Genomic DNA, 1,153,433 nt, shown 5'->3' with positions numbered 1-1,153,433 from the left:
TTACTGCTGCGCTCAATATGCCAGCAAATTTGGAAAACTCAGCAGTGGCCACAGGACTGGAAAAGGTCAGTTTTCATTCCAATCCCAAAGAAAAGCAATGCCAAAGAATGCTCAAACTACCGCACAATTGCACTCATCTCACATGCTAGTAAAGTAATGCTCAAAATTCTCCAAGCCAGGCTTCAGCAATATGTGAACCGTGAACTTCCAGATGTTCAAGCTGGTTTTAGAAAAGACAGAAGAACCAGAGATCAAATTGCCAACATCCGCTGGATTATCGAAAAAGCAAGAGAATTCCAGAAAAACATCTATTTCTGCTTTATTGACTATGCCAAAGCCTTTGACTGTGTCGATCACAATAAACTGTGGAAAATTCTGAAAGAGATGTGGATACCAGACCACCTGATCTGCCTTTTGAGAAATCTGTATGCAGGTCAGGAAACAACAGTTAGAACTGGACATGCAACAACAGACTGGTTCCAAATAGGAAAAGGAGTACATCAAGGCTGTATATTGTCACCCTGCTTATTTAACTTATATGCAGAGTACATCATGAGAAATGCTGGGCTGGAAGAAGCACAAGCTGAAATCAAGATTGCCAGGAGAAATATCAATAACTTCAGATATGCAGATGACACCACCCTTATGGCAGAAAGTGAAGAACTAAAAAGCCTCTTGATGAAAGTGAAAGAGGAGAATGAAAAAGTTGGCTTAAAGCTCAACATTCAGAAAATGAAGATCATGGCATCTGGTCCCATCACTTCATGGGAAATAGATGGGGAAACAGTGGAAACAGTGTCAGACTTTATTTTTTGGGGCTCCAAAATCACTGCAGATGGTGACTGCAGCCATGAAATTAAAAGACGCTTACTCCTTGGAAGGAAAGTTATGACCAACCTAGATAGCATATTGAAAAGCAGAGACATTACTTTGCCAACAAAGGTCTGTCTAGTCAAGGCTATGGTTTTTCCTGTGGTCATGTATGGATGTGAGAGTTGGAAAAAACTGTGAAGAAAGCTCAGCACCGAAAAATTGATGCTTTTGAACTGTGGTGTTGGAGAAGACTCTTGAGAGTCCCTTGGACTGCAAGGAGATCCAACCAGTCCATTCTGAAGGAGATCAGCCCTGGGATTTCTTTGGGAGGAATGATGCTAAAACTGAAACTCCAGTACTTTGGCCACCTCATGCGAAGAGTTGACTCATTGGAAAAAACTCTGATGCTGGGAGGGATTGGGGGCAGGAGGAGAAGGGGACGACAGAGGATGAGATGGCTGGATGGCATCACTCACTCGATGGATGTGAGTCTGAGTGAACTCTGGGAGATGGTGATTGACAGGGAGGCCTGGTGTGCTGCGATTCATGGGGTTGCAAAGAGTCAGACATGACTGAGCGACTGAACTGACTGATGGTATTTAATCTGAGGTTATTAATATTTCTCCCGGCAATCTTGATTCCAGCTTGTGCTTCTTCTAGCCCAGCGTTTCATGGGGTCACAAAGAGTCGGACACGACTGAGTGACTGAACTGAACTGAACTGATGTATGTAAATATGAATCTAATCTCAATAAAGCTGTTATATTTTTGGTAAAGGATAAACATAGATCTCCATGTTTAAAGACTGTTGAGAAACTAAATATGCCCATGTGTGTTAATCCCTTAGTCTTGTCCAACTCTTTGTAACCCCATGGACTGTAGCCCACTAGGCTCCTCTCTCCATGGGATTCTCCAGCCAAGAATATTGGATTGGATTGCCACGCCCTTCTCCAGGGGATCTTCCTGACCCAGGGACAGAACCCAGGTCTCCAGCATTGCAGGCAGATTCTTTACTATTTGAGCTGCTTGGGAAGTGTATGTCTCTAGGATCAATAAAAATTTGATAAGAGCCAAGAAACATTAATGAACAAACTCATTAATGAACAAACAACTCAGTTGTGGAGGTGTTTCATTTGGGAAGCCAGATAAGAATTAATATGAAAGGTGAAATTTGGGCTTCAGAATTATATCCATAGAAATTGAATGTACTCTGTGAGAATGGAAAAGACATAGCATCTTCTGGAATAGAGTAGAATGTACAACAAAGGATTAACTTTGAAAAATGCAGCTTCTAAAGTGAAAAGGAAATCACATCATGGCAAAGCTTCAGAAAGTTTTCAAAGAATAAAGTAAAATAGTAAAAAAATGAGTGTATCAGTTGATTGTAGTTTCTTGGTAATAGAAATTCCTCACTTTTCAATAGCCATTGTTAAGGGTCTTTGGTCTTTAGAGGTACACAATTTCTAAAGCTTGACTTGGTTGTAAGGCTTATTTTCATTTTCAACAAATACCACTTTGAAACATGACAGAGTTAGTTATCTTTCATGGTCAATGAGAAGAAAAATTTGAGGGTTGTCTAAATGACATAAAATGACTAACCAGTAGTATACCACCAATATATTTATTTGCATTCTCCATTGGTCTCAAGGAATTTTCATTACTTGATGATTTGGAATAAATTAAGTGATACTGGAAGTTCAGAGATTTTGATTACTTCCTAGATTTTTACTTAATATCAATTTCATGATTTCAGGAAACTAAAAAGTCTAAACACAAAACATTCCAGTCAATAAGCTTAGATTTTTTTTTTCTTTTTATAAACTAAGGAAATGTTACCCTAATGTAATAATATCCTGCCATATCGTCAAGAAAAGTCAATTCAAGCAAAATTTGTAATATGAATTTCTTTGATTTAATGTCAAACCCTCTCCAAAATTGTCTTATGATTTAATATTTAGGTTCAAAATGTAAATACTACATTTGAATAATGACATTGCTATTAACTATTGTATTTATGATTTTATTGTTTATGTAAATATTTTTATGGCTGTGTGGGTATTTTAAATAAAACAACCAAAGAAGTTACAGTTATTGTGGACATATGATCCGTCACATCCAGCCTTGTCATTTTGTTGGTGAAATTGAGTCCAAGAGAGATTGTGAGGGACACATGAGTTTACTTGTTCTTGCCTGGAGAATCCCAGGGACAGGGGAGCCTGGTGAGCTGCCGCCTCTGGGGTCGCACAGAGTCAGACACGACTGAAGCGACTTAGCAGCAGCAGCAGCAGCAGTGTCAAAGATGGGATACAATTCAAACATCTTAATTCCAAGATCAGTGACTTTCCTTATATAACATCCAATAGATTAGCCAACAATAGTTTGGGTAATCATAGAAGAAACGATGTGACATAGTAATAAACGATTTCTGCTTCTGGCTTGTCAAGGATTTGGACTGTATAGAATATAACACACTGCAAAGACATTTATTATATTGTGCTATACGACATTCAGTCACGGAGGCCTGTGCGAATTCATATCTTCATGGATGGCAAGGGGTCAGTTAAGTCAGTTCAGCCAAGCGCCAAGTCCTCATGTTTGGCTACAGTACTGCTGGCGTTTGCCTGCCTCAGCGTGGTCACAGTCTGACTGAGTGCTCCCACGGAGTGTGGGAGGAACGAATTGCATTAGGTTTTGAACAGTAAAGATGCAGTTACCTTCTGCCGTTTCCAGATTTCCTGTGTGACAAACGTCAGAATTAAACTGTTCCAACATTCAGCACATTTTTATCCAGATAAATATTGAAAACATATTTAATGCAATATTGAAGGGATTAGAGCATTCAGAAAAGGGAAAGTTTGACTAATGCGGCAGCTGCAGAGCATTCCAGCGCACTCGGGCTTTCGCCAGCGTTTATTAGCCAGTCAAGCCTTTGACAATAAACAATCCGCGGGCCTCCTCCTGCTCTCCAGCGGATACTTGTTGGGAGTTTGTTTTCATGACGGCATTCACAGCTCTTGTTTCTGCAGGTTGCCTATTATTACTGCTTAACGAACATTGGAAGGCTTTTAATCGAGCTTTAAATATACTTTTAGTTGCATTCAAATGGATGATATTTTTATAATACTGGTCTGCTTGCAAAGGGTAAATAAATTAATATATGTCAAATATGGAATTTGCAACAAAAGTAGTATGTCTGTTAACTGCAAAATATGAGCTGGTTGTTTCTTAATACTTTATCTCAGAAACTTTGTATCTAAGATAAAATGAAACAAAATAAATGCGGCTTTTTTTTTTTTTTTCCAGCCTTATTTTATATGTAATGCATTGTTTACAAATTTCTATTACTATGTTATCTCATGGGGTTAGAATCAGGCCTTCTTTTGAGCAAGTTCACATGCAAAGCAGTTGAGAAACGGTTGCAGAAACGGTCTGTTTCCTGATTGGATGGTTTTGTTCTGAGTGATCTGTTTCCAGGTCACAGTAGTAGTTTGATCTGTTGAATCTCACTTTTGGATAGAATGGATCTTTAATGTAGTCTACACTGTTTTTGGTAGTTAAAATTGGAAGGTATCCAAATGATATATGCCAAAGAAATAATTAAAACAAGAAGAACTTTTTCCCCCTTGGAGAGTAATCTCTAATAAATATTTTGAGGTAAAAGTGGAAATCTGAACTCAGGAAATTAAACGCAAACATCCCTAGGATTTAACTGCATAACTACAAATGTAAAAATAAAATTTAATTCAGAAGATAAAGACAGTAGTATTACTAGCAATTAACACTGTGTATATATATATATGTCTATGCATACCATATGTACCTTGGTATTAAAATTTAAATTTTGGCTATTTCTCTATTTAATATATTTTGTCTAGAGAGTATTCTGAAATTATTTCAATAAGAATGAGACCAATGTGATTTCTGCCCGTATAAATATGAGTAACATAAAAATGAAATTCCATATATATAAGCATCCACATTTACATAACATAGCAATGTAATATTTAAATATTTAATCTAGCCTATTGTTTTTTGTTTCCAAAATGTATAGATATTGTCAGTTAAATAACCAAAATAAGTTTGGATAATCTAAACATAAACTCTAAAACTTAAATTTCTTTATTAAGGGCCTCTACATCAGTCTTGTGGAAAGGTGGTGACGCTTTCAGGCAATAAAACTTTCGTGTTGTATGTAATGAAGAATTAGGGTGAAACATTATTCAGTTCCTAAGAAAATAAATATATTCAATTAACAGAATTATTTTAATTAAATCAGTATCATATGACAGTTTAAAGGGCTATAAGTAAAATTTAAAGCACAAGTTAAATAAAAACTTACATCCAAACTTATTGAATATCTGATATCAGTCAACCATTTACATTATATTATAACCATTTATGGGCTTCCCTGGTGGCTCAGATGGTAAAGAATCCATCTGCAATGCGGGAGACTGAGTCAATCTGAGTTGACTGAGTTGATCTGAATTGACTGAGTCGATCCCTGGGTTGGGAAGATCCCTTAGAGGAGGGCATAGCAACCCACTCCAGTATTCTTGCCTGGAGAATCCCATGGACTTGGGGTTGCAAAGAATCACACACGGCTGATTGATATATAATATAATCATTTATATTATAATCTGTAAAATGAATCTTTCAACCTGGTAGCAATTTTCTCCTTTTTACAGAAAGACAACTAACTGACCAGTCCATATGTAGGTTGAGATTCCATAACATAAGTATTCAGAAAAAAAGGTCTTCTTTATAAGAATGGGAGAATGGGGAAGGAAATATTCTCTTTAGCCATATCTGAGATCTGTAGGTGGTTGTTTCATATAACTTTCATATTTTTAAACGTACTTACCAATATATATAATAGAATGTACTTTATCTGCTGATGTAGAAGCATATGAAATCAATAGCCTCTCATCTCAGGCTTATGGTTTGTGATTGTTTCCTACTGATTCAATAGAATGCATTATAATTTGTTTTCTATAAAATTTTTTCTTAGTTATTGTATGACTTTATATAGTTTTCCACACCTGCTCTATCCTTGAGGAAAACTCGTGTTTTAGATAAACAAAAAAAATCTAAGTAAAAATATTTCCAGTTTTATAGGTGTGGTGGTTTATTTGCTAAGTTGTGTCCAACTCTTGCGACCCTGTGGACTGTAGCCCACCAGGTTTCTCTGTCCATGGAATTTCCCAGACAAGAATACTGGAGTGAGTTGCCATTTCCTTCTCCAGGGGATATTCCCAACCCAGGGTTCAAATCTGGGTCTCCTGCATTGTGGGCAGATTCTTTACTGACTGAGCCACAAGGGAAGCCCCCATTTTATAGGCGCTTTAATAACAAATAATAAAAGGAAAAAAACTTTTAAAAGAAGACTCTTTTTAAAAAGTCTTCAAAGAAGAGGATCAAATTTCTTTATACAAAATGGAGTATCTGGGCTGAATCTTAGAATACAAGTATTAAATGTTCAAAAAAGCAATTTTCCTACAAGTATTTCTGTGCTAAACAGTATAAAGTATTAGTAGTTTTAAGATTAACTGAAAAAAAAATACCCACAGAGTTGTACACAAACCAACCAAAAAGATTTTTAAACAAAAAAGAAATACTATATTTTAATGTATTCATCAAAGCTCTTTAGGGGGGATGTAAGAAAAATATGTGTATTACTTGGCAAATATATTTCTAATATATAAGTAAAAGTAAAACATAATTACTTACCTGAATGATACTGTGGAACATTTAACCAGAAAGTTCATTAAACTTTGTACTTCATTTTGATATTTTCACTGCTAGGACTGGTTGCTTTAATCAAATATGGAATATGCATGCATATATAATATTGCTATATGTCCCCCCAATTCTTACATTGAAATCTTAACCCTCAAATATTATGGTATTAGGAAGTGAGGTCTTTGAGAGATGCTTAGTGTCTTCAAGAGGGTGAAGCCCTCCTGAATGGGATGGTGTTCTTGTGAAAGGGGCCGTGCTGACATCCCTTGGCCCTTTCACCATGTGAGGGCACAATGAGAAGGTGCCATCTATGAGCAAGGAAGCAGACCCTCACCACAACAAAACTGTATTCATGCCATAACACTGGACTCCTCAGGTCCAGAACTTCGAGAAATACATGTTTTTTGTTTATTATAACTCACTCAATCTGTTGGTGTAAGTTAGCAGCCTGAAGGGACTAAGATACACACACACACACACACACACACACACACACATGTATATATATATGTATTTCAAACAATTTATTGAGTCACTTTTCCTCATTATATTCTATAAGAAAGAACTCTTTCCCAGCCTTATCTGTGTGTCCCATAAATATTTGTTATGATCAAAATGAGGCTAGACCAATAATACGTAATGTTAATATTATCCATTTTCATCTTTCCCAGTGTTCTTGTTTTGATCATTTCTTTGGCATATCGTTTGGATACCTTCCAATTTTTAACTATTAAAAATGATTTTTGGCTTCATTAATGATCAGTTCTACCCAAAAGTGAGACTCAAAAGATTGAACAACTAGTATGACCTGGTAATAGATCAGTTGTAGAAAAACCCATCCAATCAGGAAAGAAACCACTTTGCAACCATTATGGCCTTTCCATGTGAACCTGCTTAGAATAAGACCTGCCTGATTCTAATCCCATATAGAGAGATGTAAACAGTGCATTACATATGAAATAAAGCTGAAAAAAATGATACACTTCTTTTGTTTCATTCCATTTAAAAATACAAAGTTTTTGAAATAAAGTATAAAGAAACAACCAGCTCTGTTTTTGCAGTTAATTGTTGTTGTTCAGTTGCTAAATGGTGCCCAACTCCTTGCAACCCCATGGACTATAGCACATCAGATAAACAAGAAATAAATAAGCCTCTAGGAAACATGGAAATCAAGAAGAAAAAGTCATTATCCTTAACATTCTCAGAGACATAAAGAAATGTATCAATGCAAGAAGACCAGAAGGTAACAAAAAAGAATTTTTGGAAATATAAAATTTATAGCAGAAATGGAAACTCTGTATATTGACTGAAAACTTAAATTAGGGAAGCTTCCAATAAAGTAGACCAAAAAAGAGACATTTATGGTAACAGGAGAAAAAAAGGTTAGAAAATCAGAGGATCAGATCTGGAGTCCTAAAATCTCAATAAAAAGAGTCCATGCAAAAAAGAAATGAAAAAAGGATGAGGAAAATAAATTCATTCAAGAAATTATGCTTGGAATGAAAGGATTCATTTCTTGATTAAATAGACCCACCAAATAGATGGGTCTATTTAACATCTATAAAACAATAGATGAAAACAGATCTGCCTCTGCATATGATCCAATAATTTATGAATGTCCAACATCATTATCAATGAGAACAGCATGATTTTTAGAGAGGAAAAGTAATAGTTTTTATATGAGAAATCACATATTTGAAGCTAGAAGACAACAAAGCTATGGCTTAAAATATTGAGGATAATTTTTCTAATTATCCAATTATAGTATTCTGTCACTAAAGGAACTATCAATTAAATGTGATTGTGGATGTTTTGCTGTGCAAAATGTTGAAAACCTATTGACTTCCAATAACTCATTATCAAAAGCTACTAGTGGATAGTCTTAAAAGAAAATGAAATAATTAACAAGTGAGTAAATCACCGGGGTTGAATACATTTTTTAAAAAGAGGAAAACTAAATTCATATATGATACAAGATCTGGAGAACAAACACTCCAGACTAGAGCAAGTCAAAAATTGCTGATGACTTTGGTAGGACATCTGATACATTTGGATGTATTTGTAAAATTTTTTATTTCTAGAAGTAAACTTGGAATTGGTGATTAATACATATAATTGGGGATTAATACATCAAAAACTAAGCAAATAGAGATAATTAGAAACTCCAGGAAAAAAAAATAAATTTTTCAAGAAAAGAAAAAAAGTAGCCTTAATATTCTATATGACTCAGTTTTGAATTATGTCTACATAGTCATAATCATATAAATGTGATAAGTGATCTATCCAGAACTATAACTGTGTTTACGAATGGACAGAAGGAAAGTGTTTTTGTTGCATTTTGTGGGAAAGGGAGCTAACTCCCGGAGACTTAGATGTAAATAACAAATACAACAACGTAACATAGTTAAAAGTAATTGCTTTTGAGAATCAGTTTTTTGAGGAGAGGTTAGAGACTACCACTTTTTATAAAGAAAGGTCTCACTTTAAAACACAAGTTTGAGAAAATTATTAATAAATATAACTTTGACCCAAAAATGACCATTAAAAAAAAAAAGATTTTATGAAATGGAAGAATAAAATGCAATTGTGTTTAAGAGAGAAAACACTATTCTTTTTTTTTTTTAACCTTTTATTTTGCATTGGGGTATAGCTGATAATCAATGTTGTCATAGTTTCAGGTGAGCAGTGGGGGGACTCAGCCATACACATACATGTATCCATTCTTTCTTAAACTCCCCTCTCATCCAGTCTGCCACATAACATTGATGAGGGCTTTACAGTAGGTCCTTGTTGGTTATTCATTTTAAGTACAGCAGTGTGTCCATGTCCTTCCCAAACTACCTAAATATCCTTTACCCTCTTCCTTTCCCCAGACAACTATAAGTTCATTCTCTAAGTATGTGAGTCTCTTTCTGTTGAAAACACTATTCTTGAGTAAGTAAGGTATGTGGAAAAGAACCATACTGAGAGCAAAGTAATTGGGAAGCACTAAATTGTGTTTAATTCTATATGACCTATACAAGTACACGTATTCAGTTTTGTTTGTTCCTTAATTGCACTGAGACTGATGGCAAATTACTTGCAATTCTCTCTCAATGCTCACCAGATGGAATGTTTATCATATATTCCATTCTTTTCTTTGATCTGATAGAATTCAGTTTACATTTAAATCTAATCCAATTTTATAAAGAAAATGTCTAATGTTAAAAAAATCACAAAATGCTAAAAGAACATTTACAGTACAATAAAATGCATGATTATAAACACTGTTACAAATCACACCATACATAAAGCCACTTTAACTTTTAACCAGATTATAATCTGGAAGGCAATGTACACATTTTGAGATGCAGAGCCATTGCTTCAGTGTTTTAAATTAAAATGGAATTGTGCCAGAAGCAAAAATGAAACACACATACCAAAAAAAAAAAAAAAACAAGAGGAGGAAAAAAAGAATAAACAGAACAAACCTAAAAACAATGAAGACAAATTTAATGTGCTCTAGGAGAGATGTAATTTGAAATCGAGTATCAGTGAATTATTTTAAAATCATAGCACTAAATGGTCAACACATTAATGCATTCATTTTGAAGCTTTCTTGCAGAAAGGATCAGATAAGAAATGTATTACAGTGGCCCAGATAATGACATCACAAATAAGTATATTCATTTTGCCGACTGTTGGCAAAACAACAACGTATTTGGCAGCATAAACAAGTAAGGGAAAAGGAATGTGCTTTTTTAAAACTTCTCCAAAATACTCTCATTAAACCCAACTCATGATTTCAAATTATGTATAGCCCAGGGTTAAAAGAAACAATGATCAAGTTGGACTCAGACTAAATTTGTGTTAAATGTTAGGAGTGCTAATAGTCAACATGACTGATTATAAACAAAGCCATTTTCCAAAATGCACTATTCATTTTGTTTCTCAGGAAAACTTTTATTAATAAGATGAAAATAGTTTATTAAAGGTGCTTAGTTTATAAATATAAACTAATTAATCATTAAACCCATACACTGGAGAACAGGTCACGCTATAAAGTAGAACAGTGATTCATATTTATACTTTCAAGGCTGTATGTGTATGTGTGTGTGAGAGAGATAGACTGTTTAATGTGTAGGGGGTAGCATTTAGTTCTTGGAAGTTTTTCATAATATTTCCTCATTCAAATACAAAATAACATTAAGTACAGATATGAAAAATACAGTGCTATTTACTATATGAAAACTGACAATAATCAAATAAAGAAATTTACTTTAGAAGAGATTATCAAATATTTGGGGGATTCTAGAAGCCTAGACAATCCAATCCATAACCAAACATGGAGGTCTGATAGTTAAGACACCTACTCAAGACACCTAGATCAGAAAGATAAGCCTGAACTTGAGTACATGCATTTCTCATTTATGAGATCACAAATGTTTTTATATCCTAATACAAGCTTTTACCAAAGATATTCCTCTTCTAGATCTGTAGTTAATAGTCTCTTGATTCTGTTTTCTCAAAGATCTGGAAAGATACAGTCTAACATGATATTCAAAGCCTAAGCTCTAAATCTCATATTGTCAGAGTAGTCTACTGTTGAATAAAGCTTGGGGAACATGAAGACATGGGCTTTGGTAAATTTTCCTGCTTTGATGTTTTGTTACTGTTCTTTGAGATTGCTTTACCTGAAGAACCTTCATGTCTTACTTCAATCTGTGTGCCCCTGTGTGTGTGTTTGTGTGTGTGTGTTCTTCTTGGTAGGTATCCAGTATGCTTTTCCCCAGTAGCATATTGTACACCTACCAACTGCTCATCTTCCAGTGTTGTATCTTTTTGCTTTCTCATTGTGTAATTGGAGGTTCTTGAGCCAAGAATGCTGAAGTGATTTGCTATTCCTTTCTCCAGTGGACCACGTTTTTTGTGTCTGTTATTTAATTCAGATTGATTAAAATTGTAGCATTGAATTTAATCATACAACTCTATCACTCCTTCTCTTGTAAGCATCACAACTATTTCAACAAACCTTTAGACTCAAAGATTGATAAATTCAGTCAAATAGTTGATTCCGTCAAAAAGCTAGGCAAATTTATTTGATTAAAGTAGGTAATTTTGTGTGAATAATCAGGCTGCTGATTCCTTATAAGGTATAGTTTAAAATGGAAGACCAAAGCATAAGAAAAGAATCCATAAATCTGGCAATGCTTTTCAACAAATTTTCAAAGTATAAACTTTGGAACCAGATAGATCTGTGTTCATTATCCATTTGACAAATAGATTTGACTCTGGACTCTCTTATCTGTGAAATGGAATTGATATTACCTACAGTGGTTTTTGTTTTGCTTTGTTTTTCAAAATGTGGCTTTCCACAAGCCCATCTTCATCACAATCATTAGAGACTTATATTAAACATTGATTCCTGGGCCCTACCTCAGATCCTGGTGGTACACATAGAACCTGCATTATTAACTAGTACCCCAAGTGAATTTTAGGCTGCCTAAAATTGAAGAGTCATAACTAAACCTCCAGATTACTGTTCAGATTAAATTAACAATAAAATATTTAGGGCCCTGGCAAGCAAAGCTAATTTGAAACCTGTTTTTAATGAGGAAACTATGAATTCTAAATGTAACATTGGCAAGTTTTTTGTTGCAAGGGAAGAGGAAGGTTCTAGTTAGGGCTGTTTTAGGGCCCAGAGAGCAGCAGCCTGGCATGGTGAGACTAGAAAGTGCCCAGGCTTTCATGCATTGGCACCTTATTGCTCTGAGCTCTAGAGCTGTTAAACTGCCCAGCCCTGAGCGCGTATGGAATGAACTGACATGAACATAATCTTGTGGATTGTGTGGTTTGAGTGAGTGGATTTGCAGCAGGGAAGACAGGGCAAAAACAGCACTGTAAACACTCTCTTTTTTTCCTCAAGGCCATTGCTCCTCCTCAGATAGTTTACCACTAGGTGAGCACTGCCTTAAAAAGACTTGAAAATATTTAGTAAATGGAGTAGAAAATTTAAGATAGTTAAGCCACAGAAAGGAAAGCAAAACAACACACCTAAAAAGAGGTTCTGATCACTGTAACAACAAAAATGTATAATTTCTACTTCTTCTTGCTCTGCAATTATCAATTGCAAACAAAGCAACTGATGATGAAGCTCATTCTATTAATACATGCCTAATTAATTGAAACTAATACTTATATGGGATATCAAGACATTTAAGGAAATAACCAAAGTAACACTACAAGCAAAGTATTTCATACCAATGTTTCCATTTTTTTTAATTTGTTTTTTTTTGTTTATATTTTTCTTTGTTTGTTTGTTTGTTCTGTTTTTGTTTTTTAAGCATGGCATTAGAATTAGATTCCAAAGTAGTGATTTGTCTTGCTCTGGATTAAGCAAATCAGCTAGGTAGTAATACATTTTTCTTAAGTATCTAATTATGACTGAGAATATTGTACTCCCAAGTTTAAAATTGTGGTCTGAATGATTCTGTGGATTTGGTAAATAATTTTTTTTATTGTTCTTTAGATGTAAAATATCAGTGTGTCCTGGGCCTCTTTTGATGGCTCAAGTGGTAAAGAATCAGCCTGCAATGCCAGAGATGTAGGTTCAATCCCTGGGTTGGGAAAATCCCCTGGAGGAGGAAATACCAACCCTCTCTAGTATTCTTGCCTGGAAAATCCCATGGACAGAGGAATCTGGAGAGCTATAGACCATGGGGTTGCAAAAGAGTTGTACACTACGGAGCACACACCCATGCATGATCGATGGGTTCTAAGGCTGTGAAAAATCAATTAAAAGAAGAAAAGTACATAAGGTGTTAAGAATGATTAAAGGAAATATTTAATGGAGGGAGGATATGAAAGGCTTATATTTTATCATTCCCTAGATGACACACACCTAGGGATTTATAAATGAGTCTTGAATTACACATTGGAAGTTAGAAAGCACACACAGCTCTACCTTTCCTGGTTCACCATGTTACAGTAGGTGGAACAAGTTCACAGAAAACCTGAGCTACATTTGTTATTAATAAAAAAAAAAAAGCCTCCTGTACATTTTGTAGCAGAAATAATGAGAGGAGGTCTGGTGCTTTGAGCTTGGTAAAGAATTCAGCATCAGTTTAGGAAGTTGTTAAATCCAATCTCTGAATTTCACATAATTCTGGGAGCTGGTATGTATGTGATTTGTCCATATGCACATCACTTACATAAACAATCTTCTTATTCACTGTACAGAAGAGGCAGAGATATGTGATCCCCTTGGGCAAACCAGGAGAAAGGAATGACTACCCACCCCAGTATTCTTGCCTGGAGAATTCCATGGACAGAGGAGCCTGGTGGGCTGTAGTCCTTGGGGTCACAAAGAGCGACTGAGTGACTAATGCTTCAGGCAAATCAGTTATATTTAATGATTCAAGAACAAGGATGGGCAGGTAATCTTTTTGCCAGGACTAAATCTCTGAAAGGAAGAGTGAGTAGGGCATTTCTTTAAGGACTACTAGAATTAAATTTGGGGAAAAAAATGGGAAAATATGGGAAATAAGCCACATTTTCATTTTTAAATAAATAGAATTTAAAATATAACCCAAAATAATATTAAAATTCAAATCTAGAAAATTTTTAAGGAGATATTTTACTTGTAGAATGAGCATTAGAGAGAAGAAACCATTTAAAAAGGGAAAGTAATTTAAGGCATACAATTCATTTTTTTCATCATGGCAAAGTTGGGAAAAAGTCCTGACAACAAAGCTTACACACAAAAAGCTAAATGCATTTTAGGATATCAGTATTTTAAATCCTACACTCTTTATAGAATATTTATTTTCTAGGTCTTTATAGCCACTTAGTTTATGTTTAGCAAGAAGCGAATGCTGATATTTATATTAGTTCAGTCTGTGAGACACTCTTGATCTCTTGATCGGCCTATTTATGATTTAGAACTTTAGAATTTAGAGTGCCTACAGCTCAGGTTTCATGTTAGGTCTGCAGATTTTCCCTTCATGTCACAAAAATGTTTCATTTTGAATGCAGTAGTCTCACAGAATTATTGGAGGGAAAATTGTTCACATAAACAAACAAAAATCTAGGAATCTGTTGTGCTGTTTCCTGTACTCTCCCCAAAGACTACTGTTGAACTCGCAGTCCTAAAACAGGCTGCGGTCAGAAGACCTAAACATCAGTTCTTAGATCTTGTGAAGGACACTGCGAGAAAACTGGGGACAATGTTGTTACTTTTTCCTTTTTTGCATATGGTTTTATTTAGCTATGTTGTGTGCCATCTGGCATCTTAGTTCCCTGACCAGGAATCAAACCCATGCCCTCTGCAATGGAAGTGAGGAGTTTTAACCACTGGGGAAGTCCCTTGTTTTCTTAGTTTACATTTTGCCAGAAAAATCCTTAATCTGTCCTACTTCATGATGAACATTAAACTCTTCTTAAACTTTGTGTAGGAAGCAAGCAGATCAAACCAGTCAGTACTAAAGGAAATCAACCCTGACTATTCATCAGAAGGACTGGAGCTGAAGCTGAAGCTCCAATACTTTGGCCACCTGATGCAAAGAGCTGACTCCCTAGAAAAGACCCTGATGCTGGGAAAGATTGAGGGTAAGAGAAGGGGACAACAGAGGATGAGATGGTTGGATGGCATCACTGACTCAATGCACATGAGTTTGAGCAAACTCCAAGAGACAGTGAAGGACAAGGAAGCCTGGCATGCTGCAGACATCACGAAGGGTCAGACATGACTTAGCAACTGAACAACAACAAACTTTGTCTAAACCATAGGAGTGGACAATCATATTGTTACTGGCACTAGATAGGGTCAAACTGCCATAACTGTCAACATATATTAATAGATTCTTAGGCAACTAAGAAACTTCTCTCATGTCTCATTTTCAAGTTCAACAAACTGACCCAAAGTGAAATATCTGTATTCACATCACATGCTAGTAGCAGAGCTAGTTTCTAATGTAGCCTGATGTCATTTTCTTCTCTTTTCAATTATGACAATTATTTTAGAAAGTAGCTACTGTAAGTAAAATGCGTATTTCTTGTCAGTCCTTTCCCATTCTTTGTGACACCATGGACTATAACCAGAGGTTCCTCTGTCTATGGAATTTCCAAGGCAAGAATACTGGAGTGGGTTGCCATTTCTTTCTCCAGGGGATCTTCCTGGCTCAGGGGTGGAACCTACCTCTCCTGCATCTTCTGCGTTGGCAGGCAGATTATTTGCCACTGAGCCTCAGGGGGAAGCCCAAAGATGCATATAGGTAAGTTAAATACAGTTTTTGCATTTTCAGTTCACTGTGCTTGGAAAATATTTTTGGCAGATTCAAGTCCCAGGGTAGTCTCATAAATGGAGTATGTTTGAGTGTTTTTTTTAACTAAGATTGGAAGATATGCCTTGCACATATCAAAGAAATTTAAAATTCAACATTTACCAAACATCTTCTAATGCAAGCTCCATGGAAACAGCTGGAATTTGAAAACAAAAAGACACTGATTGGTCTAAATAATAGTATAATATCCTGTGGTAGTATATTATTTTTTATAATGCACAGGTTATCAAAGGAGGAACATCTCCAAGAAAGAAGTGCAATAAATATTTGATAATTAATTCATTTCTTTTGCTAAAAAAAATAGGGTCTTCCATTTACTACTTTCTAGTTTTATTAGCATAAAACTTGGGGGAGTCCACCACTGGAACAACACATTAAAAGGGCTAGCCTCTTTACTGAACACTTGAATGCCACATACAAATCATTTTGGATCCTCTTACCAGTGATAAAGTATAACTTTCAAAAGGTAAAACCATGACGTTCAAGCAAATATGAAATGAACACCTGTCAAAAATTTAACTTAACTCATTATTCAGTGAGTGAACCAGTAAAATATTGAGGCCAGCCCAAATAACAAATGCAAAACAAAGTATAAGCAATTTGATAAAGGAGTATCAGGGCAAGATTGTTGGGTTAAAAATAAAACTGGTTATTGTCCACATAGGCCAATAAACCATAACTTTTGAGGTTCATTGTTCCAAAGGAAAAAAACTATTGGCATAACCGTCAGAAAAAGAATATGTAAATGGACTTCTGTCCCTAAAAAATTATAAAATAGCTCAGTAGAAAGTCAGTCAAAAGTGTAAGTCCTCATCACTGAAAGAAAACCCAGTTATCTCTTTTGCCTATTTTGTTTTTTGTTTTAACTGTACTGGGTCTTCACTACAGTACCCAAGCTTTCCCTAGTTGCAGTGCAGAAGCTTCTGTTGTTGGGGCACGGACTCTAGAGCACACAGGCTCTCTAGCTGTGGTACTCTGGCTTCCCTATTTGCAGCACCTAGGCTTAGCTGCCACCCTGAATGTGGGATGTTAGTTTCCCAGTTCAGTTCAGTTCAGTTCAGTCGCTCAGTCGCATCTGACTCTTTGCAACCCCATGAATCACAGCACGCCAGGCCTCCCTCTCCATCACCAACTCCCAGAGTTCACTCAGACTCACGTCCATCGAGTCAGTGATACCATCCAGCCATCGCATCCTCTGGCATCCCCTTCTCCTCCTGCCCCCGATCCCTCCCAGCATCAGAGACTTTTCCAATGAGTCAACTCTTCCATGAGGTGGCCAAAGTACTGGAGTTTCAGCTTTAGCATCATTCCTTCCCAAGAAATCCCAGGGCTGATCTCCTTCAGAATGGACTGGTTGGATCTCCTTGCAGTCCAAGGGACTCTCAAGAGTCTTCTCCAACACCACAGTTCAAAAGCATCAATTCTTCAGTGCTCAGCTTTCTTCACAGTCCAACTCTACATGACCACAGGAAAAACCATAGCCTTGACTAGACGGACCTTTGTTGGCAAGGTAATGTCTTTGCTTTTCAATATGCTGTCTAGGTTGGTCATAACTTTCCTTCTAAGGAGTAAGCGTCTTTTAATTCCATGGCTGCAGTCACCATCTGCAGTGATTTTGGAGCCCCAAAAAATAAAGTCTGACACTGTTTCCACTGTTTCCCCATCTATTTCCCATGAAGTGATGGGACCAGATGCCATAATCTTCATTTTCTGAATGTTGAGCTTTAAGCCAACTTTTTCACTCTCCTCTTTCACCTTCATCAAGAGGCTTTTTAGTTCCTCTTCACTTTCTGCCATAAGGGTGGTGTCATCTGCATATCTGAGGTTATTGATATTTCTCCCGGCAATCTTGATTCCAGCTTGTGCTTCCTCCAGCCCAGCGTTTCTCATGATGTACTCTGCATATAAGTTAAATAAGCAGGTGACAATATACAGCCTTGACGTACTCCTTTTCCTATTTGGAAGCAGTCTGTTGTTCTATGTCCAGTTCTAACTGTTGCTTCCTGACCTGCACACAAATTTCTCAAGAGGCAGGTCAGGTGGTCTGGTATTTCCATCTCTTTCGGAATTTTCCACAGTTTATTGTGATCCACACAGTCAAAGGCTTCGGCATAGTCAATAAAGCAGAAATAGATGTTTTTCTGGAACTCTCTTGCTTTTTCTATGTTGGCAATTTGGTCTCTCCCAACCAGGGATCAAACCCATCTCCCCTGCTTTGGAAGGCAGAGTCTTAACCACTGGACCACCAGGAATCCTCTCCTTTGCCTATTTTGAAGTTTTGGAAATCTTTTCTCACTGGGCTTTCCTGATGGCTCAGTTGGTAAAGACTCTGCCTGCAATGCAGAAGAATCCAGTTCGATTCCTGGGTCGCAAAGATCCCCTGGAGAAGGGATAGGCTACCCACTCCAGTATTCTTGGGCTTCCCCTTGTGGTTCAGCTTGTAAACAATCTGCTTGCAATGCGGGAGACCTGGGTTCGATCCCTAGGTTGGGAAGATCCCCTGGATAAAGGAAAGGCTGTATTCCTGTCTGGAGAATTCCATGAACTGTATAGTCCATGGGGTCGTAAAGAGTCAGACATGACTGAGCAACTTTCACTTCACTTTCTTATACCAGCATGCTTTTATATATTGAGGTCCTAGGCTTCTATACAAGAACCCCAAATATTTATATTTTCTGCCTTCCATATCACTCACTTGCAGAATCTCTTTGACTTCTATTAGTCCTACTGTATTTTTTTTAAGTAAGCCACTAGCCAACTGCCCAACTTCTGTTAACAGAAAATAGAAAATTTCTTAGTGGTAGACTCTGCTGTATTTGTTTGGAGAACAAAGCTTTTTAAACTTTCTACTATATAGAATATGTTATATTTAAATTTTACTTAACCTTGTTTGAGGTGCAGAATATGTAACATATTACCATACTTCAGTGGGTATGTAGGAATTTAAATTTAGTAGTTGAAGTTTTCACACACAGGAGACAGGGATCAAGACCATCCCCATGGAAAAGAAATGTAAAAAAGCAAAATCGTTATCTGGGGAGGCCTTACAAATAGCTGTGAAAAGAAGAGAAGCCAAAAGCAAAGGAGAAAAGGAAAGATATAAGCATCTGAATGCAGAGTTCCAAAGAATAGCAAGGAGAGATAAGAAAGCCTTCCTCAGTGATCAATGCAAAGAAATAGAGGAAAACAACAGAATGGGAAAGACTAGAGATCTCTTCAAGAAAATTAGAGATACCAAGGGAACATTTCATGCAAAGATGGGCTCAAAAAAGGACAGAAATGGTATGGACCTAACAGAAGCATGAGATATTAAGAAGAGGTGGCAAGAATACACAGAAGAACTGTACAAAAAAGATCTTCACGACCCAGATAATCACGATGGTGTGATCACTGACCTAGAGCCAGACATCCTGGAATGTGAAGTCAAGTGGGCCTTAGAAAGCATCACTACGAACAAAGCTAGTGGAGGTGATGGAATTGGAGTTGAGCTATTTCAAATCCTGAAAGATGATGCTGTGAAAGTGCTGCACTCAATATGCTAGCAAATTTGGAAAACTCAGCAGTGGCCACAGGACTGGAAAAGGTCAATTTTCATTCCAATCCCAAAAGAAAGGCAATGCCAAAGAATGCTCAAACTACTGCACAATTGCACTCATCTCACCGGCTAGTAAAGTAATGCTCAAAATTCTCCAAGCCAGGCTTCAGCAATATGTGAACCATGAACTTCCTGATGTTCAAGCTGGTTTTAGAAAAGGCAGAGGAACCAGAGACCAAAATGCCAACATCTGCTGGATCATGGAAAAAGCAACAGAGTTCCAGAAAAACATCTATTTCTGCTTTATTGACTATGCCAAATCCTTTGACTGTGTGGATCACAATAAACTTTGGAAAATTCTGAAAGAGATAGGAATACCAGACCACCTGACCTGCCTCTTGAGAAATTTGTGTGCAGGTCAGGAAGCAACAGTTAGAACTGGACATAGAACAACAGACTGGTTCCAAATAGGAAAAGGAGTACGTCAAGGCTGTATATTGTCACCCTGCTTATTTAACTTATATGCAGAGTACATCATGAGAAACGCTGGGCTGGAGGAAGCACAAGCTGGAATCAAGATTGCCAGGGAGAAATACCAATAACCTCAGATATGCAGATGACACCACCCTTATGGCAGAAAGTGAAGAGGAACTAAAAAGCCTCTTGATGAAGGTGAAAGAGGAGAGTAAAAAAGTTGGCTTAAAGTTCAACATTCAGTTTTCTTATCCAAGAAAACTGTGGTACATATACACAATGGAGTATTACTCAGCCATTAAAAAGAATACATTTGAATCAGTTCTAATGAGGTGGATGAAACTGGAGCCTATTATACAGAGTGAAGTAAGCCAGAAGGAAAAACACCAATACAGTATACTAACGCATATATATGGAATTTAGAAAGATGGTAACAATAACCCTGTATACGAGACAGCAAAAGAGACACTGATGTATAGAACAGGCTTATGGACTCTGTGGGAGAGGGAGAGGGTGGGAAGATTTGGGAGAATGGCATTGAAACATGTGAAATGTCATGTATGAAACGAGATGCCAGTCCAGGTTCAATGCACGATGCTGGATGCTTGGGGCTGGTGCACTGGGACGACCCAGAGGGATGGTATGGGGAGGGAGGAGGGAAGAGGGTTCAGGATGGGGAATTTTAAGAAAATTAAAGAATAAAAAAAAAAAAAAGAAAAAAAAAAAGTTCAACATTCAGAAAATGAAGATCATGGCATCTGGTCCCATCACTTCATGGGAAATAGATGGGGAAACAGTGGAAACAGTGTCAGACTTTATTTTTTTGGGGCTCCAAAATCACTGCAGATGGTGACTGCAGCCATGGAATTAAAAGACGCTTACTCCTTAGAAGGAAAGTTATGACCAACCTAGATAGCATATTGAAAAGCAGAGACATTACTTTGCCAACAAAGGTCTGTCTAGTCAAGGCTATGGTTTTTCCTGTGGTCATGTATGGATGTGAGTTGGACTGTGAAGAAAGCTGAGCACCGAAGAATTGATGCTTTTGAACTGTGGTGTTGGAGAAGACTCTTGAGATTCCCTTGGACTGCAAGGAGATCCAACCAGTCCATTCTGAAGGAGATCAGCCCTGGGATTTCTTGGGAAGGAATGATGCTAAAGCTGAAACTCCAGTACTTTGGCCACCTCATGGAAGAGTTGACCCATTGGAAAAGACTCTGATGCTGGGAGGGATTGGGGGCAGGAGGAGAAGGGGACACCAGAGGATGAGATGGCTGGATGGTATCACTGACTCGATGGACGTGAGTCTGAGTGAACTCTGGGAGATGGTGATGGACAGGGAGGCCTGGCGTGCTGCAATTCATGGGGTTGCAAAGAGTCGGACACGACTGAGCGACTGAATTGAACTGAACTGAAAAGGAGGGAGATAGGGAATTTCTGATGCAGTTTATAATATAGGGTGTTCTTGGACAACTTAATCTGCCCGTTAAGCATCTCAAAATCAGTATTTTTGGAAATTGCTTTGAGGCTTTGCCTCAGGAGATCTAATAATTTTCTTGTTTTTATAAGAGAGGGAGACAGAGGCATAGAGTTGCTGTTATTAAACCAGTTTCCATTTTCTCTGATCCATTGTTGCATAATTGACATAAGGGAAAAGAAGGTCTGCTCAGCCAACTGGGAGCAGGCACAATGTGACTTCTAAGTTTAAAGTGTAGATGATGTCATTCTGACTATGTGAAGTAACAGAATTTTATGCTGCATGATAGAAATGAAAAGTCATCATTCAGATATTACTTAAGATTATGTCAGATTATACAATATGATAGCAAACTCTACCGTCTATACCATGATTTGAAAAGAATGCATATTTTTTAAAAATAAGAAAGCACAATCCACCCAGTAAGACCTTACAAATGCACAGATTTCTCTTCAGTTGTGTTATCTCATTATCCACACTAATGTTGAAATGCAGACCTAATGAGAGATGGTGACTGATGCCCATGCAGTGGGCTTCCCGTGTGGTTCTAGTGGTAAAGAACATACTTGCTGATGCAGGAGATGTAAGAGACTCAGTTTCCATCCCTGGGTCGGGAAGATCCCCTGGAGGAGAGCATGGCAACTTACTTCAGTATTCTTGCCTAGAGAATCCCATGGACAGAGGAGCCTGGAGGGCTGCAGTCCACGGGGTTGCAGAGTCGGACATGACTGAACTGACTGAACACCCATACATGCCTTATGAAGTGAGGCTAAACTCTTCAAGCAAAATTGTACTAAGTTATTTCTTTTGTGTAGTCTTGGACTCATATTTTTAAAAAGATAACTGAATTTGAAATTCTAACAAGGATGATTTTTAGTAAAGAGCAAAAATGTCCAGTTGTTGTGCCTAGGCTTAAATTAACATCAACCTCATAAGCTATGGAATCACTTTCATAAACAATATTTAAATTCGTTTTATTTTAATGTTTCTCATTATAGTGGGATACACTATTTAGTTTAGTTTAGTTTTGTTTTTCCAGAAATGTAACCTCCATATATTACATTGTTCCTGTGAGGAATTAGGCTTTGAAGAATGGTTTTGTCCTTCTCTTGCGACCCCATGGACTGTAGCTAACCAGGCTCCTCTGTATCTGGGATTCTCCAGGCAAAATTACTGGAGTGGGTTGCCATTTCCTTCTCCAGGGTATCTTCCCAACCCGGGAACTGAACCCAGGTCTCCTACATTGCAGGCAGATTCTTTACCAAATGAGCTACAAGAGAAGCCCCCTTTAATAGTGGGATAAGCTAGATTTTTTTTTTCCCCAGAAATGTAACCTCCATATATTACATTGTTCCTGTGAGGAATTAGGCTTTGAATAATGGTTTTGAATAACCTCATATTACCAGCTATGTAGTTCAAGAGGTTTTTTTTTTTTTTTTTAATGATTATTATGTTCAGAAGACTGAGTGCTCAATCGCTCAGTGAGGTCCAACTGTTTGCAACTACGTGAACTGTAGCCCACCAGGCTCCTCTGTCCATGGGACTTCCCAGGCAAGAATATTGGAATGGATTGACATTTCTTCTTCCAGAGGATCTTCCCCACTCAGGGATTTAACCTGCAGGTGGAAGTCTATTATGTTGAGATACTGAATTTCTAAACAAAACTTGAACTAAAAAATTGAAAAAAAATCATGAAATAATGGATAAGCTAAGAGGGTTTTAAAATATTTTGAGACTCAATTTTTTTTTAATTGCATTTTCGTAAATAATTATTAAGACCAGTATTTCTCATTCAGCCAAAGCATCATTTCCTCACATAGGAAAACCAAAGTAGATTTTCATCCCTTTCATAAACTATTTTGGCAAACTTAATTACAATGTTTATCAATGAAATCATTTTCAATTGCTTACTATAATCAGAATTACTCTTATCTCATAATAAACTAGTACACAAATTCAAGAATACAAGGATTGAACTTTGCTCATTACTGTACATCCAGGACATAGAAAAGAGACCTAGTCCACAGTAAGTCCTTTTTGTTGACTGAATGAATTAACAAATGTTTTAAATTTGATAATGTATGGTTTTTCCAGTAATCATGTATGGATGAGAGAGTGAAGTGAAAAGTGAAGTCGCTAATTCGTGGCCAACTCTTTGCAACCCCATGGACTGTAGACTACCAGGTTCCTCTGTCCATGGGATTTTCCAGGCAAGAATACTGGAGTGGGTTGCCATTTCCTTCTCCAGGAGATCTTCCTGACCCAGGGATTGAACCCAGGTATCCTGCATTGTAGGTAGATGCTTTACCATCTGAGCCACCAGGGAAGTACCTGGATGAGAGAGTTGAGCCATAAAGAATGCTGAGCACCAAAGAATTAATGCTTTCAAACTGTGGTGCTGGAGAAGACTCTTGAGAGTCTCTTGGACAGCAAGAAGATCAAACCAGACAATCTTAAGAAAATCAACCCTGAATATTCACTGGAAAGACTGATGCTGAAGCTGAAGTTCCAGTACCTTGGCCACCTGTTGCAAAGGGCAGATTCATTGTAAAAGACCCTCATGTTGGGAAAAATTGAGGGCAGGAGGTGAAGGGGGCAACAGAGGGTGAGATGGTTGAATGACATCATCAACTCAATGGACATGCATTTGAGCAAACTCTGGGAGATAGTGAAGGACAGGGAAGCTTGCCATCCTGCAGTTCATAGTGTTGCAAAGAGTCGGACACAACTTAGTGACTGAACAAAAAAAATACTTAATATTTATCATGATATTATTTAAAAGACTACATAGTGAACCACTGCACAAGCAGAATAATTCAATCTTGTAATCTTGAATAGATTTTCTGTTATTCATCATTATAAATAATTGTGCTCCTTTGCGTTCATCCCTAATTGTTTTGGGGTTATATTTTTGGAATTAAAGTTCTTTTGGATACATACTAACTGACCTTTCCAGTGTCTGTACTAATATAATAAACTCTTTCAATATAACTTTTTCCTTGACAATATTAAATCTGCCTCACTTAAGAATTATTTTTTTTTCAACTTTTGTACAGGGAGATAGCCTATTAACAATGTTGTGATGGTTTCAAGGGAACAGCAAAAGGACTCAGCCATACATATACATGTATTCATTCTCCCCTAAACTCCCCTCCCATCCAGGCTGCCCCATAGTATTGAGCTGCTGGAAGTCCTGACATATTTATTTTATGCTCTTTCATGAGGGTTACAAAGTATGTGCTTCATGATCTAGAAAAAAATATGCTAGCAACAAAAAGCTTAACTGTTAGAAGCTGCATTTTTTTCCTTTAAAATCCCTTGAAAATCTCATATTTGATTTTCTTAGTACTTTCCCTAATAATATAGAAAGCAAGATAATTCAGCTGTGAAAACAAGCAAAATTTCTTCTAATATAGAACAGCTGAGTTCTTCACTTTTATAAAGAAATTACTCCTGTAGCCACAGGTATTTTTTTTTAATCAATTTTCTATTATAGACACAGTGTGGTTAATTAAGGGTTCTCCATCTTATTGTAGAAAACTTAGAAGAATAAAAAGACAGAGGGAGCCTGATTTTTTTTTTTTTTTCCAGTTTGTGTTACATTGGCCTTGAAAAGAAAGAGAAGAGAATAATTTAGCCAAAAACAACAAACATCCAGTTACCACAAATTTCAAACTCTCAGGTTTAGAGTGAAAGAGACCCATTAATTCAGGGATGTCAAGGCTGCTGGTGAAACTGAAAACCAAAAAATACCGTCCTGTGAGTTGCTCTAGCTAGCTGCCTTTAGGAGATACCTTTTTGGGGAAATATGCTATTTAAGTCCTTTGTTAAACAATGGAAAAGGGTGGAGGAAATAGAATCATGTTGTCTAAAGTATACATCCACTCATTCAGCATCCCAATGAAGTGCATAAACTCTGGCTGCTAAGAGGAAAATAGGAGTAACAGTTTCCTGAGAATTGTTAAGCCAACATGCTATTAAATATACCACCTAACATTGTTCTTTTCCTCTCCTTTTTCACTCTTGCAGCTACCACATGTGATGGAAAGAATCCAAGTTAAACACTCTCACCAGAGCATGTTCCAAGACAGATGACTGGGCCTCAGGCTTGGCCAATACAATGCACTTCTATTCTCTATTTATTTTTGTAGTTCAAAGACCTGGCAGTTACCAAGTTGATGCCTGCCATAAGGACCAGTGCACTCCTGATTACTGCCCAGTGATTTTTATATCTGTGTGCCAGCTACTCAGATAGACCACGTATAAAGAGTTGGGGGATTTTTTGAAAGGGAAAGAAACCCCAGCTTCCACTTCCACTTTGAAATTTCAGATGATATACTGCCAGCTTACAGACCTTGCTTTAATCAGAGCAGCCACATGAAAAGGCTGTTTCTATTTACCCTAGGTCATTTAGGAAACCAGCGATAAGTAAGCCGTGCACAATTTCAACTTGTCTTAAAGTTGGCATGTTCTCCTCAACTAGAGTTGAGTCTTGATTTCGTTTTCTGAGTAGAAATATTTACAAACCTGTCATACTTGAGTTTTAGTCTTCCTTCTGCCCACCAACAAGTAACCTTTTTAAAGAATGCTTAGGGCAAATTGGAAGTTGTTTTCTAATGATGGGTCCATATAAATTTAAATAATTTCTAAACTCCTGTAATTGTCTGTATGGTCAGGCCACTCAGGGTAGCTCTTCTCCTGCTCTCTGCACATCCTGTGCTTGACCAGTGCCTGCTTCACTCACACTCAGCTCACAACGGCTGACCTTTCTGTGTACTTGTTGCTGCCATGTGCATGCCTGCTAAGTCGCTTCAGTCCTGCCAACTCTTTGCAACCCTATGGACTGTAGCCCACCAGGCTCCTCTGTCCATGGGATTCTCCAGGCAAGAATACTGGAGTGGGTTGCCGTGCCCTTTTCCAGGGGCTCCTCCTGACCCAGGGTTCAAACCAGGCATCTCTTATGTCTTCTATTTGGCAGGTGGGTTCTTTACCACTAGAGCCACCTGGGAAGCTGCTGCCCCAGCTGATGACTGATCTAATCTTTAGATCAGAGCATCTCCACCTGATAGCTTATCAAAGGGGCCATGAGGGACCCATGCCTCTGCTGGTTTCCCTAGTAACCCACGAGGTCAATTCTGGCTGGCATTTATTTAGGTAATTGACACCTTCCCCCTTCCCACAAGAGAGAAGACTGTCCAGGCTCAGCGTCTGGCTGCACACAGTGGGGAGACGCTCCAGGACCTGGAGTCAGACAGGTAAGCTCCTCCATCCATTACACTACTGATGTCTGTGTCACTGACTCCGGGCTCTTTCTTCGGTCTCAGGAAGGTGCAAGTAAAGGCCTTGGAGGCCTGCAGGGTGCACCCAACAATTGGCTGAGCAGACAGGAGGCTGAGGAAACTCCCATGAATGCTGGGAGATAAGGACGGGGGATGGAGGGTTGCTGGGGACTGTCTTCTAACATGGGGGCCGGAAAGGTGAAGGGGAATCCCTGGAATGGACTTTCATAGCATGTGGGGTCCTGTGGTGGTGGTTCTTGATGTATGCAGCTGCCATGAGAGTGAGGAGAACTCACAGACACTGTTGCTGAGTTACTGGCTGCTATTACAGTACGGGAAAAGTTAGCTAATGTGGGGACCATGGGTGTGAGATGGCCGTTGCTTTTTATGTTAAGAAAGGCAACAGAGGCTGAGCTAATAGCTGAGGTGAAGGTTAACTTAATGTTAATTTCCGTTTTTCTGAAAGTGAGTCATGTGACTGTGAGTGATACATAATATCTTCTATTACTATTTGTTTCAACTGAATTGCTGTTTAGAAACTTGATATTTAGAAAGAAAGAAAAAAAAAATCCCCCAAAATGGCCAAGATAGAAATCTTTTAACATTCTAAAACTGGTTGTCATTTATGCTCCTAGAGAATGTTAGCTTTTTAGAAGGAATTGGTATTTCTCTTTCCGCACTTTTAAGATATAATCTATCTGAGAGTGAAGGGGAAAAAAAGGGCCTTAAAAACTCTAGCAGGAAAGCTGAGATCTCTGTGCATATGCACAGACATGTGTATGTTTATGTGTACTTTGGAAGTAGAGTATCTCTCCCTTCAAACAGTGTGGCCAAGATTAGTTTGTGAGTGACCTCTGCTTAATTGGCTTAAAAGAAATTAATTGCTTTATATAAATTCTTGGAAATGTGAAAGAAACAGCCTAGGATAAAATTCCAGTTCAGGTGATCTGGGAAGTCTTCAGTACTGAATGGTTATCTGGTATTGAAGCCACTTAGGCTTGTTGATCTGATTAATATAGACATGGTTTTAAATTCGTTGGTGTTTGAGAATTATGCTTCTGTTGTACCTAGGTTTGTGTGTGTGTGCATGCTAAGCTGCTTCAGGCATGTGCTAGGTTTACTAGTGGTCAAATAAGCCTTTATTATATCTGTCGCAAATTGGTCAGCAAGGAAAATAATGAAACTTTAAATGTAAATAAGCTTTTAGTTAAATTGTATAGGAATAATTGGCTTCCCAGGTGGCGCTAGTGGTAAAGAACCTGCCTGCCAATGCAGGCTTAAGAGCCCCTGGGGAAGGGCATGGCAACCCACTCCAGTATTGTTGCCTGGAGAATCCCATGGACAGTGGAGCCTGATGGCACTATGATCCATAGGGTTGCAAAGAGTCAGACACGACTGAAGTGACTTAGCATGCATGCCCATAGGAATAATTATGTTTGGGGAATATCAATCTAAATGATCTCTCCAGATTTTGGTAACTTGAAGTAAACTAACTTAAATGAAGAGAATTCATTGACTATCTGGGCCATTTCAAATAGGATAAAATATTGGAGCGTTAATTCCTAGGCAGGTCTCTGTTTACCTACCCTTGATTTCTTAAGAGAGGAAGACTAAAGCATAAATTTTCCAATCAGGAAATGGCTGGTATGACAAATAATTCACAATTACTTTCTTCTTGGTTTTTGCTAGAGGTTAAGGTTTTTATTTATGGTTGAGATTATAATCAGTCATAATTCCAGTTATAATTGAGAAAGTAACCGGCAGGAAGGCCAGGGGTCTCCAAATGGAGGAAATAACCTGCAAGTGTCATTTTTTATCTCTCTTAAGTGGCAGGAGGAAACAAACTACTAGTGTTAGATTTTTTCCCCTTCTCTGTACAAATTTAAAAAGAAGTTTCTCTTAAAATGTGTTGCCATGACGACACCTGGTTCACCAGAACTTAACTTTTCTCAAACCTTGAACTAACCAATGCAGTTTTACTTACGGAAATGTTTGTCTTAAGCTATGTTAATGAACCATGTATTTACCCTAGACTCTGTCTTCAAGTTGGTTCCACCTAAGACTCAGAACTGACTTGACAAGCCAGTATGTTTTACTCATGCAAATGTTCTCTTAAGCTATGTTAATGAGACTGTATTTGCTTGGAAACCTGCCCTTCTTCAATTCATGTCAATCAGTTTATGGCCCAGGACAACTCACCTTGTGCCAATGTTATTTCAAAATGCATGTTGTGGGTGAGGGGCCTGGTGCCAGTCTCTGAGTTTTGAAACATTTCTTTTCTCTAGCAGACTGCTAGTAGCTATATAACATCCGGCTAAATACTAGCAGTGGGGGGCACTCTTTCTTCCCACTTCTGATGTCTATGTCAGAAGCTTTCTCCATCTCTTTTATACTTTAATAAAACTTTATTACACAAAAGCTCTGAGTGAAGCAGCCTGGTCACTTGCCCCGGATTGAATTCTTCTCCAGGGGCCAAGAATCCCAGTGTCTTGCGTGGTTCAGCAACAACCTCTCATTATTACCAAGTTTTTTTTACTGTCACATTGTTATCAGGTGTTTAACCTTGCTGTAAGTCGTTTGTCATTTATAGAGTTACTGTTGTGCTTATGTTTTTACAAAACTACTTCATAGGAAGCCCCTTTTGACAAGTATAGGTCTCTGATAAATTTCAGATCCTACTGCTGAGCTGGGGCAGAAATTAAAGAATCCTAAGGGAAAATCTGATATATTCATAAAGATTTAACAGAGGGATTGGATATGGAGTGAACTGGTGAATATAGTTATAATGTTTACGGTTTTTGTCTGAACTATTAGTGATTTAGAACTATTTTTTTCCAAATATAGGGAAATCCTTAACCCCTAGTTAGTTACAATCTACAGCAATTTGGTAAACTACACCTGTGGGTAGAACTGAAACATTCTTGTCCCTCCAAAAAATGGAGACCCTTGGGTTCTGAGCAGCCTTATCCGGTGAGTGGGAAAGACTGTCTCCTGACATATGCAGGGATCTCAATATTTTGGGGCCTCCGGAAGAGAGAAATCTCCCTGAGATGGAGTCTGATGGCAGGCCTTTGGCAAGGCTTTCTTTAATGGTAAATGACTTATGACATGAGGTCATATCAATAAATGAGCATGAGGATATAACTCCAGACCATAAATTCACATAACTTACAGATGTGCTGCTGCAGAAGCTTACAAGTAAATCTGTGATACCCTGATTGATGGAACTTGGAATGAAGTTTCTCTTAGAAATTGTATTGTAAGAGTGGTTGAATTTCTTGCTCACCAAGGCCTATTACATCTATAATTTAAACAAAGTGAAAAAATACTTAAGAAATATTACTTTATTCTGGTGCTTGATTCATGGTTAGTACACAAGAAATATATATTGAATGACTAAATAAATTTATATATAATATATATTATAAATATAATACACACACACATATATACAGTGTTTCTATAGAAACGTAAAGTTTTGATTCAGGTTGTCGCTACCTTTCAACACTAGTATCCTTTACCCATCCTTTCTACTTCAACCCCAATCCCAGCAGCTGGATCAATATTATAACCTCTTCTAAACATCAGTAGAAGAGAAGTAAGGCACAGGGATTTATAGAGCCTCTGTTCCTACAGAGACTTACAGATACTCACATGGGGGAGCAACCTGGAGGGAAGAGCAATCTGAAGGAGAGTTATCTGTGATGATGGCATCTTCGGAGGAAGGAGTGGGTTGGGTAGAGTTCTGGAGGAGGGGGGCAGTGGTCTACACAGTGACAGCATACATAGGGTTTCCTCCAGTAGCAGCATTTCCAGTTCACAGTCACCGGGATCCTGGTGGGACATGGATGGTCTTATCGGGCAGTGGGAAAAAAATGGTCATTTTACTGACCACAGTTGTGCATACTCTTTAAGTAGCCTAAAATCACCGTCTTAAAAGGAGATGACATTTTCAAATTAGATCCAGATGGATATTCAAATAGAACAAGTCTTTGGGGATAGATAAAACTGCAGGTAGAAATCATATCTGGCAGGCATAACACAATATTTAAAACAAATAGCAACAGAACATGGCTATAGAGGAGTCCTAACAAGGGATTTCCACAGCATAACTGGAAGTTCAGAACTAGGTGATAATAGAACTACATAGACAGGCAAAGAAGGAGACATGACAGGCCTCTTACATGAGGGGCTGCTGAATAGGAGGCAAAAACCAGGTCCTTGAGCTATAAAAGTGACTAAATCTTATAGAGGAATAGAAAGTACCTTCCTCATACTGGGGGAAAATATAAGGACTAGGTTTGAGGAATATGGCACAAGTCCCTTAAGCAGAACAGGGACTTTAAAAAGTCAGACAAGTTTTGTTCTAGAGAATTTGATAGAGTTCCTACATTTACTGGCATTCCCCTGTTGACTTAGTAGTAAAGAATCCACCTGCAACCCAGGAGATGCAGGTTCAATTCCTGGGTCAGGAAGATCCCCTGGAGAAGGGAATGGCAGCCCACTCCAGTATTCTTCTCTGGAAAATTGCTTGGACAGGGGAGCCTGGCCGGCTGATTCGTGGGGGAACAAAGAGTTGGAAATGACAAGCGACTGAGCACGTGCACATGCCTATGTTTACTTAATATATAAGGTCTTGGTGTACTTCAGAAACTGGGGGACTATACCTGTTCTTAGAAACAAATTGTTTTAACTTTGGGAAAACAGAGGGCTGTAGATCCTCAAGTTAGCAATCTCAGCAGTCTAGGCCTGTGTCAGTCTATACAGCAGGTCTTTACATTTTCATTTTCTTCCTATTTTATCCCACTTCCTTCATTCACGTGTCCCTATGCTTCAGACTCTTCTTAAATTTAGACTCTGTTCAAATGTAAATTGAAAAATAATAACTTCCCTGTATAATAATTTCCCTGTCTCTGCATCTTTTATAGTTATCTTTTTATCCCCTTATGTGTTTCTCTCTGATTTTTAGGCCTTCAAATTGCATTTTTTTCTATTTTTGCCCACACCTGATGCAGCACTTTGTGCCACCAGGCAAAAGGTTTTCTGAATAGATTTCATATTTGTAATCTCTCAAGAGTTATTAGTTTAATTCCAAGTGACATCCTGAATAAACCATGCAAATCACCAAGGTCCATTTAGAACTGGCAGTAAATAGCACTAATTCAGACTGCATACAGAATTATTTAATAAAGTTTGGTGACCACACACATGGCACTGAATTCATCAGAGTAGAATTATCCATGAAGGTACATAAATGACTTTTCATTGAGTGTTTCCACAATTAAGTGAATGTTTCATGATTAATAATCTGAAAGAATAAGAAATCTATGCTCAGGAATGGACATGAACTATGTCGTGGACAATTTGAAAACTCAAATAATTGAATCTCAGGTTTATGTTTGCTTTGAATAGGAGGTGTAAAGAAAAGTAAATGACCAGCTGTAGTCAGTTTATCCCCTGGATTCCATATGCTTAACAGGCATCTTGTAGAATCTTTGGGCATTAAATTATGGATCAAAAGGATTTTTGAATATAAGTCCGATTTGATGATAGCTAATGATAATAGAACATCAATTTTAAAAAAGAAAATGGACCAAGGATTTATGTCTTCCTGATCGTTTATATTTGACAATTTTCTAGCCAATTAACATATCTACTGTATTTAAGTCAGTATTAAATAAAATCCTGAAAGATGACGCTGTGAAAGTGCTGCACTCAATATGCCAACAAATTTGGGAACTCAGCAGTGGCCACAGGACTGGAAAAGGTCAGTTTTCATTCCAGTGCCAAAGAATGCTTAAACTACCACACAATTGCACTCATTTCACATGCTAGTAAAGTAATGCTTAAAATTCTCCAAGCCAGGCTTCAGCAATACGTGAACTATGAACTTCCAGATGTTCAAGCTGGTTTTAGAAAAGGCAGAGGAACCAGAGATCAAATTGCCAACATCCACTGGATCATGGAAAAAGCAAGAGAGTTCCAGAAGAACATCTATTTCTGCTTTATTGAGTATACCAAAGCCTTTGACTGTGTGGATCACAAAAAACTGTGGAAAATTCTGAAAGAGATGGGAATATCAGGCCACCTGACCTGCCTCTTGAGAAACCTGTATGCAGGTCAGGAAGCAACAGTTCAAACTGGACATGGAACAACAGACTGGTTAGGAAAAGGAGTACGTTAAGGCTGTAAATTGTCACCCTGCTTATTTAACTTATATGCAGAGTACATCATGAGAAACTCTGGGCTGGAAGAAGCACAAGCTGGAATCCAGATTGCCGGGAGAAATATCAATAACCTCAGATATGCAGATGACACCACCTTTATGGCAGAAAGTGAGGAAGAACAAAAGAGCGTCTTGATGAAAGTAAGAGAGGAGAGTGAAAAAGTTGGCTTAAAGCTCAACATTCAGAAAACGAAGATCATAACATCTGGTCCCATCACTTAATGGCAAATAGATGGGGAAACAGTGTCAGACTTTATTTTTCTGGGCTCCAAAATCACTGCAGATGGTGATTTCAGCCATGAAATTAAAAGACGCTTGCTCCTTGGAAGGAAAGTAATGACCAACCTAGATAGCATATTAAAAAGCAGAGACATTATTTTGCCAACAAAAGTCCATCTAATCAAGGCTGTGGTTTTTCCAGTGGTCATGTATGGATGTGAGAGTTGGACTGTGAAGGAAGCTGAGCACTGAATAATTGATGCTTTTGAACTGTGGTGTTGGAGAAGACTCTTGAGAGTCCCTTGGACTGCAAGGAGATCCGACCAGTCCATCCTAAAGGAGACCAGTCCTGGATGTTCATTGGAAGGACTGATGTTGAAGCTGAAACTCTAATAATTTGGCCACCTGACACAAAGAGCTGACTAATTTGAGAAGACCCTGATGCTGGGAAAGATTGAGGGCAGGAGGAGAAGCGGACAACAGAAGATGAGATGGTTGGATGGCATCACCAAATCGATGGACATGGGTTTGGATGGCCTCCAGGAGTTGGTGATGGACAAGGAGGCCTGGCGTACTATGGTTCATGGGGTCTCAAAGAATCGGACGCAACTGAACTAAATAAAATAGAAGACTTGTATTTTGAATAAGGTACCAATAAATTAATTCAGTTTAATCTCAGAATAATCTAAGAGGCAAACATAGGATGCTTCATTCTACTGTACTTTCTGTAATATACTATATTATGTATCTTAGGACCAAACTACAAAACCAACTATAAAGTATTATTGCCACATTTTAAACCAGCATCTGATCAAGCCTCTAAATCTAACTGCCAATTTATAGGGAATACAAGAAACAGAATACAAGTTAAAAAATACCAATGGGAGGCAATTAGCAAACTTTATACTCCAGGAAATTACATAGAACAAATGACCTGATCTCTTTAGCAAATAAACTTCAAGGAAAAAAGATAGAAATTTAGAAAAAAGGGGGCTGGAAATAAAATATTTTATTTAATCCAACTGTAGTGTATGGATTTTATTTATACCTAGATTCTAATAAACATTCTATAAAAGAAACTTTGAAACCATTAGGGAATTTGAAATAATTCATAATACTAAGAATTATCCTTAGTAGTTTGGTAATAGAAATATCATGCTTTGAGATGGGTTCTTATTTATAGATAGATACTAAACATTAAGGATGAAATAGTATCATACTTGATTATATTAAAAAACCAGAAGTAACAGGAATAAACAAGAGTTGTAGACAAATTAAGATTGGTCATGAATTGATAAGAATAGATAGTAAATTTTTTATTATCATAGTCTCTACATATTTATGAAATTAAAATTTTCCATGATGAGAAACTTAAAAAAGTATCAAGCATTACATTACTACTAAACACTTATTGTTCAATATACAATATAGTTAATCATTTTCCACATTGAGATATATATAAAATATATGTAACTACCTTGCTCAATTCACCTATTAAATCTAATAACTTACATATACATTTTGGATTTCCTCTAAATGACATGTGTTAACATGTCATCATCTCTCATTTCTTAACTTTTCTCTAACATAGTGATGCTAATGATTAAAACGAATATAACTTCTTAGGACTTTAACAACCGGGGGAAGTTACATATAGTAGGGTTCCTATTGCTAGATTTGCTATACTTAGGACAACTTAATACATTAAACTGGGTTATACTTATTCATGAATGTGCTGAGGAGTTTTCCTTTTAATATAATTGTATATTGTTTAATAAGAATAAAATAATGTTATATTTACCTATTCCTGGGCATGTGTGTGTGTGCGCACTCAGTCATGTCTGACTCTTTGTGACCCTGTGGAGCTGGCCAGCCTCATCTCTCCATGGGATTTTTCAGGCAAGAATACTGGAGTGGTTTGCCATTTTCTTCTCGAGAGGATTTTTCCTGACCCAGGGATTGAACCTATGTCTCCTGCATTGGCAGGTGAGTTCTAGCCACCAGGGAAGTCCATCCCTGGGAGATGCCTTGTCAATCACACCTATATAAATCTTGGCTTGGACTATAAGTAAATAATTAACAGTGAAATAGTTTACATGTATATATGAAACAAAATAAAAATGATACAATGTTCAACATCATTAGTCAGTGCACATCAAAACTACAATGAGAAATCATTTCACACCTGTTAGAATTGCTATTGTCAAAAAGACAACAGGTAATAAAAGTTGATGAGAATGTGGAGGAAAGGGAACCTAGTCACTGGATGGTGAGAACATAAACTGGTGCAGTCATTATGGAAAACAGTATGAAGGTATCTCAAAAAAAGTAGAAATAGAACTGTAATATGATCCAGCAGCTTTACTCCTGGTTATGTATCTGGAAAAACCAAAAACACTAAGTAAAAAAGATATATACACACTTATGTTCAGTACAGCATTGTTTACAAGAGCCAAGATAAGGAGGCAACTTAAATGTCCATCAATAGGTGAGTAGATAAATATGTAATACAATGAAATTATTAACACATTAAAAATAGTGAAAATTTGTCATTTGCAGCAATATAGATGGGCCTAGAAGGTATTATCGGAGAAGGTGATGGCACCCCACTCCAGTACTCTTGCCTGGAAAATCCCATGGACGGAGGAGCCTGGCGGGCTGCAGTCCATGGGGTCGCTAAGAGTCGGACACGACTGAGCGACTTCACTTTCACTTTCCTGCATTGGAGAAGGAAATGGCAACCCACTCCAGTGTTCTTGCCTGGAGGATCCCAGGGACGGGGGAGCCTGGTGGGCTGCCGTCTGTGGGGTCACACAGAGTCGGACACGACTGAAGGGACTTAGCAGCAGCAGCAGCAGCACAAGGTATTATGCTTAGTGAAGTAAATCAGAGAAAGACTAATACCATATGTTTTCACTTGTATGTGGAATCTAAAAAATTAAACAATGGAATATATATAACAGAAACAGACTCATAGATACAGAGAACAAACTGGTGGTTACTGTGGGGAGAGGAGTGGGGCGAGGGGCAAGATAGAAGAATGGGGATTGAAAGGTACAAACTAATAAATCTAAAATAAGCTACAATGATATATCAAACAGCACAGGGAATATAACTGATATTTTTATAATAACTTTAAGTGGAGTATAACCTATAAAAAGATCAAATCGCTAGGCTATATATCTTTAACTAATTTAACACTGTAAATCAACTATACTTCAATTAAAAAACAATAAAATATTTAAAATTAACAAGACAACCAACACTGTAGAAGTGCCTTGATCAGATACATACGTATCAGAGAATCATAAAGTCCAATTATTTGGGTGAAAAAATTGAAACAACAGAAATAGATTCATATCATGTAAGATTCATGGAACGACCTCTGAGATTGTTAGTCATTTAACACTTATCTCTGTCAAAAACTTTTTTCCTCATATGTCTTGGAACAAAGTAAAAGGAAATAGTCTTGTGCCATGAGAAAGACTGTCCAGTGAACTAGTGTGAAAGGGAGAGATTCCGGAGGCAGATTCTTGGGTCTGTTATTGGTGAATGAGGACAAGCTGCTTACTGCTCCAATGTCTCAGTCCCTCAAGTGTAAAACTAACATCACACTAGTTCATCAACTTAAAGGACTGAATTAATGAGTTATTCCTTAGAACAGTGTAGTATACAATATTATCAACATCATTATTTTGATTATGACAGTTATTATTAAATATTTTATTGGAGACATAAAAATAAAATTAACACATGGGGCTTTTAGGTTTACCTCTATCTGCTGACTTTTCAAAAAAGAGAAGAATGCTCAACATAGATTATTTCCATTTATATATCAATTTAAAAATAATCATTAAGTGCTTACTACATGGCAAGCATGGCATTGGATGTGTAAATGTGAGTAGAATGTGTCTTCTATCCACAAAGTGCTTTTACAGATATAAATTATCAAAGACACGTAAGTGTTACAGGAGATACCAAAGAAGTTCACAGAAGTTGCCGTAGGTGGGCAGAGGAAAGAATGGGGAGTTTGACCTGAGGAGAGTTCCAAAAAAAATTCTTAGAAGGAAGCCAGTATTCTAACTCTCTAGAAAGGTTTAGGATGATTTATTCAGCAGTTAGTTGGGACCTGGAAGACCATGTACTTTCCAGGCAGAAGGAGAAGCTGGTGAAAAGACAAATATCTGCAACAGGTTACTAGGCATAATGTACTCCTTTATTTATTCAGTTATTCAAATAATTTTTGAATGCCAGATCTTGCAGACACTATACTGAGCAAAACATATAAAAATTTAAGGTTTCATAAAAAATTACAAAAGACAATTGCAAAATAAGCTAGTATGCAATATCTCAGGTAGTAGATTAATTCTGTACAGAAAATCAAAGCAGAGTAAGGGCCTAGAGAGGGACCGGGGAAGTGGTACCACTCTACAAGGTTTTGAGAAGATGGCATCTGAATAAAGACTTGCAGAAATTGAGAGAGCATGCAGGGTAAAATAACTTTTCAAGTAGAAGAAACAGAAAGGGCAAAGACTTTGAGGCAGGGGATTGGTTAACATGTTTGAGAAGTAGGAAGGAGGCCAGTGTGTCTGACATGGAATGAGTGGAGGGGAGGTAGAAGTTGAATGAAACATGAGAAAAGGGAAATGGGAAAAACGGGAATGGGCTTTCAGGGCATGGGAAGAATTCTGGATTTTATACTAACTGAAGGATTTTGAACAAAGATGTGCTTTAATCTGATTTAAATTTCAAGAACCCTGCCTAATGTATGGTAAGATTACAAGGCTGGTTGGGGATGGGGGGGGTGTGGGTGGGAACTTTGAAGAAAAAAATGAAGATTTCCCAATAATCTACATTAATAATATCAGTGCTAGGACCACGATAGTAGCATTTATATAATGAGAAACAGATTCAGAATGCATTTTGAAGGTACTGTTAACAGGATTGGCTGATGGACATGGAAAATTAGAGAAAAGCAGACCTCCAAGGTGCTCCTAGTTTTAAAGACTGAGCAGCTGAAACATAGTGTTTCCATTTACTGTGATGATTAGTACTGAGAAACAGTATCCTCTGGGCATCTTAAATTCAAGATGTCTATCACAGGGACAGGCATATTCTAGTGCCAGCAGACTGTCTGGTATGACTGGAAGCATCAGATTCAAAGGAGGTGTACTGATGGCAAATAAGGCTGGAGGTGAGTAGACTCTGTCACACAGCAGGCTTTGTGTGCATAACAAGGACAGTGTACTTGACATTCCCAACCTACAGTTGGCCTGTATTGTGTGAAAAAGCATCTCCTCTTTTGATTAGCACTCGATTAGTTCAAAATACCATCTATTTCTGCCCCCCACACTTGTAGCCAAATGTATAATGAGTAGCCAATGGCGTTGTATTGTACTTCCTTGCTCATCTCTAACAGGGACTTTGCTTTGGGAGATTTTGTTCTTAATTTAACAAGAGGAATTAAATTGAAGATCTGTTGGAAATAAGAGCCAACTTGAGGCCAGATAATTGAAGGTCTTGAAAATCAGCATAGTTTTGACTTTATGGCTAGTTAAATGTGCGTGTTAGTTGAACTAAATAGCATTAAGACCGTAGTTGATACTTTCTGGTGGCTCAGTGGATGGGAATTCACTTGCCAATGTGGAGGACATAGTTGGATCCCACGTTTCATGGAACAACTAAGCCCAAGCACCACAATTACTGAGCCTGTGCTCTAGGGCCTGCGAGCCACAGCTCCTGAACCCCGCTAGCATAAGGCCTGTGTTCCACAGAAGGAACCACTGCAGTGAGAAGCCTGTGCACCCCAAGGAAGAGTAGCCCCTGCTCCCTGTGACTAGAGAAAGCCCATGCAAAGCAATGAAGACCCAGCAGCACAGCCATAAATAAATAAATACATATATTTTAAACTGAGGTTAAAGAAGCTTAATCCAACAACAACATCAAAGAAAGATTGAACCTGAAGACGACTACCACTAGCAATGGAGTTAATCAGATTAGTGATATGAGACAGACGGCAAAGGCCACAGGAGACATCCTATTGGGAAATCCTTCTCCCATTTTTAAATCATTATTTTTAATGGCATGTCATCAAATTATGATGTTTAACAGTCTCTCTTCAGTTGCAAAAAGGAGGAAAGTTTAGAATCACATTCACATTTTGTTTCCCCTAATTCTATAATAAATTGGTTACCAAATACTATATATCCTAGGTATTGAGTGTTTTTATTTACCTTTCTCTTCCTTCTGCTACTTCTGCCCACGTTCAAGAAATAGCCATGTTTTGCCACAAGTTTGATGAAATCATTGCTTCCCACTGCTACAGTCACAGTACCCTCCAAAGTTGAGAGACCTTCTTGATGAAGTATCTTGTTTAACTTAGTACTTACTGCTGTTAGTTTTTTAAGCTTCCAATAATAAGATCATCTACATTTTATTTTCATTTTGCTGTTTCCAAGAAGAAATTTACAAAATGACTTCCTTGGAGGTTCAGGTAAGTAAAGAATCTGCCTGTGATGCAGGAGACCCAGATTCAATTCCTGGATCAGGAAAATTCCATGTAGAAGGGAATGGCTACCCACTCCAGTATTCTTGCCTGGAGAGTTCCATGGACAGAGGAGCCTGGTGGGCTACAGTCCATGGGGTTGCAAAGTTGGACATGATTGAGTGATTAACACTTTTAACAATTTTACATATTTTCAAATGTTTTCCTCATAAAATAACAATTCATAAGTACAGTTATTTAGTCATGGCAGGTTTAATGATTTTGCATAATACACACATGAAACAGGTTTCATTTTAAAAGAATCTAGTTTTTTAAATCTCAGTATTCTTTTTTTTGTAATTACATGTAAATATGAAACATATCTATTTCAGAATTTCAAAACTATAGTTTTACTGTGAAAAATTTTTACATGAAGTGTTCTGCTTTTTTATTCATCAAAATTATAAAAAAGTATACAACTGTCAAACACAGTTTGAGTAAATGTGCATAAATTTTATTAACAATTTTATGTAGCTGTATATTCTTTTCTGAATCTATTATAGATTAAAAAATATGTGAACAAAAATGGAAAATGAGTGATTGTAACAATAAATCTATACCATAAAATGTTCAAAACACATTTGAACTGTGATGACTTTTAGAGAAATTATGTCATAAATTGGAATATAGTTATGAATAAAAATTGAAAAGATAATACTCTTTATAAAAGATTAGGCTTTTAATGTTTTTCTATTAATGTACATTATCCTATTTTGTTGAGGATCTTGCCAGTAACAATATATTTTTCACTATTTTTTGTGTATAAATTTTAATCAAGCATGATTATTAATCATATTAATAAAACCATATTTAAATACTATATACTTCCAAATGAAGTTTGGTGATGTGACTTACAACTTCTCTAGTAGATCTGTGTTAAAAAAAAAAAAAAATTAACTTCAAAAAAGTGAGTCTTCTTTCCAGACTGCCTACAAATCAATGCTGGTTTATTGTCAAATAGATTAAAATTTATGTCACAATATCATTCACCCTTGAGAATACAAGATTCTTGTATTTTAAGAATTTACAACATAATAGAAAAGAAATAGTAGAAAGAAAACAGTTCCTTTTTCTCACCATTGAAAAATTTTAGAGGAAAATATATTTTATTATATTCATGCATATTAAATGGTATCACACTGAGTAATGCAGTGTTATAAACAAGTAGTCAGTTTAATCAACTCAGAAGAAAAATATTGGTTATTCTTAGTGGGTGAAGACTTTAACTGTTGCTTACTACCCATTCTCTCCATTTCCTCTTTGTAATGAAACTCCTTGAAATTTTGCTGTGTGTACATTAAACTTATAGGATGACTACATTTCCTAACCTGACTTGTAGGCAGGCATAGCTTTTGTGTATGTTTGGGAGAGTAGTATATCAGGAAAAATTGTTGTGAGCAACACTTGATGTCATTACTTTAAAGGACAAAGAACACTTTATAGATGTTCAGGGTAAATGGTATAATACAAGTATCTTGAGAGTTACTGGATTTCATGAATGTTTATATAATACTAAAGTTTTGTCTACATTGCAAATGTTCCCTTATAATTGGAACAAGGCTAGGAATAAAAAAGGCAAGGGTGGAAAAAAGGATAAAAGAATCAGAAGAAAAGAAAGCTGGAGGATATAAAAATTTGAAATTTCAATATATAAAGAAGGTCAATCTAAACTATTGCTATGTGACAGGAAACAGTTCAAATTAAAATAATTTTAATAAAAGATCCTTTATATATGTCTAAGCTCTTCCATCATCTTTTTGTTAAGGTAAGCCGACCTTTGTTGGCAAAGTAATGTCTCTGCTTTTTAATATGCTGTCTAGGTTGGTCATAGCTTTTCTTCCAAGGAGCAAATATCTTTTAATTTCATGGCTGCGTTCACTGCAGTGATTTTGGAGTTCAAGAAAATAAAGTCTGTTACTGTTTCCTTTGTTTACCCTTCTATTTGCCATGAAGTGATGGGACCAGGTGTTATGATCTTAGTTTTTTGAATGTTGAGTTTTAAGTCAGCTTTTTCACTCTTCTCTTTCACTTTCATCAAGAGGCTCTTTAGTTTCTTCGCTTTCTGCCAGAAGGGTAGTGTCATCTGCGTATCTGAGGTTAACAATATTTCTCCTGGCATTCTTGATGCTAGCCTGTGCTTCATCAAGCCTGGCATTTCTCATGATGTACTCTGCATATAAGTTAAATAAGCAGGGTGACAATATACAGCCTTGTCATACTCCTTTCCCAATTTGGAACCAGTCCATTGTTCCATGTCCGGTTCTAACTAAAGTTTCTTGACCTACATACAGATTTCTCTGGAGGCAGATCAGATGTTCTGGTATTCCCATCTCTTTAAGAATTTTCCACAGTTTATTGTGATACACAGAGTCAAAGGCTTTGGTGTAGTCAATGAAACAGAAATAGATGTTTTTCTGGAATTCTCTTACTTTTTCAATAATCCAATGGATGTTAGCAATTTGATCTCTGGTTCCTCTGCCTTTTCTAAATCCAGCCTGAATATCTGGAAGTTCATGGTTCAGGTACTGTTGAAGCCTGGCTTGGAGAATCTTGAGCATTACTTACTAGCATGTGAGATGAGTGCAATTGTGCGGTAGTTTGAGCATTCTTTGGCAGTGCCTTTCTTTGGGATTGGAATGAAAACTGACCTTTTCCAGTCCTGTGGCCACTGCTGAGTTTTCCAAATTGCTGGCATATTTAGTGAAGTACTTTCACAGAATCATCTTTTAGGATTTGAAATAGCTCAACTGGAATTCCATCACCTCCCCTAGCTTTGTTAGTAGTTGCTTCCTAAGGCCCACTTGACTTTGCAGTCTAGGATGTCTGGCTCTAAGTGAGTGATCACATTATTGTGGTTATCTGGGTCATTAAGATCTTTTTTGTATAGTTCTATATATAGAAGTATTCTATATATATATACACACACACACACACACACAGTATATACAGTGTATTCTTGCCATCTCTTCTTAATATCTTCTGCTTCCATACCATTTCTGTACTTTATTGTGCCCATCTTTGCATTAAATAGCTGGGAAAATAAGAGAAGCAGTAGCCTTACAAATAGCTGAAAAGAGAAGCAAAAGGCAGAGGAGAAAAGGAAAGATGTATACATTTGAATGCAGAGTTTCAAAGATTAGCAAGGAGAGATAAGAAACCCTTCCTAAGTGATCAATGGAAAGAAATAGAGGTAAACGATAGCATGGGAAAGACTAGAGGTCTCTTCAAGAAGATTAGAGATACCAAGGGAACATTTCATGCAAAGATGAGTATCTCCTTAGATAATTAAATTAATAGCTACTAAAGATATACATGGTGAGGGTAAATAGGGGATTTAGCAACTGGCTTTCAAGATTAATGTGGATTTGTTTTGTGAAAATGCATTTTAATTTAATATCAAAATATTTTGTTTTTATGGCATGTTTGAAACACTGAAATGTTTAACTAAAAGGATATGCCTCTATGCTTCTTTTGTCACTGGTCAAATTTTAAATGAACCTGAAATTTCTAATTTTATTTGTAAGAAAAGAGTTCAAATAAGAAACTGACAGGTATATTAAGCAACATGATTACTATTAGCCAGCACTGGTATCTGTCACCAATTAAAATGTTACAGAAAGATGGGATCTTTAGATTCTAACATTGTCTCCTCTGAGCATGTATCTAATAATAAAGCTGAACTTTAAAAAAAAAAAAAAAAAAAAAAACCTGCTCCCTTTCTTTGAGTTTCAGTTTTCCATCAGATAATTTTTCATGAATAATGGCAAATTTCACAGCTCTGATTTTCCTTTTTATTTTTCTTGCAGAAAATTCATAAAATAAAACCACATTGCTTTAAAGCAGAACACATGGTTAGTTTTTAGCAGAGAAGTGAAAAATCTCTAGTTTGTCTACCAATATAATTACTGGCAGCCGTTAAATTCTATATACAGCATAAGGCATAAATTAGCTGATCACCAACATGTGTGTAGCCACAAGGTAACAAATATTAAATGAGGGGAAAAGGGAGAAAAATGAAATAAGTTAATAAATGATGACAATGAGATAAAATGTATAGTTATGTTGATTAGATTTTGCCACATGTCATTTGTTTTAGTCTTCAATGCCAGATCAACATTTTTATAAAAAGAGGTATTTTATGATATCAGTTTTCATTTTTAATGATCTTATTGCAAGGTATTTTGTGTTTAGGCAAGAAAAATGAAAACAGGAACAAATGCAAATAGGGCCACATATTTCTAAGAGCCTAAAACTAATGTTAAGTTCCCCTGTCAACACAGATTTAAAACCAAAAGGGAAAAAGAGTAAAGTGCCATAAGTAATTTGTTCCACTGTCCAATTTTACTGAAGACTCTAGTTCTGCAATTAGAAGCTGATGACAGCTCACCATACTTAACTTGAACGTGTAGGTTCTTTTTAACAAATTTGTGGAAAGAAAACACTGAAGATCTCACATTTTACAAACAATTCCCAAAGTTTCAGAATTATTAAAGAATAACTTAGATGAAAATATAAAATGAATAATATTCTATCCTTCATACATAAATATGTTAATCCCCAGTCAATATACAGCGTACGCTATTGAAATTTTTTTCTATCTGTGATGATGGATTTACTGTATAAACTCACAACTTCCCTTATTCCCCCTGTGATTGGAGGTATTTGATTGGGAACTAGTCATAGGACAGAGGGAAGCTGATTGGAATTCACAAAACCTAACTGCATTGCTTACACTCATTAGTATAGCAAAGCTGCCAACTAGAGACCAAAAAAGGAAAACAGAAAAGAAGGAAAAGAATTAATGACAAACATTACAAAAGTTGAATTTTAACTTGGAAAAGCTGACATTTGTTTCATATTTGTACTTTGCAAATGATTTTTATATCCATTTTCTTATTTAAAAAGTGTTATTCCCAGTAAGCAGGACTTATGTAATCACAACCACATTATAAATTTGAAATTGTGACACAGAGGAGTTATGTAGTTAAAAGCCAGATTCAGGAGAGACAGAATCATATGATGGCTAAAACCTGGCCTCTGATCTGAATTCAAGTCCTGTCTACCTCATAAGAAGCCTTCATCTTTCTGTAAAGTCAATTAACAGTTTTAGCCTTAAATACCTCTATCTATAAAATGGATAAAAAATTCTCAGCATCTTCTTCCTACCTTATGAAGATGCTGAGAAAATTACATAGGATAATGACCTAAAGTGCTTAGAATTTTACTTGGTATGAGCAAATGTTGATCTTCAGTTCAGTCGCTTAGTCATGTCCGACTCTTAGCGACCCCATGAATCGCAGCACACCAGGCCTCCCTGTCCATCACCAACTCCCGGAGTTCACTCAGACTCACTCAGACTCAGACCATTGAGTCAGTGATTCTATCCAGCCATCTCATCCTCTGTCGTCCCCTTCTCCTCCTGCCCCCAATCCCTCCCAGCATCAGAGTCTTTTCCAATGAGTCAACTCTTCACATGAGGTGGCCAAAGTACTGGAGTTTCAGCTTCAGCATCATTCCTTCCAAAGATATCCCAGGGCTGATCTCCTTCAGAATGGACTGGTTGGATCTCCTTGCAGTCCAAGGGATTCTCAAGAGTCTTCTCCAACACCACAGTTCAGAAGCATCAATTCTTCGGCCCTCAGCTTTCTTCACAGTCCAACTCTCAGATCCCTACATGACCACAGGAAAAACCATAGCCTTGACTAGATGGACCTTTGTTGGCAAAGTAATGTCTCTGCTTTTGAATATGCTATCTAGGTTGGTCATAACTTTCCTTCCAAGGAGTAAGTGTCTTTGAATTTCATGGCTGCAGTCACCATACTACTGTTGTATTACTTTTATTATTACTATTTATTATTACTCAAATATTCGTGATCACCTCAGTACATCCTGCTTGAAATTGTGATAACATCCTTTTTTTTTTCCCCCCAATGAGTATTTTATATAATATAAAATGCTTGGGGTATGAGATAATGAACTGTGACTATTCTTATCCTTGTAAATCAAAAGGGTGAATTCTAACCCTGACTTTGTCACTTTTTATTGATGTGAGTCCCATCAGTAAACTTTGAGTCTCCATTTCTATTTTTGTTACATAAGAACATTGAAAACTGGAAAGTACTGCACATGTGTAAAGTATTATTAGTACTTGGGAAATAATTGTTGGTGAAGTTGAATCTTAGCAAAGAACTTCTCTAGCTTCTCACCATCTGGTATTGCCTAACCAATCTTCAATTGAATTGTACCTTACCGTTTTCAAATGAAGGAAAAATAAAATGTCTTTCAGTCTTAGGAATTTGTGTTTGCAAATATTTTCTTAAAGTAATTTTAAGAAAATTAGAAACATTATTAGATAACCATCAAGCAAGATACTGAAGTATGTGATTCATTCATTTCATGTTCAACGTGATCAGAGGAGTTAAAGCGAAGAGAGAAAATGGAACCTTTTGGCTAGCACATGTGTTTCATTGTATGTTGAGTTGTAAAATCCCAATCTCTGGTTTTTAAAGTAAGTTCTCTTTTGACTCTTTTCAACAAAGTAGTTTTGAACATGTGTGAGAGTGTAAAACAATACAGCTTTAGAGGAGTTGTGATTAATTCCAGTCTACCTTGTGATTTGTTAACAAATGTATCAGCTCCATTTTGATTTGGATCTTTTCATTTGAAAAGAGCTAAAGAGAAATGGCTTCAATTTTTAGTCTCTACATGAAAAAATTAGAGGTTCAATGAGAAAAAAAAATTGACCTTGCTAATAAATCATGTTTATTTGGAAGTGGTATCAAGAATATAGAGTTTACAGAGAGAAGCAACCTATGCATATAACAACATTTAATAAATATTTATGTAACAACTCATCTGTACCACATACTCTTCTAGGCAGTGTAAATATAGCAAAAATACAACAAAAATCTTTGTCCCTATATCCTTTACATTCCCAATGTATTGTGCAAGGTAACAGAGAAGACAGAAAGACATGTTTTCATGGTTATATTTTAATGTAGCTGAATACTTTAAATCTACTCCCCATGTTTGTATGTGCTCAGACATGTTTAATACTGTTAGTGAAAAGTGAATGAATACCTTTGGGTTTATTCAAAAATGGTTGATAAAAATGTTTCTATAGATCTCAGAGCAGACACAATTAATACACTTTCAATAAATTTGGAAGCTGAGAGTATGCCACACAGATGACCCCACATTCTCCAATATTTTGTGCATAACCATTACCTTAATATCAGAACTAATTAGCTTGAACCTCCACCAAGTTCTGTGGTGTGCTCAGAGTTCCCATCCTCTCTGCAAATCCCACTGGCATTCTCATGTAGGGGGTTGCAATTGATTCAGGTCTCTGAAATTGCTAAATTCTTGATCTTCATATCATTTCTTTTCCTATGACCTCTACTTCCTATCAATTTGATCTATTCTGGACCTCACTCAGATTCTCTTATTCATGTATAACTGACCCATGCAACTTTTCTGTGTTTCTGAACCCCTTGTCCCTTTCCCAATAGACAAAATTTCTGATGTTCTTTTACATGAACCATTTAACTTTATCCACATTCCTCCTGTTTAGGTCCACCGTGGCACCTAACTCTCTTCCAATATATGAGAATACATAAATAAGAGCCAATCAAGTGACTCCAAAGAAGAGACAGGAGTATTGCTTTTCCTCCTCTAGAAGGATGTATAAAACACATATATTCACTTCCACTCATACACACATGTATGTATGAGTTTGTGTATATGATTTCTTAGAAAATAAACCCCTAACCATCTATTTACAGTATCATCCACATTTGTGTGACTGTCACTATGAGGACATAGAATAAATTCTTGTCTGTCCTTGCTCGTCACTTAGGTGATATTGGACAAGTTAATTGACATTAGCCTTGGTTTACTTAAGAAATCAGAAACACTCTATGTCAGAGGATTTGGGGGAGAATTAGATGAGATAATGAAAAATAGATGTTATAATTTTTCGTCACTCTGCACTTGGAGGAAGGCTAGTTTTTCTTTCCTAGAATCCAGACTCTCACTTCTGTCTAATCTGTCCTTTGGCAGTCCCTTTGCCTTTGGTCCTGCTTTTCAGATACCTGATTCTTTCCTCTGACTTTTGCTGTCTGCGATCCTCCCAGCCCTCCTGCCTGGAATACTTACATTTTTGTTTTTAATTTAGTATAATTTTTAATCTCTGTTTTATGTTTACAAAAAAAAAGAACAGATAAAAATATGCTCCCTTTTCCTCTCCTTTCCTCAGCTTCCTTATTGTTAACAGCTTACATTAGTGTTGTGTATTTGTTAAAACTGATGGACCAATTTGTTGATGTTCACTCACTCAGTCGTGTCCGACTCTTTGTGAGTCCTTGGACTGCAGCATGCCAGGTTTCTGTCCTTCACCATCTCCCAGAGCTTGCTCAAACTCATGTCCATTGAGTGGGTGATGTCATCCAACCATCTCATCCTCTGTCATCCCCTTCTCCTCCTGCCTTCAATCTTTCCCAGCATCAGGGTTTTTTAATGACCCTGGGGCTAATATTGATACACTATTACTCACTTAAGTTCATGGTTTACATCAAGTTTTACTTACGTTGTACAGGTTTTGACAAATGCATAATGACATGTATCCATCATAATAATATCATTCAGAGTAGTTTCACTGATCTAAAATCCCTGTGTTCCTCCCACACCAACACCTGCCTCTGGAATAATACAGTATATACCCTTTAAAGACTGGCATCTCTCTCTAAGGATAGACATTTAAGTTTTCTCCATGTCTGTTTGTGGGTTGATAGCTCATTTCTTTTTAATGCTGAATAATATTCCACTGTATGAATACAGCAGAATTCCATTCACCTATTGTAGGATATCTTGGTTGCTTTATTTGGCAACTATGAATAAAATTACTATAAACATTCATGTGCAGATTTTTATGCTTTCAGCTCATTTGGGAAGATACCTAAGATCACAAATGCAGGATCGTGTGGTGAGACTATACTTAATTTTCTAAGAAACTGCCAAAATGGTAGTTGTTGTTGTTGTTAGTTTGTTTGTTTTTACTGCCACTGGGAATGAATGAGAGTTTGAATGGATTTTAGTCAATTGAAAATCACCTTGTTTTATTATTATTATTTTTTTTATTATTATTTTTTTTATCTCCAAATATGTCCAGTTTATTTTATTTTATTTTATTTTATTTTTTATTTTTCCTGAACCCTCCTCCCTCCCCATACCATCCCTCTGGGTCGTCCCAGTGCACCATGTTTTAATGTGAAATTTCCCTAATGACATTCACTGTTGAGCTTCACATGGTTATTTGACATCTGGATATCTTCTTTGACGAGGTGTCTGTACTGATTTCACTCCCATTTTTAAATTGGATAGCTTCTTATTGTTCAGTTTTAAGAGTTCTTTGTGTATTTGGAATACAAGTTCTTTATCATATATGTGTTTTGCAAATATTTTATCCCAATCGAGGGTGTGTCTTTTTATTTTCTTAGTAGAGTCTTGCACAAAGCAGAAGTTTTAAATGTATTCATATCTAAAATAGGAAGTTTTTCTTCTAAGGATCAGTGATGTGTCTAGAACTACTCAACAGTTTCAAAGTCACATTTGATTTTACCCTGTATTTTATTAGAGTTTTGTGTTTTCTGTTTTTTGTCTATTCTGTCACCAAGGCAATATTCTAATCACTGTGCTGTGCTTAGTTGCTCAGTTGTGTCTGACTCTTTGCAGCCCCATGGACTGCAGCCCACCAGTCTCCTCTGTCCATGGAGATTCTCCAGGCAAGAATACTGCAGTGAGTTGCCATGCCCTCTGATGTATTAATACTAAGTTTTGAAGTGTGTAAGGTCAGCCCTTAAACTACTACTTCTGTATGATTGTGTTGGTTATTCAGGGTCTTTTGTCTAGAAACTGGAGAATCCATCTTAACATATTCACAAAATCATTTCCTTGGATTTTGATGGGAGTTTCCTTGAATCTCTGGATCAAGTGGGAATAAGTAACATCATAAAAATATTGTCTTCCCATCAATCAATGTGGGCTATTTATTTAGATCTTTCATTATAGTTTTGTCCTTGTTCAGTCGCTGTCATATCCCAACTCTTTGTGACCCCATGGACTGTAGCACTCCAATGTTCCCTGTCTTTCACTATCTCCTAGAGTTTTGTCATTATACTAATGTATGTCTTGTACATTTTTGCTAGATTTATATCCCAGTGTTTCATTATTTTTGACACTGATGTCAACGATACTGTATTCTTAATTTCAAATTTCAGCTGTTCATTGCTGGTGTATAAGAGAGCAATTGACTTTTGTATATTAATTTTGTATCTTGAAACTTTCCTGTAATAGCTTACTATTTTTAGGAGTGTTTTGGACCACTATGTGCAATTTATTTACATTAAAAATTACATCATTTGTGAACAAGGACAGTATCTATTCCTTTCCAGTATGTATACCTTTTAATTATATATTATTTCATTGGCTAGGACTTCCAGTATGATGTTGAATAGAAGTGATGTGATAGGTTTTTTTTTTGCTTTTTTCAGATCTTAGAGGGAACACACATGTTTCCTCACCATTAATTATGATGCTAGCTCTAGGTTTGTTGGAGATGTTCTTTTTCAAATTCAGGACATTCCCTTCTGTTCTTAGTTTGCCGAGAGTTTTTCATTATGAATGGGTGTTGCATTTTGTCAAATGCTTTTACTGGATCTATATTATAATCATGATTTATCTTTAGATTTTTGATATGATGGGTTACATTAACTGATGTTCAAATGTTGAACTAGCCCTGCACACCTTGAATGAATCCAACTTGATTGAGATTATATTTCTATTTACACATTGGTAGAATCTATTTATTTGCTAATATTTTTTGTATATGTGGCTCAGAAGGTAAAGCGTCCGTATACAATGTGAGAGACCTGGGTTCGATCCCTGGGTTGGGAAGATTCCCTGGAGAAGGAAATGGCAACCTATTCCAACTCTTGCCTTGAAAATCCCATGGACGTAGGAGCTTGGTGCAGGCTACTATCCATGGGGTCGCAAAGAGTAGGGCACGACTGAATGACTTCACTTTCACTTTATGACAAATATACATCTATATTATTTTTCTTTGTAAAATCCTTGTATTTTAAGGATGGAGGTATTTATGGTAATACTGGCTTCATAAGAGTTAGGAAATATTCCCTCTCTTTCTGTTTTCTGGAATTGATTGTATAAAATTGGTACACTTTTTTCCTTAAACGTTTGGCAAAATTCAGCAGTGAAACCATCTGGCCCGGGTGCTTTCTGTTTGAAATGTTATCATATTGATTAAATTTGTCTGATAAAGATTGGCATATTAAGATTATCTGTTTTTTTCTTGTTTGAGTTTTGGTGGATTGTATTTCATGAAATTGGTCCATTTTATCTAAGTTATTAAGTTTGTAAGCATAGACTTCATCATCATATTCTCTTATGGTCCTTTTAACATTAGTGGATCCATCATGATGGTTTCATTTATATTCTCCTTGCTTCTCTCTCCTTCCCTCCTTTCCTCTTTCATTTTCAGCCTGGCTAGCATCTTATTAATTTTATTGATCTTCTTAAGAACTAGCTCTTGGTTTCATTGATTTTCCTGAGACCTCCTGCCAATGCAGTAGACATTCAGTTTCATTAATTTCTGGAATAATTATTTCCTTCTGATTGCTTCAGGTTTATATTGATCTTACTTTTCAAGTTTCCTAAAGTGAAAACTTAGATTATTGATGTTAGATCTTCTTTTTAAAAATATTTGTACATTTATATATGATACACATTTCTCTTTAAGCACTGCACTTACTGCATTCTACAAATGTCTGTAAGTTGTATTTTGTTTTCATTCATTGAAAAAAAAATGACATTTATTCTTTGACCCATGTGTTATTTATAAGTGTGATTGTTAATTGTCAAATATTTTGGGATTGTCCAGCAATCCTTTTTGTTACCAATTTCCAGTTTAATGTCACTGTGATCTGCATGAACATAGTTTATTTGATTTCTGTTCTATTAAAGGTGTTGGCCCAGAAAATGGTTTATCTTGGTGAACATTCAACATAAGAAAAATATGTGTTTTACTTTTGTTCAATGTAGTATTCTATAAATGTAATTTAGATTTAGTTGATTAATTAATGCTCTTCAATTAAACTGTCCTTACTGATACTTGTCATTTATTGATAGAACTGTGTTGAAATCTTGAATAGTGGTTTTCTCTTTGTAAATCTATTGCTTTTGTCTCATATTTAATTTTGATGCTCTGTGGTTAGATACATACACTTACAGGTTTTTATGTCTTCTTGCAGAACTAATCCATTTATCATAATGTAATGCCCATCTTTATTTCTTTATAAATTTTCTTTTTCTGAAGTTAACTTTGTCTAAAATTAATAGTTACTCCAATTTCTTTTGAGTTGTATTAGCATGCTATATCTGGAGAAGGCAATGGCAACCCACTCCAGTACTATTGCCTGGAAAATCCCATGGACAGAGGAGCCTGGTGGGCTGCCGTCTATGGGGTTGCACAGAGTTGGACACGATTGAAGCGACTTAGCAGCAGCAGCAGCATGCTATATCCATACCTTTCTCCATACCTTTACTTTTTGTAAAGCGAATTTCTTATAAATATCATATAGTTGTTTTTTTGACTTATCCACATTATCATTCTCTGTTTTTTATTGGTGCATCTAGATTAGCATATTTATTGACATATCAATAGTCACTTTAAATATATTTAAAATTATAAAGTGATTATTGATATTGTTAGATTAATATTTACTATCTCTTTTTTCCTGTTTTCTATTGTCCTTTTTTTTTTTTTTTAATAAATCTTTCATTGTTTTTCTACCTTCTCTGGTTTAACTGAACATTTTATGTAATTCCATGTTTCTCCCCTCTTTGCATACTAACCATTATTTTTTTCTAAACTTTTTAGTGATTGCCTTAGGGTTTCTAGTATACTTTTGTTGTTTAGTTACTAAGTCATTTCCAACTGTTTGTGATCCCATGGACTGCAACCCACTAGGCTCCTCTGTTCATGGGGTTTTCCAGGCAAGAATACTGGAGTGGGTTACCATTTCCTTTTCCAGGGAATCTTCTGGATTCAGGGATTGAACCCTTGTCTCCTGCATTGGCAGGAGGATTCTTTACCATTAAGTCACCAGGGAAGCCTACAGTATATATTTATAACTATTCAAAAACACTATACCACTTTTCTGAAAGTGCAGGTACCTTATTGCATAGTATTCCCATTTCCCCTCCCATTCCTTACAATACTGCTGGCATTCATCTTATTTAATTTTGTCACTGAGACTGCTGCTATTATTATTTTGGACAGTTATCTAGTAAATAAGAGTTATAAGCAAAAGGTTCTATTTTACTTTCATTTGTTCCTCCTCACATAATTTTTCTTTTAAAATGTAGATCCAAGTTTCTGGCCTATGTTTTATGCATTCTCTCCTAAAAATTAATTTTAACATTTCTTTCAAGGTAAGTCTACTTGCAACATATTCCTTCCATTCCCTTACATTTTGAAAGGAAAATCTTTATTTCCCCTTCAATTCTGAGCAAAAATTTTTCTGGATACAGTATTCTCCTTTTTTTTTTTTTTTTAATTCTTCTACTATTTAAATACCTCCTTCCACTTTCTTCATGCTTGCACTGTTTATGAAGAGACATTTAATATAATTCTTGCTTTTCTTTCTCTATAGATAAGGTTCTACTTCTCCTATACCCATACCCCTTTTCAACCTCCCAATTCCACTCCTGGTGTTTTTTCAAGATTTTCTCTTTGTGGTTTTCTGCAGTTATGATACAGTATTCCTAGGTGTTGATTTTTGGAACTTATCCTCTTCGGTGTTCTCCAAACATCTTACACTGTGATTTTGTGTCTGTCATTAATGTTGGGAAATGCTTTTATTATATTTATTTCAAGTATTTCTTCTTCTTTTTTCTTCTTCCTCATGAATTCCATCATGTTTATGGCATAAATTTTGTGACTGTCCCACACTTTTTGAACATTCTAATTTTTTAGTTTACTTATTCTTTTTGCATTCTGGCTAGGGAGGTTCCTAGTGACTTCTCTTCGTGCTCACTTATTTGTTTTTTTAGTCACATCTAGACTGCTGGTTCATCTTTCAGTGTCCTATTTTTTTGCTTTTTCATACTGTTCATGGGATTCTCAAGGCAAGAATATTGAAGTGGTTTGCCATTCCCTTCTCCACTGGGCCACAATTTGTCAGAACTCTCCACCATGACCTGTCCATCTTGAGTGGCCCTACATGGCATGGCTCATAGTTTCAAGGAATTACACAAGGGTATGGTCCATGTGATCAGTGTGGTTAGTTTTCTGTGATTGTGGTTTTCATTTTGTCTGCCCTCTGATGGATAAGGATAAGAGGCTTATGGAAGCTTTCTGATGGGAGAGACTGACTGAGGGGGAAACTGGGTCTTGTTCTGATGGGTGGCTTCATGCTCAGTAAATCTTTAATCCAATTTTCTGCTGATGGGTGGAGCTGTGTTCCCTCCCTGTGGTTTGACCTGAGGCCAAACTATGGTGGAGGTAATGAAGATAATGGCGACCTCCTTCAAAAGGTACAATGCAGGCACTGCCACACTCAGTGCCCCCACCCCTGCAGCAGGCCACTGTCAACCCACACCTTCACCAGAGACTCCTGGATACTCATGGGCTGGGTCAGTCTCTTGTGGGGTTACTGCTCCATTCCCCTGGTCCTGGTGCCCCAAGGTTCTGTTTGTGCCCTCCAAGAGTCTGTTTCCCCTGTCCTGTGTGAGTTCTGGCAGCTCTGTGGTGGAGTTAATGGTGACCTGCTCCAAGAGGGCTTATGCCATACCCAGGCCTGCAGCACCCAGAGCCCATGCTTCTGAGGCAGGCCATGATTGACCCATGCCTTTGCAGTACACACTCAAACACAGTTCTGGCTCAGTCATGTGGAGTCTTTGGGTACTGGTGCACACAAGGCTTGTCTGAGCCCTCTGAGTGTCTCTGGCGGGTAAGGGATTTGATTCTAAATGTGATTTTACCCCTCCTACTGTCTTTCTGGGGCTTCTCCTTTGCCCTTGGATGTGGGGTATCTTTTTTTGGTAGGATCCAAAATCCTCCAGACAACCGTTGTTTAGCAGCAAGTTGTAATTGTGGAGTTCTCATGGGAGAAGATGTGCACACGTCCTTCTACTTTGCAGTTTTATGCCACAAATGCACCTCGCTGTCATAAGTTGCCATTCAGATCAGTTCAGTCGCTCAGTCATGTCTGACTCTTTGCGACCCCATGAATCGCAGCATGCCAGGCCTCCCTGTCCATCACCAATTCCCGGAGTTCACTCAAACTCATGTCCATTGAGTAGGTGATACCATCCAGCCATCTCATCCTCTGTCGTCCCCTTCTCCTCCTGCCCCCAATCCCTCCCAGCATCAGAGTCTTTTCCAAGGAGTCAACTCTTCGAATGAGGTGGCCAAAGTATTGAAGCTTCAGCTTTAGCATCAGTCCTTCCAGTGAACACCCAGGATTGATCTCCTTTAAGATGGACTGGTTGGATCTCCTTGCAGTCCAGGGGACTCTCAAGAGTCTTCTCCAACACCACAGTTCAAAAGCATCAATTCTTTGGCGCTCAGCTTTCTTCACAGTCCACCTCTCACATCCATACATGACGACTGGAAAAACCATAGCCTTGACTAGACTTAATTCAGACACTAGACCATTCAGGTGTGACCTAAATAAAATCTTTTATGATTATACAGTGGAAGTGACAAATAGATTCAAGGGGTTAGATCTGATAGACAGAATGCCTGAAGAACTACGGATGGAGGTTCAGGACATTATACAAGAGGCAGTGATCAAGAACATCTCCAAGAAAATGAAATGCAAAAAGCCTAAATGGTTGTCTGAGGAGGCCTTACAAATAGCTGAGAAAAGAAGAAAAGCTAAAGGCAAAGGAAAAAAGGAAAGATATACCCATTTGAATGCTGAGTTCCAAAGAATAGCAAGGAGAGATAAGAGAGCCTTCCTCAGTGATCAATGCAAAGAAATAGAGGGAAATAATAGAATGGGAAAGACTAGAGATCTCTTCAAGAATATTAGAGATACCAAGGGAACATTTCATAAGAAAATAGGAACAATAAAGGGCAGAAATGGTATGGACCTAACAGAAGCAAAAGATATTAAGAGTGGCGAGAATACACAGAGGAGCTATATAAAAAAGATCTCCATAACTCAGATAACCACAATGGTGTGATCACTCACCTAGGGCCAGACATCCTGGAATGCAAAGTCAAGTAGGCCTTAGGAAGCATTACTACTAACAAAAGCTAGTGGAAGTGATGGAATTCCAATTGAGCTATTTCAAATCCTGAAAGATGATGCTGTGAAAGTGCTGCACTCAGTATGCCAGCAAATTTGGGAAACTCAGCAGTAGTGACAGGACTGGAAAAGGTTAGTTTTCATTCCAATCCCCAAGACAGGCAATGCCAAAGAATGCTCAAACCAGCGCACAGTTGTACTCATCTCACATGCGAACAAAGTAATGTTCAAAATTCTCCTAGCCAGGCTTCACCAGCACATGAACAGTTAACTTCCAGATGTTCAAGCTGGATTTAGAAAAGGCAGAGGAACCAGAGATCAAATTGCCAACACCCACTGGATCATCAAAAAAGCAAGAGTTCGAGAAAAATATCTACCTTTACTTTATTGACTATGCCAATGCTTTTGGCTGTGTACATCACAACAAACTGTGGAAAATTCTTAAAGAGATGGGAAAACCAGACCACCTGACCTGCCTCCTGAGAAATCTTATGCAGGTCAAGAAGCAACAGTTAGAACTGTAAATGGAACAACAGACTGGTTCCAAATCAGGAAAGGAGTTCATCAAGGCTGTATATTGTCACCCTGCTTATTTAACTTATATGCAGAGTACACCATGCAAAATGCCAGGCTGTATGAAGCACAAACTGGAATCAAGATTGCTGGGAGAAATATCAATAACCTCAGATATGAAGATGACACCACCCTTCTGGCAGAAAGCAAAGAAGAACTACAGAGCCTCTTGTTGAAAGTGAAGGAGGAGAGAGAAAAAGTTGGCTTAAAACTCAACATTCAGAAAACTACGATTATGGCATCTGGTTCCATCACTTCATGGTAAATAGATGGGGAAATAATGGAAACAGTGAGAGACTTTATTTTCTTGGGCTCCAATATCATTGTAGATGGTGACTGCAGCCATGAAATTAAAAGACGCTTGCTCCTTGGAAGAAAAGCTATGACCAAATTAGCATATTAAAAAGCAGAGACATTACTTTGCCAACCAAGGTACATCTAGTCAAAGCTATGGTTTTTCCAGTAGTCGTGTATGGATGTGAGAGTTGGACTATAAAGAAATCTGAACGCCAAAGATTTGATGCTTTTGAATTGAGATTTTGGAGAAGACTCTTGAGAGTCCCTTGAGAGTGGCTAGGAATTAAGCCATATTAAATATTTCCTGTATCTAGAGGTATCTGAGAATTCAATTTTCTTTAGTGTCCTTGTTTTTTTGTTTGTTTCTTTTTTTTTCCTTTAGTTGTCTTTCAGATCAGATCAGATCAGTCGCTCAGTCGTGTCCGACTCTTTGCAACCCCATGAATCGCAGCACGCCAGGCCTCCCTGTCCAACACCAACTCCTTGAGTTCACTGAGACTCACGTCCATCGAGTCAGTGATGCCATCCAGCCATCTCATCCTCTGGCGTCCCCTTCTCCTCTTGCCCCCAATCCCTCCCAGCATCAGAGTCTTTTCCAATGAGTCAACTCTTCGCAGGAGGTGGCCAAAGTACTGGAGTTTCAGCTTTACCATCATTCCTTCCAAGGAAATCCCAGAGCTGATCTCCTTCAGAATGGACTGGTTGGATCTCCTTGCAGTCCAAGGGACTCTCAAGAGTCTTTTCCAACACCACAGTTCAAAAGTATCAATTCTTTAGGTTTCCCTAAAAACTCTTTCTTAAAAATGACTCTGTCTTATGGTACTTTCAGCTATAATTCACTTGTGTTATCTTGGAGTTCTTTGATAGGATAGCAGATAGAGATATCAGATAGAGGAAGTGTTCTATAATTTTGTGATTAAATCTCCCTTTGTGTGTGTGTGTGTGTGTGTGTGTGTTTCTATTTGTTTGTTATATTCCTGAACCTAAGTCACTGGGCTGTGATTTCAGAAGAATGTCTTGTCCTGTTTTTTTTTTTTTTCTTTTAGCTCTGCTATGTAAGGCTTGGCAGAGTGGGTAGAGGGTGGCAGAATTGACTAATTGCTCTTTCGCATGTCAAAAAAGGCTTTGATCAAGTAATTTCCCTTGAGGGCTGACCTTTTAAACAGAGAGCAGAAGGTAGCATGGAATGCTCTGGCTATGTTTCATAATTGATACTTTTCATCTCACTTCCAGAAGCATGAGTGAATGTCCCTTAGATATTCAGAATAAGAACTGGTGGGGCTTCTGGATGTTAAATTCTTGAAAGCTTGTGGGCCTCACCTAAGATTCACTCCTATTGCTGGAAATATTCTAACTCTCAACTTAATCCACACTAAACCTTCAACAATTCATCAACTATAGTTTAAGTATTCATACTGATTCTGACCTCAAAATGAACTTTTGCTCCCTGATTTCTGCAACCCATATAAGCTCTGGAGCTCTGTATCTACTTCTCTCTTCACTTTTCTCAGAAATCCTTTGCCTAGTATCTCAATTCTGATGATTTTTAGGAAGAATTTTTTTTCCAGTTTATTTGCCTTTTTGTCTTATTATGAGAATGGTAGGAGAAACTTCCAAACTTGTTGCAAGCTACAGTGAAAACTTCTTGGACATTTCATGTTTTCTACAGAAATTATCCTACAATTAAAATTTAACGAGTTATGAATTCTTCTTTTTCCATCACAAATTGCCTACTGATTTCCCTACGACTCCAAAGCAGTGAGCAGTGTTTTAGTATTAATATTTCCAAGATGAATGCTAAGCACTTGATATAAAAATCAGTTTGACTTAATGCTTAATAATGGAGTAATATGTGAACTTTTGAGGGGTATTTATAGCACTGTATTAAGATTAACAATAGTAGTAAGACTGATGAGAATGAGACCAGCAGACACAGGCAGACAAGTTTTTTTTATTTTTTCCTTAATGTAAATGAAGAACACAATTTATTATACATACACAGAACAGGTGACACAGCCACTCCCTGGGTTAGAGGGATGTACCTTCCCAGCAAACCAACCAACATTGGTGTTCAACCACTAATAGTATTCTCTGATTAATTTAAGAATTCTGTCTCGTAGTCCTTGGTCTTATCAATTTCAACATAATGAATTTATGTGCAAATACATACAACAGAAAGATGGAGAGTAGAAATTAGTAGTATTCTATAAGGTGATCATCAGTGTCTTGGGAAAACCAGGAACAGTGATGGCATAGTCTTTGAGACTTTTTAAAAAATGTTCAGTAGCTTTCCTGTATTATTCTCTTAAGTACTCTATACTAAGAACTGGGCATGCTATTAGTCCATTATTGAGACAAGGAAAGCAGAGTCAAAGGTTGCTAATGAATTTACTCCAGATTTTAAAGATAGTAATCCAGATGATAAATGATAGATTTGAACAGAAATCCCTGTGTATTTCTCTGTCTGCTGGATCGTGTAGTGTCTGCCTTAAAGAGAAATGGGAAGGGAAAGGAACATACTATTGAATCCTGCAGATGTCAAGCAGTAGCTGTTGAAAGAACCCTCAGGCCAACACCACATCTTGTGGTTTCCATTTCCATTTAACTCTCTTTCAGCAAGGTAGGCTTACCATATTTCTGGTTACCTACTGAAGCTTTGCAACTATAGGTATTTGATATAGACTTCATCTGGATAGGAACATCTAAGAACTCCTTTTTCTACACATGCTTTGCAACTTTTCAGTGGAGCAAAACATTTAGCCCAGCATGTGGTATTAATGTCATCAATATGATTTAGTGTTACCCTGAAGCGAATCACTGAGGATGATTTCCACCCCAAATTCTTGACAATTCTGGGAAGCACAATGGAAATTCTGATGGAACATCAGTCATAAAGGATTGTTAAGAGACTCATGTGACAGACTCTTCCTAAAAGAAATTTTACATGGGGAGAACCCAAATAATAAAAACTATATTTAAAATAACTTTTATATGGAAAGTGCATATTATGCTAAATTCCCATTGTTTTCTTTCCCTTCAGAGTGAATATAGGCAATGTAGACAGAATCTTGGCCTAGGTCTTCTACAAAAGATCTTGGATTTTTCTTTCCATCATTAGCTTAGCAGTGAAACCCTCATATTCTCCTATTCTTTAAACTAGATACTATAATACATACCTGCATTTTTGAACAGTGATGGTGTAGGGATTAAAAAAATATTTTCTATGTTCTCTGTTCATCAGACCAACATGCTGTGTATCTACAACAATAGTTAAATAATGCCATATATGAAAGCCTTTATAATTTGCTTGATTCCAAGTTACTCTGTAAATCCACATGAAATATCAGTATGAGGGTACTTACCTCTATTTATTTATTTATTTATTTTTTGGCCTTCCCTGGGAGCATGGAGACCTTAGTCCCTTGATCTGGAATTGAACCTATACCCCCTGCAGTGGAAGCAGGAGTCTTAACCACTAGACTGCCAGGAAGTCCCCATACATGCCACTCTTTATCTTATGTCAATTGTCATCAGACTATAGCTCAATGGTCTAATACTGTCCTCCACCTCCTATACTTTTAAATGTTTTTCGAGAATGCAGTCAAACTGTGTTCATTCATTCATTATTGTTTATGGTTGTATTCCTCCCACAATGAATGCAGTGAATAGCTGTGATTAGAAACTTTATGCCTCACAAAATCTAAAATATTTACTATCTGATTCTTTAAAGGAAATGTTCATAATACCTGCCCTGACTCTACTCTTTCTTTTTTTTTTTAAACAGCATTTTGCCATTGCTGATTTTTGTGGAGGTTTGTCATTAAATTTTAAATGTTCTCATCATTCATTAAAAATACATAAAAAGCCAGCTGCCCAAATTAGAAAAAAGAGCACTGTTCATTTTCTTCGTGTCATTTTCTACTATCCATATGATCAATGATTTAATAGTACCTGTCTTTCATTAAGCATTAGTTGTATAGCAGAGCCCAGAATATGCACTTTGCATATTTTCTTCCTAATATTCAAGCTAAAATAAAACAAGCAGAAAAAAACAATCTTTTGCATGTAATGTAAGTAAAAAACAATTGTCGCCCAACCAGAAAAATAATTTCTCTCTTCATCAGCCTTTAAGAACATTGCTATATATTTTATATGTGCTGGAATTACTCTTCTAAATATACATCTCAAAGTGGAATGTTCAGTTTATTTCCCAGACAGTACTCTATACATCATTGATATTAATCTGTCCCTCAAGTCAAAATACAGGAAATTTCTTCATTTTCCAACTGCCTCTCATAACCTAGTATTTTTCATGTCTTACTGACTTTTACCTTCAAAATTTTTTTCTGCTTCAACCACTACTGTGGTTCAGATGCTCAACAAGCCTTATCAACTTTAACAGCATCTGTTTTTATTTTTACTTTATTAATATGATGCCTACCCATAATATGAGTACAGCAGCAACTCTCCTCTTTGGAGGATGTGCTCCTTCCTTTTCCTCTTACCTATACACCTTGACATTCAATTGAAAATTGCCATCTTCCTATAGGACCTTGTCTCCCTGACAACAGTGATTAAATGAGAAATGAAAAAGAAGAATTTCACCCAATCTGAACCTGTCACATTATACTATATCCTGAACTTCACAGTGAGTAACCTGCAAAGGTGGGCATGGATCCAAGTCAGATTCTTTCTTTTTAAGTTTCTGACCTGACCTAGGGTCTTCCCTGGAGGCTAGAGACTGTCATCAACCTTGATTTCAGCCTTTTTGAAGAAGGTCTATGGTGACAGGAACCAACACTGGATTGCAGAGAATAGCAATACTCATACATTAAGTTCTATAAAATTTCTCTCTCCTGGGCCTTGCCCTATTTCTGCCTTTCCCTAAGCTTGGTTATGAGGAACAAAATATTACTATCATTTGCTTAAACTATTTCAAGCTTGGTTTGTATGACTTGCAACTAAAAGGATCTTGAGTAATATTCTTTAAAATGCATGGCCTGCATCCCTCTAAATCCATCCCGTATGTTGTTGATAAGGTTATCTATGCAGTGCCCCCTTGAAATATTCAATACTGCATTAAAATTGACAAGATAAAAGTCCCATGGCATACAGACCCTCTGATATTTCACTTCATCCAGTTTTTCAGTCTTATCTTCACCCAATCTTGTCTTAACATTTAACAGGCTGTGGTTTCCTTACTACAGAATGCTATTAATATTTCACAGCATAATTTTTTGTTTTGTTTGTTTTTATATTTGATTAAAACCTCCTTATTTATTTATATATTATGTTGCTTTACTAATCCGTACTCACCCTCCAAAGCTCAGTTCTCTAGAAACAGTTCCGTGATCCATTCTCCTTCCCTATTTCAAATGGGGCAATATACCTCTAAATATGTGCATGTGCTTCCATTCCACAGTACACGTATAATATGTAGCTGTGTTGAATCTATAAGAATATCAGGTTTCTGTCCCAGTGTCTAACTTATATAACTGTGCATCACAGCTGGAAATTCAGCTCAGTTCAGTCGCTCAGTCGTATCTGACTCTGCAACCCCATGGACTTCAGCATGCCAGGCATCCCCGTCCATCACCAACTCCCGGAGCTTGCTAAGATCCATGTCCATTGAGTCGGTGATGCCGTCCAACCATCTCATCCTCATTTCTCATTTCTGCTAAGGTTTGCTTTTGTTACCACTCAGTTCAGTTCAGTTCAGTCACTCAGTCATGTCTGACTCTTTGCGACCCCATGGAATGCAGCACACCAGGCTTCCTTGTCCATCACCAATTTCCGGAGCTTACTCAAACTCATGTCCATTGAATCAGTGATGTCATCCAACCATCTATCTCATCCTCTGTCATCCCTTTCTCCTCCTGCCCTCAGTCTTTCCCAGTATCAGGGTCTTATCCAAGAATCAGCTATTCGCATCAGGTGGCCAAAGTATTGGAGTTTCAGTTTCAGCATCAGTCTTCCAATGAATATTCAGGACTGATTTCCTTTAGGATTAATGGGTTGGATCTCCCTGCAGTCCAGAGGACTCTCAAGAGTTTTCTCCAACACCACAGTTCAAAAGCATCAATTCTTTGGCACTAAGCTTTCTTTATAGTCAACCTCTCACATCCATACATGACTACTGGAAAAATCATATCTTTGACTAGACAGACTGCCGGGGACCAGCCCCGGCTGATTCAGGGTATTCGAAGGAGAGACGGCGTAGGCGAAGATCAGGAAACAATTGCTTAATTAAATGTTAATTAAGGATGTAAAGAGTAATAGAATGAGGATAGTTCAGTAAAATTCAGTAAAGAAAAGAGGCTGAAATAAGGATAGCTCAGTGAGGAAATTCAGTGCAGAAAAGAGGCTGAATAATTCAGCCAGAAGGTAAGAGAAAGAACAACATGGTGAGACCAAGTTTCGGTGAACAAGGCCCGCACTTTACTTTCCAAAGTAGTTTTTATACCTTAAGTTATGCATAGAGGATAATGGGGGAAGGGGTAGAGTCAGGCAGCAAGCCAGGCTTTCTTCCTGCAAACTTATCATATGCAAAAGCTTAGGTGATTTGCATCATCTTCTGGCCCGGAGGCCTGTTAACATTTTAAGACCTTTTCTTCAGAAAACTTATTTTTCTCTAAAGGTGATTGGTCAGGAGCCACCCTCCAAAAGCATTAGATAAAGTTGCATTCCTACAGAGCAAAGGTGTGGTGGGCTATAACAAGAAAAAGAATTAACTCAAGGGTCCCAGGTTACAAACATTAAAGCTACTACTTACACCAATTATATTAATCAATACACTGCCAGGGACACAGCAGGTAAGGGATATGGAAACTTAGCGGCAAACATTGGCCCAACAAGTGAAAATCCCTTCACCAATACAATTTCTAATCAATCTTTTAACTACTCAAAAGAATCTGTGTTTAGACAGTTTAGAACATCTCCTGCCTCTCACAGTTGGGAGGCTCTGAACAATCACATGTGGCCGGAAAAACCTATTCAGGCAGGCTAGAGGATTTCCAAAGGAGTTTGTAGGTTAAACACTGTCACACCCAGGAATTATTAACTGGAACTGTAAGCTAACTCTTTTTGCAGAGAGAGGTAGTGGGGGACAGCCCCCCGTAAAGTCAGAGGTGTAGGTGAAAGCTCAAAGCAGAAAGTAGGCAGACTCTGGTTTTGGGTGTAAATGCTCGAGAATTTCCAGGGGGACTCCTGAGGCTCGATCCCGCCTTTGCGTGTGCCGAGCCTCCTTCCTCATGACCTTTGTCTTGGGCGGAGTTCCTCACGCTGGCTACCAGCAGTGATAGAATTCCAGTTGAGCTATTCCAGATCCTGAAAAGTGCTGCACTCAATATGCAATATGCACTCAATATGCAATATGCCGGCTCCCGGCAACAGACCTTTGTTGGCAAAGTAATGTCTCTGCTTTAATATGCTGTCTAGGTTGGTCATAGCTTTTCTTCCAAGAAGCAAGGGTCTTTTAATTTCATGGCTGCAGTCACCATCTGCAGTGATTTTGGAGCCCTCCCCGCCCCCCCCCATAAACATCTATTTCCCATGAAGTGATGGGACCAGATGCTATGATCTTAGTTTTCTGAATGTTGAGTTTTAAGCCAACTTTTTCACTCTCCTCTTTCACTTTCATCAAGAGGCTCTCTAGTTCTTCTTTGCTTTCCGCCAGAAGGGTGGTGTCATCTGCATATCTGAGGTTATTGATATTTCTCCTGGCATTCTTGATGCCAGCTTGTGCTTCATCAAGCCTGGTGTTTCTCATGATGTACTCTGCATAGAAGTTAAATAAGCAGGGCGACAATATACAGCCTTGATGTACTCCTTTCCCTATTTGGAACAAGTCTGTTGTTCTATGTCTGATTCTAATTGTTACTTCTTGACCTGCATAAGATTTCTCAGGAGGCAGGTCAGGTGGTCTGGTATTCCCATCTTTTTAAGAATTTTGCACAGCTTTGTTGTGATCCACACAGTCAAAGGCTTTGGCATAGTCAGTAAACTAGAAATAGATGTATTTCTGGAGTTCTCTTGCTTTTTCTATGATTCAATGGATGTTGGCAGTTTGATCTCTGGTTCCTCTGCCTTTTCTAAATCCAGCTGGAACATCTGGAAGTTCATGGTTCAAGTACTGTTAAAGCCTGGCTTAGAGAATTTTGAGCATTACTTTGCCAGCGTGTGAGATAACTGCAATTGTGTGGTAGTTTGAGCATTCTTTGGCATTGACTTTCTTCGGGATTGGAATGAAAACTGACCTGTTCCAGTCCTGTGGCCACTGCTGAATTTTCCAAATTTGCTGGCATATTGAGTGCAACACTTTCACAGCATCATCTTTCAGATTTGAAATAGCTCAACTGGAATTCCATCACCTCCACTAGCTTTGTTCATCATGATGCTTCCTAAGGCCCACTTGACTTCACATTCCAGGATGTCTGGCTCTAGGTGAGTGATCACACCATCGTGGTTATCTGGGTCATTAAAATCCTTTTTGTATAATTTTTCTGTGTATTCTTGCCACCTCTTCTTAATATATTCTGCTTCTGTTGTATTCATACCATTTCTATCCTTTATTGTGCCCATTTTTATGTGTCCTTTAACACGCCTATTTCCATCTCGGGAAGGGAATGGCAAACCCCTTCCCTTTGCCAGGCAGAATTACGTATTGCCCCAGGGAATTTGTTCCTGGTATTACATGTTGCTTATTATATTATTTTCATTAGTTTTTACATTTACAAAATTCTAAACACATAGATATACTGGAAAAAATTAATCTAAAAAATTCAAAGTCGGGATTGATGACATTGACAATTAAAGCATATGTAACTTTTTACTCTCCAAGATTTTCCATTAACCAATTAATGGTATCTTGTTTAACAAACATGTTTTTTACTTATACAAGTAGCTGTTTAACATATCTAGACAGTAAACATATTAGGGATGAAGATATAGCAAGATACTAAAATTTTATATCTCAAGTATCAGTTCTAAACATTAAAAATGAAGAGAAAAAAGATGTATCCTTTACTGAAGATTAATACTGTCTGAGCACAGCAGTCTTACTGAATAGTGACATAAAAGTAAGTTGATAAAATATGTGGCTCTTTCATTTTCTGTAATAATCAGTTTGGTTCAGTTCAGTCCCTCAGTCGTGTCTGACTCTTTGTGACCCCATGAATCACAGCACACCAGGCCTCCCTGTCCATCACCAACTTCCGGAGTTCACCCAAACTGGCATCCATCGATTCGGTGATGCCATCCAGCCATCTCATCCTCTGGCGTCCCCTTCTCCTCCTGCCCCCAATCCCTCCCAGCATCAGAGTCTTTTCCAATGAGTCAACTCTTCACATGAGATGGCCAAAGTACTGGAGTTTCAGCTTTAGCATCATTCCTTCCAATACCATCACCTTAACCACAAACAGGGGACATATTTGGCTTAAGGAATGATAAGCATATAAAATATGGTCAGAATTTGGTTAATGGTAGCAAATTATTTTTTAAAATCTTAACCATGATAAATGTAATGTCATAGAAATACATTTATTAAGCATTTTTCTTTTATTTACAAGATATATTAAAATCCATGTTTGGTACATTGTCAAGGATTATCTCAGGCCTTCTGACCAAATGTCAACTATAACACTTAACATTTAAAGGAAATTTTTAGTAGTGCATCCTTCTTAAATTTACCATAAGCACATATTTTGAAGGGACAGAAATAACACAGAAATCACACGACATATTTCTTAAGCTAAATTCTATAGTTCAAGGGATGGTGATTACATTCCTAAAATTCCCTATTTGGTCTGCTCTGGTCTAGATGGATCCAGAGATGACCAACTTCCAGAGCAAATGCTTTAAATCTATAGATTTAAAAAACATTTTTCTTTCACATAGACCTAGATTATCGCCTTAGCTACGAATTAATAGATGCTTAACTTACTTTATTAGGCTAGTCCCATTTGAGGATAATAATTTCTGCCTTGCAGAGTTCTTATAAGCACTGCATATAACTTACATAAAGCATGTGGCCAAAAGCCCTGTACAAACTAGGCACAACCAAAGAGCGCTACAACTTTAGATGCTTTTTCTATCTTTGTGGTCCAAGACATATTGTTTTATCTGGAAAAAATAAGTGCACTTATTATAAATATATTTAAGACCAACATTTTCAGAATTCAGTTAACTTTTGGAGTCGTGAATGATCTAACATAATTTGAGCTCTCATTTTATTCTACCATAAGCTGTATTATATATGATCAGATTGATAGCCATAGCTGTTTTACACTTTGTCCTCTAGTTCTTCACTTCTCAAAGAGAATGATTTGGTGAGCATTAGAGCCATCCTGTGTAGTGTCTGTAACAACCTGACATTGTCCGGCTAAGAGCCATTGAAAACAAAAGACAGGGTTGAAACCTCTCAAGAGTCTTCTTTCACCTTCATATATTTTGTTCTGTTTCTTCAATTTGTCTGAAGTCTGTTGTTACTGTCTACTGGAGGTTGGATCTAATAGGATTTGCTCAGCTGTACTGCAAGCAGAACTACACTGCAGTTATTTATAAAGGTAATTTAAAATTCATTCATATTGTTTGGAAAAATTCATTAATGTTGTTTGACAGAATTGATACTAAAATCACTGATGCATCTGGTGAAAACAGTAAATTTTCATCTCCAATTTCACATGAAGAATAAAAAGATAAGTGAAGTGCATGTTGACAAACTGCATCTTAATACTGTTCAGTCAGTTCAGTTCAGTCGCTCAGTCGTGTCCGACTCTTTGCAACCCCATGAATTGCAGTACGCCAGGCTTCCCTGTCCATCATCAAATCCCAGAGTTCACTCAAACTCATGTCCATCGAGTCGGTGATGCCATCCAGCCATCTCATCCTCTTTCGTCCCCTTCTCCTCCTGCCCCCAATCCCTCCCAGCATCAGAGTCTTTTCCAATGAGTCAACTCTTTGCATGAGGTGGCCAAAGTACTGGAGTTTCAACTTTAGCATCATTCCTTCCAAAGAACACCCAGGACTGATCTCCTTTAGAATCCACTGGTTGGATCTCCTTGCAGTCCAAGGGACTCTCAGGAGTCTTCTCCAATACCACAGTTCAAAAGCATCAATTCTTTGGCACTCAGCTTTCTTCACAGTCCAACTCTCACATCCATACATGACCACAGGTAAAACCATAGCCTTGACTAGACGGACCTTTGGCAAAGTAATATCTCTGCTTTTGAATATGCTATCTAGGTTGGTCATAACTTTCTTTCCAAGGAGTAAGCGTCTTTTAATTTCATGGCTGCAGTCACCATCTGCAGTGATTTTGGAGCCCCAAAAATAGTCTGACACTGTTTCCACTGTTTCCCCATCTATTTCCCATGAAGTGAAAGGACCAGATGCCATGATCTTCGTTTTCTGAATGTTGAACTTTAAGCCAACTTTTTCACTCTCCTCTCTCACTTTCATCAAGAGGCTCTTTAGTTCCTCTTCACTTTCTGCCATAAGGGTGGTGTCATCTGCATATCTGAGGTTATTGATATTTCTCCCGGCAATCTTGATTCCAGCTTGTTCTTCTTCCAGCCCAGCGTTTCTCATGATATACTCTGCATATCAGTTAAATAACTGTTACTTTGAGCTAATTTTTTTAAAGAAATTCTTAGAAAATATTGTTAAACGGATGCACAAGATGTACCTTCATAAAATATAATAGATAACATATTTAGGATCTTTTATTTTCCTCTGTACAATGTACTATGTATTTTGATGTGTTAGCAGTTATCATTATACGTCTCCTCTTTGAGTGAAAGTGGACATTATTTGGAAATCCTTGCTAAAAAATTAAAATACAATCCTGAGTCAATCAATAGATTGTTAAGGGTTCTGCTTGCTCTTCTCCTCATTTTAGATAATTTTTATTTTGACATCTAGGCTTTTATTTTCAGTCATGTGTTTTATTTTAACCCCTCTCTAAAAGATGAAATAGTTTTGTAAGTCAAAGTTTTTGTCTAACTACCTATATAATTTTTTCTTTATATTCCCCCTCTTATCACTCCAGGTTATCTTGACCAGATTTAGAACAAGATATGAAAATAATTTGCCATTTGTGGAAGAAAAAAACCCAGCAATTTAATATAGGTCTTCACAAATATAAAATTTAAATACATTGGTGGCATGTCAAAAATCTAGACTGTAACTGATTTTATGAATATTAAGTAACTGTTAACTAACAGCTAAAGTAAGAGCCTATGAGTCTCATTGTATTTTATCTGCTTTTAATAATGCTGGTCTTATAGAATGAATTAGGAAGTGTGCCCTCTGTTTCTATTTTCTGGAACAATTATACAGAATTGATATAATTTCTCTTTAAATGTTACTTCTTTAAATTTACCAGTGAAACCATCTTGGTCTGCTGCCTTTTAAAGTATTTTTTTGGTTATTAAATAGGGGTATATTAAAAAAGATGTGTTCACATTATCTACTTTTCCTTACATGATCTTGGTAGTTTGTTTCTTTCAATGAATTGTTTCATTTAATCTAAGTTATCAAACTTCTTGTGGACCATACAGTTGTTCAAAATATTACTTTGGTATTGTTTAAATTTCCATCAGATCAATAGGGATGCCCCTGTTCATTTCTGGTGCTAATAGTATCTTCTCTCCTTTAGTCCTAATTAGCCTGGATAGAGGTTTATTAATTTTATTGATCTTTTCTATGAAACAGCACTTGGTTTTATTCAGTTTTTTTCTACTGACTTCATTTTTTCAATTTTATTGTTGTCTCCTATAAATTGTATTATTTCTTCTGCTGGCTTTAAGCTAAAATTTCTTTCTTTAGTTTACCAGGGGAAGCTTAGGTATATGGATTTTAGATCTATGTTCTTTTCTAATATATACATTGATTATGTAACTTTCACTCTAATCACTACTTTTGTTGCATCTCACATTATTTGATATGTTGTACTTTTATTTTCATTTGGTTCAGTTCAAAGTATTTTTCTATTCTCTTGAGACATTTTTTAACCCATGGGTTATTAACAGCTGTGCTGTTTAATCTCCCTGTGTTTGTGAAATGTGCAGCTCTATTTCTGTTACTGATTTCTAGTTGCATTTCATTGTGTATGTCACCATACTAAAATTTTAACCTATTTTTGTGTCTTCCTGAGATGCACTGTTTTGTTGGATTTTCTGCTTTGTGTTAGTCTTTGTCATATACTGTGAAGTCGAAAAGAACATTTTAAAGATTTTTTCTGAAACATTTTTGTATACCTGCTTTTAATAAAAACTTAGAGTATATCCCTGTTTGTTACATGTTCATTTTATTTCTCAGTTCAGTTGCTCAGGTGTGTCCAACCCTTTGTGACTCCATGGACTGCAGCACGCCAGGCTTCCCTGTCCATCACCAGCTCCTGGAGTTTATTCAAACACATGTCCATTGATTCGGTGATGCCATCTAAGCATCTCATTCTCTGTTGTTCCCTTCTCCTCCCACGTTCAATCTTTCCTTGTCTTTGACAAGGAGTCAGTTCTTTGCATCAAGTGGCCAAAATATTGGAGTTTCGGCTTCAGCATCAGTCCTTCCAATGAATATTCAGGACTGATTTCCTTTAGGATGGACTGGTTGGATCTCCTTGCAGTCCAAGGGACTCTCAAGAGTCTTATCCATCACCATAGTTCAAAAGCATCAAATCTGAGGTGCTCAGCTTTCTTTATAGTCCAATTATCCATACACGACTGCTGGACAAACCATAGCTTTGACTAGACAGACCTTTGTCAGGAAAGTAATGTCTCTGCTTTTTAATATGCTGTCTAGGTTGGACATAGCTTTTCATCCAAGGAGCAAGAGTCTTTTAATTTCATGGCTTCAGTCACCATCTGCAGTGATTTTTGGGGCCCCCCAAAATAAAGTCTGTCACTGTTTCCCCATCTATTTGCCATGAAGTGGTGGGACCAGATGCCATGATCTTTGTTTTTTGAATTTTGAGTTTTAAGTTGAGTTTTAAGCCAGCTTTTTCAGTCTCCTCTATCAACCTCATGAAGAGGCTCTTTAGTTCCTCTTCACTTTTCTGCCATAAAGGTACTGTCATCTGCATATCTGCGGTTATTGGTATTTATCCTGGAAATCTTGATTCCAGCTTGTGCTTCATCCAGCCCAGCATTTCACATGATATTCTCTGCATAGAAGTTAAATGGGTGACCCCAGACCATAATATGTTATGGCATTATTTGTTTATCACCTCAAGTCCAATATTATTTTAATTATAATACAACTGAAATGTTTCAATATTATTGTTAACCATCTTGTAAGTAACTGTTATGAATCTATATGACTCAATTGGTTTAGCAAAAATATTGTTATTATCTATGGTTCAAAAGAAAGCATAAGAAAGTCCAAAGACATAACTTTTACAAAAATTCAAAAGAGCACTTTATTAATTTGTGGGATCATTTTCACATTTATAGTGAAATATTATTGAATGTTGTTTGTATAGGATTCTGAATACTTTAAAATCAGTCTATGAAGCTCACTATCTTTAGAAAATATATTCTAATATGCACATTAAATTTCTGGATGGCCTATTCTAAATCTGTATTCATATCTATTTTTAAAACAGGTGAATATACCCTACCCTACCTTCAAGAAACTTAAGATACTCTAAAGAGATAGAATAGTGCAGAAAAGAAAAGACCCTAAAAAGTCTAAAAGAGATCAAGATGTGTGGAAGTTTAGAGAAAAGCATCTGTCTCCAGTTACAGAATCAGTCAAGAATTTGTGGAGAATGCAGTTCATGAAAGTTTTAAAAGTAGATGGAATATGACCCTATGGTGTATCATGGAAGAACCCATTTAAAAGACTGAAAAGAGTGAGGGATTTACAAATATAACTCAGGTATTTTTTTTTTTTTAAGGAGTCTTTAATACATTAAGGAGATAAAGTATTCCTATACATAAATTTTGAGCAGATGTTATTCATGTAGAGATACAGAAAGGGACACAGGATTTTTAATCAGAAAAAGCTTTAAACGCTGCTGCTGCTAAGTCACTTCAGTCGTGTCTGACTCGGTGCGACCCCATAGATGGCAGCCCACCAGGCTCCTCTGTCCCTGGGATTCTCCAAGCAAGAATACTGGAGTGGGTTGCCATTTAAACGCTAGTTAAGCTTTAAATGCTAGTTTTGCCACTCTTCTTTGTATTATGTTGTAACAAACTGCTTAACTTTTCTGGGTTAGATATCTCACCTTTATAAATAATATCTAATTCACTGTGCTGTTAATGAGGATAAATCGTAAGATGAACACATCAAAATGAGTGAAATTGAGAGTTAGAAGGAAAAATAATTCTGTAGTCTGACAGGCCAGGCTATCTGACAGGCCAGGAGTGGGAGTTCCTTGATATATAAACTGTGATCTTTGGCAAATTAACATCACTAGGCTTCAATTGTGGAGAAGGAACTGGCAACCCACTCCAGTGTTCTTGCCTGGAGAATCCCAGGGACAGGGGAGCCTGTTGGGCTGCCGTCTATGGGGTCGCACAGAGTCGGACACGACTGAAGCGACTTAGCAGGAGCAGGAGGCTTCAATTGACTCATCTATTAGAGATCAATAAGTGTACTTTCTAAAGGGTACTCTGAAGATGAATCAAGAGCAAGTAAATGCCCCATAAATCATAGATATTTTAGTTTAGTTTTCATAGAAAACTGGAAAACATGAAACATTTCAGAAAAATGAGATGCTACAATTAGTTATATTTTAGAAAGATTCATTTTTCAAAAATGCACAGTTTAAAACAAACAAAAAAACCCAGCAAACTGATTATATCAATTGTCGAAATGTAAATAAAAGGAAATCTCAGTGTGGTTAGTGGCAGGTAAAGTACAAAGAATTAGGTATTTATGTTATGAAATCAATAGTACTTAATGGTTATAAGTTTTGCCCCAAATGAATACTTGGAATTCACTCAAAAATGTTGTACATCATATTTTAAAAAGATGCTAGTGGCATTGATTAAGAAAATCAGTAAGAGGATTAGGTTTAGAAAGAAAACATATGAAAATATTGACATTATGATCTCAACAGGGAATGTTGGTAGGAACAGGAAAATAATCATGTGAAACACATAGTTTGAGTGAAGGGGTAAATTTGAAAAACATTTCATTGGAATGTTTTTAAGAATATGAACATATGCAATATGAAAAGCATATTTCAGATGTTGAAAATAAGTTGTATCCTACTGCTAGAGACTTTTTCTTTTGGTTTCTCCTAACCAATACAGCAGCAGCAGCAACCAATATACAGACATTTATATAGGCTACAAGTCCTATACACACATCAAAATGTTTTTGTTCTTTTGTTGGTGAATGCTATAGTGCTGAGATCACACATTAATGACTCTTTGAATCTCAGTTTATTTAAAACTAATATTTTTTAATGAAAATGTATTTAATTCACAACAAATATCTGTTTTATTTCATTTATAATATCTAGATTATTTTTCAATTCTAGCATTTCATTTTGGTAATTATCATTTGAAATTAAAAATTTCTTTTGTTTTTTGAAATTAGTAATTTCTTACTTTGAATTAACTTCGGTAATCACAATTTGAACGAAAAAGCTCTCATATTTCATAAAGTTTGTGGTGAATATTTGCCCCTATTTCCAAATGTTACATGGATAGGAGAATGTCATTTCATGTTGGAGCTTTGGTTCAGCCACAATTTGTTCCCAACACCATTCTTTTTAAAATTAATACTTTTTTTTTTATTTAATGAAAGATTCTTTAAATTCTACAGCACTTTGCAATTTTCAAAAATTCCACACACACAAGATTTCATATAATTTCATAATAAACCTTTTTTTTCTGCCTACTCCTGTATTGCCTCTCTCCACTGGTAACCACTAGTTCTCAGAATAAGTTCACATTCTAACATTTTTTGACTTCTCACTCACAACTGACCTAAATGTTGCAGTTTGTGTCAATACATAAAGACTTTAAAAAAATGTAATAATAATAGGTTTAAGGAAATAGAAGTATAAACTGACAAAACAGATGAAAAGATGAAGTCACTCAACAGAGGGTAATGAATAAAAATAAACAGATAAAGGACTAAAATATGCACAATCTGAAATTATTAACTCAAAGAGTGACTTGAACAGATTGGATTCAGCAGAGGACAGGGTTATTGAGCTAGAACATGAGTTATTAGAGTATATCTACACTGATGTTAAAAACTGGGAAAAGAGGCCCTGGACATAAATGGGCTCACAGAATTAGAAGTGCCACATTGAAAACACTTTATCTGTTAATAGCACACTCACATCGAAAACTGTGTTTGTCAACCATGTAATATCCAATATTTCAAGTGTGTTTAGTCTATGTATTGTTTATATACGTAGCCAAAGGGGCCTTTGATAGAATAAATTTTGCAGAGGTATGATGTCACAGATCATAGATTTGATAATACCATTGTTTTTTTACCTTTCACAATATTCTATTAACTCTACTTTCATTAATCATTGTATGGATATCATCAATAGCAGTAATTAAAACCATATTCTTGATTAGATTTATACCCGTATCTTCTAAAGAAAACAGCCATACTTTCAAGTTTTGCTTTAACTTGCTCCTATTTGATCCAATAAACTTTATTTTAAAACAATGGTGTCTTATTGTAAAAATGAACTTTCCATTTAACAACATGTACTTACATTTATTTTATTTTATTCATAAACATTTTACCTTAAACACAGGGGTATTATATAGAGTATTAAGAAGAATTTGGAGACTTCTGTGCAGAAAATTTCAGGTTAAATGTCAGGTACTCTATTGGCCTCCTTAGCTCTATAAATGGTTGCAAAGCAGTGTTTGAACAAGACATTTGCTCTAATAGAGTGCAGTAGGTCATTCCAGTAAAAGATTGGATCAAAAATTTCTACTCGCAAGATCAACTCTTTTATTAGACATTACCACCTACAACCATATGCAACAATTTAGTCTTTGCCAAAAGGATGTTTATAGTAACTGTAGCATAAGTTACATGTACTACTCTGAAACAATGGGGTTGTTTAAAGCCATAAATCCGTGAAACAAATCAAACAAAGTGTTTTAGAGATATGCAGACATAGCTATGAACGTAGCCAAAGAATGAGGTCAGTATGTGGTTACATTGCCTTCATGATAAAATATTTAATGTCATTCTACACAATCTACTTCAAAGGAATACATAATGCTAGTTATTAAAACAAACTAGTAAATTCAGTTCTAGTTGTTTCTTCTTTCCTAATCTAATTTCCAAAACAAAGTTTGAATTTCTTCATTTCCCTGGCTTAAAAGGAACTTATCTGTAGAGAGTAATAGGTAGAAATGAAACAAAAGCCTTGTAGATCCGTGTGGATATGAAACAAAGTGGAAAAAAAATGAGTACCACTCTATTTTCTGTATAATGTATTCAGGTGATGAACATATTGCTAACGTGTCTGGAACGGAAAAGTAAACATAACTGAATCCACAATGTCATCTTTTAAAAAGAAAATTATTTAGAAAGTACAAGATGAAGTAATACTCAAGCTGTTTTGTCTAAGCTAACTGGCCTGAGCTGGAGAACACTCTTCAACAAGAAATTGTTTCTTATAACATAGAAAATACTTGATTTCCTTAGATTATTTTCCATGATAAAAATTAGAAATTTGAAACAAAAATGTTTGCCACATCTCTCCTTGTTAGACTTCAGAGTCGCAGACGTAAGAAAATAAGTGTTCATGATCCTTTTCTAAGATCTTTTCTTGGAAAATATTGATAAATGCACATTTTTTTCCTTAACAGAATTTTTGACTTAATTTTTTTTTTAATCTACTTATCAAAGGCATATTGGGTTAGCCAAAAAGTTCACTTGGAACTTTGTGTGTGTGTGTGTGATTAGTTGCTCAGTTGTGTCTGAGTCTTTGGGACCCATGGACTGTAACCTGCCAGGGTCCTTTGTCCATGGGAATTCTTCAGGCAAGAATGCTGGAGTCAGTTGCCATTCCCTCCTCCAGGGGATCTTCCCAACCCAGGGATCGAACCCAGGTCTCTCCTGCATTGCATGTAGATTCTTTACCATCTGAGCCACCAGGGAACTTTATGGACAACCATAGATATTTGTATCTGTATGCAAATTCTTGCATCTTCTTGATAATTAATCCCCAATAGCTGAATATTTTTCTAGAAATGTCACGTATAATTAACACTGTTATCTTCAATAATAATTAATGACATATTTAAATATTAATATAGTTGATTCTTGACTAGACCAATGAGAAAGATAAGGTTTTTAACCTAATGCTATAGGTAATGCATGGCACTTACATTGCTGGTAAAGAAAGCAAGGTGTAACTATAGTATTTCTAATTTCAGGAAAAAGTCTTCTTTAGAGAATAACAAGTGTTGTTACACATAAACATAAGGTTCTTCTACATTAAACATACAGTTTTTCATTAATTGAAGAGTTAGGCTTTGTAGTGTTCACAATTCTACACTTTCTGTTTGCCGTTGTTGTTGGAATTTCAGGTATAAAGATGCTATTAAAACGGAAAGTTTAGCACTCCTCAGAACACTTGTTTGGGAAAGATTCAGTGAGAGTTCAGAGGAAAGCAAGTAAAACAGTGGTATGAGCCAGGACCAGCTGAAGATCATTGTGCCAATTCTCTGCTTTGAAAATGATCACTTAGCTTAGAGGTATTAATTCTGAAATTAAGTGTGGATTTTGGATGGGTGTGTTTATGCATTTGCACATGTTACTGTTTGTATTTTTATTTCATAAATATTACATGCACATTGTAGAACATAAGGACAATATAGAAAAAAAATAAACACAAAAATCATTCTACTTCATCTGGTAACATATATTTCTTTCCAATTTTATGTCTTTATTTTAAAATCTTTATTAAAAATTGTTATAAGATACAGCCAGTTTGATTTCCAGCCTTTTTTATTTTATTTTATTTTTTTTCCAGCCTTTTTTAAAAACTACTTTGAAATGGATTTAGATTTACAAAGCAGTTGCAAATATAGTGCCGCACATCTGTCCTGTAGACCCTTCACCTAGCTTCCTCTAATGTTAGCATCTTTATCTAATTATGGAACATTTGTTAAAAAGCAAGAGATTAACAGTAGTGCAGTACTATTAACTGAACTACAGACCTACTCAGATTTCACTGTTCTCTACCAATGAATTTTTACTGTTCCAGGATCCAACGTAAGATTCTACGTTGAATTTAATCAGCATTATTCTTTTGTTGAAACCTAACAGATTGTGTTTGCTTTTGTTTGTCTTTAAAAGGAAGATACAGTTGTGTGTTCAGAGGAAAAGATATTGGTTATATATCCAAGACAGACCCCTCAGAGACAACGGTTGTGTAGACGTGTAAAAAAAAAAAAAAAAAAACAGTGAAAAATCTGATCTCCATTAAATATAAGAACTAGGTTTAACATTCGGAGAAGGCAATGGCACCCCACTCCAGTACTCTTGCCTGGAAAATCCCATGGATGGAGGAGCCAGGTGGGCTGCAGTTCATGGGATCGCTGAGTCAGACACGACTGAGCGACTTCACTTTCACTTTTCACTTTGATGCATTGGAGAAGGAAATGGCAACCCACTCCGGTGTTCTTGCCTGGAGAATCCCAGGGACGGGGCAGCCTGGCGGGCTGCCGTCTATGGGGTCGCACAGAGTCGGACACGACTGAAGTGACTTAGCAGTAGCAGTAGGTTTAACGTTCAGGAAGGAAAATGCTGCAGTTAAATGGAAGATGACACGAAAACTTGGTCATCTTCATGAAAAGGATTAGGGAGCTTCAGAAGTATTAACACAATATTGAACTTTTGCAAATTAAGCTTGAAAACAAAAATCTCATACTCATTCTGGGATGAACAGAATGAAAAAGGATGAAGGACAAAGGAAGAAATTTACATTTTCCATTAATGAGTTTAGTTTGTCTGTATTCCAAAAATGCCACCCACAAACACTTCGAAATGAGGCTAGGAAGCATGGTGAACTATAGCAATGGCATTAATTGAATTTTATCAGAGATAATTAATATCTCTAAATGAAATCCTATTCTAAACCCCACATCAAGGAAACTAAGCTTTTTTTCTCGGAAGTTTGTTTCATACCAAATTCCATATTTTCTTCAGAATAAAATTTCTTTCTGCTTTTCTAAGATTAAGACAATTGAAGATGCAAAACCCAGAAAGAAAACACTTTCTCTTGCTAATCAAAGGGGAAAATATAAATATAACTGCCTGGCAGAATTCATGTTCTACTTAAAAGTTCGGGATACTGAATTTAAAGTAAAGTTGATCAACATGCTTGTGTTCACTTTCTTGCTTTTCATCATATTTTTGTAGTGTTAACCACATAGAAAAACACTACAGATTCATAAGTATACAGTTCAATGAATTATTACAGAGCAAAGACCTTTTCAGCCAAAGTCAGGTGGAGAAACAGGATATTAACCTCATTCTATAGGCTTCATTTGTGCTACCTTCCAATCAATAACCTCATTGCTTCCCAAAGTAAGTTACTATAATTTGCTTGACTTTGGAATTAATGTAACTGGCATCATCCAAAATATATGTTTTAATGTCTGGTCCCTTTCTTTCAATGTTATGATTATGATATTCATTTATGCTATTGCTACAGCTATAATGAATTCCCTTTAATGCTTTATACTATTAACATATTATGAACATTTCTCTTTTCACATTCTTCTAGTATGAATATTTGGATAATTATCATTTTCTCTTATTAAAGTAATAGTGCTGTGAGTATTCCACATGTGTTTTTGTTTTATATTTGTATGCATTCTGTTAGTATACACTTACTGGTGGGATTTCTTGTATTACACTGTGACTATGTTTAGCTTAATAGAAAATGTCAAACACTTTTATGGAGGGAATATACCAATTTATCCTTTCACAAGATGTATAAAAATACCTGTTGCTCCAAATTCGCACCATCACTTGTACTGTTAGTCTGTATAATTTTCTATTCCTTTGGGGGGTCAGGAAAATCCCCTGGAGGAAGAAATGGCAACCCACTCCAGTGTTCTTGCCTGGAGAATCCCATGGACAGAGGAGCCTGGAAAGCTATAGTCCATAGGTTCACAAAGACTTGGACACAGCTGAACGACTTAACACGGGGTATATACAGGTTGTTATGCCTTTAATATGCTTTTTCATTATGAGTAATGATGTTAGGCAAATTTTCATGTGGTCAGTGGCTAACTGGATACACTTTTAGTGACATGCTATACAGTGAGCTAGGTATCTTCTCCAATGTTAAGATTTCTTATCAATTTAATAGTGTCTTTTGATATAGTAAATTATATTAATATTGGTCTTTCCTAAGTTAATTTTTTCATGTCCTTTTTCTTTCCTGATGCCAAGGTCATAAATATATTTTTACACTGGTGTCTAGAACCCTCCTAATTTTGTTTATTATATTTAAACACAGTTGATTTGCAGTGTGTATGTGGTGTGTGTGTGTGTGTGTTTGATATGAGTTTGCTTTTTCTCCTTATATAAATCAACTTTACATACAGGTAGCTTGTTGAAATGGTTGAATGTATCTTGTGGATTCATACTATTTTGTGTTATCTACCATATCAAATCCTTTCACTCAAAATTCTTTAATAGTCTTGGCTAATATTATACCTTTACATGTCCAAGTAAAATTAGATAGGTTTTGCCAGTTTCCACAAGAGAGATCTGATGATATTTTGATTGTAATTACATTGAATCTATTAAAACAAGGAAGAATTGTCATTACTATAATATTGAGTCTTCAAGTTATTTTGAACACATGGCACATGCCTCAATATTTATATCATTTAAAATATTTGTTAACATTTCATAGTATTTTTATATATATTTTTACTATCAAGGGCATTTTAGGTGTCATATTTCATGGTAGTATCATTATCTGGAAGGCTCTTTTACTAAGACAAATAAATAAAAATGAGATGTGATAATCAAGACCAAGTTACATTGGTGGAGTGAAATACTAAGCCAAGGAATTTTTACATTTGTTAGGAACCAACTGAGAGAATATAGAGCCAAGTTTTTATCTGCAGACTATATAGAATGGAAAAAGAAAGGTTTCTAAAGCTATCTACCAAATAGTAAAATGGAACAAGATTAATAAGCTACAATTTTGGAACAGAGACTAATTTACATAGGTGAAAGTGAGGTCACTCAGTCATGTCCAACTCTTTGCAACCCTATGGACTGTAGCCTACCAGGCTCCATTGTCCATGGAATTTTCCAGGCAAGAGTACTAGAGTGGGTTGCCGTTTCCTTCTCCAGGATATCTTCCTGACCCAGGGATCGAACCCAGGTCTCCAGCATTACAGGTAGATGCTTTACTATCTGAGCCACCAGAGAAGCCATGGAGTTCTCCAATTTACATAGATGAATCACCAATAAAAGTTTCCTTCTAAACTCTCAGACCCGCTGCTCTCTATCAATATATATTTCTTCATTTCGTAGTGAAATGAATCGCACATTTGAAACAGTAGATAACATCTTAACTCACCCCTCCTTTGTACACACTCTTGTTGAATTACGGAGGAGTTAATTTTTAAATAATCTTATCTTCTTTCAGTTAGTGATTTCTCATTTAACTAGAGATAACTATTTGTGCTTTGTACAGTTAGGAAATTCCTTTCAGGTTAAAAAGTATTCAGAAGGCATTGATAGTTTATACCTGCTAATTCTACTGTCAAGATAAAATTAACTAGTTCTATAGAAAGACTATGAAAAATATGAATAGACAAACGTAGACCATGAAATAATTATAGTTCAACAGGAGACATGAAAACATGGAATATTCCAATATTATAAAGAGAACAAACGCTCCGTTGTCCAATATTGAGCATCTAATGTGTCTAGTCCTCAGAAATTTTATACAAGATCTGAGACTAAAGACTAAGGATCATTAGTTTAGTTTTTTTTTTTTTTTAAGTTCGCCTAGAAAGTCCTTTTTGAAGTTCTTAGTTTATAAAATCATATTCCACAGTAGCATTTGTAGTTTTCTATATTTAATTACCTGTTACAAATACATACCAGTATGGTTTAGACAAGGATGCTAACTCCTTTAAAACTCTAATATTTATGAATTGTTGTCCTAGTTTTCCTAAAGCCTTGACATGGTTAGGATATGTTAGACTTGGGATATGTTAGAATGTTAGAGATAGCCTGGTAAATTCTAAGGCTCTTTATGAGGTTAAGAAAACCAATACAAATTTGAGGAAAATTCAGAATAAGCAGTAGACAACTATTATCTTGAAATTCATGGGGATTGCAATACATGGATCTTGTAATTTTTTAAATAAATGATTAGTGGATGTTTGTTTTATAATAGGCATTTTGTTAAATTGAGGGAGATGAATATACAATGGTTCTAAATCATCTTAGCAAAAAGAAAGGATCCATAACATTTACTGATGTATGAAAGATGTGAACATAGCATATTGAAGGAAAAATAAGAAAATATTCTTGATGATGTGGAGTACTGATAGATGACTGGACAAATGGAAGTTTGACAGAGAAGTAGTAAGGTAAGGTGGATTGCGTGAAAATATTGACTGCTACATTGAGAAGTCCAAATTTACTTCTGTTGTTACCAATAACCACAGTAAATTGTAAATATAGTATCATAAATGAGGTTATATTACAAAATAGAAAATGTTTTAATCTTTTTTATAAGTAGTTCCCCTATATTATTTTGTCTTTGAGGTATAATTGATATACAAAAAATTAAATATATATGTATTCAATTGTATGGGCTTAGGGACATGCATACATCCATGAGACCATAGTCACAAACAAGGTGATAAATACATACATCACCTCAGGAAGTTTAGCCTTACCACTTTGGCTATTGTTTGCTTTTTAAATTTGTTTTTGTTTGTGCTTTATTGATGGTAAGAATATTGAACATCAGCTTGACCTTCTTAATTTTTTTAAGTTTTCAAAACTGAGTTGTTAGCTATATAGGTACTGTGTTTTACCATAGATTCCTAGAACTTGTCCATTTCACATAACTGAAACTTTATACCCATTGAAACTAAAGTTGTTAAACAACTCTTAATTTCCCCTTCTCACTGGGAAATCGCCATTTTACTCTGAGTTTCTGTAAGTCTGAATATTCTGGATACCTTATAAGTGGAATTGTGCAGTGTTTGTTTCTCTGTGACTGGCTCTTATCAGCTAGTATGTATTCTATGTTCATCCATGTTGTTGCAAAGAAGATGACCTTGTTTTTTTAAGGATGAAGAATAATTGCATTTTATGTTTATACCACAATTTTCTTTACTCATTCATCAGTCAGTGAACATTTAGGCTTTGTTTTGTTTTCCCCATGTCTTGGCAGTTGTAAATAATCCTGCAGTAGAGTGCAGATATTTCTTTGAGATCCTGGTTTCAATTCTTTTGGATACTTATCCCAATATGGGAATGCTGAATCATATCATAGGTCTATTTTTAATATTTGGAGATACAGCAGCTGTTCTACTTTACATTTCTACCAGTGGACAAAGGTTCCAACTTATCCACATCCTCACCAATAGTTTTTGTCTTTCTTATTTTAATAGCTACCCTGACAGGTATGAGGTGATGGCTCATTATGGTTTGATTTTAGGTGAGATCTTACTTGGTTTTGATTTTGAGTTTGGTGATTAATGATATTGAGCACCTTTTCATATACACTTTGGGCACTTGTTTGTCTTTGGAGAAATATCTTTGCAAATCCTTAGCCCATTCTGTTACGGGGTTTTTCATTATTTTTGTATGTGTATGCTTTTTATTATATCCTGGTTGCACTGGGTCTTCGTTACAGTGTGTGGGCTTCTCACTGAGGTTACTTCTCTTGTTGCAGAACATGGGCTCTAGGCACACGGGATTCAGTAGATGTGTTATGTGGGCTCAGTAATTGTGGCCCTCAGCTTAGCTGCTCTGCCACATGTGAAATCTTCCCTGATCAGGGATCAAACCCACGTTCCCTACTTTGGCAGACTGGCTCTTAATGAATGGACCAGCAGGGAAGTCCCTTTGTGTATTTTCAATGCTACTGAAATGTATGAGTTCCTTATATATTTTAGGTATTAACCCTTTAAAAGATATAAGGTTTGCAAACATTTTCTACCATTCGGAAGCTTCCTTTAACATTCCATTGCTTGTATCCTTTGCTTTGCAGAAGGTTTTAGCTTGACAATCACTATTGTCTGTTTTGCTTTCGTTGCTGTGCTTTGGGTATTACATTTAATTACTGCCAGGGCTAATGTCAAGTCTTTCACCTATGTTATCTTCTGGGAATTTTACAGTTTCATGTCTTATGTTTGTCTTTGATCCACTTCAAGTTCATTTTTGTATATGGTATAAGTTATAGGTCCAGTTTCATTCTTTATCAAGTGGCTATCCAGTTTTCCCAATATCATTTGTTGAAGAGATCATCCTTTCCCCATTGTGTATTCTTGGCACCTTTTTTTTTTTTTTTTTTGAAGATCAGTTGACATTTTATGTATGGCTTTGTTTCTGAGCTCTGTATTCTTGTCCATTGGTAAAATGACTGTCTTTATGCAAGTATCTTACTTTAAAAAAAAATTTTATTTAGGCTGCACTGGGTCTTAGTTGCTGTGTTGTAGACTCTCTAGTTGCTGAGAGTGGGGGATACTCTCCAGTTGCAGTGTGTGGGCTTCAGTAACTGCTGTTCTTGGGCTCTAGGCTCAGGCTCAGTAGTTGTGGTGCACAGGCTTAGTTGCCCCATAGTATGTGGAATCTTTCATGCAAAGATGGGCACAATAAAGGAAAGAAATGGTATGGACCTACAGGAGCAGAAGCTATTAAGAAAGGTGGCACAAATATGCAGAAGAACTGTACAAAACAGATCTCCATGACCCAGATAACCACGATGGTGTCATCACTCACCTACAGCCAGACATCCTGGAATGTGAAGTAAAGTGGGCCTTAGGAAGCATCACTATGAACAAAGATAGTGGAGGTGATGGAATTCCACTTCAACTATTTTCAAATCCTAAAAGATGATGCTGTGAAAGTGCTGCACTAAATATGCCAGCAAATTAGGAAAATTCGGCAGTGGCTACAGGACTGGAAAAGATCAGTTTTCATTCCAATCCCAAAGAAAGGCAATGCCAAAGAACATTCAAAGTACTGCACAATTGCACTCATCTCACATGCTAGCAAAGCAATGCTCAAAATTCTCCAAGCCAGGCTTCAACAGTACATGAACTGTGAACTTCCAGATGTTCAAGCTGGATTTAAAAAAGCAGAGCAACCAGAGATCAAATTACCAACATCCGCTGGATCATCAAAAAAGCAAGAGTTCCAAAAAAACATCTATTTCTCCTTTATTGACTATGCCAGAGCTACTGACTGTGTGGATCACAACAAACTGGAAAATTCTGAAAGAGACGGGAATACCAAACCACCTGACCTGTCTCTTGAGACATCTGTATGCAGTTCAAGAAGCAACAGTTAGAACTGGACATGGAACAACAGACTGGTTCCAAATACGGAAAGGAGTACGTCAAGGCTGTATATTGTCACCCTGCTTATTTAACTTATATGCAGAGTGCATCATGTGAAATGCCAGGCTGGATGACGTGCAAGCTGGAATCAAGGTTGCTGGGAGAAATATCAGTAACCTCAGATATGCAGATGACACCGCCCTTATGGCAGAAAGCAAAGAACAACTAAAGAGCCTCTTGATGAAAGTGAAAGAGAAGAGTTAAAAAGTTGGCTTAAAGCTCAACATTCAGAAAACTAAGATCTTGGCATCCAGTCCCATCACTTCACGGCAAATAGATTGGGGAAAGAGTGAGAGACTTTATTTTGAGGGATTCCAAAATTACTGCAGATGGTGACTGCAGCCATGAAATTAAAAGATGCTTGTTCCTTGGAAGAAAATCTGTGACCAACCTAGGCAGCATATTAAAAAGCAGAGACATTACTTTACCAGCAAAGGTCTGTCTAGTCAAAGCTATGGTTTTTGCAGTAGTCATGTGCAGTCATGATGTGAGAGTTGGACTATAAAGAAAGCCGAGTGACAAAGACTTGATGCTTTTGAACTATGATGTTGGAGAAGACTTTTGAGAGTCCCTTGGACTTCAAGGAGATCCAACCAGTTAATCCTAAAGGAACTCAGTCCTGAATATTCATTGGAAGGACTGAAGCTGAAACTCCAATACTTTGGCCACCTGATACAAAGAACCAACTCATTGGCAAAGACCCTGATGCTGGGACAGATTGACAGAGGGAGGAGAAGGGGATGATAGAGGATGAGATGGCTAGATGGCATCACCAACGCAGTGGACATGAGTCTGAGTAGCTCTTGGAGTTGGTGATGGACAGGGAGTCCTGGCGTGCTGCAATCCATAGGGTTGCAAAGAGTCAGACTGACTGAGTGACTGATCTGATGTGGAATCTTCCTGAACCAGGGATCAAACCCCTGCATTGGCAGGTGGATTCTTAAGCAGTGGACCACCAGGAAAGTCCCATACTTTAATAACCATAATTTTGCAATGATATTGGAAAACAGGAAGTTTTCATAACATTTTTATTCTGCTTGACAGATTTATCCATGGATCCCTCACAACCATTTCTTATTTATTTTTTTATTGTTGCCATACTGTTGCAAATTATAATATTTAATGGAAAATCCCTAGAGCCATCTAGATCTAAATTTGATTTTATAATTCCCTATGTACTAGCTGTATAACATTGGAGAAGTATTAGCATCCCTGTGCTCAATTTCTTCAGGTAAAAATGGTAGATACTTGCATATCATTTTTGGATATTCATTTTAATGCACACAGTGACCAGTCAGTTCAAAGCTCAAACTGTAATAAATGAAGTTGTCAACTTTGCAGCTTATTATATATAAAATAATTTCTCCTAACTTGAGTGACATTTGATTAAAAAAAAACCACAATTTTATCAATACTGAATTTTATGCTTGACCATTTGTATATACAAATATTGTAGTAGGGATTGCTAATATCATGCCATATGGATTTCCTATATACCAAGGAAAATAGTTTTAAACTTGGCATATCATCTCCCCAAATAGACTTCATTTGCTGCCTCACTTGAAGGTAGTTGTTTGCATGGAATAATTTCTGGGCAACTAAATGTATAATAAAAGACAGAAGTCTTGGAGATAATTTCTGTTGTTTTTTTTCCCTTGAATATAGTTGATTTACAATGTTGGGTTAAATACTAGTATACAGTACAGTGACCATTATACGTCTATACCGAGATGTATAAAAAAAGAATACATTCTTTTGTATATTTTTTATTATGGTTTATCATAGGATATTGAATAGAGTTCTGTATGCTATGCAGTAGGACTTTGTTTATCCAATTTATATATAAAAGCTTATATCTGCTAATCACAACCTTCCACTCTATCCCTCCTCTGACTCCCTCCCCCTTGACAACCACCTTTCATAGATAATTTCATTTGTGTCAGACTTTATATCCATGTATAAGTGGTATCATATGGTATTTGTCTCTTCTTTTTCTGGTTTCACTTAATATGATGCTCTCTAGTTGCATCCATGTTGCTGAAAATGACTTTTTATGGCTGAGTAGTATTCCATTGTATAATTGGGCAACATCTTTTTTTGAAATATAATTGTCTTATTTTTGTAAGTTTCAGAAGTATCACATAGTGATTTGATATTCTAATACATTATAAATGGATCACTTAGTCTAGCTATGATATGCTACCATACAAAGATATTACATACTTTTTGACTATTTTTCCCACACTGTACATTTTATAACTGTGACTCATTTATTTTGTAACAAGAAATTTGTACCTCTTCACCACCCTCACCTATTTCCCTCATCCCACCTACTCACTTCCTCTGGTAACCACCAGTTTGTTCTCTGTATTTATGAGTTTGTTTCTGTTTTGTTGTGATTGTTCATTTAATTTTTTTTTTAATTGGCATACAGTTGATTTACAGTGTACTGATAATTTGGAAAACTCAGCAGTGGCCACAGGACTGGAAAAGGTCAGTTTTCATTCCAATCCCAAAGAAAGGCAATGCCAAAGAATGCTCAAACTACCGCACAATTGCACTCATCTCACACGCTAGTAAAGTAATGCTCAAAATTCTCCAAGCCAGGCTTCAGCAATACGTGAACCGTGAACTTCCTGATGTTCAAGCTGGTTTTAGAAAAGGCAGAGGAACCAGAGATCAAATTGCCAACATCCGCTGGTTCATGGAAAAAGCAAGAGAGTTCCAGAAAAACATCTATTTCTGCTTTTTGACTATGCCAAAGCCTTTGACTGTGTGGATCACAATCAACTGTGGAAAATTCTGAAAGAGATGGGAATACCAGACCACCTGATCTGTCTCTTGAGAAATTTGTATGCAGGTCAGGAAGCAACAGTTAGAACTGGACATGGAACAACAGACTGGTTCCAAATAGGAAAAGGAGTTCATCAAGGCTGTATATTGTCACCCTGTTTATTTAACTTATATGCAGAGTACATCAGGAGAAACGCTGGACTGGAAGAAACACAAACTGGAATCAAGATTTCCAGGAGAAATATCAATAACCTCAGATATGCAGATGACACCACCCTTATGGCAGAAAGTGAAGAGGATCTCAAAAGTCTCTTGATGAAAGTGAAAGAGGAGAGTGAAAAAGTTGGCTTAAAGTTCAACATTCAGAAAACGAAGATCATGGCATCCGGTCCCATCACTTCATGGGAAAGAGATGGGGAAACAGTGGAAACAGTGTCAGACTTTATTTTTCTGGGCTCCCAAATCACTGTGGATGGTGACTGCAGCCATGAAATTAAAAGACGCTTACTCCTTGAAAGGAAAATTATGACCAACCTAGATAGCATATTCAAAAGCAGAGACATTATTTTGCCAACAAAGGTTCGTCTAGTCAAGGCTATGGTTTTTCCTGTGGTCATGTATGGATGTGAGAGTTGGACTGTGAAGAAAGCTGAGCACCGAAGAATTGATGTTTTTGAACTGTGATGTTGGAGAAGACTCTTGAGAGTCTCTTGGACTGCAAGGAGATCCAACCAGTCCATTCTGAAGGAGATCGGCCCTGGAATTTCTTTGGAAGGAATGTTGCTAAAGCTGAAACTCCACTACTTTGGCCACCTCATGCGAAGAGTTGACTCGTTGGAAAAGCCTATGATGCTGGGAGGGATTGGGGGCAGGAGGAGAAGGGGACGACAGAGGATGAGATGGCCGGATGGCATCACTGACTCGATGGACGTGAGTCTGAGTGAACTCTGGGAGTTGGTGATGGACAGGGAGGCCTGGCGTGCTGCGATTCATGGGGTCGCAAAGAGTCTGACACGACTGAGCGACTGATCTGATCTGAGAGCTTCAGGTGTACAGACAAGTGAATCACTTATACATATGCATATATTCACTCTTTTTTTAGATTCGTTTCCCATAATAAGTTATTACATAGTACTAAGTATGTGCTACACAGTAGCTCCTTATTAGTTATCTATTTTATATATAGCAATGTGTATATGTCAGTTCCAGTCTTCTAATTTATCCTGACTACCCCTTACCCCTGGTAAGCATAAGTTCATTTGCTACATCTGTAACTCTGTTTTTCTCTTTTCTATTTTAGAGAAGTTCACTTGTAGCCTTTTTATTAGATTCTACACAAATAAGTGATATAAGTGATACCATGTGATACCTGTCTTTGTCTGACTTCACTCAGTATGATAATCTCTGGGTCCATCCATATTGCTGCAAATGAAATTATTTCTTTCTTTTATGGCTGAAAAAGATTCAATTCCATACATATACCACATCTTTATCCATTTGTCTGTCAGTGGGCATTTGTGGTTTTTCCAAATCTTGGCTATTATGACTAGTGCTTCTATGAACATAGTGGTACATATATCCCACCACTATGAATGAATGGTGATGAATTATACTTTTGTGCAAATATATGCCCCTTGGTGGGATTGGTGGATCATATGTTAATTTTTTTTTTTTTTAGCTTTCTGAGGAACCTCCATACTGTTTTCCCAGTGGATGCACCATCCTATATTGGGGAATACTTTCTAAACACACACACACGTCTCAGACTCACATAAGAAAATACGATTCTTTTTTATTGAAGTATAGTTGATGCATGGGCTTCCCTGGTGGCTCAAACGGTAAAGAACCTGCATGTAATGGGGAGACCCAGGTTGCTTCCCTGGAGAAGGGAATGGCTACCCACTCCCATATCCTTGCCTGGAAAATTCCATGGAGAAAGGAGCCTGGTGCAGTACAGTCCATGGGGTTGCAAAGAGTCAGACACACTCTTATACTTGATGTATAATATATTATATGAACTACAAGTATACTATACAGTGATTCACAATTTTAAAGGTTGCACTCCATTTATAATTTTTATAAAATATTGACTATTTTACTCATGTTGTGAGTAAACTCATGTTGTACATATATGCCTGCAGCTTATTTTATATCTAATAGTTTGTACCTCTTAATCTCCTACTCCTATAATGTCCCCTCTCCCTTCCTCTCACCATTGGGTAACCACTAGTTTGGTCTCTATATCTGTGACTCTGCTTCCTTTTGATATACTCATTAGTTCCACTGAATAGGAGAAAATATTTGCAAATGATATGACTGATAAGGGATTACTATCCAACATGTATAAACAACTCATACAACTTAACATCAAAAAAACCAAAAACTTGATTATAAAATAGGCAGAAGAACTGAATAGACACTTTTGCAAACAGGACATACAGATGGCTAACAGGTACTTGTAAAGATGTTCAATATTACTCATTATCAGGGAAATGTAAATCAAATCCACACTGAGCTACCACCTCACCTCCATGAGAATGGCTAGTGTCAAAAAGAACACAAGTAACAAAAGTTGGCAATGTGGAGAAAAGGGAACCATTGTACTCTGTTGGTGGGAATGTAAATTGGTACAGCCACTATGAAAATAATATGGGGGTTTGTCAAAAAACTGCAAATAGATTTACCATTTGACCCAGCAATTCTACTTCTAGATATATGTCCAAAAATTTCCAAAAACACTAATTCGAAAAAATACATGCTCAATGTTCATGCTGCTGCTGCTAAGTTGCTTCAGTCGTGGCTGACTCTATGCAACCCCATAGATGACAGCCCACTAGGCTCCTTTGTCCACAGGATTCTCGAGGCAAGAATACTAGATTGGGTTGCCATTTCCTTCTCCATCAGTGTTTATAGTAGCATTATATACGATTGGCAAGATATGGAAGTAACCTAAGTGTCCATCAACAGATGAATGGATGAAGAAGATGTGATACACACAGAGAGAGAAACACATAGCCAATGGAATAATACTCAGCCATAAAAAAGATTGAAATTTTGCCATTTGCAGCAACATGGATGTACTTGGAGAGGATTATGCTAATTGAAGTAGGTCAGAAAAGATAAATACTGTATGATATCACCTGTGTGTGGAATTTAAAAATGATGCTTATAAAGACCATGCATGTCTCTGTTATTCATGGGGTATACCAGATAGGATTGAGATAACTGTGGCTATGAGATGGGCTTACTAAAACTCTAACTGCTTGAGAGACAGTATAAGTTAAAACTATAGTGCTAGGTTAGAACAATATTTCAATATTGTTATGAACTAAATGTCCATATACCTCCAAAATTTATATGTTGAAATCCTACTGACAATGTGATGGTATTAGGAGTGGGGCTGATGGGGGAGTGTTAGGTCATGAGGGTGAAGCCCTTATGAATGGGATTGATGCCCTTATATAAAAGACATCCCAAAGAGCTCCCTTGGCACTTTCTCCCATATGAGGAAAAAGCAAGAATACAGCTATCTATGAACCAGGATGCAGGCCCTCCCCAGACACTGAATCTGTTGATTCTCTGATCTTGGACTTCTCAGTATACCAGAACTGTGAGAAATAAATTTCTGGTATTTATAAACTATGCAGTTCATGGTAGTTTGTTATAGCAACCCATATTGACTAAGACAAACACTATCCATGTTATTTGATACAAATTACTTAACCTCTCTGTGCCTCATTTTCTCTATCCTTAAATAGGGATAATAATAACTTATACAGTTCCAAAGAATAAATGATATATTAATATCCACAATGTTATCATTTGCTTTCTCTTTCATGGTCAGACTACTTGTTAAAGAGCATTTTCTAGATTCCTTCAGCTTACTGATTCCATTTTTACTGGCCATTCTATATGTTTAAATATATAGCACCTGATAATATCAATTCTGCTAATGATTAATATAGCATCAGTAATGAAGGCAGAGACCTAATAAGATATACACAATATATCACATACATGTGCATTTCTTACTTTTGGCTCAATATAGAAAAGACCTTGGTATTTATTTGCTTTTCTTGCATGTAATTAAATATCCAAAATTGTGTGAAGGCTAAATTTATACTGGAAAATTACTGAGTACTTGTCAGAAAGTAATACTGCAGGATAAGATGATGAGTAATGCTGTCTATATTTTGTGTGTTTCATTGTAGTGACATTTCTGGGAAACCCAACTCTTACCACTCTTCTATTTTTTAATTAAATTAATAAAAGTTTAGGGCCATAAATGGCAGTATGAGAAATTGTGTCAGTTATTCCGTATTAGTCAGTGAGTCAATTCTTTGATCTTAGTAATTATATTTGGACTGAATAAAGCATACAGAAGGAATTAGGGCTTCTCTGGTGGTTCAGATGGTGAAGAATCCACCTGCAATGCAGGAGAACTGGGTTCAATCCCTGCATTGGGAAGATCCCCTGGAGGAGGGCATGACAACCCACTCCAGTATTCTTGCCTGGAGAATCTCCATGGACAGAGGAGCCTGCTGGGCTACAGTCCATTTGGTTGCAAAGAGTTGGACAAGACTGAGTGACTAAGCACATGTTTATAATAAAGAAGAATATAGTTTCCATGACTACTGATAAAATATCATCTCATCAATAGAAAATAACTTTTTGATATATGCAAACACTATTCACATATAATGTCCAATATCCTTTAAGATGTAAGTTATCTCCCATTACAACATTACTTTGCAATAATTACTATTACATAAATAAAATGACTATTTACCTTATATCAAAGGGCATGGGAACCATAGACATTATTTGCCCTTAAACTGGATATACATCAATAGTAATATTATGGAATAAATGTGAGGTTTAACTGAACATAGGAAGAAATAAGAAACTTTAGACTGGAGGAGAATTATTTCATTCCCTGGCAGAATTTTTTTTTTAATCCATGTAAGTATTTGACCACACTCAATATTAGTTGAATATCGCATTGGGTTCTTATTTGTGTTTAAAATCAAATGCTTACCATTTGTGGTTTATTTTTCCTTGCTCATGGTCTTACTGCATGGGAAAAGATGATCTAAGTCTAAATAAAATATTATTTTTATAGTTAATGCCCATACACTGCTCAGGTTGTGAATGAAAATAATCACCCTGTGTTGTCCCTCATGAAATTTCAAAGCTCTATTATGAAGCCCCCACCATTAATGTCTTAATCTTTTGCCAAATCAACATAGTGGGCTCTTTTATTTCACATAGAAATGACACTCGAGTGCCAGAAATACAACTTTGGAAAAATGCATTTTCATTTGCAAAAAAAAGACTATTAAATAAACCTTGAGGACTTTTACCATCTGAAAGTGTGTTTTATAGTAAGAAATATACATAAATAATATTATATTTTGGGAAATTTCACTCTGACTACAGGCAAAGTGACACACATTTAAAACATTTACCACTTTAAAAAATTTTATCATTAAATGTGGACAAGTTTAAGTATCTGTAGTATTATTGAAAGTCGTTTAATTGTGTTGTGAAATTATTTACACAACTCAAGATTCTGATTTATGTGAAAAGAAAATGCTCCTAGATGGCGGCAGAGGATAAGGTGTTTAGATAGCATCACTGACTCAGTGAACATGAATTTGAGCAAACTCTGGGAGATAGTAAAGGACAGAGGAGTCTCACGTGCTACAGTCCCCGAGGTCACAGAGTTGGACATGACTTAGCAAATGAACAACAATAATCCAGGTGACCTGATTTGAAATGTCACATATGAGATGCTAACTTCCTATAAGTATCCTCAGTTCTTCTCATTACTAAAAAAAAGGAAAGAAACAGGAATGTATCAATAGCATATCTTGCCATTTGTATAATTAAGAATAGTGCAATGTTTGTTGACAATATATCCATGATTTTCTGATTTTTTAAAGTTCCTAATATAGTTATGAACCTCATTTCAATGTAACAATGAAAAAATAAAGTGCATGTTAAGTGATGCTGACATAAATGACTTCTTCCATGTAAATTGCTATAGGTAACAGAATTCATCTTTGCAGTAAATCTTTCAAGTGTATGCCTAGGAGTAAAGCAGAACAATTTTGTATAAATCATGTTTTGTAAAAAAGGACGTAGAACAGGATACAAATGTATGTAACTTAATGGAAATACTATCACTAAGGATACAGATTGACAAATGGAATTCTCTTGTCTCCAGAAGCTGTGTTTACTGCCTTTTTCCAAAGTGACTTAATGGATTTTTAAAACCATGTCTTCAGTTACATTGTTCTTGTTAAATGGAAACTTTAATTTTAAGTTTCTCCTGATTTCATTTAATGGAAAAGTCTCTTTTGCATAATCCCATAGCTTTTCTTTATTGGAAATATCTTTTGTAAAATTTTTCTCTGTACTTATAGTTGATGGAAGAATTTTGAAAAATGAAAAGGCACATTTCGACCATAAGTCTTGCTCCTTATTTAGGTATATTACTGGAATTACCTCTGTTAAACAGCTCCAGATTTCTCAAATGATATAAGATCTAATTAAGGGAAGAGAGTGCATTATGACATAAAAGATTTTTTTAAACATATATTCAAAATAAAATTTCCATATATTTGTTCAATAAACATGTGTTGAGTGCTTACTATCTGCCAGGCTAAGGATCAAGAATTGGAATTACATAGATATATAAGATTCCTAGATTATTCCCATATGAACTATTTTTTGTTCTACACTTTGAGAGTTTTTGCCTATAAAATTAAAACTTTATTTTCTGAGCTGCAATAACTTTATTATAATTAACGCTTTTTGAAAATAGTAAAAACTCATCATTCACAAAACTAAGATCATGGCAACCATTCCCACCACTTCATGGTAAATAGATAGGGAAACAACAGAAACAGTGACAGAGTTTATTTTCTTGGGCTTCAAAATCACTGTGGATGGTGACTGCAGCCATGAAATTAAAAGATGCTTACTCCTTGGAAGAAAAGCTGTAACAAACCTAGATAGCATATTAAAAAGCAGAGATATTAGTTTGCTGACAAAGGTCCATATAGTCAAAGCTATGGTTTTTCCAGTAGTCATGCATGGATGTGAGAGTTGGACCATGAAGAAGGCTGAACGTTGAAGAATTGATGCTTTTTGAACTGTGGTTTTGGAGAAGACTCTTGAGAGTTCCTAGGACTTCAAGGAGATCCAATCAGTCTATCCTAAAGGATATCAGTCCTGAATATTGATTGGAAAGACTGATGTTGAAGCTCCAATACTCGGCCACCTGATGCAAAAAACTGACTCTTGGAAAAGACCCTGATTCTGGGAAAGATTGAAGATAGGAAGAGAAGGGGATGACAGAGGGTGATATGTTTGAATGACATCACTGATGTGATGGACATGAGTTTGAGTAAGCTCTGGGAAATAGTGAAGGAAAGGGAAGCCTGGCATGCTGCAGTCAATGGGATTGCAAAGGGTCAGACAGGACTGAGTGACTGAACAATAACAACATCAGTAAATATAGCATTAATGTGTCTGATTCAAAATAGCATACATATTATCTCTTCTTTCATATGGAACTCAAGTGATAGAACTGAATAAAAATGGTAACTATGTAAATTAAACACACAACCAGGGAAAGAATTGAATGACTCAACATCTGAGAAAGATTTTTTTTTCCATTAATATAGATAAAAATAGAAAACATATAGAAAGAGAATGGAGGTGTGATAAGGTTCTCAGGAAACCAAAATTAGGGAGAAAAGACCAACAATCTGTCCAGGCAAAGCTTTAAACAAAAGCTCTTGAAAAGCTCTGGAAAAAAGAAAGTCATTTTTTTTCCCCCTGAGTGACATTTGACTCAGAAATATTAAATGTGTTGGATGGTTGAATGAATTAATGGATCTGAAAGCATAGGGATTAGTTTAAGTTTTGTAAATGGAACAGTTGACACTTTTCACTACCCACACCAAATTCCACCATCAGTCTTAACCAGCAACAAGTATCAACTCCCCAGAACTACTCCCCACAAAAAAGGATCACAGATTTTCTGGGGAAAACTGGGATTTCTAACATGGATTTGATGTACTAGCCAATATATCTGTATTTTGCTTTTTTGAGCTAAATATGCAAGATTCAGCTTCCGTTTTCTTTAAAATGAAGACTATCAGTCAAGAATCTTAACTCATACAAATAGTTAACCATTAGCTTTTATGTAGCATCATTTAAAAAATAAAGGTCAAAAATGGAAACTAAACTTTTGTGAAAAGCTTAGAGATGGCATTTAACAATAGTTATCAAAACATTACTTCAGACGAAACAGAAGTAATTCAGAAAACACAACTTTAAAAATGATACTACTTGATAACTTGAGAGAAACTTATGAAAATACTGCATTACCACCCCACCACCTCAAAAAGAAAATAGGAGCCTAGAAAATGGTTGCCTAGAGGAGTGTCACCCGGGATGAGAACAAATGGGGCCAGACATGGTATTTTTCATTTTAGTCTTGTCTGAACTATTTAATTTTGCTCATATGGAAGTATTAATTTGATTTAGAACTAAGTAATTGATAATGCCCCCACAGCAAATTCTTACACATTTCAAACTCTTCTTTGTGGTTATTTCAGTCAATATAATGTTGCAGATATGCCAGATTTTTAATGAATATTATCTTGCTGCTTATTTAAAATGTCTAAATTGCATATTTCAAAGGCAAATTATGGTCACTGTCTGCTACTCTACTGCTCTTTAAACCTGGTCCTTTCCAGAGTTCTGAATCATGTGGAAAGTCTCCACCACCTATTCAGCATAAAAATGAGAAACTAGAATCCTAGGCAACATTCTTAACATATTCTTCCACGTACTCTTGCATAATGAATCCATCATCAAGTATCATCTTGATTCTTCTAATAATTTATCTATCTGAACATCTGTGCTTAAGTGAAAGTGAAAGTGTTAGTCGCTTAGTCCTGTCTGACTCTTTATGACCCCAGGCTAAACTCTTCATTGTTTCTTACAATGGCTATTGTAATGACCTCCTACTTGGTTTATTAGAATCTTTTTTCTCATGCTTTTCTCCTTTGGCGTTTCCACTGCAGCCAGCATCATCTTTTCAGAGCACATTTCCCATGTTTCTCACCTCTTTCTTAAGGAAATTGCATACATCGTTTCATCTTCTTGGAAATAGCTCTCTTCTCCCTTCTTGTCTAGTTAACGTTTACACATCCTTTAGATATAAACTCAATATTGGGCCTTTTTAATTCAGTCACATTATTGGGACTTTTTAATTCTGTACAGTGACAGCCAGTACTCTGATACTTCCCTGCTCAGCACTTAACTTGTAGGTATTTAGACACTGATTTAATTATTATTCCTTTATAGCACTCTACCATAAGCTTCACAATAGAGGGGATCTTGTAAAATTTGTTCATCACTTCATTCCTATGTTTTGAAGAGTGTCTTGTTTTTAATAAATGCTGAAGAAATATTATTGAATAAATTGACTATTTACAAAACATGATTCATTTATTCAAACAGTTACAAAAACAAACAGCCATGGTTCCTGCCATACATTTTCTCAATTTGTGACGTGTTTTTCAAAATTTTTTGAAATAGTCTAATGTTTATTCTTTATAATATGATATTGCCCTTTACAGCTTTTTTTTCCCCTAGAATACAGCCCACTTCTACCAGTCATTTAAACTTATTAATGGGAAATTAGTATATATTATTTTTCTTTGTTTCCATAGTTGTGATTTTCCATCTTTCTTTTTTTCATCTTTCTCTGTTCCCTTTCTTAAACTGTAGGAGTTAATTATATAATTAATGAAGTTAAGAGAACTCTAAGAGAATTTTGCTGGTTATATGACTTTCACTCTGCATCTTTTTTTAATGATTTATTTATTTTTTGGTTTTTTTAATTTTTATTTTGGAGTATTTGATTTACAATGTTGTCTTACTCTCAGGTGTATAGCAAAGTGATTTAGTTATATATGTATCTATTTTTCCAATTCTTTTGCCAAATAGGTTATTACAGAGTACTGAATAACATTCCCTGTGCTAATCAGTGGGTGCTTATTGATTATCTATTTTATATATAGTAGTGTATATATGTTAATCCCAACCTCCTAATTTATTCTTCCCCCCAACCTTTTCCATTTGGTGGTCATAAGTTTTCTAAGTCTGTAAATCTGTTTCTGTTTTGCAATTAAGTTCATTTGTATTAAAAATCATTTTTTAGTTTCCAAATATAAGTGATATCATGACATTTGTCTTTTTCTATCTGACTTCACTTAATATGATAACCTCTAGATCCATCCATGTTGTGGAAATGACATTGTCATTCTTTTTATAGCTGAGTAATATTTCATTACATATGTACCACATCTTTTTTATCCATTCCTCTGTTGATGGACATTTAGGTTGCTTCCATGCATTGGCTATTGTAAACAGTGCTGCAGTGAACACTGGGATGAAAGTATCTTTGAGGTTTATTTTCCCAGATATATGCCCAGGAATGATATTGCTATATGTTAACTTTGTTTTTAGTTTTTAAGGAACCCCCATATTGTTCTCCAAAGTGGTTGTACCAATTTACATCCCTGCAGTGTAAAAGCGTTCCCTTTTTTCTCCCCCAACCTTTCCAGCACTTATTGTTTGCAGACTTTTGATGATGGCCATTCTGACAAGTGTGAGGTGAAACCTCATTGTAGTTTTGATTTGCATTTCTCTAAGAAGTAGCAGTGTTTAGCATCTTTTCATGTGCTTTTTGGCCATCGGTATGTCTTCTTTCAGGAAGATCCCCTGGAGAAGGGCATGGCAACCCACTCAAGTATTCTTGCTTGGAGAATGCCTTGGATAGAAGAGCCTGGCAGGCTGCAGTATAAGGGTTCACAAAGAATTGGACATGACTGAGCAACTAACACGTGTCTTCTTTGGAGAAATGTCTATTTAGATATTCTGCCCATTTTTTGATTGGGCTGGTTGTTAAGATTTTTTATATTAAGCTGCATGAGCTGTTTATACATTTTGAAGATTAATCTCTTGTTGGTCTCAACATTTGGGAATATTTTCTCTCATTTTGTGGGATGTCTTCATCTTGTTTATGGTTTCCTTTGCTGTGCAAAAGCTTTTAAGTTCAATTAGGTCCCATTTGTTTGTTTTTATTTTCATTACTCTAGGATGTGGATTCAAGATATTTCTGCAATTTATGTCTTAGTGGTCTGTCTATATTTTCCTCTAAGAGTTTTATAGTATCAGGTTTTATATTTAGGCCTTTAATCCATTTTGAGTTTATTTTTTGTATAGGATTAGAGAATGTTCTAATTTCATGTGGTTATCCAGTTTTCTCAGCATCACATATTGAAGAGACTGTCTTTTCTCCATTTTATATTCTTGCCACTTTTGTGTAGACCATAGGGGTGTGGGTTTATTTCTGGGTTTTCTATTCTGTTCTGTTGAACCATAAGCCTGTCTTTGTGCCAGTACCATCAGACTTTGATTACTGGAGCTTTACAGTATAGTCTGAAGTCAGGGAGTATGATTACTCCAGCTGTGTTTTTCCTCCTCCAGACTGCTTGGACTATTGGGGATCTTTTGGGTTTCCATACAGATTTTAAGATTTTTTGCTTTAAATCTGCAAAAAATGCTACTGACAATTTGATTGGGATCGCATTGGATCTGGAGATTATCTTGGGTAGTATAGTCATTTTGACAATACTAGTTCTTCCAATTATCAATTTTTATTGACAATTGTCAATTTTATATTTTATATATAGATCCTATTAGATTCTTCCAATAAATAATCATGTTGTCTCTGAATAGTAGAAAATATATTCATCCTTACAGTCACATTAATTATGTTCTTTTCTGGTCTTTATTGTTCTGATTTCGACCTCCAATAAAAGTTTAATGAAATTTGTAATGGTACATATCCTTGTTTCTTCTCAGTCTCAAGGTAACAGTTTATAATATTTTATTAATGAAAATTTCCAAGTAAACAACTGAAAGAATTATATGTAAAAAAGCTATATCTTAACACCTAAACTATACAATTAATATTTTAATATATTTGCTTGTAACCAATTTATCCAGCTCTCAATCCCCCCATTCATCCATCAATTGAACTTATTTGTATTGCACTTCAAAGTAATTTCAGATCAGTAAATTTCAGCTTTTAAAGTAGAATTAAATATTTTACAGAGTGTTTTGAAGTAAAAATTACTCATGTGTGGCAAGGCACAAGTCTAAGTTTACTAAGTAAAATAACATATACTCTGACAAGAACATACATCTGTGTAATACAAATTTCCATGAAGATATAAACCAACAACCACAAACCAGGAAGTTGCCTCATACCCCTTTCCAGTCCATTAACGCCCTCACTTTCTCTCCCCAAGGTCATCTACTCTTCTAATTCTCTTTACCACAGATTACTTTTATCTTTCCTACAAATTTATATAAAATCAGTAGCACTCTTTTGGATGTCTTCTTTCACATACCACATGGTGTTGTGTTTGAGACTTTAGAACTTTTTATTGAGGAGGAGCATTCCATTGTATGAATATGATGAATTTTACTCATTTTGCTTTGGGTGAACAACTAATGTGATTCTGTGTTTAGTTATTGTGAACAAATCTATTTCTGCTTTATTGACCATGCCAAAGCCTTTGACTATGTGGATCACAATAAACTGTGGAAAATTCTGAAAGAGATGGGAATACCAGACCACCTGACCTGCCTCCTAAGAAACCTGTATGCAGATCAGGAAGCAACAGTTAGAACTGGACATGGAACAACAGACTGGTTTCCAAATAGGAAAAGGAGTACGTCAAGGCTGTATATTGTTACCCTACTTATTTAACTTATATGCAAAATACATCATGAGAAACACTGGGCTGGAAGAAGCACAAGCTGGAATCAAAATTTCCAGGAGAAATATCAATAACCTCAGATATGCAGATGACACCAAACTTATGGCAGAAAGTGAAGAAGAATTAAAGAGCCTCTTGATGAAAGTGGAGAGTGAAAAAATTGGCTTAAAGCTCAACATTCAGAAAACGAAGATCATGGCATCCAGTCCCATCACTTCATGGGAAATAGATGGGGAAACAGTGGAAACAGTGTCCAACTTTATTTTTGGGCGCTCTAAAATCACTGCAGATAGTGATTGCAGCCATGAAATTAAAAGATGCTTACTCCTTGGAAGGAAAGTTATGATTAACCTAGATAGCATATTCCAAAGCAGAGACATTACTTTGCCAACAAAGGTCTGTCTAGTCAAGGCCATGGTTTTTCCTGTGATCATGTATGGATGTGAGAGTTGGACTATAAAGAAAGCTGAGTGCCGAAGAATTGATGCTTTTGAACTGTGGTGTTGGAGAAGACTCTTGAGAGTCCCTTGGACACCAAGGAGATCCAACCAGTCCATCCTAAAGGAGATCAGTCCTGGGTGTTCTTTGGAAGGACTGATGTTGAAGCTGAAGCTCCAATACTTTGGCCACCTGATGCGAAGAGCTGACTCATTTGAAAAGACCTTGATGTTGGGAAGGATTGAAAGGCAGGAGGAGAAGGGGACGGCAGACAATGAGATGGTTGGATGGCATCACCGACTCAATGGACATGAGTTTGGGTAAACTCCGGGAGTTGGTGATGGACAGGGAGGCCTGGTGTGCTGTGGTTCATAGGGTCGCAAAGAGTTGGACATGACTGAGCAACTGAACTGAACTGATTTTATGAAAATATGTCATTGTTGTCCTTGTGATTTTATGGATGTATGTGTTTATTTGGGGGGGGGTAAATAATTAGGTTTAGAATAATTTGGATAGGTAGCGATGTGTTTATGAGGACTTCCCAGGTGGTCCTTGTGGTAAAGAACCTGCCTGCCAGTGGAGGAGAGATGTAAAGGACCTGGGTTCGATCCCTGGGTCACAAAGATTCCCTGGAGAAGAGCATGGCAACCTCTCCAGTATTCTTCCCTGGAGAATACCTCTGTCCATGGATTTATGTATGCAGAACTTTTTATAGAATAAGTATGTGATTTTACAGTCTCATGAAAAATGTTATAAAGTTTGAGTTGCTCTAAATTCTTGACAATGCATGATAATTTCAGTCTTTTAATTATTCAGGGGAATATGTAGTAGCGTTTAGCTGTGATTTTAAGTTGCATTTGCCTGAAGATGAATGAAATTAAACACATTTCCATGTACTTATTTTCCTATGTAAAGCAGCATCCTTTGTAAAGTTTCCATTTAAACCTTTACTTATTTTTACTGGTAAATTATCACTGTTCTTATATATATATATCCTAAATAGCAGTCCTGTCTCAAATATCTATACTGTGGATATTTCCCTGGTGGCTTGCCTATTCATTTATTTTTAAAGCATTTGCTTGATGACCAGAGAGTTTTTTTCAATAAGGTATATATATATTTTTAGTATGATGTCTGACTACTTTATTATTTTATGGTAATTGCTTAATGGTTTCCTGACTCTTGTTGTTGTGCAGTTGCTCAGTCATGTCTGACGCTATGTGAGCCCATGGACTGCAGCACACCAGGCTTCCCTCTCCTTCATTATCTCCAGGAGTTTGCTCAAACTGATGTCCAGTGCCATTTAACCATCTCATCCTCTGTCATCCCCTTGTCCTTCCACCCTCAGACTTTCCCAGCATCAGTGTATTTTCCAATGGATCTGCTCTTTGCATCAGGTGGCAAAAGTATTGGAGTTTCAGCATCAGTCCTTCCAATGAATATTCAGGATTGATTTCCTTTAAGATTGCTTGGTTTGATTCCCTTGCTATCCCAGGGACTTTCAAGAGTCTTCTCCAGCATCACAATTTGAAAGTATCAGTTCTTCAGCTCAAAGCCTTCTTTATGGTCCAAATCTCACATCCATACTGGAAAAACCATAGCTTTGATTATACGGACCTTTATTGGCAAAGTGATGTCTTCTCTTCCCTGGTGGCTCAGGCAGTAAAGAATCCATCTGCAATCTGGGACATCTGAATTTGATCCCTGGGCTGGGAAGATCCCCTGAAGGAGGGCATGGCAACCCACTCCAGTCTTCGTGACTGGAGAATACCCATGGACAGGGCAGCCTGGTGGGTTGCAGTCCACCAGGTCACAAAAAGTTAGACTTGACTGAGTGATTAAGCACAGCACAGAACAGATTTGCCATAGTTTTTTCTTCCAGGGACTTCCCTGGTGGCTCTGATGGTAAAGCGTCTCCCTGCAATGCAGGAGACACAGGTTCAACCCCTGGGTAGGGAAGATCCCCTGGAGAAGGAAATGGCAACCCACTCCAGTATTCTTGCCTGGAAAATCCCATGGTTGGAGAAACCTGATAGATTACAGTCCATGGGATTGCAAAGAGTCTGACATGACTAAGCAACTTCACTTTTACTTTTCTTCCAAGGAGCAAGCAGCTTTTAATTTCAATATTGAAGTCACTGTCTGAAGTGATTTTGGAGCCAAGAAAATAATGACTTAACTGTTTCCATTTTGTCCCAATCTATTTGCCATGAGGGGTTTCCTAGTAGCTCAGCTGGTAAAGAGTCTGCCTGCAATGAAGGAGATCCTGGTTCGTTTCCTGGGTCAGGAAGATCCCCTGGGGAAGTGATAGGCTACCCAGAATACCCACTCAGGTATTCTTGGGCTTCCCTGGTAGCTCAGTAGGTAAAGAATCCACCTGCAAAGTGGGAGATGTGGGTTTGATCCCTGGGTTGGGAAGATCCCCTGGAGGAAGGCATGGCAACCCACTCCAGTATTCCTGCCTGGGGAATCCCCATGGACAGAGGAGCCTGGCAGGCTACAATCCATGGGGTCACAAAGAGTCAGACATGACTGAGACTAAGCACATTTCCCATGAAGTAATTGGACTGGATGCCATGTCTTAACTTCTTGAATACTGACTTTTAAGCCAGCTTTTTCACTCTCCTCATTCACTCTCATTTCCAGGCTCTTTAATTCCTGTCTGCTTTCTGCCATAAGGGTGTCATCTTCATATCTGAGATTATTGACATTTCTCCCAGCAGTCTTGTTTTCAGCTTGTGAATCATCAGGCTGGCATGTCGTATGATGTACTCTACATATAAGTTAAATAATCATAGAGACATATTCCTTTCCCAGTTTTGAATTAGTCCATTTTGCCATGTCCAGTTTTAACTCTTGCTTCTTGACCTGATTCAGGTTTCTCAGGAGGCAGGTAAGGTGGTCTGATATTCCCATCTCTTTCAGAATTTTCCACATTTTGTTGTTATCCACACAAAGGCTTTAGCATCCTTAGTAAAGCATATGTTTTCCTGGAATTGTCTTTTTTTCTATGATCCAATGGATGTTGGTAGTTTGATCTCTAGTTCCTCTGCCTTTTCTAAATCCAGATTCTACATCTGTAAGTTCTTGGTTCATGTACTTTGGGAGCTAGCTTGAAGGGTATGAACATTACCTTGTTAGCTTATGAAATGAGTGCAATTGTGTGGTAGTTTGAACATTCTTTGGCATTGCCATTCTTTGGGATTGGAATAAAAACTGACCTTTTCCAATCCTGTGGCCACTGCTGAGTTTTCCTAAGTTGCTAACATATGGAGTGCAGCACTTTCACAGCATCATCTTTCAGGATTTGAAATAGCTCAACTGGAATTCCATCACCTCCACAGCTTTGTTCATAGTAATGCTTCCTAAGATCCACTTGACTTTGCATGCCAGGATGTCTGGCTCTAAGTAGGTGATCACACCATCATGGTTATCTGGGTCATGAAGATCTTTTTTGTACAGTGCTTCTGTGTATTCTTACCACCTCTTCTTAATCTCTTCTGCTTCTCTTAAGTCCCTTGTTTCTTTCCTTTATTGTACTCATATTTGTGTGAAATGTTCCCTTGGTGTTTCTCTCCTTCCTATTATTTGGAGATCTGCATTCAGATGGGTGTATCTTTCCTTTTTGCTTCTCTTTTTTTCTCAGCTATTTGTAAGGCCTCCTCTGACAACCACTTTGCCTTCTTGCATTTATTTCTCTTGGGGATAGTTTTGGTAGCTGCCTCCTGTTCAATGTTACAAACCTCTGCCCATAGCTCATCAGGCAGTCTAACAGATCTAATCCCTTGAATCTATTTGTCACTTCCACCATATAACCATAAGGGATTTGACTTAAGTCATAACTGAATGGCTTAGTGGTTGTCCCTACTTTCTTCAATTTAAATATAATTTTTGAAATAAGGAGCTCATGATCTCAGCAACAGTCAGCTCCAGGTCTTGTTTTTGCTGGCTGTATAGAGGTTCTCCATCTTCAGTTGCAAAGAATATAATCATCTGATTTTGGAATTGACTATCTGGTGATGTCCATGTGTAGTGTCATCTCTTATGTTGTTGGAAGAAGATATTTACTATAACCAATGTGTTCTCTTGGCAAAATTCTGTTAGCCTTTGTCATGCTTCTTTTTGTACTCTGAGGCCAAACCTGCCTGTTACTGTAGGAATCTCTTGATGTCCTACTTTTGCATTCCAGTCCCCTATGATTAAATGGACATCTTTTTTTGGTGTTAGTTCTAGAAGGTCCTATAGGTCTTCATAGAACTGTTCAACTTCAGCTTCTTCAGCATTACTGTTTGGAGCATAGACTTGGATTACTGTGATATTGAATGGTTTGCCTTCAAAACCAACAGAGATCATTCTGTCATTTTTGAGATTGCATCCACGTACTGCATTTCAGACTCTTTTGTTGACTGTGTGGGCTACCCATTTCTTTTAATGGGGATTCTTGCTCAGAGTGGTAGACGTAATGGTCATCTGAATTACATTCATCCTTTTCTAGTTCCTAATATGTCGATGTTCACTCTTGCCATCTCCTATTTGACCACATCCAATTTACCTTGATTCATGGAACTAACATTCCAGGTTCCTATGCAATATTGTTCTTTCCAGTATTGGACTTTACTCTAACTACCAGACACAACCACAACTGAGGATCATTTCTGCTTTGGCTCAGCCTCTTCATTCTTTCTGGAGCTATTTCTCCAATCTTTTCTAGTAGCATATTTGATACTGTCATGTGAATGTATTTTCCTCGGTTCTTTGTTTCGTCACAACAAAGATTTGGAGTGACGGACATTAAAGCCCCCTCGGCGTGTCACAGCTCTCAGGTCTTGGATAGATCATGTTATAGCTCTCAGGTCTCGAATGGACCATGTTATAGCTCTTAGACAAATTAGTGTTACATCTCAGTGTTACAGCTCTATTTTATTTAGAAGATAGCAGGAAAAATCCATCTCTGAGGCATGAGGGACCATCAATCCAAAGACATAAAGAGAAGAGCACCCCAGCGCGCACGGGGGAGAGGAGAGAGAGAGAGAGTGCTTGCTAGCTTTAGCTCCTCTTTTTATATGTTTATCTCTCCCTGGGCCTGTCCTATGTAAATTGGGCCAGCCAGGAGTGTTGTTTGTTTTACCTGAGGTCCTCAATCCGGTCCTCGGACCTTCTTTTGTTCTATTTTCATGGGCTTTTCTCTTCTTTGTCTTTTAGCCACCGCCATTTTGGACTCCTTTTCCCTATTCTACCTATGTAACAATATCTTCTGACCTGGCAGACTCATCTTCAGTGTCATATATTTTTGCCTTTTCATAGGGTTCTCAAGGTAAGAATGATGAAGTGGTTTGCCATTCCCTTCTACAGCAGACCATGTTCCTGTCTTCAAAACCTTTATCTGCTGTTGAGTCAAGATATTTGCTCCTATCTTCTTCTGGAAAATTTTAGTTTTAGATAATATGTGTATTTCTATGACCTAATTTAAATTATTTTGGGGATTTGATGTGAACTAGAGAAGGAAATAGCAACCCACTCCAATATTCTTGCCTGGAGAATCCTGTTGACAGAGGAGCCTGGAGGGCTATTGTCCATACGATCACACAGAGTCAGACATGACTGAAGTGACTTAGCATGCATGCATGCATCGGAGAAGGAAATGGCAACCCACTCCAGTATTCTTGCCTGGAGAATCCTGGGGACAGAAGAGCCTGGTGGGCTGCCATCCCTGGGGTTGCACAGAGTCAGACATGACTAAAGTGACTTAGCAGCAGCAGCAGCAGCATCACTAGACAAGGGGGAAATTTCTATGCTTAGGTAGATAAGACAATTAAAGAAAATTTGAGAAAGAACCAAGTTTCTGTTTGAACACCTTCAATAGATACTTGCCATGAGATCCAGAAAGTGCCATATCAAATGACTATCAAACTGTGAAATGGTTGTCAGAGATCTGGAGGAAAATAACAGATGAAATAATGTAGCACTTTCTATAGAGCTGCTGGCCCAGAGGAAAATAATGTCTTAAAAACAGAGACTTCAATGATTCAGAATAAGAAGTCACTCAGTCACTTCTGAAGATAAAGACATATTTTTGCTTTCACCTAAATATTTTGTTTAAATTTTCTTTTTTATGTATGCATAAGAATGACAATTGATTAAAAATAAATGTATAAGTAAATCTAAGTTAACTTTCAAGACATATTTATTAAGAGCCTGCAGACTGGCATGAATATTTGTTTTGTGTATTTGCAAAAATGAATGTTATTAAAAGTTCACAACATGAGGTAAAAAATAGACAATACGTATAAAAGAATAACTGTATGAAAAGAGACAAAAATTGTAAGCCAACCAACCCCTAAATATCAGGTAATTATTAAATAGTACCGGGATCATGCTTCCAAAGCAAAATAATTTAAATAGGGAGAAAAGGAGATTTTATTTATTTTAATTTTAATTAAATTTTAAATGTTCTTAGGTATATAAGACAATAGTAATTTACACCTAATATGAAATCTGTCAAAACTTCAAAAGCTTCTTTCATAATACATTTTGTATAATCCAAAAAGAAACTTTTTTTTTTCTTTTTGATTGAAGCTTCCCTGGTTGCTCATATAGTAAAGTGTCTGTCTGCAATGCAGGAGACACAGGTTTGATCCCTGGGTTGGGAAGATCCCCTGGAGAAGAAAATGGCAGCCCATTCCAGTATCCTTGCCTGGAAAATCCCATGGATGGCGGAACCTGGTAGACTACTGTCCATGGGGTCACAAAGAGTCGGACACGACTGAGCGACTTCATTTCACTTCATAGTTGATTTTAAATGTGTTAGTTTCAGGTGTACAGAAAACTGATTCCTTTATACATACACAAGTATTTATATTTGTGGTTGTTGTTCAGTCATTAAGTTGTGTACAATTCTTTGTGACCCCATGGACTGCAGCACACCAGGCTTCCCTGTTCTTCACTGTCTCCCTGACCTTGCTCAAACTCATGTCCATTGAGTCCGTGATGCCATCCAACCATCTTTGTCATCCCCTTATATGTTTGCCTACAATCTTTCCCAACATCAGGGTCGTTTTCAATGAGTTGGCTCTTCACTTCAGGTGGCCAAGGTATTGGAGCTTCAGCTTCAGCATCAGTCCTTCCAATGAATATTCAGGGTTGATTTCCTTTAGAATTGACTGGTTTGATCTCTTTGAAGTTCAAGAGACTCTCAAGAGTCTTCTCAAGCACACAATTTGAAAGCATCAATTCTTTGGTGCTCAGCCTTCTTTGTGGTCCAACTCTCACATCCATACATGACTAATGGAAAAATCATAGCATTGATTATATGGACCTTTGTTGGCAAAGTGATGTCTTTACTTTTTAATACACTGTTTAGGTTTGTCATAGCTTTCCTTCCAAGAAGCAATTGTCTTTTAATTTCATGACTGGATATATATATATATATATATATATATATATATATGAACCCGGCTGGCTATAGTCTATAGGGTCACAAAGAGTTGGACACAACTGAAGTGACTTAGCACACATGCACATACATATATATACACAAATACATATTATTTTTCAGATTATTTTGCTTTTTAGGTTATTACAAACTATTGAGTGTGGTTCCTGTGCTATACAGTAGGTCCATGGTGGTTATCTGCTTTACACATAGCAGTGTGTATACATTAATCTCAGATTATCCCTCTTCCTGCCTCCTTGGTTGCCACAGGTTTGTTTTCTATATTTATGGATCTATTTATGTTTTGTCTATAACTTCACTTATATCATCTATTTTTTTAGATTTGAAATATCACAAATATCATATTTGTTTCTCTCTCTGACTTACTTCACCTAGCATCATATCTAGGTCCATCCATGTTGCTGAATGGTATTATTTCATTCTTTTTATGGATGAGTAATATTCCATTGTATATATGTACCACATGTTTATCCATCCCTCTGTCATGGGCACTTGGGTTGCTTCTATATTCCCTGGGTGTTGTAAATAGTGCTGTAACAACACTTTACATTCCCCAGCAACAGTATAAGAAGGTTTTAAGGAGGAAAAAAAAATCAAGAATTATTGTTCTTAGGAAAAAATAGCAATTTTAAAACTTTTAATTTTTCTTCTTGAAGTAATTCCCCTCAGGATTTAAAATGGCATTTTCAGGTTTATATTTATTCAATTTATATATTATTCAAGATTATAAGTAGTGAGGGTTTACATTAAATGAACTGTTATGATATTGATTAGCACTTATCCTGATTTATCTTTTTTAAAAAGTTATTAAATAGCTAATAAACCATAAGAAGCTTTCAGGTGGTTGATTTTAAATTCAAAGAAAGAGCAATTTCTCTTTATTTTTCAGGTATTTTGAATGCCAAAGGAAATGAAAATGCTTTTGAGAGAATATTTTCTATACCAATTACTTATATAATTTTCTCTGAATGCAAAGACTAAGAGATTTCTAGAAAAATACTTTCAGAACAGAGTAATATAGGGGTAAAAACAGGATACTTTCCTTAATCTAGCCTAGAACTCTAGTCCTGTTCCTACAATAATAGTAGTCTGTATGTGTTCCATAGCAATAGGCTAATGCTTTATAAAGCTTTGGAAAACCCATATGATGATGTAACAGCATAAATTTAATTTTATTTGCTCAAACTTGATCATGTTTTCCTAAATAATATTTCTAAGGAATTTTCCCTCCAATAAACTTTGTAGTATATCTGGCTCAAGTACTTGTTACATGTTAACAGCAACTTTTCCATTTGCTCAGTGCTTTGTCTCTCTAAAAATCAGAATTTATATTCTGCTCATTGAAACTTGTTATTCTGTTGTTCTTGTTTATCAGCAAAATGCCAGCTGAAGTTGTATTTGCTGTGGGTTAGATTCCTGCTCATATTATGACAGGGGGTGGGTTTTATCCCCAGCTTGATACGAAAAGAATAGATTTCTTGGAAAGTCAATTGCTAAAAGAGAAATCCATTACTAAGTAGAAACAGACTCATTAAATGTCACTCTACGGTGACCAATAAATACTTGTTGCATGACATTTGTGTTGCAGGAATAGGTTTTTCTAAAACAAATCAAGTCTGTGAGCCTGTTCTTATGAGAGTTGGCTGGAAATTAGATCTGAGGCATTGTGGACTAGAGAACCCCTTTCCCTCTCTTCTAAGAAATGATAATCTTAAGACTCTTGTTGCAAGTCATCAGAACTTCAGTCCATTACAGTTAACCTGGAATTGCTTATTTTCCTTTATTTGAAGGCACATTTTACTATTCTTGGTATTCATTTTCTCTATGCCAGGATCTCCTCCATACCTCTTAGTTTTGTTTTGTTTTTTAAACACAGTTTCCTGTTTTGAGGTGTGACCCCATTCGGGGATCTCATGCTCTTAGATATACCCAACTGGATGCAGAATTCTGGAGAAGGGCAAGGAGACATAAGAAGGCCTTCTTAAAGGAACAATTCAAAGAAATAGAGCAAAACAATAGAATAGGAAAGAATTTCCAGGAGAAATGTCAACAACCTCAAATGTGCACTCAGATGATACCATTCTAATAGCAGAAAGTAAAGAGGAACTAACGAGCCTCTTGATGAGTATGAAAGAGGAGAGTGAATAATCTGTCTTAAGACTCAGCGTTCAAATATCATGGCTTCTGGTCCCATCACTTCATGGCAAATAGAAAGGGAAAAAGTGGAAGCAGTGACAGATTTTATTTTCTTGGGCTCCAAAATCACTGCAGATGGTGACTGCAGTCATGAAATTAAAAAGCACTTTCTCCTTGAAAGAAAAGTTACGACAAACCTAGACAGCATAGTAAAAACCAGAGACATCACTTTGCTTACAAAAGTCTATATAGTCAAGGCTATGGTTTTTCCAGTATGGTTTTTCATACATGAATGCGAGAGTTGGACCATAAAGAAGTTTGAACACCAAAAATTGATGCTTTCAAATTGTGGTGCTGGAAAAGACTCTTGAAAGTCCCTTGGACAGCAAAGAAACAAAACCAGTCAATCTTAAAGGGAATCAATCCTGAACATTCATTGGAAGGACTGATGCTGAAGCCCCAATCTTTGGCCACCTGATGTGAAGAGCTGACTCACTGGAAAATATCTTAATGCTGGGAAAGATTGAAGGCAAAAGGATAAGGGGTCCACGGAGCATGAGATAGTTAGATAGCATCATTGATTCAGTGGACATGAATTTGAGCAAACTGGGTGGTAGAAAAGGACAGAGGAGCCTGGTGCACTACAGTCCATGGTGTCTCAAAGAGTCAAACACGATTTAGCAACTGAACAACAACAAAGATGTCCTTAGGACCCTTCCAAGGGGTATAAAACAGGTGTCTATCCCTTCCAAAAACTTCCAGTCCTCTATCCTTTGAGTATCAAGCAGAATAGTCATCTAGTTCTTCTCTTTTCCTTCAAACACTTATCTTTCTCTTCTTGGACAAAATATCTGTCCTTGTGATGTCAGCTTTTGAAAAACAGAAGCCCATTAATCTTCCCCTAAAAAAGAAACTCCAGATTTGGAAAACTGAGGTGAATTTAATGTAGCATGCTCTCTTCAGATCCACACAATTGAGAACAAAAGAGTATTATTATTCTGATTGATTGTTGCACAATTATACACCATTCTCTGATAACACTAGTTGAGGTTTTATTCTTTGTCTTCCCTCGCCTTCTCTTCTTTTTATTGCTAATACAGTATTGTATCCTATAAGGTAGCCTGGTAATTTTCTTGAATCTCTCTACTCTCCATCTCTCAGGGAACTCACAAAGATTAAAATATCTCCTATCTCACCAGGACTACTACAGGATATCGACCTATCTCACTCTTATCTGCTAGATTTTTTCTTCAGAGGGGGAGGTGATTTTAAAGTGCAAATCTCCTTTATTGCCATTGTCCCACCTGCCCACGTACCCTTTTCTTGAACTTTATTGTTTAAATTTAAAAGTTTTACATTTATTTTAGTGTTTTAATTGAGGTATAGTTGTTCCACAGTGATTCAGGTGTGTAGCAAAGTGATGTTATACATCCGTATAGATTCTTTTCCATTGTAAGTTAAGATACTGAATGTAGCTCCCTGTGCTATACAGTAGATCCTTGTGGTTTATCTATTTTACACATGTAATAGTGTGTATCTGGGGATTCCATCATGGGTCAGATGATAAAGAATCTTCTTGCAATGTAGGAGACCAGGGTTTGATCCCAGGTTGGGAAGATCCCATCTTCCCTGGTAGCTCAGTTGGTAAAGAATCCACCTGCAATGCAGGAGACCTGGGTTTGATCCCTGGGTTTGGAATATCTCCTGGAGAAGAGAAAGGCCACCCACTCCAGTATTCTGGCCTGGAGAATGCCATGGACTGTGTATAGTCCATGGGGTCGCAAAGAGTCAGACATAACTGAGTGACTCTCACTTCACTTCACTTTGGGAAGATCACCTGATGAAGGAAATGACAACACACTCCAGTATTCTTGCCATGGGAAATCCCATGGACAGAGGAGCCTCAGTTCAGTTCAATTCAGTTCAGTCACTCAGTCGTGTCACTTTTTGCAACCCCATGGATCACAGCACGCCAGGACTCCCTGTCCATCACCAACTCTCAAAGTTCACCCAAACTCATGTCCATTGAGTCGGTGATGCCATCCAGCCATTTCATCCTCTGTCGTCCCCTTCTCCTCCCACCCCCAATCCCTTCCAGCATCAGAGTCTTTTCCAATGAGTCAACTCTTCGCATGAGGTGGCCAAAGTATTGGAGTTTCAGCTTTAGCATCAGTCCTTCCAATGAACACCCAGGACTGATCTCCCTTAGAATGGACTGGTTGGATCTCCTTGCAGTCCAAGGGACTCTCTAGAGTCTTCTCTAACACCACAGTTCAAAAGCATCAATTCTTTGGCGCTCAGCTTTCTTCACAGTCCAACTCTCACATCCATACATGACCACTGGAAAAACCATAGCCTTGACTAGACAGACCTTTGCTGGCAATGTAATGTCTCTGTTTTTCAATATGCTATCTAGGTTGGTCATAACTTTCCTTCCAAGGAATAAGTGTCTTTTAATTTCATGGCTGCAGTCACCATCTGCAGTGATTTTTGGGGCCCCAAAAAAATAAAGTCTGACGGAGGCTGCAATTCATGGGTTCACGAAGCATATCTGTTAAACCCAGATTCCCAACTGATGCCTCCTTACCCTTTTTCACCTTTGACAATGATGTTTTCTATGTCCGTAAGTCTGTTTCAGTTTTGTAAACAAGTTCATTTGAGTATCATTTTTTCTGATTCTACATAAAAGTGACACCCTATGATGATTGTCTTTTTTTGTTAGACTTATTTTACTTAGCATGATCATCTCTAGGTTGACCCATGTTGCTACAAATAGCAAGGTTGAGCAATATTACTCTGTGTGTGTATGTCTGTGTATGGACACTCAGGTTGCTTCCATACCTTGGCAATTGTAAACAATGCTGCTGTGAATATTGGGGTGCATGTATCTTTCCAAAATAGTGTTTTTATTTCTACCAGAAACTCAGGAGTAGAATTTCTGGATCATATGACAATTCTATGTTTAGTTTTTTGAGAAACCTCCCAACTATTTTCCACAATAGCTGTACCTATTTATGTTCTCACAATGTGAGACAGTTCCTTTTTTTCCACATCCTTGCCAGAATTTGTTATTCATAAATTTTTTGATGCTAGCCATTTAACAGGTATGAGGTGATATCCTGTGTGTGTGTGTTTAAGACATCTTTTTAAAATTAATTATTTTATTTTTGGCCATGGGTCTTCATTACAGTACACAGGCTCTTTGTTGCTACATGGAGGTTTTCTCTAGTAGGTGTGAGCATGGGATAGTTTCTAGTTGCTGTGGGCAGACTGATCACTGTGGTTTTTCTTGTTGTGGATTACAGGTTCTAGGATGCTCAGGCTTCAGTAGTTATGGTACATGGGCTTCAGTAGTGGTAGCATACAGTTGGGTGGTGCATGGACTTATTTGCCCTGCAGCATCTGAGAACTTTAGTTCCTGGACCAGGTATCCAGCCTGTGTCCCCTGCATTGGTATGTGGATTTGCAACCACTGAGCTACCAGGGAAGTTCCTCGTTGTGGTTTTGATTTGCATTTTTCTAATAATTAGTGATGGTAAGCACCTTTGCAGTGCCTGCTGGCCATCTATCACTTCTCTGGAGAAATGTCTATTCCGTTTTTCTGCTCATTTTTAATTAGATTTTTTTTTATTTTAGATATTTTTAATATTGAGTTGTATGAGCTGTTTATATATGTTGGGTATTAACCCTTTGTTTGTCATATTATTTGCAAATATCTTCCCATTCAGTAGGTTGTGTTTTCATTTTGTCATGATTTCCTTTGCTATACAAGCTTTTAACTTTAAATAAATCTCATTTTTAAAATTATATATACATATAATTATATATATACACACACATATAATATTATTTATTTCCTTTTTCTTTAGGTGACAGATCCAAAAAAATATTGTGATTTATGTCAGTGTTCTGCCTATGTTTTCCTCTAGAAGTTTTATGGCATACCGTCTTACATTTAGGACTTTACCATTTGGGTTTACTTTTGTATATAGTGTTATAGAATGTTCTAATTTCATTATTTTACATGTAACTATCCAGTTTTCCTGGTGCACACAAGGTTTGTTTGAGCCTTTGAGCATCTCTGGAGAGTATGGGGTTTGATTCTAAATGCGATTTCACCCCTCCTACCATCTTGCTGGGGCTTCTCCTTTGCCCTTGGACATGGGTATTTCCTCAAAGTTGCTGATAGACAGAGTGCCTGAAGAACTATGGACAGAGGTTAGTGACATTGTATAGGAAGCAGTGATCAAGATTATCCCCAAGAAAAATAAATGCAAAAACACAAAATGGTTCTCTGAGGAGACCTTACAAATAGCTGAGAAAAGAAGAGAAGTCAAAGGCAAAGGAAAAAAGGAAAGATATACCCACTTGAATGCATATTTCCAAAGAATTGTAAGAAGAGATAAAGTCTTCCTCAGTGATCAATGCAAAGAAATAGAGGAAAACAATAGAATGGGAAGGGCTGCGCTTTGCTGGAGCAGCCATGAAGAGATACCCCACGCCCAAGGTAAGAGAAACCCAAGTAGGATGGTAGGTGTTGCAAGAGGGCATCAGAGGGCAAACACAGTGAAACCATACTCACAGAAAACTAGTCAATCTAATCACACTAGGACCACAGCCTTGTCTAACTCAATGAAACTAAGCCATGCCTGTGGGGCAACCCAATGGGTGGGTCATGGTAGAGAGATTTGACAGAATGTGGTCCACTGGAGAAGGGTATGGCAAATCACTTCAGTATTCTTGCCTTGAGAACCCCATGAACAGTATGAAAAGGCAAAATTATAGGATACTGAAAGAGAAACTCCCCAGGTCAGTAGGTGCCCAATATGCTACTGGGGATGAGTGGAGAAATAACTCCAGAAAGAATGAAGGGATGGAGCCAAAGCAAAAAGAATACCCAGCTGTGGATGTGACTGGTGATAGAAGCAAGGTGCGATGCTGTAAAGAGCAATATTGCATAGGAACCTGGAATGTCAGGTCCATGAATCAAGGCAAATTGGAAGTGGTCAAACAAGAGATGGCAAGAGTGAATGTCGACATTCTAGGCATCAGCCAACTGAAATGACTGAAATGGGTGAATTTAACTCAGATGACCATTATATCTACTACTGCGGGCAGGAATCCCTCAGAAGAAATGGAGTGGCCATCATAGTCAACAAAAGAGTCTGAAATGCAGTACTTGGATGCAATCTCAAAAACGACAGAATGATCTCTGTTCGTTTCCAAGGCAAACCATTCAATATCACAGTAATCCAAGTCTATGCCTCAACCAGTAACGCTGAAGAAGCTGAAGTTGAACGGTTCTATGAAGACCTACAAGACCTTTTAGAACTAACACCCCCAAAAATGTCCTTTTCATTATAGGGGACTGGAATGCAAAAGTAGGAAGTCAAGAAACACCTGGAGTAACAAGCAAATTTGGCCTTGGAATACGGAATGAAGCAGGGCAAAGACTAATAGAGTTTTGCCAAGAAAATGCACTGGTCATAACAAACACCCTCTTCCAACAACACAAGAGAAGACTGTATACATGGACATCACCAGATGGTCAACACCGAAATCAGATTGATTATATTCTTTGCAGCCAAAGATGGAGAAGCTCTATACAGTCGGCAAAAACAAGATCAGGAGCTGACTGTGGCTCAGACCATGAACTCCTTATTGCCAAATTCAGACTTAAATTGAAGAAAGTAGAGAAAACCACTAGACCATTCAGGTATGACCTAAATCAAATCCCTTATGATTATACAGTGGAAGTGAGAAATAGATTTAAGGGCCTAGATCTGATAGATAGAGTGCCTGATGAACTATGGAATGAGGTTCGTGACATTGTGCAGGAGACAGGGATCAAGACCATTCCCATAGAAAAGAAATGCAAAAAGCAAAATGGCTGTCTGGGGAGGCCTTACAAATAGCTGTGAAAAGAAGAGAAGTGAAAAGCAAAGGAGAAAAGGAAAGATATAAACATCTGAATGCAGAGTTCCAAAGAATAGCAAGCAGAGATAAGAAAGCCTTCTTCAGCGATCAATGCAAAGAAATAGAGGAAAACAACAGAATGGGAAAGACTAGGGATCTCTTCAAGAAAGTCAGAGATACCAAAGGAACATTTCATGCAAAGATGAGCTCGATAAAGGACAGAAATGGTTTGGAACTAACAGAAGCAGAAGATATTAAAAAGAGATGGCAAGAATACACAAAAGAACTGTACAAAAAAGATCTTCACGACCCAGATAATCACGATGGTGTGATCACTGACCTAGAGCCAGACATCCTGGAATGTGAAGTCAAGTGGGCCTTCGAAAGCATCACGATGAACAAAGCTAGTGGAGGTGATGGAATTCCACTTCAACTATTTTCAAATCCTAAAAGATGATGCTGTGAAAGTGCTGCACTCAATATGCCAGCAAATTTGGAAAACTCAGCAGTGGCCACAGGACTGGAAAAGGTCAGTTTTCATTCCAGTCCCAAAGAAAGGCAATGCCAAAGAATGCTCAAACTACCACACAATTGCACTCATCTCACATGCTAGTAAAATAATGCTCAAAATTCTCCAAACCAGGCTTCAGCAATATGTGAACCGTGAACTTCCTGATGTTCAAGCTGGTTTTAGAAAAGGCAGAGGAACCAGAGATCAAATTGCCAACATCCGCTGGATCATGGAAAAAGCAAGAGAGTTCCAGAAAAACATCTATTTCTGCTTTATTGACTATGCCTAAGCCTTTGACTGTGTGGATCACAATCAACTGTGGAAAATTCTGAAAGAGATGGGAATACCAGACCACCTGATCTGTCTCTTGAGAAATTTGTATGCAGGTCAGGAAGCAACAGTTAGGACTGGCCATGGAACAACAGACTGGTTCCAAATAGGTAAAGGAGTATGTCAAGGCTGCATATTGTCACCCTGTTTATTTAACTTCTATACAGAATACATCATGAGAAACGCTGGACTGGAAGAAGCACAAGCTGGAATCAAGATTGCCCGGAGAAATATCAATAACCTCAGATATGCAGATGACACCACCCTTATGGCAGAAAGTGAAGAGGAACTCAAAAGCCTCTTGGTGATAGTGAAAGTGGAGATTGAAAAAGTTGGCTTAAAGCTCAACATTCAGAAAACGAAGAACATGGCATCTGGTCCCACCACTTCATGGGAAATAGATGGGGAAACAGTGGAAAAAGTGTCAGACTTTATTTTTCTGGCTCCAAAATCACTACACATGCTGACTGCAGCCATGAAATTAAAAGACGCTTACTCCTTGGAAGGAAAGTTATGACCAACCTAGATAGCATATTCAAAAGCAGAGACATTACTTTGCCAGCAAAGGTCCATCTAGTCAAGGCTATGGTTTTTCCTGTGGTCATGTATGGATGTGAGAGTTGGACTATGAAGAAGGCTGAGCACCTAAGAATTGATGCTTTTGAAGTGTGGTGTTGGACAAGACTCTTGAGAGTCCCTTGGACTGCAAGGAAATCCAACCAGTCCATTCTGAAGGAGCTCAGCCCTGGGATTTCTTGGGAAGGAATGATGCTAAAGCTGAAACTCCAGTACTTTGGCCACCTCATGCGAAGAGTTGACTCATTGGAAAAGACTCTGATTCTGGGAGGGATTGGGGGCAGAAGGAGAAGGGGATGACAGAGGATGAGATGGCTGGATGGTATCATGGACTTGGTGGATGTGAGTCTGAGTGAACTCTGGGAGTTGGTGATGGACAGGGAGGCCTGGCGTGCTGTGATTCATGGGGTCGCAAAGAGTCTGACACGACTGAGCGACTGATCTGATCTGAGAGATCTCTTCAAGAAAATTAGAAATACCAAGGGAATATTTCATGCAAAGTTGGGTACAATAAAGAACAGAAATAGTATGACCCTAACAGAAGCAGAAGATATTAAGAGGTGATGGCAAGAATACACCAAACTATACAAAGAAGGTCTTCATAACTCATAATCATGATGGTGTGATCACTGACCCAGAGCCAGACATTCTGGAATGTCAAGTCAAGTGGGCCTTAGGAAGTATCACTATAAAAAAGGTAGTAGAGGTGATAGAATTCCAGTTGAGCTATTTCAAATCCTAAAAGATGATGCTGTGAAAGTGCTGCACTCAGTATGCCAGCAAATTTGGAAAACTCAGCAATGGCCACAGGACTGGAAAAGGTCAGTTTTGATTCCAATTCCAAAGAAAGGCAAAGCCAAAGAATGCTCAAAGTACCACACGATTACACTCATCTCACATGCTAGCAAAGTAATGCTCAAAATTCTCCAAGCCAGGCTTCAGTAGTACATGAACCATGAGCTTCCAGATGTTCAAGCTGGATTTAGAAATGGCAGAGGAACCAGAGATCAAATTGCCAACATCCATTAGATCACCGCAAAAGTGAGAGAGTTCCAGAAAAACCAAAAAAAAAAAAAAAGTAGATGTTTTTTACTTGACTTTATTGACAATGCCAAAGCTTTTGACTGTGTGGATTACAACAAACAGTGGAAAATTCTTAAAGAGATGTGAATACCAGATGATTTGACCTGCCTCCTGAGAAATCTATTTGCAGGTCAGGAAGCAACAGTTAGAACTGGACATGGAACAACGACTGGTTCTAAATTGGGAAAGGAGTACATCAAGGTTGTACATTGTCACCCTGCTTATTTAACTTATATACAGAGTACATCATGAGAAATGCTGGACTGGATGAAGCACAAGCTGGAATCAAGTTTGCTGGGAGAAATATCACTAACCTCAGATATGCAGATAACACCACCCTTATGGCAGAAAGTGAAGAGGAAGTAAAAGGCCTATTGATGAAAGTGAAAGAGGAGAGTGAAAAAGTTGGCTTAAAGCTCAGCATTCAGAAAATGAAGATCATGGCATCTGGTCCCATCACTTCATGGGAAATAGATGGGGAAACAGTGTCAGACTTTATTTTTCTGGGCTCCAAAATCACTGCAGATGGTGACTGCAGCCATGAAATTAAAAGACGCTTGCTCCTTGGAAGAAAAGTTATGACCAATCTAGACAGCATATTAAAAGCAGAGACATTACTTTGCCAACAAAGGTCCATTTAGTCAAAGCTATGGTTGTTTCAGTAGTTATGTATGGATGTGAGATTTGGACTGTAAAGAAAGCTGAGCAAAGAAGAATCGATGCTTTTGAACTGTGGTGTTGGAGAAGACTCTTGAGAGTCCCTTGGACTGCAAGGAGATCCAACCAGTCCATCCTAAAGGAAATCAGTCCTGAATATTTCATTGGAAAGACTGGTGCTAAAGCCGAAACTGCTATATTTTGGCCACCTGTTGTGAAGAACTGATTCATTTGAAAAGACCCTGATGCTGGGAAAGATGAAGGTGGTAGGAGAAGGGGATGACAGAGGATGATATGGTTGGGTGGCATCACTGACTCAATGAACTTCAGTTTGAGTAAACTCTGGGAGTTGATGGACAGGGTAGCTTGGCATACTATAGTCTTTAGGGTCACAGAGTCGGACACAACTGAGTGACTGAACTGTACTGAACTGATCCAGTTTTCCCAGCATCACATATTGAAGAGACTTTTTTCCATTGTATATTTTCACCTCTTTTTGTCACAGATTGACCACAGGTGCATGGGTTTATTTCTGGGATTTCTATCCTCTCCCATTGATCTTATGTGTGTGCCAGTACCGTGCTGTTTTGATTACTGTAGCTTTGCTGTATAGTCTGAAGTCAGGGATCCAGATTCCTCCATTTCTGTTCTGCTTCAAGTTTATTTTGGTTTAGGGATTGCTTGTGTTTCCATACACATTTTTATTTATTTATTTTTTTGTCCCAGTTTTTTGAAAAATACCACTGGTAATCTGAAAGAAATTGCATTGAATCTGTAGATTTCCTTTTATAATATGGTCACTTTAACAATACTTTTTATTTTTTCCAATCCTGCAGCACAGTATATTGGTCCATTTGTTTGTGTCATCTTTGATTTCTTTCATCTCAATCATTTAATTTTCAAAGTACAGGACTTTGCCTCTCTTTGTATATTTATACCTAAGTATTATTTTGATGTGATAGTAAATGGGATTGTTTTCTTAATTTCTCATTTCTTTTTTTTTTTTTTTCGGGTTGAGTGTGGATGATGCATGTTTAGAGTACGGCTCAACACCATGGGTTATCTGTGAGTTCTTTTTTCTTTCTTTTTTTTTTTTTTTTGAATCTTGATCCCATTGTTTTTATTTATTTTTTTTCTGTATGCTTTTATTTATTTTTTTGTTTGTTTGTTTGTTTTTGCTTTTTAAATTTTTTTTTCCACCACAGGTATACATGTGTTCCCCATCCTGAACCCTCCTCCCTCCTCCCTCCCCATACCATCCCTCTGGGTCATCCCAGTGCACCAGCCCCAAGCATCCAGCATCGTGCATTGAACCTGGACTGGCATCTCGTTTCATACATGACATTTCATATGTTTCAATGCCATTCTCCCAAATCTTCCCACCCTCTCCCTCTCCCACAGAGTCCATAAGCCTGTTCTATACATCAGTGTCTCTTTTGCTGTCTCGTATACAGGGTTATCGTTACCATCTTTCTAAATTCCATATATATGCGTTAGTATACTGTATTGGTGTTTGTCCTTCTGGCTTACTTCACTCTGTATAATAGGCTCCAGTTTCATCCACCTCATTAGAACTGATTCAAATGTGTTCTTTTTAATGGCTGAGTAATACTCCATTGTGTATATGTACCACTGCTTTCTTATCCATTCATCTGCTGATGGACATCTCGGTTGCTTCCATGTCCTGGCTATTATAAACAGTGCTGCGATGAACATTGGGGTACACGTGTCTCTTTCCCTTCTGGTTTCCTCAGTGTGTATGCCCAGCAGTGGGATTGCTGGGTCATAAGGCAGTTCTATTTCCAGTTTTTTAAGGAATCTCCATACTGTTCTCTATAGTGGCTGTACTAGTTTGCATTCCCACCAACAGTGTAAGAGGGTTCCCTTTTCTCCACACCCTCTCCAGCATTTATTGCTTGTAGACTTTTGGATTGCAGCCATTCTGACTGGTGTGAAATGATATCTCATAGTGGTTTTGATTTGCATTTCTCTGATAATGAGTGATGTTGAGCATCTTTTCATGTGTTTGTTAGCCATCTGTATGTCTTCTTTGGAGAAATGTCTATTTAGATCTTTGGCCCATTTTTTGATTGGGTCATTTATTTTTCTGGAGTTGAGCTGTAGGAGTTGCTTGTATATTTTTGAGATTAGTTGTTTGTCGGTTGCTTCATTTGCTATTATTTTCTCCCATTCTGAAGGCTGTCTTTTCACCTTGCTAATAGTTTCCTTTGATGTGCAGAAGCTTTTAAGGTTAATTAGGTCCCATTTGTTTATTTTTGCTTTTATTTCCAATATTCTGGGAGGTGGGTCATAGAGGATCCTGCTGTGATGTATGTCAGAGAGTGTTTTGCCTATGTTCTCCTCTATGAGTTTTATAGTTTCTGGTCTTACGTTGAGATCTTTAATCCATTTTGAGTTTATTTTTGTGTATGGTGTTAGAAAGTGGTCTAGTTTCATTCTTTTACAAGTGGTTGACCAGATTTCCCAGCACCACTTGTTAAAGAGATTGTCTTTAATCTTAAATGGGATTGTTTTCTTAATTTCTCATTTCTGACATTTTTTGTTAGCATAAAGTTATACAACAGATTTATGTGTATTAATTTTGTATCTTGCAACTTGACCAAACCCACTGATGAGCTTTACTCGTTTTCTGGCAGCATTTTTTTTTAAATTTCAATATATAGTACCATGTTGCCCAGAAACAGTGACAGTTTTACTTCTTCCTTTTCAATTTGGATTGTTTTGTTTCTTTCTCTTCTTTCTTTTCTCTGTCTAGGACTTCCAAAACTGTGTTGAATAAAAGAGTGTGCATCCTTGTCTTATTTATGATCTTTAGAGGGAATGCTTTTGGTTTCTCACTTAGTTGTGGGTTTCTAATATATAGTCTTTATTTTGTTGAAGTAAGTTCCCTCCATGCCTACTTTCTAGAGAAGTTTTAAATCATAAATAGGTATTTAATTTTATCAAAAGTGTTTTCTGCATCTATTGACATGATCCTATAGCTTTTATTCTTCAGTTTGCTAATGTAGTGTATCACATTGGTTGTGCAGATATTGAAAAATCCCTACATCCCTGGGATAAGTCCCACTTGATTATGGTGTACAATCCTTTATTGTATCGTTAGACTTGGTTTGCAAGTATTTTGTTGAGGATTTTTCATCTATATTCACCAGTGGTATTGACCTATAGTTTCTTTTGTTTTTGTAATAATATCTTTGTCTATTTTTGGTACAAGGTGATGGCGGTCTCATAGAATGATTCCAGAAGTGTTCCTTCCTCTGTAATTTTTTGGAATAGTTTCAGAAATATAGGCATTAACTCTTTTCTGAAAGTTTGGTATAATTCTCCCATGAAGTCTTCTAGTCCTGGACTTTTGTTTACAGGGAGTTTTTAAATTACTGACTTAATGTCAGTGCTGACAGCTGGTCTGTTCAGATTTTTTGTTTCTTCCTGGTTTAGTCTTAGGAGATTACCTTTCTAAGAATTAATCCACTTCTTCTAAGTTGTCCATTTTATTAGTGTACAGTTGCTTGTGGTAGTCTCTTATGATCCTCTGTTTCTGTGTGTATGTTGCAAGTTCTCCTTTTTCATTCCTGATTTTACTGACTTGAGCCCTGTATCTTTTTTTTGTTGATGAGTCTGGCTAAAGGTTTATCAATTTTGTTTATCTTTTCAAAGAACCAGCTTTTAGTTTCATTAACTTGTTTTCTTATAGTTTAAATCTCTATTTTATTTTTGATCTGAACTTTATGATTTCCTTCCTTCTAACTTTAGGTTTTGTTCTTTGAAGATTAAAGTTTTAAGTTTAGGTTGTTTATTTCAAAATTTTCATTGCCTTATATATTGAGGAGCTCCCATGTTGGGAGTATATATATTTACAATTATTATATCTTGTTGGATTGATCCTTTGATCATTATGTCGTGTCCTTCTTTGTTTCTTATAACAATCTTATTTTTAAGTTGATTTTTCTGGTATAAGTATTGCTGCTCCAGCTTTCTTTTGATTTCCATTTGCAAGGAATATCTTTTCCTGTCTTCTCACTTTCAGACTGTATGTTTATTTGGATCTAAGGTGAGTCTTTTGTAGATAGCATAAATATGGGTTTTGGTGGTGTTTTTTTTTTTTTCCTGTCCATTCAGCCAGTCTGTATCTTTTGGTGGAGTACTTAGACCATATTATATTTTACATCTAATTGTTCCACATATCCCTTAACTGCTTATTATGGATGCAGCTGATTTTATTACTTGTGTCTTTTAAACTCCCTATGAGTTTGTATCTAGATGATTTCCTTCCTTCACTGTGTATTTACCAATGAGCTTCTTCCTTCTATAATTTTATTGCTTCTAATTGGGGTCTTTTGTTTTTGCCTAGAGAATTTCCTTTAACATTTATTATAAAGCCACTTTGGTGATGCTGCATTCTTTTAGCTTTTCCTTGTATGTTAAAATTTTGATTTTTCCATCAAATCTGAATGAGAATCTTACTACATATTCTTTGTTGTAGATTTTTCCCTTTCATCACTTTAAATATCAATATATCATGCCACTCCCTTCTGGTGTGCAGACTTTATGCTGAAAAATCAGCTGGTAACCTTATGGGAGTTCCTTTGCATGTTACTTACTGTATTTCCCTTGCTGATTTTAGTAGTCTCTCATTATCTTTAATTTTTGTTATTTTGATTACAGTGTATCTTGATATATTTCTCTTTGAGCTAATTCTGTAAAGGACTCTGCTTCCTGGTCGTAGGTGACTGTTTCCTTTCTCAGGTTAGGGAGGTTTTCAGCTATTATGTCTTCAAATATTTTCTTGGGCCCTTTCTCTCTCTATCCTCCTTCTTGGACCCTTATAATGCAAATATTAGTGCAAAGATATTGTTCAAAAGATCCCTAAACTGTCCTCATTTCTTTTCATTCTTATTTTTATCCTGTGGCAGTGATTTCCACTACTCTGTCTTTGAACTTACTGATCTACCTGTCTGAGTCATTTAGTTTACTATTGATTCCTTTGTGTGTATTTTTCATTTCAGTTATTGTATTTTTCATCTCTTTTGCTGTTCTTTATATATTCTCTTTGTTAAAAACTTCTGATTTCTCACTCTGTGCATCCAACTTCCTTCTGACTTCTTTGTTCATCTTTAAGATCATTACTCTGAACTGTTTCTTGGGTAGATTGCCTATCTCCATTTCACTTAGTTCTGGAGTTCTATCTTGATCCTTAATCTGGAACATACTTCTCTACTGCCTCATTTTGTCTAAGTTACTATTTGCAATTTTAAGGATGTGGTAGGTTTGCTACATTTCTTGACCTCTGAAGGAGGCATCCTGTGCACCCCAACAGTTACTCTTGTCACCCAAGTTATATGGTGTTCCCTCTAAGAGGGCTGAGTGTGTCCTTCTGTTGTTGTGGGCTGACTGTGGGCAGTCTGGTTGGTCCCTAGTCTATCCCTGGTCCCAAGGCTGGGTTCTGCCTTGTGTGGATGCTGCTGTCTTCTGTTTAGTAAGGCCTAGTCATGAGGTGGCTGGTTGTGGAATTATACTGGGCCCCAGTGCTAATGCTGGCTCATTGGTGGGTGAAATCAGGGTCTCAAAAGACTCTTGACTGTTGCTTACCCGTTGGCAGATAAATCCATATCCTGGGTTTAGTGCCAGACTATTGGCAGGCAGAGCTGTTTGTGGGTATAGCTGGATATGGGTTCTAGGGTGCCCAGAAAGTTTCATTAGCATGCTAGTGGACAAGGCCCTGGCCCAGATATTCACAGGGTAGAGTCTGGCCTGTGAGGTAGGATTGTAGTTTTCTTGGTCGGTGTCTGCCCCTGGTGTTTGAGGCTGATCTAGAGACTCATGCAGGCTTTCTGGCACAAAAGGCTGGTGCCTGCCCACTGGTATGTAGAGCAGGATGTTGGCCTTTGGTAGTTGAGCTGTGTCAAGGCTCATGTCCAGAGGTGACTATGGGCTCTGTAGTCTTCAGGCAGCCTGAGTGCTGATGGCTGGGGCTATGTCCCCACCCAGTTAGTCATTTGGCTTGAGTCATCCTAGCACTGAATCCTACAGGCTGAGGAGTGAGCCAGGTCTTGGCATTAATGATCCAAGATGTAGGCTGCCAGGAATGTCCATGCAGCAGACTGTTCACTGATATATCTGACATCAGTGTCTGTGTCTCTGGGATGAGCCACAGCTGTCACCCTCTCCCTCCCCTCTTCAGGAGACTCTGGCCTGGGCCCTTACCAAATTACTTCTTTTACCTTTGGTCCTGGTATGTGTGAGATTTTGTTTGTACCCTTTAAGATTGGGTGCAACTATTTCCCCCAGTTCTGTGGGGCTTCTGCAATTAAGCCCTTGCTGGCCTTGAAAGTCAAACCTTCTAAGCCCTCACCTTCCCAGTGCCTGAAACCCATGGCAGGGAGCCTGACATGGGGCTCGAAACACTCACTCCTGTGAAACAACCTCTGCCATATGAAATGGCCCCCAGTTTGTGGGCAGCCCATTCTGCGTCTGTTTCTCCTACCTGTCTTGTGGGTCATTCCTTCTTTATGTCTTTAGTTGTAGGTTCCAGTGTTTTTCTCTGTTTGTTCTGAAGATAGTTGTGATTTTGGTGTGCCCATGAGAGTAGGTGATCTCAGGGTCTTTCTACTCCCTAAATTTGCTGCTTTCTCCTCTTGAAGACTTTTAAATGGCTTCTCATTTCTCTAACAATAAAGCCCAACACTTTAGCTTATAAGATCCTGGCAGAGTCGACCCTTCTCTAATCCCCCCAACTAACTTTGCACCTACACCACTTTGCTTTCTGGACTTAGCAACATTGCTTTCATTCACTGTCCCCTCGGTTCTTAGACCCTGGTGCCTCCCAAACATCTTCCAGTTTTCACCCCACCACACTCATACAAAGGGTTCTTTCACTTGCTGTTGCTTCTTCTTGGAAGCCCATTTCCCATTTTACACAGATGCCTTCTATTTCTTCTCCAGATTTTATTTGAATTATTTCCCTGATCTTATTTTTCAAAATTTCTGCTCCCTCTGCATGCATGCTCATTTGCGTCCAGCTGTTTCTGGTCACATTGAGTACAGCCTGCCAGGCTTCTTTGTCCATGGGATTTCCCAGACAAGAATACTGGAGTGGGTTGCCATTGTCTTCTCCAGGTGATCTTCCCAACCTAGGGATCAATCCCACGTCCCCTGCATCTCCTGCTCTGGCAGGTAGATTCTTTACCACTAGTTTCACCTGGGAAGCCTCTTTTCAAAATTAAAGCTTCCCTATCATAACCACTCCTCCACACACTACATCAACATTCATTTTAGTAATTATTTTAATGTCTTTGTTTGATGTCTGTCTTCAGACAGAATTTCACCTTCATGAAAGCACAGCTCTGTAAGATTTTGTTTATACACTATGAAATATAGTTTCTGGTATTTTGTAGGCAGTGAGTAAATATTTGCTAAAAGAATACTCATATCCAAGTACTGTAGTTAACTAGAGTGATTATTTGTAGTTGTGGTTTCTTTTTTTCTTTCCTTTTTCTTCTTGTGAGACTGGAGTGTGGAATAATTTGGAGTAAGTAAAAAGGAGAACAACCATTCACACATTATAGGGAAGGTCCTAAAGACTATTATTAAGACTTTATTCTTTCTTTCATAAAGTACAAAAGTAAAATTGAAAGGAAAAAAAGTAGTTTTAGTACACACTCATGCAAAACCAATATAATATTGTAAAGTATATATATATATATATAAAATAAAGAACAGAAGAGGCAAACAGAAAAAAAAATATTTACTAAAAATCTTTTTTAAATTAAAAAAAAATTCAGAAGTTACTATTTTTGTGTAAATTTTCATTATTTCAGAGTATAGTTGATTTACTGTCTGAGTCACCAAAGAAGCCCTTTTTGGGGCTTCCCAGGTGGCACTCAGAGAAGGCAATGGCACCCCACTCCAGTACTCTTGCCTGGAAAATCCCATGGACGGAGGAGCCTGATAGGCTGCAGTCCATGGGGTCGCTAAGAGTCGGACACGACTAAGCGACTTCACTTTCAGTTTTCACTTTCATGCATCGGAGAAGGAAATGGCAACCCACTCCAGTGTTCTTGCCTGGAGAATCCCAGGGACGGGGGAGCCTGGTGGGCTGCCGTCTGTGGGGTCGCACAGAGTCGGACACGACTGAAGCAACTTAGCAGCAGCAGCAGCAGCAGGTGGCACTAGTGGTAAAGAACCTGCCTACCAATTCTGGAGAAACAAGAGACAGTGGGTTTGATCTCTGAGTCAGGTAGATCCCCTGGAGGAGGGCATGGCAACCCACTCTAGTATTCTTGCATGGAGAATTCCATGGACAGAGGAGCCTGTGGGCTATAGTCCATAGTGTCACAAAGAATCAGACACAACTGAAGCAGTGTGCATGCACACACACACACGTATGTAGAGGAGAGTGTCTGTTTATAATGTTGTGTTACTTTCAGGCGTACAGCAAAATGATTCAGTTATACATATGCAGATGGTCTTATCTAGATCCTTTTTTTTTTTTCCATAAAGAACTAACCATTTTGTCTTCCCTGGTGGTTCAGTGGTAGAGAATCCACTTGCCGATGCAGAGGACACAGGTTCAATCCCTGATCCAGGGAGATCCCACATGTCATGGAGTGACTGAGCCTGTGTGCCACAACTGTTGAGCCTGTATTCTAGAGCCCAGGAGCTCCAACTATGAAAGCCCACGCCACCTAGAGCCCGTGGTCAAGAACAAGAGAAGCCACTGCAATGAACAGCCTGTGCACTGCAACTAGAGAGTAGCCAGCACTTGCCACAGTTAGAGAAAAGCCCACACAGCAATGAACCCAGTACAACCCAAAATAAAGAAATCATTAAAAAAAAAAAACCCAACCACCTTATTTATTTATTCATTTTGGACACACCACACGGCATACAGAATCTTCCTCAACCAGGGATACAAACTGTGTCCCCTGCAGTGAAGGTGGAAAGTGGAGTCTAAACCACTGGACCACCCAGGTGGGTCCCCCCTCCCTTTTAATTTTTTTCTAAATAAAGAATATGCTGTTTTATTTATTTTAGATTATTTTGTCATATAGGTTATCCATGAATACTGAGTAGAGTTCCCTGTTGGAACCAACAAGGTTCCAAAACCAACAAGGTTTTCTACATTATATGTAGTCGTATGGTTGGCTTTCTACATTATATATAGTAGCATGTGTATGTTGGTTTCCTATATTATATATAGTAGTATGTGTATGTTCATCCCAAACTCCTGATTTTTCCTCACCCTGATATTTCCCCTTGGGTAATCATAAGTTTGTTTTTGATATCTGTAAGAGTGTTTCTGTTTGTAAATAAATTCATTCGTTTTATTTAAAAAATAAGACTCCACATGAGTGATGTCATCTGATACTTGTCTTTACCTGTCTGACTTAGTATGATAATCTCTAGGTTCATTAATGTTTCTGCAAATGCAAGAGGTTTCTCTGAATTAGTTTTATATCCTGCAACTTTACCAAATTCATTAAGTTCTAATAGTTTTCTGGTGCCATCTTTACGACTGTCTATGTACAGTATCATACCATCTGCAAATAGTGACAGTTTTACTTCTTTTCCCATTTTGATTCATTTTATTTCTTTTTCTTCTCTGGTTGCTGTGGCTAGGACTTCCTAAACTATGTTGAAAATAAGTGGCAACTATGGACATACTTGCCTTGTTATTGACCTTAGTGGGACTGCTTCCAGCTTTTCACCCTTGAGAATCATGTTAGCTGTGGATTTGTCATATATGTCCTTTATTATGTTGAGGTGAGTTCACTCTATGGCCACTCTCTGGAGAGTTTTCATCATAAATTGGTGTTGAATTTTGTCAAAAGCCTTCTGTGCATCTATGGAGATGTTCATATGGTTTTTATTTTTCACTTTGTTAATGTGTGATTTATCACATGATTGATTTATGCATATTAAAAGTCTTGTATCCTAGGGATAAATCCCACTTGATCATGTTGTATGATCCTTTTAAGGTATTGTTGGATTCAATTTGCTAGTTTTTTGTTGAGGATTTTTTGCATCTATGTTCATTAGTGATATTAGCTTCTAATGTTCTTTCTTGTGTGATTATCTTTGTCTGTTTTTGGTATCAGGGTGCTGGTGGCCTCACAGAATGAGCTTGAGAGTATTCCTTTCTCTGAAATTTTTTGAATGGGTTTTAGAAGGATAGGTGTTAACTCTTGTAAATTTGATAGAATTTACTTGTGAAGGCATCTGGTACAGGACTTAATGCTGGAAATTTTTTAATCACAGTTTCAACTTAAGTACTTGTGATTGGTCTGTTCATAACTCCAGTTTATTTCTACTTCAATCTTGGAAGATTTCATCTTTCTAAGAAGTTCTCCATTTTTTTTTCTATCTTGTCCATTTTATTGGCATATAGTTTCCTGTAGTACTCTACTATGGCCCTTTGTATTTCTGTGGTGTCAGTTGTAACTTATCCTTCTTCCAGTTTTAATGATTTGAGCCCTCTTTTTATTTTGTTGAGTCTAAATAAAGGTTTATCAGTTTTGTTTATCTTCTCAAAGTATGAGCTTTTAGTTTCATCGGTCTTTGCTATTATTTTATTCAGCTCATTTATGTGTGCTCAATCTTTATGCTTTCTTCCCTTCTATTGAAAGTAGAGGTGAAAGTTCCTCAGTCATGTCTGACTCTGCAACCCTGTGGACTATACAGACCATGGAATTCTCCAGAATACTGGAGTGGGTAGCCATTCCTTTCTCCAGAGGATCTTCCCAATGCAGGGATAGAACCCAGGTCTCCCACATTGCAGGCAGATTCTTTACCAGGTGAGACACAAGGGAAGCCCCACCCTTCTATTAATACTAACTTTAGGCTTTGTTCTTCTTTCTGTAGTTGCTTTAGGTGTAAGTTTAGATCGTTTGAGATTTTTCTTGATTTCCTGAGATAAGATTTAAGTGCTATAAACGTCTCCCTGGTGGCTCAGCAGGAAAAGAAACCTCCTGCAATGTGAGAGACCTGGGTTTGGTTCCTGGATTTGGAAGATACCCCTGAGAAACGAAAGGCTACCCATTCCAGTATTCTGGCCTGGAGAATTTCATGGACTGTATAGTCCATGCGGTCGCAAAGAGTCAGACATGACTGAGCCACTTTCACTTAGAACTCCTTTTCCTGTGTCCCACAGATTTTACATTGTCATGTCTGTAGGTATTTTTTGTTTTCCTTAGTGATCCATTGGTTGTTTATTAACATACTGTTTAGTCGCCACAATTTGTGTTTGTGTATTTTGCAGGTTATTTTTGTAGGTGATTTCTAATGTCATAGTGGTGGTTGGAACCATGCTTGATATGGTTTCAATTTTCTTAAATTAATCAAAGCTTGAGTTGTACCCCAAGATGCGATGTATCCTAGGTAGATGTGCTGTGTGTGCTCAGATGCTCAGTCATGTCTGACTATTTGCAACCCCATGGACTGTAGCCCACTAGGCTCCTCTGTCCATTGGATTTCCCAGGCAAGAATACTGGAGTGGGTTGGCATTTCCTTCTCCAGGGGGGTCTTCCAAATCCAGGGATGGAAACCCACACCTCTGGCATTGGCAAGCAGATTCTTCAGTGCTAAGCCACCAGGGAAGCCCATAGCACTCTGTATATGTACAAGATTGTTTTAAGTTGCTGATGTTTTAAGTTTCTGGTGTACAGCAGAGTGATTCAGTTATATAATAATAATATTTTATATATTAATTTTGTATTCTTTCCCATTATGGTTTATTATAAGATGTTGACTATAGTTCACCATAGGAGACATACAGGAGCACCTGTATAGGTGCTATACAGGGGACATTGTACTTTGCAACATTTAAAAAAATATTCCTCAGTAATAATAGTGATTAAAGACATTATGAAATATGCATATAGTAGAATGACATATATCTGGAAAACAAAAGCAGAAGCTATTAATTCTTTAGTATGAAAATATCTTCCACATCTTTGTAAATAAAACAAATTACAGAAAATGTATATAGCATACTACGAATTTTGCAAAAATTGAGAAAAATGGTATATATCTATATCTGCATTGGCTTTCATATATAACAAAATTATCCAGAAGATAAATAAAAAGGAGTAATATGTGTTATCAAAATTATGGTGAACACAGGTTAGAAAGAAGACTTTTTACTGAATATGTACTCATATCTTTTTTGTCATGTGAATTCATCATCTGCCAATTAAAACACAAAAATCTGTTGATTCTAGAATCATAACCAAAGTTTCACCTAATTCTCAATGGGCCACATTACTTGTATATTTTTTCTTTGTTTTCTTTGGCTTATAACCTTACTACAGATAGGAGTGTTATCTGCCTCGATATTTATGCAATATTTTCCATGCATATATGTTTCATGTATATTTAAATGAATTGAACTGGTTTTCTTTATATATAAACATCTCATTTTCTCTTCTCATTCTCTTAAAGTAAATCAAAGTTTATCCAAATATGTAACTTCTGAACTACCATTCTTCTTTAACCCCAGATATATCATGTGTATAGATCTATTGGCCTCATTGTTTTAATTACCTTGATTCACATATATGCTCCATAAAATATTACCTCTTCTAGATCTAGTTATATTATTGCTTTAGAAAATGCTTACATCACAAAGTGCAGCATTCTATTCCCTTATCAACATTGAAATATAAACGTTAAATATTATACAAAATAACAAATTATCCTAAGAATTTTAATGCAGTTGTTTTGTACTTGTGGAAATTAGGCTCATATTAAGCTGTTATCATGTCAAGACTCTGTATATAGATTTTTTCTTTGTTTGGGCCTATTGTAAATACTCAAGACATAGAAACAAAACCATATTAAATATAAATATATAAAGCATATCCTAGTCAATTTTAAATGAGTTTTATTTATAAAACTTTAGGGATTTATAGAACCACTTGTTTCTTTTAATCAGTAATAAGAACTAAGATTTCACTATACTGAAGATAAAACCAAGGGGCCAACCAATTAGATAAGGACAAAATTAAAGGTCCTCTTGAGTTTATCTCCCAGATATATGCCATCTAATTCAAATAGATTTGAGTCATTTTAACTTTATTTGAAAAGTAGAATTTATCAAGTTCTGGCCTTCATATTCTAAGTGCAGAGACCTATCGATGTCTGTCTCTTGGCTACCCTCTTTGTAATAAATGTAGGCTTGATGTATAATGAAAACCAGCTGAGTAGTTCAAGGTACAGATGACTTCTTTTCTTCTTATTCCAACTAAGATTGGTCTTACTCTTCATAATCTCTCACAGCTGCCAAAAATCTATTTTATCTTTGCATGAGGTGAGGTTTCCATTAACAACCATTAGAGTAGCAGAGGTCAGACGTCCAGTGTCAGATGTGCTACTAAAAAGAGGTCCTGAGCAAAGAAAGTGTCTACTGAGAGGGGGTAAAAATCATTCCAAAATCTTTGGAACTCATAAAGGTGCTTTGTTCTTTCATATTTCCCTTGCCTTTATTGTTGACAAGATAATTTGGGGGAGAAAAAAGAAATGAGAATTTATGTGAGAATTCATCAATTATGGTTACTGTAAAGAGATTGAATTAGAGCTTGACTCACAAAATTTTGCCTATTGGATTGCTAATATCTTCAGTTTACAAGCTATAATGATGCTATCTCTGGTTGTAAATATTATTGGTTGTTTCAAAACCTGGTCATATTGGAAAATTCTCTGGTTCAACTCATAATAAAGACATCAGTGGAGGCAACAAGAACCTTCATTCTTGTTGAATAAAAAGCTAAATATAGGTGGAAAAATAACTCAGTATATAGTGAAAGAAAGTGAAAGTCACTCAGTCATGTCTGACTCTTTGCAACCCCATGGACTATACAGTCCACGGAAATCTCCAGGCCAGAATACTAGAATGGATAGCTTTTCCCTTCTCCAGGGGATATTCCCAACCCAGGGATCCAACCCAGATCTCCGATTCTTTACCAGCTGAGACACAAGGGAAGCTCAACTCTTAGTTATAAATGCCTAAGTTAAGAAACTAACATCCCTAAGAGTATAAATACATATGTAGATATCATTATATCATTTCATTCATTCATATATTGTTCTATTCATCCAGTATATTCTGTTCCACATATACATTATTTATTGAGTGTCTACTATGTATAAGATCTACCAAATCAGAATTTCTAGAGAGAGGTCCAGGTTTAATTCTATAATTAAATTCCAGTTGATTGTGATTCACAGACAGACTTTAAGTAATAACCTTGAAAGTGTAGCCCAAGCTTCAATCAGGCAAGCCAAATATAATTCATTTTATTATGGGACTGAATAAAAATGAAGCTAGAAACTTATAGTACCTGAATTTGATATTGAGACCTCAAAATACCACTATATGGTCTACCAAGATGTCTTCCCATAGATATTTCATAACCATATCAATTTCCATATATTCATAAATAGAATCTGTTTTTTTTTTTTTTTCTTTTTGGCTGAAACTTTTCTTTCTGTATTTAATATCATGGTAAATCAGTGAATAACCAATGGTGAATCATTGATTATTGGGTGACTGATTTCACATGTGAAAAGAGTTCCATAGGAACCTAGTGGTCACTCCAGAACCCAAAGAATGCATTCGAGAATTTTGTAGCTTTACTGCAACTTTTTTCCAACCCCATTCACTTCTTTTTCCCCCCTATAATTTCAATATTGATATGTTGAAAAAAAATCTCTTATTTTCTACAAGTGAATATATGGACTCAGTCTGCCATCTTGAAGCAGTAGTCTCTATAATCATGTTCTGTTTTCTAGCCATTGAAGTAAAATCAAATATATAACTTAAGTTACATTAAGTTACAAATTCAATATGTGCAGCCTTCCTTGTTTTATGATTTTATGGAAAATCTATGTTGCAGTAAAACTTGCTTCATAGAAAATCCTGGTTCTTTTTTTTTTAATTTTTATGTAAAGTTTACTATCTTAGAAAGGGAGAATATCTTAGGAGACTGAAAGTGAAATGTTTGCTATAGGATAAATATACTGTCTTTCTTTATGCTTGTAGATGTGGAATAATTATGAATATTAAAATTAATAAGTCCTTTTAGCATTTTGTGATAGTTTTTCATGTCTTAATCATGTTTAATTGAAAATATTTTGCTTTTTTCCAGGCCAAATGAGTGTTCTTTCCAGAATGAACTCTGTGCCTTCATCTGCTTGCAATAAGCCATGATTCATACTTTTACTAAAGTATAAGAAAGGGTGTGTCTATTGAGAGGATAAATAATTTTCTTAATGATCTTACTAAGCAATTATGCCCCATCTGATACTATGTGGTGGAGTATTAAATAGAAAGGTGGACAAACCTAGATATAACTCATCTTTTGGCTATCTGAAGTCTGTGTGGCCTATATTTTCCTTAATTTTTCTGATCTCAGTGTATAAATGGAAAATCATTAGAATTTCAAAGGTATTTTTCCCAATGATTATTAATTTCCTTATTTTCTATAACATAATATACCCCAATGGACAATTATCTAAATATGTGTTCTGTAAGATGAAGTTAATGTTTATACTTATTTTCTATAACATAATATACCCCAATGGACAGTTATCTAAATATGTGTTCTGTAAGATGAAGTTAATGTTTATACTTAACAGTATATATATTGCTGAGTCAGTTATAAAGCAGATTTACCTTAAGCAATTATTATTGTGTGTTACACATTGCTTCATTTTGCTATGATTAATTACATGGAAATTTTATGAGATAATACTTATTAAAATACAAATGAAATGACATGAGCAATAATTGCCAAGCCTTTGGAAAAAAAGTTTCTTTTTTCAGTCATACTACATTTGATTGTTTTGAGATACCTCATCTGAAAATACTCATATTTCAATTAAGGTAAGATTATGCAGTATAGCTCAAAGTGAATATTTTGTGAGTAGCTTGGATTAATATCATGTTTCCCCCAATATTTATCTGAAACTTCTATCAAATCTTAATGTATCACACATTTATCAGTTGAATAGTTTAGTTCTCTACACTGCATACCCTGGCATTTCATATATAGTATTACTTTTGTTTGTTTTATTTAATTTTCAAGTAATTTGACTGAATTTTGAGGAAAGGTAATGTTACAAAAATATTTGGACAGTTCAAATTGGAATTCCAGCAGTCAGAAAAAAATTTAAACCCCAATTAAATGTGATTATGATTTTCATTACTTTGAGTAATTTAATAGCATGATAAGCTATTGTTGCAAGTTACATAAAATCATCTCTCACCTAGACTGAACAATAGGACAATTTACCACCTCACATAGCAAGAATTCTCAGTACTGGGTGATCCAGGATGGTTAATTCAGCAACTTAATATCATTATCAAGAATGCAGTTGTTTTTTTTTTTTTTTTTTTGAGTCTCTTCAGTCTGCTCTTCTGAGTGAGTAACCTTGGCCTCAAGTTGGTATCTCTCATCTCAGGGTAACTGTCATCATTTAAATGGCACAGCAAAGGTAAAACTCTCTACCTCATGTAAAAGGACTCCTTCCTAAATAAGAAGGTAACATATTTTTGAAATTCCCCAGGAGACATTACTTAATATCACCTTGACCTCTAAATAAATCACTGACATGAAAAATGAAAATGTGTGATTGATTTAGAATGATAGGCATTTAAGTCTAAAGCATGTAGGAGAGATTGGGCACTTGAAATTGAGGTGAGCCAACATGGATGACCTGGTGGATGGCCCCTTGGTAGGTAATAGTCAATCCTTACTAAAAGAAGAAAGCTGAATTTCTCCTGTATTCCCCTTTGTTGAATCACATAACCTAAACTAAAATTTTAACTAACACCTCCTTTGATGCTTGACTATTATATATTAATAAAATATTCTAAGATTGGTAATCAAGAATCCATTGAACATCTCCTGTGTCAAATAGCTGGGACTACATGCATACATCTAGATTTAGAAAATAGATTGTGGTATACAACTCCAGCAACTGGGCAAATTTAGCTCCAAAAGGAAGGGTTCAGGGCATAAAAACAAATATTGATATCTTCACCCCTTTATTTGTTCACTTATTCTTTCATTAATATTTAAGAAGCTTCCCATTCACTATATGCAAGTAATGTATGAAGTGCTAGAGATAAAAACCAAAAAAAAAAAAAAAAAGTCTGATTATGACAGTGCTCTCAAGTTAATCATAACAACCAAGTAAAAACCAAACAAATGAGCAATTACACTACATTGTGATAAATGCTATGGCAAATATATGCAAAATGTGCTATTAACATATTTTGACATATAGAAAGACCATGAAACTTATTTTTAAAAATATTTATTGGAGTATAATGGATTTACAGTATTATGTTAGTTTCAAGTGTATATCAAAGTGAATCAGTTATACATAGACAAATCACTCTTTTTTAGATTCTATTGCCATGTAAATCATTACAGAGTATTGAGGAGAGCTCCTTGTGTTATAGAGTAGGTCCTCATTAGTTATCTATTTCTTATATATCAGTCAGTTCAGTCACTCAGTCGTGTCTGACTCTTTGCGACCCTATGAACTGCAGCACACCAGGCCTCCCTGTCCATCACCAACTCCTGGAGTTCACTCAAACTCATGTGCATCAAGTCGGTGATGCCATCCAGCCATCTCATCCTCTGTCATCCCCTTCTAGTCCTGCCCCCAATCCCTCCCAGCATCAGAAACTTTTCCAATGAGTCAACTCTTCGCATGAGATGGCCAGACTATTGGAGTTTCAGCTTTAGCATCCTTCCTTCCAAAGAACACCCAGGACTGATCTCCTTTAGAATGGACTGGTTGGATCTCCTTGCTGTCCAAGGGACTCTCAAGTCTTCTCCCACACCACGTAGTATGTATATGCCAGTTTCAGTCTCCCAACTTTTCCCCCTCACCCTTCCCCCTTTACAACCATATGTCTGTTTTCTACCTCTGTGACTCTATTTCTGTTTTATAAGGGGTTTATTTGTACCATTTTTCTGGATTGCAAATATAAGCAATATCATATTATATTTGTCTTTCTCTGACTTACTTCACTTAGTATGACAATTTCTAGGTCCATCCATGTCGCTGCAAATGACATTTTGTTTTCTTTAATGGCTGAGTAATATCCCATTGTATATATGTACCACATCATCGTTATCAATTCTTCTGTCAATGGACATTTAGGTTGCGTCCGTGTCCTGGCTACTGTAAATAACATTTAAATAAACATTGGGTACATGTGTCTCTTCAAATTATGGTTTTCTCTTGTATATGCCCAGGAATGGTATTGTGGATCATGTGGTAGCTCTATTTTTCATTTTTTAAGGAACCTCCATACTGTTCTCCGTAGTGTCTGTACCAATCCACATCAGTTTCAGAGATCAATTAGAGCTTCCACCTGCTAGTAAAAGTGCTGTCTATGAAGAATAAGTCTTAAAACGGAAAGAGTCAACTTCATGAAATGGCAAGGGAGATGGTGTTGTAAGTAAATGAACCACAGATATAAAGGTGTGTGTATGTTGATGGTGTGTGTGTGTTATGAAAGAAAGGAAAGGCTGATTTGAAGTCTGAAGAGCACTAGACTCAAGGTAGCAAAGAGTTGTAAGTGAAAGACATTAAGTTTGGGTCAAATTATGAATGGCCTTTTCTAGCAGGTCAAGGAGTTTGAAAAAGAACCTTGAAGGCATTAGGAAGTCATTAGAGGATTTTTAGTAGAAAAACGACACAGTTATATTTGCAATTCAAGGTTCATTCTGGCTGAAATGTAGAGGATAAACTGTGTTTGGAAATCAATTAAGAGACTGTTTTCAGTAGCACAAATGAGGAATTAGAACTGTCTGAAGCTAGATAGTAGAAGACAGGGAAGTTTGAAAAGAAGGGACCAATTTGAGAAATATTTAAAGATATAATTGACAGAAATATTGTGGGGAAATAATTAAAAATGAGGATGCCAGGAGGCTTGTCAACTTTCTGACTTGGGAGCCTTTCTCAGGAGTACTGTCACTGGTGAGATCAAGATGTCCGGGAGGTAAAGGTTTAATAAGTTATCAAAAGTTAATCATACACTCACCACTGCAGTGTATCAGGGAAAGTTAACTTGCTTGACTCTCATATTTCTTCTCTATTTTCTACTATTTGAAAATACAATTCTTTATTTATAATCCATCTGAAATATAGCTTATCAGGGTAAGCATCCTGAAATCTCCCCACGACCTCCTCAACGTGACTCTCTGGTCCCTATCTTTTCACTCTCCCAGGTAGGACACTCATCACAGCCTGTGGCATACATTTATCTGGACAACCGACTGTGACCTTCTTAGAGACAAAATACTTTCATATCTATGTTTGAAACTCCTCAATGTCTACCCTCCTCCAAATGCTTGCATATAATAAGCACTCAATAAATGTTTTGTGAATTGAGCCAAGAAACAATATTCTTCATTGAATTCCTTTAAAATGAAAACAATAGATGCTTGGGTCCCGCCACACTGCTGAGTTGAAGGTAAGGTCACTTCTTGCCAGTAGGCTATGACTGACTTTAATTAAACATTTTATACCATTCATCTGCTGCTGGTAACGTATCCTTTAAAACACAGGAAACATTAATCTGCAGATGAATAGGATAAAATCCTTTTACAATATTTTTCTCAGTTACAGGGAGATTATATACTAACCACAATATTTCTGCTTCATTCTGGAATCATAGAAGAATGCATACTATCAATAGACACCTACAGTGAGGGTAATAATGTGCACATGGTACGTTATAACATCCTTATGCTAGCTTCAAAAACTGAGAAAAAAAAAAAGTGTGGAGAATGTTATGACTTAAACAATACAAGCGTGTGCATTAAGTCAGGTCTTTAAAGGACAGATTCCACATGTGGGAAGCATAAGTGAGAGCGCAGTGAGTTTCACTGTGTGGTAACCCCTTACCCTGCTTCATTTGGTTGACCTATATCATTGCACTGTGGGTGTCCACTACTGCTCTAGGTGGGAGTGATGGGAAGATGGGAAGGCAGGCAGTGTGTTAGGCAGCAAACCTGTAGCAGAGCCGAGGAAGCAGGGATGGCGCAGCTCTCACCACGACCTGTAGGGTAAGTATGCATTGCTCACATGGGTAGAATTGATTCACCAGCACAGCTATGTCCAAGAACTATCAGGTTGAAGATGATGAAAAAATTGAAGGCAGAGGTGTTAAACAAGCAAATAAGCCTGAAGTGGTTTTGGAGTTGGAGAATGACCATTCATTTTCTTTTCACCTTTTGCAGACAGGAATGGTGGTGGAGAAACCTTGGAAAGGCAGAAATACTATGAAAAATGTATATTGAGCATTCTGTGACTTCATTTCTCTACTCTCACGTGCCTGATGACTCTCATCTGGGAATAACTTTCCTTTTCTCTGTTTTAGTGAGAAGTGGGTTGGTATGCTTGTATTGTATGATCTGGTATTGATTAACAGTTTCAAACCCTGAAGATAACAACACTCAAGATAACTGAGCTGCCTTCTTCTCCCCCTCCCCCGCCTTTTTTTTTTTTTTTAAGATTCTTCTCTGTCTTCCAAATTTTGTGAAATTCTTCTTTGCAATACTCTGGACCCTTTTCTCATTCTTACAGTGTTTGTTTAAGGAATATTGGCCATTTCTACCTTATAGTTTCCTTTGCAATCTAGATTTGTATGCAAATTAAATACATGATCTCTTTATCTGAACATTTCACAGGAATCTTAATCTCAGAGTTTTTTGGAACTTACCCTTTTTTCTCTCTCCTCTATATATCATCACAATCACACTTTTTCATCTTCCTCATCTAAACCATTTCCAAATTTTTAATACTTAACTGCAAAAACACACCTTGCTGCTGCTGCTAAGTCACTTCAGTTGTGTCCAATTCTGTGCAACCCCATAGATGGCAGCCCACCAGGCTCTGCCATCCCTGGGATTCTCCAGGCAAGAAAACACACCTTAAATTCATCCATATCTTTCCATATGCTGGCTTTTCTTGCCTGGAATGTTCTCTCAAACTTTTCTCTACTAATTTATTTTTATTCTTCAAGTTGCCACTGAAATAGTATCCACAAAGATTCCGGACAGTCATCATGGAAAATCAATGCAAATGTCACCCCCTGCCATTATTTGCTCTCAGAACACTATTTTATTTTATATATATATAAAGTATAAGTTTTTTTGTGGCAAGCTTTCTATAACTGAAGAAAGGTTAAAATTTTACACAACCTCCTCCTCCTGCCTCTGTAACTCAGCTTGCTCCTTGCAAAGTCTGGATCACGTAGGTCACGTAGTCTCAGAAAGTGGGAACTTACAATACTAGGAACTGGAGCTTATCTCACTCACCCTTGACCTGCCCCTGCAAACCTGCTTAATCATGCCTGTCCATGTAAAGGTCAGGCACCTCCCTCCCCATCTTGACTGCTGTTCCCGCATGCACAAAACCCCTTAGTTTAAACCAGCCTATTAGCAGCTTGTATTGCCCACTGTTCAGTTCAGTTCAGTCGCTCAGTCATGTCCGACTCTTTGTGACCCCATGAATCGCAGCACGCCAGGCCTCTCTGTCCATCACCAATTCCCAGAGTTCACCCAGACTCACGTCCATCGAGTCAGTGATGCCATCCAGCCATCTCATCCTCTGGCGTCCCCTTCTCCTGCCCCCAATCCCTCCCAGCATCAGAGTCTTTTCCAATGAGTCAACTCTTCACATGAGGTGGCCAAAGTACTGGAGTTTCAGCTTTAGCATCATTCCTTCCAAAGAAATCCCAGGGCTGATCTCCTTCAGAATGGACTGGTTGGATCTCCTTGCAGTCCAAGGGACTCTCCAGAGTCTTCTCCAACACCACAGTTCAAAAGCATCAATTCTTCGGCGCTCAGCCTTCTTCACAGTCCAACTCTCACATCCATACGTGACCACAGGAAAAACCATAGCCTTGACTAGATGGACCTTTGTTGGCAAAGTAATGTCTCTGCTTTTGAATATGCTATCTAGGTTGGACATAACTTTCCTTCCAAGGAGTAAGCGTCTTTTAATTTCATGGCTGCAGTCACCATCTGCAGTGATTTTGGAGCCCCCAAAAATAGTCTCCCACTGTAGTCTGTCTATAAAAACTCTGTAACCCCTTTGTTCACGGCTCAGAGCTTGGAGTGTTAACCCCTCTGGGTCTGCCGGTGTAATAAACCTGAGTTCTCTAACTCTCCAAGGGTGGTGCTTGGTTTCTCGATTACTGGTTTCTGCAACATAACAGCAGGAGTCTCCTCTTGTATCTCTGAACTTTGCACAGTGCTTTGGACACTGCAGGAGACTGATCATCATTTGTAGAATAAGCTAATTTTATAAGCTTTCTATATGTAGTTATTGTTGTTTAGTTGCTAAGTCATACCTGACTTTCTGCAACCCCATGGGCTGTAGCCCACCAGGATTCTCTGTACATGGGACTTTCCAGGCAAGAATACTGGAGTGGGTTGCCATTTCCTACTCCAGGGGATCTTTCTGACCCAGGGATTGAACCTACATCTCCTGCATTGGCAGGCAGATTCTTTACTACTGAGTGACCAGGGAAGCCCTTTTATATGTGCCTGCTCACTCACTCAGCTGTGTCCACATTTTGTGACCCCATGAACTGTAGCCTGCTGGTCTCCTCTGTCCATGGAATTTCTAGGCAAGAATACTGGCGTGGGTTGCTATTTCCTACTCCAGGGGATCTTCCTGACCCAGGGATTGAACCCATGTCTGTTGGATCTCCTGCACTGGTAGGTAGATTCTTTACAACTGTGCCTCCTATGAAACCCTTTATATGTACAAGGGTTATCAATTTCCTTAGTAACTTCATAAAACACCATAAGATTATAAATCACATAATGTTTGAAAATTCTTTCAAAATGTATTATTTTTGTTTATATTTTTCTTTATATATTGCTGATTTGTTTATATTTTTCTTTATATATTGCTGATTTTTCTTAATGTTTAATCTTTACATGCACTCAAGAGAATATTGCAAATCATATGCTAAGTGTGACCCAGAAAAACATTATTCTTAAGTATGATATTTAACAGATTGGTATTAATTATTTACTAATCACTTTAAGGATTATATTGCTCAGAGGACACACAAAAAACTCAGTTTCTACTCCCAGATCTCCTTTGTTACAGGCTAAAGTCAGAACAGTAACGACAAAGGAAAGGTATGCATTGAAAAGACTCCAGAGATCTCAGGAGCAGTGGTGTCCTACACCTGGGCCAGTTAAAAAAAAGATGCATATTGTCATCGGGCTTTGAATTGTCTGCAAAAGATCTTGGTACCAGGAGCCAAATTCTGCTAGTGTTGAAGATTTCTATGTTGAGCTAGTCATGTACGCGTATTCTATCTGTGCCACCAGCCTTGACTGTAAACCAGATAATAATCATAAATTGTACTATCATAAAGACACAGCATTGACAGATGAGGAATCATTTGTCCCATAATTTTATGGGATGACCAAGAGTCAAACATTCAATTAATCCAGGTCACCTGACACCCATACACTGTGATTGAGAATGGAACTTAGCATGTCTACAGTCATTTAAAAATTGTTCGACATATTACCAGATTTAAACTTTACACTGATAAGAGGAAGTTACTACACTTTCTATTACTATACAAATGGTGGACATTAAACTCAGGTAAGGTGAGTTACTCAGAATTAAATAGCAAACAGTAGCACTGAAAGTCAAACAGATATCTTTTAAGTCTGGTTTGTTTGTTTGTTTTTCTGTTTCACCTGAACTGGCTCCCAAGCAGTCTACTTTTTTCAGATTTCTCCAAAGTACCTTTAAAATAGTCAATAAAAATTGAACTTGGCTATTATCTACATTTACATTCCCTATTCATCTTTCTTTATCCATAATACCTTGTGACAATTTATGCTATAAATTCTTAAAATTCAACATATCCCCTGTTTCTTTCTCATTTATATCAAATGTGAACAACAAATTTTAGGCCATCCATCATCTCATGATCTTCACATGTCCCCAAGCCTAATTATCTTACATGGTTTTATTATTCCACTGAAGGGCAGCTTTGGGAGAGTGGAGGAAGCGTGTGGAGTTGCCTTAGTGAATAATTCACCATTGTGGAAAATGGATTAAATATAAACCATATTGAGGGAGTAGAGATTTAAAGATTTTGCAGAAGGCACTTGCCATGAGTATTTGTGTGTGTGTGTGTATGTGTGTGTTTCCAAATATTTTATTGATTTCTGTTACTCTAATCTTCTACTCCTGAGCATGCAATCTTTGTAACACTTAACAGCTTATACAAAAGAGATCTTCATGATTTCTTCTCTGATTACTTAGCCTCAAAGAATCAATAATGAATCTTTGCATCTAATTTAAGTTAATTCAGCCATTATTTATTTTCCCTTCTGGGGTCTTAGTGAGATGGTAGAGTGGAAAGTTATTTTGTTTGTCTATTTGCTTTGAATGGAATATTGAACATCACCAACTAGAAGAAACAGCACAGGATTTAGAATAAGAAGCCATGGGTTTGGGTGCTGCTTTTTATTTATTTATTCACTTGTTCATTTATTTATCCATTCATTCTCTTATATAAAATGGTGAAGAAGAATGATCTACTTGACACAATTACTTGAATGAAGAAATACGACTGTGCAAACAGTAGTTTTTTGTAAACTAACACTGCTAACTTTTAGCTATATTGTTACAGATGTTTTTCTTCTTACATAAAATAGAGTATCTCCATTTTAGTAAGGTAGACATGATAGAGTACATACGCCATTTATCTCCTCCTTTCTTATAATCAACTGAAAAGATGGTAAAGAAATACAAAAGCCATAATCCCTCATAAAGAGAACAGGAGAAAGGACAGCAATAACTGTGAGATTTGTACACATTTCTAGAGAGTATAAGTCTGCTGGAGAGGTAGTTAATGAGAGAAATCCAATAGTGGAAAACATAGCCTTGAATATGGACACAGGAGAAAATAGTCACATGTGATCATTCAAAGATGTTTCGTATAATTTGCAGGTTGAAAGAGAAAAGTCGATCTGAAAAAAAAGCCTGTAAATGGGAAAGTCTGGGCTTATCTTTCTCACCATAATTCCTAACTTCTAGTTATCTATCCAGGCCAAATACTGTCATATTCTTCTAAAAAGTGATTGCTGAAATGTCTAAGGATAACCAAGGCAGTTTTTTTGAGGGTGCTAGCACCTCAGGACAAAGCCTTCACATTTATAAATTCCAAAGGCTACTCAACTAGTCCTGTTTTCATACGCAATCTCCTGGCAGTTTTCCTATCTTGTTCTTAAATATGAATAGAAACCAGAGATCACCAGGCATTTGAGGAAAACTTTTTATATGGCAGATTGCCCATGAGATAAGCAATAAGAAAAAATTAACACCAGAAGAAACATGCAATTCTGGAAACAAAATGGAAAAACATATCCTCTTAAGCAATAGAAAAGGATTTTTTTTAAATAAAAGAACAATCAGAGAATGAGCCTGGTACTGTGCTGGAAAGTTTCATTACCTAAGCAGAAAAACAATCAGGGCACTATCATTTTGAAGCTTTGGAAATACCAAACTGTCAACATGTAGCACCTTCCAATGTCTTGAATAATAAAAACCTTAAATTTTAATCAAACAGTCATCTAATACACAACATGTAGCACAGTTCATATATCAAAAATGCAATTTGCTACTGCTAAGTCACTTTAGTCACATCCAACACTGTGAGATCCCATAGACAGAAGCCCACCAGGCTCCCCCGTCCCTGGGATTCTCCAGGCAAGAACACTGGAGTGGGTTGCCGTTTCCTTCTCCAATGCAGGAAAGTGAAAGTGAAGTCACTCAGTCGTGTCTGACTCTTAGCGACCCCATGAACTACAGCCTACCAGGCTCCTCTGTCCATGGGATTTTCCAGGCAAGAGTACTGGAGTGGGGTCCATTGCCTTCTCCGAAAAATGCAATTTAGGTATTTATAATACAGCATCCTGTATTACAGTACTTGTTTATGTATCCCATCTTCCTCAAGGTAGAATCTCAATAGCATTACAATATGGAGCAATGATATAAACACATGGATGGTAGTAGGAAGGAATAAAGTGTAGTGCTCAAGGACAGATGTTCAGAGCAAACCTACCTGGGTGTAATACTGACTACCCTTAGGGGTGCACATTAATAAGTGTTCCCATTACTTGATATATATTCCTCAGTTTACCTGTCTGTAAACTGGTGACAATAATAGCTGCTCTCCCACAGTTTCTATGAATACTAAATGATTCATTGTATTAATAGAATGCCTGGGACAGTGCCTGATAGGTGTTTTGCACTCTACTATTGATGGTTATATAGATACAAATGAAATGTGTTATTGCATCTTTGTCTAAAATTAACATGGCTACTTTAACCTTCTAAAATTAGCGTTAGCAGCATATCTTTCTCCATTCTTTATTTCATCTATGTCTTCATACTTAAAATCATTTTCTTATAGACACCTATGATTGGGTCTTGTTTTTTTATCCACTCTGACAATCTCTCTTGTTTGCAGTATTTAGAACACTCACATTTAAAATGACTGCTAATATAATGGGTTAATATCCATCATACTTAAAACTGTTTCAATTTATTGTCCTTATTTTTTGTTTTTGTCTTCCACTTTTTTTGGCTTCTCTAATTTTACTTGGGCACTTTATATTATTCTATTTCCCTTCAGTTCTATCATATTATTATACTTATATTTTGTAAATGTAATGGTTGTCCTAGGATTGGCAACATACTTTTACAAGTGATACAATTTCACTTTCAAATAACACAGCACTACTTCACAAATAGTGCAAATACCTTATAACTGCTGCTGCTGCTAAGTCGCTTCAGTCGTGGCCAACTCTGTGCGACCCCATAGACGGCAGCCCACCAGGCTCCGCCGTCCCTGGGATTCTCCAGGCAAGAACAGTGGAGTGGGTTGCCATTTCCTTCTCCAAGGCATGAAAGTGAAAAGTGAAAGTGAAGTCACTCAGTCGTGTCCGACTCTTAGCGACCCCATGGACTTTAGCCCACCAGGTTCCTCCGTCCATGGGATTTTCCAGGCAAGAGTTCTGGAGTGGGGTGCCATTACCTTATAACTAAGTATGTCCAATTCCTCTCTCTCAACCCTTATAATGTTGCTGTCATTTCACATATCCATAAGCAGTGATCACCAAATATACTGTAACTATTACCTTGAACATTTATTCTATTAAGAATAAGAGACAACATTTTGTTTTACCTCAGTTTTTGCTTCTCTACAATGCTTCCTTTATGTATATCCTGGATTTAAATCTGTATAATTTTCCTTTTCCCTCAAGAACACTTTTATCATTTTTCTAAAAGGCAGTTCAGCTGCTGACATATGCACTCAGTTTTGACTCAGAATGCCTTTATCTTGCCTTCATTTTTGAAAGGTAGTTTATTAGGTTCAGAATACTAGGTTGGTGATTTTTTTTTATTTGTTGACACTTTATATTTAACACCTGAAATATTGTGTCCCATTCTTTTTCCTTGCATGGTTTCTAATGTCTGATGTAGTTCTTTTCTTTTGTTCTTATATAGGTGAGGTTCTCTTCACCCCATCCCCAGCTTATTTCTTTGGATTTTCTGCAATGTGCACATGGTGTGTGTGTGTGTGTGTGTATACATATATATATATGTGTGTGTGTGTGTGTTCATCCTAGTTGGTGTTCTCTGAGCTTCCTGGGCCTGTAGTAAACATTTTTCATTAATTTTTAGAACCAATTAATTCATTTTTATTGAAGTATACCTGACATATAATATTATGTAAGTTACAGGTATACTACAGTGATTGACAATTTTAAAGGTTATATTCCATGTATAGTTATTTTAAGATATTTGCTATATTCCCTGTGCTATATAATAAATATATCCTTGGAACTTATTTTATATGTTATCATTTGTACCTCTTAATACCCTGCCCCTAATGTTCCCCTCCTCCCTTCTCTCTCCCCACTAGTTACCACTTTCTTTGTTCTCTATATCTGTGAGTCTGTTTCTTTTTCATTAAATTTACTAGTTTTTTTAAGTTTTTAGGTTCTACATGTAAGTGATACCATATAGTATTTGTCTTTCTTTGTCTGACTTATTTCATTTAGCAGAATAGTAAGTCCATTCGTGTTGTTGTAAGCGGAAAAATTTCAGTCTTATATGGTTGAGCAGTATACCATTATATATACCCATATGTATACCACATCCTTATTAAATCCTCTCCTGGTGGACACTTAGGTTGCATCCTTATCTTGGCAAATGTAAATAATGCTGCTATGCACTTTGGAGTGAAAGCATCTTTCTAAGTTAGTCTTTCTGATTTTTGTTGTTGAAAGCCCAACATGATGTATTAAGTAAAAGCACCTACAACAGACAGGTCTTTAGTGTGTGAGGTTTTGTGTTTATCTGGCTAGAAGTTAGGCTCTGTTTGCTGTAGCTGTAGTGTTAGAGGCCAAAACTTCCCCTAGGGTTCTTTTTGGCCTACCTCATTGCCTTTTGGTTTTCCTGTGGATTCCTAAAAACGGGCCTGAGCGTTATAGCAATTTTAGCTACTATTTCTGGTTATCATATAGGAGCCCTACTGATGTGAGCATAAAGTGAACCTGAGGTAGACAGTACCCTCCCTTCACATCTAAAGCTAAAGCAGCATGGAGTTATTGCCCTTCCCCAGATTGGTGGACTTGGTTAAACCTTAGTTGGTCAGGCTCTGCTAAAATAGTTTCCCTTGAGGAGAAGCCTTATGAAGAAAAACAGAGAGCTCTTGTCTTATTTCAAAATGATTGCTTTTTCCCTCTCCCTGCTGGAAGCACAAAAGGATTTTTCTCAGATCTTCACAGTGAGATGTGATAGGGCTTCTGGAAGCAAAACTCAGGAAAGAGTGGAGGCCCCCAAGATTGGACCCCCTTGGATCTAGTCCACTCTAAGCCTCCAACAATTTGTCAGTTACAGCGTAATAAGTTTCTACTGATACACGCTTCAGTTTTGGGCTTCTGATGCTGAGCTGCTTCTCACAGTAAGCTGTGATTATCTGCCTCTGATTGTCTCTTCAGCTTCCAGGGCTGCGTTTTACCTATGAGCTCAGTTTTCTGATCTAACAAGAGCTGTTGATTTTTAGTTCGTTCAGCTTCTTTCTTGTTGTGAGGAAGGAGTCATGACTTCCAAGCTTGTAACATGTTGGATCAGAAACCAAAACTTCAAGTATCGCATCTTAGAAATTTCTACCCACAGGAATTATTCATCGTATTTCATTGTTTCGGGCCCTCTGACAAAGTCAAAATAAGGATCTGGCAAATTGGAAAAGAAAACAATATATGATTGAGAGTGAAAGAAACAAAAGATAAATACTTCCTGGCTGATTGTTAAACCCTCTGTATGTAGTAGTAAATTCAGAGAGAGGTCTTAATTTGCCTATTTCACTCAAATGGTCATTTTTTCCTAGCTTTCATTAGCTTCTTCCTGCAATATGAGTTCTTCTGTGGCCTTTATTTATAGTCATGTTGTCTGCTGTTCTCTTTATGAGCCAATTTACATCTTTTGGGAGTAGACAGGGTGAAATTCAGAATGATTTAGGAACCAGCTGGATACAGTAACTTGCCATGTTTTTTCTCTGCCTATGAAGAGAACATCTGCTAGATATGCTGGATGGAGTGTGCTTTTGTCTTCAGAAGGAATCAGACATGTTCATGTATTTCCATTCTGAAGAGAAAATGTTGCTATGGTGTATTAAAAAGAAAAAAGTCCCACCTGTAAGTAACAATTTGCTAATACACTATGGCAGAGTTATGTTCTATTTTAAGGTCTTGGATGGAATGCATCTTCACTGCACAAAGAGTGAGGAGAAAATGAGCTGAGACCATGCTTGCCATGGCCTTTCTTTAGGTTGTTAAATCTCCTGCTGAGAAAACACAGGAAATATTAATATTCTGACAGGAACTGTCAAGGTTCACATGGCGGTCTCATGCCAAGCAGGCTTAGTAATACTTGAAGGAAAATAATCCTAAACAAGCTGGAGAAAAATCTGAGCATAAAATTGTTACCATTTTAAGGTCTTTCTTTTAATATTGAAAAAATAATACACTTATTAGCAGCTAAGATGATAATACCCAATCTTTTTGGCTAAAGCATATTGCCAATAATTGACTAACTATACCACTAACTTTCATTTCTACCAAGTAGTATATAAACACATTTAAACACATGTATATGACACATATAGAATTCTTATTTTACAAATTTAAAAATAGATCTTGATCAGAAATAGCTGCTGGTAGATATTGTTACATTATGTCTATAGATTCCTTTTTCCTCCCATCATATATCAGTACTACAAATGACCAAATACACACTGACATTAAAGGTACTTTGTTGTTGGCAACAGCCATCATTTAGACTTCTAATTCTTTGATTATTTCCTGGTAGCTTTAAAATGCAAAAATTACTTCTTGCCTAATACATGCAAATACTCATCCAAAAACGTTTTATTCTCAGAAAGATCCTTAAACTTCATTCAAATGGTAATGTAATAAAACTATATACAAATCAATTAATTATATGTATGGCATTAATTTTATCTTCATCTGTACCACATGTTCTTAGTCTAAGCTACCATCATCCCTTCTCTTATCTATTGAAATACCTACTAACCAATTTTCCACATCAACTGTTGCTTCCTCTTTGATCACTTACCATGTGGCATACTGAGCAACCATTTCAAAAAACATATTTGACCTTGACATTCTCTGCTGAGACCACACTTTGTCTTTCCATCACTCTTGACAAAGACCTACAGGGCTCTGTGTGCCCCAGCCCCTGCCCACATCCCCAGATCTCTGTGGTCGGTGTCATGCAGCTTCTTTCCTCCCCTCCTGTAAGTGAGGCTCATACCCCTAGTAGGTCTTTATCAACTTGTTCACATTGTTTGGAGCCCTCTTTCCCCTTCTCTCTGTCCTTAGTTAACTCCTAACTCATCCCTCAAGGGAGTATTTCTTACTCTACTTCCTTCCCTCTCAGGATTGGGTCAGATCTCCTGTAAGCCATGGTCAGCTCACATACCTTTCCCTCCATAGAACTTATCACTATGGACTACCACACCATGGGAAGAACATGCACAAAACAGATGCATTCAAGTCTTCCCTGACATTTAATTGGGGAAGACACTGCATGTGCTGGAGTAATAAACTCCCAGCACATTTTCAAATAAGTGGACATGCACAGGCATATATTAAGAGGGAAAAAGAGGTTGAGAGAAAGACAAGTGCAAAACTGACACCTTCTTAATAGATGACACATTTTTAAGAACTTAAACTATACACTCATGTTTGCACTGAAATACAGATGGTGTTTATCAGTGCATTAGCAGGGAATGTATGTGATTATGATTATGCATCTTCTTTCATATTTGTTTAAAAGTCAGCATGCTGCTGCTGCTGCTGCTAAATCGCTTCAGTCGTGTCTGATTCTGTGCGACCCCATAGACGGCAGCCCACCAGGCTCCCCCGTCCCTGGGATTCTTCAGGCAAGAACACTGGAGTGGGTTGCCATTTCCTTCTCCAAGGCATGAAAGTGAAAAGTGAAAGTGAAGTCGCTCAGTCGTGTCCGACTTAGCAACCCCATGGACTGCAGCCTACCAGGCTTCTCAGTCCATGGGATCTTCCAGGCAAAAGTACTGGAGTGGGGTGCCATTGCCTTTTCCGAAAAATCAGCATAGTTCATCCTAATTATTCTCAGGTTCCATATTTGCATGTTCATCCACTTGCTAAAACTTATTTTAACCCCCAAGTTGATATTCACTGCACTTTCAAGTCATTTCCAGACGTGTGCAAAGCTGCAAGAAAACTGAGTTGCCCAACACTCCTGTTGCCAGCTGAAGTGGAACAAGCAGGCTGCCTGTTTGTTTCAACTCTCATTCAGAGACCAGCAGAGGATGGAAACTGTAGGAGGAGGTGCAGTGCAAGAAGCTCTTGTCCTGGGGCCAGTTGGACGGGTTCTACTCTCAATTTGGACTCTTTATTAGTTGGACAGCCTCAGGTGAGCATCTTAACACTTGTGGATATGCATTCTTATTTTGTTGAAGTCGAAAATAGACTCTCCAAGAATGAGTTGAGTTGAGTTATGATTTAATCTGAGACTTAAGGTTTAAGGTTATAATATCTGTGTCTGGTTTGTGTGTATGTGTGCACACACACACACACACACACACCCCTATCTCTCACCAGGAGCAATTATTTAATATTTGCTAATTTAATGTTCTTGGCAACTTTCTGGAACACAACTAACATGAATAATGAGAATCAACTGTTTATTAAAAATGAAATGTAATTTCAAATTTATGGGCCTTTGAAACAAGAAGTCCATAGACCACAGGTCGAAAATTGATGACCTGAAATAATGTTTTTAATCTTAACATGAAAAAATTTATACTCAGAGAGTTTAAAACAGTTTTCTTAAATAGCACAACTATTCATTGAGATAAATAATATCTAGAACTCAGATATGCTAGTTCTTTCAGAGTACTAAACTTTTCACAAATTATCCAAAATGGAAGCTGATACTAAAATATAAGGACCAGCATTTGAAAAAAAGTTGTCTCTAGTAGTGGGAGTTTTAGTTTCTCATTATCTCAAAATCTTGTTTGTTCTCATACCAAAAATACATAATAGTATCTCCCCTGAAAAGTTATTATCATGAGGGTCAAATAAAGGGATGATTTTACAATTTAATTGAAATCTATAAATGGCAATGGAGAAAGTCTTAGATAAGTTTATATGCTTTATATATATATGCTGCTGTATATGTCTCTGATTAAAAACAAACAGAAAAAAATTTGGATTTGAAACAATTTAAAAATTTCCAACTCATCTTGCAAGATTATCCGGCCTGACAAGTTATTCTCACAAAGAAATAGGCATTATGATCAAAATATTAAAATTTAATATAGGGTTAAGTTGGTTATTTAATTGCAAAGTGACTATTCACCAACGTTTATCTAATTTTAAAAAGCTATTAAGAAAATGGTCTTCTAATGAAAAACTAAATCACTTTTGACCAATTCCTCCCCATCATGGTACTTGACATAAGAAATTTTACAGCCCAGATTTTTGCTATAGATTTGTCTCCACATCTATAATCTTGAGCCAAGTACATGGCTGCCTGTAATAAAGATGATGTTTCCCAGCTTCCCTTGCAGCTAATTGTAACCTCATAGCAGAGTTATGGCTGGGTTTGAATAGAAGTATAATGTGACAGCTTCTGAGAAATCTACTTAAAAGAGAACTAACACAGATTCTTGGCCCCTTCTCCTCTCCTCCTAACCTCTTTGAAAGTAGACTATGGAGATAATGACAAGCATCACCACATGGCTCAATGATAAAGAATCCACCTGCAATGCAGGAGACACAGATTTGATCTTTGAGTTGGGAAGATCCCCTGCAGGAAGAAATGACAGTCCACTCTAGTCCATAAGGTTGTAAAGAGTTGGATATGACTGAGCAAATGAGCACACACCTATGACCAGCTTCACGGCCATTGAGACAGTGTGATCTCATAGGACCTGGTACACAGAAGTATCTCACACTTGATTAATTGGCCTACTATAGCCCTCCAGAAGGTCTGAATTTCACATGTGAGCATGTGTTGTGTAAATGAGGGGCTTCCTTGGTGACTCAGATCACAAATAATCTGCCTGTAATATAGGAGAACCAGGTTCGATCCCTGGGTTGGTAAGATCTCCTGGAGATAGGAATGACAACCCACTCCAATATTCTTGCCAGGAGAATTCTATGGACAGAGGAGCCTGATGGGCTACAATCCATTGGGTCACAAAGAGTCAGACACTATTGAGCAAATAATACTTTGTAACTGAAGTGCAGAACATATATGCAGTATGTGTTTCAGATGTTTATTATTTCTTTATGTACAGCATTCTCAATGCCTCATGAAGTAAGAATCCCAGTGGACAATATGTGGGAGTTCAGCAAGATGCAAAGTGAATACAAGGTAAACATGTTACCTGTTTGACTAAGAAGTGAATGCTCTCAGTTCTAAGAGACTATGCTTTGTGTTTGAAGAAAAACTTGCTTCTGATTTAGAAACAAGGCAATTGATATTCAAACACAAAGGATAGGCACCCCTATCATATCCTTTCTTATTCGTATCCTTAATTTTTTAGATTAGTCAACCACTTATGCCAAAAATGATGACTGGGAAGGAACAGGAAAGATAAGGCAATCTATAGTTGTTTGTCTTTTCACTTTTCCTTTACTCATCAGTAAGGTGAAGGTACAGAGTGGTGGTAGATTGTGCACATGTTAAAGAAACAAACAAAAAAAAAACTAAAAACATTTGAGTTAGTTTCATGTACTGTTTTCATAATTCTGGATGTATGAGGTATGAAATATGAATTGTGTATTTGGCTATTGCATATATGAATTAAATGCTTTTATATTTGAATCTAAAACTAGCATCATACAATATAAAGGTAAATGATAAAATTCATGCTAATAATAAAAAATTTCAACTTTTCTTAGAATAGCATTAATAATAATTTTTAAAATACCCTAATAAGCTGAGAAACTGCAGAAGAAATAAGTGCCTTTATATATTTTAGTACCTTTAACAATATATTTTTCCTGTTTTTTTAAAAGAGTCCCATATTTTTATTTTCTTTTGTGCCCTGGGAATATTTATAGCCAGTTATATAGAGGTGATGGCTAAAAATTATTCTTGGTCCATGAGATTGGGGTCCAAACACTAGCATTCTCAGATGGAAATCTGGAAGCAGGCTGGGTTCCATATGACTGCTAAGAATTATAAACCAGCCATAGACTGTTCACATCCAGATTTTCCAGAATGAGAAATAAACTTCTATCATGTTTAACCAACCATGTAGGGGAGGTTCTGTTATTTGGTAATTCATACAAGCACTGGATTGAAGAAAAGGAGTTTTAAAAGGAGCACATTTCACTGTCATTACAGACACTATCCTGCAGTTAAGACATAAGGAGATATTTTTTCAGAAAAAACAAGCAGTCACAGAGATGAGTAAGCAGGTTCATAATGAGACTTATGTGACTAACTGATTAACTATCTTGAATCTGTACAAATTCTGCTGTATGTTCATTTATTTTTTGACTTACAAAATCCCAACAGCCCTAGACAAAATGATTTATTTTGATCTTTAGAAGCATTTTTTGTTTGTATGATTTGAATATATTCATAAAGACAATGAAAATAAAGTAACAATAATAGGAATCAATCCATCTCTCATGAAATTAACAATTGAACTCAATGTTTGCTTTAGCGATAATGACGTGAGTAGGGAGGTCAGCACTGACATTTCTTGAGTTCCTGCTATGTGCAGGTCTTTGGTTGTGCTTTATAGGCATCATCACTTTTACTCTCACATAAGCACTGTGAGGGTAAATAAAATTACCATCTTACCAGAAAGCACTAGCTCAGTGAAGTGGCTTTAGTTGCCCAAGGCGGTATTGCCAGGATATATTTAAATCTAAGTATTTTGGTTATGGTTAAAAAAAAAAAAAAAAAGGAGCTTTGAAAGCACACTGTCATCCAGGCAGAGAGAGTGGCATTAATCATTTGTGGAAGAACTTGTGAAGTCTTAGATTAATTGAGTTTGTGAGGACTAAAAAGGTCTTGCTATTCCATCTACAACTTTAATCAAGTTTCAATATGCACTACCGACCCTAGGAACTAGTAAGTTTCACATGAAGCCAATGGAAAAAGAGATCATGAAGACAGATGGAGCATTTGGATCCATGCACGATTATTGCCTTATGTTCTTTTATATGATCCTTGTAAAAAATAGGTCAGCTTAGCTGTCTTACTCAGATGAAAATGTAATAAATGTTTACACAATTCATCACTTAAAGAATCTAAATTTAATTTCCTACTTGGACTCCTGTCTGTAATAAAAATATGGAAGAAACAGCCTGTGTTATTTACCTCTTGAGAATGACAAGTTATAAAGTGGGATCTTTGAGATAGTAAGCATGGATGTTTCCATAGCTTTCTGTTCAAATCAGTGCAGCTGTCATAGTCATCAGTATAAACTGATTTGACCACATGATCCACCTTATCTATTTGTCAACCAACTTCATTTGTGAAGGTCATGAAAATCACCCAGTTTGTCATTACAATATCTACTTACAGAAACATTCTTTTTATCAGGTCTTGTTAAAATGACATTTAATTGACCTTTACAGGGACAGCAAGGTTTGAAGATTGGTAACTATAATTGAAACTTTTTTTTTAAATGAAAGAGAATATTAGAATCAGAGGTTTCCTAGTAAAATATTGAATTACTTAAAACATCATTCATTGACAACATGTTATGAATTTTGAGGGTTTCATACCTTTCAGAGGCCCTTATCCATTTCCTGCTTACTGAAATGTCAATGTTTAAGATTTATTCTTGTTCTTTACTATGCTTTAACTTTTATCTATAAAATCCATCCTTGAATATTAAGATATTTATATTCAAATGTAACTCATTTTGTTAAAAGGCTCTCCTTTGGAAGAGCTGAATATAGAATGCTCTGGTAATGAATGGTTTGATTAAAAGGTAGAAAGAAAATTTAGAAAGCATATTCAAAAGCAGAGACATTACTTTGCCAACAAAGGTCCCTCTGGTCAAGGCTATGGTTTTTCCTGTGTCATGTATGGATGTGAGAGTTGGACCGTGGAGAAGGCTGAGCGCCGAAGAATTGATGCTTTTGAACTGTGGTGTTGGAAAAGACTCTTAAGAGTCCCTTGGACTGCAAGGTGATCCAACCAGTCCATTCTGAAGGAGATCAGCCCTGGGATTTCTTTGGAAGGAATGATGCTAAAGCTGAAACTCCAGTACGTTGGCCACCTCATGTGAAGAGTTGACTCATTGGAAAAGACTCTGATGCTGGGAGGGATTGGGGGCAGGAGGAGAAGGGGACGCCAGAGGATGAGATGGCTGGATGGCATCACTGACTCAATGGACATGAGTCTGGGTGAACTCCTGGAGTTGGTGATGGACAGGGAGGCCTGGCGTGCTGCGATTCATGGGGTCACAAAGAGCCGGACACGACTGAATGACTGATCTGATCTGATGTAGAATAAACAGAAAAGTAATTGATGAAGAATTTTTGAATAATGTTAATGGCAGAATTTGTCTCACCACTATTACTAGAGATTCTTTGCTTCCTTTTAATGGGGAAAGAAAACAAATCCTAGTAGATATTCACTTTATTTTGTCTTATTTTTTTTAAACAAATTTAATGCCCTGAAAGTATAGGAGAACTGACAACTTTGTGGACAAAATGTGATTACAAGTTTTCCTTATGTTGAGACACATTTTTGATGTGACAAATATACACATTAACAGTTAAATGTATGTTATGTTTTAATCTTTAGCTGAGATTTGCTTAAAAAAGAAGAAAACTAAATATTAGTTACACAGTGGACACGAAAAAGAAAAAAATTGTTTGTGGAGGTAGATATTTAATCATTATGACTTTAGAGGAGACAGGCAAAATGGTTGTTGCCTAGTTTTTTCCCTGAAGGAGTTCTGACTGAATAAAGGTTACTGAGTGTAACTTTATTTCTTTTTTTTTTTTTCTTTTTATAATGTGTCACTTGCTCTATTTTGAGGCTTTGGGCTGCTGTTTAAAGGGATAATTTCCTCAAATGTTTTGTGACACATTTTTGTTCACGAATCCCATTCATCTTTTTGTTATGTTCACTAATGGCCCCTCTGGCTACTGACAAAACCAGAGAGTTTTTGCAATGGTGTTTCCAAAGTGTCCCCTGCGCCTGGGTCTAAGTAATTGCCTTGGACACTACTCTGCATCTTCAGCATCCAAACTAGAACTGGAACTTCAGCCTGCAAGCCTGTTCACCCAGTTTTCCGGAGAGGCGGGAGAATGGCAGAGAACCCTAGCTGGTCCAAGACACTCCCAGGCCATCACCAGACCAGAGCCCGAAGCTCCACTCCTTGTGTATTCTCATGGTGATATTAGAGCTCCCAAGAATCCCACCCACTTGTTCTAACCCTGCTCTAATTTTCACCACTATTTGTGATTGGCTAAGCTTTTATCTAGTTTTATTGACCTACATAGTTGATTTTCTGTGTACCTCTCTTTTCTCTGTGTCTCTCTTTTTTCTTTTTCTTTCTTTGTAATTATTCTTGCTATCAGTGGAGTGACTCATTCTACAAGTCTTTTCTATCATTTTTGTTGTTGTCGTTTAGTCACTAAGTTGTGTCCAACACTTCTGTGACCCGATGGACTGCAGTTTGCAGGCTCCTCTGTCCCTGGAATTTCCCAGAGAGGAATCCTGGAGTCGGTTGTCATTTCCTTCTCCAAGGGATCTTCGTGACCCAGGGATCAAACCCTTTTTTCTGCACTGGCAGGAGGATTATTTACCACTGAGCCACCAGGGAAGTCCCTATCATTTACTGTGCTTTTAAGTAGAAAGGACAATTGATGTTGGTGCACTTATGCTCCCAGCTGGCACCAGTGGAAAGGAACCTGCCTCCCAATGCAGGAGACATAAGACACACAGGTTCGATCCCTGGGTTGGGAAGATCCCCTGGAGAAGGGCATGGCAACTCGCTCCAGTATTCTTTTCTGGAGAATCCCAAGGACAGCAGAGCCTGGCAGGCTACAGTCCACAGGGTCACAAAGAGTTGGACACAACTGAAATGACTTAGCACACAAGCACTTATGCTCAGATCATTATCTCTATGGTAATTTCAAAACAAAAAGTTAAAATCATGGAGGATATTCAAGGTTCCTTATAGTACCATGGTCTCATAGTTCAATTTTTATTCCTATTTGGTTTTATTGAGTCTTAATCCTCATTTCCAACTCTTCCTGAGTATATATTAAGGCTAGCAAACAGTTATTGAGAACAAGTAAGTTTAAGACATCTTTATTCCTTCTCATATCTCCATAGAACATTTTCACAACATATTACATGGAGAGGAAAAATTTCATTTTGAATATAGTTAATTCTAATATGATTTTGAATACAAATTCTTATGTCCCTTTATTAAATTGTAAATAAGACTAATTTTTAAAAGAAATATAATCTCCCTTAATCTCAAAAGAATGAACTCTTGTATGCTCTCTAAACTGAAGAGCTGCTTCAGTACCGGCACCTTCTTGCTTTAGATTTGTTCTTAGCCATTGTTGCTGTTCTTCACTCACTCAGTCATGTCTGACTTTTGGTGACCCCATGGACTGCAGCACACCAGGCTTCCCTGTCCTTTACCCATCTCCCAGAGCTTTCTCAGACTCTTGTCTCTTGGGTCAGTGATGCCATCCAATCATCTTGTCCTCTGTCATCCTCTTCTCCTCCTCAGTCTTTCCTGGCATCAGGGTCTTTTCTAATGAGTCGGCTGTTTGCATTAGGTAGCCAAAGTTTTGGAGCTCTTAGCCATAGGTACACTATTTCTATTTTGTTCTCAGGATTAGCACAGTGTTTTTCATACAGTAGGCTCTCTTTAAGTGTATCTGAAAGAGTAGATAGTATACCAACAAAAGAAAAGAAAGGGAGAGGGAAGATTAACCTTTCCCAGAAATCTAACTTACAAAAGTGATCGTCTTATTCTTTTATGCCTTGTAAAACAAAGAAACCTGTAATTTTCACATGAATAATTTTGCCCTATTACAACAAATTATATGATTATTTTCAACTGGCCTGATTTCAGATGCATAAAAACTTGCTTCAAGTTTTCATTAGAGAAATAAAATAGAAACAAAAGCTATAACAACATTTATTGCCAAAAGTATTTATTTAGTACTTCTCTGTAAAACACTGAGGAAGTGGTTGCTATGATTCTTTTACTCAATAAACCTGTAATCTAGTGAATTAAGAGTAAATAAGGAATTAGTGGTTTATTATGCATCTTTGGAATTTGTATAAGAACTAGCTTCAATTACACAGCTTAATCATGTGTTTCCCTGTTTACTCAGGGACATTCCTTTTAAACAATAATAGTGTCCAGACAATGATCATGAGTCATGATGGTGACCTTGAGTATTGGCCAACTAGAGGCATTTGTACCTGGGACAATTAACTGAATCAATTAAAGGAAGGACAGGAGAGGTCAATCAGGCATTATTTTACTTAACCTCTTTTTAGCTTAATCCACAGTGTATGTGGAAGCTTTCTATGATCTCCAAAATGTGCAGATTAAGCAGTTCAAAGTGTGAAATTTCCACACATGTGTAAGTTTAAAGGTAAACAGACTTTTTTAAAATTTATTTTTATTTTTTACTAATGGTCTTTATTTATATCTCTAGTATTTACCAGGACTGAGTGTAAATGAAGGAGATTCATAAACCCTTTGTTTGACTTCCCTAGTTTCATTATAATCTTCCTCTGAAATGTGAAAGTTCTATTTTATGAATTAAAACATTTACTGTCAGTAAAACTGACTGTTACGTTGTAAGAGTGATATAAAATTTCAAAAAAGTTATATAATTTTAAAATGTCATAAAGATATAGTTTTCTTTGGCTTCTAGACCTACATATATCACACATTTCCCCTAAAATTAGAAGCAAAAAAAAGTTTAAAAAAAAAGGTCATTCTATTAACAAAACAATCCAATTTTAGCCAAGCAAGGTAGAACTGAATCTATGTCAGAAGTTCTCATCTATCATGTAAAATTTTGTTCCATTTCAAAACTTAACTATATAAATGCTGACTTTTATTTCATAAAAAGGAATAAATCAGAGTGCCTTAGTGGAGAAAAAGTATGAGGACAAAGAGGAAGTTTGGCAAAACATAGAAGTTTTCCACTTCCATGTACCTCTCTTGCTTCAGTATATTTTATCTTACTCTCTAGGCATCGATTGTACAATATACTCTTTCATGTTCTTTCTTTGAGTTCTTGGTTTTTCTCCTTTTTCTGTTTATTGTACCTTAATTAGCATATAAGTAAAGTGAAATAGAAATTAAAATTACCTAAATTCATGGTTTCTGAGCAGCTGTATTGAATTATTTAACATGATATTTGAGAGCATTTTGGTAAAGTAATATTAGCCTAGTCTAACACAGAGTCTAGTGTTGAGATTAAGAACAAAGGATTTCACAGAACTAGAAGAAATCGTTTTGAAACTTTGCATGGAAACACAAAATGCCTCGAATAGCCAAAACTGTCTTGGAAGAACAGAGCTGGAGGAATCACACTCTTTGCTTCAGACTATGCTACAAAGCTACAGCAATCAAAACAGTATGGTATAGATGAATAGAAATAAACTCACACAATTATGTTCAGTTAATCAGCAACAAAGGAGGCAAGAATATACAATGGAGAAAAGACAGCAGTGCTGGGAAAATTGTACAGCTCCATGCAAAAGAGTGAAAAGACAACACTCTGTAACACTGTATATGAAAGTAATTCAAATTAGATTAAAGGCACAAATGTAATGACAGTGAAAGTCACTCAGTCATGTCCAACTGTGACCTTAGGGACTGTAACCTGCCAGGCTTCCCTGTCTATGGAATGTAATACTGGAAGCCATATAACTCCTAGAGTAAAACATAGAACACTCTTTAACATAAATCACAGCAAGTTTTTTTTTTTTTTTTTATCTGTGTCCCAAAACAAAGGAAAGTAAAAGCAAAAAATAAATGGGACCTAATTAAATTTAAAAGCTTTGCACAGCAAATAAAACCATGGACAAAATAAGACAACCTACAGAGTGGGAGAAAATATTTGAAGATCTTACAACTGATAAGGGGTTAACATCCAACATACATAAAGAGCTCAGACAACTCACCACCGAAAGAACAAAACAACAACAACCCAATCAAAAGTGTGCAGAGGAACTAAACAGAAATTTTTCTAAAGAGCAAATGCAGATGACTGGCACATAAAAAGATGCTTAACATCACTAATCATCAGAGAAATGCAAATCAAAACCACAATGAAATATTACCTCACCCCTGCCAGGATAGCTGTCAAAAACAACACAATTGTCAGATGTTGGCAAGGATATAGAGAAAAGGAAACATTTTTAGACTGAATTTAAATTGGTGCAGCTATTGTGAAAGAGAGTTTGGAGACTTCTCAAACTACTAAAACTGGAACTGCCAAATGACCCTCTACTCCTAGTTATATATTTGAAAAAACTGAAACACTAATTTGAAATGATACAGGCATCCCAATGTTCGCAGCAGCATTAGTTACAATAGCCAAGATGTGGAAACATCCTAAGTGTCCATGACTGTGCTGTGCCCAGATTCTTAGCTGTGTCCTACTCTTTGTGACTGCATGGACTATACACACCAGGCTCCCCTAACCATGGAATTTCCCAGGCAAGAACACTGGAGTAAGTTACCATTTCCTTCTCCAGGTGATCTTCCCAACCCAGGGACTCAATGCATGTCTCCTGCACTGGCAGGCAAGTTTTTAACACTGAGCTACCTGGGAAGCCCAAGTGTCCATCACAGATGAATGGATAAAGAACCTGTGATATACACAATGGGATACTACTCAGACATAAAAAGAATGAAATTTTGCCATGTGTTGCAACACAGATGGAGTTGGAGTGCATTAAGCAAATTGAAATCAGTCTGACAGATATTGTATGATATCACTTATACGTGGAATCTAAAAACTAAATAATGTAACAAAAAAGTAGATTCATAAACATAGAGAACAATGAAGAGATTAAGGTGGACGGGATATATAAAGGCAAGGGGTGAAGAGGTACATATTATTAGGTATAAAATATGCTCAAACTCATGTCCATTGAGTCAGTGATGCCATCCAACCATCTCATCCTCTGTCATCCCCTTCTTCTACCTTCAATCTTTCCCAGCATCAGAGTCTTTTCTAATGAGTCAGCATTTCACATCAGATGGCCAAAGGATTGGAGCTTCAACATCAGTCCTTCCAATGAATATTCAGGATTGATTTCCTCTAGGATTCACTGGTTTGATCTCCTTGCATTCCAAGGGACTCTCAGGAGTCTTCTCCAACACCACAGTTCAAAAGCATCAATTCTTTGGCATTCAGCCTTCTTTATGGTCCAACTCTCACATCCATACCTGACTATTGGAAAAACTGTAGTTTTGACTATACGGACCTTTGTTGGCAAAGTCTGTCTGTCTGTTCATTCACTGTCATGTCCGACTCTTTGCGACTCCATGGACTTCAGCACACCAGGCTTCCCTATCCATCACCAACTCCCAGAGCCTACTCAAAACTTATGTCCATCGCATCAGTGATGCCATCCAACTATCTCATCCTTTGCCTTCAATCATCCCCAGCATCATTGCCTTCAATCCCTTCTCCTCTTGCCTTCAATCATTCCCAGCATCAGGGTCTTTTCCAATGAGTTGGTTCTTTGCATCAGGTGTTTTGCATTGTAGTTTCAGCTTTAGCATCAGTCCTTCCAATGAATATTCAGGACTGATTTCCTTTAGGATTGACAGGCCTTAAAGGCCTGCTTCACGGAGAAGGCAATAGCAACCCACTCCAGTACTCTTGCCTGGAAAATCCCATGGACGGAGGAGCCTGGTAGGCTGTAGTCCATAGGGTCACGAAGAGTCGGACACTTACTGAGCGACTTCACTTTCACTTTCATGCATTGGAGAAGGAAATGGCAACCCACTCCAGTGTTCTTGCCTGGAGAATCCCAGGGACGGTGGAGCCTGGTGGGCTGCCATCTGTGGGGTTGCACAGAGTCGGACACGACTGAAGCAACTTAGCAGTAGCAGTTAGCAAAGGCCTGCTTCACAAATAGCCAGCCCTAAAAGGATCCCCTGGCAAATGGATTTTCTGTTTCCAAGCAGATCTAAGTGGCAGATGGGGCCCAGCTACCCAAGGAGAGAGCCATTCCCCTCCCCACCTGCAAGGCTCACTATTGTTCAGTCCTTCAACATCGTCATTCCCCAGCCAGCATAGCCTCAGCAAAGCCTTGTTGGCAAAGTAATGTCTCTGCTTTTTAATACGCTGTCTTGGTTTGTCATAGCTTTTCTTCCAAGGAACAAGCGTCTTTCAATTTCATGGCTGCAGTCACCATCTGAAGTGATTTTGGAGCCCAAGAAAATAAAGTCTGTCACTGTTTCCATTGTTTCCCCATCTATTTGCCATGAAATGATGGGACCAGATGCCATGATCTTATTTTTTTGTATGCTGAGTTTTAAGCTAGCTTTTTCACTCTCCTATTTTACCTTCATCAAGAGGCTTTTTAGTTCCTCTTCAGTTTCTGCTTAAAAGTGGTATCATCTGCATATCTGAGGCTATTAATATTTCTCCCAGAAATCTTGATTCTGGCTTATGCTTCATCCAGCCTGGCATTTCACTTGATGTACTCTGCATATAAGTTAATTAAGCAGGGTGACAATATACAGCCTTGACGTACTCTTTTCCAGTTTGGGGCCAGTCCATTGTTCTGTGTCCAGTTATAACTGTTGCATCTTGACCTGCATGCAGGTTTCTCAGGATGCAGGTAAAATTGTCTGGTATTCCCATCTCTTTAAGAATTTAGAGTTCCAAAATTCCCATATCTTTAAGAATTTAGAGATCCAAACTGATCATGTGGATCACAGCCTTGTCTAACTCAATGAAACTGTGAAGCCATGCTGTGTAGGGCCACCCAAGATGGATGGGACATGGTGGAGAGTTCTGACAAAATGTGGTCCACTGGAGAAGGGAATGGCAAACCACTTCAGCATTCTTGACCTGAGAGCCCCATGAACATCATGAAAAATCCTGTGGGGAAAGAGTCAAACAAAAGGACTCTGGAAACATTCTACTTGAATCTGAATCCTGACCTCAGCTTTTTGAATTTTGTCAATGTGTGAAGATAACTTACCTTTCCCAAATTTCTATTTCTTCTTTTGAATAAAAACAACAACATTTCCTAGTTTGTGTCATCAATGTGGGGATCTAAACATGTATTATCATATACCAAGATAGTCCTTAGTGTGTAACCAAATAAAAACTCAATGAATATCAGCAATTTTTACAATTTCCATTATATATATGTATACACACACACATACACAATGTATGTTATGCAATGAGTATAACATGCAATATAAGGACTTCACAATAGCTCAAAGAGTAAAGAAACTGCCTGTGATGTAGGAGACCAGCGTTCTATCCCTGGGTCAGGAAGATCCTCTGGAGAAGGGAATGGCAATCCACTCTAATATTCTTGCCTGGAGAATTCCATGGATAGAGAAGCCTGGCAGGCTATAGTTCGTGGGGTCACAAAGAGTCAGACACTACTGAGCGACTAACACATACATACAATAACTTGAAGATGTTCATATGAGTACACAGATATATGCGAACACACACATTTTTAAGATATTCAAGGGTTTCAAAAATATTTGAATAAATATTTTCAATTTAAGCTGTAATCATTGGTTATAAGCACCAAGAGCCCTATTTTAGTCTGGGAAGTAGACCATACCTGCCATTACAAAGTTTTTATACAAGTAGAAACTAATTATTTTAGAATGTGACCCTCTGTAGTTTACCTGGAAATACTAATTCCTTCTCCTATCAGTCATTATTCCCTATCTTGCTTCTTTTGACCTTGTTTCCTGCCTCAAAATTCAAATTAATCTTGTCTTTGTGTTCATTTCAACTTGACAGTTTTTCTTTTCCCATTTGACTTGATTTGAAGCTTTGGAGCCTGGTTTAGATTTCTCTCTGAGTAAGACCACTGTCCGTTGGTCTATACAAAAATGCTAATTGGAATTTGTTGTACTGCCATTAGCCCCATCTGTCACACTGATCTGATAAATCTGGTTTCCAGATTTGGATGAACCCTGATAGTTCATCCTGCTGCAGCCCATGCATTAAGATGAGTTTACATCAGTCTTTGCACACATTGCATATGCAGATATGTGTGCACATCACCACAGATTAAAGTGGAACTTTGTCAAATGTCACACTGTGACTGTTTACTCATGATTCCTTTCTGGTCCTAATACGGATCTGAAAAGTAAGGGTGTTTACTTTCATCAGAATTAATGATGAATAAAACAATGTTAATCTTTAAAGGATTATACAATCACCAGTTTAGCACGTTGGTAAACTATTACTATTTTGGAAATGAGACAATCTATTTGTTTTTGTTTCTCCCCCATGGAAATTAATCATCATCCAGACTACACATAGAATGTAGACTGTCATATTCGACCATAGTTCAGTTTGAACAAAGTATTCTACAAGTGAAAATCAATGTTATATAATAAAATCTTAGGTAGGAAGGGGGTTAGATATAATAATTTGCAGATAAAGAATCAGAGTCCATGGGAGATTAGCTAACTTTGTCACAATTAATCACATAATAAGTGTTGAATCATTGTCTCAAATTTGGTCCTTGTTAATCCCTAGTCTGGAAGGCTTTCTCTAGTGTGCTCATTCAAGTGGAAGAGACGAATAACATATCTTGTTTTCTGTGATTATGAAAGGTGAGTAGCGTATTTTTATAGGGAACACAAAGTCTAAATTTAAGGGCTTGTTTTTGTTGTTTGAGTTGGACTTGTTTTGTTTTTAAATGTTTAGTGTTTACATAATGCAGACTATGTATAAGTAAATGCCAGCAACATAATGTGAGCTTTAATTTTAAAGTGACTGTAATAACAACCCAGTCATCTCCTAAAAAATTTCCTTTTTTTCTTTTGGTTTTTGAAAAAAATATTGCTCACCAGATAGATACATGATGAAATAATAATTTAGTAACTGTTTCAACAGAAGAATACAATTAACTAATTTGAAAACATTTGAGGAGACTGTGCCTGGAAGTGAATGGGCTCCTAAGGCTTGGCCAGGTCCTTAATTGAACCTTCAAGAAGTTCATGCAACAAGTGGTTTCACCCAGAATGTCCAGCTGCCTAATGATAACTAGAGAAGTAGACCACCTGTGGCACAGGGCCTCACACATCTGTCACACCGCAATACTCCATCTGAAATTCATTTCTGAAAGGTTCCCCCTTTTGGTGTCCCTTACTTCCCGATGGAAGCTTACCCAACTTGTTGGCATTTACTCTGGAGTTGAATTTCTCTCCAAAGTTTACTTCCCTTAACTCTGGGTTTTGTTTAGGTCTGATTCACTAGTTTGTACACAATGACAGCTTCTTCATGGAGGCATGTAACCAGATGGAACCCATTTTCCAGACATTCTCATTGACCTGGAATTCAAAGAACAGACATCACCCCCACCAAAAAAAAAAAAAAAACATGCCCCCCTGAGCCTGCACCACCTTTCCTGTGCTCTCATAGTCAGCTGCTTTGGCTGAGGTTCCTGAGATGAGTCCCAATAAACAGAACCTATCCAGGGGCACAGAATCTGGCCAACACATGGGGCATGCTTCCATCTCACATGAAAACTATTATACTTAGGGCTTTTTTCTCTTCTCTTCTTTCCAGGACGTTCTCTCTCTTTTCAGACCAACTGTACCTTCTCTTTCATACTTATGTTACAATAGAATCTATGATATTTGTAGACAGAGGGACTAACACAGAAACATTAATATAAAGAGAGGGCACTACTTCTGACCAAAATTTCACCACTCTCTGTTACTTTGAGAGAGAGGGAAAAAACACACCCAAGTAAACATGAGTATTAATTGAAGACTTTAAATATGCTAGTTTCTGGGTCTGGTGCTATATACATATTTTATCTAACATCATCTTTCTGTTGGCTGTTACTCACTTTCCTATTACATAGAGTTAATTCAGCTTGAAAGTAGAAGTGTTAGTCACTCAGGTGTGTCCAACTCTATGTGACTGCATGGAGTATATATAGCCTACCAGGTCATCTGTCCATGGTAATTCCCAGGCAAGAGTATTGGAGTGGGTTGCCATTCCCTTCTCCAGGGAATCTTCCTGACTCAGGGACTGAACTCAGGTCTCCCACATTGCAGGCAGATTCTTTACCAACTGAGCCACCAGAGAAGCTTGAGAAAGTTTAAAAAGAATTTATTTAGCAAATGTTGTTTATATACAAATGTGCTTGTTGAGTATAATTATGACTTCCATTGCTTTATCATGCGTATTCGTCATTCCTCCATTACAGAAAAATAACCCTTATTCATTCTCGGTGTTCTCCCTCTATAAAAACAATCATAGTTAAGTTTGCTCAGATATATATTTAACAAAATAGTTACTCATTGTCTGTATGTTTCACATTATACCTCCTTATCCCAGTGCTAAAGTGCTTCTTCCAGTTTACTCTGAGCTGTAATTTCTGGGGATAGTGAAATAAGACGTGCATCTCCAGCTAAATGTTTGTTATCCAAAGAGCTTAATATTTTTGGTTGGCCTCTTTAAAACTTTAAAAACAATGATGTGTAAGATTGCACAGTGATTCAAACATTTGGAACTGTTCCAAATCCAGGTGAACTTCAATCACTTTCTCCTTAATCCAAAACAGATGATTACATTGGCACATGTGAAATATGATGTATAGTTTAGTGCAAAAGAGCTAAAAGGGCTACGCAAATCATTATGATTTAAAACATGAAATTCTAACAGTATTTTACATATCATTCTCTATTTCAATATGAAAAATTATTGTAATACATTATTTTAAAAATGAAGACCACCAGAACATTAAAAAAAAAAACAAAAAAAAACCTAAATCCATCCTTCTTGGGTCTGTTTACCTGGCAGTCAAGGAAAGACTGACAATGAAGAAGTTATTTAAAGAAAATCAAAGATTTTTAAGTACCAGAAATGGGAAGGGAATTTCATGGTGGTTATGCTAACTCATCACTGAAAGCCAGTTCTCTAGATAATATAAAATGTGTCCATCATACATATACACTAAGTTAAAATCCCCAGTTTTCATTGATTAGAAAAGTGTCTTCAGTCACATCCAGTAAGGGGATGGCAAACTGAGTGATTTGAATTTCATGGTCCTTGATAACCTTCAGATGACTAAGCAATTATGAGAAATAGTGTATCTGGGCTTTATGGCTTCTATATGAATATGGCTGTCAGCAGAAAATATGTCTTTCATAATAGGCATTTTTATCCTTTAATATCTTGAGATATTCAAAATACTATTAATGATATATATCAAGAAGATTATAAAATGATTAAAAATACAAAATAGTGAATTTTCCAATGTAATGTATTACAAAGAAAAACTTAATTCCACAATATATTATTTTTATTACTATTACCAATGTTGATGCATTGCTAATTATTGTTACTAATCTTATAAATTTGGCGAAGGAAATGGCAACGCACTCCAGTATTCTTGCCTGGAGAATCCCATGGACAAAGGAGCCTGGTGGGCTCAGTCCATGGGGTCGCAGAGAGTCAGACACGACTGAGCAACTAACACACAATCTTATAAATGAAAACACATAGAATTCCAGTCTTGTTCTAAAGAGTGGTAATCTTTGATTTTTTCTTTTTTTCAAGTTCTAAATCTAAAAGACATCAGAGAAGAAATTGTGCCATCTCTTTGCATTCTTCCTGGAGTGGGATAATAGTTTAAAAATTGAACCTTATAAGATATTGATGGCTTATAGAAGATAAATATGTCAGAACTATACTCTCAAATGCTGATAAAAATTAATACTGAAAGTATATATATAGTTTTTTACTTATTACTTGAGAGTCTTCTTCATGAGCATCTACTGAGTACTCTGTTCCTATAATATTTACTTCTTTTAAAACACATTTTCTTCTCTATAATAATTTTCTCCACACCTATTTATTGACTAACATTCTCAAGGCTTAATATTGATCAGCTCAAGTTGCAGATTTACAACTTACAAGTGACTTACTTCACAAAATGGAACCCTCTGATGTAAAATATAGTAGTAATATTGAATGATTATCTCCCACTTACAAGTAATACCTAATCAAGATATAATGATATTAAAATGATATATGATACTAACTCTTTCTTGAATTCTAGCTTTCATTAAGCTAATGATGTGCTATTATTTTAAACTTAGTATTTAAATTATAAATAGTATTTTAAATTTATTCAGACACTCTGCCAACAGTAGCTTTTCTTCTCTGTATATATCAAAACAGCTCTTTATGCCATTGTTCTCTTTAATTTTACTAAATGAAAAAAATGCTTTATGAGTGTGTTGGAGGAAGATTGTGGAGTAGGACATGCGCTCATCTTCTGTGAGAACTTCAAAATTACAACTAGCTGCTGAACAACTGTCTACAGGAGAATGTTGGATCCCACCATAAAAAGATACCCCACATCTAAGGGCAAAGGAGAAGGCCCAGCAAGATGGTAGGAAGGGCGAAATCAGGATTAGAATCAAACCCCATACCTGCCAGAGACACTTGAAGGGCTCAAACAAACCTTGCATGCACCAGGACCCAGAGCCTCCACAGAGACTGAGCCAGAACTGTGTGTGAGTGTCTCCTGTGGAGGTACAGTTCAGCAGTGGCCTGCCACGGGCGCAGGGCTCTGGGTGCAGCAGACTTGGGTATGGCATAAGCCTTCCTGGAGGAGGTCACCATTAATCCCACCATAAAGCCACCAGTGTAAGTAAGTGTAAGTGTCGGGGGACTTACACAGGTTGGGAAAACAGTCTCTTGGAGGGCACAAACAAAACCTTCTGCGCACCAAGACCCAGGAGAAAGGAGCTGTAACCCGCAAAAGAGACTGACCTGGACTTGACCATGAGTGCCCAGGAATCTCTGGCAGAGATGTGAGTTGGAAGTGGCCTGCTGCAGAGTCCCAGACACTCAGTGTAGCAGTGCATGCCTGGGACCTTTTGAAAGAGGTCACCGTTTTCCTCATTACCTCCACCATAGTTTGGCCTCAGGTCAAATGACAAGGAAGGAACACAGCCCACCCATCTACAGAAATTTGGATTAAAGATTTACTGAGCGTGGCCACACTCATCAGAACAAGACCCAGTTTCCTCCTCAGTCTCTCCCATCAAGAAGCTTCTATAAGCTTCTTACACTTATCCATCAGAGGGCCAAAGGATGAAAATCACAATCACAGAAAATTAACCAAACTCATGATATGGACCACTGCCTTGTCTAACCCAAAGAAACCATGAGCCATGCCATGGAGGGCCACTCAAGATGGACAGGTCATGGTGGAGAGTTCTGACAAAACATGGTCCACTGGAGAAGGGAATGGCAAACCACTTCAGTATTCATGCCTTGAGAAACCCATGAACAGTCAGTTCAGTCGCTCAGTCAGGTCTGACTCTTTGCAACCCCATGGACTACAGCATGCCAGGCCTCCCTGTCCATCAACAACTCCCAGAGTTTACTCAAACTCATGTCCATTGAGTCAGTGATACCTTCCAACCAGCTCATCCTCTGTGGTCCCCTACTCCTCCCGCCTTCAATCTTTCCCAGCATCAGGGTCTTTTCCAGTGAGTCAAATGTTCACATCAGGTTGCCAAGTATTGGAGTTTCAGCTTCAGCATCAGCCCTTCCAATGAATAATCAGGACTGATTTCCTTTAGGGTGGACTGGTTGGATCTCCTTGCAGTCCAAGGGACTCTCAAGAGTCTTCTCAAATACCAAAGTTCAAAAGCATCAATTCTTTGGTGCACAGCTTTCTTTATAGTACAGTTCTCACATCCATACATGACCACTGGAAAAACCATAGCCTTGATTAGACAGACCTTTGTTGGCAAAGTAATGCCTCTGCTTTTTAATATGCTGTCTAGGTTAGTGATAACTTTTCTTCCAAGGAGCAAATATCTTTTAATTTCATGGCTGTGGTCACCATCTGCAGTGATTTTGGAGTCCCCCAAAATAAAGTCTGTCACTGTTCCCCATCTATTTGCCATGAAGTGATGAAACCAGATGCCATGATCTTAGTTCTCTCATCTTAGTTTCCATGAACAGTATGAAAAGGCAAAAAGATAGGACACTGAAAGATGAAATTCTGACATCAATAGGTGCCCAATAGGCTACTCGAGATCAGTGGAGAAATAACTTCAGAAAGAAAGAAGAGACAGAGCCAAAGCAAAAACAACACCCAGTTGTGGATGTGACTGGTGAAGGAAGTAAAATCTGATGCTGTAAAGAACAATATTGCATAGGAACCTGGAATATTAAGGCTAAGAATCAAAGCAAATTGCAAGTGGTCAAACAGGAGATGGCAAGAGTGAACATTGACATTTTAGGAATCAGTGAACTAAAATGGACTGGAATGGGCAAATTTAACTCAGATAACCATTATACATACTACTGTGGGCAAGAACCCCTTAGAAAAAATGGAGTAGCCATCACAGTTAAAAAAGAGTCCAATATGCAGTACTTGGATGCAATCTCAAAAACGACAGAGATCTGTTTGTTTAAAAGTCAAACCATTCAATACTTCAGTAATCCAAGTCTATGCCCCACCAGTAATGCTTAAGAAGCTGAAGTTGAATGGTTCTATGAAGACCTATAAGACCTTCTAGAACTAACACCCCAAAAAGATATCCTTTACATTATAGGGGACTGGAATGCAAAAATAGAAAGTCAAGAGATACCTGGAGTAACAGGCAAATTTGGCCTTGAAGTACAAAATGAAGGAGCTCCAAGGCTAACAGTTTTGCCAAGAGAATGCACTGGTCATAGCAAACACCCTCTGCCAAGAACACAAGCAAGGACTCGATACATGGACATCACCAGATGGTCAATACCAAAATCAGATTGGAAGGAGAAGCTCTCTACAGTCAACAGAAACAAGACTGGGAGCTGACGGTGGCTCAGATCATGAACTCCTTATTGCCGAATTCAGAATTAAATTGAAGAAAGTAGAGAAAACTACTAAACCATTCAGGTATGACCTAAATCAAATCCCTTACGATTATACAGTAGAAGTGACAAATAGATACAAGGGATTAGATTTGATAGACAGAATGCCTGAAGAACTATGGATGGAGGTTCATGACATTGTACAGGAGGCAGTGATCAAGAACACCCCCAAGAAAAAGAAAGGCAAAATGGTTTTCTGAGGAGGCCTTACAAAGAGATGAGAAAAGAAGAGAAGCTGAAGGCAAAGGAGAAAAGGAAGGATATACCCATTTGAATGCAGAGTTCCAAAGAATAGCGGGGAGAGATAAGAAAACCTTCTTCAGTGATCAATGAAGAGAAATAGAGGGAAACAGTAGAATGGAAAGATTAGAGATCTCATTAAGAAAATTAAATATACCAAGAGAACATTTCATGCAAAGATGGGCACAATAAAGGACAGACTAACAGAAGCAAAAGATATTAAAAAGAGGTGGCAAGAATACACAGAAGAATTATACAAAAAAGATCTTCATGACCCAGATAATCACTATGGTGTGATCACTCATGTAGAACCAGGCATTCTGGAATGAGAGGTCAATTGGGCCTTAGGAAGCATCACTATGAACAAAGCTAATGGAGGTGATGGAATTCCAGTTGAGCTATTTCAACTCCTAAAAGATGATGCTGTGAAAGTGCTGCACTCAATATGCCAGCAAATTTGGAAAACTCAGCAGTGAACAGGACTGGAAAAGGTCAGTTTTCATTCCAATCCCAAAGACAGGCAATGCCAAAGAATGCTTAAACCAGCACACAGTAGTACTCATCTCACATGTTAACAAAGTAATGTTCAAAATTCTCCTAGCCAGGCTTCACTAGCACGTGAACAGTTAACTTCCAGATGTTCAAGCTGGATTTAGAAAAGGCAGAGGAACCAGAGATCAAATTGCCAACACCCACTGGATCATCAAAAAAGCAAGAGAGTTCAAGAAAAATATCTACCTTTACTTTATTGACTATGCCAATGCTTTTGACTGTGTACATCACAACAAACTGTGGAAAATTCTTAAAGAGATGGGAAAACCAGACCACCTGACCTGCCTCCTGAGAAATTTGTATTCAGGACAAGAAGTAACAGTTAGAACTGGACATGGAAAAACAAAGTTGTTCCAAATCAGGAAAGGAGTACATCAAGGCTGTATATTGTCACCCTGCTTATTTAACTATATGCAGATTACACCATGGGAAATGCCAGGCTGGATGAAGCACATATTGGAATCAAGATTGCTGGGAGAAATATCAATTACTTCAGATACGCAGATGACCCCACCCTTATGACAGAAAGTGAATAAGAACTAAAGAGCCTCTTGATGAAAGTGAAAAAGGAGAGTGAAAAAGTTGGCTTAAAACTCAACATTCAGAAAACTAAGATCATGACATTTGGTCCCATCATTTCATGGCAAATAGATGGGGATATAATGAAAACCATGGCAGACTTTATTTTTTTGGCCTCCAAAATCACTGTAGATGGTGACTGTAGCCATGAAATTAAAAGAGAGTTGCTCCTTGAAAGAAAAACTATGACCAACCTAGACAGCATATTAAAAAGCAGACATATTACTTTGCCAACAAAAGTCCATTTTATCAAAGCTATGGTTTTTCCAATAGTCATGTATGGATTTGAGTTGGAGTATAACGAAATCTGAGTGCTGATGAATTGATGCTTTTGGATTGTGGTGTTGGAAAAGACTCTTGAGAGTCCCTTGCAAGGAGATCTAACCAGTCCATCCTAAAGGACATCAGTCCTGAATATTCATTGGAAGGACTGATGCTGAATCTGAAACTCCAATACTTTGGCCACCTGATGTGAAGAGCTGACTCATTTGAAAAGATCCTGATGCTGGGAAAGATTGAAGGTGGGAAGACAAGCGGACGACGGAGGATGAGATGGTTGGATGGCATCACCTACTCAACGGACATGAGTTTGAGTAAGCTCCGGGAGTTGGTGATAGACAGGGAGGTCTGGCATGCTGCAGTTCATGGGTTCAGAAAGAGTTGGACATGACTGAGTGACTGAACTGAACTGAAATTAAAATGACATAAACTGCCTACATTTTCTTCTAGGACTTTTATGGTTTAGGGTCTACACTTAAGTCTGTAATCCATTTTGAGCTTGTTTTTGTATATAAGACAGTGGTCTAGTTTCATTTTTTTGTCCAGTTTTCCCAATACTATTAAATGAAGAGATTATCTCTTCCTAATTGTATATTCTTGCCTACTTTGTCACAGATTCATTGACCAAAATGTGTGAGTTTATTTCTGGGCTCTCTGTTCTGTACCATCCATCTATGTGTCTCTTTGTGAGCCAGTACCATCCTGTTTTGATTCTATGATTTTGAGTATTTTATATATGAAGCCCTAAGCTGCCATATTAGTTTCTAACTATAGTTTCCCCTTTACAATTTTGTCCAAACTACTCTTTTTTACATATGGGTTTCGTACACTGGGGGGCTTCCCTCATAGCTCAGCTGATAAAGAATCTGCCTGCAGTGCAGGAGACCCCGGTTCAATTCCTGGGTTGGGAAGATCCCCTGGAGAAGGGAAAGGCTGTCCACTCCAGTATTCTGGCCTGGAGAATTCCATGGACTACGGTCCATGGGGTCGCAAAGAGTCGGACACGACTGAACGACTTTCACTTTCACTTAGTACACTGAAATATTTTCTAGTCTGTTCCTCTCCCTCTGAAGGTGTAATGCGCAGAAGAGAATACAATATTTGAATGTGTTCTGACAAGTGAAGAGGACAAGAATATCATCTTTCCTCTTCTTTGAACTGTAATTCTACCATATAACATGCAGCTTATTCATATTAAGTTTATTATAAACTAAAATCCCTGTGTAGTTGTTAAATCAACATCTGCTCATATGTCTATCATTTCCTACTAAGATTTTGAGTGTTTAAACCAAAATTCAGTTTTATCTTGTAACATTTGTTCCATTACCCCAGGCTATCAAACATCTTGAGATGCATATATTTCTCCTTTAAGTCCATCTACAATGTTGTTTTTATTAAATATCTTAATAAATGCTTTAAATAAGCCAGATATACCATAAGTTCTGCATTTGATATCCTATAAATTTTTAAAATCTACCCATATTGAAGGCTGATTTTTACTACTCATCATTTCTTCCTGTGGGATTGAGTGAAACGACTCTTTAATAGTTCACTATTGATAAAGTAAACATTTAGATTTCAGTTGTGTAGAATGGCTTGTCTTAATAATCCAGAATGTCTACTTGGCCATTCTTCTCCTTGTCCTTAATGCCTCTTCAAGGTTTTCTAGAAATCCTAATAATTGAAAAATTGTTCTTGAAAAACCATTGTCTTAAAACTTCTTCCCTTTAATTAAAACATATTTTTGAAAAGTAAGCATAGTAATAACACTAATAGTTTTAAAGCACAATATATTTAAAGAAAACATTTTTATACCTGTAATTTATTTTTTCTCTATTTTGAATCTTTATGTAAATACTTGCCTTCATTCCTTCTTATTTAATCCCAAGTGGAAATGATTCCTGTTTTAGGAGAAACACTACAGTATTTATTTATTTTTTTCATCTAACTATAAATCTGCTCTTGGAAACAAAAGTATTTGTGATTTTCTACCTTCTTTTTTTACAGAAGACACTTGCAGGAAAACATTACCAGGTGAAATAAAATTACTGCACTTTGTCTTCCTGTTCTAACATCTTTTTTTCCGCCATACTTCTTTCCACACAGGGTTAACAAGAAGAGATTATAGAATAACAGTCAGCTTCTGTGATGATGTTTGCAAAGAACAGTGAGTTTTTTTTTTTCTATGTTGCTGTTTTTAAATGATAAACTTTTCTTCTATCAGCTGTTTTCTTCTTGTTAGAAATTTTCTACATTCCTTGTTACATATCTGTCTATAAACCTGAAAAATTTACATCTGTTTGCCTCTGACATAACTGTGTTCTCAAGGAAGTTAATTTTTGCCAAAGTGACATCCACAGACCACTTCATAGAACATAAATCTTTTCACCAGGGAACAAACTCAAATCTGGCTTAATTTCCTCTGTTCTATACTGTTTAAAAAAGCTAATGGGAATATTTAAAGATTTGCTTGATTTGAATGCCAAATGTGTATTTGTGTAGGATATACATGGGCTTCCTTGGTAGCTCAGCTGGTAAAGAATCCACCTGTAATGCAGGAGGATAAAGGATAAAGTGAAGTTGCTCAGTCGTGTCCAACTCTTTGAAACTCTGTGGACTGTAGCCTACCAGGATCCTCAGTTCATGGGATTCTCCAGGCGAGAATAGTGGAGTGGGTTGCCATTTCCTTCTCTAGGGGATCTTCCTGACCCAGGGATCGAACATGGGTCTCCCGCATTGCAGGCAGATGCTTTAACCTTTGAGCCACCAGGGAAGCATAATGCAGGAGACTCCGGTTCAATTCCTGGGTCAGGAAAATTGGCTAACCACTCCAGTATTCTTGGGCTTCCCTGGTGGCTCGGCTAGTCAAGAATCTGCCTGCAATGCTAGAGACCTGGTTTCAATCCCTGGATTAGGAAGATCCCCTGGAGAAAGGAATAGCTCCCCACTCCAGTATTCTGGCCTGGAGAATTCCATGGACAGAAGAACCTGGCATGGGGTTCATGGGGTTATAAAGAGTCTGACACAACTGAGAGACTTTCACTTTCATGATATACGTAGTACCTACCTCACACCTGTTCCCTATTTAAGCAATTATGAGATATTAGGTAAAACAGATCTATAGCCACTGGGGTTCATCAATAGCCTCTATTGCCAATATAGGGCTTTTAAGCTTTTATTTTTCCTGGGTACCTCTGTGCATCAAAACTTAGTAAAATATCCCAAATGAGTTCACTTGCCAGACCCCACTTGCATCTTGGCACCCTCTTCCCAAATTAGAACACACTTTTTATTTTTTTTTTTCTAGAACACACTTTTAAAAATCAATTCTCAAGCACCTTTGCAGTAACACCCCTCTTGTTTTCTTATCTACTTCACTTACCATTAGTATTCAAATATATTTTCCAATAATATTTCTAACTATTGACTCTTCTCTAACACCAAAAAGAAAAAAAGAAAACCAAATCCCAAATGGTATTCCTAAGACAAAACTAAGTTCCCCTGGAGAAGGGAATGGCCACCCACTCCAGTATTCTTGCCTGGAGAATCCCTTGGGCAGAGGAGCCTAGCATGCTACAGTCCATAGGGTCACAAAGGGTCAGACATGATTTAATCAACTTATCACACTAGGCAAAACTAACTTTATTAGGTTTGCTAAATATTACTTTGACAGATATTCATATTTATTTTCTTATCTGAGAGATTTTTGAGTTCATGTTAGGTGAGGAAATGATTGTAATTGTGCAGAGTTTATACTGCAGTAGATTTAAATTGGTGGTCAGAGTAAGACAAGATATTTTCTGAAGCAAGCAGCTAAATTATTTTCACTTGGTTGCAGCACTGGACAAAATCCTATGGACAGAAACTATATCCAGCCTCATTATTGCTTAATATACTAGATTGGTTTCAATTCTCAGTATGTCCACTCCCAAAGCCATTTTAATGTCTATTTATTTTTTTGATGTGTTCTTTTCCATACATACAGTCATCTTTCCTAATCTGTGCAGAGCGGGGAGGATTCATTGGTTTCAGGACCCCTGTGGATAACAAAATTCAAGCAGACAGTCAAGTCCTTTATATAAACTAGCATGGTAGGCATATAACTGATTCATGTGCTCTCATATACTTTAAAGCATCTCTAGATGGCCAGTAATACTAATACAATGTAAATATTACGTGAATAGTTGTGAACACAATGTCAATGCTATGTAGACAGCTGCCAGGGCATAGAAAATTTAAGTTTTGCTTTTTGGAACTTTTTGAAAATTTGCTTTGAACATTTTCAATCCATAGTTGGTTGAATCCTCAGATGTGAAGCCTTCAGATATGGAGGTCTGACTGTATAAATATAAATTCTTATCCTTGAATTTAGCCTCTATCAATGCCATTGCTTTATTTATAGTTTCATATTCAGAACCCAGAGTTTATAGTGGTATATGGTATGTGTTCAATTCAATATTCCGTTGAATAAATCACATCTGAAATTTATAATAGAAGATATTTTATTTACTTGCTATAGAATGAATGGCATAAGAATTAAAAGCATGTGCTAAAAATAATTTAAATATTTTTAAAAAATTAACTGTTTTCTTTAGGATTATATTTAACTTGTAAAATTAACTTATTAAGTAAGTCAGTAAGATGGAGACCTTATTTCAATGTATACGTGTATAACAAAGAAATGACCTAGAATACATTTGACTGGGATGACTTCCAAAGGTGACTTCCCTGAGTAAGTGAAATATGTGAGCTGCAACTTCAAATATGAATGGAGCTTACCTGGGCAATGTGAAAATACACTGTAGACAAAAGGACAATCAATGTAATTTACATTGTAAGTTGAGTCATATCATGATAACAAATCAAAGAAATCCATTGTTACTAGAGATAAAGAACAAAGGAGAGATGGATTTAAAATGATGCTGAAGAGGTGGGCAGTGGTCAAGCCATGCAAGGTTTTGAAGGCCATGTTAAAGAATTGTCAGCCTTTATCCTAAAAGCAGTGTGAACCCATGGCTATATTATAAATAGGGGTGTGTTTTGAGAAATTTATTCAGGCTGCTCTGTGGAGAATGGATTTGTCAGGAGTGATCATAAATATAGGATGGACACTTGGAATCTATTTAGGTGATCAAGATGAAATGATGGCAATTGATTTAGGTAGTGACAATAGTAATAGAAGTAAATAGATTTGAGAAATATTTTAAGAGTAAAATAGGTAAAAGGGGACAACAGAGGATGAGATGGTTGGATGGCATCACCGATTCGATGGACATGAGTTTGAGCAAGCTCTGGGAGTTGGTGATGGACAGGGAAGCCTGGCGTGCTGCAGTCCATGGGGTCACAAAGAGTTGGACATGACTGAGCAACTGAACTGAACTGAGAATAGGTAGAAATTTCTATCAGTATGGCATATGAAGGGAAAGGAGACATCAAAGATTTGTGGAACTGCATGATTGTTGATTTCTTTACCCGAGCATAAAAACAATGGGTCAGATTGGTTTTGGGTAATTATCCCAAACTTAGTCTTGCACACATTATTCCTGGGGAAACGTACAAGCAGAAATGACAAAGAAGAAGTGTTTATTTATATAATTGGTGTTTCCACTAAATTCTGGTCCAGGTATATATTTGTCAGTAGTGACTCTGTATTTGTTGTTGTTTCAGTCACTAAGTCATATCCGTCTCTCTGTGACCCGTGGACTGCAGCACCCCAGGCTTCCCTTCCCTGCCCTTCACTATCTCTGGAGTTTGCTCAAATTCATGTCCATTGAGTCAGTGATGCTATCTAACCATCTCATCCTCTGCCACGCTCTTCCTCTTTTGCATTCAATATTCCTCAGCATCAAGATCTTTTCAAATGAGTCTGCAATGACTTTGTATTTGTGGTGGTTGTTCAGTCATTCAGTAGTATCTGACTCTTTGCAACCCTGTCCTTCACCATCTCCCAGAGCTTGCTCAAACTCATGTCCATTGAGTCAGTGATGCCATCTAATCATCTAGTCCTCTGTTATCCCTTTCTCCTCCCACTTCAATCTGTCCCAGCAATAGGGTCTTTTCAAATGAGTCTTTGACTTTTATATAACTTTGTATAACACATTATAAATGTGAGTAAAATCACCAAAGTAAAAATAAATAATAAAAAGAACCATATAGAACTTCTAATCTTAAGGACCAGAGAAGTTTGAGCTAGCAAAAGAGGCATAGAAGGAGACCTAGAAATGTAGAGAGAAAACCAGGAGAACATTATGTCCTGGAAGACAGTGAGAAAACAAAAAGTCTGCATTATGAAAGTTGCTGAAAGTTAACTACATTGAGTGAGAACTGAAATGCAATTAGATTTAAAAATATGGAAGTCATTGGTGACCTCTGCTGTTAATAAACCAACCTTAAATTTGATCATCATTGAAAAAGAGAAATGTAGATACATGTCATTAGACATTTGTTGAAACCCACAGGACTTAACAATACTTAGAATGATCCCTAATGTAAACTATGGATGTTGGTTGATAATATGTTGAAAAAGGTTCATGGGCTGTAATAAATGTAGCAATCCAAGGTGTGATCTTGATAGTACAAGAGACTGTTCAATAAATGGTTAGAGAATATATGAAATTGTTTTTCCACTTAATTTTTCTGTGAACAAACTGCTTTAAATACCAAGTGTATTTTTAACAAAATTTATTACAAAACAAACATTTACAACAAATATAAATATTTATCTGGTAGTTCTTACAGTTAAAACCCATCAGAAAAATTACTTTTTTAACTCAACATTTCCCAAGTGTATTTTACTACTAGACTCATTTTAATATAATATCGCATTATATATCTTGGGACTCAGATTCTCTGTAATGTTTTCTGTGAAATATTGGGTTTGAATATAACAGTGGTAAAGAAAATATATGGAAATCTTCTGTGTATTTTACTCTATGTCTTAAATTTCACATTTTCTGTGATTAAAAATTGATAGAAAATACTTTTTAAACAGGCATAAAAATAATTTGACTTAAAGAAAGGAACAACAATAAATCAAAAGTAGAACATACTCCTATTTTGACTCAATGTCATTAGTCTTACTGGTAAAACAAGCGTCTGTAGTTCTCCTATGGAACTGAGAGAATTTGATTCTGCTTTTCTCTAACCCACCCCAACACACAGACCCACAATTACCATATTGAATATAATCACTATTTCAGATCTTTGTCAGAACCTATTGTGCTTCTCTGGTGGACCTGCCTGACTTTATAGAAACTTGCTTCCTTTTTGTAACCCTCTGCTGACATGTGCCTGCTTCTTTTGACTTTACCTCCTGCCACTCAGTCTCAGCTTAGTCTGAATCCCTGGCACTTCAATCACCCTGTCCATTTGGTCTTTGTTTTCTGTTTCTTCCCACTCTATTTGGAAATCTTGCTGATGACCTCAGACTAAGCACTTGGATTTTACGCCCTGTTTGCTCCTTTCCTGTTGCCACGGGAGTCATTAGACTTGGAGCACGTCATCTCTCTCTGGAGTTACAGTATCTGTTTTCTAACCTCCTGGGTTTGGGTCTGTGCCTGCCAGACATTCACTGTCTTCAAGGTCATTCCAGTTGGACTCTTGATCTTGGCTTTCACTGGTCTGCCCCAGCTGGCTCTGTGACAGTTTCCAATAGTTAGCAGACATGAAAGAAGGCCTTCCTTTCCTGTCACAGCTTTAAGTAAGTCAAATATAACACTTCCTACAAACTCACAGGGCCTTGTTCAATGCAGTTCAGTACTGTTTTCAAATGAGCACTTTCTCTTTTAGGTTTTCTCGTAACATCTATTTCTCCTCACCACACTCTCTATTCTCCTTCCTTACTGTATTTTTCCCCACTGCACATACTATATAATATACTTACTTATTTAACATGTTGTCTCCCTCCTACTGCTGGGACATGAACGTCATTAATACAGGGCTTTTTCTGTTTTTCTCACTGATAGGTCTCTCAGCCTGGAAGAGTACATGGTTCATAGTAAGACACTTAATAAATATATAATATATAAATGGATACATGAATGAAAATGAGTAAACTCTTGGTAGGACAGACAAAGTGGGAGTAATAAAACTGCAACTAACAATTTCCATTTCCGGTAGGTATACTAAGACTGGTCCACTGTGGTATTCTCTAAATAGTTGGGAATTTGCACTCTGGGCATTCATGTCTGCAATAATCTCACTCTTTACTAGCAGGGAAATCAAAGTTAAGTTTACCTTATACAATCCTAAAAGCAAAATGAATAGCTTTTTAAAAGTACAGATTTCAATAAACTTACTGACACTTAAAAGGCAGGCATGGCTTACTCTTTCCATTAGTTACTTTATGAGACAGAAATCACATTGCTCAGTGATTCCTAACCTTAAATTGCTAAAAAAAAAAAAAAAAAATGCATTTTTCATCATTCATCTATTTTATGCCTTTTGTAACTAAAATATGTTTTATTCTCATTGAAAATTTAAAGTTTGGAATCTCCCAGTTGAGAGGAATGATCATACACTTGCATTTATATTGGATGTTGGAATGGCAATTAATGGTGAAATGAAAGCATTAGTAGCTCAGTCATGTCCAACTCTTTGTAACCCCGTGAACTGTAGCCTAATAGGCTCCTATGTCCATGGGAATCTCCAGGCAAGAATACTGGAGGGGGTAGCCATTCCCTTCTCCAGGGGATCTTCCTGACCCAGGGATCAAACCTGAGTTTTCTGCATTACAGGCAGATTCTTTATTACATCTGAGCTACCAGGAAAGCTAAAAATATGTTTTATTCTCAGTGAAATTTTAAAATTTGGAATCTCCCAGTTGAGAAGAGTGATCGTTTCTCCTCCCACTGTATGATAATTGGATTGTTTTCACTTTTTGGCTATTAGAGATAAACTATGAGCGTTCATGCCCAAGTTTTTGTGTGAATATAAGTTTTCAGTTCTTTGGGCTTGTTGCAAATAGCAATAATGCCGGATCATGTGATAATTTTATGTTTTGTTTTATTTAAAAAATTATTTTCTGTATTGGCTATGCCATTTTACATTCTACAGCAATACATAAGTGATCTAGTTTCTCTGCAATGTCACCGATATGTATTATTGTCATTATTTAGCCTTTGTGATAGGCATGTGGAGACAGCTCACAGTGGCTTCAATTTACATTTGCAAATAAATAATAAAGCTGACCATTTCCTGTATTTATTTGACATCCATGTATCCTCCTCATTGAAATGAAAAGTTTGTGCCTTTTACTCATTTTGTAAAGAGGTTGCTTATTTATTTTTACTGTTTAGTTTTAAGAGTTCTTTATGTATTCTAGAAACTAGTCCTTGGTCTAATACGGAGTTTGAAAATATTTTCTCCCAGTAGGTAACTTGTTTTATCATGCTTTTAACAAGGTCTTTTGCAAAACAAAAGTCTTAAATTCTGACAAAGTCTGATTTATCAATATTCCCTTTTATGGGTTGTGCTTTTTGTGTCAAGTTTAAGAGCACTTTCCTTAGCTTCATATAGTGAAATTTTTTCTTTACATTTTTTCCTAAAATATTTATAGTTCTGTGTTTTAAGTCTACAAACCATTTTGGGTTAAATTTAATGTAAAATGTGAGATTTAGCTCAAAGTCTTTTTCTGTTTTTGATTGTTTTTGATCTGAATGTGAAAATGAAAATCACTCAGTACTGTCCTGCTCTTTGCAACCCTGTGGATTATACAGTCCATGGAATTCTCCAGGCCAGAATACAGGAATGGGTAGCCTTTCCCTTCTCCAGGGGATCTTCCCAACCCAGGGATCGAACCCAGGTCTCCCGCATTGCAGGCAGTTTCTCTACCAGCTGCACCACCATAGAAGCCCGAGAAACCTGGAGTGAGTAGCCTATCTTTTCTCCAGCAGATCTTCCCGACCTAGGAATCCAATGGGGGTCTCCTGCAATGCAGGCAGATTCTTTACCAACTGAGCTGTCAGGGAAGTCCATTTTTGATCTATGGATATCTAATTGCAACATCATCACATGTTGAAAACGCTGTCTTTCTTCCATTGAAAGCCTTTCACATCTCTGTCAAGTTATCAGTTGGAAATATTTTTGTGGGCATGATTTTGAGTTACATATATTTTTTGTCATTAATCTTTGTGTTTTCTCTTCCACAGTAACAGACTAAAATGACCGATGTAGCCACCTGATATAAAGGAAGAATGGTTCCTCCTCCCTCATTCTTCTTTAAAAGATTGTTTGAGCTGCTCTAGGACTTGTGGTTTTCCATGTATTAATACATGTTAGAAGAAATTTGTCTATGTCTAAAAGAATCCTTGTTGAGCTATTGATAAGAATTATAGTCATCCTTGATATCAATTTGAGAATTGATATCTTTAGTATATTTAGTCTTCCAATCCATGAACATAACATCAGTTTATTTAGATCTACTCTGATACCTTTATAAGCATTCTATATTTGGCAGCATACAGATTCTGTACATGCTTTGTTAACTTCCTAGGTATTTCTTTTATTTGTAGCAATTTTAAATGATGTTGTGAATCTTTTTTTTTTTTTGGTTCCACACGTGCAGTGTTACTATATAAAAATATTTATTTTATTTTTTGCATTGATCTTGTATTTGTCACTGTCAAAGTAGTCTTAGTTCTGTTGTAGATTCTTGGGATTTTCTATGTAGACAGTCATGTCATTCTAAAACAGTGAACATTTTCTTCCTTTTAATCTGTGATTTTTTCTTGCCTTTTTGCAGTGGTTAGAATGTCTAGTAGCATCTTGAATAGGATAACAAGAACAGATTTTATTGCTTTGTTCCTGATCTTTGTCTTTCACCATTAATCTGGTGTTAGCTCTGATGATTTTGTAGATGGTATGTCAAATTGAGACAGTTCTTTATTAAACTTGCTAAAATTTTAATTTTTGCATGAATAGATGTCATATTTGTTTATGATTTTTTTCCTCTTTACCCTGTTGTTTTGTTTGTTGGTGGTGGGTTGTTTTTTTGTTTTTTTTTTTTCCCCCCTGGCTGCACTATGTGGCTTGTGGGATCCTAGTTCCCTGACCAGGGATTGAGCCTAGGCCCTCAGCAGTGAAAGAATGGAGTTCTAACCATTGGATCATTAGGGAATTCTCTTTACCCTGTTAATATGATAGGTTGCATTATATGATTTTCTAATATTGAGCCAGGCTTCCATAATAGAAGTAAGTCCTATTTTCTTGTTGTGTATAATTATTTTTATACATTGTTTTGATTTTTTTCATATTTTTCTTAATTTTTGTGTCTAAATTTATGCAGATATTAGTCCATAGTTGTCGTCATTTTTTACTGCCTTTCTCTAGTTTTATTATGACAACACTAACCCAATAAAAACTAGTTAAGAAGTGTTCCTTTCTCTTCTATTTTCTAGAAGAGATTAAAAAAATTGACACTTTTCCAGTGAATGGCAAATTATGTACTGAAATAGAATTTGGTATTAAGTTTGGTATTATTGAACTGTTAAAACTACAAATTCAATTTCTTTAGTAATTACAAAACAACTCAGGTTATTTCCTCTTGGTTGAGTTTTGGTAATTTGTATTAAGATGTTGTATTTATGAACATATAATTGTTTAAAGTATCCTGTATGATTTTTCCAGTGGTTGTAAAATCTGTAGTGATATCCCATTTCATTCCTCATATTTAATTTTTTTTAATGTCTAGGAATATTTTAATATATGTGCTGGTTATTATTTTTTTTTTTACAGAGCATACCCTGGTTTATAAAAACAGGCACAATTTAAAAAATGTCCTTTTAATATGGTTTGTCAAAATAAGTACCAAACTCAGGAGCAGGTATCACACTGTGTTGAATGTTTCTGGTTCCCTTTCATACAGTTCAGTCCCTTCTCCAGATATTAACTTATTGAAGAGATCAGGCCTGCTATTCCACAGACTGCCCTATATTTGTTATTTGTCTCATTGCATCTGTATGATGAAGTCTAGTTTGTTTATTCCCTGTTCCTCCTGATGATCTGATATTAAACTTTGACGTGAATACATCATGGATGTTATCTGTTACACATATATATCTGACTTACTACTGGATTACAATAAAAGCAATCTAATTCTTTCCCTGTGTATGCTTTCCCTTTGCAAAGTTATGTGCATAGTTCTATGTTGCTATTATAAAATTATCTGGCCCCCTCCTAAACCAATTTATTAAAATTGCTGATCCTTACTCAAATCAATAATTTCATTTGGATGTTTTTATTTGTTTCAGTTAGTTGCTTTGTTTCTTTCTATTTGTGTATATTGGAACAGGGAGAAATCTGCTTGGGTCAGGCTTCTACCACATAGAAAGTAAACACAAGATTGGTAATTTCAATTGTCAGATCTAAGCTTGAATTTTAACTTGATGGGCATGTCATTCCTCACATTTGTGATTTGTGTCATCTGTCTTTTTCTCTTAACAGTTTTGTTAGTGTGTGCTAAGTCGCTTCAGTCATGTCTGACCCTTTGTGACCCTATAAACTGTAGCCTGCCAGGCTCCTCTGTCCATGGGATTCTGCAGGCAAGAATACTGGAGTGGGTTGCCATTTCCTCTGCCAGGGGATCTTCCCCATCCAAGTATCAAACCCACATCTCTTACATCTCCTGCATTAGCAGGTGAGTTCTTTACCACTAGCACCACCTGGGAAGTCCCAGTTTTGTTAGAGGCATGCTATTTTTATTGTTTCTTTTTTTTTTTTTTTTGACTTTTATTTATTTTTTATTTTTTTAAAATATAAATTTATTTATTTTAATTGGAGGCTAATTACTTTACAATATTACATTGGTTTTGCCATACATCAACATGAATCCGCCACTACTGTACACGTGTTCCCCATCCTGAACCCCCCTCCCACCTCCCTCCCTGTACAATCCCTCTGGGTCATCCCAGTGCACCAGCCCCAAGCCTCCTGTATCATGCATCGAACCTGGACTGGCGATTCATTTCATATATGATATTGTTTCTTAAAAAACTAACTTCTGGTTTCACTAATTCTTCTTTACCGTTTCCCTTTTTTCAATTTCATTTTATCCTGCTCTTATTTGTATTACTATTGTCCTTCCTTCTGCTTACTTTGGGTTTTTTTTTTTGACCTTGTTGATCTAATTTAGTGTCAGGGATTAAGATTACTGATTAGAAACTTTTCTAATGAAAGCATTTAGTGCTAAATATTTCCCTCTTTTTACTGCTCTAGTTGCATCCACACATTTTAGATATAAAATATTTTAACTTTCATTTAGACCTATGTATATATTTCTATTTATTTTGAGATATACTCTTTGAGGTATGGGTTGTTTAGTAGCATGTTGTTTACATTCCAACTGTTTAGTATCTTTTCTGTCATTTATCCTGTTTCCTTATATTTCCCTGTTTCTATTATTAATTTCTAGTTTGGTTTCATTTTGATTGAAGAATATAGTTTGTATGATTTCAATTGTGATAAATGTGTCAATGTTTATATTATAAACCTGGATATGATTTAGAATGGTAAATCTATGGATGCTTGAAAAGAATGTGTAGTCTACATTTTGGAGGTGAAGCATTCTATAAATATCAACTATATTCTTTTGATTGATAGTCTTATTCAGTTCTTCTATATCTTTACTAAATTTTGTCTAGTACTGTGGAAAAAATTAAATGTGGGGCACTGATGTCCCCAGTAATTGCTTATTTGTCAATTTCCTCTTTCATCCCTATCAAGTGTTATTTTCATCATGTATGTTGAAGATCTCTTGTTTTGTGTTTATACATTTAGGATCACTATGTCTTTGGGGTGAATTAAGCCTATTATCATTGTATAATGTCCCTCTTTGTCCCTAGTAATTATCCTTGCTATGTGGTGTATTTTAATATGAATAAAATTATTCCTGCTTATTAGTTGATGACATTAGTATGATGGATATTTTTCCTCTTTTTTATGTTTAGCTGTGTCACTGTATTTAATGTGAGTTTCTTAGATGGTATACAATTGGATCTTTCAAAGGAATCCATTCTGGAATATCTATATTTGGATAATTAAAAAAATAATCATCATTGATATGTTAAGGCTTACATCTGATATTTTATTACTCATTTTCTGTGTGTTTCCTTTTTCTCATTCCCCTGGTTCTCTTTTTTTGACCTCCAGAGTTGGACTGTGAAGAAAGCTGAGCACCAAAGAATTGATGCTTTTGAACTGTGGTGTTGGAGAAGACTCTTGAGAGTCCCTTGGACTGCAAGGAGATCCAACCAGTCCATTCTAAAGGAGATCAGTTCTGGGTGTTCTTTGGAAGGAAGGATGCTGAAGCTGAAACTCCAGAACTTTGGCTACCTCATGCAAAGAGTTGACTTATTGGAAAAGACCCTGATGCTGGGAGGGATTTGGGGCAGGAGGAGAAGGGGACGACAGAGGATGAGATGGCTGGATGGCATCACCGACTTGATGGACATGAGTCTGAGTGAACTCTGGGAGTTGGTGATGGACAGGGAGGCCTGGTGTGCCTCATGTGATTCATGGGTTGCAAAGAGTCAGACACAACAGAGCGACTGAACTGAACTGATGGGTTATTTCAATATTCTATTTTTTAGGATTCTTTAACATAACTTGTTACAGCCTACTGATATTGACATTTTATCCCTCCAGGTTAGCTGTTGAAAGCCTACTTCATAAATGGTCTGTTAAAGTCAGCTCATAGAGGAGTGATGGACCCCCACCCAGTCTACAATTGGCTCAGATATCTAGACTGGTAATATCATGTGTGCCCAGAAAAGGTATGAAATGTTTATTTCCAGTCATATAATGAGCAAAAAAGCTCCCAAGCAGGTCCACAAATAACTTGAGAGAACTGGAAAAGAATTTTGGCTAAGGTATAATTATGAAGAATTATTATATAAGAATTACGCTTAATCCTCAACTGTTAAAGACATGTAATGATTATCTTTGGAATTGGAATAAGATTGTTATGTGTGATCTGGGGCTTGTATAGTTTGAAATTCCCAAAGAACAGAATACCTGGGTTTTCATGTCAACTTCCCTAGATGTGGTATAATGGTGGAGTGGGGAATGTTGAGGCATAAACATCGTTATCTATCAAATGTCAAAAGTAAATTCAGACTTTTCATTGCATTTACCCCTAATGTTTGCGAGGTAACTGAAATACGCCATGTTTTATTGAAATTGTGTCATTAAGATATTTTTACACATATTCGTTGCCCAGAGCTAGTAAGGAAGTTGAAAGGAGGGAGGGAAACAGGAAATAAAAAAGGTAAGGAAGGTGAATTTTCTGTTGAATGTTTCATTCAAGAACTCAAACGTAAGTATTCTGTGAAGTGAAATGTGTGCGTTGGTCACTACCAATGGTCACTGAGTGTCTTGGTGGGACCTTGTAATGTGGCCATCAAATGCAGAGGCGTTTTTTCACCTTCAATTTATATTTTGGATATCTATGAGACAAGCAGAGAAGGCAATGGCACCCCACTCCAGTACTCTTGCCTGGAAAATCCCATGGATGGAGGAGCCTGGTAGGCTGCAGTCCACGGGGTCGCTAAGAGTTGGACATGACTGAGCGACTTCACTTTCACTTTCATGCATTGGAGAAGGAAACGGCAACCCACTCCAGTGTTCTTGCCTGGAGAATCCCAGAGACGGGGGAGCCTGGCGGGCTGCCGTCTATGGGGTCCCACAGAGTCGGACACGACTGAAATGATTTAGCAGCAGCAGCATGAGACAGGAGTTTCACAGTGTTCTTTATCCCAAAGGAGGCAGTCTTGGATAAGAAATTGCTGTTGCTGGCTGGTCCAAGTAGTTAAGATCAGTGAAAATATCCCAAGAGCCTTTTAACATGTGCAGGTGGGGCAGTTTTTCCAGGGTCTGCAGTGTTAAGATTAAAAGTTAGGCCAATTGTCAGGCTTCCCTGGTGGCTCAGATGGTAAAGAATCTGCCTTCAATTCAAAAGACCTGGGTTTGATGCCTGAGTTGGGAAGATCCCTTGGAGAAGGGCATGGCAACCTACTCCAATATTCTTGTCTGAAGATTCACCATGGACAGAGGAGCCTGGCAGGCTTCAGTCCATGGGGTCACAAAGAGCTGGACACAACTGACCGACTAAGCACAGCACAAGTATAGCACAGGCCGATCATCACAACTTTTGGGTCCTGCTGATGATCTGGGACGTCTTGATTAAGGGATGAATAGCAGCAGCAAGGACCATCATGGATTATGGTTCAATATCATCCACTGCCTACTAACTCCCTTGCTGTTCACTCACTTGATCCCAAAAAGTTTCAAATGTAGCCAAGAGGTCTGGGCAAAGGATGGCTTCCTCCTGTGCAGTAGGCTCTTAAGGTAAGATTTTAAGGATAGTAGAAGCCACTAACTTCCATAGATATGGTGTACTAGAGGGCTCAGATTTGACTCTGTCCTGTAGATACAATTTTTATTTAAAAAATAGACACTGGTGGCTATACACAGCTTGCAGACTGTACCATAATGACCCAGAGCAGAACAGGCCATTTGGTACATAGTGTATGGATTCAGATCCTGTCAGAGCCTGCTGTTCTAGGGAATTTCAGTATACAGATAGTTTTTATCTAAAGATTAGTGTGCCATATGGGGCTAAAGGGTGCAGTGTCTTGTACCAGAATGCCATAAGCAACTTAAGGCTATTGTGGGTACAGAATCTCCAGGAGGCCTAAGTTATTCAGTGGCTCAGTTGTGTCTGACACTTTGCGACCCCAGGGACTGCAGCATGCCAGGCCTCCTTGTCCTTCACCATCTCCTGGAGCTTGCTCAAACTCATGTCCATTTGAGTCGGTGATGCCATCCAATGATCTCATCCTCTGTCGTCCCCTTCTCCTCCTGCCTTCAATCTTTCCCAGTATCAGGGTCTTTTCTAATGAGTTGGCTCTTCGCATCAGGTGGCCAAATGATTGGGGCTTCAGCTTTCATCATCAGTCCTTCCAATTCAGGACTGATTTCCTTTAGGATTTACTGGTCTGATCTCTTTGTAGTCCAGTGGACTCTCAAGAGTCTTCTCCAACACCATAGCTCAAAAGCATCAATTCTTCAGCTCTCATCTTCCTTTATGGTCCAACTCACCAATCCATACGTGACTACTGGAAAAACCATGCCTTTGACTAGACAGACCTTTGTCAGCAAAGAAGTGACTCTACTTTATAACAGGCTGTTCAGGTTTGTCAGAGCTTTTCTTCCAAGGAACAAGCATCTTTTAATTTCGTGGCTGCAGTCACCATCTGCAGTGATTTTGGAGCCCAAGAAAATAGAGTCTCTCACTGTTTTCATCATTTCCCCATCTGTTTGCTATGAAGTGATAGGACCAGATGCCATGATCTTCACTTTTTGAGTGTTGAGTTTTAAGCCAGCTTTTTCATGCTCTCGTTTCACCTTCATCAAAAAGCTCTTTAGTTTCTCTTCACTTTCTGCCATAAGGGTGGTGTCATCTGCATATCTGAGGTTATTGGTATTTCTCCCAGCAATCTTGATCTGGGCTTGTGCTTCATCCAGCCCAGCATTTCTCATGATGTACTCTATATAGAAATTAAATAAACAGGGTGACAGTATATAGCCTTGACATGCTCATTCACCAATTTGGAACCAGTCTATTGTTCCATGTCTAGTTCTAACTGTTGCTTCTTAACCTACATGCAGGTTTCTCAGGAGGTGATAAGGTGGTCTAGTGTTCCCATCTCCTTAATAATTTTCCACAGTTTCTTGTGATCTACACAATCAAAGGCTTTAACATAGTCAATGAAGCATAAATCGATGTTTTTCTGGAATTCTCTGACTTTTTCTATGATCCAACGGATATTGGCAATTTGATCTCCGGTTCTTCTGCTTTTTCTAAAGCCATCTTGAACATCTGGAAGTTCTCAATTCACACACTGTTGAAGCCTATCTTTCAGAATATTGAGCACTACTTTGCTAGCATGTGAAAAGAGTGGAGTTGTGGAGGCCTAAGGACAGATTGCAAAAAGCTCTATAGTAAAGAATCACAACAAACTGTGGAAGATTCTTAAAGAGATGGGAATACCAGACCACCTGACCTGCCTCCTGAAAAATCTGTATGCAGGTCAGGAAGCAACAGTTAGAACTGGACATGGAACAACAGACTGGTTCCAAATCAGGAAAGGAGTATTTCAAAGATGTATATTGTCACCCTGCTTATTTAACTTATATGCGGAGTACATCATGAGAAATGCTGGACTGGATGAAGCATAAGCTGGAATCAAGATTGCCAGGAGAAATATCAATCACCTCAGATATGCAGATGACCCCACCCTTATGACAGAAAGTGAAGAAGAACTAAAGAGCCTCTTGATGAAAGTGAAAGAGGAGAGTGAAAAAGTTGGCTTAAAGCTCAACATTCGGAAAATGAAGATCATGGCATCTGGTCCCATCACTTCATGGGAAATAGATGTGGAAACAGTGACAGACTTTATTTTTGGGGGGCCCCAAAATCACTGCAAATGGTGATTGCAGCCATGAAATTGAAAGATGCTTGCTCCTTGGAAGAAAAGCTATGACAAACCTAGATAGCTTACTAAAAAAGCAGAGATGTTACTTTGCCAGGAAAGGTCTGTCAAAGCTATGGTTTTTCCAATAGTCATGTATGGATGTTGAACTATAAAGAAAGCTGAGTGTCAAAGAATTGATGCTTTTGAACTGTGGTGTTGGAAAAGACTCTTGAGAGTCCCTTGGGCAGGAAGGTGATCCAACCAGTCAGTCCTACAGGAAATCAGTCTGAATATACCTTGGAAAGACTGTGCTGAAGCTGAAACCCCAATACTTTGGCCACCTGATTGGAAGAACTGACTCATTTGAAAAGACCCTAATGCTTGGAAAGATTGAAGGCGAGAGGAGTAGGGGATGACAAAGGATGAGATGGTTGGATGGCATTACTGACTCAATGGACATGAGTTTGAGTAAACTCCAGGAGTAGGTGATGGACAGGGAGGTTTGGCATGCTGCAGTCCATGGGGTCCCAAAGTGTTGGACACAACTGAGCGACTGAACTGAATTATGGTAAAGAAGTCTCAGGGATACAGTGGGAGTGATATTTTTATTCAATTTGGACAGATTCTAGAGACTTCTGGGAAATTACATTCAAGGTGGTCTGATTTGCAACAGCCTATATGGGCTTAGGTCTTCCCTGGTGGCTAGGCAGTAACGAATCTGCATGCCAATGCAGGAGACTCAGGTTTATCCCTAGGCCAGGAACATCCCCTGGAGAAGGAAATGGCAACCCACTCCATTCTTTTTGCCTGGAGAAAATTTTATGGATAAAGGAGCCTGGTAGGCTACAGTCCATGGGGTCACAAAGAGTAGGAAACAATTTAGTGACTATACAAACCAACATAGGGGCTGAAGTAAAATTTATAAGTGAGGAATATGTTTCCAAGATCCAAAAGACTTAAAGATGTTGGATTTGTTTTCACATTATGGATGCTGAGAGGGTAAATAGCTGTTTCTTGACAATGTCAAGGTCTTCCCTGGAGGCTCAGATGGTAAAGATTCTGCTTGCAAGGTGGGTTCAATCCCTGGATTGGCAAGATCCTCTGGAGAAGGAAATGGCAACCCACTTTAGTACTCTTGCCTGGACAATTCCGTGGACAGAGGAGCCTGCCAGGCTGCAGTCCACGGGGTCACAAAGACTCAGAAGCACCTGAGTGACTTTTCACTTTTTGTCAGTGTCAGAGATAGAGTAACTCTTGGCAAATCAAAAAACTAAGGTGGTGAGGCTTCTACCGTGTTGGACAGCAGTCCATCTCTGTATGTGAGCTCCTTTGTTACCATTTATATGTCCTAATAAGTGTATCAAATCTCCTTGGAGGAGGATACCAGCAATGAAATATTATACTTGTGTTCTGGATAAAGGTGGATGTGGTTAAGAAACTGCTGGCAGTTGTGAAGACTGTTAAGGCTGGTGGGACACCATATGGCATAGATTCTTTATTACAAGATCTATTTACTCTTCCTGCTTTAAATATGGTCTCAGTTATTCTCTCTACATGTACTGAGCAATATAATAGATGTAATTTTTGCTTTGATCAAATACAATTTAAGAACCTCCTGAAAAGTTTTTACCCATATTTTCACCCACTCTGTTTCTTTTTACTATTTTCTAAAGTTCCAGTCATTTTTCTATCATTGTCTTATTTTTATCGGAGAGCTTCAGTCAGCTTTTATCAGTAGGTCTGTGAGCGGTGAATTTTTAAATTTTCCTTGACCTGGACGTATCCTTATTTCCCCTTTAATCCTAAAGGATATTTTAACTGAATATAGAAATCACAGTGTAAAATTATTTTCTTTGGGGACTTGCAACATGTTTTTGTGCACCTTTCCAGCCTCAGTCATTTTTAATGAGAATTCCATTTTCCTCCACTTTGTTCTGCTACTGCTAAGTCGCTTCAGTCGTGTCCGACTCTGTGTGACCCCATAGACGGCAGCCCACCAGGCTCCCCTGTCCCCGGGATTCTCCAGGCAAGAACACTGGAGTGGGTTGCCATTTCCTTCTCCAATGCATGAAAGTGAAAAGTGAAAAGTGAAGTCGCTCAGTCGTGTCCGACTCTTAGCGACCCCATGGACTGCAGCCTACCAGGCTCCTCCGTCCATGGGATTCTCCAGGCAAGAGTACTGGAGTGGATTGCCATTGCCTTCTCCTGTTCTGCTACTAGTAACACACTAATGTTTTCCCCTGGCTGCTTTCAACAGTTTATTTGTTTCTTTGTTTGTTCTAATATTTATTTCATTTTAATTGATTGATGTTTGCCTTACAATAATGGTTTGATTTCTGTCATACATCAACATGAATTAACCATATGTGCAAGAGTTTAGGCTTCCCTGATAGCTCAGTTGGTAAAGAATCTGCCTGCAGTGCAGGAGACCAGGGTTCAATCCCTGGGTCAGAAAGATCCCCTGGATAAGGAAATGGCAAACCACTCCAGTATCCCTGCTATTTCTTTAGTTTTCAGAAATTTAACTCTGATATATGTTTTGGTGTAAACATTTTAGTACTTATTCTATGTGTGGTTCACTTAACTTTGGGAATATATAAGTTTACATCTTTCACCAAGTTTGGGAAACTTTCAGCTATCATTTTTTCTTTTTTTTTTTTTAACCTTTAAGGCTTACATGCTTTCTCTTTACTTTCTGGGACTCAAAGATACAGATGTTAAATATTGTCTTTATGCCCTAGTCTCAAAGAGCCTGCTTTTTTCTTTTTTCAGACCATTTTTTTTCTATTTTCAAATAAATTTTATTGCTCTGTCCTCACCCTCACTGATTCTGTATCACTGACACTCTACTATTGATCTCTTCCAATATAAGTTTTTAATGTAGTTATTTTATTTTTCAGTTCTACATTTCCCTTTGGCTTATTTTTATAAATTCTATTTCTCTGTTGATATTTTCTATTGTTTCAATTGTCTCAAATAAATGCATAATTACTTATTGAATCTATTTTAAGATTTCTGCTCTAAAATCTTTGTCAGATAATTCCAATAATTGATTCTTAGCTGTTGGTTGACTGACTTTTATCATTTAATTTGTGATTTCCTTGGTTCTTGTTATGACAAAATATTTTTAATTGTATAATGTATAATTTGAATATTATGTTGGAGACAATTTGTCCTATTTAAATATATGTTTTAGCAGGCAGTTTTCTTTTTCAGGTTCAGCATATTCTTTTTGGTGCCCTCTTAGGCTCTACTGAAATAACCACTAGGGATAGATCAGAGCAATATTTATTTCCTATATTATATAGATGGAACAACTAAATATTGTGCTCTCTTGTTGACTATTTATACTTTCAATGAGCCTATACGTTTTAAGAATCTAGAAGCATTTTTCACATAAGAAAGCGTAAAAATATTAAAGAAAGAAAACAAATATACTTTGAATTTATCTAAAAACTCTTAATGAATTACCATGAAATAATTATATTTCAGTTCCACCTCTGAAGATTCAAAGCATATTTAATTTTTTCTTCTTTCATAAGAAAATTATGCCTTCTATAGCAGTATAATTACTAAAAGTATATTAAAATGAAATACTCGATAATATATAGTTTCTAAGGATTGAAAACAAAGACCATGTTAATATGCAAGTGGAAGAAACAGAAGTTTATCCTGTCTTAATAGGTAATAACTGACTTAGATAGGACAATTTCCAAATTTTGAAGTAATGACAGAAAATCAGAAAAGTCTTTAATTTTAGGCAAATCTATTATATGTAAATAACTTTATTGATTTTAAATTATATATGTTGAGGAAAATCAAAATGAGTAAATAATTTTTCAAATGTATATTATTTTAAAATATGGTAACTGAAATTTATCTTCATGTATTATTTTTTTTTATGAATAAGACTATTTCACTAGACATGAATAAGCAAGCATCAGTTATGCATATTTAAACAAGACTGAAGTTGCTCTCAAAGAAAACCATAGTTACAGAAGTCTCAAACACTAAAAGGTATGACAATCTTAATAATTTTCTCTCCAAGTTGGATTTTCATTTTGTTACCTAATTCATTAACCAGAAATATGTTTGAGCATATTTTATTGCTACCAAATGTAATATTATACTTCATTTTCTAAATTGGACTGAATGTACATATTCTATAGATTGACTATGGAAAAATATTAATTAGAATAAATTGTGTTTAAAATATCCAATCAGAAAATTTATGCACAATTGAATATGTGCATTAAAAAAATAGAGGTGAAATGTATAAAGCATAAGAGGAAGTATTTAAAATCTTGCAGGTCAGTAATTAGACTTGTACATTTGGATTTTATCACTTCCTTTTTTATAAACAAAAAATGAGTTTTCATAAATTTTAATGCATTTGAATACTTGGTTTATTTGGAAGCATTGCATAACTTATTTTAATTAATTTATTTACATTTGTTTATTTGCTTTAAGTTAAAAAAAAATACACTGCTTAAACCATGCCCAAAAGAAGTAAAGAATACTCTTGGAACATAAAATGTCTGTCCTTCTGACTCTCTCCAAATTTATATTGAAACTTTATTTTCCCCCTGAAACCAGGAACATGTACTGATGCATGGAACTGTAAGGTTTGAATCATTATTTCTTCCCCTTCTCATGTTCTGTTTTGAAGTTGGGATCTGTCATAAATAGTATTATCATCTGGATCTGATTAAATGTAATGGATACCCAGTTTGGGAAAATAACCCAGTGTTTTTTTGCCTATTAGTAAATAATATTGATTCTTCTTTACACAAATCACTAAAATCACACCCAGTAAAACAATGGTCTTTAAAAGCTTGCCCAGCCTTGTGTATAAAGTTTTATTTTCATAGTTTAATTCAGTCTGATTATTTTCATTGTTTTTTTTTTTTTACCATAATAGCTATGAGATTACCTACTGACATAAAATATTTTAAACATCCATAATTAAAACCTAGAGGGAAAAAAGACAATAAAACTTCAAAACTAGTTTAAAGCTTTGCAGTAATATTTTACTGCCAAAGAAAGCAGATAAGACTTTCACACTGTGCTGAAAACTGCAGGTAATTAATTCCCATGGCAGGGAAGTGAAGGAAAAGCACATTCCATATTCTCAGGGCAAAGTGTAAAAGGAATTTGTAGCAGATCCTATTAGGTTTCAGCATTAGACTGCAAGGGATACTTAGAGTAGACTAGGATGAGGGGAAGCTGTGAGAGTACAAATAATATAATAGAAATGCTTCTGACAACAAATCATCCACAACAAGAGAAAAAGCTCTAAGTGATACAACAGAAGGACTTCTTAGGTGTCCAAGTTTTTCACTCATTTCACTTTTAGCCAAATCATTGCTTTCCTTTCCCTGCCATGCTTTCCTAACTCGACCACAATTAAGCTCAGATTTTCAGAGTGTCCTTGGCTTTTGCCTACTCTATATCCTGACTTTTAAAAACTAGATGTTTCTTCCCTTTAGGATTTATAATTCTGATTTGCCTCATCCATTTCAGTCATTGATTTCAAGGGGTAATCTGTAGTTTGTCACTAATTCAAGGAAATATGTGAGATCTCACAAATTCTGGAAGCTGTAAAAAGAAGGTGGGGATGGAGTGAGTAGAAGACAAAGGCCTGCACACAATTAATGAGGAAAACTTGTAATTTTCCTGGATTTTGCCAAAACTTGACTGTTTCAAACTGTCTGCGGTGTGTTTGAAATATCAACAGGGAATATAGTAAACAGTTCACCAGGGGAGCCAAGGCAGATCATAACTTCATATGCATGGCATGTATAGAATATCAACTTTCTTTAAATTCTTCGTAAGAAGCATTCAGTTGGGCAGTGTTTAAATATTAAGATTATGACTATGTGTAGAACAATGAAAAATATTTTTACCAGTGACTATGTTTTAAGTCATAGACCCAAAACACACCTTGATGAAAGCATTGTCTCATATTTTTAAAGAGTTAATGAGAGCAGACTTTGGATGAAAAATAAAAAATAGGTGATCCTGCTTGAGGGCAAAATTCACTGTCAGGGGAGTTTGTAATTTCCTCAGTTCTGTCTCTTTGCAACAAATTTTGAAGCAATGGACCAGTATTACAGCTCTCGGACAGACCAGTGTTATAGCTCTGTGTTACAGCTCAGTTTTATTTAGAAGGTAAAGGAAAATACATCCTAGAGGAGTGAGGACATGCTGACCCAAAAGACATGAAGAGAAGAGAAGCCCCCAACCCAATTTTGGCTCCTCTTTTTATGATTTTTTTTCTCCTCCCCCTGGGCCTGCCCTATGTACATTGGACTAGCCAGGAGTGCTGATTTTTTTTTTTTTTTTTTTTGACCTGAGGTCCTCACTCTGGTCCTCAGACCTTCCTTTGTTCTATTTTCTTGGGCTTTTCCCTTCTTTGTCTTTTAGCCACCTCCATTTTGGACTCCTTTTACCTATTCTAACTACCTAACAGCACAAAATAGCTTAAAGAAATCAATGCAAACATCTCTGAGAATGATACGCTCAGAAAAGACATAGGCAAAACCCATAGTTATTCCTGTTTTCCACCCACACTTGATAAAATTGTAAGTATTCCAGAATTTTAAAGCCTATGCCAAGTATGAAGGTCCAGCAATTGCAGGTGCCTTGTGTTGGTAAAGTAATGCTCAAAATTCTCCAAGCCAGGCTTCAACAGTACATGAGGCGTGAACTTCCAGATAGTCAAGCTGGTTTTAGAAAAGGCAGAGGAACCACAAATCAAATTGCCAACATCCACTGGATCATCAGAAAAGCAAAAGAGTTCCAGAAAAACATCTATTTCTACTTTATTGACTATGCCAAAGCCTTTGACAGTGGGTTCGCAACAAACTGTGGAAAATTCTGAAAGAAATGGGAATACCAGACCACCTGACCTGCCTCTTGAGAAATCTGTATGCAGGTCAGGAAGCAACAGTTGGAACTGGACATGGAACAACAGACTGGTTCCAAAAGGGAAAGGAGTATTTCAAGGATGTATATTGTCACCCTGCTTATTTAACTTATATACAGAGTACATCATGAGAAATGCTGGGCTGGATGAAGCACAAGCTGGAATCAAGATTTCTGGGAGAAGTTTCAATTACCTCAGATATGCATGTGACATCACCCTTATGGCAGAAAGTGAAGAAGAACTAAAGAGACTCTTGATGAAAGTGAAAGAGGAGAGTGAATAAGTTGGCTTAAAGTTCAACCTTCAGAAAACTAAAATTATGGAATCCGGTCCCATCACTTCATGGTTAATAGATGGGGAAACAGTGGAAACAGTGACAGACTTTATCTTTTTGGGCTCCAAAATCACTGCAGATGGTGATTGCGGCCATGAAATTAAAAGACGCTTGCTCCTTGGAAGAAAAGCTAAAACCAACCTAGACAGTATATTAAAAAGCAGAGACATTACTTGGCCAACAAAGGTCTGTCTAGTCAAGGCTATGGTTTTTCCATTGGTCATGTATAGATGTTAGAGTTTGACTATAAAGAAAGCTGAGTGCCAAAGGATCGATACTTTTGAACTATGGTGTTGGAGAAGACTCTTGAGAGTCCCTTGGACTGCAAGGAGATCCAACCAGTCTATCCTAAAGGAGATCAGTCCTGGGTGTTCATTGGAAACTCTGATACTTTGGCTGAAACTCTAATACTTTGGCCACCTGATGTTAAGAGCTGACTCATTTGAAAAGATCCTGATGCTGTGAAAGACTGAAGGCAGGAGGAGAAGGGGACGACAGAGGATGAGATAGATGGTTGGATGGCATCACTGACTCAATGGAGATGAGTTTGAGTAAACTCCGGGAGTTGGTGATGGACATGGAGGCCTGGCATGCTGCAGTCCATGGTGTTGCAAGGAGTCGGACACGATTCAGTGACAGAACTGAACTGAGCTGTAAACATATTAAATGCCACTGAATTTACTGAAAGATCCTGCCCATGTATGCCAGTGGAGTTTTCTACCATTCAAATCATTTGGACAGATGAAGAGAGAAAGACAGACACCTTACTTTTCCAGGCAGTATTTTTGAAGAGGTGTACTACAAACCATCAGAGTTCTAAAGATACACAAACTTATTAGAAGTGGTGAGGGAGGGGGAGCCGAGGGCCAAGTAAGCAATGTTTTGAGTTCCCCAAATGTACTTTAATCAGAGCAGGTTTGTTTCTATCTGCTTTACATTCTGAAAAACCTTCTCCCACTTAAACTGTCACTGCATTACAAAGGCTGTTCTGGTATAAGTTAAAAGATCCAGATCGTAAACGCACATATGTAAAAAAGCGAATAAATTTTATGTGTCCTATTTGCTTTACTGCTAAACTATTAGAGAACGTACAAAGAATTTGCTTTTGTGGCCTAAATGTGCTTAACAGACTGCCAGGTAAACAGTCATAATTAACAAAGGCTTTCCACTCCATTGTGTTAATTTCAATTTGTCCTTATCACTCAATACAGAACTCTTAAAAACATAGCAGTGATTTCTTAAATATGAGAAAGACATTCATTAGTTTTCAGAATTATGAGTTTAAGTTCTTCTAATTCAATGTGTATTGATCCCCACAGCATAAATAAATATCAGTCTATAGCAATTTCCTCAATGTAAAAGTAATATCCATGATAGAATGTTGAAAGCAAAGAAGCACCTCTAGTTGACTCTCACAAAGTTTTTTGAAAACCTAGAAATAAAATGTCTCTAAATTTGTGAATAGTAAGTTTTCACTGAAAAAGCTGACTCCTCATTACCCACCCCCATTCTCCTTGTTTAACTTAGATTCCTTTAGTTTATTGGCTTCATCATTAAAACATAACCAGAAAAAAATTTCTTGCTTTCCAAAAGTATTTTAGAGTGTTTGGCTCACTTTTGGTTTCATGTCAACTTAGGATAATCACATAAGTTGTTGACAAATAAACATTCAAGAAATTTTTATGGAGGATAATCTTGGCAAACCACAACGGCCTTTAAACTTTGCTTTAAATTAAAATTCTAGCAGTTTATTATGTCACTTTGTGCCAGAATAAGGCTATAAACTGCTCTCATATTCAAAAGAATGTTTCCATTTAAAATTTACATTTACAAGTCTAATAAGATATTGGAGCTCATTCTATTCACAGAAAATCTATTGAGTTGTATAACTTTATTAGGAACCCAACTCACATTGTTTCTTGAATCAACTGAAGGTTAGTTAATAGCTTTTAATGATGGAATTTTTAGGTAAATTAGAGATAATGATAGAATCTTTAAATTACTAAGTGGTTTACTTATAGACAGGTAAGTTCTTATTGTCAAGAGAGTTTGTCCAATGATTCAATTTTAAACCAACTTTGAATTTCATATTACTTTTGGATCAGTTTAAGTAGATTATTTGGAATATTCTGTCATGTCCAGTTTAATTTTAGAATATAATTTATAGAGGATACTTAGAGAACTATATGAAGTACATTATATGCATATGGCATTTGGTTTTATCCACAAGAGATTCCTCATCAGCTATGAGAAATATTATGGCCAATAAGTTTATTACATTTTATAGACAGAGGGTAATAAATTATATGTCAGTTTTTTGAGATTATAAATTGTAATCTTTAAAATTCTTAGAGTTTCAAAATTCAAAATTATGGGACATAATTGACAATTTAAAAAAGTGAAATGCTTGCAAATTATTTTGGCAACTGAATTACTTCATGAATATTATCTAATCTGACAAATTCATACCCTGCATGTTATGCTTAAGTTATTTAAATTTTGAGCACTGTGGGTATTTTGAGCACTGTGAATGATATATGATTCTCTTAGAAGATGTATTCGGTCCCTTAGATAATCATATGTTGGAAGTAGAAAGAGAAAAATATGATAACTAAACTAAATTGGCTTCAGTGGGAAAACTTAAACTGATTTCTGTGAGAACCAAAATGACTTGCATTTTATTTATGGCAAGTTGTGTAAGTATTCTCTAAAAAAAGGTCTGAATTGAGAGTTAGAATTTGAACCACTCCAGGGGACCACAGCATCTCTATTAAAGTCTTCACAGTAGTTATTTATTGGGTCACCTAAGGAGTGGCAAGTGTTTACAAACCATTTATAATCTTCCATTGTACCTTAAAAAAAATAACAGAATATGTTACCAAGTGGTTTGATATGTTTTTATGAACACAAAGAACACATACTCACACGCAGGCAAACACGCAAGTATACACATTGGGGAAGATTTCCCAAGATTGAGGAGTAGCACAGATATGCTATTGAAACTGAAATGAAACAAAAACGTCTGGTTTATTTCATGGTGAGTAAACTACCATGGATGTTTTTAAGTGAAATGGAAGATATAAAAAATGTGTAAATCTAGCATGTATCATAATTATGTATGGTGATGGATGTTTACTAGACTTATTGTGATCATTTTGCAATATATACAAATATCAAATCATTATGTTGCATAGCTGAAAATAAGATAATCATATGTTAATTGCATCACAATAAATATATTAAAAAAGAGAAAAAAAACTGGTGCATATACAATCTATAGAGATATAGACTGATAATATGCTGCTTGCTAGCTCTGTATATGTACAAATGTAATAAAAATTATCACTAATTATTAACATGATGAGTAAATTTAAGGAAATTGTTTTCTCTATTTTGACAGATGAGAAAATTGATACTTACACACGGTATCTAACTTGCTCATGATATACAGGTATGTATAAATGGTAAACTTATGATCTGAACCCAAATTTAATTTCAGTGTAATATCTCCAGTACATTATGGCTTGGTTGTGTGGATTACATAGTGTAACATTCATAAAATACCAAATATAATGCTTGAAATACAGTAGCTGTTAAATATCATCTATAGTTATTAAACTTTATTAACAATTAGTGCCTACCCTTTGGAAGATTGTTGGCAGTTAAATACATCATTTTGCATATTTCTTATTCTCCATTTGAACTCATTATAAACTGATTATAATCCTATAGATAGTTATGGATATAAGAAAGAGTGTACTAAGCTGTGTCTCTGTTGCATGTATTCATAATACTTTGTTTCTGAGAGTGATGATAGTTGCAGTAGAGCTTGGTATTCAGCTTCCTACTTACAGCCTCAACAGACAGGGATTTACATATGGTAATAATTGAAAATTCCATCATAAACTAATTATATTTTCATTAATTTTAATTCTTCCAGACTTCTTGTCTGAGTCTACCAAATATTTTTAGTGTTCAAGTTGTGGTTGGAATGAAGGAAGTTCTATGGAGATCAAATCCTCACTAGGCATATTGTAAACCTCATCCTAACTTTAAAACTCTCTTTTTCAACGTTTCTTCCAAAATATATATTCCAGTCTTATTTTTTCACAAATGTGTGCAAAACCACTGAAGATACAGTCGTGTGCAGAGAATCCACTGTATCTTGCCAGCACATCAGTTCGAGCCTTTACTGTATTCAGACAATACAAACTTCAAATACAATAATGTGTGATGAGTGCTTTGATAAGGAAAAAAGCAGACTGCTGTGAGATGAAATACAAGGCAACTTTTGCCCAGTCTAAAAGAGTTAGAGAAATTTCCCCAGAGAGAATGAGGTTAAGGCTGAAAACTGCTACAAATTATAAACTGTGATTGCTTTTCAGCTTTTTTCAATTGTAACGAAAATCTTTTCTACCTACCAAGTCCTACTTGATATAAATGTTATTTTATTCTAACATTTGAACCTTTGTCCCCAAACCGAATAAAATAAGCAAATATTATGAAAAGAGTGATATAGTATCTCTCCCAAAATCCATTTTATTAATAAATGTGTATATATTCAACTGCTCTTATGCCTACCAAAGAAGCAGATAACTAGACAATTTGACTTGCCTGGCTTGTGTATAAATGTGTCTGTGTGTTTATATCCCAAAGAGGCAGTATGTCTAATGACATAATTATCGTTTAACATTTCATAGGATGAGACTACACTACAAACATTGTAATTTGTAATACTCTGAATCTAAGCAGATAGAGTAAAATTTCAGAAAATGAAAAACAAGTAACAAAATAAGCAACAGAGGAATGTGAATTATATAAAAGTTTTATTGTGATTCTTTCACACTATATAAAAATATTAAATCATAGTATTGTATATCTGAAACTAATATTAATGTTATATGTCAATTATACCTTAATTTAAACATTTAGTTTTTAAAATGTCATATTCTGGCTTCAAAGAAAAATGAAATATGTAGGCAGCTCTGTATGCCTGTATAAGTGTTTGTGTTAATTTTAGTCATAAATACAGAAAGGTGACTATGAGTATTTTGCTAAGTGGCCTATTTATACCATGGATAACATAAGGAAACATATGGTAGTCACTGACAGAATGGTAGTCACTGACAGAAAAGCAAATTGAGAAGCATTTTGATAACTGAAAAGTTATATCAATTCTTACATCGGGGAAACAAAAGCAAGCAAGCTTTTCCTTCACCATACCAATAATTGAAACTGACAGGCAAATTTTCTGCCAAAGAATGAAAATAAATCCTAAATTTCAGATAATGATGTAATGAAATAAGCATAAAGTGAGAATAACAGTGTCCTCATTATTCTATAAAAATGAAAAAGTAAACCAAACTTCTAATATTACCTAATATTTTTAGATTGCTTACATGTGGGAGGTTCTTATCTATATGATTTAGATGTTGGTAATCCCAAAACAGTAATCTTAATTCTAGCATTAATTATATTCATTTTACAGATGGGGAAATTGAGGCAAATTGAGTAAGGCAATTTTAATATATAGTTGATCCTTGAACAATGTGGGCTTGAACTGCACAGATCCACTTATATGCGGAATCTTTTCAGTAGTAACTAGTGAAGCACTCCACAATCCATGGTTGGTTGAATCCTCAGATGAAGAACTGTGGACACAGAACTATGTGTAGGAGGGCTGACTCTCAGTTATATCGGGTTTTTTAACTCTACCAAGGGTTGATGCCCCCAACTCCTGGAGGTGTTCAAGGGTCAACTGTTTATCCACATACTCTGGTAGTCTTTCCTTCAATAGGTGAATACTCCTTTCTGTATTTATGGCTAAGATGAACAGAAACACTTGTACCAGAATACAGAGCTGCCTATATACTTTTACTTTCCTTTGAAGCCCAATGCTCTTCTGTTGAGTGTGAACTGGATGCAGTGCCTTCCTTATTGTGAATAGAATGTTGTCAAAATGTAGTGTGTGACTTATCAGACTCTTTCATACAAGACATGTTTGCTTCCCCTTTGATCTCTGTCAGATCACTTGCTCAAAGGGAAGTGAGCTACCACGGTATGAGATCTCCCAAGAAGTCCTGAGAAAAGGCCCACATGGTGAGTAACTCAGGCCTCTAACCAGCAGATAGCCAAGAACTGAGGCCTTCTATAGACCACTGTGAGTGTAAACTCGGAAAAGAATTTGCTGGCCACAGTCAAGCCGTCAGATAGTGCAACCCTGACTAACACCTTGACTGCAATAATGAAGAAACTCTCAACTCAACCCACAGAAAATGGGAGGTAATAAATGCTTATTATTTTAAGCCATTAAATTTGGGTGTAATTTGTAGAAATGGAGAGTCACTTGACTTATTTAAGTGGAATACTTCAAAATTAAATTCAGAAAATATTTCTTCAGAGCTGAAGCTCTACATATAGAGTGATGATCATGATGGCAGTCATTGATGACATTCTGTCATGTACTAATAATTTTCCTCACACTTACAATAGCACCAATCAGTTGATAATATTGATATTTTATTTTACTCAGGCTCACATGGGTCATATTCCATGTTCAAAATTACTGTGTTACCAAGGTGGAGAAAACAAAAAATGGTAAGGATTAATTAAAGTCTATAAAATGAATTAAATTAGGAAAATAAAATGGGATTTGATACTAAAACTTTAATACTATTTTATATTCACTCTATCTACCTATAGGAAAATTGAAAATTAGGTGATGTAATACTTGAAATCATTTTATAACATAATTTTAAAAATACACCTTATGATTGAAGATGCTGCTGCTGCTGCTAAGTAGCTTCAGTCGTGTCCGCCTCTGTGCGACCCCATAGATGCTAATAATAATAATGCTTAATATATTTAAATAAAAAATGAATAGATATGTACCTAAATGAGAAAGGTGAAATGTCATCTTTTTTGTGCAGTCTTATCAAAAATGAGCAAAGTTTTTCTGTAACATTTTAGATAGTAAATATTTTATGTTTTGAGGGCAATAAGAATTCAGTTATAACTGTACAATGTAGCCATTGTAGTATAAAACCAACCATAAATAATATATAAATAAATGGTATGGGTTTGTTCTAATAAAACTTTATTTATAAAAATAGATAGTAAGCTGCCTTTAGTCTGTGAGTCATAGGTGGCTGATCCCTTCTCAGATATGAAGTATTTGATTTAAGAGAAGTAACAAATATTTCTGATGTATTTGAGTTTATAGGTATTTTAGCCTACATTATTCCCATTCCCAACAATAGACAAGGCTGTTCAAAAATGGGGCATATAGAGAGAGTACCAAAATTAGCAAACAGGATTTAGTTAGTTTAGTTTTGTATTTAGTATTTAGTATTAGTATTTAGTATTATGTATTTAGTTAGATTTAGTTTTGTATCACAAATACAAATGAACAAGACCAAAACAGTTTTTCTAGGGGGCAAATGAGAACAAATCAGGATAGGGCTCAAGATATCCCAGAGAAGATTATCATGAAGCAGTAAGTGTGATCACAGTGCTGTATATATAGTGTGAAGACTTTTATCAGCTTTGTCTTGAATCATTTGGGCTACTATATTAGAATACTGTTGCTGTGTGATGTGTAAACAAGAGAATTTTTTATTTTTTTCCTCACAGTTCTAGATGCTGAGAAAACTAAGATCAAGGCACCAGCAAATTCTGTGCCTGGCAAGAACTTTCTCCTGGCTTATAGATGCCTTTCTTCTCTTTGAAGAAGGAGCAAGGGGACTGTCTTGGGCTTCTTCTAAGAGGGCACTAATTCTATTCATGAGGACTCCACTGTAATAATCTAATTACTTCCTCAAGGCCCCATATTCTATTACTGCCACAATGGGGATAAAGTTTCAACATATGAGTTTTTTTTTTTTTTTAAGTTTTTATTTTTTTTTAAATTTTATTTTATTTTTAAACTTTACATAATTGTATTAGTTTTGCCAAATATCAAAATGAATCCACCACAGGTATACATGTGTTCCCCATCCTGAACCCTCCTCCCCCCTCCCTCCCCATACCATCCCTCTGGGTCGTCCCAGTGCACTAGCCCCAAGCATCCAGTATCGTGCATCGAACCTGGACTGGCAACTCGTTTCTTACATGATATTTTACATGTTTCAATGCCATTCTCCCAAATCTTCCCACCCTCTCCCTCTCCCACAGAGTCCATAAGACTGTTCTATACATCAGTGTCTCTTTTGCTGTCTCGTACACCGGGTTATTGTTACCATCTTTCTAAATTCCATATATATGCGTTAGTATACTGTATTGATGTTTTTCCTTCTGGCTTACTTCACTCTGTATAATAGGCTCCAGTTTCATCCACCTCATTAGAACTGATTCAAATGTATTCTTTTTAATGGCTGAGTAATACTCCATTGTGTATATGTACCACTGCTTTCTTATCCATTCATCTGCTGATGGACATCTAGGTTGCTTCCATGTCCTGGCTATTATAAACAGTGCTGCGATGAACATTGGGGTACACGTGTCTCTTTCCCTTCTGGTTTCCTCAGTGTGTATGCCTAGCAGTGGGATTGCTGGATCATAAGGCAGTTCTATTTGAGTTTTGAAAAGACTCAGATATTCAGCCTATAGCATTCTAGCCCTTCTCCCCCTACACACCAGATCCATGCCCTTCTCAAATGCAAACTATGTTCCTTCCATCCCAATATTCCTCAAATTCTTAACTTGCTCCAGCATCAATTTTAAAAGCTGAATGTGCACAGTTCAGTTCAGTCGCTCAGTCTTGTCTGACTCTTTGTGACTCCATGGACTGCAGCATGCCAGGCCTCTCTGTCCATCACCAACTTCCAGAGTTTACTCAAACTCATGTCATTGGGTTGGTGATGCCATTCAACCATCTCATCCTCTGTCATCCCCTTCTCCTCCTGCCCTCAATCTTTCCCAGCATCAGGGTCTTTTCAAATGAGTCAGTTCTTCACATCAATTGGCCAAAGTATTGGAGTTTCAACTTCAGCATCAGTCCTTCCAATGAATATTCAGGACTGATCTCCTTTAGGATGGACTGTTTGGATATCCTTGCAGTCCAAGGGACTCTCAAGAGTCTTCTCCAACACCACAGTTCAAAAGCATGAATTCTTCAGCACTCAACTTGCACAGTCTCATCTAAATGTCATCTAAATCATGTATGCATAAGATATGAGGTATGATTTATCCTGAGGCAAAATTCCTCTCCAGCTGTGAACCTAGAAAACCAAACAACTTATGTGCTTCCTAAAATTCAATGGTAGGACTGGCATAGGATAGATATTGCCATTCCAAAGGGAGAAACAGGAAGGGAGGAAAGAGTGACAGGTCCAAAGTAACTTCAAAACCTAATTGGGGAAATTCCAGTAGGCCTCTAACGTTTGGTAATAATCCTCTTTGGCTTGATGCTCTGTCTTCTATACCCACTGGGTTGTCAAAGTCTCCCTCTAATTTGGAGGGTTGCTGTGCACACTGTGACTCTTTGCCAGGGTCCCACTCTTGTCATGGCTCCACTGCACTGGCTGTAAATTGTGCTGCAGCAGTCTGACGGGGTCACAGGCATGAGAGACCTAGGCAGGACATCCTGGCCCACCTGTACTAGAGAGGTGGCCTCATTCATTGGAATAGTTTTTCCCCCTGGGAATGTGGTGGGAGTGGTGGCCCTGATGACCTCTGAGACACTTTCAGGTGGTCATTCTTGTCTTGAAGAACAGTTCCTGTCTCCTGACAAGATGGCTGTTAAGATCCATGGTTTATATCCACACTAATTTCCTTATCAAAAAGTCACTTACCCACACCCTGAGTAATCTCTTCTGAATACCCTTTCTCAATTTATTGCAATATGGATAAGCTAAGAATTTTCCCAAAGGGTAAGTTCTGCTTTCTTTTAGCTCAGTAATTCCATCTTGAAATCATTCCTCCTGTCTAGCATTTTATAATCGGAGAAGGCGGTGGCACCCCACTCCAGTACTCTTGCCTGGAAAATCCCATGGACAGAGGAGCCTGGTAGGCTGCAGTCCATGGGGTCACGAAGAGTCGGACACAACTAAGTGACTTCATTTTCACTTTTCACTTTCATGCGTTGGGGAAGGAAATGGCAACCCACTCCAGTGTTCTTGCCTGGAGAATCCCAGGGAAGGGGGAGCCTGGTGGGCTGCCATCTATGGGGTCACACAGAGTCAGAGACGACTGAAGCGCCTTAGCAGCAGCAGCAGCATTTTATAATAAGCAGTTAGGAGGAACCAAGCAACAGCTTTAACACTTTGCTTAGAGTTCTTCTCAGGTAAGTATCCAATTTCATTGCTTACAAGGTCTAACTTCTATTAAATGCTAGTACATGAACAAAAATCAGTCTATTTTTTTCCTACTTTATAACAGTGACCAGCTTTTCTCCAGTTTCTGATAGCGTGTTTCTGATTTCCTTCTGAGGCCTCAGCAGAAAGATCTTTACCATCTGTATTTCTTTCAACCTTTTCTTCATGATGACTTAGGTATTCTCTAATAAGATGAGGCTTTCTCTCTAGTTTTCCTCTTTTCTTTCTCATCTCTCTCCAGAATCATCCTTATTTCTAGCTTACATTTCACAACCCTTCCAGCCTCTACCTGTTACCCAGTTCCAAAGCCACTTCATTTGTGGTATCTGTTGCATCAGCACCTACTTTGCATGACCAATTATTGTCTTAGTCTGTTCAAGGTGCTATAAGAAAATATCATCAACTGTGTCTGGGTGACTTATAAATAGAAGATATTTCTCACAATGCTGAAGGCTGTGAAGACCAGGATCAAGGTGCCAGCAGATTCAGTGTTAATAAGTACCAGCTTCTTGGTTCATAGGCAATTGTCTTCTCTCTATGTTCTGTTGTGGATGAAGGGGTGGGTGGGTGGGGGCACTCTCTGGGATCTATTTTATAAGGGCACTGATCTCATTGATGGGGATTACAGACTTATGCCCTAATTACCTTCCCAAAACTCCATTTCAAAATATGATCACATTGGGATTATGTTTCAAAATCATTTTAAGGGGGCACAAATATTCAGCCTTTAGCAGTGTTTATGCTACATTCACAAAGTGGACTATGAGGTGCTATTGAAACAAACAAACCCCTTTTACATTATTCACAGGAGTTATGTTCTATAAAATTGGTTCTGAATTAGCAAATACAGAACCATTGCTCCTAAAGGAATTATAGTGTTAGGTTCCATTTGACCATAATATTTTTGCCAACTGATCAAGTGATAACCTATGTGTGTTTCTGTTCAAAGGCATATTATTTAATATATATTTCTTATAAGTGATTAATGATACTGAAATAATGTAAAGTCAGAGGCTCTGGGGGCCATGTATGTTATACAGATTTGTTTAACAAATTTTTTATAAACAAGCCAGTCTTATCAGCATTGAAAATCTGCTCTTAATTCATTACATGTGTAACGCTTAGTAGGTATATTTTAAAAATTGCTTCCGCAGCCTCCTGATGTGAGAACCATCCTCGTTTGCATGTTTAACATTTTTCAAGCTGTATCACCTTTTGAAACGTGCAAGTCAGCCAACACTAACCAAGAAGTTTTAACATTTTCGTGACCCAGGGTAAAGTGACTATAAATTTCTTTGGCTTTCAACTTCACAACAGTGCTGTCCACTGCACTTTTATTATTAGTCATCATCTCATGAATCCACACATTTGGCTTCTTTTTCATTATTTCCATAGCTTCATCCCACATTACAGATGTTACTTAGCACTTCTGGAGTGGCCTCACAGACAGATATACACATTTGCTTTTTCTTTCTCTGGATGTACCCTATTATTAACTAATTAACATTGAACATATGGTCCAAAGCAGTATAAATCAAGCCTGGATGAAGTTGATCTAACATGTATCTTCTACATAAGACACATCGCCGACTTCTTGTGCTAACAAACAACAGACAACAGTTCATCACTCTGCTTGGGGGCCATTTAAACAGTGAAATCATTGACAAAAACATACCAAAGCAAAATTTAAAAATGTGCTAAGTAGAAAACAAGAACACTTGTTTAAATAGAAGAGCTGAAATAACAAGGCAGAGTGTCACCTTGTTTGACCTCAGTTGGAATGTGCACATCAGATGGCTCAAATTTTTAACTGTTCTGCGTGTCTGCAAATGATCCAGTAAAGCCCACAAGCACTGACTGGGACTAAAAATAAATTTTGGTGAGTATGCAAACCCTTAAATACAGAATCCCTAAATAATGAGAATCAAACATATATATGAAGAAGGAATATTATAGTATATTTTATTTGCTTGGATTCACTTATGAAATATTTTATAAGCATTTGATACCTGATAAATACCAAGTTTATAAGGATTTATGAACATTCATTCTCTTAGAAAGTATACAAACATGTAAGTACAGTGGGATGAATATGAAATTATTATTCTTGGTCAGTTTATAATTTAGTGTGTTTACACATTGTAATGTACAGGGTTGCAGAGTCGGACACGACTGAGAGACTGATCTGATCTGATCTGATATGGTCACAGGAAAGAGAAAATAGAAGATTCATCTGATTAACAATGGAAAGTTGATATTTCTTTTCACTTGTGGTATGCACCTCACTCTGACCAGCACTTTCTTTACTCCTCATATATTCCATACTCTTCATACCAATATAGAAAATGAATAGAGAATGATACTAATTAAACTTTATACAAATTATCTGCTTTCCTACAATTTTAATAGCAAGGTAATGAATATATTAGAACTATAAAAAGTAGGAGACCAAAATGGAAAAAAGTAAGATTTTATATTTTTACTGAATTTTTAAATTTTCTTAGGATCATTATACTTGGACAAGTGACATGCACTGACAAGGTAAGCTTTTTTTTTTTTTAATATATTTGAGCATATTCAATTTAAGGTCAGTGGCATTTACTTGTTTATGGCCACACTGGGTCTTTGTTGATGCACAACGGCTTTCTCTAGTTGAGGCAAGTAGGGGTTACTGTTTTGTTGCCCTATGCTGGCTTCCCTGGTGGCTCAGAGGTTAAAGCATTTGCCTGCAATGCTGGAGACCCAGGTTCGATCCATGGGTTGGGAAGATCCCCTGGAGAAGGAAATGGCAACCCACTCCAGTTTTCTTGCCTGGAGAATCCCATGCAGGGAGGAGCCTGGTAGGCTACAGTCCACGGTGTTGCAAAGAGTCGGACACGACTAAGCGACTTCACTTTCTCTCGTCACAGATCCACGACATGTGGGATCTTCCCAGACCAGTGATTGAACCTGTGTTCCTGCATTGGCAGGCAGGTTTCTGACCACTGGAACCACCAGAAAAGTCTTCTGACAAGGTAATCTTACATGCAAGTGTTATTCTATATTTTATTTCAACAAAAAGATAGTCCATCACTTAAAAATTGCATAGTGAAATTTGTCAACAACAGTCTGTATGCTGAAATCATACCGATGTGTGAAGTTAAAAAGTCCTTTGAAGATAGGGACTTCATGTATAGATATCAATGTTTGATATCATTGATATCATGTTTAGATATCAAACCAGTGATATTTGCATTCAAGGGGATGAAACTATACTCTGTGAAAGTAAGAGTAACAAAAGTTCCCTAGGGGAATTCCCCTCCAGAAATAATCTTTCCTGTTCTTTTAATACTTTGAATCATTATATAAACCCTTTATTTTTTAACTAAAGTTAACAGCCATGTATTTCACCCTTGGAGATTTTATTTACCATATTTACTCAAGAGAATTCTCCAACATATTTTCAAGGTAATTTCTTAAACCATGTTTGCAATTATATGCAATTTATCATATTTGTGTGATCTCTGTATAAAGTGTGTTGTTTTATCTATATATATTTTCTCATATTTATTATTAACTAATGAAAATTACATATGGGTATAATTTCACTGCTGAGTTATATATTGACTTGAAATATTGGTGAGGAAGTTAAAGTAGTGGTCTGGAAAAAGATGCGAAAGCATTCAGAGCACAGGAAAGGAAGAGAGAAAGAATAACAAAATCATACATAGGTGAAATGAGAATTTATGTAGATGGAGGAAATCATATTCATCAATAAACTTAGCAACATGGGCCTAATGGGGGAAAGGGAAGAATATTAAAAGTAAACATTCATAAAATACAATTAAAAGCACAAAATACAATTAAGAAAAAGTCAACATTTTCTAAATCACTTGATTTATATATGCAAAATATATATTTTGGGAATGATATAAAATAGATTATCAGTATATGTAATTCACAGTATGATACTACTTTAGATTGAAATGATATATATTCAGTTCAGTCACTCAGTCGTGTCCAACTTTTTGCGACCCCATGAATCGCAGCACGCCAGGCCTCCCTGTCCATCACCAAATCCCAGAGTTCACTCAGACTCATGTCCATCAAGTCGATGATGCCATCCAGCCATCTCATCCTCTGTCATCCCCTTCTCCTCCTGCCCCCAGTCCCTCCCAGCATCAGAGTCTTTTCCAATGAGTCAACTCTTCGCATGAGGTGGCCAAAGTACTGGAGTTTCAGTTTTAGCATCATTCCTTCCAAAAAAATCCCGGGGCTGATCTCCTTCAGAATGGACTGGTTAGATCTCCTTGCGGTCCAAAGGACTCTCAAGAGTCTTCTCCAACACCACAGTTCAAAAGCATCAATTCTTCGGCGCTCAGCCTTCTTCACAGTCCAACTCTCACATCCATACATGACCACAGGAAAAACCATAGCCTTGACTAGACGAACCTTTGTTGGCAAAGTAATGTCTCTTCTTTTGAATATACTATCTAGATTGGTCATAACTTTCCTTCCAAGGAGTAAGCGTCTTTTAATTTCATGGCTGCAGTCACCATCTGTAGTGATTTTGGAGCCCAGAAAAATAAAGTCTGACACTGTTTCCACTGTTTCCTTATCTATTTCCCACAAAGTGATGGGACCAGATGCCATGATCTTCGTTTTCTGAATGTTGAGCTTTAAGCCAACTTTTTCACTCTCCACTTTCACTTTCATCAAGAGACTTTTAGTTCCTCTTCACTTTCTGCCATAAGGGTGGTGTCATCTGCATATCTGAGGTTATTGATATTTCTCCCAGCAATCTTGATTCCAGCTTGTGTTTCTTCCAGTCCAGCGTTTCTCATGATGTACTCTGCATAGAAGTTAAATAAACAGGGTGACAATATACAGCCTTGACGAACTCCTTTTCCTATTTGGAACCAGTCTGTTGTTCCATGTCCAGTTCTAACTGCTGCTTCCTGACCTGCATACAAATTTCTCAAGAGACAGATCAGGTGGTCTGGTATTCCCATCTCTTTCAGAATTTTCCACAGTTGATTGTGATCCACACAGTCAAAGGCTTTGGCATAGTCAATAAAGCAGAAATAGATGTTTTTCTGGAACTCTCTTGCTTTTTCCATGATCCAGCGGATGTTGGCAATTTGATCTCTGGTTCCTCTGCCTTTTCTAAAACCAGCTTGAACATCAGGATGTTCACGGTTCCCATATTGCTGAAGCCTGGCTTGGAGAACCTTGAGCATTACTTTACTAGCGTATGTATAGTAGCTTACTACTACTACTACTTTACTAGCAATGAACATAGGTATGCATATATCTTTTCAAATTAATGTTTTTGTTTTCTTCAGATTCTTCAAATATCTACCTGGGGTGGAATAGCTGGATCATATGGTAGTTACATTTTTTTAGTATTTTTGAGGGGTCTCCATAGTGTTATCCATAGTTGCTACACCAATATACATTCACACAGTGTCTGAGGTGTCCTTTTTCTCCACATCTTTGCCAACATTTTTTATTTGTGTTCTTTTCATTTTTTAGATATAATTAATAAACTATATAATTCATCTATTTAAAGTATACAATTCAGTGTTTTAGTGTATTTACAGTGGGATGCAACCATGTAATTTTAGAATATGTCAGTCTAAAAGAAACCCTGTACTATTAGCAGTAAGTCTCGCTCTCTTCCACCCTTCCACCCTCAGTCCTAGGCTGCTTTGCTTTCTCTCTCTCTAGATTTGTCTCTTCTAGACATTTACTATAAGTAGAATTGTACAATATATGGTGTCTTATGACTCATTCATAATGTTTTAAAAATTCATCATGTTGTAGCACGTATCAGTACTTATTCCTGTTTATGGCTTCGTGATACTTCATTATATGGATGCACCACATTTTATTTATCCATCTCACAGCTAATGGGCATTTGGGTTGTTTCTACATCTTGGGCCTTTATCATGAATAATGCTGCTATGAAACTTGGTGTATGAGTTTTTGTGTAAGTATCTTTTATTTCTCTTGTATAGATAGATAACCAAGGAATAGAATTTCTTGTTTTTCTAGTAACTATGTTTAATATTTTGAGGAACTGCCAAACTGTTTTTACAAAGAAGTGACTTAGCAGCAGCAGTATCATTTTACATTCCTACTAGCAATCTATGAGGGTTTCCATTTCTCCTTATCAATACCGGTTTTTATCTGTCATTTTGATTGTAGCCATTGTAGTGGGTGTGAAATGGTGTCCCTGTGGTTTTGATTGACATTTCCATGATAATTAATGACATTGAGAATCTTTTCATATGTCTCTTTGCTATTTGAATACTTTCTTCAAAAAATGTATATTCAAGTCTTCCACTCATTTCTATATTGGCCTATTTGTCTTTTATTGCATTTTAAGAATCCTTTATACACTCCAGTTACTAATCAGATATATGGTTTGTAAATATTTTCTCCCATTTTGTGGTCTTTTTGATGATAGCCATTCTGACAGGTGTAAGGTAATATGTTATGGTTGTTTTACTTTGCATTTCTCTAATAGTGATGTTGAGCATCTTTTTGTGTGCTTACAAGCCATCTTTAGTGTTCTTTGGAAAAATGTTCAGTTTTTCTTTTCATTTTTTAATCAGGTTGCTTTTTTGTTTTTCTTTTGGATATTGAGTTTGAGTTGTATGAGATATTTTTACATTTTGAATATTAACCCCTTATTGGTCATATCATTTACAAATATCTTCTCCAGTGTGGTAGGTTGCCTTTTTGTTTTGTTGACGATTTCCTTTGCTATGCAAAGGCTTTAAAGTAGGTCCCCTTTATTTTTGTTTATCTTTCCTTTGCCTTAGGGAACAAATCCAAAATATATTGCTACTGTTTTTATCAGAGCATTCTGCCTGTGTTTTCTTCTAGGAGTTTTATGGTTTCCAGTCTTACATTAGGTTTTTAACCTATTTAAGCTTACTTTTGTATATGGTATTAGAAAATGTTCTCATTTTCGTCGTTAAATGTAGCTATCCAGTTTGCCCAGCACCACTTAGTCAAGAGTTTATCTTTTCTCCATTGTATATTCTTGTCTCCTTTGTTTCCAATTGTTTACTTTCTACAGTCTTTCCTTTTTCTGTTTTATAAGCATGCTTGTTCCTATTTGTTCCTGTCAACCAGTTAGGCTGGTGTCTGTATGTCTGTAGATTACATGGATATAAATAAACCATCTAGTGGTACTCTGAGATCCAGATGCAGAACACAATTTTTCACAGCTATTTTCCAAATACTACTTTTTATAGGTGGTTGAAAGTTGAGACTGGAGGAATCTCTTTTCAGTCAGGCTTGTCTAATGTTCTTACATCCTACAATTGTGTATACTTTTTAAAAAATAGAAAAGGAAAGCAGAGTGGGAGGGTTTGTCTTCACTATCTTGCTGGAAAATGAAGAAATGGGGTGTTTTGTTCATAGGAAAGCCTTCCCTGCAAATCTTTTGGAAGTTAATGGTATTTTATAGACTCTACCCACTCTACTTCTGCTGTGTCAAGCACTCCCCATCAAAATCAGAAAATGCCTTTGATAGATGGAATTATTGACCTCAATTCTTTATCCATTCCCTTTACTATATAACTTTGCAACCTTTCCCACAAAAGAGAGTTTTCCACTGGCTATGACTTGCTTTGCCAATGGGATGTGGGTGGCAGTTACCCTGTGCAAGTTCTGTACTTAGGACTTAAAAGGTATCACTGCTCCCATCTCTCTGAGAAAAGCTTTCCCCAGGCATCTACTACTCCTCTACACAAGGCCTAGAAGAATGCACTGGGAATTTTCACATGGAGCCAATTGCAACTGGGTGTACAGCTTCAGGCAGAGCCACTTAGCTGAAACTAGCCTAGCTGAACCAATATCTTGCGGACCTGTGAGCAAGAATAAATGATTACTGTTTTAATCCACTGAATTTTGGAGTGAGTTACTTGTTATGCAGTAGCAAGTTATAGCCAACTGATACAATGCCCTTACTCCTTTTGTCTCCTCAATTCATATATTCATTCTTAGCTCAGTATGTTGTCGTTCAGTCACTAAGTCATGTCTGACTCTTTGCAACCCCATCGAGTACAGTATACGAGGCTCCCCTGTCTTTCACTGTTATGTTTGCCAAAGTTTGCTCAAATTCACATTCATTGAGTTGATGATACTGTCTAACCATATCATCCTCTGCCGCCCGCTTCTCAGTTGCCTTCAGTCTTTCCCAGCATCAGGATCTTTCCAATGAGTCAGCTCTTTGCATCAGGTGGCCAAAGTTTTGGAGCTTTTCATCATCAGTCCTTCTGATGAATATTCAGGGTTAATTTCCATTAGAATTAACCAGTTTCATCTCCTTGCATTCCAAGGCATTCTCAAGAGTCTTCTCCAGCACCACAATTCAAAAGCACTGATCCTTCAGTGCTCAGGCTCCTTTATGGTCCGACTCTCACATTGGTACATGACTCTTGGAAAAACCATTAACTTTGACGATATGGGTCTTTGTCAGTCAGCAAAGAGATGTCCCTGCTTTTTAATAAACTGTCTAGGTTTCTCATCATTTTCCTTCCAAGGAGCAAGCATCTTTTAATTTCATGGCTGCAGTCACTGTGATTTTGGCACCCAGGAAAAGAAAATCTGTCACTGGTTCCACTTTTTTCCCCTTCTATTTGCCATGAAGCAATGGGACTGGATGCCATGATCTTAGTTTTTTTTTAACGGTGTGTTTCAAGCTAGCTTTTTCACTGTTCTCTTTCACCCCCAGAAAGAGGCTCTTTAGTTCCCAGTCACTTTCTACTATCAGATCAGTATATTTGTGGGCAGATGAGTATTTCTTCGAGCCCTTTCAAAGTGTTGCAAGAAGTGATTATATGCGTTGACTTTAGTAACAACAAACTGTTAGCAAACAGTTCCTCTTCCTAATGAATAATAACTTTATGGAAGGGACTACATCTTCCGGTCTCTTGGTCCATAGACCAAGCTTGTGCATGAGACAGTCCAGTCTTGTAATTAAGTCATGCTTCTGCCACTGAATCACTGTGTTGAACCCTTTAATCTCTCTGAATTTCCCCATCTGTTGGGGAGAGAGTTAGTAAAGATAGTGTACATGAAGTGCTCAGCACACAGTGTTAACAGCTTCTATATATTTATGTTTGTGGAATAAATCAATGAATGCTATTTTTCCTTAATGTTGTTGACCTGGTATCCTTTAAAAGGTACCCATCTCTTCCTTTTTGCCAAATATGGCACTTCCCTTGAGCGCTTTCTGGTGCCTATCTAGGTCTAACACCATGTGTCATCACTGTGTCTTTCTTCCCTAGTTTCTACTCAGTAAACTACCTTACTAGCGGGTGTCCAGCAGGAGACCTGGCTGTCCTGGTCAGATGGTGCTTTATACTCAAAGAGCAGCAGTGGTATCTGATGGTACACTGAATGATTACTAAGTTCAAATACTTTGTATGAATAATCTAATTTTTCAAAAAATCAAATGATATGGACTGAACTGTGTTCCCTTCTCCCCCAATCTCCCAGATTCATATGCTAAAGCCCTTACCTCCAATGTGATTGAGGTATCCAATGAGGATAAGACCTTTCAGTTCAGTTACTCAGTCATTTCCAACTCTTTGCAACCCCATGGACTGCAGCACTCCAGGTCTCCTTGTCCATCACCAACTCCCGGAGTTTACTCAAACTCATGTCTGTTAAGTCTGTGATGCCACCCAAACATCTCATCCTCTGTCATCCCCTTCTCCCCACCTTCAATCTTTCCCAGCATCAGGGTCTTTTCCAATGAGTCAGTTCTTCGATCAGGTGGCCAAAGTATTGGAGTTTCAGCTTTAGCATCAGTCCTTCCAATGAATATTCACGACTGATTTACTTTAGCATAGACTGGCTGGATGTCCTTGCAGTCCAAGGGACTCAAGAGTTTTCTCCAACACCACAGTTCAAAAACATCAATTCTTCGACACTCAGCTTTCTTTATAGTCCAACTCTCACATCCATACATGACTATTGGAAAAGCCATAGACTTGATGAGTCGGACCTTTGTTGGCAATGTCTCTGCTTTTGAATATGCTGTCTAGGTTGGTCATAACTTTTCTTCCAAGGAGTAAGTGTCTTTTAATTTCATGGCTACAGTCACTGTCTGCAGTGATTTTGGAGCCCCAAAAATAAAGTCTGCCTCTGTTTCCCCATCTATTTCCCATGAAGTGATGGGACCAGATGCCATGATCTTAGTTTTCTGAATGTTGAGCTTTAAGGAAGGCATTAAAGTTAAATGATGTTATAAGGGTGGGGCCTTAATCTGAGGGGATTGCTATCCTTATAGGAGGTGAGGAATATTATTTTATAATTCATATATTATAAAATGTACATTTTGTTATGGTTTATGCTTTTAACCCACAGATACTCTAGACTACACTTCTGACTGCAGTGGTGAGCTTCAAGTTGACAAGCTGAGGATTTTAACGTATTCATTCAAGATATATAGTCATAGCACCATAAAGCTTCTTTGACATTGATAGAATTTTCACCCTGGGTTGAAGAAGCTAAAAGCCAGAGACTGAGTTTGATGGTTTACAGTATTAAGAAGTAAGTTAACAAGTTAACATCATAGTCTAAGCAGTTTCTGGTGCTACATCTGGGAATTTGATTGGAAAAGAGTGAGAATCTGCATATTGGAGTAGAGAAATTATAATGGGTTTGGATAAGTCTGAACATGTACATTCCCTTACTGCTGCTGTTGTTCCCTTGCTAGGAGAAGCAACAATTCCCCCCTCTAATGAATCTATTTCTTCTTTGAATGAAGAGCATAGCATGCCAGCTTCAATCATTTATCTTTCAAGGGTATGAAAATTTTATTTATGATCTTTACCTACCAACCTGCATATCTTCCAGACCTATAATGAAGTTGCAGCATGTTCCATAGACAAATACAGAATCTGACTTGTATGAGGTGAATTTTTTGTCAAAAAAAAAAAAAGGTAAGTTTTTTTTTGAATTTACATTGGCAGAAATATTCTACATATTTATATGTTTTAGAATGAATTCCAAATCTGTTAAACCATGCTGGAAAGAACATATGTATGGGACGGATTTATCACTGTGAGTATACCTATCAGACAATTTTTGAATTCAGTGTGCTACTTGAATGGTTGGAAATGGCTCCAACAGTTTGCCACAGTGATTTTCTAGAAGAAAAATGTGACCTATATTAAATAATTCCAAAGATATTTTGGTGTAACACAGAGAAAACAATCCAAAGAGTTAGTGAGTCTGGAATGTTGGAGTTCTGACATCAAATACAAGGTCTCATTTTAAACTCTTAAAATTTATTACACATTTTGAAATAATAGTCTATGCACTTTGTATACTTCAGATACATGCTGTTTCTTTTTGATATTCATAAATAAACACAGGGTTAAGTTTTATATCTCTAGGCCTCAGTACTTACCAACATTAAAATACATAGCTGACTTGTGTGATGATAAAGCATCTATGTTAAATCTACCTAAACATAGAGAGTAAACATTTAAATGATTTCTAATAAACCACACAAGAGCAGTAAGGCTCGTTATGGGCACTGTTATAAGGCACACTTGTATACCCTTCTCTGCTTCCCCCTTCCAGTAGCAGCAACCAGATGTGCTGTCTGTAATTGTGCTGTATCCAGGCCATCTAAAAACTGGGGACTGCCTGCACCAAAACAGATCAAGGTAACAACACTATAACTTCTAGGACACTAAATCTATTTTTTATCAGTTCAAATTCACTTAGTGATTGCTTCACAATGCAAATCTGATCATATGACTCCCCTTTAAGACACTTCTGAGTTGTCTCATTGTCCTAGAGATGGACACTCTCAAAATGATGACTGAGGCACACAGAGGCTACCCTCTAACTTTAGAGAGTCATCTTGTTAACCTTTCCCTCCTTGCTCTCTGCCTTTCAGAGAACTGACTCTCCTTCCCTTTGTGGAACATACTACCCTCTTTCACATTGCAGGCCATCTGTATATGTCATTCTGTGTCCAAAATTCTTATTCTCCTTTGCCTAGGTACTTCCTAAATTTCTCCTCATATTGTATCTCATGTATTATTTGTACCCATCAACATAGAACACTCCTTTATAGCATTTAGACCTTTTATGCATCTTAAGTCGCTTCAGTTGTGTCCAACTCTTTGCGACTATGGGCTATAGCCCTCTAGGCTCCTTTGTCCATGGAATTCTCCAGGCAAGAATACTGGAGTGGGTTGCCATGCCCTCCTCCTGGAATTCTTATCAACCCAGGGATTGAAACCTTGCTTCTTACTTGTTCTGAATTGGCAAGTGGGGTTTTTAGATCTAGTGCCACCTGGGAAGCCTATTATAGTTATATACTTATTATATTTATTTAGAGTCTTTAATAATTACATATTTTATTAGTTTGGGTCCTCCAGAGAAATAATAATAGAACGTCTATTATATATATGTGTGTGTGTGTATATATAGAGAGAGAGAGTGGCAGGGGAGGGAGGAAAAGAGTAAGGAGTAGTGAGAATATGTATATGTGTATAGAGGGAAAGAGAGAAGATATATTTATTTTAAAAATGTATTATAAATGGTTCAAAAGAATATGGAGGCTAAATTCTAAGATTTACAATCTGCAAGGTGGAGATACAACAGAGCTAATGGTATGGATCCACTCCAAAGGCAGGAAAAAATGATATGTCAGCCCAAAGCAGTCAGGTATTCTCACTCATCGAATGTCAGCTGCTCAGTACTATGGTAATATTTTATTTACGGTGACAGTGGAGTAGTATTTCTATAATATGTTTGCAATGATGGTTGCAGGAAGGGTGTGTCTACAGAGCAAAACAGGTGAGAATGAGTAAAAGGGACCGAGAAGCCTCAACTGGAAGAGCTCTTGCCAAGTGAACGGGCTTGGCCACAGGTAGGTCATCCTAATAGGATGATCAGGGTTGTTGATCATTTAGATTGACCTCAAACTCTGCATGCACCATGGCCTCAAGCCTTAGGATTTAAGAAAATTGGGCAGTAGAACCAAAATTGTATTAAAATATTTATAAAGTACTTGAAGCATGAGACACAAGTCTTAGAAAGACTAGTGAAGATATATTAGGGTAATTTTGAGACACAGAATTGTATATTAAAACTACTGTAGCAACTTAGCACTGTAATATGCACTATTAGTGGCTGAATAGGGTGTATCAGTCTGGTACAATTGCAGGGCCAATAGTTGCATTATTTTTAGTGCTTAGATATTATCATTGGCATTTTAAGCTTTGCAACATCAGGGAGTGTAAAAAAGAATGACTCCACCACATACAACCCTGTGTGAAACTCTGTCAGGAAATTTTCAGATATATGTGGAATATTAGACTGCTGGGAGGTCTCACAATATTGAATAGAGTCAAAGGCAAAGATATCCTCCGATTCTGTGATTCCAAGTTCCACTGGAACTCTAGATTACAGAAGGTCATTGTGAACAGCTGCTACTGATTTACAGTGTTGGCATGCGTGCTTAGTCACTTCGATCATGTCCAATATTTTGCAACCCTATGGTTGGTAGCCCACCAGGCTCCTATGTCCATGGGATTCTCCAGGCAAGAATACTAGAGTGGGTTTTCATTGCCTTCTCCAGGGGATCTTCCTGACCCAGGGATTGAACCTGTGTCTCCTGTATTGCAGGCACAGTCTTTACTGTTTGATCCACCAGGGAAGCCCTTACAATGTTTCAGATCAGATCAGTCGCTCAGTCATGTCTGACTCTTTGCAACCCCATGAATCGCAGCATGCCAGGACTCCCTGTCCATCACCAACTCACGGAGTTCACTCAGACTCACGTCCATCGAGTCAGTGATGCCATCCAGCCATCTCATCCTCTGGCGTCCCCTTCTCCTCCTGCCCCCAATCCCTCCCAGCATCAGAGTCTTTTCCAATGAGTCAACTCTTCGCATGAGGTGGCCAAAGTACTGGAGTTTCAGCTTCAGCATCATTCCTTCCAAAGAAATCCCAGGGTTGATCTCCTTCAGAATGGACTGGTTGGATCTCCTTGCAGTCCAAGGGATTCTCAAGAGTCTTCTCCAACACCACATTTCAAAAGCATCAATTCTTTGGCACTCAGCTTTCTTCACAGTCCAACTCTCACATCCATACATGACCACAGGAAAAACCGTAGCCTTGACTAGATGGACCTTTGTTGGCAAAGTAATGTCTCTGCTTTTGAATATGCTATCTAGGTTGGTCATAACTTTCCTTCCAAGGAGTAAGCGTCTTTTAATTTCATGGCTGCAGTCACCATCTGTAGTGATTTTGGAGCCCAGAAGATTGAAATATAGTTCCTTGGTCATAGAGAAATACAAGACCAATGTATTTTTCTTTCTCATTGCATTCCTTCAAATTAAGAAAATATATTTCTATAAAGTTTTGTGTATCATAGGTCTTAACATTACATTTTTAAAACATATAACAGGTGATGATTGCTTGGACTCCAGATAGCTTCAAATTATATGCCATAAGAAGTATTTGAAATGCATACAGTGGAATAGCATTCTTTTTATATATTCATGTCTGTCCAAAAGTTTCCATGTGAAAGAAAATACTATCAACCCATTGCTGCTGCTTCATACATGCTTCAACCATTCATCATCACTAATATACTGTAGGATGCAACATGACTCTGAAATCTTTCCCAAAACCTATGTTTTGAGAAATCTGCCAGATTATTTTGACTCCCAGGGATTGAAACTTTGATGAGGAAAAGAATTCCTCACAACATCAGCAGACACACACAACACTCACACTTGTGTGTATATAGGCACACTATCCATATGTAAGTAAAACTCTGGGTTAAATACTGAATCTGTATATTCTACCTGTGTGCCCATAAAAACTTTTTGCGCCTGATGTATTTGTTTGTTTTCAAATGCCTGGAGATAATTATATCAGCCCCACAAGATCTTTGGAAGGACTTAATGAAGTAATGTTTAGAAAGACATTAACAGAATGCTTGAGTCACAGTAAGTGCTCAACAAATTAGTAGTGGTAGTTTGCAAATTGAGTAAAGAAAACAAATGTTAACTCCAAAATCACTTCACTGTAACACCTAAAGAGAATAATGATTTTGAGCAGAGATTGTAGTTTTTTATTTCTTCATCAGTAAAAGTATATTTTAAAAACTACTGTTATACTTTTTTTCACTTCATTTCCTTCTAGTTCTAATTTTGCTGTTACACAAACTTAAGGTTTGTCTATAGCTTCATAATTTAGTTTTTTTCTAACAAATTAATTCCTTAAGTAGTTAAGCCAACTAGCCCCTCTTAGAGTTTACTCAGTGCTTTTCCCTATAAAACATTTACTTAACTGTATGTATAGCTTGTTTGCCTTGACTGAACTAATCGCACATTTTATGTTTACCTATCCATAAAATTTTACCTTCTGTAATGTCACATGATTAAATACATAAAATGGATTTATGACAAAAGTTTACTTAATAGTTTTATGAATTTCATGAGCCTCTAATTCAAGATTCTCATTTTTTCAGATGAATTCAAGTATTGCTATCTAAAGATGAACTTATCTCCTTTACACAATACTACATGAAGTGTATGTGTTACATAGTTTTTCTATACAGGCAATACAACAAGAAATCACCTGGAACATTACAAGCAAAACTGCACTTAAAATTTGTATATCATTAGCTTCCAGTCTAATGTTTTCTGGGAGACAAAAGAAGCTTAGTCCTGATGTTTAATTCTGATAAGAAAGGCCTGGAACCAAAACGAATTTGACTGTCACCTAGTAAATTGAGTAGGCTTTGGGCTCATTCCATCCTATCTTACCTGGTAGAATTTTAAACTGTGTCCTATGCAAAGTCTATTAAACTGACAGCCTAACCAGTGTTCCCAGTTCTTCTTTCAGTGTACTGATTCTCAGTACCCCTTCTCCTTCTCTGGATGGCTCTTTAACTCTCTGTTATTCTCCACTGCTTAATTATTTCATTAAATTTATTAATTTTACTTATTTTAGATCAATCCCAGAACCAAAGAAGAAACTTGGAATTTTCTGATCATTATATTTCTTAGCCATAGTACTTGATAGGTGAAAAGAACAGAGCTGGAGCAATCATGCTGCCTGACTTCAAACTATATTACAAAACTATTGTAATCAAAAACAGTATAGTAGAGGCACACAAAAAAGACACATTGATCAATGGAACAGACTAGAGAGCCCAAATATAAACTCACAAAATTATGGTCAATTAATTGGTGACAAAGGAGGCAAGAACATACAACAGAGAAAAGACAGTCTTTTCAATAAGTCGTTCTGGGAATACTGGACAGCCACATGTAAAAGAACAAAGATAGAACATTAGATAATACCATATACAAAAATAAACCCCAAATGGATTAAAGACCTAAATGCAAAACTGGATACCATAAAACTCCTAGAGGAAAACTAGGCAGAACCCACTTTCACATAAACTGCAGCAATATTTTTTTGGATCTATCTCCAAAATGAAGTAAAAGCAAAAATAAACACATGGGACCTAATTAAACTTAAAAGCTTTTGCATAGCAAAGTAAAGCATCAACAAAATGAAAACGCAACCTACTAAATGAGAGAAGATATTTGCAAAGGATACAACCAATAAGAGTTAATATCCAACAATTCAACATCACAAATACAACCTGAGTAAAAAATGGGCAGAAGAACTGAAAGGACATTTTTCCAAAGAGGAAATGCAGATGGCCAATGGGCACATGAAAAGATGCAAAGACATTCAACATTCCTAATTATTAGAAAATTTCAAATCAAAATTAAAATGAGATATCATCTCACTTCTATCAGAATGGCTATCATCAAAAAGACCACAAAGAAACAGACAAAATAACTGGCCACAGAGTGGAGAAAAGGGAATACTCCTACACTGTTGCTAAGAACGTACTTTGGTTTAGCCACTGTGATAAACAGTATGAAGCTTTCTCAAAAAACCTAGAAATAGAACTACCAGATGATCCACTAGTCCTGGGTATATATCCCAAAGAAACCAAAATACTAATTCAAAAAGATACATGCACCCTAATATTCATAGTAGTTACTGTTGCTAAGGTATGGAAGCAACCTAAGTGTCTACCATAAAGACATATCTTCTTTATCTACCATAAAGAAGATATGGTATACATACAATAGAATGCTATCCAGCTATCAAAAAAGAATGAAATTTTGTCATTTTTGTAGCAAAGTGAATTGGCTTGGAGGCACTATGCAAAATGAAATAAGTCAGACAGAGGAAGACTAATAATGTATGAAATCATTTATGTGTGGAATCTATAAAACTAGTGAATAAAAGAAGCAAACACAGATATAGAGAACAAAGTAGTGGATACCAGTGGGGAGAGGGAAAGAGGAAGTGGTAATAGAGGGGTAGGGAAAAAAGGATTATCATGGGATTATATGAAATTATGTGTGTAAAACTTCTGAAATTATAATGCACTGTAGAATTTAAAGAAGCTTTCATTCATTAAAATTTTTACTCTAAAAAAATATTTATTGAACCAGTCAATTTACAACATTGTGTTAAATTTTAGGTGTATAACAAAGTGATTCAGCTAAACATGCATATGTTTTGCTTTTCTTCCCAAGTCCTTTTCCCTTATAGGTGATTTTAAAAGATTGGTTGGTTATCTTTTATATACAGTAGTATGATGTTAATCTCAACCTCCTAATTTATCCCTCCCCACCCCATTTCACCTTAGGTAACCATAAGTTTGTTTTCTATGTATGTGGGTCTTTTTTTTTTTTTTTTTAAGTTAAAGAATACTGTAAAGATAAATTTCAAAGTCAGTGGCTAAGACAGAGATGAAGTCAATTAAAAGAAAGATTAAAGGGAACAAATTTAATAAAATTGTTAAGATCCAAAAATTATCTGTCAAAACCCACAGAACTCAACAATGTAAGTGAAACTATACAAATTAAAAAAAAAAATCAGGAGGTTGGGGTATTCTAGGATAGATATATTTACACTTGAACCGAACAGCTTAGTAAATGTATGGCAACTGATGGGACTCAAATTTCTCACTGTTGGCATAGGAGATTATACTTCTACTTAAAGGGAGGAGGCTGGAATGATTCATGTGGCAATGGATTAGAGGTGTAGACATCAGTATGAACTCACATTCAGCTTAATATAGAGTTGGTTACATATAGAAATATTTATAGAGATATGTTTACTACATGGGTGAGTATACCCTGGCTTTGTCAGCTGAGGAGGTCGTAAAAACAAGAACTCAAAGAAGCAAAGAACATACCTAGCTTTTAATACCTTTCTCCAATAAAAAGCGGCAGGACTCCTTGGAGAAATGGTTGACTCTAGTTCGAGGGTGGGAAATACACAATATGGGCCTAAATTATGCAATGCTGGAAGGCAGGGAACCCTTCAAAGCAAGCAAACAAACTATAATGATGGAGGTATGTCAAAAAGACACAACACCCACTAGAGAGCTTCTAGCTGGCCAAAGATAGAATAGCTTGTGCAACAAAATAAGTAAATATTAGATTATAGCTCAGTGTATAAAATAAATATTTAAATTCCAACTGATAGAAATGACTGAATAAATAAATACATAGAGGATATGAAACAAATCTTCCAAACCAAAGAATTTAAAATAATTTATGGATTATCTCATCCTCAAGGAGATGGTGTATAATTACCCATTCTTTAAGCATGAGTTGCACATACTGACGTACTTCCAAAGATCACAGTATAGAAAAGGGAGGAGTAACTGTTCAACAGGGAAAGCTGGCAAATGCTATCTCTGCCAGATTATCAAGGTTAGTATTAGTAACAGACTGGTTCCAAATTAGGAAAGGAGTACATCAATGCTGTATATTGTCACCCTGCTTATTTAACTTATATGCAGAGTACATCATGAGAAACGCTGGGCTGGGTGAAGCACAAACTAGAATCAAGATTTCCAGGAGAAATATCAGTAACCTCAGATATGCAGATGACACCACTCTTACTTATGTCAGAAAGAGAAGAACTAAAGAGCCTCTTGATGAAACTGAAAGAGGAGAGTGAAAAAGCTGGCTTAAAACTCAACATTCAGAAAACTAAGATCATGGCATCTGGTCCCATCACTTCATGGGAAATAGATGGGGAAACAGTGGAAACAGTGAGAGACTTTATTTTGGGGGGCTTCAAAATCACTGCAGATGGTGACTGCAGCCATGAATTTAAAAGACATTTGCTCTTTGGAAGGAAAGCTATGACCAACCTAGACAACATGTTAAAAAGCAGGGACATTACTTTGCCAACAAAGGTCTGTCTAGTCAAAGCTATAGTTTTTCCAGTAGGCATGTATGAATTGAGAGTTGGAATATAGAGAATGCTGAGCGCCAAAGAATTGATGCTTTTGAACACTGGTGTTGGAGAAAACTCTTGAAAGTCCCTTGGACTGAAAGGAGATCCAACCAATCCATCCTAAAGGAAATCAATCCTGAATATTCATTGGCAGGACTGATGCTGAGGCTGAAACCCCAATACTTTGGCCACCTGATGTGAAGAACTGACTCATTGGAAAAGACCCTGATGCTGGGAAAGACTGAAGGCAGGAGGAGAAGGGGACAGCAGAGGATGAGATGGATGGCATCACCGACTTGATGGCCATGAGTTTGAGCAAGCTCCAGGAGATGGTGATGGACAGGGAAGCTGGGCAAGCTGCAGTCCATGGGGTCACAAAGAGTTGGACACTACTGAGTGACTGAACTGAATTGAATGATATGATTAAAATGTCATATTTGTGGTCTTCCTTCCCCAAACTCATAAACCAAATAATCCTGAGAAAAAGTACAGACAAATCCCAGTTGAGAGACATTCTACATAATACCTGACCAGCATTCCTTAAAACTACCAAGGTCATCAAAAACAGGAAGACCCAATGAGTAAGTGCAGTGTGAATCCTACATGAGATCTTAGAAGAGAAAAAGGACACTGGATAAAAAGGATGTCTGCATAAATCCGGTGTTCAGTTAACAACCAATAGTAGTTGTTCAATTCTGGCAAATATACCATACTAATGTCAGATGCTAAAAACAGAGATAATAAGTATGGAGTATATAGGAACTCTCTATATCATTTTTGAAATATATCTAAAATAAAAACTTTAATAATGTAATTTTAACAAATCTGTTTTGACAGGCAGAGTATAAAAAAATCTATACAATCAGAAAACCAAAAAATCTTTTCATTGTATAGGAAAATACTTGGCACTTTATTTCTTTTATATAAATTTATTTATTTTAATTGGAGGCTAATTACTTTACTATGTTGTATTGGTTTTTGCCATACATTGACATGAATGCACCACGGGTGTACATGTGTTCCCGGTCCTGAAACCCCTTCCACCTCCCTTCCCATACCACCTCTCTGGCTCATCCCAGTGCACCAGCCCCGAGCACTCTGTATCCTGCATCAAACCTGGACTGGCGATTCGTTTCACATATGATAATATACATGTTTCAATGTCATTCTCCCAAATCATCCAACCCTCGCCCTCTCCCACAGAGTGCAAAAGACTAGTCTATACATCTGTGTCTCTTTTGCTGTCTCACATACAGGATTATCATTACCATCTTTCTAAATTCCAAATATATGCGTTTGTATACTGTATTGGTGTTTTTCTTTCTGGCTTACTTCATTCTGTATAATAGGCTCCAGTTTCATCCACCTCATTAGAACTGATTCAAATGAATTCTTTTTAATGGCTGAGTAATACTCCATTGTGTATATGTACCACAGCTTTCTTATCCATTCATCTGCTAATGGACAGCTAGGTTGCTTCCATGTCCTGGCTATTATAAACAGTGCTTAAAAGCTTGTGCACAACAAAGGAAACTATAAACAAAGTGAAAAGACAGCCTTCAGAATGAGAGAAAATAATAGTAAATGAAGCAACTGACAAAGAATCTCAAAAATATACAAGCAACTCCTGCAGCTCAATTCCAGAAAAATAAATGACCCAGTCAAAAATTGGGCCAAAGAACTAAACAGGCATTTCTCCAAAAGAAGACATACAGATGGCTAACAAACACATGAAAAGATGCTCAACATCACTCATTATCAGAGAAATGCAAATCAAAACCACAATGAGGTACCATTTCACGCCAGTCAGAATGGCTGCTATCCAAAAGTCTACAAGCAATAAATGCTGGAGAGGGTGTGGAGAAAAGGGAACCCTCTTACACTGTTGGTGGGAATGCAAACTCGTACAGCTACTATGGATAACAGTGTGGAGATTCCTTAAAAAACTGGAAATAGAATTGCCATATGACCCAGCAATCCCACTGTGGCATACACACCAAGAAAACCAGAATTGAAAGAGATACATGTACCCCAATGTTCATTGCAGCACTATTTATAATATTTGGCATTTTAAAGCAGTTTTTTTATAGTATATACTTAGAGTATCTTTCACAGGTATCTAACTATAAGTCTAGAACTTAACGTGTTTTCTAGGAAGAATACACATTGATTTAATAAAAATTAAAATATAACTTCAATTTCTAAAGAATTGTGTGATTTACTGAGTGATTTCACAAAGTCTCTCACTTCTTCTAAAGAGAGTAGAAAAATATTGCTATCATAACTTTATAATGAGAAAACTAAAGTTCAGACACATTAAAGGTCATGTTAGTGCCATAACAGAGTTAGCACATGGCAAAGTCAGAACCTTGAAAGGATCGCCTCCAATTCATTGACTTGCTTTTCAACTTTGCCTTGAAAAAAAAACGTCTAATGAGATTCTTTAGTCATGTGTAAGACAAGTGCATATTGGTATGTTGGAATTTCAGCTACCTTTAAAGAGAACAAGGTTAAAGGATCTTCATCTAAAATTAAGTATAAACTATAACTACATTTTCTCTCTGCCTTCCTTCAATGTTAGAGGCCAAATTTTTATCTTACGTTCAAAAGTATGAAATTAGCCAGGTATAGTTTTCATGCCAGGACTGTGGATCGTGCTACAGACACCCAATCGTGGAAAAGACAGACTGACCTATATGCTCCAAGACCAAGCAGTGATGAGAAGTCCAGGTACCCAGTCTTTTCACTGTCCCCAGTAGGAAGATTTCAGACCCACTGATGACATCTTCACTTCTTTTTATTTGGTTCTGATACTGATTGCTGGCTACTAATATTTTCGTTTTTCTCTCTTCCTTGTAGCCATGGGAATTATTTCAGGAATGGATGTGTAAGAATTGACCTGATGAAAGGCAATCCTTGAATTCAAAGGAGTAAATTACAAAGAGTTTTTCATACTGCTGTTGGCCCCTCTACCACCCCTATTTGGGGATAATTTATGTAAATTGTATGTGTATTGTAAGTGTAAAATTCAACGATTTTTAATAAAATTATCAAATTGGGTATTTTAATAAAACCATCAAATTGTTCTAACATCTGTTAGAACATTACTACCACCCCAAATTGATAGTTGTACCTGTATGCAATTAATTCCTTCTTTAACTGTAGTCCTAGATAACCACTAATTGCTTTCTAACTATAAATTTGCCTCTTTTTGGACATTTCATATTAGTGGAATCCAGAAACTTATGGTCTTTTGTATATAGCTTCTTTTATTGATAAAATGTTTGATTTTTGAGACACACATGGTATGCCATGTATCAATATTTCCTTACCTTTTATTGATAAGTTCTTCTATTGTATAGATGTACCACATTTGTTTATTGGGTAGACATTTGAATTGTTTCCTGCTTTGGCTACTATGAATAATGCTGTTATGACCATTTACCTACAAATCTTGTATGACACATTTATTTTTCTTGGTTAGATTCCTAGCAGTAAAATTACTAGGTCATATTCAGTATTCTTGCCTTGAGAAACCCATGGACAGTATGAAAAGTAAAAAAAATATATATATGACACTGAAAGGTGAGCCCCACAGGTTGGTGGGTGTTCAATATACTGCTGAGGAAGAGCAGAGAAAAAGCTACAGAAAGAATGAAGAGGCTGAGCCAAAGTGGAAACAACACCCAGTTTTGGATGTGTCTGGTGGTGAAAGTAAAGACCAATGCTGTAAAGAGCAATATTGCATAGGAACCTGGAATGTTAGGTCCATGAACCAAGGTAAATTGGATGTGGTCACACAGGAGATGGCAAAGAGAACATTGATATTTTAGGAACTGGGGAACTAAATGGACAGGAATGGGCGAATTTAATTCAGATGACCATTATATCCCCTACCGTGGGTAAGAATCCATTAGAAGGAATAGAATAGCCCTCATAGTCAACAAAAGAATCCAAAATGCAGTACTTGGCTGCAATCTCAAAAATGATAGATTGATCTTGGATTGTTTCCAAGGTAAACCACTCAACATCACAGTAATCTAAGTCGATGGATGCCCCAACCACTAATACTGAAGATGATGAAGTTGAACAGTTCTTTGAAGATTGGCAAGACCTCCTAGAACTAACACCAAAAAACATGTCATTTTCATCATACGGGATTGGAATGCAAAAGTAGGAAGTCAAGAGATACCTGGAGTAACAGACAAATTTGGCCTTGGAGTACAAAATGAATCAGGACAAAGACTAACAGGGTTTTGCCAAAAGAATGCATTGGTCATAACAAATACCCTCTTCCAACAACACAAGAGACAACTCTACACATGGACATCACCAGATGGTCAATACCGAGATCAGATTGATTATATTCCTTGCAGCTGAAGATGGAGAAGTTCTATACAGTCAGAAAAATAAGACCTGGACCTGACTGGCTCAGATCATCAGCTCCTTATGCAAAATTCAGGCTCAAATTGAAGAAGTTAAGGAAAACCACTAGGCCATTCAGGTAGGAACTAAATCAAATCCCTGATGATTATATAAGGGAGGTGGTGACTAGATTCAAGGGATTATATCTAGTAGACAGGGTGCCTGAAGAACTATTGTTGGAGGTTTTTAACATTGTACAAGATGTGTGTGTTAGTTGCTCAGTCATGTCCAACTCCTTGCGACCCCATGAATTGTAGCCTGCCAGGCTTCTCTGCCCATGAGATTCTCCAGACAGAGATACTGAAGTGGATTGCCACTCCCTTCTCCAGAGGATATCCCCAACCCAGGCATCCAACCCTGGTCTCCTGCACTGCAGGCAGATTCTTTACCATTTGAGCTAAAGTGAAGTGTGATGTACAAGAGATGGCAACCAAAACCATCCCCAAGAAAGAGAAATGTGATAAGACAAAGTGGTTGTCTGAGGAAACCTTATAAATAACTGAGAAAAGAAGAAAAGCAAACAGCAAAGGAGAGAGGGACATATATAACCAACACAATGCAGAGTTCCAGAGATTATCAAGGAGAGATAAAAAAGCCTTCTGAATTGAACAACGCAAAGAAATAGAGGAAAAAATAGAATAGGAAAGACTAGAGATCTCTTCAAAATACTGGAGATACCAAGGGAACATTTCATGCAAAGATGGGCACAAAAAGGACAAAACCGCAAGGGCCTAATGGAAGAAGAGTAGCAAGAATACACAAAAGAACTGTCCGCCCCCCCCCCCCCAAAAAAAAAAGCTCCTCTTAATGACCCAGATAATCATGATTGTGTGGTCATTCACCTAGACCCAGACATCCTGGAGTGTGAAGTCAAATAGGCCTTAGGAAGCATTACTATGAACAAAGCTAGTGGAAATGATAGAATTCCAGCTAAGCTATTTCTATTCCTAAAAGATGATGCTGTTAAAGTGTTGTACTCAATATGTCAGCAAATTTGGATAACTCAGCAGTGACCATAGGACTGGAAAAGGTCAATTTTCATCCCAATGCCAAAGAAAGTTCAAATTACTGTACAGTTGCACTCATTTCACATGCTAGCAAGATTATGCTCAAAATCCTTCAAACTAGGCTTCAGCAGTACATGAACTGGGAACTTCCAGATGTAAAAGATGGATTTAGAAAAGACAGAGGAACCAGAGATCAAATTGCCAACATCCACTGGATCAGAGAAAAAGCAAGGGAATTCCAAAAAACCAAAACTACTTCTGCTTCACTGACTATATTAAATCCTTTAACTGTGTGGAACACAACAAATTGTGGAATAATCTTAAATGGGTATACCAGACCACTTTAACCAGCCTCCTAAGAAAGCTGTATGTATGAAAAGAAGCAACAGGTAGAACCAGACATGAAACAAGAACTGGTTCAAAATTGGGGAAGGAGTACATCAAGGCTGTATATTTTCACCCTACTTATTTAACTTATATGAAGAGTGCATCATACAAAATGCTGGGCTGGATGACTCACAAGCTGGAACCAAGACTGATAGAAGAAATATCAACAACGTCAAAAATGCAGATGATACCACTTTAATGGTAGAAAGTGAAGTGGAACTAAAGAACCTCTTGATGAAGGTGAAACAGGAGAGTGAAAAAAGTGGCTTAAAACTCAACATTCAAAAAACAAAGATTTTGGTATCTGTTCCCATCACTTCATGGCAACTAAATGGGGAAACTATGAAAACAGTGAGACTTTATTTTCTTGGACTCCAGATTCACGGTGGTTGGTGACTGCAGCCATGAAATTAAAAGACACTTGCTCCCTGGCAGAAAAGCTATTAAAAACCTAGACATTGTATTAAAAACTAGAGATATCACTTTGCTGACAAAGTTTCGTCTAGTCAAAGCTATGGTTCTTCCACTAGTCATGTATGGATGTGTGAGTTGGTTCATAAAGAAGGCTTAGCACTGAGGAATTGATGCTTTTGAACTGTGGTCCTTGACAAAACTCTTGAGAGTCCCTTTGGCTACAAGGAGATCAAACCAGTCAACCCTGAAGGAAAACAACCCTGAATATTCATTGGAAGGGCTGAAGCTGTAGCTGAAGCTCCAATACTTTGAATACCTGTTGCAAAGATCTGACTCATTAGAAAGACCCTGATGCTGGGAAGGACATCTTTTTGGGTGTTAGTTCTAACAGGTCTTGTAGGTCTTCATAGAACCATTCAACTTCAGCTTCTTCAGCATTACTGGTTGGGGCATAGGCGTAAATTACCGTGATATTGAATGGTTTGCCCTGGAAATGAACAGAGATCATTCTGTCGTTTTTGACATTGCATCCAAGTACTGCATTTCAGACTCTTTTGTTAACCATGATGGCTACTCCATTTCTTCTAAGGGAGTCCTGCCCACAGTAGTAGATATAATGGTCATCTGAGTTAAATTCACCCATTCCAGTCCATTTTAGTTCGCTGATTCCTAGAATGTGGACATTCACTCTTGCCATCTCCTGTTTGACCACTTCCAATTTGCCTTGATTCATGGACCTAACATTCCAGGTTCCTGTGCAATATTGCTCTTTAAAGCATCAGACCTTGCTTCTATCACCAGTCACATCCACAACTGGGTATTGTGTTTGCTTTGGCTCCATCCCTTCATTCTTTCTGGATTTATTTCTCCACTGATCTCCAGTAGCATATTGGGCATCTACCGACCTGTGGAGTTCCTCTTTCAGTATCCTATCATTTTGCCTTTTCATATTGTTCATGAAGTTCTCAAGGCAAGAATACTGAAGTGGTTTGCCATTCCCTTCTCCAGTGGACCACATTCTGTCAGAATGTCCACCAGAAAAAGATGTCCTTTTCATTATAGGGAACTGGAATGCAAAACTAGGAAGTCAAGAAACACCTGGGGTAACAGGCAAATTTGGCCTTGGAATACGGAATGAAGCAGGGCAAAGGCTAATCGAGTTTTGCCAAGAGAACGCACTGGTCATAGGAAACACCCTCTTCCAACAACACAAGAGACTCTACACATGGACATGACCAGATGGCCAACACCAAAATCAGATTGATTACATTCTTTGCAGCCAAAGATGGAGAAGCTCTATACAGTCAGCAAAAACAAGACCAGGAGCTGACTGTGGCTCAGATCATAAACTCCTTAATGCCAAATTCAGATTTAAATTGAAGAAAGTATGGAAAACTACTAGACCACTCAGGTATGCCATAAATCAAATCCCTTATGATTATACAGTGGAAGTGAGAAATAGATTTAAGGGACTAGCTTGATAAACTACGGACAGAGGTTCATGACATTGTACAGGAGACAGGGATCAAGAGCATCCCCGTGGAAAATAAATGCAAAAAAAAGCAAACTGGCTGTCTGAGGAGGCCTTACAAATAGATGTGAAAAGAAGAGAAGCAAAAAGCAAAGAAGAAAAGAAAACATATTTCCATTTAAATGTAGAGTTCCAAAGAATAGCAAGGAGAGATAAGAAAGCCTTCCTAAGCAATCAATGCAAAGAAATAGAGGAAAACAACAGAATGGGAAAGTCCAGAGATCTATTCAAGAAAATTAGAGCTACCAAGGGAACAATTCATGCAAAGATGGGCTTGATAAAGGACAGAAATGGTATGGACATAACAGAAGCAGAAGATATTAAGAGGTGGCAAGAATACACAGAAGAACTGTAAAATAAAGAGCTTCATGACCCAGATAATCATGATGGTGTGATCACTCACCTAGAGCCAGACATCCTGGAATGGGAAGTCAATTGGGCCTTAGAAAGCATCACTATGAACAAAGCTAGTGGAGGTGATGGAATGTCAGTGGAGCTATTTCAAATCCTGGAAGATGATGCTGTGAAAGTGCTGCACTCAATATGCCAGCAAATTTGGAAAACTCAGCAGTGGCCACAGGACTGGAAAAGGTCAGTTTTCATTCCAATCCCAAAGAAAGGCAATGCCAAAGAATGCTCAAACTACTGCACAATTGCACTCATCTCACATGCTATTGTGAGATGCTCAAAATTCTCAAAAAGTAATGCTCAAAATTTACCAAGCCAGGCTTCAGCAATACGTGAACTGTAAACTTCCAGATGTTCAAGCTGGTTTTAGAAAAGGCAGAGGAACCAGAGATCAAATTGCCAACATCTGCTGGATCATGAAAAAAGCAAGAGAGTTCCAGAGAAACATCTTTGTCTGCTTTACTGACTATGCTAAAGGCTTTGACTATGTGGATCACGATAAACTGTGGAAAATTCTGAAAAACATGGGAATACCAGACCACCTGACCTGCCTCTTGAGAAACCTGTATGAAGGTCAGGAAGCAACAGTTCAAACTGGACATGGAACAACAGACTGGTTCCAAATAGGAAAAGGAGTATCAAGGCTGTATATTGTCACCCTGCTTATTTAACTTCTATGCAGTGTACATCATGAGAAACACTGGGCTGGAAGAAGCACAAGCTGGAATCAAGATTGCTGGGAGAAATATCAATAACCTCAGATATGCAGATGACACCACCCTTATGGCAGAAAGTGAAGAGGAACTAAAAGTCTCTTGATGAAAGTGAAAGTGGAGAGTGAAAAAGTTGGCTTAAAGCTCAACATTCAGAAAATGAAGATCATGGCATCTGGTCCCATCACTTCATGGGAAATAAATGGGGAAACAGTGTCAGATTTTATTTTTCAGGCTCCAAAATCACTGCAAATGGTGATTGCAGCCATGAAATTACTCCTTGGAAGGAAAGTTATGACCAACCTAGGTAGCATATTCAAAAGCAGAGACATTACTCTGCCAACAAAGGTCCGTCTAGTCAAGGCTATGGTTTTTCCAGTGGTCATGTATGGATGTGAGAGTTGGACTGTGAAGAAAGCTGAAGCTCCGAAGAATTGATGCTTCTGAACTGTGATGTTGGAGAAGACTCTTGAGAGTCCCTTGGACTTCAAGGATGTCCAACCAGTCCATCCTAAAGGAGATCTGTCCTGGGTGTTCACTGGAAGGACTGATGCTGAGGCTGAAACTCCAATACTTTGGCCACCTCATGCGAAGAGTTGACTCACTGGAAAAGACTCTGATGCTGGGAGGGATTGGGGGCAGGAGGAGAAGGGGATGACAGAGGATGAGATGGCTAGATGGCATCACCGACTCGCTGCACACGAGTTTGAGTGAACTCTGGGAGTTGGTGATGGACAGGGAGGCCTGGCATGCTGCGATTTTGGGGTCGCAAAGAGTCAGACACAACTGAGAGGCTGAACTGAACTGATGCTGGGAAAGATTGAAGGCAGGTGGAGAAGGGGATGCGAGAGGATGAGATGGTTGAATGGCATCACTGAACAATGGACATGAGTTTGAGCAAGCTCTGGGAGATGGTGAAAGACAGGGAAGCCTGACATGCTGCAGTTCATGGGGTCACAAAGAGTCAGACATGACTTGGCTACTCAACAAACAACAACAAAGTTGTACAAACTAGGTAGAATGTGTTAAATATAAGGTATTTTTGTGTATATCTAAGATTTGTTTATATTGTGTGTGTATTCCTTGAATTATCTAACTACTAGTTCATGTGATTTGTAAAAACAGAATAGCATCTTACTTTTTTCTAATATGGGTACCCTTAATATCTTTCCCTCCTCTCATGCTTCTTGAGTGTGCATGTACCTTACTGTAGTGCTTAGAACTTCTAGTTTTATATTAAATGGAATAGGCTAGATGGACATCCTTGTTTTGTTCTCTTTCTTAAGGGACTGAGATCCTTCTGTTTTAAATCATTAAGTGTGGTTTTAGCTGTGGGTTTTACTTAGATGTCCCCTACCAGATTGAGGAAGTTCTTTTTTATTTATAGTTTACTGAGGATTTTTACACAGTGTGGGTCTTCTCAAATGATTTTTCTGTATCTGTTGAGATAAGCCTTTTTTAAAATAATCTTTCTTTCTGAATTATGACACAGTAATTGACTTTACCATGCTAAATCCACAATGGGGTCAAGACATATATGTTTGTGGATTCAGTTTGAAAATATTTTGTTAGTGATTTTAATGTTTATGTTCATGAAGGATATTAACCTTTAGTTTACTTTCCTTGGGATGTCTTTTCCTGGCTTGGTATATAGGTGAGCGCAACCTCATAACATGAGTTTAGAAAGCCTCCCTCCCTAATTCTCTCTTTTCAGAAAGAATTTCCAAAGTACTGGTTATTTTTCTTTTTTAAATACAGAGAAAAATCATCAGTAAAAACCCGGCTAGGCCCGGCTTTCCTTATGGATATAGTTTTAATTACTAATTAAAGTTCTTTATTAATTAATTACCTATTCACAATTTTTATGATTAATTTTTATTTGAGCATATTTTCTTCACAATGTTGTGTTAGTTTCACTTCTACTGTAAAGCAAAATGAATCCTATATATATACCCACCCTTATTCACTTTCTTCCTATCAGGTCCACACAGAGCACTGGGTAGACGTCCTTGTGTTATGCTATAGGTTTGCATTAGTTAACTATTTTATACATCAGTTCAGTTCAGTTGCTCAGTCATGTATAGCTCTTTGCAACCCCATGGACTGCAGCATGGCAGGCTTCCCTGTCCATTACCAACTCCAGGAGCTTTCTCAAACTCATGTCCATTGAGTTGATGATGCCACCCAACCATCTCATCCCCTTCTCTGACATCCCCTTCTCTTGCCGCCTTCAATCATTCCGAGCATCAAGGTCTTTTCAAATGAGTCATTTCTTTGCATCAGGTGCCCAAAGTATTGGAGTTTCAGCTTCAGCAAAGTCCTTCCAATGAATATTCAGGATTGATCTCCTTTAGGATGGACTGGTTGGATCTCCTTGCTGTTCAAGGGACTTTCAAGAATCTTCTCCAACACCAGAGTTCAAAAGCAGCAATTCTTCCTGGCTCAGCTTTCTTTATAGTCCAACTCTCATATCCAAATATGACTACTAGAAAAACCAAAGCTTTGACTAGATGGACCTAGGTTGGCAAAGTAATGTCTCTGCTTTTGAATATGCTGTCTAGGATGGTCATAGCTTTTCTTACAAGGAGCAAGCGTCTTTTAATTTCATGGCTGCAGTCACCATCTGTACTGATTTTGCAGGCCAAATAAAGTCTGCCACTGTTTCCATTGTTTCCCCATCTATTTGCCATGAAAGGATGGGACCAGATGCTATGATCTTCAGTTTTCTGAATGTTGAGTTTCAAGCCAACTTTTTCACTCTCCTCTTTCACTTTCATCAAGAGACTCTTTAGTTCTTCTTCACTTTCTGCCATAAGCATGGGGTCATGTGCATATCTGAGGTTATTGATATTTCTCCCTGCAATCTTGATTCCAACTTGTGCTTCAACCAGTCCAGCATTTTGCATGATGTACTCTGTATATAAGTTAAATAAGCAGGGTGACAATATACAGTCTTGATGTATTCCTTTCCTGCTTTGGAACCAGTCTGTTTTTGCCATGTCCAGTTCTAACTGTTGATTCTTGACTTGTATACAGATTTTTCAGGAGGCAGGACAGGTAGTCTGGTATTCTCATCCCATTAAGAATTTTCCACAGTTTTTTGTGAACCACACAGTCAAAGGCTTTGGCATAGTCAGTAAAGCAGGCAAAGATGTTTTTCTGGAACTATCTCACTTTTTCAATGATCCAATGGATGTTGGCAATTTGATCTCTGGTTCCTCGGACTTTTCTAAATCCAGCTTTAACATCTGGAAGTCCACGGTTTACATATTGCTGAAGCCTGGCTTGGAGAATTTTGACCATTACTTTGCTAGCATGTGAGATGAATGCAATTGTGTGGTAGTTTGAACATTCTTTGGCGTTGCCTTTCTTTGGGATTGGAATGAAAACAGAACTTTTCCAGTCCAATGGCCACTGCTGAGTTTTCCAAATTTGCTGGCATAATGAGTACAGCACTTTAATAGCATCATCTTTTAGGATTTGAAATAGCTCAACTGCAATTTTATCACCTCCACTAGCTTTGTTCATGGTGATGCTTCCTAAGACCCACTTGACTTTGCATTCCCGGATATCTGGCTCTAGGTTAGTGATCACACCATCTTGGTTATCTGCATCATGAAGATCTTTTTGTGTAGTTCTTCTGTGTATTCTTGCCACCTTTTCTTTATATTTTCTGCTTCTGTTAGGTCCATACCATTTCTGTTCTTTATTGTACCCAACTTTGCATGAAATGCTTCCTTGGTATCTCTAATTTTCTTGAAGAAATCTCTCGTCTTTTCCATTCTATTGTTTTTCTCTATTTCTTTGCATTGATTACTGAGGAAGGCTTTCTTATCTCTCCTTGGTATTCTTTGGAACTCTGCATTCAAATGGGTATATCTTTCCTTTTCTCCTTTGCCCTTAGCTTCTCTTCTTTCCTCAGCTATTTGTAAGGCCTCCTCAGACAACCATTTTGCCTTTTTGCATTTCTTTTTCTTGATGGTGGTCTTGATCACTGCCTCCTGTACAGTGTCACAAGCCTTTGTCCATAGTTCTTCAGGCACTCTGTCTATCAGATCTAATACCTTGAATCTATTTCCCACTTCCACTATATGTGGGGGAGGGATGGATTGTGAGTTTGGGTTTAGTAGATACAAACTACTATATATGGAATGGATCAATAACAAGGTCCTACTGTATAGCACAGAGAATTACATTCAATATCCTGTGATAAATCATAATGGAAAATATACAAAAATGTGTGTATATGTATGTAACAATAACTTTGCTATTATAGTAAAAATTAACATGTAAATCAACTATACTTCAATAAAATAAAATTTTAAAATATTTTATTTCTTGATTCATTTGTTTTATACCCTGTATGTTATTTTATTTTATATCTTGTATATTATTTTACTATCCTAATGAATGCATAGGTCAATTGTGTGCTAAGTTTTAAGTGGTAAAATATGCCACTATTGTCCTTCCTGATAAATTAAGTATCAAAGCACTCTGAGTTAAGAAATTTAGAAGCCCTTTGTCCTACCTTTTGCCAAATATGACAGAATATAAATTATTATTATAAATATAAGGCCTACCTCTATCACATTTCTGCTTAACATTAATATTGTCAAATACTAGTTGAAAATATTAATATTTGTAGGGAAAAAAAAACAATTATTCTGTTTCCTGGTTGCCCAACATGATGAAAATCTCTACCCTTATATGGTGAATTCTTAAGTTCATTATCCCATTTGCTAGTACTCAGGTAGTACTTACCTTATCAATCAGGTTTCATCTGAATGCAAGAAATGTTTGCTTTGTATCTTCAAATAGAAAAAAAAAATTACTGCAGAATATTTGAGAAGTTGACAACCTGATTGATAAAATACTCTACCATTCTAGAGTAGATTGATAATAATTGTAACATCATGATAATCATATACAAAGTCATATTATCAGTTTAGCAACAGAATTCAATTAAAAATAGAATATACTGAAAAATATTATTGTAGTTACTGAAATGTCACAGGGGTTTTGAAGACAAGAGTATCTACTAAATTTCATTGTCTCCATAGATGATGTGTAAACAACCATATAGATTTATTGAGTGTAAACTTGGATTGATATATAATTTAAAAAATTTTAAAAAGCAAGAATTTAGACACAAATGATATTGAGACATTAACATTTTTAGATAGGTTAGTATTCCTGCCCTTGGAAAAAGAGCTCCTCGTTATTCCTGTAGATTTACTAAACAGAATTTGGGTCTTAAGTTTGCATTCCTCCAAATTCTTAAATAATAGTGAAGTATAATCAACTTTAGGGATTTTTTTCAATTCTAATGTGGAGTTCACAGAATTTTATAGGTAAAGTGAAAGTGTTAGTCACTCACTGATGTCCAGGTGTATTTAACCCTATGGACTGTAGCTTGCCAGGCTCCTCTGTCCACGGAATTCTCCAGGCAAGAATACTGGAGTGGGTTGCCATTCGCTTCTCCAGAGCACTTTCCCAGCCCAGGGATTGGACTTGGGTCTCCTAAACAAAATCCTAAAAATTTTAATTGCTCGCTGCATAAAGGGATAGGTTAAAATAAAACTCTTCTTGAAAGAGTTAAACTAACTTTCTTCTTCCCTCCCTCCCTTCCTTTTTTCTTCCTTCCTTTGTATTTATCATATGCCTATGTATCAGCTATAGTGAAATGCATCATGCTTGCTACTACAAATGATAATATTAAAATTTTCTTGTTTCCACATGTGCGTGCACGCACACACACACACACACACACACGGTATTTTAAAATCCTGTGTTACTCCATTCTAAATTCTTTTTAATGTAGGTATATGGCAATTACTTGTTTGGGAATATATGTGAAAACCTAAACAGTTTCACTGAGGTCTAAAATGCTCTTGTGTGTTCAGAGACTTTTTCAAGTATAACTGCAATATTCAATGCTTCTAAACATTATGCTGTTTCTTCTTTTCTACTGCATGCTACACAGGACCTATGATATGAATAGAAAAACCAAGGTCACAGATGGAAGTGGTAAAAGGATTCTTGTGCCTATGAATATGATCTCACTGGCAGTCTTAAAATCCTCTTTTTGTAAGCTATCTGAAACTCCAGCCAAACATTAGAGCTAATTATATAGAGAAATGTAATACTGAGTTTATTTTTAAGGCAATCAATGCCCTTGAAGTCAAACTTCACACACAGTGAGATTCCAGCATGCCCTAAAGATTTACAGCAACTCTCAGTGTAAGGTGAAATTATTTAATGCTCTTGAAAGTTACCAGTCAGAATTATGTTGGTAGTTTGGAGAACTAGAACAAATAATTTCACAATTTGTATGGAACTACAAAATCCTTCAAATAGCCAAAGCAATCTTGAGAAAGAAGAATGGAACTGGAGGAATCAACCTCCCTGAGTTCAGGCTATACTACAAAGGAACAGTCATCAAGACAGTATGGTGCTGGCACAAAGATAGAAACATAGATCAATGCAACAAAATAGAAAGCCCAGAGATAAATCCACACACCTATGGACACCTTGTTTTTGACAAAAGAGGCAAAAATATACAATGGAGAAAAGACAATCTCTTTAACAAGTGGTCCTTGGAAAACTGGTCAACCACTTGTAAAAGAATGAAACTTGAACACTTTCTAACACCATACACAAAAATAAACTCAAAATGGATTAAAGATCTCAACGTAAGACCAAAAACTATAAAACTCCTAGAGGAAAACATAGGCAAAACACTCTCTGATGTAAATCATAGCAGAATCCTCTATGACCCACCTCCCAAGTAATGGAAATAAAAGCAAAAATTTAAAAAAAGGGACCTAATTAAAAGCTTTTGCACAATGAAGGAAAGTATAAACAAGGTGAAAAGACAGCCTTCAGAATGGGAGAAAATAAGAGCAAATGAAGCAACTGACAAAGAATTAACCTCAAAAATATATAAGCAACTCCTGTGGCTCAATTCCAGAAAAATAGCGACCCAATCAAAAAATGGGCCAAAGAACTAAACAGACATTTCTCCAAAGAAGACATACAGATGGCTAGCAAACACATGAAAAGATGCTCAACATCACTCATTATCAGAGAAATTCAAATCAAAACCACAATGAGGTATCATCTCATGCCAGTCAGAATGGCTCCTATCAAAATGTCTACAAACAATAAATGCTGGAGAGGGTGCAGAGAAAAAGGAACCCTCTTACACTGTTGGTAGGAATGCAAACTAGTATAGCCACTATGGAGAACAGTGTGGGGATTCTTAAAAAAAAAAACTGGAAAAAGAACTGCCATATGACCCAGCAATCCCACTGCTGGGCATATACACCAAGGAAACCAGAATTGAAAGAGACACATGTACCCCAGTGTTCATCACAGCACTGTTTATAATAGCCAGGACATGGAAGCAACCTAGATGTCCATTGGCAGACGAATGGATAAAGTTGTGGTACATATACACAATGGAATATTACTCAGCTATTAAAAAGAATGCATTTGAATCAATTCTAATGAGGTGGATGAAACTGGAGCCTATTATACAGAGTAAGTCTGAAAGTGTTAGTTGCTAAGTCATGACTCTTTGTGACCCCATGACTAAGTCTGACTCTTTGTGACTCCATGGGCTGTAGCCCACCAGGCTCTATCCATGGGATTTCCCAGGCAAGAATACTGGAGTGGGTTGCCATTTCCTTCTCTAGGGGATCTTCCCGATCCAGGGATCGAACCCAGGTCTCCCACAGTGCAGGCAGCTTCGTTACCGTCTGAGCCACCGGGGAAGAAAAACACTAATATAGTATATTAACATATGTATATGGAATTTAGAAAGATGGTAACGATGACCCTATATGTGAGATATCAAAAGAGACACAGATGTAAAGAACAGAATTTTGGACTCCGTGGGAGAAGGCAAGAGTGGGATGATTTGAGAGAATAGCATTGAAACATGTATATTATCATATGTGAAATAGATCGCCAGTCCAGGTTCAATATATGAAAAGGATGCTCATGGCTGGTGCACTGGGATGACCCTGAGGGATGGAATGGGGAGGGAGGTGGGAGGGGATTCAGGATGGGAAATCACCCATAGCTGATTCATGTGAATTTATGGCAAAAACCACCACAATATTGTAATTAGTCTCCAATTAAAATAAATTTAAAAAATATATTAAAAAAAAGAAAATCTCATCCCCATTTCATCTTTGGTTTCCATAATTCACTATTCTATTACTAATTTTTTTGTTCTGTAAAGGTAAACAGAAGTATACAGTGAAGCAAAGAAATTAAAATTTACAAAAGCCAACTATATTAGAATTTTTACATTACCTCAGGTAATTTTTAATAAAAATCTTTGAGATAGGCTTTACAACTAATTTCCAGATGATGAAATACACTGATTGAGGTTAAGCACTGGATCTGTATAAAGAGAAAGATGTATTGACATAGTCTTTCATTCATTCAGTTGATCACCTAACAAATATTTATACAGAACATGATAGGAATGAAATAGTTTCAATTTGGAAACTGAAAATCCTATAATGAGATACTGTATGAATTATATTCTGCATATTATAATATTTTGAATTTGCATCACCCTGGAGAAGGAAATGGCAACCCACTCCAGTGTTCTTGCCTGGAGAACCCTAGGGAGAGAGGAGTCTGGTGGGCTGCCGTCTATGGGGTCATACAGAGTCGGACATAACTGAAGCGACTTAGCAGCAACAGCAGCAGCAGTGTTCTCAGGGCCATGTTAACCAGATATAGTTGGGACTTTAATTTTCGTATACTGTGCTTTCATTGCTGTGATAACTGTGTCTAAATCTTCTTGTCATTTAAAGTGTTAGAGATTTGTTAGAATGTAAAGTTCAAGAAAGAAAAGATTTTCTTATTCATCAATGAAAATCTCATGAATCTAACATACTGCCTTATTAGGTCCTTAATAATGATTTATTTGAATGAATGTATGAGATTACAGAAATATGATATTTTTGTAAGTAAAGTGAGGATATATATTTTTTCAATTAAATAATTAAATTTACATCTGGTTAAACTTAGAAATCATGGCAGTAATTTTCAGCTTAGAAGTTATATGATAAAACATTGAAATTGTGTACATCATTTTGATTTTGTTCATACAGTGTGGAGCATAAGTTTGAAATCAAACTTACAAACATTTGCATAGCAAAGAAAACCATTAACAAAACGAAAAGATAATTTATAGAATGAGAGATCTTTGCAAATGAAGCAACCAACAAATGTTTAATCTCCAAAATAAACAAAGAGTTCATACAACTCAATAACAATAAAAAAAACAAACATCTCTATTCAAAAATGGACAGAAGACTTAACAGGCATTTCTGCAAAGAAGACATACAGCTGGCCAACAGTCCATAAAAAGATGCTCAACATCTCTAATTATTAGAAAAAGCCAAATCAAAGCTACAGTGAGGTATCACCTTACACTAGTCAGAATGATATCATTAAAAACTTTACAAACCATAAACACTGGAGAGAGTGTGGAAAAAAGGGTACCCTCTTACACTGTTGGTGAGAATGTAAATTGATATAGCCACAATGGAGAACAGTTTGGAGGTTTCTTCAGAAACTAAAAACAGAGCTACCATATGATCTAACAATCCCACTCCTCCTGGGCATATATCCAGAGAAAATCATAGTTTAAAAAGTTGCATGTACACCAATGTTCATTGCATCACTGTTTACAAATAGCCAAGATATGGAAGCAACCTAGCGTCCACTGATAGAGGAATAATGATGTGATATAAATACACACACAATATATATATTGTGGCAATGCTATTTGCCACAACATGGATGGATCTGGAGATTAGCATACTAAGTGAAGTAAGTCAGAGAAAGACAAATATATTGCTTATTGCACAATCTTAAAAGGCACAAATGAACTTATTTACAAAAGAGAAACTTACAGACTTAGAAAACAAATTTATGGTTACCAAAGGAGAAACATAACAGGGAGGAATTGGGAGTTTGAGATTGAGTAGTATATACATACTACTATTTTTAAAATAAATAATCAATAAGGACCTATGGTATAGCACAGGAAATTCTGCTATTATGTAAAAACCTGAATTGAAAAATAATTTGAAAAAGAATAGATACATGCTTATTCATAACTGAATCACTTGTCTGGATACCTGAAACTAACAACACTTTTCATGAATTATCATCTAATATAAAATTAGGATAAAAGCACTTATTATTCATTTTTAAAAGAGAAGTGAATGTCCAGGGGTGAAAACTGTAATGAATTGTGGGAAATTAAATGAGGATTAATACCCTGAATAAGGGTATTAGTAATGGAAGAAGATAATCACAAAGAGAGATCAGTCAAGTCTAGGTCATCTGGACCTTGGCAAGACATGGATAGCAGTTTTCATTTTATTCAGAGAGAATTATGAAAAGTATTTTACATAGGTAGGGAACTTACGTCAAAAGATTGGTTGATCTGAAAGAACACTCTGGCTAGTGTTGAGCATTAACCAAAGAAAAATACAGCTTGAGGTAAATATATCAGTTTGAAGCCTGTTGTGTTATTCAAAGGATACCAAATATTAGTATAGACTGAAGATATGATATCAGCTTTGTTTATAGGAGAGGGAGTGAAGACAGACAAGTGCACAGATTTGAAAGAGATCTACAATATACAATTTTAAGGCCTAAGTGGTAGATTAAGTATAGATAACCTGAAGAAAAAATAAGAATCATGGAGGTCTCTGAAGACTGTAGGTAGGACTCTGGGGGTTTGGTAGTGCCACACTGTGATCATAAAACAGATCAATAGAGAAGAAAAATAAGCTTAGACTTATGCATATTGAATCTAACCTTCCTATATGTTATAAAGTATCCAACTAGCAAAATAGATTTAAAAAGTCTGGAACTCAACAGTGAGCTCCACAAAGAGAATGCTATGGAATTTCAACATAGAGCTGGTAGCATAGAAGTTGGTAGTCTCACCCGGAGAGATGACAGGTTCTTGAACAGAATCATCAAGGAATCCAGAGTAGAAGATGAACATTTTAAATTCAGATTTCTTCTGGGGCCAGTCAGATGGTATAAATAAATAATAACAGTAATAGCATAAAGAGATGATAAATGGCCACTGACACTGTGACTCAAGGTTAAGGGTCAAAGAAAGCGATGGAGGCTGTAGTGGCCGCAGAACAGATACCTTTCAGGTAGAGCTGTTAGTTAACTCTGAACAATTTTTCTTACTATAAAATGTATCAAGGAGAGCTCAAACTCTGGATATTCATACAATTGTTTAAATACTGATAACAAATTTTTAAACATTGTGAGTGCCAAACAAAACACAATGGTTGATCAGATTCTACAATAGAGCCACCCCATTTTAAGGGATGAAACGAGAAGAAAGAACACCAACAGAGGAGACTGGGAATGTATGAACAGAGATATACAAATGCGATGATTTTAAAGAGTTAACAGACTCCCTTATCCACAAGCAAGTGGTGATAAGCTGTGGGATAATATATCCTTGTGCTTGGAAACTGCTTCAGATACTAAACAGCCTGTATTGAAGTTATTCACAACATTGCCTTCCATCTCCTACTGTTCATCTTCATTGTGTAGAATTTATTATGCTCCCACATGCAGTAGTTGCAGTGATAGCTGTTCAACTAGTAAATGGAATATACAGTTTATCTTTTTATCAGAAATATTTATCATTTGTGGTTTAACATTTTTTGTACTCCAACATATTGTTTCAGGAATATGTTCATCCTAAGTTCTCCTTAACTTGAAGATATTTTCTTCTATTTTTCTTTCCTTAAATAGCATGGCAATATATCCTCTTTGGATGGTTTTCGTGATAAGATTTTGCAAATGCTCCAACTGGAACAGAATGTGATTGCCAGGATCTGTGTAGTTGGACTGACAGAGAACGTTTATTTTTTGAGGGATTTATTGGATAGAAGTCAAACACTATATTGACTTGGCTCTAACAAGCTTTCCCTTATGCACCCTATATGGTATTATTCTTCCTTGGCAAATGTGAAGTGCTAACTCCTCTCTCTTGGGATTGAGGTAGATCCTTCCCCAGCAGAAGGATGGACACGATAACCTCACAGGTATTTTTCCATTCATGACTACTGTGATCTAAGTCCAATAGACAGCTCGAAATTTTAAAACATTTCATTTAAAAATAATTACACTTAAATTATCTTAAGATATATCCTATGAAATATATATTAGCTTTAACATATGTTGCAATATTCTGAGCAATTTCTTCCAGCTGTATTGTGCTCTGTCCTAAAGTTTCCAGGAACAAACTTGGGAAACCCAATGTCCCATGTATTTTTAGGAGTATGTCAAAGCTGAATTCAATTTGTGAAGAATAATATTTTCTCAAGAACTGTATCAAACTATTAGACCCTCAATTTTCACGTTTTCTTATTTACAAATGCCACTCTAATCTATAAATTTCCTTATAAAATCTTTCTAATATGATAAAAAAACTATGTGTTCTTCATATTTAAAATTTCTACAATATATTATTTGAGTCATCAAAGTAAATTTTAGTATTTGAAACAAGTCTTTTATGAACTATCCAAATAAAGCACATAATTTTGTGCAAAATTTAACTACAATATATATGCACTTGAATTAAATATCAGGGCAGCTAATCATTTCTGTTCACCTATCAGCTAAGTAGCCTGTTCCTTCACACTTTGGCATGTAAACTTTATATTTGTATGACAGCAAAGTTAATACTTACTATGCTTTATGGAGTCTACTGTAAATGAAAAAAGCTGGAGACACTGAAACCCCAAATGGCAAGTTTTAAAAAATAAATCAAAAGCTCGGGGAAGAAATAGTGGAACAGACTGAACATGTAATTATTTTATTCTTTTTCTCCTTTGCTAAAGGTCTATTACATGGCTACCACAAAGTACATTTATCTCTAGTCGCTCTCTTTACCCACCTCATTCTTCCTTGACTCCTATTTATCTCTTATTGTCTTGAGTTTCTGACCTATTACATTTTTTAATCAGTTCATGAGGTATATAACTAACATATAAAAGCTATTCATATTTAATGGATATAATTTAGTGGGTTTGAAGGTAAGTATACACCCCTGAAACTATGACCATACCTATGCCATAAACTCATTCCCTCCAAAAGTTTTTTCCTGCACTTTTTCTTTACTATTAATGTGCATGTCTGTACAACATAAACACTCAACAGAAGATTTATTCTCTTAGCAAATCAGGGAAGTATTAGTCTAAGAATGTGTGCGGCATACTTAGTCACTCAGTTGTGTCTGACTCTTGTGACCCCATGAAGAGTAGCATACCAGGCTCCTCTGTCCATAGAGCTTTTTCAGGCAAGAATACTGGAGCAGGTTGCCATTTCCTCCTCCAGGGATAAAACCCATGTTTCTTGCCTTGCAGGCAGATTCTTCACCCACTGAGCCACTGGGGACACACATAGTCTAAGGACGTGTGTTGCATGTATGTGCAAGTTGGTCAGTCATGTCTGACTCTCTGCGATGCCATGGACTGTAGGCCACCAGACTCCTTTGTGCATGGGATTTTCCAGGCAAGAATACTGGAGTGGGTTGCCATTCCATTCTCCAGTCTAAGGATAGAAAGTTTCAAATACACAAAATGAGTAACTACTAGATCCACTGTACAACATATTGCCTACAGTTTACAAAACTGTATACAATATACTCATTGTGTCTTCTAGTCTATAATTCACCCTGACCTGGGACAAATAAACCGTGTTTCAGGTAAAATGTAGGAGAAAAAAAAAGAAGAAAAGAAAGTAACTTTCTCTGTCTCTTGTGTAACTGTAATAAGGCTGTTTACTAGCAATATTTTCAGTATTTATACCAAGCCTGAATACCTCGGTGCATCACACATTGCTCTTCATCATCACTTCCCATATTTAACTATCTCTGGGCCCTAGGATGAGACAGTTAGATAGCATCACTGACTTAATGGACATGAATTTGAGCAAACTCCAGAGGACAGTGGAGGACAGAAGAGCCTGGCATGCTGCAGTTCATGGAGTCGCAAAGAGTTGGATACAAGTTACCATTGAACAACAACAACAATAGGCCCTAAATACTTTTATATGTCTTATAAATATCTTATCAAACCACTTTTCAATCTGTCAAGACTAGGCACTATCATTTTTCACCAATAAATTTTTAACTACTCTCCCTGTAAAGGCTCTTATCTCATTTAATAATATTAAAGAAGCATGTTTGTCATGCCATTTCAACCCACTCTTATACAAAACTTGCATATTTCCAAATATGTGTAATTCCCAAATGATTTGCTCCTATCCTCCCTTGCTAATTCGCTTAGCATCATTCTCTGGCTTCACACCTAGAATTATTCAGTCCCTCAAGCATTCCAAATTCTATACACCTGTAGGCCTGTCTATCTGCATGGAGTTCTGTTTGCCTCACCCTTAGAGAATACCCTGGAGAAGGAAATGGCAACCCACTCCAATATTCTTGCCCGGAGAATCCCATGGATGGAGGAGCCTGGTGGGCTACAGTCCACGGGGTCGCAAAGAGCCGGACACGACTGAGCGACTTCACTTTCACTTCTAGAGAATACTACCCCCCCCACCACATTCCACGTGTCCATCAGCTCTTCCTCTTTCTATGACAAGTGTTTCCCCAAATTCCATTAGCTCCTCCAGTCTACACTTTGTAAAGACACAATACTTCTGACAATTCATTGCATTTTTGTTTAATTGTCTTATGTGTGTCTTTCTGCTCTGGATTCTAAAACGCATGCATCTCTAGTGTTTATGGTATTTGGTATATTAGAGAGTTAACAAATACTTAATAGTAAATAAATGAAATAAAAATACCCATATTTAAGTCATTTGGCTCATATTTTGAGAGATGAGATTCCTAAGTGAACTCACCATATATGACTCACAAAAGTACCCTTGATTAAAAGTAAAACAGAACTTGATCTATACTTAGTGCTTATGTCTTCCTCCTTAATATATATCATGTTAAAATGATTTATGAGATGAATTATGAGTCCATTTAAAATCTTTTTCTGTTACATTACTATTTGATGCATTCAGGAAAATTTACCAAATCAAGCACATCTAATTTTGATCCTTTAACTACAGACAAATCCAAAGGAAGAAACAGACTTTTTAAAATCCCAAAGGAAATGGTGATACTTCGACTACATTAGTTTCATTATCAAGACATTGTTTTTTACTTACCTTCTGAATCTCAGGTCAAAAAAATTTTTTGAAGTATGTAGGGGATATTTTAAAAAAGGAACACATTCTTAGGTATTAATAAATACTTTGAATTTTTAAATTACCATACAGGGTATCTTGTTTTATTCACTAGAAAGATGCCACAATTATATTTGAAAATATTGTTATTCATCCATTCATGAATTCATCCATGAAGTCTCCTGTGATGCCCATTTTTCTTACTATTCTCGAGTTTCCCTGGACCACAGGATTTGTTTAGAATACCCCTCCAGGTCTGTTTACCTTATGCAGTGAGAGAGGTAGTGCTGTGACATGGTTAACAGTGTGGCCTCAAGAGCCAGTCAGCTTGGGTTCGAATGACTTTGTCACTTGCTAACTATAGAAACATTTCTGGACCATCAGAAATATGGAACAATTAATTTGATGGCCTTTAGCTCAGAATGAAAATACTTACAAAGTTGCCTATAAGCCCTAAATAAATAATCTGCCAACCTCAACATCAACCTACATTTCTGAGGGAAAATATCCTATGATCTGTTACCTCAACAATCTGAAGCATGTCACTTACAACATTACTGTTACAATCTAAAGGTCATTTATTTCAGGCATTTCCTTAAACCCAGACAGTGGTACACACACACATGTACACCCGTAGCACAGTAAGACGATTTTGGACAGTGTCAATATGCTGCCTGAGTTCTTTCAGTCAGTTTTTATTAATACTTATATTTTATAATTTTTCATTATATAGGAAAAAAGTTATAATTTTTATATTTTAGATTTTCAACTAGAGGGGAGTAAGTTTACTATTTCAGTGTGTATAGGTATTTTTTCTTGCAACTGTATAGATGATGAGCACAAATTAATACATAAGTCACTGGATAATAACACTAATAATTGTCTTACTGAAATAATACCTTACATACATTTGTATTCGTGTTTGTATTCATTTATTTCATTCTCATAATGTGCTATCGATATTAAATTATTTCATCCCAATTAATCACACTTAATTGATAACTAGAAAAAAAGGGAAACTAATGTTTTTATTTTTCTTATTTAAGCAGAATAGTAAACTATCGGAATATAAATAGTACATAGAATATTTAAAACATCCAAAGTATTTGAAGCAAAAAATATATTTTCCTACAAAATTTGACTAACATGTGTATTCAAAAAATGACCTACCATTGTTTGGGAGCTTAAAAAGAATTTAGTATGTATTCCTTGGCTATCTGTGTGCTCTCTAACTTACACAGCCTATTAAACATACAGCACAAAATATTGTCAAAGGCATAATGACAGTCCAGTGTAAGAGAAGTATCTTGGCTAGTGCACTACAGTTAAGACCATCCTAGTTCAGAGAGGCATTCGATGCAGGTGTACTTGACTCTGGCTGAAGACCAGTCAACAATGATTGAAGTCAAGATGGTAAGGCCTATGTAAGAGACAGTCAAGAGCACTTTGAGTGTCTGATGAGAGAAAATCACTCTAATAATATGGAAGCTAAAGAAGAAATAAAAGCATGTGTACTGATTCATGTCATTGTATGGCAAAAGCCATTACAATATTGTAAAGTAATTTTCTTCCAATTAAAATAAACAAATAAATTAATTTAAAAAAAAGCAAAAACCTTTGTCCTAAGGGCTGTATTACCATTCAGAGGCTCTTCCCTTTCTCCCACAATGTGATTGTTAAAGGGATTCCAGGGTTAATAAAACTATTTAGACTTCTAATGAACTTGAAGTAAAGAAAAACCTTCCAAAATTTATCAGCCCGATTTGCTTCTTTAAGAAATAATGGGATTCTTAAAAAATGAGGAGTCTGCCCCCTGTGTGTCTCACTTGCCTATTCTTATGCTCTTTTCCTAGCTGACTTCAGAAAGTAGAGTAGCTCAGTGCCATCACCCATCCATATGACAGGCCCTTAAATACCTTAAGGCAACTCTTTAGTATCCCATTATACATATTCCCATTCCCAAAGACCTCAATTTACTAGATTAAGGACAGTATAGAGTTTGGTAACTCCAGGAGTCTGACAATAAGTACAGGTTTCATCATCTTCACCACCAGCATTCTAACATAGTGGTCCTCACTCTTTCCTCAGTCAAGTGCGGCAGCTCAGACTGATTCTGTTAGAATGACACTGAGATTTCCCAAGTCACATACAAATTCCAGATCAATACATCCTGCGTGATAAATGATCAGCTGCTGATCTGAGTCACCCATAACTAATTTTCTCAACGCCTATTCTTTGGTATGGCTAAGAATCCTGCGTCCAACTCCCTTTACCTTCTCAGTCTGGCAGCCTCCATGGAAAATCTGAATATTTCACAATGGAAGTCTGGTAAAATTCCTCTCCACCCAAACCAAACAGTTGGAGCTCTACCGGAAGAGTTATGGTTCTTTCTGGAAAAGCAGGATTGGGGGGATAGCTCTTCTAAAGGCTGCTGTACTGTTGTGACAAAGTCAACCACAACCACAAAAACATAACATACTCCTCTTCTTTTCTGCCTAATTTTACCCTGAGTTACTCGGAAGAGTCAGCTTTCCCAAGTTGATTATTCCTGTTAATCAGCCCTTCTCTTGTTCCCCAGAAATTTTCTAGTTCTCTTTAAATAGGGTATATGACTTCCTTTGAAACGACCCTGCCGTATTCTATAGGCATTTCTTTTAGACACCTGGAACATGATTCAAATAGTATCCCTATTCAAATATTTCATGGATTTGTTTCTAATATTCAGTTTCAAATATTTGTTTCTAATATTCTAATTTTGTTTCAGTGAAACTATTTATTTATATAGTAAATAAATAGATTTAAGAAATAGTTTTATTTATTTAATAAACAGTTTTCTTTATTTAAAAAATAAAACACTATTTATTTAATATTTATTTGACTGAACTGAACTGAAAGGTTATAAAAATAGCTTTCTGTCAGTCAATAAACATGGCATTTTCCTTTCATATGCTCTGGTCAGCTAAAGATGATGAAGCACGATATTATCAAGGTATCAGCTTCCTACTTTCAAACAGGCATTAAAAAATACCATGTATTTGTGTAGCCATGATATTCAATATGTTTATTTTCTTAAAAATGAGACATGTTTCAATTAGCAATATTTGTGAAGCCAATTGTTTTGTATCAGATTCTACATCAACAAGTGAATGAAACATATGGAGTTTATACTAATTTCATTTTAAGGAAAATACTACCCTTGTTTTGTGCATAATTTCATATTTTCCTCTGAGATTCACTGAACACATATGTTGACATTTGGAAATGGTTAAGAGTTTCTAAAATTCTGAATGAATTTACTTTGTGATATGAAAATATTTTATCATACAAAATCAAAATTGTTCAGCTCTATTTGAATTATTCAGAATATTAAGTAGTCTAATGACTTTCATATGCTTATAGTAAGAGACATTCTCAATAACAGATTAATATTTCTCAACCTTCATGGAATATTGATATTTCTTCCTTTAAATTTTGTTAAATGTTTTAAAATATGTACATTACTTAGGAAAATGGCTTACATATAGTATGCAGTATATGTTTATTATGATAAATACTAAAGAATTATAAAATATTAAACATAAAGAAATCTTAATATGAAAAAAATTCCAGGAAAATTGTGAAGCATTTGTCATGGGAAGTCAATATATTAAGTCTTCAGTGTTACAAAGATAAATGTGTTCTGAATTTATGTGTGTTTCAGTTATTTTTTATGTCAGTACACTATAAATGTAACAAGTATGTTTAATTATTTTACACTATAATATGTAAAATAAAATTTCATCTTTGGGCATAAAAAGAATCTACCTGCTAAAACATAATTTTCTCTCAGTATAAATTGATGTTATGAAAATATGTTCATTTTTAAAGCAAAAATTATGCTTTCAAATTACTCTTAAAAAGGTAGTCTTAGAGTAGTAGTTCTACATACTTAAAAAAAAATAAAGACAAACAAAGAATACAATATTCCCAGAGTTGACTGGAAATGTTGACTGGATTTTGCAAAGGTTGTTATGCAAGCCTGGAGTAACTGGAAGGCAATAAAAGTGTGACAAAAAAAATCATGGTTGGATTCCAAGATAAGCTATTTGCAGTGTTTTCTGTTGCCTCCTGGTGCAGATCTACAAAGCTCAGTCAACTGAGTTAGAAAGATGCAAAGGTATTCTATGATGTGCCATCATTTATAGTTTGTAATAGAAACCAACATGTTGTTTAAATAATAGATTTTAAACAACCTCTGATTATTATATTTGGGAGTATTATTTATACCCATCAATTACTTTACATTTATTCTTATGGTTTAAGATGTATCCCTAAGCATTTTAATGAAATACCACAGTAAAAAATTACCTTGAATTGGTGTCACTTTTAAGAAAATTACCATTTTATTATTCCACGTGTTTGTTTTTTTTAATTTGAAAAAGTATTGTGACAAGTTTGCTCACATTATGTGTAACATATTAGTACTCTAAGGCATAAAACTGGTCTAAACAACTTAGTTTAAATGTTCTTTCATAAATATTTGCTGATATAAAAAATAGTCACTATAATGAGGCTTACAGAAATGGAAGAAGATTTAGCTAGTGCATGATTTTTAAGACATTCTCCCATATTCTGCTGCTTAACCAATCCCAGAAGGAAATCAAAACATCTATTTTAAAAGTAATAAAAGCACATGACTCAATTTTAAAATGGACAAATAACCTGAACGGAAATTTCTTCAAAGACTATATGCAAAAAGCCAAGAAATATGGGGAAAGGTACTGATCATCATTAATCATGAGGGAAGCGCAAATCAAAACCAGAATGAAATACCACCTCACATCCATCAGGATGGCTACCACTAAAAGCAAACCAAACAGCAAATAACAAGCATTGGTGAAGATTTAGAGAAACCGGAATCCTTGTGCACTGTTGGCCCTAATGTAAAATGGTGTTACTGCTATGGAAAACAGCAGAGAGGTTCCTCAGAAAATAAAATTACCATATGATGCAGCAATTCAACTTCTGGGTATATACTCAAAAGAACTGAAAACAGGATCTTGAAGAGATATTTGTACAACCATGTTCAAATATCATGTAGCACTATTCACAGTAACCAGGATATAGAAACAAACTAAATGACCATTCGTGGATGAATGGATAAACAACTGTGGTACATACATCCAATGAAAAGGAAGGAAAGGAAGCTTTCAGCTTTAAAAGGAAGGAAAATCCTATCACATGCTACAATATCAACGATTTTATGCTATGTTAAATAAACCCACACTAATGAACAAATACTGTATGAGTGTACTTATGAGATATCTAGAGTAGTTAAATTCATAGAAATAGAAACCATAATAGTAGTTGCCAGTGGCTTGTGGGGAAAAGGAAATGGGGAGTTGTTTATTAGATAGAGTACTTCAGTTTTATAAGATGAAAAATTCTGTAGACTGTGTGCTCAACAATGTGAACATACTTACCACTACTGAAATATATACTTAGAAATGGTTGGCATGGTAAACTGTGTGTGGTTTTTGTTTTAACCACAATTAAAAAAAAAAAATTAAGCAATAGTTAGAACAATTTATATTTTAAAAGTTTGCTTAGAAAGAGCCACTAGAAAGTAATGTCATTTTAATACATTTTGTTCTCATTGTTTCAGATGAGAAGCCAATCATAAAATATATCAATGTACAACTATACCTACTGAGTTGATTTTTTGCTTTCAAGATTTTCTCTTTTTCTTTGGCTTCTATGGGGTCACTTCTTTATCTATTTAGCTTAGTGGTTAGTCACTATTTAACTGTTTTCTTCAAACTCCATGAGTCAATAAATCAGTTCAGTTCAGTTCAGTTGCTCAGTCGTATCTGACTCTTTGCGACCCCATGAATCGTAGCACACCAGGCCTCCCTGTCCATCATCAACTCCCGGAGTTCACTCAGACTCACGTCCATCGAGTCAGTGATGCCATTCAGCCATCTCATCTTCTGTCGTCCCCTTCTCCTCTTGCCCCCAATCCCTCCCAGCATCAGAGTCTTTTCCAATGAGTCAACTCTTCACATGAGGTGGCCAAAGTACTGGAGTTTCAGCTTTAGCATCATTCCTTCCAAAGAAATCCCAGGGCTGATCTCCTCCAGAATGGACTCGTTGGATCTCCTTGCAGTCCAAGGGACTCTCAAGAGTCTTCTCCAACACCACAGTTCAAAAGCATCAATTCTTCGATGCTCAGCCTTCTTCACAGTCCAACTCTCACATCTATACATGACCACAGGAAAAACCATAGCCTTGACTAGACAAACCTTTGTTGGCAAAGTAATATCTCTGCTTTTGAATATGCTATCTAGGTTGGACATAACTTTCCTTCCAAGGAGTAAGCATCTTTTAATTTCATGGCTGCAGTCACCATCTGTAGTGATTTTGGAGCCCTGAAAAATAAAGTCTGACACTGTTTCCACTGTTTCCCCATCTATTTCCCATGAAGTGATGGGACCGGATGCCATGATCTTCGTTTTCTGAATGTTGAACTTTAAGCCAACTTTTTCACTCTCCACTTTCACTTTCATCAGGAGGCTTTTTAGTTCCTCTTCACTTTCTGCCATAAGGGTGGTGTCATCTGCCTATCTGAGGTTATTGATATTTCTCCCGGCAGTCTGTGTGGAAAGAAGAGCACTTAGCACACTTAGTGTGCTTAGTCACTCAGTCATGTCCAATTCTCTGGGACCTCATGGACTGTAGCCCCCCAGACTCTTCTGTCCATGGGGTTCTCCAGGCAAGAATGCTGGAATGGGTTGTCATTTCCTGCTCTAGGGGATCTTCCCAACCCAGGGATCTAATCTATGTCTCTTGCATCTTCTGCATTGGCAGATAGATTCTTTACCACTAACACCACTTGAGAAAAGTACACTCAGAGTTATTATTATTATTTTACTGATTTGCCCTGGCTTTTATTTTACACCGGATCCTTTTTTTATATCCTGTGTACATGTTCTCATAGTCACAGTTGGTTGAAATATGTATTTAGCATAGGCCCTCAGTGTTCAGTGCACACGCACACAGCCTCAATTAAGTAATTCATATGCCGCTACTACCAGTGTAACCCTGACTAGTAAAACCATTTATCTATCTGACTCACACAATGTGAGGTCATTTCCATCAGCAATACCACTGCATGTGAGCTTGATGCAATTTCTCCAAATCTTATTTACAGCTACTTTGTAAAGGTATACAATTAGAAATTTTGTTTGAGTATTTTTGTGTTAGTTACTCAGTTGTGCCCACCTCTTTGTGAGTCCATGGACTTCAGCTTGCCAGGCTCCCCTGTCCATGGAATTCTCCAGGCAAGAATACTGGAGTGGGTTGCCATTACCTTCTCCAGGGGATCTTCACAACCCAGGGATTGAACTTGGACCTCCTCTTTACTATCTGAGCCACCAGGGAAGCCCCCTTTTTTTGTAGGATCAATATGGTAGGTAAATTATCTTCAATATAAAACAATAACTTGACAAATAACTTAGTCTGTATATGGTAATCCCCAAAGTTTTTTTTTAATTTTCAGGGAAGAAACACATTATGGATAGCAAATGCAAGTCAATTCCCATAATTAGCTTTCTGATTTCTCAGCAGTGGCCACAAGACTGGAAAAAGGTTACTTTTAATTCCAATCTCAAAGAAAGGCAATGCCAAAGAATGTTCAACCTACCACACAATTGCACTCATCTCACAGGCTAGCAAAGTAATGCTTAAAACTCTCAAAGTGAGACTTCAACAGTACACGAATGAAGAACTTTCAGATGTTCAAGATGGATTTAGAAAAGGCAAAGGAATCAGAGATCAAATTGCCAACATCCATTGGATTACAGAAAAAGCAAGAGAATTCCAGAAAAACATCAACTTCTGCTTCATTGACTACACTAAAGCTTTTGACTGTGTGGATCACAAAAAACCATGCAAAATTCTGAAAGAGATGGGAATATGAGACCATCTTACCAGCCTCCTGAGAAACCTGTATGCAGGTCAAGAGGCAACAGTTAGAACTGGACATGGAACAATGGATTGGCTCCAAATTGGGAAAGGAGTACATCAAGGCTGTATATTGTCACTCTGCTTATTTAACTTACATGCACAGTACATCATGTGAAATGCCAGGCTGGATGAAGCACAAGCTGGAATCAAGACTGCCAGGAAAACTATCAGTAACTTCAGATACACAGATGGCACCACCCTTATAGCAGAAAGTGAAGAGGAACTAAAGAGCCTTTTGATAAAAGTGAAAGAAGAGAGTTAAAAAGCTGGTTTAAAATTCAAAATTCAGAAAATGAAGATCATGGCATTTGGTCCCATCACTTCATGACAAGTAGACGGGGAAACAATGGAAACAGTGACAGACTTTATTTTCTTGGGCTTCAACATCACTATTGCCAGTGACTGTAAGCATGAAATTGAAAGGCACTTGCTCTTTGGAAGAAAAGCTATGACCAAGCTAGACAGCATATTAAAATGCAGAGACATCACTTTGCCGACAAAGGTCCATCTAGTCAAAGCTATGATTTTTCCAGTAGTCATGTATGGATGTGAGAATTGGACTATAAAGAAAGCTGAACACCAAAGAATTGATGCTTCTGAGCTGTGGTGTTGGAGAAGACTCTTAAGAGTCCCTTGGACTGAAAGGAGATCAGACCAGTCAATCCTAATGAAAATCAGTCCTGAATATTCACTGGGAGGATTGATGCTGAAACTCAAATACTTTGGCCACTTGATGTGAAGAACTGACTCTTTAGAAAAGACCCTGATGCTGGGAAAGATTGAAGGAAGGAAGAGAAGGGGAAAACAGAGGATGAGATGGTTAGATGGCATCACCGACTTGATGGACATGAGTTTGAGCAGGCTCTGGGAGTTGGTGATGGACAGGGAAGCCTGGTGTGCTGAAGTACATGGTGTCACAAAGGGTTGCACAGGACTGACTGACTAAACTGAACTGGCTGACTGATAAGTCGAATCAAGAAAAAATATATACATATTTTAACAGTATGGTTTTCCTCATGCATAAATTATAAAAATTAATAGTCACAGTATAAAATATGGGAAGTGAATTTGCTCATTCATGTCCAACTCTTTGCGACCCCATGGACTGTAGCCTACCAGGTTCCTCTATCCATGGGATTTTCCAGGCAAGAGTGCTGGAGTGGATTGCCATTTCCTTCTCGAGGAGATCTTCCCGATCCAGGGATTGAACATGGGTCTCCCGCATTGTAGGCAGATGCTTTACCGACTGAGCCACTAGGGAAGTCCATAACATATGGGAAGAGTATATTATTCTTAATGCAATTCTTTATAAAGTCTTATCCCTGGGTATATTCTGAATAACCTGCAAGGGAGGCACCATGTGTTGAGAGAACAGTGTCCTCTACTATCAATATGTTCCTCTTAATTATATGCATGTGTGGATTTTCTATTGATCTTCCTCAATATGGATGAGTTCAATTGACATCGCTGAATTTTCAGTGTCTTGGTAACATTTATCTTAAAAAATGCAGGAAGTGGATGGAAATTGGGAAAAGACAGAAAAATAGTAGAACTCTTGAGGTGGAAGAATTGGTGCTTTTAAATTGAACTTATAGATTGATCCAGCAGAGATCCAACAACTCATTCTCATAGTGTTCAAAAATTTATTATAAATTAAAATCTATAGGATTGCTGTGAAAAATAATTCCTTATTTGTGTCAAATCTGTAAATGAAATGTTTCCGACCACAAATATTTTTTTCTATCTCAGAGATTTCATTGAATTTTAATGGAAATCAACCACTGTAAGATACATTAATTGTTCACCAAGAATAGTTTTTGTGCAATTACTATGTCACAAATAGTAACATGTTCTGGAGATAGGGCATGATTAGGAAATGCACAGTAGCTGCCCCCTTAGAGCTCTGCATTCTTCAGGGATAAAGATATTAAACAAATTAGACCAACAATATTACACTAAAGGAGCAGCTGCTGTGCACAACAGGAACACCTAAACTTATCTAGATGTAATCTAGAAAAGCTCTTTCATAATATTCAAAATTTCTTCATAATAGTTTAATTAAAACAAAAAGCATGATAAGCATTTATCTACGTAAGTGGAGATGTAGTAGAAAGGGAAAAGAAAACGTGCAAAGGCATGAAAGCAAGGGAAGTTTGGTTTATCGATACTGTGCAGAAAAAGAAATTCATCATGGCTAAGCAGGGGTGTGAAGTAGAAAATATTAAGTAAAGGAGGCCGATAAAATGTCACGAGGCAGGACATGAGATCTCACCTAACCTTCATTAAGGTTTTAAAATACACCCTAGTTTAGAAACGCCATATGAGCTACAAAATGGAGAGAAAGGGGTTACAATTGTAAAGGTACAAGAAAGGGAAATGTAATTGCTTAGGTGAGGGGTTCTGATGCCTAATTAATGATGAGAATAGTGAGGACTGTGTGGGATCAGAATTGTGTGTTGTAGGTGGAATGATGAGGCCATGATTGACGGAATGTAGGAAGGGGATGCAGAGAGTAAAAGAAGGGTTTGCATGTTTGGGCCCTTGAGCCAATAATGGTGATAGAGCACTGGAGAGAAACAGCCTGATATAGTCAGCTTAGAACATGGCAATTTTGTGGTAACTGAGCCACATATCAAGTCAATGTGTCTTGCGGACAGATCCAGAGTGCATAACAAAGACACTAATCCTATGAAGTCATTACAAATGGAGGAAAGTATTAGCTGATGGTGGGGGTGGCCAGAAATGCCTTTGGCAGAAGAGGGGGAACTCTTTCAGTACACAGTTCAGGACTGACCAGGGCTGCCCCACAGCCGAGGTAAAATTACACAATTGTCCTACTAGCTAGTTTATAGTTTGAAAGTTGCAAAGTTTTACCATCTTTATATGACTCCTCACCCTGCCACTCAGTCAATTCCTTGGTTGAGCAGTTCTATGACTATATCTGTGTAAAAGCATTTATCTCACGTGAAGTTAGATACTATAATCTGCTCCTTCTCTTTGGGGTATAAGTCTAGAGCACAGAGAATGCTTACTGAACTTAGGTTCTTGAAGTCTCAGTTCTCTGACTTCAGTGCCAGATTATCAGATCTGCAGCCATGAAATTAAAAGATGCTTACTCCTTGGAAGGAAAGTTATGACCAACCTAGATAGCTTATTGAAAATCAGAGACGTTACTTTGCCAACAAAGGTCCGTCTAGTCAAGGTTATGGTTTTGCCAGTGGTCATGTATGGATGTGAGAGTTGGACTGTGAAGAAAGCTGAGCACCAAAGAATTGATGCTTTTGAACTGTGGAGTTGGAGAAGACTCTTGAGAGTCCCTTGGACTGCAAGGAGATCCAACCAGTCTATTCTGAAGGAGATCAGCCCTGGGATTTCTTTGGAAGGAATGATGCTAAAGCTGAAACTCCAGTACTTTGGCCACCTCATGCGAAGAGTTGACTCATTGGAAAAGACTCTGATGCTGGGAGGGATTGGGGGCACGAGGAAAAGGGGATGACAGAGGATGAGATGCCTGGATGGCATCACCGACTCGATGGATGTGAGTTTAAGTGAACTCTGGGAGTTGGTGATGGACAGGGAGGCCTGGCATGCTGCGATTCATGGGGTCCCAGAGTTGGACAAGACTGAGCAACTGAACTGAACTGAAGTATATCATATTATATGATTTGTAAGTCCTTCCTAGTTCTACTTATATAGCTTTCCAGCAAAATTTTATAACCTGGTTATCATAACTAGAGGATATTTTCTTAAAAGTTTTAAAGTTCACTTAAAAATAATTCCCAACATTGATTCACTATTTTTTAAATTACGTTCTAACATTGATTTGGTCTCTTATTATAATAATATTCAAAGTCACATTTTTAATGGTATAATTTTCTTTACCTTTGAACAGTTTATATATTATTTATATATATTTATACATATATATTTTACAATTCATTTATAATGATCTAACCAGTAAAATACATTATTTATGCAGCATGAGTCATATAATTGCCTCATGATTCATCTTGTTTAAAACATATTTAATCTTTTTATATCATTTAAGATATGAATTATCTTTAATATATAGACCTGTGTCTTGGGCAAATTCATGTAGCTAAAATTCTATGATTTTTAAGAGTACAATGAATGGCTTGTGTTTAACCTATCTAAAATTCAGTGATGTAGTATATTCTGAATTACACATTTTCCATTATTGAATTATTTTGTAATGTGTTTGTAAAATGATCATGACTTTGATTGGTGCTTTAGGAACACATATTTTGAAATCTCTTTCTAAATTATTTTTATATTTTATTATATATTCTATTTTCTATTATATTATCTTGGGGCTTTTTTGAGTTCTGAAAATAATTTTGATAATATAATATATTTTGGGATTGTGTGTTTCAAACAATATTTCCTGTGATATACTTGCACATCATTCAGTAGCCATTTGCATCTTATTCTAAGAAGGTGGCCAATGGACACATAAAAAGATGCTCAATATCACTAATCATTAGAGAAATGTAAATTAAAACCACAGTGAGATATCACCTCACAACTGTCAGAATGACTATCATCAGAAAGAAAACAAATAACAAATATTGGAAAGCATGTGGAGTAAGGGAATCCTAGTACAGTATTAGTGGGAATGTAAATTGGTGCAGTAGGTATGGAAAATAGTATGGAGGTTACTAAAAAACTAAAAATAGAACTACTATATGATCCAGCAATTTCACTCCTGGATATATACCCAAAGAAAATGTAAATGGCAATTTAAAAAGATATATGCACTCCAATATTCATAGGAGCATTATTTATAATAACCAGGCTATGGAAGCACCTAAGTGTACATGAACAGATGAATGATGGAAGGAGTAGTAGTACACACACACACACACACACACACACACACAGAGTGGACTATTACTCAGCCATGAAAAGAAACACAAACAATGGACTCTTACTCAGGCACAAATTAATGAAATTCTGCCAACAACATAGATGGCAGTATTTGCAACAATGTAGATAGACCTAAATGCTATTATGCTTAGTGAAATAAGTTAGATCAAGAAAAAATAATACTGTATGTTATCACATGTGTGGAATCTAAAATATAAAACAAAATGAATGAGTATAACAAAATATAAACAGACTGACAGGTATAGGGAACAGACTAGTAGTTGCAAGTGGGGAGAAGCATGCAGGGAGAGGCAGGATAGAGGTAGGGCATCAATAGATACAAACTATTATGTATAAAATAGAAAAACAAGGACATATTGTACAGTACAGCAATTATAGCTGTTACAGTTTTCATTCCAATCCCAAAGAAAGGCAATGCCAAAGAATCTTCAAACTACTGCACAACTGCGTTCATCTCACATGCCAGCAAAGTAAGGCTCAAAATTCTCCAGCCAGGCTTCAACAGTACATGAACTGTGAATTTTCAGGTGTTCAGATGGATTTAGAAAATGCAGAGGAATCAGAGATCAAATTGCCAACATCCACTGTATCATAGAAAAAGCAAGAGTTCCAGAAAAGCATTTGCCTCTGCTTAATTGACTATACCAAAGCTATGACTGTGTGAATCACAACAAACTGTGGAAATTTTTTAAAGAGATGTGAATACCAGACCACCTGACCTACCAACTGAGAGATCTGTATGCAGGTCAAGAAGCAACAGTTAGAACTGGACATGGAACAACAGGCTGGCTCCAAATCGGGAAAGGGGTAAGTCAAAGCTCTATAGTGCCACCCTGTTTATTTAACTTATATGCAAAGTACATAATGGGAAATGTTGGGTGGGATGAAGCACAAGGAGGAATCAAGATTGCCAGGAGAAATATCAATAACCTCAGATATGCAGATGACACCAAACTTATGGCGGAAAGCAAAGAGGAACTAAAGAAACTTTTGATGAAAGAGAGAAGAGAGTGAAAAGATGGCATAAAACTCAACATTGAGAAAACTAAGATCAGGGCATCCGGTCCCATCACTTCATGGCAAATAGATGGGGAAACAATGGAAACAGTGAGAGACTTTACTTTGGGGGACTCCAAAATCACTGCAGATGGTGACTACAGCCACAAAATTAAAAGATACTTGCTCCTTGGAAGAAAAGCTATGACCAACCTAGACTGCATATATTAAAAAGCAGAGACATTACTTTGCCAACAAAAGTCCGTTTAGTCAAAGCTATGGTTTTCCAGTAGTCATGCATGGATGTGAGAGTTGGATTATAAAGAAAGCTGAGCACTGAAGAATTGACGCTTTTGAACTGTGGTTTTGGAGAAGACTCTTGAGTGTCTCTTGGGCTGAAAGAAGATCCAACCAGTCCATCCTAAAGGAAATCAGTCCTGAATATTCATTGAAAGGACTAATGCTGAAGCTGAAACTCCAATACTTTGGCCACCTGATGCGAAGAACTGACTCATTTGAAATGACCGTGATGCTTGGAAAGACTGAAAGCGGGAGGAGAAGGGGACAACAGAGGATGAAATGGTTGGATAGCATCACTGACTCGATGGACATGAGTTTGAGTAAGCTCCAGGAGTTGGTGACAGACGGGGAAGCTTGGTGTGCTGCAGTCCATGGTGTTGAAAGAGTCAGACATGACTGAGTGACTTAACTGATAATAACTTTTAATGGAGTATAATCTATAAAAATACTGAATCACAGTCTTAATGAATACAGGATTGATGGCTAATATCAATGTGTGTGTGTGCGTGTGTGTGTCTAAAACTGGCCTTTTTACTCATTTTCACTTTCTTCACCCAACAGGTCTAATGCTAGCTCAATAATAAAGAGGTAATTACAGGAAGGAGCCCAGTGAAAAAAACAATCTCAAGGTTATATATCCTCTTAGAGATAAAGAACTACCTTTTTGTTGGTAAACTTGGAAAAGAGTATATTGTATAACACAGGAAAGATAGCCATTATTTTGTAGTGACTTTAAATGGAGTATAACCTATAAAAATATTGCATCTCTAGGTTGAACATCTATAGTTAATATAATGGTGTGAAGCAACAATGAGTGAGTGAGCGAGTGAAGTCACTCAGTCGTATCCGACTCTTTGCGACCCCGTGAACTGTAGCCTACCAGGCTCCTCCATCCATGGGATTTTCCAGGCAAGAATACTGGAGTGGGTTGCCATTTCCTTCTTTAGGAGATCTTCCTGACCCAGGGATTGAACCCAGGTCTCCCGCATTGTAGGCAGATGCTTTACTGTCTGAGCCACCAGGGAAGTCCGTGAATCAACAATAATGTGATAAAATAGTGCAAAAAATGAAAAAAAAAAAAAAAAAGCCAAATTATATATATTTTATTGGTCATTTTTTTAAACATTTATTTAGTGAAAAGAGCTTTCACCAAAACTTTATATTCAATATTACAAATTATGTGTTAAAATATATTTTACAAATAATTCAATAATTCTGTTATCTCAGAAAAATACAGGTCATAGTTTTTTTAAATATCCAACTAGGCTACATTTTTTGTTGTTGCTTCTTTGTTTTTAGTACAAATAAATAAAATTTTATATATAACCATTTTCTGACCTGATGTAAAAAGCTAACAATTAATTTTATAATCAATTTATTATATTTTTGTGAATTATAACTCATTATTAATAAAAAACTAAGTTTTTTCTTTGTGATGTGTATCTCCTTTCTCCATGAATTTAAAAATTCTACAATGATATCTATCAAGTTAAAACAATATAATAAAGATATTCAAATATTAAAATACTCAGTTAAGTTAAAATATATAGTATGATATAGATTGGAAATGTTATTTCTTTGTTTAACCTTAATTTATAATGGCTTAAGTCAAACTGGTTTATGTAGCAGCCTACTTTAGGAGTATCAAACTGAGATTGTTGACTTTTAATCAATATCAAATCCTTTGAATTAATGTATTTCTAGTTTTTCTTTTCCTCTCAACACTCAAAATTCATTCTGCATCATAATCTAATAAATACTTTTGCATGCTATACATTTAAATTACCAGTTAATAATCTGAAATTTTTCAATCAGTTATCATCCAGTATATACTCAATATTGTCAATTAATTGATACACCCTGATATTTGGGAAAATTAAATGTTCATTAAAAATAAGAGCTAATATTCACAGATTTCTTGCAACGTGCCTGGATGCTATATAAATCCTCAGGACACACCTACGATAGACAGACAGGTAGACAGATATTTCTTCATTTTACAAATGAGGAACCTAAATTATAACTAGACTATTAATAAAGGTTACCCTCTGATCCACTGTTTGCTAAATGTTTTTTTTTTTTTTTTAAACTTTACAATATTGTATTAGTTTTGCCAAACATCAAAATGAATCCACCACAGATATACCCGTGTTCCCCATCCTGAACCCTCCTCCTCCTCCCTCCCCATACCCTCCCTCTAGGTCGTCCCTGTGCACCAGCCCCAAGCATCCGGTATCGTGCATCGAACCTGGACTGGCGACTCATTTCATACATGATATTGTACATGTTTCAATGCCATTCTCCCAAATCTCCCCACCCTCTTCCTCTCCCACAGAGTCCATAAGACTGATCTATACATCAGTGTCTCTTTTGCTGTCTCATATACAGGGTTATTGTTACCATCTTATTGAAGCCTAAAAAACTTCATTCTCTAAAAGGTTAACACTTTATTGAATACTGCAAACTCACAATGCAAATTATAAGTTTTCTACCTAAAAGTCTTTGTATTCTGAGAAGTTATAACTAAACTCTTGAAATATGGAATTTTCTAGATAGGCAATCACTTTGATGAATTGTAGGAGGAGATACAAATATAGATTAACAGTTTATCCACATTTAAGGATAGGTTCCATTCGGACTCTGCACTTTGAATAAAAATAGATGTTCATAATTGGATCGTCAGAGATTTTAAACCAAGGTAATGAACTGTCTAACAAAATTAGTTCTATATTGCACCATGAAAAATATACCTCCCAAACACCCAGGAAGGGTAGGATGAATTTAAAGTTCTCAGGCTCCTCAGGAGTGTGGTACTTGAATGTGTTAGCCAGGGGAGAGCTGGATCCCAGCTTCATGTCTTCAGCTTACAAATTGCCCCCATTATCCTTGGTCTTTTATTATTCCTGGAGAGACCTCATGCACGTAAGTGGTTACATCCCAGCTGTTACTTTAGGCTCCATTCAAACAACCTCTCTATGGAGCCTCCCCTTGGCCATTCTTTGGGCTCAGAAGCATGTACACTTCAGTGTGTTCTGCCCTAAGGAGGGCAGACTCAAAGGAACGGCTTATTCAGTAACTGAGAACAAGGTCTGGGCATTTAGACATGGTCTTCTAAGGTCCTGGATACCTAGAATATGGCCCAGAAGGGGAATCTCTCAGTTTTGGTTCATCATGATTCATCAGCTCTAAAGACTCCTCCCAGGGCATGTCCTCTGGTATAAAAATGATACTGTTTATACTGCATACTAGATGTGATGAAACCCTATTCTATTACCACATTTGCTGATATTGTCCATGAATCCTAACATAAATAAGTGAGTAGACATATGGATCATCATCATCTTTCTAACAACCAATTCTCCCCATGAACATCAATTCATGTATTTCAGAGAACTTGCTATCCTCTATTTTAACCATCAGTATATAGTGGGGGCCGCTCTTTTTCTCATACATCTAAGGATGTACTAGCTTCCCTGGTGGCTCAGCAGGTAAAGAGTCCACCTACAAGGCAGGAGACCTTGGTTCCATCCCTTGGTTGGGAAGATCCCCTGGAGAAAAAAGGCTACCCACTCTGGTATTCTGGCCTGATGGCAAATACATAATTTATTCTGACATAGGGATAGGTGAGTATTATGAAAGGAGACTATGTCTCTCTGGATTAGAGAAACTTCAAGGTATGAGATAGGAGAGAGCTAACTGGAAAGCGATTATTTTCAACCATCAGGACCAAAATCTAAGAAAATGACGCCAATATGCAGAACAAAGCACGGAAGGGAGATAGTAAGCTCCAAACAATGTCCCTGATTCTCTTAGGATACGCCAAGACTCACAAGGCACCTTTCTTCTAGGCTTAGGGACCTTATCAGACAATGGGTTGTTCAAGACCCTAAATGAGAACTGTAGAAACAGCCATAAGCTTATTAAAGAAAATCTCCACTTTGTTTTACTGGAGAATATCAGTTATTTTGCACGAGTTTGAGAGCAGCTTGCTTCTCAATACTGTGACAGATTTTCAATCTGTAACCTTGAGTGCAGAGGATCCCTGTGAGTTCTAGAGGCCATATGGTGCTTCTCTGCAGTCATATGGAAGCCCAGCTGGGCCACCTAAAGATTTATGATCAATTACCTATGCTCAAAGGCCACAAACCCATTGAACAATGGCTCTTTCTGAGCTGCTATGTCAGGAAAACAACCGGCTATTGTAGAGTCCCTTTGTCAACAGGAGAAGTTATTAACTTAAATTACACGAGTTTATACTTCAAATGGGCTTTTTAGTTGATTATAAAATATTAAGTGCCTTGAAAGAAGTTTTAGTCTTCAAATAATAAACATATCCACAGACACAAACATACACAACCGAACACATACTCACACCCACATACGTCAGCACTATCAAACTTTCTGGTATAGCTTATGTAAACACTGCCATAGGACATATGTAATAAAACGAACACTTTTTTTCCTTGTTTCCTCCTATACTTTCATGATTATTTTATTCTAAGTTGGGCCAACCTGGGAAATATTTTATGAATTGAAATCCCATGTTTAAGTCTAGCTATCATCTTATTGTCTATTATCCTCTATAATTTAATGGCAAACAGCTCTGGGGAAAATATTGTGTTTTCTTTAGGTTCTCCTTAAAGATTACTCAGTTTATTGGTAATATTTTTGCATGTTTACCATGCCCACTGGCACATGCACATGTTTATTTCCACATTGTTCCAGGAGGAATTTGAGAAAGAATCTCTATAAAGTACTTTTACTAGTTTGAATAAAAGTTTTATTTATTAGTACTTTTCATTTCCAGTATTCTGAAATTTAGTATTCTGAAGAGAGTTGTCCCTTTATATAAGAAGAATGAAAAATAGTTACTTTAACTCTGTTGCTTAGAAGGGATGAGTGGAGAATGGTGGAAACACATAAAGTGAGACTTGGGCAGAATTAGAAATAGCGCCATTAATTTTCTAATCTAAAATTCGGGATGAAAATCTAGGACTAAAAATTACTTTATCTTTTATGTTTCATCAAATGTCACATTATTTACCTCCAACAGCTTTGTATATTAGAAAAAACTCTTTACTATAAATTATATTAAACTATCTCATATTTTTACATTATTAATTTATGACATATTTAAGTTTATTGACATACTAATACACTGAATAAATTTCAGCTGATGGTTTTATATTGCAAATACAGCTTTCCTTGCTTTGTGTTTATAATGCATCTCCACAAGGGTCCTTAATTATGATTAATTCTGAGAGCTAGCTGAACTATAACATGGACAGTATTTTTTCTGACAAAATTGTAAGCAATTAATACTTGTTTATACCCTGCCATTTCAACAAAAGAATCAGACTCATGACTCAATATCACTACAGAGAAAATGACAATCTATTCTAGAAGTAATTTAGAAGTCTATTTTTCCCAAAACAAGAATTAACAAACTTTGAGTTTGAAATTTTCTTTTTTAAAATCAGTGTAAGTTTTTTGGTGATACACTGCCAGTGAACATATCTTGAGCTTTTAAGTTACATATGTCTTTTTTTTTTAGGATATTGTTAATTTCCAAGAAAGAAATCATTCAAATACAAGCAAATTCAATACAACAGTAGTTGTTTGTTTTCTGTAAGTGTCAAAAAGCATGAGAACTTTTTAAATTGTTTTTTAAAATTAAAAAATAATTTGCACAGATATTAAATGTTAATACTAATGTTAGTATGTTATCAAGTTTATAAAAGTATCAAAAATATCAATGATGTTTTTCTATTAGGTAGTTACTTAGTGTTATTAATGAGCTATTCAATGTCTTTTACATTTACCTAATGAAAACATGCTTCTAAAAATTTACATTGGGTGGAATCCGACTCAAATTTTTTAAAAATGTGGCACACAATTCCAGAGATTTCTCCATTGCACTATGATTTATTTGTTCTCTTATTTTTGTGGATTGCTATATTGGGGGAGGTTGTTAATCAGGAAGAAAAGCAAGTATGTAAACAGGTGATTTCTAGAAAATTACCGATACAACTATTAATCTGGAAGGGCATGTATGACCTTTTTCAAATCCCTGAGCTTCTCTAAATGCATCTGTTATTATCCAAAGAACTTCTTGGTTTTAGAAAGTCTGTACTACATGAAATCATAATGGCAGAATTTTTCACACAAAAAGCAGTCAGCGGGACAAAACAGATTTAGCGAGTAAATAATAAAGTTGTTCTCTAGACAAAAGTTATCCTCATACACTTATATGTAGACAATAATATCAAATCCAAGTGAGAATTAGGAATGTTGATTAAGGTATGTAAAATATACTGAAATCAATTATTATTTGTGTCTTTAATTAGAAAATATAATTTGTGTTTGCTTTAAGATTTTCAAAGTACTATTTTAGGTATGCCTATAAGCTTTACCTTAAAAAATGCTTTAGTGTTTATATTTCAATTGCTATTTATTCCTTGACCTTTATTGTCATTGCTAAATCAATGAAACAGTAAAATAATTCAGACTTTGTGACACAGCAGTGTAATAAAAATAATGCCTAAAATTATAATGATTGAGGATGTGCATTTTTAAAACTCCAAAACATAATTAGGGAAGATGAAAATGATAACCAAAGTTTCCATCTATTTGCACTCCTTCAGTAAAATCAGAATAATGAGATCCCTGTAGTCATTAAAAAATATGAGACGTGATTTAATTGTTTCGGGGGCTCCCAACCTGATGCTTATCCTAGAACTACAGCTCAGACAAAGCATATTTATCATGGACCATAACAAGTGAACCTATAAAATCTATAGAGTAAAATGATATAAATCACCAGGCAGTAAATAGTCACTGGACCTCTGGACTTTAAGAAGTCCCACTTCTTCAATTAAACAATATGAACTCTCTAAGAATGGTAGAAGGACAACTTTAATGATCTAGAACAGAGACGACAAACTGGTGGGTTAAGACACTAAGTATTCACTGGACTTACAGGGTTTAGAAAATTCTCATTTCTTTAATGAAGCAAAGGAATTCTGTATATGGTTGAAATATATACAAAGATGATCTATCAGAGACATTACACACTAGAGGCCTGAGGGATTTAGCTTAAAAATGTGTTCCATTTGCACTGAATTGAGTAGGTAGGCAGTCTTGATTCCAATTTGAATTTCATTGGCAACATTTAAAAATTCCGAGTTTTCCTATAAAAATCCATTTCTAATTTATGTTAAAATTGAAAAAATCTGGTCACTGGTACCTTATTAACACAGGGTGATGTTCCATTAAGTCTGTAGTGCAGCTGCATCTTAGCCAGGATGGATACGAACTTTTATCATACCCTTTACCTCTCCTTCTTTGAGTCATGAAGGTCAAATTTCACATGCAACTATCTGTAGACCCTCCTTGCTTATCCACTGATTCAGTTTATTCCCTATTCTGTTTCTCTGCCCTATATTCAAGGCAATTATCACTACTGAAAAATCTTCTTTGCTTACTTGCTAATGACTGGTCAAATTTTTATAGAACTGAAGTGTTGACTCCCTAATACCTTAGCATGTTTCCCAGGAGCTAGAATAAAACCTGGGTATGCAAGGCTGCTTCAACATTCAAAGATTAATCAATGTAATCCACTATAATTTTTAAAAATCATACAATCAGAGAAAGATATCATTAAAAAAATCCAAGGTCCACTGATAAAAGTTCTCAGTAAACTAGAAATATCATCAGAATTTGATAAAGAGAATCTTAAAGGAAACAAAAAACTTATAGCTAACATCTTATTTGATGAGGAAGGACTAAACATTTTGTTTTGAAGATTAGGAAAAGGGCAAGAATGTTTGCTCTCATACTGCTATTCAATGTAATATGGCAAAGTAAACAATTAAAGGGCAGAAAAATTTGGAAAGGAGAAAAGTAAAGTTGTCTGTTTCTGAAGATGAAATGATAGTCTACATAGAAAATCTCAAGGAACTTACAACCACCACAACAAAAATACATGTAGAACAAATAAATTAGTCCAGCAAGATAGCAGGATGCAGAATCAGAAAAATCAATTGTGTCTATATAAAAATAGCAAATACGTGATAACTAAAATTAAAAGCACAACGTCATTTACAGTTGCTCCAAGTAAAATGGAACACAGGTAAAAATAGAACAGGAGTATGGTTTGTGTGTTTAAAATTACTAAATGATCATGAAAGAGGTTTTAAAATGCCCAATGAAATTGAAAGACACATAATGTTTATGTAAAGGAAAACTCAAAGATTCAAATCTCCTTGCACTGCAATACAGGATTAACACAATTCCTATTTAAAATAAACAAACAAACAAATAGGAATGTTTCTTGTAGACACAAACAAGCTTGTTCCAAAATTTATACAGTAAGTCATAGGCCCCAGTACTTTTAAAACAATCATGAAAAAGAATAAGGAGGGAGAAATTATTCTTCCCAATATTGAATCTTACTATACAGCTACAGACATCAATGATACTGGTGCAGTAACAGACACACATATCAATCAAACAGAACAGAGAACTCTAAATCTGACCACATTAATATCCCTAAATGACTTCTGACAAAGGTGAAAAGTAATTCAATGGAGGAAAGATAACCTTTTCAACAAATGATTCTAGAGCTATGGAAAATCTACTGGCTAAAAAAACCATATGTTTCACACTTTATCATACAAAATTACTTTAAAAAGCTAACAGATAATATAAAAAAAAATTAGAAGGAAAGCTTAAATCTAAGAGAATCTATTTATAAACTATCTAACACAGAAATTGTATCTGGATATAAAAATAACTCTCCAAACTCAAAAGAATCCAGATTCATAATGGATAAAAAATATGAGCAGATTTTACAATCTCATACTCCTAGAAAAGAACCCAAAATGCAGTACTTGGATGCAATCTCAAAAATGACAGAATGATCTGTGTTAGTTTCCAAGGTAAATCATTCAATATCACAGTAAACCAAGTCTATGCCAGACCAGTAACACTGAAGAAGCTGAAGTTGAATGGTTCTGTGAAGGCCTACAGGATCTTGTAGAACTAACACCAAAAAAAAAAAAATAATAAATAAAAGGAAAAGTCCTTTTCATTATAGGGGACTGGAATGCAAAAGTAGGAAGTTAAGAGATACTTGGAGTAACAGGCAAATTTGGCCTTGGAGTACAGAATGAAGCAGGGCAAAGGCTAATAGAGTTTTCCCAAGAGAACACACTAGTCATAGAAAACACCGTCTCCCAACAACACCAGAGAAGACTCTACACATGGACATCACCAGATGGTCAATACTGAAATCAGGTTGATTATATTCTTTGCAGCCAAAGATGCTCTATATAGTCAGCAAAAATAAGACCAGGAGCTGACTGTAGCTCAGCTCAGATCATGAATTCCTTATTGCCAAATTCAGACTTAAATTGAAGAAAGTGGGGAAAACCACTAGACCATTCAGGTATAACCTAAATCAAATCCCTTATGATTATACAGTAGAAATGACAAATACATTCAAGGGATTAGGTCTGATAGAGTGCCTGAAGAACTATGGATGGAGGTTCATGACATTCTACAGGAGACAGGGATCAAGACCATCCCCAAGAAAAAGAGATTCAAAACAGCAAAATGTCTGTCTGAGGAGGCCTTACAAATAGCTGTGAAAAGAAGAGAAGCAAAAAGCAAACGAGAAAAGGAAAGGTATACCCATTTGAGTGCAGAGTTCCAAAGAATAGCAAGGAGAGATAAGAAAGTCTTCCTCAGAGATAAATGCAAAGAAACAGGAAAATAACAGAAAGGAAAAGACCAGAGATCTCTTCAAGCAAATCAGAGATACCAAGTGAACATTTCATGCAAAGATGGGCTCGATAAAGGACAGAAATGGTATGGACCTAACAGAAGCAGAAGATATTAAGAAGAGGTGGCAAGACTACACAGAAGAACTATACAAGAAAGATCTTCATGACCCAGATATTTACAATGATGTGATCACTCACCTAGAGCCAGACATCCTGGAATGGGAAGTCAAGTGGGCCTTAGGAAGCATCACTATGAACAAAGCTAGTGGAGGTGATGGAATTCCAGTTGAGCTATTTCAAATCCTGAAAGATGATGCTGTGAAAGTGCTACACTAAATAGGACATAAAATTTGGAAAACTCAGGAGTGGCCACAGGACTGGAAAAGGTCAGTTTTCATTCCAATCCCAAAGAAAGGCAATGCCAAAGAATGCTCAAACTACCGCACAATTGCACTCATCTCACATGCTAGTAAAGTCATGCTCAAAATTCTCCAAGCCAGGCTTCAGCAACACATGAACTGTGAACTTCAGTTGTTCAAGCAGATTTTAGGAAAGGCAGAGGAACCAGAGATCAAATTGCCAACATCTACTGGATCATAGAAAAACCAAGAGAGTTCCAGAAAAACATCTATTTCTGCTTTATTGACTATGCCAAAGGCTTTGACTGTGTGGATAACAAAAAAATGTGGAAAATTCTGAAAGAGATGGGCATACCAGACCACCTGACTTGCCTCTTGAGAAACCTGTATGCAGGTCAGGAAGCAACAGTTCAAAATGGACATGGAACAACAGACTGGTTCCAAATAGGACAAGGAGTACTTCAAGGCTGGATATTGTCATCCTGCTTATTTAACTTATATGCACAGTACATCATGAGAAATGCTGGGCTGGAGGAAGCACAAGCTGGAATCAAGATTGCTGGGAGAAATATCAATGACCTCAGATATACAGATGACACCACCCTTATGGTAGAAAGTGAAGAGGAACTAAAAAGCCTTTTGATGAAAGTGAAGGTGGAGAGTGAAAAAGTTGGCTTAAAGCTCATCATTTAGAAAACTAAGATCATGGCATCCGGTCCCATCACTTCATGGCAAATAGATGGGGAAACTGTGGAAACAGTGGCTGACTTTATTTTTCTGGGCTCCAAAATCACTGCAGATGGTGATTGCAGCCATGAAATTAAAAGACACTTACTCCTTGGAAGGAAAGTTATGACCAACCTAGACAGCATATTAAGAGCAGAGACATTACTTTGCCAACAAAGGTCCGTCTAGTCAAGGCTATCGTTTTTCCAGTGGTCACGTATGGATGTGAGAGTTGGACTATAAAGAAAACTGAGCACCGAAGAATTGATGCTTTTCAACTTTGGTGTTGGAGAAAACTCTTTAGAGTCCATTGGACTGCAAGGAGATCCAACCAGTCCATCCTAAAGGAAATCAATTGTGGGTGTTTATTGGAAGGACTGATGTTGAAACTGAAAGTCCAGTATTTTGGCCACCTGATTCAAAGAGCTGACTCATTTGAAAAGACCCTGATGTTGGGAAAGATTGAAGGCAGGAGGAGAAGGTGACGACAGAGGATAAGATGGTTGGATGGCATCACCAACTCAATGGACATGAGTTTGGGTGAACTCTGAGAGTTTGTGATGGACGGGGAGGCCTGACACGCTGTGGTTCAGGGGTCGCAAAGAGTCAGACACGACTGAGCAACTGAACTGACTGATTCCTAGAAACTCTTTTACTGTGTTCCTGTGAACAGAATCCAATTATCTGAAAAGTCCTGTATATAATAACCCCCACCCTGAGTATTCTCTTCACCTTCTTTCTTACTCAAAGCAGGCTGATGAACATGACCCCACTGTTCAGAGATTAGGATGTGCAAAGTCACAACTGTCTCAAGTGTGTATGTGTGTGTGTTCAGAGTGGGTTGTTTTTACCAAACTCCACTCCCAGGAACCTTGAGATTGAGCATATATTGTCCAGGCTCCTCAGAGCCACTTGCATATAATTTTCTGTGGGTCTCAAGGCCCTCAACTCTCTGGAATTACAGGTCACTTCCTTTACATTGATTGAAGAGTTTAACACCTGAATTCACCCTCTCTTTTTACATAATTTATTATTTCAGTACCAACACATCAGATCCTTTCAGTAGCCTATTCTTCTGTTACCTTGACTTTTTATCCTGTACGCCATCTCAGCTACTCATTTCTGTGATGATATATGAAAAACCTATTATTTCTAATGACATTATCTCTATTTAAATGCCACTTTCTGGAACACAGCCATATGTCTGTTGAATATTCTCTCTCTAATATCCCAATTCCAATAAATATTCAAATGTAATGGGACCTATAATTTATTAAACATTTTCATTCTCTTCCAAATTGAATCCATTCTTTTTTTACTTACCCTTTAGAAACTTACTTACTTAACCTTCCCTGCATCTGACTGTGACCCTGGTGTGCTAGGCCCACCCCCTCCCATCTCATTTATGGTGGTGTCTGGCTGAGAGCTTCGATATTTACCCCACATAGTCCATAAACATTTTCAAGCACGTGACGGCCTTCAAATCCCTTAATGCTAGCACTTATCCCCATGCCCTTGGTAACATCATGTCCATAAATATGGGTCTGATTTTATCTTCTCTGCCCCTTGATCTCTGCCTCTCACCACAGATGACACACCTTATTTTTTTTTATAACCCCTGTCTTTGTGTTTCATAGTTATTTGCTCAATTATGTAGTCTAGCTGCACCTATGAAAACATAACCTACATAAAAGGCGGGTATATATATATTTTTTGCTCTTCCCCTCTCTGCTATACAAAACACAATCTAGAATACTTCCTGGCATATTAATATTAATAACAAATATTGATATATTTTACTGAATCAGTTACTGAATAAAATATCAATATTGTAAAACAGATTTTACCTATGTATATAACATACCATTTTTTACTTTTAATATATTGATTTGGATGAAGAATATATATAATTATAAGGTATATAATTAGAATAAGTACCTATTAAATACCTCCATTTTAAATATTAAATACTTAATACAGTATTTGAAATACATTTAATATTTACACATTTAAATAAAATACTTAAATATTTACATTTAGTATTTAAATATATACTTAATAGAGTATTTAATAAATATTAAATACTGGTGTTACTAAACCAGTACTTTTCTCTATTCAATTATTTTGTCTCCCCTCCTTGGTAACAATTAAGTCAAATCAGTCCTTGCTATTTCCATAATGTTAAAAAGTCATTTCATCTAAAAAATTATTATTTGATTTTTAAATTATATAGAATTATATTATATGTGTAGTCTTCAAGAACTAGCTTTTTTTCATTCTCATGTATGTTTTAATTTAAATGTTGCATATAGTCATCATTTGTTTTCAATACATGAATATCATGCTTTCAGTTCAGTTCATTTCAGTCACTCAGTCGTGTCCGACTCTTTGCGACCCCATGAATTGCAGCACGCTAGGCCTCCCTGTCCATCACCAACTCCCAGAGTTCACTCAAACTCATGTCCATTGAGTCGGTGATGCCATCCAGCCATCTCATCCTCTGTCATCCCCTTCTTCTCCTGCCCCCAATCCCTCCCAGCATCAGGGTCTTTTCCAATGTGTCAACTCTTAGCATGAGGTGGCCACATTATTGGAGTTTCAGCTTCAGCATCATGCTTTACTTAGCCTATTTAAAGTAGACTATTGTTTCATGTATTTGCAATTTTTGGAACTGTGCAGAGTACTGCAAAGAAATTTCTTATAAATATTTCCTGGTACACATTTCTATGATTTACTCTGGAGTAAACAGAATCAACTGTATTTTCATTTCTCTCGGGAATCAATGGGGAACATATTAAAATAACACATTTAAAATAACTATTCAAATATAAAATGCTTAAGAATAATCAGATTTTGAAAAAAAAATCTCCATTTAAAACTATAAAATGAGAGAAAATAAAGACTTAACTATATAGAAGATATATTCATCTATTAACCCAATGCTATTAAAATAGTCCCTTTAAATTTATTAAAAGATGCACTACAATATCAAATATGTTGAACTTTTTAACTCAAAAATATAATAGAAGTATTACTTATATTTTTAGAATATTGTCCAAATACACATCACACTTATTTTTAGCATTACATAGAATATTAAAAGACTGATGTTATGGTAAGCATTAATGACTCTGAAATCCTAGAAAGGATATTCTATTTTAAAAGAAATTTTCAAAAAAGAAAAAAAATAAAAGAAATTTTCAGGTAGCTGTGATACATGCCAAATTTTAAGAAGAAAGAATCTATCTCTGTACTAATTTTTTAAGGTTTGTTTAAGACTTTAAATTCTTAGTTCAATAATTGAATTCTCAGTAGAATATAGTCATTGAAATCCAATCAATACTGCATTTTTGACTTATGCACTTATCAGAACACATCAAATTCTTCTCTTTCTTAATATCCTTCAAAAATATTCAGCACTTAAGATTAGAGAGGTAAATGAATATTTTACCCACAAATTTTACAACAAAAGTGATAATTATCTGTTAAAAGGTGTTGAAAAATGAAATAATGTTCAATATCTCATAAGTAGCAATAATTTCATGTACTTTGTGAAAGCTATAGAAATGTGAGATGTGTTTGATTTCTGATGTTATACAAACTGAAAAGTGTCTGTTGGTATTGGCAAAGCACAATAAAGTGCCATTTATTTGACTATTTTGTTCTAAAGTCACCATTACTAACTTAAAAAAAAACAACAACAACATAAAACCTAGTTAATGCACCTAATACTGTACCACAGGGTATATTTTCCACCAAGCCATCTGGAAAGCAGCTAATGCCTTGAAACATGAGAATTGATAGCCCTTTTATTTTTATCACTGCCTGTGTAGATCTTTAAAGCACTTTACAACTTCTAAATCAGACATACCAATATTCACATCAGAATACAAAATGGTAACAATGACCAAAGCTCAAGAGCCTAATAGTTAACAAAATTTTCATTACATATTGCATACTGTCTTATGCTGTAATTTATGTCAAGAGTAAAACAAAACATAAATTGAATTCTAATTCAGCACATCTCCCTTTAGTATCCTCTATCCATATACAGATGCACACATACGTATATGTAATATTATGTATATCATGGAGCAAATGATTACTTAAGAAAAGTCAAGCTGATTGCATAATAGTTCTTAAAAGAATATCATATGTAGCAATGTTTATTCATGAAGTAGAATTCAAAGATAATTAACATGTGTAAAAACTAAATGAACACTGATATTTTAGGAATCAGTGAACTAAAATGGACGTGAATGGGTGAATTTAATTCAGATGGCCATTATGTCTACTCCTGTGGGAAAGAATCCCTAAAGAATTGAGTAGCCCTCACAGTCAACGGGGCTTCCCTTGTGGCTCAGCTGGTAAAGAATCCGCCTGAAATGTGGGAAACCTGGGTTCAGTCCCTGGGTTGGGAAGATTGCCTGGAGAAGGGAAAGGCTACCGGCTCCAGTATTCTGGCCTGGAGAATTCCACAGACTGTTTAGTATATGGGGTCACAAAGAGGTGGACACAACTGAGCGACTTACACTTTCACTGTCACAGCAAAAGAGTCCAAAATGCAGTGCTTGTGTGCATACTAAGTCCCTCCAGTCATGACTGACTCTGTGACACCATGGACGATAGCCCTCCAGGCTCCTCTTTCCATGGGAGTCTCCAGACCAGCACACCAGAGAGGGTTACCATGCCCTTTTCCAGGCTGAAATGCAGCACTTGGGTGAAATCTCAAAGACAACAGAATGATCTTGGTTCATTTCAAAGGGAAACATTCCAACATCACAGTAATCCAAGCCCATGCCCCCAGCCACTAATGCTGAAGAAGCTGAAGTCAAACAGTTCTGTGAAGATCTACAAGAAATTTTAGAACGCGCACACACACACACACACACACACACACACACACAGATGTCCTTTTCATCATAGGGGACTGGAATGCAAAAGTAGGAAGTCAAGAGATACCTGAAGTAACAGGCAAGTTTGGCCATGGAGTACAAAATGAAGCAGGGCAAAAGCTAATAGACTGTTGCCAATAGAATGCATTGGTCATAGCAAACACCCTCTGTCAACAACACAAGAGACAAATCTACACATGGACATTACCAGATGGTCAATACCAAAAGCAGATTGATTATATTCTTTGCAGCCGAAGATGGAGAAGTTCTATACTATCAGCAAAAACAAGATGGGGAGCTGACTATGGCTCAGACCATGAGCTCCTTATTGCCAAATTCAGACTTAAATTGAAGAAAGTAGGGAAAACCACTAGGCCATTCAGGTGTGACCTACATCAAATCCCTTATGATTATACAGTAGAAATGACAAACAGATTCAAGGGATTAGATCTAATACAGAGTGCCTGAAGAACTATGGATGGAGGTCTGTAACATTGTATAGGAGATGGTAACCAAATCATCCCTAAAATAGAAATTTAACAAGGCAAAACGTTTGCCTGAGGAGGCCTTACAAATATCTGAGGAGGGAAGAGAAGCAAAAAACAAAGGAGAAAGGGAAAAATATACCTAACTGAATGTAGAGTTCCAAAGAATAGCAAGGAGAGATAAGAAAGCCTTCTTAAGTGAGCAAAGCAAAGACAAAGGAAAATAGAATGGGAAAGACTAAAGATATCCTCAAGAAAATTAGAGATACCAAAGGCACATTTCATGCAAAGATGGGTGCAATAAAGGACAGAACTAGTAACGACTTGATGGAAGCAGAAGAGATTAAGAAGAGACAGCAGGAATACACGGAAGAACTGTACCAAAACAGTCTTAATGACCCACAAAACCACTATGGTGGTCACTCACCTAGAGCCAGACATCCTGGAGTGTGAAGTCAAACAGGCCTTTGGAAGCATTACTATGAACAAAAATAGTGGAAGTAATGGAATTCCAGCTGAGCTGTTTCAAATCCTAAAACATGATGCTGTGAAAGTACTGCTTCCAATATGCCAGCAAATTTGGAAAACTCAGCAGAGGCACCAGGACTGGACAGATAAGTTTCATTCTAATCCCAAAGAAGGGAAATGCCAAAAATGTTCAAACTACAGTACAGTTGTGCTCATTTCCCATGCTAGCCAGGGAATGCTCAAAATCTTTCAGGGTTCACTTAAGCATTATGTGAACTGAGAAATTCCAGATGTACAAGCTAGACTTAGAAAAGGCAGAGGAACCAGAGATCAAATTGCCAACATCCTCTGGATCATCAAAAAGTGAGAGAGCTCTAGAAAAACATCTACTTCTGCTTTATTGACTATGCCAAAGCCTTTGACTGTGTGGATCACAACAAACTGTGGAAAATTCTAAAGAGATGGGAATACCAGACCACCTTACCTGCCTCCTGAGAAATCTGTATGCAGGTTAAGAAGCAACAGTTAGAACTGGACATGGAACAACAGACTGGTTCCAAATTGGGAAAGGAGGACATCAAGGCTGTATATTGTCACCCTGCTTATTTAACTTATATGCAGAGTACATCATGAGAAATGCTGGGCTGGAAGAAGCACAAGCTGGAATCAAGATTGCTGGGAGAAATATCAATAACCTCAGATATACAGATGACAACAAACTTATGTCAGAAAGCAAAGAAGAAATAAAGAGCCTCTTGATATAAATGAAAGAGGAGAGTGGAAAAAGTTGGCTTAAAACTCAACATTCAGAAAACGAAGATCATGGCATCTGGTCCCATCACTTCATGGCAAATAGATGGGGAAACAGTGGAAACAGTGACAGACTTTATTTTTTTGGCCTCCAAAATATCTGCAGATGGTGTCTTGCAGCCATGAAATTCAAAGACACTTGCTCCTTGGAAGGAAAGTTATGACTAACCTAGATAGCATATTAAAAGCAGAGACATTACTTGGCTGGTACAGGTCCATCTAGTCAAAGCTATGGTTTTTCCAGTGGTCATGAATGGATGTGAGAATTGGACTATAAAGAAAACTGAGTGCCAAAGAATTGACGCTTTTGAACTGTGGTATTGGAGAAGACTTTGAGAGTCCCTTGAACTGCAAAGAGCTCCACCCAGTCCATCCTAAAGGAAATCAGTTCTGAATATTCATTGAAAGGACTGGTGTTGAAATTGAAACTCCAATACTTTGGCCACCTGATGCAAAGAACTGACTCATTTGAAAAGACCCTGATGCTTGGAAAGATTGAAGGCAGGAGGAGAAGGGGACAAGAGAGGATGAGATGGCTTGATGGCATCATCAACTCAATGGACATGAATTTGAGTAAGGTCCAGGAGCTGGTGATGGACAGGGGAGCCTTGCGTGCTGCAGTCCATGGGGTCACAAAGAGTCGGACACGACTGAGCAACTGAACTGAACTGAAGCTCTGCTTCATTGACTATGCTGAAGCCTCTGACTGTGTGGATCACAATAAACTGTGGAAAATTCTTAAAAGTTTTGAGAATACCAGACCATCTTACCTGCCTCCTGAGAAACCTGTATGCAGGTCAAGAAGCAACAGCTAGAACCAGAGATGGAACAATGGACTGGTTCAAAATTGGGAAAGGAACATGTCAAGGTTGTATATTGTCAGCCTGCTTATTTAATTTCTATGCTGAGTACATCATGCAAAATGCTGGGCTAGATGAATCTCAAGCTGGAATCAAGATTGATGAAGTTGAAAGAGGAGAGTGAAAAAGCTGGCTTGAAACTCGGCATTCAAAAAACTAAGTTCATGGCATCCACTGGCATCACTACATGGCAAATAGATGGGGGAAAAATGGAAACCGTGACAGACTTTATTTTCTTGGTCTCTGAAATCACTGTGGATGGTGACTGCAGCCATGAAAGTAAAAGACATATGCTCCTTGAAGGAAAAGCTCTAACAAACCTAGACAGCATATTAAAAAGGTGAGACATCACCTTTCTGACAAAGGTCCATCTAGTTAAAAGTACATTATTTCCAGTAGTCATGTATGGATGTGAGAGTTGGACCATAAAGAAGGCTGACTGCCAAAGAACTGATGATTTCAAACTATGGTGCTGGAGGAGACTACTGAATGAGTCCCTTGGAGAGCAAGTGGATCAAACTAGTCAATCCAAAGAAAATCAACACGAAATATTCATTGAAAGGACTGAAGCTGAAGCTCCAAATACTCTGGCCACATGATATGAGGAGCAAACTCATTGGAAAAGACCCTGATGCTGGGAAAGATTGCAGGCAGGAGGAGATGGGGGTGAAAAAGTTGAGATGGTTGGATGGCATCATTGACTCAATGGACATAAGTTTGAGCAAATTCCAGAGATGGTGAAGGACAGGGAAGCCTGGCATGCTGCAGGCCATGGGGTCACAAAGAGTTGGACACAACTTAGCAACTGAACAACAACAAATACATTTATAACCTAAGGTTAAAATAATAGAATTTAAATATATCTTATATGTCATCTTACAAATATGATGCACCTTTACAAAGCACACATTTTCTCTGCAGTATTCATTGCAACATATTGCTTTGCATCACAAGGAGAAATAAACCAAAAACAGTACTTGAACCTGAGTACCTCCCTAGAGAATTATTAGCACACAATATTTAGGAAAGTAAATTTTAAATTTTGCAACTCCTACACACACACACACACACACACACATACACACAATATAGAGAAAAGTATATCATGGAGTACTAACAGAATTCAGAAATAGTACTTTAGTATTATAATAAATAGTATTATGCTAGGAGTTAGAAATGTTCCTCTCCTAAGTGTTCTTAAATAAGCAAACATCATTCAAAATGAAAATAGTCATGATGAAAACAGAATCCAGCCATATTAATATGTTTTAAAATAGAATCTGTTTATTTTCGTCTTGGATTTGGAATGTCCCAATATGAAGACAGACAGAGGGATAGAGAGCCTGAAAAGTCTGTAGAACCCTAGGGGGCCAGAGCCAGAGAGAAGAGGCTGATCAGTCGTGGATGAGGACTCAATCCCTTTTTATGTGGGACACAGAAGTGCAAGAACACTGCCAAGATGACTGACCCCAAAAGTCCTGTCTAATGGTTATGCCTGTTTATATAATATGGACTATTAATGTCTTTACCTTTGATCATTCAAAAATAGCAATTTTACTTTTGGAGGGTCTGTAGAGGATAGGTAGTTACAGTGGATTTGCAGACGAATAACATTAGCTGGAGGGACGGAATCTGCTGTCTCATTAATGCCAATCCTGATCTTCATATGATGCATGAACTGTCTTCATAAAATCAAACTGCAGAATTCTTTTTCTCACATATTTTATGAGAAATATTTTAAAGTTTTAATGTCAAAATCAAAGTGGACATATTTCCAACAGACATAGGTTTCACTAAACTTTAAAATAAAACATAGAAAATTAAATGTTTTTTTTTTATTTTATTTTTAAACTTTACATAATTGTATTAGTTTTGCCAAATATCAAAATGAATCTGCCACAGATATACATGTGTTCCCCATCCTGAACCCTCCTCCCTCCTCCCTCCCCATACCATCCCTCTGGGTCGTCCCAGTGCACTAGCCCCAAGCATCCAGTATCGTGCGTCGAACCTGGACTGGCAACTCATTTCTTACATGATATTTTACATGTTTCAATGCCATTCTCCCAAATCTTCCCACCCTCTCCCTCTCCCACAGAATCCAAAAGACTGTTCTATACATCAGTGTCACTTTTGCTGTCTCGTACACCGGGTTATTGTTACCATCTTTCTAAATTCCATATATATGCGTTAGTATACTGTATTGATGTTTTTCCTTCTGGCTTACTTCACTCTGTATAATAGGCTCCAGTTTCATCCACCTCATTAGAACTGATTCAAATGTATTCTTTTTAATGGCTGAGTAATACTCCATTGTGTATATGTACCACTGCTTTCTTATCCATTCATCTGCTGATGGACATCTAGGTTGCTTCCATGTCCTGGCTATTATAAACAGTGCTGCGATGAACATTGGGGTACACGTGTCTCTTTCCCTTAGCAGGTGGTAGCAAGTTTTATTTCCAGAGATCTCCATATAGTATTGGGTTGACCAAAAAGTTTGTTCAGGTTTTTCGGTAAGATATTGCAGAAAAAGCCTAAGGAAGATTTTGGCCAACCCAATATAGGCTTGAATCTCTATTACATTAGGGCTACTTTGGTAAAAATATTTCCTAAGTCATAGGTGTTAAGGAAAAGCAACTGGATCTGAATTAGCTTTTTGAGGCCACACAGCACTTACTGGATATGAGGTCTTGGCCACAGATCAATAGTTCCTTGCTTCACTTTCCCTATTCTGAGACAGAAATAATTAATATGTAACTAGAAAAATGCATGTAAATGGGGAATACATAATAGGCTTTCAAACAAAGGCTTGCCTTCATTACTATTACTATTAACAGTATTACTATTACTACCACTATTACTAATATTACTAATTCTGCCACCAGAAGTACTACTTCTTTCATTGGGTACCTACCTACTTGAATAATTCCAAGGATACTGGCTTTAACACTATGTACAAGAAGATCTGCATTGTTAGATGGATCAAATAATTTATCATATTTTCCTTACTGTTATTAAATAAAAATTTGCCTCCCAATAATTTTTATCTACTTATTTTTTTCTCTTTATGGAAATGACTTCTCCTTAGAGTAACCCTTATTCTGATATCTGAGATAAATGTCATAGCTCAAGTGTGTTCAGTTTCCTCGAACACTTCTCATAAGTGGTTTCTATTATTATTGTCCTGCTGCTGCTGCTGCTAAGTCACTTCAGTCGTGTCCGACTCTGTGCGACCCCAGAGACGGCAGCCCACCAGGCTCCCCCATCCCTGGGATATGGTTTGGCTCCTCAGTGTCCCTTGTAAATATTGCGTTCTGAATTGTATAAAGTGTTACTCATGCAGCCAGAACAACACAGTAAATATGAAACTCTTTTACATGTTAACAGTTTCCCAATTAACTTTATTGAATTGTTAAAAGTTAATTTATTAACTTTATTTAGAATTATGATGTCATGTTTCCATTAAACTCACTGGTATTCTGATGACTTCCCCTTCCTGGCTCCTTTCATGAAATTAATCTTTATGCTTTCACCTCAATTATTTTTTTTTGAAAAGTGAGCATTCCTCTTTGTCTCTACAATATTTTAAATTATCTGTTTGTTTGACTTATGGGAAGTGAAGTCTTTATTCACATGGAAAATCACATTCATCTTGATGTCTTCCGTGTTTATTGAATAAACATATAAGCAAAATACTAGACTGAGAATTATAATTTTAAGTCCAAAATCTGGTGTTGCATTTTTAAATACATATGCTTGGTAGTAAAATATTCAGTCATAAAACTCTTCCCAAAATTTATTTCAAATGATGAACCAAGAAATAAAAAGCATCTCAACTTACTTCTATAACATGTATTCAATAGGTAGAAATAATGAGCATTTTGTTCTTTTTAATGTGAAACAAAAATCATTTTAAAGAATCATATAGATAATGCTTCACTGCAATAAGCACTAGTACAAATAATACTAAGTGAGTGAAGTCGCTCAGTTGTGTCCGACTCTTTGCGAGCATAGCCTACCACGCTCCTCCATCCATGGGATTTTCCAGGCAAGAGTACTGGAGTGGATTGCCATTTCCTTCTCCAGAGGACCTTCCCGACCCAGGGATCGAACCCGTGTCTTCTGCACTGTAGGCAGACGGTTTACCATCTGAGCCACAAGGGAAGTCCTACAAATAATACTACACATATTCAAAAACACAGATCTCAATATTCCTAAATAGTGCTACATTTTTAAAAAAGTAAGATTTTTTCCGAGGAAAATTTTTCTTTAGCTCAATTTGTTAAAGAAATTTCCTTAACAAATTAGCTTTCTTGAAAACCAAATATAGTTGTCTTAATTTAATGATCAAAATTAAAAGTTACTGATACAGAGAATTTTCTCTGTAAATGTATGTAAAGAAATAATGATTTTATTAATAACCTAGAAATATGAGGTTCTTTAAAACTGCATATCAATTACAGATGGAAAAATATTATATTTTCAAGAGCCATCTGTTGAAATCTTTAACTTGCTATTTGTTGACACTTGTTTCAATATAAAGCACTTAAATTTTGTGTCTATGTTTATCACAGTAATTTTGTAAAATTAATCCCATTAAAGATGCTGCTAGCAAGTGCTAATGGAAAAATTGAGATCAGTAATCTTAGAGCTGGAAAATGCTCTAATGACAGAGTTCCACTTTAATTTTTTTTAGTTTTAGTAAGAAATTATTTGTTATTTATGCTGAGGCTGTGAGTATATAATGATAAACAACAATCTAATAAAATTAATTTAATTAACTCAGAAATGTGACTTTTTAAAAATCAGTGTTTAATTTTTCTTAAAACAAACAACACCATAAAACAAAACAAAACACTAAGCTTCCTTAAAACAAAGTTTGAAATTTCTTATACTCACCTTCTAGTCTACCAGATACTTGGGTTTTATTTTATAACACTGTAGATCTTTAATGACCTTAAGAACATTAACTCAAAACTAAACAATTTACTTTATACATTTATTTTCTTTAATATTTATGTTTACCTTCATTTTTATCCTCCTAGGTGTGTTGTCTTTTCTTATAAAAGTCAAATTAAACCGACACTTAAAAAACTCATGGACATGTCCAAATACTTCTAAGTGCTTTGGTTTGCTGGACTTTTGAAATGTCTACTTTGATCTACATAAAAGTAATCTTGTTTAGAAATACTTTTTAGGATATACTCCTAGTCTTTTTCCCAATTTATTTTCAATTACAATGTAAAGAAAATGAACATGTAGAGAGCATTAGGATTTATACCTTTTTTTAAATTTTATTTTATTTTTAACTTTACAATATTGTATTGGTTTTGCCATATATCAATATGAATCCGCCACAGGTATACATGTGTTCCCCATCCTGAACCCTCTTCCCTCCTCCCTCCCCGTACCATCCCTCTGGGTCATCCCAGTGCACCAGCCCCAAGCATCCAGTATCGTGCATCGAACCTGGACTGGCGACTCATTTCATATATGATATACCTTTTGAACCTTGAGATGTTTAGCACTCTAGGTGAAATCTACATAAGCTTTTTAAGATGTGATTTTAAATATTAATCGTGTAAACACCAGCTTAGTGTAAAAACTGGTATTCTGTATTGAGGCAGCTCCTTATTCATCTTTTCTGTTCAAATAAATACTTTTCTTGTAAAATATTACTTGCTAAAAATTTAAAAATTCATGATTCAAGAAATTATAAGAAATAAAATACTCCTATCACTAGCATATAGCTTATATCTTCATACCAGTGGATTATGTTCTAATTAAAAATTTTATACCATTTTATGAGGATGGGGTTCCATTGCACTTTCAAAGTTTCTACTCATTTGCACCTACTTCATGAAGCCTTTGATGATACATATCTTCTTCCCCTTCTCAATTTATTTTACAGTTATAATCTGCCTATCTTTTGCATCATAGTCCCTGATCTGATTCTGTAGCTATTGTGCAAACATTTTCTTTGCTTTGCCATCTCCTTTCCCTTCCACTAGGAAACTAGAAGCTTCACAAGACCATAGGCCATGTAGTAGATTTCTTCATATACGATTTCTTCAGTACGATTACTGAACAAGGTACAGAACAAGTGATTAAAATATACTTTATGTTTTATGTAATTATCCCATTCCTATAACAAACTTCATTTGGTTATAACATTAAAAAATACCTTCTGAATTAACTTAGGGTTTTGATGAGTGTTTATTACAACTCATTTTATGTCAGAAAAACAAGCGTGTGGGGCAAACAGCATTTAGGCTCTAATAGGGATTGGCATAAGTAATTGTGACTCTGGAAAACATCATGCTGCCAGTCTCAGGGAAAACAGCTGGCAGAGAACCAACAAATAGAAATTCTCCGTAATTTTTCCAAGGGTAAACCTAGGGTGAATTAAAGCTCTGAAGTCTACTAAAACAGGAATAACTAAAACATGTAAATTATATATATATTTTTCTTCCTGTCAACTAAATAGGCATGGTTTTAAAGCATGATTTAATCCAAAAAGCAGATACTTTTCCCCAACAATACTAAATGGAACCAACTGGCTCACTTAGTACTTTTTCCCCTCTGTGGTTATTGGAAGTGACAGGTTGAAAGAAGTAAGAATTATAATTTCAGGATATGGCAGTAGATGCAGAGAACTGAGTTCTAATCTGTTAGTGGAAATAGGAAAAAAAAATAGAGAAAGAGAAAAAAGGACTTATAAGGGGGAGAATACTGGCATTGAAAGCAATGATGTCAACCAGAAATTACATTATGCAGTGATAATACTAAAAAGCAAGTATTATAAGTTCCTAATAGCCCTTCCACATGTACCTAAAGGACTCTTATGTACTAAATCAATTACTAATCAATACATTTGTTAGATGTTTGCTATCACTTAACTACCTTCCTATAAAAATATAAATCCCTTCCTCAGAGAATGCAAGATGTGTCACATATTTCTCATATGGTGGCCTGAGAAGCTATACTTGTTGAATTTGTAGACCTTTCTGGATAGGCCTACAGATTTTAGCTCTCAGATAGCTTCTTATTTGTGTCTGTATTTGTACCATGTAGCTTAGTGCCAACTACTCCACAACTACATTCTGGCATTATTTTTTAATTTTATTTTATTTTTAAACTTTACATAATTGTATTAGTTTTGCCAAATATCAAAATGAATCCACCACAGGTATACATGTGTTCCCCATCCTGAACCCTCCTCCCTCCTCCCTCCCCATACCATCCCTCTGGGTCGTCCCAGTGCACTAGCCCCAAGCATCCAGTATCGTGCGTCGAACCTGGACTGGCAACTCGTTTCTTACATGATATTTTACATGTTTCAATGCCATTCTCCCAAATCTTCCCACCCTCTCCCTCTCCCACAGAGTCCATAAGACTGTTCTATACATCAGTGTCTCTTTTGCTGTCTCGTACACCGGGTTATTGTTACCATCTTTCTAAATTCCATATATATGCGTTAGTATACTGTATTGGTGTTTTTCCTTCTGACTTACTTCACTCTGTATAATAGGCTCCAGTTTCATCCACCTCATTAGAACTGATTCAAATGTATTCTTTTTAATGGCTGAGTAATACTCCATTGTGTATATGTACCACTGCTTTCTTATCCATTCATCTGCTGATGGACATCTAGGTTGCTTCCATGTCCTGGCTATTATAAACAGTGCTGCGATGAACATTGGGGTACACGTGTCTCTTTCCCTTCTGGTTTCCTCAGTGTGCATGCCCAGCAGTGGGATTGCTGGATCATAAGGCAGTTCTATATTTTTATATACAGATGTGAAATAGTCAAACAGGTCAAGAATATAATTTTGTATTTGGAAAAATCCATCACTCTGACCCAACACCGATTTGTATTACCTAGTATGATAAAATAAAAGTATAAAGTTTAAGCTTTCTGGTTTTTGAGTTTTTAAAAGATTTAAATTAAATCTATGTAAAGCACTTCACTCTATTCCTAGCATATATTAGACACTCAATAAACAGAATTGATTGTTATTAGCAACTAACTGAAGGGCATTACAGTATTTGGTCTTACAGTGAAAAAGACACTTGAAATTCTAGCTCCGTTCAGTTCAGTTGCTCAGTCATGTCTGACTGTCTGCGACCTCGTGGAGAGCAGCATGCCAGGCTTCCCTGTCCATCACCAACTCCTGGAGCCTACTCAAACTCATGTCCATCACGTCGGTGATGCCATCAAGGATTCTCAAGAATCTTCTCCAACACCACAGTTCAAAAACATCAATTTTTCAGTGCTCAGTTTTCTTAATAGTCCAATTCTCACATCCATACATGACTACTGAAAATTCTAGTTCTGAGTCAAAAAGAGGGTTTTATAGTCCAGGTATATCGCGCCTTCAGGTTTGCTTTGCTCCCCAAATCCAAAGTCCCTAACTAGAATCGCACTGTGACAAGCAAGCTGAGTCCTTAATAGGAGTTGTCGACACTGATTGGTAAAGGAGCATATTGCTGATCTTTTTCATGGGGCCAATTGTCTTGCTGTTCAAAATGTCTGCACTGTTTGTTGAACCCAGGGTAGGCAAGGCTCACGCTGAGCGGCTGGAGGAAGACTCAAGAAGCTGTAGGAACTGCAGACACGTTTATTCTCTCCTGGCTGACAAAGTGGCCATAAATACAGCCTCTCTCCTGGCTCACATAGCAACCATAGCAGCAGCCACAACATAGCATAAAGTAGCCATAATATAACCTCACATAACATAATCATGATGCTGCCCCAGTGTAGACGTGATGCAGTAGTAGCCAGGGCTTTCACAGTAAAGTTCTTACAAGCATACTGCACAAAGTACCGGATGACTATCGAGTACCTCGTGATGCGCATGTGCGGTACTATAAGTGATCTCAGCTGTTACATAACCATGCAGGGTCATTGTTTACAAAACATGGGGTGAGAGGGCCTGACCACACCATCTTGGCTAATTTGCCTTTTCCCTACAAGGAGCTAAACTCTTCCTTACAAAGTTCAAATTATCAGTAAGTGTCTTACACACTTTGAGTTCACACAACTAGCTTTCATCCAGAATGAGGCACTTATATTAAGATATTCAGGATACCAGTAAGGAAAATTACAATTTGAGCATATATTCAAGGCCTTGTGACTGGTGGCAATAGACTGGAAAATAAGCTGAAATGTTTTAGAACTACATCTATCCTATTATTGTATTATATATCAGGAATACAATAGTGTTTAATAAGAAACATAGGGTATTTGGGGGTGTAATTTGGATTTCATTATGTAGCTAAATCTAGTGCGGAATGTATAATTGCATTTATGTTTGGGTGCCAGGAATCCAATGTTGTTTTGTGCTGCATAAGCCAAATACTGGAGTTCTATGTATGTACTTGTTGTTGCTCTGTTGTGTCTATTTGTGATCCCATAGATGGTAGCACGTCAGGCTTTCCTGTCCTTCACTATCTGCAGTAATTTGCACAACTCATGTCCTTTGAGTCAGTGATGCCATCCAACCATCTCACCCTCTGTCATCCCCTTCTCCTCCTACCCTCAATCTTTCCCAGCATCAGGGTCTTTTCCTGTAGTACTGTAGGCAGGAGGAGGGGGTGACAAGGATGAGATGGTTGGATGGCATCACTGACTCAAAGGACATGAGTTTGAACAAACCACAGGAGATAGGGAAAGACAAGGGAGCCTGGTGTGATACAGTCAGTGGGGTAGCAGAGAGTTGTTGATGACTGAGGGACTGAATAACAACAACAAAAGGCTTTCAAAAGGCTCAACAACAACAACAAAAACAACAACAATGTTGAGTGTTTGCCATAGATATGCTAAGCACTCTTCTGTGTGCTTTATCTGTGTTAACTCATCTACCATCACTGGAACTGTGAATTAAGTCTTGTTGTTATCTGTACAAGTCAGTGTTCTCCAAAGAAATATAATATATGTATGTATGTATGTATGTATGTATGTATGAGCAAGAGGTCCCACAGTCTGCCTTCTGCAAATTGGAGAACCAGGAAAGCACACAGTTCAAAGGCATGAGAAGGGGTTGGGGAAGAGGGGTAGATGTTGTGAGTTCTTGTCTGAGTCAGAAACTCCAAGAAACAGGAGTGCTGAAGTTCAAGGACAGGAGAAAATGGAAGTTTCAGCTCAAGTAGAAATTAGCCCTTCTTCACCTTTTGTTCTATTCAGGAGGCTGGATGATATCCACTTGCCTTGGTGAGGGAGCTGTTTATTCGGTCTGCTACTTCAAATGCTAATCTCTCTGAAGACACATTTAGAAACCAGGTCTTCCAGTTATCTGGCGTCCCTTCGCCCAGTCATGTTGACATATGAAATTAGCCATCACATAATCTGAATCTTACATATGAGTAAACTGGAGAATAGAGAAGTTAAATAATTTCTCCAAGGTTTACCCTTAGTGAAATAAACATATTTTAAAAGATTTTCTAAAATTTGATGTATTTTGAGAGATAGGAGAAATTTTAGAAGAAAAGTTCTGTTTCTGATGGAATGCACTGCATATTTATCTACACTTATTTCAAAGTTCGTGGGCTCCCCTTCTGGTAAAGAATCCACCTGCAAAGCAGGAAACATGGGTATGGGTACAATCCCTGGGTCGGGAAGATCCCCTGGAGAAGGAAATGGCAACCCACTCCAGTATTCTTGCCTGGAGAATTCCAGGGACAGAGGAGCCTGGCAGGCTATAGTCCATGGAATCAAAAGAGCTGTACACAGCTTAGCAATTAAACCACCACCACCACCACCATCATCATCTATAGATTATTTTCTTACTATTAGATTTTTAATTAAATTTGAATTGCAAATTATATCATAACAACTACTAATTTTCTCAGACCTTATCTAACTTTAAGAGAGAGAAGGAGTGGTATCTTCTGGTAACCTCTAAGTCATTCAGAAAATATAGATTACTGAAGAGAAAAACAATAGTGTGTCATTTATGGAGACTGACAGACAGGAGTCCCCCAAGAAGCTGCTAACTGAGGTATGATGTAAGATTCCTGAAGCAGCTGCCTGCCCAGGTCCACTGCCTGTCTCCACAGGAAGGGGTCAGATGACATCTCTTTACCCGGAGGTGTCTCTTTCTGTTATACACGTTTCTCAGAATTAGACCTAGTTATTCACAGAACTCAGTGAGAGAAAAATGCTATCCTATCTTTAAAATGCATGTTTTATTTTCCATGATCAATTTCTTCCCATAATGACTGACACTGAAAAAGTCAACTTTCTGTTGAGGAAAGTCCAAATTCTACCCATAGGTATAGGGTTTGCCCCACATCTCAAACAAAGAATCACACAGTTATCACACATGGACCTCTGCTCACAATAGTGCTCTTATAAGGAAAAACAATTATGTTGAAATAAATAGGCCTTTAAATTAAGCTTTAAATAAGCAGATTATACTCTGGGTGTAATTAAAATCGTAATTCCAAAGGAGTTACAAGTTAAACAGTATTTCAGAATTTTTACAGAAATTGTAATTGAACAAATTTGTATCAAAGAAATTGCTTTTGGTAACAAACTCACAGTTACTGCTAATAGTTCAGAAGTTAGTGAGAACAGGGAATAACATTTTACTCATAATTGTTCAACTTGCCCTTAGCATTTCATTTTCAAACTCTTTCATGTTTTGAGGCTTTCTTTCTAGGTTATTAACTCTGGTGTAGAGACAAATAAGAAGATTTAAGAGCAGTCATAAAGGGGACCTTATGGTAACTGTTGATATTGAGACAAAAAGTTAAGAATAGCAAAGTTTGTTTTAAATCCAAAACTCCAAGGAAGCCTACTATTCACACAAAAGCGAATTGTAGGAGAAATAGGAATCAAACAGAAATGAGATTTGGTTAATTTTGGAGTGGAGAGGAGAAGTTTGGGACATTACATGCACTTGAAACTCCACTGGAGGAAAAACTCAGATCCACATGGAAATTTAGGGAAAAAATTTGGAAAATGAAAAACTGTTTGAAGGAAACCAATTATATTAAAATATATGGGCTCGCAAAAAGAGGCCAATTGAGTTAATCTTTTTTGATCCTCAAAATACAGAGTGATTTTAACTAACATCTGGGTAAAATAAACAATGTGGTGATGAACATCTTTGTATAAAACCCGTGTACATCTGTGTATGATTTCTTGGGATATATTTCTAAAAGCAGAATTTCTAGTTCAAAGAATATAAAATAGAGAGGAGTGAATAGCATCATGATCATAAATCCCCCAGTTGAAGAAACAAAGACACCTGTCAGACACCTGCCTTCAGGTTCTTCTCTCCATTATACCTTCCAGTGTTTGCCACTGGACCAGCTTTGCTGGTTTCTTCCCTAAAGCAGCCATGTCTATTAAGATGGCCCCTCCAACTTCTGCTGCTGCTGCTGCTGTTATGCCGCTTCAGTCGTGTCAAACTCTGTGCGACCCCATAGATGGCAGCCCATCAGGCTCCCCCGTCCCTGGGATTCTCCAGGCAAGAACACTGGAGTGGGTTGCCATTTCCTTCTCCAATGCATGAAAGTGAAAAGTGAAAGTGAAGTCGCTCAGTCATGTCCGACTCTAGCGACCCCATGGACTGCAGACCACCAGGCTCCTCCGTCCATGGTTTTCCGGGCAAGAGTACTACAGTGGGGTGCCATCGCCTTCTCTGCCAACTTCTGCAGGAGAGTTAAAATTTAGCTGGGACTGAGCACCTGAAAAGTAGCTGACACTGAAAACAAAACAAGTAACCTCACTGTTAACACTGTGAGAAAGAATGCTTAACAAGGCTAGCTGCAAAGTTAATAGGAAACATTGTTTCTCCCCGGGTCATGCAGGAGCTATAAAAGGACAGAACAACCGCTTCTATGTAGTTCCAGCGTTCTTAACAATGATGTTCACAGACCCACTTTGCTATACTCATATAACACCCGGGATACCCAAATGCTAAACCATTCTCGCCTCGTGGCAGCAACCAATATCTACTTAATGTTCCATTTTCTAATCTTACCACAGAGTTTCCCAGTGGTAAAGAATTCACCAGCCAATTCAAGAGATGTAGGTTCAATCCCTGGGTTGGGGAGATTCCCCTGGAGGAGGAAATGGCAACTGACTCCAGTATTCTTGCCTGGAAAATCCCATGGACAGAGGAGTCTTGTGGACTACAGTCCATGGAGTTGCAAATAGTCAGACACAATTAAGTGACTGAGCACACACAGTCTGACCACAGAAACACAACTAATTTAAGCTGCCCTTAGTCTACGCCTCAGAATCCCTCAGAGGGATCACAAACCTTTCAAAAGATGCTTCCTTCCTTCCTCTTGTCCACTGGCATTCCGTGGTTCATCTGGGTTGCCCTCTTCATTGTATATGGGAGCTTCCCTGGTGGCTCAGACGGTAAAGCGTCTGCCTGCAATGCAGGAGACCTGGGTTCGATTCCTGGGTTGGGAAGATCCCCTGGAGAAGGAAATGGCAATCCACTGCAGCACTCTTGCCTGGAAAATCGCATGGATGGAGGAGCCTGATAGGCTACAGTCCATGCGGTTGCAAAGAGTTGGACACGACTGAGCAACTTCATTCACTAACTTCATTGTGTAAGGTCAATAAGTATGATTCTGTCATATTTAGTGCTTAGTGGGTCTTTGGTATTAGCAGTTCACTCAAATTATAATTTGTCATCAGGCACATCCGTGCTTCCCACTAACTCAGACAACCACTGCTCAACTATGGAATTTCCTCTCACAGTAGACTCCTGTCCTACACTGTCTCATCTACTGATCACTCTCAAATACTGACCCCCCTGCTTCCCCTTATCTCTGACTTCCATGACTATGTTAGATTATTGAGGGGCTGTTTGTCAAAGCCATTGCCTCTACTGTCTGATATCATGAGGCTTTTTGGTCTTTTCTGCTATAAACTACTCTGAAATGCCTACTGACATCTAATCTTAACTATCTCACAAGCACAGAAAATTCAACATGTCAAAACATTAAGTCTTTGACTTCCCACCTAAAACCTAATTTTTTTTTTCAGTCTTTTTCTTTTTAGTCCACTCTATACAAATAGTTTAACTAAATACTTGATGTTTTCCCTCTTTTCACTGGTTTCAATCCATCAACAAGTTCTGCCAACTCTAGCTCAGCAAGGTAGATTTTGAAACATCCTTTGCCCCCATCTTCATAGCTACCAACCTTGTCCAAACCATTATTATATATTACTTGCTTTTCCTTGTTAAGTACTTAATTGTGCTTTCAATTTATTTTGGTTATTTCATGTACAGATTTTTAATTAAAATATATTTATATAATTATTTTTAATTACAGGAACTATAAAGCTTTTTTCCTTTATGTTTAATTAGCATCTCTTTGCTAGGTACTTTGATATGCACTGAAATATGTGATGAAGCTCTCTATTTTCCCTGCCCAGAGGACAGTGGAGAAACAGACAAGGAAATCTAGGCTTAAAATATGAGCAATATGAGAAGACAGGGGTAACAGGAAAGTGTGGGGATGTATGTGAATATATAATAACGATATGCATAAGGATCCTTGCCATGAAACTAATGAAGCTCAAGCTGAAGGACCTTTTGCCTACAAGAGCCCATTTCAAAACCCCAAGAGAGGATTCTAGAAATCTGTTTTCATGGTCATATGTTTTTGTGAAATGTGCAAGAGTAAGATACTTTAACCACAATTGTAAAGAGTACTGTCTTTTTCCACTCAGACCTCCCTCAGACACAATCTTTCATCTAAGGTAGCATTGCAGTGGCCACAGTCATTTTGAGGGATCTGGTAAAAGGAAGTTGAGTTGGAAGTATATTTAGTTTTGGCTTAGTGGGATATATTTTTGTGGTTCACAGTATTTCAGTGTATACTTATATTCCTGCAAGCTATCGTCCAGCACTAATGACTGCAAAGAATGTATTTCCCCTTCAATATGCCACTCCACCCATCTTTCAGATATAAAAGGACTATTGGTTGTATCACATATGTCAGGAAACTTAGCAACTTTAAAAGAAACTTGATAAAAGCTTTACCATATTTGGTAAGGATCATAAAAACTTTCTGGACATTATGAATAACAAATTGTGAAAAACAGAATTTTTCAAACATCTGATGATAATAATTTTAAAGAAGTTCTTAATTATTTTCTATCCTTGCTACTGAAATTTGTATCACAATATTACTGTCATATGAAGAAGCAATCAAAGAGGCTGATACTTGATTTTTTAAAAATTATCATAGACTCCTGACAGCTAATACAATTATTATTATTTGTATGAATATTGTGATATTTATAGTCAATGATGACTTTTTTTATTTTTATTTTTTTAATTCCAGGTGACTGTGATTACATCTAAAAAAAGTAAGTAATGGAGGAGAGGGCAAGAGACCCAAATGTCATTATTTATTTATTTGTTAGTATGAAAAACTTAAATAGAATGTACTATTGTTCTAAGGTATAAGAATTTGAATTTATTCTTTTGCTTCTTTTAGGTCTGCCCTTTTAATTATTGAAATTAACATTATTTAAGTTTGTATTATATTCACCAGTGATAGTTGAAATTTATCAGAATTGCCTATCACCTGCATAAAAGAGGCACTTTTAAAAGCAGCCTCCCCAAATCCAGATGGGAAAGTCTGTCCCTAAACTATGTGCAATAATTACAACCAAATTTGAATGAACAAGACCATCAAAGAAACACCACAGATGATGTTATAAGAACTGAAAATTCAAAATGATTGCTTTATGTTTGTTATAATAATTTCCACTAATATTTATCTAATATTTGAATCTTATTTCAAAATCATACTTTCCTATAAACTTAAACTATTTCAATAATAATGAAAACAATTTTTCCTAGAAAACTTCTTCCCAATTTTAAACTCATATTATAAAAAGTTAATATATCTTACAACTTCCAGATTCTGATCAAGCAGGGGAGAATGTTCTAATGCTGAAAGAATTCAGGGCTGAATGGGTTGGCTGAATGCAAATTAAGAGAAAAAACAGTATATTCAACGCCTTCAGTTTTAGTTTGAAAGTAATGGAAATGACAAACACAAATCTCTGTGGATTTTCCTGTTACATTTTCTGTCAGTTGTCTTAATAAGAGCCTCTCCCATGATGCTAATGTTGCCTTTAAAGAAGTGTTAGATATTATTTAATTTCCAATACATCGCTATGGTAAAGAAGATTTTGCTGTCTGCTCTTTGAAGATAGTTAAGCTGAAAGGGTTGTGCAACCTTTTGATTATTCTTGATTTTATTTTAAAGTCGGCAGCTGGGAAGAAAATCTTCCTAAAGGAAGTATAATATACGACTTGGTCAGGAATCAAAACACTTTGAAGTGGCTCCTGAGCCAGTGAAAGAAACCATCTGCCTGTGAAATATCTGTGAATGAAGTCTGACAGTAAATATCAGAGAAGTGAGCATTCCATGGCAACAGACTGCCACACACAGTTACAATACATACTGAAATTTCCTTCTATACGCACATTCATATGGACATCTAATTTTACCGATGAATAGCAATGATTGCTTGGCAGATCTAACCCATCATCAAATGCTTTTTGGCATCTGGGTTGGGATGTCTGTTATTTAACCCCTTTAGAATGATTTAATGGGACTGGACTAGAGGGAATGTGGAGAAATTGAGCCTGCTAGACCAGATTATTGAAGGAATTGTCCAGGTCAAATGCATCTCAAGGGGTCCGCTCCTTTTGATCAGTATGTTCCTTTATCTAAATCAACCCCTACATCTGATGACAATCAGGAGTACTTCTTCATTTTGGTTTCTTTAATTAGATTAGGATTCCTTAGCACTATATTTGGGGAAAAACATCACATGCCATTTCCAGAGATAAACCCTTTTAATATTTGTAAAATGTCTTATAATTTTTATCTATGTAAATAAACATACAACATAATATGATACAATGTAAATTTATACAATATGCTTTTCTGTAGCTATATTATATTTTAGTTAAGCAAAAAGGCAAAAGAAATGTGTGGAACAAATATTGATAACTTTCATATAGATGACAATATTATATATATTTTGCTATTTTTACTATTATTATAAACATGTTTAAAAATATGATTTTAGTGCCTGCAAATAACATATGCAATATTTTATTTAATTATTTCCTTCTTTTAAAGTTATTCAATATTACAAATCATATTTTATCAGACTACTGGATAATACTCATAATTTCAAAGACAATTTGACCACTTATTCATTTATTTCTTTAGGTTACTAAAAGTGTAATTATGAATAAATCAGCACTGTTTTTTGTTTGTTCTTTCTGATTTTCATTTCTCTGCCTTCACCTTGGTATTTGAACCTTTTTTTTGGAAATTTATTCTGATTTATTTGTAGTGTTTTTGAGTGTATCTCTTTGTATAACTTTCATGGTTGCTGTTGGAATCAGTTTGCATATATATGTAACACTATCAGTATTATTAGTTCCAATGAAGTGTAGAAATCTAATATTCCTTTATGTTCTTTTATTTTTCTCATAACAATTTTCTTTTAAAAACTAGTTTCTCTAAAAAAAATCAGAATCACTAAAACATTGCTATATTTTATGAATATAAAATCCAATCATGAAGTATAATTTTGAAACCTCAAGGAGAGAAATAAACAGTATTTTATTTACTCCCCATTTTTGCTTACTATGTTTTCTGATATTCCTACATTGCTTCTTTTTTACTCTCTGTTTAGAAAACTTCCTTTATTCATCTTTTCAGTGTAGTTCTGTGAGTGGCAATTTCTCAAGTATCATTATGTTTAAATTACGATCTACCACTAACTACCAAGACAAAAATGAGCAAAGCTGTGCATGAAGTTTATAAAATGAAGTCTAAAATTTTATTCAACTGGAGTCGTTAAAAAAGAACATACTGATTATTTTGTATGACTCCTCCTCATTATACTAATATTCTGTGGGATATTATTACTTTAATACAGATAAGAAAGTCTCTTGCCTATTTTATGTCTAGAAGTAAGCCAGGCAGTAAACTAACAATGATTAACTTTAGGCTACACCTGGAACCACATTTGTCTAAACATTTTAACTGCATTCAAATCCTTGTGACAACAAATTAGAGCGATCTTTTATTATTCCCACTGGTGGTACCAAGTTCGCATACTTGCCAAACTGAGAGACTTGTGTAAAGTCCATATGCAATCTGACCCCAGAACCAATGCTGCTGTCTACTCTACCGCACTGTCTTTTTACACCCAAGAAAGATATCAAATAACAATAACCATGTCATTCTATTTTCGTTTTCATTGATAATAAAATTAAGAATTAAGTGATTTATTTAAGCTAACTTGATAGCAATAAGCTAAAGAGTCTCCTTTCTAGGTGAAGTGTGAAAATTTCAATCTGGCTCTGTGTGTGTGCACGTACACATGCATGTACACACACACACACATTTGCACATGTGTGACTGCTTCAGATAAACCAAAGATAAGATAGACCAAAGTTGTACAATGAAATAAAACACGGTGAAGAACAGGAAAAAGAAAATAAATATTTAATCTAATATGACAAAGGTCTTCAGAGATTTTTCAAGATATGTTATTACACATCTTGGAAAATTATAAGATTTCTATGTGTAGTCTTCAAATCCTGTTATATCTTGTCATCAAATGTCAAACATTTTATCATATAATTAAAGAATTCTGCCTCTATGATAAAAGCAAGTACTCAGTATCTTCATAGAATGAACTGGATTTTATTATGATAAACCATATCTTTCTTGTATACCAATATCATGTGTCTATCAACCTGTGCTGACACAAAGAGGTTCTTGAGGCTTCTAATACAATCAGCTAGTTCTAACAAAATACATCGCTTATAATTTTCACAGTGGTTATCTCTTCGTAATTCCACAGGAAAATCTAGTCATGGAACTGTATCTTCTATCTCTATGGACATTGTTCATATCCTATCAAGTCAAATCAAAATATTTTTCACAATTGATCACACATAACACTATGCATTTTTTAAAAATTCCAGTTTTGAAAGCTCCAATGTCAGTTATTCAATTGGCCAAATATCCTACCAACCTGATTTTCTCCACTTAAAAGAAAATTATTCTACCAAAAATTGACAAAGAAAGTTATTCACTACTGATATATTCCCATATCATGTAATTTAGTAATCCCATGTGATCCCATATCTTTAACCTAGTCTTCTATATTTTCAAAGAAGCATGATTTTCAATATTTCTATGTCACATTTCTTTACTGTTGAGACAGATAGTCAAATAAAGTGTGACATGAATATAATGAAATTTTATGGAAGAAACAAAATATAATCCCTATTCATTATATCAACCAATTTTCACTGAATTGTTATAAACTGAATAAATTATTAACCAGTTGTATAATCTTAATTTCCAAATACTGCTAACAATATTTTTATCCTAGTTTCCAAAATTGTTGTGGAATGCTTCCATATTAGATAAAACCTATGCCACTAAGGATTTGATGCATGCTGCATATATCATATATTCTATCTCAGCACTTTGCTATTTCTATTTTTTTATACAGAAGAATTAAGGTAGCTTATAGGATATACATACATAAAATGATGGCACACTAGAAAGCAACAAGAATTTCAGCCCGAAACCAACATATTGTCCCTGAAATAAGATTCACTTCAAAAAGTCTAGATGAAGGGCTTCATATAATTGCTGTAGTTCAAATTGATAGTAAATCCTGAGTTTCTTGACAACCTATATGAAACATACCTTTTACTGTACAGGGTTCTCACAGGAGAGCACTGACTAATAAAAGCAACTGGGAGAATGAATTGAATATCACTATGTTTTATGTTTATGTAGTGTCATAAAAACATAATTTATGACATATATTGTCACATTCAATGACAATATAAAACACAGTGACAACACAGCAAGCTGCAAAAATTATTCAGGACATTATCCTGAGAGAAAAATATCTCTACAATAGTTATTCTCCTTGGAGCATTTTTAAATTTGTGGAGGTAAGCGAGGCATTATTGGTGTTTTGTATAAACAGAAAGAGGCTACAGATAGCAAGCATGCTGCAATGTATATAACAGTCTTGCACAACAAAGAATTACCCAGAAATCTAACTGAGTTACAAATGTCTTACTAGACATTTTGGCTTAGATAGTAAAGAATCTGCCTGCAGTGTGTGAGACCTGGGTTCAATCCCTGGGTTGGAAAGATTCCCTGGAGAAGAAAATGGCAACCCACTCTAGTATTCTTGTCTGAAGAATTCCACGGACAGAGGTATAGTCCATGGGGTCGCAAAGAGTTGGACACAACTGAGCAACTAACACTTACTTTCACTAGACTTTCGCCTGGGTGGGACATGTATTTACAAATATTCAAGCTTAGAAACTAACATCATTTTAAATAAAAAATACAGAGCAGTCTTTTGTGGTTTATTATGCATAGAAGGTAACTGCTGATAAATAAATTTAAAATTTTATTTGTTTGGTTTGGAAGTACATCAAGAATTCCTTTCCATTCTGGGGAAATAGCATCACTATGTCAAAAGTACTTGAATTGCTAACCTCAAATGCACATCAGACTGTTTCTGTACATGCAGATTTTCCCTGGTTCCTAGTTCAGTGAGTACGTATGTGTGTGTTTTCTTCATTATACTTTCTAGTGTGGTCATGCCAACACATTTTTACCTTAAAATATATTTATTATGAATGACTTTCTTATTTATATTTCATATTACCATTAGGACTTTATATATGGCATGCTTTGCTTTCTTTTTGAAGTTGTATTATGAGAATAAAATTATGGTATTTACTAATTTCTTTTCAGTAAAGTGTATATTGGGGCTTCCCAGTAGTAAAGAACCCGGCTGCCAATGCAGGAGACACAGGTTCGACCCCTGGTGGGGAAGAACCCCTGGAGGGGATCATGGTAACCCACTCCAGGATTCTTATCTGGAGAATCCCAGGGACAGAGGAGCCTGACAGGTTACAGTCCATAGGGTTGCAAAGGCTAGGACATGACTGGAGCAATTTAGCACACATGCATGCAAAGTGTCTATGGTATAAAACCTGAAAACCTGAAAGAGTCTTTATTCTGGTGAGCTTGAGAATCACTAACTTAAGCTAGTGAGCAAGTGAGTGAAAGCTACCTCAGGCATATTATTTATTTTTATGATGCTTAGCTGAATATAAGTGCAAATACAAAATAAGTAGTGATGTAGAAAGTGTTCATCTTTAAAATGATTTCCCCAAAGTATGTTTTAGTTTTTAATAAAACTTAGAAAAAATGAATAATTCAAACATATTTTCTAATAAGTCTAGAAAGTTTTAATGTTTTTTTGTCAATATTGAGGAATGATATATCTGATGCAATAACATTGGATTCAGTTATATAAGGGAAAACAATCAAAACCACTGGAAAATGACAAATTTTAATATATGAAAATATGGTTAACAGAACTGAAATGTACAGCTTAATTGAGATATTAACTACTGAAAAGACTGAATAAAAGAAGTTATATAATTTGATATAAATTGTTGTTTTCTACTCCAAAATTTCCTTTACCCAGACCAGTGTTTTCTTTATAAGATTATGTGTACACCAGAAATAAAATGATAAACAAAGAATCACGGATAACTGTTAACTTAGGAGAGGCAAGTTTAATTTCTGAAATTTTCATCTTTTTTTATCCAGAAAAAAAATGTAAATCTTAAGAATTTACTTTAGGGTTTCCTAGGACATGATGCTATGCAATATCTCATCTATAAGAAAACCATTTAAAATTAGATTATAAGAACTGTCACAAATGCAAAACTCTATCTTCAATGTTCACTCATAACCACAACTGTCACATGTTTCATTGATCCTGAAAATAAATGTGTCATGTTTTCTTTTCTCAATTTTTTTTTTTTCTCAACAGTGGACAAACATGGAGCTTCCCATATCCAATTTTAAAATTAGAATGTTTGGTTAGAAAGTGAAAAGAAATTATAAATTTTTACATGGGCATGCACAGATGTTTTCAGTAAGTGTTTAGACATAATAAAGACAATGAAACCTTCTTTGGAAGAAAGGTTTCCTGTGCTGCTATTGTTACTGTTACTTTATTGTGGTTATATTTAAATCCTAAGGTAAAAGCAGGTACCCAATAGGGATTGCCAGCAATTGACCCTTGGAAAAATAACTGAGTTTACTCAATTTAATTTATATTTTGCTTTCATATGTAAAGGCAGATACATATAGTATTCAATCATGTATCAAATGCGTTTTATCTTTTAAGCAATAAATGATTTCATTTTTGGATCAACAAGTCAACTGACACTTTCTAATGTAAAAGTTTATATAAACTCTATAACCTAAAGTTGGAAACCCCATTTAACCTCCTTTCCCTTAACTTCTATTCCTCTTTTCCAGAAAAAGAAAACAAACTCACTTTTCACTTTTATATCTTCCTGGCTTATTCTCTCCACATAAAGACACACACACTTCACATATGTGCACACTTGCATTATCACATTTATATGCAAGGGGACAGTACTTTATGCATTACTGTGAACATTTTGTAATGTAAATTTAAAATTATACTCTGAAAATTCTCATATATTTCCATAATATGTATTGATTACATCTAATTAGCAGTAAAAAGTATTTAATAATGAACAAAAATAACATGGCTCAGGGCTTCTAAAGACAACATCATTTGTTTTTAAAAAAAAATGATGACTTCAGGGCTTCAAATTTCCACTTCAAGTGCCACATAAATGATCTGATAGCTTCTGTATGTGCTCTGATGGAGATGTTTATCTCCTATAGTCATAGGTCTGAGACTGCTAGAAATGAAATTCAGAACCTCATCCTGTGATTGGCTGCATTATAACCAGTTGACCTCCCAACCTCATAGCTAGTCTACTGTTAATGTTAGGACACTGACTGGGAAAATGTGAGATCCTTCAAGTTGGAATAAGGACATGTGGGAAGACCCTGATAAATCTAGGGACACTGAGCCCTTAAATTCTGACATTTCAAACAGTGAAAGTGGCCTCTCTAGCCCAGTGGGATTGGCCTCAGCACCCCCCATCTGAGAAGATTAACTAGGTATTGCATGAGGAAGCTGTAATGGTCTCTCATGAGGTAGTTGCTGAGCAAGACAATGTTGAGTCTGCACAGGAAACACCCCCACAACCCCATGAGACTTATGATTAACCCAAGTCCTAGTAGGCCCCAAAGATGAAGTTAAAAGTGTGACTCATCATAGATGCACTATACTCCAAAAGACGTACTTGAGTTTTCTAATTGATGCAGACAGAAATCTGGGGAACATGTGTGAGAATGGATACTAAGCGTGGGATAATGGTGGAAAAAAAAATTGAATAAGGTTGTATATACTGATAGGGCTCAATAAGCAGACATTCTGCATTTAATGTTGCAGCTTGAGGAGGTAGAAAGGATTCTGGTTGGTTGGTTAGTTGGCTAGAATATGATGAAAAAGGGGCCCACCAAAGTGAGCAAGTTGGAAATACCTGATCTGCCTTGAAAAGGAGTACGTCAAGGCTGTATATTGTCACCTTGCTTATTTAACTTATATGCAGAGTACATCATGAGAAACACTGGGCTGGAGGAAGCACAAGCTGGAATCAAGATTGCCAGGAGAAATATCAATAACCTCAGATATGCAGATGACACCATCTTATGGCAGAAAGTGAAGAACTAAAGAGCCTCTTGATGAAAGTGAAAGAGGAGAGTGAAAAAGTTGGCTTAAAGCTCAACATTCAGAAAACTAAGACCATGACATCCAGTCCAGTCACTTCATGGCAAATAGATGGGGAAACAGTGGCTGACTTTATTTTTTGGGCTCCAAAATCACTGCAAACGGTGACTTGCAGCCATAAAATTAAAAGACATTTACTCCTTGGAAGGAAAGTTATGACCAACCTAGACAGCATATTAAAAAGCAGAGACATTACTTTGCCAACAAAGGTCCATCTTGTCAAGGCTATGGTTTTTCCAGTAGTCATGTATGTATGTGAGAGTTGGACTATAAAGAAATCTGAGCGCCAAAGAATTGATGCTTTTGAACTGTAGTGTTGGAGAAGACTCTTGAGAGTCCCTTGGACTGCAAGGAGATCCAAGCAGTCCATTCTAAATCAGATCAGTCCTGGGTGTCCATTGGAAGGACTGATGTTGAAGCTGAAACTCCAATACTTTGGCCACATGATGTGAAGAACTGCCTCATTTGGAAAGACCCTGATGCTGGGAAAGACTGAGGGCCGGAAGAGAAGGGGATGACAGAGGATGAGATGGTTGGATGGCATCACTGACTCGATGGACATGAGTATGGGTAGACTCCAGGAGTTGGTGATAAATAGGGAGGCCTGGCGTGCTGCAGTCCATGTGGTCATAAAGAGTCAGACACTACTGAGCGACGAAACTGAACTGAACCTTGATTTAATATAAAGCAAGGAATTAAATGGCTCAGGTATATGTAAATATTATAGTGGGTTTGTCACATAAGACCTATATACCCACATTGGGATAGTATAGAAGATTTGCTTCTCACCAATACTGTGAAAAAAAATTTGTGAGAAGATTTCCAGAGTCCTTAAAGTGCTGTTTGAGTACTCTTCTCTGTAGGCAAGAACTTACAATGTGAACTACAGTCAGTGAATTGAGAAATCTAAGTGCAATGGAAGTGACTGGATCTAGGGATCCAAGAGGGACCAAGTGGCAGCATTCAGTCACTAAAGACAAGGTGGGAATGGATTCTATAACAACAGTGTTAAAGCATAAATGAGAATAGTCTGAAGGGCTTAATTTCCAAAATATATAAACAAGGAATACAACTCAATGATAAAAACAATCAATCAAAACAAAAAATGGGCAGAAGACCTAAAGAGAAATTTCTCCAAAGACGACATACAGATGGCCAACAGGCACGTGAAAAGATGGTCAACATCCTAATTATTCTCTGTGCACTCAGTCATGTCTGACTCTCTGTGACGCCATGGACTGTAGCCTGCCAGGGTCCTCTGTCCATGGGATTCTCCATCCATGAATACTGGAATGGGTTGCCATTGCCTACTCCAGGGATCAAACTCACATTTCTTATGTCTCCTACATTGGCAGGCAGGTTCTTTACCACTAGCATCACCTGGGAAGCCCCACTACTTATTAGAGAAATGCAAATCAAAACTATAATGAGGTACTACTACCTCACACAAGTCAGAATGGCCATCATTAAAAAATCTACACATAACAAATGCTGGAGATGGTGTGGAGAAAAGGAAACCCTCCTAGACTCTTGGTGGGAATATAAGTTAGCATAGACACTATGGAAAACAGTATCAAGCTTCCTCAGAAAACTAGAGTTGCTATATGATCCAGCTATCCTACTCCTGGGCATATATCCAGACAAAACCATAGTTCAGAAAGATACATGCACCCCTATATTGTGCAGCATTCTGCACAATAGCCAAGACACGGAGACAACCTAAATGTCCATCAACAGATGAATGGCCCTGCCACAGCGCTCAGTGGTAAAGAATCTGCCTCCCAAGCAGAAGATGCAGGTTCAGTCTCTGGGTCCACTGGGTCAAGAAGATCACCTGGAGAAGGAAATGGCAAAAAATCCCATAGACAGAGAAGCCTAGCAGGCTACAGTCCATGGGGTTGCAAAGAGTCAGACATGACTTAGCAATTAAACAACAGCAAAATACATACATACCACACACACACAGGAATACTACTCAGCCATAAAAAAGAATAAACCAATGTCATTTGAGGCAACACGGATGAACCCAGGGATTATCATACTAAACTAAGTAAATCAGAGGAAGACAAATGCCATATTATTTCACTTATATGTAGAATCTAAGACATGATACAAATGAATTTATCTATGAAATAGACTCATAGACATAGAGAACAGACTTATGGTTGCCAAGGGGCAGGGGCAGATGCGAGAGGGTTGAATTGAGAGTTTGAGATTAACAGATGAAGATTATTATACATAGCATGGATAAACAACTAGGTCTTACTATATAGCAGAGAGAACTATACTCAGTATCCTGTGATAAATCACAGGATTCCATCAGTGGAATGGAATGGAAAAGAATGTGTGTGTGTGTGTGTGTGTGTGTGTGTGTGTGTATACTCATGTGTATATGTATATATAATTGAATCACTTTGCTGTACAGCAGAAATTAGTAAAACATTGTAAATCAACTATACTTGAATTAAATAAAGTAAAACAGACAAACAAAAACAGAACAGTCTGACTCATACAGACCAATGTCATTGACTGGTTAATCACAGTATTCCTAAAAGTGAAACATGTAAGAAGGCTTACTAAATTCTTACTTGGTCTACATAAGCAAGAAGGTTTGAGGTCAAGTGAATAAAAAGATAACCTGAATCATAACAGCAATGAGCCATGGTCTTTTTATTAATTCCCTGATTAGAGCCAGTTGACTAACCCAGAATCTCTGTAATGAAGAAAAGGTTGGGTCCCTTTGAGAAAGGATCCTTTTACACTGATAAAAATTTGTATGGCTAACCATTTTTTTTAAATTTTATTTTATTTTTAAACTTTACATAATTGTATTAGTTTTGCCAAATATCAAAATGAATCCATCACAGGTATACATGTGCTCCCCATCCTGAACCCTCTTCCCTCCTCCCTCCCCATATCATCCCTCTGGGTCGTCCCAGTGCACTAGCCCCAAGCATCCAGTATCGTGCATTGAACCTGGACTGGCATCTCGTTTCATACATGATATTTTACATGTTTCAATGCCATTCTCCCAAAGCTTCCCACCCTCTCCCTCTCCCACAGAGTCCATAAGACTGTTCCATACATCAGCGTCACTTTTGCTGTCTCGTACGCAGGGTTATTGTTATCATCTTTCTAAATTCCATATATATGCGTTAGTATACTGTATTGGTGTTTTTCCTTCTGGCTTACTTCACTCTGTATAATAGGCTCCAGTTTCATCCACCTCATTAGAACTGATTCAAATGTATTCTTTTTAATGGCTGAGTAATACTCCATTGTGTATATGTACCATTGCTTTCTTATCCATTCATCTGCTGATGGACATCTAGGTTGCTTCCATGTCCTGGCTATTATAAACAGTGCTGCGATGAACATTGGGGTACACGTGTCTCTTTCCCTTCTGGTTTCCTCAGTGTGTATGCCCAGCAGTGGGATTGCTGGATCATAAGGCAGTTCTATTTCCAGTTTTGTAAGGAATCTCCACACTGTTCTCCATAGTGGCTGTACTAGTTTGCATTCCCACCAACAGTGTAAGAGGGTTCCCTTTCTCCAAGTCTTCACTAAAGGAATCCACACTCTTTTACCAGGGTAACTAGACATTAAGAAAAAGGAAGGACTCTGGGGGGGACTACTTGACAGTATTTCTGAACTGACACTAATTCTAGGACACCCAAAATGTCACTGTGGTCCACCAGCGTAGAGACTTATTAACTCCAGGTTATGAATGACGTTTTAGCTCAGGTCCACTTCACAATGGGCCCAACTGGTTCTTAAACCCACTGTGTGGTTATTTCTCCACTTGTAGAATGCGTAACTGAAACACATACATTCAGCTGGCAGAATCCCTACACTGATTCCCTGGCCTGTGAGATAAGAGCTAAAATGTTGGGAAAGGCCAAATAGAAGCCAGTAGAACTATCAATCTAGGGAAATAGTAAACCAAAAAACCTACCTCATTAGAGGACAGATTGATGACACTATCTAGGGCTTGAAAGATACAGGGGTGATGAGTTGCACCACATCTTCATTCAATTCACTAATCTGGGCTTGTGCAGAAGAGAGACAGATCTTGGAGAATAACCACAGATTATCATAAGTTGAACCAGTTGGTGACTTCAATTGTAGCTGCCGTACCAGATGCAAATTATTGCTTGAAAACTTAACACATGCTCTGGTCCATAGAATATGGTTATTAATCCAGTCAGCAATATTCTTTGACTCCTCTAAATTAGGACTATATCAACTCTCCATCACATTATAATTCAGTCTGCAGAGATCTTGACTGCCTTTAAGTTCCCCAGGATATCACACTGGTGCATTACAATGATGGCACTATGCTAATTGGACCTAGAGAACAAGTAGTAGCAACTACTCTAGAACTGGTGAGACATTTGTATGTCAGAGAGTGGGATACAATCTGACAAAAGTTCAGGGGCCTTCTACCACAGTGAAATGTCTAGGGATCCAAGATGTCTAGTGTGGACCCGTTGAGATATACCTTCTAAAGTGAAAGTATTAATCAGTCACGTCTGGCTCTTTGGGACCCTGTGAATTGTAACCCACCAGGCTCCTCTGTCCATGGAATTCTCCAGGTAAGAATACTGCAGTGGGTTGCCCTTTCCTTCTACACAGGATCTTCCTGACCCGGGGATTAATCCTGGGTCTCTTGTGCCTCCTCATGCCACATAATCCAGTGGATTCAAAAGTGCTTGAAGTGGCAGATAGGACTGCTGCCTGAAGCATTTGTCAGGCCCCAATAGGTTAATCATAACTCAAACCCTTAGGATTTGGAGCAAAAATCTGTCATCCTCTTCTGAAAACTGTTCTCCTCTTGAGAAACAGTTTTTGGCCTGTTACTGGGCCTTTACAGAGACTGAAAAATTAACTGTACTGTATCAGTAGTTTGGTTTTACTTCTGTGGAAAACTCTACCTAGTACACATATGTCCACAGTACGATTTCTATTTAAATATTCAAGGCAACAACATTTAAAGTAGCCAAAAACAGGAAATAATCAACCAGTGAATTAATAAACACAGTGATATATCAATATAGTAAGATACTGCTGCTACTGCTGCTAAGTCGCTTCAGTCATGTCAGACTCTGTGCAACCCCATAGACGGCAGCCTACCAGGCTCCCCCGTCCCTGGGATTCTCCAGGCAAGAACACTGGAGTGGGTTGCCATTTCCTTCTCCAATGCATGAAAGTGAAAAGTGAAAGGGAAGTCGCTCAGTCGTGTCTGACTCTTAGTGACCCCAAAGACTGCAGCCCACCAGGCTCCTCTGTCCATGGGACTCTCCAGGCAAGAGTACTGGAGTGGGGTGCCATTGCCTTCTCCATAAAAGAAATGAATACATGCAATAATCTTAGTGAATTTCAGTTGTCAATCAGTTCAGTTGTTCAGTCATGTCTTTGTGACTCTTTGCGACCCCATAGACTGCAGTACACCAGGCTTCCCTGTCCATCACCAAACCCAGAGCCTATGCAAACTCATAAACATCAAGTCGGTGATGCCATCCAACCATCTCATCCTCTGCTGTCCCCTTCTCCTCCTGCTTTGAAACTTTCCCAGCATCAGGGTATTTTCCAGTGAGTCAGTTCTTTGCATCAGGTGGCCAAAGTACTGAAGTTTCAGCTTCAGCATCAGTCCTTCCAATGAATATTCAGGACTGATTTCCTTTAGCATTGACTGGTTTGATCTCCTTTCAGTCCAAGGGAAACTCAACAGTTATCTCCAACACCACAGTTCAAAAGCATCAATTCCTTGGCACTCAGCTTTCCTGACAGTCCAGCTCACATCCATACATGACTACTGGAATAAGCATAGCTTGGACTAGATGGACCTTTGTTGGCAAAGTAATGTCTCTGCTTTTTAATATGCTATTATAACTTTTCTTCCAAGGAATAAGTATCTTTTAATTTCATGGCTGCAGACATCATCTGCAGTGATTTTGGAGGCCAAAAAAATAGGCTTTCATTGTTTCCATTGTTTCCCCATCTATTTGCCATGAAGTGATGGGACCAGATGACATGATCTTAATTCTTTGAATATTGAGCTTTAAGCCAGCTTTTTCACTCTCCTCTTTCACTTTCATCAAGCTCTTTAGTTCTTCTTCGCTTTCTGCCAAAAAGGTGGTATCATCTGTGTACCTGAGGTTATTGATATTTCTCCCAAAAAATCATGATTCCAGCTTGTGCTGCATCCAGGCCAGCATTTCTCATTATGTACTCTGCATATAAGTTAAATAGTCAGGGTGACAATATACAGCCTTGATGTACTCCTTTCCTGATTTGGAACCAGCCTGCTGTTCCATGTCAGGTTCTAACTGTTGCTTCTTGCTGTTGAATCTGCTATTCAGATTTCTCAGAAAGCAAGTAAGATGGCCTGTTACTCCCATCTCTTTATGAATTTTCCACAATTTGTTGTGATCCACACAGTCAAATGCTTTGGTGTAGACAATAAGGCAGAAGTAGATGTTTTTCTGGAACTCTCTTGTTTTTTCAATGATCCAACAGATGTTGGCAATTTGATCTCTGGTTCCTCTGCCTTTTCTAAATCCAGATTGAATATCTGGAAGTTCAAAGTTCAAGTATTGTTGAAGCCTAGCTTGAAGAATTTTCAGCATTACTTTGCTAGCCTGTGAGATTAGTGCAATTGTGTTGTAGTTTGAACATTTCTTTGGCATTGCCTTTCTTTGGGATTGGAAAGAAAACTAACCTTTTCCAGTCCTGTGGCCACTGCTGCATTTTCCAAATTTGCTGGCATGTTGAGTGCAGCACTTTAACAGCATCATCTTTTAGGATTTGCAAAATTCAATTAGAATTCCATCACCTCCACTAGCTTTGTTTGTAGTGATGCTTCCTAAGGCCCATTTGACTTCACATTCCAGGATGTCTGGCTCTAGATGAGTGATCATACCATTGTGGTTATCTGGGTCATGAAGATCTTTTTTGTATAGTTCTTCTGTGTATTCTTGCCACCTCTTCTTAATATCTTCTGGTTCTGTTAGGTCCATAGCATTTTTGTCCTTTATTGTGCCCAACTTTGCATGAAATGTTCCCTAGGTATCTCTGATTTTTTTGAAGAGATCTCTAGTCTTTATGATTCTCTTGTTATCCTCATTCTTTGCACTGATCACTGAGGAAGGCTTTCTTATCTCTCCTTGCTCTTCTTTGGAACTCTGCATTCCAATGGGTGTATCTTTCCTCTTCTCCTTTGCCTTTAACTTCTTTTCTCAGGTATTTGTAAGGCCTCCTCAGACAATCATTTTGCATTTTTGTATTTCTTTTCTTGGGCATGGTCTTGACCACTGTTTCCCGTACAATGTCACGAACATCTGTCCATGGTTCTTCAGGCACTCTCTCTTCAGATCAGATTGATTATATTATTTTCAGCCAAAGATGGAAAAGCTCTATACAGTCACCAAAAAAAAAAAAAAAAAAAAAAAGACCAGGAACTGACTGTGGCTCAGATCATGAACTCCTTATTGCAAAATTCAGACTTAAATTGAAGAAAGTAAGGAAAACCATTAGACCATCCAGGTATGAAATAAATCAAATCCCTTACAGTTATACAGTGGAAGTAACACATAGATTCAAGGGATTAGATCTGATATGATAGTGAATCTCAAAAGCATTTTATTCAGAGAAAGAAGACAGACATAAAAGGTGACATACTATTTGACTCCATCTATTTGACATTCTGAAAAATGCAAGACTATAGAAAGAAATCAGCCCTGAATATTCTTTGGAGGACTAATGTTGAAGCTGAGGCTCCAATACTTTGGCCACCTGTTGCAAAGAGCTAACTCACTGGAGAAGCCCCTGATGCTGGGAAAGATTGAGAGCAGTAGGAGGAGGCGGTGACAGAGGATGAGATGGCTGGATGGCATCACTGACTCAATGCACATGAGTTTGAGCAAATTCTGGGAAATAGTTATGGTCAGGGAAGCCTTACATGTTGCAGTCCATGGGGTCACAAGAGTCCGACATGACTGCAACACTGAACAACAGCAACACAAATAGGAAGAAATCAGGTCAGTGGTTGTCATGGGCTGTGATTAGGGGTATTATAGAACTTTTTAAAATGATGTGAATGTTCTATATTTTGTCTGTGGGGTGGTTACATAACTGTTGGAGAAGGAAATGGCAACCCACTTCAGTATTCTTGCCTGGAGAATCCCATGGACACTGGAGCCTGATGCACTACATTCCTTGGGGTCGCAAAGAGTTGGACATGACTGAGTGACTAATGCTTACTTAACTGTATAAATTTGTCAAATTGAATCATGCGCTTTAATTTTTATTTCAAATTATTTAAAATTGCATGATTTAATTTTTATTTCATATGAATTTTACCTCAATAAAGATGAGCTTGAAAACAAAAAGAAATTGAACTTTAAATAATGTCCAAATTTCACACAGAAAAGAACAAAAAAGACTGCAGTGTTAGTTAGCCCATTAAAGATATTTTAAATAAAAGCATTAGGAATTTTTAACAATACAATCTATATATTTTGGTAATATTAACTCACCAAAAATATTTTCTGTTTATCTGTAGCTGATTTTCATCATTTATAAGGATATTTTTAAAAAGTGAAAACTGATCTCTTTTTGAGAAAATTTCCAAAGATGACTATAAAAGTCTAAGTAAGAGATGTTCATTGTATGAAGTGACAATGATTCAGTCTGGGCTCATGCTGAACAGGTAATGACAAATCTTATGAACTCTAGCTTCCTAACAAAAACCAAAATTTGCAATGTGGGTGGATTCAGTCTACAGAGGTGGGGGGGGGGGAAATATTGTTTGGCATGTATTTTGGCAAGATGTATGTAACATTCTAGAATAACACAACCTATAAAACTAGTTGGCAGTATTTATAAGAAAAAAGTCTGCCACTTAAAATTATGTTATACATTTCTTTTAAAAATGCCTATAACAGATTGTAATACAGCTCGCCTTTCAGAAATTGCCCAGCAGATGCTTTGTGTTTACATTTTGTTCAAAGACAATATTTCATTCATTCTTGATTAAATGTTTATATGACTCAAATTTAGGTTAACTTAAAATTATGTGTTTTATTTGAATTCTGAGAGCAGGAAATGCCCTGCCCCACCATGGCATAATGTAAAAGGCAAATTATTTCAAAATATTTCCTGGTGAAATAAACCTTTGTGTTTTGCACAAAGCATTTTATTAGCACTCATTAATACTATGCTCAGCAATTAAATTCTATATTGTGGTGGGCATTATAAAAGCTACAATGATTATTTTAAACCTGTCTTCAACAGAAGGTTATTTTTATATGTAATTTCAGAAACATAAACAATGCAAGTTGTAGAACATTATAAAAAGTTTCCATACAATGAGGCAGACTCATTCAGAAGTTTCAAAACTTTTAACTCAGAGGGAATAATCTGGGAAAATTCATGAAAACTATTTTTTTAAAGTTTAATGGCAGTGTAATTATATGGAGTTCTTATAAATAGCTTTTCTTGAAAATTTTAGATGAGTTTGAGGATAGAGGGAAATAAAAATAGTAGAAGTAGTTATGAGAGTCTCCATAGTAAATTAGGTTAGGAAATTTGGTTTTCTAAGTGTACTCTCAGAGTTTGTCCAGATACACATACTGCACTTTCATTCTAGTAACTTTTCATGGAAAGTATTTTTGTAGACTCTGATGAAATACCAATATATGCTATGGTGTTTCAAGGGATGAGAGTAAGGAAATACATGGCAAATATTTTAACAATTTTCCTATCAGAACTGGAAATGGATTTTCTTTCCTGAGATAAGAATAAGCAAAACATGGAGAAATATAATACAAGAATGGCAAAGATCAGTGCCATACAGGACATGATTGTGTGTGCATGCTCAATCTCACAGCTCAGAAAAGCAATGGGTTTAACATATATCACGCTATGAGGAAAAAATAAATTTTTTCATTAACATTCACTGACATTGTTACCTATTTACTTTGATATGATAAGATCACATTCTTTACTGAATATTGCTATGATTATCTGAAACAAATAATATTTAGAAAATATATATTAATATGTTATGCTATGCTAAGTCACTTCAGTCATGTTCGACTCTGTGTGACCCCATAGATGGCAGCCCACCAGGCTCCCCCGTCCCTGGGATTCTCCAGGCAAGAACACTGGAGTGGGTTGCCATTTCCTTCTCCAATGCAGGAAAGTGAAAAGGGAAAGTGAAGTCCCTCAGTCGTGTCCGACTCTTAGCGACCCCATGGACTGCAGCGTAACAGGCTCCTCCGTCCATGGGATTTTCCAAGCAAGAGTACAGAAATATAGATCAATGGAACAAAATAGAAAGCCAAGAGATAAATCCACGCACATATGGACACCTTATCTTTGACAAAGGAGGCAAGAATATACAATGGATTAAAGACAATCTCTTTAACAAGTGGTGCTAGGAAATCTGGTCAACCACTTGTAAAAGAATGAAACTAGAACACTTTCTAACACCATACACAAAAATAAACTCAAAATGGATTAAAGATCTCAACGTAAGACCAGAAACTATAAAACTCCTAGAGGAGAACATAGGCAAAACACTCTCTGACATACATCACAGCAGGATCCTCTATGACCCACCTCCCAGAATATTGGAAATAAAAGCAAAAATAAACAAATGGGACCTAATTAACCTTAAAAGCTTCTGCACATCAAAGGAAACTATCAGCAAGGTGAAAAGACAGCCTTCAGAATGGGAGAAAATAATAGCAAATGAAGCAACTGACAAACAGCTAATCTCAAAAATATACAGGCAACTCCTACAGCTCAACTCCAGAAAAATAAATGACCCAATCAAAAAATGGGCCAAAGAGCTAAATAGACATTTCTCCAAAGAAGACATACAGATGGCTAACAAACACATGAAAAGATGCTCAACATCACTCATTATCAGAGAAATGCAAATCAAAACCACTATGAGGTACCATTTCACACCAGTCAGAATGGCTGCGATCCAAAAGTCTACAAATAATAAATGTTGGAGAGGGTGTGGAGAAAAGGGAACCCTCTTACACTGTTGGTGGGAATGCAAACTAGTACAGCCACTATGGAGAACAGTGTGGAGATTCCTTACAAAACTGGAAATAGAACTGCCTTATGATCCAGCAATCCCACTGCTGGGCATACACACTGAGGAAACCAGAAGGGAAAGAGACACGTGTACCCCAATGTTCATTGCAGCACTGTTTATAATAGCCAGGACATGGAAGCAACCGAGATGTCCATCAGCAGATGAATGGATAAGAAAGCAGTGGTACATATACACAATGGAGTATTACTCAGCCATTAAAAAGAATATATTTGAATCAGTTCTAATGGGGTGGATGAAACTGGAGCCTATTATACAGAGTGAAGTAAGCCAGAAGGAAAAACACCAATACAGTATACTAACGCATATATATGGAATTTAGAAAGATGGTAACAATAACCCTGTGTACAAGACATCAAAAGAGACACTGATGTATGGAACAGTCTTATGGACTCTGTGGGAGAGGGAGAGGGTGGGGAAGATTTGGGAGAATGGCATTGAAACATGTAAAGTATCATGTAAGAAACGAGTTGCCAGTCCAGGTTCGATGCACGATACTGGATGCTTGGGGCTAGTGCACTGGGATGACCCAGAGGGATGGTATGGGGAGGGAGGAGGGAGGAGGGTTCAGGATGGGGAACACATGTATACCTGTGGCGGATTCATTTTGATATTTGGCAAAACTAATACAATTATGTAAAGTTTAAAAATAAAATAAAATAAAAAAAAAGAGTACTGGAGTGGGGTGCCATATGTTAATATTTATTTCCTGGTGATTGGACAGACATTCTTATGAAAGATTAGAAACTGGGAAACCAATCTACTCCCTCACATTCTCCCTCTCTCTCTCATTCATGTGTCTATATGTGTGTGTGTGTGTGTGTGTGTGTGTGTGTGTGTGTGTGTATTCTATAGAAACATACAAGCTAATAAGCTGCATGCAAAGGAAGATTTTTAACAAAAGAAGGAAAGTCCCCACTCCAAAGGTGTTTCTTAAGGACAAAATTCTCAGAGATCTGTGGGGCAAGAGTAAGCTGCATATGCTGCTTAAATGGTGAAACAAAATATCTCATTAGATCAGAAGGACTTTATGCTAAAAGTTAATCTGTGTAATGTTATTATAAATATCATTTTAAGAATTTACAACAAACAAAAACAATGAAAGTAGAATTTATAGAACATATCAAAATGAAATCACATTTGGCAATTACTCTCATACTGTGAATCTTCATAGTCTTTGTATATAATTTTGAGTCTATTTTTCAAAACAAACTAAGTCAGTAAACAAAATGCTATACTCATAAACAACTAAAAACAAAAACATATAAAACTTACTTCCAAAAAATTCCTTTTTGAATTTATGTTTTGGCTGAAAATTTTCAGAGCAAAAAGGACCAGGTGCTTATGCAATAATGTTTCTACTTCTTATGAGCAAAAAAGAGAGAGAATTTGGGTTGTGGTTTAGAATGAAAGGTTGACAGGAGAGAAACTAGACCTCAAGAAATGTTAAACTTTTGTGTGTAGCTTCAGATACTTTTCCAAATATAATTTAACTATTTTTTTCCTCACAATGATGGCAGGAAAAATATTCCCTGAGTCATTCCTCTTCCTTTGGTAGTATTATGGGAATAGTTTCATAGCTATTAAAAAATACTCCAAAATATTTTTAATTAATTGTTTTTCCCTAAAATATTTTTCCTTTAAAATATGTGATTTATTGTTGCTAATCTTTTCCTCTTCTCTGGGCAAATACAAAAGAAAAACAAAATTAGAATAATCTAGAGATTAGAAGTCTTTCTTCAAGATTGTATGGATTTTCCTTATTGGCTTCTTTCAATGTTGGCATTTTCTGATTTATTTTTTTAATGTGAACTTTCAATCAAAAAAATTGAACTCAACTTTAAAAAACAGATAATATGTAATTTAGAATTATTTTAAATTGTCTACTTAAAATTACTTGGACTTCATGGATTTTATTAGTGAAAGAAAAATAAAACATTTATACCAAAAAACTGCCCAAAAAGCCCCCCTCAGGGCAATACAACAGGTCCTAGGATTACTAGAAGGTAACATTTGAGGAAATAATGGTTTCTAGACAGAAGAGTAGCCTACTACCATTTTGGAAAGAAGTATTTGTAGTATATGGCTGTTTGCATAAAAATGTCAAGAATTCTATCATGTTGGATTTTGTTATAAATTCAACTTTTAGTTATAAATCCACTTTTAGTTATAAAAGTGAAGTCGCTCAGTCGTGTCTGACTCAGTGACCCTGTGGACTCTAGCCCACCAGGCTCCTCCATCCATGGAATTTTCTAGCCAAGAGTACTGGAGTGGGTTGCCATTTCCTTCTCCAGAGGATCTTCCCCATCCAGAGATCGAACCCGGGTTTCCTGCATTGCAAGCAGATACTTTTACCATCTGAGCCATGAGGGAAGCTAATTAGTTATGGTCCTATAACAAAATTTAGAGACTTAAAACAATGAAAACCATTTTGTTTTTGCTCATGGTTTCTGCAGGAAGTGCCTGACTAAGCTCTTTAGTTTGGGGTCTCTCACACGGTAGCAGCCCCTACCCCAGCTCTGGTAGGGGCCAGAGTTGAGACAGTGAAGGGGAATATGGAGGATCTGGAGCCTGTGCAGGCCCCTTTCTCTTCACGTCTGCTCAGGGCTGCTCCATGCAGTCTCTCAATGGCGGTTGGTTTGGACTTTTTCTACATGGTAGCCTATTTGCCATCAGACTCCTCACATGGCAGCTAAAGGCTCCGGCAAGCATGTCTGCTGAACCAACATGGCACCTGCTTGGCCTTTTATGACCTGCCCTGAAAAGACACCTAGCATCTCTCCCACTGTACTCCAGTGGTGCTAACAGTCACAAAAATCTGCCCAGTTCTAAATGTCACCATCACACTGTAAGAAGAGCAAGTGGGATGGCAGTTAACACTGAAGTTATCTTGGAAAGTACAACTTTATTAAAAATGCGTTTTGTTTTATTAAAACTGATGTCAATTTATAAAATAATTTAGTTGGATGCAAAAGTAATCAAAAATAAAAACTAATTTAAGTAGAAGAAAAATTATGTCAAAGAACCATAAACACATCATAATAGTCATAAACATCATAAACATTTAAACATGTCATGAACACTTTAAAAGAAAACAATAATAAAAGGAGATTTCTTAGGCAGTACACTAAGTCTGCACACCTTGACTAGGAGCTTCATATTTTCATTTGATGCTATTCCTTCAACAATTATGATAATTATGGATTGTTGTAGAAACTTTACATTATAGCTACAGGATAACTTTTACACACATCTTTACTCAGCCCTCTTTGCTTCTTTATAAAGTAATGCTGTTTTCAATGTTAAAATAAGAAAAAGGAAGGTCAGACAATTCATTTTTCCTGTTAAGAAACAGAATACCTCAGGATAGAACTTTTGGTAGACAACAATATCTGTATAAATGTTTATATTTCCATTCTTTCCATATGCTTTTGCTGTATTAGTGGGTGATGATATGTATATTAGAATCTCCAGGCTTCAAACAAGTCATTTCAGAGGAAGACAGTAAATATATGATAGCTAATGTGGTAGGCGTGCCTATGAAACATGAAGGTGAAAGTCACCTGACAAGTTCAGGACACTCTGCTGCCTTACACACAGGGTGAGGGGGAAAATAACTATTAGAATAAAGTTAGAGTATTTCCAAACATGCACAATTTTTAGAAAGTAACACTTTATAGTTTTACTTAACCTTCTATTCTAGATGTTGTACACTTATTATTGTTTCCCACTGTCTTCACTCTTTAGCAGTGGCAAATGCAACATCTACCCTGTAGCCAGGAGACAGATGGATGGAATCTTCTTAGACTTCTATAATCACAGTGAAGAGTGGACTTCCAGGAATACAGAAGTCAAGGACCACACTTACACTTCTCTTATCTGGCGAGCTCCCGAAAGTCAGAGACCATCACCAATTTAGTAGTCATGGAATTGGGATAAAAAATGAAATAAAAAAGGAAAGGGGGAAAAAAAAATGTGGATTGTTCCTAGAATGATTCCTATTTTCTAAAACAATATTAGTAGTAATGATACATTTGAAAAATGCAAATAAATAACTCCTATTAATTTCTTGCCAAGGAGGCAGTTGGCTTGGAAAAGAGTTAGCTATGTCTTTGTATAATAATTACATTCCCTTTCAGACGACAATTGCTAATTACAGTAATTTTAGAAATTATCAAGGATTATAATATTACAAAAGTTTGAAATCATATATATATTAGGTATAATTGGCATACACATTAGTTTTCATTACAAAGAGGTTAATTGAAATAATCTCTAAATTCCACAAAAACGAACACCAATTTTAGGTGTTTACAGCCATAAAATTCCCCAAGCTTTCACAATTACTGCAACTATACTGATGATCCCCTTTTCTGAGCCCCTCATATTTACATTATGGAATGACAGAAATTCCCTGATTGAAATTAAAGTCAGATTGAGGTCTTATTGTAATATTTTATCATTTAACAAAGTTAAACACTGGGTCTTAAATTTGGTGAAATTATTCCAATTCCTCTTTTAAAATACAAGAATAATGACATAACACCTAAGTGTTAGAAAGATGTGAATTACCAACTTGTCAGTGTGGCAAAAAATTATTTTAGAGAAATTTATGGATAATTATAAGTAAAAAGCTCTTCACTATTTGAGTTTTCACTGAGCATATTTCTACTCTACCACACCTCTGTAAGAGAAAACACATGAGATGTCAAAATATCTAAAGTAAAATAAATTTATATACTCTAAAAACATGCACGTACAAGATACACTGCACATGTTTAATATGGAGCATTTATAGAGTATTCATTCTCCTATTGTACAACCCAAAATGTTTACAGGTTATCATTCTTTGACAGCATTTAATATATAGTACATAGGTGGTCAATAAATTATTTTCCTAAGCCTTGTGAATTACTTAAAAAAATCCACCATGAAAGACCAGATGGCTCAACAGATTGGCAATTTATGAGCTAACTTTAATCTCTCACTGGACAAAATGACTAAAGGTCATTGTGATCTGCCATCTGCCATGTGAATAATGAAGTGGTGGGCTTAGTCTTGTTACCATAGACAGGTGCCTACCATAGAAAAGATGAGCCTCATTCCAATTGGAAATAATTTATTTACATCTCCAAAGAAAGACCTTTGATAAATGATGAAAGTTGAGTTTCCCAACTAACGCTGAAAAATAGCTCCAGGTTAAATTTAATAGAAAGGGAGAGACTAATAAAAGTGATTTCTAAACTTTCTATCTCAAAGAGTATAATTATTTCCCCACGTTTTTATGACATTGAGTCAATATATCTGCAGAATTAGAAGTTACTCTTTACTCTTCAAACTTTCAACTTTGTAGAACATTTTGCAAAATAATTGTGCATAGATGCTAGATTTATATTTAGAAAACATTAAGCATCAATAATATGTGTAGCATATAATATACTATTTAAAATCTGACATTTTTATTTTTAAATATGCATGTATATAATTTAGATTTTTAACTATATAGGATTAAGAAGAGAGAAGGCAGAATTCATGCTTTAGTCAGAGTGAATAAGTATGAGAAAGAGGGAGAGAGATTTGTAGGAAAAAAAAATCTATAAGCATAATCTTGTTACTCAAACTTGAAAACCCCAAATATTTAAATATATTTACTGATACATGAGTTTCTGTGCTATAGTTAAAGAAAATAAGCCTAAATATCAATTATTGGAAAGAATCTGGCTAATGTTTAAAACAAAAATGTTGAGTAGAAAATTTGTGGTTAGGATTTCTTTCTTTGTCTGTTATTCATTTTTCCTTGAACACAGAGTGATTAAAATTTGCATGCATTGAGGCATCTTGGTTCCATTAACATCTTGCCAAAAGTGGGTTCTGGTGATTCTGGAGAAGATCTGAGGGGAGGCAGAGCCGCTGTACTTAAATAACTTGGAACCACAGAGCTTGGAAATAACTCACTTTTAATCTCTCTGATTAAATAATGGGGAAACTCATTAGTATCCCTCTAAGTACATGCTAATCCCCTTAACAGAGCAACAGTAGGGCTCAGATGTTGACAAGCAAATGGATACAGCAAAAATGTCATGATATCATTGCATTTTTATTTTATTTGCATTTATTTCCACAGCTATTTTTACCTCGAACAGATTTTTCACTTGCTGTTATGGTACAATTTTTTTTTAGTTAAAACTATTTAAATTTTTAAATATACTCAGGTTAAAGTCAAGTGATACTATGACATGGGAAAATCCATAAGGAGCCAAGACAATGTTTTAAAATTATGTAGAGTTTATACTAATTTGTTTCATTACATACTTAGGAAATATATTTATATTATTGACTATTTTATGTTTCAATGTGCAATCACAGATTTTACAAAATATATTTTAATTACTTCAGCCTTTGCCGATTTTCAACATGGATTTCCTTTTGTCCCCTTTAACTCTCATTTTTTAGGTCAATAGAATCTGTTTTAACCTCATGCACGTGGTCTGTTCGGTGTTTTAGACTGATTTTGAGATCTCTGTAACATGCACGTGGTCTGTTCGGTGTTTTAGACTGATTTTGAGATCTCTGTAACATGCACGTGGTCTGTTCGGTGTTTTAGACTGATTTTGAGATCTCTGTAACATGCACGTGGTCTGTTCGGTGTTTTAGACTGATTTTGAGATCTCTGTAACATGCACGTGGTCTGTTCGGTGTTTTAGACTGATTTTGAGATCTCTGTAACATGCACGTGGTCTGTTCGGTGTTTTAGACTGATTTTGAGATCTCTGTAACATGCACGTGGTCTGTTCGGTGTTTTAGACTGATTTTGAGATCTCTGTAACATGCACGTGGTCTGTTCGGTGTTTTAGACTGATTTTGAGATCTCTGTAACATGCACGTGGTCTGTTCGGTGTTTTAGACTGATTTTGAGATCTCTGTAACTAGTGCCTTGCTACTTTTGTACTATTAATCTGTTAATCTAATCTGTTAAATTAAAATTCAACTTGCACCTGAAAGCTTAATTCCTAACTTTTGCCTTAGGTATGGTAACGGTTTCCTTATTTAATCTATCGTAATTGAGTTAATGTCTAGATTCTCTCATGATTATCATGGTGCTAAGGAACGGGTAGCCCTATCTGACAGTTCCTCTGCATGCTAAATTGCTTTAGTCCTGTCCAATTCTTTGCCACCCTATGGGCTGCAGTCCTCCAGCCTCCTCTGTCCATGGAATTTTCCAGACAAGAATACTGGAGTGGGTAGCCATTCCCTTTTTCAGGGTATGATCCTGACCCAGGAATCGAACCCACATCTCCTGCATTGCGGGCGGATTGATTCTTTACCGTCTGAGTCACCAGGAAAGTCTGACAGTTCGCTGACAAACTTCTCTTATACTCATCAGCTCCGTGTCTGTCGACTTTGAAATATAACATTTTTATGCTATTTTTCCCCTGGTGTTGGAAAATTATTAATATTATTGGTTAGACTCCTAATAGCAGTTGTTTTCTTCAGATTACAGCCCTTCTGATATCATATTCTTCCTTCAGGATATACCAACTGTGTTTTCCCTCTTTCCTTTATCAGAAGAACCACCTTATATATTTTTTCTTCATTTGACTAAGCTTCTTGGTGTCCTAGTCATGAAACAGGCAATAAATATTATGCTTTAAAGTACAAAGTATTTTATTTTTTACCTTATTCACATACATTCACACTATATTAACTTTTAAAATGTATATATTAATAGTTACAGTTACCTGCTTTGATGAATACAAACTAGGGTAATGTGATAAAAAGGAAGGGGGAAGAGAGGAAGGAACTGATTTAACTAGGATGGTCACATGAAAATGATTTAGACAATACTTTTTCAGGCAATGAAGTACTTCATGGAAAACAGGTTTCATATATATTCAGATGAGTGCAACCAAAATTTTATGGAAGGCAAGTAAAGTTACTTGGCCTTTTACCAGATAAACAGAAAACAGAACAAGGTTTCTGCACACCAAATATTACAATCTAATATCAAGATACATAAGTAGAAAAAGATCAGTACATTAAGACAATGTCCAAGAAATTATTTATATACATATACACTTACTTTGACAAATGTACTATTTGAGGTTAAAAAAATAGGTTAAAATAAAGTGCAAAAGGCTAAGGCAGTACAGTAGAAGCTACATCCTATTAGAGAAAATAAGAAGCTATTCACTTCACTGGAAGTACTGATGCTGAAGCTGAAGCTCCAATACTTTGGCCACCTGATGCTAAGAGCTGACTCTTCAGAAAAGACCCTGATGCTGGGAAAGATTGAGGGCAGGAGGAGAAGGGGATGACAGAGGATGAGATGGTTGGATGGCATCACTGCCTCAATGGACATGAGTTTGAGCAAGCTCCAGGAGATGGTGAAGGAAAGGAAACCTAGTGTGCTGCAGTACACGGGGTCACAAAGAGTTGGACATGGCCAAGGGACGGAACAACAACAACAGGTACAGATTAGTTCTAAGTAGCAGAGACACAGAAAAAAGACAAGGCAAGGATAAAGAGAATACATATGAGGTAATTATTAGAGGTGGGCTTCTCAGGTGGTACAGTGGTAAAGAATCTGCCTACCGATGCAGGAGACACAAGAGATGTGGGTTTGATCCCTGGGTTGGGAAGATCCCCTGGAGTAGTAAATGGCAACCTGCTCCAATTTTCATGCCTGAAAAATTCCATGGATAGAGGAGCCTGGTGGGCTATAGTCTGTGGGGTCGCAAAGAGTTGGACATTACTGAGCTCATACACAATTCCTAGAGGTAAAGAAAAATAAAAGCATAAATTCCGTCCAGAAAGTTTTATGTAATCCATTTGGAAAGAAAAAGATCAAATGGTAGAATATGTGAATTAAAAGCACAGTAAAGTAGGTTTCATCATGCTACTGCTTTGAATAGATGTTGCATGTATATATTATATACACATTGATTTTAGATTTATATAAAATGCACATACATTGAGATGATCAGATGATTTAAATTATTTAGAAATTATTCCTCAAAGTCTATAAAACATATATATATATAAAATAAAAAATATGACATATATAAAATAAAATATATATAATATATATGTTTTTTATTTTATATATAAAAACACATATATAAAATAAAAGTTAATACTTCCCATTGTATAAACTCATTAAAAGAAAAAAAGTGGAAGAAATCTTGCTCAACAAATCAATGTGCAATTGCAGTTCCAGAGAGTAAAAGACTCTGAGTCGGTAGTGATGTATAAAAGACTATTTTGTACCATTCAATTGTAAAAAAAAAAAAAAAAAGAAAAGAAAGAAAGAAAAAAAAAAAGAAAAACAAACAGCAACAGTGTTTAAAAAATAATCACATAGCAAAGTACGAAAACGGCATGCAATTAAAAATGCATTGCTTCTTGCCCAAACCTCAAAATATGGCAATGGCAGATCATAACTAGCACTGGTTCCAAGAGTATGTGAAGGACTACTGGAAAGAAAGACAAGCAATACATTTAGGATTGTTAAGGGATATATCCAGGCAATATATCCAGGCAAGAATATATCTCCTTGACATTAGGAGTTTCTATGAGAAATAAATTCTATTTTTAATAATAATAAGACATAATTACTTAAATCATTAAGAATCTCTATCTGTGAGCTATATTTACCTATTGTAAGTAACAGGATAAAACTAAACTTATATTTGAAATATTACAATTTAATATGGAAGAAAATAGGACATTTTAATTCTCTGTGGTTTATCTACATGGGGATATTAACTCTGAGGTTCATATACTGTTAGAAAAAATAAGTAGGAAATTAGGATCATTGCAAGTTCCCAGGGTGATATAGCCTACTTTTCTCAAAGAAAGTAAATTATAGTAGTTTTTATTCCTTAAAAACTATTCTATATTATTTTTGAGTCATTTTAATAAATATTAGGGTTGCCCTAGTTAAAAAATAATCTGATAAGGAAAGGCTTTTTGGGGGAGAACTACCATCACCATGAAAAGCTTTATAAAATCATTCGGATACAACCACCTACATTTGCAGCTGCTTGCATTTGAAAAAAAGTATTAATATATTCATACATTAATTCAATAACTATCAAGTACCTACTACATGTCTGGCACAGTTGTAGGGACTGAAGATTCAACGGTGAAGAAATGAGACAGCATCCTCTGCAGTTACAGTACTATTGTGGGGAAACATAATAAATAAGCAAACAATTTCCGACAGTGGCATATCGTGTCTGTTAACAGTCGGTTATATTAAAGAGTGATGATAGCAATGGGGAGAGAGTCACTTCCTGACTTAGAATAATTGCAGAAAGTATTATTGAGGATGCTTTGGATACAGGTATCAATTAGAAGATTTGAGGAAAGTACTAGGTTGGAAGAAGCACAAGTGCCAAAGTGAGAGTAAGAAATGAGCCTGGAAAGTTCCAAAAACAAAGAGTAGTTGTATACGGCTGAAATGCATTGATAAGGGGAAGAATCTCATGAGGCTGACAAGGCAGGCAGGTGCCAGGTAATCTACTATGCTGTAAGCCTCATTAGGGAATTAGATTTCATTGTAACTCCTATTGGAAGCTGGGAAGAGATCCATAATTATCACCTATCCATGCACTATACACTTCCATAGTGATTGAATACATAACCACACAAAGGTGGGCCAAGGAGATACATTTATCAGCCTCCCCCATAGCTAAATACAGCCAGAGAATTTGGAACCAATGGAGCATAAGGTGCATAAACTGGTAACTTAAATAAACTTTCTAAAATTCAAATGCCATGTGCCTCCTCTTGCTTTTTGCCTCAGTGTCTCTTTCTTCCCTGCTGGCTGAAATGTGTAATGACTAGAGCTAGAAAAGGCCATCAACCCACTCCAGTGTTCTTGCTTAGAGAATCCCAGGGACAGAGGAGCCTGGTAGGAGGCCGTCTCTGGGGTCGCACAGAGTCCGACATGACTGAAGCGACTTAGCAGCAGCAGCAGCAGCAGAAAAGGCATCACTTGCCTGTAGTGAGCTTCTTATTGTATCATCTTTATATTAAGATATAATAAACTAGGTTCCTGATAATCTAGTGAGGGCAGAGTCCTGACATCAGCTGGGATCCCCTTACCATTCTACTGCTTTCTGAGATAAAAATAAAACCCTGTCTTATTTAGGTTAGGTATTTTGAGCTTTTCTTACTCACAAGAAAACCTAATGTTAGTTGATTTCTCTTAATGGCATTTTTAAGCAGAGAAGCATATGATTTCTGTGTTTACCAGGATAGTAAAATGCCATACAGTTTGACTCAAGTCTTGAAAGTCAAGAACAACACATTATGTGCCAAGTATCTCCTCATGACAAAGTTAGGCACTGGTCCACTTATTTGGGAATTGGAAGGATATCATTGAAAACCATTTAATTTCTCATAAGCAAACACTCTTCTAAGGAAAAAAAAAAATGGATTAATGTTGAAAAGACCAGAAGAGAAAAAGTGTTCCTTGGAGTCTGTGACACTCTGTGAAGAGTCATTTCTCCTTGAACTAAAGTCAAATAAGAGGGGATATAAAGGAACAAGTGAAAAGATTGACTAGGATCCCTTGTTTCTGGGGATAAGGTGACAAAGAAATCTGAAGCTGAAAAATTGTTGTTAACAGTCTGAGGCTTCTAAGTTAACAAACATGGTCCCCTCCTTCTAGAGATGTCACAGCAACATATGTGTGATTATTTCTTAGGACAGTAAACCAGCTTGATGTTGCCTATTAAGCTAGAAGGGTGATAAGACACTAATAGAAAGGTGCAATTCATATGGCCTGAGCCACCTAGATCTTAGTTGCCTAGATCTTAAAGGTTTCTATTCCTAGGTTAACTAATGAAAGGAGAAGTAAGTTATGCAGGTCAGAGGATTTGTAATTAGAATTTCTCAGTGGGGACATTTCTGAATGAAAGTGCTATATGAAAGAGTGTGAGATCTAAGTCCTGCCCTGAGAGCAGTGAGCCCTGACCTCTCCTGCTCATTGCTTCCCTTTCTTTCCTTTTTCCAGATCTGGGAGGATCCCAGGACAGGCTGGGTCGGGATGGGACAGGAGCAGAGAGGAAGCAGAGCCACCGAGATGAGATAGAGAAGATGCCGCGTGTCCTGTGCTGCTTCTTATAGCATGAAGAAAACCCAGGTTGAGACAGAAAAGAGGCCTGAATTTTAAACACTGTTTTGAAATTTTGCTGGCCATTTTAATTATCAAACAATAATTCTTGTGATTAGAAATGACATTATATCTTCTAAATGACCAAAAATGGAACCTGATCTAAAATTGTTTCAAGACACAACTAAAAGAGTTAGTTAAAAGAAGAATCTAGAGCTAGTTGCCTTGGCATGAGCTCTGTCTATGTATGTGTGTGTTTGAAAAGGAGAAAGAAAACTAAAATAGATAGCCAATGGGAATTTGCTGTATGACATAGGGAACTCAAATCATGTTCTGTAACAAAAACTAGAGTGGTGGGGTGGGGAGGGAGGTGGGATGGAGTTTCAAGACAAAGGGCATATAGATATACTTATGGCTGATTCACGTTGATGTTTGGCAGAAACCAACACAATACTGTAAAGTAATTATCCTTCAATTAAAAAATATTATTTTTAAAAAAAGTAAAAAAACACACAAAAACTTGAGTATTCTTTCACTTGTACCTTACTGACTTGAGCATTTTCAGCACATAAGTAACATAATTTTTAAAAGCACTGGTGAAAGAAATCAAAGAGGACACTAATAGATGGAGAAATATACCATGTTCATGGATCAGAAGAATCAATATAGTGAAAATGAGTATACTACCCAAAGTAATCTACAGATTCAATGCAATCCCTATCAAGCTACCAATGGTATTTTTCACAGAGCAAAACAAATAATTTCACAACTTGTACAGAAATACAAAAAAGCCTCGAATAGCCAAAGCAATCTTGAGAAAGAAGAATGGAACTGAAGGAATCAACCTGCCTGACTTCAGGCTCTACTACAAAGCCACAGTCATCAAGAAAGTATGGTACTGGCACAAAGACAGAAATATAGATCAATGGACCTAAAAGGAAAGCCCAGAGATAAACCCACGCACCTATGGACACCTTTGACAAAGGAGGCAAGAATATACAATAGAGAAAAGACAATCTCTTTAACAAATCGTGCTGGGAAAACTGGTCAACCACTTGTAAAAGAATGAAACTAGAGCACTTTCTAACACCATACACAAACATAAACTCAAAATGGATTAAAGATCTAAAAATAAGACCAGAAACTATAAAACTCTTAGAGGAGAACATAAGCAAAACACTCTCCAACATAAATCACAGCAGGATCCTCTATGACCCACCTCCCAGAATATTGGAAATAAAAGCAAAAATAAACAAAAGGGATCTAATTAAAATTAAAAGCTTCTGCACAACAAAAGAAACTATAAGCAAGGTGAAAATACAGCCTTCAGAATGGGAGAAAATAATAGCAAATGAAGCAACTGACAAACAACTAATCTCAAAAATATACAAGCCAACTCCTGCAGCTCAATTCCAGAAAAATAAACGACCCAATCAAAAAATGGGCCAAAGAACTAAATAGAAATTTCTCAAAGATGACATACAGATGGCTAACAAACACATGAAAAGATGTCCAACATCACTCATTATCAGAGAAATGCAAATCAAAACCACAATGAGGTACCATTTCACGCCAGTCAGAATGGCTGTGATCCAAAAGTCTACAAGCAATAAATGCTGGAGAGGGTGTGGAGAAAAGGGAACCCTCTTACACTGCTGGTGGGAATGTAAACTAGTACAGCTACTATGGAGAACAGTGTGGAGATTCCTTAAAAAACTGGAAATAGAATGGCCATACAATCCAGCAATCCCACTGCTGGGTATACACACTGAGGAAACCAGAAGGGAAAGAGACACGTGTACCCCAATGTTCATCGCAGCACTGTTTATAACAGCCAGGACATGGAAGCAACCTAGATGTCCATCAGCAGATGAATGGATAAGAAAGCTGTGGTACATATGCACAATGGAGTATTACTCAGCCATTAAAAAGAATCCATTTGAATCAGTTCTAATGAGGTGGATGAAACTGGAGTCTATTATACAGAGTGAAGTAAGCCAGAAAGAAAAACACCAATACAGTATATTAATGCATATATATGGAATTTAGAAAGATGGTAATGATAACCCTGTATGCGAGACAGCAAAAGAGACACAGATGTATAGAACAGTCTTTTGGACTCTGTGGGAGAGGGAGGAGGGGATGATTTGGGGGAATGGCATTGAAACATTTATAATATCATATAAGAAACGAATCGCCAGTCCAGGTTTGATGCAGGATGCTTGGGGCTGGTGTACTGGATGACCCAGAGGGATGGTATGGGGTGGGAGGTGGGAGAGGGGTTCAGGATGGGGAACACATGTACACCCGTGGCAGATTCATGTTGATGTATGGCAAAACCAATACAGTATTGTAAAGTAATTAGCTTCTAATTAAAATAAATAAATTAAAAAAATAATTGTGGGAAATTGAATAAATGAATCTTTGAATAAATAAATAAATATGGAAAATTGAAAAAAAATAAAAATAAAAGCACCTGTTGGCTGTCAAAACTGAAGGGTTGTCTGAGTAGAGGTGTGAGACAATTTTAATAGTTCGTGGAAGTGTTCAGAGTAGCTTGCACTCCAGAGAAGGCAAGTCGATATGAAGGGAAGTGGATAAATCCAGCATATATTTTGGAGGTGGTGCCCCAGAGATTTCTAGGTACAGAATTTACAGCAGTGTGTCTGACCATCTCTGGTACAAACAGCTTCCCTTGGGGGAGACACTGTTCTCTCTCCTCCATTCACAAATCTTTACAGTTACATTAACCTTGAGAGGAATTACATATTCCCCTTTCTGCTGATTTTACCACCCTCCTTACACCACTCTTCCAAAGAGATTCTTGGATATGAATTTGTTAACCATATATTTAAGTAGCATTAAGTTTTTTTAATTAATTTATTTTTTAATTGAAGGATAATTGCTTTACAGAATTTTGTTTTCTGTCAAACCTCAACATGAATCAGCCATAGGTATACATATATCCCCTCCCTTTTGAACCTCCCCCCACTTAGGGCTTCCCTAGTGCCTCAGATGGTTAACAGTTTGCCTGTAATTTGGGAGACCTGGGTTCAATCCCAGGGTTGGGAGATCCTCTGGAGAAGAAAATGGCAACCCATGCCAGTGTTCTTGTCTGGAAAAATCCCATGGACAGAGAAGCCTGGCAGGCTATAGTCCATGGGGTTGCAAAGAGTCAGACATGACTGAGCAACTAACAAGTTTTCTTTTAGATGATTTAGAGAAACATCTTCCTAAAACCAGTTCAGAGATACAACATGAACAGTGGGAGAAATGTTATATATCCTATATTCACTACCATATGGAGAAACTTTTAAATGGATAAAATATAAAAACAGACCATTTTGAATTTGCTGTATGACTCAGGGAGCTCAAACTGGTGCTCTGTGACAACCTGGGGGTGGAGATGGGGTGGGAGGAGAGAGGGAGGTTCAAGAGGGAGGGGACATATGTATACCTATGACTGATTCATGTTGATGCATGGCAGAAACCAACACAATATTGTAAAATAATTATTCTTCAATTAAAAAACAACATGCAAAAGCCACAAACAGAGCTTATTCTATGAAAAAGAAACAGATAATTTTCAGAATTTACTATGGTAAATGTTACATGTTAACTTTCCTCAAAGTTATTTTTGAGGAAAACTGTTGTCCAGAATTCATAAAGCAGTTTTGTTTTCACAATGCTATTCCTAATAACACTATTTGAGTATAACACTATAATTCTAAATCTATTAAAAGAAAAACTCAGCCATCAAAACCAGAAGAGTACACTACAGGAAACCTCCCACCTCTACTTTAAAATAACAAAAAGGCCAAATTATTTTTGCTTAAATAATAGGCAGTATCTTTGAGTAATCTTTTTCATAGAATATGCAAAGCTGTTTAACATTTTACTTTTCATTTCAAAGACATGTGAGCCAACTTTTATGTATGATGTATCTTGTAGGGATTTTGAGCCCAGCATGACTTATGTTCATAATATGTGGATGTTTTGTATTTTTCTTGGACTTATCTACACACTGGTGTCCCTGCCAGGAAGAGAAAGGAAAAAATAGAATTTGATCCTCATTCTCAAATGTTTAAAGCTGTAACTGTTCTTGTTCTTTGCTTTCTTCTTGTAGGACAGCATGTCTAGTATTTTTCTCATTGAGTGAGCCAGCTGTATCTACGACTTTAACAGCCTCGGTGTAATCTGAAGAGCACACACCCAACAGCAGCTCCATGGCACGAAGAACACGCTGCGTTTGACTGACAGTGGCAAGAAGCTAACAAGCCATTCTTTTGTCTAGACACTCTCTTCCTCTCAAACTTCAGAATAAACAAATTCAAGACTTGCAGCTGCATTGGCGTTACATACAGACAAGATGGGTAAACAAAATTTTATTTTCTTCCCATCACAGTAGGCACAGATACTGAAAAACACATTTCCAACACTGCATGTATCCCAATCTCATCTGCCAGAGGGAAGGCCTAAGAACAATGTGCTCATGCCTGTGTGCCTGTGTGGACGACAGCCACCACATATTTCCAGGGTATCCTGTTCTCTCCCACTCATCACAGACACAGCAGCTACAGCCCTTCAGTTTATCCATATTAAATGAACCGTGCTTTATGTTTTTCTGACATCACTCCATTTGGGATGAAAGAATAAGCAAATTGAATTTGGACAGAATCAAATTCCACCTAAGTCTTTGTAGAACATTCAAAAGGAAAAAAAAAATTGGACATGTGGCAGACAAAATATTTCCTTTTAATTTTTCCATTTCATCGTTAATGTAAAGATCTTTACGTGTACCTTATAGCAGGATTGCCCACAATCTTAGTAAATAAAACTTCTTGATATGTAGTTATAAAAGCATGCTGTCATTTCACATGAAAAGTGGTTCCCATTTTAAATGGAAATTTTATAAGTACAGAAGCTTTGTTTGACATGCACATGTCTACAGCATTGACTCTATTAGAGAAGACTCTAATATTTTGATTTTTAGCTGTAACTTTAATATTCCAATAAATCCATTTGGTCATTGAGACGGAGGCTTTTTGTGCCTCATATCAGACACTCTCATGGTCACCTCTCACTTTAGCCAAGCTGCAGGTGGGTGATTCTGAACATGCCAGGCCACCTCATCTCTAGTATGCTCTGTAGTTCCCTGCTTCTCTGCCTCAGGGCTTTCTTTGAAGATCAAAGTTCACAATCCTTCCAATGGCTGCAACCCAAAAAGGAGAGTGTGGGAGGTACAGTTAGGACTGTGAGGACAATTTTCAACTTATGAAGAGTGGTGGAAACCAGTAGACAAATGCTCCAGTCTCCATACTTAGGAAGGCTAACACAGAGATAACTGCAATTTCTCAGAAAGTTCCTACAGAGTCAAGTGCTTGTGTGTTGCATACACAGTGATCGTGAAAACACACCATTTATTGGCTTTTCCTTTTTTCCCATCTAACTTCCTTAATTCTCTCACCCACTTTCTCTGATTAATTTTCAAACAGTATACTAGCAACCAAGTCCTTTTTTCAGGCTCTACATTTATGAATCTCAAACTGATAACCCCCAGTGAAATATGCTACACCAAACAAGGTAAATGCCCAGCTCAAAATTATCCTGTGGATTTCATATCAGTAAAATGTAATTCATATCACTAATGCATGTGATAGTACTGTGAGAGTCTTGAATTGCCAGTGAGACTCTAACAGAAGACAGATCTTCCATAGAGAAAAACTGTGAGGAGTCCATCTATCAGGATATCTTAGACAAGGTAGTCTGAATTCCATAAAATTCAGATTGACAAATTCTACACTCAATGATTTTTTTTATAATTTTAAAATAAACATGTGGCAAATTCAGGTAAAGGGTTGATAGCACATTATCCTTAGTGGAAAAGACCACAAAGATAATCTCTCTCTCTCTTTTTTTTTTTTTTCCCTATACCAGCACACTGGCCATCTATTGGCAAAGTAAGCACTTTATAACTACATAAAAAACAGATGAATACACCATTTGACAGGATTTCAATGTCTCTATCAATGGGTAGAAAACAAAATTAATGAAAAATGTGCCTCCCTATACATCAAGCTTCCCAGGGGGCTCAGATAGTAAAGAGCCTGCCTGCAATATGGGAGACCCAGGTTCAATCCCTGGGTTGGGAAGATCCCCTGGCGAAGGGCATGGCAACCCACTCCAGTATTCTTCCCTGGAGAATCCGATGGACAGAGGAGGCTGGTGGGCTATAGTCCATAGGGTCACAAAGAACCCGACGTGACTGAGTGACTATACGTCAAAAGCTGAGTCAAAACATTTTTTCCCCCCGTATCCTTGGGAAGGTTGAGAAAAAGAATAGAGTCCTGTATAATAATTCTGAACTGTCATGGTATCATTCTATAAAGAAATTTCATTTCAACTTCATTAAAAATGAACATGTCCTTCAAGACTTCTGATGATAGCTTGTATCCAAGAATCACAAACCCTCACATTACCTTTCTTCTGCTACCATACTGTATTGAGAAGGTCATATTTTTCTAAGAATTTCACTTGGTGCTAGGTTAAAAACAAGCACTACTTTTTCATAGTTAAGATGCAATAATTCTTATTTAGAGTTCCCAGTGCTATATAGTATGTTCTCATTAGTTATCTATTTTATATATATCTATAACATATATATGTCAATCTTAATCTCCCAATTCCTCCCACCCCTCCATTTTCCCTCTTGGAATCCAAATACTTGTTCTCTCCAACCTGAATGGGAAGGAAGTCCAAAAGGGAGAGAATATATGTATATGTATGGCTGATTCGTTCTGCTATACACTAGAAATGAGCACAACATTGTAAAGTGACCATAAAAATTAATTTATAAAATAAATATAAATTTTTATTTAAAATTATCCAATAATTTATCCAATAAAATTATCTAATAAGTAATTTTTATCCAATAAAATTAATTTAAAAAAAACATAAAATGATCCATCAATTCTAAGATATAATGGCTGTTACAGCCACAAACCCTCTGTTATATGATAATTGAAATTTCAGAAACTTAGACAAAGTTAAAGAAAACTTTAGTCATTTTCTTCCATGTAGAATGAAATGACAGTTTCTAACAGCTCCTCATCCCTGATAGGCAGCCGCTGACTGTTAGTTTCGACTGATCTAACCAAAATTGGTGAAATGTGACACTGAAAAGAGTAGGAATTCTCCAGATATCCCTATCCATGTGAGCAGGAAGAAAGGTGTTCCAGAAGCTGGGGGGAATTACAATGGTTGGAAGTCATTTTTGAGTGAGGGAGATCTGAGGCCAAAGAACCAAGGCTCAAAACCTGGAGCTGTTGGAACTTTCATATAAAGCACATTAAAAAGAAACTATCTTCCTATGTAATTATTCCCTTTTAATTACATGAAACCCTTGATTGATGTTCCATGCAGCTGTAGAGCTGAATGCAAATTATTTTGATGAATAAAGAGACTGAATATTAGAGAGAAGAATAGTATATAATGAATCAATGAATTGGATATTAGAGGGAAGAAGAGATGGTGGCACATTATTATTATTATTAATCTCTCTAGTTCTTTTGGCGAGAAATCACATCCTCTATAGGGATGTGGCCTGGGGTTTTAGACAGTGATAAGAACTGACTAACTTCCTTACAAGTAACACATTTGTTCATGCCTAGAGGACTTTAGACAGATGAAAAATATTTGTCTGCTTTTAATTCTTAGCGTGAAGGAAACCTGAGAGATAATGGTGACTCAAATTCATACTACAGCATGATTGATTAAAAGGTGGCCCCTTTGAAATTCATGGAGAAGGAAATGGCAACCCACTCCAGTATTCTTGCCTAGAAAATCCCATCGACAGAGGAGCCTGGTAGGCTACAGTCCACGGGGTTGCAAAGAGTCAGACACGACTGAGCGACTTCACTTTCACTTTCACTTTTGAAGTTCATCAGATTTGGAATCAAAGGTTGGAGTGATGGTCTGTAGGGAAAGCATGAGAATAACAGGCACCTCAGGGTTACGAGGGATCAAACCTCCGTTTGACTCAGTGGTAAAGTGGAAGCTCCTTGGTGAGGCCTTCATCCTTATCCTCTGAGGTCTGCTTCCTATCTGAAAAGTTCCCTTCCACGACTTTCCAGTGCTGGGCCTCTGATCTCAGGCTCTCCTCTTGAAGACTCTCCCCACTGGGTGGAGGTCTAGGAAGGAGGGGTGGTGAGAGGCAGCTGGGAAGGGGCTGATGTGGAGAAACAGATTTGGGGGAATATGTGGGGGTCTGGCTGTGGGACCTGTACTCCTGCCTCACACACTTGGAGCTTCTTAGGGTTGGTATCTTTCATTTTCTCAGATCAGGATGCTAAAATCAATCAATCAATCAATCATCTAATCATTTACTACTCTAAGCAACTACTTAGCATATACCATGATTTCATTAAAAAGGAGAATTTTAGCCATTTTTAATACATTGGAGATGTGCACATGTGTGTATATATGTATCTATGAATATATATACACACATACATATATAGTTATAGTTATAGATGTATACACACACACACACACACCCATGTATGAGTGAGCTCAGTGATGTGTGAATGAACTCAGTCATGTCCGACTCTTCGTGACCCCAGGCTCCACTGTCCATGGACTTCTCCAGGCAAGAATACAGAAGTGGGTTGCCATTTCCTCTTCAAGGGGTTCCTCCTGACCCAGGGGTTGAACTGGCGTCTCTCGCATCTCCTGCATTGGCAGGTCGATTCTTTATCACTGAGCCACCAGGGAAGCCCACATGTATACACATATACCTATATAGTTGTATGTTTGTGTGTTCATATATATTAAGAAACAACAGTCACTCACATTAGTCTAAAATTTATCTAAAGCATCACTATATTATTATTCTCCACATTTGTCATAGTGTGGTTAAAAAAAAAGAATCATAGATCAACATCGGACCTCAAGCTGAAATTTAGAAGCCATGTAATGAGCTGAAATTCTCTCTCAAATTAGGAATGCAAACCCTCTCCTTCAGCATTTCCCCTCCTACCGATGTCTGTTGCCCTTCTAAAGTGATAGTTCACAAACTGGCTTCTATACAGTGTAGGACTATTTCAGGGATGATAAAAATTTGAACTCAAGACAGGCTGTCCTCACTGAAGTGGTGAGTGTGAACTCACATTGCATTGGACTGTTTGACAATTTAAGTCAAGTGGCTTCAAAGTTTTAAAGTCAGCAGGTGAAAAATATCTTAGATAAGTATGAAATAATGAACTCCTTATACTGTAAGTGTTTATTATAGAAGAATGAATAGAATGAGGTGGGAGAAGCATAGGTAGATATACACCAAGAACTCTTGCCTCTTTGAATACTAGCCAGAACTATTTTCCTTACAGATGTTTCTGTAAGATTTTTCTCTAAGCACTATGTAATTTTCAGAAGTACTTTAATAAATGTTCTGTTTATACTCATCTCTAAAGAGCTCATTTATCCATGTATATTAGCACATTTCTCTGATGTTTTCCTTTAGTTTTATGCCATGTGATTTCTAAAAAATTAAATCTCCTAATAATGAGCTCCATTTCATCCACCTATAACTATACTCTCTTCTATGTGAAAAACAAATGGTCCCTTCTTATAGCAAATTTTGAACATGAGGAATATTGTTATGATTAGGTTTCTCATGGTTGTTTTATCCTCTGTACTCTACACATATCATTTTTAAAGGATTCAAATTACTTTGAATAATAGAGGTATTGGCTGTTCATAAAGAAATCAAACACACTTAGCTGCTATTTTCCAGTTTATTTTATTATTTTACAGCTCATATTTCTTTTTATCCAGAGTAACCCATGCCAAAAATTTCAAAAGCACTTTTGGCAGATATGTAAATAATTTGGAAAGCAAATACCCAATTAATACACTTTGGCTGATAGCCTTTTGGATCCAAATGAGAAGAAAAGAACATTTTAATATCCTTGACCAATTTATTACTACTAACATCGTTCTGCAAGTTTTATTGGAGGGGAGTGTGACCAGGGAAATCAGTCAGTTAAGAAAGCCTAAATATTTCAGATAACGTGAAGTAGTTTTCTTTCTCTCAACAACGCTGCTTCTTTCTAAAAACTGAACTAAAACTTTTGTTCATTTGTTTTTCTCTGAGTACTGTTTTTATTTTTAATAACGTATAACAGTAGAAGATGCAAAACTGTTTCAACTGTTATGATCTCATATCAGACAGGCAGCTGAGGACAGGAGCCTGGCCATTTGTTCTCAGAGCATTTTTTCTCCTCATGAACCTGCTGCTTGCTTCCATAAATCTGTTTAAAGCAGTGACTGTTAGCTGACTCTAAGGTACTCAGGAAAAAGCCATGTCTAATATTCATAAATTGGAACATGGTAACTCAGTCCAATTGTTTCCCCTCATGGAGGAAATGATGAGACCTGGAACCATTTCTAAAATGGAAAAACCAAGATTGAACCTTTTCAATGAAAGGATGTAATGCCAAGGCTTAATTTACAAAGCAAGCTTCCATTATTGCAAATAACTTTTAAAACCCCAGACTCTTATTTTAAAACCTCATACAGAACTTCTTTCATAGATGCTACTTTATAAATAGCACCTTTCGAAATTCCAGTTTTCCATCTTTTCATTTTTGCCTCTCTGCTGCATGAATGGCTTCAGAATGCTATATACAGATGTTGTTTTCCGTTATTATCAGAAATAATTATTTTGAATGGTCCTGGCTACCTTTAAGAGAGAGCGCATCAGACGCTGAGACATAGAGTAGTGAGTCTTTGTGGAAGCCTCATGTGCTCGTGTCTTCAGTAGACCATCAAATCCAAGCAGCTTTCTGGTCATTTGACTACTTCACTAAGACTACAGAAGCCCTTACTCCCTACATTTTTATCCTTCAAACCATAATGACAGTACTTGCAATGTTGCTCCTAAGTCACTTCAGTTGTGTCTGACTCTGTGCGACCCCATAGATGGCAGCCCACCAGGCTCCCCCATCCCTGGGATTCTCCAGGCAAGAACACTGGAGTGGGTTGCCATTTCCTTCTGCAATGCATGAAAGTGAAAAGTGAAAGTGAAGTTGCTCAGTCGTGTCTGACTCTAGCGAACCCATGGACTGCAGCCTACCAGGCTCCTCCATCCATGGGATTTTCCAGGCAGGAGTACTGGAGTGGGGTGCCATTGCCTCCCCCAAAGTACTTGCAATAGTGCATGGGTAAAAACTCTTCTCTGTAGAATACACTGTGGTAATGGAATCTTCACTTGTTTCTTCCTAATTTACAACCACATCTAAAAACATCACTTGCATATTTTAGGGTCTAATACCTTTTACATTATAAGAAATTTCCTGAGATTGTGACAAGGCTTACATACAACCCCCCCCCATACACACCCATATACACCTACATATACATGCATATTATTACATAAAGTAAATTTCTTTTTTTATGCAACATTGGGTGTATAGCCATACACATTTCATATGTCAAATCACTCCATGTATTCTTTCTTCTAAGGCTGTCATCATTATTGACTAAACTGAAAATCATTCAGTCATGTCCAACTCTTTGTGAACCCATGGTCTATACAGTCCATGGAATGTTCCAGGCCAGAATACTGGAGTGGGTAGTGGTAGCGGTAGTCGATAAGTCATGTCCGACTCTTTGCAATTCCACAGGCTGTAGCCCATCAGGCTCTTCTGTCCATGGGATTCTCCAGGCAAGAATACTGGAGTGGATTGCCATTCCCTTCTCTACAGTATCTTTCTGACCCAGGGATCAAACCTGGGTCTCCTGCATTGCAGGCAGATTCTTTACTGTTTGAGCTACAGGGAAGACAAGAGCAGTAGTAGGCAGATTCTTTACCATCTGAGCCACCAAGGAACACAAGAATACTGGAGTGGGTAGCCTATCCCTTCTCCAGTAGATCTTCCCAACCCAGCAATTGAACCAGGGTCTCCTGCATTGCAGGCAGATTCTTTACCAGCTGAGCTACCAGGGAAGCCCATAACTAAGGAACATATTTAATTATTTTTTAATTCAACAAATGTTGTGGCCCTATTTTGTATTAGTCCTTTTTATCAACTTTATTGAATTCTAATTTACATTCCTTAAAATTCATCTGTTTTAAGTGTAAAATTAAATTATTTTTAGTGAATTTGGAGTTGTGCAAAAATCATCACAATCCAGTTTCAAGTATTTTCACCCCCCAAACATTTCTTCTATTTATGTTTATTACCCCTTTCCTCCCCTAGCCCTGCTGCTGCTGCTGCTAAGCCACTTTGGTCATGTCCAACTCTCTGCGACTCCACAGACAGCAGCCCACCAGGCTCCTCCATCCATTGGATTTTCCAGGCAAGAACACTGGAGTGGGGTGCCATCGCCTTCTCCACACCTAGCCCTAGGCAACTTCTATTCAACTTTATGTTTGTCTTTTGAAAATTTTATATAAATAGAAATGTAAATACAGGGTCTCTTATACCTGGTCTTCAACAGCGTAATTTTTTGAGGTTCATTCCCTGTGGTAGTATGTATCCATAATATATTATTTTCTATTGTTGACTAGTATTCCACTGTATGGATATAGCACACTTTTTTTTTTATATTCTTATTAGTTGATTGACATCTGGGTTGGTTCTAGTCAGGGACTCTTATAAATAATGGTGCCATGAACATTAATATATATGTTCTTATGTGGACATATGTTTTTATTTCACTTGTATATATACCTAGGAGGAGAGTTACTGGGTCATTAATGTTTGACTTTTTAAGAAACTATCAAACTGTTTTCCAAAATCATTGTACTATTTTATATTCCCACCAGGAATGTATGAGGTTTTCAATTTTTACCACATCCCCACCAACACTTGTTTTTGTACGTCATCATGATTGCATCCATCCTACTTAATGTGAAGTGGTGTCTTGTGATTTTGAAATGTATTTCCCTAATGACCCATGATGTTGAGCATCTGTTCATGTGCTTACAGCCATTCATTTATCTTATTTAGTGAAATGTCCACACAAAGCTCAGGCACTGTTTTACATCAGGGGATATTGCACAGAACAAAATAAATGCCTTACCCTCATGAAGCTCACATTCTAATAGTAGGGAGGCAGATGATAATTGCATATAACCATGTCAATTGGTATTATGAGATATGCAAGATGCAAAGCAATAGAATGGGCACAGGGCATACCAGATTGAGGGTGGGGTGATATTTTAAATAGCACTTACAAGGAAATCCTCAGTGATAAGTAAATTGCAAAAAGCCCTGAAGAAAGTGAGGGACAGACCCATAGGTGTTTATAATGGATATCTGTGTATGTATTTGGTAGCATAATTGCATTAAAACAGGTAGTGTCATGAGCATATATTAAATTCAAAGGAGCAATAACACTCTCCATCCCCCATCGAGTGTGTGCGTGTGTGTGTTAGTTGCTCGGTTATTTATGACTCTTTGCAAACCCATGGACTGTAGCCCATCAGGCTCCTCTGTCCATGGAATTCTCCAGGCAAGGATACTAGAGTGGGTAGCCACCACCAAGTACATGGTTATTTAAAGGAGAGCCTGAGTCATTGATAGAGATACTGTTATTAATGAGTTTGGTATTTTTTAGTGCTTTTTAAAACCACTTCAAAAACTACACAGGACAAATTATTATAATATTTATGTAACCTGTATTATATTGCTAATGAAGTGAGTGAAACTTCCCAATTTATTGCTGCTGTGTATGTGTTTTTAATTTTATATCATTGAAATATGATCATTTACATTCTGTTTGATAGGGGCCATTTATTATACTATAAGAAAGAAATCTCTTCTCACTAAATCAGCTAGAAATATTCTACCGATAATCCACCATAGCATCATGATAAAACACATCTCAGATAACACTGGAAGGATGAAGACACAGAGTTTCTATTTAGATACTAGACCACCTCCTAGATTTTTTTGATGTTTGTTAAAGGTAAATTGGGTTATTACAATTTCCAGGATGTACTAAGGAAGGTATATTATTCTATGATAAAAACTCAGACCGGAAATTTTACTTTATATAAATACATACAGAACCACATAGGGTTAATAAGAATCACTAGACAGTCCAATGCAAGTAACACGGTTTCTACAGAGAAGAGCGAATGCTGGGCCTCAAACAGAAACAATCTCATTATCCCCACCTAGTAATGGCATCTGGTCCCATCACTTCATGGGAAATAGATGGGGAAACAGTAGAAACAGTGTCAGACTTTATTTTGGGGGGCTCCAAAATCACTGCAGATGGTGACTGCAGTCACGAAATTAAAAGACGCTTATTCCTTGGAAGAAAAGTTATGACCAACCTAGATAGCATATTCAAAAGCAGAGACATTACTTTGCCAACAAAGGTCTGTCTAGTCAAGGTTATGGTTTTTCCAGTGGTCATGTATCGATATGAGAGTTGGACTGTGAAGAAAGCTGAGCGCTGAAGAATTAATGCTTTTGAACTGTGGTGTTGGAGAAGATTCTTGAGAGTCCCTTGGACTGCAAGGAGATCCAACCAGTCCATTCTGAAGGAGATCAGCCCTGGGATTTCTTTGGAAGGAATGATGCTAAAGCTGAAACTCCAGTACTTTGGCCACCTCATGCGAAGAGTTGACTCATTGGAAAAGACTCTGATGCTGGGAGGGATTGGGGGCAGGAGGAGAAGGGGACGACAGAGGATGAGATGGCTGGATGGCATCACAGACTCAATGGATGTGAGTCTGAGTGAACTCCGGGAGTTGGTGATGGACAGGGAGGCCTCGCGTGCTGTGATTCATGGGGTCGCAGAGTTGGACACGACTGAGTGACTGAACTGAACTGACTGAGTAAGCATTATCTGTAGGACCAGTACTTTGCCATTTAATTCCTGAATTTGTATCATCCTGCTTTTACACGATGACTATGTGCTCACTTTACCTCTATGGAGACTTTGATATCACATGCCCTTGGTGTCAGGAGACAACATTCATAACCTGCCAACTTTGGTTCTTGTTTTCCCTTCACTTAGACATCTCCAGGCTTCCCTTGTGGCTCAGCTGGTAAAGAATCCACCTGCAATGCAGGAAACCTGGATTCAAACCCTGGGTTGAGAAGATCCCCTGGAGAAGAAAATAGCCACTCCAGTATCCTGGCCTGGAGAATTCCATTGACTATATAGTCCATGGGGTCACAAAGAGTTAGACACGACTGAGCAACTTTCACTTTACTTAGATATCTATAGATGGGAATCAGTGACTGGATTGCTGTATGGAATTCTGCTGGGTCACTTGGGGAATTACCATCCACAACAAAGGATCTGGTTAGAATTAACCATACAGACTAAGCCACTGTCCATGCAACAGAAATTCTGGAATTACCATCACCAAAAGCATCATCTGGATTGAGCTCCATAGTTTAAGGAGAGGAAGGAGGACAATGGCAGAGATAAAGAGAAGGAATGTGCAGTAAAGTATTTATTTATTTATTTTAATTAGTGAGGCTTACACAGGATTGCAGTAGACGAAGGTGGCAGTAAAGGCTATCATAGGCCAAAAACACTGAACAAAATTTCTGAACCCCACAGGTGTTGAGTCTGTGCCATTGGAAAACATGGAAATGATTGCTGGCTTAATAAAGTTTATAATCCAGTATGTAGGAAAGACAAGGAAGAATCCAAGAATAGAAACTATATTAATGCTATCTCTGCTATTTCCTCTGAAAGTAAGAACTGAGTACTATGAAAAGGAATAACAAAAGCCATCTAGATTAGACTGTGTATTCAGGAAGATACTGAGTCATAGGCCTGTGTGATGATATGGCTTAACAGGCGAAGCAAAGAGTTGACATGACTGAGTGACTAAACAGAGCACAACAGGTGAAGAGTTGTGGTGATGATCCAGTGCAGAAGGTACAGCTTATTCAAAGGTCCTGAATAATAAAAGCACTTGAATTCTGCAGGAAATGGAAAGACCACTGAGGCTGACACAGGGAAAACATAAAGAGCACTGCTTCAAAGCCCATTATTTTGCTTAACTCTGTTTACTAGAATATTCAAAAATCTTTAAAACATGAAAAGGTGATGGTGTGCTTTGTGCAGAGACACCAAATATGAACAATAACCAAAAAATACTAAATTGTTCTGTAAATTTCTTAAAGGGAAAGAAAATAAGAAGGGGAAAGTTGCATGTGGCAATGGCAGAGAATGTTGGTCAAATCAAGGACTCTGAGAGAGAATCAGAGGGTTTGGGCAGTGCATCTACCCAGGGCACAATCCCCACATCATGAGTGAGGATCCACAGTCTGCCCTCTTGCACCATACAACCTGGTGGTCATTCTATTTTTACCTTGAGTTTCTACCATGTCTCGAATTTTCTTCTCCCATATACTAAATAATGTATAAAAACCAAAGTGTGAATTCAGAATTCTCCTGTTTATTACAAATGGGATCTAATTAAACTTAAAAGATTTTGCCTAGCAAAGGAAACCATAAACAAGATGAAAAGACAGCTCTCAGAATGGGAGAAACTAATTGCAAATGAAGCACCTGACAAAAGATTAATCTCTAAAATATATAAGCAGCTCATGTAGCTCAATATCAGAAAAACAAACTAATGAAAAACAGGCAGAAGACCTAAACAGATATTTCTCCCAATGGCCAAAACACACATGAAAAGATGTTCAATGTTGCTCATTACGAAAGAAATGCAAATCAAAACTACAATGATATATTATCTCACACCTGTCAGAATGATCATCAAAAACCATACAAACAATAAATGCTGAAGAGGATATGGAAAAAAGGGAATCCTCCTACATTATTGGTGAGAATATAAATTGATACAGCCACTATGGAGAACAGTATGAAGATTCCTTTAAAAAACTAGGAATAAAACTGCCACATGACTCAGCAATCCCACTACTGGGCATGTACCCTGAGAAAATCATAATTCAGAAAGACACATGTACTACAATGTTCACTGGAGCACTTTTTACAATAACTAGGACATAGAAGCAACCTAAATGCCCATTGACAGATGAATGGATAAAGAAGTTGTTTTACATACCTACAATGGACTATTACTCAGCTATAAAGGAACACATGTGAATCAGTTGAACTGAGGTGGTAAACTGAGAGCCTGTTATACAGAGTGAAGTAAGTCAGAAAGAGAAAAACAAATAGCGTATATTAACACGTACACATGGAATCTAGAAAAATAGTAGTGATAAATCTATCTGCAGGGAAGGAATGAAAACACAGACATAGAGAACAGACTTGTAGACATAGCAGGGGAAGGAGGGGCTGGAACAAACTGAGAGAGTAGCATTGACAAATATCCACTGCTGCTGCTGCTAAGTCGCTTCAGTCGGGTCCGACTCTGTGCGACCCCATAGACGGCAGCCCACCAGGCTTCTCCGTCCCTGGAATTCTCCAGGCAAGAACACTGGAGTGGGTTGCCATTTCCTTCTCCAATGCATGAAAGTGAAAAGTGAAAGTGAAGTCGCTCAGTCCTGTCCAACTCTTCGTGACCCCATGGACTGCAGCCCACCAGGCTCCTCTGTCCATGGGATTTTCCAGGCAAGAGTACTGGAGTGGGGTGCCATTGTCTTCTCCGATACTATGTGTAAAATCGCCAGTGGGAAACTGCCATGAAACACAGGGAGCCCAGCCCAGCTCCCTGTGATGAGTTAAAGGTGTGGGATGGTGGAAGGGAGGCTCAAGAGGTAGGGGGATATATATGTATATATATCTATCTGATTCACATTGTTCTACAGTAGAAATCAACACAACTTTGTAAAGCAATTATCCTCCAATTAAAAATAAATTAAAACAGGAAGAAAAAAACAAAGTCTTCATCAAAAATTTAGATGTAACAAAGATAAGGTCATGGTGTTTTAAGAGACTTTGTGGTTGAAGAGCACCTAAGAAAATTACAGAAGTCTGTGTTTTTCAGAAATGGTTACATTTGGAGCAATATATTTTGGGAAACAAATTCCTCATAACAATAATGTTGAGGATGTAAATATGGACCTTTTTTTTTTAAGATGGACCTTTTTAAAAATAATAATAAATCTATGATTAATGATGGATGGTCTTGAACCACCTGATGACTCAAATGATGGACTGAGGTTCTTGAGAGTGGAAACCTTACAAAACCCTTTTCCCATGAGATTTTCTGTAGGCTTTGGTTTGTGCCTGGCTTGGAATTCCAGTACAAAAGTCTTTCTTGTGGTGGCTCGACTCTGTCTTTTTTGGATGTAGCCAATGCCAGGAAATAGACTGAGATGAGGAAATATAGTGTGTTTGGGGCTGGCTGCTTTGTTTTCTTTTTTTTTGTTTTCCCTTCATTTTGTTTTACTTCCCCACTAAAAAGCTTGCATCAGGAAAATGAAGCCTGCTGTGTCTCAGAAGAAAGTTTACAAAGGTTAAGTGAGTCTGTGTGCTCAAAATGGTTCTATAATACTGAAGTTTTAAATTAAAAAATAAAACACTCTTTGACAAGAACAGACTCACAGATCTATCAGAATCCACAGTTGCCAAAATTCTGGACCCTTGCATTAGAATCAACTATGAGACACTTTTGACTTTGCAATCTAGCAATGTCAATCTAGCAAAAATTTGTATATTACAATGTAGACATAGGTATACAGAAGAGTTAACAGAGTTACCCATGGGACCTAATTTAAGACAGGGGGAGAAAGTAGGGATACAGTCTTTCTTATTAGGGAATTCTGAAATGTCTTCTACTCACTACAATTTGTAATTCTGTTTATTCAAACTGAGCAGAAAATTGAGTTTACTTTCTGTGGTCTGAAGGCCTCCCACTTTGTTCTGGGACCCCATAAGCAAGGAACTTGCAGCCCAAAGGTGTCTGTGGCACTCTTTGGACACCCAAGGAGAGTAAGTCTGCTTAGAAAGTGATATTAAAATTTCAATTACATAGCCATTTTGCAAATAAGTTTTGAGTTTATGTCCCCAGGCAACTTTAGAAGAGGTCACAATGTTGCTTTAGGTGTTGGGTTTTGGAATAGGGTATAATTTGAGGTCCCTTTTACTTCTGCTTTTTCAAGAAAAACAAGGCCAGCTCCTGGTTTTCTAACCACAATCAGTTTCATATTAAAGTATTTCCTGAACTTTCACCTTCTAACAGAGAAGTGCTCTGAAATGGTTTGAACTGTATTCTATATTGGAAAATGTTGCACATTTTGGAAGTTAATTCTTCTACAGTTTAAGTGCTGTTATTTTAGATTATTGCAATCTAGTAGACATTTTCCAATAGATATGCCATAACAATATTTTAGTACTATTAATATATTTTATTATTAATCTTATTTAAATAATTTTCATTGTATTATTTTATGCACCTTTACTTGCTTAGTTGGAGAAGGCAATGGCACCCCACTCCGGTACTCTTGCCTGGAAAATCCCATGGACAGAGGAGCCTGGTGGGCTGCAATCCTTGGGGTTGCGAAGAGTCGGACATGATTGAGGAACTTCACTTTCACTTTTCACTTTCATGCATTGGAGAAGAAAATGGCAACCCACTCCAGTGTTCTTGCCTGGAGAATCCCAGGGACAGGGGAGCCTGATGGGCTGCCGTCTATGGGGTCGCACAGAGTCGGACACGACTGAAGTGACTTAGCACTTCCTTAGTATTTACTAGGAAAATATCATGGCATTTTAGCTAATCTATTTGTGAACACACACACACAAAACTGAAATCTTGTCAAAAAGTCTTTCCTTTCAAAATTTTGTCTAGACTCCCTAAGATACTGCTATTTAGTGATTGCTATTATTAATGATTTTATCAATTATTTTTCTAGGTACTGTTTTATTTTTAAAAGTCACAGAATAATTTTCATTTTTACCATTGATTATTAAGATTGCTTTGCACAGTTTCAGCACAGGTCATTACTGCTGTTTGTATTACCCTGTAAGGGGAAGACATCCTATATTGGGTCCGTAAATCATATTTCTAAGAGAACAATAATTATTATTCCCAAATAAAATAATTTCTCATTGAAAAAAAATATTATAGAACTATATATATGAATGCAGCTAACATATTAACCTATAAATCCTTTTGTGTATATATATCCTATATATATTGAGTATATATATCCTATGTATATTTTGAATATATATATATATATATATATATATATATATATATATATATCTCCTAATGAATATGTGGGAAAGAACTGCTGGAAATGCACAAGTGGATGACAAAGTAGAAGATGAATAAGAAAGTACTGGATTTAACATGGTGATCATTTTTAAATGTACAGAAATATCAAGTCACTGTGTTGTATAATTGGAACTAACAGTGTTAGAGACCAGTTACTCTTCAAAAACAAACTCATTAAAAAGAGATCATATTGCTGGTCACTGGAGATGGGGGTTGGGAAGAGGAACTGGATGAAGGCAGTCAAAAGATACAAACTTGCAGTTGTAAGATAAGTAATATGGATGCAATGAAAACCTTGATTAATACAATTAAGACTGATGTATGCTACATACGAAAGTTAGGAGAATAAATTTTAAGAGTTCTCATGACAAGAAGAAAACATTTTTTCTACTCTTTAGTTCTGTATCTATGATAGATAATAGATGTTCACTAAATTTATGATGGTAATCATTTCATGATGTATGTATGTCAAATCTTTATACTATACACCTTAAACTTACACACTGCTATGTTTCAATTGTTCAATAAAATTGAAAGAAAAAATAGTGGTAGAGACTGATGTTTTACCTAACATTTATAATATTCACCTACTGATTTATTAATCTACCCTTCATATCCAGGCAACTACAACCTTACCATGAATCGATAAGCAAAGGAGATCTTTTGTAGTGAATAATATACGTATTCCCATACACAGCTTGGTTTCACTACATTCTAAAGAAATGTTGTGTTAGAATCATGTGTGGAAGGTCACTAACTTTAAACTGCTTGTTTCATCTTATGTATTTAATGTACAAATTCAGCAGCAGAGTTATTTTTGATGTTATTATAAACCCCAATTTGTATATATTTTGTATAAGTTTTCATAAAGTTCTATGTACTTTCATCTTACACTTTCTCAATTTCTTCCTTCCTTCATCCTTTCCTCTATTTTTTCTTCCTCTTTCCCTCTCTTTTTCTCCCGTCCTTCCTCCCTTTCTTTTCTCCTCTACCTAGCTATATAATCATTGATCTATTCCCTATTTCTCTACCACTTATATGATATATATAAATCTATGATTTTATATATAAATATATGATTTTCAACATCTGTGATTGAAAGCCTATGTTTGTATTTAGTCAAAGTCATATATGTCTATGTGTGAGAAGGTATCAATGTCATTTTTGGCATTGTTTTGATCATTAAAAATTAATTCTTAAGACAGAGCTAACTTGCCAGGCTTAATTTTAAAATAAATTTATTACAATAGTAGTAATTAAGAAGGAAAGACATGCCTATTTAAAATTATGTATTCAAGCTTATCATAACCTTGACAAAAATGATCACTTCAGGCTGAAACTTTCCAAGTTTGGTCTCCATCAAGAGTGCTACCAAAAATTAAGGTATTTGGGCTTCATCTATTTTTATGTTACCTGTGCGCCAACATGGGAAAACAATACTTAAGTTTTTAAATCTCAGATTTCTACATTGCTCTATTTTAACTTATATTTGAGCACTAATTCATGGAAGTACCCAGTAAGTTTTTAGTAATACTCTGTGTGGCTTTTAGTTCTTAGTAATATTCTGTGTGTGCTCTGCTCATTTGCTTCAATTGTCAGACTCTCTGTGACCCCATGGACTGTAGCCCACAAGACTCCCCAGTCCATGGGATTCTCCAGGCAAGAATACCAGAGTGGGTTGCCATGCCCTCCTCCAGGGGATCTTCCTGACCCAGGAATTGAACCCATGTCCCCGGCACTGCAGGTGGATTCATTACCACTGAGCCACCAGGGAATCATATTCAATAATATTCTGACTTGAGCTAAATTTGTTAAGAGAGATGGTTTCTGCTTACATGTTTTGTAGATCTGACCTTAAGACAATTATATCATGATGCATTTGTAAATATGTAGTATTAACATTGTCATCTGAAACACATTTGTTTTCTTAAAATTTTATCCATATAATAATGACAAAAATATGGCTCACATGTCTTAAGTTGACTTTTAAAATTACATTGTATTGATTTTCTTCCATTTCCTTGCTCAAATCACATAGAATCACATTAATTAAAACTCTTTTATGAATTCTGTCTAGAACTGAGTCTCAACTTATGTTAACAAGATAATCAAGTAGATTAGTTTTGATATGTGTGTTGATCACCTTAGGACTTTTTTTACCCTAGTAAATTGGTCAAGAATATGACTGTCATTAATTGTTGACTGGCTAGGCATATTAAAGATTCTCTAAGGAAGAAACCCTTTTGAAAAGTAAAGGGAGCAAAGAGACCTTGCTGATACTGATCACCTTTATACCCGTCCTCAGCTTGTGTTCAGTACAATTTAGAACATGTTGGGAATCTCTGACTTTGCTCAGCTTTTGTGTGTGTGTGTGTGTTTTAATTATATACATATGGGCTACCCAGGTGGTGCCAGTGGAACCTGCCTGCCAAAGCAGGAGATGTAAGAGACAAGAGTTTGATCCCTGGGTTGGGAAGATCCCCTGGAGGAGGGCACAGCAACCCACTGCAGTATTTTTGCCTAGAGAATCCCCATGGATAGAGGAGCCTTGTGGGCTACAGTCCATATAGGTCAGGTTCTCAAAAACAATATTAATGAGAGATAGACTCTAAAAAGCAGCAGTATCTAAACAGTTAATACAATAGGGTAGTTTCTCCAGTCAAGAAAATTCAACTGTTTAAGACGTTCTGAATTGGAAGAAATACTAACTCAAGTAACCGACAAGTTTTTATTTTATCATAGAAAAATTCAAATAAGTTTCCATTTTACTTTATAGAAATGCATATAGCTAGCTTTCTGTGTTTTACTAGAATGCTACTGTAGGAGGTTCATCTTCTTACATGGATATAGAAATAATTCATTTAATAAAAAATTAACTTGAATGACTCTTGGAATTATTACTCATCTTACATGTCTCTTTATTTAAAAAATATTTTCCTACTTTTAAATAAAGGATTTTTTTCCCAAAAACTTTGGTTTAAAGATTATTTTGGAAGCATCACAATATTAAAAATATACAGAAGGTCTAATATTTAAATCTAAGTTAAACTTTTATTTCAGGAGTAAAATCATCCTAAGGACTCTAAAAATGCCAACTGTACCCCCCTTTGGTTTATGGCTTCCATAAAGTCTAATTACTTTTCCTATTGAGAAGGAATATATATCAAATAGCCTGCTGCCATTACCAGTGATAGCTTGCCAGGTGTTCACAGTGTATCACTGTCATAATATTTCAAAGACCTATGTGAAATAATGTAAAGAATTGTCTAAGCAGGTTCCAAATCATAATTTTTAATTCTTACATGTAAACTCCTGTGTGTGTGTGTGTGTGTGTGTGTGTGTGTGTGTCTCACCACTGCGTCAAGAGATATAGTAGGGACTATTTTCAGAAAAAAATTATTAAGTAGAGACAGTGATTTGGTGTCATGATGTAGCAAGTGTATCTATGTGACTATTTATGCTTTCAATTTAATATCTATAGAGAAGAAGCAGGGTTTAAGAATTTGGCAGCTTGATACTTTCCATCATTATCCTTATTTTTTAATCTTCAACAAATTCAATAGAAGATATTTTTTAATTCCCCTTCAAAACTTCAGCTGAATATATCTGTGTGTGTGTATACACAGAAGTGTAAATATAATTAGAGCAAATTTTAAAACTCATGGGCATAACAAAATCATTCAAGAGAAAATGTTCACTCTCAGAATTCAACACTGATACCAAAAAAAAAAAAAAAAAGCTTCTTTTAGTAGTGACAGGAAACTTGAGACTACTTGGTAACAGCCACCCTTAGAAAAAGCTCACAGGAGGACCTTACTCAATCAGATTTGAATTCAAAGGTCTCTGTGGCTTAGGTTTGGGTTGGAATAGACTCCCCACAGATGAAGAAACATAAAATAAAGGTAATCCTTCACTGATTTTCACTCACTAGGCAACCACTTCCTAATTCTCAATGCTATACCATTTGCTATACCTCATTCTTTCCAGGTTACTTTTATGCACGTTATGTATCAACCCTTTTAATAATACTACCTTTAAATACATTTAAGGGGCCAAAGAATAAATGAGCATTGATGGTTTCCTCAGTATATGAGTGCCAAGAATCACTACTCCTGAGTAAGTTAAGACATGGAAAATCAAAATAAACCTTTAGTGATACATTTAATTTGATTCTACACATATTAAACAAAGTCTGGCCAAAGTGATAAAAATTCAAAGAGAAAACTATACTTCTTTTTCCTTAAAATGTTACAATATAATGTGTGTACGACTGTATATTTTTCTAATGTGATAAACTTGTGATACATGTTCTATCATGAAAGCCATAGCTCTAAGAATTTTCTAAGATAATACATACACATTTTCTACATTATCTTTTCCATCATTATATCTGTACCTTTTATACCTCATATACTATTTCTTAATTTTAGAATAGTCATATTTTATATCTCTAATGGAAAGATGAAAATGGGCTATGGGTAACTTGAGAAAGGGCATATTAAGTCCTGCTGGGGGCAGCTGGGACCAGGAAAGCCCTCTAAAGCACATGGATTTCATTGTTCAAGAGTCAGCTGATTTAAATAGAGATGGTTTTCCAGTGTTACATCAGAGAATTCAAACCTCTAGATACCGGCTCATGCTTTAACTGTTGTTGATGATGACAATTGTTTTAATAGAAACAGCACATCAGATGATGCTATTCAAGTTTTATTTAACTCACATAATGTTTTAAAATATTTAGATTCATCTCATATATAAAAAAAACAGAGTATTTCACTTAAAAAGCTGCATTTTCAGCTTTTAAAAAAAATTTTAAATCATAGCTATGGTAAAACCTAACCCTCATCTCTCCATAGCAACAGTTGGCTGAGACCATCAGTTTCCATTTGCCCACCTGGTGCACACCACTCATTTTACTTGCCTGACTGGGAAGACTGTCAAGTGAGATTTTACCCCTGCTTGAAAAATAGAGTAAGAAGTATCTGCCTCCCTCATGTTACAGGAAGAATGATAGCATCTCATAGGAAGAGGAAAATGTTTCCCAGAAAAAACAACAAAAGCTGAAAATAGTCTTATCCATTCAAACTGTCAAAGAATAGAGTTAATCCACTTGATTTATAATTTCTAAATTTTTATGCTAGGATTTGATCCTAAATAGTTTAATGTAGGTATATATTCCCTTTGACTAGATTTTTATATGTATGTGTATGTGTGTGTGTGTGCACATATTGGCAGGTTATAAACACATTAGTAGTTTCTGTTACAATCAAGTAAGTTAGGTGTATTCACCAGTGAATTTAGTATGATTGGCCTAAGTTTATACTCACATGTGGAAGTGGGAAGCAAACCCCATAATTTTTATCTACCAGTATAATGTTTCTTAGATGTAAGATGATAGACAAATCTAAATGAGGCAGAAAATTTCCAAAACACTAGGAATTCATTCTATTTGAATCCTCACAATGCTTTGGAGGCCATTGCGTCTAATCTATGGATCACATATCTTTGATCTTTTATGCTTCTATATTTTCTAAATTATCTTTTCCATCATTATATTTGTACCTTTTATACCTCATATGGATAAGGCAATGGCACCCCACTCCAGTACTCTTGCCTGGAAAATCCCATGGATGGAGGAGCCTGGTAGGCTGCAGTCCATGGGGTTGCTAGGAGTCGGACACGACTGAGGGACTTCACTTTCACGTTTCACTTTCATGCATTGGAGAAGGAAATGGCAACCCACTCCAGTGTTCTTGCCTGGAGAATCCCAGGGACGGGGGAGCCTGGTAGGCTGCCATCTATGGGGTCGCACAGAGTCAGACATGACTGAAGTGACTTAGCAACAGCAGCAGCAGCATACCTCATATACTATTTTTTAAATTTTAGAATAGTCATATTGTATATCTCTAATGGAAAGATGAAAATGGGCTATGGGTAACTTGAGAAAGGGCATATTAATGCCCTTAGTTTTTCTTCTAAATTTAGTTTAGAAGACTTGGACACATAGTTTTTCTTCTAAACTCCATCCTCCACCATCAAAAGTTATTTACTGTTGTTATTTGTTTTTAGTACACCTTCCTGAAAAAATTACCTTCCAGGAACCATACACTGGACTTCTCACCCTTCTGTTTTCTGCACTAGCTAGCCCAGGTTTAATTACCATAACCAATTGAAGAGTTTATGCCTGAACCCAGAACATGTCTAAACATATTGTTTGCTATAACAAGGCATTAATTCTCAACACGATTATTTTAATTTTTAATTTTCAAACTATGTGTTCTTATTTCTAAAATATATCTAATTTCCCATTTAAAATATGTGGATTATAAAAAGATATATGAACTATCAAGAAACTGCTCATGTTCAAAAAACTCAAAGCCTAGATGACATCTCTTTTTTATAAGATCACATATTTCTTATATTTTTCTATTAAAATAAATTGTCTGCATTAATTTAAATTCAGATTCATACAACAAATGTTTGCTTCAAAGTTATTTATCTTTACTTCCTTCAGTTCAGTCGCTCAGTTGTGTCTGACTCTTTGTGACTCCATGGACTGCAGCATGCTAGGACTCCGTGTCCACCACCAACTCCCAGAGTTTATTCAAACTCATGTCCGTTGAGTCGGTGATGCCATCCAACCATTTCATCCTCTGTCGTCCCCTTCTCCTCCTGCCCTCAATCTTTCCCAGCGTTAGTCTTTCGCAATGAGTCAGTTCGCATCAGGTGGCCAAAGTATTGGAGTTTCAGCTTCATCGTCAGTCCTTCCAGTGAATATTCAGGACTGATTCCCTTTAGGATGGACTGGTTGGATCTCCTTGGAGTCCAAGGGACTCTCAAGAGTCTTCTCCAACACCACAGTTCAAAAGCATCAATTCTTCAGCTCTCAGTTTTCTTTATAGTCCAACTCTCACATCCATATTTAACTACAGGAAAAACCATAGCCTTGACTAGATGGATCTTGCTTGGCAAAGTAATGACTCTGCTTTTAAATATGCTGTCTAGGTTGGTCATTATTTTTCTTCCAAGGAGTAAGTGTCTTTTAATTTCCTGGCTGCAATTACCATCTGCAGTGATTTTGGAACCCAAAAAATAAAGTCTAAAACTGTTTCCACTGTTTCCTCATCTATTTACCATGAAGTGATAGGACCAGATGCCATGATCTTCGTTTTCTGAATGTTGAGCTTTAAGCCAACATTTTCACTCTCCTCTTTCAATTTCATCAAGAGGCTCTTTAGTTCTTCTTCACTTTCTGCCATAAGGGTGGTGTCATCTGCATATCTGAGGTTATTGATATTTCTCCCAGAAATCTTGATTCCAGTTTGTGCTTCCTCCAGCCCAGAGTTTCACATGATGTGCTCTGCATATAAGTTAAATAAGCAGGGTGACAATATACAGCCTCGACGTACTCCTTTTCCTATTGGAACCAGTCTGTTGTTCCATGTCCAGTTCTAACTGTTGCTTCCTGACCTGCATACAAATTTCTCAAGAGTCAGATCAGGTGGCCTGGTATTCCCATCTCTTGACGAATTTTCCACAGTTTGTTGTGATCCATACATTCAAAGGCTTTGGTGTAGTCAATAAAGCAGAAATATATGTTTTTCTGGAACTCTCTTGCTTTTTCCATGATCCAGCGGATGCTGGCAATTTGATCTCTGGTTCCTCTGCCTTTTCTAAAATCAGCTTGACTATCTGTAAGTTCATGGTTCACATATTGTTGAAGCCTGGCTTAGAGAATTTTGAGCATTACTTTACTAGTGTGTGAGATGAGTGCAATCATGTAGTAGTTTGAGCATTCTTTGGCATTGCATTTTGGGGGTACTGGAGAGAAAACTGACATTTTCCAGTCCTGTGGCCACTGCTGAGTTTTCCAAATTTGCTGGCATATTGAGGGCAGTACTTTCACAGCATCATCTTTTAGGAGTTGAAATAGCTAAACTGGAATTCCATCACCTCTACTTGCTTTGTTTGTAGTGATGCTTCCTAAGGCCCACTTGACTTCACCTTCCAGGATGTCTGGCTATAGGTGAGTGATCATACCACTGTGAATATCTGGATGGTGAAGATCTTTTCTGTATAGTTGTTCTGTGTATTCTTGCCACTTCTTAATATCTTCTGCTTCCGTTAGGTCCATACCATCTGTCCTTTATTGTGCCCATCTTTGCGTGAAATGTTCCCTTGGTATCTCAAATTTTTTGACAAGATCTCTAGTCTTTCCCTTTCTTTTGTCTTCCTCTATTTCTATGCACTGATCACTGAGGAAGACTTTCTTATTTCTCCTTGCTATTCTTTGGATCTCTGCATTCAAATGGCTGTATCTTCCTTTTTCTCCTTTGCTTTTTGCTTTTCTTCTTTTCACAGCTATTTGTAAGCCCTCCTCAGGCAATCATTTTGCTTTTTTTGCATATATTTTCCATGGGGATGGTCTTGATCCCTGTCTCCTGTAAAATGTCACGAACCTCAGTCCATAGTTCATCAGGCACTCTGTCTATCAGATCTAGTCCCTTAAACCTATTTCTCACTTCCACTGTATAATTATAAGGGATTTGATTTAGGTCATACCTGAATGGTCTAGTGGTTTTCCCCACTTTCAATTTCAGTCTGAATTTGGCATTAAGGAGTTCATGATCTGAGCCACAGTCAGCTCCTGGTCTTGTTTTTGCTGACAGTATAGAGCTTTCCATCTTTGGTTGCAAAGAATATAATCAATCTGATTTTGGTGTTGACCATCTATGATGTCCATGTGTAGAGTCTTCTCTTGTGTTGTTGGAAGAGGGTGTTTGCTATGACCAGTGCATTCTCTTGGCAAAACTCTATTTGCCTTTGCCCTGCTTCATTATCTACTCCAACACCAAATTTGCCCTCCAGGTATTTCTTGACTTTCTACTTTTTTTGTGTTTCAGTCCCGTACAATGAAAAGGACATTTTTTTGGGGGTGTTAGCTTTAGAAGGTCTTGTAGGTCTTCATAGAACTGTTCAACTTCAGCTTCTTAAGCATACTGTTTGGGGCATAGGCTTGGATTACCATGATATTGAATGGTTTGTCTTGGAGACCAACAGAGTTCATTCTGCATTTTTGAGATTGTATCCAAGTATTGCATTTTGGACTCTTATTTACTATGATGGCTACTGCACTTCTTCTAAGAGATTCTTGCCCACAGTAGTAGATATAATGCTTTTCTGAGTTAAATTCACCTATTCCATTCCATTCTAATTTGCTGATTCCTAAAATGTCGATGTTCACTCTTGCCATCTCCTGTTTGATCACTTCTAATTTGCCTTGATTCATTGACCTAACATTCCAGGTGTCTATGCAATATTTTTCTTTACAGCATCGGACTTTACCTCCATCACCCGTCACATCCACAACTGGGTGTTGGTTTTGCTTTGGCTCCATTTCTTCGTTCTTTCTGGGGTTATTTCTCCACTGATCTCCAGTAGCATATTGGGCATCTACCAACATGGGGAGTTCATCTTTCAGTGTCTTATCTTTTTGCCTTTTCATACTGTTCATTGGGTTCTCAAAGCAAGAATACTGAAGTGGTTTGCCATTCACTTCTCCAATGGATCACATTTTGTCAGAACTTTCCACCATGACCCGTCCATCTTAGGTGGCCCTAAACGGCATGGCTCATAGTTTCATTGAGTTAGACAAGGTGGTGTTTCTCTGATCTTGGACATGGGGTATCTCCTCATGGCTGCTTGCTCCAGTGCCACACAGCCACTGCTCACTCCAGTGCCATGCAGCCTATTTTTTAAGTAAATTCATATTTAAATGTTTCAGCAAACAAAATATTTTCAAGAGGATCTATAGTAGAATTTCTTCAAATATGTTCCTTGGAAAATATTTTTGAAAAATAATGTGTGTTTCACATATAGTTTTTGCTCAAAAACTAAACATCTCTGTCAACTATTTTTTATCCTAAATGCAAACTGATAGAGGAGAAATTGTCATTTTTCTCAATTTTTTAATTCCAATGAAGAGAAATGCAATTTTCATTACATATATAGTATACCCATGTGCGTGTTACTTTGAGTTTCTTTGCTATTCCCTCTAAAGTGTACCTGAACACATGGCTGAATGAACTCTACTCATTTTTACTATTTTCAGATATAAATCAAATGTATTCATTTAGCCTAAACAGTGAGGGGATTCAATATGAAAGAATATTTTATTAAAATAAAATGCCAGACCACCTCTGCAATGCTTTCTATTGCAGTCCAAATCTAGAAATGGACCTAATAATTGAGTGTTCTTATATGGTGGAATTATCTCCTCACTTTCTGAAATTACAGCATTGTATCACTTGTGTATTAAGCCACAAAAAGCGTACATTTGGGTATTGAAATATGATGCATAACGTATATGGTTTCTTAAAAGGTGACATATTAAATATATTTTTGGAAAAAATAAAGAAGTGTACAACCTGGGTTTTTTTTATTAGGATTAAGAAGAAATATAACTAATGTATATTTTCTACCTTTATTACACTTTGCAGTTTTTATTTCCTCCATTATTCCATGATCCCAAATAGGTATCTAAACATAAGGAAGGCAGACTGTTTTTACAGCTGCTCTTACAAAGTTATACCTATGCCCTGTAGACCACACAGGGGGAGCACAATTGTTTAACTGTTAAAGCAATACCAAAGACAGTTCAGTCAAGGTTATTGAATTGCCTTGCTCAACAATCATCTCTGCATGCATATACTTGTCAGCATAAGAATAGAAATAGAAGTGGAGAAAGTGGAAGCAGATTTTATTTTCTTGGGCTCCAAAACCACTGCGGATGGTGACTGCAGTCATGACATTAAAGGACACTTCCTCCTTGGAAGAAAAGCTATGACAAACCTAGAGAATGTTTTAAAAAGCAAAGTCACAGCCACGATTTTTTCAGTAGTCATGTACAGATGTGAGAGTTGGACCGTAAAGAAGGTTAAGCACTGAAGAATTGATGCTTTTGAACTGCGGTGCTAGAGAAGACTCTTGAGACACCCTTGGACAGCAAGGAGATCAAACTAGTCAATTCTAAAGGCAATCAACCATGATAATTCAGTGGGAGGACTGACGCTGAAGCTAAAGCGCCAATACTTTGGCTGCCTGATATGAAGAACTGACTCATTGGAAAAGAACCTGATGCTGGGAAAGATTGAAGGCAAAAGCAGAAGAGGGCAACATAGGATGGGTAGTTAGATAGCATCACTGACCCAACTGACATAAATTTGAGCAAATACTAGATGATAGTGAAGGACAGGGAAGCTTTGCGTGCTGCAATCCATGGGGTCATAAAGAGTTGGACATGACTTGGCAACTGAAAAACAACAAGAACAGATCAGTAAGGAGATTAATTTTGGAGAACTGTGTTTTAGAATAACATGGAAGAGAAGAACAGTATTGGTAGCATGATAAAATTGTCCATGTCCATGTCCATGTCCCATGTCTGGAAAATACATGTGCATTATGGTGTCCTCTGTGCCTAAGCACATGTTCATGGCATCTCAAACACATGCTTAAGGGTGAGACAGAAGTAAACACAAGAAGCCATAGGGTTTCATACAAGATTGTATTCTGCTTGTGAAAGTAATTTCTAAGTACATTCAAGTGAGCTAGACCATTTCCTTGTTTATCATTCAACTCAGATTAACACATCTATCAAATAAATACATACACCCCCTCATAGACAAAATTTGTCATCTGTCAATAGAACAATATGAAATAGATGAAAAGTACAACAAAAATACTGAATTTAATACTGTAATACATAGTCATAAAGAAAGTTGAGCACTGAAGAATTGATGCTTTTTAATTGTGGTGTTGGAGAAGACTCTTGAGAGTCCTTTGGACTGCCAGGAGATCAAACAAGTCAATTCTAAAGGAAATCAACCCTGAAAATTCTTTGGAAGAACCGATGCTGAAGCAGAAGCTCCAATACTTTGACCACCTGATGCGAAGAACTGACTTCTTAGAAAAGATCCTGATGCTGAGAAAGATTGAAGGCAGGAGGAGAAGGGGAAAACAGAGGATAAAATGGTTGAATGGCATCACTGACTCAATAGACATGAGTTTGAGCAAGCTCCAAGTGTTGGTGATGGACAGGGAAGCCTGGCATGCTGCAGTCCATACGGTTGCAAAGAGTCGGACACAACTGGGTGACTGAACTTAACTGAAAACACTGAATACCACTAAAGTCAACCTCTATTCCTGCAATCAACTGAATCCCCAACTTGTATGCAGCCTTAGAATCTCCTATCCTTCTATCTTCAAGAAAAGGACAGAGAAGTTCCCAAGTATTTAAAAGTGCACTGTAGCATATTCTACTTTTCTTTAAAGTTTTTAAGTTAAGAACACAAAGATGTGAATTCTACATATCAGTGTTGTTTGCCTCCTTGAAGATTACTTAGCATATAGCTTTTGAAAAGAAAGTGATCAGTTGTTTAGTAGCTATGAAATATCAAAACATTAAAATTAACATTGATTTCTTTTTTTAATTTTATTTTTTATTTTTTTAACTTTACAATATTGTATTGGTTTTGCCATATATCAAAATGAATCTGCCACAGGTATACATGTGTTCTCCATCCTGAACCCTCCTCCCTCCTCCCTCCCCATATCATCCCTCTGGGTTGTCCCAGTGCACCAGCCCCAAGCATCCAGTATCATGCATCGAACCTGGACTGGTGACTCGTTTCATATATGATATTATACATATTTCAATGTCATTCTCCCAAGTCATCCCACCCACTCCCTCTCCCACAGAGTCCAAAAGACTGTTCTATACATCAGTGTCTTTTTTGCTGTCTCGTATACAGGGTTATTGTTACCATCTTTCTAAATCCCATATATATGTGTTAGTATACTGTATTGGTGTTTTTCTTTCTGGCTTACTTCACTCTGTATAATAGGCTCCAGTTTCATCCATCTCATTAGAACTGATTCAAATGTATTCTTTTTAATGGCTGAGTAATACTCCATTGTGTATATGTACCACTGCTTTCTTATCCATTCATCTGCTGATGGACATCTAAGTTGCTTCCATGTCCTGGCTATTATAAACAGTGCTGGGATGAACATTGGGGTATATGTGTCTCTTTCAATTCTGGTTTCCTTGGTGTGTATGCCCAGCAGTGGGGTTGCTGGATCATAAGGCAGTTCTATTTCCAGTTTTTTAAGGAATCTCCACACTGTTCTCCATAGTAGCTGTACTAGTTTGCATTCCCACCAACAGTGTAAGAGGGTTCCCTTTTCTCCACATCCTTTCTAGCATTTATTGCTTGTAGACTTTTGGATCGCAGCCATTCTGACTGGCGTGAAATGGTACTTCATAGTGGTTTTGATTTGCCTTTCTCTGATAATGAGTGATGTTGAGCATCTTTTCATGTGTTTGTTAGACATCTGTATATCTTCTTTGGAGAAATGTCTATTTAGCTCTTTGGCCCATTTTTTGATTGGGTCATTTATTTTTCTGGAATTGAGCTGTAGGAGTTGCTTGTATATTTTTGAGATTAGTTGTTTGTCAGTTGCTTCATTTGCTATTATTTTCTCCCATTCTGAAGGCTGTCTTTTCACCTTGCTTATAGTTTCCTTTGATGTGCAGAAGCTTTTAAGTTTAATTAGGTCCCATTTGTTTATTTTTGTTTTTATTTCCAATATTCTGGGAGGTGGGTCATTGAGGATCCTGCTGTGAAGTATGTCGGAGAGTGTTTTGCCTATGTTCTCCTCTAGGAGTTTTATAGTTTCTGGTCTTACGTTTGATTTCTATATCACTATTTTCTTGAATCTCCAGACCAGTTCACAGGTTTATTTAATTCCACAGGGATATGTGACCAAATCACTAAAAAGAAACATATTAAATATTAATGCCAGACAGTTTCCAATAATCCCTAAATGAATGTACAGCTAGACTTAGTGGCATTTTTATTAGGTGGCACATAAAACGTCCTAGATTCTAGCCAATTTAACAATCTAAATCTTTGCAAATCAACTTCCTTGTATGGATCTCTCTCTCTTCCCACCTGCAGTTGTTTTTATCTATGTAATTTAAGATGGCTGATGATGGTGCTTCCTTTTAATAAAAGTAACTGTTATATTTTGCATTTTTATCCTTATTTTAAGTCTTTAAAATGTGCAAACACATTTAATTTAAAGTCTACACTATGAAATGTATTTAAAATGAATTTAAATGAATTTAAAATAATTTAAAGATGAAAAACTGATTCAAGGAAGATAGGGTTTTTTCCTAAAAGTTATATAACTGGCAAAGTGGCAGGGCCAGAATTTGAACCCAAGGAGATTGGCCTCTGAGTTTATCCTCATGAATACAATGTTAATCTGCCTCTCTGCTTAGTGTCCACTCTTCCTCTTAAAACCCTAACAAAAGATAACACCAACTGTGGTCTACAAAGAAAGACCATTTGATCCAACTATATTTATCCTGAACATCAAAAGGATTCTGAATGTGCATAGAGTTTTATAAAGAAATGAAATGCTCTGGCTTATGTCTCAAAATGAATATAAAAGATTAGAATAACCAAAGGCTGGGATCAAAATACTAAGTTTCTAAATATTTGACTATAGAGGACTTGCTCAAAACAGTATAAGCAAAACCAAAAAATCACAAATGTTAAAAAAAAAAAAGGAAAATTAATAGGTAAAAATATAAGCATTCTCCTGAAACAGATTTATATGACACTAATAATTTTCATCCCTCAAAACTCTATAGCCATATTATTTAGAATGACACATATGGGGAGCATTTTTCTTCATGGTTTTTTTAACTTCCTGCACAAATGAACCGTGAATTGAGACTCATAGTTCCATAAAGTGGGAAATGAAGACAAGCTTTCTTACAAAAATTTAAAAAAAAAAAAAAAAAGAAGAAGATTAAGGTCTGATAGCTATTTGGTCATATATATTAAATCTTTTGTAATTAGTTATATTTAAACAAAAATACCTCTTGAAAATCTACTCCCATGTAGTTTAAGAATATATTTTTAAAAAGTGGGAAAAATAAGTAGCAGAACTGCAGCCACAATCATGATCCATTTCAATTTGAATTATTTCAAAATCTGTTTGGATTCTCCTACTTCAGGGATACAAAGTATTTTCCCAGAGTCAACTTTTATCAGTATTTATCTGTAACTTTATCTCTATCACCTCCTTTTACTCTTTTATCTTCATCTAATATCATTAAATTCATTCCAACAAAAAATTAACTTTATACAGACTTCTACATTTATAGTTGAAAACATCAGAATATTATTTGGTCTGAAGAAAGCATCTGCATGTTGGAATTTTTCACTTTTCACTTGGATGCTTACTGTCATGTAGACAGCTGTTTTCTAGAGATATGACAATATTTTAATTTTAAACATTTTATTTATTTGGCCAATTCTTCAACTTCTAAGAGATCCCTTTTTAAGCACATTTGTTCCCTCTTTGGCTAAATTAAAAAATGTTGTATTTCCACTAAACCAAAGTAGATTTTAATTGCAAAGATTTTTTTTTTTTTTTAAATTTTGGATACATCAAGGTTTCCTTGTGGGAGTCATGCAAGTCAAAGTGTACAGAGTTAACACCTTCTTTTAGGTAGTTGAGTTTTATTGAGATGAAATTTACCTATAGAGAAAAGCAAAGATAGTAAATGTATATTTTGATGAATTTTGACTATATATAGTATTCTCCCATTTGTGGAAAAACATGTTCTTAAAAAACGTATGCTTTTAAAAATGGAAAAAATGAATGGAAAAATTATTCAACTCTTCATACCATACACAGACTAAAAATCAACTATATAAATGCACATAAATGAAATATATATATTATTGACCTATTTGTCTACTTTTCTGCAAAAAGCATATGTGCTTCATTACTTGTAAATTTAGAGTGACTTTTGAAATCATGTAATATAATTATTCCAATGCTGTTCTTATATTTTATGATTATTTGGACTATTACATGTGTGGTGCATTGACACATCATTTTAGAATATAAGTAATTATATTTATATATATTTATATTGTATTTAATATATATGACCAGGTAGCAATGGCAATCCACTCCAGTACTCTTGCCTGGAAAATCCCATGGACGGAGGAGCCTGGTAGGCTGCAGTCCCTGGGGTCGCTAACTTTCACTTTTCATTTTCATGGAAATGGCAACCCATTCCAGTATTCTCACCTGGAGAATCCCAGGACAGAGGAGCCTGGTGGGCTGCCGTCTATGGGGTCACACAGAGTCGGACACGACTGAAGCGACTTAGCAGCAGCAGCAGCTAATATTGAAAAGTCTGTTAGAATTTTCATTGTGATGACTTTGAATCTCTACATCAATTTGTGGACAGTTAATACTACTAAAGAATTTTCCAATCCATGACTTCATATTCACTTAAGCTATCTTTGATTTATCTTGCATATTTTTTCAGTGTATAGTTTTACATGTATTTGCAAAATCTTATCTAAATATTCCATGTATTGTGGACTTTAAAGTAGTATTTTAAAGCTTTATATTTCTTTTTTTTTTTTTTTTTTTAAGCTGGTGGAGAGATCGCCCCACTGTCCTCATCTATTGTTTTCAAGAGGGGATATCTCACCTCCAGGCCTACAGGCTTTTTCTGATAGCTATTGATGAAGAAAGTGCCACATGTTGGCATAGGGTTTTTGTTCAGGGCTTGTGATTATAATTGTTATTAAAAATAAGTGTCTCTGAGGCATATGGCAGCTTCCCTTCACTTGTGATCAAACTGCAAACGGTGTGAGGCAACTGGGCTGCAGATGAATGAGGGGCTGGAATTTAGTTAGTATTCTATAGGAACTGGTTTCAACCTCAGAGGCCTTTGATGAACTATCATTTGGATTCTAGAATACCTATTCTTTCTTCCAAAACATTTTATGCAGGAAACAGCATTCTCCTGCCTCTAGTACCTAGAAAAGGATGGGACATTGTGTAGGTTTCTTGCACAGGTTTTTATAGCTGGAGATGAAAGCTTATAGCAATACTAACCTTTTAGTTATTTAGTTACAAGCTTGTCATTCACATAGGACTTCTGATTATTACTTTGAGTTTTATAGTTCAATTAGGCTTTCAGGGTATAAAGATTATAGCTGACTGGCAGCTCCTAGTCATTACCCTGTTTTGCTAGGCTTCTATCCATTTTAGAAAATCCATTTCACTCCTGTGAACAGAAATGACCCTGCTTAAAAGGAGCGGCCCCAAGATCCAAGTGAGACGTGTGCGTGGAGCTGACATTTTGTCCCTTTCACAACTTGTAGATGGTCTCTTTGATGAGATGCCCAGTTTGAAGGTGATCCTGTGGGGATGGCATCATATCTCTGGATGTGTAGATTGCCTTGTAGATCAAACAGCTGCTTTTTCAGCTGATTTTGCATTGGATGGAATCACATCTGTCAGGAATTATTTCAAATTCTGTAGATCCAGTGGTGAGTAAGTTACACCGGGTCCTTCTTTCTTGGAGCTCACACTTGTCTTTGATAGGAGGCTGCCCTGAGAGGATGCCTGATAGGGTCACGTCTCCTTTCTCTAATACTTTATTGGCACTAATCAGGGATAGCTAGCTTTATATGCATAATCTGTAGATCTCTAATTTTATCAAGTATTTTGTGTTTAGTCCTACAAGGTACTTTTACATTGTTTTTCCAATTGTGTCTAATCTGTTTAGTCCAACAGGGCCACCGAGACATCTGTTTTTCCAACTTCTTTATTAAAAACTTATTTTATTTTTTCTATAAGCTCTAATTCTTACCCAAGTTTATTTCATTTCTTTCATAGTCTTCCATCTCTTTTTAGTATTTAGACAAATACTCTTATTCCTGTAATCATACTAAACATAATTTTTTAGGCTAAACATTTGATACTTCTAATGTTTGCAGTCTTCCTGGGTCTATATCATTGTGGTACATATACACAATGGAGTATTACTCAGCCATTAAAAAGAATACATTTGAATCAGTTCTAATGAGGTGGATGAAACTGGAGCCTATTGTACAGAGTGAAGTAAGCCAGAAGGAAAAACATAAATACAGTATACTAACGCATATATATGGAATTTAGAAAGATGGTAACGATAACCCTGTATACGAGACAGCAAAAGAGACACTGATGTATAGAACAGTCTTATGGACTCTGTGGGAGAGGGAGAGGGTGGGAAGATTTGGGAGAATGGCATTTAAATTTTCTTTTTATCAAAAAAAAAAAAAAAAGAATTTCCACAAATTATACTTCAAAAAATATGTGCTCATAATTTAAAGCTTTATATTTCTATCTGCTTTTTTCTATGATATACAAGTGACTTATAAACATGACTTTTATTTATTTACCTTTTATCCTATAAACCTCCAAAAATTACTTAAGTATTTTAATATTTTGTGGGGATGAGAGTTACTTAAAATTTTCTTATGTAATAACATGTGTGCACTGGATATAAGGAAGCTACTGATTTTTCTTGTTAGTCTTTATGAATTTATTTTATCCCTTACTTTATTGACCTTTATATAACATTGAGCATGTTTAACAGAATGGCAAGAACAGACATTCTTCAGAGGAAGCACTCAAAATTTCACCCTTATGATAATGTTGCTAGTGGTTTTTCATGGATATACTTTACACATTGAGAACATTACCTCTATTTCCAACTTGCTGAGAGCATTGTATCAGGAGTATATGTTGAAAAGCTACAATAATCAAAATAGCATGGTACTGGGACAAAGCAGAAATAGGGATCAATGGAATATGATAGAAAGTCCGGAGAAAACCCCAAATATATATGGCCACCTAATCTGTAACAAAAGAGGCAAGAATATATAACAAAGACAGCCTCTTCAATAAAAGATGCTGGGAAAACTGGATAGATTCATATAAAAGAATAAAATTAGAACACTCCCTAATGCCATTCACAAAAACAAACTCAAAGTGGATTAAAGACCTAAATGTAAGGCCACATGCTGTAAGTCTCTGAGAGGAAAACATAGGCAGAACACTCTCTGATATAAATTGTTGCAATATCTTTATAGATCCACCTCCTAGAGCAATGAAAATAAAAATAAATAAACAAATGGGGTCTAATTAAACTTAAGAGCCTTTGCACAGCAAAAGAAAACATAAACAAAATGAAAAGACAATCCAGAAAACGGGAGAAAATATTTGCAAATGAAGCCACTAACAATGGATATGGATTAATCTCCAAAGCATACAAACAGATCATGCAGCTCGATACAAAAGAACAAATAGATATTTTCCCCAAAAAGACATTTGCTGTTGTTCAATCACTAAGTCATGTCTGACTCTTTGTTATCCCATGGACTGCAGCATGCCAGGCTTCCCTGTCCTTCATCTTCTCCCAGAGCTTGCTCAAACTCATGTCCTTTTTGTCAGTGATGCCATCCAACCATCTCACCCTCTGTCATCCCCTTATTGTCCTGCCCTCAATCTTTCCCAGCATCAGGGTCTTTCCAATGAATACTTAGGGTTGATTTCCTTTCAGATTGACTGGTATGATCTCTTTGATGTTCAAAAAGCACATGGAAAGATGTTCAACATTGCGAATTATTAGAGACATGTGACTCAACACAACATGAAGTATCACCTCACAACGGTCAGAATGGCCATCATCAAAATATCTACAAACAATAAATGCTGGAATGGGTGTGGAGAAAAGTGAACCCTCCTACACTGTTGGTGGGAATGTAAATTGGTACAGCCCTTATGGAAAACAGTATGGAGGTTCCTTTAAAAAATAATAATAAATAAATAAAAATAGAGCTACATTTTGTTGTCAGACACTAAGTTGTGTCTGACTCTTTAGTGACCCCATGAACTTAAGCTGGCCAGGCTCCTCTCACCATACGACCCTTCAATCCCACTCCTGGGCATATAACTAGAGAAAACTATAATTCAAAGAGATACATGCACCCCAGTGTTCATTGCAGCACTATTTACAATAGTCAGGACATAGAATGAACAAAAATATCCATTGACAGAGAAATGGATTGTAAAGTAAAGAAAACGAAACAATGTCATTTGCAGTAACATGAATGGACCTAGATACTGTCATACTGAGTAAAGTAAAACACAGAAATAAATATTATGTATACCTCTTATAGGTGGAATATTAAAAAAATGGTACAAATGAACTTATTTACAAAGCAGAAATAAAGTCACAGATAAAGAAAACAAACTTATGGTTACCAGGATGGGAAAGGGCTGAGGAATAAATTGGGAGATTGAAATTGATATATACACAGTACTGTCCACAAAACAGATAACTAATAAGGACCTACTGTATACCACAGGGAATTTTCTCAATACTCTGTGATGACTTATGTGGGAAAGGAATACAAAAAGATGGATATACGTATAAACAATTTACTTTGTTGTACATCAGAAACTAACACAACATTGTAAACCAACTATATATCAACACATTTTTTTTTTCTTCGAGGGCCCATGGACTGCAGCCTACCAGGCTTCTCCATCCAAGGGGGTTTCCAGGCAAGATTACTGGAGTAGGTTGCCATTGCCTTCTCTAATATCAACAAATTTTAAAAAAATAAAGTGTATGTTGAATGCTGTCAAATGTCCGCATCCATTGAGAGGATTTTTTTTCTCACTTAGGTATTATGCTGATTTATTTATGAATGGAAAACAAGCCATGTATTCCTGAGATAAACTCAAATTTGTTATGATGAAAATTATAAAAATTTATTAAGGATTAGTGCTTTTATACTTAAGGATATTGACTTGTGATTTTTATGACATCACAGATATTCATGTTTATTTTATCTCTCAGTTGTATAACATATATGAGATACATGTATGTGGTTATGTTTGTGTATTTTGTGTTTTTTCTTTTATTGGCTAGATTGTCAGTTTTAACAAATCATTCATCTAATTCTAATGGTGGAACTAAAACAAATTATTTACTTAAAATTTGGATTGGTGTTTAACAGTCACAGAGTCAGAGTCCAGTGAATATAAATGTCAGTTATAAGACTCACTCGTGAATTTGTAGGACAGACAGGGGAAGACAATGGTTGAAATCTGGACAAAGAAGGCAGTTCATGTTCTTTGTGAATCTTGACAATAGTAGAGAAGAAAGAAAGTGTGAGTGAATTAAGTCACAACAGCATGTGGGTCCCCAAATATTTCACATCAACCCTTATCACTTACTGTCAAGGAAGAAACAGTTACGTGCTTGCAGGTCCCAATAGACGCATCAGGAGTGGCCTGAATCCAGATCTGCTGATATGATACTTTCTGCTGCTCTGGAAAGATGCTGTAACCTCCCCTGGCTTTTTTTCAGAAGGAAAATTAATTTGGGGATGTGAAACTAGGGCCCAAGGACATTAACCAAGAATTCAGGTCCCATTTACAATGGTACCAGGCTGAAAAGATCTGAGATTCTCCAGGCAAAATATGACTCACCAATCTTTTATAAACACATATATAAAACCTATCAAACATTCACATTTCAATGGTACTAAAAATTCAACCAGTCCATCCTAAAAGAAATCAGTCCTGAATATTCATTGGAAGGACTGATGCTGAAGCTGCAACTCCAATACATTGGCCACCTGATGCGAAGAACTGACTCACTATAAAAGACCCTGAGGCTGGGAAAGATTTAAGGCAGGAGGAGAAGGGGACGACAGAGGATGAGATGGTGGGATGGCATCACCAACGCTATGCGCATGAGTTTGAGTAAGCTCTGGGAGTTGGCGATGGACAGGGAAGCCTGGCGAGCTGCAGTCCATGGCGTCGCAAAGAGTTGGACGTGACTGAGTGACTGAACTGACTGAAAATTCAAACTGCATTAACTTGTACCTGCCAGCAGCAGCAGCCAGCTTTATGTCTATGTTGTGTGGATTTTACTCTCGTGGACACTTTAGTGAACAATGAAAGAAAGTTTCACATTAAGATGGACTTTATTGTTCCTATCATTTGGTTATTTACCTAGGTCCCTGATAAGGAATTAAGACTATCCAAGGCACAGCACACAAGCATATAGGTTTTCTATTACTTGCATTTGAATGAATCTTGACAAATTTACTCTGTTAACACAACTATCTGCCTTAGTACAAGTTCACTTGTAATGAGGAGGCAACATTGTTACTCTGCTTCTATAAAGCCACAGTCTTTTGCAGCAGAGGGTTCAGGGTGAATGTGCCAGGTGAATATAACTTGCATGAAACTCTTGCAATAAGAGACCCATTCTGCTCAACACCTCACCTCAGCTTCTGCTAAGGAACTTTTACTCTAAAGAGTAAAACACACCTTCCCTGTTTGACAATATTCAATAGGTAATTATTTGTAACTATTTTAAAATTTATATTACAAAAAGAGCAACTTTTTTCTCCTGTACCCTTCACCCCTACATAAATACTTTTCTTGACCTTCATTTGAACGGGTAAAATAAGAATTTCATAAATATTCTCAAAGCACAGAACCTCATTAATTTCTTTTTGTATCTCATTTTGGCCTTAAGCTGCTATTTTTGCACCTGTTAGAATATCTTCCACATGTATTAGTATATTTGACATTTTGAAGATAGCTGCTGTCAATAAAAGTTATAGATACTTATTTTAAGTAGTGTGACTGGAAATCATCCAACAGATCTTGGAGGAAGCCAGGTCAGAATGAAAGCAAAAGCATCCAAAAAATAATCCTTTACCATATGGCGTGAGAGGCCTAAGAAACAGCTTAGTATGGTTTTTAGCTATTGTACTTAATGAATTAAAGTCAGTCTATACAAGTAGTAGTTATAATGGAATGAACTGATTTTAAACAATGTATTTAAATAATATTTTAATTCATTTCTCTCTGTCATAGATAATACTTATATGATTAGCCATAATTCATTGAATACTGTCATCTGTATGCTTTTATTCCTTTCAGTTTTTTATTTTCTTTGAAATGTAACATATGCTCCTATTTTCAAAATTAAAAAAGGACCCAAACTCTCTCAACCAAAAGCTAATCTTCTCATCTCTATAACTGAGTTGGTATACACACACACAATCACACACACACACACACACACTTATTCTTCATCTGCAAATTAGATCACAACACTATTTTTTTTTCATTATTAGCCACATTTTACACTCTTTTTCATATATGCTTCACTTTCCATAATTATGGTAGCACACAAAAAAATTGCCATCTTTGCCATTTTATTGTAGTTTCTTATTAAGTATATTTACACATTGTTGTGTAACCAATCTCTAGAACTTGTTCATCTTGCAAAACTAAAACTCTACACCCATTAAACAATGACTTCGCATTATCCCTCCCTGCAGCCCCTTGCAACCACAATTCAACTTTCTGTTCCTATGAATTTTTGACTACTTCAGACACCTGATGTAAGTGGGATAAAACAGTATTTGCTTTTTTGAGGCTGCCTGTTTCACTTACCATGTTTTTGAAGTTCATCCATGGTGTATTATGTGCCACAATTTTCCCTTTTTAAGGATGAAAAATATTTCATTCTGTTTATATATTATGTTTTATTTATCCATTTTTCCTTTGATGGATACGGTTTGCTTTGAAATTTTGGCTATTGTAAATACTACTGCTATGGACATGCATGTACAAATCTCTCTTCAATATCCTGCTCAGGTGTTTTGGGTATATACCCAAATATTGCTAGATCATATGGCGATTGTATTTTTAATTTTTTCAGAAACTGCCATTTGTTTTTCATAGTGACTACACAATTTTACATTCTACCAACAGTATACAAGGGTTCCTTCCAATTTTTCCATATCCTCACAGCTGTTGTTTTTTTTTTTTATGGTAGCCATCCTGATGCATGTAAGGTTCTACTTCACTTTTAATAGATATATATTTCTTAAATGATTATATCATGACTTAAACAGTTCCACCTTTGATGAACACTATAATTATTGTTGTGTTCAATGAACACTGAGATAATAATTTTGTGTGTGTGTGTATATATATCTTTGTGTATTGACACAATTTTGAATACATTTTAATCAGTGGAATATCTGAACATAAAATCATTCTCATTTAGACAAAGTAAAAATGAAGTTTTTTATAACTATCTTTATTTATCTTTTGGGAGTATATACAGAAAGAGCAAAATATTTTCTTGTGTCTCCTTATCTCCTATTGTTGCTGTTTAGTAGCTTAGTTGTGTGCAACTCTTGAGATCCCACACTCCTCTGTCTCTACACACACACTTTAGCCAAAATGCCCTCTAAAAGTGCTCAAAGCATTTATACTGTCAACAAGAGCACAGAAGGGAGACTCTCTTCCTTATTGGTTTTCAGTCCTGAGTATGACCACCTTCTCATCTCTGTTGGTGTGGTGGAGGAATACATCATCTTCATTTCCTTATTTTTACTGTGGCTTGAGAGTAATCATTTTGTGTATTTACTAACCACTTGTTTCTTCTTCCATGAACTACTCACATTTTTTAGCCCATTTTTTATTGAAACTATCTTTTTTTACTGATTCACAGAAAATCCTTGTAAATTAAAGAAACAAGTTCAATTCTCACCATATTAGTCTCAAGTAAATTTTTGTATTTGGGTAAGGTTTGCCAGTGTCATTTTGATTTTTATCAAAAGATCAGCTTTTGGTTTTTGTTGACTGTATTCCCTTCATATTTTCAGCTTGAATGATTTGTACTTTAGTTTTTGTTATTTTCTTTCTCAGCTTGCTTTAGGCTTACATTGTTCTTCTAGGTACTAAAGTGAATCTCTGGCCAGTGATCTTAGATCCTTCTCATTTTCATACATTTCATTCAAATGTATAAATTTCCCTCTAAACACTTTTTTCTGAATCTTTCAAGTTCTGATGTTATCTTTTTATTCTCTTCCTTAGCTTTTCTACTTCATCTGGACAGAAGATTTGGGCCAAACTTCTCAATTTACTAGGAGAATGACCAGATTTATTTTCAAACTGAAGTTTAAAACAACTACACAAAAAATGTCCTAATGATTAGATAATTAGAGTTCAAATAGAAATGTCACCATGTCTACCTCACCCTCCACTATACCTCACTTCAGTTCAGTTGCTCAGTCGTGTCCAACTCTTTGCAACCCCATGGACTGCAGCATGCCAGGCTTCCCTGTCCATCACCAACTCCTGGAGCTTACTCAAACTCATGTCCATCAAGTCAGTGATGTCATTCAACCATCTCATCCTCTGTCATTCCCTTCTCCTTCCACCTTCAATCTTTCCCAGCATCAGGGTCCTTTCAAATGAATGAGTCAGTTCTTTGCATCATGTGGCCAAAATATTGGAGTTTCAACTTCAGCATCAGTCCTTCCAATGAATATTCAGAACTGATTTCCTTAAAGTGACTGACATACAACAAATGTTGTTGATTGAGAAACAAAAAATAAATATTACTAATAAATGATTGCTGCTGCTGCTGCTGCTAAGTTCCGTCAGTCGTGTCCGACTCTGTGCGATCCCAAAGACGGCAGCCCACCAGGCTCCCCCATCCCTGGGATTCTCCAGGCAAGAACACTGGAGTGGGTTGCCATTGCCTTCTCCAATGCATGAAAGTGAAATGTAAAAGTGAAGTCGCTCAGTTGTCTCTGACTCTTCGCGACCCCATGGACTGCAGCCTACCAGGCTCCTCTGTCCCTGGGATTTTCCAGGCAAGAGTACTGGAATGGGTTGCCATTGCTTTCTAATTTCTAAACTGCTCTTTCTAGAAAATCAGTTACAATGCTGACTAATCTCTAAAAATCTTTATACATTCAATGAAATATTACTTTAGAATAAGTTTTTCCAAGTTAATTATTTTATAGAACTTCATAAATCACCTTAAGAAAGTGGGGATTAGTGGATTCGTGTTCAAATATTCTGTCTCCACCTTATACACTTCTAAATTAGCTTCATACCACTTATCCAACTTAGAGTTTATTCAAAAAGTGAAATATTTTTTTAGAAAAAAAGTCAGAAATATTCAGTCAGCATAGTGCACATTTGCAGAAAATCCCCTGAAATACACTAGATTAATCAAGGAAACTACATTAAAAAGGGTCACGCTCCCTGGGGGAGTGGATGCATCCATCTAGAACTTCTGAGAAGTGGTGTGTTACTATAACAATAAAAGATGTACCAAATTGAAGTACTGTACCTACAGTTAACAGACTGTTTCACTCCTAGACATCTGTGTATATTATGTTGAATTTAATTAGAGCTCTTTTTGTAAATTCTTCAGAGAATCTTTATAAGAAAGGTGTGTGGTTAGAGACAAGGCAGGTGTTTGGAGAAATGAGGATTAACCTTCTAAAGGTCTATGTTTTGAATGTGTTATAGACATGGTGTTAAGTGTGAAGGAGCGGTCACAGGATTTTAAAGGCCTTATGCTTGATGTGTACTCAGCTTCTAGAAGAATAATGTCCAGGATGAAGATTTCATACAAGACCCAAATTGATAATTTAGAAATATTTTAAATTTTGATTATATAATTACCCTATTAAGAGATAATTTTATGAGTTTCACACATACACACATAAAACTTAGCCATAAGTAGCATAAGTTTTATCATCATGCTAGCTAGCTCATTAGCTAGCTCATTCTAAAGTTGCAGATTAGGCCAAAACCTGTAAGGTTCTCTCAGGAAACCCCCAAAATTTTATCTGTACTGATTCCTGTCTTAAAGGCAACATATATGGTAAAAACTTTCCCAAAATGCTTCCACACCTGATTCTAAGCTCCTACCTTATCCCACAGGCAGCTAACTGACTGAAATATAGGAGAACAAAACAATTTCAAAAATTTGAATTATACTATTTAAATAAATATAAGTTAAATAAAACTCATATTAAGATGTTCAGGAATTAATGGGACTCAAGACTTGTCTTTAATTTGTTAACAAGTTTGGACAGAATTTTCCCAATTGAAATATAAGTGGCAAAAAGAAAAACTAATACAAAGCAAGACAAAAATTGTTCAGCAAGAAAATTAGGAAGAAGTATGATATTTTGATAATTTTTAGAACATCTTCTGGCAAAAAATAATATTTGTTCTAGAGAATGCAGTTTGACTCACATGTTATTTTTCATGTCAAATAAGAAACATCTTAATGAGACACCAAAATAAGATTTAATGGAACTGTCAGAGCAAGTAAATGAATTCAAATGAGGAAAAACACAATCACACAATCAAAACCTAATAAGAACATTTGATCATCTATAGAATTCAGGCTTTAGAGAAAAACATAAATTGCTATAGAAGCAGAAGAATAAAGGTGAAAAGTCAGAACAGTTGGTGTGATGGTTACTTTTATGCGTCAACTTAGGCTATAATACCCAGTTGTGTGTATAAAACACTAATCTAGGTGCTGCTGTGAAAGCGTTTTATAGATGTGGTTAATTAATAACTATAATTATTTGACTTTAAGTAAAGGAGAGTGTCCTGCTTCTTGATGTGGTGAGCCTCATCCACTCACTTGAAGTCTTAAGAGAAAACGGAGGTGTCTCTGAAGAAAAATTCTGCCTCAACATTTAAGCATCAAGAAACACACAAACAATAAATGCTGGAAAGGGTGTGGAGAACAGGGAATCCTCCTACATGTTTGGTGGAAATGTAAATTTGTACAACCATTGTAGAGAAGAGTATTTTGCTAAGTCGCTTCAGTTGTGTCCGACTCTGTGTGACCCCATAGACGGCAGCCCACCGGGATACCCCGTCCCTGGGACTCTCCAGGCAAGAACACTGGAGTGGGTTGTCATTTCCTTCTCCAATGCATGAAAGCAAAAAGTGAAAGGGAAGTCGCTCAGTCGTGTCCAACTCTTAGCGACCCCATGGACTGCAGCCTACCAGGCTCCTCTGTCCATGGGATTTTCCAGGCAAGAGTACTGGAGTGGGGTGCCATTGCCTTCTCCAAGAGAAGAGTATAGAGATTCCTTTAAAAATCCAAAAGTAGAAGTACATATTGTCCAGCAATTCCATTCCTGGGCATTTATCCAGAGAAAAACCACAATTTGAAAAGATAGATGTACACCAATGTTCACTACCAAACTATTTACAATGGCCAAGACATGGAAGCAACCAAAATGTCCATCAACAGATGAATGGATAAAGAAGCAGTGGTATGCATATATAACTGAATATTACTCAGCCAGAAAAAAAAAAGAAATATTGTCATTTGTAGCAACATGGATGGATCTAGAGATTATCATAATAAGAGAAGTCAGAGAGCTCCAAATATTCTATGACATCATTTATATGTAGTATATAAAATATGCTACAAATGAACTTTTCAATGAAACAGAAAAAAGATCACAGAACAAGTGATCACAGAAGTAGAACAGAACAAGTCTGTTCTCTATGGGGAACAGAGGAAGGATAAATTAGGAGATTGGGATTAACATATACATACTATATATAAAAAGGATAATAAAAAAGGACACACTGTATAGCATAGGGGACACTACTCAATATTCTATAATAACCTGTATGGGAAAATAATCTGAACAATAATGGATGTATGAATATGTGTAACTGAATCACTTTGAAGTACACCTGTATCTAACACAACATTATAAATCAACTATCCCTAACATAAAATAAAAATTAAAAAGATTACAGTATCCTTCCTACCAGAGACTTTTTAACATGCCAGTCTGCCCAATGGATTTGTGACCTGACAGTCCCCTCAATCCTGGAAGCCAGTTCCTAGAAAATTCTCTCTCTTCTTGACAAACTGGCAGATAGACAGAGAGATACATACATATATAGAAATACATCCTTCTGAATCTGTCTTTCTGGATAACCATGACTGATATAGTAGATATAAGAGATAGATACTAAACAAAGATCCAGAGCGTTTATTTGCAAATCTGAAAAATATATAACCAGAGATGCAATAATTTTTCCTAAACTGAAGGCATACATGTATTTTTGGATTAATATATCATACTTTGTTTCAGGAAAACTTAATGCGAGATAATCAATTTATTCATATCATCAAGCAGCTAGTTATTCATTAATAGGTTTCAAGAGAGTTTTAAGTGTCCTGGCAGACTAATTCGATCTTCTACAAAGAAGAGTAAATAAGAATAATCACATCCCTTTTAACAGGATGAGATGCCAGAGAAAATGAGCCAATATGTATAAAGTTTTGATGGAGAAAATGAGGTAAAACAAGGATTCTTAAATCATTCAAGTTGTGTTTTCCACTAAAGAATATAGAAATATATTATCATTAAGGAAAAAAGGAAGCATGTTACTCATATTCTTTCCTAAACTATGAAATCAGAGAAAAATCCATTCTTCAATATCTGAGCCGTTTGCTATCTTCCTTTGTGGAAAACATCTAAAACCTTGTTTCTGCTAGAAACTAGCCTTGAGAAGCCCTATATTATAGATGAAAATCAGATAATATGGAGATAAAGACTGATAGATTTTATCATTTAAGATGAATATTAATTCAAAAACAATTTAAAAATTTCAATAAAGCATAAAATAACTGGTAAAAATTTCAAGTGGAAAAAGTTGCAAACATTTTAATTAGAAAAGAGGCAAAACAGATAGATAATTCACAAGAAGAAACACAAATGAAGTACAAATAAAATAACCTCTTTAATTTTGTTGATGTATGGCAAAACCAATACAATATTGTAAAGTATAAAAAAATAATAATAATAAATGCAAAAAAATAAAATAAAAGTCAAAAAATTCCAAGGAAAGGGTCATATAAGTTTTTTGGCAATAAAATTAAAAATTATATAATTTTTGCCAACTACAGTGTCATCTAGGCTGTGAGGTAACAGGAGTTGTCTTTATTTCATTGATAAAGTATAAGCAGAAACAGCTAGTTTTGAATCAACAAAATTTGTTCTCTAAGTTTAAAATGTAAACACTTTCTGCCTTAGCATTTCCAATATTAGAAATGTATGCCATGGTAGATAACTGTATACATTTGCAAAGAATCATGTCCATTCTATGGTGCTAAATAAAATAGTGAAACTTATAAATATCAGTTTTTAATTGATTAAATTATAATAAATTCATAGATTAGAACATAATGCAGACATTCTAATTATGAAGGATACCTCTATATGTTTATGGACATAACCACAAATAAAAGTTGCAAAGTAAAAAGATTTACAAAACAGCATCTTAAAAAATGCCTATGAAGTATAGAGATAACTAGAATAATGGTCGCCTAACTTTCTTTTATGTAGTTTTTATATTACTTGTATTCATGAATTTTCATGAATGCACATGCATACTTTTTATGATCAAAATTTATTTAAAGAAACTTTGAAAATTATTGTTGGAGAAGCGAGTATTTTTGATGATTTAAATGAGAGAATTACATAGAAATTGCATTTAATAATATTTATTTTTTCTTTTCCTTTCTTTTCTTTCTATCTTCATCCAGTTCTCTCTCTCACCATCCCCTGCCTCTGTTAACTAATATTGGATCTCTTTTTCTATGAGTTTCTCTTTTGACATATTGTTGACCTACAACATTATGTTAGATTTGGCATTTCCATACATTAAAATAAGTGCCACAATGTCTAGTTAACATCTGTCACCATAACAAGATATTACTTTATTATTGACTATATGTGTTTTTTTAATTCTACTTTTGAATAAGGGGTTCCTAGGTGGTGCAGTGGTGAAGAATCTGCTTGCCAACTCAGGAGACACTAGAGATTGGGGTTCCATCACTGGGTTGGAAAGATTGCCTGGAGTAGGAAATGGCAACCCACTCCAGTATTCTTGCCTGGAAAATTTCATAGACAGAGGAGCCTGGTAGACTACAGTCCATGGGATCCCAAAGAGTCAGAAATAACTGAGTGACTCAGCACACACTTGATATAAGAATCTATAAAATAGTAAAGCATTAAGAAGGAGCTGCAAGAAACTATAACCTAACATCAATTTCAGATGGTTAGTCTTACTGTGATTACAATGATGTTAATAAAGAATTCTAAATTTTAATGAAAAAATCTCCCCAAATGCTTCTCCCAGAATCTGAAATGATGAAGGGCAAAAGATGTAGAATCAGCAGAAAGCATTTGATTACTGACAAAACAAAGGCTAGTGTTTTAAGTTAATGAGATAATATTCTAGAAAGAAAAAAATTATAGCCAGAGAAGACATCATTTTGGCTATGTGTTTAGTAATCAATTTTACAGGAAGCCAATTGCTACGTCTTATTTATAGTCCATCTTTTTGATAGAAGATGCAAGTTACATGAAGGTTCTATTGTGACAGTAAGGTATAGTATATCTGCTGAGATTGGTATTCTTATCATTCATTATCAATCAATTTATAGTCATCAAAGCACAATGTGAAAAGAGAGTCAGCCTGAAAAAAAATTTTAATGGAAACTTAATTTTATCACATGCTTATCAGAAGCATAAAATGATAATTCCAAGTCACACAAGCTAGAAAATGTCCAGTATATTCAAGAGAAGGAAACTAAATAGACATGAATTTTCAAGTTCATGAAGTCCATTTACTGTGAAGCGGGGATGATTCACCTGATTCATCACATTATACTTGAAATATCACTCAAAATTATTCTTTTGTTACTCACTAACATCTCACCAAAATGCATTGAGTAATAACGATAATTTATACAACATTTACCTGGCCTAGTGTTTGAAAAGCCTCAATCTCTACACTCACATTTTCAGTAATTTCCTACTTGACTTAATACCTCTCAGAGGACAACCATTTTTACTGTTTTGTAAGTTATTGGGGAGGGGGTGTCTGACTATTAACCACATGAACCACCAACACCAACTTGTCAGGATCAAGACCTGTGGCCCACCCATACTGGCCCCATAAAGACCGCACAGCATATTAGCTCAGTCACATCTTGATATTCCATCTGGGCCAGGCATTATTTAAGTGTGTCTATCAGAAGACCTGGCCCTAAAACGTCAGTAAATTAAATAATCCAAAGTCAAAGGTGGTGTACTTTCCCTCCACTCTCTAATTTATAGGTTCCTTGAGGACAAAAATAAAGGTGAAAGTGAGTGGTTGGACTGAGCTGGTTTAGGGAGTGTGAAGGTGGCCTCTTTCAGAGCAGGGGGTCAGACAGTAGTCTGGAATCTAGGCTTTAACCATAAAGCCGCCATTTCACTGAGCCTCGGGGGTCACTTTATAGGTGTTCTATAAACATTTTATAGCTAGACTCTGGCTGTTCCTTTTTTATAACTGCCCATCGCATCCCTTCTGGAGATGCTGACCCAGCAGGGGGTGAAGTAATAGCCAGTTATGAAGATCAGAATGGATTGCTTTCTTCACCCACTCACCTTTCACCTACTGTTTAATGACCACCCAGCCATTCCCTGCACAACCAAGAGAAATCAGCAGGAGCAGCTCTGAAAGGACAAACAAAGAGGAGTTTAGGCCTGAAGTTCTCACTGCTGTCACTGCGTGAATAAATGGCCCATTCTGTTGTGCTTTCTTGACCACTGGCAGGATTGTATTTTATTCATTAAAAAAATCAACTGAATCTGATATAGGAAGAACCATGGGAAGGTACAGAAGAATTGGTAAGGCTTCCTCCCTTGTCATTCTGAGAGAAAAGCAAAATTATTTTTTTCTAAAAATGAAGTATAGTTGATTAATGCATAGCACTCACATAACAGTTAAGGGGAAACTCAGTGCTCATACAAAATTTTGAGATTGTGTATAAGTCTTTGCTATGGAGGGAAAAATATTTAAACTTATAAGCTTGTCTTAAAATATCACAGAATATTTACTTTCTTTCAAGTATAGTTCTGCTGTATTTTAATGTCATTGTAGATAAAATGCTGTAGATAAAAATGAAGAATAAAAAGTGATATTTTGGTTACTGGGGTGGTAAGTCTTTTTTTAATTTTCAATTTTATATTAGAGTATGGTTGACTTACAATGTTGTGTTAGTGTCAATTGTATAGCAAAGTGATTCAGTTACACATATACATCTATCCCTTTACAGATTCTTTTCCATATAAACCACATTGATATAACTTTTCATACAGTATATTATTATAATCATGCTATTTTATTAGTTATTGCTGTTAATCTACTGTGTCTCCTTCATAAATTAAACTTTATCATATGTATGTATAGGAAGAAACAAGGTATATAGGGGTTGGTACTATTCATGTTTTCAGGCACCTACTGGGGTGTAAGAATATATCCACTATGGATAAGGGGGGACTAATGTATTGTGATTTTCTTCTTTTTGTCACAGTATCAATTTTCTTGCATTCCTCTGTTTTGGAATGCTGAGGCCAGATCAGGAAAGGACTGCCGCTGAAAACACAGTTTGTTACTCAGAGTCCCCAAGAGGAGGTGCACCCCAAGCCATGCAAGGCCATTGAAATGTGCTTATAGAAGGTAGGGCCAGATGAAATACTAAGAAGATTTAAAAAACAAATAAAATTGTAATTTGGATGTATGAATTACATTATCTCCTCTTCTTTGCTTCCCTGGAGAAGTGCCAGGATCGTCAAGAGGGAGAGGAACCAAGGGAAGATGTATTGAAGTTTTGGAGGGAAGGAACAGGTGGGGCAAAGTAGGTAGCTGAGTAGTTTGAATAGCCTTAGCACCTCCCAGGGTATGGGAGCTGGCCTTAGGTGCCTGGTACCTGATCCTGGGATGATTAGGGCAGGAGAATATTGGCTCAGAGTGTAAGAAGACATGGGGCAGGGGAGGCTCTGAATTGGTTAGTTTGCCTACAAATGTTTGTTCACATCCAGCCCTTCACTATATCTGTGTATCTGCAAGCCCTGGGTCTATAAAGCCTGAATATCAACACATAAGAATAAAAAGACATGCTTAATATACCCTCCTTGTTTTCTGTACTTAAATATCTGCCCTCAAAGGCTTTTACTTTAATGTTTAAATGGCTGACATATTAAAATATTATCATCCCAAGAAGTGAGCTTATATAGACAGGCCTCATCAGAGATGTATGTTAAATGCAGGTCATATAGGAGGTTCTTCCAGAGGCTCCTCTCACCACCTGGGACTGAGATTATCCTGCTCTGTGTTTCCAAAAATAATAACTAGGGGAGTAGTGAACGGAGTGTAAAGCACACTATAAATACTGCCCTGCTGCTTTGTTTATTTCATGACTCTTTTTGTTGATATTTGAAACAGCTTTGTAAATGAAAATCTAAACTGAATGTAAACCAGGATACTCAAATAAATACACTGCAACTGATACTAGGCTTATCATTAATTAACCATCAAGCAAATGTTTTAAGTTGTCTCAGTGATATCAGTCAAACATCGAACTTAAGAAAAAAACAACAACAACAAAAAACCTTTCTAAGTTTCTGACCCTTTTCTTCTCTTGAAATGTTTATCTTTCCCTTTTTGTTAGGAACACATTTTAAAAAGGAAAAAAAAAATGTTCCCCCTAAACTCTTTGTAAGAGTTTATAGCAGCAGAAATACTACTGAAGTGTTTCTGCCCTCGATATCCATGTTTATTTCACTTAAATTTAGAGAATCAGGGCAGGAAAATATGGCACAGCATACCATAGCATAATTGAAAGAATAGAGCAGATTTCTTTATAGGGTGCAAGTCCAAATGAAACTTTAAGAAGATTTAAGGGTCAAATAAAAATAATCATTTCATTATATTACTAATCATTTCCCCCTCTCACAAATTTAAAAAAAAAGTATATTTAAAATACGTATGTCAAGAAGGAGGATGTACATATATATATACACACACACACACATATATATATAGTTATGACTGGTTTGCATTGTTGTACAGCAGAAACCAAGACAACAATGTAAAGCAATTATTCCAAGTAATTTTTAAAAATATATATGCACTATGGTTAAAAAAAAACAACTGTGTTCTTGTATGTACAATTAATTTGATTCTCAAATAACTTTGCTTTTAATTGTCCACTCATAAAGTTTTAATTAGCCAATTTCTAAAACATGACGGCATACTGCTGAAAATCAGCCATAGTTTTGATGTATAGGTCTGCAAAGAATTACTTGGTAGCAATCAGAATGAACTGTACAGCTTATGTCCAAGGCTTCCTCATGGGGCATAAACACAAGCAAGTGGTGGTAATTCGCCTTGATTGCACTAGCTGGGGGAATTTAGCACAAGCAGTCAAAATGCTAAAGGTGTGCTGTCTGCTAGGTTACATGTTATAAAATAGCTAAGCATGTGTACTCTCAATTTCACACATCATATGGCACAGTGGTAAAGAACCCACCTGCCAGTACAGGAGATGCAAGAGACTTTGGTTCAATCTCTGGGTTGGGAAGATCCCCTGGAGAAGAAAATGGCAACCTACTCCAGGATTCTTGCCTGGAAAATCCCATGGACAGAGGAGCCTTGTGTGCTATAATCTATGGATCACAAAGAGTCAGATGTGACTGAATAACTAACACATAATTAAACACACACACAACACAGACACATAATTAAATATAGAAATTACAGCTAAGTTATTGTAATTACAGCTAAGTTAGTTATTACAGCTAAGTCACTGAAGGGCTTGTCTGGTGACTCAGATGCTAAAGAATATGCCAGCAATGCAGGAGACCCAGGTTTGATCCCTGGTGGGTCAGGAAGATCCTCTGGAGAAGGGAATGGTTACCCACTCCAGTATTCTTGCCTGGAGAATTGAGGCAAAAGTCAAACACAACTGAGCAACTAATACACTTTAAACTTTATATCACTAAACATAAAGTGTTATTAGAATTACACTGGGCTGCCCAAAGAGTTTGTTCAAGTTTTCCAAGAAGATGGTATGAAAAACCTCATTGAACTTTTTGGCCAACCCAACAGAACCTGACATACAGATAGTGGATTTCAGGATTTGCTTGAGCTAAGGTGGAATTCAGCACATTTTTGTATAGATTTCTTTTTTTTTTTTTTTTTTAAGTATAGCTTTCTATTTCTCCCATAGCATAGTGTTGTTTTTTATGTGATTTTTTTGTTTACAAATATTGTGGATATTCAGGGACAACAGGGGAATAAAATAGATTAAACAAAATTGTTTTTCTCACTTTGCAAATCAAATCCTTGCCCCATCTTAAATGTTTGTCAACAATTCTTTTAGCCAAATTTTATGACTTTTGCACCAAATTAAACTTCCAAAGAGACACTCAAGGTGCTAGCAGCTTATAGTAACTGTGAGAAAAAAATATTATCTCTAATAACATCAGCATTAGTGTCCCAAATTCAAAGCGTGAGCACCATAAACACTAATAACATGGTGCTTAGATTAAAAGTAGGATTTCAACTTTCAAAACACATTTCTTATTCACTGGCTAGAGTTCTGCAGGCTTAGGTCATTGCTATCAGGATGTCCCTAGGAATGTAAAAGAAGGAACTACAATCCCTAGGTATGAAGATTTTCGTATTAGGTTAAAGAAGAGTGTTGGACTTCCCTAGTGGTCCAGTGGCTAAGAATCTGCCTGCCAGTGCGGGGAACACTGGTCCATCCCTAGGCTGGGAAGATTCCACATGCCACAGGGCAAATAAGCCTGCGCACCGCAACTACTGAGCCCTTGCACACTAAGCCAGTGCTCTGCAACAGAGACGCCGCTGCAGTGAGAAGCCCGTGCACCTCAACTAGAGAGCAGCCACCATTCACAGCAACTAGAGAAAGTGCACGCAGAAACAAAGACCCAGCACAGCCAAAAATACATAAATAAATACTTTAAAAGGGTGTAACACAGTATAAAATGTGACACACACATGACTGAAAAAGACTCCAGATGAAGTTTCCATCTCCTGCTAACTAAGGCTTCCTCAGGGCACAGGGGGAGTAAGAGTACTATCAGGGCAAGAGAAAGTTCCTCCAAAGAATACGGCAAGAGTGCTGGTGGATCCTACTCTCCCCTAACAGATTACAACACCAACAGTAAAATACAAGACTACTTTCAAGTGTGTAGCATAAAAAAAGACAACCTATAGTAACTTACGGAAAAGGCGATGGCACCCCACTCCAGTGTTCTTGCCTGGAGAATCCCAGGGATGGGGAGCCTGGTAGGCTGAAGTCTACGGGGTCGCTGAGTCGGGCACAACTGAGTGACTTCCCTTTCACTTTTCACTTTCATGCACTGGAGAAGGCAACGGCAACCCACTCCAGTGTTCTTGCCTGGAGAATCCCAGGGACGGGGGAGCCTGGTGGGCTGCCATCTATGGGGTCGCACAGAGTCAGACACGACTGAAGCAACTTAGCAGTAGCATAGTAACTTAAGTAGCATTTTAAGGTTGAATATAAGTTCATTATCTATTTTTAGTCTTTATGTTGGGGAGAAAAGATGAAACACCAAATTCCTATATTTAAAATGCTTACACTGTATACCAGACTTGTGCTAAGAAAATTATGAACATAATTTTACTTAATCCCAGAACAACCCAAACTGTAGGAACTATAGATCATTTCTTTTTACTAATGAAGAAATGGAATCTTAGAATAATGAATAACTCCCCCACCTAAGCCCAAGTAAGTGATGTAGCCAGAATGTGAATGGCTCAAAACAATCATCTAAGGGTGACATTTAAAAACACATTCAAATGTTGTTGATAATTTATACTTCATTAAGAAGAAATTTCAGAGCATTTCTGAAAGGCCATTTTATATTATTAATTATAACAAAGCTTTCCAGTATAATTTTATTTCCTCCAATAATGTGTAAATAATCATGTTGCGACAAATGTCTCATCACACAGCTAAAACTATAAGGAGGCACTTTCAATCACTTTTTTAAAAGAGATGGTTCATTTATTTCAGCAACTCCTAAGTCAGTTCACATCAGGAAGGCTGTAGGAGTGAAGAGGAGGAGGGGAACAAAAGAAGCTGGAAAGATTTACCATGATGCAGGCTAATGCCTTATATGGGAAATTTCTCTCTTTACAGAAACAAATTTTGACCAGGGTTAGCAGAAAATAATTTTGAATCTTGAAAAAATTGCAAGGTTTATCTTAAACCTTTGGAAGCTACATCTGTCAGAACACTCAAACAAGCCATCATGTTATTACTATTTCTTCAGAAAAGCCAAATAAATAAGTACACAGAGATTACATCAATTTACGCAGAAGTTCCTATCCAAAGCTCAGTTCAGTTCACTCAGTCCTGTCCAACTCTTTGCAATCCCATGGACTGCAGCACGCCAGGCCTTCCTGTCCATCACCAATTCCAGGAGCCTACTCAAACATGTCCATCATGTCTGTGATGCCATCAAACCATCTCATCCTTATTCATCAACTTCTCCTGCCTTCAAACTTTTCTAGCATCAGGGTCTTTTCATATGAATCAGTTCTTCCTTTTAGGTGGCCAAAGTATTGGAATTTCAGCTTCAGCATCAGACCTTCCAACAAATATTCAGGACTAATTACATTTAGGATTGACTGGTTGGATCTCCTTGCAGTCCAAGGGACTCTCAAGAGCCTTCCCTAATACCACAGTTCAAAAGCATCAATTCTTCATCGCTCAGCTTTCTTTATAGTCCAATGCTCACATCCATACATGAGTACTGGAAATACCATAGCGTTGACTAGACAGACCTTTGTTGGCAAAGTAATATCTCTGCTTTTTAATATGCTGTCTAGTTTGGGCATAGATTTTCTTCCACGGAGCAAGTGTTTTTGTAATTTCATGGGTGCAGTCACCATCCACAGTGATTTTGGAGCCCCCTGCAAAAAAAAATTCTCTCATTTTTTCCATTGATTCCCATCTTTCTGCCATAAAGTGATGGGACTGGATGCCATGATCTTAGTTTTCTGAATGTTGAGTTTTAAGCCACCTTTTTCACTATCCTCTTGCACTTTCATCAAGATATACTTTAGTTCCTCTTCACTTTCTGCCATAAGGGTGGTGTCATCTGCATATCTGAGGTTCTTGATATTTCTCCAGCCAATCTTGATTCCAGCTTGTGCTTCATCCAGCCCAGCGTTTCTCATGATGTTCTCTGCATATAAGTTAAATAAGCAGGGTGACAATATACAGCCTTGACATACTCCTTTTCCTATTTGGAACCAGTCTGTTTTTCCATGACCAGTTCTAACTGTTGCTTCTTGACCTGCATACAGATTTCTCAGGAGGTGGTAAGGTGGTCTGGTATTCCCATTTCTTTAAGAATTATTCACAGTTTGTTTTGATTCACACAGTCAAAGATTTGGCAAATTTGATAAAGCAGAAGTAGACATTTTTCTGAAACTTTCTTGCTTTTTCAATGATCCAACAGATGTTGTCAACTTGATCTCTGGTTCCATTGCCTTTTCTGAATCCAGCTTGAACATCTGGAAGTTCACAGTTCATGTACTGTTGAAGCCTGGCTTGGAGAATTTTGAGAATTACTTTGTAGTGGTGAGTTGAGTGCAATTGTGTGGTAGTTGGAGCATTCTTTGGCATTGCCCTTCTTCTTTGAGATTGGAATGAAAGCTTATCTTTTCCATTCCTGTAGCCACTGTTGAGGTTTCCACATTTGCTGGCATATTGAATACAGCACTTTCACAGCATCATCTTTTAGGATTTGAAATAGCTCAACTGGAATTCCATCACCTCCACTAGTTCTGTTCATTGTGATGTTTCCTAAGGCCCACTTGACTTCATATCCCAGGATGTCTGGCTCTAGGTAAGTGATTACACCATCGTGATTATCTGGGTCATGAAAATCATTATTGCATAGTTCTTCTATGTATTTTTGCCACCTCTTCTTAATATCTTCTGCTTCTGTTAGGTCCATAACATTTCTGTCCTTTATTGTGTCCATCTTTGCATGAAATCTTTCCTTGGTATCTCTAATTTTCTTGAAGAGATCTCTAGTCTTTCCCATTCTGTTGTTTGCCTCTATTTCTTTGCAATGATCACTGAGCAAGGCTTTCTTATCTCTCCTTGCTATTCTTTGGAACTCTGCATTCAAATGGGTATATCTTTCCTTTTCTCCTTTGCCTTTATCTTCTCTTCTTTTCTCAGCTATTCCTAAGATCTCCTCAGACAACCATTTTGCCTTTTTGGATTGTTTCTCTTGGGGATGTTCTTGATCACTGCCTCCTGTACAACGTCATGAACCTCGGTCCATAGTTCTTCAGGCACTCTTTCTATCCCGTCTAATCCCTTGAATCAATTTGTTACTTCCACTGTACAATCGTAAGGGATGTGATTTAGGTCATACCTCAATGGTCTAGTCATTTTCCCTACTTTCTTCTAGTTAAGTCTGAATTTGGCAATAAGGAGTTCATAATCTGAGCCACAGTCAGCTTCTGGTCTTGTTTTTGCTGACTGTATAGAGCTCCTCCATCTTTGGCTGCAAAGAATATAATCAATCTGATTTTGGTATTGACCATCTAGTGATTTGCATGTGTAGAGTCTTCTCTTGTGTTGTCAGAAGTGGGTGTTTGTTATGACCAGTGAGTTTTCTCGGCAAAACTCTGTTAGCCTTTGACCTGCTTTGTTTTGTACTCCAAAGCCAAATTTGCCTGTTACTCCAGTATCTATTGACTTCCTACTTTGCATTCCAGTCCCCTATAATGAAAAGGACATCTTTTTTGGGTGTTAGTTCTAGATGGCCTTGCAGATCTTCATATAACCATTCAACTTCTTCAGCATTACTATCAGGGCATAGACTTGGATGACTGTGATATTGAATGGTTTGCCTTGGAAATGAACAGAGATCATTCTGTCATATTTGAGATTGCATCCAAGTACTGCATTTTGGAATAATTTGTTGACTATGATGGCTACTCCATTTCTTCTAAGGGATTCTTGCCCACAGTAGTAGATATAACGGTCATCTGAGCTAAATTCACCCATTCCAGTCCATTTTAGTTCACAGATTCCTAAAATGTCAATGTTCACTCTTGCCATCTCCTGTTTGACCACTTACAAATTTTCCTTGATTCATGGGCTTAAATTCCATGTTCCTATGCAATATTGTTCTTACAGCATTGGATTTACACCCATCACCTATCACATCCACAACTGCGTGTTATTTTCACTTTGGCTCCATCTCTTCATTCTTTCTGGACTTATTTCTCCACTTATCTCCAGTAGCATATTGGGCACCTATCAATGTGGGGAGTTCATCTTTTAGTGTCCTATCATTTTGCCTTTTCATACTGTTCATAGGGTTCTCAAAGCAAGAATACTGAAGGGGCTTGCTATTCCCTTCTCCAGTGGACCACATTTTGTAAGAACTTCCACCATGACCCATCTGTCTTATGTGGCCCCACGTGATGTGGCTCACAGTTTCATTGCATTATTCAAGGCTGTGGTCCATGTGATGAATTTGGTTAGTTTTCTGTGATTGTGATTTTCATTCTGTCCACCCTCTGATGGAGAAGGATAACAGGCTTATGGAAACTTCCCTATGGGAGAGATTGACTGAGGGGAAAACCAGATCTGGTTGGCGGGAGATCCACATCTTCTGATCACATGAAATCTAGGTTCTTCTCTCATCTCCTGCGAGAGTTCCAAAATTACCACTCACTCCTGAACAACCATAGACAGAAGAATGTTGGATCTCACCAAAATAAGATACCCTATGTCAAAGGCAAAGAAGAGGCCCCAGGAAAACTTAGGAGGGGTAAAATCACGTTTAGAATCAAACGCCATACCAACCAGAGCCCCTTGGAGGGCTCAAACAAACCCTCTGCACACCAGGACCTAGAGACCCCACAGAGACTGATCTGGAACTGTGTTTGAGTATCTCTTGTGTAGTTATGGGTCAGCAGTGGCTTGCCACAGGGGCAGGGGCTCTGGGTACAGCAGACCTGGGTATGGCATAAGTCCTCTTGGAGGAGGTCGCCATTAACCCCACCATAAATCCACCAGAACTTACACAGGACTGAGGAAACAGACCCTTGGAGGGCACAAACAAAACCTTGTGCACACCAGGACCTAGGAGAAAGGAGAAGTGACCCCAAAAGAGACTGACCCAGACTTGCCCATGAGTGTCCAGGAGTCTCCAGTGGAGGCGAGGGTCAGCAGTGGCTGCTGCAGGGTCAGAGGCACTGAGTGCAGCAGTGCCCGCATGGGACCTTTTGAAGGAGGCCATCATTATCTTCATTACCTCCCCAGAGTTTGACTTCATGTCAGCCAACAGGGAGGGCACACAGCCCTGCCCATCAACAGAAAATTCAAAGTTCAATCCTGAGTAAAAACAGTGTGGAACTTCTGGTAAGGCAGATGGTGTTCCTATTCTAGTGAATAATTTGACAGTTGGAAGGGAAGAAATGAAGCAAGATGGAAAGAAGGTAAATTTTCAATGGTCCTGGTTTTCAGTTCTCTCAGTAATAACTGAGAGATCCTAAGTAGATTATTATTTAATCTGTCTGAAGTTTATGATCCTTACCTATAAAAGAAGCATACACAATATTAAAAAATTGTTATATATAACACCTGAGAGGGTAGGAGCTCCAAAACTAGTAACTATAATCACTAAGGCAACTGAAGTCTTAGACTTATAACTATTGTTAGTGATTGCTTTGGGTCTCCTTTTTAGCAGTGCTGTCTCAAAATTATTTCTCAAAGCATTATATTTACAACATAAAAACCTACAAATCCTTTAAAGATTATATAATAATGTAAACTGAATGTATTAAAGTGGGAGTATACAAACATTGTTAATATATATGCATTTCCAAAATTCCTTTAAATCATGGTATCTTTTTTTTTTTTTTTTTTACTATATGTTATTGATTAAACCCTAAGTGCCATGTATATTTCACAATAACCCACACACAATCATAAATTGAATATATGTACACACTGGTAGAAAATAGGACAAAGACACAGGCAATTGAAAGACTTAAATTGATCTAAAAGACCACCGGTCATCTTTGAGAATGAAACTGGGTTAAGCTTTCAAACTTCTGAATTCTATAATAAGAGCACAGGCTTAGAAAATTCTCTCTTCCTTTCCATTAATTCAGAGAGGCATTTCTAACAGATATTCAAATGATGAAAGTGGTGAGCCCAATTTCTTGCTTATAACCATGAAGAGACTTCACAGTTAAATACTGGATAAAATCCCAAGGATTAAAAAAAAAAAAAAAAAAAAAGGCAGAAAAGCTCCTTATGTCCATCCTGTTTATTCATCATATAAGAACACCCTTTGATATAAGTGCAAATCTATTCCAGAGCAGGGGGAGGGAAGAAAGAAAAGGCTGGAAAATTAATTTCAGTAAAGGGTAATTACTACATGAACAAATAAAAAAGAAAATGAAAATTTTAGTAGATGATTGGGGATCAGGCATGTAACCTAAAGCGTATATTCATTCTTTTGATAAAATAAGAGAAGGGTTAGTGTTAGACTAGGTGATAGTGATAGTTGCTCAGTCATCTCCAACTCTTTGTGACCCCATGGACTGTAGCCCACCAGGCTTCTCTGTCCATGGAATTGTCCAGGCAAGAATACTGGAATGGGTAGCTATTCCCTTCTCCAGGGGATATTACCAAGCCAGGGACTGAACTCAGATCTCCCACATTTCAAGCAGGTTCTCTGCCATCTGAGCCACTAGGGAAGCCCAGACTGGGCGCTAGACAGAGCAATTAGGAAACCTGAAGCAGTGTTTCCATGTACCTTAATACTTAATATCTCTCTATTGTCCTTAGAAATCAGACATGAAAGGTAAAATGACTAGAGAGATTATACTTGGGAGAAGAAAATAGAAAGGTAAGAGTCCTGAGGAGTCAGTCTTTATTGTTCTTATTCATTCACATGTGCTTCTGACAGGGTCAGATGTTGCTGAGAAAGTAAGAAGAGGAATGGACCATGCAAACTTTCTGAGAACAGTATTTGGTGGAGTCACTGCCCAGAGGCTAATTAGCAGTGGGTTGAATAGAGTGTTAGATGAAGAAATAGACACACTAATTATGAACATCTCATTTGGAAGTTGTCTCTGAAGAAAGAAACTAAGAAGAAATTGTATCAGTAACTAGGTTGTTTATTTTCTTTTAATTGGATAAATGCAAGAGTTTAATGGAGAAATTTGAGACTTAAAAGTGAATACAGGGAATTATAGTTGAGACAGAGAAACTGAATACACTGGGAAGAAAAGGAGTAGCATTGTAAATTTCTGAAAAATTAAGAAGAGAAGGAACTGTGCCTTCTACAGGCAAAGAAACTGCTTTTCAAACGAGAGAAAGAAACAATCTGTGCTTTCTTCACTTCAATGCACACAAACAGGAAACTTGTTAAATGTAGATCTACATTCAGTAGGTTCACATTTCTAACACATTTCCAGGTGATGCCCAAGCTGCTAGTAAGCACGGGACATATGGAGTAGCAAGGCTATGTTTCTATCTTTGGTGCTGAGAAGTATCTTCTAGCGTTTGTTTGTACCCTTCTATAAATTAACAATAGTCATCAAACAATCAGAGGGAGAGCAAGAGTAGTAAGAACAAAGGTAGTTAGAGTGTTGACAGACTTTTTTCAGAGACCAAGTGAGCTGACTGAACTTGAGAAACACGGTAAAAATCATGAGTGTTTTATGAAGTGAGTGGTCATCAGCGAATAACAGAACTTGTCTCTGCTGATGTACCTCTCCGCATGTGTTCCATTGCAGGTACAGAGAAAACGCATCCTTAGGATCATTGAGGACTAGGGTTGTGCGTAGACATGCGATAAAAAAAACAGCAGATAGGCAAGAGTGTAGATTACTACTGAGACTGTGTTCTATGTAAATTAAGCTGGTTAAAGAGGGAAGTTAAGATGAGAGAATGCTAATAGATTGAGCGCAGTAAAAATATATACAGGTATGAGCAAAATCAGAGAATCTCCTTTTGCATTTTTGGTTTTATATTTTACTTTTGACATATATTTATACATTACTATTTAAGATAAATAGATTAGAGTCTTCTTCAATCAGGAGGCATTAATTAAGAGATATAAAGCTGGGAAATTCCCATTTCTGTTGGGTTCATTAGAAAAGATCTTCAGCCTACAGACCCATATTCCAATGTTATCCTGCTCCTGTGCAGAGTGTAAGAGGAAACACTCCCAATGGTGGTCTGTGACCTCCAGAACTCTGATCAGTGTTATGACGTAATATTAGAAAAATGACAAGTAGAATATTGAGAAAAGGATGAAACTGGTAATAAAAAATGATTTCTGTCAGAATCAAGTAAGAGCGTGTATGGCTATTAATCAGCTAAGGATTCAACGTTCATAGTAAATTGAGTGCATCACCTAAAAAGAAGGTTTACTTAAACTCTGTTTAGCAGCTACAGCTGGGATTGTAGGTCCTGCTACAGATCACCATAGCAAATACCACAGATCTGCTAAAGACCACCAAGAAAGTCTTTGGCCTTCTCTTCTGAGAAGCGCTGACCCATGCAGATCATGTGTGAGTCAGGCCAGATTGGCTAGCAAAACAAAACTGGACATCAGGAGAAAAAATAATACTGCTCAAAAAATCCTCAAAGTCTCCTTAGTAATGTTCTACCGCTAATATGTGAAGAACAAAGATTCTCTTTGTGAAAAGCTAGCCAACTGGGATTTACCAATCTTTCATCTCTTCTCTGAAGAACTCTTTCTCAAAAACAGACGCACTCCATCCATCACAGAATACTACACATAATTTACCATAAAATAGTGTATTAATTCATAGGAATTCAAGATATCACGTAACATTTAGGCTGTCAAAAGGTAGAATGTTTATATTATTAAATTAATTTGGTTTAAAAAAGAATCTCTTATCTTTAAATTCAGAATATTTACTTCACTGCATAGAAAAATATAATTATTCAGAGCACAACAATAGATGGAAGTGGCTTCTGATCTTTGTCCTGAAGCTGTGTCCTAACAATCTGTGTCTCCCACTTAAATTTAAATAAAATATGTTTTGAAAGCCAACACGGATGGATACCTATTCTTTCTCAGTAGAACGAGACCTTTCATTCATAAATACCTTCAACTCTTTTGTTTTCCAACATCCCAGACAAGTTTCTTGATTTGTGATTAGACCATGTTTGTTTGCTAACTGGCATCCATTGAAGTTAAGACTCCTGAGCTCATGAAGAAACTGAGATATTGGAGTTCTATCAGAGACTGAGATACAGGAATTCTATCTTCCTTGGTGATTACATTTGAGTGAGATGGCTCCTTGGTTCTTTTTTTTAAAAAAATTTGTATTTATTTGGCTGTGCCAGGTCTTAGTCGTGGCATGAGGGATCTTTGATCTTTCTTGCAACCTGCAGGATCTTTTTAGTTGTGGCATATGAACTCCGAGTTGTGGCATGTTCCCTGACCAGGGATTGAACCCAGACACTAAATTGGGAGCACGGCATCTTAACCACTGGACTACCAGGAAAATCGTGGCTCCAGGCAAGTAAGGTATTTCTGGATTGTAAAACTGGCAAGATGCTTTTTGAAAGATTTATATTTCAAAAGGATACAGAAATAACTTACAATTACATGTTTTCTAAGGTAAAGGCAAATCAGGGCCTAGAGTTAGAAGAAGCCTGTTTAAAGTTCAGTCAAGTTGAAGGAAGCTCTAAGACCATCTTGGTCATTACCTATTGTTGAAAGAGAAAGTTCTACTCCTGGTTATTGAATGCATAAAAGTAGATTTAAAAAATATTCCTGGGGTGCTATCAAGTGATATTCAGGTAGCTTTTATTTAAGGAAGCCCAGAAACATCTACATTTAGCCCTAACTCCTTATCTTTACTCAGATTTCCCAATAGATGACATAGGTATGAGAATCAAGGGCAAATGGAGACCCAAATATCACATCTGTTGGATACACATAAACTTCAATCAAGAAAGTGTGTGTTAGTTACTTATTTGTGTCTGACTCTTTTGCGACCCAATGGACTATAGCTCACAAGGCTCCTCTGCTCATGGGATTCTAAAGGCAAGAATACTGGAGTGGGTTGCCATTTCCTTCTCCAGGGCATCTTCCCAACCCAAGGACTGAACCCAGGTCTCCCGCATTGCAGGCAGACTCTTTACCATCTGAGCCACCGATGTCATCACTGAAGACAACATTGATAAATCAGATTAGGTTTTAATGAAGCAACCTTGTTTCCTAAATAGTTAAAACTAAATAGAATCTAATCAAGGCTGACTCTGCAACCTGAGGACTACTCTTTTTCCAGCTAAACATCATATAGCAACATCTTTGTTTAAAACAATGCAGTTTACAATTTTACCACATATTGGCCACCAAATACACACACACACACACACACACACACACACACACACACACAAGCTATAGAAAGAGAGTTTGGTGTTTTTACAACTCCTGCCATAAATGAATTAGAAAGAAAGAGAAGAAAAATCTATGTCCTCTGGCTTTTTAAATTCTCAGTGCTTCCTAAAATTCAAAAATACTACATTATTTTACCATCTAAGGGGATGGGTATCAGACATATAAAGAATTGGTACAGGGCAAAAAAAAAAAAGGTAATAATACTTCCCCTTTTAAAGTTATGCTCCCTTGATTATCATCATTTTTCTTCTTTACCCCATTGGACTGTTGGGCCCATTGGCAATTGATAGGCTGATATTAAAAGAAAAGACCTGGTTATATCCTCCTGTATTTCAGAGAAGACAAGTCTTGCGTTTAAGCTCTCAACACCTTGCTTAAGCCTCTACATTATTTCAGCTCACTAGTTTGCATCTTTCATATCCTTGTTTTCATACAAGAGTCGCTATCTAGGACTCCCTAGTTTTACAGTTTGCTAAAGTCCTTTTGTTCTTGTTTAAAATAGCTGTTCTAATAACCACCTCATTAACAGTTTTTAGCCCTCCAAATATTTACAGCAATGTGGAGGACTTATGTTTCTTCTCATAACCTGATCTATGTTTTTATGCTTCCACTGAATTATCAAGCTCTTCTCTTAAGCTAACCATAATTAAAAGGCTCAAAGTTTAAAGAGGATCTCCTCCAAAGAAGACACAGCTGGTGCCTTAAGAGTAAAAGAATTGCAAATGGAAATCTTAAGTGGGCTTTATTAAAAAATGATTTGTTTTCCATCATCAGTAAAGTACACTGAAGAATCCCATTTCCCTAAACTAGTTAGACACAGAAAAATTTGGTCCCAATACCCAATCCCTTTACTGGGTAAAAATTCATAAGAAACAATTAGATGGATGCAAGGTTGAGCTTGTGAATGGAGAATAAAATTGGCAGAGATCTGGAAAAACTAAAAACATACAACATTTTCAAGGTTATACATTTGTAATTTTCTAGAATCAGATGAAGGTGAGAAATTGAGAAGAAATGTGTCATGGTATTTATTTTTGTTGACCACATTGTAACAAAGGCAAACTGTAAAATGAGATGTGCATAACTTAATTAAAATTTTTATAAGATAGGTAATGGAGCATGGTTTGTGTGTACCAATAAGTAACAAGTGGTTCTACATAATTCCATCAGCCATTCAAAATTTTATAATGTTTATTATAACATTATAATGATGTTAGGTTTAGATCTTCAGCAAGGTATGAACACAATAGCTTAAGAGAGAAAAATAACCAAAGCATTCTCAGCTACTATAGAATACCAGATGAAAGAGGTACAAGAAATTATGGGGAAGCAGGAAAAAGTGGAAACCAGAGCTACCAGGGAAGGGTTAACCCTTATGGTGAGGGATAAGAATCACTTTTACTGAGATAAAGCATTAAGGATGAAGGAAGCAAACATACATAAATCGGGGGGGAAAAAGAGTAGAAATTTTATTTTCATCCAAATAATGACACACATTTCCTATACATAGTAGGGATGAAGATGGTTTGCAGAAATGAAAGTGTAGGTATTAGGGAAGAGGGTTTAAGAGCCACTAGTACAGCCACTATGGAGAATAGTGTGGAGATTCCGTAAAAAACTGGAAATAGAACTGCCTTATGATCCAGCAATCCCACTGCTGGGCATATACACTGAGGAAACCAGAATTGAAAGAGACACGTGTACCCCAATGTTCATCGCAGCACTGTTTATAATAGCCAGGACATGGAAGCAACCTAGATGTCCATCAGCAGATGAATGGATAAGAAAGCAGTGGTACATATACACAATGGAGTATTACTCAGCCATTAAAAAGAATACATATGAATCAGTTCTACTGAGGTGGATGAAACTGGAGCCTATTATACAGAGTGAAGTAAGCCAGAAAGAAAAATACCAATACAGTATACTAACGCATATATATGGAATTTAGAAAGATGGTAACAATAACCCTGTATATGAGACAGCAAAAGAGACACTGATGTATAGAACAGTCTTTTGGACTCTGTGGGAGAGGGAGAGGGTGGGATGATTTGGGAGAATGGCATTGAAATATGTATAATATCATAATGAAATGAGTTGCCAGTCCAGGTTCGATGCACGATACTGGATGCTTGGGGCTGGTACACTGGGATGACCCAGAGGGATGGTATGGGGAGGGAGGAGGGAGGAGGGTTCAGGATGGGGAACACATGTATACCTGTGGCAGATTCATTTCGATATATGGCAAAACCAATACAATATTGTAAAGTTAAAAAATTAAATTAAATTTAAAAAAAAGAAAATGAACATTAATGTAATGTGGGGGAAAAAAAAGAAACCTGATAAAAAATTAAATACATGTGAAACATCTGAGAAGATATTGCCTTCAGAGAGGCAACAGAAAGCAGCTTATGCATTTTTGAAAATTCAACTGAAAGCTGGAATGAGTTCATGATGGGACAAATCCATTGGCCATAGTATATTCTGCATTCTGGGTTGATATTTCACCACTAAGTGTGGAAGTACACATGTGGTCATGGTGGGGCTAGTAAGGAGTTAGGAACTTGAAGGTATTGGCAGGCGGAAAATGCAACAATAGGTGGCATAGCCTGGACAGAAAATAAAGTGAACAACAACTAAAGACAGAGAGGAGACTGATTATTGATGACATTAGAATAAGGATAGAATCAGAGCAAGGGAAGTGGACTGCTGTGGTCAGAGGGTGGGATAGTAAGGTTTTAGAAGGATTTTCACATCCGGGGATTTGGCATCTCTTTTTGAACTTACTGATTTCTTCTTACTGACATTCTCAACTCCTTTCAACTTGTCCCCTGAGCTCATTTCCCTCTGCCAATATTCATATTGTAAAGATAGACGATGCATTCAATCCTTTTATCTGTTCAGAAGAAGCACTTGTTTCTTAGCACATGAGATGGTATTTAAGTGTAACGGATATTTTAGATACAGAACAACTAAATACTACAAGGGCAGCAGTATCTCAGAAAGTTAGTATGATTAGCAGTAGTGGTAGCCATGTCTTTAGTTTTGGCTTAGTAAATACACCCCTGATGGAAAGAATTTAAATATAATGAAAAGTGTATAAAGTCTTTCAAAGCAAATTGACAATCTGGCAAAGAATGTGTGCTGTGCTGAGCTGCTTCAGTTGTGTCTGACTCTTTGCGACACTGTGGACTGCAGCCCACGGGGCTCCTCAGTCCATGGAATTCTCTAGGCAAAAATACTGGAGTGGGTTGCTGTGCCCTCCTCCAGGGGATCTTCCCAACCCAGGGATCGAACTCGTGTCTCTTATCTCTGCATTGACAAGTATGTTCTTTAACACTAGGGCCACCTGGCCAAGAATACTAAGCAGCAAAAAGAAATGTGACTGAGTAATGGAAAGAGTATCAAAGATGGCTTTCCTTTGCAGGATTTACAGAACCCTGGCAAGCTGTCTTTGTAGAGCACAGGGGATAGAAAGAAAAAAAAAAAAAGTTTAGGGCTTGCCAAAATTTGGGACCACAAGAGGAGATCCCCACATTAACTTCCTTAGTGTACAGAGTAAACTAGAAATAAAGCCTGACTCTCACCAAAAATACTTCAAGGGAAATTGTTTATCTTAGACTATGCCATAGAATTAGATAGAAGAAAACAAAAAATATCTCTTTGAGAATTTGTCCCCATAAGATGGCAGTCATACATGTTCACAGCTGAATTTTATATTTCCTTAGACATTTCAAGCTGATTATTTAGTTTGAAATCATCACAGTTTCTACTCTCAGGTCTCTCTCAAGAAAGCCAGTCACTATTACCTTCAAAGAAGTCCCAAAGACCCAATTTCAAGAATGCAAAGTGGCAAAACACATGAGGAAATGAGCTCCCATTAGACAACCACAGAAACAACACACAGTCCAGTTCTTAAATTGTGAATAACATAATAATCACCCGTTCTGTTTTTCTCACTTATATAACAAGGTCATCCTCACAACTGACCCTAACAATAGCTTCTTTGGATCCCTGGATCCAGGTTACATGTTAGCAGTTGGGAAACATTTGTGACCACACATCACATTCACAGCTGTGCTTGGTCCTGAGCACACAGTGACACTGATTTCAAAGTGATTCTCACTTTGTTGAGAATCCAAACCCTAGGAAACTATCACATAGTTGAGAAGGAAAATATACATGTTAAAATCAAAGTAAATTGAGCATTTTAAATATTTGACTGAGCAACTGAACTGATCTTTTCCCCAGGTCTGGTGCTAACCAATATCTGAAGTGTTGAAATTGAGCAGAACCTGGGCACAAAATTCTTTCTCTGTGCCCCCTTTCCTGATTATGGGAAATAGATTTCATTCAGCCTCCACGAGTTTCCCTATGTTCCATGGGCAGAATAAAACAGTTGCTAATTTGCAGAGAGGGGATGCAGAGATAAGAGAGTATTGCTGAAGGAACAATAGTGCGACCTTTGGCAGGGTCATTATTCCCCCCTCAAGGGGTATACATATCACAATTTCTGAGCTGTTTTGCGGATACTGAAACCCCTATTATGTGGAGGAAGTTAATGGTATGCAGTCCACAAGCATACAGACCCCAGATCAGTTGGAACCTGAAGGTTGATAATGCTGACTCTCACCTACCCCACCACTAGTCAATCAGGAGAATGCCCACAAGCTGACCACTCACTCCTTATTATCCCTTCCAGGTGGAGACACAATTTTGAAGGCATTAGCCCTCTGTGGCCTCCTTTGCCTGGCAAGGCAATAAAGCTATTCTTTTCTGCTGCTGCTAAGTCGCTTCAGTCGTGTCCGACTCTGTGCGACCCCATAGACGGAAGCCCACCAGATTCCCCTGTCCCTGGGATTCTCCAGGCAAGAACACTGGAGTGGGTTGCCATTTCCTGCTCCAATGCATGAAAGTGAAAGGGAAGTCGCTCTGTCGTGTCCGACTCTTAGCGACCCCATAGACTGGAGCCTACCACGCTCCTCTGTCCATGGGATTTTCCAGGCAAGAGTACTGGAGTGGGGTGCCATTGCCTTCTCCAATTCTTTCCTACCTCACCCAAAACTCTGTCTCTGAGATTTAAATTAGTGTCAGGGTACAGAGGCCAGATTTGACTTCACTATTAACCAGTAGTAAAGTGTATCCTATCATTGGCATTGTGCTTTAGCCTGATAAATGACAAGTTTCTCATCCAGCATTCTTAGAAGCAATGACAGCAGGTTCAATTTTTTTTTTTAATTACAGCTTAGTTTATATAAACTAGATTCACCAGACATGTCATGTCATTGGACTAACTGAACTGCATTGCAGTGTGATTCCCCACAAGAGATTTCAGTATTCATCATCCAACTATACTCCCAAACTTAGAACACTAGTGTGCAGGAATATATGTAACAAGTCAGAAGATCTTTGAGTCGACCAATAATGTAGCTCAAAGCAGAAGAAAAAGAGAGCAGCTCTTTAAACCTAAGGGAGAAATACAGCCTTGTTCCAGGTCATACATAGGGCAAGTATAATACATTGTTTCCCTAGGAATGCATTTAATAAATTCATTTTCATTTGCAAAATGAAGTTGAGAGGATTTTTCTTTTTTATGAATTTTGGCCCATATGGCTAGAAAAGAGGAATTCAGATGGCAGGGACAGGATGAGTCTGAAGCAGATAGGTTTGCTCTCTTCAAAGTCCAGGATCAGGTATGTCTCTGCTTTGAAGGATGGCATGTCATATAATAATCCAAGGACCAGAGCTAGAATTCAAATTCTCAGTGTCCACAGTAGCCTTCATGGCCCCATTTACAGAGTAAAGGCTGAAAGCCAAATGTTGCTCTCTGTTAGTAACAATGCCCTGTGTCACTTCCTTAATGATGTCTCTTGCTGATTTTAGTCTGTGGGCCAGTTGTCCCCAAGCTCGGATTCAGCCCATTCTCAACTACAGAGGCTGAGTACTGCCTCATGGTCATAATTTGTAATGACTACTTCAATGTCTATTTGTTAAAACATTGCCAATAGCCACTCCAATACGGGTGTTACCCAGAAGCCGAGTGTTAATCCTAGGGAGAGATTCCTTGTGCCTGAATGCGATCAAGTAACCTTTGTCAAGTACTGTGTCATTACAGTAATGACCTAAGTTGGTGTTTGAAAGTTAGTCTAACACAGAGAGAAATTCTGTTTCTTCTTTCATTCTGGACATCAATAATATTCAGAATGTTGTACAGAGACTTCAAGTATTTGAAAGATTTCTCAGGGGTGGCCATAAAAATTAAACAGCCATCAAAGAAGGTGAAGTTCCTGCCTTCTTTACTTCACACTCTTTAGCCACAAGATAATTTTTTTTCTCCCTGCTTTATCTCTGTGTGGATTGTTGGAATAAAAGATTTCATTGATTATCAAAAAACCACTGTTTTATTTCATGAACTAAAATGGTATTTTGCTATAAAGTATTTGGATAATCACAATTATGCAAGATTTCATTTATGCATAAATGACAAGTTTGGAAAGACGTGTCTGAAACCATAACAACAAAACAAAACAGCACTGTTCTCCCTAAAGTTGCCAAAGATGACCAACTACACCCGATGGGAACATGCTGTGTGCATATGTGTGAATGTCTCATACGACTATGATAATGAGAGTCTGCACATAAAGTAATGCATAATAGCATATTATGCACTAACATTTCTAAGTGTGTCAGCAGAGCTGGTAGGGTTTGATAGAGCTTACTGGTTGCTGCCTTCTGGCAAAGTATGATGGAGATCAGAGATGACACACAGATTTTTTAATTTTCACTTCTTGGTTCTATCAAAGGTAGGGATGGATTTTTAGGTAGTCTCTGAGTACATTTAGCATATGAGCACAATCTCCTATAATTGAGAATGAGCCACACGGTGTAAGAACTTGTCTGAATCTTTCTCAAGCTGTTGTCCAGATTTCGTGGGGTCTTGAAAGACTTATGCTCCAAAATCAATTTGATGTTCCTGATTGCTAATGTTTGCTTTATGGCCTTAACACTAAACACATGTATACACATGTGGCCACTTAACAGCTTAATGTCTCTGCATTTGTGCAGACTGTCAAACTGCTCTTAATTCACCTATGGAGATCTTTCCTGTGAGATGTTTTTCATCTTCATGAATTAGGAATAATGGAATTTGAATTAAGTTCTATCAGTGGATTTAAGAGACCTCTTTTCAAAATGCTTAATTTTTGAAGATCTGTGAGGACAAGTTGAATGCAATCTTCATTCTGCACTGATAGACGTTAATGAAGAAAATGTATCAAAAGCTATGTGATTTATCTCACATTTGATTATTCACATCAGTTAATTATATAAAACTACCAAGAATGATGCATTTTATATGCAATAGCCAATACCCAGAGTAAATATCTTAAGTTAAAATAGTGTTACTCTGTAAAACTGCTTCACATTTTAAAAGAAGAATGCAATTTCAGAATGTTTGCTTTAAAACAAATCACATTTGCACATCTTCCACACCTTCATCTTCTCCCTCTTCTCTTTTGGCTAACAGTACTAAGCATGTTTTTGTTATGAGGAAACTATATACATATTGAGAGGTATATTATTATTGGGCTTCCCAGGTAGTACAGTAGTAGAGAATCTGTCTGCCAATGCAAGAGACGTGGGTTTGATCCTTGGGTTGGGAGGATCCCCTGGAGAAGGAAATGGCAATCCACTCCAGTATTCCTGCTGGGAAAATTCTATGCACAGAGGAACTTGGTGGACTACAGTCTATAGGGTTGCAAAAGAGTCAGACACAATTTAGTGACTAAACAACATCACTATCATTAATATCAATTAGTTTTTTTTTGTTGTTATACTGTTTAGAACATGAGTTGTTTTGCCACAGGATTAGAAATAAATATAAATTGCTTTATTTCACTCCTTTGGTAGCTTTGATGTTAAAATGATGACATAGAAATATATGAGACTCAACTAGAACACTTTCTAACACCATACACAAAAATAAACTCAAAATGGATTAAAGATCTCAACGTAAGACCAGAAACTATAAAACTCCTAGAGGAGAACATAGGCAAAACACTCTCGGACATACATCACAGCAGGATCCTCTATGACCCACCTCCCAGAATATTGGAAATAAAAGCAAAAATAAACAAATGGGACCTAATTAAATTTAAAAGCTTCTGCACAACAAAGGAAACTATTAGCAAGGTGAAAAGACAACCTTCAGAATGGGAGAAAATAATAGCAAATGAAGCAACTGACAAACAACTAATCTCAAAAATACACAAGCAACTCCTACAGCTCAATTCCAGAAAAATAAATGACCCAATCAAAAAATGGGCCAAAGAACTAAAGAGACATTTCTCCAAAGAAGACATACAGATGGCTAACAAACACATGAAAAGATGCTCAACATCACTCATTATCAGAGAAATGCAAATCAAAACCACTATGAGGTACCATATCACGCCAGTCAGAATGGCTGCAATCCAAAAGTCTACAAGTAATAAATACTGGAGAGGGTGTGGAGAAAAGGGAACCCTCTTACACTGTTGGTGGGAATGCAAACTAGCACAGCCACTATGGAGAACAGTGTGGAGAATCCTTAAAAAACTGGAAATAGAACTGCCTTATGATCCAGCAATCCCACTGCTGGGCATATACACTGAGGAAACCAGAAGGGAAAGAGACATGTGTACCCCAATGTTCATCGCAGCACTGTTTATAATAGCCAGGGCATGGAAGCAACCTAGATGCCCATCAGCAGATGAATGGATAAGAAAGCAGTGGTACATATACACAATGGAGTATTACTCAGCCATTAAAAAGAATTCATATGAATCAGTTCTAATGAGATGGATGAAACTGGAACCTATTATACAGAGTGAAGTAAGCCAGAAAGAAAAACACCAATACAGTATACTAATGTATATATATGGAATTTAGAAAGATGGTAACAATAACCCTGTGTACGAGACAGCAAAAGAGACACTGATGTATAGATCAGTCTTATGGACTCTGTGGGAGAGGGAGAGGGTGGGGAGATTTGGGAGAATGACATTGAAACATGTATAATATCATGTATGAAACGAATCGCCAGTCCAGGTTCGATGCACGATACTGGATGCTTGGGGCTGGTGCACTGGGACAACCCAGAGGGAGGGTGTGGGGAGGGAGGAGGGAGGAGGGTTCAGGATGGGGAATACAGGTATACCTGTGGCGGATTCATTTCGATATTTGGCAAAACTAATACAATATTGTAAAGTTTAAAAATAAAATAAAATTAAAAAAAAGAAATACATGAGACTCATAAAGCATTTTTAATCTCATTTAGTGCCAAATGTTTACCTAAGAGATCAAAATACATACTCCTATAATAAAATACTGCTTGTTTTGGTGAAAGAAAAATTACAGATGCAGAATCAGTGGAATCCAAATTATTGTATAATTTTCACAGAAAAGTGTAAAACTTGCATACTTTAAATGTTTGAAGAATATTAAAAGACCCCGTTTATCACTGTTTCTATTCCCCATAGTCATTTTCATTACTATTTTCCCTTTTTCCCTATTACTACAAACTGTTGAACTGTTTCTCTTTCTTCTTTGGTTTCTCTCAAGTGAAAATGTTTGAAATGACCTCATATTATCCATTTTACTTATTTGTTTATACAAAACTTGATGTTCACTCTTCTTCAAAGGCAAGTGAACTGTATTTCTTTCAGCATACTCAATGATTTTATCTATTAATTGTGTACAGGCATCCTCAGTGTTATATATATAATTAAATGATATGTAATATACATATATATGTGTATATATACAAAAGTTTATTATGATAGGTGAGCTGCATGCAAGGGAATAAAGCTGAAATCTTTATTTGAATGATTAATAAAATATTTTATTTATTACCCTCAGCATCTCAGTAATGACAAGAGGAATAGTGAGCTCAAAGGATTTAGCAGGCACCTCCTCAACCCATCATGTCTTATAGGCCATTAGTAGTCAGTTTCAAGTCTCATCCCTCATCTCCAAAAATGTTAGTAAATACGTTAAAAAAAAAAAAGATTTAAGGAGACAGTTTTGGTGATACAAACAAACTTCATTTAACACATGGTGAAATGGACAGTCTCAGAGAACTACCAAAGAGGGCAGAAGACAGAAAACTTTCATAGGATAAAGAATAAAAAGCAAGAAAGGGAGATATATATCTATATATCTATATCTATATCTATATCTATATATATATATATATATATATATATATCTGATGGACTGAGACCATATAGTTAACCTATGTGATTACATCTAACAGAAGTGGAGTTTTTGGAGTGGTGGGACTAGAACTAGTTAGCACTGGATCTTTGATGGCTGATTTATGGTTGCTATTTAAACCATGGCTATGAAAATCCCATCTTACTATCTCCTCACATATTCCTTTATCTGTTTAGTAATTCAAAAGCAGATCATTTTTCCCAGCTTAGAGGTTTTTAACCACTTCCTTCTTGACATTTTATCCAGAAATAGTTAATTTGAGAAAAATTAAAGGTAAGCTTCTAGAAATAAACATTATGAATGAATTATGTACACCTACAGATGTGATGATTTCAGTTACAAATCTGAGTGCTATTTAATATTTTTTAATATATATTGGCCTCACTTGCCCTTTCTCATTTAGGCAAATTATCTGTAGTTGAATAGTTATTATTTGTGAAATCATCCCACTATATGCTTCCTCAGCTGCTGTTTGCTAAAATTCCCAGAAATGTTCTGGGGTCACAGAAAAATTCTGTGATAGTTATACTGGGAGTCTGCAATAGATAGCAACCTTCAGGAGATTCACAAAGCCTTGTGGTAAGTCCATAGCAGAAAGAGCCCAAGAAATCTGGACTGTTTCCACCAAGATTCAAAGTCTAAATAGGTAAAAGTTAGACTATCAAAAGCCATCAGGGTGTCTGCACTATACAGAAATTTTATGAAAGGAATAAAAATAGCACAGTGTTGTTGTTTAGTTGCTGAGGTACATTGTACAACATCACAAAATCCCCAACCCAGTGGCACCTAACTCTTAGGTATTAATTGGCTTAGCTAAAAAAATGGGATCCTCATGTGAGAACTTTCTGCCAGCTTGGGACAAGCAGGTTGTTGGTTCTTGCATATGCAGTCAACTCAACCATCAGGTTACGGGTCCAAATGCATGACTAGACAGAAGTATGGCTTGCACCCACTACCAGATACACCTGATTAGAAAGCTTGCTTGCACCTCATTTGTAGCTAGGATCTCACAGCCTGCTGTCAGCTCTCAGATGAATTATCTAAATCTTTCTTTCTTTCTTTTGGTTATCTTTTGGGGAGTGGCTGTGATTCCTGCAAGAATAGTTACTTTTCCATCTTATTTGTGGCACCTCTTGGGTCCCTTGAGTCATTTGATACTACCAGGAATATATATTGTTAGTCCCAGCTAGTATCTCAAGTCATGTCCAACTCTTTGCAACCCCATGTACTATACAGTCCAGGGAATTCTCCAGGCCAAAATACTGGAGTGGGTAACTTTTCCCTTCTCCAGGGGATATTCCCAACCCAGGAATCAAACCCAGGTCTCCTGCATTGCAGGCAGATTCTTCACCAGCTGATCCACAAGGAAAGCCCAAGAATACTGTAGTGGGTAGCCTATCCCTTCTCCAGCAGATCTTCCCGACCAGGAACTGAACCAGGGTCTCCTGCATTGCAGGCGGATTCTTTACCAACTGAGCTATGAGGGAAGCCCTAGAACCTGACAGGATATATGAAATTATTATTTTTTTTCTTTTTACGCTCTAGTCAGAAATTGGCCAAACTGGAAGCTGATATTCAAAGCCTGACAGGAATTTTTTTAGGCCTTCTTCTCTAAGCTAAACAAAACTGTGAACCCAGAGTATAGGGAAAACATTCCATCTAAGCTTACTGATTCTGCCATCTTGAATATATTACTGAAAAAGTTATGTTAAAGTCTTTAATCAAGTGGGTTTCTCATTTTCTCTTTGTAGCTTTGTCAATTTTTTCCCTATATATATTGAAGATATATCACCATGTAAATATAATTTAAGAATTAATGTACCATTTAATGTTGTCACATTCATTTTAATGTACACATTTAATAAAGACTGAAATTCATCTAGATATCTCCCTTTCATAAACAAGATAGTCAAAACTTTAATTCTATTATCCCCTAGTAAAATGAAGGAAGTGATTGCTGTATAAGATTTTATGTTCACCTTGGTTTTTTAGCTCTTGTGCAAATTTTTAAGTATACTTTGATTTTTACCTCTATAAAATGTACTTATATATACATTTAATTTTTGTTACATTTATCCACAAATGCTTTTAAGTTATAAAATTTTCATTTAGAAATCTCTTTAGTGAGAGTGTGTTAGATTTTTATCTAGACATTTACCCTCTTAAATGTATCAAAAGTGGGAGTGTTAGTTTCTCAGTTGACTCCTACTCTTTGTGACCACATGGACTGTGTAGCTCACCAGGCCCCTCGAAGGTGGAATTCTTCAGGTGGGAATACTGGAGTTGGCAGCCATTCCATTCTCCATGGGATCTTCCTGACCCAGGGATCGAACCTGGGTCTCCTGGTTGAAGGAAATGGTAAAAAATTGCAAGCAGATTTCTTTTCTTTTCTTTTTTACCATCTAAGCTACTATGATAGCATATCAGTTCAGTTCAGTTCAGTTCAGTCGCTCAGTCGTGTCCGACTCTTTGCGACCCCATGAATCGCACCACGCCAGGCCTCCCTGTCCATCACCAACTCCCGGAGTTCACTCAAACTCATGTCCATCAAGTCGGTGATGCCATCCAGACATCTCATCCTCTGTCGTCCCCTTCTCCTCCTGCCCCCAATCCCTCCCAGCATCAGAGTCCTTTCCAATGAGTCAACTCTTCGCATGAGGTGGCCAAAGTACTGGAGTTTCAGCTTTAGCATCATTCCTTCCAAAGAAATCCCAGGGCTGATCTCCTTTAGAATGGACTGGTTGGATCTCCTTGCAGTCCAAGGGACTCTCAAGAGTCTTCTCCAACACCACAGCTAAAAAGCATAAATTCTTCGGCACTCAGCTTAGTCCAACTCTCACATCCATACATGACCATTGGAAAAACCATAGCCTTGACTAGACAGACCTTTGTTGGCAAAGTAATGTCTCTGCTTTTCAATATGCTATCTATGTTGGTCATAACTTTCCTTCCAAGGAGTAAGCGTCTTTTAATTTCATGGCTGCAATCACCATCTGCAATGATTTTGGAGCCCCAAAAAATAAAGTCAAATAATGTCTGACACTGTTTCCCCATCTATTTCCCATGAAGTGATGGGACCAGATGCCATGATCTTCATTTTCTGAATGTTGAGCTTTAAGCCAACTTTTTCACTCTCCACTTTCACTTTCATCAAGAGGCTTTTTAGTTCCTCTTCACTTTCAGCCATAAGGGTGGTGTCATCTGCATATCTGAGGTTATTGATATTTCTCCCAGCAATCTTGATTCCAGCTTGTGCTTCTTCCAGCCCAGTGTTTCTCATGATGTACACTGCATAGAAGTTAAATAAGCAGGGTGACAATATACAGCCTTGACACTCCTTTTCCTATTTGGAACCAGTCTGTTGTTCCATGTCCAGTTTGAACTGTTGCTTCCTGACCTGCATATAGGTTTCTCAAGAGGCAGGTCAGGTGGTCTGGTATTCCCATCTCTTTCAGAATTTCCCACAGTTGATTGTGATCCACATAGTCAAAGGCTTTGGCACAGTCAATAAAGCAGAAATAGATATTTTTTCTGGAACTAGCTTGCTTTTTCCATGATCCAGTGGATGTTGGCAATTTGATCTCTGGTTCCTCTGCCTTTTCTAAAACCAGCTCGAATATCAGGAAGTTCACAGTTCATGTATTGCTGAAGCCTGGCTTGGAGAATTTTGAGCATTACTTTACTAGCATGTGAGATGAGTGAAATTGTGAGGTAGTTTGAGCATTCTTTGGCATTGCCTTTCTTTGGGATTGGAATGAAAACACCTTTTCCAGTCCTGTGGCCACTGCTGAGTTTTCCAAATTTGCTGGCATATTGAGTGCAGCACTTTCACAGCATCATCTTTCAGGATTTGAAATAGCTCAACTAGAATTCCATCACCTCCACTAGCTTTGTTCAGAGTGATGCTTTCTAAGGCCTACTTGACTTCACATTCCAGGATGTCTGGCTCTAGGCGAGTGATCACACCATTGTGATTATCTTGGTCATGAAGCTCTTTTTTGTACAGTTCTGTATCTTCTTGCACCTCTTCTTAATATCTTATACTTCTGTTAGGTTCATACCATTCCTGTCCTTTATTGAACCCATCTTTGCATGAAATGTTCCCTTGGTATCTCTAATTTTCTTGAAGAGATCTCTAGTCTTTCCCATTCTGTTGTTTCCATTTCTTTGCATTGATCTCTGAGGAAGGCTTTCTTATCTCTTCTTGAGATGTATATAGCATATGCTGCTGCTAAGTCACTTCAGTCATGTCCGACCCTGTGTGACCCCATAGATGGCAGCCCACCAGGCTCCCCCATCCCTGGGATTCTCCAGGCAAGAACACTGGAGTGGGTTGCCATTTCCTTCTCCAATGCATGAAAGTGAAAAGTGAAAGTGAAGTCGCTCAGTCATGTCCGACTCCCAGCGACCCCTTGGACTGCAGCCCTCCAGGCTCCTGCATCCATGGGACTCTCCAGGCAAGAGTACTGGAGTGGGGTGCCATTGCCTTCTCCAAAATACACAAAGTGTCTACAGTGACACTGTCTTTGAAGATATTATTCCATTACCTTTACATGTTCCTTTGTTGTCATTAAGAAGTAAACAAATGCAGATAATCTGCCCATTCTGTCTTAAATATTTTGTTAAACTTTCATGGTCTGAAACAACAATTACATTTGTACCAACCTAATATGTATATTTCTAGAACACTAACTGGTTCCTTTTCAAATATGCTTAATTTTATACATTTTTCATCTTCTCTATTATTTTTACTTTTTAAAATATAATTCTTGAATTGGCTCTTGATGTGCACCACACAAATCTTGTGGAAGAGAATCCATTGCAAGAAACAGTATTGCTGATGGCCCTTTGGATACTCCAGAGAATTTACATTAAAGATGTTTTTCCTTATTCATTCTCACAAATGGGGTTCCAATGGGTAACTTCCCAATGGATTGGCAGACAGTTTCTTATAATTTGCTATAATCCAACTCTTCCCATCATATTCTTCCTTTTTTGTTTCTTAGGTATCAGACATACCTCTCCAAATTCCTCTGTTTTATCTATCATTAACATTTCCTCCCATAAACCTCTTTTATGGCTAATTCTGATTTAGCATTTCAGTCACAAAGAACACTGGTATTTGAGGTATTTGTGAAAACAGAATTCTGTGATATATAGCTACTCTCACTTAATTTGACTTGTTTCCTCATGTCTTTAGAGTTTAGTAATTTTTAACGTCAGTTTTGGATTTTATTCTTGCACTGAACAACTATTCATTAAATATAAATGGGCTATTATTTTTTAAAGAATGGTAAAAAGCATATAACATAAAATTTACCTTTTAACTATTTTAAGTGTGCAGTCTAGTAGCATTCTGTATGTTCACATTGTTTTCTAACAGATCTCTAGAACTTTCTCATTTCAAGAAATTGAAACTTTATACCCATTGAAAGACTCCCCATTCCCCCTTCTGAACCACAGTCCCTGGCAACCATTTTCCTATTTTGTTTCTGTGAGTTTGACTATTTTGCATAGCTCATATAAGAATCATAAAATATTGTATTTTATGACTGGCTTATTTCATTTAGCCTAATGTCTTAAAGGCTCATCAGTATTGTAGCATGTGTCAGAATTTTTTTAATTAAGGTTGAATAACCCTCTGGTGTGTGTGTGTGTATACATTGTATTTACCCATTCTTCCATCAGCAGACATCTGAGTTGGTTCTACCTCATGATATTATGAATAATGTTTCAAAAAGTGTGGGTGTATATCTCACAGAGATATAGCTCACATATTACGTTGGTACAAATGTAATTGCAGTTTCAGGCTATGAATTTTAAATCACCATATCTAGGTTGAAACATGTTTATTAACCAAAAGAGGAACCATGCAATCAACATATCTCAGAGATACGGCTTTCCATTCTCTTAGGACTACATTAAACTTAAAAACTTTTGTTTATCAGGGAAATAATAGAGTGAAAAGCGACCTATATAATGGGAGAATGTACTCCCAAATATCTAGTATGGCAAATAGATGGGGAAACAGTGGAAACAGTGGCTGACTTTATTTTTCGGGGCTCCAAAATCACTGCAGATGGTGACTGCAGCCATGAAATTAAAAGACACTTGCTCCTTGGAAGGAAAGTTGTGACCAACCTAGATAGCATATTAAAAAGCAGAGACATTACTTTGCCAACAAAGGTCCGTCCAGTCAAGGCTATGGTTTTTCCAGTAGTCATGTACGGATGTGAGAGTTGGACTATAAAGAAAGCTGAGTGCCGAAGAATTGGTGCTTTTGAACTGTGGTGTTGGAGAAGACTCTTGAGAATCCCTTGGACTGCAAGGAGATCCAACCAGTCCATCCTAAAGGAGATCAGTCCTGGGTGTTCATTGGAAGGACTAATGCTGAAGCTGAAACTTCAATACTTTGGCCACCTGATGTGGAGAGCTGACTCATTTGAACAGACCCTGATGCTGGGAAAGATTGAGGGCTGGAGGAGAAGGGGACAACAGAGGATGAGATGGTTGGATGGCATCACCGACACAATGGACATGGGTTTGAGTGGACTCCAGGAGTTGGTGATAGACAGGGAGGTCTGGCGTGCTGCGGTTCATGGGGTCGCAAAGAGTTGGACACGTCTGAGTGACTGAACTGAACTGAATATAAAGAATATATAAAGAACTCCTACAACTCAACAGCAACAACAACAACAACAAAAGCCTCCAAACATCCTGTTAAAAAAGAGGAGGCACAATCCTTGTATAGACATATCTTGAAAGAAAATAAAGAAATGGCCAATAAGCATATGAAGAAATGCTCAACATCACTAATCATTAGAGAAAATACAAATCAAACCACAATGTGATATAACCTCACACCAATTAAAATGACTATTATTTTTAAAAATACCATAACACCCCAGAAAAGAACACATTGGCAAGAATGGTGAGAAATTTGAAACCTTGTGTATTATTGGTGGGATTGTAAAATGTTGCAACATATATGGAAAACAGTATGGTAGTTCCTTAACAATTAAAAATAGAATTACTGTGCAATCTAGTATAGCATAATTCTCATATTCAGGCGTAGAGTGGGTAAACATGTCCATCAAGCAAGTGACGCTTAGGCAACGATTCAGGCTGGTAAAAGAATCAGCTGTACTATTACCTGGAGAGCATATTGTACTAGAAAGAGCAGGTAGTAAAAGACACTAAGATGAGACTGCTTTGAGTCTATGAAAACCTGCCAGAAGACAGAGTAGCTGGAAAGAATGAACTAGAGAGTAAGAGTACTACGAGGTGAGTCCAGGAAAAGGTGTTGAGAAAACTGGACAGTCACACACAAAATAATGAAACTAGACCACTATTACACATCATACATTACAGATTCAAATGTAAGTACTGAAACCATAAAACTCCCAGAAGAAAACTTCAGTTGAGTTCAGCTCAGTCTCTCAGTCATGTCCGACTCTTTGTGACTCCACGAACTGCAGCATACCAGGCTTCCCTGTCCATCACCAACTCCCAGAGCCTATTAATGTCCATCACATCAGTGATGCCATCCAACCATCTCATCCTCTGTCATCCCCTTCTTCTCCCGCCTTCAATCTTTCCCAGCATCAGGGTCTTTTCCAATGAGTCCATTCTTCGCATCAAGTGGCCAAAGTATTGGAGTTTCAGCTTCAGCATCGCAGTCCTTCCAATGAACACTCCGGACTGATTTCCTTTAGGATGGACTAGTTGGATCTCCTTGCAGTCCAAGGGACTCTCAAGAGTCTTCTCCAACAACACAGTTCAAAAGCATCAATTCTTCGGCACTCAGCTTTCTTTATAGACAACTCTCACATCCGTACATGACTACTGGAAAAACCATAGGTCTGACTAGACAGACCTTTGTTAGTAAAGTAATATCTCTGCTTTTTAGTATGCTGTCTAGGTTGGTCATAACTTTTCATCCAACAAGCAAGGATCTTTTAATTTCATGGCTATAGTCACCATCTGCAGTGATTTCAGAAAACTTAAGCAGTACAATTTTCAACATTGGTATTAGCAATATCTTTCTGGATATGTCTCCTCAAACAAAGGAAACAAAAGCAAAAAATAAACAAACAGGACTACCATCAAACTAAAAAGCCTCTGCACAATGAAGGAAACCATCCAAAAAGCAAAAAGATAACTTACCAATGAGAGAAGATATTTGCAAATCATATGTCTGATAAGAAGTTATATCCAAAATACATAAAGAACTCATACAACTCAACAACCATAAAAATAAACAACCTAATGGCTATTATCAAAAGGTAAAAGCAAGAAGTGTGCTGAAGAGAATGTGAAGCAAAGAGAATCCTCATATACTGTTGGTGGGAATGTAAATTAGTGCAGCCACTATGTAAAATAGTATGCTGCTAAGTCACGTCAGTCGTGTCCGACTCTGTGCGACCCCAGAGATGGCAGCCCACCAGGCTCCCCCGTCCCTGGGATTCTCCAGGCAAGAACACTGGAGTGGGTTGCTATTTCCTTCTCCAGTGCATGAAAGTGAAAAGTGAAAGTGAAGTCACTCAGTTGTGTCCGACTTAGCGACCCCATGGACTGTAGCCCACCAGGCTCCTCCATCCATGGGATTTTCCAGGCAAGAGTACTGGAATGGGTTGCCATTTATGGAGAAGCCTAAAAAAATTAAGAATAGAACTAACATATGATCCAACAATTCTACTTCTAGGTATTTATCAAAAAAAAAAAAAGATTCTAAAAGATGCATGAATTCCTATGTTCATCATGGTGTTATTTATAATAGTAAAGACGTGGAAATAACCTAAGCGTCCATCGATAGATGGATAAAGAAGATATTGCATTTTCACACACACAAACACACACACACACATGCAAACATATACAATGCAATACTATTCAGCCATAAAAAAGATGAAATCTTGCCATTTGCAAAACATAGATGGACCTGACGATATTATGCTAAATGAAGCAAGTCAGAGAAAGATAAATACATTATGATTTCACTTATATATAGAAATTTTTAAAATAAAAATTAAATGAATGCACCAAGCCAAACAAAAGCAAACACATGGTTACAGATAAGAGAGTAGTAGTTACCAGAGGCAATGGCACCCTATTCCAGTACTCTTGCCTGGAAAATCCCATGGACGGAGGAGCCTGGTAGGCTGCAGTCCATGGGGTCGCTAGAGTCGGACACCACTGTGACTTCACTTTCACTTTTCACTTTCATGCATTGGAGAAGGAAATGGCAACCCACTCCAGTGTTCTTGCCTGGAGAATCCCATGGACAGGGGAGCCTGATGGACTGCTGTCTATGGGGTCGCACAGAGTCGGACACAACTGAAGCGACTCAGCAGCAGCAGCAGCAGCTACCAGAGGGGTAGGGAGCAGTGAGGAGGTCAAATGGGTGAAGGCGGTCAACTGTATGGTGGGGAGTTTTATGTTGAGTAGTGTTTCCTTAAAGCTCACGTCCACCTGGACATTCAGAATGTGACCATATTGGAAATAGGACTTTGCAGATTTAACTAAGAATCTCAGGATAAAGTCATCCTGGATTAGGCGTGGGTCCTAAATCCAATGACTGGTGTCCTTATAAGAAGAATAAGAGATGACCCAGAGAGAAGTACAGAAGACCACCATGTGGAAAAGGAGACCGAGATGGGGTTCTGTTCCCACAAGGCAAGGAATCCTGGGGCCACCAGAAACTAGAAGAGGAAAGGAAGGATTCTTCCCTACATCCTTCAGAGGGAACATAGCCCTGCTGACACCTGGATTTCATACCTCTAAGCTTCCAGAGCTGGGAGGGAATACATTTATGTTGCCCGCCTGCCTGCCAAGTCACTTCAGTTGTATCTGACTCTGTGACCCTTTGGACCATAGCCCACCAGGTTCCTCTGTCCATGGGATTTTCCAGGCAAGAACATTGGAGTGGGTTGCCATTTCCTTCTCCAGGGGATCTTCTCCACCCAGGGATTGAACCTGCATCTCTTACATCTCCTTCGCTGGCAGGTGGGTTCTTTACCACTAGCAAAATTTATGTTACTTCAAGCCAGATGCAAAGAAAAAGATCCTGGGAGTTCACAGAGGAGGCTAAGGTAGATAACTGATATTCCTATGAGAACTGTTTACATATAATCTTTAAGATAGTTTCTCTGTTGCCTCTGAGAGCTGTTATCAGACAACCTTAACTGAATATTTGATTGAGGTTTTCTGGAATTCAGGGACAGGTACACAGTCCTTCATGAAGACCCACTTCTTTATCTTTTTTAATTAGTCATGCTTTCTTTTTGTTTAATTAAATAAACAATGCTGCCCCAGAGTCCACTGTAGATGTTATAATAATTACACATTTTTATCTCTTTAAACTCCTTAACTTCTGAAAATCAATGTATCTGACACCAACCAAGGGTTTCAGATAAGAAATTAAGGCCCTATAGTAAGTTTGCCTTTTTTCCCCCTCATTCTTCCTTCTTGTGATTGAAATGAAGAGTTGATAAATAAAAGTTTATCCCTCAAGATTTATTTTCTAGGATCCCCAGCTTAAACATAACATATTTTTTTTAGTTCATTTGGTTATATACTGCATGAATTTAAAATAAAAGCCAGCTTAAATTCCTAATGTATACTATAAAATATTCTGCTAATGATTACACTAATCAATACTGATTCTTGCCAGACCCTGTTTCATCCCTACTAACTGGCAAGAATCTGTGCTCCACTCTGTAACTGAGCCAAGTAAGGAAATATGTCATGAAATTTGTCCCCTTTAGTAGTTGAGGCATGAACCTAGCATGTTTATGGAGGTCAGTGTAGAGCCAGAATCAACAATAGGTGCACAGCTCTGACAGAGCTTTCCTCAGGGCTCTACCTTCCTTTGAAGTTTTATGACTGATCCTCCACCTGCTTCCCTAGTAATACACTCCAGCCTTCTAGTCGGACTTCTAGCCACCCACTAGGGCTGGGACTTCCATCCACCCACTAGGGCTGGGTCCCTCTTCTGAATAACATCCAGCCTCTGTGAGCTTGAAAATTTCCCAGATGTTGCACATTCCCTTGCCTTCAAGACTTGGATCCTTCCCTGCATAGTCTAGCTTGGATCTTTCTCCAACAAGATTACTAAGAGTTACGCTTTCAACCACCAGATTAATTATTCCACTTTTGACCAGACTTCCACTCTGATGCCCTCTAACCTGCTCAGATCCCTGGGGATGTATACTAATTCAGAGTGCAGTGGGAACTTTTGGTTAACCCCATAGTAAAAAGAGTTCTTAAATTCTAAGTTTTCTTTATTCGTAGTTTTCGTCTTTTCTCACACTTTTGGAGATCCAGCATTCCATTGACCTCAAGTAACAAGGGTTTTGACTTATACGCATTCCCAAATAAGATTTGGGAGCTAAAGATTTAAAGACTCTCAGCCAATATACATTATTTTCTCTGTGCTTAAATATTTCTAAATCTCTAATGGGAATGAGGTTTCCACTATTAGAGTAAGTCAACATATGGGTCTTAGTGATCCAGTAAAGGGCAGAAAAACATGGAGGATGGGTCTAACAGACCTCAAATTATTTTATAGCAAATTTTAAAAAATATCACACTAAAATAAGGTTCAACTTGATGTCTATCTGTTGAGTTGCTGCAAATACTAATGAATTTCCAAAAGAAAATATGAAACAAGTTCACTAAATATATTGCAACGTTGAGGTGATGAATTTACCAGTTATGTTGTGAGAATACTCTTTATGAGGAAAGTAGACTAGTCAACCTGAATATATCCATGTCAACATCCAACAGCATTTTCAACGTAACCTTTTATATGTCCTTGTCCTAGTGAGAAGCTTAAGATCTCAGAGAAACAAGATTATTAAACTGACCTAATATGGTTCTAACTATATACTTAACCAGGATTCATAGTTAGAATCCCATTATGTCTATGTCTATGATCACTGTTAAGTATATTGTTGCTATTATTTTATTTAAGTGAATGCACAGAAACTGGGTGGACCCTATTAGGAGCTGTGCGTATTTAAGAATGTATGACCAAGGCACTTGAAAATATGTCATAGAACATTTTAAAAAATTTCTTTGTTGAAGAATATAAATAACACAGCTCACACTGAATACTATATGTCGAGCATGATTATTGCAATGAACATTTAATTTTTGTGAAAAAGGAAACTGGCATACAACAATATTAAACTAATCAGTCAAAACCCTCCATCAAGAACTGATGAAATAGAAACTTGATTCAGGTTTCTTGAAACAGAATACTGCGGTAGTTAAGCTTATGAGTTCTGGAATTAGATTCAGATCAGATCAGATCAGTCGCTCAGTCATGTCCAACTCTTTGCGACCCCATGAATCGCAGCACGCCAGATTAGGGAATTTCAAATCCTAGCATTAATATTAAATTAGTATTATTGAATAAGTTACCAGGTTCATTAAATGTAAACTTGAGAAATTAGTATCTACAAAAAGCATTCAATAAGATGGTTATGTAAACTTTATTTTTCAGTCTGGTTTTTGCTCTTCACTGTGGCACTTAATCTGTGACCCAGTGATGAAACAGTTACATGCATGCCTTTGTTTCTTTTTGTTTTCATAGCTATAACTGTTGATAAAAAGATTTAAAAAGTCGTAATTAGTTACACATGAAGGGTTTGGTATGTGTTAAAGTGTGGTTAATATCAGATACAAAGTAGGGACCTCCTACACTGCAAATCCAACCTCACTGTGCAGTCATCAACATATTTACTTATATCTGCTCTGTGTTCTAGCACTAGTCAGTTTCTCGTCATTCATTTTCTGACTGCACAACCTTTCCTTACCTTCCCTGCAGCCATGTTTTACCACCTCCATATTACTTTGCACAATAGATGGTAAGCTAAACACAGAGTGTTCATCAAATACTTGTATGTGTACATTCAGCTGCTGCTGTTTTTAATGGCAGCTCTCCAGATTTATGCAATAAGAAAGAAAACTGCATGTTCTCCAAAATGCTTGATGCCTGTGAAAACTATCTATACAAGCTGTTCATTCTGTGTCATACTGTCACAGTAGACGGGATTTTACAAATCTGCCAAGACTTTTTAGAGTGAGAAAATATAATTTGTAAACTGGATATTATTTCGCAAAATTTCCCCACTGTTGAGATGTGACTTATTTTATGGAACATTCTATTTTGAATGATCTGTAGCATTCCAGATTTTCATCCCCATTGTGTGGGTTACCTTTATACATTCCCAAATAGAGTTTTCCATACAATAGAAATATAAATCACACACAAGGATGAAGGGAGTTAATGTTAGTAATCACCTATTTTTGAAAATGTTTATTTAGGATTCCATGCAAATAAATCAGAAAATTCCACCTCTAATCTGCATCTAGAACTTGATGTCTGGATAATTCAAAGTTAAAATATTTATTTTACAAACTCTATGTGCAATTAAGGTCTAAAATGGAATATAAAGGATGAGAAATACTCCCCCGTCACTATTTAAATAAGTAAAATTACATTAATCACATGGATATTAAATCTCTAGTATCATTCATAAAATTTTGGGAAAAATCTTTTATCTAATATGAGCTTTCTTCCAGCCAGAATTAGGTACTCTTTTAAATAATTCTTTATTAAAATATGCTAAAGTTTCAACTAATTGGTAATCTGCTTGTAGCATCCCAAGGACAAGTCCAAAATGTATTTATTTTTTTTTCAAAATGTATTTAACACATTTAACACTAACACATTTCAAATATGTACTTTCCAAACATGACTATTTCCTTTCTAATTTTCCAATTCCATTAACAATCAAACTCCTTTTTACCAATAAATAATTTTATGCTTTTCTCATTTACTATCCTGAAATGAGGTTCAGAGATAAAATAAGCCTGAATGACTCATAGTCCAAGTAACAAAATAGAACAGTTTCAACAATTTATTATTTATTATTCTATTTTTATGTAAGTGACAAAACTCAGAAGTTATTCTGAATATGAATTAAGAGAAAATAAAAGGTAAAGTTAAGTGTGGATTAAGTATAACATTTATTAAGAGATGATAATTTTATTTTACTTGTATATGATATGAGAAAGAGAAAAGGGGAACATGCATCAAGTCAAAATGCCATGTTATTGACTGGAAAGTGAAAACACATCAAGACGTGAGCTACTGATACCATGTTGTCAGTAAAATTTTTAACGTATTCTTAAAACTAAATTACCAAAATATTTAGCTAATTATTAACAAATCAGTACAATCTCCCTTTCTAGTTTATTTACTGCTAATGTTATGGCATCACAATTATGCACTGATTAGACATTATGCCCTGAATGAATTAAAATTGTCTAGTAGCATCAAAAACATACATTTATTTTAACTAGCCTTCTATCTACATGCCAGTTTTCTCCTAAATCACAAGATTCTTTGTGAAAGTTCCTGTCACTTTTGTTTTCAGTATTACTGTGTCCAGATGTACAGACGCTTACACTTGAGATAAAGTTTGGCCACCAAATACTTATAAGTTGTGCGGTCTGTGAGAAAATTACTTGTTATGTAGAATGTTTTATGCATTGCATCCCTGGACTTGGCCCACTAAAGAAGCCTCTCTCCAACCATTATTACCAAAAATCTCACCAGTATTTTCTACCTTCCCTCTCCCCCATGAGTGGGCTGCCAGGGAGAATCACTACTGCACTTGACCCTGAAACCTGAGGAAGCTATTAAATATAGAGCAATCCATGGCTTGGAGTGACTCACCAGAGTAACAAGAGATTTTATATTGAAAACATTTTTTAAATTAAATACAAATACATATATATTACAAAAATTACATATCACAGAGACAGGGTTTGTTAGAGTGGTTAAAAAAAAGAAATCTCCTAAGATGGCCACTGTGTCCCAGGACTAAACTCTTCCTTTTCTTTGTCCAAGGGTCTGATTTTATACCAGCCTTCCATTGTTCAATTGCTTTCCTTTGGTTCTTTCGAATCTTTTTCATAACCATTGTTCAATATTTTCTCTTGCAAAGACCAGACTATTTGCATGTCAATCTCCTAGTGTTCGATCAGATGTCATTTTATATTCACTTCCTAACAGAGGCCTGCCCTGCACCTATTTGTCTTCTGAGCCATCTCACCTCATCCACGTCACTTCCCCTATCATTCAACTGCCACCCTCTACCTCATCGCTCCATTCTCTTTCTGTTGTAGCACCGACATCACTTGGTTCCTCCTTCACTAGGAAATAAGAAGGACAACCTGTGATGAGAACTGTGCGCTCAGTGCTTAGTCTCCCGCCTAGCACATAGCAAGCACAGCGAGAGGGCCCTGAGTGCGTGAGTGCATCTCTTACTCTTCCCTGGAAAACATAATCGCCAGATATCTTCATAATTGACCCCCACTTGATTCTAAAGTCTAGAACTGCTACTTGCCTTTCATATAGATCTGATCAAGATCTACAGGTGTAGGGGTGGGGGTGGGGTCCTGTCACAATCTTCAAATTTATGTTATAGAGTAATGTTGACATCCACTCCAAACTCACTTCCTTTACCCTCCAAATGTTTGCCTCATATCTCACAAAAATCCACAGCATTCAATTATTTGAATTTTTTTTGCTAGAAAACTGTATATGGTTGAAACCACTGAAAAATTTGCTGGTATTACTTGTTCACAATTTTTACTGAATATTGGTTCTTCTAAATCTCATTTTTAGTATTAAATAATTTCCCCAACATAGAATATGGTCATTCCTGGTAGTAGACTGATGTTATCACATTATTTTTCCTTTCCAGATGCCATGGTTTTATGTAGTGTAAATGATCCTCTCATTACCAGATGGTATGAGAAAGAAACTGCTTCAGGGAGGTATATGCTATATAAGCCTGTACATCGAGTAGCTATAAAAAAGCAAAGTTTTGTAACTTAGCCAGTAAAGTATCTGAACTCTGCAGTGTGGACAGGGTAATGCAAACATTGAGCTCCCCATCTGACCAGATGTGGACATTCCTAATGGGTGGTAAGTTCAGTCAACCAATAAAATGTTTTCAGCTTAAAGCCTCAAGTGGTGATTATAATGCTAATGTTCTTTGCTTAGAAAATACAAGTGCAGTAGAGAGATACAAAAGGAAAAGCAAATTATCCTGCACACCAAATATTTACCAGGATAATTCATTATCTAACCTATTTTTAGAATTTCACAACTTACAATATGCAAGATACAAAAGAATTGTATAAAGATTGAGATAACTGCTGATTGTATTTTATTATCCCTTCAAATTTAATCCACATCACTAGTTTAACTGCAGGACTCTAAAGGTGATCACAGAAGCAGCATTTATCTCATAACTACTTATCAAGATGATGAGTCTCAAATATTTACTCCCTTCTGAGTTGATATATTTATATTTGAAAATTCAAATAATAACATCAATTTAGCAACTAAATCCAATCTCATCTTTCTCTCTAAAAAAAAAAAAAAAATCCTCTTGCAGATTTCTCTGTCCACTCTATCACCACAGATACAAACTGTAACAAGAGAGTTTTACTTGTTGACTCCTATGCTGGCAGACCTCTGTCATACATGTCATCATTGGATTCATTGGTCTTTTCTTTTCCTTTCCTTATCTCATTGTTTCAACTCCTTGTCTTCTTTTTCATTCCCACTCACCTGGGGAAACCTCATCAGTGCAACTGTGAATTATGAACTTTAGATTTTCAATGTTTTTAACCTCAGTAAAATATATTATTAGCCTTAAACTGTAAAGTCATTTTATCCTCATAGCATTACTCTCTTCAAGAACAGTAAAATATATATATATATGTGTGTGTGTGTGTGTGTGTGTGTGTATCTCTAGACTGAGTCAAAATTCACTGAAATGGAAAGGATCCATCATGACCTAGGTTTCCCATTCAATCCAAAAAGCATAATATGGACTAATATCCAAATAGGAAATCTCATATCTTTTTACTCTTTATTTTTTCACACTCTTAGAGGAGAAGAAACATGGTTCTGAGCATTATCTCCAGCACTGAAAAACCCAAGATTGATGGACTGTAGTAGAGAACCATGGTCTATTGCTAAAAACTAGAAACCTGGGGGTCTCACAACTTCCAGGAATGGAGTTCAGATACCCACAACTAGTATCTATTTAGGATATTTAAGTTTTAGTCTCATATTTCCCTAAAAGCATATACTGGAGATTAAGGAATGAATAAAAATTATTTATTTTACTTTTATATAATAATAATATAACACATAATTGGCAATAATAATACTGTATCACATTATAATAAATATAACATAATGGTGGCTCAGACAGTAAAGAATCTGCCTGCAATGTGGGGCACCTGGGTTCTATCCTTGGGTTGGGAAGAACCCCTGCAGGAGGACGGAGCAACCCACTCCAGTATTCTTGCCTGGAGACTCCCCATGGACAGAGGAGTCTGGAAAGCTACAGTCCATGGGGTCACAGAGTTGGACATGACTGAGTGATTAATCACAGCACAGCAATGCAATATAGTAACAACAGAGATATCTTAATGAATGAGAAATCATATAAATGAGATGTTCTGAGAAAGCTTTCCATCTATTCTTTAACTATCCACCTAGGCCCCACTCTAAACAAAGTATTACACTTGAATCTAAAAGGTAGTCAAGGTATTACTATCATTTTTATTGCTATCCTTGAAAAACATGAATCATCATTGTTGAATGCTCATCATGCAAAAAGTAGTAAGCTAAACTCTCTATATAAGCTATAACATTTAATTTATGCAGTAGCCCTATGAAATATGCATCATCATATCCACACTATAGGTGGAAAATGAAGCTTTTAGTGAATAAAAAGCACTGGCAAGAGTCAAGTTTAAGTCCTCCTGATTCCAAAGCTATAAACATTCTAATTTGGCTCACCAAATCCCAAGGGAAGAGAGAAAAATAACTGAAAGGAAAACAACATCATGAAAATTACAAACAAGCTGGTAATAAGTACATACCTATCAATGATTTCTTTAACTTGTGAGTGGACTAAATGCTCCAATCAAAAGATACAGTGCTACTGAATGCAAAAAAGAAAGAAAGAAAAAACAAGTTCCATATATATTCTGACTATAAGAGACTGACTTCAGATCTAAAGACACAGATTGAAAGTGAGAGGATGATAAAGTATTACACATAAATGGAAATAACAAAGAAAGCTAGGCTAGCAACACGACAGACAACAAAGAGCAGCAAAACAGACTTTAAAACATAAACTGTAACAAGAGACAAAGAAGGATATTACATGATGATACCCAACAGGGATATATAACAATTATGTATGCAGCAAACACAGGAGTTCCTAAATGCATAATGCAAATATTAACAAACAGGGAGTAACTGACAGTAACATGACCATAGTTCAGTTCAGTTCAGTTCAGTCAGTTCAGTCATGTCCGACTCTTTGCGACCCCATGAATCACAGCACGCCAGGCCTCCCTGTCCATCACCAACTCCCGGAGTTCACCCGGACTCAGGTCCATCGAATCAGTGATGCCATCCAGCCATCTCATCCTCTGTCGTCCCCTTCTCCTCCTGCCCCCAATCCCTCCCAGCATCAGAGTCTTTTCCAATGAGTCAACTCTTCGCATGAGGTGGCTAAAGTACTGGAGTTTCAGCTTTAGCATCATTCCTTCCAAAGAAATCCCAGGGCTGATCTCCTCCAGAATGGACTGGTTGGATCTCCTTGCAGTCCAAGGGACTCTCAAGAGTCTTCTCCAACATCACAGTTCAAAAGCATCAATTCTTCGGCGCTCAGCCTTCTTCACAGTCCAACTCTCACATCCATACATAACCACAGGAAAAACCATAGCCTTGACTAGACGAACCTTTGTTGGCAAAGTAATGTCTCTGCTTTTGAATACGCTATCTAGGTTGGTCATAACTTTCCTTCCAAGGAGTAAGCGTCTTTTAATTTCATGGCTGCAGTCACCATCTGCAGTGATTTTGGAGCCCAGAAAAATAAAGTCTGACACTGTTTCCACTGTTTCCCCATCTATTTCCCATGAAGTAGTGGGACCGGATGCCATGATCTTCGTTTTCTGAATGTTGAGCTTTAAGTCAACTTTTTTACTCTCGACTTTCACTTTCATCAAGAGGCATTTTTGGACTTCAATATCCCATTTACATCAATGGGAAGATAATCCAGTCAGAAAATCAGTAAGGATAAGGAAACACTGGCCTTAAATGACACTCTAGACCAGATTTATATATATATGTATGTATATACACATATATATTAATATTTATCCAAAAGCATCAGATCAGAATACACATTTTTTTCAAGTACGCAGAATATTTTCCAGGATATGTGAAGAATCAATGGGTCACTTGAGAAATCAAAGAGGAAAAGTAAAAAAAATAAAATGAACAAAAAACCTGGAGACAAATGAAATCGGAAACACAGTGTTCCAAAATCTATAGGATCCAGGAGAAGTAGTTCTGAGGTGTAAGCTTATATGCATACAAGATTACCTCAGGAAGCAAAGAAAAACTAAAATAAAAAAAAAATTATCTAAAGAAACTAAAAGAGAACAAGGAAAACCGAACATTAGTTAGAGGTAAGAAATAATAAAGATCAGAGCAGAAATAAATGAAATAGATTTTTTAAAATTAAGAGCTATTTTTGAAAAGATAAGAAATTAATAAATCTTTAGCTAGACTAATCAAGAAATGTTATAAAAGAGGATTCAAATAAATAAAATTGGAAATGAAAGAATGTTAAAAACACTACAGAAGTTTCGAGTTGGCTCAAAAGAAATATTAGGTTGGGCAACATCTTACAAAAATCTCAAATGAAAAAAAAAAAAAAAAATCTCAAATGAACATTTTGGCCAACCCAATACAAAGGATCCTAAGAGATTACTACTAACAATTATATGCCAATAAAATGGAAAACCTAGAAGAAATAGACAAGCTGCTAGAAACATATAATCTCCAAAGAATGAACAAGGAAGAAATAGAAAGCATGAGTACAGCAATTACCAGTTTTAAATTGAATCAGGATAAAAAAAAAAAAAAAAAAACAACTCCCCTAGGGACTTCCCTAGTGGTCCAGCAGTTAGGACCCTGCACTCCCAATTCAGGGGGCATGGGTTCAATCCCTGGTCAGGGAACTAGGCATTTTTATGATTTTTCTGGGCAGTATAGGTGGAATTCTAAATTAGTGCAGCCACTATGGAAAATAGAATGGAGAGCCCTCAACACTAAAAAATAGAACTGTCATATGATCTAATAATTTCACTTCTAGCTATTTACCTAGAGAAAACAAAAAACACTAATTTGAAAAGATATTTGCACATCAGTGCTCCCTGCAGTTTTATTTACAACAGTCAAGATACTGAACCAACTTAATAGACAAATAAATATATAGTTTATATAATGGAATATTACTCAGTCACAAAGTGCAAAATCTTCCCATTTACAATAACATAGATTAATATAGAAGGTATTTTGCTAAGTGAAAGGAGTCAGACAAAGACAAATATCATGTGATCTAACATGTAGAATGTAAAAGAAAACAAAACAAACACAAATAAAGACCGCCTCAGAGATACAGAGAAAAATCAAGTGTTTGGTTGAATGGACGGTATAGGGAGATGGGGAAATACGTACAGGAGATAAATAGATACAAACCTACAGTTATATAGTAATAAGTCAGAGAAATATAATATACAGCACAGGGAGTATGGTCAATAATATTGTAGTAACTTAATATGCATATTAATGGTTATTGAATTTATGCTGATTATTTTACAATGTGTCAAATCAAATATCAAATCACTATGCAGTAAGGTTGAAACCCTCATAATATTGTATGACAACTATATTTCAAATTTAAAACAAAGGAATAAAGGAACTATTAAGGTAAACAAGATGTAACAAGTCCGATTTCTACTGCTATCCACTGAGTCCTCATGTCATAGATTAACCTTAAAATATGTCATTGATTTATATATTATATATAATTGTATATATACATATAAATAACTTTTCTTAATTCCATAATTTAAAGGAACTTTGACATGAACAGTTTTTTTAGTTCACTTCATTCTTTTAATGATCTTGCACAATTCATTCACCAGATGGTCTGTTTATCATAAAAAATCCTCACTTGTCACTTTAATTCCTTATGTTGAAGTTAATCTGCAAACCTAGATCCTTCCCCTTGATAATCATGGACGGAAGCTATTTCCTTTACCTTGTTTCAAGCTACATATTCAGTGTCAAATTTTCTTAAGAAGGGGTTACAATATCTTACTATTGTTTCTATACCATAAAAATATAAACACAGCATCTGTATTTCATTTCTTCACCAATGCATATTTTAGCTGTTAGATTTTCATTCTCATTCAACAATCTTTATAAAATTGTCATAAAAATTAAATTGTACATTGTACAGTGATTACCTAGCATCTATGGTCATTAGGTACATGAAATTTACAAATGAAATTTGTAATTTTGAAATTTACAAATGAAAGACATAAATGAATTCAGAGACTAAAATGTAAACTGCTTGAGACTGGCACAAAAATAAGAATTTGGATCTATGTCAGTATTAAATTTCATTTGGATTTCTGAATACATTATGGATAATATATTCATTCAATTAGTTTATTTGAGAGATATTTTTTCCCAATTCATTCCTATTTATAGTTAGAATAAAACAAAATACTCAGAGCAGTCATTCCAAACACTGTGGAATTCTCATACATTTTTAAATTCAAACTGCTTTCTTTCTGACACTGTCTACTCCTGGCTATACATTTCAGGTTCTGTGACTTCAATCCAGGTCTTTTCCTCTTGCTACTTATTCTGAGTGTAGACTAATTTGAAATTTTAAAAATTCAATTTTTAAAATAGATTTCACTTATTCTTCTCTGTGAATCTTGGTATCCCATATGGTACCAGTAAAATTAATTTCACCCCTATATCTGAGGTTAAACACAGTCAGGGTCTCCATCATTCCCAAGCCAACCTTGGCTCCCAAGAGGGCAAGGGATTGATGAAAATACTAATGGTTCACAAGCATGGGAGTTTGTTTCCCAACCAAAATCTGAAATTGGCCTTCATACTCAGAGGTCAAGAAGAGATGGAAGAAAGAGGAGGATCACTCTAGATTGATAGGTGGTGGCTGGCTTAGTAAAGGAGGAAACATAAACAAGGCTTGACTTTGGCAACCATAAGACAAGTAGATCTCTGCACCCACCTGTCAAAATCTTCAAAATTGATAGAGGCTTTAACTAAGTTCAGTCACGTATTTGGTCCAGATGGTCTCAACATCATATTATCCTCTCAAGGTTTTGTCCTTGAAAATGATTCCCACTGTGGAAATGCTGGGCAGAAGACACATTTCAAGGACAGGGGAATGGGTAAGGAGCCTCTGACAACCTGGGGCCAACCTATGGGTCAACAGGTGGTCATGTCCTCTCAATGCCCTCCTCCAGTGCTACCAGATGATGTATTTTATCCTTCAGAATGGAATTATTGTGTTAGTAATTTACTGGGTATGCCTCTTGTAATTAAGTAATCAGAAAACTGTGACAATGTAATTTATCAAATCCATATTAATTTCCTCATCCAAGTTAGACCTTTCATGAAGTTTTTTTTTTCCTTACTGATAGATGTTTTTGACATAAATGTGGACATTGATAATAGTATATAAATTGATATAAGTAATGAATTCATATATAGGCATTTCTTATTTTATTGCACTTCCTTTATTACACTTTGCAGAATTAGCATTTTTTAAAGAAATTGAAAGTTTGGGGTAACCTTCCATTGTCAGATTATGATTAATATTTTTAATAAAGTATTTTAAGGTATGTACATTGTTTTTTAGACATAATGCTATTACACACCATAATAGAATAGAATATAGTTTTAAAATAAATTTTATATGTACTGGAGAGCAAAAACATTTGTGTGAGTACTGTACTACTACACTTGCTTTATTTCAGTGATCTGAAAACAAACCTTCAGTATCATGGAGGTATGCCTTAATGCTATTTGGGATTTATTTATTCACTTGAGGGGAAACAATTCAAATGATTAGTGAATCCTCAGGGAAGATTATCTAAATGATTAATCATAATGTGGTTCAATATTAATTAACATTTTCAGTCATTCAAAATATTTCTAAATGTTACCAAATTTTATTTAAATTGTAGCCCTCAGAAAAGATTCACCGATTCTTTTACACAGGCTGGGGTGAAAAAAAAGTGAAAATTAGTTGCTCAGTCATGTCCAACTGTTTGAAACCCCATGGACTGCAGCCCACCAGGCTCCTCTGTCCACAGAATTCTCCAGGCAAGAGTACTAGAGTGGGTAGCTACTTTCTTCAGGGGATCTTCCCAACCCAGGGATTGAACCCATATCTCTCATTGTGGGTGGACTCTTTACCATTTGAGCCACCAGAGCACAAAGAAATGCTTTAAATTATAAGCAAGTTTATAACCTAATTTAGAAAGTTCAGCATACATTTAAAATAAAATAAAACTACCAAGAGGACTATTCCTAACATTAATGATCATTTTTAAAAACAAATGATAGAGATAGTCTTAGAACGTTGTACATGGTACAATATTGTAGATACTGCAGAGATTTAGCTGGGCAAGAAAAAAAATCCTATTTAGCTGTTGGAGTGAGCCCTGAATAACACTTATTCTTAGCTTTAAAAAAAGGAAGGAGGGAATTTTAGACTAGAATGCTTAAGCAGTGGAAACTCATCTATATGAGAGCTAATTCATTGAGATGGATGGTAATCAAAACAGACATGAACATTATTTTTTGAATTGATTTCCCCTTAATTTATTTTTTCAAATGTATAAGTTGACTTCTTCAATTTTTCCAAAATGGGTCTCATTTCATCAGATCAATGTCTACTGATACACACATATACACATATATAATAGTGTAATTTATCTGCTTGAAAGAAGCAGAAAGAAACTTGATTTTTTTCTAATTATTTTTGTTGTTTCAGCCCAGAGAATTCATTGAGTTTGGTGATGTAAAACTGAAAAAAGCATTCAAGTGCTTGGATTAAAAGCAAAATGCTACATGGATTTTATTCTTTAAATTCATAAATAGCACAGGTAGCTGCTTGATATTTCATTTTCTGTCCTTGGCATGGCCTACAAGGCTTCACTTGTTCTGATCTTTGCCTGCCTCTCCAGCTTCATCTAGCTACTATCGTACTATACTCAGTTAAGCCATTCCCATAGCTTGCCAAGCTCTCTTACATCTATACTTGTGAACGATTGGTCTGTCTGTCTGGAGTATTCGTCCCTCATCTGGTTAGCCCCTGTTCCTTCTTCATGTCTCAGAGATCTTAGACATCACGTCCTCTGGGAGGTCTTCTCTGAGACTGTCCCAGGTCTCAGTAAGGTATTCTCCTCATCTGCTCCCCTCTGGACCTTTCCCAGTCGTAGCCGGCTGCACAGGTTTGTGTTTGTGTGTGTGTCCCTAACTGGCTGTGAGTCTCCAGTAAGCCTGGCACAGGGCCCAGTGGATAGTCAGTGATCATGGGAGATTTGCCGCCCGAGTGAATGTGGTGTTCTGCCCCTTGGGAGCATTAGGGCGTTAAAAAAAAAAAAAAAAGCTCCTTTCCCTTTATCTTTATACAATGCTTAATACTCTTCCACTCTCCCTGAGGCCTTTTAGTGAGCTCTGCAAGAACAAACTAGTGTTAGAAGTCAATATTTTAATGTGTGATCCATGTACTCGTTAAGAAAAATAATCCATGAGTTAGTCAATTATCAGGCAGTGTGAGCTGTCAATTCATTTTGATATTTGGCAAAACTAATACAATTACGTAAAGTTTAAAAATAAAATAAAATTTAAAAAAAATAAAGCTATGCCTGAAAAATCTGCCATAATCAGTGAAAATTAAGAACAATATTGCAAATAATTTCTGACTATATACACAATAGTATATAGTCAGGACTTAAAATATCTATTATTAGTACATTCAAAACCTAAGTTTAAAAAAACACAATTGCAAGCATGTGAATTTTCACATATTAACTTTCTCAGACTGTTATTAAACCTAAACTTCAACACAATAGTGAACAGGGACTAAGTTAAATAAGTGCTTAATAAAATTAAAGTATCACCTGTGTATAAGTTCCAAAGTATAAAGAAGATAAATACAATCATTTCTTTTGAGGATTTCTAAAATTAGCAAGAGGCATGGTTGCATAATTCTGTGAAAATACTAAAAAAAAAAAAAAAACCCTACTAAATTGTACATTTCAAAAGGATAGACAAAGATACATGAATTATATTTCAATAAAACTTACTATAAAGAAGAATAAGAAAAAAATAAGAAGATAAAGAAGACCCACCACTACAGCATACAGGGTTTCTTTTTAGTTTTTAATGATGGGACCTAATGTAAGGATATCACAACTTGTCTAATGGTCCAACTGCAAAGTTCCACCCCTCTGTTTTTTTTTTTTTTTCTCCTCTTTGTCACCTTTTAGTCCCTAAGGAACAGGTGTTTCCTTGGGTTGGTTAGTTGCTGTCTGATATGAGTTTGTTTTGTTTTAGTCTCTAAGTTGTGTCCAACTCTCTGTGACCCCATGGACTGTAGCCCGCCAGGATTCTCTGTCCATGGAATTTCCCAGGCAAGAATACTGGAGTAGGTTGCTGTTTCCTACTCCAGGGGATCTTTTGGATACAGTTATCAAGAAACAGGTTTCCAGCTTGGCAGGCAGATTCTTTGCCACTGAGCCACCTGTTTCTGATATGAGTAGGTCTTGCTAGACAAAAAGGGTATCACCTAGCAGTAAGAATAGAAAACAAAAAAGAGCAAAAGCAAAGCCCAAAGCAAGCTGGCAAAACAGGGCAATCTGTTGATACTCTTTCTCAGGTGTCATCAAAATATGGCTCAAATCCAGCCACCACCTGCTTGTGCAAATCAAGTTTTATTACAACACAGCCATGGCCATTTCTTCACATATTACATATGATTACTTTTGCCCTACAATTTCAGAGGTGAGCAGTTAGGACAAAGACCACATGGCCCCCCAAATATGAACATTTGCAATTATCCTTTTACAAAAAGTTTGCACATATTTGCTATAATATTTGAAAGAATTTATATTTCTTTATACTTGAATTATTGTATTCTTCATAACCTATACACAGTTCTTGACACCTCATATTTTTATCTAAGCATGTCTTAGTATCCTATGGGAAGTATTTGGGATTTTTCACTGATCTTTTAGTGGGATCAAGAAAAGTTAGCAGAGTAAACAGCAAAAGAAATTTGTTTACTCTGAAGTGCATAATCTACCATTCATTTTTTCCTCATTTTGACTCATATAATATCTAAGCAATGTTCAAAATGCGACAAAACTATATTAATATGTAAAAGAGCTAAGAAATGACTGCAAGTGTACTCAGATACTAAATCTCATATCTGGTGGTAGAAAAGATAGTTGTTGTTTACTTGTTAAGTCATATCCAACTCTTTGTGATCCCATGGACCACCAGGCTCCTCTGTTCATAGGATTTTCTGGGCAAAAATAATGGAGTGGGTTGCTATTTCCTTTTCTAGGGGATCTTCCCAATCCAGGAATCGAACCTGTGTCTACTGAATTGGCAGCAGATTCTTTACCTGGGAAGCCCAGAAAAGGTAGGCATGTGCCCTAAAGGAAAGTTAAACCTATTTTTTTTCTTAAATATGGTCCCTAAATTTTCTTTTTTTTTTAATTTTTATTTCATTTTTAAACTTTACATAATTGTATTAGTTTTGCCAAATATCAAAATGAATCCGCCACAGGTATACATGTGTTCCCCATCCTGACCCCTCCTCCCTCCTCCCTCCCCATACCATCCCTCTGGGTCGTCCCAGTGCACTAGCCCCAAGCATCCAGTATTGTGCATCGAACCTGGACTGGCAACTCGTTTCTTACATGATATTTTACATGTTTCAATGTCATTCTCCCAAATCTTCCCACCCTCTCCCTCTCCCACAGAGTCCATAAGACTGTTCTGTACATCAGTGTCTCTTTTGCTGTCTCGTACACCGGATTATTGTTACCATCTTTCTAAATTCCATATATATATGCGTTAGTATACTGTATTTATGTTTTTCCTTCGTTAATTTTTTCCATAATATAAGATTGGATCCTGCAGTCTAAAACTTCACATCAGGTCTCAGGCCTGATTAATCAACTACTGACCCTTTGTTAAGAGGAGAGGAAAAGGGTAACATGAAGGCTAACCCCTCCCCAGGAGAATTCCTTTGGCTATAGTAGGTGAAAAGCAGTGACATTACTTTGCCAACAAAGGTCTGTCTAGTCAAGGCTATGGTTTTTCCTGTGGTCATGTATGGGTGTGAGAGTTGGACTGTGAAGAAGGCTGAGCGCCGAAGAATTGATGCTTTTGAACTGTGGTGTTGGAGAAGCCTCTTGAGAGTCCCTTGGACCGCAAGGAGATCCAACCAGTCCATTCTGAAGGAGATCAGCCCTGGGATTTCTTTGGAAGGAATGATGCTAAAGCTGAAACTCCAGTACATTAGCTACCTCATGCGAAGAGTTGACTCATTGGAAAAGACTCTGATGCTGGGAGGGATTGATGGCAGGAGGAGAAGGGGACGACAGAGGATGAGATGGCTGGATGGCATCACTGACTCTATGGACGTGAGTCTGAGTGAACTCCGGGAGTTGGTGATGGACAGGGAGGCCTGGCGTGCTGCGATTCATGGGGTCACAAAGAGTTGGACATGATTGAGCAACTGACCTGATCTGATCTGATCTGATGGTAGGTGACTGAAAGTATTTTCCCTATGTATTTTTTTAGGAGAAATACTCCTTGCAAGTTTTGTAATGAGGACTTGGAGAGTTTCTGATGAACGTTTTTAAAGTGCTAGAAGAGTTAGAAATCTATTTCTTCAGCAAAATTATTACTTTGGTTACAGTTTTTCTGAGGTCTACTCCTAAAATAAGATAAAATAATCTTCCATTCCAGGCACAACAGAGTCATACTTCTAAATTTTCCAAGACAGAATTCCAACTTTGGGTTTTTCAAGTTTAGAAAATAATCTTATATCATCAGCACAGTTCTTTTGGCCTTTAGCAAACGGTGCTATATGATTATCAAATTTGGGCTATGAGAATTATTTAGGGAGATGACCAAAGGGATATTACTTGTTTTGATTCCTGTAACAACTTTAGTTTTATTTGAAAGATTATTTGGGCACCAGCAATTCTGTCACATTCTTAGGCCACATTACCTGAATTTCATGTAATATCATTTTGAGTAAAACTTAGCCTCACACATTATCTTAAAATATCATTGAAATATCAGCTTAAAATATCAGCTAAAATTCCAGCTATTTGCTACATACTTCAACATGGTTATACAACTGTGCAGAAATTGTCTAATATGTCTCTTGGTGCTCTCTCCTGAGTATCACAGTGGGAAGCTTCTACTGCACTTAATATCAAGAAAGGATTTTTCTTCCCTGGGAAATCAGCTTGTTTCCTCTTTTATAATGAGAGCACAGTAACATTAAAGATCCCATTTTACCTTGACTGTCAGACATCTAAAAGATTATTCACAGCAAGAGTATTGACAATTACTGCCTCTTTTTGTCCTATTTTTTCCATATTTTCTCATATTTTAATAATGGGCTGTATGTGATATGCTGGTCACTGTTGGGATTTATTCTGAGGAAGTATTCGCTCATTTAGGAGGGGGGCAGAAAAGTACAAAATAAGGAAACCTGCAAGCAAGTTAAAAATATATGGGGAACATGGACTGTATATTTAATGTCTTATTTGCATGAAGGCCGTGTGAAAACAGTGCTGCTTGATGGAATGTGTTAACAATACAGTAACAAGGTTACTGACTTTTTTACTTCATAGAATTTTTTAGTTCTTGCTTTATTAACACTCAAGCTAAATTTAGAGGTAAACTAGTACCACTATTTTAATTGATAGATTAAGAGACTGAGAAAAATGTAAGTGCTCAGTTCAAGGTCTCACTATCAGGAAATGGGAGAACAGGTGCAAGGCCTTCTTAGGTCAGCACCGCATGCATGCATGTTAAGTCATGTCATCACGTCCAACTCTGCAACCCTATGGGCTATAGCCTGCCAGGCTCCTCTGTCTGTGGGATTCTCCAGGCAAGTGGAATGGGTTGCCATTTCCTTCTCCAGGGGAATTAGTTCTTTTCTAATATATGCTTTCTACTAAATTCTTCACTTAGAATTCTATAATCACAACTTAAAGTTAGTTATTCTTAAATATCACCCTAAAGTCAATTTTAATTTATAAAACAACTTCAAAATTAAACTTAGCTTATTTTTATAACATAGTCTCAGTATGACACTCCAAATGCCATATCTATCAACATTTAGGTTTTATTTATAATAGGCTTTTTTTATACGTCACTTGACATTTTAGATACAAACATACAAAGTGTTTAAACATTGAAATGTTTCTCTTGCATCTAAAGAAACTTCCTAAAGGTAGTTTATGTATAAATTTTCAAGTTTCTTTCCTAGGGGAGAAAAGAAAACACTTATAGTTTCATCAGAAATTAAAATTTTCCTTATACAGAAAATCTTGAGTAAATGTATTTTTAATCAAACTAGTCGTCATATTTTCTTTGAGATTTACTGTATGTTTTGTAATCAGTATTTCTTCTTTCCTACTAATTTTTCAAATATGTACTTTAATTCACAAAATTTCTATTAACCTTATGAGAAAAGGTTAATTGAAAGCAGAATATCTCTTAATAATAATATTCACTTGAGTCAAGAATTTTGAAGGAAGAAAATGACATAATGAATAATGTGCTTTGAAGCAGAATACTTCATAAAGTCTATGATGTATTTGATCACAATTGGATTAATTGGGACTTAGCAGTGATCTCCCTGAGTTCTAATATAGCTCAGAATTCTAAGGAGTCTGTGGCTTGATTACACTCATATTTAAAAAAAAAAATTGTCAGTTTTCAAAAATGGTGGGGGGGGAAAGAGGCAGAAACTTAAAAGGAGAATTCCAATTTAGAGTGATCAGACGTGAGCTAACTGGGGAATATATGGGTGCACACATAAGTTGTTACTTAAGATCCTGGTTTACAGACACTTTAAAGACTAAGTAATTGATATATAAAGCTTATATAAAATGTTTCAAAGACTTTGGTTATTATATAATACCATGTTGCTGTAATAACAATGAGAATCCATATTTGGCTATTGTCATCATTTTAGTTATGTTTATTTATTTTACAATTTACATTGAAAAGATAACTGGTTAGTTAGATAGACTGATTTATCTATATCAGAAAGAGAGCTTTTTATATGGTCTGAGTCACTGTAAATTAGACAAAACAATGCAAAGTTTAAAACATAGATACTCAGAGCCAAGGCAAAGAAAGGTACCCCAGTATAACACTTAGTGTATATATTGCTGTTTGAAGATATTTATTCTTTTAAATCAAACACATGATCAAGAGTGAAGAATTGCTAGAATTTGCTGATTTATTATTTTCCAATTATATCCAAATATTCCAAATATTTCCAACTACTTTCATCACAAAGGATTTTAAAATACAATATCAAATACTGTTTAGTGAGTATGTGCAATGTTAGACTTTAAATAAATCACATACATTTTTTAGTTTACTTTCAAAGTAAATTTAAGACACAGATAAATTTAGTAACCCATTCATTTTTAAAGATAAGTAAGTTGCAATATGCAGAAAAGATGTATGATTTTTCCAAGGACACACAGCTAGTGAAAGATGTGATCTACATACAAACCTTGAAATCTGGCTAAAATCTTATTTACTTTTTCACTTCTCCACACTGCTTCATTATTGTCAGGAATTTCCAGCTCCTCTGATGTCTTAGTTTACTAATACTCATGATCAAACATCACCTTAAAATGAAGAACTGTAATGAGTGAAAATTTTGAGATGTTTTGTCTGAGTAATTGTTATCATATGTAGAGTTAAACGGGTACTGTTCCTATTGTGTAAAATGTGTTTCAAATAACACTGTAAAACTACAATTTTTAAAATCAGACATCATAATGAATAGTTCATGTTGCTGTTGTTGTTAGTGTGATTTCTGTAGAAAAATATCAGAGATTCCAAGTAAAAACTCATAAGAAGATGGATTCAAATTGAGGCAGGGATGATCAAAAATATATGCATGCAGCCTTAGGTATGTCCTGGGGAAAAAGACTGACTGAGAGTGATCTGCTACAATAAAAGACAGCTCAGAATAAAAACTAAAATCACACGTTCTTAAAATAGTTGAGGAATGTGAAAGAAAGGAAGAATAATGCATTTGCCAACTCTCTCTTGTTTACGATCTGTCTCAGAATCCCTCATTGTTGTACATATTTTCCTCTGACAGAATTTTACAAATATTTGCTATAACCTTACTTATGTATTAAAGGTATTGCATAAAAGTTAGAGCTATCCTGAAGTATCAATAAAGGGGCCACAAAGAGAGAATTTATGAATTAGTTCTTTGAAAATGTGTATAAACCTGGAATCAGACGAGTCAAAGTGTTCTTTAAGAAAGAGGTCCAGGGGTAGCCTGAGATAAAGCCAGGTTGGGTCAGCAATTCTAAAAGTTGCAAAGTAAACGTTAAGAACAATGTGCCACCTCTTCTCCAAAACAAACAGCCAAAGAAACAAAACAGAAAAGAAATAAGAAAATAGAGGAATCAGGAATACACAATGACAAGAGTTTGTAACGTTGTTTTTGAGTTCCAGATCATGCCCCTATAGACAGATGACCTGAGGTTTCACACTACATTCATGGTGGGGTGGAATTAAGAAATTCTCTCTAGGTATTGTTTTTAAAAGAAGTATGTCTGTGGGGGGCGGGGGGGAGGCGGTTAGAGACAGGGGGAGGTGCAGGATTATATTTTTCAAAAGAGAATAAATACAGGACAGGCATGGAAACCCATGGTAATTCAGGTATTTTGTTTGACATAATCCTGGGAACCAGTAAATTCATAAACACATACTACCAGAATGATGTGATTAAGAGTTTCTTAAAAGTTATTTGAGAGGGAATCTTGTCATCTCTTCCACACCCCTATTTCCACACATACTTAGTTTTCCAATGAAACAAATAAAGCAAATGAAGTTTGGGGGGAATAAGATCACAGAAATGATTAACTGCACATTTGTACTGGAATTCATTTCTCCTGCCTGTCCTGGCAGCTCCTTCCAACACTTCAAAACTCCAAAAAGTCCTAAAGGTATTCTGTTCACTTGGGAGTTTTTTTTTTCCCCCTGGACTCTAAATCAACTTAAGCCTGAACTGTCTTCAAAGTGATGACCAATCAGCAGATTCCCCAATAAGCTGAAAAGCACCTGGGATATCCAAATTGTCAAAGAATCATTATAAGTGGTTTGGAAATGTGTTTTAATGAGGTGCTTGTCCCATGGGGAGAAGGCTTCACTCTAATTAAATATGAAGCCAAGATATTTTTTGCAGTTTTGTTTAAAGATGATTTGGGGAAGTCTTTTCAGTTATAAAAACTATATGACTCCACCTTTGCACAAACTTTAAGCAGACTTTGCAGTATTACTAATATGTACCCAAACAACTATTAGGCAGATTTATCCTTCGTGAGGAACATGTTTGCAAACAGTTTCAGAGTTGACAGAAACACATGGATTCCAAATATCTCAAATTACTGGAATTTAGAGTTTTAAAAACGCAAACCACTGAGTTATAATGGCTGATACATGATAGATGGTCATTTTTGAATGTCTCTTCCACTAAAGTAGAAGCTTAATCTTACCAAGTGCACAAAATACATATTTGAATCTCTTGCTCTACTTCTAAATTTATCCTAGAAATGGCCTTTAGAAATTTATGTTATGTCAGAGCTAAAGGTGATTTTAAGATAATGAGTTCAAAATTTGAAGTTCATTTTTAACTTTAGAAGCTACTATGCTTATACTGTTTGTAGAATACTTTTCTCTGAAAAAAGCAACACTACTTTAATACTATCATTAACTTTAGTAATTATTGAAATGTATCATATTCTAGCAAATGCAGGTCTTTAGCTCTGTCTTAATTGTATCATGACATACTGAATTGTATTATTGAGAAAACATAAAACCATTAAGAAAAAGCTCAACAAAAAAAAAAAGAAAAGAAAAAGCTCAAAAGAGCATATAACTATCATATAGGCAATTTTGCTAACTTCAGTTTCAAGCCAATTTTGTTATTCTTAACTTTATAAAGTATCTAGGCCATTTCAAATGCTTCTTTAAGTACCACTGCTAAATGTCATACATGGACAGATGTATTTGTAAAGATCTTATAAGACAAAAGTCAAAGTATTTCAATAATTTATTACTGAACTCTAGAACATACTGTTAAAGTGCTGCACACAATATGCCAGAAAATTTGGAAAACTCAGCAGTGGCCACAGGACTGGAAAAGGTCATTTTCTTTTTTTTTTTATTTTTTTTAAAATTTTATTTTATTTTTAAACTTTACAATATTGTATTAGTTTTGCCAAATATCGAAATGAATCCGCCACAGGTATACCCGCGTTCCCCATCCTGAACCCTCCTCCCTCCTCCCTCCCCTACCCTCCCTCTGAGTCGTCCCAGTGCACCAGCCCCAAGCATCCAGTACTGTGCATCGAACCTGGACTGGCGACTCGTTTCATACATGATATTATACATGTTTCAATGCTATTCTCCCAAATCTCCCCACCCTCTCCCTCTCCCACAGAGTCCATAAGACTGATCTATACATCGGTGTCTCTTCTGCTGTCTCGTACACAGGGTTATTGTTTCCATCTTTCTAAATTCCATATATATGTGTTAGTATACTGTATTGTTGTTTTTCTTTCTGGCTTACTTCACTCTGTGTAATAGGTTCCAGTTTTATCCATCTCATTAGAACTGATTCAAATGTATTCTTTTTAATGGCTGAGTAATACTCCATTGTGTATATGTACCACTGCTTTCTTATCCATTCATCTGCTGATGGGCATCTAGGTTGCTTCCATGTCCTGGCTATTATAAACAGTGCTGCAATGAACATTGGGGTACATGTGTCTCTTTCCCTTCTGGTTTCCTCAGTGTGTATGCCCAGCAGTGGGATTGCTGGATCATAAGGCAGTTCTATTTCCAGTTTTTTAAGGATTCTCCACACTGTTCTCCATAGTGGCTGTACTAGTTTGCATTCCTACCAACAGTGTAAGAGAGTTCCCTTTTCTCCACACCCTCTCCAGCATTTATTGCTTGTAGACTTTTGGATCGCAGCCATTCTGACTGGCGTGAAATGGTACCTCATAGTGGTTTTGATTTGCATTTCTCTGATAATGAGTGATGTTGAGCATCTTTTCATGTGTTTGTTAGCCATCTGTATGTCTTCTTTGGAGAAATGTCTATTTAGTTCTTTGGCCCATTTTTTGATTGGGTCATTTATTTTTCTGGAATTGAGCTGTAGGAGTTGCTTGTATATTTTTGAGATTAGTTGTTTATCCATTGCTTCATTTGCTATTATTTTCTCCCATTCTGAAGGCTGCCTTTTCACCTTGCTAATAGTTTCCTTTGATGTGCAGAAGCTTTTAAGTTTAATTAGGTCCCATTTGTTTATTTTTGCTTTTATTTCCAATATTCTGGGAGGTGGGTCATAGAGGATCCTGCTGTGATGTATGTTGGAGAGTGTTTTGCCTATGTTCTCCTCTAGGAGATTTATAGTTTCTGGTCTTACATTTAGATCTTTAATCCATTTTGAGTTTATTTTTGTGTATGGTGTTAGAAAGTGTTCTAGTTTCATTCTTTTACAAGTGGTTGACCAGTTTTCCCAGCACCACTTGTTAAAGAGATTGTCTTTAATCCATTGTATATTCTTGCCTCCTTTGTCAAAGATAAGGTGTCCATATGTGCGTGGATTTATCTCTGGGCTTTCTATTTTGTTCCATTGATCAATATTTCTGTCTTTGTGCAAATACCATACTGTCTTGATGACTGTGGCTTTGTAATGGAGTTTGAAGTCAGGTAGGTTGATTCCTCCAGTTCCATTCTTCTTTCTCAAGATCGCTTTGGCTATTCGAGGTTTTTTGTATTTCCATACAAATTGTGAAATTATTTGTTCTAGCTCTGTGAAGAATACCATTGGTAGCTTGATAGGGATTGCATTGAATCTATAAATTGCTTTGGGTAGTATACTCATTTTCACTATATTGATTCTTCCAATCCATGAACATGGTATATTTCTCCATCTATTAGTGTCCTCTTTGATTTCTTTCACCAGTGTTTTATAGTTTTCTATATATAGGTCTTTAGTTTCTTTAGGTAGATATATTCCTAAGTATTTTATTCTTTCCGTTGCAATGGTGAATGGAATTGTTTCCTTAATTTCTCTTTCAGTTTTCTCATTATTAGTGTATAGGAATGCAAGGGATTTCTGTGTGTTGATTTTATATCCTGCAACTTTACTATAATCACTGATTAGTTCTAGTAATTTTCTGGTGGAGTCTTTAGGGTTTTCTATGTAAAGGATCATGTCATCTGCAAACAGTGAGAGTTTTACTTCTTCTTTTCCAATTTTGATTCCTTTTATTTCTTTTTCTGCTCTGATTGCTGTGGCCAAAACTTCCAAAACTATGTTGAATAGTAATGGTGAAAGTGGGCACCCTTGTCTCCCAAAGAAAGCGCAAACTACATTCCAATGCCAAAGAATGCACAAACTACAACACAATTGCACTCATCTCACACATTAGCAAAGTAATTCTCAAAATTCTCCAAGCCAAGCTTCAACATTACATGAACTATGCACTTCCAGATGTTCAAGCTGGGTTTAGAAAAGGCAAAGGAACCAGAGATCAAATTACCAACATCCGTTGGATCATCAAAAAAGCCAGAGAGTTCCAGAAAAACATCTATTTCTGCTTAATTCACTATACCAAAGCCTTTGACCATGTGGATCACAACAAACTGTGGAAAATTATTAAAGACATGGAAATCCCAGACCACCTGACCTGCCTCCTGAGAAATCTGTGTGCAGGTCAAGAAGCAACAGTTAGAACTGGGCATGGAACAACAGACTGGTTCCAAATTGGGAAAGGAGTGCATCAAGGCTGTATATTGTCACCCTGTTTGTTTAACCTATATCCATAGTACATCGTGTGAAATGCTGGGTGGATGAAGCACAAACTGGAAACAAGATTGTGGGAGAAATACCAATAACCTCAGATATGCAGATGACACCACCCTTATGGCAGAAATAGAAGAAGAACCAAAGAGCCTCTTGATGAAAATGAAAGAGGAGAGTGAAAAAGTTGGCTTAAAACTCAACATTCAGAAAATTAAGATCATGGCATCTGGTCCCATCACTTCATGGGAAATAGATGGGGAAACAGTGAAAAAAGTGTCAGACTTTATTTGAGGGGCTCAAAATGACTTCAGATGGTGACTGCAGCCATGAAATTAAAAGACACTTGCTCCTTGAAAGAAAAACTATGATCAATCTAGACAGCATATTAAAAAGAAGAGTCAATATTTTGCCAACAAAGGTCCGTCTAGTCAAAGCTATGGTTTTTGCAGTAGTCATGTATGAATGTGAGAGTTGGAGTGCTGAAGAATTGATGCTTTTGAACTGTGGTGTTGGAGAAGACTCTTGAGAGTCCCTTGGACAGCAAGGAGATCCGACCAGTCCATCCTAAAGGAAATTAGTCCTGAATATTCATTAGAAAGACTGATGCTGAAGCTGAAACTCCAATGCTTTGGCCACCTGATGCAAAGAACTGACTCACTAGAAAAGACCCTGATGCTGGGAAAGATAAGGGGACGACAGAGAATGAGATGGCTGGATGGCATCACTAACTCTATGGACATGAGTTTGAGTAAGCTCCAGGAGTTGGTGATAGACACAGAAGCCTGGTGTGTTGCAGTCCATGGGGTTGCAAAAAGTTTGACACAACTGAGTGACTGAACTGAACTGAACTAGAACATGTGCTGCTGATTAAATATTGATGGAGCACTAAGCAGGAGACAAGCATGCCTATCACTGTAGATAAAAGTTTCTATGACTTGGCTTGTCTCCTCAAGGAGGTTAAAGCTCAGTGGGGGTGACTGCTTTTCCATAAATAGTTACATTTTATTTAATTATTTATGATAATAATTTCTTATCAACATGTGAAAATTATAATTCTTATCACAAGATATTTATAAATTATAGTAATGGAGATTAGGAAAAACCTCTTAGATGTGATGATGTATTAGACAAAACTGAGTAGTTTTTTCCTAGGAAGACCAAAACAAAAAAACAGGTTCACAAACAGGGAGGTGGGAAAAACCTTGCACAGTAAATCAGGTAATTTCTCATGGCTTTTTAATTGATTTTGTATGAGAGAGGATGGTATGACAGGAGATAAGTTTTAAGTTGGTGGGGGCCAAATCATACTAGTGATTTGTACTTCCTACTCTGATAGTAGCTAGACATTTAAAGAGGACAGGAAAAATCAAATTTGCCTTTGTGGAAAGATTCAACACTGGAAGAAGATCACTTCTAATGATTTGTGCAAATATGAGGAGAGAGAACTAATTCAGAGGCCACTGAGATGAAAAGGATGAGATTTAAGCTTGACTTAAGTTTAACTTTCCAAGTTTGAGGTGTTCAACATAGTGTGGCACATGTATGAAAGAATTTTATTTTTTTCAATAACTGCTATTTAATTTTTGTTAAATGTCATACCTTTCTGTGCAGCAACAAGAATTAACCTTACAGAACAATTACAACTCAATCTACTCTGATAATTTTCCAGTAAATTTTAGCTTAAAAGTTTAAGACAATTCAAAATACCTTCTCAAAGAAAATAAGATTTTCAAGTACACAATAAAATATATGAATTTAAAATGACATGTCAAAAATTAGATTATGAAGGAATAAGATAAATTTTTAAGAAGACCAGATTGATTTCTACAACTATAGCAAAATTAGCTAGAAATTAGCTAGTTCGGTATCACTGAACATATTCAGTTCAGTTCAGTCGCTCAGTCGTGTCTGACTCTTTGCAGCCCCGTGAACTGCAGCACACCAGGCCTCCCTGTCCATCACCATCTCCTGGAGTTCACTCAAACTCACGTCCATCGAGTCGGTGAAGCCATCCAGCCATCTCATCCTCCATCGTCCCCTTTTCCTCCTGCCCCCAATCCCTCCCAGCATCAGAGTCTTTTCCAATGAGTAAACTCTTCGAGGTCTAATCAGGGAAGTAGAGCAACTATGACTAATGTTAAATAGAGATTTATTATAGGAAGTATATCATATACAAAACAGTCAATCCTAAAGGAAATCAACTCAGAGTATTCATTGGAAGGACTGAAGCTGAAGCTGAAGCTCCAGTACTTTAGCCACCTGACAGGAACAGCTGATTCACTGGAAAAGACACTGATGCTGGGAAAGATTGAGGGCAAGAGGAGAAGGGAGAAAGAGGATGAGATGGTTGGATGATATCAATGGACATGAGTCTGAGCAAACTCCAGGAGACAATGAAGGACAGGGAAGCCTGGTATGCTGCAGTCCATGGGCTCACAAATAGTCGGACATGACTGAGCAACTGTACAACAAATATTGGAGGTCCTAGGCAAGTGAAATTCTAGAATTTGATGTTTAAGGAAACAAAGAATTACTGATGAATCTGCCTGAAGTGCTAGCTAGCACAGGTGGTAAGGCAGCAGTTGACAGGCAAATCCAACATACTACATACATCCAGGGACTAAATTGGAGATGTAAATGGGAGATGAGACAAGCTTATGGTAAACTCCTGTCTCTGTGAATCCACAGTCAGTCATATGGTGGGGGTCCTTGGCCAGTGTTAGGGAAAACAAATTAGACAATGAGCAGAAGACAAACTAGGACCCACAGAAGTCTGTCTGTGACTACACACTCATCTGAGAATAACAGCCACTGCTTTACTTCTATATTCCAACCTTCATGCATGCTTCCCTTTTGGCCAACTCTAATCCACACCACATAATCTACATGCCAACCTGGTGTTCTTATACTCATATGTAATCATTTACACTTTCCCAAAAATGTATCACCAAAATCATGCTTTTGCTTACAATTATGCAATCCGGTCTTACAGAAAAGGTATGCTAATGCTTAGGTGAAAGAGATACATAGAGTCTCACTTTATCCATGTTCTTCTAGTTGAGTCATACTCCTCCATTGATATCTATAACTCAAATACTGTGATATAAGGTTAACTGCTCTAAACACATTTAATGTAGACAGGGAATGATAAGAAATGACAAAAGGGGAACTGGGTAATATACACACACACACATGCATCAAATCAAAGCAAAGAAAAACAGAACTACTAAAGCATATTTCACTGCGACTAGTTAGGTGGTCATAGCTGCTATTTGAAACAATCTTATTCACTTTGCCCTCAGCAAACACCTTATCTACTCACAGTTCATTGCTTGGTACATCTATCCAAACCATCATTCCTGATGGGTCTGTGCTAGCAACAGTATTGTCTGTATCTAGGTGTTTTGTTTTCCTATTGAAATTTATCACATGATACAGAAGTTCCCCAGAAGGTCCCTTGCATTTAAGATATACTCTTCCCTGTCACCATGAATTAAATTGTGGACACGAACAACTCATTTTAACCATGATACTCAGGACCACCTCTTCCAGAAAGTAACTCTCTTTTCTGCTATTAGTTCAGTGGCATGATTAACCCAAGGTAGCTGGATAGAAGTTTCACCTTCTAATTTAGTAGAACCATAGCTTTGTCTCTATGAACACAGTCCTCCCTTGAAAATTCAGACCTAAAGATTAGCTAAGCCAAAATGTACAGACCCAGGAAGCAAAATTTCTGTTATAGACTCTTCAGGAGTAACTGAGAGAAGCACTCACTGGTGCCACACCAAGATCCCTGGTTATGAAAGAGTGCCGAGTGCCGAATATTGGTTGCTCGATCAGAGAATATGCCACATTTTAAAAGACATTATTACAACCAAACAAAGTACTGCTTTTCACCTGAAGTCATATATGAGTGTTTAAGAGGCCATTAAATAATTCTATTAGTCCAGCTACTTCACGTGATGAGAAACATAAACCAGAGAATTACAGGAGCATGAGCCCATTGCTAAAATTCATTTGCTTTTAAGTTTGCTGCTCAGAAGCAGTGCTCTGTGGATTACTATGATGATAAACAAGACATTATAAAAATGGTAAGTAATTTTGTTCGAAGTATTATTAGAAGGAAAAGTATGTCCATATTCATAGTAATTTTCTGTTTTAATGAGAACAGGTCACTGTTCCTATTACTATTGAGGCGTTCCAGTGTCACTGACCTGCTATATCATTAAGTCAATGTTGAACTCTCCTGTTGGCAAATGAACACTCACAATGTCCAGGGTCTTTTTTTTTTTAATATTATTATTTTTGGCCTTGGGTAAAAATCCATGTTACTGGGCCCATGGGATAAGCTCAAGAAATAAGCTATTAAAGAGACTATTATGCAAGAACAAGGGAGGCTGAGGCAAGAGGCAGACTGACATCCCTGGGACAGGTCATTTTAACTACCTGATTACTAAGATTCTTTTCAGCTGAACTTGCTCTGGCAAGTGTTGTTTAATAGAATAGAATAAAAAATACTTCTACTCTCTTTGCCTGAAAAAGACCATCCATAGTCAACTTCCTCAAGTCTATCTTGTCACCAATTTTCAAAATGATCTCTAAACATTCAGGCAAATCATTATCCACTGATAATAAATCACTGAAAATCTGCATCTCTGGCCTTCTCTCATTACACATAAAATAAACAGCAGGTACATTTCTAAAAGTTCTGCCATTCTAGGAATTTTCTTTCACTACTTCTTGTATGCCATCCTTGAGGCAATAGTGTTAGAATTTTGCAACTTAGGGTGGATCCAGTATAATCGTTTAGAACCACCACTAAACCATAATTGATTTTTTGTGTTTCTTTTCAGTGAATTAGTCATAGGGAGACTTGCCATTAAGGCACAGCTCTGCATTGAAATGGCAACCCACTCCAGTATTCTTGCCTGGAAAATCCCAAGGGCGGTGGAGCCTGGTGGGCTGCCATCTATGGGGTCGCACAGAGTCGGACACGACTGAAGCGATTTAGCAGCAGCAGCAGCAGCTGCATTGAAAGACAACCAGTAAATCAGGAAGAAAGATGGTAGGAAACAAAGTAGGGAAGACACTTGCTCACAAGACATAATGGCTTCATTCTACTCAAGCCCAACCTCATATATGTCACCCATGGGCACATCCAGCTGTCTGGTTTTGTGGGTCAAACCACATGCATTTCATGATGAGTCTCTCAGATCTCCTAGGAACTTGGCAGTCAGCGTTTAAGTGTTCGCTTTCTACTAAAGCCCAGTGGCAAGAAAATTTGTTGGTTTTTCTGTTTTTAATTTTCTCTCCAAAGGAGAATATTGTCTACAGAGGATGGCATTAGCATTGCTATATCTGAAACACAAGTGTCACCCAAAGGCTCCACACAGCATCTCTGCTGGTCACTGATACCTCAAGCACAACTGTATATGTCTAAAAATATATATGAACAGAGTTTCATTAATTGGGTATTGGAATCCCAGCAAGAGAGAGGATGAAACAGAAAAATATATTGAATGATTAAAGATCAAAAACTTCTCAAATTTGGAGAAACACATGTTTATAGTTTAAAGGATGTTCAATGACTTCCAAATAGAGTACATGTTTTAAAAAGAAAACAAACAAACAAGCTAAGGCACATTGTAGATACTGGGAAAAATAAAATCACTACATCTACTACATCACTACTATATACCGTGGAGCAACAATTCAAATGTTAAAGACATCTTACCTTTTAGTAGTCACTCCAGATCCTATATTAGGGTATGAAGTATCAACAGTTAAACCCTGCTAACTGACAAGTCCATTTCAAGTACACAGAATTCTCACTCCATTATTCAGTGCTTTCTCTTACAGAATTAATGCACAAGAATTATAAATGTTTAAGGAAAGTCAATGTCATGTATCTTGGCTTCCATAGAAACAAGACCTGACATAGAGATTATGCACAAGTGATTTTCAGGGAGTGATAAGAACCCCTATTAATTTAATGAGGAAAATAGGATAAGGGAGGATAAAGAGCTAATATGTTTTCTCAAGAAAGTTGAGCTTTTGGAACAAAACGCTAGGGCTATGGAGAATAAATTACATGGCAGAACTGTCCCCACCTTAATGAAAGGGGCCTTTTGTAACCCTTGCCTCAGTCAGTCATTATCTGCAGTTTTCCCACAGGAGAAATGTGATTTCCCAGGTAAGGTGGCTGAGCACAGTTCTCTCAAAGAAAGAAACTGTAAACTGTGAACTGTTTGCAGTCAACATATATCATCAAATAGAGAATGGTAAAATTAGCCTGATAAAGGATGACTGGATAGGGTACAAATGACATTTACTACAGACAATAACATGAAAGAAAAACATCAAGACACAAATTTTAAATCTAGTGCTGACTGGATAAGAAATAATTGAGGGGAAAAAAGATAGAAGTCTTAACTGTTAATCTTCAGAAGATGTGAGAAGATTTTTCAATCAACTAAACAAAAGTGTAACACTACTTTTAAGAAGAAAGATTACTTATCAGTAATCATCCAAAACTTAGAGTGGTGGCAGGGAGAAAAACAAATAAGAAAAAAATAACTGAAGTTGCTAGAAAGTCACCAGAGGCAGACAGGCATTAAACAGAAAACAACTCAAAAATAAAAAAATGCTGCACAGTGGGTGAGGTCAACATCTAACCAGATTTTTCACAAAGGACATTACTCAGTTCATAGGCAATGTGGAGGATCAACTCCCAAGCAAACAAATGGCAGCCTTAAAAAGCTAAGGCTTCAGAAGTCAGAGTTCTGGACTGCCTGAAAGGCTAGAGGAAGCCACAGTTGATGAGAGGCCACACATTGTCAGTAACTGTCATTCAATTCTTGGTGATTTCCAAAATGCTTGTGTATAAGACAACAATCCAAGAAAATTCAAATAAAGCGATATTTGGAGGGTTAACTAACTGGAATAGAAAATTTAACCAACAAGAGGAGCTGGAAAGACATAATTTGGAGTCCTACTGAGCTAGAATAGCTTAGGAAGCACATCACATTTTCCGCTGAAACTCTGTAATATCTGTGTCTTATGAAGCAGACACATATTTCTTGGCTAAGGGATATGATCTATGATTAAGGACACACCTATGCCTCAAAAATTGAAAACCAAACCTCCAAAGGATCATGGTATCCTAGTAATTTCATTCTCTGTCCAGGCAAAACTAAACACTCTTTAGATAAAGGTAACAAATTCCAGAGTCTTTATAATGCATCATCTACCAAGTTTGGTATATAAAAGTAAATTTACTATGCATGTCAAATAGCAGAGAATTGTGAAGCATAATCAAGAGAAAAACCACACAACTTAAGAAGATATATAGACCAATAGGGTGCTCTGCAATTTAACTTTGTAAATGTGACAAAAATTTATCAAAAACTGGTCAGTAAAATAGGTTACATAATAGCAAACATTAAAATAGGTAAAAATCATTACCCTCCCTGACCAAAACAAAAACCAACTAAACAAAATTAAAAAAAAAATTTGAGAGAAATTTTAACATTTAGAGAAAATGTCACCCAAATGTTAAGATAGCCTCATGTTATGCCTCATGTTAACCTCATGATAAGCCTCATATATGTATATATAATCTCTAGGAAAAGCAATCTACCTTCTTTAGCATTCTAATTTTTCTACTTTCATGCTTTCACAAGGATTCAATTTTAAGTACTATTTATGTTACAATATTAAAATCAGTTCCAAAATCATCTACAACCCTAAAGATGATTTGCTATAATTTCTACAAATGTGTGCAGTATATTCAAGGGAATGCAAAAAAGCATGAAATCTATTATTTTCCAATTTCTATTCTATACCATAAAATAACATTACATATGTATTAATAATGGAAAATATATTAACAACAACACTCTAATACTGATACCACTCTGCTATTTGCTTTCTTTGACTCACTGTAAGTACTGAGTTTTAGCAACCCCACTGACTGTTTCCCTCTGCCCTAGAGCTTCATTTTAAAAATAGTATAATAACACTATGGTATTTTGATAATAATTCCTTCAAAAATAGCCTCTATCACAAGAAGACTGACAAGCTAAATCCAAAACAAAATCTAAATGAATTAATGAAATGGCTTTAAAAAGAATGTGGGTATTTGACTATTATAGTTAAATATCATCCTTATATAGGAGCAATTGAAAATATTGAAAAAAGATCAGTTTTCATTAGCTGTAGCAAGCATTTATCTTCTAGTCAGATATACACTTCATGAGGATTGTGTTAGAACAAAGGAAGAAAGTTACAAATTCTAACAGAAAAAAATTAAATAGCAAAGGAATAAATATATTCTGATCTTAGCTAGAAATATTAAGTGCTATAGAAATATCTGATCTCATCAAGCTAATTTATAACTTTAACATTTCAAATTAAAATCTGAAAATAATTTTAAAGAAATAACATAAAATACTAAAATTTATAAGGAGATGTAAAAGTAGGCAAGAACATTACATTTTATTCTAATCATGAATAACTTAAGACGGAGAAAAGGAGATAAGAGTGACGAAGTGACCTACCTTTTATCATAATGATCCACTTTATTTAAAACCAAATCATACCAAGTCAATAGGTCAATAAAGATGAAGAAAAAGTGTGCATTTATAAACAAATGCAATTTTTTGATAATTTTTTTTACCAAGTCTTGAATAAAATTTGAAACAAAATAAGACTAAGTGTGAAGAATGAAAATTAGTATATCCCATTAGAAAATTCTGACAGTGACATAAGGAACTGAAACATACCTGTTAAACTATAAAGATTTGTAAGAACAGGATGAATTTTAAAAGACTCAGCTGACCAAACAAAGAACTTGTAATGTTTCTTACCTTTCTGAAGAAACAAAAGTTCTTGTTTATGAAGCCAAGTAAAACTCATTGAAGAGCATTCAGTGCATATTTTTGAAATTCCTTAAAAAAAAAAAAAGAACAAGTTAGCTATACCACAGCCTTGGGAATATGCATATTATATATGAAAGTGTTAGTCACTCAGCTGTGTCTGACTCTTTTCAATCCCATGGACTATAGCCCACCCAGGCTCCTCAGTCCATGCGTGGAATCTTCAGGCAAGAATACTGGAGCGGATAGCCATTTCCTTCTCCAAGGGATCCTCCCAACCCAGGGATCGAACCCTGGTCTCCTGGATCACAGGCAGATTCTTCACCATCTGAGCCACCAAGGAAGGCCCATATATTATACACTTATAGGTGTAAATTCATAGTATATAACAAACGATATATATGAATATAATGTGTAATAAATTAAATAATAAATTTTATACCTAGAAATACATATATATTGATATATAGGTATAAATAGATATAAATACTTGTGTGTGTGTGTGTGGTTAGCCGCTCAGTTATGTCTGACTCTTGGCAATGCCATAGACTAGCCCACCAAGCTCCTCTGTCCATGGGGATTCTCCAGGCAAGAATACTGGAGTGGGTTGCCATGTCCTTCTCCAGGGATATGTCCTTTATCCCACGGATAAAACCCAGGTCTCCCGCATTATGGCGGTTTCTTTACTGTCTGAGCCACCAGGGAAGCACAAATATTTACATATGTCATATTATATATTATATTAAAAAAACATTCAAGGAGAAGAAAGCAACAATAAACATCTTATTGCACAAATTTTCAAAGACAAATATTAAAAGTTGTTCGAAAGAGTATTTTTACTTTAAATAATTATTAGACCATTTTTGAATGTCTGCAATCTTTTCAAAGGAAAAACAGCTATGGCAAATTTGTCTATGGATACATTACTTAGATAAATATGAGCAGATGGCTTGGTAAAGCTAGCCAAATCTCCATCCAAGTTATATGCTTTGTGTGGGTAAATTTTACATAATGATTAGATGAGTTGAGAGGTCGATATTGAAATGAAAGTAGAAAAGCATTTCTAAATCAGGTATATGATATGTTAGAATTAAGTCAGTGCATGATATTGAGTGCAATATGTCACAGTATTTCCACTCATTTAATTAGGCATAATTATGGTGAAATTGTAAAGTGTGCAAAATGCAGAGTATCACACAGCATATCTTTAGCTATAAAAATGTACATACACTTTATAAAGAGTTCTCTGTTAAGGTAACCATGGAGGACTTTTAATTCTATATCTTTCTCATGTAGATAAATTAATGTTGCTGTGGGAATTTTAACTTCGGAATTTCCTGACTCTCACATGCTTAATTTCTCAGTGTTAATGTTCCAATACCAGATCTGAATGACTACACATCATGGATATTTCTATCTGCTCAAGATGTTTCTAGAATGTAATGTTTAACCTTTAAAACAAATATTTGAGAGGGCAGAGGCAAAAAAAAAAAAACAGAAACAATGAGAATCTGTTCAGCTGATTAGCTAAAAAACCTCTTTATTTACAGTTGAATGAGGGCATGAAAAGGAATGAACTCCCACAGTAGAGACATAAGGTGGAGAAATAACAGAAAAGTAATGATTATAAGTGTAAAATGTGTGGGAAAAAAACCCTCAGACTGGAGGAAATGTCCAAATTATACAACTTAATAATCAATACTTGAGATTAAAAACATAGAACTTCATCTTAATAAGTTTCACTGAGTTAAACAATACAAAGCAAAAAGAACATTTTGAGATAATTTACTAATATATGCTCACAAAGATAACTTAGAATGAGATGTGATGCTGATGGTTGGCACCGTAGGGAGATTTTGAAATATTAGTATGCCTCCCTCAGGAAGGATTTGGCATAATCAACCATGTATGGAGGTGCTCTCCTGTGTATACAAATACTGCTGGTATTCTGCTTAATTGTTTAAGCCAGGAAAGTGGGCAGAAAGAAATGTATCATTATGATCTGTCATATTTATAACAGAACCTCATGCTTGGAGACTATAGTGGCTAACTGGACACACCACATTTTTAACAAACGAGGCTCATAAGCCTGCCTTCCATATGATCCGGTGCTTGGAGGATTCCTGGCACCTGTCTCACAGACATCTGTGAGAATGACACCATTTAGAGAGTTGGATGATACCAGTGAGAGCACCCTGACTCTTACTTGGTCAACTCCTCCTCTAATGGGACACCATTTCTCCTTCCCTCCAGTTCTGTTCGATATGTACATGTGATTTCTATCTCATTCCTAATCATCATTCACTGATTGGGAAAAGTTGAATAGGTATCTCAAAGCAAGGGATATGTGTGTTAGGATTAGTATCCCAAAGTTTTTGCTGTGATAGGAAAATCTTCATTTCTAAAATTTATTCATCATTTAAAAATTTTAAACACTTTGTAACGCTTTTCATATCGCCTATTTCCTGACTTTAATACAGGTAGAATTTGTATTGCATTTTTAAATGAGAAACAAAAAAGTGTCTTTCTGTGTGTGCATGTTGCATTACAGTGAATTAAAATGAGGTTTAAAAAAAATAAATGAAGTTTTAAATGCTGGAAAACGTCTGACAGTAAGTTCTCACAAGGAACTTTAGAAACTAATTTGTTCAAGTGAAACAGATAAGCACTGAGTCTTATCACCAAATAACCTAACCACCAAAAAAAGAAGTGCCTTGATTAAAAAAAAAAAAAAAACATTATTTTTATATCATTAGTACCATGTAAGTATTTATTATATAGCCCCTGGGTTTGCAAAATACAAGCTGACTGCCTTGGTCCTATAAACGTAAATCATCTAGGGAAAAAACTACAGAATGCATTAAAAGATATTGGTAATTGAATGCCTATTTATTCTGTGTGAAGGAAAGAGTGAAGTATGCAGTGAGTGCTTATTGCATCTTTTCCTCGCTTTCTTAATGTCACTTCTCCTTTCAGATATGATAGATGCCAAGTTGCCTAGTGACTTGCTCTTTTGCTCAGATTCAAAGCCTTCCTCGTTTGCTTTTGTGGCACCACAGCACATACTTTTAGACTTTGTACTGCTCTCTTCTTCCCTCAACATAGTCAAATGATCAGATATTAATTATATATTATACTGTTTATTGCAACTACTGAGAAATATTGGGAAATTTGGAAAAAATAAAAAAACAACTATTATTTCCAGAATTTCAAATTCAGTGGAAGAAGAGTTACATGTATGTTAGTAACTTTAACAAATTAGAAAACAGTATCAAAGACATTGCTGGAAACTGAAGGAAAAGTGGTGGATTAGTCATTAAGTTGTGTCTGACTCTTGCGACCCCATGGACTGTAGCCCTCCAGGCTCCTCTGTTTATGGGATTTCCCAGGCAAGAATACTGAAGTGGGATGCCATTGCCTTCTCCAGGGGATCTTCCCAACCCAGGAATTGAAACTGGGTCTCCTGCATTGCTGGAGAAGGCAATGGAAACCCACTCCAGTACTCTTGCCTGGAAAATCTCATGGGCAGAGGAGCCTGGTAGGCTGCAGTCCATGGGGTTGCTAAGAGTTGGACATGACTGAGCGGCTTCACTTTCACTTTTCACTTGCATGCATTGGAGAAGGAAATGGCAACCCACTCCATTGTTCTTGCCTGGAGAATCCCAGGGACGGGGAAGCCTGGTGGGCTGCTGTCTATGGGGTTGCACAGAGTCAGACACGACTGAAGCGACTTAGCAGCAGCAGCAGCTCCTGCACTGCAGACGGATTCCTTACTAACTGAGCTATGAGCAAAGGACAAGTACAGACAATCAGAGATAAGGAAATATATGCAAAAAAGAAGAAAAAAAAAGAAGAAATATGGAGGCAGAAAGATTCAAGATATACAAGGGAATATCATTTACGCTGGTGTAGAACGGTTCAGTTCAGTAGCTCAGTCATGTCCAACTCCTTGCGACCCCATGCACTGCAGCATGCCAGGCCTCCCTGTCCATCACCAACTCCCAGAGTAAACTCAAACTCATGCCCATTGAGTCAGTGATGCCATCCAACCATCTCATCCTCTATCATCCCCTTCTCCTCACACCTTTAAACGTTCCCAGCATCAGGGTCTTTGCAAAAGAGTCAGTTTTTCGCATCAGGTGGCCAAAGTATTAGAGTTTCATCTTCAACATCAGTCCTTCCAATGAACATTCAGGACTGATTTCCTTTAGGATGGACTGGTTGGATCTCCTTGCAGTCCAAGGGACTCTGAAGAATCTTCTCCAACACCACAGTTTGAAAGCATCAATTCTTCAGTCCTTAGCTTTCTGTATAGTCCAACTCTCACACCCATATATGACTACTGGAAAAACCATAGCCTTGACTAGACAGACCTTTGTTGGTAAAGTAATGTCTCTGCTTTTAAATATGCTATGTAGGTTGGTCATAACTTTTCTTCCAAGGAGCAAGCATCTTTTAATTTCATGGCTGCAGTCACTATCTGCAGTGATTTTTGAGCCCAAAAAAATAAAGTTTCTCACTGTTTACCCATCTATTTGACATGAAGTGATGAGACCAGATGCCATGATCTTAGTTTTTTGAATGTTGAGTTTTAAGCCAACTTTTTCACTCTCCTCTTTCACTTTCATCAAGAAGCTCTTTAATTCTTCTTCACTTTCTGCCATAAGGGTGGTGTCATCTATATATCTGAGGTTATTGCTATTTCTCCCTCCAATCTTGATTCCAGCTTGTGCATCATCCAGCCAAGCATTTCTCATGATGTACTCCACATATAAGTTAAATAAGAAGGTTGACATACAGCCTTGACGTACTCCTTTTCCTATTTGGAACCAGTCTATTGTTCCATGTCCAGTTCTAACTGTTGCTTCCTAACCTGCATACAGATTTCTCAAGAGGCAGGTCAGGTGGTCTGGTATTCCCATCTCTTTCAGAATTTTCCACATTTTTGGTGATCCACACAGTCAAAGGCTTTGGCATAGTCAATAAAGCAGAAGTAGATGTTTTCCTGGAACTTTCCTGCTTTTCAGTGATCCAACAGATGTTGGCAATTTTTGATCTCTGGTTCCTAGAATGGTGACTGAGGGTAAACAGTCAAAGTGTGTCCACTAGATCACCCTGGTTTAAAACCACAGAAGGCCCTCTATGCTATCTTGAGGAATGTAGGTTTCCTCTATGGGCAAAGATAAGCAAGGATTTTTGAGTAAGGGTGAAAATGAAAGTGTTAGTCATTCAGTTACGTCTGACTCTTTGAGACCCCATGGACTGTAGCCTGCCAGGCTCGTCATTCCATGGAATTCTCCAGGCAAGCATACTGGAGTGGGTAGCCATTCCTTTCTTCAAGATCTTCCTGACCCAGGAATCAAACCTGGGTCTCCCTCATTGCAGGCAGATTCTTTACCACTCGAGTCACCAGGGAAGCCCTGAGTAATGGATAGACATGATTCAATTCATGATTTAGTAAGGATATTCTGGAACATAGTGGTAACTAATTTTAACATATAAATAAAACAATTGATATTAAAATATTTTATAATTTTGGTGACAACTAAATCGAAGGTCAGAACTCAATTACTAAGGGTAGAAAAGGAACGGATGAGATGAATGTGAGAAATATTTGAAAGGCAAATTTAAAGACAGAAACACAATTGCCATCATGAAAATCCTATAACTCCCCTATGTGACTTACCTTAAAACCTACAGGGGCAGAAATATATGTACTTTTATTTTATTATTTGTTTGTTGTTGTGTTGATTTCACATTCCCTAGAAGAACATTTGGCACATGGTAGGTAACCAATACAAAATTATGAAATAAATTAACCAAAACTATCTTGATATCAATTCAGAATACTAAATAATAAATAGGTCTCCTTCAAAGTCAGAATGCAGAGAAGGAAATGGCACCCCACTCCAGTACTCTTGCCTGGAAAATCCTATGGACAGAGGAGTCTGGTAGGCTCCATGGGGTTGCTAAGAGTGGTACACGACTAAGCGACTTCACTTTCACTTTTCACTTTCATGCTTTGGAGAAGGAAACGGCAACCCACTTTGGTGTTCTTGCCTAGAGAATCCCTGGGACAGGGGAGCCTGGTGGGCTGCTGTCTATGGGGTTGCACAGAGTCAGACACGACTGAAGTGACTTAGCGGCAGCGGCAGCAGAGTCAGAATGGCATTAATTAAACCTGATTTCCTAGTTCTTAGTCAAATGATTTAATTAAATTAATCACTGTCAAAGAATATAAGATTGAGAGTAACTACAAGGCAACTATTTTAATCATCATGGCACAAAGATAGATAGGATTTTTGTCTAAGTTTTTCTTGTTCTTAAATCTACCGGAAACTTGTATTTGGAAAAACAAATAAGGCATTTTCACTTAAAGTAGTTCATAAATCAAAACTTTAAAGGATAAATTCTATTAGTAAGTTTCTAAAGAAACACGTTTAGTTCCACGAGGCAGATAGTTAAGCCAAGGCTATATGAATCATGGAGGTACAACTGAGTTTCCTTACTTCTATCTTTTCCAAGACACATTTCCCTACAAGTAATTATGAATCAAGTTCTCTCCAAAATAAAACCTAAGGGAACTCATACTTATGAAACTGTTTTATTCTGCTTTAATTATCATTTTATGAAAGTCTTAACTTAAAATCTTGAGTGGTTATATGAAATTTAAGAGATATAAAATTTCAAAGGAGTTATAAAAGTATTTCAAAACGTAATCTCTTGGATTAGTTTGGAGGGTGAGCAAAAAGCAACATTAGAAAACCCAGCTTCCACGTGCCCCCACGAAGATCAACAATCGGACCAATATACAGGAACAAAACAATAGCTCCAAAAGACCTCTGGAGCCCACTTAGGAAGAATTAGCAACACAGTGAAACAAACCAACCAACCTGAGAATAAATGTACAAGAAAAAAAGGAAGATGACTGCTTTGCCTGGATCATCCCATTCCCCAAAAGGTATTGTTCAACACCAAGAAAGAACACGCCAGCTAGGAGCTCCTTTTGCCAGGAAATGAAGAATGAGGTGAACGACTTGGCTTCCCCACCCTCACAGAGCACCACACAGATCCCAGTCTGGTTTCACCTCACACAGATTGGCAAAGCTGAGACATATTGAGCCAGCTTGGAACAGGGAAGAAAAGCAGAGAGTATTATTAGCAGACGTGCAGCAGAACTGATCACAGTTCACAGAGACTGCCTCTGTAACAAACTCAGCAGATTTTGCCATGGATGAAGCCAACAGCCAGTACAGCTGCCATGGACCCCCTGTGATCTCTCCAGCTTTCTCCCCACAGGTATTTGCTATCACGACACCAGCTGCCTGAGTCTCTCCCCAACCTCAGCAAAGCCAAGGAGCCCCACTTGCAGCCAGCTCAGGCTTCTGCAGTTGTGTAAGTGCAAGACACCAGCCTGGAACATCCCAGCTGACTCCCACCGCTGTGCCCATGTTTGTGGCTAACCCCTCCAACTATGCAATTAAACCCATTAGTCTGATGCCTGGCATCAGCATCCACAGCAGTATGCACACACAAGGAGAGAGAGTAAAGCAGTGAACGAGCACATCCGTAGACAGGGTCCCCACTGCTGCTTGCAGGCCAGAGCAGACCCCACCTTCTGGTATCGACCAGCATCGTCACAACAACCTGTAGCCAACCCTTCCAGCTGTGCACGTGTATGTCCCCAGCCTACCCCACTGAAGCTTGCTCACGGAGTGAAGAGTACACAGCCACAGGCGAGCACACAGACGTCCAGGGCCTCTGCAGCTGCCAAAGAGCCCAGCGTCGGCCTCTGCCCTTCTCACATGCCCTGTGTGCATGCCTAGTCATGTCCAGCTCTGTGTGAACCCATGGACTGTAGCCTGTTGGGCTTCTCTGTCCATGGGATTCTCCAGGCAAGAGTACTGGAGTGGGTTGCCGTTCCCTACCTCAGTGGATTTTTCCCAGTCAGGGGTCAAACCCAGTCTCTTGCAACTCCAGCATTAGCAGGCAGAGTCTTTACCATTAGCACCACTGGGAAAGTCCCTAGCCACGTGCCCAACTTCTCATCACTATGAATGTATCTGCAACTGGCTCTTGACCCAGTTAAAGGAGCAAAGAGAAAAAAAGAAGTCCCTTCCTATCAAAAAAATCATACCAAATTTAATGGACTGAATTTCCCAATAAAAATGTATAGAGTATACTATTTTTTAAATAGTATATTGATTAAAAAAAAAAAAGACCCAATTTTATGCCACGGTGTGTACAAGAGAAACACTACAGCTTTAAGTTACATATATAGGCTCCAAGTGAAAGGACAACAAAAACATATTTCCTGCCAGCAAATTGAAACCAAAAGTGAGCATAGTTAACTATACTTAGAGCAGATGAAACAGACTTTAAGCCAAAAACAGTGACAAGAGGGAAAAAAAAAAAAGGTCATTATATCATGATGAAAAATAAAAGTGTCAGTCACTCTGTCACATCCCACTCTTTGTGACCCTACTGACTGCAGCCTGCTAGGCTTCTCTGTCCATGGGATTTCCCAGGCAAGACACTGGAGTGGGTTGCCATTCCCTTCTCCTGGGGACCTTCTCAACCCAGGGATAGAAGCTGGGTCTCCTGCATTGCAGGCACATTCTTTACTGTCTGAGCCACCAAGTAAGCACATATATATGGGTTTTATTTATCAAGATATATACTTATCAAGATACATATATATATGCTTTATTTATCAAGACATAACAATCAAATATATGCAATTCCGCATCCAACAGATCTGAAGGGAGGTATAGAAAACAATACAATAACTAGGGACTTTCTGTATTCCACTTCCAACCATATAGATAGATCATCCAGACATAAAGAAGGAAATAAGGGATGTGACCACATTTTTAGATTAAATGTAAATTACATACATAAACAAAAAATTCCATCCAACAATGGTAGAATATACTTTCTTCTCAACTGCATACAAAACATGCTCCAGGATAGATCACATGACTGGTTACAAAATAAGTAGTAGCAAATTTAAGAAGACTGAAATCATACCAAGTATCTTTTCTGACCACAGTGGCATGAAAGTAGAAATAAATAACAGAATGAAAGCTGGAAGATTTACAAATAGTGGAGATTAAACAACACCCTGAAGGACTAATGGGTAAAGGAGAAATCAAAAGGAAAATCAAGAAATGTCCTGAAACAAATCAAAGTGTAAGTACAATTACACTTTGTCCTATATCAAAGCCTACAGGACACTGTGAAGCAGTTCCAAGAGGGGAGAGTTTTGTGATAAACACCTACATTAAGAAGCAAGAGAGAACTCAAATAAACCACCTCACATTATACCTCAAAAAACTAGAGAAGGATGAACTAGGCCCAAAGTTAGCAGAAGTAAGGAAATGACAAAAATCAGAGTGGAAATAAGTGAAAAAGAGACCAGAAACCCAACAAAGTGAAACTATAAACTGTTTTTTTTTTAATAAATAAAAAGGACACTTTACTAAACTAAGAAAAAGTGGGAAGACTTAAAGTCAGAACACTGCTATATTTAAAATGGAAAACCAACAAGGACCTACACCATAGCACAAGGAACTCTGCTCAATTTTATGGGGAAGCCTGGATTGCAGGGAATTTGGGGAAGAAAAGATACATGTTTGTGTACAGCTGAGCCCCTTTGCCGTCCACCTGAAACTACCACATTTCTAATCAGTTATACTACAGTATAAAATAAAAAGGTTAATTAAAAAATAAATGAAAGAGGAGACATTAAAACTGATACCACACAAATGTGAAGTATCACTATGAACAATTATATGCCAATTAACTGGATGACCTGGAAGAAACAGATACATTCCTAGAAGCATACAACTTACCAAGACTGTATAATGAAGAAATAGAAACTCTGAAGAGATCACTAATGAGTAAGGAGAATGAATCAGTTAAAGAAAAATTTTCCCAACACAGAAAAGCCTAGGACCAGATGAGTTCACTGGTGAATTCTACCAGGTATTTTAAAGAAGAATTAATATCAATCCTTCTCAAAGTCTTCCAAAATATTGAAGAGGAGGGGATACTCCCAAACTCGTTTTACAAGGCCAGCATTATCCTGATACCAAAGCCAGATAAGAATACTACAAGAAAAGAAAATTATAAAATAATATCCCTGATAAATATACATGCAAAAATTATAAACAACGTATTAGCAACCCAAAGTTAACAGCATATTACATGGATCACTCACCACCATCAAATGGGATCTGTCCATGGGAGGCAAGGATGTTAATATATAAGCAGATTAATAAATGTGATATAATACATTAATAGAATTAAGTATTAAAAAATCATACATTCATCTAACAGAGGCAGAAAAAAAATTGATAAAATACCATATCTTTTTTGAGATAAAAACATTCAACAAGCTGAGTATACACAGCATTATCTTCAGACAATGTAGGTCATATATGATAAACCCATAGTCAACATTATACTCAATGGTGAAAGGCTGAAAACTTTTTCTCTAAGATCAGAAAAAGACAAGTGTGCTGACTCTCACCACTTCAATTAAACACTGTGTTGGATGTCCTAGACAGAAAATAGACAAGAAAAGAAATAAATGGATCCAAATAGGAAAGGAGGGAATAAAACTGTCTTTGTTTTCAGGTGATATAATCTAATACAGAAAAAATAGTAAAGACTCCACCCAAAACTACTAGAACTAATGGACAGATTTAGTGGTTTCAGGATACAAAATAAACACACAGAACACAGTTTGGTTTCTATATAACAAAATATCTAAAACAGAAATAAATAAAATGATCCCATTTACAGTAGTATAAAAAATAATAAAACACTTAAGAATAAATTTAACCAAGGAGACGAAAGTGCTGTACCACAAGACTTTCATAAAAGACATTGAAGACAACAAAAACGGAAAGATATTCCATGTTCACAATTTGGAAAAGTTAATATTGTTAAAATATTCATATTACCCAAACCCATCTATAGATGCACCAAGATTCCAATGGTGTTTTCCAGAGATGGAAAAGACAACCTTAAATTTCATTTGTGAAAGACCCTGAATAGCCCAAGTAATCCTGAAAAAGAATAACAAGGTCGACATCATCATGCCTCACACTTCCTGATTTCAGGCTTTACTACAAAGCTATATATTCAAGATAGTATGGTAACTGTTGGTATAAACATAGACACTCAAATTAATGTAACACAATGGGAGCCCAGGTATACAACTTATACCAAATCCTAAAAGGTGATGCTGTTAAAGTGCTGCACTCAATATGCCAGCGAATTTGGAAAGTTCAGCAGGGGCCAAAGGACTGGAAAAGGTCAGTTTTCATTCCAATCTCAAAGAAGGGCAATGGCAAAGAATGTTCAAACTACTACACAATTGCATTCATCTCACACTCTAGCAAAGTAATGCTAAAAATTCTCCGGGCTTCAATAGTACATGAACTATGAACTTCCAGATGTTCAAGCTGCATTTAGAAAAGGCAGAGGAACCAGAGATTAAATTGCCAACATCTGTTGGATCATAGAAAAAGCAAGAGAATCCAGAAAAGCATCTACTTCTGCTTTACCGATTATGCCAAAGCCTCTGACCTGTAGATCACAACAAACTGTGGAAAATTCTTAAAGAAATGGGAATACCAGACCGCCTTACCTGCCTCCTCAGAAATCTGTATACAGGTCAAGCAACAGTTAGAACTGGACGAGGAACCGACTGGTTCCTAATTGGGAAAGGAGTACGTCAAGGCTGTATATTGTCACCATGCTTATTCAATTTATATGCAGAGTACATCATGAGAAATGCTGGGTTGGATGAAGCACAAGCTGAAATCAAGATTGGCGGGAGAAATATCAATAACCTCAGATACACAGATGACACCACCCTTATGGCAGAGTGAAGAAGAACTAAAGAACTTCTTGATGAAAGTGAAAGAGGAGAGTGAAAAAGCTGGCTTAAAACTCAACATTCAGAAAACTAAGATCATGGCATCCAGTCCAATCACTCCATGGCAAATGGATGGAGAAACAATGGATAAAGTGACAGACTTTATTTTCTTGGCTCCAAAATCACTGCAGATGGTGACTGCAGCCATGAAATTAAAAGACACTTACTCCTTGGAAGGAAAGCTATGACCAAACTAGACAGCATATTAAAAAGAAGAGCCATTACTTTTCCAACAATGGTCTGTCTAGTCAGAGCTATGGTTTCCAGTAGTCATGTATGGGTGCGAGAGCTGGGCTATGAAGAAAGCTGAGCGCTGAAGAACTTGATGCTTTTGAATTGTGGTGTTGGAGAAAACTCTTGAGAGTCCCTTGGACTGCAAGGAGATCCAACCAGTCCATCCTAAAGGAGATCAGTGCTGGGTGTTCTTTGGAAGGACTGATATTGAAGCTGAAACTCCAATACTTTGGCCACTTCATGCAAAGAGTTGACTCATTGGAAAAGACTCTGATGCTGGGAGGGATTGGGGGCAGGAGGAAAAGGGGACAACAGAGGATGAAATGGCTGGATGGCATCATGGACTCAATGGACGTGAGTTTGAGTAGGCTCTGGGAGTCAGTGATGGACAGGGAAGCCTAGTGTGCTACAGTCCACGGGGTCATAAAGTGTTAGACATGATTGAGTGACTGAACTGAACTCAAGTAATATTTGACAAGGGAGACAAAACTACTCAATAAGGAGAATATAGTGTCTTCAATAAATGGTGCTGGGAAAACCAGAAAACCACATGACAAAAGATGAAATCAGGAATCTCTTACATCACTTACAGAAATGAATGTGAAATGTATTAAAGACTTGAAGCCCTGAAACCATAAAACTAGAAGAAAGCATTTAGGAACTTAGCCTTGGTAGTGATTTCCTGGACAGGACACTGAAAGCACAACCAAAAAAACCCAAAACTGATTAACTGGGATGACAATGGACTAAAAAGCTTCTGCACAGCAAAAGAAACGAAATAAAATGGCACCCTTCACGATCAGAGAAAATATTTACAAACCATATATTTAATAAGAGCTTAGGGTTTACAAAGTGTTGGACATGACTGAGTGACTTCCACTTTCACTTTAGTGTGCAAACCATATAAAGAAAGCATACAACTCAACAGCAAAATAAATAAATTTGATTATTTAAAATGCAAAAGGAAATAGGCAATTTTTCCAAAGAAGACACAGACAAATGGCCAACAGGTACATGAAAAGATGCTCAACATTACTAATCATCAGAGAAAGCAAGTCAAAACCACATTGAGATATCATTTCACACCTGTTGGAATGGCTAGCATCAAAAAGACAAGAGATAAAAATGCTGGCAACACTGAAGAAAAGGGAACCCTTGTACACTATTGATAAGAATGTAGACAGTGTATTGAAAAGCAGAGAAACGGCTTTGCCAGCAAGGCTTTGTATAGTCAAAGCTATGGATTTTCCAGTAGTTATGTACAGATGTGAGAGTTGGACCATAAAGAGGTCAGAACACCAAAGAATTGATGTTTTCAACCTGCAGTGCTGGAGAAGACTCTTGAGACTCCCTTTGACAGCAAGGATATCAAAGCAGTCAATCCTAAAGGAAATCAATCCTGAATATTCATTGCAAGGACTGATGCTAAAACTGAAGCTCCAATACACTGGTCACCTGATGCAAAGTGCTAATCATTGGAAAAAAAACCCTGATGCTGAGAAAGATTGAGGACAGGAGTAGAAGGGGTCAACAAAGGATGAGATGGTTGGATGGCATTATCAACTCAATGGAGATGAGTTTGAGCAAACTCCAGGATATAGTGAAGGACAAGGAAACCTGGCGTTCTGCAGTCCCTGGGGTTGCAAAGAGTCAGACACAACTAAGCCACTGAACAACAACAGTTTGTATAGCCACTATTTAAGTGCTCAGTCACTCAGACATGCCCAAGTGTTTGAGATCCTATGGACTATAGCCTTCCAGGTTCCTCTCTCCATGGGATTCTCCAGGCAAGAATACTGGAGTGGGTTCCCATGGCCTCCTCCAAGGGATCTTCTCGACCCAGGGATTGAATCCATGTCTTTTAAGTCTTCTGCATTGACAGGCAGAATCTTTACCATTGACCATCTAGAAAGCCCTCACCACTATAGGCAAAAATATAAATGTTCTTCCAAAGGGAACTACCATATGATACAGGAATCCCACTTTTGGCTATAAATCTAAGGGAACTGAAATTAGGATCTTACAGACATATTCACACTCCCACATTCATTGAAGCATTATTCACAATAGCTAAGATATGAAAACAAGCTAGATTTCCATCACAGCCAAAGGAATAAAGGTGTGATTTTACATGTGTGTGTGTGTGTGTGTAGTGTGATTATAACAGAATGTTATTCAGCCATGAGAAAGAAGGACATCCTGCCATTTGCAATGACTTGCATGAAACTTGAGAGCATTTGCTAAGTGAAATTCAGAGAAACACAAATATTGTATGATATCACTTCTTTGTAGAAAGTAAAAGAATGAATTCAGAGATACAGTGTAGAAAGGTATTTACCAGGGACTGGCAACTGGAGAAAATGGGGATATATTGGTCAAAGGCTACAAAAGTCCCAGTCATAAGATTAATAAATTCTAGGGGTCACAGTTCATAATACTGTATTATATACTTGAAAATATATCTTAAATATGATGACCACATAAAAGTAAAGATAATTATGTGTTATGATAGAGGTGTTTGATAATGCTATGGTAGTGATCAATTTGCATATATAAATGTATCAAATCAATTCACTGTGCGCTTTAAACTTATGACAATGTTATACGTAAAGTATATGTCAATAAGGCTGAATCCTTTTCTTCAAAGAATTCAGAGTTTCGGGCAAGGTAGTTTCCCCAGAGGAAAAAAACAAAAGAAAAATGTTTCCCTAAAGAATATATAGATGTTCACAGTCAATATGATTTCAGAATTTCTCACAGCTACTTTTATTAAAACAGAAGGGTGGTCTCTGAGATCAGTTCATACTAAGTAGAATACCTGACTCTACACTGCTAAAAGAGTATTATAAGATGTCCTGCTGCTTTCTGGAACTACAAAATTTAAAGCAATATTTTTAAAGATAACAAACTTCACCAAACAACAAAAAAAGAGCAAACAAGAATGATCTGAAATTCCTTTAGTCTAATTCCATGATATTCAGTCCCTTATGTAGAATTAAGTATGAAATGATATTGTATGGGAGGTAAACAGAACACCAGTAGATTAAAAGTTTGTCGTGTGGATCAAAACTGTTTTAAATTGTCAAAAAGAAAATATTACATTTGTCCACCTTGTAAAATTAATAAGTAGTCTCAATAACCATGATTAGTTGAAAGACATACATGTTTACATATGTTACATATATTCTATACATTCTGATGTATCTTAGACTACATGCACATTTATATGTATTATATATATCATATATTAATTACATATATAATATCTCTAGATAGAGTGGCTTTCCTGGTAGTTCATACAGTAAAGAATCTGCTTGCAATGCAGGAAATCCAGGTTCAATCCCTGAGTCAGGAAGATCCCCTAGAGAAGGGAATGGCTACCTACTCTAGTATTCTTGTCTCTAGTATTCTAGAGCAAGGCATGGCAACCCACTCCAGTATTCTTTCCTTCAGAATCTCATGGACAGAGGAGCCTGGAGGGCCCTAGTCCACAGAGCTGCAAAAAGCCAGACACAACTGAAGTCACTTTGCATGCACATAAATACACACATGCACGATAAAATGTGAACTTCAATAAAGAATAAGAAACAACATGTATTAAATCTAGTGTGTATTTTTATATAATAAGTCATGAAGAATTTTGTTCTACTGATCATTTTCTCTGCAATATTTCTGGACTTTCTCAAAAGAAGCCTTAGAAAACTCTACAACAGTGTTGATATGCAGTGAAGCAATTGCATAGATTTTTATTTATTGTTGTTTCCAAGATATCAATTGACAAGTGTCTTGATTGAGACAATACCTAGTTAACTTCTAGGTAAATATATTCAGATGTGCATGACAAGCTATACTTTAGAAAAGAGTTCCAAGTGATATGACAAGAGAAAAAAATCCAGAATTAAAAACAGGCAAAACTTATAATAGGTTTTGAAATCCAATGAAAGATAGAATTTGTATTGACTGTAACCTCTACCGAGTCATTTTATTTATTTTTCTAATTTTATTTTTAAACTTTACATAATTGTATTAGTTTTGCCAAATATCACACCCATATCTGCAAATGGCAACTTGCGTATTTTTTTTTTTTTTTACTATTACATCATTCTGTAGTTATGGCTGATGTCTGAGTTCACTAAAAGAGATGCCTGAATTCACTTTTGAAGTTAGAAAATGTCCTGGACCTTATAGATTATTTGTTGAAATTGGCAAAAGCCTGGACTATTTATATATTTCAGTATTATCAAACATTTAACCGCTCCAAACCTCTCTTATTCTGCGGTCTCAAGTGTAATTTCTGGTATTTCATCATGCATATCACTAGCTACCACCAATCTGTTTTCCTTTTTCCTTAAAATGTCTCCTACACTTTAGCACTTGGTTTGCTTGCTATCATAAGCTGACTGATCTCCACACATTAACTGATAGAGTGACTCCCCATTTCAAGAAGCAGAATTAAATTCAGGAACTCAGGACTGACAAGAGGATGAAGCAAAGCATTTCTGATAGCTTATACTCCTTTGTTAGAAACATCTGTAAGCATGTCTCAACTTGTATGTGTGTGTGAGAAAAAAAAATGTTTTGTGCAATATGTTTACTCTGTGTGTATGGAAATATAATTTCAAAGAAATTAAATGTTTTAGAAACTAGCAAATGTTTGGAGTTTAACACATCTAACACACTCTGTAAAGGCAAAACTTAGTTGACCTGGACTGATTCTATGCACATTTTCAAGTCTTAAAAAAAAAAGATTGAAAACTACTAGTTTCATATTAAACTGTGAAAATAAACTTACATTGATGAAACGCTTAACAAAGTTTGGATCAAGTTTGATGAAAGCTTTCCAAACATTTGTGAAACTTTTTACAATCTTCCTTCCATGTGGGATTGGTAGTAAAACCTGATACCAGGGGCAGTATTTCAAATAGATCTCAAAAATAATAAGGCCTGTCAGTTTTCCATCTGACTGGACATAGTCCAGTCCATCATTAACTGGACATAGTCCCTTCTAATATTTACAAAAGCTTCCTTGCACGCTTGTGGTACACCATCATTTCCTCCAGCTAAATGCATTCCCACCCCAGTACACCTAACTATCTATCTATCTATCGTAAAGTACTTTGAGTTTCCTAGAAATTAATTTACAAGAATTAAAGAAGATTACAGACACTTTTTGTCTATTGCTAGTAACCCAATTTTGTTCACACATGATTATTTTTTCCAGGTATTGGAAAAGAAAGAATACGGAATTCAGTGCAAGAAAACCTGTAGACTACAAATAATAATTTATAAATAACAAATTACTGCAAATAATTTGCAACATGGAAAGAGTCAAAAAGAGTCTTGGATTTTCAAAGTCACGTCTTGTAAACAGAAAGATCGACTGGGACTCAAGGATGGAAAATAATAGGTTTCATTTTGAGTAGCAACTTTAATAGACTGATTGTGGATGAATGTCTGAGACAATGGCCTGGAAAGAGTCTGAGAAGAAATGCATCTGGGCTCATGAACAGATTCCCAAGACTCACTTTAGATGAATGTCATGGGCATGGGCTTGTACTACGTGAGGCAATGGTGCCCTGTAGCTGCCATCTCTGCCCAAGATTATATGTAAGGCTGTTTCCAGCTCTAACAGTCTATGATTCACTTATTCCTCTCTCCTAAATTATTTCTATCACCCTAGGAAATAAGTCTATTCTTATTTGCACAGCTGGGGAAATTACTGTCAAAGTATACTTTGAAAGTTATAAAGTACCCCTTCTTAAACGGACTTTTAGTGATAATGTTTATATTCAAATAGAAGAGTGAACTGGTTATAAAAAATAAAATAAAATAACAGAGGAATAAAAGGCTTTGCCAGTACATGTGCTCAAATATTACTTCCAATTTCCATAATAAAAAGTCAGTTTCTTCCATAACAATTTAAACATGGTCCTGCTAAGCAAAACTACTTTAATCATGCTATAGCAGGTAGCTTTGACTAACCAAGGAAGGTAGGATAAGTTTACCAAAAGATAACTCATCATAAAAATGGCTGAATCTTGTACTAAAATCATAATCTTGAATAATTTGTGAAAATTTAGTAAAGGAAAATAATTTTGGCAGACTTCTAATAATATGGAGTCCTCAGACCCCAATTTGGGGGAAAAAAAAAAAACTGATGTAAGGAGCAAAAATTTATTCCATGAAAATAATATTAATCCTAAGATTAATTCTGATACAAATATAATGGCAACAGTAACATTAGTAAGGGCACATATTTGTCATTTACTGAGTGCCATTGTTAAAGGATTTGTATGCATGAATTCATTTAATCCTCACAATAGCCTTAATATGTTTTATTATTATCATAATTTGAGATGAAGGGTGAGTAAATAAATTTTCTCAGTTCATTCAGCTGATTGAGCTCATGATTCAAACAAAACAGCAAACCCACCATAAAAGAAGGGTAGGTATCATATTTATATCTGACAAGGTAATTAGCATATTTATATCTCAGATGCTTATTAGAGTAGATTGAAACAGAAAACAAAATTAGAGAACAAAATTGTGGCTCCTGGTTTATCCCTTCATTGAACAAAATTTTGATGCCTACATGTACTAAACACTGGAGTAGGAAATGGCAACCCACTCCAGTATTCCTGCCTGGAGAATCCCATGGACAGGGAGCCTGGCAGGCTCTAGTCCATAGGGTCACAGAGTCGGACGTGACTGAAGTGACTGAGCATGTGTGCTAACACTGGCAAATTGCTATAAATACAGTCATGGAAAAGGATAAAAGATTCCTCATTGCACAGAATCCAGAGTTTAGTCTGCTTCTAGCCATAGATGTTAAATATAAATTGACATCTATGCTATGCAAATAAGGAACATTAACAATAACTATAACATGGTAGAGTATGTTTAAGGAAATAAACAGTAAGCTATATATACATGTGTGTACGTGCCTAGCTGTGTCCAACTCTTTGCGACTGGCCCCATGAAATATAGCCTGCCAGGCTCCTCTGTCCATGGGGATTCTCCAGACAAGAATACTGAAGTGGGTTGCCATGCCCTCCTCCAGGGGATTGTCCCAATCCAGGGATCAAACCTAGGTCTCCCACATTGCAGGCAGATTCTTTACTATCTGAGCCACCAGAGAAGCCCAAGAATACTGGAATGGGCAGCCTATTCCTTCTCCAGGGAAACTTCCTGACCCAGGAATCCAGACAGGGCTTCCTGCATTGCAGGCAGATTCTTTACCAGCTGAGCTACCAGGGAAGTCCACTGGACCACCTGGGAAGTCCCAAAAGCTATATATACAATCAGACTTAAACAGTTTAATTACCTTATATTAATACAGAAAATAAAGCACTTAAGAGGTTTATGTGCATGGTTGACTAATATTTTCTAATTGCAAAATATGTCAGGATTCTAGAAAGAAGCAACTCATATTCCATTTAAAAAGCATAAATTAAAGACTACCCAAAGATGATAAATACACCTGTTTGCTGACCTGAGTCAATGCTTGAGCAGTGTTTCTCTTGTAAGGCTAATATCATTAACAGAGTTACAGGGTTACAGGGTTCTAACCTTTCACTCCATTGAACTCTGTTGTAAACAATAATAGTAAAACTACCTCATTGTAATTCCTGGTTTATTTGGCCCTCCAAAAGCACCTTAAGGTAATGAGTTTTCTATATATACATAATTCAATCAATATACATAATTCAGTCATTAATAGCAATTATGGAGGATAAGAACATGGGTTTTTCCAGCTTAAGTAACATGGTTTGGAGAATATTAAACAGGCATTACTATTTTGAGGATTTTGCAACCTTAGTTGTAATATGGTGTTATTACTAACACCTTATAACACCTTATATTTATATTTATCAGTGTCATTCATATTAAAGTAGAAATGTTCATTCAATTTCCCAAACAATGTAAATTCTTGTAATTTTCATTAATGAATACATTTGTACAGTACAGACCCCCAAATGGTGGTTCTTTTTGATGCAAATGTGCTTCAGTATCTATCTTTCCCTTTTCAATATAATTTGAGTTAGAAAAAATATATATGTAGCATACATTAGAATCATGATTTTTTTGATACACACTAATTGGATCAACAATTAGTTTCCTTTTTTAGTTTTTCCATAATCAATCATGACGTGTCATTCACTGGCACAGTGTTACTCTGCCATTTGCAGTGACCCACAGCTAACCTTTCCTAAAGAAGCTTATAAAACTTTTTTTTTTTCTTTAGAGAAAATCGGAGGTTAGCTGAGAGCTTGCTGTGGTAGAAAGGGTTAAAATTCCACCAGCTAAATCTCCTGAGGGATTACATAACTCAAAACAAAGGAAGTTAAATGTTCAGTTTACCAAAGCATGCAGAAAGACAGAAAAAGCATCTGTCCATCAGTAACCCCTCCCCATGACGATAATCCTCTCTCACGCTGTTGGCTGCTGCACCAAGTACCTCGCTGTAGCCTTTAACCTGCAGAGGCTGAGGAGCAGCCTTGGTGAGAAGCCAGACTGCACAAATATAACTTGAAAGCTGGCTGAGACAGTGTGTAAATCTCCATTTCAGCCCACCAAGATGACACCATACCTTCTGCCAATTCTCAGAATCCCAAGTAGACCTAGGAGATGAGTAGAAATATAAATTGAAGCTCCTTCATGCTTTAGCGCGTTCCTTTATGGCTCTTATTCCCACAGATGGACTAATTTTTTTTTTTACCTATTGGAGAAGAGCATTCCTTCTTAGAAGCAGACTCCTGTAACAAGGTTCAAGTTCCATTTCTCCTTTCGCTTTTCAGGGTCTCTACTATCCATTGCCCTCTCTGAACATGAACATGGCAAACTTGTTCATTGGGTAAGTTTGGGTTCCAGGCTCACCAGGGGGCTCTTTGGCCTCATGTTTACATTTGAGGTCAAAGCGATGGAAAGCCTGTCACACAGCTTCTTCCCGAACATGTTGGCTCATTTATTTCAAGGGTCCCGTATTCCCTGGGAAGTTGTTCTTTCCAAAGTCAATTTTAAGGTTAAGCAAATATTAGTGCATCTAGCAGAGTGTCCCATGTGCTTCTTTCTTTGATTTCTTTTACATGCAAAATCCTAAGACAGTGTCATGAGTTCTTTAGAGTAAAGTTGCTCTGCACTTCAAACAAGCCAATTTTCCTTTCAAATATATTTGTTCACATGCCAAGGTGACTAGATCTTAAAGATACATTCAGAGCGTAACGCATTCAACTGTAATTGATGACAGCAGAATCCTAGATTTGCTATATCTTTAGAAAATACTAGTATCAGACTCAGTTCTTTTACACTTGGCAATGATAGATAGGTTACCATAAACAAAAAGGACTTTTCTTTACTAAAAGCTAGTTATGCTATATTTTAAAATATTGACATAAGATTGCTGCATCTTGAAATTAAGGTTTCTGAATAAATGAGTTGACAGTCCCATATCTCTGTTCACTCAATTCTTTGAAATGATAATATCCTGAATAATGTTTAGTGATTTTAAATTATGAAGAATGCTGCTTATCACATTAGGTGGTAAGTGCAGACTTTATTCTTAATGCCAAAACTTATACTAGAAGATTATATCCATCCATCTACTTCCTGTAGATAGATATAAATATATATACACAGAATATACTGATGTATATACATGTATATAAATATATGCATAGGTGTGTGCATATATATGCATTATTAAATCACACATTTATATCATTTTAATTTATACTTTAATAAATAAGTTTATACCATGAGATGAAAGTGAAAGTCACTCAGTCATGTCTAACTCTTTGCAACTCTGTGGCCTATACACAGTCCTTGGAATTCTCCAGGCCAAAATACTGGAGTGGGTAGCCATTCCCTTCTCCAGGGTATCTTACCATCCCAGGGATCAAACCCAGGTCTTCCACATTGCAGGTGGATTTACACTAAATATTACCTTAATACAAAATATTTTTCATGATATATAGCTACTTATACAAAAATCTGTTGAAAATCAAAATGCTTTTAATAATTAAAGTTAGATGGCCTATATTCAGGTCTTCATACTGCCAATTCTCAATTTTCTTCTTGGTATTCCCAAACCTCATATATTAATACTAGTGCAACATTTTGAAATGTTGTTGTCACTATAATCTCCTTTTTTTTTGTTTAGTATACTAATGCATATATATGGAATTTAGAAAGATGGTAATGATAACCCTGTATCAGTTCACTTCAGTTCAGTTCAGTCACTCAGTCGTGTCCAACACTGTGACCCCATGAATCGCGGCATGCCAGGCCTCCCTGTCCATCACCATCTCCTGGAGTTCACTCAAACTCATGTCCATTGAGTCGGCAACGCCATCCAGCCATCTCATCCTCTGTCGTCCCCTTCCCCTCCTGCCCCCAATCCCACCCAGCATCAGAGTCTTTTCCAATGAGTCAACCCTTCACATGAGGTGGCCAAAGTACTGGAGTTTCAGCTTTAACATCATTCTTTCCAAAGAACACCCAGGGCTGATATCCTTTAGAATGGACTGGTTGAATCTCCTTGCAGTCCAAGGGGCTCTCAAGAGTCTTCTCCAACCCCACAGTTCAAAAGCATCAATTCTTTGGTGCTCAGCTTTCTTCACAGTCCAACTCTCCTCAACATTCAGAAAACGAAGATCATGGCATCTGGTCCCATCATTTTTCCAGGATGGTGTCTTCTCTGTGTCTTGAAGAATATCTCCAGATATTCCTTTTCCTTTCTTTCTCATATGAAATTATTCACAAATGCAACTGAACTGAATAATCTCCTTTAGATTAAGAAGATGGTTGCCCTATACAAAGGCCTCAAATTGGATATTATTTGGGAAAGGAATTAGGAGACTATCAAGCTCAAAATGACCTTAAGTAATTTAATTAGTCATAAATAATGTTTAGCAAATATATTTCATATTTAAGTTTTTCTGTTTTGATTGCATTTTATTCTTTGTAGTTTAAAGTGAAAGTTAAACATCATACAAATCACAGAAGCTTTAGATACAGTCTATTAACCAGTTTTAAACAATAACGGTGAATAATCATTTACACAGACTTCTCATCTCGAGTTTTACATCCTATTATACAAAGGTTCTATTAACACACACAATTCTAATAAAACTATTTGTCAAGCAGCAAGGTGATATATTTAATTTTTAAATCATGCTTACTTACATTTTTTCTTAAACCACTTTTTTTCATGATACCAACTTCTGAATCACTGATACATTTGTGAAGCAGAGCCCTTACTCATATTTTATAGTCAAAATGTTAGCTTAACCATATTTTATACAAAAGAACAAAATGCAGTTATCAATACCTATAAACAAGTTGTATGTGTTTTTTAAGATCTTGAAGGAAAATTAAACAAAAATAATACAAACAGCTTATTAACCCATTGACTGAAGTGAATTATTTTTATTCAACCTTGTGAAAGAGACCTAAAGGTTCGTATGCACTCTTTCATAGAATAGGCAATGTATCTCTCAGATAAACCCACTCTCCTGCTTATTGGTCTCTCAGTTACCCCAGAAGTCACACAGTAGAAGATAGGCATGGACACCCTGGATGCTAGATTCATATTCGTGGAAGGAGCTCGGGGTATAAAATCAAGCTAGGCTTTGATTCTGCAACGTGAATTAATACAAATAAAATTCTTCTGCTACTGGTAACAGTAAACCAGGAGTCAGCATTCCTCATATTTTTCTACAATACTCCTCAGGCCAGCCCATGTTTTCACCATTTCCTCTTGTAGTAAGCACTGCTCTATCATGCATGAGCATAAAAATTAGACTCAAACTAATGAATTTGTTTACTTTTCCTCAAGTTTTCTCCCAAGTCAATGACTCAGTTTAGTTTCAAGCACAATGCTCAATCAGTCATGTCTCTCTTTGATTTTACTGCTTTCTGTTGCATAACAAAATATTATATATTAAGATTCTTACATGAGTGTAGTATCATTCTGAGATTTTATGAGACTGTGAGTGAGGAAATTCAAATTTACGACTACTTCAGTAAGCACAAGCTGGCTGTATGTGGACAATTCATATATACCAAAACAGTTTCTGTATAGAGAGGCTTCAGAGACTCACATTTTTATATTTCAGGAAAAAGAAAAAAAAAAAACAAATCCTTGTGCTAAAATAGTAGGCATGATTTTTGTTTGTTTTAATCATCACCAACAAAATCTTCACTCTCAAAAATATTTGGAATATGATTCATCTTAGATTTAAGGTCAAAGTTGAGGGATATTATGATAAAAGGAGCTACTTATTGGTATTAGGTCATATCATCTGGGGGTGGTGATTAGTGCACTAACCCGGATCTGTCATTGCCTGAACAAATCTCAAAAACAGAGAACCAATATGAGGGCCTATGGTCATAAGGAATTGTTACTCATTTGTGCTCTGATCATGAACTGTGGTGTTGGAGAAGACTCTTGAGAGTCACTTGCATTGCAAGGAGATCCAACCAGTCCATTCTAAAGGAGATCAGTCCTGGATGTTCTTTGGAAGGAATGATGCTAAAGCTGAAACTCCAGTACTTTGGCCACCTCATGCGAAGAGTTGACTCATTGGAAAAGACTCTGATGCTGGGAGGGATTGGGGGCAGGAGGAGAAGGAGACGCCAGAGGATGAGATGGCTGGATGGCATCACCACTCGATGGACGTGAGTTTGAGTGAACTCCGGGAGTTGGTGATGGACAGGGAGGCCTGGTGTGCTGCGATTCATGGGGTCGCAAAGAGTCGGACACAACTGAGCGACTGAAGTGAACTGAACTGAACACGGATTTATAGCTTCAGAAGTGTCTGCCCTATAACTATTTTTGATGAGATACACAGAATAAGTGATTTCTCAGATTTTTTCTTCCTGCTCAAACCAGTTGATTATTTAGGAGGGTCGATACTGTATGAAGTGAAGTTGCTCAGTCGTGTCCGACTCTTTGTGACCCCATGGACAGTAGCCTACCAGGCTCCGCTGTCCATGGGATTTTCCAGGCAAGAATACTGGAGTGGGCTGCCATTTCCTTCTCCAGGGGATCTTCCCAACCCAGGGATCAAACCTGTGTCTCCTGCATTGCAGACAGACGCTTTACCATCTGAGCCACCAGGGAAGCCCTATGGGAGAGACTATTTCAAGCTTCCTATTTTCAATGCTGCTTGTTGCGCACAATGTTAACCTGACCTGCTCTATGTCATATTTTCCAGACTGGCAGCTGCGAAGGGCCAGAACTCTAGTTAGGCTCCCTTCAATGTCTCTGCTATTACAGTGACCTTATCACACAGAGTAAGCACATGAAGCTGAGATCCTCATGAACTACTGGAGCCTTTCCCAAACCTTCCAAGGGTACACCTCCCCCGACCCCTCGTTCTGTCTTGAGCTCACACTCTCCACCTTGGTTTAGTGTCCTGCTCTATCAAAACATATCTCCACAAAAAGATCTGGTTAACTCATCACACCGTGATTTATAAAGCCGAGTGTGTTGTCATTCCCAGGTGCGTTTGAATTTTAACCCCGGACAAAGAGCCTTAAATCAAAGGAATGACTCTGTAATTAACTTTAATAATTTATGATCTCTGTGAGCAGGTGAGAGATGAAGCTAAGAAGCTGGGAAGGCGGCTTTCTTTCCACCCCTGAAACCATATATTAATAGATGCTTATTCCAAATCCATGATATGACCATTTAGGCATCAAATCATTCATACTTCTTTCTATCTCTTTATGGAAAGAAAGGAAATTTTGCCTAGGACCTCACAAGAGGTGACGGTGGGAATTAAAGATTTTTCTGTAATGATCAAACCCGAGTGTACAGAGCAATTACTCCCAAATTTGAGTATGTGCCTAAAGTCTGTCAGTCTTAAAATTCACATGTTTTACCTCACAAAATCCTAAATGCCTCTGCTCCTTATTCTCCAATTTCCCTAATAAGAACAAGAAAGACATGAAACTAAAGGCAAACATCCTGATAGCCATTCCCAGGGAGGCTCCCTGCTGGATCTGTTTTCTGCTTGGATGACTAAGTAGAATAACACAGAAGGGGCTCTCTTTAAATTAGATGTTGTGGAGGGTTACAGAGTCTAAGTATTAATTTGTTGTCCTTCCAACATGTCAGCCTCTCCTGAATAAAGAGATCACAGGGCTTCCCCACAAGTTGAAGACCGCTGTGACTCTGTTTATAAATCTTCTGAGATGGCGGCGCTTCTGAGTTGAGCAGCTTAGAGCTTTAAGAAACAACAGTATTGTCTGTGGCAAAAAGCAAGGGAACAGGGCCTCACATCTTAGAAAGTACCCTCAGAGATCTACGAGGGGGCTATTTGTGCCTATATGCTTCATTCTAGAAGTAGAAGTGGAATCTAACTAACTTCTATAGAAGGAAACCAAGAAATGTATGCTTAATATAAGGGAGATATAACCAAGTATGCTCAATATAAGGGAGTTGTCCAGTGTAGGACTTTTGGAGTCAGTAGCACCTTATTCTTGAATAAGCTCTCTTATTTTGGTCATCACCATTTATCTGTTCTGTGACCATGGGTTAGTCATGTAATAATTCAGAGACTCAGCTTTCTCCACCACAAAATGGGGTTAACAGTGATTTTACCTACTTCATAGGGTGGTTGTTAAAATTAAATGAAGTAATATTTGGAAACTTTCTGACACATTTTAAATGTTTAACCCCATTATTGTTGCTGCTGTTGTCATTTCATAATGAATATCTCCAAGGGTAATAAATTGCAAAGCATCACTTCTTAACTGTGCTGAGGGAGAGCGATGAAAAGAGTATAAAACATGTTTTCCTGTTATCACAAGGGTAAACATAATGCTGTGTCATTAGTGCTAAGACTGCTCCAAATTTCTACACATTTGAATGTTGAAGCCATACTTGACTTTGGCATCAGGCGATGTCATTTAATAGGTTCATATGGTCCTGCATGCCATTAAGCATGCACTGTGTATTATTTTATGATGTTTGAGTTGGACTCACACTTTCTGGGTGCACGTATTTATGTTTTTTTCAGATTCTTGTGAAAAGCTGGAGAAACCTGTTTCCAATTTCATGACCGTTTATCACTAATCTAAAATGACTGCAGCATTACCTACAGACTACAGACAGGAAGCTCTAAGAATTGGATCCATCATATATTTGCCCAGAAGCTCTGTTAAACCAGTTTTATACCTACATAGATGCAGGTGACAGTCTGGAAAGAAAGTGGACAAAGTATTATTATATGAGCTACAGAATGGAAAAAAGATCTTCATTTATTTAACGAAACAAAAGATAAAGGAACAATCAGGTTAATGCTTTCAGTCATTGCTTGACCACTTGAACACTTACTGTCTCTTTAAGTTTCTAGTACTCTCTTTATAATCACCCTCAGCTGTAGTTTTCATTCATGAGCAGATTTAACAGAAAGAAAGCCAAACCATGGTTTTCACTTGGGATACTTCTCTAAATCAGACAGAAAGTGCACTTTTCCTGGAAAATCTTCAAACAAGTTTGAAAATATTGCAGCTGCAAAGTAATTAAGGTACTTGGAGCCTTTCAAGCAATTTGTGTGAATATAATCACAAATGTCATCATGTTAGGGAACACTTAATGCTCAAAAAGCAGCTTGTGCCATCCTGAAAGATTCCTCCTTAGAAACAGGGTGATCTATGATGGAAATATTCTGATATCAGTGATATTTTGATTCATTCAATCATTTACAAGGATGCTTGACATACAACTTATAAATATATGATGTTTTGTTTAAAGCAAATCATTAAAAAAATTTAGTTCAGTTACTCCATGCTCAAATATTTTCATCAATGATATTTTTTTAATTTTAATTTTATTTTTTAACTTTACAATATTGTATTGGTTTTGCCATATATCAACATGAATCTGCCACAGGTATACATGTGTTCCCATCCTGAACCCTCCTCCCTCCTTCTTCCCCGTACCATCCCTCTGGGTCATCCCAGTGCACCAGCCCCAAGCATCCAGTATCGTCGTGCATCGAATCTGGACTGGCGACTCGTTTTGTATATATTATAAATGTTTCAATGCCATTCTCCCAAATCAATGATATTTTACAAAGCAACTTTATCTTCAAATTCTCAATGTATATAATAAGATGTCCTTAACAATTTAGCTTTCTAAATGCAAGGAAGACTTTTGTACAAAGATATTCACAGCAGCATTCTCTGAACTGGCTAATCTGTAAAGAATCAAATAAAACTTTAGAAAATAGTTGAAAAAGCTACAGTGCATACTTTCGCTGGAATGCTATGAACTTGATAAAATGTTTATACAAATTAATTAGGTGGGAAAAATGCTTACTCTATAAGGACAATTGAAAGTACAGTTTACAATTTCACTCTACAGTATCATAAACCTTTGCATTAAAGGTTTAGAAGTTATAAATTCAAGTATAATTTTGCAGTGGATCTAAAAGCCTGATCAAATGATTTTCCTACTTAAAATGTTTCAATGACATTCTATTTTTTTTCTAAAACAAACTGTATCACACTATTCTCTCCCTCACTCTCTAAACACTGGTCACACTGAAATTCTTTCAAAGGTTCCTTCATGCTTCAGTAATTCCATTCCAATGTTCTTTTTGCATGCAATGCTTTCTCCACTACAGCTGACTGTCACCTCTGTGAGTAGTTAGCTTTTAAGAACTCTCAAATATTAGATAATATTTCAGTCCTCTAGAATCCATTTCTATTTCAACTGGGAAATAGTTTTCCTGACATACAGTTTAATATCCCCTTGAAACTCATTTTCATATCCCTTTTGACAATTTTCATTAATTATTTGATTAATTATTGAATGTCTCTCTCCCAGAACAAAACATAAATCCTGTTCGATCACAGATATTGATTGCTACCACTTAACAGAGTATGTTATACACAATCAGCACTCAACACTTTCAGTTGTTTGAACACAAGTTGTGCTTCTGGTAAGGATGGAAGGCTTCACATCAGACAAACCTTCCCACAGAAAGCAATGGTAAGCACTGAATAAAATGTGCATTTATACACATCACACACACCTGGATACAAAGGAAAAGCAGGCAGAAACTGGTGAGCAGTAAACACACTGGCAGAAGGAAATGAACAGCATTTACCGGGATTCCCATGTTTATAACTTTCCTCCCGAGGGAAGCAGCGGTCACCTCTGTGAAGACCAAATCTGTGATAGAAGCCTGACCTCTTACTGGCTTGAGGAATCAGAGCAAAGACTTCAGGGCTATGACAGCACCTCCAAATGGGATGAGGGGATCCCAGGAGAGACACCAAGGCTACGTTTCTGGTTGCTCCCTGAACCACACATGCACTGGCACGGTCCAGACAGCCCAGCTGAGGCGAGAGAAGGGACCATAGATTTCAGCTGCTGCCCACTGAGCACAATTTGGAATTTGAGTTCAGCCAAGTCATCTGCCTGCTAAAACCAAAAATGAACTGTTTTGGCCTGGGATTTATGTTCACTACAAAAATGTCTCTGAAGAAGCAGCTTTTATGTTGATACCTGAGACTGATGCAATATGTTGGAGCTAAGATGTTTCTTCTAGACAGAAGTAAAGCATGTGTGAATAGCCAGTGCTAGAAAACCATAGCACGTTTTGAAACACTGCAAACACCAGTGTGATAGAACGGGAAGGAGACAGTGGCATGAGATCAAGTTCTAAGATTAACCAGGGGCCAAATAATGTGGGGTCTTGAGTGCCACGTTTACCTGTTCATCCTTATTCTAAGCACTTCCAAAGCCTTCAAAGGGTTTTAAGCATGTGTACGGGCATGATCAGATTTTTGTTTCTAGATCATTCCATCTATAGTATGGAAAAAATATTGCTGGAGGGTACAGCTGTATAAAGAAAAAGAAGAGCCTCTTGATGTTTTCCAGCTATATTCGATGTGAGGCACGAGTCAGAGTAGAATAGAAAATATGACACCCAGGTTTCTGGCTTAAATGCTGGTTATCAAGATACAGAAAATTGGAGGTGGACAAAACTTGGGAAAAAGATTAAGAACTGGGTGTTTAATACGTTGAGGATGTCACTTGAATATACTGTTCTGGAAGTCTTGAGGGGAGTAAGGCTTAGCAATATAAATTTGGAAGCCATCTATGCAGGGATGACGTTTGAAGCTATGAAAGTAGAAGAGAATACAGTGAGGAAGTGCAAAGTGAGACAATAAGTGGACCCAAGGTCAATCCCTGAGTAACTTTAAATGGAAATGAAGAACTAAGGAGGTTCAGGGGAAACAGGAGACGGCTTCAGAGTGTGGGGTCACAAAAACTAAGGGAAGACAGGGTTTCCCAAAGGGGAGAGGAATGATGGCAGAGTAGTTGGTTGAATTCATCTTATCAATGACAATTATAAATCACTGACAATCATTCTTACAAACATGAAGGCACTGGGGAAGAGCCAAACAGGCACTCACTAGAGGTGTCTATCCACAAAAGGCAGGGACCAAACCTGTGAAAGGTAAAAGATGAACTCGAAAGTCTACGAGCCCAATGATCTACCATATTCTGATTATTTTTAGGTCTTTGAATTGGTAGTAATTTGCATATTCTGTACATTTATGTATTATTTTTAAAGATGGAATTATCTCAACATTTTTATTTTTTTATTTTTTACTGTTTAATTCTTTTTTTCTGATTTTTTTTATTTTTTTAATTTATTTTATTTTTAAACTTTACATAATTGTATTAGTTTTGCCAAATATCAAAATGAATCCATCACAGGTATACATGTGCTCCCCATCCTGAACCCTCCTCCCTCCTCCCTCCCCATACCATCCCTCTGGGTTGTCCCAGTGCACTAGCCCTAAGCATCCAGTATCGTGCATCTCGCTTCATACATGATATTTTACATGTTTCAATGCCATTCTCCCAAATCTTCCCACCCTCTCCCTCTCCCACAGAGTCCATAAGACTGTTCCATACATCAGTGTCTCTTTTGCTGTCTCATACACAGGGTTATTTTTATCATCTTTCTAAATTCCATATATATGCGTTAGTATACTGTATTGGTGTTTTTCCTTCTGGCTTACTTTGCTCTGTATAATAGGCTCCAGTTTCATCCACCTCATTAGAACTGATTCAAATGAATTCTTTTTAATGGATGAGTAATACTCCATTGTGTATATGTACCACAGCTTTCTTATCCATTCATCTGCTGATGGACATCTAGGTTGCTTCCATGTCCTGGCTATCCATCCCCAGAGCATTCAGAGATGAAGATGCAGGAGAAAGTGAACCATGGACTTTCCCGGAAGAGTGAAGTTGCTAGCCAACTGGATTCTATCATGAAAGGATTACACAAAACTTGTGAGAACACTACATTTCTATTCACATCAAATTTACAGACTACAGGCGCCAACATATTAGCCAACTCTCTGAAATGAACCCATGAAATTGGGTTAAAAAAATGTAATAGCAGAAATATAGGAAAGATTGATGTGGTGTACAATGCAAATGGCAAAATTTCAGAGAATCATCACGACTCTCACACAAAAACATTCAACAATAAGTGTTTATAGAATGTCATCAAAGTGCTGAAAAGCACAGATTCCAGAGTAAGAGACTAAATAGCAGTACCCTTAGTGATGTCACTTGGACCACTTACTTAACCTCTTTTTTTGTTTGTTTAAAATTTTAGTTTTATTGTAGCAGAGTTGATTTACAATGCTGTTAATTTCAGGTGTACAGCAAAGTGATTGAATTATACGTAGACATACACCCATTCTTTCTGAGATTCTTTTCTCATATAGGTCATCATAGAATGTTGAGTAGAGATCCCTGTGCTATATGGTAGGCTCTTATTGTGTTTTTTTTTATCTTTTACATAGTAGTTCATGTATGTTAATCCCAAACTCCTGATTTATCCCTCCCTCCAATATTTCCTCTTTGGTAACCATAATATTCATTTCTTCTAAACCTATTTTTTAATTGGAGGAAAATTATTTTACAATGTCATAATGGTTTCTGCCATCAGTTCAGTTCAGTCGCTCAGTCATGTCTGACTCTTTGCGACCCCATGAATCGCAGCACGCCAGGCCTCCCTGTCCATCACCAACTCCCAGAGTTTACTCAAATTCATGACCGTTGAGTCCGTGATGCCATCCAGCCATCTCATCCTCTGTCGTCCCCTTCTCCTCCTGCCCCCAATCTCTCACAGGATCAGGGACATTTCCAATGAGTCAACTCTTCACATGAGGTGGCCAAAGTACTGGAGTTCAGCCTCAGCATCAGTCCTTCCATTCAACACCCAGGACTGATCTCCTTTAAGATGGACTGGTTGGACATTCTTGCAGTCCAAGGGACTCTCAAGAGTCTTCTCCAACACCACAGTTCAAAAGCATCAATTCTTCAGCACACAGCTTTCGTTATAGTCCAACTCTCACATCCATACATGACCACTGGAAAAACCATAGCCTTGACTAGATGGACCTTTGTTGGCAAAGTAATGTCTCTGCTTTTAAATACGCTATCTAGGTTGGTCATAACTTTCCTTCTAAGGAGTAAGCGTCTTTTAATTTCATGGCTGCAGTCACCATCTGCAGTGATTTTGGAGCCCCCAAAAATAAAGTCTGACACTGTTTCCACTGTTTCCCCATCTATTTCCCATGAAGTGATGGGACCGGATGCCATGATCTTCGTTTTCTGAATGTTAAGCTTTACAGCCAACTTTTTCACTCTCCACTTTCACTTTCATCAAGAGGCTTTTTAGTTCCTCTTCACTTTCTGCCATAAGGGTGGTGTCATTTGCAAATCTGAGGTTATTGATATTTCTTCCAGCAATCTTGATTCCAGCTTGTACTTCTTCAGCCCAGCGTTTCTCATGATGTACTCTGCCTATCAGTTAAATAAGCAGGGTGCAATATAAAGCCTTGATGTACTCCTTTTCCTATTTGGAACCAGTCTATTGTTCCATGTCCTGTTCTAACTGTTGCTTCCTGACCTGCATATAGGTTTCTCAAGAGGCAGGTCAGGTGGTCTGGTATTCCCATCTCTTTTAGAATTTTCCACAGTTTGTTGTGATCCACACAGTCAAAGCCTTTGGCATAGTCAATAAAGCAGAAATAGATGTTTTTTTCTGGAACTTTCTTGCTTTTTTGATGATCCAGCAGATGTTGGCAATTTGATCTCTGGTTCCTCTGCCTTTTCTAAAACTAGCTTGAACATCTGGAAGTTCACGGTTCACATATTGCTGAAGCCTGGCTTCGAGAATTTTGAGCATTACTTTACTAGTGTGTGAGATGAGTGCAATTGTGCGGTAGTTTGAGCATTCTTTGGCATTGCCTTTCTTTGGGATTGGAATGAAAACTGAACTTTTCCAGTCCTGTGGCCACTGCTGTTTTCCAAATTTGCTAGCATATTGAGTGCATCACTTTCACAGCATCATTTTCAGGATTTGGAATAGCTCAACTGGAATTCCATCACCTCCACTAGCTTTGTTCATAGTGATGCTTTCTAAGGCCCACTTGACTTCACATTCTAGGATGTCTAATATCTTCTGCTTCTGTTAGGTCCATACCATTTCTGTACTTTATTATTAAGCCCATTTTGCATGAAATGTTCCGTTTGTATCTCTAATTTTCTTGAAGAGATCTCTAGTCTTTTCCATTCTGTTGTTTTCCTCTATTTCTTTGCATTTATCACTGAGGAAGGCTTTCTTCTCTCTCCTTGCTATTCTTTGGAACTCTACTTTCAAATGGGTATATCTTTCCTTTTCTCCTTTGCTTTTCACTTCTCTTCTCTTCACAGCTATTTGTAAGGCCTCCTCAGACAGCCATTTTTATTTTTTTGCATTTCTTTTCCATGGGGATGGTTTTGATCACTGTCTCCTGTTCAGTGTCATGAACCTCCGTCCATAGTTCATCAGGCACTCTATCAGATCTAGTCCCTTAAATCTATTTCAGTTCCACTGTATACAGTGCAAATCAACTTTAATTATACATATATCATCTCCCTCTTGAGCCTCACTCCCCTTCCCCCTTCCCACGCATCTAGTTCATCACAGAGAAGAGCACCAGGCTGGGCTCTCTGTGTTATACAGCAACTTCTCACCAGCTATCTGTTTTACACTTGGTAGTGTACATACACGGAGAAGGCAATGGCACCCCACTCCAGTACTCTTGCCTGGAAAATCCCATGGGCGTAGGAGCCTGGTAGGCTGCAGTCCATGGGGTCACTAAGAGTTGGACATGACTCAGTGACTTCACTTTCACGCATTGGAGAAGGAAATGGCAACCCACTCCAGTGTTCTTGCCTGGAGAATCCCAGGGATGGTGGAGCCTGGTGGGCTGCCGTCTATGGGGTTGCACAGAGTCGGACACAACTGAAGCAACTTGGCAGCAGTAGTAGCAGCCGTGTGCATACATTGATGCTACTTTCTCCATTCATACCATTCTCATTCCTCCTTCTGTGTTCACAAGTCCATTCTTTACATGTGCTTCTCCAAAGCAAACAGTTTCATCAGTACCATGATTTTTAGATTCCATATAAGCATTAATATACAATATTTGTTTTTCTCTTTGACTTACTTCACTCTGTACAACAGGCTCTAGGTTCATCCACCTCACTAGAATTAACTCAAATCCAGTTGTTTTTAATGGAAAATATTCCATTGCATATATGTACCACATCTTCTCTATCCATCCATCTGTTGATGGGCATGTAGGTTGCTTCAAAGTTCTAGTTATGGTAAACAGTGCTGCTATGACTATTGGGGTACATGTGTCTTTTTCAGTTTTGGTTTTCTCAGCTTATATGTCCAGTAGTGGGATTGCAGGGTCATATGGTACTTTTTTCCCTAGTTTTTAAAGGAATCTCCATGTTGTTCTCCATAGTGGCGCATCAATTTACATTTCCACCAAGAGTGCAAGAGGGTTTCCCTTTCTCTATATCCTCCAGCATTTATTGTTTGTAGATATTTAAATGATGGCCATTCTGACTGGTATAAGGTAATACTACATTGTAGTTTTGATTTGCATTTCTCTAATAATGAGTGATGCTGAGCATCTTTGCACTGAGTGTTGATCATTTGTATGTCTTCTTTGGAGAAATATTTGTTTAGGTTTTCTGCCCATTTTTTGATTGGGCTCTTTGTTTTTTTCTGATATTGAGCTGTATGAGCTGCTTCTATATTTTGGAGGTTAATCCTTTGTCAGTTGTTTCATCTGCAATTATTTTTCTCCCATTCTGAGGGTTGGCTTTTAATCTTGTTTATTGTTTTCCTTGCTGTGCCAAGGCTTTTAAGTTTCATTAGGTCCATTTGTTTTTATTTACATTACCCTAGAAGGTGGTCAAAGAGGACCTTGCTGTGATTTATGTCAAAAAGTGTACTGCCTGTTTTCCTCTTAGAGCTTCCTGGTTTCTGGCCTTATATTTGAGTCTTTAATCCATTTTGAGTTTATTTTTTTGTGTGGTGTTAGGAAGTGTTCTAGTTTTTAACCTCTCTTAAGTATCAGTTTGTTTCTAAAATTCTAATACTATTAGTACTAACCCACCTCCCAAGACTTTTTCAATCTGAAATAATCTATCAGAATGCCTGATCATTGTGCTAATTAGATACTTCAGGGATGTCTAAGGTAACTGATAATGACAACTCTGAGATAAAACTCAGGAACTGAAAAAAAAAATTCAAAATGCATATACACACATGCATTTATATACATATATACCAACACAAAAAAGATTGGGAGTAGTCATGAAGTAATAAGCAGCCCAGAAATAATCTGTTGAAGAAGCCAATTATTTCCCTCTTGAATGTGACAAGAGTGTAAAGTAATGTCTGGTAAATAAAAGTGATTTAAGTTTTGAATGACATTTAACTTGAACTTCAGGTCCACAGTAACTAGAAATTTGACTTTGGAAACAATTTCCCTGGCTTTAACTCTCAGCACTGCCATTATCTCTTTGTGAAACTTGGGATGTGCATGAAATTCTGTGTGGGTCAATGTTCTTATCTGTGAAACAGGGGAAAGTAATAATACCTGAGTTGTGAGAATCAAACAAATACATGTCAGTGTGACATAGACTTGCTTGATATTCACCAACCCTACTCTTTCTTCATGGGGAAAGAGTGGAAATAGTGTCAGACTTTATTTTTTTGGGCTCCTAAATCACTGCAGATGGTGACTGCAGCCATGAAATTAAAAGACGCTTACTCCTTGGAAGGAAAGTTATGACCAACCTAGATAACATATTCAAAAGCAAAGACATTACTTTGCCAACAAAGGTTCGTCTAGTCAAGGCTATGGTTTTTCCAGTGGTCATGTATGGATGTGAGAGTTGGACTGTGAAGAAGGCTGAGCGCTGAAGAATTGATGCTTTTGAACTGTGGTGTTGGAGAAGACTCTTGACAGTCCCTTGGACTGCAAGGAGATCCAACCAGTCCATTCTGAAGGAGATGAGCCCTGGGATTTCTTTGGAAGGAATGATGCTGAAGCTGAAACTCCAGTCCTTTGGCCACCTCATGCGAAGAGTTGACTCATTGAAAAAGACTCTGATGCTGGGAGGGATTGGGGGCAGGAGGAGAAGGGGACGACAGAGGATGAGATGGCCGGATGGCATCACTGACTCCATGGACGTGAGTCTGAGTGAACTCTGGGAGCTGGTGATGGACAGGGAGGCTTGGCGTGCTGTGATTCATGGGGTCGCAAAGAGTCGGATACGACTGAGCGACCGAACTAACTCACTCTTCAAAGGCTCTGAAGAATGTCACATCTCCCATATTCCCTTTGATTTAGGTTGGGGTAACACCACTGTGCTCCTGCCAGAAGAATATGATTTAAAGTGACCTATGCCCCTTCCATCCTAAAGGAAATCAGTCCTGAATATTCATTGGAAGGACTGATGCTGAAGCTGAAACTCCAATACTTTGGCCACCTGATGTGAAGAACTGACTCATTGGAAAAGACCCTGATGCTGGGAAAGATTGAAGGCAGGAGGAGGAAGGGACAACAGAGGATGAGTTGGTTGGATGGCATCACTGACTCAATGGACGAGTTTGAGTAAACTCTGGGATTTGGTAATGGACAGAGAGGCCTGGCGTGCTGCAGTCCGTGGGGTCACAAAGAGTTGGACAAAACTGAGTGACTGAACTGAACTGAATGCCCCTTCCAGGTCATATAATAATATGTTTAGCATGATCTTTGCTCTCTCATTTTGCTTTTTGCCCATTTCCAGCAGAGCTGGAAAGAACTAGCATCTCAGATCACTGTGTGAAAGACCGCCTCCTGAAAACCCAGTTAAACCACGACATCAATGAAAAATACACCTCTGGTGTCTTAAGTTACTTAAAATTGCCAACTGCTTTTTACAGCACTAGATATTTCTCTAAGTAATACCATAGCACTTAGAGCAACAGATGCCTAGCACAGACTAAATGTTCAATAAATTGCTAGTATTTAAAATATTGCTGGACTTTTGTAATCCAAAAGTCAGAAAACAGACTGACTTATAGATATGATACTCCAAATATCCAAAATAAGATTTCTTAACTCTGAAAAAAAAATTACCTTATCGCAGTGCACCAGCCCCAAGCAGAGGGATGGTACAGGGAGGGAGGTGGGAGGGGGGTTCAGGATGAGGAACACGTGTATACCCGTGGTGGATTCATGTTGATGTATGGCAAAACTAATACAATATTGTAAAGTAATTAACCTCCAATTAAAATAAATTTATATTAAAAAACAAAAAAATTACCTTAAAACCAAGCATAGAACATACATTTCATGTTAACCTGCCATATCAGTAACAGATTGTTTTATTAAATCTAAGTTTCAATCACACTTAGAAAAGTTAAGCTTACAAGCTATATTGTTAGATCATTTTTGTTGACTCTAAATGCTTTATTCTGTACTGTGTGCCATATCACCTATTCTGTAGATTTTCTTTGGTTCAACACTCTAGGAAACATGGTTCTACTAGACATCATTCTCGTTTTCCTCTTTGTACAGGTAGAAGGAATATGGTTTCCATAGGTTTTATAAGCTCTGAAAATTATACTACCTGCATATACACACACACACACACACACACGTACACACACACACATACACAGTCAGTGACCTCAGCCATGTCTGACTCTTTGTGACCCCATGAACTGCAGCCCACCAGGCTCCTCTGTCCATGGGATTCTCCTGGCAAGAATACTGGAGTGGGTTTCCATATACATACACACACACACACAAATATGAAGATATATTATGTATCAAAACACTGAAAAATGTGCTTGTTTATATCATATTTAAAGAAAACATTACAGTATAAGGCCAGATATTTAAAAACAAAAATAATTACTCCACTTGGTATCATCCAACATCTTCTAAAGCCGTATATAAATTTTAAATAAACAGCTTGAACAGAAACTTTCAACTAGCACAAGGCTACACAAATACTTATATTTTTTCCATATGGGAAGAAATTATCTACAGTATAGCCATTTTATTGTTCATTGCAGAGGGTTATGTGAAGCAGATTGCATTGCACTTTTTATTTCCTTTAAAAAACCAAACCTAGAATATTTTCCTACAGGAACTGTATATAGATTTAGCACATTCACTGAACCCTGTTAACCAGAGCCAGTAACTGTGCACCTCTCTTAATCGTTCACTGACTACATGGTGTGTGTTAACACGAGACACACAGAAGCCATAAAGGAAATCGCCCCCAGCTGTCCATGACCTTGATATTCAGATATCTGTGTTTTCATATCCCAATTCCATACTCCCAAAGCGGGGTGCATTAACAAAGCTTCTGACTGTCATGTGTTTTTTATTCTCATGCATGGAAGCATCCAAACCAGTAACAGAATCTTATAGTGATGCTCAGGTAATCACCAACTTCCTCATTAAAAGGGATCCCTCCTAGTGTTATACGTATTTCCATCCCATTTTAGGTCTTCCTCCCAGAAGAACATGTTGAAAGTATTCTAAGCACACAGGAAAAACAATCCTGGGTAATCCTACCTCAAAATCTCTGAGTCAAGCAATTTTTAGTGACATCCTCAATATGTTTTCTCCAATTCTAAAACAAAGGTTATTAATAACAATGATAGGAAAAAACAAATCACAGGACCAGAACTCAGTGTCTTTTACTTTTTTATCTAATATATGTCTTATATAAAGGTCTAAGTATAAAAGTCCAAGTATTATTCACTAAACTTACTCCATTATTGAGTATGAATGTCCGTCATACCAGGGCACTGTGTTAGGTACAAAAAATAGAAATGTTAAACACAGAATTCTGACCTTTATGGAGCTCACAACTGAATTAAGAAAAAACAGATGAAGAAATTAGTGACTGTTAATACTTTCAGTTATGTGTATATGTTAGTCACTCAGTCCTGCCTGACTCTTTGCTAACCCATGAACTGTAGCCCACAAAGCTCCTCTGTCCATGGAATTCTCCAGTCAAGAATACTGGAGTGGGTTTCCATTTCTTCCTCCAGGGGATCTTCTGACGCAAGGATCGAATCTGAGTCTCCTGCACTGCAGGCAGATCCTTTACCTTCTGGACCACCAGAGAATCCCAACTAGATTAGCTAATACTCAATAATTAATAATGTTATTTGATGAGAGTTGTAATAAACATATACATATATTTTTTCTCTTCTGATAACAGGAAAAAAGAGGTCAGGTAACAGTGATTCTTGATATTTAAATTAGAGAACATAAAGGCCTTATACATGGAGACAGACCAACATATGCAAATACATGACAAGAGGAACTGTAATGACTTCCCCCAACCCTGGAATCAGGATGGATGGTTACAGCAGGCAATGAGTATAGTGTACACCACGGGAGACAGGAAGAGGGGGTCTTACATGACATACAAGCATTCAGATTGAGATAAGAGATTTTCTTAAATGACTGCATATTCATCCTGCTTTAAAGGAAACAAAACAATGATAGCCCATAATTCTCAGTCTATTCTTAAAAAGGGAGGGATGAGACAGAAATAGCAATTCTACTGGATGGAATGATCCAAGGAAGAAACATTGGGATACAAGGGAAGTAGCATCCATTCCTGAGAATAGTGATAGAAGCAAACCAACATCTTTTTAAAAATTTCGTATTCCTCTATTTATTTCTCTGGGATCATGAGAGTATACAGAGATCATCTGTGTACATTGTTTTTAATTCCTCATGAATGGGTTACATTTATTGTTTATTTTCATATGTGACTTGCATTCCTTAGATTGCCATTGATGGTCTACAACTGCTGGTAACTGCAAAGGACCTGAGGCATTCAGCTCCTTCCAACCCCTCATTTGGAGTGCATGGCACACTAAAAAATATGGCCATTGGAACCTCCTTTCACATCTTCAATTTATTAACTTAGGTCTTTGTAAAATGAAGCAACCTGGGGTGAAAACAATATCCTTGAACTAATTTTACTACTCTTTCTAGAGGTTTATATTAATGAGTTTATTTTATAATAAGAGAATGAAATAAAAAGTAATTACAGTGAAAGGTACTAAAGTGTCCTTTCACATGCTGGCTTAATATTCCCAAGCTGGGTTCATTTCCAGTCACTTGGCAGCTTTCTCCAAAACCAGTCAAAATCCTGATGCTCATTTGCCATAAAAATCCAAGGAACAAGCATGGTAAGCAGTTAACAACTGCAGAAAACACAAAGTATGCTGATAATAGAAGAAGTTATTTGCTCAGTAATCATTCAGAAGATAAATCTGGAACAGGAGATGTAATGCTCTTTAAATACTATTTCTTAAAAAAAAATACTATTTCTTTCTTTTATCCCATTATATAGGGTGTCAATCTTTTGAGAATTTTAAGGATTTTTACCAAAGATGATGTGTGAAATAGGTCACAAGTTTTTGGAAAATACCAGTTTTGGGAAAGGGAAGAGCATGTTTCTCAAATATGTATAGATTTATAGTGCTGGAAGGAATATGAAATGTACTAGATTCAACTTTTATACACATGAGTTTTATAAAACTGGCTGTGAGTTCAAATGACTTGCTCCAAGTCAAAGAGCCAACAAGCTGGGCCAGTCATACAAGTCAGGTATCCAGGATCCTACTAACATGCTCTTTATATGTCACTAAATATTTAGAAGACAATGCAAATTAAAACACACACAAACACACACTCACACACAAACACCTACTTATCTACACCATAACCAATCTGAACCGTTTCTCAAACTTTAGAACATTATCTAACACCATACACAAACATGAACTCAAAATGAATTAAATACCTAAATGTAAGAATGGACAGCAAAAAATCTCAGAGGAAAATATAGGAAGGACATTTTGACATAATAGCAGCAAGATCTTTTTTGAGCCATCTCCTAAAGTAATGAAAATAAAAATAAAAAATAAATAAATGAGATCTAATTAAACATAAAAGCTTTTGCACAGCAAAGGAAACCATAAGCCAGACCAAAACCCTCAGAATGGGAGATATTATTTGCAAATGAAGCAACTGACAGAGGATTAAGCCCCAAAATATACAAATTGCTCATGCAGCTCAATATCAAGAATGCAAACAACTTAATAAAAATGATCAGAAGCCCTAAGTAGACATTTCTCCAAAGAAGACTTACAGATGGGCAACAAACACATGAAAAGACACTCAACATCATTAATTAGATCAGAACAACAATGAGCTATTACCTCACACCAGTCAGAACAGACATTGTCAAAAATCCACAAACAGTAAATGCTAGAGAGGATGTGGAGAAAAGGGAATCCTCCTACACTGTTATTGGGAATGTATATTGATATAGCTGTTCTGGAGAATAGTATGGAAGTTCCTAAAAAACTAAAAATAGAACTACAGGCATGTAGATGACCCAGGCATCCACTCTGGGGAAGATATCTGGAGAAACCATAATTCCAAAAGATACATACACCCTAATATTCACTGCAACACTACTTACAGTAGCCAGTACATAGAAGCAATCTAAATTTCCATCACCAGTGAAACAGAAAATAAAGACATGGTACATGTATGTCATGGAATATTAGTCAAAAAAAAAAAAAAAGGAATGGAATTTTGCCATTTACAGAGATGTGGATGGACTGAGAGACTGTTATACAGAGTGAAGCAAGTCAGAAAGAGAAAAACAAATATCATACATTAATGCATATATGTGGAATCTAGAAAAATGGTACAGATAACCTATTTGCAAAGCAGAAATAGACACAGACATAGAGAACAAATGTATGGACATCAAGGGGGGAAAGTGGTATGGAATGAATTAGGAGATTAGGATCAGCATATATACACTCTTCAGTTCAGTCACTCAGTCGTGTCCAACTCTTTGAGACCCCATGAATTGCAGCACACCAAGCCTCCCTGTCCATCACCAACTCCCGGAGTTCACTCAGACTCATGTCCATCGAGTCGGTGATGCCATCCAGCCATCTCCCTCTGTCGTCCCCTTCTCCTCCTGCCCCCAATCCCTCCCAGCATCAGAGTCTTTTCCAATGAGTCAACTCTTCGCATGAGGTGGCCAAAGTACTGGAGTTTCAGCTTTAGCATCATTCTTTCCAAAGAACACCCAGGACTTGATCTCCTTGAGGATGGACTGGTTGGACCTCCTTGCAGTCCAAGGGTACCATGTATAAAATAAGTAACTAATAAGAATATAACATATAGCACAGGGAACCCTACTTAATATTCTGTGGTGATCTAAATGGGAAGGAAATCAAAAAAAGAGGGGATGTATGTATATATACAGGTGATTGACTTCACTGAACTAACAGAAACTAACTTCGCAGAAACTAACACAACACTGTAAAGCGACTATACTCCAATAAAAATTAAAAAAAATAAAAGCATGTGTCTAGGTCATGGAGACCAACTTTATGGCATACACTTGCCCACAAATAGGCAGTTCCCAGAGTAGGATATTTTGCAAAGTTGAAGAAATAATTATAACTTCAGATGGCTTAGTCTGTATAAATTTAAGATATTACCTCCACAATTGCTGAACAAACACTGACTTTTGTTTCTTCTCGTAACACAAAAGCATTCCCAATTTTAGGTTCTAGTATCAGAGAAGAGGACTGGAAAAAAACATGCTATATTCCATGGAACTAAGTCACATCATTTTAGTGTGAAAAAACTGAGGTCACGAAAATGTAAGTGACTAACACATGATCATATACTTATTAGCTAAATTATGCTTGACAAATAATCCTTATAAAGTATTATTCATGTAACATAGATCTCTTAGACATTAATCCAATGATTATTCCTCCATGGAATCGTAAGTTGTTTCCCATCCTCACTCCCCTATAAAAAAAACATGAGAATGAGAATGAAGGTAACTATTCCAGTGGAATTTAACCAAATATAAATCCATTTTTTAACTGAAAAAAATAAACAGCTTTAGACATCTCACTCTTGAAACTTATTATACGATGACTTCTCTGCACGTGTAGTTACATTTCCCGGACTCAGCATATTTTTTCTGACCATCAGCAGCATTTCTAGAGTTCCCATTATATAAAATATTTTAGGGATACAAAACAAATCACACAGATATACTCAAATCTAAGGGGCTGAAATTAAACATGTACCAATGTGCATACATAGAGCTATTTCAAAAGGGAATTTGATTCTCTCCTAATCTCATGGGTAACTTAATCTCTCTGAATGAATAATAAGGAGGAGGAAGAAAAGGAAGAAGGCTAAGGGGGTAGGAGGGGGGAAAGAAGAGGAAGAAGGCAAAGAAATATAAAGTAATAAAGTAGGACAATTGATTTTTACTAATGTTCCCGAAATGTATCGAGAGAGACAAGATCTGTTTACCGTAGCAGTTACTTAAGATGGTCCTCAAAAACATTTCATGAGCAAATAAATACACTTCACACTATACCGACTGTTTTGGAAATCCACAGTGAATTAGAATATCTGGAAAGCCCTGCATTGATAATAACAATGAATAAAAGTATTTTTTTTAACTAACAGTTTCCTCAAACTCACTTTACCACAGAATACTACCCTTTTCATCTTCCTTAAACGTGGCCTGAGACATCAACTGTGTGTGGAGCTTGTGACTGAGTACATGGGCAATGCTACTCAATGAAAATGTAATACACTTGAAATTATACAAATGTCAAAACTTATGAAAACTTATTTTTGTAAAGAATACTTTCTCAAGTTTCTAAGTGTCCCCTAAACCCTGTGTGACAGAGTAAGTGACAACTCTAGTTAACCAAATGTCTGATCGATAGAATTTTTAACCCAGATGCAATGTAAAATGAAACACCTCAACTTGAATATTTAGGAAAACATTAGATTAAATAAGTGAAGGTGTGCATTTATTAATGTTTGAATTTGAGTATTAGGCCACTATTTGGGTGATGTTAAATCAGTTGAACAGAAGTCACTAAGTAACATTTAAAGGGACACAAAATAAACTGTTATACTTCAAGGAGGACTACAAGAATGGGTTTAATTTAAATCTTAACCAGATATACAGATTCAGATGCAAGTAAAATAATTTCTTTGACAACTTTGCCATTTTACTTAACTGTGCTAAATTCCATATGAATTATTAAGAGCTAAATTGTCAATCATTATGCACATATCGATCATTAAATATCTAAAAAGGAAAACTATGCACCGACTAGAATTATTATAAATATGATAGAAATTACATAGTAATGTACCCAGTAAATTGCAAGTCTCCAAATTCTTCCATGGTATAGCAGTAGAAGGATTAGAAGAAAGCAATCTTAGAACTGTAATGTAATAGCTTCTCTAAAAACAAGTATTTTTAAAATTTATTTATTTATTTTAATTTGAGGCCAATTACTTTACAATATTGTGGTGGCTTTTGCCATACATGGACATGAATCAGCCATGGGTGTATATGTGTTCCACCATCCTGAATCCCCCTCCCACCTCTTTCCCCACCCCATCCCTCTGGGTTGTCCCAGAGCACCAGCTTTGGGTGCCCTGCTTCATGCATCAAATTTGCACTGGTCATCTATTTTACTTATGGTAATATACATGTTTCAATGCTATTCTCTCATATCATCCCACCCTCACCATCTCCCACGTATTTCAAAATTCTATTCTTTACATCTGTGTCTCTTTTACTGTCTTGCATATGGGATCATCTTACCATCTTTCTAAGTTCAATATATATGTTAATATACTGTATTGGTGTTTCTCTTTCTGGCTTATTTCAATCCGTACAATAGGCTCCAGTTTCATCCACCTCATTAAAATTGACTCAATGTGTTCTTTCATACAGCTGAGTAATACTCCATTGTGTATATGTACCACAACTTCCTTATCCATTCATCTGCTGATGGAAATCTAGGTTGCTTCCATGTCCTAGCTATTGTAAACAGTACTGCAATGAACATTGGGGTACATGCGTCTTTTTCGATTCTGGTTTCCTCCATGTGTATACCCAGCATAAAATAAGTATTTTTATACTGTGCTTTCTACTAAAGCAGACTACACCTAAGTAGGATTGCTTACTCAGGACCTACTATGTTCTGGGCACTTGAGAAGAACAGACAGATAAAAAATAAAGAATTTGATATAATACTATAATTGAAAAGTTAAAAAAAAAAGGTGAATAAACACCCTATACATTGAAATATAATAGAATCATTTGAAACAGTACAGGTGCAGAGAGACATATGTCACTAATGTAGATGAGGGCAGTAGAGAAGCTGTATGGGCACCAGTATCTGAAATGGGAGTTGAAGGGTGAGGGTTCCAATAATAGAAGCTTTGAAGTATAGCAATACTAGAAGGGAATTCATTGCAAAGAGACTATCAGTCCAGGCAAGTTGGAAACATAGTATCTATGATAAATTCAGTGAACAGAAAGTGGTTGTGTGTGGCTGGGTTAGGCGAAATATCAGGGGATGAGGCTGCAAACACAGGGTGGGCTCAGATAAGAAATAATCTTATAAGAAATAATCTTATATGTCATGCAAAAGAAATCTAAATAGAGAAGAGAAGGAAACTTGGTTTACAACCCTTTTTGATATCATTACCTGAATGTTTCAGAGATCTGAGAAGTTCAGAGTTAGGTTGATGCCACTTTACTAAATATCTCATCCATTTTTCTTTCCATCCTAGCATTACCCTCAAATATATTATAGATGGGAGAGAATAGGTATCATATTCTTTCTATGCTTTTCAGTCTTCAGAAATGTCTTAACATCATCTGAATAGTGCACTGAACTTTGCATTCCCTCAAACATTAGAAAATCAGAATTATTTTTTTTTTAACATAGCAACTATCACTGAAGTTTAATACTTCAATGTTAATAGGTTTTAGGTTCCAGGAAAACAAACAAACAAACAAAATTTTCTTTCTTCATTTAGATTTTAGAAGTCAATTATTGAGTTTTAGGAATGGTAAAGTTAGCCTATATTATTTTATCAATATTATTAAGGCTCTTGGAAAAACTATAGATGTCTTTAATTTCTCCTGAAATTTTCTTACTTAGCTACAATGATATATAGTCTCGACTTTTAACTTTTCCTAGGTTCAATTCATCCCCAATACTTTAAATTTTACCAAGTTTTTTACAGCTCAATCTGGCTAAAGTCTTGTAAAATGTCCTCAGATGTACTGTATTAGTCTTCCATAGCTTTATATTAAGTTCTGTTCCTTTAAGTCTGGGCAGAGAGACTGAATTCTGAGAAACATCAGGGGCAACTGTATGAATCTGGCATGATATTAACAAGAAAACCAAGCTAGTCCCAATTAAATGGTACTATTTATTCAGCTCAATGGCACAGGGCCTCACCTAGGTCCTTTGGCCTCAGAATCCTTTCCAATATGTCAGTAATTCAGACATTCATATGTATACTTATCTTAATAAAATTATTAAAATTAGAAACAAAAAATATCAACAGTTTTTTCATGAAAGATCTTACAAAATCATCCTATGCATGTGATTATTAATACTGATATGCAGATTGTTTTATATGGTTCAGTTCAGTTCAGTCACTCAGTTGTGTCTGACTCTTTACGACCCCATGAATTGTAGCACGCCAGGCCTCCCTGTCCAAGTATCTGGTCTTATATATTATATATCAGGAAATTAAAATGTTGAGTTCATTCTTTGAAAATATAGCATGCAATTACATAAGGAGCTTTGTTTATTTTGACTTAAGTAGAATTTCACATTGAATATCTCCAAGAGAAAATGAAAATTTCAAGGAAACAAAACTAAAAGGTTTTATACATTTGCACTTAGTCATTCACCATGATGGATGACTCATGAGATATTATAAAATACAAACACTATAAGCCACACTTATAAAAGGTACACTTCAGATTACTATTCCTTATCTATTAATGTGAAGATAACTTGGGGTAGGGCTTCCCTGATGGCTCAGTGATAACGAATCCACCTTCCAATGCAGGAGATGTGGGTTTGATCCGTGAGTCAGGAAGATCCCCTAAAGAAGGAAATGGAAATCCACTCCAGTATTCTTGCCTGGAAAATCCCATGGACGGAGGGGCCTGATGGGCTACAACCCATGGGGTTGCAAAAGAGTCAAACATGATTTAGTGAGTAAACAGCAACAACATAATTTGGGGTAATCTTTCTAAGAAAACTTGAAATATAAAAATCTATCCACACAGTTACTCAGTTTTGGTAATTATCATGGTATCATAACAATTGCTGCCTTATCAATCAGAAATGAAGTAAGACCTCAATAGTAATGATTTTTATATTCATATATAAATATATGAATACATACATACATACAGATAAATACATATTCAAGACACATAGAGCCACTGTGTAGAGACCATGACAAATCTAGACAGTGTTGAAAAGCACACATACTACTCTGCCAACAAAGGTCTTTATAGTCAAGACTATGGTCCTCCCAGTGGTCACGGATGCTTGTGAGGGCTGAACCATAAAGAAGGTGGGGCGCCAAAAACGTGCTGCCTTCAAACTATGCTGCTGGAGAAGACTTCTGAGAGTCCCTTAGACAGCAAGGAGATCGAGCCAGTCAATCTTAAGAGAAATCAACCCTTCATACTCATTGGAATGATTGATGCTGAAGTTGAAACTCCAGTATTCTGATCATCTGATGTGAACAGCTGACTCGTTGGAAAAGTGCCTGATGCTGGGAAAGATTGAGGGCAGAAGGAGAAGAGGGTGTCAGAGGATGAGATGGCTGGATGGCATCATGGATGCAGTGGACATAACCTAGGCAAATCTCAGGAGATGGTGAGGGACAGTTGGGCCTAGTATGCAGCAGTCTATGGGGTCACAAAGAGTTGGACACGACTGGGTAACTGAACAACAACATGTATAGACGTGAAACAGGTTTACAATATTGGTAAGATTCAAGTTTGTACTTCTGAGACCCTGCTTTTTGTTTTTACAGAGTGTGTTTACCTCTTATCACTGAGGGTTGATAACACCCAAAGCAGGAGACAGAAATGAGAAATGACTGAGGACGATAATTGGCTGCTGCTTACCATTTTCAGAATGACTATAATAGCAAGTTATCTTTCAGTAAATGAGTGAAGGGGCCTAGTGTAGAGCCGATACACTTAAGCTGGAGAACTGCTTTTGCTAAAGACAAATGGTGCAACCCTGAGGACATTGCATAGCCTCCTTGATCTTTATGCAATATGTAAGAGATAAAGCACTTCTGTAAGAATATATTGAAAATAAAGTCTCCTACTCACATGTTACATTTTCTGGCTTATTGAAGTTTGGTACTATTTTCTGAGGCAATAATTTCAGAGACAATGGCTACCTTAATTTAAAAATTCTTGGTAAATCATGAAAAGCCAGAAATTTACCAAAACACTGTGTTAGTATAATAATTTTTCAAGCTGGGGAGCACACATCAAAGAACAGCTGAAGTCAAGTACAATAGGTGGAGTTCAGTTTTCTGCTACTTGGGAGGCAATGCAATTGTGATTCCAGTGCTCTGGGTGGCTGTGTCTCACTCCATAGACTTTTCTGTTTAACTATCTGGGAAGTACAGTTGACAGACACTCATTGAGTATTTAAAATAAACAGAGCACTGGACTGAAATTTTCACAAGATCCACTATCATTCACTTGAGGAATTTATATTTCTACAAGGAAATTCTGTACAAAGCTGGAAAAGGTAGACTTGCATGCATCCATTCACTGAAATTATTTGTTCAGCAAATATTTCTTGAGGATCTTTCATATACCGGGCTCATGGAAAATAAAAAATGAGAAAGATGTGTCTGTCTCCTAAAGAACATGCAGTTTTCATAGGAAAGCTTTCAGGTAATGTAACAAATGTAGATTAGAGATAAGAGGCATTTATGAAGGGGTAGTTATTTAGGTAAGGTTTGGACTTATGAGACCAATAGGCATATTCCTATTTTAATTACAGTTCTATGCTTCTTCAACATTTTTTATCCAAATTTCAGATTAAGTTTATGGTAAGCTGATGTATTTCTTCACACAGGTCCCTGCATAGAGTGAAAGCAGTGACACGAACAACATTACTTTCAGTTCAGTGGGTTCAGTTGCTCAGTCATGTCCAACTCTGCAACCCCATGAACTGTAGCACGCCAGGCCTCCCTGTCCATCATCAACTCCTGGAGTTTACTCAAACTCACATCCACTGATTCAGTGATACCATCCAACCATCTCATCCTCTGTCATTCCCTTCTCCTCCAACCCTCAATCATTCTCAGCATCAGGGTTTTTTCCAATGAATCAATTCTTCACATCAGGCGACAATGTATTGGAGTTTCAGCTCCAGCATCAGTCCTTCCAATGAATATTCAAGCCTGATTTCCTTTAGGATAGACATTACTTTGAATTACTTTATATTTCTGATGCCTTCAAATATGAATTTCTCTTTCTGGTTTTAAAAATGTGTTCACTATTTTTCTGATTTTAAAATACATATACTAATGTAAATAATTTAACATATTGAAATTTCAATACTCAAAATATTTCAGTATAAATACATTGAAAAATTGAAAACAAAACAACTATTGTCCATATGTCTAGTACCTAAAAACAAGTGCTGTACATCCTCTATCACAGACACATACACAAATGCACTCACATCTTGTTAAATTGGAATGACTGTGTTAGTTGTCCTAGACCAACGGCTTCCCCATCTGAATGCAGAGTCCAAAGAACAGCAAGAGGAGATAAGAAAGCCTTCCTTAGTGATCAAGGCAAAGAAATAGAGGAAAACAACAGAATTGGAAAGACTAATTTTCTCTTCAAGAAAATTAGAGATACCAAGGGAACATTTCACGCAAAAATGGGCTTGATAAAGGACAGAAATGGTATGGACCTAACAGAAGCAGAAGATATTAAGATGAAGCGGCAAGAATACTCAAAAGAACCATTCAAAAAAGATCTTCACGACCCAGATAATCACAATGCTGTGATCACTCAGTCAAGTGGGCCTTAGAAAACATCACTACGAACAAAGCCAGGGGAGGTGATGGAATTCCAGTTGGTCTATTTTAAATCCTAAAAGATGATGCTGTTAAAGTGCTACACTCAATATGCCAGCAAATTTGGAAAACTCACCAGTGGCCACAGGACTGGAAAAGGACAGTTTTCACTCCAATCCCAAAGAAAGGCAATACCAAAGAATGTTCAAACTACCACACAACTGCACTCATTTCACATACTAGAAAAGTAATGTTCAAAATTCTCCAAGCCAGGCTTCAATAGTACATGAACCGTGAACTTCCAGATGTTCAAGCTTCCTTTTAGAAAAGTCTGAGGAACCAGAGATCAAATTACCAACATCCGCTGGATCATCAAAAAAGCAAGAGAGTTCCAGAAAAACATCTATTTCTGCTTTATTGACTACACCAAAGCCTTTAATTGTGTGGACCACAACAAAATGTGGAAAATTCTTAAAGAGATGGGTCTGCCTGCTCAGGCATTCCCTGCCTTACCTGCCTCCTGAGAAATTGGTATGCAGGTCAAGAAGCAACAGTTAGAATTGGACATGGAACAACAGACTGGTTCCAAATTGGGAAAGGAGCATGTCAAGTTTGTATGTTGTCACCCTAGTTATTTAACTTATATGCAGAGTACATCATGCGACATGCCTGGCTGAATGGAGCACAAGCTGGAATCAAGATTGCTGGGAGAAATATTAATAACCTCAGATACACAGATGACACCACCCTTATGGCAGAATGCTAAGAAGAACTAAAAAGCCTCTTGATGAAAGTGAAGAGGAGACTGAAAAAGCTGACTTAAAACTCAACATTCAAAAAATGAAAATCATGGAATCTGACTCCATAGCTCCTTGGCAAATAGATGGGGAAACAATGGAAACAGGGACAGACTTTATTTTGGGGGGCTTCATAATCACTGTGGGTGGTGACTGCAGCTATGAAATTAAAAGATGTTTGCTCCTTGGAAGACAAGTTATGACCAACCTAGACAGCAAATTAAAAAGCAGAGACATTACTTTGCCTACAGAGATCCATCTAGTCAAAGCTATGTTTTTTCCAGTAGTCATGTGTGGATGTGAGAATTGGACTATAAAGAAAGCTGGATGCTTGGGGCTGGTGCACTGGGACGGCCCAGAGGGATGGTATGGGGAGGGAGGAGGGAGGAGGGTTCGGGATGGGGAACACATGTATACCTGTGGTGGATTCACTTTGATATTTGGCAAAACTAATACAATTATGTAAAGTTTAAAAATAAAATAAAATTAGAAAAAAAAAAAAAAAAACAAAGCTGAGCACCGAAGAACTGATGCTTTTGAACTGTGGTGTTGGAAAAGACTCTTGAGAGTCCCTTGGACTGCAAGGAGATCCAACCAGTTTGTCCTAAAGGAAATCAGTCCTGAATATTCATCGGAAGGACTGATGCTGAAGCTTAAACTCCAATACTTTGACCACCTGATGTGAAGAATTGACACATTGTAAAAGACCTATTGCTGGGAAAGATTGAAGGCAAGTTTAAAAGGGGACAACAGTGAATGAGATGGTTTGATGGCATCACCGTCAATGACATGAGTTTGAGCAAGGTCCAGGAGTTGGTGATGGACTGGGAAACCTGGTGTGTTGCAGTCCATGGGATCGCAAAAAGTCAGACATGACTGAGTGACTGAACTGAGCTGAAGTGAACTGAATGGCTTCCCAAGTGGCTCTGTTGTAAAGATATCACCTGCCCATGCAGAAGATGCAGCAGTTGTGAGTTTGATTCCTGGGTCAGCAAGATCCCTCAGTGAAGGAAATGGCAACCCACTCCAGTATTCTTGCCTGGGAAATTCCGTGGACAGAGGAGCCTGGTGAGCTACAATACACGGGGTTGCAAAGAGTCAAGACATTACTGAGCGTGTGTGTACAAAGTACACAAGGGAGTGCAGAATTGCATTCTTAGAATCTAAGATTAATAGACTAAAATGTCTCTATCCTTCCTCTCCAAGCCTGCTTATTAATACCATATTAAGGTTCAAATGGAAAAGTATCAATTTTTCTCTCCCTCCAGCCAACATGTATGAAAGTGGGGGGGGGGGGGTGGTTACAGTAACCTCTAGAGAATCATACTACACATAACACGGTCCCGTCTATTGGGCAGTTGATCATTATTTTACTTGCCTGTCTTTTATGTCCAGTCCAGCAGAAACTGCATAGATTTCTGGCAGATATCAGTGGTAAGTTTATATAGAAATATTTTATGATCTGAAATAAGCATATTTGACACATTTATGAAGCATATAACCCCTTATCCCTTTTGGAGAGAGTCTAGGTTTAAACAAAAAGGACTGAAGTAAACAATGAAAAACACATAGTTCACTGGTCAATGTCAAGAAATAAAAGAGAGTTTCAGTAATTTCCCAAAGGAGGCCTGAACAACAATTATGTCTACTCTTTCAAAAGATTGATACTGAAGTAACAATATTGCAGATGAGTCTACGGCTGTCATTTGCTAGTGATGCGCAAATCTAAAAGATGAAAACAAATTAATGTTTTCTAAAAACTGAGCAGCAAAGAAACCTCAGCAGCATGCATTTAACCTGAAAATCCTGGAGGTCAGACAAGTAGGTGAGAGAAGAAAAAATAAAGAATTATTATTATCTGGATGTTTTTTCAATCACAAATAAGTTTTAAGGAATATAGAAAATTCCTATCTGCCCAAAATACAATGAGATACATTTTTTCCAAGTAAACATGAAAAGCACATTAAAAGGTACCGATTATTTTTGTGAGGAATCTTTAATGATATAGTTCTATAAATATGTGAGTGTATGGCACACCCACACACATATACACACAAGAAACACAAAGACGCCTGCAATGTAGGAAACCTGGTTTGATCTTTGGGTCAGGAAGATCACCAGGAGAGGGAAATAGCAATCCGCTCCAGTATTCTTGTCTGGGAAATCTAATGGACAGGGAACTCTGTCTGGCTACAATCCACAGGGTCACACGACTTGGACACAACTTAGTGACTAAACCACCACCACCATACAAGTGTGATACAAGCATACACACACAGCTGCATGATAAATACAAGAAAGGTAAATTATAATCCTTCCACAATGTTTTGGAATAAACTGTCAGATCAAAATAGAACTTGAGACCCAACTAGAAAGATATAGTCATCATAATCAGAATCACCATATTATTAAGTATAAGGCTAGAGTAACCAACTTTTTACCATTAAGAACTTTAGTTGGTCTAACTAATTCAGCAGCAAAATCTGGTCTTTCAGCACAATCACTGATCCAAAGACAGGCTTCAAAGTAGGATCTGGAAATATGAAATTTATCTAACAGGAACCTGATCAAAAGGAAAACTCTCCATTGAGAACACACACAGAGCACAAATGCAAGTAATTTAACTCCTTGAATCCAGAAGCCAGAGTATGGAGCAATAGATATGAAACAAAACTACTTTTGGGAATGAGTAAAGAAATGTATACTAAATTATGGGACACTAGGAAAATTCAGAGTTAGTTTGAAAGCTCATGTTCTGCCATCAGGGATGGAATCAGTTAAGGTCCTCAAAAGAGCCACTGCAAGATAAGGAAGGAACAATAAGCCAAAACAAAGGAACATGTAAACAAGTACATAACCAACAGGATTAACAAGGGTTGAGTTGCCTATTAATACTGAGAGATTGAGAATTAACAATCCTATACCTTACTTGGGAGAAGGAAATGGCAACCCACTCCAAGTATTCTTGCCTGGAGAATTCCATAGGCAGAGGAGCCTGGTGGGCTGCTGTCCATAGGGTCACATAGAGTCAGACACTATGTAAGCGACTTAGCATGCACGTGTGCATTGGAGAAGGAAATGGCAACCCACTCCAGTATTCTTGCCTGGAGAATCCCAGGGACAGAGGAGCATGTGGGCTGCCATCTATTTGGTCGCACAGAGCCGGACACGACTGCAATGACTTAGCAGCAGCAGCATACCTTACTTAGTTGTACATGTGCCTAAACCAACTGTTACACACACACATACACACAGTGTTATTTTTGACTATTTTAAAATTAAGGTTGTTTGTAAGAGATGGGTTGATGTTGCTAAATACATATATATAAACTACTCTTGCTAAATGGTTAAATGAACTAATACTTTTAAATGCCTCTGCAAATTAAAATCAATCATGGAATCACATTAAAATCAATCAAACATATATATTTACATATTTGGGTATCAATAGTTTATACATGCAAAAAATACACTAGGGTTGAATAGATGTGTATGTGTGTGTGTGTGTTAAGTTGCTTTATCAGTGTCTGACTCTTTCCGACATTATGGACCATAGCCTGCCAGGTTCGTCTGTCCATGGGATTCTCCAGGCAAGAATACTGGAGTAGGTTGCCATAACTTCCTCCAGGGAATCTTTCTGACCCAGGGATTAAACCCATGTCTCTTCTATCTCCTGCTGGCAGGAGGGTTCTTTACCACTAGCACCACTTGGGAAGCCCAGAAGATACAAACCACTATATATAATAGATAAACAAAAAGGTCCTACTTGGATAACACAGGGAACTATATTCAATATCTTGCAAAAGTGAAAGTCACTCAGTCATGTCCTACTCTTGGCGAACCCATGGACTGTACAGTGCATGGAATTTTCCAGGCCAGGATACTGGAGTGGGTAGCCTTTCCCTTCTCCAGGGGATCTTCCCATCCCAGGGATCGAACTCAGCTCTCCCGCATTGCAGGTGGATTCTTTACCAGCTGAGCCACAAGGGAAGACCAAGAATACTGAAGTGGGTAATCTATCCCTTCTCCAGTGGATCTTCCCAACCCAGGAATTGAACCAGGGTCTCCTGCATTGCAGGCAGATTCTTTAGCAACTGAGCTATCTTGTAATACACCGTAATTGAAAAGAAAACAAGTTATACAAGGTGTTTCTCTCCCTAGACTTTAACTAGAAAGGGTCCTGTTGAAACATTTCCAAGACACTAACCTTCTCACTTACTACTTCTAATGTCCAACTCTTCTCAGACATTGTTTCTCAGGTCCTAAAATTTACCATCAAGCATCCAGAAATGAACACACCACAGTGAACTGACCTCAGCATCACTCTTCACAAATCCTTTTGAGATATTTCCATACTATTCTATTAGGGCAGGGGAGGCAGTTACTATACATAAAACTTTCCATGCTAAACTACTTAGTTAGTAGCTTAGTTTGTCTCAAAAGGGTTCTCATAAAGTCCATGACTAGTAAGATATTCCCTAAATTACTTCTCTTAAATATGGGTTTTAAATTACAGTATAATTTTGTACAATAAAATATGAGAAAAATAAGCAAAAAAGGGTAAGAAATGGTACACAGCTTTGGAGATGTTAATGCATTTATGTGCCTTTATCTCTGATTATGACATTATCCAGAGATACCAAGGATTAGACAGATTGCCAACTTTTTAGATGCTATGCCCTATTGCAAAGGAAATGTGTTTTCCATACAAAACCACTATATTCAGATATACTGAGACACATTTCCAGATACCCCTCACCAGCCCTCCACTTTGGCTTTGCATTAAAACAAAATTTACTCAGAGGCCCAACAAATAACAGCTCTCCAGTGTCCAATTACCGCTTTACAATTCAAGGAAACATCTACTTATGGAAAGGCATTGGGCCAATCACAAGTTCAAGTAATAGCCTTTGAAAATTCAGTCCTATATTTTGTTAGCTTTCCTATAAAAACATTCAGCAGGACACTACATATGGGTTAAAAAGTTGAAGTTTTGTGTACCAAAAAAGTCAGAAGAGCAACTAATACACCTACAACTCAATGTCAATACTTCTAATATGTGTGTTTGGGTACACATAATTATATTGAGTGGGTATATATATTCTGTTATTTAGTCACTCAGTTGTATCTGAGTCTTTGTGACCCCATGGACTGTAGCCCACCAGGCTCTTCAGTCCATGGGACTTTCCAAGCAAGAATACTGGAGTGGGTTGCCATTTCCTTCACTAGAGGATCTTCCTGACCCAGGGATCGATCCATGTCTCCTGCACGTACAGGCGAATTCTTTACTTGTGAGTCCACCAGAAAGCATGCGTGTGTACCTGCATGTGTGTGTGTGTGTGTACACAATCATAATTGATAATGAGTTCCTAGAAGATGTGTTAAAATGAAACCTATGGACCTGGCTTCTAGTCCCTGACAAATGGAACTAGTTTGGGTTGCTGCCTCCCTACTTAAAAGTTAATCACAGAAAAATGTAAATAAATTAAAAACATGAAGGCAGCATGGTTTTGAGGAACAAGTAAAAGAAACTGTGAGTATCCATCTAAGGCTTCTCAGGTGGCTCAGCGGTAAAGACCACCTGCCAATGCAGGAGACATTGGTTTGATCCTAGAGTCAGGAAGTTTCCGTGGAGAAGGAAATGGCAATGCACACCAGTATTCTTGCCTCAGAAATTCCATGGATAGAGGAGCCTGGTAGGTTACAGTTCAGGAGTTGGCAAAAGAGTTGGCATGATTTAGCAACTAAATAACAAGAACAATCTATCTAAAAACAAAAGTCTAATTTTGAATTTGAAGGGATAAATGCATGCATTTAGCAGCATGGATGACCCAAAAATAGTGTCAAAGAAGAAATAAACATACAATCATAGGCATTTAATAAACCATTTGTTAAATGGAAGAACAAGTAGGTAATAAATCACTAAGCATATAGTTAAATAAGATTAATGTACTTGATCTAGTAGACAGAACATCCAATAAAAGTAAATGTTATTTTCAAATGCATATAGATTTACAACATATTTGCATGTAAGCTGAGTCATAACACAAATCTCAAAAAAATCATTATACTTAAATTACACAGAATATGCTCTCTAAACACCATGGAATTCAATGAGGAAACAAAAGAAAGTTAGAAGATTTCATACATTTGAAAATTAAGCAAGGCAGTTCTTAAAGTGGAAGCTTCGATTATTGATCTGTGGTCTTGCTCTATTTTAACTGCATCCCATATATTTTGATACGCTGAATTTTCATTCAGTTTTGTGTGTGTGTGTGTGTGTGTGTGTGTATATATATATATATATATATATATATATCTTTATTTCCCTTGAGGTTTCCTCTTTCATCTACATACTAATTAGAAATATACTTTGTTAGTCTCCAAATATCCAGGAATTTTTCAGATACTGATACCACAGGAATATTTCTGCCACTGATATGTAATCAAATTTAATTACCAGCTGTGAGCATACCTTTGTATCCTTTCATTCTTTCAAATTTAAGATTTGTTTCACCACCCAGAATATTACCTATCTTGGTGAAAATTCTATGTGCATTTGAGAAGAATGTGTTTTCTGTTATGTTGATTGTGTCAGTTCAGTTACTCAGTTGTGTCCAGCTCTTTGCGACCCCATGGACTGCAGCATTGCCAGACCTGCTGGTCGTGTAGTTGCTATAAATATTTGAATCTACAGCTGGTTGATTGTGCTGCTCAAATCCTCTATTACTTACTTTCTATATTCTTGTTTGATCAATTGGTGATGGTGGAATGTTGATGGTTCTAACTATAACTGTACATTTGTTAATTTGTTTTTCATTCTTATCTTTCAGTGTATTTTGAAACTCTGTGGTTAGGTGCAAACCACTTAAGTCGTCATGTCTTCTTGGAATATTGACCCCTTTTCATTATTCGGTAATTCTATTTATCCCTGACATTATGATTTGTTCTAAAATCTATTTTATCTAATATTAAATAGTACTTGACTTTTGTTTAAGGCTTACATGTATACTATTTTGCTATCCTCTCAGCTTTTATCCTATCTATATCTTCACATTTGAAGATGATTTCTTATATAAATCAAAGTCTGATCTCCTCTTATTTTAAAACAATCTGACAATGTCTTTAATAGGTATGTTTAGGACATTAATATTTAATATCATTATCGACATAGTTGGTTAAGATCTACCATCTTGATAGTTGTTTTCTATTTGTTTCATCTGTTCTTTTTCCCTTTATTTCTATTTTCCTTTTGGATTAACTGAGCAGTATTTATGATTCCATTTTATCACCTCTAGCAACTTATCATTCTCTTTAGGAACATTTAGTGGCTGATATCTGCTTTTAAACAACATTTATACAGAGTCACAAGTAGTGTAAGGACCTAAAGAAATTTTAAACTTTTCTTATAGAATATGCTTGTAGCAGTAAACTAGTATCTGTCTGAAAGTATCTTCCCATCATTATTTCTGGAAGATATTTTCCCTGGGCATAGAATTCTGACTTGACCACATACATGTATTTCTTTTTCCTTTCAGTGCTTTATAAATGTCACTTCATTGCCTTCTAACTTATAGGTTTTCTGGGAAAAAGAAAGTCATGGGTTTTAAATAAGACATGGATCAATGGTCCAGCAACTGAGTATTAGTTGATGATGTATGAAAACTGGCTTACTATATGGAGAAAATAAAGCTGGGTTTCTATCCCACTTTATGGGGTGTAAGGTATACCCCAAAGAAGCAAAGATCTAATTGCAAAAGATAAATCTATAAAGTTATTAGAGGTTAACAAAAGGTTACAGAGATGAAAAGCTCATGGGTTCTAAAGCATCTAATGGAGGCTCTGTGTCAACAAAAGGATATGATGAATAAAGTTAATGGACCAAATTGTTTATTATCTACAGAAAACACCTACAGTACTTAATACCAACAAAGATCTAATATCTAGAATATACAAAGAACTGTTGCTAATCCACAGTAAAAATACAAGTCAAAATCACTAAAAATACTGGGGAAACAATGTGAACAAGTACTTCACAGGAGAAAGTCCCAAGGATGGCCACTAAGACACAGATGTGATTTGTACTTACTATGGTGAATAATACTAGAAAACTAAATAGTGCAAAAGTTGCTGGGAAAGTGGAGATATAAAAATATCTCGTAAACTGCTTGTGGGAGTTTATAGCCCACAATGATATGACTCAGCCATTCCAAAGAGTAACATGACGGTTTTAACTTAAATTCAGTGCAGGTATATACTATGATCTAGATAAAGTCATATCCTGGATGTATATCCCAGAGCAATCCTTACCTATGTGTGAGAAACTATATATGAATGTTCACCCCAGTGTTGTTTTTAGTAGAAGTGACTTGAATGCAATCCAGGTGTTCATCACTGGGAGGAGTGGACAATAAAAATGTGATACTTGAACATGAGGTAATACTGTGCAGCAGTTAGGAAAAGACTAGATCTAAGCATGGACACATTAATACCTCCTTAAAAAATGGTGCTTGGTGAAAAGAAATAGGATAAGTTTATAACACTAATAATTATTTAAATTAAATGCATATGTACATAATACAAGATAACATGTAAATAAATTACACATATCAAGTGTAACAGAATGGTTACTTATATGGTGGGAGAGGAATGTGAGTGGAGGGGTTAGAAGAGAAGGCAGAAAGTAGAAAAGGAAGAAAGAATAATAGTCTGAAAGAAAGAAACAATGGAAGGCCTTGCATAAATCTCTAACAACAATGTCCTAAGAACTAGAAACTATGATTAATCAAACATTCCAACACAAGTCCAAAATAAATATCTATGAATACATCTATTAATTTAAGTAGGTGTGTAGATAAATAAAAGGTAGATCAATACATGTATAGTAGGTAGGAAAGTAGATAGTTGAGAGAGAGGAGGGAGAGGTGGGGTGATGAAGACCAGTAGATGGAAGGATGAAAAATATATACAGGTAGATAAAAAGAAGACAAAACTTTCCTTGAAATCAAATGCTCAAGTTAAAGGAAAAACAGTAAAACTCTTTTGAAGTATAAAAGGAAAACTTGATGAATTGTGTTATTTAATGACATTTCATTTTGATATTTGGCAAAACTAATACAATTATGTAAAGTTTAAAAATAAAATAAAATTTTAAAAAAATGTAAAATTTATTTGAAATATACATTCATTTAGAGCACTATGGGATAATTTCTCTCTAAAGGCTAAAGGATGTGTTTTTCAAGTGGGAAGGTAAATTTTCTCCTTTATAATATTCCCGTATCAACCCTATATTCCACAAACTAACTTCTGAATACCTGGCTATATTTTATCTTGTTAGAATAAACTCTTCCTGGGATAAATACCAGTCTTTACAAAGAACAGCCTAACAATGTACATTTTGTAAACAAAAGAAAAACAGCAAGCAAGTTGATAACTTGTTATCTACACATGTTGTCTCAAATGCCCCTTTCAATGGCCCATTGAAATAGAAAGGCTGTATTTTTCCTTTAAGAATATAATGTTTATCACCAATTTATATATGAAGATAGACCATTGTAGAATTTACAAGAAATAACTATTAAACTGCCTTTATTATTCTTCTTTTTGCCATTTTGTACAAATATTCAATCATCAAAAATAAACATTATGAGTACCTTATAAAATTTAATCATATATAAATATATCAATCAAATGGATGATGTAGAAAATTCAAATTCACAAACAAAATTCCTTTTCTCTCTACTGCCAGAGTCCCAAGTTTAAGCAAAAATGTTGTTGGGTTATCCTGGTAAAATTACTTTAACAATGACTATTCCAATTAATGCTATTTGTGTTTTCTTTCAATGTGTTTTCTATTTTTTCCTGTGCTGAACAAAACAGAATGATCCAATTTGAGCTACATGCCTGTTTAGCTAAATGAGATTATTCAGTGGTCTAGTTAATCTTGAGCCATTGCATAGAATGAGGTAATAAATTCTATCCCCACTAGCTCAGCTCTTTTTTATTCTTTTTTTCAAAGAAGAAAGGTTTATGTTGTGGGAGAGGCAGAAGGTCTTAGATCATAACCATGAAGCACTAAGATAATAGGGGAGACCAGCCCTTCTATATGTGTGAACGTGAAATCCTATCTGTGCAGGTCACTGCCAGCATTGAAGGAGACAAGGCCATGGTGTTTGTGCATGAACTTCAATTTTTACTTCATCCAAGTGAGAAAAAAAAGCAGTAACTATTATAACCAATGCTACACATAAAATCATTGGTATTTTACCAATCTTTCCACCGTGCAGATGGCACTTTTCTTGACCAGCCAACAGGCTTTTACTGGTCATGCCATCTCCCTTCAAATCCCTTTCAAACTGTTAAAGATACAGCAAGCATCCTGCTTACTATCAATCATCCTCTGACCCCTGTCTCCACATCTTTATTTCTGATGAAAGCCAAACTTTGTCTTTGCCTAATCAAGGGACACTGCTTTCAGGAAAAATATATTGGGCTATATATGCATTTGATCAAAAATCTTTGAAATGTACACAAAATCAGGCAAGGTAGAAAGAGAAAAGGACAGCTGCATAAAGATGTCATAGGAAAGAGTTAGTTGCAAAAAGCCTTGGCTAACTGGTTAAGTTAAACTAAGCACAATTTTGCTCTCCTGTAGTTTTTCCCATTCCTTTCTATCTGTGCACAAAAACAAAAACAAAACAAAACAAAAAAACTAACTAGCATTGCATTGGAGAAGGCAATGGCCACCCACTCCAGGACTCTTGCCTGGAAAATCCCATGGATGGAGGAGCCTGGTGGGCTGCAGTCCATGGGGTCGCGAAGAGTCGGACACGACTGAGCAACTTCACTTTCACTTTTCACTTTCATGCATTGGAGAAGGAAATGGCAACCCACTCCAGTGTTCGTGCCTGGAGAATCCCAGGGACGGGGGAGCCTGGTGGGCTGCCGTCTATGGGGTCGCACAGAGTCGGACACGGACTGAAGCGACTTAGCTGCAGCAGCAGCAGCATTGTTGTTCTAAATGCTAATTTCCCTTCATTTTCCTGACAATTCTGCTTTCAAGTCTGGTGATACACAAAAAAAGTTATTTTGTAGAGTTCTTCCACTTTTCGAAATATTCTATTTTTCTTCCAATGATGTGTATTTTCACTATGCATAAAATAGTAAAATACACATTATGTACCATAACACACTACTCTTTCTCAATTCATTGACTTTTAAAGTAATGCTCAAAATTCTCCAAGCCAGGCTTCAGCAATACATGAACCGTGAACTTCCTGATGTTCAAGCTGGTTTTAGAAAAGGCAGAGGAACCAGAGATCAAATTGCCAACATCCGCTGGATCATGGGAAAAGCAAGAAAGTTCCAGAAAAACATCTATTTCTGCTTTATTGACTATGCCAAAGCCTTTGACTGTGTGGATCACAATAAACTGTGGAAAATTCTGAAAGAGATGGGAATACCAGACCATCTGATCTGCCTCTTGAGAAATTTGTATGCAGGTCAGGAAGCAACAGTTAGAACTGGACATGGAACAGACTGGTTCCAAATAGGAAAAGGAGTACATCAAGGCTGTATATTATCACCCTGCTTATTTAACTGATAGGCAGAGTACATCATGAGAAACTTTGGGCTGGAAGAAGCACAAGCTGGCATCAAGATTGCCAGGAGAAATATCAATAACCTCAGATAAGCAGATGACACCACCTTTATGGCAGAAAGTGAAAAGGAACTGAAAAGCCTCTTGATGAAAGTGAAAGAGGAGAGTGAAAAAGTTGGCTTAAAGCTCAACATTCAGAAAACAAAGATCATGGCATCCAGTCCCATCACTTCATGGGAAATAGATGGGGAAACTGTGGAAACAGTGTCAGACTTTATTTTGGGGGGCTCCAAAATCACTGCAGATGGTGACTGCAGCCATGAAATTAAAAGACGCTTACTCCTTGGAAGGAAAGTTATGACCAACCTAGATAGCATATTCAAAAGCAGAGACATTACTTTGTCAACAAAGGTCCGTCTAGTCAAGGCTATGGTTTTTCCAATGGTCATGTATGGATGTGAGAGTTGGACTGTGAAGAAAGCTGAGCACCAAAGAATTGATGCTTTTGAACTGTGGTGTTGGAGAAGACTCTTGAGAGTCCCTTGGACTGCAAGGAGATCCAACCCATCCATTCTAAAGGAGATCAGCCCTGGGTGTTCTTTGGAAGGAATAATGCTAAAGCTGAAACTCCAGTACTTTGGCCACCTCATGCGAAGAGCTGACTCATTGGAAAAGCCTATGATGCTGGGAGGGATTGAGGGCAGGAGGAGAAGGGGACGGCAGAGGATGAGATGGCTGGATGGCATCACCGACTCGATGGATGTGAATCTGATTGAACTCTGGGAGTTGCTGATGGATAGGGAGGCCTGGCGTGCTGTGATTCATGGGATTGCAAAGAGTCGGACACGACTGAGTGACTGAACTGAAGATGGGAAAGCTACAGATACTCAAAGACTGCTCTGAATAACTTAACAGCAGACTTGTCATAAGTTATAATTTAGATATAAGTCCTATATCTAATTAATATATATACCTAATATCTAATTAATACATATAATTTAAATAAAGATGTATAACATTTATGTATGATGTTATACAGCACTGTTCAATTTTCTCTAGCATTAAACAAGCAATCAAAACAATACTAGTTTAGCTAATTTGTCCATGAATGCCTGCAAGCCATACTGCATTGCCTACCAGGACATTCTTATCATTGACACACTCAGTAGAGTAGCACTGGGCTATGAAGCACACCAACCCAACGGACCAAGGAAACATGAAGTTTAGGTAGAATTATCAACAACTAAATGCAATGGATTATAGGAAGTCAAATACCAGTGTGCAAGGCAAGATGTGATTGTAATAAGGCAATGTTCACACCGATCAACAAGAAAAATACCTGGATCACCCATGTTAGGAAATAAAAGCACAAAAGCAATACTAAGGAAATGACCTTGAGATCCAGTCAGTTAGGTCTCTAAACCTAAATTGCTGCTGGACTCCACTTCCACTGGATCAATAACAATTCTCAATGATTATCCTTAAGCCTCTGTGGGAATGAAGGTAGATGGCTGATAAGAGAATGGCTTGGAAAGGTTTCTAGAGGGATTTTTCTAAAAAGAGAAATCAGTGTTGATCTCCAATATTGTAACTAGAGAAAGCTGACTACATATATGTTTTATAACCCCCAGAGATACTGAGGACAAATCTGTACAAAATCTGTGACTAAAATAATTACATACACAAGATTTTTCTCTCTCATTTATCTGTCTATAAAATTACTGCTAAATCAGATGATTTAGTGAGAAATTGAATAAATTTATGGAAAAAAGAGTTCAAGAACATAAATTACTGTTTTATTTTTATTATTCCTATCGTTAGCCACTGTAATAGTTGAAAGAGACACCCTGATGTGAGCCACAAAACAATTTCTATTCCTGAGTTTCATTCATGAAGATTTGATAACATCTCTAGTAGATCTGTCTACAATGCAGGAAACCCAGGTTCGATCCCTGGGTCGGGAAGATCCCCTGGAGAAGGAAATGGCAATCCACTCCAGTACTATTGCCTGGAAAATCCCATGGACAGAGGAGCCTGGTAGGCTACAGTCCATGGGGTCGCAAAGAGTCGCACAGGACTGAGCGACTTCACTTTCACTTTCTTTCTAGTAGATCATCAAGTGATAACATCTTTAGTAGATCATCAAGTGACATTTAAATTATAATCATTTTATGTAGTTCTCATTAATTCTTATAATGTGTATAAAATAAAAACATTTTAATGTCATGTCATGTAACCAGGTACATTGTGAAAATACAATAAGTATGCATTGTCCATTTGTGATAACAAATATTACATTTTTTGAACTCAGATTTATTAACCACCTGTGTTCCCTTTTTTTTCAATTTATATATTTTTGCTTTGCTTTTAAGGAATAGAAATCAGCTACTTTTATTTCTTTATTAAATATTAGAACAGTTAGATAATTGTCTAATTACTGTAGATATAAAATTTTTTGCTTCTAACAATATTAGGTTGGATTGTTAAACCATTTATTTTCCTATAAGTGAGAAGAAATAATATGTTTGTAATGACCTTAATATTAATAGAGTCTATAATTTAAAATGCAAGAATACATGAAATTTTCTTCAAAGACTTAGGGGTTTTGATTAATTATTTACAACAAGATGATTTTTATAAAATATTTAAAGTCACAGTTGCTTTCTCTCCTATTTAAGTAAAGACAGTTCAGCAAGCCCTTTGGAGTTTGGGAGATCTTATAGTACCTGAGAGTTATTGTTTGTCACATCTTACAGTCTTTCTTAAGAGTATGAGGTTTAATGTACATTGACCAACAAATCTCTGCTACACAGGTTTATTTTTCCAAAGTTGTATCTCTTTTGTAAAGACATGTCTGTGTACATACATATACATATTAATGTTTGCATAACTATCCTTATCCCTATTTAGATACAAAGATAATTTATGTGCTGCTTAGCTGGTTTCTAGATAACAAAGGATTTACACATGTACATCTTCCAATAGTATGTTATATACACCATCTACAGCTATCATCAGATTTTTCCTAATTATGTACCTTGGAGATGTGGGACAGCTCCAGAGTACAACAATAAAGTCAATATTGCACTAAAGCAAGTCACATGAATGTTTTGGTTTCCCAATGCATATAAAAGTTATAATTACAATATATATAGTCTACTGTTGTTTTCCTCTATTTCTTTGCATTGATTGCTGAGGAAGGCTTTCTTATCTCTCCTTGCTATTCTTTAGAACTCTGCATTCAAATGGGAATATCTTTCCTTTTCTCCTTTTTTTTTCGCTTCTCTTCTTTTCACAGCTATTTGTAAGGCCTCCTCAGACAGCCATTTTGCTTTTTTGCATTTCTTTTCCATGGGGATGGTCTTGATCCCTGTCTCCGGTACAGTGTCATGAACCTCCATCCATAGTTCATCAGGTACTCTATAAGATCTATTCCCTTAAATCTATTTCTCACTTCCACTGTATAATCATAAGGGATATTATTTAGGTCATACCTGAATGGTATAGTGGTCTTCCCTACTTTCTTCAATTTAAGTCTGAATTTGGCAATAAGGAGTTCATGATCTGAGCCACAGTCAGCTCCTGGTCTTGTTTTTGCTGACTGTATAGAGCTTCTCCATCTTTGGCTGCAAAGAATATAATCAATCTGATTTTGGTGTTGACCATCTGGTGATGTCCATGTGTAGAGTCTTCTCTTGTGTTGTTGGAAGAAGGTGTTTGCCATGACCAGTGCATTCTCTTGACAAAACTCTATTAGCCTTTGCCCTGCTTCAAATTTGCGTGTTACTCCAGGTGTTTCTTGACTTCCTACTTTTGCATTCCAGTCCCCTATGTGAAAAGGACATCTTTTTGGGGTGTTAGTTCTAAAAGGTCTTGTAGGTCTTCATAGAACCGTTCAACTTCAGCTTCTTCAGAGTTACTGGTTGGGGCATAGGCTTGGAACACCATGATACTGAATGGTTTGCCTTGGAAAGGAACAGAGATCATTCTGTCATTTTTGAGATTGCATGCAAGTACTGCATTTCAGAGTCTTTTGTTGACCATTATGGCTACTCCATTTCTTCTAAGGGATTCCTGCCCACAGTAGTAAAGATAATGCATCTTTCATGCAAAGATGCATTCAATAAAGGACAGAAATGGTATGAACCTAACAAAAGCAGAAGATATTAAGAAGAGATGGCAAGAATACACAGAAGAACTGTACAAAAAAGATCTTCATGACCCAGATAATCACTATGGTGTGATCACTCACCTAGGGCCAGACATCCTGGAATGTGAAGTTAAGTGGACCTTAGAAAGCATTTCTATGAAAAAAGTGAGTGGAGGTGATGGAATCCCAGTTGAGCTATTTCAAATCCTGAAAGATGATGCTGTTAAAGTGCTGCACTCAATATGCCAGCAAATTTGGAAAACTCAGCAGTGGCCACAGGACTGGAAAAGTTCAGTTATCATTCCAATCCCAAAGAAAGGAAATACCAAAGAATGCTTAAACTACTGCACAATTGCACTCATCTCAGATGCTAACAAAGTAACGCTCAAAATTCTCCAAGCCAGGCTTCAGCAATACATGAACCGTGAACTTCCAGACGTTCAAGCTGATTTTAGGAAAGGCAGAGGAACCACAGATCAAACTGCCAACATCTGCTGGATCACTGAAAAAGCAAGAGAGTTCCAGAAAAACATCTATTTCTGCTTTATTGACTATGCCAGAGCCTTTGAGTGTGTAGATCACAATAAACTGTGGAAAAGCCTTCAAGAGATGGGAATACCAGACCACCTGACCTGCCTCTTGATAAACCTATATGTAGGTCAGGAAGCAACAAAACTGAACATGGAACAACAGACTGGTTCCAAATAGGAAGAAGAGTACGTCAAGGCTGTATACTGTCACCCTGCTTATTTAACTTATACGCAGAGTACATCATGAGAAACGCTGGGCTGGAAGAAGCACAAGCTGGAATCAAGATTACCGGAGAAATATCAATAACCTCAGATATGCAGATGACACCACCCCTATGGCAGAAAGTGAAGAGGAACTAAAAGGCCTCTTGATGAAAGTGAAAGAGGAAAGTGAAAAAGTTGGCTTAAAGCTCAACATTCAGGAAACTAAGATCATGGCATCCGGTCCCATCACTTCATGGGAAACAGATGGGGAAACAGTGGAAACAGTGTCAGACTTTATTTTTCGGGGCTCCTAAATCACTGCAGATGGTGATTTTAGCCATGAAATTAAAAAACATTTACTCCTTGGAAGGAAAGTTATCACCAACCTAGATGGCATGTTAAAAAGCAAAGATATTTCTTTGCCAACAGAGGTCTGTCTAGTCAAGGCTATGGTTTTTCCAGTGGTCATGTATGGATGTGCGAGTTGGACTGTGAAGAAAGCTAAGCACCGAAGAACTGATGCTTTTGAACTGTGGTGCTGGAGAAGACTCTTGAGAGACCCTTGGACTGCAAGGAGATCCAACCAGTCCATCCTAAAGGAGATCAGTCCTGGGTGTTCATTGGAAGGTCTGATGCTGAGGCTGAAACTCCAATACTTTGGCCACCTCATGCAAAGAGTTGACTCATTGGAAAAGACCCTGATGCTGGGAGGAATTGGGGGCAGGAGAAGGGGATGACAGAGGATGAGATGGCTGGATGGCATCACCGACTCAATGCACATGAGTTTTGGTGAACTCCAGGAGTTGGTGATGGACAGGGAGGCCTGGTGTGCTGCGAATCGTGGGGTCGCAGAGAGTCGGAAACGACTGAGCGACTGAACTGAACTGATAGTGTACTGAGTGTGTGATAGTATTATGTTTAAAAAGGCAATGTATATAATGTAATTTTAAAAGTCTATTGCTAAAAATAATTTAAAAATAGCCTATTGCTAAAAAATGCTAACCATCATATGAGCCTTCATGAGTCCTAATCTTTTTCCTGACTCAGGATCTTGCTTCCATGTTGATTGTTACTGACCAATCACAATAGTGATTGCTAAAGTTTCGTGTATGTACTAAAGGTAAAAGTTGGATGCATGACTACACAGTCATGTCTGAATGGATAATGAAGATGCGGTACACATATGCCATGGTATATCATTTAGAAAAAGGAATGGAATTGTGCCATTTGCAGAGATGTAGATGGACCTAGAGAGTACCATACTGAATGAAGTATTCAGAAAGAGAAATACAAATATTATATATAAAGCACATATGTGGAATCTAGAAAAATGATGCAGATGAATCTACTTGCAAAGTAGAAATAGACACAGATGTAGAGAACACATGTACAGACACTAAGGTAGGGAAGGAATGTGGGATGAATTGGAAGATTGGGATCGACATGCATACACTACTATGTATAAAATAAATAACTGATAAGAACCTAATGGATAGCACAGGGAACTCTACTCAATGTTCTGTGGTGCTCTAAATGGGAAGGAAATCCAAAAAAGAGGAGATATATGTATATGAATAGGTGATTCACTTCACTGTACTAACAGAAACTTCACAGAAACTAATATTGTAAAGCAACCATACTTCAACAAAAATTTTAAAAAACATATAAAAGCATCTATCTAGTTCATAGAGATCATCTTTAAGACATATGCTTGCCACAAATAGGCAGTTCCCAAAGTAGGATACTTGGCACAGTTAAAGAAATGATTACAACTTCAGATGGCTTCATCTGCATAAAAATAAGATATTACCTCTAAAATTGCTGAACAAACTGCCCAGATCATCTATCAGAGGAATTCTATCTACAGCAACTAAAGCCTTATGAAATGTATTTTTCATGTACTAAGACTTGACAGTCGAAATGACTCCTTGATCCATATGCTGCAGAATGGATGTTGTGCTGTCAGGCATAAAAACAACATGAATCTGTTGTACATCTCCATCAGCACTCTTGACCAGGTGCATGGTCAAAGAGTAGCAATATTTTCAAGGGAATTTTTTTTCTTTTTTTTTTCCTGAGCAGATCTTAACACTAGGCATAAAATATTCAGTAACCCATGCTATAAACAGATGTTAATGTTCTTTATTGTTCCATTCATAAAGCACAAGAAGAGTTGATTCAGCATTATTCTTAAGGCCCTAGGATCTTCAGTGGAGAAGGCAATGGCACCCCACTCCAGTACTCTTGCCTGGAAAATCCCATGGATGGAGGAGCCTGGTAGGCTGCAGTCTATGGGGTTGCTACGAGTTGGACATGACTGAGTGACTTCACTTTCACTTTTCACTTTCATGCATTGGAGAAGGAAATGGCAACCCACTCCAGTGTTCTTGCCTGGAGAATCGCAGGGGACGGGGGAGCCTGGTGGGCTGCCATCTATGGGGTCTTGCAGAGTCTGACACAACTAAAGCGACGTAGCAGCAGAGTAAGTGACTAAAAAATATAGTAAACCCTGTTGTGAATCTTCTTAGTGTGTTCTGTTTCACATCAATTTTTTTTAAACAATGGTTCTCAAGCTTTTTTAAAAAAAAAATCTTACTGTTCTTTATCCTCTGAAAATATATGAAGAGCTAGTCATATGGGTTATGTTTATTGCTGTTTACTATATTGGATATTAAAACAAAATTTGAAAACAAAAATATACAAGCTCATGCGCCTTTTAGCCTTTATGGGCTACAGGCCCAAGAGAATGAATGAAAATGACAAATTATTTAGTATTTCTATTGGAATACTAATACCAAATACTATTGGATTCCCCCCATCCCCCTGTAAAGCTGATTTAAATGAATGAGTGTGTGTGTCTGTGAGTCTTATCCTTAGCTTTTATCTTGTATGTGTTTCTAATGACCTGACCTCACGATGCTGTAGGGAATGTATCATAGTAAGGTACTTCAGTAGTGTCACTATTTTACTAGTAAGGAAATGAGAAAAGTTGTTGACCCACTTGAATTATCTGTAATAATAAACTGATTATGGTGTTGAAGTTCTTAAATTAAATTTGAATACCTTAACACTTTTTAAACTTAGATACCTTTCATTTGTTAGTATTTTCTTACTTAATCATTTGGTTGGGCAGTATGGTATAATGAAATGAAGAAAAATGTAGTAAGAGTTGGCACATAGGCGTTCTGGTTTCATACAATAACAGTATGATAGAATGTATGGGATGTGTTGAGTTTAACATCATTTTTCGAAAAAGTTCACAAGTGTTAGATTTTTTGTTTGACAGAAGGCAATTAGGAACTTCTTATGGTGACCACCCAGAGAAAGCAATGGCACCCCACTCCAGTACTCTTGCCTGGAAAATCCCATGGACAGAGGAACCTGGTAGGCTGCAGTCCATGGGGTCGCGAAGAGTCAGACATGACTGAGCGACTTCACTTTCACTTTTCACTTTCATGCATTGGAGAAGGAAATGACAACCCACTCCAGTGTTCTTGCCTGGAGGATCCCAGGGACGGGGGAGCCTGGTGGGCTGCTGTCTCTGGGGTTGCACAGAGTCGGACACGAAGCGACTTAGCAGCAGCAGCAGCAGGATTTTCAGAATGGTAAATAAGCACTGGCTTCAACCAGTCACCAGCTAATTGAGCCCCTAACAAGAGAGTCAGGCTGTCCTTTAAAGCTTTGAAGCCAGGCACTGACTTTTCTTCTTTACCTTTGAAACTTCTGGATGGTATTTTAGTTCACTATAACGCAATTTCCTCTACATTGAAAATGTTTAGTTCAGACACATTCATTGATTATTGTGACTAGATCTGGATAATTCACTGAAGTTTCTACATCAGCACTAGATACTTCCTCTTGTACATTATTTTATGAAGATACAATCTTTCCTTAAACCTCATGAATCAGCATCTGCTAGCTTCAAAGATTTTTCTGCTGCTTCCTTACCTCTCTCATCCCACTTCATTTTCAACACTTAATGGTAAAGATAGGAAATTATTTAAGAAGCCTTTAAAGGTAAAAGCATTTACATTTCTCTGTTAGTCAGTGAAAAAGTGGAAATGAAAGTGTTAGTTGCTCAGTCATGTCCAACTCTTTGGGACCCCAAGGACTGTAGCTCACCAGGCTCCTCTGTCCATGGGATTCTCTAGGGAAGAATACTATAGTGGGTAGCCATTCCCTTCTCCAGGGCACTTTAATGATGAAGGGATCAAACCCAGGTTTCCCACCCTACAGGCAGATTCTTTACTATCTGAGCCACCAGGAAGCCCTTAGTTACTCAGCTACTTTCCCAAGTACACAATGAGCCTGGAAAACATAAGTAATATTTGATTTATCTTTCAATCCCAAACAATAAGAAGAAGAACACAGGCGGCTCATATTATGAGAACCATTAAATGGATGAAAACATTCATAACTAAATGACATCTAAGTTTCTTAAATTTAGGTAGTAGCTCTAGATTTATAATTTCTAATTAATGAAATTATGAGAACTTGAACTGAGTTTGATTAATTAATAACATATTAATGAACTGGAGCAAAACTACTACAAAAATAATGTATATGTTTACAAACATATCCTTTGATTCCACAAAGAAAAGCTGTATATTTATTACAAAAGGAATAAATGAGGTTGTATCTGTTCCAACAAGAGAGGGAAATATAAAAGTTAATATTCCCCACTATAATTATACTCTTTTAAAGTAACTTCTATTATTAGTTCAATGTGCATGATTCTATACATATATAACACATTCTTATTTATCTGGTTATTTAAAAACAGGAGATACGTATATATGTGTATGCATATATTTTTCATCATGTATTTTTTCAATATATATATATTATCTGGAAAATATAGCTAAAATATATATATATAGAGAGAGAGAGAGAGAAAACTCCTTCTTTATAATGGCTATTCTATGGACAAGTATTACAATTTCCTCTATTATGATGCCTTGTTGAATATGTAGGTAGGTTATTATGGTTTTTTTGTATAATGACTATCACAAAAAATGCAGCAATGACACACTTTCATTCTGTAAGTGACATATTTCCATTTTGCTTTCATTTCTGTTGAATAGATTCCTAGAAATGAGTTGAAGCATCAAAGAATATGTGTACACTAACATTTCAATAGTTACTGACAGACAGTGCCACTTCATATTTCCACTAAAACTGTGTGGATTTGATTCCAAGACTGATCATTCCTGAACAAATTATGTAATATTTTTCTGTGTGGGGGGAGGGTAAAGTTTTTAATTTAACAAGTCTTTAAAATTTAGAACAGCTTTAAATTTATAGAACTCTTGCAAAAAATAATATAAGGATTTACCCAGTTTTCCCTAATATTAACATCTAATTAATATATTAGAACAGTATATTTGTTGTTTAATTAAATAAATTAATGAATTGATACTTTGCATTATCATGAACTAAAATTCACATTTTATTTATATTTTCATTTTTCCCTAATGTGTTTTTTCTGTTCTAGAGTATTACATCATGTTTAGTTGTCTTGTCTCCTTAGGCAACTCTTAGCTATGAGAATTTCTCAGACTTTGTTTTTATCTTCAGTCCTTAATGATATATAAATAATTGAGTAAATAAATTAGGGAAAATAAACAAATCTCCCATATAGAATTCCTCGTGATTTATGTAGACATCCTACCATCAAGTAAGAAGACCATAACTCCCTACCCCTTCAACATGGGCTTCTTCCAGGACTATGAGAAGGAAGAGAGGAAAAGAAAGAAAAAGTTTATTGTTTTATAATTTGACAACTACTTCAGATTATCTGATAAAAGGTAACATAAACAGTGATAAATAATGTTGATAGTATGTATCTTTGATATGATGTGATGAGAATAGCATTTTACTTCTCTTGTCTCACCTCAAACCCATGACTGCATGCATGCATGATACGTTACTCCAATCATGTCTGACTCTTTGTGACCACATGGACTGTAGCCTACCAGGCTACTCCAGGCAAGAATACTGGAGTGGTCGCCATGCCCTCCTCTAGATCTTCCCAACCCACAGATCAAACCCGCATCTCTTATGTCTCCTGCATTGGCAAGCTCTTCACGGCTGACATCAACTGGGAAGCCCCAAACCCATAATGTCAGCCTAATCATGAGGAAAAAAAAAATCAGATAAGTCCCCATTAAGGGATATCATATGAAATGCCTGAAAAGTAATCATCAAACTGTCAAATATTTTTAATTAATGAAAAACAATGATGTTTTACTATTTCTATATCCTTTTTTTTTCTCATTTCATACATGATATTTTACATGTTTCAATGCCATTCTCCCAAATCTTCCCACCCTCTCCCTCTCCCACAGAGTCCATAAGACTGTTCCATACATCAGTGTCTCTTTTGCTGTCTCGTACACAGGGTTATTCTATATCCTGAAGCGTTTAAGATCTAAAAGTTGGATGACTTAGTCTAACTGTACTTTGTAAATTGTATGAGCTGAAAATAACTGAATGAATGCCTAAGTTATTGCTTAGTGCTATTTAAGGAGCCTGTGTCTAAGGTTGTCCATTATAATGTTTCTTTTCCCATGTTTCGCCTAAACATGTCTAGGTTCTTCAAGAAACAACCGCTGGGAAAGAAGATGTTGCTCTTCATCCTAAAGGTTGTGAATTTGATTCTCTTTAAATGGTAGCTGTGATATTTGGATCAATTTTTCATAAACTTCAAATTTTTATATCTATTTGGATATTTACAGGCTGTTCTAAATACCAGAATGCAAAATACTTTGCTCAAAATCATGCACACATATTAAAAGTCCCATAAACAAAATTTTCCAGTTTTACACATACCAAGACACACACACACAAAATATCACATATGGGGGAACAAATGTAAAGATCTTTTGCCAATGCCTGGGGCCTTTGGCAATATTAAGGCTTGGTACAACCTTTTGAAGAATTCCAAAGTGTGTGACAAACAGTTCCCATGCACATGTTACAGTCAGGGACAAAGCTGTGCTGTAATGACGGGTCACCTGGAATACATGCAACTCTAAATCAAGGTTTGGAAAGACCCGATTCTACCCCTCCCACACTCTTCTGATTTGCTAAGAAACTAGCAATCTTCCCTCTTCTCCATTCAAATATCCTTGTATGAAAAGGATGTTATAAAGATGGGTGGAATCATTTCTGCAAAGTACCTGGACAAATACAGGACTCTGCTACGTCCACGATCTCCAAGTCACTAGCCAGGTATCATGGTAATACACACGCCTTACATTTCATATAACTGTTAGACCATGCTTCCCACCATCATAAACCTGAAGTACTCATATATTTTTCAATATTATAAATTCAAGCTTGTGCTCTGTGCTAACATTTACACACTCCTGATAACAGTAACAAGCTTCTGATGAAGCATACCCTGAAGAACATGCTTTGTCACTTCGACAGTTTCTAAGAGTCATAAGAGGCTAACTTTCACTAGAACTTAAATGGTAACCTACTCTATAGTCATACATTGTGTGTGAACAATAACATAAAAACAAACAAAAAACAAATGTTTAAACATGCTGCATAGAGGAAATTTAAGAGAGAAGAACTGTTTCCAGCATTTTCATCAGTTAGGGTAAAAATGATCTCTTTCGACTTGATGAAAACATCATTAATGGTTTTAAAGCTTTAGTAAAAACATATCCTACGTAGTCATTTTACCCTTTTTTCCTTCTTTTAGTTTGAAAAAAAGCCAAAGAAAACCTAGAAGCATAATCCTATCTTTGTTTTAAAATATGAAAATAGCATCTATTTCAGTTTAATGTCATGAAGGTTTCTGTGCCAGAGAATACATATACTACCAGAAGAACAAAGGAGAAAAAGAGGATGTAAAAAACTATGCTGAGTTTTAGTCTCTCCCAAAGGCCAGACCTGAGGAGTACAAGAATGAGCTGAAGAAGATGAAGAATATAATTACATTTGATCAGATGACCATTGCCTTGAATAAAGTCTTCCCAGAAACTAAACTAAACAAGAAGTATCTCTATTGGCCTCACAAACCAATTGAGAATTTATAAATTTGTGTCTGGGAGAAAGCTCTGCTGCTGCTGCTGCTAAGTCACTTCAGTCATGTCCGACTCTGTGAGACCCCATAGATGGCAGCCCACCAGGTCCCCCGTCCCTGGGATTCTCCAGGCAAGAACACTGGAGTGGGTTGCCATTTCCTTCTCCAATGCATGAAAGTGAAAAGTGAAAGTGAAGTCGCTCAGTCGTGCCAGACCCTTAGCGACCCCATGGACTGCAGCCTACCAGGCTCCTCCATCCATGGGATTTTCCAGGCAAGAGTACTGGAGTGGGGTGCCATTGCCTTCTCCTCTGGGAGAAAGCTCTAGTCCTTATATTATATGTTCTGGATGTTAAGATAACTGCAGAGAAAATATACATTGCAAAATTATTACCACAATAAGAAAATTTACACATTCAACTTAGCATTGGAGGTTTTCTTTCTCTCTTTTCTGTTTTGAACAACATGGGAGATGCCTACAGATGGGGAAGGCCCTGGTCCAGGTCGACTATGAGGTTTCACAGGTAGTCAGACCAGGTGCAGCTACTGCCTGCAGAAACACGGTGTGACTTCAAGTGTGTAGAGGGAGTAGGTGTGGGTCCTGATGAAAGGACAGAGACAGAATGAGCTAGGATGAGCTGAGCAACAGTGCTGCTCAGAAAACAGTTGAATCAAGCCCTGGGCACTGCAGCAGCCACTACTAATTCCAGAGGAAGCCCAATCTCATGGGAAGTGGGGAATCTGAATAAATGTAAAAGGTTTACATGGATCAGGATTAAGTTTCAAATAATACCTAAGTAATATAATCTATGTTGATAACTTAGTCACAGTGCTGTACATGTGAAGACTATCCAGCATCATATACAGATAAAGGAAGACAGTATACTGTAGTGTCTTTATGGTGACTGGATTCAGTCTATACTTAACACTCATAGTCTGTTGCTCCATCCTCAATATCTTTTTTCAAACAACTAAAATCAAATGTTTTCAATATTATTTCCATCCATGTTAGAAGCATCTGAAGGCATATAAGAAGATTCTAGGCATACCTGTATTAGTTCTGTGATAAGATTGTTCATGATTCATTTTCTCAATATGAACACCTCTAGACATTCTGTTAATTGTTACCATTATTAATTTATATAATTCTCAGGCAAATATCAATTTTATAAGATAGTTATCTGTTGCCTAAATGTTAAAAGGAAAAAATACAAGAAACATCAATAAATAACTAGTTAATGAGAAAAATTAAAAAAAACTTTGCAAACTTAATTGCAAGATATTTATCCCTTTAAAATATGTTCATGTAGTCAAAAATGTTATGCACTTAAAAGTATAAATGGTAAACCTATATTTTCATACTTCTATGTTATTTTTATTTTGAATAAACTGAAAGAAATTTTGGATTTCTATTTTTTTCTTTCCCTGATTCAAAGTGCATTGTCATTTCATATAGATTCTTTCTAAAAATCTGCTAGAGCTAAATTTGACATAACACATAAATCTATCTGTAGTATTTCAAAAGAACAAATGCAAATCTACGCTGGAAAGATCAGGCAAGAAAAAGAAGTAAAAGATACCCAAATTAAAAAGGAAGAGGTAAAATGATCTCTGTCTGTAGGTGACATAATTTTATAAATAGAAAACCCTACAGACTCCAACAAAAATACTGTTAGCATAAATTCAGTAATGGCTCAGGATACAAATCATATGAAAACTGTTTGTGTTTCTACACACAACAATTACTCAAAAAGGAAAGTAAGGAAACACCATAACAGTATCAAAAAACTCACATAGTACTCCAGAACAAATAACCAAGGAGTGAAAGACACGTGTGTTTAACACTAAATATATTAATGAAGCAAATTAAGGGCACAGATAAATCAAAAGACATCCCACATTCATTGGTTGAAAGACTTAACATTGTTAACACACACATACTGCCCAAAGAAATCCACAGATTCTATACTATTCCCATCAAAATTTCAGTGGTGTTTTTACAAAAACAGAGAAAAAAAACTCAGAAAATAAAAGAACAAAACTGGAGGTGTCACACTTCCTGATTTCAGTTTATATTACAAAGCTATAGTAACTAACTACTAAAGTACAGTAACTATCAGGGCTTCCCTGATAGCTCAGTTGGTAAAGAATCTGCCTGCAATGCAGGAGACCCTGGTCCGACTCCTGGGTCGGGAAGATCCCCTGGAGAAGGGATAGGCTACCCACTCCAATATTCTTGGGCTTATGGCTCAGCTGGTAAAGAATCCGCCCACAATGTGGGAGACCAGGGTTCAATCCCTGGGTTGGGAAGATCCCCTGGAAAAGGGAAAGACTACTCACTCCAGTATTCTGGCCTGGAGAATTCCATGGACCATATAGTCCATGGGGTCACAAAGAGTTGGACATGACTGAGGAATTTTCACTTTTCATGGATACACACACAGACCAATGGAACAGAACTAAAGGCCCAGAAATAAACCTGTGTGTGTATATGGGTCAACTGATCTTCAAAAAGGGTGCCAAGAATACATATGGGGAAAGGGCAGTCCTTCCATCAGTGGTGCTGGGAAAACTGGACATCCAGATATAAAAGAATGAAATTGGACCTTTCTCACTCCACATACAAAGATCAACTCAAAGTAGATTAAAGATGAAAAGTAAAACCCTCAAACTGCAAAATTCCAAGAAGAAAACACTGGCGGGGAAAACTTTACAACACTGGTCTAGCCATGTATGAAATCATGGATACGTAACCACACTACAGGCAAAAAAGCAAAAGCAGACAAGTGGGACTGCATCAAATGAAAAACGTCCTTAAAGCAAAGGAAACAACTAATAGAGTGAAAGGGGAATTTATAGGATGGGAGAGAGATTTGCAAACCATATATCTGGTAAGGGGTTAATATGAAAATTACATACGGAACCCCTGCAACAGCAAAAAATCAACAATTAAAATTCTGCAAAGGATCCGAACAGACGTTTCTCTGAAGAAGATATATAAGTGACGAAAAGGTACATGCAAAGGTATTTAACATTACAAATTATCAGGAAAATGCAAACCAAATCCACAGTGAGATATTACCTCACATCTGTCAGAACGATTATCATAAAGATGAAAAAAACAAATTGGAATGAGTTTGCAGAAATTTGGAATGCCTTTTCAACTGGTGGAAATGTAAAATGATGCACCGTTTTCCATTTTATTTATTCTTTTCTTGAAACTCTTGCTCTTGGATTTCTTGAACTACTAATATCTACAGTTTATATATTTTATTTTATTTTTTAACTTTACAATATTGTATTGGTTTTGCCATACATCAACATGAATCTTCCACAGGTATACACATGCTCCCCATCCTGAACCCTCCTCCCTCCTCCGTCCCCATACCATCCCTCCAGGTCGTCCCAGTACACCAGCCCCAAGCAACCAGCATTGTGCATTGAACCTGGACTGGCGACTCACCTCATATATGATATTATACATGTTTCAATGCCATTCTCCCAAATAAAAACTTGTCTTTCATTCTACATTTTATAAAGTCATTGATGATATGTCAAATAGGATTTTCTTACTGCTGTGGATTATTTTCAGTTGCTTGTTTTAACTGCAACATTCATTTGTTTAATTTCTATTAAACTTCTCTAATTCTCTGATATTCTCTTTATAAGATACTATTTTTAAAGGGAGAATCTCTCATAAAATACCACTGAGACTAACTAGAGAACATTTAATACTTGTAGGACTTTCTGTTGTTGTTCTTTTTGTTGCTATCTGAATAGTCTCCTCCAAAATATCTGCTTCCTCTGGATCATATCTTCCCTATTTCTTTATCTTGATCATTCTCTCTTATGTTCCTAATTTCTTCAAATAAGTGCTTATCCTAAGTTGTTGATTTATATGTAATAACCAATCAGTAAAAATAAGTGTGTGTAAATAATTTTGGCTTGTTTGCTGTTGCACATTTCTTAGCCCTGGAAGTAAGAATCTGCCCTCAATTTTGCTAGATTCCTAAATAGAAGAATATTGAAGTTATACATTGGCCATTAAGCAATTGCATGAGATTTTACCAAAGTGTTCATAATTTTAAATGGAGACGCATCTCTCTTTGGATTTAGTTTCTCTTTGTTCCACTTAAATTGTTTTTTTTGTTTGTTTGTTTGTTTGTTTTTGGTCTGAGGGGCAGTCTGCAAGCAAAAGTGGGGGGAGATAATGATTCCTCAAATAGATTTTCCAAAGATAATGTACTTTTCTTTAGTCTCATGCATCATTTCCACTCTACATAGTTGAGAGGTCTGACACTTAAAAGTCTCCTAGTATCTTTAGGATGCATTAATTCCTCTTGACTATTTCACCATGACTGAGCCATCTACTCATGGATTTCTCTGTCGTGCTCTACCAGTTAACATACATCCATCTTTTCATCACATACTATCTGAGATCTCTGGTATTTTGACTGCTACGAGTTTGGCAACCCTAGATACTTTATTATGTGCTCAGACCCTCAGTCATGTCCAACTATTTTTCAGTCCCATGGACTGTAACCTCCTAGGCTCCTCTGCCTTTGGGATTTTCCTGGCAAGAATATGGCAGTGGGGTACCTTTTTCTCTTTCAGGGGATCTTCCCAAACCAGGGATCGAACCCATACCTCTTACATCTCCTGCATTGGCAGAAAGGTTCTTTACCAATAATGCCATGTAGGAAGCCGCTGGATAGTTTCACAGCTGCCAAGAAACAAAAAAACTAAAAACTTTTCCAAAGGTTAAGGCTGTGGTGTTGGAGAAGACCCTTGAGAGTTCCTTGGACTGCAAGGAGATCCAACCAGTCCATCCTAAAGGAGATCAGTCCTGGGTGTTCATTGGAAGGACTGATGTTGAAGCTGAAACTCCAGTACTTTAGCCACATGATGCAAAGAGCTGACTCATTTGAAAAGACCCTGATGCTGGGAAAGATTGAAGGCGGGAGGAGAAGGGGACAACAGAGGATGAGATCATTGGATGGCATCACTGACTTAATGGACATGAGTTTGAGTACACTCCAGGAGTTGGCAACAGACAGGGAGGCCTGGTGTGCTGCAGTCCATGGGGTCACAAAGAGTCGGACATGACTGAGTAACTGAACTGAACTGAAGGCTTTTAACCCCCTTCCATATGGTTAGAATATGTCTGAGAGGTGATTCAAAAAAGTGAAGTATCACATCATAATTGCAGCTCTATGAATCCACATTGAAAGGTTCTAGATATACCAAGGGACCTTACTTCTTTCTATGAGTATATTGCCCGGTTTCAGAATGTTTGGTATAAGGGACCAGCACGTCCCAATACCATCCTATATAGCCTGAAAAAAAATGGGTGCATATGTATTATAAGCCTAAGTTACTCCATTTCATTTCCCAGTGCATCACTTGGTTAGCCCACGCAGATGTTCTTAATGTATCAGCTGCTATTCTTATATTCTATATTAGCATCCCTGATTATCATTGACGATTAAATAAAATTTACCCTATTTTGATCAAGTATCTAATCGTTGCCTAATATTTCAAAATATGTTGTCCTAACATTAACTGCTTTTTACATGCTGTTTTTAGTCCTTAGTTATGTAATATTTTATTCTAGCTCATTAGAGAGATAATGTAATTTTCATAGTCAACTTTTATATTCTGGAAGAAAGCTTTACTTTCAAAGATTTTTTTTCCTCTCACAGTAGTACCAGATTCAAGTATTCTGTGCTTTCAGAATACTTTTCCACCACTCCCTGGCCTTGGTAAATAAGCAAGGTTAAATTTAGGGTTATAGAAATGTTGGCTGCTAAGGGTGCAACCTCTGGAGGTAGCTTCAGTCTCTCAGTCATATCATCTCCTTCCTTCGAGAGATTTTGTGGCATATGTTTTATCCAACATAAAACATGTCTAACAGCCCCTCACTAGAAATGTATTAGTGGAGAGAGGAGGAGCCAAGATGGCGGAGGAGTAGGACGGGGAGAACACTTTCTCCCCCACAAATTCATTAAAAGAGCATTTAAACGTCGAGTAAATTCCACAAAACAACTTCTGAATGCTGGCAGAGGACATCAGGCACCCAGAAAAGCAATCCAACTCTTCGAAAGGAGGTAGGAAAAAATATAAAAGACAAAAAAAGAGACAAAAGAGGGAGGGACGGAGTTCCGTCCCGGGAAGGGAGTCTTAAAAAGAGAGAAGTTTCCAAACACCAGGAAACCTTCTCACTGCCGAATCTGTGCCGAGCTTTGGAAGCACAGAGGGCAACATAACAGGAAGAAAAAATAAATAAACAATTAAAACTCGAAGACTGCGAGTCCTACGGTAACTCCCCCAGCGGAGAAGCAGCGCAGACGCCTGCACTTGCCATTAGCAAGCGGGGCCTGGGCAGGGAGGCGCAGCGCGGGCTGCATCGCTTAGAGTAAGAATCTGGCCTGAATACCCTGAGCACTATCTGAGCGAAATAATTTGGGCTAGCAAACCAGACTGTGGGATATCTACCATGCGAAAAGCCAGCCCCAACCTAAGATACCACCAGGCCCGCGCACGGAACAAAGAATTGATCAGAGATAGCCGGCTGCAGACCTTCCCCCTCCGGTTACAGGCAGCCAGAGCCGGAAGGGGGCAATCGCAGCCCCAGAGAGACATTATCTATAAAACTGTAAGCAGGCTTCTTTGCTAACTAAAACTTCTTGGGGGGTCTGGACGGTTAACATCTGCCTGAGAAGGTGCGCCGGTTTTACACCCAGATAACCGAGTGGCGGGGAGGCGATAAGTCGCAGCATTGGCGCTCGCCAAACACCTCATCACTTGAGCTGCTCGGACCTGGGAAGAGCACAAAACTCAGGCCCAACTGAGTCTGCGCCTCTGAGGACTACCCGAGTGCCTGAACCTGAGCGGCTTGGACCTGGGAGGTACATGCAACCCAGGGCCAGCCTCGGATTGTTCCCGTCGGAACAACCTAGAGCCCGAGCAGTGTGGGCAGCGAGGCTACACGTGCCGTGAGCGGGGGCAGACCCAGTGTGGCTGAGGCACTGCGAGCGCACGCCAGTGTTATTTGTTTGCAGCATCCCTCCCTCCCTCCCCACAGCGCGACTGAACCAAGAGAAGAAATACAGCTCCACCCATCAGAACACCGACACAAGCTTCCCTAACCAGGAAACCTTGACAAGCCACCTGTACAAACCCACACACAGCGAGGAAAAGCCACAATAAAGAGAACTCCACAAACTGCCAGAATACAGAAAGGACACCCCAAACTCAGCAATTTAAACAAGATGAAGAGACAGAGGAATACCCAGCAGATAAAGGAACAGGATAAATGCCCACCAAACCAAACAAAAGAGGAAGAGATAGGGAATCTACCTGATAAAGAATTCCGAATAATGATAGTGAAATTGATCCAAAATCTTGAAATTAAAATGGAATCACAGATAAATAGCTTGGAGACAAGGATTGAGAAGATGCAAGAAAGGTTTAACAAGGACCTAGAAGAAATAAAAAAGAGTCAATATATAATGAATAATGCAATAAATGAAATTAAAAACACTCTGGAGGCAACAAATAGTAGAATAACAGAGGCAGAAGATAGGATTAGTGAATTAGAAGATAGAATGGTAGAAATAAATGAATCAGAGAGAATAAAAGAAAAATGAATTAAAAGAAATGAGGACAATCTCAGAGACCTCCAGGACAATATTAAATGCTACAACATTCGATTCATAGGGGTTCCAGAAGAAGAAGACAAAAAGAAAGACCATGAGAAAATACTTGAGGAGATAATAGTTGAAAACTTCCCTAAACTGGGGAAGGAAATAATCACCCAAGTCCAAGAAACCCAGAGAATCCCAAACAGGATAAACCCAAGGTGAAACACCCCAAGACACATATTAATCAAATTAACAAAGATCAAACACAAAGAACAAATATTAAAAGCAGCAAGGGAAAAACAACAAATAACACACAAGGGAATTCCCATAAGGATAACAGCTGATCTTTCAATAGAAACTCTTCAAGCCAGGAGGGAATGGCAAGACATACTTAAAATGATGAAAGAAAATAACCTACAGCCCAGATTATTGTACCCAGCAAGGATTTCATTCAAGTATGAAGGAGAAATCAAAAGCTTCTCAGACAAGCAAAAGCTGAGAGAATTCTGCACCACCAAACCAGCCCTCCAACAAATACTAAAGGATATTCTCTAGACAGGAAACACAAAAATGGTGTATAAATTCGAACCCCAAACAATAAAGTAAATGGCAACGGGATCATACTTACCAGTAACTACCTTAAACGTAAATGGGTTGAATGCCCCAACCAAAAGACAAAGACTGGCTGAATGGATACAAAAACAAGACCCCTACATATGTTGTCTACAGGAGACCCACCTCAAAACAGGGGACACATACAGACTGAAAGTGAAGGGCTGGAAAAAGATTTTCCATGCAAATAGGGACCAAAAGAAAGCAGGAGTAGCAATACTCATATCAGATAAAATAGACTTTAAAACAAAGGCTGTGAAAAGAGACAAAGAAGGTCACTACATAATGATCAAAGGATCAATCCAAGAAGAAGATATAACAATTATAAACATGGGAGCACCGCAGTATGTAAGACAAATGCTAACAAGTATGAAAGGAGAAATTAACAATAACACAATAATAGTGGGAGACTTTAATACCCCACTCACACCTATGGATAGATCAACTAAACAGAAAATTAACAAGGAAACACAAACTTTAAACGATACAATAGACCAGTTAGACCTAATTGATATCTATAGGACATTTCATCACAAAACAATGAATTTCACCTTTTTCTCAAGCGCACATGGAACCTTCTCCAGGATAGATCACATCCTGGGCCATAAAGCTAGCCTTGGTAAATTCAAAAAAATAGAAATCATTCCAAGCATCTTTTCTGACCACAACGCAGTAAGATTAGATCTCAATTACAGGAGAAAAACTATTAAAAATTCCAACATATGGAGGATGAACAACACCCTGCTGAATAACCAACAAATCACAGAAGAAATCAAAAAAGAAATCAAAATTTGCATAGAAACGAATGAAAATGAAAACACAACAACCCAAAACCTGTGGGACACAGTAAAAGCAGTCCTAAGGGGAAAGTTCATAGCAATACAGGCACACCTCAAGAAACAAGAAAAAAGTCAAATAAATAACCTAACTCTACACCTAAAGCAACTAGAAAAGGAAGAAATGAAGAACCCCAGGGTTAGTAGAAGGAAAGAAATCTTAAAAATTAGAGCAGAAATAAATGCAAAAGAAACAAAAGAGACCATAGCAAAAATCAACAAAGCCAAAAGCTGGTTCTTTGAAAGGATAAATAAAATTGATAAACCATTAGCCAGACTCATCAAGAAACAAAGGGAGAAAAATCAAATCAATAAAATTAGAAACGAAAATGGAGAGATCACAACAGACAACACAGAAATACAAAGGATCATAAGAGACTATTATCAACAATTATATGCCAATAAAATGGACAACGAGGAAGAAATGGACAAATTCTTAGAAAAGTACAACTTTCCAAAACTCGACCAGGAAGAAATAGAAAACCTTAACAGACCCATCACAAGCACGGAAATTGAAACTGTAATCAAAAATCTTCCAGCAAACAAAGCCCAGGTCCAGATGGCTTCACAGCTGAATTCTACCAAAAATTTAGAGAAGAGCTAACACCTATCCTGCTCAAACTCTTCCAGAAAATTGCAGAGGAAGGTAAACTTCCAAACTCATTCTATGAGGCCACCATCACCCTAATACCAAAACCTGACAAAGATCCCACAAAAAAAGAAAACTACAGGCCAATATCACTGATGAACATAGATGCAAAAATCCTAAACAAAATTCTAGCAATCAGAATCCAACAACATATTAAAAAGATCATACACCATGACCAAGTGGGCTTTATCCCAGGGATGCAAGGATTCTTCAATATCCGCAAATCAATCAATGTAATACACCACATTAACAAATTGAAAAACAAAAACCATATGATTATCTCAATAGATGCAGAGAAAGCCTTTGACAAAATTCAACACCCATTTATGATAAAAACTCTCCAGAAAGCAGGAATAGAAGGAACATACCTCAACATAATAAAAGCTATATATGACAAACCCGCAGCAAACATTATCCTCAATGGTGAAAAATTGAAAGCATTTCCTCTAAAGTCAGGAACAAGACAAGGGTGCCCACTTTCACCATTACTATTCAACATAGTTTTGGAAGTTTTGGCCACAGCAATCAGAGCAGAAAAAGAAATAAAAGGAATCCAAATTGGAAAAGAAGAAGTAAAACTCTCACTATTTGCAGATGACATGATCCTCTACATAGAAAACCCTAAAGACTCCACCAGAAAATTACTAGAATTAATCAATGATTATAGTAAATTTGCAGGATATAAAATCAACACACAGAAATCCCTTGCATTCCTATACACTAATAATGAGAAAACAGAAAGAGAAATTAAGGAAACAATTTCATTCACCATTGCAACGGAAAGAATAAAATACTTAGGAATATATCTACCTAAAGAAACTAAAGACCTATATATAGAAAACTATAAAACACTGGTGAAAGAAATCAAAGAGGACACTAATAGATGGAGAAATATACCATGTTCATGGATTGGAAGAATCAATATAGTGAAAATGAGTATACTACCCAAAGCAATTTATAGATTCAATGCAATCCCTATCAAGCTACCAATGGTATTCTTCACAGAGCTAGAACAAATAATTTCACAATTTGTATGGAAATACAAAAAACCTCGAATAGCCAAAGCAATCTTGAGAAAGAAAAATGGAACTGGAGGAATCAACCTACCTGACTTCAGGCTCTACTACAAAGCCACAGTTATCAAGACAGTATGGTACTGGCACAAAGACAGAAATATAGATCAATGGAACAAAATAGAAAGCCCAGAGATAAATCCACGCACATATGGACACCTTATCTTTGACAAAGGAGGCAAGAATATACAATGGATTAAAGACAATCTCTTTAACAAGTGGTGCTGGGAAATCTGGTCAACCACTTGTAAAAGAATGAAACTAGAACACTTTCTAACACCATATACAAAAATAAACTCAAAATGGATTAAAGATCTAAACATAAGACCAGAAACTATAAAACTCCTAGAGGAGAACATAGGCAAAACACTCTCTGACATACATCACAGCAGGATCCTCTATGACCCACCTCCCAGAATATTGGAAATAAAAGCAAAAATAAACAAATGGGACCTAATTAAACTTAAAAGCTTCTGCACATCAAAGGAAACTATTAGCAAGGTGAAAAGACAGCCTTCAGAATGGGAGAAAATAATAACAAATGAAGCAACCGACAAACAACTAATCTCAAAAATATACAAGCAACTCCTCCAGCTCAACTCCAGAAAAATAAATGACCCAATCAAAAAATGGGCCAACGATCTAAATAGACATTTCTCCAAAGAAGACATACAGATGGCTAACAAACACATGAAAAGATGCTCAACATCACTCATTATCAGAGAAATGCAAATCAAAACCACTATGAGGTACCATTTCACACCAGTCAGAATGGCTGCGATCCAAAAGTCTACAAGCAATAAATGCTGGAGAGGGTGTGGAGAAAAGGGAACCCTCTTACACTGTTGGTGGGAATGCAAACTAGTACAGCCACTATGGAGAACAGTGTGGAGATTCCTTAAAAAACTGGAAATAGAACTGCCTTATGATCCAACAATCCCACTGCTGGGCATACACACTGAGGAAACCAGAAGGGAAAGAGACACATGTACCCCAATGTTCATCGCAGCACTGTTTATAATAGCCAGGACATGGAAGCAACCTAGATGTCCATCAGCAGATGAATGGATAAGCAAGCTGTGGTACATATACACAATGGAGTATTACTCAGCCATTAAAAAGAAAACATTTGAATCAGTTCTAATGAGGTGGATGAAACTGGAGCCTATTACACAGAGTGAAGTAAGCCAGAAGGACAAACACCAATACAGTATACTAACGCATATATATGGAATTTAGAAAGATGGTAACGATAACCCTGTATACGAGACAGCAAAAGAGACACTGATGTATAGAACAGGCTTATGGACTCTGTGGGAGAGGGAGAGGGTGGCAAGATTTGGGAGAATGGCATTGAAACATGTGAAGTGTCATGTATGAAACGAGATGCCAGTCCAGGTTCAATGCACGATGCTGGATGCTTGGGACTGGTGCACTGGGACGACCCAGAGGGATGGTATGGGGAGGGAGGAGGGAGGAGGGTTCAGGATGGATTTTCTTTTAAAAAGAAAAAAAAAGAAAAAAAAAAAAAAAAGAAATGTATTAGTGTATTGAAAGGTGGGATTTCCAAGAGACCATTTCAGAGTATTACCTCTAATTAATACATACTCGAGGTTTAGGGACTAGAGAGACTTGTAAGCTGTCTCTTTGGCTTCTATAGGAATATAATAAGGATTTTGTTTTTCTGTCAGTCTACATATCATTGTTGAGCTTCATTCATTACTTCCACACATGTGTATTGAGCTTTGCATACATACACATTTTTCTAATTTCTAGAGATCCAGTGGAAAATCAAAGTCCCTTGCCTCTTAGGTTTATAGGTGGGAGGTAGTGTGAAATTCTTCGGTTCTCTCAGAGAGATCACTCTTAATGTGCTCAGCACCTCAGAAACTCCCTGAGTCTTAACATTTAGATGTTTTATGGAGGTTTCACTATATAGGCAAAGTTAGCTAAATTATTATCCATCTGTGATCCTCAATTTTAGTCCTTCTCCTCTCCCTGGGAAGAGAGCTGAAAGCTCCAGTCCACTCATGGATTTCTTGTTCTTTCTGCTGACCACAAAGCTATCTAGAGCCCCTAGCCACCAGTCATCTCATTAGCATATATATACATACATACATATATATATATATAGACACACACATATATATATTTTTTTAACCCTTATCACTCAGAAAATTCCAGAACTTTTGGAAGGCTAGGAACAAGGGGAGATGAACATTTTTGTTTTATTACACTCAAATATATATACATCCTAGAAGGAAAACTCAGATTAAGATTTAAAATATTTGGGGAATTTGCTTTCCTGGTTTGTTGATAACTCTTTCAAGCCTGTTTCTCTCCCAGCTCCAGCATCCACAACCCCCACGGACCTATCAAGGACTGCCCTAACAAGGCCAGACTGAGATTCCACTGACAATTCAAAGACAAATTTGGGAGATGTTTGGTCTATAAAACATCCTATAATATACACCGAATTTCCAAAAGATCTTTAGTTGTCTATCTTGGGCAGGTCAAAGAGAATAACCAGAGAGATTTCTAAAGCAATGTTTATCTGTTGTTAAGAAACAATTCATTCCTCATAAATATCAAAGCAGTGCAAAAGAACATTTGTCAACTAAAGATTTCAACCTTGTTGCTTCCAGGCAAGTTGTTAAAGAGAGATTTTTATGCCTTCTCAGTGTTCTCTAGAATATTTTCTAAATACACTAAAATTTCTAAATATATCTGATTCTCAAACCATACTCCATCAGTCTCTAGAAGAAACTGTGCTGTGTGCTTAGCCACACAGTCGTGTCTGACTCTTTGCGACCCTATGACTATAGCCTGACAGGCTCCTCTGTCCATGGGAATTCTCCAGGCAAGAATACTGGAGTGGGTAGTCATGCCCTCCCTCCAGGGGATCTTCCCAACCCAGAGATTAAACGGAAGTCTCCCATATCACAGCCAGATTCTTTACTGTCTGAGCCACCAGGGAAGCCCAGAAGAAACTGGGGTGTCTGATAATAATCCCTAAGGCAACCTTTCCCTCTCCCTTACAGGTCAAACCTTGTTAAAAAAAAAAAATAATAATAAACAGAAACTTCAATTAAATAGAGTTGGGAGACCAGAAATGGAGAGCTCTCATGCCATGTGAAGGCAGCAGAACCCAACAGGAATAAGAAAATTCCCTCTTCTTGCCTGGTAAGAGCTCAGCCAAGGAGAGAGTGTCACAAGTCAGCAAATGAGAAGTCTTGAAGTCTTTGTTTTCTCTAGTCCTCCCAACTCCCTTCTTCCATCTATAAAAGAATTCTTCTCTCCATTTTTGCTGGATCTTACCATGATTGCACATGGCTTACCATGATTGAAGACCCTGAGTGGCAATTATGTGTTTATCCCCAATAAATCTATTTTTGCTGGAGAAATAACTGTCAGTATCTCTGTTTTAAAAACCTAGAGAGGAAAATATTATTTTCAGTCAGCCTTAGTTTATAATACTCCCGCCACAGACCCCATTGTGACTTTTAACATATTTGAGGATCCTAAAATTTAGAACCGATTGTTTCTATCCACATTGATCCCTTTTGTTCTCTATTACTGTAGCATTTAATTTTTCATTTCCCCCCAATTCATTCCCCATCTTTGGTTTTTAGCCTATTTTATGACTTGAGATGAGGAGATTAACTTGAAATCTACTTCTTCCCAGTTTCATTGCCCTTGGACTTCTAGCCCTTGACTTCAGTCAAGGAACGTTTTGGCAGAGGATAAGAGAACATGAGATGAAAGAAATCACGAGGGTTCCCTTAAGCTACTTGAGCTTTCAGAGGCTCTTGTAACCTGTTTCCTTCTATTGTCATTTTAGTTTTTCCACTTTTGCCATTTCCTTGATGTCTCAACATCCTTTATTGTTTCCGTTATCCCTTCCCAAATCTCCTTAAACAAGGCTAAATGTAACTTCTATTTCTTCTGAGGGAACTGACAAATATTATCAGATCAGATCAGGTCAGTCACTCAGTCGTGTCCAACTCTTTGCGACCCCGTGAATCGCAGCACGCCAGGCCTCCCTGTCCGTCACCAACTCCCGGAGTTCACTGAGACTCACGTCCATCGAGTCAGTGATGCCATCCAGCCATCTCATCCTCTGTCGCCCCCTTCTCCTCTTGCCCCCAATCCCTCCCAGCATCAGAGTCTTTTCCAATGAGTCAACTCTTCACATGAGGTGGCCAAAGTACTGGAGTTTCAGCTTTAGCATCATTCCTTCCAAAGAAATCCCAGGGCTGATCTCCTTCAGAATGGACTGGTTGGATCTCCTTGCGGTCCAAGGGACTCTCAAGAGTCTTCTCCAACACCACAGTTCAAAAGCATCAATTCTTTGGCGCTCAGCCTTCTCACATCCATACATGACCACAGGAAAAACCATAGCCTTGACTAGACAAACTTTGTTGGCAAAGTAATGTCTCTGCTTTTGAATATGCTATCTAGGTTGGTCATAACTAGCCTATGTTTAAGTTTTTTTTTCCCCCCAATTTCTTATACACATAAGAAGAAATGTTAATGGGTCCTAAAACCAAGATAAGATATCATTGATTGAGAGTTCCTTAACATGTCCTCTTATATCATTTGTTCTCAGAATGTTCTCTATAGAATTCTACCCAAAGATTCATGAGTCCTGTAACTCAATCTGCTTCCCATTCTCAAATTCCACATTCCACTCATAAAGATGAAAATATTTCCCCTTCCCTTGTAGCTTCTCTTTTAACGTGTGTCTCCTACTTAGTATGCTGTGTCTTCCCCCTTTATGGCCCTACTTATTGAGGGAAGTCTGTAGGCGACTTCCTGGTTTCCATCTCATGGGAAGTATAAAATTAGAGAAAACCATGTTTAATTAGTGAAACTACACTGGATCTCTTAGATCCAACACATTCTTGCAACAACACCAACTACCTTTTTGATCCTGACAAGCACCTTTGAAAATATCTTTTATATATTCAATTTACTGTTGGAATTGTTCCTCCCTCTCACAGGTTCTACATGCTTGGATAAGATTTCAGTTCTTGGTGTGTTAACAAGCAACACAGGCTGACTTCTTGTCCAATTAATGCACTGTACCTTGTGAAGCTGTGTTTGATTTACAAGTTGACACAAAGAGCCTCATCTTAGTTTCATAGTTACTTATAATAAGGGCAAAGAGTTACCTAATTTTTTCTGCAAACTCAGTGTATTAAGTTATTAATTATATCATTAGCCTAAGGAAGAGATATATAAAAGAAACTGTTGTGTCCTTCAGGAGTTTTATTTCCAAACTCTTTAATGATATGTAAGAAACATGTAAGAAACACCAAAGACTCTTTTATTGTAAAAAATTTTAAAAAATGAGTGGCTGCAGGATGTCATGTGTCTAGGCTGTCACGTTATTTAGATAATGATTTATGTAACACATTGGAGGCTGAGTTCCTTGGGAATGTGGTGGACACAAAGGTATAATGGGATTGGAACTGTGGTTGTTCTAATCTTCATAGAAGCTAAATATGACTGCAACTTTTTGATGCATATCATTACCAGAGTTTATTTGAATGACAAAAATGGAAAATACGTTTTCAATATTGACCCCTAGGCTTCTTCCTCTCTCCATTAAAATTCAATTAGATGATTAGTGATGTACCCAAGAACTCATGATGACATTTTCTTTCCTAGTGCATTTATATTTTAAAATAGAAAGTTTTAATGCCTTAAAATGTTTTATATTAATAACTGAAACAGATATTCCTTTAATATCCAAAAATGATAAGCCAGACCCAATATGAGGGGAAAAATAAAGAACTACAATGTAATTTGTAATTATTAATAAAAGAGTAAATCATTCAGCAACACAGGGTCTATTAGCTTTCTGTGTCAAAACCCTTTGGAATATGTGCCCCAAAAAACTGAGTCTGAAATTCAAGTCCAAAAGAAGGAGTTCAGGAAGACTCTAGTCCAGGCATCTGTGACCCAGATAAGTTGAAGACAGTGTTGCACCAACACAGGATCTAACGTTAATGATTGCATAAGTCAAGATTTTATCATTTCCAATCTTCTTTTGGTTATTCTTTCCAAAGAAATCGGAAAGACAGCTGCCTACATCTATGAGATGGGTATGGATTAGCTCTTGCTAAGAAACATGGTATGCAACAGTATTTTATGCACGAGGAAGAGCAACATTAGAACTTTTCCTGACAACAGTAATACTGCCTCAGAAACTACACTAATAATGAACAAATCTCAACAGGTAGAATACGCTTGTGTTAAATAACATTTTAATCTAAGGAAACGATGTCTTACAATGTTGTGTACTTATAAAGAACACAAAGTATATTATAGAACACATTCATGCTGTTAAACTAATTTTTTATCCACTCATTATTTTTCATTAGTTTTTCTCTTTTGGAACTTTTTTTTTTTCCATACAATTGTTCTATGGGTTGCCTCAGAGCAAGAAAACCTAGAGGTTGTAAAGGACATAGTGAAATTTAAGCTCTATCTCAAAGCAGTTGGTGAACCATGCCATAGAGGGGGTCTTGGAATTCTTTCCAAAAGCTTTGTTTTAGAACTCCTTTGGGAATCTTTTAAGCAACTTGACACTAAACTAGCTTTTATTTATTCACTTTTCAAGATCTTGCAGATCATGTTCTAATATACTGCTTTCCAAGTTTAGAACAGGCAGCAGAACCAGAATTCTAGGTGTGCTGTTTCATGTCCTATTGATCTCTAACTAGTAAGGAATTATCCTAACTATAAGCCTAGGCTTAAGAATGGGGGCTAACCTCACTGAGGACTCACCATGTGTCAAGCTCTATTATAAATGCATATTTAATCCTCAAAACAATTCTAGGAGATTACTACTATTATCACATACATTTTATAAGCAAGAGAACTGAATGTGTAGAAAGATTCTTAACTACTAAGTGTATAGCCAGGACTCAGAATCAGGTAATCTTTTCTAGAATTATAAACCTCTAATCATTCAAGTTTCTGTACACATAAAAATGTTATTGCATCTAAGATATTCTGGGATATTCAAATAAAAGAAATAAATATGGAAATATGTTTTATTATTTATTTGTTATATGAGATAGCATGAGTCATCTCTTTTAGCCACTTTTTCATAGTGCAAATGCAAAATTCCAGATGGAAACATATGCATTACACTGTACCAACACATTCAGAAATACAGTAAGTAGAATTATTTAAACACATTGTATTCAGAAGAGACTAAAGCATTTATGGGTCAAGAATTTCCCTTCACACAGCTTGGTTCATACTACCTTTTCCAAATTGTCTTGTCATTGAAACAGTATCTGTGAATGGTGTACAGTGAATAGAAAATATTTTTGCAGATGTTCAATGGTATTACTGTAAACACCCTCAAACACCCACAAATTTTCCCCAGAGTCTTGACTGATTTTCACTTCAGATATCTGTGAAATATTTTAAAAGAAGCATGTCAGGAAATCTTTGGTTGTCTGGTTCCTTCCTTCTTGGTTCTTAGCATTTTATCTCTTACCCTGTTTTGCCATATTTTTCTGTACAAGATATATATATATATTCAATCAACGTATTCAACATTTCCTTATGAAAAAATTTCCAAGGCACAAGAAAGTCAAAAGAATCTTGGAGGGAACATTCTTAAATTTGTCATCAATGTTCTGTCCAGGAGATAGTGAAGGACAGTGAGGTCTGGCACTCTGCAGCCCATGGGGTTACAAAGAGTCCACCACAACTTAGCAACTGAACAACAACAACATGTTCTGTCATTAACATTTTACTATATTTGTTTCATCACACTTTTTTCCCATCTGTCATTTATCAATATTATTTTTTGATGCAAAGTAAACTACAGGTATAGGTAGCTTGTCTCTGAGTATTTCAGTATGCATGTTATTAGTTATAATTCAATATTGTTTCAGTTCATTCGCTCAGTCGTGTCCGACTCTTTGCGACCCCATGAATCACAGCACGCCAGGCCTCCCTGTCCATCACCAACTCCTGGAGTCCACCCAAACTCATGTCCATTGAGTCAGTGATGCCATCCAACCATCTTATCCTCTGTCATCCCCTTCTCCTCCTGCCCTCAATCTTTCCCAGCATCAGGGTCTTTTCAAATGAGTCAGCTCTTCGCATCAGGTGGCCAAAGTATTGGTGCTTCAGCTTCAACATCAGTCCTTCCAATGAACACCCAGGGCTGATCTCCTTTAGAATGGACTGGCTGGATCTCTTTGCAGTCCAAGGGACCCTCAAGAGTCTTCTCCAAAACCACAGTTCAAAAGCATCAATTCTTCTGCGCTCAGCTTTCTTTATAGTCCAACTCTCACACCCATACATGACCACTGGAAAAACCATAGCCTTGACTAGACAGACCTTTGTTGGTAAAGTAATGTCTCTGCTTTTAAATATGTTGTCTAGGTTGGTTATAACTTTCCTTGCAAGGCGTAAGTGTCTTTTAATTTCATGGCTGTAATAACCATCTGCAGTGATTTTGGAGCCCCCCAATATAAAATCTGACACTATTTCCCCAACTATTTGCCATGAAGTGATGGACCAGATGCCATGATCTTAGTTTTCTCAATATTGAACTTTAAGCTAACTTTGTTACTCTCCTCTTTCACCTTTATCAAAAGGCTCTTTAAAGTTTTTAATTTTATGTGGAATTTACATACAATAAATAGAGAAATCTAGATTATATAGGTTTTTACATTTTGATAATACATATATCTGTACCTTCCAAAATTCTATCAAGACAGAAGAATCTCAAATAAACAACCTAACCACACACCTAAAGCAGCTAGAAAAAGAAGGAAAAGGCCCAAATCAATAAGATGAGGAATAAAAAAAGGACTTAAAACTGACATCACAGAAATAAAATGGACCATAAGAGAATACTACAAGCAACTATGTGCCAATAAAATGAACAACCTGGAGGAAATGGACAAATTCTTAGACAGGTATGATCTCCCAAGACTGAGTAAGAGGAAAAAGAAAATACGACTAGGCCAGTTACAAGTACTCAAACTGAATCTATGATTCAGAAACTTCCAAGAAACAAAACTCCAGGAACAGGTGGCTTCACAGGAATATTCTACCTAACATTTATAGAAGAGTTAATACCTATCCTGCTGAAATTATTCCAAAAACCTGCAGAGGAAGGACCACTTCCAAGCTCATTCTATGCCACTATCGCTCTTATATCAAAACCAGACAAAGAACACAAGTGTTGACGAGGATGCAGAGAAAAGATAACCCTTGTGAACTATTGGTGGGGATGTAAATTGGTTCAGCCACTTTGGTCAACAATATTGAGACTACTCAAAAAATTAAAAATAAAATTACCACATGATCCAGCAATCACACTTCAGGGCATATAACCAAAGGAAATGACAACATCGTACTGAAAAGATATGTGCATCTCCAAGTTCATTTCAGCATCATTCACAAAAGCCAAGATAGGGAAACAACCTATGTATCCATCAACAGATGAATGGATAAATAAGATGTGATGTATATGTGAATATGAATATGATTCAGCATTGAGAAAGAAATCTTCCCATTTGCAACAACATAAATGGATCTTGAGGGCATTATTCTAAATGAGATAAGTCAGAGAAAGACAAATATTGTATGGTATCACTTACATGTGTAGTCAGAAAAAGCTGAACTCATAGAGACAGAGAATAAAATGGTGCTTGCCAGGGGCTTTGAGATGGTAGAAATAAGAGATAATGTTGGCTAAAGATACACACTTGCAATCAGAAGAGGAATAATTCTGGGTTTCTAATGCACTGCAATATGATTATATAACTACAGTATTTCTTTTTTTCAGTTGCAGTGAGATTTTTATTTATTTTTTATTTTTTTTATATATTATTATACACTTCAAAGTTGCTAAGAGATTAGATCTTAAATGTTGTTGCCACTAAAAAGAAATATTAATTATGTGGAGTGATAGCGGTCTTAGCTAACATTACAGTGGCATATTGTAATATGTGAATATATCAAACTATGTCACGTACCTTAGACTTATACAACTGGATATCAATTGCATTTCAATTTTTAAAAAATTCAATTTCCTAAAAAATCAAAAGTAAATAAAAATATTAAGTGGCTTGGGAACAGTAAAAATATTTAATAAATTTTAATTTTTTCAAAATCAGTGTCTCCATAATTACTTTATTTTCATCTTAACAGATTAACTCTGCTTAAATATATTACAGTATTATACTTTGAGAAAGGAAAACCTTGATAATAGAGAAACCAAAATACCATAATTTCTATATATTACACTACATATTCTGTTTTATCAAATGGTAGAAAGAAAAAGTCTATGATTTACTTCCCCAATACATGGAAAGGGGAATATATATAGCTATGCACCAGTTATATTGATTTGGCCTTTAAAAAGCAAGATCTTTGAATTTTAAATTATAAATATCTATAATTACACTTTGTTACTATAATTGCATATGCAATCTATAAGAGAATTGCCCTGAAAATTTAAATTCATTTTCTTAATTTAATAAGGTAACGGAATAAGGTGCTTTGAGGCCATATGTAAATGATAAAAACAAGTTTTACTTGGGATATGCTAAAACAGAGAGAAATCTTTCTGTATTTTAAACAAAACCTCGTTGCAGCTAGATTAGGATATAAATTGTCTACAGAAATTGCACCTTATTTGAAAATTACAAGAACAGTTAAATATTTATTATTTTAATTTGAAATAATTTAAAAAATTCTTTAAATAGCACCATTTTTTCCTAAGATTGTGACAAATTTTGAAAATTATCATTAACTCAGAAGACCATTAGACTATGAAATGACTAATATTAAATTTTTGACTATCACATGTCTACCTTATTCCAAAACTGTGGTTCTTTTTTCATATTTTACTATTTTTAGAATGTTAAATTTTAATAAAAATGGGGCACAGATAACCGTATATCTATAAATGGTTCCTCAACTTCAGCTATGATAGACTTTAACTACAATGCCACATACTAGGATTAAAATCTTTTTTATCAAGATTTATTGGATAATATAAGTGAATTATGGTACTCTGTTCAATCTCACTTGTCTGTGCTTCCCTCGGTCACGGACACTGGTTAGCATTCATCGTAAGCATCACACTCCACATACTACTTCTGGTGAGGTCGGCTTTAAAGCAGTACAACCCCTCTATGTAGCTGTGCCGTGATGAATGGGAAAGTTCTATCTGTGGTTGCTTTTCTCACACCTTCTCTATCCCTAGATGTGTTCTAACATGTAACGATTTCATGCAAATAACCTAAACTCAAGAGTTGTACTATTTTCCAGGATGACTATAATTTCATCATTGCCAAAACTGACCTTAAAATCAAAACAAAAAATTGAAGTGGTTTTGATTTTAAATCATTTAAGGTTTTGTTGTTGCTATGAAAAGAACAGGTTTTGGCACAAAAGCGATTTTTCTACCCAGCAAATTGCAACACCATCTCTGTACAGGACTGCCATCTAGTGGGCACTCCAGGGGGGGCTATCTAATAACAGTAAATTTGATTTGGTGTTGATGAGCCAAGCCAGTTTGTTCCATAAGTTATTTATTGAGCACCTGCTACAGTAAGGCACTTTCTGATAAGCTGTGGGAGTTTTTTCTTTTTTTAAATGATTACAATGTAAAATTTAGACCCTGAGTCTCTGTTCTGTGTAGAATTTTATAGCCACAACAATTAGATTAGCCAAAATCTAATCTCAATGACTATTGTGCAGGTCCCAGTTGCCTTCTAGATCCTATCCCCTCCTACTATCACCCAGTCTGCTATGAATTTAAAGGAAATTATTAAACAATATATGATTAGTTGCTTGGAATCAAGCCAGAGCTTTGGATAATCTATGCATAATGCAAATGCAATAAACACTATAATTTGTACTGGTATGTTTTGTTAATGACTAGCAAATTTATTCAAGAATAGTTTTCCCTAATCAACAAAATCAGATATGACATTTGCTGTGTAAGCTATTGAGTTTAAATGCTGTTTAAAGAAAACTCAAATAAGACCACTGTGCATGAAAATGTACAAACCATCCATGTTTAGTAAAAGCTAAAATAGATGTGTAAGTGAATTCTGCATAGATGATGATAATGTTGAAGAATCACTAAAAAGCTTTTGTTTAACATATTAGAGAAATCAGTACTGTTAATGGATGTTTTAATAATAGCTTGCAAATTTTTAAATAGGTATACACATTTTTAAATTAACCTAAATATGAAAACATCATGATATACATCTGTTCGCTTTAATTTTACTTGTTGCAATATTTTTGGACTGGCAATTGAAAAAACAAAACAAAAAACACCCAGTCTCTTTAATACTAAAAACAAGAACACTTAGTGGACTCAAAATAAATAATAATTCCTATGATTATTCATGTGATTATGAGGGTATATTTCTGAGGTCATTATAAAACTTAATTTCTAATCTCTCTCCAAGTCACAGTTAACTGAAAATAGTTGCTATTTATTTGTATAGTGCTTTGCAGTTCATAAAAGGTTTGATTCTACAAATCTTATTTGATAAATCTTCTTTTCAGTGTAGTCAAAGAACTTAAGAATCTGAGGGAAAAATCCAAATCTATAGCATTTTTCTACTATATATGTCCTAAATTGTACATATTGTACAGAAAAGGAAAGCCAGATTTGGCATGATTTTTCTCATTGTGAATCTTTCCTTCATCTATATTTAGCTCATTGTGTGGACTACAAGATTTTTATAAATACATTTCACCTGAAATCATTTTGTCATTCCAAACTTAGGAAGTATTTCATTTGAAAAACTATGTTTTCAATTCAAATTCATGCACAATTAATTCCAGTGCATCAAATAGTATCAGTTTTCTAACATACATCTACACTGGTTTTGTTTGGGGACTTTGGGTATTTTTCGCTTTTTCTCTAGTTTTCTGCATGTTCCAGCCTGTGTTTTAGGTGGTGCACGATGGCACGTTGTTTTTTCTATTATCCAACCAGTTAGTGTTTCCTCATCACCGTTACCATCAGCTAGAAGCACTACAAGCTTTATGAAAACATCGTAAAAGACTTTAGTTGGTGTTAAAATCCAGACAGGAATATAGCGATGATAATGTAGCGTTCTCTTTGTCACTTAAAACATGCTGGCACTGTTGAATCAAGTTAAGCAAGTTTGGTGTCTGGAGACGTTCTCATCGTCTGTGTGGTTTCCTGTAAGTCATTTTTTCCTCTCTTCTAGTCACAGGTTCCTCATTTACAAGTAGAAGATAAAACAATGAATTTATATGAGATAAAGCTGAACTTATGTTTCAATACATGTAGTAAACCTATAACAAGTTCAGTCTTACAAAATAAGATACAAGAAGATATATCTCGTATCCTTCAGATAATTTTACTATTTGTATACACACATTAAACTGATCAGCTTGTATTACCTTTAAGGTAAATTTTTTAAACAAAAATAACATTGTATAATCTTTAAAAAAAATTATGACACTTTAGTTGTGATTTGGGAAGGAATGGATGGTTTGAAGCTTATTTGTATATAGCCCTTATTGTGGTCCTACTGAACTATTCTTAAGGTAAAATGTTTTGCTTTGAACAGTCAAGCATTTTCTTCCTTAAAAATGACAGTCTACTTTAAAAGTAAAGATTTATACAGTAGACTCTTCATTTAAACCTTCGATAAAGAAATAAAAGCTTTACATGCACCCATTTTGAGGTTCTGCCTTCAGGCATTTATTGTGTGTTACATTTCCCAGCTTTCTCATACTTAATGTTTTATGGCCTGCTCCCCAGATTCAGGTAGTAAATGGTTAAAAGTTACATTTAATAAACAGAAGGGCTGAAGAAATATATTTTAATTTAAAATAGTTTGGAATAGAAATCTTTGCCCAGTTTCAAAATAGGCAGCACCTAAAGTGAACGAGCAAAGAGGAGATCTGATCTGTTCTCCAATGAAGCCTCCTATGGTATGCATGTGCTGTTGCATATGGATCTACAAAATGTGGAACTCAGCTAAATTCAGCCAAGGTTGTCTAATCACTGATTAATGGTTTTTCATTTACATAAAGGAGAAACAGTGGAAGCAAACTAAAACTCAAGCCAACATGTTTAGGAGAATAAGACTGAACATTGGAAGAAAAACTTCTGAAAAATCTCCAGCAGAAATATTGTATTGAGTAAGTCCATTCTCTTGTTTAACACATTAGCCTCCTCCTCTCCATTCAAGTATCTTTTGGTAAGTTTCACAGGTTAGGCACAAACAAATGAAAAATATATCTCAAAATGAGTATAGAACCAGATAGTTGATGTGCCCTGGTCCACATTCACCTGCATTAGGAGCTTAAAGACCAAAATATTATGTTCTTAAATGTCCTTGTCAAATGCCCATAGCCATTCCTCTACTGACAATGATAGGGAGGCTACAGCTTCATAATAAACAATTAAGGTTGTCAGTTATGAAGTAAAGCCACTTTAATATGAAACTATATCATACATTGGGTAATTAGTTCAAACCTCTACAAGGCTATTTCTGGTCCTGAAAGATGGATTGATTACTCATTCATGGGAAATTAGATTGGCCAGCAAGTTCAAGTGGATTATCTAACAGGCTTGTTGTTAGAATGGCAGAGATATGAAAACTTGGGATTTGGGGGCATCCGTTTTCTGCCTCTTGAACCAAGGAACAAAGAAAGCTCGCCTGAAGAGAGAAAATTAAGCAGCAATGGAGGGAGAGACAGAGAGGCAGACAGGCAGAGAGGAGAGTCACACAGGGTGTACATATTACATTCCATGCGGGTGCTTTGTTCTTGTTCTTGGCTCTATTTTCTGCCAATTATGCCCAGTTGAACTTCTGTACTTGAGTTCCACCTAAAAACTATAAACAAAAACTCTACATCTTGAAAGTATATTTCTTTGTTGCTATGTTTGTTTAAGCTAGTTTCAACTGATCTCCTATTTTCAAGCAAAACACCTTTGTGTACAAAATCATGAGACAAGTGTGAAGGTCTGGGAATGAAATAGTCTATCCTAGCATTTACAGTTTCTCTATAAAAATAAATCATCTGTAACATAAAAGTGAAAGTGAAACTAAGATCATGGCATTTGGTCCCATCACTTCATGGCAAATAGGTGGGGAAACAGTGGAAACAGTGGCTGACTTTATTTTTTTGGGCTCCAAAATCACTGCAGATGGTGACTGCAGCCATGAAACTAAAAGACGCTTACTCCTTGGAAGGAAAGTTATGACCAACTTAGACAGCATATTAAAAAGTAGAGACATTATTTTGCCAACAAAGGTCTGTCTAGTCAAGGCTATAGTTTTTGTAGTGGTCACGTATGGATGTGAGAGTTGGACTATAAAGAAAGCTGAGTGCTGAAGAATTGATGCATTTGAACTGTGGTGTTGGAGAAGACTCTTGAGAGTCCCTTGGACTGCAAGGAGATCCAACCAGTCCATCCTAAAGGAGATCAGTCCTGGGTGTTCTTTGGAAGGACTGATGTTGAAGCTGAAACTCCAATACTTTGGCCACCTGATGTGAAGAGCTGACTCATTTGAAAAGACCCTGATGCTGGGAAACTTTGAGGGCAGGAGGAGAAGGGGACGACAGAGGATGAGATGGTTGGATGGCATCATCAACTCAGTGGACATGGGTTTGGGTGGACTCCGGGAGTTGGTGATGGACAGGGAGGCCTGGCGTGCTGCGATTCATGGGGTTGCAAAGAGTCGGACACGACTGAGCAACTGAACTGAAAGTGTTAGTCACTCAGTCACGTCTGACTCTTTGTGACCCTATGGACTACAGCCCACCAGGCTCCTCTGCCTATGGAGTTATTCAGACAAGAATACTGGAGTGGGTTGCCATTTCCTTCTCCAGAGGATCCTCCTGACCCAGGGATTGAACCTGGGTCACCTGCATTGCAGGCAGACGCTTTACAGACTGAGCCACCAGGGAAGCCATCTGTAACATAAGGAGCTTCCAAAAACCACAAGGTTTTATCAAGACACTCTTATTAGTTTGAGATCCTTCTTCCAACTAAAGTTGCACTTTTTGTGAGACATTTTTATACATAATTTATATGAATTTATTTGATCTATACAACAACTATGATACAGATACAATTATCATCTATTGTTTTCATTTTATGGGTAGAAAGGCTGCAGCACTGACTCTTTCCTGGTTCACAAAATGTGTTTGTTGCTGGTAGAATTGTAGTCCAAACCCAAAGTCTAATGTAGCTTCAGAGGGCTGTGTTTAACTCTTCTGTTACTGTATCTCCTTCATACCTCAGACCTCTTCTTGGCCTGGACACCTATGGTAACTTTATTTTCTGGTCTCTACTTAACTCATGTATAAATCAGGTCTCCAGCTCGCACTTTTTCATTGTGTCAGATTTTAGCTCTCTTCACAGACATTGAGGTTTTTCCATGTGGTTTTCCATTGTGCTGGGCACTGAGAATAACAGTGCTGAATCAGACACAACTGTTGACTTTGAGGTATTCACATCTTGGGAGATAAAAATTAAAGCAAATAATAATGTATATACTGCAAGATTAAATATTCATCATGTAGCTAACATGTGACAGACACTGAACAATTAAAGAGTACAATCATTATACAGAAGTCATAAAGAGAAACATTCCCTGACTTGAAGAATCTAGTTTTACTAACCTAGAGTCAAAGGGATAAAGAGGAAGCCTTACATTTTCATTTCTGCATCTGTATCATGTTTTTCATAAAACAGACACTCAATAAATACCAAATGGTTAACTAAATAGAATTTTTAATAATATTAATAGCTACTAAGTTTATTTAGCATTTATTCTATATAAACAAATGAGCTACATGTTTTTACAGATAAACTTTTAAACCATTATAGTAACAGGTTGTTGTTGTTTAGTCGCTAAATTGTGGCTGTTTTGAAATCCCATGGACTGTAACCTGCCAGGCTCTTCATTTGCCAAGGGATTTCCCAGGCAAGGATACTGGAGTGGGTTGCCATTGCCTTCTCCAGGGGATTTTCTTGACCCAGGAATCTAACTTACTTTAAGTTGTATAATTTTTAACCCTTTATAGAGACTGCATTCTTCTCATTCTTATTCCACCAAAATCCCAACTAACATCTCTACTTCATAAGTAGTACATTTTAAATTAAGCAGCTGACCAATATTAATTATTAATATAATCATACACCAATTTGGGTTAAACAGAAAAAATTAGTCACTTACTCAACTAGTAATATTAGCAAATATTTTGGTATCTATGCAGCCTGCATAGTAGCTAGATCGTCTAGTAGAACTGGATTTTGCAAATCTAGGAGTATGATCTGACAACATCGCATAATACAATCTTTTGTGAAAGGATGTTTAAAATAATGGAATTTATTGAACTTAATGCCAAGGAAAACTGAATACCCAGTATACTAAGGTTTGATATTTACATTTTGTTTTAATCTAAAAAAACATCAATTATACAATGTGTCTTGTGCAATGCCAAATTTAATTGAAGAATGTGCATCATTTATCATAACCTTTAGATTTTTCAAATGACTGATATTCCCAATAATATAAGTCATTCTTCAAGAAATATAAAGGCTTCTTTTATTTAAAAAACATTACTATAGCTATATCATCTGGTCAGATAAATTTTGTTCTGTTCTTTATGTAAAACATTATATCTTTTTTCCAAATAGTCAAGAATTATAGAAACATTCTGGGAAACAATTCTATTGCTGAAGTTTCCCTTCAACTATGTGTGTATTTCATTTCACTGAACTTAATTATTTCAGTCTTATCCTCGGTATTTGTTCATTTTTAGTGCTAAAATTTAACTTTGGGAATTTCAGACTTCAGAATACACATTTAAAAACAAATTTTAGAACTTTTACAATGGGGTTTTCAGTAATGTGCTTTCACATACAGAAAACTACAAATACAAATATTTATTTTTGGAATAAATTTGATGTAGTATTACTATTTTGTTTCCATAGTCATCAAAACTATGTTTCTGGAGAATAATTGATTCTGGAGTAGTGGGTTCTATATTCAATGATAAATGCACATTTCACATAAAAAAGCAAATCTTTTATTTATGGAATGTCACTTGAAAATTGGTCTCATTGAATGCTAATAGAATTTTCTGTGATAATGGAAATTCTCTATATCTGCTCTGTCCAATATGCAAGGTATTAGTCACATGAAGTCATTGAGTACTTAAATTATATCTATTGATATTAACTTTATATTTAAATTATTTTAAAATATGCAAAATTAAAAATTTAGTTTAATAGCTATAATCTAATAAGAATTCAGTTCACTTGCTCCGTTGTGTTCAACTCTTTGTGACTCCATGGACTGCAGCAAGTCAGGCTTCCCTGTCCATCACCAACTCCCGGACCTTACTAAAACTCATGTCCATCAAGGTGGTGATGCAATCCAACAATCTCATCCTCTGTTGTCCCCTTTTAAACTTGCCTTCAATCTTTCCCAGCATCAACGTCTTTTCAAATGAGTCAGTTCTTCGCATCAAGTGGTCAAAGTATTGGAGTTTCAGGTTCAGCATCAGTCCTTCCAATAAATATTCAGGGTTAATTTCCTTTAGGATGGACTGGTTGGATCTCCTTGAAGTCCAAGGGACTGTCAAGAGTCTTCTCAAACACCACAGTTCAAAAGCGTCAATTCTTCAGCGCTCAGCTTTCTTTATAGTCCAGCTCTCACATCCATTCATGACTACTGGAGAAACCATAGCTTTGACTTCACGGACCTTTACTGGCAAAGTAATGTCTCTGCTTTTTAATATGCTGTCTATGTTGGTCATCGGAGAAGGCAATGGCAACCCACTCCAGTACTCTTGCCTGGGAAATCCCATGGATGGAGGAGCCTGGTAGGCTACAGTCCATGGGGTCACGAAGAGTTGGACACGACTCGGCGACTTCACTTTCACTTTTCATTTTCATGCATTGGAGAAGGAAATGGCAACCCACTCCAGTGTTCTTGCCTGGAGAATCCCAGGGACGGGGGACCTGGTGGGCTGCCATCTATGGGGTCATACAGAGTCAGGCATGACTGACGTGACTTAGCAGCAGCAGCAGCAGGTTGGTCATAGCTTTTCTTCCAAGGAGCAAGTATCTTTTAATTTCAAGGCTTCAGTCACCATGCACAGTGATTCTGGAGCCCAAGAAAATAAAGTCTGCCACTGTTTCCACTGTTTCCCCATCTATTTGCCATGAAGTGATGGGACCAGATGTCATGATCTTAGTTTTCTGAATGTTGAGTTTTAAGCCAACTTTTTCACTCTCCTCTTGCACTTTGACCAAGAGGCTGTTTATTCTTCTTTGAGTTCTGCCATAAGGGTGGTGACAGCTGCATATCTGAGGTTACTGATATTTCTCCCAGCAATCTTGATTCAAGCTTGTGCTTCATCCAGCTCAGCATTTCACATGATATACTCTGCATATAAACTAAATAAGCAGGGTGACAATATACAGCCTTGATGTACTCCTTTTGTGATGTGGAACCAGTCTGTTGTTCCATGTACAGTTCTAACTGTTGCTTCTTGACTTGCATACAGATTTCTCAGGAAGAAAGTAAAGTGGTCTGATATTCCCACCTCTTTCAGAGTTTTCCAGTTTGCTGTGATCTGCACAGTCAAAGCCTTCGGCAAAGTCAATAAAGCAGAAGTAGATGTTTTTCTGGAACTCTCTTGCTTTAGCAATGATCCAGTGCATGTTGGCAATTTAATGTCTGATTCCTATGCCTTTTCTAAATCCAGCTTGAACATCTGGAAGTTCATGGTTCACATACTGTTGAAACCTGGCTTGGAGAATTTTGAGCATTACTTTACTAGCATGTGTGATGAGTGCAATTGTGCAGTAGTTTGAACATTATTTGGCATTGCCTTTCTTTGGGATTGGAATGAAAACTGACCTTTTTCAGTCCTGTGGCCACTGCTGACTTTCTCAAACTTGATGACATATTGAGTGTAGCACTTTCACAGTATCATCTTTCAGGATTTGAAATAGCTCAACTGAATTCCATCACCTCCATGAGTTTTGTTCAGAGTGATACTTCCAAAGGCCCACTTGACTTCACATCCCAGGATCTCTGGCTCTAGGTGAGTGATCACACCATTGTGGTTATCTGGGTCATGAAGATCTTTTTTGTATAGTTCTTCTGTGTATTCTTGCCATCTCTTCTTAATATCTTCTGCTTCTGTTAGGTCCATATCATTTCTCTCCTTTATTGTGCTCATCTTTGCATGAAATGTTCCCTTAATATCTCTAATTTTCTTGAAGAGATCTCTAGTCTTTCCCATTCTGTTGTCTTCCTCTATTTATTTGCATTGATCACTGAAGAAGGTTTTCTTATCTCTCCTTGCTATTCTTTGGAACTCTGAATTCAAATGGGTATATCTTTCCTTTTCTCCTTTGCCTTTAGCTTCTCTTCCTTTCTCATCTATTTTTAAGGCCTCCACAGACAACCATTTCCCCTTCTTGCATTTCTTTTTCTTAGGGATGGTCCTGATCACTGCCTCTTGTACAATGTTGTGAACCTCTGTCCATAGTTCTTCAGGCACTCTATCAGACCTAATCCCTTGAATTTATTTGTCATTTCTACTGTATAATCATAAGGGATTTGATTTAGGTTATACCTGAATGGTCTAGTGGTTTTCCCTATTTTCTTCAAGTCAAGTCTGAATTTAGCAATAAGGAGTTCATGATCTGAGCCACAGTCAGCTCCCAGTCTTGATTTTGCTGACTATATAGAGCTTCTCCATCTTTGGCTGCAAAGAATAAATCAATCGATTTTGGTGTTGACCATCTGGGGGTGTCCATGTGTAGAGTCTTCTGTGTGTTATTGGAAGAGGGTGTTTGCTATGACCAGTGCATTCTCTTGGAAAAACTCTGTTAGCCTTTGCCCTGCTTCAATTTGTACTTCATGGCCAAATTTGCCTGTTACTCCAGGTATCTCTTGACTCCTACTTTTGCATTCCAGTCCCCTATAATGAAAAGGACATTGTTTTGGGGTGTTAGTTCTAGAAAGTCTTTTAGGTCTTCATAGAATGCTTCAACTTCATCTTCTTCAGCATTACTGGTCAGGGCATAGACTTGGATTATTGTGATATTGAATGGCTTGCCTTGGAAATGAACAGATATCATGCTATCATTTTTGAGACTGCTCCCAAGTATTGCATTTCAGGCTCTTTTGTTGACTATGAGGATTACTCCATTTCTTCTAAGGGATTCTTGCCCACAGTAGTAGATACAATGGTCATCTGAATTAAATTTGCCTATTCCAGACCATTTTAGTTCACTTTTTCCTAAAATGTCAATGTTCACTCTTGCCATCTCATGTTTGACCACCTCCAATGTTGCTCGATTCATGGATCTAACATTCCAGGTTCCTATGCAATGTTGTTCTTTGCAGCATTGGACTTTACTTCCATCACCAGTCACATCCACGACTGGGCATTGTTTTAACTTTGGCTCCATCTTTTCATTATTTCTGGAGTTATTTCTCCACTCTTCTCCAGTAGCATATTAGGTACCTACTGATCTGGGGAGTTCATCTTTCAGCATATCTTTTGCCTTTTCATACTGTTCATGGTGTTCTCAAGGCAAGAATGCTGAAGTGGTTAGCCATTGCCTTCTCAAGTGGACCATATTTTGTCCCACCTTTCCACCAATTCTGGGTGGCCCTACATGGCATGGCTCATAGTTCCATTGAGTTACACAAGGCTGTGGTCCATAGGATCCGTTTGATTCATTTTCTGTGATTGTAGTTTTCATTCTGTCTGCTCTCTGAGGGATAAGGATAAGAGACTTATGGAAGCTTCCTGATGGCAGAGACTGACTGAAGGGGAAACTGGGTCTTGTTCTGATGGGTGGGGCCATACTCAGTAAATCTTTAACCCAATTTTCTGTTGATGGGTGGGTCTGTATTCTTTCTTTGTTGTGTGTCCTGAGACCAACTATGGTGGAGGTAATGAAGACAATGGTGACCTCCTTCAAAATGTCCCAAGCACACACTGCCATACTCAGCACCCCCAATCCTGTAGCAAGCCATCACCAACCCATGCCTCCACCAGAGACTCCTGGACACTCACAGGCAAGTCTGGCTCAGTCTCTTGTGGGCTCACTGCTCCTTTCTCATGGGTCCTGGTGTCTACAAGGTTTTATTTGAGCCCTCCAAGAGTCTGTTTCCCCATGCCTGTGTAAGTTCCATAATCAAATCCCACTGGCCTCCAAAGCCAAATTCCCTGGGGATTCTCAGTCCCTTTGCTAGATCCTCAGGTTTGGAAAACTAGTATTTTCTAGTATTTTCTTAACAATGGGAGAATTTACTTGGTATAATTGTTCTGCAGTTTGTGGGTTGTTTGCTGGATGGCTCTATGGTGGGGTTAATGGCAACCTCCTCCAAGAGGGCTTATACCACACACAGGTCTGCTGTACCCAGAGCCCCTGTCCCTGTGGCAGGCCACTGCTGTCAAACTGTGGAAAATTATTCAAGAGATGGGAATACCAGACCACCTTACCTGCTTCCTGAGATATCTGTATGCAGGTCAAGAAGCAAGAGTTAGAACTGGACATGAAACAATAGACTTGTTCCAAATAGGGAAAGCAACATGTCAATTGTCACCCTGCTTATTTAACTTATATGTAGAGTATATCATGCAAAGAGCTGGGCTGGACGAAGAAAAAGCTGGAATCAAGATTGCCAGGAGAAATATCAATAACCTCAGATACGCAGATGACACCACCCTTACGGCAGAAAGCAAAGAAGAACTAAAGAGCCTCTTGATCAAAGTGAAAGAGGAGAGTGAAAAAGTTGGTTTAAAACTCAACATTCAGAAAACTAAGATCATGGCATCCAGTCCCATCACTTCAAGTCATATAGATGGGGAAACAATGAAAACAGTCAGAGACTTTATTTTGGGGGGGCTCCAAAATCACTATTCATTGGTGACTGCAGCCACGAAATTAAAAGACACTTGCTCCTTGGAAGAAAAGCTATGACCAACCTGGACAGTATACTAAAAAGCAGAGAAATTATTTTGCCAATGAAGGTCTGTCTAGTCAAAGCTGTGGTTTTTCCAGGGGTCATGCATGGATGTGAGCATTGGACTATAAAGAAAGCTGAGCACTGTAGAATTGATGGTTTTGAACTGTGGTGTTGGAGAAGACTCTTGAGAGTCCTTGAGCCGCAAGGAGATCAAACCAGGCAATCCTAAAGGAAATCAGTCCTTACTAATGATGCTGAGGCTGAATTCTAATACTTTGCCCACCAGATACGAAGAACTGACTCACTGGGAAACACCCTGATGCTGGGAAAGATTGAAGGCAGGAGAAGGAGATGACAGAGAATGAGACGGTTGGATGGCATCACCAACTGGATTCACAGGAATTTGAGCAAGCTACAGGAGTTTTTGATGGACAGAGAAGCCTGGTGTGCTGCAGTCCATTGGTTCGCAAAGAATCGGACACGGCTGATCAACTGAACTTATCTGAGATCAAAGACAAACAAAAAGACTGGAAAGAACTCTGCACAGGAATGCAAGTCCCATGGTCTATAAAATATGTGTTGGTATATGAAAGATAAATATATTTTTAATGTTTAGAGGAAAGAAGAATAGAAAATAATCCATTGGAAAGAATACTTTTTACATATAAGACACTGTATTCTTGATGTGGCCAAAATCTATAGTTGCCAGGAAGGAAGAGAATTTACAGTAAAATAAAAAATTTCCCTTGGAATCATCTGAATTCTTTTTCCATAACGCATGAACAGTAAGAATAAAAGGATCATGGTGTGAGTTTAAGACAGAGCAAAGGTAGTGGAGGGGAATTCATGTTGGGTACTTCTAACTTCTGAGACTGAGGAAACAAAGACTGGCATTAACAACTTAAGAATTGCAGTCAATAAACCTGTTAATGTCTATATATTAGAGATCGTACCTGGATGTGGTAGATAAAGAAAGCCTTCTTACTACTCTTCAAGGACTCATGGTTCAGTGATGACGCAGACAGATAGCAAAACACAATGAGAATCACTATAGTAAAGGCACATATGAAAGTGTGATGTGGGCACAGAAGATGTAAGTTTCCTTTGGGGAAAAGAAATTAGGTTGATTGTTAGGATTAAGGAAGTTTGATAGAAGAGGTGACAGAAAGCTTCTTTGTAGAACAAATCAATAGTAATTCTTATACTATTAATAGTATTAAATAACATGTGCAAAGGCATGGTACAATGAGTCTTAATTTTTTTGTAATAAGAAATGCCTGTAGAGGTTATGCTCAAATGTGCTATAAATATAAAACAATCAAATTCCAGAAAATAAAAGAGGTCAACTATGGGTCTGAACATTCATGACAAAGAAAGTTTGACTTGAGGATGAGACTTAAAAAAAAATCAAAACAGTGGACTTTAGGTAGGCTGACAAATATGGGAGGTCATTTTATTCATTTTAAGTAATTAATTATGATAGCCATAAATTAAACTGGTTTGGTAAAAATAACTAGTTATTTAGAACCAAAAATACACCATGAAATAACACAAGAAAACTTGTGGTTGATAGACTGAGCCCAGATTGTGAGGTACCTTGAATGGCAGGCTGAAGAATTATATCTTCCAATCACACACACAGACCAGAATCTGAAAGTCATGGTTACAACACAATTTTTCAAAGTGTGTCAGTTTAGTTAGAAATTACTAAATATTAGAGATAAACAAATATTATTGGAAGTATATACTACCTTTGGTGCCCTGCCTGTATCCAATCTACGATTAGTCAGTACTCAAGTCATCACCTGCCTACTGCCTGAAGACTCGGCTACTGAGGGCTCTTTCTGACAACTGATCTTTCCCTGTCTTCACAAGGAGTAGGCCAGGAAGTCGAGGAGTAAACTCTCAACCAGTTACAGACAGAAACTGGTAGATGAATATACCAGCATCTACAACCCTCAGGAAGAACAACTTTGAACTGCACTCAGTATATTTTCCACAGGAAAACCCAGCTAAGTGGCCGCTTTAATGCTCATACTGTTAACCTGCACAATAATGTACCCTGTGTATGTGTGCGCAGTTTGTCCAATGTAGCCCGTACTGGATTTCAGTCCTCGACTGCTACTCTCCCCCAGCTCCACCCAAGTGCCCTCTGAGACAAACTACAAAATCAACTGTTTTCCCTCAAACTCATCTTATAGCCAGTTTCTAGAGGAACTAAGTCTCCCGCCTTATTACCAGAAGTGGTTTTAAGAAGCAGCTCATAATGATGGAAATGTGGAATTGGACCACTTAGTGCTCATACAGCCACAAAGACCCAGTTGCTGGCGATAAGTGGGGTAGAAAAGAGAGACAAGTTTGTTTAAACCATCTCTATTAAGTTATTGAGGATTCCGTACTACGTATTTTATATACAACCTATGTATTAGTCAAAGTTGGGTTAGGGTTAGGGTAGACTTTGCTATGGTAACAGGCCATCCGAAATCACACTGAAATAAAGCAGCAGATGTACATTTTCCACTAATGCTACATCTATAACAGGACATTGTTTTGAAAAGAGAGTGATACAGCACTCGGTTTCACAATGTTGCTGGTTACTATGACAGAGGGAAGAGCGGAAAAACACTTGGCGGATCTCAGAGCCTTCTCTCAGAAGGAGATGGCCGTAGTTTTTACATTTCATTTCATTAATTCATTTCAAATTCATCTGCCCATACCTAACTTCAGGAAGGTATGAAAATAGAACCCTATTATATGACCTGTGAAAAAGCAAAACCTTTTTTTTTTGGATGGCATCAGTGACCTTCATGCCTCACTCCTGACTTCATGGTACTTTTCTTTTGTTTAATCCCTCTTTGCTTCTATCTAATCATTCACCTATTTTTTTCTATCATTAACAATTTAAAAATCTTTATGATTTTCAGTCATTTTCCAATTTGGGTTGAATTCGTTCCAAAATGAAGCTTGGTGAAAACCAACAAGCAAAAAACATAGAAAACATCAACAATATATCTTAGATATTCACCTGGTGTTCCCATGCATTAACAAGCAAAGATAGTATTTACCTACTTGTTTGCTCTCTATATACTTCACTTCAAATACTTTTGCCAAATCCAATCTTGAGCAGGTTATTTTTTTCTCTGAGGAACTGACCTCCTCAGTAAGAAGGCTAACAATGTTAGTACAACACTTATATCACTGAGGCAGGGCTTGCTCACATAATTTAACAATCTCTTGTCATACCTATTAAGATCTATTAACCAGCAACTTTTCATTTATGATCTTGTTCAATACAGAAAGAAAATGTTTGGATGTTTCTAAAAGTAATAAGAATACAATGATTTGCATTTGGGTCAATAAATAATACATTACTTGACGGAAAGCAACAGGCAGTGTCTTTGGTTTTGCTTTGTTGTTTTGCTTGTTTTATTGTTCACTCAGACTCCATTTTATATATCTTCTCTAAAGGAATTCAAATGCAAATTTTAAATTGCAACTATTTCTGTGACAAGCTGGCTTGACTCTATGCTCAGTTGAATAGAGGTCTTAAGGTGATAAAGAAAAATGTAAGGTACTTGCTAAAATGGGTATGAATTGATTATTTCATTTTAGCCTTAAGACACATGAGGTGGGCACTGGTAAATGTCAGAACAAGGATTCAAACCAATGTTATGACTCCTGCTCTCAAATTCACAGCACTTTTCCTCATCTAATAAGGTAGTTCCCAACACAGTATGTAATTTGTTGGCTCTGCACTAGTGGGGTAATATCATCATATGATTCTCTATTCTTTAGCGAAGCATTTCTAATAATAGTAGTAGGAAGAGAAACAAAAATATCATAGAGAAAGGCAAAATATAAATTACCCAAGTTATCCATAGTTTAAGATTTAAATGATAAAACATAAAACTTCACTCTGCAGATGTTTTTAAGTTTTATAATTTCATTACTACTCTATGTTAACAGGATCGTTGCAAGGACTGTTATCACTCGAAGGATACGTGAACACATCTGGTAGGACTGAATGCATATGGTAGCAAGTACAAAAGTGTGTGTTGGAATGCGGTGAAGCTAAGGAGTTAGAAATGAGCAGTCAATGAACCAATGCATCATGCTGACAGTAACGGCAAGACTTTGAAGTTTCAAAAGAACACATTCGGCTTGAACTTAGACATGCACATAAGAACGGATGTTTACCAATCAGCTGATTAAACAATAAGCACAGGAAGACAAGTGACAGAGAAAGGCGAGCTCCCAAATTCTGACAAGGCTCTCAAACATAAAAGAAAGGCAAACATTCCAGAGACTAATTTCAAATTATATTTTAGTTTTCCCTTTCGTTCTCAGGCATGCTCGGAAAACTGCATAGGGATTTTCAATTCACCCACTATTGGACACAATTATTTCAGTTGGATCACAGTGGGATACAAATGAAAATGGCTGTTGGGATTTCACAAGCAAATTCAAGTCCAAAGGGAACCAGCTGTGTAACAGGAACATTATGTTCTCAAGAGAATGGAACTTCTTCCCCATTTAGGTGTCCAAGTAGTGTGTGTAATATTTACATGAAAGAAGAAACCATGTTAAGTTTGGATGTTCAGGATATCTTATTTTTTGCTGAAGATGTCAAGAATCCCTTCATGTCCCCAGAGAAGTTCCATAGCATGTTTCATCACTGACTAAAATAAGTCTTCAAAAGAACAAATGATTTGTAAAACAACATTTCATGCTAATCTTCTGGCTTTTACAGCATCTTGCCTTTTCCTTGTGAACCAGGCACACATAAGAAACTCAAATGCAAGTAATTGTTTAAATACCTCCATATACATTATTCATTACTGTCTTAGCTATTATGCCTAACATTTCTTCATGGGCTGATTACACTTCCCCTCATCTTTTAGACTCACACATACTTAATTTCTAACAAAGATGTTTTAACACATATGGCAATCTGTCTACTGTAGTTTGGGTCTTTCTAGGCTTCCAGAGAAATTTTAATAATGGTATTTTACAATTAAAATTTATAAGATTCTGCAGGAATATGATAGATAGACAGGATATCTACCAAGTTGAGGGATATTCTTCTAAAGTCTGGATGAGGTAGTTACATGAATTCTAACAAAGCCAATCTGAAGTTTTGGATCTGGTCGGTTAAGTGTGTGTGTTCTTAAATTTTGAAAAGCTAATGGAGAACTGTGAATGTATACTTTGATGGCATTAACTCTGTTCTGATTTGGTCTGGCTTGGCTAACTACCTCTCCATCTGTGTTTCTTCAGTGACCTCCCAGGGGCTTACATCCTGTAAGTCAGACTTGCAGAGATTAACAAAGCCTCTGCTGCCCACTACAAAAAGAGAAAAGATGTCCAGTTTGCTTCTCCCTGCTGAAAAACTACACTTAGACCAAGGACTGAAAATGTCCTCCTTTCATCTGAAGCTCCATACCGGTTTATACAGTTATAAAGGGTAAAGCACTCCAAAAATGTTCCATGCATTACTGATAAAACATTGTGACTACTGTTATTATGGAGAAGGCAATGGCAACACACTCCAGTACTCTTGCCTGGAAAATTCCATGGACGGAGGAGCCTGGTAGGCTGCAGTCCATGGGGTCGCTAAGAGTCGGACACGACTGAGCAACTTCACTTTCACTTTTCACTTTCATGCATTGGAGGAGGAAATGGCAACCCACTCCAGTATTCTTGCCTGGAAAATCCCAGGGAAGGGGGAGCTTGGTGGGCTGCCATCTATGGGATCGCACAGAGTCGGATACAACTGAAGCAACTTAGCAGCAGCCGCAGCTACTGTTATTAAGGTCAATGTAACTAATTCATAGGAGTCAGTTCTTTGGAAGTTAAACTCCTGAACTTCTCCCCAGTATACAGTGATCTATTTTGAGTCATGAATGCATATTATCTGTACTACAAGCTGTCTCTTTATCAGGGTTGATTAGTCCCAAAAAATCCTCATGGATGTTAATAGTGATAACTCATGGAAATAATCATTTCTCTCAACTTTCACCAGAAGATGGTAGAAGAAATTCTTCTGTTGCTCTCCAGATTGTTCCAGGTATACAAGATAAAATATGCTATTCCCATAGGCCTATCCCAAAATTCATAGCAATGTCTAGCAAAACATGCCCTCTATACTACTGTGTTATCCCCCTATGAAATGTTCAAAAACTAGCAAAGGAAACCCATATTTTTAGTGATGTATACCTGGATTTTAAACTTATTTTAATAAAACAATCTTTACAAGATTTAGTATAAGAGTTGGGATCCTAAAGACTTAAGGTTTTTTAAGTTAACTTGAGCAGTAATTAGGGAAGTATTTTCTCGATATGTATTCATTTGAATGCACATATATGTCCCATGAAAATTTCAATTTTTATGTCATATTTCACTGTAAAAAAAGTAATAATGTGGAAAAAACATGTTAATCATTACTTCTCCCCTAAGCCTTATTTGCTAGGAAGATTAGCCACTCTTTCTCTGTGTACCCATACTCTCTGTCCATGTATGTGAGTGTATATGAAGTTGTGTCTGACTCTCTGCCACCCTAGGGACTGCAGCCCGTCATGTTCCTCTATCCACGGGATTCTCCAGGCAAGAATACTGGAGTGGGTTGCCATGCCCTTCTCCAGGGCATTTTCCTGATCCAAGGATTGAACTCGCCTCTCTCCTGGGTCTCCAGCATTGATAGTCGGGTTCTTTACCGCTAACGCCCCCTACCACAAAACTCTCCTTACACTGTAATTCATTCTCTTTTCATTAGACTATGAGGTTCTATGAAATCATTCTATATGGCCATCTTCCTAACTCAGCAGAGAAGGGTAGAGAATGGTAATATTGTGGTTTCCAAATAAATGCTTCCTATTAAGTGCATTAGTCAACCAAGAACTCAATCGATTTAAAGGTCACAGAGTGATCAAGGAAGACTGGAAAGATTTTAGACTCAATCCTGCCTACCAATTCTGCCACAGTTAACATCAAGTTCTGCACAGCTTTTGGCAAATAATTTTTGTTCTCTGAGGCTAAATTTTCTCACAAGTAAAATATACATAATAATGACTGCCTTATCAAATGTAGCATTTTCAAATGATTATATAATCACTCTATTTTTTTATATTATTTCTTACCAATATCAGGACACTTGTGATAGTAAAAGGGGATAATTGAAACAACTACAATATCTGAAATATTAACAAAATTTTAATATAGTGGTTTTATAAAATAGTTATGCTTTCTAACTGTGGTACTGGAGAAGACTCTTAAAGAGTCCCTTGGGCAGCAAGGAGATCAAACCAGTCAATTCTAAAGGAAATCAACCCAGAATATTCATTGGAAGGACTGATGTTGGACCTGAAGTGCCAATGCTTTGGCCACCTGGTATGAAGAGCCGATTCATTGGAAAAGACCCTGATGCTGGGAACGATTGAAGGCAGGAGGAGAAGGGGGCAACAGAGAATGAGATGGCTGGTTGCCATCACTGACTCTATGGACATGAGTTTGAGCAAGCTCAGGGACACAGTGAAAGACAGGGAGGCCTGGTGAGCTGCAGTCTATTGGGTTGCAAAGAGTCAGACACAATTGAGCAACTGAACAATAGTTATATTCAAAAACTATTTTTTAAAATAAAAACTGCATGAATCCATGCACATGAAGGGGCTTCCCAGGTGGCACAGTGGTAAAGAACCTGCCTGTCAGTGGAGGAGGCACAAGAGATATGGGTTCAATCTTTGGGTTGGGTAGATCTTCTAGAGGAGGAAATGTCAACCCTCTGCAGTATTCTTACCTGGAATTCCATGGACAGAGGAGCCTGACAGACTACAGACCATGGGGTCACAAAGAGTCTGATACAATTGAATGAATGAGCATACACACACACATTGTAGTAAAAAATTCAAGACCTACTTTTATCTTCTATCACAAAATACTGTAATGAGAATTGCTAGTCCTTGTAATATATTCCTGTATTTTATGAAGTTGCTTCACCATGTGTCTTTAATATTGCCACTAGTATTATTTTGAAATGCATTACTACCTAGTAGAACAAGTGTCATTTTGTTAGATAATATGTATGCATTTTAATATAACTAACACTTATTGAGCATTTAGTATTTTCCTTCTATGAAAGGTAGTTTGCATATTGGAAATGTGCAAGTATTAATTGTACAGCTCAATACTGACATACGTACAGACCATATCTACTCTCCTCCAAATCAAGATACAGAATATTCCCATCACTCCCTTTGCCTCTCTCTAGTCAAATTCCTGTTCAAACTAGAGATAGGCACTACTCTGATTTATGTATATCACCAGAGATTAGTGATTCAGTTTTTGAGGTTCGTAACAATGGAATCGTACTCTTTCATGTCTATATTTATGTACTCTTTATTTTGGAAGCTCCAAAATCACTGCAGATGGTGACTGCAGCCATGAAATTAAAAGACACTTGCTCCTTGGAAGAAAAGCTATGACCAACTTGTCATATTAAAAACCAAAGTCACCATCTTTCCCCTGTTACGAGACAGCAAAGAGACACTAATGTATAGATCAGTCTTATGGACTCTGTGGGAGAGGGAGAGGGTGGGGAGATTTGGGAGAATGGCATTGAAACATGTATAATATCATGTATGAAACGAGTCGCCAGTCCAGGTTCGATGCACGATACTGGACGCTTGGGGCTGTTGCACTGGGACGACCCAGAGGGAGGGTATGGGGAGGGAGGAGGGAGGAGGGTTCAGGATGGGGAACACAGGTATACCTGTGGCAGATTCATTTCGATATTTGGCAAAACTAATACAATATTATAAAGTTTAAAAATAAAATAAAATTAAAAAAAAAAACCAAAGTCATTGCCAAAAAGGTCTGTCTAGACAAAGCTATGGTTTTTCCAGTAGTCATGTATGGATCTGAGAGTTGGACTATAAAGAAAGTTGAGTGTTGAAGAACTGATGCTTTTGAACTGTGGTGTTGGAGAAGAATCTTGAGAGTTCCTTGGACTGCAAGGAGATCAAACCTTTTAATCCTATAGAAAATCAGTCCTGAACCTTCACTGGAAAGACTGATGCTGAAGCTCCAATACTTTGGCCACCTGATGCAAAGAACTGACTCATTGGAAAACACCCTGATGCTAGGAAAGATTGAAGGCAGGAGGAGAAGGGGAAGACAGGATGAGATGGTTGGATGGCATCACTGACTCCATGAATATGAGTTTAAGCAAGCTCTGGTAGTTGGTGATGGACAGGGAATCCTGGCGTGCTGCAGTCCGTAGGATCACAAAGAGTTGGACATGACTGAGTGACTGAATTGAGAACTCATTATATGGTTTTCTACTGGAAGTGTCTGATGATGTAGATATCAAACTGTAAGTTTTTCTTTAATAAGTCCAAAATCATTGAGCCAATTTCCATACATACACAAACTAAATAGAAAAATAGTAAAACTAATTAAGAAAAATAGTCACTTGATATGCATCAATGATTATGCAGAAAGAATGCTATTTAAATATAGCTTCTGCAGCAGGCCATGTCAAATTTCTGCCATGATCTTCTAAAATTAATTACTGACATTTCAAGTACTGGCTGATGCTTTCTCATCACTACGCTGATTTTTATGTTGTCCATGCAGCCCAAGTATCTGTTGACTGATGGTGGTGAAAACTCTAACAAGTTATACAGATCATTACCAATTCCCTTGTACAACTGAGTTTTCATTAAATTTATCACTAAACATGCACTTTTGATTTTCTGCATCTTATGGAAAGGGTGTATTATAACATTAAAATACATTACTAAGTTTCATTATAGATCTCACATATAGATACAATTCGAGGTCTACCTTATTCAATGTACAGCTACATGACTATAGGAAGCATGTGCAAAGTATTCTCTGTAAGCTCAACAGAACTGCTCAACTCTCATCTATAATACATATTTCATACACATGTAATCGATAATTTCTCGTGTTTCCCAATATTACAGCCTTATGATCTCTTTGGCAATGGCACACACTCATACTCTCAATAAATGCCTTTACACCATATTTTTCCGAAGTTTAAAACCAAGTGTCTTAAAGGCCCAGGTCCTTCATCTTGGATCCTTGGGCCACGGGTATCCTGGCTTCTTCTCCACAGACATCTGGATGGGGCCTTGCTCATGCTCTTCACCTTCCCTACACCCTGCATATGATCTTCAGCCTCTACACTAGGAACTGTTTTAATGACCACAAAGGCCTCACCTCTGCTTTGATCCAGACACTATAGCCCTGTGCTGCTGGAAGACAGGTGTGTGATGATGTCCAGGTTGTTCCTTTCTCACTTTGTGTCATAGGGGACTAATGGGTGGCCAAGCTGGCTTCCAGTCTGGTTTTCCAGTATTCCTACAAAAGCAGAAATTCCATATACACACTACCCTATATAAGATATATAATGAAGAAGGACATACTGTAGAGCATAGGGAACTCTAACTACCTGTTAAAATAAATGTTTACTGCCATTGCATCTCATATACTACTGGTCTAAACAATAATAGAAAAAAATTGGGAGTTGCTAAGCCATGAAATTAAAAGATGCTTACTCCTTGGAAGAAAAGTTATGACCAACCTAGACAGCATACTCAAAAGCAGAGACATTACTTTGCCAACAAAGGTTCGTCTAGTCAAGGCTATGGTTTTTCCTGTGGTCATGTATGGATGTGAGAGTTGGACTGTGAAGAAGGCTGAGTGCCGAAGAATTGATGCTTCTGAACTCTGGTGTTGGAGAAGACTCTTGAGAGTCCCTTGGACTGCAAGGAGATCCAACCAGTCCATTCTGAAGGAGATCAGCCCTGGAATTTCTTTGCAAGGAATGATGCTCAAGTTGAAACTCCAGTACTTTGGCCACCTCATGCGAAGAGCTGACTCATTGGAAAAGACTCTGATGCTGGGAGGGATTGGGGGCAGGAGGAGAAGGGGATGACAGAGGATGAGATGGCTAGATGGCATCACCGACTCAATGGACGTGAGTCTAAGTGAACTCCGGGAGATGGTGATGGACAGGGAGGCTTGGCGTGCTGCGATTCATGGGGTCGCAAAGAGTTGGACACGACTGAGTGACTGAACTGAACTGAAGCTCATTCAAGCTTATTTTAATACAAATAAATATTTTATAAAAACTGAGAAACCTATAACAAGTGATAAACTAAATACCAGGATATAACTGGAAAAACAGGTGTGACCAGGGCAAACACAGCTTTAAACTACCCTATACACTGAGAATCGAGCATCTGCCTGGTAAAAAGCTAGTAGGTCTCTCTTCCTGTTTTCTATGGGTACAGAAAATAGTCCTCATTGATGAAAACCTATTTTGACTAGCTACATTATGCCCCAAAGAAAAATGTGAAAGTGTTAGTCGCTCAGTCATGTCTAACTCTTTGTGACCCCATGGACTGTAGCCTGCCAGGCTCCTCTGTCCATGGGATTTCCCAGGCAAGAATACTGGAAAGGATTGACATTCCCTTCTCCAGGGAATCTCCCCAACCCAGAGATCAAATCCAAGTCTCCTTCATTGCAGGCAGATTCTTTACCGTCAGAGCCACCAGAAAGGAAAATGTACAAGCATGTTATGTTACCCGTTTTAAAGTCTACATTTTGAATTATTGTTCCTAAAAACTGAAAACAAGCCTATATAGCCAGTTTAAGGTCTGACCATTGTTATGGGAGGGATGGATGCATAGATGATCAATCTGAGAGACAGATTAAAATCCAAGGAAAAATAGGTGGGTGCTCTGTTTTAAAATGACCCAAAAATGGAACCTGAACTGTCCAGAACGGTGAGGTCTGTGAAGACTAGAAGTGGAATGATCTCTGGCAATCTTCAACATGAGCCTGGATCATGCTGAACAGAGCCTTTTCTGATGAACAGAGCCACAAAGCAAAGATTGCCATTTGCCAGAAGTTATACCAGTTGAGAATATCATTTTGAATGTTCTAGTGCTGCAAGGAATCTGTTATATTTTTTTAAAGTTATTTTCAGCTAGTCCTTCCAACCGGCCAAGGAGATCTGTGATGCATCAGAGCTTCCCCATCACATTCGGGACGTGCAGACAGCTCTCCACAAATCTTTGGCAGCAGCCTGCGAATCTGTGCTGAAGGGGGGTAGGTTTCTCTTTATATTTGTTGTTGTTTCTCCAGATACTCGGTTTGCAGCAGCATCTGCTATCTGGGCCCAGACAGTCCTAACAGATGTGCCATTACCTCATGTGATGAGCAAGCCCCTTGAACAAAGCGCCTGCTCCTCCTTGGCAGGTAGTCCTAGACGCTTTGTTTAAACCCAGTTGTAAAAAAGCAGCTTGAATCCACCAGGGAATTGGAACTAATGAGAAGAAATGTCTCCGCAAACTTGGTGAGGAGGATAATGGACTCCTTCTGAGTCTCCAGTTTTATTAGTATTTCCATTTCAGCAAAATTTGCTTTTGACACAGCTTTCAAATTAGCACTGAATGTATCAAGCCCATTTCACTTGATGTTGATGCTCTTGGTGAAGATGATCGGGAGATGACTTCAATGTTTCTAAATACATAGTGAGTGTGAAGTGTGAGCCATCGAACTATGGTGTCTTCGGTCTTCGTGTCCTGTTGCATAAAGGAAGCAAGCAAGCAGTCCTCAGACACATGTAGGGGTCCCCGGGAGCAACTTGACACTAAAGGAGATGCACTGCTCAGAGAGTGCTACATCTCATCCCAGGAAATAAGCTATTAGCACCATGTCTTCTGCGGTTTCCATGGTGGCTCAGATGGTAAAAAAAAAAAAAAAAAAAAAAAATTGCCTGCAATGCAGCAGACCCGGATTTGATCCCTGGGTGGGGAAGATCCCCTGGAGGAGGGCATAACAACCCACTCTTAGAGTGGGTTGCCTAGAGAATTCTTGCCTAGAGAATCCCATGGACAGAGGGCTACAGTACATGGGGTTGCAGAATTGGATACGATTAAACAAAGCACACACCACGTCTTCTATCTGGGTGTGAGCCCTTCTCACAAAGTTTCTCAGTATACTATGAAGATAAATATAGTGGCTCATCCTTTTGGAGGCAGACTAGTTGGACTCGGGCAATCTGAGAAGACGGTTTACTCTCTGTAGTCAAGGTACTTGCAGCGTTATGTACATTTCTCATTTAGATGTTATACAGCCGAAGTTATATTTTAATATCTGAATTTTACTAATGTGAAAACAGATATTAAGCATCATCTACAAGCTCCCATATAGAAACTGGCAGAGAAATAGTAAAATTCAGTCATATCTAACTCCCAAGTTATATTTTCTTTCTGCTGAGCCAAACAAATAACTTTTGGCTTATTACTTACAAATAGCCTCAATTTTGTTTCTGCATAATCTGGTTATTTTGTAGACTGAAAGAAAATGCAAACACACAAACAGACATAGGCATGCACAAGTGTAAAAATCACAGCCTCACACACATGCATATATGCTCATACTGATTATCATAGAGTCTGGAGCATAATAAGCGATCAATATATGGTGGCTAGTTTCATTTTTATAATATGTAGAAATTTTTAATGACTAGTAACTACTTAACCTATATCCATCCTAAGGGTTATCTGAACTTAAAACAAGTGGCCTAGAGAACAGTAATTGTGCTAAATGATATCTTAATAATGGTGTCTCTGACCACCTAATTAACTGGATACAGAAGTTTGTTAGAATAGGGACACTTCCTTTTGGAGGGCCCACTGGATACATCAACACAATGGCCTCCACATTGTGGAAGCACTGACACAGCACTAGCAATGGCCTTATGCACAGCAGCTAATTCTGGATGTGTTCATAGAGGTTGTCTTGGGTTGATGATAGGGTAGAAAATATATTTTCTGCTTTGTCTAGCCTGGCGATTTTGACCATGCACTCCAAAGCAATTTAGGTGCTATGTAATCTTGAACAAGGTATTCAACCATGCTAACTCAAAACTCTTACTTTGTAAATAGATGAAAGTTATTAGGTTGGTACAAAAGTAATTCTGGTTTTTCATTGTTGAACTTTGCTGTTTAATATTGAAATACATTCTTAAATAAATGTGGTTATGCTATACATCATTTTATTATTTTTTTTCCTTTTTTTTTTTTCTCTAATTTTATTTTATTTTTTAAACTTTACATAATTGTATTAGTTTTGCCAAATATCAAAATGAATCCGCCACAGGTATACATGTGCTCCCCATCCCGAACCCTCCTCCCTCCTCCCTCCCCATACCATCCCTCTGGGCCGTCCCAGTGCACCAGCCCCCAGCATCCAGCATCATGCATCGAACCTGGACTGGCAACTCGTTTCCTACATCATTTTAATGTGCATTCCTCGCTCTATGCTTTTTTTTTGCTAATGACTTATTACTTGCTGTTTATTTTATATTTTAGACTATAGAAGTGATGTTAGACAGAAAGAAAATTCTAGCAATTTTCTTATTGGAGCTTAAAATGGGTCATAAAGCAGCAGAGACAACTCACAACATTAACACATTTGGCCCAGGAACTGCTAATAAATTTACACGACAGTGGTAGTTGAAGTTTTGCAAAAGAGCCCAGAAGATGAGAAGCACACTGGCCAGCCATCTGAAGTTGACAATGACCAGTTGAGAGCCACCACTGAAACTGATCCTCATACAACTACAAGAGAAGTTGCCAAAGAACTCAAAGTCGAACGTTCTATGGTCCTTTGGCATTTGAAGCAAATTGGAAAGGTCACGAAGCTCAAAAGTGGGTGCTTCATGAACTGACCAGAAATCGAAACAAAAAAATCATCCTTTTGAAGTGTTGTCTTCTCTTATTCTATGCAACAACAACAAACCATTTCTCATCAGATTGTGATGTGTAATAAAAAGTGGACTTTATACCACAACAGACAATTACTAGCTCAGTGGTTAGACTGAGAAGAAGCTTCAAAGCACTTCCCAAAGCTACACTTGCACCTAAAAATGATCATGGTCACTGTTTGGTGGTCTGCTGCCTGTCTAATCCACTATAGCTTTCTGAATGCCAGCAAAACTGGAGAAGTATGCTCAGCAAATCAATGAGATGCACTGAAAACTCCAACACCTGCAGCCAGCATTGGTCAATGGAAAGGGCCCAATTCCTCTTTATGAAAATGCGGACCTCATGTCATAACCCACAATTGAGTTATGAAATTTTGCCTCATCTGCTATATTCACCTGACCTCTCGCCAACTGATTACCATTTCTTCAATCATCTCAACAACTTCTTGCAGGGAAAACACTTCCACAACCAGCATGAGGCAGAAAATGCCTTCCAAGAGTTCATTGAATCCAAAACCATGAATATTGACATTACAGGAATAAACAAACTTATTTCTCGATGGCAGAAAGTGTTTATTGCAGTGGTTCCTATTTTGATTAATCAAGATGTATTTGAGCCTAGTTATAATGATTTAAAATTCATGGTCTGAAACTGCAATCACTTGTGTGTGTGTGCTGTATGCTAAGTCATTTCAGTCATGTCCGACTCTTTGTGACCCTGTGGACTATAGCCCACCAGACTCCTCTGTCCATGGGATTCTCCAGACAAAAATACAGGAGTCAATTGCCACATCCTCCTCCAGGGATCTTCCTGATTCAGGGATTGAACCCAAATCTCTTATGTCTCCTGCATTAGCAGGCAGGTGCTTTACCACTAGCATCACCTGGGAAGCCCACTTTGATTAATCAAGATATATTTGAGCCTAGTCATAATGATTTAAAATTAATGGTTTGAAACTGCAATTACTTTTGTACCAACCTAATATCTGCCTGTATAAAATATCTAACATAACGGTACTTCAAAAATAACAAGCACTCTATATATTTTCACTACTATCTTTATTAATACTATTATCACCAGTACTAATAATAAAATCATTATTTTTATTTCAATGATATGTGTTCCTCTTATAGCTGTGAAAGTTTTAAAGCAGGTCGAATACTTATATCAGCTAAAAACTACCTAAAAGACAGAAATGAATTTTCTATTTATAGCAGGTGTAATTGAGACAAAACTACTTATAATTTTTGTAATTGTATATCCTATGGCAAAATGCAGAGCCAAAGGCTAAACACTGTTGGAAGTAATGGATAAAAATCATGTAATAGTACATAGAGTCAATAATGAGAATGTTTTTTTAATTAAAGTTATTATACATGGGGACTTTTCCCTTCAATTGGCCTGTTTCATAGAGGGAAAGGAAGGGAAAAAGGAGAGAAAGTAGTAAAGAAAGGGGAAAAAGTCTACAAATAAACTTTTCTTCATTTTTCTTTGATGTCTGCTTGACAATGTGTTTTGAATGATTTGCACTTGTGTCTTCTAGAACATTACAGCTGGAAGCTGTCTGAAGAATAATTCATTTTAAGACAGTCTTTTATGAAAATATGACACAACTGAAGCCTAAGGAACTAATTGATTATCCAAAGGTATTTGTTTAGGGAACAGAAGAGGGAAAAAGACATGTATCAGGGTAAATAGATTTGGGGTGAGTCTAATTTTTTTAGATGACTTCAAAGCCATGTGGATGTGTGTGTAGATTTCTGTGTCTTCATCATCAGAGCAAAGAGTGACACACATGACCAGTTTAAATGTAAACTGTCATACAGACACTGCTGAGATCACTGAAGTTCAACTGAGAAAAACACAGGGTTGTTTTTTAATTAATACAAAACTTACTTCCCTGTCAATAATTTCATTCAGTGCTAAAAACAGTGCAAAGCCAATGTATTGGGTTTTGTTTTATAATATCTCTGAGGCAGGTTTTCTTCCAAATGCAGTAACTAAACGTGTTGTCAAAATTTGTTAGTGGCCAGCAGGCAATTTCACATCTCAGAAAGATTTTTTAAAGGAAAAATAAAACCTCTGATAGTATTTTCCCCATTGAATATACCCAGTTATTCCTTTACTAGGCACCTAGGCACAGTGCTACATAGATTTATGGACATGGAGCATTATCACAATTTTCAACAAATGACTGTGTTCAATGAAGCATGCCATACAAAGCACTTGTCTTTCTTCATCATGGTATGCAAAGAAAAAACTGCCATCCTCTTCAGAAATAAGAGAAAAATAGTTGACCAATAATATGCCTTTTACAACAAATCCCAGTGCATAGGAAAGGTTTCACCAAACTCTATCATGTGATAAATTTTAAGTTGATTTTTTAACTTAAATTATATCCCTATAAGTACAAGTAGAGGTATAAAGACAACAAACTAGTCATCTCAAATATAAGGCATTTTTTGTCACTGAGATTTCAATATAAGACTGAGAACCTGTACTTTGGTTCATCATACATGTTTTTTCCCTGATATATTAAATAAATGTTTTTGTTATTGCATATATTTGTATAAAACACAACACCCCTCTTCCTCTAAGTACTACACATAATTTCAAAACAGTTTGAAAACAGATCTCACCATGAGCAAAAAGCAAAAACTTGCATTTAAGACAAAAAAGTAAGGCATTTAATATTAAATGTTCTGTGCAACCTTAAGAAATTTAAAAGGAAAATGAAAATTAAATAAGCAAAAAGGATAAACATGATAGGAACAAAAAACAAGAAAACTATTGAGGAAATTTAAGTTTTATGGCCAAAATTAAGAAAGTGAAAAGGCCTGGGTGATCTTGTGGTGGCCAGTGCATGGATAGGACAGATCTTCCAAGCTGTCTATATCACAAGGAATAATAAATCTCAAAGGAATGACAGCTGTTGAGATGTTTCTCGTCTAGGATTTGATGGTGGCAGAAAGCTTTCCTTCCCCCGGCAGATAGAGTCATGAAAACAATTAGTTGCCAGTTATCATGTAGAGCATCTTCATTGTGAAAAGAAGATAAGACTCCCTAGCCATTTACCAGCACACTTGGGGTCTTCTCTTTCCCTGGTCCTCTCTAAGGCTCTTTGTGTGGCCACCCTCGTCCTTCTAATTCTTCTCCTCCCCACCGTTCTGCCTTCCAGAGATGAGTACCCTCCTCTCACATGACCCTCTAGGCATGACACTATTTTAAAAATAAAATAAGCTACCAAGATTTTCCTTCAGAAGTAAATAAGGGATAAAACAAACATGTCATGATGTAATGGAAGTTAGCAAGATTTCTGTTCAAATTCCAGTCCCAGAACTGGCCATCTGTGTCACTGTGGGCTTTTTGTTTAACTCCTGAGTTTTATTGTTCTTAGTTGAAAATTAAGGCTTCAATGTGAAAATACACATAAAGGCCTAGGACAGTGTATATCTTATAGTATATATATCATAGCTTTTCAGTAAGCAGTGGTGGTGGAAGTGGTGGTGTAGTTGCTAAGTAGTGTCCGACTCTTGCGACCCCCTGGACTGTAACTTGCCAGGCTCCTCTGTCCATGGGATTCTCCAGGCAAGAATACTGGAATGAGTGGCCATTTCCTTCTCCACAGTAAGCAATAATTGGTACTAATTAATATCACTATGAATAATACCAACAGAAACACTACCATTAATAACAAAATTTTCTTCCCATCTATGAGGTAAGAGAAATAATATTTTCCTGGCTTGTGACTGTATAACTCTAATTTGTACTCTCTTTTCCACATGACATTCTCCTCTGAGTCTGCATTTTTTCCTCTTCCTCTTGGATCTTGGACCCACGTGGATAATGAAGGATGGTCCCATCTTTAGATGCTCAACTCACTTATATCTAGAAAGACTATTTCCAAATAAGGTCATATTCAGAGATTTTCCAAGTTAAGACATAAGATATGTTGCGGGGGAGGGGGGACAGAGTTGAACCCACTGTATCGGGTCGGGTAATGTTGCAGAAGTGAAAAATTTATCCTTAGGGAACTGTCATGAGTTTTAAAAGTTCAAGGTAATATGGCCAGTATATAGTGAAAATGTGGCTAGAATCCAGGTTATGTGAAATTCTCTCAGTCGTATCTGACTCTGTGTGACCCAATGGAGGATACAGCCCATGGAATTCTCTAGGCCAGAATACTGGAGAGCATTGCCATTTCCTTCTCCAGGGAATCTTCCCAACCCAGAGATCAAACCCAGGTCTCCTGCATTGCAGGTGGATTCATTACGAATTGAGCTATCAGAGAAGCTCTTAGAATCCTGGTTTTAATTACTGGATATTCATGTGTGCTGGAAACAGCCTTGATGTAAGTCAACAGACAAATGCTGCTGCAAACAACTCAACCTTTCCCCACAGCGGCATTCTGTGACATGATTCTTCTGGAAGATGTTATAGAAAAATCATAAAGAAAGGGCTGCAAATTCTATTGGGTTGGCCAGTTAATTGTGATTTTCCCTAACATCTTAGAGAAAAACCTGAAAGAACTTTTTGGTCAACTCAATATTAAGTCTATCAAATGGCAAGTTAAATAAGGTTAAGTGGTTGTCTTTATCTCAGAATGTAAAGCCTTTGACATGTTAAAGTATACTTTTTATTAAAAAAATAATATTAGATAGTACACAGTATTTCTAAAACCTATTTAACCCTGGATATTTTGTCTGTCCATAATATCTTTTAAGATTAGTTTTTGTAGCACACATTTTTTGGGACATGCTGGTCTAAGCCAAAACAAGAAGGAAAGAAAACTGTAGCACTGTAATATATCAAATTTGGGACCAACTAGGAAAAAGAAGTTTTCAGTGAGAAAAGGTATGTACTGGGAGAAAACCCTGTAGAAACAATCCAACAAATGTTTATTGGCCACCCCCTCTGTTTAGTAAAATGCTACATTCTGAATACAACTGATAAGCTCCCTGTCTTCCTGCAACTTACAATGTAGGTAGAAAGATAGTCATTAAACAATTAATTTGAATGAAGTATGATGAAATTTAAGCAGGCAAAATTAAATTGCAGTGTGTATTAAACGTCACTTCTTCAATTCTAGAGTAGGAGAGCGGTACCAACTCTAGGAATTGACAAAGTGACATTTAAGCTAAGCCCTGGAAAAAGGATCAAATACAACCAAGTGACAGGAAAAAGAATCAAGTTCCTGTTTGCCAAGATTCAGAGCTAAGAAAGGCATCTCTCCATCACGTCCAGGAGAAAATAATTTAATGTGACTTTTTTGATTTGGGAGATGTCAACACACCTTAAAAAGTTAAAATTTCAAATTCAATTTTACTTTAAGCCATAAATGAGACAGAATTGCCACTCCACCCCTTCCTGACTACCATGCCATCTCTTTCTCCACTTCTGTGCTTCAGATGATATCCTTCACCACATTCCTAAATTTTGTCCCTCTTTTCTCAGCTCATATTCTTTTCTTACTGTAGTGGGGTACAGCTAAGTAAAACAAGAGATTTTATTAAAAAGGGTTAAAAATTTGCATTACAATTTACACTCAAGTTCACAACAGCATTTCTTCTATCCAAATTGTTACAAACAACAGGAAAAAAGGCCTCCTTTTCTGAAATAACTAAACAGTTATAAGCATTCTATTGGTATGTTTTGCTTGGCGATAGCATGGTTGAAAAGTGACAATAAGATGCAATATAAAAACTTGTGAATTCACAACTAAGAAGGAGATTAAGTGACTTTTTTTAAGTCAAATTATAAATATACAAATTAACAATCAGATTTAATATTAAATCATGATTTTGTGATTTTTTAAAAATTCTAATAGTTCAATGTTTTTTTTTCTAAATAAACACATTGTTTCATTGTGCTTTGCTTACTGTATTCTCTATTATCATGCCAGCATGCTTTACTGCCTAGATTTTTTTCTCTCAGGTTCATATATACTGCTGCTGAACAATTTTGACTCCCCCAGGTTGAGTATATAAGCCAAGAACTGACATCAATAAGAACAATTCCATGCCAAAAGTATTATTCTCTAATGAAAGTATACAGTCAAATGATATTTTCCAAAAATTCTCAGCTTGGAAAACCAAGAAAAATGCAAAGTAATTTATGTAAAAGAATCTCCTGTACTTGACATTGAATGTTTTAATTAGAAATGCATATGGACCATATGTTAATACTATATTTCAATTTCTATCCAGAGAAACCACAGTATCTACTAGGATGTAACTTGAAAAGAGGGATAAGTTGTCTTTGCCTCTTTTAAAAATTCTTTAGAATCTCCAGAGATGACATATACAGTCCAAATAGATTTGGGTTGACTTTCTTGGACCCTTATACCTATTTATTATCTCCAGCTTTCTTGTTGCAAGCAAGGCATTTTTATTTGTATCTCCTGGAGGTTACAAAAGGATGTATAGAGCAAGATTCTTTCACATGCAAGGTTTTTAAAGAGACGAGTAATGATATTTCTGCCTACCAAAGCATCATTCAGAATACTAAGAATCTATGCTAATATATTTATGTCCACAATCACATGGAAACATTTACAGTGCAGAAGATCTGGCTTTTTCATGAATATCAGAGTAAAACTCACTAAATCCAGTAAGGTTTTATAATCTGAACTCTGTCACACCAACTGTGCATCTACATGATAACATACTAGTTAGGAAGTGATGATGGAAAGAGCACTGGCTTGACTTCTGGCAGTCAAGGTAGAGGACTTTATGATAATCTTTAAACACAAATTCTAGTTTATCATCTCCTTCCAGAAATTTTCACCAATTTATGAACATATGAACACAAAAGCTTTTTGTCATAACTCTCTAAGTAAGGACTGCTCACCACTTGCAACAGAATTATCTAGTATGGTTGCTTGAAATGTCAATCCTTGATTCCGCACCACCCCAAAACTTACTAAATTGGAGTCTTAAAAAGTGGATTTAAGACACAATTGGGACTTCCCTGGTGGTCCAGTGGTTAAGAATTCACCTGCCAATGTGAGGGACACAGGTTCTATCCCTGGTCTGGGAAGAGCCCGTGAGCCACAGCTACTGAGCCCACACCTAGAGCCTGTGTTCCCCAAGAGACGCCACCACAACGGGAAGCCTGCCACAACTAGAGAAAGCCTGTGCAAAGCAACAAAGACTAAGTGCAGCCAAAAATACGTAAATGAATAAATCATTTTTTTTTTAAAGACATCTACAATTTATAAAAATGCTCCAGTGAATTCTTCTCTCTGGTTTGATGAGCACTAGTATATAGTAAATTATTTTCATAGTTAGATCAAATCAGTCACTCAGTCGTGTCCAACTCTTTGCGACTCTATGAATCGCAGCACGCCAAGCCTCCCTGTCCATTAACAACTCCCGGAGTTCACCCAGACTCACGTCCATAGAGTCAGTGATGCCATCCAGCCATCTCATCCTCTGTCGTCCCCTTCTCCTCCTGCCCCCAATCCCTCTCAGCATCAGAGTCTTTTCCAATGAGTCAGCTCTTCGCATGAGGTGGCCAAAGGACTGGAGTTTCAGCTTTAGCATCATTCCTTCCAAAGAAATCCCAGGGCTGATCTCCTTGCAGTCCAAGGGACTCTCAAGAGTCTTCTCCAACACCACAGTTCAAAAGCATCAATTCTTCGGTGCTCAGCCTTCTTCACAGTCCAACTCTCACATCCATACATGGCCACAGGAAAAACCATAGCCTTGACCAGCCGGACCTTTGTTGACAAAGTAATGTCTCTGCTTTTGAATATGCTATCTAGGTTGGTCATAACTTTCCTTCCAAGGAGTAAGCGTCTTTTAATTTCATGGCTGCAGTCACCATCTGCAGTGATTTTGGAGCCCAGAAAAATAAAGTCTGACACTTTATCATAGTTAGATAGCATTCCATTATCAGTACTATGTTAATTCTACAAATGGAATTAATAACAAGAAACAGAATTAATAAAAGAAACAGGTTTCATTTGTATAGAGGCTTATCATTACAACTTCAAAAAAAAAAAAGCTTCTGTTATTTTCTCCATGCCAGGCACCCCTTTCCACTTCACACTTGAAGAGAAATGCCAAAGAAACTGCAGGCCATAGATCCTCCTGAAATCCATCAGGGATATTTGCATTAGCAAATTAGCAACAGATGCTGTTAGACTAGAAACTCAGGTGAGAAAGCTTTTGTTCTTAAGAGTCTAATCTTGAAATAGGCATTGTCAGAGAAAATGATGTTTTTGAAGTGAGTATAAAACGTTCGACTCACTGAATATCCCATTCTGGTGCAAACCAGGGTGGGTTACGGCACAGTGTGAGACACAGAAAATAATACATGGGCATGAAAGAAGGGAGTGGATCACAAAGCACTGAACAGAGAGCCTTCATCTTATCTGATTGAAGGTTTTATCAATTTCATAATGAAGCAATAGCTCTTGAAGACATAGTTTACATGAGGGATGGATTACTTTGTATGCATTTTATGCCTAGCATGTGGATAAAAATTGTAATATCCTAATCTGAAAAGTTAGGCAATAGTTCCTCATTGTGATCCTGTCTTTGCACTCAAAAAATAAGCCTATTGTGTGCCAAAGTATCTTTAGGACTTTTAACTGCCATAAAATACTGGGGAACACATAACTCAGGTATCTGGTGATAACTATCGATTTTCAAAGTCTAATAAAATTGCAAAAAGAATAAACACAAACACCTAAAATGGGGTTTAGATATGCAACCAATATGATAGAACTCATTGGTATGTGTATGTACTGGGGAGATGGGAGGAGAACAGTTTGCAAATCAGGCCCCACAGAATCAGCTCCACAGAAGGGACAAGTGAGAGAAGCTGGAGAGATCTGGTGCAGCTGAAGGGTGGGTGAAATCAGGATGTCAAAATGACCTATGGTTGTATGAAGTGTGACAGCGGCTGACCCCACACACACACAAGCCCACCCAGGAACACACACTCAAGTACACTGGCGTGTGCTAAAACGGAACCTATGCACTCTGGGAGTCAATGTTAAGAGGGTGTGGTAAAGACTTGTGCCTGAAGAAGTCCAACCATCCTTTCTCTGAGTTTCCCCTTTAAAGACCTGGGCCCTAAAAGGGAAGACTATTTCCTTTCTTGATGGAGAAAAAGAGGCTCAAGGATATTAAAGACTCCATCTTTCTGTTAATAAACAGAAAGATACTGGTGGTAGTGTGAACAGTTGTTGGTCAAACCCTCAAAATGTACACTTTACAAGAAACAGGGGAAATCCTGAGAAGAGAACCCTGAGGTGGTGTCAGAGGATGATGGGGAACAGGGATCTGTGGGTTAGAGCCACATGCCTGCCAAATGCCTCTGCCTCAGGACATGCTCTATGGCTGAGAGCTACGAGCATGAACCCCCAAACCCCAAGAGGCGCTCCTACTGGCATGGATGGCAGGAAGCCAAGCTGGCTGCTGTTAGACTGGGAGCTCCTGCCTCCCTCGCTACTGCACCTGGCTGTGGAGCCCGGGAGGCACTGTGCACAGGAGTGGTGGCATGTATCCAGGCACCATCAGGCTTTAAGAGGCACTGGCCCTGCTGGTATCCCTGAGTGCAGGAAGAGCATGTGTGCTTCTGGCTCCAGGCTCACTTGCACGTGAGTGAGCACCCCTTCTTGTGTCCTGAGTGTGGGGGCTGCTACAGCTAAAAGGAGAACCTGATTGACCATCTGCAGCTCTGCACGAGGGAGGAGCCCTTCCAAAATGCCAAGTGTAGACTCCGCTTCATGCCCAACACCAGCAGCAGCACAGTAGGAAGGTGGAGAAACGCAATGCTGCTCTCCCAGCCTCCTGGACCACAGGTAAAAATGATCAGAGAGAGAGCAGTGTGGGGCTCTCTACGCAAAAGTCATCTGGTGGGCCTGCCTAATCCTCAGGGACCTCAAGTACAGGGGCTGTGTAGCCCCTGAGGATTGTACCTGTCACCAGAAGCTGCCAGGAGCATAACAGAACACCCAGAGAACCACACAGGGTCCCTTACAGACATCTCCACACCTCATACCCGGGTCAGAAATGCTGACTCCATGGCAATGACCAAGGTGAGGAGATGTCTGTAAGGGAAAGCTAGACTGAAGACCTGAGAGTCATTCTCACTCTGCTTCTTGTACTAATTATTCATTAAAATAACTGATGTGAACATGAAAAACACAACTTTCCCCTCTCAGGAAGTACTCCCTGTTAGCCTATGATAATTAACAATAGTGGATTTGATGGACATAGAGATGCAGTTCCCGAATCATATTGTAAGAAAGAATTTGTTGCCCTGAATGCTGGGATCACTACCAGCACACAACCCTTCAGGGATAGCCTCAGCTGCAGAGAACATCTTAGCCAAGGTCCCATCATTGCCAGAGACTGCTGAGGCAAGCATGAAAATGCCCAGCTGTTTGAACTGGTTGTTCATGAAACATGAGTGATGTGAAGATCAAAAAGAAAAAAATTCAACTTTCCTAGAAGTACTCATAGTAACCTATGATAATCAATATGATCTGCTTTGATGGACATTGTAAAGGGTAGTTCAGAGCTCCCTGTGATGGGGATAAGCTATCAGACCCATGTTACTCCTCATCTTCTGCCCAACTCTACTGCTTTCACCTCCCTTCCCTAAGTATTAATTTCTAGAACTCTCCCTAGAAAACGTCTGCACATTTAACTTCATCTCAGTCTGCTTCCTAGAAATCCAAACTATGACAGCTGATGTCAAGAGTAGTCCAAGAAAGCAGGCATGAGATGGGTCTTGGAGCTAGACCACTCATCTCCAGTTGGCATGCAGAAGCCCATCTCCTGTGGCTAGGTAAGCATAGGATATTCCCTGGTACAAGGTGTTTAAAATCTACTTGTAAAATAGAATAATCCACCAGTGGAAAGGAATGTGCAATTTACCGGTTGTTTGAAACATATGGAGAAGACTATAAGCTTAGGAAAAACAGCATCCAATGATCTAAACTCAACGTATGCTTTATGAGAAGAAAACAAAAAGCTGGGATCAATTAACAGTTAACTGAAAGCCAAGTGGCAGCACCTGAAAGTGTTGGCCATCCCCACCCCTCCTCCAACTGCAGCCTTGTCTGAGCCATTAGAGTACATCAAAAAGCGTATTGCTTTGGAGGAAGAGTGTGATGGAAACTGTGTCTCCTTTAAGGATTTTTAAAATGCAGGATAGACTTTCCTGCTGGTCCGGTGGGGTGGTTAAGGCTCCAAGGTCCCAATGCAGGGGGTCGGGGTTCAACCCTGGTAAAGGTACTAGGTCCCACATCCTGCAACTAACAGTTCACTTGCCGCAACTGAAGATCCCACGTGGGGCAATGAAGACCCACACCCAGCAACCAAGATCCTGTGTGTTGCAACCAAGACCCGGAGCAGCCAAGTAAATAAATTTTACAAACTGGAGAAAAAATGCAGGAGTGTAGGTTCTTACACATCTCTATTTCACCATTCATCTAATTTCCTACAGAAATTAGATCCTATAGGTTGAAAATAGACCACTGCAAACTTAAGTAAAAGCTCCAACTGCAGCCACCTTGCCAGGTATAGTATCTTTTTTAGAGTAGATGAATAGCCCTTTGGATATAGTGGGTAGCCACGAATTTGGTGAATGTATTTTTTTCTATATATTATAGTGCCAGCAAAAAAAATATCACTGAAAATTTATAATTACATGAAACAGAAAACAAAATGCATTTACAGTTTTGCCCCTGGTTACATTACTTCCCCTATGGTGTGTTATAATATAGTCCAGAGAGCTGAGAACTCTCTGGACATTTGGTAGAACATCACATTGATTCACTGAAGGGGACTTTGTTGAGACACCAATATTACAAAAGTGAGGTAGATAAACTCTGTGAGGATTCAGGGGACTGACCCAAAGGTATTATTTTCAAGGAGCCAGTGGCCATGGACATGTCAGGTTAAAAAAAAAACAAAACAAAAAAGACTTGCACCTCTCCATTTAAAATCATTTTTTTTTTTTTTTGTCTTCCTACAGCACGAAAAATAAAATACAAACTCCATCCCCCCAACTTAGAAAAGACGTGATCTACAGCCTACCTTCAGTCTGAATTTCTCTTAAGTTCTTGCTTCAGAACACTGGGCTAGTTTTCTACATCTATGTAACAAATTACCACAAATTCACTATAGAAAGCAGTATCTTTTTATTAACTCACAGTTTCTGCAGGTCAGAAGTTTTGGTGTAGCATAACCAGGTTCACAGTTCAGGGCCTTGCAAAGCTGAAAGTGAGGTGTTGGCTAGGGCTGTGCTCTCATGTGGACCTCAGGCCTCCATCAAATTCATCTAAGTTGCTTTCAGAGTTTAGTGCTGTGGTCGTAGTGCCTAAGTCCCCATTTCTTGGGGCTGGTGCTTGGGGTCGCTCTCAGGGGCTAGACCACTCTCAGTTTCTACTCATGTGACCCTTGCTTGAAGAGGAAGCTCACAACATGCTGCTGACTTGCTTTCCGGTCAGTCGGAGAGCCTGTGCTACTTAAAACCCCTCTGTATTCTTTTAAGAGCCCATTTAATTAGTTCAAGTTCCTCTAGAACACGCCCCTTTTCTTAGGGTCTACCAATCAGGGAGTTCACAGCAGCATCTTCTGTGCTTGTTTGACTAATTGGAAAGAAGCTGAGTGTAGCCCACAGGGAGGAATCTTGGTGGATATCTTAGAATGTTGTCTATCCCAGTACCAAGACCAAGGCTTGCCTGAGACTGTCTTCATTTTAGCCCTGAAAAAATCTCACCTTCCAGGAAATCCCCTCAGCCCTGGGTAAACCTTCCCCTACTAAACTCCCATCAAGCTCAGCTTCCTTTGGTTTCTCAGAAACAGCTACTCCATTTCTCCTTAAGAATTTGACATTAGCACTTCCACTGGGAATGTATTTTCTTCTTGACATCCATCAGATCAGATCAGATCAGTCTCTCAGTCGTGTCCGACTCTTTGCGACCCCATGAATCGCAGCACGCCAGACCTCCCTGTCCATCACCAACTCCCGGAGTTCACCCAGACTCACGTCCATCGAGTCAGTGATGCCATCCAGCCATCTCATCCTGTCGTCTCCTTCTCCTCCTACCCCCAATCCCTCCCAGCATCAGAGTCTTTTCCAATGAGTCAACTCTTTGCATGAGGTGGCCAAAGGACTGGAGTTTCAGCTTTAGCATCATTCCTTCCAAAGAAATCCCAGGGCTGATCTCCTTGCAGTCCAAGGGACTCTCAAGAGTCTTCTCCAACACCACAGTTCAAAAGCATCAATTCTTCGGCGCTCAGCCTTCTTCACAGCCCAACTCTCACATCCATACATGACCACAGGAAAAACCATAGCCTTGACTAGACAGACCTTTGTTGGCAAAGTAATGTCTCTGCTTTTCAATATGCTATCTAGGTTGGTCATAACTTTCCTTCCAAGGAGTAAGCGTCTTTTAATTTCATGGCTGCAGTCACCATCTGCAGTGATTTTGGAGCCCAGAAAAATAGAGTCGGACACTGTTTCCACTGTTTCCCCATCTATTTCCCATGAAGTGATGGGACCGGATACCATAATCTTTGTTTTCTGAATGTTGAGCTTTAAGCCAACTTTTTCACTCTCCACTTTCACTTTCATCAAGAGGCTTTTTAGTTCCTCTTCACTTTCTGCCATAAGGGTGGTGTCATCTGCATATCTGAGGTTATTGATATTTCTCCCAGCAATCTTGATTTTAGCTTGTGTTTCTTCCAGTCCAGCGTTTCTCATGATGTACTCTGCATATAAGTTAAATAAACAGGGTGACAATATACAGCCTTGACGAACTCCTTTTCCTATTTGGAACTAGTCTGTTGTTCCATGTCCAGTTCTAACTGTTGCTTCCTGACCTGCATACAAATTTCTCAAGAGGCAGATCAGGTGGTCTGGTATTCCCATCTCTTTCAGAATTTTCCACAGTTTATTGTGATCCATACAGTCAAACGCTTTGGCATAGTCAATAAAACAGAAATAGATGCTTTTCTGGAACTCTTTTGCTTTTTCCATGATGCAGCAGATGTTGGCAATTTGATCTCTGGTTCCTCTGCCTTTTCTAAAACCAGCTTCAACATCAGGAAGTTCATGGTTCACATAATGCTGAAGCCTGGCTTGGAGAATTTTGAGCATTACTTTACTAGTGTGTGAGATGAGTGCAATTGTGTGGTAATTTGAGCATTCTTTGGCATTGCCTTTATTTCATATTAAACATCATCTTCAGAGATTGCATTCTCTTGAGAGGAGACAGTAAAAGAAAAATAGTTGTAATAAATCAATAAAGAGCACTGGTATGTTAGAAAATGAGAAGTCTTATGGGGAAAAGATGAAAGAAGAAAATGAGAACAGGAGTTCTAAATGAAGTGTCAGAGTATATCTCTTTGAAAAGGTGTCATTTGAGCAAATATTTGAGGGGAGTGACGGTATTAGCCAGGTAAATATCTGAGGCAATTATACTCCCTGGAGAGGGAAGAGTCATTGCTGATTATTTAAGGTGAAACATGCCTGGCATATTCAAGGATATGCAGAGAAAATGCAACAGGAATGGAGTGAGGAAGTGTACTAGAAGATGAACTCAGAGATGGAATGAACAACCAGCTCATGTATGGCCTTGGAGAGCATTGTAAGATCGGTTGCTGAGATGGGAAGCTTACTGGGGAATTTTGAGCAAAAGAGGGACTTGATCTGACTTGAATTTTATAAGATTCTTTCTGGCAGTTGTGTTGAGAATAGGATGGGGATGGAAGGACGGTATAGGTAGGGAGAACATTTAAGAGGCTTCTCAGTGGTGTATGTGGGTGATTATGGTGGTTGAGTACAATGTTAACAGTATAAGCAGCGAAAATTATGAATGCAGATATACTGACAAATTGATGATGCAGTACAGACAGGAGGAAATTGCTGGAGTAATATATTTAAGAGAGAGGGAATAGAATCTATTGCAAAAGTCGAGGGATTGGTTTTACCTGGGGATTCCCTGGTGGCTCAGACAATAAAGAATCTGCCTGCAATGCAGGAGACCCGGGTTTGATCCCTGGATCAGGAAGATCCACAGAGAAGGGGATGGCAACCCACTCCAGTATTCTTGCCTGGAGAATTCCATGGACAGGGGAGCCTGGCCGGCTACAGACCATGGGGTCACAAAAAGCAGGACATGACTGAGTGACTAACACTTCCACTTGGCTTTTCTTAGAAACACTGAGAGTTCCTATAGCATAAAATGCAGAAATAGTGCACAAATGTGCAAGATATGGATAGTAGATATATTAATATAAACATCATGGAAGGCCCTTGTGAAAGTTCTCTGTAAAATAGAAAGCAGACAGATGGAGTTTTTGGAACTGACTCATTACCCACTCAGCAGACAAGAGGGTTCTATCCTGGTTGGTGAGTTGGGGCATGGATTGTCCCTGGCAAAAAGTGTCATCTCACTGGCTAAAGATTTTATGTGGAGGAGCAGAAATAGCTGAGAGGCAGGCTAAATAAACAGTTGTAAACTTTAGAGTCCAAAGACTTTTGAATCTTCAGCATGATGGTTAGTTTGATGTGTCAGCTTGACTGGCCAGGAGGTGACCTGATCAAATATTATTTCTGGGGGACTCTAAGGATATTTCTGGATGAGATTAGCATTTGAATTGGTCAAAGGAGTAGAGTAGATGGCCCTCCCCCGTATGTGGATGAGGGTGAACATTATCCAAACTGTTGAGAGCCTGAATAGAACAAAAGGTTGAGAAAGGCAGAATCCTCCCCTTTCTGCCAGAGTGCTTCAGTTGGGACATTGATCTCCTGCCCTCAGCGTTCTTGGTTCTCAGGCCTCCGGAGTCTGAATTAAACAACTGATTTTCCTCGGTCTCCAGCCCATAGAGAGCAGATGGTGGGACTTCTCTTCCTCCGTAAGTTTGTCATAGTGTAATCTCTCTCTCTTTCTCTTCCATCCCTCCACCCCACTCTGCCTGCCACTCTCTCACTGTCTGACTAGTGCACTCAGCCAATGTAAATGTGTCATGCACAGGTCCAGGACTTGGTAAGGAAAACATATGGGACCCTGCACTGTGGACTGGAAGGTCGGGATGTATGCACCTGGTAACGCTGGCACTGCAGACCCCACCAACGCCTCGAGGTTTACAGAGGTAGCCCACCCTCCCCTCATGAGAGCCAGCATTTCGACCATACTGGATTACGACGTTGCAGGGCACCCTTCCTACAACCTGCCACATAACAGGTGAGCCCTTCAGGAGCCACTCCTATTACCTGTTCCGGATGCCCTCCCCAATCTGTCAGGAGAAGTGCTGGGCCTCATAAACAACGAAACAGACTATACAATCAGAGTTTGAAGAATTAACTATCTTGAACAAGTAAGAGCCAGGAAAACATTCCTGGGGTTGGAATATAAGGGAGCTTGCTTAAGGGGGCTAAAAGGTAAGGCTGGACAAATCAGAATTTATGCACTTGGACTGACTGCTTTTATGACACAAGATTGAACACCCTAGTCCTGGAGAGAGCCCCAAGGAATGAAGCAAACTCCCTATTACACTGGTTCTCTCTCGGAGTCCTAGAGAAAACAAAGGCCTATGCTCAGAAAAGGAGAAATGCCCGAGTAACCCTAATGTATGCCAGAGAAGGAAACAAAGAGTCTGAGGTCAGTGGATATGGTGGAATGGAGACACAGGAAAGACAAGGAGACCCACTGAGGCAGCGTTCCAGAGGAGGGATACAAGGGCACACCATTTGCCAAGGACACTAGGCCTGCTCTGGTGACAGGGGAGATCCACCGCCTTCTGTGGACAATGCTCAGCATCCTTGAGAAGTTCACCAGTAGCTCACCTTTGCAGTCTGAGGCTGAAGACACTTGCAGCTGCTGTGGATCTGAGCTCATTAGCTTCCATGGGGACGATGCCCCCCACCCGTAGAAGCCAGGTGGCACTGTTTAATCACCAGAAGCCAGGAGGCTGCAATTACAATAATTGCAAGGCGAGGTCAGCAGAGTAGCAGAGGGGGCGTCATCCTCAGGGAGCTGTAGACATTTGGTTAATAGACATAGCATCCCTGGGGGCAAAACAGATGAGCTGTCAAGAAGGATGCTGCTTAACATCTATAACCGAAAGAGGCAAAAATGCAGGAGCAGAGGCGTGAGGGCAATTGCTCCAATAAAAAGTAACGAGCTCTTACTCGTTTCCCTGAGCCAGTTTTCAAATCTGGAACCCATTGACTAACAAAGTGGCCGGTGCCTAGAAGAGGGAACTTGCAGCTATTACAGGACTGCAATGATTCTCCCAGTACTTCCCTCAGAGGCAGCGATGGCCATTTACTCAGCTCACTGTGCACTGAGGTAGGAGGAGCACCAGAATAGCTGGAGGACTGCGGTCTGAGTCGACATTAAGGCATTATCATGGCCCTTGAGTAAAGTCAGAACTTATTGGCTCTTTACAATAAATGAAGCCCTGGCTAAAGTCCAGCTTACAACGGAGAACTGGGAGTGACTCAGTGTTCATTTCTCCAGTGCTCAGGTATATAATTTGAATTGTTATACTTAGCAGTTACAATGATCCCCACATCTTTAGCCTCTAAGGAAGAGCGTTCATAGTAGGTAAAGCCAAGTGGGAACCTATGAAACGTAATGGCCCCCAAACAAGGTAGTAACATTACATCTCAGGGGTAGAGAGGAGTGGGGTGGCGGAAATTAGCACCACTATTAATGACCTAAATAATTCAGTGGTGATGGTCCCAATCTTCTTTGCATTTGATAGCCAATCTGGCCCCTGGAAAAACTGAGAACATTCTTGAGAATGATTTTAGACTAAGGCAGGTTGAATCAGGTAACGTCCTTGATCACTGCTACTGTGTCAAATATAATTTCCTCACTAGAGCATATTAATAAGGCCTTAGTTACATGGTTGTTGTTGTTATTTAGTTGCTAAGCCATTTCCAACTCTTTGCAACCCCATGGACTGTAGTCCACCAGACTCTTCTGTTCATGGAATTCTCCAGGCAAGAATACTGACGTGGGTTGCCATTTTCTTCTCCAGGGGATCTTCCCGACTCAAGGATTGAACCCATGTCTCCTGAACTGGCAGGCAGGTTCTTTACCGCTGAGTCACCAGGGAAGCCCCCAATTACATGGTATTTGAACATTTATCTGGTGAACGTGGTTATTTTCCATTTCAATTTAAAAAGAGAATCAGAAACAACTCATGTTTAAGTAGAATAAATAAAATATTCATTTACCATTTTCCTCAGAGCTGTGTTAACCTCCTGCCCTCTATCACAAAATAATACAAAGAGGTCTGAACCACATAAATATCCCCAGAGTACCACGTTAATCCCTGTATTGAAGAGATCATGCCAACTGGAGAGAACAAGAGACAGCTAGTACCCTGGACAGCTTAACAAGACATGGTGTTTTCATGAAGTGTGTGTTAAGACCTGTGAAGATTCGAGCTGCTGCTGCTACTAAGTCATTCAGTCGTGTCCGACTCTGTGCGACCCCATAGACGGCAGCCCACCGGGCTCCCCCGTCCCTGGGATTCTCCAGGCAAGAACACTGGAGTGGGTTGCCATTTCCTTCTCCAATGCATGAAAGTGAAAAGTGAAAGTGAAGTCACTCAGTCATGTCCGACTCTAGCGACTGGACTCATGGACTGCAGCCTACCAGGCTCCTCCATCCATGGGATTTTCTAGGCAAAAGTACTGGAGTGGGGTGCCATTGCCTTCTCCGGAAGATTCGAGAGGCATGCCTAAATTGAGAAAATTTAGGGATGTAATAGGCAAAGGCCTACCCAGTTATCACCTTAAAAATAAGAAGCAAATTACTGCATCTTATATCCCCTAGCACAGAAGGAAAGTACAGTGCCTGGGAGGCCTCTTTAGATCTTGAAATATCACATTCCACAACAAGGAAGACCGCTCCAGCCTTGGGTGATATGGAGGCTGCCAAATCTCAGCTGGTGCTGATCTATGACTCAATGCAAGCTGCTCTACCCCTTGGGACAAACAACTGAGCAGACCCTGTTGTGCGGCAGTATCAGTGGTGAGAAAGACAGTGTTAAGCTTATGGCAAACAGCAGCGAGAGGATCATGATGCAGGCCCCTGAGAATCTGGAGCAGGGCCACAGAAAAGAACTGCAAACCTTGTGAGAAACAGCTACTGATCCTTGGGACAGATGGCGTGCTTGACCATGGGAAAGTCTGCCCTGCAAGTCATACTGTCAGATGGGCCCAGCAATTCATCATAAAACAGAAATGGTGCATCTGAGATTAAGCCCAGGTCCTATTTAGTATATATCACCGACTCAATGGACATGAATCTGAGCAAACTCCGGGAGACAGTGAAGGACAGGGGAACCTGGCAAGCTGCAGTCCATGAGACTGCAGAGTCCAAAATGACTTAGCAACTAAATAACAACAACAATAACAACATATTCAATATCAAATTTTCTTACAGGTTCAAAGCTTCTGTTTTCATCTTCTTGTACATACAACAAATAGTACAAGATTTCTCTTTATTGATAATGATCAGCTTATTATCTTTCAGGAGATGATGTTGAACATAATTGTATTAATTAGTTTTCATGAATTTTTAAACACCTTGTAAGTTATGTATATTGTCCAGAAGTAAACTGTAAATATCTCAGCATCAAGTGTTTGAAGTAAGAATTCCTTTATAATTTTTGAGCATGAGTTCCTTCATGGTTTGTTATTTTTTAATCTTTAACTTTTAATTTTCCCCCAAATGTTCTAGAATTCTATTAAAAAATTATCTCTAATATATAGGAATTTTTGAGCTTTGCACTGGTTAAATACACAAGAAAATTATTGCCAAGTTATTTGTCAACACAAAATATGTAGCTGTAACAGTATGTATAGTTCTTAACACATAAGAACTATAAATTTGATACTTTGCACACAATAGCTCTGTTCAGAGCTAAATACTTGTTTAAGAGAAATTATTCTCCAAAATTACAAGATACCCAAGAGTAAAGAAATATTTACAATTTAGGATAGCTTATAAATGACCAACCTAGATAGCATATTCAAAAGCAGAGACATTACTTTGCCAACAAAGGTCCATCTAGTCAAGGCTATGGTTTTTCCTGTGGTCATGTATGGATGTGAGTTGGACTGTGAAGAAGGCTGAGCGTTGAAGAATTGATGCTTTTGAACTGTGGTGTTGGAGAAGACTCTTGAGAGATCTTGGTTGCAAGGAGATCCAACCAGTCCATTCTGAAGGAGATCAGCCCTGGGATTTCTTTGGAAGGAAAGATGCTAAAGCTGAAACTCCAGTACTTTGACCACCTCATGTGAAGAGTTGATTCATTGGAAAAGACCCTGATGCTGGGAGGGATTGGGGGCAGGAAGAGAAGGGGACGACAGAGGATGAGATGGCTGGATGGCATCACTGACTCAATGGACGTGAGTCTGGGTGAACTTCGGGAGTTGGTGATGGACAGGGAGGCCTGGCGTGCTGCGATTCATGGGGTCACAAAGAGTCAGACACGACTGAGAGACTGATCTGATCTGATCTGATCTGATACAATCATATATTATGGAAACATTTGAAACTATGTTTTAAAAGAAAATTAAATGGCATGAATAATTCCCATGATACAGTATCAAACGAAAATACTCTAAATATACAACTTATATAATTACATTGTGTTTAAATCTTTCTTTTCTATATATTTTAAAATAAATGTTTTTGTAGTATTAAAAACAAATACATATTATATAAATAAAAAATCAGTGATTTTCTTTAAAACTACTATAACATTATCAAAGCTGTACTATATCATCACTTATATTCATATATCATAAAGTTTTATCTCCGATCTAGAACCTGATAGACAGTGAATGACATCATAACTTTCTCCATGTTATTTTACCAAATATCCATTTTGCTCATTTGGTCTTCATGATTATACCATATAATATATAATAATAACACTCTGTGTGTGTGTGTGTGTATGTGTGTGTGCACGCACGTGTGCACACTAACTTGCTTCAGTCATGTACAACTATTTGCAGCTCTATGGACTATAGCCTGCCTGGCTCCTCTGTCCATAGAATTCTCTAGGCAAGAATACTGGAGCAGGTTGCCATGCCCTCCTCCAGGGGATCTTGCCAATCCAGGGATCAACCAAACCCACCTCCCTTATGTCTCCTGCACTGGCAGGCAGGTTCTTTATCACTAGTGCCACCTGGGGAGCCCAGTAACACAGTATATAGTTATTCACACATAAGCATGGGGCTGGGCTTCCTAGGTAGCTCAGCTGGTAAAGAATCCTCCTGCAAAGCATGAGACCTTGGTTTGATTCCTGGGTTGGGAAGTTCCCCTGGAGAAGGGATAGGCTAATAGGTTACCCACTCCAGTATTCTTGGACTTCCCTGGTGGCTTAGATGGTAAAGATTTCACCTGCAATGGTGGAAGACCTGGGTTCGATCCCTGGGTTGGGAAGATCCCCTGGAGAATGGCATGGCAATCCACTCCAGTATCCTTGCCTGGAGAATCACCATAGACAGAGGAGCCTGGTGGACTATATTCCATGGGGTCACAAAGAGTCTGATATGACTGTGACTAAGCACAGAAGAGCAAGCACCAAGCTAAGAATACCCAAAGCATTGTGATCATACAAAAGTTAGGACTAAGAATGTACTGCTAAATAATGGGCATTTCCTGCCCCAAAACTAAATAACAAAATGCCATAAATAAAGCAAACATCCAGAGGATACAATGATTAGTATATTTTTCATAATGTGGTTCATACTTTCCTGCCTTTTTGCCTGGTAATTTGGATTGGATGCCAGACACATTGTAAATTTTACCTTGTTTGGTGCTACATATTTTCTCTTTCCCTATATGTATCTCTGAGTTTTGTTCTGGGACACTGTTACTTGGAAACCATTTGATTCTTTTGATATTTATTTCAAAGTTTATTAGGTAACACTGGCAGTGTTTATTCTGAAGCTAATTATTACCCTTTACTAAAGGTGTTATGGGTTAAATTGAGTCCTCTCAAAAAACAAAACAAAAAAAAGAGTTGCTAAATTCCTAACCATTATTTGAAAATACAATGATTGCAGATTTAAACAGTTTCGCATGAGGTCATGGGTAGGCCCTAATAAGACTGGTGTCATTATAAAAAGGGCAAGTTTGTACAGACACTCACAGGAATAAGATGGTCATATGAGAACACAGATGGGAAATATGCTGCCACAAGCCAAGGCATCAGGGCCACCAGGAGTTAGCAGAGAGATGTGAAACTTCCCCTTCACAAACCAACTATGTCAACACCTTGATCGCAGATTTCCAGTGACCAGAACTGTGAGACAATACACTTCTCTTATCGCAGCTACTCAGCCTGGGGTGCTTTATTAGTGCAGCTCTAGAAAATAACTTTGCTTCCTAGGTGGCTCAGTGGTAAAGGATCTGCCTGCCAATACAGAGGACGTGGGTTTGATCCCTGAATTGTGAAGATCACTGGAGGAGGAAACGGCAACTCACTCCAGTATTCTTGCCTGGGAAATCCATGGATGGAGGAGCCAGGCCGGTTGCAAAGAGTCAGACACAACTGAGCATGCACATACAAGAAATGTCTGTATGACAAATACATAAACTCACTACTACATAAATCCCTTACTACCTGAGGCAAAGCTTTTTTCCAAGCACTCTTCCCAGTGCCCTATGAGCAATGAGGTTTTCCAATCTGACTGTGATGATAGACACTATCCTTAATTCTCTAGGAGATCTGAATATTGTTATTTCAAATACTTTGACCTGGTTCTTTCTACAGGCTTAGGTAGCTTCCTCTTGTACACACGCTGATCAATATTGTGCTGACCTCCAGACTTCTGTGCAGTTTTTTTTTTTCCCTCAGATCTTCTGTCCTGTTATCTATGGCAAACTCATTTTCACCCTAAGTCTCAGCTCTGTCACCTCAACTAATGAAATCCTCTGTGCCCCCATCTGTTTCTCTGCACTGCAGCCTACAAACTCTCTCAAGGCTGTGAACTCAAGATGGACAATTATAGAGTTCACCCCGTTCTGTCTCAGGGATTACTTCCCTTTAATACTTCATGTCCAAGCTCTTAAAAGCAATTTATTTTCATATATTTTATCAAGTTCTTTCCATTCTTTCAGGTGTATGGGTAAATCCAATTTCTGTTACTCCATCTTGGGCAGAGTGGAAGTCTATTCTTACATATGTGTTACTTCTTTTTGTTAATATCACATTTTCATAGATTACCCTGCAGTAATTTTTCCCACAGGGTCCAGGATGAGATTTTAAAGCTATACTTTAAGACACATCACTGCTCTACTTTAAGAGACTCAAGATAAAACAGGAAATCTATAATGTGTAAGCTCTCTTCCTTGATCTGGTCTATGCTTATTTATTTGATCTCATCTCCACCTGATTTGTTACATATCACTCACTGGTCTTTGATTTCCTCACATCTATAAGGATGTTTATCTTCAGAGCATTTACACTCCCTGTTCTCTGTGCCTGGAAAGCATTTCTCAGGGACTTTTGCATAATTGCCTATCTTTCCTCATTCAGGTCTCAGCCCAAATATCTCTTTCCCAGAAAGGTTTTCCCTAATTCTATCTAAAAGAGCTTACCTGCTTAGTAGCTCTATTAACCTGTTTTGTTTTATGTATACCACTTTCCCCTATCTAAAGTATCTTTAACTGCCCATATTTCCTTAGAACATAAGCCCATGAGAAAAATAAATTTTATTTCATTTTTCATAGCTATATCTTCCATGTATAGATCACTGTCTATATAATAGTAGTGCTCATTAAATTCTTCTGGGCACTTGGTAAGTTAATTTAAGAAAAGAATGTAGGCAGATAAACTATAAAGCATTATGTATTCATCTCCCATTCCCCAGAGCTATTAATAATCTAATGGTGTTTTGATTTATCTTATTTGTAATTTAGAGAGGTAATTTACATACTTATAAAGTGTTTTATATTGCACAGCCTCACACAAGATAATATGATGGTACTATAGAATAGTTATGTTTATATTATCTGTTACAGTGGAAAGGAAATAAGTTGACATACATATTCTACAAGGATTAAAAATAGCATTTTCTTTGGCACTACTGAAACATGTCTCTGACATTAAAGAGTGGGATAATCAGAAACTTCACATTTATATGGGAGTAAGTATTTATCATTCCTCATCATCTCTCATTTTTTTAACTATAATTTCTACTATTTCTCTGAGGACAAACCAATCTTCAAATGTGATGTTTGAGAAAAATGTAACTATATGCTTTTGTTACTTTAAACAATATAATGATTGAAAACCTCCAAGCAATATAATCCTCCAATGAAAATTTTAGTTTCATATAAAAGAGTTACAGCCATAGCATATCAGTCTTAGAGAAATGTCATTCTTATCTTGTGGAAATAAAGGACATGTGAAATAGGAAAAGAGAGATGTATGTGTACATGTGGGCTTTTAGCTGAAATTTTGAGTTGGAAAGTCCTTACATAGAACAATGGTTTGTATATTGGAGGAGGGGAGCATATTCTTTAAAGCAAATCAGATTCTATAATGTGGACAGACATCAACTGAAGAAGCCTTTTTTCAATTCATTATAAAGCAACATTTAAAAAAGTAACTTCAGACATCACAGACTGCAAAAAGATTTCCATCAAAACCAGCCAGGATTGTCTTTGTTCTCAGATTTTGCTAAGCATCAGCTCTAAATTAAATGTATGAGACATACTTTTCTATATTCTGAATTGTACACATTTAACGTTTAGCAAGAAATGCACATATATTCATCCTTTCCTCATAGCTCAGCTGGTAAAAAATCTACCTGCAATGCAGGAGATCCCGGTTTGATTCCTGGGTCGGGAAGATCCCTTGGAGAAGAGATAGGTTACCCACTCCAGTATTCTTGGGCTTCCCTAATGGCTCAGATGGTAAAGAATCTGCCTGCATGTGGGAGACCTGGGTTCAATCCCTGGGTTAGGGAGATTCCTTGGAGGAGGGCATGGCAACTCACTCCAGAATTCTTGCCTGCAGAATCCTCATGGACAAAGGAGTCTGGTGGGCTAAATTTCATGGAGTCGCAGAGAGTCAGATGCAACTAAGCACAGCACAGCATATGTATGCTGCTGCTGCTGCTAAGTCGCTTCAGTCGTGTCCAACTCTGTGCGACCCCATAGATGGGCAGCCCACCAGGCCCCGCCATCCCTGGGATTCTCCAGGCAAGAATACTGGAGTGGGTTGCCATTTCCTCCTCCAATGCATAAAAGTGAAAAGTGAAAGTGAAGTCGCTCAGTCGTGTCCGACTCTTAGCGACCCCATGGACTGCACCCTACCAGGCTACTCCGTCCATGGGATTTTCCAGGCAAGAGTACTGGAGTGGGGTGCCATTGCCTTCTCCCCAGCATATGTATATTCACTGACAATTTCATTATGTATATTTATATTGGAATATTTCTTCAAAGGCACTATTTACTTTTCCAGAGGAGGAAAATGGTGTAGATGGAAATATTTCTTATAAACAGATAAAGATATCCATACATAACAAATGTTGCAACTGGAGTTTTAGAAATGGGCAACCCACATCTAAACTTACTAACTGTGTGATCAACCTGATTTTTGCGAAAGGTGTTATATTGCTGTGGGCAAGCATTTCTCAATACTGAACTCCACAATTGTACATCCTTCTAGAAGCAAGGCTGAAAAATCACTATCTTCCCAAGTTAAATGATTAGTTCAGTTCAGTTCAGCTCAGTTGCTCAGTCATATCTGACTCTTTGCGACCCCATGAATCGCAGCACGCCTGGCCTCCCTGTCCATCACCAACTCCCGGAGTTCACCCAGACTCACATCCATCGAGTCAGTGATGCCATCCAGCCATCTCATCCTCTGGCGTCCCCTTCTCCTCCTGCCCCCAATCCCTCCCAGCATCAGAGTTTTTTTCCAATGAGTCAACTCTTCACATGAGGTGGCCAAAATACTGGAGTTTCAGCTTTAGCATCATTCCTTCCAAAGAAATCCCAGGGCTGATCTCCTTCAGAATGGACTGATTGGATCTCCTTGAAGTCCAAGGGACTCTCAAGAGTCTTCTCCAACACCACAGTTCAAAAGCATCAATTCTTCGGTGCTCAGCATTCTTCACAGTCCAACTCTCACATCCATACATGACCACTGGAAAAACCATAGCCTTGACTAGATGGACCTTTGTTGGCAAAGTAATGTCTTTGCTTTTCAATATGCTATCTAGGTTGGTCATAACTTTTCTTCTAAGGAGTAAGCGTCTTTTAATTTCATGGCTGCAGTCACCATCTGCAGTGATTTTGGAGCCCCAAAAAATAAAGTCTGACACTGTTTCCACTGTTTCCCCATCTATTTCCCATGAACTGATGGGACCAGGTGCCATGATCTTCGTTTTCTGAATGTTGAGCTTTTAGCCAGCTTTTTCACTGTCCTCTTTCACCTTCATCAAGAGGCTTTTGAGTTCCTCTTCACTTTCTGCCATAAGGGTGGTGTCATCTGCATATCTGAGGTTATTGATATTTCTCCCAGCAATCTTGATTCCAGCTGGTGCTTCTTCCAGCCCAGCGTTTCTCATGATGTACTCTGCATATAAGTTAAATAAGCAGGGTGACAATATACAGCCTTGACGAACTCCTTTTCCTATTTGGAACCAGTCTGTTGTTCCATGTCCAGTTCTAACTGTTGCTTCCTGACCTGCATACAAATTTCTCAAGAGGCAGATCAGGTGGTCTGGTATTCCCATCTCTTTCAGAATTTTCCACAGTTTATTGTGATCCACACAGTCAAAGGCTTTGCCATAGTCAATAAAGCAGAAATAGATGTTTTTCTGGAACTCGCTTGCCTTTTTCATGATCCGGAGGATATTGGCAATTTGGTCTTTCATTCCTCTACCTTTTCTAAACCCAGCTTGAACAACAGTTCATGTATTGCTGAAACCTGGCTTGGAGAATTTTGATCATTACTTTACTAGCATGTGAGATGAGTGCAATTGTGCAGTAGTTTGAGCATTCTTTGGCATTGCCTTTCTTTGGGATTGGAATGAAAACTGACCTTTTCCAGTCCTGTGGCCACTGCTGAGTTTTCCAAATTTGCTGGCATATTGAGTGCAGCACTTTCACAGTATCATCTTTCAGGATTTGAAATAGCTCAACTGGAATTCCATAACCTCCTCTAGCTTTGTTCGTAGTGATGCTTTCAAGGCCCACTTGACTTCCCATTCCAGGATGTCTGGCTCTAGGTGAGTGATCACACCATCATGATTATCTTGGTCATGAAGATCTTTTTTGTATAGTTCTTCAGTGTATTCCTGCCACCTCTTCTTAATATCTTCTGCTTCTGTGAGGTCCATACCATTTCTGTCCTTTATCGAGCCCATCTTTGCATAAAATGTTCCCTTGGTATCTTTAATTTTCTTGAAGAGATCTCTAGTCTTTCCCATTCTGTTGTTTTCCTCTATTTCTTTGCATTGATCACTGAGGAAGGCTTTCTTATCTCTTCTTGCTATTCTTTGGAACTCTGCATTCAGATGCTTATATCTTTCCTTTTCTCCTTTGTTTTTCGCTTCTCTTCTTTTCACAGCTATTTGTAAGGCCTCCCCAGACAGCCATTTTGGTTTTTTGCATTTCTTTTCCATGGGGATGGTCTTGATCCCTGTTTCCTGTACAATGTCACGAACCTCCATCCATAGTTCATCAGGCACTCTATCAGATCTCTCCCTTAAATCTATTTCTCACTTCCACTGTATAATCATAAGGGATTTGATTTAGGTCATACCTGAATGGTCTAGTGGTTTTCCCTTCTTTCTTCAATTTAAGTCTGAGTTTGGCAATAAGGAGTTAAATAATTAGGACTAACAATATTTTCTCTCTGGGCAAGCTGACTCTCAAGAAGGAAAAAAGAAGGGGCTATAGTATATAAAGGTCTGACCTGTCCAGGTGATAAACACTTATCACTTGCTGAACAGTCCAAGTGATAAGATATATGGTATCCTATTTCATAAGGATACATAGGAAGTTAAGTTAAATAAAAAATGCTGTTTGATGATTATAAATAATGGCTATGTAAGACTGAAATATGATTTAAAAGCTAAGTGCCATGAGGTTAAAACAGACTCATGCCTAGGTCTTTCTGTTAGGTCCACAGACAATCAGGACAAAAAGATTTGGTTCTTAGGTTTGATCAGGCTACCTTCTTCCCAGACAAGGTTAAGAAAGGATGAGCCCTACTAATATTTATAACTGTAATCCTTTTTAAGGCTCTCTTCCTAAACAAACATCCTCTTTTTAATTTTTATTTGTTCCATTCTTTTACTTTAGCTATGCTAAAATCCTTCACTCAGATTATGGTCTAGTCTTCCTGGTATGGAAATCACTTTTTCCTAAGTGCTTTAGAGCTTAACACCACTCTCTTTCAAAATGAGTTGATTCTGTGTTTTAATTCAGTGAGGGCAATCTCTTTTGTTTCTGTGACTGTATCACTGATGTGATTCCTTAAGAAAGTTGTCTAGTGAATATACAAGTGTATTAAAATACTAAAACATTCCTGTTATTTGTTAAATTATTTTCTAATATAACTTATGCTTTCTTTTGACCATTTCTTACAGAAAGTATAATTTAAGTAAAACTAACAGCTTCTTAAGAAACAATTGCAATTTAAGCTATGCATTCCTACAGAGCTGTGGTTCTTTTAATTTTCAGCTAAGGGTTGGGGAGGATTTGAAGAAAGGCCTTGATCATTGCTTAAGAAAACCACACATACATGTGTTAGCACATGATTTCAAAGACCTAGTTCCATCTTAATATGAAGAATATACAAATTGTTTCTCAAAACATTTTTATTTGCTCTGAATTTTATTTTTGCAATTCTACTTTATCTGTCATCTCTATGTAGAGATCCAAAATCTTAAGTCTCAAATCTTTGCCTCTTTACTTTGCTGACAAACATCTCCTGCATTATGTCAGGTTTCAGTTCCTCTGTTTCTTTGGAACCCCCATAATACTATTCTTCACTGTCCTTGAGGAAAACACCACTTTTAACTGTGCATCAGGGTCATCTAATTGACAGACAGAAACTTCCAGTATTTGCAAGCAAATTCATGGATGGGGATTTCCTATTCATTTAGTAAGCAATTTCTGACTAGAAGCCAAAAAAAAAAAAAAAAAGCAGGAGACCTATTTTCCATTATTTTTGTTTGTTTTTGTTCTCTGTTTCCAGTTTTTCAGTGAGTGATACAGAAGTATATGCCAGGGTCTCTTCATACAGGTTTATAGTCTAGGAGAAGAGAGACAGCTTAACAGAGGTAAATAATTCCAGGAGTTGAATGATCAGGAATGTTTTTCAAATAAGAGTACTTATACAAGTGTATGACTAAATATGGACTGCTGACTGCATGGTAATTCAGTCATATCTGAAAGGGCTTTGAGAAAATAAGAAATCCTGTAATTAAATATAAATGAGGAACTTTAGACTCAAAGAGCCAAATAGTCTGCATTCCTGCGTAGTCTCAGTTTCTCATTCTGGTAAGTATTTTCACATCACACTTTGCTGCCAAAAAATAAGTAGGTATACATTTTTGAGTGTTGATCTATCACTGAAAGATTAGAATTAGGAGACTGAAAGCAAATATTTTCTATCTATGTATTAAAAAAAAAAAAAAAAAACCTTCACCCATGAACAAGGAGCCAGGTGTCACTTTCCTTGGGTGAGTGCAGGGGTGGGGAGCGTCAGTTCTCATGGAGATATTGGAAGGCAGTTGATCCACCACACTCTTTGTTCCCTGACAGATTCTGTGGTGCCATCATTGTTCTCTTCAGGATCAAGAAGCTCCAATGGTGTTGCGATATCATCTCATGGAAGATTGTCTTGTGCTAAGTCGCTTCAGTCATGTCTGACTCTTTGTGACTCCCTGGACTGTAGGGGTCTCCTCTGTCCATGGGATTTCCCAGGCAAGAATACTGCAGTGAGTATACTCCCAGTGAGAATACTGCCATTCCCTTCTCCAGGGGAATCTTCCTAATCCAGGGATCAAACCCAGGTCTCCCACATGCCAGGAAGTTACCTTACTGTCTGAGCCATCAGAGAAGACCCCATTAAATGGGAAATGTATAATTTAAATATCAGTCAGCACTTTCAACCAGTTTTTAAAATACAATTAAAACAGTAAGGTAACATTGTATTAAACATTAAATGCTTAAAATTTTTTCCAGAACAACTGAAGTAATGCTATGTAGTCATGACCTCTTTTAGCTCCAGTTACATCAAAGATTCACATTCCCATTTTTGACATTATACATGCTTTTCAGAATATCTGCACATGACTATGATGGTCTAGAAACTGAATTTAGAATGTATTTCTATAATTTTCTTAGACATAGTTTTGTTGAAAATATGTACATCATTTGGGGCTATATATATATATATACCTTGGTGGCTCAGAGGGTCAAGAATCTGCCTGCAATGTGGGAGACCCAGGTTTGATCCTTGGGTTGGGAAGATAACCTGGAGAAGGAATGGCTACCCACTACAATATTCTTCCCTGCAGAATTCCATGGACAGAGGAGCATAGCATGCTGTATATAGCCCATGGGGTTGCAAAGAGTCAGACACAACTGAAGCAACTTAACACACACACATACACACACACACATATATAAATTATTTAAGCATGGCCAAAAAAACTGTATTGAAAGGTATGTATCTTTTATGATATTGTGATATTAAAGATTAATAAGAGGTGTACAAGGGACCATATTAAACACATTAAACCTCAATTTCTACTGAGGTTCTTTCGGTTACAAGTTATTATTGTACAGTCACTCAGTAGTGTCCGACTCTTGACTCTTTATGACCCCACGGACTGCAGCACACCAGGCTTCCCTGGTCCATCACCATCTCCTAGAGCTTGCTCAGACTCATGTCCATCGAGTTGGTGATGCCATCCAACCATCTCATCCTCTATTGTCCCTTTTTCCTCCTGCCTTCAATCTTTCTCAGCATCAGGGTCTTTTCCAATGAGTCAGCTCTTCACTTTAGGTGGCCAACATTTTAGAACTTCAGCTTCAACATCAGTCCCTCCAATGAATATTCAGTTGCAAATACCAGAAACTAACTTGTGGTAGTATAATTAGGACAATTATTGAAAGGATATTGGGTAATCTCACAGAGTCCAAAGAGGAGCTGATATACAAAGAGGAGCTGATATACTAAGCTTCAGAAAAGGGAGAAATAAGAATCATTTTAGAGATCTTAGTTCTTGAAAGTCCTATACTTTCTCTTAGTATGCAGATCATAGATCCATTTAGTCAGGAATCTTATGGGTCTGTAGATCAAAACTCAAAAATCATGGGAAAAGGAATCTGATGGGTTTTGTCTGATTCAGATATCCAGAGCTAGGCAAATCAAAACCTGAATTGGGATGGGTCATGCACCATAAACATGGTTGTTTTCAGATCAGTCTTAGGGATCAGGTAGATAGATCTTAGATTCAGGCAATTTAGCATAACAATGCTAAGCTGTTCTCTATTATCTGCATCTGATTCCTCTGTAAATCACTGAAGCTAGCCTACTGCCATTCTAAAATGTAGTCATGCTGAATTCATTTTGTTTTCCTTGCTTCCATTGTTTCCTAAAGACCTATGATATACCGCGGAGTCACTACTCCAGCATAGAACTTAGAAACATTTCTTGTGCTGTTTATTACACAAAGATCTTTAAAATCAATTTTAAGTAAATCCAATGGACTTTGGTATCACTGTGATTCAAAAAAAAAAAAAACTGTTGAGTTTATTTTTCAAGTTAAAGTGAGTTGAAGTTACTGGACTAAGCCTTTTATGGAATTATTAATATTATTCTGAAAACAGGCAGTGAAATTTAGCTTAACCATTATGAAAAGAGTTTGTTCGTTGTTTGTTTTGTGTTCCATTGTGAAAGATTCTAATTATACCCATTCAGTTCTCTTTGTCTGCCTCTCTGCAGAAATAAGTTATGTGAAATATGGATGGGACCTACAACATATGACTTAAAATAAATTTCTTTTTTTTTTTTCCAGAAAAATTTGAAGCAGCTTCATTTCTTTGGCTTTTGGGCTTCAGAAATCTGAGTTTGTTTCAGAAATAAATTTCTAAAAGTTGATGGGTTATAAAACAGTCAACTTCTCAGAATCAAATATAAAGTATAGCCTCATCAGCAAGTATTCTTTACAATATTCTCTAAAGAATATACAAAAATATATAGCTAAAGTTTTCTGAACACTGACCACAATATGATCACCAAAGGTAAATGCAAAGCCTTATTCTGTCCTTCCTTCTCTGGCTTCCTCAACTCACAACACCCTATATTTTCAAAGTGAAATAGTTTAATTTGAATTGCAAATCTTATCACATATATAGTTTTGTTTTGTTTTGTTTTTTTCTTTCTTTTCTATCTGGATGAATGACAGTGGTATATAAGAGTTAACAAACCTTATCCAGTTTTAAATACATTTCTGGTATTGAAAGCTAACAGAGCTGAAAGTTGAATGGGAGAAAGCTCAGCTCCTGTATTCATTCTTTTATTTGTGTTCTGAAAGGGTTTTATGGAGAAAACCTGATAGAAATGTCATGGTATTACTAAATAGATCGAAGTGCAAGGTGGGAAAATAAAAGGTTGGTTTTGCTGCTTCCTTTGTCATTTTATAAGGAATGGATAGTGCTTTCAAATGAGGGCCTGAGGCTATGCATGTCCTTTAATTTCTCAGACCCCGAGAAGAAGCAAGTCCATCCCTCAATGGCCTACTGAAAGAAGTCTTTAGAGAAATCCCATGTTCTAAGAACACACAACCCTTGTAAGGATGACAACAAAATGGGGGAGGGGAAATCTAAATTAAAGCGGTGTATACCCCTGTACATAGGAATATCCAACACCCACTTGACAGCTGATCTGGAAAGATTAGCATCATGACTGCATTGGAACTTATATTCTGTGATTTTTTTGTGCATTGTTTCACTAGAATATGAGGTTCATCTTTAAATCATGTGTGAAGTAGAGTGAAAATTTGGGTGTCACGGGAGCTTACAGCTAGCTACATTGCTAACATATGACAGTAAAACAAGTAAAAAATAGTTCACTCTGAGAAATTCCCGGAAAACTTAGCAATTTGCTTTCCATTTGAGGCCACAAAGTATGTGGGAAAGCAAGTTCTTTGCAGCAATGCAGTCTTGAGTTTATATCCTCATTTGCTTCATTTCTAACTTTCTGCCTTAGGCAGATTGGTTAACTTCAGGTCTCAGTATCTACCCTTAATAAACAAGGATAGTAATATGGGATATATTGAGCTCTCTGGAGGGTTCAGTGAAATTACATAGGTAAAACAGTACAAATTAAACTCACAGTGGGATTAATTTTCTTCTCCCCACTGAAATTAATTTGGTTCTAATATGGATGTATGTACTTCTTTTTTAACTGATGACAACAACTATAGAAGAGTTTTAAGAATTAAATACAGTTTCTGCAGTATAGAATAAAGATGATTAATCATTTTTCTTTATAGAGCTTTAATTATTGATTAATTAAAAATAAAGATCTGGAATACAACTTTTATGTAGTATGAATAAATAAACCTGATACATTCTTTAATCAGTGAAATTTTAAAGGGGCAGCCTGTTCTTAATATACATTTGCCCCACAATATGATAATACCAGGAAATACAGCATTCTTTAACCTACTTGCATTGCACTGCCTTTGATAACAGAATAAAATATTTACAATGAAAACACAGAACAGCTATAGCTTTAACCTAAATTACAAACAATTGCATCAAAAAGAATAAAATACCTGGAAATAAACCTACCTAAGGAGGCAAAAGACATATATTTTAAAAACTATAAGACATCAATGAAAGAAAAGAAAAATGATGCAGATGGAAAGATACACCATTTTCTTGAATTAGAAGAATCAATATTGTCAAAATGATTATACTACCTAAGGCAATCTACAGATTCAATGCAACCCCTATCAAACTATCAATGGCATTTTTTCACAAAGTTAGAATACTTTATTTTAAATTTCTTAGGAAATACAAAGACCCTGAACAGCCAAAGCAATACTGAGAAAGAAAAATGAAGCTGGAAGAATCAGGCTCCTAGACTTCAAACTATACTACAAAGCCACAGTAATCAAAACAGCCTAACACTGGCACAAAAACAGAAATATAGATCAACAGAACAGGATAGAAAGCATGGAAATCAAGCCATGTGCCTGTGGTCAATTAATCTACAAAAAGGAGGGAAGGCTATACAAGAGAAAAAAGACGACTCTTCAGTAAGTGGTGCTGGAAAAACTGGATGGCTAAATGTAAAAGAATGAAATTAGAACATTCTCTGATATTACACACAAAAATAAACTCAGAATGTAATGAATACCTAAATGTAAGATCAGGAACTACACAATTCTTAGAGGAGAACATAGGCAGAACACCCTCTGACATAAATCATAGCAATAAGTTTTTGCATCCATCTCGTCAAGTAATGAAAATAAAAACAAAAATAAACAAATAGTATCTGATTAAACTTAAAAGATTTTGCATAGCAAAGGAAACCATCAATAAAACAAAAAGACAACCCACAGAATGGGAGAGAATATTTGCAAATGAAGGGTCCACTGACAAGGGATTAATCTCCCTTGTAAACAGTTCACACAGCTCAATGTTAAAAAAAAAAAAAAGAATCAAAAAATGGGCAGAGGGTTGAAATAGACATCTCTTCAAATAAGACATACAGATGGCAAAAAAAACACATGAAAAGATGCTCAACATCACTATTAGAGAAATGTACATCAAAACTACAAAGGATCACTTCACACCTGTCAGAATGACCATCATCAAAATATCTACAAAAAATAAATGCTAGAGAGGATGTGGAGAAAAAGGAATCCTCCTGCACTGTTGGTGGGAATGTAAATTCTTACAATCAATATGAAGAACAGTATAGAGGTTTCTTAAAAAACTAAGAATAGAACTGTCATGTGATCATGTTAAGTCACTTCAGTCATGTCCAACTTTTGTGATTCCATGAACTGTAGCCCACCAGACTCCTCTGTCCATGGGGATTCTCCAGGCAAGAATATTGGAGGGGTTGTTGTGCCCTTTCTCCAGGGGATCTTCCCCATTGTATAATCCAGCACTCTCACTCCCATGCATATATCTGAAGAAAACTATAAATGAAAAAGACACATTCAACCCAATGTTAATAACAGAACTATTTACAATAGCCAAGACTTTCAAGAAACCTAAAAGTCCATCAACAGAGAAATGAATAAAGAAGATGTAGTATATGTATATGATGTAGTATTACTCAGCCATAAAAAAGGAATGAAATAATGCCATCTGCAGCAATGTGGACAGACCTAAAGATTATCATACTAAATGAAGTAAGTCAGAAAGAGAAAGACAAATACCATATGGTCTCACTTACATGTGGAAGCTAAAAAGATGATTCAAATGAACTTATTTACCAGACAGAAACACACTCACAGACTTCAAAAACACATTTATGGCTACCAAAGTAGAAACATGGGGGGTTTAATAAATTAGGAGTTTGGGATTTAACATTTACACTGCTGCTGCTGCTAAGTCGCTTCAGTTGTGTCCGACTCTGTGCGACCCCATAGACGGCAGCCCAACAGGATCCCCCATCGCTGGGATTCTCCAGGCATGAACACTGGAGTGGGTTGCCATTTCCTTCTCCAATTCATGAAAGTGAAAAGTGGAAGTGAAGTCGCTCAGTCCTATCTGACTCTTCATGAACCCATAGACTGCAGCTTACCAGGCTCCTCTGCCCATGGGATTTCCCAGGCAAAAATACTGGAGTGGGGTGCCATTGCCTTCTCCATTTACACTACTATACATAAAATAGGTAATCAACAAGGACCTGTGTATAGCACAGGAAACTCTACTCAAAATTCTGTAATAACCTATATGGGAAAAGAATCTGGAAAAAAAATGGATAAATGTATATGCATAAATGAACCATTTTGCTGTACACCTAAAAGTATTATAACATTGTAAATCATATATACCAATATAAAGTAAAACTTAAATTGAAAAAAATAAATTTACATGAGAAATAAAGTAAATGATGCAGATATTAACTATATAGCTTAAATGAGATAATATAACAAGCAACTATATAACTTTATTTTAGTGGGACAGTCCTGGGTTACATTCAAATACCAATAATATTATTAATAAGGTATGTTTCACTTTTACTGTAATTACTAGAAGAAAACATTTTCTTTTTTTCTTTGAAGTACTGGCTTTGGGAAAATCAGCAGTAAAATACAATATTGGTAAATTCAAATATATATATAAAAAACTGACCATATGGAAAATATCATAAGTAAAGTCAAAAGAAAAATGACAACCTGAAAAATAATATTTACAACATATATCATGAGTAAAGGACTGATATATATATAAAGGACTCTTGAAAAGTGAAGAAAGTGAAAGTCGCTCAGTTGTGTCCGACCCTTTGCAATCCCCATGGACTATATAGTTCATGGAATTCTCCAGGCCAGAACACTAGAGTGAATAGCCTTTCCCTTCTCCAGGGGTTGTCCCAACCCAGGGATCAAACCCTGGTCTCCTGCATTGCAGGCAAATTCTTTACCAACTAAGCCACAAGGGAAGCCTAAGAATACTGTAGTGGGTAGCCTATCCCTTCTCCAGCAGATCTTCCCCACCCAGGAATCTGCACCAGGGTCTCCTGCATTTCTGGTGGATTCTTTACCAACTGAGCTATCAGGAAAGCCCTGAAAACTGAAGAAAAAGGACCAAATCCTCAGTTGATTAAAAGAGCAAAGTAATGAACAATAGTCATGTATGGATATGAGAGTTGGACTATAAAGAAAGCTGAGTGCTGAAGAATTGATGCTTTTGATGGTGGTGTTGGAGAAGACTCTTGAGAGTCCTTTGGAATGCAAAGAGAGCAAACCAGTCAATTCTAAAGGAAATCAGTCCTGAATATTCTTTGGAAGGACCAATGTAGAAGCTGCAACTCCAATAATTTGGCCACCTGATGGCAAGAACTAATTCATTTGAAAAGACCCTGATGCTGGGAAAGACTGAGGGCAGGAGGAGAAGGTTGAGATGGTTGGAGGGCAGGAGGCAGAGGATGAGATAGTTGGATGGCATCCCCGACTCAATGGACATGGGTTTGGGTGGACTCTGGGAGTTAGTGATGGACAGGAAGGCCTGGCATGCTGCGGTTCATGGGGTCGCAAAGAGTTGGACACGACTGAGTGACTGAACTGAACTGAACTGAACTGAATAATTCATTAGCAAAAAACATAAAGCAAGAAATGTGCATTAAAATGGTGTATAGCATAACTGCATTTAAGAATATATTCCAATATCAAATAGCAAATTTCAACAATGCAAAACTGAAATTACTTTTGCACCAACCCAATAATATATGTCTGCCAGCTCCCTCCATTATAAAAATTAGAATCATGGTAATATCTAATCCATAAATAGCCTTTTACTATTTGCCAGACACTGTTCTAAGATAAGTTTTGTTGTATTAGCTTCTTGTGAGAAAGTTGGTAACATGAAATGTATAAATTAGACATTAAAATGATATATTTTACTTATATATTTAAATATATTATGCATGCTGTCACTTCAGTCATGGCCAAGTCTTTATGATCCTATGGATTTTAGCCTGTCAGGCCCCTCTGTCCATAGGATTTCTCAGGCATGAATACTGGAGTGGGTTGCCATGCCTATAAACATAGTTTAAAGAAATATACAAAAAATAATGACAATATATTATTTTCTTAAGCTCCAAGGGATTTGCAAATCAAGCAAATACTATCAATGTCACAGACAGAAAATAGCAAAGGACATGAAAGGAGCTTTACATAAAATAAATAAAAATGACTAAAATAAGTAGGAGGAAAGTTTAAAATGACTAAAAACCAAAGGAATACAATTTAAAATGTGTCATTTTCAACTTAACAAATATTAAAAAAAGATAATAAAAATGAAAAGCTAGTCAGTGTTAATGATGGATCTTGCTAACTGTATGTTAAATATCAGACAGGATCTAAATTTGTACAAATTTCCAAGCAATTCATATGAGAACTTCAAAAGTGTGTATATAACTTTGACTACATATTTCCATTTCTTTGAATTTATCCTAAGTAAATAATCATGGCTTGTACAAAGACATAGGTACAATCGTGTTTTCCCTAGCATTGCTTGTATTATCAAAAAACTGTAAACAAACCAAAGTTCCACAGGGAAGGCAAATTAATCATTAACCATCTATATGGTAGACCACTATGCAACCACTGCCAATGATGTTAAAGAAATTACAATCACTGTACATTTTAACATTTTAAAATACTACATTAAATTTTAATATATAATCCAATTTTAAAGTATGTGTTTTATAATATAAAAAAATACAAATCTAAACATAACAAAACCAAAGCACTTATCTCTAGATTGTAGTTTTATAATGACCTCTTCTTTGGAGTATGGACATTTTAAAAATGTTTTTGGTTTTCCTTCTTTATTGTAATCAATATATAACTTTCAGCATGAAGAAGGAAAAAAGATACAAAAACAGGTTCAAATTATTAATACTATTCTAGAAGCAAGAGTCTTCCCAAAAAACATACTTGAAATTCTAACAGTTCCTCATCTGAATCATAATATAATTAACTTGCTCAATCAACTTAAAATTGGATTAGAGCACCATTTCAGAGAGCTACCTTAATTGAGGAACAGAAACTGAGCTATTTGAAATCAAGTTTCATGTATTCTATGGAGAATGAGTCAATCCTAAAGGAAATCAACCCTGGATATCCATTGGAAGGACTATTGCTAAAGCTGAAGCGCCACTACTTTGGTCACCTGATGCAAAAAAGTCAACTCTTTGGAAAGAGTCTGATGACCCTGACTCTAGGAAAGACTGAGGGCAAGAGGAGAAGAGGGCAGCAGAGGATGAGACAGATATTATTACCTACTATAAGGACATGAATCTGAGCAAACTCTAGGAGATAGTGAAGGACAGAGGAGACTGGCAGGCTACAGTCCATGAGGTCACAAAGAGTTGGACACAACTTAGTGACTCAACAACAACAAAAGGAGAACTCAGTCTATTTCACTGGTTTGAGCCAAACAAAACTATTTCTTCATAGAGTTGCTATTTTCTAAATCCTGCAATCATAACACGTCACTATTTTTGCATCATTAGAAACTGCCTTTATCTAACATGAACATTTTACAAATGAACAAATGACAGATTTTAAAATGAGACAAATGAGCATAGAAACACAGACCACATTACTATTTCTCTGAAATACTGCTCTAGTGATTGGATAAATTTGACTCAATATAATGAAAGTTTACAACCCAGAATAAGGATTTGCTTTTCCAGCTAAATGAATTTGCATTGTTATTTGTTGAAACTTTCAAAAGGATTGAAGAATAGCAAAAACAGATATAAACAAAGGGTATGAGAAGTAGCAACCTAACAAGATGGGGTAAAGAGGATACAAGACAGAGTCAAATACATTAGCAGTAGGTATGATTTTATTTAGCATCTCCAGTAATTGTATGAAACCAATATAAAATATGGTATAACTGAAAGTTTCTGAGAATATACAAAATATGCAAGTATTTAAAATATATTTAAAACATATAAATACATATTTACATACATTCATATGCATACATATATAAAAAGGTATGCTGAGATATAAGGGAGATATTTTCAAGTTTTAAAGGAAAAAAAGTTTTCAAGAAGACTAAAGCCTCAATAAAAATGACATTTAGCAGCTAGGGAAGCTTGAAATTTTAACCAACCTAACAAATAATATTTTATTTATAATTTTCCTTTTTTAAAAATAAATGTTTTAAGTTTTTCTTTGTTACTTAAAGAGATGACTGATTTCTCATACTTGTACAAGGCGTCATATCAGGTGTCTTGGGTAATGAGATTGTTCCATTGATTGAGATTGGGAAAATGCCAAAGTTCATGGTCATTAATTCTAAATCTGTAATATGAGGAATCCTTTGGACAGAGAAGCCTAGTGGGCTGTAGTCCATGGGGTCACAAAGAGTCAGACACAACTTAGCAACCGAGCACATTTTAAAAACTTAAGGGAATTTTAAGCAATATATACCAGAATATTAGCTCCATGATGACAGGCTTTTTGGCATTTGCTCACTGCTATATGCCTTGTAGAGTTTGATATTCTGTTTTACACATTATTTTATAGCATTACTTTTCTGCTAGACTTTTGTGTTACTCTGTTCCTCTTACCCTGTAGCTTAACATTTCTTTATAGTCTTTGTTATAAAACAAAATAATCAAATATACAAGAAGAAATTTTAATTTTAATGTTTTAATACCTTTTAGTTTTAAAATACTTCTTACCTTATGTATAGTTATAAGACCATCTAATATTTTAATATAGGATATAATCATTTTATTCATAATAACACCTACAAGTTTCAAATTACCTGAGCAACCAAACAATGAGTAGTAGCATTTTGGACAAGTTTAGCCCTATGACTACTTATGATGAGCAAAATTTATCCCACTTTGAAGGTAATTAACCCAAGAAAAGTTTATAGGATTCACTCAGGTATGGATTGGAGATAAGTATCGAACTGGGACATGTTTAATTCCAAAGCCTATATCCTTTCACTCTTTATCCTTCCAGTAGAATTAAAACCATTAGTAGTGGTACTTATGAGTTTTTGAAAAATCTACAACAATAAAAATAATAGCTAAAAAATAAAGGAAATCTTACACTTTCAGTCAGATAAGGTTCTGCTGCATGCATTTTGATTCAATTTAGGATACTGTTCAGCATTTTTCTGGGAAGATAAACTAGATACCTAGTTTCTTGTAGAGAAATCACATGTAGTTTGATTTAGAAGTGTCCTGACTTCAGAAACAGTGATTAATCCTTCTTAGTTTATTCACATAATCTTTATTTACTTTCAGTAATTAAGTAAAATTTCCTTTTAAAAAGTTTTTGTTTAAATAACTCCTAAAGTTTGTATATATAGCCTTATAGTCTCTAATCTTGACTTCATAATAGTACATGAAGATATTGATCAATAATTACAATTAATAGGAAGTGAAATTATCTTCAAAACATTTATAATAATATTGTTTCGTATCATATATCAACAAAATACTATTGTTTCATATCATTCATGGATTAATTTTCCCAAATATTGAAAACAAGTTTTTAAAAAGCTGTCAAAATTGAGATGTTAGTCATATCCTAAAAAAAGTTAGCATTTATGACATTTTATAATATTGTTCTTGCAAAATTTATTAGGCTCTATTATCTTATACTTTCCCATAATTTGTGCCTTTGTTTATTATTATAAAAATTAAAATTTATTTGTAATTAGATGAGAAAAATAAACCAAATTATCTGGTGTGAGTTTTTAATGTGTATTCTAATGTGCATGTCAGTAAAATGTTGCTGAATACAAACTTTAAAGTCAGTCACACTCATTTCTTCCAAAACATACAAACAGAGGAAGCATACTAATTCTTTAAATAAATTGCTGTTGGTAGAAAGTTTTGTTCTCAGTTTTTGATGTATTGTCAACATTTGGCTCTAACTAAGAACTTTTGCAATTTGCCTTAGATTTTGAATTAACATTAAATACTGAACTCACACTATGATTAGTTAGTTTACAATTTCCCAGGCTTAGGAAATTTTGAATAAAACACTCTTTACAAAATAGATGAACAGCATCCAAATGATGCTTCTGATATCTCATGGGAAGAGAAGTTGTCTCAAGGTTCTCTGTAAACACAGGTGTAGAGCATTGAGGAAGAAGACTCTCCAGAAAGTTCTACCCAACTTTTGATTAGCCTTCAAGTAACCAGATGTTGCTAGGATAGAATCTCTAACTTCCTTTGCATGCTCCTCTGGTTAATAACAAAGCAGTTCTAAACTAGACAGCCATGTAGCGTCACACCCTAAATATATAGATTTTTTTCTAGTTCAATTAGCTCTCGGGTAGCTCCATTACCTCTAGCATACCTATTTCATTACTTTTAAATTGCAATAATGAATTAATAATGAAAGATAGAAGGCAAAAGGAGAAGAGGGTGGCAGAAGATGAGGATGGCTAGATAGCATCACCAACTCAATGGACATGAATTTGAGCAAACTCCCAGAGATAGTGGAGAACAGAGGAGCCTGGCGTCATTCCATGGGGTCACAAAGAGTCGGACACGATTTAACAACTGCACTACAGTAACACAACAATGAATTACCACAGACTAAATGCTTTAATCAATCCACATTTTAGTATATTATTAGACACGTCAGGTGCTAAATATAGACAATTATTAATTCTATTATTATTAAAGTTTTATTTGAATTTAGGCACTGAAAAAGAAGTAAAAATAGAGTTAAGCAGTCACAGTGCTAAGCATGATTTGTAATCAATGATGTGGTATGAGACTTATTTTCTAAAACTGAGGTTTGAAAACTTTTTCTCTAAAGGGCCAGATAGTACAGTAAACATTTTAGGTTTTGTAGGCCCCATGATCTTTATTGTAACTCCTTAACTCTTCTGCAGGTGAAACATGGTAGCAGCTTAGTAAATATGTAGATTAATAGGAATGGCTATGTTCCAGCAAAACTTTATTTACAAAAACAGGCAGTAGACCAGATTTGGCCCTAGGACTATAGTTTGTCCATCCCTCTTCAGAAAAGAAAGGATAACACAGGAATGCCTTTACTAGTTCCTAATTTTATCTGTACTAAATTATCTTTTATGGAATGACTATTCTATTGATACATCTTCACCACATAACCAATTATCTAAAGCAGCACGGGCTTTGTACTTTATGTTTCTATAACAATTAGATTGGGGGAAATGTCTTTTGAGAAGAAGAAAAAAAAAAAAGGACATGAGACATTTAGAGATATTGTTTTTACTTCTTTTATTGGCCAAAATTAAATTACTAAATTGTACTGGGGCATTTTATTTCCCCACCTAGAAGCTGTAGATAAAAAGGCATCCTCTATATTTCTTCCTAAGGTGTTGTGATAATGAATCATTGGGACTGCTTGACATCTAAGGAAGAACAAAATTACACCAAAAACAGAATCAGAGCCATATTTTCATTCCATGTTATAATCCTCTGCGCACACACACAAATGTTCTGTGGTTCCCAGGCCATTTTATCTTAAATACTCTTGCTGATAATGAACTATGACTGGACGATTTTGTTCAAAATGACAATTAGTAAACCAGAGGAAGAATCACTTCAATATGTATTATTCAATTTATATTGACATTAATACATATATTTACTGTTTTCAGCAATTTGATTTGACTAACTGAAACTATTTGTTCAGGGGTTTTTTTTGTTTTGTTTTTTTCTTTTCCTGCTTCTTTCTTTTGTAGCATTTAGCAGAGTTCAAGACAGAGTGAGAATAATGAAAACAAAGTGAGCATTAAACTTAATTTTGTCAGATGTTTGCAACAGTCAAGACTTTGTTTATAGCACAGGAAAATTGGGGCTAAATTCCATCATGTTTAAAATCACTAAAAACAGTAATTTGTTCAGAGGGAATGGATAACTTTTAATCGACAGGGCATTAAAGTAGTACTTTCCTAAAATTCCTTTTGTGTTCATTTAATTTAGGAGGAAAAGGGGCTTTTTTCAAAAAATTATGTTTTTTTCCCAAAAATTGTGGGTTGTTTCCAATAATGTTGATACATGAATTGTTAAAATATAATAATGGCCATTTTAATCATAGACACAGAAGTTTTTTTTTATGTTCTTTTTTTATTCTGAAATAGTTACTTTTAAAATAGCTAATGTAATTAAAATGCTCTTCTGTTAAGCTTACATAAAACAGAAATGCCCTAAGCATCACAGATCTCTAAATGGGGAACAGTCCTTAGGTAAAAGCACAGAAAAATATAGAAAAATGATAATGAGATACGAAAAATAACCCTAAGACATGAGATTTGGTAGGAAAAATATCAAAGGTCTAATTTCATTGATTTTTCTAACAAATAAACAGCAATAAGGATATATAGACAATGACATTGTAAGGGGTGGGAAAAGAAAAGGAAGATCAAGACCCATTAACAAAAGAACTACATGCTTTATAGAAAATTTTAGGCATGATTCCTCTACTCTTTTTTTTTTTTCCATTTCTGACACAAATAAAATGCATCACATGTAGTACCTCTAACCCTTTAACCACATATTCAAATAGTATAGTGATATTTTGAAAAATAATATGGAGCGTCCTATGCAACCCACCAACTTGAAAGGACTGTTACTTCACAATGTTTTCTTTTGTTCTAAGCTAAGAATAATAAAATAATGGGTCGAGCACAGTTTCAAATTGAACTGAACCATCAGGAGACTGTTTCAAATTAAACATGAACTGCTCCAAATGCAGCCAGCATGAAGAGATAAGAGATCACGCACCTCTGTGAGAGCATTCACATACAACAAACCCCTTCTTGTTTACATGCCTATTAAGAGTTCCCAGCAGCTGAAATTATTTCACTCAATTTGATTCCATCCTCATTCTCCATGGCTCATTTACCAATTCCTATGCTGTGCTATTCATGTTCCTTGGGAGAAAGTGAAGGTGAATATTGTATTTACAAAGGCCAAAGCGAGACACAAAGGATTTCAGCAATTGCTGCTACAATTCAGATTCCACAATTACCCTTAAGACTATCTTCTCTCTGAAGCTAAGCACTTGAGCTTCTTATTTCAAGCTCCAAATGACCAATGTCAAAGTGGGTCCAGGATAAAGCTTCTAACATGGCCAAGAGGCCATATTCCCAGGTCTGAGGTTCTATTATCAGCAGTGAGGCCCACGATGAATCTCACCAGCATCTTCCTTCCGTTATATCTGATAAGAACAGTTCGCATATTTTAGCACAGTTTCCAACTTTACCTAGTTCTTGTTTATTTGTTAGCTACTTGCAGAATTTTACTGGCTTTGACAAAGAATTTGCTTTATTACTATAGCATAACTTTCCTTATAATAAGTAAACGTAGTTAAATGAGTAGCTGCTTTTGGCAAAGTTAATATACACTGTTAACAATCAGGGGAGCATATAAACTCTGGGGTGAGTAGTGCCTGGAAGAGAACACTAGGGAGACTGCTGAGAACTTGAACAGGTACTCTCCAAGAATGTACCATTCTGGACACCTGGGCTTGTTACATTTTTTGCATTCATGCTTTACCTTAATGAAGAGTTTAAAAATAATAGATCATTTTGACTTAAGTCAGAATATGTTGTATAAATTGCTGGAAAATAAAAAAGTATAATTTCACTTATGTCCCTTGCAGTCTGCTGCCAAACTGCAACGGTGACAAAAGGCGTGCCTGTCTCTTTTTGAAAACCCTGCCAATGTTTTCCCTTTAAGTAGAAGGTAGGCTTTTGGATTAAGATAGATTGATTGAAGAATTACTCTTTTGGTCTTTATTTTTTTAATGAGATAGATGTAGTTACAAGTTATTACAAATAAACTGAGATATTTTACATATATATATTCACATATAAATATATTATATAATTTTAAAAACATACTATATATGCACCCTTGTATCGATATATACATACATTGAACGCATCAATGACATGTGTGTAAACGTATGTGTTAATATATACATTACACATAAACATATGTATATAATGTTACATATATACTGTTTCTCACACACACACATATTTCTCCAAGCACTGACAAATTCCTGTAACTCTGGTTCTGCGTATATATTTTTGGTGGAACATAGTACATCTCATGTATGTATATAATCATAATATCTATTTTAGGGATTATTACTTCTCTCAAAAATAAAGTTCCCCATCTGTCTCAAATAAAGTTAACAATCTTCAGTCTTACTTAACTTTTACTCAGTCATTTGGCCTTAGTTAGAAACTGAGGTATTAAATAGAGCAGAAGCAGACATTAACACTGAAGTCATTACTGAACTGGAACAACTGAAGAGAGAGACAGCTGATGTACAGAAAGCTCTTGAAAGGGAATTTATGTAACTTTCAATGAAATATTCCAAAATAGACAACTTTTCTGTCAGAAAAATGTGAGTTATAAAACTATAATGATTCACAAAGAATGTTTAATACCTAAACTAAAAGTAATTAAACCATTAATGGTGAATTTTGTGTATCACTCTATTTAATTAAATTTCTGTTACATTTAAAATGTCTTTAAAAGATGGCATTAAATTGTTCAGAAAATTCTCTTCTGAAATAAAAGGAAATTAGTAAAGCACCCCTTGCTAAATGTAACAACTGCTTAAATTTAAAATGAAAAATGCTTTCTCTATTAATTTATGTCCTTGAATGTGGAATATCCAGAATCATTGTGACAAAAATGCTATAAATGTTCTAGCTAATTGAATACATTTATTCATTTAACATGAAATTGAAATATAATGAAACCATCATGGAAGGAAGTGTGAATGAAAAGTGAAATTACAGTTCTAAAATTTTATATATTTAACTTGGAAAAAAAGGCAATCCATATTAACCCAAACTTTAACAAAGGGTGCTGTTGTATTAAACATTATACAGTAGAATTTTTCTTCTAAAATTCTCACTCATATTGAAGGTTAATTTGGTGTTTTCATGACAGTAAGTCTATGGATCCATTAGGGTCTTCAATATTTACTGAGAAAACTCCTAGGCTACCCAAAAGTAAAGAAGTCTACTGTTATGCAGAATAGAAAAATATCTCTACATTTTGCTTCTGTTAGATAAAATAATGCATGTGATAATGGCAATAGGAGATTAACAACTATTTATTACCACTGAATGAGTAAAACTCAAAAATAACGTGATTTATTAATAAATCAATCTATAAACGTGATAAGAATTAAATAATAATTAAAAAAAAACATTGAAGGAACTTAAAAATAAAAACATTTGAGTGCTCATTACCTGTCAGGAAGCTTGCTGGCCATTGTGCGTGAGGAACCATTCACCATGGTTCCTCACAATGAACCATGAGTTTGGTACTATTATTTTCCCCATATTCTACATATGAAAACTGATGGTTAGAAAAATTAGGTATTTTACCCATGTTTACAAAGCTAGTAATTTTTAGTGTCTGAATCTGAATCCAGACAGTCTAACTTTATACCTTTTGCTCTCCACTCTATTTCAAAACTTATTCAGACTTGGTGATGACAAGATCAAGTAATCTTCAAACTATCTGACTATATTTACACATTCAGCAGTAGAAATGCTCTAGAAAAGGTTTGTCTAATTTTATATTTTTGGTCAAATAAATGTTTAATCATAAAGGAATCTGGAGACATAAAATTCAACAGCAGTCATAAACTATATAAAATAACACAACAAAATACTCAACTTCACTTTTTAAATAATGTATTGGAAAAGAAAAAATAAATAATTGAAATCACAGTTTCTGGCTTTTAATTTTGTAGGAAGAAAATAAATAATGAAGATATTTAAAAGCACAAATTATCCTATGATTACCCATGAGCTAATTTAAGGAGCAAAATAGTTATCACCCATGGAAAAAATCCTTCTTTCTTAAAACAAACAAACAAAAAAAAGATGATTGAAAAGAGCAATTTGTAAATGTTGCCAATATAACCTAATAATTCATTCCATGAAAAATAAATGTATGTAAGAAGAAAAACTTCAACATAAGTCTTTATATAATGTTATTTTCTAATGGCTAAATTTTTATCATTCAATTATTCTAATGCCTTTATATGCACAGCTTACATGGACTCTGAACCACAAAAATAAACATAGGAAATAACAAAAACAGAAAGAATTTGTAGCCTTTAACCTTTTAAGTAGCATTACAGTCCTGCTTTTTCTGATGTGGTAAGAGTCATGATTTTTTTTTTTTAAACAGGCTATAGATATTTTTTTTGCAATTATTTTTCTGTTCTGAAATTTTTTCCTTAAATAAACCCAGGATACCTCACAGTCCTCTCCTACAAGCTTAATACTTACATTTGTTTTTCAAACTGCAATGAACTGACTAGATGGTGGAATAACAATACTGGACATGTAGGCACAGGTAAATTAAATGTGATAAATAATTAAGCATTCATCCAATGATTTTTATTCTTATTAAAAACTCCCTGGCAGTTTTCACCATTAAATATTGAGAAAGGATAAAGCATGCTTTACTTCAAACTAAATACAGAAACCAGGCTCCAGCTCATCAGTAACACTTTCCAGATTATTTAATTGGTATTTTGTTTTGAGGACAAAATTGTACTGGGCACTTTTTTCACTTAGAATTAGCAGAACAAAGACTGAGGTATGAAATATGGACTTTTCATCACATTCTGGACACAGATGTGCCTGATTTAGTTTAATTAAAAAATAATGACTTACAAATGTAAACATCTTAGAGAAGAAGACCACTTAAGCATACTTCATTAACAGACAATCCTGAAAATTCAGTTAATATTTTACACATTTTACCCCAGCTTTTCATAATATATATAGGGTATAATTAAGAACTTTTTCAAATAATTAGTGTGTATGACCTATTTTCAAATTTGTACATTTGTAAAGTAAAATGTGGCTTGCTGTCTCTTTCAGAATTTCTAAATACAGAACATGGTTTGTTTCCCAGTACAAAAAAGAATCACTATACATACGGATGTTTTTTTCAGGCTGATTAGTTTCCTATTTTAATATATTACATGAAAACTAATTTGGGACAACAAATGATGAATCCCTGAATAAAGTTTGAAAGACAATATTTTTTTGAAAGACTGCAACATCAACAAAGTAAGACAAATGATGCAGAGATTTTTATATTAATCTGAATTAGCATGCCTTGTTTAAATCTGAATCTAATTCTTATATAATCAAGGGCAATCAAAGAAATTGTTGTATGTTTCAAAAAGTTAGTCCTTTCTCATTTAGGAAAAGTTTTTTTTTTATCTTCTTATGGTAAATAAAAGCATAAATATGAAAGAGACTAATAAGCAAACACTCAAATGTTAGTTCTTCCTTTATAAACAAATCAAGCACTGCAAACTACACTGCACTCTTAGCCTATGATTAGGAATTGGTAATTATCTACTACACTCATGCTGAAAAATTAGGATCTGTATTTTATATTTTTTACACTAAATGTAAATTTCAGAGGCTGTGACTAAAAGACAAATTATTAATTTCAATTGCCTTTCATGGAAATGGATGTCAATGTATTATTCAAAAAATAAATAAAGTGGGAATATATTGGGGGGATATACTAGGAAAGTACTAAACTCTTTCAAATCACTGTTCCTCAAAGGGTGGTGCCAACCTAGTCAACTCCTTTAGGTTTGTGTTGGCAGCTACACTAACACATAGAATATCACAGGATGTGTTTGTTCATTTCCCCCAAAATGGAACAGAATACCAGAGACATATTTCTCAAGAATTATGCATATATTTGCAATTTACCTCTATTAAAGATATTCATTTAATTCAGCATTCATAAGGATAATAAAATGTATTATTTTGAATATCCATACTATGAATTATGTGTAATTTACCAGACTACCACCAAACACAACACATTTTAAATAGTATACAATAGTATAAAATGTAGATCTGATATAAATTTCTAATTATTTTTTTAAGAAAAAAAATGGTACACCTTCTTTCATTGTCCTTATTTATTTTTCAGAGGCTGAAAGTCTAAAATGAAGGTGTTATTAAAATTCATATTTTCTGAAGGCTACGAGAGAAGGACCTATCCCAGGCTTCAGAGGGATACTCTGTGAGGATATGTATGTCCAAATGTCTTCGCTTTTTCACGATGACACCAGCCATATTAATTTAGAGCTCACCCTGTTGACCTCTCTTTAGCTTTGTTACCACTTTACAAACCTTTTCTCCAAATATTGTCACATTCTGAAATACCAGAGTTAGAACTTAGAGGGAATACAATTCACCCCTGACAGTAGTTGATTATCTAACACTTGAAGGAAATTTTCTGTATAAGTTTTTAATGGCAATGCAAAAAATTAAAATCTCTCTGCTTGCAATTATAAGTTTATAATATATTATAATTATAAATATATGTATAATATAATTATAATTATACATATAATATATGTGCAGGATTTTTTGGTGACGATTTTATAAGGAGTTACCTCCACCCCTTCTCCTCTCCCATTTTGATCTCAGCTAATTTCCAGAAATTGAAATGTTCCAGCAGATCTTCTCACCTCTAAGTACGTTCTGTATTTCTTTCTGAGCTGTGCTCTCGGGAAGTAGACAGTGTTTATAGATTGAAGTTTTCATACTGAATAAGACATGCTTCAGACACCATTACTGAAAAAAATTCAAGGATTTGTATAATCCCTATCACAGGATTAAAAATTTTCTCTTTCTTATATTGCCTGGTAATATATGATTTTCATGCCAATATAATAGCAACATAAATAAAAGTACTATATCATTAAAGTCAACATTGGCCAGTGAAAATTTAATAGAATTTAATATATTATGTAGATTGTATATCAGTAGTTTGAGAAATAGCCATTAATTGTATAAATTTAGTTGTCAATGACTTAAAGTTTCTCAAATAGTTCCTAAATTCATATCAATCTAGTAGACATTAATGATAAAATATTTTGCTCTCTCTGAAATAAAAAGTAGTGGTTTTGTCCCTCCTACTCCACTTCCTGCTTCATATTAGAGTAGTCAAATATTACAATCTCTATTGTTTTTATGTAATAAGTACATTAATAACACATGCTTTGGTCTTGTGAATTTATTTCTTTTTGTTTTTTGCCTACTTTTATCCATCTCTTCTCGCATATGACAACATTCCTGTTTCCTCTGAGAATTTATCCCACCCTCATTCCATATTGCTTCAGAAAATCTCATCCATACACATGGCTTTAAGGCTTTGGTCAGAGTACTCCATAGGATTTAAGTCAGGAATTATTACAGGGTCCAAGCCAGTTCCATGATACCTAAGCTTAGATTTTTTTTTTTTAATGGAAAATTTTGGAAAAAGAAAAGTTCTCCTTCAGCTTAGGTTACTACTTTATAGGATAATAAGCCTTGAAGTAATGGTAGCCAACAGGTGGAGAAATCCAGCCTGAATATCAAGCCAACATAACAAAAGCAGACTGGGGATATGAATATAGGGAAACTGAATTATGAAAATTTTCTTAGAGTACATGGATTTTACCATGCTTAAAGTTTGTCTTACCACTGGAATTTTCACTAGGATAAACCAACAAATTTAATATTTTTTTTCAAAATTTCTTTCTTGCCTGTAATGTTCAGTATTTTTAATTATTTATTTTTATTTATTTTCCAGACAAATGAAATGTGTATTTGGACAACATTTTTGCAAATTCTACTGGATGATTTTTTTTTTTTTACATTTTTTACCTGACCTTGTTTTCTTTATTTGGACATTTACATGAAGATTTTTAATGAAAATCTTATATAAGAGCTTATTCTAAGATGTGGCTGCTGCTGCTGCTGCTAAGTCACCTCAGTCGTGTCCAACTCTGTGCGACCCCATAGACGGCAGCCCACCAGGCTCCCCCATCCCTGGGACTCTCCAGGCAAGAACACTGGAGTGGGTTGCCATTTCCTTCTCCAGTGCATGAGAGTGAAAATGAAAGTGAAGTCGCTCAGTCGTGTCCAACTCCCAGTGACCCCATGGACTGCAGCCTACCAGGCTCCTCTGTCCATGGGATTTTCCAGTCAAGAGTACTGGAGTGGGGTGCCATTGCCTTCTCCGAAGATGTGGCTATTCAGTAGTAAATAAAACAAACATATGAAACTTACATTCTCATGAGTAAAAGGTAATAAAAAATGTGTAGAACAATTAATCTCTGGTAATAAGAATTCACATGAAGGAAACAGTATATGTCCGTATTCTAGAAAATGACTTTCTATTTGAAGGTCATGAGAATGTTCTCTGGAGAGGTGATTGAACTGAAGAAGAAGATGTCCATGACAAGATCCAGGCCGGGAGTTTCTCAGGTCAAAGGAGACCTAGTGTGATGGTGCTAGGCAAGAAATACAGAGGAAAGAATATATCTGAAGCTTAGAGAGGAAGTTTGAGACAAGGTATTCAAAGTTGGGAGTTGGGTTTTATTCTTTAAGCCATATGGGGATTCCTGAGTGTTTTATGCAGCAGAATGATATGATCTAAACTTCACAAGATCTTCTATGTGAAGAATATTATTAGGGTAGCAAGAGAAGAAATAGGGAGACCAAAGAGTAGGTTATGGATTGTGAAATTCTTCCTTCTTTCATTTAGCCCTCTTGTCCTATCCTTTTTTATTCCCATTTATTCAGAAAAAAAGTATGAGAAAACTAAGAAAGTCCTCTCAAATAAATGTTTCTGATAACAGAGACCTCAGTTTTTAATTTTTCTTTAGCTAAGATCTAGCAAGATACCCAGTATATAATTGATATTTAATAGCTAATTTTAACTGGTGAAGACAAGTTGAAACATGAATCATAAAATATGAGTTAAGTCAAATATATAATTTCCTACAATTTCAGAATCTATTATTCTTTCTCCATGGCTTTCATACTAGAAATGCAAGAAGGAAAAGATATAAATTGCTTTCCTATCCTGATTTATCCAGGGTCATAAATAACAATTTCCAAAGCAAAAATAGACATTTTATTAGCACCTAAGTGTCTAGATTATGTCACTATTTTATACTTTTTAATGAAGTACAGTTGAGGTATAGTATCGGGTGTACAACAATGATTTGACACTTGGATACATTGTAAAATGACCCACCACAATGAGTCAGTAACCTAGTAGGACTCTATGGGGCCTTCCCAGAATAGCCCTGCTGCCCAAGTATGTCCGCCACCTGCCTTTTGTCTGTAGAAAAACTGTAGCCTCCTAGTCTTCCCTGAGTTCCAAAGAATACATTTAATCAAAGAAGCTGAGAAAATGCAGGAAGAAAAGAAAACACTCAAGCAAGACAAAATAATCGTGTAAGCAAAGTCAAGGACATTTAGTTTCTCCCTCAAGGGCTACAAATAATATTCTAAGCCATGTCCTTTGAGTTGTTTTGCAGATACTGAAACCCCCACTAGCTGGAAGAAGTTAACTGTATGCTGCCCACAACGCATAGACCCTAGAGGGTTTGGAACCAGAAGGTTAATGATGTTGACTCCCAATCACCACCAACCAATCAGAAGAATGTTCATGAGCTGATTACACATCTCACAACCCACCTCCCTCACTCTGTTTTTAAAAACCTTTCCCTGAAAGCCTTAAAAACTTCCCTGCAGGCCTTTTGAGCAGGACTGATCTCCTTGCTTGGTGCCCTGCAATAAATACTGCACTTTCCTTTACCATAACCCAGTATCAGTAGATTGGCTTTATTGAGCCTAGAAAAATGGACCCAAGTTTGGTTCATTTACAAGTCTAGTAAGCCCATGTCCCCATACAAAGCTATTAAAATATTATTGATCATGTTCCATATGTTATTTATTACATCCTCATGAGTTGTTTATTATATAAACAGAGGTTAGCTGCTCTTAATCCCCTTCACAGATTTCACCCACCAGCCCTCACCTCTCCTGGCAGCGACCAGTTTGTTCTCTATATCTATCTGATTAGTCTGTTCACATTTTTTGTTTGTATGTCTTTAGATTTCCAATGTAAGTGAGATCATGTTGTTGTTCAGTCCCTAAGTCATGTCCAACTCTTTGCAGCCTCATGGACTGTAGCCTGCCAGGCTCCTATATTAATGGGATATCCCAGGCAAGAATCCTGGAGTGGGTTGCCATATCCTTCTGCAGGGGACCTTCCTGACACAGGGATCGGACCCACATCCCCTGCATTGGTAGGCAGATTCTTTACCATCAAATTTTCCTTTCTCTGACTTATTTCACTTAGCAAAATACCTTCTAGATCCATTCATGTTGTATCAAATGGCAAGATTTCATTAATCTTTTATAGCTGAGTAATATTCTATTCTTATATATACCATTCTTTATCCTTTTAGCTGATAATGGAAACAGATTTCTTCCATATCTTGGCTATTGTAAATAATGCTACCATAAATATTGGAGTGCATATATCTTTTCTAATTAATGATTTTTGTTCTTTGGGAAAATACCCAGAGTGAAAATGCTAGATCTTATGGCTGTTCTATTGTTAATTTTTTTATGAACATCCATAATATTTTCCATAGTGACTGTACCAATTTATAATCACACCAACAGTGCACCAGAGTTTTATTTTCTCCACATCCTCACCACATTTGTTATTTGTTGGCTTCTGGGATAACCATTCCAACAGGTGTGGGATAGCGTCTCATCATGGTTTTGACTTGCAGTTCCCTGATAAGAAGTGATTTTGAGCATCTTTCATGTGTCTGTTCTGTGTACCTTCTTTGGAAAAATATCCTCTCAGATCCTCTTCGAATTTATTTTTTTAAGTTGTTTGTTTAATGTTGAGTTGTATGCATTCTTTATATATTTTTGATATTAAGCCCTTATCAGAAATATAATTTACAAATATCTACTCCCATTCAATAGACTATCTTTTCCCTTTGTTAATAGTTTCCTTTGAAAAATCTTTAGTTTGATACAGTCCCATTTGCTTGTTTTCTTTCGTTGCCCTTTCCTGATTGCTGTAGCAAGGACTTCCAATACTATGGCGTGAGTAAAAGTGGTGAGAACGAGTGTGCTTGTCTTGTTTCTGATCTTAGAGTAAATGGTTTCAGCTTTTCAATGCTGAGTTTAGTGTTGGCTGTGTGTGGGTTTGTCATATACGGCCTTAATTATTTTGAGGTATGTTTCCTCTGTATCTACTTTTTGCAAGTCTTTATAAATGATGTGGTGTCTTTGTCTGCTTTTGACATCAGTGTTATGTTGGCCTCATGCAATGGGTTCAGAAGTATTCCTTCCTATTCAACTTTTGGAAAAATTTTGAGACAGATAGGCATTAACTCTTCTTTAACTGTTTGACAGAATTCTCATGGTCCTGTACTTTTGTTTGTTGAGAGTCTTTTTTATTACTGGCTCAATTTCACAACTGGTCTTTTCACATTTTCCATTTCTTTCTGATACAGTCTTGTATCAGATCTGATACAAGATCTTGTATCAGATCTGATCTGATACATCTGATCATGGCTTCTGATACAGTCTTGGAAGATAATACATTTCTAGGAATTTATCCATTTCCTCTAGGTTATCTATTCTATTGGTGTATAATTGTTCATAGTACTGTCACGATTCTTTGTATTTTTGTGATGTCAGTTGTAACTAATCTTCTTGCATTTCAGATTTTATTTATCTATGCCTAGTCTCTTTTTTCTTCTTGATAAGTCAGGCTAAAGGTTTATCAATTTTGTTTACCTATTCAAAGAGTCAGTTCTTTGTTTCATTTGTCTTTCCTATTGCTTTTTAAGTCTCTATTTCATGTATTTCAGCTCTGGTCTTTGTTATTTCTTTCCTTCTATAAACTTTGGGTTTTGTTTCTTAATTTTCTAGTTCCATTAGGTGTAAAGCTAGGGTGTTTTCTTGAAAATATTTTTATTTCTTTAGGTAAGTTTGTATTACTATAAACTTCCTTTTCAGAACTGCTTTCACTGCATTTCAAAGATCTGCATTGTGTATTTCCATTTTTATTTGCTTCCAGGTATTTTTTTTTTAATTTCTTATGTAACCCATTAGTGTTTTTTAGCATGCTGTTTAGCCTCCACAGGGATTCCCTGCTGGTTCAGAGGATAAAGAACACCAATGCAGGGAGATGTAAAAGATGTGTGTTTGATCCCTGGGTTGGGAAGATCCCCTGGAGGAGGGCATGGCAACCCATTCCAGTATTCTTGCCTGGAGAATCCCATGGACAGAGGAGTCTGGTAGGCTGCAGTCCATGAGGTCGCTAAGAGTCGGACACAACTGAGTGACTTCACTTTGACTTTTCACTTTCATGCATTGGAGAAGAAAATGGCAACCCACTCCAGTATTCTTGCCTGGAGAATCCCAGGGACAGGGGAGCCTGGTGGGCTGCCATCTATGGGGTCGCACAGAGTTGGACACGACTGGAGTGACTTAGCAGCAGCAGCATGTAGGGTGCATATACATTTACAGTTGTTATACCAGCTTTTTGGATCAACCCTCTTCTCATTATGGAATGCCCTTCCACGCTTCTTGTTGCAGTCTGTTTTAAAGTACATTTTGTCTGATATAAGCATTGATGCCTCAGATTGCTTTTGTTCCATGCTTATTGAGAAAAATAATGGATGGGAGAAATTCCTAGAGCTGCTGGCTGCAGGGGCTGAAGGGTTCCAGGGCTAGTGCAGGCCCACTGGTGTGTGGGGCTGAGTCCTGGGTCAGCAGAATACACAGCCCAGGGAAGCTGGTGCTGGCCTACTGGTGGGTAGAGTCAGGTCCTGAGGACAACTGGCTGTGGGTGCTGAGGAGCCAGGGCTGGTGCCAGGCCACTGATGAGCAGGACCAAGTCCCAGGGTGGCTAGTTGCAGCCAGGTGAGGCTGGGGATGGCGCTGGCCTGCTGTTAAATGGATAAGACCCTTGGCACTAGTAAGCTAGAAAGTGAAAGTGAAGTCACTCAGTCATGTCCGACTCTTTGTGACCCCATGGACTGTAGCCTGTCAGGCTCCTCAGTCCATGGGATTTTCCAGGCAAGAGTACTGGAGTGGTTGCCATTTCCTTCTCCAGGGGATCTTCCCAACCCAGGGATCGAACCCGGGTCTCCCACATTGCAGGCAGACGCTTTAGCATCTGAACCACCAGGGAAGCCCCAATAAGCTAGAAAGAAGGCTCCAAATGTGCTTGCCATCACCACTGTCGTCACAGTTGAACAAGCTCCCCAAAATTGTTGCCATAGCCATCTGTGTCCCCAGAGGGAGTTCCAGGTGTCTTGGGCCTCTCTGGGAACAAGATTAGCAAGTGGGGCTGACCCAAGCTCTTTCAAATGACTACCTTTGTGCTGGGACTCAAGATTGTGTGAGATTTTGCACACATCCGTTAAGAGCAGCCTATTTCCTACAGCCTTCTGGCTCTCCTGAAAGTAATTCCTGCTGGCACCAGAACCAGATGTTCTGGGAACTCGTCTTCCCAGGAGAGTGACCTGTACTAGGGAGCGTGATGCAGGGCTCAGACCCCTTGCTCCTTGGGGAGAACCTCTGTAACTGTGATTACCTTTATGTTTGGGGTCAGCTACCTGGAGGTGTATGTCTTCACTATACCACATTCTCTGTCCCTCCTACCCAGTTCACTGTGGTTCCTTCTTCATATCTTTAGTTCTGGGAAATCTTTTCCTCTAGGCTTCACGTTATTCTCATTGATATCTGCTCTGTAAATGGTTGTAAATTTGGTATGCCCATGGGAGGAGGTGAGCTCAGGGTCTTCCTAATCCACCATCCTGGCCACACCTCTCTGTTACTTCATAAGAGCAACTGAAAATGAAAAAAAGTGAAGCATTTCTTTAGCTTCGCCCCTAATCACTCTGCAGATATTCTAACTCACATAACAATCCTCCAAAGTCCAAGACTGAGCGAAATGAAGACTATGCCTCAGCATCATGTTATAGCATTGCCAAATCTGGGGAATCTCCTCTCCAATGAAAGTAACACAATGAGGCTCCTGAAACCTGTTATGAAAGATGTGTTGTATTGATCTCCCAGCTTAGGGCCAGCAAGACTTGAATTCTTGGATAGACTGAGTTACTACCATAGCACAGAGAGATCCACCTCTTTCTGCTTACCCTTGTAAGTTTTCTGAACCTAATTTCTGTGCCTCAATCATATTCGCCCTTATGTTTGCTAAATTCTTCCTCAAGAGTCTATTCAATTTTGCCCCAATCTTTCAGACATATATGATTTGAAACATTCAAAATCCCTACATCAGTTTCCATTCTTCTTTACTATAAGCAGCTCAGTTTCTCTCCACTGCCTGTTGCCTCCTGAAAAGAATCTACACCCAACTACTATGATTCTGCTACTTCTATTTTCCCTACTGCCTGGAAAGCATATTCTACAAATTCAACACTATATATGCCTTCATAACGAACATAAAATGATGACAAGATTCACAGACAAATGAAAACTTGGCCAATTATGTAGTAAAATAAAAAAAAAATCAGCTGTAATTACACTGTAAAGGAGAGACAAAGTTTTATTGATGTTTGTCCTTTAAATTTTAGAAATCCTTGAAACAGTTTCAAAAGTATTTTTCTCCTTTGCAACCTTAAAAAACAAAAATTTGATTACCCTATTTTTAATCAAAAAAATATTTCCATGGAGACAGATGAAAAGTATCACAGTTATCATTACTTTCCTTGTCTTAATTGGAAAATAAATGTGAGGTTGTGGCCATATAACATTTTACAATCTCTTCTCCTCTTTTGTTCTGAAATATTCTTGGATATAGTTGAAAGAAAATGGCAACATATGGTCCATTAGTTTAAATGAGGTGGGGGAAGAACAGGACAGATTATTAATGATAATAATTTATACTTCCTTTGTATCTATATTCTGTTGCCTTGATGAGAATTTGGCAGGCCTCACAGTAAAATGAAATTTAAGGTTAAAGGTTGAAATTTGACAAAAGAATTTTTTTGAGCAAAAAGACAAGCAAAGGAAAACTGTCCACAGATTAATTATGGAGGTCCCATCCATACTTCTATAATACAAATCATCTGCTAGCAAAGCAACATTTCTTAAATACTTTTCAAATATTGAACTAAAATTATTTGGAGGGAAAATTCTTAATGTCACCTTATGGTAATTTAATGGTTGCTCCAATTTTTAGTAATTTCAGATGAAAATCTGGTGTTTTCTTCTGGGTATTTAGAGTTGAATAGACTTTCAAGTATTGAGGGAACAACATGGCTATTTAAGTATCAATATATGGTGGACAGCAATTCCTAAGAACAATCACCAACTGGATGTTCACAGGCTTCCTTGCAGAATAGAAATTCCAGTGTCCTTACATCCTCCCATACATAAAAATATATGAAATAAGATGTTTCTTTTCAACCTTAACATTTTCCTAAAATTTTTATTCCCTATTAAAAATTCTAAAAGTCTGAGAGTAAATCATCACACTTGTTTTTAATGCTGTTTCCTGACACAGTATACCCCCAATATCACATCATTTAAAAACAAATATCACCTGCAAAAAAATAGAGGACCTCAAATTTGTGTTGCTTTTTTAGCAGCAGAATTCTTAAATTTTTTCTAGTAACAAAATAAATATTATAAAGCACCACCTACTCAGGTTGCGATAGGACTGGAAAACCCATAACTCATTATTCCCCTCCACAATCCTCTCTCCACCTCTGCAGTAGCCCTGTTGCTCTTGTTTAGTTGCTAAATTATGTCCAACTCTTTGTGACCCCATGGACTGTAGTCCAGCAGGCTCCTCTGTCCATGGGATTCTCCAGGCAAGAATTCTAGAGTGGGTTGCCATTCCCTTCTCCAGGAGATCTTCCCAACCCAGGGATCGAGCCGAAGTCTCCTCTATTGGCACATGGATTCTTTACCACTGAACCCACCAGGGAAGCCTGCAGTAACCCTGAGGCACTTCCCAATGACCCTAGAAATCCTGGAAACCTATTTTGAAATCTATTTCATGAAGTATGAGAATGCATCCATCCTTTAGAGAATTATAAACAGTTCTCAACAATTAATTGAAAAATAAAACTAAAACATTATCAGATCTCACAGAAAACTTTAAAAAATTTTTTTCTCTTAAAATTTTTCATTGTGAATGGAAATAAAATAAAGTGTTTAGCTAGTGAAAAAAAAAAAAAAAGACAGCAAATAATACAGACCTGTGGTTCTTGATTCAGCAGGCCTGAATAGCAGTTTAATTTGTCTGTTTATACATGTCTGTATACATATACATATGAAAAAAATTTCTATCTGTGTACTGTAAAATGAAATGTATATAATTTATACAGCTGGGAAATAAAGTCTGTGTTCTCCAGAAGAGCTGGCAAAACAACTGAGCATTTTCATTGTTAAAACTGTGAATTTCCCTTTTCCTAGCCTTTTGTTTAGGCAAGATAGAGAAGCCAAAAATATTAAAGTAGAATAAAATGCCTTACTGGAAAACCCAAAGGATATAAATTGTTCTTAGCTAAGTGTGACATTTGGAAAATGCACTACAAATTTGTCAACTCTTCTCAAGTGTAATAGAAGCGTGACCAATTTGACAGAATTAGGACAAAGATATAGGGCCTACTTTCTTCTTGGCTTACAGATTTGGTTCAGTGTTGAGGTTCCCCCTGGATCAAGAACAAGTTCTTCTTGTAGCATGACATTAAAGGACCCATCCAGAGTGAGTTAATAATCTGAACAGTAGCACAATGTCCTGCTCTTAAAATATCTAAAGCAGTTTAGGTTATAAAAATAGATTATGAAGAAGTTTATGAAAAAATAAAATAATTTGATCATGGTTGCTATTTAACAACCTATTCCTTCTTCCATGTAATAATTATTTCATTATCAAGTTGGAAATCCATAATATTAATGATGCTAACTTGTAGATTGATAGCAAATAAACATAGCAAAGCATCTGGTAACAAAAGCTGACATAAATGTAGAATATTGTAAACTATTGACAATAACATAGGCCTGGAAAGTAAGCTGCAATTACATTCACCATAGCTATGTATTAAATCTAATGTAATACTTGTGAAATCTTTAGTGATTCTCTGTAGCATACACAAATTTAAGATGAAGTGAAAACTGGGACAATTATATAGTAACTCAGTCAGTTCAGTTCAGTCACTCAGTCGTGTCCAACTCTTTGTGACCCCATGAATCGCAGCACGCCAGGCCTCCCTGTCCATCACCAACTCCCGGAGTTCACTCAAACTCACGTCTATGAAGTCGGTGATGCCATCCAGCCATCTCATCCTCTGTCATCCCCTTCTCCTCCTGCCCCAAATCCCTCCCAGCATCAGAGTCTTTTCCAATGAGTCAACTCTTCGCATGAGGTGGCCAAAGTACTGGAGTTTCAGCTTTAGCATCATTCCTTCCGAAGAACACTCAGGGCTGATCTCCTTTAGAATGTATCTCAGTTTCCTTCAAAATAGTCACCTTCGTTTTCTTAGGTGTTGTGAACAGAAATGCTGGTTAGACTTGCATTTTCTATATAATTATCATCATTTTCTAAATGCTGAGATTTCTAAGGTGCATTTCAGCAGAGAAAAAAACTTTAATTAATTAATTAATTAAACCACAGCTTTGCCCAGAGTGTTAAAGGAAGATTGAAGGCTAAAATGAAAGTAATTTTTAATTCTTATTTTCATTACTTTCTCTCAGATATAATGGGACACTAATTAAACTATAACATGAATATGGTTAAGAGCTCATTAAAATCTGCCAAGGTGTACAGGATATAGAATAATTACTGTATACAGAAAGAAGGCATAGACTGAGGTGCTAGTTCAGCTACTTCCTGTTGGAATTTTATCAAGATAATGAAGTCCTTATAAAGTGAGAAAGGTAATATCTGCCCAAACTATATCAAAAGATTATGACAATCAGAATAAAATGTATGATGGCTAACATCAATTTAATGGTCCTATAAATTGTTGCACTTTACAAGGTATTACTTCCTGATTATTCAAAGTAAGACCTGAAATGAAGTTCATGATGGAGACATACAATAAGTTACCCTCACTGTAGTCCCCTCATTCAACATATGTAGCACCTGTAGAGTGCTTAACTACGTACCACATATTATTCAAAAGAATTAAATAACTTACTAATGTGGTAAGTCTCTTCTTGTTTCTATTTCACAAGTGAGAGAATTAAGGCAGAGAATGGGTAAGGAATGTGCTAAAGGTTAGCCTCTAGTAAGTGATGGAGCTAGATGTCAAATACATGCAGATTAACTACAGAGTCTATGCCCAAAGCATTTTATATCTTCCTGGCACCTCTGAGGAAGTAACTTTTAAGAGGAGACCTGAGAATGAGGAAACAATGAAGAGAATTAAGGGCAGAAGAGAAAACAGACACAAATATTCTGAGTCTGAAAAGACAATCTTTACTATTTTCCAATACTATTTATGATCTGCTGCTGCTAAGTCGCTTCAGTAGTGTCCGACTCTGTGCGACCCTGTAGACTGCAGCCCACCAGGCTCCCCCGTCCCTGGGATTCTCCAGGCAAGAACACTGGAGTGGGTTGCCATTTCCTTCTCCAATGCATGAAAGTGAAAAGTGAAAGTGAAGTTGCTCAGTCGTGTCTGACTCCCAGCGACCCCATGGACTGCAGCCTACCAGGCTCCTCTGTCCGTGGGATTTTCCAGGCAAGAGTACTGGAGTGGGGTGCCATTGCCTTCTCCAATTTATGAACTACATGAATTTAAACCTTTCCTTAATCTTAAACTTCTTATGATCATTAAAAACAAAGGACCAGATTTTAGCTCCAATTTGTAAAGAACTTGGAAGTCATCACTCCTGTTCATGCAACAACAACAAAAGCTGGATAAACAGAAGATCAATGACTTCTTGAAGTCATCAAGAAATGAGGTTGTTGGGACTTCCTTGGTGGTCTAGTAGTTAAGACCATGTGCTTCCATTATAAGAGGCATGGGTTTGAACCCTAGGTGGGGAAATAAGATCCCACATGCTGCACAGCAAGGCCAAAAATAAAAATAAATTAGATTGTAGGGCAAACCGCTACCCTAGAATTTGGAGAGACGAAATTATCCTGAGAGATACAACCAAGGTCAATGTACCTAGAGTGGAAACTACTGGAGTCGTGAACTAGCAGAAACACTTAACTGGTAATTTTGATGAATTTCTAAAGGACAGTACAGATGATACTACTCTGACAGCAGAAAGTAAAGAGGAACTAAAGGCCCTCTTGATGAAGGTGAAAGAGGAGAATGAAAAAGCTGGCTTAAAACTCAACATTCAAAATCTAAGATTATGGCATCTGGTCCCATTACACATGGCAAATAGATAGAGGAAAAGTAAAAGCAATGACAGATTTTGTTTTATTGTGCTCCAAAATCACTATGGATGGTGACTACAGCCACAAAGTTGTGGCTTGCTCCTTGGAAGAAAAGCTATGACGAATCTGGACAGTGTATTAAAAAGCAGAGACATCACTTTCCCAACCAAGGTCCACAGAGTCAAAGCTACGGTTTTTCCAGTAGTCATGTATGGATGCGACAGTTGGATCATAAAGAAAGCTGAGCACCAAAGAATTGATGCTTTTGAACGGTGATATTGGAGAAGACTCTTGAGAGTGCCTTGGACTGCAAGGAGATCAAAGCAGTCAAGAGGAAATCATCCCTGAATATTCTTTAGAAGGGCTGATGGTGAACTTAAGCTCCAATGTTTTGGGCATCTGATGTGAAGAACTGACTCTTTGGAAAAGAGCCTGATGTTTGGAAAGGTTGAAAGCAAAAGGGGAAGTCAGCAGAGGATAGATAGGCAGCAGAGAAGGTTAGATAACATCACCAATGCAACATACATACATTTGAGCAAACTCTGGGAGATAGTGAAGGACAGGGGAGCCTGGCGTGCTACAGTTCATGGGTTTGCAAAGAGTTAGACGTGACTTAAAGACTGAATAACAAAAATGTGGACTACCTTAAGATGAAAAACTCCTAGGTACTGCAGACTTAGAGAAGGTCCCACAATTTCATGCGTTTTACCTCCCTGAACCCAACCAGGTGAATATCTCAGAATGGCCCCTTGTGGCTCTGGTAGGGATAAAAGAAGAATAATCATTGGTAACAGAGAAGACAATGGAAACCTACTCCAGTACTCTTGCCTGGAAAATCCCTTGGATGGAGGAGCCTGGTAGGCTGCAGTCCATGGGGTCTCTAAGAGTTGGACACGACTGAGCGACTTCACTTTCACTTTTCACTTTCATGCATTGGAGAAGGAAATGGCAACCTACTCCAGTGTTCTTGCCTGGAGAATCCCAAGGACAGGGAAGCCTGGTGGGCTTCCGTCTATGGGGTCGCACAGAGTTGGACAGGACATGACTGAAGAGACTTAGCAGCAGCAGCAATCATTGTTAAACATGAAGAGCCTTCTTCATAACAAAAGCCTACTGTTAAAAGAAAAAGATTTGTTTGGAGTCTTTTCACAGGTGAAAAAGGGGACATTCTCTCATTCTAGCACCCTCTAGTCACTAAAGGAAAAAAAGAAAATATATTTATTAACAGGATTGAGGCTTCAAAGAAATGGATTGGAAAAGCTGATATCAGATATAAGAGGGTCAGAAGATTAAAGCTGTATCACTGAAGAAACACTTGCCAAGATCACAGCCTCGAAACACAGGCATACTAAAGCATTTTTACACAGGTGGAAAATTGAAGAATGCTCCTATTCCTCCAAACTTCATTACCACGCCAACAGGAATCCAATTTAAAAATAGTAGATTATAGATGAAGGAGCTTCAATCACACTGATGAGGAATGCTTAAGAAAGCCCAAAGTCAAGAGGTATATGAAACAATGATATTAGAAACATATAATAAATAGCTCTAGCATGTATAATACAGCAAACATTAAACAAAGTCTAACTCCTAGTCAGGGTAACATAAATTCCCACACTATTTAGCTCAGCTCCTATTATGCAATAAAACATGCCTAGGTTTCAACAACAAAATTGTAAGAAATGCCTGCTGCTGCTGCTGCTGCTAAGTCGCTTCAGTCGTGTCTGACTTTGTACAACCCCATAGACGGCAGCCCACCAGGCTCCCCCATCCCTGGGATTCTCCAGGCAAGAACACGGGAGCAGGTTGCCATTTCCTTCTCCAGTGCATGAAAGTGAAAAGTGAAAGTGAAGCCACTCAGTCGTGTCTGACTCTTAGCCACCCCATGGAAGGCAGCCTACCAGGCTCCTCCACCCATGTGATTTTCCAGGCAAGAAATGACTAAGAGCAAGTAAAAATAGAGCTTGAAGAGGAAAGGTGATTATCAGAAATAGATGTAAGAGAATACTACAGATATTGGCATTATCAGATAGAAAATTTAAATCAACTATGATTAACATGTTAAGGGCTAGCAGAAATAGAAAACAACATGGTAAAAAAACAGATGTATAACAATTTGTTTTTACATTGTTTCCTTGGACCATTCTACTCTTCTTTTATTCAAACTGAAGTATAGTAGCTGTATAGTAATATATAAGTTACAGGTATACAATATGAGTTCAGTCTCTCAGTCATGTCCAACTCTATGTGACCTCAGTCATGTCCAACTCTATGTGACCCCATGGACTGCACCACACCAGGATTCCCTGTCCATCACCAATTCTTGAATCTTACTCAAACTCAAGTCCATCGAGTTGGTGATGCCATCCAACCATCTCATCCTCTGTCATGCCCTTCTCCTCCTGGCTTCAATTCTTCCCAGGATCAGAGTCTTTTCAAATGAGTTAGTTCTTCATATCAGGTTGCCAAGTATTGCAGCTTCAACTTCATCATCAGCCCTTCCAGTGAATATTCAGGACTGATTTCCTTCAGGATGGACTGCTTTGGTCTCCTTGCAGTCCAAGGGACTCTTAAGAATCTTCTCTAATACCACAGTTCAAAATCATCAATTCTTCAGCACTCAGCTTTCTTTATAGTCCAACTCGCACATCCTACATGACTACTAGAAAAACCATAGTTTGGACTAGATGGACATTTTTCAGCAAACTAATATCTCTGTTTCTTAATATGCTGTCTAAGTTGGTCATAGCTTTTCTTCCACGGAGCAAGCATCTTTTAATTTCATGGCTGGAGTCACCATCCAAGTGGTTTTGAAGCCCAAGAAAATAATGTCTGTCATTGTTTCCATTGTTTCCCCATCTATTTCCCATGAAGTGATGGGACCAGATGCCATGAATTTCATTTTTAAATGTTGAGTTTTAAGCCAGCTTTTTCACTCTCCTCTTTCACCTTCATCAAGAGGCTTTTCAGTTCCTCTTTGCTTACTGCCATAAGTGTGGTGTCATCTGCATATCTGAGGTTATTGATATTTCTCCCAGCAATCTTGATTCCCATTTTTCTTCATCCGGCCCAGCATTTTGCATGATGTACTCTGCATATATGGTAAATAAGTAGGGTGACAATATACAGCCTGACATGCTCCTTTCCCAATTTGGAACCAGTCCATTGTTCCATGTTTGATTCTAACTGTTGCTCCTAAACCTTCATACAGATTTCTCAAGGAGGCAGGTCAGGTGGTCTGGTATTCCCATCTCTTTAAGAATTTTCCACAGTGTGTTGTGATCCACACAGTCAAAGACTTCGGCATAGTCAATAAAGCAAAAGTAGATTTTTTTCTGGAACTCTCTTGCTTTTCCTATGATCCATCAGATGTTGGCAATTTGATCTCCGTTTCCTCTGCCTTTTCTAAATCCAGTTTGAACATCTGGAATTTCTCAGTTCATGCACTGTTGAAGCCTAGCTTGGAGAATTTTGAGCATTATTTTGCTAGCATGTGAGACAAGTGCAATTGTGTGGTAGTTAGAACATTCTCTGGCATTGCCTTTCTTTGGGATAGCCCTGGAGAAGTGAAAGGCTACCCACTCCAGTATTCTGCTCTGGAGAATTCCATGGACTCTATAGTCCATGGGGTTGAAAAGAGTTGGACATGAATAAGCCTCTTTCCATTCACATCCTTGGAATTGGAATGAAAACTGACTTGTCGAGTCCTGTGGCCACTGGTGAATATTCCAAATTTGCTGGCATAGTGTGTGCAGCACTTTCACAGCATCATCTTTTAGGACCTGAAATAGCTCAGCTAGTATTCCATCGCATGTACTAGCTTTCCTCATAGTAACTTGTCTTCAGACTCCAGGATATCTAGTTCCAGGTGAGTGATGACATCATTGTGGTTATCTGGGTCATTAAGATCTTTTTTGTATAGTTCTTCTGTGTATTCTTCACACCTCTTCTTAATATCTTCTGCTTCTATTAGGTCCATATCTTTTGTCCTTTATTATGCCCATCTTTGCATGAAATATTCCCTTGGTATCTCTAATTTTCTTGAAGAGATCTCTTGTCTTTCCCATTCTATTGTTTTCCTATATTTATTTTACAGTATGAAAAGGTGTACAATATAATGATTCACAGTTTTTAAAGGTTATATTCCATTTATATTATTGTAAAATATTAGCTATATTTACCATTGTATATAATATATCCTTCCAAGAAATAATTTTTAATTGCTAGAAATCCAAAACACTGTAACAGAAATGAAGAATGTTCTTGACAGGCTCAGCAACTTGACTTAACTGAGAAAGAACTCAGGAAGGACTAAGTATCGTGAAGATTGTTTGTTGTTTAGTTACTCAGTCGTGTCCAGCTCTTTGCAATCCTGTGGTCTGTAGCCCTCCAGGCTCCTCTGTTCATGGGACTTCCCAGGCAAGAGTGGTTTACCATTTCCTCCTCGAGGGGGTCTTTCTGCCCCAGCGATCAAATTCACAACTTGCATCTCCTGTGTCGGCAGGCAGATTCTTTACTGCTGACCCACCAGGGAAGCTAGGTCAATAGAAATCTCTCAACTGAAGTATAGATAGAAAAAAAAAAATAGAATAAAAAAAGAAATCACAACAGAACTTCCAAAATAGTCAATTTCAAAAGTTGTAACATAAACACAATTGAATATCAGAAAAAGAGAGAATGGAACAGAAAAAAATATTGGAAGTAATATAATAATGCATCTAACTGACATCTTTTAAGCCTCACCTCCCCTCTCCCGCCTTCTCCTCCACATCTGAATAAGCCTATGTGCCCCTTCCTCCGGGGCTAGTAGAAAACTCCCTCCACAAGCGGGAATCTTCATCCTGCCTCTCTCACCCAACCACACAAAAATTCCAAAGCATTCCCTTTCACAAGCTCTCACAAGCCATTCTACCATTTTCTAGGGAGTTCTCCTGCTCTTTCCAGACAGCCTAGTTATAGGAGAAAAAAAACGTGTCATACTCTCTTTTCTTTTGTATGTGTATGTGTGTGTTATCATTAGAATCAACTTTTGTATCAAATTTTGTTTTGGTTCCATACTATCTCTGAGGACTGGTCACAAAAAGTAATAATTACTTAGAGCTTTTAAAAAATCAATAACAGATACCAAATCACAGATCTAGAAACATCAAAGAGTACCTAGGGTATAAATACCACTCCTGTACAAAAAAAAAAACAAAACCCTAAAAACATATCATATTCAAACATCAGAAAGAGAAAAAGGAATTCTTGGGAGAAAAAAGCCTGAGAGGGGAAAAATCTTCACTACAGAGGAACAAACATAAGAATTAGAGTAACTTCTCATACCATGGAAGCAGGAATAGAGTAGGAAAAAATTAAGTGTTAGAAAAAAATATGCCATCAACCTAGAATTCTACATTCAGTAAAATTATCCTGCAAAACTGAAGAAGAAATGAAACTTTTGTCTGCAAATAAAAGTTAAGCTAATTCATCACCAGTAGAATTGCCTTGCAAGAAATGTTTTAGAAAGTCTTCAGGAAAATAAAAATGATATAGAGAAAGAAAATTAGATCTATTAACATATAAAGAAATGAAGAGCATTAGAGAAGGAATAAATGAAAGTAATATAAAATCCTTCATTTTTTTCTTTCTTAAAGAAAGAAAGAAAGTGAAAGTCGCTTTCAGTTGTATCTGACTCTTTGTGATGCCACAGACTATATAGTACATGCAATTCTCCATGGAATACTGGAGTGGGTAGCCTTTTCCTTCTCTAAGGGATCTTTCAAACCCAGGATTGAACCAGGTCTCTTGCATTGCAGATGGATTGTTTACAACCTAAGCCACAAGGGAAGCCCCTTTTTCTTTCTTAAAAGATCGTCAAAACAACTGTTTGCTTAAAGTAAAAATAGTAACAATGTATTGGGTGATTATAGCATCTGGATAAATGAAATGAATACCAGTAATGTCACAAGGGATGGGAGGGAGAAAATGGGAGAAAAGAGAGAAAATGGGAATACTCTTTCATAGGATATTTCCAACACGTGGAAGTGGTATTGTATAATTTTAAACTGGTTAAGGTTATTTTAAAAAGGATATTACAAATTCTGGGGCAATCCTAAGAATTTTATAAAAGGAAATGTAATTGACATGCTATAAAATATTATAAAATAAAATGGAATTATATCAAATTATATACATTAAAGCTACAGAAAAAGAGTGAGGAGGGGAAAAGACAAAGTATAAAAGTCACAAGTATAAGACGGTTACAAACATGGTAGATATGAATCCAAATATGTCAATAATATTTTAAATGTCAATGATCTATATTCACCAATTAAAAGACAGTTTTTCAGAGTGGATTAAGAGGTGAGACCCAACTCTATGTTGCCAACAAAAAATGACTTTAAACAGGTTAAAAATAAATTTATGGAGAAAGATATGCCACAATAACACTAATCAAAAGAAAGTTGGAATAACTACTGATTTCGGACACAGTTGACTTCAACACAAGGAACATTATCAAGAATAAAGATTAGAATGACAAATTGACAAAGAGGTCAACTTATCAAGAAGACAGAACAATCTTATACCTGCATCCATCTAAAAGGTGAGAGCAAAATACGTGAGACAAAAACTTAGAGCATTAAAATAAGAAGTAGACAAATGCAGTACTCCAACTGAAGACTTCAACAGTCTTCTGTCAGTAGTGTTCAGCAGGCAGAAAATGAATACGGATGAAGAGGATCTAAATATCACTATCAATCAAACTGCCATGCTGTTGTTTAGTCATTAAGTCATGTCTGACTCTTTTGCAATGCCATGGACTGTAGCCCACCAGGCTCCTCTGTCTATGGGATTTCCCAGGCAAGAACACTGGGGTAGGTTGCCATTTCCTTCTACAGGGGATCTTCCTGGCCCAGGGATTGAACCTGCTTCTCCTGCATTGGCAGGCAGATTCTTTACCACTGAGACACCAGGGGGTCCATTAACAGCAGAATCTAAATTCTTCTTAATCTCACACAGAATTGTCATCAAGGTATACCATATTCTGGCACATAAAACACACTTTACAAAATTTAAAAGAATGGAAATTAAAGTATGTTCTCATACCACAAAAGGAAATACACCACAATCTCATGCGGCATTTTTTCAATTTTTGGATTATTTTAATTTTAAAAATGTCATTTTTACACTAAAATCTGTTTTCCTATTCAGTTCTTTTATTTTTAGTTCCCTCAGCCATTTGGAGTTTCAAACAGTAAGTCTAATCTGCACTTGAAATGACACTCCTCCACATATTTGAAGACATGCCTTCACAAGCAGTTTTACCAAAAGGAAATGTATTCAGTTTCTTTGATTATTAAATATAATCTAGTCTCTATATCCTTAACCTCTTCATTACTTTGCATACATTTTCAAATTCGCTCATACCCCCTTGGTGGCTCTGATGATAAGGAATCTGCCTACAATGCAGGAGACCCAGGTTTAATCCCTGGGTTGGAAAGATACCTGGAAAGGGAATGGATACCCATTCCAATATTCTTGCCTGAAGAATCCCATAGACAATGGAGCCTGGTGGGCTACAGTCCATTGGGTCACAAAGAGTTGGACACAACTGAGCCACTAAGCACACACACCTTAAAATATGATGTGTCTAGAACACCTGATGGAAATTTCCAGTTAAGATGGTGACTGAACCTATGAATCTACAACCTTCCCAAATTAAATAACAGAAATAATTCAACAGAAGAGGACTCTCTGTACAAAGATTGCTACATGTATTTTTCACAAATTTTAAAGAGTCCACTTGTATATGAGGTACACAGTAGATCATCAGAACTTACTGTTTCAAAACCTAAACCATTTGTTTATGGTACCAATGTAGTTTCATCAGTCATAACAAATGTACCTTCTGGTGAAGCATGTTAAGAATAAAGGAGGCTGTGCTTGTGTGGGGACAGGGAATAGATGGGAAATCTCTGTACCTTTCACTCAATTTTGCTGTGAACCCTAAAACTGCATTAAAAGAGAATGATAATATTAATAATAAAGTTTTTAAAAAGAAGAGAAAAAAATGAACTTCTCAATGAATTCTGATTTAATTTGCATATATAGTCATCCCTCTGTATCTAAGGGAAATTGGTTCTAGGAACCCCTGCAGATACCAAAATCCATGGATGCTCAAGTCCCTTATATAAAATGGTATAGTATTTCCATATAACCCATGCACATCTTCCCTTAAACCTTAAATCAACTCTACAGCTCCCCAGGTGATGATAGGGGTAAAACACCTACTTGCTAATGCAGGAGATTAAGAGATGCAAATTTGATCCCTGGGTCAGGAAGATCCCCCGGAGAATGTATGGCAACCCACTCCAGTATTCTTGCTTGGAGAATTCTGTGGACAGAGGAGCCTGATGGGCTATGGTCCACAAGGTCACAAAGAGTCAGACACGACTGAAGTGACTTATAATATGTAATACAATGTAAATGCTATGGAAATAGTTATAAATACAATGTAAATGCCATGTAAACACAAATTCAAGTTTTGCTTTTTGGAATTTTCTGGATTTTTAAAAAGATTTTTTGATCCAATATTGGCTAAAACCACTGATGGGAAACCTGCAGATACAGAAGGCCAATTGTACACTGTTTGAACATTCTGATTAAATTAGTAGGCAAGTAAATAGCAAGAAAATTCTAGGGGAAAAAAAAAACCCAGCATTTTTCTTGATAAACAGTCTCCCTTCTCATCTTGGGTCAATTCAGTCAATATGGCCTCACTAGCTATGCACATAGATATGTGTACAATCTTGATTTTTCTGTCACAGAATTGAGGAATGTAAAGCACAAAAACAGCATTAAATTGTCTAGCTATATTTGGTAACCACAGACTTGATGACAAAGATTTTGGCTGCTTGTCCAAATCATTCTGAAATTCCAAGCATGTAAGACTTTTCCCTGGTAATTTAATCATAATATCTTTGGAGAAATTTCGAGTTACTTCACAGTAACTGAAAATTTTCATGCAGATAAAATTCTTAAGAAAACTTTAAGAAATTAACTTGTGGATAGGAATGGAATGTGTTTTGCAGGACTGCAGACGAAAAAACAAAATCTAAGAACTGATAGGTATTATATTTTATTTTATGTTATATGCTTTCCCTTCCAAGGTCATATTTATATGGATCATAAAATAGAATTATAGAATTTTTAACAGAGCCAAATTTAAATTAACAAAATAATCTGAATTATTATTCTAATAATAATCATTACTAGATTACCTCTAGTAATCATCATTAATATCTGTGTGCAAAAATAAGCACTTTTCTGCCATATAACTAGGTGCTAGAAGGACCAAAAGAGAAAGTTTAGATGTATAACTGAAGATTAAATATTCCAGGGATTTAACCAGAGTTGATATAAAATAACTGTGTGTGCATTTAAGTTTCAAAATTAATGTGTGTAAAAATATTTTACTATTGTGTGTTTATCCTAACCAATGATTTTTAGCCCTTTAGTCAGAAAAATACATTTAAAGAAATTTTTATATGAGAGTGAAATATATTTTTTTAATGACAAGCTGGAATCACAGAAAACTAATCAAAATGATCACATGGATTATATCTGTGTCTAACTCAATGAAACTATGAGCCAGGCCGTGTAGGGCCACCCAAGAAAAATGGGTCATGATGGAGACATCTAACAAAACATGGTCCACTGAAGAAGGGAATGGCAAAACACTTCAGTATTCTTGCCTTGAGAACACAGTGAACAGTATGAAAAGGCAAAAAGACAGACACTGAAAGATGAACTCCTCAGGTCGGTAGGTGCCCAATATGCTACTGGAAATCAGTGGAGAAATAACTCCAGAAAGAATGAAGAGAGGGGAGCCAAAGCAGTTGTGGATGTGACTGGTGATGGATGTAAAGTCCAATACTGTAAAGAACAATATTGCATTGGAACCTGGAATGTTAGGCCCATGAATCAAGATAAATTAGAAGTGGTCAAATGGGAAATGGCAAGAGTGATCATTGATATTTTAGGAATCAGTGAACTAAAATGGACTGGAAGGGGAAAATTTAATTCAGATGACCATTATATCTACTACATGGGCAAGAATCCCTTAGAAGAAATGGAGTAGCCATCATAGTCAACAAAAGAGTCCAAAATGCAGTACTTGGATGCAATCTCAAAAACAACAGAATGATCTTTATTTGTTTCCAAGGAAAGCCATTCAATATCAGAGTAATCCAAGTCTATGTCCCAAACAGTAAGGCTGAAGAAGCTGAAGTTGAACAGTTATATGAAGACCTACTAGAACTTCTAGAACTAACACCCAAAAAAGATGTATTTTTTCATTATAGGGGACTGGAATGCAAAAGTGGGAAGTCAAAAGATACCTGGAGTAACAGGCAAATTTGGCGATGGAGTACAAAATGAAGCAGGGCAAAGGCTAATAACAGAGTTTTGCCAAGAGAATGCACTGGTCACAGCAAACACCCTCTTCCAACAACACAAGAAAAGACGCTACACATGGACATCACCAGATGGTCAATATCAAATTCAGATTGATTATATTCTTTGCAGCCAAAGATGGAGAAGCTCTATACAGTCAGCAAAAACAAGAACGGGAGCTGACGGTGGCCCAGATCATGAACTCCTTGTTTCCAAATTCAGACTTAAATTGAAGAAAGTAGGGAAAACCACTAGACCATTCAGATATAACCTAAATCAAATCCCTTATGATTATACAGTGGAAGTGAGAAATAGATTTAAGGGCCTAGATCTGATAGATAGAGTGCCTGATGAACTATGGAATGAGGTTCGTGACACTGTACAGGAGACAGGGATCAAGACCAGCCAAATGAAAAACAAATGCAAAAAGGCAAAATGGTTGTCTAAGGAGGCCTTACAAATTGCTGAGAAAAGAAGAGAAGCTAAAGGCAAAGGGAAAAGGAATGACGCACCTATTTGGAAGCAGAGTTCCAAAGAATAGCAAGGAGAGATGAGAAAGCCTTCCCCAGTGATCAATGCAATGAAATAGAGGAAAACAATAGAATAGGAAAGACAATAGGAAAGGAAAACAGTAGAAAGGAAATAGAGATCTCTTCAAGAAAATTAGAGATACAAAGGGAACATTTCATGCAAAAATGGGAACAATAAAGGACAGAAAGGGAATGGATCTAACAGAAGCAGAAGATATGAAGAAGATGTGGAAGAATACACAGAAGAACTATACAAAAAAGATCTTAATGACTCAGATAACCACAATGGTGTGATTACTCACCTAGAGCCAGACATCCTGGAATGCAAAGTCAAATGGGCCTTAAGAAGCATCACTACAAATAAAGCTAATGGAGGTGATGGACTTCCAGTATAGCCATTTCAAATTCTAAAAATTGATGCTATGAAAGTACTGCACTCAATATGCCAGCAAATTTGGAAAACTCAGCAGTGGCCACAGGACTGAAAAAGGTCAGTTTTAATTCTAATCCCAAAGGAAAGCAATGCCAAGAATGTTCAAACTACTGCACAATTGCACTTATCTCACATGCTAGCAATGTAACACTCAAAATTATCCAAGCAAGGCTTCAACAGTATGTGAACCATGAACTTCCAGATGTTCAATCAGGATTTAGAAAAAGCGGAGGAACCAGATCAAACTGCCAACATCTGCTGAATCATCAAAAAAGCTAGAGAACTCCAGAAAGATACCTACTTCTGCTTTACTGATTATGCCAAAGCCTTTGACTATGTAGAAAATTGCAGAAAACTGGAAAATTCTTCATGAGATGGGAATACCAGACTACCTGACCCGCCTCCTGAGAAATCTGTATGCAGGGTAAGAAGCAACAGTTGGAACTGGATATGGAAAAACAGACTGGTTCCAACTTGGGAAAGGAGTACGTCAAAGCTGTATATTGTCACCCTGCTTATTTAACTTATATGCAGAGTACATCATGTGAAATGCCTGGCTGGGTGAAGCACAAGTTGGAATCAAGACTGCCAGCAGAAATACCAATAACCTCAGATACGCAGATGACATCACACTTATGGCAGAAAGTGAAGAAGAACAAAAAAGTCTCTTGATGAAATTGAAAGAGGAGAGTGAAAAACTCAATTTAACTCAAACATTTAACTTAATGTTGAGTTAAAACTCAACATTCAAAACACAAAGATCATGGCATCTGGTCCCATCATGGCATCCTATTCATGGCAAATAGATGGGGAAACAATGGAAATAGTGATAGACTTTATTTTATTGGGCCCCAAAATCACTGCAGATGGTGATTGCAGCCATGAAATTTAAAGACACTTGCTCCTTGGAAGAAAAGCTTTGACCAACCTAGACAGCATATTAAAAAGCAGAGACATTATTTTGCTGACAAAAGTCCATCTAGTCAAAGCTATGGTTTTTCTAGTAGTCATGTATGGATGTGAGAGTTGGACTATAAAGAAAGCTGAATGCCAAAGAATCGATGATTTCGAACTGCGGTGTTGGAGAAGACTCTTGAGAGTCCCTTGGACAGCAAGGAGATCCAACCAGTCCATCCTAAAGGAAATCAGTTCTGAATATTCACTGGAAGGACTGATGCTAATGCTGAAACTCCAATGCTGTCTGCCTGATATGAAGAACTGTCTCCTTGGAAAAGATCATGATGCTGGGAAAGCACGTGAAGGGGATGACAGAGAATGAGATAGTGGGATGGCATCATTGACTTGGTGGACATGAGTTTGAGCAAACTCTGGGAGTTGGTGATGGACAGGGAAGCCTGGTTGCTACAGTCCATGGGGACTTTTGAAACCTCTGCAAGTCTACTCTGGGGCTCCATGAACAACTATCACTCTGATATGGACCCTGGGCTAGCCAACAGATATTTAATAAGTCAATATTAGGTATTTAGAAATAAGTGAATTGCTCATATCTGGAATATTTGAGATCAGGTATTGGTAAAATCATTGTAAAAAGAAGCTAAATCTGGAATTAATAAGCAATATAATCATAATTTAAACATTTAATTTTAATTTGAAACACAGAAGTGGTATATGGTAGGGAAAAAAGGCCTTCTTGAAGAATTGATCTACAGTTTGCAGTTACTTATAAAATTATCCTTTTTATTACTACAGTTATATGCAAAAGGTACCATCTACTCTTGCCATTTTAAAGAGAAACTAGAATTTGTAAAAGTATATGCAAATCAAACTGAATGCAAAAGTTTTCTAGTATTATATAATACCCTCCCCCAATAATCATAAGTTTTCAGGTACACTGTTTTATTGCAGCTAACCTTGATTTAACATTTCAAACCATTCCACTTAGTTCTCATATAAATAATTGTTAGTTTTCATATTTCACTGGCTTATACAATATTCAACTAATATAACAGAAGCAATTATTAATAGTACAAAGAATCATGAAAAGACAATACTGACTTATACTCAGCACACAGTTAATGTGGTACGAACAGAAATACAGAGGTTTCAGTGTGCTATTGGGTCAGATAGTATGTTACAGAGAAAATGGAGAGTTTCAGTTAATCCAGCAGTTAGTTAAGGGTAATTTAACCTAATTTCTATTGCACTTATCAAAGTCATCAGTTTAGGTAACAATTTGGAAAGGGGTTAAATTGATCAGATCTCCAAAGGCCAAACGATACATTTTTAAACCCCTGGATTGAAGTATTATTTTTTGAGTTCTGAATTGAAGAAGAGGGAGTGAAATATAGTAAGAAAAAAAAAAAAAGTATAGAAAATGGGGAAAAAAAAAAACACCTGAAATTCCATCTCCATCCTTCCTAGCCTTAGGAATAATAAAGTAAAAATAATTATTTATCTCATAAAGTTCATGTGAAAATATAAAGATATATAGAAGTACTTTTTAATATTCCAAATATTGTTCATATGCATTTCAAAATTATTATTATGCTATTTTTATCTGTTGCTTAAGTTTTGTAGATTATAGTAAATTGCTGGTTTAAAATACTTGTTATATCAACAAAGCAAACAAACAATTTGAAATATGGCATTCTATATCATAATTACTTCATAATAGAGCAAAATTTTGAAACCAACACCAAGAATATATTTAATACAAACATAGCCAGAAATATTTCAATGAACTCTGTTATTACAATCAAATACAACAAATAAGCAAAACCTACTATGCCACTCACCCATATAAGGTCTGACTTTTGCTTATTTAGAATTTACATTTGGATTAACCATTCTATATTTCAGTCATAACATTTACATTATTTATTTGCCAATACTGAATTTATGTTCATTCACCAGAAGAACGAACATTCATTTCTACCGCATCATATACACTGGTAAACTCTAAAGCACAAAATTCAAGTTAACAGTGCTTCCATTGTAAGTCTTTTATCACATATTTGTACATCAGATTTCAAAAACCAAGGACTCATGTTGAAATTGGCTAATAACCAAAGCACTCACTGTCAAATTAACTGTTCCCATCTGAGGTGATAAATGGAGAGTTCATAACTGTAAACCATGGCATATGAAAAATAGCTCCCTGACATCTGTTCTTAACATCTGGCTTTTTAATCGATGTGCCAAAGCAAATGGGATATGCAATTCTACTTTGCCCCTCAAAATTAGCCTTTGTGATCATTTACGTCTGAACTATATGCCCATATAGCTCTACGAATGAAAGAGCTCAGTGTTATATTAATAAATTCCAAGCATTCAGGTCCAGTGGGTTTTACACCCATCCTTTATTCAACAATAACTCACTACCAGCAACATCATGAGATAGTATTAATACAAGTCCTCTTCCTCAGGAAAAACAAAACAAAGGCCACACTCTTTCTACTCCCTATCCCCAGCTCCTCAGGAGAAACACTGTCTCATTAATTTAAAAAAATAAGGAAAGAAAAAATCATGCATGCACACACATATAGATCCTCAAAGAGTTCTTTATAGGAAGATATCTTTAAACCAGTTATGTATTTGTTTCCACAAACACTAAGACATAACTTTTCCATAAGGTTTTTCAAACTCAATATAAAATAGACATAAAATAGAAATGTATATCAGTTGGCTCTACTATAGTATTTGCTACAAACACCAACAACAAAATAATATACAGACATATGAAAATAAAACAAGCTAGAGAAAGTGCTGACAAAGATTATACTGGTGCCTGATGTGTGTGCCAGGAAAATATTCAGTGAGTATGGAGACAATCCTTAAAGAATACAACACAACACTTGGCTTATATGGTTCATTACTCATATGACTAATTCATCCAAAAATAATTTATGGATTCATTGAATCCATAATGAATGAATCAAAGTGTCCCAAGTTTGCCTAGTGATGTCTGTATCCTCAGGAAATTGAACACTCAAATCATAAAGTCTACCTCTTAACTTTATCAGCATGACTGAATGGTCAAAGTGGTTCATACTTTGCAGTCTTTACTAATCCTGCTTTAGCAAGACTGGTGTAAGTTAAATGAAATTATTTATTAGGGCTTCCCTGGTGGCTCAGAATGTAAAGAATCGACCCGCAGTGTGGGAGACCTGGGTTGGATCCCTGGGTTGGGAAGATCCCCTGGAGGAGGGCATGGCAACCCACTCTAATATTCTTGCCTGGAGAATCCCCATGGACAGAGGAGCCTGGTGGGCTACAGTCCATGGGGTCACAAAGAGTCTGACAGACTGAGCAACTAAGAACAGCACAGCACATATATTTATTAAGAACTTGAAGGGCATCCACCTTGTCAGGTCCCATGTAAGCACCTATGAATGCAATGAACGAATCTGCAGGGTACTTGGTCTCATAGGGGTCCGTAAACTAACAATTGCCTGCAGTGTAACTGAAAGTAAAAGGAAGTATCCTGTCCTAAATGAAGGACTACCTAACTCGCACTAGCAGAGAAGGGAAGACTTCTTAAATGAACTGATTTCTAAGATGAAAATGGAAAAATATATTTTTTTAAATTAGGCAAGAAATAACATGGTACATGTCCTAGGTGGAGGGAACCATGTGCATGAAGGCACAGGGATCAAAGAGACAATAGCTAGTAAGAAAGAAAGAAAGAAAGGTAAAGACATAGCATGAAAAACAGGAGTTCAAATGACATGAAACTAAGCTAGAAAAAGATGTATAAGATAGATAAGACCCTGTCCACAAAATTAAGAATTTTGGACCTTATATAAAGATAAAATGAAAGATTTTTAGCAGGAAACTCACAAGATTTGTTGTTTTGAATGACCCTTATGGCTAAAGTATAGCAAGGGGATTGGAGAGAGAGAAAAAAACAAAAATGAGATATTGATCTCTGAGAATTATAATACTTCAATAACACTTTTATTACTGAATACATGTGATACCAATCTCTCCCCTGGAATGAAATTAAATTCAGACAGCTCCATTACATCAATCAGTTTTGTGTACTTCACCATTTAGAGGACAAAAAAAATGTGTTAGTATACAGAAAAGTACTATGTAAAGTTCATATTTGTAACTCTCATTTTTCCTTCTTAGGAGGTTCTATGAGTAACTCATCTCTAGACTTTTGTATCAGTTAAAAGGCAATGGCACCCCACTCCAGTACTCTTGACTGGAAAATCCCATGGACAGAGGAGCCTGGTGGGCTGCAGTCCACGGGGTCGCTAGGAGTCGGACATGACTGAGCGACTTCACTTTGACTTTTCACTTTCATGCATTGGAGGAGGAAATGGCAACCCACTCCAGTGTTCTTGCCTGGAGAATCCCATGGACAGAGGAGCCTGGTGGGCTGTTGTCTATGGGGTTGCACAGAGTCGGACACGACTGAAGTGACTTAGCAGCAGCAGCAGTTATCGCTGATGAAAAAACCAATCCAAAATTATTACAGCTCACAAATCACAATACTGGGAACAGAGTGATTTAGGTTGGGGTCTCACTCTTGCTTCTGGAGTGTCTGTAATCTGCCTATGGGTTTTTTGGGGTTCAGATAGGCATATCTTCTTGTGGCAATAGCAAAAGCACAAGAAAGAGTAAGCCTAATCAAAAGAGCATGCTTTGAAACTCTGCTTGCATCATATATGTTAACATGGCATTTTATAAAGCAAATAATATGGTTGAACCCAGAATCAAGGATTAACAACAAATGTTAGGTCAAAGTAGAAAGACTCTGGTGTACAGAAAATATTCAGTACATTTTTTAATGTTTTTAGAAAACTTTTTTGTACTTATTCATGGTAAATATAAGCTGATAAACATATAAATGCCCAAATCACTGCTTTTGTTTAAATCAGTGCAAAGCAATGCTATTAATTATTTTTTCTATCAATTACTTTTTTAAAATATTACCACCCACTTCATAGAATCATTGTGAATATTAAACAAGAAAGTGTCTAAAATATTTAACATAGAGCTTGGCATGCGATCAACAATAGTAGAATGCTACTGATTATGACTTGGGTCCTTGATATTCATAAGGTAGACTGTTAGAAACTCAGAGATAAAAGTATTCCACCCAATGTAAAATGAATTACCTCTCATTATGGCTTTCTCCTTCCTGCATAGAGCAACACAGAAATACACACAATGAAGTATAGAGAAAATAAAATTTTAATTACTTTTTAACTACCTTATTGATTACTCTTAACAGCCATATATGCTATTACTTTGACTATAAGAATAATAGAGTATTATGAATATATACTTTTTAATTGAAAGCAATATAATAGCAATTAAAATTTTTTATTAGTTATTTAGTTACTTTACTGTTAGAAGAGAAAAATAAGAAGAGTACCAAAAACTATAAGTGAAGAAAGAAGGAATGACTATAAATAATACAGTGGATATGAAGAAAAATATTTTGTACCTTTGTTAGCACTTAATAGAAAGAAAATCATATCATATTATAACTTTGAAACATTACTTACAAAGTTAAATTCTCTAACATTAGTAATTGATCTCTAAACCCATGAATATAATTTGATAGGCATCTTCTCCAAACTAAACTTTTGCCGGGAATTTTGTATTTTGATGAAGGCTTAATCTGGAATGAAGACCAAGCAATAAGAAGTCCTTCACTAATCACTTTTTTTGTGTGTGTGAAGTAAATTAGCACCACAATAAAAAGTGTAAATTTTATATAAATTCCTTATTAAAATAATATAGCACAAATAATGTATAACCCAGAAGAAATAAAGTATCACCACCAAAATAAAAAAAAAAATTACAAAGGAGTACTTTCAAAGAAATAGAATCGTAAGCAACTGAATGCTTCTCCAATAGGCTCTCATGCATGAGTAGTATACCTACATCAAGGTATGATGTCATTGAAAGCCAACCAATAGGCTTATGTGAAATAACTGGGTTTTGTTAACAGACTAATACATTTTGGACACAATTTTAATAGTATATTCATACTATTTCATACCTACCCTAAGTAGTGTTATTTCCTTTATATTCCTTCAGTTCAATGCTCATCTCAAAAAGGCTAGATATCCACCAAAGCTATTCTGAAACAAAGGAAAGTACTGTTTCTCAAAGTCCAAATCATTTCATAAATTATAAGTTTTAGCCTAATTAATGTGCATTTTATCTTTAATCTAGTTGCATTTTGTTCTTCTTGATACTTAATACTAAAATTCTAAATTTAATTCTAATGGTTTATCAGAACTTTCATCTCTAATTCTCACTCATTTTTATGTCAACTCTTTACATAATTAGCCACATAAGTAAGTAGGCTCTCTAGACAAAGACAATGAAACCACATCTTCTAAATAACTGGCTGGAAGATATCACATGAAAGATATTCTAAAACAGTCCATCATTAACTGATGTACAAGAATGTGAGCCCGATATACTTAAGCAAAGTTTACTTAATAATGCATAGGTGCTATGGAAACAATCCGTAAATGACTTGATTAGTTTTGAGGGAGCACATTATTAAACACTCACACTGATACTCCCAGATGGTGTGACTCAGTCTCTGGCTTGGACCAAGAACAGCTGGTCACATAACCAGCAAGAAGCTGGCTTTAGAAGGCCTCAGCCTGCCTTGGCTGCAGGGATTTGGAAGTGGCCAGCTTTCTATGCCAAAATGTCTCAGGCTTCTATCTATTTTTAGCAGAATGTGTGAACATTAGTGCCTCAGCCTGTCCCTCCTGCTCCAGGCATCACACTTTTAACAAGGTGTTTCCCTGGGTGTTGTTCAACAGGCACTTTCATACACTAATTGAAGGAATGAAAGTCAAATCAATGGTTTGGAAAGCAATTTGGCAATTTTTATTAACAACCTCATACATTTTCTTTTTTTTTTTTTCCTCATACATTTTCTTATACTTTGACCCAAGTATATTAACTTGTAGGAGTCTATCGGGGGCATACACAGATACACACACACACACACACACACACACAAAAAAACATATGTAAAGATTTGCTCACAACAATGCTTGTCAAAAACACTAAGAAACAAGTGATCTCAAAATATATATCTCAAAGAAAAGATTAAAATTAATCAAGTATATTCATGTAATGGCATACCATACAGCCATAGCAAATGAACAATTATAAAACTCAAGGAAAAGTATATATTTTAAAGGCAAAATAAAAAGAACTATCTTCACTACTTAAAACAAAAAAACATGCTGTACAAAAATTACTTTAAATATTATAAAAGGTATGTCTAGGCTATGGCAATAGGTTTGATGTTTTATTTTTTTATGATTTCCTGTTTTTACAATGATATATAAACAGTGACACAAGTGACCAGAGGTCATTCTTATCAGACTAATAATACTAATAAGTATTACTCTAATCTAATAAGACTAGTGTTTAGTATAATAAAATTAATATTTTATTAGTTTAATTAGTCTAATAAGGCTAATGTTTTACTAAATTTTCTCCCAATTCCTGTCATCAGAAGTAGGGGGAAGAGAAGGCTACATCATCATTCACTGGTCTATTTTGCCCACAGATGGTCCATCTGAATGTGAAGAGGTGAGCTTCATTGGATTACAGGCCCATAGGGCTTCCCTGGTGTTTCCAATGGTAAAGAATCTGCCTTCAGTGCAGGAGACCAAGGTTCGATCCCTGGGTCAGGAAGATCCCCTGGATAAGAAAATGGCTACCCACTCCAGTATTCTTGTCTGGAGAATTCCAAGGACAGAAGAGCTTGGTAGGCTATATGGCATCACTAAAAACAGGATATGATTGAGCAACTAACACTTTCATTTTTTTTTCAATGCTAATATGTGGTATGAGGAAGTGAATTATTTTAGCATATCTGTTGTATCTTACTCAGAGTAAAAAATTACAGTGGCAGTTGGGACTGAATTGCTCTTACAGTCAGCACTGACAGAGCAGGACAAGTTGTTGCTATTTTTCCTCTAGTACCATGATACTTGCATAAACTATCTTGATTTCTGCCCTCTTTCCAAGGAGTTATAATTATAGAAATAACTTCCCTCGGGTAATCATGTACTAACATTATAAACAAATAAAAAACAAACCCTAAAATATTTAGCAAATTCTTACTCATCCAGAAAGGACCTCACATGACAGATTTTCTGAAAGTTTCAACACGGTCTGGAATGTATAGGGCTGTTTTGTGGTCTGCAGCTTGGATTCTGTGCCCTGATTTTTCTATTCTTCTTGGTTGATTCTAGTAGTAGAATGTCTATACTACATATAACACCCATCCAGTTGGCCTCTTCCCAATACAAAGATTCCTTTAGGCCCTGACTTATATCCTTTCAAAAGGACATTTACATTTGGAAATGGTTTCTTCTTTACTTCAGATAGGCTACACACACACAAACATATATATATATATATATATATATATATATATATACACACACACACACACAAACATATATATCTACACACACACACACACACAAATATATGTCTACACACACACACACACAAACATATATATATATATATACACACACACACACAAACATATATATATACACACACACACACAAACATATATATATATACACACACACATACACACACACATACACACACACACACACACACACACACACACACACAGGCTTCCCAGGTGGCGCTAGTGGTAAAGAACCCACTTACAATGCAGGAACCATAGGTACCTCAGGTTTGATTCCTGGGTTGGGAATATCCTCCAGGGCATAGCAACCCACTCCAGTATTCTTGCCTGGAGAATCCCATGGACAGAGGAGCTTGGTGGGCTACAGTCCATGGGGTTTCAGAGTCAGACACGACTAAAGTGATTTGGCATAATAATAATAATAATATATATATATTATATTTGAAGGTTCTGAATGTCTTTCTTTTAAAGAACATTTTAAAACTTCACTATATAAAATAACAAGCTGATTGATTTTCCTTTATGCAAAATTTAATTAATAGAATCAATTAAAAATGTACTTAAAGTCTGGTATAAGCAAACACTGAACAGACATTTGTTGTATCTTAACTCTCTTTGTTCTGTGACTATCACATGCACTCTCTATTCCAGCCATCTTGCACATGTATGTTCTTCTTCACAGTGAGAACTGGATGAAAGGGTATGGGTGAATGAGTGTAAATCCATTACAATTATTGGAAAAACAACTAAAGACACATGGCCAACTGATGCTGGGTCAATAAAATCTTCTCCATATGCGCAGGGCATCCCACTTTTAAGTTAATTTTTTTTTTCTTTAGCAAAGATACAAGTCATACTCATTTAAGGACTCACATTTATTAAATTACTAGGGAAACTTTGGTATAATACATTTAAACACAAATATCCAACAGTTAGAGATTCAAAGGCAAACTTTTATAATTACATTAAAGGTGTAGAAGGACAATATTGCCATTCAGAAAGTTCTGAGAGTGACTTTTTAAATGTAAAGTAAATTTAAAATTACATTTGACTTTAACAGAGAAGAAGGTTCTATTCCATATAAAAATTCACCATAAAATACATAAAAAAAATAGTCATTGTAAATTTCCAAGTTCTGGTAAATCCATGTAACTAGAAATACCATTAAAGGGCATCATAGAAATGAATGAATGACTGATACTCTTTTTTGGACTGTATAAAACTTTAGCATTTCAAAGCATGTTTGATCTCATATACCAGTAAACTTAACAAGACCTTGAAACTTCAAAGATTAAATTTACAGGGCAAAAAAACCCAAACATGAAATAGAAGGAAAAAATGAAATATATTTCAAGGCTGAAAACAGTCATGGATTTTTGTTTTGGGGAAGAATAAACTACATAATATAACAGATGTTACATTTCAAAATAAGATAATATTGATTCTGCTTGAGCAAATGTCTGAAGTCCCAAGTAGCAAATAATTTTTTGAATGTCCAAACTATCAAAAATATAAATAAAGGAGCCCAGAGTAATTAGCTTAAGTCCCTGCTCAATTTTCTTTTAAATCATATAATTGTGGCTATGTACTTATTTGCATATTTATAATCAAGTTGAGGGTTAAAAACTCTTGAGACCAATTTCTGTATTTTTAGATTCAACTTAAAACATCTAAGATCTTAGATACAATATAAACTATGTATTATATACTAATCAGTGTTGTTATTTCATTACTTAGTATTACAAATAACATTTGCAGTGGTCTACAATAATGAGTTTTAGAGTTGAGACATTAATAATGCTGTTTAATGATGGATGTACTGATTTTAAAAAGAGACAGATTTCATGATATCAATAAAAGGATTAGATGCCTTAAGGAAAACAAAGAGAAAAGTAAGCAGGTATGGTAAAAATTAGATTTGTATTTTCCTAGATAGCCAATAAGATGCCGCCAAAAATAATTTCTACTTAATACTTATCACTATCAAAATTTATACTATGTATCTGTTATTTCTCTTTTTTTTTTTTTCCTATTCTCTCCTTTCACACAAATATATATGGATTGGCCAAAAAGCCCATTTAGATTTTTCTGGAAGATGGTATAGAAAATACTAGATGAACTTTTTGGCCAATCCAATATTTCACACAAGCGTCACAGGGTATAAAAATATTTTTCTTTTCATGATGTTTGTTTATTTTTAACTATATCCTGTGAACCTAAAAATAGAACAAGGAATACAATGGATATCAGTGATTACTCCCAAAATTGCAAACATAGTCAAGAATTTTAAAAATATACATATACATTATACATAAATGTTGACATATAGAATATTTGTATTTTTATTTTAACAGTAATAGACACTACAATGCTGTTGGTGTAATTTCACAAGAATTTCCATAAATAAAAATAGGCAAACTGAAGACAACTTTGCAACATCAGGATATTTATAGAATATTTACAAGTCTTCCAAAGAAAATAAAACTAGCAAGACTTGGCAATACCAATATTAACAGTGAGAAAACACAGTTCTATCTAGAGGAAAAATGAAAATGCACTATATACTCAGGAAATAAAACATATTTTATTTGAATTTTTCAATTTCTATACTTTAACTTTTTAAATTAAACCAACAGTGCAACAATACAGTAAAGAAAAATTACTAGAGAAGAAAAAAAAATTACTCACAACCCAGTCACCCTAATACAACTTCAATGTCTCAATATTCCAAACTATTGTCATTCAATTCCATCCCATTCTCTTTTCAGTTTTCATATAAATACTAATTTCAAAAAGTAGTATCTGTTTTCACAGAGGAAGAAACGAGGGATTTTTACTTCTATGTGAATTATTTTTTAAAGTTAATTATAATTTTACATATATATAAATGTTACTCAATTCTACTATTCTAATATTTAAATTTTTTCTATTCTATTATTCTACTCTGAGATTACACATATTTTTGGTCTACTTCTGGTTTTTCATCCACTATAGTAAGTTAGAAGGTTTATGATGGCATTGTTCCATATTCCTATGGTTGTTTTCCCTGACACTGTGTTCTTAATCTGGACTAACTTTCTAACTAATATTAGACAACTAGTGACCACAGTAGCAATTACCCTCCAATTCTTGTATCCCATGTCCATTTGTCTTAAGACAGTTTAACTTTGAATTTGTCTCTCCTCACTTTGGATTGACTCTCTGGTATTTCACATGGCTTGAAAAACCCATGAGTTTGCAGTTTGAGAAAGCTAGGAAGTAACTACTCATTTCCACTCTACATTGTCTCATACCTCAGTTGGGTTCACTCTAATAGCTGGTGGCTAGGACAGCTAGGGTGGAGAAGGCAATGGCACCCCACTCCAGTACTCTTGCCTAGAAAATCCCATGGACGTGGAGCCTGGTAGGCTCCAGTCCATGGGGTCGCTAAGAGTCGGACACGACTGAGCGACTTCCCTTTCACTTTTCACTTTCATGCATTGGAGAAGGAAATAGCAACCCACTCCAGTGTTCTTGACTGGAGAATCCAGAGACAGGGGAGCCTGGTAGGCTGCCGTCTATGGGGTCGCACACAGTTGGACACGACTGAAGCAACTTAGCAGCAGCAGGACAGCTAGGGACTGGCCAAGCATTAACTTTTCTTTATGTCATCTTAGGGCCACTGTATATGCTCCCTCAATATGGTCTCTCCATCATGATGTCCTAAGGGTAGCCAAATGCCTTATATGTCATCTAGAGTTCTAAGAGCTAGTATCTTAAAAGGCCTGAAAGAAAGCTGCAAAGGCTTCAATGACTTCACTTACGAAATTCCAGAAGGTCATTTCTTTTTTAGCTTATTGATTATATTTCACCACTGCCATCCCAAATTCAAGGGAAGGGAAATTAGAAACAACTACATAGGACTTCTCCTGTGGTCCAGTGGTTAGGAGTCCACCCCAAAATGCAGGGCACATTGGTTTCATCCCTGGCCTGGAAGGATCCCACATACCGCTGGGCAAGCAAGCCTGTGCACCACAACTAAAGAGCCTGTAATCTAGAGCTCACGACCTGAAACTACCAGAGCCCATGTGTCCTACAGCCTGTGCTCTAGGACAAGAGAAGCCACTACAAAGAGAAGTGCTTCCACCACAACTAGAGAGTAACCCCCACTGGCTGCACCTGGAGAAAGCCTTCGTGTAGCAATGAAGACCAAGCACAGTCAAAAACAAAAGAAAAAAAGAAGTTTGCAACAACCAATCCATATCCCCTCCCATTAAAACAAACAAACAAACAAAACAAACAAACAAAAAAAACTGGAATTAGTAGCAAAGAAATTGAAACTCTTTAATCTTCCACAGTTATAGACTCTGGTTTCTTTTATTGAGCATTCCATCCAAAATATTCCTTATTTACCCAGTGGATCCATGTTCTATCTATTATAGTACTTAAAAAAATATAATGTCATTTATTTTTATTATATAATCTTCAATATACAATAAAGGACAGAAATGGTATGGACCTAACAGAAGCAGAAGATATTTAGAACAGGTGGTAAGAATACACAGAAGAGCTAAACAAAAAAGATCTTAATGACCCAGATAACCATGATGGTATGATCACTCACCTAGAGCCAGACATCCTGGAGTGCAAAGTCAACTGGGCCTTAAGAAGCATCACTACAAACAAAGCAAGTAGAGGTGATGGAATTCCAGTTGAGCTATTTCAAATCTCAAAAGATGGTGCTGTGAAAGTGATACATGCAATATGCCAGCAAATTTGGAAAACTCAGCAGTGGCCACAGGGCTGGAAAGGGTCAGTTTTCATTCCAATCCCAAAGAAAAGCAATGCCCAAAAATGTTCAAACTACTGCACAATTGAACTCATCTCACACACCAGTGAAGTATTGCTCAAAATTCTCCAAGTTAGACTTCAACAGTATGCAAACTGAGAACTTCCAGATGTTCAAGCTGGATTTAGATAAGAAAGAGGAAATTGACAACATCCACTGAATCATAGAAAAAGGAAGGGAATTCCAGAAAAACATCGACTTCTTCTTCATTGACTATGTTAAAGCCTTTGACTGTGTGGATCACAACAAACTGTGGAAAATTCTTCAAAAGATGGAAATATCAGACCACCTTACCTGCCTCCTGAGAAACCTGTATGCAGGTTGTGAAGCAACAGTTAGAACTGGACATAGAACAACAGACTGGTTCCAAACTGGGAAATGAGGATGTGAAGGCTGTATATTGTCACCCTGCTTATTTAACTTATACTCAGAGTACATCATGTGAAATCCCAGACTGGATGAAGCACAAGCTGGAATCAAGATTGCCCAGAGAAATATCAGTAACCTCACATATGCAGATGACACCACACTTATGGAAGAAAGCAAAGCGAAAGTAAAGAGCCTCTTGATGAAGGTGAAAGAGTGAAAAGGCTGGTTTAAAACTCAAAATTCTAAAAACTAAGATCATGACATCCTGTCCCATCACTTCATGGCAAATAGATGGGGAAACAATGGAAATAGTGACAGATTTTATTTTCTTGGGCTCGAAAACCACTGCAGATGGTGCCTGCAGCCATGAAATTAAAAGATGTTTGCTCCTTGGAAGAAAAGTTAAGACAAATTTAGACAGCACATTTAAAGCAGAGACATTACTTTGCTGACAAAGGTCCATCTAGTCAAAGCTATAGTTTTTCCAGTAGTCATGTATGGATGTGAGAATTGGACCATAAAGAAGGCTGAGCACCAAAGAGTTGATGCTTTTGAACTGTGGTGCTGGAGAAGACTCTTGAGAGTCCCTTGGAGTGCAAGGAGATCAAATCAGTCAATCCTAAAGAAAATCAGTCCTGAATATTCATTGGAAGTACTGATGCTAAATATATGTGTATTGAATGAAAGTTATTAAAAAGTACCTGCTTTAGACACAAAAATGACGATATTCCTCAAAATAAATGACATCATTAGTTTTGTGCCACTATAAAATGATTATGAAATTCCTTAACCCTCAAGCTCCTTCATAATCTGGAGTCTCATGAGGTTTCCAGTCTCAATCTCCATCATATCTTGACTTCTATCCTTCTTTCATAATTTAGTGAGGCCAAACTAATCTCAGTTATCCACACTATGAGTTTCTCACCTCTATTCATGTTTAACATATGCCTTGCATTTGATATTTCTCCTTTGCCTGGTTAAATGGTATTCATCCTTTTCCCTGAAACTCAAGCTCAAATATCTTTCTGTGAGGACTCTACCTAATTACTCAGCTAATCACTTCTACATTTTATTCCTACATCTCATTGATTATCATGCCTCTGCATTTTAGTTACTTAAGAACTGTCTTGGGATCATATTTCACTGCAGGTTTAACACCAAAAAATATTCACAGTAGGCCCAAAGGATGAACTGACTTGGCTGTGAAATCTGGCAGAGAAGCCAAACTAATTGAGCTCTGTGTCTAGCTCGGGTTAGCACTGGCTAAATTCCATGCTACACTTCCTTCCTAACAAGGCGTGTGGGTTGTGATGGGATGCTCCCAAAGTGTTGTAGTGTAAGGGGAGCTAAAGGCCTGACAGAAGGCTACATGGCTACTAGTACCTCAAAGACTGTTTTCATTAAAGGGAGTTCCACTCAAACTGAGAGCACATCATCAGAGAACCACTTGGGGCCCTAATTTGCTCTGCTATACTATGCTAAGTCACTTCAGTCGTGTCCGACTCTGTGCGACCCCATAGACGGCAACCCAACAGGCTTCCCCGTCCCTGGGATTCTCCAGGCAAGAATACTGGAGTGGGTTGCCATTTCCTTCTCCAAAGCATGAAAGTGAAAAGTGGAAGTGAAGTCGCTCAGTCGTGTTCGACCCTCAGCAACCCCATGGACTGCAGCCCTCCAGGCTCCTCCATCCATGGGATTTTCCAGGCAAGAGTACTGGAGTGGGGTGCCATTACCTTCTCTGGGGACCCTAATTTAGGGAGTCATTATTCTATATCACCCACTTCCCAGCTTCCCACTTTACTGTGGTCTCAGCCGGGAGCAAATCCCCAACCCAATCAACAGGTAGAACATTGTTTACTAATCTTCATCTAGATCTTCTATAAAACACTACTTACTCACTCACCTAGGCATTGTTCTCTATATAGGAAATGCCTCAGTGAATGAAATAAATAGATTTCCTGGTGAATAGGAAATTAAATTAAATTTCAATGGGAAAGATACCAAGCAAATAAAGCAAGTATAAGGAAATGTTTAGTGCTGTAAACAAAGCAGAACACAGCAAAACATAGAAAGTAAAGGGGAAGAAATATTTTAGAGTCATGGACAAGTACTCTTTGAAGAGATGACATTTGGAAGAGCAACCCAGCCAAAGGAAAGACCATTGAGGAAACAGCATTCTAGACAGAGGTAATGGTGAGCGACAAAGGACCCAAAAGAGGAATAAGCCTGATATGTTTCATGTATATTGGTGTGATTGGATATTAGAAAGCAAAATGTACAGAAACGGATATAGTCAGTCCTTTCAGGGCATGGTTAGGAGGCTGATTTCAGAAAATGCAATAGGAGTCATTGTAGGGTTAAGGAAGATAGTGACATAATCTTATTTATGTTTTTAAAAGATCTCTTTGGCAGCCATATGAAGAATGGATCCTGAAGAATGGGTCATAGAAAAAGTAACAAAGTAAACTAAATGTAGTAATTAGCATCATGAACATAAGTAAACACTCTAGCAGAACTCCCAACCCACTTCTAATAAATATAACTGAACTTGTGAGAAAATAATCAGCTAGAAATTTTGCTTGAGGCCCAACAAAGAATCCATTCAATTTTGAGTTGTCAAATTAGGATTTTACATCCTTAGGATTTCCTATTACCCTGAGATGCAGGGCTGTGCCAATGTCCTTGGATTATGTTTGTAATGAACTCCACCTAGAGCAAGCCATCATTCCAGCCCACACATAACTAGACATTCATTGGTACTTCAATATCACCAGAATATTTCATTTCTACATTTAATTTATGACACAGAACTCTAGGGCTCCACACAAGTTCTTGTCTCTCAGTTTAGTAAATGTCTCTCAGTTTAGTAAATTCTACCTGTATTTTTTTTTTTAGAAAAATATTTGCTCTTTCTATGGACATGGTACTACCTCAGGTTGGAGGTACAACAGATAAGATCCCCTTCTAAAAAATGTAAAATGACGATGAATATGAGCCTGATTAATGAACCAAGTTTCCTAAACTTATTGCATTCCACTTCCCTATATCCCCAGTCATACATCCAACCAACCATACTGCGGTTATATTTTGCTCTTATCTTTTAAGTTTGACAGAGTTTTGTTTCCCACCACGTAACCTAAGTTACCAAGCTATAATCATCAGTGACATTTTTTGCTGTTAGCAACATATTTTAAGTAAAAAAAAAAATGAATTTATTGGAAAAATATAGTCTCAGAGACATAATAGGAACCTGGAATATCAGCTTTGGGAAATTGACAGGAACCAAGAACTTCTGACAAAGTAGGGAAATAAAAAACATACATAGCAAAGCCATACAACAGGAAGAGGCTGGTTTAAATACAGATACTGCCACTGGTTAAAATATGACCTCTACCTGTCTCTATGTCCTTGTCTGGGCATCAAGTCTGAATATCTAAACCCATGCTACCTGCTTACCCTGCATTTATGGGAAGAGGATGAGGGCCTGGCTACTTTCTCCCCATATGAGAAGTGTGCTAATAGAAAGAAAGAAGAGGTATGATGAAAGGAGAGGCAGGCTAAAATATAACAAGCTCAATTATTAATTTATATGCTAGTTTATCCAAAAGATATTTATTGAACCATATGATGGGCAGCCTTCTAACTAGAGAGAACAACTCTGAAAAACAGAGTTATTGGAACAAGCGTAGATAAGAAAAGTCTGTAGGTAAATACTGTTTGACTTTGTAAGCCTGTAAGCCCGAGTAAAGAGTTTGAATGTTATTCTCAGTGCAATTGTGAGTTTCTAATGAGAGAGATAATATCAATTAATGTTTTAAAAGGCCATTCTAACTGCCAAGAAGAGAAAAGAACACAAGTAGACCAAGAGTAGAAGTTGGAAGACTATGATGGTTCTTGGCTGCAAGCGTTAGAAACATACTTTGACTAAATTACACAGGAAAGGAACTGTTTGGAAGAATGTCAAGTAACCCACAGAATCATCCAGAAGCCTGGAGGATTGGATATAAAAGCCAACAGGAATCAAGAAAGGGTGGATAACAGGAAGCACAGAAAAATGAAGATAAAAACATAATCTGGAGGGATGCCTTCCCAAATGTCACTGCCACTGATTATTCAGTGATGCATGTGCTAAATTCTCATAATCTCTGCTGGATTCTAGATGCCTCTCTGTTGTCATAAACATTTCTCCTATTCTTCCTGCCTCTGTGCATCATGTCTTCAGATTCAAACTCCTGAGTGCTATCAAAGGTCTAAACTGTGTCATATGTCTATACTCAAACTTACAAAGGATGTTACAAGACAAAGAAGGTCCTTTGTTTTCTGTAGTGAAAGCCAGAGGGGAGTGCCTCCAACCAATTCTCACACAACAGAATACTCTCTAAAACTAAGCAGAGATGTTAAGAAGCAGCATTTTCCTTGATAAATGTCCACAGAAGGACACAGAAGAAGGTATTGGTGTTTCAGTGCAGTGTGAAGCCGTCTTGGGCCTGGACTTGGAAGAGAATGTAATGGAGTGGTTGAGTGCAGGCTATGGAAAGAGATTGACAAAACTCTTCTCTGCCACTTACAACCTGTGTGATTTTGAGCAAGTCAGTTCTCTAGATTCTTTATTATTTCAAAGAAAATAATAACAGTGGCTACCAGGGGTTGTGAAAAAAAGAAAGTGAAAGTGCAAGTCACTCAGTCATGTCCGACTCTTTGTGACCCCATGGTCCATACAGTCCATGGAATTCTCCAGGCCAGAATACTGGAGCAAGTAGCCTTTCCCTTCTCCAGGGGATCTTCCCAACCCAGGGATCGAACCCAGGTCTCCCATATTGCAGGCGGATTCTTTACCAGTTGAGCCACCAGGGAAGCCCACATAGATATTATTGGAGTTAGCACTTAGTAGTAAGAGTATTATAAGTTGTAGGTATCCTTTTTTAGGATGGTACCACCGAGTGAGTATGGAAAGATATAATGAGTGGAATGATATGTATCAGAAGGTTGATAGAAATATCTTGGGAACAAATCATGGATGATCTCTAAATTATGATTTGAGCAAGTGTGTGGATAGTAGTACATTTACTGACATAAGACAAGTCCCCATTCTACCAGTTTCCTTAGTTTGATCCACCACCCCCAGGATGCCCAGGAATTCGGGTAAAAACTCTCTTGGTTCTACCCAGCTGGAGGGATACTCTTAACACCTTACCCAACACTGAAGGCAGTTTCACACATACCCCAACATATATGGAACACAAAATTACTGATTTTATATTTGTCATCTAGAATCTTTTTCCACCACGTACCAGTGTTTCTACTAATGACTCATATGATATTAGCATTTCAGGATTTTCCAGAGAGGTCTATATTTAAATGACTACCTTCAAACTCTTTCCAAAATATAATAAGATTAACTGATAATTGATAGATATAATCTAATAGAGACCATCTCAAGGTTTGAATCTTTCTTACTTTTACCATGTTATGTTACATATTCATGGGTTAAATAAATTAGGGTATAGACATAGTTGGGAGATAATTCTACCTATTATGCCTTCCCAAAAGCAGTCATAAGTAAAACATAATTGGACAAATCAAACATTTCCCTAATAAGATTTCAGAATGCTCTTTTAGTCTCTGTACTAATAATAGAGTTTTCTATATGCAGGATATCATAATTCTGTGTACTTTATCCAATTCCTTCAATACCACGTCTCTTCTTTGTTCAAATAGTTAATTAGGGCGAAATAAAATTCTCAACACTAAATAGAAACTGTAAATTGAACAAGTGTATATAATGTAAGAGAACAATCAAAATTTACCAGAAGAAACTTTCTTAGATTTGTATTCTAAATAAATATGTCATAAATATAGAAAAAAAGAACAATTTTCTTAAAAAACTAAGCCAGTAAAAGTTAAGAAAAATTAATATGTGATCAACAAAAATTTCTGATGGAAAGAGAATTATTTTTTAAATAAGATATATGGTCTAAAAAAGATTAAATATAAAATTTTAAAAATTTAGACTAGAAAAAACATGATTAAAATTTCAGGAGTTTCTCTCTTTCTCTCACCTTTGGCTTTTAACAGAAGACTTTCTTTTTTTTTTTCTTAACAATGCATGTCTGCCAGATGAAAACAGGAAAAGCAATGTAAATAGCCCAAACTTTCCCAAGCTTCATGATAGAGAAGAGGGCTGATAAAAGTCACTGTAAAAATAAGACCAACAGAGAAAACCAAAGCTAAACAGGATTCCCTTTTATTTTCCCAAACTACATTTTCATTTCTGATTTAATATCTAATGAAAACTTGCATGGAACAAAATTCTGGCATCTGTTTATCGCATGAGGACATTTTGTGAAAAACCATATTCTTCCACTGAAATAGTGAAGGAAATATTGGGCTGTCATTAATCATATCAAAGCAGTATATTACTCCAAAACAGAAAAGAATGTTCTTATAAAGGCAATATTAGAGTAGATGCCAAGCTAAGGATAATATGCTTTGAAGTATAAAACCTGTAGCAAAGAACCTACATGACCTTGTTAGAGACAATTTCAAGTATGAAGCTGAAACTTGAATAAATTAAAACTTTGTTTTGTGGATGTGTGTGTGTGTGTGTGTGTGTGTGTGTGTGTGGAGAGAGGGCATGAAGGGATGAAAAGTTCTAAGTAGTTATCTCAATTCATGCACTGTCACTAAGGAAGGAATTCTTTAAGTGATCCCACTATAAAAATATGCTACTGCTTTTACTCCCAATAAGTCAGCATCAAAAGAATGTGATCTGTTGACAGACTCAAATTCAACAATGAATATGGCAATATTTGAACTGGATCTATAAAACAGCTGCAGTATCTAGTTCATCACCTTAAACAGGTGGTAAAAAAAAAATTGTGTAACAACAATGAGTTGTGTAAGTCACCCATCTAAAATAACTCTGGATGTCTTATAATTAGTTTGTCCCCTTTATATCACAACTATCTGCATCATTACAGGTTGTGTTTCACACAATCGTACTTGCTGACATCATTGCCTGGTATGCCCTTCTGCTAATTCTGCATGGCTGGCTCCTTCCTATATTTTAGGAAATCAGACAATGCTCCGGGAGAAGAGAGAGGCAAATTCAGAGTACTTGGGGAAATTTTAATAAAGAGTTTATTTACAAAGCTTCAGTCAGGGCAAAGAAACCAAAAATTGGGACTAGAAACAGTGTGGAAGTCACCACCCCAAAGTTTGAAGGAGCAAAGGAAGAGAAGCAGCTACTGGACCCAAGAAACCTTAGCTTTCTTTGTAGCTATGAGAATACGAGACGGAAGCCCCCATCAAGGGCTCTGGCCTTAAGTAGAGGAGCATAGCATTGGCCAATCCATGAGTTGAACCCAACTAAAAGACAGATTGGGAGCCTGGTTCGTGTAGCACATTCAGGTTCCTTTCAATGTCCTCTTACTATCACCTCCTCAAATACACTATCTTGAGCCGCTAATGTAAGGTAACAACACACTCAGGCTTTATGACGTCACACCTCTATAACCAACCAAAAACCAGCAGGGTGCTTGATGTGTTCTCCATATTAACTGAAGCATCTGGCTTTGGTTTTAACCAAGATTTCTAGATTATCCTGAAGAAGTATTTAAATATAATCATTAGTATAGACAGTATGCTTTCCACACTGACGAGAGTAAAAACCTTGACATCTAGAAACGTAACAATGGGCTTTTATGTAAGTATTTATTAGAGGCTTCGGAGAAGGCAATGGCACCCCACTCCAGTACTCTTGCCTGGAAAATCCCATTGACTGAGGAGCCTGGTAGGCCAGTCCGTGGGGTCGCTGAGAGTTGGACATGACTGAGTGACTTCACTTTCACTTTTAACTTTCAGGCATTGGAGAAGGAAATGGCAACCCACTCCAGTGTTCTTTTTTTTTTTTTTTTAATGTGACTTTCTAATTTTATTTTATTTTTAAACTTTACAATATTGTATTGGTTCTGCCATATATCGAAATGAATCCGCCACAGGCATACACGTGTTCCCCATCCTGAACCCTCCTCCCTCCTCCCTCCCCATACCATCCCTCTGGGTCGTCCCAGTGCACCAGCCCCAAGCATCCAGTATCGTGCATCGAACCTGGCGACTCATTTCATATATGATATTATACATATTTCAATGCCATTCTCCCAAATCATCTCACCCTCTCCCTCTCCCACAGAGTCCAAAAGACTGTTCTATACATCAGTGTCTCTTTTGCTGTCTCGTATACAGGGTTATTGTTACCATCTTTCTAAATTCCATATATATGCGTTAGTATACTGTATTGGTGTTTTTCCTTCTGGCTTACTTCACTCTGTAATAGGCTCCAGTTTCATCCACCTCATTAGAACTGATTCAAATGTATTCTTTTTAATGGCTGAGTAATACTCCATTGTGTATATGTACCACTGCTTTCTTATCCATTCATCTGCTGATGGACATCTAGGTTGCTTCCATGTCCTGGCTATTATAAACAGTGCTGCGATGAACACTGGGGTACACGTGTCTCTTTCAATTCTGGTTTCCTCGGTGTGTATGCCCAGCTGTGGGATTGCTGGATCATAAGGCAGTTCTATTTCCAGTTTTTTAAGGAATCTCCACACTGTTCTCCATAGTGGCTGTACTAGTTTGCATTCCCACCAACAGTGTAAGAGGGTTCCCTTTTCTCCACATCCTCTCCAGCATTTATTATTTGTAGACTTTTGGATTGCAGCCATTCTGACTGGCGTGAAATGGTACCTCATAGTGGTTTTGATTTGCATTTCTCTGATAATGAGTGATGTTGAGCACCTTTTCATGTGTTTGTTAGCCATCTGTATGTCTTCTTTGGAGAAATGTCTATTTAGTTCTCTGGCCCATTTTTTGACTGGGTCATTTATTTTTCTGGAATTGAGCTGTAGGAGTTGCTTGTATATTTTTGAGATTAGTTGTTTGTCAGTTGCTTCATTTGCTATTATTTTCTCCCATTCTGAAGGCTGTCTTTTCACCTTGCTTATAGTTTCCTTTGTTGTGCAGAAGCTTTTAATTTTAAGTGGGTCCCATTTGTTTATTTTTGCTTTTATTTCCAATATTCTGGGAGGTGGGTCATAGAGGATCCTGCTGTGATGTATGTCAGAGATTGTTTTCCCTATGTTCTCCTCTAGGAGTTTTATAGTTTCTAGTCTTACATTTTAGATCTTTAATCCATTTTGAGTTTATTTTTGTGTATGGTGTTAGAAAGTGGTCTAGTTTCATTCTTTTACAAGTGGTTGACCAGTTTTCCCAGCACCACTTGTTAAGGAGATTGTCTTTAATCCATTGTATATTCTTGCCTCCTTTGTCAAAGATAAGGTGTCCATATGTGCGTGGATTTATCTCTGGGCTTTCCCATTTTTCCTATTTTGTTCCATTGATCAATATTTCTGTCTTTGTGCCAGTACCATACTGTCTTGATGACTGTGGCTTTGTAGTAGAGCCTGAAGTCAGGCAGGTTGATTCCTCCAGTTCCATTCTTCTTTCTCAAGATAGCTTTGGCTATTCGAGGTTTTTTGTATTTCCATACAAATTGTGAAATTATTTGTTCTAGCTCTGTGAAGAATACTGTTGGTAGCTTGATAGGGATTGCATTGAATCTATAGATTGCTTTGGGTAGTATACTCATTTTCACTATATTGATTCTTCCAATCCATGAACATGGTATATTTCTCCATCTATTAGTGTCCTCTTTGATTTCTTTCACCAGTGTTTTATAGTTTTCTATATATAGGTCTTCAGTTTCTTTAGGTAGATATACTCCTAAGTATTTTATTCTTTCCATTGCAATGGTGAATGGAATTGTTTCCTTAATTTCTCTTTCTGTTTTCTCATTATTAGTGTTTAGGAATGCAAGGGATTTCTGTGTGTTGATTTTATATCCTGCAACTTTACTATAATCATTGATTAGTTCTAGTAATTTTCTGGTGGAGTCTTTAGGGTTTTCTATGTAAAGGATCATGTCATCTACAAACAGTGAGAGTTTTACTTCTTTTCCAATTTGGATTCCTTTTATTTCTTTTTCTGCTCTGATTGCTGTGGCCAAAACTTCCAAAACTATGTTGAATAGTAATGGTGAAAGTGGGCACCCTTGTCTTGTTCCTGACTTTAGAGGAAATGCTTTCAATTTTTCACCATTGAGGATAATGTTTGCTGTGGCTTTGTCATATATAGCTTTTATTATGTTGAGGTATGTTCCTTCTATTCCTGCTTTCTGGAGAGTTTTTATCATAAATGGATGTCCCAGAATTGCAGGAATTTGGAGCCTACATTATAACGAGGAGTCTGATTCCATTTTTTGATGTTTGAGTGCTGAAAGCTTTTAAGCTTTACCACTCCCTATTCCCCTGCACCCTACATCTGCCAAGCTGATTAGAAAGCCTGGCTTCCCTTTAGCACCCCAGGGAGACTGAAACCACACAAACCCCTACTGTCACTCCAGCCCCACCCCACAAAGCACCACAGTTAAAACCCAGGCCTGGCTTCTCTCCTCCTGTTCTCCCCCAGAAACCTCAATTTTGTAGGAAATAAACTCTTTATATACTTTTCATATGTATTCCTCCAGCATCATCAGTCTCAATATGAATCAAATTTTGAGTGGGAGGTGCCTCTGCTTTTCTAGGATGGCCATAACATAAAAGACTTCTAATTAGTTGAAGAAGCCATACAAGTTACCAGCAATCCTCAGTAAACTCATATTCTTACCAAGTACAACCATTTTCTTCACAACCATTTACATTTCTAATCCAGCCTGCCTTCCATTTCTTGCCAGTTCCTCAAACACCATGAACTCTTTGTCAGTTATACCAGTTCCACTAGTGTCTTACTGTGAAAAGAGTGGGCACTACCAAATCTAAACAATACCGGAAGTGAGGAAAATGAAGTCAGTGTATCCAAGTCAAAGGATTTGCTTCAGTGTGTAGTTGCAGCAATAGTAAGATGTAAAGTTTTACCAGGGAAATTTATCTGTACAAATACCTTCCAGAATTCTCAGTGGCAGCTCCACCCATTCTAAGTCCTCTCCTCTTTCAAGATGTCTGTTACTAATTTAACTGGAAATTATGTCAAAGTTTATTGGACATGGCCCACTGTTTTATTATATGTAATAAAATATATAATATTTTATTATATGTAACTTATCTATTAGTGTCACTTTGGTATGATGAGCTTGGTGTTAAATTGAAAATTAAGGATGTTACAGTTATTCAAATAAAATGATGACTGACCTTTTATGGTGATTTATAAAAGTTAATCTCTTCACTGAAATTTTTTTCAGTATAACCATAAGCAGCACTTTGCAGGAAAATGCTCTAAGGAAGAAACACCTTTTCTTATCAATTTAAGCCAATTTTGTAACTAACTTTTAAATCAGGCACCCCCATGATCTACTCATCTCTGGCCTTAGCATACCTTTCAGATCTTTTGATAACACAGTATCTTGCCTAACCTGTTGATTCTTTCCATTGGTCAAAGAAGTAGAAATGAAGAGTAAGTAATTAACACATGACTTCCGTAGCGTCCCCTTCAGTAATCACATTGTTAAGCAGTTAAAATAGGAAGAAAGGGGTCCAAAATGGTGGTTAGAGGAAGTGGAAGCTAGGAGATCACGTATACGGAGGGCCAACAAAGAAAATTTAAAAAAAAAAAAAAAAGGAAAGAAAACCGCAAACTTGAGTGAAGACTTCCTGGGGGAAAACAAGCCTGGCACACCCACTTCCCTGATTGGCCTCGGGCTCATGGAGAGGGAACAAAGGATATTAAAAGGGAAGCCAAGATGAGCTAGGACCACTCCTGCAGGGGTTGGTCCACTCTCATGTCTTGAGAGAGAGTACTGCTTACAGCATACTCGATGAATTTTGCCTGCGTGAGCTATCACGGTCTGTAATTTCAATTCTTTGCTATAACCAGAAATGAGTCAAGGAAGAAGAACCTAACAATGGGGACAAACTGCATGAACAAGATAGTATCTAAATAAAGGAGGTAGGAAGTCACAAGATTGAACAAGGTTGGAGACAGAGGTGAGTCTGATCTATCTCAAATGATTAGCTCAGATTACTTTCCCTTTTCCCTTCAAAAACTTGCAAGTCCAAGTTGAATTTTTGTGTTTTTTGCCAAAAAGAGTACACCATCTTCCCAGATTGCCAGCTTTCTGATTAAAAGCAACTTTCCTTTTTTTTTTTTTAAACCAACATTTGCCTGTCTCTCTAGTATTGATTTTCCAGTAGTGAGCAGCCAGACCTGAGTTTGATAACATAACTACAGTTTATTTCAAAGTGACCTTAAGGTTCATCTACTTTTAAATAAAATGGTAATTTTAAAAACGATGGGCATGACAATCACAAATTTTGCCTATTTTCTTCTTTGGGGGATTTTTCAAAAAAAAATAAAAGGAGTAAAAGTCAGTACTGGATAAAGAAAATTAAGTTGGGTCAACTGATGTATTGGGACAAGTGTGTTAAAAAGGAAGGGAGAGAAAGGGTAGGTTGTATGATGTAATTCATACCTTTTAAGTGAAAAGGGTTTTTATTTTTAAAGAATGACATTGTCAAACAGCAAATACAGTAAGCTACACACAAACCTCCTGGTTTCTCACCTCATCACTCTCTGCATAATAAGCCTTCATTTCAGATTTCTTTTAGGTACCAACATTACCAGTTCCTTTGGCTCTACCCCATGGCCCTTATCTGACCCAAAAGCCCTTAAGCACTTAGGATTCAAAAACAGCATATATTTCTACAGCAAGCCAACCAGCCTAGAGCCAGTAATAGGTTGTTAAGATTTAACAAGGAAAAGTAAGGGACCCATTAGAAGGTTACAATGGCTTGGCTGGGAGGGGAGAGGGTGGAGATGGAATCCAAAGTTTAAAGACACTGCAAAGAGTCATGTTAAAACTCACTTTAACAATCAAGTTTAAAAATATACTTTATTAAAATGCTTTAAAAAGTACACTGTGGAAGCAGAAACAAAAAAATCCAAAATCATTCATTGCTTATTATAAAAGTGAAACTAATATAATTTTTCATCACCTGGTTAATGCATATTTCCTCCTACTTAGGCATCTATGTGAAAATTTGTGTATATATATATATAGAAAATAATTGGTTGTTCATGTCACAGAAATACAGCATTTAAACAGTGTGTAAAATTTTCCACAATGAAGATTGCCAGTGTTACCTCATTTGACTCTTTTTAAAAACGAAGATGGATCTAGATTTTTGGAGGAACAAGAAAAATACATTCAAGGAAGTTAAATCAAAATATTCCATTTATAGCCCATGCTAAGTTAAACTACTGGTATTGTTTTTTCCAGTGCAATTTTTTCTTACTGATGTACTTGATCTTGGCATTAATTTCAAACATATTTCTTATACAACTTAATTCAACAAATTATAAAATTAATTTGCTTTACTGACAACTTCAGAGATGCTCAGAACAATGATTACTCTCTCAGTAGTCTAAAATATGGAGAGCGACTTTCTTACTAAGATTACATTTACTACAGTAAAACTCACCCATTTGAGAGCACAGTTCTGTAAGTTTTGACAGATGTATGTAGGGATGCTACCAGTGCCTCAATCAAGACATAGAACAGTTTGATCACTTCCAAACATCCTACACTTATAAGAATTTAATAAGAGCTACTTTTAAAAAGCCTGATCCATGACAAAAATTTAATATTTTTTCTTTACTTTGGCTCTGATTAATAGAAGACATTCAATTATAGGATGACTAGACATAAAATCATATATATTGAATGACAACTCATTTCTTTCAGAACAGGGGATGTGGGATGTGTATTATGCATCTCTCTTTCCCTCTCTCTCCTTCACTCCCTCCCTTTTAAACTACAACCCACCTCCCCCCACCAAAACATATACCCTTCTCTTTCCACTATAAATCAGGATGTTGTATTTTTATTTTTGTTTTTCTTTGCTTTATACAGACAGCCACCCTTCTGATTTGTATTAGCAGGAAAAGAAAATCTCTTCAAATCGACATTACCTCACATGAAAGAATGTAGCACTACATTAGTTTTTCAAGATTGGATAAAGCATGTTTAGGCTAAATGTGGACATCAGCAGTTTTAAAACTCAAATCGGATGCATCTGGCACTCTTTATTGTCTTAGAGGTTTCATCAGTGGACGCATAAAATCTCTCTCCTGGCAGCAAAATTCTCCAGTGAGGTTTTTATATGATTTGCTAAGAAATGGCTGGTTTCAGAAGTCATTCCTTTCAATCCCCAGGGAATGATGGCTGCTAGACTAACTCTGCCCTTGAGCTACCTGCTAGATGACTTTGGAAAATCTTCTTATACAGAAGCAATATTTAAATTAAAAGCGACAGTTTGAAAACCTGTTTTCACTTTGTGCATGGTAAGAGTTCAAACTCCTTCAGTTTTGTTAACCAATAATTGGTGTTTGTTTTTTTGTTTTGTTTTTTTTTTCTTCCTGCTTTTAAAATTAAGGATGGGGAAAAACAGAGATCCCTTTTTGGAAGTAATAAAGAAAGCATTGCTTTTACCATAATTAGCCTCATGGTGGCTGCAAAGCCGGTAGGTCTTCACATCCCTATGATCCCTCAGTTCAAGGTGCTTTTCACGAGTGGATGAAGGGTTAATGCAGAGAACTTATAGTGGATCAAACACAGAACAGAAGCTGCCTGAAGCTCTGAATTGCTGCTCAGGATGCATGAATTTTGAAGAAGACCAGGGAACTACACTGGTAATTCTGGTGGCTTACTCCATATCCATGTCCCATACCCTATCCGTTTTTACACAGAGTGTGTGTATAAAAACTAGAATCCCTTACATTGATCCCTTTTAATGTCTTTTGTTGTGAGTGCCAGCTCATTTTCAGTAATTCAGACACCAGTCTTCCTACTCTTACACTAATACTCTGCAAAATGGAAAGTTCAGCTGGCTTGCTTCCTTTTAATTTCTTAGCTCTACCCAGATGTTCTTGGACAGAATCTCAGGCATTTTAGCCTCTACTAAGGGTTTATAAAGCTTCAAGCATTCTTTACCCTTCTTAAGAACAGAAGCCATACTCATGGAATATTCCCTTCAGAAACTTTATACCAATGATTCTCAAAACTTAGTGTATGTCAGAAATATCCAGTGAGCTTATTAAAACACAGATTTCAAGGCTCCATTCCCAGAGTCTCTGATGCACTTTGTCTGTGGTGGCCCAAGATTTTTCACTTCGAAAAACTTGCAAGTGACATTGTTGTTGCTGAAACACAAACCATATTTTAAGAACCAAAAATTTATATGATCTTTTCTGATAACTGACTGTTCCAATTAGTGGAATTAGGAATACCATTTTTCTTTGAAATTTTTCCCTTTCTTCCAACACTGAATGGATATTAACCGCTCAATATAACTGCCACCTTATATATTTCCACTTGCTACCTACAATTTAGGTATACTAGATATTTTTGTTGTTGTCACTCAGGTTCTAGTTCCATCCTTCTAAGGTATCTCCTAAATTACAGAGCCTTAAATCCCACAAATATTTTATGGATTTACTTCCCAGCAGGTCTGTTTTGACATGGCCAATGAGACATGACTTTAAAGACAAAAGATAAGAAATGACCATTATTTTCTGTGGTCATTGTGAGAAGTCATGTGGGCAGTGGAAGATGGTAGATCCATGGGTCCTTTGCCCTTAGTGTAGGGAGACTTCCTGCATAAACTTTGGTGTTGGGAGTGGCCCACTCTCTTAATGGTAGCTTTCTGTGATCTTTGCACTTCCAAAGATGTTGAAGGCAGCCTTTGCTTCAAAACCTAGCAACCTAGCAAAACCTAACATTTGCTCCCTCAGGACTCCTAAGGTTGGATATATTGCTGCTAATTTCATTTTAAACTTATTCCTAGCAGAATACCTAAGTGGCTGCTGCTTTACTACAAAAGACCAGAGTAATACAGTAGAAGGTACTGTATCTTGGGGAGAATTGAAATGTTAAGAGAGCCAGTTCCTGCTACAGGTTCTTCACCTCCTTCCACTGTAGCAGAGAATGTAGAGTTGTGTGACTAAACCATTTGTCCTCTCCACAAAAGAAAGATCAGACTTAACCCCATGATATAATTCCTTTTAAAAATACAACAGATCCTAGAAGAACTATAATATTTAGATGGTAATACTGCCTGAATATTCTGGAAACTAAAAGTTATATTTAACATTCTTGTATATATGAAATGTATCTTTTCAAGTAATTGAAAATTAAGTGTTTGTAGCATAACAATACTTTCACTTGAATACTTTAAAAATAAAAACATTAAAAATAATAAAAATAAAAACAAAAATGTTAAAGCAAAAAGTAAAACACTTCTGTAGTTCAATCAACTGAGAAAATGTTCAATACTCTGTCATCTTAGAGAGCTTCCTTCCATGTCAACATATTTAAAACTCTAAAATTATTTTAGTACCTGAGCTAGAGCATTTACCCAACTGAGATTCCCAAAGGATACCCTCTTTCATAGAATACCTAGTAATATCATCCCAATCACATTGCTCAACAAAATCCTCTGTAGAAAGTTTTAGTGATAAAATCAAGAAGTGTTGCTAGGTTTGGACAGAGAGGATAGGGCAATAAAAGAAAGCCCCCTTGCTTAATCAAAAGGAATTCCACAAATGTACTGACTGAAATCCTTAACAACAGAGATGTTGTAATCATGTGAAAATTATCAGAGCTCATGCATGCATGCTAAGTCTCTTCAGTCATGTCCAACTCTTTGCAACCCCATAGACTGTAGCCCACCAGGCTCCTTTGTCCATGGGATTCTCTAGGCAAGAATACTGGAGTGGGTTGTCATGTCCTTCTCCAGGGGATCTTCCTGACCCAAGGATCAAATTGATGTCTTTAAGTCTCCTGCATTGGCAGACAGGTTCTTTAGCATTAGCACCATGTAGGTTGTTAATATATTGTTTTAAAATATATACTGATTAATATATTTAAATAAGTAATAGAGATAGGTTTCATTAAACTTCTTTAAAATCTTATAAATTTTCTCATATTGCTTTCGGTATAAAATATTAGAATATCTAAAAGAATTCTTTGCTAATCTTATGATCAGAAGTATGATGATAAAATCAAATTCTATTACACAGTTAAACAGGGAGGAGGGCTTCAAAAAAAAAAAAAAAAAAACTGAGTTTTCCAAAGAAAGAAAAGCAAAGAGTTCACCACTTGAAACAAATTAAAGAAAAAAAAATGGATATAGTCAAAAAGCTGATTAAAGCATCAATCTTCTCCTCCCACCTTCAATCTTTCCCAGAATAAGGGCCTTTTCAAATGAGTCAGTTCTTTGAATCAATGGCCAAAGTATCAGAGTTTCAGCTTCAGCATCAGTCCTTTAAATGAATGTTCAGTACTGATCTCCTTTAGGATGGACTGGTTGGACCTCCTTGCAGTCCAAGGGACTCTCAAGAGTCTTCTCCAACACCACAGTTCAAAAGCATTAATTCTTTGACACTCAGTTTTTTTCATAGTCCAACACTCACATCCATACATGACCACTGGAAAAAACCATAGCTTTGACTAGATGGACCTTGTTGGCAAAGTATTGTCTCTGCCTTTTAATATTCTGTCTAGGTTTGTCATAACTTTTCTTCCAAGGAGCAAGCGTCTTTTTATTTCATGGCTACAGTCACCATCTGCAGTGATTTTGGAGCCTCCAAAAATAAAGTCTGTCACTGTTTCCATGGTTTCCCCATCTATTTGCCATGAAGTGATGGGACCGGATGCCATGATCTTAGTTTTCCAAATGTTGAGTTTTAAGCCAACTTTTTTACTCTCCTCTTTCAGTTTCATCAAGAGGCTCTTTAGTTCTTCACTTTCTGCCATAACGGTGGTGTCGTCTGCATATCTGAGGTTATTGATATTTCTTCTCCCGGAAATCTTGATTCCAGCTTCTGTTTCATCCAGTCCAGCATTTCTCATGGTGAACTCTGCATATAAGTTAAATAAGCAGGGTGAAAATATACATCATTGACATACTCCTTTCCTGATCTGGAACCAGTCTGTAATTCCATGTCTGGTCCTAACTGGTCCTTTTTGACCTGCATACAGATTTTTCAAGAGGCAGGTAAGGTGGTCTGCTATTCCCATCTCTTTAAGAATTTTCCACAGTTTGTTGTGATCTACACAGTGAAAGGCTTTGGCATAGTCAATAAAGCATAAGTAGATGTTTTTCTGGAACTTTCTTGCTTTTTCAAGGATCCAACGGATGTTGGCAATTTGATCTCTGGTTCCTCTGCCTTTTCTAAATCCAGCTTGAACATCTGGAAGTTCACAGTTCAAATACTGTTGAAGCCTGGCTTGGAGAATGTTGAGCATTACTTTACTAGCATGTAAGATGAGTGCAATTGTGCAGTAGTTTGAACATTCTTTGGTGTTGCCTTTCTTTGGGATGAAAACTGACCTTTTCCAGTCCTGTGGCCACTGTTGGTTTTCCAAATTTGCTGGCATATTGAGTGCAGCACTTTCACAGCATCATCTTTCAGGAGTTGAAATAGCTCAACTGGAATTCCATCATTTCCAGTAGCTTTGTTTGTAGTGATGCTTCCTAAGGCCCACTTGAATTCACATTCCAGGATGTCTGGCTCTAGGTGAGTGATCACACCATCATGATTAGTTGAGTCATGAAGATCTTTTTTGTATAGTTCTTCTGTGTATTCTTCCATCTTTTCTTAATATCTTCTGCTTCTGTTAGGTCCATACCATTTCTGTCCTTTATCGAGCCCATCTTTGCATGAAATGTTCCCTTGGTATCTCTGTTTCTTGAAGATATCTTTAGTCTTTCCCATTCTATTATTTTCTTCTTTTTCCTTGCATTGATCACTGAGGAAGGCTTTCTAATCTCTCCTTGCTGTTCTTTGGAAGTCTGTATTCAAATGGGTATATCTTTCCTTTTCTACTTTGCTTTTCACTTCTCTTCTTTTCACAGCTATTTGTAAGGCCTCCTCAGACAACCACTTTGCCTTTTTTGCACTTCTTTTTCTTGGGGATGATCTTGACCCCTGCCTCCTGTACAATGTCACAAACCTCCATTCACAGTTCTTCAGGCACTCTGTCTATCAGATCTAATCCCTTGATGCCGAGGTCCAGCCCCGGCTGATCCAGGGAGTTCGAAGCGGGGACGGCGTCGGCGAGAATCAGGATACAATAGCTTCACTTAGGTATTAATTAGAGATGTAAAGAGTAATAGAATGAGGATAGCTCAGTATGAAAATTCAGTGGAGAAAAGAGGCTGAGTAGCTTGGTTTACACGGGAGACCAATAAAACTTCAAGACAAGAAGTTTGCACCACTTACATAGGCTGCAGGCATCCTTCTGTTCTCCTGAAGGAGAGGAAACACTGAGGCCTCCCCGGTGGGATCTTAGAAGCCCAGGCAAAATTAGTAAGCTTGGTGGGTTCCGCACTCCAGATGGAGACTCAGCCAGAATTTGAGAGAGAGAGCGACATGGGGAGATCAGTATTTCGAGAAACTGATCCCAATTCTTTATTTTCCATGGTCTACTTTTATACACTGAGATGTTATGCGAAAGTCACGCAGGGTCAACAGTCCTGACTTTTATCAAAGTCAGGTGCTTCATACAAATGTATACAGAGGTCTTAGGGGTGTTACATCATCTTCTGGCCAGGGGGGCCTGCTGACAATTTATGACCCTCTCCTTGTGACGGCGGTCAGTCAACCAGGACACTTATTTCTCCAGGGGTGATTATTCTTAAAAAAGACTCCACCTTCCGAAGGTACCAGATAAAGTTATATTCCTATAGGGGGTGAGGGTGTAGTGGGTTTTAATTAAGGAAAGAATTTACTTAGCCTAAGGTCTAACGTGATTAATATCAAAGGTTAATACTTATTTCTTCTATATATTAATTAATGTGTGTAAGGGCAGGGGTGTGGAGACTTAGCAACAAACATTGGCTCAACAAATGAAAAACCCTTCACCAAAACAATTTCTAATTAGCCCACTATACTTATACTAATGGTTTTCTAACTTTTCTAAGGAACCTGTTTTTAGAAGGTTTAAAGCATCTCGTGTCTCTCACGGTTGGGAGGCTGTGAGCAATCACATGTGGCCGGACAAGCCTGTCAGGCAGGCTAGAGAACCTTCAGAGGAGTTTGTAGGTTAAAACACTCCTGTCATGCCCAGGAGTTTTTATTAACTGGAGCTCTAAGTTAACTCCTTCTCCAAAAGAGGTGGTGGGGGACAGCCCCCCATAAAGTCAGAGGTGTAGGTGAGAGCACAAAGTAGTAAAGTAGGCAGGCTTCTGGTTATGGGGGTAGATGCTCGAGGATTTCCAGGGGGACTCCTGAGGCCCAATCCCGCCTTTGCATATGTCGAGCCTCCTTCCTCATGACCTTTGCCACGGGCGGAGTGCCTCACGCTGGCCCCCAACACCTTGAATCTATTTGTCACTTCCACTGTATAATCATAAGGGATTTGATTTAGGTCATACCTTCATAGTCTAGTGGTTTTCCCTACTTTCTTCAATTTAAGTCTGAATTTGGCAATAAGAAGTTCATAATCTGAGTCACAGTCAGCTCCTAGTCTTATTTTTGCTGACTGTATCACACTTCTCCATCTTTGGCTGTAAAGATTATAATCAATCTGATTTTGGTATTGACCATCTGGTGATGTCCATGTGTAGAGTCTTACATTGTTGAAGAGGGTGTTTTCTGTGACCAGTGCATTCTCTTGACAAAACTCTATTAGCCTTTGCCCTGCTTCATTTTGTACTCCAAGGTCAAGTTTGCCTGTTACTTCAGGTATCTCTTGACTTCCTACTTTTGCATTCCAGTCCCCTATAATGAAAAGGACATCTTTTTTGAGTGTTAGTTCTAGAAGGTCTTGTAGGTCTTCATAGAACTGTTCAACTTCAGCTTCTTCAGCATTACTGGTTAGGGCATAGACTTGGATTACTCTGATATTGAATGGCTTGCCTTGGAAACAAACAGAGATCATTCTATCGTTTTTGAGATTGCATCCAAGTACTGCATTTCAGATTCTTTTGTTGGCTATGAGGGTTATTCCATTTCTTCTAAAGGATTCTTTCCCACAGTAGTAGATATAACGGTCATCTGAATTAATTTTATCCATCCAGTCCATTTTAGTTCACTGATTCCTAAAATGTCAATGTTCACACTTGCCATCCCCTGTTTGACCACTTCCAATTTGCCTTGATTCATGAATCTAACATGATTCTAACATGAATCTAACATGATGCTCTTTACAGCATCAGACTTTACTTCCATCACCAGTCACATCCACAGCTGGGGCTGTTTTTGCTTTGGGTCCATCTCTTCATTCTTTCTGGAGTTATTTCTCCATTGATCTCCAGTAGCACACTGGGCACCCTCCAACCTGGGGAGTTCATCTTTCAGTGTCTATCTTATTCCCTTTTCATACTGTTCATGGGGTTTTCAAGGTAAGAACACTGAAGTGGTTTGCCATTCCCTTCTCCAGTGGACCACGTTTTGTCAGAACTCTCCACATGCTGTGCCCCAGTGCCAAAAACTCCCACACTGCAGAACTCCTTTTGCACCACATGCCCCAGGATTGTCCTATTCTTAGTTCTGTGTAGTCTGACCATTGTTATTCTGTCCATTCTTCACTCATTCATTTCGTAAGCATTTACTGAAAACCTATTATGTGCCAGATACTAAACAACTATTAATAATAAAAACAGCAATAGTGAAAAGACTATCCCCACTTTCAGTAAGACAGAAAAATTTAAAAAGCGACTATAAAATAGTGTGATAAGTACTCAGGGAAGAAGTAATTGTACATTGGTAAGGGCAGGGAGTGTTGCTCAGGAGATGTTTCCTGCGCTAGCTTTTGAAACCGTGTTACTCAAAGAAAGAAAGGATATGATGAAAAGATGACTAGACATTGAGAGAAAACTGCAGGACCCCAGGTGGAAAAAAAGCTCAGGTGGTTCTGCTACTACTCCCACCAGTCTATTGCCTCACTGCCCCACCCCTATGAGGAGGTTTCACACATGAAACGTGGAGCCTGGCCACCACACTCACATGTTCAACATGGCTTGCCAGCTGCCACTGCACAAGAAAGATGTCTGACTCACTCCTATGTTCAGTCTCCTGCTGAGACTTCTCTGGGTCATGTAAGTTTATCCCTTCAAATTTGATATCCAGGAAATACAGAAAGAAAGATTGAGAATAAATGCCATGTTCCTCATGGCTGCTCTGTCCAATGTGGTATCCATTATCCACGTGTAGCTATTGAACATTGAAATGTGGCTACTTTGAATTAAGACATAAGTGTAAAGTACACACCAGATTTCTAAGGTTTAGTATATAAAAATACACAAAATTTTTAAAATTATTTTTATATTTATTACATATATGCATGCATGCTAAATCACTTCTGTCATGTCCAACTCTGCAACCCCCTGACTGTAGCCTGCCAGGCTCCTCTGTCCACAGAATTCTCCAGGCAAGAATCCTGAAGTGGGTTGACATGCCCTCCTCCAGGGGATCTTCCCAACCCAGGGATCGAACCCGCCTCTCTTATGTCTCCTGCATTGGCAGGCAGGTTCTTTATCACTAATGCCACCTGGGAAGCCCATTATATAGTCAACGTGTAATATATAATCTGTCAATACATATAAAATAGTAATATTGAATATAAGAGGTTAAAATATTATTAACACTATTTTCACTTGTTTCTTTTTTTTTTTTTTTTTTACTTTTTTTAATGCAGCTACTAGAAAATTTTAAATTGTATATGGGGCTGACATTATATTTCTATTGAACAGGATTGCTATAGACCAATTCCAACATAGTGGGGATATATGAAGGATTACATTAGGAGTAAAGAGGTACAACCATTATGGGTGACATTATGATGTGGCAAAAAAAATAAAAATCAGTGGCTAAAAGCTTACATTTTAGACACTGACTGAGGAAAACAGGGATTTTAAAATAGTAAACAGTTATAACAGTCTTAGAGGAGGGTGAACTTTGGGTCTCAGTAGCAGGTAATCTGATGCATTTTGTTTACTGTTAAAGGACCCAGAAGCTGGAGCTTTGTCAAGCTGTGTAGGCTGATTAGATCCTAGGTTGATTATCAGCAGTGTTTCAGGCCTTACTAAGAAGAGGGACACATGATTTTTGGTGGTTGCTGTTGCTTTTTGTTTTCCTCAAATCAAGGTTTCCTATGTTACAGATGAAAACAAAAATATCATTGCCTTCCTTTCAGGTAACTTTGAATAATTTCCTTCAAGAAAGCACATATTAATTTCTGTGTATCATGATATCCTGAGTTTGAGTCTAAACCCTACAGAAACTTGAAAATTTTTAAATGAAAAAACAGACATCATTAGAAGATACACATAACCCAATTAGAACACTAAATGTTGAATTAAGCCAGGCTCGGGAACTTACATGGGGAGTTTTCTTCTGAGGAAAAATCTACTTTTGTCAGAGTAAGCATATTTAAAAAAAAATCACAAATTCTCTTATTCTTAATCATAATCAGGAATCCATAAACATGACAGTTGTTCATATCAATATAGTTCAATACTATTTTAATAACAGTAAAATTGAATAATGTCTATTTGACACCTGATTCACCCTGCCTCATCCTTCTGTGGAAAACATTAACTAAGAAAAAGTGAAGCTGCAAAAAATCATGGTAATTTCCATTAGCATTAACCATTCAAGAAAGATAGATAAAAAATGAACAAAATCTTGCGGGTGATTAGTAACAGATATTCCTACAGAATTCTGAGCAATAACACTCAGTATGGCAACAAGGAAGTTCCCTCTAGAACAGATTGTAGATCAAAGTGCTGACAGTATTTGATGAATACTGAAAGCTAGTTTGAGACTAATAGCCTGAGCAACAAGAAACTGGATTTTGAAATTTTTTCTCTCATTAATTGTCACTGTTACTTGACTGAATTTCCATACACTTTTCTGAATGGAAGGAAAAAAATGGAGTTAAAAATGGGATAATCCAGAATTTGGAATTATACAAATCGTGTGTTTACGCTATGTATGCTGTGAAAATCTCAGTGTTACATAAAATATATGCAACCATTTACACTGAACTTGAAATAAGAAGTGTAAACAGACCTAAATATTTCAGAAAATCCTACATAAAAAAAAAGAAGGGAGGATAGAAGAAATGAAGAAAGGAAGGGAGGAAAGGAGGGAGAGAGGATGGAACAAAAATATATCGGTGCATTATTCTAAGAAGTACAGAACATAGAATTTCCAATCACACCTAAAAATAATCTCATGATAAAACTGTGATAGTCAGGAATATCCCACCCTTAAAATGTGGTTCTACTTCAACCACCATAAATAAGTGTAACTGATTTTAAGTGAAAATAATGCATAGCTTTGTAGGTTTTTAATACATAGCATTTCTTAATTAAAACAAGAAGTTTGAATCAAATATATAAGTTGTTTTTCCATACCGAATAAAAGTATTCACCAGCCACTTTTCATGTTCAAATTATTAAATGTCATAAAAATTTAAAAAATTATTTTAATTATAACCTGAACAATCAATTAATGAACTTAGAAGTATTTTCTATTGATATTTGCTTATTTGCATATTCTATATTCTAACAAAGATACTTTAGTTTCTCAAGTGGGGAAAAATATATATTTTTAAAATACACATTTAAAACATATATTTTAAAGCATATATTTTAAATATGCTTATATATATATGTATATATATATATATATATTCTAAAATACCTGTCTTAAAAAATGCAAAGTCTCTTAAATTTCCATTATAAACCACTATTCCAAAATTGAGCATAGGTATAATTTGAAATAATTTACAATGTTTTAATTGAAAAAACATCTATTTATTACTTTCCATATAGACTATAAAAATTTCTCATTTAATCCCATCTTCTACTTTAACACGTCTGCTCAGTTTTGAATTTTTTTTAAGGTATGTCCAAAAAAATCTTTCTGTATATATTTTATTGATCTCTTTCCTATTTTTAAAAAGTTCAGCAGTTCATTCTTTCCAAGAATACTATTTCAGTTGCCATCTATAGTACTTCATTATGACTCAGATATTGTACTACTAATGTCAATTTGTTTGCCTCATCAGAGTAATTTTGTGTAAAAAGATTCTTTAAAGCAGGAGGGGAGGAAGTCCTCCTACCACAGGTGTTCTACTTGTAACCTCTCAGATCTAGTATCTAGTACCTGTGACTCTTCAACCAGGGCTTTCTCTCAGCAAGGGATAGTTCGTTAGTGCTAGGGAGATAACTCCCTCTCAACCCTGGCGATCTTGGTCACTGATGAATGAGAACTGAAGAATAAATGCCCCAGCTTCCACTCTCCTTCCGTGAGACTGATTCCAGAAGTGTTCTTTACATGAGCAGTCTCCTACAGGTCAAAGCCTTACTTGCCCACAAGGATAACATCTCATTAATACACTCTATCATGAATTCTTTCATGTTCTTTGCCTTATTTCCCTTTCTCCTGTTGGGGCTTCCTAAATTAACTTTTAATAAAGTAAATACAAACACTCACATTACTGGAGGAAAAAGAAATGGAGGTTAAGATGAAGGAAATAATGATTATTCCTGTCTATCTGTAGTGGAGAGCAGTTTGCATGAGATAAATGCTATAGATTCTCTTGAATATTTGACAATGAAAGTGAAAGTCACGCAGTCCTGTCTGACTCTTTGAGATCCCATGGACTGTATACTCCATGGAATTCTCCAGGCCAGAATACTGGAGTGGGTAGCCCTTCCCTTCTCCAGTGGATCTTCCCAACCCAGGGATCGAACCCAGGTTTCCTGCATTGCAAGCTGTTTCTTTACCAGCTCAGCCACAAAGGAAGCCTGAGTATATGGGAGTGGGTAGCCTATCCCTTCTCCAGCAGATCTTTCCGACCCAGGAATTGAACCGGGGTCTCCTGCATTACAGGCAGATTCTCTACCAACTGAGCTATGAGGGAAGCCACATATTTGACAACAAATATCAGAAAATATGCTAGGATGTACATGAAATCCAAATGAGTAAGATTTTCCTCATATTCAGTCATACTGACAGAGAAAAATATGTTCAACAGTTCAAATGTTTGTCTCTTTATTTCTTCCTTTCTGGCTTCAAGAATATACTAAGAAAAAGTGGGGTTTGTGGGGTTTTTTTAAATAGATTTCTGATCATTAATTTTGTAACATAAAATAAATAGTGTGTGATAATGGGAAATGATTTTATTAAATATAATGTATATATTAATATCTCATTTATAATTTATGTATATTCATAATTTTTAATAGTTTTTGATTAACAGTGTTTTATACTTTATTAAATGTTGATATTAAGTTTGGCTCACATGTATCTGTTCTATATTTACTTATGAAAGCATAAAAATGCAATTTTTAAAAATCCAAATTCTGTAGTTTTCTATCATATTCTCAATTTTATTTAAGGTAATTATATTCAGTTCAGTTCAGTTCAGTTCATTCGCTTGGTCGTGTCTGACTCTTTGCGACCCCATGAATTGCAGCACGCCAGGCCTCCCTGTCCATCACCAACTCCCGGAGTTCACTGAGACTCACGTCCAGTGAGTCAGTGATGCCATCCAGCCATCTCATCCTCTGTCGTCCCCTTCTCCTCCTGCCCCCAATCCCTCCCAGCATCAGAGTCTTTTCCAATGAGTCAACTCTTCGCATGAGGTGGCCAAAGGACTGGAGTTTCAGCTTTAGCATCATTCCTTCCAAAGAAATCCCAGGGCTGATCTCCTTTAGAATGGACTGGTTGGATCTCCTTGCAGTCCAAGGGACTCTCAAGTCTTCTCCAACACCACAGTTCAAAAGCATCAATTCTTCGGCACTCAGCTTTCCTTATAGTCCAACTCTCACATCCATACATGACCACTGGAAAAACCATAGCCTTGACTAGACAGACCTTTGTTGGCAAAGTAATGTCTCTGCTTTTGAATATGCTATCTAGGTTGGTCATAACTTTCCTTCCAAGGAGTAAGCGTCTTTTAATTTCATGGCTGCAGTCACCATCTGCAGTGATTTTGGAGCCCAAAAAGATAAAGTCTGACACTGTTTCCCCTGTTTCCCCATCTATTTCCCATGAAGTGATGGGACCAGATGCTATGATTTTCATTTTCTGGATGTTGAGCTTTAAGCCAACTTTTTCACTCTCCTCTTTCACTTTCATCAAGAGGCTCTTTAGTTCCTCTTCACTTTCTGCCTTAAGGGTGGTGTCATCTGCATATCTGAAGTTATTGATATTTCTCCCAGCAATCTTGATTCCAGCTTGTGCTTCTTCCAGTCCAGTGTTTCTCATGGTGTACTCTGCATATAAGTTAAATAAACAGGGTGACAATATACAGCCTTGACGTCCTCCTTTTCCTATTTGGAACCAGTCTGTTGTTCCATGTCCAGTTCTAACTGTTGCTTCCTGACCTGCATACAGGTTTCTCAAAAGGCAGGTCAGGTGCTCTGGTATTCCCATCTCTTTCAGAATTTTCCAGTTTATTGTGATTCACACAGTTAAAGGCTTTGGCATAGTCAGTAAAGCAGAAATAGATGTTTGCTATAAATATATTAGCTCTTTTTGATGCAATAGTTGTAATTATTTTAACTGAATTATTTCATAGTTGTCATTATTTTAGCTGAATTTATTAGTTTAATTAATTTTATCAATGATTATCTAATATTTTATTATAAAATTTTAAATTATTTAATTCATTTAATTAATTGTTGCTCAGTCACTAAATCATGTCTGACTCTTTTCAATCCCATGGACTGTAGCACACCAGGCTTGCTCTCCTGGAGCTGCTTAAACTCATGTCCAATGAGTTAGTGATGCCATCCAACCATCTCATCCTCTGTTGCCCCCCTACTTTTCTTGCCCTGAGTCTTTCCCAGCAAAAGAGTCTTTTCCAGTGAGCTGGCTTTCATATCAGGTGGACAAAGTATTGGAGCTTCAGCTTCAGCACCAGTTCTTCCAATAAATATTCAGGGTTGATATCCTTTAGGATTGACTGGTTTGATCTCCTTGCTGTCCAAGGGACTCTCAAGAGTCTTCTTACGCACCATAATTCAAAAGCATCAATTCTTCAGTGCTCAGCCTTCTTCATGGCCCAACTCTCACATCCGTACATATCTTTGACTATACAGACTTTTTTGACAAAGTGATATATCTGCTTTTTAATATGTTGTCTAGATTTGTCATAGCTTTTCTTCCAAGGAGCAAACATCTTGTAATTTTATGTCTACAGTCACCATCCCAGTGAATTTTCAGCCCAAGAAAATAAAATCTGTCACTGTTTCTACTTAATTTTTATTGACCTTCAATTAATTTTTATTAAATCTTTCCAGGTGACACAGTGGTAAAGAATCTGCATGCTAACACAAGAGATGCAAAGAGACATGGGTTCATTCCCAGCTTCAGGAAGATACCCTGGAGAAGGGAATGGCTACCCACTCCATTATTCTTGCCTGAAAAACTACATGGACAGAGGAGCCTGGAAAGCTACAGTCCATGAAGTTGCAAAAGAGTCGGACATGACTAACTGTGCACACACACACACAAACACACACACACTATTATATTTTCATCAGAAGACAGAACCCTGTTTTTTTTCTTATTGCATTTATTGGAATTGTATTTGTCAATAAAGATCATCAACATATATATTAAATGGACACAATAGAAAGCACAGTCTATATTTGCTTATCCATTTCTTTACTGATCCTGCTGACTAATTGGTCTGACATACTAATAATAATGTTTAATATTTTCTATCTAAAATTCTATTTATTATGGTTTTTAACAATGTTTTTTCCTGATGCTATGATTTTTATACAAAAGATGTAATAATAAGTCACCTTAAATTTTAATATATTGTAATCAGTGATTTTCACATGAAATGAAATTTAGTTTTCTCAGGTTAAATTCTGTTTCAAAATTGATATTAAAATCCCTACTATTATTTGAGTTAAATTTATATATGGTTTTTTCTTATTAGTATTTAAATAATGTGATTTTTTTGGTGCCTCCTGTATTAGCAGATAAATGGATTCTATTTAATAATAGATTATTTCTATTTAAAGAAAAATTTAAGCTATTTTCTATCATTGTCAAATTCGTTAAACTTGATGGGCATATTTTTAGCCTAGTCTCTCTAATTTATCTTACTTAACTATGTTTTGTAATATTTTATGCTTTGGAGATTTCTTCCAAATATTTCTAAAAGGATTTAACTAATGATATCAATGTAAATTATTAGAAATATATTTTTCTACTTACAGTGCAATATTTAGCCCTTTGCTTACCCCACTTCTTTGTCTTTCCTTTATGTTTTGTGTTTCTTTGACTTATTAGAAGTCCTTTTTAATGTCTGTATTTTATATTATGTTATTTTCTTAATTATATTATTTAGAGTCATCAATACTATATTTCTGCCTAAGGAATAATATTTTTTATTCACCAGTAGTTGCAAATTTTCCTAAATTTCAAAAGACCAAAAGGAAACAGTTAAATGAGATTTACAATTTTGATATTTGACTAGAACATAGCAGTATTAGGTTAGATAGGCCAATAAGCACCTTTTCATTGTGTATCAGAAAAGTTGGTTTGACATTAATCTAGAGAGTTTTACAAAACTTATTATCAAAAAACAAAGGCATCATAGTTGGTTATTACATCAGGTTGGGAGACATTATAATAAGGCACCAGGCAAAATAATAAGGTATCAGCCTCTGAGATAAATAAATAAGAAGACCATGTATATTTCTTTTAGAATGTGTACTATGTCCTTTTAAGTTTCTCTGTTCAAGATACACTAACATTCTTGCCTAAAAGACTTGTTCCTCTCTTCTGTGGTTTAACCAAGTTGAATGTCATACGTGTAAAACATATATAAATTAGAAATCACTGTAAATGAGAAAGTGAAATCAGTTAACCGTTGCTCAGAAATGGATTTTTTCAAAGATAAGATGCACAGGTGAGGAAAGAGAACTTAAAAAGAAAATTAAAGATCCAAATCCCATGCTTTAGTTTCCATCTGATAAAAATGGATAGCACATATTAGAGCTAGGGCTGTAAAAAAACCTATGAAAAAAACATTTTTCATATGTTCTTTTGCTCAATTATTTTTGGAAATTCATGTTGATATGTTATCTCTATCTTTAGGCTGGGCTAATCTTAGAACCCTCAGTTGTATGTTTTAAGATTTTCTATTTATGGTTCACATGAAAAGCAGTCTTGGGGAATATGAACGTGTTTTCCATCATCCAGCTGTCCATGTTAATGTTTAAAAACTGAAAACATCTTGAATTTCGTAGGCTAAGATAATCATGTGGGACTAATGATAAAACATTGTTTGGACTACTAACGATAAGTCACAAAATTAACAAGTGAGTGTTATGTAATCAATATCAACAATAATATACACACTCTAAACATATACATTTGATCATATGAAATATATATTTTATACTATCTTATCTGTTTTAAAGTAAAACATTTCATATGGGACAATTCAACTTGCAAGTATGGTAAGTATAAATGACTAAAGACATAAAAATTAAAAGATGGTCACCTAATAGTATGCTATAATTGAGTTTACTTTGGGTAGGTAGGTAGCTGTTAATTGAGTCCAGACTAACTCATACTCAGAGAAAGGAAGAGCAAATTCTCTTTGTCTTTTTCTCTAACTGAGCTACTTTAGATTGCCTACCGCCTTGGCAAAGCTATTTTTACTCTATTACACAATATTATTGAACAGGATACCTTCTAAATGCAATTTCTACAGTGATAGCTCTTTGTAGAATCTAAACTTGTGAGTCCAAGGTAAAGTAAGTACTGAGAAAGAAGCAGAAACCTTCTCTACACTCATGCCATTTTTCCACCAATCATAACAATTTTCTCCTTTCTTCCACTCAATTAGTACTCATTGTTGCACCATTAAGACTCATATTGAGTCATGGGTTCAAAACTGTAAACATAAAGATAATAAAACTTAACTCTTCATAAATACTTCTTAGCTTAAAGATGAAAAATACTAGACAGATTTTTCAAATAGAGTAAGAGATAATTTCCTTATTCACCACCTAAAAAATAGAATTGTCGGTGAATTTCTGAAACTAATGCAGTTTATTGATGAATTAGTATTTTAGAAATATGCAGGTTGTAGGAACCCAAATTAAGATATCTACTCCCTGACTCACTAGTACAGCTCCAGACTGTGTGCTTCCAACATATGAATCTGTATTAACCTTGTTTCCTTGGTGAGATCATGGCGGACCATCAAGTCTGTAACCCATTATGATAATTCATATAGACATTATAACACTCTCCTGTCATCTGACATCATCTCCTGTGTGGTTAAAGGACACAAATAAACTCCAGGTCAAAAAACAAATAAAAGACAGAGACAGAGAGAGACAAGAGAGTCAGGGAGAGACAGGGAATTTTTAAAGGTTTTTAAAACTGTTTTAATGTCAAATTCATATTTTAAAGCTTCTTAAGCACTCTGTACCTCTTGCTCTATAATGACCCCTTTAATTTGGCTTTCCTGCTGTGCATTCTAAATTCAGAGTAAACAGTTATTGAAAAAATAATGAGATTCAGATTAAAAGTCCACAAACAACAGCATAATTAACTACCTTAATAAAATCTTGGAAATAAGCACCAACACAGATGCCAAGAAGCATAAGGTAAATCTAATGAAGACCTGAGGAAAATCAAGCATCAGCTCATGGGAAATACAAAACTCTCCTGTCCCTCTTCTATTATCCTGGCTAATCTTTTTCAGAATTAGGTCCCTAGAGTAATGTCAAGTATGTATTCTAAAGTTAATTGCTTTTTTTAAAGACAATGATTGGAGAGTAGTGGGAAAAACAAAACTAACATTTTAAAATGTGAAGAAAGTATTCAAATTATCCACATTTAAAGGTTGTTTTCACGCACATTTAATGGTTTTAGTAAAACCACATTTGAATTACTAATCTATTGAATTCAATTTTACTTCCAGAGTCATTATCCACTGTGGTGATAACATTAGAGTTAGGGCGCACGCTTCTAAATTATACAATGTTATAAATTTTTTACAGAATGTTCTAAATTAATACTTAATTTTATCCACGTTAATAATGCAAAACTAAAGAACATCTCAGAGAGTGTAATGCGTACTGTAAATACTGAAGCTTCAATTCAATGAATAAATAATTTAATTGCACAATGCCAATTCAATCAGGTTATGGAAGAATTTTAATAGCTTGAAAGAATTTGCTGATCTAAATCATAAAGACCAACTTCTATTTTTCTGTATTATAGCTTCTCAGACAAATAATTCAAATTAAAATTAGCACTGAATGATTTGAAAAAAGTTTAACTTAGAAACAGTGTATGAAGCAATTTAGATAGATAAGATCACTGATCACTGGTTGTAGCATATTAGAATGGGAACAAGACTGGGAGAGAGTCAAGTAATGGATTCTAAAAGTTTAGCTAAATCACTTAAAGGTCCTGAGACTCATTTTTCTACATGAAGATGAATATTTTGAAATAGATGATTTTGAAGGCCCTATCTAGTACTGAAAATATTTAGGTATTCAAGAAAAATTCCCATACCACATCTATCAGATTACAGAACTCCCAAAAACAAAACTGCCAAGTTTTTGGAAGATTTCAGGAAATAGATCTAATACACTGCTTATGAAGATAGAAATTTTGTAGACTATGCTGGAGAGAAATTTCTTTATATATGGTATATAAATATTATGTGTATGTTACATATATATTTTGTGTATATATTTGGTATATGTACTATACGTGCATAAATGTGTTGTTTAATTAAGACAGTATTAGATTAAACAGACCAAATTCTTTCTTAAAACTAGATCTTCTAGAATAGAATTTACTGTGTTAACCATGAGAAAACCTGTAAATTTAAAAGCATTTTATTTATCTATCTCACTGTGACTCAATTTCCTCATTTGTAAAACATATATTCTTATGCCTGATGTAAAAGATAACACATCTAAAGTGCCAAGCAAACTTGGTTTTCTACACAGAAAGGCAGCAACTTGGGGAGAAGAAAAGTAGTTTCATGGAAAAAATCTAAGTTTAGAAACACATAAGTGAAAGTGAAAGTGAAGTTGCTCAGTCATGTCTGACTCCTCACGACCCCACGGACTGCAGCCTACCAGGCTCCTCCGTCCATTGAATTTTCCAGGCAAGAGTACTGGAGTGGGGTGCCATCACCTTCTCCAATAAACCACATAAAATTATCAATAAAGCCCTTAAAGTGATCTAATCAGCTAAGTTTCATACATTCTTTTATCCTTTTCTTTATCTTTTATCTTATCTTTAAAGATGAGATTTTTCTCATTCTTTCTTCAAAGTAGGAATATCATAGCTAAGTTTTCACTAGCACACACCACTTCAGCTCAAGGTAGCTTTTGACCTCACACGTCAGCCAGATCACTACAATCCAAAGTGCCTGTTGTGACTAATCAGTATCTGAGTCCTACTGGCTGTTAAGAATTTACATATTTTGAATATCATCAATTCTTAATTAATATGGATATAATCAACTACTTATTATCTTGGGCAGACTAATTTATGAGAAAGTCAGGTTACAAATAAAAATAATAAACCATGCAGATAAATAAAAAGTTCTCAAAGTCTATGAAAAACATCTACTCATTTAAATGTCTTCCCTCTGAGGCCCACATAATAAATCACAGACACCACATATGGGAGTGACACAACTTAGACAAAGATAAAAATGATAAAATGAATACTCGTATACCCTGCTTCTGTATTTACCTACATTTAATATTTTACTTCATTCGCTTTTTCATTGCCACCTATCTACCCAAACATACATCTATATATGTTATGTGCATATATATGCATGTGTACATTAACATTACTTTTTAAACCATTTAAGAGTATTTTCCATATACCATTGTCATTTACCCCTGAATATTTCAATGTGTATTTCCTAAGAATAACAATATTATCTTACATAGCAACAGTACCAAACTGCATTTATTTTTGCAATTTAAATTCCATTTAATAATATCCATATAATACTTGGGCTTCCCTGATGGCTCAGATAGTAAAGAATCTGCCTGCAATGCAGGTGACCTGGATTTGAACCATGGGTTGGGAAGATTGCCTGGAGAATGGAATGGCTACCCACTCCAGTATTCTTGCCTAGGAAATCCCATGGACAGAGGAGCCTGGGAGGCTATAGTCCATGGGGTACTCTTAGCATGCATGTATTCTACATATAAGTTAAATAAGCAGAGTGACAAAATACAGCCTTATCATACACCTTTCTTAATTTTGAACCAATCAGTTGTTCTGGTTCTAACTGTTGCTTCTTGACCTACATGCAGACTTCTCAGGAGACAGGTAAGGTGGTCTGATATTCCCATCTCTTTAACAATTTTCCACGGTTTGTTGTGATCCACACAGTCAAAGGCTTTAGCATAGTCAATTAAGCAAAAGTAGATGTTTTTCAAGAACTCCCTCACTTTCTCTATGATCTAATGAATGTTGGTAATATGATCTCTGGTTCTTTGCCTTTTCAAAAACCGAGTTTGTACATCTGGAAGTTCTTGGTTCAGATACTGCTGAAGTCTAGCTTGAAGGATTTTGAGCATAACCTTGCTAGCATGTCATATGAGTGCAATTGTGCAGTAGTTTGAACATTCTTTGGCATTGCCCTTCTTTGGGACTGAAATGAAAACTGACATTTTCCAGTCCTGTGGCCACTGCTGAGTTTTCCAAATTTGTTGGCATATTGAGTGTAGCACTTTAACAGCATCATCTTTTAGGATTTTAAATAGCTCAGATGGAATTCTGTCACCTTCACTAGCTTTGTTCATAGTAATGTTTCCTAAGGCCCAACTGACTTCACACTCCAGGATGTCCAGCTCCAGGTGAGTGACCACATCATTGTGGTTAATTGAGTCATTAAGACCTTTATTGTAGAGTTTACCTGTGTAGTCTTGCAATTTCTTCTTAATCTCTTCTGCTTCTGTTAGGTCCTTACCTTTTTTGTCTTTTATCATGCATACCCTTGCATAAAATATTCCCTTGATATACCCAATTTTCTTGGAAGAGACCGCTAGACTTTCTCATTCTATCATTTTCCTCTATTTCTTCACATTGCTCATTTAAGAAGCCTCTTATCTCTCCTTGCTATCCTTTGGAGCTCTGTATTCAGTTTGGATCTATCCTTCCCTTTCACTTCTCTTCTTTTCTCAGATATTTGTAAGGCCTCCTCAGACAACCACTTTGCCTTCTTGCATTTCTTGTTCTTTGGGATGGTTTTGGTCACTGCCTGCTGTACACTGTTACAAACTTCTGTTCATAGTTCTTCAGGCAGTCTGTCTATCAGACCTAATTCCTTGAATCTATTCATCACCTCCACTGTATAATCATAAGGGATGTGATTTCGGTTATACCTGAATGGTTTAGTGGTTTGCCCTACTCTCTTAAATCTAAGCCTGAAGTTTGCAATAAGGAGTTCATGATCTGAACCACAGTCAGCTCCTGGTCTTATTTTTTGATGATTGTATAGAGCTTTTCCATCTTCATCTGCAAAGAATATATATAATCAATGTGATTTCAGTATTGCCCATCTGGTGATTCCATGTGTAGAGTCATTTTTTGTGTTGTTAGAAATGGGTGTTTGCTTTGACCAGAGTATTTTTTTTACAAGACTTTGTTAGCCTTTGCTCTGCTTCATTTTGTACTCCAAGGCCAATCTTGCCTGCAACTTCAAGTATCTCTTGACTTCCTACATTTTTGCATTCCAATCCCCTATGATGAAAATGGCATCTTTTGTGATGTTAGTTCTAAGAAGTGTTACAGATCATCACAGAACTTTCCAACTTCAGCTTGCTTCTCTGGCATTACTAGTTGGGGCATAGACTTGGATTACTGTGATGTTGAATGATTTGCCTTGGAAATGAACTGAGATTATACTGTCATTTTTGAGGCTCTGCACCCAAGTACTGCATTTTAGACTCTTCCATTGACTGTGAGGGTTAATCCACTTCTTCAAAGGGATTCTTGCTATAGTAGTACAGAATTAAATTTTCCCATTCCCATCCATTTTAGTTCACTGATTCCTAATATGTCGATGTTCAATCTTGCCATCTCTTGCTTGACCTTGATTCAGGACCTAGCATTCCAGGTTCCTATGAAATATTGTTCTTTTAGCATCAGACTTTACTTTCACCACCAGACACAGCCACAGATGAGCACCATTTCTGCTTTAGCCAAGCCTCTTCACTGCTTCTGGAGCTATTAGTAATTGCCCTCCACTCTTTCCTAGTAACATATTGGAAACCTTCAGAGTTGGGGGACTCATCTTCTGGTGTCATATCATTTTGCCTTTTCATACCATTCATGGGGTTCTCCAGGCAAGAGTACTGGAGTAGGTTACCATTTCCTCCTCCAGTGGTTAGGAATATAGATTTAGGAATCCTCAGCATAAAAGAATAATATAAATCTAGGAAGAATAGAAATATATCAAGGCAAATCTGAAAGAAAAATGTCAGTTATTCATATAAACACAAGCAAATAAGGAAGTACAATTTTAGAGAAAAGAAATAAGAAGTAAAGGCAGATTGAAAAGGAACAAAGGTACAAAGACCATTTAGGAGAAAAGTGAGCCAGGGAGAAAAACTGGTGAGCTAGCAAGGCAGAGGTCACAGTGTCAGGGCCATGGAGGGATGATCTACCCAGAAACCAGGGCTCCATTGAAATAGAAATACCACACACGAAACGTGTTTGTGTTTTTATAGTTTAGAGTATCTGTAAAACATTTCTCATTACATTAATTTCCAGTGGAAAAAGTAATATACCTTTCAAAACACTAGGTTTGTAAATGCCCAGGAAAGTCTAATTTCTGCCATCCTCATAATGTCCTGTAATAAAAGATGAAAAAGAGGTCTTTACAAGATGTTTAGAAATGGAATAAGCAGTGAGGAGAAAATTTCCTTTTCCTTTTAAACAAATTTGAAAATGGGCACACTTCCAACTAATAAAAGAATGTTTACCTCCACAAGGCCTATCCAGACGACTGTGGTTGCACCCCTTGTCAAGCTTACCAAGCAATCCTTTGTCTCAAAAATATTGCATTTCAATCCATGCTACTGATAAGATACACAGGAAAATATGCATGCAGATAAGCACAAAACACTCAAAAATATGACCAAGCATGTGTGTGTGTCCTATATCCATTATTATCCCAAGAAGAGCTGTTTCTACTTAGAAGAAGTAAATCTATCTCAAGCTGCTTGATTAGGATCAGTGATTAATCCACAAATAAGAATTAGGTATGCCAGAAAAGAAAAACACCAGGCTGACTTTCAATTCATCACCAAATGGATCACAAGTCATCCACTATATCAGTTAGCATTAGCCACGAATTTAGGAAATTAAAAGACATATATGATTAAGTATGCACAAATGATTGAGTAAGCCTACCTTCTGAGCTGTGGTCTAACACATTTTGTTAATTAAAAAGTGGTTACCAAAAGACGTGAAATGGTACCTCATAGTGGACTCTGTGGGAGAGGGAGAGGGTGGGATGATTTGGGAGAATGGCATTGAAATATGTATAATATCATATATAAAATGAGTCGCCAGTCCAGGTTCGATGCACAATACTGGATGCTTGGGGCTGGTGCACTGGGACGACCCTGAGGGATGGTATGGGGAGGGAGGAGGGAGGAGGGTTCAGGATGGGGGACACATGTATACCTGTGGCGGATTCATTTCGATATATGGCAAAACCAATACAATACTGTAAAGTTATAAAATAAAATTAAAAAAAAATAAAAAGCGGTTACCCATGTGTACTGACTGTATTGTAGGACCGTATGGTGACTAGAAATTGGACTAGAAAATAAGGCATCCCAGTTCACTGCCTGATTTTGCTCTAATCTGTGTATAACCCTGAGCTAAACCTCTGTGTACGGAGTTTTTTCAAGGTAAACTGAGAAGAACGGATTCACATATTTTTCTTCTTCTTTTAAAAAAATAGCTTTTTTTCCCAAGGAAATCTTATATGGAACCCTAGTTACTAAAACAGTGACTCTGCCCACTTCAGCTTGAGAAGGGAGGGCCCAAGTACCAGCCTCCCTCTCCCTCTTTTCCTAAAAGCTCCCGAACAGGATGCAAGGGTTCCTCCAAAAGCAATTGTTACATTTCCTCATTATCCTTATGAGCAAACTATTCAGAAACCCCAGGGAACATAGTGACAGTGATGACACTCCTACTGAATTATAGACATTACTGGATTATATGATCTATTAGCTGTTCGCTTCTCAGTGTTACTCAGGTACCAAAACAGTCAGAGGCTGGAGCATGTAATAGACTCCAAGTCTTGGTGATTTCTTCTTCAATGAGGTAAAAGCTGAATCAAGACTGCTGGTAGAAATATAACAACCTCAGATATGCAGATGACGCCAAACTTATGGCAGAAAGTGAAGAGGAACTGAACAGCCTCTAGATGAAGGTGAAAAAGGAGAGTGAAAAAGCTGGCTTAAAACTCAACATTTAAAAAATGAAGATCATGGCATCCAGTCCCATCACTTCATGGCAAATAGATGGGGAAACAGTAGAAACAGTGACAGATTTTACTTTCTTGGGCTCCAAAATCACTGCAGATGGTGACTGTAGCCTAGAAAGTGAAAGACAATTGCTCAGTGGAAGAAAAGCTATGACCAACCTGGACAGTGTATTAAAAAGCAGAGACATTACTTTGCCAACAAAGGTCCATATAGTCAAAGCTATGGTTTTTCCAGTAGTCATGTATGGATGTAGAGTTGGGCCATAAAGAAGGCTGAGTGCCAAAGAATTGATGCTTTTGAATTGTGGTGTTAGAGAAGACTCTTGAAAATCCCTTGGACTACAAGGAAATCAACCTAATCAATCCTAAAGGAATCAGTCCTGAATATTCATTGGAAGGATTGATGCTGAAGCTGAAACTCCAATACTTTGGCCATCTGATGCAAAGAGCTGACTTATTAGAAAAGACCCTAACACTGAGAAAGATTGAAGGCAGGAGAAGGGGGCAACAGAGGATGAGATGGTTGGATGGCATCACCAACCAATGGACATCAGTTTGAGCAAACTCTGGGAGATGGTGAAGGACAGAAAAGCCTGGCATGCTGCAATCCGTGGAGTCGCAAATACTAAAACACAAGTGAGCGACTCAACAACAACAGCAACACAAGGAAACTGTTTCTCTGAACTTTAATGCTAAAACTCATTTTATTACAATTAATTCTAAGGTATCGCCAGATAATTGTAACTATGTTAAAATTCTGTTAGTTAAATTTGCACTTAGACCCAATATACAATTAGCAGTTTCAAGATGCAAGTTTTTCTTCAATTTCTCTTTAACATACCTCCAAGTTTTAACTCTTCCTGCCCCCAGATAGTGAGACTGCTGTTATTGCTCCCCACTCAATCCTGACTTTTTAAAATCTTCAAGTTTCCCAAACTTGCTTCTATCACATAGAATATATGTACTCCAATTCCTGTTTCTTTTCAACTTTATCATCTCTTGGACAACATTCAACTTGGCTGACAAACTAATCTAGGCTAATGAATTCATATGTAACTCTTCCAGGGAAAAATGAAAGTATTTTAATATGATCTTCAAGAGTCCGATCCAACTCGAAGAGGTGCATAAGATGGAAGATTCCAGGAATCTTGAAAATCCTGGTGCACAGGTCCTCTGGGCCATCAACAACTTTGGGACTTTCTTCACGTTTTGTCAAATATTTAACCATTATTTATCCTTAAGATATTTCTCCCTTTGAGGCTTGATGATGTTCATGATTTTTTTTTCTTTTGGAGGGAATTTGACCTGTCCCATAACAGGTTTTCTTGTTTTCTTGATTTTCCAAAATATATAGAATCTGAATTTTCCTCCTTAAGTGGACATTCATATGTCTGTAATTCTCTCCTATTTTCTTTTGACAACCTACTATTTACTAGGTTTACCTAATTGGTATTCATTATAAACTAAGAGAGGAAACAAGAAGATATTAATACTAATACTGTCTCTAACCAGAGATAAAACATTCATAGCAAAGTCAACCCGAAATTTTAAGGGATCTTCACTACCACATAATATATAATTTATGGGATAAAACAAGGTCAACCTAACTGATGTTAAACTATTGCTAACCTACATGAAAGTGAAAGTGTTAGTCACTCAGTCATGTCCAACTCTTTGTGACTTCTTTGACTGTAGCCCACCAGGCTCCTTTGTCCATGGGGATTCTCCAGGCAAGAATATTGGAGTGGGTTGCCATTCCCTTCTCTAGGGGAGCTTCCCAATCCAGGGATTGAACCCAGGTCTCCTGTATCACAGGCAGATTCTTTACAGGCTGAGCCACCAGGGAAGCCCTATAGACTTATCAAAAGTGATTCTGAGCTATTAAGTATCAATGACATGTTTTAAAATTCCCTGATGGCTGTATTACTCTAGAATTTCCAACCTCACTATCGTGCAGCTCTTTGCTACATGTTCAGTGTGACCATCTTATTCTCCTACTCAAAACTCATTAACATGAGTTATGAAAATCTTCCTCATGAAGACCATTCCTATCTCCCCAGCTATATATATATGCCCTCTTTCTGGTCTCTTGGCCTTCAGATATGCTGCCCCTTCTGCTCTGGTTTGCCTCCTTACCTCCTCATCACTCATTTCTTCTGTCTAGTAAAGACGATTCAACCTTGCAGGTCTCTGCTGCTGCGGCTGCTGCTGCTGCTGCTGCTAAGTCGCTTCAGTTGTGTCCGACTCTGTGTGACCCCATAGATGGCAGCCCATCAGGCTCCCCCGTCCCTGGGATTCTCCAGGCAAGAACACTGGAGCGGGTTGCCATTTCCTTCTCCAATGCATGAAAGTAAAAAGTGAAAGTGAAGTCGCTCAGTCGTGTCCGACTCTTAGCGACCCCATGGACTGCAGCCTTCCAGTCTCCTCCGTCCATGGGATTTTCCAGGCAAGAGTACTGGAGTGGGGTGCCATTGCCTTCTCCGTTGTAGGTCTCAGTAGACAGGAATTCCTCACAGAAGTCTTCTGTGCCTCCTCAGGTGGTTTATATTCCTCTTCTAGTACTCTCTGCTTGCTGTCTCAGCAGTTTCTACAGGCTCTTATAAATGTCTGTTAGCTGTTTGTAACCTCCTCTGTATAAGTAACCTGAAAGCAAGACCAAGTCCCCTCCCCCAAACAAATGCAAGGCTTTCTTATTGAAAATGTCAAAACAAAAGACAGATTAGAAGAATGCCTATAACACATATGAGAAATAAATGACTATGTCTGTTCATTTACAATAAGATATACAAATCAATGACTAAAGAATGAACAATCCCCAGTGAAAAACAGGCCAAAAAGAGTAACAAGAATTTCTCAGAAAAAAACACACAAATAGTCGTTATACATAAGACCAAGTTGTTGTTTATTTTATTTTATTTTTTAACTTTACAATATTGTATTGGTTTTGCCATATATCAAAATGAATCTGCCACAGGTATATATGTGTTCCCCATCCTGAACCCTCCTCCCTCCTCCCTCCCCATATCATCCCTCTGGGTGGTCCCAGTGCACCAGCCCCAAGCATCCAATTTGCCACTTTGTATCTCAATGCTGAGTGTCATAACTTAGCATGCATTGGGAAATCAAAAACAAATGTCGAATAAATGAGAAAAGTTACATTCTACTTATCTGTTTCTAAATTTTAGCCATTCTCATGTACATATATACACACACATATTTACATATATAACCACATATATGTGGGTGTATGTGTATGTGCTCAGTTGTGTTTGACTCTATGCGACCCCATGGACTGTAGCCCACCAGGCTCCTCTGTCAGTGGAATTTTCCAGAGGAAAATTTCCTACTCCAGGGGCTCTTCCTGACCCAAGGATTGAACCTGCATCTCTTGTGTCTCCTGCATTGGCAGGGGGATACTTTACCACTGTGCCACCTGGGAAACCCAAGTGTGTGTGTGTGTACATATATATACATATGGATATATATCATATACCAACGTGTATGTCTCTTTGTATACATATTTATACATGTATCAGTTCAGGTCAGTTCAGTCACTCAGTCATGTCCGACTCTTTGCGACCCCAAGGGACTGCAGCATGCCAGGCCTCCCTGTCCATCACCAACTCCTGGAGTTTACTGAAACTCATATCCATTGAGTTGGGGATGCCATCCAACCATCTCATCCTCTGTCGTCCCCTTCTCTTCCCACGTTCAATCTTTCCCAGCTGTATACACACATATAGATACACAAATAAATATGTATACAAAGAGACATACAATAAACAGTATATATGCATATGTATATATACTGACTATATGCAATCAATGTATGTATGTAGGCACTGATGAGTAATTTGTATATTTATATGTATGCATACAGACACTATATACATATATATGTATGTATGTGTGTATATATATGAGAAATATCATCTTCTTACCCTCAGTTTTACAAAATTTTGGGTTATTTTACATGTAGCTCTAGCCTTCTTGTTTTATAACATATTATAAGCAAAGAAAAATGAAACAACAAAACAGTCTTAGATACATATTTTATAGGGGAAAAGCTTTAATTAAAAAACACAACTTGGGACATTCCTGGTGGCCCAGTGGTTAAAAATCCACCTTCTAATTCAGGAGACGTGGGTTCTGACCCTGGTCTGGGAACTAAGATCCCACATGCTGCAGAGCAGCTAGTGTGTCACACCCACAACTAGACAGAAGACAGAATGCTGCAACTGAGGCCCAACACAGCCATAAATGAATAAATATTTTTACAAACACAAGTTGCCTCAAAGAATGAAAATACAATTTTGTTAATGTTTGTCCCCCAAGATGTACTTTAAATTAAAAATTAGTTTGCATGCATCCATTTAAAAATGGTTAGATTATCCTAAACTAGAAAGGAGATGGTGCAGAGATGTCTAAAGGACAGAGAAGAAAAAGAACCAAGGCTGCCCAAAGTGCCTTAGCTTGGAGCTCTTCATGAAGAAGCTGAAGAAAAAAGCACCCCCTGCAAATTGGACAGAGTGAAGGCTTCTCATCATCTCACGTTGTTTCTGTGTGTAGATTCCTAGATCACAGGAGAGCCAGCCTTGGGAATTACTCAGCAGTGCTAAAAGAGCACTGTTCCAAAATTAAATTTGAAAAAATGCTTTAATATGTCTCCCTTCTGTAAATTTGCATTCATGCTATAACTTTGAACCTATTTTTTAAATACTCCTGCAAAGGAAAGTTATCAACCCCACAAACTGTAAGACTATTAAAAGTGCCAATTGAAACAAGAATGCAGTAACATTGTGAAATTGCATTATCTGTCACGCTCTAAAGCTTATTCAGGTGCTTATTTGAACCTTTAGGACCCACAGGAAAATGAGCATGGGATGACTTTTCACTCAGGCTGCCATAATGTTTCAGGAGTGAAACTCCATAGTGGTCTACCAGACACCAAAAATAAAGTTTCAGCTGTAAAACAAGTGTCAACAAACCTCATGCTTCTGTGCAGAAATAGCAGCTACTAAGAAGGTAACATCAGTACATTATAAATAATCCCTGAGACGGTCTCAAAAGGGGGCTACAGTTTGAAACACGTGCAGCAGAAATAGAATAAAAGGACCTTCGAGGCCATCAATAAATGGCAAAACAGAGTAGTTTATAGCACGGGTTCTCTGAAATATGTCCATTAGCTCCAGGTGCCAACATCCACACATTGGAGAAAATCACCAAGACCTTTCATTATTTGATGGAACAAGAGACAACAGGCATGTCTCAGTGTTAGAGCTTTTAGTAAAAGAAATTAGTATTCATCAACACATCTTAACTCAGTCGACAGTTTAAAAGTTGGAATGAAGCATGTCATTCAGGCAAGGAGGTCCTTGGTCCAAGTTAAACAAACTCAAGGAGAATGTCTGGTTTTCAGAATCCTTGTTCTATACCTTAATAGGACTGTGCTTTCAAAATTAGAAATACCCAGTTGCTAAATTAACCTTGTTATTTTAATTTAAATGACTTATTTAATGGGTAAATATATTCATATTAGAAAAAATGTGGTGTTTATAATCAATGGCAAAAGTGTATAAATGATCATACAATTTACATGCTTGTCTGCCCCACTAAACTTTGAGTTGCTCACTTGTCTATATCCTATGTCTAGTAAGATATGTACCTCACATATAGCATGCATTCAATTAATGTTCGCTGAATAAACAGAAGTTACACAAACATATTTATAAAGTTTATTATCAGAAGAGCCAGTGTTGCAAAACAGATTGTCAAAAAGAAAGCTTTCATCAACTAATAAAAGATTAATAAAATAAGACTATAAATTTGTTGATCAATAAAAGGGTAAAGACTTTTTTTTAGTAAAAATTAGCACACAATGATACCAGCATATCAGCAAAAACTGCACAATAGGGAATTGGAAATTCTGCCCATCCATAAAGCAATTTTTTTCAAATGGGCAAAGATCATCAGAATAAACTTTTTCAGAACTCAAAATTAACCAAAGGCTTGAAGCAATTCATGGGAACACTTATTAAAAAAAAAAAAAAGGAAGAAGGGAAAAACAAAAACAAAAACAGTGGATTCTTGGCAAGAACAGTGAAGTTGTAGCTTGCCCCAGTCCCATCTCCCACACCCCAGTTCAATGGAATGAGTGAAAGTCACAGCCTACATTCCCCGTACCTGAAAGAGCAGAATGGACCTCATTCATAAATTATCACTAATTATTTGTTCTGACCTGTGCCCAAGAATAACAGCATAAAAGGTGTGTCTTCATTTCTCCTACCAGAATTGACTAGCGTATTTCTAAAAGCTTATTTCTATTGCTACTTCCAAGAGAATTTGTCAAAAATATTTACATTGTGCTGCTGCCCAAGGTGATAGATAACAGCTGAGGTAAACAATAGCCTAAAAAAAAAAAAAAAAAAAAGCTTTGGATGAAAGGCTGGGGAAAGATGCGTCATTAAGGACTTTGAAAACCTTAACATTTTCCTGGGAATCTCAAGTTCCTGCACATGTTCATAACTGCACAGTTTTCAAGTCTCAAAGAAGGACAGTACCAAAGAATGGCCAAACTACCGTACAACTGTGCTCATTTCACACATTGGCAAGGTAATGCTCAAAATCCTTTAAGCTAGGCTTCAGGAGTAGGTTAACCAAGAACTTCCAGATGTACAAGCTGGGTTTAGAAAAGGCAGAGGAACCAGAGATCAAATTGCCAACATCCACTGTATCACAGAAAAAGCAAAGGAATTCCACAAAAACATCTAATCAAGGTCAAGAAGCAACAGTTAGAACCGGACATGCTGCTGCTGCTGCTGCTGCTGCTGCTAAGTCGCTTCAGTCGTGTCCGACTCTGTGCGACCCCATAGACGGCAGCCCACCAGGCTCCCCTGTCCCTGGGATACTCCAGGCAAGAACACTGGAGTGGGTTGCCATTAGAACCGGACATAGAACTTGTCAAAAATTGTGAAAGAAGTACATCAACGCTGCATGTTGTCACCCGGCTTATCTAACTTATATGCAGAGGGCATCATGTGAAATGCCGGGCTGGATGAAGCACCAACTGGAATCAAGACTGCCTGGACAAATATCAACAACCTCAGGATATGCAGATGATACCACTCAAATGGCAGTAAGTGAAAGCAAAGAGGAACTAAAGAGCCTCTTAATGAGGGTGAAAGAGGAGAGTGAAAAGGCTGGCTCAAATTCAACATTCAATAAACTAAGATCATGGCATCTGGTCCCATCACTTCATGGCAAATAGATGGGTTAAAAAAATGCCAGCAGTGATGGATGTTAACTTCTTGGGCTCCAAAATCACTGCAGATGTGACTGTAGCCATAAAATTAAAAGACGCTTGCTTCTTGTAAGGAAAGCTATGACAAACCTAGACACTTAATGAAAAAGGAACGTCACTTTACCAACAACAATCCATCTAGTCAAAGCTCTGGTTTTTCTAGTAGTCATGTATGGATGTAGGAACTGGACCATAAAAATGGCTGAGTGCTGAAGAATTGATACTTTCAAACTGTGGTGCTGGAGAAGACTTTTGAGAATCCCTTGGACCATACGGAGATCAAACCAATCAATCCTAAAGGAAATCAACCCTGAATACTCATTGGAAGGACTGATGTTCAAGCTGAAGCTCCAATATTTGGCCACCTGATGCAGAGCTGACTCATTGGAAAAGACCCTGATTTTAGGAAAGATTGAGGGCAGGAGGAGGAGAGGGCAACAGAGGATGAGATAGTTGGATGGCATCACTGACTCAGTAGGCAAGAGTTTGAGCAAACTCTGGGAGATAGTGAAGGACAGGATAGCCTGGCATGCTGCAGTCCATGGGGTCACAAAGAGTCAGACATGACATAGATACTGAACAATAATAAGTGCTCAGGAAAGACTAGAGAAAGCCATAACTGTCATCTCTTGATAATCTTGAGGCTCCGAGGAAGCATAAAGTGAAGATGCAGGCACAATTTTAAACTTCCTGGATGTGTGTTGATGGTGACACATACAGCCCAACACACACAAAGCCCCTTGGGAAGTAGTGGAAGATTTTGTGTTTTTTGGTTCTGGGTGTTTAAAGAAATCGCAAAAATAATAAAATAATTAGAAATAAAACTACCCTAAGATGTGCACAACTTGTATACTAAAACTATACAACACATTGTTTAAAGAAATTTTAAAAAATCTAAAGAAGTAGAAACAGCTTCCATATTAATGGATTGAAAATCTTAACACTGTTAAAATGACACTACTCCCCAAACTATAGGCTTTTCAGATTCAAGGAATTTCATATCAAAATTCCAACTGATTCTAAAATTCATATGGAAAAGGACACAAAACAGCCAAAACAATTTAAGAAAGAAATCACTTTAAATTATAGTTAGCCTTATATTGAGTGTTTACCCAAGTCAGCTGGGAATTAGAATAACACACAAGTACTAAGACAACTACGTTATTTTATTTTTGCTTTCCTTTTTAAGTAATTTTTATAATGCTATGATTGTATCAATTTCAGTTTTGTTGTATAGTGTTAACCCATTCAAAAACCTCAATTAGCCCACTTTTTCCTTCTGAAAATACTACAGATGTTAATATTTATGGTAAATACATCTCTCCTACATTGTGCTGATTGGAGCTGATGTTTCTGAACATTTGTCATAAAAACAAATAACTGGCAATTCTCAAGATGAAAGTAGAAGGAATCAATAATTCCACTCATTAGAGGGCTGTGAAATAACATTAATTAGCCATATGTATACATACATCCCCTCCCACTTGAGCCTTGCCACCCCACCATCTGCCATTCGACCCCTCTAGGTCATCACAGAGTATTGAGTGAGCTCCCTGCACTATACAGCAGCTTCTCACTGCTGCTGCTGCTGCTAGGTCACTTCAGTTGTGTCTGACTCTGTGAAACCCCATAAATGGCAGCCCACCAGGCTCCCCTGTCCCTGGGATTCTCCAGGCAAGAACACTGGAGTGGGTTGCCATTTCCTTCTCCAATGCATGAAAGTGAAAAGTGAAAGTGAAGTCGCTCAGTCGTGTCCGACCCTCAGTTAACCCATGTACTGCAGCCTACCATGCTCCTCCATCCATGGGATTTTCCAGGCAAGAGTACTGGAGTGGGGTGCCATTGCCTTCTCCTTATCTGTTTTACACATGGTAGTGTATTATATGTCAATTAGAAGTGAAAACTTCATATATCCCTGTTTTCAAAACATAATTAGATCATTTTGGGTCTTTTTTTTTTTCCCCTGAGGGGGCAAAGCAAAATGAAAATATGGATACTTACTCTGGCACTAGGAAAGACAGCTATGCCTATAAAACTATTTCAACAGTTAAATACTGCTGTCATACAATCAAGCTAAAGAAAACTGCAGTTATTGTGAAGCTAATGTCTATTTATTATAAAAGTTAGAGCACATTAGTAACAAATTCTTACACTCTGATGGTGGTGTTGCATCTTTTGAAATACAAAGAAACTCTTAAACTAAATGCTTCAAAGTTAGAAACACCATTTATTAATTCAGTGTACCTGTTAATATTTATTTTTCCTTTGGTCAGAACCATTGGGCTTTATATCTCTATATCCCCACTCATCCACTTATATATATATATATATATTTTTCAATATAAAACTAAAATTGCATCTGTCTTGGAACCACTCTGTTGTCATATTCAAGGAGTACATTTGCCAGTGTGCATGTACATTATATTCATCTAAAGTAGCACATGCTTTGGGAGCTGGTTACATTTCACTGGACATATACAGTATCTTTCATGCCTACCTAGTTAAACCTAACACAGAATCATGGAATCAGGCAAAGGTTTTAGGTTAGCAGAAATTTCCATAATGAGTCAAATAATATGAAAGCTTGCAAATACATTATCAACTTGTGTACTTCTATCTGGGTTCTGCTTGTTTTCATACTTCCTTTAGCAAACATCCCAGCTAGTAAAATTGAAATAAAAGAATGGAAATTGGACAATAAGAGTCAGAAAAACCTTGAGAAAGATACAGCATATTTTTTTCTTAAATTCCTTTTTGTGCCTTTCCCATTTACTCTCAGGGCCACTAGACTTTAATTTTACACAAGCAAAAGCTGTTTCTTCTGGAAGAGAAGACTGGTTTCTTGTTTTGTTGTTGTTGTTTGATAATATAAAGACTTTGTTGAAATCAGAGAAAATAAACAAAGGACAAATATTCTACTAAAAATATCTGGAATCATTTTCAGTAGTAGATTAAGAGAACAAGGGAAGTAAAGCTGTGTAATAACCTAAAAGAAAATGAAATGAATGATATATTTGCACTATTCAGAAGTTATTCTGATTACTAGTAAACAAACAACTATTTAAAAAAATATATTCTGTTCTAGTGAATTCTTGAACTCAGGGTTACTTTCTTAAAGCATTAATTTCAACAGTCAGTGATAAAACGTACAGTAATTGAGGAAAATTCAAATACACATTGTATCACTTTTTGAAATAATCTTTCAGTCTTCACTGAACTCTTTTAAAACATCATTTGTTTTAAAACACCTGGTCAGAATGGCTGCAATCCAAAAGTCTACAAGCAATAAATGCTGGAGAGGGTGTGGAGAAAAGGGAACCCTCTTACACTGTTGGTGGGAATGCAAACTAGTACAGCCACTATGGAGAACAGTGTGGAGATTCCTTAAAAAACTGGAAATAGAACTGCCTTATGATACAGCAATCACACTGCTGGGCATACACACTGAGAAAACCAGAAGGGAAAGAGACATGTGTACCCCAATGTTCATCGCAGCACTGTTTATAATAGCCAGGACATGGAAGCAACCTAGATGTCCATCAGCAGATGAATGGATAAGAAAGCTGTGATATTCCATATACACAATGGAATATTACTCAGCCATTAAAAAGAATACATTTGAATCAGTTCTAATGAGGTGGATGAAACTGGAGCCTATTATACAGAGTGAAGTAAGCCAGAAGGAAAAACACCAATACAGTATACTAACGCATATATATGGAATTTAGAAAGATGGTAACAATAACCCTGTGTACGAGACAAGCAAAAGAGACACTGATGTATAGAACAGTCTTATGGACTCTGTTGGAGAGGGAGAGGGTGGGAAGATTTGGGAGAATGGCATTGAATCATGTATAATATCATGTATGAAACAATTGCCAGGCCAGGTTCGATGCACGATACTGGATGCTTGGGGCTGGTGCACTAGGACGACCCAGAGGGATCGTATGGGGAGGAAGGAGGAAGGAGGGTTCAGGATGGGGAACACTGTGGTGGATTCATTTTGATATTTGGCAAAACTAACACAATATTGTAAAATTTAAAAATAAAATTAAATTAAAATAAATAAATGAATAAAAATAAATTAATTAATTAAAAAAAAATAAAACACCTGGTGAATGCAGTCAAGTATCCTGTAGATTTCAAATGAATGATGCATATTGGACAAACTGAAATGGCAAAGTTGGGTTAAATGTGTTAATTTTCTTCTCAAAATGTGACTGTAAATTATGATTTTGGTGTAATGATTTAATTATCAACTCACATATGGAGACTGGCTAGCTTGTCTGTCTATTGTTCAGAATTACTCACTGCCTGACCTGCTCTCCCCTGAATCACAAGTCTGTACACCTTGGATACACTTTCACCAGGCAGCCCTTGCTGGAAGAGCTTTTTCAGGTTCAGCTAATGAGAAGAAAGTGAGTCAGATTTTGAAAGTTGAATGGAAGCCAAAGCTATCACTTTCTGATTTTCTGCTTAGCACAGTTGGCATTTAGCACACCTGGGTTGTACAATATCACAAAATGTAACCGTAATTGGAGATAAAGTCTTTAAAAAGGTAATCAAGTCAAAATGAAGGCATGCAGGTGGACTTAGAAGAAGAAGATATTTGGCTACAGTCACAAACAGAGGGAATACCATGTCAAGGGAGGTGGAAACGGCCCTGTGGAAACAAGGAGAGAAACTTCAGAAGACACCTACCCTGCTAAAATCTTGACCTCTGACTTCTAGATTCCAGAGCTTCCTAATGATTACATAAACATAATGTAAAGGGTCATAAGCGATCTTTGTTCTTTATTTCATGATGCAAAAAACTGTGCAATACTGTCCTCTAATATATCATTTGGTACTACATGAAGGACAGATTATTGAAATTCTGAAAGAGATGGGAATACCAGAGCACCTGATCTGCCTCTTGAGAAACCTATATGCAGGTCAGGAAGCAACAGTTAAAACTGGACATGGAACAACAGACTGGTTCCAAATAGGAAAAAGAGTACTTCAAGGCTGTATATTGTCACCCTGCTTATTTAATTTATATGCAGAGTACATCATGAGAAACACTGGGCTGGAGGAAGCACAAGCTGGAATCAAGATTTCTGGGAGAAATATCAATAACCTCAGATATGCAGATGACACCACCCTTATGGCAGAAAGTGAAGAGGAACTCAAAAGCCTCTTGATGAAGGTAAAAGAGGAAAGTGAAAAAGTTGGCTTAAAGCTCAACATTAAGAAAACGAAGATCATGGTATCTGGTCCCATCACTTGATGGGAAATAGATAGGGAAACAGTGGAAACAGTGTCAGACTTTATTTTGGGGGGCTCCAAAATCACTGCAGATGGTGACTGCAGCCATGAAATTAAAAGACGCTTAGTCCTTGGAAGAAAAGTTATGACCAACCTAGATAGCATATTGAAAAGCAGAGACATTACTTTGCCAACAAAGGTCCGTCTAGTTAAGGCTATGGTTTTTCCCATGGTCATGTATGGATGTGAGAGTTGGACTGTGAAGAAAGCTGAGCGCTGAAGAATTGATGCTTTTGAACTGTGGTGTTGGAGAAGACCGTTGAGAATCCCTTGGACTGCAAGGAGATCCAACCAGTCCATTCTGAAGGAGATCAGCCCTGGGATTTCTTTGGAGGGAATGATCCTGAAACTGAAACTCCAGTACTTTGGTCATGTCATGTGAAGAGTTGACTCACTGGAAAAGACTCTGATGCTGGGAGGGATTGAGGGCAGGAGGAGAAGGGACGGCAGAGGATGAGATGGCTAGATGGCATCGCTGACTCGATGGACGTGAGTCTGAGTGAACTCCGGGAGTTGGTGATGGACAGGGAGGCCTGGCGTGCTGCGATTCATGGGGTTGCAAAGAGTCGGACATGGCTGAGTGACTGAACTGAACTGACTGATCAAAATTACAGTGATCAAATACTGATCAAATTTACAGATCTAAATATGTCTGTTCTTGTAAAGAAAAAGCAGAGAAGGTGATCTTTGTAAAGTATGGGATTCTGTCAGCACTGTGATATGAGATACAAATATATCTTTAAGACAAGATAATCAAATCCCTCAAGTAAGGACGACTAAAACATAACTGTAATATTTTGTTGTTGTTCAGTTGCTAAATCAAATCTGACTCTCTGTGACCCCATGAACTGCAGCACACCAGGCTTTCCTGTCCTTCACTATCTCCCAGAGTTTGCTCAAACTCGTGTCCATTGAGTCAGTGATACCATCCAACAATTTCATCCTCTATTGCCCCCTTCTCTTCTTGCCCTAAATATTTCCCAGCATTAGGGTTTTTTCCAATGAGCTGGCTCTTTGCATGAGGTGTCCAAAATACTGGAGCTTCAGCTTCAGCATCAGTTCTTCCAATGAATATTCAGGGTTGATTTCCTTTAGGATTGACTGGTTTGATCTCCACTGTCCAGGGGATTCTCATGCAGTTTCTCCAGCACCACAGTTTGAAAGCATCAATTCTTCAGCACTCAGCCTTCTTTATGGTCCAACTATCACATCCATACATGACTACTGGAAAAAAAACATAGTTTTGACTAGATGGACTTTTGTTGGCAAAGTGACATTTCTGATTTTTATTATGCTCTGTATGTTTGTTGTAGTTTCCTTCCAAGTAGCAAGCATCTTTTAATTTCATGACTGCAGTGACCATCCACAGTGATTTTGGAGCCCAAGAAAATGAAATCTGGCACTGTTTCCATTGTTTCTGCATCTATTTGCCATGAAGTTATGGGACCGGATGCCATGTCTTTGTTTTTTGAATACTGAGGTTTTTTTTTTTTTAATATAAATTCATTTATTTTAATTGAAGGCTAATTACTTTACAATATTGTATTGGTTTTCCCATACATCAACATGAATCCGCCACAGGTGTACACGTGTTCCCCATCCTGAACCCCCTCCCACCTCCCTCCTCGTACCATCCCTCTGGGTCATCCCAGTGCACCAGCCCCAAGCATCCTGTATCCTGCATCAAACCTGGACTGGCGATTGATTTCTTATATAATATTATACATGTTTCAATGCCATTCTCACAAATCATCCCACCTTTTCCCTCTCCCACAGAGTCCATAAGACTGTTCTATACATCAGTGTCTCTTTTGCTATCTCGCATACAGGGTTATCATTACCATCTTTCTAAATTCCATATATATGTGTTAGTATACTGTATTGGTGTTTTTCCTTCTGGCTTACTTTACTCTGTATAATAGGCTCCAGTTTCATCCACCTCATTAGAACTGATTCAAATGCATTCTTTTTAATGGCTGAGTAATACTCCATTGTGTATATGTACCTCAGCTTTCTTATCCATTCATCTGATGATGGACATCTAGGTTGCTTCCATATCCTGGCTATTATAAACAGTGCTGCAATGAACATTGCAGTACATGTGTCTCTTTCAATTCTGGTTTCCTCGGTGTGTATGCCCAGCTGTGGGGTTGCTGGGTCATAAGGCAGTTCTATTTCCAGTTTTTTAAGGAATCTCCACACTGTTCTCCATAGTGGCTGTACTAGTTTGCATTCCCACCAACAGTGTAAGAGGGTTCCCTTTTCTCCACACCCTCTCCAGCATTTATTGCTTGTAGACTTCTGGATCACAGCCATTCTGACTGGTGTGAAATGGTACCTCATAGTGGTTTTGATTTGCATTTCTCTGATACTGAGTGATGTTGAGCATCTTTTCATGTGTTTGTTAGCCATCTGTATGTCTTCTTTGGAGAAATGTCTGTTTAGTTCTTTGGCCCATTTTTTGATTGGGTTGTTTATTTTTCTGGAATTGAGCTGCAGGAGTTGCTTGTATAGTTTTGAGATTGGTTGCTTGTCAGTTGCTTCATTTGCTATTATTTTCTCCCATTCTGAAGGCTGTCTTTTCACCTTGCTTATAGTTTCCTTTGTTGTGTAGAAGCTTTTAAGTTTAATTAGGTCCCATTTGTTTATTTTTGCTTTTATTTCCAATATTCTGGGAGGTGGGTCATAGAGGATCCTGCTGTGAGTTTTAGGGCAGCATGATCACTCTCCTCTTTCACCTTCCTCAAGAGGCTCTTTAGTTCTTCTTCGCTTTCTGCCATTAAAGTGGTATCATTTGCATATCTGAGGTTGTTGATATTTCTCCTGGCAATTTAGATTCCAGCTTGTAAGTCATCCAGCCCAGCATTTCATATCACGTATTCTGCATATAAGATAAATAAGCAAATAATATATATCCTTGATGTATTCCTTTCCCAATTTTGAACCAGTCTGTTATTCTATGTAGCCAGTTCTAACGGTTGCTTCTTGTCCTGCATACAGGTTTATCAGGAGGCAGATAAGGTGGTCTGGTATTCCCATCTCTTTAAGAATATTCTAATTTGTTGTGATTACAGTCAAAGGTTTTAGTGTAATCAATAAAGCAGAAGTAGCAATGATTTTTGGAATTTCCTTGCTTTTCTATGATCTAATAACACTTTGGCACAACTCAAAATTAAGTATTGCTGCTGTATTTATTATTCACAAATTATAGTTGATCTTCATTTTGTGCCTGAAATTTAAATATTATTTTTGGAATAAGTGCTATGTTTCCATGATTCAAAAAGAAAGAATAAAAGGTATACAAAGCCTCTCTGCATCCTTCTACCACCTGACCCCTGTCTCTATCTCCAAAGGAAGTCCTGAATTTCTATTTCTCCTTGCATAATTTCTCTATTCATAAATAAAGAGATATACATACACAATGCTTAATATATTACATTGGTACAAAAGTAATTATAGTTTTGCATTGCTGAACTCTGACATTTGATATTGGAATGCATCGTTAAATAAATGTAGTTATGTTAGACATCATTTTAATGTGCATTTCTTGCTTTATGTTTTTTGCTAATGAATTACTACTTGCTGTTTATTTTACATATATTTTAGATTATGGAATTGATGTTAGACAAAAAAACAAATTTGAGTGATTTTCTTATTCGAGTTTAAAATGTGTCATAAGGCACTGGAGAAAATTTGCAACATCACCAACTTATTTAGCCAAGGAACTGATGATGAATGTACAGTGCAGTGGTGGTTCAAGAAGTTTTGCAAAGGAGATGAGAGCCTTGAAGATGAGAAGCACAGTGGCCAGCCACTGGAAGTTGACAGCAACCAACTGAGAGGATCATCGAACCTGATCCTCTTCCAACTACATGAGAAGTTGCCCAAGAATTCAATGTCAACCATTCTACAGCTGTTTGGCATTTGAAGCAAACTGGACAGGTGAAAAAACTCAATAAATGGGTTCCTCATGAGCTGACTGCAATCAAAAAAATCTTCATTCGGAAGTGTTGTCTTCTCTTGCTGTATGCAACAACAACAAACCATTTCTCAATTGGATGTGATGTGAGACCAAATGGACTGTATACAACAACCAGCAATGACCAGCTCAGGGGCTGGACCAAGAAGAAGCTCCAAAGCACTTCCCAAAGCCAAACTTGCACCAAAAATAGTCATGGTCACTCTTTGTTGATCTGCTGCAGGTCTGATCCACCACAGCTTTCTGAATCCCAGTGAAACCATCACATCTGAGAAGTATGCTCAGCAAATCAATGGGATGCACTCAAAACTGAAACATCTGCAGCCAGCATTAGTCAACAGAAAGAGACCAATTCTGCTTCTCAACAACACTCAACTGCACGTCGCACAACCAATGTTTCAAAAGTTGAAAAAATTGGGCTGCAAGGTTCTGCTGTATTCACCTGACCTCTCACCAACCATCACTTCTTTAAGCATCTCAATATCTTTTTGCAGGGAAAATGCTTTCACAACCAGCGGGATGCAGAAAATGCTTTCCAAAAGATAGCCAAACTCTGAAACATGGATTTTTATGCTACAGGAATAAACAAACATTTCTCATTGGCAAAAATGTGTTGATTGTAATGATTCTTATTTTGATTAATAAACGTGTATTTGAGCCTAGTTATAATGATTTAAAATTCAGAGTCCAAAACCATAATTACTTTTGCACCAACCCTAACACATCAAGGAGCATGTTATAGACATTTTAAGATAGTTAGTTCTCAGTACACAATAAGCTCCCTTTTTATATATTGAATATATTCCATAACATATTTAATCAATGGACTATATTTGGGCATGTATAGTTTTTCTACGTCAATAAAGCTTCTGTGTGTAACATTTTATAACACTCATTTTTAGAGTAGATAAGAATATCTGTAGAATAAATTGCAAAAGATGAAGTTGCTGAATATATAAATACCCATATCATTTTATTTTTAAAGACAATGAGCTCCTATAGCAGTATAATTGGGTTCAAAAATTCAACTATATAAAATATAGTGTTGTGTTTTTACGAGTTAATGAAAACCAGTACTTTTCATTCAAATATTTGGTTAGCAACTATAAACAAAAGCAAAATAATGTGTTTCCACATAATGGTTTTGTACACGTGGGAAATAGAATAATTACTACAAAAGCATGCACTTATACTTCAATGTCTTAGTCCCACCTGACCAACAGACTTTCATTTCCTATCCTCACCCTACTCCTCATGGAGATGATAAGGTCATTCCATCTACTCCCACTTGAAAACGGAGCCAATGGTCAATAGCAGTATATTTCATTCCACATAATGTCCCAGATTTTATAGGGAGTGGGTTATTTATTGTCAAATTGCCATTTGTTGAACTATATAATTTTCTTCTTCAACCAACCACATCTCAGAATATAGATTTCCCATTCTGCCAACTGACTTTTGCTACACTGATTTTAACACACTTCTAGAACTGTACCAAAGAAAAGAACAGAGAATTTGATGAATTTATTTGTATCTAAGTATTATGTAAGTGGCTCCTAGAGGTACATAATGATTAGCCTCTATTTTAGATCATTTTTGGCCTACAATGCAACTCCCCTCCTTCTCTTTGTAAAGCACTACTTGATGAAGTAACTTTATGACTTTATATCTCACCAGATACAAGAATTTCCAATGAGGACAGCATATATCTCTGCTCCATTGCAGTTAATCTTAAAGTCCCTCAAGCCTTAGGTGTTAGTGATGGCAAAAAACCCATATTAGGTCATCCAGACCATCCCTTGGCAAGGCTCATTTCTGCAGTATTTGATGTTTGCTTTTCTCTGCTTGGTCCAGTCCTATGCACTTACTTCAACATTTTAAAATTTAAAAGGTACACTGGGGAATCCCAAATTTTTTCTTCTCAAAGCAAATTAGCAGATTATAAAAACTTGAAAAATATGAGAACTTTCGTTTTTGAAATCTCAAGAGGCAAAAATATCCTATTTTAAGGAAAGAAAAATGCTTGTTTATATTTCTCCTAGAGACTCTAATATGTTTAATTGGTAAAGTTTTTGGTACTAATTATAATACTTCTTACATATATTAATTAACACCAGTGTTCTGAGAATTGCTATGGTGAAAACCCATTTGAATGGCCCTTTTAATGTCACATGGAGAAAATGTTCAATGTAGCTAGATAAGAATGATGAGACCACGCTTGAGGCAGAGCACTACACTACCTGAAGAGTGGGCACACAACAGCAGTAACACTCAGACGGATCACAAACCTACCATTAAATGGATGCTATAAAAGAATCAGACTGGATAGAAATTGACTTGGAATCCCTGAAAAAGCTGAAAATCCTGACCACCCAGGCTGTACTAATGCTGATAATACACAAAAGACACATGCAAAGTGAGTGGGAATTCAGAGATTCTACATTTATATATGTAGACTTACAACAATAAAAGCTACTTTATTTCTTATTTTAAGTTAATGACCCCACTTAGGAATTTAGGACTAGATATGTGAAAAAACATACATAATACCACTTTAAGATTTCTGCTTCTGACAATGGCCAAATATTATGTTGCACACTAATCCTCTGTCAAGAGTAACTAGAAACACTGAAAACTATTTTAAATCTGTTTGGAAGTGTTGGACTACTACTAATGCAGTAGCAATTTGAGGGACCATGATGTTAAGAAAAAGGGGAAAGCTCAAAATGTGAGGTTGACATTTGGGGCAACTCTAAACAGTTTTCATATGCCCTTTGCTGAAAATATATATGCATTTCTCTTAAGTTTATACCTAGGATTAGACTGATGTGTCACAGAGTATTTATATCTTCTCTTTGGTAAACAGTGCCAAAGTTTTCAAAAATGGTTGAATAAATTTACACTCTCACCAGCAAAGTAAGAAAGCTCTGCTTCCTTTCTGTTCAGCTACTACTTGGCATTTCAAAACTTATATTTATCAAAAGACACCATTCAGAGAAAAATAATGTCAAAACAAAGAATGGGAGAAGATAGTTGCAATGCATATATGACAAAAGAATCACACCCAAAATATATAACAAATTCCTACAAATCAGTAAGAAAAGAAAAAGATAATAGAAAAGTATACAAAAGGCTTGAATAGTCACTTCACAAAACAGACTGTCCAAATTGATATTTTGCTGTGCATTGATATTAAACTGTGCTCAATTTCATTACCCATCAAAGAAATGCAAATTAAATGCACAGCAAAATACTTTAACACACCTATCAGAATAATTAATATTATAAAATTATAAAATTTCCAAACATATCAAAATAGCAAGTATATCTTCAAAATGGGGATATATACATATATCTATAAATACATATATATATTCTGTAATCCAGTAAATATAATATATATATGAGTATATACACATATATTTGTATATAATCTTATAAGTATTATACATATATATATATATATACATATATATAAATAGATATTCTGCAATCCATTATTTTTCTGGTCAAATACGGGACATTTTTAAGCATCAGAAAAGAATACAGATAACAATTCATCATAACATATTTAAAAATCCACAAATCCATTAAATGACAGAAAAGTGAAGAATGACTTTAATCAAAGGTCATACTGGGGAACAGAACATAACCCCAATGTATCATCTTACAGATTACTTAATAAGTTTTAAATCTCAAAGAGCTGGTAGGTACTATTGATACTTTAACCAGGTAATCAAACTGAGGATCACCAAAAAAATAGAATAAACTATGTTTGATGTGATAGAACATAAAATACAGAGCATCACATATGAAAATCCTTTATAAAACTTTCTAATCTGAATAATAGGATACAAATCATCAAGTTCAAATTATAAGACATTTTATTAAAAATCTAACTTTTTAAATGAGAAGTTCATGAAAGACATAAAAAAGTGGATCACTGTTTCAAACTAAAGGAAACCAGGGACATGAAAAATAAATACAGTGCATCGATACTATTTCAGATAGGACATTCTTGGAAGAATTGCAGAAATGGACTATACTATGGACTATATTTCAAACATTATGATTGAGTCAGTAATAAATATTGAATTAATATTTTTGTTTATAACAATGCTGGAGTTATGTAGGAGAATGTGCTTGTCTGGAGTGAAATGTCATGATATCTGGAAATTACTTTTTAAAATGCTTTAGCAAGAAGAACAAAAGCACAAATAAATAGATTGATAGACAAATGTGGATCAGTAAATGAAGAAAGCAATCTGGCAAAATGTTAAAAATATATCAGCTTAGCTTAAAGATATGTTTCATCAAGTTGATCTTTTAAATTTTTCCTAGGTTTGAATTTTTTCAAAATGAAAGATGGAGAAAAAATGAGGAAAGAAAAATATTTAGAATAACAACAACAAAATAACCCGAGAGGATTTAGTCTCAGAAGATAAAAAAATAAATATTAAAAGTTCTTTTATTAAAAAGAAAATAAATCATATTTGGAAGCACAGAGATGAAGAGAGGAATGAGAAATAACAAAAGGGTAAATATTGGTGACTCTAAATGAATACTGACCATGTAAAACAAGATTAGTAATAAGTTGTAAGGACTGAAATATTAGAATACATGATACATAAAATAGAATAGAATACATGATAAATATACAGAATATATCTATTTATAGATAAATAGAATACATGAAAAGAATGGAACGATAGGCAGGAGGTGAAAATGGACTTCAAGGATTAAAAAGTCCATTCATTGTCCTAGAAAGCGGTAACATCCTTAATTTATATATATTAAGGTTATTTCTGGTCTGCCCCCTGGTAACCACAGAAAGAATATCTAGAGAATGCAATGTTAAACTAAATAAAGGAGAATGAATTAAATTTTAAAAAAACACTTAATCCAAAAAGAATGGGGAAAAAGAGAGAAAAAAATTATATAGACCAGATGGGACAAATAGAAAAAAAATAATTGTACGGTAGGTTTAAATACAAATATTTTAAATGTAAACAGACCTGGTAGTCCTAATGTTCACGATTGCCTGTCTGGATAACATCAGTGTTAGGAAATCCAATATGGAAAGCCAAAGTTTAATTTACAGACTTTACTCATAGTTCTTAGAACACCAAAGAGATGGGATGATCAGAAAAGAGAGTAATCATGTGGCATTTAATATTTTTTAAGATAGATTTTGTAATGACATTTTTACAGTTTTATAACTTTATCAAATAATGAATATGCCTGGTTACATGTCATAGTTGCAATGAAAAACAGAAAGACAATTTATTTTAATCCTTTCTTGGGGGAAATTTGGAAAGGGTACACATTCCTTTGAAGAAAGTCTGAGGTCTTCAGAAGGAATCTAGTGAGATTTTTTTAAGTATGAAATAAGCAATAAGCTTCACTTTAAATGCTCATTAATTTTCATGCCTTTAGATTCACAACATTCTAGTTGTATGTAAATAATACAAAAATAGTAAAGTTGAACTGAATATCCCTTAACAATATACTCAGTTCTTTTAAAATAAATATCATACATAATTTACAAAGGTGAATTACACACGTGAAGTCACAGCCAATCATCTACACTTTATATTTAACACTAGAAAAAAAATAAAATATTTTAATTATAACAAATTTTCCTCTATTAAAAATGTAATAATATTTCAGATGGATTGCTTAAAATTATAATGTTATTATTTAAATAAAATATTAGTATTTTTCACTTCAACATTCAAGTATAGAAAATTCTACCTTGTTAATCCAACACCAAGCAAACAAAACAAACCTCAGGTAGTTAGTCTTTTTGTTTACTCAGTAGCATCTTTAACCCAAATTTACATTTTCTTCTTGATTACCTTGTTGCAATTTAGTATAAATTTTATGAGTACCACTAATCCAGAATATTGCTCTTAGAATAGAAATAATACAATGTGGAATAAAATTGCTATTGACCACATTCCTGTTTCTTGCTGTTAAAGATATAGGTAAAATTAACTTTTAAAACTATTGTGAGAAACTGTGATCTTTGGGCTATATAATGAAAATTATTTTATTTATCGTAAAGCTTTCCATGTTATGATAAAATTCATGTTATAAAGTTCCTCTTTTATTTCAAACCATTATTCTTATAAATTTTTAAACTTTCCATTTAAATCACGATAGATAAGTAGTCAACAAGAATTAAATTATACGTTTTTGGTCTTATTTTCAAATTAGGCCAACTATGACCCATTCAGGCATATAAGGGCCTACAATAAGTAAAAGTAAAATGTTTTCTTAGAATAATGATAATAAAAATAATAGGGAGTTTTACATAACATTAGACAATTTTAAATGTTTCTCATTATTTTATTTGGTTCACACCATACCTTTGTGATTTAGAAGAAAAAAAAAAAGACAATTCTTACCATTTTACAGATAAAGAAATAAAGCTCCAAGAAGTTTAAGTAAACCCAGTTGGATGGTTACTGATAGATTAACTAGAAATATAGCACATAGTTTATTATCCAACATATACTATGTACCTTCAGTGCCCAAGTCCCCCTGTACATTGTTTGGAAATGTTTATTATAGCCTCTGTGCTTTGTTGTTGCTATTACTGATAGTGATGGTGATGATAATGCTGCAGTGTGGTATAAGTACACAGGCATACAAGGGAGAGAAAAGGGGACTAGAAGTTAGATTGGGATGATAAAAACAAAGATGAATTAAAGAAAGAATTCCAGGGCTTCCCTGGTTGTCTAGTGGTTAATACTCCACTCTCCCAGTGCAGAGGGCCTGGGTTTGAACCCTGGTCAGGGAACTAGATCCCACCTGCCACAACTAAATATCCCATGTGCCACCACTAAGACCAGCCACAGTCAAGTTAAAAATAAATAAATAGAAATAAAATAAAACTAAAAGGAAGACTTCAAAAAAAAAAAAAGAATTTCAGAAGAGAAGAAACCCAATTATTACATCCAAGAATAGCAAGGTCTCCTTGAAGATATATATTCTTTTTAAATGGAAATGTAATAAAATTAGAAGGAAAACCACTTATGATTTTGCTAATGGTCCTATTTTGTTGAATTATGAAAAAACATTTGAAAAAACAAAATTTTGCTACCAATAAAATGTTTTTGCATGTAATCAATTACTATTAATGAGGAAAACACAACCAAGAATTTTAACAATTTAAATGGAATATTAGGATGGGTCTTTGAGGTAGATATGAAAATATGAAAAACTGTTACAGCAATTTTACATCAAATAAAAATAGAGTTAAGGAACATGCTATACAATGTCAGAGTAACAATATTCAATGATGTTAGACTCTTAATTTCCTTTATCTTCCATGCTTCTTCAAAATTGTTTGGATCTCTCCCTTAGAAGTTTCAAGGTGATGCCTAAAAATTCATTTTGGTCTGTCACAGGTAACATACATTCTTGTTGCTTTTTGCAGCTGCTGCTGCTAAGTCACTTCAATCGTGTCCGACTCTGTGTGACCCCAGAGACGGCAGCCCACCAGGCTCCCCCGTCCCTGGGATTCTCCAGGCAAGAACCCTGGAGTATGGGTTGCCATTTCCTTCTCCAACGCATGAAAGTGAAAAGTGAAAGCAAAGTCGTTCAGTTGTGTCCGACTCTTCGAGACCCCATGGACTGCAGCCTACCAGGCTCCTCCATCCATGGGATTTTCCAGGCAAGAGTATTGGAGTGGGGTGTTGCTTTTTAGTTGCTAAATAATGTCTGACTCTCTTGAGACCCCATGGACTATAGTCGGCCAGGCTCCTCTGTCCATGAGATTTCCCAGGTAAGAATGTTGGAGTGAGTTGCCATTTCCTTCTCCAGGGGATCTTTCTGATCCAGGGATCAAACTTGCATCTCCTGCATTGCAGGTGGATTTTTTACCCCTGAGCCACCAGGGAACAGACATTGGGAAGTATTTTTTTGTAGGTGAATTTATATACAAATATTCAACACCTTTATTACTTTTATTACTTTTTTAACTCAGAATGTGCCGATTCCAACTTTCCACACCTCACTTTCTTAATTCCTAGTATCCTTCTCTCAATCCCTTAGTCTTTGCCCTTATAAACAACATTTAGGTATGCCTCAATTCCTTCCATATCATAAATTGAAACTTATGCTCTCATTCACTGAATTTCATAAGGTTTGTCTCCAAATAACTCTCCATTCTTCTACCATTTCCTTTGTACTTCTAAACCTGAGTTTCCTTTCTTGCTAATTATTTCCAAAGTCAAGGACTCCTATAAATGTGATTATAACATGTAAATGGACTGTGGAAGTGGTGAAACAAAATTGAAAGGAGATGAGGGAGTACTGCAGAGCTTAGTAGGAGCAACACATGATTACTGGGCTTGGGGAAGGAGAATATGAAGGAGTAGGGGAAACAGGACAGCATATTAAGCATTACCAAAATGTAGTTCCCTCACTTTGAATGGCATCATAAACTGATTTGGCTATGTGTCCAATTCAGGAAGAGTCTTGGCTAGAGAGAGAAAAACCACTATATGACCAATTGCTGTGAAGAAAGAAAAGAATAAAGAGGTGAAGAGACTACAGAGAATGTGACCTCTGTTTCAGGCTGAAAGGAGAGACAGCAGCTTCACAGAAGTCTTTAAAACTCCACATTCAGTGTGCCAGAAAAGCCAGGAAGGTGATCACAGAAGTAAATACTGCAATCAAAACTTTCTCACACTGAAACCTAGTTCTAATAATTGCAAGTGAAGTTAACAGGTACTGTACAATCAATATTACTTTGAAGGACATATGCATTTCTTAATTCATATAAATTATATGGCTAATGGTGCTTTAAGGTTTAGAATGGCATTGAAACATGTGTATTATCATATGTGAAACAGATCGCCAGTCCAGGTCCGATGCATGAGACAGGATGCTCAGGGCTGGTGCACTGGGATGACCCAGAGGGATGGGATGAGGAGGAAGGTGGAAGGGGAGTTCAGAATGGGGAAAGTGTGTACACCCGTGGCGGATTCATGTCAATGTATGGCAAAACCACTACAATATCGTAAAGTAATTAACCTCCAATTAAAGTAAATAAATGTATATTAAAAATTTTTAAAAATATGAAAAAAAGAAATACAGCATTATCATAAAACACACATTTAAAAACATTTTTGAACTAAGGATGCAATGGTTAGCTTCCAATATCTCATTTCTTATACAGTATGTTAAACATAAAAATAGATCAGGAAATTAAACTACTGACAGTTTGTCAGATAATTCTGTCTGAAAACAAAATGCTGAAACCAAGTCTGGGATACATTTATATATTAAAATATTCTCTTTCATACAATATATTTCATTCCCTAACATAATAATAATGTAAGTAAATACCTTCATGGCCCAGATGGGAAAACTGAGACACACAGCAGGCCTGTGGGATTCACTGGGATTCATTCCAATCCTTAAGAAAGGCAATGTCAAAGAATGTTCAAACTATGCACAATTGCACTCATCTCACACACTAGCAAAGTAATGCTTAAAACTCTCCAAGACAGGCTTCAGCAGTACGTGAACCATGAACTTCCAGATGTTCTAACTGGATTTAGAAAAGGCAGAAGAACCAGAGATCAAATTGCCAACATCCGCTGGATCATCGAAAAAGCAAGGGAATTACAGAAAAACATTGCTTTATTGATTATGCCAAAGCCTTTGACTATGTAGAGCAAAACAAACTGTGGAAAAGTCTTAAAGAGATGAGTCTTCAGACCACCTTTCCTGCCTCCTGGGAAATCTGTATGCAGGTCAAGAAGCACCAGTTAGAAATGGACATGGAACAACAGACTGGTCCAAATTCGGAAAGAAGTACGTCAAGGCCATATATTGTCATCCTGCCTATTAAACTAATACACAGAGTATATCATGAGAAACACTGGGCTGGAAGAAGCACAAGCTGGAATCAAGATTGCCAGGAGAAATATCAATAACCTCAGATATGCAGATGACACCACCCTCATGGCAGAAAGTGAAGAGGAACTAAAAAGTCTCTTGATGAAGGTGAAAGAGGAGAGTGAAAAAGTTGGCTTAAAATTCAACATTCAAAAAACAAAGATCATGGCATCTGGTCCCATCACTTCATGGCAAATAGATGGGGAAACAATGGAAACAGTGAGAGACTTTATTTCTTGGGCTCCAAAATCACTGAAGATGGTGACTACAGCATTGAAATTAAAAGATGCTTGCTCCTTGGGAGAAAAGCTATGACCAACCTAGACAGCATATTAAAAGCAGAGATGTTACTTTGCCAACAAACTTCCATCTAGTCAAAGCTAGGGTTTTTCCAGTAGTCATGTATGGATGTGAGAGCTGGTTTACAAAGAAAGCTGAGCACCAAAGAATTGATGCTTTTGAACTGTGGTGTTGGAGAAGACTCTTCAGAGTCCCTTGGACAGAAAGGAGATCAAATCAGTCAATCATACAGGAAATCAGTCCTGAATATTCATTGGGAGGACTGACGCTGAAGCTGAAACTCAATACTTTGGCCACTTGATTCGAAGAACTGACTCATTTGAAAAGACCCTGAGGAAAGATTGAAGGCAGAAGGAGAAGGGGATGACAGTGGATGAGATTGTTGGATGGCATCACCCACTAGATGGACATGAGTTTGAGCAAGCTCCGGGATGCTGCAGTCTATGGGGTCACAAAGAGTTGGACATGACTGAATGACTGAACTAAACTGATGTAAATCTTAGTTATATAGATATTCCTTTCAATTCAATTCACCAATAGACTTTCAGTATCCTTAATATGACATTTCAATTCCATGATAATCTCAAAACACAATTTAGGAGTCTCATAATATTCCCAATTATCTCTATGAAATTGCCCCCAATTCTGTTCTTCATGGATCAATGAAGTTACACCAAGAAAATACTATGGAGACTACCGATATGGTTGGTCTCTGTTGTACTGATTCTTATTGTTAACATGTATTGACACCAGGAACCAAGTTCAATTTTGGAAGAGAAATTTAATGGATTTTATCATATAATGGTGGTTGAGAGAATCATTTGATGTATTGGTAACATAAAAAGGATATGCTTCATTTACAGAAAAACTCCAATGCATGGATAAAAACAATAATGGGGATAATATTAAAAATAGCATCTAACTTCTTTCTGGGATTTTAGGCACTATCAGATCATCCTAGTAACTCTGATAAGCACTCACCACAAGGCTTGTGTAGCAAGCTACCCTCTTACCTCTTATTTTTCTTTACTGGGTTTCTCCATGTCATGACCCTGGGCATTATCAAGCTTCTCATTGGCTGTGATTTTGTTTTTTATTATTACTAGACTTGCAAAAACTATATAAATTTCCATATATCAAAGAGTTATACAATTGCTGATACCTATGAGATATCTGTGCCTAAGCGCTGTATCTATATTACATATCATTCTAGATTTATATCTAAGTTAGGCTATAAGCAGATGTCATGCTAATAAGTGATTTTTAATTAGAGTAAGCTTCCCTTTTAAACACAGGGTTTTTGTCCAAAAGAAAAAGTAAGAGTGTAGGGAGGGATGCATGAAGTAAGAGAGGAAAAACTCAACACCAGTTATCCAGTTTAGACAGAAACTAAGAAATAACAGAAACTTCATAGAGTACCAGTTCTGGAGTTTTACATTTTAGCATCTTGATGGTCTGTCCTTTGTGTGTGAGTATGTGTTAAATGAATATCAAATGGTAAGTCCTTTCAAGAAAACAGTCATAATGTCATATGTCAGTTTAGTCACTCAATTATGTTGGACTCTTTGCAGCCTCATGGACTATAGGCTGCCAGGCTCTTCTGCCCATGGAATTGTCCAGGCAAGAATACTGGGGTGGAGTGCCATTTACTACTCTGGGGGATCTTCTCAACCCAGGGATCAAACCCCCAACTCTTGCATCTCCTGCATTGGCAGGTGGATTCTTTACCACTAGACCACCTGGGAAGTCCTTATATGTCAGTTATACTACAGTAAAAAATTTTTAAAAAACAGTGATTATTATTGAAAGATCTTTGAGAAATAGAAAAATTATGTAGATTTTATTTTATAGTATCGTCAATTGTTTATATATGAAAATAATGAACCTAATTTCAAAACTGCAAAAATTATGTACATTATTACAAGTGTAATATTAAAATGCATATATTTAATTTAACTTGTTACTTAAATGTGTCCTATATTGATACCTATGTAGAATAATCTATGATTATAACTTTTTGTTATAAATTTTTGTTATAATATGAATACTGCCATGTCTGTAATCAATCTATTGAGATTCTTGAGTTTGGGATTTTTTTTTCCTTTGGTTAGTTGTTTTTGAGAATTTTTTCATTGGGAGCATTTTAAATATAGTTAAATCTAAATAATTGTCATTTTTTTGCTTTGTTTCCTTCTCAACAATCCTCTTAAAGGACATAAAATAAGTGTGCTGATTATTTAAAGTTTAAAACATAACTGTTTCTTTTAATCATTGATTTCAAAAATTTTGAAATTAACATTATCAAGCCCTACATTAACAGGGAGAGGAATATCCATCACAGATATAAGAAACAGTAGAATGGTAACTAATCAAAGTAGAAAAAGTGAACAATATATATTTCATAATTTGGTAAACATCACAGGAGTACTTGTTATACATAAGAGTGATTAATGGATGCTAAAACCAGTGGGTAAAAGTTTATGAGGTACAGGATATTAGAAAATACTGGAATATCACTTCACAAAATATTAGTCAAATACCAAAAAGAAAATAGTGAATGTATATTGAAGAAAAGGAATGGGCAGTGACTAGATTAGGTAATGAAAGTTAATATCACAAGTAGTGGGACCAATGATATCATGTGTCACATGATGGGGTACACTGAGAAGAGCCTTGCATTTCTGTGGCATTCCTGCCAAGAAAGCATGGCCCGAGTCTGTGACATGAAAGACAAGGCAAGATTTAGGGATGAATCAAAGACAATTGATGAGATCTGATAGCTAGGTGCAACCTGTATTTCTAGACAGAACTCTGGAAAGAAAGGAAAAAGAGACGCTGCTGGGACAATTGGTGAAATATGAATGATATCATTATATCAGTGCTGATTTCTTAGTTGGGAACTTTATGAAGGCAATACAGGGAAATTTTACTTGGGGGGAAAGAGAATAAATGCAGTAGTGTGTTAGTTTGAGACTCTAGAACATAGTATTACTTTGGCAGGGGGATTTTTTGTACTTCGGAATACTTTGTACTTAGAACTCAGAAGTTTTCTGTACCATCTGGCAAATTGCATGCATATTTTAAGCTATTTCAAAACATAGATTAAAAAAAGAAGCATATTAAAAACAATAAACAAAAATAATGAAAAATTCAACTCATTCTGTCCTGTGACACTTACACAGTAAGATTATACCATTATTGATCTGGAGACTTGGCAAATAGACTATCTTTGAACTTTGTTTCGTATTTTTATCTTCCCCATGTAGAAGAAAAGGATGTAATTTTTTGCCACATATGTAACACTCTTCAGCATTTGGCTCCAAATCATACTGATTAGCTGGAAGGTCCACTGGAATTTAAGGAAGATTCAGGTCATTCCTCCCAAGATAGAACTCAGTAAAATGAGGCTGACGGAAGCTCAGTAGCTGAGTTCATTTGTTTATCAAATATTGGCTGACTGATGCCTGACCTCTTGGAACTAGCTGAGTCCCCTGGCTGACTGGTTGGCTGAACTCCTGGTCTCTCTCCCCTCAACCCGCCCCAGCAACTCCTGTTTCTGCCTTTGCTCGTTTTGCTGGTTGGCTGCCCTCCCTAAGGCTATAGAGATGTTGCCAAAAGATTGAGAGTACTGGTAATGATAATAAAATTGACTCAATACAGGCAGAGACCTCAGACAAAAACAAGAAAAACCCAAGTAAAAAAGCATTACTGGACACTGGAAAGTGTAGCAGTAAATCATCTTGATTATTTAAATTAGTTGACCATGTTCCAATTTCTATGAAGTAGGAGAGCAGTGGCATAATTTCATATATAAATCTTTTGGGGCCAATGACTTTATTGCATTAAATCTAGTAGTAAATTAACAAAATGTAGTAAGAGTAGAATAGAGAGGTAAGAAAAGATTCAAAATGTAATAAGCAGTTTGTAGGTCTAGACACTATGCTAGACTTCTGAAATGGTCTTAACCTTAGATCTCCTTTATACAGTGAGGGGACTAAAGGCTGTAAGAAAAGAATCCAAATTGTACCCTGGGTGTGTCAGACTGCATACAGACATATAACTTGGCAAACTGAACTCTCTTGAAAAAATCTATTTATGATACAGTTCATACTGGACCAATGTGTTCCTACCAATCCCAATCAACCCTAACCACATTTACCTTCCAAGCTGAATGAACAATTATAAATACCTTCTACTGCATCTACTTCATGAGATTCTCAATATTGTATACAATCCTTCAGTTATTCAACATTGTATGACTACCCTGATGTGTTTATAATGGGGGGAGAATCAAGGCATTTCACATAATTACTGCACTATTACCCTGCCTAAATAGCCATTTCACATTTTCTCTGACTTAAACGTTCATGTAGTTGCTTATCTGCTTGAAGTACAGGTTACTGTGATTAAAAAAAAAAAAAAATGACATTGTAATTGATCATTCTTTCCTAATGACATATGCATTTTAACAAGTTTACTGAAAAACTCAAAAACACTGCAGTCCTTATAAGCATTGCAATCAATTCTAAGCACTTAGGTTCATATGAATAGCAAAGGACATTCTTCTCAGACAGGGAGTCTCCTTAAATCAAAATATGTCAGCCATATCAGCTACTTTCATGGAAAAACAATCCAAAACTTTTTTGGCAAACCAGCTCATCAAGGATAACAAAGAGAAAGTCTTCTGAATCGACTATGAGAGTCAGGAAACTCCTTTGAAGTCAGAAATTCATATGTTAAGATTATAACAAATCTGTACTATATCTCCATTAAAATTATTCACCCTTTTGTAAAACTAACACTCAAAAATATGTGTCATAGTTACTTAGTGCTCCTCCTCACCTACCACACACTTGCCACCAGTTAAGTTCACACTCCACATTGAGAAGAAGAGCTTTCTACAGCAAAAGGAGAGTTAAAATAATTAGGAAATATTTGTAGAGCTAATGTGATTTAGCATCTACTCAGTCATATTATCTAAGGGACATCCTTTCTGCTTCTGCATAAAGTTTTCCTTTTTCACTGCTTTTCGCCCAGAAGGCCATAATATTTGAGTGTACATGTGTGTTATGTGTGCATATGTTTCTCTCCCAGTAATGAATTTGACTTGATCCAACCAATTTCCCCAGACAATTCCATTTTTCAACAGAATATTTGTCAGACCAAGAGAAAGCTAAATAATTCAGTTTATGTTATGAAGCAGAAAAAAATAATCTGTATCCATCAGTATGAGGGTGTTCTAAGTACTAAATGTCCTGAGAATGAAGAATGGTTTACTTCTCCAATTTTGTAGAAAATTTGCCTTTTGTTATTATTAATAAACACTGGATAAAGTAATTGCTGTATTAATCAATCAGTAGGTCTGAGTGGAAGTCTAACCCAAATTACAGAAAATAGATCAGCTGAAATAGCAAGTTCAGAAAATTAAAACTTCAGCTTTCAATACTGCCTATGTATATGACTGTACCATACACATACAGCTATTTTCAACAACCAGTTGTAAAAACTATTAGCATAAGGAACTGAGCCAGGAGAAATAAAGTGATATTATTATATAGTCCAAGAAGTTGAAAGATACAGCATTCCACATAAACCATTCCCCGATGTCTTAATTGTTGCAAAACAAATGTCATTCTTAAGTTAGCACAGTGTTCCTAAAGTTATCAGTCAACCTTATTCAATGTAAATCCCTGTGTGTGTTCATTCAGTGTGTCTGACTCTTAGCAACCTCATGGACTGTAGCATGCCAGGCCCTTCTGTCCATGGGATTTTCCAGGCAAGAATACCACGGTGGGTTGCCATTCTCTTCTCTAAAGGATCTTCCTGACCCAGGGATCGAATCTGGGTCTCCCAAATTGCAGGCAGATTCATTACTCTCTGAGCCAGCAGGGAAGCCTCTATAATCATTCTCAAAAAGGATACTGAATATTTTGGACAGTTAATATTTAAAACTGAGCAGTGTGGCCAGCTAAAAGGAATAACTTGTGAGAAGGATAGAAGCCCCCTTTCTATCCTGTCTAAGAAAGCTCTAGTACAGAACTATTTAAATCAATTACACCTGTGATATGAGTACAGGCAGATATGGGTAAAATTATCTGAGTCACATTGTATTATAAAAATGCTATATGAGATCTATATTGGGTCATCACTCAAAAATTTCCCTAATAATTTATAGAGACAGTAATGAGTAGACTATCTATAGAAGTGTTTTGCTCTTGATGGAAATGGGGAAGAGATGTTTGTTTGAAAGATTATTAGAAATACCTGACTGTAACCAAATCAGTTTGCAAAAGGTCTCGGTAAAGATGAAAGAAAGAATACAGTGGCAGGAGCAACATGTTCACAGAAGCAAGAAAGATTTTATTCCAGAAAGAGAAATAAAAAGTCAATGGCTGTCAGTAATTACTAAATAGATTTTTTAAACTGAGCTCAATGTTAGTCATATGATGTTTGATACAGTCTATCTACATTACTTGGATTTCCAAACTTAATGTTATTCAATGTTCAGCTATTTTGTGGAATACTATGAAAGGGAAATATGTGTTGGATACTCATGTCATTTCCTGATTTCACATCTGATTTGCTAGTATTGTTTTCATTGTATTCTTTGAAGAGAATCAAAAGCCTGAGGCATTCTGAGTCTTTTTTTTTTTTTTTTTAATTAGTGAAACACTTGTTAAGTCCAGTGAAGTTTCTTATGATGTTGCTTACTTTAGCAAAGATATTTATTGGAAGGAGAAACTTGGATGTCCATGATCACAATATATGGAATGACACCAGTGAAGGGCAGAAAAGAACACCAGTGAAGGGCAGAAAAGTACAACAGTATAAGTCCTATTTCAAGTACAAAGTACAGTTTAACCTAGTTGCTGGCAAAATAGGATACACGATAAATTTATTTTAGAAAGAAATGTATTTCATTATTGAAATTCTGTGGTTTAAGTGAATCCAGAAACTTGTAAGATGTTCTTCAGAGCTCATTTCCTCTACTTATCAGTCAGGCAAGTTTTCATCAAGTTGATGGGCAAGTAGCTGATTAAAACTCAAGACATATAAGATATGTATATATTCACAGGTTTGCAATGCTAAGGATAAAAACATTTAGTTCTATAAGACTTTCATAATGGCAAAAAAGCCTTCCTGGATTTATGAGCCCCTAACTGAAGCACTTTATAGAAAATGAACATCTTATAAGAATGAGGGGTTTGGTTTTTGTCAGCAGAAAAATAAAAGAACAAAATATATTCACTTAGCAGTCTGGAGTTCAATATAAACTTAGACACTGAGAGTATTATCTTGGGTCACAAAAGGGATTTTAGGAACTTCATAAAAGAGGTTCAGGTACAACAGAGTGCATCTGAATGTGAAGAGAATTACAAGTATTGTGGGACAGTAGGTGGTATTCCAGAAATGTAAATCAAGTGGCCAAGAATATATTTTTAATATTTTTAATAGCCCTAGGCTTTGTAATAAATTTTTGTAAGGTAAGAAGGTCTTTCGAAATATATCTATGAAACTTTGCTCTTTAAAAATCAGTCACTGTAATATAATATTGAATGGCTGTGCACTATAAGTGGTAGAGTTTGAAATTAATTATTTTTTGTGACATTTGGGGAAGATATTTTCAGTTCTTAGCAGTGTAAAATGTTGCTTACTCTGTCTCTCATTATCACATTTCATCAAAAATGCAAAATGGAGATTTCTATTAATGTCACAATCAAAATAACAATTTTTAGAACCTCTTTAGAATGTAAATACCAAAATTAAACAGTTTGAGGTATAAAGAGTTAATATTTCTATGTAAAAATAAAATTATCTCAACATTCTAAAAGAAATCTTTGGGAGAATTTCTATAACATTACTCATAGCAGAAAGATGCAATCTTTGGTGATCCACTGAAATTTCTATTACTTATTACTCATACATGAAATAAGAATTAAAAGAGTATTTCATTAGTCATAAAAATACTTTATAAATACAAACCAATGTGAAAAGTAATTGTTATTTTAAAAAATTATATTTTCAAGTCATTTTTCAGTTTTAAAAACATGTATTTAATCTACCTAAGCTTAAAACTCCCAATATTTATTTAGTTAAAAATTTAAATAAATATTCAAGCTCTAACACATGAATTAACTCAAAATCAATATATGCATACTTAATACTGATGTATAAATCAACATCTAGCCACAACTGCTTGATTTCAAAGACCTTAAAAGCTATATCTATTTATAAAACCATAAAACAAGATTTTTTGGTATGGGTTTACACTGTTCCTAGCGAAAATGAAAATAATAAAATATCAATAAGTGGAGATTATAAATATGATGGCAATATCATCACAAAATAGTATTCTTATATAAAGCCTTATAAAAGCGCCAGAAATTTTATCTTGCTTTCTTTTTAATGAAAATCACAGCTCTTTTTCCTATTTATAGAGTTTTTTGGTCATCTATACTCTTTTCCGGAGAAGACAATGGCACCCCACTCCAGTACTCTTGCCTGGAAAATCCCATGGATGGAGGAGCCCAGTAGGCTGCAGTCCATGGGGTCGCTCAGAGTCGGACAGGACTGAGTGACTTCACTTTCACTTTTCACCTTCATGCATTGGAGAAGGAAATGGCAACCCACTCCAGTGTTCTTGCCTAGAGAATCCCAGGGACGGGGGATCCTGGTGGGCTGCCGTCTATGGGGTCACACAAAGTCGGACACGACTGAAGCGACTTAGCAGCAGCATACTCTTTTCCCCTAATAAAACTTATTTTGGTTTGACTTTGTAGGACTTAGAAAGTCTATGAAAAGCAACAAATGTGAGTCCGTTAAACTGAGGTAGATAAACCTAGAGCCTGTTATACGGAGTGAAGTCAGAGAGAGAAAAACACATTTTCTATTATTAATACATATATATGGAAGATAGAAAAATGGTACTGATGAAGTTATTTTTAGGGCAGGAATAGGGACGCAGGTGTAGAGAAAAGACTGTGGACACACTGGGGAAAGAGAGTGGGATGAACTGAAAAAGTAGCACTGAGATACACACACTACCATGTGTAGAACAGAGAGAGCTGGAGGGAAGCGCTAAAACACAGGGAGCCCAGCCTAGCACTCTCTGATGCCCTAGAGGGGTGATGGGTTGGTGGGGGTGGGGGGCAGTAGCAAGAGGAAGGGGATATATGTATCTTTGTGACTGATTCGTGTTGTTCTACGGCAGAAACCAACACAACATTGTAAAGTAATTATCCTTCATTTTAGAAAAAAATTTAACATAGTGTTACTTGGGGAAACAAGCCTTTAATTTTAATAATAGAGTAACTATATTGTTATCTCAGCATGTATTTGTCCACTGGAATTTCTTTGAAGCAGTAAAATGGGGTGCTATTGCCTTTTTCTAAAGACAGGTATGCTAGAAATATGTATGCTGAACAGTGAATTCTTCATTGTTTCTTTAAAATTAGTAGTCCAACTGATTACTTTTTTCTAGTGAACTGAAAACTACCTGACTTATGGCTCCAATTATGGCCAGTTTTAAATAAACAATTTATTGACTATACTGAATATCTAGAGCTGAATCAGTGGAAGCCACTACATGGTAAGATCAGTGTGTGGAGATAGGTACTTCTCTTCACTTTTGTCTGATTTCTCATTAAGCTAATGAGACTCTAATAATTCCACAACTCAGACTTGATAATTACATAATATAACAGAGTTTTGTTTTGCTTTGTTTTGTTTTATGACCTCAAGTACTTAGTAGTCATAACTATTGAAATTTATAAAATCACAATTCATGTCTTCATAGGATAAAGTAAGAACATAGAGTCTTAAGAAAATGTACTTGCTGTCACAGCTTAGATCAACTTAGAAAGCAATTGTGAACATGGTTCTATGCCAGTGTCATTCAAGCAATTTGAAAACAGAATTAATCGCTGCATCCTAAGCACCATTCATTCATTCATTCACTTATTCATTCTGTCCTTTATTCAGCAGGTACATTGTTCAGAGCTACTAAGTGCCTGGTTTTACATTAGGCAATATGTTTACAACACTGGATATAGGTAACTGTCTCTGCCATCCAGGCACTTACAGTCTAAAAAGCAAATGGATGTTAAAGAAATAATGCTGTAGATAAGTACACTTAAAATTGTAAGCAAGACTGTAGGGAAAAACATTGGCTGCTATGAAAGAATATTAACAGGGAACCTAAACAACATGCTTATTCTTCTTCAGCTAATGATGCAAGTCCCTCCTAGATCAGTCGGTAAAGAATCTACCTGCAATGCAGGAGAATGGGGTTCGATTCCTGGGTTGGGAAGATCCCCTAGAGCCAAATGGCAACCCACTCCAGTATTCTTGCTTGAAGGATCCCATGGACAGGGGAACCTGGCGGGCTACAGTTCATGGGGTCGCAAGAGTCGGACACGACTAAGTGACTCTCACTACTACTCACTAATAATTCAAGGAAGGCCACCCTAAGGAAACAGCATTTAAGTGAGGCTATGACAAAAAAGTAGAAGGTAATCAGATAACAGCAGAGGATGAAGAACTTCACTGAATGAGTAACTTAAGAAAAAGCCCTGTGGCATAAGGAGGTAGCAATTGTTAAGCAATCTCACCAAGATGAGTGGTCTACTCACATTGGGTACTGTAGGTTGGCAATAAAGCAGAAAAATCAACTTAGAGAGAAAGAGAAAAAGAAATAAGGAGGGAGCATTAAATTTTGCACAATCCTGTAGGACCTGTTAGAGATTTTGAGTCAAAAGTTACTACTGCCAGATTTTCAGAGGGGATGAAGATATGTCCATTTGAAATAAATCATTCTGTTTGTTCTGTAGATAATGGATTATAGACAGAGATCATGAAGCAGAAGAGAGACTAATTAGTAAGCTCTGTGGTACTCAGGCTGTAAGTCATAATGGCTGAGACTAACAAGGTCAACAGAAAGAAGGAATTTTGAGACACATTATATGTGCAGACTTGTTAGATTTGCTAACATAACAGACATGAGGACAAAGAGGAAATGGGAGCCAAGACCAAACCCATCCCAGAATAAATGAAGTTGTCTGTTAAAATAGGAGGCAGTGAAAGAGAAGCATATCTGAGGTACAAAATCAACACTGATTTTTTGACATGCTCAGATTGAGACTGCAATGGGTTGAATGTTTGTATCTCCCCAAAATTCATATGTTGACATCCTAATCCCCAGCATGATGCTATTAGGAAGTGGGACCTTTGGGAGATACTTAGGTGCATGAAGGTAGAGCCCTTTTGTATGAGACTAGTGCCCTCGATCTACCTGCAATGTGGGAGACCTAGGTTCAATCCCTATGTTGGGAAAATCCCCTGGAGGAGGGCATGGCAACCCACTCCAGTATTCTTGCCTGGAGAATCCCCATGGACAGAGGAGCCTGTCAGGCTACAGACCATCGGGTTGCAGAGTTGGACATGACTGAGTGACTAAGCACAGCACACAGAACACTCACAATACAGAGCCCTCAAAAAGAGACCCCAGAAAGCTCTCTCAGCCCTTCAGCCAAGTGAGAATGCAAGAAGACAGTAGTCTGCAATACAGAAAAGGATCTGGTAAGTGACTCTTACAAGAATATGAGTAATGATGGAGAGGAAACACAACATGGTTTAGCTAATAAAGAAGCTGTATTGTGAGCAATAATCTTCTTAGGGTGAGGATGACTTGATTGAGGAAGGAGCTAGTGAGGAGATGGACAAGAGTTCAAAAATACAGGGAACAGAAGGAAGGGTCATTGTTGGAGAAAGGTCCTGAAGACATATTCAAAGTCGAGGTTGAGAAACCAACTTTTGAAAGAGAAAGGAAACATCTTCCTCTGCATCAGAAAGGAACAAAGAGATAGAAACTGGAGGTCTTAGAGTGAGTTCACACCCAGTGAAAATTGTTTCCTTCTTCTGAAACAAGAATATTTGATGTAGGAATGTAGTCATAAAAGGGCTCCTGTTGGGAATAGGTGGGATTTTTTTTTTTTTAAATAAGTGGGATTTTTAACAGACGGTATAGGAAATGCAAAGTAAAATAACCATCAATTATCACTGAGGGAAAAAATGGGGCTGGAAACTTATATTAAAAATCAGTCGGACCAATCTGGTTAACTCTTTCCAATATTCTCAAGTGAAAGTGAAAGTTGCATAGTCGTGTCTGACTCTCTGCGATCCCATGGACTGTAGCCCACCAGGCTTCTCTGTCCTTGGAATTCTCTAGGCAAGAGTACTGGAGTGGGTTGCCATTTCCTTCTCCAACCAATATCCTCAATGTTCTCCATAAAATCTCTGAAAGATACAATGTTGTTCAGTATTTGATTGTTTCAATGTTTATTCAAGTTTTGATGTTCACTTTTATAGGTTAAGATTTTTTAAGACTTAATTCTCATTTTTTAGACCACATTTAGATTCACAGTATACTGAGTAGAAGGTACAGAGATTTCCCCCTATTATACTTCCTTCCTTCCCATAAGCACTGCCTTTACCATCAAAACATGTTCAGACTAAGGTGGATTCATGACATTATAAATGTGCTCAAGTGAACATATGTACATCAAAAGCAAAAGAATAAAAACTGAAGACTGGGTGATAATGATATGTCAATGTAAGTACATTAATTGTAACAAAGCTTCCTGTTTTTTAAAGATAAATTATTTCTAAAGCACTCTCTCATTGACATATCATGGGAATATGCCTCCACCCTCTAACCCCATCCTAGACCACCTGAACCAGAAGCCTCAGGTCAAAGAGCCTGAGAAATACCAAATGCGTCTTTGATCAGATAATCATGAGAAAGGCATTTTATCCCAACAGGATTTTGTAAAAGAGATCCAAACTTTGTTGCAACATATCTTAAAATGTCTAGAAAGGACAGAATCATAAGACTGAAAATGTTTCCTGTGGTAATAAATTCTCAGTTACAATCAAAGTACAAAGGGAAAATTCAATATACCATAACAGTCACTGCTACAGGCAGCCTATGAAGTTTATTTTATTTTTTTTAGCAAATAGTAGACAGAGTTCAGTCCTACAGTCTTCACTCTAGACTTCCTTCTTCTTTACATTGGGCTCTGGCACAAACTCACAGCAGTTTTACCCTGTGGTCAGGTATGTGCTGTAATCACAGCAATTGCTTTATGCTAAATGAGATTAGTCAGACAAAGAAAAGAACAATGTGATATCACTTGTGGAACTGGAAAAAGCCCAATCTGTAAAAACAGTAAAATGTTGGTTATCAGGGCTGGGGGGTAAGGGGATAGGACCAATTTTAAGGGTACAAACTTGCAAGGAGTAGGAAGTCCCAGAGATGCAAAGCACAGTACAGTAAATATAGATGATAATATCATTTTATACATCAAACTAAGAGACTAGTTCATAATTATTAAAAACCACTAAAAAGAAATGATTATTATGTGATGTTAAAGTGAAAGTGAAAGTCGCTCAGTCATGGAGTTCTCTAGGCTGTAACACTGGAGTGGGCAGCCTTTCCCTTCTCCAGGGGATCTTCCCAACCCAGGAATCACACCCAGGTCTCCCACATTGCAGGTGGATTCTTTACCAGCTGAGCCACCTGGGAAGCCCAAGAATACTGGAGTGGATAGCCTAACCCTTCTCCAGCAGATCTTCCTGACCCAGGAATTGAATTGGGGTCTCCTGCATTATAGGTAGATTATTTACCAGCTGAGTTACCAGCAAAGCCCATGTGATGTGAAAGAGGTGCTAATTATCACTATGTCAATCCTATTACAACATATAAATGTGTCCAACTAACATGCAGTACACCTTAGATTTATGCAATGTTATATGTCAAATATATTTCAGTAAAGTGGGGTTTTTTTTTTTTTTTGAGAAGGCAATGGCACCCCACTCCAGTACTCTTGCCTGGAAAATCCCATGACCGGAGGAGCCTGGTAGGCTGCAGTCCATGGGGTCGCTAGGAGTCAGATACGACTGAGCGACTTCACTTTGACTTTTCACTTTCATGCACTGGAGAAGGAAACGGCAACCCACTTCAGTGTTCTTGCCTGGAGAATCCTGGGGATGGGGAGCCTGGTAGGCTACCGTCTCTGGGGTCGCACAGAGTCGGACACGACTGAAGCAACTTAGAAGCAGCAGCAGCAAAGTGTTTTTAATGTTGGGAAGCACATTTATAAACATAATATGTACAGATGTAAGTAAACCAAAGAATTTTAAATATTCTTAATACATCTTCTATTCAGAAGCTAAAAGGCTTCTGAAATTCCACTTTTTATATATTTGGACTTTGAAAAACCTAAAACATGGACCAATAAATATACTTTCTCACATGGTAAAGTGGAATTCACACCCCTACTTCTAGTCTATGATGTTTTTATGGTATTTTTTTCAGCTGTCATGTAATTCATCAATGAAAATCATTAGCATCTGAAACCACTTAGTGTTCACAGGATTTTTCCGTATAATTTCAAGTTATTAAGATACATAAACCTAACTGTGGAACCCATCTACACAAAACCCACTCACCACACTTCAGAATTTTAAAAGATTCTACTTTAAAATGAACAATACACAATGGAGAGGAAAATATCTAAAGTACAAATAGGAAAAAATGAGCAGTGTGGCTTTGAAGATTTTATTTCATTGAATCCCTTCAAATTCTGAATTTACGTGAAAATGGCTGCATTTTTAAATACTAAGTTAATGTAAAATATGCAAATAAAACTGTCTAAAGTCCTCATCGCACTATTTGAAATATTAATTAGTACTTAGAAAGCCAATGGGTGGGGGAGGAGGACTGCAAAGCAGTTCACAGGAAGAAGTGTCAAGAAGGAATTTCATAGAGAAATGGGTACTTGGAGTTCATAGTTCCTTTCTCTGAAAGCCATATTCTCTAGTACCAGGGCACAAGTGTAACATGCGAGACCTTCCACTCTTTGGGAATAGTGTGGAAAGGAGTGAGAGTCCATTATTCCATCTGTAAGGCATAATTTAAATCCAATATTTCCCTATATTTTCTCTAGTTACCTTAAAACAGGCTTAATAAATTAGGCCTTTGGCCATCTAGAATACCTTATGTCAAAGGAAAAAAGTGAGCTGAGATTCCAAACAGTTTTCCTCCCTAACATTTACCACTGTTCTATGAATCAGCACTTCAAATTCTCAAGGGAGTTTGAAAATGTCCTTTTGATCTTATTCTTTAAAAGCAGTGCCATGCAGAGCCATTTGGGAGGATGTGTGAAGAAATAAGAATATTGATCCTGTCTTTATTTAAAGATTTTATATACTCTTTGCCAGAATTTTCCTGCATTCATTCTAATTTTTACACTATACATGAAAGTATCACATCTTGGTTATTAAGGATTTCTTGTCTGTTGGTCTAAGTCTGTTTTGATATCCCCTTAATTTTGTACCCTAAGTTACTGCCTCACTTGCTCAATCTACTACCAGCCCTCTCTAAAAGGTAAAAGGATGCTACCTCAAAGCAATATATTCCATTTGGCTTCCATTAGATCATGAGTATCAAATTAAAAATAAGATGATCATATTAATACTATGTCACATACCTGTGCCCATGGTTCCTATATATTTTGACAGTTGTCAAAGTCAATAGTGGAGTACATCAAAGTCCACATATTACCTGCCCTATAACGTATCCTCGGAGAAGGCAATGGCACCCCACTCCAGTACTCTTGCCTGGAAAATCCCATGGACAGAGGAGCCTGGAAGGATACAGTCCATGGGGTCGCTGAGGGTTGGACACGACTGAGCGACTTCACTTTCACTTTTCACTTTCATGCATTGGAGAAGGAAATGGCAACCCTCTCCAGTGTTCTTGCCTGGAGAATCCCAGGGACGGGGGAGCCTGGTGGGCTGCCGTCAACGGGGTCACACAGAGTCGGACACAACTGAAGTGACTTAGCGGTAGCAGTATAACATATCCTATCAAAGTGAAATTCAGTTTTTTTGTAGGAAAACATTCACAGATTCTGATTTATAATCTATGTATAATAAGCACTTGCAGAGTTTGTCTTAAAAACATTTGTATTCTCAGTATTTGATGAAAATCACTGTGATTTTTCCTTTACAGGATAACCACTGCCTTGATTAATGTGCATAATTTGTTAATCTGGTAAACATTTTCATTTGACTGTCATTCACTTGTAATTATCCTTTAGTAAATGATTTATGCCTTAGATCTCTGCTCAACTTTATATTATCATATTCATAATTTTATTAATTGATAAGATTCCTAATTATTATTAATCCTATGTTCAATTAACTTTTTAATTTTAATTATGATTATTGTCCACACTAAATTTTAACATTTTTATGTACTCAGATTTATAAATCTTTCTTCTTTCTGTATTAGAAAATCTTAGGGTCTTAGAAAATCCTTTCTCTGTTTCAGTGTATAAATATTCACTTCTATTTTGCTCCAGCAGATTTCTAAGTTCAGTTTTTCCATATAAATATTTAACTGATCTGGAATTCAGTTTGGTAAAAGGTGTGAGGTTGTTTCCCATTGGCTCCAGCACCATTTATTCAATTATCCATTCTTTCCTCACGAGTTTGAAATGTCATCTCTATCATACACTAAAATCCCATATATAGTTGTTCTGTTTCTGGGTTTCTCTTCTGTTTCACAGATCTTTCTGTCTAGTCTGGCACAATCCTATTGTATATTATTTTTATGGTTTAAGAGTACATTTTACAATCTGGTGGGGGCATTGCTCTTCTTTAAAAATAAAAGTTCTGGCTGATCATTAAATTTTTTTCCAGATGAAGTTTAGAATCATTTGACAAGTTCCAAAAAAGTCCCACTGGGAATTTGATTAGAAATGTGTGAAGTTTATAGGTTAACTTGGAGAGAATTGACTTCTTCCTCTCCAGAAATTTCTCTCTCATCACTTACTCAAAAATTTTTTCTATGCCCCTTAGTAAAATCCAGCCATTTCCTTCATATAGGCATGCACAATTCTTGTTAAATTTATCCACATATGTGTGCATATATGTATATATATAGTCCTACCTTGTAGCTCAGACGGTAAAGAATCTGCCCACAATGAAGAAGCCCTGGGTTCGATCCCTGAGTTGGGAAGATTCCCCAGAGAAGGGAATGGTTACCCACTCCAGTATTCTTGCCTGGAGAATTCCATGGACAGAGGAGGGGGTCGCAAAGAGTCAGACACAGCTGAGTGGCTAACACACATATGCATGTGTATATATGTAGGTATACCTATGTATAGGTATGTACATGTATATGTTTGTGTGTGTGGGTGTGGGTGTGTGTGTATTTATGTATATATAGTCATCATCCATTGCATCCTTTGTAACAGACATGCTAAAATGGAAAGAAAACAGCTTCTCCATAGTGTTTATCTCTATTCTTTTTTGAATTAATTTTTAATTGAATTATAGTTGCTTTAAAACTCTGTGTTACTTTCTACTGTGCAACAACGTGAATTGGCTATACGTATACATATAGCCCCTCATGTTTGGATTTCCTTCCCATTCAGGTCACCACAGAGCACTGAGTAGAGTTCTCTGTGATAAACATTAGATTGTCATGAGTTATCTATTTTATACATAGTATCAGTAGTGTATACATGTCAGTCTCAATCTCACAATTCATCCCATACCTCTCCCCTTTTACCTCTTGGTGTTCACGTTTATTCTCTACATCTGCATCTCTATTCCTGCTCTGCAGATACATTCATCTGTATCATTTTTCTTGATTCCACATACATGCATTAATATACCTTCTTTGTTTTCCTCTCACTTACTTCACTCAGTATAACAGTCTCTACATCCATCCACATCTCTACAAATGACCCGATTTCATTCCTTTTTCTGACTAATATTCCATGTGTATATATGTACCACATTTGCTATCCATTCCTCTGTTGATGGACATTTAGGGTTGCTTCCATGTCTGTTGTAAACAGTGCTGCAATGAACATTGTGGTGTATGCATCCCTTTGAAATAAGATTTTCTCTAGTTATATGCCCAGTAGTGGGACTTCTGGGACAAACAGTAGATCTATTTTTACTTTTTAAAGGAACCACCATACTGTTCTCCATAGTGGCTGTATCAATTTGCATTTCCACCAACAGTGCAAGAGGGTTCCCTTTTCTCTACACCCTCTCCAGCATTTATTGTTTGTAGATTCTTTTTCTTCATATATATATATATATATATATATATATATATATATATCTTTTATTGAAGTATAGTTGACTTACAGTGTTTCAGGTGCAGAGCAATGTGATTCAGTTGTGCATGTACACATTACTTTTGAAATTACTTTCCATTATAGGTTATTACAAGGTATTGACTACAGTTCCTGTGCTGTACAGTAGACCTCTGTTGCTTGTTGCATATCTACTTTTTTTTCTTTTTAATTTATTTTTTTATTGAAGGATAATTACTTTACAGAATTTTGTTGTTTTCTGTCAAACCTCAACATGAATTCACCATAGGCATACATATAGCCCCTCCCTTTTGAACCTCCCTCCTATCTTCCTCCCCATCCCACCCCTCTAGGTTGATACAGAGCCCCTGTTTGAGTTTCCTGAGCCATACGACAAATTCCTGTTGGCTATCTATTCACATAATGTAATGTAAGTTTCCATGTTACTCTTTCCCTACATTTCACCCTCTCCTCCCCTCTCCCCATGTCCATAATTCTATTCTCTACATCTGTTTCTCCATGGCTGCCCTGTAAATAAATTCTTCAGTACCATTTTTCTAGATTCCGATTATATGCATTAGAATACAATATTTATCTTTCTCTTTCTGAGTCACTTCACTCTGTATAATAGGTTGTAGGTTCATCCACCTCATCAGAACTGACTCAAATGCATTTCTTTTTATAGCTGAGTATATTCCATTGTGTATATGTACCACAACTTCTTTATCCATTCATCTGTCAATGGACATTTAGGTTGCTTCCATGTTCTAGCTATTGTAAATAGTGCTACAATAAACAATGGGATGTATGTGTCTTTTTCAATTTTGGTTTCCTCAGGGTATATGCGGAGAAGGCAATGGCAACCCACTCCAGTACTCTTGCCTGGAAAATCCCATAGATGGAGGAGCATGGTAGGCTGCAGTCCATGGGGTCACTAAGAGTCAGACACAACTGAGTGACTTCACTTCCACTTTTTACTTTCATGCACTGGAGAAGGAAGTAGCAACCCACTGCAGTATTCTTGCCTGGAGAATCCCAGGGACGGCAGAGCCTGGTGGGCTGCCGTCTATGGGGTCACACAGAGTTGGACATGACTGAAGCGACTTAGCAGCAGCAGCAGTAGCAGGGTATATGACTAGGAGTGGGATTGCTGGGTCATATGGTGGTCTTATTCCTAGTTTTTTAAGGACGCTCCATACCATCTTCCATAGTGGCTGTATCAATTTACATTCCCACCAACAGTGCAAGAGCATTCCATTTCTCCACACACTCTCCAGCATTTATTGTTTGTAACCTTTTTGATGATGGCCATTCTGACTGGTGTGAGGTGATATCTCATTGTGGTTTTGATTTGCATTTCTCAAATAATGAGTGATGTTGAGTATCTTTTCATGTGTTTGTTAGCCATCTGTATGTCTTCTTTGGAGAACTGTCTGTTTAGGTCTTTTTCCCACTTTTTGATTGGGTTGTTTGTTTTTCTGGCATTAAGTTGCATAAGCTGCTTGTATATTTTAGAAATTAATCCTTTGTCAGTTGTTTCAATTGCTATTATTTTCTCCCATTCTGAGGATTGTCTTTTCACCTTGCTTATCATTTTCCTCTAAGAGTTTTATAGTTTCTGGTCTTATATTTAGGTCTTAAATCCACTTGGAGTTTATCTTTGTGTATGGTGTTAGGAAGAGTTCAAATTTCATTATTTTACATGTAGCTGTCCAGTTTTCCTAGCACCATTTATTGAAGAAGCTGTCTTTGCCCCATTGTATATTCTTGCCTATTTTGTCACAATGGGCATGGGTTTATTTCTGGGCTTTCTATCTTGTTCCATTGATCTATATTTATGTTTTTGTGCCAGTACTATACTGTTTTGACGACTGTAGCTTTGTAGTATAATCTGAAGTCAGGAAGGTTGATTCCTCCAGCTCCATTCTTCTTTCTCAAGACTGCTTTGGCTATTTGGGGTCTTTTGTTTCCATATGAGCTGTGAAATTTTTTGTTCTAGTTCTGTGAAAATGCCATTGGTAATTTGCTAGGGATCACATTAAATCTGTAGATTGCATTTGGTAGTATAGTCATTTTCACAATATTGATTCTTCCTACCCAGGAACATGGAATATCTCTCAATCTGTTTATATAATCTTTGATTTCTTTCATCAGTGCCTTATAATTTTCTGAGTACAGTTCTTTTGTCTCCTTAGGTAAGTTTGTTCCTAGATATTTAACTCTTTTTGTTGCAATGGCGAATGGGATTGATTCCTTAATTTCTCTTTCTGATTTTTCATTGTTAGTATGTAGAAATGCAAGTGATTTATTTGTATTGATTTTTTTATCCTGCAACTTTGCTAAATTTACTGATTGGCTCTAGTAATTTTCTGATACTATCTTTGGGGTTTTGGTGTATAATAATATCATGTCATCTGCAAACAGTGAGACCTTTACTTCTTTTCTGATCTGGATTCCTTTTATTTCTTTTTCTTCACTGATTGCTGAAGCTAGGACCTCCAGAACTATGTAGAAGTGAAAGTGAACATCCTTGTCTTGTTCCTGATCTTAGGGGGAATGCTTTCAGTTTTTCACCATTGAGAATAATGTTTGCTGTAGGCCTATCACATTTGGGTTTTACTATGTTGAGGTAGGTTCCTTCTATGCCCAGTTTTTGAAGTTTTAATCATAAATGGGTGCTGAATTTTGTCAAAGGCTTTTTCTGCATCTATTGAGATTACCATATGGTTTTTATCTTTCACTTTGTTAATATGGTGTATCACATTGATTGATTTGAGTATATTGAAGAATCCTTGCATTCCTGGAATAAACTCAACTTGATCACAGTATCTGAGCTTTTGGATGTGTTTCTGAATCTGTTTGCTAAAATTTTGTTAAGGATTTTTGCTTCTGTGTTCATCAGTAATACTGGCCTGTAGTTTTCTTTTTTTGTGTTGTTTTTCTCTGCTTTGGGTATTAGGGTATGGTGGCCTCCTAAAATGAGTTTGGAAGTGTTCCTTTCTTTGCAATTTTTTGGAAAGAGTTTTAGAAGGATAGGCATTAATTCTTCTCTAAATGTTTGATAGAATTCTCCTGTAAAGACATCTGGTCTTGGGCTTTTGTTTTTTGGGAGATTTTTGATGACAGATTCAATTTCAGTACTTGTAATTGGGTTGTTCATAATTTCTATTTCTTATTGGTTCAGTCTTTGGAAGATTGAACTATTCTAAGAATCTGTTCATTTCTTCCAGGGTATCCATTTTATTACCATATAGTTGTTTATAATAGTCTCTTATAATCCTTTGTATTTCTGCAGTGTCTGTTGTAACCTCTCCATTTCTAATTTTGTTGATTTGATTTTTCTCCTTTTTTTCTTGATGAGTCTGGCGAAAGGTTTGTCAATTTTGTTTATCTTCTTAAAGACCCAGATTTTAGTCTTATTAATCTTTACTATTGTTTCTTTCATTTCTTTTTCATTTATTTCAGCTCAGATCTTTATGATTTCTTTCCTTCTACTAATTTTGGTTTTTGTGGGGTTTTTTTGCTCTTTTTCTGGTTGTTTTAGGTATAAAGTTAGGTTGTCTATTCAATGTTTCTCTTTTTTCTTGAGGTAGGATTATATTGCTATAAACTTCCCTCTTAGAAATGCTTTTGTTGCATCCCATGGGTTTTGAGTTCTTGTATCTTCATTGTCATTTGTTTCCAGAATTTTTTTATTTCCCTTTTGATTTCTTCAGTAACCTGTTGGTTATTTAGAAACGTGTTGTTTAATCTCCATGTGTTTGTGTTGCTTACAGTCTTTTTCTTATAATTGGTATCTAGTCTCATAGCGTTGTGGTCAGAGAAGATGCTTAATACAATTTCAATTTTCTTAAATTTACTGAGGTTTGATTTGTGACCCAAGATGTGGTCATCCTGGAGAATGTTCCATGTGCATGTGAGAAGAAGATGTATTCTTCTGCATTTAGATGGAATGTCCTGAAGATACCAATGAGATCCACCTCATCTAATATATCATTAAGACTTGTGTTTCCTTATTAATTTTCTGTTTTGAGGATCTGTCCATTGGTGTGACTGGGGTGTTAAAATCTCCTACTATTATTGTGTTACTGTCAATTTCTCCTTTTATGTCTGTTAGTGTTTGGCTTTGTATTGAGGTGGTCCTATGTTGGATGCACAGATATTTACAACTGTTATGTCTTCCTCTTGGATTGATCCCTTGATCATTAAGTAGTGTCCTTCCTTATCTGTTGTAATCTTCTTTATTTTAAGGTCTATTTTGTCTGATATGAGGATTGTTACTCCAGCTTTCTCTTGCTTCTCATTTGCATGGAATATATTTTTCCATCCTCTCACTTTCAGTCTATAGGTGTCTTTAGGTCTGAAGTGGGTTTCTTGTAGACAGCATATATATGGGTCTTGTTTTTGTATCCATTCAGCCAGTCTGTGTCTTCTGGTTGAAGTATTTAATCCATTTACATTTAAAGTAATTATTGATATATATGTTCCTATTGTCGTTTTTTAATTGCTTGGGATTGATTTTGTAGATCTTTTTTCTTCTCTTGTATTTCTTGACTATAGAAGTTCCTTTAACATTTGTTGTAAAGCTGATTTGGTGGTACTGAATTCTCTTAACTTTTGCTTGTCTGAAAAGCTTTTTCTTTCTCCATCAATTTTGAATGAGATCCTTGCCAGGGACAGTAATCTTGGCTGTAGATTTTTCCCTTTCAGTACTTTAAATATATCCTACCATTCCCTTCTGGCCTGCAGAGTTTCTGCTGAAAGATCAGCTGTTAAGTGTATGGGGTTTCCCTTGTATGTTACTTGTTGCTTTTCCCTTGCTTCTTTTAATATTCTTTCTTTGTGCTAAGTCTTTGTTAGTTTGATTAATATGTGTCTTAGTGTGTTTCTCCTTAGGTTTATCCTGTATGGGACTCTTTGTGCCTCTTGAACTTAGTTGACTATTTTCTTTTCCATGTTGGGGAAATTTTCAACTATAATCTCTTCAAAAATTTTCTTATACCCTTTCTCTTTCTCTTCTTCTTCTGGGACCCCTATAATTTGAATGTTGGTGCATTTGATATTTGCTCAGAGTTCTTTGAGATTATCCTCAGTTCTTGTCATTCTTTTTGCTTTATTCTTTATACTTTACTTCATTCATTTACTTTAGAAGTTATTTCCACGATTATCTTCCAGCTCACTGATTAGTTCCTCTGCTTCAGATATTCTGCTATTGATTCCTTCTAGAGTATTTTTAATTTCAGTAATTGTGTTGTTTGTCTCTCTATGTCTATTCTTTCATTCTTCTAGGTCTTTTTAAAATTGATTCTTACATATTCTCCATTTTATTTTCAAGGTTTTTGATCAGCTTTGCTATCATTATTCTGAATTCTTTTTCAGGTAGTTTGCCTATTTCCTCTCCATTTATTTGGACTTCTGTGTTTCTAGCTTGTTTCTTCATTTGTATAGTATTTCTCTGCTTTTTTATTATTTCTTTTAAACTTATTGTGTGTGAGGTCTCTTTTTCCCAGGCTTCAAGGTTAAATTTGTTCTTCCTTTTGGTTTCCGCCCTCTTAAGGTTGGTCCAGTGGTTTGTATAAGCTTCATATAGGGTGAGATTTGTACTGAATTTTTGTTTGTTTGTTTGCTTTTCCTCTGAAGGGCAAGGCTGAGTGAGGTGGTCATCCTGTCTTCTGATGATTTGATTTGTATTTTTGTTTTGTTTGTTGTTTAGATGAGGTGTCCTGCACAGGATGCTACTGGTGGTTGAGTGATACCGGGTCTTGTATTCAAGTGGTTTCCTTTGTGTGAGTTCTCATTATTTGATACTCCCTAGGGTTAGTTTTCTGGTAGTCTAGGGTCTTGGAGTCAGTGCTCCCACTCCAAAGGCTCAGGACTTGATCTATGGCCATAATCTAGATGGAAGAGAGGCTGGTCCCTCCTCAGGAGGGGGCAGGTTTTCAGGGGTGAGTTGCTGAACCTGGAGATGAAAGCAGACCCCAGGCAGGAGGCAAAGTTCCACCCTCCCAGAAACAAGCACAGCTGGCTCCAGGATCCCAGGTATATCCTTTCCTGAAGGTCTCCTTCCCCTTGTTAAGGCTAGTTAGTAACTCCCTTGCACAGTGAGGCAATAAAATAAGGACAGAAAGAAATGTCTGAGTTTGGATCAGAGAATGGTTCCTTGGAGGGCCAGGCCAAGAGACAGGGTCTCTCCTGCCCTAAAAGCCCCAAACTCAATTTTTTTTTTTGACTGATGGCCATTCTGACAGATGTGAGGTGATACTGTAGTTTTAATTTGCATTTCTCTAATAATACCTGATGTTGAACATTTTTCATGTGTTTGTTAGGCATTTGTATGTTTTCTTTGGAGAAATGTCTATTTGGGTCTTCTGCCCATTTTTTTTAAATTGTATTACTTATTTTTTTATATTGAGGTACATGAACTGTTTTTATATTTTGGAGATTAACACTTTAGCAGTTGCTTCATTTGCAAATATTTTGTTGCATTCTGAGAATTGTCTTTTAGTCTTGTCTATGGTTTTCTTTGCTGTACAAAAGCTTTTAAGTTTAATTAGGTCCCACTTGTTAATTTTTATTTTCATTACTCTAGGAGGTGGGTCAGAAAAGACCCTGCTGCAGTTTATATTTTGCTTCTTTCCTGTCTTGCCCCTTAGTGGCCCCATGAATTGACAAATATTTTAAATATTTCTGTCCTTTCATTTACTAATGGAGAAAGAACCTATCCTTCCCATGTTCCCAGTTTATTATGAGGTACAAATAAGACAATGTACTTTATAGTATACTATTATACAGTACAAAGCTATGTAAATATCATGGTATATTGTATATAAAGAAACACTAACTGCATCCCCAAAAATTAGAATAAATAAAGGTTTAAAATATCTAAATAACTAATCTATACTATTTTTACTGGAATTATCCAGATAAATGTTTACACATTCCATTTTTCTTCATATATATATATATATATGCTCACTGTTTTAAAGTGAACAATCTAAGAACTATAAAATAATGAAAAATAATATGATTTTATTTTAATCTAATATTTTATATCCATATTATGATAAAATAATGTCATGAAAATATAAAACTGTTATGTCTTCAACTTTTTCCAAAATGGAACCAAAAGTCATTTCAAAGATACCAATTCATTTGTTTTTATTTAATTTTAAAATTAAAAGATTAGCTTATTTTTCTCACTGAATTTATATTATATATAAAGTATACAAAGATAAAAGGGAAATGTCACATTTAAAGTGGCATCTTGTCTTGTCACATGTACAGTGACATAAAATGTAATTGTGTAATAATGGCATCTGGTCCCATCACTTCATGGCAAATAGATGGGTAAACAGTGGAAACAGTGGCTGACTTTATTTTTCTGGGCTCCAAAATCACTGCAGATGGTGACTGAAGCCATGAAATTAAAAGACACTTACTCCTTGGAAGGAAAGTTATGACCAACCCAGACAGCATATTAAAAAGCAGAGACATTACTTTGCCAACAAAGGTCCATCTAGTCAAGGCTATGGTCTTTCCTGTGGTCACGTATGGATGTGAGAGTTGGACTATAAAGAAAGCTGAGTGCTGAAGAATTGATGCATTTGAACTGTGGTGTTGGAGAAGACTCTTGAGAGTTCCTTGGACTGCAGGGAGATCCAACCAGTCCATCCTAAAGGAGATCAGTCCTGGGTGTTCACTGGAAGGACTGATGCTAAAGCTGAAACTCCAATAATTTGGCCACCTCATGAGAAGAGTTGACTCATTGGAAAAGACCCTGATTCTGGGAAAGATTGAGGGCATGACAGAGGATGAGAAGGTTGGATGGCATCACTGACTCAATGGACATAGGTTTGGGTGGACTCCAGAATTGGTGATGGACAGGAGGCCTGGCGCACCATGGTTCATGGGGTCACAAAGAGTCGGACACGACTGAGCGACTGAACTGAACTGAATAACTTTAAATGGATATAATTAATCACACTTTGATATTTCTATGATGGATACTATGATCACATGAGTGGTGTAATATATAACAGCAAATACACACATTATATATGTATACATAAATAAAAATATCTAATTAAAAACTCCAAACACTGTTAAGGCAAATTTAGAGAACAAACTGACCCCTAAAGTCCTTCTAGACACATTTCTATGATGCAAATTATACAGAGGCTTCGGGTTAAAACTAGTTTAAAACTGACATAGAATTTATTAGAAAGACTAAGAGGTCAATCCACAAGGAAGACAAAGAGCCCAATAATCTGGAAGAGAAACAGTTATACTTTGGCAGTTGTAAAATTTTAGTTTTTCTATCTCCTTAAAACTAAAAATACTTAATATTTGTATAGTATATATGCCAAAAATAGTATGAATAATAAACTATCACTCTCATTTCAGTTAATTAATATTAAATTCCCTCTTTGTGTTATTCAGGTTTCTTCACTAACAAGAAGGCCACTACGTATAAACCAAGGCCATAAAAGTAGTACTGTGTTTTAGTTGGCAACTTCATGTTTACTATGTGACATGTATATTATCACCATACTTTTCAAATAGTTATCAGAATCATCTAGTGGCAATCATTATTAATTTTTTAAGGGCAGAAAACTAATACTTTTTTTTTTCCTTTTTTGCTATACAGCACAAAAACAAGCAAGATAGGGTTAATTTGTGGAACTTTAGAGACCCATTGTGAAAAAAGGACTCCAAAGGGAAAGTTCTTTTCCCTTGGTTTGCAAAGAATAGGTATCTTCAAAGAGAGATTACCTACCCGGTGATTCCAGCTCCAACACACTTATGTCCAACCAGATTGCTGCTCTGAAGATATTTCCATAAAAAAATTTCAAGTATACCTAAATAAATTGAAAAGGAGATTTCCCCTTTTTTAGCTAATTGAATCAATTAGGAAAATTAGTCCATTTGAAAGAGGAAGTTATTAAACTTAAATACCTAATACTATCAGCCCTCAATATCTGTGCTTACAGAAGACCAACTGTTCTAGGCCATTTTATATAAGGGACTTGAGCATCTATAGATTTCAGTATCTGCAAGGTGTCCTGGAACCAATCTCTTGTGGATACTGAGGGATGACAACACGTGGTTCTTATTATGTTTATTTTTATTCAGATGTTTGGAGTGCTCAACTTGAAAATTAAATTAAAATTTTATTTGATTGGAAAGAACAGAAACATTTCAAAAATCACTTCCCTTTTATCAAACTATAGAAAAGTCTACTTACCATTCATTACTACTCAGAGCTCTCTAAAGATATAATGAATTACAGCACTTAAGTTCAACAGTCTTTCAAACTGAATCTATCCTGTAATACATTCCATTTTTCAGGTAAAGGTGAAATGTCCTCCTGTCTTACAACATAACTCAGTGTGTTTTTGCCCTAAGGGAAATTTTACTATGATGTCTTCAGAGGAGTCACTAAGTCTGGTTTAATAATTAAAATATATTATGTTCATTTATTTAATTGTTCTCTGGTATCAGCAGAGCTTCCAAGGTGGTGCTACTGGTAAAGAATCTGCCTGCCAGTGCAGGAGACACAAGAGAGTTTTGCACAAGTGCATTCAATCCCTGAGTCGGGAAGATCCCCAGAGTAGGAAATGGCAACCCATTCTAGTATTCTTGCCTGGAAATTTTTATGGACAGAGGAGTCTGGTGAGCAGCAAAGAGTCAGACATGATTGAACGACTGAGGACACATACACATAGCAGGGCTGAAAAATGGTTTTACTTAATAAATTTTTACTTTAAAAAAGTGAAAAATTCAGTGTCATAATCACTGTAAGTTTTAAGTCATTGAAAATTTTTAAAAAGTGAAAAAAGCTTTAAAAAGTTAAAATAAAGGGCTTTGACAGCAAGATGCAATAATACATCTAATTTAAAAGAGATTAATCATTACCAATTTAGCATCAAAAGAATTGTGAAACAAAAAGAGTTCCATATGGGCCATGTTGTAGAGGGCTAAAAATGATGTGCCATTCACATCCCCCTCTCCCTGACTACAGAGGGGGGGAAAAAAAGAAACGTAAATAAATTTGAGTCTTAAAAGAACATGTGGAATTCCTTTAGAATCGTACCTCCACAAGAAGGTTCCACACTATTAGGGTCCCTCAGAAGTATGAGGATTCATCTATAATCCATGTTTTCACTATAGAACATTGGGGAGGCCATTTTCAACACGTCCATTCTGCTATCTACCACATATGCTTTTTCTTTAGAATTTCCTGAATTGATTTCATCTGCTGCAGTAGTGAATCTGACCACAAGAGAGCTTTATTCCTCCTTCCCCTTACCTCATTTTCCTCCCTTCTTGCCTCACAAAGGCTAGATTAAAACACTATTGCTCTTATATATAGTGGGCAGGCACTGAGAGGAAAAGACAAAGGATGTGAGATATTGAAATTCAATGAATAAACTAAGTGACTCTAGAGGCAGACAGGCCTATGTTCAAATACACCTGGAGCTACATCGAGGCTGTGTGATATTCAGTAGGAGACAAATCTATCTGAATCACAGTTGTCCAATCTACAAAATGAACTACCTATTAAGGTAATTAGAAGAGTTTAAACTGTAATAAAGTCCTTGACACACAATAAGTTTTCGATTAATATTAGTCTACTATGAAGCAGTTGAGGGGAGGGGTTGTAAAAACAGGAGGATAAATACTTATCTACTTATAAAGCTGACCAAAACCAAATATTAAAGAACAACTTAGTTGTACTACTAGACTTAATAGTATATAATGAAACTATATCCATCTATATTACTCAATTTAAAATGCATATCAAATATCTGAAATTCTTAATTATTATATTAGGTGCAGAGTAGAAAATAGCTATATGTTCAGGAGATATTAAATAATTATAATAAAGAAAAATCATAAGAATCATGTAAGTATATTATTTAAAATCTTTATTTTGTTGCTATTTATTTCATTTTATGCCTGAACTATATGCTGCTGGAGCCCTTGGAGAATTTTAATTCATGAAAATAATTTCACATTTTAAGCAGATTGTCTAGATGTGATATAAAAAAGTAATCTACAAAAATATGGGATCAGAAAGAGTTGAGAAAGGGAAGAACTGACAAAGGAGGGTCAGAGTAGATATACTAGAATGTTAAGTTACAGAAATTTAAACAACTTAAAGTCTCATTTTTCCCAATTATGCTTATCTGTTTCAGTATTTTGAATTGCTAATAACAGAAAATATAAAGCAACTTAATCATATTAGGGTATTTACTCCAGCATATTACCAAAAATGTCCTGAGGTAGATTTCAGGTAGAATGAGAAAAAGAGTCTAGCTCTACATCTCTGACATTTCTCACCTTGGCCTTCTTACATGAGCCATATCTTCAGGTTGGCTTGACTCAAGGTCATAATATGGATGTCATCAATGACTGGAACCATCCTTCAACCTTCACATCCAGGAGACAAGAGAGAAGGGATATATCCCATAACAATCTAAAAAAGTTCTCAGTGTTACCCTGACTTCCACTGTGCTAAATCCTGTGGCCAAGAGAATGCTATGTGCTAGCTGGCTGCAGTCTTTGTTACAAGATTCACCACTAGAATTTGGGATGGCATCAATTCCTACTAAATTATATGGCTGCTTCACCAGGGAAGAGGGGCTTCCCTGGTGACTCAGATGATAAAGAACCTGCCTGCGCTGACACCCAGGTTAGATCCCTGGGTCAGGAAGATCCCCTGAAGAAATGGCTACACACTCTAGTATTCTTGCCTGGAGAATTCCATGGACAGAGGAGCCTGGAGGGCTACTGTCCATTAGGCTGCAAGGGGTCAGACACAACGGAACACTGAGCACACAGAAGAGGAATGGCAAAAGGGATACTGGAGAGACAACTAGAGTGTCCAGTCTATGTATATTTCACAGTTGAAATTTTTAATAAAAACCAAAATTTCATGACATAACTAAGAGACCATTTATCACACGGTATGTATATATATATATATATATGTGTATATATATATATATATAAAATATGTATATGCTGTGTATATATATATGGTGTATATATATATATATATATGTATGTATGTGTGTGTATATATATATGGTATAACTGAGTGAGCCAGCTCCATAGCTGGCTAGTCTAATTAAAATTAGTCACACATAAGGGAAATCTCTTTTTACTATAATGTCATAGTTGATTCACTATAAACAGGTAATATGAAAATTGTCATATTATTTGAGTCATTAAAAAGCAAAGTTCTTAATGTCCCAAGGTGTTTCTAGACAGAGCTTACTCAACAGAATACAGGGTCTATCCAGGAATACAAAATATGTAGTTGCTGATTCATTCCAATAAAATTAGAGAAACTAATTTTATGAACTCAGAAATATCATATTTCATAATTATTTTTTAAAAATGGTATAAGACTCATGATTGATTAAATAATAATAAATCAAATAAAGGAAACAGCCAATAGTACTCCCTAGGCTAGCACATTCAGTCGCTGTTGTGCAAGTTCTTAAAATGGGTTATCTGGCAAATAAAAATCAGTTTTCAACAATCGGTTGTCAGAGATGATGGGGAGGAGAGAGGAAAGTTAGATGACACACAAGTAATTTTTAAGTCAGTGAATCTATCCTGTGTGATACTATAATGCCAGGTATATGACACCAGTAGCACAGAGGGACACTTCATGCATACAGCTTAAAAAAAAATCATTTAGGAGGTCAGCAGATCCCTGGATGGGTTGCATAATGTGACAAAAGAATCTATATATATTACAAAGGTATTAATCAATCTTCCTAATGAGGATGGAGGAAAACTGCTGACTCAAGTAACTGGAAGTATGTGGAATCTGTAAAACTAAAAGCATAAGGCACGGCACATAGCACTATAAAGTTGTTTCCCTTGGAGGTATGGGCTATCAATTCAAAAACTACTACATATGTATCTGGAACTGAATAATTAAATAAGTGGACGGAGATGGTAGGAGCCAGTTTTCTCACTGCTGGAGTGGAAGGTCACAGAGAATCAAGAGGAGGAGGCTAGAAAGATACATGTGATAATTTAATTAGGATTAGAGATGGAGATATCAGTACAAACATATTCAGCATAAAATAACCAGAGGGTTATATATAGAAATAATAACAGATTTATGCATGTATACGGATTAGTATACACATACATTTACTTATTTTGTCAGCTAAAAGCAAACAGAGCCAGTCATGCCTCAGTAAAAACAAGCATATCCGGTAATTAGATATTGGTTTCCAATACAATTTTCTAATGAAACAACCAAGGATACCTGGAGAAATGACTGATTCTAGGAATCAGAAATATATAACATGAACCTGGAGCAAGATGAAGTGCCAAAAGATAAGGAAGTACTCAAACAAAAACAAGATAATGGGATATGTCAAAGGGACCCAAGAGTCAACTGAAAGAGATCCCAATAGCCAAATTAGCAACAATTTGAGCAGCAAAATAAAGTAGTATTGAATTATAACCCAAGTATAAAATAAAGCTGAGCCACAAGGGAAGCCCAAGAATACTGGACTGGGTAGCCTATCGCTTCTCCAGCAGACCTTCCCAACCCAGGAATTGAACCAGGGTCTCCTGCATTGCAGGCAGATTCTCTACCAACTGAGCTATAAGGGAAGATCTTAAATCATGGGAGCAAAAAAGCAAATATTCCATGCAGAAGAATTCCAAATAATGTACGTAGACACTTTACCCTCCAGGAGGTGGAACATAACTTCATTCTTGAAATGTGGCCTTCATATATGTCTTCCTTCCAAAGAGTATCACAAGAGGGAGAAAGAGCAACAGTACATGGGGAAATCTTACCAGCAGTGCCTCGACATAATCAGCTGAATTACCCATGTTTCAATTTAGGAAAAAAGAGAAACTCATATTTAATCATTTAAAATGAATCAAAGTAGTCAATACTTTTACTCTCTTTAAATGACTAATCCCAATAATCATTGAAACTATTAATACAAACTCTGAAACAAAATTCTCAACTATTTTGTGATTTTAATTAATTGTCATTATTATATAAATTGTTTTCAATAGAAGTTAACTTCCAATTTGCCTGTTTAAGATGAAGCAACATAGTAGTTACTGTGTATTTAAGGTAGCACATATTTAAATGAAATTATTAGATTATAGTAATGCTTGATTTATTAACATTATTAGAATATATTCAACAAAAGCAAATTTTCTGAAAGAGAAGTTTACCACTTTTATCAGTGATTCTTTTTATTCTACTCATTTTTTAATTTTTTCTAAAAAAAATGTATTTTAAAAAGTATTCAGGATGATTTAACCTTTTCCTGTCTATTCAGGATCTTCATTCGGAGCAACACCTGTTATACACTATTTCATACACCTAGCTATTTTTGCCCCCAATTATTCTAAATTACTCCTAATGGCTATATTTTTGTATTAGTTGTTTCTGTATGCTTTGCACATACCTAGTTGCTATTTCACTCAAAATCATTCAACAAATATTTGTGATGTGACCATAATTTGCCAGGAATATCCTACTGCTGAGGATATAGCAATGGACAAAGATTCCTGTCCTCATGAAGCTTAAATTCAGTCATTTCATAGCACTGTCAGTGTTTCTATTTCTAATAGAAATGGTTTCTTCTCCAACTGAAATACTTGCAATCCACCGTAAATTCATAAAATTTCTTTTAATCTTGATTAGAAAATCAGATATTGACCTCCTTAGATCAGTAAACTTAATCTAATGTGGGAGAAATTTAAATAAGTAGTACCTGAATAACAAATAATTATATATGTTTCTTTTATTTTATTTTTTTTCCTTTTTTAAAATTTTTATTTATTTATTTTTTTAATTTAATTTTATTTTTAAACTTTACAATATTGTATTAGTTTTGCCAAATATCGAAATGAATTCACCACAGGTATACCCACGTTCCCCATCCTGAACCCTCCACCCTACTCCCTCCCCTCCCCTCCCTCTGGGTCGTCCCAGTGCACCAGCCCCAAGCATCCAGTACCGTGCATCGAACCTGGACTGGCAACTCGTTTCATACATGATATTATACATGTTTCAATGCTATTTTCCCAAATCTCCCCACCCTCTCCCTCTCCCACAGAGTCCATAAGACTGATCTATACATCGGTGTCTCTTTTGCTGTCTCGTACACAGGGTTATTGTTTCCATCTTTCTAAATTCCATATATATGCGTTAGTATACTGTATTGGTGTTTTTCTTTCTGGCTTACTTCACTCTGTATAATAGGTTCCAGTTTCATCCATCTCGTTAGAACGGATTCAAATGTATTCTTTTTAATGGCTGAGTAATACTCCATTGTGTATATGTACCACTGCTTTCTTATCCATTCATCTGCTGATGGACATCTAGGTTGCTTCCATGTCCTGGCTATTATAAACAGTGCTGTGATGAACATTGGGGTACACGTGTCTCTATCCCTTCTGGTTTCCTCAGTGTGTATGCCCAGCAGTGGGATTGCTGGATCATAAGGCAGTTCTATTTCCAGTTTTTTAAGGAATCTCCACACTGTTCTCCATAGTGGCTGTACTAGTTTGCATTCCCACCAACAGTGCAAGAGAGTTCCCTTCTCTCCACACCCTCTCCATCATTTATTGCTTGTAGACTTATGGATTGCAGCCATTCTGACTGGCGTGAAATGGTACCTCATAGTGGTTTTGATTTGCATTTCTCTGATAATGAGTGATGTTGAGCACCTTTTCATGTGTTTGTTAGCCATCTGTATGTCTTCTTTGGAGAAATGTCTGTTTAGTTCTTTGGCCCATTTTTTTGATTGGGTCATTTATTTTTCTGGAGTTGAGCTGTAGGAGTTGTTTGTATATTTTTGAGATTAGTTGTTTGTCAGTTGCTTCATTTGCTATTATTTTCTCCCATTCTGAAGGCTGTCTTTTCACCTTGCTAATAGTTTCCTTTGTTGTGCAGAAGCTTTTAAGTTTAATTAGGTCCCATTTGTTTATTTTTGCTTTTATTGCCAATATTCTGGGAGGTGGGTCATAGAGGACCCTGCTGTGATGTATGTCGGAGAGTGTTTTGCCTATGTTCTCCTCTAGGAGTTTTATAGTTTCTGGTCTTACATTGAGATCTTTAATCCATTTTGAGTTTATTTTTGTGTATGGTGTTAGAAAGTGCTCTAGTTTCATTCTTTTACAAGTGGTTGACCAGTTTTCCCAGCACCACTTGTTCAACATCCATTTATGATAAGAACTCTCCAGAAAGCAGGAATAGAAGGAACATACCTCAACATAATAAAAGCTATATATGACAAAGCCACAGCAAACATTATCCTCAATGGTGAAAAATTGAAAGCATTTCCTCTAAAGTCAGGAACAAGACAAGGGTGCCCACTTTCACCATTACTATTCAACATAGTTTTGGCCACAGCAATCAGAGCAGAAAAAGAAATAAAAGGAATCCAAATTGGAAAAGAAGAAGTAAAACTCTCACTGTTTGCAGATGACATGATCCTTTACATAGAAAACCCTAAAGACTCCACCAGAAAATTACTAGAACTAATCAATGATTATAGTAAAGTTGCAGGATACAAAATCAACACACAGAAATCCCTTGCATTCCTATACACTAATAACGAGAAAACAGAAAGAGAAATTAAGGAAACAATTCCATTCACCATTGCAACGGAAAAAATAAAATACTTAGGAATATATCTACCTAAAGAAACCAAAGACCTATACATAGAAAACTATAAAACACTGGTGAAAGAAATCAAAGAGGACACTAATAGATGGAGAAATATACCATGTTCATGGATTGGAAGAATCAATATAGTGAAAATGAGTATATTACCCAAAGCAATTTATAGATTCAATGCAATCCCTATCAAGCTACCAACAGTATTCTTCACAGAGCTAGAACAAATAATTTCACAATTTGTATGGAAATACAAAAAACCTCAAATAGCCAAAGCTATCTTGAGAAAGAAGAATGGAACTGGAGGAATCAACCTGCCTGACTTCAGGCTCTATTACAAAGCCACAGTTATCAAGACAGTATGGTACTGGCACAAAGACAGAAATATTGATCAATGGAACAAAATAGAAAGTCCAGAGATAAATCCACGCACATATGGACACCTTATCTTTGACAAAGGAGGCAAGAATATACAATGGGTTATATGTTTCTTTTAAACTAAATATTTTATTCACTAATTTCTGGCAGTGGTACTGTATTTAAACAGAAAAAGGAATTATAACTCTATAAATAAGCTGGTTTCCCTGGTTGTTCAGAGGTTAAAGCATCTGCTTGCAATGCGGGAGACCCGGGTTCATTCCCTGGGTCGGGAAGATTCCCTGGAGAAGGAAATGGCAACCCACTCCAGTATTCTTGCCTGGAGAATCCCATGGATGGAAGAGCCTGGTGGGCCACAGTCCACGGGGTTGCAAAGAGTTGGACACGACTGAATGAATTCACTCACTCACTCAAATAACCTGGTATTAAACTTCAGACCACCAAGCTGACAGGGAAACATGATGCAACTCAACTTCCTATTCAAGTAAAATGCTTTACTGAAATTTATACCTGCCAGCCTTCTCACATTCTGTTTACTCATCTCTGGGGTTCTCCCAACACTTTCAGCCATAAATTTTCTACTGTTCCTTTAAGATTCAAACATGAACATTACTTCCCTTGGGATACTTTCTCTAGCTCCACCAGACAAATGCACTTCTCCCTATTCTGGCTTCCTGTGGACATTTATATGTATATTTTTATTGACTTTTTATTTTTAATTTTTAATAAAAATCCCAATAAAATTTTTTAAATAATTTAATTTGAAACTGGTAGGTATTTCTATTTTAACACACATCACACTGTTTTGTTTATTTGGATATTTGGCTATTACCTGTGCACTATGTACTCCAAAAGAATGGGGTGAGGGGATATTCCTGCTTCTATTCTCTGAGCATTTAAAAGTCAAAAAGAGAGCATGTTCCCCCAAGCTCAGTTAGAGTGGTGTTGAAGAACACCAGCTATTCAGATCAGCTCATGTTCTGCTCCATCACTCTATTCAAGGTAGCTGTGAAGCTTCAAGCAAGATTCTACTATTCCCCTGACTCAGTAGTAGGGTCTGTAAAGAGCTTAGGTATACTAGCTTCTCTCTCATAGAATACAGTTCAGTTCAGTTCAGTTCAGTCGCTCAGTCATATCCGATTCTTTGTGGTCGCATGAAATGAGCACGCCAGGCCTCCCTGTCCATCACCAGCTCCTGGAGTTCACTCAGACTCACGTCCATAGAGTCAGTGATGCCATCCAGCCATCTCATCCTCTGTCGTCCCCTTCTCCTCCTGCCCCCAATCCCTCCCAGCATCAGAGTCTTTTTCAATGAGTCAACCCTTCGCATGAGGTGGCCAAAGTACTGGAGTTTCAGCTTTAGCATCATTCCTTCCAAAGAACACCCAGGACTGATCTCCTTTAGAATGGACTGGTTGGATCTCCTTGCAGTCCAAGGGACTCTCAAGAGTCTTCTCCAACACCACAGTTCAAAAGCATCAATTCTTTGGCGCTCAGCCTTCTTCACAGTCCAACTCTCACGTCCATACATGACCAATGGAAAAACCATAGCCTTGACTAGACGGACCTTGAGTGAGTGAGTGAAGTCACTCAGTCATGTCCAACTCTTTGCAACCCCGTGGACTGTAGCCTACCAGGCTCTTCCGTCCATGGGATTCTCCAGGCAAGAATACTGGAGTGGGTTGCCATTTCCTTCTCCAGGTGATCTTCCCAATCCAGGGATCAAACCCAGATCTCCCGCATTGGAGGCAGACGCTATAACCTCTGAGCCACAAGGGAAGAGACAGATCTTACTGTGTAACAAATACTTCTGCTTTATTGACTATGCCAAAGCCTTTGACTGTGTGGATCACAACAAACTGTGGAAATACTTAAAGAGATGGGAATACCAGACCACCTCACCTGCCTCCTGAGAAATCTGCATGCAGGTCAAGAAGCAAGAGTTAGAACCGGACATGGAAAAACAGACTGGTTCCAAATCGGGAAAGGAGTACATCAAGGCTGTATATTTTTGCCCTGCTTTTTTAACTTATGTGCAGAGAACATCATAAGAAATGCCAGGCTGGATAAAGCACAAGCTGGACTCAAGATTGCCAGGAGAAATATTAATAACCTCAGATATGCAGATGACACCACCCTTATGGCAGAAAGTGAAGAAGAACTAAAGAGTCTCTTGATGAGAGATTGAAAGAGAAGACTGAAAAAGTTGGCTTAAAACTCAGTGTTCAGAAAACTAAGATCATGGCATCTGGTCCCATCACTTCATGACAAATAGATGGGGAAACAATGGAAACAGTGACAGACTTTATTCTGGGGGGCTCCCAAATCACTGCAGATGATGACTGCAGCCATGAAATTAAAAGACGTTTGCTCCTTGGAAGAAAAGCTACAATGCTCCATCTAGTCAAAGCTATGGTTTTTCCAGTAGTCATGTATGGATGTGAAAGTTGGACTATAAAGAAAGCTGAGCAATGAAGAGTTGATGCTTTTGAACTGTGGTGTTGGAGAAGACTCTTGAGAATCCCTTGGACTACAAGGAGATCTAACCAGTCCATCCTAAAGGAAATCAGTCCTGAATATTCATTGGAAAGACTGATGCTGAAGCTGAAACTGCAATACTTTGGCCACATGATGCAAAGAACTAACTCATTTGAAAAGATCCTGATGCTGGGGAAAATTGAAGGTGGGAGGAGCAGGGGAAACAGAGGATGAGATGGTTGGATGGCATTACCAACTCAATGGACATGAGTTTGAGTAAACTCCTGGTGTTGGTGACGGACAGGGAGGCCTGGAGTGCTGCATCCATGGGGTTGCAAAGAACTAGACATGACTGAGTAACTGAACTGAACTGAAAACAAATAATTACTCCAAAATATCTGAGTGCTCCAAAGAGTTGCACGAATGTTCACTGAGTGTTATTAAGTTAATTTTAATGAAACTTACCATATTTAGTATGTAGCTAATAAGATAATAATACTTACTGAATTACCATTGTAGTCAGAGAAATAAATCCCATTGGGAAAAAATTAGAAGACCCAATCTGTCTGAGTTCAGAAACCTACGTTAATTCCATACAATTGCTATAAATGCTGTGTACATATTTCTTGGTACTTACACAGACATTAATTTATAAACAACATATATAAACTATACAATCTTCCAAAATATTATCAACAAATACTCTGCATCTTATGGGATGTGTTTAAGTTAGAGGCATGTATTTTGACAGGGAGAATGAGGAAAAGGTATTCTCTGTTTTCCAAATTTTCCTGTTTAGTAGGTGAGATTTAGGCAATGGCACCCCACTCCAGTATTCTTGCCTGGAAAATCCCATGGGCAGAGGAGCCTGGTAGGCTGTAGTCCATGGGGTCACAAACAGTCGGACATGACTGAGCAACTTCACTTTCACTTTTCACTTTCATGTATTGGAGAAGGAAATGGCAACCCACTCCAGTGTTCTTGCCTGGAGAATCCCAGGGATGATGGGGCTTGGTGGACTGCCATCTATGGGGTCGCACAGAGTCGGACACAACTGAAGCGACTTAGCAGCAGCAGCAGCAGGTGAGATTTACATTTATTCTCAAGTGAAGTTATTAAAGTAAATTAAAAATTCCTCACTTTGAGATCATATGTATTTGTTAGAGTGAAGGTAATAGCTGAGGATATGTAGCCTATATATAAAAGTGCAGCAGAGTAACTTAAACATGTTTTTAATATGCATTATCAGAAAACTAACACACCTTGAAATTTCCTTTTGCCTTTGAAGGATCTAATGAAGAAACAAGCCCTTTAACATTGGGCCAATCATGTTGGCTAGTAAAATAAATTTTAAAAACCAAAGAACTTTGGTTATGGAGTTAAAACTTAAATATCTGGTGTGTGTGTATCCTAAGCTGCTTCAATCCTGTCCGACTCTTTGCAACCCTATGGACTGTAGCCCGCCAGGCTCTTCTTTCCATGGGATTCTCCAGGCTAGAATGCTAGAGTGGGTTGCCATGCCTTCCTCCAGGGGATCTTCCCTACCTAGGGATCAAACTCCTATCTCATGTCTCCTGCATTGGCAGGTGGGTTCTTTATGACTGGCTCCACCTGGGAAGCCCTAAATATCTGGTAATGAAACTTTAATATTCTTGTGTTAAACCTTCCTTAGAAATACTGTGAATGTGTGCTGCAGTGCTGAGAGCTCTTCCTTTTAAAATAATAAAATATGAAAGCTTTCAATTTATTGTTGAATTCAGTGTGCCAGCTAAATTTATCACAAACTTTTGATAATATAAAATAGTGGTTAGGAGTTGCATTTTCCCAGATGATGAAGCACTTTCATGGCAAGAATCAGAAGTTGATTTCGCATCAGTGCTGATGAGGCTGGATCAGCCATGGATGAGCAAAGGCTGCCTGAAGCTCAGCTTTTAAAGCAATGTGACAATGTAATAATTCCTTCCATCACAATGTTTCTGATCAGAAAAAAATAAAAAATAAACAGCTGATTCCCAAATGATAATTGATCCCAGCATTCTGAGGCACAAGCCAGCCAAAACTTGTCTGATCTTTTTAATGAAAAATCACTGCATATGAAGAATTCAAGTCCAGTTGTCTAGGGCTTTAAAATCATGTGCAAAACACACTGTAGCCATTGTGTTACAGTCATATCCTCTGATTGCCTGGCTAAGGATTTGGAAATGCTTGGTCATATTTATCTATTTCTGGTATCCCACTAGGAGTTCAGTAATCTGAGTTCTTTGCATCTTGCCAACCAATGAGTGCTCAAGGAGAGTCATGCATTTGATGAAATTTGCTTTGAGAAAATCCCAGCCCTACATCTTTCTCCCTAAAAGGCTGGGGAGGGAACATACTTTTCAACGCTTTCCTTCTTCCCCTCACCAAAGAGTTGGGTCAGAAATAACACTGATGAGGAATAAGACAAGCATTGTCCTCATGGGGCCTGTGCACACAAGGAAAGTTATGGGACTCCCCAAAACAGCCAACAATTCCAGTTTTAGTACTCAGTTACAGGAAGGCTTGTAGGATAATGAAAAGAAGACAGACAAAAAACACCATTATTACGAGCAGCAAAGAAAGAATGAAGGAGCCATAAGGCTTTTCCCAAATTTTTTTTTTAAATCTTCTATTTATAATTAAAAGTTTTGGTGTCACTCAATTGCACTGAAAGAAGTTAAAAAATCTAAATACAGTTAAAAAGACCAGACTGTAGGTCTAGGGGAAAATTATCCAAGAGTCTTATTGCCCTTATAGCTTTATCTTTCTCCTTGCACAGCAGAACTACTATAGACTGTAAATTGAATCCTATTTTTTTTTTAATTAACTTAGCAAGAGCAGAAAAACCATCTTCACTTTTTATACTACACCAGAGTATATGTCACTATGTACACACTAACCATTACAAATTGTTTTAAACTGACAATAAATGATGAATCTTAATATAAAGATGGTTTTAAAGACTGATGTTCACTCAAAATGTATATCACATGCTAATTATGAATCAAGAATGTATTTTTTATGTTGCAATCTGTATTTTAAATGGAATTTTTCAAAGTTTTGCCTATTGCTACAATATTCTTAAAAAGGGATGGCATGATTTTAATCATGAGACTGCATAATATAGTAAACTCATCAAAAGAAACTGTTTTTGAAAACACATAATAAAACACAAGGCATACATACAAAGCAGGGCATTTGAATTACATTAAAAGGCAAATATGGAAACTCACTAATCTAGAATTTATATTTTACAGGAAAGCATAGACATCTTGAAAACCTCAAGAAGGTGCAGACAAGAGCTTGATTATTTGGACATTTGCTGTACACTCTCCAAAATTTTCTTAGATAGCATCACCACCGAATTTTCTTTGTGTATCATTGTAAATCTTATCTTTTGCCATTGCTCAGAAAAATTTGGAAGCTCTCTAAACACACTGTATAGAATTCTAACTTTAAAAATAATATATTATGTATGCACACTAAGTATGAGAATTCACAATAAGCAATCAACTATAGGAATAAAGTCAAATTTGCCAATATTAATGGAGTTTCTCCTTCATATATATAGAGTAGAGTACATGTCCTCAGCTTCTGTGGGACCTGTCTGGCACTAACCATGGTGTAATGGTCCAATGGAATCATCTCAGGCATTCAGTCTGGCACTATAGTCAAATCCTTATATCAAGGCTTATCAGTGAAACAGTTACATCACAGGGAGAGAATTTTAAAAATATATGTTGAATTTAGCACTTAGACTTTTCCTAAAGCAGCAGTAAAGACATAGTTTTAACTCAATACATATTATTAAGTCAACCAAACTTGAATATAATTACTTATTAAATAGATTCATATTTTATACCATTTCCATTTGGGATCATACTAAAAGAATAATATTTGTTCTTAACTATTTCCTTCAGGGAATATGAACACATTCAACTAAATTGATGAGGTAAACATACTAGCCTTGAGTTAAGAGGTTGGAAAGTTCACGCCCCAGTTTTGCTGGGACAAGGCAATTTCTCAGAAGCTCAGAGTACTATGATTCTAGATAAATACTGTTCACCTAAATGACTCCTAGAGTACAGTTGAGAAGCACTTCAAAAACTCCCTTCCTCACATCCATCTCATCTCTTTTTCACCTAGTGTTTAAAAAAGTCATCATCAAGTGTTCATAGCTTTTGTCAGTTTAAAACAATTTTCCAGGTAATAAGGTAACAAATGGCACGAATGGAAGATTAAAGGCCATGGGAATCTTTCAATGTCAGGATTCTGGTTTGCTCTTATAGCTTCCATTTTGCTCCCCCACTTTTGCTTATATTTTAATCTTGAACTGTCATTATCTGCAATAACAAGGCCCAACAAGTCATTGATTACAAGAGATTTTATAAAGGAATTGGTATCAATAGAGTTCAATTACTATATCCAGAAGTCACTTTCTAAAAATAAAACCCTGAAATATGATGTAAATATACTGCTCCCTTTGTATACATTTTCTCATTTTATCTCATAACAAACTTTTAAAGTATATATTATCATTATTCTATTTTACAGAGGAGAGAAAATAAAGGATTGAAATGTTGTCACTTTCCCAAGAGCACGGAGCTTCTGGTTTGACTTCCACTAAAAGACGCTTACTCCTTGGAAGGAAAGTTATGACCAACCTAGATAGCATATTCAAAAGCAGAGACATTACTTTGCCAACAAAGGTTCGTCTAGTCAAGGCTATGGTTTTTCCAGTGGTCATGTATGGATGTGAGAGTTGGACTGTGAAGAAGGCTGAGTGCCGAAGAATTGATGCTTTTGAACTGTGGTGTTGGAGAAGACTCTTGAGAGTCCCTTGGACTGCAAGGAGATCCAACCAGTCCAGTCTGAAGGAGATCAGCCCTGGGATTTCTTTGGAGGGAATGATGCTGAAGCTGAAACTCCAGTACTTTGGCCACCTCATGCGAAGAGTTGACTCATTGGAAAAGACTCTGATGCTGGGAGGGATTGGGGGCAGGAGGAGAAGGGGATGACAGAGGATGAGATGGCCGGATGGCATCACTGACTCGATGGACGTGAGTCTCAGTGAACTCCGGGAGTTGGTGAGGGACAGGGAGGCCTGGCGTGCTGCGATTCATGGGGTCACAAAGAGTCAGACACGACTGAGCAACTGATCTGATCTGATCTGAAGCCAGTACTCTTCACCACTATGCCATGCAGCCAAAGGGAAAAAAAAAAAAAAAAAAGCGGGTGGGGGATGACTACATTCACATCAACACAAAGACTGTCAAATTGTCTTCACACTAAGAAAAGCTATCTCTTCCCCCTCTGAGGAGTCATGGTTCAAAGGTCAGCAAACTATTGTCCAAGGGCAAAATCAAGCTAATCATTTATCTTCATAAGTAAAGGGTTTTGGTTTTTTTGAACACAGATACACCAGTTCTTTCCCATTGTGTATAACTGCCTTCACATTACAACAGCAGAGTTAAGTTGCCGCAAGAAATGTCCTCTGGCCCACAAAGCCTAAAATACAGTCTGACTCTTCACAGAAAATATTTGCCAGCCTCTAAATTACAAGACTGACAAATACAGGGAAGCAGTGACAATAAGTATTTTGACTGGTGGAGGGTCTATTGCTAAATACCAACTTGTAGATAGCTAGCATGTCAAGAAAAATGGGATTAATGGAGCAGATACACATGAAGCAAGGGAATTAAGAAGGATGGAAATAAAGGCTATGGTGAACACATTCCAGAACACTCACAGGAGCTCCTTGAACAGGCCAAGTTGTCTGTTGACTTTGAATCTAGTGAATTCAGTGGACTCTCAAGTGATTTTTGATGACCAGCTCTGTGTAATGCAGATCTATGAAATTCTTCTCTGAGTAAGCCCTTATAGTAGTTGTTACTCTGCCAAGTTATTCATACTTCCCACGTAAACTTGAGTTGTACAGGGTATCAGGAAAAGAAAGGTCTTCATTCCACTAGAGAGTTGATGATTTTCCAATTTTAAAGAGTAAAGTGCTCTTGCTGGAAAAGTTTTAAGTAGGTGTAGAATTAGGTCACTCTCCATGGTGAATACAATCAGATGATTTTGATCATTAGCTCTAAACATTAATTCCCACAGCAGTTAGCCCCTAGAAGTAACTCTAAATGTGAAACCCCAATGAAACATTGATTGGCCTTAATACTGTATACGTATCCAAAGGAATTTAAACATTTACAACTTGAAAAAGGGCTTAAACTTAGATAACAGGTGTGCACAGGCACACACACACACATCCTACCCCCACACACCACATACACACACACACACACACACACACACACACCATCACACACAACAAGACGCTCTCAAGAAATTTTAACAAATCTACAGTATTGGCACATTTCCAGTGTTTTTTTTTTTTTTTTTTTTTAAAGCAGCAAAATTCCTAGATGACGGCACAGTTTCCCAAATCACTTCCCAGCTTTTCCCTGAGCCACTAGTTCTTAAAACATGAAAGAAGAGAGGGCACTTTTAATTTGAAAAATGGTCTATGAAGTTCATATGGGAGGGAGAGAAAATTTGCCAAAGTGATTAAGTCCATGTGTGAAGGACTAAGTGAAACCTTCAGGCATTCTGTCGCACGTTATTTTCACTTTTTTCTCCAATTTACACAACCATGTGGGTGGCCACATGTCTATTTGTTTTCCTTGTTTTTCAACAAGTGAAATAGAGGTGGAGGAGGGGAGGTTAGAGGAGCATGCTTTTTAACTCATAGAAGTCCTGGTTTTATTATTTTCAGATTGACCCGATGTACAATTGAACAAGTTGTCTCATTAGCTGAACCCAGAAACAGATGGTAATTTTGCTTATGAGGTTACTTTGTGCGATTCATGTATCTGAATATGGTTTTATCTTTCCTTTTGCTTACACTATGTTACACCCTCCACATACACAGCTGGCATCCTAAGATGAGTGAGAATATCAATCTTTATATAAGAATTTCATAGATAGAAAAAAATCAGAGTCCTTATCAGGTTGATGCTATAGCTCTTGCTTCTAAAAGAGCATTCACATAACTTTCTTAATTTATTCAATTCAAGAAAACTGAATGACATTGGATATTATGATTAGTCTTACATATTAAATGTGTTAGCAATGAACAATTTGTGAAATAAAATTTTAAGAAGTCAATCATTTTTTAATATACCCTGTTAATCATCTATTATGTATACTCTCCTATCATGTAAAAGAAATTGACCTAAGAAATCTGCAGTTGAAACAAAGTGACTATAAGTCACTAACCAACTAGCATTTGGTGACAGTGTGTTTCTCATTTTAACTATTTTTCAATGGATTTTTATAGGACTTTAATAATTCATTCTGGCAAGGAATTTCAATGAAGGAGTTCCATATTTTACTTTTTACACCTATGTAAGAAAGAATTAAGTGGAATAAGGGAACCATACAAAAATAAAACCCTGGCATCTTACAGCATAAAAATGGTGGCATATGATTTACCTAAATGCACTTTTTCCTTCTGTGGATACTTGATTTTTTTTTTTTTTTTGACCCTAGTCATCACTTCTCTGTTCAAGGAACAGTAACATGGTCATTACTACAAGAGCCCTCTTTTATTTTGGTATTATTCTCCTAAATTTTTCATCACAATGTCCATCTCTCCCTATTCCACATACATCATGTCTTTTAATGTGCTTTATCTGTTTTCTTGTATATTCATGTACGCTCTCAAAATGTAGGTTTCCTTGGTATAAGGGGTATATTTCAATGTATACAAATGGTATTTTGCTGTAGTAATTACACTGGTTTTTATATTTTTACTCAAAAGTCAGTTTTGAACATCAACCCGAGTTTCCGTAAACATTTATACTTCCACTGCTTTTCCTGGCTGATACCCTTTGTTTATATGTCCACTATGTTTAATCTGTGTGTTCTATAATGATGAACACCTGGGTTATCACTAACTCCTCAACAAACACAAAAAGGCTGCACTGACTGCCTTCATGCTTTAGAATGTATGGACATGTGCAAGAACTTATCTGGAATAAATGCTTAAGATTGCCATATAAATGCATAATTTCATTAAGTTCTATTAACTGCTCTCCAGAATGACTACTGATTTGGTCTCTTAGAAGCAGGTTATGAGGCTTTCTGTTTCCACACATCTACACTTTCACTTGGAATTACCACATGTTCACAGCTGCCAACCTGAAGGATTTAAGTGAGCAAAACGACCCTCTTTTTCCCTCATTTTATTAATGAGATTGATAATCATCCTTTTTTCATGATCATTCAGTTCAGTTCAGTCCAGTTCAGTTCAGTCACTCAGTTGTGTCCGACTCTCTGTGACCCCATGAATTGCAGCATGCCAGGCCTCCCTGTCCATCACCATCTCCCAGAGTTCACTCAGACTCATGTCCATCGAGTCAGTGATGCCATCCAGCCATCTCATTCTCTGTCGTCCCCTTCTCCTCTTGCCCCAAATCCCTCCCAGCATCAGGGTCTTTTCCAATGAGTCAACTCTTCTCATGAGGTGGCCAAAGTACTGGAGTTTCAGCTTTAGCATCATTCCTTCCAAAGAAATCCCAGGACTGATCTCCTTCAGAATGGACTGGTTGGATCTCCTTGCAGTCCAAGGGACTCTCAAGAGTCTTCTCCAACACCACAGTCCAAAAGCATCAATTCTTCGGCACTCAGCTTTCTTCAAGTCCAACTCTCACATCCATACATTATCATCATTAGCCTAGTTAAATATTCTCTTCTGTGAATTCTCCATCCATACACTTCATCTATTTTTTTAATAGGGGCTCCCTCTGTTTTGCAGATATTAAAACTATATTCATTTGAAATAGTCTCTAAACCCACCATATACATCCTTGAATATACATTTAATATGGGCACATCTGTCAGCTTTTTTTTCTCCCCTCTACGGCTATCATGGGGCTGCAAAGAGTCAGACATGACTGAAGAAATGAGTGAGGTGAGTGATGACTATATGCTCTTTTTTTTTTTTTCTTAATTGGAGTATAACTGCTTTACAATTAGTATGTTTCTGCTGTACAACAATATGAATTGGCTATATGTATACACATATCATCTCCCCCTCAAACCTCCCTCCTGATCCCCACCTCCTACCCACTAGGTCATCACAGAGCCCCAAGCTGAGCTCCATGTTTTCTTTTGATTTATGGCTAGAACATTTATTTCAAGAAATCTTTCCCTACTTGATGGTTTACACTTTCTCCTGCCTGTGTGTGCCCGTGTGTATGTGGGTGTGTGAATACAAATGCATGTATGTATTTCATTGCATTACTTTTCATTTTTAAAACTGAGCTATTTGGATTCCACTTCTGTGTAAGCTTCAAGGCTAGATACACTTTTTTATTTAATAGGCCATTTTTCTGAAGACAATCACATAGCTCATGTTTGCTGATTTGTGATCCTATCTTTGTCATAGATGATTTTTTTCCTTACATATGACTCAACACATCAAGCCTGTTATATCTTCATCTATATATATTTCTATTTTTATATTAACACTTTTATTTTTATTGAAGTAAAAAAAAATATACAAAATGTACATGTCAGTACAGCCAAATGAGTAAAAGTGATTAGGAAATAAAATATTACTAGCACCCTTCCCAGTCAATATTCATTCCTTATGCCCAAAGATAGTAACTCTCCTGAGTTTTAACACTATGATTATAGAGAAATATATTAGCTAATTATCAAACATACAGTAAGTTTTATTAATTGTTTATTTCTTTATAGATCAATTCTATTATGATAGAGAATACATTCTATATGATTTTACTGTTTGAAATTTGTTGACGTATAATTTATTCTCTAGAATATAGTCAGTTTTTATAAATGTTTCAGTCATACACTTTAAGATAATATCTTGTGCTGTATATCTCTCATTGCTCAATATTCTGTATGCTTAATTATTTTATTGCTTGTTCTATCAATTTTCAGAGGTGCACTAAAATTTCCCACTAAATGTATGACATTGTCTTTTTCCTTTTAAATCTACCTATTTTGCACATATTGAGAATATGCTATTATACAAAATATATTTTTGAATTTATACATCTACCTGTTAAATAGATTTATCATAAAATTATTAATCATTATGAAATATTCATCTTACTAAGTTTGGCTAAAATCTTCTCTCCTATAACTTGCTTTCTGTTTATTCTTCTGGTTTTCAATTGTCTCTCTTTCATTGAATTTTTTGCGATTGAATGTCTATTTTGGATACAATTATTCTATTATTAATCTCATATTTCTTGTATCATGACTCTAGAAATTACAATATGCACCCATGCTTATGCTCACAGTTTAAAATCATTGACTATTAAAATTAGTACCTTATTTGCCCCAGGCAAAGTACATTATTTGCCCCAGGAAAATGCAAGCATCTTAAAATGTCTTCTCTTTATTACTGTCCTCTTTGTACTGATTTATGTACTAGTGTAATAACTTATGCACTAATGTTATATGAATATTTTAAACCCACAAGTTTTTATTAGTGCTTTTAGCATATTCAAAAGCAGAGACATTACTTTGCCAACAAAGGTTCATCTAGTCAAGGCTATGGTTTTTCCTGTGGTCATGTGTGGATGTGAGAGTTGGACTGTGAAGAAGGCTGAGTGCCGAAGAATTGATGCTTTTGAACTGTGGTGTTGGAGAAGACTCTTGAGAGTCCCTTGGACTGCAAGGAGATCCAACCAGTCCATTCTGAAGGAGATCAGCCCTGGGATTTCTTTGGAAGTAATGATGCTAACGCTGAAACTCCAGTACTTTGGCCACCTCATGTGAAGAGTTGACTCATTGGAAAAGACTCTGATGCTGGGAGGGATTGGGGACAGGAGGAGAAGGGGACGACAGAGGATGAGATGGCTGGATGGCATTACTGACTCGATGGACGTGAGTCTGAGTGAACTCCGGGAGTTGGTGATGGACAGGGAGGCCTGGCGTGCTGCGATTCATGGGGTCGCAAAGAGTCGGACACGACTGAGCGACTGATCTGATCTGATCAGTCTAAATGTATTTAAATGTATCCATATTTTTGCCTTCCTTGTGGGTTATCATTACTTCTTAATATCTGAGATTTCATCTAAAATTGCTGATTGAAAGAACACATTCTATTATTTTCTTTACTGCATGTATAATAATGGTGAATACTCATATTTTCTGTTTATTTACAAATGTCTTTAGGGAAAGTTGGAAGAACATCAACTGCACTCTAAAAATCCAAATCAACTATAAAATAATAAGTTTTCTTGATCTCATGAGAGAGACATATCACACAAAAGTCAAGAAGCATTAATTTCACAGTGAATCCCTTCGAGAAGAGACAGAAAGTACAGACTGGCAAAGCACAAGATGAATAGCTGTGGGACTTCCCTGGTGGCTCGGACGGTAAAAAGTGCACCTGCAACGTAGGAGACCCAGTTTGACCCGTTGGAGGGAAGATCTCTTGGAGAAGGAAATGGCAACCCACTCCAGTATTCTTGCCTGGGAAAGCCCATGGACAGAGGAGCCTGGTGGACTACAGTCCATGGGGTCACAAAGAGTCGGACACGACTTAGTGATTAAACAACAACAAATGCAAACAGTTAAGGAAAAATAAGCTGAAATTTTATTTCTAAAGGCTAGGTATAGGACAGAATATAGAACCCCTGGTGACCACAGATACAAGGTGAGGTCACACTTATTCAGACTCAACCACTCATGGATCTCTTATCTAGCTGGCAAGCACATGAAAGGGGAGGGAGGGAATTCCAGAAACCCTCGATTGTAGCAGAAGCTTGCAGGAGGTGCACGGTCATCGACCTGGGAGTCACAAATTATCACTTGTTTTTGCGTTAGCTCACTGATTACAGGGAGGAAAAGTCCCAAACTTCTGAAGAAGGAGCAGGAATCCCTGTCACTCCCACTGCACAGTAAAGACTCACTGCTGAAGAAAAGTCAAGGAAAAAGCTTTATTTCATTTTAGAATCCTATTTTCAATGGCTAGGCTGAAGATTACATAGTTCCATTCATTGCTTTAAAAATATAGTCCTGTGATTTTAAAAAATATAATTCTGTGACTTTCTGGGTTCAGTTATTTCTGTTAGTCTCATTTTTGCTCCTTTGAAAATAATTTATCTTCCAAACTTTAAAAATTATACTGTTGTCTGGCTTCAACAGCTTTATACTATTGAAATGTCATTTCCTCTAATTATCATATATGAAACATGCACTGCTTTTGAATGTGTGATCTATGCCTTTTACCAGTTTTTTTAAAAATTCTCACTTCTCTTCAAATGTAATTTCCATCCTATTCCATAGTTCATTTACTTCTGGGATCTCAATTACATAGATGTTAGATCTTCTTGTTCTCCATTTAATCTCACTTCCCCTTTATGTTTTTCAAACTCATGCCTCTCCAGTTTCTCTGAATAATTTATTTTCTGGTGTTGCAAAATTTTACATTCACTCTAAATCAAGTTTGCCATTAACTTCATCCACTATGTACCTAATTTTGGTTATATTTTTTTCAATTCTGTAATTTCTATGAATTCTTTAAAAATAATGTCTAGTTCTCTAAATGCTCTAAAGCTATCATTTATGACTGTTCTTTTTTACTTGCTTGTTAGATAAAACATAAGAAAAACTTATGAAGATAATTTGAAATGTAGGATGATGATATCGTTCCCCAGAGAAAACTTGTACATGTTTTTAACAGTTTGGTAGGAGCATTATCATTAGTCATTATTAGTCCAATCAGAGATTAAGATTATTTGAAATTGGGCCTCAGTAGAAATGACATCTGATCTATTTCCACTTCATTTGACTCTTACAGTTTAGCCCATTTTGGTCTCTACCTAATTACTGGGAGGTACCAGACTTCCCTTCATAAGTTGCAAACCCCAATTTTTTTTTCTTTCTCGTGACTTTAATTTATCAAAAACTTTATTCCACTTTTAAGAGTCCAGATACTTCTTCATAAATTGGTTTATGACAGTATAATAGCACCAAGTCTGTCTTATCTCTCTGAGCTTCCTTTTTCTACAGGATATTATCCCCAAATTTTACTTTTTAGCTTTCTTTTCCCTTCAAATATATCACTTTAAAAATGTTTTGCCTACTTTTTCTAGTTGTATTCTGATGGCAATTAGTTCAAATTATCTAACTATTACTAAATGCCCCTCTCTCTAATTTTATTATTTTCATAGCTCTTTCGGTACTTCCCTGGTGGCTCAGCAGTAAAGAATCCGCTTGCAATGTAGGAAACCCGGGTTCGATCCCTGGGTTGGAAGATCCCCTGGAGAAGGAAATGGCAACCCATTCCAATATTCTTACCTGAGAATCCCATGGACAGAAGAGCCTAGCAGGCTACAGTCCATGGGGTCGCAAAGAGTCAGACGCGACTGAGCAACTAACATACATACCATATGTATAGCTCTTTTATAATGTTACACATGGTTTCTAAATCCCATATATTATTTATTAATACAATCCTCAGATCATATTTTAGTCTTTTATTATAAATAATATCATGAAATACATATAATTATACATATGTTCCTATTAGTGTATATTTTCTTAATGCTATAAAGATGTGGTGATTTTTCTAAATTAAATTTATGTCCTAAAGCACTGATGCTGTGTTTTATTAATTAAAATGATTTTATGATAAAGCTATTGGGTTTTATGTGTGGATTAACATATGTCCAAATAAATCTATGTGTTGTCTCCTAGCTCCACATGCATATTATACATAAAATGAACATTAATTTCACATTAAATGCATAACTACAAATATCATGTGCATGCTAAGTCACTTCAGTCATGTGCAACTCTTTGCAACCCCTTGGACTGTAACCCACCAGACTCCTCTGTCCATGGGATTCTCCAGACAAGAATGCTGGAGTAGGCTGTCATGCCTTCCTCCTGGGATCTTCCCAACCCAAGGATCAAACTCACCTCTCAAGTCTCCTGGAGGTGGATTCTTTACCACCACCTGGTGACCCATCATATACACTTGTATTCTTCCATATCTCCTAGCCCTTTCAGTTGGCCAGAAATGTATCTGATGACTTCTCTCTCCTCAAGCTATCAACACCACATCCTACATCTGACTCAGGTGTTAACTTTACTAGTAAACAAATGGAAGGGAACTTCAACAGTTCTTATCAGCATATCTGCCCATTTATAAGCACAATGGCCAAATATACTGTGTTCCTTTTTGTTGTTATTGTCTCTGCTCTTCTAAATAATCCTCTCCACTTATGTACCACCTCTTTGTTCCCATCCTTCTTGACTACTGAATCCTTTGCTATAGCAATCCTCCCACTTTCTTCAGCATCATTATCTTTTCCCTCCAAATTATATTACTCCCATCAGAATATAAACATGCTATCATTTCTCACATACTAAAAAAAAAAAAGAAAACTCTCTTTATATACTTTTCCTTCCATCTTCCACGCCACTTCTCTTTCCTCATTGACAGCAATACTTCTTGAAAAGGTTGCCTACTCTCATTGTCTCCAATTCCTCTCCTCTTGTTTACTCTGAAATTCATGTGAGTCTGGTTTTAAGCCACTATCACACAGAAACTATGCTTGTCAAGATCATCAATGATGTAATTGTGCTAAATCCAATGGCCATTATGCAGTTATAACTATACTGATCTGTCATAAGCATTTTCTATGGTTGATCACCCAACCCCAATACCAAAATATTTTCCTCACAATGCCACCATACATTCCATTTTTCTGTTTTTTTTCTCATATCTTATTGGCCATTTCCGCAGTCCGTTTACTTAACTCTTCATCCCCTAAGGACTCCACTTAGAGATTCTCAAGGGCTCACTATCCATCTTTTGTGTTGACACTGATTTCCTTGGTGAGCTCATCTAGCTTACATTTAAAGTCTATGTGCTGATGAGTTCTAAAGTTTGATCTACAACATAAACCTTTCATTAGGACCTAGGACACTTACATCCAATAGCTTACTTAGCATTTGCTTAAATACATAATAGGCACATCAAACTTAGTCCAAACTCATACTCCCATCTTTCTTTCCTGAACACCTGCTTCTTCTGGAATTCTATCCCCTCAGTAAATAGCCATGTCATTAATTCAGTTACTTAGACAAAAACATTTGACAATTTTCTAGACTTCTCTTTTTCTCAAAGCCCACATTCAACCTATCAGCAAATTCTCTCAACTCTATCTCCCAAACATATTCAAAATCTGACCACCTCCTACCACATTCATATCTACCATCCTCAGGTAAACCCACCATTATCTTGTTCCCAGATTATGTCATTAGATCCCTAATTGTCTCCATCTACTTTTCACCTGACTGCTGCTGCTAAGTCACTTCAGTCGTGTCCGACTCTGTGCGACCCCATAGACGGCAGCCCACCAGGCTCCCCCATCCCTGGGATTCTCCAGGCAAGAACACTGGAGTGGGTTGCCATTTCCTTCTCCAATGCATGAAAGTGAAAAGTGAAAGTGAAGACGTTCAGTCGTATCTGACTCCCAGAGAACCCATGGACTGCAGCCCACCAGTCTCCTCCGTCCATGGGATCTTCCAGGCAAGAGTACTGGAGTGGGGTGCCATTGCCTTCTCCTAACTGGTTTGTTCTCAATTAGGAACCTAAAGGGGCTTCCCTGGTGGCTCAGACAGTAAAGAATCTGCCTGCAACGCAGGAGACCTGGGTTCAGTCCCTGGGTGAGGAAGATCCCCTGGAGAAGGAAATAGTTACCCACTCCAGTATTCTTGCCTGGGAAATTCCATGAACAGAGGAGCCTGGCGGGCTACAGTCCACTGGTGTACGACTGAGCAACTAACACTTTCATGAACCTAAATAGTCCTGTTGGGGGCGGGGGAGGCAGGGGAAGCCTTTTTTTTTCTCATATTTTCCTCCCATACCACTTAGAGAACAAGACTTCTGTCTCCTCTCTGACCTGGTTTCCTGCTGCTCTTTCCTTGGTTCATTCACAGCTCCAGCCACAACAACATCTCCTTTATTACTCCTCAAACACACAAGTCCTAGGGCCTTTACATTGCATTTTCTGTGTGTGGCATGCTCCTCTCCACCTGTCTAGATGACTCACTTTCTCATTTCTTCCATCTTTATTTAGAAGCAATAAGGCTTGCCCTGATTATTCTATCTTAAAAACTGCAACCAATCCAAACACCTCACTTCTTGCACTTCCTACCTTCCTCTTCCTGTCATGTTTTCTTCACAGTGCTTAACCACATTCTGATATACCATACAATGTACCTACAAGTTAATTGTTTATTTCTTGCTGTAGAATGTAAGTCCCATGAGCACCAGTGCTTTGTGTGTGTGTGTGTTTTTAATTCCATTCACTGCAGTATCCCAGACCCAAGAATATTATTTAGAACAAAGTAGGTACTCTGTAAACATTCACTGAACAAATGAATCAATGAACTACTCTGACCTGAAACTTTTGTACTATTTTTAACAGTCGTATCACATATTTTTTAATTATTTATAAATATTAAATGGGATTCATTTAAAGTTTCCTCAACCACTGTGAGGTATGTGATAAAATTCTACTATATAGAATGAATAAAATTCAGGCCCTTCTCTTTTATTTCTAGCAGTCTTTTTTTTTAATTAGTCATTCATGTGCTAATTTGTGTTGATAAGTTTTATGATGTTAAACAATCACTGCATTCCTGAAATAAACTATTAAATGATGTATTTTTTGGTAAAAAATGTTAAATATATCTGGTTCATATGTATTTAAAGAATTTTTATTCCATGACAGTACCTGTAATTGTTTTATATTATCTCTTATTTTACCTTAGAATCAAGATTTTATCAGCCTTCTAAGACACAGTCTACAACTTTGATATTCAATTTTCAGGGACATCATGAAAAAGATAAATATTAGCTATACTTTTGAAAGGTTTTTAGAATTCATTTATTAAACTAGATTTATGACTTAAATTTTTATTACATTTTAATTTATTAAATGATCAATTATATTTTTAGATTTTTTTAAACACTTATTTTATAAAAACCCCTTTGCATAATCTAAGTTTCAAATTTGGGGGCAAAGATTTGTCCTCATATACTTTATGACACATGTTTTTAGTTATTGTATTATTATATTCATACTTTGACTTTATTATCTCCTTTTCAATTGACTGGATTTTCCAAAGAATTCTCTTCCAATTACTTTTTCCAAGAGCCCATTTTATTTTAATTAAACTGTTTAGAAACACCAATACAGTATACAAATGCATATATATGGAATTTAGAAAGATGGTAACGATGACCCTGTATGTGAGACAGCAAAAGAGACACAGATGTATAGAACAGTCTTTTGGACTCTGTGGGAGAGGGAGAGGGTGGGATGATTTGGGAGAATGACATTGAAACATGTATAATATCATATAAGAAATGAATCACCAGTCCAGGTTCGATGCAGGATACAGGAAGCTTGGGGCTGGTGCACTGGGATGACCCAGAGGGATGGTACGGGGAGGGAGGTGGGAGGGGGGGTTCAGGATGGGGAACACGTGTACAGGTGTATGCATGTTGATGTATGGCAAAACCAATACAATATAGTAAAGTAAAAAAAAAATTAAAAAAAAGAATATAAAAAAATTCTAAAATATTTATTTTTCATATATCTTTTATATACCCTGTTCTCATATTTCCAACTTCTTAAATCAAATGCTTTAGTTGCCTTTATAATCATTATTATTTTTCCCTGTTTCTTAAAAAAGCATTTTTGAAGTTAAGTTTTCCTTCTAAGTATTGTTTTAAACGTAGTTCACAAGATTTAATATGTAGTATTTTTATTGACATATGAATCCAAGTAAATGTAATATTTTGTAATGCTCATTGTTGGTTTTTGTTTCTTTATCTAAAGGATTATTTTAGCTATTCTTTAGTTATTGTTTCATTTGCAACACAATGTAATCAGGCTGTATAATGCAAACAAAAAATTGTCAACACTGATAATGTAAATGGCAACGTATCAAAAGTAAAAAAAATGTGTACATATAATTTTTGATTTGTTGAAAATCATACATAGATTGCTAAAATGAACAGACTGATTTTAGCTGGGTTAGTTGTATTATTTTAAGCATAAATAGTGTTGAAGAAGGATGATTTTTTTTTTTTACTAGTCTACCAGACTCCACTCTCATTCAATTCCTCCCAAAATCTATTTTCCTTAGCACAGTCAATGTTATTAGATATATATATATATATATATATATATATATAAAAGTTCAAGTTACAAAACCTTCCAGTATCATCCACTGCACACTAAAATACAGACATTCATAAGGCCATACATCATTTTGTTCTGACACTCTTTCTCACCTATCATATATCCTCACTGAACAAACCAAGGTCATCTATGTTTCACCGATTTTCTGTTTGTTTCTATTTGTTCTACTCTCTAGACAAGTCCATAAGACTTTATTTAGGAAGGTCTTTGGCTCTCCCAAGGCTGGCCTCTTACTGCTCAGTTGTCAGCTAAGTAGGCCACTATAGTCAATCATTCTAAAATAGATATTGGCACCTTCCATTACTCGCTCTTTGTCATTATGTTTAATTTTATTTGCAGCACTTTTTACTATTTCAAATATGTTGATCCTTCATTTGTTTACTATGTATTGTGTCTTACACCTCCAGAATGCAAGATATAAAAGAACAAGTGTTATTTCTGTCTTATTCCATAACATATACATTTTTCCATCACAGAAAATAAATAGGGCTTGACATATAGTTGATGCTCAGTTAATATTTTACATTTGTGTATAGCCACAATCACATTTTCTGGTATGTGTTTAGCATGTTCTGTACATACTGAACAGAACTTAAGCAAAGAATTACCGAAACCATTTGCTAGAAAGCACATAGATGTATCCACCTATTATTTTGTCATGTCATTTTTCCTGGTTAACCACCTGGAAATATTCTTTCATAGGGTTCTTCCCTGGTATTACAAAAATGCCTATGATTCTTCAATGCCTACATGATAATTTTTTGAATCTCAAATTGAATCTCAATTCTATTTTAACAACCGTTCGCAGCACTGGCTAGATATTTGATGTTACTTAGGAATTAGAACTATTTTTAAGTGTGACAAGAGTATTGTGGTATATATTTTTCAGCATGAAAAATAGTTATGAGAGAGTCAATTCCTAGGCAGATTGATTAGATGTTCAGGGTCCCCAAGGAGGAGAAAGGGGTCTGGGGCTCTCGAAGTGGAAATTGGGGATCTGGAATTCTCAAGCAGGAGAAAACGACAAACTTTTTTCTACATTCCTTAGTCTTAGTCAATTACACACTCAGTTTAAACTCTGTACTAGGGATTATACAACAGCAATGTATCAGGCTGGAGGACAGTTTCTCCTTCCTGAAAACCTTCTGACTAATCCTGACATCTTAGAATGCATATTATGGGAGTGGGTCTAGAGGATCTTTCTATTGTTAAATCCTAATCTCTTTATCCTAAAATGTAAATTGCTGGAGTGGGTCTGGTAAAATTTTCGCAAACCTGAGACATTCTTTTGATTCATTGTCATAACTAAATAAAAGGTATATAACTCCATTTCTAACGCTAGCAAGGGGGTACTCTTTTTGCCCCCTTCTGATGTCTATGTCAGAAGCCTTCTCTATTCATTTTATACTTTAATAAAACTTTATTGCACAAAAGCTCTGAGCCATCAAGCCTCGTCTCTGGCCCCAGGTTGAATTCTTCTCTTCCGGAGGCCAAGAATCCTGGCGTCTTTTCGTGGGTCAGCAACAACCTTTCAGTTATCTTGTAGAGATACTTACTGAATTATTTATATTTGAAATTATAGGATTTGCTTGAAAATAATACAGGTGTTAAAGTTAGCATAACAAGATTGGCCCTGTGCTGACAATGAATCTATCTCTTCTCACTACTTTTGCAAATGTTTGTAATTTCCAATAATGTTTAAAAAAATAAAAAGTCTCTATAGCTTAATGCCATTTAACCTAACCAGCTTGATTTCTGAATACTTATCTATTCTTTATCCCAGTCCATTGGCCTTCTCTCTATCCTCTGAAGATACATAAGCATTTCTCTTTCCATCAAAATATGTTAATTCAGTACCCACATGCACCAAGAATCTTTCCAGACTGTCTCAGCCCAATTTATGCAGAACTCGACCCTTCTATAAGGTGCACTTGCACTATCCATTTTGACAGTTATTTAGCTTGAGCTTTGAATGGTTTTAAACTCTATTTCTTGAACACATCTTTTTAAATTTTTTACATTCTTGTGTGCAATTCAATACACAATGCACTGAATTTCAAACATCCCACAAATGATTACCTGCTTATAAATTAAGTCTTTTATGAACACAAAGAACTTTAGATGAGAATAAAATGTTTCTCCCATGAGTATTCAATTATACATTTCCAAAATATTTTAGATACAGAGTATACTTCTAAAGGGATGTGGGTTTTTAAGCACTTTATTGAGATATGCTATGCTAAATCACTTCAGTCATGTCCGACTCTTTGGGACCTCATGGGATGTAGCCCTATAGCCCACCAGACTCCTCTGTCCATGGAGATTCTCCAGGCAAAAATACTGGAGTGGGTTGCCATTCCCTGCTCAGGGATCTTCCCAACCCAGGGATCGAACCCGTATCTCTTATGTCTCCTGCATTGGCAGGCAGGTTCTTTATCACTAGCGTGACCTGGAAAGTCCCCTTATTGAGAAACCACTGACATATAAAAATTATATATATTAAAGGTGTACAGTTTGGTGTTTTTATATGTATACATTGTGAAATGATCACTACAATCCATATAATCATATCTATCATCACATAGTTAGCATCTGCATGTGTGTGTGTATTTTAAGATTTAAGACCTATTCTCCTAGCAAATTTCAAGTATAATAGTATAGTACTGTTAACTATTGTCACCATATTGTATATTAGACCTCCAGAATTTAGTCATCCCATATAACTAAACTTTTGTAACCTTTGACCAACATCTCCCCTTTCTTCACACCCCTCTGCCCTATCAACGACTATTATACTCTCTGCTTTTATGAGTTCAACTATTTTAGATTCCATCTATAAGTGAGATCATGAAGTATTTGTCTTTCTGTATCTGGTTTATTTCACTTGGCATAATGTCCTCCAGGCTTATTCATGTTGTTTTAAATAGAATTCCTTTGTTTGTTAATAATATTTCACTGTATGTATATGTATATACATGTGTATGTGTGTATGTATGCTGCTGCTGCTAAGTCGCTTCAGTCATGTCTGACTCTGTGCGACTATCACGTGTTGACAAATTTTTTTTTTTAGTACTTTGACTATACCAAAGTAGCTGGATTCTGCAAAGGCAAAAACTGTGGGACCCTCATGAGTGAAACTGCAGCAGATCCACTGGGGCTGTAATGGCTATTGGTTTACTCACTGGCAAAATTTACTACGATCCTCTGCAGAGCAAGCTGCTGGGGTCCACAGCAATGAGCCAAAAGGTCCTTGGGGTAAAACCTGTTGGATGACCATGCCCCAATATCTACTGAGGCTCTCAGTGGCAAAGGACCCTCTGCTAGGGTCCTCTGCAGAGAAGGCCAATGGTGACCACAGATGTACCTACTGTATGGTGGATATTGATAACCTCCATCTTCTTTGTTTTTGTCAAAAGCAGACATCTCAGCTATGCTGATTTCTACAACAATCTGGGTAGGGTAAAATCAGTGCAAATCCTCAGGCAGTGCTCCAAAAGGCCAAAGAAGCTAATCATTCATCCTGCCTTCCTTGTCCTCTCTGAGCAGAATTTGTGATGGTGAGCTGTGGCAGCCTGGGAAAATAGGCAAAATGCTCTCCCCACCATTTTAGTGTTATTATTCTTATGTTTTGTTGTTGTTGTTGCTGCTGTTGTTCTGTTTTGTTTTGTTTTCCTCCATTGTTTTGCTGCAGCTATTTGACTGGACATATGAGTTTTGCAGAGATGTTTTCATTCAGGGATAGCTATTTACCTGCGTTTGTGCAGAGATGAAATCTGTGGTCTCCGTTCTGTCATCTTGCTGTTGCCCCCTCCCTTCTTGTGTGGACTTTTTCAAAAGTAATTCTAGTGAAATGTGGCACATTTTAATAGCTATTTCCCATTCTTATGCTGGTACCCTCCTGCTCCAGTCTTACTGAAATCTGTTTTGTTTCACTGACAAGAGAGTTCAAACCCATGTGGCATTGCAACTAGAATACTGGAGTGGGCTGCCATTCCCTTCCCCAGGGAATCTTCCCAACCCAGGAACTGAACCCAGGTCTTCCAAATTGCAGGCAGATTCTTTACTGCCTGAGCCACCAGGGAAGCCCATATTTATGGGGTCGCAAAGAGTCGGACACTACTGAGCAACTGAACTGAACTGAACATTAAAAGAATAACCCAAAATATCCATATTAAAAGGTTATGGAGTTGGTTTCTATTTCAGTAAAAGAGTCATATTTTCTACCAAATTTTTATTATATACATTCAAATAAAACTTAACTACTTTAATGAAAAAAGCAAAAGTTTGCACTCTATATCTTGGGCAACAAGGAACAAATCTGAATTTTAAACTAAAAAAAATCAGTTAATCTTTTTAATATTCCTAAATATCCATATGTTTTTAAGATGTTTGAGTTTTGTAATCTTGAGTTTTATATCATATAATATAATTACTAGGTATTAGTTTCCTTGGACTACTTTGGACCTAAACACTATCTGTGCTAATTCTATTTGGGTTGTTTATTTCCACAATAAAATTTGCTACTGCATAATGTAGAGCCTTGACTTGTGCAAATAATTTTTAAAAATAAGAAAATTCTTCAGCACCTTGGAATCATTAAATTTAAATCTAGAAAAGAGGTGGGGAAATTAAAGGTAAAGAAATAGTGCTTTTTCCTAGCACTCACCACTGATACTCAGTTTCTCAAGTGATTTTATTACACAGGAATGTTTTTCTTGTTCTCAGCAAGTTGAAGTGTTTCAGGAATCATTTAATACACTACCCTCCTCTCTGAAGGGCTTCCCTAGTAGCACAACAGTAAAGAATCTACCTGCAATGCAGGAGATGTGGGTTCTATCCTCGGGTCAGGAAGATTCCCTGAAGAAGGAAATGGAAACCCACTCCAGCATTCTTGCCTAGGCAATCCCATACACAGAAGAGCCTGGCTGGCTACAGTCCATGGTGTTGCAAAAGAGTCAGACACAATTTAGCAACTAAACAACTCCTCCTCTCTGAATACATTCAGATACTTTTCATCTCTTTGATGAAAAGAAACTAAATCTAATAATTCTCTAAACTGACAATGCAGAAGCAGAGTAAACAAATAGCATGAGAGAAACTGGAATGAGATAGACATGACATGATGAGGAATGGAACACAGATATTTGCATATATATAGATGTGGGACTTAAATATTTTTAAAGTACTTAACTGAATTTCTAAAATATTATTTGACTTCTTCCTCTTTGGTTTTATTTATTATAATATAGTGTATTGCTGTGTACAGAGTACCTTTTGGTTAAACCTTTCTATTTGTATTACTTTTAGAAATTTTAGCTGCTCGGTTTCACATATGCTAGATAGCATGTTTGGATACAGGCTCATGAAATCATTGAAATTTATTGACTCTCATTCCATGCTCCATGCCTCTTTGCATGCCTGAGGATATACTATGCAACAGATGTATGACAGTCTCAAGGACAGATGCCCAGTGAGAAAAACTGTACAACATCCAAGCCCTTCACTGTGTCCTGAGGCACTGCTATAAAACACAGTGTTACGTGATTGGTAAAAGAAACGAACCAGCAGGACTCCATGAGTTGTGACGTGTGGCATCAGGAGATGACTGTTTATTACTGTTTTACTGAGTTCCTGACACTGTTTTCCCCCCTGGCTTAATAAATTTGATCTCTTTAAATCCAAGATTTTTCCAACAAGCAAGAGCTTAAAAAAAAAAAAAAAAAAAAACACTGCCAGATACTTTCGTTGTGAGAAAATGCTGAATGCTTTCAAGTGATCTTCTCCTTATGGGAAAACTGACCTGGGGAAAACTTTTCCAAATTATGTCATGGGCAAAAAAATGAATTGTCAGGGAAAGATGTTTTTCTTGACTATATCTTGCCCTATTGTGATAGTGGTAGATCTTTTTCATGGCAGTGTTGCCTCCAGCATAGGTTAGACATGTTATCTTTGCAGAAAGTTTCTAATTATGACATTACTTTAGGGATAAAAGAAGTTATTTGATTTATATTTTACTGAGGTTTATAATTCCTTACCACTATAACAGTATAAATGTGACTGATTCTTTAACAAGTACATGTTTATATTAAAAAAGTGGAATCTCTTAAGTCACTCTTGATTTCAAACATAACATGCTTCTTACTGTAATATCTAATTATTGAAAAAAGTGAAAAACAATATAAATGTTATGTAAGTTTCTACTAAAAATAACTTAATTTACAATTAATTCTTACTTTTGTAGGTGAAAGTTGGTGAAGAGAAGTGAAGTCACTCAGTCATGTCCGACTCTTTGTGACCCCATGGACTATAGCCTACCAGGCTCCATCCATGGGATTTTCCAGGCAAGGATACTGGAGTGGGTTGCCATTTCCTTCTCCAGGGGATCTTCCCAACTCAATATTCTCTCAAAATTGATAGAGCATTGATATACCTTCTAGCTATCTTTTCCTCATACATTTCACATATTTTAATAAATTCTTTGCAATCAAAATAGTTTGAAAAAACTAAATAATTCTAGTGAAAGAAAGTTGAGTCTCATAAATTAAGAAAATACAAATCTGAACACAAGAGGAAAATTTTTGCATCCATATAAAACAAAAATAAGCAAGCAAACAACGCTAGATCTAAGATATTGAATAGTTCCTACATAGCGACTTAGCAGCAGCAGCAGCAGCCTCCAAATACCTCATAAAAGATTTTGTGTATTTTATATACATATATGTATATATATACACATATATACACACACACACATATTTGAAGTATAACGCTGAAAAGTTTTGAAACTCCTCCTGTGTATCTAATTGTATTTTTTTATTTCAAAGTACTATATAAGACAATACTTGAATCCATGAAATCAATTGAATTGTTTCCATTGTATCATTTATACGAATATTAATGGAAGAATTCATGGAGTTCAGTAACTTGTAATGAACAATTTCAAATAAATGAATAGACAAGCACATACCTTTAGCCTGGATGTAGAAGTAAGTCTTTTACAAAGATAATAAATAACAGCTAGAAACATATGGATATCATTAAGGAAAATATGTATATTTAACTAATATGCTAAATAAATACTACGTAATAATTTACATTTATTGATCAACATTTATACTTCAACTATAACTTCTAAACTATATCCAAAGAAAAATAATGTGAACTCAGAGCCCCAGTGCGACACAACTCATCGACTAACAACAAAATATATAAAATCAGTAGTTTTTGACAGAAAAATATACCGTCATCTACAATATCTTCCTCAGACAATATTTTTATTTTATAAGATAGGAAATAAAGCAAAATACCTATGCATTATATCTTCTTATATATGTGATATGTAAGAGGTCACTTTCTGATATACATATGATAGATCTATCAGGTCAGAAAGTGTGCTTAATCATGTCTGACTCTTAGGGACCCCATGAACTTGTAGCCTACCAGGCTCTTCTGTCCATGGAATTTTCCAGGTGAGGACACTAGAGTAGGTTGCCATTTCCGACTCCATCTTATATATAGACAGATTGATAGATATAAATATATTGTATATTTTATCAGTCACATATTTGCAAGAGATAAAAGCATTATTGGTTACAGCACTTAACTAAAGCTTAACTCATACATGCTTTCTTAATAAAATCTCAGATGCTGAAATTGTGCTATATTCAACTAGATAGAAACATATCAAACACAGAAACCCTCTAGCTTCATCCAACAGTTGGTTACTGTTAGATTTAACAAGGAAAATCTGCAGTGTGACAAGATCTGAGATCATCTTACATAATTTGTTTTTGTTGAACTAAGTAAAGAAATATATAATTTTATTTTTTATTGCATGACAAATCTAGTGCCCAGTGATTCAACATTTAACCACTAGGAGACTTAAAAAGTTGCAATTACAGTTGTGTAACTCTCACACAGAAGAAAACCAATTCAACAAAAATCTAGATTACAACATTTCTATTTCTTAAAATATTTTTTCTATTTCCACAAATCTTTAAATGTAATCAAAAGAATTAATAAAACTCATAGTGTACAAAAAAATCCTTTGAGATTTGTTGCTGTTGTTTTGTTTTGTGTTTAACAAGTATTTCTTGTATCTGAGATTCCCTGGTGGCTCAAATGGTAAAGAATTTGCAATGTGGAAGATCTGGGTTCGATCCCTAGGTTGGGAAGATCCCCTGCAGAAAGGAATAGCTAACCATTCCAGTAGAATTGCCTAGAGAATTCCAAGGACAGAGGAGCCTAGAGGGCTATAGTCCATGGGGTCACAAAGAGTCAGACACCACTGAGTCACTTTCACTTTCACTTTAGCACGGTAGTGATTTTAGTGTTAAATAATCTGGGATTCAATCTTACCTCCATGTATCAGAAAGAAAGTAATTTAGGCAAAGGCTAAGTTTATCTATATGTAAAATGAGTATAATGATATTGCCCATACCTGTTTTAGGACTTCTATAAAAATCAAATAACTAACTCTGAAGTACTATGTGAAATATGTTATTATTTTATTATCACATCCACTAAGAATGTAATAAAGGTTTATGTTATTAAAAATTCTGGTACTTGTACACTTCAAGTGCTAATTTATTTCTGTAATTTTCAGTTCCTGGTGGCATATATCACTGAAAGTATTTTCCTAATATTGTAATTATATTAGTAAAACTGCCCCTCAAAATTACAGTGTAACCCTTTTAAGTAAATATTTTAACTGAGTATGGTAAATGAGTATTCACGGTACTTTAATCATTTATAAATCTTCTTTTTCCATGTTATCACTCACACATTTAGAGGACTACTTAAACTTTTATTTCATGATGCAACAATAACTGAATATAATAAATTAAAAGGAATCTAAAGTTAAATGTATAACCACAAAAGTTTACAGAACCCTAAGAGAAAGAAGTTAAAAGCAACCAAAGAGAAAAGACAAATTACTAGGAAAGAATTATGAAAAATAAAGTTACTCTGATTGGTTTCATTAAAAAAAAAAAAAAAACACATAGAAAAAATGCAATAATACATTCAAAGTGCTAAAAAGTTAAGTTTTGATAATTAATATATGCCCAGAAAAATAACCAATCAAGATAAGGATAAAATTAAGGTCCTTCTCAGGGAAACAGAATCTGAGACAACTTGCCATTAATACACAGAACTACTGAAGAACTGCCACAGAACTACTGAATGTACTCAGGAATAACCAATCAGAAAAGGGACTGTACTAAAAAAAGAAAATTAAAAATTCATGTCACTCATTAATATAAATGTGAAAATTCAAAATAATTAAAATTTCATACTATTTTTTTAAATGCTAATTAAAAAGTGACAAAATTGTCTCCATCCTAAGAATACAAGGTTGGCTTCATAGAAATTCTAGATATAATCCTTACTATTTTGCCAGATTGAAGAATGTAAACATGATCATCCCCCTAAATATAGTTGACTTCAATAAAATTACATACTCATTCATGAAAATAACTCAGTAAACTAATATAGAAAATAATAAGCATGATTAACCTCCAATAATACTATTCAAATTAAGGAACATGAGAAGCCATATGTTTAAACTGGAAATAAAAAAAGATGTCTACACTCACCGTATCTATTGAACATTGTCACTTGCCGAAAAAATGAAGGGATTAAACTCCATGCCAGATAGAAACTCAAATCTACAAAAAAAGTAAAATTATAAAAATGACAATCTTATGGATAAATAAGATATGTTTTCCCTTCTCTTTATTTTTTTGAAAGAAAAAATGATCTACAGTAGCAAATTTATAATGCTTTACTACTGAATTTTTTATACAGATAAACCTAATACCTATTATATCACAAAGGATGAGGTTATAGTAAATGAAATTAAACCATTAACAAGCATTTCACACTGTACACAAAGTAGGCCATTATTGCTCCTTGGCAACCTCCTGGAGTTCCCTGGGTATAATCGGACCCCATGTGCAGAGGCTTGGGGTAGATTGAAAAAAGAAGCACATGGTAGGTGGGAGGTTTAATAAGCAAGGGAATTTACACACGAGGCTTGTCTTAGGAAGCCTGGGACAAACAAAATGAGTAGATCTCCACACCTGCTTGCCAGAATTTTTAAAAGTTTATACAGAGGCCTTAACTGAGTTTAGTCACATATACTACCCAGATGGTCTCAATACCACATTACTATCTCAAAGCTGTGTCCTCAGGAAACTTCTCAAATGGGGAAGGCAAACAAAACGTACATTGCAAGGACAGGGAAGGAAATGGGAGTCTTACTGCCCAAGTCCAGCTTACAGGTCAACCAGCAGTTTTCTCAATGACCTTCACCAAAAATTATAAAGACAGATTGGAACTGTGATCATTTACAGACATGTTTTATAATTATTAGAGAAAAAACTTAAATATAAAGAGTTATAGCTAAAATAAAGTGGAATATTAAAAAATACTCAACATGTGAAGATGGGGATCAAAGTAAATAAATTTAGACAGAATAGAGAAAAAAAGTAAAATGAAAAAACTATAACCAACCATTTCGGCAATTATATTAAATATAATAAGCAGTAAGTTTTCCAAATAAAAAGCAGGTTATCAGACTAAATTTTAAAAGCAAGATTCAACTATATGCTATGTGCTTTTCAATATAAAGGAATAAATGATTTGAAAGTAAAAGGTTAGAAAAAGATAAAGTATGCAAATAGTAAATGGAAGAAGTCTGGAGTGGCTATATAAACACAAGCAAAATGAGACTTTATTCCCAAGGAGTATTGTACAATTAAAAACAAAATTTCATAATTATAAAAAGGCAAAACACATATAATTACAGCATGCAAACACAAAAAATAATATAATTAATCACTTCTAGGTACATATACATGTAGTAAAAGTGCAAATAGTTTTGACTGGTCATAGCATTAACAATAGTATTCATCTCCAGGGGGAACATAAATAATGGTTCTTGAAGGATGGGAACCACTCTATTTGTAATGACTATTTTACAGATTGGATGTGAGTGTAAAGAAGAGATGAGTGACAAAGAATTGACGCTTTTGAGTTATGGTGCTAGAGAAGGCTCTTGAGAGTTCCTTGGACGCAAGAACAAACCAGTCAATCCTAAAGGAAATCAACCCTGAATATTCATTGGAAGGACTGCGGGGCTGAAGCTCCTATACCTTGGCTACCTGATGCAAAAAGCTGACACAATAGAAAAATACCTCAATGCTGGGAGAGATTGAAGGTTAAAGGAGAAAGGGGCAGCAGAGGATGAGATGGTTAGACAGCATTACTGACTTAATGGACATGAATTTGAATAGACTTGAATAACTGGGAGATAGTGGAGGATAGAGGAGGCTGGGATGCTGCAGTCCTTGAAATTGCAGAGTTGGACACAACTTAGCAACTGAACGACAATAACAACATTTTACAGACCAGAGAAGATTTGAGGCTAACCAGAACTCCATGTTTTACCTTGACTAAATCTCAAAAACTATGTTGAATTAAAAGAAACAAGTAAATCTTTAAAAGGTGCATGGAATATGATATAATTGATGGGAAATCATAAAACTTGCAAAGTTATATATATATATATATATTCATAAAAGAATGAAATATATATGAAATATGTATGTTTACAAAAAGTATGAAACATAAATAAGAAATACCAAATCCAAATAGCCTTTCTTTCTGGAAAGAACAAACTTTAGAATAGGGAAAGGCACAAATGTAATTTCAACTATAAAAATAATATTTTTTCCTTAAAAGTGATCTTTATAAAAGGAAGCAAACGCTGTACACTAATCAGATGTCACCAGCCTAGATGAAGATGCATGTATATTCATTATACATTTTCTATATTTTTCCATTTGTTTGAAGTATATATGTGCCGGGAGCCAGCACAGGAGTTTCCACCCATGACAAAGGTCATGCGGAGAGGCCTGATATGCAAAGGCGAGTCAGGGCTCAAGGGGCCCCCCTGGACCTGCCTGAGCATCTATCCCAAAACCAAAATCTGCCTGTTTTACTATTTTACAACTTTCACCAACTCTTCTGACATTAACGGGGGGCTATCCCCGACCACCTTTCTCTGTAAGAAGATCAACTTAAAACTCTAGTTAATAAGTCTCCTGGGCATAATAGGAGTGTTTCAATTTGAACCCCTCTGATGACTTTCTAGCTTGCCTGACATGTTTGCTCAGATTCATAGCCCCCCAATCACGAGAGGCACAGGAAGCTTAAGATATTCTAACAATGCAGAGCTTCTCAGAGAGTTAAAATTGTTAAAATAGAACTAGTAGAGGATTTCTTTGTTGAGCTAACGCTTGCTGCCAAATTTCCATATCCCTTACCTACTGTGTCCCTGGCAGTGTATTGATTAATATAGTTGGTGTATAGAAATGTAAGTAGTAGCTTTAATGTTTGTAACCTTGGACCCTTGAGTTAATTCTTTTCTTGTTATAGCCCAACACACTTTTGCCCTATAGGAATACAACTTTATCTAATGCTTTCGGAGGGTGGCGCCTGACTTTAGAATAATCACCTTTAGAGCAAAATAAGTTTTCTTTTTTTTTTTTTAATTTTATTTAATTTTAGAAAGGGTCATAAAATGTTAACAGGCCTCCTGGCCAGAAGATGATGTAAATCACCTAAACTTTTGCATATGATAAGTTTGCAGAAAGAAAGCCTGGCTTCGATAAGGATCAAGGACTGCTGACCTTGCATGACTCTACCCCTTCCCCCATTATCCTCTATGCACAACTTAAGGTATAAAAACTACTTTGGAAAATAAAGTGCGGGCCATGCTCATCAAGCTTGGTCTCCCCATGTCGTCCTTTTTCTTTCCTTTTCCTTTTCAGGCTGATTTCTCTGGAGCGCAGGGGCCCTCTGCGTTCACTATCTTGCCTGGGCTTTTAAGACCCTCTCGAGAAGGTGCCTAAGGTGGGGCACCTTCCACGATTCGAGAGGGCGCCTGTGGCCTACATGAACAGAGCAAGTCCCGTGCTGGGGCTTTATTGGCTTTCTGCGTAAACTAAGGAATATCAGCCTCTTTTCTCTCCTCTATTTTCTAAACTGCAAAATTCTTTCCTTATCTCTTTATCTATTCTTTTAATTGCCCGTCCTCCCCAGGGAATTCCTGGATCCAACCGGGGCTGGACCCCGGTATATATGTATGTGTGTGCATGTGTGCGTGTGTTTTATATTAGAAAGAAGAGTGAAAACTGAGTTTCACATGTCAGCTCTGTGAGGGCTTCATCAGGAATAATATAAGCTAAACAAACCATTGTTTTGTAGCTTCTGCAAGGCTCTGCATATGTTTTACCAGCCTCATAATCAAACAAAGCATCATTAACAGTTAGAATAAAATATAAAATCTACTCTTTCAAAGTTCACCATTGCTCTAGATAAAGGTTTAGATCACCTAATAATATAAGACACCTGTTTATGGTTCTACTTTTTCTAACCATCAAAACCATTACTCTATCTAATGCAGTGATTAACTTTAAAGCAATTATCACTTACAGGAAAGCACAGGAGTAACTTCTCCAGCAAATAAACAATGCTATCCAGTTGTTTTCAAAGCAAAAATAGTTGTTGATCAGTCCATTCCTGCTAGTTGTTATCCTGATGGTAATGAAATAATCATATTACAGGAAAGAGTCATAATTGGATTAGATGAAAATCAAATGTGCTGACAAATCAAGGAAGACTCTGACCATAATATCTTAAACTCCTCTACTTTTTGTACACAACATATTTTTGTCAACATGTATTTTATTTTCATCTCGCTGTTTTACTATGTAGATATAAATGTTGTTCCATATAAATGATGTTCCGATCTGTGAGATGTCACTAAGATAGATGTGGTATTTATACCTTTCCTCAATTCCATTATCATTTCCCTTTTTCGTTAAAAAAATAAAAAGAGAGTGTGATCACATACACCTGTAGTATAATTTAGTTATTTTATGATCTGTATCTTGAAATAGGTAGTGGGTGCAAAGGTGAATACATAGGTAAAAACTCAATAGACTGGACTAATTGAATTTGTAAAGCGAAATATGTAAATATAGGGATGTTTTATCTCTTTATGTGGTGAAATATAATATTGCCAGGAACTGCTTTCTGATTAAATATTTTACTAATATTCCTTACTCAGATAATACATAAAAATATAAAATAAATTTAAAACTAACAATACAGGAAAAGATGAGTATCAACTAATTGTCAACTATAATTATGAACTTACTATGTACACTTCTAGGTCATTTTATACAGACATGTGTGAACGTGTGCAGAAAATTTCGTTTCCTCTCTTCTCCCTGCTCCTCCCCTTCCTCTCATTTCCTCCCTCCACTTATCCATAAGTGATACATATTTTGGAAATCAGCTTGCAGTTTACAATTTTCACTACATATAATAGCTTGAGGATATATAACTCCTAATAGTACCATGTTTTAGCAGTTTCTTTATTGATTGTCTTGGTTATTCTTATGTTACAATATATCAATTTTTTTAATACTTTGCTGTACATAGCACTTTGGGGATATAGAAAGTATTTCTCCAGAGTAAATATGAGCAACATTACCGGGGCTTGAAGTATGTGAGTAACAAATTTGAGGCCTAGCTATCCTCTAAAGTGACTAAAATAAATGCTATTCCTGCCTACAAACATTGTACATTCTAAAATTATAATCTGCTAACCATTTCCTAGTTAGTTGAAATGTCATCTTGATCATATATTAAATCTCTTGAACTATGTTATTGGTTTTGCTGCTAAGTCGCTTCAGTCATGTCCGACTCTGTGCAACCCCATAGATGGCAGCCCACCAGGCTCCGCCATCTCTGGGATTCTCCAGGCAAGAACACTGGAGTGGGTTGCCATTTCCTTCTCCAATGCATGAAAGTGAAAAGTGAAAGTGAAGTCACTCAGTCATGTCCGACTTCGCGACCCCATGGACTGCAGCCTACCAGGCTCCTCCATCCATGGGGTTTTCCAGGCAAGAGTACTGGAGTGGGGTGCCACTGCCTTCTCCAGTTATTGGTTTTAGTACTTGTATAATAAGTTGATTCTCCAATCTTCTAGGTAAATTTGAAGGCAGTTTTTACAATGGGATAGAAGCTGCAGAAACACAAGCTTATTTAATATCTGTTAACTTCAAAATTTTCCTACTGGGAAAGCTAGAATAATCATAAAAGTATAAAAATAATCATATAAATTTAATAATCAAAGGTCAAGATAAATGAGGATCCCTGGATAATGCAATTTTAAGTTTAATGAGTTCTAGGTTCTTTTTTTTAAAGTACACTATATATATCCAGTGATAGGCTGGTAAAAATTTAACTTTCTGGAGTGAAAAGTGTGGGAGGAAGCTCTGATGAGCAGCATTTTCCAATCACACAGTGTATATACTTCCATTATGGCCAATTGCAAACCACACACATGGCATCACTGAACACAGAATTAGGAAGAGATGAACAGTGCAATGCAATATTTCCACATGGCAGATGCAACAGATATACAACCTCAGGAATACAGAGTTATGAATAGATGAACAGTACAATGCAGTATTCCCACATGGAAGATGCAACAGATATAAATAACCTGAGGAATACAGAATTATGAATGGATGAACAGTGCAATGCAGTATACCCATATGGCAGATGCAACAAATATAAACAATCCCAGGGACATACAGTACAATAATTAAGAAACAGTGAAATTTTAATATGGCTTACTATATATTTATCTTTTAATAGGAGCTGTGTTTAACACAAATTCCCTAAATATTTAATAATCAGCTCTCAGGATCCAGAATGAGCAGGCTCCAGAACACCATTCATTGTCCACTGATATTGAGGATACTAGATGTAAAATCTCTCTGAGCCACAATCTACAGTCTTCTAGAGAGCATGGAGAACAAGAGTGATGTCAAAAAAGCAAGTGAGAAAAGTTTTAATTAATAATTACATTCAAATAAAATGCATACCTAAATCATGTAATCTACATGAACTTTGAATTTATTTTCAGGACAGAAGAAACATGAAAAATAGAATAGGTGAGTTCCATTCTCAATATATTATCTTACAGCCTGATCACATCTTTTTCCTAAATTCCGCTTCCAGTTGGATATTGGTGAAAGGTTTTGGAAAACTGGAATGACTGTATTTTTCAGTTACATTCCATTCTGCCTTGATTGCATAGATACTGCCTAATTTGTCTTTCTTTCAGGGGGATTAACATACTTGTCTCTACCATGCTCCATTATTTGTTTTGACTCTGTCTTTGAAGATTTGAATGAGCCCAGATGAACAGTAATTGGTCAACCTCTGAGACCAAGCATTAAAATTTCCAACTCAAGAAGGAATATCCTTGATAAACTTCTGAGTAAAGACAGCATCAGTAATGGAAAAAAGAGTAATAACCGTAATTCTAGTGTGTGCTACCACAAATGCAGGAGTTCACATGACACACATAACTAATCTTGTTTTTAAAGGGGAAAGCCAAAAGCCATTTTAAATCATCAAATATTGTTGGCTAGCCATGAACTCTGAAGCCAAGCAGAAAACATGGCAAAACTTGACCTAATTTTCTTCAGAGAAGGAATAGGATTTCTAAGGGTTTCTTTGTAATCCTTTAATCACTGTTTTCCTGCACATCTCACTTCTTGGGAGTGGAGGAAGTTGAAACTTCTTTTAACTGGGCAATGGAGTCAGGAGGGAAATTTTATACAGAAGCTAATTAAAATTATAAACTTAGGGTAGAGAGCTGGGATTGACTGATTTTACAGATCATAGCCAAACACAACAAGGAAAGCTAAAGTTTTTCTTTTCTTTTGTTTTCCTTTAGTTTAGGAGTAGAGGGTGAAGAACGCTGAAACACAGAGACTTCATGGAGGTAAAAACAAACATATGGAAAAAGTTACTTAAAAAATAAATGCTAAACTATACCAGAAACTTTAAGAAGCAACTCATTTTATATTCAAAGGGAGGAGAAAGGAGAATATAAATGAAGCAAAAAATGAATGAAGATGAGAAAAACAAATCAAGTCAAACAGGTTTTTTGGATGCTTGCCTAACTCTTATATTAATATTTATGTAAAAGAAGAATAGAAGAAATTGCATCTTCAATGAGTATAAAGCATCCTAGACATCATGAAATCCAATGAACTGACAATGCTTGAAGTGCAGTGACAAACACAGTGTCTTAAAGATTTGCCTGGTTTACCAGATGTATTAAAAATAAATACAACTTTGGTTCCTATATCTTCTTAAGATCTAGTAAGTATTTTAGCTAGTAAATGCTGGGTTTTTTTTTAAAAATACTCCCAAGTATTTAAGTGAATCAAATTTCTGATAACAGCATTCTGCTGCAAAGACCTCGATATAAAATGACTTTTGAAAAAATGAGTTAATATAATGAACTAAAAGCTTTCATTTTGACCTGAGTACAGTGTAATAGTATTTTTCACAAAGATTGCTTATAGTTTTCATGAATAGAATTCTGTACTATTCTTGCCAGTAAATACTACTCTGTCTCACATTTTATTATCCTTGACAGGAAGAAAAGCAGTTATAAATACTGAGGGAAACTGAATAAAATGAGTCAATTTTTTATAATCAAATAAACAAGATGTAAGAACCTGGAGAAATCACTTAGTTTACTCTCATCTAAATTAAAAAAAAAAATTAGGGTTAACAGTTGTAAAAACTTTCCAGGTGACATAAAATATTATATTGGAATTTACATGGTTTGAGATTTCAACACAAGTAATTGAGTCCTGATCAGGAATAGGATTCAGGATTTAATGATTATTTCTTCTTCTGATTAACTATATTGAGATAAATGTGATTACCATATCACATATTAATATAATTCATATATTGACCCTAGTAAACTCAAAGCAAGAAGTTTATATTATTTTTTCTACATTGAATATCTTGTTCTTTGACTATTTGGCCATACTAATATGGGCTGGAAGAAGCACAAGCTGGAATCAAGATTGCCGGGAGAAATATCAATAACCTCAGATATGCAGATGACACCACCCTTATGGCAGAAAGTGAAGAGGAACTAAAAAGCTTCTTGATGAAAGTGAAAGAGGAGAGTGAAAAAGTGGGCTTAAAGCTCAACATTCAGAAAATTAAGATCATGGTATGTGGTCCCATCACTACATGGGAAATAGATGGGGAAACAGTGGAAACAGTGTCAGACTTTATTTTGGGGGGCTCCAAAATCACTGCAGATGGTGACTGCAGTCATGAAATTAAAAGACCCTTACTCCTTGGAAGAAAAGTTATGACCAACCTAGATAGCATATTCAAAAGCAGAGACATTACTTTGCCAACAAAGGTCCGTCTAGTCAAGGCTATGGTTTTTCCAGTGGCCATGTATGGATGTGAGAGTTGGACTGTGAAGAAAGCTGAGCACCAAAGAATTGATGCTTTTGAACCGTGGTGTTGGAGAAGACTCTTGAGAGTCCCTTGGACTGCAAGGAGATCCAACCAGTCCATTCTGAAGGAGATCAGTCCTAGGTATTCATTGGAAGGAAAAATGCTAAAGCTGAAACACCAGTATTTTGGCCACCTCATGTGAAGAGTTGACTCATTGGAAAAGACTCTGATGCTGGGAGGGATTGGGGCCAGGAGAAAAAGGGGATGACAGAGGATGAGATGGCTGGATGGCATCACCAACTCGATGGAAGTGAGTCTGAGTGAACTTCGGGAGATGGTGATGGACAAGGAGGCCTGGCAGGCTGCAATTTATGGGGTCACAAAGAGTTGGACATGACTGAGCAACTGAACTGAACCGAACTAAACTGAATATTCAAAGAAGGCATTTCTGTTTCTCCTTGGTTCTTTCATATGCAATGCCAGAAAATTCATCTGCTACATATGAAAAAAATCTGATTATGGTTCTGTGTTATTCTGTTCCTGTTAGACAGGATGATATGGAGATAGTTTGTTTTTCTCCCATAATACAGTAGGCATAAACATTCCATTCCAATTTGGGTTATTCCTACATCCTAACTGAATTTTTAGATTTACATAAATAAAATACACTCTTTATGGTGTATTTTATATAGCTCTATGTCCTTTGACAAATGCATAGAGTTGAGTATCCACCACCATAGTCATAATACAGAACATTCCCCTTAATCCAGAATTCATGTTCTTCTACAATCAACATGGGAGTGTTTTTGAACCTCTATACCAGCTCAATCTTGTAGTCTGATTCTAGATATTTTAGTTGTTAAAGAAAATAAATTCTTTTTTTAAAGTTAAGTTTGGATCATGCTTTTTATCATTTGAATCTAAAAGATCTCTGATTTGAAACCCAAGGAAGAATAGTTAATAAAATTAAGATTAATAAAGCCTACCTAAAAAGACTTTTCAGGAAATGAAATCTGTCTTTGAGTATTAAAAGAACAAACCTTCATTAGCTTCAGGTGGCAAAACTAGGATCAAAATTTGAATGAGATACTCAAGAACAAGTAGGAAAACATACATCTAGGATTTTGTGGGGAAAAAAAATAAACTTTCTTTGAAGTTTGGACTAAAGTTTTATGCCTCCTAAGATTAATGACCTATGATCTTATAATTTTATGAAGGTTTAGTGAAAGAAGTTATAAATGAGGAATTCAAAAAGATAGGAATTAAGAAGTCATACAAACAGCAAGAATTAAGGTAACTGAATACTATGGGAAAATATGGATGATATCAGAATAAAAGAAGTTGAGAGAAAGAACCAGTGGGGAGGAATATAAGAAGAGCCTGCTGGGGACAGTCCTGATTTTTGTAGTTGCAAGACCTGGACCTCAACCTGTTAATATGTGTTTATATGACCATGAACAAATCACTTAAATACTTTGGTATCCAGACTTAAAAATGAATAAGAATAATAAAATTTCTATTCATTTCACATATTTGCTCTCAAGACAAACAAGATGTCCCATTTGATAGCTTATTTTTGAATTATGAAGGTTTTTCATGAGCATGTCATTATTTTTCCTTTTACTATTATTATCTTCCATGGAATTTAAGAAGTGGAAAGCAGAAATACTATTGAGAGCTTAAATAACTATCAAGATAGAGTACAGTGTTTTGGGGTTGTATGTAGAGGACGGTAATTTTTTTTTTTTTACTTAAGACTGTCCTTACCCACATTGGTCTTTTCATGCAACCCATGTTTGAGTGAAATTATATCATAGTGTTCAGTTCCTCCTTCCAGTATTTGCCCTAAATCCTCACTAGTACCAGGAGTAATAGATGGCATCAACCATCTCAGGAGTTTTATTCACACACATCTTCCCTGAGACCCCAGGCAGATCTTCATGCAGCAGCAGTGAACTTGAGCTGGATGGGAATATCCTTAGCGGTGAGAAGACTATGCCCAGACAACTGACTGCACCCAGAGTTGTGCTCCAGTACCAGCTGTCTTGTTCTTGAAGGCAAGGAAAACTTGGACATTTGGAAGAAGAATTCCCAGCTAGGGAGTTTAATTTCCCCAAAAGCTGGTATTAAAATCTATTACCTATGGTTGATTCATGTCAACGAATGGAGAAAAAAAAATTATAATATTGTAAAGTAATTAGCCTCCAATTAAAATAAATTAATTAATTTAAAAAAGAAATATTTATCAAATTAAAAAAAAATCTATTACCAAACCATCGAGGAGGCTGACTATTCTTTAGCTGGGATCACTTCCTATTCAGTGGCAAAATGAATAGGGCGTTTTGTTTGGATTGCAATCGCATGAAACCCGAATATCAGGAAAATTCATTAAAACTCTAGATCTGAGAGTATATATAGTACTATAGCTAAGCAACAACGACAAAAAAAAACAATTTTTTTTTGTCTGTCCAAGGTAAGGTAAGTGAAGACAGGACATGTGATTGAAAATATATGCATATCCTAAAGATTTATACACAGAACCACTAGCAAAATCACAAAAGAAAACCCAGGCTAGTCTGGAATGTATTTAGAAGAATGAGGATGTTTCAAAAGGCGACTATTCAAATGGTCTAAAAAATAAATTTTTTGACCATGATTGTGACATTAGGGTAACATACATACAATTTTTGATGATGAAAAATATAGAAGAAATCTACCACTTAGTGGCATAGAAAGCTCAAAAGGTAGGACACTAAAAAATACAACTAAACAAATTTAAAAGATAAGTCAAGCACTCAAATGCAGTCACCTCACACCTTTCTACTCTATGTTCCCAATACCCTTTCCACAAACAACACACATGCCCACGAACGCAGCTAGAGGTCCAGCGATCATAACTACACTGCCTGAAAAACAGCAATGTGATCATGACATATGGCAGAGGACATTGAAAAATAAGTTTTAGCATTGGAGGTTATGTTTTACATTCATTTGCAATCATAATACATCCAAGTGATTGTACTGATTTTGCTCAGATTTTACCTAAAAGGGTAATATCAGTTGCTGCTTATTGAAACTCAACTTGGTAGACCAAGTCAGTCTTGAGACCAGAGAACATCCACATCCAATCCCTGTAGATCTTTAGAAGGAACTGGAGAACGGGCTCTTCCTTTCTGGTTTCCCCAGAAAACAGAAACCATCAAAACGGTTTCACAAAATGGCTAAACTTAAAATGTCTCAATATTAACTACTGTTTTTTTTAACTTTGAGGATCATTCTGGAGTATTTAACAAATGTGCTCATGATCTAATTCCTTCTAGCCAATTTGCTGGCAATTGTTGCCAGTGTTTCACCAGAGAAACCAAAGGAAAAGCTCTGTCTGCTGCCAGCATCAACCACAAGTGCTGAGGGACGTGGGACCAAAGCTGAAAGTTTCTGTGAGAGTAGTGGGAGATCACAGTCAGCCTAAGCCTTCTTTACTCCATGTACTGAAACGCATCTCTTAGATTTTACTTTGACTTCCTTTCTTACTAGGGATATAAATCTAGACCCCAGCCTAGTGTCTAGTCCTTGCCATTCTTCCCATTCAGCATGTTAAGTCTCTCTTTACAGCTTAAATCCATTGAACCTGGCACATTATTCTGATGGAGTTAGTTTGTCATCATCATCATTATAGTCACTGTTACTGTTGTTTTGCTGAGTGATTCTTCAAAACTAACTTCCTGCCACTTTGTCAGTTGCCAGATGTGGCCAAAGCATGAAATCTTCTTCAAGAGGCTCCTCCACCTGGTAGAAATAACTTTCTTTGGAGCTTGTCTTCTCAGTTCTTTTCAGTTCAGTTGCTCAGTCGTGTCCAACTCTGTGCGACCCCATGAACCACAGCACGTCAGGCCTCCCTGTCCATCACCAACTCCTGGAGTTCACCCAAACTCATGTCCATTGACTCGGTGATGCCATCTAACCATCTCATCCTCTGTCATCTCCTTCCTGCCTTCAATCTTTCCCAACATCAGGGTCTTTTCAAATAAGTCAGCTCTTCACATGAGGTGGCCAAAGTACTGGAGTTTCAGTTTCAACATCAGTCCTTCCAATGAATATCCAGGACTGATCTCCTTTAGGATGGACAGGTTGGATCTCCTTGCAGTCCAAAGGACTCTCAAGAGTCTTCTCCAACACCACAGTTCAAAAGCATCAATTCTTCGGTGCTCAGCTTTCTTTACAGTCCAGTTCTCACATCCATACATAGCCTTGACTAGCGGACCTTTGTTGACAAAGTAATGTCTATGCTTTTTAATATGCTGTCTAGGTTGGTCATAACTTTCCTTCCAAGGAGTAAGCGTCTTTTAATTTCATGGCTACAACCAACATCTGCAGTGATTTTGGAGCCCAGAAAAATAAAGTCACCCACTGTTTCCACTGTTTCCCCATCTATTTCCCATGAAATGATGGGACCAGATGCCATGATCTTAATTTTCTGAATGTTGAGCTTTAAGCCAACTTTTTCACTCTCCTCTTTCACTTTCTTCAAGAGGCTCTTTAGTTCTTCACTTTCTGCCATAAGGGTGGTGTCATCTGCATATCTGAGGTTATTGATATTTCTCCTGGCAATCTTGATTCCAGCTTGTGCTTCCTCCAGCCCAGCATTTCTCATGATGGACTCTGCACAAAAGTTAAATAAGCAGGGTAACAATATCCAGTCTTGATGTACTCCTTTTCCTATTTGGAACCAGTCTGTTGTTCCATGTCCAGTTCTAACTGTTGCTTCCTGACCTGCATATAGGTTTTTCAAGAGGCAGGTCAGGTGGTCTGGTATTCCCATCTCTTTCAGAATTTTCCACAGTTTATTGTGATCCACACAGTCAAAGGCTTTGGCATTGTCTTCTCAGTTCACCAAATAAACCCAGATGTGCCTGAGGCCCAGAAATGGGCTGAAAGTTTAAGGTCACCCTACTATGCTTGTGTTTTTTATGTTTTGGAGCAAATGATTGGACTCAATGTCTTTGAAGGTTAATCTTTACACATCCATTCCTCACTAAAAATACCCTCTTGGCTACTCACTCCTTGCATTAACATTTAATAAAGTGCATTTCTTGGAATTTATGTCAATGAGGCGTGATATGAGATAAAGTCAGATAAGATGGAGAAGGGCTATTTTCTATATGTTAGTGACTCAGTCGTGTCCAACTCTTGTACAACCTTAATGAACTGTAGCCCACCAGGCTCCTCTGTCCATGGAATTCTCCAGGCAAGCATACTGGAGTGGGTTGCTATTTCGTTCTCCAGGAGATCTTCCTGACCGTGGGATCAAACCTGGGTCTCCTGCATTGCAGGAGGATTCTTCACCACTGAGCCACTCGGGGAGCCCATTTTCTATATCTCCCTACCAGAATATTCAAATTAGCTTATTAAGATCTTTGCTCCTCTAGAGAATTTTTAAATTATTTTACAAAACCAATTAACTTTTATCCTCCTTAATGACTCTCTCTGACAACCTCTTGACCAAATTATTCTCATATGCATATGCTCTAGTTTTGACTTTATATATTCTGTTATCATTACACATACTGCTGCTGTTGCAGCTGCTAAGTCGCTTCAGTCGTTTCCGACTCTGTACAACCCCTTGACGGCAGCCCACCAGGCTCCCCCATCCCTGGGATTCTCCAGGCAAGAACACTGGAGTGGGTGGCCATTTCCTTCTTCAATGCATGAAAGTGAAAAGTGAAAGGGAAGTTGCTCAGTCGCGTCCGACCCCTAGCAACCCCATGGACTGCAGCCCACCAGGTTCCTCCATCCATGGGATTTCCCAGGCAAGAGTACTGCCATGTATGATTCTTTAAATGTTCAGATACTTTTTTAGATTTCTTTTCTGAAACAATTTATAAGATTTATAAGATTGTATAAGTAGTACAAAGTATTCCCATTTATTCTTCACTAAACTTATTTAAAAGCTAATATACTATATATCATAGGAAAGTATCAGCAAAATAACAGTGATAGATCTACAATATTAAACGTTGTATAGAAATCACTTCTCCCATTAAAGAAAATTTATGAACCAAGATCTGACTGAGGATCTCACATTGCATCTAGATGTCAAGTCCCCTTAGTTTTCGATAATCAGTTACAGTATTTCTTTTCTTGCTTAGGTTTCAAGGCCTTGACACTTTTGAAAAAAATGGCCATTTATTTTATGGCCTAGCTCTCACTGCAAGTATGTTTCCCCATGATTAAATTCAGGTTTTACATTTTGATAAGAATTCCACATAAGGGATGCTATCCTCTTCTCATTGCATCAAATCAGGAGACAGGTGATGGCAGTGAGTCTCTTGCTAGTTGACTGAGATGATGTCTATCAGGTTTTTTCCAAAAAGTAAATTAAAATTTTCCTGCATAATTCATAATCTTTTAGACATCTAATTTGAGGTCATTCACTAATCCTACACCCCATATTTTTTTCCAACTGTAGCACATTCATCGATGCAGCAACTACTACTGTGGTGCTTACCATATTTGTTGTCGTTCAGTCGCTCAGTCATGTCTGACTCTTTGTGACCCCGTGGACTGTAGCACGCCAGGCTGCCCTGTCCTTCACCATCTCCCGGAGCTTGCTCAAACTCATGTCCATTGAGTCAGTGATGCCATCCAAGCATTTATCCTCTGTAGCCCCCTTCTCCTCCTGCCTTCAATCTTTCCCAGAATCAGGGTCTTTTCTAATGAGTCAGCTCTTTGCATCAGGTGGCCAAAGTGGCTTGCCATATAGTAATTTTAATTTCCATCTTTCCTTCTCCGTTTATTACTTGGAATTTTACTCTGAGAGTACCCCTATTTATTTGTTCAATACCTATAACTTAAAGAACGCACAGATTTTTGTTTGCTTTTATGAATAACATTCAAAGTTACAATGATTTATTTTGTGGCTCTAATTATACCATATTTGGTCACTGGGAGCTCCTTCAAGTTGGTTCCTGTGTCCTTTCAACATGCAGGCTTAGTTCAAACTTTCCTTGACCCAGACATGGATCACTTCTGCAAGTTAGTCTCATGTCTTTTGTTAGAGAATGGTATTCAGAAATCAAGCTGTGGAAGCCAGCTGAGCTCATTGCTCCTAGGGTTTTATTGTTTCTCAGTGAGCAAATCTAAGAAACAATATGTATATATGTATACACCTTTGTCTGTATATATCTAATTCCAATCCAACACAAGATAGTTCAATTTAGTATTACTTCTTTCCATATTTGTAACACTTTTCTCTTAAAGTGAGAAACCTTTAGTTTTCATTATCCACAATGTTTACAAAGTAGCTTCAAAATTACTAACCCATAACTTTGCAAAAAAAAAAAATTACTATACTTGTATGCACTCATTTTCGTCTGTGGCTTTGCAATATCAAGTCAAATGCTCTTTTCCAAAATTAATTGGTTAATTTCTTCCCTAATTCCTCAGTACATTTATGTTAATTTTCTGTAACACAGTTATGTTTATTACTATTTTTATTCTACTCTGGATTCTCCCCATGTCCTGGTTAATTTTAATTATTTATATTTTACATATGTTAAATATCACCAACATACTAAAAGCCAAACTAAGCAAAGAAATATGCTGAGTGTCATCCCTTCATTATTCCTTCTACACTATATTTAGTTCCTTCTTCCTATTCTTCCTACATGTCTTGATTTACTTTTCATAACCAACTAAGCTCATTAATTTTGGTTTACCTTTCTTGTATTTATTTTTGTTTATATAAGTAAATATCTGTTATTTGTCTCTAAAAACAAAATTTTGATTTAATAAATAGACCTATTGCTTTTATATTCTCTATCTCATTAATTTTAGCTTTTATCTATCTATACTGTTTCTGTTTTATGCTTTCTTTTGCTTTACATACTTATTATTCTAGTTTTGTTTGGACTCAATTGATACTTTTCTTTTTTACTATCAATAGTTTTGAGTGATAGGGATTTTTTAATGTACCTCATAATTCTGATACTATTTTTAAAACATTCTTATCTATCAGTGCAGATATTTTAGTACTGTTTGTTGTTTTTTGGCTGGTAGAGAATAATATACATATTCCAATTAATTGATTCTCTTTTGTCTTGCAAGATCCTAAGTTTTCCCTTTTGCTTCTTCTTCTCTTCAACCCCAATTTCCAAAGGGTCCCTCCTTCTTCCCTTTTGCCTTTTCTCTTCACCAAAATCTATGCATCCTAAAGGCTATTGCTTCCTATCACGTATATTTTTAAGTCTTTCTCTAAAACTTATCTTTGATTCACCAGGACACTTCTAAATATTTTCCTGCTGAGGATGATCTGGTTCTTTCCAGTGATGGTTTCAGATGAAGTTTAGGCCTGTCTCTAGTTCCTCTCTTCTCCCTCCATCACAGTTAATCTCAGTCAACCTTTGCTTGGCTTCTGCCACCACCAGTCTGGCAAAAGATCACTCACTAGAATTTGGTTTTCTTTTATTTATAGTTACATTGATGCTTGGGCATTGTCTGACTCCAAGCTATGTTTGATAGTAAAGTTTTGTGTAATTTTACCTTTTGTAATGCTATTCTGTACAGCATTATTTTGGGAGGAAATACTGAGAGATGCATACTTGGGTGCCTCCATTTTCTTCAGATATTTACACATGTATTGCAATCATTTTTGTAACTGTCACACCGTCTATCCTTCATACTCATTAGTTCCTTGAGGGCAGGAAGTACTTAAATCATTTTTTATACTCAAAGTGAAAGTGTTAGTTACACAGTCATGCCCGACTCTTTACAACCCCATGGACTATAGCCCAGCAGGCTCCTCTCTCCCTGGAATTTTGCAGGCAAGAATACTGGAGTGGATAGCCATTCCCTTCTCCAGGAGATATTCCCAACCTAGGGATCAAATCTGGATCTCCTGCACTGCAGGCGGTTGGCCAAGAAGTTCATTCAGGTTTTTCCATAAGACTGTATGGAAAAACTTGAACACACATTGTGGTCAACCTCATACTAGCAGAATCTAGGCTCTCAAAAATGTTAGTTGAATCAAATAAAAGATTCAGGAAAGATTCCTGATGATTTGTGTCTTCCCATGACAATTCTTGTCAGTTTGTGATGACTTATGTGGATATAGGAATCTTTTGTAAAGTATAACACAATTATTGATATTTTAAAAGTACACTTAACTGATGTCACATTAAAATGAAATACATTCCATTTTTTAATGCTTTGATTTTAGAGTAATATATGTGAGCATTTATTATTACTATTATTGCCAGTTTCTTTGTCACATGGGTTGACTCCTACCAGTAGCACATACTGTGGGCTCTCTATTCAATAGTTTTCTTCTCCTTCTCCTTCTCTGTGTCTGTTGGATCCTGATTTTAATTCTGGTCTTCTGCTGGAAGCCAGCATGAGGAACTCCACCCGTGGCAAAGGTCATGAGGAAGGAGGCTCGGCATACGCAAAGGCGGGATCGAGCCTCAGGAGACCCCCTGGAAATTCTTGAGCACCTACCCCCTAAACCAGAGCCTGCCACTTTACTGCTTTGCGCTCTCACCTACACCTCTGACTTTATGGGGGGCTGTCCCCCACCACCTCTCTCTGAAAAAGAGTTAACTTACAGCTCCATTTGATAAAGTTCCTGGGCGTGACAAGAGTGTTTCAACCTACAAACTCCTTTGGAAGTCCTCTAGCCTGCCTGAACAGGTTCTTCCGGCCACATGTGATTGTTCACACCCTCCCAGCTGTGAGAGGCATGAGATGTTCTAAACTGTCTAAATACAGATTCCTTTGAGCAGTTAAAAGATTGATTATAAATTGTATTGGTGAAGGATTTTTCACTTGTTGGGCCAATGTTTGCTGCTAAGTTTCCATATCCCTTACCTACTGTGTCCCTGGCAGTGTATTAATATAATTGGTGTATAGCAATGTAAGTAGTAGCTTTAATGTTTGTAACCTTGGACCCTTGAATTAATTCTTTTCTTGTTATAGCCCACCACACTTTTGCCCTGTAGAAATGCAACTTTATCTAATGCTTTCGGAGGGTGGCACCTGACTTTAGAATAATCACCTTTAGAGCAAAATAAGTTTTCTGAAGAAAGGGTCATAAAATGTTAACAGGCCTCCTGGCCAGAAGATGATGTAAATCACCTAAAACTTTTGCATATGATAAGTTTGCAGGAAGAAAGCCTGGCTTACTGCATGACTCTACCCCTTCCCCCATTATCCTCTATGCATAACTTAAGGTATAAAAACTACTTTGGAAAATAAAGTGCGGGCCTTGTTCACCGAAGCTTGGTCTCCCCATGTCGTTCTTTCTCTCACCTTCTGGCTGAATTCCCATCTGGAGTGTGGAGGCTCCTCAAGCCTACTAATTATGCCTGGGCTTCTAAGATCTGACTGGGGATGCCTTAGTGTCTCCTCTCCTTCGGGAGAACAAGAGGACACCTGCGGCCTACGTAGGTGATGTAAATTCCTTGCCTTGGAATTTTATTGGCTTTCCACGTAAACCAAGTTATTCAGCCTCTTTTCTCCACTGAATTTTCCTACTGAGCTATCCTTATTCTATTACTCTTTATATCTCTAATTAATATTTAATTAAAGCTATTGTATCCAGTTCGCCGACACTGTCCCCACTTCTAATTCTCTGGATCCAACCGGGCTGGACCCCGGCAGTCTTCAACTTTCTCACATTTTATTTGTGGAAATAAATGACTGCCTTAGGTTAAAGATCATCTCACTCCCCTTGACTTGTGAGACTTGAAAAATACTCCACTGGAAAAATCCCTGTGAAATTCTGTGTTAACAGTAAACATGGCTACAAGGTAAAAGCTAATTCTTTTTCTACTCTGCATTAAGAGTATAAAGATGGGCTATTTGGACCTGCTATGGTCTTACTGTGGAAAAGGCAATGGCACCCCACTCCAATACTCTTGCCTGGAAGATCCCATGGATGGAGGAGCCTGGTAGGCTGAAGTCCATGAGGTCGCTAAGAGTCGGACATGACTGAGCGACTTCACTTTCAGTTTTCACTTTCATGCATTGGAGAAGGAAATGGCAACCCACTCCAGTGTTCTTGCCTGGAGAATCCCAGGGACGGGGGAGCCTGGTGGGCTGCCATCTATGGGGTTGCACAGAGTCGGACACAACTGAAGTGACTTAGCAGTAGCATGCTCTTACTGGGCTTCCCTGGATCCTCAGATAGTAAAGAATCCGCCTACAATGCAGGAGACCTGGTTGCCATCCCTGGGTTTGGAAGATCCCCTGGAGAGGGCATGGCAACCCACTCCAGCATTCTTGGCCTGGAGAATCCCCACAGATAGAGGTGCCTGGCAGGCTACAGTCCATGGGGTTCCACAGCACAGCACATTATCATACTATAATCATGAGGGAATTAATATTGTAAGATTTGAGTGACAATAACCTGAGTTTTTGATGCCATCACAGAAAGACTAGCTTTGAGTTTTAACAAATTTATGTCTTCCTTGAAATAAGACTCCAGACATTTTATTATGTGATAATAAATTCCTTATTATTTAAAATAAGTTGAGATAATGTTTGATGTTACTTAAAGCTGCCATTAATAGTACATTTCATTCACATTGTAATTATATTTTATTTTTCCAGTGTTCTTCTTTTATAATAGTAGAAGGGAAAGCCAGATAATCTATTGCAGTTTCTATTGGGTAATCTATTGGGTAGATGTTACCAAAAAAATAACAAAACCTAAGGCCCTGATAAATACTGATTTTGTAAAGGAATATCATAACAAATAGAAATCTTTTTTAAAATGCAGGGTTTCACCCTGAAATAAGGTAAAAATTTTAATATTAATTTAAATGTATTTAATATTAATTTATTATTTATTTAAATTTTTAATAAAATTTTTAAATTGCAATAAGCAATTTTAATAGTTCTTAAGATGGTGTACTTATTCTTGAAGAAAAGCAGTCCCTCCCAAAGTTTGACTACATTTTAATTATTTTTAGCAACTTCTTTCTTTTCCACAAATGATATAAATGTATAGCATATTTATTGATAATTTTTTCTGCATGCTAAATTGTTAGTTATATTACCAGCAGCATATCTGTTGTATCTTTACATATTCTCTTTTTCAAGCTTCACTTAAAATAACTGGATGAATTTATGCAATTCTTTCAAAAGGAATATTTCACAAATTTTTAAAACCCAGTATCTTTAAAAGTCATCAGAAAATAAATGGAATATTAAATATGTCTCCTTTTTAAAGTTTATCAAATAGAAGCTAAAATTTAATATCTAAATTGTCCTTTAAATGAGTTATTTTATTGCTAATATTTTCAATCCAAGTCCACTAAAAATGATATTTCTTCAATTATTCCAAAGATTTAAGATGTACCTCCTCATACCCAAAACTAACATAGTACTGTAAATTAACTATAATGCAGTTTTGTAATCCACTACATGCAAATTTTATTTTTGTTAGTCTGGTAGTTTGATTAACAAAGAGTAGGGTAGGAGGGAAAGTGGAAGACAAGTGAAAATAGCCCTTCAAGGACAAGGAAGATCTTATCTGTATTCAATGCAGCAGAGAAGCCAAAGGATGAGAGGATTAAGAACTGACAATAAACTTCAGCAAATGCTCCACATTGGTGACTTCAAGAACATTATCTGTGGACTGGGTGGGTGAGCAGAAAGCCCATAAACTCCATGAGAGAATGTGAGTAATTACTAACTGCAAATACACACTGCCGCTTTGTCAAACTTGCTTTAGAGGGGAATGAAGAAATGAGACAATAGCCAGAGGGAAATAAGGAAGAGCATCAAAGAATGTTGTTTTTTTCTTTTTAATTAGAAGTCATTAGAGTTTCTGTCTGTTTGTCTGTTTTAGGCTGGTTGTAGTAACGAGAGAGAAAAGCAGAAGGAGAGGGAAGAATCGCTTGAATGTGGTCTTTGAATAAACATGGAGGAAAAGATTCAGTGTAAACATACAAATATTGACTTGAATATGGCAAAGAAGCAGAGTACATGGCCACAGATGATGAAACACTGGTGTGGTAAGAAACTGGAAGAGCTCACCTGATTTCCTCTTCTATCTCTGTAAAATTGGGAATAAATCAGAAGGTTCGATCAAGGGGAAAAGTTATGGAAAAGGCATCCAGGAAAGAAAAGGTTTAGAGAAATACAGCATGACTGCTAGCGAATAGTAAGGAAACATTTGAGTTTAGCATTCATGACAGTTGAATACATAATACCTGAAATGCAAAAGTATAAAAAGGTACAGGTGAAGTAAATAAGGCTAAGAATGTTTCAGCATAACCTAGAGTGCATACATGGGTATTAATGTATTTTCTTTTTCTGAAGGAATTAGAATATCATTTTTAAAATACATTTTGTTAAACTTTCTTTTTATGATTTGTTTATTGAAGCATAGTCGATTCATAGTGTTATACCAATCTCTGCTATACAGCAAACTTACTTAGCTATAAACATATCAGCATTATTTTTAAAATTATTTTTCATTATGGTTTATCACAGGATATCGACTATAGTTTCCTGTGCTATATTAGTAGAACCATCCTATATAAAATAATTTACACTTGCTAATCCATAGGTCCCAGTCCTTCCCTCCCCCACTCCTTAAACATAGCATAAAATAAGAAAAATAATTATTCACAAAAGAATAGATTTATTCTTGTGCAGGCTCTTATCATCAATTTAATCCATAAATACGCCAGTCTTTTTCTATTAGCTACTCAACATGCATAATATATTTGACTTTGCAGATTAATGTTTAATCCATATCCTTTGTTCTAATCCCATGGATATTCAATTACTACAATTTCAGGCCACAAACTCGTAGGAAAGAAAAAAAAAAACTTATTGAATAAATTTCCATAACTCAACCCAATTTCTTGAGCTCACATTCTACAAGATCATCAAAACTTAAACATCACTCATTTAGGAAACCCTCTCCTAATGCCCCAGGTTTTCATGTAACTTCTTGAGAGATGACTTAATGTCAAGGTATCATATATCATCTAACCATACTGGCGTGGGGGGAATGAGGGGTACCACCGTGCCCACCAGTTCCTGGCTATGAGTCGAGGTTGGTGTTTAGTCACCTTTAATTTCCAACCACGGGATTCTTTAGGACTGGAGCACTGAGTCACTTCATGCCCTGCCAAACTGAGATTGCCAAAGGCCTGGGGCAGCAGAGATTGAGGGAAGAGGAGAGTGGGGAGACAGAAGGGAAGAGGGAGATGGAAGTAAATGCTCTGCATCTTGCTTTTCCTCTCATTCCATTCTCCTTCCTGAATCCTAGAGAATCTATCTAAACTCAATATTGGAAAGAAATTCTTTTTATGCTTTGTAAAAAATGCTTTGTATGCTTTTTCAAAAATGCATGCATTTTTCCTTGTTATGCCTGAATCCATTGTCTTCTCCTCAGTTGCCTTTAGAAGCTAAAATTTTAATACTTAAAAACAGAAAAGAAGTGAACCATTTTTTTTTTTTTTTTTTTTTTCTGATTTCCATGTGACTAATTCTAACATATCCCTTTTCTCAGGCCTAGGGCAAGAACTGTCAAACTTCTATTCATACCATCATATTGTCACCAAATTTTAAACAGCATGGTGTCCAGCTGCTACAGAAAATAGGGTGAGAAAGGTAGAAGAAAAAAGTATCAAATTTATCTACCTGCCTTATTAATTTCATAATGATGGCACCATATTTGCTAGGCTAGGAGATGAGCAAATGTGTGTGTGCTCAGTCACTCAGTTGTGTCCAATTCTTTGCAACCCCATAGACTGGCTTCCCTCATAGCTCAGTTGGTAAAGACTCTACCTGCAATGCAGGAGACTCTGGCTCGATTCCTGGGTTGGGAAGATCCCCTGGAGAAGGGAAAGGCTACCCACTCCAGTATTCTGGCCTGGAGAATCCCACGGATACAGTCCATGGGTCGCAAAGAGTTGGACATGACTGAGCAACTTTCACTTTCACTTCCATAGACTGTAGCCCATCAGGCTCCTCTGTCCATGGGATTTCCCAGGTAAGAACACTGGAGTGGGTTGCCATTTCCTCCTCCAGGGGATCTCCCTGACCCAGGAATCGAACTCATGTTTCCTGTGCCTATTTCACTGGGATGCAGATTCTTTACCACTGTACCACTTGGGAAACCCCAGAGTCAGAATGCTGGAGTACAAGAAGTAATAACACTGGGGAAGACTTGCCTGTGAAAATAGTATGAAGCAGCAAAATGTAGTATATATTTATACTTTCAGCCTTTACCATTTCAAAATTATCTTAATTATACTGCTGAAACACCAATAAAAAGAAGTGCTTGTCAAAGAAGCATTGAAAATATATATTTTCTCTACTTTTTTGAGAACACTTCATTTTATTTTTATATTACATAGTCGTTTATAAAAGAACAATTTGATTTACATATACATATGTGTATATACACAGCTGTACATGTATATTTTTAAATATATATATATGTGTGCATGTGAGAGAGAGAAAGCCACTGGGTGGCTCAGTGGTCAAGAATCTGCCTGTAATGCTGGAGACACAGGTTCAATTCCTGGGTCAAGAAGAGCCCCTAGAGGAAGAAATGGCAACCCACTCCAGTATTCTTGCCAGGAAAATACCATGGAGAGAGGAGTGTAGTAGGCTACAGTCCAATGATTCACAAAGAGTGGGACACAACTGAGTACACACACATGATTTTATATATATGTGTGTGTGTGTGTGTGTGTGTGTGCATGTAAGTGTGTGTATGTATATATATCAGATACACACTATTTATTTATATTGTTTAAATCAACCACCTAACCAAAGTAGTTTTCACAATAAAATCAAGTCACAAAAAAACCTTAGTGCTTTCAGAATTTCAATCCCTGCTTTTAGTTCCAGCACATCTGCAGGAGTAATAACTTTTGTGATTTCTTCAAGTCTGTGGTTAACCTCATAGCATGGAATGAATTGTCTACAATTCCATCCTTCATTAGACACCCTTTCCATGAAACGTGTCAATGAAGTCAGAACCTCGCTGGCCATGGATCAACCAGAGCACTGGCCATCCACCCTTTATATTTTCATTATATTCCTTAATTATAGCAAAATGTAGTCATTTATCCCCAAGAATTTTAAACTGTTTATGTTGTGCCCTAAGTTAAAAACACCTATAATGTTTTAATTTAAACAAGGTAAATATATACATGTATCATAGTTAGATGCCATACAACATGGATAAACACAAGTATCTTTGACCTCAAATGAGGCTGAATGATTAAATTTAACCGTTCTTATCTCAAACCGCACAAATATATTCCTTTGAAAGTATTTTTAATAATATTTTTAAAGTCTCTATCTCCTAACCATACCCAGAAAATCTATAATCCCCAAAGAGTGCTTAAATTTGAGAGAAAATGAAGAAGGGACTCACTTCAAAATTTCTTTTCACAACTTTAATTCTACATTTTCACTTCTGAGCACATGCAAATGACTCTTCTGCCATTCCCAATTTTTCCCTTTCACCTCTTACTCCTCATGTGAGTTTGGTAAAAAGGAGATAGTTTGGGTAAAAGCATTCTCCCCTATTTTTTTTTTTTTTAATCCATATCTCTACTATTGTGACATCTCTAGGCAGGAATACTGAAGTGGGTTGCCATTTCCTTCTCCAATAATCAACCATAAAGTTCCCCAAATTAAAAACATAGCATCCGCTCAACTGAACACTTGGGGAGATTTACCAGAGGCCATTGCTTAGATTCTAGTTGAAGACATTAGTTAGGAGTCATTATCTTGAAACAGCTGCTTGAGATAAACAAATGTATATTCAGTATGTAATTAAAATCACAACAGAATTTGCATCTGAATTGACAAAGAAGCCCAAAATTGAACTGAAGCTCTCATAAGTAAAATTTCATGAGGAGTCAAGGACTATACTACCCTTCAAAACCTTTATAATAGTTGATAGACCAATGTAAGGACAAAAAAAGTTATAAAAGGTGTTTACACAGTCTTTGAATATTTGAAATATTTAAATCTCACTTCAAGAAGAGATTATATAGTTCTTCCTCAAAAATAAGACAAACTTTTCCAGGTACTTTAAAGAATATTAATAAACAACTCTATCCAATATATATAAATTATATTAAAAGGAAACATATTTTCAAGTTTAAATGATCTATTACTTTGAATAAGTCTGTAGATATATGTGCCAGAAATAACTATTAGGATGCCAAATCACATATCAAAATCAGGTGTTTTATTTTTAACTTAATATCTCCTACTCATCTTTTACTCCCTATATTATTGTGGAATTTATTAGTATGTTTTATAATATTTATGATAATATTCCTGATCATTAAGTGCAAACTTTTCTTAACTTGTAATAGTGTCCACAACTGTATTTTGATGTGGAGCTCAATGAAGAAAAATATGGGGGAGTTTTGGAATGGAAAAATAAAAATATCACTTAACAAGATGAACTACCACACTGCAAGAAGGACTTCTAACAGAAGGAAGCATAATCAAATTGTGTCACAACCTATTCTTATACAGATTTTTACTTTCTGGAATTGATTCTTACCCTCCTAACCAAAAGAATCCTGGGATTTTCTTTTCTTTTTTTTTTCCTTTTGGCACCAACAGGAGTCTTGGCTAAACAGTACCATAACTCCCTTCTTCTGTTCCATAAGAATTCTTGTCACTGATATATGAAAGAATCCTTGGATACATTCCTGCTGTTCATATTCTCTTCAGAGTGGGGATTAGGAGTCATCTGCATTGATAACAGATTTATGCATTACATACAACTTTCTTTACTAAGCTTTCTTTTTCTTTATAGATGATGGAAAACTTACATAGTATTCTGGTTAATTATCCTTATGCTCAAGTAAATTCTTTTGCATAACTGCATTTTGTGTTCAAATAATGCCTCCCTTATGCTGTTGGAACTGCAGTATATAAATGAGCTTTATCTTCAATGCAAATGAATTATAACTAGATTTAGGGAGAATAAAAGAGACAATTTTCAGGCACGATGGCTAAAATGTTAGGGTTTTCTTAATGTTCTTTTGGATCACCTAATTTCTCCAAGGGTTTAGTACAAAACCAGTAAAGAAGCAACTTCACAAAGTTTTGGATTAAAAACTCTAAATCAAGACTGGTTTACTGCCTGTGCCAAGTACATTATAAGTTCTTAGAGAATTGGAAGAGAATTAGAGAATTGGTTCTATATGACCTTGGTGGGGAGCAGGGGGTAGGGTCTTTGGAAACAAACCCTTTCTATCATATCTGTGTATACTACCTATGTGCTGTGTTAAATGTCATTCCCTTCTTCCTTCTAGTAGTTGAACATTTTTACCCAAGCATTTGTTTATACTGTGAACTTTGCAAAATCAAGAAGAAAATGATCATCAAGAGATTTCATGCCATTAGGGTTTCATCAAAGAAGGCAAAATCACAGATTTCCTGATAGCCATCCCTGATCCTATGAACAACAATAGTATCTTCTCTGTTCTTCTTAGGACAATCTAAACACATTTAAGTGCCTCACATTTATTCAAGCACATGCATAATCTAGCCAGCTGAATCACAAGCTCTTTGAAGTTAGGAAAATTTATCTTATTCATCTTTCTATCTTACACATCATTTTTTTAAACATATTATACACGGTCAACATAGATTGAATAGTATTTTTAAATCAAATGGGTTTCATTTTTTCATGTAAGCAAAAATGTCTAATACATTCTGATAATCAAAAAGTCTAATGAAAGAAACCAAGAAATCCATCACTACTTAGTGTAAATGCAATTCATACTCCTATACAACTTGAAGAGGAACTTTAAAACATCATTTTAAGCAATAACTCAAACTTTTATCAGAAACCAACAATGCAGGACAAAATATTTCAAAAGCATACATTTTTCTTCAGTTATCCACATAAATAAGAACACCTATGTCATTTTGACACAGTACACTTTTAAAATTGGCCACAAAATCATGATTTGTCTCCGTACAAATAGCTTAAATGTGTTTCCCTCTAAACACACTGCTACAATTTAGTTTCAGCTCTCCCAGAAAAAACATAATAAGAGTGTACTCGTTGAATGCAGTGCAAATTAAATCCAGAGAAAAGTTACTACAAAGAACATTTCCACACATGCCCTCCATCCCAGGTTCCTAGAAGGTTCTAGGGCATTCAGTACCAAAAGGAAAGAGGCACATCGACAATTTAATTTAAAATCCTTTGGTAATTTGCAATGGAAACTTACAAGAGCTGGATTTAATCTAAAGTGTGTTTCAGCTCCACAATGTAAAACTACAGTTTTCATCTTACATTTCAGGCAAGAATTCTGAATATCAATGAGTTTGGGAATTGGGATTGAACAATAGTAGAAAATACCTTTTGTGTAACCATTTCTGAAATTCCTACTATATTAATAAGTTCTCCTTAGCTTTCCTGTGATTCCTTAAAGTGTACGCCTCAAATTCCAAAAGGTACTTTTTTCCCCCCTCTATACTTACGGAGTTGTCAATCAGATAAAAGTTTTAGAGGGCTGCGGCCTTCAAGAGTACTGCTGTCTTCAAGAATTCTGTACTTAAGATGAACCTCCCCGTGCTTAACATCTTGGCTAAATTTTTTTCATTCCTGAGAGACTTCAAGGACTTGTACTTTTCAAAAATTGACCCTGATACACTGAGTTCTTCTTGTATTTCATCCTACACCAGCTCTTACTACCTTACACAAGCTCCATTAACAGCAAAACTATTCTTGATGAGAACACCCAAGAAGTGAACTCTTGTACAAAAATCAAATCAACTTCTTGAAGCAAAAGCTTACCTGGTGTTTTCTTTTACTTTAGTGACTATACATTTTAGAATAAACAAAAAGTATCTGTCATCAGTATTTAAAATTCCAGTTATGGCATCATGCTCAAAGATTCAGATTCAATAAGTTGTAAGGTAGGCCCATGAATTTTTTAATAAAAAGCCCCCTGGATCATCCTGGTTCATGTCAAATATGCACCGGTCATCCTTTGAACCACACATGGGAAGCACAGCACGTGTTTACAAGACAAAAACTCACTCTTCATCATTTCACCACTTAAAAAATACAGGTGTTAATATTTCTAAAAGGCATCCTTATCTTAGTTCCTTAAGACCTGTAATAATGTACTATACTGGCTTAAGAAGTTTTGAAGAAATTCAAGAATATTTGAAAAGAAATAGTTCTTTTTAAAATGTTGCATATTAGAAAATATTTTAAACTTAAGACATAATAATGTTTTACTTTTTCATCAACTACAGCATTTTATAGCAGCAATATCTAAACTGTTATCACAGTTGACCTTTTTGGTGTTGCTGCAACATGGCCATTTCTAAAGATCATACTTGTTTTTTCATCTTGATAGTCCTTAAATGGATTCTATGTAACAATATGCTGTTATCTTTTAGTATATTTCTCACAGAAACATTACAGAATGCATTTCAGTCCCCTGAAATGAGTACAACTATAAAAAATAATTGCATATGTTGACCATATAAACAAACAATAGTAGAGAAATAGAAAGATTAAGGCTTTCAGTCATATGAGGTGAGTCAATTAGCAATTCTGAAACTACTTTTCTGTCTGTAAATGGAAAGAGTATGAAACAACAGTAATTGAGCTATAGAAGAGGGAAAAGAGGGTTGGGATACAGAGATTTCATTTTAAAAAAGCAATACAGCAATGAAGTAACATATTTCCAGATACATAATTGAAGAGCAATCTGGATGAAAGACCATAGTCACTTCAACAGTTAGACAAGTGGCTCTAAAATATTTTGGCTTTAGGATTCCATAATACTCTTAAAAATGATAGAAGGCACTAGAGTTTTTTTTGTTTGTTTGTTTGTTTTTTTAATGTAGGAATACGTCATAGTGGAAAGTAAAACTGATGGACTTTTAAAATATTTATTTATTAGTCTAAGTAAGTGTTAGTCGCTTAGTTGTATCCAACTCTTTGTGACCCCATGGGTTATAGCCCGTCAGGATCCTCTGTCCATGGTATTCTCCAGATATGAATACTCGACTGGATTGCCAGTCCCTTCTCCAGGGAACCTTCCTGACCCAGGGACTGAACCTGGATCTCCTGTATCACAGGCAGATTCTTCACCATCTGAGCCACTAAGGAAGCCTAGTCATTCATTTAAAATTCTCCTCTTCAGGAGGTTGAGTTTAAACCCTATCCCTGGCCCTCAAATACAGGCTGGACCTGGGAATTCTTAGGGAATCACTTTCAAAGAACAGAATACAGAAATGGAAAAACAGTAACTTTAGAATTAAAGTTGATGGGTGGGGTCTTAAACAAGTGATCAAATGTAACACATCAATTAGTTACATCAACTTCCCAATATGATGTAGGTACATCATAAGGAGAACAGTACATTATTTCAGTGCTACCCCTCCACAAAACCCATGACCCTGGTCTAACCATGAAGTTTCCTCACAGAAATTCAAATTAAAGAACATGCTGTAATATACTTGAACAGTCTCTTCCAAACTGTCAAGGTCACACACAAAATAAAGACTGAAGAAATTGTCACCAGAATTACAACTTAATGCATTGTGGAATACTGGATTGGATCCTGGAGTACAAGAGAACAATAATGAGGAAACTGGCAAAGTCTGAATAAAGTCTGAACTATAGTAAGCAGTAATGTACCATAACCAATCGTGAAAAAAATTCTCAGTAAACTAAAAATAAAAAGAAAGTTTGACAAAGACTATCTACAAAAACAAACAAACAAAACACCTATGGCTAACATCATACTTAATGGTCAGAAATTTAAAGCTTTTCCAGTGAGATTAGGTATAATACAAGGCAAGGATATCCCCTCTCACTACTTCTATTCAATTTAGTACTTGAAGTCCTAACTAAAAAGAAGTAAAGTGTATACATATTGGGAAGGAACATATAAAACTGTCCTTATTCACAGATGACACTATCATCTACATGAAAAATCCAAAAGAATCATTAACAACAACCTTTGGGACTAATAAGTAATTATAGCAAGGTTGCAGGATACAAAATGTATACAAAATTCAATTGCTTTCCTTTATACTGGCAATGAACAAGTGGAATTTAAAATTAGAAACAAAATATCATTTACATTGGCATCCAAAAATACAAAATATTTATATAAATTTATATATAAGATCTAAATAAGAGAAACCATAATTGTGTAATGAACAAAATCAAAGAACTAAAGAAGAAATATTCCAGTTCATAGATTAGAAGACTCAATATTGTCATGGTGTCAGTTATCCAAAGTCTATAAATTAATGCAATCATAATCAAAATTCAAACAAGTTATTTTACAAATATGAACAAGCTTATTTTTAAGTTTTATGTAGAGGGACAAGGCTCAGAATAGCCAACATGACATTAAAGAAGAGTGAAATTAAGAGGACTGACATCAACCAACTTTAAGACTTACTCTAGAGATATAGAAGTCAGCGAGTGTGGTATTAGTCAAAGAGGAGACAAATAGGTCAGTGGAAGAGAACAGAGAGACTAGAAATAGACCCACATAAATATAGCCAATTCATCTTTGACAAAAAAGCAAAGACAATACAATGGACCAAAAATAATCTCTTATTAATGGAGCTGGAACAACTGGACATGCACATGCAAAAAAAAAAAAACAAAAAAATCTAGGCACAGACCTCATACTCTTCAGAATAATGAACTCAATATGAATCACAGAACTAAAAGTAAAACACAGAACCATAAATTCCAAAGTGTAATAGAAGAAAATCTAGATGACCTTGGGTACAGTGATGCCTTTATAATACACCACAGACATGATCCATGAAAGAAATAACTGATAAGCTGGAGAACATTAAAATGTAAAACGTCTATCTTTGAAAGACAATGTCAAGAGAATTAGAAGACAAGACATAACTGTGAGAAAACCTTTGCCAATCATGTATCTTAAGAGGAGTTTCTATCCTACCAGTCAACTACACACACACACACACAAATTTACAATGAAAAAATGACCAAGGACTTTACTAGAAATTTCTCCAAGATGATATACAAATGACCACCAAACATGGAAAGATGCTCAACATCACAATCATCACAGAAATTCAGTATGGTACTACAAATAAAAAAACAAAAACCTTAAACAAGTGTTGGTGAGGATACGAAGACACTGAAATCATGTACCATTTGGTAGGATTTTAGAATAATGCAATTACTATAAAAACAGTATTGAGGCTCCTCAAAAAATTAAGAAGAGAACCACCATATGATCTTATAACCCAACTTATTAGTATATCCAAATTAATTGAAAGCGATTTAAAAAAATCCTGCAACCCTAAAGAATCAAAAGCAGAGTCTGGAAGAGATATATGCACATTCATGTTCAGAGCAGCAGTGCTCACAGGAGCCATGAGGTAGAATGGACCCATATGTCAGTTGATGGATCAATGGATAAACCCTGATATACATAAAACAGAAAATTATTCAACCTAAAAAAGGAAGGAAATCCTGTCACATGTACAACATGATGAAATCTTGAGGAAATTATGCTAAGTGAAATAAGCCAGGAACAATAAGAAAAATACTGTATGATTCCACTTATATGAAGTATAATTGCAGGCAGACTCTACCATCTGAGCCACCAGGGAAGTTCATGAAGTATCTAAAATAGATGAATTTGGAGGAATAGAAAGTAGAATGGTGGTTATCAGGCTCTGCAAGAAGGGAGAAAAAGAGGCTAGTTTAATGTCTGTAGGACTTTGGTTTGGAAAATGAAAAGGTTCTAGAGACCTGTGTCAAAACAATGCAAATACACATTATTGAACTTTACAATGTAAAATAGTTAAGTAAATTTTATGTTTTATACTTTTTACTTACAACACTATCAAAAAGCAACTAATTTACTGTTATAATTAGTTGCTTAAACATAACTGGACTCTAAAATAAAGTCAATGAACTTTTCACACTAACAAAACCCACTAGTCTATCATGCAAGTTTTTAAATTTATTTATCTAACTGAAATTAAATATAAAAAGATAATTATAACTTGGAATTTCTACTCCTGACTAAAGAATATGAGAGACATTCCTTGAAGTTTATATTGGCAAAATTATTAAGGTTACTGTTCCTTTTTTCCACATAACTATAACACAATTGTAATATCATATCAAGAGGTACTCTTTTGTGTATATGAACTACAATTCTGTGTTAAAGATCAAAGGCCCCTTGTCCTTAAGAAACCCATGCCTAGTACTCCTGAGACTAACATAACATTGCATGCTAACTACATTCCATTGTCAAACAGAAAGAAAGGGAGCATAACACCATACTACAGGAATAAAAAAAATAAAAATAAAGACAGGTCAGGAGCTAAATCTATTTACTAACTCCCAAGTGCAATCAATTTCCTTTTCTTGGCTGTATTCTAACAGCTGATGCTTAACTCAGCATTACTAAGCAGGATTATGGACCTTGCCTACATTAGATGCTCAGAATAATATATTTGCACAAGCTGTTTTTATTACAAGTAATAATTCTGCTCTTACCTAAGAGAGTTAGATGGTTGCTTTGTTTTTATAAAAAAACACTTTAAAGAGGAAAAGCTAACCAGACTTGTATACAGAAAAGGGAATAAATAAACTAAAAGTTATACAATTTATGTTATTGTTTGCATAGTAAGAGTTAAGAGAAAACTAATGTGAATTTGGATAGTTACAAATACATATCCCCAAATGAGTACAATATTAAGAAAAGAATAGGAATTCACTAAAAAGAATTGGATAAAAATCAATTACATGCAAAGGAAGCAATAAATGAATGCACCAAGGTAGGGGGAAAAATGGCTTAAGAAACTCATGTATTTTGTTGTGACCCAAAACTAGAGATTGTGTGGCAGAAATGTAAAAGATTACAATGAAAGTATAAAACATATTGTAAACTCTTTTCTACAAAAAAGTCTGTAGTTTATTTTCCAGCACTGAAATTTCCAAATATTATTCCATAAATGGACCTTTCACTCTACAAATGCCCAATGTGAATTTCCAAGAGGTAAATACATAATGGGCTTGCATAACTCAGTGAAGCTATGAACCATGCCATGAACGGCCACCCAAGGTGGACGAGTCACAGTGGAGAGTTCTGACGAAACATGGTCCATTGGAGAAAGGAATGGCAACCACTCCAATATTCTTGCCACGAGAACACAGTAAACAGTTCGATAAGGTAAAATGATATAACATTGGAAGATGAGCCCCCAGGCTGGAAGGTGTCTGATATGCTGTTGGCAAAGACTGGAGGGCAATTACTAACAGCTTCAGAAAGAATGAAGAGGATGGGCCAAAGCAGAAACAATGCTTAGTTGTGGATGTGTCTGGTGGTAAAAGTAAAGTCAAATACTGTAAAGAACAATATTGCATAGGAACTTGGAATATTAGGTCTATGAATAAAGGTAAACTGGACAAGGTCAACACAGATATAATAATCAGGGAACTAAAATGGATGGAAATGAGTGAATTTAAAAATCACTGCAGATGGTGACTGCAGCCATGAAATTAAAAGACACTTGCTCCTTGGGAGAAAAGTTATGACCCACCTAGACAGCATATTAAAAAGCAGAGACATTACTTTGCCAACAAAGGTCCATATAGTCAAAGCTATGGTTTTTCCAGTAGTCATGTATGAATGTGAGAGTTGGACTATAAAGAAAGCTGAGTGCCAAAGAATTGCTGCTTTTGAAACTCTTGAGAGTCCTTTGGACAGCAAGGAGATGCAACCAGTCCATCCTAAAGGAAATCAGTCCTGAATATTCATTGGAAGGACTGATGCTGAAGCTGAAACTCCAATATTTTGGCCACCTGATGTGAAGAACTGACTCATTTGAAAAGACCCTGATACTGGGAAAGATTGAAGGCAGGAGGAGAAGGGGATGACAGAGGATGAGATGGTTGGATGACATCACTAACTCAATGGACATGTGTTTGAGTAAACTCTGGGAGTTGGTAAGGGACAGGGAAGCCTGGTGTGCTGCAGTCCACGGGGTCGCAGAGAGTTGGACAGGACTGAGCAACTAAACTGAACTGAACTGAATTCAAATTCAAATGACCATTGTATCTATAACTGTGGGCAAGAATCCCTTAGAAGAAATGGAGGAGTCCTCATCATAAACAAAAGAGTCTGAAATGCAGTTTTGGGTGCAATCTTAAAAAATGACAGAATGATCTTTTTCCAAAGCAAACAATTCATCATCAGAATAATCCAAGTATATGCCCCAACCACTAATGTCAAAGAATCTGAAGTTGAACAGTTCTATGAAGACCTATAAGACCTTCTAAGACTAACACCAAAAAAGATATCCTTTTAATTACAGGGGATTGGAATGCAAAAGTAGAAGTCAAGAGATACCTGGACTAACAGGAGAGTTTGCCTTGGAGTACAAAATAAAGTGGGATAGAAGCTAACAGTGTTTTGTCAAGAGAATACACTGGTCATAGCAAACACCCTTTTCCAACAACACAAGAGACAACTCTTCACGTGGACATCAGCAGATGGTAAATATTGAAACCAGATTGATTATATTCTTTGCAGTCAAAGATGGAGAAGGTCTATACAGTCTGCAAAAACAAGACTCAGAGCTGACTGTGGCTCAGATCATGAACAACTTATTGCAAAACTCATGCTTGAATTGAAGAAAGTAGGGGAAAACCACTAGACCATTCAGGTATGACCTAAATCAAATCCCTTATGATTACACAGTGGAGGTGATGAGTAGATTCAAGGGATTAGATCTGGTAGACAGAGTTCCTGAAGAATTATAGACAGAGGTTCATATATTGTACAGGAGGCAGTGACCAAAACCATCACAAAGAAAAAGAAATGAAAGAAGCTGGTTGTGTGAGGAGGCTTGACACATAGCAGAGGAAAGAAGAGAAGCAGAGTGCAAGGGATAAAGGGAAAGATATACCCAACTGAATGTAGAGTTCCAGAGAATAGCAAGGTGAGATAAGTCATTCTTAAATGCACAATGCAAAGAAGTAGAGCAAAACAATAGAATGGGAAAGACTAGACATTTCTTCCATAAAATTGGAGATATCAAGGGAACATTTTATGCAAAAATGGGCACGATAAAGAACAGAAACAGTAAGGCCCTAACCGAAGCAGAAAAGATAAAAAGAGTGTCAAGAATACACAGAAGAAATATATTAAAAAGGTCTTAATCACCCAGATAACCAGGATGATGTGGTCACTCACGTAGAATGTGACATCCCAGAGGCTGAAGTCAAGTGGACTTTAGGAATAATGACTATAAACAAGGCTAGTAGAGGTAATAGAATTCCAGCTATTTAAAATCCTAAAAGACGATGCTGATAAATCCTAAACTGATGATGCTGCACTCAATATGCCAGCAAATTTGGAAAGCTCAGCAGTGGCCACAGGACTGGAAAAGGTGTTTTCATTCCAATCCCAAAGAAGGGCAGTGCCAAAGAATATAAAAACTACCATACAATTGTGCTCATTTTGCATGCTAGTAAGATTATTCTCAAAATCCTTCAAGCTAAGCTTCAGTAATGGGTGAACAGAAAACTTCCAGATGTACAAGTTGGGCTTAGAAAAGGCAGAGGAACCAGAGATCATATTGCCAACAGATGTGGGAACATAGAAAAAGCAAGGGAATTTGAAAAACGTATCTACTTCTGTTTCACTGACTATGCTAGAGCCTTTGAATGTGTGGATCACAAAAAAAACTGTGGAAAATTCTGAAAGAGATGGGAGTATCAGACCGCCTTACCTGCCTCCTGAGAAACCTGTATGCCAGTCAAGAAGCTACAATTAGAACTGGACATGGAACAATGGATTGGTTCAAAATTGGGAAAGGAGTACAACAAGGCTATATATAATCACCCTGTTTATTTAACTTATATGGAGAATACATCATGCGAAATGTCAGGTCAGATGAATCACAAACTGGAATCAAGATCTTGGGGAGAAATATCAATAACCTTAGATATGCAGATGACACCACTTAAATGGCAGAAAGCGAAGAGGAACTTAAGAGTCCTTGATGAGGGTGAAAGAGGAGAGTGAAAAAGCTGGCTTAAAACTCAACATTCAAAAAATGAAGATCATGGCATCTGGTCCCATCACGTCATGCAGAATAGATATGGAAAAAGTGGAAACAGTGACAGATTTTATTTTATTGGGCTCCAAAATCACTGCAGACAGTGACTGCAGCCATGAAATTAAAAGATGCTTGCTCCTTGGAAGAAAAGCTATGACAAACCTAGACAGCATATTAAAAAGCAAAGACATCATTTAGCCAACAGGTCTGTGTAGTCAAAGCTATGGTTTTTCCAGTAGCCATTTTTGGATATGAGAGTTGGACCATAAAGGAGGCAGAGTGCTGACGAACTGATGCCTTTGAATTTTTGTGCTGGAGAAGATTCTTGAGAGTCTCTTGATCTGGAAGGAGATTAATCCAGTCAATCCTAAAGGAAATCAACCCTAAATATTTATTTGAAGGAATGATGCTGAAGCTGAAGCCCCAATACTTTGTCCAGCTGATGTGAAGAACCAACTCATTGGGAAAGATCCTGATGCTGGGAAAGACTGAAGGTAAAAGGAGAAGAGGGTGGCAGAGGATTAGATGTTTGGATGGCATCACCTACTCAATGTACATAAGTTTGAGCAAATTCTGGGAGATAATAAAAGACAGGGAAGCCTGGCACCCTGCAGTCTATAGGACTGCAGTGTGAGACAGGACTTAATGACTGAACAACAAATATATTTTGCAGAGTTTCCTAAACTCATTATGTTTAACCCATCTAACATTAGGCAATATCTTCAAATTGATAGGTACCTTTTCTGTAGCAGTTTTGCTTTTGAACCTTCCCTGTACACAAAACAGTTGTTGTAGATCACATCTTATAAAATCTATGTAGTTGTGTAAAAGGGCTTCCCCAGTGGCTCAGCAGTAAAGAATCACCAATGCAGGAGACCCAGATCTGATCCCTGGCTTGAGAAAATCCCCTGTTGAGGGGAATGGGTCCTCACTCCAGTATTCTTGCCTGGATAATTCTATGGCCAGAGAAGCCTGGCAGGCTACAGGCCATGGGGTCACAAAAGAGCTGGACATAACTCAGCAACTAAACAAGAGTTGTATAAAACAGAAAGTATACAATATTCAGTCGTGCATTTTTCCTTCATTTAACACTTATTAATAACTTGCTGAATTAATGTTCCTTGATACAGTTTAGGAAAAAGTACTGTAGGAATTAGTCAGCTCTTTGTTTAGTTTGCTTTTCAACTTTTACCTCCTAAAGCTAACTTAACCATTGTTACATGTTTTTTAGAATTGATGACTTGGGCAGTAATTTAGGATTAAGGACTACTGGCAGAAAATAATAATTTCTCCAAAGTCTAATACCCCCTTTGGGAAGATTCAGTTAAGCATCATCTGTTGGTGAAGTATCTCAGAAGAGCTACCATAGTATAGAAATCAGATCAGATCAGTTGCTCAGTCATGTCCGACTCTTTGCGACCCCATGAATCGCAGCACGTCAGGCCTCCCTGTCCATCACCAACTCCCGGGGTTCACTCAGACTCACGTCCATCAAGTCAGTGATGCCATCCAGCCATCTCATCCTCTGTCGTCCCCTTCTCCTCTTGCCCCCAATCCCTCCCAGCATCAGAGTCCTTTCCAATGAGTCAACTCTTCGCATGAGGTGGCCAAAGTACTGGAGTTTCAGCTTTAGCATCATTCCTTCCAAAGAAATCCCAGGGCTGATCTCCTTCAGAATGGACTGGTTGGATCTCCTTGCAGTCCAAGGGACTCTCAAGAGTCTTCTCCAACACCACAGTTCAAAAGCATCAATTCTTTGGCTCTCAGCCTTCTTCACAGTCCAACTCTCACATCCATACGTGACCACAGGAAAACCATAGCCTTGACTAGACAGACCTTTGTTGGCAAAGTAATGTCTCTGCTTTTGAATATGCGCTCTAGGTTGGTCATAACTTTCCTTCCAACGAGTAAGCGTCTTTTAATTTCATGGCTGCAGTCACCATCTGCAGTGATTTTGGAGCCCCCAAAAATAAAGTCTGACACTGTTTCCACTGTTTCCCCATCTATTTCCCATGAAGTGATGGGACCAGATGCCATGATTTTCGTTTTCTGGATGTTGAGCTTTAAGCCAACTTTTTCACTCTCCTCTTTCACCTTCATCAAGAGGTTTTTTAGTTCCTCTTCACTTTCTGCCATAAGGGTGGTTTCATCTGCATATCTGAGGTTATTGATATTTCTCCCGGCAATCCTGATTCCAGCTTGTGTTTCTTCCAGTCCAGCGTTTCTCATGATGTACTCTGCATAGAAGTTAAATAAGCAGGGTGACAATATACAGCCTTGATGAACTCCTTTTCCTATTTGGAACCAGTCTGTTGTTCCATGTTCAGTTCTAACTGTTGCTTCCTGACCTGCATACAAATTTCTCAAGAGGCAGATCAGGTGGTCTGGTATTCCCATCTCTTTCAGAATTTTCCACAGTTGATTGTGATCCACACAGTCAAAGGTTTTGGCATAGTCAATAAAGCAGAAATAGATGCTTTTCTGGAACTCTCTTGCTTTTTCCATGATCCAGCGGATGTTGGCAATTTGATCTCTGGTTCCTCTGCCTTTTCTAAAACCAGCTTGAACATCAGGAAGTTCACGGTTCACATATTGCTGAAGCCTGGCTTGGAGAATTTTGAGCATTACTTTACTAGCGTGTGAGATGAGTGCAATTGTGTGGTAGTTTGAGCATTCTTTGGCATTGCCTTTCTTTGGGACCAAAGTATAGAAATAATACAAAGTAAAAAACCAAATTTTCATGGTTTTCATGTCACACATCTTACTGGAGAGAATTAATTAATTTCTCCCATGTCCAGTTTTTCTAAAAATTCCAGTTTGAATTTTGAAAATTTCAAAATTCAGGGATTTTAAAAGTAATGCATGTATGTATATTGGGGGAGGATTAAGGAAAATAATAAGAATTGAGTTATTTGAATTGTATTACTTTTACATTGAAATTAATTACATTCAGGACAAAACTTATTGTATAATATCATAATTCAATTACAAAGATTGCATCATAGGATATGTAAGATGAGAACAGCCCAGAAAATAAGAAGATTCTACCTATTTTCCTATTATAAACTCTAAATGAATCTCTAACCCTTCGTGCACTGACATGAATAATATGAAATCAAAGCAATGTGAAGAGGAAGGCATTGTGATATGATGGCATCCTTACAGAATTTACTGTCTTATGAAAACAATCACTCTGGGGTTGATTTTGAGTGGGAAAGCCAGCATTTATTGTTGGAAATGAGAGTTACTGAATACAAAAATAGGTTGTAGACTTAGGTAATAAGTTTTGTTCATTAAACTGTTTGCCATTAAGATATCAGAATGTTATTTTTTCTTATAAATATCATTTCATCTTAAAACTAATAGTTTTTCCTGTGTTGACCTATATTTTACTGCATAAGAAAGTCATTAATTTCCACATTTGAACATTTTGAATTGAGTATACAGAGAAACCACAAGAATGGATAATCACAGAATGACATATTTTGCTACCAATCATCTTAAAGTCTTGTCTGACTTCTCCACCTAAAATCTATTTCAAACAATCTGTGAGGTTACACTCAACAAATTTCCTGTGTATTTCACAAAGGAATATTGAAATGTCCAGTGACATGGTTCTGGAATATTCTGACGTCAGTTTAGGACTGAATACTACTAGCAGTTTTCCTTCTGCTTACACCGTTCAGAGTACTGAGGTGGGTGAGCATGGCAGATTGCTGGGAAGGTTGACAGAGTCAAGACAGGATCTCTCAAGGTACAGCTGAAACTAAGGTGTTTGTCAGATGGTTCACTGACAAGACAAACAAAATGTGGGCTAGAGTGTGACATATGGTGACTGCCTTTCTTGACATGTAAATAAATGTCATGGTCCCTAAGAACTGTTTTATATATTGAGTCACATTCATTTCCCATGATGCCACTGCTTGACACTTTATTAATAATATGATAAAGCTACTGAAAGTAGTTTGAGATTCAGTTTCTGACAACAACCAACATAAAATCTAGCTAAACATATACCTACTAGGTAAATGAATTATCAAAGTACATGAATTTACATAAATTAAAAGAATAAAGTATAGAGAAATGTAACAAAATAGTCATGTGGGTATGCTGAATATGAAGCAAGAAGAATTTGATAATGTGAACAGCAAAGAGAAACTGAAGAATTTCCATCTGCAATTGCAGAGAAGAAAAAATGCAAGACTAAGAAATGAAGAATGCTATCACTGATCAGTGAACAGGAACAACACAATAGTTTGAAAATCACAACAATGGAAGTAGAAATAATTCCCTTTGAATATGACAAATTTAAGGTAAAGCTAATGTGCCATTATCTTCTATACAAAGTCATAGAATTAGAAGAAAATATGGAAAGTGCTATAAATTCCCTAATAGAGTGCATGGTTACGAAAGGAGAAGACAGAAAATGTCATGAGGTCATGAAATGGTTAGTGGGTTATCTTTTAACAGATTTGAAATATATGACAAGGATCTTTAAATCAGTGTTTGAAAGTAAAATATAAAATAAAAGAAAGTATATACGCAAGTTAATTATGGAAAAATTTTTTCTTGGATTATCATGGAATCAATTTTTATCAGCCACATACATACATGAAATCAGTTTCATTATTTCTATGTGACATTTTGGAATAAAAATGTATATTATTCAGCTTATATATGTTTCCTGTTTATGAAATATGTATCCAATGGACTTTAAGCCATTTCAAAAACTATAAACAATCCCCCAAAGGTTAATAATTGCACTTTGTGCATGCTAAGTCACTTCACTCCTGTCCAACCCCATGGACTATAGCCCACCAGGCTCCTCCACAATGGGATTCTCCAGGCAAGAATACTGGAGTGGGTCACCATTTCCTTCTCCAGGGGATCTTCCTGACCCAGCGATTGGAGTTATTTTTAAAAATATGCAGTAGAATCTAAAGGATCAAAGGTGGAATGATTAACTAAGCTTAGAGCACCCTAAAGCCACTACTTTAAAGGTGAAAATACATTTGAATAAATAAGTTCCAGTGTGATAATTCAAAAAATTATTTATTTACTTACTATTTCCACCTTTTATTTTTAAAGCAGAAAAAAAAGGAAAACAACTTTTGCTCTCTGATTCAAATCCTTTTTGAAATGAGATAGGACAATAACTAAGTTTAATTTTTAAACTGTATCTTTTGGGGGGCAATTCTGTGCGTTAATTCCTAAGATAAGAGTGTGCCTTCAACTCTTTTACTTTATACTCCTTTTTCTCCTGACTTTCCTTAGCTTTACATGGTCAAGATCTGGTTTTCTCTCCAAGTAGCCTGAGAGAATTAAATTCTGTCATGGTTCACAGAATCAGAAAGCTAACTTCAAAATCTTGTTATCCTAAACAGATTGCATACAGGTTAGGAACTTTAAACATAATAATCAGCAATGTGTTTTCAATTCCAGAGGGTCTGCAATGAGGTCTGCAGTCAATGATACAGTCTTGTCTAGTCTGCCGCTATGGGTAATGGTGCAGAAAAAAACAATATATGATGCATGACAGATTAAGATTGAAGACTGAGAAATAGAACAGACTGAGCACTTTATTCACAAAGCAACTGAGCTACAGTAATCAATTTACCTATGACCAAGTGAGTGTTGGAGGGGGAAATTCCAGGGAAGGTTACAGTCTCATCTAGGGAACTATAGGATCCTACTGACAAATACAGTACGAAAACAGGAGAATGCCTATCACTGCCAGCCAGGAGGATCTAGATTTCTTCATCAGCAGGCGCCTGGTCCCCTGTAATAAAGAAGGCTTTCTTTAAGCATTAGAAAAAAAACATTTACTTCATCCAGTGTCAGATTGCAATAATGTTCATTTCCAGACACTATGGGATTTGTGTTTAAATATGCTCTCCCAACGTGGAACCTTAGCTAAAGCATAGGGTCTGTTTAGTTCATGCTTCTCCCTGAAAAAGTTCAACATGATATCCACTACCTTCACATTCCCATGATGAAGGAAACTAAAAAAAAAAAAAAAAAAGATTGTCAACTTTCTTATTCTTATCAAGTTTCCAAGCCATTTTTAGAAACCTCCTAGGCTGGAGGGTGTAAAAAAGGTATGCAAATATTGCTCCAGTTTAAGAACTTAAACTCTATGACAAAGTTATTAGAGTCCTTACAGTGTATAGAGCGGTCTTCAACATTCCAAAATCTCTGAAGAACAGACATTAATTTTCTTAAGGGGGAAACGGAGGAAGAGATTGTGGGAAATCTACACTCTTTTAGCAAAGTCTCCTGTTTATTAAACAGTTTGATGACATTAGAAAAGTACTTTGAATTATAAAAGTGATTTTTAAATTGAATTGTCTTCACTGTGGTTTATAACTAATATATGAAGTTAACCATGATAAACTCATCAAGAAAATTAGAATAAATTTTACAGACAAGAATGAAAGTAAGAATATTTCTGCATTAGATAAAATACTAGTTATCACAATACAGATATGTGGATATCTGTAAACTAAAACACAGGGCTTAAAATGGAGTAAGACCAGTGGATAATTATGACATATCTCCATCCATAAGTGTTTATAACATATTCATAGAAACCTACTCTCTTAGGTCCTGGAGAAAACAAGACACATAAGTTTCTAATGACATTGTCTTTGCTTCTCTCTCACTCCTTCACCTCATAACCACTTCTAGAAATTATAATCTTACATGAGAGAGATTTTGATACATAAGCAGGCATATTCAGTAAAATATGATAAGTTTTATAACAAAAATATGAATAAGGTTCTTTTACATAAGGAATTAGGAGTCTCCCAGGAGATTTCATTTGACTTAAATCATAAGGTCTAGCAAAGAACAAAAAGGATGAAAGATTAGTTGAGCAATTTGGACTATTTAAGCTAGGGAAAATTCAATTTACAAAATTAATGTCCATGAGGATCAGTTTCACTGCATGGCAAGTAATCATTTAAAATTTTGGTATAATGTTAAGCCAGTTTCCTGAATGCTCACAATATAAGAGACTCTGAAGGAATATTCAGTTTTCAATGGCTAGCAGTGAGTACTGGAGAGAGGGAAAGAAATATAAGACTTTCTTTCCTCTAACCTTGAGTTATCATTTCACTTAAAACACAGTTGATAAACTAAATATCAATCCATGGAATGCTACTCATCAAACTGGTAAGATATGACTTTTATGTACTCCATTTGGGATCCTTGTAATCTCAAATCTCAGAAAATTGAACACTAATAGCTTATAATCACATTAGTTTGATTAGCTAATAGTTATTGGTAGGTTCCTGGCCCAAAATTGTTGCTCTGTGGTTTTTAATATCACATCGACATACATACAAAAATGAATGACTATTTCATTTAACATTATCTTTAGACATACACTTGATAGAAAATACAGCAACAAATTTATTTATTTTTAATTTTATTTTATTTTTAAACTTTACAATATTGTATTGGTTTTGCCAAATATCAAAATGAATCAGCAACAAATTTAAATGGATATGAACAAAGTAATCTTAAATTTGAATCACTGAGCAGCTGGAGAAAAATATTTTACAGGAAACTCACTCAATTCTGCAAACTACACATACAAACTAGTGCAATTCTTTACTGAATCATCCCTCTCTATTTATCATCCTAGGAAAAGGAGTATGTCAAGGCTGTATATTGTCACCCTGTTTATTTAACTTATATGCAGAGTACATCATGAGAAACACTGGACTGGAAGAAACACAAGCTGGAATCAAGATTGCTGGGAAAAAATATCAATAACCTCAGATATGCAGATGACAGCACCCTTATGGCAGAAAGTAAAGAGGAACTCAAAAGCCTCTTGATGAAAGTGAAAGTGGAGAGTGAAAAAGTTGGCTTAAAGCCCAACATTCAGAAAACGAAGATCATGGCATCTGGTCCCATCACTTCATGGGAAATAGATGGGGAAACAGTGGAAACAGTGTCAGACTTTATTTTGGGGGGCTCCAAAATCACTGCAGATGGTGACTGCAGCCATGAAATTAAAAGACGCTTACTCCTTGGAAGGAAAGTTATGACCAACCTAGATAGCATATTCAAAAGCAGAGACATTACTTTGCCAACAAAGGTCCGTCTAGTCAAGGCTATGGTTTTTCCTGTGGTCATGTATGGATGTGAGAGTTGGACTGTGAAGAAGGCTGAGAGCCAAAGAATTGATGCTTTTGAACTGTGGTGTTGGAGAAGACTCTTGAGAGTCCCTTGGACTGCAAGGAGATCCAACCAGTCCATTCTGAAGGAGATCAGCCCTGGGATTTCTTTGGAAGGAATGATGCTAAAGCTGAAACTCCAGTACTTTGGCCACCTCACGCGAAGAGCTGACTCATTGGAAAAAACTCTGATGCTGGGAGGCATTGGGGGCAAGAGAAGGGGACGACAGAGGATGAGATGGCTGGATGGCATCACTGATTCGATGGATGTGAGTCTGAGTGAACTCCGGGAGTTGGTGATGGACAGGGAGGCCTGGCGTGCTGTGATTCATGAGGTCGCAAAGAGTCGGACATGACTGAGTGACTGATCTGATCTGATTTATCATCCTACCCTGATTTAACATCTCTTTTATTATTCCTTTCTCCTTATTCCTTAGCAATTTATCCTGCATAGTTTCTATTTATCCTAAAGGCTATTAAAGTACAAAATATATTTCTCAGTGAACCTTTGAACATTAGCAAACAGTTAGATAAATTCTAGGGTAAATTCAACTTCACATTAGATGGTGTGAAGCTGTAAGAGAAATTTCAGAGAAAACAACTTTTCACTCTAAAAGACTATAGACAATTTCTCACATGCAAATAGACTAAGAAGAAAAAACACAAGAGTATCCATACCTATAAAATAAATGTACTAGACTAGAAGACCTTAATCTTGAGGGATCTGTACATTTGGTAAAGTAAATATGACATATTTTACAGTTTTAAGGAGTAAATTTTACATTATAGATTCATTTAAAATGTCACAGTACTTACTCATTCAAGTGATGTCGTTCTTTAAGGATTCATTAATCTTTCCAGTCACATGGATCTATTTTACAAGGGTTTTCTAAATTCAAATACCACGTCACAGTTACTAAATAGAACTTTATATTAAAAAGTCAAGCCCTTCTAAACGGTGTGAAATCTGTCCCTCTACAAAGCAAGGGGAACATTCACAAATAATATGTAAATATATGAATCATAACTATGTCACAATATGAATGCATTATTTTTTTAAAAATTAAAGTCAACTGAAGAACATATTAAAATACTATGAGAAGTGGGACAAAAATAGTTCATATATTATATATGTGTATGTATATGTATATATATATATATATATATATATATAACACATCCTTTCCCTATTATTTTCATATTATTTTTCAAACTAAGACTTAAATTCCTCATGGGTTGGAATTACTGCTCTCAGGGACTACTATGTTCTCCTCTGTACATAGGATTAGAAAAATATCAGGAACATAGGAGATTCTCTGTAAATGTCATTTATTTGGAGTGTAGCTTATATGTCACTGTTAGTTGCCTTAATTATGGCACTGTATAAAACATTTAAAATGAATATACCTTCATTTAAACCTTATTTTCCATGTATTTTGACCTATTATGAACAATACCATTCAGAAAGAGTTAAGAAACATATTGGATCTGAGCCATTTAGGGAATATAACATCTATTTTTAGTTTGATTCAAATTTTAGTTATTCAGATTGCTGTTTTGGCTTTCACTAGATACAGCCTGAAAGGTTAGTTCTGAATAAAAACTATTCCTGGAAATTACGATTTTTCACTTCAAAACCAGCAGGGGTATTTTCTGATAACCTATGTTTCGGATAAGTTATGCAGCTATCTTTTTATGAGAACTGTAAATCAGGTTAAAAGATAAGTTGTAAATGCTGCTTAGAGATACGCTTATAAATAGTTATTTTATAATTAGTTTACAGTGACTGAAATGATATTTGCAGTTGAGGGTATAGATGTACTTTTCTTATATGAAAAGAAACAATAAATACGTAATTATTGTTGTCATTTTGTCACTAAGTCCTGTCTGACTGTTTTATGATCCCATGGACTGTAGACCAACAGGCTCCTCTCTCCATGGGATTTTCCAGGCAAGAATACTGGAGTGAGTTGCCATTTCCTTCTCCGGGGGATCTTCCTGACCCAGGAATCCAACCCATGTCTCCCACATTGCAGGCAGATTCTTTACCACTGAGTCGCCAGTGGTCCTCCCTTTTTAAGCAGTACAACCTTAAAAAGGATTATGAAATTTAACTCCAAGTTCCCTCAAAGTCCACATCCAAGCAGGTGTGTAAAGATAAATTCCAAGAGCTTTATATTTGAACTTCTGGGTCTGGTACTCAAAGAAAACTAATTATCTTTCTGTTTAAAATTTCAATGACTTTTCTGAAGAAGATTTAAGCCCAACATCATAATAGCAGATTGGCATGTTTACAAATTAGTGTTTGGGGGCTGAAAATAAATTAGAAGGTATGGATAGAGGCATCTATTCCTAACACTCCAATTTGCTCCACAATTTTTTTTTTTTTTTTTTGCTTAGAAGTCAAGAGATCTAGCAGCAAGTTCAAATCTAACATGTAAATGCCATGTGACTGCTTCAAAGTCTTTTAATCTATCTATGCCCTAGTTTTCTCATCTTTGTAAACAGAGGGTTTTGAAGAATGATTATCTGTGTATCAGATGCCCGTGGAATCAAATGGCGTTCACCAGTGGATGAGCGCCCAGAGGGAGGGAGGCAGGAGCGCGTCTCTTGAGAGGTCACAGAGCCTGCTGCGCCGACTCCTCCAGGCACTCAGGAGCAGAGGAGGCTGAGCCGGTGCAGTGTGTCATGGAGGCACGAGGCGGACAGAGCCGGGGGACAGGGGGAGCAGTGAGAACATCTGGAGGAACCGGCCTGTGGGAGTTAGGAAAAACACAACCTCCACTGTGTTCCCCTCGCGGCTGCCAAGGGTCTGGAGAGTCTCAACTATCGTCTATAATCAGGACCATGGAGGGGAGGAAGTACAGAAGAGAGATAAATACGGGGAGCCCAGCTACGGAAGAGGCCTGAAGGAAGGGGGGCCAAGGAAGGTGAAAAAGGAAAGAAGTCGTGTTTGTAGGTCCACTTCGTCATCTGCAAGGTGACAGGAGGGAACAAAAGAAAGAAGAGTGAAAGTCAAGTCTATGGGACTTGAGGAAGGGCAGGCAGACCACGCAGAGCATTTTAGGGAGCTGCACTTCAAAGGGAAGGAGAGCAGCTGTTGAGCAAGGGCTGTGATGGAAGCTATTAGTATCAAATGAATTCAAAGAAAATAAAAGATTAATAGCAGCTGATATCTACACAGAATCTTCACATTTGGCCAAGTACTAGTAATTTGTTATAATTCAAATATTTGATAGATATTAGATGAGAATTTCAAACTGAAAAAGAAGTTAAATTAGAAAGTTGGGAGAAAGTATCTGAGTCATACTGTGAATGTCACAGTAAGTGTATTAGATCCCAGACAAAGAATTTATTTCCTTTAGGAATAAACAATGAAGACAGAGAAATTGCAATGTGATTAAAGAAACTGCTATGAAAGCCATCTAAATGAAAATACAAGTGAGACTGAAATTTTTATTAGAAAGGAGGAAGACAATTTATGGCAAGGGGTTGATGTACTGTATTTGCTGACAAATATCATCTGCGTTGGAGCCAGAAAATAATAAATGTTTGTTGACTTATCAATAAAGTTTAATATTTTATTGCACATAATTTGACATGGCTCCCATTCTGTGTCCTTTCTAAAGTCACAAACAGACATAATCTTGTTTCTACAGAAACCCAGAGGCTTACCACAGATGTGCAGTGCCAGTGAGCAGGCACTAGAAGGCAGAAATTGAGCTAAACATCCTGAATAGTAGAGGAAAAAATACAGTATTCATAGGCAATTGGCATACAGAGGCCAAGACCAAAGAATGCCCTGAATGCCAAAAGATAGGGAGCAGTCTATGGATATTATATCAACAATAGTAGGTCCCTGGGCTATGTAGGCAGAATAAGAAAAAGGTATGGTATGAGATAGACAAGGCCCTACTCCTATAAAGGAATATACATCTAGGAAAATATACAAATATCAGAAAATGTTTGGTTAGCAAGGACAAGGCAGAATCGCAATGATGAGAACTGTGCAAATGTCCGAGTTGGACAAGCAATAGAGATTTATGCACAGTCTAGCAGAAATGAGCTAAAACTATTTTGACTTCTCTTTTTAAGCTAGAACTTCCCCTCTGACATAAGGTGAGCTGAGCTTACAGGCTACAATTAACTGGTACTAGCTGTGAAAAAAGTGAGTCAAAAATTCTAGGAACTAGACAGGTCCTGACAAACTGAATTTTGAATTTTCACAAATGATTCTTTGGAAGTATAAGAAATACAGGCCATCTTTTACAGTAGAAAAATACAGTATTATCAATGCAAAGTGCTTTATGATTTCAGTTGCTTTTTGGAGGTAGGCGACGGCCAGTGAAAATCAGGGTTAAAATAGACTTGCTAACACATTAAGACTACAAACCAAAGAAATATAAGATTTTTTTTGTTAAAGTATGTTGCTGATATCACCAGGCCAGATACCTGGATGCTTTTGTGCACAATATGGTACAAATGAGTTCTCACTGTGGGAAGTACCCATGTGCTTATAAATCAAAATAATCAAGGAAGGACTCTCAGGAATTTAGTGGACACAATTCAACAGCAGCAGCAGCTGTGAGGAAAAAAAAAAAAAAAAATCAGGACCCTGATCAGTGCCAGCAAAGCCTTGTGATGAAAGTGGTTGGTCAGTGGAGTGTACCTCCAAGTGGCAAATGGCCAGAAACAACACACTAAATTCAGTTAAGTTACAAAGGGATACTACTGAGATAACTCCAAATGACAGCTGGCTTTTCTATGAATACTTTGGAGGATTTAGGGGTCAGCAGCATGATAACTGGGAGAAGCCAATGGTACCCCACTCTAGTACTGTTGCCTGGAAAATCCCATGGATGGAGGAGCCTGGTAGGCTGCAGTCCATGGGGTCGCTAAGAGTCGGACACGACTGAGCAACTTCACTTTCCCTTTCCACTTTCATGCATTGGAGAAGGAAATGGCAACCCACTCCAGTGTTCTTGCCTGGAGAATCCCATAGACGGAGAAGCCTAGTAGGCTGCCATCTCTGGGGTCGCACAGAGTTGGACACGACTGAAGCGACTTAGCAGCAGCAGCAGCAGCAGCATGATAACTTTAGGCTACTTCAGTAAACATGGGGGAAAATATTCAGCACCTTGGTGACTTTTCCATCTGGTAACTCTACACACAGTGGCCTCATAGACACTTAAAGTTCAGCTCTAATGTGAAAACCACAAACTCTGGCAGAAGCTGGAGATAATGGTGGAGCAAAGAGGAGGCACCCGGCAATGGGACAAGGGAGGAGGCTGAAAGCAGATGCAATGGTAGTGGTATGTTAAGAATCTTAAGCTATATGTTGGGCTCATGGTTTTAAGGTTTTTGTGCTTCATAACTTATATGTTTCATGTGTTAATTTTTTGCATGTTTCAAATAATAAATTTGAAAATAAAAGAAATAGAAAGGAGTTGAAAAGTGAGCATGTGGACTTAAGAGTTAATGAAAAGCAAAAGCAAAGGAAATAATTAAATGTAAACATGATCCTGTTTTCCCAAAATAGCCTCAATTTCCGCTTATTATCTCAGTGTAACTATTAATAAAGTAAGAGTGCCCTCATTCACTCTCAAAATTGTCCAGTTTTTAATGTTTATCCCACAAGATTTCTGCCCCGTGGAACAGAACTACGACCATGACAGATTTCACTCTCATGATTAGGCTGTGTTTTATGGCATAGTTGCCTTTATTAAAAAAAAAAAAAGACTATCTGGGATGGACCACCTTAAACAAGTGAGCCCTTAAAAGGGACAGGCCTCTTTTTGAAGAAAGAGATTTGAAGTATCGGAGATATGCTACAAGGGAGATTTTTTCATTCTGTGTTAGGACAGAAGGAGTCATGTGCAAGGAATGCAGTCAGCCTCTAGGATTTGAGAATGGCTCCTGGCTGACAGCCAATAGGGTAGGGGGACCATAGTCCCATAACCACAAGGAACTGAATTCTGTCACAACCATGTTACCTTGGAAGAGAACCCTGACCTCCAAATGAGACTACAGCACTAGCCAATACCTTTATTTCAGCCTTGTAAGATCTGGGATATCTGGGATATACTGGGCCCAGATTTCTGACCTACAAAACTGTGAGCTCACAAAGCAGCTAGGTCTGTTGTATTTGTTACAAGGCGATTGACCACAAATGTGGTTAACCTAGAAATACTTGAATATTCAAATTTTAGTTTCAAACTGTATGGTATGAAAAAAGAAGTAGCAGAAAAAGAAATTTTAAGTCAAAAAAGGCACAGATTTCAAAATTAGAATCAATCAAGTTGCTAAGGGCTACATTAATGATCCTGACAAAATATAGAGATATTTAAGAAACAAAGGTTTTTCTGAGAACTACAAACTCTTAGGCTGAGCTGATGCCAAACAGCCACCAGTGTTTTACTTGCAAAATTGAACATTTCAAGTTTGTGGTTTGTGTGTCTAGCAAGAAATATTTCCACTTGATCATGGAAAAATTCTAAGTCAGTCATACATCCAATCTGTAGTAACTTGAAAAAAAAATAAAATGTACTTATAACAGTATATAGTATAGTATGTTACCAAGTTCATGTTATTAAATATGGTTATATTCATATTTGTGTTTATGCTTTTAACTTGAAGGATATAACTAAGACATAAAAGGATGTAATCCCTTATTTAAAAAAAGAACCTAAAATTATACTCCTACTATTTAAATGCTTCTGTAAGTGTGCTCTAATAGTTGTATGAGGAAGACAGTCATCTAAAAGTAAAAATAAAATACTATTTGATAAATACTTCTAGAGAGATATAATCCCAGTATCAGAGGAATAAAAACAACGGAAGTAATGACTAAATTTATCTTTAGAACTCCAGGAATCTTATGAGGAACAGGTGAATTTGGAGCTGCACCTTTAAGCACTATATATAGCACCTGTTGCAGAGAAGGCAATGGCACCCCACTCCAGTACTCTTGCCTGGAAAATCCCATGGAAGGAGGGGCCTGGTAGGCTGCAGTCCATGGGGTCCCTAGAGTCGGACAGGACTGAGCGACTTCACTTTCACTTTTCACTTTCATGCATTGGAGAAGGAAATGGCAACCCACTCCAGTATTCTTGCCTGGAGAATCCCAGGGACGGAGAGCCTGGTGGGCTGCCGTCTATGGGGTCGCACAGAGTCAGATACGACTGAAGCAACTTAGCAGCAGCATAGCACCTGTTAAGTGTTATAAACATTCAACTCACTGAAAATCTTATGCTCCTTGAATGTGCTAAGTCATTCACGAATCCTTGCTTTGGCACAATTTTTTTTCTACATTTCCTATTAATATTTCCTATCTTCTTAGTTTTTCAAATTTCTTCTAACCCATGAAAAGTTATAGTTTTCAAAGAACTAATATATCTCAAACTCTTCTGGAAGCCTGCAGCTTTCCCATCAAGAGTTAATGTCTCTTCTTAAAACCGAGCAGCACTTTGTGACTGCCTCAACCAATGGACTATGGCGCAGGCAACACAATGTGAAATCCAAGGCTATATTAGAAAAATGCTATGTACTTCCACCCTGTTTACTTGGGACCTTAGATCTTAGGACCCACGTACCATGTTATGAGGAAGTTCAAGCAGCCTGTGAAGAGGTTCCTATGTAGAAGACCCTGGGTTGAAAGTAAAATCGCTCAGTCATGTCCAACTCTTTGTGACTCCATGGACTATACAGTCATGGAATTCTCCAGGCAAAAATATTAGAGTGGGTAGCCCTTCCCTTCTCTAGGGGATCTTTCCAGCCCAGAGGTAAAACCCAGGTCTCCCACACTGCAGATGGATTCTTTACCAGCTGAGCCACCAGAGAAGCTCGTAGAAGGCCCAAGGCCCTTTCAGATCAACAGCCAGCGCCAACGAGCCAGAGAGTGAGTGAGTACCTTGAAAGCTGGTCCTTTAATCACTATTTGACCTGTCCCAATAAAGCAGCCATTGTTGGTTCCTACGAAGCACTGCACAGAATACAGTTCACTGAGTAAAATAAACATTGTTTTAAGCCACTAAATTTGGGGGCTCTCTTATACTAATAAATACTTGGAACATTATCCTTAAAGATGCAGCTCAGAATTTACCTGATCTTTTCCCACCATGCTTCCCACACTGTGGCAGCGATCCAGTTTATATATTCCTGCAGAAAAAATAATTTACTGAAGTATATTTGATTAACAGTGTTGTCTTAGTTTCAGGTATACAGCAAAGCGATTCAGCTACATATATTAAATTATGGATTATCACAAGGTACTGAATACAGTTCCCTGTGCTGTATAGTAGGCCCTTGTTTATCTGTTTTATACATGTGTGTGTGCTAAGTTGCTTCAGTCATGTCCAACTCTTTGTGACCCTATGGACTGTAGCCTGCCAGGCTCCTCTATCGTAGTGTACATCTGTTAATTCCATGCTCCCAATTTACCCCCTCTTGTCTTTCCCATTTGGTAAACATAGATTTGTTGTTTATGTCTGTGAGTCTGTTTCTATTTTGTAAATAAGTGCACTTGTATCACTTTTTTTTAGATTCCACGTGTAAGTGATATCATATGATATTTATCTTTCTCTGTCTGGTTTACTTCACTTAGTATGATAATCTCTAGGGCCACTCATGTTGCTGCAACTCACCTTATTTCATCCTTTTTTATGGCTGAGTATGTAGAAAAAACAGAACCTTCCTCCACTGCTGGTGGGAACGTAAATTGGTGTGGCCACTAAGGAAAACAGTATGGAGGTTCCTTAACACACTAAAAATACAGTTGCCATGTGATCCAGAAATCCCAATCCTAAAACTATATCCAGAAAAGATGCAAACTCTAATTTGAAAATATATATGTACCCGATTGCCCATAGAACTACTATTGTCAGTAACCAGACATGGAAGCAACCCAAGCGCCCATCAACAGACGAATGGATAAAGAAATTGTGATATATATATAGTTGTATACATATTCCGTTCAGTTGAGTTGCTCAGTTCAGTTCAGTTCAGTCACTCAGTCGTGTCCGACTCTCTGCGACCCCATGAATCGCAGCATGCCAGGCCTCCCTGTCCATCACCAACTCCCGGAGTTCACTCAGACTTACGTCCATTGAGGCAGTGATGCCATCAGCCATCTCATCCTCTGTCGTGCCCTTCTTCTCTTGCCCCCAATCCCTCCCAGCATCAGAGTCTTTTCCAATGAGTCAACTCTTCACATGAGGTGGCCAAAGTACTGCAGTTTCAGCTTTAGCATCATTCCTTCCAAAGAAATCCCAGGGCTGATCTCCTTCAGAATGGACTGGTTGGATCTCCTTGCAGTCCAAGGGACTCTCAAGAGTCTTCTCCAACACCACAGTTCAGAAGCATCAATTCTTCGGCGCTCACCTTCTTCACAGTCCAACTCTCACATCCATACGTGACCACAGGAAAAACCATAGCCTTGACTAGACGAACCTTTGTTGGCAAAGTAATGTCTCTGCTTTTGAATATGCTATCTAAGTTGGTCATAACTTTCCTTCCAAGGAGTAAGCATCTTTTAATTTCATGGCTGCAGTCACCATCTGCAGTGATTTTGGAGCCCCCTAAAATAAAGTCTGACACTGTTTCCACTGTTTCCCCATCTATTTCCCATGAAGTGATGGGACTGGACGCCATGATCTTTGTTTTCTGAATGTTGAGTTTTAAGCCAACTTTTTCACTTTCCACTTTCACTTTCATCAAGAGGCTTTTTAGTTCCTCTTCACTTTCTGTCATAAGGGTGGTGTCACCTGCATATCTGAGGTTATTGATATTTCTCCTGGCAATCTTGATTCCAGCTTGTGCTTCATCCAGTCCAGCGTTTCTCACGATGTACTCTGCATATAAGTTAAATAAACAGGGTGACAATATACAGCCTTGACGTACTCCTTTTCCTATTTGGAACCAGTCTATTGTTCCATGTCCAGTTCTAACTGTTGCTTCCTGACCTGCATACAAATTTCTCAATTCTTTGTGACCCCATGGACTGCAGTGCACCAGGCTTTCCTGCCCATCACCAAGTCATGAACCTCTGGCCATAGTTCCTCATGCACTCTGTCTATCAGATCTAATCCCTTAAATCTATTTGTCACTTCCACTGTATAATCATAAGGGATTTGATTCAGGTCAAACTTGAGTGGTCTAGTGGTTTTCCCTATTTTCTTCAATTTAAGTCTGAATTTGGCAATAAGGAGTTCATGATCTGAGCCACAGTCAGCTCCCGCTCTTGTTTTTGCTGACTGTATAGAGCTTCTCCATCTTTGGCTGCAAAGAATATCATCAATCTGATTTTGGTGTTCACCATCTAATGATGTCCATGTGTAGAATTGTCTGTTGTGTTGTTGGAAGAGGGTGTTTGCCATGACTGGTGCGTTTTCTTGGCAAAACTCTGTTAGCCTTTGTCCTGCTTCATTTTGTACTCCAATGCCAAACTTTCCTGTACTCCAGGTATCTCTTGACTTCCTACTTTTGCATTCCAGTCCCTTATGATGAAAAGGACATCTTTTTTTGGTTGTTAGTTCCAGAAGATCTTGTCAAGGCTATGGTTTTTCCAGTGGTCATGTACGGATGTGAGAGTTGGACTGTGAAGAAGGCTGAGTGCCGAAGAATTGATGCTTTTGAATTGTGGTGTTGGAGAAGACTCTTGAGAGTCCCTTGGACTGCAAGGAGATCCAACCAGTCCAATCTGAAGGAGATAGGTCCTGGGTGTTCTTTGGAAGGAATGATGCTAAAGCTGAAACTCCAGTACTTTGGCCACCTCATGCAAAGAGTTGACTCATTGGAAAAGACTCTGATGCTGGGAGGGATTGGGGGCAGGAGGAGAAGGGGACGACAGAGGATGATATGGTTGGATGGCATCACTGACTCGATGGACATGAGTCTCAGTGAACTCCGGGAGTTGGTGATGGACAGGGAGGCCTGGCGTGCTGCGATTCATGGGGTCGCAAAGAGTCGGACACGACTGAGCAACTGATCTGATCTGATCTGATCTGATCTAGAAGATCTTGTAGGTCTTCATAGAACCATTCAACTTCAGCTTCTTCAGCATTACTGGTTGGGGAATAGACTTGAATTACTGTAATTTTGAATGGTTTGCCTTGGAAACAAACAGAGATCATTTGCTGTTTTTGAGATTGCACTCAAGTACTGCATTTCAGATTCTTTTGTGGAATATGAGGGCTACTCCATTTCTTCTAAGGGATTCTTGCCCATAATAGTAGATATAATGGTCATCTGAATTAAATTCACCCATTCCAGTCCATTTGAGTTCACTGATTCCTAAAATGTTGATGTTCACTCTTGCCATCTCCTGTTTGACCACTTCCAATTTACCCATGAACAATCTACATATAGTTGTTGTTTAGTCGCTAAGTCATGTATGACTCTTTTGCAACCCAATGGACTGTAGCCCACCAGATTTCTTCTGTCCATGGGATTTTCTAGGCAACAATACTTGAGTGCATTGCCATTTCCTTCTCCAGGGGATCTTCCTGACCCAGGGATTAAACCTATGTTTACTCCATTGACAGGCGGATTCTTTATCACTGAGTCACCAGGGAAACCTATATATATAAATATACATTTTATATATATGCACAGAGTATATATATGCATATATATATATACATTTTATATTCTTTATAACGTTAGAGTTCTAAGGTAAATTCACTTTTATTCCTCTCTCTTTGCTCTTCTTCCACTTGATTTATATCTCTTCTGCAGTTCTTATCACATGATATTTTACTTCTACTTTTGAATAACTGTCTTCCTAATTTGAGACCCTCAAATAGCTTCAAATAGGAACTATTTCGTTATGTCCATCTGATGCCTGATCCAGTGAAAAGAACATATAAGGTATGTACTTAGTAAGAGCTTGTTGATCTTCTGAAATAAAGGCTGCATTAACAAAGAAATGAGAGAAAGGATCATGTGATTGTAGTGCTGAAATGGTCATTATTTTTGTTTGCCCAGAGGCTTTCCTGTGGGTCCTCCCTTCTGTTTGTAGATTCCACTGCTTTAAACACACAAAACAAGGCTGCATGCTAAGTTGCTTCAGTAGTGTCAAGGCTGGCCCAGTTATAAACCAGTGTTCCTACCAACAGTCACAGGTCAGGGGATGAAAACTTGATCGAAGTTTACTGTTTTTCAGACTCTCTCCTGGCTACTTGAAATGACTGGAGACAGGACTGCTGAGAGATATTAAAGGCTAGTTATCTTAAGTGAGTTCTCTAGTCTATGGGTCAGCAAAACTACCCTGTAAAGGCTCATAAATAAATATTTTCAGCTTTGTAGGCAAAGCTCTCTGCAAACAACTCTGTCACTATAATCCCATCATTGTAGCACTAAAGTAACCACATGCGATACATAAATGAATGGGTGGAAGCATGTTTCTGTAAAACTTTATTTATGATCACTTAAATTTGATTTTCATATAATTCTTCTGTGTCACAAAGTAGTATTATCTTTAGTTTTCTAATTATTCAAAACTTAAGCAAAACAAAATCTTATTAGCCTGCAGGCAATGGTGTTTGGTGTTTGTACCATAATTTTCAGGCTACAGATCTAGAGAGAAGCTTTGCTAGATCCTGCAGCTGAGTCCCCCAAGCTACCTGCCCCCGCTCCAAGAGCTCCGGTTATGTGAGCACATTGCCCTGCTGCTGCTAAGTCTCTTCAGTCATATCCGACTCTGTGCAACCCCATAGATGGCAGCCCACCAGGCTCCTCCGTCCCTGGGATTCTCCAGGCAAGAACACTGGAGTGGGTTGCCATTTCCTTCTCCAGTGCATGAAAGTGAAAAGTGAAAGTGAAGTCACTCAGTCTTGTCCGATCCTCAGCAACCCCATGGACTGCAGCCTTCCAGGCTCCTCCCTCCATGGGATTTTCCAGGCAAGAGTACTGGAGTGGGGTGCCATTGAGCACATTAGCAGCCTTTTAACCAGTCTTTCTATTTGCTTATTTGTTTAATTGCTTATTTGAGTTGAGGTGAGTTTTTTGTACATGTGTGCCCAAAAGACACCAATGCACAGTTAACAACTATAAGTCCTTGTGATTAATTTTACAACAAGAAAATAACTATAACAAGCAGTAAAAAAAAAAAAAAAAAACACCTTCATAGTTTAAAAGAAAACCATGTCTCCAAATATGGAGTGTAAAACAGCTTGAAGAGCACTAATTATTTTGCTGTTTCAATTAACTCTAATAATACTGAAAGTAGCAAGTGTGCCTAATAACATTTACCCTTCAGGTCTCAAAAAAAAATGTTGAATGGGTATATTTTGGAAGTAGAAGTTTTAATAAAAATTAAAAATCTCCTAAGTGAGGTTTTATAAATTGGATTATCGGAGCAAACCTTCAGGTATGAGCAAATTGACTAGGTTTCTATGCTAAATTATGCAATTCAAGGTTGAGAAATAATTCTGGAAAACAATTTTAAATATAACTTGAACTTAATGATGCCTTCATTACCACACTATTAAAAGCTACAAGAGATGCTTTTAGTCAAATTACTTTTTGTGGTGCGTTAATGAAAACACACACACAATTCAGTTAGGCGCCTGACTTCTCTACCCCATGTTTCCACTATTTATAGACAGTTATCCAGCTGCATGTAAACACTAGGCACTAGCCAAAGGGCATGAGAATCAATTCTGTAAATAGGCTGTCTTTCAAAACAAGTGTGCATATCCATCCACACATATATCAGTTTTCTAGGTAGGAAAGTGTTCACGTAGAAACACGCAAAATTATAAAATAAATATTTTTGCATATCTATGGTAACCATGAATTGGTTCTAATTCTTAAAATTACTTTTAATTTTTTAATTTTGTGAAAACCCTCCTTGGTAACTGCACACTGTGTAAATAACAAATATCATGGAGCTGTTTAATGGTAACAAATGTCTGTCTTGTTTGTTACTTGCTGTGAGTCACATGTGGGTGATTTGGTATTTCATTTAAATCTTTTTTTTTTTTTTTCATGTCACTATTTTAAGTTGAAACCAAAAAACAAACATCTATGAGATGCATGAGGGATGCTTGAGTCTACCCAGTTTGTTTTTAGGTCAATCTTCTGCCCCTAGTAGAGTCTAGGATTTTTTTTCCCATTTCTGATATTTTTATGCTCATGATTCATCTGTTCTTACACTTTTACATAAATAGATTTTGTCTCCTGGAGGCTATGAATTATACCCCCTGCTTAAATTTTCCCAAGGGCCCCTGATTAAGTTTATCCTTTTCTTTACAGCTAATGGGATGGCTGAGTTTAAGGCAACATTCTATGGCTTTAACTTTAATTACAAAATGTATTTATGCCTGGGTACACATACAGAGAGTTGCCTTTAAGAAACAAAATAAGATTTTGAGGTCCCCTTTAAGCTTTTCTGGAAGATCATTTAAATGGCTGTCATTTCTATTTTTTCAGCTTGTTCATCAAATTAGGAAAATATTTGAGTGAGAAAATTAAATCCTTATTTATGTTCATACTTTCAAAACTGCCCACAGGCAGCATTAAATGACTACATTTTTTTCTTGAATATATGCACATGGATATTAAAAATTCATATTTATGTAGACAGTTTTCAATTTTATATACATCAAATCATATTAAAAAGATTAAAATAAAAACAGGGATAGCTGCATTTAGCAATGCCCATATTATGAGCAACTCACACATGAAAATACCAAACATGAACAATTTTCAAAAGTCTTTTTACTTTTTCTGTCACTTTAAGGTCACTGCTTCCACTGTGCCTGTATGTAGGAGCTGTTGGAAATAGTAATATCCCTTTTCTTGGCCTGTCCTGTAAATTCACTAATAGTTTAATTATTTCCCTATTTTTTCTTAACCAAAGAAATTCATGGTGTATACAGCTGGGCTTCCCTTTCTATCATCAGTCATAACTTAGTGTATACTACTTTAGATACATATGTGTCATATATGTTAATTAATTTGATTTTTGTGGCATATCAGTGAAAGCACCTGCGCATTCAGTCAAAGCATTTAACTGTTCTATTTAGCAGCTCTACCATGTATAGACCTGGGATAAGTTATCTGATTGCATATTACACTTATGACTATGTCATGTATAGATATATTTATATAAAGCCTATATAATGTGAGAGATAATTGGCTGAAATCCAGAGTCAGCCTGCCAAGATTTAAATCCTAATTCCACCAATTCCTAAACTTGCAAAATAGAGAAACTTAATTGCTTTGTGCCTCAGTGTCCTCCTTGGTGAAGCTGGATGCTAATAGCACCTACCTTCCTGTGTAGGAGGATTAGATGATTTCATAAGAGAAGCACCTAGAATGGGACCTGGCACACTGTTTGCATTCGATAAGAGTTTGCTTATTATTGTCCTCTTAACTCCTTAGTTTCTTCTCCTAAGTCTTCCAATTCTCCTAACCATGTTAAGAAAACATCGTATGTGTACAAACACAAATGACACTGGGCCATCACCATTAAAAAAAAACCCTCTAATATGCCATTTTAGAAACTTTGCCCTACTACTCACCTACTTCTTTATCATTCTATTAATACACATCTTGAATTCTAGATAACAACAATTCTAAGTTAAATCATTTATTTTTGTTTATTTGTATTAAACAGCTTGGCTTTCAACTTGGCATAAAGTATTTTATTCATATTATGGTTTCAGTTAGGATTGTCCAGATAGTTTTTCAACATTGGTGGGCAGGGGTGGGCAGGGGGGGACCCTTTCAGGTATCCATATGAAGGGCAGTCCAGCTAAGAATCTTAACACCAGTGGCATGGACCTGAACCCCCACCTCAGAAATTCTGATCAGCTTTTCTTTCTCTTGCTGACTCTTGGTTCAACTGAGTCAACATACCCCACATTGAAAAAACTCATTAGCAACTGCACTTTCCCTACATACCCATCCCTATTCCAGGCTTCACTCTAGACTCCGAGATGGAACAGCCTCATTAAGGATCATCTTTGAATCCTTCCTTCTCCTCATTTATCATATGGAAAAAGTCAAAAATCTCTACTAAGTCTCTCCCTACCAAATATCTACCAAATCCTTCCAGTTGGTTCCATCACCACTATCAAGATCCTAGACCAGGACCGGTCAAGGTCGAGACTACAGGAATCTCCTGAATTTCCCTCCCTTTATCCAGGCTCGTTTCTCTCTAACTCATTCTTCACGTCAGCAGAGTGAGCCTTCTGGAATGCTCCCTGCTACTCCATTGATTGAAAGCTTTTAAAGGCTTTCTATTACTCTTAGAATAACAGTCAAAACTGTCAACAAAACTGACAGCACCATCAGGGCCTTTGGTCTTTCTATCTCACATCGTCTTGGTCCTGCCAACTATTTTCTTCTGTTTCCCCCAAAATACAGATGACTCTCTATCCTCTGCCTCTGCTGGCAGCTCTGTTGTTCACCCTCTCTGCCACTGACTCCTATTTCACCCTGCCTACTTCCTAGCCATCTTTCCTCTCTTAAACAGTGTATGCTCTAGGCAGATTCTCCAGCTCATGTTGGGTGACATTGAAGCACTTTGTATTTCTTCTTTCAGATAATTCACTACGCCTTCAGATAAATTTTTTGTTCTTAAAAAGCTGTTCCCTGATCTCACCACCACCCCCAACTCCACCCTGATTTGTCAGTCTAAATCCTATTTTAGAAATGAAAGTGAAAGTGCTAGTCACTCAGACATGTCCAACTCTTTGTGATGCCATGGACTGTAGCCCACCAGGATCTCTGTCCATAGGATCATCTGGCAAGAATACTGGAGTAGATAGCCATTCCCTTCACCAGGGGATCTTCCCAACCCAGAGATTGAACCCGGGTCTCTTACATTGCAGGCAGATTTTTTACCTTCCAAGCCACCAGGGAATTGTGATTTTTACTTCAGTGCTGAACGTATGGAATAGTATCTGGCACAAAGGTGAAGAACAATAAATACCTGTTGTGTTGGGCATATCTGTCAGTCTCCCAGGTCTCTATGGTATGACAGTATACAACTGCAAAATGTCAGCCAGGAAAATGTAAAGGAGATTCCTCAAGCAAATGTAAAATCTCAATACATGTCTGGAAGGAACCAAGTGTGTCACCTGATGAAATAAAGAGGAAGGAATTGCATCCCAGTATATGCTGTGAGGGGCTGCATCTGAGATGAGAGCATAGGTTCATTGGAACCCAGGAGAAAATTCCACCTTAGAGTCAGCTGATATTACAGAGTGATATAGAGTGTGGTATTAGCGGAACATACAAGAAATTAATGGATAAATCCTATTTTATTCCCAGAGTAGCAAGCCAAGCAGTGTTTCTGACCAGGAAAAAAGCAAATATCTTTTCTACATATTAACTTTTAAACAGAACAGAAGCTCTGCTTTTAGGTTTGGCATTGATACCCCAGATTCATACACGGGGTCCACACCTAAAAGCTGTCACAGAGCATCCTCTCACACTAAATAGAACCTGACTATGGACTTAATTCCTTCCAAAGGACAGTTCCTCACTCACATTTCCTCCTATTTGAGTGCCTTATCAGGAAATAGAGAGCAGAGGAATTCCAGTGGACAATTATGATCTTCAAACACAGGCACAGTTTGAAAAAGGAAGTCAAAAATAAACAGAGGGCTTCCCCGGTGGCTCAGTGGTAAAGAATCCACCTGCCAATGCAGGAGACATGGGTTTTGTTCCTGGTCTGGGAAGATTCCACATTCTGAGGAGCAACTAAGCCCATGTGCCACAGCTGCTAAGACTGCACTCTAGAGCCCAGGAGCCACAACTACTGGAGCCCATGCACCTAGAGTCCATGCTCTGCAATAAAGTAGCCGCCGCAATGGGAAGCTGGAGAACCACACCTGGAGAGTAGCCCCTGGCTCCCACCATTTGCCACAGCTAGAGAAAAGCCTGCACAACAACAAAGACCAAGCACAGCCAGAAATAAGCAAATCAAATTATTAAAAAAAAAAAGTGGTCTCAGGAGAATCAGAATAATGAAGGGAACATAAGAAAATATTTTAAAATTTTGTCATGGATTTTATTACAGAGATAAAAGAAAAAATTGCATATAAAGTAAGATTGGTATGTTAAAAAAAGGGATGAAAAGAGAACAAGAAAAATTTCCTAGAAATTAAAATACATAACTGTTAAAGAATAGAAAGTCTATGATGTAAACTGCAGGAAATGTCTCAAAATATATTACAAAAGACAAGGTGAAAAAGATAAGTGAAAAAAAAAAAATAGAGGCTCAATCTCAAAGGTTCAACGTGAAAGTTGCTCAGTTGTGTTTGAGTCTTTGCAACCCCACGGACTATACAGTCCGTGGAATTCTCCAGGCCAGAATATAGGAGTGGGTGGCCATTCCTTTTTCCAAGGATTCTTCTCAATCAAGAGATCAAACCCAGGTTTCCCACATTGCAGGCAGATTTTTTAGCAACTGAGCCACCAGGAAGCACAAGAATACTGGAGTGGGTAGCCTACCCCTTCTCCAAGGGATCTTTCTGACCCAGGAATCACAGGGTCTCCAACACAGGCAGATTATTTACCAGCTGAGCTACCAAGGAGTCCTGGTTCAATACCAGGATTGAAAATGTATTGAAAAGGTTCAATACCTAACAATAAATACATAAAAAAGAATTAGAAATTATAAAAATTCATATAAAAACATGAAATGTGGTATTAAAAAAGCACACTCAGAAAGTGACATATGTCTAAATTAATAATGGGGTTGCGAAGAGTCGGACATGACTGAGCGACTTCACTTTCAGTTTTCACTTTCATGCACTGGAGAAGGCAATGGCACCCCACTCCAGTACTCTTGCCTGGAAAATCCCATGGGCGGAGGAGCCTGGTGGGCTGCAATCCATGGGGCTGCGAAGAGTCAGACATGACTGAGGAACTTCACTTTCACTTTTCACTTTCATGCATTGGAGAAAGAAATGGCAATCCACTCCAGTGTTCTTGCCTGGAGAATCCCAGGGACGGGGGAGCCTGGTGGGCTGTGTCTATGGGGTCTCACAGAGTCAGACATGACTGGAGTGACTTAGCAGCAGACCTAGATAGAGCCTTGTGAAATTTTAGAATGTTAAGGGAAAAAGAGATCCTAAAAGTTTCCAGAGAAAGAAAATATACAACATACAAAGGAACAAAAATAAAACTAGAGTAACCAGGTCAAAATTAGCATAGTACAAATCAAATGTAAGGGGAAAAAAACAAAAAAAAAGAGGAATGTTAGATCCTCATTGGTGAAGACTGGATGGAGGACTTGAAAATATGAAGACATGCACATGCCCTTAAATGTCAAACTGCTTTAAATGAGTCATTTTGTGGGGAACATTAAGTAATTTTAGTTACAAATATCCTGTCAGGCTCTTTCTCAGTTCCCAAGAGTTTTTTCCACTCACCCATTTTCTACATCATGTATTATCTGAAAATGACTGGAATTACTGTGGGTCTCACATCAATAACCCTTTCCTACTGTGAAGAAGCTCTGGGTGCACTAGTCCATGAAAACATGAGAAAGTCTATACCATGCCCTCTTCAACTTATGGAAATCCAATTAGCTCAGTGATAGATTCAGAGAGGAGCATGTAAAACTTCAGACACATAAAATCCAGGGGGAAATTCTCCAGAGATTTCTCATGAAAATCAGCCTTGCCCTCAGGAGAGATGCATAAAACAAGGGGTCACTCCCTTTTCCTGGGCAAAAGCCTGCGTGGACAGGAGGCCCAGTGTCCACAGCCATCCAGCCAACCGCCATGGGGATGAAGTCAACACACAGAGCACGGCCAGCAGCATCATGTCCGGTGAAAGAGACAAGAAAACGCCTTGCAGCCACCCTACCTGCAGTCCTTAAGTAGTGTGTGTCAATCCATTTCTTTATTATTTTAAGGCAATTCGAGTTGAGTGCTCTCTAATTAGCAGCTGAGCTGCTGCACATTCTGGTGCAGAAGTGGGGGAAGGTCTCTGTTCTATGTGCTCTCCTGCGGATCCTCTTGTCTCTACTGAGCTGTTCTTCCCCCAGGCCATGAGCCTCACTGTGCTGGTCTGTTAAGTCAGAGTCTGATTCGTCAGTCTTCTAGAGCCCTATACTGGAAGTCTTACTCAAATTTCACAGCCTCGGTTGCACTCTTTCTCTGCAGTCTACCTACTATTACTCCAGACTTTTTCAAAACAATTAGTTTGTCTTGACACTTCTTTACCTGTCTTTGCAAAGTGTGTCACATTTCTTTATGACATGGGGGCCCCAGACAACTTGGAGTGATATTTCAGGTTCTTCCATCTACACACTTTTGTTACTCAGGCTACTCTACTGTTTCCATGCTATGTTGGAAAAAAAATAGTGAGAAAATTCAATATGTAAAAATTCAACGCACAAAGATGCTATCAAGACTATTTCTCTCCTCCTTTCTCCTCTCTCTTTCATTTGATTTTTGCTTTTGCCTAAGCTTCTAAAACTCAAATGGATCTCTACTTCTAAATGATGAGACTATAACTCTAAAATATATTATTTTTACTATGTGCATGTGTACTCAGTCATGGTCGACTTTTTTTGACCCATGGACAGTGGCCCACCAGACTCCTCTGTCAATAGAATTTTCTAGGCAAGAATACTGAAGTGGGTTGCCATTTCCTACTCCAGGGTATCTTCCCGACCCAGGACTCAAACCCATGTCTTCTGAATTAGCAGGTGGATTCTTTATCACTGTGCTACCTGGGAAGCACTATTTTTCATTATAGTTTATCTTTAGACTTTAAGCCATAATATATGTAAACCTTGTTCTGATTATGTAAATAAAAACTTCCGGAATTTAGGAAGTAATTTTTTTTTCTTTTCAGCAAGTTTGGGCTTTCAGGATAAGTTTCTTATCGTGAGTTGAAGAAGTGTAACTTGAGACGCCCAAACTGAACAAAGATCACTATTTTCTAGATTGAATTGCCCTCCCATTGAATTGGATGCCACTGATTACCAAAGAATGGCAAGGTATTATCCAAGTAGAAATATATTAGTTAAATAACTCAAAAATATTATTATGTTGCATGAGCATCAGTTGTCTCATTAGCAACACTGGATGCTAAACAACAACCAGGAAACAATTTAATTTCTTAAAGGTTCAAATGATAAATTCTGTACCCAACAATTTGATAATCAATTGGAAGATAGAATTTAAAAAATCCATATATTAAACATCAGAAAGTTATGAGCCTTCCACCTTTTCATCAATGGTACTTGAAGATATATTTACCAAATTGCCACAGGAAATAAAAAAGAAAAAGAATACAGGAAAATGCAATTTAAAAACAGGAAGGTAAAATGGGGAATCTTTGGTAATATAAAAATTAAGGGATAGTAGATCAAATCTCTATGGAGAAGGCAATGGCACCCCACTCTAGTACTCTTGCCTGGAAAATCCCATGGACGGAGGAGCCTGGTAGGCTGCAGTCCATGGGGTCGCTAAGAGTCCGACACGACTGAGCGACTTCACTTTCACTTTTCACTTTCATGCACTGGAGGAGGAAATGGCAACCCACTCCAGTGTTCTTGCCTGGACAATCCCAGGGACGGCAGGGCCTGGTGGGCTGCCGTCTACGGGGTCACACAGAGTCGGACACCACTGAAGCGACTTAGCAGCAGCAGCAGCAGCAAATCAAATCTCTAGTTACTAAAGGTGAGAGTTTAGGAGGAAGAACAACTGGATAAAAGTAATCAAAAGGTACAAATAAGAACACTTACAGATAAAGAGAGAATTTTAAAGGCAGCAAGAAGAAAAAAATAAGAGACAAGGAAACCACTATAAGGCCATCAGCAGATTTTTCAGCAGAAAATTTGCAGGCCAGAAAGGAGTGGCAAGATATATTTAAAATACTGAAAGAAAAAGAAATCTATAACCTAGGATACTTTACCCTAAAGATTATCACTCAGAACTAAAGGAAAGATACAGAGTTTTCCAGACAAACACAAACTTAAAAAGTACATCACTACTAAACTGACTTTATTAGAAATATTAAAGGGTGTCTTTAACTGAAAAATAAACAGCTATAACAAAAAACTAAAAGATGTAGGAAGGGAAAGATCCCACTGGTAACGGCAAATATATAGTAAAGACAATGGATCAATCACTTAAATAAGCTGATATTAAGGTTAAAAGACAAGTGTAAAATCAACTATCACAACAATAAACAGTTAAGGGTTAGACATGAGGATGCAAAGTACAAAATTAAAATCACAAAACAGGACTTCCCTGGTCCAGTGGTTAAGAATCCATGTGCCAAGGCAGAGAACACAGGTTTGAATCCCTGGTCCAGGACGATCCCACATAACTCAGAGCAATTAAGCCCATGTATGACAACTACTGAGTTTATGCACCACAACTTCTGAGCTTGTGCATCACAGTGAAGACCCAGTATGGTCAAAAATAAATAAACAAATAACAATTTTTAAATGTATGGCAAAACCACAAAACATTTAGGGAGTAATAAAAGTATAGATCTCTTGGAATGTGTTTGAACTTAAATTACTATAAGCTTAAAATAAGTAGATATAGATCAATATATATGAGTTTCATGGTAACCACAAATTAAAAACCTATAATAGATATACAAAAATTAGAAGGGAACAAAAACATAATGCAAAAGAAAATCATCAAATCACAAGGGAAGAGACTTAAAAGAATAAAATAATAAAGAAAAACTACAAAACAACCAGTTCATAGTAATAAAATGGCAATAAGTGCACATCTATCAATAATCACTTTAAGAGTCAATGGGCTAAATGTTCCAGTTAATATAAGTAGGATGGCTAATTAAATTAAAAACAAACAAACAAGACCCACCTGATGTGCTACCTGTAAGACTCACATCAGAGCTAAAGACACATGCATACTGAAAATAAGAGGATAGAAAAGATACTCCATGCACATTGAAACAAAACGAAATTGGGGTAGCAATACTCACAACTAACAAAGTAGACTTTGAAATAAAGCAATAAAAAACAAAAAGGAAATTATATAATGATAACTGGGTTAATACAAAAGGATATGCCAATTCGCAAACATATATGGATCTAATATAGGAGCATTCAAATACATAAAGAAATATTAACAGATATCAAGGGAGAAATTAAAGCTGACAGTAATTAAAAAAAAACTTTATGGGACTTTAGCACACCATTTACATGAATGGATAGAATATCCACATAGAAAATCAATAGGCACACAGTGGTATTAGATGCTAGACTTAGATATCTACAAGACATCCCATCCAAAAATGCCAGAATACACATTTATTTCACGTGCACGTGGAAAATCCTCCGGCACAAATCACATGGTAAATCACAAAAAAATTTCAACAATTTTAAGAAGACTGAAATTATATCAAGTATGTTTTCCAGACACAATAGTATAAAATTAGAAATCAATTACAAGATTAAAAATGGAAAAAATACAAACAAGTGCAAAAAAATAGGTAAATTAAAATGTAAAGAGGAAAGAAGGAAATAATTCAAAACAAATGAAAATAAAAACACAGCATTCCAAAATCTATGGAACACAACATTCAAAAATCTATGGGACACAGCAAAAGCTGTTCTAAGAGGTCTAAAATGGAAATTTATAGAAATAAAGATCAACTGTAAGAAATAAGAAAAACTCATATTCCTGCCATATAAAGGAATTAGAAAAAGAAGAATAAGCAAAGCCAAAGTCAGCAGAATGAAGGAAATAATAAAGATCAGAGCAGAAATAAATAACAAAAAACAAATAAATAGAAAAGGTCAATGAAGCCAAGAGCTGGTTTTATTTTCTTTGAAAAGATAAAACTGATAAGCTTCTAGCCACGCTCATCAAGGAAGAAAAAAAGAGATGACCCAAAGAAACAAAACTAAAAATGAGAGGAGAGGTTACCACAGATATCACAGAAATACAAACAATTATAATACTATGAAATTATACTCCAACACATTCGACAACCTAGAAGAAATGGATATATTCACAGAAAAATAAAATCTTTCTAGAGGGAACTGGGAAGAAATAGACAATCTGAACAGACCAATGACTAACATTAAAATTAAACCAGTTAATTAAATCATTTAAATTTTTAAAAATCCCCCCCAAAAAACAAAAGTCCAGTCAGGCATAGACAGTTTCACAGGGGAATTCTACCCCTGTGAAACATTTAAGGGAGAGTTAATATCTATGCTTCACAAACTCTTGAAGAGGAGTGAATAGTTTCAAATTCATTCTAGAAGGCCTGAGACAGACACTTTACTGTCTGAGCCACCAGGGAAGACTGATAACAAAACCAGACAGAGACAATATCAAGAATAAAAGAAAACTTCAGGCAATAGCTCCAATGGATATAGATGTAAAAATCCTTAACAAAATATTGACAAATTAAACTCAGCAAAACATTAAAAAGGATCATTGTTATTGTTCAATTGGTAAATCATGTCAGATTATTTGTGACCCCATGAATTTCAGCATGCCAGGTTTCCCTGTCCAACTTATGTCCATTGAGACAGCGATGCCATGCACCATCTTGTCCTCTGTTGCCCCCCCTTCTCCTCTTGCCCTCAACCTTTCCCTGCATCAGGGTCTTTTCCAATTGGTCGGCTCTTTGCATCAGGTGCCCAAAGTACTGGAGCTTCAGCTTCAGCATCACACTTTCCAATAAATATTCAGGGTTAATTTCCTTTAGGATTGATAGGTTTGATCTCCTTACTGTCCAAGGGACTCTCAAGAGTCTTCTCCAGCACCACAATTCAAATCAGTTCTTCAGTGCTCAGCCTTCTTTTTGGTTGTAAACTCTCACATCCATACAGAACTACTGGAAAAACCATAGCTGTGACTATATATACATTTGTTGGCAAAGTAATGTCTCTATTTATTAATCTGCTGTCTAGGTTTGTCATAGCTTTTCTTCCAAGGAACAGCTTCTTTTAATTTTGTGGTTGTAGTCACGGTCCATAGTGAATTAGAGCCCAAGGAATAAAACCTGTCACTGTTTGCATTGTTTCCCCATCTATTTGTCATGAAGCAATAGGGCCAGATTCCATGATTTTCATTTTTTGAATGCTGAGTTTTAAGCCAGTTTTTTCACTCTCTTCTATCACCATCATCAAGAGGCTCTTTGGTCCTTCTTCCCTTTCTGCCATTAAAGTGGTGCCATCTGGATATCTGAGATTATTGATATTTCTCCTGTCAATCTTGATTCCAGCTTGTGAGTCAACCAGCCTGGCATTTTGCATGATGTACTCTACATATAATTTAAATAAACAGGGTGACGATACACAGCCTTGCCATACTCCTTTTTCAATTTTGAACCAGTTCATTGTTCCATGTCCACTTCTAAACATTGCTTCTTGACCTGCATACAGGTTTCTCAGGAGACAGGTAAGATGGTCTGGTATTCTCATCTCTTTAAGAATTTGTTGTGATCCACACAGTCAAAGGCTTTAGCATGATCAATGAAGCAGATGTTTTTCAACAATTCCCTTGCTTTTTCTATGATCCAGTGCATGTTAGCAATTTGAACTCTGCTTCCTCTGCCTTTTCTAAATCCAGCTTGAACATCTGGAAGTTCTTGGTTCATGTACTGTTGAAGCCTAGCTTGAAGGATTTTGAGCATAATCTTGCTACCATGTGAAATGAGTATAATTGAATGATAGTTTGAACATTCTTTGGCATTGGCTTTCTTTGGGATTGGAATGAAAACCGATCTTTTCCAGTCCCTGTGGCCACTGCTGAGTTTTCCAAATTTGCTGGCATATTGAGTGCAGCACTTTAACAGTACCATCTTTTAGGATTTGAAATAACTCAGCTGGAATCCTATTGCCTCCAGTAGTTTTGTTCCTAGTAATGCTTCCCAAGGCCCACTTGACTTCACATTCCAGTATGTCTGGCTCTATCTAGGTGAGTGACAACACCACTGTGGTGATCTAGGTCATTAAGACCTTTTTTGTACATTGATGTGTATTCTTGCCACCTCTTCTTAATCTCTTGCCATTTATCTCCTTTATTTTGCTCATCTTTGCATCAGATGGTCCCTTGTTATCTCCAATTTTCTTAAAGAAATCTCTACTCTTTCCCATTCTACTGCTTTCCCCTATTTCTTTGCATTGTTCACTTAAGAAGGATTTCTTATCTCTCCTTGCTATTCTCTGGAATTCTGCATTTAGTTGGGTTTATTTTTCCCTTTCTCCTTCACCTTTCCATTCTCTTCTTTTCACAGCTATTTGTAAGCCTCCTCAGACAACTGCTTTGCCTTGTTGCATTTCTTTTTCTTGGGGATGGTTTTGGTCACCACCTCCCATTCAACATTATGAACCTCTGTCCATAGTTCTTCAGGCACTCTATCTACCAGACCCAGTCCCTTGAATCTATACAATGACAAAGTGGGATTTATCCCAGGGATGTAAGAATGGTTCAATATCTGAAACTCAACAAAATAAAGAATAAAAATAAAATTATTGTGTCAATAGATACAGAAAAAGTATTTGAGAAAATTCAACATTTACCCATGATAAAAACTCTTAACAAACTTGATATAGAGGGAACATATCTCAACATAATAAAGGACATGACAGATTTATGACAAATTCACAGCTAATGTCATGCTCAATGTTCAAAAACTATAAGCTTTTCCTTTAGGATGAGTAACAAGACAGACAGGCTCACTCTGACCACATTTATTCAACACTGTATTGGAAGTCCTATTCACAGTAATCAGGCAAGTAAATAAAACAAAAGTCATCCATATTAGAAGGGAAAAAGTAAAACTGTCACTCTCTGCCAATGAAATGACACCATATACAGGAGACCCTAAAGTTTACACCAAAAAGTTATTACAAAAAATGGATTAATTAAAGTTGTAGAATACAAGATTCATACACAGAAATCTGTTTAATCTCTATACACTAATAATTATCAGAAATAGTAAGGAAGAAAATAAGCCTGTTCAAAATCATTTTTAAAAAAGTAAAATACTCACTAATAAATCTAATCCAGGAGGTCAAAAGACCTATCATCTGAAAAAATATAAGCTACCAATGAAGGAAATTGAAGATAAAACATAAATGGAAAGATATCCCAGGTTCATGGATTAGAAGAATTAATACAATTGAAAAATTCATACCACTCATAAAAAATCTACAGATTTAATGCAATCCCTATCAAAATAACCATGACATTTTTTACAGAACTAGAACAATAATACTAATTGTTTGGAACCACAAAGACTTCAGATAGCCAAAGCAATCTTGAGAGGAAAACACACACACACACACAACTCAGAGTATCACACACCCTGATTTCAGACTATACTCGAAAGTACACTCATCGAAACAGTGAGGTACTGGTACAAAAACAGACACGTAGGTCAATAAAATAAAATAAAGAGCCTTGAAATAAACTCATACACACACTGTGAATTAATCTATGACACAAATGCCAAGAATATGCAAAGGGGAAAAGACAGTCTCTCCAATAATTGATGCAAAGAAAACTGGACAGCTGTATGTAAAAGAATTTCTTAAAAAGATGAGAAGACCTCTATGCAAGTCAAGAAGCAACAATTAGAACCAAACATGGAACAATAGAATGGTTCAAAATTGGAAAAGGAGCACATTAAAGCTATATATTGTCACTCTGCTTATTTAATTTATATGCAGAGTACATCATGTGAAATGCCAGGCTGGATGAAGCACAAGGTGAAGTCAAGATTGCCAGGAGAAATATCAATAACCTCAAATATGCCGATGACACCACCCTTATAGCATGAAGTGAAGAGGAACAAAAGAGCCTCTTGATGACGGTGAAAAAGGAGAGTGAAAAAACGGGCTTAAAACTCACCATTCAGAAAACTAAGATCATGACATCTGGTCCCAACACTTTACAGCAAATAGATGAGGAAACAATGAAAACAGTGATAGACTTTATTTTCTTGGGCTCCAAAATCACTGCTGATGGTGACTGCAGCAATGAAATTAAAAGATGCTTGCTCCTTGGAGAAAAGTTATGACCAACCTAGACAGCTTATTAAAAAGCAGAGACATTACTTTGCTGACAATTGTCGACATGATCAAAGCTATGGTTTTTTCAGTAGTTTTGTAAGGATGTGAGAGTTGGACCATAAAGAAGGCTGACCCCGAAGAATTGATGTTTTCACACTATGGTGTTGGAGAAGACTCTTGAGAATCCCTTGGACTGCAAGGAAATCAAACCAGTCAATCCTTAAGGAAATCAACCCTGGATTTTCATTGCATGGGCTGATGCTAAATCTCCAATACTTTGGCCACTGATACGAAGAGCTGACTCATTGGAAAAGACCCTGATGTTGGGAAAGATAGAAGGCAGGAGGAGAAGGGGATGACAGAGGATTAGATGGTTGGATGGCATCACCAACTCAATGGAAATGAATCTGAGAAAGTTATGGGACTCTTGCCTGGAAAATCCCATGGACGGAGGGGCCTGGTGGGCTGCAGTCCATGGGGTTGCTAGGAGTCGGACACGACTGAGCGACTTCACTTTATTTTTTCACTTTCATGCACTGGAGAAGGAAATGGCAACCCACTCCAGTTTTCTTGCCTGGAGAATCTCAGGGACGGAGGAGCCCGGTGGGCTGCCATCTATGGGGTCGCACAGAGTCGGACACAACTGAAGTGACTTAGCAGCAGCAGCAGCAATATATATTTTTTGTAACTGTTTTCTTAGGCAAGGAAAACAAAACCAAAAAATAAACAAATGGGACACATCAAACTTAAAAGCTTTTGCAGTATGAAAGAAATCATCAACAAAACAAAAAGGTAACCTATTGAATAGGAGTAGAAGTTTTGCATTTACAACAACATGGATGGAACTGGAGGGTATTATGTCCAGTAAAGCATATGTAGTACATTTTCACTTAAATATGGAACCTGTAAAAATAAAACTAATGAACAAATATAACAAAACAGAAACAGATTCACAGAGAATAAACTAGTGGTTACCATGGAGGAGATAGTTGACGGAAGATGAAAGTTAGGGAAAGAGGATTAGAGTTACAAACTACTGGGCATGAAATAAATAAAATATAATACTGTAATATACCATATAGGGTTATTACAGTATTAATAGTCAGTATTACAGGGATATTCAGTATTTTATAAGGACTTTAGATGAAGCAGGGCTTCCCTGATGGCTCAGAGGGTAGAGCGTCTGCCTGCAATGTCGGGAGACCTGGATTCAATTCCCGGGTCAGGAAGATCCCCTGGAGAAGGAAATGGCAACCTACTCCAGTACCCTTGCCTGGAAAATCCCATGGACAGAGAAGCCTGGTAGGCTACAGTCCATGGGGTCGCAAAGAGTGGGACACAACTGAGTGACTTCATTTTCACTTTCTTTAGATGAAGCATAATCTATAAAATGACTCTACAACCCCATGGACTCTACAGTCTATGGAATTCTCCAGGCCAGAATACTGGAGTGGGTAGGCTATCACTTCTCCAGTGGATCTTCCCAACCCAGGAATCAAACCAGGGTCTCCTGCATTGAAGGAGGATTCTTTACCAACTGAGCTACCTGGGAAGCCTGAAGCATAATCTATAAAAATATCAAATCACTATACTATACACCTGAAAACTATATAATGTAATGGAAATATACTTCAATTTTTTTTAAATTTCAGATATATATTTCCTATTCTTTAGTCCTATATCTAATCTGCTTCTTAATGCCTCCATTTAATTCCTTTCAATTAACTATAATTTTCATTTTAAAATTCTATTTTTGTTGATTGCTTACTTTTATGATTTCATCCTTTATTAACTATTTCACGTATAAGCTGTCTATAGTCTGATTTCAACAGATCCAGTATTTGATGTCTTTGTGAACCTGAATCTGTTACTTGTTTCTGCTGACTGTCATTTATGGTGGCTTGTCTCCCCCTGTGCCTGATACTTTTTGTGAATTCTCTGAGCTTAAAAATCTGTGGGAATCTTAAAAGTCTTCAGTAAGATGTTTCTGTTTCTTCTCCTTATAGCCGGAGAGGGTGGGTACCATAAACTTGGCATAATCTCTGTTGCCTTCTGAAGCAGACATGGTAGTACCAGGCTCATATATACCACCACAATGGGCTCAGAGCACTAATCTGAATGCCAGTGGTTCTTTGAACACCTGCCTGAAAGTATCCCTGCCTTTCATCTCCTAGGGCATACTTTTTGAGCTTTGGATCTGTACACTTGGTTTGTTTGTTTGTTTTGGAAGATAATGGTAGAGGATGGTCCCTAAGGGGACAAAAAAAAAAAAAAAAGGTATGATTTATGCAAAATCTAGTTGTTCTGTAGCAAAAGATTGCTCCAGAGTTTCTAGTCTATCATACTGCCACAAGCAAATATTTATTCAACTCAATCTTTCAATTATGTTCTGCTTTTCACATCCTAGAAGTACTGCCTCTTGTACACACTGTATCATCCTTCTGGATGGAGTTCTGCCCCTTCTCCTTACTACCACGAACTCAAAACCAGAAACAAGAAGTAAGATTCTGTATCATAAGGCAAGATCATTAGCAATCTAATATGTAGTGCTGTATAACCTCACCTCTCTCTTTCAGCTTTAACTATATTCTTTTTTTACCTGGCTTTCTATATCCACAAATAACCCTACTCTTTCTATTTCAGGTCAAATAGCTTCTCTTTTTCCAACCACACACAGAAGTCTATCTTTCTGACAAAAATGTTCCATATGTGCATGATGTTATACTAAGACAGTTTTCCCCCCAAAAGAGATTTTCTCATTCCTCCCTTTCCCCTTTCTTCTCCCTCTTAACCTGCAGATAATATATGTGTAGTCATGAGAGGCAAGTGTTATATTTTACTAAGTGGCAAAAAATAATTCTTAGTTTTAAAAGTCGATCATAGAGGAAACCAGTTAAAGATTATCCTTAAGATCACTTTCATCTTTAAATGGTTATGGTTTATGAAATGGAAACTTCCCTGAGGTTAAGAGGCAAATCACTTCATATATTTGTCATTAAAAAGAAAAATAACTATCTCATAGACTTTGAATTTCTTTTTATAAATGTATTAACCAAATAATATATGATGAAGGAATAAATAGAACCAAACAAATCTGAAGAAGAGATTCCAGCGCCATCTGGGAAATCAAGCAGGTGCTCAAGTCATCTCATGTAGTGGAAAAAAGGAATAGATTACATGCCAAAGGTTCAGGGGTTTACAAAGTACAAGTTTCAAGTTTACATCAAGTACCTTTTCAATTACTTCCTCTTCAAACACTAATAATTTGGGCATATGTACTCAGACACTTGGCCATGTCCCACTTTTTGTGACCCCATGGACTATAGCCTGCCAGGCTCCTCTGTCCATGGGATTTCCCAGGCAAGAATACTGGAGTAGGTTGCCATTTCCTTCTCCAGGGGATCTTTCAGACCAGGGATCCAACTTGCATCTCTTACATCTCCTGCATTGACAGGCAGACTCTTTACCACTAATGCCACCTGGGAAGCCCATAATTTGGGCATAGCCTCCTCCTAAACAATTCACACCTTTCCAAGTATGATCATATTCCTCTTTTAAAGATTTAAAATTCTTGGAACTCAACTTTGGAGTTGCTTCTATTAATGTTACAATACAATGCAATGTTAATTTGTGTCACAAGTTAATATACAATCTTAATGAGTAGCAACCAACTTTTTAAAAAAGCCTTGGTATCAGCCAGTGAGGCATGAATTATCACAACAAATAGAGAACATAGAAGCATTGGTATAGCTGTAAAAGATAATTGTGTGAATAATGTGCATGATTAAAGCCAATATATTTTCCTAGACCTCTTACAGTATTGTTTTTGCTAAAAGCATAAAAACAAACGTATTAAGATTATGTATGTGTTACAAAGCCTAGCAACTTTTAGGGCATGGGTTATGGATATAGTGATGATAGGAAGGCATCAGTAAGATTCAGCAGCTCTAAGACAAATGGTTTTATGTCACAGGGCATAAGAGAGGAGAGATTAGTCACAAGAGTTACAGGATTCAGTCTACACATAACTTCCAGGAAAGTCACCGTATGTGCCTTCATTTCTTTTGTGTGTGCAATAATTTGAGGTTGCAAATCATTTGCACCAAAATTGCTTCACTGAATAAATCCAATTTAGTGGTTTTTGTCTTCCTTCACTCTTTGTGTGATAGTAATGAGCTCTGAGACTTTCACTTGAACCTGAATTTAGGGTGTGTGTGCATGTGTGTGTGTGGTGCTCAGTCCCTTCAGTTATGTGTGTGTGTGTGTGTGTGTTGCTCAGTTGCTTCAGTTATGTCCAAGTCTTTGCGATCCCATGGACTGCAGCCTGCCAGGCTCCTTTGTCCATGAGATTTCACAGGCAAGAATACCAGAATGGGTTGCCATGCCTTTCTCCAGGGAATCTTCCTGACCCAGGGATTGAACCAGCTTCTCCTACAGGCAGATTTTTTACCTACTAAGCCACCTGGGAAGCCCCGATCTCAGCTAATACATATCAAGCTCATTTTTGTGAATTATAACTAAATACACTAGGAAGTCAGGCTACTGAAAATAATTGTATTACAAACGGGAATGTTATTGTAATGCTGCTATTGACTCCTAACTCACTATTTCTCAGACTTTCATGCCTGACAACCTTATAGTTTTGTCGTACCTTCAGTTTATACTATCACTTACTTAGCATTTTTCTTTGTAAGACATAACTTTTTACCATATCCTTCTATTTCTCATGAAATTAAGATTTGGATGTATTAACATTTTTCTAATGGCATACAATAAGTAAGTAGTAATTAAAAGTAAAAAAGAAGATTGCTCATATGCCTGCCCCTAATATTTTCACATTCTACCACTTGTATGTTGATCTTACTTTGCAAAATGCTATTTTAACTATGTTTATGTTGTAACTATGTTTGTATGTTTATACCTACAGTTTTGTATGTTTTTATACCTTTTCAATACTGTATTTTCTCTTAAAAAATTACGTGTTTATCACTTATTAAATAGAGGTCAAAAATGAACATAAAAATATAGTAAAAGGGAAAGATCAAAAACATTTTGTCTACCCAGGTGCCACCAAAGAATCTGCCTGCCAATGCAGGAGATGTGGCTTCAATCCCTGGGTCAGAGACGATCCCCTGGAAGAGGAAGTAGTAACCAACTTCACTATTCTTGCCTGGAGAATCCCATGAACTGAAGAACCTGGCTGGCTACAGTCTAGAGTTGCAAAGAGTCAGACATGAGTGAGCAACTGAAAACACAGCATACATATAGTTACATAGAAATATTTGTCCAAGATTTATGAGATATACAATAAAAAAAAAAGAAATAAGAAAATAAGAAAATAAAATAAGAAAAATGAAATAACAATACTTTTTTTTCATGAGGCTTACATTGACTATTTGATGCTGTACAACTTTCAGACTGATAAAGTATGTGTCCTTTCCAGTTTAGATTTAGAATGCGTCTATTCACATATTTTGCAATGAAGATACAGTTTCAAGTTCAGTGTATTCTTAAAGAAAAATGGAACTAAGTTCCATTAATGGATAAATCGAAAGATAAAAGACCACAATATAAACATCTATGACATGAAAAATTTTGAGAGTCTTCTTTATTGACCACAATATTTTACTAACAAAACTGAGTAAATTTCATAAATTCATTGTGTTTCAAAAACATATAAACATACCAGGAAGAAAAACCATGTGTACAGATTACAGATTGTCCTAATGTTGTAGCAGCCAGATTATTTAATGGTTTAAGCAAAGAATACCTATGAATGTTTCAAAAGATAAGCAAAAGAGGAATGCTAAAATCATCAATTATAGGAAATAGCTATTTAAAAATGTACTTTAAAAAATTATACTTAAAAGAGTTGTATCAATTGTAGTTAAGCAGTACAAACATACAGCAATGAGATTAATGTATTATAAGAAAACTTGTTATATTTTTCACAATTGGCTGGACTTTCCTACAATAAAATCTTTCAATGAAATTTTCAAAAAATAAAATAAAAATTGATTAATCCAATTTGATTATTTAAATTAAAATGTATGTTATATTTCATCACGCCAAAATTAGAATAATATTACTATTATCTTTGAAAAGAAGCTAAGCTACAGAGAAATAATGAAGATAAAATACCTTCATCCAACAAAAAAGGAGGAATGAAAGATGTCAAAAAGTAACTTTACAAATCATAAAATATTATACTGGAAAATTAGCCCAATCTCAAATATTATATACAATTTAAAAATAAAAACCCTCTTATCTAGAAATACAACTAATGGTATTAGGTATTACTCCTATTTGAGTAATTATATCTTGTTCATTTTTGTAGGCCATTGTAACTTAATTTTTTTTAATGAAGAAAGGCTATTGATACTTCAGGTTTCCAGTCTGTTAATTTAAGGAGGTTAGAAGCCACCACTCCATGTTAACAAAAAATAAAAAGTTAAACATATTAAAAAAATAAAAAAAACCTCTTCTTAGACACATCAGAGAAGTGAGGTTGCAAGTCCAAAGGCTGCCTCAAAAATTGGACAGACAAGTAGATACTGAGAACCAGAACTTAGCAAAGCAGAAAGCTACTAGCAGAAACCTCCATGGGAACCAATCCAGGGTATGAAAATCTAACTTGTAACTGACAAATCGCTGGAGATTCAGTGCTGGAGATTCAGACAATTCTGCAAGTTAAAAACTCCAAGGCGACCTAGTCATAGAACTCACACACTGGGAGTTTTACCTCTAGGAAGCTCTACTAGATTTTCAGTGACTATCAGAGAAAAATCCCCTTATTCTTCCAGCAGGAGGAGGGGGATATTAACCATTTTGAAATATACAATAGCATTCTGCTCTTCTTAACATGGCCTGACCTTAAGAGAAACTATTTTATCAATAAATAACCCAATGGGTTTTACAAAATCTACCCTACCCAGGGAAAGGGAAATACCCAACTCCAGCCTACTCTAGCCATCTTGTTCTACCTATAGGGACAATAATCAACTGAGAGGCACTGGTGAAATTCACAGCCCAGGGATACCGGCTCAACAAAAGATTGAGACTTAATCTTGGTACTATAGCTGATTCAGCCACCCCTTTACTACCACATAACTAAAGATCTATTACCATAGTCCCTTTAACCTAGCATATCATGTTCACATGTCAACAGAGAATTACAAAGCATACTAAAGGGCAAAAAAGCATAAAGAAAGTGAGTAAACATCAGAATCATAGTCAGAACAACAGAAGTACTGCCTTTAAACTATGATTAATATGGTAAAGTTTTTAATGAAAAAAGTAGACTAACTGCAAGAGTAGACAAGGCAGATAATATAAGCAGAGAGGTAGGAAGTTAGGCATGAGTAATGAGAGGTGGCCTAGCTGAAAAAGATGCAAGCTGATCTTTAAACCCCACCCCAGACACACCCAGGTGAGTGAGCACACAGCTATGCTTCAAAAATAACCACAGAGACTTTTCCAATTCCTGCACATGCCCCCTAGGCACATAGTGGATAAAGAGCAAACACAGGGGCTTTTTTGACTCCGACACATGTGCCCTTAATGCACAGCTATAACTTCAAGTAACCCTAGGCAGCTAGGAGCCCATTAAGGGTTCATAAATATTCTATGCATACACATACCTGATTATAACAGACTGAGTTACAGGAAAGACATGCAGTAGAGCCTGTTGTTAATCAAAACTCTCAGTCCATGCCCATCCAGGTGAATATGTGAAAGCCCTATTTTGCATGTGCCCAGATACACCTCCTTCCGGATTGGCCTTGAGCATACCCCCATCTGCATTTTGCACAGGGCAGAACCAAGAGGAGGAGACAAGGAAAAGGGAAAGTCAAGAGGAAACATGGCCAGACATTCGGGGCCAGCCTGCTCCCAAGTTTCAGGAGTGTACTATCCTCTGTATGTTAAATAAAAGATCTGTTTGCTTGAGCTGTAACTGAGCTGTAACCAGTCTTTTGTTTCAAACCCTTGCTACAATGAGACAGGACTTGAGAAACCCTGCCTAAGCTGCAATTAGTCTGTTGTTCCAAATCTTTGTTACCTCCAGAAAAGAAATAAGGGAGAGAAAATAAACCAACCTAACACCAAGAAAGAATAAAAAGGAAATCCTAGACATAAAAATGTGTATGAGAAATGAGAATGCCTTTGATGGGCACATAAGTACACTGGACATGGCTGAAGAAAGGCTCGGTGAGCATAAGGATATGACAATAAAAACATCCCAAACTATTTTTTATTAGAAAAAAACTAAATAAAATGTACAAAATATACATGAATTGTGGGACAATGGCAAGACATATAACATATGGTTTATGTTAATATCAGGAGAAGAAAGGAAAACAAAACAGTCAAAGAAATAATGATTGAGAATTACCCCCAAATTAATGTCAGATACCACACCTCTTTGGAGGAAACTCAGTGCACCAAGCAGGAAAATACAAAAATAAAAAAAGAAAAAAATTAGTCCTAGGCATATCATATTCAAACTGTTCAGTTCAGTTCAGTTGCTCAGTCGTATCCGACTCTTTGCAACCCCATGAATCGCAGCACGCCAGGCCTCCCTGTCCATCACCAACTCCTGGAGTTCACTCAGACTCACGTCCATTGCGTCAGTGATGCCATCCAGCCATCTCATCCTCTGTTGTCCCCTTCTCCTCCTGCTCCCAATCCCTCCCAGCATCAGAGTCTTTTCCAATGAGTCAACTCTTCATGTCAGGTGGCCAAAGTACTGGAGTTTCAGCTTTAGCATCATTCCTTCCAAAGAAATCCCAGGGCTGATCTCCTTCAGAATGGACTGGTTGGATCTCCTTGCAGTCCAAGGGACTCTCAAGAGTCTTCTCCAACACCACAGTTCAAAAGCATCAATCCTTCGGCACTCAGCTTTCTTCACAGTCCAACTCTCACATCCATACATGACGACTGGAAAAACCATAGCCTTGACTAGACGGACTTTTGTTGGCAAAGTAATGTCTCTGCTTTTGAATATGCTCTCTAGGTTGGTCATAACTTTCCTTCCAAGGAGTAAGCGTCTTTTAATTTCATGGCTGCAGTCACCATCTGCAGTGATTGTGGAGCCCCAACAAATAAAGTCTGATACTGTTTCCACTGTTTCCCCATCTATTTCCCATGAAGTGGTGGGACCGGATGCCATGATCTTCGTTTTCTGAATGTTGAGTTTTAAGCCAACTTTTTCACTCTCCTCTTTCACCTTCATCAAGAGGCTTTTTAGTTCCTCTTCACTTTCTGCCATAAGGGTGGTGTCATCTGCATATCTGAGGTTATTGATATTTCTCCCGGCAATCTTGATGCCAGCTTGTGTTTCTTCCAGTCCAGCATTTCTCATGATGTACTCTGCATATAAGTTAAATAAACAGGGTGACAATATACAGCCTTTTCCTATTTGTAACCAGTCTGTTGTTCCATGTCCAGTTCTAACTGTTGCTTCCTGACCTGCATACAAATTTCTCAAGAGGCAGGTCAGGTGGTTTGATATTCCCATCGCTTTCAGAATTTTCCACAGTTTATTGTGTTCCACACAGTCAAAGGTTTTGGCATAGTCAATATAGCAGAAATAGCTGTTTTTCTGGAATTCTCTTGCTTTTTTGATGATCCAGCGGATGTTGGCAATTTGATCTCTGGTTCCTCTGCCTTTTCTAAAACCAGCTTGAACAACTGGAAGTTCATGGTTCACATATTGCTGAAGCCTGGCTTGGAGAATTTTGAGCATTACTTTACTAGCATGTGAGATGAGTGCAATTGTGCGGTAGTTTGAACATTCTTTGGCATTGCCTTTCTTTGGGATTGGAATGAAAACTGACCTTAGAAGAGGAAACAGGAGTCCAAAATGGCGGTGGCTAAAAGACAAGGAAGGGAAAAGCCGGCAAAAATAGAACAAAGGAAGGTCAAAGGAAAGTCTGAGGACTGGAGTGAGGACCTCAGGTAGAACAAACAGCACTCCTGGCTAGCCCAATTTACATACGGCAGGCCCAGGGGGGAGAAAAAAGCATATAAAAAAAGGGAGCCAAAGGGCCAGGTCTCTCTCTCTCTCTCTTTCCTCCAACACACACTCGCGCACTCCCCCACTATCTTCTCTTCATGTCTTTGGGTTGGCATGCCCTCACGCCTCGAGGATGGATTTTCCTGCTATTTTCTAAATAAAATAGAGCTGTAACATGGAAGCTGTAACACCGATCTGTCTAAGAGCTACAACACAGTCTGTTTGAGACCTGAGAACTATAATGCAGTCTGTCCATGACCCAAGAGCTGTGACACCCTGAGGGCTTTAATGTCCGGCCGGCACCTCAAATCTTTGTTGTGACGAGACAGAACCAAGGAGAATACACTTGCCTGACAAAACTATACATATTCAAAGATAAAGAAAAAAATCCTGAAAGAAGCCAAAGAGTAAATAAATTCTTAGCTATAGAGGAGCAAAGATAAATTACATCTGACTTCTCAGAAACCACGCAAGCAAAGTAAGTAAACTGAAATATTTCATTTCTTTTTAGCACTGAGTAATATTTCACTATCTGGATGTCCTACAGTGCCCTCTGAAACTGTCCTTCAAAAGTAAAGGAGACTTTCTCAGACAAACAAAAATTGAGGGAACTTGTTGTTAGTAAACCTGTTTTAGAAGAAATGTTAAATGAAGTTCTTCAGCAAGATCTACATAAAGAAAAAAAGAGCAGGAAGAAGATATAAGTAAAGCAAAAACTTTTACTTTTCTTATCTTAATTAATCTAAGAAGCAACAGTTTCTTCAAAATTATAATTGAAACAATTATGCATGCTTATGTATAAATATGCATATGAATGCTTATGTATAAGTGAAATAAATGACAGTAATGATGCAAGAAACAGGAGAGAAAAGTTAGTAACTGTTGTCACTATATGGTTTTTGCACTACCCATGAAACAGTGCACCATTGTTTGAAAATGGACTTGGATTAGTTGTAAGTATACATTCCAAATTTTTGAACAATCACTAAAAAAGTAAAAATGTATAAAGTTAAAGAAAGAAAGTGAAACTGGTATGCTAAGGAGAGAAATTATAATCATATAAAATGCTCATTTAAACCACAAAAGTCAGAAAAGTTGTAAAGGATAGAAACTGGAACAAAGAACAGAGGCAACAAAGATAAAACAGTAACAAATAGGACAGATATTAATCCAATTATATCAATAAATACATTAAACATAAAGAACCTAAAACACCAACTTAAAAAAGAGATTGTCAAAGAGGATTCCCTCCCTCAAAAAAAGGAAAGACCTAACTTTATGTTGCCTAGAAGAAACCCACTTTAAATTAAAAGTAATGGAATGGAGAAAGATATACCACATGAACACTAATTCAAATAAAACAGAAGCAGCTATATTAATTTCAGATAGAGCAGTCTTCAGAGTAATGAAAGTTATCAGGGATAAAGAGAAACTACATAATGATAAAAATGTCAATATTCAAAGGATGCAATAACCCTTAATAAGTATGTGCCACTACACACCTATTAGAATGGTCAAAATCCAAAACACTGATGCCAAATACTGGTGAGTATACAAAACAACAGGAACTCTCATTCGCTGCTGGTTTAAATGCAAAATGGTGCAACCACTTTGGAAAACAATCTGGAAGTTTCTTATAAACCTAAGCATACCCTTATCATATAATCCAGAAATCATTCTCCTTGGTATTCACCCCAAAAAACTGAAAATTATGTTTATAGGAGACTTATTCATAATTGATAAAATTTGGAAGCAACCAAGATGTACTTAGTAGGCAACTGCATAAGTAAACTGTAGGACATCCAGATAGTGAAATATTACTCAGTGCTAAAAAGAAATGAAGTATCACACCATGAAAATAAATGGAGGAAATTTAAATGCATACACTATATGAAAGAAGACAATTTGAAAAGGTTACACACTGTATAATTCCAACCACATGGTGTTCTGGAAAGGGAAAACTATGGCAACAGAAAGAAGTTCAGTAGCTGCAAGAGTCTGGAGGGAGGGAGGGAGGGATGAATAGGCAGATCACAGAGGAATTTCAAGGGAGCAAAATTATTCTGTATGATGTCAAAGCAGTGGTTATATGTCAATATACAGTTGTCAAAAACCCACAGAATGTAAAAACCAAGAGTGAAACCCCATATAAAGTACAGATTTGGGGTGCTAATGATGTGTCTGTATAGGTTCACTGATTGTAACAAATGTTCAACTGTAGTGTGGAATGTCAAATGTTGGGGACTTTCTATGGGTATGGGAAGTGGAAGTGTATGTGCACTTTGTATTTCCAGCTCAGTTTTCCTAATAAATCTAAAACTTCTCTAAAAATAAAGTTCATTAACGTTTTTTAAAGATTATTTCCAATGCTATGCAAATTAAGGAAGTCGTGCCAACATGCATCTTATTCTTTAATAAAGTTAGGCGGTGAGGAAAATGAATGATTTGTCAAGGAAAAAATTAAACTACAATTGGTAAAGAACAGCATTTTCCAAGGTAGTCTTCAAAGGAAATTTTCCTTTCAGAAATAATTTTGAGAAATTCTGTCCATTATATTCTCTCTTGGAAAGCAACAATGCATAGTTGCTAATAAGTCCTAAAGTAAAGAAAGTTACTTAATGCCATTACTTAATGCGGTGCTTATTTGTGCAGCAAACCCTCATCTGGCATTACCTTTTCAGGAGGTACTCTTGTAGACATTTTTTAACTCTTCATTAAACTTCTCATAAGAATAAACACAAAAGAACTTGATGGAATCATTATTATTCCCATTTTACAAGAGATTAAGTATCACAAAGTTATCCAAGTTGGCAGCTAGTAAACTGTGGAGCTGGGATTCAAATAAACACATGTAAGCATGGAGCCACATTATAATAGAAAACTATGAAAATAAAATGGAATTAGTACTCTTTGAGATCTAATGATACATCACATTTTATTTTTCAAAATGTTTCCTTTGGATTTTCTCATTTGGAAAATCACAGGGATATGTATCACAGAGATATCTTGTAAATATTAAATGATTTTTATAAGATTTCAGAACAAAGAAGTGATAAAGTTGACATTTTACTTTTAGTTTTCTGAATTCTGAAAGTCTGTTCTTTTTGCAGGATACTCTGCTAGGAAACGGAGAAGGCAATGGCACACTACTCCAGTACTCTTGCCTGGCAAATCCCATGGACAGAAGAGCTTGGAAGGCTGCAGTCCATGGGGTCACTGAGGGTCAGACACAACTGAGTGACTTTACTTTGACTTTTCACTTTCATGCATTGGAGAAGGAAATGGCAACCCACTCCAGTGTTCTTGCCTGGAGAATCCCAGGGACAGGGGAGCCTGGTGGGCTGCCGTCTATGGGATCGCCCAGAGTCGGACATGACTGAAGCGACTTAGCAGCAGCAGCTGCTGCTAGGAAAAACAGGATTTTCTGCTATGCAATGATAGGCAAGGGGGAAGGTGAGGGAATAATGGGCTTTAAAACTGGAAAGGGATTTGAAGGCCAATTGTAAAGATTGTAAGGAATCTTACTTTCAGGCTAAGGTGTTTGAACATGATTGAATAGAAGAAAATGGTGATTTAATGAGAGGGTTTTTTCCACTGGTCAGAGGACAATCTAAGCTGTTCTCTATAAATGTGAATCTACTTAACATAAAAAATGTTTGGAATAAAGAATGAACGAAAGTCGAAAAAACCACAAAATTATTAAATTAGTGTTGTAGTTTAAAATAAAAGGTTGTCTGATCAAAATAACCAATACTTTACGCCCTTTAATTATAGGAAAAAAGTTTTATGTATAACATTAGAGTTAAAAGTAAACACATTCACGTAAAAATTGAGTCATTTCTATTTACCATTTTTATACATCTCTATTATCCTATTTTATCTATAGGCAGAGTGAAATTCATTCTTTGCTTATCTTCAGAAAGGGAATACTAATTGTTCCTTAGGACCAGAGAGATCACTGCTACCCTCCTGCACACAATAGGGGAAGCATGTGCTGTAAATCTGCAAGGACCTATTTGCTAATGATATGTCCTTTATCTGCACTTTACAATAAGGAGTTGTTTTTCTTAAAAAGCATTTGGGCTCTTTTCAGCTTCTTTTAACGGAGAAGGCAATGGCACCCCACTCTAGTACTCTTGCCTGGAAAATCCCATGGATGGAGGAGCCTGGTAGGCTGCAGTCCATGGGGTTGCTGAGGGTCAAACACAACTGAGCGACTTCACTTTCACTTTTCACTTTCATGTATTGGAGAAGGAAATGGCAACCCACTCCAGTGTTCTTGCCTGAAGAATCCCAGGGACGGGGAAGCCTGCTGCGCTGCCGTCTATGGGGTCGCACAGAGTCAGACACGACTGAAGTGACTTAGCATAGCAGCTTCTTTTAAAGCCAACAAATACAAAACAACAGGTCTTGACACAAATATATAGTGCTGTTTTCACATGATTAGGTCAACTTGACAAATGCTCAGCACCAAAACAGAACTCCAAACCATGCTGTTCACAAGGACATATAAGCACAGCTTCGATAGATTTTTCAAGGTTATGACAAGAACATGATGCAAGAATCCCTCTTAAAAAAAAAAAAAAAGCAAATCTGAGGAATGGAAAATCAATCGTGACCATGAAATATATACGCCTACAGTTTTTAATGTGATTTTTAAAATAGTGGATAACCAACTCAAAACAGCTACATGTGTTCCTATCTTTGGGGAAGAGTTGAGTCTTAGAGAAAATGATCTCATGGGCCTGCGCACTCTCTGCGTACCCGCAAAGCCCTCGGACTGTTTTCAGGCTGGCTGTGGCATAGACTGGATCAAGGCCCTTGGAGGATCCCTATCCTGACCTGAGGGTAGAGTGCACATCTAGAATGCGTTTCTGCCGGCACTGTTGGCTCACAAAGCTGCAGGCTGCATGCAGTTTCTATTTGCATTTCCATTCTCTTGCTTTCAGTGTTTTTGGAATCAGTTGAAGTTGAAACATCTTGGAAGAAAAGTTTGGTTTTTTGAACCCCCTGGTTTCAATTATTTTTAAATCTGATGCACAAACACTACTTTTAAAGATATGTGACTAAAGTGCCAAATAAGGATCTTTTGATTTTTTTGAAATACATGTGGTTGAAATTTGAGACCTGGCTGCTGCCAAGCTGCAGTTCAGGGAATAGAATACTGGCACAAGAAAACGAAGTGTTGTTCTGGGGATAATGTTAGAAGGAACTGTCCTACAGAAGGAAAATGTAAATTTTCATGATTTAGCTTATACTTGTGGGACAATTCTATAATCCTTTGTTAAACATGTTAAAGTTGAAATGCTGACGTGTCCTGTTGTTTATTCAGGTTCTCAGCTGTAAGTTTCTCATACATAAGTCAGACTTTCACTGAATTTTTATCATGATCATTTATAAAGATACATTCACAAGATATCATGACATTTTCAAAATAATGCAAACAGGTCCTTTTTTTTTTTTTTAAGTATAACCTGAAGGTAATAGGCATTGATTTCTCAAAGAGAAAAGTTATAGTACTTTACAGTAGTAGAGACTCCTCTGGTAAAAATCATTTAAGCTAAAACGTGATTCAGGGAGAAAGCATTAAAGTATAATTTACCTATTTGTGAAAGGTACTCTAAGTGGGCACCTCCAATAAATGTATTAGAGAAAACATGGTATGAGTCACTCTAATTCATCATCTAGTATTTTAGGCAATGCTACATGTAAAAAGAAAAAATCAACAGTATGAGCATTTCTGACTAGCTAATGATAGATGCCATATCTGTCAAAATATGCCAAGAACTGTTATATCAATTGGAAAGATATAAAAGCTGCAACTAGATTGTGCTGCCAAAAAAAGACTGTGCGGCAGTAGCAAAAGCATATATGGAAATTAACAGGCAATAAAGTCAAATAGGGGCAAATATTAAGACTCAAAACAGGAATAGAAAAGGTACTATTTAAATACATCCAGAGTGTACTACCAAATCCTCAGAATTGGTTACTTCAGACCAGTAGGACCAGAGAAGCAAAGAGATACTATTATCATTTTTCACATTTTCTCCATTGTTTGAATTCCATGTGTGTGAACATATATTACTTTAAAATTAAATGGTTATTAAAGTTGGATTTTTAAAATTTAACATAGATTTCCAGAATCACCATTCCTTTCCAAAAGTATTTACTATGCACTTTTACTTTACAGTAACATAAAAAATGTGATGATAATAGGTCTCTTTGGTAGCTGAGGATAAAGCTACAGTTAAATGCCATCAAATCTTGATATTAGATGCAACAATTTAAGTCAGCTAAACATTTTCTTGGGCTCCAAAATCACTGAGAACTGTGCCTGCAGCCAAAAACTTCAATGACCCTTGCTTCTTGGAAGAAAGGTTGTGACAAACCTAGACAGCGTATTAAAGAGCAGAGACATCACTTTGCTAACAAAGATCCATATAGTCAAAGCTATGGTTTTTGCAGTAGTCATGCGTGGATGTGAGAGTTTACAATCATAAAGAAGGCTGAGTGCCCAAGAACTGATGCTTTTGAACTGTGGTGCTGGAGAAGACTCTCAAGAGTCCTTTGGGCAGCAAGGAGATCAAACCAGTCAATCCTAAAGGAAATCAACCCTGAATATTCACTGGGAGGACGGATGCTGAAGCTGAAGCTCTAATACTTTGGCCAGCTGATACAAAGAGCCAACTCATTAGAAAAGACCCCAATGCTGGGAAAGGTTGAGGGCAAGAGGAAAAGTGGGCAACAGAGAACGAGATATTTGGATGACATCACTGTCTCAACAGACATGAGTTTGAGCAAACTCTGGGAGATAGTGAAGGACAGGAAAGCCTGGTGTACTGCAATTCCTAGGGCGGCAAAGAGTCAGACATGACTTAGTGACTGAAGAACAACAACAAGCATATACTTGACATAACACAGCTTAATGTTGAGATAACTTAACCAAATGTTTACTATTTATCCAGATGCATGAATAGTGTAAGGCACAACCACAAATACTTTATCTATAAACATGAAAGAAGGACAAAATAGATACATATGATATTACTTGGGCTTTCCTGATGGCTTAAATTGGTAAAGAATTTGGCCACAATGAAGGATACCCAGGTTCAATCCCTGGGTCTGGAAGATCCCCTGGAGAAGGAAATGGCAACCCACTCTAGTACTTTTGCCCAGAGAATCCCATGGACAGAGGAGTCTGGTGGGCTACGGTCCATGAGGTTGAAAGAGCTGATCATGACTGAGCTACTAACACACATAATAATACTTAAATTCATAACAGGTATTAACAGTATAATATGGGAAATAATTTGAGAAAATAGTTAAGGATGATAAGAGCATTTTATGATTACTATACATTCATGGAAGAGTTTAGAAGAAGGGTTATTTTCCCCTAATTTGTCTTAAAAGTTTTCTAGAAAAAAATTAAGAATTCAAAATTGTTTTTTTTGGAAACTAGGTAATATTTTGGCAAGCTTCAGAGGATGACAGATTTGAATTTGAGGTTGAAAAGAAACATGAAAGCAGACACCAATTAGTTGCATAAAGAATTTATGATACAAGGACTGAAAACCCGATGATTACAGTCTAGGGTAATTATCCTGTGGGCTTCCTGTAGGAAAGTCCACTCTCCTCTAGAAGCCAGATTTACCATTTTTATGAATACCTGCATTTGTATAAATCATGTTGCAAGTGATTAAGTACCATTTACTCTCTAAACAGACAAGAAGACCAGAAGCAATACAGACTTAAGAAGTTGAAAATAAAAGAAGACCATCCTAAATGCCTTAATTTACCTCCTAGAAGTTTAAGGATTTGATGCAATAGTGTAATTTGTGGCATAAATTCTCATGAAATCAGCACTCTGTAAGAGGAGCCACTATTTTTTAAAATTTATTTAATTGGAGGATAACTTCTTTACAATATTCTGTTGGTTTCTGCCATACATCAACATGAATCAGCCATACATGTACCCTCTCTCTTGAAATTCCCTCCCACCTCTTACCCCATCCCACCCGTCTAGGTTGTCACAGCGCACTGGGTTTGAGCTCCCTGAGTCACACGACAAATTCCCAATGGCTACCTATTTTATTGGAGAAGGCAATGGCACCCCACTCCGGTACTCTTGGCTGGAAAATCCCATGGATGGAGGAGCCTGGTATATATGGTAATGTTTATGTTTCAGCGCTACTCTGTCAGTTCGTCCCACCCTCTCCTCCCGCTACTGTGTCTACAAGTCTGTTCTATGTCTGCGCCTCCATTTGCTGTCCTGCAAATAGGTTCATCAGTACCATCTTTCTAGACTCCATACACATGCATTAATATCCGATATTTGTTTTTGTCTTTCTGACTCACTTCACTCTGTATAATAGGCTCTAGGTTCATCTATCTCATTAGAACAGACTCAAATGTATTCCTTTTTATGGCTGAGTGATATCCCATTATGCACTGTACATACAACTTCTTTATCCAGTCATCTGTCAGTGGACAGCTAGGTTGCCTGAGTGATAATATCCCACTATACATTGTATACACAACTTCTTTATCCATTTAGTTAATGGACAGCTAGGTTGCTTCCATATCCTAGCTATTGTAAATAATGCTGCAGGGTATATGCATCTCTTTCAATTATGGTTTTCTCATATGCCCAGTAGTGGGATTCTTGGGTCATATATTAGTTCTATTACTAGCTTTTAAAGAATCTCCATTCTCTTGTCCTGATCAGTACGTCCTCCATACAGATATAGTGACTGTGTCAATTTACATTCCCACCGATAGTAGAAGAGGGTTCCCATTTCTCCAAACCCTCTCTGGAATTTATTGTTTATAGATTTTTGATGATGGCCATTCTGACCACTTTGAAGTGATATCTCATTGGAGTTTTGATTTGCATTTCTCTAATAATGAGCAATGTTGAGCATCTTTTCATGTGTTTATTAGCCATCTGTACATCTTCTTTGGAGAAATGTCTATTTAGGTCTTCTGCCCATTTTTTGATTGGGTTGTTTCCTTTCCTGAAGTTTAGCTGTATGAGAGGCTTTTATATTCTGGAGATTAATCCTTTGTAACTATTTTCTCCCATTCTGAAAGCTGTCATTTACTCTTGTTTATTGGTTCCTTTGCTGTGCAAAACTTTTAAGTTTAATTAAGTCCCATTTGTTTATTTTTATTTTTATTTCCATTACTCTAGGAGGTGGGTCAAAGAGGATCTTGCTGCGATTTGTCAAAGAGTGTTCTGCCTATGTCTTCCTCTAAGACCTTCATAGTTTCTGGCCTTACATTTAAGTCGTTAATCCATCTTGAGTTTATTTATGTATAAGGTGTTAGGAAGTGTTCTAGTTTCACCTTTTTACATGCAGCAGTCCAGTTTTCCCAGTACCACTTACACTAGCTGTCCTTTCATGAAAAGTATGAATTTACTTGTTATAGCTCCATGCTACCACCTAAAAAAGCATTTTTTTCTCTTTGGGGCTGAAATAAGAAGATGTATAAATAATTCTCAATTTTTTGAACAAATCAAACATTTTTTAGTTGAAGATAGAAAAAACATATAGAATTATCTCTTCTATTCTCAAAATGAAGAAATGTTAGGTAATGGCTTATTTTTTTATTGTTTAAAATATGGAGACAAACTCATTAACTAAATAGGTAAATATCCAGGAAGGAGAAAAAGGATAGCTTAGAAAAAGTAAAAGCAAGAGAAAGAAAGTAATTGAAACTCTAGTTATGTAACCTATGAATACAGAGGCAAATACAGGTTATGAAATCATGGGCTAGACTGATACAAACCTGGGAGCCAGATCTGTACCCTCTTCCCATGAAAACGGAAAGAAAGAAACTACCAGCCTACAGCCTAGCACAGGTGAAAAGCTAGTTGTGTGCGGCACGAATATGAGGCATCACACAGACTGAGTTTTAAGCCAAACGTTTACCATGTTCAAGTTACGCACCTTATAAACCCAGAGAAGAAATGAACACAAAGCAGTCACATAGACAGTTACAAGTCCATTTAGGGTGAGTTTACAGAAAAGATTTAAAAAGAACAAAAGCACAAGCATTACTGCATTGCAGGCAGGTTCTTTACCATGGGAGCCACCATAGAGGTCATATTACTGATGCAACAAATATTTATTAAATACCTGCTATATGCCTAAATGTTAAGACTGATTTAAAAAATGATCTTTATAAAGGTAGTTAACAAATCAGTACCTTCGTGGAGCAAACATTATGTACCAGCAGAAGTAAAATCAAACACACAATAAACAGATAAAATGTAAGAATGTTCATTGCTTCCAACAGGAGAGAATTGGACCCCAGAAAATTAAGTTAATAATTTAAGAAAAATGTTAAAAGAATTGTTTAAACATCTGCTGGTGGTCCAGTGATTAAGACTCTGTGCTTAGAGGGAGTGTGGCTTTGTACCTGGTCAGGGAACTAAGATACCACATATCATGTGGCATAGCCAATAAATAAAAAATAACTATTTAAAAATAAATAAATATGTCAAAGAGATAAAGAGAAAAGACTTTTATGAAAGTGATAAGTGATTACAAAACAGCAGACAGGAAAAAGGATAAATTAAAAATTGGAAATACAAAAATAGTGTTGTTAGGGAACTTTAAAATCCTTCAAACTACAGGGTAAATCTCAAAGAAATGTAACCACAAAATTAATAAGCTAGAAAATGGAACTAAGGGAATCTCCCAGAAACTAAAACAGATAAAAAGAGAGAGAGATTAAGAGACATGAGGAGCTCATATATCTGCCAAATTTCAGAAAAAAAAAAATAGAAAGACTACAAAGAGGTAATATTTGAGGATATGAGAGCTGAAATTTTCCCAGAACTAATTATATGAATGATCACGTTAAAAAAAAAAAAAAAAGTCCACCAAATGCCTAATTTACATCTCTACACATTATGAACTTTGCCACTGTTAGCAGCAATTAAAATATATTTTAGTAAAAATTATTTCCTACAAAAGCCTGATTTTCTTTAAGGAAACTTCACTACTTGGATGGATGGAAGATTTCTTATTCCTAGAAATATATGACAGAAATCAGAAAATAAGTATATATAGATAGCTGTAGGAAAAATACCTTGTATTCATTATATGCCTGTTCAGACTATCACTCAAGATTTAGGATGAACTAAAGACATCTTTATAAATCAAGGACGCAAATTTTAGTTCCTCACTGAATATATACATACATACATACATACATATATATATATAAAGTGTACATTTCACCAAGGAGACATTAACTATGTAGTAAGCCATAGAAATAAAGCTTCCACAAATTCCAAATAATTGATACTCTAAGACTGTCTTTTCTTACCACAGCCCTATGAAGTTCAATAACAGAAATTAACAAAACTAAAACAAACCAAAAAAAGAACAAAACTACCAAATGTTTGAAAGCCATAAAAGTCACATCTAAATAATCCAGTAACCCATAAGTTCAGAAAAGAAAATCATGTTACACTGACCAGGACCTCCAGTAATTAATGATTTAAGTGGGAGTAGTGAGAGTAGAAAACCTGTATGCAGGACAAGAAGCAATAGGTAGAACCAAATAAGGAACAACAAATTGGTTCAAAATTGGGAAAGGAGTACATTAAGGCTGTATATTGTCATCCTGCTTATCTAACTTACATGCAGAGTACATCATGTGAAATGCCAGGCTGCATGAAGCTCAAACTGGAATCAAGATTCCGAGGAGAAATATCAATAACTTTGGATATACAGATGATACCACTTCAATGGAAGAAAGCAAAGAGGAACTAAAGAGCCTCTTGAAAGTGAAAGAGAAGAGTGAAAAAGCCAGCTTAAAACTCAACATTTAGAAAACTAAGATCATGGCATCTGGTACCATCACTTCATGACAAATAGATGGGGAAAAATTGGAAACGGTGACAGATTCTATTTTAGGGGGCTCCAAAATCACTGCAGATGGTGACGGCAGCCATGACATTAAAAGATGCTTGCTTCTTGGAAGAAAAGCTATGAAAAACCTCAACAGCATATTAGAAAGCAAAGACATCACTTGGTCAACAAAGGTCTGTATATTCAAAGCTATGGTATTTCCAATAGTCATGTCAGACGTGAGAGTTGGATCATAAATAAGTGTCAAAGAACTGATGCTTTCGAATTGTGGTGTTGGAGAAGACTCCTGACAGTCCCTTGGACAGCAAGGAGATCAAACCAGTCAATTCTAAAGGAAATCAACCCTGAATGTTTACTGGAAGGACTGATGCTTGAAGCTGAAACGCCAATATTTTGGCCACCTGATGTGAAGAACTGACTCATTGGAAAAGATCCTGATGCTGGGAAGGATTGAGGGCAAAAGAAGAGGGTGACAAAGGATGAGATGGTTGGGTGGTATCACGGACTCAGTGGACATGAGTTTGAGCAAACTCTGGAAGGCAGTGAAGGACAGGGAAGCCTGGTGTGCTGCAGTCCATGGGGTCACACAGAGTCGGACACGACTGAGAGCCTGAACAACAGCCACAAGTGAGAGTAGGCATGGCTTTTTAAAATGCTTCTGAAGTTAAAAATTAAGCACCATTTTTTGCATTCAGTTGTGGAAGATACACACAAGTAGGTTAAGTAAAATTCTCTTCTACTCAATACACACACATACACAAACACACACTGACACTTTTATGGGTCTACAACACTGAATGACTTTCCTGTATCTATTGAGATGATGACGAATTCTACTAACAGAGTGATGAATTTACCATGATCAAGTCCCTGGTGAATTAAAGGTTCTTACTTTGTCATGAAAAGAATTTCGAGATGAGACAGGGAGGTTTGGGAAGTAAAGTGAAGATTTATTTAAGCAAGAATACACTCTTAGAGGGAAAGCCAGCAGACAGGTGAGTGGCTTCTGCCCTGGGTTTTTTGGAAAGCCATTTATGAGGGAAATACAAATGAAGGGGTGGAATATTCATTGGGGATGAAGGGGTTTAAGGTTGTACTCCCTTATTTTCATCTCAGCTCCATCTTCCTGGGGGGAGGAGGGGTTTTTATTCTCATTTAACTCAGATAGGAAGTGTCATAGTATTGGCACCTAATGGGTACTTCTTATATGCAAGGCTAATTTTATTATAATAAGAACATAATGAGCTAAAGTTTACATTCGGAGGCAGGAGATTCCAATCTTTGCCCAACTTTCTTTGTGTGTCTCCAGGACATTTATCACCCAAAATGTGTGGCTTCCTGTCAGTCTGAAGTTTCCTGTTTTGCTTTGTCTGCCCATAGACCTCCACTGTTTAAACATTTCCTTCCACCTGGTCCCTGCCTCCATTTCTCTGTTCATATCTAGCTACCTGCCTGCTGTAACAATAAGGTAGTATAAAAAGTATGTCAAAACTTTCTTGCATAAATATTATTAGTTCTGATGTGGGTCCTCACAGGTGTACGATCAGATTGTGCTTACTTCTCTGATTGGATGTTTCTGGACTCCAGAAACATGGAACTGCTCTCTCACAAATCAATCAGAGAAGTAGGCACAAGCTGATCATATACCTGTGACCATCTCCCTCACACTGTCATTAAAAACCCTTCTTCAAAACCCACCAGGGAATTTGGTTTTTTTGAGCATGAGCTGTCCATTCTTTTTGCTTGGACCAAATTGGGCACATGGCAATAAATGCTATAAGCTGTGTTTAGAATGGGCATCAAAATTTATCTCTACCTTCCTAACAGAGGAAAATCTTTTATGACTTCCAAATTATAATCAACCAGTTGATTCTGGACTGATTATTTCAAAGTAAGGAATCTCTTAAACAGTGTGAACAGCTGAGTACATACTGACATAGAGTAAGACTCAGAATTACTGTTCAGTTCAGTTCGGTTCAGTCATTCAGTTGTGTCCGACTCTTTGTGCCCCCATGGACCGCAGCACACCAGGCTTCCCTATTCATCACCAACTCCCATAGCTGACTCAAACTTATGTCTATCAAGTCAGGGATGCCATCCAACCATCTCATTCTCTGTTGTCCCCTTCTCCTCCTGCCTTCAATCTTTCCCAGCATCACGGTCTTTTCCAGTGACTCAGTTCTTCACATCAGGTGGCCAAAGTAGTGGAGTTTCAGCTTCACCAATGAATATTCAGGACTGATTTCCAATGAATCAGCCTTTCCAATGAATATTCAGGACTGATTTCCTTTAGGATGGATTGGTTGCATCTCCTTGCAGTCCAAGAGACTATCAAGAGTCTTCTCCAATACCACAGTTCAAAAGCATCAATTCTTCAGTGCTCAGCTTTCTTTATAGTCCAACTCTCACATCCATACATGACTACTGCAAAAACCATAGCCGTTGGCAAAGTAATGTCTCTGTTTTTTAATATGCTGTCTAGGTTGGTCATAGCTTTTCTTCCAAGGAGCAAGCATCTTTTAATTTCATGGCTGCAGTCACTATCTGCAGTGATTTGGGAGCCCCCAAAATAAAAGTCTCTCACTGTTTCCATTGTTTCTCCAACTATTTGTCATGAAGTAATGGCACCAGATGCCATGATCTTAGTTTTCTGAATGTTGAGTTTTAAGCCAACTTTTTCACTCTCCTCTTTCACTTTCACCAAGAGGCTCTTTAGTTCTTCTTTGCTTTCTGCCATAAGTGTGGTGTTATCTGCATATCTGAGGTTACTGATATTTCTCCTGCCACTCTTGATTCCAACTTATGCTTCATCCAGCCTAGCATTTCACATGATATATTCTGCATATAAGATAATAAGCAGGGTGACAATATACAGTCTTGACATACTCCTTTCCTGATTTGGAACCAGTCTGTTGTTCCATGTCCAGTTCTAACTGTTGCTTCTTGACCTGCATCAAGAATTCTCTGGAGGCAGGTGAGATGGTCTGGTATTCCCATCGCTTTATGAAATTTCCACAGTTTATTGTGATCCACACAGTCAACAAAGCAGAAGTAGATGTTTTTCAGGAAATTTCTTGCTTTTTCTATGATCCAGTGGATGTAGGCAATTTGATTTCTGGTTCCTCTGTCTCTTCTAAATCCATCTTGAACATCTGGAAGTTCATGGTTCATGTAATGTTGAAGTATGGCTTAGAGAATTTTGAAGGCACTGGTCATTGCAAACACCCTCTTCCGACAACACAAGAGAAGACTCTGCACATGGAGATCACCAGATGGTCAATATCAAAATCAAATTGATTATATCATTTGTAGCCAAAGATGGAGAAGCTCTATACAGTCAGCAAAAACAAGACTGGGAGCTAACTCTGGCTAAGGTCATGAACTCCTTATTGCAAATTCAGACATAAATTGAAGAAAGTAGGGAAAACCACTAGACCATTCACATATGACCTAAATCAAATCCCTTATGATTATACAGTGGAAGTGACTAGTAGATTCAAGGGATTAGATCTGAGAGACAGTGTGCCTGAAGAACTATAGATTGAGGTTCATGACATTGTACAGGAGGCAGTGATCAACACCATCCCCAAGAAAAAGAAATGCAAAAAAGGCAAAAATGGTTGTTTGAGGAGGCCTTACAAATAGCTGAGAAAAGAAGACAAGTGAAAAGCAAAGGAGAAAAGGAAAGATATACCCATTTGATGGCAGAGTTCCAAATAATAGCAAGGACAGATAAGAAAGCATTCCTCAGTGATCAATGCAAAGTAATAGAGAAAAACAACAGAATGGGAAAAACTGGAGATCTCTTCAAGAAAATTAGAGATACCAATGGGCATAATAAAGGACAGAAACATATGGACCTAACAGAAGCAGAAGATATTAAGAAGAGTGGCAAAAATACACAGAAAAACTACACAAAAAAGATATTAATGACCAAGATAACCATGATGGTTATGTGATCTCTCACCATGAGCCAGACATCTTTGAATGCAAAATCGAGTGTGCCTTAGAAGCATCATTACAAACAAACCTAGTGGAGGTGATGGAATTCCAGTTGAGCTATTCCAAATCCTGAAATATGATGCTGTGAAAGTGCTGCACTCAATATGCCAGCAAATTTGGAAAACTCAGCAGTGGCCACAGGACTGGAAAAGGTCAGTTTTCATTCCAGTCCCAAAGAATTTCTATATTTTTATTTAACAATTTCATCTGGAATCAGGTTGACTGATTATGCTTGTATTCCAGGAGAGCACAATGCACTGAAGTGTGCTTGCCTTAGTGTCTTATTGGGCCCGTGTCTGAGATTACATACAAGCCAGATCTCATGTCTTTACTTTCCTAAATTATATATCTAGACCATATAGGATTTTTTTTTAATTTCTCAAAGCTTTGGAAACTTAAAGTGCACAAAATATATGGTCATATCTCTATTAGTTACATATGCAATTATACAGTTTTATAGTTTAAAACTGGCATTTCCTATAAGTGTTTAATTTTGCATGATACACACAAAATGGAGAAAAATCACTACACTAAAAGAACCAGCATGATTGAAATATCATAGTCAGTAGCCTATGCTGTAAAAATTGTAGTCACTGAAGTATAATTTCAGGAATATCTATGAATAATTACCACAGAAAGAAGCAAAGACTATTCCCCTTGGGTGCAAATCTTCATAGAGACTAACAACATGATGACCTATTTGCTAAAGCAAATGATAATACAAAAGGTATTCTTCTTACAGTTTATATTTCTGATCTGCTAAATATGACAGGTTAATGTTTTTTAATGTATGGAAAATTTTTATGAGCTGCTAAAAACAATGCACTTTAAAGAAAGAGTCTAGGAAATTTAATTACCTAATTAAGAGGCATTTAATTTAAATAAGTTTAGACAAAAGGAGAGAAATTATTTCAAAGGCGCTGCTTGCAAATATTTATGTAAAGACAGTTTCCCAGTCATTAAACTATTTTTAACGAACATGTAAGAGATAAACCTATATCAAGGTCAAGCTCCTTGAAGAAATATAATTCCTTAAAGGCTTTGATTTAAATCTGTAGTTTGGACTTTCTCCACAAAAAAACGGAAGTTCAGACACATGAAACATACGTTCCCAACCACACTCAAGTGAACCACATTTGCTAGAGAAAGTCTACACATAAGATGCACAGCAACTGGGAAGTGAAATGCCATGTCTGTGTTCACTTTTTAATATACCCTAATAGAGCAACACTCACATATACGGCAATCTTCAGCCCCACTTTGTATGATCACGCTCAGAAATGGCATCTTAGCCTTCTGCTCTCCCTCTTACTCTTCCCAAAAATGGTGCACTTGGGATGATGTGCGATTTGGCCTACAGGCGGTAATTTGCAAATCTCTGCTCTATGTTCTTAACATTGCTTCTGTTATTGTTGAATTTTAATGAAATATATGTATGTTCCAAATTAGCGAGTGTTTATTATTTACCTTTAATAAAAATGGTATTCTATGGGCAAGCTAATTTGGTAAAATCCAAGTTACCCAGTTAGCCCTGATACACACAAATTCAGCCATCATAACTTCCCACATGCATTTTAAATATAAAATTCAATATAAATTCAATATAGCGGGAGGAGCCAAGATGGCGGAGGAGTAGGACGGGGAGAACACTTTCTCCCCCACAAATTCATCAAAAGAGCATTTAAACGTCGAGTAAATTCCACAAAACAACTTCTGAATGCCGGCAGAGGACATCAGGCACCCAGAAAAGCAATCCAACTCTTCGAAAGGAGGTAGGAAAAAATATAAAAGACAAAAAAAGAGACAAAAGACGGAGGGACAGAGTTCCGTCCCGGGAAGGGAGTCTTAAAAAGAGAGAAGTTTCCAAACACCAGGAAACCTTCTCACTGCCGAATCTGTGCCGAGCTTTGGAAGCACAGAGGGCAACATAACAGGAAGAAAAAATAAATAAACAATTAAAACTCGAAGATTGCGAGTCCTACGGTAACTCCCCCAGCGGAGAAGCAGCGCAGACGCCTGCATACGCCATTAGCAAGCGGGGGCTGGGCAGGGAGGCGCAGCGCGGGCTGCATTGCTTAGAGTAAGAATCTGGCCTGAATACCCTGAGCGCTATCTGAGCGAAATAATTTGGGCTAGCAAACCAGACTGTGGGATATCTACCACGCGAAAAGCCAGCCCCAACCTAAGACACCGCCAGGCCCGCGCACGGAACAAAGAATTGAACAGAGATAGCCGGCTGCAGACCTTCCCCCTCCGGTGACAGGCAGCCAGAGCCGGAAGGGGGCAATCGCAGCCCCAGAGAGACATTATCTATAAAACTGTAAGCAGGCTTCTTTGCTAACTAAAACTTTTTGGGGGTCTGGACGGTTAACATCTACCTGAGAAGGTGTGCCGGTTTTACACCCAGATAACCGAGTGGCGGGGAGGTGATAAGTCGCAGCATTGGCGCTCGCCAAACACCTCATCACTTGAGCTGCTCGGACCTGGGAAGAGCACAAAACTCAGGCCCAACTGAGTCTGCGCCTCTGAGGACTACCCGAGTGCCCGAACCTGAGCGGCTTGGACCTGGGAGGTGCATGCAACCCAGGGCCAGCCTCGGATTGTTCCCGGCGGAACAACCTAGAGCCCGAGCAGTGTGGGCAGGGAGGCTACACGCGCTGTGAGCGGGGGCAGACCCAGTGTGGCTGAGGCACTGCGAGCGCACGCCAGTGTTATTTGTTTGCAGCATCCCTCCGTCCCTCCCCACAGCGCGACTGAACAAAGAGAAGAAATACAGCTCCACCCACCAGAACACCGACACAAGCTTCCCTAACCAGGAAACCTTGACAAGCCACCTGTACAAACCCACACACAGCGAGGAAAAGCCACAATAAAGAGAACTCCACAAACTGCCAGAATACAGAAAGGACACCCCAAACTCAGCAATTTAAACAAGATGAAGAGACAGAGGAATAGCCAGCAGATAAAGGAACAGGATAAATGCCCACCAAACCAAACAAAAGAGGAAGAGATAGGGAATCTACCTGATAAAGAATTCCAAATAATGATAGTGAAATTGATCCAAAATCTTGAAATTAAAATGGAATCACAGATAAATAGCGTGGAGACAAGGATTGAGAAGATGCAAGAAAGGTTTAACAAGGACCTAGAAGAAATAAAAAAGAGTCAATATATAATGAATAATGCAATAAATGAAATTAAAAACACTCTGGAGGCAACAAATAGTAGAATAACAGAGGCAGAAGATAGGATTAGTGAATTAGAAGATAGAATGGTAGAAATAAATGAATCAGAGAGAATAAAAGAAAAACGAATTAAAAGAAATGAGGACAATCTCAGAGACCTCCAGGACAATATTAAACACTACAACATTCGAATCATAGGGGTTCCAGAAGAAGAAGACAAAAAGAAAGACCATGAGAAAATACTTGAGGAGATAATAGTTGAAAACTTCCCTAAACTGGGGAAGGAAATAATCACCCAAGTCCAAGAAACCCAGAGAATCCCAAACAGGATAAACCCAAGGCGAAACACCCCAAGACACATATTAATCAAATTAACAAAGATCAAACACAAAGAACAAATATTAAAAGCAGCAAGGGAAAAACAACAAATAACACACAAGGGAATTCCCATAAGGATAACAGCTGATCTTTCAATAGAAACTCTTCAAGCCAGGAGGGAATGGCGAGACATACTTAAAATGATGAAAGAAAATAACCTACAGCCCAGATTATTGTACCCAGCAAGGATTTCATTCAAGTATGAAGGAGAAATCAAAATCTTCTCAGACAAGCAAAAGCTGAGAGAATTCAGCACCACCAAACCAGCTCTCCAACAAATACTAAAGGATATTCTCTAGACAGGAAACACAAAAATGGTGTATAAATTCGAACCCAAAACAATAAAGTAAATGGCAACGGGATCATACTTATCAGTAATTACCTTAAACATAAATGGGTTGAATGCCCCAACCAAACGACAAAGACTGGCTGAATGGATACAAAAACAAGACTGCTACATATGTTGTCTACAGGAGACTCACCTCAAAACAGGGGACACATACAGACTGAAAGTGAAGGGCTGGAAAAAGATTTTCCATGCAAATAGGGACCAAAAGAAAGCAGGAGTAGCAATACTCATATCAGATAAAATAGACTTTAAAACAAAGGCTGTGAAAAGAGACAAAGAAGGTCACTACATAATGATCAAAGGATCAATCCAAGAAGAAGATATAACAATTATAAATATATATGCACCCAACACAGGAGCACCGCAGTATGTAAGACAAATGCTAACAAGTATGAAAGGAGAAATTAACAATAACACAATAATAGTGGGAGACTTTAATACCCCACTCACACCTATGGATAGATCAACTAAACAGAAAATTAACAAGGAAACACAAACTTTAAATGATACAATAGACCAGTTAGACCTAATTGATATCTATAGGACATTTCATCCCAAAACAATGAATTTCACCTTTTTCTCAAGCGCACATGGAACCTTCTCCAGGATAGATCACATCCTGGGCCATAAAGCTAGCCTTGGTAAATTCAAAAAATAGAAATCATTCCAAGCATCTTTTCTGACCATAATGCAGTAAGATTAGATCTCAATTACAGGAGAAAAACTATTAAAAATTCCAACATATGGAGGATGAACAACACCCTGCTGAATAACCAACAAATCACAGAAGAAATCAAAAAAGAAATCAAAATTTGCATAGAAACGAATGAAAATGAAAACACAACAACCCAAAACCTGTGGGACACAGTAAAAGCAGTCCTAAGGGGAAAGTTCATAGCAATACAGGCACACCTCAAGAAACAAGAAAAAAGTCAAATAAATAACTTAACTCTACACCGAAAGCAACTAGAAAAGGAAGAAATGAAGAACCCCAGGGTTAGTAGAAGGAAAGAAATCTTAAAAATTAGAGCAGAAATAAATGCAAAAGAAACAAAAGAGACCATAGCAAAAGTCAACAAAGCCAAAAGCTGGTTCTTTGAAAGGATAAATAAAATTGATAAACCATTAGCCAGACTCATCAAGAAACAAAGGGAGAAAAATCAAATCAATAAAATTAGAAACGAAAATGGAGAGATCACAACAGACAACACAGAAATACAAAGGATCATAAGAGACTATTACCAACAATTATATGCCAATAAAATGGACAACGAGGAAGAAATGGACAAATTCTTAGAAAAGTACAACTTTCCAAAACTGGACCAGGAAGAAATACAAAACCTTAACAGACCCATCACAAGCACGGAAATTGAAACTGTAATCAAAAATCTTCCAGCAAACAAAAGCCCAGGTCCAGACGGCTTCACAGCTGAATTCTACCAAAAATTTAGAGAAGAGCTAACACCTATCCTGCTCAAACTCTTCCAGAAAATTGCAGAGGAAGGTAAACTTCCAAACTCATTCTATGAGGCCACCATCACCCTAATACCAAAACCTGACAAAGATCCCACAAAAAAAGAAAACTACAGGCCAACATCACTGGTGAACATAGATGCAAAAATCCTAAACAAAATTCTAGCAATCAGAATCCAACAACACATTAAAAAGATCATACACCATGACCAAGTGGGCTTTATCCCAGGGATGCAAGGATCCTTCAATATCCGCAAATCAATCAATGTAATACACCACATTAACAAATTGAAAAACAAAAACCATATGATTATCTCAATAGATGCAGAGAAAGCCTTTGACAAAATTCAACACCCATTTATGATAAAAACTCTCCAGAAAGCAGGAATAGAAGGAACATACCTCAACATAATAAAAGCTATATATGACAAACCCACAGCAAACATTATCCTCAATGGTGAAAAATTGAAAGCATTTCCTCTAAAGTCAGGAACAAGACAAGGGTGCCCACTTTCACCATTACTCTTCAACATAGTTTTGGAAGTTTTGGCCACAGCAATCAGAGCAGAAAAAGAAATAAAAGGAATCCAAATTGGAAAAGAAGAAGTAAAACTCTCACTATTTGCAGATGACATGATCCTCTACATAGAAAACCCTAAAGACTCCACCAGAAAATTACTAGAACTAATCAATGATTATAGTAAAGTTGCAGGATATAAAATCAACACACAGAAATCCCTTGCATTCCTATACACTAATAATGAGAAAACAGAAAGAGAAATTAAGGAAACAATTCCATTCACCATTGCAACGAAAAGAATAAAATACTTAGGAATATATCTACCTAAAGAAACTAAAGACCTATATATAGAAAATTATAAAACACTGGTGAAAGAAATCAAAGAGGACACTAATAGATGGAGAAATATACCATGTTCATGGATTGGAAGAATCAATATAGTGAAAATGAGTATACTACCCAAAGCCATTTATAGATTCAATGCAATCCCTATCAAGCTACCAACAGTATTCTTCACAGAGCTAGAATAAATAATTTCACAATTTGTATGGAAATACAAAAAACCTCGAATAGCCAAAGCGATCTTGAGAAAGAAAAATGGAAATGGAGGAATCAACCTACCTGACTTCAGGCTCTACTACAAAGCCAGTTATCAAGACAGTATGGTACTGGCACAAAGACAGAAATATAGATCAATGGAACAAAATAGAAAGCCCAGAGATAAATCCTCGCACATATGGACACCTTATCTTTGACAAAGGAGGCAAGAATATACAATGGATTAAAGACAATCTCTTTAACAAGTGGTGCTGGGAAATCTGGTCAACCACTTGTAAAAGAATGAAACTAGAACACTTTCTAACACCATATACAAAAATAAACTCAAAATGGATTAAAGATCTCAACGTAAGACCAGAAACTATAAAACTCCTAGAGGAGAACATAGGCAAAACACTCTCTGACATACATTACAGCAGGATCCTCTACGACCCACCTCCCAGAATATTGGAAATAAAAGCAAAAATAAACAAATGGGATCTAATTAAACTTAAAAGATTCTGCACATCAAAGGAAACTATTAGCAAGGTGAAAAGACAGCCTTCAGAATGGGAGAAAATAATAGCAAATGAAGCAACCGACAAACAACTAATCTCAAAAATATACAAGCAACTCCTACAGCTCAACTCTAGAAAAATAAATGACCCAATCAAAAAATGGGCCAAAGATCTAAATAGACATTTCTCCAAAGAAGACATACAGATTGCTAACAAACACATGAAAAGATGCTCAACATCACTCATTATCAGAGAAATGCAAATCAAAACCACTATGAGGTACCATTTCACACCAGTCAGAATGGCTGTGATCCAAAAGTCTACAAATAATTAATGCTGGAGAGGGTGTGGAGAAAAGGGAACCCTCTTACACTGTTGGTGGGAATGCAAACTAGTACAGCCACTATGGAGAACAGTGTGGAGATTCCTTAAAAAACTGGAAATAGAACTGCCTTATGATCCATCAATCCCACTGCTGGGCATACACACTGAGGAAACCAGAAGGGAAAGAGACACATGTACCCCAATGTTCATCGCAGCACTGTTTATAATAGCCAGGACATGGAAACAACCTAGATGTCCATTAGCTGATGAATGGATAAGAAAGCAGTGGTACATATACACAATGGAGTATTACTCAGCCATTAAAAAGAATACATTTGAATCAGTTCTAATGAGGTGGATGAAACTGGAGCCTATTATACAGAGTGAAGTAAGCCAGAAGGACAAACACTAATACAGTATACTAACGCATATATATGGAATTTAGAAAGATGGTAACGATAACCCTGTATACGAGACAGCAAAAGAGACACTGATGTATAGAACAGGCTTATGGACTCTGTGGGAGAGGAAGAGGGTGGGAAGATTTGGGAGAATGGCATTGAAACATGTGAAATGTCATGTATGAAACGAGATGCCAGTCCAGGTTCAATGCACGATGCTGGATGCTTGGGGCTGGTGCACTGGGACGACCCAGAGGTATGGTATGGGGAGGGAGGAAGGAGGAGGGAAAAATAAAAAAATATATAAATAAATAAATAAATAAACAGGAAGGATACATAAAAAAAAAAAAAATTCAATATAGTTTGAAATAACAGTTCCGTTCAGGCACAGTTCACAACTATAACCACTATGGCTCAAGATATTATTGCATCTGTAAATTAAAAATAAACAATGATAGCACGGTGTTTGTTAAGATGAAGAAAGATTATTTGGCTTACTTTAATAATGTAACTCTATTTACAAATCATTCTCTGAATCTTGCAGAATTTATTTTCTTGAAGGTATCCATCATGTGTTTCTTCCCTATTTTTTAAAAAATACTTTAATGAAATTAAGAAGTATTAATCCATTCATACTTTTTTGTTTTATAATTTTTTTTACTGGCCTAATTATATATACAAATTTAATACATTAAAAGTTCCCTGTATTTCTTTTCCTGTTATTATGTCTGCTATTATCTGCTTCATTTCATGATTATTACAAAAATAGCTTTATTACATAAGGAATACTATAAGATAGTCCACTTTGAGGATAACTCACCATATATGCAGCATTGTTCCATGAGTTTATTAAGCAAGCATATGCATTTTGAACATTTATTTACTGAGTAAAATATTTAAATGTTTTCAGAGGTAAAAATGCATTAAGATAAAATTAATCTGAGAAATCAACAAAGTGCTAATAATATATGAGAGAAAGTTCAGAGAACACGAAGGTTGAAATCTTCGCATTCAAAGATTATTCAGGCCTAAACAGATAAAATCAGTAATGAGAACTTTCACAAGATTAATAAGATGCAAATAATATGCAAGCTGCAATCACGGTAAAAGAACACAGTTTAGGAAATGTGTATTGTAGCTATCACGACAGGTGAGTTTGAATATTGGCCTCATTACCAATTACTGACCTGATATGAAAGTGACTTTCCTCAAAAGAAGTTGGCTTTCATATAAATCTAGTCTTTTCAAACATATTATAAAGTCAGAAGGGACACTTCTGTTAAAATCTGATACTTGTATTATCTATTGCATCAGTCTCTCAAGAGATGAATCACAACTCATTATCATATATCTAAGAAAAATAGGATGACTAATTCATCTGAAAGGAAACACAATAATGAAAACATATTCCTTTATTATCATCACATTCTTTAGCATTCAAACTATTATATCACTTTAGAGATGTTAATAACATATAGTTTAATTAATTCACCAAACCTATATTGAGACTTGACTAGGTCTGAGCAAGAAATACCAACACAAGGTTTTCCAAGTCCATTCTTCAACAAAAAGTAAAAAGAGGGCAGGGGAGGAAATGATAGAGTGAGGAGAAAAGAAAAGAGAACAGAAATGTAGATTACCTCATAGGATCTCAACTGAAAAGTGTGTGGTACATAAAAGTTAACTAAATTCCATCATTTTGCTGTCAGAGCAAAATGCCTCCTTGTTTTAGAAAACTTTGACTTTACAAGTATAGTGTCCTTACCAATAAATATCTATATTGTTTCTGATCTTCTTAACTGCTTGTTCTTTAACAAGATTTATGAACCTCTTCCTCTATTACACAACAGCTGTCTTACATGTGCCATTCACTGATTAAACACAAATCTAAAGAACTATCATACCAAGAGGTTTGGGTATTGCCAGTCTGGGCTAAAATGCTAAGATAATTCCAGAGATCTTTCATCATTGAAAAAAATTACTAAATGCATAACATATATTTCCACCAAATATTTTAAAATTATGGGTTTTGAATGATTTTCAAAAAAATCTCTACAATTATGAATGCCTGGTGCAGTGAAAGAAGTGAGCTAATCAGAAAACTTGGACTGTAATTCCAGTAAGACATCTAACTTCATTAAACCACAGTTTGTTAAAATAAGCAAATGATACCTGCACTCAGAGACTGTTTGAGAAAATGAATCTACATACAAAGAGAGGTTGAGCAAGAAAAAATGGTTTTTTAAAGATAAATTCTCAACATAAATAGATTCATTAGATTAGTGTATCTCTAAACGTAATTTAGGAAACGTATTTTCCATCTATGGCTGCTTAAATTGTGCTTAAACATTCACCAGTGGCCAATTTTATTCCCCCCGAAATTATACAAAAATTTCTACAATGATTTTGATGAGTCTCTTTAGAAAGATGTCCTTATTCTAAATATGACATTATGTGACTATAAATCTGAACCATTACAAAGTAAATATGATTCATGAGTTGGTTGTTTCAGGAAAAGTTTTGGAAGAGTATTTTGAAGTCAAAGACAAAAAAAAAAAACCTCAAAATCTTGCAACTATAATTAAATATCATTTGAAACATATATAATTTGTGGACAATTCAATGATACAGTAATTCTTTGGGTTTGTTTTTAACACTGAACATTGTATATTCTGTACAACGTTCAGAATACAAACATACAAAAAGTTGTTTTATTTTTAACAATCAATTCATGTATATGTTACCTTATAAAATTTGTAATGAAAAGTAACAGCTTCTTCCCTATCCCTCCTTGCACACATCAACACTGATGTATGGAACAGTCTTATGGACTCTGTGGGAGAGGGAGAGGGTGGGAAGATTTGGGAGAATGGCATTGAAACATGTAAAATATCATGTATGAAACAAGATGCCAGTCCAGGTTCAATGCACAATACTGGATGCTTGGGGCTAGTGCACTGGGACGACCCAGAGGGATGGTATGGGGAGGGAGGAGGGAGGAGGGTTCAGGATGGGGAGCACATGTATACCTGTGATGGATTCATTTTGATATTTGGCAAAACTAATACAATTATGTAAAGTTTAAAAAAAAAAAAAAACATAAGGCCCAGTCCCACCAGCCAGAGGCAATCATTTGTATTTCCTGCTTTTGTTGGTTACTTCCACAACTCTAAGTACAATGTTCCTGTCTAATTCTGCTATTTAGGGAATATATACCAGTTGGTGCTACTTAGCAGTATCTTGGTTTTTCTCACCCAAGAAACTAGTTTTCCTTTCAGGCTTAGTGACTATGATTCCCTTTTTCCTGTTTGAGGAAAGGATTATGTTGATTACGGTGGTATCTGGCAGTCATCAGGCCTCTCTCTCAACTGAGAAGCTTGCTGGCAGCTCTATGTACACAACTTAGGGGTACGGACTGACTTCTTTGGGGTGTATGTATCATGGTGGTCCCACAATAGTCAGGCTGTATGTAGAGGACTATTTTGGAGTGCCAATGTCCACTTTAATAACCTCAGCTCTCTTTAGGAAGGTTAGCCATTCTCTTTACAGAAGAGCCCTCTGATTTTCTTGTCCAGGTGTACACAGGGATAGCATCTGGCACAAGGATTCCATAACACGTCTTTAATTATCTGCCTGTTTCAGCCCCTCTTCTCACATCTACACTCGGTGCCTGCCTCTGGGATTCCACCTGAGAGTCACCGGGTAATACCTCTAAAAGCTTCATAGGATCATATTATTCTTAAATAATTTTTTTTGTACCATGTTGAATCCACTTCCCAGCTCATATTCACTTTCCAACTTCTACAGACTTGCTGCAGTCTCTCCATTTATGATGCTTCATTGCCATGGGTTTATTTCCATTTGGAGATTGTTTCTGTTCTCTTAGTGCTCTCTCCCTAAACAACATTCTGAACAAATTTATCCACGCACCTATACAACCATCAGAATCATCCTGTTCATCCTGTGTCTGCTTAACCTCTATCTTGCTAGAACAACATGCTTTTTTCTTTTAGTCTCTGTTCATCCTTTAAGTATCACCTTTTTGGGGAATCTTCTCCGATCTCTGTCTTGTGTCCTTTCAACGAGTCCCCACAGCACCTCATTTTCCATCACAGAGTCTATTGCAGTAGATTTGACTAGTCTCTCTTCCTTGCAGCCAGGAGGTCCTTGATAATAGAGACTGAAATATTTCCAAATCACATATTATTGAGCTTAATACCTTATCTAAAATGTTTTTTAAATTATTGTAAAAAGTGACCCAGGAAAATGTTTTTAGTATTTATTTCCTAGAGAAAATACTCTAGAACGAATTCCAGCCTCAAAAATCATTAGTATGGAACTTGTCAGTCAAGAAAGTCTGGGAGATACTGTTATATATCCTTTGCATAAATATACAATTCACATCTTAGCATATTAAAGGTTCTAAACAAAGTAAAGAAAAAGTTACATTTTATTAACTTGGTATTTCCTAAAGTTTTTAACTATATAATTTTATTATGAAACAAAGGCTGCTGCTGCTGCTACTACTAAGTCGCTTCAGTCGTGTCTGACTCTGTGCGACCCCAGAGACGGCAGCCCACCAGGGTCCCCCATCCCCGGGATTCTCTAGGCAAGAAGACTGGAGTGGGTTGCCATTTCCTTCTCCAATGCAGCAAAGTGAAAAATGAAAGTGAAGTCACTCGGTCATGTCCGACTCTTAGCTACCCCATGGACTGTAGCCCACCAGGCTCCTCCGTCCATAGGATTTTCCAGGCAAGAGTACTGGAGTGGGGTGCCATCACCTTCTCCGAAACAAAGGCTAACATCCCACAGTTATAGTGCTTGAGAAAAAATAGAGGACTGTAAGAAATCTAGGATAAAAATGTGATAATTCTGGATAGGCAGGCAGCTTATAATCAAAGAGGACTTTTGAATGAGCACTGGCCTTTGATTCTTGTGCGAGGGCTAAAGGTAAACGCTGGAGAAATTCTTTATACCTCTCCTTGGGAGAGAAGTTTAGGGCTTCATTAAGAGTCAAATGTGTACTTGTTATACCACAGTGCCTGGCAGAGAGTTCATTCTTTGTGGGCCAAGGTCAAACCAAAAGTGTTATTGAGCAGAACTTCAGTCTTAACCAAAAGAAAAATAATTCACTCAAACACAGCTTAAATTAGTCTAAATATAAAATGATTTTCTTAAAAAAATAATAATCACTTTTAACCTTTTCTAAGGGTAAATTCTTCCCTGGTGGTTCAGCAGTAAAGAATCTGCCTGCAATGCAGGAGATACAGGAGACCCAGATTCTATCTCTAGGTTGGGAAGATCCTCTGGAGGGAGGAATGGCAACCCACTCCAGCATTCTTGAGTGGAGAATCACACAGACAGAGGAGCCTGGTGGGCTAGAGTTACATAGGGTAGCCAACAGTCCTTAAAAATCTAGGAATAAAACTACAGAGTTGGGAGGGAGGCTCAGGAGGGAGGGGGCCTGTGTACACCTATAGTTAATTCATGTTGATATATGGCAGAAATCAAACCAATATTGTAAAGCAATCATCAATTAAAAATAAATATAATTATATATAAAAAGAAGAGTTGGATATGACTGAAGTGACTTAGCACACAACCCAAGGGTAAATGCATAGATAAGTTATATCACGTCAGCCACGGGAATGGTGTTCTGGCCCCATTCCAATCAGTTGAGGCTGCTGGACGGATATAAACTATGTATTTGAAACATTTTAGGGCATTTGTCTCTATGCTTACACCATTGTGCCTTATTTTCATTGGGTAGTCCAGAAAAGAGACATATTCAGCCAGAGAGGTAAACAGAATATATTATGGGTATTTTTAACAAATTCTATTGATTTATAATTTTGTAAGTAAGAATTTTGAAACACTATCACATGATTAGAGACTTTTTCAAATATTGAACTACAACCTAGGTTTAGGCTGAATTTTATTTGAATGTGATGTTTTGTCTCTCATTTTTGGTTTAAAAATTTAGAATATCACTTTATGTGAATGAGAAAATAAGTAAATCTACATCTTTACTGCAATGAACACAAGTCTAGGAGAAAAGAAATTGGTTCCGGCCTAGGTTTACCATCAATTACTTATATGACTCTGCCTGCACTCTCTCATTTCTGAGTCTTCGTTCTGTCCAGATGTAATTTTGGAGTAGGGTGAATAAAACAGTAATAATACATTAAGTTAAATGCTTATGAGGCCAAAAAGACAAATATTGTAAATTCTACTTATATGAAGTATATAGAGTAGTCAGATTCATAGAGACAGGGAGTAGAGTGATGATTGCCAAGGGCTGGTGGGATGGGGCAATGGAGAATTACTCCTTAATATTTATGGATCTTCCATTTAAGTTTAAAAAAAAAAAGTTCTGGCAATGGATGCTGGTGATGGTTGCACAGTAATGTGAGTATAGTTAATGCCAATGAACTATATACTTAAAAATGCTTAAAATGCTAAAATCTGTGCTATATATATTTTATCCCAATTAAAAAAAAAAAAAAAAAAACATTTAAATGCTTTCAATTCTTAGGGGAGCCAATGAGATAACATAAATGAACACGATGTTTGGCAAAACTAATACAATATTGTTAAGTTTAAAAATAAAATAAAAGAAAAAAAGAAAAAGCTGCTTTGAGTATAATGCACTAAGAATTGGTGTATGTCATATTGGAGAATAAATGCTCTGCTGCTGCTGCTGCTGCTGCTGCTGCTGCTGCTAGGTCGCTTCAATCGTGTCCGACTCTGTGCGACCTCATAGACGGCAGCCCACCAGGCTCCCCTGTCCCTGGGATTCTCCAGGCAAGAACACTGGAATGGGTTGCCATTTCCTTTCCAATGCATGAAAATGAAAAGTGAAAGTGAAGTCGCTCAGTTGTGTCCAACTCTTAGCAACCCATGGACTGCAGCCTACCAGGCTCCTCCATCCATGGGATTTTCCAGGCAAGAGTACTGAAGTGGGGTGCCATTGCCTTCTCTAATAAATGCTCTAATCAGTGTTAATTCAACAAATGTTTACTAAATGAACTGTACCTAAATGCAAGGAGAATAATGCTGGAACATTGAAGAATCTTTTCCCACTAATATATCACATCTATATTTCTAGCACAATATAACAAACCACTTTCTGACAGCACAATGACCAAGACCACCCCAGAAATGCATTATATAACCCTAAGCTGTGTTTGTTAAGAAGAGAAACAGAACAAAAAAATTTATGAGCTTCACTTTAGCTTCTATCAGTATATTTCAAGCAACAGAACACTTGTTCATTTTGCAGGTGGTGATTTAAAGCCTGTACTATAGATTAAAAAAAAAATCATTCCTAACAATTTTAAGCCCCTAAGACCCATTAATTAACTCTGTATTATGAAACATTTTTAAACCAATCATTACCTCTTCTATGCAAGCTGAAATGAATGCTAGCAAGCACTTTCACTTTAATAAATTAAGAGTTGTTTCAAAAGTTAAGATAACTGTATGCTCAAACTGTATTATGTACGTTGTCAGGTGATTTGAGTTATAAGAAATTCTTTACTGTGCATTTTTAAAAATCACCTTTCTGTGGGGAACCCATCAATTTCTTCCTGTCATCCTCCTCTCCTTCCCTCCAAGCCACCCACTAATCTAAGCATTCTTGAACCCAAACCTTCTAAGAAGTGTTTCTTCATGCATCTGTACTACATTGGGTAACTAAATGAAACACAGCTGGGAAATACAGAGTGGACATTGAAATGACTCCTTAGGCAGCTATACAGAATAGACAGAAGAAAGCGGCAGGAAAAGCTACCATGAAGATGCCTATGGTCATACACACCATTTCTTGTGGATGACTAGAAGCAATAGAAAATAAAGCCATGGGGAAGAATATGGAGTTTTAAGATTCCAGTGCTAGACAGGAATAGAAATAAAACTTACTAAAAATACAGATTTGCAGATAAAATTCATACCAGAAAACACTCAATCCAAGACCATGATTAGTATTAACAAAGCTGAGGGTATGAATGATTAAAACAAAACAAAAACTGGCAATATTTTAGAGAAGTCAGTAATCAACAGGAAACTTAGGGCCCTAAATTATCTGTATTTTACTTTGCTTCTTAATCCTAAACTCGATAAGGAAATTAATACTGCATGCAGGTCATGGAATTTGGAGCAGAAAACCTTAAGTTAAAGTTCAGCTTAGCCATTTTCTATCTGGATAAATGAGTCTGTTCACTGATCTAAAAATAAATGGAGATAATACAGACTGCAAAAAGCTATATCTGTAAGGATTCAGTTATATTAATTGATTTTTTTTTAAAATAGCATTTCTTGAAACCAGACTAACTTGGGTACTTCCTCTATTGTTTATTAGCTGCCTGACATATGAAAAATATTTAATGTCTCCAAACCTCAATGTATTCTAAGAAATGGGTAAAAAAACATAAAAATCATAGGATTGTAATTATTACATGAAAGTGAAAGTGTAGTCACTCAGTCATGTCCGACCCTTTTCGACCCCATGGACTGTAGCCAATCAAGCTCCTCTGACCATGGAATTCTCCAGGCAAGAACAATGGAGTGGGTTGTCATTCCCTTCTCCAGGGGATCTTCCCAACCCAGGGATCGAACCTGGGTCTCCTGTGTTGCAGGCAGATTTGTTACTGTCTTAGCCACCAGGGAAGCCCAATTATTATATAGGATAATATATGTAGTATGTTAACACAATGACACCTTATTATACACTACACAACTTAATTATCACTAGTAAAAGAAAGTACTTAGAGAATAGTTCATGTTCTAAAAATCTTTGTTGAACCTAAATATGATAGAGGATAATTTTTATCTTAAGCACAATTATGCATGCTTTTATCTTTGCCACATATATTTGGAATTTTTAATGATAACTAGGATGAACAGCAATATCAGCCAATGCTATACACACATATATGTACATATATGATCTGAACTAATGCAGTATTTTGAAAAGCTCATTATAGCTAAATATCATACCTAAGGAAGAAAGTAAAGGTATTATGCTACTGATTTAAGAGACAATTAGCTAAGATATGCTAAGAGGAAAAGTGTTCTAGAGTTGCCAGTAAACACTGGAAGGCAAGACTACGAAAATCCAGAAAATGAAAATAACAATAATCCAAGAAACACAGCCCTAACTATCACCAAATGGCCTGTTCTGCCTCTTAGCTGTACCACTTCCAGCAACCTCTTTCTGCAGGCTGACATGTCACTTAGCAAACTACTCTCCAATTACTTCCTAACACCAAGTCATCTCTGCACTCAAAACACTTCCAAGATGTGTCCATTACCCAAGCATTTAAGTAAAATGCAGTCTAGGTTAAAATCTCTCTAAGATGAGAGGTCAATTCACTTAAGTACTCATTCTACCCTACACATAGAGCACAAAGCTCTAAGGACATGGAACCATGCACTGTGCCCAAGCACTTCCTGAGTGTTCTCATTTTCCTGCTCTTCTGCATTTAGTTCTACCTGAAAGTCTTCTTTTCTGTCTTTACTTGTTTGAATACCCAGTTACATACCTTTATATATAACTTGTTTCAGCCAACAAAATATTTCCATCTGTTCTCTCATTCCCAAATACTGAGTGTCAATTGAGTCCCAGTTATGCAACAGGCATAATAAGAGATTCTGTAGGTGAAGAGTTAAAAAAAATTTTCGGAATTTAATTAAAACGTCAGCTGTAAAGATAAAATGTTTTAGTTATAGAGTGATATAAAAGCAACTGTAGTTTCACATCGTTGAACTTTGCTGTTTGCTATTGGAATACATTCTTAAATAAGTGTGATTATGTTATACATCATTTTAATGTGCATTTCTTGCTTTATGTTTTTTTTTGCTAATGACATTACTTGCTGTTTATTTTAAATTCAGTTTAGATTAGGGAAATGATGTTAGATAAAAAGCAAATTCGAGTGATTTTCATATTTAAGTTCAAAATGGGTCATAAACAGCAGAGACAACTCACAACATCACCAAAACATTTGGCCCAGGAACTGCTAATGAACATAGAGTGCAGGAGTTGTTCAACAAGTTTTGCAAAGGAGACTGGAGCCTTGAAGATGAGTGTTGGTGGCTGGCCATTATAAGTTGACAGTGGCCAATTGATAGGATCATCAAAGCTGATCCTCTTACAAGAGAAGTTGCTGAAGAACTCAAGGTCAACAATTCTATGGTCATTCAGCATTTGAGGCAAACTGGAAAATTGAAAAAGCTTGACAAATGGTTGTCTCATGAGCTGACCGCAAATCAAAAAACAATCATCATTTTGAAGTGTCGTCTTCTTTTATTCTACAAACAAAACAAGCCATTTCGCAATCTGAATGTGTCGTGAGACAAAAAGGAGATTTTATATGACAACCAGCAATAACCACCTCAGTGGGTGGACCAAAAAGAAGCTCCAAAGCACTTCCCAAGGCCAAACTTGCACCAAAAAAAATGGTTATGGTCACTGTTTGGTGGTCTGCTGCCCATCGATCCACTACAGCTTTCTGAATCCAGGAGAAACCATTACATCTGAGAAGTATACTGAGAAAATTGATGAGATGGACCAAAAACCGCAAAGCCTGCAGCCAACATTGGTCAACAGAATAAGCCTAATTTTCCATGACAATGTTGGACCTCACATCACACAACCAATGCTTCAAAAGTTTAACAAATTGTACTATGAAGCTTTGCCTCATGAGTCATATTCACCTGACATCTCGCCAAACAACTACCACTTCTTCAAGCATCTCAACAATTTTTTGCAGGGAAAACACTTACACAATTGCTGGAGACAGAATATGCCTTCCAAGAGTTCACTGAAATCCAAAGCATGGATTTTTATGCTTCAGGAATAAACAAATTTTTTTTTCTCATTGACAAAAATGTGTTGATTATATTGGTTACTATTTGACTAATAGAGATGTTTTTGAGCCTAGTTATAATTGTTAGGTAGATAGAATAGGAAAAAGGAGTCTAGAATGGCGGTGGCTAAAAGAGAAGGAAGGGAAAAGCCTGCGAAAATAGAACAAAGCAAGGTCAAAGGAAGGTCCGAGGACCAGAGTAAGGACCTCAGGTAGAACAAACAGCACTCCTGGCTAGCCCAACTTACATAGGGCAGGCCCAGGGGGAGGAGAAAACATATACAAAGAGGAGCCAAAGGGCCGGGGGTCTCGTCCCACACTCGTGCTCTCACTCTCTCTTCTCTTTGTGTCTTTTGGGTTGGTATGCCCTCATGGCTCAAGGATGTATTTTCCTTTATTTTCTAAATAAAACTGAGCTGTAACACAGAGCTGTAACACTGTGTGAGAACTGTGACACGCCGAGGCCTTTAACTTCTGTCGCTTCAAATTTTTGTTGTGATGAGACAGACTGAAGAAATTACACCCCCCTAACAAAATGATACAAAATTCAGGATGCAAAAGGCAATTACATTTCAACACTTAATATTGTGAATTCTAGAAAGCAACATATGTATTTTGCAGTTTGGGGGAGCACATGAGCTTGCATTAAGTGTACTGAAAACCCCTTTGTGAAAGTGTCTAAAAATAAAAGAGTGTTCAATCCTTAAAAAAAAAAAAGAAAAAGAACTTTCTAAAGGACTTATGATACAATCAGCAACTTGTCTCAAGCAATAATTGGTCTGCTTTGAAAAAAAATTTAAACAAAGTTTCAGTTCAGGTATGTCACTCAGTCATGTCTGACATTTTGCAACCCCATGGACAGCAGCACACCAGGCTTCCCCGTCCATCACCAACTCCGTGAGCTTGCTCAAACTCATGTCCATCGAGTCATTGATGACATCCAACCATCTCATTCTCTGTTGTCCCTTTCTCCTTCTGCCTTCAATCTTACCCAGCAACAAGTCTTTTCAGTTCTTCGCATCAGGTGGCCAAAATATTGAAGTTTCAGCTTTCACATCAGTCCTTCCAATGAATATTCAGGACTGATTTCCTTTAGGATTGACCACTTTGATCTCATTGCAGTCCAAGGGACTCTCAAGAGTCTTCTCCAACACCACAGTTCAAAAGCATCAATTCTTCCGTGCTCAGATTTCTTTATAGTCCAATTGTCACATCCATTCATGACTACTGGATAAACCATAGCTTTGATTAGATGGACTTTTGTTGGCAAAGTAATGTCTCTGCTTTTTAATAAGCTGTGTAGGTTGGTCATAGCTTTTCTTCCAAGGAGGAAGCGTCTTTTAATTTCATGGCTGCAGTCACCGTCTGCAGTGATTTTGAAACCCCAAAAAAATAAAGCCTTTCACTGTTCCCATTCTTTCCCCATATATTTGCCATGAAGTGATGGGTCTGGATGCCATGATCTTAGTTTTCTGAATGTTTAGCTTTAAGCCAACTGTTTCACTCTCTTCTTTCACTTTCATCAAAGGGCTCTTTAGTTCTTCTTCACTTTCTGCCATAAGGGTGTTGTCACCTACATATCTGAGGTCATTGATATTTCTCCCAGCAATCTTGGTTCGAGTTTGTGCTTCATCCAGCCCAGTATTTCTTATTATGTTCTCTGCATATAACTTAAATAAGCAGGGTGACAATACACAGCCTTGATACACTCCTTTTCCCGATTTGTAACCAGTCTGTTGTTCCATGTCCAGTTCTAACTGTTGCTTCCTGACCTGCGTACAGATTTCTCAGGAGGCAAGTGAGGTGCTCTGGTATTCCCATCTCTTTAACAATTTTCTACCATTTGTTGTGATCCATTAAGTCAAAGGCTTTGGCACAGTCAATAAAGCAGAAGTAGATGTTTTTCTGGAACTCTCTTGCTTTTCCTATGATCCAATGGATGTTGGCAATTTGATCTCTGTTGACTGTGCCTTTTCTAAATAGCTTGAGCATCTGGAAGTTCATGTTTCACGTACTGTTGAAGCCTGGCCTGGAAAATTTTGAGCATCACTTTGCTAGTGTGTGAGACAAGTGCAATTTTGCAGTAGTTTGAACATGCTGTGGCATTGTACTTCTTTCTGATTGGAATGAAAACTGACCTTTTCCAGTCCTGTGGCCGCTGCTGAGTTTTCCAAATTTGTTGGCATGTTGAGTGCAGCACCTTCACAGCATCATCTTTTAGGATTTGAATTAGCTCAACTGGAATTCCAGCACCTCCACTACCTTTGTTCATAGTGATGCTTCCTAAGGCCCACTTGACTTCGCATTCCAGGATGTCTGGCTCTAGTCTACTGATCACACCATCTTGGTTATTTGCATCATGAAGATCTTTTTTGTATACTTCTTCTGTGTATTCTTGCCACCTCTTCTTCATATCTTCTGCTTCTGTTAGGTCCATACCATTTCTGTCCTTTATTGTGCCAATCTTTGGATGAAGTGTTCCCTTGGTATCTCAAATTTTCTTGAAGAGAGGTCTAGTCTTTCCCATTCTATTCTTTTCCTCCATTTCTTTGTGCTGATCAATGAGGAAGGCTTTCTTATCTCTCCTTGCTATTCTTTGGAACTCTGCATTCAGATGGGTAAATCTTTTCTTATCCTTTGCCTTTCACTTGTCTTCTTTTCTCAGCTATTTGTAAGGCCTCCTCAGACAACCATTTTGCCTTTTTGAATTTCTTTTTTGGGGGGATGTCTTGATCACTGCCTCTTATACAATGTTATGAATATCTGTCCATAATTCTTCAGGCACTCTGTCTATCAGATCTAATCCCTTGAATCTATTTGTAACCTCACTGTATAATTGTAAGGGATTTGATTTAGGTTATACCTGAATGGTCTAGTGGTTTTCCCTACTTCAATTTAAGTCTGAATTTGGCAATAAAGAGTTCATGACCTGAGCCACTCAACTCCCAGTCTTGTTTTTGTTGATGTATAAGGCTTCTCCATCTTTGGCTACAAAGAATATATTCAATCTGATTTTGGTATTGGCCATCTGGTGATGTCACATGTAGAGTATTCTCGTGTTGTTGGAAGAGGGTATTTGCTATGACCAGTACATTCTCTTGGCAAATCTGTTAGCCTTTACCCTGCTTTATTTTGTACTTCAAGGCCAAATTTGTCTGTTAATCCAGGTATCTCTTGACTTCCTACTTTTGCATTCCAGTCCCCTATGATGAAAAGGACATATTTTTTGGGTGCCTTGGAAATGAACAGAGATCATTCTGTCATTTTTGAGATTGCATCCAAGTACTGCATTTTGCACTCTTTTGTTGACTAAAAGGGCTACTCCATTTCTTCTAAGGAATTCTTGCCCACAGTAGTAGATATATGGTAATCTGAATTAAATTCACCCATTCCAGTCCATTTTAGTTCACTGATGCCTAAAATGTGATGTTCATTCTTGCTGTCTCCTGTTTGACCACTTCCAATTTACCTTGATTCAAGGACCTAACATTCCAGGTTCCCATGCAATATTGTTCTTTATAGTATCATATTTTACTTCCATCACCAGTCATATCCACAACTGCGCTTTGTTTTTGCTTTGGGTATGTCTCGTCATTCTTTCTGGAGTTATTTCTCCAACCTTCTCTAGTAGCATATTGAGCATCTATCAACCTAAGGAGTTCATCTTTCAGGGTCATATCTTTTTGCCTTTTCATATTGTTGAAAATTCATCAAACTGATCACATTGACCATGGCCTTATCTAACTCAATCAAACTATGAGCCATGCTGTGTACAGCCACCCAAGATGGATGGGTCATATGGAAAGCTTTGACAAACGTGGTCTGCTGGAGAAGGAAATGGTAAACCACTTCAGTATTCTTGCCTTGAGAACCCCATGAACAGTATGAACAGTATGAAAAGAAGTTTAGAAGGTGGCAATAAAATACATACATTATTATTACTCTGACTTTCATTTTAAGGAACAAGAGGAAATTATTCATCATTCAAAATACACCAAAAAAGAAAAATACAAAAACCAATCTGACACAAAGAGTGCTATATAGAGAGAATGTACTCATGATAAAGGCAGTAAGTCTTAGTTAAAACGATTTTTTTGACTTCATGCAATTTTTTCACACATTTTATAATAAATCAAGCATATGAAATAATCTTGATTTTTGACATCATGTTTAATCATTGTTTCTTTGCCATGAAAGTAATTTCTTCCATTTCTCTAATTAAATTTTTTAAGATCTAACTAGGAACTCCTATAATATAAATAAAACACAGGGACTTAATATACCTAAATCTGCCTCCCTGGCAGTAATCTATCATTTACTTAAAAGAGGATTCAGAAATTTTTATATGCAACAAAACCCACACAACTTGTGTAATGAATTTAATGAATAAAGAGCATCTACAAATATGGAGAAACAGGAAACAGTTTATTTTTGTACTTTTCTTAGATTGACATTTGAACCCATCGCTTGAAACTTAGAAATACTTCATCTAAAAAGGTGCCTTGAGGATGAATGAAAAACACATTGAGTGTATTATTGGGCATGAAACAAATATACCTAAAAATTGGTTTATGCAATGTTTTCAAATCATTTGTACAGTCTTTAAATATAGTCAAGATTCAAGCAAGAAACAATCCAGAAATAAGTGGAGATTGTCTTTAAATTCTCAAGTTAGATTGATTGTTCTTCATAACTCATTTATCTTAGCACTAGAGAACACTGTCACCATAAGTAGAAACAAAATATGCTAATGGTTATGTGTTCTACAGTCCTTTGAAAGATAATTTATTTTGACATGACATGCAAATTTTTAACATCCTGGCCTACATCTTTTTTCCCTCCTGGCTATAAAATAACCAAAAGTTTCAAGGACCATCTGGTAAAACAAAGGCCTGTAGATTTTTAAAATATTCATATATTGAGCACTGACATTTTGATAACACTATTATATGGTAAATTAATGGAAACATCAATGTTATAATATTACTATTAAAATTATTTTTATTATTATGCTTTATACATTACTATTTTTTAAATGAATTTTCCATTATTATGACCTAAGAAAATGGAAAAATTTTTTTAATTGTTTTATAAAAAATACATATTTTTACTTAGGAGACAATGAAGATTTACTAAAATAAAGATACATTTAACTTAAAAGTTTGATGTGGGCTTATTTAAATAGAGTAACAAATAAACAAACGGGACCTGCTGCTGCTGCTGCTGCTAAATCACTTCAGTCGTGTCTGACTCTGTGTGACCCATAGACGGCAGCCCACTAGGCTCCCCCGTCCCTGGGATTCTCCAGGCAAGAACACCAGAGTGGGTTGCCATTTCCTCCTCCAATGCATGAAAGTGAAAAAATAAAGTGAAGTTGCTCAGTCCTGTCCAACTCCTAGCGACCCCATGGACTGCAGCCTACCAGGCTCCTCCATCCATGGGATTTTCCAGGCAAGAGTACTGGAGTGGAGTGCCATCGCCTTCTCCACAAATGGGACCTAATCAAATCTAAAAGCTTTGCACAGCAAAGTATAAAAATAAACAAATAAACAAAAAGACAACCTACAGAATGGGAGAAAATAATAAAATAATGTGAGAAAGGCTTACTCTCCAAAATATACAAACAGCTCATACAACTCAACAACAAAAAAACAAACGACTCTACTAAAATATGAACAGAAGACCTTAATAGACATTTCTCCAAAGAAGACATACAGATGGCTAGTAGGCAAATGAAAAGATGCTCAACATCTCTGATTAATAAAGAAATGCAAATCAAAACTACAGTGAGGTACCACTTCACACTGTTCAGAATGGCTGTCATTAAAAGTCTACAAATAACAAATGCTGGAGATGTTGTAGAGAAAACAGATCCATCTTACACTGTTGGTGGGAATATAAGTTGGTACAGCAACTATGGAGAATACTGTGGATGTTCCTCAAAAAGCTAAAACTAGAGTTACCATATGATCAAGTAATCCCACTCCTAGGCATATACTTGGACAAAACTAAAAACTCAAAAAGTGATATTTGCATACTATTCATAATAACCACAACATGGAAACAACCTAAATGTCTATCAACAGATGGTAGGTAAAGAATATGTGGTCCATATATATAATGGAATACTACTCAGCCATCAAAAAACAAAATAATGCCATTTGCAGCAACATGATGCTACTAGATATTATCATATTAAGTGAAGTAAGTCAGAAAGAGAAAGATAAATACTATATCACTTATATGCGGAAGCTAAAACATGGAACAAATGAATGTACCTACAAAACAAAAAGAGACACACTGAATAGACTGAGTTCAAAGCGGGAGAGAGGACTAGAAGTTTGGGACTAGCAGATTAAACTATTATACATAGCATGGGTAAGCAATAGGCTCCTAATGTATAACACCTGGAACTATTTTCATTTCCTGTAATAAACCAGGAAATAATGGAAAAAAAATATTTAAAAAAGAATGCCTACATGTGTATAAGTGAGTCACTTTGCTGTACAGCAGAGACTGGCATAACATTCTAAATAAACTATACTTCAACAAAAATAATGGAAAATTCTATAAAAGAGAAAAAAAAGAGATGTTTAAATAATATTTCAGTGTGTACAAGTAACTTCATTTGCTTGATTCATTAATGAGTAGAAACTACAAAGTAGTATCTTCGTGACATCAAATTAGCAAGCTTGAGAGAAAATTAAAGACCTTGATTTAGTTTTCTGCTTTTTTTTTTTTTTGTCTACAGTGGATCAAATTTGTCATCTTTTTTTCCCCCCATGGAGTTTTTCAATGTTGTGAAAGTTAGGATCTATTTGGCTATATTGGCTACTATAGTGGAGAAGGAAATGGCAACCTACTCCAGTGTTACTACTATATGGCTACTATAGGAAACTATAGGAACTGAAACCATACACATTTAAGACAGTTGATAGTTGACAAAATATTCATAGCATTTTGAGGTCACTAAGTTTTAAAAATTTCAGGTTCCTAAGAGCAAGAGACAAGGCAGGAGAAAACATATAGGAAGTATTTCTTATTTCCTAGTCCCAAGAGACACAGTAATATAGGAAATGGCCCATTTGACTAACGGTCATTGTACATACACTAACCTAATAACGAGCTCCAGTATTTTGGTCATCTGATGTGAACAGCTGTTTCTTCAGAAAAATGCTCCTGATGCTGGGAAAGATTGAGGGCAGAAGGAGAAGAGGGTGTCAGAGGGTGAGAGGGCTGGATGGCATCACCGATTCAGTGAACATGAACTTGAGCAAACTTAGGGAGAGGTAAGGGACAGGGAGGCCTGGTGTGCTGCAATCCATGGGGTCGCAGAGTCAGACATGACTGGGCGACTGAACAACAATAACAGCATTGCCTAAAGAGAAAGGCCACTGCAGTAATTCAGTCAGATTCAATTAGTCTCTTTTATACTCTTCCTCAGAGAAGGCAATGGCGACCCACTCCAGTACTCTTGCCTGGAAAATCCCATGGACGGAGGAGCCTGGTAGGCTGCAGTCCATGGGGTCGCTGAGGGTCGGACATGACTGAGCGACTTCACTTTCACTTTTCACTTTCATGCATTGGAGAAGGAAACGGAAACCCACTCCTGTGTTCTTGCCTGGAGAATCCCAGGGATGGGGAAGCCTGGTGGGCTGCCGTCTATGGGGTCGCACAGAGTCGGACACGACTGAAGTGACTTAGCAGTAGCGTACTCTTCCTAAGGGCAATTTGAGCTTCGCCACACTTCCCTACCCCCCTCCTCCGCCCCCGGTGGCTCAGATGATAAAGCGTTTGCCTGCAATGAGGGAGACCCGGGTTCGATCCCTGAGTTGGGAAGATCTGGAGAAGGAAACAGCAACCCACTCCAGTACTCTTGCCTGGAGAATCCCACAGACGGAGGAGCCTGGTAGGCTACAGTTCATGGGGTCACAAAGAGTCGGACACGACTGAGCAACTTCACTTTCACTTCACTTAAAGGGCAATTTACTTATATCTCCTCTATGCCTACACCTTAAAACTTCCTATTTCAGGTTTTGCAAAACCATTTCTCACTTGTATAGTTAACTTTGAAGAATTAGAAAGTAACAGAAATTAACCTGGAAGGCTTTTCTATCCCGTTCAGCAATGAAAATAACTAGGAGGAAAGGTAGGAAGCAATGGCCTGACAATTTCCAAATAGACACAAAGTTTGTTTGTTTGGTTTTTTCCTGCCCCAAAGACACCTAGAGATGCCCATAGCCAAAAGGCAGCCCATCATAGGGCATTTTCTAGACACCAGTTCCTCTGGATACTCTGTAGAAAAAGGAGTACTATGGCTGAACACCTCTGGAAAATAGTGTCTACAATATATCCCATTCTACTCAAGTTATGGGCTTCCCAGGTTACACAGTAGTAAAGAATCTGCCTGCTAATGCAGGAGACTCAAGGGAGGTGGGTTCTATTCCTGGGTCAGGAAATGGCAACTTGCTCCAGTATTCTTGCCCAGAAAATCCCATGGACAGAGGAGCCTGGTGGGCTGTACAGTCCATGGGGTCTCAAACAGCTGGACACAACTGGACACACACACACACTAAAGTTATACAATATATATAGGAGTGAAAATCTTGCTATAAAAACAGCAACATTTAGAATCCTTATATAATTAACTCAATATTTCCAGAACCAATTTGACTGTGAGGATTGCTGTGAGCTAAATGTTTGTGTCCCCACTGCAAAATTCACATGCTGACAGTCTAACCCCAATGTGATGGTATGAAGAGGTGGGTGTTTGGGAAGTAACCAGGTTTAGATGAGGTCATGAGGGCAGGCTCCCATGATAAGATCAGTGCCCTTATGAAAGGAAGAAGAGACACCATGGCTTCCTCTCTCTGCCAAGTGAACACAGAACAGGAAGACATTGGTCTGCAAGCCAGGAAGAGTGCCCTCACCAGGAAGAAGCCAAGTATATTTGCATTCTGATCTCAGACTGTCCAGCTTCCAGAACTGTGAAAAATAAATGCCTATTGTTTAAGATATTAGTCTGTGATGTTTTATTGCGCAGACTAGCACAGGGCCTTTTCCCCCTTTTTTTACACATCTATTTTATTTTTTATATGTCTATTACATAGTTACAGAGCCATAGTTTGTCAACACAGCAACAGGCTCAAAAGGCTTTACACAGGAGGGAGAATAAACACGTCCACTTGGGAAATTCATCAATTCATTTACATTTGTGGAAAACAGGAGAGAGGAAATAATGAAAGCATTGGGAGTGGAACATACTAATAGAACAGACAAGAGAGCTCAGTTGTGTCCAACTCTTTGCAACCCCATGGACTTTACAGTTCATGGAATTCTCCAGGCTGGAATACTGGAATGAGTAGCCTTTCCCTTCTCCAAGAGATCTTCCCAACCCAGGTATCGAAACCAGGTCTCCCGCATTGCAGGCAGATTCTTTACCAGCTGAGCCACAAGGGAAGCCCAGATGAGAGAGGAGGAGGAATCAAAGTTGGCTGAAGACTTTCTGGGTTGAACACCTCCATAGATGACAGCAGCCACTGACTGAGATGGGAAGGACTTGAGCAAGAAAGGGCTATAGGGTGAGATCAAGGCACAGTGCTACACACCCCCACCCCCCCCCACCCCGCAAGTAATAAGACTACACTCTATCTTACACGTACATGCTATTAAAGCAAAGTACCAAGCCTAGTAGGGCATCCCTGGTGGCTCAGTGGTAAAGAACCTGTCCAACAATGCAAGAGACACAGGTTCAATCCTTGGGTTGGGAAGATCCACTAGAGAAGGGAATGACAACCCACTCCAGTATTCCTACCTGGGAAATCCCATGGACAGAGGAGCCTGGCGGGCTACAGTCCATGGGATTGCAAAAGAGTTGGACATGACTTAATGACTAAACAACAACAACAAAACCCAGCTCATCATTTTACTTACTCTTACTGTATGTTAGGTTGGAAGTTAGGCAAGAGCAATGAGTGGTGGCTTAGTTGAAAAAGATTCAAGCTGATCTCCACCCAAGACATGCCCCTATGCGGCACAGGAGAGCTAACAGGCATGCTATAAAATAGCCACAGAGGCATTTCCAACTCCTATGCAAGTGCCCTAGGTGCAGAGTAAATACAAACTAACCACAGGGATTTCTCCAACCCCGGCACATGCACCTTGGTGCACTGCTATGTCCTCAAGTGATCTTAGTTACCGGGGAACCCATTAAGGGTTCATAAATATTCTATGGGCTTCCCTGGTGGCTCAGATGGTAATGAACCTGCCTGCAATACAGGAGACCTGGCTTCAATCCCTGGGTCAGGAAGATGCCCTGGAGAAGAAAATGGCAAATGGCAACCTGCTCCAGTATTCTTGCCTGAAAAATTCCATGGACAAAGGAGCATACATACATTTATCTGATTATAACAGACTAAATTATGGGAAAGACATGCACAATAGACTCTTTTATGTAATTTGCAACTGTCAATCAAAACTGTCAGTCTAAACCTGTTGAGATGAATATGTAAAAGCCCTGTCCTGAAAACCCCAGTACCTCATCATTCCAGTACCAGTGCCTCTCTTGGGTTGGCACACCTCTCCCTTGAGGTGTTCTTTCTGTTCTTTCTTCAGTAAACTTGTTTTTTGTCATAGATAAGACCTCAGATTCTTTTTTATGTCCTTACGAAGAACCAAAGCCCATGAGGAAGTGTCCTTTTCAACTTTCCCTATCCAATAACAGTATATTTTTTCAAAATATAAAGTACTGAGACATACACACAGATTTTGTTTCCGTAGATCTGATGTGGGAATGGAGACTTTGAATTCCTATACAACTTCTCAGTACTTCTGATGACCAAACCAGCTTGACTGTCACAGTTAGCTCTTTCGCCTGGCTTCATCTCTTGAACTCAGCAAGTGCTTCATTACTAACTAACTGAAAGGGCAGAACTCAGTTAGAACCTTGCCTTTCAGGAAGCGGGAAGGAGTGAAACTGCAGAGCGAAAACGAAAGCAAATATAAACATCGAGATACCTGAGGACTGGCACTTGCTCTATCACTGGGCTCATCTTCATCTGCCTCACTTATAAAATAACCTCTAATAACGCTTCAGACTCCAAAATTAAGTGTTTTCAAGAAATCATGTGGTTGAGTGTTTGCAATCGGTTATTAGGGGGCATGACCACTTACTTGATCCACACAGTCAGGACATAAAAAGCAAGTTGGTCTTTAGTACTGTAGGCACAACGTACTCGAGGGGCCTTAACTGCTAAAATGCAGTCTACAGGTAACTGATGCGTAGAGTGCAAGAGCTTGCCCGTGAAACAGCTCCAGAGTTATTTTGCTACCATAATGTTCCAAAGGATCCCACATCAATGTAAAACATATTTAATGCCAAGAGTTTATACTTTTCATGAGAAAAACAATTTTTTGAAGAGTTCTCTGGATCCACACTGAAAACCACTTATACCAATTGGAAACCTCCTGAGTCAATGCAAGAGCGTAGCTTCTTTCATTTGCAAGTTTCTGTAAAGAATATCAAGGGGGATCTGGAAGAAGAGGACTGCAGCCCTCCAGCACTCTTTCTATAAGAAAGGACAAGGCAGGGTGCACTGAAGCTGAAGCTGAATCAGCCTGTGGAGGGAGTGTCACACTGCCACCACAACCCTGCTTCAAGCAGTGATTATCTTTCAAGTTTTACTCCTTTGTTCAGTGTTTTGTGAACGTCCTCTATCAACAATACCAGGTGAGGTGACTCTTACATTTTCCTTCTTCATGTAAACCAACAGTCCAGCCTCAAAATAGCTGTAGACTTTCCAAAAAGAACAACAAAACAAACTACTGAGCTGGGAGGATATGGTATATTACTCACCATTCCATTTTTAATTTTGCGTTCAAAGCACTTATTTTGTTTTCCTTCTTCATTTGCTTTGGATAAGCTATGCTTAAGCTTTTCCTCCCTCCTGCAGAATGGAAATATTTACAACAACATATCCATCCACTACAAAACAATTTAGTTGTCTCATGGAATCCAATATACTGGTATTTTACCAGCTCTTGATTAGTCTGTGACCCCTCCCCCACTCCCCAAACTGTTTTTTTTCACCAACTGTCTGATGAGTCCAACATGAGGTGCCTGCTCCACAGCTGTGTATTGATTTATGCATAACTATATATCTCATTTGGCTCCTTCTGGTGGAATTATTTTCTCCTACCTCCAATATCAGAGCAGACCATATCCCAGATTCTCTTTCTGCTCTTGCTACCAGCACATTCCTAATATTCACAGAACTAGAATTTGTCATGGGTCCAAATTGGCTTACCCATTCCTAATTATTTAAAAATACACTGTACTTTGAAATATGACATTCTACTGAATTATGAACCTTGCAAAACAGATGCTCAGAAAACATCTGATATTAAACTGTATTTTTCAATACTGCATTATGGTCTTCTGGGAAACAAATTTATAAGGATCATCTGGACGCAAAATGTGATTTTTAGGACTGGAACATTGAAAGCATTCAGCATATTTTTGGTATATGCACTATAAAAATTAACATCAAGAGCGCTCTCAGAACATACTGAATGCCATAAAATCAATCAGGGCTCTACGGTGTCTAAAAAGCTATACTAAAAATGCCCAAATTGTTCCTGATAATAAAAGTGACACTGTGTGCTTGTCTCAGATACCACTCTCAGCCCACTGACGGTTCACATATTCCTTGAAATCCTTGTGTGTTTTGTTTCAACCTTTTAAAGTATAAAACACAAAAGAGCACACACAATTTGACATTTCCCAGTGCCTAACCTCATATCTGTCCCAACTCTGACTCCTTTGCAGATTATGTTTATATAAATAAAGGTGAGTCCAAGGTGTCTGGGCTCAACCCTGTAATTTCTCTTTCTGTAGTAGGAATGGATTCAGATTTTATGGGCTCTGATATTGATACTCTTTGGAGGATCATCTTTAAGAAAAGTAATTTAATGTTACAGATACCAAATTTAGTATATCAATGAGTATATATTTAGAATGGAGAAGGAAATGGCAACTCACTCCAGTATTCTTGCCTGGAGAATCCCAGGGACAGAGGAGCCTGCTGGGCTGCCGTCTGTGGGGTCACACAGAGTTGGACACGACTGAAGCGAGTTAGCAGCAGCAGCAGCATATATTTAGAAGGAGAAAAACTGAACAAATTATAAATGTTGAAAAGCTCAAAAACACTATAAGCAACACAAAATGAAACTAATTAACTGCCTAGTATACATCTATATCGGAGAAGGCAATGGCACCCCACTCCAGTACTCTTGCCTGGAAAATCCCATGGATGGAGGAGCCTGGTAGGCTGCAGTCCATGGGGTCTCGAAGAGTCGGACACGACTGAGCGACTTCACTTTCACTTTTCACTTTCATGCATTGGAGAAGGAAATGGCAACCCACTCCAGGGTTCTTGCCTGAAGAATCCCAGGGACGGCAGAGCCTGGTAGGAGGCCGTCTATGGGGTCGTACAGAGCCGGACATGACTGAAGTGACTTAGCAGCAGCATACATCTATATTTTTTATGTATCTGAGACAAGAACATACAGGACTTTTTAAATCATGGTATGATGTTTATAGGTTCTTTTGTACTTTTATGGAAGTGTTATTGTATTATTTAATTAACGGTTCTAAAAGTTTTTAAACTTTGTTTCCATAGAGAAGTCCCCACTGATAGTATTTACATACATAACAAATTGGGATGGGAGTAGTCAGGGAGAGACCCAGTTTTTAGAACAGTACCTGTAATTCTACCCATTTATTTTCCACTCAAAAAAAACAAAAAATCACACTAAATGATAAAGATAAAATGTGGTCCTCTTTACCAGTGGTTATGAACTATAATCTTCTGTTTCATTGCTTCAATTAGATTTATTTCTCTTTGCATTGGCCAGAATTCTTGAACAATGTTATATAATTAGAGTGATTATAGAGAAACTTTGTCTTTATTTTAGTAGAGATGATTTTTAAGGAAGATGTCATAATTTTGCTTTAGAAAAACACTTATTTTTATCATTAGAGGTGTATCTTTTCATTCTTAGATATCAAAGGACTTTGTCTTTTTGGATACAAAGGCTAAAATATTGTTAGTATCTTTGTAACGTATCTTTCAACAATCATTTGCCTACTATCATATGCCACATTTTGGCATCATTATACTATCATGAATATGATATATATGATAAATATATTATCTATTATATATATGTATACTATCCTATATATATCATATACATGCTATAAGCAATTATCACGTACTCCTGTCAACCAGGCTCAGTGCTACACATGTTTACCACATTATGTCATTTAATATACTTATTTGATGGATTAAAGAGTATTTATTCTACTTTAGTAGTTTCAAATTAGTTTAAATTGCATAAGGCATATGTTAATATGGTTTCCTTATAAAAATCTAAGCTATGTCAGATAAGCTCAAGCTTTCATTTCTTCTAAATTTCTCCCTCAATTCTTAATTAGTTCATAAGGTTATATATATTTTCTTTCTATATTCTTTCCATATATGTGTACATATAGCCATAAAACACAGTTTTATCATTGTGATTTTTTATATTCTACATAAATATTTTATAATCTATATGTTTTTTTTTTATAAAACTCTCTTTTATTCCCCAAATAATATATTTTTGAAATCTTTGTTTGATAATACATGTAAATATTCTTTATTATTTTTAATTGTTTCAAACCATTCAGTAGCATTAATCACAGCAGAGTTTATTGAGCCATGCCCCTTTTTAAGTAAAATGTAAGAAGGCAAAATAATTGTCTGAGAAGGCCTTACAAATAGCTGAGAAAAGGAGAGAAACTAAAAACAAAGGAAAGATATAACCAACTAAATACAAAGTTCTAAGGAACAGCAACAAGAGATAAAAAAAGCCTTCTTAAGGGAACAATGCAAAGAAAAAGAGGAAAAAATAGAATGGGAAAGACTAGAGATCTCTTCAAGAAAACTGGAGATACCACAGGAACATTGCAGGGAAAGATGAGCACAATAAAGGATAGAAATTGTAAGGACCTAACAGAAGTAGAAGAGATTAAGAGGTGGCAAGAATACACAGAACTGTACAAAAAATGGTCTTAATGACCTGGATAACCATGATGGTGGTCATTAACCTAGAGCCAGACATCCTGGAGTATAAAGTCAAGTGGGCCTTAGGAAGCATCACTATGAATGAAGGTAGTGGAGGGGGTAGAATTCCAGCTGAGCTACTTCAGATCCTAAAAGATGACGCTGTGAAAGTGCTGCACTCAGTGTGCCAGCAAATCTGGAAAACTCAGCAGTGGCCGCATGAAAAGGACAGTTTTCATTCCATTCTCAAAGAAGGGCAATGCCACAGAATGTTCAAACTACCAGATAACTACATTCATTTCACATGCTAGCAAGGCAATGCTCAATCTTCAAGCTAGGATGCAATAGTGTGTGAAGCAAGAGATCCCAGATGCACAGGCTGGATTTAGAAAAGGCAGAGGAACCTTGTCACTTTGCTGACAAAGGTTTAGATAGTCAAAGCTAGGGTTTTTCCAGTAGTCATGTACGGAGGTGAGAGTTGGACCATAAGATGAGCTTCAGAGAATTGATGCTTTACAACTGTCATGCTGGAGAACACTCTTGAGAGTCCCTTGGACTCTAAGGAGATCAAACCAGTCAATCCTAAAGGAAATTAACTCTGAATATTCACTGGAAGAACTCACAGTGAAGCTGAAGCTTCCATATTTTGGCCACCTGATGGAAAGAGCGGACTCACAGGAAAAAAAAAAAACCCTGATGCTGGGAAAGATTGAAAGCAGGAAGAGAAGGGGATGACAGAGGATGAGATGGTTGGATTGTATCACCAACTCAATGGACATGAGTTTGAGCAAGCTCCAAGAGATGATGAAGGACACGGAAGCCTGCAGGCTATAGTCCATACGGTAGTAAAGAGTGGGACATGACTGAAGTAACATAGCATGTATGCATGCATAGTTTGATATAGTATTAGGTAGGTAGTTTCAATTATATTCAATGATATAGTATTAGTATAGTATAGCTTCAGGTGTACAGCAAAGTGAATCAGTTGGAGATATATACATATATATATATATATATCTCTCCACTTTTTAAAAATTTTATCATATCATTTATTACAGAGTGTTAAGTAGAGTTCCCTGTGCTATACAAAAGGTCCTTGTTAATTATCTATTTTATATATAGTAGTATGTATATGTCAATCACAATCTCCCAGTTTATCCCCCTCTCTCTTTATACCCTGGTAACCATAAGTTTGTTTTCTACATCTGTGGCTCTACTTCTGTTTTATAAATAAGTTCATTTTTACCCTTTAAATTGAATTGTTTGCCTTCAGTAAAATTTTGAACACTTAAAAAAAATGACACTGTAGAAACAATCACTTTAAAACAGTATTGATTATTAAAAACTACTACTAATCACTGGCATATTTATTGTAGCTATTCCACTCCTGGAATCTTACAAATTACTCAGACTGTTACAACTTTACCAGTTTCTGAGTTATTTCTTCCATGTAGTGTTGGAGTTTACAAGTTTTACTCCTTCTGCTTCCTTTATTAAACACCTTTAAATACCTTAAAAAGACTAGAACTTGAATGCCAATAAGTTAACCTTAACATTACTATAACTAAGAGAAATAAAATTCATTTGGGCATTTTGAAACTATAAAATAAATGGAAAAAAAAATGTTTTTCAAGTCTCAGTGGTGAGGATGAGGTGCTGTCTGGCAGAGAGAAGTACAACTAAAACCAATTAGTAATAAGAAGCAATTGGTAATCCTAGTGAAAAATCTTCTGAGATCATAGATCCATGATAAACTTTTCAAGACCAAGTCAAAAGGCCACTATTCATATCTATTTTGTTATTGACATCTTTAAATGAAATCAGTGTTACTATCAGTCAAGGACCAATTCAGTGAAATAGTCACTGAAGATACAAAATAGATACCACTTATAATTCTGTAAAAAAAGGGAAACTGACACAAATACATTAAAGTCATACACATTTATATCAGCTTTTTAAAAATCAATTGTTCAAAGAAAAAAGATAGAAAGAAGGAAGGGAGGGAGAGAAGGAGAAAATAAGGAAAACATTTAGCTATCTTCCTATAATGCATATACATAAAGATACACTTTGAGATTTATTCACAAATGCAAGCTTAATAGTTGACCTACTTCAGCACTAAACATCTCTAAACCTCAGCCTTCTTTGCTATTAAATAGCCACAACAGACAAAAATATCTTCAGCTTACTTGTAAATTTCATGTATCTGATCAATATCTTTATACTGCATATCAAGAAGTCTCTAAATGTGAAAAATTGTCAAAATAAAAATTGACCATTGTTGATAAAAACTCTCAATTTTTATTGCTTTTTTTTCTTTATTGAGGAAAAAGAGTATCCACATCTGCAGTACCTTCACATAGAACATGCAACAAAATTATATTAAAAAACAGCCAAATCCTTCACAGAATTAGTGGTCTTTTCATTTATTTTTAATACTAAAAATGTAGTTTTATGCTCTCATTGATATTTAACACACATTCAGTCTCTAAACCAAACATGAAATTTGTCATTTGAAAATGTTTACTGACAAGTTATGCCTTTCTGAAAACTAATTCAGTTAATTAAACAGTATGTGACACAAGCGGGAAAATGAGAAATTTGCCTATATACAATGTGATTTTTGCAAAGAAATATTTAACAGCATATGATATAAAATAATTTTCCTATATCACACACAATTACACATTATCATTAATATTCCAAAGTAGAGACAGAGACCGGACATTTGCTGGATATAGACCCAGACTGCATGGATACTGGTAGGTGTTGCCTGAGACAGACACTGTTTTTCATTCAGTACTTCACTGACATTGAGAATCTGACTCCTGATCTCATAATTAACTATCATCAACCAATGGAAAGTAAAAAGAGCTATCTTCAATTTGCTGCATCTTTGAAAACTGTCACTACTCAAATGATTCTCCAGTCAAGTAATGACTACTTCCATCTACTGCTCATATGCAAATGTTTCTTAAGAATTTGACTCCGAAATATTGATATTTTTATCAAAGGTCATTTGTAGAAAGTATCAACTAGACTGATCTTTAAAAAAAGTATTTTTCTTTTAAGAAAATACATTATATAAACATCAAGTAAAAAATTTAGAGTTCCAGAAATCTTTAATGGAAAAACATAAGATGCTAAGATAATAAGAGTAATTAACATTAAAGGAAATCCAACCTGTTTCATCAACCTTTACTATAACAGAAGAAGGCAATCCCACACTGACCAGGGACACTGTTAACAGAATTATCTAATTACCAGTCCCATATTCCCAATATGTGAACTACTCCCTTCAAGTCCACCTCTCCACAAAAGTCTCAATGTTCCTGTTACTCTCATCTAGAACAATATAAAGGAGTTAGTAGAAACAATAAATATTTGTTGACTTTAAAAAAGACTATAATGAACAAACTTCTAATATCCCTATTGTTCTTCAAGAGCTTTTTGAAAACAGCTAATATTGTAATTATTGAGGCAAGCTAATATTGTAATTATTGAGGCAATATGTAATACCGAGGCAAGAATTTTATGGTCTTAGAAAGCACTTTCCATGACACTGACATTGCCCTGAACACTGCCTGCCTCTCCTACCATCATTCTCCTAGGAGACTCACTATCTCAGGCAAGGTACATCCTGCAACTTCTACCGTGAGGCAGGGAGACGATATCACAGAAATGTTTCCTGGTTTCTGAATCTCGTTAGCACTCTAGGAGAGAGTCCAGCCTCGCTGTTGGGTCTCTCCGAAGTAACTTAATAATATAAGTCATTTATTGAGCAGCTACCCCAAACCAAGAACTGTTTTACAACAGAAAAAGAAGCTGGTCTCAACAAAATTGAGTAACATTGTCCAAAGTCCCAGAATTATTTGTAAATAGTGGGAAAAGATTTCAAATTCATCTCTGTTTGATTTAAAGCTAGAGTTTATCCTACCTGTGTCATGATGTATTTTACTTATTTCTTAATTAAATATATTAATACAAAGAGGGGAAAAATTTGGCTTTCAAAATAAAGTACATATGAACATGTTTCTGCATGGTCGTTGCTGTTCAGTCACTAAGTCATGTCAGAATCTTTGTGACCCCGTGGACTGTAGCCCACCAGGGTCCTCTGTCCATGGGATTTCCCAGGAAAGAATTCTGGAGTGGGTTACCATTTCCTTCTCCAGGGGATCTTTCTGACCCAGGAATCAAACTCATGTCTCCCGCTTGGCAGGCAGATTCTTTACCACTGAGCCACCTGAAATTGAACCCAGTTCTCCTGAATGGCAGGCAGATTCTTTAGTGTCTAAGCCACTAGGGAAGCCACTGTATAGTCATACTAAATGTCAAAAGATGAAGAAGTGAAAATGATTTTGAGTTATATTAAGAGAGATACTATAACTGTACATACTTACTTACTCTATACGACTTACTTCTTTGGTGGCTCAGATAGTAAAGAATCCACCTGTAATACAAGACACCAAAGTTTGATCCCTAGGTTGTGAAGATCCCCTGGAGAAGGGAATAGCCACCCACTCCAGTATTCTTGCCTGGAGAATTATATGAATAGAGGAGCCTGGAGGGCTACAGTTCATGGGGTTTCAAAAAGTCAGACACCACCAAGCATCTTAACACTAACTGTAACTATACATACTTATACACATACACATAAATATTGTTATGGTCATCATTTTATGTAAACCTGGATAAATTACAGTTTCTCAATAAACACTAACCTATACACTGTCACTAAGGTATTTGGTAGATGTGATTAAAGTTCATAACCAGTTACTAAGTAAGACTAGCCTCCATCATCTGGGTAGGCCTGATTCAATCACTGAAAGCTCTTGATTGCAGAGCTGAGGATTCCACAAAGAAGGTATTCCACTTATAAACTGCAAGTTCAATTAAACCTGAGTTCCAGCCTGCCCTTCCTGATGGTCTGCACTAAGGATTTCTGACTTGCCTAGCCTGCCTTCACATCATTCAAGTCACTTCTCTTAATACAGTCCTCCTACTAGTTCTGTGTCCCTGGTTGAATCCCAACTGATCAGACAGACAGATAGATAGACAGATAGGTAGATAGCCAGACAGATACGGAGAGATCTTCTCAAAATATATCCTAATTCTTAATCTTGCCTTTGTAATAATTTACTTATAATCACCAATAGCTCTAAGGCAGAAACTAGCTAGCTGGTCACCAAACATTTCCTCCTCCTCCTGGACACACATACAGATCATATTTCCCAGTATCCTTTACAGTTGGGCATGGCCATATGGCTGAGTTCTGGCCAGTGGAATATGAGTAGAAGTGATTAATACTATTTCCAGATTTCCCTATACAAGCTAAAGTTTGAAACCCCCATGCCTTTTCCCCTTCTGTGGTAATTTCAGAAGTCAGATGTTGAAGATTATTGAGCCAATAAATAGAAAATGGTTACTGAATCAATCTTTTCACAAATGCTGCCTGCCACTCAGGATAGCCTGTTTGAAACTTTTGATTAGAATTTTGATTTTAAAAAATTATACTTACATTGTATTACATGTTGACATGTACTCACTGCTATATTTAACAAGGAGTTAATTTATGCACAGGGAACTCTGCTCAGTATTTTGTAATAATCTAAATAGGAAAAGAATTTGAAAAAGAATAAGTACATGTATATGCATAACTAGATCACTTTGCTGTACACCTGAAACTAACACATTGTTAATCACCTATATTCCAATAAAAAATCAAAATTAATTAAATGCTTATGTTGCATTAAATTACTGAAATTATTTTATTAGTGTTTTACATAAATTCTGGTACCTTAACTAGCATAAGCACTTTCCATTTTTTTCCAAAATAAAATATTCCAGTTGAGTAACAACAAAAGCTTAAAATATCCATCACTATTATTTACTTCTACTGGCTGAATAGCATAGAGATAAATTCAATAGAATTTTATTCTATCTCATAACTTAACAAAAGTGTCAATAATTCCCAAAGAACTAAAACATTCTGAAATGTAACAGAAATAAGGACTGTTCAAATTATCTGTGTGTGTTTACGCTCAGTTGCTCAGTCATGTCCAACTCTTTGTGACTCCATAGCCTATAGCCTGCCAGGCTCCTCTGTCCATAGAATTTTTCAAGCAAGAATACTGGAGCGGGTTGCCATTCCCTCCTCCAGGGGATCTTCCCAACCCAGGGATCAAACCCACATCTCTGGCATCTCCTGCATTGGCAGGCAGACTCTTTACCACTGTGCCACCTGGGAAGCCTCAAATTATCTAGATCATTGAAAATATATTGTTTTCTTCTACTTACTTAAGAATTACTTACAAAGCATTTTAATTAAAAAGCTTATGCATAAAAGAAAAATAATTCAACATACTTCAGATAGTTTACAATGTTAAGTCTGTTTGCTATCCTAATACGTTTCAACTTAACAAACCAATATCTATTGCACCACAAAAGGATTAGAGATTTGCTAGTGGGAAAAAAAGTAATAAATTACGTAAAATTTTAATGGAAAAAAAAATGCACTTCACAGTAATTTAGAGCTGTTCATATCTCTGACCCACCCTCCATGTGTATTTTGATAACAGCAATTCTATTTCTGCTGTGGCCCTGCCACCTTGTGTTCTCTTCCTAAGCACACAAGTAATTTTACCTTTTTTTTTTTTAAGTACAATGAAACATGTTATGAGAGCTCATGTGTCATGGATTTCAGATATTTTGCTTTAATAAAAATAAAACTCAGAATCACCTCTTGCCTTTGGCTGCATCTCTGTATGCACAAAGAAGTGGAAATTTAATGCAAGTGTCAAGACTCACATAATCCTGTTATTGAGGGGAAAAAATTAAAGATGAAATGATCCAGATTTGCTGTGCATACTGGGCACATTTTTCAGATAATTCTTCAACTCTCTACTTTTACTGGCTCCCATTGTCTTACTGTATAGTCTTTATAAAGTGCGTAGAAACTCAGGAGATAAGTTAACTCAGCACTCTTAAGATCTCTGACTCCAGACAATGTACTTTGGTGGAAAGCCAGGTTTTAAGTCCTTAGGGAAGGCTTTAGGGATAAAATGATAGAAAAGGAGACAGAAAAAAAGAAGTGTGAAAATCACTCATACAAAAAAGAGAGAGAGAGATGAGGAGAAATATTGGCTCTGATGACAAAAGGTGGATTCAATCAAATGTGTTCATAACCAGAGTGAGAGAAAATGAATTCAATTAGAGAATACAACGGGTCCAGTAGATGAGAGATGTTGATTTGAAGGAAATATTCTTAACATCTCTAAATCATCTCTAATAAATATAATATCGAAAAATCGATTAAAAAAAGAGAAGTTCATCAGGAAGCATTTTTAACTACCTGTAACAGATAAATTTCAAAAATTTAATGTAGCTATAAAGACAGATAAATTGATTTTTAAATACATAATTGATGTTGGAAGTTTCAGTGTTCACTGATCAAAAACACATCCACATAACATCTCTGCAACATAACTATAAACCTTGATAGCAAATACAAATACTTTAACTGTCATGTGCAATTTAATCTCAGTAAAATACACATATTATTAACTCGGAAGAGTTGTATCTCTCTACAATAGAATCTGAAAACTAGCTAAATGCCAAACTTAGATTAAAACATATTTTTGTACCTTGGTGATAAACCAGAGTAAATATGTTTCTCATAATCCTTTAGTATTTAATTAACATATGATAACTGTCCTAATAAACCTAAATTAAATCCTTATTGGAAAGATAGCTTAAAATGCAACTGCAGCTTCTTTTATGTAAATTATAACTATTCACAAGGATCAAAACCCAATTTCAAATGCAAACTATCTGAAGTGATTACATAGTTTGATTTCGGAGAATAGAAACTTGGAAACCAAAGGAAAGCGAAACTTGGAAGGAGGGGGGTGACATGCATCAATAATTTCTTTTTAAAATTTTTATTTTAAAATTTTGCTATGAATTCAACTGTATTCATTCAGATACCCAAATAGAATTTGGGATCTAAAATTGTTTATATGCTTTCCTCCTGCCTAGCAACCCAACTGCTTTTGACTGGCTCCCAGAAAATGTGCCATTTTTCCTTCTGTTTATTTCTCTGGTATATCAGCATTCATCTGTTTGAGTCTGCTTTAATGGAAGTCTTTGAGTATGCCATGCAACATTTTGCTGGGGGAAGGAAGTTTTCTGACTGACAATCATGTGTAGTAGACCAAGGCTGAGGGTTTGCAGGGGGAACCAAACATTAAGACTGTCTCTTGTCTGGGAGCTCTGAGAATGTTTATAGAATATTCTGTGTTAGGGAATGTCTGCAGGAAGGAAAGTCCCCAATAAGATTTGTTTGGAATTAGTCGTAACCTCCCTGTTTGAGGATATTGCACGATTTAAGGATGACATCAGGTGGGAATAAAAGACAGAAATAAGACCAAGAATGTGTTTTACTTTCTTTTCAGGCAGCCAAGAATAACTTGCTTTGTATGATCATGGAACCACTTCAGTAAAATGTTTAAATCTCAGGATTTTATGCATAATAAACCCACAGGAGCATTTAAGCCTCGAACAACCGCCTTTCTGTAATCCAGCCACATAAATCACTACTCTACAAAGCATAGATTATGTGTCCCTGAAAAAATATGTTCAAATGAGTATTAACAGGTATGATATTCTACATATCATTTATTCTTTGGAATGGGTTTGATAACTTGGGTACTAGAAACCCTCATAGAATATCAGAACTCTGTCACTGGTATCATACTGTAACACAGAATCTAATAAGCAGAACTGAATGGTTTGCATGATATGCCTTCTTTGATTCTTGGAAATGGATTTAAAACAGTAAAGTGACAAAAAGTCAACAGAAATTAACAAACTGTTTCAAAACAAATTAATTCATTGTTTATAAGGCCACTACTCGATAGAGAATGGAACCAATTATTTAATCAGTGCAATGTAACACTGGGGTTAAGATGGCCTGGCAACAGTAACATTTGTACTTTTACTTCCTTATTACTCAAAGAATCTCATCAGGTCTAAGGAAGATATGTTACAGGCCAACATATATTATGAGACATAATTCAATAAATATTTCAGTTGAAGCCAATTCCTACCTTTCAAACAACTAACCCAGAGTAAGCTGAAGTAGGATTTGAGATAAAATCAGCAGATTTCTTGCAATAATGTAGCCCAAGCCCTCTATACACAGAACATAATGTAATGATACGAAAGCACCTAACATTTCACAGACTTAAGCCTCCTTCATGAGAAGGCATAGTTTAGAACAAATTTACCCCTTATACACTCAGTCAAACACTGAGTTTTAGAGAAATGGAGTAAATAAGACCAAGGTCAGGAATGGACATAAGTTTTTCAAACACAGTGAGTTAGCCATAAAGAACCACACAAAAATCCCATGGCCATCTAAGAGACTGAAAGAGAACTCTACAGGAAGAAATAGCGAAAGCACAAAGGAAACTATGGAAAAAACAAAGGTGGCCCAGAGCATGCGTTTTCCCTCCTAATCTGGGCTAGGCCCATGCCATTCCAGACCAATCTAGTTTGAGGTTATTTCTTATCTTTTTAATAACTGTTTCTTTGTTTCCAAAACTGCCTCAATCTTGTCTTGTCTCTTTTCCAAGGATGAAGGGGGAAATAGATGTCAAAGTATTTTCAGCTTTTTAGAATGACGGCTTTTAATAAGGAGCATTATTAATGGTGTTGCTTTATAATTCTATTGATTCTTTTAAGATTATCTTGAACATATCCATCTAACTGTAGCTCACAGAGTGGGAAAAAAAAGTGTCATGGGTTGGATAGCTTCTTTATGCTCAAGTCAATCTAACCCTCAAAATCAATTTAAGTCTTTCAGATAGTCACATCTTTATGCCAGCCATAATATCCTGACTGGAAAGTCACAGATGAAGCCGGATTTCTGTTTCCTTTTTTAAACTACTAGAATGCCAATTGATTCATAAAAATACAATGTTAGACAATCCACTTAGCCTAACCACTGCATTCTCCTTTCTCCCTGTAGTTCTCAGACCAAACCTAATGTCTGGAGCTTACTCCATGCTTCGCCCTTGAAGGTGTGACCCTTAAATAATTTCTCTCTCTCATTAGAGCTTAACACAAAGACTTTCAGGCCTACACTGTGTTTGGGAACCTGCATATTTCCCTGAGCAAATATATGTACTTGTATCCCCCCTTGCTCCCATAAGCATAGATTGGATACACACATAAATAGGAAAGAGGACTACACTGGACTCCAGGCCAGTCCAGCTCTCCATTCACACAGCCTTAACTACTCACTCTTGCCAGTTCCTGGAGAGAAATTTCCACATAATAAGGAGCCCCTTCTCTCACAGCACCCAAACTAGCACTAAGTCCACAGGGCAATATTCAAAACTCATTTCAGCCCTTACATTACTCCATTGTCTAAAATGCCCTCCTCCAACCCAGAAAACCAAACAAAGAACTCACAGTAAAAAAGAAACAAACAAAAAAAGAATCAAACTATATTCATCCATTTCACTCTAACTTTATTCCTAAGAATGTGTTGGGAGGGGGGGGCGGGGTGGTGGCATAGGCTAGAGCAAAACATTCATGTCATTTATCACTACTCACGCACATTCATGAGGCTACCCTGGTGACTCAGATGGTGAAGAATCTTGCCTGCAATGCAGGAGACCCAGGTTCAATCCCTGGGTCAGGAAAATCCCCTGGAGAAGGGAATGACTACCCACTCCAGTATTCTTGCCTGGAGAATCCCATGGACAGAGGAACCTGGGGGCTATAATCCATGGGGTCCCAAAGAGTTGGACATGGCTGAATGACTAACACTTTCAAAACTTTCACACACATTGACAACTACTTTACTCTTTCTGCAGTTCACAGGCTTGGTTTCTTAAACATGGCATTAGAAAACATTTACATTTAAAAGCAAATTTCTTTAAAAGCTGTATCCATAAAATTTTTATTGCCTCCTAAGGAGCAGTCACAAAACTCCCAACAAGGACAGAGAGCAATCCCACTTCCTGAGTATGGTGGTTCTCTTAACTATTTGTTACTGACTTGAGATGTCCATTGTTGCTTTTTGATAAAGATTCTGTTAAATCAGTTCAGTTCAATTGCTCTGTCATGTCCAATTCTTTGCAACCCCATGGACTGCAGCATGCCAGACCTCCCTGTCCATCACCAACACCATAAGCTTGCTGAAACTCATGTCCATCAAGTCAGTGGTGCCATCCAACCATCTCATCCTCTGTCACCACCTTCTCCTCCTGCCTTCAATCCTTCCCAGCATCAGGGTCTTTTCCAATGACTCAGTTCTTCACATCAGGTGGCCAAAGTATTGCAATTTCAGCTTCAGCATCAGTCCTTTCAATGAATATTTAGGACCAATTTCCTTGAGGATTGACTGGATGGATCTCCTTGCAGTCCAACGGACTCTCAAGAGTCTTCTCCAACACCACAGTTTAAAAGTATCAATTCTTTGGTGCTCAACTTTCTTTATCATCCACATCTCACATCCATACATGACCACTGGAAAAACCATAGCTTTGACTAGATGGCGCTTTGTAGACAAGGTAATGTCTCTGCTTTTTAATATGCTGTCTAGTTTTCTCACAGCTTTTCTTCCAAGGAAAAAGCATCTTTTAATTTCATGGATGCAGTCATCATCTGCAGTGATTTTGGAGCCCCCAAAATATAAGTCTGTCATGGTTTCCATTGTTCCCCCAACTATTTGCCATGGAGTGATGGGACCAGATGCCATGATCTTCGTTTTTTGAATGTTGAGTTTTAAGCAAACTTTTTCATGCTCCTCTTTCACTTTCATAAAGAGGCTCTTTAGTTCTTTGCTTTCTACCCTGAGGGTGGTGTCATTTGCATATCTTAGGTTATTGATATTTCTCTGGGCAATCTTGATTTCAGCTTGTGCTTCATGGAGCCTCACATTTCGCATGCTGTATTCTGCATATAAGTAAAACAAGCAGGGTGACAATATACAGCCGTGACATACAGCTTTCCCATTTTGGAACCAGTCCATTTTTCTATGTCCGGTTCTAACTGTTGCTTCTTGACCTGCATACAGATGTCTCAGGAAGCAGGCCAGGTGGTCTGGTATTCCCTTCTTGTTAAGAATTTTCCACAGTTTGTGTGATCCACACAGTCAAAGGCTTTGGTGTAGTCAATAAGGCAGAAATAGACTTTTTATGGAACTCTCTTGCTTTTTCGATGATCCAACAGTTATTGGCAATTTGATCTCTGGTTTCTCTGCCTTTTCTAAATCCAGCTTGAACATTTGGAAGTTATTGTTTCACATGCTGTTGAAGCTTGACTTGGAGAATTTTGAGCATTACTTTGCTGGCGTGTGAGATGAGTGCTATTGTGTGGTAGTTTGAGCATTCTTTGTCATTGCCTTTCTTTGGGATTGGAATGAAAACTGATCTTTTCCAGTCCTGTGGCTACTGCTGTTTTCCAAATTTGCTGGCATATTGTGTGCAGCACTTTCATAGCATCATCTTTTAGGATTTGAAGTAGCTCAACTGGAATTCCGTCTCCTCCAAGTACCTTTGTTCCTAGTGATGCTTCCTAAGGCCCACTTGACTTTGCATTCCAGGATGTCTGTATCTAGATGAGTGGTCACACCATTGTGGTTATCTGGGTCATGAAGATCTTTTCTGTATAGTTCTTCTGTGTATTCCTGCCACCTCTTCTTAGTATCTTCTGCTTCTGTTAGGTTCCTACCATTTTTGTCTTTTTGTGCTGATCTTTGCATGACATGTTCCCTTGGTATCTCTAATTTTCTTGAAGAGATCTCTAGTCTTTCCCATTCTATTGTTTTCCTCTATATCTTTGCACTTATCACTGAAGAAGGCTTTCTTATCTCTCCTTGCTATACTTTGGAACTCTGCATTCATATGGGTCTATCTTTTCTTTTCTCCTTTGCCTTTTGCTTCTCTTCTTTTCTCAGCTATTTGTAAGACCTCCCCAGACAACCATTTTGCCTTTTTGCATTTATTTTTTGGTGGGATGGTCTTGATCACTGCCTCCTGTACAATGTGATGAACCTATATCCATAGTTCTTCAGGCTCTCTGTCTCTCAGATCTAATCCCTTGCATCTGTTTGTCCCTTCTACTGTATAATCATAAGCAATTTTATTTAAGTCATACCTGAATGGTCTGGTGGTTTTCCCTACTTTCTTCAATTTACATCTGAATTTTGCAATAAGAAGTTCATGATCTGAGCCACAGTCAGCTCCCAGTCTTATTTTTGATGACTATATAGAGCTTCTCCATCTTGGGTTGAAGATGAACTTGCAGGTCAGTTGGTGCCCAAAATGCTACTGGAGAAGAGTGGAAAAGTAACTCCAGAAAGAAGGAAGAGACAGAGCCAAAGCAAAAACAACACCCAGTTGTGGATATGACTGGTGATAGAAGTTAAGTCCGATGCTGTAAAAAACAATATTGCATAGGAACCTGGAATGTTAAGTCCATGAATCAAGGTAAATTGGAAGTGGTCAATAGGAGATGATAAGAGTGAACATCGACATTTTAGGGATCAGTGATGTAAAGTGAACTGGAACGGGCAAATTTAATTCTGATGACCATTATATCTACTATTGTGGGCAAGAATCCCTTAGAAGATATCGAGTAGCCCTCAAGGTCAACAAAGGAGTCCTAAATGCAGTACTTGGGTACAACCTCAAAAATGACAGGATGATCTCTGTTTGTTTCCAAGGCAAACAATTCAATATCAAAGTACTCCAAGTCTATGCCCCAACCACTAATGTCAAGAAGCTGAACAGGTTTATGAAGACCTATAAGACTTCTAGAACTAACACCCAAAATAGATGTCCTTTTCATCATAGGGGACTGGAATGCAAAAGTAGGAATTCAAGAGTAATACCTGGAGTAACAGCCAAGTTTGCCCGGGGAGTACAAAATAAAGCAAGGCAAAACAGTATGCTTGTAGACAAAAATATCAATTCTTTATTTATTAAATATGCCCAGACATATATTATTTTAATGAGCAATGAGATTATATCCTAAAGAGACATTAAAGGTTTATTAGTTTTCATTTTTAAGGAAGATAAGAGATGATTGGAATCTAAAGATTGCTAGAAAAGAAGGAAAATTATGAATGTAAAGTGAAAACTAAGACAGAACTAGATACATCTTTTGAAAAGAAATGTTAAGAGACCTCACAAAAAGTGATAAAATAACGAAAAAGTGAAAAGGCATTTTCTCCCATTTTCATGCATCCAATTATTGTATACGGTTAAAAATTCTTGATCATATAACCAAAATATCACAAGGTCTGAAACACAGTCTATTAGATCACTGAATGAGGCAGATGCAATTCTACTCTTAATACAAAATGTATTTCCGAATCATCACCTAACACCCTCTTTAATATCCCACAGCCCTTTTTGTCCTAGACTAGAGATATCTTACTTGAATGAAGTAATTTGATGCACTTCAAATGCAAAATCACTAACATATTAAGTTTGATTGCACTTCTAGCTTACCATATGACCCCAGCAAATTCTCCTTTAAAAAAAAGAAAAACCGTTTTATAGATTATATCCAAGAGTTTCATAGTATTTGATTTTTTTTTAATTTGCTATTTTTTAAATAATATAAGAGGAAACAAATCAATGTGTTGGAGAGATATTTGGCTTGTCCATTCACAACTGCAGTGAATTTTGTTTGTTTGTTTGTTTCTTCATGATTCTGTGTCAGCAGTGCTCAGAAAATTTGTAACCCAAGCAGACAGTCCCATTAGACTAAGAGATTTGTAGCTAAAACCAGCTGCATTATACTCATCCAAAAAATGAAGGTGGGAAATAATTTTAATCATTATGTCACTAGCACCTACCCAAACGCTTGAAATTAGTTGGCTGCTCAATAAATATGAAGGAAGAAAGGAAAGAAAGGAGGAGGGAGAGGAGAATAAAGGAAACAAGGGTAAGAAAAGGACTAATTTGACCCAACGAATTCAGCAACTCATTTATTTCAAGCTGTTTGGAGCATAAACACTATAAAATAAAAATAATTGACAGAAGAAATTATTAATACTTTGCTTCACAGGAAAATATTCATATTTGCTCAAATAAAAGTGTGCTCTACTTCTTTCTTTATATCTTGGTCATTAGCCATTGAATGGACGTTAACTATACTAAGAACCTAAAACCTGCGCGATCAACCTACATTTTGTCTGTGGCAGATCCTTAGTATGGGAATTCCAATCTTCCATTTCCTCATCTAAGCTTTTTTGTGCTATTACTAAAAGTCAGAATGTATTATTTGAGTATGGCTTCTATTTGTTAGGATAATTTTAACTTTTATTACAAGATTACAACTACTACATGTGTCCAAACCAAGGAAGTAATGTGCAGGCAACAGCCGCACCTAGAAATTACAAGCAAATAAAGGATTTCCATCGCAAGTTAGTTTCTTTTGATTCTGTTCTACGTTCTATTTTTGGGTGCTGTACTGAAAAGATTCTAACATCTAAAATGTGGGTCCTTTCCTTTTCCACCAAATCTTAAATTTGTTCACCTGAATAGTGTGAATGAGTATAAAAGAACAGTTCACATGATGTCAATCTGCTAACCACTAGTCTTCTTTGGAACCCCACAGATAAATTCAAGTTATATTCTTAGGAAATCAATCCCACAGGTTTTAGATTTCCTCTGACTCGTTGCTCTTACTATCACCATATCCAAATTCTAACAGATTCTTTTTTTTCAGAATAGACAATTCTCCTTTTGTGAGACTGACCAGCAGTAGCAAATCACCAAGTCACTTTCCCACAGTCACTTGGAGCGCCTTGCTTTTCAGTGAAAGACTAATTAACATGAGCCAGTATGTTTCGTGCATCGTATTTAATGATGATACTTTGGCCTATCCAATCTTCTTTCATGCTAACACTACACTCTATTCCATAATTGCAATTTAGTCTTTTAGAGAGAGCTTCATCCAAAGCAGTTTGACACCATGAGAACAATTCCCTCTACTAATCCTAAAGGCAATAGTGAAATGTGAGGATCAATATTACTCATCTTTCAGAAAGTATCAGTCGATGCATAAAACCAAAAATATACTGAATATTTTGATTCAATTCGTACACTTATCAAGTAAGGCTTATCATCTAAACTTATCATATAAATAACCAGGATCTTGAGTTTCCTTGTGTTTGGGGGATGGGGTGGGGGCGGTGTGCTATCAACAGCTGAATTCATGCCACATATCCCTCTTGCTCTTTTGTTTATAACTTCAGTACAGGCGAAGCAGCAACCACATTTGTTCTGCTTTATCATAGATGGTAGTAAAACCCAAAAAAAATAATAATAGTTGAATGTATCTGTTTCCTGTTTGACAAAGCTGGCATTTTGCTTTCAGCACTCTTCACCGCATTAACGCCTCTCTCAATTAGGCAGTGAGAGAAGAGGGGATAATGCACACACTGCGCTCGGCATTTCAACAGCAGTGACTCTACTCAATTCCAGCAGAGTAGTTTGCCTTCTGATTTAATCCATCTTGTCAGCTGCTCATCATAAACTGTATAAGTATGTTGCATGTAGTTTACAGTTTACAGTTCTGCAATGGGAAAGACAACGTGTCTGCTAATGTATATTGCAAGAGCAAAGCTTGAAAACAATCTGCATGCCTTTAAAATTTTATTTAAAATCAGATGATTTATGCTTATTCTAATTGCCAAGATATAATAACTGATAAATTTTATATATATATATACACACACACACACACACACACACATACATACATACACAAACACAAATGGAGAAAGGAAGAAAATAAGAGACAGGGAGAGGAGAGGCGGGGAGAAGAAAGAAAAAGGTTAGTCATCTCTAAGTTTACTTATTGATACCTAAGCTTATCATAAAATGAGAACATGAGCAACAGATTTGTAAATCCCACACTTAGGATTTCCCACTGTATCTGAGAAAAGTCAATCTTGCCTAAACAAATTCTCAACTCTCATTACAGAGGTGAGAATGAAAAATGGCAAACGGTATTCCTTTCTCTCCATAAAATCATTTCTCCATCAGAGTAGCAATAAGACTAAAAACTTGAGACAACTGTCCTTTAATATATCTATTTTGAATATACTTGTCTTTCTGTTACAAAAGTTAAAGTAAACAGAAATCTACGATTCCTTGCACAAACTCATGATGAGGACCTATGCTTTCTACCCCTTAATCTCCATTCTAACTTACTGCATCTCTCACTAGGTTCCTTATATCTAACTTTTATCATGAATTTTAACCAATTGTTCTGTCCCATTAAAACGTTATTCTTTCCCTTCCCACTTAAACTTCTATTTTATCTCCAATCCTCTCCATTTTAATTTTCTCTGCCTTTCTACACAGAATAATGAGAAACAACTATCAGTTTCGTGGCACTCTGCATTAGGAGACAACAGTTGAATACTAGCTGCTCTTATCTTTCTTATTATATTTACTTAGGTGTTATGTGAGGATTTATACCAGAGTTACTCCTTAACACTATAGTGTAGGTCATTTGTAAAAAATAGATTCTTTATGAAATAAAGTCAACTTTAATTAACCTAACACTTTATAGCCATGAGAAGCCAAAAACAAAAGCAAGAAAATATTTCCTGTATTAATGACAAAGGATATCTTCCTAGCAAAACCCATCACTCAGCATGTGAGACAATGAAAGTAAAGAGATGTTTTGCATACTGCAACTCCAGGTATTCTCATGCACCTCAGTGGAAATGAAGTACTTTGGGATATGAAAACCAAAGATACGGGATTTTCCTGGTGGTCCAGCAGCTAAAATTCTGTACTTCCACTACGGGGTGTGTGGGTTTGATCCCTGTTGGGGAACTAGGATCCAGCATGCCACGCAATACAGCCAAAAAAAAAACCCCACAAGCAACCAAAACAAAGATATGGCATAGTCTCTGTTATCCTGAAGCCAGCAATTCAATGAGGAGATAAAATATACAACCAATAGGAATAGAAAGAAGGAAAGAAAGTGAAGTCACTCAGTCGTGTCCGACTCTTTGCAACCCCGCGGACTGTAGCCCGCCAGGCTCCTCTGTCCATGGGATTCTCCAGGCAAGAATACTGGAGTGGGTTGCCATTTCCTTCTCCAGGGGATCTTCCCAACCCAGGGATTGAACCTGGGTCTCCTGCATTGCAGGCAGATGCTTTATCCTCTGAGTCACCAGGGAATCAAGACAATTCTTATGAAAAAAGACTTAGAATGAGAGATTGCAAGATGGAGCAAAAATAAACCCTGCACAGTGATTGTATCAGGTAAAAGAAATGAAAGAAAACACAGCAAACCTTCCCTGTATCTTTCACCAAGAAAATTCAAATTGGAGGCAGAATTGGAGCCCTAGCAAACCCAGAAAATGAAAAACGCATAAGTGGTCTCCTTGTTTGAAGTTAAGCACTAGTGTGGCGATCAGTTCAATTCAGTTCAGTTGCTCAGTCATGTCTGACTCTTTGTGACCCCATGGACCACTGTACACCAGGCCTCCCTGTCCATCACCAACTCCCGGAGTTTTACCCAAACTCATGTCCATTTTGTTGGTGATGCCATCCAACCATCTCATCCTCTGTTGTCCCCTTCTCCCGCCTTCAATCTTTCCCAGCATCAAGGTCTTTTCAAATGAGTCAGCTCTTCGCATCAGGTGGCCAGAGTATTGGAGTTTCAGCTTGAACATCAGTCCTTCCAAAATATCGTAGGTGTTTGTGTCTAGGCAGGCACTATCCTAGCATTTGGGAACTTAGGCAGCACTTGATCTCAAGTTGTTTTCACATTATTTGGGAAGATGAACACCTAAAGAGACAATTTTAATATAAATGCTCACTGAGATATATGCAGAGACTGTGTAGGAGAATGTGGAAGGCCCCCTAAACCTCCAGGAAGTCTAGGGAAGTTTACTCTGAAGAGGAAAGGAAAGAAAGCTGAGGGGCACCACAGCCACATCCAAAAGATGCGGGCATTAAAACACATGAACGATGTCCAAAACGCCATCCCTTTGCCTACCTTCCTTCCCCTCTCTTCTCTTCCCCTCCCTTCCTTCTCTACCTCTCCCCTCACCCTCCACATCCCACTCCCCTGTCCCTCTCACCCATTTTATTCTCTTCCTGATTACAAAGCACCAGAGCAAGTGGCAAGGATCCCAGCTCTGCCCTTAACTCTGTCCTCTGGTGATGTGTGTCTTAGCGGGTATGATGGTTTGGTGGGGACATCTTCCAGGAGGTTATTTACATGACAGTTTTGGAAAGAGTAAAGGAAAACTTGGGAAAAGACAAAATTTTGTGCATCATGGATATTGATTACCTCACCAAGTCTATTGAATCTCTATCTGAGCTCAAGGGAGGAAAAAACTATAAGCCAAAATTCAAGGAGCATTTTCCAGAAAAACTGACACTCAGGAGCACATAAGAAATACCACTCTGGTGCCCAACTCACAACTAGAAGGCACTTCATTTACTCAAAAACAAGGGTATTAATCAACACCTATATGGTAGCTTCTTCAAAAAAGAAGAAAGAGTATTTTAAAGGTTGTATTATTGTATTCTGAGAATTTTGCAATCTGGAGGCTTTTTTTCCACCTGATGGATACTCTCTCTTGCTGTGACATTTCTGAAGCAAGGTTCTTCAACTTCTGCATTACTGGACCAGATGATTCTTCGTTGTGGGTCTGGGCTGTGTACTGCAGTATTCTATGACACATTCTACAAAGGCTGCCCCCCTGAAATGTCAGCAGCAAAGAGTTGTGACAGTCAAGAATGTCTTCAGACAAGGCCAAATGCCTCTGGAGGGCAAAATCATCCCAATTGAGAACCGCTGTTCTATAGTAGTATGTAGTCCTTTGGTACTCTGATGTCTGCTGTCCTATGTCACTGACTAGCTTTCCATGTATCTTTCTAACAAGCTGCCAGTGAAGATCACATAGTAGACACTCAATAAATACTCATTGACCGAAATGAATAAACCTTCTCAGCAACGCATGTTTTTCCTTTTCTTAAATTCTTTAAAGTTGAGACAACCACACGCTTTCCCATGTGGACCTCCCTCTGTGAGCAAACAGATCAAGCCAACAAACCAAAGGCAGAACTTGGCTCCAAGAAAGAAAATGTGTAGAATGGAGTTATTTATTAAGAACAATCCAATCTGAGAAACATCTTTAAAGATAATTTATCTTCCCTTCAGTTGCATCCATTTTCCTCCAGGGAAGCTTTAAAACTGTATATAAATGTTTGTAAACTCTTGCTTTCTCCATGGTTACAAACTATGAGATCCTATTTATTTATACTGAGAGGTCAAGACTGAGGCTATTATCAACAAGAGATACACTAAGATAATGGTACTCTACCCATATTATTTAGGGCAAATATTTGTCAAAAATATAAATTGAAGCTCCCTTAAATGAGTCAGACCTTATATACCCTTCCTACAACTCTAAAAAAAAAAAAAATCTTAAAGGAAGGAAAAAACTGCAGGCAAAATAACTATGACAATATGAAGCTGGGCAGACTATGAAGTGAATCATGGGCAGAAAGGACTGCAAACATCAGGGAATGAGATACCCTGAATGGTATGCAGTGTCTGAGAAGAAAAGTCAAGCTTTGAAACCTGGTACTCAACAAATCAAGGTCTGACAAATGGCACACAAAGGAGGCTGGTATCGTGTCCCTTGACTCAGTCTATGGCCCAAATGTTTTGCATTTGAAGGCATTTATGAGAAGCTGAATGAACTCTTGTGGTTGGCTCAGAAATGTCGGTGTCTTAAGGCCAGAATGCTTTCAACCTCATCATTTCCTAACTTGAAGACAGGAAACTGGAAAAGCTTCATGAAGTGTAAGGGAGACAGATTTCATGTTTAAATGTAACAGTATGTTTCTCAAAATATTTAAACGAGTTAGGGAATAAATCTCTTAACTAGAAAGTTAATAAACCAAATGCATGTGTTTTATCCATCTCAAAATCTACTGTAGTATTTTCCTTAAATACTTTATGGCTTTTTAAAAGGAGAGAAAACCAGAAAAGAAATGTCTTTTTTTTTTTTTTTCCTCTCATTCACACATGGTAGAAGTTTCCAGAGGGAGAGAGGGAAGAAAGGGGGCCTCACATTTACTGAGCATTTATTACATGATACTTACTGAATCTTTCAAAAGTACTATTTCATTTAATCAGAAAAATCCTGTGAGGTAAGTACTGATAATCCCATTATGTAGATGAAGGAACTGATGCCCAAACTATAGAGTTAGGAAGTACCAGAATTTGAACACCAAAATCTATGCTATATCCCTAAGTTACTAAAACAATGCCCCAAAATTTTTCCTGACTTTTTCTCAGAGAAGCCCAAAGTAGAAAACAAACAAACACAAAACAATCACCACTGTGTTAGACTCTGAAGATGATATATATCGAATTTTTTTTAAGTGTGGCCTACAAAACAATACTTTGTCAATATATTACATTCCTTCTCATGTTCTGCTCAATTAAACTCGGGTTAAGAGACTTCCCTAGTGGCTCAGATGGTTAAGCATCTGCCTACAATGTGGGAGACCTGGGTTTGATCCCTGGGTCGGGAAGATCCCCTGGAGAAGGAAATGGCAATCCACTCCAGTACTATTGCCTGGAAAATCCCATGGACAGAGGAGCCTGGTAGGCTATAGTACATGGGGTTGCAAAGAGTTGGACACGACTGAGCGACTTCACTTTCACTTTTACTTAAGGTAATAAATATACATACTTTTATAGTAGAATTATTATTTAACAGTGAAATAGAAAATAAAACACCTAACTGATCTCAGATGTAACTAAATGTAATAACTTCTGGCAAAAGTATGCACAGAATTTACTACAGGGGATTTATTTTTAGCCTAATAACCGCAGCTCAGAGAATGTTTCTGATGTAAAAATCAAGATATATTTTCCCATTTTTGCCTAATTGTTTTTGACTTTGAGGTTATCATGATGATACTAGAAAAGAGAAAAAGATTGTACAAATTTATCTTTGTTGAAATTTAAAGTGGTTGTACCCAATTTTCCTATTAGATATCCCATGACTATTCATATTGATGGGTTGATAGGTCTACATGGCTGATGCAAAATATACCTGACATGTGGGGAGGGAAAAAAAAAAAAAAGGCAAGTTATCCTACTCCAGTAGGAAAAGGAGTCAGCCAGTTTCATTACCCCAAAACGCTGGCCCATACCCAGAATCTCCTTTCATATTCCAAAGGCCAAAAGAAAATCTCAAAGATGCTCTTTCCCATTCGCTGAACACCACTGCAGAAGGCTCCACTGGTTGGTGTTCTGCAGTGCTGAAACTTTCATTTGCTTTGGGGAAAAAAAAGAGAGAAGAGGTGAAACATTTGCTACTGAAAGATTTTACTTAAAGTAAAATCATATGTTTCCCCCCCATTGCTCATATTAATGTATGGTGCATTAAAATTTAGTCCCATAAGTCTTCATTATTCAGGCACTTACTCATATGGAAAACGTGGTAATTTAATTAAAACAAGCATTGTAGGTTAGATATCCCATGGGATACAAACCTAGAAAAATTATCTAATCCCCATGGTTTTCATTGTGAAAATGTATTAATATTAGACCACAAGACCACAGCAGAAAAAAACTGCTGCTCATTTGCAAAGCAGTAATCTGATACAGAAACAACTCCAGTCTAAGAAGCCAAAGAACACACCATTATTGCTGGAATGAGTGGAGACTTCGTTAGAGATGGCTGCTCTGCTCTCACAGAGGTTAGCAAAATGCTGCAGGAGAAGCATTTTCAGAGATAACAACTCTACTTTGTTTAGAATACAATTGCTGATGGTGACATTATGATAGTCTATCGAACGGACTTCCAAAATGCAATCATCTTTTCAGAGCATGATATTTCATCTTTTAAAATATGTTACCATCTTTTCTTTATGAAAAACAATATTAACAAGTGCTATATGCAAACAAAATCAATCTCATTTACCCCTGAGCATCTATTACTGCTAACATGGAGGTTCCCGTTTTCTAATTCCATACTCAAGTTTATTTCCATAGACTAGTCACAAGCCATAATACCCTTAGTTTTGGGAACCTAAAACAAAAGAAACTTAAAAGATCAACCTTAGATCAACAAGATTCCATAATAAAAAATATTTTAAAATTGCCTCCTCTATCAACCTTGCCACAGTGAATAAAATCTTTATATCATTCACTCCTTGCTGCTAAGTCCTCAAAGCCTACAATTTTAGATTACTGCCTATTTGAGTTCATGTTGATGTATTTCCTCATCATCCAGATTACAATATCTTGGGTTGAACTATAGTAGTGATGATAGTGAAGATAGCTTTTCTTGAGTTAGGAGGACAGGAGAGCTTGCCTGGCATATGCAACACCGATTTGGAAGAGAATATCATAAAAGCATAAGACATATTTCCTGGATCATATTTTATCCAACATGAACATCTCTGGAATAGAAATTTAGTGGGGCATCAATGATTTCTCATGACTTCTGGAGTTCACTTGATACTGTATTATTTCTACTCTAATTTCAGCTAAACCAATATAAATGGGACAGAGCATTCACAATGTTAAAATAGCTCCTCAAAACTTTTTTGTGCCTTTCCTCACCAATCCTACTCTATCAAATTAATGCTTCCGACATCATCTGCATTTGGCCCACTACAGGCATACCCAATGGATCAGAAGAAGTTTTAGAAGGGTGACCAAAAAAAAAAAAGGTTTAAACTGGAAGAAATGGAATCCCAGAATCAAAAGAAAGAAACAGTTTCAAGACAAATAGGTTGAACAGGAGATCAAAGTTCAAAAGGATAAAAAGGAAAATGTAATCATGACCTTCATATGCCTGAGGAGCAACTAGGAGGGCAGAATGGTAGGACCCACGGGTAGAAAAGAGACAGTAGTAAGAACCTTATCTCTAAGTGGTAGGAAAAGCAATGATGATGTAAGATAATATAACCTTTCAAACTAGAAAAATAAATACGTGTGGTGAGAATCCATTGTGAATGAAAATCCATCTATAGTTGTGAAAGCACATTCTGATGTCTCTTTGGACAAAAGACTATAAAGAAAGAGTGGAAATTAAAGAAACAATTTAAAGACAAATGTTTAATTCCCATTTCTCCTTGTTTAATTTCACTTGCCTTACATATTTTCCCATCATTTTATTTTTAAGTTGTGTATAAAGCTGAGTCTGAAAAAGACCCTGATGCTGGGAAAGACGGAGGGTAGGAGGAGAAGGAGGTGACAGAGGATGAGATGCTTGGATGGCATCATTGACTCAATGGACATGAATTTGAGCAAACTCCAGGAGCTGATGCAGGACAGGGAAGTCTGACGTGCTGCAGTCCATGGGGTGCAAAGAGTGGGATACAACTTAGCGATTGAACAATAATTTTTTGAACAGTATGTAGTAGAATTTGCTTTGTGACTTTGTGAATCTTTTGTCTTATAATTGAGCTCAACTCATATTTATTGTTATAACTGATACATTAGTTCTTACTTCTGCTTTCTTCCCTTTTACTTCCTTTTTCTTCTTTCTTTTCTTCCGTCTCATCTGCTGATCTATATATTGTTTCCATTCTTTCATTCTCTAGCAAATTAGAGACATGCCATCTATTTTTATTCTACTATTATTTAAGATTTTACCAATATGTTTATACTATAAATAATCCAGTAGACAAATATATAATTTCACTGAGAAAATTCTTTTCCTAAGCATCGGTGCAAGAAAAGAAACAGCTCTTCTTTTTCTCTGAATCATCTAATTACCAGGTGTTATTTCACTGATGAAGACTCCCTCCCGAATATCATGAATATTAACAAGAGTATCTTCTAGACATTAAGAGCAGTTTCCATAGCTGTACATGGCATTTTAGGGCAGATTCAAGTCTTGTAAATCCCTTCATATTATACATCGGAGTCAACCATGGAGGATATCTGTTGCTATGTCATAGCAAGGGTACTTCAATCACAGAGATCATTTTAACCATTTAACAACTATGTGGTGATTTTGCTCTCAGAGCAGCTGCTTCAATAAATAAAACTCTCCATATCCTTCTTAAAACAAAACTTTAATAGAAAAACATGTTTTTACAATTATTTTCCCACCTAATAACCTGTTTGGAAATAGACATAAAAAAAAAATTCATGAAGTCCCCATTATATAATTTCCTGAATACAATTCAATTCCCCCAATTAGATTAGTGAGAATCTAATGCATAGAAATCATATTCCTTACTCTCAAAATAGGTTGAAACTTGGTGAAGAAAACTTCTTACAGTATCAACTGAAAAGTAAAGCAGTGTTATAATCACTAACACTTCACTTTTTACACAAGGTATAAATTCTCACAGTGTAATAGGATGGGGAAAATCACTTCTCAACGGCTGTCCTCTGTCTTTTTCTCTCTCACACCTCATGTTCATTTATTTATTTAAAATCACTTCTATGATGTTTGCTATATGCCAGGCAATGTTCTCAGTCTTTTACATATACTAAGCCACTTAATTCTGACAACTCTAGAGGTAAATATTGATATCATATCCATTCTACAAATTAGAGGACTGAGGATTTGACTGCAGCTAGGACTGTGTTCTTGCCTGGAGAATCCCAGGGATGGGGGAGCCTGGTGGGCTGCTGTCTATAGGTTTGCACAGAGTCAGACACGACTGAAGCAACTTAGCAGCAGCAGCAGCAGCAGGACTGCTTTAGAGTGTGTGGTTTAGACATTACACTCTACCATCTCACCAGCATCCTCAGATATTACTGGTTTGTGCTTATACAGCTCAGGTAAAAGTTAAGGTGAGTTTAAGAAGGAAACAGAACAAAAGCCAAAAAATAAAACAGATTTGGGTATATGTCCCTGGTCTGTCCCTTACTACCTACGAAAAAATGGGTAGGCAGAATTATGGCTCTGCGAACATTTCAATCCTAATCCCCAGGACTAAAAATGATGAGATACCATACCCGTTAATATGTTAACCTCACATAGCAAGGGGGCTTTGAAATGTAATTAGGATTATTAATCAGTTGATCTTAAAATAGAGATTTTATCCTGGATTATTTAGGAGGGCCTAATGTAATCCCAGGAGGCCTTAAAAGCAGAGGCAAAAGAGGAAATCGAATTGATTCAAAGTATGAGAAGTAGTCAATGTGCTGAGGCTGGTGTGAAGATGGAGAAGGCTGCTGCTGCTGCTGCTGCTAAGTCACTTCAGTCATGTCTGACTCTGTGCAGTCCCATAGATGGCAGCCCACCAGGCTCCCCCGTCCCTGGGATTCTCCAGACAAGAACACTGGAGCTGAAAAGTTAATGAACACAATGTTTAAGAAATTATCATTGAATTTTATGACAAGAGTTTACATGTAAACTTAATAAGAACTTACTAAATGACGTGATGGGAATAAAATGTAGATATGAATGCATTAAAACAAGAATGAAAAGCAGGAAGAGTTGATGCAATGAGTGCTGTGGTGCTTCTGTACTGTGCTGACTTGAGTAGTTTGGAACTGTGTTTTATAAAAACCCATTCTCTCTATGGTTCTGGATTAGAGCTGGACAACAAAGAAACTTGCAGACAGAATGAAGCACTGCTCTCATCTTGTTCCACAGGTAATTCTTCTTGAGATACCACACCCGTTAATACGTTAACCTCACATAGCAAGGGGGCTTTGAAATGTAATTCTTCTCATTGCAAGCCCTGCTAACCAACAGCAACCCCAGACCTACAACCAGGTCCAGAGGCAAGAGCCTCCCCTGGATTCTCTAGCTCTGCTTCATGGCCCCACTCTGGCAGTTAGACCTGTCTGGCTTTCCAGAAGCCTCTAGCTTGTTCACCCACACCAGTGTCTTAGAAGAGTGATCAGAAACTTTTCTTTGATCCTCCAACTCCCCCTTTTGTAGTCTTGTTCCTAGCTCCTCCCTGCCATAATTCCTATAATTAATCCCTATTATAGAACACTCATTCTCTCCCTACAAGTACAAAACTTTTCAAGGAGTTTTGTTCTAAAGGGAAGGAAAGAAATATAAAACAGCTGGATATAGATGCAGATATAAAGTCAAGGGGATAGCTTTCTTAAATTTTTAAGATCAGAATGATTAATATGACATATTAGTTATACTAGTAGATTGATTCGGTAAAAAGGAAAAATTGATGACCCAGGACATGGAGAAGGTAATTCAGAAGCAAAATCCTTAAGTAAGCACATGGGGATTCAACAAAAGGAATAGTCTTATACAGATTTTGAAGCTGTTCATCATCATAATAGAAGGTTGAGAATATGAACACAAATACAGGGAAATTGATAAATTGAGGGTAATATATTAAGATGAGGTTTGTGTTTTGACTGCTTTATTATCTGAGACTGAAGAATAAGAAATAGATGTTGTAGGTCTGACAAGGAGAAACTGTAAAATAAATGTTGAAAAATAGGAGAAAAGTTGACTAGGGAAGTGTAGTAGAATAACAGGACAGAGCTGAAGAAAAGCTTAAACTGTGAAAACTGACACCAGTCAGTGAGTTTTCTGTTTGTTGGTTGTGTTCTTTTTTTTTTTTTTTCCAGTATACCCACCTGTTGGTTATAGGTTTGGAGCAGAAGGCTTGGATTTAACCTGGTAAATTTAGATGATGGAGAAATGTAGATGCATGTAAGGTGATGATTTCAGTAACTGACTCTAAGCATGGAAAATGGGAAAATGAGCACATGAAAAAGAATATGATGTGGACAATAACATCAATTTTTCAATTAGGCATGAGAATTCATCCCATGAGGATACTAGAGCAAGCACTGTGAAGTTAGTAGAGTTGATAAAAAAATGGGATGCTTGATATCTATGTTTTGGAAGTGGTGTAATCTTTGATAGTAACAAGGTCTAAAGTATGACCCTAAAAACAAGTGAATGAAAAGAAAGATTACTGGAAAAGGTGTCTATCAAGTCAAGGAACTAAGATGTATTGTTACAGGGTAACATATCTTTCAGGAAGTTAATCCTGCCAAATAGTATCATAAGAGAGAGGATAACAACAGGGCTGGAACTTGTGAAGGAAGCATGGCACCCAGGGTTCAAAATTTAAGGAGGTATGCAATTGCAGGGATTGATTTTGCACTTGCATTAATTGAGAGAGGCTATTCCTAAGCAGGTTGATAAGAAGTCCGGGGGTCCCCAAGGAGAGAGGGGTCTGGAATTCTCAAGGAGGAGGAAAGGACAAATGTTTTTTGTTTTTTTTTTTCCCTCTACATTCCTTAGGATTATATAACAATAATATATCCTGCTTGAGGGCAGTTTCTGGAAAAAATCTGGCTAATCCTGTTATCTTAAAATGTAAATTATGGGAGTGGGTCTAGTAAGGTCTTTACAACCTCCAGCCATTCTTTTGATTCACTATAACTAATTAAAAAGTATATAACTCCATTGCTAACACTAGCGGGGGGGTACTCTTTCTACCTCCTTCTGATGTCTATATCAGAAGCGTTCTCTATCTCTTTTATACTTTAATAAAACTTTATTACACAAAAGCTCTGAGCGATCAAGCCTCATCTCTGCACCCGGATTGAATTCTTCTCCTCTGGAAGCCAAGAAACCAAGCGTCTTTCATGGTTCAGCAGCAACCTTTCAACATCAGTAACGTTAACCTAGACATTAAGAAGCATGAAGAGCAACAGAACATGGATACCATCCATTGAAAACAGAATCATGTAAGTTTTCATAATCAAAATCTATATTCTGTATTGTGCATAACTTTAAAAAACCAGTAAAGAGTCTGCTCATAAAAAAATCAATGGTTTTAATATTAAAGGATACTCAGTAAATAAGAATTACTCCAGCTTAACATAACTATGTTGTTCACATGTGGATCTGAAACAGTCTCACTCCCTTTAACTGTCTCTCATTGTTTAAGAAGTGTTCAGTGATTAATAGCTAAAGCCATTTCCTCTTCTACACCATATGGTAGACATTTGATTTTGCTATTGTCTATTCTTGACAATAGATTTTGGAGTTGACTTTAGATAACTACAGAATTGAAACTGACTTCATGAATTATTTCTGATCAATGGCCATTCTCTTTCTTAAACCTAATGAACCTCTAAAAATTTTCCTAACTTTTGTCCTCAAATACACATTTACCAACTCACTTAAATTCATCACTGAATTTCTAACATATATACTAATCTGAGAAGAAAGGAGAAATAAGAATATTACATTGACACTGAAAAAGTTTAATAAGTATCAACCATGAGAAAAAAATTACTAAAAGAGAGCATTTGGTCTTAAAATGTATTCAAAATTCTCCTGAGAACTCCAGACAGAATAATAAAGTGATCATTGTTTTAACTTTCCAGTTGAAGAGAAAGTATTTTTATTTGCAGAGCAGAGTGAGTGGGTAGAGTGAAAGTCACTCAGTCATGTCCAACTCTTTGTGACCCCATGGATTATACAGTCCACGGAATTTTCCAGGCCAGATACTGGAGTAGGTTGCCTTTCCTTTCTCCAGGGATATTCCCAACTCAGAGATAGAATCCAGGTCTCCCTTATTGCAGGCAGATTCTCTACCTGCTGAGCCACAAGGGAAGCCCAAGAATACTGGAGTGGGTAGCCTATCCCTTCTCCAGCGGATCTTCCCGACCCAGGAATCGAACCAGGGTTTCCTGCATTGCAGCCAGATTCTTTACCAACTGAGCTATCATATTTGTTTAGTTCAGTTTAGTCACTCAGACATGTCTGACTCTGCAACCCCAAGGACTGCTACACACCAGGCTTCCCTGTCTATCATCACCTGGAGTTTACTCAAATTCATGTCCATTGAGTCAGTGATGCCATCCAACCATTCAATCCTCTGTCATCCCCTTCTCCTCCTGCCTTCAATCATTCCCAGCATCAGGATCTTTTCAAATGAGTCAGTTCTTCACATCAGGTGGCCAAAGTATTAGAGTTTCAGCTTCAGCATCAGTCCTTCCAATGAATATTCAGGACTGATCTCCTTTAGGATGGACTGGTTGCATCTCCTTGCAGTCCAAGGGACTCTTAAGAGTCTTCTCCAACACCATAGTTCAAAAGCATCAGTTCTTTGGCACTCAGCTTTTTTATAGTTCACCTCTCACATCCATACATGACTACTGGAAAAACCATAGCTTTGACTAGATGGACCTTTGTTGGCAAAGTAATGTCTGCTTTTTAACAAGCTGTTTAGTTTTCTCACAGCTTTTCTTCCAAGGAGCAAACATCTTTTAATTTCATGGCTGCAGTCACCATCTGCAGTGATTTTGGAGCCCCCCCAAAATAAAGTCAGCCACTATTCCCATTGTTTCCCCATCTATTTGCCATGGAGTGATGGGACCAGATGCCATGATCTTAGTTTTCTGAATGTTGAGTTTAAGCTAACTTTTTCACTCTCCTCCTTCACTTTCATCAAGAGGCTCTTTAGTTCTTCTTTGCTTTCTGCCATAAGGGTGGTATCATCTGCATATCTGAGGTTATTGATGTTTCTCCTGGGAGTCTTGATTCCAGCTTGTGCTTCTTCCAGCCCAGCGTTTCTCATGATGTACACTGCATATAAGTTAAATAATCATGGTGACAAAATACAGCCTTGACGTACTCCTTTCCCTATTTGGAACCAGTCTATTGTTCCATGTCCAGTTATTACTGTTGCTTCTTGACCTGCATACAGATTTCTCAGGAGACAGGTCAGGTGGTCTGGTATTCCCATCTCTTTCAGAATTTTCCACAGTTTATTGTGATCCACACAGTCAAAGGAGTTGACATAGTCAATAATGCAAAAGTAGATCTTTTTTTGGAACTCTCTTGCTTTTTCGATGATCCTGCAGATGTTGGCAATTTGATCTCTGGTTTCTCTGCCTTTTATAAATCCAGCTTGAACATGTGGAAGTTCACCGTTCACGTACTGTTGAAGCCTGGCTTGGAGAATTTTGAGCATTACTTTACTAGTGTGTGAGATGAGTGCAATTGTGTGATAGTTTGTGCATTCTTTGGCATGGCCTTTCTTTAGGATTGGAACAAAAACTGACCTTTTCCAGTCCTGTGGCCACTGCTGAGTTTTTCAAATCATATTTGTAAATACATCTAACTCATTCAAGCTTTTGTTTCTACCTAAATTCACACTGATGACTCCTGGAATACCATCAGATGCAATTCTAACCTGTACTGCTTTGAGAAAAATAATGACATCTTATAACCCAAACTTCCACTTCAGAGCAATCATCCTAAAAACCTCCTAATACCATCAATGTAACTTAAAACTATATAAACCTCAGTATATGTAATGAATGCTGATAATGGCTTTAGTAGTTACCCCCAAAATTCACTGCCCCTACTTTGGGAAAAAAAAAAAAAAAAGGACGTAAAGATAGAATCTACTATGCTGAGCCAAAACATGTAATCATGAGTGATATTTGCCATCCCAGAGATGTAATTAGATTCCTTTAGAGAATGAACAAAGGCTTAAAACTACCACCTGGAATAATTACTTTAAAGGTCAAAGAAATTAAAAATACTCACAAATCCTATTTGGGTTAGACCTTTGTGAGATACGTTTAACATGCAATCTCAGTGAAATAAGGAGAAATATTAGACCAGGCCTGCCTAAAAACAGATCCAAGATGGGATTAAACATACAAGGGTTTTATTAAGGAAAATGTCTGTGTGAGGAAATGGGGAGGGAGCCAGGAGAGGCGGGGAGAGACACCAACACCTGATACAAGCCTGGCTCCAAGGGAAGGAGAGATGAAATAAAAGTCTGCTGGAAGCATCGTGGACTGTCCTGCAGTTCAAGGAAGCCTCAGCCAGGCGTTCAGGGAGCCTGAGCCCCAGACACCTATCAGCGAAGCCCTGAGTCTGCCAGGAGCAGGCCTACCTTAGAGTCCCGCCTGTGCTGTACAGCGGCAGCAGGGCATGGAAAGCATGGCTTCTGTGAAAATGCCTTGATAGGCTTCAGAGCAGGGAACCTGGAGTCTTCTGTCAATCATATACTTGCAGGTGGACTTTGAGGCACACTCTCATGGCTGCCAGAGGTGGCAGTGGTTAAGTTGCTAAGTCGTGTCTGACTCTTGTGACCCCCATGGATAGTAGCCCACCAGGCTCCTCTGTCCATGGCTCCCAGAGGGGGAAACATAACTAATATTCTACTATTTTCAATATCAGACTTGTCAAGATTTAAACCTCACAAGCACTTAAGTCCCTTTTAACTGGACTGATATTGTTAATGAGAATGATCACTGAAATAGCATCAAAATATGTATCTTAGGCATACATATATAACAAAGATTTTACCAAAATGCAAACTGACAACTCATTCCGTCTCCAGCCCAAATACATTACTTTGCTTCTGGAATAAAACGGAATACACTTTTTTTTTTTTCTTTTTTACTCAGTTACACAAAGTCTCTTCAACATTCTTTCAGATTATGATTTTATATATTACTGTTTTAGTATAGACCCTTTGGATTTACTTTGTTCAAATATCTCCTTTAAATTTCTACCTAAATAAGCTTTTCCACTACATTTTTTTTTCCTAAACAATTTTAAAACTTGTTTGTGTGCCAGCTGTTATTAGAAATATTTATTAATGCATCCTTTCAGTTCAGTTCAGTTGCCCAGTCATGTCTGACTCTTTGTAACCCCTTGGAATGCAGCATCTCAAGTTTCCCTGTTCATCACCAAGTTCTAGAGCTTGCTCAAACTTATGTCTATTGAGTCAGTGATGCCATCCAACCATCTCATCCTCTGTTATCCCCTTTTCCTCTGCCTTCAATCATTCCCAACATCAGGGTCTTTTACAATGAGTCAGTTCTTTGCATCAGGTAGCCAAAGTATTGGAGTTTCAGCTTCAGCATCAGTCCTTCCAATGAATATTCAGGACTGATCTCCTTTAGGATGGACTGGTTGCACCTCATTGTAGACCGAGACTCTCAAGAGTCTTCTCCAACACCACAGTTAAAAGGCATCAAATTTTTAGTGCTCAGCTTTCTTTACAGTCCAATTCTCACATCCATACATGACTACTGGAAAAACCATAGCTTTGACTAGATGGACCTTTGTTGACAATGTAATGTCTCTGTTTTTTAATATGCTGTCTAGGTTGGTCATAGTTTCTCTTCCAAGCAGCAAGTGTCTTTTAATTTCATGGCTGCAGTCACCATCTGCAGTGATTTTGGAGCCCCCCAAAAAATAAGTCTCTTACTGTTCCCACTGTTTCCCCATCTATTAGCCATGAAGTGATGGGACCAGATGCCATCATCTTAGTTTTCTGAATGTTGACTTTTAAGCCAACTTTTTCACTCTCCTCTTTCACTTTCATCAAGAGGCTCTTTAGTTCTTCTTCACTTTCTGCCATAAGGGTGCTGTAATTTGCATATCTAAGCTTATTGATATATCTCCCAGCAGTCTTGATTCCAGTATGTGCTTCAACCAGCCCAGCACTTAGCATGATGTGCTCTCCATATAAGTTAAATAATCAGGGTGACAATATACAGCCTTGATATACTTCTTTCCTGATTTGGAAACAATCTGTTGTTCCATGTCCAGTGCTAACTGTTGCTTCTTGGCCTTCACACAGATTTTTCAGGAGGCAGGACAGGTGGTCTGGTATTGCCATATCTTTAAGAATTTTTCAGTTTGTTGTCAAAGGCTTTGACATAGTCAATAAAGCAGAAGTAGATGTTTTTCTGGAACTCTCTTGCTTTTTCAATGATTCAATAGATTTTGGCAATTTGATCTCTGGTTCCTCTGCCTTTTCTAAATCTAGCTTGAACATATGGAAGTTCTCAGCTCACATACTGTTGAAGTCTGACTTGGAGAATTTAGAGCATTACTTTGCTAGCATGTGAGATGAGTGCTATTGTGTAATAGTTTGAACATCGTTTGGCATTGCCTTTCATTAGAATTAAAATGAAAACTGAACTTTTCCAGTCTTGTGTCCACTGCTGAGCTTTCCAAATTTGCTGGCATACTGAGTGCAGCACTTTCACAGCATCATCTTTTAGGATTCGAATTAGCTCAACTGGAATTCTAGCACCTCCACTAGCTTTGTTCGTAGTGATGCTTCTTAAGGCCCACTTGACTTCACATTCCGGGATATTTGTCTCTAGTCCACTGATCACACCATCATGGTCATCTGGGTCATGAAGATCTTTTTTGTACAGTTCTTCTGTGTACTCTTGCCACATCCTCTTAATATCTTCTGCTTCTGTTAGGTCCATACCATTTCTGTCCTTTATTGAGGCCATCTTTGCATGAAATGTGCCCTTGGTATTTTGAATTTTCTTGAAGAGATCTCTAGTCTTTACCATTCTATTGTTTCCCTCTATTTCTTTGCACTGATCACTGAAGAAGGCTTTCTTATCTTTCCTTGCTATTCTTTGGAATTCTGCATTTAAATGGGTATATCTTTCCTTTTCTCCTTTGCCTTTCGCTTGTCTTCTTTTCTCAGCTATTTGTAAGGCCTCCTCAGACAACCATTTTGCCTTTTTGCATTTCTTTTTCTTGAGGATGGTCTTGATCACTACATCCTATATACTGTTACGAACTTCTGTCCACAGTTCTTCAGGCACTTTGTCTATCAGATATAATCCCTTGGATCTATTTGTCACTTTCACTGTATAATCATAAGTGATTTGATTTAGGTCATACCTGAATGGTCTACTGGTTTTCCCTGCTTTGTTCAATTTAAGTCTGAATTTGGCAATGAGGAGTTCATGATCTGAGCCACAAACCACTCCTGGTCTTGTTTTTGCTGACTGTATAGAGCTTCTCCATCTTTTGTAGCAAAGAATATAATCCATCTGATTTTGGTATTGACCATCTGGTGACGTCCATGTGTAGAGGGACACATGGAAGAGGGTGTTGGGTATGACCAGTACATTCCCTTGGCAAAACTGTTAGCCTTTGCCCTCCTTAATTTTGTACTCCAAGGCCAAATTTGTCTGTTACTCCAGGAATTTCTTAACTTCCTACTTTTGCATTCCAGTCCCCTATGATGAAAAGGACATCTTTTTGGCTGTAAGTTCTAGAAGGTCTTGTAGGTGTTCATAGAACCATTAAATTTCAGCTTCTTCAGCATTACTGGTTGAGGCACAGACTTGCATTACTGTGATATTGAATGGTTTGCTTTGGAAACAAACAGAGTTCAGTCTGTCATTTTTGAGATTGCATCCAAGTACTGCATTTTGGACTCTTTTTTTGACTATGATGGCTGCTCCATTTCTTCTAAGGGGTTCTTGCCCACAGTAGTAGATATAATGGTCATCTGAGTTAAAGTTGCCCATTCCAGTCCATTTTAGCTCACTGATTCCTAATATGTCAATGTTCACCTTTGGCATTTCCTTTACCATCCTGAAATTAAATGTAATTGTTTGCCAATTTGAAATTAGTCATAGGTATCACCTATATACAGTTCTCATTTTTAAAATACTTCTTCCAGTTGACTTTATTTTTAATTGGAGGATAATTCCTTTATAATGTTATGTTAGTCTCCTCTGTACAACAATGTGAATCAGCTATAAGTACACATATACCCCTTTCCTCTTGAGCCTCCTTCCCACACCACCACCCCCTTCCCATTTCTCTAGGTCATGACAGAGCACCAAGCTGAGCTCCTTGTGCTATACAGTGGCTTTCCACATACATTTTTTTTTTTTTTACCTTCAATAGAAACATGTTTTTATTTTTTTTAATTTATTTATTTTAATTGGAGGCTAATTACTTTACAATATTGTGGTGGTTTTTGACATACTTTGACATGAATCAGCCACATGTGTACATGTGTCCCCCATCCTGAACCCCCCCCCCACACACCTCCCTCCCTATCCCATCCCTCTGGGTTGTCCCAGTGCTCCGGCTTTGAATGCCCTGTTTCATGCATTCAACTTGGACTGGTGATCTATTTCAATATGGTAATATACATATTTTGATGCTATTTTCTCAAATCATCCCATCCTTGCCTTCTCCCACAGAGTTCAAAAGTCTGTTCTTTATATCTGTGTCTCTTCTGTTGTCTCACATATAGGGTTGTCATTACCATCTTTCTAAATTCCATATATATGTGCTAATGTACTGTATTGGTGTTTTTCTTTCTGACTTACTTCACTCTATATAATAGACTCCAGTTTCATCCACCTCATTAAAACTGATTCAAATGTGTTCTTTTTAATAGCTGAGTAATATTCCATTGTGTGTATATACCACAGCTTTCTTATCCATTCATCTGCCGATGAACATCTAGGTTGCTTCCATGTCCTAGCTATCATAAACAGTGCTGTGATGAACATTGGGGTACATGTGTCTCTTTCAATTCTGGTTTCCTCAGTGTGTATGCCCAGCAGTGGGATTGCTGGGTCATATGACAGTTCTATTTTCAGTTTTTTAAGGAATCTCCACACTGTTTTCCATAGTGGCTGTACTAGTTTGCATTCCCACCAACAGTGTAAAAGGGTTCCCTTTTCTCTGCATCCTCTCCAGCATTTATTGTTTGTAGACTTTTTGATAGCAGCCATTCTGATTGGCATGAGGTGGTACCTCACTGTGCTTTTGATTTGCATTTCTCTGATAATGAGTGATGTTGAGCATTTTTTTCATGTGTTTGTTAGCCATATGTACATCTTCTTTGGAGAAATGTCTGTTTAAAAACAAAAGACCTACATATAGAAAACTACGAAACACTGATGAAAGTAATCAAAGATGACACAAATAGATGGAGAAATATAACATGCTCATGGATCACAAGAATCAATATAGTGAAAATTAGTATACTACCCAAAGCAATCTATAGATTCAATGCAATCCCTATCAAGCTACCAACAGTATTTTTCACAGAAACAGAACAAATAATTTCACAATTTGTACAGAAATACAAAAAACCTCAAATTGGCAAAGCAATCTTGAGAAAGAAGAATGGAACTGGAGGAATCAACCTGCCTGACTTCAGACTGTAATACAAAGCTACAGTTATCAAGACAGTATGGTATTGGCACAAAGACAGAAATATAGATCAATGGAAAAAAATAGAAAGCCCAGAGATAAATCCACACACCTAGGCACACCTTATCTTTGACAAAGGAGGCAAAAATATACAATGGAGAAAAGACAACCTCTTTAACAAGTGGTGCTGGGAAAACTGGTCAACCACATGTAAAAGAATGAAACTAGAATACTTTCTAACATCATACACAAAAAGAAACTGAAAATGGATTAAAGATCTAAATGTAAGACCAGAAACTATAAAACTCCAAGAGGAAAACATAGGCAGAACACTTTCTGACATAGATCACAGCAAGATCCTCTATGACCCACCTTCAGAGTAATAGAAATAAAAGCAAAAATAAACAAATGGGACCTAATTAAACTTAAAAGGCTTGCACAATGGAGGAAACTATAAGCAATGTGAAAAGACAGCCTTCAGAGTAGGAGCAAATGAATAATAGCAAATGAAGGAACTGACAAAGAATTAAGCTCAAAAATATACACACAGCTCATGCAGCTCAATACCAGAAAAATAAATGACTCAATCAAAAAATGGGCCAAAGAACTAAACAGACATTTCTCCACATACTATTTTACACATGGTAATGCATATATGTCAATGGTACTCTCTCAGTTCATCCAACCCTCTCCATCTCCTCTGAGTCCACAAGTCAATTCTCTATGTCTGTGTCTCTTATTCCTAGCCTGAAAATAGGTTAATCAGTACCATCCTTCTAGATTCCACACATAGATTAACACATAAATGTGTTAATAACGATGTTTGGTTTTCTCTTTCTGACTTACTTCACTCTGTATAATAGGCTCGATTCATCCACCTCATTAGAACTGATTCAAATGCATCCCTTTTTATGGCTGAGTAATATTCCATTGTGTATATGTATCACAGCTTCTTTATTCATTCATCTGTTGATGGACATTTAGGTTGCTTTCATGTCCTTACTATGTAAATAGTACTGCTATGAATATTGGGGCACATGTACCTTTTTGAATTATGGTTTTCTCAGTATATATGCCCAATAGTGGAATTGCTGGGTCATATGTAGTTTTATCACTAGCTTCTTAAGGAACCTCCATAGTTTCTCAATAGTGGTTCTATCTATTTACATTTCCACCAACAATGCAAGAGGGTTTCTTTTTCTTTACATCCTCTCCACCATTTTGTTTGTAGATTTTTTGATAATGGCCATTCTGACTGGTGTGAGGTGATAATTCATCATAGTTTTGATTTTCATTTCTCTAATAATGAGCGATGTTGAACATCTCTTCATGTTTTGTGGGTCATGTATATGTCTTCTTGGAGAAAAGTCTATTTAGGTCTTCTGTCCAGTTTTTGATTGAGTTGTTTGTTTTTCTGATATTGAACTACATGCGCTCTTTGTATATTTTGGAGATAAATCCTTTGTCAGTTGCTTCATTTGCAATTATTTTCTGCCTTTCTGAGCACTGTCTTTTTGTCTTCTTTATGGTTTCCATTGTTGCACCAAAGCTTTTTATTTTAATTAGGTTCCATTTGTTTATTTTTGTTTTTACTTCCATTACTTTAGGACCTGAGTCAAAGAGGATCTTGCTGCAACTTATGTCAAAGGGTATTCTGCCTATGTTATCCTTTAAGACTTTTATAGTGTCTGGCCTTACATTTAGGTCTTTTTGAGTTTATTTTTCATCTATGATATTACATATATATATATATATATATATATATAAGAAGTGATTTCATTCTTTTACAATAGCTGTCCAGTTTTCCCAACACCACTTACTGAAGGGACTGTCTTTTCTCCATTGTACATTCTTGCCTCCTTTGTCATAGCTTAGGTGGCCATAGGTGCTTGGGTTTATCTCTGAACTTTCCATCCTGTTCCATTGATCTGTATTTTCGTGTGCCATTACCATACTGTTTTGATGACCGTAATCATCTGATGTCTGGAGTCAGGGAGTCTGATTCCTCCTGATCCATTCTTCTTTCTCAAGATCGTTTCTGCTATGTGAAGTCTTTTCTGTTTCCATACAAAATGTAAACTTTTTGTTCTAATTCTGTGAAAAATGCACTTGGTAATTTGATAGGGATTGCACTGAATCTTTAGGTTGCCTTAGGTAGTACAGTCACTTTCATAATACTGATTCTTCCAACCCAAGAACGTGGTATATTTTTTCAACTATTTGTGTCATCTTTTATTTCTTTCATCAGTGTCTTACAGTTTTCTGAGTACAGGACTTTTGTCTCCTTAGGTAGGTATATTCCTAGGTATTTCATTATTTTTGATGCAGTCAATGGTAAACTGAACTGTTTCCTTACTCTCTTTCTGATCTTCCATTGTTAGTGTATAGGAATACAAGAGATTTCTGGGTATTAATTTTGTATCCTGCAACTTTGCCAAACTCATTGATGAGCTCCAATAATTTTCTGGTAGTAACTTCAGGATTTTCTACATGTTGTAACATGTCATCTTCAAACAGTGACAGTTTTATTTCTTCTTTTCCAATTTGGATTCCCTTTCATTTATTTCTCTGATAGTATGGCTAGGACTTCTAAAATTATTTACTCCCCTACCCCGCATTTTGCATTTTTTATGCCATCCTATACATTTTCATATGTTATCTCTCTTTTTTAATTAATTAATTTATTTTAATTGGAAGTTAATTACTTTAAATATTAACTGTTTATTGTGGTCATAGGTGATTCTACAACTTCTGTCTTTTAATGTTCTTACTAGCTTATTTTTTAAGTGGTTGAAAAACAGCTATTATTTTATGTTTGATTTTACTAGTAGGGTTTTTCCTTTTCTATAAATTCTTACTTCTTATTGTGTTTTTCCCCCTAGTGGGGAGCTGCACCAGAGTTGCAGGGGATAAGATCAGATGCATGGTGAGCTCTGGACAAACACGCTGAGACAGTCACAGAGAATCAGACAGAGCCCTAAGCAGTTTCAATCCAGTTCCTCCACTTTACACCAAGGAGCAAGCAAGCATGTGTACTCTTTGTGAGTTTTTCAGTTTCTTACAGCAGTCTTTAAGTTCCACTGGTTTTCAATCCAGTTGAAAGATTCTTCTTCTCAGTGTCAGATCCCAGGGCTGGGTGCCCAGTATGTGCTCTGAACACATCACTCTTCAGGGAGGCTATCCAACCCATCATATTCCCTTCTTCTTCTGTGGACCCTCCTTGGGGAATGTATCGCAATCTCATCACCTCTCTTCCCTTCCTACCCAACTCAGTGTGGATCTTTCTTCACAGCCTTGATTGTGGAAGACTTCCCACCAGTCTCCAGTTTGTTTCTGGTGAGAAATGCTCCATGTGTTGATTTATTTTTTATGTGTTTGTAGGGGTAGGTGAGCTCAGTACCTTCTTACCCTGCCACCTTGATCTCCTCCTCTCAAATTTTTAAAATTTTAAACAATTTACTTTGGACAGCCATCTACCATGCACAGAATGAGACTGCTGTATAATATTAATCAAATGGTTAGTCATATTTTAATATAACTTGAAATGATATTCATTAATTTGTTTAATCTTTCACTTAGGTTTCAGAGATCAAGAGGTGTCAAAGTATAAGGCAATGAATTCCTAAATGATCTAGTACTAGTGTACTCAACTGACTGAAAACATACATAGTAAGCAAGTATACCTTGTGCTATGCCTCTGGTATAAGCAATGAGATTAGATTACGTTGGACATTTTTTATGTGAATTACCTTAAAATGTTTTATGTATTAATAACCTTTTACTGCCATCATGTATAATTCTGACACATTTACTCCATGACTATTTCATTGCTTGAAATGAAATGTTCATACAAACATTTCATATGCCACCAATAAAACTTCATTACTATGATAAAAATTCCCTTGACTGCTATTCATTATATAAAAATATTTCAATGTTTTTCACCATCCTGACAATATTACTTAAATACCACTCATAAATGAAATAATTAAGATTATTATATTTGGATCTCTCTCAATCATAGAAAGGGCTTCCCAGGTAGTACTACTGGTAAGGAAACCGCCTGCCAGTGCAGGAGACAAAAGAGATGCGGGTTCAATCCCTGGGTCAGGAAGAGTCCACTGGAGGAGGACATGGCAACCCACTCCACTATTCCTCCCTGGAGAATCCCATAAACAGAGGAGTCTGACAGGCAAAGGTCCACAGGGTTGCAAAGAGTCAGACATGACTGAAGCAAGGGCACACACATATTCAATAGAAAAGGTATTTTTGTCCCTTGTGCTATATCAATTATAGCATTTTGCAATTTTATATGAAACACAGTGTTTATCCTTCTGATTAGAAGATGTTTGAACACACCAAGTAAAACCTTTAACCCTCTGATGAATTAAACATCTTATATATCTTTCAATTTTATTACCATGGTTCCTTCTAAAGCACTGATTTACTCTTCACTACTCCATTACTTTATTAAGAAAATGTGTATTGGCATGGTAAGTGTGTTGGTAACAGTTCAGTTACAGGAAAAGTTATTAAATCCATTGTCAACATTCAACTGAATGTTATCAACACTTTTCCATATTTGATATTTTTAAATAGTGGATAAATAGAGAGATATGGCCCAAGATAACAATGTAGGAAAACCCTGAATTCACCTGCTCCCCCAGTCATGCCAAATCTACAGCTACATATGGAATAGTTCTCTCTGAAGATACCAGAAAACTAGTTGAACAGCTCCTTTACATCAAATGAGAAAAAAAGCCATGCTGACCTGGGTAGGGACTCCTAGATGCAGTTTTGCCATAATCCCCATGCTTGACACAACATCCCACAATCAGGAGGAGACCCACAAATCCAGACCCTCTCCCTGAGAAGCAAAGGGTTCACTCTCCACATCAACTCTTCAGACCAGCATGTGAGAGATGAGGCCTCAAAACATCTTGGTCTGAAAACCAGTGGTACTCAAAGGGTTAGAGTAAACTGAAAATCTGCTTTTAAAGGGTTTGTAAGCAGACCCACTCATCCCATGGCTTGGTGCAAAGGCAGTAGTTTGAAAAATGCTCAGCAGCACATGCGCGTGGTCAGTTGTATCTGACTCTTTGTGACCCCATGGACAGAGCCCACCAGGCCTCTGTCCATGGGACTTTCCAAGCAAGAATACTGGAATGGGTTGCTGTTTCCTGCTCCAAGGGATCTTCCCAACCCAGTGATAGAACCTGTATCTTTCACATCTCCTGCATTGGCAGGTAGGTTCTTTACCAGCTGAGGCACAGATTCATTTGCTAATCTGACAGTGCCCACCTGCAGGGCACAAGCCTGCTGGGATACTCTCCAGGGAGTGAGGCACTGGCAGAGGCCATGTTCACACTGTCCTCTACTTATTAAAGCCAGTGGACAGTAGGCACATTTATTTATTTATTTATTTTACTCCATGGCATCTTAAATCCCCAGCCAGCAGCACCATCTTTAGCCTTGTTAAAGCCAGTGGACAACATTACTTTTTTTTTTTTCTCTCCTTTTTTCCTTAGGGTGTGCTGCCATTTCTGCATTTCTGCATTTCTGCACTCTGCTTCAGTCACACTCCACAGAAATAGAATCTCCTGCAGGGAAGTTTTTGTACATGTCTCCCTCAGTTTTCTCCTTGGAAGAAAAGTTATGACCAACCTAGATAGCATATTCAAAAGCAGAGACATTACTTTGCCAACAAAGGTCCGTCTAGTTAAGGCTATGGTTTTTCCCATGGTCATGTATGGATGTGAGCGTTGGACTGTGAAGAAAGCTGAGCACCGAAGGATTGATGCTTTTGAACTGTGGTGTTGGAGAAGACTCTTGAGAGTCCCTTGGACTGCAAGGAGATCCAACCAGTCCATTCTGAAGGAGATCAGCCCTGGGATTTCTTTGGAAGGAATGATGCTAAAGCTGAAACTGCAGTACTTTGGCCACCTCATGTGAAGAGTTGACTCATTGGAAAAGACTCTGATGCTGGGAGGGATTGAGGGCAGGAGAAGAAGGGGACGACAGAGGATGAGGTGGCTGGATGGCATTACCAACTCGATGGACGTGAGTCTGGGTGAACTCCAGGAGTTGGTGATGGACAGGGAGGCCTGGCGTGCTGTGATTCATGGGGTCGCAAAGAGTCGGACATGACTGAGTGACTGAACTGAACTGAACTGACCTCAGTTTTCTCAACTATAACTCAAGCCCTCCACCCCGTCCACCTTTAGCGACTGGCCTCATAAAGCTCTGGAGGCCAGGAGGGTTTGCATTCTTAAGTCTCATGAACTGTAACATTTGTAGAGTTCTTGGTAGCCTACCATGCCCACTGCACTGCACAGATAGCAGAATGAAGCACATTCCCAGTCTTTCTGATAAAGAGGCCACTTTTTGTGTTCAGGTCCATTAGCACTGAAATTCACCCAATCAGAGCAGCAAAAAGAAATCTGAAAAGTCAAGATAGTTTAAGGGTCTTATAGGACAACATCAATCAGACTAATACTTGCATTATAGGACTCCTAACAGAAGAAGAAAGAGAAATTTTACTCAAAAAATAGTGGCTGAATTTTCCCTAGCCTGGGGAAAGAAACAGATATCCAGATCTAGGAAGCTCAAAGACTTAATAATTAAGTAAGTCAAAGAGATCCACACCAAGACATTATAATTAGAATGTCAGGACCTAAAAGAGTGAATCTTAAAAGCAGCAAGAGAAAAACAACTTGTTACACACACAAGAGAGCTTCCATAAGAATACAGATTTTTCATCACAAAATTTGTAGGTCAGAAGAGAGTGGTGTGATATATTTAAAGTCCTGAAATAAAAATCTTTCAATCAGTAATACTCTACCTAACACAGAATACTCTACATTATCATTAAACTGAAGGAGAAATAATTTTCCAGACACGCAAAAGCTAAGGGAATTATCACCGCTAAATTAGCCTTACAAGAAACTGTTAAAGGATATTTTTAAACTGAAAGGGGCACTAATTAGTAATAATTGTGAAAGTATAAATCTCACTGGTAAAGATAAATATATAGAAGAGGTAGTAGATTAATGATTTATACAACTTTGAAGTATGAAGGTTAAAAGCCAAAAGTACTATAAGTATGTAAAACTATAATAAGGGACACAGCAGACAAAAAACGTAAAATGTAACATCAAAATCTCAATTGGAGGTGAAAAGTAAAACTTCAGTATTTTATAATGTGTCAATCGTAAGTTGTTACTAGTTTAAAACACATTGTTGTATAAATATAGGTTATGCTATGTAAAACTCATGTTAACCACAAAGTAAAAGCCTATAGTAGACACATAAAAGATAATGAGAAATGAATCTAAGCATTCTACCTATAAAAGTAATAAAACTGCAAAGGAACAGAGCAAGAGAACCATAAAGGAACAGAGAAAAACTAAAAAACAGCCAGAAAACATTTTTTAAATGGCCAGTGTGTCAATAATTACATTTAAATGGACTAAATTCTCCAAGAAAAATACATTGAATATAAAAATGAATAAACACAAAACATCTATAAACTGCTACAAGAAATTCACTGCAGATATAAGGACACACATGAACTGAAAGTAAAAGAATGGAAAAAGATGTTTCACACAAATGAAAACTAAAAGAAAGCAGCCACAGTAACTGTAATTATATCAGATGAAATAGAGGTTAAAACAAAAAGAATGATAAAATACAAAGAAGGGCATTATATAATGATCAAGAGGTCAATCCAACAAAAGGGTACGACATTTGTAAATATGTATACTGCCAATACAGGAGTACCTAAATATATAAAGGAAATATCAAACAACTAAATAGAGAAAGAGACGGCAATGTAGTAACAGGGAACATTAACACCCACTGACAACAAAGATTTTTCCAGGGAAAATCACTGAGGAAACAATATGTTAGATATACCAGTCTTAATGGGCTTCCCTGGTGGCTCAGATGGTAAAGAATCCGCCTACAATGCAGGAGACCTGTGCTCCATCCCTGGGTTGGGAAGACTCCTGGAGAAGGGCATGGAAACCTACTCCAGTATTCTCACCTGGAGAAATCCCATAGACAGAGAAGCCTGGCAGGCTACAGTCTATCGGGTCATGGTGAGTCAGACACAACTGAGCGACTAAGCACAGCACAACAGTTTTAATATATACAGAGAATTCCATCCATAGCTCAGTTGGTAAAGAAACCACCTGCAATGTAGATGACCCCGGTTCAATTCTTGGGGCAGGAAGATCTGCTGGACTTCCATTGATTCAGATTCCATCCAAAAGCAACAGAATACACATTTTTCTCAAATGAACATGGAATACTCTCTTAGATCAATCATCAGTTCAGTTCAGTTACTCAGTCATGTCTGACTCTTTGTGACCCCATGGACTGCAGCATGCCAGGCTTCCCTGTCCATCACCAACTCTTGGAGCTTACTCAAACTCATGTCCATAGAGTCAGTGATGCCATCCAACCATTTCATCCTTGCAATCCAAGAGACTCTCAAGAGTCTTCTCCAGCACCATAGTTGAAAAGCATCAATTCTTTGGTGCTCAGTTTTCTTTATAGTCCAACTCTCACATCCATACATGACTACTGGAAAAACCATAGCTTTGACTAGCAAAGTAATGTCTCTGCTTTTTAATATGCTGTCTAGCTTGGTCATAGCTTTCTTCCAAGGGGCAAGTATCTTAATTTCATGGCTGCAGTCACCATCTGCAGTGATTTTAGAGCCCCAAAAAATAAAGTCTCTCACTGTTTCCATTGTTTTTCCATCTACTTGCCATGAAGTGATTGGACTGGATGTCATGATCTTGGTTTTCTGAATATTGAGTTTTAAGCCAGCTTTTTCACTCTCCTCTTTCACTTACATCAAGAGGCTCTTTAGTTCTTCTTTCGCTTTCTGCCATAAGGGTGGTGGTGTCACCTGCATGTCTGGGGTTATTGATATTTCTCCTGGCAATCTTGATTCTAGCTTGTGCTTCATCCAATCCAGAATTTCTCATGATGTACTCTGCATATAATATGCTGATTGATCATGTGTTAAGCAAAAAAATAAGTTTCAATAAATCTAAGATTGAAATCATATCAAGCATCTTTTCCAACCACAAAGATTTAAGGCTAGAAATCACTCACAACTAGAAATTCACACATACATGGAGATTAAACAACATGCTACTGAAAAATAAATTAATCATGGAAGAAACCAGAGAAGAAATCAAAAGATACCTGCAAACAACAGCAAATGCAAATATAATATACCAAAATCTATATGATACAACAAGAGTACTCTAAGAGGGAAATACATAGAATTGCATACATTCCTTCCTCAAGAAACAAGAAACGTCTCAAGTAAACAATATAATATTTTACCTCAAATAACTAGAAAAAGAAGAACAAACAAAATCCAAATGTTAGTAGAAGACAGGAAATAAAAAAGATCGGAGAGAGCATAAGTAAATGAACAAAGATTAAAATGGATATGGAGAAGATCAGTGAAAGTAAGAGCTATCTCTTTGAAAAGATAAGCAAAGAGATAAACATTTAGCTGAACTGACAAAGAGAAAGAGAGGGATCAAATAAACAAAATAAAAAGTGAAGCAGATATGAAAAATGATACCATAGAAGTACAAAATATCAGAAGAGATTACTATAAACAATTCAATAATACAGGCAGCCTAGAAGAAATGAATAAATTCATAGAAATATACAACCCACTATGAATGAATCAGGAAAAATAAAAAATCCAAATAAGCCAATCACCAGTAAAAGAGATTGTATAAGTAATCTAAAACTTCCCAATACACAAAATTCCAAGCCATATAGTTTCACTGGTGATTTCTCAAACATTCAAAGAAGGATAACCACCAATCCTCTTGCTTTTTCTATGGTCCAATCAATGTAGGCAATTTGATCTCTGGTTCCTATGCCTTTCTTTACCCAGCTTGAACATTTGGAAGTTGGTTCACGTACTGTTGAAGCCTGGCTTAGAGAATTTTGAGCATTATTTTGCTGGTGTGTGAGATGAGTGCTATTGTGCGGTAGTTTGAACATTCTTTGGCATTGCCTTTCTTTGGAATTGGAATGAAAACTGACCTTTTCCAGTCCTGTGGCCACTGCTGCATTTTCCAAATTTGCTAGCATGTTGTGTGCAGCACCTCACAGCATCATCTGAAATAGCTCAACTGGAATTCCAGCACCTCCACTACCTTTGTTCATAGTGATGCTTCCTAAGGCCCACTTGACTTCACATTCCAGGATGTCCAGATCTAGTCTACTGATCACACCATCGTGGTTATCTGGGTCATGAAGATCTTTTTTGTATACTTTCTGTGTATTCTTGCCACCTTTTCTTCATATCTTTTGCTTCTGTTAGGTCCATACCCTAACAGAAGGTATGTGTTTATTGTGCCCATCTTTGCATGAAACATTCCCTTGGTATCTCGAATTTTCTTGAAGTGATCTCTAGTCTTTTCTATTCTATTGTTTTCCTCCATTTCTTTGCATTGATCACTGAAGAGGGCTTTCTTATCTTTCCTTGCTATTCTTTGGAACTCTGCATTCAGATGCTTATATCTTTCCTTTTCTCCTTTGCCTTTCACTTCTCTTCTTTTCTCAGCTATTTGTAAGGCCTCCTCAGACAGCCATTTTGCCTTTTTGTATTTCTTTTTATTGGGGATGATCACTCCCTCCAGTACAATATCACGAACCTCTGTCTGTAGTTCTTCAGGCACTCTGTCTAACAGATCTAGGCCAACCTAGACAACATATTAAAAAGCAGAAACATTATCTTGCCAACTAAGGTCCATCATCTAGTCAAAGTGATGTTTTTTCCAGTAGTCATGAATGGATGTGAGAGTTGGACTATAAAGAAAGCTGAGCACCAAAGAACTGATGCTTTTGAACTGTGGTGTTGGAGAAGACTCTTGAGAGTCCCTTGGACTGCAAGGAGATCAAAGCTGTCCATCCTAAAGGAAATCATTCCTGAATATTCATTGGAAGGACTGATGCTGAAGCTGAAACTCCAATACTTTGGTCACCTAATGCAAAGAACTGACTCACTGGAAAAGACCCTGATGCTGGAAAAGATTGAAGGCAGGAGGAGAAGGGGATGACAGAGGACAAGATGGTTGGATGGCATCACCAACTCGATGGACATGAGTTTGAGCAAGCTCCAAGAGTTGATGATGGACAGGGAAGCCTGCCATGCCACAGTCCATGGGGTTGCAAAGAGTTGGACACAACCTAGCAACTGAACTGACAATAGCCAAAATATGGAAAACAGCTTACCCACTCATTGATGAATGAATGAATAAAGGCAATGTGATCCAGGTAACCCTCACTTTTAGAAAGTTTGCTTTCACAGCTTCACTTTCACAAAAGACATACATTAGTACTTGTTTTTGTTATATGGAAAATATCCAAATAATATATTCAATTTTATGCAAAATGGTAACCACTTCACCTTTTTCCATTTCTGCTTATGAGGTATTTAACAGGAAAAATCTGCTTTCACATTGGGGAAATCTGCAAATACATATAATGAAATACTTTTCAGCCATTAAAAATGAATGCAGTCCTGCCATTTACAAAAACATGATTGGATCTGGAGGGCATTATGCTATGTGAAAAAGGTCAGAGAGAGACATACAAATATTCTATATGTGACATCTTAAAAAAGCAAAAGAAAGAAAGGAATAAAAAACCAAGCTCATAGATACAGAGAACAGAATTGTTATTGCTAGTGCTAAGGAAAAGTTAGGGGTTGGGTGAAATGAGTATAAGAGATCAAAACATACAAACTTTCCAGTTACAAAATAAATAATTTATAAGGATATAGTACACAAATTGGTGACTATACTTCACAATACGTATAACCTATTTGAAAATTGTTGGGAGAGTAAAAGTCCTCATGACAAGAGGAAAAGAAAAGAAAAAAAGTTTTCTAACTATATAATGGTGACAGGCAGTATAACAAGACTTACTGTGGTGGTGATTTCACAATATAAATGAATATAGAATCATGTTGTACACCTGAAACCAATATTAAATTATATGTTGAATATACTTAAATAAAGGCTAAATCATAAACAAATTTATATGCAAATGTGCTATCAATAAATTCAACACCATAAATAGTGATGTGAGTTCCAATATGGTGAATAACTTGGGGATAATTCCATGCAGATAGAATTCCCTGCATAGACATTTTCTATACTCATTTTTTTCAACTATGATTTTTATCTTTTTAATTTATAAGTCATTGGCATATTGGAAATACTGACCAAACTGTCATAGACAATGTAATTTTTCCTAGTCAATAGTCTTCCTTTTGACTTTGGTATAATCTTAAAACTCAAATTTTTCATTCTTCAATTTTCAAATATATTTATCTTTTCTTATTTGTCTCTCTTCTTTTGAAAGACTTTTTCTATATTGGGCTAACAGTTCACTGTTTTACTATTAGGTTTTTACCTTTGATCTTCTGAAACCTCAGCTTTGTTAAAGTCTTTGCCAGAGAGAGAAACAAGCATGTCTAATTAAATAACTTAGTTTTCCACTAAAATATACTATCATTTTATCTGTTTGTTAGTTTAAGTCTCTTATGCCTTGATTTTATGTCTGAATTCCTACTGTGTTAAACTAATCTGCTTTTCTACTCTTGTGCCACTGCCATGCCATTTTGATTACAATGATATACTAGTAAGTTTCAGTATCATGCAAAGCAAATATCCACTTAATATACTTTTAATACCTTTCTTGATTGTTCCAGGACATTTATTCTTTCATATAAATTTGTATATAGTTTTATCTAATTTTTGGAAACCACTGCCTAAAATTGCCTTGAACACATAAAAACAAATTGCTATGTTTATGATGTTTTCACCAAACACCATGAGCAGCTCTCTATTATTTGTCTACCTTTTGTTTTATTCCCTCATTAAAATTATGCTTTTGCTTTCCTTCTTAAATTATGTGATATAATGCATCAAGGCAAAAGTAAACAATGTATAAACATATAATATAATGAAAAAATAAATAGTGAACACTTTTCTAATTGCCATTTAGATAGTATATTACTTAATACTTAGTACTAAGCATTTAGATAGTACATTGCCCAAAAGTTCCCTATCCAATGTGTTTCTTCACAGATACTCGGTTGTGAGCAAAGCTTCCAAGTTCCATCAACCTGCCTGGCAGGCCTCCCCCAGCACATTTACCTACCTATATTTTATTGACCTGAGAGGAAGATTGAAGGGAATTGAAACAACTGATACATCTTCTTTTAATCCTCTCCTAAACTTTTTTTTTGTAAATAAACACTTAGAAAAGGAAGTTTAAATGAACTATTATTAGAACACAACAGATTTATCTTTTGGCGTTGAGGTAAAATTAATTTTGTTAAATTAAATATTCTTGAAGTACTTTATATTTGCATTTTAGCTTTACTTTTAAATAATATTATTTTCATTTATTTTAATAATAATCCTTAAATGGAAATTCACGATATAAAAACAATGTTATAAAAAGTATGTTGGCATGCTTATGTGTATAGGACTACTAAAAATTTTAAATATTACCCAAATTATTAGGCTAAATAGTTATAAAATCAAATAAAAATATATACAGTTGATTAAAATAAACTTTTCTGAAGTAATTCATGTAGCTATCCCACTTATCCACTTCAGTTACCCTGTAAAGATCCCAGGTAAATAATATCAAAGTATCTTAACAATTACTTGAAACAAATGGCATAAAATTACTTTTTTGAATCCCCACTTTGATGGACCAATTTCTCTATGCCAACATAGAGCAACTGCACAAATTCTAAATGATTTAAAATATAATATGCCCATTGACGAAATATATATAATATACAGTGAAGTAATTACTATAACATACATAGTACTACATTTAGATCAAAAAGAACCTCCAATTTCATGAAGGCACAAAATTTAAGAATATACATTATATTGTATCAAATATTCATCTATAATATGATTTAGCTAAATATTTTATAGATTTTTATGTTCAAGTCTTCTTGTGACCTAAGTTTGACACTAAGTCCCTGTGGAGGCTCAAAAACAGTTTACATTTGAAGCAGTTTTATATTTTATCCTATGTGAAAAATCAGCTTTTCCTTAATTGTCTGTTTGTGTTTGTGTGACACAGAGAGAGAAGAAGAGAAGGAAAGTCAAAAGTAATAGATTATGGAATTTGGGGTAGTGGGAGAGCCAGAATTTGGGGCCTCAATGAGCTCAAGTGGTCAAGAGAAGGAAAAAATGAATAAAGAAATATGTAAGGTCAAAGGAATCTCAAATATGAGAATGTTCTGGAAACACAACCTCAGAACTGTGAAATCCCACTGAAATTTAAATTGATTGATTTTTCTAACTGCAAAGGACTAAAAATTAGGATGTGAAAATGTGAACAAATAAAGTTATCAGTTTTATGCAGTTCTTCTATTTTATTTTTTCTAGTCTGAATTGATTTTGCTTCTCTTACCTCCTTTTCTCTCTTCCTGGCTTTTTGCCACAGACACAAAAGGTACAAAGAAAACCAACTCTAGAATTTTCTCAATGAGTGAGTGTGTGGGAAAGGTTAGGACTGACAGGAATATCTGATGCACACAGTCTGCCCTGAAGTAAAGTAAAATAATTCTGTTAATTTTGAGCTGTATCCCCAGTACCTGCCCAGTATGTGACACATGACAGATGCTCTATGAACTGAAAATGAATCATTGACACTGTATCCAATGTATCCAATTATATTTTAATTGCAACAGAGTCTGAAAATTATCACCACCTTATAAAAGTAGGATGTAAACATGACCAGCCAATGAAATGTTCAGTGGTCAAGGACACAGCAAGGGGGACTGGGATTGATTACTGGCTCTGCCACCCACTACTTCTGTAAACTTCATAATTTACATAAACTTTTTATGCCTCAATTTCTTCATCAGTAATAAAGGTAATATTAGTATCTGTATCATGACCATTTTGTTTCAATTTAAAAGAATATCAAGCAAGTTTTTAGTGTTTAATTCTAACAATTATAATGAATGGTAGTAGGTATTTGGATGATAATCAAAGAACAATTCTGTCATCACAATAGTCCCTGAGTCCAGGATACAGAAATGATTTAGGATATGATTAGGTAAATGGCATACCTTAACCTAGCAACATTATGTGTATCAGTACCTTATCAGGATTATCAAGCAACCATCTCAGCACTCTTTGTCAAATTTTGTTGTGAATGGAAGCAAGCATTTGAATAATCAAAGAATAAACAATTTTAGTTTCATCAGAAGACTAGGAGAATTCCTTCCCACATGCTTTTCACTAAAAAACAATTTAAAATTTAAAATCTATTGAAAATTATTTTAAAGCATTGTTAGTTCAGTATATTATGTATGAGAATAAAAAAATCAAAGTTCTAAATTAAACAGCAAAATTAACTCTATGATGCAGATATACATAAATTGATACATATTTCTAGGTATCAAGTTCTAATTGGCTATAATGCAACTATTACATAAATTACCTGGAGTTAACTTAAACTTCACAAGTTAAGGGCACAGTCCTTCACAAGACTCCCCATTTAACACATAGCTGCCATCTCTGGGGTCCCCAGGTTACCAATACTGCTGACCAGTTGTCTACAAGTTCTGGGGTTCCCACTACCTCCTCAGGCTCAATACTTGGCTGAGATGACTCACAGTACTCAGGAAAACATATGATTATAGTTTTGTTATTAAAAAATATAAATAAGAGCCAGCCAAAGGAAAAGATGCATAGGGGAGGTCTGGGAGGGTCCCAAGACGCAAAGCTTCTGCATCCTCAGGACACATTACCCTCTTGACACACTGATATCACCAACAAGTAAGCTCATCCAAGCTTCAGATATCCAGAATTTTATTGGAATTTCATTATGGAGGCATGATTGATTGAATCATTGGCTGTGTAACTGAACTCTATCTCCAGTTCCCCTTTCCTTCTAAGGTCAGGATGTCAGGGCTATATTGTGTGGTTCAAAGTCATTCATCTAGTCACCAGGATGGTGTTCTCAGCATGGTCATCCCCCACGATGAAATCATCTAGGGCCCATGATGAGTCATCTTGTTAGCAAAAACTCAGGTGTGGTCCTAGGTGTCCACCTTAACAACATAGGTACTCTTATTGCTCGGGAAATTCCAGGAACCAGAGACAAAGATCAGCCAAATGCTTCATTATACAACACCGGCATTGAATAAAATTGTTCAGCATATCCTTGCATAACCAATGAAAGCCATCCAAATAAAGAAAGTTATTGTTAACATGTTCGACAGCGGATCTTCCTAGCAATTAACAAATTTAGTATTTTTGTTTCATAAATAATGTTATAAGTCCAGGCATTAACTCACTGGAATTTAATCTATCAATTGGAAATCTATCAATTAACATGAGAGTAATGAGTCTTTATAGTTTTTAAGGTTTCTAATCCTAATGACAGATATAAAAGGAAGGCAAGAGTCCAGTTTGACTAAAATTAAGTTTCAATTTTAAAGTTGTATATCATGTTATATTAAAGACAAAAATCACAGTTACAAAGCACCTCTGAGGTACATCCTTACTTTAGTGACACCATTTGGTGTAACTCCTACAAAAAAACGAACCAGCCACTATGAAGGGCTAACTAGAGGGCATATTGTTGTGGGAAGTTGGCCTGTTTTCCAGCTGTGCCAAATTACCCACCCTGCTGCTTGAATCTCAATAAAAGCCTTTCGTACCAGATACAGACTTTGGCAAAGTTCATGTGACAAGGTTCCCAGGAATCTTTCCAAGAAGTCAAATATGCCCAGTCTTTATGAAACTCCTTTCACCATGACTGCTAAGAGGGACCCAGGAAACAAAGGGTAGAAGCTATTATAACTGCAGTTGAATCAGGAGGTCACTGCTACAGTTCTTAAGCTGTCATGAAAATAACAGTGAACCCAAATAATCCCCAATAAAGCAAATTTAAGTGTCTGAACAAAAATAAAGAAAAAAGAAAACAAGGTAGTTTTAGTAAACCTGTTTGTCAAAGAATAAGATCAAAGCGTCAGGACTTTTTTATATACTACATCTCTCTATTGTAAAAATTAAAAATACAAATGAATTTTTCTACCGCATTAAGTCTTCAAAGAGAAAATCCTAACCTTATCTATGATATGAGTAGCATTACTCCCATTTTGCTGTCTTGTGTTTTTTTTGAAAGATAAATAATAAAGTTCTTAAGGCACAACCATGAATTGATAGAGTAGAAAACTTGTTTTTAAACAAAGTAGGCTATACAGGTTCTAAAAGAAACCTTAAAAAGACAACAAAACAAATGTATGTTATTCTCCAACTGTAGATAAAAATCTACCCACTGAATTATGCACACTAAGCTGAAAGAACTGGGAAAGAAAACAAACTTATTTGTGAACCCTAAAATACAGAAAGAATCCACATAGAGCCTTTTTATTCTTAATTTTCCTTCAACGAGATTCCTTAGGTGTAGAAATCATTCAATTTACAATTTACATGGTATTTCCATTTCTAACTCGTTATTGGTTTCCAAGTACTACGGTAACAAGGTACTATAAATTTAGCAGGCCCAAACAGGACTTAGCATCTTACTAACCTTTCCGGAGGTTACGGGTCAGAAATAGGCTTCACTGAACTAAAATCAAGGTTTCTGAAAGGTCGCATTCTTTCTGAGGCTCTGGGAAGAATCTGAATCTAGGCTTTTTACCTTTCTAGAATTTGCTTGTGTTCTTTGACTCATAGCCCTCTTGGTCCGTATTCAAAGACAGCAAAGGCTAGCTATAGCTTTCTCCCAGGCCATGACTCTGACTCTGCTCTTCCACCTCCCTCTTCCACAGTTTAGGAGCCTCCTAACTACATTGGGAACACCTGGGTAATTTGGGCTACTCTCCATCTCACAATTACATTGGGCTCACCTAGGTAATCCAGTTATTCTCCTGGACAGAAATTTAATTGACTAACAACCTTAATTCCATCTTTAACCTTAATTTCCCTTTGCCATGTAAACTAACATATTTAAAAGTATCTAGGATAAGGAATACAGGCATCTTTAGGGGTAGGGGATAAAAAGTTTATATACATTAAAGTAGTATAGTCTAGTTTGAAGTGAGAACACAGCAGTTGGAATACCCAAAGCTCCACTTTGGTTCTGGTCCTACAACAAACAAATATTATGATCTTTACCCCTACACCCCCAAAAAAGAAACCATGGAGCCTCTCTGGATCTTAGCTTCTTCATCTAGTAACTTTTAAAATACACACTAAATATGAAATAGGTAATTAAACTGAGTTCATCTGAGTTATTTACCTGATTAAGGAATTTTAAATTTATCACAGAAAACATAAAATAGTTTCTTAACAAAAGACTTACATACAGAGTTTCATATCCATGCTATACTAAACTATCTTCCTATTTTCTTAAATTTTTTTTTCCTATTTTCTTAAATTTTATCAGCACTGTAAAACAGTTTGATTGTTAAGTCTTGATTTGTAGTAATTTTGATCTTTGTAAACCTATCTAGAAGTGATTGTTAAGTACATGATATTTCTAAAATTCATTTCTTTAAGCACAGAAAACAGCTTCTTATTTCCTAATATACTACCTCTATCATTTAACTGTCTGACCTTCAAAAGTTCAGATTCTTGGTCAAGGCATTCAAATTTTATCTATTAATACGCTGAACAAAAACATGCAGAGCAAGATATAAAATAACTCAAATATCACAAATAGCTAAGATGTAGGGATTCATATATACTTTTTACCATGATACATATTGAAACACAGTTCACTTGATGTAATTAAGTTGCAGTGATTATATGTGTATAGATTTAAAATTTTAAATGACAGAAAGAATGATCTGGGTCTCAAAAACTTTGAGTATTCCAAAAGAATCAAACTAGGTCTCTTGGTCTAAACTACAATTAAAACTTAAATATTTTTCTATTTTATTTGTCAATATTTTTTTTTTAATTAAGACTGGACGGTTTCTTTAAAAAGAAAGTAAGCATTTTAAACGTGAGGAGACAGTGGTGCCTCAATCTTATCAGTATATTAGCCTTTCCAAAAAGCAAATAATAATTGAGTTTGTCCAAAGGACAATATACAACTAGTCTGTTTTGGACAAAATATAATCTACCTAAGATTACAAAACAGGGGAAAACAGAGAATTTCATATATCTTGACAGGAAAAAGAAATCAGTTTAGATCTCTCTATGCCAGCTGTTCCTTTATATTACAACATTGTTTCCTATTTAACATCTATATATCTTGAATAAAATTTTGATAAAGAAATTATTTTGAAAAAGGGTCCACTCAGTTGAATTACCAGTTTTTAAAAATACAGGACCTGCTATTTCCCCATTCGGGATGGTAACAAAAAAGACATATCACCTGTCATGTAATGAATGACTTATTATTTTTTAAATCTATTTCAGTTCAGGACACTAAAAAAGTTTGAGAATGAAATCTTCTCCAGAATTAAAATATGTGAACCAGGTATAACCATGAAAAAGTATTGGTCAAAGACTCCTATTCATACTATTTTAAAAAATAGACTACTGAGAAGCCAGAAAGAAAATATAACCAAAATACACGTGAAAAAAGCTAAACCTGTTGACAAAGTTCAGAATCATAAAAATATTATATAAAAAGTAATTAAGAAAATTAGATTGACTCAGACACACATATTTATATAAACATTCTAGGAAGTTTTCCCACAGGAACTATTTTAACAAATAAGTGATAACTGGTTTTTTTTTCCTCTAAATTATTCAGTCATTTTCATTACCATTCATTAAAATTTGCTTATTAATTATTTAATAAAAATACAAGAATGGTAGTCAGTGATTCAATTTTTTAAATTTCACAAAATTCCACATACCTACTGTACATTCAACAAATCAAGCATTTTGTTTCATAAGACTGAATAATCAGACTTGTTGACATTGACTAAAACAATGGTGACCAGATTCCATAAACCTTGGCTCCCTCTAGAAATGTTTCCTTTCTGCCAAAAGAGAGATCTGTGCAGCAAACCCATACGTTAAGTGTTCTAGCAGATATCATCTACTTAAGTTTACTATTTTTTTTTTTTTAATGAAAAGAAAGTACGAACTCCTGTTTGTAGATTCTGGAGGCACAGCCAAGGCCATGGCTATGGTGATCTAGAGTAAGAGTTATATAGGTAACAATGTAACGTGGCCTATTTCTCAATTCTACCTTCCTTAATAGTTAGCAGATGTATTTCTTAAAACCTGGCATGTCTCCTTACTTCAGCTTTAATACCCTGATCATCATGGATAATATGAATGAGTGAATATTTCTCATCTCAGACCACTTGCATCACATCCTCAGTTTTGTAACCTCTCAGTCTTTCCAGTCTTCATAATACCCTTCAGTGTTCTGTAATTTCTGTAGCCTCATAGTTTTCTAAACAGTTGTGGAGTCTTTTAAACAAACAAAAACTTTCTAATTCCATTTCAAAACAATGAAGATTCAACATAAACTACATAATATTTTTTTCAAAGAGACTATTAATTAAGGATAAAAAGATATAATTTGAGTATACAAGCCTTAATACTAAAATGACATAATTATGTTAAAAAGCAGATGTGTCAGCAATTTTCCAAACAAGTTTGTAACAGAGTTGTTATTTAAGAACCAACTTTGGAAGAGTGGCCAAGTTGGTGGAATAGAAAGACCCCAAGTTCATGCCCTCTCCCTGGTGCACCAAAATTACAACTATTTACAGAGGAGCTGTAGGTGAGAACAACCTGAAGACCAGCATAAAAGACCTTCTACAATTCAATATATACAGAAGGATCCACAATGAGAAGAGTAGGAGGAGTGGATATGTGGACCAAGCAAGACCCGTTCCCCAGACAGGTCAGCCACAAATGGAATAGTTAATTTGTTACCGGCCAGGGTTCTTGGCCTCCTTAATCAATGGAAATTGATTAGAGCCCAGACAAGAAATTCAGGAAAGGTTTTTTATTGGGGCTTCTACTGCAGCAAGGCCTCTACGAGAACAAGTAGCAGGTTCCCTTGTTAGCTCACTCCCTAATGAGCAGATGAGCTAGTCCGTTGGATGGGGTTGAGAGCAGAGACGTGTCTAGTGGTTGGGCCTGAGATGGGCTTACTTGGTTTGCCACCCCATTGTGGTTCTGAGTGCAGGGAACATGCCTAGTAACCTTTTGCTCCTGACACACTAAGTTGCTCCTAGAAGTGGCAGTTCACCTTTTATGGTCTTTATGTATCTTTAATCCAGAATGCAATGATGCTAAAGCTGAAACTCCAGTACTTTGGCCACCTCATGCGAAGAGTTGACTCATTGGAAAAGACTCTTATGCTGGGAGGAATTGGGGGCAGGAGGAAAAGGGGAAGACAGAGGATGAGATGGCTGGATGGCATCACTGTCTCAATGGACGTGAGTTTGAGTGAACTCCGGGAGATGGTGATGGACAGGGAGGCCTGGCGTGCTGCAGTTCATGGGGTCGCAAAGAGTTGGACACGACTGAGTGACTGAACTGAACTGACTGAATCCAGAATTTGCCATAAGTGCAAATGTATGCAATTATTTTTAGTCACTTATAGTTTCTTTGTATTTATTGCACAAGGAGACGTCTGTCCAAGTGCAAGCACAGCTGCTCTGAAGCAAAGGGTCCTATGTCCCAGCATGTTTCAAAATTGCAGAAGTTCTCCACAAGGAGGAAAAAACCTGAATTCTGCTTCAGTTCCTTCCACTAAGCCCACTAGTGGGCCATAAGTAGCAACAAGACCCATTGGAACCTACAACAAGTCATGTCAGGACTCAACACCACTCACCAGCAGGAGAGCACCAGCTCAGAACTCCTAGGCCCTGGAGTCAGTTCAGTTCAGTTCAGTCACTCAGTCATGTCCGATTCTTTGCGACCCCATGGACTGCAGCACGCCAGGCTTCCCTGTCCATCACCAACTCCCAGAGTTTGCTCAAACTCATGTCCACCAAGTCAGCGATGCCATCCAACCATCTCATCCTCTGTCATCCCCTTCTCCTTCTGCCTTCAATCTTTCCCAGCATCAGGGTCTTTTCCAACAAGTCAGTTCTTTGCATCAGGTGGCCAAAGTATTGGAGTTTCAGCTTCAGCATCAGTCCTTCCAATGAATGTTTAGGACTGATTTCCTTTAGGATTGACTGCTTTGATCTCCTTGCAGTCCAAGGGCCCCTCAAGAGTTTTGTCCAACACCACAGTTCAAAAGCATCAATCTATGGCATTCAGCTTTCTTTATAGTCCAACTCTCACTTCCTTTCATGACTACTGGAAAAACCATGCTCTGACTAGACAGATCTTTGTTGGCAAAATAATGTCTCTGCTTTTTAATATGCTGTCTAGGTTGGTCATAGCTTTTCTTCCAAGGACCAAACCTCTTTTAATTTAATGCCTGTGGTCACCATTAGCAGTGATTTTGGAGCCCAAGAAAATAGAGTCTGCCACTGTTTCCACTCTTTCCCAATCTATTTTCCATGAAGTGATGGGACCAGATGCCATGACCTTTGTTTTTTGAATGCTGAGTTTTAACACAGCTTTTTCACTCTCCTTTTTCATCAATAGGTTCTTGGGTTCTTCTTCACTTTCCTCCATAAGGGTGGTGTCACCTGCACATCTGAGGTTATTGATATTTCTCTGGACAATCTTGATTCCAGCTTGTGCTTCACCCAGTCCAGCATTTCTCATGATGTACTCTGCATATAAGTTAAACAAGCAGGGTGACAATATACAGCCTTGATGTACTCCTTTCCCAATTTGGAACCAGTCTGTTGTTCTATGTCAGGTTCTAACTGTTGCTTCTTGACCTGCATACAGGTTTCTCAGATGGAATTTCTCTGGAATTCCATCTCTTGAAGAATTTTTCAGTTTCTTGTGATCTACATAAATGCTTTGGCATCATCAATAGAGCAGAAGTTTTTTTTAATGGAATTCTCTCATTTTTTCTATGGTCCAATGGATGTTGGCAATTTGATCTCTGGTTCCTTTGCTTTTTCTAAATCCAGCTTGAACATATGGAAGTTCTCAGTTCACGTACTGTTGAAGCCTGGCTTGGAGAATTTTGAGCATTACATAACTAGCATGTGAGATGAGTACAATTGTGCAGTAGTTTGAGTATTCTGTGGCATTGCCTTTCTTTGGGATTGGAATGAAAACTGACTTCCAGTCATGTGGCCCCTGCTGAGTTTTCTAAATTTGTTGGCATATTGAGTGCAGCACTTTCATAGCATTATCTTTTAGGATTTGAAATAGCTCAACTGGAATTCCATCACCTTCACTAGCTTTGTTCGTAGTGATGCTTCCTAAGGCCCACTTGACTTCACATTCCAGGATGTCCAGATCTAGTCTACTGATCACACCATCACGGTTATCTGGGTCATGAAGATCTTTTTTGTATAGTTCTTCATTCAGTGTATTTTTACCATCTCATCTTAATATCTTCTGCTTCTGTTAGGTCCATAACATTTCTGTCCCTTACTGTGCCCATCTTTGCATGAAATATTCCCTTAGTATCTCAGATTTTATTGAAGAGATCTCTAGTATTTCCCATTCTATTGTTTTCCTCTATTTTTTGCACTGATCACTGAGGAAGTCTTTCTTATCTCTCCTTGCTATTCTTTGGAACTCTGCATTCAGATGCTTATATCTTTCCTTTTCTCCTTTGCCTTTCACTTCTCTTCTTTTCTCAGCTATTTGTAAGGCCTCCTCAGACAACCATTTTGCCTTTTTGCATTTCTTTTTCTGGGGGATTGTCTTGATCACTGCCTCCTGTACAGTGTCACAAACCTCTGTCCATAATTCTTCAGGCACTCTGTCTATCAGGTCTAATCCCTTGGATCTATTTGTCACTTCCACTGTATAATCACAAGTGATTTGATTTAGGTCATACCTGAATGGTCTAGTGGTTTTCCCTACTTTCTTCAAGTAAGTCAAATTTAAGTCTGAATTTGGCAATAAGGAGTTCATGATCTGAGTGACAGTCAGCTTCCAGTCTTGTTTTTGCTGGCTGTAGATTCTCCATCTGCAGAGATTCTCCATCTTCGGCTGCAAATAATATAATCCATCTGATTTCGATATTGACTATCTGGTGTTGTACATGTGTAAAGTCTTCACTTGTGTTGTTGGAAGAGGGTGTTGGCCATGACCAGTGCATTCTCTTGGCAAAACTCTATTAGCCTTTGTCCTGCTTCATTTTGTACTCCAAGGCCAAATTTGCTGGTTACTCAAGGTATCTCTTGACTTCCTACTTTTGCATTGCAGTCCCCTATGATGAAAAGGACATGTTTTTTGTATATTATTTCTCTAAGGTCTTGTAGCTCTTCATAGAACCATTCAACCTCAGCTTCTTCACCATTTTTGGTTGGGGCATAAACTTGGATTATTTTGATACTGAATGGTTTGCCTTGGAAACAGAGATCGTTCTGCCATTTTTGAGGTTGCATCCAAGTACTGCATTTCAGACTCTTTTGTTGACTATGAGGGCTACTCCATTTCTTCTAAGAGATTCTTATCCACAGTAGTAGATATAATGGTCATCTGAATTAAATTTTCCTATTCCAGTCCATTTTAGTTCACTGATTCCTAAAATGTCAACGTTCACTCTTGCCATCTCCTGTATGACCACTTCTAATTTACGTTGATTCATGGACCTAACATTCCAGGTTCCTATGCATTTTGCTGTTTACAGCATCAGACTTCACTTCCATCACCAGTCACATCCACAACTGGGTGCTGTTTTCACTTTGGCTCCACCTCATCATTCTTTCTAGAGTTATTTCTTCACTCTTCTCTAGTAGCATATTGGGCACCTACCAACCTGGAGAGTTCATCTTTCAGTGTCCTATCTTTTTGCCTTTTTATACTGTTCATGGGGTTCTCGAGGCAAGAATACTGAAGTGGTTTGCCATTCCCTTCTCCAGTGGACCACATTTTGTCAGAACTCTCCACCATGACCCGTCCATCTTGGGGGCCCTACACAGCATGGCTCATAGTTTCACTGAGTTACACAAGGCTGTTGTCCATGTGATCCGATTGATTAGTTTTCTGTGATTGTGGTTTTCATTCTGTCTACCCTCTGACTGATAAGGATAAGAGGCTTATGGAAGCTTCCTGATGGGCGAGACAGCTGCAGGCAGCAAAAGGCGACCAGTGTGCAGTGCCCGCTGCACTTGCCCATGGTTCCAGCAGCCAGTTCACCCAGACCCAAATCCAGCTCTGCTGGGACATGACCGCACAGGCCACTGGGCGGGAACCAGCCAAGTCAGGGAGCAGCTCTTCTTAACTTCACACCACAGTAGTTGACTCAGTCCCAACAGAAGGGCCCACTTAGCCCACACAGGGGCCACCCCTAGAGCATGTATTTCTGGTGAGCAAGGGAGACTGTGCCACTGGGCCCCATGAAACATTTCCTATGTAAAACTAATTCTAACCAACAAGACTGGGAAATGTATCCAACCTAACTAATATACACAAATAAGCACAGAGAATTGGGCAAAATGAGGTGACATACAAGGGAACTCTCAGTTTGACTTTTCAGCACAAAATTTGCAGGCTAGAAAGGAGTGGCACAATATATTTAAAATGATGGGGGAAAAAAAACTACAACCAAGAATACCCACAAGGTCATCCCTCAGATATGAATTTAAGAAGACTGAGAGCATTTCAAACATCTTCTCCAACCATGACATTATGAAACCAGAAATCCATTATATGAAAAACTGCAGGAAAAAACAAACAAACACATGGAAGCTTAATAATATTCTACTAAACAACCAATGAATGGATCACTGAAGAAATCAAAAAGAAAGTATAAAATAATTGGAGACAAATAAAATTGGAAACAAAATGATCAAATATCTATAAAATACAGCAGATGCGGTTCTAAATGGGAAGTTATGTTGATACAAGCCTACCCCAGGAAATAAGAAAAAAATCAAACAATCTAACTGCACAGATAAAGGAAAATAACAATAACAAATGCAGAAGCAGCAAAAAAGAAATAATAACTATCAGAGCAGAAATAAATACTGTCTAAAAAAACACACAGAAAAGATCAATTAAACTAGAACTGGTTTTTTGAAAAGATAAACATAATTGATAAGCTTTTAGCCAGACTCATCGAGAATAAAAGGGAGTGGGCACAAGTCAAAAAGAGATGCTACAACTGACTCATAGAAATGCAAAGAATCGTCAGAGACTATTACAATTATATGTCAATGGACAATCTAAAAGAAATGCATAAATTCCTAGAAATGTACTGTCTCCAAAGACTGAATCAGCAAGAAAACAGAAAATATGAACCAAACAAGTATCAATAATAAAACTGAATTGGCAATTAAAAAAAAAAAAAAACCTCCCAACAAAAGTCAGTGACCAGGTGGCTTCATAGGTGAATTATACCAAACATTATAAAGAGTTCTGCTTCACAAACTATTTCAAAAAATGTGCAGAGGAAAGAATGCTTCAAAACTCATTCTATGAAGTGACCATGATCCTGATACTAAAACCAAACAAAGATATCACACACACACACACACACACACACACACACACACAATATTACAGGCCAATATCACTGATGAACATAGATGCAAAAACTCCTGAACAAAATCCTAGCAAACTGAATCCAGCAATACACTAAAGGGTCATATATCATGATCAAGTGGGATTTATACTAAAAATGCAAAGATGTCTTAATATACACAAATAAATCAATGTGATACACCACATTAACAAACTGAAGAATAAAATCCATATGGTAACTCTATTTTTAGTTTTTCAAGGAACCTCCATACTGTTCTCCATAGTGGCTGCACCAATCTACATTCCACCAGCAGTGGAGGAGGCTTCCTTTTTCCCCATACTCACTCTAGCATTTACTATTAGCAGGCCTCTTCATGATGGCCATTCTGACTAGTGAAAGGTGATACCTTACTGTAGTTTTGATTTTCTTTTTTTGAATAATTAGTGATGTTGAGTATCATTTCATGTGCTTCTTGGTCATCTGTATGAGTTCTTTGGAGAAATGTCTCTTTAGGTCACCTGCCCATTTTTTGATTTGGCTGTTTTATGTTTTTTATATTGAGCTGTATGAGCCGTTTCTATATTGGGAAAATCAATCCCTTATTTGTAAATATTTTCTCCCATTCTGCAGGTTGCTGTTTCATTTTGCTTATGGTTGGTTTCCTTTGCTATGCAAAAGCTTTTAAGTTTAATTAGGACCCATTTGTCTATTTTTGTTTTTATTTCCATTACTCTAGGAGATAGATCCAAAAATATAGTGCTGCTATTTATGTCAAAGAGCATTCTGCCTGTATTTTCCCCAGCAGTTTTAGAGTACCGAGTCTTAATTTTAGGTCTTTAATCCATTTTGAGTTTATTTTTGTACGGTGTTAATGGCACCTCACTCCAGTACTCTTGCCTGGAAAATCCCATGGACAGAGGAGCCTGGTAGGCTGCAGTCCATGGGGTTGCGAAGAGTCAGACATGACTGAGCGACTTCACTTTCACTTTTTACTTTCATGCATTGGAGAAGGAAATGGCAACCTACTCCAGTGTTCTTGCCTGGAGAATCCCCGGGATGGGGGAACCTGGTGGGCTGCCGTCTATGGGGTCACACAGAGTCGGACACGACTGAAGCGACTTGGCAGCAGAAGCAGCAGATAATTTGTTAATGTCATTTTTGTACATGTAATTGTACAGTTTTTCCAGCACCACTTAACTGAAAAGACTGTCTTTTCTCCACTGTATATTATTGCCTCCTTTGCCATAGATTAAATGACCACAAATGCACAAATTTATTTCTAGGATTTCTATCCTGTTCCATTGATCTGTAAGTCTGTCTTTGTGCCAGTATTATACTATTTGGCTTTGTAGTATAGTCTGAAGCTAGGAAGTATGATTTTTTCAGCTCCATTTTTCTTTCTCAAGATTGTTTTCACTACTTAGGGTATTTTTTTGGTTGTTTCCATACAAATTTAAAAATTTTTGTTCTAGTTCTGTGGAAAATGCCATTAGTAATTTGATAGGGATTGCACTGATTGTCTTGAGTAGTATGGTCATTTTAACAATATTGATTCTTCCCATCCAAAACCACAGCATATTTTTTCCATCTGTTTCTACTGTCTTCTATTTCTTTCATCAGATTTTATAGTCTTGAGAGTAGACTAGGCCTACTCTCCTTTTAGGCCTTTTATCTCCTTAGGTAGATTTATTCCTAGATATTTTACTATTTTTGATGTGATGGTAAATGGGATTGTTCCCTTAATTTCTCTTTATGATATTTAATTGTTAGTGTATAGAAATGCAACATTTTGTATATTAACTTTGTACCCTGAAACATTACTAGATTTATTGATGAGCTCTAGTAGCTTTCTGATAGCATCTTTTGGATTTTCTATGTATAGCATCATGTCATCTGCAAACAGTGACCATTTTATTTCTTCCTTTCCAATTTGGATTATTTTTATTTCTTTTTCTTCTCTGCATGGTTAGTATTTCCAAAGCTACATTGAATAAAGTAGCATGAGTGGGGCATCCTTGTCTTGTTTCTGATCTTGGAATGCTTTCAGCTTTTTATCATTGAGTATGATGATCCAGCAATCCCCTTCCTGAACATATATCCAGAGAAAACTCTAATTTGAAAAGATGTATGCACTTCAGTGTTCACAGTAGCACTATTTACAATAGCCAAGACATGGAAGCAACCTAAATGCCCATCAACAGAGGAATGGATAAAGATATGGTATGTATGTATGGGTGTGTGTGCATATATATGATATTTATGTAAATATCATAGAGAAACTCCACACAATGGAATACTGCTGCTGCTGCTAAGTCGCTTCAGTCGTGTCCAACTCTGCGCAACCCCAGAGACGGCAGCCCACCAGGCTCCCCCATCCCTGGGATTCTCCTGGAAAGAACACTGGAGTGGGTTGCCATTTCCTTCTCCAATGCATGAAAGTGAAAAGTGAAAGTGAAGTTGCTCTGTTGTGCCCGACTCTTAGCGACCCCATGGACTGCAGCCCACCAGGCTCCTCCATCCACGGGATTTTCCAGGCAAGAGTACTGGAATACTACTCAGCCATAAAAGAGAATGAAATAACGCCACTTGCAGCAACATGGATGGACCTAGAGACTACAAGTGAAGTAAGGCAAACAAAGAATAAAACACCTGAGAATAAAGTTAACTAAGGAGGAGAAGGGGACGACAGAGGATGAGATGGCTGGATGGCATCACCGACTCGATGGATATGAGTCTGGGTAAACTCCGGGAGTTGGTGATGGACAGGGAGGCCTGGTGTGCTGCAATTCATGGGGTCGCAAAGAGTCGGACACGACTGAGCGACTGAACTGAAGTGAACTGAACTGAAGGAGTTATAAAAATCTGCACTCAGAAAACTAAAGGATACTGTTGAAAGAAATTTAGGAGTATACAAACAAATGGAAAGACACAGTCAGCTCATGGACTGAAAGAATTAACATTGTTAAAATAAACATATTACCCAAGGCAATCTACAGACTTAATACAATCTCTATCAAAACACCAATAGCATTTTCACAGAACTAGAACAAATTATTCTAAAATTTGTGTAGGCTTACAGTAATACACTGAAGAAACAAGAAAAATACCAAATAAACAAACTAACTTTACATCTAAAATAACTCGGAAAAGAACAACAACAACAACAAAAACTTCAAAGTTAGTAGAAGGCAACTAAATCATAAAGATCAGAGCAGAAAAAAGTGAAAAAGAAATGAAGGAAACAATATTAAAGCTTAATAAAACTAAAAGCCAGTTCTTTCATAAGATAAACAAAATTGACAATTAGCCAGACTCATCAAGAAAAAAAGGGATTTAAACAAATTAGAAGAATCCAGATTGGAAGAGAAGTAAAACGCTCACTGTTTGCTGATGACATGATACTATACATAGAAAACCTCAAAGATATTATCAGAAAATTACTAGAGCTAATCAGTGAATTTAGCAAAATCACAGGATACAAAACCAATACACAAAAATCACTAGCATTCCTTTACACTAACAATGAAAAATCAAAAAGAGATATTAAGGAATCAATCCCATTTACCATTGCAATAAAAATAACATACCTAGGAATAAACCTACCTCAGGAGACAAAAGAGAAGTAAACAGAAAACTGTAAGACATTCATTAAAGAAATCAAAGACAACATAAAACAGATGGAGAGATATTCCATGTTCCAGGGTCGGAGAGAAGCAAGTGACAGAGGATGAGATAATTGGATGGCATCATCAACTCAATGGATATGACTGAGCAAGCTCCATGAAATAGTGCAGAACAGGGAAGCCTGGCGTACTGCAGTCCATGGGGTCACAAAGAGTCGGACACGACTTAGCAACTGAACAACAGCAAGGAAGTGTCAGGGCTCTATTTCTGAATCATGTTTTTCAGCCTTCACAGTGACATATGAACACATTGTGATGCAAAAATAGTAACTTAAAAGGCATCTGTATTTTTAAAAGGGAAATCTCCCCTCCAGTGTGATCTAGTGAAACTTGAATTCCAGCTGAATATTTTTTCTTTTCTTTCCAACTGTCATTCACTACTATTAAAGAGATAAAAATGACTTAATTAAAAATTGACTTACTTTAGGAAAAATATATAAAATAATACTGGCATATTCTAACCTGGCACTCCCAGAATGTTATTAGGGGGAAATTTGTGCTATAGAAAAGTTTTTATTTTCCCCACATAATCAGAAACACTGTACCACTCCATAAAAGCCAAATTCTCCTCTCTCAGTTGTGAAAAACTGACAAAATAAGTAAAAAGAGAATCTTTATAAAAGCATTTTGAGTGACAAATACTAATTCTGTTGTGAAATTGAAAAGACTTAAAAGGCTAAAACTATACTGAGAAGCTCATAAACAATTCATCTTAAATCAAGATATACATAGACTTAATTTTATGCTTTTTTATAATAAGAATATCAATATTTCCTATATTTCAAAAAATTCATTGCTACTTCAAAATTTAAATATTTGGGTCTCATCCAAAATACTCCAAGTAACTAGTTTACTAATTAAATAAGGTTAATCAAATCCTTGGGAAAGTAATACAGCTTTTCAAATCTTTTATTTTTTTTAATTCACAAATTAAAGTTATTTTCAGAACAAACTGAACATAAAAGATATTTTAACTTGGGAGATGTTTTATTCATCAATACATACCTAAGACCAGAGCATGATACATAGCAAGCATTCAAATTTTTTATTAAGTTGATGAATCAGTTAGATGGATGTTTATGAGTGTGTATATAAATTCATTAACCTAACTTTCATAAAACTTGATGTATGACTGCTGCTGCTGCTGCTGCTGATTCTAAGTTGCTTCAGTCGTGTCCAACTCTGTGCGACCCCATAGACGGCAGCCCACTAGGCTCCTCTGTCCCTGGGATTCTCCAGGCAAGAACACTGGAGTGGGCTGCCATTTCCTTCTCCAATGCATGAAGTGAAAAGTGAAAGTGAAGTCGCTCAGTCGTGCCCGACTCTTAGGGACCCCATGGACTGCAGCCTACCAGGCTCCTCCGTCCATGGGATTTTCCAGGCAAGAGTACTGAAGTGGGTTGCCATTGCCTTCTCCGATGTATGACTATTTCCCTGTAAAATAATGCAAATCAGCACCCCAAAACATATTAGACCATACCCCAGGTCACTGTGTTGATGGAATTTGAAGTTGAAAATTCTCACGTAAACTGTGTGATTTGCTAAAACATATAGTTAAAAATTCAGGTTTTGTTTTTTGATGCCAGTTGGGGGGAAATGTCATTTGAAGTTTTGAACTGAGCTTTATCTTGCACATGTGAATTAAATTACATTTTCTTGGTTTCAGATGAATAAACACATTTCCCCAATGGCGTTGTGCCAGCAGAATAATACACCTGGAATATGTTAATTCTCTTAATGACCTCACAGTCTGTCATAATAGGCTAATCACCTCCAGACAACAAGATTAGCATGATTTGTACATTTGGAAAAAAAAGTCCTTAAATGCCAGCTTATTATTATTGGAATTCATCTCCTTATTTATTACTTTAAGGTCTGAATTTGTAGGACAGTCTTTTCTCCCATACTTCTAATTGTTTCTTATTTTCTGATATTACTTAATCATTAGGTTGGTTTGACATGCCCTCTTAAAACAACCTTTAGAATTGTATGACATTCTTTAAAACACTGGAGAAAGGGGCCTATATGCATGTTTAGTAATTCAAGTCAAGCTAGTGGCACCACATATGTTTTCTGTTATGATATGGTTACAATTTTACATGCAGAAAATGTGGAATATATGTATTTGTTCAACTCTTTTTATCCACATCCTCTAAAATTTTTACCCCCCTGACACAATCTTATACTTAACACTACCTAGAGAGTTGAGCCAAAACAATCAATTCCTTCATTTTTGTCCCATCATAACCAAAGATTTCACTTGGCAGCAGAATCTATATATAGGTTAGAGTTTATTATACCTACATAAAGTAGTAAACAAAGTATCTGTTCCCTGATTCCTTCTGACCTAATGTGCTCTATATTACCTTAAATAAGAAGTTAATATACTCAATGTGGCCTTAATTATTTGACATCTATATGCAAAAAATGAAACAGAATTAGAATAGGTTGGAAGTGTAATTCAATAGATTTATCCATTCTGAAACCTAAGCTATGCATATATGCAAATTGCACACTATTTCAAATAGTTATAAACAGTTTATAATTGCTTCAGGGCTTGCTTGAATCAGTCAGCCAAGTCAAAGCCATATTACTTAGAGGAAAAAATGATGATAAAAGAGACAATCCACAGATATTTTGCAATTCTTAGAAAAGTCCATTTCATTTTTGGTTTGTTAACCAGACCCAATGACTTGTCACAAAATAACAAATATTTCTACAAGTCTGGAGTTCTAGAGTAGCTGCTAATTTTACTCCAAGTGATGTCAGTGTCAGTCAATAACAATTGCAAGAGTTTGCCATTTATAAAGAACCCAAAGGAATCAGCATCAAAGGGCAAGACAGAATTGGCGTTCATTTTGCTTGATACATTAAGCATTATATTGGGGCCTGTAATAAAGTCTACAGGCTTCCCCAGTGGCTCAGTGGTAAAAGAATCTGCTTGCAATGCGAGAGCCACGGGAGACGCAGTTTCGAGCCCTGGGTCAGGAAGATCCCCTGGAGAAGGGCATGCCAACCCACTCCAGTAGAGAATCCCATGGACACAGGAGCCTGTCAGGCTACAGTCTATAGGGTCACAAAGAGTCAGACATGACTGAGCTTAAAAAAAAAAAAAATTTTTTAGGCTCTAAAGCTTGTTGACTGTCCTGCTGGATCACTAATGTTCCTTGCTTTCAAGTTATTCTCCACTAATCCTATCATCGGAGAAGGCAATGGCACCCCACTCCAGTACTCTGGCCTGGAAAATCCCATGGATGAAGGAGCCTGGTAGGCTGCGGTCCATGGGGTCGCTAAGAATCAGACATGATTGAGCGACTTCACTTTCACTTTTCACATTCATGCATTGGAGAAGGAAACGGCAACCCACTCCAGTGTTCTTGCCTAAAGAATCCCAGGGACGGGGGAGCCTGGCAGGCTGCCCTCTGTGGGATCGCACAGAGTCGGACACGACTGAAGCGACTTATGAGCAGCAGTAGCAGCAATCCTATCATATAAAAATAATAATAAAAATAGTAATACTCTGAAAAAGAACACCCTAGACAAAAGAACTTAGGAGAGAAATATACATTTTTCCACATGTACTAAAGGGATAAAATGCATGCAGTCACAATTGAGAGTGATTTTAACACCAGATAGCCTCTTTATTGTCAGCTCTGTTGGTTTCTTGAAGTGGCTATGATATTGATATCTTACAAAGTGGCTGATTAAATAATTTCCTGAAGTGGCTATGATTTTGATATTCCTGTATCCAAATGGAATTATACTAGACCTGCTCAATATCTTCTTGTCCATTGGGTTAGTAAAGTACTATAAGTAGTTAACTTCTGGGGAAAATTCTAGTGCTATTTTTTTTTAAAGGCCACAATCCACAAGTAGATTATTTTGAAGACTCCATATGTCTTGACGTAACATACTAAGCAATACAGTTTAACATAAGAAGCTTGGGCTCTGAAAACCTGCAGGTCTATACACAAATGTCAACTCTGCCACTTTCTAATTTGCAATTCCAAACAAGTTATTTAACCCTACTGAATTTAATTTTCTCATCAGTTAAAAAAAAATGGGTGGAAGAGAATACGAGAAATGGAATGTCTCATTTGGAACCTTTTTTCTCTGTGTTGCTGATACATTACTTTCTGAATTTTAACTGCCACCTGGAGACTGGAATCTAGCAAAGAGCCTGTATCATGGGAGGCGCTCAACTAATTTTACTTCCTTTTCCTGAGAAGTCATTAAAATTAATGGCTTAATTATATCACCACATCATTACCTACTAAAAGTATCAAAATGTTAAATCAATCAAGAGTTGGCCAACTTGTCACTCGAATGAGTTTGAAATGAACTGATTTACATGAAATCACTGAGTTCCCAGCCACACCAAGAGATTTTCCTAAATCCTAATTTGCAGAAGAAAACTAAACGATCAGGTTCTACAAGAGAAACAAAACGAACTCTGGCTTCAATGCACTGGGCAGTTACATAGTAATAAATCGAGTGATCTTCAAGAACAGGGATCAACAAACTTTATGCGAAGACTGGATGCTAATTATTTTAGGCTTTGCACACCATATGGTCATTGTTGCAACTTACTAGACTCTGCCTTTATAGTACAAAATCAGCCACAGGTAATAGGTAAACAAATGGGTAAGGTTGCATCACAAAAACCTTTATTTACAAAAATTGGTGGTGGCCCAGATTTGACTCATAGGCTGTAGCTTTCCAACTTGTGTTCAATATTGATGATGTCTCAACACTCCACCAATTGTCAGTTACACAATTCCTTATATTCCTAATATTGCCTATCAGTCAGCAAGATTACCACAACTGTATGTACAGATTTAGAGAACATATTAAAGGAATGTCTTAAAAATTAGATATAGGGACTTCCCTGGTGGTCCAATGGTTAAGACTTCACTTTCCAATTGCGGGGCGTATGGGTTTGATTCCTGATTAGGGAACTAAGATCCCATATGACTCAAGGACAAAAAACATAAAAAAGAAGCAATATTGCAACAAATTCAATAAAGACTTTAAAAATGGTCCACATCAAAAAAATATTTAAAAATAAATAAACCAAAATTAGGTATAAATTCTAATAATATTCATCTTAAAAATGTTTAGTAGTAAAATATAGGAGTGGACCAAGAAAGATGGCTAAATTTACAAATAATAGTATGATTCCTATCTATCATAAAAAACCAATATTAAATATTTTCTAACCTTGGAAAAGGCAATGGCACCCCACTCCAGTACTCTTGCCTGGAAAACCCCATGGACAGAGGAGCCTGGTGGGCTGCAGTTCATGGGGTCCCTAAGAGTCGGACACGACTGAGTGACTTCACTTTCACTTTTCACTTTCATGCATTGGAGGAGGAAATGGCAACCCACTCCAGTGTTCTTGCCTGGAGAATCCCAGGGGCGGGGGAGCCTGATGGGCTGCTGTCTATGGGGTCGCACAGAGTCGGACACGACTGAAGCAACTTAGCAGCAACCTCAAAGGCCATATTCTAAATCTCCAGACAATCAAGAGGGCATTCCAAATAATAATTTGCCATAAACTGGTATGCCAGTTATCAGTTACAGGTTATGCAAATAACCAGTCAAAAACACAGAAAATTGTCACTAGGTAACTACAGTAGCTGGAAATACATAAAAACCAAAACAAAATATTTTTAATCTATCCACCTACTTGCAATAGGATTAAGTCCAAGAATTAGAAATCACTGGTTTTAAAACTGTGAAGGAATTTTTAGATGTTTGAAGAAATGGAAAGAAGAACAAAGATATTGCAGAACATTTGGTAAGCCTCCCCCACAAAACATGCTTCAAACCACAGAATTTGAAAACAAAGTAGAAAGAAGCAAAAGACTGTTATGTGAAGATATTTGAACAGTTTTCTTCCATTGCACACTACAGCTCTTTCTAAAGATCAACATTAAAATAACCACCCGATGTTTCCCAATGGGTCAATAAGCTCACGTATGAGATTGTGAATTTAGAGGCATGAACAATATATTAGTCATCATTTCTACAAGTCAACAATAAAAATAATATAGGTATATTTGTTAAGAACAGTAGGTTCTAAGCAAATTATTTAAATACATTTAATAATCTACTAGCCTTAATAGGGTATAGAAATCACAAAGTTTCTCATTATGTTACTCTCTCAAAATCCACTCATTTAAATAGCAGGATATTCCCTAAAAGTGTAAAACTCTTCTTGTATCCCACTGTGATGTGCTGCAAAGACCAGAGTTCTTATGAGAAGACTGGAGAATTCAGAAGTGCACCATTTGGCCATTCAAAGCAGGCTCCTGCCCCTCTTAATTAAACGAATCCCTCAGCACTACACAGGCAGGCTGCTTTCCAGGATAGAAGAGATGTCACACAGATGTTTCCAACAAAATTTCCAAAAGTTCACCTTGCTGGGAAAGAATGACTCCATACAAAGTAAGAATTTTACCAATCCTGTAAAAATGAACACAAGCAAAAGGGCTGGAATTTGCCTCTTTTTAAAGGAAAACACATACGCAACGTACAACCAGACACGTATTCAGAATGTCCAGATGTCTTCACCGTGCAGGGGAATAATTTTTAAAACTCCACAGAAATAAGAAGAGGCACTGAGAGAATGATGAGAAGGTGTTGCAAATATGAGAAGTGAGAATACACAGACCTCTCTTGGATTGCCAACTTGATTAGCTCTTCTCCTTTACAGAAAGATGCTTTAGTCATTGACATGCCAAAGAAAGGACCCAAAATTATGCCTGATTTCTGGTCAAAGGTGAAAGAAAGAAATGCCAAGAAGACATATTCTTACAGAAGAGACATGTGAAACAAGGCAGTAAAGATAGGTTTTATAGATCTGCAGTACAGAAGACGAAATCCGGTGTGGAATGGATCATGTCTGCTTGTGAATTTTAATGCGGATGATGGAACAAGAGGGCATACATAAAAATTAGGGAAAATCTGATTTGAAACAGATGTCGTGCATCCCTTCATTGCAAAGAGTCATAAATGAATGTATGGAATATCAGACAGGAAAAAAAAAAAAAGCCGTCCAGGTGAAGAACACTGACTCTGTTAAAAAAAAAAAAAAGCAATTGCATATCATTCCAGGTTAGTAGAATTATAATGAATTAGGAGTCTTCACTGGATGACTACAACTAATTTCTTAAATTTGAATGCTACTTAATTTTTGGTTTTATCCCTTCAGAATACAACAAAGGTATTCATTATTAACACACGAAGATAAGAAAGCCCAGAATCAACACATGGACAAGATTCTGAGTTTCTGATTTGGAGTCTGTAGCTCTACAGTCTTGGCGTTACCATCTCACACAGTGAATTTGGAGAGTTCCAAGTTGTAAAAAATCAGATTATTTTGAAGACTAGAGTTCTATAACATATTGTATTTTACTTTTTTAAAGTAACCAAGGAGAATAGCACTTTAACTGCTGCTACATCATAATACAGCAATTCTCTTGAGCAATTTTTGTTTTAACAGACACATGAAATTGAGTTGCTGAAGTTTTCTTACTGGCTGCTAGAAATTTTAGAACCATATTTCAGCACTAACTCAAAGCAACTGAGTAACTTTTGACATAATCATATCTGTCCTGTGCTTACTACCTCTCCATTTTATGTCATTTCCCTAAATGGTTTTAGTTTTTCTCTTGCAAATTTTTAGCATATTCTAATTTGTTCTATTTTACACAATTTTTAAAATCACTTTAAAATGATTTGAAACAAAAAGAAATACAATTAATTAATTACTTAGATCCTTCCTGTACAGCTGTACAATAAAACATGAGAGCCCAGATTCCTCCCATAGTTTAGCTCAATTCAGTTCATACTGATCTTTATACAAGACATCCAGAACATTTCATTTATTGGATAGCCAACATCATCCTCTCGTTTCAAATGAGCCTATACAAAGACGTTCAATGAATACAAAACAACAAAGTAAACATCAAACCTATAGAATGAATACAGAAACAGAATTCTCTGAAAAAAAAAAAATCTCATTTTATAAAACACCTGTGAATCCATGCTTATGGGATTCAGAAGGTGTCCTTGCCCGAGTAGCTCCCATCTCAGTGTCTCAGCAATAACTCTTGCTTTCAATATCATGGTGCTAAACTCCCAACCCTCGTCAGAATCCAACATTTGATACATACATTCATATTCATTGAAACCAGCATGGGTATATGGTGGTACAAGTGTTATGGAATGCAAAGGAAGGAAAAACCCCTGGTTCCTTCTCTGTAGTGCTACCATTTTTTCTTCTTTCATTTTCACACTTCTTACCACAGGCGCACTTTCCTACAAGTCACAATCAGGAAACTAAGCCCACACAACCCTGATGGTACCCAGTGAATTCTCTCCTCACTTCAGTTCAGTCGCTCAGTCGTGTCCGACTCTTTGTGATCCCATGAATCGCAGCACGCCAGGCCTCCCTGTCCATCACCAACTCCCGGAGTTCACTCAAACTCATGTCCATCGAGTCAGTGATGCCACCCAGCCATCTCATCCTCTGTTGTCCCCTTCTCCTCTTGCCTCCAATCCCTCCCAGCATCAGAGTCTTTTCCAATGAGTCAACTCTTCACATGAGGTGGCCAAAGTACTGGAGTTTCAGCTTTAGCATCATTCCTTCCAAAGAAATCCCAGAGCTGATCTCCTTCAGAATGGACTGGTTGGATCTCCTTGCAGTCCAAGGGACTCTCAAGAGTCTTCTCCAACACCACAGTTCAAAAGCATCAATGCTTCAGTGCTCAGCTTTCTTCACAGTCTAACTCTCACATCCATACATGACCACAGGAAAAACCATAGCCTTGACTAGAAAGACTTTTGTTGGCAAAGTAATGTCTCTGCTTTTCAATATGCTATCTAGGTTGGTCATAACTTTTCTTCCAAGGAGTAAGCGTCTTTTAATTTCATGGCTGCAGTCACCATCTGCAGTGATTTTGGAGCCCAAAAAATGAAGTCTGACACTGTTTCCCCATCTATTTCCCATGAAGTGATGGGACTGGATGCCATGATCTTCGTTTTCTGAATCTTGAGTTTTAAGCCAACTTTTTCACTCTCCTCTTTCACCTTCATCAAGAGGCTTTTTAGTTCTTCTTCACTTTTTGCTATAAGGGTGGTGTCATCTGCATATCTGAGGTTATTGATATTTCTCCCAGCAATCTTGATGCCAGCTTGTGCTTCTTCCAGCCCAGCGTTTCTCATGATGTACTCTACATAGAAGTTAAATAAGCAGGGTGACCGTATACAGCCTTGACGAACTCCTTTTCCTATTTGGAACCAGTCTGTTGTTCCATGTCCAGTTCTAACTGTTGCTTCCTGACCTGCATATAGGTTTCTCAAGAGGCAGGTCAGATGGTCTGGTATTCCCATCTCTTTCAGAATTTTCCACAGTTTATTGTGATCCACACTGTCAAAGGCTTTGGCATAATCAATACAGCAGAAATAGATGTTTTTCTGGAACTCTCTTCCTTTTTCCATGATCCAGCGGATGTTGGCAATTTGGTCTCTGGTTCCTCTGCCTTTTCTAAAACCAGCTTGAACAACTGGAAGTTCATGGTTCATGTATTGCTGAAGCCTGGCTTGGAGAATTTTGAGCATTACTTTACTAGCGTGTGAGATGAGTGCAATTGTGCAGTAGTTTGAGCATTCATTGGCATTTGATTGCGAGTGTTTGGGAGTGAAAAGAGATTTTTAAAAGGCTCATTGTGATTGCCTAGATTCTGAAACTGTCATATACAATATCCTGCCAAAATCTACATTCCTTGTGTCTCTTCCTTAACAATCTTAATAACCCCAGGTATTAGCATTTAATCACAGTTTACTTCATCTCAGCAAAATAAAAATTACAAATATAGCTTAATAAAAGGAACTCCACCTGCCAGGTAGCTGTGTACTAAACCAAGGTTTCAGCAGTCTTCAGTTTCTTATATACTTATCAAATTTCTCATTTGTTTCCCATTGGAGAGAATGTCATTATCCACAACAAAACTTATTTTTAATAAGCTTTTTGAAATGGACATATACCCATGGGACAAAGGGACAATAAAATGAAGAAGGAGGGGAAAACGACTTCAGAAGGGGATCACTCTGATTCAGGGGAGCATTTTCAAAACACAAACACATTTTTTTCTCTCCTCTACCTCCCAAATTCTGAACTACTCATTTTTTCCTATGGGATGGGCTAAAAAGGGAGAGAAGTTCATAGTTTTATTGATTCTTCTTAAGGTTCTATGAACTAATTAGTGTTTTAACCACTGTTTACAAAGCCACTGGGTGTACTCCATCTTTGATATTTAGAAGCTCTAATCTGAATGTGTCATTATTTCAACCAACCAGATGAACCATCTTTTCTGAGAAGGTGGTGTGAGGGACAAAGAAACAGTAACATATAAATCAAAGGAAATTGATGGGTTTTTCTATTGTTAAGACTCAGTTGACACAGAGAAAAGAATATTCTAATCATCACCCATCTGATCATAAAAACATTACTCCTGGATAGTCTCTGTTAGGAAAAAGACTGTGTCAACATTATGTTCTGGAGGACAATAGATAAAAAGATTTTTACTGAAAGTATACTAGTAAACTATCCATTCAATGGAAAACAGTCAATTCTTAGACTAATGTTTCCAATTCACAGATTCTTAATCTATCAGATACAAATTCAACACCAAGAGCAGTAACTCCACACAGTATATAGCACTTTAGAGTTCAAAATACAGTGTAAGGCAGATTATCTCTTTTAATCCCACAAAAATCTGTTTTATTATTTTAAGTTACAGATATAGAGACAGGAAAAATAAAATTCGGAGAGGTTAAATGACTTGCCCCTGTCATTCAGGGAGGGACACTATCAGGTCTCTGGTTCCTAGTCTAGTATCTTTTGCTCTACCTCCTGGAGGTTAATGCTAATTTCATCAAGTCAATACATTTTCAACAAGGTGTTGCTGTTGTTTTTCAGTCACTAAGTTGTGTCTCACTCTTTGTGACCCCATGGACTGCAACCCACCAGGCTTTCCTGTCCCTCACTATCTCCTTGAGTTTGCTCAAATTCATTGAGTAAGTGATGCTATCTAACCATTCTCATCCTCTGCTGCCCCCATCTTTTGACTTCAGTCTTGCCCAGCATCAAAGTTTTTTCCAATGAGTCAGCTCTTCACATCAAGTGGTCAAAGTACTGGAGCTTCTGCTTCAGTATCAGTCCTTCCCGTGAATATTCAGAGTTGAATTCGCTTAGGATTGACAGGTTTGATCTCCGTGATGTCCAAAGGACTCTCAGGAGTCTTCTCTGGCATCACAATTTGAAAGCATCATTTCTTTGGTGCTCTGCCTTCTTTATGGTCCAACTCTCACATCCATACTGACTACTAGAAAAAACATATAGCTTCGACTATACAGACCTTAATGTGCAAAGGGATGTCTGGCAATATTCAGTTGTTTCTCTGCAGGCTGTTTTCTTCATCTAAACATTATGTTCCTCCTGGTATCTCTTTGACAATAAATTATAAGAACTCCAAAGTCACAGTTAGGCTATACATGGAAATCTACAGGAGGGATGTGGGAGTCATGAACCAAGTTCTCCTGTCAGTCTCCTGAGAGCATCAGAAAGAAGCACTGAGGCTCTAATTAACAAACAGGAACTGACAGATGTTCTTATGGCTTGCATCTAAATTAGCACAAACGATGCCTTATGCTGTCAAAATGAAATTACATCCTTTTTAGTATGCCGTACAATTAAATAATTTCTAAATATTGTTAAGGAGCTAAAAATAAGAATAAGTGACCAATGCTGTGACAGTGTAACAAACAGGGCTTAGTTTTAAGATAGATCAGATGTAAGTTGTGGAGCTTGCCAGAGCCGTGAAAGAATGTATTCTCTTCACTAGTGTCAACAACTTATTTTACGAGCAGTTACTCACCAGAGGGTCAGGCACCATTAAAGTCAATATAAAACTCCAGAAAGGGGCTTCTTCTCTGGCACATGCTGTATTACTCCTCAGGAATATAGTGGCGATTTAAACAAACCTATACAATTCAATTTCAAAACAAGTGAGCTTAAACTAATATAATCTCTTATGGAAGACAGTAATATCTGTGCTTACCTATTACTAGTTTAGAATAAGCTAAGATTTCTATATTACTTCAATTGTTTATATGCCTCTAGCTGTAGAGACAGTATCATCTTACTCTCAGTAAAAATAGAAAAAATAGTCATTAATAAAATAGTGGCTCCACAACGTGTTAATCAATAAGAGTATGAAAATAAAAGAAAAATCTTCACTAGCCTGTGTCATTGTAAAATCTAACAAAGTTGTTCCTAAAGTGCATCCATTAAAAAAAAGGTGAAAAAGAGGGAAGAGAAAGAGGAGAAAGAGAGGGGAAAGGAAAGCAACTGAACCTACAACTAGATGAACTACATTTCTTTTAAATATGTCCTGAGTAATTATTCAAAGAATAAAAGGGAGCTTTTAGGAGAAATAACTATAGCTCTTCAACCACAAAACAATAGTATATGTCTCCAGACTATTTGTTTATGAATAATTCAGCTTTTATCACCAAACATGCTTGATCATTTCAAGTGTGAAGCCCATGAAATGTCATTTCAATTCATTCTTCAAGTGTCTTCTTGGCAGTCAGAGGAGAGAATTATAGGATTAAGAGGTCTGGCTATATATAAAACAAGGCAGAAACATTAAAAGCTCTTCTTCAAATGTAAGACTGATGTAATGATTTTAATGAGTTGCATAGTATTGTTCTTCATTCTTAGGAATGGATTATATTTCTGGAAACTGACTTGCCTGATTAGGTTTCATCCAGTCTCTCTGGATTTTGCTGCTGAATACAGTCATTTCTATCACATGAACAGCAGGATCCAGGCATCTGCCTCTTTATTGTGGCTTCCATGGTATTATTGTTGAATGTGTGAGCCAGTAGGCTCTTGCTGAATGAAGTGCACAATTCGAATCATAAAGTTTTTCATACACCAGAGAACACTTTGGAGGCAACCCAATGGTGAAATACAATTTCTATCCCAAGGAGCTATTTGCTACAGACCCATAAGGCACAAAAAGAATAAGCTTTAAGAACAGTGTTCTCAAAGTGAAGTCTGGGGACCAACTCCTTCAGAATCATCTACAATGATGAATAAAAGGAGATTCTTGGGTATCTCTTTAGATACATGCAATCGTATTCTTTATAGGCAAATCCCAAGCATGTACACAAGTTTGCCCGATGATCCTAAAAATTTAAAAGCCACTGTTTTTAAACCTATGCCTGCCCTAAAAAATAAAGTCTTAATTTTTAACGTTATTCCAACTTTTTCTCAGTTCTAAAGTCTCTTTTAAAATTTTATTTATTTATTTATTTTTGACTGTACCGGGTCCTTGTTGCTGTGCAGGCTTTTCTCTAGTTATGGAGCATGGGGCTACCCTCTCATTGTGGTGTGCAGGCTTCACAATGGATGGCTTAGGGCATGTGGGCTCAGTAGTTGTGATTTCCGGGCTCTGGAGAACAGGCTCAATAGTTGTGGCATACAAGCTTAGTTCTCCCATGGCATGTGGGATGTTCCTGGACCAGGGATCTAATCTGTGCCTCCTCCATCGACAGGCTGATTCTTTACCACTGAGGAAACAGGGAAACCCTGTTTTAAAGTTTTGAGTCCACACAACTCTCAGTTTGCAGTGACGGTCCCCTGAAGAAGACTTATGTAGCACTTTTTTGAATAGGACCAGTATCTTACTACAGGCTGTCATGTAACTCAAATGAGTAGGGTATAACAATGCTGGGGAAATGTCCCAGTAAGGATGCCAGACATAAGACTTGAATGAAATAGGTTAATTCTTATGGCATCAAGAGAAATCATGGCATAGAGCTTTTCAAAAATATTATACAACATATAATATGAATTTCAGTATTCTTATTGACATTTCTTTCCCAAACTAGATTGTAGTGCCAATGGCACAGTTGAGACATACACACACAGCATATGTTAGAAAAACAGTTGCTTTTCTGCAATATCCACACTTGCCACACATCCTGGAACTTATTAAAATTCTGTTGAAGTGGTCAGACTGTTCTTAGCATGCTTGTTTTTTCTTGGGGAAATCCATTGACCTTTCAATGAGGAAACATTCAGTTACCACGCTATTCCTGGTTTAAAAATAATCTGCAAACTCTGCCTTGTAAACACTTACAGATAGACCACAGAAGTCCCCAGAGCTACCTTGGAAGCAGACCAAATTTATCTCAAACATATCTTGTTCATGTAAAATAAATATTGAAACCATTATTCCAGAGAAACTATTTTTCTAAACCAGTTGCTTTTCCAACTGAAAGTCAAAGCATCATCATGGAGGTTGGAAACACAAATGAACATGTTTGGTGAAATTGCCAGCACAGAAGAGGGATGGAAGGCACAGTTGCGTGCCTCCTCTTTTGACTAGAAGAGGCCTTGTTGCTCATCTTCACTGGCTCTTGGAGAAAAATGCCTAAATACAGAGCTGAGCTCTAATCTAGGGTTATTCTCCTATACTTTCCCCCTCTCTTCAATATTTCCTCTAGAGTGGGGTTGCAAAAATATGGCCCATGGGGGTAACACATCCTTCAACTAGTTTTTGTAAATAAACTCTTGCAACACAGCCATGCACAGTTATTTACACATCATCTATATTGCTTTCCCACTACAAAGTCAGAGCTGAGTAGTTGCAAAGGGACCCTAGGGCCCACAAAGCTAAAAACATTTATTGTCTAGCCTTTTACAGATAAAGTTTATCTAACACTGATCTAGAGGATACTTATTGTTGTCTCAGTAGTGGTTATTCTCAAACAGAGGTAGATAGAAGCAGAGGTGATGAATGCCCAGCATGATACAGGTGGAAATTTCATATGAATATTATTCCAGGAAAAAATAGATTATCTTCAAAACAATGTCTATTCTTAACAAAATGATTTATTCTAAAAGTGAGAATTTAACTGAACTGCTGTGATGAAAATGAAGTCAGGAATAACCAAGATAAAATAGTGATTGTAGAAACACTAAATCCCCAAACCTTTCTCCCTTTACTACAACTGCCCTTTACTGCCGTATGCTTGATCTTGTTAGATGAGTAGCTTCTCTCCTAATTTTGCCAGATAAATACCAACACTTAATCATTTCTTCATGCTCCCCCACATTCCCTCATTCATTTACTCACTCAGCAAGTATCTAATGAGGACTTACGATTAGTCAAGCCCTGTGCTAGGCGCTTGGCACATAATGACCAACATATGAACACGGGTCAGCCTTCACAGAAAGCTTTTCAAGGTGCACATTTTGAACGAGATGGTCTTATTTTTGAACTTACGAATAAAGAGAAAAGAATCAAACCCATAACTGTCTTTTATTCCCAGATTAAGTATATTATTAGGTTGGCCAAAAAGTTCATTTGGTCTCTTTTCCATAACATCTTAGGGAAAAACCCTAATGAACATTTTGGCCAACCCAATATTATGCTATGATATACAATGAGGCAATGAAACTTAGTGCAAAATATCCACTTATAATATAATAGTATAGATTACTGCCATTACAATTTCCATATCATGACTTTTTATTATAGTAATCTAAATTGTATGTTTTATTAAAAACTTTGGTAACCCTACTCACAGAGCTTAAAGAAGGAGAAATTCAAACAAGAAAAATTTTAAGTGCAACAGTGTGCAATGTGTTCTAGAAGACATGAAATACAGAGCTCTACAGAAGCAATATGGTAGACAGTTGGGGGAGAGGTGAAGCCTGATAGAGATAATAGAAAAGGAAATAAAGAGGAAATGAAGAAAGGAGAGGATAATAATCATATATGGTCATGTTGACCATGTAAACAAAATACATGTTTTCTTTTGCTGTTTTTAAATTGAGATAAATGGGAAGCAATTAGAAGTTTTAAATAAGGAGTACCACAATCACATTTTTCTGTAGACTTTAGAAGAATGATGATTGGGGCTACTAAAATCTCCTGGAAATGTAGTTTAGAAATTCAAGAAAGAGCTCATGGAGGCTGATCTATGGTGACATTAGTGGTGATGAAAAGAAGTAGAGATATTCAGAAGGCATTAAAATCAACAGAAAATGATAATTTTTCAGATTTGGGAATTGAATGAAAAGGAGAAAATCAATGAAGAATAACTTAGTTTTTTTGCCTTGCCTAGGTTGTGCTGGCATGTGCTATGATTGGAATCACAGAGGGGCAGCAGGAAGTGATAACAGACGGCAAGTTTAATTTGGAATGCTTAGTGTCTAGTACCTGAGGAACATGCATTTGCAGAATATGCATCTGAGTAGAGACACCTGAGGCTCAGGAGAGTGGAAATCAGGATGAATCATCAGTCTATCAATAATGATTGAGACAGTCAGAGTGGATGAGATTACCCAGGTTGTATATTTAGAGTGAAAGAAGAAGAGCCCTGAACAGAATCTATCAGATAGAGCATAAGAGTTACAAAAAAAAAAAAAAAAGTTAAGAAGGTGTGGCTAAGTAGACTAGAGGAAAAATATGTTGATCTCTGAATCATAGAACTCAAAATAAAATGCTTCATAAAGAAAAGAATGATTGATAATATCATATATTTCTGGAAAACAAATCAGATCAGATCAGTCACTCAGTCGTGTACGATTCTTTGCGACCCCATAAATCGCAGCACGCCAGGCCTCCCTGTCCATCACCAACTCCTGGAGTTCACTCAGACTCACATTCATCGAGTCAGTGATGCCATCCAGCCATCTCATCCTCTGTTGTCCCCTTCTCCTCTTGCCCCCAATCCCTCCCAGCATTAGAGTGTTTTCCAATGAGTCAACTCTTCGCATGAGGTGGCCAAAGTACTGGAGTTTCAGCTTTAGCATCATTCCTTCCAAAGAAATCCCAGGGCTGAGCTCCTTCAGAATGGACTGGTTGGATCTCCTTGCAGTCCAAGGGACTCTCAAGAGTCTTCTCCAACACCACAGTTCAAAAGCATCAATTCTTCGGCGCTCAGCCTTCTTCACAGTCCAACTCTCACATCCATACATGACCACAGGAAAAACCATAGCCTTGACTAGACGAACCTTTGTTGGCAAAGTAATGTCTCTGCTTTTGAATATGCTATCTAGGTTGGTTATAACTTTCCTTCCAAGGAGTAAGTGTCTTTTTATTTCATGGCTGCAGTCACCATCTGCAGTGATTTTGGAGCCGAAAAAAATAAAGTCTGACACTGTTTCCCTGTTTCCCCATGTATTTCCCATGAAGTGATGGGACCGGATGCCATGATCTCCATTTTCTGAATGTTGAGCTTTAAGCCAACTTTTTCACTCTCTACTTTCACTTTCATCAAGAGGCTTTTTAGTTCCTTTTCACTTTCTGCCATAAGGGTGGTGGCATCTGCATATCTGAGGTTATTGATATTACCTCCTGGCAATCTTGATTCCAGCTGTGCTTCTTCCAGTCCAGCATTTCTCATGATGTACTCTGCATATAAGTTAAATAAACAGGGTGACAATACACAGCCTTGACGAACTCCTTTTCCTATTTGGAACCAGTCTGTTGTTCCATGTACAGTTCTAACTTTTGCTTCCTGACCTGCATACAAATTTCTCAAGAAACAGATCAGGTGGTCTGGTATTCCCATCTCTTTCAGAATTGTCCACAGTTTATTGTGATCCACACTGTCAAAGGCTTTGGCATAGTCAATAAAGCAGAAATAGATGCTTTTCTGGAGCTCTCCTGCTTTTTCCATGATCCAGCGGATATTGGCAATTTGATCTCTGGTTCTTCTGCCTTTTCTAAAACCAACTTGAACATCAGGAAGTTCATGGTTCACATGCTGCTGAAGCCTGGCTTGGAGAATTTTGAGCATTACCTTACTAGCGTGTGAGATGAGTGCAATTGTATGGTAGTTTGAGCATTCTTTGGCATTGCCTTTCTTTGGGATTGGAATGAAAACTGACCTTTTCCAGTCCCGTGGCCACTGCTGAGTTTTCCAAATTTGCTGGCATATTGAGTGCAGCACTTTCACAGCATCATCTTTCAGGATTTGGAATAGCTCCACTGGAATTCCATCACCTCCACTAGCTTTGTTCGTAGTGATGCTTTCTAAGGCCCACTTGACTTCACATTCCAAGATGTCTGGCTCTAGGTCAGTGATCACATCATCATGATTATCTGGTTCGCGAAGATCTTTTTTGTACAGTTCTTCTGTGTATTCTTGCCATCTCTTCTTAATATCTTCTGGAAAACAAATAAGACCTAAAATACATTCCTTAGATTTACTGTCATTAACAATTATGGTAACAGCACTTAGGAAAGGGGCACAAGCTATTTTACAGAAGCCTGAGAAATCAACAAAGAAATAAAGTGCAGCAACAAATTTAGATAATGCTTTTTATGTTTAGCTATGAAGGACAAGAAAGATAGGAGAGTAGGTAGAGAGAAACATTTGGAGGAAATTATGACAAGAAGAGATCATAAATGAGGCTTCTAGAGAGTAGCTATCACTATTGTATTTCTTAAGCTGGTGGTTGTTCACACAGCTGTGTGAATTTCTAATAATTAAGCTGAACTTTGTGTTTCGGGCACTTTTTGTTTGTTTATTATATGCCAGCTTAAAAAGTATACATATAAGTAGTTTTAAACCATAAAAGGAATATAAAAGTAAATCTAACAAAAAGTCTGCAAAATGTATGTGACAAAAATTGTAAATATTCATTGAAAGCTATTTTTAAAATATTCTTTATTTGGAAAGGCATAATTATGTGTTTTGATAGGGGTACCAAGAATAGTTGAGATGAAAATTTTCCCAAAATGAGCTCTGCATGCTAAGTCACTTCAGTCATGTTCAACTCATTTGCAACCCATGGACCATAGCCCATCAGGCTCCTCTGTCCATGGGATTCTCCAGGCAAGAATACTGGAGTGGGTAACCATATTATAAAGGCTTAGAAACAAGAAAAACAGGCCTGAAAAAAAAAAGATGGGATTATTTCCCTTGCCAAATATTGAGATTCATAAATACCACAGATATAAGGTATAAAGATAAAAATATAAGTGAAAAGAGATAGAACAGAAATAAATCCAGACATGTATGTGTCATCTGACATTGTAGACTGGTGAGGAAATGACTGACTATTCAAAAAGATGCTGGGAGACTTGTTACTCATTTGGAAAAAAGAATAAAAATATATGATCATTACTTCACACTCTACACAAAATATAAGCCCCAGATATAATAAGCACTTTACTTTTATAAAATAAAATCTATAAGCCTTCATTTGACAATTAGGATAAGATCTTAATGAGACTGGGGAAGGAAAAGATCCACTAATGATATAAAATATTAGTCATAAAGAAAGTAATAAGTTCAGTTACATTAAAATGATTTAGTTAAAAGTATTTTCTCTTCTTTAAAATACACCATGAAGAGAATAAAGAGAAGCTGTTGCCTACAAGAAAAAATTTTCAGCGTCTATAAATAAGGATTAGTATTCAGGACATGTAAAAGTTCTTATTATCAAAAAGAAAAGACAAATAACCCAAATAAAGCTTGCAGTAGACATAAACAGACAATTTATAAAAAGAAGAAACAGATCATGAACATGAAAGTGTGTTTATTCTTGTTAATAATCAGGAAATAATTTAAAACCACAAGAAGGTAGAATTTCAGGTAAAAATTTTAAACTGAGTCAATGTCAATTTTAGAAAAAAGGTGGAACATGAGAACTTGTCCACCTAATCACTGCTGGAGTGTGGGTAAACAGGTACAAACATTTTGGAAAACATTTGCATTTAAAGTTGAGCACATGTATATGTAGCAACTCTATAATTATATTCCTAACAGAATACCTTACATCTATATGCTGGCAGATTTGCATAACAAGATGCACAGCACCACTGGTTCCTAACAATCACAAATGTTTATCAAAACAAATGCACCACAAAACCTATTGCTGTTATGTGGTTATATGAGTCATATGGAGCAAAGAAATAAATTGCAGTATTCAGGAAAATTAGAGATACCTAGGGAACATTTCATGCAAAGATGAGCTCAATAAAGGGCAGAAATGGTATGGAACTAACAGAAGCAGAGGTGGCAGGAATACACAAAAGAACTGTACAAAAAAGATCTTCATGACCCAGATAATCACGATGATGTGATCACTGACCTAGCCCAGACATCCTGGAATGTGAAGTCAAGTGGGCCTTAGAAAGCATCACTACGAACAAAGCTAGTGGGGGTGATGGAATTCCAGTGGAGCTATTCCAAATCCTGAAAGATGATGCTGTGAAAGTGCTGCACTCAATATGCCAGCAAATTTGGAAAACTCAGCAGTAGACACAGGACCAGAAAAGGTCAGTTTTCATTCCAATCCCAAAGAAAGGCAATGCCAAGGAATGCTCAAACTACCACACAATTGCACTCATCTCACACGCTAGTAATGCTCAAAATTCTCCAAGCCAGGCTTCAGCAATACGTGAACCGTGAACTTCCTGATGTTCAAGCTGGTTTTAGAAAAGGCAGAGGAACCAGAGATCAAAATGCCAACATCTGCTGGATCATGGAAAAAGCAAGAGAGTTCCAGAAAAACATCTATTTCTGCTTTATTGACTATGCCAAAGCCTTTGACAGTGTGGATCACAATAAACTGTGGACAGTTCTGAAAGAGATGGGAATACCAGACAACCTGATCTGTTTCTTGAGAAATTTGTATGCAGGTCAGGAAGCAAAAGTTAGAACTGTACATGGAACAACAGACAGGTTCCAAATAGGAAAAGGAGTTCATCAAGGCTGTATATTTTCACCCTGCTTATTTAACTTCTACGCAGAGTACATCATGAGAAACGCTGCGCTGGAAGAAGACAAGCTGTCATCAAGATTGCCAGGAGAAATATCAATAACCTCAGATATGCAGATGACACCACCCTTATGGCAGAAAGTGAAGAGGAACTCAAAAGCCTCTTGATGAAAGTGAAAGTGGAGAGTGAAAAAGTTGGCTTAAAACTCAACATTCAGAAGACTAAGATCATGGCATCTGGTCCCATCACTTCATGGGAAATAGATTGGGAAACAGTGGAAACAGTGTCAGACTTTGCTTTTTTCGGCTCCCAAATCACTGCAGATGGTGACTGCAGCCATGAAATTAAAATACTCTTACTCCTTGGAAGGAAAGTTATAACCAACCTAGATAGCATATTCAAAAGCAGAGACATTACTTTGCCAACAAAAGTCCATCTAGTCAAGGCTGTTGTTTTTCCAGTGGTCATGTATGGATGTGAGAGGTCGATTGTGAAGAAAGCTGAGCACTGAAGAATTGATGCTTTTGAACTGTGGTGTTGGAGAAGACTCTTGAGAGTCCCTTGGACTGCAAGGAGATCCAACCAGTCCATTCTGAAGGAGCTCAGCCCTGGGATTTCTTTGGAAGGAATGATGCTAAAGCTGAAACTGCAGTACTTTGGCCACCTCATGCGAAGAGTTGACTCATTGGAAAAGACTCTGATGCTGGGAGGGATTGAGGGCAGGAGGAGAAGGGGACAACAGAGGATGAGATGACTGTATGGCATCACTGACTCGATGGACGTTTGTCTGAGTGAACTCCGGGAGTTGGTGATGGACAGGGAGGCCTGGTGTGCTGCGATTCATGGGGTCGCAAAGAGTAGACACGACTGAGCAACTGAACTGACTGAACTGATATTCATACACTAAAATTCTAATGAATGATATACTACTATACATAGCATCAAAAGTGAATCTTGAATAATTTCGAACAAAAGATATAAGGCATAGATTGACACATAATACATTACAATTCCATTCATAAAGTACAAACCAGTAAACAAAACATACTTTTATGGAATATACATGTCAGTTCAGTTCAGTTCAGTCACTCAGTCGTGTCCAACTCTTTGTGACCCCATGAATCGCAGCACACCAGGCCTCCCTGTCCATCACCAACTCCTGGAGTTCACTCAGACTCACCTCCATCGAGTCAGTGATGCCATCCAGCCATCTCATCATCTGGCGTCCCCTTCTCCTCCTGCCCTCAATATCTCCCAGCATCAGAGTCTTTTCCAATGAGTCAACTCTTCACATGAGGTGGCCAAAGTACTGGACTTTCAGCTTTAGCATCATTCCTTCCAAAGAAATCCCTGGGCTGATCTTCTTCAGAATGGACTGGTTGGATCTCCTTGCAGTCCAAGGGACTCTCAAGAGTCTTCTCCAAAACCACAGTTCAAAAGCATCAATTCTTTAGCACTCAGCCTTCTTCACAATCCAACTCTCACATCCATACATGACCACAGGAAAAACCATAGCCTTGAATAGATGGACTTTTGTTGGCAAAGTAATGTCTCTGCTTTTGAATATGCTATCTAGGGTGGTCATAATTTTCCTTCCAAGGAGTAAGCGTCTTTTAATTTCATGGCTGCAGTCACCATCTGCAGTGATTTTGGGAGCCCAAAAAATAAAGTCTGACACTCTTTCCCCATCTATTTCATATGAAGTGATGGGACCGGATTCCATGATCTTTGTTTTCTGAATGTTGAGCTTTAAGCCAACTGTTTCACTCTCCTCTTTCACTTTCATCAAGAGGCTTTTAGTTCCTCTTCACTTTCTGCCATAAGGGCAGTGTCATCTGCATATCTGAGGTTATTGATATTTCTCCCAGCAATCTTGATGCCAGCTTGTGCTTCTTTCAGCCCAGCGTTTCTCATGATATACTCTGCGTATAAGTTAAATAAGCAGGGTGACAGTATACAGCCTTGACGTACTCCTTTTCCTATTTGGAACCAGTCTGTTGTTCCATGTCCAGTTCTAACTGTTGCTTCCTGACCTGTATACAGATTTATCAAGAGGCAGGTCAGGTTGTCTGGTATTCCCATCTCTTTCAGAATTGTCCACAGTTTATTGTGATCCACACAGTCAAAGGCTTTGGCATAGTCAATAAAGCAGAAATAGATGTTTTTCTGGAACTCTCTTGCTTTTTCCATGATCCAGCAGATGTTGGCATTTTGATCTCTGGTTCCTCTGCCTTTTCTAAAACCAGCTTGAACATCAGGAAGTTCATGGTTCACATGCTGCTGAAGCCTGGCTTGGAGAATTTTGAGCATTACTTTACTAGCATGTGAGACGAGTGCAATTGTGCGGTAATTGGGTATTCTTTGGCATTGCCTTTCTTTGGGATTGGAATGAAAACTGACCTTTCTAGTCCTGTGGCCACTGCTGAGTTTTCCAAATTTGCTGGCATATAGAGTGCAGCACTTTCACAGCATCATCTTTCAGGATTTGAAATAGCTCAACTGGAATTCCATCACCTCCACTAGCTTTGTTTGTAGTGAGGCTTCCTAAGGCCCACTTGACTTCACATTCCAGGATGTCTGGCTCTAGGTCAGTGATCACATCATCGTGATTATTTGGGTCATGAAGATCTTTTTTGTACAGTTCTTCTGTGTATTTCTGCCACCTCTTCTTAATATCTTCTGCTTCTGTTATGTCCATACCATTTTTTTCCTTTATCGAGCCCATCTTTGCATGAAATGTTCCCTTGGTATCTCTAATTTTCTTGAAGTGATCTCTAGTCTTTCCCATTCTGTTGTTTTCCTCTATTTCTTTGCATTGATTGCTGAGGAAGACTTTCTTATCTCTCCTTGCTATTCTTTGGAACTCTGCATTCAGATGCTTATATCTTTCCTCTTCTCCTTTGCTTTTCGCTTCTCTTCTTTTCACAGCTATTTGTAAGGCCTCCCCAGACAGCCACTTTGCTTTTTTGCATTTCTTTTCCGTGGGGATGTTCTTGATCCCTATCTCCTGTACATGTAGTTAGACCCAAAATAGAGAAAGGAACAGAATGTTATCTGGGAGGGTAACAATGGCATATATTTTATTTCTTAAGCTAGATGATGGATACATGAGTGTTACTTTCATGTTACAATTTTCAGCACATATGAATTTATGCAGTCTTTTGTATAATGTATTTTCTAAATGTTTTCAAGGAAACCAATATATGTATTAAAAGATATGAAATATTTGATGAGAAAAATTTAACCAATAGATTTTATCTGCCACTTTGAAAATTTAGAGATTGTTTTAATTCATCAATTTAAGGTACATATGAATTTATGCAGTCTTTTGTATAATGTATTTTCTAAATGTTTTCAAGGAAACCAATGTATGTATTAAAAGATATGAAATATTTGTTAAGAAAAATTTAACCAATAGATTTTATCTGCCACTTTGAAAATTTAGAGATTGTTTTAATTCCTCAATTTAAGAAAGGGTATGTTGTACTGAGCTAGGAAAAAAATAAGTCTAACAAGAATGGTCATAGGGAAAAAAATAATTTAAAAAAACTCTAAACAAGGTAAAGTAGGGAGGATAAAGGGAGTCCTAAAACCTTCAACAAACTGTTAAAGAAAATCAGTTCACTGTTTTCAATGTGTCACTATGTGACCCTCAAAAGTATAATGAATTAAAAATTCAAAATAGATACACAGATAAAGATAAAATGGCTATTCTTCTAGTAATAAAGCAAAGGAAAATTACTAGCTTCACCTTGTAAGTGTTCATGAAGGAAAAATTTATCCTCTGTTTCCTCAAGTCACATTTTATTAGTGTAAAAATATAGGCAAAAGGAAAAGATTATATCAACAAGAATATACTTTAAAAGCTTATCTCTTTATTAATGTAAGGTAACAAACACATACAAAGAGATATGCATAATAATGTTACATGGCTGTGTACAATAGTCAACCTGTGAAAGCCAAATCCCAGAGGATATATGCGTTATACGCTTAGGTGGTTTATGTATATTATTCAGAGGAGGTAGCTTAATTTTTGAAGGAACCAGAAATTAGTTTCCCCACTTTGAACCTAGTCCAAGTGGTGTATGAGTCATAATCAAATGTTTTCATAACCTACTAGACATTCAGCGATCTTTGAGACTTGAGCTGATGGTCTTCCATCATTCTTTGGTGGGCAGGTGTCACCACCATTAATTAGGCTTTTGCTTAAAATCTGCTGGGGGTGTGGGTGGGCAGAAATCAGGAAAGTCTGGAGACTAAACAGCCATTCATAGCCTGTGGTGATCCTCCCCAGGTTGGCACAGAGGCTCCTGGCCAAGGCCACCTTGTAAATGTAGTATGTCCGGTCAAACAAAGAGGGAGTTTCATTGATACCTCATTTCATTGATACCTCATAGAGCTCTCAGTCTGGATCATCTACCAGTATTCAGTTGGCAGGGCCAAATTTCAAAAATATAGGTGCTTTGATGAATAGGCCTTTATTTTGAAAAAACTCGGTTACATAAGCGCTGTAACTGACATATCACACAATTCATTGTAATGCATTCTGTTTAAAAACCTATTAGTCACAGATCAGAAGAATCTTAGAATAAATAGATAATCAGGTAAATGTGCTTTATATGCAACTGGGTTATACTACAGATTCAGTTCTGGAAATAAACCATAAAAAAACATTATTAAAATAATAATGGTCTCCAATCATAAAGAAATATACAATTTATCAAATGACTTCACCTTATCACAAGATGTGGAAAATTTTAATTCTAGAAGTAAAAACTTTGCCCAAGTACACTCAGGGAGTATAGGAATGAGTCAGGACATACTATTAACATAAGCTCAAGTCCAGTGTTAGATCCACTATACTGCTGCTAAGTCGCTTCAGTTGTGTCCAACTCTGTGCGACCCCATAGACGGCAGCCCACCAGGCCCCGCCGTCCCTGGGATTCTCCAGGCAAGAACACTGGAGTGGGTTGCCATTTCCTCCTCCAACGCATGAAAGTGAAAAGTGAAAGTGAAGTCGCTCAGTCCTGTCCAACTCTTCATGACCCCATGGACTGCAGCCTACCAGGCTCCTCCGTCCATGGGATTTTCCAGGCAAGAGTACTGGAGTGGGGTGCCACTGCTTCCACTATACTACACATGCCTAAAAGTAGTAACAAGAATAGTGATAACAACTGCCATTTTTAGTGAGCATCTACTAAGTGTGAGGCATTATATTATGCACTTTATACTTCTGTGTCTAAGCTTAAAATATTTAATTATATTTAAATACCTAGCAAAAGCTATCTATGTTGAATCCTTTGATTAAAACAATGATGCATCAGTCTTATAAGTTAAAATCTCCATGTTTTGCTCTCTTTACTGGAGCATAACACTATTAAATACATATATATATATATATATATATATATATAATCTTTTATATATATAAAAATGTATACATGTTATTTACATACAAAAGTTTATAAGTATTCATGTGTAACATGTGAAACTAGGAAATAAGTAATTTCCTATTGTGCAAACTACAGTACTCCCTTATTCTACACAAAGGTTAGGTAAGATGTAGTCTAACAAAGATGGCTTTAAGTTTTAAAATTTAAATTATATTAATCAAAATGATATAAAAGTAAAAGTTTCTTTTCTCAGTTATACTACTGACTTTTCAACTGGTAAAGAGTTACATATGTCTAGGAGCACATTCTATAGACAAGAGTATTTTTTTAGAAAATTGAAATTTATTCATTTAAATATTGAATTAAAGATAATTTAGATGGAAATATTCAGATATATTGCACAGTACCTGCCCTTATTAAGTGTTTCTGGTCATTTAGATCATCAGTCTTTAACTGTGTAATAAATCATGGTACTGTGCACATGGATTGTACACACGGTGGCTTCCTGCCCCTTTGACAAGATATGTTTACTGTGTATACTCATTGTTTCCCAAGCATACAAGGGATCATCTGCTGTTAATGTAATTTCCCCATTCATGAAATAAGGATAACAATATAATTAACTGTCTCAGAGTTAAATGATACAGTGAAGATAAACTACTTAGACTAGTACCTAATAAATAGGAAATATCCAATAAATATTATTTTCATTTAAATACAATGTCAACTATACTTCAATAAAAAATAAATTACAGCTTATGTGTATATCTCATATACATTTATATATCTCATAAGTAATTATATATATGAAATTAGCTACAGGGACAGTATTATAGATTAAGGACTGATCATTTTACTAAACTCAAAAGAGATTTGTGAAAACTACACTAAACTATATTTATTTATTCTTTTATAGTTCTTCTAAAAGATCAATATTTAAAACTAAAATTTTTCTTGGTCATTATTTTTATTTTATTCTTTACCCTGAGTATCAGGGGAAAAATTGCTTGGTTTAAAAGTGAAGGTGAGCAAACCTTTCCCCTGCACGAGCACATACCTGCTGGTATGTCATTTAGTGAAAACCATCACAGTTACTCTGTGCTTGTTTAGTCGCTCAGTCATGTCCGACTCTTTGCGACCCCATGGACTACATAGCCCACCAGGCTCCTCTGTCCATGGGGACTCCCCAGGCAAGAATACTGGAGTGGGTTGCCATGCCCTCGTTCAGGGGATCTTCCCAACCCAGGGACCAAACCCATGTCTCCTGCAGTGCAGGCAGATTCTTTACCGTCTGAGCCACCAGAGAAGCCCCACAATTACCCTAAAAGGTTCTATTTAACAAATATTTATTGAAAGTTTGCTGTGTCAAGAAAGAAAGATATGTAAAAGTGAGATCAGACAGACAGTAGCCATCTTTAAGGACGTTATATTCTAGTGAGAAGAAGAATAAACACACAAATAAAAGATAATGAGAATTAACCAGAATCAAATATTTTATTTTCTTGAGTTCTTCTAAAAAGAAAAGGAGTATACTTTAAGTTGAAATAAATACATTAAGATGAACATATCAGCAACGGTAATCCTCTAAATCATATAGTTGTCTTTAAAAAAAGTCCACCCCAAATCCATTCACAGTGGTTTCAAATGGCATTATTTGGTCACATAATCAACTCAGAGGAATAAAGAGGAATGTACAGGAATAAAGTGAAGGAACAGGTGGTATCTCTTCATTCTCAATGACTTATTTCAGCACAATTAATAGTAATGGTCCTTGTTCTCGGCAGAACATTTTCCATTCTGATATTTTTCATTCAATACATAAGTGTTCAAATGTGCACTGAAAGGCAGAGTTAAAGTTTCTAGCTTCAAGTACAATACCTAAGAAGGGGAATCTCAAAATCATTAGCCTACATAAATATTCTTCTTCCTCATTTCCCATCCCAAACCCTCTCTCCTTCTGACAATACACACTCACACACACACACGCCTCACACCTGAATCAGTCACTGTGATACACAAAAATCTGATTGTACATTCAGTACTTTTAAGGTCACTTTTAGTTTAACCTAAACCAGAACATCATTACTGATAAACTACGTATGCTAAAGAAGCAGAGAAAATAATATGATACAGATTTCTGAATATCCTTTTAGCTCAGAAATCTTATCATGCAATAATTAGTGACATACTAAACATCCAAATAAAGAGACCTGCTGTATAGATCTATAAACTGGATATCAGTGTTACAGATGCCAAAACACAGAAAGATTAGCTCTCCACTCCACCCCCGCTGAGGAAGTTCCCTGGAGGATGAAAGAGCCCTGGAACAAAGTGAGATGCTTTAGCTGATCAAGCCCTATTTGGTCACTTTCATCTTTGCGATGCATGGAAAAGGAGCCCCCCTTTCTGCCAGCTCTTGGCACTCTGACCATGGAGAGACATAAAGGGAGGCAAGGCAAGGCCAGCACAAAAAGGGAAGTGGTTAAAGGCAGCAGCCCATTCCAAAGAAACAAAGATGCTGGCAGGAGTGTTAACAACGAAGATGCTTGTGCCTCCATGGTAAATAGAATGGCAATGGCCTAATAATAAACCTGAAAGACACAAGTGAGGATGGCTGCATGCAAAGTGGGGGAAAACCTTCCAATTACTGCTTTAGACAGCCCTATTAATCCTTAGGAGCACTCCCAACAAAAAGTCTATTCAATTTTCCCTCAATGTGTTCTGTCTAATGGGAGCGGTATTATGTCTGACACTGAGGGTAATTACCTCATGAGAATTTCACATACTGAGAAGTAAAGTCTTTTAATTTTCTGCAGGTGTCTTGGACACATTCTGCATAATTCTTTGCCCCCAAATTAGGTGCACATTCCTCTTCTGCCGAGCAGCTTTCATATTGGGTTGGTATGCATTTGAGGGCTGAGTAATAGTCATTTATCTCATCCCTTATGGAAAGCAGCACATAGTATATTCTCCCTTCATCACATCACAAGTGCCATTAATATCTCCAGCAAGGCTGAAAAATGTGTGTGTACATGTATACATATATATATATATATATATATATGTATACATGTAAATCTGGTTATAACACTCCCTTTGGGTCACAACCATTAGCAGCAGATAAATAGTTAGGAACCTTTCTATACACACTAGTTATGAGAGCACCAACAAGACCATAACCCTGCAGGGAAGCACTTTACCGTTTACTCCTGCCACTTCTTGAAACTTGGAAACAACTGAAATTGAACAGGAAAGAGGATAAATGGAAAAAAACAGTATTTAGGGCTGCTTTGTTTCCTGAAATAATTACACATGTAGCATGTCTTGTTGATTTATTCTAAAGACTCTTCAGTCAAACACAAATGGATTACCTTTTTCTTTGCTGAATTATACAAAGCAGTTTTATTATTTTAGCATCACCTGACAGCAGAGATATGACAAAAGGAATGTTTAATATAACAGCTTAATGAAATAAGCACCAGAAAGAAAAAAAGCCTTTTTTAAAAAAATTGTTTTCTAGTAGTGCAGCAGTGAAGTATATAGAAATAGGCTGCTGCTGCTAAGTCACTTCAGTCATGTCCGACTTTGTGCAACCCCACAGATGGCAGCCCACCAGGCTCCCCCATCTGTGGGATTCTCCAGGCAAGAACACTGGAGTGGGTTGCTATTTCCTTCTCCAATGCATGAAAGTGAAAAGTGAAAGTGAAGTCACTCAGCTAACCACTTAATGGAAAAATGATTAAACATTTCTTGAAGTTGATGGCTGTAACGCCACTGAGGCATTCTTATAAAGTACCAGAATAAAGATAATTTTCCACTCATATGTAAACCACATGAATAAGACCATACCATTTGCTATAATATATGTTGTTTATGATTCTGTGTTTTCTTTAAAGTCCTCATAATTGACTAGGAAAAAAATAGCACTTAAGCCTCAAAATATGGCTCATGGAAAACAAGTTGGCTGAATCCTTTTATTTCTAAATTGCTTTTACCCTAAAATACAATGACTTTACATTTCAGAAGCTACACCTGCATGGGGCAATCAGACTGTTGTCCAAAGTACGCCTTCCACCAGCACTATCTGCCGTTCAGGGTTGCTCAAACCAATTGCTGGTGTTTCTTTCTTACCCAAGCGTCTTAAACACTGTAGAACATTTTGATTGTGCTCAGGTCCGAGAAAGCCTGACTGAGTCTAACAAGAACATTTTTATTACAATTAGACTTTGGCAAAATTTAGAATCTCCTGGAGAACAAGTTATGTTTAATTTTCATTTTTAAAGTAGGATATAAAACTTTAATAAGTAATGCCTTAGAAGAGTTGTCTTCTCAAAACCCAAAGCATCCTTTTGGAGAGAGAAGACTAAGGACGTGCTCATACACTTCCTCCTTGCTCACCTTAAAAATCCCAGGATGTGCTGCCATCAGGGCTTCTGCTAAGTTCAAAGGACATGCTATCCTTGGCTTCCATTATTTTCCAATTTGCTCAGTCAGGCTAAGACATCTATCAAGGCTTCAAGTCTTAAACTTACTGGCATTCTTTACATTCTTTATCAATTTTATCAACTTGATAAAATTGAGGCTGAAGATACTGAAAACTGACTTGGAAACATCCATAATGAAATATGCACAATACTTACTTTGGCTAACATATAAATTAATGCGAAGTAGAGACTTGGAATGCCCAGTTTACTGTGTAGATTGCTCTTATTTCTTGACAAAAATGTCACAGGCAAAGGTGAAGGAGCTATCAGTTATCTATATACCTCTTTGCTTAGAAGAAGATAGCACCAATGTATTGCTATTGCTATTGCTAAGTCACTTCAGTCGTGTTGGACTCTGTGTGACCCCATAGACCGCAGCCCACCAGGCTTCCCCGTCCCTGGGATTCTCCAGGCAAGAACACTGGAGTGGGTTGCCACTTCCTTCTCCAATGCATTAAAGTGAAAAGTGAAAGTGAAGTTGCTCAGTCATGTCTGACTCTTAGTGACCCCATGGACTGCAACCCACCAGGTTCCTCCATCCATGGGATTTTCCAGGCAAGAGTACTGGAGTGGGGTGCCATTGCCTTCTCTGGCCAATGTATTACACTTCTCTTTTATAGAAAATGCTGAAGGAAAATCTTGGTTTGTGTGTGTGCTAAGTTGCTTCAGTCATGTTCAACCATTTGCAACACTGTAGACCATAACCTGCCATGCTCCTCGGTCCATGAAATTCTCCAGGCAAGAATACTGGAGCGGGTTGGAGTGGGTTCCCATGCCCTCCTCCAGGGGATCTTCTCGACCCAGAGATCAAACTCATGTCTCTTATGTCTCCTGCAATGGTAGGCAGGTTCTTTACCACTTCTGCCACCTGGGAACCCCAGCTTCTTCATGTAAAATAGTTCTTTATGAAACCTTTGTGTGTAAGTTTCAAACTTTCCTATGAATTTGTCATGCCATCAAATATTATAGTACCATATAATTCTCCCATATATTCTTAAAGAGACATTGATTTCCAAATTAGGTCAGGTTAGTAAACACTATCTGAGTTGTACCTAAATCTGAAAGATGATTCAACACAAAATTTTAAAGTAGTATAATTTTCCCTAATACCCATAATGCTCACTGTTTTTGCATAAGAGGTTTTCCAAAACCCCCGGCAATTCAGAACAGACTCAGGAAACAGCATTACTTCTTACTTAAGAATTAGTTCCAAACTAATACAGATGATGAAACAAGAAAGCATACATGGGAAATAAAATGTGAAACAGATGGCAGGAAGCTCTATGTGAGGAATTATATATGCATAGATGATGCAGCTGAAGAAAGTTATTCTGGTAAAAAAAAACTCGGCCCATTCAAGAGACGGTCAAGAAGAAGGATGAAGTGAAATGGTCTGACCAATAACTGGACATCATGATGCAAAAAATACATTTAAAGTATACTTTTTGTGATGTAACGCACATTAAGATATTCTGGTCAAAGCAAGAAATGAAAACAGAACAAGTATTACTCAGCCTTCTTTGCATGCAGTAATTCCCATAAAAATGAATCAAGTGGGACATGCATTCAAAGCCTGCATGGACGCCCATATGTTACAAGAAAAAGCATTATGGCAGCGTTATACCATCCATGGGTTTATGACAACAGGATGAAAGGACGAACGAAGGTTCAGACTATATGCAGAGTGTATCGAAGAAGGCATTTATTCGCACTCAGATTATTTTTATACATCTCAACTGATTTATTTTTAGTGTCTCTGAGGTCTAATGTGTTCTGAAAACTGTAGACAATCTCCATCATTTTTACTTGTCATCCTTATGGCAACTGTGTACACTTTGCATTTCATAAGCACTTAAACAACAACATGTATTAGGATCTCAAAATTGAAATTAAGAAATTTCAACAGTTCACAAGAAATCACACTTCAAGGCCAAGAGAGACAGATTTATGCAACACACTAGTGATACTTCCATTTCTCATTCTGTTCAATGTAGCACAATGATGACTTTCACAAAGTTTGTGGGGACTATTGGCTTTAGCCACACGTTTTAAATACATTAAGACAAAAGTAAAATAACCCCTTGCCAGTTGTATTTTTTTAATTTTAATTTTGTATTAAAAACTATATGAGGATGAAAGGATGGGAGAATCTTCACAGTGCTAGCCACTACTCTAGTGGTTCCTTTAATCCTCAGAATCCTCTAGAATTGCTTACTGTTACTTCTCCCCACTTTATAGATAAGCAGGTTAAATAAGCTTGCCATAGTCACTGAGTCAAGTAACAGATCTAGAATCCAAACCTAGCTCCAAAATACACTCATAGAATTGTTACACTGTGTTATTTTTCTAAACCTAACACAGCCCTAAGCATATTTTAATTCCTAACATAATTTGGGAAGGCACTGCTGACTAGCCGTAAGGGATCTAAGACTGTAGCTTCCTACTGAAGTATTCTTTGTCTTGAATTACTTTGCTGCTGCTGCTAAATCGCTTCAGTCGTGTCCGACTCTGTGCGACCCCATAGACGCCAGCCCACGGGCTCCCCCATCCCTGGGATTCTCCAGGCAAGAACACTGGAGTGGGCTGCCATTTCCTTCTCCAATGCATTAAAGTGAGAAGGGAAAGTGAAGTCGCTCAGTCGTGTCTGACTCTTAGCGACCCCATGGACTGCAGCCCACCAGGCTCCTCTGTCCATGGGATTTTCTAGGCAAGAGTACTGGAGTGGGGTGCCATTGCCTTATTTTATTCATCTGTTATTTTACATTATCTAAAAATAAAAAATATCTCTTTCAAAACATTTCCTTTACTGGATCTAAATGAATAAAATAGATCCCAGTTACCCACAATGCTATTCTCTCTAAATTTATACACACAACTGAATGAATGAATGAATGAATGATGTGTGTGTGTGTGTGTAGGTGTGTGTAGGTGTGTGTATGTGTGTATGGTATTTACCTCCCCATCTGGAATCAATAATAATTGCTTTGAGACAAAATAATCTAGTATTTCATTCCTGTACCATAGCTATACTGCAAGTTTATAACCTTTTAAGGCAGTATCTTATAAAGTCATCTTATTATCAGATATTAAACTCCTTGATATCCAATTCATATTGCTTTTCTTTACATACATTTCAAAATTTTAAAACCAGTATCCATTATTCAGTCAAAATATCAAATTGAAAGGTAGAAACTTTTAAATAAATAAAAAGTTCCAGATATTTCACAGGCCAGCGTTTTCCAAACTTCTTCATGATTTTTCCCATATCTGTGGGAATCATCTGTACATAGTCTACCAATGTTACCAAGCACATCTAATAAATATCTTTACAGCAACACCCAAACTGGTGTTTGACCAAACAACAATGCTGTAGCCTAGTCAATTTGACATATATTAACCATCACAGTGGCTCACATGTAAACTTTAAATTTTGGAAACTATGAATATCACAGAAGAGCAGTATTACTAAAACTGGTTTTGCTATCCTAAGTCCTAAGCAGCATATCTTAAAGCCTCAATGATTCTGTAAATCTGGGCATATCAAATCTTGAATAATTGTACAAAGAAACTTTCCAAATAAGGAACACAATTCTACTGAAAAACAACACTACTAATGTAAAGGAAAGACATTTAAAGCTTGAATTTGAATTTGCGGACCACACAAAATACTTCAGTGCCCTACATCAAGTGTGATTTCAGCAACTGAAAAAATGAGCCTTGGCCTGACCTCATGCTGTTTTGATGGCTTCCTTCCAACAGGCTAAGGGACAGGGAAAATTGGGAAAGTCACTACTGTACTCAGAAGCAACATATTAATGCCAAATATAAATCTGATAGTATAGCACACATTACATCAGTCAACACATTCACACCTAATTTCACTACAAAATTAACATTGGAAACTTCTAGCATTCTGGCATGTAGTTTCAGGGTACAATCAAAATCTCATGTCACCTGAGGCAAAATTCCAGACTGGCAACAGCACTACCTAATTTGACTATACAGTTGCATATTTTTGCTGCAAACATAAAGAGTTCAGTGGCAATATCTGCTTGCATTTGTATTTTACCATGTAAGTGGCTTCAAGGTCTTGTTTTTCCAAGCATAACACGATGGAATTCCGAGATCATCAGTTCTGCCCTTGCTTTCTGAGGGAGAAGTTGACACTCAGTTGTATTTAAGTTCTCTGCCCTCAGTAATTAAGGTTTATTTGTAGGGTACACACTTTATCACAATATTTTCTTGAGCATATTAATCCAAAATATTACCACCAAAATATTTAAAACTGTAACATTGATTTTTGTATCTTTGCTGTTTAGCAGCTTAAATGCAAAAAAAATACATTTAATCATTTCAACAGTTACAGATTAAACAACATCAGATTGAAAATCTATCCTTTAAGTATTCTATGTGCTTGGCCTTGTCTCACAAATGCATACATTCATTTGGCTATGGATCATTCAAAAGAAATTAGTGATCATTACTTCATTCTAGATATGGCCAAACAGAACACTCATAGAAAACAAGGACACAGCATTTCAAAGAGCTGAGAGTCTTCTAAGGGAGAAAGAAAAGTGACAAATTAAAAAATAAAGGCTAGTCTTGAGTACCATGGGGGTTTGGGAAACTCCAAATCTCTTAGAATGACCAGGGCTCAAACACAACATGAGATAAAATAAAGCTACCTATGAATCAGTGTAAGGATTAAGACAGCATTGAAAGACCAATTTTCTTTAGTTAGTTTTATTTGGCTGTGCTGGGTCTTGGTTGCAGCATGCAGGATCTTTAGCTGTGGCATGTGGGATCTTAGTCCCCCAACCAGAGATGGGACCTGGGCCCCGAGCATCAGAAGCAATGAGAGTTAACCACTGGACCACCAGGACAGAGTCCCAAAAGCGCAGTTGTAAAGTATGATTTTATAATGGTACAAACTTATATAATAAACATAGACCGTTCCTGTTTAATCTTACCAAATCATGTCATTCTGACTATAATTATTTTGATTGCAATAAATGATATACGTGGGGCTCAGAGGAATTTATTCGGCCAACTTTGTTGAGCACTTTATTAGACAGAATAATTGTTCCCTAAAGATATCCACATTCTAATCCTTGAAACCAATAAAAATGTCACCTTTGCCTGTTCTGGCAAAACAGAATTTGTGAATGTGATTAAATATGTTGAGATGAAGAGATTATTCTGATTATCCTAGTAAACCCAAAAAGAAGAAGGCAAGGAAGGCAGAGTCAGAGGAGATGTGACAACAGAAGGAGAGTTGGGAAGAAGGGGTCCCACGGTAAGGAGGCTCCAGGAGCTAAAAAAGCAAGGAACACAGTCCTGTGGAAATCTTGATCTCCAGACTATAAAATAAGTGTGCATTGTTTTAAGTCATTACTGTGCCTGACATTATTATAATGCTTTGTATAAATGAAATCATTTTAGCCTTACTCAGCTAAGTCAGTGACTGCTAAGAGATTTATGTTTAAACATCACAGCAACCCTTACAATGTAGGTACTAGTTTTAACCATACTTATAAGTGTTAAAACCAGGACACAAAAGACTTAGCCTATGTCATATAGCTAGTCACTAACAAACTTTGAGCCTGAACCCAAGAAATCCAGGCTGCCTCTTGATTTAAAGGGGATTTTATTGTTTTTTGTTTTGCCATGTTCACATTCTTAGTAAATATTTTTAAAAAGTATCTTAATGTTATGATACTTAAAAAACAGTGTCATAAAAGCAGTGAAAGTGTTAGTTTCTCAGTTGTATCCAACTCTTTGGGACCCCATGGACTGAAGCCAACTAAACTCCTCTGTCCGTGGAATTTTCTTGCCAAAGATACTGGAGAGGGTAGCCATTTCCTTCAAGATTTGTGTGCAAATAATTTATGTATCATTACAGTTCAGTTGCTCAGTCATGTCCGACTCTTTGTGACCCCATGAATCGCAGCACACCAGGCCTCCCTGTCTATCACCAACTCCCGGAGTTTACCCAAACTCATGTTCATCGAGTCGGAACTCTGTCATTCCCTTCTCCTCCTGCCCCCAATCCCCCCTAGCATCAGGGTCTTTCCCAGTGAGTCAACTCTTTGCATGAGGTGTGTATTGGAGTTTCAGCCTTAGCATCAGTCCGTCCAATGAATACCCAGGACTGATCTCCTTTAGAATGGACTGGCTGGATCTCCTTGCAGTCCAAGGGACTCTCAAGAGTCTTCTCCAACACCACAGCTCAAAAGCATCAATTCTTTGGCACTCAGCTTTCTTCACAGTCCAACTTTCACATCCATACATGACCACTGGAAAAATCATAGCCTTGACTAGATGGACCTTTGTTGGCAAAGTAATGTCTCTGCTTTTGAATATGCTATCTAGGTTGATCATAACTTTCCTTCCAAGGAGTAAGCATCTTTTAATTGCATGTCTGCAATCACCATCTGCAGTGATTTTGGAGCCCCCAAAAATAAAGTCTGACACTGTTTCCATTGTTTCCCCATCTATTTCCCGTGAACATTTCTATAAAGACCTACAAGACCTTTTAGAACTGACACCCAAAAAAGATGTCCTTCTCATTATAGGGGACTGGAATGCAAAAGTAGGAAGTCAAGAAATACCTGGAGTAACAGGCAAATTTGGCCTTGGAATACAGAATGAAGCATGGCAAAGGCTAATAGAGTTTTGCCAGGAGAACGCACTGGTCATAGCAAACACCCTCTTCCAACAACACAAGAGAAGACTCTACACATGGACATCACCAGATGGTCAACACCAAAATCCGATGGATTTTATTCTTTGCAGCCAAAGATGGAGAAGCTCTAAAAAGTCAGCAAAAACAAGACCAGGAGCTGACTGTGGCTCAGATCATGAACTCCTTATTGCCAAATTCAGACTTAAATTGAAGAAAGTAGGGAAAACCACTAGACCATTCAGGTATGACCTAAATCAAATCCCTTATGATTATATAGTGGAAGTGAGAAACAGATTTAAAGGATTAGGTGATAGAGTGCCTGATGCACTATGGACGGAGGTTCGTGGCATTGTAAAGGAAACAGAGATCAAGACCATCCCGATGGAAAAGAAATGCAAAAAAGCAAAATGGCTGTCTGGGGAGGCCTTACAAATAGCTGTGAAAAGAAAAGAAGTGAAAAGCAAAGGAGAAAAGGAAAGATATAAGCATCTGAATGCAGAGTTCCAAAGAATAGCAAGGAGAGATAAGAAAGCCTTCCTCAGCAATCAATGCAAAGAAATAGAGGAAAACAACAGAATGGGAAAGACTAGAGATCTCTTCAAGAAAATTTGAGATACCAAGGGAACATTTCATGCAAAGATGAGCTCTATAAAGGACAAAAATGCTATGGATCTAACAGAGGCAGAAGATATTAAGATGTGGCAAGAATACGCAGAAGAACTGTACAAAAAAGATCTTCAGGACCCAGACAATAACGAACATGTGATCACTCACCTAGAGCCAGACATCTGGAATGCGAAGTCAAGTGGGCCTTAGGAAGCATCACTACGAAAAAAAGCTAGTGGAGGTGATGGAATTCCAGTGAGCTATTTCAAATCCTGAAAGATGATGTTGTGAAAGTGTTGCACTCAATATGCCAGCAAATTTGGAAAACTCAGCAGTGGCCACAGGACTGGAAAAGGTCATTTTTCATTCCAATCCCAAAGAAAGGCAATGCCAAAGAATGCTTAAACTACCACACAATTGCACTCATCTCACACGCTAGTAAAGTACTGCTCAAAATTCTCCAAGCCAGGCTTCAGCAATACGTGAACTGTGAACTTCCAGATGTTCAAGCTGGTTTTAGAAAAGGCAGAAGAACCAGAGATCAAATTGTCAACATCCGCAGGATCATCAAAAAAGCAAGAGAGTTCCAGAAAAACATCTATTTCTGCTTTATTGACTATGCCAAAGCCTTTGACTATATGAATTGCAATAAACTGTGGAAAATTCTGAAAGAGATGGGAATACCAGACCACCTGACCTGCCTCTTGAGAAACCTGTATGCAGGTCAGGAAGCAACAGTTAGAACCGGACATGGAACAACAGACTGGTTCCAAATAGGAAAAGGAGTAAGTCAAGGCTGTATATTGTCACCCTGCTTATTTAACTTCTATGCAGAGTACATCATGAGAAATGCTGGGCTAGAAGAAGCACAAGCTGGAATCGAGATTGCCGGGAGAAATATCACTAACCTCAGATATGCAGATGACACTACCCTTATGGCAGAAAGTGAAGAGGAACTAAAAAGCCTCTTGATGAAAGTGAAAGTGGAGACTGAAAAAGTTGGCTTAAAGCTCAACATTCAGAAAACGAAGATCATGTTCTCTGGTCCCATCACTTCATGGGAAATAGATGGGGAAATAGTGTAAACAGTGGAAACAATGTCAGACTTTATGTACAGATCCTAGGAATTAGGAACAGGGCATTTGTACTAGTGAAAGGAAGAAGAAGGAAAAGCCAGTTCAAGGATGCCTTATCAAGCTGTCTTATGATAATAACTGGGGTTTCATCTCACTGGATACCCTCTGAGGAGTGTGGATAATGCATCCCAGAATTGGCTACAGATGGACAACAGAGGGAAATATTTATCTACCAGCTCACACTTCTTAGTGACCTAAGGGTTTCTCACACTTTCAGAACTGCTGAGTGAGTTTCCATTATCTCCCATGTGATGGCAGCTGAGAAGCAATGTGGTGACAAATATTCAGTGCAGCAGAAGTGAGGTTCCACCAGGTTACCACAGCCGTAGCTGGATGCTACAGTAATGACTGGAGAAAAATTATAGGCTGAAATAATACAACTTTGGGCATAAGAGGAATCTGACACAGCCAGTCTTCTGATACCAAATTCCAGATTCTTTCTATTGTATCATCAGGCATCTATACAAGTAATCACTTACTTTTGCACTGATATGATCTGACAGCTTCTGTGAGAACAGTTGATCAATAAAGTATATTCTTACAATGTATGCCATGAAAAGTAGGATATGCTGTTTTATATGAATTGCTTTTGCCTCACTCAATAGAAGTTAAATTCCTAGAAGGCAGACATAACATATACCACTCTTGTTTTTCCAGTTCAAAAATGCACTCAAAACAGGAATTCAAAAACAGAACTCAAAAGATGTACTAATGATGATCACTTGAATGCAACTTCTCGTTTGTCTTATTAATAATTACTGCCAGAATTTAAATAGTCCCATTAAAGATGTTTATAAAGTATTTTTTTTCATATTTTTGTGATCCTTTCAAGTCTGTTTAAATTCTGTTTACATCTAATTTTGATGGTTAAATGTTTTTTATCCAATATATCACTTAATTTGGTAGGTTTTTCAATCACTATGCAGTAGAATCAGCAAGCACCAAGCGTAGAAACCCTGAAAAACAATTTTTTCCAGGCAGAACACAATCCAATTTGAACAAAATGAAGCTTCAAAAAGTTCCCAAGTACAATTCTATTTTTAAACATTTACTATTTTTATGAAATACATTTTTTCTCAATTGGACAAAATGTACACTGTAGCAGACCACTCAAACAATGACAGTATTAGACTATATAGCATAATATGGTGGTGACTATCAGTTATTAATTTATAAAGGATTAAAATTTATAAAGGAATTTATTTATAAAGGAACTAATTTGTTGTGATATACTATTATGTAATATATCTGGTCAGTTAGTGAAGGACAACAAAAATTAAGACAGAACAATATACCAAAATTTTCTAACATATGGAACACGTTAATCTGTATAACTGTTTAAAGTTACTTTGAAATTTATTCTTGAGTACCATTTCATTTAATGAACGCGCGTGTGTGTGCTCAGTCACTTCAGTCACGTCCAACTCTCTGTGACCCCGTGGACTGAAGCCCACCAGGCTCCTCTGTCCATGGGATTCTCCAGGCAAGAATATTGGAGTGGGTTGCTGTGCCCTCTTCCAGGGAATCCTTCCAGCCAGGGACTGAACCCATGTATCTTATGTTTCCTGCATTGGCAGGCAGGTTCTTTACCATTAGCACAAACTGGGAAGCCCCATTTTATGGATAGTTGCATATAAATAATTTTCTGTACATATGTATCATATACATGAGCTATTTCTATATATTCACTACTTTAAAATCATTTAAATTTATTTATATAAATTTATTTCAATTTTATCTGCATTGAATAGAAATGTTTTCTAGAATATAGCTGCACAAAATTTTTCAAAATTAAGGTTCATCAATTTTTTAAGTAATCAACATGTTATGGATAAGCCACATACTTGATTTTGGAGGCTCTAATATTCTGTGAAAGTCATTAATCATGAAGAAGTATACCTTGAAAAAAATATCCCATGCCAATGAAAAGAACTATTCAACTATGGTAATAAATCATCAATTCACAAGGAAATGTAGGGCTTCACTTTTTATGGGCTCATCGGAAAGACCTGCATACCATAAACACATATGCTTGGTATTTAGTGTTTTTGCTTTTAGAAGATGGAGAAAGGACAAAAATGTTCTATTTTTCAAATAAAAAGATTAATCTAAAATACCATTTTTTAAAAATCACACTCATAACTTTTTAAGAACAGGTAAGCATCTTTAAGGAAAGTTCTTTGGAAGCCTGACACAATTATTTAAATGGCAGAGAACAGAAATTTAAAACGTATTTTTCAAAAGTAAGAACTCAGGCTTTAAAGGGCAATACTTTAAAAAACTAAACAAATATTTTCTGTTTCATTAGAAAAAAAGAGGCTAAACATTACAACTGCAAGTTGTAATTTTATATATAGAAGTTTTTTATTCATACTGATGTTATTCTTGTTCACCTACCTGCTAGGCTCACATATTTTCCCTACTCCTACAGTGGGATTTCAGAGAAAGGCCTCCAATTTCTGAACAGGTCAATGAGCACGTACTGCTGCTGCTGCTGCTAAGTCGCTTCAGTTGTGCCCGACTCTGTGCGACCCCATAGACGGCAGCCCACCAGGCTCCCCTGTCCCTGGGATTCTCCAGGCAAGAACACTGGAGTGGGTTGCCATTTCCTTCTCCAATGCATGAAAGGAAAAGTGAAAGTGAAGTCGCTTAGTCATGTCTGACTCTTAGAGACCCCATGGACTACAGCCTACCAGGCTCCTCCGTCCATAGGATTTTCCAGGTGAGAGTACTGGAGTGAGATGCCATTGCCTTCTCCAGAGCATGTACTAGAGAATAAAATTCAACAGAGTTTCTGGAATGCTGGGAACACCAGGAAAAATGTGTGAAACACAACATATCACAACCTATCCTATATTGGCCCATCTCTGGTTGTTTGAAATTACATGTAATTATCTTGTAAGGATATTGTTTTGACCATCTGTGTCAAATAATTCAGTGGCCTAAAAGCACTAAAAATTATGCAATTAATAAACAGGAATGATATTAAACTATGAAGAACCTAAGTTCTGCTGTAATGGGAAAGTAGACCAATGGAGATCAAAACCCAAAGAAATATAAAACAGAAACCTTTATACAAAATAAAAACTTAGCCATCCAACATCCTGTCCGATAATTAAAATAAACAAAATATCCATTTATCATGTTGCACTGTCTGGACTTCTTAGTGGAATAGTTTCTGACAGTGTTCAGAGAAATTTCCTTTGTTCACTCACACTAAATAATCTCAAACCAGATGTATGATGACCAGCCAGGTTTAGGTGGAGGAAGACTTTCTTTCTCGTTAACCTGTTAACAGATAGTATGTCAGTAACACCCTGTGGTGCCATTTGACTTACAGGAATAAAAGAATACATTCCTCCAGTTTCAATAATTCCTTCATAAAGATTATGTATTATTCTTACAACTTTTGATTTAAATACAGATATACTTTCATCAAATATTTTTCTTCTAGAATCTACTTGAGTGTTGTTTTTCAAAATTTCTATTGTAACTACATGTGACCTGGATGGCATCACCGACTCGATGGATGTGAGTTTGAGTAGACTCTGGGAGTTGGTGATGGACAGGGAGGCCTGGCGTGCTGCGATTCATGGGGTCACAAAGAGTCAGACATGACTGAGCGACTGAACTGAACTAACTGACCTCAGCTGAGTGGTATGCTAAAATTCCAGAAGGAAAAAATGTGAAGAAGAAACTAGGGACAGGGCTAAATGTAAGAGGTAAACTGTGTTTCAATGCAGAGTGATAATTTCAGTGAAAGAGGATTACAAACAATAAATGCTGGAGAGGACATGGAGAAAAAGGAACCCCCTCGCAGTGTTGGTGGGAATGCAAATTGACACAACCACTATGGAAAAAAGTATGGAGATTCCTTTAAAAACTAGGAATAGAACTACCATATGACCCAGCAATCCCACTACTGGGCATATACCCTGAGAAAACCATAACTGCAAGAGATTCTTGTACCTGAGTGTTGCAGCACTATTTACAATACCTTGGAGAAGGCAATGGCACCCCACTCCAGTACTTTTGCCTGGAAAATCCTATGGATGGAGGAGCCTGGAAGGCTGCAGTCCATGGGGTCGCTCAGAGTCGGACACGACTGAGCGACTTCACTTTCACTTTTCACTTTCATGCATTGGAGAAGGAAATGGCAACCCACTCCAGTGTTCTTGCCTGGAGAATCCCAGGGACGGGGGAGCCTGGTGGGCTGGCGTCTATGGGGTCGCACAGAGTCGGACACGACTAAAGCAATGCAGCAGCAGCAGCAGGACATGGAAGCACCTAGATGTCCATTGACAGATGAATGGATACAGAAATTGTGGTGCATATATAAAATGGAATGTTATTCAGCTTTACAAAAGAATGCACTGAGTCAGTCCTAATGAGGTAGATGAACCTAGAAGCTATTGTACAGAGTGAAGCAAGTCAGAAAGAGAAAGACAAATATTGTATAATAATGTATGTGTATAGAATCTAGAAAGATAGCACTGATGAATCTATTTGCAGGGCAGCAATGGTGACACAGATATAGAGAACATATTTGGGAACTCAGTGTGGGAGGGACAGGGTGAATGAATTGAGAGAGTGGCATAGAAATACATACATTACCATATGTAAAACAGACAGCCAGTGGGAATTCGCTGTGTAACACAGGGAGCTCAACCCAGTGCTCTGTGACAACCTAAAGGGATGGGATGGGCTGGGAGATGGGAGGTAGATTTAAGAGGGAGAGGACATGTGTATACCTATGACTGATTCATGTTGATGTAAGGCAGAAACCAGCACAATATTGTAAAGCAAATATCTTGCAATAAAAAAAAAAAGCACTGAAAGAGTTTTCAACCTCACCAATAAAGTACAAATTAGACAAGGTAAAAAAATGAAATACAGGAAAAAGACTTAACTTTCTGCTGATTATGCAAGATGCTGAAGTTCAGATAAGGTAAAACTCTCTAATGATGTCATCAGTGACAAAGTGGTTACTGAAGATTTAAGATTAAGATTTAAGATTAAAGAGGATTTAAGATTCGACACTGCACCAATAAAGGTATTATGCTCTGAATACTCTGAGAATGTTTGTATCTGAAACTTGATAAGGGTTTTCTTCTGCTTGACAATCTGAAAACACTGACAAAAGATTACCAATGATGAGTTATAAAGATAAAAAGAGGTTTATCTAAATTATCAACCATGCTAGAGGACAGATTGAACTACTCTTCTATTTTCCTTTATAAAAAATATTACAAAATTATTTTCATTTATAAAGTGATCAAATGTATGGAAGCAAAATTGTATGGCAAAAACCATCACAATATTGTAAAGTAATTATCCTCCAATTAAAATTAAAAAGATGCAGCCAATTAATAAAATGTTATGTTTATAAATTTTATTATACTATTTATAAACTTTCTAAAGTTAGTTTTTTGTGTGATTTTTTTTTTTATTCTAAGTAATCACTTATACCTAGTTCAATATCCCTTTTCTTGAGGATCACCAAATTGTATACACCAAATTGTATATGCTTTATGGGGTCGCTCAGAGTCCGACAGGACTGAGCTACTTCACTTTCACTTTTCACTTTCATGCATTGGAGAAGGAAATGGCAACCCACTCCAGTATTCTTGCCTGGAGAATCCCAGGGACAGGGGAGCCTGATGGGCTGCCATCTATGGGGTCGCACAGAGTCGGACATGACTGAAGCAACTTAGCAGCAGCAGCAGCAGCAGCAGTAGGTTGCACAAATCCTAGAACTATCTCTATTCCAAAACTGAGTATCAGTCAGCAACTTGGAAGGAATACAAAATGGCAGAGACACCAAAAAATAAGAAGCCAGCAAAGGAGGCAACTGTTACCAGACTAAATTTTTCCAATATTTTAACTTGAAATATCTAAGGGTATATTCCTTGACCAGTTGTCTGATGTAGGGTCAAAGGATTTTCTCTGAGAATAGATCACTGATTGGTGTAACACATTTTTTAAAGAAACCATGCCAATACCATTGAGTCAATAATTACCAGTTTCATTTTCTGTTAGAACTGAAAGAAGCATCTCATAAAGTTACTTGCTTGCAAACTCTTTCTATATTCTATGACATTTTCCCAATCATTTATATTAGTGCTTTCCTTATGAAATTGTCAACTTTAACATTTATGACCTATAAAATGGTCATTTCGTAAGGTTAATTTGGGACCTATGAAAAGAGCAATATTTTTATACTTAACATGTAATTCAGTTCTTACCTTAATTTCTGAGTCTTTAAAAACAAAATCAATTTACTTGCCATAGAAGGAGCTACCTCTTTCTGACTGTATCTTATGTGGATTTAAGTGATATTTAACTAAATAAATGCACTGGTGATAACTACAATGTTTATCAATAGATTTAGTGGAAATAGATCCCCCTTCAGGACGAAAGGCCTTGCTCCTCCGGATACTGGGAGGGCAGCACAAACAGTCCTCAGCCACCAGCTCTCCTCCTCCTGAGAAGAGAAAGCCAGTGTCTGGAGCAGGTCAAAGACAAAGACCAGTCAGCATGAGGGGAGAAGGTCCAGCACCTTGATCCCCAATCTGATACATCTCTAAAGTGGCATTCCAGATTTCAGGAGCTGTTTGTGGTGGTGGATGAAGGCTTTTTTGAAACTGTGTTATAGCCCAACTTCTCCCTCTGCTGAAGCCTATTTCCTTCCCTTTCCTTTTGCAGGTGTTGTTTCAAAAGCACTCCCTAATAAACGTCAAGTATGCTAATCTCTATCTCAGAATCCACCTCCCAGGGAACCTGACTGAAAAATAAAACAACTGACTGTTTATTATAAGTAAGTAACTTTAAAACGTACAGGTGCAAAGGTAACACAAGGACATTAGAGAGAAGCCGGTTTGCAAGATGCTTGCATGTGCTCTTGGCCCTAAGCAGTATGTTTCATGGAGACCATGGTGGCTCAAACAGTAAAGAATTCACCTGCAATGCAGGGGACCTGAAGGAGGGCATGGCAACCCAATCCAGTATTCTTGCCTGGAGAATCCCCATGGACAGAGGAGCCTGGCAGGCTACAGTCCACGGGGTCACAGAGACTCGGACATAACTGAGGGATGAAGCATACGGATGAACTGGCAGGTTAGTTAAGAGATTGGTGAAGTGATCACTGTACTCTGCAGAGCTGGGCAAGGACCACTTCTAGCATTTGAGGATAGGGAGCCTGGATGGCAAATGTCTCCTACTTATAATTCCTCCTTCGTAGAGAAGAGAGGGATTGGCAGTTTCATATGAATGAAAGGCCAATGAAATCAGTAAGTCTGACTTCCTCAATCAGATCATACAGACAGTATGGAATTCACCACTGAGGTGTGTCCATGATGTAAGCGGCAAACTACTAAGTGGCCCAAGCACAGACTATCTCACTGTGATGGGACTCTCATTATCAACTGTCTGAACAAAGAAAGTTTGAAATCGACTAAATCCTTGACTCATATTTTCCATAGCCTTTCTCTTTATAAGTAAGGAATTGAAAAGTATAAGGCATATACTATAGTGGAAAACCACTATATTCAGAAAAAATTAAAGACAATTATATTCAAGAAGAAATGCCTTTAATTTTAATGAGTGATCCATTTAATTACATATGTACTAATTTCTCTAAGTAGGAAGTTAAGGCACAATTTTGCTAATTCCACATAGTTCTAGGCCCATTCTCTGTTCCATGCTCTTTGAGGAGACACCATAACAATTCTAACAGAGTATTTTAGATCTGTACTTGAGCAGGGGGAGGGCCATTGTTAAAGTCAAAGCCTATCTTATGACACACTGTGGAATGAACAAATCAGTACAATTTAGATTTTACTTTAGGACCAAAGCTGGAAATCACTGCCAACCAAATTCTCAAATCAGTCTTTTCTATATTTTCCAACATGTAGATAGATGTCTGGAGTTTATCTCCTCAGCTCTAAGCACATGATAATGTATAAAAATACCTGAATTTCTACTCTTTTGTAAGTTCAAAATAAAGTCTAGAAACCAAATAAATATCCCCATAGCGTTACATCATGTCTTTGACTCTGGTGCAGACTGCAGGCATATCCATCATTCCCTCTATCAAATTTAAAGTAGGATGCCTAAGGAAAGCAGATAATCACCACATAGCTTTATTTAGCTGAACAAGACAGCCTACATAAGCAGAATAATGAGACGCATAAGGACTAGCATAAATTTTGGAAATAAATTCCCAGAGGGTGCAGCTAATTGCTACTTTAAAACAACTGCCTACATTCAGATGTCAACTGGAAGATTAAAACAGTGGCTCTGGCCATGTTATTTGGCTTGTGACACCACAGACATGTTGTCTGTGGTGACTGGGCACACAGCAGGGCACCGGGCATTCTGTTGAGCTTTCTGAGAGGCCGATGAGGGAATACAGCTGCTTTTAGGGGACAACATGGCATATTAAAATTTCAGAATGTTTTTTCTTTGAGTTATTTTATGCTTGTGAATGGAAAGTTCACTCTCTTATGCCCTCCCTTCACACACACACACATATACACACACTCTTCCTACTGATACAATCATTACCAAGCCATGATGACTGTAGTTTCTGAAAGTCAAATGTTGTTTTGACTCATGACTAATTCAGATGACTAAATAAATTCAGACAAACCTGTTACATTATAAAAGGAAATTGAAAACCTTTACACATGTTTCTCCACTACGCACAAGCAAAGTATATATATGGAATATACTGCACAGGTGAAATGAGAACCTTTTCCACATAGTAGCGTTTAGTTTATAATTTCAAAATAAGAATGACTTTCTCATGTAGAAGAAAGGAAGAAGGATGTTTAGAGCCGATGGGAGGGAACGTAATACACAGGAAGGCAGGAGAAAGAAGGATATTTAGGGAACAGCGCATCAGGTCCCCCAAAGGCCACAGCTCTGACCCGGCAGCCACACAAGTTCTCCTGCATTGCTTATAATCTGCAACACAGGTGCCCTTGCATGGAGCGTGCACTCCTGGAGATGCCCAGGACAACCCTTCACCAAGACCTGACACATACGGCAGCCCAGACCTGATGCTGAGCTCCAAAGACCCATTCTCAGAGGGAAGTTTTAAAGGTTAATTAAGCACCATTTTTATATCAAGTGTTCTAAATGAATGAGAACTATAGGCAAAAATGAAACCACATTTCTTTGTGTTTTCCAATTTGCAGTTTCCCAACAGAATCCTGCTTTGTTACAACCTGATGCCTTTCTGCAAGCTGTTCCTCCTACAAAAACATTACTCTCCTTGCTTCTACTCAGACAGGCTCAATTCTCTTTGTGTGTCCAGCCAGAAAGGCTACTTGCTCTGATAAACCTTTCTCCACTTCTGCTCTTTAGTATTTAAGGAGCCTAGACATATCCCTTTTCGCATTTATTGTAATTTGTAAGACTAATTTTCTCATTTCCCATCATCCTGCTCCTCTTTACCTCCCCTACCACAGACTGTGAGACTGTAAAGCACAGAGAGTACAGTTTATTCCTTTTCTACCCCTGGAGCTTAGTACAGTACCTGACAGTATGTTCCCACCAGATGTATGACACCTGAGTAAAGTTTAGGCTTGTGCTGGTTGCTTTTGGTTTATTTCAATTTGGAAAATCAGGTGTCTCCCTTAGTGAGGGTGATGATACTTGCTGAGATGTAGCATATCATCCCTTGCTCCAATGCAGGTTAATTTATAAGTAATTGGGTTTCATTCGCCAGTACACAGCTGGCAGAAGTCTCTGAAATTCCTGCACGTGGAGCAGTCCTGGAATCATGCTTTTACAGTGTGGATGCAAAGTCAAATTTTGCTCTCCCCTCTAATTCTTACCACACTCGGGAGAAAAGGAGAGATATGACACCTTAATTTCACTATATATTAGTTCAGAAAATACATCTGTAGTCTGGTTTTATACATCTAAATGGAATCTAAATACCTCCCATAACCTTATCAAAGGGTCATACAACACACACACACACACACACACAGAACAAACCTGTCCTTTGAGGTATTTAAAGAGCAACCCACTTCAATAGTAATCCACTCCCAGAACACAAGTTTGGCTCCTGAAATAAGCATCAGAGTGAAAGACAGTCTTCTTTCTCAACTAGGAAGATCTTTTTCCCCATAGCATAAAGAAAAATAAGTCCAGGAATCATTTCCTTTATCTATTTACCCAACAGTTTTATATATTCCTCCTTTTAGTTTTACAAAAACCTATATAATTTCAGTTTCATTTAGCCATTCTGTAACTTAATAAATAGCCAATTAAAATAAATGGTGATTAGAAAGAAAAACACCAATACAGTATACTAAAGCATATATATGGAATGTAGAAAGATGGTAATGATAACCCTGTATGCGAGACAGCAAAAGAGACACAGATGTATAGAATAGTCTTTTGGATTCCGTGGGAGAGGGAGAGGGTGGGATGACTTGGGAGAATGGCATTGAAACGTATAATATCATATGAGAAACGAATCACCAGTCCAGGTTTGATGCACAATACTGGATGCTTGGGGCTGGTGCACTGGGATGACTCAAAGGTATGGTACGGGGAGGGAGGAGGGAGGGGGGTTCAGGATGGGGAACACGTGTATACCCGTGGTGAACTCATGTTGATGTATGGCAAAACCAATACAATATTGTAAAGTAATTGACCTCCAATTAAAATGAATAAATTTATATAAAAAAATTAAAAAAGTAAAAGTAGAAAAGGAATTCTATTCAAACTATCTGACTCACCGACCTTCATTTATGTTTTCAGTGGTACCACATACACACTAATTTTTAAAGTTTGCAACAATCATATGCTCATACTTTTAACTGTAAATTCCTACTATATTTTATTTACAGTACATCTTGATATCCAATTTGAATCCACCCCTGAGTTTTACATGGTGAATATTAAGATCCCAGATAAAAGTCTTGATAGAAACCTCAGAATCTCTGTTCCCTGAGTTTGGATGGTGAGGGACACTATAAACAAAAAAGGGTGACAGTATGGGGAAACCCAATGGCAGAGGAAGAGGCAGAAGAGAACAGTGGTTAGGAGCACAGTCTTCACACAAAAAAGAATGAAATAATGCCTTTTTCAGAGATATGAAGGGACCTATAGATTGTCATATTGAGTGAAGCCAGAGAGAGAAAGACAAATAGCATATGATACCACTTATACGTGGACTCTAAAAAACAGATGCAAATGAACTTATCCACAAAACAGAAAGAGACTCACAGATGTAGAAAACAAATTTACACTTACCAGGAGAAAGGGGGAGGGAGGGAAAAAAATGCGAGACTGGGATTGACATATCGACACTACTATACACAAAATAAATAACTAATAAGGACCTACTATATAGCACAGGGAATTCAACTCAAACTCTGTAATATCCCACATGAGGAAAGGCTCAAAAAAAAAAAAAAACCAGAGTGGATATATGTATATGTATAACTAATTCAGTTTGATATATGCCTGAAACTAACACAACATTATTAATAAACTATACTCCAATTGAAGAAAGTGGGGAAAACCACTAGATCATTCAGGTATGACCTAAATCAAATCCTTTATGATTATACAGTGGAAGTGAGTAATAGATTTAAGGGACTAGATCTGATAGACAGAGTGCTTGATGAACTATGGACAGAGGTTTGTGACATTGTACAGGAGACAGGGATCAAGACCATCACCAAGAAAAAGAAATGCAAAAAAGCAAAATGGCTGTCTAAGGAGACTTACAAATAGCTGTGAAAAGAAGAGACGTGAAAAGCAAAGGACAAAAGAAAGATACAAGCATCTGAATGCAGAGTTCCAAAGAATAGCAAGGAGAGATGAGTAAACCTTCCTCAGTGATCAATGCAAAGAAACAGAAGGAAACAATAGAATGGGAAAGACTAGAGATCTCTTCAAGGAAATTCAAGATACCAAGGGAACATTTCATGCAAAGATGGGCACAATAAAGGACAGAAATGGTATGAACCTAACAGAAGCAGAAGATATTAAGAGGTGGCAAGAATACACAGAGATCAGATCAGAGCAGTTGCTCAGTCGTGTCCGACTCTTTGTGACCCCATGAATCACAGCACACCAGGCCTCCCTGTCCATCACCAACTCCCAGAGTTCACTCAGACTCATGTCCATCGAGTCAGTGATGCCATCCAGCCATCTCATCCTCTGCCGTCCCCTTCTCCTCCTGTCCCCAATCCCTCCCAGCATCAGAGTCTTTTCCAATGAGTCAACTCTTCGCATGAGGTGGCCAAAGTACTGCAGTTTCAGCTTTAGCATCATTCCTTCCAAAGAAATCCCAGGGCTGAGCTCCTTCAGAATGGACTGGTTGGATCTCCTTGCAGTCCAAGGGACTCTCAAGAGTCTTCTCCAACACCACAGTTCAAAAGCATCAATTCATCAGCGTTCAGCCTTCTTCACAATCCAACTCTCACATCCATACATGACCACAGGAAAAACCATAGCCTTGACTAGACGAACCTTTGTTGGCAAAGTACTATCTCTGCTTTTGAATATGCTATCTAGGTTGGTCATAACTTTCATTCCAAGGAGTAAGCGTCTTTTAATTTCATGGCTGCGGTCACCATCTGTAGTGATTTTGGAGCCCAGAAAACAAAGAAGAACTGTAGAAAAAGATCTTCACGACCCAGATAATCATGATGGTGTGATCACTCACCTAGAGCCAGACATCCTGGAATGTGAAGTCAAGTGGGCCTTAGGAAGCATCACTATGAACAAAGCTAGTGGAGGTGATGGAATTCCAGTTGAGCTATTTCTAATCCTGAAAGATGATGTTGTGAAAGTGTTGTACTCAATATGTCAGCAAATTTGGAAAACACAGCAGTGGCCACAGGACTGGAAAATGTCAATTTTCATTCCAATCCCAAAGAAAGGCAATGCCAAAGAATGCTCAAACTACCACACAGTTGCACTCATCTCACACATTAGCAAAGTAATGCTCAAAATTCTTCAAGCCAGGCTTCAGCAATATGTGAACCGTGAACTTCCAGATGTTCAAGCTCGTTTTAGAAAAGGCAGAGGAACCAGAGATCTAATTGCCAACATCCACTGGATCATCAAAAAACCAAGAGAGTTCCAGAAAAACATCTATTTCTGCTTTATTGACTATGCCAAGCCTTTTACTGTGTGGATCACAATAAACTGTGGAAAATTCTAAAAGAGATGGGAATATCAGACCACCTGACCTGCCTCTTGAGAAACCTGTATGCAGGTCAGGAAGCAACAGTTAGAACTGGACATGGAACAACAGACTGGTTCCAAATAGGAAAAGGAGTTCGTCAAGGCTGTATATTGTCACCCTGATTATTTAACTTCTATGCAGAGTACATCATGAGAAACGCTGGGCTGGAAGAAGCACAAGCTGGCATCAAGATTGCTGGGAGAAAGATCAATAACCTCAGACACGCAAATGACACTACCCTTATGGCAGAAAGTGAAGAGGAACTAAAAAGCCTCTTGATGAAAGTGAAAGAGGAGAGTGAAAAAGTTGACTTACAGCTCAACATTCAGAAAAGTAAGATCATGTTCTCTGGGCCCATCACTTCATGGGAAATAGATGGGGAAACAGTGGAAACAGTGTCAGACTTTTTTGGGGGGGGCTCCAAAATTACTGCAGCTGGCGATTGCAGCCATGAAATTAAAAGACGCTTACTCCTTAGAAGGAAAATTATGACCAATCTAGGTAGCATATTAAAAAGTAGAGATATTACTTTGCCAACAAAGGTCCGTCTAGTCAAGGCTATGGTTTTTCTGGTAGTCATGTATGGATGTGAGAATTGGACTATAAAGAAAGCTAAGTGCTGAAGAATTGATGCTTTTGAACTGTGGTGTTGGAGAAGACTCTTGAGAGTCCCTTGGATTGCAAGGATATCTAACCAGTCCATCCTAAAGGAGATCAGTCCTGGGTGTTTATTGGAAAGATTGATGTTGAAGCAGAAACTCCAATACTTTGGCCACCTGATGCAAAGAGCTGACTCATTTGAAAAGACCCTGATGCTGGGAAAGATTGAAGCCAGGAGGAGAGGGGGATTACGTAAGATGAGATGCTTGGATGGCATCACTGACTCGATGGATGTGAGTTTGAGTGAACTCTGGGAGTTGGTGATGGACAGGGAGGCCTGGCGTGCTGCGGTTCATGGGGTTGCAAAGAGTCAGACATGACCGAGAGACTGAACTGATACTCCAGTAACATTTTTTTTTCAAAGTACGAGCTCCGAAGCTAGCCTGATAAGGTTCAAATTCTGAAACAGTAGGAAAGTTACTTAACACTCAGTTTCTTTTTCTATAAAATGGTGATGACAATGACACTATTTCTTCATGGGTCTATTATGAGGATTAAAGAAGAATACAAATACTTAAAATGCCTGGACTCCTGCTGGACATAAGGTGAGCTCTTAAGTATTTCCTCTTATAAACATTATTGTTATCAATAAAGTATCCCAACTTAAAAAAAATCTGATTAGGTATCAAGCTTCTGAAATACATTGATTGACCATACTGAAATCAATGGCATCACTGAACAGTCATCAAATGCAGGCTATGCCTTATTTTTAAGGAAAGGTGCCATGAGTTGAAGGTACTAGAAAAACAATCAAGGCATATATTTCAGATTTACCCTTCTTGGTTCATGATTCTTAAATTGTAGCTAATCCACCTAACAATGACATATTATATACCTGCTATTATATCAAGAGTTGTGCATAAAGAGTAACACAGTATAATACATAGTCACTTTCCTCAGTAAATTTTGGTGAGAGAAAAATCTCTATCATAGGAAGGAACTGATGATTAAATTATAGACACCAACTCAAAATGCAATGGGAATTCTGAACAAAGAATACTCAATTTAAAAGAAAGGCTTTAAGAATAAAACAACAGTTCTTGAGTTAAGCTTTGAAAGATAGGGAAAGATGGACTAAGAAAGGAAGAGGAGCAGGCCTCCAGGGCAGAGAAGAAAACTTGGGCCATCAGCAGTCATGCTGAGATGAGTTTTTATTGGCTGGGAATGAGTGACAGAGTCAAACCTAACATTGAGGGGCCGGGCAGTGTGAGCACACAACCAGCTCCTGTGACTGAGGTTAGTTTTATGTTCCTCCTCATTTCCCTTCAAAATGGAAATGTGTTTTCACTTCATATGAAAGGGAAAGAGACGCTTTGATAGATGACACTCCTAAAGAGACGTCAAGGCTTCATGAAACAACCTTGAATACCATCCAGTTCTCTTGATACCTTGTACCCTGCTTTCTTTTCTTCCTTCATGTTAAATTACTAAGGAGATTTGCATGAAAAGGGGAGCTTTGTTTCTCAGAGTTCATCTGCTCCAGTAGCCATTTACTCCTCACTTCATTGTGACTCATCTTCTCAGCAAAGAGAGGGTGAGGACTCACAGTAGAGAATAGCGGCAAGAGCAGACATACTTAGACCATAGACTCTGTTGTCATGTAGATCAGCTCAGAAATAAAAGGGAAGAGAAGTACAGAGAATAGGTTTTAGAAGCAACTAAATAAAATGGTTTCCATGGGGGCTATAGTGGCTCTTTAATATTTATCAGTGTCACTGAGTTCTTTTTGCAACAGTAATTCATCATCAGAAAGCCTATTTCCACGTAGCTTCTTCGGTATTGCTTTCAGCGAGGATACTCCCCTAAAAAAAGCCACTGCCAGTGGCACTCTTGGCTTCACAATGTTAGATTCATCCTGATGGAGGAGATGAGCAAAACAAAAGAGAAGAGATGCAAAGAGAGACATATTTTTCACAAGGAAAACTTCAGTTGAGCTGCGGACCATAATAAGGACCTTCAACATTTAAAATGAAAATTCATTATCACATTAGCCCTATATGTCATGGATTTGTGGGAAGCCACACACATATGGACAAAAAGATAAAGAATGAAATTTGATGTATTTTAACAAAATTCTCCTTGCACAACATGAATTTCATTATATTGAAGTGTGCAGCAAGGAAACATGCACAACAGACTCTAAGAAAATGTTTACTTATCTGTTTTAAAAGTGTTTAATGTGTTATGGTTAAGAGAAAAGAGTCTTTAAAAGTTGCTGTCAGCAGCCACTCATTTGACTGACAGATTCCTTAACAAAGCTAAAGGAGTGAGTAACCCTGGAAGCAGTGCATGCATGCATGCAGGATCAGTCTTAAGTGAGCCCAGAGTAAATTTCTCCAATGAACTCCTTCTAATGGTAAACAACTCACCAGTGTATAGTGTAAAATCAATCAAACAAACAAACAAACAAAAACCACTAAAGGAATCTAAAAATGATTGAGGGGACAAAGGAAGCTTAGAGGACAGTAATAGACAGTTGCCGGTTATATAAGGCACACTTTGTTTCAGAAACTAGCTCGACTTCTGAGTCAAAGAATCTAGACAAGATGGAAAACAAAGGCCATTATCTTACCTTTAGAGTCAGTGAAAGAGCACTGAGAGGAAACTGAAAGCCAAGAAGAGTTTTTGTTTGCTGTTGCTTTGGTTCCTCTCATCCCCATCATGGCTCACCACCGTATAGCCTAGCACAGTGACTGATGGCATCCCTAGGGGGATGTAGCTTGAAACAGGTTTACACCAACCAGCTGCCTCCCAGAGTCACCTTAAAGTCAAAGAATGGAAAAAATCACTGGAAATCCCTTCAAGGATTCTCTCCTGGGTACTTGAAATCTATGCAGAGAGGTCCATAATTAGAAAATGGTAACGAAGAAAAAGAAGAGCAATGCCAAATGCATCTGAAGCCTAGAATAATTTACTTCTATATCACCTTTCTTTACTTCTGTTATTAGTTTAGACCTCATAGTCACAAGACAATCAAACATTTTTGTGCCATAAATCCAAAAGAACTAAAACTGAAGCTAGCTTTTCTTCCATTAAATGTGTTTCCCTCCCATGTTCTCTTGCTTGAGAACTGTCACCGTCATCTGCATAATCGCCCAACCAGAAACCCTAAGAGTCATCCCTGCGTGTTCCCTCACATGCAGTTACCAATTCTTCCTCACCCACTGTTCTAGAATCTCTTTTATAATTACCCCCCTAAACTAAGTGCTTCTGCTCTAGTTAAGGCCATTATATATCATCTATACCACTGAAATAAACCCAATAACTTATCTTTTAAACCCCAGATTTATTCCTATCCAATAAATCCTCCACACTGCTTACCAAGGTAGTCATTTCTCCCTACCTGTAGTACACAATGCAAAATCATCCTGATTTAGTACTTATAATACAAGTCACATTCGCCCCCACACATTGTTTCTGCACCAGCCTTGCTAAACTACCGCCTATTCCCTGAGATCACTTGTTCTCTTGTCTCCCTGTACTTCACGGTTGGTCCCCTGTCCTCCCCTTGGCCCACCCTATGTGCCCTTCAAGTCTCAGGTGAAGCACGATACGATGCACTCCCTGATACAGAGTCAGGACTCTCTCTTTCATCATCTCAGAGAACCTTTGTGTTTGGCACTTCACATTGCTAAAACCAGAAACCACTCAGGCTACAAACAAATGGACATCTGTTGTGAAAACAGGAGCTGGAATGAGGAGGAGGCGCCCCGTGGGAATGCCAGAATACCCATGCAGCCAGGCCTCAGGACGATGGAGCTCAGAGAGAGGAAAGCGCTGAGATCCCAGGGCAGCTCTCATGACTTGTATCAGAAGCAAGCATATGTTAAGCCCTTTGCTCATGCCTTGTCATTACTATACCACAGGGTCTTCCAACTTCTGTTCCCATTTTATCCACTGCATGACCTTTTCTATATGTTGAGTTTGAACTATTCAGAAAAAAATAGTTAGTTGTTCAGTCATGTCTAACTCTGTGACCCTATTGATGGTAACCCACCAGGTTTCTCTATCCAGGGAATTATTCAGACAAGAATACTGGAGTGGGTTTCCATTCCCTTCTCCAGGGGATCTTCCCTACCCAGGGATTGAACCTGGGTCTCCAGCATTGCAGGCTGATTCTTTACTGACTGATTCATCCAGTGTAGGCCCATTTGGAAGAAAAGATTGTATCAATGCAATTAGGCACCATGATCTCCATTGAGGTGTTCTTTCCTACCACCCACCCCAGGAGAACACTGTCCAGCTTATAAGATATGCTATGTGGTGGCAGAGTCAGCTTTGACCAGAGCGGCAAGTCCACTGGTCAGTAGCATGGTAACCATGGTGAAGGACTCATAAAGGGATTGTGAGGGGGCAGCATTCTGAGACCTGGGGTATCCAACACTCTTAGTATATAACTTACAAGAAATTTATCACATTGTGCTATACTTGCTTGCCTGATTGCATGACTATCTCTGAAAAGACCATGAGTACTTTGTGAAAACCTTCCAGATCCACTGTAAGAACATAGTAGGTACACAATAAATAGTTGCTAGTAAATGAATGAATTAAGGGTACACACAAAAAAATTTATTTCATTAGTAAAACTTTTCCAAGTATCTTATTTTTATATCTCATTTAGCTGAAGCATGTTATCCAAACCTGGCACTGTGAGTCTCCTAGAAAACTGTTGAGTGGAAATTCCCTAAATCATAGACACAAAAACCTCACACCAATAACAGGAGTCCTGGCGCCTAGAGGACAGTGAAATTACATAACAGCAAGACTAAGGCATCTGCGAACGATAGTCTTGATCCTCTATCTATCAGGACACACACAACTCAGGTACTGTACAGGAGTAACACAATTTTCCGAGGGTAAAGGGGACCACAAGCTCTGTTCAGTTGTATTCAAAATGCAAGTCTACTTCCTTCCAATAGATCCATTTCTCAGTTGAGATTGATAACATGCTGAGATTAGGAAAGTAAGCCTGGAGGTGAGAAACTGGTTGTTCAAGGTCACTCAGATGCCTAATGACAAAGCCAGATTCCTCCTCATCAGACCAATGTCCTTTTCTAGTTCTTGCTTAACATTCCTTAGTACCAAAGGCCCAAACTAAGTTTTAACCTAGTATTTTAATTTAAATGTCTGCCTTAAGGGATTCCCAGATGGTGCTATTAGTAAAGGACCCATCTGCCAATGCAGATGTAAGAGACATGGGTTCGATTCCTGGGTGGGGAAGATTCCCTGCAGGAGGGCATGGCAACCCACTCCAGTATTCTTGCCTGGAGAATCCCAAGGACAGAGGAGCCGACTGGCTACAATCCATAGGGTTGCATAAAGTCAAACACAATTGAAGCAACTTGGCACACATGCACACACTGCCTTAATCATTTACCAGCAGAGTTAAGAGCAAACCTAAGTCTACATAGAGAATTCAGAAAACTATATTTAAGGGGAAACACTCATTTGCATATAACAGAGAAGCAAGGGCAAGCCCAGGGACACAGGGAAGACTAAAGCTCCAGGAAATTCTGTAATTCAGTAACTGATTCTATAAGTCAGTTAACTGATGATTCAGTAAACTGACTTCCAGCATATTGACTAGAGCCAGTACCTAAAGGCAGCTGTATGAACATGCAGAGTTGTGAGCTAACCTAGAAATCTCAAGTAGGCCATTATCTGTTCATATAAAACTATGCATTATATAAAGTAAAATAATTGTTCTTTACTCAACCTAGTTAATGTTTGGTTGTTGTGTAATTTAAAAAATACCAGATACCCAATTAATTTAAGCCCATTGTTTTCCAGGCTTTTAAGTTACAAATTAGCAAATTTCTGCTGTACATACACTTAGCATATCTGTGGTAATTGAGAACAGAACTTGGAGTCTTACTAATAGCAAGCATATGAAGGAGAATATGAAATGTTGATTACATTCAGGGATTAAAACAAGAATGTGTGGTGTGTGAAGTGTTTGGTATTTAAACCAAGAGCTGATGAAGATCAACATCAAAAGAAAATTTAAATTAATTACTATGGATTATGTTTGCAGAATCCAGAGTAAGAGAATAAGGAAATGCAACTGAGAGAAAAAAATGACCAAAACATTGGCCTGCACTCCATTTAAAGTTTATACTTCATTTTTTCACTAATCTTACAGTTACTACCTTCTTAAACCACCAAGTGAAAAGTAAAATTTATACTACTTTTCACTATGTGGGTATACATATGTATTAAGTATGAATACACATGAATGCAAAGGAAAATAATTAGGAAAAAGAAAGAAAATAAATCCAGATTTTATTCCATTCACTCTTACTTACAATGTTTTGGGAAATGTAGTTTCATTCAAAGAATCTCCCTCATTTCTTCAAGAAAGGACCTACAGTAAAGAAGAGGATTCAGTGATAACCAACCTGGGCACTTTTGTTATTTCTCCTTCATTTTTTCACATAAGGTTATTACTCTCAAAACTCTCTGCCTTTTGGCTGCTGTTGCTGTCATTGTTCTTTCTCTCCTAGAAAGGTCATTTCTAAGAATCACCTATTTTTCTGCTCTCCAACCTACTGATTTATTTATCTCTCAAGAGAATCAGAGGAATTCCGTCACAACAGGAAACACTTAGGATTCTAGGCCTCACACACACTCCTCTCCAGGCTGAAGATGGGATTTCCTTGAATTTTATCCTGGGATTGTCAACAATTTCTGAACCCTGAATCTGCCTTCTCAGAAGTAGCCACTTACCTTCTACTTGCCAAGAGAAAATGATCCACAAATCGTGCCTACTTATACGAAGGTTTCCAGATCAAATACAGGTTTTCATTAAACATGAATTTTAGATAAACAATGAGTACTTTCACAGTATAGCTATATTCCATGCAATATCTGAAATTTATCTGTAATTCAAATTTAATTGGGAAGCCAATTAAATTTGTATTTGGTAAATCTAGCAATTATGACTAGGAGCTCTCCCTCCTTTTGAGAGATTCTATTTCATTTTCTTCTCTAGGCTTTTCTCACTCTTGAGGGACAATTCAGTATTATGTTCCTTATTGTTTTATATTCCTTTTAAGGGATTTTCTATGCCAGATACAAAAGTATGTTCATGACTATATATGAGCATGCATGCATAGTCAGGAAAGTTTAATGTTGATAAACACAATGCTGCTGCTGCTAAGTTGCTTCAGTCGTGTCAGACTCTGTGCAGACAGCAGCCCACCAGGCTCCTCTGTCCCTGGGATTCTCCAGGCAAGAATACTGGAGTGGGTTGCCATTTCCTTCTTCAACACATGCATGCTTGCATGCTAAGTCGCTTCAGTCGTGTTCAACTCTGTGTGACCCTATGGACAGCAGCCCACCAGGCTCCTCTGTCCGTGGGATTCTCCATGCAAGAATACTGGAGTGGGCTGCCATCTCCTTCTCCTGATAACCACAATAACACAAGGATAAAGTATAAGTCTATTGCCAAGCCTCCCTCAAGGATTTTGATAATTTTCCACGTCATCCAAGAGAAATCCAAAATGGTCCTTTATTCTCTAATTTGTGCCAACATGACTCAAGGTGGTTTTGAGAAAGCCTATTTTGGTAAAGCTTACTGTGTAATCTGACCTGGTAGCCAGATCCAAACATACAGTTGCCAACTAGTAAATAGAAATTGTCCAGATTTTGACTTGGCATAGAAAAGTCCCAAACTAAATACTCTGTTATAACATTTGACCTATCTAAAACTGTACACATTGTGTCAACACTTTAAGTATAGGAAAGAAGAGAAGCCAATAATTTCTGTCTCTCTCCATCTTTATTTTTCCCTTATGCTTTCTCTATTTGCACTGAAGCTAAAAGAACAGTGAAGATTCAGAAAGAAAATTCTATGCACATATACACACACATTTCGACTTTTAACACATTTCGACTTTTAAGATAAAGAATATACACATATATATGTTAGAAAGTACACATCAAAATGCCAGTTCATCCAAAATAATTGGTAGATCGTGGATTCTACTAGTGAATGTATGGGTCAAAGTTATTTCCTAAAAAACAAATTCTTTTTCTCAGTTGCCCTGATGACATATCCTGAAAGCCAGAAGCCCAAATAGCTTAGATTAGATATAATGCTTGCTTTTTCCTTCTTCTACAAACCCTAGATACTTCAAGAGGATGATTCCTGTGGTGTAGTTGCTTCCATAGCTAGGCTTACAATGGCCAGAATTGTAGGGACGTTATTCATGAAAGAAAGGAATGGTGAGCTTCTATTTTCTCCTAAAGTAAAATACCTAAGCACCTAATATGTAGAGAGGATGCTCTTGCAAAGTGTCCCAGAGAGGGAGGTCCTTTAAGACTTTGGGATGTTCATTTTATGAGATTTAATCTATTTTTTATGGCAGTAATGACTAAGAGAATACTATCCATATATACAAAGAATATAAATATCAGGCCACAAACTCAAGCATGTGAGAAATAATCAACACTTTTATAAAGCAACTTAAGTTACATTCAAGCTGTCATCCCCATGAGCCAGTGGGAAACTTATGGTCCATAACAAAATTTAAAGATTCTCTAGGGAGCACTAAGGGGTTGGAAAGCTGAGGTTAACTACAGTATCTCTTCAGCAAAACTAGCAAACATATTAGCACCAAGATGCTTAGTGATCCTCTCAGCCTGGTCTTTCCATGTCTATCAACAGTCTGATGATTTCTACCATGCTTGGAAAGTTCTTGCAAGGTTTCCTATGGCCTTGCCAACCTAGATGCCCCATGAAGCCTCTGGTTTCTAAGATCTAGCCATATGCTGCCAAAAAATCAGGGCAGGTCTACTGTGTTCTTGGGGCCACATATTTTCCCTCTCTCCTCCTCCAAGAAAATATTAAAGATAGATCAGAGGGAATTCATTTCTGTCTCATGATTCTTTAAGATAATTATTTCATAATCAGTAACTGCCATTCATTTAAGCCCTTTACATGTTCAGACTGGACAGTTTGCCCTGCCACAGCCTCCCTGAGTTAGGTATTACACATCCATCCGCTGCTTACAGGAAATGTGGAGTAATGGGATGAGGAGAGGGGAAATGCAGAGGGAAAAACTCACAGAATAATAACTGAAAATATCAAGAACCAGATATCTAAGTTCAAGCTCAACTAAGAGATCCTTGTTTTAAAAGACAGAAGAGAAGCCATTAGTGGTCTAAACTCAGAACTTTCATTTCTATGTCATTTTAAGATGTTTGACCTCAAAACACTTCACTGCAGAGAACATTTTTGAAGAGTCATTGGTTGACCAAAAGATAAGTTTCGAGAACACACAAGAATAGGATGTCTATGTTATTTTCATAAGGTGATAACATTAAAACATAAAAGAAAAAATATAAAAATACAGTGGGACATAATACATCAAAATTAAATGTAGAACTGACTGCTACTATAGGTACTGGCAAGTAGAATGGGCATTTTATTTTCTCTTAAGAATGGAAACAATGGTCAATATGAAAGAAGTATCTCATTCTTTAAATTCTGACAGATTTACAAACCAGAATACCAGAAAAACATCCACTTCTGTTTCACTGACTATACTAAAGCCTTTGATTGTGTGGATCATAAAAAACTGGAAAACTCTTAAAGAGATGGGAATACCAGACTATCATACCTGTCTCCTAAGAAACCTGTATGCGGGTCAAGAAGCAACAGTTAGAACCTTATATACAAGGAACAATTGGCTGATTCAAAATTGAGAAAGCGCTATGACAAGGCTGTATGTTGTCACCCTGTTTATTTAACTTATATGCAGAGCACATTATGCAAAATGCTAGGCTGAATGAGTTACAAGCTGGAATCAAGGCTGCCAAGAGAAATATCAACAACCTCAGATATGCAGATTATACCACCCTAATGGTAGAAAGTGAAGAGGAATAAAAGAGCCTCTTGATGGAAGTGAAAGAGGAGATTTAAAAAGCTGGCTTAAAACTCAATATTAAAAAAACTAAGAATCATGGCATCCAGTCCCATCACTTCATGGTGAATAGAAGGGTTTAAAGTGGTGGCTCAGATGGTAAAGCATCTGCCTGCAATGCAGGAGACCTGGGTTCGATCCCTGGGTTGGGAAGATCCTCTGGAGAAGGAAATGGCAACCCACTCCAGTATTCTTGCCTGGAAAATCTCATGGATGGAGGGGTCGCAAAGAGTCAGACGTGACTGACCGACTTCATTTCACTTCACTTCAAGCGGAAGCAGTGACAGATTTTATTTTTTAGGCTCCAAAATCACTGTGGACTGTGGCTGCAGCCATGAAATTAGAAGACAATTGCTTCTTGGCAGGAAAGTTATGACAAACCTAGACAGTATATTAAAAAGCAAAGATATCACTCTGTTGACAAAGGTCCATATATTCAAGGCTGTAGTCTTTGCAGTAGTCATGTATGGATGTGAGAGTTGGACCATAAAGAAGACAGAGGGCTGAAGAATTGATGCCTTCAAACTGTGGTGCTGTAGAAGACTCCTGAAATTCCCTTGGACAGAAAGGAGATCAAACCAATCAATTCTAAGGGAAATCTACTGTGAATATTCATTGGAAGGACTGATGCTGAAGGTGAAACTCCAATACTTTGGTGACCTGATGCAAAGAGCCAACTCACTGAAGAGACCCTGATGTTGGGAAAGACTGAAAACAAGGAGAAGAGGGTGACAGAAAATGAGATGGTTTGATGGCATCACCAATTCAGTGGACATGAACTTGGGCAAACTCCAGGATACGGTGAGAGACAGGGAGGTCTGGTGTGCTGCAGTCCATGGAATTACAAAGAGTTAGACATGGCTTGGCAACTGAACACACACACGCATGCACACACACACACACACACACACACATATTTACAAACCAATAAACATCACATGGATGATCTTTTCAGTACACGCACTCTGCTGAATTTTTATTCCAAGAGGTAAAGCTCTTTTGAATCTAATAACAAAGCAGATCAAGTTTGGGCAGGATAAAGTTGTAGATTTTTGAAGTGTGGTTTTACACTTACATGAAAACAGAGAAGAGGACCCCACTTTACAAATAGCTTTAGTTTGGCTACCCATGACCAGAATTTTCCAAAGAGTAGTTCCAGGAGACACACTTGCAGAGGGAGAAATGTGGCCAAGTAGCCCTGTGCAGGTGGACAGCAGGCTCAGAGAAGGCTTCCAACTAGCCCTGAAGGACAACCTAGTGCAATATACCAACCCAGAGACCAGATTCTCGGACCACCTAGCAAAGGGAACATTTCAAAGGCAAACTCCCCTGAGATGCGTTGCTGAAATTAACAACAACCTGTTTTTGCCTAAGCTTCAGACACACCAGAAAACAAAAGGATGAGATTAAATTCCATATAACGGGTAGGAAGAAAAAAAAAATGACAAAGAAGGAACTCAAAAGAATGAAGAATGAGAAAAAGAAACATTTCATGAACCTCATTTAGGATAAAGAGGGAGCCCAAGAGAAGAAGGATAGAGCTGTATAGAAAGAACTGTTTCAGTCTCAACTAGGCCATAGGCTTAAAGCTTTTTGCTAAAGAACAATGCAGCCCTGGCAGCAGAAAGCTCAAAATGACCTCATGGGCCTCTCAGATTACTCTATGATTCAAAAGTCATGTGTGCCTGGTGTGTGTCCACCAAGGCTGGAGGACACGTGATGGGACAATCCAGCAAGGCATTGCCTCGTACCACATGTGAGTAAGGCAGAGAATGCTTGAAGATAATGAATGTCTATTTTTTAAATGTGAGATTTACTGGACTTCTAATCCTACTTTGGAAGTCTGCTTCTTTATTCATACCAGCATGTTTATTTTAACTTTTGGTATATTCTAGAAAAATGATAACATTCCAAAGAAATACAGAAAGAAAAGGCTAAGTCAGAAGAGTTTCTGTTCATTTGCTGAAGCTTCTAGAGAGGGAAATGGGCACAGAGTTAGTGATTAATGTGGGCAAATAACACCTGATTGGCATAAAGTGGGTTTTTTTTCCCCCGAATAATGTCAAGACGCTTTTTGTACTGTACAACTCCACAGGGCAATCTGACATTTTCTTAGCGGCCTGCAGGTTAACTGACTTTCTCCTTAGTCACAGGAAAGTAGGATCAAGTAGGTGCTATGCTCAGCCTTTCTGTATAACCAACCCTCTACACACCTATAGTGGCATTCTACCACTCTTCCTGGATCCGGCTTTATCTCCCTCCAAACCTTTCTTCACATTGCAACCAGAGTGTTCTTTCAAAAATGCAAACCTAATAAATGCCAAAGGCATGATCATGAAAAGGATAATTGATAAGCGGGACTTTATTAAAATTTAAAACTCTGTTCTGCAAAAAAGATTTTGCTGGAAAAAAAAGAGAGAGAGAAGACAAGACACAGACTGGGAAAAAATATTTTGCAAAAGACACTTGATAAAGACTATTATCCTAAATAACTCTTACCTCAAAAGGGACTCTTAAAACTCAACAAAAATAAAAAACCTGACCTAAACACAGAAAAAAATTCTGAAAAGGACCTCACCAAAGAAGATAGATGGAAAATAAGCATATAAAAAGATGTTCAACAGCATCTGGCATAAGAAAAAGCAAACTAAAACAACAATGAGATACCACCACACCACTACTAGGATGACCAAAACCCATAGCCAGGACAACACCAAATGCTGGGGAGGATGTGAAGTAAGAACACTCATTCACTGCTAGTGAGAATACAGAATTGTACAAACACTTCAGTTTCTTATGAAACTAAACATCTTAGCATATAATCCAGCTCCTTGGTACTCCTCCAAAGAAGTTGAAAATGGGTCCACACAAAAACCTACACATGGATGGTCATAGCAGCTTTAGTCATAACTGCCCAAACTTGGAAGCAATCAAGATGTCTTTCAGGTGAATGGATAAGTAAACTGCGGTATATTCAGACGTTGGAATATTCTTGCGTTTTAAAAAGAAATGAGCTATCAAGCCATGGGAAGACATGAGAAAACTTTAAATGCATATCAACAAAAGAAAGAGAACAATCTGAAAATTGCATGAATACTATATGAATACTATATATTCTATATGAATACAACTACATGACATTCTGGAAAAGGCAAAACTATACATATAGTAAAAATACCAGTAGCTTTCAGGGCTAGAGGTGGGGAAAAGAAGAACAGGTAGAATGGAGAGAATTTTTAGGGCAGTAAAAACACTCTGTAGGACACCATAATATTGAATACATATCATTAGAGAAAGAAAGTGAAAGTGAAAATCCCTCAGTCATGTCTGACTCTTTGCAACCCCATGGACTACACAGTCCATGGAATTCTCCAGGCCAGAATACTGGAGTGGGTAGCCTTTCCCTTCTCCAGGGGATCTTTCCAACCCAGGGATTGAACCCAGATATCCCACATTGCAGGTAGATTCTTTACTAGCTGAGCCACAAAGGAAGCCCATGTCATTATATGTTAGTCCAAACCCATAGAATGCACAACACCTAGAGTGAATCTCGATGTGAACTATGGACTTAGGTTGGTTATAATTTGTTAATGGACTAGTGTTCACCTCCCTATCATCATTCATGATCCTCCCATACCTTGGAGCTTTATGGACTGTTCAAGGTTAACTTGACCCTTCACTTCTCTTCCAAGCTTTCACTACACTCTTCTCTGAATTTTTACAGCATGTTTGCTTAATTTGACACAGTAGTACATTAGGGTTTTGCAATAACATTTATTATTATAACTTCTTATCTTGATTGGAAACTACTTAGAGAGAGTCCATGAAGCCTCATGCTTCTGTAACCCAACCACTGCCAGCACAATGCTGAGTAGCCCATGACTGATTGATTTTACAAGAAATCTTTCCAGAGGTGATTCAGCTCTTATCATGTCACATCCCAAGGGACACAGCTTTTAAAATCACAGGCTAACCTTTAACTCTCTAAAAAATATGTTTCTTTTTACTCTACACTTTCCATGTGAATTTCCCTGAGTTCAAAAGAGAGGACACATCCAGCATGCTGGACTTTCAGGGGTTTCTTGTGAGCAAAACTTTTCTGAATTTTAAGCACCATGGTATATCTTGCCTAGAGCTCAAATAATAGAAAAAAGAGAAGACACAATACTGTTAAGGAATCTGACAAAATTCTACATATGCCAGCTGTGAAAATAATGCATGTGTCTTCTAAATGGTAGATCTCTGAGCACACTCCTTGGAATGATGCTGGATTATTATGATAATATAGTTTCACAACAGGCTCAAATATATCTGAAGTGTTAATCCTATAGATTTTTTAAAATATAAAGTCACATTCCTCTAGCTCTCATCAACAATGGTAATGTAGTTTCCAAATGATTATCTCCATAAGAATTATTCTGATTGATGAGTATTTTAAATTTCCTCTTTTTTTTTTTTCCCTCCAACATTAAATAGGCTAACAGTTCAAAACTTCAAGTATCTGGCTGTCATTATTTGGACCTTGAGTACCACTATACTAAAGGAGATTCATGTTACTGTTACCCACTTGAATGGTGTGTGTGTAACACATACATATATATTTATACATATATATAAAAAAGAACCAAGTATTTATCTACAACACACTGATTATCCAAGAAATTTCCTAGATAAGAACAAGACTACCAAGAAAATTAACAACAGCAACAGCTATTTTTGAGCACCCCAATGTTCAGACATTTTAAGTGAAAACTTTTTAATCCTCACAGATATGCAAGAAAGTAGAGATATTACTCTCCTCAATTTTACTGTCAAGAAGACAGATTCAGAGAGTTGAAATAGGAAAGAAAGGAGTCAGAATTTGAATATTCAAAAATAGTACTCTTTCTACCACAGGAAGCATGTAACTGACAGCTCTTGAAAATGCAGAAAGCTTGTAAAGGCAGAGTGGGATAAGTGAAGGCTTTACTTTCAGTCCCCAAACTTCAATATAATGTATTGATTGAACATGTCACAATATAGGTTGCAATTACATAAAGGAAGCTGAAGTTGACTTACTATAAAAATTTTTCTCTTGTTATCACAATAATAATTAACATTTTATAACAACTGTCAGAAGCTATGCAGAAACAATGTAGGATGCATTTAGCATAACAATTTGGTTTTGTTCTTCTTACTTTAAACTTGTTATTAACCGGTTATATCTGATCTTCCCTGTGGGAAGACTCAACGTCTCCACCCTATGGGAAGAAAACGTCTCCACCCTACTGACCTTCAGAGTAGCTATGTTATTTCCTATGGCAATGAAATCTGACCAGAATCATCATTTCTTGCTTTTTTGGCTGCAAGCTTTGAGAATCATCATATGCTTTGTCGTCCTCACTTTCCTCTTTAGCCATGACACCACCAGTGTTCTTGGCTGTAGCTGCCCCATTAGCCTGGGTCCTGAGTTAGTCACAACCAACCCTCAGTGGACACACTGCATGAGCCACACACAAACCTCTGTGGTTATAAGTCACTGAGACATTGTGACTGTTTGTTGTCACATTATAAACTAGTCCATTTTAACAGACTGTTGTTGTTGCTGTTCAATTGCTAAGTATTGCGACCTCATGGACTGCAGCACGCCAGGCTTCCCTGTCCTTCACCATCTCCCAGAGTTTGCTAAAATTCATGTCCATAGTCAGTGATGCTATCCAAACATTTCATCCTCTGTCATCTCCTTCTCCTTCTGCCCTCAATCTTTCCCAGCATCAGGGTCTTTTTCAATGAGCCAGCTCTTTGCATCAGGTGACCAAAGTATTGGAGCTTCAGCATCTGTCCTTCCAATGAATATTCAAGGTTGATTTCTTTTACATACATCTTTTAACTACTCTTTCTACCAATTCCCATTGTATTTGGTCTCTGTTGCAATAATAATAGCGATCAACTCCAAAACTCAGTAGCTTGTAACAAAAAGCTCTCATTTCTTCTTCATGGGGCTGAAGGTCTCTTGAAGCTCTCTGTTCTTAGTCAGGGTATATATGGACCACACCCTCATATATCCATCATAAATGGTGGGATATGGAAAGGATAACTGCAATAAGCATCACCATTTCAAAAGGGAAAGAATGAAAGGCAATAGCAGTTACTGGTCTAGAGCTACTCTAAATCACTCCGGACAGAATGCCCTACCATGGGATAGAAAATGTCTCTCAATTAGGCCAAGTTCTGTTTCTTAGGAGAAACTTCCCAGTCCATTTTTCTCCTTGACTACTAGCTCCATTCTTTCAGATATTCTTCCTGTTCCATGGCGATATATAAAGAAAACATTGGAGAAAATGCCATCAATGGTTGATAAGTCTCTTTTTCCACCTGTTTCATGTTTGTAGAAAGCTAAAGGATCAAACCCCTTCAGGGATAACAGCCTTGTTGTGGAGAAGGGTCTTGCATAACTAATGAAGCTATGAGGTATGTCATGCAGGGTCAACCAAGACAGATGGGTCATGGGTCAAGGGCAGACTTCTGAGAAAATGTGGTCCACTGGAGAAGGGATTGGCAAACCACACCAGTATTCTTGCCATGAGAACCTCATTAACATGAATAGTGTGAAAAGACAAAAGATACGACATCAGAATGAGGCCCCCAGGTCAGAAGGTGCCCTATATGTTCCTGGAAAAGACAGGATGCTAATTACTAATAGCTCCAGAAGGAACAAAGACGCTGGGACAAAACAGAAACAACACTCAGTTGTGGATGTGTCTGGCATTGAAAGTAAAGTCCAACGCTGTAAAGAACAATACTGCATAGGAACCTAGAATGTTGGGCCCATGAATCAAGGTAACTTGGATGTGATCAAGAAGCAGATGGCAAAAGTGAATGTAGACATTTTAAAAATCAGTGAACTACAATGGTTCACAAATAGCTGAGCAAAGAAGAGAAGCTAAAGGCAAAGGAGAAAAGGAAAGACAAACACATTTGAATGGAGAGTTCCAAAGAACAGAATGGATAGATAAGAAAGCCTTCTTCTGTGATCAATGAAAAGAAATAGAGGAAAACAATAAAATGGGAAAGACTAGGGATCTCTTCAAGAAAGTTAGAGATACCAAGGGAATATTTTATGCAAGATGGGCAAAATAAAGGACAGAAATGGTATGGACCTAACAGAAGCAGAAGATATTAAGAAGAGGTGACAGGAATACACAGAAGAACAATACAAAAAAGATCTTCATGACCCAGATAACCACAATGATGTGATCACTCACCTAGAGCCAGACATCCTGGAATGTGAAGTGGATCTTAGGAAGCATCAGTAGGAACATAGGTAGAGGAGGTGAAGGAATTCCAGTTGAGCTATTTCTAATCCTGAAAGATGATGGTGTTAAGGTGCTTCACTCAATATGACAGCAAATTTGGAAAACTCATCAGTGGCCACAGGACTGGAAAAGGTCAGTTTTCATTCCAGTCCCAAAGAAAGGCAATGCCAGAGAATGTTCAAACTACTGCACAATTATACTCATCTCACATGCTAGCAAAGCAATGCTCAAAATTCTCCAAGGCAGGTTTCAACAGTATGTGAACCATGAACTTCCAGATGTTTAAGCTGGATTTAGAAAAGGCAGAGAAACCAGAGATCAAATTGCCAACATCCGATGGATCATCAAAAAAGCACAGGAGTTCCCTAAAAACGTCTACTTCTGCTTTCTAGACTAGGCCAAAGCCTTTAACTGTGTGGGTCACAATAAATTGTAGAATTCTTAATGAGATGAGAATACCAGACCACCTGACCTACCTCTTGAGAAATCTATATGCAGGTAAAGAAGCAACAGTTAGACCTGGACATGGAACAACAGAGTGCTTCCAAAATGGGAAAGGAGTACACCAAGGCTGTATATCATCACCCTGCTTATTTAACTTATATGCAGATTACATCATACAAAATGCCAAGCTGGTTGAAGCACAAGCTGGAATCAAGATTGCTGGGAGAAATATCAATAACCTCAGATACGCAGATGACACTACTCTTATGGCAGAAAGCAAAGAACTAAAGAGCCTCTTGATGAAAGTGAAAGAGGAGAGTGAAAAAGTTGACTTAAAACTCAACATTCAGAAAACTAAGATTGTGGCATCCGATCCCATCACTTCATGGCAAATAGATGGGGAAACAATGGAAACCATGAGAGACTTCATTTTGGGGGGCCCCAAAGTCACTGTAGTTGATGACTGCAGCCATGAAATTAAAAGACACTTACTCCTTGGAAGAAAAGCTATGAACAACCTAGACAGCATATTAAAAAGCAGAGGCATTACTTTGCCAACAAAGGTCCGTCTAGTCAAAGTTATAGTTTTTCCAGTAGTCATGTATGGGTGTGAGAGTTGGACAATAAAGAAAGCTGAGCGCTGAAGAATTGATGCTTTTGAACTGTGGTGTTGGAGAAGACTCTTGAGAGTCCCTTGGACTGCAAGGAGATCCACAAGTCCACCCTAAGTGAAACCAGTCCTGAATATTCATTGGAAGGACTGATGCTGAAGTTGAAACGCCAATACGTTGGCCATATGAAAATTGGAGATATCAACATTTCATGCAAGGATAGGCACAATAATGGAGAGAAATGGTAAGCACCTAACGGAGGCAGAGGAGATTAAGAAGACGTGGCAATAATACACAGAAGAACTATTAAAAAAAAAAAAAATGTCTTAATGACTGGAATAACCACAATGGCGTGGTCAGTCATGAGAGCCAGACATCCTGGAGCATGAAGTCAAGTCCGCTTTAGGAAGCATTACTATAAACAAAGCTACTGAAGGCGACAGAATTCCAGCTGAACTATTTCAAATCCTAAAATATGATGTTGTTAAAGTGTTGCACTCAATACATCAGAACATTTGGAAAACTCAGCAGTGGCCACAAGACTGGAAAAAGTGAGTTTTCATCCTATTCAAAGAAGGGCAATACCAAAGAAAGTTCAAACTACTGGACAATTGTACTCATTTTGCAGGATAGTAAGATTACACTCAAAAATCCTTCAAGCCAGGCTTCAACAGTACATGAACTGAGAATTTCCAGATGTGCAAGCCAGGTTTAAAAAATGCAGAGGAACCATAGTTCAAATTGCCAACATTCATTAGACCATAGAGAAAGCAAGCAAATTTCAGAAAAATATCTAATTCTGCTTAACTGACTGTGCTAAAGCCTTTGACTGTGTGGATCACAACAAACTGTGGAAAATTCTTACAGAGATGTGAATACCAGACCACCTTACCTGTCTCCTGAGAAACCTACATGTGGGTCAATAAGAGATTGTCAGAATCAGACATGAAACAAACTGGTTCAAAATTGGGAAAGGAATAGGACAAAGCTGTTTATTGTCACCCTGTTCATTTAATGTACATGCAGAGTACATCATGCAAAATGCCGGGCTGGATGAATCACAAGCTAGATCAAGATTGCTGGGAAAAATATTAACAACCTCAGAGATACAGATGATACCACTGTAATGGCAGAAGGCAAAGAGGAACTAAGGAGCCTCTTGATGAAGGTGAAAGAGTGAAAAAGCTGGCTTAAAACTCAGCACTCAAAAAACTAAGATCATAGAAAATGATCCCATTACTTCATGGCAAATAGAAAGCAAAAAGCGGAAACAGTAACAGATTTTACTTTCTTGGGCTCCAAAATCACTGCAGATGGTGACTGTAGTCGTGAAATTAATTGACCTGCTTCTTGGAAGTAAAACTATGACAAACCAAGACAACATATTAAAAAGCAAAGGCATCACTTTGCAGGTAAAGATCTGTATAGTCAAGGCTATGGTTTTCCCAGTAGTCATGTACAGATGTGAGAGTTGGACCTCAAAGAACGTTGTTCACTGAAGAATTGATGCTTTTGAACTGTGTTGCTGGAGAATCCCCTGCACAGAAAGATCAAACCAGTCAATCCTAAAGGAAATTAATATCCATTGAGTATTCATTGGAAGGACTGATGCTGAAGCTGAAGTTCCAATACTTTGGCCACCTGATGTGAACAGTCAACTCATTGGAAAAGACCCTGATGCTGGGAAAGACTGAAGGCAGGAGGAGAAGGGGATGACAAAGGATGAGATGGTTGGATGGCAAAACTGACTCAATGGACATAAGTTTGAGTAAGCTCCAAGAGTTGGTGATGTACAGGGAAGTCTGGCATGTTGTAGTCCATGGGTCACAAAGCATCAGACACGAGTTAGTGACTGACCACCCTCCCTGGTAGCTCAGTTGGTAAAGAATCTACCTGAAGTGCAGGAAACCTGCATTCAATACCTAGGTCGGGAAGTTCCCCTGGAAAAGAAATGGCAAACCACTCCAGTATCCTTGACTGGAAAATTCCATGGACAGAGGAGCCTGGAGAGCTTCAGTCCGTGGGGTCACTGAGTCAGGCACAACAGAATAACTAATACCCACACACAACACAGAGGATCAAAAGGTCTTTTTTAAGTATTAAACTGTCACTCTCTCTTTTAATCCATGTTGATGATACTTTGTAGCTTCCTAAAAAAACTTTTTTGGTCTGTTGATATTTACATATCAGACTATACTCAACTCTATCTGGCAAAATCCTTTTTGAGATATGATTATCTCTAGACTCCACAAAGGCAGTGTGTGTGATTTCATATAGACGTGAGTGGTGTATTCAGAGGGAAGGAAACAGCTGAGGAACTCAAAAGAAGGTAACAACGTTTAAGTCATATATATCAAATAACCCAATCTCTTTTTTAAAACTAACCTGAAGCCTTATCTTTTAGCAGAAGAATGCAATCTTTTAACATGATTATAATTTTATTATTGTGATTATGACTGTCTTTTAATATTTTGGTCTTATTTCTTATATCTTATTTTATTTCTTTTATTAAACCATGTCTCTGGTTGCTTCTCATGTACCTTTCTTGCTATTGTAGAATTAAGTTTTCTCATTTCATTCTTTTCCTTGACTTGAGAGATACACATATGGTGATCAGTCTTCCAATATTTCTCCTTATATTTGTAACATGAATGTTCAAACATCCTATCAAGGAATAGCTCCTAAAACACTTCCTGAAAAACAGTATGTGTCAAATAAATTCTTGCTTAAGTGATTACAACTACAATTTTAACATTATACAATCAATTTATTATTTATCATCATTATTTCTTCTATTTCACATCTTTCTCTTACTTTTTTTTCTTTTACCTCACTTCAATAAATCCCTTTAGTACTTCTTTTAGAAATGTTTCTGTGGTGAACATTCTGAGCCTTTGTAAACCTTGAAAAATTATATAAATTTCAAGTTCCTATCCCTATAAAATGTAAATTCATTTAAGGATCTACAGAATTATGGATCTAAAATAAATTAAAGATATTCTTTCAATTCCATCTAGTCTCCAGTGTGGACAATGAGAAGTCTACTGTTAATCTGATTTCCATTTCTCATTAGAGTGATTCTGAATTACTCTCTGAATCTTTAGAAATATATCTTTTTCCTTAGTTTTGAACTTTTACCACAATGTATCTATTTGCATATGGCTCCTTTTTCATTCACCTAGCTCAGCATTCACAGACCAGCTGAAGGCTCATGTCTACCTTGATCTCTGGAAATTTTTTTCTATCATTGCTTTATTTTTCATTCTCAGACACATCGATAACTGACATTTAAACTTCAGCTTATTTCAACTTTTCTTCCATAGATCCATTTATTTGTTATTTTATGCTATATTTATATAGCATATAAACAATAAAATAGAGAATTATTTTTGCTTAATCTTGTAGCTCATTAATTCATGCCTGAGTTATTTAGATCTACTATTAAATTTATTCAATTATTTTTCAATTATATTGCTTTTTATCACCAAGATATCTTGTTTCATGGATGAGATATGGTCTCTTATTCCATTGGGAATATTATTTACACTTATTTCAAAGCCTTTACCTGTGTGCTTCACTGGCTTTCTTTTTTCAGGTGTTATATTCATTCAGTTCATTGTCATTAATGCCTGATAACTTTCAGCTATAAGCTTATGATTGCATATTTACTGTGGTCTTCCCACTCTGGGAAAGGACTAGGACAAACCACCTAACCAAGGAGTACTAGCAAATCATTTTACAGGAGAACAGGCTTTCTATTCTACCTGAGTATCACAAACCATCAAGGGCCAGCCCTCCTCTGACCCAAATCCTTATGCACACTATGCCAAAGAAAAAATATCAGGCTTGGAACTCTGGAGTCAGTTGTGGAGCAATTCACCAGCTTGTGTCAGTTTCACGCTTCAACTAACTGCTTTGATTTTTCTCAGAGACATCTCTGAGATCCAGTGTTCTTAAAGTGAAGAAATTACCTAGATTCCTCCTCATATATTTTGCCCTGCCCACTTGTGTACTTGAAGGGCTATAGTTTCCTTAGTCAACTGATTTCATATGTTTGATTATAGTCATTCTCTATTTTATAATGTTACTATAGACTTATTATTTTAAAATATCTAGTTTCTCTGTTTAAGGATTTGAGATGGGAGGAAAAATAGAAGCATGTGTTCATTTTTCCATCTTGATCCAATCTCCTCTGCAGTCTCATATAGTTTACACTATTAGTATATTCATTTTATTAATTGTCTTTAACAGATTGTACTAAGATAAACTTTAGATCCACCCAGGTCAAACTAACACAAATTATGAATCAGTACAGTTTAAATGGATGAGGTTTTACTGTTGATTATTGAGGCTTTGTCTATACAACACCCAAACAAAACTGTCAACTCGAGGGAAAAACAAAATCAGTTCAGCTGATTTTAAGACACAATGCTTTGATTTCAAATAGTTGTGATGGTGCCATGTAGACACAGACAGAGTTGTATTTGACCTATGAAGTAACTGGAGCAATTAGAAATTATGTGATGTTGTTCAGATAACACAGCCAAGTAGCCATTTGGTCAAGAATAGCCTCCAGTGAGTACTTGCCCTCTGAAAATTCTTTTGGATTTCTTTTTCAGTTCATTCAATCAATTTATGGCTTTGTCGGGAGAGCCAAGAAAATGCATCATGCACCACCGTGAACTAAGAACATTCAGTTCACGTACCCTCCAGCTCCTGCCCTAACAAGCAGCAGTAACACCATAGCAGAAATTATCTCCGATCACATTAATTCTCCTTAATACATAACATGTGGCCAGGCAATGTGACCCTTCCAAAGCTGTGTTTTCTAGAACACTGTGCTTATTAAACTCCTCTCTAAGAACATACTATGAATAATCAACGACAATCTGCTTCTCATCCTCCCTTAAAAAATGTTCAAAATGTAGAATCCCATCTTAGCCAGAAACGCCTCTCCATCTTTTAAGCTATTATACAAAGAAGAGATTTAGTGATCATATCTTCAGTTTTGATGCTAAAAAGTAAGAAACTACTCGAAAAATAATGCTTCTGGTCTCGCAGTGGACATTTGCACTTTCAAACCTCAGGCCAATGGCAGAATCTCAGCATGGACAGAAAGGGAATATCTTCGGAGTCAATTAGATACGTCAGAATTTTTGATGAAAAGAAGCAATTCCTTCAATAACAAGGGCTGTTCTTTTTCTTTCAAATAACAGCAGGAAAGCAATTCGTTTCACAGAGAATCTGGCCATATTGCTGTCATACCCACAAAAATCTATCATCATCCAGTATCCAAAGAAGAGTGCTTCTTCCTCCCCAAATAGTAAAATGATGTGTGGATTCCATTTACAGAGGTTTTCAAATTAGAGATGATTTCTTCAGAGGGAATATAGGAAGGATTTCGGCATGCAAGAGAGCACATTTCAGAGAAATGAGACAGATCTATACCACGTGGGAAGAGATTTTGGCACCAATAGCATCAAGCTTGCTTGCTATAGAGGGGCTTGTTGCTACCCAACAGGATAGCAAAGCCAGGGGAAAACGTCAGAATGCTGTTCCATGGACACTTTTTTAAAAATGCCCATATACTGAAACTTTAATCAAGTCTTATAGCCTAATTTTCTCATTTGTATCCCTGTGTGGCAATAAAAAACATGTGTGAACTAAACCTCTTTTTTTGTACATATCAGCAGTATGAGTTTGCCCAGACACATGCTCCGATTTGAAATTATTTTCCTTTTGTGAATGAACAACACCAGCCTGATTGGAAACCCATTTACTTTTAGTGTTAAATCCACTGGGGAGGGACCGTGTCTAATTGAGTGGGGAACCACACCCTCTGTATTGACATACAGTACAAGAAAAAGAAAGGAAAATGTGAACCAGATCCTCCCGGCACCAAAGTTACTCCCTCATAAAAGTTAAGCGACTTGAAAGTTCAGTACTACAAACATATTTTCCACTGACTATCGGACCTATTAGAAAAATGCCAAGCTTTAAAAGTATTTATATTTTCGTAAGTGTTAAGGCTATATCTACGGCCATCCAAGTTAAGCACCGATTATGACAGTGACAGAGGAATCTATAAGCAGTAAATTTTATTCAACAGTCATGTGCCCAGAAATTCTAACTTCAAATTCTAATTTTTTAAATATCTCTTTAAGATCCTTCATGGAAGATGAAATGGTGGTGTATTATTGTTCCTTCTTAAAACTGGTCTTCTCAATCCATTATTTTTCTGTGTATTCAAATTGTTTCTTAACAAGAGAGCTTCCTTTGAAGTTCATATTTCTTCCTGTGCATAGACAACTGAAATCTGGCCTCTATGTGTACAAGTGCTTCTAGTTGACAATACCTGTATTTTACAGAGCCTAATAATATTCTTAGCTAAAGTCAAATAACCACAATAATCTCAAGCAAACAATCTTCTACTGTCAGTTTACCAATACCTGTATTTTACAGAGCCTAATAATATTCTTAGCTAAAGTCAAATAACCACAATAATCTCAAGCAAACAATCTTCTACTGTCAGTTTACACTGATAAACATATAAATGTATTAGATTTATATTTTGATAAAAAATTGATGTCAGTTTCCATTTTCCTCAGTGTTTAATCAGGTAATTAAGTTATTTTTACATTAATCTATTAATTAATGACTAAATATTTAATTTAATAATTAATTTAATATTTAATTCAGTTCAATCGCTCAGTCGTGTCTGACTCTTTATGACCCCATGGACTGCAGCATGCAAGGCCTCCCTATCCATCACCAACACCTGGAGTTTACTCAAACTCATGCCCACTGAGTCAGTGATACCATCCAACCATCTCATCTTCTGTCATCCCCTTCTCCTCCCTCCTTCAACCTTTCCCAGCATCTGGGTCTTTTCCAATGAGTCAGCTCTTCAAATCAGGTGGCCAACATTGGAGTTTCAGCTTCAACCTTAGTCCTTCCAATGAATATTCAGGACTGGTTTCCTTTGGGATGGACTGGTTGGATCTCCTTGCAGTCCAAGGGACTCTCAAGAGTCTTCTCCAACACCACCGTTCAAAAGCATCAATTCTTCAGTGCTCAGCTTTCTTTATAGTCCAACTCTCACATCCATACATGACCACTGGAAAAACCATAGCCTAGACAGACCTTTGTGGACAAAGTAATCTCTCTGCTTTTCAATATACTGTCTAGGATGGTCATAACTTTCCTCCCAAGGAGTAAGAGTCATTTAATTTCATGGCTGCAATCACCATCTGCAGTGATTTTGGAGCCCCAAAAATAAAGTCAGCCACTGTTTCCACTGTTTCTCCATCTATTTCCCATGAAGTGATGAGACCAGATGCCATGAGTTGTAAACCAACTTTTCACTCTCCTCTTTCATGTTCATCAAGAGGCTTTTGAGTTCCTCTTCACTTTCTGCCATAAGGGTGGTGTCATCTGCATATCTGAGGTTATTGATATTTCTCCCGGCAATCTTGATTCCAGCTTGTGCTTCATCCAGGCCAGAGTTTCTCATGATGTATTCTGCATATAATTTAGATAAACACAGTGACAATATACAGCCTTGACGTACTCCTTTTCCTATTTGGAACCAGCCTGTTGTCCCATGTCCAGTTCTAACTGTTGCTTCCTAACCTGCATACAGATTTCTTAAGAGGCAGGTCAGGTGGTCTGGTATTCCCATCTCTTAAAGAATTTCCCACAGTTTGTTGTGATCCACAGAGTCAAAGGTTTTGACATAGTCAATACAGCAGAAATAGATGTTCTTCTGGAACTCTCTTGCTTTTTCAATCATCCAGTGGATTTTGGCAATTTGATCTCTGGTTCTTCTGCCTTTTCTAAATCCAGCTTGAACATCAGGAAGTTCACGGTTCATGTATTGTTGAAGCCTGGCTTGGACAATTTTGAGCATTACTTTACTAGCGTGTGAGATGAGTGCAATTGTGCGGTAGTTTAAGCATTCTTTGGCATTGCCTTTCTTTGGGATTGGAATGAAAACTGACCTTTTCCAGTCCTGTTGCAACTGCCAAAGTTTTCCAAATTTGCTGGCTTACTGAGTGCAGCACTTTCACAGCATCATCTTTTAGGATTTGAAATAACTCAACTGGAATTCCATCAACTCCACTAGCTTTGTTCATACTGACCCTTCTTACAGCCCACTTGACTTCACATTCCAGGATGTCTGGCTCTAGGTGAGTGATCATACCATCGTGATTATTTGGGTCATGAAGATCTGTTTTGTATTGTTCTTCTGTGTATTCTTGCCACCTCGTCTTAATATCTTCTGCTTCTGTTTGGTCCATATCATTTCTGTCCTTTATTGAGCCCGTCTTTGCATGAAATGTTTCCTTGGTATCTTTAATTTTTTTTTGAAGAGATCTCTATTCTTTCCTATTCTATTGTTTTCCTCTATTTCTTTGCATTGATCACGGAGGAAGGCTTTCTTATCTCTCCTTGGTATTCTTTGGAACTCTGCATTCAAATGGGTATATCTTTCCTTTTCTCCTTTGCTTTTGGCTTCTCTTCTTTACACAGCCATTTGTAAGGCCTCCTCAGACAGCCATTTTGCTTTTTTTGTATTTCTTTTTCTTGTGGATGATCTTGTTCCCTGTCTCCTGTACAATGTCATAAACCTCAGTCCTTAGTTCATCAGGCATTCTGTCTATCAGATCTAGTCCCTTAAATCTATCACTCACTTTCACTGTATAATCATTAGGGATGTGATATAGGTCATACTTGAATTGTCTAGTGGTTTTCCCCACTTTCTTCAATTTAAGTCTGAATTTGGCAATAAGAGCTTCATGATCTGAGCCACAGTCAGCTCTCGGTCTTGTTTTTGCTGACTGTATAGAGCTTCTCCATCTTTGGCTGCAAAGACTATAATCAATCTGTTTGGTGTTGACCATCTGGTGATGTCCATGTGTAGAGTCTTCTCTTGTGTTGTTGGAAGAGGGTGTTTGCTATTAATTTAATATTAATTAACTTCATTATTATTAATTATTTAATCACTATTGACATGGCCACTCCTACGCAAGAGGAAATTTTGTGCTTAGGAGTTTCAAGAAAAAGTCCCTAAATGTCCTAAACTCATCCAAAGACATAAAAATCAAATTGAAATGAATATCAAAATAGACAAGTAAACATATCAAGTATAACTGTAAAAATAATACTTTACAGATGACTTCTCAAAAGCATATTATGAGATGGAAGGTAAATTTTCACTATTTTATCACTTAGGAAAAAAGGTATGGTATTTAAGAATGGGTCAACATGAAAAAAGATGCACAGAGGTAAACTGAGAGACCAGAGATCAAGAGGAATAAGAGAAACAGAAGAAATAGGAAAAAAGAGTTCATGAAAAAACCTGGTCCATGGGTAAGTTTTTCTGTAAATTGGCTAAGGCCACTATGCTGTCTGGATACCACTTGAAAGACACAGCAGGCAGCTGCAGCCCTCTTCTCAATTTTTAAAACACCCTAGATTAACAACAGATTTTAACACTCAGGTGGGGGCATTGTTTCTACTGCATGTTTTTTCATTATTATTATTCACTAAAATATAATAGAAAACGCAAAGGAGAAGGCCTACTTTTGTTTTGATGACAATTATTCTAATGATTATTTGAAGTTTCTGGTTCCTAGCTAAGTAACTTCCAAAGTCATTCTTTATACACTGTTCAACAGTAAAGAGAAGCAACTAGACTTAGCTCCATGACTGCCTTAGACTCCGATGTACATATCCTTATCTAATAGGTGTGTTTAGATTATTGTCTAACCACATTTTTTTACTGCCCTTCCCAGGTAGTGCTAATGGGTAAAGAATCCACCTGCCAATGCAGAAGACATAAGAGATGAGGGTTTGATCCCTGGGTCGGGAAGATTCCCCTAGAGAAGGATGTGGCAGCCCACTCTGGTATTCTTGCCTGGAGAATCCCATGGACAGAATAGCCTAATGGGCTACAGTTCATAGGGTCCCAAAGAGTCAGACACAACTGAAGCGACTTAGCATGCACACAGACATACTTCTTCATTTTAAAAGGTAAAGAAGACATGGCTTCCCTAAGCCAAATCTAAGTAGCATATTGGTTGTGGTCAGATCAGTCCTCAAGGCATACAATGCTGACAAAATTGACAATTGTAGAGCTTACAATGAGGGTGTTTTTCTCTAATGTGTGTGCTTTCCAGGCTAACAGAAAGATAATACAAGATATACGCAACTCCTTCATTGTGCATGAATATATGTCAAAGCACGGGGACCTAAGAGGCAAAATGGATATGCTGCAGGAAGGGTGTGCTCTGGGGCATTACTAGAGCACTACTATTCCAAAATCAAAGGAGAAAATTCCATGTATTAGACAGTAAAGCCAAAACTCAGAAAACAGGCAGCAGGTCACAGTCATTCTCACAGGCAGTCCAGCTTCAAGCTGTATCGAGTCTGGACAGAACAGAGGAGAGGGAGGACACTTAAAACTGATGAAAGTATGTTTGTCTCCCACACAAGAAAGTAAGGTTGGAAAAGCACCAAACTTCATTCTCCAGTGAGAATAAACATAGTTATGTCCACACTTCGTCTCTCATGTTTGTAAACTGATGCAGATGTTGAAAACTACACTCCTGATTTTAAAGTAAGAAAAATGAAACTCAGTCTCATAAGAGGTCCTAGAATCAAAATTAGAAATATGCTAAGGACAGCCAGTTCATGATTGTACAGAGTACTTCAAGTGCCAGGAGAAACCAGGATACATGGAGCACCTTCACTGTCTTTAGTAATAAGTAGGAAGCTATTTCTCATTGAGAATTTAGAAGAATCTCTCTCTGCCACTATGTCTCTTTCCCTTCATCCCATGACAGGGAGACAGCAGGAACCCCATTTCATATCTCAGCAAAAATGAAAATCTTGACAAATAGAATACCCCACAGTAGCTCCCTATATATTGACACAGAAACATGTATATTTTCCAAATAGTGCCCTAAAAAGAAAAATCCTCTACAATATGGCCATAGAACTTCTTCCCTGAAAGATTCTACCCCTTCTCTATTTACTACATTCAATCAGATATCAATTCCTGTTTCTTCTCTCTACCAGTATTTCATTTTCTTTTATCCTTTCCATTTGCCCTATTATTGATACAAACACAGATGCCCCTCTTCATCAACAGACTAAAAGAATAGTTTCCTAAACAGGTATCATTAGTACCTCTTCCTTTTCAGTCTAATCCTTCCTATCCTAGATTTGTCATTCTGTAGCTCAGCTATGGGCACTCTATTTTCCTGCTTACAAATCTTCAGAAGTTGCACCCTTGCTTTGAAATGGTACTAAATGTCTCTATAATCTTGACCACTGCTTTTCTAGGCTTCCTCACATTCAGTATACCCTACATTCCAATCATCCTGACATGTACATACATCATAAAGATATACCATTCTTCCTACAACTTTTCCATGGTGAGGGAGCAACAGGAAGGGGTGAATTGCCATAAGGTTTCAAAGACTTCTGCTTAGAAATGTCATATTGGCCAAAGCGTGTCACATCTTCAAGAAAGCAGTGAAGGACAAATTTAACAAAAGGTCAATAAAAGGAGAACTGGAGCATAACCAATGACTACCACACTCTAAAATCATCAGGTACTAAATAGAATGGAAATAATTTACGTGAAATATTTAGAGATGAATCTAAAAACTAAGTGCAAAGATTTATATGCTGAATACTACCAAAAAATTCCCAAATGAATGGAGAGACATAGTGTATGCATTCCTGGAAAGACTCAGTGTTGTTAAGACATCAGTTTTCTCCAAACTGATCTGTTTGTTGTTGTTCAGTCACTTCATGTTGCATGCTAAGTCACTTCAGTCATGTCTGACTCTTTGCGACCCTATGGACTGTAGCCTGACAGGCTCCTCTGTCCATGGGATTCTCCAGGCAAGAACACTGGAGTGGGTGGCCATGCCATCCTCCAAGGGATCTTTCTGGCCCAGGGATTGAACCAGCATTTCTTAAGTCTCATGCATTGGCAGGTGGGTTCTTTACCACTAGCACCACCCGGGAAGCTCTCAGTCGCTTCAGTTGTGTCCAACTCTTTGCAGCCCCGTGGACTGTAGCCCACCAGGCTCCTCTCTCCATGATATTTCCCAGGCAAGAATACTGGAGTGGGTTGCCATTTCCTTCTCCAGGGGATCTTCCTGGACTAGGGATCGAACTGATCTATAGATTTACTTTATTAAGAGACAAACTGCAACATATATTTTAATAGAAATTTACAAGTTATTCTAAACATATTATAGAATAGCAAAGGACATAGCATAGTCAAAAATTTTGAAGAAAAAAAAATCAAAGTTGGAGGTCCACACTACCTGATTTTAATACTTTAATATAAAGTATTGGCTAGGGCACTGGCATCAAAGTAGTATGATACACCGTAAAGATTAGACATGCAGATTAACAAAATGGAATGAAGAGATTAGATATAGAACCACACAGATATGGTCACATTGTTTTTGACCAATGGTACCAAGATAATTCGATGAGGAAAGAATAATCTTTCCAAAAACAATGCTGCAACAATTGGACACTTATATGCCAAAGGGGAAAAAATAAATCTTGAAGTTTATCTTGCACTTTATTCAAGAATTGATCCCAAATTAAGTATACATCTAAAAGTAAGGATTAAAATTATTTTTTAAAAAACACGAACCATAAAAAGCTGATAAATTAGACCTCACAAAAATTATAAGCTTATGCTCTTCAAAAGTAATTTAAAAATTAAAGCATAACAGACAGGGAGAAAATATTTGCAATATCCATATTTGATAAAAAATACTTGAATCTTGAATACATAAAAACCTCCTATAACTTATAGCCAAGAAAAAATATATATATACTAATAGGAAAACAAGTTTTGCAAAGAATCACCAAAGAAGATACAAAAAATAAAACTGCAAAAATAAAAAATAAAAAAAATTTAAAAAAAGAAAAAAAAAAAAAGGGAAAAGAAATAGAAAAAATGGCGCTCAACATCATCAGTCTTTCAGTTGAGTTCAGTTCAGTCACTCAGTCGTATCTGATTCTTTGCGACCCCATGAATCGCAGCACACCAGGCCTCCCTGTCCATCACCAACTCCCGGAGTTCACTCAGACTCACGCCCATCGAGTTAGTGATGCCATCCAGCCATCTCATCCTCAGCCGTCCCCTTCTCCTCCTGCCCCCAATCCCTCCCAGCATCAGAGTCTTTTCCAATGAGTCAACTCTTCACATGAGGTGGCCAAAGTACTGGAGTTTCAGCTTTAGTATCATTCCTTCCAAAGAAATTCCAGGGCTGATCTCCTTAAGAATGGACTGGTTGGATCTCCTTGCAGTCCAAGGGACTCTCAAGAGTCTTCTCCAACACCACAGTTCAAAAGCATCAATTCTTCAGTGCTCAGCCTTCTTCACAGTCCAACTTTCACATCCGTACATGACCACAGGAAAAACCATAGCCTTAGCCTTTGTCGGCAAAGTACTTTCTCTGCTTTTGAATATGCTATCTAGGTTGGTCATAACTTTCCTTCCAAGGAGTAAGCATCTTTTAATTTCATGGCTGCAGTCACCATCTGCAGTGATTTTGGAGCCCTCCAAATAAAGTCTGACACTGTTTCCACTGTTTCTCCATCTATTTTCCATGAAGTGATGGGACCAGATGCCATGATCTTCGATTTCTGAATGTTGAGCTTTAAGCCAACTTTTTCACTCTCCACTTTCACTTTCATCAAGAGGCTTTTGAGTTCCTCTTCACTTTCTGCCATAAGGGTGGTGTCATCTGCATATCTGAGGTTATTGATATTTCTCCCGGCAATCTTGATTCCAGCTTGTGTTTCTTCCAGTCCAGCGTTTCTCATGATGTACTCTGCATAGAAGTTAAATAAACAGGGTGACATTATACAGCCTTGATGTACTCCTTTTCCTATTTGGAACCAGTCTGTTGTTCCATGTCCAGTTCTAACTGTTGCTTCCTGACCTGCATACAGGTTTCTCAAGAGGCAGGTCAGGTGGTCTGGTATTCCCATCTCTTTCAGAATTTTCCACAGTTGATTGTGATCCATACAGTCAAAGGCTTTGGCATAGTCAATAAAGCAGAAATAGATGTTTTCCTGGAACTCTCTTGCTTTTTCCATGATCCAGCGGATGTTGGCAACTAGATCTCTGTTTCCTCTGCCTTTTCTAAAACCAGCTTGAACATCAGGAAGTTCACAGTTCACATATTGCTGAAGCCTGGCTTGAAGAATTTTGAGCATTACTTTACTATCATGTGAGATGAGTGCAGTTGTGCGGTAGTTTGAGCATTCTTTGGCATTGCCTTTCTTTGGGATTGGAATGAAAACTGACTTTTTCCAGTCCTGTGGCCACTGCTGGGTTTTCCAAATTTGCTGGCATATTGAGTGTAGCACTTTCACAGCATCATCTTTCAGGATTAGAAATAGCTCAACTGGAATTCCATCACCTCCACTAGCTTTGTTTGTAGTGATGCTTCCTAAGGCCCACTTAACTTCACATTCCAGGATGTCTTGATGTAGGTGAGTGATCACACCATTGTGATTATCTGGGTCATGAAGATCTTTTTTGTACAGTTCTTCTGTGTATTCTTGCCACCTCTTCTTAATATCTTCTGCTTCTGTTAGGTCCATACCATTTCTGTCCTTTATCGAGCCCATCTTTGCAAGAAATGTTCCCTTGGTTTCTCTAATTCTCTTGAAGAGATCTCTAGTCTTTCCCATTCTGTTGTTTTCCTCTATTTCTTTGCATTGATTGCTGAGGAAGGCTTTCTTATCTCTTCTTGCTATTCTTTACATAAAGCCTATATAAATTGAGAAATTCTCATAATTCATAGCAAATTTCCTAATTTTTAGGATCATCATGGAGTTCTAACCCCACAGAAATTATGGAAGTATAAAGGAAGCTATACACTCAATCAATTTTAAATTATTATATTTTATTATTTACTATTATTTTATTTTAATCATTAACTGTATACATTTGAAGTGGAGAATATTTCAGTACAACTTGCCAACTTTAAAATCAGATTTTCAATTAAGGATTGAATTCTTCTACTAGCTTAAAGTAGAAAAAAAAATATGTCTTAAAAGGAAAGAAGAAAGGTGTAGAGGGAGGGGAGCATGAAGAGAAAGAGGAATAAATAGGTGAAAGAAGAAAGAGCTACCTCTATTTTTTATTTGTTTTGATTTTCATGGGGAATAATGAAAAGGCAGATCTGGACAGAAAGACATAATACTACCCTCTAAAACTACATAATTAGGCTGATTATCATCTCTTCTCTTGAAGTGCCAACAGCTGTTTAGAGAGAACATCTGTTAGAGGTGATACTGGAAGATAAGCCGTTTACTCAGACAATTAGGACATATGAAGAAATTATAATAAACTGAGAAATTAATATTAGGATCTGGGCATAATTAGCAATTCTTAAGGTGCCAAATGCTATTTTTTTGAACACATAATTAATGATATTGGAAGATTCCAATGATTGTCAGTCAGTCCAGCTGATAGTATAGCTCTGCAATTTGTTCAGAAAACTATTAGGCAGTGGGGAATAGGTTTACTCAGGATTCGTTCTTACAAGTGAGTACACACTGAAGTTCTGTCAGCCTGTATAATTTCTAGCCACAGACTAACATAAATGCAGCTGCAGAAAATGAGGACTTTATACTATGGAGCAGCTTTTGGTGGTGGTGTGGTTTTGGGGGGCGGCGGTTTGCTGTGCTATGTCTTCCTTGATGCATGGGCTTTTCTCTGGTTATGGAAAGCGGAGGCTACTCCCCAGTTGCAGTGCATGGGCTTCTCACTGCAGTGGCCTCTCTTGTTGCAGAGCACAGGTTCTAGGGCACACGGGCTTCAGTAGCTGCGGCAGGTGGATTCTGTAATTGTGGCTCCCGAGCTCTAGAGCACAGGCTCAACGGTTGTGTCCCATGGGCTTACTTGCTCCACTGCATATAGAATCTTCCTGGATCAGGGATCAAACTCATGTCTCCCACAGTGGCAGGCAGATTTTTCATCACTGAGCCACCAAAGAAGTCCAGGGCAACTGCTTTAAATATATGTAAACGATGTTTGTGTTTTAAGTATGAATATAGTAATGGTAACAAAAATGATCTGTATCATTTTTTCAAGTTTCTCATGCATGAACTTCTCTATTTCCAATAATCCTGTGACACAGATTGGCCAAGCAATCTCTTTATATTAAAATAGGAAAATGTCTCCAAGTGGTTAAGTGATTGGAGCCAGCCATATGGCTTAAAAATAATAAATTTAGCAGTTTAATTCCATATAATGCCTTGAATAAATTCATTATGCTACAAAATGGGTATCCTAGAATTCAAATGTTAACAGTGGAAGAGAACTTAGAAGCATTATCAAACATATTCCCCAACCATATTCCCATCCAATACACACACACACACACACACACACACACACACACTTCTATTCAAGGTCTAGAGCTCCTTACTGTAGTTTCTGGACAACCTTAAGTTAGAATTCACATTTTCAATCTTTACTCTATACCAGCACTATAATTTCCCTCCTTGAAAAACCTGCAGAAGAATAAGAGTAATGTCATAAACTCTTCTTTTAAAATAAATTGTGTGGGGATTCACTGACCATCCTGGGGTTAGAACCTGGAACTTCCACTGTAGGGAGCACTGGTTCAATCCCTGGTCGGGGAACTAAGGTCCCCATATGCCTCACAGCACAGGGTGGGAGTGGAGAGGTGGGGTGGGAGTGGAGAGATGGGGTGGGAGTGGAGAGGTGGGGTGGGGGGTAAAGGGGTTAATCATCAAGAAAGAGAGCACTCCAATCTCTCAGTCTATGTGGGAGGGTAGAAATCCTTCTAAAAACTTTAAAAACAATAATAAAATTAATTGTGTGGTTCTCAAATTTCAAGCTTGAAAAGAGTTTTTACCAAAAAAATATTTTAAATATTTATATTATTGAACTATCATAAATATTTATATCATAAAAATATTGTAAATATTTTAAGAAGATGTAACTCTTTTTTATTAACAAATTAGTTTCAGACTTTTGTGTTGATAAAATAAGTTTGTCTATAAAAAGAATTGAATAAATTCCAAGAAAAGACTACAAGGCTGATTAAGGTTAGAGTTTCAACAATTCCAAGACATTGCTCCTCTCTTTTTTTCTAGCAAAGAACCTAAAGTACAGACAAGTTTAAATATCAATAGAAAAATATCCAATTTCTCTCGCAGGGTGGACTCAGTGACAGTACAGGAGAATGGGCAAACTTACACAGCTTTAGACACACTTCTGGCATAGCTCAGTTGGTAAAGATTCTGCCTGCAATGCAGGAGACCTGGGCTCCATCCCTGGGTTGGGAAGATTCCCTGGAGAAAGGAAAGGCTACCCACTCCAGTATTCTGGCTTGGAAAATTCAATGGACTGTATAGGCCATGGGGTCACAAAGAGTCAGACACAACTGAGAGACTTTCACTTTCACTGGCTTTGATAAAGAGGTTACTATGTAATCTGAATCCAGTGTTACCTAATTACTCTTTCACTATGCTCACAGGTCTTAACGCAATCTATTTCTCCATCTCAATGACAAATAAATATATACAGAGCCTTGCCTAAGAGAATTCGTTTTCACAAAGGAATGTCAACCTCATGGTGCACTTGTTGGATTCTGAAGTATCTGTAGCCAACCATTCATCTTTCTTTGTGTAAAACAGACTTAAAAATATAAATGACTCAAAAAGTATGTAAGTATAAATCTTAAAATGCAAATTAAGCATAATATATGACAAACAATTAGCATCTTTACTGTATTAAGAATTATAAAATAGCATGTGAAGAATTTTTAAAATGTGTTCAGCAAAATAAATGATAAGAGTTTTAAACCGACACAACATTTCTGAAGGGTAATTAATAAATATAATAAAGAATAACTGTTGACATTCATTGATGCTAAGTCACTTCAGTCATGTCCGACTCTGTGTGACCCCACAGATGGCAGCTCACCAGGCTCCCCCGTCCCTGGGATTCTCCAGGCAAGAACACTGGAGTGGGTTGCCATTTCCTTCTCCAATGCATCAAAGTGAAAAGTGAAAGTGAAGTAGCTCAGTCGTGTCTGACTCTTTGTGACCCCATGGACTGCAGCCCACCAGGCTCCTCCATCCATGGGATTTTCCAGGCAAGAGTATTGGAGTGGGGTGCTATTCATTAGATGCCACAAATAGTGTTTAGTACTTAAATATCAACTGAAATCCTCATTTAAGGTTGATACTTAAATATCAACCTAAGAGGAAGGTATTATTATAATCCTTATTTTCAGATCAATAAACTAAACCACAAAAATGTTAAACAACTTACTTAAAGTCACAGAGACATGATGTAGATAAGCCATTCCCTGGTGGTCCAGTAGTTTAGACCCCATGCTCCCAATGCAGGGGGCCCAGGTTTGATCCCTGGGGTCAGGGAGTGGCAACCCACTCCAGTATTCTTGCCTGAAAAAATCCCATGGGCAGAGCAGCCTGGCAGGCTACAGTCTATGGGGTCGCAAAATGGTGGACATGACTTAGGGATTGATTATGCACACACAGGGAACTAGATCCTGCACGCTGCAACGAAGACTCAGCTCAGTCAAATTATTAAAAAAAAAAATGCAATTCAACCTCAGATCCTAAAAATTGGTTATGACCTTTAACAAAATCAAAATTTCTACAGTCTTCTAGAAATGTTTTCCAAAAATTATTAAGGATTCACACAAATATTAATACACAAATATGCTGAGGGCAGTCATTTATTGTAGCCATATCTTAGAGACAATGCATATGTCTAATATCAAGATATTGGTTGAGTAATTTATGGTTACTCATACCTAGTTATGCAGCAATTTAATTTCTTAAAGAATTTTCAAAGGCATGAAAAATGATCAGATATGCTGCAGTACAAAGAGAGCAATATGTGAAATAAAAACCCAAACCTATATAAAAAGTAGGTTTGTATTAATATAGAGCAAAATTGCTGGAAAGATGCTTATCAAAATGTTAATAATTACGTATGGATAGATAAACTATAGGAGATATTCATTTCTTATTTTATGGCTTTTTGTGCTTTAACATTTTCTATAAAAATCATTTATTATATTTATTTCTCAGTTGAAAAAACTGCTTAATATTTGTGGCATAACCATAAGAACTTTCTAAGCCCTTACCACATCCATTCTATTTTTCTCCTTTGGTTTCTACTTTTTATTTCCTTTTTTTCCTTGAGTATATATATTTTTCAATTTCTTATTTGTAGTTTACCATTTACTGTTGGTGATTTTATTGTAAAATGTCTTAAATCCTAATGGAATCCAGTATAAAAATTCAAAATATAAATAGCTTAGAAGCCTCATCTGAAACTCCCATTACATCCATTACTAGATCTAAAACACATGACTAAAATAACACACAAACTTGAATAAATGGCTCTTTTTAACCAAAAGCAAACCCATTATACTGTTCTTTCATGTTTAATCCTCCATCAGCTGAAGATTTTACATAAATTTTCACAAAAACATCATTTGATCAGAGAACATCTGCCAGAGCCTGGAACACATTTTTCCAGTCCTCGACTTGAAGTTTAGTATAAATATCATATACATGTTTTCCCAGAGACTTTGACATATCATATAATATCCTTATACACAAAATTTACATGTGCCATTCATTTGCATAGAAAGCTAATCCTAAAAGTGCTTTCGTATGTTTTATTTCAATTAATCCTTATAACAAACCTACAAAACAAGTATCACTGAATAAACAGATAAAAATATCATGATAGGCACTTATATCTGATTCCCAAGGCTATTCTTTTCCCAACAAAAGCTTTACTTCTTTTACCATCACTAGCAGATCTGGCAAAACTGACTCCACAATATATGTCATGAATCAGTGCCTTCAAATAAGCATCTTGGAGACAACCAGAATTTTTATTCTGTCCAAGTCAATATTATTTGCTATAATCATGAACTAAGAGCTAAAAAATAAATCTCAGAACATATATACATGGTCTACTCATATATACATGCGTTACACCAGATAAAACTTTGCTGAAAAATATGTTTAATGTATACTAAGCATACAAAACACACACACACACACAGGATTCTCCTGTGGAGAATAATTAAGCTTAAGATGTGTTCTTCCTTTAAGATGAAATGCAGACTTCTCATTAAAAGTCAAATCTTTCCTTTCAAAACACAGGGAAAAAATGTTTTTTTAAAACCCCAGATGGCTAAATGAATGTTTTTGAAATTTTTCTGCTTGAGAATATTCTTTAGCCTAATAATTCCCCTGAGACTCTATTCTCTCTCAGTACTCATAATGGTCTCTTCTCAATCTTCAAACACTGCTACATTTAACAATAACGCTCATCTTTTTCTTCAATGTTCCTCTTCCATGATTCTTCAATGACCTGCCCTTCCCTGTAATGACTCCCGGGACAAGTTACGTTCTGGAATTCGAACTGACTTTAGCCCCTGCTTCCTCTCTCTCTGTATTTGCAGCATTCACATGTCTCTGAAAACACTAGTCAAACAGTTTCTAACCACACCTCTTGGCTATGATGATACTTCCCTGAGTTACATTTTAGCATCTCCCTTGATTTTTCTGCTTTTAGATAATATTAGAATTACAATCACAGAGGTGAATCTTTTCAATACCCTGACCTTTACCTACCACAGGAAAGCAGGCATCACCGCACTCTACAGATATACTTCATATACAACGACCAAAGAATCAAAGAGGTGTCTCAGCAAATGAATCATCAACACGACGAAAAATGAAGAGTTTGTGGCGAGGGGAAGATCTAGCACAGTATGATAGCAACCTAGCTAAAAATCCTAAAACCTGAAACAAATGAGACTCCCCTACATACTTTTAGTCATTTTTCTTCCCCCAGATCATTTTATTATAGGATTTCTGCTAAAGACACCATGTAAAAATTCTTGAACAAGAGCTAAGGTGTTGGCATTATGGATTATTTAATGTAGCATATTTGATCTCAGGGTTTCTGAGACATGTAGAAATATCTGTCTGTGTAAGTGTCTATCTTAGGAAAACGGTCAGAAATGTTGACACTCTCAACCATCACTTTGAGTTTGTGCAAAGCATTAACCATCACATTGAAAGAGCCACAGTGTAGCCTTCTTTCCTCTCACATGTGCTTAGCTTTGACTTAACCAAAAAAAGTGGGCATTTTGCCTTGAAAAACAACAAGTGGTTGTATTCTGCATATTCTCATCTCCCCTTGATGACACTCCTGATTGCATCTAACCTGCCAGCAGAACTGGACTGGAAAACAAGAGCTTTCATTTGGCCATGAGAACAAAGAGCAATTGTTTCTGTAAAGCAGTGAAGTTTCTAACGCAGCCAGAGGTTACAGAAAGGAATCCTCATAAGGGAAGGAGAAAAAAATCTCCATCATGTCAGCACTGTCAGTGACCAAAGCCATACTCCAGCGTATGACCTATGGCCCTCAAAACTGAGGAATATTTCTTCCTCTATAAAGTGAGTGTTATTTGATTAAATGAATGTTTCTCTAATAAATAGCATACTAAAGGTCTTTTGAAAAGTTCTGAACAATCCTCTTATCTGTAGCCAAATAAAAGATATATTGGCAAAAACAAAACTTTCATCCAAATTAATAATGTCTTTATACATCCATGTCCGGATCTGCACTGGCTCAAGACTGGGCGGCATTTCCCCAGTAATCATTCTCTAACCACTGAGTTTTCAAGCAAAGCCAGCATTCCCTGTATTAAAGTTAATAGGCCTTTTTTTCTGAAGGTGTCTTTGTCTTCCTGATCATTACCACTGTTGAGACTCATTAAAATCATAAAAGAACTGATGGTTTCATATGTCAGTACAAAGGTACTTTGGATCCAATTTAAAAATTAAAAAATAAAATATGATCTAACTTCAGTATGGTATATATAGTTATACAGTTCCCTCATTTTCTTTTTTAACCTTCACTCTGCTTTCCTTTTTGAAATCTGATTTGTTGGCAGGGATAGAATATCTGCATATTTTAAAAGCAGCATTAGTAAAAAAAAAAATGACCCCTCCCAAGTGATAGCTCAGGAGCCTGAATAGTAGATCATCTTGGATCATAACCTTCCGGGCATCATCCCAGACAGAAAGTCACTGCTCATTTGAGCACTAATTGGTGTCCATCTTGGCAGCTGATAGAGAATTAAGCAGGTAGATCACTCTCTCACTTCTCTGAGATTTCTCCATATTACAAGATCTATGGTAAACTAAAAAGTGAGAACATATGCTGTAATAATTGGAAGATGAACACAAAATAATCAGCACAATGCTTTAGTATTCAAAAAGACTGAATTTCTCTCTGAAAGCAAAATATAATGAAAAGTGGATTCTGCTATTAGCTCTATGAATCCATAGCCTTAATTCCTGGACAATTAGAACCCCAGAACTCTGACTCAGACCAGGTTTCCCAAACCAAAGATTGGCATACAGTGGGGTGCTTTGGTCCGTAGTTACTAGCATGGATCCAGTGAGTTACTGAGGAAAACAGAGATGAGCTCAGGACCCAATAACAGTGTCTGAAGTGTCAACTACAATAGAGGCTAGATATATTCGGCAAAAAATGAAAATAACAAAAGCTATTAAAAATTAATTATTGTGCACTCAGGGTTCCGAGGTGGCACTAGTGGTAAAGAAACAATTTGCCAATCCCTTGGTTGGGAAGATCCTCTGGAGAAGAAAATGGCAACCTGCTCCTGTATTTTTGCCTGAGAAATTTCATGGACAGAAGAGCCTGGTAGGCTACAGTCCCTGGGGTCACAAAGAGTCGAACACGACTGAGCACACACACACATTGTGTACCCATTGCTTACACTGTTTACTAGTTTCTTACAATACTTACAAAGATTTATTTTGGGGGAATATTAGTTCAGGTAGAAGACCAGCAGCTGTAACAAAGAGAGCCAAAGTATAAGAGCTCAGACAAAGCAAAGGTTGACTTGTCTCTTAAGTGAAATTCCAGAACAGGTGATGGGCTCTGTTCCATGAGGCTGCACAGGGACCCTGCTACTGGGATAGCTCCACTTATCTTAACTTGTGCTTTCCATCTGTGTGTCTATAGTGACTGCTGAAGTTGTCACCATAGTCCAACAAGTGTAAAACCGAAAATAAGTTCAGAGAAAGTAGTGGGCCTCTGAGAAACACCCAGGAGGTTGCACACATCACTTCCTGCAAACAAGCAGAACCTGGAGATTCTGCTGAATCTGAAGCATCTTTGCATTAGGTGAGTCCCCAGTAACAAGCTATTGTGGATTGCAACATTTAGAAAAGGTATGGTAGAGATCATTGTCATCTATCTGTGCGATCTTGGGTTAAACATTGACCTTCTTTGGACCTTCATTTCTTTACAGGTAAAATTTTAAAATTCAACAATATTTTTTCCTAAGGACCACTGCAGCTCCAAAAATTTATTATAATGTTTAGAAATATGTACATGTAATTATAAAACCACTAATGTGCTACAGAGTAGAAATTTAAAGGAACCAGATTTAGTCCAATCTGTCTTAGACTGAGCTTTGGAGAAGTTGCCCCTTTTGTTTTATTTTCGTCTTTTTACAACTAGCATTATCCAAAATGAGTTTTATGTAACATTAATCCCATAAAATGCTTTGAGGGAAAAAAAAGAGCTCTATGGCATTTTAATTGGAATATTTTTGGTTATAAGAAGGAAAAAAAGTAACCATATTGAGAAAGGGGAGAATGTTTATAAGGAATATGGAATGTCACAGGGAACCTAAGGTCAAGAATGTGGACTTAGAAGCAGCTTGATCCACAGATTCAAATGCTCTTAGGACTCACTATCTTTTTCTCCCCTTGGTTTCATTTTTTTTCCTGGTAAGAACCAGGCTCCTTTCACTTCTACATGTTAGGAAAATAAAAGGTTATTAATAGATCCTGAGTGTTTAATTTACCTACAGTCAAGGCACCCAAGCAAGACTTCCCCCCTCTGTTTCAGTTCTGAATTCAAATATCCTGGGACAAAGACTCATTGGCCCTATAGGGTCAAGTCCTTCCTTAGGCAAAGTAGGAGAGGCAGAACCACACTGTAACATGACTGCCTTCTCACATGTAATTGGTGGAAGCGTCCTTGGCCCATAATCTCACAGGGGTCCACAGGGAACACTACCTTATTTTAGACACTTAGAGTCACAAAGCATAGCAACAGAATTAAAGGTGCAAAAATCCTAAAGTAAACTTTAAATTCACGTTCCTCAAAAAATTTTATAAAATTTTTAGAAAGATTTATATACGTAAGAGTATATGTGTATATATATGAAAGGGAAAGTGTTAGTCATTCAGTCATGTCAGACTCTTTATAATCCCATGGACTTGTAGCCCACCAGGCTCCTCTGTCCATGGGATATCTCAGGCAAGAACACTGGAGTGGGTAGCCATTCCCTTCTCCAGGGCATCTTCATGATCCAGGGATCAGACCCGGACCTCCCACATGGCAGGCAGATTCTTTACCATCTAAGCCACTAATATATATACATATATATTTTTTTTTTTGAAAATTGAAAAATTTTCCCCAGGTATTAATGTGTCACTTATTTCAACTGACTTTAATCCACTCCAACACATTCTGTGGCTCATCGGCATAATTAAACACCTGTGTGTCTGCATTGACACTCTGGGTGCTCTGGAAACCTAGTAAGAGGTGAGTTAGCTCCCAGAATGTTTTCAAATCTGGTGGTAATAAAGAAACATGAAGTACTCAGGTTTTTTAGATGAACTTCTGCTATGATAAATAACTAGTTCAGAAGCAATAAGATCAGAGAAAGGTATGATCTCTCTCTAAATTTTGCTAAGGGAGGACATCCTTTTTGCTATGGGAATAGCACTAACTCACAGGCCAAATCATAATAAAGCACTGCCTCTTTCCAAAGTAACATGTACTTTAGCACAGTGTGATAGATGACACATGACTGTTACTTGAAAGTAGAAAGGAGCGAGCACTTCTGGTTTGGGCATGAGGAAAGGCCTTAAAAGATGAGTAGTATTTTATTATGCAAACGTTGAGAAACCTCTATAGTGGAATTCTGAGGTCAGAGAAGAACATGTACAAAGGGACAAAAGTAAAAAGCTCAGGACACATCCTGGCATTGGTAAATTATGTAAACTGGCCATGAGCTACAGTATGTACCTGAAAATAACAGGATAAGGGGTAAAAGAGATTATATCTGAATTTTGAGAGCCCTTAAATGCTAATTTAAGAAACTAGAACTTCATTTTATAAGGAATTAGCAGACTCTGAAAGTTTTATGCTCTGTTTTGGTTTTTATTTTTATTTTCATTAAGGAACTGCTTTGTTCAAGATATTGTTTTAAGAAAATTAATGCATCAATGATGTGCTGGAAAAAGTAGAATGTACAGGAAAGAGAAGTTAGTCTCTCTTCCTTGATGTGGCAGATTGTATTTTCCAAAGATGGCTACATCAGTATCTCACATCCTCCATGGTCTTCTTAAAACGGCAAACTGGCATTACTTTCATCAATTGATGGGGTCTATATTTCCTCTCCTTTGAAGCAGAGTGAATCTTAGTGACTCCTTGACCACTAGAGTATAGCCAAACTAATGGGATGTGACTTCTAAAACTAGACCATAAAATGCCAAGCACTTCTGCCTCATTCTCTCCTGGGCTGGTAGCTCTTGAAACCCACCTACCATGCTCTGAAGTCCAACTAGAATGGTGTATCATAAGAAGAGGCCACAGTGTAGGTGTTCTAGCTGACAGTCCGAATAAGGCCACAGCCTACAACCAGCATCAACTCCAAGACATGAGAGCAGAAGCCTCCAGATGTTCCCAAATCCCAGCCACAGACTAATTCCTAGTCTTCTTGTCTTCCTAGCTGAGGCCCTAAACATTGTTAAACAGAACCAAACTAAATTGTGCAACTGCCTTGGACTAGGCAGTTCTCTGGGCTAAGTTAAACTCTCAGTGAGGGGCAAAGCTGCACACCATCAGTTTGGGAATCTGCATGGAGAACTCCAGAATCCACCGCTTGCATGACTCAGATGGACTCCTTCTCAAAGCAAATTCACCCCACCTAAAGAGTTTCCACCATATTCTGACTGGCCTTGTTTTCTGGGAAAACTTAACAAGAGAAGTGCTAATGAAACGAACTACAGCCCCACTGTTGCAACTCTTGAGGCTGTAACAGTTAATCAGCATTCCCCTTCCAACTGCCCTTATAAATTCCCCTCCATCCTGGCCTAGCAGCTCTAACTCATGCTAACTCTAATGACAGATGAACAACCCTCTGCTTTCCAAAAAGTGAACACATAGAACAAAATTCTCTTCTCTTGTCTCTAAAATGCACAATGAAATCACATTTTTCCTCCATTTACCCCTGGCCATTTCCAATGAGATACTTGGAGCACAGACTAGGCAGATTACCTGATAGAATGACCCAGACCTTCATCTCTGTGAGTCTGAATTTTGAGTTACTGTGCTCTTCTCAGGCTATGGCTGAGGGGTATGGGGGCACCAAGAGATGTCCAGATGGATATATCAAGTCCTAAATATCAAAAATATTATTCTCTGCCCATGTTGTCCAGCAGCAGCCCTATCTCTTCCTGATGATCAGGGTCATTTACCTCTGCCAGGGTGATGATTCCAGTTTTGTCTATTGTTTCCTTGCCACAAAAATCCTAAAGTGATCAGGGGTTTATCAAGCACTGTGCTTCTTTCTTGGAGATAGAGAAGATGCAAATGGTCGGTCCTTTACTTTGGAGGTGATATCACACAGCATGCCCATGTTAGAATCCAGAAAATTTGAAATGATATAGTGGGTACTTGAATCTTCATAGGGTTCATCTCATTCCTTCTGTTTAGAGCCTTCAAATGTATTTGCCTTTTCTGAGTAGTTCATTTCGTACAAACATCATGATACCATCAATGTAGCACCAATAAGACATAATAAGATATTCTATAAAATATCCAGGCAGTCCAGATACTCTGGACTATATTATGACAAAGGGCAGGAGAGTTAAGATCAATGTTAACTCTCTTCTCATGGAGAAAGATTAGAAAAGTATGCCATTATCAGTGAACGCAATTGCCTCTGATCTTTTTTAACAAGTTTATAGCACTGGGAAAGTTTTTGTGCTTCAGCATGTCTTTTATAAAATAAGGATTAAACATAGTATCCATTTCCCAATGTTATAACGATTTTTAAAATTAACATATATAAAATATCTAGCATAACTTCTGATAAAGAGAAAGTACACAATTAATAGTAACTTTGAAAATTGGTTAAGGTCAGACATTGTCAGTGTTCTTCATTGTCTTCAACTCATAAATATCTTTGCTTTTTTTATTTGACAAATTAAAAAAGTTGATACCAGCCTAAAGAGAGGTTTTCCCCCCTCTCTGTTTACTGTATTTTGATCACTCTACTTGAACTAATCAAAATAAAGATCTATGAACAAAGGGAGCCACAACCATTAACAGTTCAAAAACCCCAAGAATGTACCATACGAACACTCATAATCCATTTCCTCCATCCACCAGTCCACCTCAATCCTTGGATCATTTGAAGAAACTTTTTAAACAGCAAGAGAGTTCCAGAAAAACAACTACTTCTACATTATTGACTATGCCAAAGCCTTTGTGTGGATCGCAACAAACTGGAAAATTCTGAAAGAGATGGGAATACCAGATCACTTGACCTGCCTCCTGAGAAATCTGTATGCAGGTCAGGAAGCAACAGTTAGAACTGGACATGGAACAACAGATTGGTTCCAAATAGGAAAAGGAGTACGTTAAGGCTGTATATTGTCACCCTGCTTATTTAACTCATATGTAGAGTACATCATTAGAAATGCTGGGCTAGAAGAAGCACAAGCTGGAATCAAGATTGCTGGGAGAAATATCAATAATCTCAGATATATAGATGACACCAGCCTTATGGCAGAAAGTGAAAAAGAACTAAAGAGCCTCTTGATGAAAGTGAAAGAGGAGAGTGAAAAAGTTGGCTTAAAGCTCAACATTCAGAAAACTAAGATCATGGCATCCAGTCCTATCACTTCATGGCAAATAGATGGGGAAGCAATGGAAACAGTGATAGACTTTATTTTGGGGGGCTCCAAAAATCACTACAGATGGTGACTGCAGCCATGAAATTAAAAGACACTTACTCCTTGGAAGAAAAGTTATGACCAACCTAGACAGCATATTAAAAAGCAGAGACATTACTTTGTTAACAAAGGTCTGTTTAGTCAAAGCCATGGTTTTCCAGTAGTCATGTATGGGTGTGAGAATTGGACTATAAAGAAAGCCGAGTGCCAAAGAATTGATGCTTTTGAACTGTGGTGTTGGAGAAGACTTTTGACAGTCTCTTGGACAGCAAGGAGATCAAACCAGTCCATCCTAAATGAAATCTCCCTGAATATACATTGGAAGGACTGATGCTGAAGCTGAAACTTCAGTACTTTGGCCACCTGTTGTGAAGAAGTGACTAACTGGAAAAGACCCTAATGCTGGGAAAGATTGAAGGTGGGAGGAGGAGGTGACGACAGAGGATGAGATGGTTGGATGGCATCACCGACTCAATGGACATGAGTTTAAGTAAACTCTGGAAGTTGGTGATGGACAAGGAGGCCTAGCATGTTGCAGTCCATGGGGTCGCAAAGAGTCAGACACAATTGAGCAACTGAACTGAACTGAAACATTACTCACATGGTTCACATTCACAGTCTGCTGAGAGTTTTACTGCTAAATATACCTAGTCACATAATATGCCTCAATCCTAAAATGACTAGGTTTAAGAATTTATAGCAATCCTCCAATGACATTTATTTACTAAATACAGTTGACAAGTCTTGTTTCTATAATATTTGCTACACAGGCCACAGAAATTATATGACCAGCTTCCAACAGGAGTGAAGAGAGCATTGAATCTTCCTCAGCTACTGAAAGGGCTAAAATAGAGTCATCTGTTCTAAATCCTCTGGAATAACACAGAAAAAGATTGGTAAAATTTGCCCAACACTTGTTCAGGAGGGAGGTGGGAGGGGGGTTCAGGATGGGGAACACATGTACACCCATGGCTGATTCATGTCAATGCATGGCAAAAACCACTATAATATTGTAAAGTAATTAGCCTCCAATTAAAATAAATAAACTAATTTTTTTAAGAAAAGAGAGAACACTATTAAATTGAAAGTGGTATTATGTGTTCTTGGTTAAGTCCCGACTCTTATCAGTTAGGTATGTAATCTTGAGAAAGTTAACCACTGCTACCTTCCATTCCCTCAAATACAAAGAGAGAAGAACATTAATAGATTTGTTTTGATTTAATGAAATAACTCTTATAAAATCACAAACAATAGTTAATCTATAGTAACTATAATCGTATATGTGAGCTATAATTATAACAGCATATACGGTTAAAGTTACCATTTAAACTACCCGATTTGGGTTCTTTAAATGACTACTTTGTTGAATATCTGCTCTCCTTATGGTTTCACGGAATTTACCCAACAAATTTCTGAATAAGAAAGAAAACTTGATTTTAAAATCCTGCTTTATAAATAGAAACAACATGAACTTAATGCCTTATTGTAAAATAACAGCAAATCAATTAACACAGAAAACCCATCCAATCTGCTTATTAAATATTTTCTTTCCTTGTGTTTCTCAGCATAGAAAGCCCCACAACTGAACTGCACATTGGTAGAGGTGAAAAAACGTCTCCCTCGTTCCCATAGGCTTTGCTGTTTCATCTCTGTTTACATTTTTCAGATGCTAGGTCTATAGCTCCTCTGGAATATTTACCCATCTTTCTTGGGACTAATTTTGGCCCACCCTGTCTTTATATCATAGACTCCGATGGGAAGTAAGCAACACTAATTCATGTTAATATTAATGACAAACAGACTTTCCTCTGCTTTCCAAAGAGTGAACACATGGAACAAACATTCTTGCCTCCTGCCTCTAAAGCTCAGATGAAATCTCATTTCTCCTCCATATTCCCCTGGCCATTCTACTGAGATGCTATTAGGTGAATTGAACACATTTGTGGAAACTCTAAAACTGAGAAGCAATGCTTTAACTTCTTTTGTAGATCTCAGAAGGCTTATCTAAAGCTGATATGTACCCCAGGAAAAAAAAATTGTATTTTCAAAAGAAAAGAAAAAAAGAAAGCTCTTTAATCTCTTGCCTAGCTCCAGTGAAACCTAGCCAAGAAAATACTTCAGTCAGTAAAAATTAGTATGTGAAGGTACTTACTAAACAGAAAAAAATAATAATAATAATAACCTTGTTTCCAATTATAATTTTCAAGGTCTGATCAGCAATTAGTAGAAAAGTCAGGACTGCTTTATTGGACTTTCAAACTAAAAGTAAGCTGATATTTTTTTTCTTAATAGATCTGGACATTTTTTTTGGAAATAAAAATCAGTGCTGAGTAAGGAATTTTTATTGAAATTCTTGAAGAATTTTTCAACTGTGTAAGGACTGTGTTCAAGAATACAGTTTTAATGGATCTATTAAAAATAGTAAAACCAAAGTAAAACATGGATGTAACACATACATGATAAGGTTGCAAAATATAGCCTAATAAAGAAGTATTCACTTGGGTATTCTTTTCTTCATCTTTATCTGATTTACCAGTACTAGACTGACTCTTTGTGACCCCACAGACTGTAGCCTACCAGGCTCCTCCATCCATGGGATTTTCCAGGAAAGAGTACTGGAGTGGGTTGCCATTTCCTTCTCCAGAGGATCTTCCTGACCCAGGGATTGAACCCAGGTCTCCCACATTGTAGGCAGACGCTTTACTGTCTGAGCCACCAGGGAAGCCATTACATTTTGTACATGAATACTGTGATTAATTCACAAATACAGATTCACTATAGCAAAATAAGTGCATAAATATGCATCAAGTTTGGATCATTCTAGAATCAATTCATATTTGACCAGTATTTCAGTGTTTATCTAGCAACAGAAACTTTAAGAAAGCTCTTTAATCTCTTGCCTAGTTCCAGTGAAACCTAGCCAAGAGAATACTAATAAGAAAATTCATATAAATTATTTCATGTAAACTAGTGAGTTAATAGAAGGTTATGTTTAAGAGCATAGTCTCTAGAACCATACTGACTAATCTTACAATTTCAGGCTTATTATAACAAGTGTGACTTTGAACATACAAACTACTTAACCTCACTATGCCTCAATTTTCTCATCCAAAAATGGGGATAATAGTTTTAACTACTTTATATGGTGGTATAGAGATAAGATGAAATGTATATATGTAAAGTCTTAAGAATAGTGTTAATAAACTATTAGCTATTGTTAGTCTTGGAACGAATTTTTTTCTGACCTATTAAATAAGGAAATCAAGTTTAGTCATTGACTTGTCAAAATTTTCTAGGTACAGAATAAGAAATTTAACACTGTCCCATTCAGAAGAATGAGTACCAGATGTTGCAAACCAATCTAATTTGGTAATTCACAATTGTTGGGTTATTTGGGGTAGATATTCCTAGCTTTAATAAATTTCCTTACCTGCAGCCTTGATGTTGAGTATAATAATGCAATCAGTGAATATTGAAGACGAAATCATGCCAGATGTGCAAACTTTTGACAGTAGGAAGCCATAAAAATTACTAATGCAACTAGTTCTATAGGCTCAATGAAGGACCAGCTCTCTATAGGTTCAGGTATTCATCAGTATCCTGTATAAATAAGGTTAATGGAAGGCAGAAAAGCAATATCCTAGAGGCACGATTCAGAGACCCCAGTAGGAGTCAGGCAAAAAAACAAAATAAACAAAAACAAATAAAAACTCAGATAAGTGCACTCATATCATATGGGTTTGGGATCCTATTCTAAGGGACCATTCTCAAGGGATGTAGGCTATCAAGTTGACCATATTCTAAAATCCTATCCATGCAGGAGCCCTAGCTCAAAATAACTAGCCAATCACAGATCATCTTGAACATAACTAATTTTACCAATGACAAAACATTTCTACGTCCAACGCACTAATTACCACACCATCTGGTATTGGTCTGGAATAAAGAGAGCTGAAAGCTTGGATTAGACACCTCCAAAGTGTGGGAATGTGATTAGAGCCTTTCAAAAGCTTGCCAAATCTTCCCCCTACTGAGCATGTGTATTCCATACTTGGTTGTTTTTAATTTTAACTAACCATATCCCACCCCCACTATACAGATTATAACTCAGCACACACATACACACAACACTACTTATGCTGAAGTGTTTTAACTTGTGGACAATAAAATGTACTATTCTTTAATTCTCTAGAAATGTATTCTTTTTAACTGACATCTTGAGAGTTTACCAGTCGGTTTCTCTTATCTCCACTATCACACAGATCTTCAAATACTGGACTTCCATTTAGGCAGTAATCTTGCAACTGATACCAGTTTCAGTAAACACTCAAAGAAAACAAAACAACTATTCTATCAGATTGTAGTATTATGTCCAGTCTGTTCTTAGTTTTCTCTGTCTCCTCATGTCAATATATTTTTTATTTAACTTATTGAGACCTATAGTGTCTGACCCCATTTTCTAAGTTTTTTAACAAATGGAGTATGTAGAAGCTAGAAAAGGAATAGTGCCAAGTAAAGATACTCAAAAACTATTGAAAAATTCTCTCCGAATTTGCTCCCAGGCCCTCCACCACTCCTAACCCTACCTCAATCTCTTATTCAAATTTCCCTAAGAAGGATCAATCAGTTCAGTTCATTCAGTTCAGTCACTTAGTCATGTCCGACTCTTTGCGACCCCATGAATCGCAGCATGCCAGACCTCCCTGTCCATCACAAACTCCCGGAGTTCACTGAGACTCACATCCATCGAGTCAGTGATGCCATCCAGCCATCTCATCCTCTGTCATCCCCTTCTCCTCCTGACCCCAATCCCTCCCAGCATCAGAGTCTTTTCCATGAGTCAACTCTTCGCATGAGGTGGGGCATTCTTCTACTTACACTCCCTTGCAACTGCTTCCTCCTTTGAGGTTCTCTGACTCTACGCTTTCATGGATATCTACTATCTTCTATTCGACTCTTCAGTTTACTGCGGGGGTTCTGCTTTCTCTATTGACCTTAACTATTCATACTGCCTATGATTTACCCTCATTGTAAGTCTTGGTCTACATTCTTTTGATGAACTCATCCATTACCATCTGTGTCCTGAAAACTCCTCTATCTCTATCTGTAGGCCCACTTCTACCCATAGTTCTAAACCTATGCTAACTACTGATCAGTTTCTCTCCTCTCACTGGCAACTCATATTCAATATGGCGATACTGAACTCCACACCTCTCTTCCACTGGACTCCTCTATCACTCTCAACCCAGTGTCTTCCCTTCTGTTTCCAATTTCTGAAGTTGAAATCACCATTCTCTAATCCCAAATAGAAAGCATAGTAATCTTTCTAAGTACAACATATTTTCCTTATTTCTCCCATATAGTTAGTAAACAATTCCTCTTAATTTTACACACTGATTTTTTTTTTTTTTTGGTTCTGCCTCCTTTTATTCTTAATGTCATTAAATTAGTTTTCAGTTTTTGTCATTTCTTATCTGGATTACTGTAGTATTCTAAATATTCTGCTTCTACACTTCCCTTTCCCTCTGGTTCTTTCTGTCCCAACACCAGAGTGACCTTAAATTCAAATTAAACGAGGCCATACCTCAGATTTTAATGATTTAATCAGTACTCTAGTAGATTAAACTCCAAGCCCTTTAGTGTGTGTATGAGGTATTTCATGAATTGACCATCTGACCCTTAAATCATACCTCTCATTTAACACATGGATTTCCTTGAAGAAAGTAAAATATGCCATATTCCCTACACCCTACTCACATGCTGTTATAATACAGACTATCCATTCCTCTTAACTCTCACTTTGCTTAGATCTGTTCTAATTTCATTGTTTTAGCCAAGATTTTACTTTTTCCAGGAAGTTTTCTCTTACATTCCCAGTGGATTCAGAGACCCTCCAAAAGATGCAAACCATATTTCTGATCTCACTGAATTATGGTTCATTTGTCTATTTTTCCCACTAGAATCTTTAAGGAATGGCACTGACTCCCCAGGGGACTTAATGTAATGGTTAATATTAAGATGACATTAAACAGCTGTATAATGAGTGATTATCATATAGCCAGAGAGATGAAGAATACTTGTGGGTTCCCTGATGCTCAGCATCCAGCTGATAGGCTCACAGAGAGGTTTGATTAGTCTCTTGATTTAATGTATGTCCTTTAAGGATTTGGCCCCATAAAATTGACATATACAAAACTTTGCTCCTAGTCATTATTTAAGTCTATTTGCGTGTGTGTGCTGTCATGTCTGACTCTTTGCAACCCCATGGACTGTAGGACTGTAGCCTTGCCAGGCTTCTCTGTCCATGGAATTTTCCAGGCAAGAATACTGGAGTGGGTTGCCATTTCCTCCAGGGAATCTGCCTGACCCAGAGACTGAACCCACGTCTCCTGCTCCCACATTGGCAGGCAGCTTCTTTACCACCAAGCCACCTGAGAAGCCCATTTAACACTGTCTACACTTCATAATTGATTTAAAGTATGACTAAAGGAACTGACTCATTCAGTTAACTCACAAGTATAAACAAGTAACTTAATGAAAATATTCTTGTCAAACTTCTATCTCAAATAAAGGACTGGAGATAAATCTGGTGATTTCTGATGAAGTCATTAATTTCAAAGCTTATGAGTGCTGAGCTAAAAAGTAATAACAGCTATTATTCTTCTGATGTTTACTCAATTTTGTGTATTGGGTATTGCACACCAGTGGCATTTCAAAGGAGGGCAATTTTGCCCTCCAGGGAACATTTGTCTATGTCCAGAGACACTTCTGGTTGCCACCAGTGTGACAGTGCTACTGGGATCCAGTGTGTAGAAGCCAGGAATGTTGCTGAACACCCTACAATGCATAGGGTGGCCCCTACAACAAAGAATTATTTGGCCCCAAGTACCCATAGTGCTGAGGTGCTGAGATTGAGAAATCCTGTTTAACCCATAGAAACCCTGTACAATGAGATGGTATTAATTCTAAGTTACAATGAAGAAAATAAGACCTTGAAAAATATTCAAGGTTACTTATCTAATAAGTGGTGGAAACAGAATTCAAATCACTGTCTGTGGAACCCTAAACTCATACTCTCTCCAATATAGTACAGCCTCCACCCAAAACCATGCATTGGTGAAGGAAATGGCAACCCACTCCAGTATTCTTGCCTGGAGAATCCCAGAGAAAGAGGAGCCTGGTAGGCTGCCATCTATGCGGTCGCACAGAGTCAGACATGACTGAAGCGACTTAGCAGCAGCAGCAGCCAAAATACTTAATAACTATCATTTTTTCATGTATCCATTCTCTCTGCTATACATGTACATGTAAGACTGAGTCACTTTGCTATGCACCTGAAACTACTACCATCACGCTGTTAATCGACAATATTGCAACACGAAATAAACAGGTTTTAAAAAGCTATCATTTTTAGATAAAAAGATAACTGTGCTGCATGTGGTTATATATATATACATTGTGCAATCATTTCTTCCAAAATAAAATACAGAAAAGTTTAAAGTAATTGCAGATCACTTCTTTAAAGGCAACTCTCAGAAACATGTGGACTCTGTACATCTTTTGTTTAAATTTAGATTAGAAATGATTTTGTTTCTGGTTAGTACTGTTTCTTTCTAAATTATTTAATTCAGCAATAAAGTTGTTAAAATGTAAAATTTGAAATTAATTAAATTTATATGCATGCATGTGCATTATCTCTAATTCTCAAAACAACCTGTTAAAGTAGGTGTCATTTTCCCCATATTACAGGTAAGAAACAATATTTTGTGCCAATGAGCTCAGTTAGTCTATGGAAAAGACTGGGGAACAAACATGTTGAAAAAGCTTCCACTGGTTTTAAGTTATCACTAATTACCCAAAGAACTTTCAAAAAACTCCAATAATCCAGATCTAATTTTTTAGAAAATGAGAATCTATTCACTTTTTCATAATCATGCCAGTTTTCTCTACCCAAGTATCTTTTTAACATGACCAGCTATAAGCTTCCTTTTTATAGTTTTACTCCATTAATTTTGCCATTAAATTGTTTAAAGGCAAACCATCGGATTAGCCCATGATTGTACACGAACAATGTTCCCTATGAAGAGTAGAGTTTTTATAATTATTGTTAATAGTACTCTTTTTGCAATCATTAGTGGTTTGAGTTTCAATATACAATATTTGCTTAACATACTATTCATGCTATTCATACCTTATCATTTTTCTATTAAAATAAATGATAAATTAACTTTCTATGTAATAAACATAATATACAAGGAACTTTCTGGAGTACATGTACTCAAGCAAGCTGATTAAAAATAGAAATTAATGGCACCAGTTAGTATGTTTAGCTATCTTCTCTTAGAAAGGATTTCTCGTAGTTCAGTTCTATTTAGTCACATGATTGAAACAATAAACACAATCACATGCACATGTATAGATATCATGGTGTGCATTATCTCCAAGTTTCCTGGAACAGCACACGTTTAATTAATTTATCATAAAGACATCATGCTGCTGCTGCTAAGTCACTTCAGTCGTGTCCGACTCTGTGTGACCCCATAGACGGCAGCCCACCAGGCTCCCCCGTCCCTGGGATTCTCCAGGCAAGAACACTGGAGTGGGTTGCCATTTCCTTCTCCAATGCATGAAAGTGAAAAGTCAAAGTGAAGTCGCTCAGTCGTGTCCGACTCTTAGCGACCCCATGGACTGCAGCCTACCAGGCTCCTCTGCCCATGGGATTTTCCAGACAAGAGTACTGGAGTGAGGTGCCATTGCCTTCTCCCAAAGACATCATACACATATACAAATACATATAAACACCTATAGAACATATTGTTGCTATACATGTGTATGTGTGTTTTCTATGATAAATTAAAGAAAGGGAATAAAAAAAGGCACAACTAAAGCAATAAATGTTTTAAGTGTTTGCTTTCAAGCTAGAAAAGAGAATTTTATCTTTCATCACCCAGTTCTGAAAAATTCCAAGGATAAAGCTTGAAACAGCAATAGGAAAGGTGATTCAAAAGAATATACAAGTGATACAGCTGATACAAGATATAGGTGATACAAGAATATCTTAAAATGTTGCTCTTTTAACCATAAGAATTCTTTAGAAACACATAAAGTTTGAGCACTGGGCTCTCTCTATGATCCATTTATACCTCTCCTGTGCCATCTAGTGTTTTTAGATGATTATTATGAATCAAGAATCTAGAATAACCTAACACTTTAGTTGACCACTCAGCTTGTGTGCATGGTCAGCCCCAGGCAAGCAAACAAATAACTTAAACTTGGGCTGCAAAAGGGTGGTTTTACTGGGTTACAAAAAAAATTTGCAAATGAACAGGACATTAATAGCAAGGGAAGAAGGCTTTAAAGTTCAGAAATTGTGGCTAACAGATACTGAGAAAATAATGCATAATGGAGCTACTGAATCTTATTAGATTCCATATACAGTATAATAGAAGTAGAATTTTGATCTGAGTTTGCACATATGCGTGGGTGGAGCAGCCCACCAAGGCTCCTCCATCCACAGGATTCTCTAGGCAAGAATACTGGAGTGGGTTGCCATTTCCTTCTCCAGGACTCTCCATTGGTTCCCAGCTAACGCAGCTCTTTCTTTACATTATCTTAACTGATCCTCACAAGCTCCAAGTTAGGAAACTGAGTCTTAGTTAGATAAGTGCATGTAACTTGCCTGAGGTCACAAGAGCTCATGAATGACAGATCCAAATTCAGTAACCAACACTGAGATTCATGCTCTAAACCACTCCCTCCTCTCAGTGATGGAGACTGAGAGAGAGTGTATCACAAAGTCAAACCCCCTGATTTAAGGAAACTTCTGTATGGCCTGGGGAATTCTATTCAATACTCACTAGTGGCCTATATGAAAAAAGAATCTTTTTAAAAAACGAGTATATAAATGTATATGTATAACTGATTCACTTTGCTGTACATGTGAAACTAATACAATGCTGTAAATCAACTATACACCAATAAAACTTTTTAAAAGATAAATAAGCACCACAGGTGTAATATATAGCAGATAAATGTAATTAACACTGTTGTTATATGGTATATATGAAAGTTGTTAAGAGTAAATCCAAGGGCAATGCTTGGAATTGTTCTTCTACCTTTCACCCTAAATTCCAATTTACTGAAATAAAATACATTTTTCATTTCTGGAGTAACAGTCTTTATCTGGTACTGTCCCTAATCTGTCCACTTTGATTCTGCTAAAAATTATTCTCAAACAGATAAGTGTCCAATAAAATCCTACCCTTAGAAATCCTGTTTTCTTTGTTGTTCTCTTCCATTCTGGGATTTTTACCTGACCTTCTTTTCACATGTATTTCTTAGTACACAAGCCCCAGCTGGGAGGCCATTCTTCTTTGAAGAACTGGTCACTAATGCCTTTCACCATATTCCTCTTTCAGAGATGCCACTATGGACTGAATTTTGTGTCCCCCTAAAATTCATATACTGAAGCTACCCTTGATATGATGGTAGCTGGCGATAAGATCTGATTATCTTTAGAAGATAATCTGATTTAGAGGAGTTCATAAGGTTGGGAATCTCATGATGGAATTACTACCCTTTTAAGAAGAGACACCAGAGATCTGTCTCTCTCTTTATGCCATGTGAGGACACAGTGAGAAGACGGCTGGATGCAAATCAGGAACAGAACCACACAGATCACCAGGACTCAACCACACTAGCCCTCAGACTTTGAACTTCCAACTTCCAAAACCATGTGGAAAAAAGTTTTTGTTGTTTAATCCATTATATTTTGTTGTAACAGCCCAAGCAGGCTAATACAGATGTACAATCCACATAAATATGCCCAAAATTAGGTTCTGGGAGTCAGTATCTACCAATGTACATTTTACAACAATTAAGGTCCAGTTTTATATATAATGCCAGGTAAGACACTGCCTCCCATCTAGAGGGTCAACTGTTAGTCTACAATAACTTTGGAGAGAAGGAAAGTTTTGCTTCAAACAGGAGTGCCTACAGAGACTAGAACAAAGAAGTCACATAAACATCAGTCTAAGCAACACACACAGAATAGATGTAGAGAAAAGTCGAAATCAAAAACCAGTGATGCAAGAGACAAAGGATAATCAAGTAAGTAAAATGAGCAGTGATACATTAGTATTGAGAAAGAAATGTACAGATTTTTGCTTCCTTTAACAGCCAATTACCAATAATCCAGTATTGAAGCAAAGGCCTATTCCCTATTTATAGGGAAGCCATAAAGACCTACCCCTGACCTGAGGGCCACAATTTTTCACCTGAAAACTAAGAGAATAAATTAAGGACTTATTGACCCAAGTCACACAGACTTCTGTGAGATCCATACATGGAATTCAGAGTGTTATTATCTTTTGAAATGGTAACCCACTCCAGTATTCTTGCCTGGAGAATCCTATGGACAGAGGACCCTGGCAGGCTACAGTCCACAGGGTCACAAGAGTAGGACACGACTTAGCGACTAAAGAGAGAGAGATATCTTTTGAAACTTTAATAAAAATTATGGCTATGTGTACTTTTCTGTAGAACACAAAATTATACACACACACACACACACACACACACACTTACATATTATTCTTGGAAGAGAATCTGGAGTTTTCATTAGCTTCTCAAAAAAAGATTATTTATACCAAAATATTTTAAAACAAAGACCCAGAGGGCTGGTATAGGGAGGGAGGAGGGAGGGGGGTTCAGGATGGGGAACACATGTATACCTGTGGCGGATTCATGTTGATGTATGGCAAAACCAATACAATATTGTAAAGTAATTAACCTCCAATTAAAATAAATTTAAAAAAAAACACTAAGATATAGAAAGTGGTGTCACTGGAGGCACTTGATTTAAAGGAGAAAATGATAAAAAAAGAAAAAACATCCCCTTAATGGGATGTAGAGCAAGGCTCCAACCCCAGGTGAGAGGAACCAAAATGTCAAACTAAAAAGAAACCTCTTAACTGAAAGTTCAAACAATGCCTCAGCGGTAGAGACTAGGGTAAAAGACCAGTCCTTATAACTGGGTCAATGTGCAAAAAAAGGAAAGAATGACTACTAACCATTAGACAGAATCCAGGGTTTATCCAAGGGAACCAAATTCCAGACCTAAGGAGATTCTCAGAAGCTCAACATGCATAGAGGTGCTCCAGACATTATGTCTATAAAGTGAAGTCGCTCAGTCATATCCAACTCTTTGCAACCCCATGGACTGTAGCCTACCAGGCTCCTCCATCCATGGAATTTTCTAGGCAAGAGTACTGGAGTGGGTTACCATTTCCTTCTTCAGAGGATCTTCCTGACCCAGGGATCGAACCCTGGTCTCCTGCATTGCAAGCAGACACTTTACCATCTGAGCCACCTGGGAAGCCCCTTCACACTATTCCTCTCCCTTATGTCTGTGGAAAGTATATAAACTCTATCCCCTCCAGATTCTTAGAGGGGATTAAGAGCAACTACATAATCCCTGGTGGCTTAGATGGTAAAGAGTCCACCTGTAATGCAGGAGACCTGGGTTCGACCCCTGGGTTGGGAAAATCCCCTGGAGGAGAGCATGGCAACCCACTCCAGTATTCTTGCCTGGAGAATCCCCACGGACAGAGGAGCCTGGAGGGCTACAATTCATTGGGACGCAAAGCGTCAGACACAACTAAACAACAGCATACAACACACAAAATTCCTACCTAAGGCAGTGGTTGTGAGTGAGCCTTCAAGGACCTGTGGTTGGAGGAGTAAGGCAAGCTTAGGAGACGAAATAGAGCTAGCACCACAGAAGGAAAACCTTCAGGACCTTGTGCCTTGGGTTCCTTTGCTTTAGTCCTAGGATTTTCTAAGGAAATAATATTCTATTTGATGTATTTTAAGTTCATTCACTTTCCTTGACCTTTATCATCTAGATATAGGAGCGAATTACAGGTCTTCAAAGATATACCTCAGTGTAGTTGATCAAACAAATGGCCATTCTAAAAGGCCATTAGTAGTATATCAGACGGTCTTTTCCACCTGTGAGTAGAAAAAAGCAGAATTTTAATCATGTTATAACTAAACCCATATTCTCTTTAAAGCAGAAGGATTATCTTTAATTTCCAAAGGGCCACAAGTAGGGGGAAATATCCAGAATTCAGCGTTCATGATTGACTTCTCACAATTTTTTGCTATTAACAATTTCACTTCATAGATGGTCTTCATTACCCTATACATAAAGGGTAGCAGCAAAGAACACAAAGCTTTGAGTGTAGCCCAAAGCCCATTAGTTGAAAAGTGTCAATGTTTTATGGTTTCAAGAAACTGTATAAATTGCCCTTATTTGTGTAAGTTCATTTTCCAAATGTGTGAACACAAATGTCTATTGTCTATGTGGAAAGTTCACGCTGAGCTACAAGTGAATCCTACAATTGAGCTCTGAGCTAAGTGACAGCCTCTGCCAAGCTAGCCATTTTGGTAAGTGGTCCTAAACTTGATACAGAGGCAAATAATTTTTTATTGTTTTCCCAGGGGGAGAAAACTCTTTTCAAACAGCACAGACCAGCAACAATTCTTTTTAATTCTTGCTGACATTGCTTTTTTCTTTTTTACACAAAAGAATGTAAGACTGTAATTTTTAACTTCCTTTTTTTAAAACTGTGCAAAAGACCTATTAACCTGTGTCCTTAAAGCCCTGCCTTATTCTGTTGTGCATATCATTAAAATCTTCCTCCACTCTGCTCAGCAATTTCTCCTTTCTAAAGCAGCATGGTCATTTGTTGTTTATATTTCCAGAGAACTCCACAGGGAGACCAGCTCACACAGCTTCAGCCTATTGCTTAGAATGAGTGTGAAGGTTAAATACTTCTGTCTTCTTAGTCACTTAGCATACTTTCAAAGCTATTTTAGGTAGAACATAGCCTTAGAGAAGCTATTTAATTGGTAATAAATCTTTTGATTTATTCTCCCATCAAGAACTAATAACTAGCAGCAGGGATACTCATGATGATGCAATTGTTCTGCATCACATGACTCTGCATATGTAATAAAACTGAATAGAGCTAGATACACAGACACATACATGCATACAGGTGAGTCCACAAAAAACCCATGGATCTAAATCAGGCTGATGAATTATATCAATGTTAATTTCCTGGTTATGATATAGTATTATACAATATATATTCAAGATGTAACCACTGGAGGAAATCAAGTGAAGGAGGTATGGATCTCTTTAGCTTATTTCTCAAAATTGCATGTGAATCTAAAATTATCTCAAAATAAACAGTTTTTAAAAATCATTAACAGATTGTACATTTTGGAATGTTTTAATTTCATCACCTAAAAAAACGTTCTTTCAGAAATATTTAAAAGACAAGAAAAATTTGCAACATAGCTAGTAACAATCACCTTGGCTCTGACACACGATTATGAATTGCCACTACCAGTAAGGGGGCCCCAAACCCCTTCACAGAGCCAGTACACGTCATTTTTAATTTTCTGATTTTAAAAAGCTAACCTGGTTTTGATTATGTGCCTGATTTTGGCTGCAACAGGATCTCCAGTTGGCTTCTGAGTTTTCCAAGGTAGACTCACCAATCATTCTAATTTCATTTGTGTGTTCATATGTGCCAGGTCACAGCCATGATGGAAGGAGATTCACATTAATTTTACACACTCTACTTCTCACAAACACAAATGGTTACAGAAAAGACATATTAGAAGTGGATGTCTCTCTAGGGTATTAAGATAGAGATGTCCTGATCAGCAGATGCAAACTACTACATATAGACTATATAAACAACAAGATCCTACTATATAGCACAAGGAACTGTATCCAATATACTGTGGTAAATCATAATGGAAAAGAATATGAAAAAGAATGCAATTTTTGTGTTGTTCAGCTGCTAAGTCATGTCCAACACTTGCAACCACATGAACTGAAGCACACCAGGCTTCCCTGTCCTTCACTGTCTCTCATACTTTGGGCAGACTCATATCCATTGAGTTGATGATGCCATCCAACCATCTCATCCTCTGTTGAGCCCCCAGTCCACACCCTTTCTCTCAATCTTTCCCAGCATCAGGGTCTTTTCCAATGAGTCGTCTCTTCACATCAGGTGACTAAAGTATTGGAGCTTCAGCTTTACTGTCAGTCCTTCCAATGAATATTCAGTGTTGATTTCCTTTAGGACTGACTGGTTTGATCTCCTTGCTGTCCAAGGGACTCTCAAGAGTCTTCTCCAGCGCCACAGTTTGAAGGCATCAATTCTTCGGCACTCAGCCATTTTTATTGTCCAATTCTCACATCTGTACACGACTACTTAGAAAAACCATAGCTTTGACTATATAGACTTTTGTTGGCAAAGTAATGTCTCTGTTTTTTAATATGCTGTCTAGGTTTGTTATAGCCTTTCTTCCAAGGAGCAAGCATCTTTTAATTTCAAGGCTACAGTCAGCATCCACAGTATGTACATATATGTATAACTGAATCACTTTTCTATACAGCAGAAATTCACACATTATTAACCAACTATTCTTAAATAAAACATTTTTGAAAAGAAGATATGTCTTCTAAGTTTTTCTCTTGCAATTTTCCAAAACTAATTCTTGTGGCCTATATGATATATATAGGAAACATTTATGAGTTCAACTAAAAAAAAATGAAGATGTCAACTAAATTTTCTAGCATTACAGTTAGATCCCAATAATACTCTGAAAGGAAACTGCTTTAGAAAATTTTATATCCTAGTTTCTGCCATCCTGCCTCTACCGTCTCCAAAGTTCTGCAAATTAAAGAGACACAATCTCATTTCATCTTTAAACTTGAAACATAAGGAAGCTTCATTTCCTTAAAAGTAATCTCCCCTTCTAAAAATCTGGACACTTTTCAAAAGCAGGATTGTGAAGATTTGGCTTCAAACTTCTCAACATGTTAATCAGACTTGTTCAGTTAGAACTGTCTAGGACTTAAAGAAAAACAAATGCAGGCTGTGTCTAAATTTTTTACAAAATCATGCATTCATGCCAGAAAACAGCACAGAACTACAAATTCAAGCAAAATAATCAGCACTTGCAGCTGCAAGAGGGCTAGCAATTTTTTTTCAAATGCACTCCATAGATAAAGTGATCCAAACAGGCACTTACAGAGTACCAATTCTGATATAAGAAGAAAAAGAATGAGGCTGGAATATGGGTCTTTGTTTTCCTCAGTGGGGTCTATTTTCAGATACCATTTTCCTCCCTTGCTCAAAATAGCCATTATGATTCCAGAAATAATGATTAATAATACATTGAATCCCAGGCTCTGCCTTCTCAAGTGATAACTTGCAAGTAAGGACCCTCTTATCCACACACCCTGAGTTGTATGTAAGAGTAAAAGCCACAACAGTACTTCAAACACTATAAACATCTAAGATAAAAAGTATCATACTATTAAATCTTCTATAACATGAAAAGAGGGAAAGTTAAACAAATTACTGAAAAACCTAAAATACAGCTATTTTAAGTTAAATATTGCTACTTTTATTCATATAAAACTTATATTTACATTAGTTTACACTTACATGTGCATGCACACATATGTTACAGAAAAATACATTAAGCAGGCAATATAACGGAGAAGGCGATGGCACCCCGCTCCAGTACTCTTGCCTGGAAAATCCCATGGACGGAGGAGCCTGGTAGGCTGCAGTCCACGGGGTCGCGAAGAGTCGGACACGACTGAGCGACTTCATTTTCACTTTTCACTTTTCACTTTCATGCATTGGAGAAGGAAGTGGCAACCCACTCCAGTGTTCTTGCCTGGAGAATCCCAGGGACGGGGGAGCCTGGTGGGCTGCCGTCTATGGGGTCACACAGAGTCGGACACGACTGAGGTGACTTAGCAGCAGGCAATATAAAAAATCCTTAGCCAATTCCTAGCAATTGTTTTTTTGTGGTCATTCTAAATTGCTTAGACATCATATCAATTGCCTGCTTTAACATTGCAGAATATGTACAAAATAAAAGCCTAATCTGTTTTAATAATTTCCCAGAGATGATTTTGGAGAAGGCAATGGCAACCCACTCCAGTATTCTTGCCTGGAAAATCCCATGGACAGAGGAGCCTGGTAGGCTGCAGTCCATGGGGTCACTAAGTCAGACACGACTGAGCAACTTCACTTTCACTTTTCGCTTTCATGCACTGGAAAAGGAAATGGCAACCCACTCCAGTGTTCTTGCCTGGAGGATCCCAGGGACAGGGGAGCCTGGTGGGTCACACAGAGTCGGACACGACTGAAGTGACTTAGCAGTAGCAGCAGAGATTATTTTATATTACCATAACTGTTCATTATGTTTGTTGCCTTTATATCAACAGAAAGCATGCACTGGATAAACTAAAGAAGTATTTGCAAGAAAAAACATGAAAACATTTAGATCTCTTAAGTAGTTTTAATATTTCTCTCTGTGATTTTGTATACACTATTAGTTTGGAAAACTATTTCTTTAATAGGACTTCTTCCTACATAGGAAGCCTGTTTCCACTCCCACTCCATCCAAAATTACAATCACAACAATGAGGTTTGACTGCAGCCTAAACAGTATAATAATGCTGATTTTTCCCATCATTTCCATCACCTGGAGCATTAAAGGAAAGCACTTGGTTTCCTATCTTCGTTTCCTGAAGAGGTTCAGAGACTGTGCATTCTAATGCCAGGCCTGGATCAGCAAAAACTGGCTCATCTCCAGGTTCATTCAGAGAGATGCACGAGAAGGTGTGGTCCACATCTGCCTACAAGATGGCTTGTTTGGAAAGGGTTAAAGGCAAGCTATGGGTCTCTTACCACCATTCCCAGCATTTGCATCAGCCTTGGGAAGTGATGTCACACACCTGCAATGCACATGCAAACTGTAAACACATCACCAACATTGACTCCACGTCTCCCACTCCAAATCATGCCCAGCTGCCTCACACTGAGTTCCTCCACTGCCAAACTCACCAGTCTGTGAAAACATGCAAGGTCTTATGCTAATAGCAGTTAAGCAGATTCAAGTTCTATACCACCAAGCTGTGTGTAGTTTTGCTTTTATTGATTACTTCTTACCATTTCTAGAATCACGGAGAGAGAATTGGAACATATCTTAAAGATGATGCAACACAGTACTCTCATTTCACAAATAATTAAATCATACCTCTACTATAGCTTTCACCGATCGTTCCTGCATCGCTCTTCTTCTCATCAGACTTAAGAATGGGGACTGGGATTTAAAACACTTTTTCTATCACTAGAGCTTAATCCCCAGCCGATATTCAAATTTGATAAACAAATGGATGGAGAGATGAGTGACTTCTTAGAAACCATTTCACAGAGCTACTTTGGATGACTTGGTCAATTTACTTAATTTTTCTAAAACCAAGTTTTGAGTAATAAATGGGAATAATTAATAGCATCTTCCTCAAATAATCATTGAGTGGATTTCTTGAGATAATGCTATTCCCAAGTTCCATACACAGCCAGAAACATAAAATGGACTCTGTAAATATTAGCTTGCTGTTAATTTCTCAGTGGTAGTAGTATTGTGCGTGCTCAGTTGTTCACTCACATCTGACTCTTTGTGACCCTATGGACTGTAGCTCACAAGGCTTATCTATCCATGGGACTTTCCAGGCAAAAATACTGGAGTGGGCTGCCATTTCCTCACCCAGGGGATCTTCCCAACCCAGGGATGGAACCTGTGTCTCCCGCATCTCCTACATCAACAGGCAAATTCTTTACCACTAAGCCACCTGGGAAGCACCAGTGGTAGTATATTATGCTCCATTACTCCTTGTTACTATCACTTGGTTCATCCTATCTGTGTGTCAAGGACTTTACCTCAAAACTTACGGTCTTTCTTTTCCTCGATCTACCATCAGTCAGGGGTGACATCAACAGTCACATGAATAACTCATCAAGCCCTTTTTTCACACTTTACTGATCTTTTCATCTCCAATAACGTCTACTTTTATTCCTTCAGCTATATATGTCCTATGAGCATACAATACATTCTCTCTGGAATCAGCTTCAGCTTCTTCAGCGTTACTGGTTGGGGCATAGACTTGGATTACTGTGATATTGAATGGTTTGCCTTGGAAACGAACAGAGATCATTCTTTCGTTTTTGAGATTGCATCCAAGTACTGCATTTTGGACTCTTTTGTTGACCATGATGGCCACTCCATTTCTTCTGAGGGATTCCTGCCCACAGTAGTAGATATAATGGTCATCTGAGTTAAATTCACCCATTCCAGTCCATTTCAGTTCGCTGATTCCTAGAATGTTGACATTCACTCTAGCCATCTCTTGTTTGACCACTTCCAATTTGCCTTGATTCATGGACCTGACATTCCAGGTTCCTATGCAATATTGCTCTTTACAGCATCGCACCTTGCTTCTATCACCAGTCACAGCCACAGCTGGGTATTGTTTTTGTTTTGGCTCCATCCCTTCATTCTTTCTGGAGTTATTTCTCCACTGATCTCTAGTAGCATATTGGGCACCTACTGACCTGGGGAGTTTCTCTTTCAGTATCCTATCATTTTGCCTTTTCATACTGTTCATGGGGTTCTCAAGGCAAGTATACTGAAGTGGCTTGCCATTCCCTTCTCCAGTGGACCACATTCTGTCAAATCTCTCCACCATGACCCGCCCGTCTTGGGTTGCCCCACAGGCATGGCTTAATTTCATTGAGTTAGACAAGGCTGTGGTCCTAGTGTGATTAGACTGACTAGTTTTCTGTGAGTATGGTTTCAGTGTGTTTGCCCTCTGATGCCCTCTTGCAACACACCGTCTTACTTGGGTTTCTCTTACCTTGGGCGTGGGGTATCTCTTCACGGCTGCTCCAGCAAAGCGCAGCCATTGCTCCTTATTTGGACGAGGGGTATCTCCTCACCACCGCCCTTCCTGACCTTCAATGTGGGATAGATTCTCTAGGCCCTCCTGCGCCCACGCAGCCATGGCTCCGGGTAACTCGTCTCGTCGCTGCCCCTAGCCTCGGTGGTGGGTTGCTCCTGAGACCAGCCGCCGCCCCTGGTCTCAGGCGTGGGGGCGTGGGGTACACAAAAAAACTGTACAAAAAAGATCTTCACAACCCAGATAATCATGATGGTATGATCACTCACCTAGAGTCAGACATCCTGGAGTGTGAAGTCAAGTGAGTCTTAGGAAGCATCACTATGAACAAAGCTAGTGAAGGTGATGGAATTCCAGTTGAGCTACTTCAAATCCTGAAAGATGATGCTATGAAAGTGCTGCACTCAATATGCCGGCAAATTTGGAAAACTCAGCAGTGGCCACAGGACTGGAAAAGGTCAGTTTTCATTCCAATCCCAAGCAAGGCAATGCCAAAGAATGCTCAAACTACTGCACAATTGCACTCATCTCACACGCTAGCAAAGTAATGCTCAAAATTCTCCAAGCCAGGCTTTAGCAATACGTGAACCATGAACTTCCAGATGTTCAAGCTAGTTTTAGAAAAGGCAGAGGAACCAGAGATCAAATTGCTAACATCCACTGGATATTCGAAAAACCAAGAGAGTTCCAGAAAAATATCTATTTCTGCTTATTGACTATGCCAAAGCCTTTGACTGTGTGAATCATAATAAACTGTTGAAAATTCTGAAAGAGATAGGATTACCAGACCACCTGACCTTCCTCTTAAGAAGAACCTGTATGCACAGTTATCAAGACAGTATGGTACTGGCACAAAGACAGAAATATAGATCAATGGAACAAAATAGAAAGCCCAGAGATAAATCCACGCACATATGGACAACTTATCTTTGACAAAGGAGGCAAAAATATACAATGGATTAAAGACAATCTCTTTAACAAGTGGTGCTGGGAAATCTGGTCAACCACTTGTAAAAGAATGAAACTAGAACACTTTCTAACACCATATACAAAAATAAACTCAAAATGGATTAAAGATCTCAGCGTAAGACCAGAAACTATAAAACTCCTAGAGAACATAGGCAAAACACTCTCTGACATACATCACAGCAGGATCCTCTATGACCCACCTCCCAGAATATTGGAAATAAAAGCAAAAATAAACAAATGGGACCTAATTAACCTTAAAAGCTTCTGCACATCAAAGGAAACTATTAGCAAGGTGAAAAGGCAGCCTTCAGAATGGGAGAAAATAATAGCAAATGAAGCAACTGACGAACAACTAATCTCAAAAATATACAAGCAACTCCTCCAGCTCAACTCCAGAAAAATAAATGACCCAATCAAAAAATGGGCCAAAGATCTAAATAGACATTTCTCCAAAGAAGACATACAGATGGCTAACAAACACATGAAAAGATGCTCAACATCACTCATTATCAGAGAAATGCAAATCAAAACCACTATGAGGTACCATTTCACACCAGTCAGAATGGCTGTCATCCAAAAGTCTACAAATAATAAATGCTGGAGAGGGTGTGGAGAAAAGGGAACCCTCTTACACTGTTGGTGGGAATGCAAACTAGTACAGCCACTATGAAGAACAGTGTGGAGATTCCTTAAAAAACTGGAAATAGAACTGCCTTATGATCCAGCAATCCCACTGCTGGGCATACACACTGAGGAAACCAGAAGGGAAAGAGACACGTGTACCCCAATGTTCATCGCAGCACTGTTTATAATAGCCAGGACATGGAAGCAACCTAGATGTCCATCAGCAGATGAATGGATAAGAAAGCAGTGGTACATATACACAATGGAGTATTACTCAGCCATTAAAAAGAATACATTTGAATCAGTTCTAATGAGGTGGATGAAACTGGAGCCTATTATACAGAGTGAAGTAAGCCAGAAGGAAAAACACCAATACAGTATACTAACGCATATATATGGAATTTAGAAAGATGGTAACGATAACCCTGTATACGAGACAGCAAAAGAGACACTGATGTATAGAACAGTCTTATGGAGTCTGTGGGAGAGGGAGAGGGTGGGAAGATTTGGGAGAATGGCATTGAAACATGTAAAATATCATGTATGAAACGAGATGCCAGTCCAGGTTCAATGCACGATACTGGATGCTTGGGGCTGGTGCACTGGGACGACCCAGAGGGATGGTATGGGGAGGGAGGAGGGAGGAGGGTTCAGGATGGGGAACACATGTATACCTGTGGTGGATTCATTTTGATATTTGGCAAAACTAATACAATTATGTAAAGTTTAAAAATAAAATTAATTTAAAAAAAAAAAGAACCTGTATGCAGGTCAGGAAGCAACAGTTAGAACTGGACATGGAACAACAGACTGGTTCCAAATAGGAAAAGGAGTATGTCAAGGCTGTATACTGTCACCCTGCTTATTTAACTTCTATGCAGAGTACATCATGAGAAATGCTGGGCTGGAAGAAGCCAAGCTGGAATCAAGATTGCCGGGAAAAATGTCACTAACCTCAGATACGCAGATGACACCACCCTTATGGCAGAAAGTGAAGAGGAACTAAAAAGCCTCTTGATGAAAGTGAAAGAGAAGAGTGTAAAAGTTGGCTTAAAACTCAACATTCAGAAAACTATGATCATGGCATCCAGTCCTATCCCCTCAAGACAAATAGATGGGGAAACAGTGGCTGACTTTATATTTTGGGGCTCCAAAATCACTGCAGATGGTGATTGCAGCCATGAAATTAAAAGATGCTTACTCCTTGGAAGGAAAGTTCTGACTAACCTAGACAGTATATTCAAAAGCAAAGACATTATTTTGTCAACAAAGGTCCATCTAGTCAAGGCCATGGTTTTTCCAGTAGTCGTGTGTGGATGTGAGAGTTGGACTATAAAGAAAGCTGAGTGTTGAAAATTTGATGCTTTTGAACTGTGCTGTTGGAAGAAGACTCTTGAGAGTCCCTTGGACTGCAAGGAGATCCAACCAGTCCATCCCAAAGGAGATCAGTCCTGGGTGTTCATTGGAAGGACTTATGTTGAAGCTGAAACTCTGATACTGTGGCCACCTGATGTGAACAGCTGACTCATTTGAAAAGACTCTGCAGCTGGGAAAGATTGAAGGCAGGAGGAGAAGGGGACAACAGAGGATGAGATGTTTGGATAGCATCACCAACTCAATGGACATGAGTTTGGGTAAACTCTGGGAGTTGGCGATGGACAGCAAAGCCTGGTGTGCTGCAGTTCATGGGGTTGCAAAGAGTCAGACACGACTGAGCAACTGAACTGAACTGAATCTCTTTTACTATTATAAATAGCCGAAAATAAATTAGAGCTAAAAAGGGGGGTGGGGGGAAGGCAGGAAGAAGTTCTTAAACAGAATAAGAGCCTCAAAACAAACATAATCATTGGGTATCCAAAAATAACAATGAATATAATAGTTTTACATTAATTGATAATGTTTATATATAGTGTACTGAGAGTAACACCCAGTCCAAAAGTATACCAATATATCCAATATATACCAATACATTATATGAATTATGAATGCTTACTATGTATTACTTACTATGTACCTGTATGGGCAGGTTTCTCTGGTGGCTCAGTGGTAAAAAATCTGCCTGCCAATACAAGAGGTGCAGGAGACATGGGTTCAAGCCCTGGTCAGGAAGATCCCCTGGAGTAGGAAATGGCAGCCCACTCAAGAATTCTTGCCTGGGAAATCCCATGGACAGAGAAGCCTGGTGAGGCTACAGTCCAGGGGGGTCACAAAGGGTTGGATACAACTTAGCGACTAAACAACAGCAACAAACACAGGTGAGAAAACTGAGGGTTCAGAGAAACTAACTCAGTAACTCACCCAAGTTACACATCTAGCATAATGCAGAGCCGGAATTCAAATCCACAGACACAAGGACACACTGAGAGTTCATGCATGGTGGAGCTGGGGTTTAGAACCAGTCATTTTGATATCAGAACTGTGCTCTTAATTACTTTGTCTCCCTCTAAATTACTAACACCCCAGAATACAGTGATAGTAACTTAAAAAAATATACACATACATCACATACATTTGTTCAGGTCTTCCGTAGTGGCTTAGATAGTAAAGAATCTCCCTGCAATGCAGGAGACCCAGGTTTGATCCCTGGGTCAGAAAGATCCCCTGGAGAAGGGAATGGCAACCCACTTCAGTGTTCTTGCCTAGGAAATCCCATGGACAGAGGAACCTGGCAGTCTACAGTCCATGGGGTCGCAGAGTCAGTCTCCACTGAATGACTAACACTTTCACTCACATTTGTTCAATCAAATTTTCATATCAAACTATTTCATTTCAATCAATTTGATCTTGGCTAAAGTTTACACTGTTTTAAGCCCAATGAGCCCTGCCCTTCAAGGCCAGTGTTAGACTTCATATGCAGGGTCCTGTCAGTCTGTGCACAGATGGAGACAGGACCCTGAATCTCAGCATATCTTTCCTGTTTTCCAGAATTTTTCACTTCACCGATGGATGAAGACTCGTAGCCAGCATAACTGAGCAAGTACAATGGCAACATGTGTTTTTCTGAGTTCCATTCTGCCACCATTGAGTCAGTTTATTTTCAATACAAAGATTAGTCTGGTGACAACAGGTTTTCCGGCCACTGTGGGGTAGAGACCCGGGCTACTAAAAAAGGTCCATCTTGTAAGTAATCAACTTCAAAGTCAACCTTTCTGGAGTTTCTGTGCAGCAGTGGCTTCCAGGAACATCCTTTCTACAGCCCTCTGGCACTCATGTTTTCCGTTCACCTCCTGAGTTCTCACCAGGGCCGCAAAGTAAAGGAAGTAATAATTCTTTTCTGGACACCTCTCTTCGTAAAGCAGAGCCACCTCAATAGTTCTATATCCATGTTCAGAACAAAGTAACAGTTTCCTGCCAGGGTCACAAGTCTATTAGCTGAGGTGTGTTTTAGGCTCTGGAGTGAGTAATCAGGCAATGTATGAGAGTAGAGGCAGCAATTCAGTAGTGCTATTTGTGGTCTTCCGGTATTCTGGGGCAGGAATTCAAGAGTTAAGATGAAGAGGGGGAAATAACATTAGCCTGTAATTTAGCAGTAACCCTTCATGATAATCTTATTGAACATACTGTCATTCTTTATCAACTTTTTCCTCCATTTCAGAACAATACCATCACACTGGGCTTCCCGGGTGGCTGGACAGTAAAGAACACACCTGTCAATGCAGGAGACACATGCCTTCAATCCCTGGGTTTGGAAGATCCCTTGGAGAAGGAAAAAGTAACCCACTCCGGTGCTCTTGCCTAGAAAGTGCCATGGACAGAAAATCCTGGCAGGCTACAGTCCATTGGGTTGCAAAAAGTCAGACACAACTGAGTGCAAAGACACACATACACATCCTATATGATCTATAGCCTATACCTCTCAAAAACATAGACATTCTTTTACATAATTATATATTCTTGCCTGAGAAATTCCATAGACAGAAGAGCCTGGCAGGGTACAGTCCCTGGGGTCACAAAAGAGTCAGACACGACTTAGCGACTAAACAATATCCTGATACTGGGGAAATAATAAGCAAAATATTTCTTCTCAAAGTTTTTTCTCAACAATTACAGATCATAAAGAAGAAAAGACACCTCCTATATATGAAGATTACTCTCATCTATAAATCAGTTAAAAGAAAAAACATAAAGATTCAGTTTTAAATTTCTAAGCATGATGCTGAAAATGACATCAAAGGGACTAGAAGTATTTACACCAATTATTGAATGAAATTTGTCTTTAGATACATCAGGAAGTGCTGTAACTTCTTTACAATTAAGGATTATCAGCACACAAGCTTGGTTAGCAATAAAATGTCACCAGAATCAAATCAACTTTGTCAATGATACCCATATCTTATACTTCCTTACCCTAACTCATTCTGTCTTAAGTCTCTTACTCCTTGGATAAATGTTTCTCCTCAGTGTTTGAGGAAATTTGGGATGCTTGGCCTAATGAACAGACATAACAAAAGGAATAAAGAGATAAAGAATATGTAAAGTAATAAAAATTACAATGATTTTCAAGGTGATATAGAGCTAATAATTCTAGATATTTGTTCTTCACCACAATGTTTTAATGTATTGAATTATATTTCATACTGTATATTAAAATAAGAACTTTTGTCATTAGTATTTTTGAGAAAGCTTTTTGTTTTTGGTTTTCTTTTTTTTTTTTTTTTTAAACTTTACAATATCTTATTGGTTTTGCCAAATGTTGAAATGAATCCGCCACAGGCATACATGTGTTCCCCATCCTGAACCCTCCTCCCTCCTCCCTCCCCATACCATCCCTCTGGGTCGTCCCAGTGCACCAGCCCCAAGCATCCAGTATCGTGCATTGAACCTGGACTAGCGACTCATTTCATATATGATATTATACATATTTCAATGCCATTCTCCCAAATCTTCCCACCCTCTCCCTCTCCCACAGAGTCCATAAGACTGTTCTACACACCAGTGTCTCTTTTGCTGTCTCGTACACAGGGTTATCGTTACCATCTTTCTAAATTCCATATATATGCGTTAGTATACTGTATTGGTGTTTTTCCTTCTGGCTTACTTCACTCTGTATAATAGGTTCCAGTTTCATCCACCTCATTAGAACTGATTCAAATGTATTCTTTTTAATGGCTGAGTAATACTCCATTGTGTATATGTACCACTGCTTTCTTATCCATTCATCTGCTGATGGACATCTAGGTTGCTTCCATGTCCTGGCTATTATAAACAGTGCTGCGATGAACATTGGGGTACACGTGTCTCTTTCCCTTCTGGTTTCCTCAGTGTGTATGCCCAGCAGTGGGATTGCTGGATCATAAGGCAGTTCTATTTCCAGTTTTTTAAGGAATCTCCACACTGTTCTCCATAGTGGCTGTACTAGTTTGCATTCCCACCAACAGTGTAAGAGGGTTCCCTTTTCTCCATACCCTCTCTAGCATTTATTGCTTGTAGACTTTTGGATCGCAGCCATTCTGACTGGGGTGAAATGGTACCTCATAGTGGTTTTGATTTGCATTTCTCTGATAATGAGTGATGTTGAGCATCTTTTCATGTGTTTGTTAGCCCTCTGTATGTCTTCTTTGGAGAAATGTCTGTTTAGTTCTTTGGCCCATTTTTTGATTGGGTCATTTATTTTTCTGGAGTTGAGCTGGAGGAGTTGCTTGTATATTTTTGAGATTAGTTGTTTGTCAGTTGCTTCATTTGCTATTAGCTTCTCCCATTCTGAAGGCTGCCTTTTCACCTTGCTAATAGTTTCCTTTGATGTGCAGAAGCTTTTAAGGTTAATTAGGTCCCATTTGTTTATTTTTGCTTTTATTTCCAATATTCTGGGAGGTGGGTCACAGAGGATCCTGCTGTGATGTATGCCAGAGAGTGTTTTGCCTATGTTCTCCTCTAGGAGTTTTATAGTTTCTGGTCTTACATTTAGATCTTTAATCCATTTTGAGTTTATTTTTGTGTATGGTGTTAGAAAGTGTTCTAGTTTCATTCTTTTACAAGTGGTTGACCAGATTTCCCAGCACCACTTGTTAAAGAGATTGTCTTTAATCCATTGTATATTCTTGCCTCCTTTGTCAAAGATAAGGTGTCCATATGTGCGTGGATTTATCTCTGGGCTTTCTATTTTGTTCCATTGATCTATATTTCTGTCTTTGTGCCAGTACCATACTGTCTTGATAACTGTGGCTTTGTAGTAGAGCCTGAAGTCAGGTAGGTTGATTCCTTCAGTTCCATTCTTCTTTCTCAAGATCGCTTTGGCTATTCGAGGTTTTTTGTATTTCCATACAAATTGTGAAATTATTTGTTCTAGCTCTGTGAAGAATACTGTTGGTAGCTTGATAGGGATTGCACTGAATCTATAAATTGCTTTGGGTAGTATACTCATTTTCACTATATTGATTCTTCCAATCCATGAACATGGTATATTTCTCCATCTATTAGTGTCCTCTTTGATTTCTTTCACCAGTGTTTTATAGTTTTCTATATATAGGTCTTTAGTTTCTTTAGGTAGATATATTCCTAAGTATTTTATTCTTTTCATTGCAATGGTGAATGGAATTGTTTCCTTAATTTCTCTTTCTGTTTTCTCATTATTAGTGTATAGGAATGCAAGGGATTTCTGTGTGTTGATTTTATATCCTGAAACTTTACTATAATCATTGATTAGTTCTAGTAATTTTCTGGTGGAGTCTTTACGGTTTTATATGTAGAGGATCATGTCATCTGCAAACAGTGAGAGTTTTACTTCTTCTTTTCCAATTTGGATTCCTTTTATTTCTTTTTCTGCTCTGATTGCTGTGGCCAAAACTTCCAAAACTATGTTGAATAGTAATGGTGAAAGTGGGCACCCTTGTCTTGTTCCTGACTTTAGAGGAAATGCTTTCAATTTTTCACCATTGAGGATAATGTTTGCTGTGGGTTTGTCATATATAGCTTTTATTATGTTGAGGTATGTTCCTTCTATTCCTGCTTTCTGGAGAGTTCTGATCATAAATGGATGTTGAATTTTGTCAAAGGCTTTCTCTGCATCTATTGAGATAATCATATGGTTTTTATTTTTCAATTTGTTAATGTGGTGTATTACATTGATTGATTTGTGGATATTGAAGAATCCTTGCATCCCTGGGATAAAGCCCACTTGGTCATGGTGTATGATCTTTTTAATGTGTTGTTGGATTCTGATTGCTAGAATTTTGTCAAGGATTTTTGCATCTATGTTCATCAGTGATATTGGCCTGTAGTTTTCTTTTTTTGTGGGATCTTTGTCAGGTTTTGGTATTAGGGTGATGGTGGCCTCATAGAATGAATTTGGAAGTTTACCCAATAACACAATAATAGTGGGAGACTTTAATACCCCACTCACACCTATGGATAGATCAACTAAACAGAAAATTAACAAGGAAACACAAACTTTAAACAATACAATAGACCAGTTAGACCTAATTGATATCTATAGGACATTTCATCCCAAAACAATGAATTTCACCTTTTTCTCAAGTGCACATGGAACCTTCTCCAGGATAGATCACATCCTGGGCCATAAATCTAGCCTTGGTAAATTCAAAAAAATAGAAATCATTCCAAGCATCTTCTCTGACCACAAGGCAGTAAGATTAGATCTCAATTACAGGAGAAAAACTATTAAAAATCCCAACATATGGAGGCTGAACAACACGCTGCTGAATAACCAACAAATCACAGAAGAAATCAAAAAAGAAATCAAAATTTGCATAGAAACGAATGAAAATGAAAACACAACAACCCAAAACCTGTGGGACACTGTAAAAGCAGTCCTAAGGGGAAAGTTCATAGCAATACAGGCACACCTCAAGAAACAAGAAAAAAGTCAAATAAATAACCTAACTCTACACCTGAAGCAACTAGAAAAGGAAGAAATGAAGACCCCCAGGGTTAGTAGAAAGAAAGAAATCTTAAAAATTAGGGCAGAAATAAATGCAAAAGAAACAAAAGAGACCATAGCAAAAATCAACAAAGCCAAAAGCTGGTTCTTTGAAAGGATAAATAAAATTGACAAACCATTAGCCAGACTCATCAAGAAACAAAGGGAGAAAAATCAAATCAATAAAATTAGAAATGAAAATAGATCACAACAGACAACACAGAAATACAAAGGATCATAAGAGACTACTATCAACAATTATATGCCAATAAAATGGACAACGTGGAAGAAATGGACAAATTCTTAGAAAAGTACAACTTTCCAAAACTGGACCAGGAAAAAATAGAAAATCTTAACAGACCCATCACAAGCACGGAAATTGAAACTGTAATCAATAATCTTCCAGCAAACAAAAGCCCAGGTCCAGATGGCTTCACAGCTGAATTCTACCAAAAATTTAGAGAAGAGCTAACACCTATCCTACTGTTTTTGGTTTTCTCATCTGTTGTTTGGTCACTCAGTCCTGTCCAACTCTTTGTGACACCAGGGACTGCAGCATGCCAGGCCTCTCTGTCCTTCACCATCTCCTGGAGCTTGCTCAAACTCATGTCCATTGAGTCAGTGATGCCATCCAACTATCTCATTCTCTGTCATCCCCTTCTCCTCCTGCCTTCAATTTTTCCCAGCATCAGGGTCTTCTCTAATGAGTCGGCTCATCACAACAGGTGGCCTAAGTATTGGAGCTTCAGCTTCAGCATCAGTCCTTCCAACACATATTCAGGGTTGATTTCCTTTAGGATTTGATCTGGTTTGATCCAAATCCTAAAGGAAATCTGGTTGACTTCCTTTAGGATTTGACTGGTTTGATCTCCTCGCAGTCAAAGGGACTCTCAAGAGTCTTCTCCAACACCACAGTTCAAAAGCATCAATTCTTTGGCACTCACCCTTCTTTATGATCCAACTTTCACATCCATACATGACTACTGGAAAAACCATAGCTTTGACTATACACGGCTTTGTTGACAAAGTAACATCTTTGCTTTTTAATATGCTGTCTAGGTTTGTCATTGCTTTTCTTCCAAGTGTGTTTTTTTTAATTTAATTTTATTTTATTTTTAAACTTTACATAATTGTATTAGTTTTGCCAAATATCAAAATGAATCCGCCACAGGTATACATGTGTTCCCCATCCTGAACCCTCCTCCCTCCTCCCTCCCCATACCATCCCTCTGGGTCGTCCCACTGCACTAGCCCCAAGCATCCAGTATCGTGCATCGAACCTGGACTGGCATCTTGTTTCTTACATGATATTTTACATGTTTAAATGTCATTCTCCCAAATCTTCCCACCCTCTCCCTCTCCCACAGAGTCCATAAGACTGTTCTATACATCAGTGTCTCTTTTGCTGTTAATTTCATGCCTGCAGTCACCATCTGCAGTGATTTTGGAGCCCAAGAAAATAAAGTCTCTCACTGTTTCCACTGTTTCCCCATCTATTTGCCATGAAGTTATGGGACTGGATGCTCGTCTGTAAAATAAGACAACTGGTCTACTGATTTCAAAATTCACCCAGCTCTCTGAGAGATCTTCAATAAATTTATCATGATTTCACCTTAGCTCAACTTAATCCAAAATCTGAAGTATTTGGAATCATGTGCTAAACCTAACTAAATCAAACTTTCATCAGGTATTACGCAAAAACATGGGAGATAACAGGATATTAAAACATCAGTGTAATTCTTTCTTGAGAATAATGTTTGCTTCATGGAGAATGACTGCCAATAGTTAAAAAGAAACTAAGTTCTGCCAGTTCTCAATCTTTGAATGTTTGAGGAGATACTCTGTTATCACTACCAAATTTAAAACCCAGCTCTGTCCATCAATATTAAAGGCTCATCCACAACAGGAAGTTGAGATACACACACACAAACACATGCATACATACAAAGTCTTCCTGCCTTATCACTAAACAAATAGAAAAATCCATTCAGTCTTTACATTCTATATAATAACTTGCTTCACAGAGCACAGCACAAAGAAATCATGCATCATCATCATCAACTTCTAACAATGTTTGTTATACATAGCCCAAGGCACGTATTCAGATAAAGAACATTTCACAAATTCCCTGCGTTGAATGTTCTCCTTTTGACTCTTCTAGCTTAGTCAACATTTCTAATTCTTCTCAGTCCACATATCTGCTAGAGCACCACATAAAACCACAGAGATGTTGAAAACAAGTGCTGGAAATAAGAACAGTAAAGTCCCAGCTGCAGTTATGAAAGAAAAAACATGTGTATAATATTGTTTCCAAGCACATATCATTAAAATATATTTATCCTCAATTTGTAATATTTAGATTCCAAACAAATTAAAGACTGAGAATTAAAATCATGCATCAATTAGAGAGCAAAAACGCATCATGTTTTTAACACTTGAACTTTTTATTCTGTATTGGGGTATAGCCAATTAACAAGCAATGTTGTGATGATTTCAGGTGAACAACAAAGGAACTCAGCCCTACTTATACATGTATCCATTCTCTGTCAAATGACCCTCCCATCCAGGCTGCCACATAACTTTGAGCAGAGTTCTATGAAAAACACATCATTTTTGCCTCAGCCTGTCACCTGTGGTGAATCACATTTTTTAGTTTAACCCAATTTAAGCATAAAAATGAAATAATTCAGAAAACCAGACGATGGCAATAGTCTTTTGACCCCTTAATTATTATTAGGACATATGACCCATTAACCCTACACAATTGTCCTAACAATTTTCAAAAAGTATTTCTACTCAACTCTTATATGTAAAATGTTAAGTCTTGAAGTCTCTAAAATAGTATCTTATAAACAGTATGTATGGAAAATAATTTACATTTATATTAATAGGCAATCAACAGCCAGATACATGTGGTCTTCTATATACAGTAAGAACTAATCTTTACCTCTTTAATATTTCATCATCTATATACTTTTCTACTATCTCCTCACATCCACTTTAACTTCATTTAATCTTCACTGCAATGTGGCAAAGTAAGTATTGTTATTTTCAGTTTATCACCAAGAAAAAAGCAACTTAAGTAAGGGAGGTTAAGTAACTTATTCAAAGTCTCACTACTGCTACATGACAGTAACCAAACATAAACAAGGATGGCTCTAACACAGAGTACGTGCCTAGTTGCTCAGCCGTGTCCAACCCCCACAACCCCATGGACTGTGGACCACCAGGCTCCTCTGTCCATGGGACTTTTCAGGCGAGAATACTGGAGTGGGTTGCCATTTCCTTCTATATCTAACACAGTCTAGATTACATAAAAAAAAAAAAAAAAGCAACCAAACAGTAAGTCACCTAAGAATCCCCAATATCTAAAAAAATTAACTTGATCCCACTTTGCCAGAACTCATCCCTTCAGACTGCCTAGTGTCAAGGCTTATATCATAGGAAATGTTATTAAATGCCCTCTATGAAGTTCCAGATTAAAAATAAATATAGGCAAACAATATAAGCCATCAACAACCACCTTGTCTTCTAAAGAAATCTTGGTGTGCAACAGATCCCTAAAAATATTTATCCATAAGTATGACATTCAGTGCCTCTCAAAACTTTATTTTTACTACTTAAGAATTTTTTCCAAAATACTAAGTTTCATTCAATCTAAAGTTTGGAAATAAGGTGACACATTTTTCTTAATATCCTACCCTTTGTTGTTTGCTCTTTTTTCCATCTTTAAATTGCCTATTTTTCACTGCTTTATATGTACTAACCACTCAATATCACCAAAAACTAGTAGGTTTTACATAACAAAAACATGAGTCTGTCTCTAAGTTTAAAGATTTCACTATATGGTAAGAGTAGGGAAGCAAAATATACATACCTTCAGAACCACCATGTTTTTACATATGACTATTATGTTTCCTGGAGAAGGCAATGGCACCCCACTCTAGTACTCTTGCCTGGAAAATCCCATGGATGGAGGAGCCTGGTGGGCTGCAGTCCATGGGGTCGATAAGAGTCGGACACGACTGAGCGACTTCACTTTCACTTTTCACTTTGATGCATTGGAGAAGGAAATGGCAACCCACTCCAGTGTTCTTGCCTGGAGAATCCCAGGGACGGGGGAGCCTGGTGGGCTGCCATCTATGGGGTCGCACAGAGTCAGACACGACTGAAGTGACTTAGCAGCAGCAGCAGCAGCATTATGTTTCCATGATCCTTTGTGAGCAGCACAATAGCACTAATTATTGAGTGCCTATTGTATGTCAGAAACTATATAAGCACTTTCTGTATCTGATCTCATTTTACTCCAGCTACAAGCTTTTCAGCTATTATCATAAAGAAAGAAAGAAAACAACCTCAGAAGGGTTAAATAACTTGATCAAACTGATACAATTACCTAATGACAGTCTCTAACTCAAGTCTGTCTGACTTTACTTAGTTCATCTACCAAAGTCATATAAGGCCCAGGTTCAAATCCCTGAATTCTCACCAAAACAGAACTAAAATTGTTTGGAAAGGCAATAAAATTTAACTTAAAAAGTTTGCTATACTGAGAATGAGTGCGGCCTGTTCAGAGACACTCTAAAAATATGCATGTGCTGGAGCAGAGTCTTCTCACTGGAAGGTGCCTGCTCATTCTCTAAAGTACAGTTAGAGGAAGGTTGACAGAAGATGGTACCAAACTGGATTCATGCCAACTATGGACACCATATGTAGGAAATCACCCTTCCATATAGTTATTATGTAATTGCCAGAATGAGACAATTGCCACACTCTAAACTGCAAACTTCACTAGTGAAGAATACCTGAAATTTTATTCAAACAGAGATTGGGCTTTTTCCTTTAATTCCATGCATGTTTTGTCCATTCAGTAGCTCACATCCTCTGTAGAGTCACTGAATTTTGAAGGAAACAATAAAGCTATCACCATCAGTTAAAAATGGCTGATGTCCCATCCTGAAACCCTGCTAATTAAAACTGTATGTGCAGAGAATCTATATTTGTCCCAGTGGGTGACCACAGTGACCTTTTATGTCTGGGGATTTGGTAATACATCTTGGGTTGAGCCATACTGGAAAGTATGAGTGATGACTCCAGACAAGAACTGATTTATCTAATTCAGAATGTCAGAGTGTCAATATCATCTGTTATTCACCACATTATCTTACCTTCTCTTCCTAAGGTTTCAGTAAGTTACCTACAATATATATGTACCCAGACTCAGTTTTGTTTTGTTTGGTTTGCTGTATCTTCTGAAGACAGGCTGGACAGTAGAAGAACAGGGCACTGATTTTAGAGTCTGCGTTCACTGGCAGAAACAGAAAAGTTTACATAACACCTACAGATGGTAGTTCAAACCAGCTACTTCTGTCTTTCCAAACTGTTAAAAGCATTCCATTTTCTACTTTCAATTAACTGAAGTTAATTGAAATGAATGATATTCTCAAGCAAAGAGACAATTCCTTGTTAGCAAAACAAAAACAACAACAACAAAAAAAACTGCACTTTGTATTTCTTATTCTCAAACCCAGCCCTTCCATCTTAATAGCTATTGCCTGTACTGAGGAAAGTACCATTAGACATACCTAAAGCCTGTACTGAGGAAAGTACATTAGACATACCTACACCTCCCTATCCACGCAGCAGCTTGATTCTAATTTGGCTTCTACACTAATTTAAAATAAATTAGGTTTTACTTCACCCCACTCCAGTACTCTTGCCTGGAAAATCCTCCTGGACATAGGAGCCTGGTGGGCTGCAGTCCATGGGGTCGCTAGGAGTCAGACATGACTGAGAAACTTCACTTTCACTCTTCACTTTCATGCATTGGAGAAGGAAATGGCAATCCACTCCAGTGTTCTTGCCTGGAGAATCCCAGGGCCGGGGAAGCCTAGTAGGCAGCCGTCTATGGGGTCGCACAAAGTCAGACACGACTGAAGCAACTTAGCAGCAGCAGCAGCAGGTTTTACTTTTTATGAATCCAAATATTTATCTCACCTAACAAATGAATCTCAGTTTTATCACTGTACCAAGATAAATTCATATACCAAAGGAAGTATGGTGGCATTCTGAAGAAAAGAGAAAAAAAATAGACTTCCTCATTCAAACTAGTACAATACAGATATGTTTCAAAGCCATCATTTCAGGTCTGTGTGAATAAACTTTATCTATATATCATTATCATGTGGCTACAAAGGATAAAGCCAAAGATGATTGTAAAGAATCAACTGACCTAATTCTAGAAAAGGATGCAAAATGGCTCCAATCTACACTTGAGTGCCTTTGATTTCTTACTTACATGGAAGAGGAAAATGAATAGAAAGAATTTAGTTACTTAAGAATATTATGAAAACAAATGCTTGGAGTATTCCACAGCATAATTTTGAAGAGGTTCTGGAGCATTAATCCAACATAAAAAGGCAGAAACAACAGGCTGATTATCTAAATCTGTGTTATGTTTCTAGGTCCCGTCAGTGGGCCTGATTAACAACCCTAGAATTAGGGCTCCAAAGTTGCTCCAACTATGAAAATGTCTCTACAGCAAAACCTACAGTAATTTTATGGCTAAAATAAAAAGCATACTTCAATTTTTTTTAAAAAGCCACCACAGCAGATTTTTTAAAATCTCTTGCCCATCTTAGAATCCTTTGGCAGAATTTGGGAAAAAATTATCTATATATAAAAGTGATAACAAGAATTGAAAAATAAGAATTTGAGATATATATGTATGTGTCTCTTGTTATGAAAACCGTCAGATTCTGAAAGAGCAGCAGCCATTCTACTCACATACTCCAGTCACTACTACCACAGCTCTCTGAAAGCATCTGGCAAGAGATAGTCACTAGGATTTAATTCTAACACTGGAATTCTCCCCTAGTCAAAAAGAGTTCTTCCAAATCTGGATTGTCAGCCTGGGGTCTGTGAACAGGCTTTGGGGAAGAATATAAAACTGTGATAAATTGTGCAAGGATGTGGATTTATGTATTTTCCTATGGAAAGAGTATATAGAATTCATTATACTTGCAAAGGGCCTCCTGAGTTATTTTTTTTTAAAGTATGAACAACTATTTTGGATCTTCAACAAATGAAACCATATCATTTGTTCTAGTTTTCTGTTTTAGGGATCTCCCTTTACTACACCCAGCAAGGCCACTTGAGATACATAAGACAGTGAACATTACCACTTAATCAGTCACTAATGACCAATGACTTTCTCTTTAACTTATAAAGTATCCTCAGTAGAGCACAATTCATATTCTCCATCTCTGTACTTGGTCAGTGTTGGTTGTGACTATTTGTACCCATTACAGTGATTATATCTCATTAGTATTTGATTATGGTGGGTGATTCCACAGTCTCCTGAATTCTCATTAATTACCATTTAACATACTCCAAAATACTTTTCTAAAAAAAAGTTTTGCTCTTTCTTCTGTTACAATCTTTGTCTTTCTTTCAGATATAGGGTAATCTCAATTCAGATATAGGGTAATCTCAAAACACTCAAACAGCATCTCTTTAATATTTCTGGTGGAATTAATGAGCATCAAGATAAAAAATCTATTAAAAATAGATTCAATATTTATTAATAATAGTTTTAATACTATTAATAATATTTTGTCTTACCAGATCAATTCTCTTCTAAATTGTTCCACATCCTCTCTTTTTTATTATTTCTTTTATTGTCAATATATAACATCTAAGGCCTCAGACATTACATAATATCCAAGATCTTTGGTTTTGATTCCCAAATTTCCCACTTCACCACCTATGTGACCTTGGAAAATTTTCTTAACCTCTCTGATCCTCAGTTTTACATTTGAAAATTGAGCCTAAAAATACAGTACCTACATCATTTGTTCTTGAGAAGATTAAGTAAGAAAGTGTTAGTCTCAATCATGTCCGACTCTTTGCAACCCCATGGACTGTAGCCTACCAGGCTCCTCTGTCCATGAGATTCTCCAGGCAGGAATACTGGGGTGGGTTGCCATTTCCTACTCCAGGGAAAAGTAAGAAAATGGGTATAAAACACAAGGCACATAGAAATGTTTAGTGTTTCTAGTGCACAGAAATGTTTAGTGTTAGCCTAAGCCCTATATTTAAGATTAATACTGCATGTGTGTCATAACTAAAGAAATGATTCACCTTTCATGAAGTCGCTCAGTCGTGTCCAACTCTTTGTGACCCCATGGACTGTAGCTCACCAGGATCCTCCATCCATGGAATTTTCTAGGCAAGAGTACTGGAGTGGGTTGCCATTTCCCAAATCTCATCACAAACAAGTCATGCCCAAGAGACCAAACAGACCAAAAGATTAAGCCAGCATAACAATGTAGTTCAAATAAGTAAGCAACAGGTGGCGATCCTGGCACTCGAGTGGGGCGGACAGCAGGCAAAAGACAGAGCTCCAGGACAGAAGAGGTTCAGAGTTTCACTTCCCTTCAGAAGGCAGCTTCAGGCAATGGGAACTTAGTTTCATTAACTAAAAATCCATTCTAACTACGCTCAAGGAAATTTATGGAATCTCAAATAACTATGTACTAGACGGAGGGCTTTGTTTAGGAAAACAAAGCACAGCATCAGATTTCATCCACCTAGAAGAATGACTTGATGCTAGTGGACTAGTTGGTGGACTCATTAAGAATCTCCCTGGTGAGGGCCAAAACTGACACAGAAATTTGAGATGAGGTTGGACCTTCAGGTAGGTGTGAAGTAGTCCCAGCTGCCACAGGTAGAAGCCAAGTAGGTCATTATTTCATAAACATTTACAGTTGGATTCCCACTGCCAAAAAGTACAAATAACACAATATATACACAATTACCCTAGCGATTTTTACTATTCTCCCATCTCAAAATCCTAGCATTGTCCTACCTATCTGCATTATAGAGCACACATCTTAGAGCTGATTCTTGCTGTCTACCCCTCTGGGCCTTATGTTTTGGCCTGTTTCTTGCTAACTAGATCAACTAACTTGAAAGTTGGATCACACTTCATCTTTGCATCAATCCCTCAGAGATTGCCCTCTTACTTCTTGGCCCTGACTCTTAAGGCCACAGCTTGGCTAGAGGCCCAGATTCTAACTCATCAAGGAGGAAAGAGGAAAAGGCATCCAGGAAAGGGCACTGGATTTTAAGACAGAAAAACTGGATTTGAGTCCACACTGTGCTTTTAAAGAGCAGTGGAGCTTTAGATAATAACAGCTAACACTGAGTTTTTAATAATTAAATAACACTTAATCCTCATAAAACTCTGAAATAAATTGTATTATTATCTCCATTTTTACAGTTAAGGAAACCGAGGTACAGAGATATATTGCCCAAGGTAATAAGTCTAGAACACCAGCAGAAGTATTAACTCGAGAGGTTCAGACTCCTAATCAATATGCCACATTGTTCACCATCACTTATCTTCTTTCAGAGACAGAAATTTACTAACATAAAGCCAACCTTTATGTGAACGATTTTGTGAGCCAGAGGAAGATCCTCTGGAGAAGAAAATGGCAACCCACTCCAGTATTCCCACCTGAAAAATCTCATGGACAGAGGAGCCTGGTGGGCTACAGTCCATGGGGTTGCAAAGAATCGGACACGAATTAGCAACTAAACAACAACAAAAACGCTATAAAGTATTAAAAGTAAAAATGAGATATGGACTCTATGTGCCATACAGATATAAATCATTTATTATTGTATTATCTTTATCAGTTTTAACTTTTTCAATTTGTTTTGATTCATTGCTACCCATAAATCATAGTTCTTTAGTCTTCCTTTCTCTACCTTTAAGAAATAGAATCTTTACCATTAAGATCTACCTGTTCCCTCCCACATCACTTGTTCTGGCACATGTACAGAGTGTGACTGTGTCCGATTCTTCCCATACCTTTTTCTGACAGAATATTCTTTCCTGACTCATAACATGGTCATTTGAAACAGTTTTAATATTAAATAATTTGTTAAAACAGAACATCCCATACAAAATTTGTGCTTTCTTCTATTCTTTTCATTTTTCCAGGATCCTAAAGCTTTCTTCTGGTGTCTTAAGCCTTATGTTAGTCATTGTTCTTACTGTATAAGCTGTCACACTCCTTTGATATTTCTCTGGCTGCATACTCCCACTTTCTAGCATTAGCTCTTCAGAATCCAACCTTCACTGCTTCATCTTTCTCAGCCTTTGTTCCCACTGATTGATGTTTTTTTGCTTTTGAAATTCTTTTCACATCAGTGGATCTTTCCCTTCCCACCAGTTTGTAGAAGCAGACAGGTAGAATTGAAAACTACTAAAGAGAATCCCTACAAGTGCTGGTCTTGTTGAGATGAGTTTCATACAATTTGTGGGTTCTCAAAATTGCAAATTAGTCACTGGTGATTCAGTTCAGTTCAGTACAGTCGCTCGGTCATGTCTGACTCTTTGCGACCCCATGAATCACAGCATGACCTGTTCATCACCAACTCCCGGAGTTTACTCAAACACACCACAGTTCAAAAGCATCAATTCTTCGGCACTCAGCCTTCTTCACAGTCCAACTCTCACATCCATACATTACCATTGGAAAAACCATAGCCTTGACTAGATGGACCTTTGTTGGCAAAGTAATGTCTCTGCTTTTGAATATGCTATCTAGGTTGGTCATAACTTTCCTTTCAAGGAGTAAGCGTCTTTCAATTTCATGGCTGCAATCACCATCTGCAGTGATTTTGGAGCCCAAAAATATAAAGTCTGACACTGTTTCCCCATCTATTTCCCATGAAGTGATGGGACCAGATGCCATGATCTTAGTTTTCTGAATGTTGAGCTTTAAGCCAACTTTTTCACTCTCCTCTTTCACTTTCATCAAGAGGCTTTTTAGTTCCTTTTCACTTTCTGCCATAAGGGTGGTGTCATCTGCATATCTGGGCCCCAAAATTGGATTGACTATATTCCTAGGAAAAAATAGTATCAGACAATACAGGTCTAAATGGTTTTCAAGGGTCAGTATTCTAAGAGAAATGGAATGTTTAGGTGTACAAACCTGGCTATAAATTATAAACACTTGTCTTATAAATTATAAACACTGCTGCTGCTGCTGCTGCTGCTGCTAAGTCGCTTCAGTCGTGTCCGACTCTGTGCCACCCCATAGACGGCAGCCCACCAGGCTCCCCTGTCCCTGGGATCCTCCAGGCAAGAACACTGAAGTGGGTTGCCATTTCCTTCTCCAATGCGTGTGAGTGAAAAGTGAAAGTGAAGTCGCGCAGTGGTGTCTGACTCTTTGCGACCCCATGGACTGCAGCCTACCAGTCTCCTCCGTCCATGGGATTTTCCAGGCAAGAGTACTGGAGTTGGGTGCCATTGCCTTCTCCGATAAGCACTGCTAGCAGAAGTCAAAAAAATGCCCAATACTCCATTGTGTATATGTACCACAGCTTTCTTATCCATTCATCTGCTGATGGACATCTAGGTTGCTCACATGTCCTGGCTATTATAAACAGTGCTGCGATGACCCAGAGGGATGGTACGGGAAGGGAGGAGGGAGGAGGGTTCAGGATGGGGAACACTTGTATACCTGTGGCGGATTCATGTTGATATATGGCAAAACCAATACAATATTGTAAAGTTAAAAAATAAAATAATAATAATAATAAAAATAACTAAATTAAAAAAAAAAAAAGATGCCCAAAGATAGAACCACCTATTCTGCTCCTGCATAACCAAAATAAAAGAAAAAATTACTGGCATTGGGTCAATCTTATTCACCTTCCCCCAAAGACAAGGACACCAAATACTCTAACTGCCCTAAACTCTGCTTTCTGTTTTTAATATTATTATGTTCTTCCCTTTCTAACATATTTAGGACCTTTTTGTTGGTAGCTGTGGTATTTTGTCTGGTCATTTTGATAGATTTAAGTATTTATTCCTTTCCTCCCTTTATTATTAGTTGAAAATATCTAAACAACTATATTCAGCCTGTATTGTGACCATTATTTTCCTTATACTTCCTTTCGTTTAAGCTTTTCTTTCTCTGATGAGAACTTCAGAGCACTCACAGAATTATAGAAAAATATTAGTTCTGTCATTTTAACTTTTCCTTTCCCCTCCTCATATGCATAAAAGTGTTTTTACAATAATTTGTTAGGGTTTTTTAAAACAATAAATAAACTTATTAAATATAATTAACATAAAACTACAGAAGTTCAAAAATCATAAGTATACATATGCCAGTGAATTATTACAATGAAATTCCTCCCGGGTAACTACCCACCAGGTCAAGGAAAATAGTTTCCCAGCACCTTGCAAGCCCCACTTTTACCCAATTACACCTTATCCTTCTCAAGGAACCCCACCTCACTTCCAGTACCATAAATTAGCAGTGGCTGCATTTGAAATGCATGTAGATTCTTTTGTATATTCTTATATATTCTTTCAAGAATTGCTTCTTTCATTTACATCATGTTTTTGATATTTATACATCTTGATTCTTGTATTGGTAGCTGTTCACTTTTAATGCTGTATTCTAGCCCACTGCATAAATAAACTACAATTAATTTATCCACTCTGGACATTTGAATTCTTTCTTAGTTTTTGCTATTATGAATGACATTGCCATGGAAAGTCTTCACTTATAAGATTGGTATATATGATATATATGTGACCATAATTCCACTGGATATATACCTAGCAGAAGAACTGCTGGGTCCCAGGAATGTGTCTTTATCTTAATAGATGCTTCCCATTTCCCCAAGCATTGCACTAGCAACCATGGGAGTTCCAGTTGCTCTATATCCTCACCAGCACTAGGTCCTGTCAGTTTTATGTTTGTTTATTTGCCATCCTGGAAGGTGTTAGAGGTATCTCCTTATGATTTTAACTTGTATTTCCCTGTTTTCTAAGGAGTTGAACATATTTTCTTGTGTTCACTGACCAACTGGATTTCTTCTTTGTGAAGTCCCTGTTCAACATCTTGCCCATTTTTATACAGCTGTCTGGTTTTCATTATTGATTTATGATAGTTCTTTATATATTCTTTGTCAGTTACATGTGTAACAACTTTTGTCAAATGTATAGTAAATATCTTTTCCCACTCAGCTTGCCTTTTCACTTCTTAATGATATCTTTTAATAAATAGACATTCTTAATTTAATGTAGTACAATTAACATTCCTTTATGTTGGAACTTTTGTGCCCTGTTTAAGAAATTATGTCTAATCTAAGGTCATGAACCGGAGAAGGCAATGGCACCCCACTCCAGTACTTTTGCCTGGAAAATCCCATGGATGGAGGAGCCTGGTAGGCTGTAGTCCATGGGGTCATTAAGAGTTGGACACGACTGAGCAACTTCCCTTTCACTTTTCACTTTCATGCATTGGAGAAGGAAATGGCAACCCACTCCAGTGTTCTTGCCTGGAGAATCCCAGGGACAGGGGAGCCTGGTGGGCTTCCATCTATGGGGTCACACAGAGTCGGACACAACTGAAGCAACTTAACAGCAGCAGCAGCAAGGTCATGAACATAGGTCCTATTTTATCTTCTTGAAGCTATGTTTTACCTGTTACTTTTAGATCAACAATCAACCTGGAATTGATTTTTTATATGATTTGATCCATGGGTCAAGTTTGCTTCTTCTTTCCCTATGGTGGTATGCTATCGACCCAAACGTCATTTCATGAAGAATTATCCTTTCTTCATGAAGAATTATCCTTTCTTCATGACTGTAATACCAGCTTTGTTGTGAATCAAGTATGGTTTGTATCTGGTCTCTCTATTCTATTCCATCAGTTTATTAGTCTATATTGGCACCAATATCACAGTGTCTTAATTATCTTATTGAGTAAGACTGAAACATTTTTCTTTGCTTTGCTAATTCTTAACTCTTTGCATTTCTATATGAATTTTGTCATCTAACTGGCAATATATACCCAAATTGTGATTAAACTGATTACATTGGTTTTTAAGGGTTTTGTTATTATTATTTTTCAGCTGGTAGTCAGACCCATAATCTCTTTGTGGTATGTCTTAACAAAAGCTCTATCTTATATACCCAGCTCCATTTTGTTGGATATAACTCACAGAGCACCTGTTTGTACCTCTTTGGCTCACAGAGCACTGACTTGCATATCCTTTACCGAGGATTCCTGGTCTGCTCTGCTCTGCAGGTGCTCTGCTCTCTGATTGTCCCTAAGCAAATCAGATCCCTAGAGAAATCAGGACTGGTGTTTGATGAATCTACTGTCCTGTTTCTAATCTTCTCGCTTTTCCTTTTAAAAAATATATTTAGTTTAAATTCCTAACTTCATTTTGTTGATTATTTCACCTCTCTGTCTCCCATATGTCAATGAAAACAATAGCCAAAAAACCATTTAGACAAAACTCAGAAGTCATTCTGAACTCAGAAATAAGGACAGCAGAGCTAAAATCATGAGTCCCTCTTCCACAACATGATTGTGCTGCTCATTTCTTAAACTCAGGGACTTGTTAGATCACTTCTTTTTATCTTTAGCCTTTGACTGAAACTTCCAGATATGTCTACAGCCTTTCCAAAAGAGGGGGAGGAAAAAACTGGCTTTGGAGTCAGATGACTGGGTTCAAATCCAGGTTTGACATTTAGTAGCTGTTCTTAGGGCAAATTGTTTGACAAGAGGACTACATGTAGTAACATATTTCAAACATTTTGAAATAATATATTCCAAAACAGGGCCTGGTGCTTAGGAGTTTCTTGTCAACTATTGCCGTTTCATTCTTCTTCTTCAGTGTAGTTCTCCTTCTTAAAACATATTTTACAGAAACTATAGTTGCTGTTCTTGGTGCTATGATTAACTTCCTGTCTTCATTCTTAATCCTACCAACCCCTCTCACTTCTTTTCTACTGACAACTATACAATCTCAATATATAATGCTTCTATCATTACTTCTTCTTCTCTAATGCTCTTAAACTTTGTTTATACCTGCCTTTATCACTTGCTTATAAATTTTCCAAACTTTTTTTACCTTTGTTATTCCTGTTCACAATTTCTGTTATTTTTTTGCAGTTGGGTATCTTTGATGACTCTATGTGTGCAGCATTCTATACATACAGCATACTTAGGTCAGTCTACTTCCTCTGGTTATCAGTCACCTCCATTACTGCCCTTTCTGGACTTCCCCCATGTACAAGCCTCCTCTGCACATGCTTATCACCTCTACAATGCCACAGCATCTTCATCACCTGCCACATCCCCCACTGAAGCCAAAGATGGACATGTCATTCAATTCAAAGCTAATTTAGGGAGAAAGTGTATCTTCTTCTTTAGCATAAACATCTCATCTGATATGATCCACTCAATGCTACATCAAACACTTATATCAACAGATTTTAGCAAAAATGAATCTTTTCATTTTTATTATGCTTCTTGGAATGTAGGTCTGTAATATGTACCAAGACAATATAAAAGAACCCCAGCCTTCCAATAACTGTGCTGCGGTGGGGACAGTTCATAGGGCTGACTTCTTCCCTTAGGATAGGTTCTCTCCCCCCAAAAAGTCCCGAAGTCCTCTCACAAAGAAGCACCTGGCAGGCAAATTCCACCAGGTTCCTAGGGAACTTCAGATATGTCTAAATTAGCTACAATCAAGAGTGAACAGGATTCCTATTGCACTATCAGATATATAAAAATATTGCCCTTCTACACTGCATTTACACACACCGAGTCCAGGAATGTGGCTTCTTATTGTTCTCCCCTAAAATACAGTAAGAATCCCCTACCAACACTACCCTCTTAGAATATATGGGAAAAGTGACTTGACCTTTAATAATTTTTTCCTTTCACATTTCATTTGGAGTCATATACATGTATTTATCTGATCTCCTCTCTTCACCAGAATATAAATCTTCCAAACATGATTGTATTTTTAAGACATTCATACTGTGGTTTAAATAAAGAAAATTCTGACCCTGTAAGATTTTCCCCTCTTACTGACCAGCAAAAATAGCCACAAATCCAGATCTTTCATGCACAATATATTTTCCTTTTGGTATTTAGTCTTATTCATTGCACTCAGTGACACTCCCATGTTTCTTGCCTCAAATCCCTAAGGTCTCTTGAAGTTCTCTGTGCTCTTAAGGCATAGAACCACAGCAGGCTTAGATCAGATAGTGCTGCAAAGGTCAGTAAGTTCAAAAGCTTCAGGAAACACATCAGGAAATTTAGCTAAAAAGTTGCCCAAGGTCATATAGGTAGAACTTTTTGATGCACAAGAAAAACATTATATATATTTTTTTAAATTTGCCATTATCATAAGAGTTACTTTTAAAATTGACATCCTATATAGTACAATTCTCTATCACTCAGTTTTTTTCAAAGGACATGGTTAAATAAAACACATTTATAAGATAAATGTGCTATATTCGACACAACACAAAGCATTAAAAAACCAAAGATTAAAGAGGCTTAAGGAACATTGGGCGAAGACACAAATGTTTTGTCTACTTGGCCTCATCCTATCTGGCTGGAATTCTAAGGCAATGATGATGAAAGTGGGCCATCTTGTCTTTCTTTAGGCTGGGATTGAGGATCCAGACTGATGGATGAGAGACATAAACTCCTTCTCATCTCTCCCCATCACTCAAGAGTGGCAATGAAATCCAAAATTTCTTACAATTCTCTTAATTCTTTCACTATATGAACTGACACAAGGAGAAACCGTTCCACTAAAAGCTGTTTAGAAATAACCATATTACTATTTTCCTCCTTTATTCACATGGTCATACATATGTTTAAATTAAGACAAGGTTGTTTTAATAATATTTCATATTTGTTAACAATTTGTTAAATATTTTTATTAAGGAAACAGTTAGCACCACTTCTTCTCCTTTAATTTATAGTTAGTCCCATGATCAAAAGCATGGTTATACTGTCACTCTGATGGTTGGTGACTGAACTAAGATAAGGACATGGATCCCAAACTAACCTGATTTCATTAGAACCAACTATCCTGATTTATCCATTTATCTCAAGCTTATTTATTTCCAACCAACCTACACTGTCAAGGGTTACATAGAAATTCTTGCTGATGAAAGGGACTCACTCATCATTTTCAAACAAAAGACTTCACTGAGTTTCTGAATCAAGACTCAGTGCATGGCATTTTTGACTTGACCTAGTTACCAAGTCACTGTTACATATGCTGACAAACATCACCTTCCTCACACTTAGTTACAAGAGTACAGAAGACTAGTAATAATAATAATATATTTAGAGTAAGTCATAAAATACAGATTGGATCATTCTTCTCTAACATTGAAGAAAAACACAAGAGTGAAGGATATAGCAGTGCCATACATTCCAAAACTAAACGAACAACTTGTTCAAAACCATATCCCTGATGGACTGAATAATCTACCTTTTTTAGTTATTTCTTATTTTTTTAATATAAATTTATTTATTTTAATTGGAGGTTAATTACTTTACAATATTCTATTGGTTTTGCCATACATCAACATGCATCTGCAAGGGAAGCAAATATCTTTATCCATTTAGTACCACCAAGTCTTTATTTTACATTAAGTTCAGTTCAGTTCAGTCACTCAGTCCTGTCCGACTCTCTGCAACCCCATGAACTGCAGCACGCCAGGCCTCCCTGTGCATCACCAACTCCCAGAGTTCACTCAAACTCACATCCAGCGAGTTGGTGATGCCATCCAGCCATCTCATCCTCTGTCGTCCCCTTCTCCTCCTGCCCTCAATCCCTCCCAGTATCAGAGTCTTTTCCAATGAGTCAACTCTTTGCATGAGGTGGCCAAAGTATTGGAGTTTCAGATTTAGCATCATTCCTTCCAAAGAAATCCCAGGACCGATCTCCTTTAGAATGGACTGGTTGGGTCTCCTTGCAGTCCAAGGGACTCTCAAGAGTCTTTTCCAACACCACAGTTCAAAAGCATCAATTTTTCGGCGCTCAGCTTTCTTCACAGTCCAACTCTCACATCCATACTTGACTACTGGAAAAACCATAGCCTTGACTAGATGGACCTCTGTTGGAAAAGTAATGTCTCTGCTTTTGAATATGCTATCTAGGTTGGTCATAACTTTCCTCCCAAGGAGTAAGTGTCTTTTAATTTCATGGCTGCAATCACAATCTGCAGTGATTTTGGAGCCCGGAAAAATAAAGTCTGACACTGTTTCCACTGTTTCCCCATCTATTTCCCATGAAGTGATGGGACCAGAGAACATGATCTTACTTTTCTGAATGTTGAGCTTTAAGCCAACTTTTCACTCTCCTCTTTCACTTTCATCAAGAGGCTTTTTAGTTCCTCTTCACTTTCTGCCATAAGGGTGGTATCATCTGTATATCTGAGGTTATTGATATTTCTCCCGGCAATCTTGATTCCAGCTTGTGCTTTTCCAGCCCAGCGTTTCTCATGATGTACTCTGCATAGAAGTTAAATAAGGAGGGTGACAATATACAGCCTTGACATACTCGTTTTCCTATTTGGAACCAGTCTGTTGTTCCATGTCCAGTTCTAACTGTTGCTTCCTGACCTGCATACAGGTTTCTCAAGAAGCAGGTCAGGTGGTATGGTATTCCCATCTCTTGAAGAATTTTCCAATTTATTTTGATCCACACAGTCAAAGGCTTTGGCATAGTCAATAAAGCAGAAATAGATGTTTTTCTGGAACTCTCTTGCTTTTCCCATGATCCAGCAGATGTTGCCAATTTGATCTCTGGTTCCTCTGCCTTTTCTAAAACCAGCTTGAACATCAGGAATTTCACGGTTCATGTATTTTACATTGCACAGTTATAATTCATGCCATTGAATCATGAGTCTCCAGAACAAGGTATATAATCATTTTTAAAGGTCCTTTCTAATAATTCAAAGATTAAACACCTCAATTTCATGCAAGGGAACACAGTTATCCAATTATCTCTTTTATGAGTTTAATTTCTTAGGAAAATTGCTTAAAAGAAGTAATACCCATACAGCTAGTCTCACTTATTAATGCAGGTATAATTTTACTTTTGAAAAGGCAGTTCTTGGGAGGCGTTGCCCAGATGGCAGACTAGGAAGACCCCGAGCACTGACACATCAACATTACAACCTCTTGCAGCATAGATATATATGAAATTAGCCTGATGACCAGAAAAAAAAATATTTTTCACACCTGAAGATATGAAGAAGAAACCACAAAGAGATGGGTAGGAGGGCCAGAGGCATGGTACAATCAAGACTCACCTTGTCTGGTAGGATATGCTCAAAAAGGAAGATACTCCAATTGCAGTGGCTCTCCTCTAAAAGAGAGGGAGTCTAAGCCCCACACTGGACTCTGCATCCCAGGGTTCCTGAACCTGGAAGATGAGTCCCTAGAATGTCTGGATTCAAAGGACAGTGGAACTTGCATATGAAGAGTCAGAGTGCTATACAGAACAGACTCTCAAAGAATGAATGCCAAATCTTACACACTTCAAGTCCCATTGCAGAGTCGGTAATTTGAAAGAAGCCTGGGTCAGATCCGCTTGCTGATCTTAGAGAACCTCCTAAGAGGCAGCAACTAGGACTCACTGAGGGGACACAAATGCTGACAGCAGCTATTCTGGGAGCCCATTTTACCGTCAGGACATTGTGCTGTCAAGTGTTATCATGGTGTCCTTCCTCTAGCCTATCCGGAGAAGGCAATGGCACCCCACTCCAGTACTCTTGCCTAGAAAATCCCATGGATGGAGGAGCCTGGTAGGTGGCAGTCATGGGGTTGCACATAGTAGGACACGACTGAGTGACTTCACTTTCACTTTTCACTTTCATGCATTGGAGAGGGAAATGGCAACCCACTCCAGTGTTCTTGCCTGGAGAATCCCAGGGACGGGGAAGCCGGTGGGCTGCTGTCTATGGGGTCGCACAGAGTCGGACATGACTGAAGCGACTTACCAGCCTCTAGCCTATCAGCACCAGGGGCCCACCTGCCTACCAGCAGGCCATCAGAAGTCCAGGAAGCCCAGTGTCATGAAGTCTGCCATGCAGGGATCTGGCTCTGTTCACTGGAGGGACAGCACCAACATTGCCTTCTCACCAGCCCTGCTGCCAGTTGCCTAGAATCCAGCCCCACCCACCAGGGGGCTGACACCAGACTCCAGGCCCCCTAGCACAGTAATCAATCATTTCAGAGCCAAAGCCCACCCACCAGTGAGGAAGCACCAACCCCAAGCCATTGCCAGTCACCCCAGGACCCAAGCCCACTCATCGTCAGTCTGGCAGCCAATGGAGCCAGGGACTAGCCCTTCTGCCAGGACATCTAAATAGCTGGCTATCCCACAACAGAAGCGCCAATACAAGCCACATAGGATGCACCCCTACAGCATTTAGCTCTTATGACAAAAGGAAAGTGTTCTTCTAGACTTCATCAGACATCTCCTACAGAGCCACTGCTCCAAGATCAGGAAACATAACTTAATACACAGAAATAAACACAGAGAATAAGGCAAAACAAAGAGACAAATATATATATATATATGTATATATACATATATATGCATTCCAAACAATGAAAGAAGATAAAATCCCAAGAGAAGAATTAAAAGTGTAGAAAATCAATCAACCTAATAAAGAGTTTAAGGTTATGATCATGGGTGCTAAGTCACATCAGTCATGTCCGATTCTTTGTGACCCTATGGCTCTACCAGGTTCCTCTGTCCATGTCAGAGGAATTCTCCAGGCAAGAATACTGGAGTGGGTTGCCATGCCTCCCTTCAAGGGATCTTCCCAACCCAGGGATTGAACCTGCATCTCTTACATCTCCTGCATTGGCAGGCGGGTTCTTTACAGCAGTGCCACCTGGGAAGCCCATGATCATAAAGTTGCTCAAAAATGTTGGGAGAAGAATGACTAAATGCAGAATTGTAATAAAGAGTAACAATATATAAATAAAAACCAACAGAGACCCAGGTCTCTTGCATTGCAGGCAGATTTTTTACTATATGAACCACCAGGGAAGCTGCAAGAATATAGTAACTGAAATTAAATATACAGTAGAAGAAATAAAAAGTAGATGAGATGGCACAGAGGAATGGATAAGTAAACTGGAAGACAGAGTAATGAAAATCACCCAACAGGAACAAAAAATTTTTTTAAACATGAGTACAATTTAGGATATAACTAGGAAAAAAATCAGGCATGCAAAGATTCATGATATAGAGGTCCAAGAAGTTTATAAGATAAAGAAAGAGGCAGAGAAATTATTTGAAGAATAATAACTGAAAACCTCCATAACCTGGTAAAGAAAATAGTCATTCAGGTCCAGGAAGCATTTTTGTTCATTCAGTTGCCCAGTCGTGTCCAACTCTTTATGGACTGCAGCACACCAAGCCTTCCTGTCCCTCACAGTCTCCCGGAGTTTGCCCAAGTTCATGTCCATTGCATTGGTGATGCCATCAAGCTATCTAATCCTCTGATGCCCTCTTCTCATTATGCCTTCAATCTTTCCCAGCATCAGGACTTTTGCAATGAGTCAGCTATTTGTATTAGGTGGCCAAAATACTGGAGCTTCAGCTTCAGCATCAGTTCTTCCAATGACTATATTTGGGGCTTATTTCCTGCAAGACTGATTGGTTTGATCTCCTTGCTGTTCAAGAGTCTCTCAGGAATCTTTTCCAGCACCATAATTCAAAGGTATCAATTCTTCGGTGCTTTGCCCTCTTATGATCCAGTTCTCACAATCTTATGTGACCACTGGGAAGATCACAGCCTTGAATTCAGGGACCTGGTGATGTCTCTGCTTTTCAAACCCAGTCTAGGTTTGTCATTGCTTTCCTGCCAAGAAAGAATTGTCTTCTGATTTTATGGCTACAGTCTCCATCTGCAGTGATTTTAGAACCCAAAAAGAGGAAATCTGTCACTACTTCCACCTTTTCCCCTTCTATTTGTTAGGAAGTAATGGGGCCAGATGCCATGATCTTAGTTTTGTGAGTTTTTTTTTTTAATATTTAGTTTTAAGCTGGCTTTTTCACTCCACCTTCACCCTCATCAAGAGGTTCTTTAGTTCCTCTTCACTTTTGCTATTAGAGTGGTATCATCCACATATCTCAGGTTGTTGATTTTTCTTCTGCCTATCTTGATTCCAGCTTGTAACTCATCCAGCCTGGCATTTCACATGATGTGCTCAGCATATAGGTTAGACAGCCATGTCGTATTCCTTTCTCAATCCTGAATCAATTAGTTGCTCCATATAGGATTCCAACTGTTGCTTCTTGACCAGCATACAGGTTTCACAGGAGACAGGGAAAATGGCCAGGTATTTCCATCTCTTTAAGAGCTGTCCACAATTTGTTATGATCAGTAAGAATATAAAGTCCCAAAAAAGATGAACTCCAAAAAGTCCACACACTACACTTAAAAATGGAGTGGGGGGCGGGGGAGGGGGAGACAGAGATAATATCAAAAGCAGCAAGGGAAAGGCAGTTACTTTCATACAAGGGCACTCCGATACTACCAGCTCACTTTTCTTCAGAACCCTGAAGGACAGAATGGAGTGGCATGATACATTTAAAGTGATGAAAGGAAAAATCCTACAACTAAGAAACCCAGCAAGGCTATCACTCAGATTTTTTTAATCTTTTTTTTTTAATTTAAATTTATTTATTTTAATTAGAGGCTAATTACTTTACAATATTGTATTGGTTTTGCCACACATCAGCATGAATCTGCCATGGGTGTACACATGTTCCCAATCCTGAACCCCCCTCCCACCTCCCTCCCCATATCATCCCTCTGGATCATCCCAGTGCACCAGCCCCAAGCATTATTCAGGTTTGAAGGAGAGAGAAATAATTTTATAGACAAGCAAAAGCTAAAAGAGTTCAGTACCACAAAACTGACTTTACAAGAAATATTAAAGGGACTTTTTAGAGGGAAAGAAAAGATCACCACTAACCATGTAAATACTGCAAAAAGAAAAAAACCATGAGTAAAGGCAAATACATAGTAAGGGTAGTTAATCAACCACTTATAAAACTAGTAGGAAGAGTAAAAGAAAAAAAAGTAGTAAAATAAACTTATATGTACAATAAGAAGTTAAGGAATACACAAAATAAAAACATGTGAAATATGATAGAAAAACATTAAATGGAGATGGGGTAAGAGCAATAAAAATACCTGGTTGTTAGAATGTGTTCAGACTTAAGAGATTATCAAATTAAAATAATCACATAAATAAATATAAAGGTTGCAGCCCACCAGGCCCCTCTGTCCATGGAATCCACTGGACAAGAATACTGGACTGTGCTGCCATTCCCTTCTCCAGAGGATCTTTCCAACCCAGGGATTGAACCCAGGTCTCCTGCACTGCAGGCAGATTCTCTACCATCTGAGCCATGAGGCAAGTCCCATATATAAACCTCATGCTACACACAAATCAAAAACCTATCATACATATGCCCACCAAAAAGATACATGAATCCAAACATAACACTAAATATAGTCATCACTTCACAAGGGAAGAATGAAAAGAAAAAGAAAGGAGTAAAGATTGCAAAACAACCAGAAAACAAGTAGCAAAATAGCAATAATTACATGTGTGTGCTCACTCTTTGTGACCCCACAGACTATAAATTACTTTAAATGTAAGTGACCTAAATGCTACAAAATAATTAGCTTATACACTTCTAAAATGTCTAGGTCAAGAAATAAAGGAAGGCCAAAAAATTGCTCCAGATCAAAGGGAATTAAAGAAACATGGCAATTAAATGAAACTCTTGGTCCTGAACTGGTTTCTCCACCAAGAGTTGTGTTTTTAATATTGCATATGTCCTCCTCCCCTCAACTCCTCTCTTATTTCCGCTTTTCCTTCCTCTTCCCTCATCTTTCTTCCCCATTGTCCTCCTCATCCACTTTCTCTTCCTCCTTGTCTTATCTGTTGCTATAAATGACACTATTGGGTCAATCGCTGAAATGTGAAAGGGGTTTGTGGATTACGGTATTCTTGTACCAAGGTTAATTTTCTGATTTGATATATTCATGTATTATGGGAGAGTAGGAATTAGACTCTGAGGTATTTAGAAGTAACAGAACATCACATATGCAACAGACTCTCAAATGGAAAGAAAAGATAAATAACAGAAATGGATGATACATAGTACATACGTACATATAAGCAGAGATGGATATATATATATATATATATATATATATATATATATGTATATATTAGATAGAAGAGGCAAATGTGCTAAAATGTTAACAACTGGGGAATTAAGATGAAGCCTAAACAAGAATTCTTTGTATAGTCCTTACAATTTTTCTGAGAGTTTGAAAGTATTTCAAAATAAAAGTTTTAAAAACAAAAGCAGCATTGTATAGCCTCCCTCCATCAGCCTTTTTTTGTCCTGAGTTCCACAAAGATATCAAAGATCAATTAAGAAAACTCATTACTGCATTTTTTCCTTACATCCTCTTATAGTTTTCAAATTTTAAAAAAGACATAAAAGCTGCAATATTAGGAGAAAAAATTCTGTGAAAACTGTGAAGATTTTACAATTGTGTTTCTCATTTAAGTGACCATTACAGGCTCTTTCCTTTAACTTGGTCACAATTCAGAGTTGTAAATTCACCCAGCTTTGTGATTTTCTTATAAAATCTATCTAGTATAAAGCTTTCCCTTAAATAAAACATACCCATGAAGAGAGTCTTTTGACCTGACACAAAACAGCATTGAAATAAAAAATACTTTCCTGGTGAAATATTTGAAAACCCACAGTCATTTAGTGATACATATGTGCATGCTTGAACTGAAAGTATAAGCCTAGTTTGTATGAGGTTTGTGGGTATATAATTACCAGTATTAAATTATGTGCTCAACATTGACTTAGAGCCACATTTATTATTGCTATTAAAAATGCTGACTACAACATATGACACATACTTCTTATGATAATATGTGGCCCTTATCTAAAATAAAGC

The 1,153,433-nt window shown here is 37.1% G+C and overlaps 2 long non-coding RNA genes across 2 annotated transcripts; one reads left to right on the top strand and one right to left on the bottom strand.

The window, feature by feature from the left end:
* The first annotated feature begins 210,218 nt into the window (after positions 1–210,218).
* On the top strand, positions 210,219–232,312 carry LOC132342594 (uncharacterized). The gene is made up of 3 exons (XR_009491026.1): positions 210,219–212,653; positions 220,011–221,320; positions 222,438–232,312. It is a non-coding gene; the product is annotated as an uncharacterized lncRNA (long non-coding RNA).
* A 215,847-nt stretch (positions 232,313–448,159) lies between these two features.
* On the bottom strand, positions 448,160–1,062,087 carry LOC132342593 (uncharacterized). The gene is made up of 4 exons (XR_009491025.1): positions 1,059,092–1,062,087; positions 1,055,359–1,055,547; positions 799,909–799,980; positions 448,160–455,439 (listed from the first exon to the last, which is right to left on the bottom strand). It is a non-coding gene; the product is annotated as an uncharacterized lncRNA (long non-coding RNA).
* Between the last annotated feature and the right edge of the window lie 91,346 nt (positions 1,062,088–1,153,433).

Source organism: Bos taurus, chromosome 17, assembly GCF_002263795.3.
Source record: "Bos taurus isolate L1 Dominette 01449 registration number 42190680 breed Hereford chromosome 17, ARS-UCD2.0, whole genome shotgun sequence".
In the NCBI taxonomy this organism is placed as follows: Eukaryota; Metazoa; Chordata; class Mammalia; order Artiodactyla; family Bovidae; genus Bos; species Bos taurus.
Note: the sequence above shows the minus strand (reverse complement) of the source record. Positions and strands in the feature narration are given on the sequence as shown.